At 36.3% G+C, this 970950-nt stretch overlaps 20 protein-coding genes and 7 long non-coding RNA genes across 68 annotated transcripts; 10 read left to right on the top strand and 17 right to left on the bottom strand.

Moving 5' to 3' along the window:
* Positions 1 to 5711: 5711 nt before the first annotated feature.
* LOC149710210 (zinc finger protein rotund-like) lies at positions 5712 to 416819 on the top strand. Of its 13 annotated transcripts, none has more exons than XM_089860315.1 (9): positions 160138 to 161405; positions 169488 to 169712; positions 220185 to 220230; positions 282375 to 282658; positions 387089 to 387311; positions 392006 to 392190; positions 396558 to 396710; positions 405310 to 405493; positions 405579 to 416819. In XM_089860315.1, exons 1-9 carry the CDS (start codon positions 161106 to 161108, stop codon positions 405884 to 405886), a joined length of 1908 nt encoding a protein of 635 aa, XP_089716441.1. In that variant the 5' UTR covers positions 160138 to 161105; the 3' UTR covers positions 405887 to 416819. The 13 variants fall into 13 exon arrangements, with proteins under 13 accessions (XP_089716452.1, XP_089716459.1, XP_089716469.1 ...); XM_089860320.1 differs by having other exon boundaries at positions 160140 to 161405; positions 396558 to 396708; positions 405317 to 405493; XM_089860326.1 differs by lacking the exons at positions 160138 to 161405; positions 387089 to 387311; positions 392006 to 392190; ... (1 more) ...; positions 405310 to 405493; positions 405579 to 416819 and adding exons at positions 5712 to 5841; positions 68475 to 68607; positions 97275 to 97451; positions 311978 to 322440.
* On the bottom strand, positions 134217 to 138429 carry LOC149710213 (uncharacterized). Its single transcript, XR_016376972.1, has 3 exons — positions 138226 to 138429; positions 136765 to 136937; positions 134217 to 135754 (listed from the first exon to the last, which is right to left on the bottom strand). It is a non-coding gene; the product is annotated as an uncharacterized LOC149710213 (long non-coding RNA).
* Positions 151259 to 152890, bottom strand: LOC149710212 (uncharacterized). The gene is made up of 3 exons (XR_016375675.1): positions 152425 to 152890; positions 151774 to 152278; positions 151259 to 151685 (listed from the first exon to the last, which is right to left on the bottom strand). It is a non-coding gene; the product is annotated as an uncharacterized LOC149710212 (long non-coding RNA).
* On the top strand, positions 203736 to 208485 carry LOC149710211 (uncharacterized). 2 transcript variants are annotated; one of them, XR_016376970.1, is made up of 5 exons: positions 203736 to 204221; positions 204290 to 204466; positions 204542 to 204636; positions 204697 to 207267; positions 207326 to 208485. It is a non-coding gene; the product is annotated as an uncharacterized LOC149710211 (long non-coding RNA). The 2 variants fall into 2 exon arrangements; XR_016376967.1 differs by having other exon boundaries at positions 204697 to 207409; positions 207490 to 208485.
* A 996-nt stretch (positions 416820 to 417815) lies between the features above and the next one.
* On the bottom strand, positions 417816 to 419542 carry LOC149710209 (uncharacterized). Its single transcript, XM_089860379.1, has 2 exons — positions 419031 to 419542; positions 417816 to 418689 (listed from the first exon to the last, which is right to left on the bottom strand). The coding sequence occupies exons 1-2, from the start codon at positions 419040 to 419042 to the stop codon at positions 418183 to 418185; spliced, it is 519 nt and encodes a 172-aa protein (XP_089716505.1). The 5' UTR covers positions 419043 to 419542; the 3' UTR covers positions 417816 to 418182.
* Positions 419543 to 421184: 1642 nt separating this feature from the next.
* Positions 421185 to 422458, bottom strand: LOC149710208 (uncharacterized). The gene is made up of 2 exons (XM_089860369.1): positions 422232 to 422458; positions 421185 to 421925 (listed from the first exon to the last, which is right to left on the bottom strand). The coding sequence occupies exons 1-2, from the start codon at positions 422241 to 422243 to the stop codon at positions 421389 to 421391; spliced, it is 549 nt and encodes a 182-aa protein (XP_089716495.1). The 5' UTR covers positions 422244 to 422458; the 3' UTR covers positions 421185 to 421388.
* LOC149710206 (uncharacterized) lies at positions 422168 to 431974 on the top strand. Its single transcript, XR_016377041.1, has 4 exons — positions 422168 to 422288; positions 426508 to 428355; positions 431000 to 431738; positions 431803 to 431974. It is a non-coding gene; the product is annotated as an uncharacterized LOC149710206 (long non-coding RNA).
* Positions 424985 to 426410, bottom strand: LOC149710207 (uncharacterized). Its single transcript, XM_089860734.1, has 2 exons — positions 425808 to 426410; positions 424985 to 425497 (listed from the first exon to the last, which is right to left on the bottom strand). Exons 1-2 carry the CDS (start codon positions 425817 to 425819, stop codon positions 424985 to 424987), a joined length of 525 nt encoding a protein of 174 aa, XP_089716860.1. The 5' UTR covers positions 425820 to 426410.
* A 10830-nt stretch (positions 431975 to 442804) lies between the features above and the next one.
* On the bottom strand, positions 442805 to 443928 carry LOC149710205 (uncharacterized). Its single transcript, XM_089856006.1, has 2 exons — positions 443780 to 443928; positions 442805 to 443501 (listed from the first exon to the last, which is right to left on the bottom strand). The coding sequence occupies exons 1-2, from the start codon at positions 443789 to 443791 to the stop codon at positions 442995 to 442997; spliced, it is 519 nt and encodes a 172-aa protein (XP_089712132.1). The 5' UTR covers positions 443792 to 443928; the 3' UTR covers positions 442805 to 442994.
* A 3233-nt stretch (positions 443929 to 447161) lies between these two features.
* On the bottom strand, positions 447162 to 465478 carry LOC149710203 (centrosomal protein of 104 kDa). The gene is made up of 22 exons (XM_089860771.1): positions 465416 to 465478; positions 465209 to 465309; positions 463459 to 463550; positions 456146 to 456227; positions 455507 to 455645; positions 455384 to 455443; positions 455269 to 455288; positions 454481 to 454590; positions 453034 to 453089; positions 452812 to 452967; positions 452710 to 452743; positions 452470 to 452635; positions 452129 to 452390; positions 451438 to 451667; positions 451297 to 451369; positions 451153 to 451218; positions 450666 to 450790; positions 449462 to 449663; positions 449274 to 449365; positions 448158 to 448405; positions 447959 to 448090; positions 447162 to 447255 (listed from the first exon to the last, which is right to left on the bottom strand). Exons 1-22 carry the CDS (start codon positions 465476 to 465478, stop codon positions 447206 to 447208), a joined length of 2559 nt encoding a protein of 852 aa, XP_089716897.1. The 3' UTR covers positions 447162 to 447205.
* On the top strand, positions 458642 to 462802 carry LOC149710204 (sulfotransferase ssu-1-like). The gene is made up of 4 exons (XM_089860277.1): positions 458642 to 458737; positions 459628 to 459914; positions 460807 to 461176; positions 462150 to 462802. The coding sequence occupies exons 2-4, from the start codon at positions 459637 to 459639 to the stop codon at positions 462366 to 462368; spliced, it is 867 nt and encodes a 288-aa protein (XP_089716403.1). The 5' UTR covers positions 458642 to 458737; positions 459628 to 459636; the 3' UTR covers positions 462369 to 462802.
* Positions 465479 to 467848: 2370 nt separating the features above from the next.
* Hsepi (D-glucuronyl C5-epimerase) lies at positions 467849 to 493249 on the bottom strand. 2 transcript variants are annotated; one of them, XM_089860236.1, is made up of 5 exons: positions 493059 to 493249; positions 485965 to 486199; positions 484703 to 485170; positions 473138 to 473389; positions 467849 to 472885 (listed from the first exon to the last, which is right to left on the bottom strand). In XM_089860236.1, the coding sequence occupies exons 2-5, from the start codon at positions 486188 to 486190 to the stop codon at positions 471840 to 471842; spliced, it is 1992 nt and encodes a 663-aa protein (XP_089716362.1). In that variant the 5' UTR covers positions 486191 to 486199; positions 493059 to 493249; the 3' UTR covers positions 467849 to 471839. The 2 variants fall into 2 exon arrangements, with proteins under 2 accessions (XP_089716362.1, XP_089716370.1); XM_089860244.1 differs by lacking the exon at positions 493059 to 493249 and adding an exon at positions 487359 to 487376.
* A 1940-nt stretch (positions 493250 to 495189) lies between these two features.
* Atg8a (GABA type A receptor-associated protein autophagy-related 8a) lies at positions 495190 to 502341 on the bottom strand. 5 transcript variants are annotated; one of them, XM_089860195.1, is made up of 4 exons: positions 502128 to 502341; positions 497165 to 497269; positions 496392 to 496589; positions 495190 to 495770 (listed from the first exon to the last, which is right to left on the bottom strand). In XM_089860195.1, the coding sequence occupies exons 1-4, from the start codon at positions 502128 to 502130 to the stop codon at positions 495705 to 495707; spliced, it is 372 nt and encodes a 123-aa protein (XP_089716321.1). In that variant the 5' UTR covers positions 502131 to 502341; the 3' UTR covers positions 495190 to 495704. The 5 variants fall into 5 exon arrangements, with proteins under 5 accessions (XP_089716321.1, XP_089716350.1, XP_089716328.1 ...); XM_089860224.1 differs by lacking the exon at positions 502128 to 502341 and adding an exon at positions 498062 to 498202; XM_089860202.1 differs by lacking the exon at positions 502128 to 502341 and adding an exon at positions 497953 to 498173.
* LOC149710201 (vesicle transport protein SFT2C) lies at positions 499278 to 501661 on the top strand. Its single transcript, XM_089860183.1, has 5 exons — positions 499278 to 499723; positions 499787 to 499852; positions 501000 to 501085; positions 501150 to 501326; positions 501399 to 501661. The coding sequence occupies exons 1-5, from the start codon at positions 499508 to 499510 to the stop codon at positions 501502 to 501504; spliced, it is 651 nt and encodes a 216-aa protein (XP_089716309.1). The 5' UTR covers positions 499278 to 499507; the 3' UTR covers positions 501505 to 501661.
* A 1458-nt stretch (positions 502342 to 503799) lies between the features above and the next one.
* LOC149710199 (NAD kinase-like) lies at positions 503800 to 522866 on the bottom strand. 6 transcript variants are annotated; one of them, XM_089860142.1, is made up of 12 exons: positions 522278 to 522866; positions 520808 to 521046; positions 507165 to 507248; positions 506963 to 507092; positions 505857 to 505965; positions 505317 to 505402; positions 505126 to 505228; positions 504957 to 505057; positions 504789 to 504888; positions 504484 to 504724; positions 504174 to 504418; positions 503800 to 504048 (listed from the first exon to the last, which is right to left on the bottom strand). In XM_089860142.1, the coding sequence occupies exons 2-11, from the start codon at positions 520912 to 520914 to the stop codon at positions 504178 to 504180; spliced, it is 1302 nt and encodes a 433-aa protein (XP_089716268.1). In that variant the 5' UTR covers positions 520915 to 521046; positions 522278 to 522866; the 3' UTR covers positions 503800 to 504048; positions 504174 to 504177. The 6 variants fall into 6 exon arrangements, with proteins under 6 accessions (XP_089716268.1, XP_089716263.1, XP_089716276.1 ...); XM_089860137.1 differs by having other exon boundaries at positions 522283 to 522866; XM_089860150.1 differs by lacking the exon at positions 522278 to 522866 and adding an exon at positions 521223 to 521421.
* A 78-nt stretch (positions 522867 to 522944) lies between these two features.
* Positions 522945 to 524572, top strand: LOC149710198 (riboflavin transporter 2-like). The gene is made up of 5 exons (XM_089860125.1): positions 522945 to 523154; positions 523223 to 523702; positions 523773 to 524006; positions 524083 to 524313; positions 524369 to 524572. The coding sequence occupies exons 1-5, from the start codon at positions 522945 to 522947 to the stop codon at positions 524570 to 524572; spliced, it is 1359 nt and encodes a 452-aa protein (XP_089716251.1).
* Positions 524573 to 526123: 1551 nt separating this feature from the next.
* On the top strand, positions 526124 to 532671 carry Nup205 (nuclear pore complex protein Nup205). Its single transcript, XM_089860112.1, has 2 exons — positions 526124 to 526839; positions 527203 to 532671. The coding sequence occupies exons 1-2, from the start codon at positions 526340 to 526342 to the stop codon at positions 532559 to 532561; spliced, it is 5859 nt and encodes a 1952-aa protein (XP_089716238.1). The 5' UTR covers positions 526124 to 526339; the 3' UTR covers positions 532562 to 532671.
* A 1507-nt stretch (positions 532672 to 534178) lies between these two features.
* Positions 534179 to 550508, bottom strand: Zyx (lipoma-preferred partner zyxin). Its single transcript, XM_089860097.1, has 10 exons — positions 550420 to 550508; positions 549479 to 549723; positions 546281 to 546543; positions 537451 to 537712; positions 537095 to 537196; positions 536367 to 536434; positions 536237 to 536284; positions 536030 to 536160; positions 535844 to 535964; positions 534179 to 535023 (listed from the first exon to the last, which is right to left on the bottom strand). Exons 2-10 carry the CDS (start codon positions 549666 to 549668, stop codon positions 534892 to 534894), a joined length of 1317 nt encoding a protein of 438 aa, XP_089716223.1. The 5' UTR covers positions 549669 to 549723; positions 550420 to 550508; the 3' UTR covers positions 534179 to 534891.
* Positions 550509 to 553784: 3276 nt separating this feature from the next.
* On the bottom strand, positions 553785 to 561253 carry Drep2 (DNA fragmentation factor-related protein 2). 2 transcript variants are annotated; one of them, XM_089860261.1, is made up of 4 exons: positions 560709 to 561253; positions 559423 to 559516; positions 558259 to 558432; positions 553785 to 558191 (listed from the first exon to the last, which is right to left on the bottom strand). In XM_089860261.1, exons 1-4 carry the CDS (start codon positions 560718 to 560720, stop codon positions 557242 to 557244), a joined length of 1230 nt encoding a protein of 409 aa, XP_089716387.1. In that variant the 5' UTR covers positions 560721 to 561253; the 3' UTR covers positions 553785 to 557241. The 2 variants fall into 2 exon arrangements, with proteins under 2 accessions (XP_089716387.1, XP_089716381.1); XM_089860255.1 differs by having other exon boundaries at positions 553785 to 558200; positions 560709 to 561249.
* Positions 561254 to 561798: 545 nt separating this feature from the next.
* On the bottom strand, positions 561799 to 568991 carry Cdc42 (Cell division cycle 42). The gene is made up of 5 exons (XM_089860269.1): positions 568742 to 568991; positions 567734 to 567877; positions 567468 to 567650; positions 566445 to 566646; positions 561799 to 563543 (listed from the first exon to the last, which is right to left on the bottom strand). Exons 2-5 carry the CDS (start codon positions 567836 to 567838, stop codon positions 563458 to 563460), a joined length of 576 nt encoding a protein of 191 aa, XP_089716395.1. The 5' UTR covers positions 567839 to 567877; positions 568742 to 568991; the 3' UTR covers positions 561799 to 563457.
* Positions 568992 to 570097: 1106 nt separating this feature from the next.
* On the bottom strand, positions 570098 to 576602 carry Noc2 (Nucleolar complex protein 2). Its single transcript, XM_089860230.1, has 10 exons — positions 576449 to 576602; positions 575846 to 576281; positions 575099 to 575336; positions 574442 to 574620; positions 574247 to 574357; positions 572888 to 573001; positions 572386 to 572826; positions 571447 to 571806; positions 570338 to 570451; positions 570098 to 570259 (listed from the first exon to the last, which is right to left on the bottom strand). The coding sequence occupies exons 1-10, from the start codon at positions 576475 to 576477 to the stop codon at positions 570116 to 570118; spliced, it is 2166 nt and encodes a 721-aa protein (XP_089716356.1). The 5' UTR covers positions 576478 to 576602; the 3' UTR covers positions 570098 to 570115.
* Positions 576603 to 578714: 2112 nt separating this feature from the next.
* LOC149710188 (uncharacterized) lies at positions 578715 to 899823 on the bottom strand. Of its 4 annotated transcripts, none has more exons than XM_089859953.1 (22): positions 899639 to 899819; positions 841960 to 842098; positions 780720 to 780759; positions 749213 to 749277; positions 678713 to 678830; positions 649139 to 649234; positions 610497 to 611089; positions 609144 to 610232; positions 595577 to 596154; positions 595299 to 595497; positions 590592 to 590667; positions 589560 to 589827; positions 589266 to 589482; positions 588582 to 588719; positions 586964 to 587124; positions 584165 to 584523; positions 583941 to 584069; positions 583741 to 583858; positions 583459 to 583644; positions 582960 to 583274; positions 581801 to 582865; positions 578715 to 581625 (listed from the first exon to the last, which is right to left on the bottom strand). In XM_089859953.1, the coding sequence occupies exons 7-22, from the start codon at positions 610909 to 610911 to the stop codon at positions 580489 to 580491; spliced, it is 6450 nt and encodes a 2149-aa protein (XP_089716079.1). In that variant the 5' UTR covers positions 610912 to 611089; positions 649139 to 649234; positions 678713 to 678830; positions 749213 to 749277; positions 780720 to 780759; positions 841960 to 842098; positions 899639 to 899819; the 3' UTR covers positions 578715 to 580488. The 4 variants fall into 4 exon arrangements, with proteins under 4 accessions (XP_089716079.1, XP_089716085.1, XP_089716090.1 ...); XM_089859972.1 differs by having other exon boundaries at positions 581471 to 581614; positions 899639 to 899823; XM_089859959.1 differs by lacking the exons at positions 749213 to 749277; positions 780720 to 780759; positions 841960 to 842098; positions 899639 to 899819 and adding an exon at positions 728389 to 729023.
* Positions 718130 to 719146, bottom strand: LOC149710192 (uncharacterized). Its single transcript, XR_016376883.1, has 3 exons — positions 719019 to 719146; positions 718897 to 718949; positions 718130 to 718814 (listed from the first exon to the last, which is right to left on the bottom strand). It is a non-coding gene; the product is annotated as an uncharacterized LOC149710192 (long non-coding RNA).
* LOC149710191 (uncharacterized) lies at positions 718808 to 725598 on the top strand. Of its 9 annotated transcripts, XM_089859934.1 has the most exons (12): positions 718808 to 719267; positions 719438 to 719520; positions 720756 to 720885; positions 723593 to 723836; positions 723902 to 724041; positions 724104 to 724188; positions 724251 to 724407; positions 724531 to 724730; positions 724810 to 724966; positions 725049 to 725176; positions 725245 to 725346; positions 725423 to 725598. In XM_089859934.1, exons 2-12 carry the CDS (start codon positions 719454 to 719456, stop codon positions 725465 to 725467), a joined length of 1455 nt encoding a protein of 484 aa, XP_089716060.1. In that variant the 5' UTR covers positions 718808 to 719267; positions 719438 to 719453; the 3' UTR covers positions 725468 to 725598. The 9 variants fall into 9 exon arrangements, with proteins under 9 accessions (XP_089716060.1, XP_089716032.1, XP_089716023.1 ...); XM_089859906.1 differs by having other exon boundaries at positions 723596 to 723836; positions 725245 to 725598; XM_089859897.1 differs by having other exon boundaries at positions 725245 to 725598.
* On the top strand, positions 794472 to 799913 carry LOC149710190 (uncharacterized). The gene has a single exon (XM_089860770.1). The coding sequence runs from the start codon at positions 794472 to 794474 to the stop codon at positions 799911 to 799913; it is 5442 nt and encodes a 1813-aa protein (XP_089716896.1).
* LOC149710189 (uncharacterized) lies at positions 857102 to 857381 on the bottom strand. Its single transcript, XR_016375672.1, has 3 exons — positions 857363 to 857381; positions 857237 to 857287; positions 857102 to 857161 (listed from the first exon to the last, which is right to left on the bottom strand). It is a non-coding gene; the product is annotated as an uncharacterized LOC149710189 (long non-coding RNA).
* A 21652-nt stretch (positions 899824 to 921475) lies between the features above and the next one.
* Positions 921476 to 927784, top strand: LOC149710187 (uncharacterized). 7 transcript variants are annotated; one of them, XR_016376936.1, is made up of 4 exons: positions 921476 to 922006; positions 922073 to 922227; positions 923014 to 926807; positions 926878 to 927784. It is a non-coding gene; the product is annotated as an uncharacterized LOC149710187 (long non-coding RNA). The 7 variants fall into 7 exon arrangements; XR_016376932.1 differs by having other exon boundaries at positions 921476 to 922227; positions 923014 to 926630; positions 926684 to 926807; XR_016376924.1 differs by lacking the exon at positions 922073 to 922227 and having other exon boundaries at positions 921476 to 921881.
* The last annotated feature ends 43166 nt before the right edge of the window (positions 927785 to 970950 follow it).

Genomic DNA, 970950 nt, shown 5'->3' with positions numbered 1-970950 from the left:
AATTTTAACCGAAACCTCTCGTCGGGTTCAGAGAACCTTTATGAGTTTACGCATTGATTGAAAACAGAGTAATCGAAAAGGTTTTATTTATTCTGATAGTGTTGCATTTTTGTCTCATATGATCAAAAGACATTCAACACGAGTTAAGTGACGAATTTGATCGAATTAGAAGTGTTCTATTTGACATATTTTGGATGGAGATAAAGTTTATGTAACTTCCGAGAACATTTAGATTATTGATAGTCAAATCCGCAATAGGTAAGATTTATTTAACAGTTAATTTTAATTTCAATTTTAAGTCCGCAACATTTCGATCTGCGTTTATTCACCTAAATATCGATCAAATCGAAACAAATAAACGCAACAATAAAATATTTATCGTTTCCTAATTGTTAGTCATAAGAGCTTCCTTAGGGGATAAAGGGTAGATTTTTCAGTGGATGTAGCCTTTTTGTTCCAGGTCTCCTCGTTAGAGGGCGCTATCAACTGCGTAGAGTTCCAAGGAAAATCTAATGCAATCCTAAACGACCTGAAAAACCAGAATAACTCAAAGTTACGAAATTTTCAAATTTTGCCAGAGTGTAAGATAAGAAATAATTTTCGTTTTGAGAATTGCGTTATACATTCATTGAAATTTCACTTAACGAAGTATTTAGTATTTTGAATAAATAATGCAATTTCCATTACTTCTAAATACATTTAGAAAAGTTTGTGAATGCCTTAAAATCTTACTTGAATTTTTGAAACTTCACTGTCAACTGTTTCGAAGTAACTTAACCCTTTGTTAAATTGATACCAGGAAATGTTGAGAGAAAATTCAAGAACGTCATTGGAAACTCTTGACACTATCCCTTTAAGTCTGGACAGCGGCTTTTGCAAAGTTAGAGCCCACTTTTGGACCCTTTTTTATAAGACAGTTAGAAAAAAACCATCTTGAAGATCCCGTTTCCATAGTAACGGAGTATCTGGGCCCGTCGCGCTTTTTTTACATGAGTGAGAGAGGAGAGGAGACTCTTATATCGCTTCCCTCATTTGAGCTTTTGACGCCCCTCTATCCCTCTTCCTTTTTAAGCCTAAGTTTTATTTTACCCCCCTTCTCCCCCTCTTTTTGACGCTCACCGCCCACGCTGTCGAAACGTGGCGGAGCACAGTCCCTCCCAGCTACTCGTAACCCCAACGCTTGCCAAGAGCTTCCTACAAGCTCAATATAACCCTCGATAGCGCAGCCGAAAAGGGTTAACCCAACTCCGGCTGACAAAACGCAAAAAGGCGCCAATTTTTAAAAGTCGCTACACGTTTTTCCCCTGGATAATTGACAATAAATAAATCAATTGACCTTAATTTTCACTCCAGTTATGATCGTACGATTTTTGAACAGATATTTCAAACTTGGAACTGATTTATATGGAGAGTTAAAAAAATAGAAGAAAAGCGGGAAAAATAACAACGTGGTTTTGTTTTTGGCGCGAAAGTACGGACGCCTATTTCGAGAGCTCCTGGGTAGAGACGTCTCTCAGTGATAAACTCAAACCTCGTGCGTGCGTTTCATCGACTTTATGTGAGTGAAAGCGTGCGACTGCGAAGCACGTGGTTGTTTTTCCGAATAAATACAATTTTAATAAACGGTTTTTTGCGGGAAACGGATACTGGCTGGGGAATATTCAGTATTTGGCGCGCGCGGGAAAAAATCACTCGTATACTGGTTGCCATCAACTCTGAAACTCGGCATCGGCGCGTGGCGCGCTTTTGAAAAGTTTTCGCGGGCGCCCGTCGCGTGTTCTGTTCCATGCGGCGTTTAGGTTTCCCGCCAAACTGTCCGCATCCTTTATATCGCGCGCTTGCTAATCCGAATAACTGTAATTCAATCGGGAGCCCCAGGAGGCGACCTCCGCCTTTCTACGAGCTCGACCAATTAGTGACCGCTGGTCAAGAATACTCCGGACAGTCTGAGCAGCGCCAAACGGTGGTGGAAGAGAGAAATCAACTACATCATCATCATCCTGCCTCCGAAAGCATGTTTGATAGCGGTTTTCAGGTTAGATTGCCTATACCGTCAAACCGGTCCGCAATATTATATTCCTTTGGGGTTGTTTTTTCTATCGTTTCTTGGTTTCCGGGCGCTGTCAAATTTGACAGTTCCGGTTTTTTAAGAATTATCCTCGCACAACCTTGGTTTTTTTTATGGTACTTCGGGATCTCTTCATTTGTTTAACATTGTTATACTAGGAATTCGAGCAATGACTGCCTTTCAAGAAGCTTTCTTTTGAAGGTTTACAATACGTTTTTTGTTTTTATGTTTACAATGATTTGCGTAGTCCTTATCCATGTATTGCAGATGCAGACAAATTATCCGTAAGATATAAGATTACCTTCTCCATATGAAAAGCAAATATTTTCTCCATTTCCGTTTTGTTGCGCATTCACATCATAATTTTGTACCTCACAAGTGTGACATTTTCCATTCTAGCTATGCTACGCGAGAATTGACTACACGCGGTTTTTGTAGTCCATGTCCCTTATTTAGTCGGTACTATAGGCAGGCGTCCACTTTACAATAATGTTTGACGTTTATACGTCACTACATGACTAGTTCTGAGAAGGGCCGGAAATAAGCACAGGATACTGGACATTGTCCATTAAAATTTTAAAATGTCCCATAATAATTAGGTTTTGACAGCTTGACTATGAAGATGCGACACTATTTTCGCATACTCTAGTGAACAATGTCCTACAAATTTTCAAGTCAAACGAAGGGGGGGGGGTCACTGGACACATGTCTTTTGACAAATTTTTCTTATTTCCGGCCCAGGCTCTGAGTAACCTTTCATTACGGAAAATATAGTATAAACTTAAAAGATCACATCCAAACTTTAAATAATTCACATGCGAGAACATTTTTCTACCTTCGTTACACGCGTATAATAGGGGGATTTTTTTAAGATGCACCAGGTGGATCAGGGCCCTTTGACCCCGAATTGAGGGCCCAAAATATTTCTCATTTGGAAACTTATGTTCTTTCATTAACAAGAATATTGAATAGCAACTTTATTGCTTTATTAAATAAAATAAGGTATGCAAATTTGTCTTCGAAACTTTAAACACGCATTAAGATCATCAATTGTTGCTCGAATATGATCCTTAAGTTTTTAAATTCTGAGTAGTATCTTATTATTTCAATAAGCAAATTTTAATTATAATTACAATTTACTCCATAGAAAATAACATTACACTTGACATATTTTAATTTTTCCGCCAAGATTAAAATTTGAAACGGGTGTATTAAATAAAATTTAAAAAATAATATTCGCACGATAATTGATTTATTTTAATTATTGATGATTTCATTAAAAACAATTTGTTGATTTTGGTATTGAAACTCAAGTGAAGACTGTGTTCAACAATTACTAATGGTTTACGTTGAAATCAATGAAGTTGAATTTTTTGTTTACCGTAACTGAAAACTTCACCATTTAACACAAACATTTGAACTAGTTGACTTAACTTTGGAAGTGCAATTTTTTAAAGGGTTAAGCAATCGAAGAGTATTAGCAACAACGGAGGCTCCGTAAATTACCGGTAATTCACCAAATACCGGCGTGAATTAGCGATTTATATCATACCGTAATTTTAAAATGGTAATTTACAATTAAATTACAATTGTAAATTACCAAAGAGTCAAAACCTTTTTGATTGAACAAGAGTGACAAGACTGACTACCTGAGACTAAAAATTGCACATTTTTCTTCGGAGTCCAGTTTTTCCCCAATTTCTCATAACTTCGCCTACCTAAACTGGGCATAAAGTGCTCACAGTTCAACATGCACGGTTTAATAGACAATAGACACGTGAAAAAAATGAATTACCCGCAGAACGGTAATTTTATTTTTCCAAAAATTTGAATCCTTAAATTACCGTTTTTCAAAATTACGGTAACTTCACATTTCTAGTCGGCATTAGGTTTCATGATTCGAGAATGTTAATATAAAACATAATTTGAAAGTATCAATAGAGTAATATTTGCTGAGGGGGGTGAGACGTTATTGGTTTTTCAGCCAATGAAATTAACAAGCCAACAGATGGCGGCACCTTCTGGTGGCTATAGAGCTCATGTTAAATTCTGCCGCCAAAATGGCGAATGGGCGGAGTTTAATGTCACCCTCCCAGTAACCGATATAACTCTATATTTGAATTTTAGAGAAATGAGTCGGTAATTTACCGTTCGTTAATTAACGATTTATAGCATGCTATAATTTACCGGAAAAATCACCAGTGAGTTTTGAAAATGAATTTAATATTTTTGGTGCAGTAAAACCTTTACCAGGTCCCTAAAGTCCCTAAAATTGCTATTTGGTCCTTAAATCACTTTATTTTCTCAAAACCCCTGATAAAAGTTTTTATATAATAGTCAGTCAAGAAGAAATATGTAGAATAACCGATTTCGTAAAGAACTAAAGAAAACTCGTTTGTCTAAAGAAGTCCGAAATTACTTGCTATTCTGTTGAAAAACGAAAAAAAGAGAGATATGTTAGTAACTTGAAGTGATATTTAAAAATCAAACATGCACCCTGTTTTAAAATCATAAATTTTTAAATAATTTTTTAAAGTTTATGCAAATAGCAGGGTTCCCACCAGGTCCCTGAAGTCCTTGTTTTCCTGCAAGGTCCTTTATTTTTTCAAAAACCTCAGGCAAAAAAACCATTTATTTAATACTAATAGTTAGTCAAAGGGAGATATCTAGAATAACTGTTTCCCTAAAGAAGTAACGAAAACTCCTCAGTATAAATAAAAAATATATGTTAAAAAAGTCCGAAATAACTTCATAATTAATTTAATTTCATTAAATATGTCATTTTGTTTTTTGATTATTTCTTTAAATTGGTACCTATTTTACCACATTTTTATGGTGATACCTCTTCCCTCATATTTATTTTTAAGATTGTCATGAGAGCCCTGCATTATTTTTTTACCAAATTACCATAATTTTTCATCCCCATATCGAAGTCAGAACTTGATATTTTAATAAATAAGTTTTAATATTATCTAAGCTAATATTATCTTATTTGAAAATTTGCCGTTTAAAAGATTTTAAAATTATCTATTTATTTTGATAAAATTTCAAAATCTCAAATCAGGTACAAGCACGGAGGAGCATCGTAATTTGACCAATTCATGCCCGGAACGAAATCTCTCGTCCCTTAGTTACGTCATGTAAAAATATGTCCATTTATACATCATTCCTTCGCTCTACAAAATCGTTTCGGATTAATAATAATAAGTTTTCCCGTCCGTTTTTTTCCCACCCACCCCCGTTAATATATTCCACCCGACGGCCTTGTCCTCTGGCGGGGAGGGAAAAAAAGTGGCGGGAAAAAAAAAGCGCACCCCAGCTCGTACCGCCATCTGCGGCACGCGATCGTATTATAATTCCATACAACGTTACCCTAGAATAGAGGAGAGAGTCACGAGGGTATCTCTAATTCTTATAACACTGTCAAGTTGGGTTAGATGAAACGCGTATAGGTAGGGCGCGCGCTTTGGCTCGCGATCTTTCCGGTATACGTAACGTCCACGAAGAATAGGCGAATAGAGTGAAAGCCATTTATGGGGGTGGAGGGCTTCACGGTTACTCTCATTCCCCTAACTTATCTCTATTCCAGTTTACGGGATGGAGTGATAAGGTTCGAAGCGAGGCCGTTCGCGTCCCCCACAGTTTTTTTTCCCTCTACGGGTCCCGTGTAAAAACATTCAAGATGGCGAGGCGAGTCAGTTCGCGGTTGTTTCTTCTCTATAAATAGGAAGAATTTCTCTTTAATATCGGCGCCGTATTTCGCCCTAATAAAGGTAAGCCAAGATTAATTGAATCTTTAAATATTAAGTGACGTACTTAAGGAGTAAATAGAACTGATCATTCGGGGCTGTCATTAAAAGGGACGACAACGTGCTCCCTAGAAAGTTGGCGAGTCTGATCATAGGCTTTGCTAAAAAAATGGGAGCGCGCTTCTCTCCAGTCTCCAAAAAAATTCAAATGGCAGGCAGCCGCGTGAGTCGAGGAATCCTATCGGGCGCGCCTTTTTTCGCAACCTATAACGACGTTACCGCGTTAAATTATACTTAACATTGTAGGTATGCCTAGTTTTCAGTCATGAAATATCTAAAAATATTCATAAAACCAACACCGCCATCCCTTTAACACAGCACGTGCTGTTGTATGATTTGTTTTAATACTTTTCCCGCCTTAATATTCGAGCGCGTGCGTTTTGGCGCCTTTTTTATCGCGCGTAATCCATGCCACGAGGAGTCGACTCCTATAAATAATTTTTTCATAAATGAGTTTTCGCTCTGTTGAACACCGGGCTGTTTTGTCAAAAAAATGTAATTTTTTTTAATACTCAAGTTAACAAACCGAATCTATTATTGCAGTCATTTATATATTTGTTACAAGGGAGAATGAGAGAGGGACCCCTTTATTATGTTAATTTCTTTTTAATAGTCTAGGAAGTTTAAATCGTAAAGTCACTCGAGTTTGACCGATACAAAATTGTAATTTTTTTTAGACGCGAGTAAGTTTCTATGACGGCTTATTAAGCTTATTAGTTAAATTAATTTCGCTAAACGACTTTGAATGTTTTTTTATTCGACATTTATTAAACTCATTTGTTTAAACTAGAATATAATATGATAATTAGGGGTTATTTTGAAAAACCATTACAAGTTAGAACGTAGTAGTTAAAAAGTTTAATTTATTAATTGAACAATTTATTTTTAACAATGAGATAATCGTCACTAAGTGTCTGAGCACTGCAATGTTAATAATAAGTTATGGATTCTTGCCAACTTTGAAAAAAAGTTATATATTCGTCTGGTAGCGATAGCGTTGTTGTTTCCTTTTCTCTTTTGCAAGTTGAGTTGATTCCGGTGTTTAAGCTGGTTGTAGTTAAGTAATCCTGACTTAATCCATTAGAGATAATAAAGGAGCGTAAGTCAGGCGCTCGGTGTCAACTTAAAAATTGGGTATTTACATCGGCTTAAAGATAAAAACGCGTATTTAGTTCTTAGTGAACGATATAATTCGTGCACTAGGTTAAGGTCTAGGACGACTAAAATACTTAAGATTAAGAAGAAATGATTGCCGTAAACAAATACTTATAATTTTGATAACGGTTTGTATAAATAGATATAAAAGCGAGAGGTTGATCACTAACATATTAATTACATACAAACATGGTAGTGGGAAGGGGGAGTTTGTAATTTTCAGTCAAATTCAGGGAAAACTCGGGAATTTATAATTTTTACTGAATCTCAGGGGAAATTGATCATTTTTACTGAATTTCAGGGAAAACTCAGGGAAATTTGTAATTTTTTTGGCAAAATTCAGGGAAAACTCGGGGAAATTTATCATTTTTCGTTTAATTCAGGGAAAACTCGGGGAAATTTATAATTTTTCGTAAAATTCAGGGAATTTTGTAATTTTTTTTGGGAAAATTCGGGGAAATTTATAATTTTTCGTTTAATTCAGGGAAAACTCGGGGAAATTTATCATTGTTAGTATAATTCAGGGAAAACTCGGGGAAATTTATCATTGTTAGTATAATTCAGGGAAAACTCGGGGAAATTTATCATTGTTAGTATAATTCAGGGAAAACTCGGGGAAATTTATCATTGTTAGTATAATTCAGGGAAAACTCGGGGAAATTTATCATTGTTAGTATAATTCAGGGAAAACTCGGGGAAATTTATCATTGTTAGTATAATTCAGGGAAAACTCGGGGAAATTTATAATTTTTAGTAAAATTCAAGGAAAACTCGTGAAAATTTATCATTGTTAGTATAATTCAGGGACAACTCGGCAATATTTATAATTTTTCGTAGAATTCAGGGAAAACTCGAGGATATTTATAATTTTTCGTAAAATTCAGGGAAATTTATATTTTTTAGTAAAATATTGAAAATTTTGTGAGGGTTGATTAAGTTTGTCCTGAATTTGTTAGTCCCGACTAAAAAATAACCAGTCCCTTGGTTATTACTCCCAAAAAACGTGAGTGACCGTTAAACGTAGGTTTTTTTTTAATAGTTTAAGAATTTTGCTCGGCTTTCCAATTGCGGGCTATTTGTAATAATTTTAGCACTGTCAAGGGTAACACTTAAGGATTAGTGCAGTAAAAGGTACGGCGAGTACAACGATAACGCTGAGCGACTGGCGCCTCTATTGCTACTTAGTTATTTATTTTTGATGTCAATGTCTAAATCTAATTTTCTTGGGGACATTTGTGGAAAATTTAAAAAGAATAATAGCTTTAGGTTAACCGTTCAATCATGAATTGATAGCAAATCAAAATGATAATTTATTACTAAGCACTGATTAGCCCCTCGGTTTTTTTTATAACCAGCGATGTGACTTTATTGGTGTTTGTTACGTCATTAAGGCACACGCTTTTCATTACTTAATCTTTTGATCCTTTAAAATAGCTTATAATACATTAATAAATAAAAACACCACTCTCTACATAAAGGATTAAAAATTTAAATACGTTTTTTCTTTTTGGAGGAAATATTTGTGATATCGAATGTTATCGGATTACCGAGTGTCCCACACCTTCTCTATTTTATCTGTGAAACTGCGAAAAATTAATATTAAGTGTTATTAAAAAAAAGTTTCGCAAATATTCCATATTTAGGGGATATTTGAAGCGTAGAAAAAAATATAAAAATTTAATTCAAGGTTGAGTAACTTTAGTTAAATTATGGTTATTTTAAGCGTTAATAGCTTTACGCTGTTTTAGGCGGAAACTGAAGCGTAATTAATTAGCCCGCGTATAATTTACCGTTGAATTTCGACTACCGTAAGATTTACATACATAGTTTTAAATATTAAAGAAAACAAATATCAAAGCTAAGCCTAAAAAGTTAGTTTCGTTAATCAAGAGTATTTTGAAAACTAAAAATGAAATAGGCTGCATGACATCATGACTGTGTCGTATTCTGATGTAAAAGATCCCTAGATCACCGCTGGCGATTGTTAAAAAAAGCAGATCGTGCCGCGTGCGACCTCAGGGTGACGTCATAACTGCGTAGCTTCCTTTAAGATGTCTAAGAAATGTTTTTAAAATGGTTATTAAGGGAATGCAAACTTCGAAGTGTTTAGAAATTTTTAAACATACTAAACTATGACTAAAATATTCTTTCTTTGGGTTCACCGTTATGAGATATCAACATTATCATAAGGAAATTATACTCTGTCTGAGAGAGAGTATAATTTCCTTATGACATTATTTTTATTTATTTATTTATTTATTAAAAGCTAGCCTTAATATTTTTTTTAAACTAGCGTTAATTTTTTTTTTTAAACTAGCTTTAATTTTTTTTAAAAAAATCGGTTATTCATAAAGCTAAAATCATGTTACTGATCTAATCTAGATATTGGGACGGTTTTAGCAGGACCCAATTAAGAAAGTGTGATTTGTGCATAAAGAACACCGTTTACAAGTTTTAATCGTAAAAGACCTTTAAACTGGTTTCCTTGTGTAAATGGTATGGATCACCCTAGCCTGAAAACACTGTATTATAACTTTCTAGGGTGACCCTTGTGGTGATAGAACATTTTCGGCTCAAAATTGATTACCCATAAGATCCACTGTGCTTTGGTTTTATAATTGGGTAATTATAGAACCGATGCACAGTGGATCTTATGGGCAATCAATTTTGAGTCGAAAATGTCCTACCACCACAAGGGACACCCTAACAACTGTATATACAATTTGTACAAAAAAATGTTTTTATCCAAGATACAAATTGATCGAGTTTACGTACGACTATCCCTTTAATCAGTGTTGGATAAATTTTACGCGTTACCGTTACCTCTGTATTTGACGTAGTTCTTCGCCCCGCTGCTTGGAAACGGGGTGTCGTCTAAAAGCTAAAAAAAGCTCTAGAGTACGTAGTTTTTCAGTTTTTGGACCGGGCCAATAATGATCGGTAAAAAAGAGGGGTTGATCTATATTGGGATTTTTTTCGTACTCAGCCTACAGCCACAACGGGGTAAATATAGCGTGAACCTCACGCGAAGATAACGTTTACCCGTACTCTCTTAGCACCTTGGGAAAAGTTAAATTTATATAATCATGGCATGCACGGTTTGTTTTAACGGAAATAATTCTACTTCTTCCATCTCTATAAGAAGCCCTAGACACCATACCATAGGTTCATAAGATATGTTCCATAAGTTTTGTAACTGGTTACTGAGAACTTGTCATGAAATGATTCTCGTAAAGCGACGCCTGGTGAGGCGCTGTTAAAGGCTTAGTAATGCAGACTAAATAGGACTAGATGGATTTCAAAATTAACCGAGTGTAGGACTTCAATCCTCGCTTGTCGTTCTCGAACAGGTGATTTCGCGAACTATGTCAGCACCCTCCAGCTTGTTTTAATGTTTGTGCGACGTCACTACTACGTCATAGGTTTATTGCAGGGGAAAACATCACTCAGGGTCAAAAATCTATATTTTCATTCAAGCTGTCTGCATGCTTGTTCAAATGTTACAATTGGGTTTGTGAATATGGATTTGCGAAATCACCTAGCTCGAGCTGTAAGTCTCTAGCATTAAGAAGTATATAGGTAGTGTCATACTTATGGAACATATCTTAAAAACTTATGCCCATTTGCTAAAATCTGATTGCAGGTAAGGGAAAGGGCTCAAAACATAAGTTTACATTCGCGTTTGCCGCTCATAGGTTGCTCAATGCTCATAGGGAATCACGTTGATACCATGTAGTTACTAACTTCAAAGACATTATGCATGACGTCAGAGCTAACGGTTTTTACACCTCCTCCCCTTTAATTCAAGCAGAAAACGAAAATCTGTAGAAGTAGAAGAAGTATATGTATTCCTGGTTTTTGAATTTAGTGAAAAGTTGCTTGAATCTTGTACGATGCTAAGATGATACATTTTCTTGCTTTTCGCTTAATTTTGTTTTTAAGTTGTAGCCAAAATAAGCACGCTCTCTTGACATTTTTGGTGGTAAATAAATACCACGCAGTTCAGTTATAATCGTAACACAAAATTACACTTTTAATTTTGATCACACAGAACCTCAGGAAAAGTCGTAGATTTTGGTCAGTGAAAACCTGAAAAAGTCAGGGAAATGAATCTGAAAAATTCGTGGCAAGATAAACTTTAAACACTTTAAAAGTGAAAATGCTCAGGTGTGAATATGCCTTGCTAAAGTTAAACCTCATCTGCCAAATAATATCACGCGTTTTATCTCAAAACATTCTATTACGGAATACAGACTTGACCTAGAAACGCGTACGTCAACGTTGAACGTATATTAACCTAGACATTCTGTACTTTAATTTCGTTAAGTCGAAATTTCACAAGAACTTGTACTACCATACGTGTTAAGCCTTAAAAGCACGTGGAATTTTTCTCGCGCCAAAAGTTGCAACTCGAGCTCTAGATCGACGTGTTTTTCGATCAACCTCTAAAAATATCCACGTGAACGATAGCTGAATCTTTATTAATCAAATCACGTGCATTTTGTTAAGAAACAAAAACAGTACGCGCTTGAATCCTGACTTCATAACCACGTGTGCAATGACTAATAATCTCTAAAAAATTCCCGCCAAAAGTTTTTCTATAAAACCGAGGGGCTAGTCATTTCACCAAGATTTTGTACACCTGATTACTGATTTCTGAATTTTTATGTGAATTCCGATGATTACTGAACGAATTCCTTGATTTCTGTGATTACGATTATTTTCGTTGATTTCCATAATCTTTACTCAGCTGATTTCCCGTTATTGCCGCAGATTACTTGTGATTCCTGTTTGAATTACAATGAATTCCAGTGATTATTTGGTGAATGCCTTGATTACCACTGGATTCTTCGTGAATTTCGATGAATGCAGTGATAATTTCTGTTTCAACTGATTTATGATTTTTATTTTGGATTTTCAAATTCCTCGATTGATTATGAGTGATTATTTCACGAAATGTGTGATTACCGAGGTGATTACAAAAGATTACTAGTAAATCATGTAATTATTTCTGATGTTCTCAAGATTTCACGTGATTTCCAGTGATTATCTTTGATAACCCACAAGAATGATTTTGATTAGTGATGATTTTCTTCGAATTCTAGAAATGAAGAAATCGATTTCTACGGTTTTGTACACCTGATTATTCGAGTGACTAACCCCTCGTATAAAACTTTTCGATGTATAGAACCAGAAGTGAGATGAGACCAGAAGTACTGAGCTAACCAAATTCTTCACTCGGCGTAAGTGAATATTCTTGATAACACAGGAACGGTTGGCCCTCTAGTAGCGGTTTCTGAATTTTCCCTCCAAAACGTGAGACGCTCGCGGTGGTAGACGGCCGATTCAAGGAGCCGCGTCCGTGTTCGGCCGCTTTAGGTTGAGGGGAAGGGGGTAGGAAATGTTTTTGGAACTCGACCAATTTTTTTCTCGGTAGTGTAGGCGCGTGGGAAGCGGCATAAAATCCTCAAATTTTTTCACTAATGCCAGGATCTACTATCAATGCTAGAGCCCTTCACTTCTAGTCTCATCTCACTTCTGATATAACTTATTAACTGACTGACTTCAAACTTCTTTTTCTTTAATGATACTAGCGGCGGGCCGTTGTATGATAATATTTTTGTCTGTTCATTTTCTTTTTTGCCTCCTTGGTATTTCTGGTTTTTACGAGACAAGGTTAAACGAAATATTATTCTAAAATGGATGTTTAGCCCCGCAGACGTCTTTTAATCGTTGTCGTAACATTTTTTCCGTCCTGTCTAGTATTATATACGATATTAACATTAAGCGTTATTATTATTAAAGCCGCGAGGGTAATTATCATTCGGGATTTATTGAATCTTTCGTTGTTTTTAATTGCGATTGGGCGGATTAACAAACTCATTCAAAACCGTTAAACTAAACTGCTTTTATAAAAGTACACACTTTATGATATCAAATTCCAAAATGGTATATTATAATTTATTATTTTATTTTATCAAGATTGTCAACAATTATTTACAAAATTATTGTTATTATTTTTATTCATTTATTTATTTATTTTTGCTGTAAGGCATACTTTAATAAAAGTGTCACAGCCAGGGTTCGAAAAAAGGATTATTATTTTTTTTTTTTCAAAGTGGTGCTTTAGACTAGGGTCTTAAATAATTAAAGTGGTCCAAATGACCAGTTCCCCTTATCCTATGTATTTAAGGAAATTAAGGGTGGAACATCGAAATAAGGATTTGTTTTCCAAAGTGGTACTTTAGACTTGTGACCCCCTGGTGTCTTGAATAATTTAAGTGGTCCCATGGTCCAGTTCCACTTACTTTTATGTATTTACGGCTGGAATTATTAAAGTTGTCATTGGGACCAGTGAGGCTGGGGGTTTGAATTAAGATAGTGGTCCAACGAAATGATAAACTGGTTTTGGACTTGCTGACTTGTGTTATATTGAAGAATGGTCACGGTACCAAATGTTAATGTTACCAGCATGATAGATATCAGTAACACTATGGGAAGGTTTAAGGTGTATTCATGTTGAGTTGCACATGGTTGGGACGGGGGCGTTACCCCTAGCTATTAACCCTGTTAAGAACGTGCTATTCTTTGACTATAATAATTTACCTTAATTGTTAACCCCCAATTAAGCATCGATTTATTGAATTTCAAAGTTGTAAAAAATTAGTTTCTAAAAAATTATTATTATGCAGATATTTTATACGGATGGGTTTCAAAGACTATTTAGAGTTTGATTTTTCACATAGACAGGAAATTAATTCTTCTCGGTTTTCATTACTTATATATAACAGTCGTTCAACTTATCTAAAATCTATTTCCAAAAATCTTAATAAATCGATTCGAAACATAAAAATTAGTTTTAGATTTTTACAATAAAGTATAAATGAATTCATGTCATGATACTAAAATCAATTAGTAGTAAATGTGATAACAGGGTTCATAAAAACCTGGGAAATAAATAGTTGACAAAAACTCAGGGAAATTTAGAATTTTTAGTTAAATTCAGTGAAATTAGGGAAATTTCTGAGGTTTTGAGAAAATTTGCTTTGAAGGAGTTCCTTCAACTATAAAAAACAACTCCCGTTGTTATTACTCCCACGTATTGGAAAAAAATACCTGGAAAACTCAGGTAAATTAGTTTTCCAAAAGTTGTATGAACCCTGGATAAGATCACTTACTCATATTTCATCAAAATCAAAATAAAAAGTAAAAAAGTGACTTTCTACTAGAAAAATATTTTCTGGAAATCGTGTGAAAAAAAAGTGTAAAATTGAAACGAGAAAATATTACGGTAATCAAATGAACTTTTAAAGTTTTATGACACATCGTTAAAGGCGTGAAATGACTCGTGTTTATCGAATAATTCGTCGATTGTTTGGTATCTGTCGTCTGATACGTGTCTAGCTCGTCCAGAGAGCTGTAATCTTAAGTCCAAAGTCCGTTGCGTCAGGACTTAAAGAGTTTCTCTCACTTAAATTAAATCGCGAACTCACCCAAACGCTACCCTTGAATTTAACATAACGGATTGCGTATTTGTAATACGAGATAGTAGGGTATATTAATAGTTAGTCAAAATAAAGAATAACAGACCCCTCCCACAGTTTGTGGGAACATTTTAAATTTTAGGTAATCACATCGTTCATTTGCTCATTTCGTCTTCCAAGTTATAATCTTATTGATCTCTGAATTTTGAAAGTGAAAGTTCGCCACTCTATAGTACTTACTTTCTTGACCTTCAGGAGTGTTAGAAGGCTGTAGGGCGACAAAATGTAGTACCGTTTTCAAACCATAGTTTAGGTTTTAAAGTTTTAATTATACGCTATAACGTTGGTTCCCAAATTATGTTTTGTTACACGTGAGATTTGAATACTGTGTCTTGAGATTTTTTTTAAATTTGAAGTAAGTTTACCTGACAAAATTGATTTTATAATGAAGTACCCGCAGATGTAGGGCTAATTAACGTTTTAGATATATGATATATAGTGACCTTTCAGCTGGATGAATACTACGTCAGACCCTCCTAAGTCTTATCTCGGTTTTGGCAGCCATATCGGTGGGGTTCAGCTTTCCTCCTGCATTTAACTCACCAATATGGTCGTGTAAATTATCTCACAATTCATAGCTCCTCTCACAACTGAAGGCTCTCTATAGTAGAGAAAGAAAATTTGACAAAGCATCTCAAAGTTATATATTGTAATTTGTAAACATTTAGATTCCGTAGTCCAACGACTGGAAACTGTGTAAAACAAAGTTAATAGTAGGGCGTTTCTGATAAGTTTGCCATAAATTAAGGGGGTTGTTCTTTGGGCGATTTTGAGTGGAAAGTGTTCTATGGCAATTTGCCCTAAGGGCCACTGTTTTGGTAACTTATCAGGTCGTCATTTGTCAAGATGAATTTGGATTTAAAAATCGTTGTTCGTTCTTATAATCGTCTAGTATTTCCCTACAAAACTAGTTTCAGCATCGTAGTTCAGTCAAGTGGTTCTCGAAGTACACTGATCAGTCAGTTGAGTAAGTTCATCCGTGGCCTTCAGTAAATAGCATTGACCATCAATTAATACTAAGCAATAATTTGCGCAGTGTTTGTTAGACAACATAATTGTTTCTAGCTAGGCCTAGTGGTATTAGTGTGATCATCTAGTACTTAAAAGTTCAGTCAAGTAGTTCTCGAAGTACACTTATCAGTCAGTGTAGTAAGTTCATCCAGGGAGCACAAATCCACTTTGTGCTCACTGGTTCATCCATAGCCTTCAGTAAATAGCATTATCCACCAACTAGTACTGAGCAATAATATGACCAGTATTATCCAGCATAACTGTTTCTGACTATTGGTGTTTATCTAATATTGAAATATAAAAAAATTAAAAGAAAACAAATTTAATCTAATTGTTAAAACAAATTTTTCTCCATGAAGCATGATGCCATGCCATGATTCTTACGTAGTTCGGCGTAATTTCTTTTATCCTTGTTGTATCTTTGAAAGCAATGATTACCATTGTTCGAGGAGCTGCATGCTTTTTCTATTTTAGTCAAGGCCTCGTGTCTTGGAGTGAAATTTCTGCAACTTCTCTCGAAGATTTTTCGTTGGTTAGGGGAGGAAGGGAGATTTTTCTCTGAAATCTAAACATCTCGCGGAAGCCTTCAAAATCTTCGCTTTTCAAAAAACCTTCCTCTCCCGGTCCTAGATATATATATTTTTTTCTCGAACACCCCCTATAGGCGTAAAATTGTATAATACCATTCCAATGTTAGTTGGCACTGTGAGTAATGAAGTAATGTGGCTACTTTGCCTATTGAAATTTGGTTAATTGACGTTGAGGTGAATTTATATAAATGAAAATACACACGCTCGGCGGTGTCTTTTTGGGCCCCTAGGCTTTGACCCCCGCGGTTCCCGCCCTCCCCCTACTGACACATAATGGAGCTAGAAACAAGGGTCCCCTATGTATAAACTGTGATATACGTCACTCGCAGTTTGCAATGGAAAATTAGGGGAGAGATAATCAACATATTTTACAAGTTAGGTATTATTTGGTTGCGTTTATGGCGAAACTGTAGGTAACTATTAGAATCCCGCATCAAGTGTATTGGTGAATAATGTTGAACACGTGGTGAAGACTGCCCGCAAACAGCCGTCGATTTTTGCAACCTTGGAAATGACCCAATTTATTGTTGTCTAACTATAGTTGCTATGCCTATTAAAAGACATTTATAAGACTGTGTGATGTGTGTATTTTTGGGTCAAGTTATTTTACATTGAAATTTTTTAACGACGTTATTGGAATGTAAAAAGCTGTAGCGACGTTATTATAATACATAGTATACAGGCGTGGAGGATTCATACCATTTGTACATGGAGACCTGGCAACTTAGAGTGTAAAATAGCAGACGATTTTACACTCTAAGTCGCTTGGTCTCCTGGTGTTAATGGTAGGAATCCTCTACGCCTGTAAACTATGTATAGGGTAAAAATCTGTAGCGACGTTATTATAATAGGGTAAAAATCTGTAGCGACGTTATTATAATAGGGTAAAAATCTGTAGCGACGTTATTATAATAGGGTAAAAATCTGTAGCGACGTTATTATAATAGGGTAAAAATCTGTAGCGACGTTATTATAATAGGGTAAAAATCTGTAGCGACGTTATTATAATAGGGTAAAAATCTGTAGCGACGTTATTATAATAGGGTAAAAATCTGTAGCGACGTTATTATAATAGGGTAAAAATCTGTAGCGACGTTATTATAATAGGGTAAAAATCTGTAGCGACGTTATTATAATAGGGTAAAAATCTGTAGCTGCATAACTAAAATAGGTTACAATCGTCGTTAGTTTTGAAATATGGTATATTTTCTATATAGCGAGTGAGAATTTTTGAATTATTTTTCTTAAGATGTATGACTTTCTTTAAAGTTGAAGGGTTTTCTGTTATAGTTGGCCTTCCTACGCTGCTTGCGCGAGTGTTAGAATATATAGCAGTTTCCTCGCTCTTCATTTTGGACATCTCAAGGACTGACATTCTAATTCTAGGCCAACAACTATGCATGTACCCTAATATCTCCTACCTCCCCCCCCCTAACGCCTCTCATCCCTCCCCCCGACACGTTTACGCTTAAAATAATATATTTTCCATTCGATAAAACGGGTTTTATATGGCAATTTGTTTCCTTCTAAGATTGCCAATTACGATATACTTTAGCACGAATCCTTGAAAAAATAACCTTACATCACAGTGAATATAATTCATTATCTCGTGAAAAGCACGCTTTGGAAATTTAAACTGAACGATATATATATGGTTTGACCAAAGTTTTCGTGAAAATATTTCACGCGAATTTTCATGGAAGTATTGTTAATTGATTAGAACAGTTCAGTTTTAGTCACGTTGTTTGCAAGCTGAACTGCTTTAAATTATTTTTGTGGGCTAGAATAACTTACTTAGTGATAACACTTACTCGATGGGAGGTTTTACATTAATTACATTATACCAAGAAGTGATATCTAGTTTATTAGGGAGAAGATGTAATATGCCTAAGTATTCGCGCGCCATAGTCCCAGTCCTCCTTTCAAAATACAAGGGGGGGGGCGTAAAAGGAGGCCGGGCTATTTCGCAGCCTCTCCGCAGTCGGAAAATACGTAATTTTCGTCATTCGCGTCGCACTGCATGACGTGAGTTTTCAAGAACCAATGAGATGCTGCTGGTTGTAATTTAGAGGCGGGGATTAACTCCAGACCTACGTTTGGACTGGGGGTAAAGCTAGAAATGTGGCGAATTTATTTCATCTCCCTAGTAAACTGGACATCACTTCTTGTTACATTGTAGTTCTATTCATGTATGAAACTTTATCGATAATGAAGTGTTCAAACCGTGGTGGTTTAACTTTGATTAAGCAACATTAAAAGGCCCATGCTTTTTCATGATGTAAATCTTATACAAATGTTTGAGATATTGGTTTGTTTCGTTATTGTGTTTGTTCTTAAAGTACGGTTACAATTCGTTATTTTTCAAATTTGATTAACTAAACTGCATAGTTGATATCTGTAACACTAGGGGATGGTTTTAGAAGTGGTTTGCTTCAGTTCCTCAAGGTTGGGTTCAAGTTCTAATAGACATTAAGCCCTTTAAAAAGGTCCTATTCAAGATCCGTAACATTTCTTAGCTCTATTATCTATTTTAGCTAATCATGCATAGTTTTATTGAAATTGAAAATTGTAAGAAAGATTAGTTTCCAAAGAACAACAGCATGTTGCAGATATTTCATACTGTTGGGTGCACAGATCATTTAGTGTTTCATTTCCTTAAAATACCCGGGCAACACCGGGTAGCTTAGCTAGTTATAAATCTACTTGAAACTCAAGTATTCTTAAGATTACAACTGTGTTTTTGCGCTTATCTAAATGACAGTTTGTTTTAAACGACATCACTCAAACCCACTAGATCGATATCTCAATCGACCGCCACTTTTCGATTGTAAAACGATAAGCCCAATCGACCTACACGATAGCAATCGATTGACAGTGCAGGAGTAAAAAGTTTCTATTTCTCTGTTGTTAGTTTTTTTAATAACAATTTTTAATAAAGTCATTTAAGTTAGGAAAGGTTAGATTTTACTTAAAGATGGTTTTGACCTGTGTCGATTGTGTGTGGAAATATCGTTTGATCGATCGAAGCTCGTGCGATATTAAATATAGAAGTCGTCGATCGGGATGTGGTCGAATTATAGACACATATAATTGACTCGAAACATAGGTCATTTAACTAATATAATTTCTAATTTTTCTTTTCTAAATGGAAGGTTCAGTTTTTTTTCTTTATCTACGTGTTTGATAATTTAATCACAACGTAGCTTATAGAAGGATAGTTTGTGTGTCCTTGGGAGTAACTGTATTTGTGGCTTGTGGGTGTTTGTTTATATTTTGTGGATGTCGCGTAAACGAAAAACAAATTTCATTACAACCAGCTATTTCATTAAACACTTGTATATTAGTATTACATAATCTTAATTTCTCTTGTGGGTATACTAATTACTAAGATTTAATTTGTTTTAATGACTATGTTTCGTTAGTCTGACCATAAGTTTATAAGATATGTTCCAAAAGTATGACACTTCCTATACTTCGTAATGTAAGCGACTTACAGCTCGAGCTAGGTCGAGAACGACAAGCTAGAATTGAAGTACTACACTCAGTTAAATTGCAGTCCATCTTCCTATTTCGTCTGCATTACTAAGCCTTTGACAGCGCCTCACCAGGCGTCGCTTTACCTCGAATCTATGACCTACGTTGTCACTTCATGAAAAGCTCCAGTTTGTAACCAGTGACAAACTTATGGTGAAGATATCTTGTCAACTTATGGTCTGACTGATTGTCAAGTATTAACAGAAGTGGTAGTCTCATACCACTTCTGGTATTAATAATAATTTGAACTGTGATCGAATTCGTATTGATCAAAAAATGTTCGATTAATTATTATTCGATTATTTATTTGAAGAAATTGTTTAATTATTTCACTAAGAGGGCATATTTCCGTTGTTCCTAAAATGAATCGAAATAAATGTCTTTAATAGTTTACTGTCTTAACGTGTTGCGCTGGCGGGGTGAGGTTTAATAGCTACCGGTTAGCGATATAGCAGACGCGATAATTACGGTGATAGTCTCTATTTCTAGAGTCTGTACCGATCTTCTAATAGAATGAGAGAACTACAGTTGCTTATTAATGACGTTTTAGCGATCACGCTTCCCTCAAGTTCTGGTTTTTGGTTTTTCCCGGCGCTGTTGGCCCTAAAGGCTTTGTCCGCTCGCTCGCTCAAGAGTTTGTAGTTGGCCTTCGAACAAATCTCCATACTTCTACACAAACTGGCTCTGATTTTTGGGCGGAGGTCTACCTTAAGCCCCTACTATGTCTCTCTCTTTCTCAGCGCCGTCAATGATTTTAGCCCGAGGCTTAATCTATTATTTAAGCGATGATTATCTAATTGCCAACGGATATATTCCAACCCCTCTCCCCCTTCTTCGCCCTCTTCATCCTCCTACCGCGACATTTTCCATGCTGAATCATTTGAATTAACTTACTTAAATTTTCGAAAACAAAATTAATGTTGTTTTGAATTGCGATTGATGAGTAATGTTTTACTAAATGGTTTTTAATGTTTGAAGACTAAATTGTGGTTTTATCATTCAATTAATAACTTAGCTTTTTTGTAAATTTATAATGTTATGGATGGGAGTTTCTCGCGTTTTAACGTAAAACTTGGTAGATTTTCATTTGGTACGTTCAAATAATTAGTACTTTGTTCAATCTCTTCAGAATGTCAAGTCAATTAGCTTGAAAAAAACCTCATTAATAATTAACTATTACTAATAATGCATTAGATTCTTATGACATCTGCTTCACAGAGAGGCCTAATGCGCACGCTATACTGTAAGTTAAGTTCATTGCTTTAATAAAGTAGATGGATAACTGGTTCCAATTTGGAATATACGTTATTTGATAAACAATAATCGATTAATCGAAAACTATCTAATTATCGTTAGCGTAACTTTATATTAATCGATTAGAATCGTCGTTAAAAAACGGAAGATATTAATTACCCTGCAAATTATTTGATTAATACCTATTTGTTGATTAAACGTAATGAATGGGGGAACAATTATTTTGCTATAAAAAAAAGTTGAATCAAACAAGTTGGGAAACCAAAATAAACCTCTACGAGTCGCAACGCGACGCAATTAAGAGGTTTTTCTTAAATAATTAAATAAATGTAATTGATATTAATTATTTTAACCGTCATTAATTTACCTTAATTCTAGTTAAATCGTTTTAAGAAACTTCATTCTTTAAATTATTTTAAACATAGCTATTCTTGTTGACGTTTGAATTCAAGCGTATGCCCTAAATGTTTGGAAATTTAGGGTATATAAGGCGATTGATCACAATAAATGAAAAGAAAAGCCGCAATTGCGTGAACCTTGGTGGAAGCCCTGCCATTGAGAGACCAGACGTTTCTAGTAACCCTAGCCGATCGCCGCGTTCTTCTTAATCATAACGATGGGAGTAGAAGGCAAAAATTGCTTTCTTCGAACACGTTTGCTCCGATTTGTCAACTGCGAACGCTGTGACAGACACAGACACAGACACATACACACCCATACAGACACGTCCAGTGTAATACCTCTCCGGGGACCGTGATGTCATCGTCGCTCGGAGAGGTAAAACTAAAAACAAACAAATCTGAAAGCCAAAAATGAGATGATATTAATAACAACAAATAACAAGAACGAAAATCGTTTTAGAAATTTTAAGTACTCATCAACTTAAGCTGTAAATATTTTCAAGTCTGAATTATATCTTCTCGTATTTGATTTTTCCGCATTACGAATTTTTGGTTACGGATCTTAAATTATTACAAATCGGTTTCTAACATTTGTTCACTTTATGCTATATTTTTATTATACATTTAATCCAGTTATAGGTATGAAATATTTGAACCCCAAACATATTTATTGACCATTATGTCTGGCTTTAGATCATCGGGGTAACTACCCCTGGGTGAAAGTGAACCCCAACCCTCCCCACGGGAGGGGGGGGGGGTAAATCTTCCCTTTTTAGATATTTAAAGATCAGGGTAACGTTACAATGGAAAACTTTAAAAGGGGGTTGCTTGCTTCTGTAAAGAAAGCACCTTACGAATTGGACCCGGATCGGGGCCGATGGATCTATCGACATCGCTTCCGTGAGAAAAAGTTGATTTCAAGTTTGAAAGGCTACTTAGGGGCGCCTTTCTAAAATGTGGGCCCGCACATTCCCTTGTACAGTCCACCCTAAATGGGGCCCCAAACGCCAACCAAATCCTCCCTGAAACTTTCTATTCCGCGGCGATAGGGGTCCCATGCAAATCACCCCATCTTCCAGAGGAAAAATTCGACGCCGCTTTCGGATCGCGTTTTAGCCAAAATAAGCTTTACACTTCACGATAAAAACGACGTATCTCGAAAAAAATCGGTTTTTGAAAACATTTATTTTGTCAAAAACCAAGTTCTCCTTGACTGATTGCTGCATCGTGATCTACGATGCTCAAATTAGTGTTGTAGGAGCGTTGATCTTAAGCACTGTAAGCTCACAATTGTTTTTTATATCAGCTGTCATCTTGGAAAATGGTGGCCAGATAACGTTACTCAAAACTATTTTTAACAATAATGTTTATTACCTTTGTTTACACAATTTAAACTCAGCCAATGAAGTAATTTGACCATGAAGTGTTTACAAAGTGCATTATTTAACATATTTATATCTATTTTTAGTTAACGTCTTTCTCTATAAATATTTTATAGATTTAATCTAAACGACGTTTATGTCGAGAGAAACTCATTTAATAATTGCAATTGTCTTTCATATTTAACTATATGCATCAAAACTTGGTAAAATCATCTGTATAAGTAGCGAAAAAAAGGTGTTTGGGTACTTTTGCATTATTTCTAAAATACTAAATAGCCGAAATTCAAGTTAGTTGGTTTTTGTACCGAGTGGCATTTTACTTTACATTTTGGTATAGATTCGGTTCGGTTTACCCCCATTGAAAGTTAGGCGAGCGAGTAATACGCGACCATTTGAGGTATAACCTCCGACCCGCAACCCCCCCCCCCTCCCCCTTTCCCGCCTTTTCTTACTTTCCCGGGCAGTTTGGATTATAGACCCCGGAAGAAATCGGCGCGCGGTGTCTGCCCGATTCTAAATGCACCACCCGAGAGAAAGTAAACAGCCCTGGAGTGGAATTCCAGATAGAGGAAAAGAAACGATTCGTGCATGGAGCCTAACCGTCTGGCAAATATTTCCTGACATGTTCCCAAAATCGACGTAATTTGTACTACTTTATACGTCTTTTTCCTTTCGTTTGCGCGTGCACCATTGACTTAACGAGGAACAGGGTTCAAGTCCAGGATCTGGTGCGCGGTAGCCGGGCACTCATCAGGGTTGTCACGAGTCAGGGAAAATCTGGAAATGTCAGGGAATTTAAAAATGGGCCGAAAGGGTCAGGGAATTTAAAAATGGGCCGAAAGGGTCAGGGAATTTGATTTTAGTGAGTAACATTTCTGGGGATAAGTCTTTATTGAAAGAGTAATGAAAGTTTCTCCTCATCCTCTCTTAACATGGAAAACTCTAGAGCAATCCTAAAAAATGTCTAGAATTGTTTTTGTAAAGTAAATGCTCTCTAAAATAACTCTTAGACTTCTTAATCAAACAAATACATTGGAAAACTTAATTGAAGAGAGCTTATTTAATTATAAGCACTTAAAACCTGCTGTAAACATTTACACTTTTGGCCTAAAAAGGTCAGGGAATTCGGTTCTGAAACTTCCGTGGCAACCCTTCTCATGTACATGCAGTGAAAGCGAATTGGTATAATTGTTGGCGTATTCCATTTGCACCTGCTCTGAGATCGCTCACGACTTGCTTTATTACGTCATCGTTAATTACAGATTACTCTGAAAATAATATTATTATCGTTTTGCTGAGGAATTAATGTTTTTCCAGCCAAAATTAATGTTTCTACTGCATGTCTACATATTTGGAGAAAGACCCGTACTGATTTGTCAGTTGTGGAAAACTGAAATCCGACTGCAAGCTGATATAATTTTTCAGAGCGGCTCAGAGCAATAAATGGAATACGTTATAACACTGGATTATCATCGCTTTTTACTATCTTACACTAAAAGATTGCGCATATTTATTCACACCTAGGTTTATTAGATTATTTTAATATACAATTTCCACCGAATTGCGCATCGGCTCCATCACTTTGAGAATGATGTATATGATCCTTTTCAGTATTATTTGTCGTAGGGTACCTCGGCCTAAATACGCGGCTAATACGAGGCAACAATACCTACCATACTCTTTTGATGACAGAAGTCGGGTCTTCTTTGAATGAGGTCGGCGTTAATGGATGACACGTCATGCGGATGGACCATGTTATTTAAGGTCCATGAAGCCTGTATACGGTTCTAATCTTTTGGTGAATGTGAACTTAACATGTTCTATCTGTTCACACGTTCTAATTTGGTAAACGTAAGGACATAGATGAAAATCCTTGAATGTGATCGAAGTTTTAGTTCAAAATCTTTTGGCCAAAATAAAACTTTTAACCCACGGTTCTCAACAGATAACAAGTTGGGAAACCGAAATAAACCTCTCCAAGTGAGACGCAATTAAGAGGTTTTTCTTTAATTAAATAAATAGAATTGTTATTAATTGTTTTAATGGTCATTAATTTACCTTAATTATAGTTAAATCGTTTTAAGAAACTTTATTCCTAAAGTCATTTAAACATAGCTATTGTTGACGTTTGAATTCAAGCGTATGCCTCTTTAAAATTTTTTGGGAAATTTATGGTATATAAGGCGATTCACAATAATTGATAAGAAAACCCGCATTTGCTTGAGCTTTTGGTTGAAGCCATGCCTTTGGGAGGCTAGACGTTTCTCTTAACCCTAGTCGATCGCCGTGTAAATCTTAACCCTAACGATGATAATGAAGTAGAAGCTAATATTGCTTTCTACGAACACGTTTGCTCCAATTTGCCAATTGCGACCGCGGTGACAGACACACACACACACAGACACGTCCAGTGTAATACCTCTCCGTGACGTCATCGTCACTCGGAGAAGTAAAAAGTATGAGTTTAGGACGACGTAGAGAATGTCCTCTCCTCAGTGTTCTTTGGTACTTGTATAGGAAAAGTGTTCCTTGGTGGCGATGAGCTGTATTTTAATTTTGTCTCTTATCCAAGACTGCGTGACATGGGTGACGAAAAACGAGTTGTATGTAGCTGAGGAATTATACAATGACTATCTCTTCATGAGCTGAAATTCTACGGTTCTCACAAAATTTGGCTTGATTCGAAGAATTCCCGTTGAGCCGCTGGTGGTCTCGGAGCTATCCCTGTACCTATGTTTGTAGTTCCGTAGTCATTCGTGTCAACTCGCCAACTCTTTTTTCACCTCCATCGCTACTATCCGGGAAAATACCGTGTCGGTCTTAGGGTACGAAGAAACGTCACGTGACTCTACCTACCTGTGACTGTACTTATTTATAATATCGGAAGAGAGAGTAGTGGATTGCGTATACCATACGTTTTTGGCCGCTTTTGTTTAAGATGATACTGAACACTTCCGGTATAGGGAACGGCAGTGAATGGTTGCCCATATGAAAGACTATTTGTAATTGTAAAACAAGGATTTTCTTTTGTTTTTTTCGATTTGTGATGAATTAGCTTGTGTTTTGGATACACAGGGGCGTATGATTAAACCAATAAAGCGGAGAGTATTTTCTATCAAATATTGTTTGAAAATTTCTTCAAACCTGACAGAAAATTAATTTATTTAAAAACATCAAATGTACCTTACCACTATTGGGATTTTTACCTCTCCGAGTGACGATGACGTCACGGAGAGGTATTACACTGGACGAGTCTGTCTGTCACGCGTTCGCTGTTGGCAAATTGGAGCAAACGTGTTCGCAGGAAGCAATATTTGCTTCTACTCCATTATCATCGTTAGGGTTAAGATTTACGCGGCGATCGGCTAGAGTTATGAGAAACGACTAGCCTCCCAATGGCAGGGCTTCTATTATGGTTCACGCAATTGTGGATTTTCATATCATTTCATTTATTGTGAATCAATCGCCTTATACACCCTAAATTTCCAAAAAAATGATAAAAGAGGCATATACGCTTGAATTCAAACGTCAACAATAGCTATGATTTTAGGAATAAAGTTTCTTAAACGATTTAACTAGAATTAAGGTAAATCAATGACGATTAAAATGATTAATATCAACTATATTTATTTAAGTATTTAAAAAAACTTCTTAATTGCGTCTCGACTCGGAGACGTTTATTTTGGTTTCCCAACTTGTCTTGTTTATTTTTTATTTTTGGTTCACTTCTAAATTATGACTTAGTATAATAGTTCAGCGTAACGTGGTAGGTAGGAAGGAATGAATGAATGAAAAACACCTGTCTCGTATAAAATAGAGGTATCACGATTGTCAATGGCGTGTTTACTAAAGCTTGGCTATTTACGAGCTATTCGGCGCCGGTTTGTTTTGAAAGGCACGCGTGCTCAGAATGCGCTAATTTCCCGATTACATAAATTATTGGTGTTTTTTTTCTTCTACCATCGAAACCCCCAGCATGGGGTGCCTAAAGAAATCGAGTTTTAACGGCGCTACGACTATTTAGTTATGTTATAAATATCCCTATTAAGTCAACATGTATTTACATGATATCCTAATTGAGTTTTACAACATTTTTACTTATTTTTATTTGAAAATATTTCTAAATCTCAGAATAATATGCATGCCTTCCATGGGCGTGTGGGCCGCCATCTCTGGCTGATGATGTCATAAATAAGGGTTCACAATACCTGGATTAAACGCAACGTAATAAATATTTGACTAAAATTCAGGGTAATAAATAGTTGTGCTTAAAAAAATTCGGGAAATGAATAGTTTTCAAAAAACTCAGGGAAAATTAAATTTTTATAGTAAAATTCAGAAAAATTTGTGAAGGGCTTGCTTCAACTATTAAAAACCACTTCCGGTGACTCCATCTATGGGGAAAAAACATGGAAACTCAGGGAAATCGGTTTTCCAAAAGTTGTATGAACTATGAACCCTGATAAATGTGTCGTCCTCTGGTGGAAAAACCTGTTGTTTGTTCCGTAGAAGGTGCTACTTGCAATGATGCGACCACCGTAGATAATACTGACAGGATGACGTCATAACTGTGTCGTTTTCTTTTGGATGTCTACAAAGATTATTGTTTAAAACGCAATAGATACTTCTTAAAACATATCTGATATGCATATATTGAAGACTTTTAATGTTTTATATTATATTCAGTTCTACTTTGCACTTGGCCAACTTGACTAACAGAGGGGCTGACAACACTGCACTGAAGTTTAAGCTGAGAGAGAGGGGGGGAGGAATTTTCTCTAGCCCCAAAAGTGAAAATAGACATTAGAGATCAATAGGTCGACTATGACATAGTGATTTTTACCTGCCCAAGTACTGAGCTGAGAATGTAGAATTTCTGTGTGAAGAGTGTTCTGGTTTTAAATGGACATTGCAAATCCTTAATTATTTAGTTTGAATTTTTGGAACACGCTGTTATAGAAGCTGTTAACCTCAAATAACTAAGTGAACTTGTGTACTTGAAAATCAAGGTACGAATTAAATATTGTGGTTGAAAAATAAATTAATAAATTAACTAATGGTGCAACATAACGAGGCGAAAGTTTAGTTACGCATTCTAAAAGAAAATGCGGGAAAGCCGATGTTAAAGGGGGAGATGTATCGAGTTCTGAATGTGGGGTGGCGAGTGAGTAGGATTGTCGAATTCCAGAGGCAGATAGCTGCTTACAAATCGAGGAGTAGGACACTAAGGTATAATCATCCAAATGATTTTGAATCACAAGGAATCGCTGGAAGTCACTCAGATCATTAAAATATTTGGTATTTATACTGTATATAGAATTTGTGAAATTTGAATCTTTGTACGATCAGCCAGGTTAATAGTAATTAGTAAGATGATATTGACCGTCGTACGAAAGCTCCCATTAAAATCAATTTTAAAAAAAGTACCCATTTATGATAATAAGTTCGTAATTTTATATGGTAATTACCCTATAAACTGGGTAATTAATGTTAAGCAAGTGTCATAACATATCAGGTAATCAGTATAGAAACGAACCACACGTGGTAATCTTTCCTAAAAGGTACTTGCTAATTTGTAAACTACTGAAAATCTGGTTTGCTACAGCAATCGAAGAAATCAGGTGTGCAAAGTTGAGTCAGTGTCCAACCTCTTTCACACAATGAAACGTCGCGGAATCTTTTTCGGTAACAAATTTGGGCCCCCTATTTCGCCCCACACGTCCCCTTTTAATGAACATTCTCAAGATTTCACGGATAATTGGACCCCACCCCCTCTTCCTCCTCCTGAGCCGAAGCGAAGCCCCCAACCCCAAGCTAAAGGATAAGACTACTTTTAAATTGCAGAAATGCTCGGTTACGTCCGTTTAAGACGATTTCCTCAATGAAAAATGTCCACCAGTTTAAAGTAGGAATAAAGTGCATGTATGCACTCGTTAAAACGCGAAGAAGGAATTTGTCGAGAGCCACAAACGTTTAAGGAACATTTATTTTTATCTAAATTCATTTAAATTCAGGAATTTGGACTCATTTGTTCGCCTTAATACTTAGAAAATAGGTTTAAAACAAATTACAAGTTTTGGGTAAAATGAAACAATTTTGTCAAGCCTCAAAAATCCTTATACATAGTTTACCATTTACACAAGGAGACCAGTCTTCTTGGAGGACAAAATAGTCTGCTACCACGAACTTTCTCGTGACGTCACACCCTCCTATTTCCTTACCTCGGTTTTGGCGACCATAATGGAAGTCGTCAGCTCAGTTCATACAATATTTACGTCATGTCCTCGTAGCTCCTCCCCTCTCGGTACCACTCTATAATTTGCACTTTTGTCCTATAAATAGCCACGTCTCTTTGTGTAAATGGTATGAATCCTCCTAGCCTGAAAACTATGTATACTTCTGGGTTTGCGCTACACCTTCGGTCATTCTGCGTTGCCACGCGTGACATTGGTGTCACGCGATATTATGTGTTACCAAAAACTCATATAGGACAAAGGTAAAACTGACCATTGTAGTGTATGATTGTATATGGAAACCACGACCCCGAAAAATGGGGACCTCGGTACCTAAGGTGTAAAATGTAGTCGGGGTCAGATTTTGGTACTGTTCAAAAAACAATGGTCCGATTCGTCTCAAGTATGTTTTCATTTAATAAAAAGCAGAGAGGGTAACAATTAAACGGACTACAGTAACAGAGACCAAAGTTCAACTCATCCTACTTGTCGTTGACCAGCGTCCCTCGCCCTTCTTTTATAACATTTGCAATGGCCCCTTCGTGGGAATCGCCCATGCTTAGCTGGGAATTTAGTGTGCTTTTATAGCTTTTTGAGTGTTTTAGGGATGGCCCCTTAATTAAATTAGAAATCAATGTCTTTCAGTTTCTTAATTAAATTTAAGGGGTCATACGTAAAATGCTCCAATCCTAACTTGAAAACAGTGTCCCTTAGGGTAAAACGTCAGAGAACATTTCAGACTCAAACTCGACCAAAGAACATCCCCTTAATTTATGACTGATTTATCAGCAATTGAAATGGCAATTGCTTGTCTCCTATAGTAAGTCATTTGGTCGAATCATCTCTTCAATTGGAACCCTTTAATTCACTGTAAAAAAATTAAGGTGATAATTCAAGAACTCTTCACACTTTTTATTTTAATTTTTTGTTAAATTTAGAGTAAACTCAAAGAAATTAAATTCAGCACGTATAGAGTGCTATAAATCAACTTCCTATCAAACCCTAAGTTAAGCTAAGTTACGCAATTAAAATTCGGAAATATGATTTTGAAAATTAGTATACTGTATATAACAATATGTAATATCATAGCCTCATCGGTTGTCTGTAGATCCAAGGATAACATTTCTACCTAGGCCTATATGTTTGGGGGTGCTTTTTAATTGTCGAAACGAGGGGAATTAAATTCCGCGCGCGCGTGTTGTTAATCAATGGTATGTATTTCCCCTCGTTACGGACCGACCGTAGTATTATGGTTTGGGAGATGGGGATGGTAAGAGGCTGAGGAAGAAAATAACAAAAATTCTTTAGTTCTCTCTTCAAAGAGGAGGAAGAAGAAATGAAAGCTAAAAAAAATTGGTGCCAACCAGAGGAGTGTGTTAAATTAGCTTTGCGTCGTTGATTTAATAAAGCGCCCCCTTATATCTCAAAAACGCAATTTTTGCTACACCTCCTCCCCCTCACCCCCTCCCTCTCCCCCCCCCTGATCGATACAATCATGCACTAGCTACCTACCTACACCATGGGATGGATACTCTCCACTATACAAGTTACACGGCCGACACTAAAAAGAACATACGTATACTGTATCCCCCGTTTTGTTTCCTATACCTCTCCTATCATAGCGCTATAATGATCTTAGTAAGTATGGGTCTACCGTAGTTACGGGCCATGCCTGACAAAATTAAACAGACAGCTGCGCCATCTTCGTTGAAAGCAAGTCTCGGCTCTGGTTTAGTTTAAGCAATTGCCACTAGATGCTCCTATAATCGAGGGGTGGAGTTAACTGGCCCACTAAGCTTAGCAAAGGCTAGTTTTAGCTCCGCCTTCATGGATGAGTTCTGATTGGTTCCTGCCTTTGGCAAGGTACAATTTGTGTGTAGAAGATCAGCTAGAGTGTTAGGGGACGACGGGAGAAGACGTTTGCTTTAAATGTTTCTTCTCCAAGTTCCAATCAGCTGGTATATACAAAATAGACCTTTTCAACGTAAAAAGGGGGTAGGCAACCCTCGGTATCGGGACATACAAGGGGGTTGATACATTGTCATCTCTGCGCACTCTCATCATAATACAAAAAGAGTACAGCGAAGGCGCGAAAGAGCGAGATGGAAGTCAAAGTTTCAATTGTCTATAGAGACACGGACTATTATTTGGTCGAGTGAGTCTGGGATAACAGTATAGGCGATGATTTATTTTTTCATCAAGCCCACCACCAGCAGGCGCCCCCTGTACCCATGATAGTACCCATACTTGTGAAGAGTATTATTGGGTTATGACCCAACCTATATGCGGACTGTCGTACCGTTCATACGGGAGCCATTCTTTTTACATAACTCTAGTATAGCCCCAATTCGGTTCCGTGCAGGAACAACGCAAGTTACGCAACTCCCTAAAACCGAACATAATTATAGATGTTTTTTATTTATTTATTTTTTATTAATTATTCTAAAAATTTTGAATGTTTCCATAACTTATAGTTTTTTATTAATGATGTAAATTATATTTTTATTTACTTTAAACTAATTATAGTAATTTAAGGTCATTATCATCGAGAGAAATCAAAAGTAAATTAGATTAAATTTTTCCTTTTATTTATTGTAATTCAGCGTTTTAATATTTACCTAATCGGAATTTCTTTAAAATTAGTAAGTAAACGGGTACAATTCCACTCAAATCAATAGTTATCGATTATCCCATCCCGTTTTTAAAGAAAATAATTTTATAATTACCTCTAATTTGAAATAATTTGCATTTTTATTTAATAAAATATTTTAATATGTTTAATTAATATTATTGGGGATCCATGTAATTTAGAAGCTTCTAAAATTACATGAACCCCTGATATTATAATCACGTTAAGTTAATAAATTTAATTAAAAATATAGAACCATTGCATCAAAGTACCCTCTAGAATATTAAAAATGGCGTATAAAACGTTTTTGCAGTAAATTTGGCAGGAAGCAGCTAGCTATACAAGGACGATTTCGGTTTTTGCATATCCGCTTTTAAGACGAGAGAGAGAGAGTGAATTTCTTCCCCGATATTAAGTCGCCGAGGTGAGAGAAACGTCCACCACCGCTCTCGGTCTTCCCTCGATCCTTTTACTCTCTTACTGCTCTTGAAGATGAATTTTTTTGGTCCCTCTGGTCTCATCCATCCTCTAGCTAGTTCTAGTTCTAGTTGTTGGGCGTCGTCATCTCTCTCTCCTCGTATACAGGGTGTTTGTGAAAGGTCCATCAATAATGAAGGGGCGTATTTATTGGGCCATTTTGAGTCGAAAATGTTCTATGACATTTTGCCGTCCGAGCCACTGTTTTCAAGTTATGATTGGAGTAATTTACGGATGACCCCTTAAATTTAATTAAGAAATTGAAAGATAGCGCTAATTTAATGAAGGGGTCATCCCTAAAATATTCAAATCATAACTCGAAAACCGTGGCTCGGACGGCAAAATGTCATAGAACATTTTCGACTCAAAATGGCCCAATAAATACGCCCTTTCATTATTGATGGACCTTTCACAAACACCCTGTATATTAGCGAGGCCTTAATCTTCCATTCTCGGCCGAGAATGTAATCTTCTAATTATTTTACCGCGCGCGCCAGATTACTCTAGCTGTAGCGCGCGGCAATGGCACCACTCGTTTTATTCCCGCGTATTTTTCCCGCCAAAAGAAACTCCTCTTAAAACACGTGTTTACTTTAGCAGACTACTTTACGCGGGAGCGCGAGATTTTTGCGCGAGCCATGCAAACTCGCAAATTTTTTTCTTCTTCTTCTGTTCAGCACCACCTTCTATCCTGCAGGATTTTAGGCGGGAAAATGAAGAGGTGGAATGGAGGATTCTTTTTCTTTGTTTTTCCGAGATTACAGAGTTCACGACCCCCATCTTTTCCTAGCAATGTAATAGAGTAATTTTCATCCGCGACTAAAACGCAAACACAGAGTATATAAGCGTTATTTTACACAGATTTTTTTCTTGGTGACATCTTATTATTTTATTTTGGTCTACAAAATTCAACCATAGAATAGACTTTATTCGCTTATTTTAATATTTTAATGATAAATAAGGTAGAGAACTAGGATTGAGACTATTTTTGGAGAATGATGTACCTAACAAAATAATACAATGTTAATGTAAAACACAAGTTTTTTTCTTCACTGATTTTGGTGACATAGTATTATTTTATTTTGGTCTACAAAATTCAACAACTAGGATTGAGACTATTTTTGGAGAATGATGTACCTAACAAAATAATACAATGTTAATGTAAAACACAAGTTTTTTTCTTCACTGATTTTGGTGACATCGTATTATTTTATTTTGGTCTACAAAATTCAACCATAGACTTTATTCGTTTGTTTTGGTATTTTAATGATAAATAAGGTAGAGAATTAGGGTTTAGACTATTTGGAGGATAATATACCTAACAAAGTAATACAATGTTAGTGTAAAATACGTACAGGGTGTTTCTGAAAGGTCTGTATGAAATTAAGGGCGATTCGAGTCGAATATGTAAGTTTCTAAGACACCGTTTTCAATTTATGTTTGGAGTGTTTTACGGATGACCCCGTAAATTTATTAACGAAATTGAAAATAAATGCTAATATAATTAAGGGGTCATTCGTAAAATACTCCAATTTTAACCTGAAAACGGTGGTCCGGGCGACAAATTGTCATAGAAGTTACATTTTAGACTCAAAATCGCCCATAGAGAGCTTTCAGTTGGAAGAGGAGCAGAGTCTCGTGACATAATTTACTCAGCCATATTGGTGGGTTTAAAGCAGGAATGAAGCTGAGACCACCTAATATGGCTACCAGAACAGCGGTAATACTTGGGTGGGTGTGAAAGCTCCCTATAAAGCAATCCCCCTTAATTTCTGATAGGCATTTCAGAAACCCCCTGTATTATTATTACCTTCATCAGAAGTGAGATGAGACTAGAAGTGAAGGGCTCTAGCATTGATAGTAGATCCTGGCACTAGTGAACAATTTTGAGGATTTTATGCCGCTTCCCACGCGCCTACACTACTGAGAAAAAAATTGGTCGAGTTCCAAAAACATTTCCTACCCCCTTCCCCTCAACCTAAAGCGGCCGAACACGGACGCGGCTCCTTGAATCTAGTTCGGCCGTCTACCACCGCGAGCGTCTCACGTTTTGGAGGGAAAATTCAGAAACCGCTACTAGAGGGCCAACCGTTCTTGTGTTATCAAGAATATTCACTTACGCCGAGTGAAGAATTTGGTTAGTTCAGCACTTCTGGTCTCATTTCACTTCTGCCTTCATTGATGAGATTGTATTAGTCCCTAACCTGGGATTTATAGGATTGGTTGGTTGATGAATATTCATGTTTTGTTTGAATTTAATTTGCAAGAAAGAGTGCTTCTTTTATGTATCTAGGTCTGCGGCTCCGCGCAATTTTTTGTTTTTTCACTTGTTCTTCATTGAAACCTTTGCTATAGTTTGGCTCGTGCAGTGTTGCTCTTAGATACTAACTAAGCCTAATCTAAACCCGGGACATGGAAGGAGTTTCAGGGAAGTTTTTTTTTGTGTCGGCGTATTAGTTTAGTCTCTTTCAGGGTTTTGCTATACAAACAATCTCGGTCCTTCTTACTTACCGAGGAGTCCGACATTTACACGGAATTCTGTACGTCGAGGGGGGCCCCGGGGGGGGGGGAGTCATCATTGAAATCTTAAGGGAAGTTTCGAAAACATTGAAGAATTCACGAAGTTTTTACAAAGATTTCGAAAACATTGAAGAATCTGGAAAATAATTTGAAGAATTTCGAAAACATTGAAGAATCTGGAAAATAATTTGAAGAATTTCGAAAACATTGAAGAATCTGGAAAATAATTTGAAGAATTTCGAAAACATTGAAGAATCTGGAAAATAATTTGAAGAATTTCGAAAACATTGAAGAATCTGGAAAATAATTTGAAAAATTTCGAAATTTTTGAAGAAATCAGGAAATAATTTGAATACTTTTGGAATATTTGAAGAAATCAGGAAATTATTTTGAAAAAATTTGAAATATTTTGAAGAAATCAGCAAATTATTTTGAAAAATTTGGAAATATTTGAAGAAATCAGCAAATTATTTTGAAAAATTTGGAAATATTTGAAGAAATCAGCAAATTATTTTGAAAAATTTGGAAATATTTGAAGAAATCGGCAAAATATTTTAAAACATTTCGAAATCTTTGAAGAAATCGGCAAAATATTTTGAAACATTTCGAAATCTTTGAAGAAATCGGCAAAATATTTTGAAACATTTCGAAATCTTTGAAGAAATCGGCAAAATATTTTCAGAAAATTTCGAAATATTTGAAATCAGCAAATAATTTTGAAACATTTCGATTTTCTAAATCTTAGAAGAAATCAGGAAACACATGAAAGGTATTTTGGAGTTACGGTTTCGTATATTTTTATATCAAACGGAAAACCGTAATTTATTCACTGTTCAATTTTAAAATATTGATAAAAAAAAACAAAAACAAATCAGAGAGAGTTGTTTGTTTGCTTTAAAACAGTGTAGAATATCCCTTTCAATTTAATGAGTTCTTCGTAAAACCAGAACCCAAATAAAACCCGAGAACATGACCTTATTCATCTCTCCCCAATATAACAACCCAGAGATAGCGACCTGAAAAATGCATATTTATTACATTTTCTTAGATCTTATTTTGTTTCTTTATAAAATCCACAACTTCTAAAACATAGGCCTTATTAAAGAAGTACATTCTTGCATTTATTTTAAAGAAAATAATTAAAAACAAAAAAATCAATCTTCAAATGAAGACAATAATTTGAAATAATTAAAATTTCGAATAAAAAAAAAATAAATATAGAAAAAGTTCCCAAAAATAACTTTTGAAAAACATTCAATCTAAGTAAAGTCCTCCAGTTTCAAAGTATCATATTAATTAGCTGTCTATGGAAACATTCGAGGTCTGTATACACACTAAGTATTTGTTAAGCCGTCTGCCGTTGGCTGTATTTGTATTAGGAGTCAAATATAAAGCAACATTAGCTTTAGTACGAATAAAACACAAAGTAGCTTATGGCCTAGTTTTTGATTCGTCTGCTTCATCCCCCTTTTAATTCCCCCCTTTAGTACTTATACATCTAAAAACTAAAGTATATAACATTTCTATAAGCAAGGAAGGTTTAGCTTTAGCCTTTCTCTCATCTCGAGTATCTTTCCATTTTATATCGAGTTATTCTGCACGAGATCTAGTCTAGCCCGCGGTTCTCGTTCCCGCCAATAATAGACTACATCGGTTGGAGTCCTGAGCAGGCCTACTTTACGCCTTTCCTCTAATAAGAACTGGAGAAATTTCGTATTTGAAAAAGGCCTAGCGACTTAATGCATAAAAAAGTCCTATATGTTCTGTAAGGTATATTCAGTCCTTGGGAGTCTCGCGCTCTCTTTTCAAAGCTCGCGCCAATTTGAGCGTAGGCGTGTACTTATTCGACTTCCATATTGTAATAAAGGAATGCGGGGGAAAGTGGAGCTCTTACGTAGACGGGTACTTAGGAATTTCCTCTATGTAACCTTGTACTCATTCAGTAGGTTTAGTCGAATACTTTAAGGACTACAGTTTCTCTCGAGCCCTAGAGTGAGTCCCAGCCAGACTCGAGTACGAAAGGCACTGAGGGGAGGAGGGGCGGGAAACGGGCGGTATATTATATAAAAGGACCGTTACCCCATCATAAATGTATGCTTCTTATTGGTACAGGTCTTAAGAACGATTCAAGAAAAAATAAAGAAGCTAGACATGGCTAGATCCTTCTTTGGGATTAAGTTACGTGGGCGCTTGCCCCTTCTTGCCCCCCTACCCCCTTGACTATGAGGGGTTTTTTTTTTCCACTCCAACGCCACTGCGCAGTCTCTGTTATTTTCCTTTCTGCTCCAGGCTACTCTGTTTATTTTTCTTTCATTTGGCAAGCAACTTCACTCGTATGTTTTTTCTGTTACGGTGCGTTCTACTCTTAGTTTTCAATGCGTTCAATGATGGGAATTACCTTTTATAACCTCAGGATTAATATACTTCTTTCTATCAAGTATACTTAATTTAATTTGAAGTTTTTAGGTACCTCTTAACTTCTGTTTCTAATTCGCGCCTTTTTTTATTACGTATGAAACGCAACTTTTCCCGCCATATGAAACGCAACTTTTCCCGCCATATGAAACGCAACTTTTCCCGCCATATGAAACGCAACTTTTCCCGCCATATGAAACGCAACTTTTCCCGCCATATGAAACGCAACTTTTCCCGCCATATGAAACGCAACTTTTCCCGCCATATGAAAGGCAACTTTTCCCGCCATATGAAAGGCAACTTTTCCCGCCATATGAAAGGCAACTTTTATTTATTTTTTATTTCTTTTAAATAGAAACGCACGCTCTAATTGGGTCCCCCATAATAGAAAAATCTATCAAGAAGGCCGTGACTTGGATAAGTGTTGAGTGTTGAAACGATGTTAGGTTTGGTGAAAAACTGTAGAATCGTAATTCATTTAGGATTAGAATTAACTGTGAATGTATACCACTGTCAATTTGCAGTAATCGTAAATCCAACCTTGGTATATTTGTAAACACATGGAGCTATGTTTGGTTTCATGGAATTTTCTTGGTGAGACGTACTCGGCAAAGCTTTTTTTTCTTTGCACCGAGGGTCCTATACTAGCAGTTTTTTATTGATCCATGTCTGAGAGAGACCAAGGATACGGTTTTGTTCGTCTCTTCCGATGCAACGCGGACAAAGTGGGATGGTTAAAGATAAGGGCGATTGCATAATGATGGAACTCTAGTTTCTTCAACTTTGGTTCCATAAACTCTGGTAACTTGAACGTGGTGTCCCGTGTCTGCTGAAAGAATGTCTGGCCTTAAGAATTAGCCTTCGCTTTTTCTAAGCGTAAGAAAGCGCCGAGTAGAGGTTTTTTTCTTTGAAGATAGTCGGAAAGAAGAGTTAGGCAGGCGAGCGCTTTCTTGTTTATGGGGCGCTTTTTTTCTGGACGTGAGCGCTGTGTTTAGTTTTCTCCATCGCTCGAGCTCGAATTCCCCCGCAGCATCCCCAACGAGGAGCTGGACATAACGTTCAGATGTAATAGGAGTAAACATTGAAGTTAGTTATTCACGACTAGAAGACGGCAACCTGATCTCTCCCCCCCCTAATGAACCTCTCCTAAGGTACCCTAACCTAAACCTAACTGAACAATAACCTAACCTAAACCTAAGTCAACCCTAACCTAAACCTAAGTCAACCCTAACCTAACCTATACCTAAGTCAACCCTAGCCTAACCTACACCTAAGTCAACCCTAGCCTAACCTACACCTAAGTCAACCCTAGCCTAACCTACACCTAAGTCAACCCTAGCCTAACATACACCCAAGCCAACCCTAGCCTAACATACACCCAAGCCAACCCTAACCTAACCGAACCTTAACTATCACACCATAAACACAACTAAAGAAGTCAAGTTGCTGTCTTTTGATTAATCTTCACAGAATTGTGAGATAGCTTCCCAAATTTTAGAGTTAATTTTCCCCTTAAAATTGACAATTTTAATAATCCGTCCTTGAATACTGAATAATTGGCTGGGCGTCCGACCTCTCGATCTCCGATCACCGCGGCAACAGAACTGATCGGTTTGCGCCGACTCCCGCCATTTTTTTTTTTCCTTTTCATCCCCCCCTCTTTTTTCCCCTCCACGGTTGGTATTATTTTTTCTTCGCCCCCTCTACGGCGTTTTTTTCCTGGGTTCGTCTACCCCCCTGGAACGGAGGCTTTCTCTCACATCCCGGCTAAAGAGGGTGGAAGAGGGAGGGGGGAGGATGGAAGAAACTGGAAAAAATGGCGCGTAGGGGAAGGAAGGAGAATTTCTTTTCTTTTTTCCCTTTTTCCTGGCTTTTTTCCGGAGGGGGGGAGGGAAAATAATTTTTTTTTCTTTTCCACCGTCGACGATAGCGAGCGAGTGGGGGATTGGGGGGGGGGGTTAGAGTCTGACGGAATAGCGGGCAGCGGCGCTCGAGCAGACTATGGTCTAATAAAAGTCGGAGGTCCGAAAGATTCACCCGAACAACCGGGCGCCCCGAAAAAAGCGCGCGCGTTTTTAGCTCGCGAATAAGAAGCCGCGCGTGCTTTTAAAACCACTACCACTACTACCACCAACACCACCGCTTAACCGCCAAAATAAAACTGTAAATTTCGCGCGCCTTTTTAATCATCTCGCGCCAAAAAAAAACTGTAAAAATTCTTCGCGAACTTTTAATCATCTGTAATAACATTAATAGACTTTGCGAAACAGTATCTATTACATTTAACATTGCTTTCAAATCTACCAAGACTCTTTATGATCTACTAATACTTGGAATCTCTCTAAAAATCTACTCTACTATCTCCTTCTTCGTCTATGACTCTATGCTCTCTCTAACTATCTCGTTTCCAGTGTCGTTTTGCGTGATTCGAAATAGGTTTTGTTCACTTCATTAAACTCTCTACAAACTATCTCAATCTCTACGAATAAGAATTGTGGCCAAAGAGTCGAAACTAACTTTAAACTTTAATCGAAAATTAATCCGGGTAGTCAATTTTTGGTGCTTTAACATTTATTAATTAACTTTGTATCGTAAGCTATTTTGACTCGTTAAAAATTGCGACTCTTTCTTCTTCCATCACGGCGGCTTCGTCTTTCGCTCTCAGGACGGCCCAACGATATCAACGTAGGCACTCCAATGATGTATATTATCAATATTTTTCTCTTTCAATTTTCGTTGTTTGTTTCAATTCGTATGCTTTAGCCTTTACCTTTAATTATTACACGTTTTAAAATGCCATACATACTTTCAATGTCGTTGTCTTTCATTGAATTTGAATAGAGGCGCAAATTCACTCTTTAATATTCCATTGGCTAATGAAGTAACACGTGACAAGGCCTTTACAACTATCCTGTTGGTCGAAAATCCCGTTCTTCATTGGTTGTTGGTTTTCCTACATGAGATTTTCGAACCGCTTTCTAGAAAGGGCCATACGCGAGATTTCAGAATTTTATACATGAAAGACTGGAAACAACTTATTTTTGAATGTTCATATCAAGGGGCTGGTCACTCAGAATAATTAGTGTACGCTCTGTGCCTGTGCTAAATGAATAACATGTTCTATTAAAAGTATTACATTTGACAATGGATGTACTGGGAATTAGAGAGTGATTAGCCCTCGGTCCAAATATCAGTGTGTTTCTGATAAGTCTGTTATATTTTAAGGGATGTGTTCATAGTATCAAATAAGTGAATGAAATGTGTCAAAGAACATGGGGTATATTACCATTAAGCTACTAAGATATGGGCTCCCAAACATTGATTGGCCCGTAAAAAAAGGAAATTGGCACACATGGGGAGTAAGATATCAGCCTGCATATCTTGTTTAGACAATTTCCATAGCCTCCATTCTAAGAACGTTAATGAGTCATTATCTAGCATAAGTGTGCTTTTAAAGTGTGTCTAAGCTGGTAATGGAAAAGTAGTTCAAAGCGTAATAGCACAAGAATTTCATTTAACACCGTTCTTTAGAGGTATTGCTCAAAATGTCCACAATTGACATTAATATACACTTGTAATTAGCTTTACTTTGTCAGTGTACGCACACTTTTACCCATTTAGTAGTACACTTCTGACACATAAGGCTCAATAACGTTTTTAGATTGAAGATATTGGATAAGAATGATATGTCTTACTTCACATCATCTGTGACTCTTTCCTTGGTTTGAGGGACAATCAATGTTTGGCAGACCATATCTCCGTAACTAAATGTTTCAGACCCCATGTTCTGTGACATTTTTAACTCAAGTTTGACATAAAGAACACACATTAATTTATTATGGCAGACTTATCCGAAAAACATCCTTAATATTGTATAATATTTTATTTACTAATTTAACCGTATTTTTCTATAAACTTTACCACTTCTTAAAATTCAGAAAGTTCAAAACATTATTATAGTTTGTAAAATTTAACGTGTAATCACGGATTTCTTTTGCAGTTTTTGTCGAAATAGAAATCGATAACCAATCTAAGGTATCAATTTTTAAGACTTTCTCCCCCCTCCCTTTATAGAGTAATAACTCCTCCAGGTTTTCTATAGCCTGTAGTAGAAAGTTACAAAACTTGCCAGTTGAAAAAGACCGTTTTTTTGCCGCAGTCTGCAATAGAAAAAAAAAGAAATCTATATTGTAGAGGAAAAGGGGGGGGGACTCAACTCCCGACTTTATCCCCCTTTTTTCTCGTTGGGTCTTTCTTTTTTTTTTGGTATCGATCTCATCTAGTTTTTTTTTTTACCCAGCAACCCTTTTTCTACATCTACTTCTAGACTGAAATCCCCTCACCCTAATTCCTCAACCTCTCTCTCGTGTCTGGCTAGCACTTTTTTGCGCAGAATGTCCGTCTGCCCATTTCTATATCACCGTTTCACTTGACCCTTATAATAAAGCCTTTATTACTATATATTGCATATCAAATTAAGTTTGAAACCATCGTAGCTTTATTATTGAGTGTATCAATATAACTTGATAGTGTTGGTTATTATCTTTATCTCCTGTCGCTTTCACTGAATTGTCACACACGGATCCATAGCTCACTCACCCGCTAAATACAAGGTAACACGCGATTCGTACATACTGTATAGAACGCGACTCTTAATGGCTCATTTTTATTCTATTTACTTTATTTATTTGTCTGTATGCAACTTCCTACACGCCCCTTCTCCCCTCCCCCCCGATCACGTGCCACCGTATTCATCCTCCTACTCGAGGACTTCGATACTTAGTTATAGTTTTACAGTTTTTAGTCTGCGTTTTTATCTAGGTGTGGTTATGTAATAAACCAGACTAGCTTTTGCAGTAGTGGTAAGTGTGTCTGTTTGTCTGTAAACCAAGGGTACACGAAAAATTAGTGTGGCTTGAAACGGATTAAGGCAAGATCTGCTATCACCTTATATTGGCTCTATCGTGTGAATGAGTTCACAGGGTCTATCCTGACTTCGGACATACGAAAAACGAGTTTTTCGGGACCCTTTTCATGTAAAAATACACTTCCTGCTCTTGGATAGACCATTTCAAGGTAACAAAGGGGGTAGACAACTGTCGGTATCGGTTCATACAAATTATGAAAGGTGGTTGATACGTTACCGTCTCTGGGCACTCACATGACACAAAATGGCTACAGCGCAGGCGCCAAAAATCGAGATGGAAGGCAAAGTTTTACCCCCTGTCTTTCCCTCTTAGTTACATAGAAATGGTCTATTATTGGGAAAGATATAACATTGGCATCGGCAATCAATTCAAACTGGTATATTGTGGCAACCCTCAATTTCAATTTTTAGTTTAATTTGATGGACAGCTGTATCGAAGCCGATTTGTCGGAAAGTGTATTTAGTCGAAATATTACTACCAACCACACCTAGCTAAAACGGAAATTTTATTTGCGTGACTTGTTTGCATTGGCGATGAATGTCAAGGTTAGGTTTTTTTGTGATAAATATATTCATCATGGATAAATTAAAAATATATTAATCTATTTATTTTGAGTTTCGACTCGAAAGGGACCGATAACTCTGGTGGTGGTACGATAGGAGCGCCATCTATCAGTAAAATGTGCTTAAATGAGTCATTTATCTTAAATTGAAGTTTCACCCTAGCTTCCGTTTTCGGTTGATGTCCAGTCTTGGAAATAACAATTTTTTTAAACTAGTCCTTGGGAACACTGCCTACCCCTTTAGTGTCGAAAATAATAAACTGGTCCCTTCTAGGTATCCTAGATAGGTTTGCAATTAATAAACTGGTGCCGAGGACCAATAACCTATAACCCCATGCACTTCTTGAATTTAAAAACTAGTCCAAGCAATTAATAAACTGGTTGTTGGACCATGCAGAGGAGCTGTAGTATTCCACAGAGTTGTTGTCTCAAGTTAAAATTTATCGGAAAACAAATTGAATTCCATAAAAATTTATCGAAAAAATATTCTGCCTTTAATAAATTATACGTAATGCATAAATTAAATTAGCCTAATTGGTCTGGAATAAATTTGAACTAATTCGCGCCATGATGTTATGAATGAAAAACTACAAACTTAATTATACGATACTCACGAATTCCGGAAGCGATGTAGCACTACACCCAGAGCTTTGAATTTTTTTTTATACATAGTGAATTTTTTATTTGGCACCCCGGCTAGGAGAGCTTCTAAAATTAACCCTTCAATGAACAGACTAAAAAAATCTGTAGCAGTTTTTTAGTCGCATTCGAAAGAGTGTAAACCTCCCTGAACATTACTAGATGTATCGAAAGGGTTGACGGCTGAGTCCCATCTCCAAAAAAAAAAAATCCCCTGGTAGCTTCGGACTATTTTTAGGGTGTTGTATCATCGAATACATGGCCCTCTCCCCCTTCCATGCCTTTAACCACGTTATAACCTAAAGAATAGTGCAAAATTAGGCCTAATTGAGGAACCATACTACCTCGGTTGCATCTCTAAAAGGGTTAAAGGGAAAGTAACGTTAAATTTTCGATGCGAAACTTTTTTTACACACTTTTATTTAGCTTGGCTTCTCTTTCTCTGTCTGTCTTTCTGTCTGGGTCAAAATTTGTAACCCATTTCTATAGAAGGGATTTCTCCCAAAATTTTCTTTCATGTGCAATTGTGATGACCATATATAAATCAATTATGAAAATGTTCTGTAAAACATTTGCAAGGCTTATTACTTTTAAGTTATTTCGAAAATATTTTTTTTTTGTTAAATTGTGACATTTTCAAAAAACAAACATAACTTATTGGGTTAAAGTTTTACATTTTCAAATAACAAACGTAACTTTCTAGGTAAGATATTAAAATTTTCAAATAACAAAAATAACTTATTTGGTTAAATCTTGACATTTTCAAATAACAAAAATAACTTATTTGGTTAAATCTTGACATTTTCAAATAACAAAAATAACTTATTTGGTTAAATCTTGACATTTTCAAATAGCAAAAATAACTTATTAGGTTAAATCTTGACATTTTCAAATAACAAAATAACTTATTACGTTAAATTTTAACACTTTCAAAAACAAACATAACTTATCAGGTTAAATTTTGCCATTTACGGGTATTTAAAACCATGAAACCCTTTTAGTACTAGAAATTAAACGATACTACCCCTTTAGAAGTCCTTGAGAGAACCCAAAGCCAAAGTTTTTTATTCAAATCTCACTTAGAAACTTTGTTGGGGGCCCCTGCAATTTTCAAGGCGGCGTAGGGTGCATGGTATCCCTCATTCACTCACACACGCTCTCAGACCAAGTGGAATTTTTTGTAGGATACCAGATCATTGGTTTATGGTAACCCTTTGAATCCCTCTGGATGGTATATACAAGCAACCATACTCTTTTTTATATAGGAATGCGTCATGAATTTTTTTGTACCAGCAGGGGTCCCAATTCATTCTGTTAATTCGAGTGTTTCTTTTTTATCTGTTACCAATGCAAGGCAAGGCACCACTTTTTTCAGTAGCTCGTGAGGGTGAGGGTGGCAATTTTTTTGCACGAGCTGTACAGCTTATAATCGAGGACACAGTGTTAGTTGGGATTTTTGTAAAAGGGAGGTGTTTTGGGCTGATTATGTTTGGTATCAATGTAAAGTTAGTTTGGTGTGCCCCGGACTATGAAAGGCATGGTAGCGCGTGGTTGGAGCATTAATCACATTCAGTGGTCTTCGCCTCCACGATGACTTTCATGGCCATGGATGAAAGAAGGGCCTTCCTCTTCTCTTCTTTCTCGATGATGGGTCATTAATAACAGGAGCTTCTTTCTGTCGACTGCTCTTTCAGACAGACCTCTCGGATTTTGAGAGTTAAGGCCTATTCAGATTAGACTAAATCTTACGTTTACGATGGTGAAGTCGCTTTCCTCGCTTAATTAGGCACGTGACAACGACTATACGTAAATGATTCGCGGGTTTAGCTTGAAAATTTTCAGTTTCGTTTGGCAGTGTCGAGATGGCACCATCTACCTCGTTAGCGCCTTTTCTTAAGCCATAGCTCACTCAATCATGCCTTACAGACGCATGATCAACTGAGCTACACATTACCAGACGATACTTGAAACGTTTTAGGATTCTTGGCGGTGTTTGTAAATTTGCATTCTGCTATTTCAGCACTAAAAATTCTTGGTTCAAAAATCACCAAATACGAGACTTGTTTTAAGTCGTCTGCTCTCACCAAAACAAAATTAATGGGAATGTAAGATTTTACTGTAGTCTGAATTGGCCTTCATACTAGAAGTCAATGTTAGAAAATATTGGTAATTCAAAAGATGGAGGTAAAATATAGGGTGTTTGATTTAGGGCAGGCATTTTTTTATATTTCATAAAGTAATTTAAATATAATTGATTTGTTTTACTGATAAACATGCCTTTATTATGATGGACTCAATTCATCATTAAAAACCTTCTATTGAAGTAGATTTTATCTATGGAAAGTAGTCCAGAAATATGGCAATCTAGAGTTTAAGAAATTGGCCTAGAAACGTTGACGAAAAAGTGTAGTACCGTTTCTTAATTTTGCTATGAACCAGCTCCGACTCCGTTGATCCGACGATGCACCCATATTTCGGGGCGAAGTTACCATACAGGGTGAATTTATCCGCAATGTTTTCATAGAACGCCTTTAGAAATGTTTCACCCTCCTTACACCGGCTAAGTTCTAACACCGTTCTTTCCTAAATAACCTATATTGTGTTAAATCTTTAACTAAAATGAGGATAAGAGTTAATTAAATTATGACTATGACGTCATTCATGATAAATCTTTGTCTCTCACTCCTCCTTGTTTTGTACATACCTTGAAAAAGGAGCGCCAACTTATTATATCGAGCACTTTTTTATTTGTCGGGCCGGATGTGAAGAAGAGTGTGTCCCATTGTCCATCTAGCGATGAGTATAGTAAAGGAAGGTAGTTCTAATTTTAGTCGCATTTTTTGGCGAGTGCAACGCTCTTGACCAGGGTGGCACTGCAGGGATGAGCGATGGGCAAGGCGGGAACGAAATACGATCATTTTCCAATCTCAATAGAAATTCTGAACAATGTATTCTTCGTTCGTAGGACGGACTGTGTATGGAAATCTCTATAGAGGGGATCGGACAAATAATATGCCCGAAACAAATCTGGACTTTTAAAGAGAGGGAGATCGGAACTCGATATACAGGGTGTTTCTGATAAGTCTGCCATAAATTAAGGGGGATGTTCTTTGGGTGAATTTGAGTCAAATATGTAACTTCTATCTCCATTTTGCCACAAGGGATACCAGTTTCGAGTTATGATTTGAAGAGTGTTTTAGGGATGACCCCTTAATTAAATTAGAAATCATTGTCTTTCAGTTTCTTAATTAAATTTAAGGGGCCATCCGTAAAATACTATGTTCAATCTTAACTTGAAAACGGTGGCTAAGAGGGCAAAACGCCATAGAACATTTTCGACTCAAATTCACTCCAAGAACATTCCCCTTAATTTAGGGCAGACTTATCAGAAACACACTGTTTATTTAGTATGTTGCCCTCTTTTGTGGCCTTAAAGAGATAGTCGCATTTTTATTTCGACTACCGAAACGTTTTTATGGTTTTAAATACCGGCAAATTCGGAATGTTGAGCTTAATAAGTTAGATTTTGTTATTTGAAAATATGATTTATTTCGAAAACGGAAAATAAAATATATGCAGCCTGTCATGTGACTAGATGATGACGTCATAAATGTGTTGCCTTGTTGCTATAAAAGAAATGCAACTTTCGACTGCCGTTTACACCAGAGCTTACCCAGTTACCCTGTGTGTCGCCGTGACTATAGTGACTTCGTAACGGTGTTCGTTTTCTTCAAGATGTCGATGTAGATTATAGTGTTTTACGGATGACCCCTTAAATTTGTGTAAGAATCTGAAAGGCAATGATGTCTAATTTAATGAAGGGGTCATTCGTAAAACACTGCAATTATAACTTATAAACGATGGTCCTTGGAACAAAATGTCGAACATCATTTTCATAAAATACTTTCATCTTTTATTATATTCGAAAAAAAACTACAAAAGTTTAACACCAAATTTAATGATCAATTTATACAATACTATCCCTTTAAACCGCAAAATTTTTCGAAATGCGAAAATGCATTGTATTGAGCTTGATTTCTAACCTTTTCGAAATGCGAAAATGCATTGTATTGAGCTTGATTTCTAACCTTTTCGAAATGCGAAAATGCAATGCATTGAGATTGATATCTAACTTGGCCGCATTTATTTAATTCTCTCAATAGTGTCTACATTCTCTTGGTCAGTTGCGAAGTTACAGATGATGTGGCCAGTTAAAAATTGTACCAAATTGAACGTGGCTGCAGTGCAAATTTATATGAGAGTTGCCAGTGACACTGTACATACAGAAGGTTCCGGCTAAGGTTAGTTGTTAACTCCGCTTGGAATTGTGGGTCTTTAAACCCCCGTAGGAGTCCGTCTGTTATGGGGGGAGGGGAAAAGGGAGGGAGGGGGTGTCAGTTATAACAAAAAGATAAAAATGTTTTAAGCGAAGAAAGAAAAATATCTGGGAAAAATGGCTTCGATCGATCAAGTGGTTGACGGGTCCCCGCGTGGCCATCCAGCTTTTTCCCGCCAAAAAGTATCCGACGGCATTTTGGGAAATATTTTTTACCCCGTGGCGCCCCCTATTCTCTTTCGTCCGAATTATTATTCTCAATAGACGTACAAATTTTCTAAAGAAATTTATCAAAAAGACGTCACCTAGAGTTTGAGTCTTCTTCGACTTCGTAAAGAAACCGTACGTACGCCTTATTCCCAAAGAATAACTCTATAAAATTAGCTAAACTGAATAAATTTTAAACGCAAAAGTTTTTCTAATAAGTTACAGAAGCTGATAATATCATATGCATAGTTTTTAATTTTAAACAAGGAGGATTGATACCTTTTCTTTTACACAAGGAGGCGAGGCTACTTGGTATTGCATTTTGGCCTCCAAGTAGCCTGGCCTTCTGGTGTAAATGGTATCAATTCTCCTAGTCTGAAACTATGTATAGTGCCACATACTGATTACTGATATAGTACTAGTTTAATTTCGACTAATAGTTTTCAATGTGAAAATTGAGCTCAATAAGTTAATTTTGATATTTGAAAATTGAAATTATTTCTAAATCTGATAATAAAATGGGAAAACAGACCATCGTTTGACTGAAGCTGCGTTTTCACTAGACCTATTGAACTGTTTTGGAAAGTCCTTATTGATTTTTCAAAAAATTGAAGGCATTTTCTCGTGAAAGAGCAGCGAAGTTTGCATTTCGTTCTTTACAAAACGATTTCAAGGTGTCTAGTGTAAACGCGGCTTGAATGATGATGTCATAACGATGTCACATTCTGGTGGGAAAAATCTGTAGTTCGCGACTGCCATTTGCTACACAGAAAGTTCCGCTGCAACGACGGTAACAACAGCAACAGTTCGATGTAATAGCTGCGTAATAATTTTTATCATGATATTGTTTTATGGGTAACTAGCGCCATATTTGACATGATAGAATGGTAGCATGGTGACAGTTTTAAGGTAATTAGATAATCCAGGCGATATTTGGTTCTTTATACATTTATTGGAATGGGAGTGGGTGATTAAACATCCTGTTAAATCTCTGGAGCAGAGGATTTAGACACGCTTTAGTCGGTAGTTTCGGGCGCAACGTTTTTCTTTTTATCCGCATCATTTTACGTTTATTTTTGCGTGAATTTGTATGGACATCGATCAAGGCTAGGTTGGCCGTTTAATGACTACGTAATATCCTGTTTCTTGTTGCCGGCGGGGGGATGGTGGGATGCGCTAATCTTTACGGTCAACACGAAGGTGGGAGTGGAAAGGCGTCTTAATAGAGAGGTTTTTTTCTTTTTTGAAAGCGGAACATTTGTCTTTGGGATTTTCAGCCCCGCTTCCTTATTCCATCAGCTGATCCATCAATCTCTCTTTACATTGTACCATCGCTTTTATGCTAATTTTAATCAATCTGTATAACGCGTTACCTCGCCTTCGTCACTACGTGGACTCCAATCCAGTTTTTCGTCAATAACTGACTTTGGGGCTAATCTGTATTTGATATTTTAGTCTTTCAAATAATATTTTGGTTTAATTTTTAAGTTAATTTTTATTGAATTTAATATTCGTTTCGTTATTTATTTTTATTTATATAATTTAATTTTTTGTTTATTTTTTGGATTTTATAATTAATTTTTTTATTTATTTATTTAATTACTTTATAATTAATTTTTTGATTATTTTTTTAAATATTTATTTATTTATTTATTTATTTATTTAATTACTTTATAATTAATTTTTTGATTATTTTTTAAATATTTATTTATTTATTTAATTACTTTATAATTAATTTTTTGATTATTTTTTAAATATTTATTTATTTATTTATTTAATTACTTTATAATTAATTTTTTGATTATTTTTTTAAGTATTTATTTATTTACTTATTTTTAATTAATTTTTTATTAGCTTTTTGTTTCTTAATTAATTTTTTATTAGCTTTTTGTTTCTTAATTGATTTTTTTATGTTTTAATTAATTTTATATTTATTTTTATGTTTTTTTTTTATTTATTTTTATGATTTTTTAATTTATTTTTGTTATTTTTTCTTTATTTTTATTTCATCTATTATTTTTAATTAATTATTGCCTCTTTTTATTTTTTAATTTAATTCAGTTTATTTTAAAAATAGTACATATTTGCAACCCAAACCCATTTTCATAGTTTTAAGAAAGCAAAAGTCGTATTTTTCAATAACTTTCCCATACTTAAGTACTTAATGGTTTTATCGTAGATTTTTTTAAAATTCTTTTTTAAAGAGCCTAAAAATTACCATAATTGTTATTTTAATTATTTTAAGGAAAACTTCTATCATGTTCCCATTTAATTTAAATTATACTAAAGTTTTCGATCTTCTTCAAACCCTTTAAAATATTTTTTATTCCTAAAAAATAACGTGTAATTTGTAAACAAAATGGCCAACAATTCCACGTGACCCAACTTAAATACCAGTGTTGTGAATGAGCTGAATGAGCTCGATCCTTTTTTTTTTTTTCAAGGGGTCTTCCCCAGGAGGTTTAGCAATGATATTTTAGGGGAAACGGGACTCGTCAATCATCGGAAATGACTTTTACCCGCGCTTTTCCGTAATCTTCCTGTATATAGGGGCCAGCAGCGGCTGGCTGTGTCTCAGTTTCCTGAGGGGGGCACTATCCCCCCAGCCCTATTAAACGACGATCGAGGAGGCGTCGTTCAGGGGCCAATGATTCCTGACGACGCCGTTTGTTTTAATTGCCAGATACCCTATATCCCCTTTAAGTAAGAAAGTCCCCCTTGAAAAACTCATTTTCATTAGTGAAATGCCTAGAAATAATTTTTTATCTACGTGTGCCATTATTGTATCTCTACCTAGGTTATAGGAACGGAGTTTCGTGTGTTTGTTAATTAGTGGCAATCGAATACAAGAAAAACTATAGTTAAGGGTTAAGGAAGAAAGTCCCCGTTGAAAAAGTCATTTTCATTTGTGAAATGCCTAGAAATAATTTTTTATCTACGTGTGGCCTTATTGTATCTCAACGTAGGTTATAGGAACGGAGTTTCGTTTGTTTGTTAATTAGTGGAGATCGGATACACGAACGAAGAACGGGTTAAGGAAGATCCGCTGTACCCTTGGAGATCTTAAAGACCTTTTCGACGTACAAAAGGGGTAGGCAACCCTCGGTATTGGGACGTACAAGGGGGTTGATACATTGCCGTCTCTGCGCACTCTCATGATACAAAAGCCTAGAGTCCCAAAAAGCAAGATGGATGGCAAAGTTTTACCTCCGTGTATTTTCCTCTTAGTTACATCAAAAGACAATCGACCGCCATCTAGCGACTAAAGAAATTTTTAGTGGAGATCAAGTTCGGTCCTCCAACCAGGGGGGTGGAAATGGGGGTCGCATAGACCGGTTGGAGATATACTGGCGTCCTATTCTCTTACAATTGTTAGGCTTTGATATATCATCTGCATTGGAGTAAATTATTCGGGAACGTTGATTTTTCTATTTAGCAAAATTCCCATTTTAACTGCGGGTTCCTATGATGTCGAGGTAGCTATTTAATAATCCTATAGCCTTATGGTTTTTGGGCTTGGATTTTTGCCGCCATCTTTAAAAATGGCGGCTCGAAAACTAATAAAAATGTCCCGACGGGCTGACGGGCAACGCCGGGTGCCTTTGCTACTAGTTTATTGTAAAAGATCTTTAAAAAATCAAGGAAAAAAGACTTCCTTGAAAGTTCAATACAGAAAAAGTCAAGAAAATGAACGAACATATTGGTGACCGAGTCTAAAATACTTTGAACCCTTTGATCACGTGATGACTGCGTCTTTAATCGGTTGACAATCACGCAAAGTGATTGGATGAGACATGTGGGCTTCGTATGGAAGGGGTTGATGGGTGGAACTGAGAGAGTGCGTTGGCGTCTTCTATTTTGTCATCATAGTCATTCGGGTCGAGGATGCGTGATGATGGTTCTTGTGACGAGTGGTAACAGCCGGTTGGCGCGGCTGCACTATACTGGTGTCGACTTACCACCGGATTTTCGCCATCGACTCTCACCCAGCCCAACAACCTCCTCCCCCCCCTCTCTCACTGCTCTTCTGCATGACTATATACTTAAATATTGTTAAATAACTCCGACCCGGGGATGAATTGTATAGAACCATAGCTCGCGTTGGTTGCTCAAGGTCACGTGACTCTTTTTCTCGAAACGGAAAAACCAGAATTCTTGTTTTATGGCGTAGGAGTAATGAATATACTAGAGAATTCCACGCATCGTGAATCTGATAATATTCGGGATATAAAAAAAGAAATCGGAGCGTTCAATATACAGGGTGTTTCTGATAAGTCTGCCATAAATTAAGGGCGATGTTCTTTGAGCGAATTTGAGTCGAAAATGTAACATCTATGACATTTTGTCCCAAGGGCCACTGTTTTCGAGATATAATTTGAGTGTTTTACGGATGACCCCTTAATTAAACTAGAAATAGTTGTCTTTCAGTGTCTTAATTAAATTTAAGGGGTCATCTGTAAAATACTCTAAGCTTATCTTAAAAACGGTGGTCCGGGCTGCAAAATGTCATCTATCTACAGTATATTTATATAAATCAAAGTCCTGACTGACTGACTGACAGACTGAGTGATTATCAACGCCCAGCCTCAACCGCTTGCCCTAGAAGGCTGAAAATATGCAGGAACGTTACTCATAAGTAGTAGGCGCGTAATAAGAAAGATTTTTCCAACCCGCCGCCATCTTAATATATGGCGCCTAGTAATGTAAAAAAATCATCTCTATGCAACAAAGTCCGCGCGTTTCAACCGATTTCACAAATATTTAGTACACTGGTTTCCTTTAAGCTATAGACGGGCTGAATGGTCTTTCGGGTTAGATTTGTTGCCATCTTTTTAAATGGCGGCCAGAAATTAAAAACCCTTCTTTATGGAATAATGTCCGCACGAAAAGTAATAAAAAATTCCCCCACGGGCTGACGGGCAACGCCGAGTGCCTTCGGTCCTAGGGTGCAACAAAAATATTAGTCATCAGTAAAATCTACCCATTCTTTATATCATTTTGATGGAAGTTCTTATTACACGCGAGCAACGCCGCGGGTAACAGCTAGTAGAAATTACATTTTCGACTCAAAATCGATTTCCCAAAGAACATCCCCCTTAATTTATGGCAGACTTATCAGTAACACCCTTTATACACCTACGTCTAAAACGATAACTACGTCAAAACGTCAACGCGTACGTGTAGATCAATTTACACGGCATTTTGACAGAGGCGTTCGTGAACGATAACTAAACTAATGTAAACTGGTCCTTTTACACTTTGACGTCCTTGAGTTGGTTTGGATTTTTCTTGAGCTCCGAGGCACGGGGAGATACGCGCTTTTGACAGTTTCTTGGCGGTTGAATTTATAATAAAGATAGGATGGTGCATGCATGCGTGGTGTCCCGTTTCGGAATACGTCGTCTATGCACCCGCCAGTTCCTCTATCTCGAATATGACCCCCAACATCTATAGGTCACCATCTTGATAACGTCACCCTACTTTCGGTCCGTGACAGAATTCCACGAACGTTACATACTTCCCTTGGATTTTCAACGTAGATACATTCAAGGTATATATATACCTTGCTGTGATCGATATCTAGTGGTTGATTTGCTAAAAAAAGGAAGGACCCCTCTAGCATTTAGAAAATTTGGTATTTCTCAGCTTATCGAAAAATTGGGTGATTAATAATAACATTACTAGTTTCCCAGTAGCGTTTATATTAGATTTACTTCGTGTTGATTTATTGAAGTTCACTTAGCAAAGGATGATGCTGTATTTTGTAGGGTTATTTTTTTGGAAATCACGTGTTTCGACTGTTTGTTGACCTTTGTGACCCCTAAGTCCAAAACCAATAGTTTTATTGTCACCATAAGCGTGATTGTTTCAGGGTTACGACCCTGTTTGAAATGGGATTGGTTTAAACCAGTTTTAACCAGTGGTTTAATTTAATTTGCACTTCTCTCTTTTGGGAAATTTGCCAACACTCAGACTTTTCCCAGACGTTTTTGGTAAATTTTGCAATTCCCTGACCTTCTTGGCCAATTTTGCAATTCTCAGACCTTTTTGACCAATTCTGCAATTCCCTGACCTTTTTTTGGCCAATTTTGCAATTCTCAGACCTTTTTGACCAATTCTGCAATTCCCTGACCTTTTTTTGGCCAATTTTGCAATTCTCAGACCTTTTTGACCAATTCTGCAATTCCCTGACCTTTTTTTGGCCAATTTTGCAATTCTCAGACCTTTTTGACCAATTCTGCAATTCCCTGACCTTTTTTGGCCAATGATGCAATTCCCTGACCTTTTTGACCAATTATGCAATTCCCTGACCTTTTTTGGCCAATTATGCAATTCCTAGAACTTTTTTGGCCAATTTTGCAATTCCCTGACTTTCCCCCGACCTTTTCTGGCCAGTATTGAAATTCCCTGACTTTCCCTGACGTTTTTTTGCAATTCCCTAGCCTTTTTAGCCCATATTGAAACCCCTGGCTTTCGCAGGTTTTCCCTGATACATGGCAACCCCGCCCACCTTAGTGAGCCGATAGCATACCGTTAAACGATGAAGCCATGACTTGAAATAAAGTTTATTGTCGTTGCCTTTGTCGTTCTGCACCAGTTGTATATTTTACTCATATTGGTAGATAGTGTCGTCGTAAAAGTGTTAATCGCTTCGTGCGGCCTAAGTGTCATCAATGGTCTCACATCCTCAACCCAGTTCCCATCCTCATCTTGAGCTTCCTTTTCTCCCTCCAATCCAATCCAAGCCTCCCCCCTTCTTATTCACTCTTGTGCTTTTTTTGGACAAGCCTTCCCAAACGAATGCTTCATCGTCCCAGCCTCAATAACCCACGCCTTCCCATGGTACTGTGCTTATGTGATAGAGTTTGGATATACCCCATCATTGGGTTTAAATTCCATGGAATTATCCAGATGAAACGAAGAGATTTCTTATCATCAAGCCTATTCGCGTTACACCCGGTTAACTAACGTTGAAGTCTGAAGTAACTGCAAGAGTATATCAAACCGGAGTTTTTTTGCAGTATAATAAGTGAGTTGGGTTGTTGTAGTACGGTTAGTACGCAGTTCTTTATTGAGGAAATTTTACAGCGGCTTGGGATTGTAGCCCTGATTTTAAACTATGTGTAGGCTCACGGATATACCATTATTTCTCTACATAAATAAAGGTTTATTTATTTGCTAATAGCTATGCTGCTCGAGTATTTTAAGAGTGTTCCCTGTCTTTGTAGACACTAAACACAAAATAGCCATTGGACCAGTGAGCAAATATAAGAAGGAGGGTCAGCGGAGAGACCAAATTCTCCGTCAGCTCTTCCCACCCCCCGTTCAAAACGACTCGGTATCTGAGTTTCGCACATGCGCTATCGGCGCAACAGAGAGGAAAAACATCAGAGAGGTTTTTTTACTGCCAGTACGGATCACGTGACGTCTGGCTTCTAGACTGTGCGCCGAGGTAGTTGCGCGTGAGAGAGAGATCGGGCTGTGCCGTTATAGTTACTATCCCTCTTTAATTTTCCTTCTTATACCTGCTCACTGATTGGTCCCACTCGTACGAGAAATGTATGATGTTGTTTTTTTTTTGTAGAAACTGATTTTTTAAAACTTTCAAATTCAATAAAACGATGCGTTTTAGGGATCAAACATAAAGCTAATAAAATGCTTCAGGTCTAGAATAGGACGAACTTTACAGGTTTATTGGTTAGTGGTTCGCCTCCGTCACAATTGTTTAAACCTTTAATACATGGCCGATTTTTGCGGATTGATATTTTTATGAAAGTAGTAATATAAACAGTATAAATTTTCGAGCACTGAATATCTCTCCTCTGTAAGAACTAAGGCCGCACAGTCACGTACCCTGATAGTTCTAATTTGCCTCAATAGAGGCGCTATGTTTTAGAATTTTTCCGGCCAAGAGGAACTGTTGAGGATTCGGCTGTACCCCTTTTTGATCTACTCTTGGTAGTGGGTGGTTACTTTCAAAGAAATCCTTCCACGGTCTATTCTTTCATTAACCGGAACATCTCGAACGGGACTTGGCGGTAAAAAATGTTCCTCTTCTGGTTCTTGACAGTGCATCCACTTGGCTCTCTCTGGTGATGCGCGCTATACTGTCGGTCGCTTTCTTTTATCGCAGGATGTGAGCTAAGACTTGGCTTCTTGCCAGCACCCCTTCCTCAGGGTGTTCTGACTTCATCTCCCTTAGCGTCACTCTGATGTATCGCGTCCCCCGCGTACACCAACCAACCAAGGATACGTTTTCTAAAAAAAGAATTTTTCGAGGGATTTAAAAAAATTTCAATCAAAGAGGAAGATTTCGAAGGATGCCAAATTTTTGGCGTGAAATGATTCGACTTTTTCGTGAAATGATAACGTTATTTTAACTTTTTTCTTTTTTTGTTTATTGGCATTGGTTCTTTTGTTTACGCCTTGTTTACTACCTTATTGATGTTGCGTAAAAAGAAATAAAATTGAATAAACCACGTGGGAGCCAAAAATACCTGTAACAGGATGGCTATAGAGTGGTACTGAGAGGGGAGGAGCTACCGGGACGTCAATATTGGTATGGTCTAAATTGTATGATCTGAGCTGACGACTTCTAATATCATGGTTGTGAAAACCGAGGTAACTTAAGAGATAGGACTGTGTGACGCAGGGAGCCCAGCGGTCCCATGATTCCTATAAAGTCCTAATCTTTGAACCTGTCCTATATTATGATATAATTTCATGAAAGGTCCTATAATGTCATGTATTTTTGACTTGTCGAAGTTTTCGTATATTTTTGAATCAAATTTTTCAAAATTTAGCTCTATTATCGAGAAGATCCAATTTGTTATTTTTTGAGATTTTTTACGTAGTTTTATCGAAAAATACGACTTCTCATATTCCATAGTATCGAAATTTAATCGATTAGTCGAAAAATACGGGTTTTTTGTCTTATTTTTGACTTGTCGAAGTTTTCGTATATTTTAGAATCAAATTTATCAAAATTTAGCTCTTTTTATCGAGAAGTTCCTCTTTTCAAAGTAAAATCCATTTTTTTTTGAGATTTTTTACGTAGTTTTATCGATTAATCGAAAAATGTGGTTACATCTTCCATAGTTTCGAAACTTAATCGGTTAGTCGAAAAATACGACTTTCATCTTTCCATAGTTTCGAAATTTTATCGATTCGAAAAATACGACTTTAATCTTTCCATAGTTTCGAAATTTAATCGATTAGTCGAAAAAAATACGACTTTTATCTTTCCATAGTTTCGAAATTTTATCGATTAGTCGAAAAATACGACTTTTATCTTTCCATAGTTTCGAAATTTTTTCAATTAGTCGACAAATATGACTTTACATCTTCCATGCATGTTGTTTTGAAATCGGGAGTTTATTGACTTGCATGGGCAAGCAAGCAAACGTTGGGGTTAAACGTCCATTTGATTAGTTTCGGTTTCAGGATGGCTTAGACAAATGATAGTTGCCTGGAAAAGAGATTATAAAAGTGTGGTTTTGGCGTATTAGGGTGTCGACCTCGCTCGCATTCTCGTAATTTGGCGAATGGCCAGCTTATACGTCAAGAACCAGGGATCAGTCACACGAAAAAAGTCAGCTTAACTCTCTCGGGCAGTGAGTCATGAATGAAACCAGAAAATGTTATTATTGCCTTTCTTTTTATTTTGTTGATCGTAATTTGCTACGGCTTACGTGTAAACAAATCTTACGTTCCCAAGAGTTTAAAAACAAACCATTGTTTTTCATTTGGAACCGTTTAGTTTTCACGGAGCCATGCAGGAAGTTATTTATGTTATACGGAGAATATTTGAGAAACAAACAGAGCCCGAGTATCATTGTCTTAAGTACTATATAATTGACGTCGAGTTTAATTTCTAATTAAAAACTAATTAAGTGAAGGGTGACTTACTAAATTTTACGCCCAGAAAGCTCAAACTAAAATGCGCGAAAGAAAACATGTTTTTCAATTAATTCAAAATCGGTGACCTATGAAATCATTAGAAAGTTACTGGAGTCAGTGTTTAAAAACGTAAATGGTTAAATGAAAGGTGCAGGCAGGGATACCAGGGATAGATTTAATTTTAGAAGCAGGAATGGAGAACAGAGTAATCTGGGCGCGCGTCAAAGTCCCGGACCCCCTTCCACGGGACGGAGGGGTATGAAAGAAGAGGCGGGTCATAGCGACAGAGTTGAAAAGGGATTACGTATTTTTAGCCGTCCCCGTCAGCAACGTCATCAAAACGTAGTTTAAGTGAGCCAATAAGATAATTAAAATTTTCGTTGCGTGAAAATATTAACATAAATTAATGATCTCTTATTACAAAGAAATCAGTATTTAATTGGTCTAAAAAACGCTGACTATACCTCGCCATATTTAGAGGCGTCTGCTAGCCAGAACCCGCGCGGGATTGGTTTAACCAATTCCGTAGGAGTAAGGGATTCTGGCTAGCAGACGCCACTAAACCAATGGCGGTTGGCACAGTAGTCCTCGTTTTTAAGAATAATTTGATGCTAATTATTTTGCAATAAGAGATGTTAGGAGCCAAAGAAGTTGAGAACCCCAAAACTTATATTTCACGTGTGACAGAGCGCGTGAACCCATGTCTAGTTTCTATTTTTATCAATGTGACATTTGTGATGTAGTACTAATGCAGAAATCAACTAATTTTTTACTCATAACGGTTGCAAAAAGCCGGTCTTAATTTCATAGTAAAACATCGTGCATTTTTTAATATCACATATGGACTTATTTAATTTGAATTTAATGAAAAGACCAGTGATCCAGTGGCCTTAACAAATTACTACTTAATGTTTTGATATTATTTGACCACCAAATGCGTGCGATAACCGATTACGGCCATTCCAAGTTAACGAGGTATAAATCGAGGGGCAGTTACCCCCTTCCACCAATTTCTCTTGTTTAACTAAATTAGAATGAAAGGGTTGAGACAAGAGTGAGAGAGAGAGAATCGTGGGTTAAAATCCCCCAACGCTAAGGTCGAGCGCCGAGCGCCTAGCGCATCGAGTACCCCCCTACCATCTCCCTCCAATAATCACTCGCCTCTTGGCTATACAATGACTATTATTAGCAACAAAACCGACCCTTGGGGCACACTGGGGGCACCAGAGATAAATTGACCAAGTAGACGCAATGGGGGTTCTTTCACCCCTCGTTAAAAACGCCGCCGCAGAAATCATCCCTAGCTCACCTTTATACAAGAAGGGTGAACACACTCCATGTGTATACACAACTCGAGTTTACATTGGGGTACAAGAGATACTTGGGTGTCGTGGCTTTGGGTTGCGCTGACAGGTGATAAGGGTGGGTTGTCGATGTAGGAGAAGGTCGCTGTTGTGAAACACTCTTGTATGGCCGGGAAAGCCAACCCTTCTAACACCGTTTTAACAACAGACGCGATTTGTTTGAGAAGAGAAAGGTGGTAGTGAATTTGTAATGAGGGAAAGGATAATGTTTTGAAATGGGTTCTGATGTAATTGGGTTGGATTTAATACGTTTTGGAATTAAGTTCGAATAAAAGAGGTGAGGTGAGTTGCTTTTGAGTGCATGTGGGAGGAGATGAGGTTGTATACACCTTGACAGCCGTTTTGTTCATTAATTCAAGAGGCAAAGGGCCACTCGGGAAATGAAAACGTTACGCTGTTTATATCGTATGAAGTAACTCCAACAATTAAAACGCTGTTGTTCGATTAAAAGAGGACAAATTGCTCTTTTAGGGGGAAATAAACAATTAACTATTTTTGGGAAAAATTATATTACGAAAATGTATGGTTCTGAGAATTTGTAGACGCTGGTGGCGGTATTTAATAATATTTACTTGTTTTTAAATTAATTAATTGTGTTCAATTACAAATAATATGTATGATGTTTTCTTTTAAAATTAGGCAGCACTCTTACATTTAATATTGAATTTATATTTAAATATATATATATATTTAAAGTTGAATAAATAATTTTAAATTTAAAGTTGAATAAATAATTTTAAATTTAAAGTTGAATAAATAATTTTAAATTTAAAGTTGAATTCATAATTTTAAATTTAAAGTTGAATTCATAATTTTAAATTTAAAGTTGAATTCATAATTTTAAATTTAAAGTTGAATTCATAATTTTAAATTTAAAGTTGAATTCATAATTTTAAATTTAAAGTTGAATTCATAATTTTAAATTTAAAGTTGAATTCATAATTTTAAATTTAAAGTTGAATTCATAATTTTAAATTTAAAGTTGAGTGAATAATTTTAAATTTAAAGTTGAATTCATAATTTTAAATTTAAAGTTGAATTCATAATTTTAAATTTAAAGTTGAGTGAATAATTTTAAATTTAAAGTTGAATTCATAATTTTAAATTTAAAGTTGAGCGAATAATTTTAAATTTAAAGTTGAATAAATAATTTTAAATTTAAAGTTGAATAAATAATTTTAAATTTAAAGTTTTGTAAAATTATTTATTCGAATATAATTTAAAATTATTTATTCGAATATAATTTAAAAATAAATAATTTGAAATTATATTCGAATAAATAATAAATTATTTTAAACTTAAAAATGTAATATTTGAAAAAAAACGATTTTTCCTTTAATGTTAAATTAACAATGCTGAATTTAAAAATGTTCCAAGACTCTTCACTTTAGAAATAAAGTAATATCATCCTCTTTTAACATTAATCAACAATCTTCCATTTAAAAATGAATTAACAATATTCAAATTAAAAATAAATTAATAATATTCAAATTAAAAATATATTAACAATATCCAAATTAAAAGTAAATTAACGATCTTAAATTTAAAAAGCAATTAACTATATTCAAACAAATTAAATCATAATTAACAAACTTCAGTTTAAAAATAACTAAACAATACATATTCCATTTAAAAATAACTAAACAATACATATTCCATTTAAAAACCAATTAATAAAAATTCCCTTAAAACTCAATCAAAAAATAATTTAGTTATTCTGAACAGTTCAATTGAAAAAAAAAAAATTTAGCAGACATTTCTAAAAAAGCCAAAGCCATTACAATCCCTTACCCGAAACTCAAGTTTCATCGCTAAAAGTCTCCGTTATGGGATTTTGAGGGCCATTACTGTCTTTCTTGTATGTTAACAACGTTGTCAAGTAGACCCTTCTTCTTCATCATCGAAATACGTAATGTTGCAAATCATGATGTCTGGAAACTACTAGTGTTTATTCGGGTTGAATAACTGAATCTTTTTTATAAAGAATAAAGTGACCAATCATGATACGCCCTCGCGTAAGGTAGCGCAGCCGTTATACAACGGAGGCAGTTCGGAGGTATGATGAAAACGAGGAAGAAAGAATAAGACGCTAAAAGAAAGGGAAGATTGGCCCCATCGATCATCATACGTCACGTAATTACCGTGGGGTCCAATATATTCCAAACCTCCTCCCTTAATACGTTATAGGTACTGTCATTCCCAGTGGGAAAATACAGCGCGTTAAAGGGCTTCGCGTTATTGTACAAAATGCAAAACCTCCTTGAGAAAAAGTAGTTCGTAACTTATCAAGGTTGGATTGACTCTCGTATGTACAATATTTGACTTAGAAACCAACGAGCTATCTGTTACGTTATGCTGGTATCATTTACAAAATGTTTTTGTTGTAAGATTTTATGTCTACAGGGTACTTCCAAAAATTTTGATAGGCCTGAAGTACTGTTATGGGTTCTATGAACCATTTTGAGTCGAAAATGTTCTATGACAATTTGCCGTAAGGGTCACTGTTTAAAAGTTATTTTGTGTATAGGGTTTTATGGATGACCCCTTGACAATGTTATTGTTGTAAGATTTTGTCTTTAGAACTAACTATACAGGGTCAGGGTGTTCCAAAATGGTGATACTCTGGAAATACTGTGATGGGTTCTCTGAACCATTTTGAGTCGAAAATATTCTATGAAATTTTGACCTAAAGGTCTCAGTTTACAAGGTTTTTTTGGAGGGTTTTATGTATGACTCCTTAATTTGAATTAAATTGTATTCAGTTTCTTACCTAATTTTTAAGGGTCATCCTTAAAATGTTATAGAACTTTTTCGACTCAAATCGCCCATAAACCCCACTTTAGCATCTATAAGCCAATAGTACGACAAAATAATATTTTTGGGAAAAAGAATAAAAAGTTGAGGACCCATCATGTTTCCTCTTATTGGCGATACGTGGTGCTATTGTAAGCAATCGGTTTAGGCCTCCATGGTTCATTTAATTCATAGAACCAGTTGGAGACTTGTAGTAAATGAGCGGAAACATGATTCATTCTCCAATTATTTTCTCAAAAAAACAAAATAGGTCTTTGCCGTCATTTTTGGCCTATTATCGCTACAATGCCTACAGATACTCCAATAATATTCACTTCTAATCGCTGATTAATTTTTTAAATACATAATACCAGTACGGAGATATAATTTCAAACAATTTTCATTCCATATTGAAATTAACCTTAGAATTCATGCAAAACCGGATTTTTTAAATTTCTGTACGCGGTTTGTGACGAATCGGTAAACGCCTAAAAAATGCAGCAATCTTTTTTTTTTTTAATGTTATCAAAGTCCACAATCTCCGTGGCGGCTTAAAAAAAGCGGGTTAAATAATTTATCCCCTTTTAAAAGTTTAAACGATGGTCACGTTTAGGGGGCGACTCGGGCAAAAAAAAAAAAAAAAAACGACCGTGTGGGGCTCCCTCTAATGATTCAAACACGAAGCTTAAAAAAATAACCCATTCTGTTCTGTAATATAACTCTTAATTTTCTCGGGTGTTTTGTTTAAGCCAATCATCGAGTTGACCTTCGCTATGGCTTACTAGCACCCCCTGGTGTTCCACCCCCTCCCTACTAGATAAGAATAGACTGCGGGCCGGGCTGAGAAATTTTAATCGCCGATAGGTTTGCTTTTTTTACCTTAGTTATTACCTGCCTAAAATGGAGTTGAGTTGGTTAAGTCGAACTGTGATTTAATTTACGGGATTTTACTGTTGTGCCGCGTTTCATACCCTTAAGGATTACCTGGTGTTAATTATGGTGCTTTAATTGCTTGCTTTATGTGTCAACAGGTAATTATATGCTTTTCATTTGGTTGTTTTTCATGTTTTGCTAGAAGGTCATGGTAAACGAGAACCAGTATAAGTCATCTTAGGTTTACAAGAGCTCATACAGCTCTTCCATCTTTGGACGTTCTCAGGGTGTAGTGACAGGGTCTAGAAGACGGCAACTGAATCCCCGTTGAACATTGCCAAGCCTAACCTAACCTAATTGAACCTTACCTAAACTGTGACACCATAAACATTATGGCCATGTTGCCCTCTTGGAGTAATAAAGGGTGTAGATAGGGCTGCATAATTGCAACCGAATCCCCATTGAACCTTGCTATAAGACTAACCCCAAACCTTGCCTAACACCAATCGAACCTTACCTAAACTGTCGCACCATAAGCATAATGGCCAGGTTGCCGTCTTGGCGTAATAAAGTCTTCAAACTTTTCCGAGTATCGTTCAAACTTGACCCAATTTGAAGGGAAACAAAAGTGAACCCTTTAGCTGTTACCATCGGACTATCATCCTTACCGTAATACCCCCATTTAGCCTATAGGACAACTTCACACACTGGTGTTAAACTCTGTATAATTCTTCACCATTTTGAAGGAAAGAGCAGCCTAAAACTATATCACTCTCTCAGTGATGCCATCTTTAAGAGGTCGAGTTATTGGAGGTCAAAGGCCACACATTAATAAGTTTTTGCATGCAAAATAAGTTACCAATAGACCATTCCATTAATTTCTGTTGAGAAGCAAAGACAACAGGGGCGGGGGAGTTCACCTTCTTGGGTTATTTCCCTGGCGCCAAGAAGCACCACTAGAGGCAGTGCGAGTTGGCTAAGCCTTCCGCGTGTAACGAACTCGGGCTCCATCTGGCGTTGTCTTTAGGAGCGAGGAAAATAACCAAACAGGACAGCCTCTCGCCTTCATGTTGGCTTCTCTACATGAATTGTTCTGCTAAGTTAATTGCAATTATGGGTTATGTCAATAACATATCCTGTTCCCCGTTTCCCCATACCAAAATACAACAATGCATTTTTGAACACATGAAATTCGTCCTATTATTCATTCCCACACTTCAAACTATGACGATTAGTGTTATAAACTTTTGATATTATTTAAATTGGGCATTTTTTAACCACGTACATTGAGAGTAATTTTAAACTATCTTAGAATTCATAATAATAATACTGATCCGTAAGGTGTGGACACACCCTTTAGACAGGTTTTTTTTTAATTTCAAAACCTTCAAATTGCTCGCTCCGAATTTACACGCTGGGTAACTCGAAACACCCTTAAACCATTAAAATTTCAAAGGTCGACAACTTAACTATATTATATAAAATAATATTTGTTTCGCTTCGAAGAAAGCTAAAAAATTCATTCATAATACCTTAATTTTGTATTTTTAAAAATTGCCCCGTTTTTTAATTAATTAAAATGGGGAAAAATAACCCATCTTTTACCAAAAAAAATAACGATACCGTTTGTTCCGGAATGCAAAATATAAGCGTAGTGTAAGTTGCTCTTGTTAGACAGTTCTTTCCCTAACCCTTTTCTCAAGGAGAGCTGTTTTTCTTTTTTTTTTTTGTTTTTTTTTTTCAACTCGGTAAAAAAGTTCGTGAAATAAATGGAACGAAGCGAGCCCAACGCGTCAGACACGAATGTCCTTCGCAATTCCGCTTTAAAGCGATACTTAAGCGAACTGACCAAGAAACCTCGGTTACCAAACCTTACGTAACTGTTTTGAAGAACATACTTTTCTAGATTCGTAACATTCTAGTTTCATGAATAACTCTTTAATAAGAATAGATTTATTGGATTTAAAAGCTGTAAAAAACATATGCTTCTTAAGAAACGACAATATGATGCACATAACTAATTTAGGTGTAAACAATTGGCTATAATGTGTAGATAGGAAACTCTACAGAGCCTTAAAAACAACCGGGCAAGGCCTATTAGCTTAGCTGGTGTACTTATGTTATCTCTAGTAGCCCGTCGGGACATTTTTATTAGTTCTCGGGCCGCCATTTTATAAGATGGCGGCAAATCGAACCCCAAAAAGGCACAAGGTCCGTTCTTCCGTGTATAGAATATAGATAACCATTGTACTAAATATTAGCGAAATACTTTGAAACTCGCCGACGTTATTCCGTAAAGGTTTTTTACTGTTCATGCCGCCAATTTTAAAAGATGACAGCAAATCGAGTCAGAAAAAAGCCTCAAGACCCGTCTATAGGACATAGGGTAACAGTGTACTAAATATTAAAAAAATCTGTTGAAATGCGCGGACGTTATTCTGGGTTATTAGTTATTGTCTATGGAGGAGCAGTATCAGATGGATAAACTTAGCCTTCCATCTTGCTTTTCGGCGCCTGCGCTGTAGGCGTTTTAATTCTCTGAGTACTCAGCGACGGCAAGTGATCAAAGCTAATTGGATTACTTGTATTTAAATTATTTATTACGTATGTATACTTGTAGGTGTGTTTGTGTTGTCCTGGTAACCACCACGAATAGCTTTGCCTCTGTGGTTGCCGGTGTTTTCCCACCCCTGTTTAGCGTCAAAGAGGCTTATCTAGAAGATATCGTAATATTTACCATGAAAGGCTTAAAATTTTGATGAAAAGTTCAATAGAAATAGTTTTCTTGATTGACGTTTGACGAGAGAAAAATCAGAGCCGAAATCTCATTGAAAGTACTTAATATAGCGGCGCCTATTGGTAGTTTTTAATACATAGTTAATGCGCTTACGTATCCCTTTGAAATAATTTAGCATCTCTTCCCCATCGTGAACGTGTTTTTTCGAAGCTTCGCTTGTTGGGGCCGTGATTCTAGTCGCCGTAGAGCAAAGAGAGTACGGGAAAAGGGGGCCCGCGAATTCCAATCAGACTGAGTCTAGACTCCCTCTCGGGATATCCCGAACCGATGTTACGCGTTTCATCCATGCCGACCTTCAGGAACCGAAGACTAGCTAGTGGTGGCGACATCTAACTTGCGAAATGTGAAATCAAGTTAAATTTCTCGATATCCACGGGTCATGGATTGTAAAGTTGCAGAATAGGTTTTGGCGCCAAAAAAATCGCGGTTGCTGTACGATTTTCATTTTAGGCTTAACACCTTCAAGTTCTTGTCAAATTTTGTTTTATCGAAATTGAAGTGCTGAACGTCAAGGGTACTTAACACGTTTTATGCTAAATTTATTAAACTCTAGCGGCTCTCGATATGAGTAGAATCTTAATTTTATATCTTCCTATACTTCGTTATGCTAGAGGCTTCTAGAGCTAGTTCGAGAACGAGGCGAGAATTGACTACACTCGGTTTTACAGTCCAACTTTCAATTTAGTCTGTACTAAGCCTTTGACAGCGCCTCACCAAGCGTTGCTTTACGAGAATCTGTGACCTACGTCACTTTATGACAAGCTCCAGTTCGTATTCAATACAAACTTATGGAACACATCTTATGAACTTATGGTAGAATCTAGACCTAAAGGGATGATGAACTAAGGGAAGATGTTATCTTTAAACCATGTTTGCCATTTAATATGAAACAATTGTTCCTCATTAATCATCATAACAAATTATCAAGGTTACAAACCCGGGCTCACCAATTAGCCAAAGTTAATTTTAAATAAAAACAATTTTAACGAAGTGTTAACATACGGCGATTAAATAGATAATTACGTAGTTATAATTAATTGAATTAAAGTAACACGTTAAAATTGTTTTTATTTATCTACTCTGCATGGTTAATGAAAAGGTTATTATTATTTAAAGTGTTAATTGTAAGTAAAAATTCAGACTGAGAATTGCTTTCACGCCTCAAGAAACCCGCAAATATTTTAGAATTTTTTCAAGGTACTAATTGAGTTTAGCGATGCGAGTTTGACACTGATAATTAGTTAATTACTTTAAAAAGGTTCTAACAGTCATAATTATATACTAAAAATAATTCTGACAGCGTTTAACTTGCTAAATATGATTAATGCTAGTATAATGTACAAATTTACGAAGTCGGGGTTCAAACACGAGACCTGATGCGCAGTAGTCTGCCACTATGTTATCAGTAGCATCATGAGTGAATAATATGTTAGCTCCCTATAAGTTACTCAGGCTCCATAGGCGTAATGTATCCAGCGATTTCTTCTCATTTCGCCCGCGCGGGAAAAAAATCCGAATGTTGCGCTCTCTCTTGTTGAAAAAAATCCCGCTCGTACGGCTCCTTGACCTCGAGTCGTCGGCTGCTTTTTCACCAAGGGAGTGTTTTAGTCTTGAATGTTTACGTTTAAACAATTTAGCATTAAATCATGGCGTTTGTGTCAGTACTGAGACAAATAAATGCAGGAACTCAATGCAAATTAACGATATTGATAAAGAATTCTAAAGATAAGAGTTTTTATTGTGACTTGAAACCAGAAAATTATACAACTGAGCTAAATCCGATCCACTAATCTCTTAACTGTTTTCTTAACCGAGGCTATTGAGCGAAATATTCGGCTGCTTAAATAGCTCCTATATCATTGGCTGGCTTCCACTACACGCGCTTCCGGGGAAAAACCGGAAAGAAGCGTAAATAAGATTTTCGTTCACGTGGCGGCCGCAGAGCGTCGCATATAATTGGGAAGCCGGCGGCGCGGGAGAAAACGCTGGATTATAAAAATGAATTGCCTGAGTAACTTATAGGGAGCTAACATATTATTAACTCATGGTAGCATCCCACGCATTGCATAGAGCTTTAAATATTGTATGTTAAACAAGGATGATTAAGCTCAGAGTGAAAATACGGTACCAATAATCATAAAATTTACATGCAAGGATAATTAAGAATAGCGTGGAAATGTATAATATCAAGAATCAGACTAACGGGCTAAGTACACATGGTGTTTCTGATAATTTTGCCAAAATTTAAGAGGGGGATGTTCTTTGGTCGATTTTGAGTCGAGAATGTTCTATGATATTTTGCACTAAGGGCCACTGTTTTAGAGTTATGATTTGAGTGTTTTAGAGAAGACCCCTTAATTAAATTAGAAATAATTGTCTTTCAGTCTGTTAATTAAATTTAAGGGGTGATCATTAAAATATTCAAATCATAACTCGGAAACAGTGAGTTGGACATTAAATGTCACAGAGCATTTGCGACTCAAAATAGCCCTAATAACATCCCCCTTAAAGGCCGACTTCCAACGAAAAGGGTTCTAGCGAACTGAAAACCGAGCATCGAGACTAACAATGGACTTAGCGACCTTGCCGATTTTCGAATCCCCGCTGGGGCAAAAGGCTTCTAGCTAACTGAAAGCCTTGCTATGTGGTTCTAGCGAACTGAAGATGAACAATAGAGAATTTCCATCAGAGGAAAGCAAATATTTGGGAGGAAAAAGGATTTCTATTGTTTTATATTCTGTTCGCTAGAACCACTTATACCACCCCTTTCAGTTAGTTAGAACGCTTCCAACTTTTGCCCCAGCGGGGATTCTAAAATCGGCACCGTTGCGCCATTGTTTTCTCGATGCTCGGTTTTCAGTTCGCTAGAACCCTTTTCGTTGGAAGTCGGCCTTTAATTTATGGTCTGGCAGACTGATCAGAAACATCCTGCTTCATGACGGTTCATTAACTCCTTAATTGCAAATAATTTGAATACTTCAAACTTTTATTATATTTTTTTAAATAAGGAACAAAAATTTGATATTCTTCCAAAACGTTTTTGCCACTATTAGGTCCGATAGACGACAGCCGTTGCCGCCGCGTAAGAAAAAAAAATCAGCACGCAATCCCTGATTTTATAAAATATACGTACGAAAAGGCAAGGCACATTCATTCATTCATTAATCGATGATATCAGCGAGCAAGGTATGTAGCACATTTCTCAACAAAGCTTAAAAAAACACCTTTGAAATTAAGTCGATAAAGGCAGGCGCGTGCTATTTTTCGAAAGGGGTATAAGGTGGTAACAAAAACTTTACCATCATTTTTAATTTCTTTTATTAAACATCTAACGCGGGATCGTACGATATGGCCCCCGATTTTTGGGGGCAGATGGTTTTTGTTAGCCCTTTCATTTATCCCCTACCCCAATTTCAATTTTTTTAAAACCTTCGCATTATTAAGTATACGAAACCGAGGTTATTACAGAGCTATTTTAACTGTATAAGTTCAGATAAGTTAATCCGTAGTTACTTATTGAGGCAATATTACAGAGAGGTAATTAAGGCTGTATTAAGGGCGAGAAAATGTAGTCCCAATTTCTATTCTTTATGATATTTACGCGCTTTTACAAAAACATCATGGGAAATTTTGGGTTTTTGTAAGATCAGGGATAGGTTTAATTTTATAAGTAGGAATGGAGAACAGAGTAATGTGTTCGCGCGTCAAAGTCCCGGACCCCCTTCCCCGGGACGGGGGGGAGGGGTATGAAAGAAGAGGCGGGTCATAGCGACAGAGGTAAAAAGGAATTGCGTATTTTTCGCCGTCCCCATCAACAACGCCATCAAAACATAGTTTAAGTGAGCCTATAAGATAATTTAAAATTTTCGTTACGTGTTGGAGGGAGGGGCTCTATACTGGGTGGTCTATGAGTCGGACTGAAGTAAATACTAACCGTTCTCCATTCCTACTTCTAAAATTAAATCCACCCCTGATTCAACCTACTTTAATTTAAAAAAGCAACAAAACTGACTTAAAATTTATTTCTTAGACACCGCTAAAATTGCGATATTCATAGACAGGAACCAAAAACTATTGTACACTTTTTTAGTCCAAATATATAACTACATTTACTATAAATATATATTTATAATACTGATATTACTAAACCTACAATTGAACTCTCACTATGGGATGAACTATAATTAAACTAAAAGAATTATTAGCAAAAAAAAAAACTCTGTACACGTAGTTTTGGGAAGGGGGGGGGGTTGAATTGGGAGTCTGACTATTCGCAATTAAACATTCATTGGAGAAAGGGGGTGCTGCTGCTTCGAGGGGAAATGCCCCTTTCGAATTAGATGATTAAAAAAAGCTGAAAAAGAGTGTTGGAGAACCGGGGGACGAGAGGGGGTTATATTCTGTTCATCAGATTTGAATGAGTAAAAAAAAAAAAAAGAAGTAAGAAAGATTTAAGTTTTGGGGGGCGTTGGGGGCGAGCGAATGTCGAACTATTTGATGTCGTCTGCTGATATATTTTTAAAAAGGCTTCTTCCTCATGTGCCTTGGCCCTTTTTCTCAAATGGCGCCTCGTTAAAAAGTTGAAACTAAAGGGATGAGGGAATTGGGGGGGGGCTTGGGTGAGGGGGAAGAAGGGATTTCTCCGGTCGCAGCCTCTTAGAATCCCTCTTCTTCCATCCGCAACTTTTTGTCGCCCTCTCGCGATTACGTTAAAATGCCCTCGTTTTAGTTTCGTCACTTTCTCATAATGGCGTGAGAACAGTATTTCTCATTTGTACTTAAATTTCGATAGTTCAAATTGGGAAGGAAAAAATTGAGGTCTTTTTTTAACTAATTTTTGTTTATTTTTTTACCAAGAATGTTTTTCCATTACTTGGAATAAGGAAAGCTTATCATGGTAATATCCTCGATTATAGTTTCAAAGTAAAGAATTTTAATTTTATAATAAAGAGGAAAATTTTAGTGTTAAATTTTTGTTAATAGACATAGTTCTACTAAAGAGGGTATTTTTGATATAAAATTTTTGTTAATAGACATAGTTCTACTGAAGAGGGTATTTTTTATATTAAATTTCAATTATTAGAAATGATTAGTTTATCTGAAAATTAAATAGCTTATAGTCAATATTCCTCAAATATAACCACCTTGAACGTTAACTAGAGTCTTAGTCTCCATATTCTTAATAACAAGTATTAATTCTTGGGTTTACTAGAAATAGGGGTATCACGGTGAAAATGCAGGGGATTTTAAAATTTGCCGATTAAAGTCGTGAATTTTCATATTGTTTCTATAATTTACATTCGTAATACTATTTTTCACGAGGGCTGTAATTTTAACACGCAACATTCTGACTTTACCCTTACAAGTAAAAGTCGAAATTAAAATTATTGAGGAAAATTATTTTAATCATATCTATTGAAGTCAAAGACCTGACTGATAATAACCTGCTCCAACCGCTTTATCTTGCAATCTGAAATTTTGCAAGGACGTTACTCTTTAAGTAGTAGGCACGCCCTCAGTAAGATTTTCCAATCCGCCGCCATTTTTCAAAATGACGGCCAAAAATGTAAAAAAAAAACTTTTTTATACAACAACGCTTCAACCTATTTCCCTAATCTTTAGTTCACTGGTTCCAAATATCCTATTAACGGGCCTTATGGCTTTTAGGCTTCCGTCATTTTTAAATATGGCGGCGTGATAACTAATAAAATAAAATTCCCGACGGGCTACGCAAAGGCACCCTTGCTACTAAAAATAAAACCTGTAGCAACGCTGTTTAATTCCGAATATTTTTCTAGCCAGTTTTAAGCCCCCCAAATAAAGCTGACCTCTTATACTCCAGTCACCCATCTTGTTAAGTACTACCGCCGCCGTTAATTCTTTTTTATGTTATACTTAGACTAGGGAGAAGTAGAGACCATCGGGGGGGGGGTTAGACGATTAGGGAGTGGGGTATATCGTCCATTTTCAATTCTTTTTACCCCTCTCACTGGCGAATTTATCCCATCCCAGGATGCTGAGCTGGAAGATGCTGGAGGATGAAGAGAGACCAAGCTAGCTCCAAAGATCAGAGATGGGAGATTGCCGTGAAGGGCGGGGGAAGGGAGGGAAGGGGAGAAGTAGTAGTGAGAGGGGAGTTTCGGAATTAACGGCAATTAACAATTCATTTCGCAGACATAACTCTTCTTTTTCCCCGACACCAGTGAGATACCCCCGTTTCATTTTATATTTTTTTCTCCTTCTCTCTCTCCTCTATTTTCCCATCTCCCCATATTTGTCAATTCGTTCACTGTTAATGAAGGAATAGAGTTAAAAGGCCGGGGTATTTGGGTTATCATTGCCGTTTTATCTTTCATCCCCCTTTTGACTTCATTCCTTTTAATAACGTGAACGATATCTCCCCGGACTAGGAATGAAAGAAACGGCACGAGATTCTTTAAAACAAAGGGAGATTGTACGGTTTTTTTCTGTTAATACAGTCAAAGGCCGGGTTAAGGTTGTAGCGATTTTGTTATTATTATTATTAAAAGACCTTGGGTTTATTACTTTATTTAACGCGAACGAATTTGGCGGCAAAAATTAAAAGCAAATTGCGTATAGAAGAAGAATGAGAGCTCGTGCTACGAAGAATAGATTGAACTTCTTTTGGTTTTTTTTTTTACCTTGAATTTGTACTGTTAAAGAAGGCAGAGTGTAGTGATTTCTTATACCGAATTGATTTAATACGGGGTTAGCTTTGGATAGGATGGTATTCTTTTATATATAAAATTGATATTAGGATTTTTATCTCGAGTTAATACCACGGTTAAAGGCGGCCCGCATTAGCTTTGTGTGCTGTACAGTTTATACTGTATTTATGTTTAAGTTACGCTATCATTTAATGTCGATAAATGGTTGGTTTTTGGGACTGAAGAATTTTTCACTTTTCTTAATGCGGAGTTCCGAGGCGACCCCCTAGGGGTCGTACCCGCTTTCTGTACCCCACCCTTCTTTTTCGAATTCTCCAAATTTCCTTTTAGCATTTAATAATTAAAAATTCGGAAGTATTTCTTTTTGGTTTTGTCTAGAGAAGGGGTTAAGTTTCGAATTTGCAAAAGTTAAATTTAAAAAAAGACGAACTTTTCCAAAGATTTTATTTAAATATTGACGAATTGTTAGGAATTAATCAGTTTTAAATTTTTATTCAACTTCGTTTGAAAGCAAAAGTTTTAGAAGTTCTGGGTTTTTTAAAAAGTTTTTCTTTTCGTTGATTTTATAAACCAATACGAACTCGGGTCCTTCTAATAAATATTTATTCTAATTAGGGTGTATTTATTCAAGTGGAATTTTAAGCGTGAGAAAATTCATTATAAATTTTTTTAATTAAGAGTGAATCTGGGTCATAGATTTAAGTTTTAATTATTTAAGGTTATTTATTTTATTATAAAAAATATCCTAATTGTTATTATCCGGGAATAATACAGGGTGTTTCTGATAAGGTAGGCATTAATTAAGGGGGTATGTTCTTTGGGCGATTTTGAATCGAAAATGTTCTATGACACTGTCATAGAACATTTTTGACTAAAAATCGCCCAAAGAACATCCCCCTTAATTTATGGCATACTTATCCCAAACACCTTATATAAAAGTTAAAGCGAATACACAGGTGTTCCTAAAAGTGTGGTAGGAACGAAGTACAGTGGGTTCTATGGTTCATTTTGAGTCGAAAATGTTCTATGACATTTTTCCCTTAGAGACACAGTTTACAAGCTATGGTTATCTGCCTTAATTTTTCGTACTTGTTTTTGAACTATTTATGATTTTCAAATATCAAAACTGCCTTATTTCTTAGACGAAATTTTCATATTTTCAAATATTTAACATTATTTTAATCCAAATTAATTGCTACTACTAGGTGAATTACTCGATAACTAAATTTACTTCATAATTTCGTGAAATGACGTAACGTCGTAAATTTTCCATGGAAAAAATTTCATAAGTCCTTGACACGCATTTTAATCATTTCAAGTTTTTTTCTTCACTCAAGTTCGTCTAACGTCTAATGAACGGGTTAGAATTATGTAAAGTTTAAAAAAGAAAAAAATATATGTATAAAATTTGTTTTTATGCAAATTTTAAGAAAGTGGTAGCTTTTAGCGGTAGATGTAGTAGCTAGGGGTGAAGGAAGTTCTTCAAAGGTAAAGTTCAGGTAACATTAAATTATAGACCTTAAATAAAGGGTCTTTTTTTTAAATATAAAAGGGAAAATATTGAAAACTAAATAAATGATCTCTTATTACAAAATGTTAGTCTACTGTGCCATTGGTTTAGTGGCGTCTGCTACACCGAACCTCTTATCCCTTACCTCTCTTAGCCTGTGAGAATTAAACCAATCCCGTAGGTGTAAGTGGTTCGATTTAGCAGACGCCACTAAACTAATGGCGGATGGCGTAGTAGTCACCGTTTTAAAGACTAATTAAATGAAAATTTTTTAGTAATAAGAGATTTACTTACTTTTATATTTAGAAAAAGACAGTTCATTTAAGGTATAATGTTACCCCTACGTTACCCTTACCTCTCTCATCCTATGAGAATTCAACCAATCCTGTAGGGGTAAGAGGTTCGGGCTAGCAGACGCCACTAAAGCAATTGCGGATGGCATAGTAGTCCTTGATTGCTTTTGAGACTAATTAAATGCTAATTATTCTGTAATAAGAGATAATTTATATTTTAAACATTTAATTCCTTTTATATTTAGAAAAAGGCCCTTCTTTTAAGCTATAATATTATGTTACCTGAACTTTACCTTTAATATATTATAATAAAACGAAAATAGGTGCCTTGCGCCTCACGACTTAGAAATAATTATTAATGGCCGTCGGAAAAGAGGTTTTTAAATTTTTAGTCAATATTCTTGCGAACCCGGATTCGCACTTTTGCAAAATTCGAAATGATGCACTTTAATGACTGTTTTTCGAGATCGAACCAATACGAAGAAATGCTCTATTATAGTTACGTCACTATGCCTATTTTCCTAAGCCATATATTCGCCTCCATTAGTTACGGATCAGTGAACAGGCTGAGTAATTTTTATCTATAATAGTTTACTAACAATATGGAAAAATGAGAAATTATCTTGGGTTATTCTGGGATTCCCTTCATTGTAAAAATCATGACGTATGGGTCTTTAGAAAGATGGTTGGTTGAAGGTAGTAATTGTAAAATAAGATATTTTATTTGAATCATTTCTTATTATTGGCAAAGTATGTAGGGGGTACCGACTTAACCTTTAATGGCGATTATTGAATCAATTGAACCATGAAAATAGGGCTTGATAATTCCTTTAGCGATTGTGCTAACTTGTTATCGGTATTTGCAATTATATGACCTCTTCCGTTTGATATGGTTAAGGCAGAACATCCGCTATATGGATCCGGATATGTGGATCTATTCCAATAACATTAGATGGGTCATCAAAGTTACTAGTCCACCATAGTACTTAAGTTTTGTAAGTCTTATCTAGCGTCTTTGTTGACCACCATGTTCCGTCTTAAGACAACATGGTGGTGAAATACCATACTCTCTTTTAACCCCAACTTTTAGATAAATAATTTTAACTATATAGGGATAGGATAGTAGCTTTTAATTTTCATTTTGATTGCCATTAAAGGTTTTGATTGTTAAGAAGTTGAAAATGGTTTAAACATTTTAACCCTGGAAGCTTAGTTTTGGAAATTAACGATATTCCCGCACACATTGTGTATGAAATTAGGCTTAAGTGTAAGTCTTATTTCTTGTTTACTTTTGACCTTCTACGTCACCCGGAACTAACAGCAACTTCCGGTAGCCCGAAATTTTTGAATATTTTGTTTTGAGGGGGCAAAATATGTAACGTTCTAGAACGTAAATTTTTTAAATGTTATCACTGTATTTAAACGTACCAAGTAATAGACCTGTTTAATATCGTGTTTAAAATTTTAATATTTATATTAGGCTTGCCCTTTAAATTGCTTTATACACGTGAAAATTAATTTCTTATAAATCTATCTTCAGTTTTCTTTAAATTTCTTTGATAGTTTTATAAAATGCTATTCTTTTGCAATGAAGTTTTTTTTAATATAAAGCTTAAAGTAATTATGATTTCTTCAGAAGATAAAACATAAATAAAAATATATATATTTTAATTGAGATACGATAATGAGAGGCTGTATATCGGTGCACGTGTGGACAATCTTAAATATAATAATCATTAAATAAGTATAGCACAACTTACGCCTTCGTAATTAAAACCGGGCAATAAACTAGAACTAATTCTATATAATTAGAAGTAAATAGGGATAATTCTTCTCCGCCCGAAAAAAAACCCTAATTAGTATGAGGATTTTTTTCTAACAATGATTAATCCGCCTTCTAAATAAAAAATAACCGATAATCATCTAGTAAATATCTTTAAATTCATAACCTTATAATGCGTAAGTATGGGTTTGCCGTAGGCGCTTTTAATATCAGGATATGCGTTCGGTTGGGGGAGGAGTCAAGATTCGTGAGATACGTTACACAGCCTTAAAGAGAGGTATTTTAAGCGCTTTTTAAATTGGGAACCGTAATTCTTAACTCCCACAACGGAATAGATGGGGAAAATTTGTTAGAACTTATCACGTCTCCAGTGGCATCAAATTTCGCGCCAACTAGCATTACGAACGAAACGGGCCTATTGGTTAATACTTTTTATTGAAGAGATGGCGCAAAATACGAACGGTGCCCTACGTCACAAGAAGGAACCAATTTAATCCCCCTTTCTCTCATTGTGGGTGGTTAGGATCGCGATGTAGAATATTTACTACTTCACCCCTGAAACATGTCCTTTGAATGCATAGCCAATGTGGTTCCCAGAACAAGACTTCCTTACGAGGGTGTGACGTATTACTCAATGCGAGACAAAATTAAAATTAAATTAATGAGACTGCTGCGCCATCTTAGTTTAATTTTCTTTTCCAAACCGGAACAGAATAAAGGCCCAGCTTACTGTGAGTTCTTACTTCCTTGGTCGAGTTTGGTTAGGCGTAAAGGTTGAGATAACAGAAAGCTATCATAGTTTTTGCTTATCGGCAATCAGCCACTAGGTGACACCCCTCTAAGAGAAATAAACCGCCACGAGATGGCACCTTTTCGATTTTAATAAAAGTCCTAGCTAAGAAACTCGTCGTTTCTCGGATTTTTTAACTGTAAACTGGGAATGGTTTCCTGTCTATGTTGACGCTACACTAAGTTGTCTTTGGATGCACCCATATGAAATGTGTTCATTTTGTATTTTAGAAACTAACATTTTTTTACATATTTAAATTAGATAAAACTATGCTTCATTAAGTGTTAATCAAAAAAGTTACCGGCCACCATTCCACCTTTGAGGAACTGACCCAAACCACTTCTGGTGTAGTTTGGTCAAATTCGAAAACTAAAGAATTAATTTGCATAAACTACAAACACACAATAAACGAACAAACAAACCTCTTTCTGAAATGAATCTTAAAGGCGTGCTTGTAGCAGGTACCTTTCGACCCATATTTATAAGGAGTATGATATGCTTATGTTAATATCAGGAATTTATTTTTAAAATGGTTCTTAATTACCACCAAATTTAGGGTGGGACATCAAATTTAATTTTAAATGCTCAGCGGGAGAATCATTTTTTTTTAAATATTAGCAACGGGAAACCAAACTGGTTTTTGAAGATTTTGAATGAATCCGAGTCGGTATATTGCGGCTTGGGTTGGCTTGGGTTATAATGACGATTTTTTGATCCACGGGCATAAATAAATCTGTAGCCTCGAGCTTCGAGATTATGGTGTATTAAAATTTGGGAGTCCTTCAAACAGACACCCAAAGTATAGATATCGCAGACTTAGCTTCCAAATTAAGCGGATTTTAATTCCCCCCTCCTCAATTCGTACCTAATCTTTAAAACACCTCGGGCAGATTGACAGAAATTCTGAATATTTAAATAAACAAGATGGGTTAAGTTTTTGAGTTTCTCCAAGAGGAATTCTTAAATGTTCTTTTCTTTAATCATAGTATCCACTAAATTGTTGTAATATATGATATAATTATTTTTGAATACAGGCTGCGTGTTTATGAAAGGTCTATTAGAAATTAAGGGGATGTTCTTTGGGCGATTTTTGAGTCAAAGATGTTCTATGACATTTTGAACTAAGGGACACAGTTATGTTTGGAGTGTTTTAACCCCTTAATTATATTAGTATTCCCTTACTGCTTTGTAATTAAATTTAAGTGGTTATCCGTAAAACACCCTAATCATAGCTTGAAAACGGTGTCCCTGAGTTCAAAATGTCATAGAACACTTTCGACTCAAAATTGACCGAAGAACTTCCATCCCCCTTAGTATTTTACGGATGACCCCTTAAATTTATCTAAAAGAACAGGAAATAATGCTAATTTTTTAAAAGAACGTCCGTAAAATACTTCAAACAGAACTTGAAAACGGTGTCGAAGGACGACAAAATGTCGTGGAACATTTTCTACTTGAAATAATCAAAATAACTCTGCTGTTAATTGCTGACAGATCTCTCAGAAACACCCTGTATCTTGATTACCTTTCTATTAAGTTAGATTTTTATTGTAATTAGGAATAGAAACTGAAATAATGCTAATTTTATTCAGGGGTTATCCGTAAAACTTCAAAAACATAGAGTTGAAAACGGTGGCCCTTAGGGTCAAAATATATCGTATAACATTTTCAACTCAAAATAGTCCAAAGAGCACCCCCTCTCTTAATTTCTGATTGACCTTTCAGAAACACCCTGTATCTTGATTTAAACCAATGTGTTAAATTCGGTTAAATTGGATTTTATTGCAATATTTTTGCAACGAAATTATAAATAAGGGACGCGACTAAATCTAAGATGAAACAAAATTGGAATTATAAAGAAATTAAAATTGGGGGAATTAAGCCCTCGAGTTAAAAATTACGAGACTTTAACTAATAATTCTCGCGGGCGATTAACAATTAACAAAACCAAAATTTTAAAACATTGCGTGACAATGAAAGGGGGGATTACGCTATGTTACGATCCACAATTAGCTCTCGGGCTGTATTATATTTAAAGGAATTATAATAATAAATTTGTCGGCTATATATTAATTCATTTGGTTTCGCCCAAAAAAGAAAAATACAAAAGAATTAAAAGGCTTATTTTATAATTATGAACCCGCAATTAGCTGGTTTCGAGTACAGAAACCAGAATTAAACAAAATTTTCCCAAAAATTTATTTTTAAAATGAGGATGACAATAAAGATAAAAATTTGACTACAGGCGATATCGACGGTCGGACACTCAAATTTATTTATATCTAATCAAGAAGCGATATCTAGTCTACTAGGGAGAAGTTATAAGATGCCTAAGTATTCGCGCGCCATAGTCCCAGTCCCCCTTTCAAAATACAAGGGGGGACGTAAATGGAGCCCGGGCTATTTCGCCTCTCCTCAGTCGGAAAATACGTAATTTTCGTCATTCATGTCGCGCTGACGTGAGTTTTCAAGAACCAATGAGATGCTGGTTGTAATTTAGAGGCGGAGATTAACTCCGGACCAACGTTTGGACTGGAGATGAAGCTAGAAATGTGACGCGAGTTTATACCCTCTCCCTAGTAAACTAGATATCGCTTCTTGATCTAATATGCTCTACCGTAACAAGTTTCTGTAGGAATGGTATGCATTAATGTAGAAGGTAAATTGTTAGGCCTCCATTTTCAAGATGGCCGCGGATTTAAATTATATAATTTCTTCTCTCAATTTTTAGAGAGGAGAGTGTTATACCCCTCGCAAACATTTTATCGGTCAAAAAGTTATTTAGGTTTAAAATAAAGTAACGTAATTAAAAGGTTTTTAAGTTTTTTAATAGATCAACTCGTGGGGTCATTAACTTTAAATTGCAGGGTGTTCGCATAGTTTTAATTAATTGAAACCCTTTGAAATAAATCTTCTAATAAAATATAAAACATCTGCTAAAGACGAATAGATAACTTTATGAATAAATTGGCCTTTTAAAACGTATTTAATTAATTCTCACGCGAATATAAAGTTTCCTATTTTAAATGTTTATAATTCAACTCAACCTCGTTATTAGTTAGCCTTGGAATTATTTAAATCTAAGTATAAAGGTTTGAAAATATTTCAAATGAAAAAACGTTTTCGGAATACTTTTAAATTAACAATCATCTATTGAATGTTGAACGTCTTAAGTTTTATTAAAAACAATTAAGTCTTAAGTATTTTATTTTAATAAATTTATAAAATAATCAGATTTTAGGCTTAGCGTCCCGTAGAAAAAGCATTGTTTTTTTTTTGGTGTTCCAGTACATCAAATAACTAAGAAACTACAGCGGTGTTAAGATTAGGAATACTTTTAAATTAGCAAGCATCTATTGAATGTTGAACTTCTGAAGTTTCATTAAAAACAATTAAGTTTAAGTATTTTATTTTAATAAATTTATAAATAAAAGATTCGACTTCATACTAGCGAAAAACTTTGGTTTTCAGGAGCCAACGCGTTAGGCAAAACTGTGAATCGGTTAACCTTAAGGTATGAAATTTTATTGGATGGATCATTTCCCCTAGCGTCATCCAATAGAATATAGTTCTTAAACATCGTCTGCTTTATTCTAATATGACTTTCATTTTTATATTTGTTTAAACGTTTTGCATTTATGAACTTATCACAATTAATTCCTGGAAGATAGATAACGTTCAATTATCATTTGAATCAATGGTTTTCAAAGTAACTTAGAATTAAGAGGTGCTCATTTCATTATTATTGGTAAAGCGAATAAATTCACCGTAATTAAGAGTGGTCTAATTAGAGATTTGATATAGTCTGACAGTCAGTAATAATATTTAAAATATGTCGCGCGTTGGGAATAAGTCTCAAGCGGGTGGCACTTGTCTCGACGACAGCTGTACGCCAGCTCCAACGATGATATAACCTCGACAGCTGCCGTCGTCGCGATTCGACGTTCCGGAAAAATTTTCCCACGCTATTATCGGTTCGGCATACGCCTAATAAAGGGATAACACGCACGCGCGACCGGTTCATTTGCATAATTACACCTCGTGCGGTCGACGCCGAGCCATCACGTAAAATATAGATAGGGCCTATCACTTAAAATTACGACCTTGACCATAAAAGGCCCTCTCTCTACAATTTCCCTTGACATTGAATCTAAAATTTAGTTGGAATGTGTGATAACGCTCTATGATAACTTATATTATAAAATTTTATAGGTATCAGAGTCCCTAATGTTTTTTTCCAATGGTATCCCATTTGCTGTCTATTCCCCCCCCCCATAGTTTTAACTCAGACTAAAGTTTAATAATTCTCAGTTGCAACTGAATTGTATTAGAGGGATGTACGATGCGTTATGTGAATGTTCAGCGAGGATGCCCATTTCCGCACAATTTACGAGAATCCTAGCCCAATTACGCACAATTTTATGGCCCATTTGCGCACAGTTTTTACATCGAAATTTTAACTCGCCATTTTTTACCATAATGCATTTCCGCACAATTTTTATGGCCCATTTGCGCACAGTTTTTACATCAAAGTTTTAACTCACAATTTTTTACCATAATGCATGGTTAGGTGCGTTGACCATTGCAATATCACTATCCTTTAGGGTGTCACTTGGAACAAAATGTTATAAAAAATTTTCAACTCAAAATTGTACTGATCAATTTGGATTTATATATGGTTAAATGTTTCAAAATAAGGAAATTTTAGCACAAAAAGTCAGTTTGATATTTGAAAATAAGGAAATTTTAGCACAGAAAGTCAGTTTGATATTTGAAAAATAAGGGAATTTTAGCACCGAAAGTCAGTAATTAGTATGATATTTGAAAATCGAAAATAGTTAAAAAAAAAAAAAAAGAAGCGGGCATTCATAACTTGTAAACTCTGAACGTTGGAGCAAAATATCATAAAACATTTTCGACTCAAATTTCCCATAGAACCCACTGTACTTCGATTCTACCTCCTCTTAATTCTGAACACCCTGTATATTATGGTTGATGCGCAATTATTAAAAATAAGATGCGTACGAACCATTTATTTGAATTATCAATGAACCTTAAAATAGATTACAATAAAAACCTTTTTGCATTTTTGCCAGCCAGACTCCTCGTCAATGTCAGTTTTGTTTTGTCTTTAGGGGATATTCCCCCCCCCTATATAATTAGTAAGTTCCCGATAAAGTTTTATCATTTCGTTTCATCTCGCGAATCCTCGTCTGATTTCCGTCATTTTCTCGCTCGGTCTATCAACTATCACTCTTCGTAAAAAGAAGAGTGCCCAAATAAGCGGAAAAAATTAGAGACAAGGCCCAATTAATACCTCTAAAAATCAATCTTTAAAAATAATCTCTCCATCTAGCCGTAACAATGACTACAGTTTTAGACGAAGCGTAGCCGTATTTTATCTCCTTCCCATGCAATTTGATAATAATATTTCCCCATCGAAGTTGCTAATTGAAGAAGTAAGCTGAGACTAGAAGTAAAGAGCTCTAGCATTGGTAGTAGATCCTGGCACTAGTTAACAAATTTGAGGATTTTATGCCGCTTCCATCGCGCCTACACTACAGAGAAAAATATTGGTCGAGTTTCAAAAATATTTCCTACCCCTTCCCCTCAACCTAAAGCCGCGGAACACGGACGCGGGTGCTTGAATCTAGTTCGGCCATCTACCGCCACGAGCGTCTCACGTTTTGGAGGCAAAATTCAGAAACCGCTACCAGAGGACCAACCGTTGGTGTGTTATCAAGAATATTCACTTTCGCAAAGTGAAGAATTTTGTTAGCTCAGTACTTCTAGTCTCGTCTTACTTCTGATAATAATATTTCTCCATCGAAATTGCTAATTGAAATAGTTTCAAAAAGTTGTACTTCAAAATTTAATTTTTTCTTCTTCTAGTTTAGTTATTTTACAAAATAAAATTGTCACGGTTTTATTAGCGAAAAATTCTATGCCGCTTCATTAGCTGTGTTTTGATTTTTCGCAAGCATCTGTCTCGCTTATTAAGAACAATTAAGTAACCATTGTCTCACTCGCAATATTCTTAGTTGTACTTGGAAGGATTTGAATGAGCATTGGTTCTGTCGGTTATGCAAACTCGGGGTGGATTTATTTGTTGAAGATGAGCTCGCGACATCTGGTCGGTTCGTTAGCGCGAGACCCATCCTGCACGCGGCTCGCACCACGCGACTATTTCCAATTATTTTAATGATCTCGCCGACTTTTATATTAAGACTTATTACTCAAATTAAATTTTTTTATTCAAATTTTCATTTTTAAGATTTTTCCAATAGGTATAATTTTTTATTTTTAAATGAAACGAACTTATTTGAAATAGACATAGATATTAGTATTTATATATACAGGGTGTTTCTGATAAGTCTGCCATAAATTAAGGGGGATGTAATTTGGGCGATTTTGAGTTAAAAATATTGCCCTAAGGGACACTGCTTTCGAGTGAGTTATTATTTGAGTGTTTTAGAGATGACCCCTTAATTAAATTAGAAATCATTATATTTCTGTTTCTAAATTAAATTTAAGGGGTCATCCATAAAATACTCTTAACAATCTTAACTTGAAAACAGTGTCCCTTGTGGCAAAATGGAGATAGAAGTTACATTTTTGACTCAAAATCGTTCGTTCAAAGAACATCCCCTTTAATTTATGGTGGCAGACTTATCAGAAACACCCTGTACATATTATTAAATAGTAGCTTGGCTACCTGGCGTTGCCCGGGCTTTTAAAATAACTAGAAGATTAAATAGTGTATGCGTTCAACGGTATGAAATATCTACACGATATTTATTTCTTTAGAAACTAACATTTTTTTTTACAAACTTTTAAGTTAATTAAAATAATACATAATTAATCTTAATCGTGAAGCAAAAATGTTAAAAGGTTTAGAATTGGACGTTTTTAAGAGGCTAAATGAATAGGGGGTTCGCAGACCCAACCTTGAGGAACTAAAACTACTTCTCCTAGTGTTAGCATCCAGTTTGGTCAAATTTTTCTAAAGAATTGTGCCTGTGAATAAATATCAAACATACAAACAACTTCCTGAAATATTTATAAGATATTTTTATTATTTTTAATTTTAATTTTGTAATCTCGTAATTATTTACCTAACAATAATTTAATTAAACCTTAAAAACATGAGTAGGAGTAGGTGTTGTGAAAGGGTTATTATTACTAACCAGACAGACTGATTACGTTTTGGTGTTTCACGGCACGTCTCGTGTACTAGGCGGGGAAGACAACATTAGGGCGTATTGAAAAAGAGTCTCTTTTTTAACTCAATGTACAGGATTCGTATTCGAATATAGAAGTTTTTCAGCCGTGGTCAAAGTGAAAGTAGTTAGGGTCAAATTTATCCTCCAGAGGTTAGGTCTGGCGCGTGTCTCGTTGGAGCTTGCTCAATTCACGAAAAAAAAAATAGTAAAAAAGGGTTTGCGCTGCTGCGGAATTATTCGATCAGTTGGCCGTATAGTCGTTTAGGGTCATTCACTCCGGAGTCTGCCAAAAAAAGAACCCTCCCCCACTTTTATCGACTGAAAAAAACCTAACGTTACCCGAAAAAAAAAAGACCAAGGCCCATATTGTTTTAAACGCCATCTATCCATTTGCCCTTTTATTAATTTAGATTATATTTTCGAATCGATTTTACGAGTTGTAGGTAAATAGGTTTAAAAAAATATTTAAGTTTAGGTAGTCAGTTGAATATTGTTTGTCTATCTCATTCAAGAAAGTTTTTTTTTCGTTATGCTTGAGATTGAGAATTTTGGTCTGGATAGAATTAGGCCTAGTAGAACGTATTTAGGGTATTAAGAATTGAAGGATAACTTGTAACTACGGTTGTCATTTTGTCTTGGTTTTAGTTACGAAGACTTCTTACGAAGTATACGTAATTTACAATTTTTTATAATTAAAACACCGTTGTTTATATTCAGGTATGATTCGTATGAAATGCATAACATTATCATATTTTATTAAATTTTATATTCTGCAAAAGCGTTAGGGTTACCGATAGGTGTCGTTCTTCCGTTTCAAGAACGAAACCGCGCAATGTAGCAAACTCCTTAATTTCTTTTAGTACAATTATTACCTGTTATCAAGGACATAACAGATCTCAAATAACAATTTTTTTCTCTACACTTTATTAAATTTTAAATTATTTAAAAGCTACCGGGTTACCGATAGGTGTCGCGCTCCCGTTAAAGGAATGAAACCACGCTATACAGTATAGTGGAATGATACCTTTTATTTCTTTTAGTATAATTAATACCTGTTATAAAGGACATAACAGGTAAAAAATTTTTTTCTACACTTAATTAAATTCTAAATTATTTCAAAGGTTTGGGGTTACCGATAGGTGTCGCGCGCTCCCGTTTCAGAATTAATAGAAACAACGTCCGGCGCGAAATATAATAAGTAATGGTCTCTTAGTACGAACAAAAATTTGATGTTCTTTGGCATTGTAATATGTTGTTGTAGTTTCTTATATCTGATTGTATAAAATGGTACACGTGGTCGAAGATTGTTTGTCGGCACGCGAAGAGCCGTTTGTTTCAAGGCACGTGACCTTCGGCACGCGAACCCATTTTGCGTTATGCATTATAGTTTTTATACTAGACTTAATTTATGATTTTCTTTCTACGCAGACTGTATACGATTTTATTTGCGCCAATTTTGTTTCGTGGACTTGCTGGGCAGACCAGACGGTAATTGATCATTCCCTCTCGTGACCTTTTCTAGTTTTACATTAAGTTTTCTGTTTACGGCTATTATCGCCTTTGTTTCTTCGGCTGGAATTGGATATTAAACATAGTTTCAGAGTAGCTAACCAGTTTCTCTTGACCAATAAACCATTCCAATAGTTGCTTGCAGGGAAACCAACACACTGGAGAGAGGCCACCCACTTAGGTTAACATTATTTCCTTCGCTCCAAGAAGCGACACAAGATGGAGCCAGAGTTCCACTATACGCATGGGGAGGCCAAAGATGGTGGTCTCCTTTCCCCCTGTGTGTTTGCTCCTCTGCAGTAATTGGTTTATTTGCGATGATATTGGACCAAAGGTGCCCAAACTTATCCGAATGAGTGAATATGTTTATTAGTTTACTTATGCCCCTTCTCTGCTGAGGCATAGTCCCGTTTAGTTCGTGCGCCATCTAGCGAAAATTTATTAATTACTTTGCGAAAAACTTAATTTTAAAGCAAAGACAGATCATTTAGGTAGTCAAACCTGTAGAATATTGTGGGAAGTATAGGGCGATTGTCTAATCTCCGTTCTGATTGGATGTTATTTAAAACTTAAAGATGCCATAATTATTGCAAGAAGGCGACGTCATAACTGTGTCGCTTTCTTCAGGATTTTGCTAAAGATTATTATTTAAAGTAAATTTTAAAATTGATGTCGTTCAATACGTATAGTAAGACACTATTTTAGCTACCCGGGTGTTTTTAAGCGACGGGAAACCGGAAACAGTTTCCTGTCTATGTTAGACACTAAGCACTTAAGTCTTTGGGTTCACCCGTATGAAGTATTTGCATCATATTGTATTTTAAAAAACCAAAGTTTTAACAACTTTAAAATTCAATAAAATGAAGGTTAATTAAGGGCTATTCATTAAGGTAGATGTTACGAGTCTAGAATAGGGCATTCTTTACAAGCTAATGACCAGTAGTTCGCGGACTCAACCTTGAGGAACTCAAACACTCCCCTATTGTTACTGATTTCAACCTTGCAGAAATGGTCAAATTCGTTAACAAACACTCAAACAAATAACCTTACACAAATGTAAGATAACGTAAAATTTGAGGTTTCTGACTCCTTGTTTTTGATTGTCAATTTAATTTTTAAAAAAACGTTTGAATTTTGCGTTAAATTCGAGGTGACTTAATTCATCCAATTCGGAGGATGTGCCAATTAGGAGTTTATCGTCACACCTAATCAATCTTTGGAAAAGATAAATATTTTTTTGTCTACAAACAAATTTGACAAACTAGATAAGAAGTCGAACGAAGTCTGGCCTATTACGAACTATATAGTAAATAGACTTGATTTATGTTTTTTTTATTCATTTCGTGTCAAAAACGGTGGCGGAAAACAAACAAATATCGGCAGCGAAACTGTTGTCTTATCTTTGAATTTGATCGATAAAAAAAATTGGCCGATTTATCGAAGCGTTAAAGCTACGAAACAAACTCAATCTGACACATAATATATTCGAAAATACATTGTCACTTAGCGATACTATCGAAGGCTTATTAGACTCGTGTATTTCCCTTTACTTAGTGACTAGTTACATCTGTGTTGGAATCGGAGTTTGATTTCGGGAAGATAAGTATAAAAAAGTATAAAGTTTGCCTATTTGAGTCCAATTCGTTTTAGACGTAGTCGGCTCGCGAATTTGCTTAATAAACCTGTATTAAGTTTCGTTAGAAGTTTGCGATAACATTTTGTTCCTTCTCTTTTTTGGCCTATTTTATTCTGAAAAATATCTGTTTGAATTAAATAGTAACTTAGTTCAAAGCTACATGGGCAAAGAAACCCCCCCCCCCTCAAAAAAAAAGCTTGAACAACAAACAGTCAAAAATAAGTTCAATTCCGAGTTATTTGTCGTATAATGTTTACGCGTCAATGCGTTTTACATCGTATTTCTTTCTCGTTTGTTGTCTTTTTGCCAAAAACTGAAGTACCTAATTTACAAATGCAAACTGAGATTTACTTGCCAAAATTCAAATCTAATGTCTTACGTGCCTGCCTATACAGTAATGGAACGTTTGTCTTTTTGTGCCCTCATGTTTTGTTTAATGTTAACTTTTAAACATTTTCCACAATTCCGCACTTTTTAGTTTTTACTGAGGTTTTTACTCTGTAATACCAGAAGTGAGATGAGACTAGAAGTATCGAGTTAACCAAATTCTTCACTCGGCGAAAGTGAATATTCTTGATAACACACCAACGGTTGGCCCTCTAGTAGCGGTTTCTGAATTTTCCCTCCAAAACGTGAGACGCTCGCAGGCGGTAGACAGCCGAACTAGATTCAAGGAGCCGCGTCCGTGTTCCGCCGCTTTAGGTTGAGGGGAAGGGGGTAGGAAATTTTTGGAACTCGACCAATTTTTTTCTCTGTAGTGTAGGCGCGATGGAAGTGGCATAAAATCCTCAAATTTGTTCACTAGTGCCAGGATCTACTACCAATGCTAGAGCCCTTCACTTCTAGCCTCATCTTACTTCTGGTATACCCAACGAAGTTACGGACTGATAACAATTTAGATTTTTATTTTAAATTCCTTGAGATCAGATGGCACTCTCTCCCCATACGATGTGCTAGTGCTAGTTTGGGTTTGGTCCCCAGTAATGACCCTTCCGGCTTGTACCTTTATAGACTATTCCATTAAATACATGCAGAGAAACAAAGACACATAGGAGGGAGGTTGCAATCTTAGGTTATTTCGTTCACTCCAAGAGGCAACGGTAGATGGAGCTCGATTTCACTACACGTCGGAGACCTGCAGTACCCCAAGGTCACCTTCCCCGCCCCTGTGGTGTTTACTTCTCTTCTGAAACTAATGGAATGGTTTTAAGCCTCTTCGATGTACAAAAAGGGGTAGGCAACCCTCAGCATCGAGATTTGCAAGTGGGTTGACCCACAGCCGTCTCTGCGCACTCTCTGGTGGATGGACCCAAAAAGCCTAGAGCGCAGGCGCCGAAAAGCGAGATGGAAGGCTGAGTTTTACCCCGTGTCGTTAAAATGTCTCATAGTTGCATCGAAGAGCTTATTAAATCGCACGAATTGTTTAAAATTTTTAACAAGGTCTAACTAGAATTCAATTAAGAAACACTTACATGACATTATAAAAAATCAAGTCTTTTAAACAGGCTTTAATTGATTATTTTAATTTATATATATATACATTAGCCGCGAAAGGGCTTTTCTACTACCACTTTCTACTACCACTTTATATTACCACCACCGAATATCTAACTTGTCAAAATTTCAGCGATCTAAAAAAATAAATTCAGGCGAATTTTCCCCATTTAAATTTGACAACAGACCGGGTGTATCATCTCATACGCCCGCTTGCGCACGGGGATTTTTTTCCCACGGAGCCTGCCGACAATGACAGGGACGAGGTTGCCAACTTCCTAACTCTACATCCCAACCCTAACTTACACCGACCAGGTATTAAAAGTCAGAGTCCCTGCAACTGCATACTGTAGATATTACAATTTTTACCTCTCCGTGTGACGATGATGCCACGGAGAGGTATTACACTGGACCTGTTTGTCTGTGTGTGTGAAAGCAATCTTTGGCTTCTATTCCCATCGTTAGGATTAAGAAATACGCGGCGATCGGCTAGGGTTACGAGAAACGTCAAGCCTCCCAATGGCAGGGCTTCCACCAAAGGTTCACGCAATTTTCTTACCATTTCTTGTGAATCAATCGCCTTGTGTACCCTAAATTTCCAAAAATTGTTAAAAAGGCATACACTTGAATAGCCTTTAATCGAACAATTGATTTCTACCTTTACTAATCAGAAGCGTATAAATGAGTAGAAGTATGCCTACGGTGGTAATGTAAAATTAATCCCAAGTGACATGATGTTTCAAGATCTTCCCAGCACCAAGTAAAATGGTTCTGATTGAAGGGACTTTTATTAGCACAGCGTAAACAACGTTATTTTCAGGAATTAGTCCAAATGTCCACGGGCGGCATTACAAAAACGAGGCAGTCTTTCGAATGATACTTGGACATGTTGGAAGATCCCTGGCTTGTTCCTGTTATCTCAAACCGTAAAAAGCTACGCAAATCTTCATCATCACGGACAACACTCTTGTACGTTAGGTATGACCTTGAGAAAACCTAAAAGGACATCTCGAATGTATTTGAAAAACCCATCTCCAATTAAGGGGCGTGTTGTTTGTTTCCAACAGAGTAAACTCGCCCAGAGAACAATTACAATGCAGAGCCACGTTTCGGCGTTAATGGCCCACAAAGGTGGTCCCAAACAAAAGAACAAACTTTAATTTGTTTCGTTCAGTAAGTATTTCATGTGTCATAGATAAAACGCCATGATTAATGCACAAAGAAAATGTTATTGACAAGTTTTCGGACCGCGATGCTGAAATGTGGTGGTGCACCATCGTGCATGAACCACATTCTGTTTATTAAACCTAAGGGTACGTCTTCGAGTAGTTCTGGTAAATCGTCCCGTAAGAACTACAAGTAAGCCACACCGTTTAACCTGGGCTCTAGGAAATATGGCCCAATTAAATTGTCACCCACAATACTACACCACACGTTTAAGCTGAATTGTACTTTGTGAATTCTAACGCAAGTTGCGTGTGGTTTTTTCTTAATCAGCAAACCAATTGGCGGCTGCTTGTTTTTGGATCGTCCTCGAAAATAGTGAGAACTTCGCCTATTCTTAAAAAACAGAGCACTAAAACAGAGCACTATGTTTTTTAAGAAAGGAATAAAAGAGGTTTCACGTACATGTGTTTGTTTTATTAAACTCATAATTCAACGAAGTCTGTTACAATGCCTTTCTTCACAAATGCCGAATATGCGGATATGCACCTAATGTATGGACTAGCCGAGGGGAATGCCGCTGCAGCTGTACGCTTGTATCAGGAAAGATTTCCGCAGAGGCGACTACCAAATCGACTGACGTTCGAGGCTGTGGACAGACGTTTGAGGCAAGATGGACGAATCCAACCGGCTGGACCTCAACCTAGAGCGAGAGCCATCCCAGAGGCCGTAGAAGACGAAGTTCTCACCATTTTCGAGGACGAGCCTGAATCAAGTACCCGCCAAGTTGGTCGCCGATTAGGCGTAAACCACACGCTCGTGTGGAAAATCCTCAGAAGCCACCGGTTTCATCCTTTCCATGTTCAAAAAGTTCAAGGTTTGAATCCAGCGGACTACCCACGACGCACGGCGTTTTGTCAGTGGTTTCTGGCTAAAGTAAACGATATCGATTTCCCACGGGATTTGTTGGTTACTGACGAAGCTAACTTTTCACGGGATGGTATTATTAACTTACATAATAAACATCAATGGTCCCAGCTAAACCCCCACGCAACTTGCGTTAGAAGTCACCAAGTACAATTCAGTTTAAACGTGTGGTGTGGTATTGTGGGTGACAATTTAATTGGGCCAAATTTCCTAGAGCCCAGGTTAAACGGTGTGGCTTACTTGCAGTTCTTACGGGACGATTTACCGGAACTACTCGAAGACGTACCCTTAGGTTTGGTAAACAGAATGTGGTTCATGCACGATGGTGCACCACCACATTTCAGCATCGCGGTCCGAAATTATCTTAACGCGACCTTCCCTTTGCGGTGGTTAGGTCGAGGTGGACCTGTGGAGTGGCCTGCTCGATCACCCGATCTGAACCCTTGTGATTTCTTTCTTTGGGGCCACCTGAAAGGCTTAGTTTATCAGACTGAAGTGCCCGATGTTGAAGAGCTACGTCGACGAATAATTCACGGCTGTCAAACAATTCGCGAAACTCCAGGCATTTTTCAACGTGTAAGGGAATCATTTGTAAGACGTGCTAATGTGTGCCTTAACGCGGGTGGTGAACACTTTGAACAATTTTTGTAACTAGTTGCAATTAAATGTTAAAACTTGTCAATAAATTCATTTTCTTCGTGCATTAATCATGGCGTTTTATCTATGACACATGAAACACTTACTGAACGAAACAAATTAAAGTTTGTTCTTGTTTTTGGGACCACCTTTGTGGGCCATTAACGCCGAAACGTGGCTCTGCATTGAAATTGTTCTCTGGGCGAGTTTACTCTGTTGGAAACAAACAACACGCCCCTTAATTGGAGATGGGTTTTTCAAATACATTCGAGATGTCCTTTTAGGTTTTCTCAAGGTCATACCTAACGTACAAGAGTGTTGTCCGTGATGATGAAGATTTGCGTAGCTTTTTACGGTTTGAGAGAACAGGAACAAGCCAGGGATCTTCCAACATGTCCAAGTATCATTCGAAAGACTGCCTCGTTTTTGTAATGCCGCCCGTGGACATTTGGACTAATTCCTGAAAATAACGTTGTTTACGCTGTGCTAATAAAAGTCCCTTCAATCAGAACCATTTTACTTGGTGCTGGGAAGATCTTGAAACATCATGTCACTTGGGATTAATTTTACATTACCACCGTAGGCATACTTCTACTCATTTATACGCTTCTGATTAGTAAAGGTAGAAATCAATTGTTCGATTAAAGGCTATTGAAATTGTCTAGTAATTTTAAACAAGCTGGTTAGTCGGTCTTAAGTGTTACTCCTCATTTTTGGATATTTCCTTGTTTTAGGGGCGAATGTTTGGAAGGCCATATCTCCGTAACAAAATGTTGTACACCCCATGTTCTTTGGTACTTTCCGCTCAGTTTGGTCCCATAAACACGCCCCTTAATTTGTGATGGACTTTTCAGAAACACCCTGTATTTAATTATTTAAGAAAAACCTCTTAATAGCGTCTCGACTCGGAGAGGTTTATTTTGGTTTCCCAACTTGTTCAAATTGCCACGTTAAGACAGGAAATATGAGCGTGGAAAACTGCCTTTGAGATAAGACTCGATACGTAGACGTCGGTATCGCTGCAGTTTAAAACCATTAGAGAGAATGGCGGCGGGAAAATGTTTAGGTATTGGTTACCCTCGGATAGTCTCGGTGGAAAGGTTAAGGTATCAATTTGAAACAATCACCGACTCGTGAAGGCGCGCAAATGACAACCATCAAAGTGATTGTGTTCGTAGCGAGTCACGCCACGTGACCCAAAGGAATTTTACATGTCATATAGAGAGAGGGGGAATTTACCCAGTTTTATTACAAATCGCCGTGCACTATTTTCACGCGAGCTAAAGTATAGCGTGTGACAAATTTGTGTATGAATTTTAAGAAAACTATGAGCGAGGAACGTATTTCGAAGATACCCCTTTGTTGTATCGAATTTCTCGGTATTACCTTTGACAAACAAACCAAATTATTTCTAGAAAGAGGTAAAAGATGATTATATTTCAAGTAGAAGCAATTAAGGCACCGGCGTTGCCCGTCGGCACATTTTTGTAACTTTTCGGGCCGCCATTTTTAAAGATGGCGGCAAATCGAACCCCAAAAGCCATAATGCGCGTCTATGTGATATACGTGTAACTTGTGTACTAAATATTAGTGAAATCGATTAAAACTGGCGTACGTTATTCCATAAAATTGATTGTTTTACATATTTGGCCGCCATTTTTCAAGATGGTGGGGATTGGAAAAAATCTTGCTTAATGCGTGCCTATTTGAGCTGGGCGTTGATATATCAGTCAGTCAGGACTTGACTTCAGATGGAATTAATTTGGAGTTTAGTTTTTGGTTCAAACGTATGAACTGAAATTTATTAAATTTTGGATTGAAACATTTTAATTTTCTGATACAATTTTAAAAAGAAAGTCTTTGATATTTTGTAGAAAACGACACATAACAACAGTCTCGAAATACAGATCTTTTATGAATAGTTATTGCTGTTAGGAAAATAGGAACAGGATATGACAAATAGTGTCGTTTAGTATTTTAATTTAAAGCCGTAACCATTGCGGTTAGTATTAAGACCCACTCAGACAAAAACCTTACGTTCTTGTTGGTCGCGTCGGGACGGTCATTTCCGTGTTCAGACGTAAGAGCGGACGATTTAAAACGAGTCGCGTATAGGGGATTTTTTGAACAAGACCTTCGCCAACATTATTAATAATGTTGGCGAAGACAAGACTTTTGAATACCAAAATAACCGAATACAAAATGACAAATACAGCCAAAAGCCCGTCAAGAATCCTAAAACTTCACATATATCGTCTGCTAAAGCATAGCGCACTCGATCATGCGTCTGTAAGGCGCTAACAATGTGACGCCATCTCGACTAAACTGCAAAATTTTCAAACTTAACCCTCGAATCATACGTAGTCGTTGACACATGTGATCAGTTTAATTAAGCGAGCAAAGTAACTACACCGACGTTAACGTAAGAATTTTGTCTAGTCTGAATGGGGCTTTACATCTAGTTATGCACATAAAACACTAAGCTCGCGTAACGTTGTGAGAATCTGGGAGAATTCTCGTGATTAGTTTAAATTCTGCATTTTTTTCTACGCGGAATAACATTGGTGGAAAAGTGGTATATATACATACGTAGAAATAACTTTGGGCGCGTTCAACATTTTTGGGGTGCAAGAGTGCAACGCGCCGCCGAGAACTAATTAAATTCCTAGCCCCCCCCCCCGCCGCCATCTTGCTAACGTATAATGGTCTTTCTCTCGGAAATAAAAAAATATCAAAATGCATCTCGGGATGGCGCGGAAAAAATGATGAAACAAGTGCGCGTGTATCGAAAACGGAGCTACCAATTTAACCAACACTAGCCGGAATTTTCTAGTCTTAACGGAAAAATGCCCGAGAACCCTTTAAACCGAGGGAATGGACACTTGCCATCACGGAGAATTAAATAGGGTGCGGAAGCTTAAAGCTTAAGATGTAGCTCGAGAAGTCACGTGACGTAATGTTTCGGTATGACGAAATAACTCCTTTTGTTAGTTGTTAGTTGCCATGTGACCGGAATAGTGACAAGTTGACCAGTGATGGCATGTTATCGCTTTTTTGAATTGCATTATCGTTAGCGATGTCAAATTAAGAATGGAGCTTCCACTACCTTCCCTAATTCTCTCTGTTCTTATTGATACATTGATATCACACTCAATAATAGTGTCAAATCAATTTAGTTCAATTTATTGCACAATTTACTAGTCATATCTGTAAAAATATTGGTTTAAAGTAAATTGTTGATGGTTTTCGTTACGTATTTGTCTCTTCCGCTAAACTAAACCAATAACCCTTTTAACACCAGACAACGTCTAAATAGCCATTTTAGATTTCAATAAACTGGTGGTAGGCTACTTTTTGTATTTTACCAATATGACGGTAACGTAAGTGAATCACCGTGGTAACCCGAGATCACGGTACCAACAGTGCCCAGTTCTGTCTTTGAACGTTTTCGGGTCTTTTATTGGTTTCTTAATGATACCACTGTGAAGAGCCATTCATACGTAGCTTTGAATTACGCTTTTGAAGCTAGTGCTGTCGAGGTTTTGGATCGTGTTTGACCCCTCGGTTCATGTCCGTGCTGTACCCGTTGTTTCTAGCGGATTCTTTTAATGGAGAACCCAAAGAGGGGAGGGGAGAGGGGAGTGGAGGCTTACATCGAAAAGATGTTTAGATTGTTTTTAATCTTTTTACTCGAGAAAACTATCTGCCTTCTTTTAATACCAAGTCGATCTGTGCAGAAGCGTAAAGTTGCTTCGGACGAGAGAAAGAAAAAGAAGAACTATTATCGCGTCAACTGAACCTTAACCTCCTCTTACATTACCCGAAATAGTTTCTCAAAAACGTATACAGCTCTAATTTTATTCGCTAGCTAGCAATACGCTTTAAAATATATTTTAATTAATTTATTGGAAATTATACGATATAGTTCAAACTTATTAATAACGTGAAACAGGAAAATATCGTATCAAGCGATACTAGGAATCTTTATCTTCTACACTGTGCAAGTCGAGGTACCGTTCACTCGGTGTAAACGGTGTGCGCGGCTGTACCTTTCTTTGACTTAGTCTCATCTCACTTCTGACTTTACTAAATTGATTACGTGTAATCTTTAAAAGGCCCGCCCTTGACAGTGCTAAAATGATTACTCCTAATACGTGTATAGGGACTTTGTCTTTGACAGTGATGAGCCCCTCGGTGCAAGTATGTAGCTTCGAGGTATGGACGAGTGGTTATAGTAAGTTTACGTTTAGGCTTTGGTACGTCAGTAAAGACACATGATACACTCTTATCACATATCTCTAAGTATAAAAAGATTCCTTGAGTTGCTTATGTGTTTTCCTGCCTGAAACTGTTATGTCCAGGCCCTTTTCAAAGTCGGGGCTAAAAATGTCTGTTGTTTGACCACCTTATTGTTAAGATGTGTGAACACGAGGTATTTGGATCCAAAGATGTTAGATATGATTTCAAACGAAAGAACTTTAATGGACTGATAACTTTGAAGCCCTATCCTAACTGGATCCACATATACCGGATGTTCCGACTTAACCCTATCAATCAGGCCATCTAAGTTTAGCCAAGCTGTGCTTGTTCATGTTTTAAATTAACTTTTACTATTTATTAAGCTTTGGTCATTTCAATTTAGATTCTTTGTTACTAACCGTGATTTGAGGGTCTATTTTTAGTATTAAAAGTATACTGTTATAATCTTATATACCAACAAATGCGCTGGTTTTTTTTTTTCGTCTTAGACTCTGGAAGTTGTATCTAAATATTTTCGGTCAAACTTAAGCATTAGAATACTTGGGTAAAATTTGAAAGTGTTTTTGTTGTGTCGCCATTAAAGCCGCGTTGGAAACGCGAATGCGATGGTCCCCTATATACATTCAGATACAACGAAAAAACGTTCTAAAACGTTTTCGAATGTTTGGCAGGGCTGTACATGGGAAAGTTTCCAAAGCTATGTTTTACTGTTTATCGCCTTAAAATGGTACCCAAAGTACAGTACTGGTGCTTTGTATAAACTTTGATCTGTTCCCCTTTGCACCCCAGAACTGCAGAGCGGAAACTTATTATCTCGAAGTTTGACTTTAGGAACAAAAGGAAAGATCTAAAGATTCAAGCTTAAATTTTCTTAGACTTAAATCAATCATTACTACTAAAACTGATAGAATCGATAATTAATTATTCTCAAATTTGAATTATCTTATTGGCTCACTTAAACCACGTTTTGATGACGTTGTTGACGGGGACGGAGAAAAATACGTAATTCCTTCTACCTCTGTCGCTATGACCCGCCTCTTCTTTCAGACCCCCGGTCCAGTGGAAGGGGGTCCGGAACTTAGACGCGCGCCCAGATTACTCTGTTCTCCATTCCTGCTTCTAAAATTGCATCTATCCCTGTTTCAATCATTTTTTTAAGGGTATCTTGCATAAAATGTTATGGAAAATAATTCCGAAACTCATTAATACGTTACGTAATTTTTACGTGTTGTATGAAACCTTGAAAATTAATTTGAATTTTAAAGCTTAAATAACGGGCTTTCGTAATTTACAATGACAATAATATTTTCGGCGGCTGAGTTCTATAAAGTATTTCAATGAAGGTAAAGTTAATCAGAAATATATTAACGGAAAATTGTATGCATATAAACAGCGTTTCTGTTGAGCTGTAAGTCTATCACCCTTCAAGTTTAATAAACTTCAGCTTCCATAGGTATTAGAACTTTAGTAATAACGGGGGAATTAATGATGATAGAGGGGTGTAAACCCAAACCCACCCCTTACAGTCTACGAAGGTTTTAATATAATCGACTCACGTTTTTTCACTTTTTTATATAATGTACTATTTCAAGCCCTTAAAGGGGGTGCGTATTTTTTTTCTCGTGGACATTAGCGATAATCGCGCCGTGTCTAGAGTGGCCGCTCTTAGCTCTGTACCAGATAACCTTGTAAAACCATTTTTTTTAATATCTAAATATCAAAAGTGATTAAAAATCGCACTTACGATTAACCGCGCTTCATAAAGAGAAATGTAATAATAAGAATTAAAAATTTAATAAGAGAAATTAAAAGTGTATAGTCGTTAATGCGAAGACACCCTGAGATCGGATCATTTCAAGGGATTTATTTTAATCAAGCTCTAATTTAGTATATTTTTTATTTTTTAAAAAAATATGTTTTGACTGGTTCCCAATTATAGATTTGCTCCGGCTGTCAACGATAACCCACACGGTTACCAACGACCAATCACGTTGAATTAAACGGCCTACGTGATCCCCATATACGCCAATCACGTAACGGATATCGACGAACTGTTTTGTTTTGTGTTTAAATCGAACTGCGCTGGGTCGCTCTTGGAATTATGAAAGACATCCATGTAAGTTATATTTCGTTTAAAAAAATTTGTTTTTTTTTAAATTGGTGCGGTGTTTTAAAAGAAAATGGAAATGGGATTTTTGAAGTAATAACATGTTATTTTTAAAGAGATAAGGGAATTTGAAGTAGTAACATGTCGTGTTTTAAAGAGATAAGGGAATTTGCCTAGCAATAACATGTCGTGTTTTAAAGAGATAAGGGAATTTGCCTAGCAATAACATGTCGTGTTTTAAAGAGATAAGGGAATTTGCCTAGCAATAACATGTCGTGTTTAAAGAGATAAGGGAATTTGCCTAGCAATAACATGTCGTGTTTAAAAAGATAAGGGAATTTGCCTAGCAATGACATGTCGTGTTTTAAAGAGATAAGGGAATTTGCCTAGCAATAACATGTCGTGTTTTAAAGAGATAAGGGAATTTGCCTAGCAATAACATGTCGTGTTTTAAAGAGATAAGGGAATTTGCCTAGCAATAACATGTCGTGTTTTAAAGAGATAAGGGAATTTGCCTAGCAATAACATGTCGTGTTTTAAAGAGATAAGGGAATTTGCCTAGCAATAACATGTCGTGTTTTAAAGAGATAAGGGAATTTGCCTAGCAATAACATGTCGTGTTTAAAGAGATAAGGGAATTTGCCTAGCAATAACATGTCGTGTTTAAAAAGATAAGGGAATTTGCCTAGCAATGACATGTCGTGTTTAAAAAGATAAGGGAATTTGCCTAGCAATGACATGTCGTGTTTAAAAAGATAAGGGAATTTGCCTAGCAATGACATGTCGTGTTTAAAAAGATAAGGGAATTTTCGAAGCAATAACATGTCGTGTTTAAAAAGATAAGGGAATTTTCGAAGCAATGACATGTCGTGTTTAAAAAGATAAGGGAATTTTCGAAGCAATGACATGTCGTGTTTAAAAAGATAAGGGAATTTTCGAAGCAATGACATGTCGTGTTTAAAAAGATAAGGGAATTTTCGAAGCAATGACTTGTCGTGTTTAAAAAGATAAGGGAATTTTCGAAGCAATGACTTGTCGTGTTTAAAAAGATAAGGGAATTTTCGAAGCAATGACTTGTCGTGTTTAAAAAGACAAGGGAATTTTCGAAGCAATGACTTGTCGTGTTTAAAAAGATAAGGGAATTTTCGAAGCAATGACTTGTCGTGTTTAAAAAGATAAGGGAATTTTCGAAGCAATGACTTGTCGTGTTTAAAAAGATAAGGGAATTTTCGAAGCAATGACTTGTCGTGTTTAAAAAGATAAGGGAATTTTCGAAGCAATGACTTGTCGTGTTTAAAAAGATAAGGGAATTTTCGAAGCAATGACTTGTCGTGTTTAAAAAGATAAGGGAATTTTCGAAGCAATGACATGTCGTGTTTAAAAAGATAAGAGAATTTTCGAAGCAATGACATGTCGTGTTTAAAAAGATAAGGGAATTTTCGAAGCAATGACATGTCGTGTTTAAGAAGATAAGGGAATTTTCGAAGCAATGACATGTCGCGTTTAAGAAGATAAGGGAATTTTCGAAGCAATGACATGTCGCGTTTAAAAAGATAAGGGAATTTTCGAAGCAATGACATGTCGTGTTTAAAAAGATAAGGGAATTTTCGAAGCAATGACATGTCGTGTTTAAAAAGAAGCAATATAATAATAGATAAAAATTAAGTTTAAACAAATAATCTCCCATTTAATGGAAGGTATTTTTCAAGGTTGACCTTCAGATATGAAATTAGGTTTCGCGATTATTATTTTTTTTGCGTTTACTTGCTGACAGTTAACGTAGCAACGTATACTTTAACTCTATTTTGCAAAGGTTTAGGAATTAACATTAAAGTCACATAAAATGTCTACAAATAGTAAAGACTTATCAGTCTTAGTCTGAGCTATTACAGAAAAGGCGGGAAATATGGAAAGAGGGCGATGACGTCATTAAATGTTTTAATTATTCCACTTCTGTCTGCTGTCTTTGGACTAGCAGAGAGACAAAAGTACAGATAGGTATTTTATTTTATTTTACCCTCACAAAGAGAGAAACATCTTTTCAAAGATTAGGGTAGGGGGAGGCATTGGGCTTACTGTAAGTTTAACTTGACTTGTAGTCTTTTATAATGTGGGGGATTTACCCCCTGGCCCCCCTTCTAATGATCTGGCATCAACATTAAGGAACGTAGAATACTTTTTGTATCCTTTTTGGGTTTTTTTATATTTCTTGAGAGGAAAGGAAACGGGGGGGGGGGGTGGGAGAGCTAGTTTCTTTGGAGATGGGCCATTACTCTGTCGTTAACTCGCCAAGTCCCTTTCGTGTTGCGTAAACGAGCGTTTGAAAATGGGGGTTCACCCCACGGATACGCTTTTACACGCGTCTAAATTCTGTCTTTCAACAATGCTAACCCCCTCCTCAAATATATATTTTTTTTATCTTAACTTGGGGAGCGTAGTGTGAAAAGAACACTTTACAGGGGTATAAGGTGGTATTCGTTGTTTTAGACTGTATTGTCACTCCAAGCTGGCTGATAGTTTTTATTTGCCTTACGAGATGGCGCTAAAGATGTATTAATGCCTTGAATTTAAAAATCTTGAAGTATTTTTAACCAAGAACCATAAGTTCATAAAATATGTTCCATAAGTTTGTGGTTAATGAGAGCTTGTCAAGAAGTGACGTAGGTGTAACGTCATAGACTCTCGTAAAATGACGCCTGGTGAGGCGCTGTCAAAGGCTTAGTACAGACTAAATAGGAAGATGGACTGCAAAAAGATGTGCAGTCAATTCTCGCTTGTCGTTCTCGAACTAGCTCTCAGTAGGTCTCTGTCTAGCATTACGAAGTAAAAGTAGTGTCATAGTTGAATGTATCTTTTAAACTTATGCAAGAACCCATGTAAGACCAGAGGACGCTCTTGGTAATTCCATGAGCTAATTATCAACATGGAGTCACGAAATAGGAACCATTTTCTCAACGTATCTAGGCGGATTTTGTGGGTGGAGTTAGACTAATCGTTATCCATGAAGAAAATATATTTAGACTTAACTGCGTATGTCAGGCAAATTTATGACGTAACTATAGAGTGTTTCTAGTCGATAGATGGCGTTTTATACGATCTACTCTCATAAAGTAGCTGTCGTCTGCTTTTTCATATTCCTTCGTTTTTTCGACGGAAATGCAACTTGTATATATTTTAGTTTATCTATGGTTAATCATTGCGTATTTTTCTTAGTGGTAAAAGGTCACTCCACTATGATGTGGCTCCAAAATTTATTCACGTATTGTTGAGTTTTTGTTTCTGAAGGCTTTTTATAATGTTAAGTATATCCATTTCTGCTGATAGTCTACGAGATTTTTATTTTGGAAGCGAAGTAAAATGCAAAGATAAAAACCCGTTTTTCAATTAACTTAATTGCTGAGAATTCGAAGTGGTATTACCATATTAAATAGCGATTAGACAACCTTGAATCGAATCTTAATAATGTCTGATTTAAGTTTTAATAAAGGAGGCTGATATTTATTTTTAACCTAATTTGAAAATGAAAATTGAATATTACTTGTGATTTTTCGCACGTCAAACATGGAAGATCGTACATTCGGAGTGCAAACATTTTTGTACACAGTTTTCGGTCAATTTCGTAATTGTTCTATCGTCATATAAGTTTAAAATTCTTGAAAGAAATTTTCCTGATATACATTGTGTTAGGGAACCAAATATATTTTTGAGTTTCAACACTTTCCCTTGGAACTGAGAAGTTCCATTTATGACCAATAGGTGGCGACTTTAACTTCTACTAAACCTGAAATTTCCTACCCTTGTCCCATTCTCAAATTTCTCACTTCTTTACCGGCATTGAACTTTATCGGGGTGAAAGGGGAAGAATCTATCCTTCTAAGACATTTCATCCGCGGCGTACATCCGAGGTTAAAGGTCAAATGACGTGTTAAGGTGACGTCGTTAATTGAAATTCTTGAAGGCATCCACCCACTCATTCTTTGTGACGCGTTGTTGGTTTTTTGCGCATCCATTTTCCATTCATAACGTTGAAAATTTACGAAACAATACGTTGATCCTGCAATTAGAGTATTTTAAGGATGACCCCTTGAAGACATGGATTTGTAATTTAATACAAGAGGTCATCCCTGGACCCTAGAACACTCAAATTCTAACTCAAAAACAGTGTCCCTTAGGGCAAAATGCCATAGAAAATTTTCGACTCAAAATCGTAAAAAGAACATCTCCCTTAAAATTAATTAAGAAAGTGAAAGACAATAGAGTAATGTCAGCGCTACGTATTGCAACGTCACTCCATAGCGTAATCTCGGTAGAGAGGGGAAAAACCAGTTTATCCCTCCCTTTAGGCGCGCTTTTGTAAGAGGGAATACTGAGCGCGCTTGTTAGGGGGGATGACACGTAGCTTGGAGATAGAAGGGAGTGACGTTGCTGTACGGAGCGCCGATACTACTCTCCATGCTCCGTGTCATCCCCCCTAACAAGCGCGCTCAGTATTCCCTCTTACAAAAGCGCGTCTAAAGGGAGGGATAAACTGGTTTTTCCCCTCTCTACCGAGATTACTCTATTATTTCTAATTTAATATAAGGGGTCATCCCTAAAACACTCAAATCATAACTCGAAAACAGTGACCATTAGGACAAAATGTCATTGAAGTTACATTTTCGACTCAAAATCGTCCAAAGAGCATCCCCCTTAAATTAAATTAAGAATCTGAAAGAAATACTAATTTAATTGGGGGGTCATCCCTAAAACCCTCAAATCATAACTCGAAAGTAGTGGCCCTTAGGGAAAAAATTCATAGAACATTTTCGACTCAAAATCACCCAAGGAACATAAAAACATCCCCCTTAATTTATGCCAGCCTTATCAGACACACAATGTGTATTTAGTAATGTTAAGTTGTTAACTTTAAACACTCCGAATTTTAGTAACGAAATTTGAATATAAAGTAAACGGGTCAGAGTGACATATACCTTTTTTTGAGGTTGGTTAGTTTAAAAATAAGATTTTTGATGTAAATAACGTTAAAGGTTTGGCTCATTCACCTTTTGCGACTTTTATAGCGTAGGCAGGCAGCATGCGAGAGAGGTAGGTATTTTGGGGGAAAACCGATAGTATCTTCAAGAATATAAGAAAAAAATATAGAAAGGGGTAGAATGTTGCAGAAGAAGAAGAAGGAGGAGGAGGAAGGAAATCGGAGCATCTCGAAAAAGTAAAAAAAAGAAAAAAAAATCTGAGAAACCGAAAAATAAAAATCTGGCGTTTCAATTCAAGCGAGTCCTTTATCGAACAAGTGACGAATAAAGAAAGGGGGCATGTATAGGGATAAGAAAAAAAAGGCCAATTTTTATTCGTGGGAGAAATTCGTATGTTAAAAAAATATAAACCCCTCTGCTAACCCTTTCTCGCGCCAGAAACCACGGCGTTGAAAAAGAACCTGTGTGTGTGTGAGTAGAGAGAAAAAGTTAAAAAATCTTTTTTAACTGTGAGATATTGTAAGGTATTCTTCTTCTATGTCATTGATTTCCGCATGTTCTCGGTCGACAGTCAACCCCAGTGACGATGTTATATTTAATTACAGTTATTTATGTTTATTAACACTACTAATTAAAGATAGTTTTTTAATTACTGTGGTAGGTAAGGTGGGGTTTCAGTTTTTCACACTGGCGAAAGTAACTTCACGACATTCCTAACTTTCGAACCGAATATAGGCCTATGTGTTCAAAAAAAAAAGACTGGTAGGACCGAAATATAGAGGGTTTTATAGGCGATTTTGAGTCGAAAATGTTCTATTACACACCCTAAACTAGTTTTATGATTGGAGTGTTTTAGGGATGACCCCTTAAAATTAAGTAAGAAACTAAAAGACATAGTTATATTAATTAGAGTAAGTAAGGGGTAAATTATTAATCGGGGTTGGGGTCAAGGCATCCCCGTAAAAAAAAAAAAAAAAAAAAAAAAAGTCGGGGTTGCGATAAGACAAACGAAAGTTTCAGAATTATACAAATTATTAAAAATCGTAAAATGTTTTGGTATTTGGAAATTCGCCTACTTATTAATAAGGAAAATTATTACATATCGATTCTAGTATCAGGACGGTAACTATGTGAAACACACTACCATTGCCATTGGTATAAAAGGAAGAGGAGGGATGCTGGCAAGGAGGATGGTGAACTTAAGTCTATAGTCTGTTTAATTGTTACCCTCTCTACTTTTTATAAAAACTTAACTTATTTGAGACGAATCTGAGGATTTTTTTGGCACATGACAAAAATAAATTCCCTAGTAGGCTAGTACCAAAATATAACCCCGAAAAAATAAACCAGACTACATTTTACATATTAGGTACTGGGGCCGGGGTCCCATGCCCGTACAAACACTATTAAATTATTCTTAACCCTTCGTTATGCCCATTAATCCCTATTAAAAGATTGTCCGCTAATCACCTGCAATTAAAACTTCAAAACATCGAAACCACTCTAAAAACCGCAAGCTTGTTATTGAATAGTCTAATTCGGCAACTGTAATGCGTAAAGAGAACTTTACAGGAACAAAAAATCATGAGTACCCCTATGCGCATGCTCTTCCGTATATAATTCACGAATTGTTCTATCGAATAGTCAAAGACCAAGATGGTGGTGGTGGTGGTAAATTTTGTGACGTTGTCACGTTGGAGGTAAAGTTCTAAATCGTTGGTAATGACTGTCGTTCGGCGCTTGTTGGGGGTGGATGAATTTCGTGTGGTTTCTTCGCATTTCTTTTTTTCTCACCTTAAGATAAAAATAAAATCGAGAGAAAAAAGAATGTTCTTTTAAAACGGTTGGCTGAATGTCGAGAATCGAGACTATTTCCACAAAAAAACAAAAAACACGCTCACACAAAGTAAGAAAGAAAAGAAACCACTCGGAGCGAGGCGAGCGGCGAGCTTTTACGACCGAAACTATATTACACGCGTAACAGAGTAATACAATTACCCGAACTAAGATCTATTTTCTTTTTTTATTTTGTTTAATCTTTAAGTATCACCATAAGTTTATAAGGTATGTTCCATAAGCATAACACTACCTATAATGCCATCTGGAGACTTACAGTTCGAGCTACTTCGAGAACGACAAGCGAGAATTGAAGTACTACACTCGGTTTCCTATTTAGTTTAATTTCTAAATAAAATATTTTTGCTAAAAGAATTTTGGTTAAAAAAACCAAGATAAGAAATGATTTTAAATAAGTGATGTTTTATAATCATGTCTTCAAAACTGAAAATTTTAATATCTGTCACTACAGGCATTTAATTTTAGACTTATCTTTTACTTTTTCGCGTCTTTGTATACAAAGACAGTTTTTATTCATCTAGTCTGAACTCACTAAGCCTTTGACAGCGCCTCGAATCTATGACATACCTCATTCACTTCATGACAAGCTCCAGTTTGTAACCAGTGACAAACTTATGAACATATCTTATAAACTTATGGTTGGTATCACGAGTTTTTTCTTTGACCAAAAAAAATGCAACCCCTAATGACTGACTATATTAGACCACGCTCTTAAAACGTAAAACTTACGTAACTTCAAGGTCAAATTTACGTGTTTTCAAAAGATGGTGCATGCACTTGCTTGGTTTATCTCGTTCTCTCTTTTGAAAATGCAAATAAATTTATTTCAAGCCAGTTGTTCTAATTAGATCAGACGTTTTTTAAAGTCGTATAAAATCATTAATGCCATTAGGTTCAACGTTATCTAGGCTTAACGTTCCTCGTATACCTGTAACGTACGTGTTTCGAATCGCTTTATTTAAGAAATAGATGGTTTTTTTCCTTGAAAAATGTGAAACTTTAACTTTTAAAAGATTATGGATTTTAGCATGCAGTAATGTCGTTAGATATAAGCTGGCTTTTTTAAGAATTTAAGCGGCGTTAACCCTTTGACTTTTGAGTCCAAAAATACTAATCTTAATTTTAAAGGATGATAGGACCATTTTATATTTTTTTTCCGAGGATAAAGATAGAATTATAAGTTGACCTTTGACCCTCACCGTGCTAATACTTTTATTCCGTATTTAACTTATAAATAATTCTGCCACGAAAAACACGTCTCGTTATATAACTTGATCGTGACTCTATCTTTGCGAGAATTAGTAAGGGATTCTAATCATTATTTATGTTTGTAGAAAACACCAATTCAATATGACTTTTCATAGTTTTAATATGAATCAGGAAAGTTTTAAGGTAAACCCAAAGGCCAATCGGATGGAGCTTTTTTGATGACGTAATTCACGGGATAGGAATAATGTCGTTGTGTGTAAAGTAGTCAATATATTTGGCGTTTAATTTCGATTATTGATAATTTTAAACACTTGAAATTGTGAACATTTGGGCGTGGTGTAAGGATTTCAATATGAATTTTCATAGTTTTAATATGAATCAAGAAAGTTTTAAGGTAAACCCAATGGCCAATCGGGTGGAGTTTTATCGATGACGTAATTCACAAGCTAGGAATAATCTCGTTCTGTGTAAATTGGTCAATATATTTGGTGTTTAATTTCGACTATTGATAATTATTAATTTTAAATACTTGAAATTTTGAACATTTGGACGTGGTGGTGTAAGGATTTTGTGGAGTTTACATGTGTTTGGATGGTCGCGGCTTTAAGTAAGACCGGGGGCCTGTAGTCTAGACTTTGAGACATCTTCGAAATAAACCACTAACGCTATCCATCCGTTTTTCCCGGAGCGAGAAAACTGGTTAAAAATGACTTATTAAGAAAAGGATAACGCCAAAGGAGTAAGCTTATCAGAGTGTAGAAGCCAGCAGCATCCCATTCACTCTACCTCTGAAAGAAGCGTCACGAGGGGCAAGCCACTAACTCGCGGATCTAGTGTGTTCTAATCAAATTTGAAAAGGTAGCTTCAGAGATAGATTTAATTTTAGAAGTAGGAATGGAGAACACAGTAATCTGGGCGCGCGTCAAAGTCCCGGACCCTCTTCCCCGGTAAAGGGGGGGGGGGTATGAAAGAAGAGGCGGGTCATAGCGACAGATGTAAAAAGGAATTACGTATTTTTCACCGTTCCCGTCAGCAACGTCATCAAAACGTAGTTTTCAAGTCAGCCAATAAGATAAATTAAAATATTCGTTACGTGTTGGAGGGAGGGGCTCTATACTGGGCTATGAGCCGGACTAAAGTAAAGACTAACCGTTCTCCATTCCTTCTTTTAATATTAAATCAATCCCTGGTAGCTTATAAATCAATCTTTAGGTTTTGAATGTAAACGTTGACTTCGAATATAATTTGAAAATCAAGTCTTTGAATGTTTTTCTTTTAATCGAAAGAGGGTTACCATGTTTCTATCTCTAATATTAAAGAAGATAAGAGTGCAATTAAGTTTCCGTAATGGACACTACACGTTAGGCTTGTCGACAAAGCACTGGGGAGAAGTATCCCGTGAAGGATTATTACACTGTTGTGACATCCTTCTGTTGCTAGTTAAACGGCGTATTTAATTTTTCCGTTTTAGTAATAATTTCAATTTACAAATAAGGAAACAAACTAATTAGGCTCTAGTTTCATATTTTCAATCATTTAAAACTATCAAAACATTATAGTAGTCGAAATTAAACAAGACTGACACTTCAGAATTTTCTCGAAATATTAATTTCGTATTAAAGGGAAACTTTTGAGTTAATTTCTTCAAAAAAAAAAAAAATCCAATTTGAATCATAGAAACGGTTTGATTTGCCACCTTAATTTCCTGATCTATATAAATTTTTGGAAAATTTGAAATCGAATCGATATCGTACTATAGTTCTAATAGTTCAATTAAATATTAATGAATACATTTTACAATTGACTAGTCAATAATTTTTGTTTATCCGTGATCAGAAGTGATTTTCCCCTCGCTTCTTAACGTCCTTCCGTTCCCCAAGTGCAATTTTCGGTGGTTTTTCTTGTTTTTCGAGACCGGACGTCGTTACGTTAAAGTTTCTTCTTTTTTCATTTTGAAAAAAAAAAGAGGAGCCGCCCGTCAAATTGTCAATAATCATTTTAGCTGGCACCCGCCCTTGCCCTTGCTCTCTCCCGTAACAGACTTACCTGGCGGTATAATGTTAACAAGTTGGGAAACCATAATAACCCTCTCAGAGTCGAGACGGAATTAAGAGGTTTTTCTTAAATAATTAAATAAGTATAACTGATATTAATTATTTTAATCGTCATTAATTTACCTTAATTCTAGTTAAATCGCTTTAAGAAACTTTATTCCTAAAATCATTTTTAACATAGCTATTGTTGACGTTTCAATTCAAGCGTATGCCTCTTTAAAAATTTTTGGAAATTTAGGGTATATAAGGCGATTGATTCACTTCAAATGATAAGAAAACCCGCAATTGCGTGAACGTTTTGCCATTGGGTGGCTGGACGTTTCTCGTAACCCTAGCCGATCGCCGCGTTCTTCTTAATCCTAACGATGGGAGTAGAAGCCAAAGATTACTTTCTGGGAACGCGGTGAAAGACACACAGATACGTCCAATATAATACCTCTCCGTGACGTCATCGTCACTCGGAGAGGTAAAAATCTTTCAGTTTTAATCGTTGGAAATCTGACTTTAGTGAAAGGCGTTCTTAGGCAGGCTGAGATTATTTAAATTTCAACCTTTATCGACTGCTTCGAAAAAATGACGAGGCGTAAACGTGCTCGGTTTTTGTTTTATCAGCTCATTTCCGATTGATTATGAATGAAGATTTCATAATTCAGAATTATCCCTAATTGATTAGGGCTCTCTCGAATACAAATCGTTTAGTGAAAAACCTTTAGGGCGTGTTTTGAGAAGATGTGTGTAATTCATGGTAATTAATTCGGCCCCACGCGGTAGTTAAATGAACTTACGTAAAAGTATCAAATGTCTTAATATTGGTACCCTGGTTGATTAACCGATTCGAAGTTTCAGCAGGTGAAACATTTGCATGGCACTAGAGATAAGTCGGTAATTAACCGTCCGTAACTTACCTTTAATTGATCAAATACCACCGGAAATTATCCCTTCTAAGGAATAAGTCGCTTTATATACCCTAAATTTCCAAAAATTGTTGAAGAGGCATACGCTTGAATTCAAACGTCAATAATAGCTGTGTTTAAAATGATTTTAGGAATAACCTTTCTTAAAACGACTTAACTATAATTAAGGTAAATTACTGTCGATTAAAATAATTTCAATTACATTTATTTAATTATTTAAGAAAAACCTCTTAAGTGGGTAGATAGCAATCGCCTAAGCTCGGAGAGGCTTATTTTGGTATCCCAATTATTGAATTATTCTAGATCAGTAAAAATTTTAATTTTTTTAAACTTGAAATCAGTTTATTAATATAAATATATTTAATTATAGTGTAGAGTGATAGACGTTAAGCGAGTTTCTCACGTTTTTTCCATAATTTTGCAATTGCTTCCGAAATGAAGTGGAAATATATTTTAATAACTTTCGGAGATATGTTAATTAAAAAGCGTGTCACGCATATCTAAAGTAGGGTACTCTGTATACTTCTGTTTTTTCGACTTATTTTTTTGTAGCATTCCATCAAGACATATATACCGAAAACCTATTACGGTAAAGACTGATTTTTATCCCGATAGAAAAAAGCAGTAAATTGTAATTAAAAACGGGGGTTTTCAAATTAAAAACCACTTGGGTGAAACTATTTTTTTTTTCATCAAATTTTCGAGTCATTCAGAACTAGCTCACCTTTATTTTAGTCGTTCTTTAGTTAGTGTTATAAAGCTGAAGTCGTTTCTCTCATGAATAAGCTTTCGAACAGTTGAAGTTTTTTGACAATTTTTAATCTTAAGTTAATCTGATTGCTCGCTATTTTAATCCAGATATTTAACGAATTAAATATTTTATTTTTTATTAAATACAAATTTTATTTTATTTTTTTTATTAAATATTTTATTTTTTATTAAATACAAATTTTATTTTATTTTTTTTATTAAATATTTTATTTTTTATTAAATACAAATTTTATTTTATTTTTTTTATTAAATATTTCATTTTTTATTAAATACAAATTTTATTTTATTTTTTTTATTAAATATTTCATTTTTTATTAAATACAAATTTTATTTTATTTTTTTTATTAAATACAAATTTTATTTTATTTTTTTATTAAATATATATTTTATTTTTTTTATAATTAAATATTTAAAAAATAAAATTAAAAATAATAAAATATATATTTAATTGAAAATAATAAAAATATAAAATATATATTTAATACGTTAGTATATTGAACAATATTCTTTGGAGTATGGAATCGATTCGCGAAGCTGTGTTAGTATCGTGTTTCTTTTTTGCGCGGAAATAGAAAATAAAGGATTTATCGGAGCGTTTCGACTTCATTATCGAAGTACCAATGAAACTGAGCTTTTCGACTCCAAGCTCGATTTTTCTTCTTCTTATAATTCCGAATTTTTATTAGCTGTAAAAAAAAAGTCAATTATGTTTGGTTGCTGAAGAACGGATGTGGAATTCTAGAAAATCTTGTAAGACACGATCGTTGGTCGCCGGGGATGTGGTTGAATTTATACTTGATATTAATTATAAAATGAGAGAATCCATATTCAGAAAGAACCATTCGTCCGGAAAGACGTCAATACCCGCCTAATTATTACCTGCTACAATCTATGATTTATATTTTATAATTATTCCTTGAATATTAATATAAATATATAATTTTCATGTTCGTTATTAGTAACGCTAATTTGTCTGGCTTCATTTGAATATTGCGATTTCATGGTTCTTAATCTAATATACAGGGGGATTCTGATAAGTCTGCCAAAATAAATTAATGGGTTGTTCTTGGGGTCAAACTGAGGTGAAAGGTCATCAAAGAGCATGGCGTCTACACCACTTAAAAACGGAGACACAGGCCCCAAAACACTTCAATAAAACAAGGAAGTACTTACGAACTTGGATTAGCACATATCAGCCTTCAATCTAAGAACGTTATTGAACCTTTATCGAGCAGATGTGTACTATTAAATGGGTAGACGTGCGAGTACTCTGTTAAAGTAAAGCTAATTACTGCGCATGTTTGTCTATTTCCTTCAATGTTTGAGAGCCCGTATCTCCGTAACTAAATGTTGTTGACCCTACGTTTGACCAAAGAACACACCCTTGATTTTATGGCAGACTTATCGGAAATACCTTTTATATTTCATAAAGAAGTTAGTATGTTTGTTTTTTATGCACAGTTACAATTCGTTAATTTCCGAATTTTCCCAAACTTTGTGGTTGGTGTAAGTTGCACTCAAGGTGGGGTCCGCGACCCCCTAGCCATTAAACCTGGTAAGGACATAGTAGTTAGTAACATTTTTAGTTTTATGAATACCCCCTAATTAAGCATAGTTTCATTGAATTTGAAATTTTTAGAAGAGTGTTTCTAAAAAACAACGACAGGTGAATATTTGATAAGAGTGGGACCAAAGAGTATTTAGTATTTATTGGCTACAGAAAACGTATCCTCGTTTCCAGTCCGTTATAACACCACGGGAAACACATTGTGGCTTTGATAGTATTCTATAGTTTTAATCGATAAGGTTGTGCATTTCCACTTACCAAATTTTTGTAATTTGAAATTAACAGAAATTAATTGGTATTAATGGAACTTAATCAATCAAAAATTGGATCTATCATAATTAATACGATACGAATGAACCTTAAGAGTTTTAACACTCAATTACAGTTTGATTTATTTCTTATAAATATTAATAAAGGTTGGCAAGCGGGATCAATTTGGCGAGTGAGGGCCTCCCGAATGGCCCTACCTTTAACACTTACCTGTAATTTGCGGTAGTTTGATACGGGCCCGCGGCTGTTATATAGCGAGTGTTGAAGTTATTTGGGGGTATAGAGGCCCGGTCATCTTATAGTTTTATAGCTTCCGAATTATTTTTACGCTTTCTTCAATATGAGGAAAAGATTAAGTTGCCATATAACAATAAGTAAGACATGAATGGGATATCATATTTAGAATTATGTTTTTGGGTTTTTTTTTTTGTTTTTTAATTTTTGAAAGCTTAATGCTCCAAGAAGCGATATCTAGTTTTCTAGGGAAAAGTTGTAAGATGCCTAAATATTCGCGCGCCATAGTCCCAGTCCCCCTTTTAAAATACAAGGGGGGACGTAAAAGGAGGCCGGGCTATTTCGCCTCTCCTCAGTCGGACTTGGCAATTCGGGCTTAACTCCGCCCCCAGCGCCATTATGGTATGTTTTTTTAACAGAATGAAAGCTACATAAGCTCCTCCTCCTGGTATGTTTTCTAGCACTAGTGGAAGGTAGCCTGACGTTGCATGACGTAGTACTGCCAAGTCCCTATACGTAATTTTCGTCCTTCGCGTCGCGCTGACGTGGGTTTTCAAGAACCAATGAGATGCTGGTTGTAATTTAGAGGCGGGGATTAACTCCGAACCTCCGCTTGGACTAGAGATAAAGCTGGAAATTTGGCGAATTTATACCTTCTGCATAATAAACTAGATATCGCTTCTTGCTGCTCTTTATTGAGAAAATATCTCAGGGCTGCTAGCGTAGAAGGTTGTTTTTAAGGACGAGAAAAATTGCCCTGATTTTAAACCACAGTTAAGGTTCACGTGTAAATTAGTGTTTTCTCTTTTCATACAGGGTGTTTCTGAAAGGTATCTCAGAAATTAAGAGGGATGTTATATTTTTATGAATAATATATGTTCCATAAGTTTGTCACTGGTTACTGAGAGGTTGTCATGAAGTGACGTAGGTCATAGATTCTCGTAAAAATCATTGACACAAATTATTGCTACCTTAATTAATAATAATATAATAGTAACTAATATAGTTAAAATATAGTATTTGTAAATCTCATCTCTAAGCCGGTTTCCTACGGAATTTGGCATACTTATCTTTGTTACGTTACTGGATGTATAAGAGTGGGGCGTTTTATAGCTATTAAACATTTCTCCACTGAGAGGAGCGAGAGATAGAGCGACCCGTGATTTCTCTCTCAACTGAGGTCAAGAGATGGGGTCATACATACACCAGGGGATAGAAATATAGGGGAAGACTGCACTATTTAGAAACCGACTGTATTCTCACCTTGACGAACCCTCGGCCTAGACTTTTTCCTGGCGGCCATTTCAAAGGGAGCCTTGATCCGCGCACCACTCTCTCCATCGAGGTGTAAAATGGCAGAGGGTAAAAAGAATTTGAAGAAATCTACTAGGGTCTTCAATAGAGGTGCGAGTAGAGGTGATTCGGGGATTAAAATTCCACAATGTCCTTCTCTATCTTGCTTGCGATAGTTTCTTTATGATTTTATTGGGTGCACGTTGTAATGTGTCATTTCAACTTCGGAAATGAGTTCGAAATTTGATCCTTTTCAAGAATGAAGTGTAAAGGGTCTCCTTGTGATTTACAGATGGACAATTTAAATTATTATATATTATAACATTAATGGGTTATTTATTTATTTATTTCCCCGTCTCCCCTGTATAAGGATGGAACTTCACGATTGCATCCTCTACAATAGGAAGCTTGTGACATGTTCAGGGGTATGATAAATGCCAATGCTCAAGAATAGCCCCAACCAAAAATCGTGAAGTAAACCATAACCCTAATCCAACTTAACTAGATTTGTGTCACACTCTATGAAGAGAACACTGCCCAAACGATGCCAAACCAGACTTCCCATAACATGCATAGTGTGGTTGGTTTTTAGGTTTGGTTTAGTGTGACTTAGATTCGGTTTGTTAGGCTTTGGTTCGGTTCAGTTGGGCTTGGGGTTCGGTTCAGTTGGACTTGGGGTTCGGTTTAGTTGGACTCGGGGTTCGGTTTAGTTGGGCTCGGGGTTCGGTTCAGTTGGGGCTCGGGTTCGGTTTAGTTGGGCTCGGGTTCGGTTCAGTTGGGGCTCGGGTTCGGTTCAGTTGGGGCTCGGGTTCGGTTCAGTTGGGGCTCGGGTTCGGTTCAGTTGGGGCTCGGGTTCGGTTCAGTTGGGGCTCGGGTTCGGTTCAGTTGGGGCTCGGGTTCGGTTCAGTTGGGGCTCGGGTTCGGTTCAGTTGGGGCTCGGGTTCGGTTCAGTTGGGGCTCGGGTTCGGTTCAGTTGGGGCTCGGGTTCGGTTCAGTTGGGGCTCGGGTTCGGTTCAGTTGGGGCTCGGGTTCGGTTCAGTTGGGGCTCGGGTTCGGTTCAGTTGGGGCTCGGGTTCGGTTCAGTTGGGGCTCGGGTTCGGTTCAGTTGGGGCTCGGGTTCGGTTCAGTTGGGGCTCGGGTTCGGTTCAGTTGGGGCTCGGGTTCGGTTCAGTTGGGGCTCGAGTTCGGTTCAGTTGGGGCTCGAGTTCGGTTCAGTTGGGGCTCGAGTTCGGTTCAGTTGGGGCTCGAGTTCGGTTCAGTTGGGGCTCGAGTTCGGTTCAGTTGGGGCTCGAGTTCGGTTCAGTTGGGGCTCGAGTTCGGTTCAGTTGGGGCTCGAGTTCGGTTCAGTTGGGGCTCGAGTTCGGTTCAGTTGGGGCTCGAGTTCGGTTCAGTTGGGGCTCGAGTTCGGTTCAGTTGGGGCTCGAGTTCGGTTCAGTTGGGGCTCGAGTTCGGTTCAGTTGGGGCTCGAGTTCGGTTCAGTTGGGGCTCGGGTTCGGTTCAGTTGGGGCTCGGGTTCGGTTCAGTTGGGGCTCGGGTTCGGTTCAGTTGGGGCTCGGGTTCGGTTCAGTTGGGGCTCGGGTTCGGTTCAGTTGGGCTTGGGGTTCGGTTCAGTTGGGCTTGGGGTTCGGTTCAGTTGGGCTTGGGGTTCGGTTCAGTTGGGCTTGGGTTAGGGTGTATGAAACCTTACCCTAATCCAACCTAACTAGATTAATGAAGAAAATGCCGCCCAAACTATGGTTTTTTCACTATTTTGACCGCAACATGTCCTCGCATAAAAATCATAATGTTAGAAAATTTGTTTGTTCTTAGGTTAAATTTAGTTTTGGATTGAGGCTAGGTTGCCATCATAGCCCAGCATAAAGAGACTGCAGAGACATACGCACCAAATGTTTTGTACCCCCAAAATTTCTCAACACAATATTTGTAGATGAGTGATATGAGGGAAATTCATATTTCCCATCGTATCGTATCTTTCGTCTATAGTGACCCAGATTCTATTAATTCCCTAGCGATGATGCATGCATGCCTACTCAGTGAAAGTGCATGCTTCAAAATTCTTTATAGTCAGAATTCTTCTTAGAAATGTCTCCTATGTATATTTGAAATAAAGGGGGTTGAGTTGGGGAGGGGGACGCGAGAATTCAAACTTAAGGAATAAAGATTAGGCTTAACGCTAGTATACTATTCCCACTATCAACCTTACTGTTCTTGGATGGCTAATATTTGTCCGGGGAATCTTTCGATCGTCTATGCCGCCTCGGCGGCCCAGTAGGCCTTATGGCGAGTGCCTGTGGGAAACTCAAATATCGTCCCTACCTCCTCCTCCTCCTCTCACTTAATCCTCCCATTTGCCTCTCGTAAAGAGTGTTCTGTCACATTCCTATACACCAAGCTAGTGTTACCTGTCAAAAAAGAGAAGGGAAACGATAAGGCCTACATGCCTGCTTTATGGTGACAATGTCTTTCCGTGTGGTTATACGCTGCCCAACTTGTCTCCTATCCGACTGTCAAGCCAAAGTTCCCCCACGTTTTTTTTATCCGTCGCTTTTTAAAGGTGAATTCTGATGTCGAGGGCAAGAGCCCCCGTATTTCGCGAAGGATACTTGCTAAGCGAATCAGTTGCGTACTGGTTCGGTTATAACTATTCCCCATGATTTACTCTCTCAAAGACCTCTCGATATTTGTTTATCCGACAGATAGCGCCAAAACCGTTAATTGACCATTTCGTCGATGTAACTAAGAAGGAAAGACACGGGGGTAAAACTGTTCCTTCCATCTCGCTTTTTGGCGCCTGCGTTGTAATCTTTTTGCATCATGAGAGTGCGCAGAGACGGGAAGGGCTCAACCCCCTTGTACGTCCCGATACTGAAGGTTGCCTACCCCTTTTCTTACTTCGAAAAGTCTATTTCACGTTCCTCAGGAACGAACCATCATTTGACGTTAGTTTTTTCCCGCCAAAACGTTTCTACAGATTTAGCTCTCTTTTTATGGTGATCAGATGCGAGCGGATCTAGGGCCGAGCGCTGCATAAATGGAATACGGAAACCTGCATGCGCACGATCTAGATCATTAAATGGAACAAACATTTTTAGATCGTCCCAGATACTTTAACGGAATACGATAAGTGTCCGACTCCTCTCTCTTAAACACGAACGACACTTTACTGCCCGTCCCGTCTTCTTCCTCCCTTGGTTCGAACTCGCTAATTTTGGCGCCATTTTTTGCGCGGGAACTCTTAACTGACGCGAGCGCGATTCTAGCTGATATTAAAAAGAACGTTGCGTATATAGCTGCCAGGGGTAAAAAGCGGAGAGGGGATAACGGGATGGGAAGGGGGGGGGGGACCTAACCCCTAGGCTGCCTTTGACTTAATATATGATCAAATTTGTCAGAGAAGGAAATGACTGTAAATGAGTTTGACAGAGTATTCCTCTCCCCACCATTTACCTGTACGCGTTCATAAAAAAAATATCATACCTTATGGCAAGGCTTAGCTGCTTACACCCTGATATATTTCAATAACTTTTCTTGTGCGAAATTCCTATGGCATATGATGCTTCAGATTTAAACTGTTAAATATTTGCGTATAACTTTCAAACTTGGTGAGAATTTAAGCCTAACGTACTCTGAAGCACGAGTCTTGTGTATAATTGTTGAATGTTGTTTTATCAGTTTTCTTGTTCATTATGTGCAGTCAATTTTCGATAATTTCCTAATTTGACCGAAGTGCAACAGTAACTCTTGGCTAATGTTATAGAAGTTATTGGGACAGTGGCGAACCGCTAGTCATTAAGCCTATTAATAATTTATTATTTAGTTTTAGCATAAGGTTATAAGATATGTTCCATAAGTGTGATACTACCTATACTTCGTAATGCTAGAGACTTAGAGCTCGAGATAACTAGTTCGAGAACAACAAGCGAGAATTGACTACACTCGGTTAATTTTGCAGCACTTTCATCTTCCTATTTAGTCTGTACTAAGCTTTTGACAGCGCCTTTACGAGAATCTATGACCTACGTCACTTCATAACAAGGTCCAGTTTGTAACCAGTGACAAACTTACGACTGGAACATATATTATGGTTTTAGGATTAACAGTCTCTATTTAAGCATCGTTTTATTGAATTTGAAAGACGTAAAAAAAGGTTACTTTCCAAAAACCACGTCACGCAGATACTCCATATGGGTGGGCCTAAAGACAATTTGAAATTTGTAAAAAAAAAAACAAAGTTGTGTCTCGCATTTACAATGACTCTACTATTATAAAATAAGCCCTTACGGCACTAGGCAGGCGGAAACGATATTAAATAGCTTGTTTAGTAATTAACATTTAGGCCTAACGCATTATTAGTATTTTTTTGAACCAAAGATCCTTTAAGGAGGTGTAAAGATACTCTTGTAAAAGTGATGTGAAAAACGGGGATCGCTGGCTCGTGTAAACTTTAAAGAGATCGTTAAAGAAAAGTAACCAAGAAAAAAATGAGATGGAATTTTTTTCATATTCTTTGTAAAACATGTGTTTAAAGGCGATCTTCATTATCATAACCGAAGAACTCTCCCACCCATTGCTAACTCGGTTTAATAGAGAGGTTAAGATAACATCCTGGAATTCCTTCGTCAAATATTAAAAATAAATGATTTCATATTAATAATATTAATATTATTAATATTCAATTTTATGCTTTTTAACGTAAAATTTTACATGTGAGACTGGCATTGTTAAAGGCCGACTTCCAGCGAAAAGGGTTCTAGCGAACTGAAAACCGAGAATCGAGAAAAAACAATGGACTGAGCGACCGTGCCGATTTTCGAATCCCCGCTGGGGCAGAAGTTGGAAGGGTTCTAGCTAACTGAAAGCCGTGCAATGCGGTTCTATTGAACTGACGACGAACAATAGAAATGCTTTTACATTTTTTTCCTCCCGAATTTTTGCTTTCCCTCTGAAGGAAATTCTCTATTGTGTATCTTCAGTTCTCTAGAACCACATTGCACGGTTTTCAGTTAGCTGGAACCCTTCCAACTTTTACCCCAGCGGGGATTCGAAAATCGGCACGGTCGCTCAGTCCATTGTTAGTCTCGATGCTTGGTTTTCAGTTCTCTAGAGCCCTTTTCGCTGGAAGTCGGCCTTCGAGAAATTTTGGAATACATAGTTTACAGGCATGGAGGATTCCTACCATTAACACAAGGAGACCAAGCAACTTAGAGTGTAAAATCGTCTGCTATTTTACACACTAAGTTGCCTGGTCTACTTGTGCAAATGGTATGAATCCTCCTTGCGTGTAAACTATGTGTAGACTGGGCGAATCATGTTGAATCTTCGACCATTGAATACCGAACACGTTTAAGATTAAGTGTTCTGTGATATGGTAAAATAATTTTGATTCTAAAGCAAACTATGGCGTAATGGAAAATGGTTTCATTATAGAGTTCCCGCGTTGTTTCTTAAACCTTCTATTAAAGAAATCTTACTTTTGTTTTTCGTATTCGCGTGTTACAAGACTTCACAACCACTACTTTATTATTTTATTTTTTACAAGAAATTGATAGTTATCTGTTGTGTTGAGCCATGCGAACTCAACCTAAACCATGGAGCTATTTTTTTCTGCCTTCTTTTGTCCTAACCCCCCAATCTTCCCCCTCTGTAGTCGGTTGATGCCTGGGGGAGGGGTTATAGTTGAAGAAAGAAAGAAAGAGAGGAATGATTTGCCTACTCGCAGTTGCAGTTGTAGGAGGAATCCTTGAAGCGGAAAGCTTTTTATAATGCTTCTCCTTGCGTCTATGCACTTATTACTCCTTGTTCGACTTTTCTCAGTCAATGAAGCCCTCTTGGTGGACTCTCTGATGATTTCGGATTAGAGAATCCGGGCTTAATCTAAATGGAGAATTATATAAAGAGGAGTATAAACCCAGGGTCGTATTAACAGAGTTTCTGGCAGTACATTGGGCCACAAATCATGGGGCTCCAACTTAGAACCCAATTTTCGTTAGATGCCTGGGCAAGTTCCCAAGATGGCGCTGATAAAACCCTACCACCCTAAACAGGTTGGGGTGGTCTTATCCCCAAAAAAGAAGTAAAAACCCTGTAAGACTTCAGCCAGGTGACTTGAATGATCATACCCAGCAAAACAATCTAAAACACACTTCTATGAATTTCTACTCCTTATGATATAACTCTCTGTGATCATACTTTGCCTTCATTAACGGGGATGTTTCGAACGATAGGTATAAGGTGTATAGTAATGCTCTCCTTTTTCATTTCTTTTTGGGTCGGTGTGTGGCGCAGCGTGCTCTGTCTTTTTCTCGCTCGCCGATTTTTTGAGGGGGGCGGTTACCCCTCGTCATACCCAATCGCAGTTTGCCTTAGTGGAAAGGCTCAATCCATAGGTTTTGCTTTAGCCGCGTTAATGACTATAAAGAGCTAATCAAAATTATGAATTCAAAAAAAAATGTACAGTTTGATTCAGGTATTGAAAGTGAACTAGTGTTTCTCGCCTCAAGTAGTCTTGGGAAGGAGACGCTTTGTATTTGAATATCTGAAATGGTATTTAACTCTCCGAGTGACGATGACGTCACGGAGAGGTGTTACACTGGACGTATCTGTCTATCTGTCGCAGCGTTCGCAGTTGGCAAATCGAAGAAATTTTTAGCTTCCACTCCCATCGTTAGGATTAAGTATGCTGCGATCGGCTAGGGTTACGAGAAACGTCTAGCCTACCAATGGCAGGGCTTCCACCAAAGGTTCACGCAATAGAGAGTTTTTTCTTATAATTTATTGTGAATCAATGGCCTTATATACCCTAAATGTCCAAAAATTGTTAAAGAGGCATACGCTTGAATTCAAACGTCAACAATAGCTATGTTTAAAATTATTTTATGAATAAAGTTTCTTAAAACGATTTAACTAGAATTAAGGTAAATTACTGACGATTAAAATAATTAATATCAATTATATTTAGTCAATTATTTAAGAAAAGCCTCTTAATTGCGTCTCGACTTGGAGAGGTTTGTTTTAGTTTCCCAACTTGTCTTTATTTCGTTACAACAAGAGACTGAGTTGGTCATAACAAATTAAACCGCAGCTTCTCGTATCTTTAATTTTTTTTTTTTTCGTTTAAGCTTAGAGCAAATAGCGAGTGATTTGATATCTAGCGTTAAACTTCCTCCTTGAACGAACTTTTTCTTCCAGTTGTCTTCCTTCTTTTTCCTTTTACCCCAACCTGGTTGACTTCATCCCTGGCTGATCTTGAATAGACCCCCAGAGGGTACAGCTTGGGGTGGGGGTTTAAATCCCACCGCCTCACTGGATCTAGACCCTTGTCTCTGAAGGCATAAATACTCCTAGCTGTTAATCTAGTCTCATAGACTAACTTGATCTTATCTACTAAATCGCATATAACTTGTGATTGAAATATTCGGTCCCTGGTTGATCAACGCAACTGTGATTCGGTCATTGGCTACTTTTCTTGATGAACTGGGACTCGGTCACGTTTATGAAACCATTGGACCCATTTTTGGTCAGCTGATATGAAGCCATTTGAATCCATAAGTGATCATTTGAATATGTTGTTCATCAACTTAAATTAATATATTCCATCATTTGAGCCCTATTTGATCAGCTTATATTAAATCATATTAACCCTATTTGATCAGCTTATATTAAATCATTTTAACCCTATTTGATCAGCTTATATTAAATCATTTTAACCCTATTTGATGAACTTATAACAATATATTCGATCATTTTAACCCTATTTGACCAACTTATATTAATATATTCGATCATTTTAACTATATTTGACCAACTTATATTCGATCACTTGAACCCTATTTGATCAATTTATATTGATCTCAATTTTACCCGCAAATTTTGAAAAGGACCATAAAAATATCCTTGAACGTATGTGTGAAGAGATGCGTGGAAGATTTTAAATGAAACTTAATTTTAAGATCATATTGAACCTTTTATTTTTAAATTCATTTATTCATTGATATTGAAATACATTGATACAGGATAGAAATTCAGATATCATGTATCGAAATCATCGACATACGTTTCTAATTTTTCACAAAGCAACGGCACCTGCAATCTATCGAATTTTCGAAGCAAGGAATAGGAGGAAAATAAGATGCATAGCACCAGTCGCAAGATTGGTCCTTGCAATCTGCATTTGTTTTGCATTCTGAAAATAGTTAAAAATTAGCATTTGTACGCTTATTCTCTCGAATATCCTTTTTACTTGCTAACAAGGATAGAATTAATTCCAAAGTTATAACACTCTCAGGTTTATCAAAATTAAATAGGGTAAGAAAATCATGCCGATGTTTTAGTCATTGAACACCCAGAAAAGGCGTGGGAATTAATTTGGAAAATATAAAAGTTGTTAATAAAAGGATGGTAGGACCGTAGGATATGGGACTCTATGGGAAATCAATTTTGAATCGAAAACTATACCCTACACAAGTTTTTATTTAAGTGTTTGAGGGATGACCCCTTAATTAAATTGGCAATCACTGTCTTTCAGTTTTTTACTTTTAAATTTAAGGGTTTATCCGTAAAATACTCCGATGATCGTATCTTGTTTAGGATAAAATGTGATAGAATTACATTTTCGGAATTAACATGGAAGTAACTCCCATCGTTTTTGAAACACGCTCTATTAGGTCAAACACTACACTGCCTCTTAAGTAACGTTTAAGTGTAATTCCATAGGTTTTTAATAAACTAAATTTACTGACCTTTCTCGGTTGGTTCATTTGGGGTGGAGGCTGTAGCTTCAGAAGAGGATGTAGCCTCAGTGGAACTATACAAGTTATAGTCTGTGATTGGTTCCGCTAACAAATAAAGACATAAACATACTTAATTAATTTATAATTAATTTACTTTTGATAGGTACAATACCTAAAGTAAATGCTTAGTTTTAATTTAATAAAATTATCAGTGGTAAGAATACCAAGCCGAAGAAGTAGGGGTTAAGAAAGAGGCTGGTGTTCGAGCACCTGTTTTTCTTAAGACGGTGCATAACATCCGAGCGGTATGTGGATCACAATGGCGTCAATTAAGATATGGCAATAAACAAATTTAGGGGACTGGTAACCCCTTGAAGTACTGTCTAATTAACGTCTTTGTGTCAATATTACTATTACGTCCGGATGTTCTGCCTTAACCTCAAAGCAACCAGACAATATTGAAAAGGATTCATTGAGTAGGTCATAGAATATTCTGCATTATTTATTTTTGAAGAATCTCATAATGCGGGCAAGGAACGTTAATTTATATATTTAATTTACTTGGATCTGAAGTTCGTTCTGGTTCGTTGGTTTGGGCAAAAATAAGTGAAATAATTAGCGCGTTAACTAATAGTAAACTGAAGATTAAATTTTTAGCAAACATCTTTACTGGTCGTCTTATAGCAAACTGAACTGTAGTCAAGTTTAAACGTTGAACTTAATTAGCTTTATGCCGGGTATTCGTACAATACTTGCTGTTTTATACCAAAATAGGACAATACTTAGGTAGAGTGGATGGATATAGCGGGGTTTATGATTTGTACCTGTTTAGCTCTCTTATTCGTTGATATAAATGTTTACGAACCATTTGATTTGTTGGCGATCTGCAGTTAGGTTTGTTTGAAAGCTAGGGCGATGGTGGAGTCATTGTTTATACAAACGAAAAACAAAGGACGTTAAGTAACTGAATGGTGCAAGGATAATTTAGTTATTTTTGTCGATTCAATTACTAATTATGAGACAAATCTGCATAGTAAAACATCCGGGAAATACATCGGAATGATATTAAAATTCAAATTAGTTTGAGATTTTATGGATACTTTGAAATTAGCACCTCCAACCAATCGCGTAACGCCCTGCTTTCTTGTTAACAAAATTAAAGTGGTACGCTCGTTATCTCGCGCCACGATTGTCACAACGCGCGCGATTTTTAGTAAATCTTGAGCTAAATTTCATTCGACACGAGAATTTTGTTAACAAAATTCGATTTGACAGAGGTGCAAATTTCAAATTATCCATGAAATCTCAAACTAATTTGACTTGGAAAACCATTCAGAGGTATTTCCCGGATGTTTCACTATGCAGACAAGTCTTATAATTAGTAGAAGAATTGTCACCCTCCCTTTAAGGAATTCTTTGTGATCGTTTGGATAACGCGTTTTGAATAAAATGTCATGATATAGTTAAAACTATTTCTTATGGACTAAAGGAGGCCAGAAGTTAGGCGTACACGCGCTGTAGGCCACCGTTATCCTAGCATTTTCCTTGGTTTATTTACTCTAATTTAGTCATTAAATTAGTCTGTGGAACTCGAATAACAAAATAATAGCATGTGTTTTAAAATAAACTTTTTTTAAGTCGAAAACACGGCATTATCCTATACTCGAGGGTGATGTACGCTTACCGTGACCTTTACATGACCATTTACCTTTTATTTTTCTACAAAATAATGTGTTTAAACATAACAAAATTGCTGATACGAGGACGGCAGTTGAAAGTCAATCACTAAAGTGTAACCTTAATGTTTCGGGTATAAACCTTCGATCATTTGAACCCGTTGTTGATAAACTGATAATAGATTATTGTGACCCATTGTTGATCAACTGATAATAGATTATTGTGACCCATTGTTGATCAACTGATAATAGATTATTGTGACCCATTGTTGATCAACTGATAATAGATTATTGTGACCCATTGTTGATCAACTGATAATAGATTATTGTGACCCATTGTTGATCAACTGATAATAGATTATTGTGACCCATTGTTGATCAACTGATAATAGATTATTGTGACCCATTGTTGATCAACTGATAATAGATTATTGTGACCCATTGTTGATCAACTGATAATAGATTATTGTGACCCATTGTTGATCAACTGATAATAGATTATTGTGACCCATTGTTGATCAACTGATAATAGGTTATTGTGACCCATTGTTGATTAACTGATAATAGATTATTGTGACCCATTGTTGATTAACTGATAATAGATTATTGTGACCCATTGTTGATTAACTGATAATAGATTATTGTGACCCATTGTTGATTAACTGATAATAGATGATTGTGACCCATTGTTGATTAACTGATAATAGATTATTGTGACCCATTGTTGATTAACTGATAATAGATGATTTTGGCCCACTGTTGATCAAATGATAATAGATGATTTTGGCCCACTGTTGATCAACTGATAATAGATGATTTTGGCCCACTGTTGATCAAATGATAATAGATGATTTTGGCCCACTGTTGATCAACTGATAATAGATGATTTTGGCCCACTGTTGGTTGATCAATTGATAATAGATGATTTTGGCCCACTGTTGGTTGACCAATTGATAATAGATGATTTTGGCCCACTGTTGGTTGACCAATTGATAATAGATGATTTTGGCCCACTGTTGGTTGACCAATTGATAATAGATGATTTTGGCCCACTGTTGGTTGACCAATTGATAATAGATGATTTTGGCCCACTGTTGGTTGACCAATTGATAATAGATGATTTTGGCCCACTGTTGGTTGATCAATTGATAATAGATGATTGCGACCCTCTGTTGGTTGATCAATTGATAATAGATGATTGCGACCCTCTGTTGGTTGATCAATTGATAATAGATGATTGCGACCCTCTGTTGGTTGATCAATTGATAATAGATGATTGCGACCCTCTGTTGGTTGATCAACTGATAATAGATGATTGCGACCCTCTGTTGGTTGATCAACTGATAATAGATGATTGCGACCCTCTGTTGGTTGATCAACTGATAATAGATGATTGCGACCCTCTGTTGGTTGATCAACTGATAATAGATGATTGCGACCCTCTGTTGGTTGATCAACTGATAATAGATGATTGCGACCCTCTGTTGGTTGATCAACTGATAATAGATGATTGCGACCCACTGTTGGTTGATCAACTGATAATAGATGATTGCGACCCACTGTTGGTTGATCAACTGATAATAGATGATTGCGACCCACTGTTGGTTGATCAACTGATAATAGATGATTGCGACCCACTGTTGGTTGATCAACTGATAATAGATGATTGCGACCCACTGTTGGTTGATCAACTGATAATAGATGATTGCGACCCACTGTTGGTTGATCAACTGATAATAGATTATTGCGACCCACTGTTGGTTGGTCAACTGATAATAGATGATTGCGACCCACTGTTGGTTGGTCAACTGATAATAGATGATTGCGACCCACTGTTGGTTGATCAACTGATAATAGATGATTGCGACCCACTGTTGGTTGATCAACTGATAATAGATGATTGCGACCCACTGTTGGTTGATCAACTGATAATAGATGATTGCGACCCACTGTTGGTTGATCAACTGATAATAGATGATTGCGACCCTTTGAAGGAACATTCTGACGGTTAAAGATCGTTCTTCAAAGTTACTAGTAGGACCAAAGTAGTCCTTTCGCCATATCTAACGTCTTTTTTGACCACATACCGTCCGTATGTTCCGTCTTAAGACAAACAAAGACTCAATTTCACCCCCAACTTTTGAAAAGGATCATTAAAATATCCTTAAACATATGTTTAAAGATGCGTGTGGAAAACTTTAAATGGAACCCAATTTTTAAGATCATATTGAACCTTTTATTTTTAAATGCATTTTTATTCGTTGAAATTTAAATACAATGGTACAATATAGAATTTCAGATATTATGTATCAAACTTCTAAATTATTACATTTCAACGACACTCGCACTCGGGATATATTGGGCGGAAATTTAAATAATAGATTGAATGTTTTTGATTGGGCTCCTTGCAATCCTCTTCATCGCAAACCCCATTCGTCTTGCATACTGAAAATAGAGAAGAAGAAAAAATTATTCTAAACGATACATTAAATTACGTTATGTCCTTTTTGCTCGCTAACACTGATTGGTATAATAATTACTTAGTTAATAATTATTATGCCAAAGTTGTAACTTTTTCAGATTTATTAAAATTAAATAGGGTAAGAAAATCCTGCAGAGGTTAGACAGAGAACACCCAGAAAATTCGTGGGAATTAATTTGGAAAATATGCAGGATGTTAGTAAAGTGAACGTAGGACCGGACCGTAGTACATGGGAGATTGTTCTATGGGTAAATCAATTTTGAATCGAAAATTATGGTTCTATGGCTATTTGCCCTAAGACCTAACACGGAATGCCCTAAACAAGTTATTAATTTAATTAATTATTAAATTAATCATTGTCTTTCAGTTTTTTACTTATTCGTAAAACACTCCAATGATCGTATCTAATTGTTTAGGGGTGTCCTTTAGGGTAAAATGTGATAGAAATTAGGTTTTCGGAGTTAACATTGATTTTCCGTAGAATCAACGGTACTTTGGTCCTACCACCGTTTTTGGAACACGCTCTAATAGGTCAAGCATTACACGGTCTCTTTTGCAACGTTTAAGTGTAATTCCATAGGTTCTGTTAATAAACAAAATTAAATTCCATAGGTTCTCTTAATAAACAAAATTAAGGTCCATAGGTTCTCTTAATAAACAAAATTAAGGTCCATAGGTTCTCTTAATAAACAAAATTAAGGTCCATAGGTTCTCTTAATAAACAAAATTAAGGTCCATAGGTTCTCTTAATAAACAAAATTAAGGTCCATAGGTTCTCTTAATAAACAAAATTAAGGTCCATAGGTTCTCTTAATAAACAAAATTAAGGTCCATAGGTTCTCTTAATAAACAAAATTAAGGTCCATAGGTTCTCTTAATAAACAAAATTAAGGTCCATAGGTTCTCTTAATAAACAAAATTAAGGTCCATAGGTTCTCTTAATAAACAAAATTAAGGTCCATAGGTTCTCTTAATAAACAAAATTAAGGTCCATAGGTTCTCTTAATAAACAAAATTAAGGTCCATAGGTTCTCTTAATAAACAAAATTAAGGTCCATAGGTTCTCTTAATAAACAAAATTAAGGTCCATAGGTTCTCTTAATAAGCAAAATTAAGGTCCATAGGTTCTCTTAATAAGCAAAATTAAGGTCCATAGGTTCTCTTAATAAGCAAAATTAAGGTCCATAGGTTCTCTTAATAAACAAAGTTTACTGACCTTTCTCTGTTGGTTCAGCCAGAGTGAAGGATGCAGTTGGCTGGAATCATGGGAAGGTATCGGAGGCACCTGAGGTAACGGAGGTAGTTGGTACTTTGTTTCCGCTACGATATAAAGACATAAACCTACTTAATTGATAATTAATTTACTTTTGATAGGTACAATACCTAAAGTAAATGCTTAGTTTTAATTTAATAAAATTATCGGTGGGTAAGAATACCAAGCCGAAGAAGTCAGTGCTAAAATAGAGCCTGGTCTTCGAGCACCTGATTTTCTTAAGGCGAAACATAACATCCGAACGGTATGTGGATGAGAAAGAAATCAATTAAGATATGGCTAAAAACTAATTTAGGGGACGTTTTTCGTAGACTGGAAACTTCGAAGTCCTGGCCAATTAGTGTCTTTGTGTCCATATACCGCCCGGATGTCCCTGCCTTAACCTCATAGCATGCAGACGATATTGAAAAGGATTTATTGAGATGGTCATATAGAATACTCGAAAATACTCGAAAATATTCTGGATTATTTATTTTTGAAAAATCTGATAATGGCAAGGAACGTTTGTTTATATGTTTAATTTACTTGGATCCGGTTCGCCGTTTTCGGCAAAAATAAATGAAATGAAAAGCGCGTTAACTAATATTGAACTCAAGATTAAATTTTTAACAAGCATCTTTACTGGTCGTCTTATAGTAAACTGAACTGAAGTCAAGTTTAAACGTTAGTCTTAATTTAGCTTTATGCCGGGTATTCGTACAATACCAGCTGTTTTATACCAAAATAGGACAATACTTAGCTATAGTGGATGGATATAGCGGAGTTTGTAATTTGTATACCTGTTTAGCTCTCTCATTCGTTGATATAAATACGAACATTTTGCTTGCTTGAAAGCTAGGACGATGGTGGAGTCGTTGTTGACTCAAACGAAAAACAAAGGACGTTAAAGTAACTAAAGGGTGAAAGGAAAATCTATTTATCGATTCAACTACTAATTATGAGACAAATCTGCATAGTAAAACATCCGGGAAATACCTCCGAGTGATTTTAAAATTCAAATTAGTTTAAGATTTCATGGATAATTTTAAATTTTGCACCTCCGACCAATCGCGTAACGCCCTGCCTATTGTAACAAAATTAACGTGGCGTGCTCTATATCTCGCGCCACGATTGTCACATCATGCTCAACTTTTAACAAATCTGGTGCTAAATTTCATTCGACACCAGAATTTTGTTAACAAAAAGGGAGGGCGTTATTCGCACACTAATTTGACTTTTAAAATCACTCGGAGGTATTTCCCGGATGTTTCACTATACAGATAAGTCTTATAATTAGTAGATGAATTGTCACCCTCGAAAAAATTGTTCGTGATCGTTTGGATAACGCGTTTTGAATAAAATGTCATGATATGCTTAAAACCATTTTCTCATGGGCTTAAGGAGTAAGTTAGACGTACTCGCGCTGTAGACCACCGTTATCCTAGCATTTTCGACGGTTTATTTACTGTAGTTTAGTCTTTAAATTAGTCTGTGGAACTCGTATAACATAATGATAGCGTATGTTTTTTTTTTAAAAATAAAATATTTTTAAGTCGAAAACACTGTATTATCGTATACTCGAGGGTGATGTACGCTTACATGACCATTTAGCTTTTATTTTTCTAGAAAATTATGTGTTTAAACCTTTTAAACATAACAAAACTTATAATTCGAGGACGGCAGTTTAAAGCCAAATCAACAGGGATGCGATTATTATGACCCGTCGTTGATCAACTGGGACGCGATTATTATGACCCCGTCGTTGATCAACTGGGACGCGATCTTTTCGACCCCGTCGTTGTTCAACTGGGACGCGATCTTTTCGACCCCGTCGTTGATCAACTGGGACGCGATTATTATGACCCCGTCGTTGATCAACTGGGACGCCATCTTTTCGACCCCCGTCGTTGATCATCTGGGACGCGATTATTATGACCCCGTCGTTGATCAACTGGGACGCGATTATTATGACCCCGTCGTTGATCAACTGGGACGCGATTATTATGACCCCGTCGTTGATCAACTGGGACGCGATTATTATGACCCCGTCGTTGATCAACTGGGACGCGATTATTATGACCCCGTCGTTGATCAACTGGGACGCGATTATTATGACCCCGTCGTTGATCAACTGGGACGCGATTATTATGACCCCGTCGTTGATCAACTGGGACGCGATTATTATGACCCCGTCGTTGATCAACTGGGACGCGATTATTATGACCCCGTCGTTGATCAACTGGGACGCGATCTTTTCGACCCCCGTCGTTGATCAACTGGGACGCGATCTTTTCGACCCCCGTCGTTGATCAACTGGGACGCGATCTTTTCGACCCCCGTCGTTGATCAACTGGGACGCGATCTTTTCGACCCCCGTCGTTGATCAACTGGGACGCGATCTTTTCGACCCCCGTCGTTGATCAACTGGGACGCGATTATTATGACCCCGTCGTTGATCAACTGGGACGCGATTATTATGACCCCGTCGTTGATCAACTGGGACGCGATTATTATGACCCCGTCGTTGATCAACTGGGACGCGATTATTATGACCCCGTCGTTGATCAACTGGGACGCGATTATTATGACCCCGTCGTTGATCAACTGGGACGCGATTACTATGACCCCGTCGTTGATCAACTGGGACGCGATTACTATGACCCCGTCGTTGATCAACTGGGACGCGATTATTATGACCCCGTCGTTGATCAACTGGGACGCGATCTTTTCGACCCCCGTCGTTGCTCAACTGGGACGCGATCTTTTCGACCCCCGTCGTTGATCAACTGGGACGCGATCTTTTCGACCCCCGTCGTTGATAAACTGGGACGCGATCTTTTCGACCCCCGTCGTTGATCAACTGGGACGCGATCTTTTCGACCCCCGTCGTTGATCAACTGGGACGCGATCTTTTCGACCCCCGTCGTTGATCAACTGGGACGCGATCTTTTCGACCCCCGTCGTTGATCAACTGGGACGCGATCTTTTCGACCCCCGTCGTTGATCAACTGGGACGCGATCTTTTCGACCCCCGTCGTTGATCAACTGGGACGCGATCTTTTCGACCCCCGTCGTTGATCAACTGGGACGCGATCTTTTCGACCCCCGTCGTTGATCAACTGGGACGCGATCTTTTCGACCCCCGTCGTTGATCAACTGGGACGCGATCTTTTCGACCCCCGTCGTTGATCAACTGGGACGCGATCTTTTCGACCCCCGTCGTTGATCAACTGGGACGCGATCTTTTCGACCCCCGTCGTTGATCAACTGGGACGCGATCTTTTCGACCCCCGTCGTTGATCAACTGGGACGCGATCTTTTCGACCCCCGTCGTTGATCAACTGGGACGCGATCTTTTCGACCCCCGTCGTTGATCAACTGGGACGCGATCTTTTCGACCCCCGTCGTTGATCAACTGGGACGCGATCTTTTCGACCCCCGTCGTTGATCAACTGGGACGCGATCTTTTCGACCCCCGTCGTTGATCAACTGGGACGCGATCTTTTCGACCCCCGTCGTTGATCAACTGGGACGCGATCTTTTCGACCCCCGTCGTTGATCAACTGGGACGCGATCTTTTCGACCCCCGTCGTTGATCAACTGGGACGCGATCTTTTCGACCCCCGTCGTTGATCAACTGGGACGCGATCTTTTCGACCCCCGTCGTTGATCAACTGGGACGCGATCTTTTCGACCCCCGTCGTTGATCAACTGGGACGCGATCTTTTCGACCCCCGTCGTTGATCAACTGGGACGCGATCTTTTCGACCCCCGTCGTTGATCAACTGGGACGCGATCTTTTCGACCCCCGTCGTTGATCAACTGGGACGCGATCTTTTCGACCCCCGTCGTTGATCAACTGGGACGCGATCTTTTCGACCCCCGTCGTTGATCAACTGGGACGCGATCTTTTCGACCCCCGTCGTTGATCAACTGGGACGCGATCTTTTCGACCCCCGTCGTTGATCAACTGGGACGCGATCTTTTCGACCCCCGTCGTTGATCAACTGGGACGCCATCTTTTCGACCCCCGTCGTTGATCAACTGGGACGCGATTATTATGACCCCCGTCGTTGATCAACTGGGACGCGATCTTTTCGACCCCCGTCGTTGATCAACTGGGACGCCATCTTTTCGACCCCCGTCGTTGATCAACTGGGACGCGATCTTTTCGACCCCCGTCGTTGATCAACTGGGACGCGATCTTTTCGACCCCCGTCGTTGATCAACTGGGACGCGATCTTTTCGACCCCCGTCGTTGATCAACTGGGACGCGATCTTTTCGACCCCCGTCGTTGATCAACTGGGACGCGATCTTTTCGACCCCCGTCGTTGATCAACTGGGACGCGATCTTTTCGACCCCCGTCGTTGATCAACTGGGACGCGATCTTTTCGACCCCCGTCGTTGATCAACTGGGACGCGATCTTTTCGACCCCCGTCGTTGATCAACTGGGACGCGATCTTTTCGACCCCCGTCGTTGATCAACTGGGACGCGATCTTTTCGACCCCCGTCGTTGATCAACTGGGACGCCATCTTTTCGACCCCCGTCGTTGATCAACTGGGACGCCATCTTTTCGACCCCCGTCGTTGATCAACTGGGACGCCATCTTTTCGACCCCCGTCGTTGATCAACTGGGACGCCATCTTTTCGACCCCCGTCGTTGATCAACTGGGACGCCATCTTTTCGACCCCCGTCGTTGATCAACTGGGACGCCATCTTTTCGACCCCCGTCGTTGATCAACTGGGACGCCATCTTTTCGACCCCCGTCGTTGATCAACTGGGACGCCATCTTTTCGACCCCCGTCGTTGATCAACTGGGACGCCATCTTTTCGACCCCCGTCGTTGATCAACTGGGACGCCATCTTTTCGACCCCCGTCGTTGATCAACTGGGACGCGATCTTTTCGACCCCGTCGTTGATCAATTGGGACGCGACCATTTGACCATCTACAGAGTACTGTTCGATCAAATGGGTTTGATCTTTCTGCTTGTGAAAAACAAATGGAGTTCGTTCGTTCATTCTTAGTTATGTTTGATCAACTTTATTCGATAGCTCAGTTTCGATCGCGATATATGTTGCTTTTTGTGATCCCGTTCGTTTACATATTTATTTTAATCAAAGTCAGTATCCTGCTGACGAGTGTGGTTTTTCACTTTAGTCTTGGGAAAAATTGGTGTCTCCTTAACATTTCAAATCTAACAGATGCAGTTAAGAAAACACAGCTGAATATTATAATAATAAAGATGGGATGCTCCTCTTAAATGCTTTTCATCCCTTCATCCGTCCATCATTCAGTCTTAGTTATCCATCCCATTTTGCTCCTCAAGTCTCCTCCTGGTCCTATAAAATCCTCCATAAACTAATCGGAGAAAGAATCGAGAAATCCTTGAAAACTAGCGACCAAAATCTTACGAGTAAACTGTACCCCTAGACTCTCTCAATTCTTTTCCCACCACAAAAAAAAGAGTTGATAAAAAATGCTCGTTGACAACGGAGTACAGCTACTTTAAACGGTGGAACATCCTTACCAGAATTCTTTTTAATTCCACCAAGAAGCGATATCTGGTTTACTAGGGAGAAGTTATAAGATGCCTAAGTATTCGCGCGCCATTTTCCCAGTTCCCCTTTCAAAATACAAGGGGGGACGTAAAAGGAGGCCGAGCTATTTCGCCTCTCCTCAGTCTGAAAATACGTAATTTTCGTCATTCGCGTCGCCCTGACGTGAGTTTACAAGAACCAATGAGATGCTAGCTGTAATTTAGAGGCGGGGATGAACTCCGGACCTACGTTTGGACTGCACATAAAGCTAGAAATGTGGTGAATTTATACCTTCTCCCTAGTAAACTAGATATCGCTTCTTGATTCCATGAAGAAGGTTTAAAGGAAGATTCAAGCTAAAATATCATTTTTTTTGTCTTAATAAATTCATTATTAATAAAAATGCATGAATCGATAACTAATATTTCTCCAAATGCATGTGTAATTAAAGATTAACTTGTAATTAACAATTAAGCCTTGGTGCTGAAATAACCCCTGGTAGATTTCTTCCCATAAATAGCTTTTAGAAATCCAGCCTTCATTGCCTAACAGAGATGAAAGCTTACAGGGGTTTGTCGGCGCCCAGGGTTTTAGTTAATTACACGTGGGAATTTGAGAATTATTAGTTATTGATTTTGGCATTTTTAGCAACAATAAAACGAGGACTACTGTGCTGCCCTTGGTTTAGTGGCTCTGCTAGCCAGAACCCCTCACCCCTAAATGGTTCTGGCTAGCAGACGCCTCTAAACATGGCTATGTAGTAGTCAGCGTTTTAAACACCAAATAAATGATATACTTTTAAATAAGAGATAATTTATTTTTTAATATTTTTTTATTTTATTTTTAGATTTAAGGCAGTTTTTTAAGGTATAATGTTATGTTGCCTGAACCTTTCCTTTAATGTATGTTCTTTATTTTTTACTAATTAAATAATGGGCAATCAATATTCATGGACGAATTATTTACACTGTAGCACCAAGAAAAATTCAAGAAGGCATATTTTAACATAAGGAAACAGAAAAAAAAATACTTAATTTCTGCTAATAATATCCCTTTAAAGGTCCGTTGGTATGCTTAAATTTTATCAGAAGCTTATTCCATAATTTCAGACTCCCTAAAATTGCTATTTTATCACGAAAATAACCTTGACTATAACAGGGCAACACAACCACCATGCATTTCGCATCAAATTACTTAAGATTTTCACCCTAAACTAGCCCATAGGTGGTGGGTCTTTTTTGAATAACGCGGATGTAATTTCTACGAAATATCTTCAGAATTGTTGGGACCCCTAAAAGGGTAAAAAAAAAGAAAGGGCACCCTTTTTTTCTTTACCCGCCCGTGGGGACATTTTTTCGGAGTCCATTCTCCCAGAAATTTGAATTGAAAAAAAAAAAATTTTGAATATTATTTTTTATATACCTTTTATTTACCTGGGCGATGTTGGTATAGAAAAAGAGGAACTCAAGGTTACCTAGTTTCGTTGGATAAAAAAGTGAAAGCTCAGTTATGTTTTGATTGTCGAAGGAACCGCTAAGTTTTGAGAGAAAAAAAGAGGGTTTTTTTATTCACTAAGTTTTTTTTTATAATGTGCAGCGCGGATGTTGAAAAGAAATATGTTTTAATAGCTCGGGTAAAGAATAAAAAAAATTTTTTAACCCGTCTAAGATCTACGAGGGGTAGAAAAGGATTTAAGAAGTAAATGGAAGGAAACAGGTTGTACACCCTTTAACGTCATCACAGCGCCACCGTACCTTTTTTTTATACTAACTCAAAATGGAGGAAGGGGTATTTTTTATGGGTACCCCATACTGGATGGATATATGTTGAGAAACAAGTTGGGGTTGTTCATAAGTACCTGGTTTTACATTTTAAATTATTTCAATTATTTATTTTAGGTAGTAAATGGTTTTTAAATGGATAACGTGCACGGTTTGTTGGCCGTAACTTATTTCGATAATTAATTGTTTTAATTATAAATATAATTTAGATTAAGGCTTGTGTTCTGACAAAAACAGATTTAAAAAATTTCATTTTTAAACTAAGATATTTGAGGTCAAAGTTCACCCCAATTTAATTCATTTCGATAATTATTAATTATAAATACAATTTTGATTAAGGCTTGTGTTGTGACAAACAGATTTAAAATATTTCATCTTTGGACTGAGATATTTGAGGTCAAAGTTCACACCGATTTAAATTATTTCAATAATTAATTGTTTTTAATTATAAATACAATTTAGATTAAGGCTTGGGTTGTGGCAAAACAGATTTCAAAAATTTCATCTTTGGACTGAGATATTTGAGGTTAAAGTTCACCCCTTAAAATAACTACAATAAAACTTAATCGACTCCAAATAATTGTTTTAAATACGAACAAAATTTACGTTTCAGTATAATTTTTTTATTTTTGTAAATTTACCGTAAAAACTTGTCCAAGACCTATCTTGAAACTGATAAACAATAAATTTAAATAACCTACGATAAAATTCAATGGACGCAAAGTAATGGTTTTAAATATTAAAAAAAACAATTTTGTTGAAGTTAATTTTTTTAAATTTACGGTAAAAATTCTGAAAAACCACGTATTTTTTGAACTGATAAACAGTAAATACAATCAGGGATAGATTTAATTTTAGAAGTACGAATGGAGAACAGAGTAATGTGGGCACGCGTCAAAGTCCCGGACCCCCTTCCTCGGGACGGAGGGGTATGAAAGAAGAGGCGGATCATAGCGACAGAGGTAAACCTATTTTTCGCTGTCCCCGTCAGCAACGTCATCAAAACGTAGTTTAAATGAGCCAATAAGATAATTTCAACTTTCCTTGACGTGTTGGAGGGAGGCACTCTATATAGAGCTAAGAGTCGGACTGAAGTAAATACTACCCGTTCTCCATTCCTACTTCTAAAATTAAATCTATCCCTGATACAATTAACAAACTTTATGAGGACATGCGCTAACTGTTAGTGATCTATTATTAAATTAAGAACTAAATAAATATAATTATCGGTCTTCAAAAAATATTACCCACTACTACAAACTGATACATTCATGAACAAAATCCAAAAAAAAGAAAATTAGAGGGTGAAACTAAACTAACCCTAACCCGTAGATTTTTTTAACGTGAAAAAAAAAACGTGGGATAGTTTTTCTATTACTCTTAGCTAACACTAAGAGTCCTTGATTTTTTTCTTCTGTATGCCATCGTAAGGTTTTTTTAAAAAAAAACCTCTTTCGGTTTTTCAATAAAGAGTGACCTTCCTAACTCTCCCCGTGGTTTAAGAAAAAAAGAAAAGGAGAAATTGAAAAAGTTATCCGAAATCCGATATATATTCGTGTCTGCTTCGTAAATGGTAATCCCTCGGAGAAAATCTTGACATTGAGGGTTATTCCCGCTTTTTCAAGTAAATTCATTGGATAATTTCGAGGTCTAGGTAATACGCCATCCCATCATCCAGGAACAGGAAACGCGAGGTGCTGTACGCTAAAATATTGTTGGAGTTTAAGCATTGTTGATAAGTTATTGTGGCAACTTAAAGGGTTAGTAGCTAGCGTAAAATTCTATCATTACGGCGTTACCAAGGCACGGTCTTTGGACTATGTCCTACCAGAAGGCGACATAGTATTGACGTCATACAGTCAAATCCAGGCTGCGAAATATGGATTTTTTGAAACTGGACATGTGGAAAGTATAGCCCAAGCACCTTTTTAATTAAAAAACCGGACTTTGGCTACAGAAAATGGTTAGAGTCCAAGCATTTTAATTAAAAATCTACAAATAACGATTTTAAACTGGACATTTGGCCAGTTGAGTACAAGCACTTTAATTGAACGACTAGACTTTGGCCACTTAAAATGGTTAGAGTCCAAGCACTTTAATTAAAAACTGGTCATTGGTCACTGAAAATTGTTAACTTTGAAACTTTTTAATTAAGTGGCCACAAGGAGAGTAAAAACCCCCAAACATCTAAGTTTTAAACTGGACATTTTATAATTCTCAGCCTGGTCAAACGGCCAATTTGTTTCCGTTTTTGCAATATTGTCCATTTTTAAATGGTTAACCTTTGAATGTTTTCATTGATTAATTAAGTGGCTAAAATGCCAGTAGACCCCAAGCATCTAAGTTTTAAAGTGGACATTTTATAATTATCAGCTTGGTCACACCGTCAATTTGTTTTCGTTTTTGCAATATTTTCAATTTTTATGTAACAATTTTAACTAATTTTGATATTTTTATATTAATATTTAAAAGTATCAAAAACTTATGAGGGGCCTAGTCGAAATTAAATGCGAGACTATCCCTTTAAATTACCATACCCCCTTTTAAAATGACATTAATATTCCACTGCTCAAAGCCGCCTGAGATATGTCAAGTTTTTAACCTTGATATTGTCAAATGGGTTAGAAAAATTTAGATGGGAAATGTTGGATTCAACCGGTTACGAGGATGTAATGTAAAAGGGTAAAATTCAGTTTCCGGTTCAATTTACCTACCTCAGTTTATTTTGTTTGTGGATGCCTGATTTCAATCGTTATTTCGGCGAAGTTTGGGAGTAGCAAATACCATTGATTGAAAGATATTGAATATAAAGTATACACATTTCCCTAGGAGTGTCTTGGAATTTCCGTTCCAACAGCAGCTGATAGCTTTATTTACGTTTTTCTGACTGAAATAGTGAAGTGGAAGAGCGTGGTGAAAATTCTTAGAATTAGTTGAAAGAACCTTAAGGTCTTTTCAGACAATACAACTTCTCGATTCATTTAGATGAGTCAACTTGTGTTGAGTAAACTAATTGGGTCGTGTGACCAGAAGTTGGACAAATTGAATCACCAAATTAAAAATTAATCACTGAACAATTTTTGATGACTCATATTTTTGACCCATCTAAATGAGTTAAAAAGTTGAATAGTCTGAAAAGGCCTTTAATCAGTTAATTCATGTGAATACAAGTTGGTGAGCTGAAACCTTAACCAAACAGTTGGCGATGAGAAATATTATGGATCAGATGATACAATCTTTAGACACAGTTTAGTTAGTCAACTGTAGCTGAGCAAATAGGTTAGCTTAATTGAATATAAGTTAGGTGAGTAAAATCTCTACCAAAAAAAAAAACGTTGGTGAGGTTACATTTCTAACTAGTCTGTTTTAAACAAGAAGTTAAATCGCCTAAATTAATTAAACTTAAGATGACTGTTCATGGTTCTTTGGGCTTGTACCACCGATAACCTCAAGTGACTAACCCCTCTCCTTGCATTTCTACTTGCTGCATGTTTGCTGCGGTTACACGATGCAACTTTGGAACCATTTTCAAAAATAGTAATTGCATTTTCTCATGAAAGATGTCTATGTTTAACAACAAAATATTCCATTTCGACCTTTCCAAAACGGTTCAAAACGAATTTAAAGTGTCTCGTGTAAAACGCGGATATCCTAACTAAATTCCTAATCGTAAATAACTTTATTTTACACTTAAATAAATAAGCGCCCATTGGTTGCAAACCACTTTATAAACCTTTACACGAAACCGTTTTAATAAACCAATACGGAATTATCCATAAATGAAATAAATCTCCCTACATATACAAACTCATGCAGAGTAAACTGGTTAGCTCTCTGTCTTAATCTTAATGGTACGTGAGTGGAATTGAAAATGCGGGGGTAGTAAGTAGTAAGACTTGCACCAGTGCACTCGAGCTTCTTTCACGAGAGAAAAAAAGAAAGAAAAGTTCTCTTATTTCTTCAGTTTGGTCTACTAGGTGAGGAAATATCAAACCCGCGAAATCACCTCCTCCTATGTTCTACATCTCACCTTAAGACTTCTAAATAAAAGGAAGTTAAACTTATATACGATTCCGTCAAGTATTTAAGACTTTTGAAGCTGCGACGAACTTATTTTGCTAACCACGAATTTTTGGGTTTCTTTTTCGTGCTGGTAGATCGAAACCTATACTTACATCGGTTGGCACTGTTTTTGGTGGAACTGATGGTTGCTTGAAGAATATTATTTAGAGGGTTCGGTGGTTCGGCCTCGGAGACTTTTCGCGATATCATGTGACTCCAACCAACACTGGTTGGTTACTTGGTGGTTGCTGTAGAGTAGGCCCGTATCTGTAAATGTACCATTTTCTTTGTAGTTTTTTTTCTTTTTCTTTTTTCTAGCAACCCCTTAATTCGGGCCACGAATACCGACTATATCTTTAAATATCTACCTCTCACCTTCCCATCCCTCTGGTTTTTGGCGGGAAAGAAATATGTTCACGTGCATGGCGGATTTGTCAAAAATGTCTTTGCCATGCCACGAAATGCAGTTTTAGCTTTTTGGAATTTTAACCGAGTTTTATTCCCAAACCAATTTCAATGGTGGGTAGATTTGTTTTCCATACGTTTCCCGCTAACATATAGATAGAAAATATGGTTATCACCGTTTAACCGGGCTGCCAGGCTTTAAATGGTATTGTTAATATAAAACCGTTAACCGACCGATCTTTGTCAGGCTGGGTGTACTGAACGCAATGTACTATTTCAATCATTTTTAAAGTCAGTAGGTTTGTTTCCGCACATTTCCCGCTAAAATATTGAAACTACAGTTTCCATACAGTCGGGCTGCCAGATTTGAGATGTAGATACTGGTACAAAACAGATTTATTTGATTTTGTGCTCTGAACGCATTTCGACACAGCCATAAAAATAAATAAATAAATAAAAAAACGCGGTATAAGTTATACATTGGTGTCAAACTAAGCTTTTTTCTTAACTACAAACTAGTGAAAGGTTTTGTTTTAGTTTGTCCACTTTAGAAATATACAGGGTGTTTCTGATATGTCTAGCATAAATTAACGGGATGTTCTTTGGGCGACTTTGAGTCGAAAATTTTCTATGACATTTCGCCATTTGGGCCACAGTTTTCAAGTTGAAATTGGAGTATTTTACGGATGACCCTTAAATTTAACTAAGAAACTTAAGAAGATAATGCTAATTTAATCAAATAATTGGGATATATTCACGAAATTATTTGGTTAACATATCCGCGTTGTACGTTGGTTTTGACTTGCCATTAAACGACTTGACTGACAGCAGTGATATCATTGGAGATTTTCACTAAAATTAACAGAGGGGAAAATGATCTTTCAAGTTAAATTACTAAGATAGATTTATTTAAATACGAAATTCGGTTATTATCCATTATGTACACTTTGCCCCGTGAAGATCTCAGATCTTCCCCACTTAACAAAGTGTTAAAACACTAAGCTTTATAAATATGTATACATTTCAGGGTAAGTCGCGGTGTCGAACAATATTTGGGTAGAGCGCGTGTAAGTAGGGCCGGGGGTATTATTTTCCGGTGTGGCGCTGGGGTCGCGTCGTCGTCATCGCTTGTTGGGTGAAAAGAGGGAAATCTGACGCGCGGCGGCAATAGTTGTATAGTTGTTGCGAACAAAGTCAATTACATCGCCGCGTATTAACGACGAGTCATTAAGAATAGCGAGCGCGTTAATCAAATCCAATTAGCGGCCTTTTTTCGCTTAATTAGCGATTCACACTCTCAAACCCCTTAGTTCACTGACACGCCCCTTCATTTTGATACCAGGGGCAAACTACCGGTATACATCATGCCGAGGGGATCGACATCTCGTATGCTCCTCGCAAATTTTTGACGAAATAACCGAGTTGCTAAATTTCTGTCGAATTCAAGTTATTTCAGCAAAATAGCGAAATTTCTTGCGAAATCTCTGCCGAATTTGCGAAATATTTGACGAAATCGCTAAATCTCTCTGCCGAATTTGCGAAATATTTGACGAAATCGCTAAATCTCTCTGCAAATCTCGCGAAATCTTTGACAAAGTCACTAAATATCTTGCAAATCTCGCGAAATCTTTGACAAAATCACTAAATATCTTGCAAATCTCGCGAAATCTTTGACAAAATCACTAAATATCTTGCAAACTCGCGAAATCTTTGACGAAATCACTAAATCTCTTGCAAACTCGCGAAATCTTTGACGAAATCACTAAATCTCTTGCAAATTTGCGAAATTTTTGACGAAATCTCGTGCAAAATAAATCGCGAAATCTTTGGCAAAACAACATATTCGTGAAATCTTTGAGACAAAACGAAATCGCGAAAATAAAGAGCTGGACTTCTTAATGAAATGAAATCTTTGACGAAATCTCTGGCGATATAATGAAATCTTTAGCAAATTCGTGGAATCTCTGGCAAAGTAACGAATTTGCGAAATCTTTGAGTCGAACTCCGAAATCGTAATCACGAAAACAAAGAGGAATTAATAAAATTTTTAAGAAGATTTCGAAAATTGCGAAATCTTTTTCATGGATCACAAAATCCTGTTTCACTTTGTTGAGATTGTCGTTCCCCTCGCATGATGCTGCTATCATGGAAGGCCAAGGAAAGGGTTGGTATTTTAAGTTCATCCCATCAAATGATTCTACACAAGTTACATTGTATATATCCATCCGCCGTCAAATAAAACTCAATGCAGTTGCACCTTGACTTAGGTCTATCCACCCATTTTTACTGGTACTACTTAATTCTTTAATCCGTGAATACGTGATGTAACCATACGCCGGTAGTTTTTACTTCGTTGCAAAATCAGGCTGGTATTTAGTTTCTTTCCCCATTCGTGTTTTTCCAACTCTTAAACATTGTCAGAGGTTAGCGCTACGAAAGGCTAAGTGAACTTTGCAACTACCTTCTCTTAGATCCAGGTAACATTGTAAAGATCGTGCGAAGGGAAAGGGTTAAAAGCCTCCTTGTTCAGTTGGTATCGGAGGAGACCATTCAGCCGTTTCAGCGAAATCGCGACGGCAATTCCTATATTTGATGCTACGCTAACTTAACACTAATGTAACAGTGTCAAGTGTGTAGGAATTTTTGCCGCTATCTTTTTGCACCTTCCGTCCAACGTCTTAAGCCTTTAACATAGCTCGACATCCTTATCAGCCCCCAAAATTCTTGCAGGCTTTTTTTTCTAACGTTAAGTTGCTGTTTTTTATTTTTTCCCCAACTGGCTCAAATTTTGATTGGGGAAGAAATTCCACGTGAATCGTCAGCCTCTTTAAATTTCACGTAAAAAGGGATCAAGCTTTATTTGGCCTTACGAGTTTTTCCTGGCGAAGAGGGTAACTTGCCTTCTAGATTTGTTTTTAAAGCGCAGATTATCGCCTGCAATTAAAACTGAAGGTTGAAGCGAATATGCGTAATTTGCCTATGAAACCAAATTCAGAATACAGATGCCTAAAGCCCGGTTTCCACTGAACGAAAATTGAAAAAAGAAAAACTTTTTTATTATTATTTGCTCGGTTTCCGTGTTGCTGACAATTTTTTTCCTAAGGGTACCCGACCAATGAGAAGATTGTTAGGAACTAACGTCACTATAGGGAGAGGTCATCCTTGGTACTTTCAGTTCCACGAGGGTGACGAGGCTTAATCAACATTAAATTAACAAGCTAGATTAAGGAATATGATAGGAATTATTTTAGCAAAGGCTTACGACGAGAAATTTTTCACTTGAAAATAAAACCTTTTTCAATTTTTTCCACGGAAAATAAATTTCCCAGTGGGAACTGGGCTTAAGTATTATTTTGTTTTGATTGGGTATAACCTTTTTCGCATCGTGGTCACTGTTTTCACAAAATTACACTGAACTATAAAGTCTATAATATATTACCTGAAACGAAAATTTCAAAGAAAAATTCGTTTTAGTTTATTTTATAAAAAATAAAGTTGATTCTTTAATTTAATTTTTTTTTCACATCTTTCACGAAGATAAATTCTCAATTATCCCATACAAATAAAATGAGGAAATATTTTCTGTTAAGTCGTAACTAAATATCTATGCATTTGTTTTTTCCCACACTGTGACAAAAAGAAACAGAATGAAAAGCTGAGGTCCTTACAGACCTTAATTTGTTATTGAAAATTTCCAAAATATAATTCATTTAAGCTATTTAATATTCTAAAAACAAAAATTAAATTATTTCTTGATATTCAAAATTTTTAATTTAAATTCCAAACCAAACCAAAAAACATACGCATTTTAAAGTTTTAGTCAAATCATATTTTATTTTATATTAAATTGTAATTTGGTCATTAAAGTCCAGAAATGACAACATTTGTGTGGTAAAAAGCTTAAAAGGATGAGAAATTCTTCTTTGACACGACATTGCGCGTTTATAAAACTGTTATTCCGTTTTTTTTTATTTTATTTTATTGTTATTATGACGATGGTTCTCTTCTTTATTCGTATTGGCATTTCTTTTTAAGAACGGCTTGTCTGCCAACACCGAAATCTTTTTTGTTTTCTTGCGAAGCAACGAAAAAGCCAAGTCTGGACTCGAACCATTAAGTTTCTCCTTCGTAGCGAATGAAAAAATAAAACCCCTACAAGCGGAAGCTTCCCCATAGTCTCAGAGGGAAAGGATACTTTATAGTGCCTTCTTTTTCTGGATCCCTACCAAATGTGGATGGACCACTTTAAAACGCAATGCACAGTACAAAAAAAGGAATAAGAATTTCTTCACTCATTCAAAAACTATCTAGTACTATAAAAATTCAAATAGAATCATTTATTCTGTGTCAAGTAGAGTCATTTCTTGTTATCTTTCAGGGATAGATTTAATTTTAGAAGTAGGAATGGAGAACAGGGTAATCTGGGCGCGCGTCGTAGTCCCGGACCCCCTTCCACGGGATGGAGGGGTATGAAAGATGAGGCGGGTCATAGCTACAGAGGTAAAATAGAATTGCGTATTTTTCGCCGTCCCTATCAGCAAAGCCATCAAAAGGTAGTTTAAATGAGCCAATAAGATAGTTTAAACTTTTCGTTACGTGTTGGAGGGAGGGGCTCTATACTGGGCTATAAGTCGGGCTGAAGTAAATACTAACCGTTCGGCGTTCTCCATTTCTACTTCTAAAATTAAATCTATCCCTGATTTAATATAACTATCATGCAAGTAAAGGATAAATGATTGTATTTATGAATTCATGTTCCTATATATTTGAAGGATAAGGTTAGACAACTTATAATTATACATTACAGGAACGGCCTTTTTCTTAATATAAAAACAAAAATATTAAAGAATAAATAAATGATATCATGTTACAAACGAGAATTACTGTCCCACGATTTGTTTTGTGGCGTCTGCTAAATCGAACCACTTACCCCCTACGGAATTGGTTGAATTCTCACAGGCTGAGAGAGGTTCTGCCTAGCAGACGCCACTAAACCAATGGCGGGTGGAGCAGTAGTCCTCGTTTTTAAGACTAATTAAATGCTAATTATTTTGTAATAAGATATCTTATATCTGGAAAGAAGATATAAGGTTTTGTTACCTACCTTTTCCTTCAAGTTAGTAAGAACTGTAAAAATACGCTATAGCAGACGACGCGTGTTATACTTTCATTCATTGCCGAAATATCGCGAAATATAGATGTCGCAATCAGTCTAGGAAATAAGAATATTTTTTAAACTATAGACCTTGGGACCAGTGACCCCTTAGTGTCCAAAACAATGAATAAACTGGTCTCATAATTTTCCTATAGATTTGCAACTAATTAACTGGTCCCGATTACCAGTAACCCCCACTTCTTGAATTTAAAAACTGGTCCAAGCATTAAATAAACTGGTTTGTGCAATTTTACAGACTGCCCGCAATGATTATGATATTACTGCAAAACTCGCAAATGACTTAGCTGAACTAAACGTAACGTACACAAATTTTTTTGTTTAAAGGTACATAAAGAGGTTTCAAATCTCTGGGTGTCGTTCCCACCCGCTATATAGGTAATTCCATTTATTGATTTAGGTTTTTTTTTCGTACCGTCATCCACCGCGCGCCAACACCACTTGATGGGATGAGGAAGAAGGTGGGGGGGATGCCTTCTTTGGGGCACACGCGGTCACCCTATATATTTTCCGAAATGGCGTCCTACCGGGTATGGTCCCTGGCTTTTAGACAGCAGCGGCTAGCGGCGGCTTACCCATTCTGCCAAGTGCTGGCAGAGGAAGCTCTAAAAAAGAACTTGGCAAGGTTGGCCCTTTTTTTCGTCCCCCCCCCATGACACCCCCAACTGAAAGAACGTGGTTCGTTGATTGCTTAATCGATATTGCAGCTGTGTATAGGGAAATAGCGTAAAAGTGCCACAGGGGGATGGGGGTCTTCAAACCCCCCACCATTTTTTTTTTTCATCGTAGCTTTTTCCTAGCTGGTCCTCTCTGGAGAGGAAAGAGCGGGGAAAAAAGGGGCTTTAGACTTTCCCGCAAAGCTCCCGTGTATGGCGCGACAGAAAAACCTTTCGTCGTACTGAATTCCTTCGTACCACTTTGAAAATACATTTGAAAAAAGAACTTCGGGTTCCGTATTTGACCTTTAAACTTACGTTCCAACATTTTTTGTATGGAACCGCCTTTCAATTTAATGTATTTTCAAAGTGGGATGAACTCTGTATACTAAAGTCCGCGCTGTCTTTTTCGGTTCAAATCCTACGTGGATTTTTTTTTTTTTCAGAAACCAAGCGGAATATGCGATATGGTTCAATGAATAAACTGTATTTAAAATCCATTTTAGAATCAAACAAAACAGAATTGAAATTAACTTCATGTTTGTTTATTTCTTGAAATTGAAAATAACACTAAATTTAGACAAACATTTAATCGGAGTTAAATTTTAGTTGTATCGTTGTAACGTCGCGTAATTAGAGATGTGAAATTAATTACGGTAATTTAATTCAATTTACAAGTAAGTTACGAATTAAAATTTTGCAAAAAAAAATTGTAATTTAATTACCTTAATAGTTGTATTCCCTAAAGTTACAAAAATACTGAAATCGGTTATTGGTATTTCCACCATTGTGAGAGAAAGGAGATGAACCATTTTTTGTCAGCATCCTTCTGACAGCCACGTAACACCCGATAGAAACTTATATATTAATCATCAGGTCCCGCTTAGCCAATCGTGCGTCTTCTCCCGCATGCGCTTCAATCCGCCATTTTGAGGGAAAGAGGGCAATAATTCCTATGCAAACCGCTCCCGTTTTTCCAGGGCTGAAAGACCATTTCGATTTAACTAAGAGGAAAGACACGGGGGTAACACGCTGCCCTTTGATTTCGCTTTTTGGCGCCTGCGCTGTAGTAATTTTGAATCATGAGAGTGCGCAGAGACGGCAATATACCCTTTCGATGGGAAAAGGGGGATAGGCAACCCTTAGTATCGGGAAATACAAGGGGGTTGCTCCAGTGCCGTGTTTGCGTACTCTCAGATCAAAAACGCCTACAGCGCAGGCGCTAAAAAGCGAGATGGAAGGCAGAGTTTTACCCCCGCGCCTTTCCCTCTTAGACTCGTCGAAAGGGTGTATTTATCAGCTCCGATACTGCTGAGGGTTGCGTACCGCCTTTTTTACATTGAAAAGGTCTATTACGAGACAACGTAAAGACTGGTCTACGGTTTATAGAGATGGGCCGATACCAGTTTAAACCGATACCGATATGATCCGATACTTGGGAAACCGATACGTACCGATACCGATATTTTACCCGATCCTTCGATTAAACCGATATCAAACCGATATGGTATCGGTATCGGCCCATCTCTATAGATGATTCTCGATCCAATTTCGGTACTTGAAACTATAAAACTGGCTTTTCATACGAAAAACCCATTTTAGATACTAGTTACGTTATCCAAAAATAGATGAAAAACTGTGCTGTCTCAGAGTTTAGGTCTTATGGCGCCATCTACTCTCAACATAAGTATTTATTTTCTTCAAAAAATATCGGCTAGAAATATCGGTTCATTTTTAACCGATACCGATATATCGGTTAAAGCCAAATATCGGTACCGATACCGATATGGTATCGGTATCGGCCCATCTCTAACGGTTTATATCAGCTTCAAAAGCAATGAAGTGTCCGACACTTTGATTCTTAGGCTCTTTTCCGACACACAACATTAAGAAAAGTACAAAAAAAAAAGACTTCTTAAAGGGTAAAAAGAATTTCAGGAAGAATTCTTAAGAGATGGTTTCTTTTTTTCCAAGACTATCTTCTTTTTTTAGTGCGTAAGCCTAGGCGAGTGTTATAATATTAGAAAGAGCTGGTCGTAAGCCGCTAGCGATTTGTCCTAGACTCAAATTGGATCTAAATCCATACATTCCCCCTATTTGTTCATTCAGGACTTGGTGTTTTTTTCGTCAAAAACCCTTTACCGATTCAAAAAGAAGCTATAGCGACTTATAAATAGTGAATCAAATAGAAATAAGCATAAATAAAGCAGATATATTATGCGGGAACACTTTGCGCGAGTTTTTTTTTTTTTTTTTTACAAACATAGTGGGTTCAGATTATTTTATTAAAGGCATTGTTTCACGCATGAAGTGGGGAAAATTTTTGAAGGTATAGAAACATGACAAATTTATTAACTTAGCTGTTACTAACCCTTTTTATTGGCTTTTAATGCGAATACTAGTAGCAAAGGGTCCCGGAGTTGCTTGTCAGATATTTATACTAGTCTACAATAAATTAAATGTTGCCCTATTAATGGATAAATTAACTTCAGATATAATTTATTTGGAACACATTTTTACCAAGCAACAGCAAATTAACAAAACATTAAAAAACGTGTTCGAATAAATTTTAGAAAAATTCTTGTTTTAAATTGTAAAATTTATATTCTTATGTACGTGTCTTGTTGTGACAAAATATTTTAACGGGATAAATGTTTCATGTCTTGTTTGCCTGTCTGTTTGAAACGTTCTGACATCGCTTAGCATAAAAGACATTCCATAATGAAATAAATTTTGAGGTAAATCCAAATCAGATAAAATTAACAGTTCAAATTTATGAATCGTAATGGAATCTATTTACAAAGTTTCTGCTCCTCTTGGTATATTCTCTTTGAGTAGACGTAATGCGAGTAATGCTTCATTATTTGAATGAACACCCTGTATTTTGGTAAACTCGTCCTTAATATATGAAAGAGATGAATAAAAAAGTAAGACGAAAGAGGGTGATGGGGGGGGGGTGCTTGGCGGTGGCTTAATTTATTAATACGTTGTTTTCCACTTTGCATAAAGTTTGCCGAAATAAGGGAAGCCGGAAAAAAATTATAATAACCAAAGAAAAGAACCGGGGGAGAGAAAAAATACGATGGGAGCAAAGAAATCCCAGAAGCGAAGCGCAACGCAACGCGAACGCCGTCTAGCGAATACATCAAAATTTTAATGATTAACCTTAATGGAGCGAGAGCTAACCAGAATCTCCTTACCAAAATTTCACCCTCAGAATTCCATACAGCCAATACTATTTTAGTTCAAACGTACAGTACATAGTAATAATTGGAACGGTTCAGCTTCGATTGAATTGTACACTCAATCTGAAAATACACTTAAGTATGAAATTATTTTATTTTACTTTGAATATTGATTGGGTAACTTATATTTATTTATGCTGTTTATCGATATTTACTCTTTATGGATTGCTAGTCAAACTATCTTGCGTTGCCATGGGCATTTTAAAGGGAGTGTAAAGCAAGCGTCGTCAGGTGGGTAAAAATTATTTGAAATACGTCTGAGATAAGCGTGGCTAAAAGAAAGTTAGTCCGTTTCGATAACTACCACTTCGGAAAATTGGCACTGCAATCTCGCGAAAAACAATTAGGAATTTGTGTTCAGTCCAATTCCATGTGGATTCTTTGTATCTTGGCGCCATCTGGTGCCTTTGACGTTTTTTTCAACTAATTTTTACCCATCCGCTGATGCCTTATTCAATGTCCCTTTAAGGGTCAGTAAACCACAAAACCGTGAAGATTTTTCTGTCAATGTAGATATTACATACTAAATTGTCTTTGCACCTTCTTGTATCAGATATCTGTTTGTTGTTGTTTATTTTGTATTTTACAAACAAATATTTTTTGCATCTTTCAAATTCAACGAAACGACGATTAATTATCGCTTAATCAAAAAGCTAAAATTTTACGTGTCCAAAATAGGACGTTCTTTACCGCCTTAAAGGGAGACTCTCAGCTGAAAATCTTAGTGCCATGTTTTATTTTTTCCTGGTTCGTTTCAATTAATTATGAAGCCTCAATTTTTTTTCTGATTTTTCAAACAATTTTTTCAATGAAAATTAAATTCTTTAAAATTTGTTAGGCTTAGCAATGGGTCTCGATTTTAGCGCACTTACCTACCGGCCAATAAAAACCTCTTTAGGGATAGAGCCAAATCAGCCAATCCCGTGAGGGTTAGAAAATATTAAGTGGTATGTTGTCTGCTTCAAACAGGAAAAGCAGGGAGGGAAATAAGTATTTTTTCAGAGTGGGCTCGTTACCAGTGACTCCGCGGGGCCCGTCGTCTGCTAAAGTTTGAGGAGGATAGTAATTATGTTGCAGCTTGACTCTGCTGAGGTGTAAAAGATGGGTTTTAAATTTTTTCCATCTCGAAGATCACAAAAAATAATAGTAACAATAATCTAAGAGCACAGATCTTCCCATTCCAAAGGCTAATAACTAGACACTCAAGATATACAACAAAATACGACCCGCCACATTTTAATATAATAAGATTACGAGAGTAATTTGAGTTTAAGTGAAACGTATAAAAGCGTAAACCTGCTAATTACTAAAGTTTCTAATCCGCTTATCGTTAAACGATCGAAAACGCGTCTTTCTTTCGAGTGCTAAAAAGTAGAATACATATTTCTGAACATAATGCAGACGACGCAAATGAGACTCGCCCGAGAAAACCTTTGGGGGTTGACTCTTATAAATCGCGGGCGCTGATTGGCCGGTAGGTCGCTTTATCAAAATTCAAATGCATGTTTTGGATACAAAACTTCAAATATTGTTTAATACTATAAATAGCGCTTCAAAAAATCTGAAAAAATTCAAGGCGGCATATTTTAACATAAGGAATCAGAATAAAAATACTTAATTTTTGCCAATAGTGTCCCTTTAATGTCCGACTTTCCAACCTTGATAAGAACTCAACCAAACCATTTCTAATTTCCCTAGTGTTTGTATGTTTGTTAAAGAAAAAACATAGAGATAAACAAACAAGCGACTTTCTAATATAACATGATTAAAATTTTATCTTTGTGATTCAACACTTAGCTGTGAATACAATTTGAATTTTTTTTATCATATTTAAAGGAAAAGATTCCGTTTCTACACATTAGTCATTAAAAGAACGACCTTGTTCTGAATATAAAAGGGGAAAATATTAAAAACAATAAATGACGTCTTATTACAAAATAACTGGCATTTAATTAGACTTAAAACCGAGGACTACTGTGCCATCCGCCATTGGTTAATGGAGTCTGCTAATTCGAACCTCTTACACTTACCTTACCCTAACCTCTCTCAGCCTTTGAAAATTCAACCAATACCGTAGGGGTAAAGAGTTCGGGCTAGCAGACGCCTGCAGTAAACCAATGGCGGATGGCGCAGTAGTCCACGTTTTTAACACAATTAAATTATTTTGTAATAAGAGATCATTTACATATATATTTTTTAAAATTTTCCCTTATATATTTGGAAAAAAGCAGTTATTTTAAGGTATAATGTTATATTCCCTGAGCTTTAACTTAAAAATTATGCCTGCAATTGCAATATATTAAAACTAACGCTTACGCAATTCCGATTTAATCGCTTCACAGTATTTTAAGGTACATTATTCTTAATATAATTAAATATATTCTTTGGAAAAAATTAATAAAGTCATTTGAGAACGGAATCATAGGGAACGCGATATAATTTCATGTTTTAACAGTAGCGTCGATTCACGTGGTTTTGAAGTATGGAATTTTGCCTAACTCCCAGAGCATTCAGGGTGAAAGGGGGGTTCACCCCCAGGTTTACTGTAGATTGTAGAAAGACGCGCCTGGAAGGTTTAGTGGGGGGTGGTTTATAAAAAATGTTGAAGCGTGCTTGGGATCAAGGAGAGTTTTCCTAATTAGCGCTATAATGAAGATAGGGGAGGCGGGGGAGGGGGAGGGAGGAGGCTTTTCTCTATCGACGAGGGACAAACTTCTTTGACAAACTTTGAGAGATGGAGATAAAAAATTGATGCCACCCACGAAATATTAAAACGTGCTCCGTCTTGAATATTCACGAGCTTGATGATTTTGCCAAGGGGTCGAACATTTTCAGATACTCAGTTTTTTAATTATGAAAATTTGATCCAAAAAGGTTTATGATTTTTTTATAAATTGTTACTGTATCTTAAATTCACTACTCAGAATTTTATTATGCGGACGAAGTAAAAATGTTGGTTTTTTTGTCTTGAAAAACGATGATATTTTCGAATATTGAAATGTAGGGCATTTTCAAAAATTAAAAAAAAAAAATCTATATTTTCCAATATTCGAAACAAATAGTGCACTTACCAATGTTCGAAATAAATAGTGCATTTTCCAATTTTGAAAAAAAAAATGATCTATTTTTAATTTTTTGAACATTGAAAAAAATTGTACATTTTTGAATATTCGGAAAAAATAGTGCATTTTCCTATATTCGAAAAAACAATAGTACATTTTCCTATATTCGAAAAAACAATAGTACATTTTCCTATATTCGAAAAAACAATAGTACATTTTCCTATATTCGAAAAAACAATAGTACATTTTCCTATATTCGAAAAAACAATAGTACATTTTCCTATATTCGAAAAAACAATAGTACATTTTCCTATATTCGAAAAAACAATAGTACATTTTCCTATATTCGAAAAAACAATAGTACATTTTCCTATATTCGAAAAAACAATAGTACATTTTCCTATATTCGAAAAAACAATAGTACATTTTCCTATATTCGAAAAAACAATAGTACATTTTCCTATATTCGAAAAAACAATAGTACATTTTCCTATATTCGAAAAAATAGTGCATTTTCCAATATTCAGAAAAATTAGTATAAAGTTTTTTAATCGTGCTTGAATAAATTAGTTTTTAATTTGCATTTAGTTTCAATATAGGTTTTTCTAGAAATATTTCACCGATGATTTTCTAATTTTTATAAAAAAAACTAGCGTGGAATTATCCAAAACAACTTTTTATACAGTATATATAAATATATCTGTAGTAAATTGAATTTAGCGTCCTTAAAGGCGATAGGAGTGTTTCGCTAGTATATTTATTCGAACAGGTCTATCTATTTGTTTCCGGATCGTCCCTGACAGATCTCTTTCTCTCCACGCTCTTTATAGGTATATCTCCCTCCTTACTATTTTTTTTATTACTCGGGGTTGCTTGTCCATCAATCAGATTTTTTCTTGTCCTTACTACTCCTTCGTTCTTTTAGAGAGCACCCTCCACGCCTGTAAATAGATTTAGAGCCGATCGGGGCCGCGCACTAGGTCACTAAGCCAATACACCCTCTTCAACTCCTGCCCGTAGTCCCTGGTCGCTCTAAAAAAGGAATTGAATATATGCAATATTCCATTTAGTCGTGACTCTAAAAAGTGCCACGAAGTTGAAGAGGTTGATGAAGACTAACTTTTGGGGCTACCAGACAATTTTTATCCGAAACTAGTTGAAATGCTCAATTTTTTTATCAAACTCCACCGTTCAAATGATAATGAAAAACATACAATCCAATGTTCAGTCATTGTATTTTATGTTCGGCCCATTCGTAAGCCTTGGTCTAAATGCATCAGGACTTTTACAACAGTAAATTTTTACCCGCAACTCGTCGGTCCAGTTACTTGGAATGTTCAATTAGTTAGTCAAACTAATCTGTTTAAATGCTAATGAAAAATATGCTTTCCAACGTCCAATCAATGTATTTTACGTTAGGCCCATTCGTAAGCCTTGGTCTAAACGCATCAGGACTTATACAACAGTAAATTTTTACCCGCAACTCGTTGGTCCAGTTATTGGAATGTTCAATTAGTTGAGTAAAACTCCATTGTTAATATGCCAATGTAAAATATACAACCCAACGTCCAATCCTTGCGCTTTGTGTTAGGACCATTTGTAAGCCTTGGTCTAAAATGATTCATCTACATTTAACAAACAGTTAAATTAGATCAACACTTCAATTTATATGTAATTAAGTTCAACGTATCTTTAATTTAAATTTACAAGTCAGTTTCAGTCTCTCGGAATTAAAGAAACAAACTTAATCCTCAATAAAATTAATCCATACCACGTGATGTTCATGTGACTCAAAGATGCCAGTTTTCGGACGTTGGCGTGTCGAGTTTCCCCTAGTTAAGTTCACCAATTGGACCAATTTTGGTGTATGTGGGACAATTCACGAAGGTGCAACTAGATGGAGATAACAATTGACTGTTATGAATGCCCTTTTGAAGGGCGCGTTATAGGCAAATAATGTAGACAAATTTTTTAATATACTGTCATGTTTGAACACTGCTTTTGTCAGAGTTATACCACCAGATTAGGAACGCGAGTTTATGTTCGTGTATTACAGCTTTTTCTAACGTTGACCAGTTACATTGTTGCCTTAGGTAGAGTGTAGGAAGGAGTAAGTCCTTTCCCGCCATCGATTTTTTTTATGCCCTGGAACCCGAAACATACAACGTTGAGAACCTAAAGGATTCCTATACACCAGTAAGAAGAAAAAAACTGCGCTAGATTTTTTTTCCCCTCAAGTCCTTTCTAGTCCTTCTATAGCGTAGTTCTGGGTAGCTGGGCAACCTCCGCAATTCTTCCATAGATATTATAAACTTACCTTCATCTCTATTATCATCGCTGCTAAGCTGTTCGAAATGGGGACTACAATTTGAGACTGCGCATATTAGAAGATGTAGTATTGCGCGTCAAATTACGGTATATAATACGCAACTTGGATGAGTGGAAGCGCCATCTCGAGGTGACCCTTTCCCTCGTCAAGCTGCGCATATTTGTAGATGTAGTATTGCGCGCCAAATTGAGCTATATAATGCGCAACTTGAATGAGTTTGAAGCGCCTTCTAGTGGTGACCCCTTCTCTCGTCAAGTTTTGTATTAATCTGAATTTCACCGCGTTAAACTTCGAAAATAGTGAAATTTCTTTCAGTAGTGAAATGCGATATTATGATCAGTTAGAAGAACTGCACGAGTTTTTCTCAGTAAACATTCCCCTCGTTTTAATACACCACCAATATTCCTCATTCTCCGTAGCTAACATAACCTAATAGATGCAAAAAGAAATAACCAATCGAGAGCTTCTTTCTTTTACCAGCGGAATAGAACGAATTAGCGCAACTGTTTGCATTACAACCGCGTACAACATGAGACATGTGTGCGATAGTAAGAGAAGGAAAGTAGCTTACCCAGTGCAAGTTCTGATACTCTTTTTGTTCGAACATCATGCTCAATTCCGAATATACAAGCTGCATGCACGACGAACGATTTCATTGCTTTAGAGCACTCAGTGGTAATGCGGATTTATTGAAAAACAAGCATCGCACTTATCAGAATGTAATACATAGAGATGTGAATCGGTAATTTACAACCGTAACTTACCGGTAATTTACCTAATACCGCGGTTAATTACCGATTTATATCATACGGTATTTTAAACAATGGATGGTAATTTACCAAACAGTTTCCAAATTTTGGCGCTCAAAATCAGAAACCTTTTTTAGTAAAACAAAGCTTCTATAGACTGCCAGAGACTAAAAAATTAGCCTATTTTACTTCCACTCATTTTCCCATTAATTCGCGTTGTTTAAAACACCCAAATTAGTTATAAAGTACGTTTAATAGACCATATACGCGTGAAAAAATAAATTACCGACAGCATTGTGTAACTTTCTCAAAATCTGGATGGGTAATTTAAAAATTACGACAATTTGTAACGTCTCGTGCATACTCGCGATGTCTATGCGATCGACACGAAGTTAGCGACGTACTTCGGAATTGAAAGAACGTTTTTCGTCGATTGCGCCAACAGCGCCCCCTAATGACGAGGCTCGTCTGCATGATGACGTCCCAATACCCCCACCCCCAACATCCCCTCAACACCGTTGCTTTTGCTAGGGTTCAAACCCCAGTTCTATCCGGGCGAGATTCGCGCTTCCCCTTCTTACCCCAGAGTAGCTCGTAGCAGCAGAGCGCTCTAAAAAACCCCGAAAGTGGCCGTGCGTGGAGGAATTCGGGTCATCCAGATGTTGGACGACAGGTTCATTCCCTTTTCAACTCTAGAGTACACTATAGATGAAGGATGCATTGTGCTTTTAAAGCCATAGAAAATTTCTTTCGTACAGAAGCCAGAGTAGAATTGAATACTGTTGGAAATTCAAACTGGGATTGAGGGTATGGTCTACGAAGTTCCTGTCTAAAGTTGCAATCCCCAAAAACGGAGAAAAGAGTCAAAATACCTTCAGTACTTAAAAAATAGGGTATTGCACATGAAGGATTTTTTTATTAACCTTTTAGAGGGTGGTATTAATTATAAGTCTCATACGTAGCTGGACTAAATCACCATGCAAATGAGAGCTTCGAATAATATTAGCTGGAATATTCATTCTTCATTATTTTAATTTTCCTTTGTAATTAAGGGCATTTACTCAATTAATATTTTTAATTACTAGTCAGATTTTGTATTAAACTGATGGAAATATTGGTACCTGAGAAACGTCTCCTCCAATCATGACAAACTCTTCATAATTCCATCTTGAGGCGTAACTGACTTAACGGTGCCTTCTGCGTTTACAACTCTAGATCCTTTTCAAATCAGTTTCAAAGGATATCCCTTAAAGCTCTACAGAGTGTTCAGTAATCTTGAAACTTCGTTAGTTATGATCCAGTTGAGTAGAAATTTTAACCAGATAAAAGAACATTAACAGAAACTTATGAAGATAGAGATTGCCAGTGTAAATTCCATTGCGCCTGTTAGAAATTGATGGGAGATTGGGAGTTGTATAAAACACGATACAATAGGGACTTGGCAATTCGGGCTTAACTCCGCCCCCAGCGCCATTATGGTATGTTTTCTTCACAAAATGAAAGCTATATAAGCCCTCCTCCTGGTATGTTTTAAGCACTAGTGGAACGTAGCGTGACGTTGCATGACGTAGTACTGCCAAGACCCTCACTCGATCATGCATTACTGACGCTTGATCGAGTTACCTATGCTTTAGCAGACGATATATGGAAAGTTTTAGGGTTGGATTCGGTTATTTTTGTATCTAAACGTCTTGGACTCTTGGTTTAAAAATCACCATAAGTCGTCTGCTCTCGTGTCTGCACAGGGTAATGAACGTACCGACGCAACGGAAGTGACCGACAGGATTGTAAGATTTTAGTCTGATTGGGTCTTCAACAAAAACTATGAAGACCAAACAATTTAAACTAACCACATTCTAGATTACGTTAAACACTAACCTAGAACCCAAGACACGAAAACGTTCAAAGATTCAATTGATTCCATGTTTTTCCCTTCACTATTCTTGGTTCTCTACAGCATCACCGTGATATTTGAACGCTCACGCGAAGCTAAAATGGTTATAGTCATACTTTGTTGTGTGTTACGCTAGGTTTGAACTGAACTGTCGCTTTTTTGCCTTATGTTTAAATCTACATGTACAAATTAACTGTTGTTTGTTTAAATCACTCATCTCCACGTGCAATTTTTTATGGTAATATGTCTGATGGAACCTTGTTGTAAATAGTTGTTTAATAACGCTCTTAACGGTAGTTTAGCGCCACATTACAATAACAATAAGTCACTGACGTTAAAAAATACCCTTTTGTCAGATTTAAAAGAGAGAGATAGAAAAATGTTATAAAAAGCGAGCGCTAACTGTAAAAAGAAAAATATTTTTCGTGACAATTCAAAAAAATTGTCTCTCTTCGAAGGGGAAGGGGGAAGAGGGGGAGAGACTTTTTAAAAATCGCTCATATTTTTTCAAACGTTTTTTTGGTCGTTGCATGGGGATCGGTCTTCTCTCGATTCTCGGGTGCATGGGTCGGTTTGTCGGTGGTTTCCATAATATTAGCATTTCATTAAATAGCGATACGCTCAAATTTTCCTAAAAACCTCGAGTTCCATCTTTTGCCGATGCTCTTTTTTTTACAATATCACTCTTTTTCAAAAACCATTTTTTTTCTTTCTTTCTTAACCGAGACGTTTTTTTTTATCGATGCGGGTTTCGATTTGGGGAAAATGACTTGAAAAGGGCAACCCCTATAATGCTTTTTGCGTCTGCTAGACTTTTCAATTCGACGTACGTCGTCTCAAAACGCTGCTAATGTTACAAAAGAAAATATTAAATATCTTCCAATTTTTGAGTCTTTACTAACAAATTGGGATAACTTCGTAATTTATCAATTTACTATCGACTTAAAACGTAACTTAATATGTAACTGTTTATGATATAGATGTTTGCACTGAAATATTGGCTTCATGATATAACGACAGTATTTAAAATTTTATGATTGTTAAGGACCAATCAGACTACAGTAAAAACTAAAATGTTACGTTCCCGTCGGTCGTATTGTTTATTGCGTTTTGATAGTACTGGGAAATTCATTTCCCTGTTCAGACGTGAGAGCAGACGACTTGAAACAATTCGCATATATATGGGGATTTAATAAAATTACCGAATGCAAAATTACAGATACTGTTAAGAATTCTAAACATAGCTCACTTGATCACGAGTAAGTAAGACATGATCGAGTAAGCTATGGCTGAGCACGGATTACAATACAGCTCCGTGGGCTGAGTAAAAGGCGCTTACCGAGGTGGTGCCATCTCGATACTGCCCGACGAAAACTGAAAAATTTCAAACTAAAACCGCGAATCTTTTACGTAGATAAAAAACATATCCGAAACAAAACTTTTAATATTTTTAAAATACAATAATGTCCAAGAGAAACATTTTTTAAAATAAAATCATATCCAAGGTAAAACTTTACATATTAAAAAGAAACATATTAAAGACAAAACTTTTAATATTTTAAATAACAAACATACTCAAGACAACACTGTTTAACATAAAAAAAGAAAAATATAATCAAAACAAAATTGATTTTAATTAAAAAAAACGACCTTAGCGATTGACTTACATAAAAAATTATAATAATTAATGATAGGCCGTAGGTAATCATTCGGAAAAACTAATTTTTAAAGACTTATTTGTATTTGGCTTAGAGCAAGCACATCGGGCATTTTTTCTTCTGTCTCTTCTCTATGGCAGCGGAGTCTTTTCTCCATTGACTGAGATGCTATAATAAAAAAAGAATAGAGGTCTATTACAGGCTGCCTTTAGTTTTTTTCATCCCTTTCCCTATCCCTCTCTCTCTCTTTCTCTCCCTCCATCTTACGAATCTTCCGAAACTGGTTGGTCGTATAAAGCGTTTTTCTCTGACCACGGCCGCCGTTTGTTTGGGTGCTTGGATCCGAGAGAAAAAAAAAATGACAAAAGTTTTTTTTCTCTCCCCATCCTATAGTAAATAGTATATTCCTTTTTAAACCCCATTCTGTTCTGGGACAAATAACGGTATCCCTATATATATTGGGTATAGGCCTAGTTATTTGTAAGGACGTTTTTAAACGTTGAATTTTTATCTTTAGGCGCTACAAATTCGATTTATAATTTAAAGAAAGACGCTCTAGATAACTATCTAGTTAATGAGATTGAAAATATTTACTTACTTACTGACGTAAGTTCATAAGATATGTTATATAAGTTTGTCACTGGTTACTGAGAGCCGACTGGTTACATGACCTTCGTAATGCGACGCCTGGTGAGGTGCTATCAAAGGCTTAGTAAATATAGACTAAATAGGAAGATGGACTGCAATATGAAGTGGGTGAAACGTCATATATTCACCTTCATGCGAGGCCTGGTGAGGCGCTGTCAAAGGCTTAGTAAATACAGACTAAATAGGAAGATGGACTGTAATTTAACCGATTGTGTGGTGTGGTTTTTGGAAACTAACCTTTTTTTGTGTCTTCCAAATTCAATAAAACGATGCTTAAATAGAGACTGTTAATCCTAAAACCATAAGTTCATAACAAGTTTGTCACTGGTTACAAACTGGAGCTTGTCATGATGTGACGTGGGTCATAGATTCTCGTAAAGCGAGGCCTGGTGAGGCGTTAGCAAAGGCTTAGTAATGCAGACTAAATAGGAAGATGCACTGCAAAATTAACCGAGTAATTCTCGCTTGTCGTTCTCGAACTAGCTCTAGCTGTAAGTCTTTAGCATTACGAAGTATAGATTGTGTCTTACTTATGGATGGAATATATCTTATAAACTTATGTTACTGATAATAATATAAATTTCGATTGTTGTTAGTTAAGATTGTCTAAACGAAACGGGCAACATTTAAGGGAGAAAACTATATTGATGGATGGTGTATTTTTAATGTGTGTGATATTGATGATACTGGGGTTTAATAGAAGGGAGATATAAGGGGCAGCTATTCTACGTTAACGCTGTAAAGTTACGTTGTTTGAAACACAAAGTATAGGGGAACGAGAAAGATTTGAATAATGAATAAATATTGCATTACAAAATATTTTATTTAAAATCCTGTCGAATGCTAGGAGTACGATTGAAAATTGTATATCGATGTTTACACTCTTTACTTAATTAAAATTAGAATTTAATATTTTAAATTTGCAGTTAAATTTAAATTTATTTTGCATTATTATTTTAACCTCAACGTATTTTCAACTGCCCAACACTTGTGTATAAGGAAAAACGTCCCACCAGGGGTTTCATTCTTCATATTTTTATTCTTTACGAATTTAGCAGGAATTTTTACGAAATTTGCTATAAAATAGGTTACGTTAAATATTTATATATATTTTTAATTACTTTTCGTCATCCTTGGATGGGGGCGTATTCCCCCATTCTTTTAATCCCCCACCCCTCTTAAGTCGGGGGTATAATTCTAGGTCCGAGTAATTACCGGTCCCAACCTAGTTTCGTCACGTCTTAAAATAATTTAGCAAATGAGCTGATCTGCATATTTGGCGGGAACCACCCTCTTAACGGGGGTTGGTCCTAGGACCCTCGTCTCTTCCCCCTTTAACCCCCTATTCTGATGCCCAATTGGCCGTCGTTGGCGCGTAACGCGGGGAAAATCGCTCCACATACAGTCCGAAAAACCTCGCGCCGGCGCGATTTTAAAACTCGGACGCGCGCGAACCGGCACTGGTGAAAGGCGTGGACTCCTTCCGCCTTTAAATCATAATCCTAGTCGAGAGGAAAAGCCGCCCGCGTCCCGCGCGCGTGCAACCCAAAAGCGCGCGCTTTCATCTCGCGCCAAAAACTGTGTGCGATGTGTACGAAAATCACGCGCAGACTCCGGACGACCTCGAATCTGATCCAAACCCTTTTCGCACGGAAAGATGGTTGTTTTATTTAATAATAAACCCAGTTGAACGAAAAACTTTAATATTACACGCATTGACACACGTCTATTTGAAAAAATTAAAATTTAACAGAATTCGTACGATTTCATATTCTATAACATTCTAGCAGATTCCCTCAACAATTTCATCTGATCATTTACTAGATTCGTCGGAACGTTTGAGCCTTTCCTGAAGTTTAGAATGAGGGGCTGGGTAAAATGGCGTTACGTTTCGGTTCCAAATAAACCACCTCCCGTTTCTCGCTTCTTCTTCTTCTGGCGGCGGCGCGCTGCTTTGCCTAAACCACCATCCATCCATACCCCCCCCCCCCCCGTTAACCCAATCTTAAGCCTAAAACGTCTTAAGACGCTGGAAGAATTCCTTCCTCCCCTCCCTGTTTTAAATTCCACCTCGTCCCACCCCCTAGAAAAAGACTCCTTCGCCCATACGTAATACCAGTACGGGGGCCAAACCTCTTCTCCCCCTCAGTGGGATCATTTCGTTCTCCTCCTTTAGCGGGACAAGTAGCGCCCTCCCTTCGCCAGTCGGGACTTTTTGGAAAAATCTTCTCTCTGAAAAGAGTGGCTCTAGATTCCGATAGAGCGGCAACGAGGTTAGGCTCGCTTGCCTCGACGCTTCTTCTTCCTTCGGCTGGCTGCCTGGTGCGTGTGTAGGATTTTTTTTATAAAGGAGTCGGTACCGCGCAGTCTCGGTGACGTTTTCTTACTTTTCTCGCGCGATTCTCCGACGGGTCGAGTCCGCGAGCTGGCAAAAAATTTATTCCCGTTTTTGCCTCGAGGCGTCAGAGTCGCGTGAATTTTTACGCCGAAAGTTTTTCGCGCGCTTTCCCCGAATTGGCGGCAAAAGACGCGCGTGACAACCTTGTTTTTTTCCTCTTCTACACCGATATCGCCCTCCCCCTTGAAAAGTATCTTCGCCCGTAAATCGCCCCGCAACAGGGGACGTACTGGCCAACCTCTCTAGAGATCCCGCGTAGATCATTTGTTTCATCATTACTAGAGTTTTTACCGAAAATAGGATAAAATAAAGTCGGTTTATTAGATAGATGAAAGGTTAAACGTGAGTAATAAGTGTTTTACGGACTATTTAAATCACTGTGCTGGCTCAAATTTTAGTAAATTGATCGTCGTATTTTTTCCGAGTGTGATTCAAAAACCGAAACCGAAACCGAGTCTTTCCAATGTTACGAAAAGTGTAAGATTTCGCTTTAAAAAAGTTCGTTGGTGTTTTTCAAAGGTTTAAAATTAAATATACCTTAAGAAGAAACATCAGAAAGGTTTAAAAATTTGTCCGAAACTTAATATAAAAGTGAAGATTTCAAAGTGCTAATTTTCGAAAGCGTTTATGATGACTTCAAAGCGCTAAACTTTTGCGACAGTTTTAAGCTGCCTTGGTGAAAATTTCAAAAGAATTGAATTATAAGATTGAAGATGTTGTCGATTTTTAATTGTCCATCGAAGAAGTAAATAATTGTCGTGTTGGGTTATCGTTCGATGCAGTCTTGTTTGGAGTTGCATCCGTCGTCGCATCAACCTTTGAACTTTCGTCGTTGCGGGTCGCCGCCGGGGGGTTCGCCGTTGTCCGGTCATTTGGTCAAGGAGGAAGACGGCACTCTAGTGGTGGGGGTCTCGGAGACGGAGGCTTGCGGGGATGGTTCCGCCCCCCGCTTTTACGCCACCAACGGACACCATCACCCGCAACACTATTGCCCTTTGCCACCCCCCAATAGAAAGGATTCCTCATTCAACGTCCCGCGTCTTGGCATGCTCGGAGGAACGTCCTCCATGTATTCGGTAATCTAATTCACCTTTTTACTCTAAATCAACGTTGCCAATCGAGGTTTTGCGTTTTGTTTTCTTTAATGAGGCGCTAGTCGCTACTTATGCAATAATTGCGCCAACAAATTTTACGGGTCCATTTCGCTGGTTTGTTTGTTTTCTTTGCACGCGATATATTTTCAATGCTCCCGGAGCAATTGGAGCAAACCGAAAGCAAAACGACGACATTATAGAATACTTATTGAATAAGTTAGATTAGTGTTAGAATGCTAATACGTAAAAAGTGGATTGGTTTGTGAAAACATGATCACCTAAACGTTTTGAAATTTTGCCCATTTGAGTATGGATATTGTTTGGATTCGTTACTAAAAATATTTACCCGAATTGTCATATATTTTTTAATTACAAATACAATGCCAAAAAAATATTATGAAAATGAAATATTGAAGTATACACGAATCGAAATAAGATCCATGTTAAAGTAGGTGAAATTTCGAGACGTTCCAAGCCGATCTCAAAGAGTCTGGTTTTGTTTAGGCTTGTAAATCCAAGACTCAAGGTTTATAAAACTAGTGCTACGACTATAGTACATTTAAACGCGTAACTTATACCCCAGATCTGAAGGAAAAATCTCCATGTGATTTCTTATCACTGATATCATCAAAATGCTATGAATTCGAATGGGGAATTTCTCTTACGCTCCAACGAATGTTTCGTTTATTATCTTTTAAATAGAGATGTGAGCCGGTACATACAGGGTGTTTCTGAAAGTTCGGTCAGTAATTAATTGCAGTCGAAAATGTTCTATGTTCCGGGGCTACCGTTTTCGAGTCATGTTTGGAGTATTTTACGGATGAAACCTTATTTAAATTAGAAATCATTGTCTTTGAGTTTCTTAGTTAGTTAATTAAATTTAAGGGGCCATTCCGTAAAATACTCTGGACAATCTTAACTTGAAAACGGTGTCCCGGCCGACGGTCAAAATGGTGATAGAAGTTACATTTTAGACTCAAAATTGGCCCAAAGAACATCAGAAATTACCTCTATATTTAAGTATTTTTGTCATTTGGAAAGACAAATGTACTACTGAACTTAAATTACTTTAAATTTACTAGAAAAACGGTAAATCGTATTTTAACGAAAACTTGAATCGGGGATTTACCTTTCAAAAAATAAAAGTTACGGTATTTCACATCTATATTTTCTTGGAAATTCTGTTCATTTTTCATCGAATCGCTCTTCATTTATTTTATTGAATATAATTTAGACTTTTTTAAAAGTTTGAGATAAAACTGAGTGTAGAACCATCAGCAACAATCTCCGTGGCCCGCTAAGGTATCGAAGGTATTTTAAACTTTGAACTTCGTAGAAGGAACAAGAAAATTTATTAGCTCCTGAATCTCGCTTTTACAAACTTCATGGAGTGATGAAAATTCTATGATTAGCTGTTTAAGAGAGGAAGGATTAATTGTTTAATGATATATAGTTGTTTTTCTTAGCCATAACTGAATAGATGATGTAGAATTTCCATTTCAAGCATAATTATATTTTCAATTTTGACTCTATTTCAAAGTGAGGGTGAAAAGGAAAATGAAGTGGTTTTTTTAATCGATTCTTCTACTAATTATAAGACCAATATGCATAGCGAAACAACTAGAAAATAGTCCGAATAATTTCAAAATTCAAAATAGTTCTTTATGGATAATTTGAAATTTGCACTTTCGACCAATCCCGTAACGCCCTGTCTCCCATCTTGTTAAGAAAATTAACGTCTCACGCGGCTCCATGTCGAATGAAATTTAGCGCAAAATTTGATAAAAATTGCGCTAAATTGATATCCATTCCAGTGCCTCACGTATATTTTCTCAACCAGAAGAAAGGCAGGACGTTACGCGATTGGTCGAAGGTGCAAATTTAAAATTATATCCATATAATATCGAACTAATTTGAATTTTAAAATCATTCGGGAGTATTTCATGGATGTTTCATTATCTGTTGAAGTTGTTGTTAATCCTCCTCAGTAAGATTGTCTTAAGGGATAACAACTAGATGATAAAAAGATATACATAATTTTCTAAGCATACCATTTACACAAAGACACCAGGCTACTTGGCGGACCAAGTACTGTGCCAGGTAGCCTGGCCTCCTGGTGTTAATGGTAACAATCCTCCCTAGTCTGAAAACTACATATTGAACATCCACAAATAACTAATACTCAGATGTGAAAAGTTTTCAGACTAGAAGGATTGATACCATTTGCACAAGGAGACCAGGCTACTTGGCGGACCAAGTACTGTGCCAGGTAGCCCGGCCTCCTGGTATTAATAGTATCAACGCTCCCTAGTCTGAAAACTACATATTAAACATCCAAAAATAACTAATACTCAGATGTGAAAAGTTTTCAGACTAGAAGGATTGATACCATTTGCACAAGGAGCTCGACCAGGCTACTTGGCAAACAAAACGCAGTGCCAGGTAGCCAGTCCTGGTATTAATAGTATCAACGCTCCCTAGTCTGAAAACTATATATTGAACATCCAAAAATAACCAATAGATAGTTTTCACACATGGACGATTCATACCATTTGCACCTGGAAGCCAGGCTACCTGGAGGACAAAAACTCGCATACTGTTGTCCTCCAGGTAGCCTGGCTTCCAGGTGCAAATGGTATGAATCCTCCATGTGTGAAAACTATCTATACTCAACTGTGAAAAAAGAACTTGCAAAATACGCCATGTATGTTAGAATCCCTTATTCCGAAATTACTACCAATAAATAAACAAATTTGCTCCAATAACTCGGTCAATATAAACATCACAACAATATTATTATTATTATTTTTCTTATTGAACACGCTTGCATACAGGTAGATTACGTCACGTGATTTACGAGGGTTTACAGGTTTATATATATATATCAAACCCCGTTAGAAAACGCGCCATAAAAACCCCAAATATTTGTACGCTACCCAATATGAATGCTTACAACACAATATCGCTCGTATATACTGTTAGTCAACAACAAAAATATACCGGTCCTTGTGCAGCGGTGGTTAGTTCTTAGTCATATATTATACCTCTCTCAGGTAACCATGAACCAAGCAATACGCCAACCTTCGGGATATCCCGGGTTCCCTTATACGGGACAATAGGGCCAACCTATCCCGGTTTTATAATTTTTTCTTGGCGGTGCAAAGAACCATAGAACCCCTAAATGGTCCCAGACATGCCTACCCCCTCGAGGATGCAAACGGAACTTACTTTCACTTTTTTCAAGGGAATGAAAAAAGCTTCGGACACAATACAGTCTGGACAAGTTTTTTTTTTTTTTTTCAAAGCGGGTTTATATTTAGGCGAAAATCTTTTGCTAGCGCTGAGTAACTGGACACGAACTTTCCGCTCTTTTCAACTTAAGATTCTATATACGGTTTATCAGTTTAGAACTGTTATTCTTTATCAGGGTTTTTTAACTATCGGTTTTGGTCAAGAGTTACTTTGACAATGTAGACTTAGTTGAACGGCAAGACTGACTGCGTAAGTAGTATTACAGTGGGAAGTCTGCAGTTACGAAAAAAGGTATAAAGGGTGTTTCTGATAAGTCTGCCATAAGTTAAGGGGATGTGCTTTGGGCGATTTTGAGTGGAAATTGTTCTATGAAATTTGGGGTCCGGGATACTGTTTTCGAGTTAAGATTGGATGGAGTTTTTTTCGGATGACCACTTAAATTTAAATAAGAAACTGAATGACATTGATTTTTAATTTAATTAAGGGGTCATCCCTAAAACACTCAAATCATAACTCGAAAACAGTGACCCGGACGGCAAAATGGAGATAGAGGTTACATTTTCGACTCAAAATCAATGTTTAGGTTTAATATTTATAAAATACGATTTAATCAAACTGGTTTTCTTGTATCACTCCATCTTTGAACAATAACAATTGAGCCTCAAAACGTCACGGAAAATCTTAAATAAACGTCAGGGAAATGTCAGGGAAAACCTGGAAAAGGTCGGGGAAAACCTGGAAAATGTCGGGGAAAATATGGAAAAGGAAATTTGAATCTGAAAATTTCGTGGCAACCCTCAGTGGAATGGCTAACCATAATTCCTCGCGATAACAGTTTCAATGTTCTTTTAATCGTTTTCATAACTACTTTGTGACGTCATTACATAGTCTAATCTCCCTTAGTATTTATGGTAATAAACACACAGTTTTTCTTGTACATACACACGTTTGTTAAGATAATACCGGTAGATTTGGAGTCCGCACCCAAACGCCTTAACACGTGGGTCAAATTTCAGTGTAAGAATTTGCTGAAAATTCCACCACGTGAGAAATTGGAGAGGAGAGTGCGTAAGGTGAAAGTTTGTCGAGGGAAGAACGGTGGAAAACTTTCACTGGAGGATTTTTATCCGGGCTTCTTTAACAATGAGTTTGACCCCACGAAGCGCCCCCAAGCCAGACCCCTGTCAGAGGTCCCAAATGAGAGGAGGGAGCCCCGCAAATACGGAGGCTAGCTCACTCTTAGCAGAGAGAGCGAGCGAGAGAGAGAAACTTATTTCTCCGCCGGGATATCAAAAGATTTTTCTTCTTCTTCTCAACTTGAATAGGAAAAATTTCTAAAAACCCCTCAAAATTCGCCTCTTCTTCTAGTTAGGGGCCCCTAGTCTTTACGCCATAGTGAATTTTCCCTTTTCAATCCATTCCCAGCGTATCTGGGCACTATTGTCACAACGGGATCGGAGCTATTGATATCAAGCATCTCGGAGACGAGTGATATCTGCCATACGAGTTTTAGACTATTCTGAACAAAAAAGCTTTATTTTCATTTTTTTCTTCTTATTTCTACGCTAGACTAGTCTAATTTTTTCTCTCATGGACGGGGGTTACGCGTTTCAAAGGAATATATTTTTGGCCCCCTCCCCACGGACCCCAACATTGCTTATTTCATGCCCAGTTTACTGTACTACCGTAAGTTTATAAGGTATGTTCCTTCCATAAGTATGACGCTACCTATACTTTTTAATGCTAGAGACTTACAGCTCCAGCTAGTTCTAGCAGAACGACAAGCGAGAATTGAAGTCCTACACTCGGTTAATTTGCAGTCCATCTTCCTATTTAGTCTGTATTAAGCCTTTGACAGCGCCTCACCAGGCGTCGCTTTACCTTGAATCTATCACTACCTACGTCACTTCATGAAAAGCTCCAGTTTGTAACCAGTGACAAACTTATGGAACATATGTTATGAACTTATGGTACTAGGAATAATCGTAAGGTATTTCGTAGGTAAGAAACGTAAACGTAATTAACTTAAAATTTAAAATAAAAAATGGGTTTTATTAATGGGCAAATTGGGGTTTTAAATATTAGAAATATGTTTTTCAAACCAAACTCAATCGAGTTCAAGTTGCACTGCTCATTTAAGCCTTTGCCATTCTTGTAAATTGTCATTTTCCCAAGTTCTTAATTAAGGTTATTAAAAAGCACCTTAATTATAATTAATTTATTAATTTCTTTCCGTTATACTTTATTAAAGAGGACTCCATTAGACTTGTGTCTTAATCTGAATCCAATCTCAGGTTCCAATACCCAGTAACTCTTACTGAAAACTCTACTTGAAACGAACCTTAATCTAGCTTTTGAACCACCAATTTTCGTCTAAAAACTAGTGTTAAACTTCAGAAGCAATGAAGTTAAGCCTATTGAAAGGTAAATATCATTTGCGGAATCCCCCTTACGTAGGTATCGTGTCGATTTCGTTAGACATCCACCTGAAAACGGGGCCTTTTTCTTCATTCTATTTTCCCGCAAAAATATATAAAAAAAACTCCGATCCAAAAAATGGTGGTGTATGGCGGCTTTTAGATGAATTTGTTCTTTTGAAATTTTTGCAAATTTTTTGGTGGTTTTTTCACAGCTTCTATCTTTCACGCCCCAGTTGTAAGCTTCAATTCTCGAGGGGTCTTCTACTATTTTCAAATTTTTATTAAACATACGTTTATTGCAATCAAGGTGTCTAAATGATATCTTTGATTATGTCACAAAATTGAAAATATCCTATTTCTTTTTCGTTAAAATTGAATGATACCTCGTGTAATATTATTTAGCTTCCTAAGTAATGTGGTTTGGACAGGAAGTTTAATATTTAGGTATACAGGGTGTGTTTTTACTTATTTATTTATTTATTTTTATTCTTATTACCCCACGTGTTGACTGTTTCCTTGTTTTAAGGGCCAATTATGTTTGGGAGCCGATATCTCCTTAACTAAATGTTGTAGACCCCATGTTCTTTGATGACCTTTCCACTCAAATTGACCCTAAGAACAAGGTTTGGGCTGAACGTTGATGATCAGTCAGTTAGGGCGTTTACTTATAATATGATCTATTTTTTAATTATTTTCAATCCAAGTGTGTTGACTGTTTCCTTATTCTAAGGGCCAATCATGTTTGGGAGCCGATATCTCCATAACTAAGCGTTGTAGACCCCATGACCTTTCCACGTAGTTTGACCCTAAGAACACACTTTTTAATTTATATCAGACTCATTAGAAACACCCTGTAGATAAATTATAATCAGCCAGACTCCCTATTTAAAAATGCACAAATTCAATTTTGAACTCCGACGTTCCCTCAATTTTATTATCCAGATGGCGCTGAATATCCAATAAGATTCTACATAGCCATCCATACCTACAGTACGTGTCCGACCCCACATTTTACTATAGTGTCATATAAAAAAATGACTTTGGTATTTCGATACCCTCTAATATATGATAGCAAAATCACACTCAAAAGCAAAAAACGATTTGTTATGGAAAAAGAAAAAAAAATTGAAATTATTCTAATATTTAATACGGATGAGCGACTGATCAAAGTTTTTTTTTTTTTTTTCCAAGTAAAATCAGGAAGCGAAAATAAATTCAACCGCAATACAATATATTATATAGGCGATTAATCTATTAATACTGATATATTTAACAAAGTGTTTGCTTAGCCGAATTCCGCCACAAAACGTTTTTAGACCAAATTTTTTTCTTAATTTCCCACGTGAGATTTATGTTGATAATAGGTCATTTTTTTATTTTTTTTGAGAACGCATGCGTGGGTCAATTCTTCTCTAGTTTAATATTAATCTTTTTGTAACAATGTTTTTTTTTTACGATACTGAATTGAAGCTGCTTATTTTATTGTTGATTCATATTTTAAGAACGGTAATAGAATTTACTATTAAGAAATCTACTTAGTTTTAAGATTGATTTTAATTGTGTGAAATCATGATTGCCGCGGTAATTGTGCTTGATTTTATACGGTAGGTAATATACCTTTCTGTAAGAATGAGATTTACTAATTACTTAACTGATTTGGGTCGTAAATTGATTTTAATCAAATCAAGAAATCTACTTAGTTTTAAGATTGATTTTAATCGTGTAAAATCATGATTGCCGCGTTAATTGTGGTTGATTTTATACGGAAGGTAATATACCTTTCTGGAAGAATTAGGTTTATTATAATTAGTTACTCTACTAATTTAGGTATAATTATGTCGTAAATTGATTTTAATTAATTACCTTGTCTGGTAATTTTTTGAATAACATTATTTATAATGAAAATGTTTTAGGGCTTAGGTCCCTGCACGAAAGTCGCAGTCATTGCACAAATTTCCTTAGACAAGTTAACTTAAAACCCAAAATGTAAATTCTAATTTGGTTTTAAATGCTAAGCTTTACGCGCGGGACCGTCGAGAGGGTGGGTCAATTTGGTCAGTTTCCCACGGTTTCCACACGCGCGGGACCGTTTAGAGGGTCGGTCTTGCCTTGGGTTCCCGAACCTTGTAGGGGATCTGGCTTGTCTTGATTGGGTCCTGGGTTGTCTTGAAGGGACCCACAAACTCTCTCGACACCCCTTACTTCAAGAATTTTTAACTTCTTTACATCAAATAGTATGTTTACATACGAGGAGGTTTTTATTGTTTATAATTTCTTATAAGCTAGATGGTTTGTTTCATATTTATTTATTCGGTTTTCTTTTTGTTTTTTTTCTTGTTTTATTTTGATGTCATCATTGGATGTGGCGTTCCTTCTTGGTGCGATGATGTAGAAAGCGGCGTTGGTGTGGTCTCCGGCCCCAGATGCGCACGCTAAGAGCGGTGGCGGAGGAGGCGGCGGGGGCGGCTTGTCTTCGGGGTCGTCTAGCGTCCGCCCAGTCAGCCCGTCGTCCGGCCTCGTCCACTGGATGTCCATGATGGCCGACCACGCTCATCACGTTGGAGTACCTACGCACAACTCGCCGCACGACGTTCACTACATGTGGAACGGCGTTGAGGTAGGAATAAAACTCTTATTGACAACAAGCCCCGGTCCTAGATCTATAAACGTCGCTTTGAGGTTGTTAGTACAATAATACTTTAATGGTATAAGCCACAGTTTTTGGGCTTGTCGCGAGTGTGGTACTATTGAGTATTGACTAGAGTCAACTTAATGGTAAAGATAACCCCTTGAAAGATGCAATAGCGAAGAATTGTCTCGTAAACATTGTCCCCGTAATTGCAACAAACGTAAGAATTGTCCCCTTAATTGCAAAAACTTAAGAATTAGTACCCGTAATTGCAAAAACGTAAGAATTGTCCCCGTCATATCGAATCTCTGGTTGATGTTAGGATATATATTTACACTTTTGTGGTATATCAAGGTCGGTAAATGTTTCACAGCGCTGTTTAAAGCTAGACGCGCTAGTTATGTTCTTCTATGCTTAATGGTGCTCAGGTCACTAAACACGCATGCTCGACGTTTTTAGCACATTAATTTACCAATAAGATCGTACCTGTCCTTAATAATCTCAATTAATCCGGAGTTGTAGGTAGCACTTTTCGACTTCAAATTAGTCTGGTGCCCAACATCTTGGGTTTTTTTGTAGGAAAAGCTTGGGCGGTTGCCCTACTTTCCTTATGGTTATGCGCTCCAAATACCCCTTGCTCGCGACACCCCTTCCCCGGGCCTACTTGTATTACTACTACAACTACTACTACTTCAGTTGAGGGGGGGCGCGAAGAAGGAAAGAACCCCTCATTGTAACCCAGGTCCCCCCCTTTTGATAGGCTTTTGACGTCAGGGGCCTTGCTATGCCGCACTGCAGATTGAAAAAATTCCTAACCCTTTAAGCTCCTACTACCCCCTCTTAAAGAGAGCCCCAGCCAAGCCAAGCCCCTCACACCCCTTTTGCTAGCAGCTCCTTTGGTAAAAAAGCGCGAAAGGATATATATCATTTCCGGAAAAAGGGAAGTCTTCCTTCACCCCCATCCTGCACCCTCCTCGAAAGATGGATTTTCATTCAGCGCCTTTATATATATAAAGATGTATTTCAAGCTGAGATACGACTAGTGTTTTATTCCGATTATGGCTCTTTTACTGGTGCAAATAGTTTTTTAGGCGCCAGTAGCGTTGAACTCTGGTCAAAATTTGCCTTGGAACACGCACTGAAATATAGTGGAGTCTTGTTCGTAGAATGTTTTTCGTGATGAGTTCAACGCGCGTCCTTGTACATTAGGCATGGAGAAGTTAGCAATATGGGTCTTCTACTGGTTCAGATAGTTTTTAGGGGCCTAGGCCTAGTTACTTTGAACTCTGGTCAAATTTTGCCTTGAACACGCACTGAAATATAGTGGAGTCTTGTTCGTAGAACGTTTTTCGTGATGAGTTCAACGCGCGTTCATGACATTAGGCATGGAGAAGTTAGCAATATGGGTCTACTACTGGTTCAGATAGTTTTTTTAGGGTTTAGTAACTTAGAACTCTGGTCAAAATTTGCCTTGAACACGCACTGAAATATAGTCTAGTCTTGTACGTAGAACGTTTTTCGCAATGAGTTCAACGCGCGTCCTTGTACATTAGGCATGAAGAACACAGCAATACTAAGCCTTTGCCAAAGGTGCCTTCGTATGTTGAGGAAGTACATTTATAGCGAATTCCATTGGACTTCTCCGGGCGTTCTCGGAGTGCTCTGAAAAGTTTTTTCGTGTTCCATTGGTAAATCGTGATCACCTTTTCCTCGTATTACATTGGTCACGCGCTCGACCCGAGTTGCGCTCCGAACCGATCTTCATAAAAAGACAGATCAGTACTGATCAGCGTAGATATTTTGGCGGGAAAAATAAAACGATTGTTAAAAATTCTCGGAAATTATGCGTATTTCATTTTTCTTGACGATTTAATTGTTTTTTCTATGAGATTTGATAACGAATTAGAGCAACCCCATTGGTGAAAGGACCAAACCTTTTATCCTCCATTTTCAATAAGGACCCTCTTAAGTATTGGAAACGATCTACATTGCCTTTCTTCGCAGTCTAATTTTATCTTAATATAACCGAGAACATTCTCTTTATTTTTTTCCTCTGCTAAATATGACTTACGAGGGACCTTAGAAAAACCTTTTTTTAGAAATCTTCGCTTTGTTTAAGTGCGTTAGGTCACGAAATAACTTGGGGAACGATCGGACGCTATTATCTTGAATTGATTCAGTTATATCGAGAATATATAGATTAAAGCGTGTAGTGGGTGTTGCGTGTCACCTTTGACCGTGCACTCTCTGTGCAGGCTTGTAATTAGGTATTTGCATAAGTTCTAAGATTTCTTCCATAAGTTTAGCTTGTCATGAAGTAACGTAGATGAAACGTCATAGTATTGTAAAGGGACGCCTAGTGACTCACCGTCTATTTTTTCCAAAAACCATAATTAATAAAGTGGTCTCTGGGACCACTGACCCCAAGTTTTGGAATAAATAAACTGGTCCGAGCAATTAATAAACTGGTTTTGGACTTGTAAACCTGTCTTATTTCCTACCCTGACTACTAGTGAGGCGCTGTCAAAGGCTTAGTACGGACTAAATAGGAAGATGCACTGCAAAATTAACGGAGTGCCGTTAATTCTCGCGTCGATCTCGAACTAGCTCAATCTGTAAGTCTCTAGCATTACGAAGTGTGTATACGGAGTGTCATACTTATGGAAAGTCTCTTAGAAACCTTTTGGTATTTGTTATATTTTAGATAACAAACATAACAGTATTTCAAGAGTAGTGACACATTAACAGCATAACGTAAATATAGTAAATGGCATGACAAAGAGCAACACCCTGTAAAAGTTTAAGCTCAAAAATCCTACGAGATTTCTTTAACTTTGCATCTATTTTTATATGGAATTAATGATTTTTATCGACACTGTTTCCAATTGATTCAGTACTTCATATCAGGCGACGCCGAAATTTCAATTCTCAAAAGCAATTTTTTACCTTAACCACTTCCATTTTAATAATTTCTTCAACTAAATGTATGTATCTATTATTTTTCTGAAACGTTTCTCTTACGGAATGTTTTGCTCCAAAAAGTCTTTCGAAGTATTTACTGCTTCAAATTTAATTAGTCATTGACCGGAAGTCGATATGTCCAGTATTAATCCAATGTAGTTCCGTAATATCCGGAAGTTAGACTTAGCTCTTGTATATCGGACGATTTATCATTCGAAAAAACCGCGCAAGTTGGGCTGCCTTCCTATACTTCCTCATCTGATGATTGAGATTGGCAGAAGCTACTGCTGAAATGTAACAATTGTCTTAAAGGATGTCATCTCTGTGGCCAAATCTAGTTGGCAGAGACAATATCCCTGAAAGCTTCCATCCCAGTTAAGCAAATAAGCGTGGCTTCTTGCAGAAAGCCTTCCTCGCTTGCTTAACAATGATGTTATCTTCCAGGGGTAATGTTAATTTGCGCCCTGGGTTTGTTAAATAAACCTAATACACATTATATTCAGATGATTATTTACAATACAGGGTGTTTCTGATAAGTCTGCCCTAATTAAGGGGTATGTTCTATGAACGATTTTGAGTCGAAAATGTAACTTCTATCTCCATTTTGCCGTCGACCGGGCCACTGTTTTAGAGTTAAGCTTGGAGTGTTTTAAAAATTAAACTTTAAATTTAATTAAGAAATTGATTTAGACAAGATTTCTAATTTAATTAAGGGGTCATCTCTAAAACATTCAAATCATAAGTCGAAAACAGTGTCCCTTGTGGCAAAATGGAGATAGAAGTTGCATTTTCGACTAAAAATCGATTTCCCAAAGAACATCCCCCTTAATTTATTTCCGACTTATCAAAAACACCCTGTATATTCTAGCGGCCGTTTTTAGCAGTAGTGAATGATTTAAACCCAAGAAAATTTTATCCGAGGGGTCCGACATTTACACGAAATCCCGTACGTTTCTTGAGAAATCTTTCACACAAAATCACTGAATATTAGAATTAGACCGATAAAAATACTCGCCTACTAGTTGTTTTTACCGCAATATACACCGTCTCGTAGTTCAAGGATTTCAAGTAGAATCGAGAATAATATGAACCGATCCGAACTAACTTCAATTCTAAAATAAAGTCAGGGTTGCCACGGGTCAAGGAAAACCTGGAAAAATTGGCCGAAAAGGTCAGGGAATTTAAAAGTTTCAGCAAAGTCAGGGAATTTAAAAGTTTCAGCAAAGTCAGGGAATTTGATTTTAGTTGGTAAAATTTCTGGGGATAAGTCTTTATTGAAAGAGTAATTAAAGTTTCTCCTCATCCTCTCTTAACACAGAAAACTCTAGAGCAGTGCTTAAAAATGTCTAGAATTGTTTTTATAAAGTGAATGCTCTCTAAAAAAAATCTCTTAGACTGTTATTTATAGTTAAAATGTTTCTTAATCAAACAAATACATTGGAAAACTTAATGTAGAGAGTTTATTTAATTATAAGCACTTAAACCGTGCTCTAAAGATTTACACTATCGGCCTAAAATGGTCAGGGAAAATCTCAGAAAATGTCAGGTAGAACCTGGAAAAGTAAGGGAATTTGGTTCCGAAAATTCTGTGGCAACCCTGCCTGTACTGCTGAGGGAAAAACAACTTGCAGTAGAATTTTTTTTTTTGGCGAAATCCCGTACGTTTTTTTTTTGTTGTTGAAAATGTCGGACCCCTCGGTTTTGGCTTTAATCTTTCCACTAATACACATACACAAATTTTTATTTGTTGTAAACCTGCTGCTAAAGTAGATTTATTTAGTTTAGTATCAAGGAATATAATATTATTTATTATTTGCATATATTTATTGGTCTGTCACTCTGTCTAGCGGGAGCCAATTCTTGATTGATGTTTGCCAAAATGCTTTTTAAAGTTAAACCGAAAGAAAGTGAAAAAGAAAAAAAAAACGGTCCTCGTCCCCTTCCAAGGCTTAAAACTAAAAGATCCGCTCGATCAAAAATAATCTATATCCGTCCCTTGATAGGGGATATATAGAAAGAAAACTAAAAGGGGAAATATTTCCCCCTTGGGAGTGGTGGCTCTTTCCCCTCCTCAATCGTTTTAAAGAGAAAATCGCGTAAAAGAAAAAAAAAGAAAAAATCCGGGGAGATTGGCAGCACGTGGTTGTCCTAAGGTTTTTCCCGCTTTATTTTGGCGCTCTTTTTCCACCAGCGCTATACTGTTTGATCATAAAAATAAAAGCACGCGCTTTGAGGTGGTGAATTCCGCCCGCGCGCGCCCGCGAGGAAGCTACAGGTGGATAATATATATATAGGAAACCGCTCGCGCCATATATAACGGAAAACGCGGGAAACATTTCCCGCCGTTTTGTCTATATAATTTGATAATGTTATATACGGAACGGAACTTACGGGAAGACACGTGGGTTGATTTTTATCCGATCGTGTAATATTATTTAAGCTAATTCTATAAGGAAAATCGTTCTAATATAAATATACATCTTAATGGGTTTAATTTTAGTATAGTATTTAATTAAAATTATAAGACTTTATTTCCATACTTAATGGGCCATTTAAAAGTATGCTACTTGTTAATGAAAACAATCATGTTACTATAATATTAAAGACAATATTAGCAATCATTTTCCATTTCAAAGTAGTTCATTTTATCTCTTTAGAAGCGTAGAATTTGAATATCCACTTTTTGTTACTCCTAAAAATGTTTTAAGGTTAGAATAATAGTTAAAAAGACATTAGCTCGCTCTATTTGAATTTCCCAAAATATACACCGATCTAGCCTGTTTGTTTAGATGCACGAATACGTCACGAATACGTCACGAATCAGGAATTCACTAACACGCACTATGCCGCCATCTATCAAATTGATACGGCAAATTCTAGAAACAAAACAACAGCCAATGAACAACTATTGTTCGTAGAGCCAAGGCTTACTTTGCTACAGTCGCTGTCATCTGTTGAATTAAATTGATACCTCACTATCTCGTACTAAAGCCAAGCCCTTCCACAAAATGTAACTTAACCTAAGACCGTCAAACACAGACTTAACTTACCATGTAGAGCCCACGCGTTAGGCTTACCTGTCTGTAAAGCATGCAGACGACAAGATCCAATCCTGTACCAGTCTGGGAAATAAGAATATTTTTTAAACTAGTCCTTTGGACCAGTGGTACCCACTGGTGTCAAAAAATAATAAACTGGTCCTTAAACTTGTCCCCCTTAGTTTTTTCCCATAGATTTGCAATTAATAACCCTCACTTCTTGAGTTTAAAACTGGTCCAAGCAATTAATAAACTGATTTTGGGCCAGAGGACGTGTGCTATTTCCCAGACTGCCTGGGACCAGTGATGCCAAATACGGTGTAAATTACCGATTTATATCTTACCGTAATTTTAGAATGGTAATTTACCAGTAAATTACGTAAATTACCGCCTATGAAAATATAAAATACCCTAAATTACGGTAATTATGTTATTCCAAAATTTTTATTGGTAATTTACCGGTAATATTTCTGTAATTTACCCGGAAATTCTGTAATTTACCCGGAAAATTACCATTTTTTAAAAATTACGGTAATTTCACATCTCTAATAATTCCAATTTGAAGTATTCATTATTTTATACGTTATTTGGGAAGTTAAAAAAAATGATAATATTAAAAATTCTAGGGACTAGTGTCCTCGGTGGTCCACCTCTCCTTTAAACAAATTTTGAATCAGCTTTTTGTCTTCTAAAATTTTTTCACCCTCTAAATAACAAACACAATAGATGAAGGGTTGGGGAACGTGGGCCTAAAATGAAGCCCCCCTCTATACTTTTATTGGAATCCGATGAAAAGATACTGTAAAAAAAATTGCGAGCTTCCCGCCAAATCAATACGGGACATTCCGGGAGGGGGCTAGTGCCCCCTTTTGTTACAGGGTATTATATAAGTATCAGCCCACGTAAGAACAAAAAACTCTGAACCATCTTCCACGCCTGTACACAAATCTAAACAATTAGAACTCCAGGAGCATGCAGAAAAAAAAAGAAAGTCCCCTTTTTTAACGTGGTAATTTTCAAGCGAAGATTACTGTAAAATCAAGGGTATTTCCAGTACTTTACTATGGCATAACGATACGGTATCATCTATGGTTTAGTCAGTAGTGCAAATTGAAGTTGAAATCGGAAGTAAGGGTGTATTCTAATTACGTTAGAGCGATAGCTTCGTTTATAGTTACTTACCACCTTGAAAATACACCGAAATTCCATTGAAAACTGGTATAGTTCTTTTAGTAAAAATTAGCCATACTTAGGGTGCAACTACGTATATATAGTTTCAACATTAGAATGCTTAGATTTTGACAACAGATTCCGATATTTCTAATAGAAAATTGCGTACTTACATAAACTGCAATTGACTATAGTCGCTTTTTACCCCATGGCGCTATGATAAAAATCAACCGGAATTTACTATTAATGTAAACCCATATCACGGTGTTTTTTATATAGTATACTTAGGCAAACTCCCCCTGAAGTTGACTGCATAACCACGCGTAATTATCAATCTTTATTAAAAACGACTCTAGCGCCCCCTATACCGCTTTTTCCGGAAGGATATCACCCGTTATAATACATCCATGTTAATAACTAATATTACTTGACACTGCTAACATCATTTATCAATAGCTATTCCCGCCTTTGAGCTATACTGTAAAGTAACGTGAGTTATAGTATATCATTCTTTATACATCCTCCGTACCCTTCTTAGTAAAAAAATTGAGCATCGCCCCTGGGTTCATTCGAGGTAATCCCAGTTAATAAAGCAAAAGTTACGTCTTCCCAATTTTATCCCTTTTATCTAGGTTAATTCGCTATTAACTTATCGCCTACGAATATTTTACATCAGGAAACTGCGGCGCGGCTCTTCTTCCGCTTAACTGCCATCTTCCGTGGTGGGTTTTTTTCTACCCCTGAAAGTGTAATGAACCTTAGGGTACAGTCAGGCAAAAAAATGAACGTTACGACGTAGCTTGGTTGTAGTTTAATTTCAACTTAAAATTATGGAAATGAAAGAAAATCTCGCGCCGTTTACTTGGAAATATCGCACGCACTTTGCAATTTAATTCTTTCAGTTGTCGGATGCATTTTGTATACCGGAATTCAGGAATAACGTAGAGTTACCAATAGGAAATGAAATCAATGAGATATGTACCCACAATTCCGTATGTGTGACATCATTAGTTTATAAGATATATTCCTTCCATAAGTATGTATGACACTAAATATACTTCGTAATGCTATGGACTTACAGGTCGAGCGAGTTCTAGCAGAACGACAAGCGAGAATTGAAGTACTACACTCGGTTAATTTTGCAGGACTTCCATCTTCCTATTTATTCTCTTTACTAAGCCTTTGACAGCGCCTCACCAGGCGTCGGTTTACGAGACTATGACCTCATGACAAGCTCCAGTTTGTAACCAGTGACAAACTTATGGTGAACATATCTTATAAACTTATGGTCACAATAAATAATATTGACTGAAAAACGTTTAACAGTTTAATTTCACAAGAACTTCAAACGCCCTTGGAAGGAAATACTTTTAAAGTCATAGACTTTTTCGATAACATTTTTCGGACAATTTTTTTAAAAACTTGAAACTTCTCTGCATGGAGCGCAAGTTCAACATATCGGCCCGGGCAAACAACACAGCCGCAATTAAGGAAAATTTGAGAGAATTAAGATAATTTTACTATATATTGACGGGAGAGTTAGCTCGTCTCAATTTTGAGACCCTTGACAACCTTGAGTCACTGTGGTGTCTGTTTCTTGACCCCTCAAAAATATTCTTACAATATTAACATAAAAAATCACGCGCAAAGAATTTTAATTAATTCTGCTTTATTCAATCTCTAACCATTACTTTCATTACTTCATTACTTCATTCGTGAATTCATTTTAAGCCCATATGCAGTTGATCTTTCTTAATGAATCCTTCTGAAGACCTCCAATAAAAATATACACCTATACCTAATTCGGGTTTAAATTCCCACATGGCATTACAACATAATAATTAGCGTTGATATTTTTTGGTCTTTTTATCCATAATAAAACGTCATCCAATCTTTTAAGAATTCCCCTGATTAATTTCAGCTCTTCCCCCCTCCCCCTGGTTGGTTCCCTGGTGTTTTTATCCTCCGATCATGCGCCATCAAACTTGAAATTAACGCAATCCAACCCCTTTTTGGGGGGTATGCTGCAACCCCCCATGCGCTCGTTTCGGCCTGAAAAATTCCTGGGCTAATTAATATGGGCGTAAATTAGTTTTTGGACCGGCGCGAAATGAGCAAGACACGGAAAGAGAGAGAGACTGAGAGAGAAATTGTCCCCTCCCCCTTTTAATTTTCCGCCTTTTTCTCTTTTCTCCTTAATTTAAGGTTCGCTCTTCAGCTTCCATCCTCTTAGAATCCCACGCAGTTTTTCGGGATGCAAAGTGACTCCACCTTCTACTCCCCCTTTTTTGTTCCCCTCATTTGCTCATCGCTTGTGTTCTACTTTTCGTAAAGCGACCACAATGGACGGGGGATGAACCCCCTTCGCCCCCACCCGCCGGTTTTGCGTCCCGCTTGGGTTACTGTCCCAACGAGATACACGGTTAGTTGCCAGTAAAGAAATAGGTCTCGACTTATACTCTATTTAAGGTGTGATTGGTTATTGTCAATTCCTCGCCATAATAAGTTAAATCATAAGATATGTTCCATAAGTATGACATTTAATATACTTCGTAAAAATGCTTGAGACTTACAGCTCGAGCTAGTTCGAGAACGACAAGCGAGAATTGAAGTCCTATACACTCGGTTAAAGTCCATCTAGTCCTATTTAGTCTGTACTAAGCCTTTGACTGCGTCCCATCAGAATCTATGACATGCGTAGTCTCTTCATGATAAGTTCTCAGTAACCAGTGACAAACTTATGGAGCATATCTTATATACTTATGGTTTAATTAGTAAGGTGGATTGTTAAGGGATTTTCCTCAAGAATGTTAACCGGGTTCTGCTTTCCATCAAAACTGGCTGAGGTTAACGGTAATAGTTAGTATAGGGCGCTGTTGGTTAGCTTTGCTATAGGGGCTAACCATCATCTCGCTATCCATAGTTTAGTAGCATCGTGTTGCTTCTCGTTCAGCTTTGAAACGAAGCGCCTATAGGGTCGTTATCCCTGTTGAGCATTAGTGTACGACAGACGAAACTTGTGCAGGGGCTATGAGAAATAACCTTAAGGTTTTACGCCTGTACAAATGTTTACCCTGCCACATACCATTCTTGAACATGGGAAACTTGTTTCATAAAGAATGCTTGGTTTGAACTTAAATTTGACAACCACTTTCCATTATTTCTTTCGAAATTGACTTGATCAAGCTTTCCGAAAATGATTAAACTAGTAGAATATATTGGTATAGAGTTATATATTTCACATAATCGAAATAAAACGCAAATTAATTACAATATTGAAAACTATATGGATTCAAGTCAACTATATTCCAATTGAAGAGAGTAGTTCAAATAACATCTTTAGTTATCTTTAATGAGACACAAATTTGATAAAATTACTTGGTCTGCCTAGTTTTAGGTGTAAATTTGATGAAATTGCTTCGTATACTGTATAAATTTAGCACAGAACTGTATTTCATGTTTTATTCTAAACACAAACGCATGCGTGGTATGAAACTGGAGTCACTTCTGAAACCTATTATGATTTTCCTAAAGCCGAGCTGGTTATTTCGTTCTTTTGTATTCCATCCAGTTCGAGACAAGTTGAAAGAATGCGAGTCCTTCATTTTTCTCGCTTCGTTTTAATTGTCTGGCGGATGACTCCCCTAGGGTGTACCTTCTATTATTATGTTTTGGGCGTATAGAAGGGCCAATCCTTTTTACCAGACGAGAGTGCATTTTCATTCCTCTTCTAATGTTCTTATTCTACCATATCTGGTTCATCCCACGTTTAATATTTAAAATTTAATATTTTTTATATTCCCCTTAATTTCTGATATACCTTTCAGAAACACCTTGTATATTGATTTGGGTGGACTAAAGGTTTTTGCAGGGATTCAGTCATTTTTTAGGCCAGTAGTTACAATGGATAGGACGTCTTATAAACTGACGTATAGCTTACCTTATAGAGCAGTTGCTAGAAATGTAATATATTTGTAGAAATAACAAACAACATTTCGTGGAAACTTTTTATTGAAAGTTGGTATAAATAGGGTTTCTTTCAAGGTAAAACTGTTTTAAAACTTATTCATAGTTTTCAGGTTAGGAGCGAGGGTTCATACCGTTTACACAAGGGGGACAACTACCTTTTTAGTGGGGACATTAATATTAATTGTCCCTTCCCCGAGTTTAATTAGGTAGTAACATGTCCCCTTGTCTCCCCCTTACCCGGTTTCGCCACCAAGTAGCCTGTTCTCCTTGTGTAAATGGTATGGATCCTTCTAGCCTAAAAACCCTGTATTATGCAATCTACTCAATTATATAACCACTGACCTTACTATTCTGAAACTACTCTACTAGGTGCTTAATAAGATTATTTTTAGTTCCATAACATCTGTTGATTTTGCAAATATTCAATATTTATCATAGATTCGGATGAATTTGAAGTGTGTTTATGTATTTAAATTACAAACTGCACCATCTCTGCGAGGGAAGGGTTTTGAAACACTTCTACTGGGAATTATAAAAAGGTTTAAAAAATACGGTAAAAACCGTCTGCTTTTTATGGTACCCTGCGTTATTAAAATAAGAAAATTTTTGGGGTTTTCTCGCTTAAATTAAAATATGAATAAAAAGACTTTATTGAAGTCGTTAAAAGACTTAATTTTTGAATTTATAATGATAGAAAAACAGGCGGCACGGGCCCCGCTGCTGCTCTATATGGGATTTTTTTCCATCTCTCTCCGAGTCTAAACGAAAGCCCTAGACTCTTTTTCCCAAATTGAATTTAAAAAAAAATGCCGGCTTGAAATTCTTGAAGAAATTTTTTTTTATTCCGGTATATCTGTGAAGACAGCAAAATGAAAGAAAAACAGCTCGAGGCGCAGTCTGTTTTTCTAAGCACCTTGTAAGAGTGTAAAAGAGGAAACTGAACCGCCCATATATTTTGCCCTTTTTTTTTAGCCGCCAGGCGTCTAGGGTGGCGCTTGCTCGCCCGCTACTGTGATCTTATTTTTCTATTTGCTCAAAAACGGATTTTTATTTTTTTTATTTTTTTCCAATTCAACCCTATATTTATTAAGCAGGCCTGTGAATAATTTAACTTTTTTATTTGTTTAATACATAATATATTTAATGTAATGTAATATAATATATTTCTGGGGTATTTTTGAAGTAATTAATTCAACTTTTAATTGAAGATGGATGTTATATTTTGAGGTTAAAGGTCACTCACTGTGTTCATAGCCATTTTAGAATGATTCCAGTAAATAATTTAACTTTTTTGTTTAATACATAATATCCTTAATGTTATCAAGAAGTGATATCTAGTTTATTAGGGAGAAGATCAGATGTCTGAGTATTCGCGCGCCATAGTCCCAGTCCCCCTTTCAAAATACAAGGGGGGCGTAAAAGGAGGCCGGGCTATTTCGCCTCTCCTCAGTCGGAAAATACGGAATTTACGTCATTCGCGTCGCGCTGACGTGAGTTTTCAAGAACCAATGAGATGCTGGTTGTAATTTAGAGGCGGGGATTAACTCCGGATCTACTATACGTTTGGACTGGAGATAAAGCTAGAAAGGTTGCGAACTTATATCTTCTCCTAAATAAACTAGATATCCCTTCTTGGTACAGCCCTGTACACCTATTACACTGAATGACCTACCCCTTGTAAAACTCAAATAAAATCATTATCAATCCACTAGTCGCAACACCCTAAATGTGCCCTCTGTTAATTGGAAAGAGTCGAAACTGAAATTACCATGACGTAGTAGATATAACGTCTCGTAACCCCTGCTAAAACCATCCATAACCCTAGCAGCTCCGCTTTAACCCAATAATAGTTAAGTCTTACTTAACTGCAAGTTCTGCGTCCAATATCCTAGGTAGCACTTTACAATCCTACATTAAAACCTGTAGACCAACAATCCATGGTCAGGGATGGGTACCGGTACCGGTACCGGTACATTCATCCATGAAGGTTGAATGATGAGAAGCAGGTGTGTTTTTTTTAGGTTTGTCCTTGAAGCAGACAGTGTGCATGGCCAGTATATGTGTAGTAAATAGCGTGTGTCCGAAGTGGGCAATAGACGACGGTGTCTTCTCTTAGAGAGATGGAGACTGCAGAAATGGAGAGAACCAGCGTGGCTATCTTTTGTTCTGGAGAGAAGGGAGGGGAAGAGAACTCCTCCTCAACTTCTTTTTTATCACTGAGGTTTACGGGGATTTGGGGAGGCTGTGGAGGATACAGTATTATGAGTATTTTTTCTAACTCGGGAGGATCGACCTCTCTCCAGCTGTTCTCTGATTTTCTCTTTTTTCTCTCTCCTGGAAAGTTTTTCTTCTCTCTCTCTCTCGTCGTCTCCTCTGCCGATCTTTTCTCTTCAAGAGCCGCCAGTTTTTTTGTTGATTTTTTTTTCTTTGAGTTTTTACCGCGCAAGTTACGGAGATTTTTTTTCTTTCTTTTTATTTTCTTATAGTATAGGTGGTGGCATGGTACAGTCTCTTATATAACGTATAAATATCTTCTTTTCTCTGGCATCGATGTTTTCAAGGTCGGAGCGAGCTTGGCTCAATTTGAAAGTGCTTGCTTCTAGACTAACCGATGTGTGTGTATATGTATATATGTACCGGAGGGAATTGGGTACTTAAACTTGGAATACCTGTACATACTGTTCCATGCTGGGAAAGTGATGAGGTGAGGTGTAAGCGGGACCTAATTTTATTTTCTGTGTCAAAGGTTGAGTGTGTGTTTGTTTTTTTATTAAGGTTATGTGTACACATATATTTTTTGATAAATAGTTCGCAATTGGTGATTTTTTAATGAAGTAATGAAGTAAGGTTTTTTGAAATTTTACTTAGATTTTTTTTTAAATATGATGATACATTTTTTGAAGGTGTCTCTTTCGTCGTCTGCATTACCTATATTGGTAGAATTGGCATTGTGTTAATGGTGTGACATTACAAATGTACTTTTGGAATGATAATGAAACAATGTGCAATTTGGGATAGGTTTAACTGTAGATTAATAGTAATATTACTCTTTTATGTAACTGTTGGTTCGTTTGGAAGTAGTACAATGGTTGCAGAGGGTTGCATACAGTGTATTTCTGAAATGTATGTCAGAAATTAACAGCGTGCAGTGTTATTTTCACTGTTTCAGCTCGAAAATGTCTTATGACATTTTTCCGTACGATCCAAAGTTTTTCATGTTATGTTTAGAGTGTTTTACGTATGAACCCTTAATTAAATTTGAAATCATTGTCTTTCAGTTTCATAATTAAATTTAAGGGGTCATCCATAGATCACTCGAAACATAACTTGAAAACGGTGTTTCTTAGGACAAAATGTCATAAAAAATTTTCAACTCAAAATCACCCAATGAATATCCATCCCCCTTAATTTCTGCCAGACATTTCAGAAATTCAATGTAGATAGTATTGTTTGAACGGTTTAGAGCCAATTCAGTGGAGTCTACAAATGAAATATTTTTAAAAACTGTATTTTTCAAAGAGAGTTCACGTTCAAATTTTTAGGTATAAAGTGGTCATAATTTAACGTGGTTTAATACACTGTGTACAAGTGAAACGTAAGCAAAGGGTGAAATTATAAAATTAACATAAACGGTATTATTCCCCCTCCCTCCCAAAATTTGAATCGGTAATTTACCCTTTTAAAACAATTGTAATTTCATAACTCAATTAACGACAGAATCGTTGTTACTATACAGGCACAAAATACCATAGACGTAGTACTTGACCACGCGGGGGGTTTCTTACTACCCAAATATTGTCACCATTAGTTTTGGTCATTTAGAGCCGATAGTCCACTGCGCGGCCTGTTAATTCCATTAATTTGCTTAATAGACCAAAAAATAAATGAGCGTTTCAGGGTGTGGTTAATTCGAGAGTATGCATGTAGTCACTTCGTTTTTTTTTAGGCGTACGTACCGTCGGGGTAAAAATGCTAAATTATTAATCCCTAATTATTTGCGAACCCTCCATGACTATCTTTAGGTTAGGGTAAAAGCCTTGCCGCCGACAATAGACTCTCTGTCCTTGGCCGGGGGGAAGGGGTTTCTCTGTCGTGTGCCCATCACCCCTCGGTTAGGATGGTCACGATCCGAGTTTTTTGGCTACGACCCCACACGGTAATCGATTTTTTTTTCTCTCCTCTCCTTTTGGCTGAAGGCATTTTTTTTCTCTCTGCGTCGAGTTGCTTGGGCTTCTGCTGGGTCGAGGTCTCTTTCCTGCAGCACTGAAGCCAACCCGCAGTTGGGCAGAAAGAAGGGCGGTGGGCTGAGGGACAGAAAAGGGGACATATACGTACCTACGTAACAGTGTGGGCACGCGCTCATCCATGGGTAAAAAAGGTTAAAGTCGAGCCGCCACCCCCCCAACCCGGGTGGGGGAGACACTATAGGCGAATCAAAGGGAATGTCAGTGGGGGACGGGGGGGTCTGAAGGGGTTGGATATTCGCCAGTTGGCGGAAGTATCCAGGGGAAAATCGTTTAAAAGGTCATAGGCAGTTATTGAAAGTTTTGTTTGTTGTGGAGTTCTATACCGGATTTCGTTGTGTGAATCTAGTGGTGAATGTGATTCGGTTAGCCTGTTTACTCGGGGTTGTATTCATACGCGAGTTTTCTTCTCCTAGTATACCACCAGGGGACGGTAGATATGGTTTTCCTTGTCTCGGAGGTAACATGAAAAACATGAGGCATGCTCTCACCTTACTTTCTGTTGTTTCTATTTGTTATTGTTAATATTATTCATATTTAACTAGCTAAACTCTGTCATAGCCAAGCGTTACTGAAAGACAGACGGACAGAGGCTTATTTAAGCTGGTTTTGTTTCGAAATATAATACTAAAGTTTTCTTTAATCTTACTTGATGCTTTGGCTACCTGAACTTTCGAATCAGTTAACTTCAATGGGGTAGAATCATGAATACATATAGTTAACAGGAATCATTACGACCCCATAAATTCAACGTTAATTTCTGTGCGGGTTTTGTGGACCGGCCGGGCTTGAAAATTATCCATTACGCTTCATAATTCCTACGTCTTTCTAACTCTAATATCATAGGTTGGTAGCAATGCTAGTTCTGAGGAGCGCTTGTAAGGTGCAACGTTCGCGAGCTAAAATGAGTCTAGTTCTTCCCACAAATTCCACCTAGATACGTAGAGAAAATGGAAAATGGCTACATAATGATTCCTGGTAGCAAGCATTAATATTGGCGCATCACCGTCTAATAAAGTAGTAATCTAGTATCCTTCCCCTCGAATCTGTAAAAATATGCCGAGAAGAGTGTATACGGGGGCTACTTATTACCGAGACATTTTTCCTGCCCTTCTTATATACTACGTCACTTTAGCAGTTTTTCCATGGGTTATTTTCTATATTGAAAAGAACATCTTTTCCATGTTATGGCGTAACCATTCCAAGGGTGTCATTTGATATAGATTTCTTTAATACCGAGCTGGAATCGCGTTACCTCTAAATTAAGGGTGTTTGGAATGTGACTTATCGCTCCGAGAAAGCAGCGACAAGGGAATTATAGAGCTATACCCTTTAATTGTAATTAGATTTAACGTACTAAGCGCGATTACAAAAGAAAGGTAAATTTCAATCAAGTCTTAATTGGAATTCTCTGCTTTGGAAATGAATATATTTATTATTCGAACTTTTTTAGGGCCGCCATTTTTAAAAATGGCAGCAAATTGAAACCCAAAAGCCATAAGGCCCGTCTATAGGATATTGGGAAACAGTGTACTGAATATGAGGGAAATCGGTTGAAACGTGCGGATGTTATTCCACAAAGAAGTTTTTATTTACATTTCCGGTCGCCATTTTAAAACATGGTGACAAATCGAAACCCTAAAACCATAAGGCCCTCCTATAGTATATGAGTTACCAGTGTATGAAATATTGGTGGTATCGGTTGTAACGCCAGGGCGTTAAGGATTTTTTACATTTCTGGCCGCCATTTTTCAAGATGGCGGCGGATTAGAAAATTTTTTCTTATAGCGTGTCTACTACTTAAGAGTAACGTCCCTGCAAAGTTTCAACCCTCTAGGTAAAGCGGTTTGGGCTGAACCTTGATTATCAGTCAGTCAGGATTTTGACACTAAAATTGACACATGTAAAAAATTGTCACGTGCTACTTGTCATCCAATGAAATTTTAAACGAAAACTTCACACAAAATCAGACTAGACTAATTTGCATAATAGAAGCCATATTTAATAAACAAGCCAAAAAAAAAGCATAACGAAGCCACAGACCTCTTGTTCAATATTATAGATTAATATATAGTTCCAATATTCATTATTTTATAGGTATAGTTATGGTATATTATAATATTATTTTAAATAAAAAATAAACATGTTCTAGCATAACCAGTCTCCTTTAAACATACTTCATAGGTGAAATAGTGCAGCAAACTCCGTCCGAAACGAAGCTATCCCATAATTTTCCGCTTTTCATATAAAGTTCCTTGTCTATTAGTAATCTAATTAATCAAATTGTAATTAATAGAATGTATATATAAAAAAAGATGCGATAATAAGAGCCCTACAGAAAACCCCCCTCTTATATAAAACATCAGCGAACGTGTTTGGCTTTTCTAAACGAAGCTTCTTCTAGCTACACGTGTTATTAATCACAAAATGTTCGATTTAATTTTAATAATGATTAAGAGACGAGTAATATAGATTGGCTGTGGCTTCTACGGTGGCTAGAGAGAGCGAGGGAGAGAGAGCGAGAGAGAAAAAAGAGGATCCCTAAATGTAGCGGGCTCTTAATCTTGTTATAGGATAAGCGAGTTTCACTTTCCCTCCAATGTATCTCCCCCGGAAGGCACCAACTTTTACTCTTTGTGTATAGTAGGGTTTAGGTAAAAGCTGGAATACATATTGTTAATTGGAATAAATATGTAATTGTAATTTTCTCAACGTATCTAGGCGGATTTTATGGGAAGAGCCAGACTAGTCTAGTCATTATGCATGACCAGGGATAGATTTAATTTTAGAAGTAGGAATGGAGAACAGAGTAACTTGGGCGCGCGTCAAAGTACCGGACCCCCTTCCACGGGACGGGGGGTATGAAAGAAGAGGCGGGTCATAGCGACAGAGGTAAAAAGGAATTAAGTATTTTTTCGCCGTCCCCGTCAGTAACGTCACCAAAACGTAGTTTAAGTTAGCCAATAAGATAATTTAAACTTTTCGTCACGTGTTGGAGGGAGGGACTCTATACTGGGCTATGAGTCTGACTGAAGTAAATACTAACCGTTTTCCATTCCTTCTTTTAAAATTACATCTTATCCCTGGTATGATGAATCTTACCTCTTGAATAAAATAACTCGCTGCGCGTTGAACCTTGCGCCTAGGGTCGGAAATTTGCGTCTGACGTCACGTTGCTATCAACCAATGAAATTGCAGTTAGAATGACGTCAGAATTATGAGGCATGACGGATAGTAAGTTCTCAAACCCGGCCCATAAAACCCGCATAGAAATTAACATGGGATATATGGGGACACAATGATTCCAAGTAGCTTTATGTCTTCCTGGAAGAGAGATATTGCGTGTAAGTGTGTAATGACTAATTATTCCGTCTCGTAACAGTTTCCATAAAATAGGAAATATTTTATTGCTGATTGTTTATAGATTAGGGCTGATAATTTCATTATTGACTAATTTTTTTTTTTTTTCCTAAAATAATCAGGTTTAATTGATTAGCTAGAAGGGCTAATCATTCTGAGATACGTTGCACACCGATTACGCGTTACCTGTAATTATTTTTGCATTTTCGGTGGTAGGGCTTGTTTAAATGATTAAATTAACTTCATTAGTGCTTCAAAAGGTGCACCGATTACTCTTGAGTTATTGGACATTCATTGCTTTAGATTAACCTGCAAATATTGCATTGTGAACTTTTAGTTTTAGCTTTTTTTAAAAAGTACCTTGTTATTGTTTGTGAAAAATTGGCAAAAGTTTTGGATACTAATAGCTGTTCTCACGAGGTCAATGGCTTTCGTAGAATTTTAAGCTAATACCAGTCTAATTGTATCTGTAAACTCTTGTTTTAACATCCTAATTACTTTAGTTTGAAGAGCTAGAATGATTAAAGAGGATGTTGGCCCTCTTCAAACTAGTTGATAAAAACCTCAGCAAAACTTACATTTTTTTGTAAAATCTAGGGAAATCAGGGAAATTTGTGAGGTTTGTATGAGTTTGCTCTGAATGGTTGCTCAACTATATGAAAAAAACCACTCCCTTTGTTATTACTCCATATATTGGAAAAAACCTGGAAAACTCAGGAAAATCGTTTTTCTAAAAGTTGTTTGAACCCTGCAGATGAACCTTCGAAAATTATTAAATAGCCATAACACGGAAATTAATAAGTTCTTATTTTGAAATGAAAATGAAAGAGATAAAATATTTTTGTTCCCCCCAAAATTCATCGTTTTAATTTAAGATTAAGCTCAATTTATCTTCAGGTACAAAAAAACTAAACTGAACCATCGCAATTACCGACGGCTGATAAGGCGGTGATTACCATGGGTGTGCTAGTTTATTTCAAAGTGTATCTGAAATAATCCCCACGTGGTCTATAAGATGTGGTATAAGTGACAGTAAAAAGCTTTCCATCCCTATACGCATTTTCTCCCGTAGTTGTTGTGGGTGGAGGAGAGTTGAATGCCACTCGCACCGACACCACCAAAACCATACCCTATATATATCGACTGTTCCCTTTTCTGCTCCGGCTGCACGTTTTTATCCCAAGGTTGACCCAGTGCCAAACGCGTCATAAAAAAGTAGGGAGTACGGTTGCCCCTAGCAACCGACTCTTTTTTTCTTCTTCTCTCTCTAACTCCTCTCCTCTCCTCCGGTTCTCCTCCTTCGCAGCCTGGTTGATCTTTGGGTTCTCTCCGCGGCCATCTCGATCCTCCGGCCTTGGCTTAAAAAAATCCCCAGCAAATAAATAAAGCGACGGCCACTCCCTTCAACTAATAGACGTCTATAAACTCTACCCATGTACCCGTCAATCGAATCTTCCTACTATGAAAACACAACTACATTAGGGACCTTTTTTCTGTTCTGTACGAAGTTTTTATGATACTGCTTTCTTACAACTACGTCTACTACTATTGCTACTATTACTACTACTACTACGATTGGTATTGTTATTCTTTTTGTATGACACTATATTTGTGGCAAAAGTTAATCAGGCTAATTTTGCCTTAAAAATAAAATTTGAGATTTTTAAAATTGCAAAACTAGCAGCAAAAGCACCATTTCGAGACTTTTCGGGCCACCATTTTAAAATATGGCGACAAATCGAAACCCCAAAACCCGTGTAATAAAGTCTGTCTATGGAGTATAGGGAACCAAAAACCAATGTACTGAATATTATCTTAGTGAAATCGGTTGAAACGAGCCGAGGTTTCTGGCCGCCATTTTTCAAGATGGCGTCGGATTGGAAAAATATTACTTGGTGCGTGGCTACTACTTTAGAGTAACGTCCATGCAAAATTTCAACCCTCTAGGTAAAGCAGTTTGGGCTGTACCTTGATTATCACTCAGTCATGACGTTCATAAATTTAAAACCACACAAATTTTAACGGAAATAACTTTAAATTTGCGGTAGGACTAGTTGTCGTTTAATATGAAGTTAAAGGGTTTAAAATTTCAAATATTCATACTTCTACTGAATCGTAGCTTTCTTCGCTCTCACTATGTCACAGCTGAATAGTTTTACCACAAAACTACATTTTCGTTTATTGGATCTAGAATTTTTAATGTTCCATTATTTGAATTACAATTTTCAATCATTTCAAATTTGAAGTGTTCATGCAAACCTGGAAAACTCAGGGAAATTTAGAATTTGCAGAAAAATTGAGGGAAATCAGGGAGATTTTTGAGGTTTGAGTAAGTTTTAAATATTATAAAATATTTAAATAGGTGGTCTTGCACCTGTAAAAATGTCACGAAAATAAATGGTAAAAAAAAAAACCTGGGAAATATATGGGGAAAAAACCTGGAAAACTCGGAGAAATCGGTTTTCCAAAGGTGTATGAGCCCTGTAGTCAGTAAGTTGCGATACATTGTGGAATATAGCAAGTAGTGTCAGTAACCAACATTTGTTTCTTGAAAGTTAACTGTGTATCCATTTGAAAACACCTTTTAGTTACATAGTTAACGTTTAGTTAACTTGTTATTAATCGACCTCGACTAAAAAAAAGCTGGTTTCTCTGGTCCCCCCTCCCCCTAATTTCTTTATATTTTTTCCTGATTCCTGTGTTCTTAACTTTTAATAAATGACATGAAAATTTAGAATTTCGCAATTTAGAAAACGGGTTTAAATTTTTTGCTTAAAACCTTGGTTGACATTTTACTTCTTTTTCTGTGAGGTGTGAAAAATTGGACAGCTCTTTTATTTTTGCAGAGTTGTCGATTCTTTTTTTTTTGTGTTTAAAACAAAACATATATACAGGGCGATAGACAATTTGTAATATTTAAATATAAAAGAATTACCTTAATTGTGAAATAAAATCAAAATGAGGTAATTGATTAGGCAAAAATTATTGAAGGGTGAGTGCCAGCTGCCGGTTACTCGGTGTAATGGGTGTAAACGGCTGTGCCTTTGTCTGTACTAAATCTTTGAAAGCCCTGCCCTTGACAGTGCTATTTATTAAAATTATTGGACTTAATTTGAATCGGTGTACGCGAAATTTGAAAGTGATTAGCCCCTCGGGTGACCCCCCCCCCCCAAAAAAAAACATGACGTCAAACTTCCGGTAATATTTTGGACTAGTACATAGCGAACCTTGCTTGCTTAACAGAGATGTAATATGACATGAAATCTAGACAGCATGATTTAACGGATTTTTTGATGTTGATTTAATCTAATTAATTTAATTTTATTTAATCTAATTATGATTAGAGGACCCCTTTGTAAACTAGCGGCCACGCTAAAAGTGATATCCTCAATAAAGATGATGATTATTATTATTATTAATCTTCCAGGGACAATATCTGCGTCCAGGGTTTGTTAATTAAAGGCTTACAGTTAATTACCCATGCAAATTTCAGAATTATTAGTTATCTATTCTAGAATTTTTAGCCGTAATGAATCATATTTAAGCCCAAGAAAATTTTAGCTTGAGTATTTCCTTTAATTTAAATGTAGTTCAATTTTACCGTTAAAAAAATCCTCTTTGCTTGTAAAATCTATAAGACTAAGACTAAAAATGTAAATTTTGTTGAACACCCTGTACATAATATAGCGATATTTAGTTTCCTATACGGTTAATTTTGGTTTTTCTTGGCTGAGCTTTGAAATGTTGCAGCTGTTTTTCATCACTGAATTGAGTTGAGAGAGAGCTCTGCTCGCTTCCCAGAGTCTCTTGGTTTAGAACTTTTTATTTTTAACTCTTTCGTAAAACGTACGTAGCGTGTAGCGAGCGAAAGCTATATATCTTTTAAAACGTTCATCCCGTTTGACTTTATAGGAAAGAAGTTGTCTTCTGTCTTGGCTTGGCTTAAAAGTTGCGAGGCCTGCGGCAGCGGGCCTTCGACTTTTTAAAAACGCCCGATGGCAACACGAACTTCTCGCGTTACGTCGTCGAACCGATATATTTAAAAACAAACTCAACCCGAAATAGCTCTGCCAAGGCTATCACTATCACCAGAAGTGAGATGAGACTAGAAGTGAAGGGCTCTAGCATTGATAGTAGATCCTGGCACTAGTGAACAAATTTGAGGATTTTATGCCGCTTCCCACGCGCCTACACTACCGAGAAAAAAATTGGTCGAGTTCCAAAAACATTTCCTACCCCCTTCCCCTCAACCTAAAGCGGCCGAACACGGACGCGGCTCCTTGAATCTAGTTCGGCCGTCTAACACCGCGAGCGTCTCACGTTTTGGAGGGAAAATTCAGAAACCGCTACTAGAGGGCCAACCGTCCTTGTGTTATCAAGAATATTCACTTTCGCCGAGTAAAGAACTTTGTTAGCTCAGTACTTCTGGTCTCATCTCACTTCTGCTATCACTGCAAAATACGCACTTCCCCCTTCAAATTTCATTCTCAGTACGTTATAGCATGAGTAAATTGAAAAATAGTGCATGTGACGCCGCTTAAAGGGTTACACTATCACTGTAAAATATTTACTTCCCCTCTAAATTTCATTCCCAGTACGTTATATCATGAGTAAATGGAAAAAAGTGTATGTGGCGCCGCTTAAAGGGTTACACTATCACTGCAAAATACTTACTTCCCCTCCAAATTTCATTCCCAGTACGTTATATCAGGAGTAAATGGAAAAATAGTGCGTGTGACGCCGCTTAAAGCATTATTTAGTGGCCCGCATGATTTGGTTTAGAAATTTAATTTGACAAATCGTAAGCCACATTTGCGGTTTTTCGTAATATTGACCTCATTACGACAGAAAATGAAGTCCTTGCTATGAAACATGGTATCATAGAAGGCCAAAGATCCCACGCTTTAATTTGAGAAGTGGTGTTACGTATTCTGGAACCCTTCATAGCTTTTGAACGAGATTTTAAGGTTTTGCGTGGTATAATCGAATTGCTATATAGTGTGGAAACAAGGGGCCAATCATTTGCCGTAATCGGTGTACACCCGATCTGTAATGATTAATCAGTCTGTAATCTTCCATGCTCATTCGTAATCATGTGTAAACACATGTATTCACTTGACTTCACCTGTACTCAAGCTTAATCTTAGTATATCTAAAGTATAGGCATAAATCATTACTATAAAATAACGTACTCAGTGTAATAATTTCGTACTCATGGCGTACTCGCTAAAGCAACCAACTTGAAATATTTTCATAGAACACGCGAGTTTTAAGTATGTAAAAACTTCCAGAATGCCCCTTATAGCGGTTTTCCCTGCTATACCGATATACTTTTAGTGCAGCACCCCACCAGGCGTAGTTGTCTACAATTGGTCTAATATTTCCAAGAAACGTAACTTTCTTTATATCCATATTTTACTTTCATACTATTTGTTCCTACATAACCAAACCTTCAGGACATCATAAGCATGTACTAAGATAACTTTGCTCCAAGATTTATATTTGTAATAGCAAAAACGGATTTATGGGATATGAACGTCGGATCATAGCTTTAGCCTCTAGTACCATCCTCGCATACTTTATTGAGAAACTTCGTCTGCTTATATTTTGACTCCACCCACAAATTCGATCTCTAGAAGTAGCTATATACAGAATTTGTGGGTGGAGTCAAAATATAAGCAGACGAAGTTTCTCAATAAAGTATGCGAGGATGGCCAGTGAATTCGCTAACTCCGACGTTCTTATCCCATAAATCCGTTTTTGGTAATAGTTAAACCTCGTATAATATTGAAGCTTTTCACGTCTTTTGCAATAATCGTGAAATATATCTCTCCGTGAGAGAGAACAGTTTAATACTTGGACTTGAAGTACATTGATACCTTTGGCTTGATCTTAGCAATCAATAAGTCAAAGAACACGCGTGATCCAGACCTAATCTGCATAGATTTTTTTTATAAAAAATAATGTCATTTAGGATAAAAACTAGATTAAATTAAAAGACGACGGACGGGTCTGGTACGTGAAAAATCAGGCATAATTCATTCTCTTAAATTGAAATGGGATTAATTTTTTTAAAGTCGGTTACGAATCTTCAAAACGGGTTTTTAATAAACAGATCTATACTTTGAATTTATCTTGCGAAAAAAGACGAGCAATTCGTATTGGAATGTCCGGGGCTATCCATCTATTTTTACGGATTAAGCACTAGCCTCTAAAGTAGATTAACCTTATGTTATCATTAAGTTATACCGTCCATAAGCTCATAAGATATCTTCCATAAGTTTGTCACTGGTTACTGAGAGTTTGTCATGAAGTTATTGAAGTAGGTGAAACGTCATAGATTCTCGTAAGCTCGCTTGTCGTTCTCGAACTAGCTCGAGCTGTAAGTCTCTTGCATTACGAAGTATTGGTAGTGTCATGGTTATTTGAAATATCTTATAAACTTATGGTTATACCAGCGTTAATTCCGACCTCGCTCTAAAGTTCTTTTAATTTTAAATACACTCAAAATGAAAAAAAAAAAAAAAAAATGAGCTTGGTTCGATTATTGGAAAAATGAATAAGGCATATAACCCGCCAATTTAGGGGACCATGACGTCATAACAATGTCACCTTGAGGGGGACAATCCGCCGTTTGACTGGGTTATACAGGTGGTTTCTGAAATGTATATCAGAAATGTTCTTTGGGCGATTTTGAGTCGAAAATGTTCCATGGCATTTTTGTTTTCAGGGATACCATTTTCAAGTTATGATTTGAGTGTTTTAGGGATGGGTGACCCCTTAATTAAATTGGATATCATTGGTGTTCATTTTTTTAATTAAATCTAAGGGGTCATCCGTAAACTACTCAGCACAATCTTAACTTGAAAACGGTGGTCCAGATGACAAAATTACATAAAACATTTTCGACTTGCAAAATGTAATTCTCGACCTCTGTTTAACCTTTGACCTGTCGCGACGAATGCTGCAATCAACGTAGTTGTTTGATGACTTCGAGTTAATTTACCTCCAAGAGGACAAAAAGCGAGCAGAGGGGGGGGGAAGGGGTTGTAAGTTTTTAATGGATGGAGCGTCGAAAATGAGGCTAAAGTCGTAAATTTCGTAAGCTTGCTCGTTGGCTTTGGTTCTCGACTTCAGTTACCTCGTTGGTACCATCAGATAACAAAAAGGTCGTCCGCTACCTCCCTTCCTCTTTGCTCGTCGAGACCAGACCGGTCTCCTCCTCGCTCGCTCGCTTATCTCCGCCAAATTGACAAATAAAGATGGCCCAATATACTCACCCCCGACCCCAACAACGATACGTTTCTTCCAAGGAAATATTTAAAGTCAGAAATCAAAATTATCCTGAAAAATATAAAAAGAAATTCGAATATGCCTTTAGATTATCTACGGAACACCACCCCTACGTTTTATTAAATTGCGAATTCACTAATATAAAGAAATGTACTTATTTATTTGAGAGAGATGTTTGTTTGTAATATAATACTTTTATAAGATATGTTCCATAAGTATGACACTATCTATTCTTAATGCTAGAGACTTACAGCTCGAGCTAGTTCGAGAACGACAAGTGAGAATTGACTACATTCGGTTTTGCATCTGTCCATCTTCCTATTTAGTCTGCATTACTAAGCCTTTGACAGCGCCTCACCAGGTGTCGCTTTACCCTGAATCTATGACCTACCTCACTTCATGACAAGCTCCAGTTTGTAACATTGACAAACTCATGGAAAATATCTTATTTAACTTATGGTAATATGTTTGTTTTTTATGCACAGTTAAAATTCGTTAATTTCTAAATTTGATTTGCCAAACTGTATCAGTAGCATTGGGGAAGGTTTTGAAGTGGTTTGGTTGAAGTTTTGTCAAAGTTGGGACGGTGGCGAACCCCTAGTCATTACTCCTGTAAATAACATCCTATACTGGATCGGTGTCATTTTAGCTTTATGAATAATCCCTAATTAATCATCATTTTATTTATTTTGAAAGTTGTAAATAAGTTTAGTTTCTAAAAATAACAGCATGCAGCCCAAAGACTTCATTGCTTGTTGTCTACGTAGACAGGGAACTCTTTGCAGTTTCTTTGCTACGAAGCACTGAGGAGTTCTCCTATTGGACGTCTAGTACCACCTGACGGATTCTTCCAATAGGGGACTACAATGCTGTGCTTGGGGGAAAGCACCATTACGGAAACTTCATTGCACTCGTATCTTCTTTAATATTGTAGATAGAAACCTGATTCCAATTGCTATATTCATTATTTTATACGCTTTTTCAATTAAAAAAGAAATATTCTAGCCTGAAGTATCCCTTTAAAACACCCAGACAACGCAGGGTACCTTACGAACCAGATGGTTACGTAAACTAAAGTTCTCTTTTGGTAATCTTGATTGAAAACAACCGCAGTGCTCTTGTTCAAAGCAGCAGTAATTTCCAACCAATGTATTAAAGTTTCACGGTGCTATCACGGAAGCCACAAATTAGCATAAATTAACATTAAACAGAGCTTTTTTTAATCCTCATCACGTAAAATACCATAGATGTTTCGTATAAACAATCTTGATTTGAAAAATCTTTAAAATTTAAAAAAAAGGGGCGCATTCCAAATATTATTATCGAAATATATTTCGCCCTGGCAGTAAAGATAAGAAGAAACTAGTTTTCTTTGTGGGCTGAAATGACAAAATCTCAATAAAAATGAGATGGAAAAGATTCCACGTTCTACCTAAACCAAAAGTAAATGAACCGAAGTTAGTTAAGCGAAAGGGTTAACATTTAACAAAGATTATAATGATTAATATACAGGTAGAAACATTCTTGTAGTGTAATTTTAACTGTGTGTCTTCGACTAATTTATAAAGGGTGTTTCCGAAAGGTCTGTAAGAAATTAAAGTAGAGGGTGTTCTTTGGGAGATTTCGAGTTGAAAATGTAACTTCTATGACATTTTGCCGCAAGGGACACAGTTTTCAAGTTATGTTTGGAATGTTTTATGGGTGACCCCTTAATTAAATTAGAAATAGTTGTCTTTCAGTTTCTTAATTAAACTTAAGGGGTCATCCGTTAAACACTCCAAATATAACTTCAAAACGGACTCTGAGGATCTTAGGGTAATATGTCATAGAACATTTTAGACTCAAAAACGTCCAAAGAACACTCCTCTTAATTTCTTACTGACCTTTCAGAAACACCCTTTACTCAAAATAGTTAAATTCTCCCGAAAATTATAAGAAAAATAAATACGACAGTTATTGCTTCAATTTTACCACAAATACTTAGTATTTTGGAATAGATCTTAAAGAGGCCATAGACCCGCTATACTAATATCTGTTTGAAGGTAAGGGGAAGGACTTAAAACTTTGATCAACCGCCCCCTCCACCTTCCTGGCGTTTCATTGGCTATTCACACACAGCAAACGCAAAGATAACTTGATTACATTTGGGTTCGACGCTCATATGTCGCGGTAGTTGCGGCACAGCTACTTTGATGTCACGTGGTTTCTACCTTCAATTATATTACTATGACGTCAGAGGTGACGGTTTCTACACCTCCTCCTCTTTAATTTCAGCAAAAAGGCCTAGAAAATGGCCTGTTAATATTTCCAAGTAGAAGAATTACATTTTCCTGAATGCACTTAAATAAATTTCAAAAGAAAAGACTTTTAAAAATATGTAGTTTATATACTTACCTTCGTTTGATTTACTTTTGACTGTAAGTGATATCATTATCCGGTTAGCGTGGGGGGATACAAAACTATGGTATATAGAACGGATTTCGGTAAGTTTCCAAAAAGACGGAAGAGAAGTTTTCGAGAAAGAGTTAAAAATTCGACTAAAAAATACTCCAGAAATTTTACGAGCTGCATTTACAATTCCATAGTGAGTTACGGTTGTAGGCAATAGATATCTTAAGCATCATCCCTGCCTTTAATAACGCTAACCTTTCACTATGAAACGTGGCCAAGGAAAGGAAAATAAAAGAAAATAGTTTTTTCTTCTCTTCTAGTTCGGGGGCCAAAAAAGAAAGAAAATAAAAAAGAAAACAAGAAAGATTTCTTGTCTCTAGAAGAAGATGTATATAGCGAGTTTGGGACGATTTTTCACTCGAGACCGAAGATTTACGAGGGATGGGCGTCGATGGGGCCAAACGGCGTAAATTACGTCATCGCTTCGGGGCCCAAATTCAACCCCCCCCTTGTCTCCATTCTTTTCCGGTAAGCTCGGATGTGTTAAGCTAGATTCCCACTCGACCGAAAAATACCGACGGAAATTTGAACTTACGCCGGACTCCAGCGGTAGAAATTTCATACTACGACTGAATTTTGAGTTTGGCGGTAGATTTTTGGTCATGTGAAAAATTGGAGTGGTTTGTCGAGGACGTAAAACTGACCAAGTTCATTAGATGTGTTTAATAAGTTTGTCACTGGTTACAAACTGGAGCTTGTTATGAAGTGACGTAGGTCATAGATTCTGGGTAAAGCGACGACTGGTGAGGCGCTGTCAAAGGCTTAGTACAGACTAAATAGGACTAGATGGACTGCAATTTAACTGAGTGTAGTCAATTCTCGCTTCCGTCGTTCTCGAACTAGCTCGAGTTGTAAGTCTCCAGATAGCATTACGAAGTATAGACTAGTGGCAGCCCATGTTATTTCTCTATTGAGTTTAATACAGTCAAACGTGGAATGCTGCCATTACTCTATAGTAAGTGTCACACTTATGGGATATGTCTTGTAAACTTATGCTGACACGTCTATTTTCGTTCTTGAATGGTGACATTGTTTCCAATACGTCATGGTCAACTACTCTTAACAGCTAATATCAAACTCAATATATAAATGGCGGCCATCGAAAGGTATGACGTCATGGTGTCGATTAATTTCATTGGCTTAGACACCGGAGTGACGACAGAAAAAACAGAACGCAAGTTGCGCATGGCCAAACCGAACATACTCCTTTTTCTGCCGCGTTTCCGTCGTGTTTTCGGTTGAGTCGAGTGGGAATCTAGCTTTACAGTTAGAAAACACTAACCCTTTGGGGAGAAAAAAATCTAAGAAAGAAATATATCTGCTCTTTTGGAGCTGAAGTCGATTTAGTGGTAGCTTGGACCAAATGACGATCGTTCGTAGTTCAAAGTGTCTGCAGCTATAGTCAGTCTTGAACTAGGGCCTACCCCTTTTCTTCTTCAATGCGAGCAAATGTTTGGCAGTGCAGGTTATCTAGGAAGTCGTCGTAGTAGATTAACCCAAGAAAGGCCACTCACCTCGTAACCTTTCCTAGTTCATTTTAACACAATCGGAAAGCCATTAAACAGATGTGCCGCTTTTAAAATTAGTTACAGTTTGATATCATAAATTTATGCTGAAAACCATCTTTACAATAACGTTTGTATGTATGTTTCAAGTGATTTGACTAGTATTTCGTGTTTTGGTTCACAGCTTTTAATTGTTTTTTGATTTGAATATGTGAGGCCATGTTTTAAAATGGCGGACAGAAATGTAAACCCTGGCCCTTTTCAATCGGGAATGCTAAAAACCTTTTTTACGAAATAGCGCCCGTATTTTTCAATAGATTTAACTAATATTTAGTTTTTGGTTTGAATATGCCGCCATATTTTAAAAATGGCGAACAGAAAAATAAGCAACTTAAAGGCATCGGCGGATGGGTAAACATTATTTGAAATACGTCAGTATAATACTTCCTCCCTGGTAATACCAAGTAGAGGCGTGGCTCAAAGAAATTTAGTTCGTTTTATTTCGAAAACTAGCTCTACCGAGAATTGGCGCTTCAATCTAGCGAAAAACAGGGACTAGGTGTCCAGTCCCACGTACTCCATGTTGAGTCTTTGGATCTTGGCGTCACGTGGTGCCTGTGACGTATTTCAAATAATATTTACTCTTACACCGATGCCTTCTTTACAGTTACTTTAAGCTTTGCCCCAGAAACTCTGGTCCCATTTGCTATGAGGATGATCACGTTATGACGCGTATAAGCATTACGTCACCTACGCAAGAATAAAAACCCTCTGATTGGCCATCATGATGAAACTTTAAAAAGTTCAATTTTACCAAATGAATCATTATTTCCTAAATAAATATAATTATTTTGCAGCTTTTTATTGAAAATGTTTTATAGACTATTGTTATCTCTTTGAGATAAAATGTATCTACCTTGGTATCTCTTATCTATAAATAAGTTGGGCTGTATTCTTCTAGGCGTTATGGGCCTTGACTTGTCAAACGGGTAGATCGAAATCAAAAACGAATGACCGTGAAAAAAACCGTACGGATTTTTTGGTAAAACGCCCAATAATATGTATCCTTCTTACTTGGATTTTCCAAAAAAGTTTCCCCAAAATCTAGCAACCTTAAATTCACTATAGAGATTCAAAGTTAGTGTGTATGCCTTAATATAACGCGGGATATGTCACGTGTACTAGGCTAGACGCCCTTCGAGATTTAGCTCGTAAATAAAAGCAACTGAAAATGTTTTGTCAAGTGGTTTGCGGACCCTGTGGCGCCATCTACGATGACTTGTCCGAAATGTCCCCAACGAATAAATTATCGCCAATTTCAAAATTTCTAGGCGTTATTTTTTTTTTTTTTTGGAGTTTTGAGTTTTGTAATGAATTTGAAACTTTGTTGGTTTCCTGATAAGATTAAATATCATAATTTTGAGATGACGTTTAATAATTAAGGCGCTAATTATTATTTAATTAATGAATTGAAGAATAGATTAAAGAAAGCTATTAATTATTTAAGAACAAGTCAAGAGTTTAAAATTTATCTAGAAATAATTAAAATTTGTTTATATAATATTAAATTAATTAAAATTCAGTTTAAATAAGATCAAATTAAGTAAACAGTACCATAATCTGTACGTTATTTAACTCCAATTTAGATGTTTTAAATTTTATGGCCTAATTTTTGCATTGGCAAATAATGTAATTAAAAAGAGTGGAACATTTAAATCCTAATTTACGATTCGAGTACACGGAAGTGTAAATAGATGGCGTGTGGGTTAGTAAAGACCGGATTTATCTCAACCCTTTCGTTCTCCGTTCCATTTTTCGATCTCCTGAAATTAGAGAGCCGCTCCTACTTCCCCCAGTCCGTTAATTAGAACACGCTGTAATTCTCCATTCAAAATAACCAATCAATGAATTCATATACCATACCTGACGTCAATAATAAATATTAATTAGCAAAAAAGAGATAAATTAATTATAAAAACAATACGTAATGATCCAAAAAGAACCGTTGGTTCTGTTAATTACTAATAAAGGTCGTTAGGCGTCGCTACTGGTCTTTGTACCTCCCGTATTACGTGGTGATAAAATCGAATGAGTCGATCGTTGTCATTATGAGCTAAACCGTTCAAATCGTCATTGGAATGGTGCCTTTTTTCTAACTTTTCAAATGAGAATTTGTCGTTTTATAAAAAGCAACGACTTCTCGCTTAGCTTTTACCAAAAAAAAAATTCTAGCAATAAAAAAAAAATCCAAAGAGTTTGAATGAAAATGCAGACGTTTTTCGGTCCGAATATTTCTACTCTGTGTTGTAAAATCATTTCAGAGCGTCGCGGGTATTTTTTTTTCTTTTTTCTAGTTTCTCCTTTTTTATATGAATTTTTTTACTTCGGTATTATGGTGAATTTCTTCCATATCTGCCATGAATAATGATCCTTAACTGTATGAGGTTGGTTCTTCGACGTCATGTAGTCATTACGGGCGTACGAGGTGTCGGCTATTCGTGAGATAAATTAGTATATTCTTGATGGTATTAGGACGTTATTCAATGAAGCCTCCTTCCTCTCGTATAGATCTTTTTTGCAGCTTTAGTTTAGTACTAGAAGGCTAGCAAAGGATTTTTCCTAACGGCCTATGTCCTCCAACTCCCCCACACCACCTTTTTTTTTAGCTGAAAGGGGTAGTGAACTGTCGCGGAAATATTTATTTTAATCAGAAGCTTTTTCTCTACGTGAGTTCGTAATTTTCCTTCAGTAGATTGCCACTTTTCCATATTCCTCCACTGGTGATTTGTCGGTAATTTAACAAATATCGCTGTACATTACCCTATATCGTTACTAGATTACCGGTAATTTATCAAATAATAATATAAATTGTCATTTATCGACACTAGATTACGGTAATTTATCAAATAACAATATACATTGCCATTCATTTGAACTACACTACCGGTAATTTATCAAATAACAATAATATTGCCATTTATCTTAACTGAACTACCGGTAATTTATCAAATTACCATTCATCTGAACTAGATAACCAGTAATTTATCAAATAACAATGTAAATTGCCATTTAACGACACTAGACTCCCACATTTCTTCAAATAACTCTATAAATTACCTTTTACGAACACTAGATTACCAGTAATTTATCAAATAACAATGTAATTTACCATTTAACAACACTAGACTCCCACATTTCTTCAAATAACTCTATAAATTACCTTTTACGAACACTAGATTACCGGTAAATTATCAAATAACACAATTTCCTTATACCGACACTAGCTTACCGGATATTTATTTCAAATAACTCTATAAATTACCTTTTACGAACACTAGATTACCGGTAAATTATCAAATAACACAATTTCCTTATACCGACACTAGCTTACCGGATATTTATTTCAAATAACTCTATAAATTACCTTTTACGAACACTAGATTACCGGTAAATTATCAAATAACACAATTTCCTTATACCGACACTAGCTTACCGGATATTTATTTCAAATAACACTGTAAATTACCATTTAAGCGAACCTAACTATAGGTTAAAATTTGGACTACATTTTTACGCCCTAAATACAGCATTCTAGCCCCAATTCAACGTTCCCTCAAAATTGAACAATTTATTCCATCATAACTAGTAATGTATTAATTCATTACATATTATATAACTGTCTGACAAATCATTGGAATGAAAACGCAGTTTTAACGTATAGCTACACTGTCACTTTGAACCAACGGGGGGGGGGAGGTTTTTTTTTCCCGCCTTGCGCTATAGCCTTTCATTACTGGGTAGAACTGGGAAGCCGACATTGAAGGCTCTTCTTGGCGGTTTTTACGCTGCATAGCTCGAGTCGGGATTCAAGCTGCGAGCTGCTATCTGGTATCTGAGCCGCCAAAAAGATGAAAATAAAAAAAAGGAAATCAGGAAAAGGAAAAGGAAGGAAGGGGGTGAAAGAACTGAGCCAACGCTTTTATATCGGGTTTTTTTTTTTTAGATTTTTTTCACTTTTTTACTTTTCGCGCTCTTTAGAGCTGAAAAGTATTGTTCCGACCTCTGTTGGCTGGACGGCTGGCTGGATTTGGTGTAACCGCATAATAAGATTCGTCATAAATAAACTTTTTATATTTCAAATTTCCCGCGAATTTTCGACTCGAGATTCACCCATAGTTCACGTTACACCTCATAGGTGGCGTAACGTATTTAATTTCAATTGAAATTATTTTTCTGTCGGCGCCGGGCCTCGAACCCGCGAAGTCCTGATCCATACGAGACGACAGTGAAGCCGCCCGTCCGCGCGCGCTGACACGAAGCCACGCTTGCTTGTAATATAAAGCGAGATAAATTATAGTGAAGAGAAGAAAGAGAGAGTTAGAAGGAAATGGATCCCCCCACCTCCCCGACGCCCGCGTGGGTTTAGCGGGAGACGAGAGAGAGAGAGCTGTCCCCCACCTCCCCGACGCCCGCCACTGGATGCTGTCGAATATATATTGTATCGAGGTAGAGGAGAGACAGTTGCTTGCAATTTTTTTGCAATTTATAATTATTTTATATCTTTTTAATCCTAGGCAAGATTAGATTTCTACTTGGGAACTTAAACATTACAATTAATATTATCATATTAATCAAAAAAGACATTAAAGTTCTCCCCGAAAGAAGGCGCGCTAAGCAGAGAGAGTTTTCTAATTTCACCAATGAATCAATGATATCGTTTTTGAAGACTCGTCTGCTTAAACGTTAGGGAGGTAACTTGATTTACTAATAAAATTAAATGTATTAACAAAATGAAACTCGAGTCAGCGTTTTAAAACTATAACTAGTTTGGGACGGAGGTACCATTGCTCAATATTTGTTTGGCAAGTTTTAAATCGTTTAAAATTAAATGATCACTTAACGGAACTACATAAAATAATAGGTAGATTTTTGCAGAATTAAATTGCAGATTCTTCGCAAAATTAACTAATCATTTTGGCAGTTTCCGCTCTCACTGGGTTCATCTACTAATAACAGTTACGTAATAAGTGATAATTTTAAAAATAAAATCAACAACTCAAAGATATAAAATGAAATTTATGATCAAATTGAAACTAATTTCAATCAACGACAAACGGAATCAACTAATCATTTTGGCAGTTTCCACTCTCGCTGGGTTACAGTTACGTAAGTGATAATTATAAAAATAAAATCAACAATCTCATAAAATCAACAACTCAAAATATAAAATGAAATTTATGATCAAAATGAATCTAATTTCAATCAACGACAAACGGAATCAACGTGTTCATCTCTCCATCCACGGAAATATGAAATTTCTACATGAAACATGAAAGTGCTATCAACCTAACAATTTTTAGAAATGTAATTTTAATCAGTGAAACATACTCATTTAAAGTTAACTAATTATAAGTCGCTAATTTGATTATTATATTTAAAAAAAATTATATTATTTAAGTAATAAATTTAACGATGGTGTTGATAGTACCAATAGAGTATTCAAGGATTGATTACGTTAATATCAACGTATCAAACAAAAAGTATTTAATTATAATTTGGAATTTCAATTTAAATTTATACAGTTTTTTAAATGCCCATTGAGATTCAGAGTCTGTCACTGAATGTTGAAGATCTCCAGTCTCTGCCAAGTGATTTAAATTTTCAGACCCTCTCTGTGGGAAAGGGGGAATTAAATTAACGAGACTTACAAACTGACATCATCCTTAAATTAAATAAGGATTATAAATGAAAAGTTAAATCAAGGTATTGAAGGTTTAATTCTAATGTTAGGAAAGGATTTTAAAATATCCATGCGGTGGCATAACTAGTTAAATATCAGCAACAGTTGAAAAACCTTGGCCTAACTTTTAGGGTGGTCTGCTACAGTATAAGGTACAATTCGTTCAGTAATATAAATCGGTTACATAATAATAAAAATATAAATTTAAATAAGATTTGCAAACGCTTCAGAAACCCCCGTTACTCGGACCCCCGAGTCCCCGATGATACCCGACTCCCCGTCTCCCCCGATACACTAAAGACCGAGGCTTTTTTTTTTTTTTTTTTTTTTTTTTCTCCACCTGCTAGCACTAGTGCTTAGCCGTTAGGCCTTGAGCACCAGGAAGAATTGAGCGGGAGACCCTACGCGGCCCAGCACTGACGGGGGCCGCTAGGTCGTATGTGTGTAAGCAGGGAAGGAAATGAGGTTTACTTGGGAGGTGACGGAAGGTGGCATTGGGGAAAGTCACCTCCGGCGGACACGGGACAGTCGGCACCTATAGGGTAGGAACGCCGACATGTGTCGTATTCCCTCAAATTTTGCCGCCCAGAAGCTTGGCTTACAGGAGTGCGCCACACTCCCGGCTAGACCGAGGCTTAAACCTCCTGAGCGTCCGTGTAGCTCGCGGCCATCTTTATTGTTTACATGAGCTCGTCACTACAGGGTAGGAAATAAGACAGGTTTACAAGTCCCAAACCAGTTTATTAATTGCTCGGACCAGTTTATTTATTCCAAAAGTTGGGGTCAGTGGTATCAGGGAGCACTTTATTAATTATGGTTTTTGGAAAAAATAGACGGTGGGACCAGTTTATAAATTCGGGGTTCCTTATCAGAATTTTTCTAGCTCAACACATTTTCTACCTATTCTACTCCTAGGTAGTTAGTACTCCTTGGCTACAACTTCCCTACAAAAGTTTTGTATTCTATTGACTATTGATCTTGTCTAGCGTCTATACTCTAGAATGAGTCTCTTGTAGTCGACATTCTAGACCATAGCCAGTACTAGTTGTCAGTAGTATTAGGCAGTAGCAGAAGTAAATATTTACTTCTGGCAGTAGTGTATGGTCACATTACTTATTTATTTATTTATTTATGGAACACTGTTCGTGAAGCCAGCAGAGTGGCTTGTGTACGAACATCGGATACAAAGAGAGATGTAAAAACAGAGTAATTATTGAATATAGGGCTAAGAAACAGTGTAGTATAATGAATGAGATTAAGTTGACTAACAATATAAAAATTATAGGAACATAAGGGAGTATATTAAACAGTATTTGATCTGGCTTACTGATAGCGAGAGAAGATATTGCCACCGAATTTATGTGAAATGCAATAAGGAATAAGGATAGTTCAGAAAAGTGTTAGCTCTATTTATCTATCTAAACGCATATTTGAATGAGGCGCCAAAACATTCGAAACATAGATGGCGATAGCTATGCTATCGCCGATCAATAACGAAACACGAGGTTAGCCAGTAAACGGCGAGAGAGAGGCATTCGGGTTTTTCGCGTGAACATGTAAAGAACGATTAATAAACGTAACTCTTTTTATCTTTTTCTATAACCGCAAGTCTTAATAATAATCATTAATTACACGCCTGAATCAACGACAATTAACAATTAACAAAAGGATTAAGAACCTCAAATATCATTAGACATGTTGATTGATATAATGATATTTAGTGGCAACTAGTTGAAAAATTGTGATAAGAAATAAAAGTTAACAGTAGGGACTTGGCAATTCGGGCTTAACTCCGCCCCCAGCGCCATTATGGTATGTTTTTTAACAGAATGAAAGCTATATAAGTCCCTCCTCCTGGTATGTTTTTTAGCACTAGTGGAAGGTAGCCTGACGTTGCATGACGTAGTATTGCCAAGTCCCTGTTATGGATGGTTATATGCTACTTTTTCCTACGGTAAAAAATTCAAATTCAATTAGAATTTTCAGCTTCTTTACTTTTGTGTCTTTACGTGCTTTTTATTCTCACCATTTTAGAAATTTAATTTATAGTGGGACCGGTAAAATAATAATTAATGCGAGGGTCACTGGTCCCAAGGACCACCACCACATCCGCGACACCAATTCGCGGCCGCCCACTCCGAAACAGACGAGCGCCTGAAAGGCTCAACCTATGAGACAGCAGCTAAACCAAGTTTTCACCATAATAACAATAACCTCATGAAGGACAGTATAAATAATGAGTTTAAACAAACTTTTCACCATAATAACAATAACCTCATAAAGGACAGTATAAATAATGACTTTAAACAAACTTTTCACCACAATAACAATAACCTCATAAAGGACAGTATAAAATAGTGACTTAAACGAAGTTAAATCTGAATTACAATCCACCTCATTAAGCTCAACCTAACTGTTACAAATGCATAGCGCAATATTACAAGTTGCCAATGATCTTCGAATTTTATTGTTAAACCCTCACATTATCTTAAGACTCATACGGTCACTGGGTTTTAATCTCACGGGAGAGTATTGCTATATTCGTAATTCCCGCTTATTCCAAACACAACCTAGATGGCGCCCCATCCTCAGATATCGATTGATTGTAACCCCCATTTTCTAAGCATGAGATCATGAACGCTGGATCTCTAAAGGGACCGGAAAACGCCCGCCTTCCACTGTACAAACCGAGTCCTCTCTAGCATAGCGTCGGGGGAAGGTATGGGGGTTGTGAATTTGGGAACACTTAAGGCCATTCGGTCTTTTGTGATTCTGAATAAACCTATTGAAAAGAAATTTAAACGACCTTGGCCGTACCCGTTTTTTTTTATTTATTTTTTTACAAAGCAAACGTGCTATAGAGAAAAATCTATTCCGTTTACTAGTCCCTTTAGAGATCCAGCGTTCATGATGAGATATAGGAGAGAACATTCCTCACTTCTTTATCCGCACTCAAGCGGCATCCTTGCCACCCAATGTAACGAATGACCATAATCATATGGTAGAATAAATCTTGGATATTGATTAGTATATCTCGCCTAATTAATCCACCAAGACTTGAACACTACAGTTAATTACTTATTTAATTAAACTGTAAACCAAATTCTTACTAGATTGGTTTTATTCATAATCGGAATGCTATTTTATAAACAATGGAAAAAAACCTGAAAATTTTAAATTTGTCGGGGTCAATGAATATAGTAATACTTTTTCTAGTCACTAGAGGGCGCGAAAAGTGTAATCTGGCCGGGGCCATCTTGTTTCTCTTTCGGCGCGCTAGAGAACGAGTTGAATTTTTTCTCTTTCGGAACACGGTGTGGTAGGATCGCCTGTCACGGACCATTTACGCGGTAATGGCATAGAAAACGCATCTACATAGATAGAGCTAAACCGAGGCTTAGCGACTCGGTACATAGTTCTTCCTCCTTATACTAAACTCCCCAAAGACAGACAACCAAATATTCATCCCCCTAGCGGGAGAATGAAAAAAAAAGATCCTATAGTTACTAAAGGGTTTTCATTATTATTTTTTTTAAAAAAAAGCTTTTTGATTTCATAAACCTTTTAACAATTTATGAATGTTTTCTTTTGCGAGTGACGAACAAAGAATCGTAATTTAAGTTTCTTTGATTTTTTGAATTAAAGTGTTTGCAATAATTAAGTGAATAGTTATGTGTTGTTAGATCTGATTAGTATAGTTGTCCTATGCCCAATTTTACTTAATATTTTAATTAGTAATTAGAGTTTAACAAATTGACAAAATCTGGTTTAAAATGGACAGTACTCTAGACGGAAGATAGGCATAAGGAAAACCAAATATTCTCAAAATTTTCACATATTCACTGGTAGTCCAAAATTTTCACATATTCACTGGTAGTCCAAAATTTTTACATACTCACTGATAGCCCAAAATTAATACATATTTTCTAATAGCCCAAAATTTATATACATAATATCTGATGGCCCAAAATTTATACACATATTCACAGATAGTCCAAAATTTCGAAATTTACACACGCATTCTCTAATAGCCCAAAATTTACACACGCATTCTCTAATAGCCCAAAATTTACACACGCATTCTCTAATAGCCCAAAATTTACACACGCATTCTCTAATAGCCCAAAATTTACACACGCATTCTCTAATAGCCCAAAATTTACACACGTATTCACTGATGCTACGAAATTTATTGAAATTCAAGGTTAAAAATCCTGAAAATTGTTAAACCCTAATAAAAGAGATAAAAAATAAGGGATCCTTTATTTTCCTTCCACGTTATAATCCACTTATGGAAGTTGGCGGCTTTTTTTTCCCCCTTCTACTATCCGTTTTAGAAACATCTTTTCGGTTAGCGATTATAAAAAGGGGTACATTTTTTGGGGGTAAAATGGCCTGTTTTATTGGCTTATCAGTGTATAAGCACTCGCTCAGTTAGCTAGCATACTACGTCCAACCTTCCTAACTTTATTCGACTCTGATCCTTGTTATAATCTCGAATTATTTTTTTTTTTTCTTTATTTTTCCTCAAGCTTCGAAGTTTTTTCTAATTGTTTTTGTTCCGTTTTTTCTCGACTCGCTAAACGGGAGATAAGAATGGACTGGGAAGTTTTTGCGCCATCATTCTCTCCTCTTTCGTGCATTGTACCACTTGGTATTAACGGAGTAGAGTCTCTCTAACAGATAAGAACCTGGCTAATTTAACTAAACAAAACTCTACTTTCATAGGAGATGATAACTTTCGGAATTTTTCTAACGCGTTAACTCTCAGCGGCAAAAATCAAATTGAACTTTCCTTCATGTACTTTTATTTAACGCCATTTCTCATCTTGTTCTAGCAAGCAAAAGCTGATAAAACCAATTTTTCTGACGATAACTGCTTGGGTTTTTATTTTTCAAGTAACCAATATTAGCAGTGTTGTTCTTGGTAGTACAAATGTACTTTTTTAGTACATTTTCAAATTTCGAGTACGAAAAATACATTTTGTATTTTTGGTAGGTTATTTAGTACTTTTTGGAATTTCTAGAATGGGAAGTATATTTTAATTTTTTTGGGGGACGATTTTGCACTTTTTTGAATAACGACGAGGAAATTAATCTCTTAGTATTTAAAAAAGTTGATTCTTTTTTTGGACGAACTTAATCTGGCGGACACCTTGTTTTATTTTTCAACTCACTTCCTTTTTTAAAAAAAATAAGTCTCTTCGCACAGCAAAAAAGCCAAATGGAAAAATGAGCCAATCACCCATCCTTCTTTTGTACCCTTTGAACCCTTTCCCTGGAATTTTTATTCCAGAGTGGCGCTAAACTTGAGTGGGGGTCCGGGGGAAACGACTAAACGTGTTACTGCTATCGGAGTAGAGAGGTTAAGCATTCCTTAACGCTTGAGACTTTTGATGTTCCCCTGGTTTATTTAGTTTGAATTACTTGGTTTTAATTAATATGGATTATATTATTAGAATAAAATAAATAATATTCCATAAATTAATATAAAAAAAATAATCTTATAATTATATTTAAGATATTTTGTATCTTAGATGGCGCGCTAAGCGTTTCGGAGGGGGGTGAAAGTTAAAAGTACGTTTCCCCCCCTTTTTCTGGAAAAGTACGTTTTAGACTTGAGAAAAGTACATTCCCAAAATTGCTAAGAACAACACTGAATATTAGGCCCAGAACAGAATTTAAGAAATTGACCAAGAAAAATGTCTAGGAAATCTTATAGTATCGTGGACGTTTATTTTAATTTTGCTAGAATTCGTATGTGTTAAGACAAATTTTTAAATGAATATTGAGAAGCAACGTATAAAACGTTAGATTTTTATCACAATAATTTAACCTGTAAATTAACAGCAATTTACACCGTGCGTCACCGATGCATTACTAGCAATTTACACCGTGCGTTACCGATGCATTACCAGCAATTTACACCGTGCGTTACCGATGCATTACTAGCAATTTACACCGTGCGTTACCGATGCATTACTAGCAATTTACACTGCGCATTACCGATGCATTACTAGCAATTTACACCGTGCGTTACCGATGCATTACCAGCAATTTACACCGTGCGTTACCGATGCATTACTAGCAATTTACACTGCGCATTACCGATGCATTACTAGCAATTTACACTGCGCATTACCGATGCATTACTAGGAATTTACACTGCGCATTACCGATGCATTACCAGCAATTTACACTGTGCATTACCGGTAAATTAACAGACACTTATGTATTTTTCATTCTCGGCACCTTCTACAAATAAATTCCTACATATTTTAAATATTAACAAAAATTTTAATTGCGAATTAAGAATTAGGGTAATTTCACATCTTAAATTAAGATACTAGTATTATTTTTCACTAACGAGAACGACTGAGATTCCATCAGACGTGTTTTGTATAGGGTTCTAAATCGGTAAATTACCATGGTAATTTACACGGTAATTTACCAGGGTAACTGTAATTTACGATTTTCTCGGGTAAATTACGAAAACGGTAATTACCAGGGTAATTACCGTGGTAATTTACGCTGGTAAATTACCACGATGGTAATTTACCACCGAATTTTCATTTCTAACACTTGGAAAATGGTCTAAAAGCTCCATATTTTGCTCTACCCGTGCATACACACTTATTTCTTCCCATGATATATGAGTAAGTCATAAAAGGTTGAACGGCAAGCGTGGGAAAAATTTGATTAAGGAAATGAAATTTGATTTTCTCGTCTATTCTTGTTGTCGAGTTCGTTCGCTTTAGCTGGAAAGCTGTAGTTGTTAGAATTTTCTAGAGATGGGCCCATACCGATACCAATATCGGCACCGAAATTTGACTAAACTGTTATCGGCCCTTCTCTAGAATTTTGTTTTAAAAACGTGAAATAGCAAAAATTCGCAAAATTGGTAAGAAGAAGAAAGTGGATGTTGCTGTTCAAAAGTATTTTGAGCTGCAAACATCAAAACTCGGTGTTTAAATATTGTAAAACACTATGCTATAAAAAGAATAGCTGTGTTCAAGTGATATTTTCATTATTTAGCTTAAAAACGATCAATATAATTTAATTTTTTAATTTTCGTAAATTACCATGAAATTTGACTAAACTGTTATCGGCCCTTCTATAGAATTTTGTTTTAAAAACGTGAAATAGCAAAAATTCGCAAAATTGGTAAGAAGAAGAAAGTGGATGTTGCTGTTCAAAAGTATTTTGAGCTGCAAACATCAAAACTCGGTGTTTAAATATTGTAAAACACTATGCTATAAAAAGAATAGCTGTGTTCAAGTGATATTTTCATTATTTAGCTTAAAAACGATCAATATAATTTAATTTTTTAATTTTCGTAAATTACCATGAACGGTAATTTACGCGGTAAATTACGGCGTAATTTACCATTTTCCAAAATTACGGTAATTTTCGAACCCTAGTTTTGTATGTACGAATTTTGTTACTCGAGTATTTTCAAATACTGTTACAACACTAGTTGATGTTCGAAGGTTTAGATCTTTCTACGAGCGTTACTTTATTTGTCATTTAAATTAATGGCGAATGTGACATGAATTGGGGGGGGGGGGGATAGGGGAGGAGGGGGTTGCAGGAGTAGGTGCGCTTTACTAGATTCGTTGAGTCGAATTTCACGGTTGGTTCCAAATTCCTTTTCGATGGTTGCTAGCGAGAGATGTTTTTTTCATTTCACTTCTTTTAACTCGCCTTGTGTAATTCAAAATCAATAAAATGGAGCGAACCTCGCTTCTCTCGCCGCTCAAGCAGTCAACCAATGGGGGGACGGCTTCTTTCCCTCCCCCTCCCTCCCTCCCCCGCTTCTCATTCTCGCCATCCCTTTGATGCCTTCTATTTTTTTTTCCTTCCATTTTGATGCCTGCTTTTTGGACACTTTTTTTTACAGTTTGAAAAATCTGGGGATATTATGAGTGTACCATTTTTTGGCGTTTTCATAGTTAGGATATGGAATTGGTACGATGCTGAAATGACGACCGAGTGCCTGGCGGATAAAACCACAGGGCCGTAAAGGAGTTAAATCTAACCATACTAATATAAAGGTCGCGTTCGCATTGTAGCCAATTTTTACTATTTTTATCATAATGCTAGAGACTTAGTTCGAGAACGACGGAAGCGAGGGCCGAGTATTGACAACCCCTTACCAGCTTTACGAGAATCTATGACGTTTCAGTAACGTCACTTCATGATAAGCTCTCAGTAACCAGTGAAAAACTTATGGAACATATCTTATGAACCTAAAGTTTTCATTTAATACAAGTTGAGATGTTAAATGTTAATTTGGTATATGAAAATAGTGTAGACCATTAGTCACTTATCCATAATGCACTTAGTTAGTTTTGGTTGCTTGTTATTGTTGTTTATGTGATCGGTTATCCACCAAGCCCTCGATACACCATTCCAATACTTACTTACTTGCAGAGAAGCCAACACACAGGGGCGGGGAGGTTGCCTGCTTAGGTTATGTCCTTCGTGCCAAGATGCAACACCAGACGGAGTTTACCCGATTTCTTTACACGCGGGAGGCTAGCCAACTCGGTGCTTCATAGCGCGAGGGAGATAACCCAAGATGGCGCTCTCCCAGCCCCTGTAGTGTTTGCTTCTCTTCTATAATTTTAGGTTCCATTGTTTTAGGATCTCATATCCATGTAATTAAATGTTGTAGACCCCAATGTCCTTTAACATTTTCGCCTCAGTTTGACCCTTTGATTTATGGCTGACTTATCATGAAGATCCAGTATTTGTTTCTGTAAGTTCTTTTAATGATTACCAGTCACTTCAACAATATGAAAATAGAGCTCAGGTTACAGAAATATATTACCTATCCAATAGCAGTTAGCAAAGCATCGATATTATCTAAGGTAGTAAGATAGTAAGGTAGTGTTACTAAGTCTTTTATTGGGATGAAAACACACGTATAATAGATAGTTTTCACACATGGAGAATTCATACCATTTACACCAGGAGGCCGGGCTACCTGGAGGACAAAACCCCGTCTACTTTTGTCCTCCAGGTAGCCAGGCCTCCTGGTGTAAATGGTATGAATCCTCCATGTGTGAAAACTATCCATTATAATATATTCGATCTCTCCAATCCGAACGGGTCCTAGTTACAACTAGCTTGTTTAACGTACGAGTCATTAGACAGTGGCGCCCTCGCGTAACGAAGCACCGTACTACGAAAGAGATGGCCGGTGAGTAAAAGGTGGGGGGTGGGGTCGAGATAGAGGTAGAGGAAATTCGGTGAGAAGCTTTTGAAATAAAATGGTATAGACGCGGAGCGCTATGCTATCTCTTCCGCAGGCCCCAAATACCCCTTTGAAAAGATAGCCAGGAAAAGAGGGGAAAGGGGGCCCTAGCCCCAACCCCAATTTTCGTCCCTTCCCCCTTTTTTGGTTCGGGGTAAAAATTCTCTCTCCACCCCACTTTTTTAATATCGAGATCGAGTTAGAAGGATGGGGGTTTTGGGGTAGGGAAGGCGAAATTTTTTTTAATTGCAAAGCCAGTCCCCACCCTTACTTCGCATGCATTTTAATTGTTATTAAGAAAAAAGGAAGGGGGTGGGGGAGGTTTTTAGGATGAACGGGGGCCTGTACCCCCTGAGAACAAAAATGAGGCTAGGCCTAAAACCCAGAGGGTTTTTCTACAGAGAGGGGAAATAGGGTAGGGGGGAATGAATCTATATAAAGGTTTTTCTCGCTAATTGAGATAGCCTTTCTGAAGAGATTAAAAAAGAAGGGGGGGGGGTAAAGCCCCTAGCTTGATAAAACCTTTTCTCCCCGCCAGGCACGACGTAAAAACAATAATGAAAGAGGAACGGAGGGCTAGGGGAGCGCCCCCTTCGCGTTCTTTTAAGGAATAATTTTTTTCTTTTTTAAAAAAAAACTCAGGCTGAGAATGGGTTAAATTTGTCATTGGTAATATGAGAAATTATGAACGTTCAAAGGTTGAAATTAACTATATAGGCTAGCTCTTAACAAAACACCCTTGCAGCTAGCGGGTTAGCCCCAATTTTTTTACCACTATATTAGAGCCAATACGCGTCAAGGCTCTGAAGAGTGTGTAACAATGTATGGGTATGGACTTTCTTTACATTAGATCTAATTACTTGGACGTTTTAATTCTTTTTTTTTTAGGGTGGTTCATCCTCAGCCTTAAAATTTGTCTATTTTAATAGAGCTAATGTTGGGAAACGTTGCAGTGGGCTGTTAACTAATCACCCCCTACCCTTTTATCTCATATCCCTGCCTTTTTAGTGTATTATCTTTATGAATGAGACGTTTTAATTTTTTCCTTAGCTTTGTTGCTATTCAATGGGTGTACTGTCTACCCTTTTGAATGTAATATACCCGAAGGCTTCTAATGATTTATTCTTCGTCTCTTTATACAGTATCCCAGCTTTATAATGCATTGCGTCTTTGTCTGTAAACGTTTTAATTTTTTCCGCTCGTGTGTGTGTGTGTGTGTGTATGTTGTGTATGTATGTACATTTTCGGCGCGATGAATATGGATTACTTTAGACCCTCTCGGGAGTCAGCTTTATTTTTTATTCAGACTCTTGAGGGGTTGGATATTATACTGGGTGTTTTTGCTCGTTGCCAATGACAAATTACTATACTATATTGACCGGAATACTGCAGGGTGTATGTTTTAAAGGGGGTTTTGGGATAATCTTAATTTTAAAATAGTCAGTTACTAAGTTTTAAATGGAAAAGTTACCGCTTTATTAGCTATGCATAGTGATTGCCGATATCGTAAATTAGCCGATGTCAATACCGATTGATGGTCGATATCCATAACAAAGTTTTATTGGAACCGATACCCATTTTAACCGATTATTTAATCCCATCAAACCGATATTGACCGATTGTCAACCAGTTTTTACCGATTGTCAACCAAGTTTTACCGACTTTCAACCTATTTTTTTCCGATATCAACAGATTTTTACCGGTTACCAACCGGTTTTTAGTGATATCGACCGATTTTTACCGATATATTGCAAAATTATAGTACCATATCGGTCATCGATACCGATATCACATCGGTTTGAGCCCATCACTAGGTTAAGCCTATCAAATTCGATCTAAATTTCTGCCAAAATTAGGTTCTAATCCCTGTGAATTTTCGCTGATGAATTTCAACTTGGAAAAATACACAAATTTGTTCTGAATCACATGTTCGCCCGCCATTTTTTTCACCGCGAATAAAGTCGTTTTTGCCCAAGCCTTTTGTATAAAAACAATGGTTACTATTAGGTTATTTTTTCATTTGTTTATTAACAAAATAGATATTTGAAAAAAATAAATAATTAAAAATAAAAATAAAAATTAAATTTAAATTAGCAGACGTTATTCTCCAAGGTCCATATTTACACCCCCCCTAAAAAATGTCCGACCTCTTTGAACGCAACGCAACGCATGTATATGTAGGGGGAGCAGGGGTGTCTCCCCCTTCATTGGGGCCAGCTTTATTAATGAGTCTTCTCTGTGAATTTTTCCGACGCTTTTCAACATTAATGATTTCATTTTCTTTAGCATTTTTTTTTGCTTCTCTCCTTTACCCACACAACCTTTAGCTTACATCATTCTCCAAAACCGGAGTCCCTTCCCCCCTCCCACCCACCCACCTAGGAATGGGGGGGGGGGTTAACTCTTTTAGATGTATAAGGGGGGTGGTTTTCGGATTCCGTAGTTATCCTCCCAACGGAGTAAATATTAGCATAACTCTCCAAGCGAACGGTAAAATTCGGCCCATAGACAAGCTGCCAGAATACACTTCTATTCCCATAGCTACAACATAACCTTAACCCCCTTCCTACCCCAACCCCATCTAGGCTCGGCTTGTTGCAAACCCCCTTCCTTCTTTCCTTCCCCCACATCGCCCCCGGTTTGGTATTACTTTTGCTTTTAAAACTGCATAAACATATTAAGGAAATTTCTACTTCCAACACGCTAAGGCCAATCAAGCTAGGGTTAAGGCACATCCAAAGTTTTCGTTAGCTTCTCTATATGGTCTCTAAAGGTTGGTTATAAGGTTTGGACCTTTAGTTTTATTAGATTGTCCTATAGTATACCCCGGTTTTGACGCTAGGAAGCGTTGCTATTGTACTTGAAGAACACTTTTAACAAGTTGTTTTATATATATATTTATTTTCTTATACTTACGTAAATAAGTTGTTTAGAAGTTTTCCGTGTTGTTTCAGAACTTCTAAGTTCTACACTTATAGAAGATTAAAATAATATGAGTTATTTTTTATTATTATAAAAAAATATTAATGGAATTATTTATTTTAATTGAAGAGTTCACGTTCTGCAGGAAAGGGTCTTTTCCCTGAACACTGGTGTACCGCGGGTGAAACATTTCTACAGGGGTACTACGATCAGCTGTCATTGTACATAATTGTAAATAGTTTTCTTGTTGACTTTGTAACGTGTAAATATTAATTTAGTGTTTTTTTATTGTACGACATTTAATGCTTTGTTTTAGTTTTTTTTTTTATTTTCGGACCTGTGAACCCACGTTAGAGGGTTCCTCCCTGTTCCAAAAGGGATTTGTAATCAAAAGGGTCAATAAACCATTCATTCTATGGGAAATGTATGCTGCCGTTTGCCCCTAAATGTGCGCTTCTCCCGCATACGCTTAAGTGCAGCGTTGAAATATTTCTGCAGGCGACAAAGTCCATTAAATCAACCATCAGTATTTAAACCATTACTGGAACGACTTTAAGGCTTAAAATTTTATTTTCTTATTTTAATTATTATAGTTCATTAGAAAATGAAATTTAATTGGAATTATATTTATTAAGTAGATGAAGTATGGTTTGTCTTGTTGTTTAGATCTGGTTAAATGTTCGCAACGTTTAGATTTGCAACTAGGTTTTTGCAACGTTTAGATTGGGTTTGGGTTTTTGCAACGTTTAGATTGGGTTTGGGGTTTTGCAACGTTTAGATTGGGGTTTGGGGTTTTGCAACGTTTAGATTGGGGTTTGGGGTTTTGCAACGTTTAGATTGGGGTTTGGGGTTTTGCAACGTTTAGATTGGGGTTTGGGGTTTTGCAACGTTTAGATTGGGTTTGGGGTTTTGCAACGTTTAGATTGGGTTTGGGGTTTTGAAACGTTTAGATTGGGTTTGGGGTTTTGCAACGTTTAGATTGGGTTTGGGGTTTTGCAACGTTTAGATTGGGTTTGGGGTTTTGCAACGTTTAGATTGGGTTTGGGGTTTTGCAACGTTTAGATTGGGTTTGGGGTTTTGCAACGTTTAGATTGGGTTTGGGGTTTTGCAACGTTTAGATTGGGTTTGGGGTTTTGCAACGTTTAGATTGGGTTTGGGGTTTTGCAACGTTTAGATTGGGTTTGGGGTTTTGCAACGTTTAGATTGGGTTTGGGGTTTTGCAACGTTTAGATTGGGTTTGGGGTTTTGCAACGTTTAGATTGGGTTTGGGGTTTTGCAACGTTTAGATTGGGTTTGGGGTTTTGCAACGTTTAGATTGGGTTTGGGGTTTTGCAACGTTTAGATTGGGTTTGGGGTTTTGCAACGTTTAGATTGGGTTTGGGGTTTTGCAACGTTTAGATTGGGTTTGGGGGTTTGCAACGTTTAGATTGGGTTTGGGGGTTTGCAACGTTTAGATTGGGTTTGCAACGTTTAGATTGGGTTTGCAACGTTTAGATTGGGTTTGCAACGTTTAGATTGGGTTTGCAACGTTTAGATTGGGTTTGGGGGTTTGCAACGTTTAGATTGGGTTTGCAACGTTTAGATTGGGTTTGCAACGTTTAGATTGGGTTTGCAACGTTTAGATTGGGTTTGGGGGTTTGCAACGTTTAGATTGGGTTTGCAACGTTTAGATTGGGTTTGCAACGTTTAGATTGGGTTTGCAACGTTTAGATTGGGTTTGCAACGTTTAGATTGGGTTTGCAACGTTTAGATTGGGTTTGCAACGTTTAGATTGGGTTTGCAACGTTTAGATTGGGTTTGCAACGTTTAGATTGGGTTTGCAACGTTTAGATTGGGTTTGCAACGTTTAGATTGGGTTTGCAACGTTTAGATTGGGTTTGCAACGTTTAGATTGGGTTTGCAACGTTTAGATTGGGTTTGCAACGTTTAGATTGGGTTTGCAACGTTTAGATTGGGTTTGCAACGTTTAGATTGGGTTTGCAACGTTTAGATTGGGTTTGCAACGTTTAGATTGGGTTTGCAACGTTTAGATTGGGTTTGCAACGTTTAGATTGGGTTGCAACGTTTAGATTGGGTTTGCAACGTTTAGATTGGGTTTGCAACGTTTAGATTGGGTTTGCAACGTTTAGATTGGGTTTGCAACGTTTAGATTGGGTTTGCAACGTTTAGATTGGGTTTGCAACGCTTAATTATTATATTTAAATATTTGATTTCGACTACATTGTTTAGATCCCATTTGTCCCGCTTAGATTATTTAGATGATGGTTATCCCGATTTAATAATCATACTTTTATATCATGTATAACGAACCCTAACATGAAGTGAACTGCCCCTCGTCATTTAAAAATTACAATTTTTTTTTCAAATATTTTATAGAAAGGAAACCTGGAATGATTTAAAATCTAACTTAACTTTCAAAGCGACGTTTATATAGTAACTAATAAATTAACAATTAATTACCGTCAAACTTAACGACTTATTTTAAGTATTGACTAATTAAGAAAATTGCTAATTTTTTCTTCTTTTTTTTTCTTTCTCGCATTTTTAGACTAAAATGAATACGTCAGATCAACACGGTGGCTCCTTGCAAAAAGGTAAGTCAACCATTTTGTTTAATCGCCTGATTTTTGAGCCCTGGTACCAAGACAGGGAGTGGGCCTTGGTTCGCCCATTAAGCTATTTATTACCCTCGATAAAATCGACGAAGTTCTCTACTCTTTCCCCTGGTGGTGGCTACTGCCACTAACGTTACACCTAACGTCTTGGACCAATTAATTGGATGTCAAATGTAGCGTGTTACGACCTGTACCTAGTGTTATTTTTGAAACATCTCGACCAAGGCTTCGGAAACCTTTAAACACTGCGCAAAACAAAAATGATGGCCCTAATAATAATTCAACCGTAAAACCTTAAATACTCTCTTAAAACGTAACTTTTTTTCCACAACCATCTTCTGATATAAACTAAAAAAAAATATATATTTATACGCATTTATATATTTACATTTTAAAGAAGGTGGATATGCAAATTAGAATTTTAAGGGCTGGGGATGATTTAAAATATAACATAAGTGATACTTTATATTCACACATTTGAATTTTGAAGGGCAAGTCTCATTTAAAATGCATTTTTTAAATACAATTTAATGAGGTACGGGTTATTTTTCTGTTTAAAATAAGACAAGTTTTGTTAAAATCGGTTAATATTTTACCACAATACAAATTTTTGAAATAATTAAAAAACCCGGTTCATCCTCTAATCGATTGTGTTATTTATTTTAAAGTTTCAAACTAGACCTAAGATTAGGCCTAAGCCTTATTTCTTGTATACTTTTGACCTTCGACGTCACAGGGAACTATGAGACTTGTCCTTGAAACGTACAACAAACACTTAAGACAAAGCTTTTTCGATGAAAACAATTTTAATCTTCTTGATTAAATATTGACCTATATCTTGAGACCCAATCAGAGTCTTTTGATAGTTCATAACTCTGAGGAATATTTCGTAACGCCTTATGATTATTTTGAAATCACCTAGAGCTTGAAATCTCAGAACGCTGATGAGTCGTCGTATTTCTTATGAGTAACTAGTATTTACTTCAGTCCGCCAGTATAGAGCCCCTCCGTCCAACACGTAACGAGAAGTTTATATTATCTTATTGGCTCACTTAAACTACGTTTTGATGACGTTGCTGACGGGGACGGCGTAAAATACCTAATTCAATTTTACCTCTGTCGCTATGACCCGCCTCTTATTTCATACCCCTCCGTCCCGGGGAAGGGGGTCCTTTCTTTGACGGGCGCCCATATTACTCTGTTCTCCATTCCTACTTCTAAAATTAAATCTACCCCTGATCTTACTGGGTTAATGAACGAAATCTAAACATTCAAAATGTAAAATATAGCTAATTGTAAATTGAAGATAAGCCTTAATTCAAACAGGGACTGCTGCCCTTGAACTTCTCAGTCTGTATTCCGTGGACCACACGTTTTTAACAGTTTCCCCTTAGTTCAAAACCCTAACGATCATCCATTGTTACTTCGGTCTTGTGACCCAATTTCTGGCTCAGTGACCTCACAAAATAACTTTCATTTTTACTAGTACAAAAAATTGTTTCGCTGAAACCCAATAACGGCTCCTTGGACAATGTTCAGTATTTTAGAACTGTTCAGCTATTAAATATCTGTAATTTTACACTTGCCCAACTAAGCTTCAACTTGATATTTAGTCAATTTTCAGTCAATCAGACTGATTTCGTGGTATTGAGAAAGACAAATATTATATACAGAATCGCGTTGTAATTGCAGAGCCTATATGTTTGTTTCAGATTTGCGCAATTGGAGTTAGGGGGGAGGGGTTACCTGTAGAAATCATGGCATGGGGAGAAACTATCAATATATGTATAAATACGTTGAGATACTGGCTAAATAGAACTCGGTAAATAATCGAACGGTTGAATAATCTTAACTTATAACGCTTGTCGGGGAATTGATCAAACCACAGAGGACAAATATACGGGAGAGAAATTCAGTAACAGTCCCCCCTCGATCGTAGTTTCAACTAATATGGTATGACGTAGGTCGCGGTTCTCTATGACGAGAGAGTCCGACCACGTGCTAGGAAAGCAGTTGAAGCAGTTTTCGTTTTTTACCAGATTTACCAGAAGTTTTATTTTTCAAAACTTATTTTTCTCTCTATACTCTTCCTATTTTTCCTTTTTTCCTATATTTTGAAGTTCTTCCTATTTAAACCTATAATTTCGTGATAATTCCGATATTCTCCCATAATTTCGTGATAATTCCGATATTCTCCCATAATTTCGTGATAATTCCGATATTCTCCCATAATTTCGTGATAATTCCGATATTCTCCCATAATTTCGTGATAATTCCGATATTCTCCCATAATTTCGTGATAATTCCGATATTCTCCCATAATTTCGTGATAATTCCGATATTCTCCCATAATTTCGTGATAACTCCGATATTCTCCCATAATTCCGTGATAATTCCGATATTCTCCCATAATTTCGTGATAATTCCGATATTCTCCCATAATTTCGTGATAATTCCGATATTCTCCCATAATTTCGTGATAATTCCGATATTCTCCCATAATTTCGTGATAATTCCGATATTCTCCCATAATTTCGTGATAATTCCGATATTCTCCCATAATTTCGTGATAATTCCGATATTCTCCCATAATTTCGTGATAATTCCGATATTCTCCCATAATTTCGTGATAATTCCGATATTCTCCCATAATTTCGTGATAATTCCGATATTCTCCCATAATTTCGTGATAATTCCGATATTCTCCCATAATTTCGTGATAATTCCGATATTCTCCCATAATTTCGTGATAATTCCGATATTCTCCCATAATTTCGTGATAATTCCGATATTCTCCCATAATTTCGTGATAATTCCGATATTCTCCCATAATTTCGTGATAATTCCGATATTCTCCCATAATTTCGTGATAATTCCGATATTCTCCCATAATTTCGTGATAATTCCGATATTCTCCCATAATTTCGTGATAATTCCGATATTCTCCCATAATTTCGTGATAATTCCGATATTCTCCCATAATTTCGTGATAATTCCGATATTCTCCCATAATTTCGTGATAATTCCGATATTCTCCCATAATTTCGTGATAATTCCGATATTCTCCCATAATTTCGTGATAATTCCGATATTCTCCCATAATTTCGTGATAATTCCGATATTCTCCCATAATTTCGTGATAATTCCGATATTCTCCCATAATTTCGTGATAATTCCGATATTCTCCCATAATTTCGTGATAATTCCGATATTCTCCCATAATTTTTTGATAATTCCTATATTATCCCATAATTTCACGATTATCTGTGGTGAAACTGCGTCTACAGCATGAAATATCTAAATATATTATTGGATTTTAAGAAAGGGGTTGAGAGTATTTAATAAACTGTGAAGGGAATATTAACTCAACTGTGTATTGACGCAGTTATATCATTGCCCGACAACACGCTTCGTATAACTGGCATTAAATGGATTAAATTTACCTTAAAGACAGTGACGCTTCTCACTATATATGTAAGTACTCGTAATGGTGATGGTGGGCAAACGATAACTGATTGAAATAGTTTGATAAGATAGTTACGCGTTGATATTAAATTAATTTTTAAAAAGGGTAAGGTTAGTTTAACGGGCTAATTAACGATTAAAATTTGATTACTGATTTGACGTTAATTTAAATTATATCACTTAAGGTTCTGAGAGCCAAAATTAAGAAAAAAAAATGATCAAATGATGATTCAAAATAGAGTTGAAATTAGTTACTGTTTTAAAGTATCCATGTATGATAATGATACAGGCTACCTTACTATTGTAGTAATATTTAATTAGACAGAACTAGAGTGTAATTAATACACTTAAATTGAAACCCTAATTCTCTCTCCAATAAAATTACTCCATGCCAATTCAAACGGCCATAAAATTAATCTTGACTGAACCATAACACAATATACATGTATTGTACATAATTAAAGACATAGATACTTTGTATATATCTATATATATGCCAATTAGTATAATTCATTCGAAACTAGACTTAACATTATAGCAACTGTCGACCACTAGTTGAATTAGTCCTAAAGGGACGGACGGGCCAACCAAACCACGTGGTCTCCTCCAACCTAAACAAATCCCCCCTTCACCCCCTTCCCACCCATACCATTTTCCGAGATTGGATAAATGGTTGTATATATAGTTGTAGTATAGTATTTAAATCCACCAGAGTGTAGTATTCAAGCGTATTCATATCTTAACCTCCACCACCCTTTGCTTAAAAGGGAATGGCCAACGCTATCAAAGGCTATACCCCCATTAAATCCCCCCCAAACTCCTTCACCCCTGGTCGTTTGTCGGGTGCGTTAATTAAGCCTGGGGTGAACGGGGGCTATCCCCCATCTATATCCTCAACCGGGCACCCCACAAACTCAGGGCTCGGGCTCTCTCTCTCGCTCTCTGTCTGAGTCTGACTCCACTCTCCTCCAGTCACGTCTTCTCTCCCCCACTCTTTGAAGGTCCATTCAGACTCGACTAAAGTCTAAAGCAAGTAGTCCTCTAAGCCTTGTGAAACCGTATCGTTAACGTAACGTCACGTATCCAAATACGAACAGAACGCCATCTGATAACATTTCTTAAACGATGATTTCGAACTTAGGTAATGGGCGCCCTCTTTCGGATGATTTACGAATTTAAAACGCTAACGATACGGTTTCGCAAGGCTAAGTGGACTACTTGCTTTGCGTTCACGATGGCGAAATTGCGATTACGTAAAGATTCGCGGGTTTAGTATGAAAATTTTGCAATTTTCTTTGGATAGTGTCTAGATGGCACCACCTACCTCGGACTAAGATTCGCGGGTTAAGTTTGAAATAGGGGTGTGCGAATACCACATTTTGGGTATCGAACCGGTTATCGAATACCAAAAAATTTTCCTTATCAAATACCGAATCGAATAGTTTATTCCAAATCGAATACCGAATAGTTGGGCCTTGGTAATTTTTTTCCTTCCCGATTAATCGCGAATAGTTAAGCCTAGTAACCGCGAATATTTAATCCTAATATTCGCGAATACTAGGCCAACTATTCGCGGTTAATCGGGTAGTAACCCTAATATTCGCCAATAGTCAATACAAAGCAAGGAGAAGAACATTTTGAAGCTCCTAAATTTCAAAATACCTCTCCTCATTGGTGGTCAAGTATTTCTTAAAATTTTCCTATGCACTTGCTGGTAGTTTTTGATGGGAGACAAGTAAAATTGGGATGATATTTTTTAAAATAAGGTGGGTCTCTCTAGTGCCAAGGACCTAAATTTATGGTAGTCGAACTTTAACCGAATAGTCAGTTCGGTATTCGGTATTCGAATCGAATAGTGAAAATGGGCTTATCGAATACCGAATCGAATTATTCGGTTCGGTATTCGATCGAATTATTCGATTGAAACGGTTAACCGCACACCTCTAGTTTGAAAATTTTGTAGTTTCGTTAGACAGTGTCTAGACGGCACCACCGTACCACCTCGTTAACGCCTTTTCTTTAGCAATAGCACACTCGATCATGCCACGTCATCGAGTAAGCTATGCTTTAGCAGACGATATATGAAAGGTTTAAGAATTCTTGGCAGTTACACAAGGAGGCCTGACTCACAAGTTGAGTCTAAATCCAGGCCTCCTTGTGTAAATGTTATGAATCCTCCTAGTCTGTAAACTGTGTATTTTAGTATTCAAAAGTCTTGGCTCAAAAATCCCCATATAGGAGCCTGATTTTAAGTCGTCTGCTCTTACGTACCTACGCGACCGACACGAAATTAACATGGCGACCGACGGGATTTTACTGTACGTCTGAATGGACCTTTAGTCGGAATATCTCGAGTCGAGTCTCTCTCCCACAATTTAAAGCGATTGAAAATGGCTTATATAACACTAGGGGGTTAGGTTAAAGGCCGGCATGATGGGGGAGGGGGTATATTTCGGAGTGTAGCTATACTACCTACCTCCACTTCCCCCCAACACGTGCTCTATGAAAGGCCGACCGCGAATCGACCTTGTCGGGGTGGAGTATGGGGGGTGATGTGTGTGTATACATTATCTTGTTTGTAACCTCTCGTTCAATTGGGGGAAAATGCCCCCCACCCCAATTTGGTAATGAGTGTCGTCGGAATATTGTTCGACGTTAATTATTGGCACTAAGGTTCATCTCCTAATAGTGAATACCAAGATTTCTCATTCCCATTTCGTAGTTAGTGGGGCAACTCCCCCTTTAACCTCTTGTTTCCTTTAAGGATCTTAACAGTTTAAGGCACAGCAGCTCTTAACCCCTCAATAACTGACGTTTGAATTTGCAATAGGACTTAAATGAATGCGTAGTTACTTGACTGAAAATGTTTGATGATTCTCTAATTATGCCGATTTTAATTAAAATTTAAAACCACTATATGTCTTACCTATGAAACAATTAGCTAAGTTATCCGGCAGTGCCCTGGGTGGTTAAAGGGTCTGTGAACCGGGAAGAGCTTCCCGCCTATGTAATACATTAAACACTAAATAGTCTTTGGATCTACCCCTGTGAAATATCCTCATGTTGTTTCTAGGGGTTATTCATAAAGCTAAAATGTTACAGGTATGTAATAGTGCGTTTATAGGGATTCGCGGACCAAACCTTGAGGAACTGAAGTAAACAACTTCTAATGAACCTTTCCCTTAGCATTACTGATATCAAACACTCAGTACGGCGAATTTTGGCAGTGCATAAACAAACAAACAAACCAATGTCTCAAATATACTGTATGCAGTCTAAGGTTTAGAAATGTTTTGGTTCCTGCGGGATAACTTCCCTGCTTATCACTGGGACTTTTCGGCTAGCCCACATTTAGGGACCAAAATATACATAGAAACAGACTGTAGGCCAATTTTCATATTTTAATTTTCATTTATTTATGCTATTAAAATAATTTAATCTCCTGTTTTAATTATTTAAAATTATTTAATTAGTTTGTGTCAAATTGCCCAAATATTTAAAAAAAAGTTAATGAACAGTTTGTTAAGAAGCAATTGGTTAATTGGGGGTTATTTTTATCACGTGACATATTAAAACGGAATATTTCTACGAAAAAAAAAAAAAAACACTTTCATCCATAACAATTGAAATAAGCTGAGCTTAAAATACTTAATTCTTTGTTAAATACCACATATGTACAAAATCTTCTGCATTATTCTCTATTTTTATTCGTTGTTACTTTTGAATATTTATAGTCTCGTGTCTAGCGGTTGTTTAAATTGAAGAAATCCCTAATTAACAAAATAAAAAAAAAATAATTTTCATTTACTTCATTTTATGCAGATTAGGTCCGAACGTTTCTTTTCTTCTGGGGAACTAGCAATAATTTTCACCTCTTTGTAAAGACCCAACCCTCCTAGCCAAAAAAAATAAAAGCAGGAGTCGTTCGTTATATGTTGAACTAAATTCGTTTTAGCTGATGCGAGAACCCCAATTGCTCGTTATAGTTACGGAGTTAATAGTTTAGGCTGCTTGAAAAATTTATCTCTTCACCCCTTAAAGGCCCGTTCAGACTAGAGTAAAACCCGTCGGTCGCGTCGGTACGCTCATTTCCCTGTTCAGACGTCAGAGCAGACGACTTAAAACGAGTCGCGTTTATGGTGATTTTTTGAACCAAAACTGAAATATTTCATCCAAAATTACAAATACCGCGCCACGAATCCGTAAAACCTTTCATATATCGTCTGCTAAAGCGTAGCTCCCCCAATCATGCGTGATCGAGTGAGCTATGACTGAAGAAAAGGCGCTAACGAGGTAGGTGGTGCCATCTCGAGACTGCAAGACAAAACTGAAAATTTTCAAACTAAACCCGCAAAGAATCTGTATACGTAGTCGATGACGTGTTTGGACAGTTTAATTAAGTGCAGAGAACAGCGACAGTGTGACGATTTTAGTGTAGTCTGAAGGGGCCTTAGGTGGAGGCGTAATGGCACCCTAATTTTCTTTTTTGTTGTTATTAGGGCGCCCTTTTTTGGTACTACTTTTTCTAGCTAGTGTGCGAAGTTACTGTCAATTTTAATTACCTAATTTAATATTATTTATTAGGCTACAGTTAATTACCGTTCATTACTAGCATTCGAAGGTAGTAATTTAGGAAAAAAAACTAATTGTATTTAAGAAATTAATTAATTTTAATAATGAAATAATAATTAGGTTTAAACGTGTAGATTATCTTGTTCTGGGCAATTTTTATAATGCTAACTGGAATGTGACAATATTTTGATTTAATAGATTTGATTTGTCTGTCAGATCAAGTTTATCAAAAGGTGTGATGTGATCATATTTTATCAGTAACAACATCGAATTTAACAAATTGGATTTTAATAGTTGATCCAGTTTTACTTGTTAGGATTTAAGTAAAGATGATAAATTTTTTTTTTAATATTATCGAAAATTAGATCACAATAATGTCGTAAGTTTAATCAAAAAATCATTTATTGAAAATAAATTCTGCCACCAATTTCAATCGCAGTTTTCGTCTTTCATATCTGTAAGCAAAATTCTTGATATTAATGAATCAATTCCTAGACATCATTAGTAATGTGTAAATGAAGCTTTAAATCTTACTTGTTTTGCTTCTCGCCCTAAAACCATAGTTTTCGAGATATGGAACCCCTAACGTACAGTTTTATCTTGTATAAAATATTCCTTGAATTCCTCCTCTAACTTACAAAGAATTGCGACTCTTATCGTTTATTTGAACATTGTATTTTTCCAATTTTAAAGGGATAGTATAGGGTTTTATTTTCGACTGCCGTAAGGTTTTCGTGGTTTCAAATATCAGAAAATCTGACAATTGAGCCTAACAAGTTTGAAAATCGAAAATATTTAAAATCAAAAATAAAATAGGTATACAGCTCTCCACTTGACTGTCTGTTGACGTCATAACTGTGTCGCCCTCTGGTGGAAAGATAATATATTTCACGAAAATTGAGTAAATACTTTTGAAGGTGTTTTTAATCATGAACCTTCTTAAAACCTATATTAAAATAGCCTCAGCCCGCAGTTTGACTGGCTGATGACGTCACAACTGTGTCGACGTCTGGTGAATGTGCCATTTAATAAGTTTTCGCGTCGCCATTATTAAAGATGGCGGAAAATCGAAGCCCAAAAGCCATTAGGCCCGTCTATAGGATATATTGGGAACCAGTATACTAAATATTAGTGAACTAGGTTGAAACGCGCAATCAACGTTATTCCATAAAGCAGGTTTTACATTTCTGGCCGCCATTTTTCAAGATGGCGGCGGGTTGGAAAAATCTTTCTTAATGCTTGCCTACTACTTAAGAGTAATGTCCCTGCAAAATTTCAGCAGTAAAGCGGCTGTAAATACAGTTTATATTTGCGAAAACAAGTTTCGATTCAACATTTATTTACTTATTTACCTATACATTACTATCCCTTTAACTAAGAATATACCATGGGAAAATTCGAAACTAGGATTTTGTCAAAATTTAAAAATAACCCTCGCTCTCCCTGTCTTCTATTCTATCGAAGGGAGGAAGGGTTAAGGGTCCAGGCCCCCGAACACCTAGACAGCACCCAATGGGTGTTCATTAATAATAGTCTCGACTCTTATGTCCCACCACTATAGATAGATAGGGGGCGCTATGTACCTTGTATATTTCTAGTATTTTGTTTACTCCTGCACCCCTTTTATGTTGGCGTCACATTCGGCGGATAATAGGAGGAACGAGGGGGGGAGGGGGTAAAACCCCTTCAGGACTTAAAACCGACCCTGTACAATAAGAGTTTAAAAGGCATTTTCCTGGAATAGGAGTATTGATACCTCAAGTGCATTGGAGACGATATTTTAAAATTTTTGGATAAAATTTTTATCAATACTCAAATACGCTATTTTAAAAAAGGGTTTGGTACCAAAATGCAACTTATCACTGCCCTCCTATTTTGGCGGAGTTGTTTTTACTAATTAATATCATAAACAGAATGTATTTTTTTAATTATAGGCTTGCTATCAACATAAGCTCATATGATATGTTCCATAAGTTTGTCACAGGTTACTGAGAGCGTGTCATGAAGTGATTGAAGTAGGTGAAGCCTCATAGATTCACCTTCGTAAAGCGACGCCTGGTGAGGCGCTGTCAAAGGCTTAGTAATGCAGGCTAAATAGGAAGATGGACTGCAATTTAACTGAGTGTAGTCAATTCTCGCGTCTCTCTCAGTAAGTCTCTAGCATTAAGAAGTATAGGTAGTGTCATACCATAAGTTTATAAGATATGTTCCATAAGTATGACACTTTGCAATACTAGAGACTTACTTAGAGCTAGTTCGAGAACGACAAGCGAGAATAACCTACACGCGGTTTTGCAGTCCACCTTGTTATTTTGTCTGTCCTAAGCCTTTGACAGCGTCTCACCAGGCGTCGCTTTGCCTTGAATCTATGACATTTCACCTACGTCATTTCATGACAAACTCTCAGTAACCAGTGACAAACTTAAGTTATGGTCATGCTTATGGAACATATCTTTTAAACATATGCTATCAATAAAATAATAGACGCTACTGGACAATAGGTCAGCCTAGACCATCAGTAACACATATGGTCACATGTTCCAGTATCAATAGTTCTATAACCTAGTATTAAAGTTCAGTACTCATATCAGTAACGAGTGACAAACTTATGAACCATATCTTATGAACTTATGGTCATGCTTAAGGAACATATCTTATGAACTTATGGTCATACTTGTGGAACATATCTTTTAAGCATATGCTATCAATAATAGACGCTACTGGACAATAGGTCAGTCCAGACCATCAATTACACCTATTTGTTGCTTTTACTGGTCACGTGTTCCAGTATCAATAGTTCTGTACCTAGTATTAAAGTTTTGTACCCTATTTAATTTTATTGCTGTAAAATTACTAATATGTGAAATACCAAATTTCACCTCCTATTGTTTATCCTCCTTGTTTTCGGAGAAGGCGCGTATAGATGTATTTGGCAACGTCAGTCCGATAATTCCAATCCGATAACGAGACCGAGAGAGGAGGGAGGGGGAATAGGGGGGGGGGGAGAAAGAGTAAATATCTAAAACAAAAGCCGGCTAAATAAAGCCATGCCACCTTCGAAATGAATGCGCATCACTAAGAACTAAATTTAAAAAAATATTTCCTACAATTACTCCAGTTTATTTTGTCCAGCTTTCCAAAGCGGATTAAAGTCTTGAAGTTCCTTCCACTCCTCGCTCTTTGCTACAAAATATATATATACTTAGGGTCAAGAGGGTATAATGTAGAGTAAATATAAGGATAGTATACCTCAAAACATTTCATAACTACATCGCTCATATTTTTCTTAAACCCTAATGAAATTTGAGATTTTTCACATTGGAAAATGCAAATGTTTTGAAAAATATTAGTGTTTTTGGTCCGAAAAAATGCCACCCAAAATTTGAGAGTCATTTTCGTTTTAGCATCCATGGCCCTGTTCAGGAATTCACAAAGCACAACTTAGAATAACTGCGCATGTACTGCATAGCTTCGTGTAGTAGAATTAAAAGGGCGGCGCTTCAAATCTTCTTCAAATAAAGATGTCACTAATCCATGAGGTTTCATTATTATCACAAGTAAAATAAGGGACTAGAAGTATCGAGGAAAGTGAATATTCTTGATAACACACCAACGGTTGGCGGTTTCTGAATTTTCCCCCCAAAATGTGAGACGCTCGCGGTGGTAGAGGACCGAACTAGATTCAAGCACCCGCGTCCGTGTTCCGTAGCTTTAGGTTGAGGGGAAGGGGGTAGGAAATTTATTTTGGAACTCGACCAATTTTTTTCTCTGTAGTGTAGGCGCGTGGGAAGCGGCATAAAATCCTCAAATTTGTTCACTAGTGCCCAGGATCTATTACCAATGCTAGAGCACCTTACTTCTGGTCCCTTATATTACTTCTGTTATTATTATTAGGCGTAATTTGTACGTGAAGTTTGTATTTTCGCACTTAACAATCGCCTACCTAGGGGTAGAGGCATGCTCAAGGCACACTGGGAAACTTTCATTGCACTCCGCAGATCGCCCATCATCAATACAGCTCCATCTCCCTGGTTAGCATATTCTCTATTTGCGTCAATCATGCAGCAGTTACCAATAGGAAATATTTGACTTAATAATTCCAAGTATTGTTTTGAATTCCTGCCTCTACTAATTTCTTTTTCGCGGCAAAGTTTCGATTGGAAAAACTCCAATTTATGCGCTTTTGGTGTTAGGGAATATTCTGGAAACGGTTACCCGCGGATTTGAGATAGGTGGAGGGCGTATGAACGGTAACTAGGAGTTTTACAGATTTTGACTCTGCCAGGGTTGCCTGGACATGTCTAAACGAATGAATATATTGATAAAGACACCTTATCCCCCCCAACGGTTCCTTCCATACTTGATAGACTATCTTCGTGGCTAGATTGCGTAACGTCATTTCTACCTTGTTTAGGTTACGATCTTAAACGAATATCGAGGTTGGGAAATGGCACTAATGAAATGGCTCTAGGCTTCAATCGATAAGTCCTACCTTGTTCTCTCTCTTTCGCTCTTTGGAAAAGCTCTTGGAAAGTTCGAACGTTGCTCGTACCAATGTATTTTGAGTGTAAATTATTATATACAGTGTGTTTCAGAGACGTTGTTACAAACTACCATCCCCTCTCTTGCTAACCCCAATTCCCCGAAAACCGAAGTTTAGAGAAAATATTTCCAATAAATCGGCTTCGATACAGCTGTCCATCAAATTAAACCAAAATTTAAGGGTGCATTCTTTGACGATACCAATGCTGTTTCTTTCCCAATACTTCCAAACGCCGGTAAAGGATCATTTCTAAACCAATGGTCCCCTGACAACCTAGTTTCATGTCCATCAGAAGCCTGTAAAACTACTGTGAACTCATACCATAGCGCTAACTAATGTACTTCGTTTTGCATTACGAGCTCGAAGCTGATAATAGTAAATCTTGCCTTAATCTGTTTCTATCCACGCTTGTTACCTCTCCGAGTGACGATGACGTCACGGAGAGACTGTAATCTGTCTGTGTGTTTGTCTCTAAAAACGACTTAACTAATATTAAGTTAAAATTGCTGAAGATAAATAATTAATATCAATTAAATTTACACACAAAACACCATCGCAAAGCTAGGTCTACCTAGTTACATAACCACCCTTAGCAATAAAAAATTAGTCAAACGTAACATTAACTCACACCCTGTACATAATCTAAACAGGAAAAGCGTCCATACGCGTAAGGGTGTCAATTATTCATCTCTTAGCTTTGTTCCCCCCTCTATCTCTATCCATTCCAATCTCCTTCACACCACTGTACAATCATTCCATACAAAACTTTGTTCTCAAACCACCCACTCATCCCCCATCCCGGTTCTATAGTTCTTTCGGAGACTTGAAAGGGGGAGGGGGTTAAACCCCCTATAATCACCCCCTCCCCTACCCCCTTTCACAATTCTACTCCTGGTTCGTTCTTTCAATTCCAGAATAAGCCTAATCACCCGGGCAAGAGATGCAACCCCTCCATAGCACTGCCCCCCCTTAACGTTTTACTATCGAATATATTCAATCCATAGCCAACAAGAGCATTATGGAATATCTTATAAGCGTCTTAAAGCAGAGTGTACGGTTTATAAGCTGTAATTAAGATATATTGAGGGGAAAGGTGATTAAGGTAGGTGGTTTAAAGGCGTTGGGTACGCTCAGACTTAGTAACAGGGACAACGCGAATTTTGGTGTAAGCCCGCGGAGGTTAGGTTGGCAAAGCAACCAAGGGGGATGGGGAGCACTGAATTTGAACTGAAGTAGGACCCGCCCCGGGGAGGGAACTAAAAAGGGGGGCGAACTTCTAATTAACTAGCTAATTAACGGAACCTAGCTAGAGAGGGAGTTTTTTCTTACGTTTTTTTTTATTTCGCTTCCATCGCATCTCAATCCTCCTTTGATATATTTTTTCTTTGGGTTTCTTTTTTTTATTTTTTATTCAAGGGGGGTTTGCCTCTAGGGGGGTTTCTTTTCGTTTTAGGGATGGGGTTCTTTTTTTTTTTGCTCTTGAGCCTCCAGGGATTTGTAGAGGCTGCATGCATGCTGCCCTTCTCCTAAATTTTATCCCTACCCCCCCCCCTCTTCTATAACACCATCTCCATAGGCACACCACACACCCATCACCCACCATCTTTGAAATTTCTGTATGTATATATCTCGAGCGAGTCTCGACAACAGCCGGTTTTGGCATCATCGAACGCCGAGAGAGCAGAGCAGAGCTAGTAATTTTCATTTACGAAAAACGAAAAAAATTAACTAATTTTTGACTCTTCACTCCTTTCCCTGACTCATTTCTGTCAAAAACTATATGCCCCTTACTAATAACCTACTTTTTTCAACATATTATCAAGTTTACTACAAATTTTTCGACGTTTTTTTGACCTAAAAAGACGTTTTTTACGAAGTTTCCTTTTTAAAAAAATGCCTTGTTTTAAGCCTATTGAGAATAAGAGGGGGAGGGGGGAATTACGCAGTAGGCCTGGCCGCCATTAAGAGATGCTAAAATTAGTCGATCAATAATTTGGTACTTGCGCCGTATGGGCCATTTTGTTTTGTCGAAGGCGAAAAAAATATTTTTACTCCCTTAGTTTGGTCTCTCGTTTTTAGCAATTGAGCTTAATGAGTGTCAGGATAGATGGCGTTAATGTCTCAGTTATAGACTATTTTTTTTATAACTTATCTACGTTTTGACTATTTTTTTTTATCTTGACTTAAACTTGTTTGTCTTAATTTTTTTTGGTCTTATGTTTTGATAATAATTTAAATTTTTAATTGATTATGATTGTTGTTCGAAACTGAAGGAACGTATATTTTGAAGGTTACATTATATTTTAATTAAGTTTTTCTTGATTTAAATTACAGTAAAAATTAATTGATATAATTAGTTACATTAAGTTTAAGTTGATTACCTACCGGTTGATTATGCAGGAGCTACTACGTCTTTGTTGTAGTGGTAGAATGAACGATGGTTTTTTTTTTTGGAAGATAGTAAAATTTATTTTAATTGCTTTTATTAATAACATCTTTAAAATAATTTAAATTTTAGCTTTAATGTATGGAATAATTATCTATGGCCTAAGTGTAACTGGCATAAGTATGATAGGGATATGGGCAAATTTGCTTGGTAAAATCCTAGGAAAAGAGAGATTATTTAATCTGCATAGGTTATCATCATAGAAAAGAACCGGGTTTGTTTTTTTCTGCAACAAATTGATAATGTACTTAGTGACAGAGTTTTAATATTCTTTTGAAATGGATATGAATTTTTATTGGCTGTAAATGTATTTCCATTAAACCATAAATTGGAAAACCGCCCATCTTAAAAATTAAAAACAATCATCTTTAAAATATGAACCATCTTAAAAATTAAAAACAATCATCTTTAAAATATGAACCATCTTAAAAATTAAAAACAATCATCATTAAAAAATGAACCATCTTAAAAATTGATAAAAAAATCTCCTTTAAAATATAAAAAAGTTGAGAAAGAATTTTCTTTAAATTGCAAAGCATCATCTTTAAATATTTAGGAAGAATTTCCCTTAAATTACAAAGTATAATTTTAATAAATTAGACTTTCCTTTAAATTTCAAAGCATATTAAACGCTGAGAAATTATTTCCTTTAAATTGCAAAGCATTTTAAACATCGAGAAGAAATTTCCTTTAAGTTGCAAAGCATCATTTTAAAAATGAGAAGAATTTCCTTTAAATTGCAAAGCATCATCTTAAAAATTGAGAAACAAGTTTCCTTAAATTGCAAAGCATCATCTTAAAAATTGAGAAACAAGTTTCCTTAAATTGCAAAGCATCATCTTAAAAATTGAGAAACAATTCCCTTTATATTGCAAAGCATCTTAACAATTGAGAAAGAACCACCCTTTTTTAAAATTAAAATTAAAAATAAAAACCATCAACAAAAATCGAGGAATTTCCGCTCTTTAAAATTGAGAAACAATTTTTCCTAGTATAAACTATTCAAAATAAATATTGTTTTAAACAATTCATCTGAGAGCCTATTTCCTTACACTCAAAAAAAAAAAATCATAAAATAAAAATTTAGAAATAAACCTTTACCCCTTCCTTCCTTTAAACAAATACTTTTTTATCTTAACCTTTTTTATGTATAAGTAGGTAGCGGTTGTGGTTATTTGCATCTTAAATTTGTCTATCTATGTAACAGATGACGATAGCGCGTTTCTATTCAATTCTTCCGCAGTTTTTTACCTCTCGAAGTGACGATGACGTCACGGAGAGGTATTACATTGGACGTGTGTGTAAGTGTGTCTGTTACCGCGTTCGAAATTGGCAAATCGGAGCAAACGTGTTCGCAGAAAGCAATAGTTGCTTCTACTCCTATCGTTAGGATTAAGAAGTACGCGGCGATTAGCTAAGGTTACGAGAAACTTCTAGCCTCCCAATGGCCGGGCTTACTCTAATTGCCGGTTTTCTTATCATTTACTGTGAATCAATCGCCTTTATATACCCTAAATTTCCAAAACTTATTAAAGAAGCCTACGCTTGAATTCAAACGTCAACAATAGCTATGTTTAAAATGATTTTAGGAAACACGTTTCTTAAAACGGCTTAACTAATATTAAGGTAAATTACTGACGATAAAAGTAATCAATATCTATATCTATATAAATCAAAGTCCTGACTCACTGATTGACTGACAGACTGACTGATAATCAACGCCCAGCCCAAACCGCTTGCCCTAAAAGGCTGAAAATTTGCAGGAACGTTACTCATAAATAGTAGGCGCGTACTAAGAAAGATTTTTAAAATTCGCCACCATCTTAATAAATGGCGTCCAGAAATGTAGAAAACTTCTCTATGCAACAAAGTCCGCGCGTTTCAACCGATTTCACAAATATTTAGTACACTGGTTTCCTTAACCTATAGACAGGCTGAATAGTCTTTCGGGTTAGATTTGTTGCCATCTTTTTAATTGGCGGCCAGAAATTTAAAAACCCTTCTTTACGGAATAATGTCCGCATGAAAAGTAATAAAATATGTCCCGACGGGCTGACGGGCAACGCCGAGTGCCTTCACTCCTAGGGTGCTACAAAATATTAGTCATCAGTAAAATCTACCCATTCTATATATCATTTTGATGGAAATTCTTATTACACGCGGGTAACAGCTAATTAATTATATTTATTTAATTATTTAAGAAAAACGTCTCTATCGACTGGGAGAGGTTTATTTTGGTTTCCCAACTTGTTTCTTTTTTCCTTAGATTCATTTATACGTAGCGTAGAAGTATAGTATATTTTTTATTTCTCGGAATACATTACAAGCTCAAGCCAGCGTAATGTAATGAAGCGATAGGGGAGGCTTTTCGTGTATATACAGCAGCGAGGTTCTATAAAAAACACTATTCAGTTTCTGAAGGAAAGAAGTGGGGGAAAAAAGGGGAACTATTACGATCGCGGAAGTACCTTGAAAAGATTGTTTTTTATAATAAAAAAAAACCGTCGACCTTGGCCTTCAAAAAAAGAAAGCCACTTTCTTCTTTTCCTATATATATTTTTTTTAACATTTTTTTTTTATATAAGGGTTTCTACTTAATATAGATTTTTCACTCACTGCTTCTATACACATTATACCAACCGTAGGTCTGCAGCTATACACCCACGCTACAGTTTTTATACTCTTTTAAAAGAGGTCTGAGCCTGAGGATGGGATGGGTGCTTTTCAAAATCCGTAGGAAATTTAATTATTTATTTATTTATTGGCTTTGAAGTAGCTTTTGTTGTCTGGATGGGTATTATTTCCAACTGGTGCATTCTTTAATTTGCGTAATTCTTATTTAAGTGATCAGATTATTTATTTTCTGTGCGGTATTAATTAGTTGGAAGTTAATTTGAGGGATCAGAAATTGTTGTGTGATCTAATAGTTCGATACTGAAATTTACATAATTCTTATTTAAGTGATCAGATATTAAAGGCTAAAAATTAAAATTAGGGATCAGAAATTATTGAGTGATCAAATAGTTCGATACTGAAATTAACAAAAATCTTGTTTAAGTGATCAAAATATTTATTCCCTGTACGATATTAGAGGCTAAAAATTATAATTAATGACCAGAAACTATTGTGTGATCAAATGATTCCATACTGATTGGGATAAAAAATATTTTTGGCAATTGATATCAAATTTCTTATCAGATGTACAATATTTTACAAGAGGTTTATTATAGAACCAGATTATTTTCCCCGCACGTCATTGGAGTCTTTACAAAAATTAATATAAGTGATCGCAAATTATTATGATCAAATACATCGATACCAATTGGGGTAAAATAGTTAGCAGGTTTTGGTTGATAAATGTTTTTTCGTTACAGTGGAAATAGGATCATATTTCAGATCAGATGTTGAACATTTTGACCATGTTATATTAACCTATAAAAATTTGTTGTACTAAGTCAACTTTTGATTTTATAAAACATTCTTTGATGAAAAAAGCTGATCCCAATTAATTTCATCCAATAAATGTTTAATGAAAAGTTGATTAAATCAAGTTTCCCCAAACAATGCGTGATGGAGTGATACAACAGATTAAAAAAAATAAACTTCAGACGTTGGGAAACATACTTTGATTAATTTCACGAAATAATGTTTGATGTGATAGTTGATTAAATCAAGTTTTGTGAAACAATGTGCGATTTGATCCAAAAAACGGATTTGTTAAATTCCAAATTGTCAACTTAAATTGTAACTCAATATTTTTACTGCTCTGTTTAAAATCAACTGGCGATGCCAACAATTCAGCCTAACTTAAAGTCCGACTTCCAGCGAAAAAGGTCCTCGCTAGAACACACATTACCTCGGCCTTCAGTTAGCTAGAACCCTTCTAACTTTTACCCCAGCGGGGAGTCGAAAATCGGCACGGTCGCTTCATTGTCAGTCTCAATACACCCTTTCGACGAGTCTAAGAGGGAAAGACGCGGGGATAAAACTCTGCCTTCCATCTCGCTTTTTAGCGTCTGCGCTGTAGGCGTTTTGGATCTGAGAGTGCGCAAACACGACACTGGAGCAACCCCTTTATATCTCCCGAACCCCCCTTTTCCCGTCCAAAGGGTGTATTTTTGATTTTCAGTTCGCTTTAACCCTTTTCGCTGGAAGTCGGCCTTTAACTTGAGAAATATTAAAAAGTAATTTGAAAGGACTTGGCTTTGATGGGAATTTTTTTTTATTATTATCATTTTTTCCCCACAAAAGTTTTCAAAAACTAGAGAAATGAAAAGTTAAATTTCGAAGGCGTTTACTTCATTGAGTGAGAATCTCTCCTTTCTTCTCGTGACGAATTCGCCTTGAATTAATGACTCGAATTAAACGCGAGACGAATGCCAACTCGATTTAGGTCTAATTTCACCATCTCTAGCCCAGCTTACTCTCTATTAACCCTTTCCCCTCGATTACAAACCCTGGCTCTAGGGATTTGAAGATTTTTCTTTCACAAACGCCCACTCTCTCTGCATGTGCTTAGTTAATTTTATGTTTTTTTCCTGGTAATTTGTTGGACTCGAGCCGCTCGCTAGTTCAGTTGTTTTTAGTTTTGCGTGTGACGCCTTTACATCGAAATGCGGAAGAGAAAAACAAGCATCGCCTTTTTTTTATACAAATTTCCACGTCTTTCAGTTCTCCCTTTTTTCATCTACCTAATCTTAAAGGGAACTTGAAACTATTTATGTGATAATTTTTATAAAAGAAGTACTGATAGGAGCGTGCTCATAGACGCCATTTCCCCTGTTCAACTTGAACAAATTGTGCGACTAAACTAACTTAGGAAAATATTTTAATATAAGAGAATGATCCCAAGAAAATCTTAGGGGTCCGCGGACCCCAACTTGTGTCAATAGCTGAAAAACCACGCGTGTTTGTCCTTCTAATGTAGTTATACAGTAATGTCCATTGTTTAACATCTTTGATCATAATAAGTGGACGCTTACAGAGGTACTAGTGAATGATATTTAAATAGTAAAATATTTTAGGGCCCGTGGACCCCAACTTGGGTCAGTAGTTGAAAAACAACGTGTTTGTCCCTCTAATATAGAAATAATATCCATTGTTTAACGTCGTTGATCAAAATAAGTGGACGGCTACAGAAGGTACTAGTGACAAATATTTAAATAGTTAAATATTCTAGGGCCCGTGGACCCCAACTTGGGTCAATAGTTCAAAAACCATAATGTTTGTCCCATAATGTAGTTATACAGTAATATCGTTTGTTTAACTTCGTTGATCAAACTAAGAGGACGCCTACAGAGGTATAGTGAACGATATTAAAATAATAAAATCTTCTGGGGCCCGTGGACCCCAACTTGGATCAATAGTTGAATAACAGCCACTTTACCCCAGTAATAATAAACGCTTTTGAGCATCGTTGTTCCACAAGTTGTCAACTCCAACTTGTCTCAGCATTTCAAACCCAAATGTGTTTGGCCAAACAAAGTAATCCTAAATCTATTCATACGTCATTCCCTCAATCATTTGAATTATGTAGAAAAAACTTTCTATTTAGATCGGTTTGGTATCCCTTTGAACCTTGGTCTTAAAGTTTTTTGTTTCATAACGATAGTTGCTTGAAGAGGATGAAAGAAACTTAGCAAAAAAGGGGGAGGCAAATAAATTTAATGTCTATTGCAGAGATGAAAACTTGCTCGCTTATAATGCTCAAACAACTTTTATGTAGATTAGCAGAAGGCCATTACTTGAAATAAAACTAGTAATGGCCACAAACCCATATGATATCGATATCGGTGACCGATATTGGCACATAAACCAGGTAAAATGTTACCATCTAGACCATACACGCTCTTCACCTTTGGTTCTAGCTTAATTTACCGATTTTTACCGATAAAACCGGTTGATAATTGGTAATAATCGGTTATCAAGTCGAGTTTAAACAATAATTACAGTAAAACTACGAAATATCGGCATCTGTATTGATATTTAATTCACTAAAATTTACTTTCACTTAGTAAAACACTCTTGCGATTGCAAAAAGAGCACACCTTCTCAAGATTATAACCCTATAGCCCTGGTCATATTCAGTCTGCCCCCATTGATTTCGCGCCCATGAAAACGTATTAAGACGTACCATTTGAAACGCCAGTCCTTAATCAGAAAACGTATGACAATTTACATTAGCTACTAGCAATCTGCCACCATGGAGCAACATTGAAGCAGACCGTATTATCCATTGGACGTAGATGGATACCATGTCCCCCATAAACATATGACCTATGGATGGGGGCCCAAAACCGAAACCAAAAAACCTTCGTTGTTACCATGAAAGCCCACTTATTAAAACCCATCACTAAAATCTTCAATTTTGATGAATTTGAATGCTAGAATAATTTATCTCTAAATATGCCTATAGTTTAAGATTTTTCAACTTCAAATGATCGTATATTTATTTGAAAATGGGACCCAGTGTACTAATTCTGTTTAAGACTCTCGTTACTGACAATGCTAAAACATTATATAAGTAAACCCTCCATTCTCAATCCAATAAAATTACGACATTAGCTTCACTTCACAATCGTATCTTTAGCACATTTGAAACTAATTTACTTCAAGTATCGCACTTATGGCATTAACGAGCTCCCCCTCCTCCTCTTAAGTATATAAAATACAGGATTTGTGTATGTATATTGTTGGGTGTAAAAGTACAGTTGCCTAGAGCTGTTAGTTTTTTTCCTGAGCGTAAACTCGAATTTGACTTTTTCAAGGTCTCGGGCGCCTCAGGCCGGAAAAACTAAAGTTCTTATTGTAATTTCGTTTTATTTAAATCACGCCCAACCCAACTGCATTTTTCCCGGTGACCTATTTATTTCCGGGACGCCGAGAAATTAATTTATCGGCACTCAACCTTTTACTTTTCGATACACTTATTAATATTCATTAGTCCAATTTTTTACATTTAGATTTGTTTATTACAACTTAATATGCGTTTAGTAATTTAACGTCCGTAAATTACCGGTAATTTTACCATATATCTATTTAATTTAATAATTTGCAACATACTTTACCACGGTAATTTATTACATAGCTATTTCGTTTAATTATTTCTAACATACATTACCATGGTAATTTACCATATAGCTATGTAATTTAATAATTTCTCATATACATTACCATGGTAATTTACCATATAGCTATGTAATTTAATAATTTCTCATATACATTACCATGGTAATTTACAATATAGCTATGTAATTTAATAATTTCTGACATACATTACCATGGTAATTTACAATATAGCTATGTAATTTAATAATCTCTGACATACATTACCATGGTAATTTACAATATAGCTATGTAATTTAATAATTTCTGACATACATTACATGGTAATTTACAATATAGCTATGTAATTTAATAATCTCTGACATACATTACCATGGTAATTTACAATATAGCTATGTAATTTAATAATTTCTGACATACATTACCATGGTAATTTACAATATAGCTATGTAATTTAATAATTTCTGACATACATTACCATGGTAATTTACAATATAGCTATGTAATTTAATTTCTGACATACATTACCATGGTAATTTACAATATAGCTATGTAATTTAATAATTTCTGACATACATTACCATGGTAATTTACAATATAGCTATGTAATTTAATAATTTCTGACATACATTACCATGGTAATTTACAATATAGCTATGTAATTTAATAATTTCTGATATACACTACCATGGTAATTTACAATATAGCTATGTAATTTAATAATTTCTGACATACACTACCATGGTAATTTACAATATAGCTATGTAATTTAATAATTTCTGACATACACTACCATGGTAATTTACAATGTAGGTATGTAATTTAGTTATTTTTTTCTCTCAAAACTAATTTAATTTATGGTAATTTATTTATCTTCCCAAAATTTGAATACCGTTTACTAGGTAAATTACAATTTTTTTTTAAATTACTGTAATTTAATTCGCATCACTAATTACAATTAGTTACGTCAAGTTATTTCAAAGTTTACATTTACTTAATTATTAAAAAGTTTTGGTAGTGCAATAAAGGAATCAAAATTAACCAGTGTCAGTAAAATTTTTATAAACCTAATTTTTAAAATTTCAAATGTTAGACTGAATTCTAAGCAGACGACAGACTTTTTAAACAATTGTTTAATATTGAAACAGACCCTTAAATTTATCAAAAATTATTCTAAAATCCTGGAAAGAACGGACGACTCGAAATATTTAAACTTGAACCTTGACCCTATTTGCATTGCCTCGATTTTAAATATTTAGTTTCGTGATTTTACATAAACCTCATTCTGAAAAACAACTTTTTTAACTGATCTCACAAAAAAAAAATTAAATAAATATTGAAAAAAATAAATAATAAAAAGAAATGAGTCATTTTTGTGACTCATCTTTTTGGGGTCAAAAAGTTTAATTAAGGGTCAAATTTGGGGTTCAATACTTTCAACTTATACTCTCGGGTTCAATGCTTTCAACTTATTCTCGGGCTTCAATTTAGTTGAAAACTTAGTTTTATACCCAATTTAAAATTACCCTTAAAGTTTTAGAGACCTACGTAATTCTAAACGAGTCCCGAAAGTTGGTTGGGACTCTCTTTAATAGGTCATAAAAATCTATAGACCGGCGTCACGAGTTGTAAAGTTTTAATTATAAATTTACGTTAAGAATATTTTACGACTAAACAAAGCTGAATTATTAAAATTAAAAAAATAATAATTAAAAATACAAAATAGTTTTGAGTAGGCTTAGTTCATCTTTATGAATGAAAATATTCAAAATCCTGAAGAGAAATATTATGCATAATGAAATAGTGTGGTGGATTATCACTTGGATATATAACTTTTTAAAAGACCGAGTTTAGTTTAGCCTTGGAAGAATTAAATCGAGTTGGTTAGATAAAAAAAAAAGAATAAAAATTGACTTGGAAAAAATCCAATTTTTCCGATTGTCGTAGCGACATCGCGCGTTAAAAAAGGCGGGAAAACGAAGCGGTGTGGAAAAGAGCTGGCGCGTGAGTTTGTCCGCCGCGAGAGAACGCTCGCGCCAAAATCATGGCTTTTCCCCCTTTGAGCTCGCGCGGATACCGGCGCGCGCAAAAAACCTCGCGCTCTTAAAAAGTTCAGTATCGTTTCCGCGTGTTTAGCGCCAAGCCCTATCAAAAAAATAACCTCCGACTTTAAGCCTCGGTTCAGATTTTTTTTTCTTAATTTTACTGAAACCGAAAAAAAAATTTATTCCGAGTCCCGGCGCGCTAGCCGAATAAAAATAAAAAAAATATCGACTGATTTCGGGAGGTCTGGCTGTTGTCAGAAAATCTTTTTGACAAAATCGACCCGATGTACGAGTGATACAGGTAAACAACTATCTCTCATTTTTCAAGGGGCTTTTTTTTAAAAAGAAGAAAATTTATTATTTGCGGAAGTAGAATAAAAAATAACCAAGTGAAAAAAAAAATATTTTGCGAAAGAAGCGATTGATTTTAAGATTTAAAATGATTTAACCTTGGTAAACGGAACTAAAACCATCCATGTCCGTGATTAGTTTTGAAATTAATTTAATTAGGGTTAATTTTAAGTATCTATCTTTGTGCTTAATAAATCGTGTCAGAGGTTAAAATGTTCGGAGATAATGTGGCTTCCTGCCCCCCCCCCCCTTATAGTGTTCCTGGTGTGGAAAGGCTAAGTTGGGTTAGGTTTAAATAGGTAAGATTTTAAGGGTTAGGTTTAGGTTCTTTAGCTGAAGTAAAAAATTCATAAGAATTAATTTAAATTTAGTTAAAATTTATAATAAATGGTAATTAAATCGGGACACCCTCAAATTGCAATAATATTGACAACATTTAATATCATGAAGTTAATCAGAAATCAATATTATACAATCATCGCTGTAAATTTTGTTTACACCTGCTAAGTTCAAAAACCTTAGCGGAAATCAGTTGAACACTTTCCTAGGTTTGCCTAGCTTGTATTACTTCCACATGATAAACGCGTTCAAAGTTTTGGTACAGCTACAATACGTCATCGCGTTACATATATATGGCGTTGCTGGTTCGATATATTACGTAATTTGGGGCCCCAATGATGGCCCCATCCCATCATTGCCATCTCGTAGTAGAGCAGCGGGCAGCGCGCACACCCCTGTCGTACGGGAGGCCCCTTCTATGATGTTCCCGGGTCTTAACTGCTACCCCTTTTCGGCGTGTGGTGGCGAACGAAGTCATTTTTCTAATTAGAACAGTTCCCTCTATTCTCTCCCGCTCGCCGGCTTTCTTCGGGCTTCTTTCCCTCCCTCCTGAATTACGGCGTAGACTCGTCCCTAACCCTTTAAAGCCAACCCCACCCCATCCCACCACCCACCCACCACCTTCCTTTCAAGCTCGCGCCAAACTCCCCCTCTCGCGCGCCCGCTATTTTCTCTTCCGTTTCTCTAAAGGAAAAGGTGAACCAAACCGAACTCGGTTTTGTTTTAAAAAAAATTGAAGTAGTTATTTCATGACTGGGGTTATAAAGTATTCGGTGATTGTCAAATTGATAGTTATTTTCCGAGTTCATACAAACGTTTTTGGAGATCGTGTAAATGTTTCACCTGGGAAACAAATTGTTCCTTAATTTTTTTTTTGTTTGTAAATTTCGTGAATGGATATTAACAATTTTAGTAAAATTGGTGAATGGATATTAACATTTTTAGTAAAATTCGTGAATGGATATTAACATTTTTAGTAAAATTCGTGAATGGATATTAACATTTTTAGTAAAATTCGTGAATGGATATTAACATTTTTAGTAAAATTCGTGAATGGATATTAACATTTTTAGTAAAATTCGTGAATGGATATTAACATTTTTAGTAAAATTCGTGAATGGATATTAACATTTTTAGTAAAATTCGTGAATGGATATTAACATTTTTAGTAAAATTCGTGAATGGATATTAACATTTTTAGTAAAATTCGTGAATGGATATTAACATTTTTAGTAAAATTTTGTGAATGGATGAAATTTTTGGTTATTAAAATTTTTAGTAACATTCGTGGATATTAAAATTTAATTTAAAATAAAAACCTGGAAATTGGTTTACCAAAACGTTTGTATGAACCCTACAGTTTGATTGCTGATAGTAACTTTTATCAGCTAGAAATGTAAAACTGAATTATTACGCAAATTAAGATATGCAGGTCTCTCTTTTTCGACATAAATTATCGTTTTGAAACGTATTACTTTTGCCAGGCTTGAGTTCATGGTAATTGCACCAAACACCGCTGTAATGTTTAGCAATTTACCCAGCGTATTACTGATAAATTAGTTATAATTTTTGTCAATTAGTTTAACATTTTTGGCGCTCGGAAACTAGATGTAAAACATAAGAGTACTATAAATTACCAAGAATTTTATTAAAGTTTAAAATAACGGTAATATTAAAAAGTAAATTTTTAAATAAGATAAGTAAATAGAATATATTTCGATTCCATTGAGGTTTCCATTTTATTTGCAGCCGGTTGTGTATAAATTCTAGATTGTTTTGACTATTTTTCGCGCCAAAAATGCTGTGACGCAAGAAAGGGTGTGGGAGTAGCCTTGTTATAACAAGCTTTTACCTTGTTTTATCCTGTATGAAGGCGTCAAAGCCTAACTAACCATAGTAAAAACTGTTTTTAAACACAATAGTTGAAATTTTAAACTTGAACCATAAGTTTGTAAGATATATTCCATAAGTATGACACTACCAATGCTTCGTAATGCTAGAGATTTCCAGCTCGAGCTAGTTCTAGAACGACAAGCGAGAATTGACTACACTCGGTTGCTTTTGTAGTCTATCTTCCTAGTATTTAGTCTGTACAAAGCCTTTGACACCGCCTCACCAGTCGTCGCTTTACGAGAATCTAAGACGTTTCACCTACGTCACTTCATGACAAGCTCTCAGTAACCAGTGACAAACTTATACTAGAACCCATATAGCACCTGAGAACGTTAAAACAGCCATCTTAAGCTTCCTCAAGCTCCTAATCGGGAATAGTTGCAAAAAATATATAAAGAAATAAAATAATAGCTTAGATCACGTTAATAGAGTTCAGTTGTATACAGGATGTCTCTCATAAATCTTACATAAATTCTAGGGTGTGATCTTGGGGTGAAGGGCACTACAACATTTAATTACAGAGATACATACTCACAAAAATTTATTGGCCCTTAAAGCAACCGAAACTGAGGGTTGCCTATCCCCTTTTTTACGTCGAAAAGGTCTATTTATTGCAGACTTATGAGAATCACCTTGTATTTGAACGTTCTTAGATCTTAAATGGGTTCTTGTGTTAAACTTTATATAATACAGTTTGCGAAGTAACATAGTTGAATTAATTTACTACTACGAAATGAGATGCACCTGCTTACCAAAATATAACCATTAGGTAAAATTTAAATCAAGTACTATGACCTTTAAATTAGATTTTTTTTTATTGGTGGTGGGTTTGTAGTTTTCCTTTAAAGAAGCGGCGAGGTGGAATAAGGGATATATATATATATTTTTTATTTTTATCCGTTCCTTATCAGACTGGTCCATTTGGTGGTGGTGTCCCGTTCTAAGGGATGATTGAATTTCGGAGCTAACGGGTTAAAAGAAAGGGGCTTAGTTCCCATTTACGTCTCTCCCCTTTCCTTTCTCGACTTTATAAATCAATATTTTCTCCCGTTTCAGACACCAGAAAGAGAGAAAAGAGAATTAGAAATATATTTATAAAAAAAATTTTAAATATCTAAATGGGGCGTGCATATTTAAAACGCTTTAAAAAACCTTACGCGTATATTTAAATATTGTTTTTATGTTATTTATTATTTTAAATATAAAGTTTCTTTATTGAAACCTTCAATTCTCCAGGAGATTAATTCCCACATTATACTTAATCATCCTTGATTTACGCTTTTTGAAAATTGTGTATTTTATTTAAATCGTTAGTTGGTGAACGAACGATTCGCTACTATTTGGTAAGCCCCGAGTTCGAACCCTACCTAGAAATATAATTAAAATTAAAATATAACTTAGGTTATTTAAGTCATATTTTATTCTGTAAAGCTAAAAGCGCTCGTTTTGAGTGTTATATAACAGAAAGACAGATTAAGTGGACAGGATCTTTATTTATTTATTTTATTGTAATTTTTCAATTACCAAATATTTAAATTTCAAAGGTCTCGGAAGTTTATTTTTAATTTTTATATTTATTTTTATTAATTTTTAATTATTTTTAACCAAGATTAATTGTTATTCTAAGTGAGCTGTAAATAATTGATGTTTTATAATCGTGTCTCTGATCTGAAAAATTCCAATATCTGTCTTTTCAGTCATAACACAGTTATTTATATAATAATGGATTTTTAACCAAAATTAGTTGTTATATACTAACCATAAAAAATTTTTAAAATCAAGGGCAAAAGAATAATAATAATAGGTCTTACAAATTAGTAGGCGACATTACGGGCACAGATTTAGAGTTGAATTAAATATTTTTGTTTGCTTTATTTGATATTTTATTATAAATTTGGGGAATTTTTTTTTATATAATTTGTCTAGTTGCAGTCTGGTGTTTTTAGCCAGCAGTCGCGATGCTAGGTAGTGTATTTATTTTTCCAGATGTTGTTTTTTTAAGGTAGACACACTGTTATTCGCGCATCCCCCCTCTGTAACTGTATACCTGTAAAATTGTTACCTGTATATACATTTACGGCTGTATTTTTTTATCATTCCTAGCGTTGCCAAATCAGGCGAGGAAAAAACAGTTTACCTATCACACTAAAACAGACAGAATGTATACCTATTATTTTTCATTGTGGATATTTAGATATTTACCAGAACTTTATTAACTAGAAGTAGATAAAGCCTAAAAATCAGGGTTCAAATCCAAAAAAAACCACCCGTCTTAAAAACCCATCGGATTTATTGGGGTTTTTAACCTTCATAAAACGGACAATAAAACCTCCATAATTTTGATGAATTTAAATACTAAAATAATATATTTTTAAAAATAATTTGTTATAATTATTGTTTCAACTTTAAAAATATTATTTTTTTATGAAACTTTTTAAGATTTATTTATTTTTTTGAGCAGTGATTTTTGAATGACAATTACTCTAATTCGGGCAACTGCTAAACTTAAAAAAAACCAAATAAAACCCGATGGGTTGGGTTTTTTCATACCCTGCAAAAATTTCAAATTAAACTTCATATTTTAAGCGCTTATGACACGGTGTCTTATTTGTTCAAAAAAAGAAATCGCGATCCTGACGAAGACAAATTAGGTATGGTAAATTGCAGACCTATGAATCAGATGCGCAATTGGAAATAATGCAAGGCAATTTGATTTTAGCAGGACTTATTAATTGTCAAGTGTTCTTTATAATAATTAATTATACTGATAATACAATATAATAATAATTCTTAACCTAATTATTTAATTATTGATGTTAATTTTTGAATTTTCTGTAATTTCTCATTACCTAATTATTGATAATTAATAATTACTGTTGAAGTCAGTCTACTTGCACTTATTGCAAATTTTACCCTTAGTTTCAATGGTCTGAAGTTTGTTATACCGATTTTTTCCGTCGACAGTACTGCGAATTTCAGAAAAACAAGGATTGGTCTATTTCAGCTATCCATTCGTAAAATAAACACTGTTTTCTGACCTATATTAATAATTTCAACGTCAATTAATACTAGAGTCAGGGCTATACCCGTACGACGTAAATAATACAATCTCAGGTTGAAATATGACCTGAAAGTTATCAACAGTAAAAATTGCAGTTGAAATACATTTCAGTCAATGAATCTCACTTCTTAATTGATCCAGCTGAGTTAACCCAATTAATACGGTTAAAACTGGGATGTTTTGGTTTTAATATCAACCCTTTAAGTTAGGTCTCTATCATTCCTTTCATTAACTAGCTAAACACGAACGTTATTTTAGTTTTTTTTTTCGGCGTCTCGCGCAAATTAACAAAAAGATCGATCGCCCCCATTTTTATTCCAGCACGCGCTCCTCCGACCTCCTTTCGCTTGTCTCTAAAGACAGTAGTGTTTTCTAACTTAAAATTGATCGACTTTAAGGTCAGGTAACGTTGGAATTCAACGCGTACTCGGTGCTCATCTCTCTTGTCATTAGTGTAAAGGGTTATTGCGGGTTTAAAGCCTCGTAGATAATATAGACAAGTGACTTTGACTCGAAGACACTCGGCTCTAATGAAGAATGTAGGAGACTCTAACAGCTATTATGGAAAATATATTAAAAATCTAAATCGTTTTTAAACCTAGCTCTACGATTCTTTGTTATATTTGTGATGAAAATCGACCGAATATTCTGATTTATTAAGCGTTATTTTGAGCGTAATTTTATTATTTTATTTTATTTATTTTTTTGTAAAAAATAAATTTTTATGTTTTTGGTTTTTAGCCTAAACCAAATGATTATATGGGGTTTGAATTTTCCAATTTTTACTCATGGCTGTGTTATGTTTTGACCTGATTATTTTTGTCATATACCCTTTCCTGTTGGGGTCAATGATTTCATCGTAAACAAAAATATTATTCACACCTGAATTTATTTATTTATTAGACCCATTTTGTGTTCGAACATGTTTTGAAATGCGACTAAACTAAACATTGGATTAGTGACATTTGTTTATCGTGATATAAGTTAATTTTTTTTAGGTTAATTTTGAATTGGCTTGCAAAATTTACCTACAATATTTGTCTAAAGACGGCGATAAAAAACTTCCGATTTTTGGGGATTTATGAATAGGCTTAGTTGCAGTTACTGTAGGCCTCGCGGAGAAATGCGCGCAAATTTGGAGGAGGAAGAGAAATCGTAGAGAGAGAGTGAGAGAGAGAGAGAACGGAAAACGCGGGAAATTTCGGCGGGAAGAGTTCAAGGGGGATAAAATGGAGGTTTATAGGAACGAGATGGGTGGTGGTTAAAAGGCCGGACAGCTCGTGACGTCAGACGTAGGTTGGCGCTCGCTGTAGAACGCGATTTGAAATTTTGCGTGTGTAGGAAGGGAGTCGGAGTTAGAGCGCGCGCGTGCTAAAGTTGGTGGCGCGTGCTAGGCGCGCGTGAAAAGGCCAAAATAACTGGCGCGAGGAATTAGAAGGGCAAAAACGACGGAAGCCGAAGGACGTTCCCGCGCGTTTAACCGGGCCCGCGCGCGCGCCACGAAACCAAAAAAAATTTCAAATATATATATTTTTTTTCTACGAAAAAAGCAAAAATTACGACAAAATAAATCTAGCGCCAAATTTTCCCGCCAAAATCGTTCCGCGCGCGTGTTTCGAACGTGTCTGTACACTTTCCCTACCGCCCGCCCCCATTTTTAAATTGCCGTATTTTATTTTAAAGCGGAAAAAAATAATTTCGTTGGAAAATAGAGGGCACGCTTTAACTCTTAGGTGGTACGGCTTAGCTAGGATGTTGAACGCGCGCTCCGCAAGCCACGTCTCTTATTGCTTCCGTGGCAATTGCCAAAGAGACTTGTCTATTTTAATGAGATCCGAGTGAAAAAAAAAAAAAGAAATACAAGTTCTTGGCGAAAAAGAATTAGGAACGCTGGCTTTGTACCGAAGATTTTCTCGAAATTTATTCGAATATTTTATTTTAGGGACGAGGCGGGACTTTAAATTATTACCCATGACTTGAAACACCGAAATTAAGAGAAACTTTTTTATACTAAGACTTTTGACTTTTTCGAAACAAAATCAAAATAATCAACGGAAAAATTATTTTCTATAAACCCGCGTTGTCAATCGTCGCTTCTTTCGCAAAATACGCGAGCTTAAGAATATTTTGCAAAATCATTTCGATAATTTTCGTAATTCCAACGTTTTGCCGAAATTTACTCGTAAAAAAAAAAAAAATAAGAAAACGAACAGTTAAAATACGACACCATAACGAAACGAAATCAAAAATACCGCCAGGAAGTAACTTAACTTAATTTTACTCGTAAATCATTTAAAAATATAAAAGTCGCGTTCATTCGAAACGAAAAAAAAAATCGTGAAAAAAATATAAGAGTTTGGTTATTTTTTGTCGAAGACCGTATCGTAACGACAAGGCTGAACAGTTAAAATTATTTAATTAAGATATCGTTAATTAATAATATTATAGGTGTAGTTGGACGGGGCGGAGCCAAGTAGCTATTAATAATAATATAATAGGAATTTTGGGGAGGTTAGGGCATCTGCCTCGGTATCCGTTCTCGACTCAAGTTGTTCTCCGACTTGTCTAGCGGTGGCTGCGGCGAATTCAGCCGTGAAGGGCCCGCGACGACGTCGATACTTTCGCCCTACTTCGATGCGCTCGGCCGCCGTTCGGGCTGTAACACGCTGGCCGCCGGCGAGCGCGGTTGGCCGCCGGCGGTCCAAGGCACCCCGGGCCCTTCTCCCCTGACCGCCGCCGTCTCGCACTCCTTGGCCGCCCGAGCCCAACAACACCACCATGAATCGGTCTTCGGAGCGCGCGACCGCGCTCTCGCACTCGTCTCTAGTCATCAACAAGCGCAATCGCAACAATCCCATCATCAAATGCTTCAACAACATCAGCAACATCAACAACAGCATCAGCAGCAGCAGCAGCAAGTACAGCAACAAAAGTCTTCTTCGAACGACGAAGGGGGAACGGACGGACAGCAACGCCAAGTCGTCGGATGCGTCACCCCCGTTATCTCTCTGCAAAAGCTCAAAGAGTTTTTCGTTCAACCGAAATTCCGCGCACCCCAACCGCCGGCCCAGTCGGCTTCTCAGTCCGGCGGACCGTCTCTGCCGTCTTCCCCCGCCGGCCAACAACAGGGCTCCTCTATAGGAGTCGCTTCTCATCATGCCGGGCAACATCATCAATCTCAACATCATCATCCCATCAATCCGCATCATCCTCATGGTAAGAAAAACCAAAAACAAAAATCCATCATCTCTATGTGTTACTTTTACACCACTCCATTTTTATTTACACTTATTGTCTTAAACCTCTCACACCTGGTATGCCACCACGTGTCACGTTCCTATCGTAAGAAAACCCCCCATTTGGCCATGGTTAACTACGTTCGCACTATCTAATACACACCACGTGCCAAATTATAAGACCATTCAGTTTCAGTAACGCCCACCACATTAAGTAGAACCTTAAACAGGATAAGCTTTTTTTTAATGTTTCGGTGCATTTAAGTTCAAATCGAGCATCGTTAACTTGTTTTGAAATAATTTTCGTTTAGTTTTATAAGCGCGAACTTGACCTTTTTCTCTCGATACACGCCCCTTCTCTGCCCGGAGCAGTGGCAGCCTTAAAGATTTTCCCGGTTATCTTTTTTATCTCCTCTCGAGCTTCCCGAAGCAAAAAGAACCGCCGTTTTTTATCTCCGCTTTTTTTTTATGAAAAAGCAAAAGGGTGAAGGAAAAAACGTGCCTGGCTTTTTTTTTTCCTAAATATTTTTTATTATTTCGTCTTTTAGTGGGGCTTTAAAAAAATTGCTTTTGAAGGTTTTTTTTATTTAACGTATAACACCAGCTGTCTACTCCCCGCCAGAGGGGGTTGTTTTTTAGGGTTAATTTGACGTCTAATATGAAAACAAGACGATGCACCCCACTTTTAAATTTTCTTTTTTGAAGTACCAAAATATTTTTTATCCCCTCACAAATTTGTCATTCTTAACAAATTTTTATCATTTCTTTAAAAATGAGAAATTTATTATTTTTTTACATAGGGGTGGGTGCTCTTAGGAAGATTAAAGTTATTTTATTATTTAATTTGTAGGTGTAATGACGTGAATTTGTATTCGTGGTTCCTTGTCTATTTATTAATTAGATATGTCCTAATGAATGAATGAATGGAGTAATTTATTTATAATTAGTAGGTGTAATGACGTCATTTTGTATTCGTGGGTCCTTGTCTATTTATTAATTAGATCTGTTCTAATGAATGAATGGAGTAATTTATTCATAATTAGGTGTATTGACGTCATTTTGTATTAGTGGGTCCTTGTCTATTTATTAATTAGATCTTTTCTAATGAATGAACGAAGGAATAATTTATTTATAATTAGTTGGTGTAATGACGTCATTTTGTTTTAGTGGATCGTTGTATATTGAGTAATTAGCTCTATCGTAATTATTAGCATTATAATTATTAATAATCCCGGTTACGTAGCAATACGTAAAAAAGGTAGAAAACAAATGTTTTGTATTATCAATCAGATTCATGCCATTTTCCATGGAGTATTTTTTATTTCAGTGAATATTAATGTTTCCTTAAAAGTGAGTTACATTGCAGTTAGATCTTCATAAATATTGCTCCATTTTGTCAGATTGCAACCGTGCAATATATATAATACAATATAAATATTTAATATTAAATTTTGATAAACACCTTTTATTATTAAAATTAATCCAGATCTAATTACATCCGAAATATAATATTTGTTTTAGAAATATATCTCCCACTTCCCCCTTTCTGGCTTTATCTTGATTCCCAGCACAACCTCTTAACCCTTCACTTCCCCCCGCCCCATTTGTGTAAATTTTAGACTTTTGTAATTAAGCATATTTTTTTTTATTTTACTTTCGTCCGAATCTGCCCCCGTTAGATAATACATTATTTAGTAATATAGAAAAGGCAATGATAATAAATTTTCCCCAAAACCGTGCTGGTATACTGTACACTATCCTGAACTAAAATTGAAGCCCCCCTATCGTATGTTAAAAGAGAGGGGGCGCTTAAATGGGGGGGGGGATTTTAAAATGTAGAAAATTTTACCTTAGTAATTTGTACAGACTACAGGGAAAAGGCTTGGGAGAATTTTTTTAATTCTGGTTCAGCCTATTATAGAAGGGAGCTCGAGCTTTTATCCAATGAAAACGCGAGAATGAAATGACGCGCAATTTTTTTCTAAAGGTCCTTTTCTTCGATTGGTTCATTAGCATGTTGGTAGCGAGGGAAAAGGGGGTTTGCCGCCCACGCGCTCTTGTTTCCCGACCAATAGCTACTACCTTCCGGGGCCCCCGAAATTTTGGATGAACCTCTATCTCCCCCCCCCCCTTTTCTATATAACAATACGCTATGTAGTTAGATATAACGATGCACGAAAAGGGGTACTAATACTAATACCCCCCTCTACTTTAAAGGGGAAGTATAATGAAGGTATATTGTTTACATAGTTTAAAATTATTTTATTATTTTTTTTAAGTGTTCTAAGTTTGTTTGGAGTTCATAGGTCAGGGAAAACCTGGAATATTCAGGGAAATGGGCTTTCCAAAATATCAGGGAAAATTCAGGGAATTTCCAAATGGGCTTTCCAAAATATCAGGGAAAATTCAGGGAATTTCCAAATGGGCTTTCCAAAATATCAGGGAAAATTCAGGGAATTTCCAAATGGGCTTTCCAAAATATCAGGGAAAATTTAGGGAATTTCCAAATGGGCTTTCCAAAATATCAGGGAAAATTTAGGGAATTTCCAAATGGGCTTTCCAAAATATCAGGGAAAATTTAGGGAATTTCCAAATGGGCTTTCCAAAATATCAGGGAAAATTTAGGGAATTTCCAAATGGGCTTTCCAAAATATCAGGGAAAATTTAGGGAATTTCCAAATGGGCTTTCAAAATGGTCAGGGAAAATTTAGGGAATTTCCAAATGGGCTTTCAAAATGGTCAGGGAAAATTTAGGGAATTTCCAAATGGGCTTTCAAAATGGTCAGGGAAAATTCAATGAATTTCAAAATGGGCTTTCAAAAAGGTTAGGGAAAATTCAGGGAATTTTAAGAATTTCAACAGAGTCATGGAAGTTGCTAAAATACTTACGACTCAAGTATCAGGGTTGCCACAGGTTAGGGAAAGCCTGGAAAATTCAGGGAATTTCAAAATGGGCCAAAAATGTCAGGGAAAATTCAGGGAATTTTAGGAATTTCAAAATGGGCCAAAAATGTCAGGGAAAAATTCAGGGAATTTTAAGAATTTCAACGAGGTCAGGGAATTTGATTAAACTTGCTAAAATATCTATGCTTCAACCATCCAGATAGGTGACGTTTTAAACGCCGTTTTAGCGAGATCACGTTTGACCAAACACAATTAAATATTCATAAAATGCGATTTAAACTAAATTATTTGCTTATATCAATATACCACCCCTTCTTATACGTAGAACATTATCAATTGGGTCTAAAACGTCAGGGAAAACCTGATAAAGTGAGGGAATTTGAATCTGAAAATTTTCGTTGCAACTTTTGGGCTATATAGCGTGCTTGAAGGTTGAGTATCTACCTGCTATGTATTTCCTATGGCGCCTGTAGAAATGTTTCACACGCGATACACTTGTGTTCAGGGAGAAACATACTTATAGGCGCTTAAAGCAAAATTTGGAAGATAATTTATATCTTCGAAATTGACAGGAAAATATTTCATGAATTATTTATAATATTAATTATTATCCTCGAAATATTTATACAGGCCAAAATAAACAATGCCTTTGTTCTATCATTAAATTTTGGATCGAAACTTGTTTGTGTTTTGACGGAAACTCAAAATATTAGTTAATTTTTTTTTGACAATTTAAAACTTATTGTGGAATTACTTAACAATTTTGTTCGAGTTCATATTGTCAAAATTCTCTTGAAGACAGGGTTGCCACAGGTTAGGGAAAACTTTTAAGAGTCAGGGAATTTCAAAATTGTCAAAAAGTTCAGGGAAGGTTCAGGGAATTTCAAAATTGCCAAAACGTTCAGTGAAGATTCAGGGAATTTTAAGAATTTCAACGAAGTAAGGGAATTTGATTAAAGTTACTAAAATATCCGCGGTAGGACTCAAAAAAAAAATGTTAGGGAAAACCTGGAAAAGTCAAAGATTTTGAATCTGAAAACTTCATGGCTAGTGGCAACCCTGGAAAATTTAAGTTTCTTTTAAATTTAAGAAACGCAACTGAATTTGGTTGCAAATTAAGTGTAGAATTAAGCATTTGGTATAATTTAGCATAGCAAATCGTTAATTACATTTACTAGATAATTTGCGTCATTATTTACTTTATGAAAACTGTAGTTAGGCGATAGGACGATAGGACTATACCTTGTAAAATTTCGGAGTTGTATAAGCTATCTATGTCCGCGTTATCTCTGGGGTTATGCAGTTTATAGCGGGGCGTTTTATAGCCCGAGAGGGAAGAGGTTGGGACTGGGGCTGCGGAGCCGGGGGCCCATTCCCCCGCGAGTGAGGTCCGTTTTCAGCCATGGCGTCATTTTAAAATCCGTTCGGGCCCCCTTTCCGATATCCTATTTGTTGGGGCCGATAAATCTATATTAAACCTTTTAGGACTTTTCTAATACCTACTCCTCCTCCTCCCCCTCCTCCTCCTCCTCCCCCATTCCCCTCACTGCTGGGGAAAATGGAGGGCAATGAGGGGGATTATTATATTAGAATTCCCTCCATCTTTGAGGAGGTGAAGTATTTATTTACTATCTTCCCGAATCTAGCTTTTAATTCAACAAAACGTCTATATTCAAATATTCTACCCCTCCCCCTCTTCTCCCCCCTTCCCGTCTATCTAACCGGGTTTAGTTATTGAAACTTTGTGGACACGTGGGGGTAATCACTCATTGTTTGTTTGTTTTCCGTTTACAAACTTGAACAGGTTTCGTACGGATATAAATATGATGAAGATTGAATTATGTAAATAGATTTTCAGTAAAATTATTTTTTTAATTGCCAGGGAGCAAACAATGGATGTGAAAAAAACTCAGGGAAATTGCTTGAACATTTATTGAAATTTCATGGGAATTTCTTTCCGTTTTTAATATCGTTCAAATTTTAGGGGTATTCGGTTAATTTTATAATGTCATTTAAAGGCAGGGTCATTTAGTTTAAATTGGAAAGGCTTGAAATTCCAGGGTGATTTTGTTCATTTTAGAAAGATATTGAAATTTCAGGGTGATTTAGTTCAATTTAGAAATACATTGAAATTTCAGGGTGATTTAGTTCAATTTAGAAATACATTGAAATTTCAGGGTGATTTAGTTCAATTTAGAAATACATTGAAATTTCAGGGTGATTTAGTTCAATTTAGAAATACATTGAAATTTCAGGGTGATTTAGTTCAATTTAGAAATACATTGAAATTTCAGGGTGATTTAGTTCAATTTAGAAATACATTGAAATTTCAGGGTGATTTAGTTCAATTTAGAAATGCATTGAAATTTCAGGGAGATTTAGTTCAATTTAGAAAGGCATTGGAATTTCAGGGAGATTTAGTTCAATTTAGAAAGGCATTGGAATTTCAGGGTGATTTAGTTCAATTTAGAAAGGCATTGGAATTTCAGGGTGATTTAGTTCAATTTAGAAAGGCATTGGAATTTCAGGGTGATTTAGTTCAATTTAGAAAGGCATTGGAATGTCAGGGTGATTTAGTTTAGTTTGAAATGTCGTTGAAAGGCAGGGTGATTTAGTTCAATTTAGAAAGGTATTAAAATGTCAGGGTGATTTAGTTCAATTTAGAAAGGTATTAAAATGTCAGGGTGATTTAGTTCAATTTAGAAAGGTATTAAAATGTCAGGGTGATTTAGTTCAATTTAGAAAGGTATTAAAATGTCAGGGTGATTTAGTTCAATTTAGAAAGGTATTAAAATGTCAGGGTGATTTAGTTCAATTTAGAAAGGTATTAAAATGTCAGGGTGATTTAGTTCAATTTACAATATTATCGAAATTTCAAGGTGATAATATTTCAGTTCAGAATATCATTGAAATTTCAAGGTGATAATATTTCAGTTCAGAATATCATTGAAATTTCAAGGTGATAATATTTCAGTTCAGAATATCATTGAATTTTCAGTAAAAAATGTCTTCAGTATAGAGAAAGCATCATTAAAATTTCCCAGGAACTTTATTCAGTTTAGAAAGTCGATCATTCCTGTATTTCCACATAAATTTGGTTTGATTTACAGTAATGTTTTTCCCTGAAAATTATTGCTGTTTTTTACGAAAAAAAAATGTCATTTCGTTACAAGTACTACCGGAATACAAATACGCTAATAGAAATTTATGAAAAAAAAATTTTTAAACATTGCACGAACCCTGTCACAAATTTAAAAAATAACAAAACGAAACGATTCCATGAACTTCTCGTAAGTGGTTAGCCTCTCGAGGTGGGGTCTAAGGTCTAACGGACGCCGACAGTATTGCCTTACGATAGTGTCGCGTGTATCTTGTAGGTCCCACTGTATTTTGTCCCCTTCCCAACCAAGAACGGATAAATAATTAAAAGATCTAGCATGACGCGACCGGGGGCCCTTACCCTTGCCATCGTTTCCAAACTCGGAGAGTGGAGTGATGCCGAGGAGGAATGGTGGAGAGCCAAGAGTGAACCTTCTAATTTCATTTTAGTTTTCACGCTTATTAGACGCGAACCTCGTGTGAAAGATTTGATTAAATGAACTACTCTGTGTTACGCTGCTCGAGCTTCAATTAATTCTAGATTAAAATTTATCCTTAATTTTAAGGCCTGTTTGTGTTTCGGGGTTTTGAGCTCAACTGGCCCGTGTTCGTTCACATTGAAACGACCTTTTCTGCATGGTTTTTTATGGTTAAAAAGTGTTAGGAATTACCAGGGATGGATGTAATTTTAGAAGCAGGAATGGAGAACGGTTAGTATTTACTGCAGTTCGACTCATAGTCCAGTATAGAGCCCCTTCCTCCAACACGTAATAAAAATTTCAAATTATCTTATTGGTTCACTTAAACTACGTTTTGATGACGTTGCTGACGGGGACGGCGAAAAATACGTAATTCCTTTTTACCTCTGTCGCTATGACCCGCCTCTTCTTTCATACCCCTTCCGTCCCGTGGAAGGGGATCCGGGACTTTGACGCGCGCCCAGACTTCTCTGTTCTCCATTCCTACTTCTAAAATTAAATCTATCCCTGGTCCTATACTGTTAACTTAAACTTAAAATCACGCGTATGTATCTTTTTCCAATAACTTCATGAAGTATCTTTTTCGTACATAATTTGTGAAGTAACTTTTTGAAAGTAAGGCAGTTAATGCAACAATTTGTTGGGACACCCACATAAAATAGTGTTTCCTTCTACATTGCATTCGTCTAGTGTATACTAACTTACGAGAGAGTGTATAACATACAGCAAAATATGTAGCCATCGTAGACGTTAAACGTGGGCGTTTAGAAACATTAAGTCGTGGCTTCGTCGTCAAATAATCAACGTTATGTATGTTGACGTATACATTTTTCGTTCAATTGTCTTCAACACTATAATATTTTTGTTGAAGTTTTCGACTATGGGATATGCAAGATTTTTCTAATTATGAACCTGAGGAATAATTTTTCTTCAAAAATAAGAAAATGTCTGAAACGTTCTATTTTTCTCTTTTAAGTTTCCAGAAATATGTTAAATAGTTTAATTTAGTGTTTTTGTAAAGTGGAGATACTAGAAAAGCCGGTCTCTTGGTCACTTACTACCTCAAATTTATATATGACGTTTTGAGTTAAAAACACTGTAATCATATTTTAAAAATTATATTCAAAAGCAAGTAGTTTCATTCTTAATTTTAATTATATGAACAATCAAATGTATGCATTTTTAAGTTATAAACAATATATGTTTTCTCGGTCAACTATGCCGTTTATAGTTATAAACATTATATGTAGTTTTACCAATCAACTATAAGCATTTTTAAGCTGTAAACACATGTTTTTCCCAATCAAGTTAAGTGACTTCTGTGGGACGTCTTTAGATACGATGATATTCTATTGCAACCCAGCTTAGAATAAAAATTATTGGTAATTCTTATTTATATTAACTATTTATTTAGTTCAGTTGTGCTGGTCTTACCCTTTTGTTCTAAATTAAAAGCAATCATTTTTCATTTTGCAAGCTATGAAATTTATAATAATGGTTAATTCAGGACCTTTGAATGTGTGTAATCATTGTAGTGGTTTAGATCTTTGGAATTCACGGATATGTTGTAGTTGTCTAGCACCCTGGAAGCTTATCCTCTAGAAAAACATACCAGTACTGCAGCCTCGCGTTTTCTCGAACAAAGCCTAAATAGACGAACAGAAACTCGTAGATTTTGTTAATATAATAATAATAATAATATTAATTTAAACTAAGTTCTATTAGGCCTAACTGCTTCTCGTTCGTCATTATCACCTTTAAAATCTTGGTAATTCTTATTTAGATTAACTTCTTTTTGGTCAATATCACCTTTAAAATTCAGCACGACCAAAGTTAGTTTAAATCTTAATGAATTGAGATTTCCCAGCTTCGTACACGCTGCCATTTAAAGGTGACTCGCGCAGCTACTAACCTCAGGGGAGTCAATAATACAAGACAAGTGCCGTTAATTTTAATTAAAAATAAAATCAGAGTAGAAGGAACCTAATAAAAAATGGTTGCCAATTAAAAATATAGGCATGCAGGAGTAGGCTGTGATGCAGTTTGACATCTCATTAGAAGACACACTCGGTTTTTATTTTTAGTACAGAGACGGGCTCGCTCGTGATAACTTGTCACTTTGCAATAAAATCATTTAGAGACCCAGTTTGGGTTTGCTAGCAGTTGGGGGGGGGGGTTGTATCCCCCTAATATTAATCATTACGCGCCTCCCTCTCTCGTTTGATAATTAAGTGAGTTCTGCTAATGAATGACGAGGCAGAAATGGACGGGACACTGATTCTAACGCCCACAATAATTAACAGCGTAATCCAGGCTAAGGAATGCGTGAAATCTTAGCTATATTTTTATTTTTCAACAACCGAAGAATATTAAACTTTGAAGTCTTCATAGAATAATTCTTCGAATTAGCTTAAGAGTGATTAGAGCGCCATGTTATTGCCTAATTACTCTAGCTTACGTGCTAACATAAGTTTATAAGATATGTTCCATAAGTATAACATCTCCTATACTTCGTAATGCTAGAGACTTAGTTCGAGAACGACGCGAGAACTGACTACACGTGGTTTTGTGGTCCATCTTCTTATTTAGTCTGTATACTAAGCCTTTGACAGCGCCTCTCCAGGCATAGCTTTACGAGAATCTATGACGTTTCATGACAAGCTCTTAGTAACCAGTGACACACTTATGGAATATATCTTATGACCTTATGGTGCCTACAAAAACAAACTGTCCCATGGACACACGTTTCCCGTAGCTGATTATTTTTTCTGTCTTTTTCTACTCCATTTAATGGCGGCACATCCATCATCTGCTTAGCTTGAGTATAGAATAACTATGCCAGAGTATTGCTGCACGTTATCGATGTTTAAATCAAGCAGACGACAGACAGTGGGTTTTTGGTCCATTGACCGTTGCCTGTTTAAATAGTATATTCTTTCAACTCAAAATTATCATGTTATTTTTTTTTTTTTTTCATAAATAAAAGTGCTTAAATGCAAACATTTTCAGTGTATTTCTAGAGTAAGTGTTGCTATGACAACGACGGCAAACAGGTTTTTGAAAGTTTCATTTCCGCGTTATGAAGTTATCCATTTTAACATAAGTTCATAATCCACCATTAAGTTTCTATGTCTAAATGGAACGTAAAAACATCAGTTGCGTCAGGGGTGGTGAAGTAGCGCCAGTTCCGGATAAAAAACACTGGTTACCCGTTGAAGCTAGCCCTAAACTAATAATTCCACCCCAGAGAGTCAGGCAACCCCATATGTATACCTCTCCTAAGCCGCTCATGGCGCCACTAGGAAATAAAAATATCTTGTGTATTTTTGGCGCTCATCTCTCTTAGACGCTGACAGGAGACGTTCCACCAAAAATCTAATGCACACTTAAATAGGATTAATCGCTTATGATTTTAATTTTTTTTCGTTTTTTATCTTTGTGAAAATGTCGGTTAGAAATATGCTTTTGTGTGTTTATGTTAGATTTTTCCCAGTTGACCAAATTACGCTTTCATATCAAACACAGGTTGGATTAACACACCTCTAGGCTACGCTAGTTGAATAGTTGTTGTTGTGTGATATTATATAACACGTGGATTTTATAAACTGAGTTTTGCGTGTCCTTGTCTGTGGATGTGTATCTGTTTTTTTATCGTAAACCTTGAATTTTTCTAAAATTTGAAAGCCTTTTACTTAAGTTAAATAGATCAATCGAGATACGGGGCTTAATCTTAAAGGAAAAGATCATTCTACAATTTAGTCTCTTTATTTTATAAAATAATTTTGGATTCATTTTTCTATCTACAATATTGAAGACACTATGAACCGTTCAATTCATTTAATGTCCCAAAAAAACTGGGCTTCACACTGAGACGGAATCTTTTATGAGTTAAAATAATTGCTAATATCAAAAAGCGATATCTAGTTTACTAGGGAGAAGTATAAATTCGCCAGATTTCCAGCTTTATCTCCAGTCCAAACGTAGGTCCGGAGTTAATCCCCGCCTCTAAATTACAACCAGCATCTCATTGGTTCTTGAAAACTGACGTCAGCGCGACGTGAAAGACGAAAATTACGTATTTTCCGACTGAGGAGAGGCGAAATAGCCCGGCCTCCTTTTACGTCCCCCCTTGTATTTTGAAAGCGGGGCTAAATGGCGCGCGAATACTTTGCCACCTTATACCTTCTCCCTAATAAACTAGATATCGCTTCTTGCTAATATCTTCTTCAAAAATGTAGATTGATACATAGTTCCAATTTAAAACATTTATTATTTTATATGCAATTTAGGAAAAAACATAAAAAGTCTAGCTTGTATTTTTCCTTCAACTTATTTTCCAAAGTACTGAAACCACTGTCACAAACCCCGTTTATACGCCAGTCGAATATTTAATTAGAGAGTGGAATAATTTTATAGACATTACGAGATCTGGGTCGACTCATTTTGATAAATAACAACAGCGTGTTTCAAAACGACGAAGCAAAGTAAAAGTTTAAAAAACCAAAACCAAAAAAAAAAAAAAATAATAATATAGATTTAAATGTTTTAAAGATTTGCAGACTCTTAAATTATAAAAACTGGTTGTACTTGTATCGATAAAAAACCTTGAAATCAAAAATCCCCCCCCCCGGGTCTGTTTTGCATACCATTTGAGTACATTTACATTTTTAAATTCAATTTTCTTAACATTATAACTAAGATCATAAGTAACTCAACCTCTTAGTTAAAAGTATCAAGATTTTGAATTTATTGCCCTAGTTTTACGAACAGATTTTATGAAAGTATATTTTGGAAATTTCATTTTCCATACTTCTCTGTATAAGCTAATAGAAGGTTTAAAAATCGACCCAAAAAATAAAACGTGGAGAAAAACACGTGGTGTATGTATCCTTCAAAGAAAGAAAATTTAAATTTCTTTCTTATATAAGTTATATCATAAGTTTATAAGATATGTTCCATAAGTATGACACTATCTATTTTTTGTAATGTTAGAGACTTACAGCTCGAGCTAGTTCGAGAACGACAAGCGAGAATTGAAGTCCTACACTCGGTTAATTTTGCAGGACTTCCATCTTCCTATTTAGTATGTACTAAGGCTTTGATAGCGCCTAACCAGGCGTCGCTTTACGAAAATCTTGGACCTTTTACCCACGTCACTTCATGACAAGGTGTTCCTGTTAGTAACCAGTGATAAACTTATGGAACATATCTTACGAACTTATGGTTATATATTTCAAATTTAAAACGTACATTATTTATCTTTAATACATTGAGATAGAAATTTAAGCAGGATTTCATTACATGAAAGTAAGCATGGGCGAATACTCGAGTAACACGAATAACTCGATCGAATATCGAGACGAATAACCGTCTCGATATTCGATAAGCCCCATTTCAGGTATTCGAACGAATATCGAATAGTGAATTTTACTATTCGGGCCTACTATTCGTTAAATATTCGATTAACTATTCGAGAAAACAAAAATATTAACCCTAAAAATGTTTTAAAAAAGTAATGGCAGTTATACTTTTTAATGTATAAGTTTCTATGGGAAAATAGGCCTGAAGTGCTACTACTCTATAGCGTGTGAAAGTTTGTCTGTGGACCGTTTTTTTTTTCTTCTTTTTTCCCACGCTTTTCATTGGCCACTTAGACATTTTTTGAATCCTTCTATTTCTGACTATTCGATAACTATTCGATAAGGGCAATTTTAAGTTAAGCCTAATTATTCGATATTCGGTTCCCAAACAACTATTCGTCTCGGTATTCGATAAGAAAATTTTTCACTATTCGATATTCGTCTCGACAGTCAAAAACTGGTATTCGCCCATGCTTACATGAAAGTTACTAAGAGTACTAAGAGCATTTCATTATATTGTGATCGACGCTTGCGATGAAATTTTTTTCAAAATTGTTTTTAGCTAGTGGAACCTTTTTTTAAATTTTTTTTTCTCCAGACATGAACCGTAAATTCCGCATAAGCGCGCTGCGGTCGCAGCGATAGAAAAATTCATCGCCAACGCCGAGCTGGGAGAAAGGCTTCTGATATAAACTTCGGTGGGGTTATTAGCTTCTGATTTAAGTAACGTCGCCTCATTTCTACCAGCTTCATTTCACTTATTGATTGACTATATAAATTCTAAAGCAGTTATTAATGAAATGTTTTGCAAGTACTATACCATTTTCAATAAATAATAACACGCAATTATAGAGAAGGACGCTATCAACATGGTTCAAGCTAACACGCCCCTATTGCGACATTTTGTTCATACACTGATTCCTCGTGTCACCTGTATACTTTCCTGCTAAGTCACACATATAATTAAATTTCAACTATATAATTAACTATGAATAATTAAATTTTAAATCGTAAATATATAGTTAAACTTCATCCGTATATTTAATATCTTATATCGATGTAAGAAAAAGTGCAGATAATTAATCAACGCCCAAATCGATAAATCTTAGGAGGCACGCGCTAAGAAAGACTTTTTTCTAATTCACGGCCATTTTGAAAAATGGCGACCAAAAATGTAAAAAGTCTCCCTTACGGAATAGCATACAAACCTTTCAACCGATATGATGAATATAGACATTTTTGACATGAAAAAGAGGGTAGGCAACCATCAGTATCGGGACATACAACGGGGTTGATGCATTGCCATCTACAGCGCAGGCGCCAAAAAATGAAATGGAAGCAAAGTTTTACCCCGTGTCTTTCCCTCTTTGTACTGATTGATATTCATATCCAATAGACATCTTTTACAGCTTATTAGGATCAAACATGCCGCCATCTTTTAAAATGGCGGCCCGAAAAGCAACAAAAATGTACTGACGAACAACGCTAGGTCATTCTGTTACTATAGTTATGCATATATGTAGTTAAATTTCAACTAGTAATACTGTAAATGAGTTTTTATCTAGCTCGCCGCGTTTTAAGAAGGCTACTACGTCCTATACTGGAAATGGTGTCCTGTGGGAGAGCTTTGTTTTATACGGACCAGAGGAGAAGCCATTTTCTGACACGCCCCCTTCCCTTCCCTACTTCCTTAAGAAATAAACCGTCAACTTATCTTAGCAACCTTTAAAACCATTTCAATTATTTAAGTCCACTGTTTATTCCAATGTTAGGACGACTTGACGCGAATGTGTCGGATCGTGGACGAGCTAGTTCCGCTTCATTTCTTTTCTTCTCTTGGTTTTCCTTGTGAGGGGTGAAGTCCCCCGACGGTATCATTCCCCTTACCCCCTCCCCAAACCCCCAATGTAACCCCCCATGCCTTCGGTCCTTTTTAACCCCCTATCCATCGCTCTATCCCGATACCTCGTTGCACTTGTAATTAAAAAGAATGATTACGTCGAGTAAAAGGGGATGCACCCCCTTTTAAATCTACCCCCTTCCCCCTTTATGCTCCTCGTAATCGAAGAAATGGATGGCAATGTTCGCCTTTACACGAGTATTCGTTCAGTGAAGATTAATTAAGCAGATAGAACGCGTTCGCTCGCCTGAAATATTTGTCGAGAGGCTTGGCCCCCCCCTCCTCCACCCCAAGACTTTTTACTCCTTTTTTTTAGGTCTGTTGGGAATTGCCTAATGGGCCTATCTTTTCTCGTTCTCGTGATGAGCTTATTAAGAAAGTAAGGGGGACAGTCGCATTAGAGAAACTTGATGTTCTTAACATTTATTTATGTCGAAGTGAGACAAGTATTTTATATATTCAACATTTTGTGGTTTAGATAGTTTCAGAAGTATGTAATACTTCTCTGCGAGTGAAGTGTACCTACCACAAAGCGGGGTAATTGTGACATGATTCCTCCCTACATCATTTTACATTTGGAGCGAGGTTACTAAACCGAATCACATTCGCGATAAATAGTTCCCTATAGTGCTTAACTGTTTGCCAAGGCGCATGCGCTTGTGGATTTTTGTCCCACGTTAAGACAATGAAGGTTTGTGCAGGTTGATTGCTGAGGATTTAGTACCAAACAGTTATAGAATTCACCCTGCACGGTGCGATGCTCGGATGCCCATCTAAAGTTTGATGAGCAGGAGAGAAAACAAAAAGGATGAGCCTGGGAAGAATCATGTTACATAACAGTATGAAGAGGATACAGAGTGGCAGAGTGTCATCCTTCGTCTATTATCCCCTTCTGATAGTGTGCACATAAGTGTTGGCAGTCATTTGCAAGTGCAATTCAAACGCTATCTTGTAGTTCTGTTGCAAACCTGTAGGAGATGCTCTAATATCAAATTACTATGGCAACCCTAAACTATTTTGCTGTTAAACTTAAGAAACGAGTGAGGAAATTTTTCTAGCCCCTATTTTTGAATTCAGAGTAATTAATTCTATCTTTTGTTATATAAATCAGAGGTTTTTCAAACGAAGCTTCTCACACCCTTTAAGATTATCTATACAAACTTTAATTAGGATTGCATTCGTAACCTTTGCTTTAGGTCTTGTAATTGCCATTAAACCATATTGCTAACCTATAATTTAGTGATATATATTTTTCAGACTGTTGTTTGTTTGTGAAATGTTTGTTGTTTATGCACGGTCACAATTCGTTGATAACGGAGTAGAGTATAGTAGACATTCGCTTAATTCTTGAAGAAATAACTTTAACTTAAAAAAATAGTTTTTAATTCAAATTCTGATACGTCGATTGAAATTCCATTCTTACGAAAACCTTTATTGAAAAATATTATTGAAAACTTGATGTATAAAATGTCACAAATTTCTAAATTCCAAAAGATGATTAATTATATTAAATGTTGAAAAATACTTCAGGAGGAGGTAGTCGATATAAACTCGAGTAACCTGGTGCTAAATTCAATATATTGTTTTAAAAGGAACGTTGATATTACGGTAAACGAACAAAAGCGATCAATTTTAAAAGTACCACGCGCCAGCTTTTCTAAGAGAAAATATATTTATTCGAAACGAAAAGTTGTACATATTTTTGGCTAAAGTTGCGGGACATTTTATCATTTGGGGTCAGCTATAAATCAGTTTTAGCGAAAATTCTCGTTCTCGCGCGTTCTGCAGCGTTTGTAATATTCTTTTCTTCGTATTTGTTACGTATGCGCCTATTATTTATTATTCCGTGTCGAATTTAGAGAAAAGAGCAGCAGCAGCGCCCCCTATAAATATAAATTGGAAAAGGCTTTAAATGGAGTCGAGACCGTTATTAATTTTTCTAGAAAATCCCGAAAATATCCGTAGTTCTCCAGGACCAGGTAGCTTGAATGCCCGGCCGGGGTTCGGTCCCAATTTATGTAAAAATCGCGTGTCTTTATCCAGCAGGGGGAGGGAGGGGGCGCGTTGGGGGGATCCCCTACCCCTTTGTTTTACAATTGAATTTACAGACTGTTTTATACCCAAGGTCACGTTCGTATTACATCAACTTGACTATAAATTTGAAATAAAATAATATAATAAATTTAAATAATATATATTGGTTTCTGGTGTGTTGTATGCCCTAGAGACGATATGGCACCGATATTTTTACCGATGAATCGGTTCGAAATCGGTGAACATCGTCTGATAATCGGTCTAAAATCGGTTTGCTAATCCGTACAAACCGGTAAAATTCGGTTGCTAATCCGTAAAAATAGGTTGATAATCCGTAAAAATAGGTTGATAATCCGTTAAAATAGGTTGATAATCCGTTAAAATAGGTTGATAATCCGTTAAAATAGGTTGATAATCCGTTAAAATTGGTTGATAATCCGTTAAAATAGGTTGATAATCCGTTAAAATAGGTTGATAATCCGTTAAAATAGGTTGATAATCCGTTAAAATAGGTTGATAATCCGTTAAAATAGGTTGATAATCCGTTAAAATAGGTTGATAATCCTTTAAAATATGTTGATAATCCGTTAAAATAGGTTGATAATCCGTTAAAATTGGTAAAAATAGGTTGATAATCCGTTAAAATTGGTAAAAATAGGTTGATAATCCGTTAAAATTGGTAAAAATAAGTTGATAATCAGTTAAAATTGGTAAAAATAAGTTGATAATCAGTTAAAATTGGTAAAAAAATAAGTTGATAATCAGTTAAAATTGGTAAAAAAATAGGTTGATAATCCGTAAAAATTGATAAAAATAGGTTGATAATTGGTGAAAATCTGTTAATAATCGGTAAAAATCGCGCGCTACCTAGCGGGAAAAAATAATAAAATTAGCACTATTACTGCCTTTGATAAACTAGATGATTTTGAGAGACTTTTAGCGATGAACTTTCGCTAGTATATAGTGCGAACGCGGACAAATGACGCAGTAAGTGGATTAGGGCAGAGCGTCTTGAATTTTAATAACTGTATGGGCGAGAAAAATGGTTTTTGGAATTTCGTGACAAATGTATTTCTAGTTGCTTTCATTGATAAAAGCGGGGGGAATAGAGAAATTTGATTTAATATTCATGGAGGCATCTATTCCGATCGCCGCGCGTATAGAGAGCGCTCGCTCGCTCAAAGGGACTGAGGGAAATGAAAATCGGGGAGGTCAGGGAGTATTTTTCACTTAATTCTGACTTAATTAGTAATTTATGACCGGGACCTTTATTCATGTACACAACTCTTTCGTATGTACACCAGCTTCATTTGCTCACCAAATCGTTAATTGAAACATCAACCGAAATTACATAGACTAATTTGGCCCCACCGTATTTTATTTGCGGAAAATGTAATATTTTTTAATATTTTGGTTATATTATAAATCCTTTATTATTTCACAATTTTTTGTTATTATTTTATAAATCATTATTTCACAATATTTTATTATTTTATAAATCATTATTTCACAATTTTTTTTTCATATTTTATAAATCTTGACCTTTATTGTTATTTTACATTTTTAATACTATTTTATTGCTTTTTATTACTTTTTATTTTCTTTTTATTACTTTTTATTTTCTTTTTATTACTTTTTATTTTCTTTTTATTACTTTTTATTTTCTTTTTATTATTTCATATTTTAAATACTATTTTATTACTTCTTATTTTTACTTTATATTTTTAATATTATTTGATTGCCTTTATTTTTACTTTTAATATTATTTTATTACTTTTATAAATACTTTTAATATTATTTTATTACTTTTATAAATACTTTTAATATTATTTTATTACTTTTATAAATACTTTTAATATTATTTTATTACTTTTATAAATACTTTTAATATTATTTTATTACTTATATTTTAACTTTCAATGGTATTTTATTACTTTTATTTTAACTTTCAATGGTATTTTATTACTTTTATTTTTACTTTTCATGCTATTTTATTACTCTTGTTTTAAATTTTACAATTATTTTATATTTTCAATGCTTTTTTATTTTATAAAATGTTAGTATATTACATTACCACGAAAACGTAAAAGCAATGGTATGATACTTAGCTGTGATGTGTTGGAGTTTGTATCACAGTCCTTTATTGATTTGAAACACAAACATTTGAGATTCTATGGGAATACCCCATCAAAACTGTAAACTTCCTTATTATACACTATCGCTCTTAAAGTGCGATTCAACTAAATAATAGTCATTATTCGAGTATTAGGTAATAACCATAATTTTTGAACAATTGATGCCAATGTTTTGGTTCAATTTCGTTTTCAAATTGGAGCAATATATATAAATTCAAAGAAATCCAGGTGCATAATGAAAGCGTGGAGCTTTGAAATACCCCTTGCAGGGGTAATTATTAAATTAAAATTCAGCAAAAGTTGTCACTTAATTAGATCCATGAGGCAGTTGCGCTTGCGATAGAGTGGTGCGCATGTCCGAGTGGATGAAAATTTGTTAAATGGATAGCATTTAATCTTAAACACCAAAATATTTTGATAGCATTAAATAAATCAAAATGGGAAAATTGAGCTTCATAAATTAGTTTGTTATTTGAAAATCAAAATATTTTGATAGCATTAAATAAATCAAAATGGGAAAATTGAGCTTCATAAATTAGTTTGTTATTTGAAAATCAAAATATCTCGAAAACCACCACGTATAATGCGTGTTTTCAACCCGTACATTAAATTGCAAAACAGGAAATAATTCGGGCACTGTAACAACATTATTAAGTTAGGCCTAAAAATTCAAACTTAATACCCAATAAGGCGTTCAATTTCCCTTTAAATAGATAATCTAACGCTGATATTGAGTGGATGAGTTTAACAAGTGTCACGACACTATATTGGAACAATAATAACAATTATATCTTAACCTCATCATTAAAATAAATGATCTTGGATCTGAAGCCCCTTAAAAGGATTGCACGCAACCCCGACAATCCTTAGTTAATATTTAAGCAAAATGATTGAATGTGATGATCAGCAAATTCTAAACTACATCTACGAAACCCTCCTGTACGAAGGAGGCATCAGACGCTTAGAGAAGATAGGGGGAGAAGAGGTGAGAGTTATTGAATATGAACAGATTAAGGACGGTGGGAAAGGTGACATTGGCCTTTTGCAATATCTTCCGCCAATAAGACACCGAGCGAGCTAAGCCGAATTTCTCCCGAAACCGCGCGAGGACGAGTGGGAGAAGTAGTAAGTGATAAAATCGAAAAATCCATATCGTAGAATCATCTAATAGGGACTCAAACTATATTGAAGGAGAGATGCGGCTTATTAATACAATAGGGCGTCGTCTTATTCCCACCCCAATGACCTCTTAGCCTCCTTCTATATCTATATCTCTGACCTTTGCTTGCTTCTCAATTGGGAAGATATTGACCGAGAGGTTAACCAGCACAACTCTCTCAAATGACTCAAGATTTACGCATTCAGAGTTTTAGAATCAGGGAGTTAAATAAATCTTCAAAGGCAATAGGCAATTCCATCAATTGCTTGCAGAGAAAACAACACACAAATATTGGGCCGCCAATTGGGGTATTCTCCCTCGCGCCAAGAGGTAACGCCAGATGGAGTTCATTCGAGTTCACTACACGGTTCGGGAAGGTAACCGACTCGCGCTGCCTCTAATGGGGCTTCTTGGTGCGAGGGACATAACCCAAGAAGGTGACTTCCCTGCGTCTATGGGACTTGCGTTTGTTTCTCTTGTAGAATTAACGGAACGGTCTATATTACCATGGGTCTAGTTCTTTGTAAGTCATAAGAAATCTGTAAATATCATCGCGCAAGAATAGATCTAGTGTCGTCTGCATGAGAAAGGGTTAGACGAGACGGAGTATCCGACGCAAAGACGTTAAAGAAGGCTTCTAAGTTACCAGTCCAAAAAATCCTTTATTGTTCACATACCTAATGTTCTGTCTTACGAAAACAAAGTGGTCAACACAGCAGACTCTATTTGACCCCCCGACTCTGAAAAGAGCCTATTGCTTTCCAGCATGACCTCGGCCTGAAACTTGAAAATCGCGTCGTTAAGGTGGTAGTTCGCACTTTTAATTCTCCGTTTTTGAAAACTAGATGGCGCTATAGGGCCACCGGAATGTTTATTAAAAATGTAAAATAATGATGAAAAGTACCGCCATTTTTCAAACCATAAAAATAACTATCCAACAGAAATAGCATCCCTCACCTTTGACTGGTACCACACTCTATCGGGAAATAACCAGGGGTGCCACTAGTCTGTTAAATTTGTTCCGCACCGTGCTTATGGAACTGGTCAAAACGATTCGTCCACTAACACAAATTGCGCAACAGCTTACTACTACCAAGTGTGAACGTCCCCTCGAAACTGATGGGGGAGACTAAGAATCTGTAACCTCTGATCGTCTTTAAGCGGAAGGGTACATATAAAGGCGTTTGGGGGATCGATCCCCTATACATCCAGAATAGGGGGGGTCCAAATTGATAAAAGGAAATGTCATGGAACTATAGGTGAAATATTGAATTAAAGGGTTTAAACAACTTAAGAAACTGCATGATACCCTATACGCAATAAGAGGATTAACGTGGGATATAACGCCACGCCCCCACCCCAATCCCTTACAAAGATTGCTTTAATTTTAAAATAATTTTATTGCCACCGGGACTTGTAAACAAATTTCAAAGAAAAATTTAGCTACGACTTGCTTTGTTGTTAATACTACACGTTAACCTAGTGGATTTAATTTAATTTTTTAATTAATTGTTGTAAAGCAAATGTTCAATAATGCCTGAATAGCAAAGAAACTGCTAATAAAACGGAAACAATAATGAGAAATAGAAATTAATCATTTATCTCAGCGTATGCCAAAACAACAAAATCAGAATAGCAATGCAAAGTAAAACGAATATAACGGCCTTCAAAGAAACTCTGATATTATCAATCAGAGGGAAACATACAACAGGAAGCACTACTGTTTTTGCTGGACATTAGTGGGAGGAGTGAATTTTGATTATGGAGTGGCATAGATGGGGGCCATCCGTGGCGGTTTAAAATCCCAGCATGCTCTTCAATGGCTGGACGTCATTGAGTGGAGCCATCTCTCGGTGGAAATTTTATTTACTAGCTTAGTCACGTGTAAATAGTACTTAGTACTTGTTGCTATAACCAGGTGGGAAATAAAGCTTATGACCATAATAAGCCTTGGTACTATCTAAAACCATTAAACACAGATTTACTGTTCTGGAATGATAAGTTAAAACATCGGTTCTTCTAACGGCATCGCCTGTCGTCACCCCAAGCGGGAGAATCCCGAAACCTTTCGACTCATAGACCATGTTATGGCTATGGATTGTCGAAAAGGTTCAATATTTGTCGCGGCGTGGCGCTAGAAAGCCGCTGCCATAAAAGAACCAAACGGCTTATCTCCATTCATAGCCCACTCGATCACGCGCATTACGACGCAAGCTGCGGATCGAGTGGGCTATGCTTCATTCCAGCCCATCTGTATTTAATGATCTTAGGTATTATGAGTAAATTTTACCTGCATCTAAGACCATGAAACATGATATTAATGGTCTTAGCCTGCATGTACGAGTAGGGCGTTCTAGTATTAGCGCCATAGACTATGCTACTCTTCAGTCCTCCAAGCTTTAAATAAGATTCACTTCCATGTCAGTTAAATAGTTCATTTGTTAATTAGAAATGACAATAAGACCAAAATAACACCTGGTAGGTTCCGCATTTGTCAAAACGCTATAGAAGTAACAGTAATCTCTAACTTTTTTACTGTCGGCGTTGTTTAAAAACATAAGAAGATCGACGTTAGTCCGCGCAGTGGTCCGCGAAAGGCGCGCTCGCTGGAGAAATTTTTTTTCTTCTAGGTAGCATTTGGTAATATTTATTCTAACATCATTAAGCGGTCTGGATTGTGCCACGCTTGATCGATCCGTCTGTCAAAAGAGGAGTCAAGTAGCTAGAACTAGGAAACGCTTTCTAACAGTCGTAGCTCCACCATAATTCTAGAGTTATACTATACAATGTACGCGCCCTTTTTTGCTCAAAGAAACAAGTACATAAATTACTGTAAAGGGTGAGTTGCAAAACAATATATGTTTGTAAAATTCAAGTTAAACTTTTGTGGACCCTCATGCATTGCGGGATAAGAAATCTGTTGTCCAAGCAATGATTTGTTCAAGCAAAATTTTCAAATTGCGGTAGCTTAGCGAAATATCGGTGCATTTCGTAGGTTTCAGGCGCCACTTGAATGTCAGCTTCCTTTAGATAATGTTTGAGGAAGTCGATATTGGGCCCGTTATGAACAACGTTTTGGATACGAACTAGGAGCAATAGTCGAGGATAGCCAGGTTTAATCTTTATTATAAGTAATGAAGATTGAACATAGTTGTTCAATATAACCATAAGTTCATAAGATACGTTCCATAAGTTTGTCACTGGTTACAAACTGGAGCTTGTCATGAAGTGATTGAAGTAGGTGAAACTTCCATAGGTTCTTGTAAAGTGACGCCTGGTCAGGCTCTATCAAAGGCTTAGTAATTCAGACTAAATAGGAAGATGAACTGCAAAACTAACCGAGTGTAGACAATCAATTCTCGTTTGTCGTTCTCGAACTACCTCTCAGTAAGTCTCTAGCACTACGAAGAATAGGAAGTGTCATACTTACGGATATATCTTATAAACTTATGATATTACTGATGGTTTTCCATGTTCCTGTTTAATTTTGTTTATGTCATAAGTGCATGACTATAAGTATCAATCTAGAATAAAGCGTTTTTAGCACTTTGCCCGTCTGTCATGATAAATAGTATGGTAAAAAACTTATCATAAATAGTTAGTACCGGATACAAATAGTAGAGCCAATTTTGCCTATAGAGATTATGGTATTAGGTGCTTTGTGCTTGATTAATAATGATCTCTTACGTAATCTAGTCTAACCAACTCTATCTTTTAAACGCATTGAAACGTGAATCGGTTCAATTAAAAACAAATATCGATTATCTAGTTTTAATTAAGAAGGAAAATATTTTCAAAAACCATTTTTTTATTTTGCTAAATATTATTCAAATCATGTTTAGGGAAGTTTCTAAACTTTTTTTAAATTTATATAACTTGTCTCGTTTTTATTTAGCCTTGACATACTCTATCAAAACATAAAAACATAAACGCCCGCTTTCCCCTCCTTTCCCCCCTCCCTACCAACGGTAAATAAAAACAAATAAAACCTAGGTGCAAGGAAGGAAGGAAGGAGAGGAGAATAAGCGGGTTTTTTGAATTTGACTAACAAGACGAAGGTATACGTGGTTTTTCTAAACGTTTCAGCAGGCATTGAAAGAAAAGGCTTCCCAAATAACATTGACCTAATTTTTAATTCAGTCGTTTTAAACCTTGGGGATGCTAAGAGTGTTCCTGCTTACCCCTTTCTTCCCTCCCACCACGCGCAGTTAGCAACGGGCTTCCCATATACTCTAATACAATCGGAAATTTGAATATTAACGAAAGCTTTTATTTTAATATTTTTGAAGGACGTGCGTGTAACACTAGGAAAACCATTTTCTCTAATGTTTTAAAGGGATAGTTACGTTTAGTTTAGTTTAGTCTATTTGGTTGTTTTAAATGTGATAGTTAAGACCAATAACTTAATTTTGATATTTGAATCGGAACCTCTGAGATGATCTAGGCCCGTGCGTGTCGATTTTTATGTGGGGAAATATCCAGTTTCATAGAGGAAATATTTTCACCCTATATGTGTACTAGATGGCGCTCTTATTACAGTTGCGAAGGGGGTCTTCCATAAATTGTCGTAGATATTTTAGGGGCCAATTATAAAAATTTTATGAAAGAGAAAGGTTTCACCCTTAAATTAGCGTAATTGTTTTAGGGGATATTTAATTTTTATTGAATCTTGGTTAGATTGTATGGATAACAACAAAATTAATTAAATGAGGTTTTAACATTGTTCTTATTTTAGTAAAACAAAAAAGAAAAGAAAAAATTATTTCTAATTACAAAATAATAAGCATTTAATTAGTCTTAAAAATAATCAAGGACTACTGCGCCATCCGCCATTGCTTTAGTGGCGTCTGCTAGCCAGAACCTCTTACCCTTACCTCTCTCAGCCTGTGAGAATTCAACCAATCAAATAGGGGTAAGAGGTTCTGGCTAGCAGACGCCACTAAACCAATGGCGGATGGCGCAGTAGTCCTTGGTCTTTTTTAAGACTAATTAAATGCAAATTATTTTGTAATAAGAGATCATTTATTTATTTAGTTTTTAATATTTTTCCTTTTATATTTAGTAAAAGGCCTCTTTTAAGGTATAATGTTATGTTACCTGATCTTTACCTTTAAGACCAATAACTTATTTATGATATTTGAATATTTAGAAAGGAAAATGTTTCAATCCCGTATTTAATTATCAATTTATGCCACTATCCCTTTTTTAAGTCATGTTTTACAAATTGTAGGCCTGAAGATTTCATTGTGTTACGATGAAATTATTGTCGCATTACAACTATTTATATTTTATAATCAAAACAACCGGAATTAATTAATGTAAAGCCGCTTATCATTAGCAATTTACAAATACAATGTCGCCACCGTCCTTTCATAGCCATACCTTAAAAGACAGACGGGGAATTATTAATTTGGATTACCGAATCCCTTAATTAAATTGTACCAGTTAAATTATGACTATACAGTATATTCTGTTTTTCTGCACAATCACTGTTTAATTTCCCTCCGATTAAAAATTGGACGTTTGATTAAAAATTGAACAAATTGTTGCATATTAGATCATTGTTTTTATTTAAAACTGATTACGAGAATTAAAACAAAATTACTTATCCTTATTAATCCTAATTAATAATTTTACCTAGCGAGTAAAGCTGTTTTAAACGTTGAATAAAGTTTCTAATTAAATAATGTAAGTTTAATTATATTAATCTGAATTTGGATTAGAGATGGTTTCTATATGATTAAACGGGGAAAATTCGTAAACATTGTATCAAAATATTATGTTTTCCATTTAGTCTTATTGAATTGATTGGTAGTTGATGCGTATTTAAGCGTAGACTTATCGATTGAGGGACGAAGCTGATCAAAATTTCAGTAACGTCCGCGCGCGGATTCGACTGTCAAACCGAATGTCTATTGATATTATAACCTTGTTGACATAAATGTATATGCAAATTTTAACGAGACATACACTTTGCAAGGACCTGCCGCTGACAATGTCACGATTGCTATCGCATTTTTTTACGCAATGTTTTGCTTCGAAACCTACTTTCATTTAATTTATAGAAAATATTTTTTATTATCTTGTAATTAAACTTATGGTAGGAGGAGCCTGTTTGCTAAACTCACTGTTTGGTAGATTAAAGAAATACGCTGTTTACGTTTTTTTAAATATTCAAAATTGAAAATCCGATAATTTATAGCCGATACCATAAATTGATAAGCCACCATTAAGTTTATGTGTTTGTATGGAATCTATGTAGGACTAGTTTTTCCCCCTCCCCGCTGCCTATAATTCGTCCCAGCCAAATCTGGTATTAATTTATACAAAACACTTCCGCCGTGAAAGCCGTCCCGTCAGTGTACTCTTAGTATGAGACGCGAGAGGTGATAAAAAACCACTCCACGATTTCCGGCTAGGTGTTCTTTTAGTAATCCCTCCCCCAAATCGTCTTTACAAAAGCATGATCGCTTAAAAAGCCATGGTAAAAAACTTGTTCGTATTTTGTCCTGTTTTTTTTTCGAAACTTTAAAACATTAGTAGTGTAAGGGGTGAAAAAGTACCACTTGATTCGGGTAAAAAACATTGGTTGGGGATAGCGGGAGGAAAAGCTCACGATAAAGAGAGACACCCAAGAGAGTCAGTTCACCCCATATATACTTCTCTTAGCCACAAGAGGCGCTACCAGGAATAAAAAACACACTTGTATTTTTGGCGCCGGATCTCTTGAAATCCCTGACGTAAAGGGAGCGAGCCACCAAAGACTTAATGATGGAAACTTAAAGAGGGTTATTCGCTTATGCCTTTACAAAAAAGTGAAAAATAAATTTCTTTGTCTATCGATAATGTGAATTGATTGAAGGTATTTGTTTTTCTCAATAAACAGTGGGTGGTAATCGTCAGTGACAAGGCCACGACATTGTGCTCTTATTAATCTTTGCGACGACCGCCTTTCTATATTCCCTCAAAATGTAGGACACGCTTAACAGATTCGCGTGCGTTGCATTGTCGTTGCTCGAATAATCATTACGCAAAAATACCATGCCGCTTTGCACCACGCTTAAAGCTGTAAAACCCTTGAAAATTTGCAATTGATCCGTGAGACACGTCTTGCACTGGTGAAGTTTTTACCCCACGTTTCTACGAGATATTTTGGCGCGTTAACAAAGTGATGGTAGAATGGTTCAGTGTGACCTCCTCGTCTTATTAAATGACCTCTGCAATTTCTGAGGTTTGATATTGTTTATGATATTTTTGAGTTTGTTGAATTTGTAGGTTCCCATTTCGATTTAGTCGGTAATTACTCACAACATCTCACGAACTATTCCTGTAATTAATGTAAAAGTTGGATATTTCCATGTAAGCTTTGTTTTAAAACTGTGCACTGCACTTTCAATTCTGGTAAACTTTTTCGATTTTAAATATTAAACATACTGTATCTAGATTAACTTTTCCGGACAAACTAGGTCAATGAAAGTATATAGTCTTTAAATAAATATTAGTCACTCTAGCCTGCATAGCTATAGTTAGTTCTTTGTAATGGTCAAAGACAGCGACCTAATGGCCGTACCCATAGTTTCTTTGTAACTTAGAGGGAAAGACACGGGGGTAAAACTTTGCCTTCCATCTCGCTTTTTGACGCCTGCGCTGAAGTCATTTTGTATCATGAGATTGCGCAGAGACGGATGGCAATGTATCAACCCCCCTTGAACTTCCCGATACTAAGGGTTGCCTACCCCTTTTTTACGTTGAAAAGGTGTTAAAACGAAGTAAAAAAATTCCATGAAAAAAGGTGGATAACTTGCGACATCTATAACATAGTAGAAAGAATGTTAAAATGCATGTTTCCAATCCTTGAGCCCCAGCCAGGTTTGTCACAAAAGTCGGGTGACTGTTTGGACAATATTTTTATATCTGGTTTGTAAAACAGCGCGGTTACCAGTAATATACTCTTTCGGTGTTGTGTCCTTTTTTCTGTCGAAGTGGTCGATTGTTTCGTCATATCAGGGATAGATTTAATTTTAGAAGCAGGAATGGAGAACGGTTAGTATTTACTCCAGTCCGACTCATAGCCCAATATAGAGCCCCCCCCCCTCCCTCCAACATGCAACGAAAGTTTTAATTTATGTTATTGGCTCACTTAAACTACGTTTTTATGACGTTGCTGACGGGGACGGTGCAAAATACGTAATTAATTTTTGCCTCTGTCGCTATGACCCGCCTCTTCTTTCCCCCCCGGTCGCCCAGATTGCTCCGTTCTTCATTCCTGCTTCTAAAATTACATCTATCCCTGGTGATATTTAGTATAGCCAAATTTAAAAAGTTAACCTCAAAATAAAATGTGTTTAGGTAATTTTGAGTTGAATTTAAAACTCTAGCTATTGCTCAATTACGAGATGCTTAGATTATGTTAATATGGTTTCTCTAAAGCGGAAATCAACCCCATATTTCTTAAATAACACTTACATAATGAAACATATAGCGTGGTTTGAAACGAAGATGGTATAGTTTCGTTTAGCATGGTGGATTATTACAGTAACTGTCTACCACAGTTTTTCGTCATTACGATATTATCTATTGTAAACAAAGCGCATTAACATTGTTTGTGGTGTAAATAGAGACATTTTGTAACGAACGTTATAAATCGCTTCCGGGTTTTTCTTTTAGTTTATCGTTTTACCTATAACGTCCTGTTGTCCTTCACCTACTGGACACTAAATGTCAGATCTAATGTATCTTCGTTGTAGTTGACAGCAGTTTAAAAAGTTATAGAGAAACATTTTCATTATATTTTCCCATTTTTGTTGGAAAATAAACGTGTAATTTTAACAAAGACATTTCAAAGTGAAACCATAAGTTTTTAAGATATGTTAAATGATAAGTATGACAATTCGTAATGCTAGAGACTTACAGCTCGAGCTAGTTCGAGAACGACAAGCGAGAATTGAAGTACTACACTCGGTTAAATTGCAACTTCATCTTCCTATTTAGTCTGAACTTACTAAGCCTTTGACAGCGCCTCACCAGGCGTCGCTTTACGAGAATCTTGGACCTGTGTCACTTCATGAGTCATGACAAGCTCCAGTTTTTAACTAGTGACAAACTTATGATGAACATATCTTATGAACTTACGGTGTTATCCGGTGTTTAGTAAGTAAAGCTTCGGTCGGTATTAAGTTTAGCGTCGATTTAGTGATTTTCGATGCTGAACGACGGTAATATTGAATTTTTAATGTCTCTCTTCTTTCTAACTTCAAATATGTTTTATTTTTCGCGTCGCTTGTTCGATTTTGGTTTAATTGTTTCCATGTATATTAAAATGAAGGCTGCTTTAAAACCTTATCATTTTTCAATAATCCGAAATAACTTTAATACCGATTCGAAACTTAAAAGTTCGGTATTATAAACTATGCCTTAATTTACCTTGGTTACATTTTCATAAGTTTTAGTTGTTATAAGTTTTCATAGTAGTTCTCTTAACAATACAGGGTGTTTCTGAAAGGTTTAAGGGCGTGATTTTGAGTCGAATATGTTCTATGACATTTTGCCCCAAGGGATACCGTTTTCAAGTTAAGATTATTAAGAGTATTTCACATATGAACCCTTAAATTTAATTGAGAAACTAAAATACAATGTTAATTTAATCAAGGGGTCATCCGTACAATACTCCAAACACAACTTGTAAACGGTGACCCGGACGACAATTTATCATAGAAGTTACATTTTCGACTCGAAATCGTTCAAAGAACATCACACTTAATTTCTGATAGACATTTCAGATACACCCTGTATAATTTTGTGTCAAATGTCAAAGGGTTCATTTTTATTATGAAAATCATTTGCATATCGACCCATGTTCTACTGCAGTCTGTGATTGCTTGAATATGAAAAGTTACGTAATTGCAAAAACGTTTACAAAGACGACATACTTAGCAAAGACAATTTCGTTGATTTTATCGAGCAACTAGGTTAATTGAGATATTACTAGGTGATGTTGTAATTTAATGTTAATTTTTTGTTGTTTTTGTTTCTCACAGGTCCGGGGTCCACTCTGGACGAGAACCGTGGGGGTGGGGGAGGAGGGGGTTTGGAGTCGGGGCAGCTGCACGGCATCTACGGTAACCATAGTAACCGGGCCAATAACAACAGCACGAGCAACAGTCCGCCAGTCTCGAGTTCTTCGAGCGGGTCCATGCTGGTCGTGCCCCAACCCATCAGTGCCACCAAGGGGGGCGGACCCCAAGGACCCCTCAACTCCCCCAACACGCCCACTACGGCCAACGGCACCGGACGCAAGTACCAGTGCAAAATGTGCCCGCAGGTCTGTGACAATCATTTACTTATTTATAACTCTATTTATTTAATTTCCGTTTTAGAACACGTGTCCTCGTCTACTTTTTTATCGTCTGTCCGTCCTGTCTATATTGTCTTTATTCGTCTTACATTTTATTATTTCATATTTCCGAGTCAAAAACGAACTGTCAAGAAACACAGTATATTCTAATCTCTTAGATAGAGGAAGGAAATCTTTTTTAAATCCAGAGATTTAGTTTTTAAACTTAGTACCTGTCGTGAAAAAAAAGTTAACTAAACTATAATTAGATGGTTAATGATAAATACTAAAATTTTTACAAATTTGTTTGATTTCATAATGAATTTGCATAATCTATACGCATCTGCCTTCTCTAATATTAGAGAAGGCAGTGGTCCATGCTACGTTATTAGGCTGTTGCAGACGTTATTTTACTAGTTACAATCGCAATTTTTCTTTAGTCGCGTCCTGTGTCAGTTGCAACGCTGCCAGCGAATTCAAATAATTTTTACATTAACTGTCTAAGAATAAACTAACCAATCGTAACAGAAATAGGTTACTCAAGAGCGTCGTATGAGCTACTTTGCGACATCTGTGTTTCTCAGTAACATCTAGTCTTTCAAACAACTCCATCTCTATCCAAACCATGACATAAGGGAAAAAAAATAATTATATAAAAAAAGTTGAAAATAAGAACAATTAGATAAAATTCAATACACATTATTTAATTACTTGAACAGAGCTATATTTTATTAGTCTATATATATATAAAAAAGATTTCTTAACCTCTATCAAACTTATCTCCAAATTGCAATTTCTCGAAATTATATGGCACGGTCTATTTTTGGACCAAATATTTTCAACTTTCCACACACACAATTGTTTACGAAATTTAAAACTATAAAAACAAATGCATAATTTACTACTTGTCTAATTTCAAATCTATATTCTCCTTAATTGACATTTAATCTTGGTCTTCATAATTGAATTGAAATCTTTGCAATTCGTTTTTCACTTGAGTTTGATTTGGGAATGTTTTTACAAAATCAAAATTGGCACCTTATTTTATTATTTCTTACATTTGTTGTTTATATAAATATTTGATAGCATGACAATATTTTCACACTTTAAAACCGCGATCAACGCGACGAGAAGGACTGATTTAATCAATTAAGAATTTTTGATTTAAGTTAAATTTTTAAAATTTCGCGTTGCTAGGGGTAATAATTGTAGGCGGTTTGAAGAAACGTTATCGTGATTTATTAATGATATATTTCCGAACGGTTTAATGTTTAAGGTCGCGCAAATCTGTTTTTCGCGTGATGTGCATTTTAAAAAAAATATAAGGAATTCAAATACAACTTGTTTGTAGGCGTTCAAATATCTTTTATCGCTTAAGGGGGGGGGGGGGGGGGTAGGCTTGCGTTGGGGGGGGGGGTATATTTAAGATTTTACTTAAGACTGTAGTAACTATAGAGGCAAGTGATTAAGATTTTCCTGTCAGTACCTGAGATGCAAAGTCAATCAGACGTACAACACCAAATCTATATCAAAAAGTCTTGATTGGGTATTTCTATTTTGGTTTGTTGCATGGTTTGGACAAGGTCATGTTTATAATTATAAGGTGACCTATTTACTTAACTCAGTTCTGTATTTTTGTGATCCATTACACTTTGTTGGAAGGCAAAGTTCTGTGAAAAACGTGGCATTAACTTATTTCTGTCATTAAAGGCCAAGGTCCACCAAAATGGTTCTTGTCGAACTGAAAACCAACTTAGCATCTTAAAAATAATAGGCTACTGTGCCGATATTCCGAGTTCTCGCTCTTTCATTTTTTTTTTATGTTTAAAATTCATTGGAAGTAGTTCTAGGCAACTGAAGAGGATATTTTTATAACTTTCGAGTTGCCATTTTAAACGATGGCCGCGTATAGTCTGCTACTACAAACTTTCTCCTGACGTCACACCTTTCTATGTCTTAACTCGGCTTTGGCAACCATATTGGAAGTCGTGACCTCATTCCATACAATTAGACTACCAATAATGACGTCACGTGACGTCCCCGTAGCTCCTCTCCTATCAATATCATCAGGGCCGGATTAAGCAATTTTGCATCCGGGGGCCGAGACAATACGCACCCCTTTAAACTGGGATAAAAGGAGCAGCAAATGTTGCTGAGCAGGAATAGTTTAACTCAATGCGCCCCCTTAAGCCGAGATAAAAGGAACAGCAAATGTTGCTGAGGGGGAATAGTTTAACTCAATGCGCCCCCAAACAAGCCTTGCGCCCCGGGGGCCAGTGCTCCCTCAAACCACCCCCAACTAACCCTGAAAGCCGTCTATTGTTTATCTACAGTTCGCCTAGAATCGCTTCTAACGGCTTCCAATTAGCCTAAAAACCTTCAAAATATTTTTCTGAGCTCGTGGGCAGTTTGGCACGGTCGCAGTTTGTTAGATCGATGTTCGCCTAGACGTTTTTCCACTGGACCTCGGCCTTGATGTACACACTTATATCGACTTACGGTTTGATTAGCTTTTCTACATAAACGTCACGTTATACTTTTGCCAGCTCGTTGTTATTATAATGAGAAGGTAGACTCGTCTAGCTGGACTGAAATTGAACGTCTACTTATATCAACATACTCGATCACGCGATTTTTTTAACAAGTATGGGTTCATGTACAGGTTCGACTAGGAAATGGGCTATGATAATATTACGTCTGGTGTCCGTAACGATTGTTAGTGTATAACTATACAGCAGTAGTCCATTATAGGAAAATTAAAGTAGGACATGGTTATTTACGTCCACTGGCATAAAGGCGCAAAGTTCTAGTAGAGACACCTATCGACAAAAAAACGCGCGGAGTTATGTCATATCGGTAACAAGATTTTAAATAAAGCTTATACTTGACTGTGACGCAGAGAGACTTAAGATTATGTACATAGGATGATATATAATATCTAAAAATCTACAAAAATGTCTAAAAATATCTAAAAATTTACAAAAATATCGAAACATTTACAAAAATATCGAAACATTTACAAAAATATCGAAACATTTACAAAAATATCGAAACATTTACAAAAATATAGAAACATTTACAAAAATATAGAAACATTTACAAAAATATAGAAACATTTACAAAAATATCGAAAAATTTACAAAAATATCGAAACATTTACAAAAATATCGAAACATTTACAAAAATATCGAAACATATTTACAAAAATATCGAAACATTTACAAAAATATCGAAACATTTACAAAAATATCGAAACATATTTACAAAAATATCGAAACATATTTACAAAAATATCGAAACATTTACAAAAATATCGAAACATATTTACAAAAATATCGAAACATATTTACAAAAATATCGAAACATATTTACAAAAATATCGAAACATATTTACAAAAATATCGAAACATATTTACAAAAATATCGAAACATATTTACAAAAATATCGAAACATATTTACAAAAATATCGAAACATATTTACAAAAATATCGAAACATATTTACAAAAATATCGAAACATATTTACAAAAATATCGAAACATATTTACAAAAATATCGAAACATATTTACAAAAATATCGAAACATATTTACAAAAATATCGAAACATTTACAAAAATATCTAAAAAAGTTAGGATTTTGCATACACTGATCGCTATATGATCAGCTATTTTTAAAAACAACTGAACATTAGTGCAATCAAACACACGATAGAAATTAGGCAAAATCTTCCCGGCTTTGCCAATGTAAAATATGAATAACTTATAAAAATTCTTTTATGGGGCTTGTAATGTTCAGAGGTTATCCCTTCAGGATAGTTTAATTACTTTTCTGGTCGCTATTTCAAAACTTGGCGACAAACTCAAACCAAAAACCCTAAGACCCGTGCATATTATATAGCAAACCATCAGTATACTGAATATTAGCTGTTGAAATGCACTGAAAATATTCAGACACGTGTGATTTTGACCTTTCTGGGGGCCATTTTCAAATATGACCACGGAATCTTGGAAATGTCTTGGAAAAACTAGTTTCAACCGCCTTAATAAAGTGGTTTTTTCCTAGGCTCCTAATGATCAGTCAGTAAGGAGTTTTATTTATGTCTTGGTGTATAGATTAGTCACTCCATTATCTTGAAAAGTATAGTTAAGACTACAATTTTTAGACCTTTTTTGCATAATGATCCAGCTTAGTTGGCGTGATTATTCATTCATTATTGACTTTCAACATAAAATGACACGTCTCTCTTTCTTTTTCGCTCTTTACATTGACGAGTAAAGCTTCATTAAAAGGGTTTTATAAACAAGAAAATGACCTGACTAAAAACCAGAGCGAAAAGAGCTGGCCTATCGAGCAAAATGGCTGCAAAGTTTTACTGAATTTTCACTTCGAGCTTCGAAAAATACGTTTAAATTTAAAGGGACTATAAATTTATAGCAGGCATCGACGGGTCGGTAAAAATTATTTGATTTACGTCACAGGCACCACGTGACACCGAGATAGAAAGACTCCGCGGGGAGTGGGGCTGGAACCTAAGCCTTGTTTTTCACTAACTGAGCTTTTCTGAATCACGTCTTTCTTTAGTCACGTGCCTATGACGTTTTGCAAATAATTTTTAACCAGCTCCCGCCGATGTCTACTTAACTTTACAGTCCCTTTAACTGGCAGTTTTATTTTTTGGGGGCCACGACTACTTTGAACTTAAGTCTTTTACAAGACGCGTTTAATGCAGTAAGAGAATTATCAATTAACTATAAGATTAAGAAATAATTATTGAATTCTTTACTCATTAGCTTCTTTAAATTTTAATCACACGGAAGTTCAATCAGGAGTCTGTTAAAAATAATTAAAATTATTCGAATACATTTGAATTAAATTAAAAATAGGTAGTACGTTATTTAAAGGGTTAAATTCAGGAAAAATTAACTATTCTAAAATTAAATCATTACACTCCTATCTTATTAAAAACTTAGCTTTCAAAGCCTACTATAAGAAAAGTTTTAAGAATCTGATCCTTTGCGTGGTTTGCCTTTCACATTAGAAAATATCAAAATTATCTCTATGTGAGTTGGTTATTTGTTAATTTATACAGTACAGTAAATTTACCATAGTAATTTACCATTATTGACAATGATTTTAGTAATTTAGGCGCTCGTAAACATTGGGAGTTTAACTTAATTAAGTATAAATTTGCAAATAAACAACTATAATTTAATCTTTACCAAAATTTTAACAGGTAAATTACTTTAAAAAATAAATAAATAAATAAATAGGCAAATTTCAGATCTCTAAACTGCATATTGTTAGGGCCTTTGCACTCTGCTGAATTGCAGGCTTATAATTATTTTAATAAAGCCAGAAGTAAGATAAAAGACTAGAAGTATCGAGGTAACCAAATTCCAAAAGTGAATATTCTTAATAACACACCAACAGTTGGCCCTCTGGTGGCGGTTTCTTAATTTTCCCTCCAAAACGTGAGACGCTCGCGGCAGTAGACGGCCGAACTAGATTCAAGCACCCGCGTCCGTGTTCCGCGGCTTTAGGTTGAGGGGAAGGGGAAAGGAAATATTATTGGAACTCGACCAATTTTTTTTCTCGGTAGTGTAAACGCGATGGAAGCGGCATAAAATCCTCAAATTTGTTTACTAGTGCCAGGATCTATTACCAATGCTAGAGCTCTTTACTTCTAATCCCTTATCATCTTACTTCTGATAAAACTAACTAACCAATTTCCTATTTATAAATATACTAATTCAGGAAAGGTACCAAATCAATCTAAAATGGAAAGAAAGATCCCAAAGCTAAGAAACGATACCTATAGTTTTTAAAACTTTTTTCTTTGGAGGGGGGGAGGGTTTCTCGGATGTACAGCAAGTATATTTCGGCGTTAAATCGCTTTTGTAAATTCGGCTAAAGGTTTTTCGTGTCGGTTTCCCCTTAGCTCTTAATTTGAAAAGCTTGTATCCATTTTGGGCGCCCAAAAGCGCTCCCTTAACTAGACTAGACACACTCACGGTTGCTAGCTCCCTCTAGCGGCGATTCGATTCCCTGTTTAAAAGCCAGTCAGCCAGCCAAGCTATCTTCCTCTAAAGCTTTCAATCAGAAATCAGTTTGTACCCTTCGTACCATCTCCCCTTACTACCAATATCATTCTACATTCCCCTAAGAACCTCATCCCCCCTCCCCACCTTCCCCAGAAGGTAAAAGGACCCCGTGATTTTAGTGCTAAAACACAGTATGCAGATTCTTATCATTCGAGAAAAATGTTAAAAATTAGGGTTTTTATTTTAAAAAATTTAGGGTTTTTATTTTAAAAAAACTAGGGTTTTTATTTTAAAAAATTAGAGTTTTTATTTTTTTAAAATTAGGGTTCTTATTTTAAAAATTTAGGGTTTTATTTTAAAAATTTAGGGTTTTTATTTTAAAAAATTTAGGGTTTTTATTTTAAAAAATTTAGGGTTTTTATTTTAAAAAATTTAGGGTTTTTATTTTAAAAAATTTAGGGTTTTTATTTTAAAAAATTTAGGGTTTTTATTTTAAAAAATTTAGGGTTTTTATTTTAAAAATTGAAGGAGTGTATTTTTATTATAAAAAACTTCCAACTGAGAAATGTCTTAGTTCACAAACACTATAAAAAGTAAAAGATAAGAGAACAAATTGGAATGGCTGAAGCACCAGATATTAAAATATTTCAAAGGTCACGTGGTAGAGTCGCGCAGTCGTGATACGCGAGAGGGACGTCACGTGGTAATCACGCCGACTTCATTCGCGAGAGGGACGTCACGTGATGCTAAACTTCACAGGTGATGTGTCTGGTACATTTATATCTAGAACCACAGGCTCCTCTTTAATATAAACACCAATGATGCAAATAAACCCTTATTGATTTTAAAAGATAAATATCAGTGGTTTAATATAAGGACTACATTTTCTATATTAAGAACTGCCTGCTAATTGGGGTTCTAGTTCAATAGCGGATAAAATTAAAAGTTTTTAACGTTATTGAAATAACGTCATCAATCTTACCATTAAATTGAGATTTCAACTGAAATGTTCGTGAATTATGCACGCGGTCAATCGAGGTTAGTACACGGGTCTTCAAACTTGAGAACAGGCGGAAGTAATATAAGCATTTTCTCAAACCAATAAGCTGGATTTACTATATTATTTGAGAGACTTGATTTACCCAGAATTCCCATTATAAAAAGAAACAAGCTGCTCATTAGCGAGAGGACCTTTTTTATCTACTGTTGATATCAATCATTTTTGTAGTTTAAATATCAATTTAATGATTGGGAAGGGTCAACCAAAATTTTGACCATAACCCTTCACATTGGACATAAAATAAAAAATCTTGAAAAAACCTACCCGCTTGTAGGTTAAAGTTAATAAATTGTAGCGTGGAGTTAAGTCGTTTTTGTTCAAAAGTGAGTCAAATCCGGAGGCTGAGGATGAAAGAGTGGGGGCGAGATTGGGATTTGAGAGGCTGACTGAAGAGAAGGATGGAGTTTCCTTTTCTTTTTGAAGAGCTTCTATTTTATTCGTAACCCGAGGGGAGGTGCCCCCCTTTTCTGCTTCTTCCTTTAACCTCCCCCCCCTCTCTCTCTCTCAAACCTCTTCTCGAATCGCCAAAAGACAAAGACAAAAGAGGGGGCTGGAAGACAGCGTTAAGAGGCGTTTTGTATAGAGAGTGCAGCTAGCTAGCTCCGGTGTTCCCCTGGGGGGATATTCCCCCTTCGTACCTGCCTTACACCCATCTACTACTCTCCATTTAACTGGCTCTCTCTGAGCTGCCTAGAGCCTCATCCGGAATTTCTTCTTTGCAGCTCGGCTCTCCATTAAATCTCATCTACCTTATTCCACTTCTAGTTTCACCTAGGCCTATTTGGCTGGCTTGTACGAATTTAAATACTAGCTGTAGACGTTTTCTGTAAAACATTTTAGGTTCTTAGTCGGACAAATTTAGATTTTTGGACCATTTCCGAGATTGTAATGTACTCTTTTTTTTTTTTTTAAGGTTTATTTTGGCCTGTCCCTAAATGGGTCAAGTTTTAGTTGGCGTGTGTGATGGTGGTGGCAACGGAGTTAGACAGTTGGTTGGAAAGCCGTTTTTGGCGCAAACCTGTCTCTCTGTTTGATTGATAGTCATGGGCGCACTCTGTCATCTTATTCGAGGGTGGTATGGCCTGGTAATGTTGAAGGTCGAAATTACGGGTTTAGCTAGTTAAAATTTTAATTGTAATTTAATTTAATATCTTTAATTAAATCAGAAATCATTGTCTTCCAGTTTCTTAATTAAATTTAAGGGGTCACCCGTAAAATACTCCAATATTAACTTGGAAACAGTGGCCCGGGACGGCAAAATGTCATAGAAAATTTTCGACTCAAAATTTCCCGAAGAACATCCCCCTTAATTTATGCCAGATTTATCACTAACATTCACTACATTTGAGAAAGTGGTTTGTTTTTGTTCAATGTTCTTTATGCACAGTCCGAATTTGACCAAATTTTGTGATTGCTATCAGTCTCACTAGAGGACGGTTCATAAGAAGTAGTTTGGTTCAGTTCCTCCAGTATATTATCTTTGGTTCCTCAAAGTTGAGTCCTAGAACTCCTAACCATTTATCCTATAAAGATCGTCCTATTCTGGACCCATAACATTTTAGCAATGGAGCCCTGTGTTCAATTTCCATAAACCGCTTAATTAGTATGGTCAGTCCCACATAACCCCATTTTCTTCGATTCCTTCAAAAAGCGGTGTTAGCAATAGCATTAGCTCACATCTCCTTAGTCTCTCCTCTATGGTAAAATTACACGCTGCTTATCGCCATTTTTTGAAAGATGGCGGCGAATTTAAAAAATATTTCTTAGGCAGTATCTACAGCATAATAGTAACTTCCCTGCAAAATTTCAGCTTCGTAGCTAAAACGGTTTGAGCTGAGTGTTGAATAACAGTCGAATAGGTTTCCGAGTGGTTTACCCCTCGACAAAATAAAAAATTCCGCCCCCTTTTTAAAGGGAAAGTATACTCGTAAAAGAACAAATCATGTATCGATATTCACTCAATTTGTTTATATACTACCTGTTCTTTTGAAATGATAAAACCCCTTTATGGAGTTCATCGTACTGTACTTATATAAAAAAGGTACTCTCTCTTAGCGATAAAAAAACTTTAATATCCCTCGCAACTAAAGGGGAATACCTCTTTCTTTCTTTCTATAAGATGCTAGACAAGTCTGCTGTAAGAAAAAAAAGTAGGTGGGTAGAAAAGTCGTTAAAAAAAGACCTTTAGCTCCATTTTTTATTTTCCCTGTTCCGTAGACGGATTTTTAACCCCCCATAATTCTCTTCCCCTAACGCTCCGAGGATTTTTTTCTCTTCTTCAGAACTTGTTTACCAGATTCTAGTGTCTACCCCCTCTCCCCTCACGTCCATAGCGAGTTTCATTTCTAAAGGAAAAAATAAAATACTGAAATAAAAAAAAAAATATATTTTTTTCTTTTATTTTTCTTTTTTTTTTTTCTTTTTTGAGGATTTGGGTTTAATTTTTTTTCTTACCCCTGTGAGATGGGCTTAACTTTTACATAACGGTTCTTGAATCTTAAATAAGAATTGCTAATGTTTTATTATTAAGAATTAGGATACTGTTTATTTTTTTTTTAATGATAAATAGTTCAAACTATAGCTAGCAAAGTGTATTGGTATCGGCCGGGTAAAATTTAATTTAATATGTACGGGTGGTATACGTTTATTATGTTTTGCTTTTAAAAAATGTCCGCCATTTTTAAAAATGGCGCTCTATTCGTGTTATCAAAAGTTGGACCATCTATATAGGATAAATTGAACTGGTATTCTTAGTTTTAGCGTTTGTTCCCTAAAAATTGGTTGCTGTTTTTTAAAATTTCTGGGGTAGCCATTTTACAAGATGGCCGCGGATTAGGAAACATCATTCTTAGTTATTAGTACCTACTACCATAAGTTTATAAGATATCTTCCATAAGTATGACACTACATATACTTCGTAATACAAGAGACTTACAACTCGAGCTAGTTCGAGAACGACAAGCGAGAATTGACTACACTCGGTTAATTTTGCAGTCAATCTAGTCCTATTTAGTCTATACTAAGCCTTTGACAGCGCCTCACCAGGCGTATGTCGCTTTACCAGAATCTATGACGTTTCACCTACTTCAATCACTTAATGACAATCCTTCAGTAACCAGTGACATACTTATGGAACATATCTTATGAACTTATGCTACTACTAAAGAGTAACGTCCCACCATAGTATCAGCTAAGTGGTTAGGGCTGTACCTATATTATCAGTCACAGATTACTGATAATTAAAATACAAATGTTATAAACCTTATTACTAGGGATATAATGATTTTTAATGTGAATTTTTAACTCACTGCTAACTTTTAACTGGATAGAAAATGTACGTAGTACTTCTCTTAAACGTTTTATACGAGATTCTGATTAATAATAGATGAGTTCTCAAATACCACAGGGTCACGTGTTACTTCTGCCTTAGACAAAATTAGCATATCTTATTAGCCTCACGTTCGACCAAAGTCCAAAACTGGTTTGGTTTATTTCGATGATATTCAACGTACAGTTTGCAAACAGTCAAAAACTATACCTGTGTCGAGCCATAAAATTTACCAAATTACCTATTATTTAGATGTGTAAGTACTTCTCTATTTATACCTACAAAATTCGTAGGTAACCTTTTATTAAACCAGCCGTACTTGGCGATATCATTCAAATCAAATAATTTAAAATACCCCATCGACAATTTGTTACCTCGAGGCGAAATTCGTCCGCACAATGAATTATATGTATTATCTCACGACACGATCCTTTACAAAAGTTATTTTTAACAATCCAATATGGACGGAACTCTCTCTATACAGGGTGTTTTCGATAAGTCTGCCGTAAATTAAGGGGGAAATCAATTTTGAGTCGGAAATGCAACTTCTATCTCTGTTTTGGCACAAGGGACACTGTTTTCGAGTTATGATTTGATTATCAGTGTTTTAGGGATGACCCCTTAATTAAATTAGAAATCATTGTCTTAATCAGTTTATTAATTAAATTTGAGGGGTCATCCGTAAAATACTTTAATAACAATCTTAACTTGAAAACAGTGTCCCTTGGGGCAAAATGGAGATAGAAGTTACATGTTCGACACAAAATCGATTTCTAAAAGAACGAATCCCCCTTAATTTATGGAAGGCAGACTTAACAGAAACACCCTGTATATCTTTAAATATAGATAGAGAGTTCGCAAAAGTAGAACTAGAAAATTTCATTCTAATTCGTAGAACATATATACTCAAGGAGATGGAATGGACACTAATTAAAAATTCAGCCTTAGAATTAACGCGCTTAAATTTTATTAAATGATCAATCAAAATTCCTCCTCAAAAATATATTAAAACAAAACCAGAATATAATAATAATTTAATTTTAAATTTTAAACAAAACTTTTAAAGTTACAATTCATAGAACAAATACTCAAGGAAATGGACACTAATTAAAAATTCAATGTCCGAATTAATGTCCTTACATTTTAGATCAAAATATATTAAAATAAAACTTGACTATAATATCTTAGAAATTAAATTTAATTTTAAATTTTAAACCAAACTTTAAAACACAAAATATATATATATTTGAGAAGTTAGTCAAGTTACCGACCCCTCTGTACAATCCCTCATCATTCTAAACATCGGTAGCACGCACGAAATGGCCGATATCGTTGAGCACTAATCGATAGTGCCTGAGCTTCTCTTCCGAAAACCAAGCCCTTCCACAAAGAGATGCTTTATAACATCTCTCTCATTCCATCCCAATTTTTTTTTTTTACCTTTTAAAATCAAACCAAGAAAAAAAATTAAATATTTTTCCTCCCACCCTTGTTAATTTCTAACGACATCTCCCCTTACGAAAACAGATTAAAATTAATTAAAAATACACGACGAAGAAGATACAAAATGGAGGATTCTAGAATGTGATTGGAATGGCAAAGGAGCGGCCATTTTTTGTTACTAAGGTTGATTTTTTTTTCTCTCTCTTTTCGGACCAGGTCTTTCCCCCTTCGTTAGAATATTAGAGGATTAGAAAGAGGCTTGGGGGGGGGGGTTTGAAGCGACGGCGCGCGCTATCTCAAATTTTCGCTCGCCAGAGGATGGAGAAAAGGGGAAGCTCAAGAGCAATGGGATGGAGAAGGGATGGTTAAGGGGGGTTGGGGGGAAGAGAAACGAAGCAAAAGGGTTGCTTGCCAGTTTCATTCGAGCATGGACGAACCAAGTTCCCGGAGTTTTCCGAGCAAAATAAAGGGGAACGGAATTTGCCCTCGTGATTAAAATGTAGTAACTAACGAAAATAACGCTGCGTGGCGCCAATTTTGACCCTTCTTTTTGATGGACGGCTTCAAAGGGCTTCCACTAGTAAAAAAACGTATCGATGACGTCATTAGAAACTCAGTCACTTTGAGTATATTTAAAAAAAGAAATTTTCATTTTAATTCTAACTAAAATGTCTCTAAAACAATTTATTAAATTTATAAGAAATGATTTTTTTTTTTTTAATTTGAGTATATTCTACATACCAAAAAGTGTCGGTATTTGCAATTAAACGTCGCTAATTATAATTATGAAGTTGATTTTCTGTTTTAAGTAATTGGGGGTTGATTAGTGTTCTGAATAATCTTAGGTTATTTTAAATGTCAACAAAATGTAATGAGTTTCAGTTAAAAAAAATTGAAGTACAAATCAGAATTCATATTTTAAAATTGATTATTTAAAATAAATAATTTCGGATCATTTATCTATATATAAAAAACATTACTGCCTAAATATAAACAATTATTTTTTTTACATTCTAGGTAATTAACTTTTTTCAAAGATAAATATACCTAACAATTAATTTTTTAGATGCAGAAAAAAATCTATTTTTAATGATTTTTTTAAGTTAAAACTTGACCATAAGAAAAAAAGTACCAAATTTTTTTTCAATTCATCTTCCTAAATTTTCTCCAAAAAATGAACATAGAGCGTTTTTATCCTAAAGCATGTCATTGAAATTACGGGGATGTAGGATCTTGTAGTTTTAAAGGGGGTGGTGGGGGTGTATGTGATGGGAAACGTAGGGGGGGGGGGGATAAATTTCCTCTTTGCCGATGCTTCCAAGCTCCGAAAGGGTTAGATAGAATATAAGGAAAAGGGGTACGTGTTAGGCCTTGGCAGTCAAATTCTGTAGTTCTGACTCATCTCCCCTCCATCGCTGTCAAGCCCCCCCCCCCTTAGATGCCAGTGAAGCGGGTCGGCCAGCTTAGGTCCACTTCAATCGATAAATTTCTCCAGTCTTTCTCCTCTCCTCTTCTCCGGGATCTCTCGCCAGAGGATGCGAAAATGGAGAAGGGATTTAAGAGGCTCGGGAGCAAAGTGGGAGGATGAAAAGGGGGAGGAAAGGGTTACGTGCAAAATGGAGAAGGGGGAGGAAAGCGGAAGCTGGGAGGTGTGTGCAGGTGGCGAAACAAGACCTCCCACTAAAATACCATGCCCCCCTCCTTCCACCTTTTATAGCCCCCTTTTCTACATTATGAGAAGTAAATTAAACTGGAAGATGTCAAATTCTTTTAAAAATCAAAACTATATATTTTAGTTTTCGAGGGAAGTTCTGAACCAACGTTGTCAAAATTGACAATAACTTTGGCTCGTTCTCATTATGTAGATGACGTCAGAGAATCTTTTACCTATAGGACCCGTCTAATGTTACTTATAACTGAGAATAATAAAGCCCAAATAAGTAGGTCGAAATTCAAAAATCAGCTCCGGTCGCCTGGAATAGGTATATTAGAAAATTATTAGGCGATGAGTTTAGAGAGGGGGGGCATTTTTGGAAGCGTATCTATTTTTTTTTACCAGAATGATGTTTTCCCGCGGCCTCTTGCTCTCTGACTGGCTCCGACAAAAATGACGGCGCCCCTTTTAGCTAGTGGAACTTTTTATTTTTTTTCGGCATACATGAATCGAAAATTCCGCATAAGCGCGCTGCGGTCGCATCGCCAACGCCGAGCTGGAGAAGCTTCTGATATGAACTTCGGTGGGTGTTATAAGCTTCTGTAAATACTAGGCCTAATAAAATCGGTTGAAACATACGGATTTTATTACGTAACAAAAGTTACAATTATGTTCGCCATTTTTCAAGATGGGCGTTCATTATCACTCAGTCAGTTAGGACCTATATAGATATAGATAAGTAATTCACGTATATGCTGAAAATTTACTACAATTAATATATTTAACCGTTTAAATGTTTAAAAAAATCAGAAAAATCTAAAGTCAAAGGTCATGACCGTATTTTTCATAATATCGGGTTAATTCACTTCTGATAGCGCGTTAGACTCGAAAGGGTGAATAAGGTTAAAGTTGGGATGTTTAGTTTAGACAGTGTGTAGAAATGTACTCTCTCAGTCCTTTCGCTGTATTCCTGTTTATATAGTGAACGTATCGCGTCATGTATGGCCTTTACGGAGCGGGGCCTTGTTCCATTGTCATTCCCGAACGCGTTGGCATCGATCTAAGGATATTTTTTCCTTAGCGATAATTTTCAACCTTAATTATCATTCGCTGTTATTTTTTTTTTTAACTTCTAAAAACCTCTATAATCTATAACCTTTAACATTTACATGGTTTATAATTATAATTCGGGCCTTAACGAATATACAAAGACCTATGACGTTAAGGTTAAGTTTAATGAAATTTACAATCGGTCAGATTAATTGGACGCCTCCTGTTCAAAATCAGTTTGCAATTAAAGTTTGCAACTTTTTGGCCTGATTAAGATAGTAGCATATATATTTTCACCTACATCGGTCTTTGACTGTTTCCTGTACTGTTAATAAAGATACCTACCTCTATTGGGGTTTGGGTACATTAGAAGAATTTAATCCTGGCAAATCGGTGTTAATCATGATGCAAACGCGATTTAATTATTTAAATTGCTGTTAATTGTAGATTAATCGAGATTTATATTTAATCTAAGCGTATTAAATATTTAATACGATTTTTTTTCGCGATAAAATTTATCTAATCATGGTCTAATCCTAATTTTAATTAATTCAATATAAGTTAATCGATAAATGATTTAATAATTTTAATCGTGATTAAATCTAATTGGCGATTCCATAAATTCCTGTCTAAGAGAAGCAAACACCACAGGGGCGTTGAGGTGACTTTCTTGGGGCCCCTCTCGCCTGTGTGCGTTGGTTTCCCTGCAAATCATTAATGTAATGGTCTATTTTATAGACAAAAGATTTAATAATATTATCCTTGATTAAGTGTAATTAATCAATTTTGATTTAATTAAATTTAAACGAAAAAGGGCATGATATGGACACTAAACGATTGGAGTGACGTGCCCCTCGTAATTTCCCTGGCTACTTGGAGAGCGGGCAGTTGAAATACTTTTACAGGGGGATTTCTTTCCAAATTTCCCCCCTCGGCATTTTTTTCTTTTTTCACTTTTATAAATTTCAATTTTGATCTAATTAAAATTCAAATGACAAGGACATTGTATAGACACTTAATGATGGGAGTGACGTGCCCCTCGTAATTTCCCTGGCTACTTGGGGAGCGAGCGGGCAGTTGAAATACTTTTACAGGGGGTTTTCTTTTCCAAAATTTCCCCTCGGCATTTTTTCTTTTTTGCGAATTTGCTGGCTTTGTATTGCTCTTGAAATTTTGTATGGAAAAGTCAGAAGAGGCTTTCGACTCCATCGAGTGTCTGAAGAGTTGGTCGATTTTTTTTTATCCGGTTGCGTGATATACGTAGGCGCGGTCATGCGCTCTAAATTGCCGAACCCAAGCCTCAAACTACATATATATATATCGTATACGCCCAAAAAAAGGCTTGAAACTTCGGCCGCGTTTTATTAAAAAGAAAAATTCGTTCGATTTTTATCATTTAGACCTAACCCCTATGTTCTTTATTAAAGAAATATTACAGGGGTGTTAAAAGGCTTGTATTAAGGGCCAAAAAATATAGTGCGGTTTTTAAACCATTAATTTGTTAAGGTTAACAAGTATTTTAGGTTTTAAAATAGTCCCAACTATTTATTTATCTACAGCTACAATTCGATGTGTCCGCGCTTGACCAAACGCCACCCGGGTTATATCATACGTTTATAAGATATGTTCCATAAGTATGACACTAGCTATACTTCGTAATGCGAGAGACCTACTGAGAGAGCTAGTTCGAGAACGACTAGCGAGAATTGAACACACGCGGTTTTGCAGTCTGTACTAAGCCTTTGACAGCGCCTTACCAGGCGTCGCTTTACCCTGAATCTATGACCTGCGTCACTTCGTGACAAGCTCTCAGTAACCAGTGACAACTTATGGAACACAGGGAGAAGGTTTTAGAAGTGATTTGGTTGAGTTTCACAAGGTTGGGCCCGCTTACCCCTAGCCATTAAGCCTGTTAAGATCGTCCTATTCTAGATCCGTACGTAACATTTTAATTTTATAATTCACCCTATTGAAAAGCTTAGGGGTCCGCAAACCCCAGGTTGGGTAAATAGTTAAAAAAAAAATATTTCTGTACTTTTAATGCACTTATATAATAATAGCCGCTTTTTAACGTCGCGTATCAATACACAATTAGTGAGAGCTATGGCGTATGGCTAAGCAATGTTAAATCTGAAAGAAATGAAAGTAGTTCTGTAGGTGTTTGCGAAGAACGAAAAAAATAAGTGGACATTTTATACTTAAAAGAGTAGCATTGCCCAGTGGGAGCCATTTTAGGTAAGCTAAGTCTTTCCTGCCTCACTGGTCTTTCTGAGAGAGAACCCGCAGCTCACTGATGGTCCGGGAATGTTTAGTTTGAAGAGTTGCCACGAGGGGAAAACGGGGATTACGGAATCGGACTGCATGATCGATAGATCATAGAGAATTATTAATTGAAGAGTAGAAGCTTTTCATTTGTATACCACAGAGGTTAATAAATTTACCTACGTATTATTATTATGCAAAAATATCTAATCTGGTTCAAAATTATTTAAATACTAGTAAAGCAAAGGCTACCGGCGTTGCCCGTCAGCCAGTCGAACCGCCATTTTTAAAGATGGCGGCAAAATTGAAGCTCAAAAGCCATCTAAGGCCCATCTATAGGTAATATGAAACCAGTAAACTAAGTATTAGTGAAATCAGTTGAAACGCGCAATCAGTGTTATTACATAAAGGTGGTTTTTATACATTTTCGACCGCCATTTTTAAATATGACGGCAAAATTGAAGCCCAAAGTCCATAAGGCCATTCTATAGGCAGTAGGAAACCAATATCCCTAAATATTAGTGAAATCTGTTGAAACGCGAAATCAACTTTATTCCATAAAGGTTTTTACATTTTTGGCCGCCATTTTTCAAGATGGTGGCCGAATAGAAAAGATCTTTCTTATTTCGTGTCCCTACTACTTAATAGTAACGTCCCTTCAAATTTTCACCCATCTAGCTATATTATTATTTAAGATTCTTTTAATGTCTATGAATGCATCATCTAATCCAAACCACGTGATTTATCGCGTGACTGAATACGACTATTGTGTACACGGATAAAATAGTAACAGGTATCAATTAAATTATGTAAGCAAGATGTTTCTAGGTTAGGGTCACCTAATACTAAACACTTTTCCAAAACAAAAATGAATTAGGAAATTCAATCTTGGCGAAGGAGACAAAAATGTTGTTTTTTCTTCACTCGCTATTGCCTTGTATCATAAGTTTATAAGTGATATGTTCCATAAGTTTGACACTTCCTATACTTCGTAATGCTAGAGACTTACTAGTGAGAGCTAGTTCGAGAACGACAAACAAGAATTGATGGCTACACAGCCTACACTCGGTTAAATTGTAGGACTTCCATCTTAATATTTATTATGTACTAAGCCTTTGACAGCGTCTCACCAGGCGTCGCTTTACCTCGAATCTATGAAGTTTCACCAAAAGTATATTGCTATAAAAACAAAAAGTACACTTTTTTAACGATTCCTCGCCTTTGGCTGTAGACGACATGTAAACTGAGAAGCAAACTACCCTCCGCTCAACCGCCTATAGGAACTAACCAATTAGGGTAAAGCCTTAAGCTACTTGACGTCATAGGTTTATAGAAAGTAGTACATGAAGCTAGCGATCCAAACGTTAATTTTTGGTACTAGAGCTAGCATCTGCTACTTTATGAGCCTTATCACGGCTTGTTCCCTGTGCTACAGTCGGGGGAGGTAGTCATACGCAAAGGGGGTCGACACTTTTCTGGCTGGGATAAAGGGGCGGAGGCTTCTCATTCGCAGAGGGGGTCGACACTTTTCTGGCTGGGATAAAGGGGCGGGGGCTTCTCATATTACACGGTGCGATTAAGTTTCAACGAAGTGTACTTTTTGTTTTAATTCTATATACTTTTGGTTTCACCTACGTCACTTCATGACAAGCTCTCAGTAACCAGTGACAAACTTATGGCTAACATATCTTACGAATTTATGCTTGTGCTGTACCCAAATTGCGTGTCAGACACGACTCATTAAACACCTATTAGTGACACGGAATTTTATTTTATCAATGATCTTAATATCGTTCCATTGAAGAAAACAGGGAAAAAAATACCAATTTATTTTTTCTTCGAAAATTAAATTTTGATAAAAAATTATTTCGTATATATACATAAATAATTACGTAGGTGATCAACCGTAACTTTAAACAGGGATGAGAGAGGAAGAGAGTGAAATACGCCGAAGGTATTTCTAGTAAGGATAGGGTTAGTAAACTGGCAACAATTTTCTAAAGCCAAAAAAATAAATAAAAAAAGGCTTTCCGGCTTAGCTTAAATTTGAATTTTATCTAATCTGGATGAATATAGATTATTAGTAGCAAAGGTACCCGTTGGAACGTTTTATTAGTTTTCGGCCCGCCATTTTGAAAGATGGCGGCAATAATAAAATCCCAAAAGACATATAAGGCCTGTATTATATGGGATATATTGAAACAGTATACTAAATATAAGTGAAATCGGTTGAATCGTGCAATCAATGCTATTCCATAAAGACTTTTTCTTACATTTCTGTCCACCATTTTTCAAGATGGCGGCAAAATCAAACCCCAAAAGCATCTATAGGATAGAGAGAACCAGTATACTGAATATTAGTGAAATCCATTGAAACTCTTTGTCATGATTCCATAAAGAAAGGTATTTTACATTTCTGGCCGCCATTTTTCAAGATGGCGACGGATTAGAAAAGACTTTCTTAGTATGTACTCTCAAGAGTAACGTCCCAGCAAAATTTCAGCTTTCTAGGTCAAGCGGTTTGGGTTGGACCTTGATTATCAGTCAGTTAGTTAAGACTTTTGACGTCCATCGCTTGACTCATGAACATAACTTCGAATGGTCATTTGTTTATAAGTATGGTCATTTTCACTTAAACCAACACACCCTTTTCCCCATCCTCGCTAAAGGCTAGTTCTGTTAATATTCTCTCTCTGTCCTCTTTGCTACAAAGCCCGTGGAATATTTAACAACAATGTATATAGGAAGGGAAGTTAATTAAGACATTAAGCTTACTTGCACTGCTGTTAGCCCCGCCTAAATAGACAGATATATTGGAAAAAATTCCACACTTTTTTTCGTCTAAAACAAAGTACTTGAAGTTAATGTCCTGCTTAATGGTATTGACAATGATTTTAGTTTTTAGTTTGACTATTATAATGAACCAGGGATAGATGTAATTTTAGAAGCAGGAATGGAGAACAGAGCAATCTGGGCGCGCGTCAAAGTCCCGGACCCCCTTCCCCGGGACGGGACGTGAGGGTATGAAATAAGAGGCGGATCATAGCGACAGAGGTAAAAAGGAATTACGTATTTTTCGCCGTCCCCGTCAGCAACGTTATCAAAACGTAGTTTAAGTGAGCCAATAAGATATTTTAAACTTTTCGTTACGTTTTGGAGGGAGGGGTTCTATACTGGGCTATGAGTCGAACTGAAGTAAATACTAAACGTTCTCCATTATTGCTTCTAAAATTACATCTATCCCTGAAATTACTCAATCTAGGCCTATAAATAAAATATATAAATGCCTAACAATATTAATCGAACACCGGATAATAATAATAACAAAGTTATTATAATTTTGTATTTCAATTTCGAAATGTTTTATTTAAATTGAGGAACTTTATTAAAAATTAATCGAGACTATTTAGTTGTCTAATGGTTATTTTATTTAAAATTTCTTTTATTTTCCTGTTTACTCTTGTTGTAATTCTTAATCGTTCTACGGAGACTCGATTCGTCTGTGTTTGTTCAGGAAAAAATTTACGTAAAGCTAAGCTAGACAGACAGCTATAGTACCCCATTTCTAGACGTTCTGGTTCATTTTAATAATAATAAAAAAAGAAATTAGAAATGCTTTGTTTTGAAAGTCAAATTGTATTACGCGTTATAGCGTATATATTAATTTTAAAAGTTGTTTCGTTAATTCATTAAAATTAAATAGCTTTAATGTATTATGAAGGCAAAGTATCGAGTGTTATGGGACGAAGTTTGGTAGGGTTATATAAGAAACCTTTTTATTAAACGGAGGGTGAAGTGGAAAATTAAGTGGTTTTTTTTTTATTATTCTACTAATTATAGTGAAGCATTAAAGTATATATAAAATTCAAGTTAGTTTGAGATTTCGTGGGTAATTTTTAATAAGTACCTTCGACCAATCGCGTAACGCCCTGCCTTTTCATTAACAAAATTCTCGTGGCGTGCTCCATGTCTTACGCCACAATTGTCACATCGCGCGCAAAATTTATTGAATCTCGCGAAAATTTCATTCGACACGGACAATTTTGTTTATAAAAAGGCATGGAGTGACGCGATTGGTCGGAGGTGCTAATTTCAAATTATCCATGAGATCTCCTTATTTGATTATTAAAATCATTCTGAAGTATTTCCTGGATGTTTCACTATGCAGATTAGTCTTATAATTACTAGAATAATTGATAAAAAATCATTTGATTTTCCTTTTTACCCTCCCTTTAAATCGCATTCAATTTTGAAAATATTTTCCAACTGCAATTTCTATACATCATATTTTGGTAATCCACGTGCTACATGAGATAAAATTGTTCACGCGCTACGAAATTTACCGTTTGTGAAACATGAGATTTCAAGATGCTCTGATTGGCCGTAGAATTTTATGTAAAATATTCCTGAACTACAGATGAAATGAAAAAAAAAAAAAAATTCAAATTCTCCACATCAAGGGTTTTCTGTTGAAAATAATAATAATAGAGGCCACAAATAGAATTTTTGTCGGATTATTTAAGAATTAATTTAATTTAAATGCGGTGTATACATATTAAGCCTCGTTAGTCACGTCGTTACCCTTGGTTAAAAACCACATCTAACTTCCCTTTTAAACTTGAAAATAAATTCAATAAATAATTTAACTACGGTGTATAATTTCAACACGTCATCCTATATCATATTCGGCAACGCCGCAACAGTTGAAACGGATGGAGAAATTCGCCTAGCTTTGTGTATAACATCAGGATTTCGTTTTGTTAAAAAAAAATTCAATTATTGCGCCTAAATAAAAAAACCGTTTTCCTTATGCTATGTGAGGAGTTTTTCCGTAGACTGCCTGACGTCGTCGCATCTCCTCCCTTATAGAAATCTCTCTCTCATCTCTCTTGTGGAGAATCTCTCCATCTTTTATTTAGTCTTGCATTTTTTTCGCGGATTTTTTATTTTTCTGGAGGGGGAGAGGGGAAAAAGTCTGGAGATTTTTTTTCTCTCTCTCTCTCTAGACATAGACGCCGGCTTTTTCGGCAATTGATAGCGGTCTATGAGCGCCTCGGTTTTTAAGGGGATGGGAAAACCCCTCTCCCACAGCCGCCAGTCTTTTTCTATATAGCAAAGGGGGGTATATTTTTTATATAGAGCCTGATATAGAGCTCTCCGCCAATGTAGAGAATAGGAGGTTTTTTTTGTACAAGGCTAGGCTGCTAGGATTTTTCTGTCTTGTTTTTTAGGAAAGCGGGCGCTATTTTTCTAGGACGATATTCCAGTCTAGTCTAGTCGCGGCTTTCGGAGGGTAAAGACAAAGTACGCGCTCTTTTTTTGGCTCGGCGATTGAAGGTTTCTTTTTTCCTAAAGTAACGTGTTTTCTTACGTCGCTTACGCGAAGTTTTTCTAATGAATTGTACGTGTACAATCACTGTTCCGCGTTTGGATACGAGCTTAGCGTGTAAGTTGACGATATTTCCATTTTTTTGTGTTAAGCCTTAGTTACGTAAAGTGAAAAAACTTCAAAACAAGATCTAGAAAGGGTAATTTGCGTATACTTATGTTCGGGCCTTGGCGGTTAAAATTGGTTTTTGAAATGGCGCCATATAATTGGACCGTTAGGTATCGTCCGTTGTAATTTTTAGCGTCGACTGCTTATTCATTTAAGCCTAATTCGAAGCTTCATTACGTTAACGCAGTCTTAAACCAAACCCTAACTAAGTCTATTTTGGCATGATGTGGTAAGCCTTGTTAGGTGTAACGTTTTTCGAAACGTTTTCCGAAACTGTTTTTCATACTGAAAATAATTAGGCCAAGGTAATTACGATAGTTTCTGCTTATGCAAAGTAGTGCTAATCTTCATTGATAAAATTGGGTCAATTTTAATGCGTTAAAACGCGACCATTATAACTTTTTTTGTTAACCAAATTCAAAAAGCCAATACTATAATCGAAAACACAAGCTGTTTATTAAGCCTTGGTTAAAGGTTTATCTCTAATAACATTGTTTACGCTTTGTAAATCTAGTCGCGTCAATCACGAAGGCTGTAATTAGCGTTTCTAACTAATTAGAGTTTAAAAGTTTCCAGTAACAGTATAATTTAACTCCCATAGGATATATATAAACTATTGACTTGTCTATAAATGGCCGATTGATATTGTTATAATTATAATATCAAATCTCGTTATCATTTAGTAAGAAAAATTCCATATTGTAATACGAATAACAAACAGGTGCTTTTCACCGTTTACCATTAAGAGCCCGTCGCTAAAAAATCAGACGACCTTATGGTATTTTTTTTTGGGAAATACTTTTAGAGCGTCGCCTATCAGTGACATATTGAAATAAAACAGCCGGCGAAACGCATGAAAGTAAAAGAGCGCGAAACAAATTCAGATTAGGCTTAACAAAGCTTATAATTCTAAAAATACTTTTATAATGAAATGAACCCCTTTTTACGTGAAATAAATCTTATCTAAAACTAATATGCCTATAAATGCTTAGTTAAAATAATGTAACTTTTCAACTTGTTCTACTTTGAAAATCGCGTCGACTGCTAGTTGTTGATACTTATTCGTATGTCTATGGTCTTATACATAGCTTTCAGGCTAGGACCGTTGATACCATTTACACCAGGAGGCAAGGCTATACTTGCCAGCTTAAGTGCAGTACCAAGTAACCTCGCCTCCTGGTCTAATTGGTATCAATACTCCTTGTTGAAAAATATGCATTCAATTATTTGCTCATCTGCCCTTTTCCCGTAAATGAGGAATTATAAATAGAATATAGGGGAAGATGAGCAAGTCCGAATTCATTTAATAGATGGGGCCAAAGTGGAGGGTGAGGGGGGGGTTGATTCTTGACACCCCATGCAGCTTCCGCGATTCTATTTACTTGCAAATTTATTCGGATTTTTGCACCATGCACCCAAACCTCATCGTCCTTGATCCATTATATAATTCTTACTAGCTATCGTCTTTTAGTCTCACGCAGACTGGCGGCCACTTTGCTTCTTATAAATTGGACTTGTAATAGGAAGCGCCTTAAGGCTAATTATTAGAAGTCATTCATTCAGGAGTACTACTATGTACAGCACCTTACCAATTACCAATTGATAAAAGATGTAGGCATAGTCTTAAGAATTTTGAACAGCAAGTAGATAATGTTCTAAAAACAATTAGAAAATCCGTTGCGAGTGGTGAAACGGGCGCATGGGGAATGAATTAAAATATACGCGACAATTTTGATATTTGAACAATTGTGTGTGTGGTGTCTAGGGGTCGTTTGCTAAGCTATCCGGGTGGCCTGGGTGTTTTAAAGGGATACTTTGGGCTAGAATACTTTCTTTTTAATCGAAAGAGTGTGTTAAATAATGGATTATATCAATTGGAACCATGTTTCTATCTACAATATTAAAGAAGATACGAGTAATTAAGTTTCCGTAATGGCGCGTAATGGACACTACGCGTTAGGTTTCTCCGCGAAGCACCTGGATATACTAGTACCACCTGACGGAATGGTCCAATAGTGGTACTTTCCAGTGCTTCGTAGGAAAGCCTAACGCGTAGGGTTCATTACGGAAACTTAATCGGTTGTATCTTCTTTAATATAGTAGATAGAAACATGGTTCCAATTGATATATTCCATAATTTTATACGCTCTTTCAATTAAAAAAGAAGAAAAAATTCCTGTCCAAGGTTGTCTTTGAACCCATTCGTATCAAATATCCACAATTTAATCGAACTAATATACATTGTAATTTAAATAAATTTAAATTATATTCTAGATTAGTTCTATCAAATTGTGATTTTCAGCATATATATTTTCATTATATTGTTTTGTAATTGTTAATCACAATTTAGTACACTTAATCGATTGCAATCCGTAAAATAGTAAATTAAAATTATTCTTTTATTGGACTATGCGGTTCCTTTACCCTATTCAAGAATTTATATTAATTAATAAATGGTCGATATGCCAATTAAGTACCTTTTTTCCACTTTTCCCTACACACAATTATTTTTCATTTACGTTATCTGAATATCTGTAGTCTTTAATTTAAATATTACGTAACCAATACCAATATGCATTTAAAACTAAAATAATTAATATTAAGTCTTTTCCTAACCTGCTCTGCTCCTTATAGCCGCGTTAACACAATACGCTACTGTTTTCAAATTGCAATAGTTTTTGGAAAATTCGAAATTCATCTTTTTGCTTTTAACCATGAAAAAATACAAATGTTAAAAAAAAATAGTTTAAGCCTTTCCAAAAATCCAAAGTGGTTCAAAAGAATCAAAACGGTTTCAAAGTGTTCAGTGACTAGCCCCTCGACGCAACCTGTCAAACCAGTCTACATCAAAACCGCTCTAAATTTTAGTTTTAGTTTTTTCTCTCTCAAATTTTCTTGTTCAACTGAAAGAGCTTGTAACGAAGCATGTAGTCTTAACTGTAGGAACTCTGTTGTATATTCGCTTTCTGAAACAAAGCAGATTAAGACAAGACGGCCCAAGGGCTCGTAATAGTAGCCATATCGTACGAGTGAATAGCCCCTCTATACCTACCCTAACGAGTGGATAACCCCTCTATACCTTACCCTAATGAGTGAATAGCGCTATCTTTTTCAATGCTTAAATGATTTACCGTGCATAAAATCAGAGTGAATAGCCCCTCGATTCCCTACTCTAAACAGTGATTAAATTATAACCGTATAAATTTACTTATGCTGTAATTCTAATATTCCGGCGAATCGAAGAACAGATAGTTTTTAGTGATAATCCCCTCGATGAGTTTACAACATAGACTTATGCCGATGCACACTTATCGCATCTTATAAATTTCTAACAAGGACTTATGCCCAGAAACATTTGAAAGAGAAAGTTTAGTTATAGTGATTACGCATTTTAGTGATTATCCCCTCGAATTACCTTTAGCAATGCTAAAATGATCAGACGCATAACGCCCATTTAACACTATGTTAGCTCTATCTAAACCCACATTTGAATTAACCGCCAAAACGTTCCAGTCAAACATAACATAGATGACGATAGCTACCGAACGAGAACGAAACACATGAGGAGCGAGGTAGGAAACGGGGAAAATCGTTATCTATTTAATTAGCACATACATAAAAAAAATAAATATAAAAACCCCAAACATACAAATTCATAAGTATCCGACCCCACAGATAAAAATTCAAAAGTTTCCGACCCCACAGATTAAGAGGTACCCCACCCTACATCACCCCGACATTTTAGAGATAAGAATAAATAATAAAAAAGTCGAGGTTTTTATCAAGTCTCTATGGTTGAGTGGGTAGAGTGTTTGTCTACCACGCCAGAGGCCCGGGTTCGAATCCCGGGTCTGACCTGAAAAAATTTTAATTAAAATTAAATCTCTAACCGAGCCCAGTAACCCCTATGGGTGGGTTGTGATAATATAAAGTTCCTTTTAAGCTAAAATCTGACGATAACGAAGCGAAAACTCCGGCCACAACTACTACTACTACTACTACTACTACTACTACTACTATTACGGCTCGGGTCAAACTAAGAGCCTATCGTATACTACGATATGGCTAAAAAACAGTCAAAAGGGGGTATATATATTGTACACTAAAGACAACGAGAGTTACTTGTCTGCACCTGCAAAGGCTAGTGGACACTTTAATAATAAATCATATTTTAGTAAGAGTGATATTCACGTTTTGAATTATTTGAAAATTTTAATTATAGAAAACTTCAGGCAACATAACATTATACCAAGAAGTGATATCTATTTTATTAGGGAGAAGGTATAAATTCGCCACATTTCCAGGTTTATCTCCAGTCCAAACGTACGTCCGGAGTTTTCCCCCGCCTCTAAAATACAACCAGCATCTCATTGGTTCTTGAAAACTCACGTCAACGCGACGCGAATGACGAAAATTACGTATTTTCCGACTGAGGAGAGGCGAAATAGCCCGGCCTCCTTTTACGTCCCCCCCCCCCTTGTATTTTGAAAGGGGACTGAGACTATGGCGCGAATACTTAGGCACCTGAAACTTCTCCCTAATAAACTAGATATCGCTTCTTGATTATACCTTAAAAGAACGCCATTTTATTAACGGCAAATATTAAAAAAAAATTACAGTAAATTTCAACGTTTATTTATTGTATTTACCATATAGAAAATAAGTTACATTTTATATATTTACTTATCAATAAAGAGTAATAAATTCATTTAGATGGGCGCACGCTCACCTTAACTTTGAATTGGAAATTTTCCAACTAGTAATTTAGTCGATATCATTCAATTGTTTACTTTCATTTTGAATTGCCATAATTTATATCATAACCATTAAATCCCCCTAGTTTTTGATATAAATTTGTAATAAAAAAGAGTAAGGACTTTATTAGGTTGTAACTGATCTCCATTTGGGTCCCTTTCTATAACTACAATGTAAAAAAAAATATTGCACTAATCAATCGGTCCTGCAATTTTATAATAGACTACACCGAGGGGCTAATCACTCACTCACGGATTAAGTGTAACCATTTTGCAACTGCAAGGGTAGTGGGGCATTTAATGGTTACAGTCTGTACATAAAGGTGGCCGGTCCCTCGGGGTACACAATGGAGGCATAATAATAATATAACCATTTTAAGGTTATCAAATTGGGTATCATTCAGAAAATGTATTTCTTTTTTCATATATTAACTGGGGGGGGGTTCGTCTTTAACCTTGTATCTTAGAAAACGTATACGTTGTTTTCTGACTAGAAGTATGGATACCATTTACACCAGGAGACAAGGCTAGTTGGTGGACAAAGTGCATGAAGTACCAAGTAGCCTGGCCTCCTAGTGTAAATGGTATCAATTCTTCTAGTCTGAAAGCTATTTATAGGGGATAGGTCAATAGGGTCACGGCACATGCAATTAGGGTAGATTGAAATTCTATTAATTAAATCAAGATTATTCTATTTATTACAACACTATTTACGTTGGCGGGGGGGGGGAGTAAATGAGTATCTGTATATCAAGGTCACTTTGAATGTTAAAGCACTTGAGTAAATGAAGATCTGTATTTTTTGTGATATATGAAGGTCCCACTGTTTAAACTTAGTTTCGCGAGCAAATGTTTATTGTGTTTTAAAAAAATTAAGTCTTGGTTATCCTCTTTTGGATTATAGAGTTCGTGGTATTAGCGGTGACGTAATAGAATCATTTTGTCTGGGTAGTTTTTGGCGGGCCGGAATTGTTCCTTGAGTTTATTCGGTAGCGCGAAACGTCACGTGGAACGTAAACAAAAATATGTGCATCTCGTGCATGTTGATGCGTCCCTAATGCGAATTCTGTCTGGATCCGCTTATTTAAGTCAACTGACGCGTTCTATAATACACATTTTTCGTGTCTCTTACCTTACTTTACTATACACTCTTACGACGTCAATTTACAAATATATATATATATATATATATATATATATACCATTTTTGCATCGCGTATCTTGCGTTGAACATATTTTTATATCTATTATGCGTGTTTTTGTGTGTGTGACAATTTCTCTTGGAAATCTTTAATTCGAAACGAACCTTTCCCCCTCCAGTTCTTTCTTTACTCAATCCTTTCATTTATTTCTTATCCCTTATCTTTACCTTAATCCTGTTTTTGTTTACTCAATTATTATTATTATTATTTGTGGTTCGTGATGATTTTATTTGGCACAAAACGTCAACTCGCGTTGGAAGGTTGAGTCGTCGAAACATTATTATTCCAATTGTTACGATGAAGTTACTTAATGTAACGTAAATTTGGTAGCGCTTGGACACACCCATTGTTTCCGGTTATCCCATGGGAATGTCCTGCAAATTACATTGCTGTCCGAGTGCGCCCAAATTTATTAAACGTCGTAAAAATTGGAATTACTAAGAAACCCACCCAAGTGGTCATGATGACAATTAGAAGATTGACCAACAACCTTCCAAAGCGAGTAGTCGGTGCGTTCCTTTAGCCGGCCACACCACGCTTAACCAGTGCCTGAGCGATTTAAAAAAAAAAATAAAACCCAGCCGTGAGTGTTTAGCTGCAAAGAACCGCCGAAAAGAGCTTCTTCCGCCTTGGTCCCGATAGAGAATTGCGCGTCTGGTCCAAGGGTCCGCGGCAAGGGTCGTCCCCTTTAAGAAAAGGGGACCACTTTCGCCTCCGATCCGAAAGCCGATATGAGAAACGATGAGTTAAGAGCCGAACCAATTTAATTCCTAAAGTTAATTTCAAACCAAAGCCGGGAATGTAAAGAACAGAAATAGAAAACCAAACTCTCAGAGCGCCGTTCTCGCGATGAAAAATGATATGTAATTGACGCGAGCTGGCCTTGCTGGTGTGGTAGGCCATTTTGACGTCTAAAAGTCGTCCGAACCCCCTTAGTTAAAATTGACGCTTGTACGATTCTATGAAATGAAATAGTAAAACTAAGTCCGCTCTCTCTCTTCTCTATAATTTGCAGATTTTTGGCTCGAAGGCGGACTTGCAGCTACACACTCAAATTCACATGCGTGAGGCTAAACCGTACAAGTGTTCCCAATGCTCCAAGGCCTTTGCCAACTCGTCTTACCTCTCCCAACACACGCGCATTCATTTGGGCATCAAACCGTATCGTTGCGAGATATGTCAGCGGAAGTTTACCCAGTTGTCTCACCTCCAACAACACATCCGGACTCATACGGGCGACAAACCGTACAAGTGCCGGCACCCTGGTTGCAACAAGGCCTTCTCGCAACTCTCCAACCTGCAGTCGCATTCCCGTTGCCATCAGACGGACAAACCTTACAAGTGCAACAGTTGCTACAAATGCTTCTCCGACGAAGGAAGCCTCTTGGAACACATCCCAAAACACAAAGAGTCCAAACACCTCAAGACGCACATCTGTCAGTATTGCGGCAAATCGTACACCCAAGAAACGTATCTCGCCAAGCATATGCAGAAACACGCCGACCGCATGGACAAACGAGCCGCCCACGCTGCCGCCGTCTTAGCCGCCTCGGCACCACCCCCGACGTCGAATCGGGGTGGCCCTAATAATCAAGCTTCGCATAACGCGCCTGCTAACGACGGCAGGATATCGTCCGAAGGCTTTTGGGGGGCCAAGCCGCCTAGTAGTTCCACGCCCGATATGACAGACTTAAGAATTCCCCATTTGGGTAATCAAGGAAACCACGGCGGTGGTCACGTGACTTCCGACGCTTTCTTACAACAAGGAGTGTCCGAACACCACCATTCGCGTCTTCAGTTAAACTCAAGGTCCGAAATGGACCAACATCATAGACAGTCCGCCGGCCCCCACATGGGCCGCGGTGGAGGAGACCATAACAACGAAATGGGTGGAGGCGGAAATCACCTGTCACCCAATCAGGTGACCGGAAATTACGACGCTTCCGGCGGTGGCATGAATAGTGGTGGTAGTGGTAGTGGTAATGTTAACGTTGGCGTTAAGACGTCCTCCGCTTTTACCCCGATTCAAACGATGTTACCCAATTTACCAATAACGTCCAGTTCTCAGTTGACCATGCCCGGTTCTTCGAGAAGTTATTTCCCTTACGAACCAATTAGTTTTCCCAAAGCCCCGCAAGGTGGCACCGCGGAACCTCCCAAATCGACGCACGCTTCTTTCCCCAATCATTTGATCTCGTTGCATCATATTAAGAATTACGCCTCCATGCCGGGTGTCGTCGGCGGACCCGGGGAACATCCCATCTCGTTAAAGGACAAGAGCAACCAACAGCAACAACAACAACAACAGCAACAATAGCCCCGGCCCCCCACTCCCGAATTTAACCTTAAAAACTATATAATATCGAAAATTTTGACGAGCTTCGAACGAGTACAATCTCGTACATTAAATAAGCGTTGCTATAAGAAACGTAAATTAAAATTAAACGTCGTTTATTTAACGATGACGTCATGAACTCCCCCATTAAATTGGACGCTGTTAATTGGTGATTGATTGCCAGTTGTTAATTTAATTAAATTAAAACTCGACTGAGTCTAAGAGGAAAAAAATTTAATATTAAAAAATTAAATGAAAAATATTCGTTTAATACAAAAACCGATCAAGCCAAAAAAAAAAAAAAAAAATACGCGCTAAATCGAGACGGGCGGACGGACGAACGGCGGCTCAAATTCTTAATAAATTAACAAAAACAAACGAAAGGAGTAAACAAACGAGTAAATATTGATGATTGAAAAGAAATAAACATTCTTTCGAAATTTTTAAAATAATCCGACGTTAAAAGGCGGTATACTCGGATTATAAAAATATTATAACAAAAAAACGGTGATCATTTTTGTCGAGGAAATTATAAACAAATAACCTAACGACAAGTAAAACAAACGAGTAAACAAAACGTACGTATATAAGTAGTAAACAAAAATATCCAATCAGCGTTTTTACCCCCCATTTTTTGCAAAAAAAAAATATAAAATTTCAAACCAAATAAACATTTCTCGCGTTGGGATATCAACAAAAGTGTGCAATTTTTGTAGGAAAAAAGGTTTGAAAAAAAAAGACAAAAATGGCTAATTTTCAAACGACGATTTACCAAAAAAATTAAAACCCTCGAAACCGGTGAAGGATTTTTAAAAATTGTTTTAAATATTAATTGTTTTTTTGGAAAATTGGACGTTTGAAATTTTACCCGTTTTTAGAAGAAAAAAAAGAACGTTTAGGGCTCTCTAAAAAATTTAGAGAATTTTTTTTTGTTCGGGGCAAATAAAAATAAAATAATAAAAAAACCCAAAAAATATACGTATATAAAAAAATTATGTGACGTCATCGTACCGGTACAAATGAATTTTTTTTTTTCGGTTTTATTCTTATAGAGACCTTCAACGTAATTTTAATTTTTCTAATTAAGAAAAATTAAAAAGGGGTATTCAAATGTTTACAGACTTAAAAACTCAAAAACGAGTTTTAGCTCAAAAAACAAAAAGAAAACTTTAACAGCTCACGTGTGGAGATTATTTGAAATTTTGTATAATTTTATTGTTTTTCTTTTTTTTTTTTCATCGAAGCCAAAGCATGGACATTTAAATAATAATTTCCAATCTTTGTTCGACAAAGATTTAATTTACTTTATAATAGATAAAGTTTTAAAGAGTAAATATAAATTGTTTTTATATTATAAATCTGATTTTTGTTTTATTTTTTTTTTTCCTACGTTTCCAAAATTTCGATTACCGTTTTGGAATAATATTTTGTTTTCCGCCATTTTTTTTTTTTAATTATTATTTTTCGTTGTATTTTTCCTTTGAATCTTTTTGGTATTATTGTCGTCACCTTTAAGTTCATGATGCTTATTTTTTGTTTTAACCCTATCCTTACCCGCTCTGTTCTTAAATAATAAATAATATAATTTAAAGGGTTATGGACAGAAATAGTGATTTAGAAAATTATCGTCATTTTGAGAAATAAATGAGTGATTTTTTTAAATCGTAATTCTTGGAAAGAATTAATAATAAAAAAAAATATAAAAAACGAAGTGCTGTCTTTAACCCTTTAATTTTGTTTTTCAATCGTTTTTCGTTTCGTTATAATATTATTTGGTTTAAAATAAATTAGGTGTCCACGGTGAGGTGTTAAAAATCTGTGATCCCCGAATTTTCTTAAATTTTAATTTTTAATTTTTTAAACTTGGGCAAAAAATCCGTGAATTTAAAAGTTTTTAAGTGAATACAAACATTTCAATAAATTTAAAAAAAAATGACATTTTAAGGAAAGGTGCCCCCCTCTTTATCCCCCTCCCACGGTTAATCATTATTAATGAAAGATTTAAATTTAATTAATTTTTGAAATTAATTAAGGCAAAGTCCGCTAGCAATATACAAAAAAAATTATCGGTTAACGGATGATTATATATTTAGGAACCGCGCGATTTTTCGCTTTAAAAAAAAAATAAATAAATAAAATAAATAAATAAAATAAACAAATACAAAGACAAAATAATATTTGACCTCAGAATTTTTAGGCTAAAAATGTAGTTCAAAGCTAAAAAATAACAAAAATCACCTCACGTCGGCTTCTACCTCGATAAATAAAATTCTGCCACTTTTTTGTAACGTTATTTAAAAGAAAAGTTAAAAAAATTTCTAAAGAAATAAAAGCGGTCGCTTTCGGGTTATTCAAAGTCAGGAAATTTAACTAAAAAAAAAAAAATAGGAAACACCGTTTGTTTACCGTTTTTTCAAAGAAAAATTAATATCTACCTAATAATACATTTTTTCTTGGAATTTTATAATTTATCAAAAGTTGGGTTTTAGTATATTAAAAATAGGTCGTCGCCACACAATCATTGCAATAACATTGATTCTTCTAGAAAAGTTTAAAGATAGTTATATGAAGGTAGTTAACGATGGAATGGTTTCGTTCAGATTGTGTATTAGATTGTCTAATTACATAATTAATTTTGAGCACTACTCATTTTCCAAACACTTCTCTCAACTCGTTTTAAATATTTCGACGAATAGAATTACGAACATTAATTTATAGATAATTTGAGCAGCTTCAAATTAACCTCAACGCTCAAAATTACGCGTCTTATCAATTAAATTAATTTCAATTTTTTTTTCAAATAAACATTTGAGCAACTCTAAATTAACCTCAACGCTCAAAATTACGCGTCTTATTAATAAATTTCAAAACTTTTTTATTTCAAATAATCATTTGAGCAACTCTAAATTAACGTCAACGCTCAAAATTACGCGTCTTATCAATTAAATTATTTTCAAAATTATTTTTTTATTTCAAATAATTATTTGAGCAACTCTAAATTAACCTCAACGCTCAAAATTACGCGTCTTATTAATTAATTTCAAAACTATTTTTTATTTCAAATAATTATTTGAGCAACTCTAAATTAACCTCAATGCGCAAAATTACGCGCCTTATTAATTAAATAATTTTTTTTCTTCTTTTTTCAAATAAATTCAATGTTAAGGTATAAATTTTAGAAACACAATCTCGACGAAACCATTTTTTGTTTTCGATGAAATACCTTTACCTTTTTTGACTATACACGTTACAATAGTAGCCTTAATTATTAATTAACTAATTGAATTAAATTAATTATTAACTCGGTTGTTTTTATTCGACAAGTTCTCTTTTTTAATTATCAAATATAGAAACCGGGTTGATTAATTAGAAATAGAGTAAATGAAAAAAAAAAAAGATAACTGTTAAGTTTTTCCTAATAATTAAGAAATTAATAAAAACGATTAACGCTAAAGCCACCGCGTAAACGCAACGGGTTAGTTTTCTTCAAACGATAACACCTCAGAACTTTTTAGGCTTCGCGTTCACTTTTTTCCGTTTATACACGAGTAAATAAATAAAAAAAAATAAAGAAATTAAAAAATGGTAAAAAAGAACGCGTATTTGCTTTATAATTATTATATTATAAACTAAACCGAAGAGAAGTCGGATTTTGATCTTAATTTTTGATATACACCGAAAATTAGGTCACCCGACTATTTTTGCTCAGGTCTTTTTTAAAAACAAATAACAATAAAAAAAAATAAAACATAAATTTCTCATCCGTTCAATATATAAACAAAAATATATTTAAAAAAATATAACAAAAGAAAACCAAAAACTGAAAAAAACCAACCGTAGATTGAATTTCAGATCTGTCTGCTCACAGCGCGGAATCTAATAAATAAATAAATAAAATATTTAAAGGCCTAGTTCAGATTATACCTCCCAATCGAAGCTGTGAAAAAAAAAAAAAAGAATTTCTTTCGACTCGTCAGTTATAATGTTGAATTTTGATGATTTTTAAGATTATAAAATCGTATTTTTGACACGTTTTAAAAATAGGTTAAATTTCGCAAGGATATAGTGGCTTGACAACCACGAGTTAAAATCAATAAAATAGAAGCCCTAATGCTATTTTAAACTGTAATTTTTAAAGTATATGAAGCTACTTTCCTATCATTTAAAAATAATGTATAAGAAAGTGCCGATTGACTAGATAGTCTCGTGCCGTTTTTTTATTTTTTTGCGCTTGAGAGCTGCAAAAGTATTGATCCGACCCTTGCCGGCTGGTTGGCTGGTTTTATTTTCCAGAATTATGTCTTTCTTTAAAACACTTCGTTAGGCTGGTAAATAATTGAGTTTTAAAACATTTTTAATCTAATTGATGTAAAAATATGGTTATCTAGACATTCATTCTGTTAAGGGTAATAGCTTATAAAGGGATTGAAATATTGGATAGACATTTTTATTTCGAATTGAAATATATAGAAAAAGCAGCATTTAATATAATATATTTCCCATTTTTGGTCATATCCGGAAGAAAACACGCAGTTATGATGTCACCGTGTTGCTATAGTGGTAGGCTATATAAAGCCGTATCTAGTTGCGATCTAATGGTATTTTACTGCAAAAGCCAGCACCGTTATGACGTCAAAACCGAGATCTGGTGTGCACATTTTAATTGTCGCAATATTTTCAAATGAATCTAACTCAGTAAATATTAGGGATTTATACATTTTCAAGTATTTAGAACAATCAGGAACATATATGGTAGTGAAAATTAAACGCTACTATCCCATTTAATGAGACTTAAGTTAATTTCGAAGACCCACAATTTTTTTTTGACAAAAATGTCTTTAATTAAATCGCAAAATTCAACATTATAACTGATCGGCCTGTAAAGAAAGCAAACCAAAATCATTACGAGGTAGACCACAGTAGGTACCGGCACCCAAATATCGGGATTCTACATCTCGATCCTCACGCTACCTGCCGTCGGGTATATTTAAAACAAAAACAAAAAAACGACCCTTAAATGCGTTTCGTAGTCCAATTTTAAAACACTTGGGAATTTTTGGAAAACGGCCTGAACTTTATGAATAATTTTTGATATTATTAAAACAAATGGGTATATAACACTGACCTCACGTTATTTATACGTATTTAGATATAAACTAAAATGCAAAATATTTCGTTTTATTCAAATGATTTTAAAGCGATAGTGACACACGTTTTTTCGGCAATTTATTCAAGTAAATATACGCCTATACTTGGACACGGGTAAATAGCTACATATCCTTTTTTCTTCAAGGTTAAATTTAAATGCTTTGTATGGAACTTAAGTTGGTTAGAAAATGTACGCGGTATTTGAGCACGGGTAACTTACGCCTCATCTTTATACGCTTTTTATTTAAAAAACAAAATACCGGACCAATAAATAACATCCCCTTTCTCAGGGTTAATCTCAGCGATTTATAAAATGTTATTTTTGTAGAACATTTTTTGGTTAATTTTAAAAACAATTTCTCTCGAAAAAGTTTTGTCACTATCTCTTTAAATTAGCAAAAAACTTAAATACACTCAGCTAATTCAGGGAAAGGCCGTTTTTTCAAGCCCTCATTATCGTAAACGCGTTGAGAGATCTTCTACACGTATTTTTAAAAATTTCTATACAACAAATAATTACGCGGGAAATTCCAAAGTTAATCACGTGACTCGAAACGTATTCCGTAGGATCGAAGATTTAAAAGTTAAAATAAAAAGAATAGTTTTAATTACAATAATAAAATAAAAATAATAAAAAATAGATGTTTTTAACATTTTCCGACTTTAATAGATAAATAGGGTATAATTAAGTATTTGTTAATTGGATATTAATGAGGAAACATTTTAAACCTAAAGAAGTAAAAGTACATACCGATTAATTTTTCACACTCACTTAATTCATTCGCTACTGAAAATAAACTTTAATATCGTACTCTGCTCCCCGCTGATAAGTAATTAGAAAAACACGCAATTAAAAATAAACCCAAATTAATTAATTAATTCAAACGCGCCGTAGATAAACTTCGCAAAAATTTACAGTTAGGACAAAAAAGTATTGATTGGTCAGATCGGATGTCAGGTCAATAAAAATAATTATTTTTTTCTTAATTTTTCCCTTATTTGTTAATTTATGTACAAAATTTTTAATTCGTGAATTAATTAACCTAAGCCCCCTTAAAACGAAACGAGAAATTGGAAAAAATAATAATATGTTCCCGAGTTAAGAAAAATAATAAGATAAAAATTGCCCTTGTAAAATTATCGTCTAGTTGTTATTTAATCATAATTCGTAATAATTATAAGCTGAATTCAAAGGGTCTGAAATTGTTTAATTAATTCGAAATATTAAAAAAATAATTGGCAGCGCAATTTAAAATTATAAAAATTAAAAAAAAAAAATAAATCGGAAAAATAAATTAATTTCTGATATTTAACACCATATAAAAGATCCTTTGAATTCAAGCCCAGTGATATATTGAAAAATAAAATAAATAAATTAATAATTAATAAATAAAAACAAACCCCGATATGTAGTTTTGTACTCTTTCTAAGAAACAAGATTTAAAAAAATAAAGTAAAAAAACAAAACAGTGTTTAACACTGTCTAAAAATCGGATAAATAAACAAATTAACAACCATTTGGGAAAATACATAAAAAATAAATAAATTTTCGTTAAAAATCGCGAAAACAAAAAAACAATGGGAGCTTTTTTAGGTTATTTGACTTTAAATACAAAAAAAAATTCAAAAATTTAAAATAATAAATTTTGAGTGCGAAGTGTGAAAAAAAATAAATAAAATAAAATAATCGAGGCATAAGATGCCCTCCTTTCCCCCTTTCCTCCTTTTCCCCCCAAGAAAACAAATTATATATAAAAAACAAACACAAACAAATAAAAAACAAAAAGTTGGATCGTAGGCATTTTATTCTATGTATTTTTGTCTGTATATATTATATATAATAATAACAATGTCTTTTTGGAGAAAAAAAAACGTAAAAAAAGTTTTTGATTTTTCACAGATGAAAAATTAAAAAAAAAAATAAAAAAATAAATAAACGCGGCGGTGTCTTTAATATATGTGCGAGAAATAAACAACAACACCTTCTTTCCCCCGGAAGCCCTTTCTTAAATAAATAAGAAACAAAAAATAATCACACGTATAAATTTACTTATCTTTAATTTTATTGCTGGTAAAAACTAGGCAAGTTTATAAATCTTCAACAAGGTATAAAAAAAAACAAAGTTTTTTCGTGTTAATACGGGGCCCTATAAGGCGCTTTCAAATTTTAATTTAAAGAAAAAATACAACGTAAATAAAATCCCCCAGATTTTGCACACCCTCCCTTACCCCTTTCTTACGTCCAAAACACGGTAGAAACAGAATTGTTAAAAAAAAAAAAACTAGACATTTAACATAAAAAAACAATAAAATACAACAATGTCACCTATAGCTATTTTTTTCATCAAAGCGATATAAAAAACAGGGGCCTGTTTCTTAACGTAAAAGTAAAATTAAATTTAAAATTTAACAGGAGAAAAAAAATACAACAACACATTTTTACATTTTTCATTAGCAGGCGGTAAACAAAAACAAAAAACAATATCATTACATTTTTATTTCGTAATAAAAAACAAAAAAAAAAAACAACACTAAGAAACAATATTTCACCTCACATTTCTGAAATAACAACAACGTTATACAAAATAACATATTTTTTCACTGGTACATTGCATACGTCTCGACAAAAAAATTTCCGTTGTAAAACAACATGCGGGTTCAAAAACAAAAAAACAAAAAACAAGAAACAACATACATTAAAAACAAAGTTTAATTAATTCCCAATTATAGTTAAAGAACCCCCGTTGGCGCCTTCCCGCCGCCATTTTTGTCGATTTAAATAGGTAAATAATTAAAGGACGAGGCGTAACTTACCATGCAGATCTGCTAACAAAATATATTATCTTTTTTAAGTTTAATTTTCAATATCGAATCCCCTCCAAGTACCTGAAAATAAATAATTAAATCTCTTTAAAAAGACTTTATATTATTATTATTATTATTATTAAAAATTACATTCTTGTAATGTAAAGATTATTATTTGGTAGTTTTATTAATATTTCAATATATTTTCAACCTAAAATACAAAATAATTGCTCAATTAAAACAAATATTCATTTTACAGAAATTAAAAAGAATTAATAGGGTTGGAAACTAATATTGCAATTTTGTCTAGATATAAAATACAGTTTAAAAATCAAGCTTCGCTTGAAATACAATACAATACAATATAATATAGCTTAAACACCGCTTAATTTTTCACGCTAAATGAAAAGCATATCTGCATGGGAGGCACGCTTAAAGAATTATTTTAATTTTAAATAGGGCATTTCGTACATACAGATTTTTTTTTTCAATATTTTGCATTTTAATAATTTTATGCAAAATTTCCAGCTTGTATAATTAATTCAAAAATAAAATAGGCGAAATTTTTTTTTTAAATTAAATACTCAAATGTTTCGTTCCTATTAAGTTTAATTATTAAAATTACGGTTTATTAATTGATTAATTAAGTAATAAAATTTGGGGGGAAATTAATTCGCGTTAGAAATATTTTTTTTTTTTGAAATATTGTCAAATTTATATTTTTTCTCGGTTAATATTTTTTTGAAAAAAATTAAAATTTTGACAAGCGCGATATCTCCGACTTATATTTTGAAAAAAAAAATAAAAATAAAATAATGAATATAAAGATTTTCAAAAAGTCTTTAACTGAAGGACTTTTGAAATACGACACTGAAAAATATAAATTTCAAAAATAAAAACTGCCCTTATATTGTGTATAATTATGATCTATATATATTTTGTTTTTTATTATGATTTTTTTTCTGTTTATTTTGTGAAAATACGATAAATATTGATAAATAATTTTTTGTTGATTGAATAATTTGAATATAATTTGTGATCATGGCCACCCGCAGCCTTAACGTATTAAAGCCACTGAAAATAATTCACCCTGAATCTGTCGGTGCCCATCATGAATATTGTAAAGAATTAAACAAGCTAATTATAATGAAACGACAAATAAAAACGAACCTTCATTTACATTTGGAAAATACATCTATCTTACTTTATCCCCAAACAAAACCCTTCATATTTTCGTTATATGTTGCATGTATTGGAATGAATGAGTGTGTGAAAGAAAAATATATATTGTAATCACATTTTATAATATTTCAGTTTAAGGTAAATCACTGGGAAGTACCCCTAGTACCAGTACCACCTGACGTATTCGTCCAATAGGGGTACTTCTCAGCGCTTCGCGGGAAAGCCTAACGTGTGGTGTCCATTACGCGCCGCCATTACGGAAACTTAATTGCACTTGTATCTTATTTAATATTGTAGATAGTATAATCTTAAAAGGTTTAATGACTACGGGTTTGCCGCCGTCCCAAGTTCCCAACCTTCGAAAACCTTCCCTAGTGATACCAGGGATAGATTTAATTTTAGAAGTAGGAATGGAGAACAGAGTAGTCTGGGCGCGCGTCAAAGTCCCAGACCCCTTCCCCCGGGACGGGAGGGGGGTATGAAAGAAGAGGCGGGTCATTGCGGCAGGTGTAAAAAGTAATTATGTATTTTCGCCGTCCCCGTCAGTAACGTCATCAAAACGTAGTTTAAAGGCCGACTTCCACGGAAAAGGGTTCTAGCGAACTGAAAACCGAGCATCGAGACTAACAATGGAGCGACCGTGCCGAGTTTCGAATCTCCGCTGGGGTAAAAGATGGAAGGGTTCTAGCTAACTGAAAGCCGTGCAATGTGGTTCTAACGAACTGAAGATGAAGTTACAATAGAAATCCTTTTAAATTTATTTCCTCTCGAATATTTGCTTTCCCCTGATTGAAATTCTCTATTGTGTATCTTCAGTTCGCTAGAACCACATTGCACGGCTTTCAGTTAGCTAGAACCCTTCCATCTTTACCCCAGCGGGGATTCGAAAATCGGCACGGTCGCTCCATTGTTAGTCTCGATGCTCGGTTTTCAGTTCGCTAGAACCCTTTTCGATGGAAGTCGGCCTTTAAGTCAGCCAAATGAGATAATTTAAACTTTTCGTTACGTGTTGGAGGGAGGGGCTCTATACTGGGCTATGAGTCGGACTGAAGTAAATACTAACCGTTCTCCATTCCTACTTCTAAAATTAAATCTATCCCTGGTGTTACTGATATAAACCGTGCAGTTTATGCCTAAATAAAATGCGATTTTGAACGAAAAATAACTTTAAATCGTTTGGGAATCATAAAAAAACTGAATTTGTTAAACCACGAAATATTTTGATAATCATTGAAAAGAATCTACCAGGAATATGCATATTTAGGCGGCCTTATCGGGTGCGCGTCATAAGCCAGGACCTTTTCCATGGGGCTGGGCATAGGAAGAAAAGAGACTGGTCTCATTGTCTGAGACGACCGATGAAAAGAGACATTGAATTTATTCTAATTTAAAATATTTATCAAAATTTGGATACTAATTTAATATAATGGTTATCCCATTCCGAGTAGTAAATATATATTTTTATTTATTTCTGGACACAACGTACGTTGCACGTTGAGGGAAACAATAACACGACAAATGAATTTTAGAAGGGAAAACAGATATTTAAAATTGTTATTTCGCAAAAGGTTTAGAAAATCAATATTTAAATTAGTTTGAACTTCTCGCCTTTCATAATAATTTTCACAATAGTTAGTAAACACCATTTTGAAACAAATTTTTACCGATTCTCGAAATGTACCTATTTATTATAATTTTCAATATAGTAAACAGCATTTTGAATCGTTTAAGTTTTTCAGATTCTCGACAATTTACCTTCTCAGGGGCATATAACCGATACAATGAATGCATTTTAGTGCCGTTTAATTTGGTGTCCCTTTATACCGTATTCAGTTGCTTCCTTTATGCAACTAAATTTAGTACCTGATAAGTTTGGAATAAATTAAGGGGGATGTTCTTTGAGAAATTTTGAGTCGTAAACGTTCTATAACATTTTGCCATCCGGGCCACTGTTTTCAAGTTGAGATTGGACAATGATTTCTAATTTAATTAAGGCGTCATTCATAAAACATTCGAATCTTAACTCGTAAGCAGTTTTCGATTCAAAATCACTCAAAGAACATACAACTTAATTTATGGCAGACTTATCAGAAACACCCTGTATAGCTCTAGACGCGAATAACAGCTTAAATAATTAACCAAATTAAAATGAAATGGATAACTCCTCGCCCCGAATCTTAAACGAGATTAAATATAAACATTCACTTTATTCCGGTATTAAAAGGTAGTGTAAAGAGATTAAACAAAATCGTCTGCTACGGTCATACGACAACTTGTTTTTATAGGTAAGTAGCGCCAGATTTAGCACGTATAAGGGTGTCATAGTGCCAATTGGGGTATTCACAAAAAAGTTGGGTTTTTTTTTTATTATTTAAAGCCGTTACGTGAGCCGGTACAAGAAAGCGGACGGTTTGTAATTTAATTGTTATTAAAAGCACTAATGATGAAGTATCAGATGAGATTTTAAGCATTAATAAAGTCATTTAATTTAAGGAATGCACAAGTTTTCTGGGTTGCCCTAGGTCCCATTTTTTTGGTTTTTAGTGCAAATAGTTTCAGAGGATAAATATAATGATATCTAATCACTATAATTAATTTATGATCGATTAAATAAATTAATTTGATCTGACATGCATAAGATCTCTGAATTACCGAAAGCTTTTTTACATTAAAATAAAAATGGCACGGCAGTGCGGTGGTGTCTATGTCTGTCTAACGCTTAATATCTCATAAATTAGATCTTAATTAATGCCTAATTGCGTTATAATATTTAAGTAACATCAGTAATAATGTATTAGACCCGCACTGTTTGGATTAAAAGATCAAGAACAAATATATTACAACTAAAATAGGCCGACTTGTCTGTAGAGTCCATTTTAGAAATACGTTTTAGAATTGGAAAAGACTTATACTTATGGTTGCTACGTTAATTATGGTTTAAGGCTTAACGTAACCTTCATGTTAAGAAAACACGAAATTGTAATTTTAAGTTTTAAAATAAAAAAAAATGCCTCATTTGCTTAAACCAGTTTTCTTTCGGTTGGGAATTTTAAGTATAGAGATTTTGACCGTCAATGAAAAATTTGAAAACTAATCGTGAAAAGATAATAATTATTTTTTGCTTTCGGGGTAAAGCCCGAGGGGCTAACCTCGTGGCTGCTATAAAGTCGTTCTTACCGGATTTGATTGGATTGAATTTAACAGAGAACTTTGTATTTAGTTTAATATTACAATACTAAGGCTGTTTCCGTTTTAGATTTATTTTGACTTTAAACTTAACAAAATGATCTTGTTTGGTCAAATTTTCACATTTTCATTGTGAAGTAATCTATATTTAGAATCAATATTGAAACTTAGTCTTTATCACCGATAACATCGTGGTTTTTTAATTTTAATGAAATTGTAATAAAGGCAGTTAATACGTTCGTTGCTAATAGCCTTAGTTATTTGACCATAGAACCAAAGTGGTACCAAACATGGCCGCCCACTGAAAAATCTAAGCTCGTGACGTTTTACCAAGGCACTGACGTCACAACTGAGGTAGATTTATTCCTGTAAAATGTACTAGAACGTTTTTATCGACTCATCGAAGTGAATCACCCCCATTGAAAAAACGTCTAGAGTCGGCCAAATTTCTCCAATATATGTCTGCAGGGTTTGTGGAATAAAAATCCGGTCTTACAGTATATATACGTAACTTAACCTGTTTATATAACCATGGACGCTGGATCTCTAAAGGGACTGGAAAACGCCCGTCTTCCACCGTACAAACAGAGTCCTCTCTCTAGCATAGAATCGGGGGAAGCGATGGGGGTGTAATTTGGGAACAGTCAAGGCCATTCGGTCTCTGGTGATTCTTCACAAACCTACTGAAAAAAAATTTAACGACCTTCGGCGTTTTTTTTTTCTTTATAAAGCCCAAATATAGAGATGAATCTACTCCGTTTTCCTGTCCCTTTAGGGATCTTGTGTTCATGATATAATTAACATGGACATTTTCAAAAATATGAGTAATTTTTTACGAAATACACTTGAAAAGTTTTGAAGGGCGTCATTATGTTTTCGACATTTTTTTGTTTTTGTTTGTATTGTTATTTTGTGTGAAGGCGGGGAGGTAAACAATAATGTTTATTTTGACCTATTTACTTGTTTATTTCCTCGTCATTTAGCGTCTGCTCTAATGTAGAACGAGTTGTTTTTATTACGAAAAAAACTTCCCCTAGCTCATCCTTATTAAAGTGAATATGAAACTCTAGGTCGCAAACCCCAGTTTAGTGACTCTTTTTATTTATTTATTTATTTTTATTTAACTTGAAGTAGTCTCAAATTTAATAAATTTCTTGCTGATTAATAAGTACTATAGACCATTTCGATGGACCATGGTACGTTGAGAAAAAGAGTAGGCAACCCACAGTATAAGCATTTCTACATACAAAAAGCCTACATCGCAGGCGCAAAAAAGCGAGCTGGAAAACGGGGTATTTTTAAGCCATGTTCACACTTACATGGGACACCTGTTCGAAGCGATTCAAACCGCTTCCAAAATTAAGTTCAACTAGAATGAGACTATTTTTCAGGGATTTTCCACCAGGAATGAGACTCGTTTTCAAGGGTATTTCACCTGGAATGAGACTAGTTTTCAGGGATGTTTAAGCTGGAATGAGACTAGTTTTCAGGGGTATTGCACCTGGAATGAGACTAGTTATCAGGGGTATTTCACCTGGAATGAGACTAGTTATCAGGGGTATTTCACCTGGAATGAGACTAGTTTTCAGGGATATTTAAGCTAGAATGAGACTAGTTTTTAGGGTTTGTCTAAGATATTTTTCATTGCCTTAGCAGACACCACTGATAGAAGCGTCGTAAAGCTGTTGAAATCGCTTCAAATTGGTATTGAAGAGAGTGTCAAAACTAGTTAGGCAAACTAGTTCCGAACCAGATTCCTACGTAAGTGTGAGCATAGCTTTATGAATTAAACTATGACTTCACCCTCCCTAAGAAATCCTAGGTGAACTTTTGACAAATTATTATTATTATTTTTAAATATGAAGATGTTATTATTTTTATGTTAAAGTGGTCTATTTTCTGTCTTGAGAAAATTATCTCTTCATCTTATTATTTTCTTTTTGTTTAAAGAAATTTCTTGATTTATGTAATTTAAATTTATGTTTTTCTTTTAAAAAAGGAACCCACCCCTTTTCTTAAATTTGTGGTTACGCTCGGGCTATCCCTTTCCACGCTCCGTTGCTCAATACCCATCTTCCTATAAATAAATTTGCGTAAATGTTTTGTTCATTTAAACTCGATTCATTCACAGGTTTTTATTTTATTACCTCGATAAAAATTTCAAGGAGCCACTTTTTCCGACCATAAATAACTCGAATAACATATTTCATTATTTAACATTATCAGAGAAGCTAATGGACTACACAATAATGAATAATAGAAAAAGGTGCATCTATAAATAATCTGAACGCTTTCTCTATTTATAATCTTAACGCTAATGGTATTTATAGTCTGGTGCTATTTTTGTTTAATGCTTTCTCCTTCAAACTGCAACAAAATAGATGCGTGTTCTACTGAGTTTTGTTACCTTGGTCTGGTAGAGATAGAGATCACAGTTGTCAATGGTTTTTTAAGGCAAATATGCTACCAGGAGGAGACACATGTACGAAAAATCCTCGCCATGTGAAACATTGGAAGTATCTCTACCAGGCTGAGAAATAAGGTTTTTTTTTTCAAACTGGACATGTGGCCAGTAGAGTCCAAGCATTCTAATGAAAAAAACTGGACATTGTCCAATTAAAATGGTGAAACCTTGGAACGTTTTTAATTAATTAAGTGGCCACAACACCAGTAGAGCCTAAAGCGAGGAACACACATGCGTAAAAATTTCACGGAATCGTACTAAAAATTCGTAAACATAAACTATTTTCTATTCCGTTTACATTTACGTTTCTGGATCTGAATCGCACTTGAACACGTAAACGTAAACGAAAATCTTAATTTGCGGTGTTGAAATTCAAAAACAGTGACATTAGTCTATTTCGGTTAAAAAGGATTAGCCGCGGACCTTTTATATGCTCATAGAGGAGACCGAGGCTTAGGGTTGAAATCATTGCTACGAACCTGATAAACTGTACCGTGCTCTGATGGTTTGCCAAATAGTTTTTTCGAAAATCGTATCATTAAAATAAAATAAACTTGTCAAAAAGATATGGAAAACTTCTAACCTTCCCTAAATTTGCCCCAAATCAGCGCTCTTCTACGATCTGCTTTTTTCTCCGCCATTTTTGCGAAAAAGCTCATACGGATCCGAGCATCTGATTGGCTGGAACTTAGCGTAAAATCTTTTACGACGGAAAAAGTTGAGACAATTTCAACTCTCTTTTCTAGTACGTTTACGTAGAATTTTTTTGTACGTTTACGTTTCAGTTTACGTTTATGTCGAACTTTTACGCATGTGTGTTCCTCGCTTTAAGCGTTTAATTTTTAAACTGGCCCAGCTAATTTTTAAGGTGAACATTTGTCCAGGGCCACAGCCTTATTTCTCAGCCTGATCTCTACTCTGTTATAAAGGATCCCGAGCTTGTAGCAAATATAAAATTACGCCTTCAAATTTTAGAAAAAATTAAATTACTGTTCTGTCGGTATTTTATAGTTATTTTTTTTTTGCCATTTTGAATTGTGAGCACTTTATACCTAGCAAGAAGCGATATCTAGTTTATTAGGGAGAAGGTATAAATTCGACACATTTTCAGCTTTACCTCCAGTCCAAACGTAGGTCCGGAATTACATCTCATTGGTTCTTGAAAACTCACGTCAGCGCGACGCGAATGACGAAAATTACGTATTTTCCAACTGAAGAGAAGCGAAATAGCCCGGCCTTCTATTACGTCCCCCCTTGTATTTCGAAAGGGGGACTGGGACTATGGCGCGCGAATACTTAGGAATCTTATACCTTCTCCCTAATAAACTAGATATCGCTTCTTGTACCTATTTTAATCACTTTAAGCAACGTGAACTAAATTGGGAAATTGAGGTAAAAGTACTGGACTAGCTCCGAAGTAAAACTGCTAATTTTTATAGTTTCTGACTCTTAGTTTTACTCAAAAAAAGGTTTGGACTCTGAGCTGCAAAATTTGGAAACTGTTTGGTAATTTACCGGTACTGAGTATGTACTTCATAGGTATCGTTTATTTTTTTTCTCTTTCAAAAGTTCCCGCACAAAATTTAAATTCGCAACAGAATGAGAATGCTTTTGGCTTCCTTGGGTGGTGTGAATACTCGTTTATTGTTCGGGAAGCCCAGCAGCACGCTTTAAAATGTCGCCGGTCGGCAGGGAAGCGAGACAGATGTTAAGATACTTGTTTCCCATTTGCCGACACGGTAAATACCTTCCTTTGTCAAGAGAAACATACCCGAAACTCTACCTTGAACCTTCCTTTTAATATCAACTGACGACAACGTAACATCTCCATGTACTTTCAAATTCTAGCCAACAATTTATTTTTTTTTTACTTTAAAATTCTTACAAGTTAACAGGGAAATGAAATTTAAACTAAATAGACTAGAATTTGAACGAATTATGTTTCTCTTCAGGAAACAACAAACCTTTGTAGAACGACATACAATTCAGATATAATTATTTCTTAAATGCTAGTAACTTGTATTTTTTATATGTATGACACTACCTGTACTTCGTAATGCTAGAGGCTTATTGAGAGTTAGGCGAGAACGACAAGCGAAAATTGACTACACTCGGTTTTGCAGTCCATCTAGTCCTATTTAGTCTGTACTAAGCCTTTGACAGCGCCTCACCAGAATCACGTCACGAGAACCTATGACGTTTCAACTACGTCACTTCAGGACATCTCTTAGTAACCAGCGACAAACTTATGAAACATATCCTGTTTCTCAGTACCAAGTCACTAGATTAATATTCACAAATAGTCGTGGTTTAAAGTAATCGGCGTACGCCGAATGGTAAGCCTTGGCGAAACCAAAAACGTCGCGAAATTCTCAGTGCCTATTTTGTGAATCTACCTTAAAGATAATGTTTTTGTAAGCGAAACCCATCGTAGAAAATTTTAGCATCAAAAGACATCCGCAAAATCTCGCTAGATAAAATTCATTCGAAGGGGTCTCGTGCCCCGGAGCCAAAGTGGGGCATTCGCCCCGTTCCTCTTTAGCAAAGGCCCGGGAATAAGAAAAACACACTTTGGGGTTACGACCACCGAGGCTTAATCTTTTAAGATAACAAAAGAAAGCTAGCCCCAAATACCCAAACTATACCGGTAAGGTCTCTTTTTTTTAAGAATAAAGTCAACTTCCACATGAATAATGCTAGTTTTTAAATAATTCTACGAGAAATAGACTTACAAAATAATATCGAAATCAATAGCTTACCTTTTATACCAAAGTCTTTTTCATTAATTTTGTGTAAAGGCTGGTTTTCACGGGATAGAAAACGTAAAACGGAGCGAAAACGTGCTGCATGCCAGCGGAACATAAAAGTCTCTTTTTGCGCGACTATACGAGCTCTAATTTTCAGCAGCCAATCATAGGCCTGGATTGTGTAACGTCTATACAAAAGTAGAATAGTATATTGTTCAATCCTCCGATGGTCTAGAGCAGACGACATTCATTTGTACGTTGGATATTTCTAGAGTAAACAAAGAAGACGATTGTGAAGACGCCAATTAGGCCGTATTAATGTTGACCAGGAGATAAATTTTCTGCTTCGCCACGCCGGTTTCTGTTGCATGAAAATACCTTGCAGTTGCGAAAGGCATATTTTGCTCAATAATTCGGTCCCATGAAAACCGTGCTTAAGTCTAATGCAGTTTTAAATATAGATAACGGGTTAAGAGTTGAAATTTTAGAACTGTCAACGATATTGCGATTTAAAATCCCGTGCAATCCTTATTTAGTTTAGTCAAAGTTGCTTCGTTTTCATGCCATTTAGGTAGTTGCAATGGAATTATCGTTACATAACGAGAAAAAGGCCAAAAACTAAAGGCATTGTCAGACGATTCAACTTTTCGCGTAAACTAGATGTGCCAAAGTTATGGATTACCGAACAGTTATTTTTGTCACAAAGTGTTTGGGTATTTAGCTTGTGCAACTGATATTCACTCCACCTAATCCAAACCTATTTGGTGATTTAACTCATCCAACTGCTATTTAAAGGACGTATCTTGTTTACACAACTCGAGTTGACACATCTAATTGAGCCAGAATGTTTTCTCGTCTGAAAAGGCCTTAAGTTTCTGAAGGGTATATATAGTTTAACAGGGAATTAAATTTGGGACTTTCATAAAAATAGTTCGATTAATTCATTTTCCATTTAAGAAACATATCTCTGGAAGGTAGATATTAATATTCCGAGAAAGAATTTTTTCCTTTTCTGATCGGAAAAGCGTATAAAATAATGAATATTATCAATTGGAACCATGTTTCTATCAACAATAATAAAGAAGATACAAGAAATGAAAGTTTCCCTAATGACCAGTACGCGTTAAGCTTCCCTGCGAAGCACTGGGGAGTACCCCTATTGGACGACTAGTACCACATGACGGATTCGACCAACAGGGGTACTTTCTAGTGCGTCGCGGGGAAGCATAACGCGTAGTGTTAATTATTCGCCATTACCGAACTTAATTGCTTGTATCTTCTTTAATATTGTAGATAGAAACATGGATCCAATTGATAAAATGCATAATTTTACACTTTCTTTCGATTAAAAAAGAAAATAATCTAGCCCGGAGTATCCCTTAAATAAACAATTCAATATTCATGGTAAAGTTGAGAGATAATTCACAATCTCGTGTTACTCAATCGATTTGCAGTCTTTTGTTTATCCTTCTTTTTACTTGTCTTAGCCAATTTTTTTCTCTTGGTTGCAGAGAGCCTTGGGTGACATTCCGAGTTTAACCTTTTGGGGTCATAGTGTAACCCGCACGCGATGAAAAGGGGATAGAAGGGTCCGCTAGCCCTTGGTAAAGCTAACAGATGATAACGGGTTAATGTATATAAATTCGGTTTAGCTTTTCCAAAATCGTCCTTGTAAAAACAATGGATTTGAAAGTCAGCGAACGACTTCTTTTCTTTGAAGGTGAAAATTTTCTCTACTGACCAATATCTATACTTGTTCTTTAAATTTTATATAAATTTATAATTTTTATTAACGTAAGTTTATCATTGGGGATGGATAACGTAGTTCTCAAGTGTTTTATATTTTGGTTTTCCTGACTGACTGATAATCAACGCACAGCCTTAACTGCTTTACGTAGAAGGCTGAAATTTTGCAGGGATGTTACTCTTAAGTAGTAGGAACGCACTGAGAAAGATTTTTCCAATCCGCTGCCCTCCTGAAAAATGGCGGCCAGAAGTGTAAATAAAATTTATTTAAGAAATAAGGAACATTTCAACAGATTTCAGTTCACTACTGGTTCCCAATATCTTATAAGACGGGCTTTATGACTTTTGGGTTTCGACCGAAGAATTCAAGCGTACTACACGTTTGCGTATTTTGAAGCCTTTCTTAGTGTACGCGTTTGAAAATTTACGCCAATGCTTACGTTACGGCTATGGCGACATCTGGCGACGCTATTCACGTGGGAAAATGCACATACCCTACGCAAGGCTTCAAAACGCACTAATGTGTTGCAAGCTTAATGCTATTTTTGTTGGTTTAAAGCAACCTGAACCATGGAGAAATGACACCCTATTTGTCTCATGGTCACATCCAATTTCTTCCAAGTTTCAACTCCGAGCATGGAGATACTTTTCTAAATCCATCTTTCAATTTCCTGGTATTTCGAATGAGATCTGAATTTATTCATCTACTAGCCGTTACCCGCGGCGTCGCTCGCGTGTAATAAGAACTTCCATCTAAAATGATCTAAAGAATGTGTAGATTTTACTGATGACTAATATTTTTGTAGCACCCTAGGAGGGAAGGCAGACGGCGTTGCCCGTTAGCCCGTCGGGACATTTTTTATTACTTTTCACGCGGACATTATTCCATAAAGAAGGGTTTTTAAGTTTTTGGCCGCCATTTAAAAAGATGTCAACAAATCGAACCCAAAATACCATTCAGCCCGTCTATAGGTTAAAGGAAACCATTGTACTAAATATTTGTGAAATCGGTTGAAACGCGCGGACTTTATTGCATAGAGAATATTTTCTTACATTTCTGGGTGCCATTTTAAAAGATGGCGGAAAATCGAACCCGAAAGACCATTCAGCCCGTCTTAAGGCTAAAGCAAACCAGTGTACTAAATATTTGTGAAATCGGTTGAAACGCGCGTTCTTAATTGCATAGAGAATATGTTTTACATTTCTGGGCGCCATTCTTTAAGATGGCGGCGGATTGGAAAAATCTTTCTTAGTACGCGCCTACTACTTATGAGTAACGTTCCTGCAAATTTTCAGCCTTCTAGGGCAAGCGGTTTGGGCTGGGCGTTGATTATCAGTCAGTCTGTCAGTCAGTCAGTCAGTCAGGACTTTGATTTATATAGATATAGATTTCGCTCCAATTAATCCGTGTTAATCTAATATTTTAATTAGTTCATCTGAATTTTCCGCTACGGAATTAAATCGATTAAATTTTAGGTTTTGTTTAATGGATTTAGTTATACATGATGGCACCCTCCACCCTCCTAAATTGACGAAGAAATAAACAGCCTCATTAAAAATTATTACTAACGTTAGAACAATAAGCGTGACAAATAACAAGCTGGTCTACATGAATAGTACTCGGAAACCACCTTCATTAACGTATTTAATTAGTATCGTCCATTTTGATGTATGTTATATTACGTTAAGAGTTCATTTTAAACTTATTTCCCTTCAGCAAAATAGTCCCTTCGCCTTCAATAATGTTATTTACGTAAGTTTATATATCAAGCGAATTGAAATGCCCTTTCCAAGAATTAATACCCCTACCTTTCCTCTCCAATTAGAGGACCTGGACATTGGGAGAAACCATCATACTTTAACCTACGCTTGAAATAACGATGTAAAACTTTAGAAACTTTTATATATTTATTTATTTTTTTTTTCGTAATTTTAGAAGAAATTGCAATATGAAAAAGACTATGAAAATATTGAAAAATATTTCTCCTTCGCGTAGAAATAATTAAATACTTAGGAATTATTTCAGCCATAGTTAATAAATCGTTCAGTATATTTAAGGGTGTTTCTGAAAGGCCTGTCAGCAAACAAGGACAGTGTTCTTTAAACGATTTTGAGTTGAAAATGTTCTATTAGATTTTACCGTCCTAGCCACCGTTTTGCAAGTTATTTAAGTAAGTTTATTTTATGGATGACCCCTTAAATTAATTTAATTAAGAAACTGAAGGATAATGATTTCTAATTTAAATAAGGGGTCATCGGTAAAACACTCCAAACATAACTTGAAAACGGTGCCCGGACTGCAAAATGTCATCAAGGAACATTTTCGACTCAAAATAGAATTCCCAAAAAATACCCCCCTATTTAATTTCTGATAGACCTTTCACAAAAATCTTGTATTTATGATATTTTCAAGGATTATCATGTCCAGGGAAGATGGTAATCCTGTCTTATCGTGTCTGTAGGTTAAGTGGACGGACTGCATGAGTTTATTACTCAAGTGTCCGAGCCCTCTATAACCTATCGAAGTCGCGAGTCCGCGTTTTCTTGGAAAACTGTATTAAATAGTGAGTTTGATTGGGGCCCTTTCTTGATGCCAATTTAGATGGAATCTCCCGCTTCACTTACGAGGGCTTCGTGGTGGCTTTTCATACTATTCCGAATTCCTTCTATACCTCAATCTACAGTAACTCCTTAAGAGTGTGACGCAATTTATGAAAGGTCCCTTAGGGGAGAGCTGAGAAACACATCTATTGGAATTGATCGAAGCTTGTCCAAAAGGGATACCTAGTTATTAATTAGGGTTAAAGGAACCCTAGAATAACTTTGAAGGAAAGACGTCAACTGAACTACGTACGCTGTTTAGTCCTAATTTAGACTGAACCCTATTGATGTTTTACCCCGGATTCCACGAGAAGCAGCACCCGAAATCGTATGAAAAGCCATGTTGATTTTATTAGGGGTTCTTATAATGGTCCTCGGCAAGGACAAGCGATTAGTCCGGTTAACCGGTTTCATGACGTGATTATTCAGGGAGGGAATGAGGTTTACTTGGGAGGTGACAGTAGGGGTGGTGGGGTCAGTCACCTTCGGCAGACACGGCGCCGTCGGCACCTATACGATAGGATCACAGATATGTCTCGTAACACCTATAGGGTAGGATCACAGACATGTGTCGTAACACCTATAGGGTAGGATCAGAGACATGTGTCGTAACACCTATAGGGTAGGATCATAGATATGTCTCGTAACACCTATAGGGTAGGATCACAGACATGTCTCGTAACACCTATAGGGTAGCATCACAGACATGTCTCGTAACACCTATAGGGTAGGATCACAGATATGTCTCGTAACACCTATAGGGCAGGATCACAGACATGTGTCGTAACACCTATAGGGTAGGATCACAGACATGTGTCGTAACACCTATAGGGTAGAGTCACAGACATGTGTCGTAACACCTATAGGGTAGAGTCACAGACATTTGTCGTAACACCTATTGGGTAGGGTCACAGACATGTGTCGTAACACCTATTGGGTAGGATCACAGACATGTGTCGTAACACCTATAGGGTAGCATCACAGACATGTTTCGTAACACCTATAGGGTAGGATCACAGACATGTCTCGTAACACCTATAGGGTAGGATCACAGACATGTCTCGTAACACCTATAGGGTAGGATCACAGACATGTGTCGTATTCCCTTAAACTTTGTCGCCCAGATACTTGGCTTACAGGAGTGCCTACACTGTCAATAAAAATAAAATTATGTTAGGTGTCCATCAGCTCATACTTTTGCACTGTGTGTGTCGTTCTAAAACCTAAAATTTTGTCCCGTCAGAATGTTTTCTTTACTTTAGTGGTAGCCATTTTAAAATATTCAAACCGAAAACCGTCTTGAACCAGTATACTTAAGGATTATTTAAAATTTCTAAGGATTGAGTACAGAGGGGAAAACTACCGAAGTTAGATCATGTTTCTTGGAGGAAGCAGTTTGACTGGAGGAGTAAAGCCTAAACCGATTACAGAGAGGTCTTGCACTCATGGTTGGAAGTTTAAAACACCCAGAATACTTCGCGTTACTCCTCAGGTGGCATCTAGTGGACAAAAAAGAAAGTTTTTTTTTAAATTTTATTTTCACACATACAATGTGGTTAAAAACTGAGGCATGCGATACATGGCGCTGCAATCCTAGGACGAAGTATACAAAGTTTTCCTACCAAGCATGTCACACCCTCTTTTCGCCTCCAGTTTAGTTGGTTCCTCCAAGGATGTTTCAAACGGTACCTAGCGGCAAACCGGAAACCCATTAATTTTGAAGCGTCAACACGTGACCCGGTTCTTCAACGTTACGTTTTGTCACTCCTATAGTCAGTCACTCCTCCCAACCAAGTCTCGTTCGTCTGCTCTAGCAGATCTACTCAACTTACTCAAGTGTTCTACGTTTAAAACTTGAAACGTGTTTTTAAATGGAAATATTTTTTAAATGATCGCAGAAGGTATTAATTCTGATATAAGATGATTTCGTGGTTAAGAAATAACGGAATTATCTACGAAGAGAAGTCTCCTGGTAAGTCGTTATTCAAATTTAGCAATTAAAATCCCAAAAACTTTCTAAGCCTTGGTTCTAAAAATGTTATGGTTCCGTGTTAATAAGATAGATGGCGCAGGTTTTTCACAATAGGAACTTTTCAATTAGGGTAACCTATTGCGCCATTATAGTATGTTTTTTTACAGTATGAAAGCTATTTCAGGCTTTCAACCCCTCCTAGTGGTATATTTTTACAGTATGAAACAACCCACAAAGCAAGTGGCTTTTGATCTTGGAGTCAGGGTGGGAAATAAGGATTTTTTTTAAACTGGACATTTGACTAGCGACCCCCTCTTGCCTGGAATAAATAAACTGGACCATGACCATTGACCAGGGCACGTCGACTGCTAAACTAAAGAAGTGGATAATTAAATAAATTGGAGTTAATGTCTGGACTGTGGTTACCCTTGAATTTTCTTAGTGGTCAACTGGATCACTGGCTCCCTTCCAATTTAATTTTTAAACTGGACCAGACAATTTTTAAAATGGTCATTTGCCCTGTGTCACCGCCTTATTTCCCACGCTGCTTCGCAAAGTCGTGATATTTGCTAACTGCGCGTTTGGGCATCAACGTTTCTTGGTCACTGACGACTATGCGCAGTTTAGAAACTTAGTGATTGTCGGTGAAGTGCTATACCCCCGTGCGAAACAAAATAGATCTCATGAATATGAACTAGTTTTTGGTTTAGGGTACATACAATATCGGGGTATCTACTAACTGCGTATTTAGGCATCAGTAACATTCGTATTCGTATAAATGTTGAAACATAGGCGGTTGCCCTTGCATTGCATTGCAGGCAGTTATAGATCGCGCTAATTCGGGCGCTCGGGTCGGCCTATCAATCGAGCGCCTTGCAAATAATCAGTGGGCCAGTTTAATATATTGCCCAAATGATTAGATCTACTATATACCTTCCATTCCTAGAAATCCTATTCTATAAACCAACCCCTCCTCCCCCCTACCCATTTCCCCCATCGCCCCTTTAACTGTACTTATAATCCCCTCGGGGGTTTTATCAGAGTATTGGTCAGTTAGTGGTATTTATGGGATAGGATAAACATTGGACTGTAAGAAATAGGTCGAGAATCGCGATGGTTATGGTTTTCAAACCATCATATTTATGGATTTAATATTTATCCGCCTATATTTTGATGCCAAATGGAGAGAGGTGTTTAACGAGAGGTGAACCACTCCGTTTTAGTTGCCGACCGTGTTGCCGTATAATATGTCTAACTCACAGTTCAGTTTAACCGTGGATGTAGTTCAGTTTAACCGTGGATGTAGTTCAGTTTAACCGTGGATGTAGTTCAGTTTAACCGTGGATGTAGTTCAGTTTAACCGTGGATGTAGTTCAGTTTAACCGTGGATGTAGTTCAGTTTAACCGTGGATGTAGTTCAGTTTAACCGTGGATGTAGTTCAGTTTAACCGTGGATGTAGTTCAGTTTAACCGTGGATGTAGTTCAGTTTAACCGTGGATGTAGTTCAGTTTAACCGTGGATGTAGTTCAGTTTAACCGTGGATGTAGTTCAGTTTAACCGTGGATGTAGTTCAGTTTAACCGTGGATGTAGTTCAGTTTAACCGTGGATGTAGTTCAGTTTAACCGTGGATGTAGTTCAGTTTAACCGTGGATGTAGTTCAGTTTAACCGTGGATGTAGTTTAGTTTAACCATGGATATGTATAAATACTAACGTACTGCTCGTTAGTATTTACAGGTGAGCGTAGAGGAAACATAGTGGCTGTATTAAGGGCGAGAAAATTTAGTGCCGTTTTCAAACCATGGTTTAGGTTCCCAAATAAATTGATATTTATCTTTTAAAAATAAATAAAGATAACAAAAATTATTTAAATTTGGCTATTGTTAGGTGTTATAATTTTATATTAATCCAGTGTTTGAAATATTTAGACGTAGATGTCGCTAAGAAGTAAATAACCGTCTAAATAATGCAACTTATCGCTGCTCTCATTGGTGAATTTTATTTAAACTAATAATTTTTGCAGATTGATATTTTTTGGGGGAAGAAAATAGAGACATTTTAAATATCAATTTGGAATATTTAAGGTGATCAAAGACTGCATCCTGTAACGTTTTCGTTTTATTCATTCACATAAAGAAATTAAATTAATGGCAAAGGCAGTCTAACGCTAGAATTTTTTATTAGTCAAATTACAAATAAATATGAATTCTTAAACTTTATTTAAAAAAATAAACTTTTCTTATGCGCGGATAACCGTTAAAACTTCAATACGAAAGTTTTATTTATTTACAAAACTTCGATTTCAATCTTCGAATTAATAATTTATTCAAAAATAAATGAATTGAAACGGAAGTAAACGAACCGAAGTTATCAAAAATATGGATAGTAAACCAAATATATCAGCCCCTTCGATTGGGGGGGGGGGTGAAACATTGATGCATTTGTTTCCCAGTTTCTACTGGGAAAGGTCGTGCAATGGTTGATGGGATACTATCTGACGCACCACCTGTAAGCGAGCTTTGGGTAGCAAAACTAAAATGGCTGTAGGTTTAAGCAGAAGCTTAGCGGCCATTTTTCATTCACGAAATAATCTTTTATCATGCCGTCCGAGAGAGCTCTTACTAAATACAGCATAACCCACTGGATCACGCGCTCAAGAGCTACTTGAGTGATCGAGTGGGCTATGGATACAGAGACGTCTTACAAAGAGTGACGAAATGAGGTGGTTGGGCAATCGCACATAATGAAAGAACAAGAGGACTTTGATAACTTCGGTTCATTTAGTACTGGCTGAAAGTATACCGATATCTCAGTACTCGTTCTCTTAGACTGATTTGCCTCTCGGTTGTCTAATTAGCATTAGCCTTATATCAACACCGAATGCCTAACTCATTAGCATATTATCGCCCGTCATTGTACCTCTCTTATAATATCTACAGTCTCGGTTTACATTACCCCTTTTCTTTTCAATGGGATTTTACGTTAAGGTATTACTCCGCCATAGTTTTAACTCCATGGTGAACTTTCGCGAGTAAAGTTGGTAGAGGTTTTAGCCTAGTTCCCCTTTGCGGAATAAGGCGCGCGATATTATTGGCCTACCGATGGATTTTAATGGCGTCAATCGGTCGCGGCGTGCACGATTCGCCGACTTGGCTTTCCCGAAAATTGCCGATTTCAGTCAAAGGAGCAACCGCCTTGATAACCGCTCAATTGTCAATGAATTTATATAATTTAAAGCAAATATCTTTAATTAAACTAATTCTAATAAGCAGGGAAGCTTCCGTGGGTTAAGGGATTTGTTAAACGCTGATGTCTCAAGTTTCAATGTTACGTTGTGTTTAGCCAATTTGGAAAAATTCGTGAGAATATTAACATTTGGTCGAGGGATTCTCTCAAGAATTAAAATTTTGAAATTTATGTATTTTTTAAAAGGAATTATTTAGATTTAAATGAAATCTATTTATTTTATTTAATAATTTATTCTGGGCTCATCCGATTACCACGAATCCACTGTTTACAAATTAAGCCAAATTTCCAGCTATTTCAAAAGTGATTCAAATAAAATTCAGTTTCTCAAAATTTCGAAAGATTTCCATGTATTTTCCCAAAAATTAACTCCCCTAAATTACTGATAAGTTTCAAATAATTCCCCAAAAATTAATGATAAATGTCAAGTAATTCTCCAAAAGATAATGATAAATTCCAAATAATTCCCCAAAAGTTACTGATAAATTTCAAATAATTCCCCAAAAATTACTGATAAATTTCAAATAATTCCCCAAAAATTACTGATAAATTTCAAATAATTCCCCAAAAATTATTGATAAATTTCAAATAATTCCCCAAAAATTGCTGATAAATTCCAAATAATTCCCCAAAAATTGCTGATAAATTCCAAATAATTCCCCAAAAATTGCTGATAAATTCCAAATAATTCCCCAAAAATTGCTGATAAATTCCAAATAATTCCCCAAAAATTACTGATAAATTTCAAATAATTCACCAAAAGTATAGAAAACCTTCAAATAACCCCCCACCCTCCTCCAAATTGCAGATAAATTTCAAACGTGATTCTACAAACTCAAAATTTATTCCAAATCTTATTTTTCTGCTATACACTTCCGAAGAATTGTCTGGCGCCCACGTGCTATATTGCTTGCTACCCATTTAGAATAATACATTGAAGAAAATAAAAATAGTAAATTATAAATCTGTAACGCAAATCAAGGGGGTTTTCCCGAAACGTTTCAAAATATATTTTTAAAAAATAATTTTCATTTTAAGGCATCATTCGACGTAGTGTCTTTAGTTACGAGGCGTATTTCCGTGGTTGGCTGGGTGCCAGTGACCTCACTTCAGGGGGGGTCGGATACTTTCTTTAACTCGTCTGAAATCCGAAATTAGGTATTCACTAAAAAATATATTTTTTCAATCCGCGGCCATCTTGAAAAATGGCTATCAAAAATGTAAAAAATCTTTCTTGCGGAATAACGTCGCTATGTTTTAACTGATTTAGTTAATGTTTAGCAAACTGGTTCATTATGACCTATAGACTGGTCTAATGCCTTTTTTGGGTTGAAAATGCCGCCATCTTTTTAAAATGGCGGAACGAAAAGTAAGAAAAATTCACCATGTTCCTACTTCCTAATTGGCCTTATTCCTATTCAGCGCCACTGGCTTCATTATGACCCATGTACTGGTCTAATGCCTTTTTTTGGGTTGAAAATGCCGCCTTCTTTTTAAAATGGCGGAACAAAAAGTACCAAAAATATACCGATTCAGCGCCACTGGCGGAGGGTCTAATAGAGACTGAGTAACTTACGGATGTTCGCAGAATCACCGTCAGATGGCGCAGCGATCGAGCCACCTGACGGTGATTCTGTAAACCTTCTTATGCTACTCGTTCTCTATGGTACTAGTTTCCAGACCCTCCGCTAATGGCGCTGAATAGAAAAACGACCAATTCAAAATAGTTTTCTCTCAAATTTAAAGATAGCATGTATGTAATTTTATCCAACCCCTCGGGGCGCTATTAGACAAATTCATTTTGATATTTCGTGAGAGATTTTTCTATACCTTTTTGGACAATATAATGAAAAGAGACTGCAATATGCCTTAGTAACGTACGTCTCCCATAATAATTTCACTGTAGAGTTTGACGAATTGTTGGCGCTCTAATCATACAGTCGTGCACTGCTTTCCCGTCTTGGCCAACAAAAAAATATGTATTTAAAGAGCACACTCGTTGTGGCTATGCGTGTCACGTTTGTCACGCTAAGAATCGACTAAAGTCAAAGGCGTATACTCGGTGTTATATAAACCGTGAAGAAATTCGATTTAAATTAATTTATAGTTACATTGTATTCAATTGAGCTACTATCTCAAAAGTGATTTTTTTTTAAGTACAAATCATAGCTTGTTATTACAAGGACCTGTAGTTTGTTCGTTCGTTCGTTTCATTTAAAAGGGTTGGGTTTTTAAAGGAAAAATAAGTAAAGGACGCAGTTACCTCAATCTTTCGATTCTTCCATATTGCTAAAATTTTAGAAACTCTGTATGGAAGAGTAGAGATTAGACTATATGCAACACAATTTTTTTCTAGAAATCGCAGTACTAACGACGAAGTAAATCGTATACATAACTCCAGACTTAGTGAAACTTTGAGTAAAATTAGAAATAAGCAGAGTGGGAAATAAGGATTTTTTTAAACTGGACTTTAGGGTTAGGCCAGCGACCCCCCCTGGCTTGGATTGAATTAACTGGTCCATGACCATTGACCAGCTGCTAAACTAAAGAAGTGGATAATTAAAGAATTTGAGTTAATGTCTGAACTCTGGTTATCCTTGAATCAGACGCTACCAATTATCTAATTAGATAATGAGTAATTACATATATTACAAAAATAACAGTGATTGAAGGTTATAATGCTGACCTATTAATGCGTGTTTAATTAATACTAAAAACGGTTTAAAACTACTTAAATTACGCAATTTTATTGTGTAATTAGTGTTTAACTGTTTTTAGTGTTGATTCATTTACAAATAAGCAAGACGAACTTGTTAGATTTCAACAGAATTAATTAATTGCCTAATTGGAAATTTAAAATGACTGAAAATACATTGAAAATAACAATGCTTGAAAGTTACAACGTAGGCAGAACTTTTAATTGGATGTATAATTGCAAATAATAAAGACGTAAGCCTTTCATATATTCAAAAATAATTGGTGGTAGTTAGTTATACCATTGACGCCGTTACAGCCAACTTTATTCGAAAATATATTATCGTTAAACATTAATTTATCACTAACAAAATTGATAAGTATTTCTTGAGATTGAGAGAGGATAAAGCTCAAACTCAAGACGGCTACCGGGTCGATTGCGCCACCTACCGACTATAAAATGAAGCTTTTAAAAAGAGGGGTTATTTTAAATTATTTCTTTAGGCGCATATATTTATTTTAAGTAATTAACCAGTTTTTCTTTTAAAAAATAGACGCGCAATTAAAATATCATTAGGTTTGAAAGTAGTTTCTAATTCGGTACTACTACTCTACTATACCGTACTACGCGGGCCATTTTACGTAATAGATTTTCAAGCGTAAAGTTCAAAATTTCGAGATTCCACTTTAGGTCAAATTTGCATATTCTACGAGTTGAACCTTGACATTTAGAATCAAATTTGGTTCTACGGGCATAATCTTCATATCTTACGAGTTACTTGACCCATGGTTCTAAATGCATTTTTGAAATCTATTAAATAAAGTAATAAGTAATTAAGAAAAAAATTGGATCGCAAAAAATTAGCCTTATTAAAACACCAAAAAAAACCGCATAATAAAAAAAAAAATATTTTTTTTGGATAATTTTTAAAAATCGTTATGAAAAAGAATTTATAAAAAAATGTGTTTAATGTGAACATAACCCATTCGGGAAGGGCCGTAAAGAGCCGGCATTGTGTATGTAACCCTCCCCCCTTTTAGTTGCTGGCCTCCCTTCTCTCGCATGAATATGGAGATGGAGATGGGGGAAGCTCAGGAGCAAAAGGGATAGATCTTATATATTTAGACAGAATTACCTGACACTACAAGCTAAAGCTAGATAACCCCATCCATATCCCTTCTCTTAATGTCAACTTATATTACGAGAAGGTGGGGGAATTTTACTTGTTCTATCCGCGCAAATTTGCATAGCGTCCCTTCATCTCAGAAATTTCAGGCCATCTAGCTAGAGTGAATTAAGTCCGAACTGGGGAAACTTAGTGTAGAAAGAGTGGTCGGTTTTCAGATAGCCATCGCATTTAAGGTTCAATATCTATTCGGCGTTTCTAGGTGGACAAAATTATAGGTGTTGGAAGGGGGCAAGCCCCTCCTTTCTCTCTTCTCTCGTCTTTTACATTGCCCCCCCCCTAACCCCGGCGCGGTCCGAGTCCCTTGCTATATAGAGTGTAAAGGGCAAGTATCAAACAATAGCCCTAAGTCATAAGCATTTTGACTTGGCGAGCGTTGAAATGACTACTCGATTATTGGATGCCGAAACCGAGAGCCATTTTCAGATTTGTGCAATGCTGCCACGTAGTGTTTTGCTTTTAGTTTTGTCGGCTGCTAGTTTTTCTTTGTTTATGAACGTTATACAGGGTGTTTTGATAAGTCGGACATAAATATAGGGTGTGTTCATTGGGTCAAACTGAGTGGAAATCTCAAAGAACATGGTGTCTACGGAGATATGGGTTCCCAAACATCGATTGGCCTCCAAAACAAGGAAATAGTCATATTATCCTTCAATAGCCTTCCATATAAGAACTTTTATCTAGCAAACGTTCACTATTAAATGGGTAGTGTTCGTAGAAGCTAAATATGTCACATGTGTGACTAAATCCCTGTTTTAGTTGACAATCAATGTTTGAAGTCTATATCTCCGTAAGTAAATGTTGTATTCCCCATTTTCTTTGAGACACTTTCCACTGCGTTTGACCCAAAAGAACACACCCTATAATTTATGACAGACTCATCAAAAACACCCTGTATATTTTTTTCCGCCAAGACGTTACTCATACTATAATTATAATAACCAATTTAATTAAAATGGAAAACAACATTCCTCAACGAGGAAACCCGCCAAAGCTAGCTCTAGTTCCGGATGTTAATTGCAACTTAGTAGCAGACGATAATAATCCTTTCTACCAAACACGTGAAAATGTTCTATGACATTTTTCCTAAGCAATGTTCACCCTGAACCTGAAGGCCTGAACAATTTATGATTCATTGTTTTGCGCATGACCCCTTAAATTTGAGCAAGAAACTGAAAGACAATGTCAATTTAATAAGGGGTCATCCCTAAAATAATCTAATAATAACCTTATTAAGATGTCCTTTGGGGGAAAATGTCATAGAACATTTTCGACTCAAAATAACCTGCACTGTACTTCGAACCTACCTCGCTTTTCGGAAGTTGGAACACCATGTTTATAGAAAAGAGGAGGTACTTTTAATTAAAACGTATGGAACCAAGGTCTGACGTTAACCTTCATCGTAAACAAGCAAATATACTTCGTTGAATGAAGATCGAATAACTCTTAGAAGTACTTCTTCATTCATACTTACATAATATGTATTGAAAACTCTAGCATAAGTCACTTAAGTTTTGAGCCATGATTTTGACGAGTCAATAACTTTGTTGAATATGAACCGATTTGTACATTTTTGGTCTCATTTTGATGGTTTAATCGAAATCTAACTTAAACGGACTGCGAAGAAGGCAGCAACGAATAAGTAGCAATTATTTGAAATACGTCACAGGCACCACGTGACACCAAGATGCAAAGACTCCATGCGGGATGATGCGGAGTATAACTTGTATTTCACGAGAATGCAGCACCAATTCCCAAAATTCTAGTTTTCGAAATAAAGGAACTGAGTTTCTTTGAACCACGCACGCCTTTGTCCTCTCCTGGGTCACGTGCCTCTGACGTATTTCAAATACTTTTTACCCACATGCCGATGCATTCTTTAACGTGTCCCTTTAAACTTCAAAGTGTTAGGAAATAGGATGAGACTTGTCCTTCAAGCCTGGGGTTTCTAGATTTCTGCTTTCCAGCGATGCAAGGTCCCTTTTCCTTCCGCCGCTAGAGGCGCTCGGATCCGTTCCGTTCCTTACGTACGTTGGATTGCTAGCGGGGTTGTTCCCCTACAGGGGCCTTTTCCATCCACACATCCCCCCTCTTTCACCTCTCTCTCTCTCTCTCTCTCTCTCTCTCTCTCTCTCTCTCTCTCTCTCTCTCTCTCTCTCTCTCTCTCTCTCTCTCTCTCTCTCTCTCTCTCTCTCTCTCTCTCTCTCTCTCTCTCTCTCTCTCCTCTTTCGATTCCAGTTAATGAAACTAGTAATTAAGGCAGTGATCAATTATTCGGCCGCCATCCTGAACTAGGACTTGGAAGGGGGAGGGTACATTTCTTAACCCCCCCCCCTCCTCTCGATCTTCCCGCGCTCCGAATTCTCCTTTGACTTATGACTCATATAATACGTATATCCACCCTCTGTACTGGGGCCCAAGCATGAAAGGGACGTCTAATATTTATGCCACAATTCCAAAGCGAAAGAAGGAAAAAAAAAAAATTCAACCCTTTTTTTATTTTTCGGATGAAGTTTTATTCGCATTGCACTTGGTCGAGTTAAGGAATATTTAAGGAATATTTTCTTTTGGATTTTTTTTTAGTTCGGGGTTTGGATAATAGATGGGGTGATTCATTTCTCGGACCTTAATGGTAGGGGCTGTTAAGAACAGGCTTGGAAATAAGGTATATTTCTGAACTAGTCCTCCGGACCAGTGACCCCTGATGTCTTAAATATGAAACTGGTCCCGGGACCAGTTACCCTTCCCCTATTTATTTTTCTACTGGTCCCAGGACTTGTGGTCGTTCTCTCTTCTAAAAAAATCCCTCTCGGCTTAGGGTTGTATACACAACTGGACTCATGGAGTGGAAATTTATGTTAAAATGAAAATAATTAAAGAGGTCCCCATATCAATTTTTAATAAAAGTAGGAATTAATAAACTAGTCATTGGGACCAGTGACCCTCACGTTTTGAATAAAAAAGTGGTCCAAGCAATTAATAAACTGGTTTTGGACCTGTAAACCTGTCTTATTTCCTAGCCTGGTTAAGAAGCCATCGGTGGAAGGGTAAATTTTTTTTTTAAAATACGTTATAAACACGTGACTGAGGTAAGGTGTAGTTCAAAGAAGATAAGTGAGTTTTATATCGAATAATTGGCGATTCAAAACAAGGACTTGGTGTCCAGTCCCATTCAATATGGAGTCTTTGTATCTTGTAGTCATATTATATATATTTTTGCCGTGACGTATTTTAATTTTACCCTCCTGCCAGGGTTAAAAAACCCGGGTTTTATTAAAAAGAAGCCCAGCCCGCCGGGTTTTATTGGGTTTTTGGGGTTTTTTATCTTCAGCAGTTGCATGCATGGTAGAAAATGTCATTCAAAATTAATTGCTTAATAAAAAAGTCCTAAAATGTTTTATAAAAAATAATAAATATTATTAAATAATACTTTTGTAATTGAAACAACAAATATCTAAGAAATATCTTAAACTATCTTATCTTTAAAATTAAATTATTCAAACATTCAAATTCATTAAAATTGAAGATCTTAGTGATGGGTTTATTAAGTGGGTTTTTATGGAGGGTAAAAACCAATAAAACCGGTGGGTTTTTTGAATTCTTTCTTTACAGTCCTATTCAGAGTAATTAAAAAGTTTGAAGTTCAAAGCTTTAAGAATTTTTTGACCAGCGGTTACAGTTTTGTGAATTGGTTATTTTATGATAAGCAATTAATGAATTAGTAAATTTAGCGGCTTAGGCGAGTTTAAAACAATTATTGAGGCCATTTGAATTTAACAATACGAGCTGAACATTGTTTTAATATTTTTTTAAATTTTTTTTTTCTTGAGAAAATCAATGTTTTTCTCGTTAAGTAAAGAAGACAAAGCTCGTTCCGCGTGCATGTATATTTTACCTTTAAAATTCAGCTAGGCCTAAATATGCCATAAACTATTAATAAATATAGTTGATTCGAAATAAGTTACATTAAAATACGAACGCGTCTCCGATATGCTTACGAAGTAAAATAATATTTAGGCTTTTATAATTTCTCTATTTTGAAGTTGGTGTTGGGCGAGCGCCCACTTTTACTTAGATTACCGGGGCGGGGGGGGGCGGATGTAAGCGTGGGCGATTGGAGAGAAGATGCTGGTCCCAAAATTTTCCTTAAGCCTTCCTTCAGTCATTCATTCCTGGAGATTCGAGTACTTTGTCCAGTGCCGCCATAGCTACTCGACATCAATGGTTTGAGAACCACTCTTTAAAATATCGCCGAAAGCGAAAATGGACGCTTCTGCTGGTGAATATCTATACGCCACTTCACACGAAATTAATCAGAAAAAAATTAAATTAATTACGATCTCATTAGGTCGAATTCATAGGAAACTGATGAAGGAAATTAAAACTGCTTTCGCATCAATATTAACTTGTTTACTATAATTCTGGTTTTCCTTTTGATCTTGTTGTCGCGGCCATCAAATATTCATTGCCTTCCAATTGTCTCTCGCCCAATTTGAAATACAGCTATCTCAGAGGCCTTAGTGTGACGTCACCCATGCTACTTGTCCATAGAACCATAGTGGTACCAAACATGGCCGCCCACTGCCAGAGCTAAGGTAACGTGACGTTGACGTTTTACCTAGGCACTGACGTCACAACTGTGATAGCTCTAGTCTTCCAAGTGTTGCGCTCCCCATTTGGATCAAGAAGTCGTCGGTCTGTTAAGCTGACCTTTGTCTCTTTTTGATCCCTACGTTTCTGCGACAAATGGACATAGTTGACCCATGACAATTGATGTAAGACAAAAGTTAAAAGAAAAAATCTTTCAACTTTTTTATGAGTTAAGATTTCCGTGGGTAATTCTTCCATATAAAAATGTAACGTATTAACTTCGCTATGAATGTTAATAATTTATTGATGTAGAACCCCTATAGGACCTAATATTAGCTCAGGTTATGTTGGGTTTGTCTAGGTCAGGTCATGATCCTGTTCTGTTGCCTGTTGGTATTGGTCCGGTCAGGTTATGGTCATATTATGTTGGTTTTGATCATGCATGTTCCTATTATGTTGGATTTGGTCAGGTCAGGTTATGGTCCTATTATGTTGGTTTTGGTCAGGCCATGTTATGGTCCTATTATGTTTTCTTTGCTGGGGTCAATGTATGGCCCAATTATGTTGGGTTTGGTCAGGTTAGGTTATGGTCGGATTACGTTGGGTTTGCTCAGATCAGATTATGTTGGGTTTCGTCAGGGCCTTCCAAGTTATAATAGTTAGGCTTTGTCTGGGTTGTGTAAGGTTAGATTTCGTTTAATGGGGTATTTGGCTTCTCGCACGTGGTACCGTCAGTTTTTACTTGTTTCAACATAGTTACTAAACTGGATGTTTTGGCTTCCACTACTAATAGAAGGTGTTATAAGAGAAAAAGCTGATTTGCCACATAGAGTTTAAGGAACCACCGACCTAGTTAAAATTAGGTCTTTAAGTGACTAACGACAATAGTTTCTTGGCTTCAGAATAGAGTTGCTTAACCATTTCTTAAATGAACCCTTTTAGGATATAATATCTTAGAGTAAGCGCCTGCCAGAACTTTGGCTTCCTCTTTATCCAAGAAGAATCTGAGCCGGGCGCCCACCGGAGCTTTATAGACAACCCGTGATGGAGATGATAATGAAAGAAGCCATCCCTTTTCCTCCTCTCTAACCCTTTTCATAGTTTGTTCGGGGCGACAACTTAACTTGAAACAACGCGTCATACTTCGAGCATTTTGTTATTGGTGTATTTGAAGCGAGTCAAGTTAGTAGGCGCTCGGAAGCGACTGAGGAAAACAAGCCCGAGGAGGGGCTTCCGGGCCAAGCTCCTATTTAGTCAATGTTCGGCAGAAATTATAATTATATTCCGGAGCTCTCATCGGACGAGCGCTTATACAAAAGCGCTTTAGCTCGCTCCTTGCCTCTGATTGCGCTTCGCTAACTTTTCGAGCTTGGATTACAAACGAAAGGATATAGAAATTTATTTTTTTTTTCTTAACTTCTTCTTCCGGCTTCCTTCTAACCCCCCTCCCCTCCCCTCCCCCCTTTATTTTCTTAATCTCTTGTTTTAAAGCCCGTTCGGACTATGATTTAAACTAATTTGAAATCTTATAATAATCTCGCGGATTTTTATTGGCATACAAATATTTTGATTTTATGCTGGAGATGATTTAGCGATGGTAATAAATTCATAGTTTTCGGACTAAGAGGATTGATACAATTTACACCAGGATGCTACGCTACTTGGCAGATAAAGTACAGTACCAAGTAGCGTGGCCTCCTGGTGTAAATGGTATCAATTCTCCGTGTTTGAAAACTATGTATAACCTAAATTTTCGCAATCATTTCATGGATACTATAGTGTTAAGCTTAATTTTAAAATGGAAATTGGAAGGCGATGCTGATTTTTCTGTCAGTTGTTTTACTGATCTGAGATCGCTTGCAATTTGCAAATTTGGTCTATTACGTCATAAAATTCGATTGAGAGGGCCAAGATCGTTGACAGGGTTGCGGTTGCGGTTGCTACAGGCTAGGGAAAAAACCTGGAAAAGTCAGGGAATTTCAAAATAGGCCAAAAAGGTTAGGGAAAGTCAGAGAGGTCGGTAAATGGAGAACGAAAATCCTAGCCCGAGCTCATCTCGGTCTGTAAATGAAATATGCAAAATATTTCGGAACGCCAAAAAGGTCAGGGAAAGTCAGGGAAGTCGGTAAATGGAGAACGAAAATCAGAGCTCGAGCTCATCTAGGTCTGTAAATGAAACATGGAAAATTTTTCGGAACGCTCCTGGAGCACCCCATGCAGAGCAGTAAATTGATTACGCAATAGAACGAACCCATTGAAACTTTGAGCCTTGATACCAGCGCCTAAGGCTCCTATCCATTTTTCCTCAGTTATTTCAATTCATAAATTATAACTGTTATACCATAAGTTTGTCACTGGGTAATGAGAGCTTGTCATGAAATGAGGTAGGTCATAGATTCTCGTAAAGTGACGCCTGGTGAGGCGCTGTCAAAAGGCTTAGTACAGACTAAATAGGAAGATGGAAGTCCTGCAAAATTAACACCGAGTGTAGTCAATTCTCGCTTGTCGTTCTCGAACTACCTCGAGCTGCAAGTCTCTAACATTACGAAGAACATATCTTATAAACTTATGGTTATACCAAGAAGTGATATCTAGTTTATTGGGGAGAAGGTATAAGATGCCTAAGTATTCGCGCGCCATAGTCCCAGTCCCCCTTTCAAAATACAAGGGGGGGGGCGTAAAAGGAGGCCGGGCTATTTCGCCTCTCCTCAGTCGGAAAATGCGTAGTTTTCGTTATTCGCGTCGCGCTGACGTGAGTTTTCAAGAACCAATTAGATGCTGGTTGTAATTTAGAGGCGGGGATTAACTTTGGACCTACGTTTGGACTGGAGATAAAGCTGGAAATGTGGCGAATTTATAACTTCTCCCTAATAAACTAGATATCACTTATTGGTTATACTTATAACAAACCCTAGACACGCTTTTATAAATTTCCGAGTTAAAAAGCATACAAAACAGCACTCGTTATAGAGATCCAAAGAGGAATATCCTCTCTAGTTTCTCGTACGTGCCTAATTATTTCTCCAAAAAAAAATCGTTCTTCGTCCTCGAGTTTACGGCCGAATAATTAACGGTAAAAAGCTTCTAACGCTACCTAGGTTTAGGTACGTACGTCATTGAAGGGGAAAAAATTGAGGCTGCAGTTCTGTCTGTCAAGAAGGGATCCAGAGTAAAAAATAAAAAGATTATTTTTTTTTCATCTTTTCTCGTCTCTTCTCTCCTTCAAACCTTTCTACCTTTTCCAAAGAGGAAAATGGGTGGGAGTGGAAGTGGAACCTTTTTCTCCCGCTTCTTCCCAATTCTATCTCTTTGCAGTCTAATTCGGCGTGTGATCGGTAGAGGGGGCCAGCATTGTCCGTAATTGACTTAATCTCCTTGTCCGTTGAACTTCTTTCTAATCGGATTCCGCTTTTCTAATTGCGATTCGTGGGAGACCGTAGCTTCTTCCTACGCCCGCCATACACGGCTTGGAAAATCTCCCTTCATCAAAATATCGCCGGCCATGAAGGGGGGGATGAAGGATTAATTCTTATATAGTTAATACCATAAGCCCCGTCGTAACCCCCCCCCCCATCTCTTCCTGAGCGACAACACCCCCCACCATTCTATATAACTAAGAAATTGAAGGGAACATTTAAGAAGCCCAAGATGAGGATGCTTGCTGCATAGGAGAAGAAGAAAAAAGGAACAAATTTCTTCTCATCCTTAATTCGTTCTTTGCTTCTATACCTAGCGCCTTTTTGTGCATGTTGCTATACTGATTAAAAATGCACTGCGCTGCTACGCAACGTCTTTTCCGACAACCAAATCCTCCTTATTTATAAATCCTAGATTGTCTTCGTACGTAGACTTATGAGTTCAACTTTATAATATAAGTTTAGTAAAAATCTTAAGTATGTCCTGGATTTTTTGTCTATTTTGTACTAAGATGATTGAAACGTTTTTAGTTTTCAAGTCGCCATTTTTAAAGATGATGAAAAATGGAACCCTAAAAGTCACAAGGCCTGGCTATAAGATATAGGGAACCATTGTAGTAAACATTAGTGATTTTAAGTCGCCAATTTTAAAGATGATGGAAAATGGAACCCCAAAAGCCATAAGGCCCGTCTATAGAATATAGGGAGCCAGTGTACTAAATATTAGTGAAATCGGTTGAAACGCGGAGTCAATTCCATAATGAAAGTTTATTTACATTTCTGGCCGCCATTTTTCAAGATGGCGGAGGTTTGGAAAAATATTTCTTGGTGCATGCCTACTACTTAAGAGTAACGTCCCTGCAAAATTGTAGCCTTCTATGCTAAGTAGTTTGGGCTGGGCGTTGATTATCAGTCAGTTATGACATAGACTTATATAGATATAATAGATATACAGTATAGATTTAAAGAAGGTTTTTAAGAAATAATTTGGAAGTGTTGTTTGGGGGCTAAGACAAAACTGCAATGCGTATTCATATCTTTAATCAAACCTAATTGCAATGGATACACGATTCAAAATTCAAATATTGTTTTATATGATCAAGTTCCGAATTATAAAGAAAATATTCCATCGTGAAACTTTCCGTCGAAATTAGGTACATACATCCATTACCGAGTGTTTGTAATTCTAGAATACCATTTCAAATTAACTAGATAGTATATATGTTATATATATTTTTGAAGTGGTGCTCATAACTATTGTTTAGCAAAAATTTGAAGGAAGCCGTTCGTTCGCTCAAACAAAAATTGGCGTAGGGTGTTTGGAACAACTTTTGTATTTGTGTATTCGGAGCAATTTTTATTTTGTTATAATTTTTTTAAGATGAGAGTGCAATATGTTGTAAATATCTATCCTTAAAAATGAATTATTTTTCCATTCAAATTCGTCAAAATTGAAAATTTTACTGATGGGTTTTATGACGGGCAAAACCCAATAAAACCCGTCGGGTTTTTGGATTCGAACTCTGTTTGAACAGTTTTCATGAAAGTTATTTTCTTTTTCATAATCATTAATTAATTTTCATTCTAATTTTCACTAACATTAATTATTTTTCATTCTAATTTTCACTAACATTAATTATTTTTCATTCTAATTTTCACTAACATTAATTATTTTTCATTCTAATTTTCACTAACATTAATTATTTTTCATTCTAATTTTCACTAACATTAATTATTTTTCATTCTAATTTTCACTAACATTAACTATTTTTCATTCTAATTTTCACTAACATTAACTATTTTTCATTCTAATTTTCACTAACATTAACTATTTTTCATTCTAATTTTCACTAACATTAACTATTTTTCATTCTAATTTTCACTAACATTAACTATTTTTCATTCTAATTTTCACTAACATTAACTATTTTTCATTCTAATTTTCACTAACATTAACTATTTTTCATTCTAATTTTCACTAACATTAACTATTTTTCATTCTAATTTTCACTAACATTAACTATTTTTCATTCTAATTTTCACTAACATTAACTATTTTTCATTCTAATTTTCACTAACCTTAACTATTTTTCATTCTAATTTTCACTAACATTAACTATTTTTCTTTCTATTTTTCACTAACAATAATTATTTTTCTTTCTTTTTTTCACTAACAATAATTATTTTTCTTTCCAATTTTCACTAACATAAAGAAAATAACAATTTTGTTGATAAACCCAAATAGCAATATTATATTTATATCGTGATTATAGGTTGGTTAGTTGAAATGGTTTTTCACATTGCCATTATCCGAGGCTTAATTTCCTCTTTTTTGGTGGGTGTTGCGTTAGGATGTTGATAATCTGGGCTCCATAGGCTCGAAGCTCATTTTCTTTGTCCCTAATAATTTTTTTTCCTTTTTTGGGTGGCAATGGTCTGTGGGCGGAGTTACCCTTAGTGTCGTTGGCGGTCCATTGTTTTTTGGGGGCAGGATTAAGCCGGGCGCTCGAGCGTGTCATGGCAATGAAAAGGTTATAAGCCCATTCTCTCAGCCTCATTCCATTCCACCTCTCTCTCTTCCGCGTGTAGGTAGTGTCAACCAACCAATACGAGGATCGAGGGTCCCCTTCGAAAAAAGTGATGCCCTCTTTTTTATTATTAAACCATGGGATTAAATCCCCTCAATATTGACAACAAGCCCTGCTAAGCGGAAGGAAAAAATACTTATAATCACGTAGTTAAAGTTAATTCTTCTTATAAAATTGTCCAAAATGAACGCAAATTTAATACTCAAGTCGATGTAAACAATTTTTTTTGTTTGCAGGTTCTGAAAAAATATTTTTTTTACATAGAATATTCTGTTTACGTTCAAAATATTCTACACGACTGGTAGGCTCTTGTAGCTATGACCTGACCTGACACTCGTTTGTAATGTTAAACGATAGAATCATAGAAACACACTTTTTAGGGTTAACTTCCCATAGAAAGAGCATTATATTTTTCACGTTTTTTATTAGGTGTTATGCTCTGAGTCAAAACTGATCCAGGTTTCAAAAATCACAATAAATTAATAAATAAATTAGTTATAGACTATCGTCTCGTCGAAAGGCATAAAATTGTAATTGTGTGGTTCCACATGTGGCTGGCTTACCCGTTTGACAGCAGTATAATAGCTTTAATAATCTATTGAATATACATGGTGTTTCTGATAAGTTTGAAATAAATTAAGGGGCATGTTCTTTGGGCGATTTTGAGTCGAAAATGTAACTTAAATATGACATTTTGCCCTCCGGGCCACTGTTTTCGAGTTTTGATTGGTCAAGTATTTTACGGATGGCCACTTAAAATTAATTAAACTGATTTAGACAATGATTTCTAATTTAATTAAGGGATCATAGCTCGAAAACAGTGGTAAGGATATCAAAATGTCATCGAACTTTTTCGACTCAAAATCCCCTAATTTCTGACAGACCTTTTGGAAACAACATTACTTTTGAAGTTTGAAACCATTTAGAAAAATTCGTAATATTAGCACAAAAGTGCCTTAAAGGCCGACTTCCATCGAAAAGAGTTCTAGCGAACTGAAAACCGAGCATCGAGACTAACAATGGAGCGACCGTGCCGATTTTCGAATCCCCGCTGGGTCAAAAGATGGAAGGGTTTTAGCTAACTGAGAGCCGTGCAATGCGGTTCTAGCGAACTGAAGATGAACAATAAAAATCCTTTTAAATTTATTTACTCTCGAATTTTTGCTTTCCCCTGAAGGAAATTCTCTATTGTGTATCTTCAGTTCGCTAGAACCACATTGCTTTCAGTTAGCTAGAACGATTGTCTACCATTGGGTCGAATCCCATTGGATAGAATGTCTTGTTCGACCGAATCCCGTTGGACCGAATACCGCAATTTGGGCGGATTTCCAATGATGAATTTTCCTTAAATTTGTGTGGGGTTTTTTTTCAAATTTTTGTTTTTTAAGTTAGTATTTATTCGTATGATCAGAGCTAATGGTTTCATTTGAAATGCGAATATCTTAGTACAAAAATAAAGAACAATATTATTCAAAAAAGGAGTAACGTTATATCGGAAGTGAATATAAAATGTAATTTTTCGGAAAAGGCATATTAATTTGGAAAGTCAATGAAGATAACCTTCAATATTTTGGAAAAGGCGTAACATTTTACTTTTTTTTATAAAATATTTCTAACCTAACCTTTGGAAAAGGCATATTAATTTGGATAGTCAATGAAGATAAACTTCAATGCTTTGGAAAAGGCGTAACATTTTAGTTTTTCTTATGAAATATTACTAGCCTAACTCTAACCCAACCTTACCTTTAAGACAACTCCCTCCCAAATACTGACGGCGCTCGATGCCGCTTAACTTCTTCGATCATCCAACTCACTTCATCCATTGCGCTACTGGAGCTCGGCAACTGAAGGAAAACGCTGTTATTTTATATGTGTAAACCCATCCCATTCAGTCGAAAGCTATTCCATATAACTATTCCCATTGAGCCGAAAATCGCTCTTTGGGCTATAAATTGTTTTAAATTTGGCTACAATTGTACAAATCTGAATTCGGTCCAACAGGATTCTATCCAATAGGAGTATACCGCTAGAACACTTCCATCTTTTACCCCAGCGGGGATTCGAAAATCGGCACGGTCGCTGAATCCATTGTTAGTCTCTATGCTCGGTTTTCAGTTCGATAGAACTCTTTTCGATGGAAGTCGGCCTTTAATTCAGAATCAGGAAGTTTATTTATTAATTACAGTTCTTTTTACCAGCTCTCCTTGAGACTTAATACCATTTTACATAAGTAGGCCCACATACTCAAATTAATAAATAAAATAATTATATCTCATTAAGCCCACAAAAAAAGAAAAAAAAAAACAATTTCCAATATTTTTTATTATACTAGTCAGCCATGACGTTGACATTTGCTTACGAAAACTATACAGGAACTAGGAGCATTTGGTTAATGTTAAATTATGAATAATATAACCGCAAGACGTACCTATGGCGCAAGAAAGAAGAAAAAAACAACAATTTAATAGTCTTAATAGTCGATGATAATTAAGTTAAACGCTCGTTAATTTGAGGAAAAAAAACTATGATTCCTTTAATCACGAAACAACGAACCGACTGACGTCTGTTAATTTTTTTCTTATTATGCGATTAAAACGTCTTACATAAAAAAGAAAAACTCAATAATTGAAGTGGCTGTGGGCGATGCCAACTTCCAAAACGATGATTATATAATCATTTAAGAATTGAGAGAGTCACATACGTTAGTCGCCATGCGTCGGAAAATGCGCGCGGATCTATTTATTCCGTTGGAAGGACGTAGGAAATAATCTAGCAATTATTCTCAATTGGAAAGCAAATTTATCAAATTTTGTCCGAAAACCTCGGGGTAATTTGGATGATCCTATGTATTAGGAAATTTTACAGGCCCGCATCTGCGCATAGCGCACTCTGTCTTTAAGTAACAGCCTATTATCAAGAATTTAATTCATTACGCTTGCGAATATTTATAGGTAGCTGCTCTAAGTGTCGGAAAGACTCGAGGGGCTAGTCACTCTTGTATATTTAAGCACTTTCTTACATTTTCCGATAATTTTTTGATAATTCTTATATTTCTCCTATAATTTTGCTATAATTCCCCCTATTATTTTATGATCAGTCTCACATTTTTCCTGTGATTTTGCAAAAATTCCTATATTTCCCCAATAATTTTGCGATAATTCCTACATTTCTCCAATAATTTTGCGATAATTCCTACATTTCTCCAATAATTTTGCGATAATTCCTACATTTCTCCAATAATTTTGCGATAATTCCTAGATTTCTCCAATAATTTTGCGATAATTCCTACATTTCTCCAATAATTTTGCGATAATTCCTACATTTCTCCAATAATTTTGCGATAATTCCTAGATTTCTCCAATAATTTTGCGATAATTCCTACATTTCTCCAATAATTTTGCGATAATTCCTACATTTCTCCAATAATTTTGCGATAATTCCTACATTTCTCCAATAATTTTGCGATAATTCCTACATTTCTCCAATAATTTTGCGATAATTTCTATATTTTCCAATATTTTAACATAAGCGCAGACCATTTCAGTTTGATTAAGTTGATTAGTCTTAAAATCCTGAAATGACATGGTGTTCTTTCTGATTGGTTGAGACTTAAACCATGAAGAAAAACAAATATTAAAAAAAATTAATAATTCTTTCTTTACATTTTACTCCAATTTCTTGCAATATTTTCTTATATATCAATGGTAAATTTCCAATAATTCAAAAATAAATTTTATATATTTCCCATAAAAAATAACTCCGTGGTCACCCATCTTTAAAATCCATACACTTGACAGTGTATAATGGTTACACTTACAAGAAAATGTGTGCGCAAGGAATATGAGAGTGATTAGCCCCTCATTGAGATTATAGCTAAAGTAAATGACTATCATTCTTATTTAACATTAACTTAAATTAAACGTAATCACATTGAGGAAATCAAGCGCTATATTCTATATTCATGGGTGGTCTGTTCCAATCCGTACCATTATAATATTTTGATATGGAAAGTCCATTTCTAAGCAGCTGTCCCATTTTTTTATTAAAATTTTTTTAAACTATAATTTTTTTTTTAATTCATCTTATAGGATGGTCTTGGTTTAATATATAAGGATGAGTTTTCATTGATGAGCCGATGATACGAACAATGACCCTATGTAGCCAGCCAGCTTTCTTGGTTCAATAACTGATGGCCCATCCGCCTCTCATACGTTTAATCTCTTTTCCAATTTTATAATTTGAATTTCCAATTTTTTAAACGAAAAAAAAAGGAGTAAAAGAAATCTATAATAATTTGAATTGATAACTCGAATCTTGTTAAAAAAAAAGAAATCTTGAAATCGTTTCCGGAATATTTAATTTTTTTTTTTCCGATTTAAAAGATACGTTATTACCAGTTAGTATTTCCGTAGAAATCTGTTATAAATTCGAAGGTTAACTTGACCGCGACATACTCACTGACTGATAATAATCAACGCCCAGCCCAAACCACTATAGCTAGAAGGCTGAAATTTTGCAGGGACCTTACTCTTAAGTAGCAGGTAGACGTCAAGACAAATTTTTTTCAATCAGCCGCCATCTTGAAAAATGGCGGCTAGAAATGAAAAACCTTTTTGGAATAACGTCAGTGCTTTTCTACAGATTTCCTACATCCTACAGACGGGCAGTATGGCTTTTGTTTGTCACTGGTTACTGACTAACTTGTAATGAAGTGACGTCGGTGAATCGTCATAGATTCTTGTAAAGCAACGTCTGGTGAGACGCTGTCAAAGGCTTAGTACAGACTAAATAGGAAGATGGACTGCAAAACCGAGTGTAGTCAATTCTCGCTTGTCGTTCTCGAACTAGTTCTCAATAAGTCTCTAGTCATACTTATGGAACATATGTTATAAACTTATGGTGTTACTGAAAACAATCAACGAAACAGTTTGGTAAAATTATCGAACTAGCTCTCAATAAGTCTCTAGCATTACCAAGTATGGGTATTTTCATACTTATGGAGCATATCTTATGAAGTTATGGCGTTACTGATATCAATCAACGAAGCAGTTTGGTTCAATTATCAAATTAACATATTGAATGTAGAAAAGGTGAACAAACGGCGACAGATGGGGTGATCTAAATATTTCTTGGGGTAGTGTCGAAATTACCCCAAAATATTTTAGTTCTGATTCTACTGTATATTGTTGGTGAATTTCTTTCGGTTTGAAAGACGCCAGACTTGGAACCATAGAGAGAGCAAGAGAAAGATTCTTATAGCTCTTGGCAAATCTGTTAAACGAAGGTGATGAAAATCGTGATTATAATAGTAGTGTCATTTTATTTCACGATTGACATTTTGCCTTTGGGTGTAAAATTTGGAGAGGCGACTACTTGAGTGAGTAGTGTGAGAAAATCGCGATAACAAAAAAAGACTTGCATTTAAAAATTGTTGCGTGATGCTGCTTGAGAGAGCGTGTAGAGTTTTGTTATTTTTTATATAATAACAAACGTGATCTTACTGCCAGGCAAGGTCTTTTCGCCCCTACCCGTAGAAAACTCTAATAAAAGAATAAAAAATATCGAAGATGAAACGCTCCGATGACTTCCTTCTTTTGATTGACATTTGAACTCGAACCAAATAGTAGTTTCGCAGGATAAAAAAATTCACAATTTATTGGGTGGAACGGATCAGATTAGACGAGCTGCCCTATTTTTTGAGTAACAATGTCGCTGTACTACTCGTGAAAACAGATCCCTCATTCTATTTCAGGCTTTTGATGCAGGTTCTTATTATGTTTCCAATTTTACAGTTACAATTTCCTCCAAAGAAGTGTTCGTTTGATCTGTTCCATACTGTATTTCATGGTTGATATCCTACCTGGAAAACTGTGATACCTGCATATACTTGATTCAAGCAGGAAAAAAATTAGATGCAACGCGGAGAATTTTTATGTAGCCATGAACTATGAAGGTATAGTAATCAAGCCCATCGCCTAGAAATTAACATGGGGGGAATATGGTACCGCAATGATTCCTAGTGGCTGTATTTATTCCTGGGTTGAATTATATCCTTTTATTGACGTCACCAAGCTCTAAGATCGTCACTGCAATTTAGATCAGCGTTAACTTTATGAAAACGAGAAAAAATAAATAGTCATTCATCTTGTTGAACTGAAGTAAATTATTACAATTAAAACCATCTTGAAAATTGAGCCTTCTGCTTAAGCAGACGACGCTTATATCTATATTTTTGGTCCAAACTAATTTACAGTCTCAAATTGTAAGTAGAAAACAATATTTACACCAATAAACGACGTTACATCTGTCCGTTTCCTACCAATATTTACCTTTTAAGAAGTAACGAGGCGCCATGAAAATATGATCATATATTCCGTGAATAGAGTTAATATTATCAGAAGTATATAATACTACACTTCGTGTGAAGTGTATCTACCACAAAGCGGGGCAATTTTAACACGATTCTTCCCAACATCCGAAGTAGTAACATTTGGAGCAAGGTTACTAAACCGAACGGAATCACATATACGCGATAAATAATTCCCTCGTCATTACTCTATTAGCTTTTAACTATTTGCCAAGGTGCATGCGCTTGCGGATTTCTGTCCCACGTCAAGACAATCAAGGTTTATTGGTTAATTGATTGCTGAGGATTTAGTTCCAAACAGTTATAGAATTCAACCCAAGGTGCGATACTAGTCTGAAATTTGTTGAGCAGGAGAGCAAACAAAAATGGTCAGACTGCATAACTTAAGTATTAAGAGGATACAGAGTGTCATCCTTCTTCAATTATCCCCTTCTGATATTATGTAGCAACCCTGTCATCGAATCGAATAATTGTCCCTGAAAATATCTGAACTGTTATTTCGACTTTCAACATTCATTAAAGACTGGAATGAATTCGTGAATTGACATACGCTATATATAAACGTAAAGTTCCCGTTATAGGAGTGGGTCTCGGACGGGCGTGTGTGTGTGTCAATTGTACCGTCGAAATAAGATCTAGGTAGAAAGGTTTAGGGACACTCAATTAAGTTGGAAGAATGGCTCGAATATGTTACAACGAATTGGAATTGTAAATAGATTAAGAGGGTGCAGGCAGGGGCCAAATTGGAATAGGTCGTCGACGTATTAGCCGATTTTGGGGGAGACAGACGAAGCCTATAGGAGCCACAGATCGACGCGGATTTCAACAGTTTAGTAGTCAAGCATAATTTTCGCATTAAGATAGTACTATAGGGACGAGGTAGGGGGTTAATCTCTCCCCCCCCCCACCACCACTAGCTCCCATTTCAACTGAACTGACTGACTGACTGGCAAGGTAGTCGGCGGCCCCTATTTAACGTATCCGGTATATAGCCATACCTTTAATAATGGAAATTAATACGGTAACCCGAATTAGGCGTAATTGCTAAATGGCCCCCAATTAAGACGTCGACTATATCACTGCCAGGGGAAAAATACCTATAGAATCTTCTTGTTAATTCTTCAACAGTTTACAAGGTGTGCATCCTTTTATCCTAATTTTAAATCAATATTTTGTTAAAAAAATCTTGACTTAAAAAAGTATTTTCTATGCACCATTTAGTTTTGTTTTATTTTATTTGAACATATTTTTTGGCGTACATTGACTGAAATGATCAGAAAAAAATGTATCGCCGCGGGATTTAATATGTACAGGGTGTTACTATCTGCTATCGTCATGGCTCAGTTTTGTGATGGTGTATTGTTTTACCTGAGTTGGTCTATTATTAAAATAAAACGGACTGGAAAAAAGACACATTTGTTTTTATGTGCTATCATAATTCGTTACCGAATTTGACCAATTGTTGATATCAGTAACGCCATAAGTTTATAAGATGTTCCATAAGTATGACACTACCTATACTTCATAATACTAGAGACTTAATGAGAGCTAGTTTGAGAACGACAAGCGAGAATTGAGTAACTACACTCGGTTAATTTTGCAGGACTTCCATCTTCCTATTTAATCTGAACTTACTAAGCTTCACCAGGCGTCGTTTTCAAGAATATATGACGTTTCATTTAAGTCACTTCAAGACAAGCTCTCAGTAACTAGTGACAAACTTATGAAACATATCTTATGAACTTATGATAAAACATAATGGAGTATGACATCCATTGCGAGCCTTTGACAGCATCTCACCAGGCGTCGCTTTACGAGAATATATGACCTACATCACTTCAAGGCAAGCTCTCAGTACCCAGTGACAAACTTATATAACACATCTTATGAACTTATGATAAAACATAATGGAGTATGACATCCATTGCGAGCCTTTGACAGCGCCTCACCAGGCGTCGCTTTACGAGAATCTATAACCTACGTCACTTCAAGACAAGTTTTCAGTACCCAGTGACAAACTTATGGAACATGTCTTATGAACTTATGGTAAAACATAATGTAGTATGACATCCATTGCGAAGTATCATGAGTCGTAGAGCAACACCCGCTATAGGTTGATAGTCCCTCGAGGATGGAGAATCGGAGACAGGGTCGGGAGACGAAAAAGGATTGTAAGAGACTGCGGGACAAAACTAGAAATTCCCGAAACTACGTAGACTGAGACTCAGGCAAGCAAGCTTTTTAAAGTTATAGACAGACACAACAATTAAGCTTGCCCTCTAGGGATAACAAATCACTTCAGGGTGAAAAAGCACTTACTCCAAGTTTCAGACGAAAAGCAGCGATAGAGACAAAAAAGGTTTACCAGCATTGAGATCAGTGTTTTGTGGATGGATATTCACAAAATTTATTCACTTAATTTTGACCTACAGGAGATTTGAAACTTTTTACGTGCTTGAAGCGTTCTTTTCAGATAATAAATGTTCGTAAATTTCTAATTGACAACGCCTTCCGGGCGATCTTCGTAAAGGGAAGCTGAAGAGGCAAATCAAAATTATTCTTTTTTTGATTTTTCTACTACTATGTAATACTTCTCTTCGAGAGATGTGTAGCACAAAGCGGGGTAATTGCAACACGATTCTTCCCAACATCATTTTACATTTGGAGAAAGGTTAATAAACTGCATCACATACGCGATAAATACTCTAGATCAAGGGTCTAATAAGTCTTTTTCCATATAAAATTCAACAGAAGAAATGTGTGAAAGGGGGTGTTGGTTGAGTTTTATTTTTAAAATCCTGGTTATATGGCCCTGCTAGGCCAGGCTCTTTGTAAATTTCTCCTTTTATTGAGCATCTACCTGAATGAAATCCCTGAAAAATAGCTCCATTTGTTCCCATTCAAAGTACAAGATCAGAGTTGAGAAGATGTAAATCGACTTATTTGGAGTAACTTTCCTGGAGTGATAATTGAAATTCCCTAAGAAAGCCTAAATTTATAGCTGACTTTCCTTAAATACTACTCCATGGTTTTTCGCAGGCCATCTATGGTGCAGAAGAAGCTGTAACATTCGGGGCATTCCGTCCGTACTCGTAGCCAAACATAGCCCGGTGACATTAAGGCTAGGCTCTGAAGTCTGACCTCCCAAAGATGCGACGATCGGACCTTGGAAGAGTGTTCCCTCTTCCAAGATCGGACCTGAGCAAGCGTGAGCTAAATAAAGTCAGTTCAGAGCAGTTCCCCTTACGACGAGGTCCCTTTTAGTGTAGAGAGGCTCGCCCGTTTCGCGGGTGCGATATGGATGGACCATTTTCGCTCTTTGGGAATGATGACGGAATCACATCCGCCATCTATCTTTGAGATTTGGGTTAACTCCGGGATATCGTTTTTACCTTATATTAAACTAAAGGACGTAATGTTCCCAAAGTTTATCCCGGTCAACTAACAAACACAAACCAGAGTTGCAGACATCAATTAATGTCAATTGTATTTTTATAACATTATCTGATATCCCCCCTTTTGATGCGTGGGATCCCACTGGACCAAGCTCCTTACCTTGGCCTGGGTCCCTGGGAGTATACCCTGAAGAGGACTTCAAGACTTTCTTCCAACAAGACATTGATAAGACTGCATCATCATGCCATAGGGAACGCACAGGCGGGGGGGGGGTTAATTATCGCCCCCTTATTACGAAGCACGGTTTTGCTTTCTGAAATGTTCGGTGTTCCCGCTTTTGCAAAACGATCGATTGATGGTTCTCCTAGTAGCTTCCTTTCCCCCTAAACCCCCAAAGTACGTACGAGCAAAGTAGGGAACGCACTTTCTGAGCGGGAATTTTTTACAGGGCGGTGACGTTTTTAGCCCGCCTAAAAAAATCAATTTGGACAAGCTAGCTAGCCGAGCTAGGGCCCAAATGAAAGGGTTGATATCACGTGATTCAAATCTCATCTCTCCCAACAACTCTAGCCTATCGAGTAGTCGACACGCTAAAACGCTAAAAAAAGGACGCCATTTTTTATAGGCAAACTCTTCTCAAAAGGGAATTCTTAGACGCGCCATTTTTAATCATTGGTTTGCGTTTTTGGCGGGAAAAAACTTCACGAAGGTGATTGAATTTGTGTCATGATGGGATCTGTATTTTAATGGTTTCGGTTTAAATGATACAATTTAAACGGAATGACAGTCTATCACGAACACAATTAATTTAATTAATTAAAACATATTCTAGAAAAACGATTGACCCATAAAATTTGAAAATCGTTTTCCAACGATATGGAAAATATTCGCGTGTACTTGAGATGTGGAAGAGTGAACTTAAAATTTTTTTTCAAGAACGGGGGATATTAAAAAAATTTACGCTAGTTAAAACCCATGTAAATTAAACCAAGGAAAGCACAAACATTTGGAAATAGGTTCATAAGAGTACATGACGAGTCGTCGAAAAGATAGAAATAGGGGAAAACTGTAATATTTTAAAAATTAGTGCAGTGAACCTCAACGAAATTCGAATTACAATTTTTTTCAGATCTAAATTTAATTTTTCTCTTAGAAATTTTAAGGGTTTTCTAAAATAATTACAGAAGAAAAACTCTTTTGGAAACTTCCCTCGAAAAAGATGAAAGCGAAAAAGTATCATTTTATAATTTTTGTCATCTCGGTATTGTTTTAATTGGGCAGACGTGATTTAAAATGATAATTCTCTACTCTTCTCTAAGGATCCTCATCCCCATCATCATGGTGGTGGTGTCAAAGGAAAAAAGGCCCATCATCCCCCTTCCTTCCCCCCCCATTCTTTGTAGTTCTTTGTTTAAGCTCGAATAATGGAAAAGCTTTATTAAGGAATGATCGTTTTTCTTTTCTCTTCTTTGCCGAAAATAATGTAAGGAAAATATTACACGTTTTCCTAAGCATTAACTAGGGTAAAATGAATAAACCTAAGCCTTGGCCATCACCCACCGGCATAACCCTCTCTCAAATTATTCTTTTTTAATGGCGACAAATTTCAAAAACGAAAATATGTGAAATCTTAGTACGCGTCTCCCACTCAAAACCCTTTTTGTTTTAATTCTTTTGATCGCGTATCTAGTTAAACTACAAAGTCAGTGTGTTTCGGTAGGTCTGGGACATCCCTAATTTTAGCATTTACGCTTGGAATGTCGTTGATAATAGGAAGGGTAATGTATATATGTATATATACCTTGCTGGGCCTAACTTCCGGACGAGTCTCATTGGACCCCTTTTCCTTTCATAATCACGATTGGAATTCAAGATGCTTCTTTTCAATTGAAAAGCCAGGGACAGTTTTTATAGGTCTCCGTTTGAAGTTGAAAAATAACGAGATTTCCATTTTATAAAATTAGAATTATTATGAAAGAAACTCTTGTTCCCCGATTTGTTTTACATTCTATACTTGTCGGATTTTAATTTGTGAAACACGTAGAAACCAGAATATTAAGTTAAGAAAATAACGAATTATTTATAACCCTAATTTGAAACCGGCGGGTTATTTTTTAAGATGATTTCCAGCCCCATTGCCACAAGCAGTCGCAAGGTGGCAGCGCAACCGCACTTCGATTATTAAGCAGACAACTTCTTGTGTAAAGATCAATTATTTAGTATGGTTATTTATAATTTTAAATTAGCTTAATTATATTAAAACACACGTAAAATGTGTCTAATTAACATCTAAGAAAGACGTAGAGAAGGGATCATGAGAGCTCTAAAGTAAGAAACTGTGAGAATTAGGTTTTAAATTAGGGTTAAAGTTCAAATTCAAAATGGAACGCTTATGACAAAGGCTTATGAATGTTTCAAGGAAAAAAATCTGGTAAACAAAACTTTTGAAAAAAAAAAAAAGCAGCTCGTAAATATTTCAGCGTTTGAAATTATGGAAAATATATTTAAGATACTTTGAAATATAATACTGTAAAAGACTAATACATAATTTTGTTTCTCTTCTGGTGAATATCAGCCTAACCATAAGGTTGATACCAAAAATATCAAATGGGTTATTTTTTTCATACACCCACCGAAATGAGCCTGCGTTAATCTCCACCCATGCAAATCTCTGATCGTATTCTCTCGAATATCGGCTAGAAAAACCTGATTTCTTTCTCACACTACGATCTCCCATCAAAAATTCCCCTCTATTCATCTCTCTCTCTCCTCTCTCTTGGAAAGAAAGTTGCCCTTGGGGCTGTGAAAACACGTCTATAAGATTAAAAAAAAAATCTCAGAACTTCGCTCACTGGTGGAATAGATGGAATAGAATGTCTACACGCGTACCTACATAGCTATAGTATAACTAGTATAACTTTTCATTATATAATCTTGTAGATTTTAACCCCTTAGGCACTTTCTCTCTCCCAACATCTTAGAGAATAGATCATGATGGAAAAAATATACTTTTCTCTACCACCACCACCGCGCTTGGTGCTGGTTTTCAAAAATAGGGGTTTTTTTAGGCCTTATTTTTTAAGTTATCGCGTTAAATATGTTCAACTAGCGCTAGTTTTAACAGTTTAAAACTGCAAATGGATTCATTATCATTAACGGAAGGATGCTAAAGCTATTTCGATCGGTTCTCTATGAAGAGAGACTATCCTCTTCCAAAGAGGTGTCAGCCATATTTTAACGGACATAGCTCATGCGCTAGTCGCTTGCGCGCGCCTTTCTACATACTGTATACCGGTATATCTAGTTTTCCCCGGTGACTAAGGCTTGCCGCCGGCCGCTACCCTCGTGTTTACCATTTATTATTTTTTTTTATTTTTAAGTTGTTATAATGGGACGGAAAAGAATTTTTGATCGTCGCGAAAAGATTTATATTTAAAATTTTTTAATTTTTTAAAAATTACCACCAGAGTTATTATAGTTAAACCGGTTGAAAGGGTGGTTTGCTTTTCCGGCGTAGAGCCAACGGTTAAACGATATTGAACTTCAGTGTTAGTTTTCGGTTAAGGATGCCCGGCGACTCAATCTCGTTGTTCGAGCGGCAACGAAGACGTTGTTGGTAGAGATTGCGGGGAAACGCTCAAAATGAAGCTACAACCGGCAACCAAGCCGATTTTGCAGCCGCAACAACCCAGATTGAGGTAAAAACATTAAATACCGCAAAAAAAAAACAATGCTATTGGTGTGGCACCATAACCCTTGAACCCTTTTGAAGACCCCTTTTCCCCCCTCCCGCTTCAACCCCACTAGGAAGTTACAAATTACAGTGAAATATCCGATAATTTGATTTCATACCAAATTCATAATGTTTACATAAACATACTCATTTTAAAAATGGAAACGATCTTATACAGTTGTTTCCAAAAGTAGCGTTATCGTGTAAGAATTTATTATTCATGAATTTATTTTGATAAATTATGGCAGCAGGTTAATATTTCAATATTTTAGCACCACCCTTTTGAAGTGGCTTATTCTTTCGCTTCTAAATTAGCATGGTGTGATCCCTCCAAATAATATGGTAGTAACAATAAACTTAAACAGTTAATTTTCCTAATATTTAACTATTTGTTGATTTTTCATATATTTTAACAACTAACTCCAGCTTGTAATTGAGAGTTCAAATTTTATTTAATATGAAAGGTAGTTAAATTTAATTTTTCTTGAAGTTTAATGAGTGTTTAATCATTTCTATATAAAATTTGACAGTTAATATTTATATAAAATTTGACAGTCGATATTTATGTAAAATTTTGACAGTTAATATTTATATAAAATTTGACAGTTAATATTTATATAAAATTTGACAGTTAATATTTATATAAAATTAGGCAGTTAATATTTATATAAAATTTGGCAGTTAATATTTATATAAAATTTGACAGTTAATATTTTTGTAAAATTTGACAGTCGATATTTATGTAAAATCTTGACAGTCGATATTTATGTAAAATCTTGACAGTCGATATTTATATAAAATTAGACAGTTAATATTTATATAAAATTAGACAGTTAATATTTATATAAAATTTGACAGTTAATATTTATATAAAATTTGACAGTTAATATTTATATAAAATTTGACAGTTAATATTTATGTAAAATTTGACAGTTAATATTTATGTAAAATCTTGGCAGTCGATATTTATGTAAAATCTTGACAGTCGATATTTATGTAAAATTAGACAGTTAATATTTATATAAAATTAGACAGTTAATATTTATATAAAATTTGACAGTTAATATTTATATAAAATTAGGCAGTTAATATTTATATAAAATTTGGCAGTTAATATTTATATAAAATTTGACAGTTAATATTTTTGTAAAATTTGACAGTCGATATTTATGTAAAATCTTGACAGTCGATATTTATGTAAAATCTTGACAGTCGATATTTATATAAAATTAGACAGTTAATATTTATATAAAATTAGACAGTTAATATTTATATAAAATTTGACAGTTAATATTTATATAAAATTTGACAGTTAATATTTATGTGAAATTTAACTGTTGATATTTATATAAAATTTGACAGTTAAGATTTATGTAAAATTAAAAATTTAAAAGATAATATATAAATATACAATTTAACAGTTATAGTTATATAAAATTTAATAGATGGATTATTCTTACATAAAATTTAATTGTTAATTTTCGTAACACAATTAATTTGTGTTTTGAAAACTTTTCGGAATACGCATTTTTAACCTTAACATGATCAATTAATTAGAATTAACCCAACAGTTTCTTAGCATTAATTGGAGTTCATTTCTAAATTAACAATAATAAACAAACTGTTTTGAAAGTAGTCCTTAATTTAACCTAATTAACGAGTTCATCATCTTAGAGTTAGTTTTAATTTCACACTGAATTGAAGTAAGTTCTAAATTTTCGTCCATAACCCCGAAAGTTTGATTATATAGTTACAAGTCTGGCTTTCTTTTTTTTATTAGTGATGTACTGTAGTACATACATTCTATAGCAGGTTATATTTGACATAAAAAACTAGGTGTCGAAGTTAAAAGCTTGGTCTTTGGAGTTGAGGGGGAGTTTTGAGATTTGGGCCTCAGACTTTAGTAATATTAAGAGAGGCCCCCGAGTATATGATAGATAGGTTTGCGGGGCAGTGAAAAAAAAGACGGCCCTACTTGGGCCTCAGATGGATGGATGGATGGGGCCGCTATACTACCACCACCAAGTTGGGGCCCCTCTTCTAATAACCCAACAATTGGCCCGAAACTCTAATCGAAAAATCCCCCACGGCTCATATTTTCTTCCGCCTTTAAATATAGCTCAAAAAAATTAAAAAGTGTTTTATGAAAAGAGTGAAAATTCCAGGAACCTTAAGGTTACTTGAGTGCACCATACTGTTTGTAAGGGGCCCCCAGTACTATACCATAAAATCGGACCTGCAGCTCAAAATCCCATTTTTTTTAATGAAAAGTTTTAAATTATCCTTTTTGAACTTGAATTTAAATGTATCATGTGTTTCTTCATACTTTTGAATCGGTTTTGAACTGAAATTTGAATTAATTAGTTCAAATATCAAATTAGCTTTGGGGCAATTCGCGTCCTTGATTAATGACACACTATTAAATAGAGATGGATTATAAATATTTCCTTAACTTGCTCAACACTTGTTTAAAAGAAAAAGAGTTCGGTCCAATTAAAGCGCATTAAATTCATTTTTGAATACTAAGCACAAATGCAGCGGTGTGATATATATTTTCTAAAATAAACATCCCTATTTTTCCTACACTATTCATCAATTTCTTCCCATATTTTTCTTTAATTTCTTCCCATATTTTTCTTTAATTTCTTCCCATATTTTTCTTTAATTTCTTCCCATATTTTTCTTTAATTTCTTCCCGTATTTTTCTTCAATTTCTTCCCGTATCTTTCTTCAATTTCTTCCCGTATCTTTCTTCAATTTCTTCCCGTATCTTTCTTCAATTTCTTCCCGTATCTTTCTTCAATTTCTTCCCGTATCTTTCTTCAATTTCTTCCCGTATCTTTCTTCAATTTCTTCCCGTATCTTTCTTCAATTTCTTCCCGTATATCTTTCTTCAATTTCTTCCCGTATATCTTTCTTCAATTTCTTCCCGTATATCTTTCTTCAATTTCTTCCCGTATATCTTTCTTCAATTTCTTCCCGTATATCTTTCTTCAATTTCTTCCCGTATATCTTTCTTCAATTTCTTCCCGTATATCTTTCTTCAATTTCTTCCCGTATATCTTTCTTCAATTTCTTCCCGTATATCTTTCTTCAATTTCTTCCCGTATATCTTTCTTCGATTTCTTCCCGTATATCTTTCTTCGATTTCTTCCCGTATATCTTTCTTCAATTTCTTCCCGTATATCTTTCTTCAATTTCTTCCCGTATATCTTTCTTCGATTTTTTCCTATATTATACGCCAACTTCCTCCATTGAAGCAATTTACAATTTTATATTGTCACCCTGCCAGCAATATTGGCGCCACTATCGCCCTGTAAAATTCTCAGGATCAGTTGTCAAAATAAATACTCGTTAATAAAGTCTATTTTGGTCTACTCCGTCTCCTCCCCAACACTCAATAGCAATTTTTATTTTGCCTTGTATATATATCTCTGTGTCTCATTAGAGACAAATGGGCGGGAAAGGTGTGCGCGAGTGTGTCGACCATATTTATCCATTATGAAAAGTCAATCCACGCAAACAGACGACCGCCGGCTCTGTTTTGTGACTAAGTTATAGCTATGAGACGCTCGCCTAGCAATCCTGCAAAGCAAAATTATTAAAAAATACGTATATATTTGAAAAATATTTTTGGACACACGTGGGACCCTAATGATGAAAAGGTCTAATACGAAATGAACGCAACTTCCCTCCTCCTCCTCCCTCTTAATTCAGCAACCTATCAAATGTCGGGCGGATTTTTTGATAATATAAAGTTTGCAACCCTGTTATTATATTAGCACGCCATGCTTATGCTTTTTTAAAGTGATAGTGACATACGAAATTTTCAACGCAAAACGTTTTAGTATACTTTTTAAGATATTTTAGTGTTACGATTGAAATTATGAATGAAGGGAAAACTTTTCGATGTTTTAGGTTGTACGTTTTCGAGGTTGCAATAAATATCAGTGTTCATACAAACCTGGACAGCGGAAAATAGGGCATAAATTGTTCACTGAAAACTCATAGAAATTGATCATTTTTAAGAAACTTTACGGGAATTTATAATTTTTAGCCGTTTGTCCAATTAAAAATTACCAATCCCATAGTTATTACTCCAAAATGAAAACCACTCCCTCAATCACTTGGTGGCCTTGCTTCCGGAAATATATGGGGAGGGGGGGGACAGGAAAATGTCAAGGAAATTGGTTTTCAAAAGTTTTACAAATCCTATCTGAAACTAATATTTGCAAAAACCTTACTCACTTGGTTTTACTCACTATATGAAATCTTATTTTCCGATCCGTGGCCATTTTTGGAAAATGGCTGCCAGAAATGTAAGAATAAAATCTTCGTTCTGGAATAACTCTGAAGTAGTTGCAAACCATTTAACTGATTTAGTATAAAAGTTCACTCTAGGCGATCTGGGCGACTATTTTGTTTGATATGCCGCCATATTTTAAAATGGCGGGCATGAAAATAAACTGAAAAATCATAACGTAATAGCTTCAGTGCATTTTAAGCTTTAATTATCCAACACTGGATATCATAATTTTAGTTCTTGAAATCAAAAGTTTAAATCTCCAAATAGTTCAACCGGCTTGTTAGTAAAAATCAAATTGTAAAATAAGTGTTGCCTCCACTTTAAAAGGTCTATCCCTCTCAATTTAGCTACTTCCTGCGCCCGCTACTTTTAACTTAAAATAATAACACACGTCCTCCCCAATAATATTAATCAGGATAAATTTTTTTTATAACTTTTTTTATTATTTCAAGTCTTTCTTTTTGCCTTTTGGTATTAATGAAATTTTACTAATTGTTCTTGAAACGTCATCTTTAAACGTTTTGGAAGCAGCCGGGCTGGCTCTAATGAATCTAATAATACGGTATATCGCTACTGAATTTTTTTTGTTACGTCTCTAAACCCCTCAATTATTTATAATATAGTTTTAATAATATTTAATAGCGTCTCGAATTTTAGTTAGCATTACTAATAATAAAGTTTTGCCTTATATTTCCGTGCAAGTTAAATTTCATTATAAATATCATTAAGATAAGATACTCTATTAAATCACGATTAAATCTAATATAATAGGTATAACCCAATGAAATTACTAGTATTTCGACTTTTTGACCCCCCCCCCCTCTAATATTACGCTCACTTAACCAATATGCAAATTAACCTATGTCTATATGCATTAATATTAAACTGTATTTTATGGGGAGAGAAGAAAATAGTTTCAATATGGTTTTTACATGTTAATTTCCAGAGGTTAAAAAACCGGAAAAGATGCTTTGAAGTCTAGTTTTCAAAAAATAAAAAAATAAAATATGGGGGATTCTATCTAACGTTAGTTTTAGATGAAGTCACCATTGTTTTTTATCGAAATGATATTTATTCATGAAAATATTTAATCATAATTAACTAATTCCGGTTTCAATTGACTGTTATTAGTCTGCCACCGTGGAGCACAGGGTTCGTACACGACCTGGAAATCCTGGAAAGGTCAGGGAAATTTATGATTTACTTAGATAAATTTAAATTAAAACGAAATAGTTGGATTGTTTTTATAGCAATAACAACTCGTTCAAAAATGATTAGAGTGTACACGTTTAGATTGGGTTTCGTATATGTTCGCCATGTACGTTATTGCAAATGGTCAGCGAAATTTGTGGAATTTAGTCAGGGAAAACCTGGAAAAGTCAGGGAATTTCATTTCAAAATTTTCTACGAACCCAGGAGCAATATTTTTAATGTACTTTTTAAGAAATTTTGCACTATAATCTCTCCATTAAAATTATACCATCGGAAATGGTATTACGTTTGGGTCTCATTCTGACAAGATGTTCAACAATAGTTTGATAATTTTTGTGATTTAATTTGATTTCAACAGCGAAAATTGAAACTTCTTTTCACCAAATTCGATTATACTAATAAAAGTGATGGAATATAACATTAACAGGTCATAGTTAAAAGCTTGATACGTAATTTTATTAAACATAACTTATGTAACACACTGAGGATTTTTAAATTTCTAGGTCTGAAGCTTACAATAAATACAGTTTATCAGAAATTAAGGGGAATGCTCTTAGTACGATTTCGAATCGAATATATGTTGTATGACATTTTTGCAGTCCGACTGGGCCACTATTTTCGAGTTTAGAGTGTTTTAGGGATGACCCCTTAATTAAATTGTTTTTCAGTTTCTTAAATAAATTTAAGGGGTCATCCGTAAAATACTATAGACAATCTTAACTTGAAAACAGTGACACTTGTTTCAAAATGGAGATAGAAGTTACATTTTTGACTCGAAATCGCCAAAAGAACACAGCCCTTAATTTCTGACAGACCTTGTATACTTTTCATTAAGTTAAATATATATACTTCTATTGATCATCTTTTTCTGTAGACTGACACTGCTGTTTTTAATGATTTTCTTTATTATATGTATATATAAAAGTAATGTGGGTTGTCTTTTGTGGTAGCAATTTTGAAACAGTCTTAAGTCCCTATACCGACCGTCTATGTCTCCAAAAACCTTGGGCTCCCTTTTCTATGGTACACTCGTGACATTGTGTTTGTTAATAGAGGTTTTCAACGCGGGTCTTATCAATGAGGCGTTAATGACTTTAGTTAATTTAAATATGTCAAAAACAGAGGTTTAATATAGGATTCTTAAGCCATACCTAGTCTCTAAGCCTGCAGCACGTTCACTCGGCGTTCCTATCTAAGGCATCATTTTTCCAAAATGTCTTTTCTTGGCACGACCCTCTTTCGTTTGACACCAATTAACGCATTGTTCCGAGATAATTTCAAACCCCCCCCCTTCCTTCCTTTAGCTCCCATCAAGACCCAAAACCCTTCAATGTACCCGAAACATTCGCTTTCAAAGCCGTCCGGACGTTGTCGAGTTAAAAAAAAGAATTCCACAAAAAAGTTCAAGCTAATACAAATTTAAAAATTACTCGATTCTGTTTGAAAATTAGGTGACGTTAACATCGCGAAATTCTTTACGCTAACCTAACTAATAGTACTCTTTCGACGGTGACGCTGCTTACATATGTAATTCACAGACCCCAGCGGTCCTATAATTTTGTACAATTTTCCATTCATTTCTCCCGCAATTAGCATATTATACTTATCTTTCAATTATGACTAATTTGAGTTTGTATGAACTTGTGCAAACTCGAGCAGATTTGTTTAATCGATTTAATTTAAATAAAAGCGATTAAACAAATACATAGATTGCTTTTAAATACTGATTCTAGGCCTACCAGGTTTCACTTCCAGTTTACATTGCATGTATGTTTAAAATATGATGATAAGTTGATAACTGAGTCAATACTTAAAAATTAGTTCAGCTCAATTAGCAGTATGGCCGAAAATATAAAGAAAAATAATATAAAGAATAGGACAAAAATAGTATAAAGAGTAAGACAAAAATAATATAAAGAGTAAGACAAAAATAATATAAAGAGTAAGACAAAAATAATATAAAGAGTAAGACAAAAATAATATAAAGAGTAAGACAAAAATAATATGAAGAATAAGGCAAAAATAATATGAAGAATAAGACAAAAATAATATGAATAATAAGGCAAAAATAATATGAATAATAAGACAAAAATAATATGAATAATAAGACAAAAATAATATGAATAATAAGACAAAAATAATATGAATAATAAGACAAAAATAATATGAATAATAAGACAAAAATAATATGAATAATAAGACAAAACTTGCTCGTATAAGAAAAATTAACAACACGACCTCACCAGAGCTTATGGAAGCCTTTACAAAAATTGTATAATATATATCCTTCACGAGCTAGTTAGATCATATCGTAAATATCCTAAAATGTTACTAGCCAATTTTATATCATAACAAATTTATTGATTATTATTTTATTTAAATTTAAATAAAATATGAATTTTTCTTTATCAGAAATCAATATTGGCATATTAGTCAGAGAAGGAGGAAAATATAATTAAACCGCGTTATGTTTTTAAAAGGCGGAAGAGGGAAAAAAAAAGATCCCCGGAATAAACTTGTAACAATTAAGTCAGCGCTGATAGTTTATAGAAGGATCATTACGGGAGATTAGAGCCAGCTCTCTCTTTGAGATCTCTATTAAACTTAAGGCCGGTCAAGTCGTGAAACACGTTTTGGATTAAAGTTTCCAAGGTGCCTTGCTTAGTATACCATACCTATTTTAAAACGAAACGAGGGAGCTATATTTTTTGGGGGTTTTTGAAGCTCGTGATCTAGGGGTGCATTTTTGAACGAGAAATTCGATCTCGCGCGTGAAAAATCAAAAGTCGTGATATAGGCCTTGTAAGCTTTTAAACATTAGGCCTAGAGAGCCTATGAATTTTAACCCTTTTAGACAACCCTATGCCTAAAATAAAACTTCTAAATTTCCGCCCTGGTATCATGACTAAAATAATGTAAGACTGAGATGTGTTAATAACCTTTGTATTACAATACATACCGACAATGATCGAGTAACTCACACTAGTTTTATATTATGTTTAAGTTTGTTCTGATTAGAGACTTTAGTTGGTAATTTACCGTACCTAACTTACCGGTAATTTACCAAATGCTGCAGTAAATTACCGTAATTTTACGATGGTAATTTGCAGTTGTAAATTTTTCTGTTAAACTGTTTCCAAATTTTATCGCTCAGAGAATCAGACTCAAAACCTTTTGAGTGAAACTATAAGTGTACTAGACTGCCAGAGACTATCAAAAATTGCCTATTTGTCTTCGAGGACCAGTTTTCCGTCAATTTCCCATTAGTTCTCTCTGTTTAACGCAGTTGAACTGATAATTCAACGTAGTCTAATAGACTATATACACGTGAAAAAATAAATTACCATAAATTACCGATATTAGTGTAATTTTATTTCTTGCAAAATGAATCTGTAACTTTCCAGTAATTTACCCCGGGTAAATTACCATTAATTTTTACAAATTACGGTAATTTCTTATCTCTAGTTTTGATGAAGTTACATCGTCAAAGTTATTACAGAACTTCCGAGAAGGGTGCCGTTAGTAGCGAAGTATAGACATAGTGGTTTTTATGCAGCCATTTTAGGGCGAAAATGTTCTATGACATTTTGCCCTAAGGACCATCGTTTTCAAGCAATGACTATACTATTTTACGGATGCTCCCTTAAATTTAACATAAGAAACTGAAAGACAATGCTCATATAATTAAGGGATCATCCCTAAAACACTACTCCAATCATAACTTTTTTGGGGCAAAATCACCAATAGACCCCACGGTACTTCGGTCCTACCACCCTTCAGTAATATTTAGATAGACCAGTTCTGTTTTCCGAAGTTTTCAAAGTTGCGAGTGGAAAACTCTAATAATATGTCGTAAACGGTGACCCTTTGAGCAAGATGTCATACAACATTTTTGACTCAAAATCGCCCCATAGAATCCATTATACTTAGGTAATACAACCCTGAAAACTGATTTTAAAACCTGAATTAAACAAGGTCACTATAGACTCATAAAAAACAGTGAGAATAATTAGATTTGTAGGCCAATAATAGACCTACAGGTACCACATGGTATACATTCGAAAGATTGAAGTTTATCATTAATGTGTCGCGACAGCGTTTGGAAACAGTGGTTTATAGGCAGGAAATTCGATATCATTAAGTCATAACGTTCCGCCGCCATTCACTCTGCTATAATCGAGGGGTTAATCACTCTCTTAATCCCTGTACACCGATTAAGGATTGACGTGTAATCGTTTTTTGCAATACAAATTTTTTTCCCACCAACCCAACCCAACTCTTCTGTTGATTGAGTGTATTTAAACGGTACTTAACTAGTTTACTAAACTCGAATGAATTGACTGACTCATCTAATTGAGTCAACAGCTGTACGGCGGCCATTTTGTTGGACAACCAAACATTTCTCGTACCCTTGACCCTGAATTGAAATATTCACCTACTTAAGCTGACGCATCTATTTGCTTAAATATTTATCTGAAAATATACTATTACACAATCGAATGAAACGTACGTATTTGAAACTATTTTTACAAATCATTAAATTTAAAAGCCTTTTTACCCCAACCATTTATTGTCATTATCAAAAACCAAGGGAAAATGCTTACCATCATAAGTTCATAAGAAATGTTCAAAAAGTTTGTTACTGGTTACTGAGAGCTTGCCATGAAGTGATTGAAGTAGGTGAAACGTCTTAGCAAGAAGTGATATCCAGTTTATTAGGGAGAAGGTATAAGTTGCCTAAGTATTCGCGCCATAGTCCCAGTCCCCCTTTCAAAATACAATACGTAAAAGGAGGCCGGGCTATTTCGCCTCTCCTCTGTCGGAAAATACGTAATTTTCGTCACTCACGTCGCGCTGACGTGAGCTTTCAAGAACCAATGAGATGCTGGTTGTAATTTAGAGGCGGGGATTAACTCCGGACCTACTATACGTTTGGACTGGAGATAAAGCTAGAAACGTGGCGAAATTATAACTTCTCCCTAGTAAACTAGGTATTGCTACTTGATAGGGATATTGACTGCAAAATTAACCGCGAGTGTAGTCAATTCTCCCTTGTCGTTCTCGAACTAGCTCTAGACTAAGTCACTAGCATTGCGAAGTATTGGTATAGTCATACTTAGGCAACACATCTCATAAACTTATGTTCCCATGTATATAGAAAAATGTACGATATTGTTTTCTTTATTATATATTTTATGCTCCCACACCCTATTAACTTTTTATATACTTTCTTTTTCCATTAATTCCTATTGTACTATTTTTAACAATTTTTCCCAAGGTTTTAAGTAGATTTTCACGTACTTACCTTTCTTTTTTTCTAGACCAAACCCCAAAATACATAACATTAATATAATATGAACCAGGGCTAAAATGGATATTTTTTTATATTACAATTATTAATTTTTTCTTTCTACCCTCCCCCCCACAATATTAGTACATTATTTCTCATTTCTGATTGGTTAGTAATGAAAAATATAGCTCCGCCTAGGACCCCTGTTTTAGTCTAAAAAACATGGCGATTGGTTATAAGGGTATATTGAATTATATAATGGCGTGTTTAGGCTTTTGTATCGTAACATCAATGAATTCAACGGTGCGTGAATAGACACAGTCACCACTATATCATTCTATAATCATTATATTTCTTTTTGTATTTGAGTTCTTTCTCTGGGTCAATAATTAGGCCTCGGTGGTATATACGGGGGTTCGTCCCCTTTAAAATACTCTCGTATTGCTCCGTTTGATTTATGCTGAAAGTTTTATTTCTTTGCGACACAAATATAGTAAAAGTATAGCCCTAGCTTGAATCTTCGATTTTTAATATTTGACAATGGTAAACTTAATGGAGCTGATTTTAAAAAGGGAGACTATATCTAATGACGCATCGAGTTTTATGGGGATTGTAATTTTATTGGTTTACTTTTAACCTAATAATTTTCCCTTTTTATTTATTTATTGACTATCAATTACGACGTAATATGTATTTTGAAATAATATTATATTTTAATCGGTTATGTTCTACTTGAAGCAGAGTTTTGATAAGATATTTATTTTTAATGATTTTTAATTAGCCTTATTCCTGATCAGCGCCACTAGCGGATGGTCTGAAAACTACTCCCATAGAGTCTAGGTATATTTAAGCGGGTTTGCAGAATTTCCGTCAGATGGCGCGGCGTTCGAGCCACCTGGCGGAAATTCTGCAAACCCGCTTAAATATACCTAGTCTCTATGGGAGTAGTTTTCAGACCATCCGCTAGTGGCGCTGATTAGACATATGGCCAATTGAAATCAAGTTGAGTAAAGTCCCATTTAGACGTTCCCGTCGTTATTTCGTTTTGGTCGCGCCGGTGCCTTCATTTCCCTGTTCAGACGTGAGAGTAGACGACTTAAAACAAGGCGCCTATATGGTGCAGGGCCGGAAATAAGCACATTGTCCAATAAAATTTTAAAATGTAACATATGCTTTAAAAAGTAAGGGGGGGGGGTCACTGGACGGTTGACCAATAAATTTTCCGAAGGTTTGATAGCTAGACTATGAAGACGTGACACATTTTTTGTGCACTACAGTGGACAATGTCCTATAAATTTTCCAGTCAAAGGGGATATCACTGGACACATGTGCTATAAGAATTTTTTCATACTTCCGGCCCTGATATGGTGATTTTTGAACCAAAACGTTTGAATACCAAATTAGCTGCGCATCCAAAATGACAAAACCGGTCAAGAATTGCCTAAAACTATTCATATATCGTCTGCTAAAGCTTAGCTAACTCGATCATGCCTTACTGACTAATGATCGAGTGAGCTATGACTAAAGAAAATGCGCTAACGAGTAGGTGCCATCTCGACACTGATTGAAAAATTTCAAACTAAACCCGCCACTAATCTTTTACGTAGTCGTTGACGCGTGTGAACTGTTTAATTAAGCTAACCAATTATACGACTTCACCGACGTGAACTTAAGATTCTTGTGTAGTCTGGAGGGGCTTAAGAGATACAACTTCAAAACCAGTTTCATTGCGTGCCCACTTAATTTCGCTATAAGCAGGGAGCACAAATCCAAATTTTTGTGCTCACTGCTATAAGTGATTCCATGAATGACAAATAAACCATTGGTTCTTTTGGATGATTTAAATTCAACCACGGATGTTATAGAAGGGAAAAAATATCAAATCAGCATTTTATAAACATGTTTTGAATGAATCATTGCTTAAAAGTATAAGTTAATAAGATTTGTTCCATTAGTTTGTCACTGGTTATTGAGAGCTTGTCATGAAGTTACGAAGTTCATAGATTCGAGGTAAAGCGACGACTGGTGAGGCGAAGTTCAGACTAAATAGGAAGATGGAACTTCATGGAAGTCCTGCAAATTTAACCGAGTGTAGGACTTCAATTCTCGCTTGTCGTTCTCGAACTAGCTCGAGCTGTAAGTCTCTAGCATTACGAAGAAGCAGAGTCATACTTATGGAACATATCTTATAAAATTAGGCTTAAAGGGATACTCCGGGCTAGAAATAATCGAAATAGCGTATAAAACAATGAATATATCAATTGGAACCATGTTTATATCTACTAGGCCTATATTAAAGAAGATACGAGCAATTAAGTTTCCTTCCCTTATAAATAGCAACTGATTTTTTTAAATTGTACATACACGTTATAGTAACCTCAAATAGTGAGTTGTGTTACTTTAACGGCGTCCGAACAGTATCAGGAATCAAGCTCATAACGCGAAACAATATGGGAAACGTGTTCGGACTATCAAAAAAATAAAATAAAAAGGTCTAAATATTTTGCCGTGGGAGTCTTCGAAATTCCGTCTACATTTAACGGTATAGTCTAGTTTCCTATATTAAACGTTTTGTTGTCCAGTGATGTTTGTTCAGGACACGAAACAGAACTGAGACGCGGTCAGCGTACGTGACTCGAATTTAATAAATGGGAAGCTAGGCCTATATACAATTGATCTTTTTTATGTGCTAGAATAAATTTGGAATTCATAGATATTATTCACCTTAATCTAACTGGAAACTGAATAAAATCCAAATAAAAATTTAGATTTCCCATTTAACATGGATTGGAAAGGTCAAATAGGAATTCTAACGCTTGACCCTTGAAAGGTTAAGTGAGTTTGGGAATTTCTATAACGGTTTTTGTCCCTTTTGAATGAATGTCAAATGATTGTATTGTTATGTTTTAACAGTAATAGAAAATATACTTGATTGATGTCGTAGACAAGAAAATTTATATTCTGAATAATATCAGGTTTTTGGGCTTATTTCGCTCTCAGTATGGTACCGTTTTAAAAATTAATATATTTAATCTAATTACCTTATTTTAACGAATTTATCACTTAAATTGTTTTTTTTTTAAATATTGGTTTTGTTGATATCAGCTTAACCTTTTTGTAGATTAATAATATTTGAAATGCAACAGCGTAAGTTCATAAGACATGTTCCATATGGACTTCCAGAGAACTACTGAGAACGAGTACTAAGCCTTTGACAGAGCCTCACCAGGCGTTGCTTTACGAGAATCTATGACGTTTCACCTACGTCACTTCATGACAAGCTCTCAGTAACCAGTGACAAATTTATGGCACATATCTTATAAAGTAAACTTATGGTACCAGTAACAGAAACTATATCTGGACAACAAAGTTTATAACTTGTTGTAATGATGTCAAACATTTGGACTTGTTTACTATCAGACAAAATTTAACGTTGCATTTCTATTTAAATTTATCATTTAGAAATAATAGGCCTAATTTGTAATATTTAGAAGAAATAATCACCGGCCATTTCAACAACACTGCAACGCTAATTTACCACAGCGATAGAACTAACGCTAGGAAATTCATACTCATTAAAAACCTGTATAAGCAAAGAAATGTAAATCTTAAATTATTCGGTGCATTTTAAATATTTTCAAGTATAGCAGAAATAGGGGCTCGGCGAAAACGTACGTAATGGCCTCTCTGAAGGGCATTACAGTTACTTCAAGGTTATTTCCATTGACTGATATCTCTATATAACATTCAAACGATACCTCCTTATTCGACTAAACCAGACCAGTTTTCAATTTTAAGAAAGTTAATTTAAAAAAAGTAAAATCGATTTTTCTTTTTTTATATTTTTTCTTCCCTGATTTCGATTCTCCGCATGATTTTCTATTTCTATATTTAACCCCCTCCCCCCCGTTATCGGAGAAAACGATTCTAGCTTCCTACTTGTTAAATATAGTTTCTGAGGGGTTCATACTGTACCATCCATCCATAGCCGGTGTTCTTGGGGCCTCACCATTCAGGGACCTTATACCGCTACCCCATTTTAACCCGTGCACTACTGTATACATTTTCATAATTTTTTTCACCTTGAATCAGGGAGGTAACTCTTAAATTATAAGGAAAGATTAAATTCTCAAATTTTAATCTTTATCCAGAAGTTCAAAGCCGTCTTAAAGCAAGTCTCGGCTATGGTTTAGTTTAAACAATGCCACTAGATCAAGGTGTAGGATTGATTGGCCCTCTAAGCTTAGTAAAGGCTAGTTTTAACGCTGCCGTCTTCACGGATGAGTTCTGATTGGCTCCTGGATTAGGCATGGTAAAATTTGTGTGCAGAAGATCAGTAAAAATGCTAGGGGTGCCACAGGAGCCGACATTTGCTTTAAGCGTTTTAACAGCGTAGACTCATGGCAATACACTACACTGGGCCAAAATTCAAATAAATATACTGCATAAATCATGAAGCTCAAGGTTCAAATGTCCATCTTGACCAATGGCTAAGACGGCATTCGCCAAAGTTAGATCATTGATGACGGTTATGACTTTAAACAAAATAGTGCCACCGTGTCCTTTAATATGTCCTTTGTCATAAGAGTGACAAATTCTATACTGTCGAGCGCTCCAACCTAGCGAATTTATTCCTTCCTTCTATATTAAGATATGGCTCCCTGGTTCAACCTTAAACCCAGCTAAGGGGCCAGCGAAAAACCCTAAAACCGGTTAAAGTTTAGTTATATAAACCATAGACGTTGTAATATGAAACAGTTACTTAAATTATATATCAAAGTTTAACAAGATTAAATATATTATAAAAATACATTAGATATATTTCTTTATTTTCATAGAATTTAAGAAGAAATAGCAAATGACAAGAGAGCTTATTGACAAATACTTTTCCAAGTCAAAATACCTCTCCTTGCGTAGAAATAATTAAATAATTAGGTATAATTTCAGCCATAGTTAATAAATAGTTCAATTTACAGGTGGTCATAGAATATTTTCGACTCAAAATTGTCCAAAGAACATCCCCTTTAATTTATGGCAGACGCATCCGAAACACGAAAACGTGTACCGTAATATATACCTTAGTGCTTTTAAATATAACGAGAGAAAATTCATGTATACTTATTTTGAATTTTCATATTCAAATTAGACGGTCCAGTACAAGTATTTGAGAAATTTAAACTTATTAAATTTAAAACACGAAATTTACTGTCTAGGGCGCTACATATTTTTCGGTCAGTTTCTTAAACTCGCTGTATGAATATTTTTTTTAAAGATTTTTTTTTTATTCTATCTTTACAAGTTATAATTTTAGCCAGGTACAGTCTATAGTGTAATCCAGGAGATTTTTTTTGGGGTGCTTCCGGGACCCTGGATTCTAAAAGCGTCCCACCGTCGGACTTAATGCTAGTCGGGATTGGGGTCTATGAACGGGGCAACAGCGCGAGGGGGGGGGGTTGAAATAGGGGATGGAATTTCAACCCTTTCTTTCTCTGGAACTTCTTTTTCTAAAAAAACCCGGTGGTGGCGGCTTCTTTTCTTGGAGAGAGATTTCTATTTTCTTCTCGCTTCGTCGTCCTCGACCCCTATTTTCATATTCTTCCGTAGCCCGGAAAAATGGTCGCGTTCGAAAACGGTGCGCGTCTAAAACTGGCCCAAATATTACTCAAAACTAAAAGCCTTAAAGTATGGAGATTAAATCTGAGGGGTAGGTCACTCTTGAATTCCAATTTGCTTGGTACACCTGACTTTTGATTTGCAAATGGTTCATAGCTCAATTAAATAACCTTACCTTGCCGTAACCCAACCTTATCTAGCCACAAATTAACCCTATCTACCGGTAACCCAACCCTATCTACGCGTAACCCAGTCTTATCTACGCGTAACCCAGTCTTATCTAGACGCAACCCAACCTTATCTAGACGCAACCCAACCTTATCGAGACGCAACCCAACCTTATCGAGACGCAACCCAACCTTATCGAGACGCAACCCAACCTTATCGAGACGCAACCCAACCTTATCGAGACGCAACCCAACCTTATCGAGACGCAACCCAACCTTATCGAGACGCAACCCAACCTTATCGAGACGCAACCCAACCTTATCGAGACGCAACCCAACCTTATCGAGACGCAACCCAACCTTATCGAGACGCAACCCAACCTTATCTAGACGCAACCCAACCTTATCTAGCCGCAACCCAAACACATCATGAATACTATGTGAGGTCATGTTGCCGTCTTTGAGAGTACCACACTGAGCAGCCGCGAGTTGCATGGTGAAAGATAAAGTTTAAATTCCCATATCCTACTCTATACCTCCATCGAACCGTGATCGAAATGATCAGTTTCGGTGAAATTCGCAGTATCTTTTACAAAAGATTTCATGTTATATCACTCTTCAGACATTCCTGATTCAAAAGTGACTAACCTCTCAGTTAAATTCGAGCAAATTTCATATTTCTTTAATGGGAACGCGTCTGGTTGGTTGTAGGGAAAGTTTTTCCCTGGCAGTTTTCGAATCCGGAAAAAGCGTCCCTGGACCAGTTTTTATAACGAAATCTTATTTTTGAGGAACTCTCCCATGGTGCACGGATCCCAGAGATTCAGAAAGCCCTTTGTGTCCCGAAACCCTTCTTCCAATACCTCTAACCCAACCATTTTTTATTTAGTTAGACAAGGTGGTCACGAAGGAAGGGTTAAAGCTTAGACCATTTTTACGATTTAAGTGGGTCCACTCTTTACTTAACCCGGGGCACGTTAGAAAGAGTCACGATTAAGACTCTCGGTGTTTTCGTCGAAATGGTCTATCGTGGGTGTAGTTTCAGTCCCCCCGCCGAGAAAGGGTTAGCAGTTTGCGTTCCACCGTACGGTTCTTAATCAGCGTTACGAGAGGCATAGATGAACCCCGTGAAAGGGTGTCTTTAACCATTGGAAGAGAAGTGTAGAGACGCGTTGAATTTCCAAGATAGCGGGAACTTCCAATGAAGTAATGGAAGTTTGGCGCCAAGTTCCTTACCAGTTTTTGGAAAGGGGGTCGTTGGTGGGGGGTTCGAACCCTTTTCGAGACGTAGCGGGTGCGAGTTTCCCTAGGTAGCGGGTTTTCGCCTTCGAGATCTCGTCGAGTTCGGTCGCCGAGATAAGTTTTTAGTTTAAGCGTTTGTCCCGGGAAAAATCGTCGTGGCCTTATGTAGCCCGGAGCCGTTTTTTCGCGGATGGTCGAGGGTTTTCGCCCCCAAGATCGGCGCGACTATGCGCTGGAGACGGCAATGGAGGGCCGAGCCCTGGCCCCCGTTCCTAGCTCCTAAACGCGAAGGGATTCTACCCACAAATCTCAGGTATTTCGCCTTTTGTTTTATCGTCCTCGTTGTTTACCAAGATAATACGTAGTACGAGCCGACGCTGAGGGTTCGCGGACCAAACTCCTAGCCCCGAAAACCACTGACCGCGTTCCCTCCCGCCTCGGCCCCGAACGACCTTGACCGTCGTCGTTCAAACCTTGAACTGAACGAGAAAAAAGAGTTTATTTTTATTCATATACGCGGAATTTGTTTGTCAACAACGCCTTCGAAAGAAACCTTGGCCAATTAAAAAGACTTTAAGGTTAAAAATTAAGTCACCGCGAAGAAGAGAGTTGACGGAATCCGAGTTGATCTTGGTTCACTTTCCTTAACGAACTGTTTAAGGGAAGCCAATTATCGGCTTAAGGACTTCGTTAGCATGCAGCTTGTAGGCCACGATCGCCACGTCCTTCTCGTCGACGTAGTTCGTTTACGTTAGTGCTATTTTTCTTTCTAACTGATCGAGAAAAACGTTCTTTTTGTCCTATATGTTTGACGCGTACACGTACGCTTGTCAAGATGGTGCTTGTCGCCGAGCTCTCGACTAATCTTTGGTGCCGTCATTGTTTTTCTCTAGATTTTCGTGCACAAGTCTGCTATGCAGCACCACGCGCGCGAAATGCACCGCGGCGAGCTCAAGCCCCACCAGTGCCAGCAGTGTCTCAAATCTTTCTCTTCGAACCATCAGTTGACGCAACACATTCGTATCCACACCGGCGAGAAGCCATACAAATGCTCCTACTGCGACCGACGCTTCAAGCAGCTCTCCCACGTGCAACAACACACTCGCCTGCACACGGGTAAGTACACCTAAACGTTTTATTGTACTTAAAAACCTTCAGACGATACCATCTTTGAGCCTAACGAAATTGTCTGTTGAACTGCAGCTTCAACCGCTTTTATTCGCTTAAAGTGGATGACCTGCAGCTTCAACTGCTTTTATTCGCTTGAAGTAAATAACTGGCTCAAAGGTTGTATCGTCAGAACAGCCTTATTATTCTTAGTGTTAACGTCCATTTTGCCTATTTAAGTCTGAAAAATACGTTTAGCATTAATTTATGCAAATTAAGCTATATATGAAAAAAATTGATTTTCACATAATCTGCTCCGCTGCAGCGACCCCTAGCGGATGTTTCTATCATGTATAAGCGTACTAGATTCGTTTAACAGAGACAGAATTCATAGCGTTCTATAGTCTGTGGTAATGTTGCTGTTGTCTCTAATGTTGTTAATAGTGAAGAAAGATTTCAATCTTAAAAAAAAGTTAGGAAAATATAGAAGCGACATTGGAATTTCTTGTGGGTGTCGCCATGATACTTAGGGATGTGGGTGGAGCTTGTACTATATCTCTTTATTGACGTCACTAGGAGCAAGCGTACCCACCTACATCTCGTCCTTACGAAGTGGTGACGGGAAGACAAAGATTTCATGTGAAGCTTCCATTTTTTCCTGATTTTCTGAATATGAGCTTAAAATCTCTGAATGTGAAACTTTTCATCGATATTTGCTTATAGGCGTAAAGTTATATGTAACACACATGAAAGAGTAGAAGCCCCACCCTGTTTCGGCTAGCAATGGTGCTAGGGATATGTATAAGGGCATGCTGGTCCCAACCGTCTTTCTTGTAGAGGGGTAAAACAAGTCTTAATCATATTACCATGAATGTACTTATCTTCTCGAAATTATAACTAATGTTGAATGGTAACTGGATTCCCGAGCAGTTTTGGGCGGGGCCAAAAATGCGAAGGGATTAGCTTAGGCAGTGACGTCAGAGCTGGAATAGACTAGTGGCGGTAGAGAAGGATGTAGACTTATCTCCCCCCTTTTGGAAGCTTGTTATCTAAAGGTTACGGAGCAAGAAGAAGCAATAGGGAATGTTAGCCATTAACAATGGTGCGCCGACAGCTTATGGCGGCATCCACGGAAAGGCTGGGCCTATTATAACACGTGTTATATATATTTGAGGAAGTTTTTGGTTTGTTTGTATGTTTTCTCTTTATGCACAATTCGATACCGAATTTAACCAAACTGCATGTTTGATGTCAGTCACACTAAGGGAAGGTTTCACTGATTAGATTGAGTTGTTCAAGGTTGGGTCCGCGAGCCACTGCCCGTTAAAGCTGCTGATAACATCTTAATCTAGAACCATATCATTTTAGCTTTATGAATACACCCTAATTTTACATAGCTTCATTGAATTTGAAGGTTGTAAAAAATGGTTAGTTTCTTGGTGGCCCCAACTGTTCCGGGTTTCCACAACCTAACCGGGACAGTGCCGACACCTTAACTAGTAGCCAATAAATTCAGTGTGATTCCAAAGACCTTGAAAATGCTGAGTTTTTATTCCTCTCAATATTTCACGCATGAATTAGCGAAAATTAGCAATTGATTACATTGAACGACCCGTAAAATCACCATTTTTACCTTCATGAAAAAATACATGCATACAGCCTAAGTTCATAAGATGTCTTCCATAAGTTTGTCACTGGTTACTGAGAGCTTGTCATGAAGTTACGTCGGTGAAACATCATAGATTCTCGTAAAGCTACGCCTGGTGAGGCGCTTGTCAAAGGCTTAGTACAAACTAAATAGGAAAATAGACTGCAAATGCAACCGAGTGTAGCCATCAATTCTCGATTGTTGTTCTCGAACTAGCTCTTAGTAAATCTCTAGCAAGTATAGGTATAGTCATACTCATGGATGAAACATATCTTATAAACTTATGCTGATTCAGATATATTTTTGACCCATTACTGTTTTCTGAAATTCCAAGAAATGCACGCTCTTTCAGTTCTCATTCTTTTCGCCAACAATTTTCAATTTTTTTAAATAAACCTTCTATCGGGACATTTGGTATTTCTTATCACGAATTAATTGCAATAAAATTAAGAGTTTCGTACTCTCATTTAAATTACAAATGACAGTAATTGATTGAAGTCCATTACTTAATTCTTGATTCGATCTTTATATGTTTTGAAAGCCGTCAAGTAATTAATTAGTTTTCACAACACGTGTCCGTCGGCGCTTTGAAAGAAAAAGGAGAAAAACGATAATCGAACAATTACAGGGTGTTTTGAAGAGAAAACGACCTATTCCAGCAATGCAGAAGTTGAATAACTCGAAACTTATGAAAACCCTTTTGAGCAAATGAGACGTAAAAAAAACTTCATTTTGACCTCATGGTCAAAGGGTCCGGACACACGCTACCTACATCTATATAAACATAGGTTTATAATGTCCCATAAGTATGACACAACCTATACTTCGAAATTCTAGAGACTTACAGCTCGAGCTCGAGCTTGTTCGAGTACGACAAGCGAGAATTGAAGTCCTACACTCGGTTAATTTTGCAGTCCATCTAGTCCTATTTAGTCTGTACTAAGCCCAAAGGCCTCACCAGGCGTCGCTTTACGAAGGTGAATCTATGACGTTTCACCTACTTCAATCACTTCATGACAATCTCTCAGTAATCAGTGACAAACTTGTGAAACATATATGCCCAGCCCAAACCGCTTTACCTACTAAGCTGAAACTAGTTCTGCACTAACGTTACTCCAAGATAGATTTTTCAATCCACAGCCATCTTGGAAAATGGCGGCGAGAAATGTAAAATTAATTTCTTGCAGAATAACGTCCTTACCTTTTAACCCATTTCATTAATATTTAATACACTAGTTTAGTATATCCTTTTGGGTCCTTTGCTGATAACGTTGTAAAGAGTACCATTACGTTATTGCCAACACTACAGGGACGGGGAGGACACCTTGGGTTATTTCCCTCGCGCCTAGAAGCACCACTAGAGGCAGCGCGAGTGGGCTAGCTCCCTTCCGCGTGTCGTGAACTCGGGTTAACTCTGTCTGGTGTTGATTCTTGGCGCCGAGAGAAATAACCTAAGAGGGCGGCCTCCCCCGTCCTTGTAGCATTGGCGAATAATCTCGTCACGAATTATTTTCGATTGTTAACTTCGGCAATTAATTTACTTTCGTTTTCACCTACTACCTGAGAATGGGAAGGAAACTCGGCCAAATTTATTGTAAATAATTCACCCCTCTTTCAGGGTTGTTTTAGGCCTCGTAATTGCTACCCTTGGTCTTTTTTCAGACCCAAGCTGTCGGTTAGCCACTAACTCGCCCTCTTAATGAGTGTTTCCGCCTGACCTAATTTATATCGATGTATAGCCCTAAACAAAACCGTAAATGCAAATTAATAGATTGGTCAAAAACTTTCAGGATAAATGTTTTACTTTATTTTTTTTAGAAAGATCATATAAAATAATTTAAACTATTCGGATACAGTATTAAACGAGCATTTAAGTTTTTTGTTAATTACTGGAGCCTACGCGTAAAGTTTTTCTGACCTAAGGTTGCTATTGGCACTGTATTGGTAAAATAGTTCACCTTTTGATGGCTGAAACTCTGTCGTCTGTTCAGGAAATTGTAGAGGTGACATACGGGGAACCCTTTACATTCCCATCTCCACTGTAACATGCAACTTCACGGTGTGGTCGGGGACTTTAATAAGGAGATATGATACAAGCTCCTCCTATAAGTATCATCGCAGCGAGATAAAAATTCCCTTTACAGCCTCCATGATTACTTCAAATATACAGGGTGTTTCTGATAAGTCTGCCATAAATTAAGGGGGACGTTTTTTGAGCGATTTTTAGTCGAAAATGTAACTTCTGCAACATTTTTCAAGTTAAGATTAAAGTATTTCACGGATTATTTCTTTAAAATGTCATAGAAAACTGTCGACTCAAAATCGCCCAAAGAACATACCCCTTAATTTATGGCAGACTTATCAGAAACTCCCTGTAAATAAGTGCATGCTCGGTATGTCTTACCATGTCTTACTTAGCAAGTTAGGTTTTTAGCGAAAATCCAAAATAAGAATTCTCTTGTCGAAAGACGCTATAGTCAATCCACGGCCAACCTCAATGATATGAACTTACTAAGCTTGCCCTGACCCCTGATTTTCTGAAGTCAAAGGCCGATAGAGAATGACTAATAAAATTCTGCGTAAGTAAGTGGGAAGTCGAAACTCGTTATATACATTTCGTGTATAACCTCAACTATAGATAAAAGGGAACATCTGAGTAAAAAGTTTCCTTCAGCTCTAATAGTGGCATCTCTAATTAATATATATTTATGAATGTTCGTCTGTCACGTAAGGTCGTTTGTAATGTTCCAAGTTTTAGTTTCCTTTACAAATGTACCCCCTAAGCTACTACTATAGCGGGACAAAGTGACGTAATTTGCCGCGGCCATGTTTCCTATCTCTCCAGTAGACTCGAATGGATTTCTAATAGATTTATAGCTCGCGCTCGTTTAATCAGCTCGTCTATATCTTTAACCACTTTTTAATGATTTGTAAGCGTAGCAGGAACAAGATCAACCGGCAATTAGTGAGGAGATATTGGTATAAACTCTAACCTGAACTCTTTTTTTTCTTTTTCCCCGGTTATGTCTGGAAACGTTGTTATTGGTTGGAGCAGGAGAGCGCCCGTACAAATGTCACCTGCCGGACTGCGGGCGAGCCTTCATCCAGCTGTCGAACCTGCAACAGCATTTGAGGAACCACGACAGTCAAATGGAACGCGCAAAGAACCGCCCTTTCTGTTGCAACATCTGCGGCAAAGGCTTCGCCTCCGAAAGCAGTCTCAGGACGCACCGGGCCAAGGTGAGTCCGCAATAAACAGTATATCGTTCACCACCTAATATATACCCCAAAAAGAATTAACAGTTATACTAGAAAGGGTTAAGGTACAGCTCGTAATAATTCCGGGGATGGTACCAATCACCCTTGAACTCAAAAATTTGTATATTTTAAAGAAAAAATTGTCTTTCGAATCGCTTCAAATTTCAATACAAAGTTTTAATTAATGTAAAGTCGTCTCAAAATTGATAGAAGTCGAGTCTTAAATCTAAAGTGCAAGACCCCAACCGAAATCCGGTGATTTTAAAGGCGGACTTCCAAAGAAAAGGATTCAAGCGATGTGAAAACCGAGCATAGTGACTATAACAACAGGGTGACCGTGCCGATTTTCGAATCCCCGCTGGGGCAAAAGCTGGAAGGGTTCTGAAAGCCGTGCTATGTGTTCTAGCGAACTGAAGATATACAATAGTTAATTTCCTTCAGAGGAAAGCAAATATCCCGAAATAATTTTTTTACAAGGATTTCTATTGGTTCATCTTCAGTTCGCTAGAACCACATAGCACGGCTTTCAGTTAGATAGAACCAATCCAACTTTTGCCCCATCGGGGATTCGAAAATGGGCACGGTCGCTACTCGCTTGCTCCATTGTTAGTGTCGATGCGTTCGCTAGAACCCTTTTCGCTGGAAGTCGGCCTTTAACACGTGTTTCGTAAAAAGGGTTTTTGCCTTATAAAAGCGAAGATGATCAAGTGTAGAGTGGAAATTGAACGTCTAATTATTGAAAAGGAAGAATAATGTAGAACTCTGCGTTGCCAAATAGGAAATGAAATACAGTATTATCGTTATCAAGTAAAGCGTAGTTAAACAAAGATGATTATGCATAGAGTTGAATTAGAACGTTATAATTAAGAACTGTTTCTGATTTTCTGATAAGACTATTGAAGAACCCATAACTGATAACTAATTGATGAGAATTGAAGCTGACCTTTTTCATTATGCAAACAAGGTAGCTTATAGTTGAACTTATTTTCCACGCAGAGGGCAAAGTTCCAAGCGCGACAAATAAATGATTGTTTCTGACAACTAAACCATTAGACGCTTAGACCTTCGACTCTATCCTGTTATTTAGTAACAACTATACAGTTTCCTAGCCTTATCTTACGCATCTTAATAGAGAAATTATCCCATTTTAATTATCCGTCTTGAATCCCTAATCTGTAAAAGTCTTAATAGACGTATTTCCGCCGCTAACTTTTGGTGGTAAAATGTTAGTTATTATTTTCATGGTACGAGAACAAACTTTTAGGCTTTCTTTAGCGTCTCGAAAATCGTTAAGGCGATACTCTAATTGAAGACGGTAGCAAAAGGCGTTCGTTTTCTCGCGTTTAGCGATAATTTTTCCGCTATATCTATAATTTCGTTTCTTAGTTTTTTTTCTTTCGGTTCAATTTTCACGCGTTAGCTTACCCAAAATTTTACTCTTTATTTTTTTTAACTTTTTCGGAACATCTGGTTAGAGAGTGAATTACTATATTTGAACGTCTACTCTCTTAACTAATTATTAAAAAAGTTAATTATAATACGCTCGAGTATATATGTTAATTAGTTGGTCGGAGTGAAACCGAGCCAAACTTATATACAATTATACCTCTATTCTTTCAACCAAACGTTTAAGGAACATTAAAAAGAATTAATCAATGGTATATTGTATTATTTATGACCCCGCTAATGAACTTTTTCTATGGAAGTAAAAATTAGAGCGTACAGATTAGATACTGTCTACTGTGGTATTATTATCGTAATAATAGTCTAGGTTCTATTCATTCAAAGTTAACGTATCTGGAGATGTAGTTCTGTTTTTGTGTTTTATTTTCCGTATCCTTCAAAATTATCCAAAAGCATGTTTTGCCCAGTAATTAAACTTAAAGACATCAAAGTTTAAAATAAGAAATCTATATCCTGATTGGCTGCTTTACAACGCCCATTCCAAACTGCTTTATATAGAAGGCTGAAATTTTGCAGGGACGTTACCCTTAAATAGTAGGAACGCTCTAAGAAATATTTTCCAATCCGCCGCCATCTTGAAAAATGGCGGCCAGTAATGTAAATATATCTTCTCTATGGAATTACGTCCGTGCATTTCAGCAGATTTCTTTAATATTTAGTACACTGGTTCCTTATATCATGTAGACGGGTCATATAGCTTTTGGGCTTCGATTTGCCACCATCTTTAAAAATGGCAGCCTGAAAAATAATGAAAAGACGGTCAACGCCGGGTGCCTTTGCTACTAGTATATGTATATATATAAATATATATATCAATATTAGAATTTTTTTATATCATAAGTAACATTTTATATGTAATTTAACTTATTCATTTCCTTCTATAATTTAAAGGGATAATAAACTAAAATCAATCGTTAGAGTTTTCATTGAACATTTTTTTGGAATAGAATGTCTCGAGAAATGTCTATTTCAGTCAAAGATATTTTCGCTAAAAAAAAAAATAGGAGAGCGAGGCACCCAAGTCTAGTCTAGTATATCAACAACAAAAAACTACATTAAAAAGGTGTTAGTTCTTTGATTGGCGTAATTTAAAAGGCTCTTCGTTAAGAATAAAAGCTTTTTCATGTCCCGTCTTAATTAACTCTCTCTCACTTAATAATAGGATGGTCTGACGTAACGCTTAGCTTAAATTTGTATAAATACCCGTTAATTGACATTGATTTTGCCCCTAATTCCTTTCACAGAATATAGAAAAAAAATATCAAGGATAATTACAAACTTGTTTTTAGAACTTTGTAGACATTAACCTAAAATCCAGACTAAGAATATTTAGACCTATATAATAATTTGAAAACGTTTGTCAGACATCATTGTAATAACGAACGATTATGATTTTTGTAGCACGTGCAACTCGAGAGGCAAACTTAGGGTCATTGCTTGGGAGTTAGGGGGCGTTCCAAATTAGTAAAAATGAGAAGTGGGCGGGGTTTTAGGGGTCCCCTAACCCCTAGCGAAACGAGGGGCCCGCCCCAGACGCCTAAAAGACCAGCAGTATAGTTTGAAAAAATAAACCATTTTGGATTGGGACCATTTTGTTTCGGAGATCATTCGAAATTCAAGCCTCGAAAACCTGGCGTCTAAAGTTTTGCTTTTTTTTTATTCCCCAAACTATATACCGAAAATACGTTAAATGGTTGAAAGGGGTCCTAGGTCACGCGAGCTAGCACCTGTCCACCACCACTGTTCCGAGTCGAAAATACCAAAGATTACTGCTAAAAACGCTACACTTCAGATATAACCATATAGGTTAATGTATAACGTATTTAGTAACCCCTTGCAAAAACTTTTTTAAACTAATTGTTATTCGCACAATGAGCTCTCGAGGAATTAACAAGAGCGTGGCTTTAACAATTTCATTGCGCAAATAATAAGTTTCTTAAATTATGCATGAACTGCTGCTGCGGTGGTGCATGTGGTCAGTACAAAATACCAGTGACGGAAAGATTAATTTGTCCTTAAATTAGTTATGGTATAAAAAATTAAATTGCGTTATTAATGGTGTTTTAAGTTGTTGTTTCTTTATATTACATAGAAGCGACACCGGGGAATATTTCTCTATGCATGTATAAGGATGAAACTTGATATACAGAGTACTACCAAAAATATATAATATTTCATACAATATAATGAAGTATTATATATTTTTGGTACTACTCTATAGTAAACTCACGGCGCCTAAGCTTTAGTGAAGGGGTAGAAAACAAACTCCTCCCATATCTCTAATTGTCATAGATGCAGCTTAAGAATTTTGGAATTGCTTCCTATTATTTTTTTCCTGTTATAACTTGTGCAATATTAACAAGACAAAGCGGAAATTTGAACCAATCTCTTTGAAAAAGCTTGATGCCATATCGAAAATGAAATTTTGAAACAGAAATAGATCTTGTAGCAAAACTATAGAAATTACAGAGAATCCTAATTTACTTAGAAAATGTTAGGATACTTGTATTCGGTCTATATTCATGTTCAATCGCACATGATCTACTATACTATCATGAAAAACGAAGGCGCATGATTACAAAATATGAAACTAACGTGGGTGAATAAGGCAAAGTTCACTTAGGGATTACTTAGAAAGAGACCATTTCGACGGCAGCAAAGTGGTAGAAAGCCTCTGAGCGTGTGCTTGAGTATCCCTTATCCCCTATTGCGCATGCGCTAGTGTTGATAGGTAAAGCAGTGTGTTCATTCTGTTACTTTTCGGCCATCGAAAGTAAATGGTTTAGAGTGTTAGGATGTGAATTGAAACCTACACGATCAGTCCTACTGTTTTCCAAGTTAATGTTTGTACATTTGGTGTTATGTTCAAATCTGATGACATACAGCCCTGCGTTTCTCTTTCTCAGCAACACGCCGCCTTGATCGGCGGCGCCAGCTCGCAGTCGTGCCCCGTCTGTCACAAGATCTGCGTGAACGGGGAAGCCCTGATGGAACACATGAGGCTCGCCCACAAGGACCCAAACACCGGCGCCCCCAGTAAGCGAAAACGGGGACGCGTTGCCCGTCGAAACCAAAATGGAAACGCCGCCAGCGCCACCAACGGCCCTTCCACTTCCAACGCCAACGCCAATCGCGAAAATCACCAACACGCAAACAACGCCCAGCACCAGCAACAGATTCAGCAACATCAGCAAGCGCAACATCATCATCAAACGGGCGACCAATCACCCGGTCGCGGTTCCCCGTCGTCTTCCTCGTGTCCCCCCGACTGCTCGACGTGTTGTTCCCCGGGAAATTCGCCCCCGTCTTCCGCCTCGGCTCTCGCGGCTACCTTGAGCGGCGCCGTCGGTAGAGCCGCCGCCTCTTACGCCGCGGGTGGGCCCGGTGGAGGTGGCGGTCTACTCGCTGCCACCATGAATATGGGCCATTTTATGATGCCCGCCGTTATGGGCAACGCAGCCGCGGCCGCCGCTCTAGTGGCACATTCGGGAAATCATCATCACGGACAAAATTCTCCCTACAGCGCGCACCCTCTAGCGGGAAGACCCCAATCTTCATTTCTAGCCCTTTAAAATGGCGGCAAATTTACCAAAATCGTTAGAAATAATATTAAAATACTATACAGCATCGACAACAGGGGAATGTATAACTAACCCTGGGTTTGACTAAAAGTTTAGTTATTGTGAAATTACGAATTTTAAACTTTGTTGAATATTGTTGTCACGTCGTCTGATACTTTATATCAATTATGTGGCGACCTCTTTCTCCTATTGTCGATACTTTATAATTAGGGGGGCGTTAAGTAAGTTTATAAATCCTAATAATACATAAAAGAATACCCATTCAATTAAGCATCCTTATACGAAATTCTATTGAAAAAAAATATAAAAATTGTGGCTATCTTAGTGTTAAGCCCTACTGACTGTTGAAATTAATCGTTTTCGGTAGGTTAACCAAAAGGGGGCCCTAAAATATTAGTTGGGAATCTTCAATAACAAAAATCTCCTCCCCGTGTTTAGGAAATTAGAAATTTCCATACATTTTTATTCCCAATTTAAACGTTTTAAAAAACAGAAAAATTTAAATAATTCAGCTATTAGTTAATTTTCTATAATTAAACGGTTAATTAGCTGTAAATATATACCCGAGTAACACGTTGAAAATTTAATTCTATTGACAGTCAACGCATGGACAAGCTATAGGGCCAAAATTGGGGGACTAAAATTTATTTTTTAAAAAAACCAAACAAAAAAACAACATTCATTTATTATTATTATTATTTTTGTTTTTATTATTAATTATTATTTTACGCTGGTGCTATTTTAGTGAATTCCTCTTTTTAATATTTTTATTTGTTTTTAATTTTTTTTTAAATTTGAAAAAAAAAACGTGTGTTCCAAAACAAAATGAAAAGGCGGTCGACAGGGTATAAAAAAAAGCCTATGATTAAAAAAAAAAAAAATAGGCGCGATTGTTGAAAAGTATTGAATTTCAAAAATTATCACAAAATTAAAAAAAATAGGGTTTTAAACGCTTTACGTTTGCTATAAGCAAAGTTAAAAAAACACTATCGCAGCTTAATAAGGTCTAACCTAAATTTTATAAAAATAATGTTACGCCATATTATTATATTTAGCTTTTTCAAAAACATAAGAGAAATAAATCCCCAAAAGATTCGAAGAAATTTTAGTTTTCGCCAAAAATGAAAAAAAGATAAAAAACCAATCTTAACTACGATTAATTGTTCCTGTTAGCTTAAGCTTAATATTTTGCAATTTTTTAACTCGCCATAAAAAAATCGACGAATTTTTAAAGATTTTAAATTGTATTTTAAACGTTCCTATTTATCTTTTAATTCGAGTAAAAAAAAAGGAAATCGTCGCCAAGAGGTCAAAGGGTATATGAAGAGTTTGGAACTGAAACACACCGCGAATATTACGTCCCCCCACACCCCCAAATAAATCATTTGTTGTATATAGTTATTAGTGAAATCAGTGAGCACGTATAAGATGGAGGTTCAGAGAGACCAAATTCTCCGTTAGCCCCACCCCCTTCCAAAAAAACCGGTACCGAAGACATCTTGGTAACAGAGTTCTGCACATGCAGCATTGGCGCAACAGAGAGAACAAAAAATTCAGTGTAGTTTTGTTTACGGACAGTAAGGATCACGTGAAGTCTGGCTTTTCGACTGTGCGCCGAGGCAGCTGCGCGTGAGAGAAAAAGAGATCGGGCTGTACCGTTATAGTAATCTTCCCTCTTTGATTCTCCTACTTATATGTGCTCACTGGTGAAATCAAAGAATTTAACCAAGGCTTAAGGATAAAGCTAAACAAAATTTTAGATAAAATGTTACGAAATGCAATGATAACTGTTGTCAAAAACACCCCAAAAATCTACATAAACCACCCCGTACCCTTGAAAGTCAATCCCTTCACATCGTACTGAAAAATTACCAGTATTAAAAACTTGCGCGCGAATACTCATTTGACAAATTTAATCTAGCAACAACGTTTTTAGATGTAATTAACCCCTTTTCCTCGCGGTAAATCGCTATAGTGCTATAAAATTCGTAGCAATTATTGCCTTTTTAAAAAGTAAACCACGTGGCGCACGCGCATGCTCCGTTTTGAAGAAAAAAATCGTTACTAAACGGGCGATACTCAAAATCCCAGTACGCGATTGGTTAAAACTACGTAAAACATTCTTATTTCGCGATACTAGCGCCATCTACGTACGACCCGCGCGTTTTTGGGACTCACAAGGTTGCTGTTAATACGTATAATGTATAAGTTTTTAAACCCTGACCGTTTAGAATTAATTATCGTTTTCATTTATTAGTATATCATTTTGTCCCGTGTCAGGTGTCTGAGGGATTTTTTGGGAAACTTAAAAAACCGAAATATTAATATTACGCCGAACATCTTTGTAAAAAATACGAATTTACATTGAAAAACAAGTAATTTCAAAAGAGGTCTACCACCTACAAAAACGAATCTCAAATTTAGACACCAACGTATATGAACTAAACTTAAATTTAATTAGAATTAGAATTATTCAAAACAAACTATATTCTTCCCATGATCTTTACGCTCAAATAATTCGAGACTATCTATATAAACACTTTCAATTTAATAGATTAATTTAGATTTGAGAGAGAAAATTAAAAAAACCATAAAACAACCTTAAATATAGTTTTCCGTTTTTGTACATGTGGGGGTAACAAACAATTTAATGTTTCTGAACAAAATTAATTAAGAAGAACTAATATTGAATCATCTTTCTACGTAATTTACTGAACATTGAGTGTGTAATTCCGTGTTATGATGAAAATTGTGTTCGCGTGATCAGTGAACGAAGATAAACTTCAATTGTGAAAAAACTAAATTCCAAGTGATCAAAAAAGTTGTGAAAATGAAAGCATAAAAACTTCCGATGAAAATGAAATTAACAATTATTAAAAAAAAAGTAACTGGCAATAATAACAATGAAAAAAATTTATCGCGCGCGTAATGAACTCACCATGAACACGTGTGAACAAAATCTAGTGAAACTTTCGTTAATTGGAGTGAGATTTGATAGATTTATATTCGTCCAAGATTTGAACTTGACAAAAGATAAGATAAACGTTTAATCATCTTAAGACTGATCTCAAAAAAAAAAATACTAAATGAAAAAAAAATGCAAAAGGTCAAGAAAGTGAGATTGTTGGTGGAGTATTAACAATTTAACCCCCGGGATTGAACAGATTCACTCGTTGTTAAATTAACGACGAAAAACTTTAATTAAGGGGGTTATATTAAATTAACGCTCTGTTAATGCGACACGAAAAAATGAATAAATCCGCGGATTAATACGGTCTACAGCGGTGACGAAAAGTAGTGCCTTAATAATAAGTATAAAACACACACTATAACCACAAATTTTCTTATAATTGCTCTTCATTTAGTAGATAATTAATTCTAACCTTCATTCATTAATAATGTTAATAACGAGAAGAAAAGAACATTGCTTTTACCAATTAATTAATACTATATACAAACTTATTAAGAAAATATATTAAAATAGGTTTGTATAGTTCAGAAAATAGGAAATTATTCAATTTACAAACACACCACCGATCTTATCAAGATCAGATATGTCTCGTGGTTTTGTCTATATGATATTGATACGATATATTGATATGAATTCGAACTGATCGATTAGACGATTTAGACCCGAAATTCATGATGTACGAGCCATGGTTGAGAAAATGTTTGATATTTTAAATTTGAAATGAGAATGCATTTGGTCTACATTCTTTTTTACTACTTTTACATTAGACGATTTTTCTCTTTATTAATCACAAATTCAATAGTTTAAAATATTTATTTTGATAGCATTCCTCAACCATGGATTATACCATAAGTTTATAAGATATGTTCCATAAGTTTGTTACTGGTTACTGAGAGCTTGACGTGAAGTGACGTAGATGAAACGTCATAGATTCTATCAAAGCGACGTCTGGTGAGGCACTGTCAAAAGCTCAGTAGAGACTGAATAGTGAGTTTATCACTGGTTACTGAGAAGTGAAACAGGTCATAGATTCTCGTTAAGCGACGCCTGGTGAGGCGCTTTCAAAGGTTTAGTACAAACTAAATATAAAGATGGACTGTAAAACCACGTGTAGTCATTTCTCGCGTCGTTCTGGAACTAGCTCTCAGTAAGAATAGGAGGTGTCATACTTATGGAACATATCTTATAAACTTATGGTATTATACTAAACACGAATTCGGGTTTTGAAATCGTTTTCGAACAAGATTATGCAAAATTTTTCACATTTTTTTTCTTGTTTGAGAAAATTGAAACGCTGGCGGCGATTCTAAAAGCAAGCAAGATGAGTTAAAATGTTGAAAATAAAGGTACGAAAAAATGATATATATAATTATGTAAAATTTGTCGGAAATTGTTATAGGAAGTGAAACGAGACTCCTCTCTCCAGAAACCTCCCTCGTTATTAAAAGTAACAGCCCACCTCTCTAGTTTCGTAATTTTTAGGAGCCACTAGAACTAGCAGAGACACGATTACTTCCGCCCCGCCGTTTTATTATTTTTTTTTTTTTGTTTTTGCATAGCCTATAAGTCCTTAGAATAATAATTAGATGGGTTGGTATTATATTCTGAAAATAGCGCTAATGAGCGACGTTCGTTTGTTCGTTCGTTCTACTTCTAAGGTTCACTCATTTGTTTCCAGCTTAATGCTTAATTTGATTCGGTAAAGGCTTAACTATAATCATTTCTCCCAGCAGTCTTTAATATAAATTTAGTTTGCTTTTTTAAGAAGCTTAATAATAATATTCTGTTTCTCGTTTTTACTCTTTCTTTTTTTTCTTTCATTTAAGAAAGGCAAAATACTGTTAATTAATATTTTCTAATTATATCGAGATAATTCTTAGTAAGTTGTTTTTACAAGCTCTCGGTTTCTTAATTCCATTAATTAGTTATTTAGTTTTGTTTAGAAATTTTAAAAGGGATAGTGAATCGAACAAAATTAGCTATTACAATTATCGAAATAAGCTTAAAGGATACTCTCTAATAGATTTCTTTTCTTTTTAATCGGAAGAGCGTATAAAATAATGAATATTATCAATTGGAACCATGTTTCTATCTACAATATTAAAGAAGATACGAGTGCAATTAAGTTTCCGTAATGGCGGCTCGTAATGGACACTAGGCGTTAGACTTTCCGCGATTCACTGGGGAGTACCCCCACTAGACGACTTATACCACCTGACGTATTCGTCCAACAGGGGTACTCCCATGCAGTGCTTGGCGGGAAAGCCTAACGCATAGTGTCCATTACGCGCCACTACCGAATCTTAATGTCTCGTATCTTCTTTAATATTTTAGATAGAAACATGGTTCCAATTAATAATATTCATTATTTTATACGCTCTTTCGATTAACAAAAGAAAAAAATTCTAGCCGAAGTATCCTTTTAAAAATTATCGAAGTTCGGCAAACAATCGTGTTTTTTTCACGAATTTGACTCTTAATTTACAATTACCAAACTCGAAAGAAATTTGAGACTATAAAATACACCGATCAACATCGGAACAACAGAAAACACCCTATTAACGAACCGAATTTCCTAATTAAATTGTTAATTAACTGGAAATATTAGAAAATCGATAATTATAATAATAATAAGTATTCTCTATTCACTATCCCTTTTGAGATTTTTTTTCTTCTAAACATAGAACTAACTTTAAAAGAGGCTAGCAAAAATATTTTAAATCTTAAAATCTGAGATTGCCATTCTGAGTATTTTTTTTTTTTGGTCCTGTGATTTTAATGAGAGAAACTTAAGAAGATTTTGCACAGATTTTCTTAATTATCTTTTAATTAAACCGTAACTGTACATATATGAGCAATGTTTAGCTTTAAATAATTATAATTAATTATTAATAGCTATAATTTCAAATACTTTCAAAAAGAAGTTATGCGAATAGAAAAGACCATTAATCCGAACGCAGCCCAATTTTAACTGATATTTTTAACTCTCTTTAGATATAGGCGCTAAATAGATCCCCCTTGCCCCGGGGGAAGACATTTGTAGAAAATAATTAACTAAAAGGGTAGAGAATAGTTTTTTGACGAAGAAAAAAGTTCAGGACGATGACAAAGCAATGTTTAAAAATAAATAAATAAAAGAAAAATAAATAAAATAATAATTCAAGTAGAAAATAGTTCCTTATAATAATATCATTTTATACGAAACAGTCATGAAAAGTAATGATTCTTGATCTCTTGTCAAATTATAAATTATGAAAAAAAAAGAAATAATAATTCGACAAATTTGTAAGGATGCAATATGCAAATTTACGGAGGGAAAATTAACAAATTTTGAAAGAGTAAAAATTGTTAATGTTAAGTGGTGTTTTGAATGTTACAGAAAACAAAAAGTAAAAATAACTAACCCATGTTGAACTTATATACGTGGATATTACTAAAAAAATACAAAGTGTTACCAACAACGTATTACGTTTAAAAAAGTGGTGAAATTATCGCGAAACTGAAGTGAACTAAAATTTAAATCAGTTTCAATTTATGGACGGTACGCTACGTTTTCTACAAAAAAGTACAGTGTTGTTTTTGTCTTCAATTCATTATTCCTTGGGATTTTAATTCGCCCCCCTTCCCCCTCGAACATAACGAACTTAAAAAAAAAATAACTTTAAAATAGAAAAACAGAAACGACGCAATTTGAGTAATTTCAGAATTCGGGGATAAAAAAAATTATTTTTTTGAACTTCTTTTTACGTTAAAGATTTCCCATTTATTCCTACTAACAAAATTAAAAGAAAAAGAAAAAAAAATTCAAAAATAAAATGAAAATTTCGGTAATATTTAGTAGCGGTTGAATTTGAAAAAAATTTCTGGTTTTCAACAATTCTCAAATTTTGGAGAATTTTTCTAACGGCCATAAATTTTCGCGTCGGAAAACTGTGTACCGCGTATTATAATAAACCTTAAAGTATCTCAATAAAATGACGTAAAAAATGACGTAACGATTGAAGTGATCAAGCCAAGATGGAGGAGGGAATTCTACCAGACCTACTTAACATAAATTGACGTCTCAAAAAAATGTGTTTAAAAAGAAATGCGGATACAACGTTATAAGGATCTTGAAAGCAACCTTTTGAGTCCCCCAAATATTCAATCCCCTTTTATCGATCAATTATCGTTAAAAAAACCGTTCAGTTAATCGCGATGAATATCGTCGGTACGGTCGTGTCGCGCGAAGTTCCCCCTAAAAAAAAAGATCAAATTTTTGTTAAAAACATCGAAATTTCCTCGATAAATATCGTCAAAAATACCGAGAATTTATTGAAATTGCGATTGGCGGCGTTCGAAGTCGAAACGGGCGTTGAAAAGAAATTTATGTGGCGATGTTGTGGTGTTTATTGTGGTTGAAAAAAAAATATTTTGTTGGAATTTTTTAATTTTATTAATTTAAACTTAATATTATAAAATTTCCGTTTCGAAAAGCGGATTTGGTGGACTCAAAAGGGTTGCTTTTATGATTCTGTGACAGGCATTTTTTTGATTCGTCCATCGGAATACAAAATATATTGTTCATTATCCAATAATGGAATTTATCATGGAATTAACATACTTTTACTAACAAAATATCGCGATACCCACTGGTACTAAAGTATATTTACTTAAGCCAAGCTTTGACCTTTTAACGATGGGAATAAGCTTAGAAGGCGTAGCAACCCTTTTGAGTGGTTTCGTGGCATTGTAAAGATTCTACAGGCTTACTCAATCGCGATGCAAAACCTAATTTTAGTCACTTATCTTTCCTATTATACTTAAACAAGTCAAATCCTCTTTAAGGTTACGTTAGCATCGCACGTGTTCGAGACTTAGTTTAATTTCGTTGAAACTACACTTTGTCCAACGAAAGGAGAGATATTGCTAGAGAGCTTCTTTCTTGGGGACAAGGAGTAGTCGCACTTGCCATGACGTTAGGCCATACCTTAATCTTTACACGATTAATGGATGAAAACCGTATCACCGAACCTCCTCTCGTAACGGAACTCTCGATCTTCTCGAGTGTGGTCGTTCTAATTGTAGTTTCTTTGGTAAATGGGTCGCGTAGCTGGGAAGCGACGATCGACAAATCACCCGTGCCCTATTTGCGGGAAGACGTACGTCAACGAAGGTTCCTTGAGGAAACATATTTCCAGCCACCCGGAAGCGGCCGCCGCCGCAGCAGCCACACCATTGCGCATGTGGCCCTGCTCAGTTTGCCAAAGCGTCTTCACTCAAGAAGCTGGTAACCATCACGCATCCAGTGTTCATTTTACTACGATAAAAGGCATTAGTCTATAGTTAAAACATGTTTTTTTTTTACTCGCTAGGTCTACTCCATCACATGGAAAACATGAGGATGGACCCGAAACATCAATTCGCGGCCCAATACGTCCTTAGCAGGGCCGCGGCCGAACGCCGGGAGAAGCAAGGACCCAGTTCTTCCGGATCGAGCAGCGCGGCTTTAAGCGCGGTTGGTGCCCCGGGAACGTCGGACCAGGGTCAACAACAACTTATGGTGGGTGGACACAGCGGCGAACAACAACAACAGAGCAACGGTTCTCAACCGGGACCTTCGGGGACCGTCATGCCCGTCGGGATCCTACCCCTAACGGGACATCATCAACAACATCCCTAAGAGCGTCCCCTACGAACCCTATTGTCGCGTTTTTAAACAGAAAGTCCCGGGACGTTTGGGTCTATTTTTAAAATCGAGTCGTACGTTCCTTCGTTCGTCGTTCGTTCAACCTCGGTTACCTTTATAAGTTTTTCTTTCGTCGTTTCGTTTGAAAGAAAATAACTTTTAAATAATTTTTATAGTTTTTAAAACATTTTTGATAATTACGTCAAGAAAGCACCCGCGGATTCGAGAAATTCAAGATGGAAAAGATGATGGAAGAAAAAGAATTGATGGGAATAAGAAGAAAAGATACGCGAGAAAGAAGCTATTATCCTAAAAATGAGCGCGAGGCGGGTTAAAGAATATGTTTTCAAAATGGCGGCGCACTGATTTCGCGCCAGACGAGTGGAGTCGTCTCTAACTCGCGCGTGCGCACTAACGTCCGTTTTCCTATTAAGAACGTTAAATTGAAAGCTTATGTTTCAAAATATAGGGGAGAAACGAACCCATTTTTCTAAAGAATGGTTCGATATATAAAAGGGATACCGATTAAGATGGTTTAAAACGTTATCGATAATCGGTACCAACGATAAATCTCTGAAAGAGTCATCGATTATTTTAATCGATTGTAACGAGAAAAAAATAATAATAATATCGTGCGACAGTCTTCGAATTATATAAATCCGCCGCCTCAAAGTGTCGATGGAGAAAATAATGGTTGAATTTAATTATAATTAGTTAAAACTCATTTTTCTTAACAGATTTTTTTTCACGGTCGCGATATTACAAAACTGAACTAATAATAAATGGCCGATATCGAATCGATCGCTTCTAAAGCGTCGATACAATCGAATAGGTCGTTTAAGGAACGAATATTTAACGCGCCATATTTTAGACATCCTATCCGTTTAATTCTATCATTTTCTAATTATGTTAGCAGGGTTCTAAGAAAAGGTTTCGAGTTCGAAATAGGATGCATTCTGTGATATAAAATAAATATGAACCTATATTCAAACAAAAAAAAATACAAAAAAATAATCCACCCGTTATTTTGAAGAAAAAAAAATGATAAAATAATCGGTATCGAAAATTTCCCAACGATCGTCGTTATAATTAATCTTATTCTGTTTTTAAAACGTCATTAAAATTTAAAGTAATCCATTCATCGAAAGGCGATCATAGTTTAGAAAATGTCCAAAAAAAAAAAAAACAAAACCCTTAAAAAGTTATCGTCGAATCTCGAAATTTTGTTTTCAAAACCCTTTTTAACTAATATTAATTAATCTATTTTGAATCTCAGCATTTATTCGCCAAAATACAAGACAACTACAAAAAAAAAAATTAAATGTAATTTTTGACCCGCAAAACTCCAAAGGAGTTTGACCGCGCGTCTCCGGCTGCAATCAACCCTTAGACTCTTTAACACTTTTAATTAAATTTAATTATCATTAATCCTTCGCCAAAAAAAAGATAAATAATCCGCAAATATACCCATCCATATTCTCACACGAAATTACGTATAACCAAGACAGACAGCCAGCCAATGGCAGTCTGAACAATACTTTTGCTTTCATCTTGTCAGGATGAAAAACAAAAATCAACAAAAAAAGCTCCCATGAATTTAGTTTTAAACATCATTTTATTTTAATATCATAATCGTTTCGTCCTTTTTTAGTTAGTTTTGTGTTTGTTAATTTTTTTAAATCAAGTTAATTTTAATTTACAATGCCTAATCCTCGAGAAAAAATAATTAAATAAAAATGACCCCCCCTTGAAAAAAAAAAAAAAAAATACTACATAGTCCCTCCCCCTCGAGCCGAGCATATTATATAAAATTTAAAAAGTGTCGAAAAGCGAATTTTTTTCTAATTAAAGTTTCGCAGGCACTCTAAAATCGCGTCTTAAAATATACAAGGTTGATATAATAACTAAAAAAAAAATCTTTTTTAAAAAAATTACACGCGCAAGTATATATATATATATATATATAAATATGAATATATTAAACAAAATACAATACAAAGAAAAAAAATGTTTAGTGTTGAATTAACCCCCTCCCGTTTTTGAGCCCTCTATATTAAAAATTAATTTTTTAGTTTGTAGAAAAAAAAAATAATACAAATATAAATTAGTTCAAATTAATAACTGATGTGTATAACTCTTCGTAAAAAATAATAATTAAGAATTATCGTTAAAAAAAAAAAATAAATAATCCGCGCGATTTAGTCGATAGAATTTAGAGTGGTGGTCTGAAGTGTCATTGAATGCAAATTCGAAACTAAAAAAAATTAATCTGTAAGATTGTTTAAAAACTAAAATTTGCGGCGCTATTTTATAGAAATTTTTAAAAAGCCATAAAAACTTAATTTTAAATTAATGTTTGCAAAAAAAAAAATATATTCCTAATTTTTAATATTTATACTTAACGATTAGATCGTTAATGTTTCCCTTAATTGAGCTTATTTTTGATGAGTTTAAATTGGCAAAGATTAAATTACTAGCCCAGTCTAATTGATCAGCTACTATCGAGTCTAATTGATCAGCTACTATCGAGTCTAATTGATCAACTACTATCGAGTCTAATTGATCAAATACTATTTAGTCTAATTGATCAAATATTCTCCAGTCTAATTGATCAAATATTCTCCAGTCTAATTGATCAAATATTCTCCAGTCTAATTGATCAAATATTCTCCAGTCTAATTAATAAATTACTAGCAAGTCTAATTGATCTAATTACTAAATTACTAGCAAGTCTAATTGATCTAATTACTAAATTACTAGCAAGTCTAATTGATCTAATTACTAAATTACCAGCAAGTCTAATTGATATAATTACTAAATTACCAGCAAGTCTAATTGATCTAATTACTAAATTACCAGCAAGTCTAATTGATATAATTACTAAATTACCAGCAAGTCTAATTGATCTAATTACTAAATTACCAGCAAGTCTAATTGATCTAATTACTAAATTACTAGCAAGTCTAATTGATATAATTACTAAATTACTAGCAAGTCTAATTGATATAATTACTAAATTACCAGCAATTCCAATTGATAAATTACATTTCAAAATTCGATGACTTTTGTCTAATTGCTAAATTACATTTCAAAAATTCGAAAACTAAAGTCTAATTGCAAAATTAAGTTTCAAAATTCGACGACTAAAGTCTAATTGTTAAATTACGTTTCAAAATTCGATTACTAAAGTCTGATTGCTAAATTACATTTCAAAATTAGATCACTTAAGTCTAATTGCCAAAATTATATTTCAAAATTCCATGACTAAATATTTCTCACTGTCTTACCAATTAAAAAATGTTACATTTAATTAATTATCTACTAGCTTAACAACATAATAAAAAAAAACTAAGATTTAAATTGCTTCAGTGCATAGAAATTATAATATAGTATAGTTAGGTCATTTAATTAGTCTTGAAATATTAAGAAATCCAAATTTAAATATATTAAAATTAAACTAATAATTTAATCGTTAGCCAATTTAAAATAAATAGATTAATTTTTAAGCGTATCGAGAAAGGAATCGAATGAATTAAAATAATAATAACAATAAGCGTATCTGTCGATATTTCGAAATATAAAACTAAACTGTGATTTTTCATAAATTCGGCGTTTTAAAACGTCAGCCAAGGGCCTGATTCCGAAGACCACCACTCTGGTACTAAGAGTAGAAAACCGTCTAAACATTGACCCCCCTCAACCCCCACATTTCAAAAACTTAGCCCCTCCCCATAAAATAACCCCGCAGTAAAAATAATCCAACGTTTCTCAGATGACACGAAGAACTTCCAAAATACAAACTTTATAAATAGAATCAGTTTTTCGGTAGTCAGAAAATAAAAAAAAAAAAAATAAACCAAGTAGATTATCTCCATATGATAAATAACATAACCCAGCAGCGAGTGTTTTTAATTCAAAACCCCCACACACTTTCGAGCGTAATGGCCGAAAAAACCAGTTCGAGCCAGTTTCAAGAGTTAATATCATATAATATGACCGAGTCAGTAAATAATAGTATTGTTTTATCATAAATAAACTTCTTTAAAAGAGTTTCTACATCGCGAAAAATATGGCGGATTTGATTGACTTCACCAGTCATTTACCGCTCCGTATAAACCATTTTAAAACAGTCAAACGTAGACAACTAAAACACAGTTCATGCCATAAAAACAATAGCCATCATCCTTTTATTAAATCAAAACGTGCCTCTATTTACGCGAACCAAGAAGCGATATCTAGTTAACTAGGGAGAAGGTATAAGATGCCTTTGTATTCGCGCGCCATAGTCCCAGTCCCCCTTTAAAAATACAAGGGGGGACGTAAAAGGAGGCGCCGGGCTATTTCGCCTCTCCTTAGTCGGAAAATATGACTGTAATTTTCGTCACTCGCGTCGTCGCGCTGACGTGAGTTTTCAAGAACCAATGAGATGCTGGTTGTAATTTAGAGACGGGGATTGACTCCGGACCTACGTCTGGACTGGAGATAAAGCTGGAAATCTGGCGAATTTATATCTTCTCTCTGAGATACTAGATATAACTTCTTGCGCGAACCCTATGGTTTCAGTCGTTACAGCGAGTCAACAGTTTTGAAAAGGATAAGTAAAGTTTTCATAGGCCAAAAACGACCAAGGGTGGCGCTGATACGGGGCGCGTTCGATTTAACAGTTATCGTGATAATCGATACGCAAAAAAAAAAAAAAAAAACACTCGTCACAGCGCGAGCCATAACCATAACCATAACCACACAAAACAAAAACTGAAATAAACCAAAACTCAATAGTCAAAAAAAGAACTATAATAATACTCGAGCAGCGGAGGAAAACCTTTTAAGGGACTCGATTAAATAAAAAACTAACGGATAATTGTAATTAGTTTAAGTTTAAATTAGTTTAGATCAAAATAACCGCCGCTTGCCCTCCCCCTTCTATCGTGCATCTATTATGCCAAACCTCTATAGGAGAGTTTGTATTTCGTGATAATTATTTCGAAAAAAAAAAACAGAATTTTGAAAACTAATAAATAAAAAAATAAAATCGCCTTCCGATAACTAATTATCGATCGCGGTCATCGTAACGTCGAAAATGTCGAGAAAATCAAAACCTTAATATTAATTCGGTCCAAAAAATAATTCGGCGATTTTTAAGTTTAAATTTTAATTTCGGCAGTCAAAATTTAAATTAATTTTCAAAATTTAAAAATAAAAAAATAAAAGTGCCATCTTTTTAATAAAAGAAATAAGAAAACGTCCGCGATATTTAATTTTTTATCGAAATCGCGATGATCGTTTCCATTTAAATATTATAATAAAAACGCCAAAATTTATTTTCGTCGTTACGATGTTTCGAACCCCGATCGCGTGCGCGCGTTTATTATCGATGTGTGATCGTCTATAAAAAAATTTGTCCCTGTCGATAAATATATACCTTAAGCGATTTTTCGTAAAATATAAAATAAATATCGGCTTTTTATAATTAACAAATAAAAAAAAAAATAAATAAAAATAAACAAAAGAAAAAAATAAATAAAGATAGCGTATTTTAGCCGAGGATAGGTGCCAAGTTCCTAACTTTGGGCTCTTAGCGTTATTTTAGAATTAACGAGAAATTTTGTATCGTCCCCATTTTCTATAAAAGGTTTAAAAATTTAAATAATTTTTTAAGTTAAAAATAATTAGTTTAACGGTTTTTCACGTAAAGTCAAAACATTTTGAATTTAATGACGCTGTAAAAAATAATGTCCTTTCTTCCGAAAATCATTTTTTCATCCCCTGTCTTTTCCTTTCAAAATAAACGCAAAGTTTTTGGAAAGTTTGAAATGAAAAAAAAAAATCAGTGATAAAATTAAAATTCAAAAGCTAGATTTTGAAAGAGTTTATAAAAAGAAATTAAATTACGGAAGGTCGAAACGAAACGAAAAAATTAATAAGCGGACCATCGTAATTAACGCAGTGATAACGATTATTAATTAATTAATCTAATTTGAAAAATGAACAGAAAAAGGTTTCCGAGTCTTGTAAAAAAATTTTAAAAATTCTGTCGTTAAATATGTAAGGGATAAAAATTGTTTCGGATAAATTCGTTAGGCTTAGATAAGAAGAGAAATTTCTATAAAAGAAAAAAAGTATTGCAAAAATTTTACTTTTAAGAATTTTTAGGGTTTCGAGAGAAAGTTTTTTAATTCTCGATTTATCGCGCTAATTTTCGATCGATCTATTCGTTACGATCGATTATTTTAGCAGATTCGATCATCGATATATACGAAAAAGAAAAATGAGCGGAAAAGAAAAAATATCAGTTCTAAACCCTAAAAATAGTGTTTGATATCGTTGTGTTAAGATACAAAGGCAAGAATCAAAAGAGTTGGAAATTTATAATTTTAAAATGAAAATCCCATTTTATTTTATCATTTTGGCAAAAATCATCCCAAAATTAATGGTTTGAGAAAGGATTTTAAAAAACTAAGAGAGGTGATCGATTTATAAGGGTTTAATAATACGATAATTATCGATAGATCTTTTGTTTCAAAATTAGAAAGTCAGTTTTATTTCAAAATTTAAATAAATCATGGCATTAAATTTAAATTAGCTAAGCTAGTTAAATTTTAAAATAAATATTATTATTAAAAATTAATTGTAAATTATATTCGAAAATATAAAATATGAAAACAAAACCCTTTTAACCATTCACCTTTCGTAGTTTTTGAGAAGTACTTAAAGAGAGTTTTGCTCAAGATACGGTTTTTATAGAAAATTAAAAGATATGTAGCGAAAAAAGTTTAAAATTCGCTCGTTAAAATTAGAAGAGAGAAATGTTTTAGATCGGTTTGCCATGAAAAACGTGTGAAAAAATGAAAATACATAAGAGCATTCGAAACTAAAAATTTCGTTTAAGAAAAGAGCTATACATATATTTTTGTAAATCATACGGAGATAAGTGTTTTAAAAATTAATCCCTACTTTTGCGTTTTATTTCCTAACCCCCCCTTGTAAAGCGTTTTTGAAACTATGAAGATCGATTCTCGAAAATAGATCAATCTTTAAAATTAATCGATTCCTGAAAGTAGATTTATTTTAATAATGATCGATTCTCGAAAAATCGATCTATTTTAATAATGATCGATTCTCGAAAAATCGATCTATTTTAATAATGATCGATTCTCGAAAAATCGATCTATTTTAATAATGATCGATTCTCGAAAAATCTATCTATTTTAATAATGATCGATTCTCGAAAAATCGATCAGTCTTAATAATTGGCCGCTTCAATCGTCCTTTTTTTCCTTTTTCTAGCTTTAGATTAAAATTACCAGTTTTGAAACTTTGTGAAGTAAATTACATCGTTCTTAAAGGGCCCCCTTTATAAATTTATAATTCGTGTTAAAATTAATTACTCAAAACTTAAAAAGTGGAAATTTCAAAATTAAAACGCTCGAAAAGTGCCTATAGATACGGATTTAAAGTAATAAAAAAAATTTAAAAAACATTTTTGGGGGTCCAGTTAAAAAAAAGAAGCCCTTTTTGACTTTTAAAAATTTTGCCGCTCTCGTGTAAGTGTTAGCTAAATAGGGAAAAATAATATTTCAATGTGAGATATGACTTTATCATATCCCACCAATCAGAACTCAATGCTCTCTAAAAAGGCTCCTGCAATTTTAAAAATGGAGAAATAAACGTGAAATTTTAAATTTAGGGAGAATTTTTAAGCTAAGAAAAAATATAAAAACAAAGTCAAACACTGTGATGTTAACGATTCCTAAGACGCGATAAATTTCGTAACGATCGATCGTGTAAAAAATATCGATAGCGGGATTATCGCGATATTTAACGTCAAACTAAAAACCGCGTAGTCGAAAATGGAGCATTCTCGAAATAAAAAGGGAGGGGAAATTAACTAAAACCAGATCGATATTTTTGATCGATAAATATCGAGTTTGCCATAACCGTGTCCCTATTACCCCATCTCGGACTTGAACCAAACGAGATAAAAACTATACAAACCCCAATTAAGATTGATCTCTTTATGAAAAATGCTCACAATCGTCAGTGATCGATTATAATTCACAATGTTCTATTGTATGGACGATCGATATATTATATACCGATATAAGACTCGAGCAATACATTTTAAATCGATTTAAGTCGATGAAAGTGAACGCAAATTACTAAAAATATCCCCGGTTATGGTGACAAAATACTGACTGATTAACGAAAGTCGATTATTTGATCGATTTTTATCTTACCGCGGTTATCATGACGAAAGAAATTATGATCAATTATCGCGAATTGCTTTTAAAAGGCTTAAAAGCTTAAAAATTAGTATCGCTTTGAAAAAAAAATTATTGTTGCTAATTTTTATTTTATTTTTAGTACTCGCTTAAGTATCGTTTATTTGTTTTACTCCAAGAGTATCGCGCCCCCATTACGCAATGCAATCGCCGCAAGCTTCCTAGTACACCGTTAAGTTTTATTTGTAATGTTTTGTTTCGTTTGCTTGTAGAGCTTTTATTATAATTAGCAAATTATCGGAAAAAAAATATGTATTTGAAGTTAAATACGCACCATTGTGGATCTTTTTTTCTTGGTAGATAATCTGTCTGTCGGTATAAAATTTAAAGATGAAATTGAAACAATTCGATAACGAACATAACTGGTTCAAAATTCTAATTATGCTCACAAACTTTATTTGGAAATTAAGTTGATTTATGTTTAAATATTGATTGATCAGTTTTTCATTTAATCAGTCCGATTTTAAATTTAAATAATATTCAATTAATATCAATTAATTTTAGTATTAGAAATTACAATCAGGAGCAAAAATGTTAAATAAAAACCACTTGGTCATTTGGAAAAAATGAAGTTACTTTAGTAATTAGAGTCATTAGTTAGTCTTACCATTTCCAATCGAAAATAATTAGTTCATTAATCAAAATTATAAATCATTAAATTTCAAATTTTTAAATTTAACGTGACTTTAAAATTTGCCAATTTTACTTAATTTACCTGTTAAAATTCGCCAGTTTAATTATTTTTCACATTAATTTAACTTATCTTACACAGTTACAAATTGTGAGTTTAACATAACCCTAAAATGAAACCAAAGTTCCCATTGAAAATATATAAATTTAGATTAGTTTATCGTAACTAAAACTATATAAACCTAATTTAATCTAACCTAACTGATCCACAAAATTAATTTATTTTTCAAATTACAAAAATCAAATTAATCCAAATTTCCTCATTAGACTCATAATTTTTTATTTCCCAATAAAACCAGTTATAATCCATGAATTTTCAACAGATTTTCTACCAATTAAGAAATAATTCCATAATTTGGTACTAAATTCAAAATTCTGAATTGGCTTTAATTTGGCTTCATAATTAGAAATATTTGTTTAATTATTGTTATCGAAAGTGTAATTGTTTTGCGCTTAAATTGCTACGTGTTGTTGTTTATTTTTTTGTTTGTTTTAAACGCTTGATAGTATTTTAGAAATTAGCACGTGCTGCCGTGCTTTGCCAAAATTTTGCGTAATTAAAAAAAATTAAATTTTAAAAAAAATATATTATATTAAAAGCGAAAATATATATTGAAAAACGAATTAGAAAATTCCTACGCTTTCATCGTTGTATTTTTAAAGCTAAAAAAAATTTATATAAATAGCGCTTGTTCGTGTTGAAAAATCGCAATTTAGAGCTTCTTTTTATAATTTTGTGTTTTTAGTTTTATTTTTTAGATAAAGTAGTTTTTAGCTTTTTTAAAAATCGCGGCATTATGTTTAGGCTTTTATGATTTCTAAAAAGAATTAATTCACTAATTAAACTGAGAAGTATAAAACAATTTTAAATATAATTTCTGTTTCAAAAATAGAAACTTTTTGCGAGCTTACATATTTTGCAAAACTTCTCAAAAAAACGCTTTCAATGTTGAAAAAAATATAAAAATAAAAATTACAAAAAAATATAATAAAAAGAATGAGTTTTTTAAAACTCTAAAAACATCTCCTAAATAAAATTCGCATAGGAAAAAAAATGTCTCAAATTTGCGATACTTAATATTAATGAAAAATATTCAATCATTTCTAAAACGAAACCAAGACTTGAAGATAAAAGAAATTTAAATATAAGATTTAAATTAATGGCAATATACTACCATAAATTAAAAAAAAAACTTTGACGGATTTCGCTCGTTAAAATAAATTTCATTAAAACTTTAGGTAATTTTCCATATTTTAAAAAAATAAATCTTTGTTAAACAAATATTGTTGGTTAGATTAATTAGAAATTTGTCAGATTTTTGAGAGAAAAGAATTTTTAAGGCTGTGATTCGAATTATATAGATTTTTTTATAATTAGAGTAAGAAAAAAAACACTAAATTTAATAACTGTGCCAAAAAACCTTTATATATTTTTTAAACTTAATCTATCGATTAGTCGATATATATTAACGATCGATTAAATATAATCGATTTTAAATATCGTTCTAATCCTTTATGTTACTTAGATTAAAAAAATTCAATTTAAAATTTAAGAGCGATAAAATATCCGTCAACTGTCTAAAACAATTTAATTTTAAGCGACATCGGACTAATTCCAATTACGGTTACGTGTTTGATGACGTCATTGGAACGTGTACGAAAAAATGCCTGAAAAATACGTCAAAAAAAAAGAGGGGAAAATATCCCAAATACAACAAATGAACGTTTAAAAATATTTAAATATAAAAAAGACTGGCTCGTAGCACTGGATAAAACTCGGTTTTGAAACAAAACAAAATGGAACTCTTAATTATAAAAGGATTTGTTTTCGTTCTCGTTTTCTTACAGTACATTTTTCAGCAATCTCGATAAATATCATTGAATGGATGTCATAGTTTTAATAGTGCTTTGTATACCTGTGGTAATCATTCAATAAAGTTGTCATAAAGCCTAAATACGATAATTTTATTAAAATCTCTATGGAGTTTAACATTACGAGTCGACCAACTTAAGTCGATTAACTTATGAGCACTAGCAAAGGCTGAAAAGGTATGTTATCATAGCAATTATTTTCTTGCTAAACTTAATTTTCTTTTAGTTACAAGAGTTAGTTTCCCGCTGATCCGGCGTACAGTACATCTAACATGGTGTTCTTACGAACACTACAACTGTAAGTTAAAATTTAGTGAAATCGTGGAGAAAAGAGATAAGATGGAGTGGAAATGATGATGGGCGATCTGCGGCAATGTAAGTCTCTCGATGTACCTCGCGTACGCCCCTGTAGTCTGGGAAATAAGGATATTTTTTAAACTAGTCCTTGGGACCAGTGACTGCCTAGTGTCCTAAATAATAAACTGGTCTACAGACTGGTCCCCGCCTTTGTTCTCCTATAGATTTGCAATTAATAAACTGGTCCCGAGGACCAGTAACCCCCACTTCTTGAATTTAAAAACTAGTCCAAGCAATTAATAAACTGGTTTTGGACCAGAGGAAGTGTGCTATTTCCCAGACTGTAAATCGGTAGGCGATTGTTAAGTGCTGATGGGTAGCGCCATTGTATGAGATCTAGCTTCTTTTTTAAGACACAGGGGGCATTCTCGACGTTTCCGTACCCTACGACCCTACCGAAACGCTGAGCGAACATGCTGGGAGGACTTCGTTTCCGTAGGGGTACAGACCGCAACGTAACGTCGTTGTGGTCGCTTCGTCGGTTGGAATTTGGCAAGGGTGGGACGGAAATTTGGACTTCCTCGTATTGGGAAATTTTCGAGACCGATAGCCACCATATTGTAAATTTAAAGTTTTTCCTTAAACGAAGAAAGTATCGAGATGTAACGAAAACCAGTTCTTCTGTAGCATAAGTATATGGTATAAGTCGACATCGGAACAGCGAAAACGAGTCCTTAGGTAAGTGAGGTGGATGTCTGTTGCATTAGAAATTATCTGTACGTCTATAAAGGGTTACGTGTGGGTTACGGATAATCATTTTAGCACTGTTAAAGGTAGACCATGTATTAAAGGTTAGGTAATCGAAAGCTCTAAAATACGTTCTTCTTAATTCAATGGTGGGTTAGGACCTTCAGCAAATTAAAATTACAAATACGGCTTTGAGGTTATAAGTTTGCCGAAGTGAGAATAGACTAGAATATTTAAAATTGGTACGACATATAATTTATTGTTTTTGAAGACTCAAACACTATCAATAATTGAATGTACAGATATAAATTAATTTTGTTTAACGCTACTACACGATTACATAAAGATATAACCGGGTACTTAGCGCGCGATTTGAGTTGCTGTTGTTGTTAACTTTAAAATTTAACCGATGATCTTGGCGGCTCCAATACCTCCGTATCCGTATCCGAGACCAGCGTGTCCGATGGCTCCGTATCCGAGACCGGCGTGTCCGATGGCACCGTATCCGAGACCCAAACCGTTGATACCGGCGATACCAGCTCCGTATCCGAGACCCAAACCGTTAATACCGGCGATACCAGCTCCGTGAGCGAGACCCAAACCAGCGACTCCGTAAGGAGCGGCGGCAATACCGGCACCGTATCCGAGAGCGGCGATGGGGGCGGCGGCAGCGGTGACGAGACCTCCTTGGGTCAAACGACCTTGAACGGCAGCGACTTGTCCTTGGGCGGCGGCGTAAGCTCCTTGTTTGGCGGCGATGACTCCTTGGGCGGCGGCAACGCGACCTTGAGCGGCGGCGATGGGTCCGGTAACATCGACGGTGGTCACTCCGTATCCGAGACCGGCGTGGCCAAGACCAACGACTCCGGCGGAAGCGGAAGTAGCCAAAGCTACGAGAGCAACGAGAACCTGCAAAGGAAAGAAGCCCTTTCAATTAAATGACGAGGTCGGAAAACATTGGTTCGTGTAAATTTCCGTTATCATTTTTCAAGGCATTTTAGTATAGATTTATTAATTATCCTACATTGTTAAGAGATCTTAAGTTTCCAAAAGAAAGGTTGAAGTTTTTTTTAAAATAAATCCTATATTTTCTTTCATATATCTAGATTTGTATTCATTAGTGCTTGGAGATTTCCAAAGAAATGTTTCACTAGTCCATCACGAGGCTAAGTGACTAAGCTACGGTTAAATATATTTTGAATTGAGACTAAACCCTAAGTATATTCAAGGTAAATAAAATGGTTTCTTACCAAAGTGTTCATGATGAAATTTGAGCGGATTGGTATCGTCGGTTGATACGAATGGAGGAAAGGAGCGAATGTGATTTTGTTTACGGAGAGAATTGTCTTTTTATACCCAGAAATTCAGATAGTTGTAATCCACGAAAAACCAGCCGTGAATGATTAAAATGTGTTTAAAATGCCCAACCCAAATAAATTATAATATTTCACTGGCCGTCCTTCGTTCCGTAACCAAAAACAACTATGCCTAGCCTATAGACTCAAGTTCGCGTGCCATTGAAAAAAGAGAGATATGTGTGGTGTAGGAATTCGCAATGCTATTTCTAATAGGAAAGAATGTAGTGTTGATCAATTATCTCGAACAAAGGTAGTCTGAACATTCATCACACTACACCCAATTGTTTTTTGTAATTTATCTAAATATTAATTTCCTTGTTTTCGTACTTGCTCTGTATAGGAGCTCTGATTTGAAAAACAAATTAGGCATAACCATGAGAGATATTGGCTAAATTTAAAGCTATTGGCTTTTGACCTCGGGGTCACAGGCACCAGGAAACCATCAAAACACGTGATTTGTTTGCAGTTACCTTCGATTGGGCAAATGAGGTGTCAATGAAATGCCTCTCCCCTTTGAGTGATATTAAAGGTATTATATTTTGACCTCGGAGTAACAGGGGTCACGGAATCTACGAAACATTTTCATTGTTTGCTTATTTTACCTCCGATTTGGTCAAAAGAGGGGCTATAGAAAGCTATCATCCCCTCGGTTTAAAGCTTTTCGCCTCTCACCTCGAGGTGATGAGGTTCAGTAAACCATCGACAAACGTAATTTTCAAAATATTTCTTCATTTGAATGGTATCTATACCTACATAAGGCAAAGTCCTGAATGACGACTGATAATGAACGACCAGCCCAAACAGCTTTACCTTGAAGCTAAAAGGTTAAGCAAACACGCTCTAAGAAGGATTTTACCAATCCACCGCCATCTTGGAAAATGTCTGCCAGAAACGTAAGTGAACGTGTTTCATTGTTAGTTAACGTGTTTTAATGTGCTTTATCGTTAGTTAATGAGTTTTTAGTTAGTTAACGTTTTTCCATGTGTTTTATTGTTAGTCAAAGTGTTTCAATGTAAGTTAAAGTGTTGTTTTTATTTAACGAGTTGTAATGTTAGTTAACGTGTTATGTTGTTATTTAACGTGTTTAATGTATATATTGTTAGTTGACTATTTTATTGAGTTATTGTTAGTTAACGTGTTATGTTGTTATTTAACGTGTTTAATGTGTTTATTGTTAGTTGACGTATTTTATTGAGTTATTGTTAGTTAACGTGTTTTATTGCGTTTTATTGTTAGTTAACGTGTTTTATTGCGTTTTATTGTTAGTTAACGTGTTTTATTGCGTTTTATTGTTTGTGAAGGTGCTTAATTGTGTATCTTTTTTGTGTTTGTTATTGTTTTTATTAAACTGAGTATTGTATTGTGTGTGTAATTGCGAGCTATTGTGTTTTTATTAATGTGTGTTTTATTGAGTTTATTAATGTCAGTATTATTGTTTGTATTAACGAGTGTGTTATTGAGTGTTTAATTGAGTTATTGTTTGAAATGTTGTGTGCATTATTATGCGTATTTCTGTGTGTATTATGCTTTGTATTAATGTGTGTGTTATTGCGCGCGTTATTGGGTATGTTATTGTGTGCATTATTGGGCATGTTATATTGTGCATTATTCTTTGTATTAATGTGTGTTATTCTGCGCATTACTACATGTTTTATTGTGTGTATTAGTTTTTAAATTAATGTTTGTATAAATGTGTGTTATTATTTGATTATTGTGTATATTATTGTGTTTAATCGTGTAATATTGTGTTTTATGTTGTATTATACACGAAGCTTTTCATCTACCTTTAGCCTATTTTTAAGTTTTTATAATAAAAATAGATAAAAAGTGATATTTATCATTTGATTTTGTTTTGAAGTAAATAGACAGGTACCATGATTTTATCTGCTTTGGCGTACATTGCTAATATGACGTGGCTTACTAATAGACAAACTATGCGATAGAACGATGCAATCAAATGTTATTATCTGAAATAAATCGGCCCTAGAAAATTCTGCTGAGATTGATGTCAAACTTTCGTCGAAAATGGAAAAATATGGTAATGTTTAAAATTGGTACGACATATAATTTATTGTTTTTGAAGACTTATTACTGGGAAAAATAATTACAATAATTAAATGTACATATATAAATTAATTAACTTTGTTAAGAAATCACATGGTTTGCGCTACTACGCGATTACATAATGATATAACCACGTACTTAGCGCGCGATTTGAGTTGATGTTGTTAACTTATAACAAAATTAAATTTAACCGATGATCTTGGCGGCTCCAATACCTCCGTATCCGTATCCGAGACCAGCGTGTCCGATGGCTCCGTATCCGAGTCCAGCGTGTCCGATGGCTCCGTATCCGAGTCCAGCGTGTCCGATGGCTCCGTATCCGAGACCCAAACCGTTGATACCGGCGATACCAGCTCCGTATCCGAGACCCAAACCGTTAATACCGGCGATACCAGCTCCGTAACCGAGACCCAAACCAGCGACTCCGTAAGGAGCGGCGGCAATACCGGCACCGTATCCGAGAGCGGCGATGGGGGCGGCGGCAGCGGTGACGAGACCTCCTTGGGTCAAACGACCTTGAACGGCGGCAACTTGTCCTTGGGCGGCGGCGTAAGCTCCTTGTTTGGCGGCGATGACTCCTTGGGCGGCGGCAACGCGACCTTGAGCGGCGGCGATGGGTCCGGTAACATCGACGGTGGTCACTCCGTAACCGAGACCGGCGTGGCCAAGACCAACGACTCCGGCGGAAGCGGAAGTAGCCAAAGCTACGAGAGCAACGAGAACCTGGAAATGGAAGAAGCCCATTCGGTTAATGGTGAGGTCGGAAAATATTGGTTCGTATAAATTTGCATCTTCATTTTTCAAGGCATTTTTAATATTGATTTATTCCAAAAGAAAGCTTGAAGTTTTTTTAAAATAAATAATATATTTTCTTTCATATATCTATTATAGTGCCTGGAGATTTCTAATGAAATATTGTACTAGTCCATCACGAGGCTAAGTAAATTCACTAAGCTAAGGTTAAACAAATTTTGAAAGACAAAAGTTTACAAACTAAACCCTACCTACGTTAAAAAAATGGTTTCTTACCAAAGTGTTCATGATGAAATTTGAGAGGATTGGTATCGTCGGTTGATACGAATGGAGGTAAGGAGCGAATGTGATTTTGTTTACGGAGAGAAATCTCTTTTTATACCCAGAAATTCAGATAGTTGTAATCCATGAAAAACCAGCCGTGAATGATTAAAATGTGTTTAAAATGCCCAACCCAAATAAATTATAATATTTCACCGGCCGTCCTTCGTTCCGAAACCAAAAACAACTAGACTCAAGTTCGCGTGCCATTGAAAAAAAGAGGGAAAAGTGAGGTGTAGGAATTCGCAATGCTATTTCTAATAGGAAAGAATGTAGTGTTGATCAATTATTCCGAACAAAGGTAGTCTGAACATTCATCACACTACACCCAATTGTTTTTTGTAATTTATCTAAATATTAATTTCCTTGTTTTCGTACTTGCTCTGTATAGGAGCTCTGTTTTGAAAAACAAATTAGGCATAACCATGAGAGATATTGGCTAAATTTAAAGCTATTGGCTTTTGACCTCGGGGTCACAGGCACCAGGAAACCATCAAAACACGTGATTTGTTTGCAGTTACCTTCGATTGTTGTCAGTGGAAAGCTTTTCCCCTTTGAGTTATATTAAAGACTAGCTGTTACCCGCGGCGTCGCTCACGTGTAATAAGAACTTCCATCAAAATGATACAAAGAATGGGTAGATTTTACTGATGACTAATATTTTTGTAGCACCCTATAGGAGCGAGGGCACTCGGCGTTGCCCGTCAGCCCGTCGGGACATTTTTTATTACTTTTCATGAGGACATTATTCCATAAAGAAGGGTTTTAAGTTTTTGGCCGCCATTTAAAAAGATGGCAACAAATCGAACCCAAAAGACCATTCAGCCCGTCTATAGGTTAAAGGAAACCAGTGTACTAAATATCTGTGAAATTGGTTGAAACGCGCGGACTTTGTTGCGTAGAGAAGAGTTTTTACATTTCTGGGCGCCATTTTTTAAGATGGCGGCGGATTGGAAAAATCTTTCTTAGTACGCGCCTACTACTTATGAGTAACGTTCCTGCAAATTTTCAGCCTTCTAGGGCAAGCGGTTTGGGCTGGGCGTTGATTATCAGTCAGTCAGTCAGTCAGTCTGTCAGTCAGTCAGTCTGTCAGTCAGTCAGTCTGTCAGTCAGTCAGTCAGTCAGTCAGGACTTTGATTTATATAGATATAGATATTATATATTAACCTTGGAATAACCGGGGTCAAGGCAAATACGAAAGATTTTCATTGTTTGCTTATTTTACCTCCGATTTGGTCAAAAGAGGGGCTATAGAAAGCTTTTCGCCTCTCACCTCGAGGTGATGAGGTTCAGTAAACTATAGACAAACGTGCTTTTCAAAATATTTCATCATATGCATGGTATCTATACCTACATAAGTCAAAGTCCTGAATGACTGATAATGAACGACCAGCCCAAACAGTTTTTACCTTGAAGGCTCAAAGGTTAAGCAAGCACGCTCTAAGAAGGATTTTACCAATCCACCGCCATCTTGGCAAATGTCTGCCAGAAACGTAAGTTAACGTGTTTTAATGTGCTTTATCGTTAGTTAATGAGTTTTTAGTTAGTTATCGTTTTTCCATGTGTTTTATTGTTAGGCAAAGTGTTTCAATGTAAGTTAAAGTGTTGTTTTTATTTAACGAGTTGTAATGTTAAGTTAACGTGTTATGTTGTTATTTAACGTGTTTAATGTGTTTATTGTTAGTTGACGTATTTTATTGAGTTATTGCGTTTTATTGTTAGTTAACGTGTTTTATTGTTTGTGAAGGTGCTTAATTGTGTATCTTTTTTGTGTGTGTTATTGTTTTTATTAAACTGAGTATTGTATTGTGTGTGTAATTGTGAGTTATTGTGTGTGTAATTGCGAGCTATTGTGTTTTTATTAATGTGTGTTTTATTGAGTTTATTAATGTCAGTATTATTGTTTGTATTAACGAGTGTGTTATTGAGTGTTTAATTGAGTTATTGTTTGAAATGTTGTGTGCATTATTATGCGTATTTCTGTGTGTATTATGCTTTGTATTAATGTGCGTGTTATTGCGCGCGTTATTGGGTATGTTATTGTGTGCATTATTGGGCATGTTATATTGTGCATTATTCTTTGTATTAATGTGTGTTATTCTGCGCATTACTACATGTGTTTTGTGCGTATTAGTTTTTAAATTAATATTTGTTAAATGTGTGTTATTATTTGTTTATTGTGTATATTTTTGTGTTTAATCGTGTAATATTGTGTTTTATGTTGTATTAAACATGAAGCTTTTCATCTACCTTTGGCCTATAAGTTTTTATAATAAAAATAGAAACTGATATTTATCATTTGATTTTGTTTAGGAAGTAAATAGACAGGTACCATGATTTTATCTGCTTTGGCTTGCATTGCTAATATGACGTGGCTTACTAATAGTCAAACTATGCGATAGAACGATGCAATCAAATGGAGTATAAGTTATTATCTCAAATAAATCAGCCCTAGAAAATTCTGCTGAAATTGATGTCAAACTTTCGTCGAAAATGGAATAATATGGTAATGTTTAAAATTGGTACGACATATAATTTATTGTTTTTGAAGACTTATTACTGGGAAAAATAATTACAATAATTAAATGTACATATATAAATTAATTAACTTTGTTAAGAAATCACAAGGTTTGCGCTACTACGCGATTACATAATGATATAACCACGTACTTAGCGCGCGATTTGAGTTGATGTTGATGTTAACTAATTTAACCGATGATCTTGGCGGCTCCAATACCTCCGTATCCGTATCCGAGACCAGCGTGTCCAATGGCACCGTATCCGAGACCGAGACCAGCGTGTCCAATGGCACCGTATCCGAGACCCAAACCGTTGATACCGGCGATACCAGCTCCGTATCCGAGACCCAAACCGTTAATACCGGCGATACCAGCTCCGTAACCGAGACCCAAACCAGCGACTCCGTAAGGAGCGGCGGCAATACCGGCACCGTATCCGAGAGCGGCGATGGGGGCGGCGGCAGCGGTGACGAGACCTCCTTGGGTCAAACGACCTTGAACGGCGGCGACTTGTCCTTGGGCGGCAGCGTAAGCTCCTTGTTTGGCGGCGATGACTCCTTGGGCGGCGGCAACGCGACCTTGAGCGGCGGCGATGGGTCCGGTAACATCGACGGTGGTCACTCCGTAACCGAGACCGGCGTGGCCAAGACCAACGACTCCGGCGGAAGCGGAAGTAGCCAAAGCTACGAGAGCAACGAGAACCTGGAAATGGAAGAAGCCCATTCGGTTAATGGTGAGGTCGAAAAATATTGGTACGTATAAATTTGCATCTTAATTTTTCAAGGCATCTTTGATATAGATTTATTCAAAAAGAAAGCTTGAAGTTTTTTTAAAATAAATAATATATTTTCTTTCATATTTCTATTCAATAGTGCTTGGAGATTTCTAATGAAATATTGTACTAGTCCATCACGAGGCTAAGTAAATTCACTAAGTTACGGTTAATGTTAAAAGTCTTCAAACTAAACCCTAAGTAGATCTAATTGTCAAGTTGAATTAAATGGTTTCTTACCAAAGCGTTCATGGTGAAATTTGAGAGGATTGGTATCGTCGGTTGATACGAATGGAGGTAAGGAGCGAATGTGATTTTGTTTACGGAGAGAAATCTCTTTTTATACCCAGAAATTCAGATAGTTGTAATCCATGAAAAACCAGACGTAAATGATTAAAATGTGTTTAAAATGCCCAACCCAAATAAATTATAATATTTCACCGGCCGTCCTTCGTTCCGAAACCAAAAACAACTATGCCTAGACTCAAGTTCACGTGCCATTGAAAAAAGAGTGATATGTGTGGTGTAGGAATTCGCAATGCTATTTCTAATAGGAAAGAATGTAGTGTTGATCAATTATTCCGAACAAAGGTAGTCTGAACATTCATCACACTACACCCAATTGTTTTTTGTAATTTATCTAATATTAATTTCCTTGTTTTCGTACTCGCTCTGTATAGGACCTCTGATTTGAAAAACAAATTAGTTATAACCATGAGAGATATTTGCTAAATTTAAAGCTATTGGCTTTTGACCACGGGGTCACAGGCAGGGCTGGAAATAAGACAGGTTTACAAGTCCAAAACTAGTTTATTAATTGCTCGGACCAGTTTATTTATTCCAAAACTTGGTCACTGGTCCCAAGGACCACTTAATTAATTATCGTTTTTGGAAAAAATAGACGGTGGGACCAGTTTATTAATTCGGGGTTCTCTTCTAGGTCACACATTTTCCAACAATTCTACTCCTATGTAGTTGGTACTCCTTGTCTACAACTTCCCTATTCGATCACGCGCAACACGACGCAAGCTGCTCGCGCTATAGAAGCCCGTTCAAAGATTCGATTTTCATGTAGGCATATAAGCGCAACTTTTGAAGATTATTCAAAGGAACCCAAAATTAACATTAAGTTCTATGGGAGGAGGTAGCTTTTTTACTACTGGTCCCAATGTCCGAAAATTTTAATGAGAGGTGTTTTACAATGAGAGAAATGAATAGATTTTTAATAAAAATTAATTTCTAACGTCAAAATTGTAAATTCAGTATTTAATCCACAATATCGTTGGATAAAATGGTCTAAATCTCCTGAAATTTGATTAAGAGGTGTGCCACAATATATTCTATTCTATTAAAAAGATTCAAGCTTTTAGCATGGATGAAGGATGCGCGTGAAAAACATTCGACGCTCAACAGGATGCGCAACTCCCTATACTAAAAAGTAGACAAGTCGATACTAGCGCCGCCTGGCTATCAGCGCTGGAAACCCTCGTGGGAAAAATAAATAATACTGGGCATGAGAAAATAACACGCGCTACCGTCAGGGCTGGAAATAAGGTGGATTTTGTTAGTGGTCCTCGGGACCAGTGACCCCTCATGTTGGAATTATTAAAGGACTGGTCAGTGACCCTTGCATTAATTATTTTTTTACCGGTCCCATTATAAAATTTCTAAATTGGTGAGATTAAGAAGCGCGTAAAGACACAAAAGTAAAGAAGCTGAAAGTTCTAATTGATTTTGAATTTTTCACTGAGGGAAAAAGTAGCGTATCAAAATCAAAAACAGTTAACTTTTATTTCTTATTACAATTTTGCGACTAGTTGCCACCTAAGACCATTAAACACTGTGTTTAATGGTCTTAGTTGCCACTAAATATCAATCAACATGTCTAATGATACTTGAAGTTCTTCATCCTTTCCTGAATTATCCTTCTTGTGTTTTACATAATTTCGGTGGCTACATCAGTAAGCTAGAGTACGAGAGCTTTCTTATGAATCAAAAACCTGTAAGGTGACTAGGCCTAGTACCATACACCAAGGAGGATTATCTAATTAAGAACAGGAATAATTAGGCCAAAAACAAACAAAGATTTTGGAATATATTACACATTTCATTTCAGAACTTTTGATCAACGTAAAACTGGGTCCCTGTAAAATTAATTAACTTTCATAGGAATTAGTTTAATTATTATGATTTCAGATTTCGACTTATTAGACAAACAAATTTATAAGGCGGTTTTTCCAGCTATAGGATTCCCTAAACTCCGGTACCACTTTTCAAAAGTGGAGAAAAGTGTTTTGGGCAGTTTAGAAGATATTATTAAATTATAATTAACTAAATTATTAATTATATTAGAAAATAGAAACAGTAAAATTGAAACGCACGCTCCCGCCATATTTTGAAGTCTGCCTAACTTCAGCAGCGCCATCTAGCGGTCCGTGTTTGCAGGCAATAAGACTATTCATTTGGGACGTTAGCGGTGCAAACTTGCGGCAGCGTTTTTCTGCGCGATCTTTGCTGGTAAATATTTTGATTTTATTTATATTTTAAGGGTTACTTTGCATTAAATACCAATGTTTTATCGCAACCGATCGGAAATTAAGCGTCGCAAGTGGAAAATTTATGCTTAACCGTGCCAAATACGTTTGTTAATTACGACCAAGGCTTAGGGGCCCACGTTGCTGTTCGCAGTGCGGGTGTTACTACGACCAAGGCTTAGTATCCTATGTCTTTTGGGAAGTTGACTTAAAGCTGTTGCCCATTTCAATGGTGGCTACAGAGATCTTTCCAGGTAAATATTTTATTTATATATTAAGGGTTAATATAGATTAAATACCAAAGTTTTATCGCAACCGAATGGAAATTAAGCGTTACCCCCCATTCCGCTATCGATATTAAGTAGCTCTTCCTTAGTCCTATTTGCTGACGATGCCAAACTCTACCATCTCATTGATAATTCAGCACACAGCGCAGCCCTCCAACGCGACCTCGACGCGGTTGTCCATTGGGGTAGGGTTCACGGGCTAACATTTAACATTGCGAAATGCAAGATTCTCCACCTTGGCAGTAAAAATCCACTAGTTGATTACACGATAAATAATGAGGCTCTATCTATGTCCACCTGCGAACGCGATCTGGGCGTCCTTATAGACCCCCTGCTTAAAATGTCAGCCCACTGCTCAAAGGTAGCTAAACGGGTGCGGAGCATCACGGGCATGATACGACGCAATCTTCATTTCCGCTCCTTACCCCTAATACAAACGCTTTATTCTTCCCTTGTTCTCCCTATATTTGACTTTTGCTCCCCAATTTGGTCACCCCACCTCTCTACTGACCTTCACACACTACAATTGGCTCAAAATGCGTACTCGAAGCTCCCCAATCAAATCTGCAATCGCCCAGCCCCGCTCAGGCTCTCATTACTACACCTTGACCCTGTCCCCACCCGCCTCAAAATTAATAATCTCTGCCTCGTTCACGACTTTATTCATGGTCACCTTGCCTCCGCCTTCTCCGACTATTTTACCCGTAATTCAAGCACTCGCACCCGTGGTCACTCTCACAAATTATTTCAGCCTAGGGCTCTAACTACCTATCGTCAAACTCATTTTACTACTGCCGTCATTGATGACTGGAACTCTTTACCCCCTGATCTCGTTACTATTACCAATAAGTCCCAATTTCGCCGTAAATTATCCGAGTATTTTAAGTCTTTACCTTAGCTTAGTTTCTTGATCGTTTGTTTCGCCATACTTGCCTCCCCCTATAGCAGGCCCCTCCATTCCAATTGTATCTTAACTTAATTGTTCTCTTTAAAAATGTATATATATATTCTGTTATCTCTCATAGGAAACGCATGTTATTATCGCTGCTCACACTTAAGCCACTCAGCTGGCTCTGTGGGCAATTGTCTTGTATAAATAAATAAATAAATAAATCTAGACAATATCCAGGGTTGTCTCTCCCACACCAAATCCCAACTAGACTCCGATACCTACCAAGGGAATTACAACTTTCTATTCTTGGTTGGTCCAATGGTTGGTCTTCCCTAACAACGCGTCGCAAATATTTTGACCTTTTAAGCTTGTTCAAAATCTTAAACTCCCCTAATCAAACTTATTTTTCTGATGCCCCCTCTATCGCTCCCACAAGGGGCCATGGTAAAAACTTATTATTCCACCGATATGCCAGTAAAGACCAGCTTAAGGTCACTTCCCTCTGAGATTGTATCATTAAAATCTATTGCCCAATTTAAGTCAGCACTGAAACAGTACCTCAAACTATACGTATGTGCCTTTATGTTCTTCGGAGCTGTAATGTTTTCTCATAAACCCTAGCTCGACATTCCCCCACAGGAGCAAAAAAAAAAGTTAACCATACAAAATAGGTTTGTTAATTACTACCTTCGTTTGTAGAAAACATAGCTTTACTTTATTTTGGGGAGTTGTTGTAAAATGGAATACTGTATTCGTTATTCACATTTGTGTTGGGGGCATATTGAGTTCCCCATCCAACCATACTAAAATCTTGGGGATCTAGTAAATGGGAGCTAAGTAATTGAGGAAAGTATTTATAAACATACCCCCCTCCATAGGAATATCATTGCCCCCAACTTTGGAGGCTCATAACTCTGGTTCTACTAGAGATACGGAAATATCCTTTGAGTATGTTATAGTCCTATTTGACCTCCCCCCCATCCAACCATACTAAAAACTTGCGGATCGGTTAAACAGGGCCCAAGTAATTGAGGAAAATATTCACAAACATACCCCCCTCCATAGGAATATCATTGCACCCAACTTTGGAGGCTCATACTCTGGTTCTACTAGAGATACGGAAATGTCCTTTGAGTATGTTATAGTCCTATTTGAACCCCCCCCATCCAACCATACTTGGGATTAAGACAAACAGGGGCCAAGTAACGATGTGAAACGTTCACAAAAGTACCCGCCTCCATAGGAATAGCATTGCACCCATTTTTGATGGCTCATAATTCTGGTTCTACTACAGATAAGGGGATGTCCTTTGAGTATGTTATAGTCCTATTTGCCCCATCCAACCATACTGAAAACTTGCGGATCGGTTAAACAGGGCCCAAGTAATTGAGGAAAGTATTTATAAACATACCCCCCTCCATAGGAATATCATTGCACCTAACTTTAGAGGTTCATAACTCTGGTTCTACTAGAGATGCCCTTTGAGTATGTTTTAGTCAGGGCCGGATTAAAGGGGGGGCGAGGGGGTACTGGCCCAGGGGTGCAAACGCTTGTTGGGGGCACATTGCGTTAAACTATTCCTCCCTTAGCAACATTTGCTGTTCCTATTTTTTTCGTCTTAAGGGGGCGCGCATTATCCCGGCCCTGAAAATACTTGGGCCATTTAAGTTGATAATAATTTTAATCTGTATTTGATTGTTTGAATTTTATTTTTTATAGCTACCATCTGTTTCCAAAGGAGAAATTTATGTTGGATTCTAGAATCAATAACTATTTTTTTGGCAAAAGGCACCCAATATTAATCAGGTCAATGAACCCATTACAATCCCCTTCTTAATTGAGGTCTACACTAAGTGTCACTTTGATTTTATCCGTTGAAAGGGAATCTCATTACCAAAACTATTGAGACAGCCTGTGAGACATTTAGGCAATTATTAGGGTATTTAGTTTATTATTTATTATTCTGTTTATTGTTAGAAGGGAAGCGCTTTGTTTCCTTTAATTTTTAGGGATTTTTCTTTTCGCCAGGACATAAATAAAATCTTACTTATGGAATAGGTGAACACTGGTCCTAGCCCTCCCTTTTAAGAATAATGAACGCGTAATCAGGATTTCAAGGGTGAGATTCCGTTTGCGGTATTAAAGTATCTAGTTTATGGTTTTAATTATAAATAATTTTAGGGGAAAAGCGTTTGGCAACTCCTTGAGGGAGTTTTGTAGGATTTAAATAAATTTACGATTTATGTTTAAGGTAGAAGGTTGCTTATACGCTTTGTCCTTTAAAAGTAAACACGATTTTAAGCGGGGGTTTAAGGCGAGGCTTAGCTTTTTACGGTATTCTTTCCCTATTACTGTTACGAGTGTGCCTTTTATGCCAAAAAAATAGTCATTTGTCATATATGCCTGAACATTTTGCGTTACGTCTAGCGAAAATACTCGAGTGGATTTTCGTATTAAGGTAGTTAATTTCAAGTTATTCGTGTGCCTTTTTCCAAATAATAATTCGAATTTTCCTTGCGCAGGAAGAAGTGGACGACAGCGAGTGGACTCTCATTGGAAATCCCATGCTAAAGACGAAGTTTCCTGCTTTTGGGGGCTCCACAGCGGGCTTTAGTTTAAATTTAATAATTCCCGAGTCAAAGTCGGACCTGTTAAATTTAAATTGGGCCCGCAAGCCTAACGTGGGGGGGGGGTTGGTTGAGTAAGTATAGCTTACAGTTTCGATACTTGACTCGGTTGAAAAAAATCAATCGATTTACTTATAACCATTTTTTTGACCTATTTCTGCTTATTTTTTACAATTTTTTGATTTTTTTAATAAATATTTAGTAAAATAATATTTTTTTTTAAAAAAATATTTCTAATGTATATTTTTCTCACTGTTAAAGTAACAAGCATAAAAAGGGTCAAAAAAACTCCCTAAGTGTTGACATGAAAAAATTTAAACCAAGTCTAGTATCTAAAAAAAGTCAAGAAAAGAAAGAACGAGGTTTAAGGCGAAATTTAATCAATAAGAAACAAAAAACCAAGTGTTTACAAAAATTTCGAACAAAAAAAATATTAAAGAGTTTTGTAGGTTGAACGCAAAAAATAATAAGTAGTTACAAATAAAATTTGCAAGCAAAAAAATTAAGTTAAGTGGTTACATGAAAATATTGCGAATAAAAAAGATGTATTTTGTGTCTTCTAGATTCGATGGTTTTCTCCGTATCTTCGAGTTAATCCAAGAATATCAGCTGCATCTATAAATGAAAACCTATTAATAAACTATCTTAAACTATTGCCTACTTTTGGGCCCAACAAAATGGATTTAAATAATATAAGAAAAAAAACCCCTAAACTAATTTAGGGAAAACCTTGATAATGAAAATAATTTAAAATATCCCCTAATTCAATTTAAGGAAAACAGGCATTTCAAAACTATTCCCACAGATAGACCCCGTAAATAACTAGAATTAAATGGGACAAGGCTTAATTAGGCTTAGGGCAACGGTCCTCTTGTCTTAAAATGATCTCTGCGGGACTTGATTTTCGAAAATCTGTCGCTCTAGCTCTAAATTAATTAATAATAGCCCCTAAACTAATTTTAGGAAAACCTGCTATTAATTTTAAAACTATTCCCAAAGATAGACCCCGTAAATAACTAGAATTAAATGGAACAAGGCTTAATTAGGCTTAGGCAACGGTCCTCGTGTCTTAAAATGATCTCTGCGGGACTTGATTTTCGAAAATCCGTCGCTTTAGCTCTAAATTAATTAATAATAGCCCCTAAACTAATTTTAGAAAAACCTTCCGTTTATTTTAAAACTTCCCACAGACAGTATCCGTAAAATAACTAGAGTTTAATAAGACACGGCTCAATTTAGGCTTACGGTCCTCGTGTTTTAAAATTTTCTCTTGGGGGGGACCTGATTTCCGAAAATCTGTCGCGTTATCTCCAAATTAATTACGTACTCCGTTTAATAGAATATAATAATAGCCCCTAAACTAATTATTTAGGAATTCTCTCTTGTCCAACATCTCGTTGTAAAATATTATTTGTTTTACTTGATTTTTAATAAATAAATAAATAAAATTCACTAACATTTAACACTACCTAATTAATTTAAATACTTGAAATAAAGTAAATAAGGTTTTTCCAAGCGACTTTCCTCGACCGCTTCCACGCAACGAATGAACCGGCTGACCGCTTAACTTCCAACTAAGTAAATTTCCAACGTCGGGGGGCGCTAAAAGCTCCTATGCGCGGTCTCTGGTGCGCCATATCCCAGGCGCGAGATCCAAATGGCCGAACACCGCTAGGCATAAATGAATGAACGCTGGGCCTGATCTGACGTCAAATCACGTGACTTATCACGTCAGTCGACGTGACCAATGACGTCAGCTGATACCCCCTGCGGTTACCCCTGCTGTGACCCCCTGCTGTTTCCATACTATTATCCCCTGCTGTGACCCCCTAATGTTACCCCCTGCTGGGACCCCCTGCTCTTTCCATACTGTTACCCCCTGCTGGGACCCCCTGCTGTTTCCATACTATTACCCCCTGCTGTGACCCCCTGCTGTTACCCCCTACTGTGACCCCCTGCTGTTACCCCCTGCTGTTTCCATACTATTACCCCCTGCTGTTACCCCCTGCTGTTTCCATACTATTACCCCCTGCTGTGACCCCCTACTGGGACCCCCTGCTGTTACCCCCTGCTGGGACCCCCTGCTGTGACCCCCTGCTGTGACCCCCTACTGTTACCCCCTGCTGTGACCCCCTACTGGGACCCCCTGCTGTTACCCCCTGCTGGGACCCCCTGCTGTGACCCCCTACTGTTACCCCCTGCTGTGACCCCCTACTGGGACCCCCTGCTGTTACCCCCTGCTGGGACCCCCCCTGCTGTGACCCCCTACTGTTACCCCCTGCTGGGACCCCCTGCTGTTTCCATACTATTACCCCCTGCTGGGACCCCCTGCTGTTACCCCCTGCTTTGACCCCCTGTTGTTTCCATACTATTACCCCCTGCTGTGACCCCCTGCTGGGACCCCCTGCTGTGACCCCTACTGTGACCCCCTGCTGGGACCCCCTGCTGTTTCCATACTATTACCCCTGCTGTGACCCCCTGCTGGGACCCCCTGCTGTGACCCCCTACTGTTACCCCCTGCTGTGACCCCCTGCTGGGACCCCCTGCTGTTTCCATACTATTACCCCCTGCTGTGACCCCCTGCTGTTTCCATACTATTACCCCCTGCTGTGACCCCCTGCTGTTACCACCTGCTGGGACCCCCTGCTGTTTCCATACTATTACCCCCTGCTGTGACCCCTGCTGGGACCCCCTGCTGTTACCCCCTGCTGGGACCCCCTGCTGTGACCCCCTACTGTTACCCCCTGCTGTGACCGACTGCTGGGACCCCCTGCTGTTTCCATACTATTACCCCCTGCTGTGACCCCCTGCTGGGACCCCCTGCTGTGACCCCCTGCTGTTTCCATACTATTACCCCCTGCTGGGACCCCCTGCTGTTTCCATACTATTACCCCCTGCTGTGACCCCCTGCTGTTACCCCCTGCTGTGACCCCCTGCTGGGACCCCCTGCTGTGACCCCCTGCTGTTACCCCCTGCTGTGACCCCCTGCTGTTACCCCCTGCTGTGACCCCCTGCTGTGACCCCCCGCTGTTACCCCCTGCTGTGACCCCCTGCTGTTACCCCCTGCTGGGACCCCCTGCTGTGACCCCCTGCTGTTACCCCCTGCTGTGACCCCCTGCTGTTACCCCCTGCTGTGACCCCCCGCTGTGACCCCCTGCTTTTTCCATACTATTACCCCCTGCTGTGAACCAGCAGGGGGTCCCAGCAGGGGGTAACAGCAGGGGGTCCCAGCAGGGGTCACAGCAGGGGGTCCCAGCAGGGGTCACAGCAGGGGGTCCCAGCAGGGGTCACAGCAGGGGGTAATAGTATGGAAACAGCAGGGGGTCCCAGCAGGTGGTAACAGCAGGGGGTCACAGCAGGGGGTAATAGTATGGAAACAGCAGGGGGTCACAGCAGGGGGTAATAGTATGGAAACAGCAGGGGGTCACAGCAGGGGGTCCCAGCAGGGGGTAACAGCAGGGGGTCACAGCAGGGGGTAACAGTAGGGGGTCACAGCAGGGGGCAACAGTAGGGGGTCACAGCAGGGGGTCCCAGCAGGGGGTAACAGCAGGGGGTCACAGCAGGGGGTAATAGTATGGAAACAGCAGGGGGTCCCAGCAGGGGGTCACAGTAGGGGGTCACAGCAGGGGGTCCCAGCAGGGGGTAATAGTATGGAAACAGCAGGGGGTCAAAGCAGGTGGTAACAGCAGGGGGTCCCAGCAGGGGGTCACAGCAGGGGGTCCCAGCAGGGGGTAATAGTATGGAAACAGCAGGGGGTCCCAGCAGGGGGTAACAGTAGGGGGTCACAGCAGGGGGTCCCAGCAGGGGGTAACAGCAGGGCGTCCCAGTAGGGGGTCACAGCAGGGGGTAATAGTATGGAAACAGCAGGGGGTAATAGTATGGAAACAGCAGGGGGTAATAGTATGGAAACAGCAGGGGGTCACAGCAGGGGGTAACAGCAGGGGGTCACAGCAGGGGGTAATAGTATGGAAACAGCAGGGGGTCCCAGCAGGGGGTAACAGTATGGAAAGAGCAGGGGGTCCCAGCAGGGGGTAACATTAGGGGGTCACAGCAGGGGTAACCGCAGGGAGTATCAGCTGACGTCATTGGTCACGTCGACTGACGTGATAAGTCACGTGATTTGACGTCAGATCAGGCCCAGCATTCATTCATTTATGCCTAGCGGTGTTCGGCCATTTGGATCTCGCGCCTGGGATATGGCGCACCAGAGACCGCGCATAGGAGCTTTTAGCGCCCCCCGACGTTGGAAATTTACTTAGTTGGAAGTTAAGCGGTCAGCCGGTTCATTCGTTGCGTGGAAGCGGTCGAGGAAAGTCGCTTGGAAAAACCTTATTTACTTTATTTCAAGTATTTAAATTAATTAGGTAGTGTTAAATGTTAGTGAATTTTATTTATTTATTTATTAAAAATCAAGTAAAACAAATAATATTTTACAACGAGATGTTGGACAAGAGAGAATTCCTAAATAATTAGTTTAGGGGCTATTATTATAATCTATTAAACGGGGTACGTAATTAATTTAGAGATAACTTGACAGATTTTCGGAAATCAGGTCCCCCAAGAGAAAATTTTAAAACACGAGGACCGTAAGCCTAATTTGAGCCGTGTCTTATTAATCTCTAGTTATTTTACGGATACTGTCTGTGGGAATAGTTTTAAAATAAACGGAAGGTTTTCCTAAAATTAGTTTAGGGGCTATTATTAGTTAATTTAGAGCTAGAGCGACAGATTTTCGAAAATCAAGTCCCGCAGAGATCATTTTAAGACAAGAGGACCGTTGCCCTAAGCTTAATTAAGCCTTGTCCCATTTAATTCTAGTTATTTACGGGGTCTATTTGTGGGAATAGTTTTGAAAGGCCTGTTTTCCTTAAATTAAATTAGGGGATATTTTAAATTATTTTCATTATCAAGGTTTTCCTTAAATTAGTTTAGGGTTTTTTCTTATATTATTTAAATCCATTTTGTTGGGCCCGAAAGTAGGCAATAGTTTAAGATAATGGGTTTTCATTTATAGATGCAGCTGATATTCTTGGATTTTTCTGTCGCTGGTCGTTTCTAGACGGATCATTCCAGATGACTTACCATTCCTGATGACAATTCTTTGTTGGGTTCCGCTACACGATGTCTTCTTCCGGACTTGCTATCTCTCTCAACATTGACTCGAAGATACGGAGAAAATCATCGAAGCTACAAGACACAAAATACATCTTTTTTTACGCACAATATTTTCATGTAACCACTTAACTTAATTTTTTTGCTTGCAAATTTTATTTGTAACTACTTATTTTTTTCTGCGTTCAAACTTTAACTTACAAAACTCTTTAATATTTTTTTGTTCGAAATTTTTGTAAAAACTTCTTTTTTGTATCTTATTGAATAAATTTCGCCTTAAACCTCGTTCTTTCTTTTCTTGACTTCTTTTAGATGCTAGACTTGGTTTCAATTTTTTTAAGTCGACACTTAGGGAGTTTTTTTACCCCTTTTTATGCTTTTTACTTAAAAAGTGAAAATAAAAATACATTAGAAAAAAAATTATTATATTACTAAAAATTTATAAAAAAATCAAAAAATTTATAAAAAATAAAAATGGTTATAAGTAAATCGATTGATTTTTTTGAACCGAGTCTAGTATCGAAACTTTAAGCGATACTTACTCAACCACCCCCCACGTAAGCCTTGCGGGCCCAATTTAAATTTAACAAGTCCCTGTTCTACTCGGGAATTATTAAATTTAAACCAAAGTCCGCTGTGGAGCCCCCAAAACCAGGAAACTTCGTCCTTAGCATGGGATTTCCAATGAAAGTCCACTCGCAGACGTCCAATTCTTCCTGCGAAAGAAAAATTCGAATTAGTGTTTGGAAAAAGGCACACGAATAACTTGAAATTAATTACCTTAATACGAAAATCCACTCGAGTATTCTCGCATGATGTAACGCAAAATGTTCCGGCATAAGACAAATTACTATTATTTGGGCATAAATGGCAGACGCGTGACGCGTAACATTAAACAAAATACCTTAATAGAAAAATAATACCGTAAAACCCAAGCCTCGCCTTACACCCGCTTAAAATCGTGATTACTTTTAAAGGACAAAGCGTATAAGCAACCTTCTACCTTAAACATAAATCAGAAATTTATTTATCTCCTACAAAAGTCCCTCAACGAGTTGCCAAAAGCTTTTTCCTCTAAAAATCTTTATAATTAAAACCATAAACTAGATACCTTAATACCGCAAAGGGAATATCACCCTTAAAATTCTAATTACGTTCATTATTCTTAAAAGGGAGGGCTAGGACCAGTTTTCACCTATTTCATAATCAAGTAATTTATTTATGTCCTGGCGCAAAAAACAATCCCTAAAAAGAACAGGCAAGCGCTTCCCTTCTAAAATTAAATAGAATAATAAACTAAGTACCCTGATAATTACATAGGGGTAATATATTTATAATAATAAGATTTAATTATTGCTACGCATTAAGTGCCTAAAACGCTTCACACACTGTCTAAATTGTTTTCCTAATGAGATTCCCTTTCAACAGATAAAATCAAAGTGTAGACCTGAATTAAGAAGGGAATTGTTCTGGGTTCATTGACTTGAATCATATCGCGCTGCCATTATGCCAAATAAATAGTAATTGATCCTAGAATCCAACATAAATTGCTCCTTTGGAAACGGATGAAACCTAAAATTGTTTTACCGCAACTCCCCAAAATAAACTTCTAAATTCTTACCAAGAAGCCATTTGGATACGGCTAACTTGTAACTACACAAATGTTACGGTGAAAACAAATGGGCTTGACACCCACAGGGCCGGAAATAAGAAAACTTTCATATAGAACATCTGTCCCCTCCTTTGACTAGTAATTTTATAGGACCTTGTCCACTAGTGTGTGCAAAAACTCCGCGTATCTCTAGTAGAACCAGTTATGAGCCTTCAAAGTTGGGTGTAATTATGGTGGGATGGGGGGGGGGCAAATAGACTATAACATAGTCAAAGGACACCCCCATATCTCTAGTAGAACCAGAGTTATGAACCTCCAAAGTTGGGTGTAAATATGGTGGTATGGGGGTGGGCAAATAGGACTATAATATAGTCAAAGGACACCCCCATATCTCTAGTAGAACCAGAGATATGAACCTCCAAAGTTGGGTGTAATTATGGTGGGATGGGGGGGCAAATAGGACTATAACATAGTCAAAGGACACCCCCATATCTCTAGTAGAACCACAGTTATGAGCCTTCAAAGTTGGGTGTAATTATGGTGGGATGGGGGGCAAATAGGACTATAACATAGTCAAAGGACACCCCCATATCTCTAGTAGAACCAGAGATATGAACCTCCAAAGTTGTGTGTAATTATGGTGGGATGGGGGGCCAAATAGGACTATAACATAGTCAAAGGACACCCCCATATCTCTACTAGAACCATAGTTATGAGCCTTCAAAGTTGGGTGTAATTATGGTGGGATGGGGGGGCAAATAGGACTATAACATAGTCAAAGGACACCCCCATATCTCTAGTAGAACCAGAGATATGAACCTCCAAAGTTGTGTGTAATTATGGTGGGATGGGGGGCCAAATAGGACTATAACATAGTCAAAGGACACCCCCATATCTCTACTAGAACCATAGTTATGAGCCTTCAAAGTTGGGTGTAATTATGGTGGGATGGGGGGGCAAATAGGACTATAACATAGTCAAAGGACACCCCATATCTCTAGTAGAACCAGAGTTATGAGCCTTCAAAGTTGGGTGTAATTATGGTGGGATGGGGGGCAAATAGGACTATAACATAGTCAAAGGACACCCAATATCTCTAGTAGAACCACAGTTATGAGCCTTCAAAGTTGGGTGTAATTATGGTGGGATGGGGGGACAAATAGGACTATAACATAGTCAAAGGACACCCAATATCTCTAGTAGAACCACAGTTATGAGCCTTCAAAGTTGGGTGTAATTATGGTGGGATGGAGGGGGGGGGCAAATAGGTCTATAACATACTCAAAGGACAAAAACGACTTAACTCCTTTGACTAGAAAATTTATAGGACATTGTCCACTAGAGTGTGCAAAGATAGTATCGCGTGTTCATGGTTAAGCTATCAAAACTTTGGGAAAATTTATTGGTCAAACCGGCCAGTGACCCCCTTAGTTTTTAAAAATAGTATGGAACATTTTAAAATGTTATTGGACAATGTGTCCTGTGCTTATTTCCGGCCCTAGACACCCATATTTACACCAATAGATTTGTTAATTGAAAACATTTTAGAGAGCTACAGTTACTTAAAAACATCACTTCGGTGTTAATACACCTGCCGTTAAAGGTTTTCTACTCGCTTCAGTTAAGGGCAATATACAGCCAATAACCAAAGCAACAAAAGTGCATTAGTTATTTAGAACTATGGAGTTCCAAATAACTACCATTATGTTTGGTAACCAATATATAAAATCAATTAAGGCTATGTTTTCTTCAAACAGACAATGGTCGTAATTAACAAACCTATTTTCCACGTTAAACGATACATTTTCCATTTGTAAGGCTTAATTTCCATTTGGTTGCGATAAAATTTTGGTATTTAATCTAAATTAACACTTATAAATAAAATATTTACCTGGAAAGATCTCTTTCTGAATAGGCTATGGCTTCTGGCAAGTGGCAAACGCAGCAACGCCCCCAAAGACAAAGGATTAAGCCTTGGTCGTAATTAACAAACGTATTTGGCACGGTAAACCATACATTTTCTACTTGCAACGCTTAATTCCCGATCGGTAGCAATAAAACTTTGGTATTTAATCCAAATTAACCCTTAAAATATAAATAAAATCACCCTTAAAATATAAAATCAAAATATTTACCAGCAAAGATCGGACAGAAAATCGCAGCGGCCACTTCTAACGGAAAACGACCCCAAAAATAACCCAGAATGATTAGGGTTATTGGCTGCAAACACGGACCGCTAGATGGCGCTGCTGAAGTTAGGTAGACTTCAAAATATGGCGGGAGCGTGCGTTTCAATTTTATTGTTTCTATTTTCCAATAAAATTAATAATTTAATTAATTATAATTTACTAATGTCTTCTAAACAGCCCAAAACACTTTTCTCCACTTTTAAAAAGTGGTACTGGAGTTTATGGATTCCTATAGCTGGAAAAACCACCCTATAAATTTGTTTGTCTAATAGGTCGAAACCTGAAATCCTATGACAGTTAATTAATTTTACAGGGGACCCTGTTTTACGTTGACCAAAAGTTCTGAAATGAAATGTGTTATATATTCCAAAATCTTTGTTTGTTTTTGGCCTAATTATTCCTGTTCTTAATTAGAAAATTTGTAAAATAAAAATAGTATGTAGAAAGAAGATGCTATAGGTTTAGCCGCCCCTTAAATAGGGTGTCCTGTAAGAATAATCTGGTTGGAATACGCGTCAAAACGCTATCAGAAATTCCACCTAAAATGGTGCAATCGCAAGAGATGCGAGTCTTCCCTCCAATAATGACAATGGTCAATAATACTAAGGCTAGTTTCCCCAAGATGTGTGCTAGCTTCAAACGTTACAGCAAAAGTGTTCCTTGGTTTCTTGAAGTAAAGCTAATTAATTATGGGCTAGACAATCTGGCTGTATAATCTAATACTTTTTAAAAGGCATGTTTTGGACAAGGAGGATGAGATTGGGTTTTTTATCTTGGAAAACGGTTATAAGTACCAGAAGTGAGATGAGACTAGAAGTGAAGGGCTCTAGCATTGATAGTAGATCCTGGCACTAGTGAACAAATTTGAGGATTTTATGCCGCTTCCCACGCGCCTACACTACTGAGAAAAAAATTGGTCGAGTTCCAAAAACATTTCCTACCCCCTTCCCCTCAACCTAAAGCGGCGGAACACGGACGCGGCTCCTTGAATCTAGTTCGGCTGTCTACCACCGCGAGCGTCTCACGTTTTGGAGGGAAAATTCAGAAACCGCTACTAGAGGGCCCAACCGCTCTTGTGTTATCAAGAATTTTCACTTTCGCCGAGTGAAGTACTTCTGGTCTCATCTCACTTCTGTAAGTACTGAATTTACAATTTTGATATTGGAAATTAATTTTTATTAAAAAACTCTATCGACTCTAAAAGCTTGAATCCTTTTTAGAATAATAAAACACGTCTAAACACAAGTCTCATTAAAATTTCAGGTCAAAATCAATTAGAACTTTCAGCTTCTTTACTTTTGTGTCTTTACACGTTTCTTATTCTCACCAACTTAGAAATTTTATAATGGGACCAGTAAAAAAAATAATTAATGCAAGGGTCACTGGTCCCAAGGACCAGTTTAATAATTCCAACATGAGGGGTCACTGGTCCCGAGGACCACTAACAAAATCCACCTTATTTCCAGCCCTGGTCACTGGCACCAGGAAACCATCAAAACACGTGAATTGTTCGCAGTTACCTTCGATTGGGCAAATGAGTTGTTAGTTTATTATAAGCTAGATTCAGTTACCTTCTTTTGAAACCATATCGACCCAATTGGCCCTTCCAAAAGTTAAGACAAGATGGCCCAAGGACTGGCTCATAATAGTAGCCACATCGTACCGTACTTAAGAGGCCTACAGATAATTTTTGTGAGTAGCCCCTCGATGCGCTTCCTCTAGCTGTGCTAAAATTATTACCCTTAATCGTAAATAGACAGGTACCATGATTTGATCTGCTTTGACGTGCATTGCTAATGTGACGTGGCTTGCTATGTTCTCGAATTCTCTTATCTAATAGACAAACTATGCGATAGAACACCGCATTCAAAGGGAGTAAAGGTTATGATCTAAATAGATTAGCCCAAGAAAATTTGGCTTTAGAGAATGATGTCAAACCTTTGTCGATAATTGAATAAAATGGCAATATTTAGAATTGGTACGACATATAATTTATTGTTTTTGAAGACTTATTACTGGGAAAAATAATTACAATAATTAAATGTACATATATAAATTAATTAACTTTGTTAAGAAATCACATGGTTTGCGCTACTACGCGATTACATAATGATATAACCACGTACTTAGCGCGCGATTTGAGTTGATGTTGTTAACTTATAACAGAATTAAATTTAACCGATGATCTTGGCGGCTCCATAACCTCCGTATCCGTATCCGAGACCAGCGTGTCCGATGGCTCCGTATCCGAGTCCAGCGTGTCCGATGGCTCCGTATCCGAGACCCAAACCGTTGATACCGGCGATACCAGCTCCGTATCCGAGACCCAAACCGTTAATACCGGCGATACCAGCTCCGTAACCGAGACCCAAACCAGCGACTCCGTAAGGAGCGGCGGCAATACCGGCACCGTATCCGAGAGCGGCGATGGGGGCGGCGGCAGCGGTGACGAGACCTCCTTGGGTCAAACGACCTTGAACGGCGGCAACTTGTCCTTGGGCGGCAGCGTAAGCTCCTTGTTTGGCGGCGATGACTCCTTGGGCGGCGGCAACGCGACCTTGAGCGGCGGCGATGGGTCCGGTAACATCGACGGTGGTCACTCCGTAACCGAGACCGGCGTGGCCAAGACCAACGACTCCGGCGGAAGCGGAAGTAGCCAAAGCTACGAGAGCAACGAGAACCTGCAAAGGGAAGAAGCCCATTCGATTAACGACGAGGTCGGAAAACTTTCGTTCTTGTTTCTCATGATATATAAACTATCCTACGTTGTAAAAAGATCTCAAGCTTTCGAAAGAAAAGCTTCAAGCTTTTTAAACAAATCCTAAACTTTCTTTCATACCTCTATCTAAATTTTACTAGTCCATTAGTAAGCTAAGTAAATTCACTTAGATACGGTTAAATATGTTTTGAATATTAAAAGTCTTCAATAGATTGCAAAATAAGTAAAATGGTTTCTTACCAAAGCGTTCATGATGAAATTTGAGGATTGGTATCGACGGGTGATACGAATGGAGGTAAGGAGCGAATATGATTTTGTTTACGGAGAGAGTTGTCTTTTTATACCCAGAAATTCAAACAGTTGTATTCTCTCAAAAAGCAGTCAGGAATGATTAAAAATGCCCAGCCCAAATAAATTATAATACAACACTTGCCGTCCTTCGATTCAAAACAAAAATTAACTAGTTAGAACATTTCGCGGCCAACACACCCCCCACCACATCCCCAGATCTTTAGGGCAAACCCACCTAACGCCTAACTTCACCTTGCACCAGTTTCAAGCCTTTATGTTTACGAGACCACAAATTCTTTATTATCGCATTTTCCCAATAACGACTGACGTTGTTTAATAATATATTAATTTGTGTACCGTTAGATAGGATCACGCGCGCCACGAGAAACACCCACAAAACCTTGGGAGCCTTCAGATACACCCAACTAAAACACGTAGGGATTTTACGTTTTCAGGTTCACGTTTCATTTGGCAAGCATTTCTCAAATAATTAATTTTATTTTTTTTATGGTCATTTAATTTAAAATGGCCAACGTTCTAACGGAACTTTCTTCAATGCGAACCACACTTTTTTAATAGGAAATTAGTTGTCGCTTAGTGGGGACATTTCAGCCGAGGGTGACTAGTAACCTAATGTCCATATCAAAGGTTCGCTCATGCGAACCGACTTTTAATATTTCAAAAGCGTGTTTAATTTATAAGTAATTGATAAAAGGAAAGTTATTTACAACGCACTTCCCTTGGCTGATGAAATCCGTTTTAATTACGATTAGATTGATAATTGATTAAATTATTTCTAAATAGAGAATGTTTAATTTCGATTGAGATGTTTTGAACGATTAAACCATATTTAAAATGTTTACATTCAGAGTAAATTGTTTAGATTCCAAGAAAAATATTTAAAATGTTTAGATTCAGACACTGACCTCCTCTTGTAAATGGTATCGATCCTCCTAGTCTGAATGTATTGAATAATTCGCTAATAGATTCTTTAAATTGTGATTATATTAATAAATTCACCATTAGATTCGTTAAATTCGCTATTAGATTCGTTAAATTCGCTATTTGATTCGTTAAATTCGCTATTAGATTCGTTAAATTCGCTATTAGATTCGTTAAATTCGCTATTAGATTCGTTAAATTGTAATTATATATTAGTTAATTCGCTAATAGATTTGTTAAATTATGATTATATTGATTAATTCGCTATTAGATTCGTAAAATTGTCATTATATTGATTAATTCACTATTAAAATCGATAGACTGTGATTAAATGGATTAATGCCGTATTTCATAGGCTGCTAGCAATCCACCACCATGGAAAAAAATGTATAAGGATATCTAGCTAGAAGGAAAAATCCTTCCTCCCTCATTTAAAACTGCTGCATGGAAAATACCAATTATAAACGACATCAAAGATGCATGGTATCATGATTTCAACATTTAAATAATTTAGCATTTTTTCTAACACATGGCCCTCGAATACATCGTGCACACATAGGTGCCGAGTGTCCCGTGTCCGCCGGAGGTGATTTGACCCCTCCACCCCTTCCTTGACCTCTCAACTACACCTCATTTTCTACCCAGGTCCATCGCATTAATCGTAACCTTTGCGAGAACCCTTCTAGAGGCCCAATTGCATTGAATTGTTTCAAAAATATAAATAACGTCTAGAATTTTCTCGAAAACAAAAAACAAACACATTCATCCTAGCATTCCCAAATACGGAAATACTTATTCTATTCTAGATTCGTTTCGAAATCCTAAATCTTCGGCCTATTTAATTTAGTTGACCTTGATGCCAACGCTTGGTTAAATATTTCCTAGGGTTAATTTCTTTATATGGCAAGGTCTTACATTCTTAATCTAAATATTTTCCTCTCTTAAATGAAGTATTCTATCAAGCATTCTCGTATACCGGTTCCCGGTATCAGACGGTAACACTTACAACATCAATTATTATTTAGAAGTCCCCTCCTCTCCCATGATTTTTACTTTTATTTCTCTAAAATACCGGTTTCAAGGGCGCTGGCTAGAGCGAGAGCGAAATTGCGCCCTACAGCCATTTCGTAGGCCATAGCGTTCCCTTTTTTCCAGTTGAAAAAATTACAATCAACTTTTGGAAACGTATACGCTACGCCTTGACGATAATTGGGAAGGTGTCCAAACGACTATTTCAAGTTTATTAATTGTTTCTTTTAATTACGCTTGATATATTTTTAGGATGCGTAATATACTTGGAAAACTAAGAATATAGCTTAAATATGAAGAGAGGGTGGTGTTTAGTTGATTACACGTCCTCCTATAGTTGAAAATAGACCTTTTGATAACATTTGAATAATCATCTATATCTATGTAAATCAAAGTCCTGACTGATAATCAACGCCCAGCCCAAACCGCTTGCCCTAGAAGGCAGAAAATTTGCAGGAACGTTACTCATAAGTAGTAGGTACGTATTAAGAACAGACTTTTCCAAACCGCCGCCATTTTAATAAATGGCGCCTAGAAATGTAAAAAATCTTCTCTATGCAACAAAGTCCGAGCGTTTCAACCAATTTCGCAGATATTTAGTACACTGGTTTCCTTTAACCTATAGACGGGCTGATTGGTCTTTTGAGTTCGATTTGTTGCCATCTTTTTAAATGGCGGCCAGAAATTTAAAAACACTTCTTTATGGAATAATGTCCGCATGAAAAGTAATAAAAAATGTCCCGACGGGCTGACGGGCAACGCCGAGTGCCTTCGCTCCTAGGGTGCTACAAAAATATTAGTCATCAGTAAAATCTACCCATTCTTTATACCATTTTGATTGAAGTTCTTATTACACGCGAGCCACGCCGCGGGTAACAGCTAGTTTATTAATAAAAATAAAAATAAATAGCTAGGTTGAATTTAAGAAAATATAAGTGGGGAAAGTCTTCCATTCGACTTTGAAAGGTAATCGTTTGATTTCCCCAAGCTATGTAGCCCTCGTTCAATTTGAAGGTTTCTAACTGGATTTTTTGACAGGCCCAATTTACATCAATAGAACTATAAGTTCATAAGATATGTTCCATAAGTTTGTCACAGGTTACTGAGAGCTTGTCATGAAGTGACTTAGGTCATATATTCTCTGATGAGGGGTGGTCAGGGGCTTAGAACAGACTAAATAGGAAGATGGACTGCAAAATTATCCGAGTGTAGTCAATACTCACTTGTCGTTCTCGAACTAGCTCTCAGTAAGTCTATAACATTACGAAGTACAGGTAGTGTCATACTTATGCAACATATCTTATAAACCAATGAGATCGAGCGAAAATAGGCTTAGCGTCGACAAAACCAACACAAAATATTTTCGATAAAAAATGTTTATCTATATTTACACTTTTTACAAATTCATTGGTTTCTTCTCACGACTGCCGTACGAGTTCTTGATTTCGTTTCAGCTAAATTAATTAAGTAAGAAATAGATTCAGATTCACAATTTGTCCAAAAACGTGTATCAGCTTAGATGTTCGCCACTTCAATTTTGTTAAGACGGAATTTCACAATAACTTGTATGACTTAAGCTTAAAACAAATTACTGGTCACGTGATTTCCCTAAAAGTTGACTTTCCATACGAACCCCAAGCGAAAACTGGAGTTCGTAAGGTAAGTCAACTTGTAGAGGAATCACGTGACCCGCGTTTTCCTTTAACTTGTAACCAAAATTGTAAATTAAGGGTAATTTTTCTCAGATCAAACTTGACAGATCATAAATCTAGCATAGAGTGCTAACAAGAAGCTATATCTAGTTTACTAGGGAGAAGGTATAAATTCGCCACATTTCTAGCTTTATCTCCAGTCCAAACGTAGGTCCGGAGTGTTAATCCCCACCTATAAATTACAACCAGCATCTCATTGGTTCTTAAAAACTCACGTCAGCGCGACGCGAATGACGAAAGTTGCGTATTTTCCGATTGAGGAGAGGCGAAATAGCCCTGCCTCCTTTTACGCCCCCCCTTGTATATTGAAAGGGGACTGGGACTATGGCGCGCGAATACTTAGGCATCTTAAACCTTCTCCCTCTTAAACTAGATATCCCTTCTTGGTGCTATGTTTTCGTACAAGTTTTTCAGTCAATTTCTTACAATAACAAACGTCATTTACCAATTGGATGGTTCCTAGGATTGGCGTTACAAAATGGTCGTTCCATAATATGCTGTCTCCAGCCGTCATCCCAAGGTGGGATATCTCGATGACACAACGGACACCGATTGGCCACGTACTCTGGCTTAGCGGCTTCAAGTAAAATAATTCGTTATTTAATCTCCTTGGTTTTAATTGTTTAAAATCTAAATTTACTTACGAAGGCATTGTCCCGAACGGAAATGCTGCGTTAGTTGAGCGGATGGTACGGCTTCCATGCATCTCGGACACTGTTTCATCGTATGACGCAAATCACACTCCCCTAGTAAGTGTTCCGTCAGGTTTGATATTTCGACTATCATCTTGCAATTCTTGCATTTGCTCAACATGGGACAATCCTTCCAAAAATGAATGTCTAAACCTTCTGCCAGGATGTTTGGATTTCGCGTCTTGCAGAAAATGCAAAAGCTAGAAGAATATAGACACAAAAGTATCATAAGTAAACGATAGCAACGTTGCTTGGGGATAGTTTGTTAGCAATCACAATCATAATAGATTACAAGTTGAACATGGTTTTGTCCACAACAATGAACATTTTTATCACCCATGATGCCTAAGCCCCTTAGGATACTTAAGGCTACAGAGATGTGAGATTAGCGTAATTTTTATAAATGGTAATTTACCGATAAGTAACCGGTGAATCACGGATTCAAATTTTTGGAAAAATAAATTATTGGTAATTTATTTTTTAGGCCATTCTAATTGGCGGACAAGGTGCAGCACCAAGAAGTCTCGCCCCCTGGTGTAATAACACCTAGTCTTAAAGCTATGTACACGTTCTTGCGAATGACTAGCTAATGTCAAAAGTATATAGAATAAAAACAAAAAGTACATTTCATTAACAATTCCCTGTCTTTGGCTGTAGACGACACATAAACTGAGATGCAAACTTCCCTCCGCTCAACCCCCTACACGAACTAACCAATCGGAGAAGAGCTTGACGTCATAGGTTTGTAGAAAGTAGTATATGATACTGGCGTTCCAAACGTTAATTTTTGGTACTAGAGCTAGCATTATGATCCTATTCACGGCTTGATCTCTGTGGCACGGTCGGGAAGGTAATCAAACGCAGAGGGGGGTCGACATTATTCTAGGATAAGAGAGGGCTTCTCATATTACACGGCGTGAGCAAGTTTCAACGAAGTGTACTTTTTGTTTTTATATTTATGTACTTTTGTCTTTTACTAATATCATGTTGAAGTTGAACTGGATCTGGCTGCCCAGAAACCCAGAGCCACTTCAACCAAACTTTCTAAGATAAAGTCTTCAAACTTACTTGTCGTGTTCCTCGAAATCGTCAAAGTAATTATTCTCCTTGAGCGATAACGTTGATCTTACGGAAGACGTTCTAGCTCTCGATGCTTTACCCTATAATATTTAAAAAGTTACAACATAATTCCAATCAATATTTATCAAAAAAATTAAGATGAGTTCTGTAACACCTATAGTTGACATTGTTTATACCTGGTCATCGAGTCTTTCTAGTTCTTGCAGTAGATGAACGTAAGGCGGTCTACCTCCCGGTTCTGGTATCATAGGCAATATAGAGTCTCCAACTTGAATGTACAGGGTGAGAATAATTCTTTCAGCCGCTTCCCGGACTGGTGAGGAATGATGTTCGAGGGCCCGCAACGAAAAGGTCATGACGCTACTCGTGGAAAGCCAACTGAAATTTGAATAAAGACAATTGTTTACGTTCAAGCACAAGTTTTTGTATGATATGTTCCAATAGTAACACTTCCTAAACTTCGTAATGTTACTGTCATACCAGGAATGCATACAGCTAATTGGAATCATTGTGTCCCATATCTTCCATATGCAGGGTTTGTAGGCCGGGCTTGAGTATTTCGTCAAGCCTCATAATTCTGATATGGCGTCTTTCTAATTGCGATTTCATAGGTTGGTAGCAACACGAGTGCCCAAGGTACAAAGAGCAAGGAGATAGATTATTCGCGAGTTAAAATTCATCATACCAGGGATAGATTTAATTTTAGAAGTAGGAATGGAGAACAGAGGAATGTAGGCACGCATCAAAGTCCCGGATCCCCTTCCACGGGACGGAGGAGTATGAAAGAAGAGGCGGGTCATAGCGACAGAGGTAAAAGGGAATTACGTATTTTTCGCCGTCCCCGTCAGCAACGTCATCATAACGTAGTTTAAGTGAGCCAATAAGATAATTTAAACTTTTCGTTACGTGTTGGAGGGAGGGGCTCTATACTGGGCTATGAGTCGGACTGAAGTAAATACTAACCGTTCTCCATTCCTGCTTCTAAAATTACATCTATCCCTGCTTTAAGCTTTACTTTTCGTTACGTGTTGGAGGGAGGGGCTCTAGACTGGGCTAACCGTTCTCCATTCCTACTTCAAAGATTAAATCTATCCCTGATCATACATAATGTTTAGTCTAGCTCTTCCCACAATGATTCCAATTAGCTATATGTATTCCTCGTCATATACTGATAACTAGTTCGAGAACTACGCGGTTTTGCCGTCTACCTCTCTAGTCGATATTAAATTATTGGAACAGCTCTCCAGGCGTCGCTTTTCAATTTAATTTGTGACATTTCAAGACTAGCTCTCAGTACGTAACAAGCGTCAAACTTATGGAACATGTCATGGTTGAATTCAAAATAGGCGTTTAGTAATTATAAGCGTCAAAATAACGTACGGTGTGCTTTGGACATGAAATCGATGAAGTAGTTTCTCGACCAGAATACATCTACCTTCACTCTCGTTCGCGTTAGTTTGACTATCGAAAGGTTTCAAGACCAACATTGGTATTAGGTTCGTGTCCTGTGGCGCGTAGAGGAAACGGTTATTTTACAATGAATTGAATCAACACAGTATAAGCAAGAAGCGATATCTAGTTTACTAGGGAGAAATTATAAGATGCCTAAGTATTCGCGCGCCATAGTCCCAGTCCCCCTTTCAAAATATAAGGGGGAATGTAAAGGGAGGCCGGGCTATTTCGCCTCTCCTCGTCGGAAAACACGTAATTTTCGTCATTCGAGTCGCGCTGACGTGAGTTTTCAAGAGCTAATGAGATGCTGGTTGTAATTTAGAGGCGGGGATTAACTCCGGACCTACGTTTGGACTGGAGGTAAAGCTAGAAATGTGGCGAATTTATACCTTCTCCCTAGTAAACAACAACTCACCTGGATAATCCTATTTGAACTTAAAATAATTAAACTGTTAATGGCGATCTGTTTAATCCTAGGATTCTGAGAAAATAAAACGATTATGGTTTAATTAAAGGAAAGTTGTGCTAGGTAATTAGGTTTGTAATTAAAAGTAATTACCGAATCCCCTACTCTAGCGAGAATCCATTCGATAACAGAATGAGCCGATTCAACAAGTTCTTCTCGAGTAACCCTGAAGATTCATACGGTTAATCAAATATAAGCAATTAACGAAAGCAACAGCGTTACAAGTGCAAGTACCTGTTGATCAGTAGGTATTTTGTGTAGAGATAGTCCGCGATTTCTGTTGTCACGGAAAAAACCGAGAAAACCTTATCTTTAAACATTATTTGAAGCACGGCGTCTGTGGCTCTAAGAACTTGACTGGGATTGTATCTGGCTCGAGATTCTCGATACGAACTCAAGAATTGCAAAACTCCTCGAAGGGCTAATTCGCGTTGAGCGAAGCTTTTTGACAGCAACTTTTCAATCTAGATTGAAATACGTTACTTTTATCAGAAGGGGATACTCCAAGAAGGATAACACTCTGTATCCTCTTAATACTTTAGTTATGTAACATGATTTTTCCCAGGCTCCCACTTTTTGTTCACTATTAGGCCCATCAAACTTCAGATGGGCATCGCACCGTGCTAGGATGAATTCTATAACTGTTTGGTACTAAATCCTCAGCAATCAACCCACAAACCTTGATTGTCTTGACGTGGGACAAAAATCCACATGCGCATGCGCCTTGACAAATAGTTAAGCGCTAATAGATCAATGATGAGGGAACTATATATCGCGTATGTGATTCGGTTTAGTAACCTTGCTCCAAATATTGGGAGTGATGTAGGGAAGAATCATGATACAATTACCCCGCTTGGTGGTACACTTCTCTTGAACAGAATTTTTATTGATGGGCCTACTATTGATAATTATTTTAATAACTTACTAATGGAAGACCGAAGACTAGTTTGGACAATTCCGGTATGGAAGCAATATCAGGCAATTTCTTATTATTAGCGGGTTGACTTGGTGTTTGAGGTAAAGCAACTGGCTTGTTGATGGAAGATTTGTTGATGTTGCGATTGATCGAATTTGAGCTAACTGGTTTCGTGGATGAAATGGCGGGAATAGGTACTGGCACGTGATTGGATGGAATGACTGGAATCGGTACTGGCACGTGATTGGATAAATCTCGCGGAGAACTCTTTCTATAATTAATAATAAGACATGTTTAAACTTCAGTTCGCTGTATTTAATTTTAAGATATTTAGGTAACTTTAAGCATACTTTCTTAAGGTGGGTATGACCATATCGTCGTAATTTTCGTAGGCGGTCTTCTTTTCCTGTTGAGTCTTTCTGGAAATCGGTGGCGTCGGTGACTTTATTGGAACCGGAGCCAATGGTGATGCCTTCTTGGGAGGTGGCGTTGAGAGTCGCCGTGGTTTAGATAGCTCTAGAGTGATTAAATTCAACTTTATTTCCAATTAAAAATATCGAAAGTACGTGATTAAATTGATTGTTCATTACCTGTTATTGGGGAACCTAGTTTAGGTGTAAAATCCTTCCAGAAACATTTAAAATAATTTTATTAATTGAGGAAAAAAAGGTACGTATTACAAGTTCACTTACCTTGCGCATGCCCAGTAACTCAACGACGTGAAGTTTCTGATAAGATTGTACTCTTAGTTTGTCCATCTGTTCCTTCTTCAATCTGGCTTTATCGTAATTTTCGGCGTCCACAGCTAGTTGTTTGTCAATCTCCAATTTTCCCAACTTTTCTCCAACCTTCATCGAACATTATGTACGTTTCATCAATCAATGTCTTACTTGTCTTGGAGGTATAATATTTACCATTTGAAGTTGTACCATGGTGTCTTTGACTCGCGTTGCTAAGTCAAAATTTTCTTCTATAAATATAAAAGAAGTTGATAACATTTAACTTGGAAGTATTTTACTCCAGTAATTCATCGCTGTTCCATACTACTCTCAAAGCGACGTGATGGAAGTATTTAGATCGCCTAACGTGATCCGAATATCAATGACCAATTGTTAACGACTCAAGCAATAAGCCTCTTCGATGTAACGTTACTTCCATCCCGCTTTTCGGCGCCTGTCTGTAGGCGTTTTGGATCAACCTACTTGCATGTCCCGATACTGAGGGTTGCCAACCCCCATTTTTGCATCGAAAAGGCTTATTAAGACATGCCGTTTAGTTACTCCATGAAGCATAATAAAACTCATGATAAACGAATATAAAATCTGAACTACAGGATACTCCTACGTCACCAGGGAAACTCACTAAGTAGGATACTATTCTGGAAAACTGCAAGGTACAAAGAGCGTAGCGCATAACTCGTTCACTTAGCTCATGCTTCGTTCGCGATCATGTTGGTAGTAATAACGTTAGTAACATTAGCAGGGAACGACAATATACAGTTTTTTGAAACAGGGGACAGTGTATATTTTGCCTATCCCGAGAATTACCTATTAGACCCTATAGAGTATTCAACTCAACATGGGAGCTATCCGAGGATTTCTCAATGTCAGTGCACAGTTGAAAAAAACCTTTTTAAACTCTTCGTGGACCTTGGAGGAGAGAGGGAAGATGGAGTTTAATCTTCATAACTATATCGAAGCGTCTAAATCCCCACCACCAAGGGCAACGAAGTTATCCCAGCCTCCTCGGCGTTGTGGTAGGGTTGTACGGTACGATAATGCCAACAATGCCCCTTGTGTCTTAAACAAGAAGCCAATTCATTAGAACTATCTTCTATTTTTAAATGGAGAGAACAATCAAAGGTAGGGGAGTGCGCAAGGTAGTCTGGGTGACTTTCATTGCCTCGCATGGCTCACAGATATTTTTACTCCACCTCACCTCTTTCCTCCTAGTGTGGACTACAGATAGAGTGCTGTCAGAAGCGCCGGTGTGACGTCACCCATGCTGTTTTCCCATAAAGATAAAACGGTAACTGTCATGGCCGCCCATTGCTAAAGGCAGACTCGTGACGTTTAACCTTGGATCTGACGTCACAACTGACAACACTCTATAAGTAACGTTCTTTTTCCGCGAGGGCGCTGACCGGTGTTTACTAATAAATTCACGGAGAGAGATTTGATTCAAGCATGTGCCTTGAGCTAAAAACTTCCGACATAAAGTCTATTCGCTTCTGATAATAGGACACGTGGTATTAGAGACAGTGCGTGGTTCAATCGTTTTCAATAACAATAATGGTTGACGCGTTTCCTCCCAAAGTAGTTGTCCCATAAGTGTAAGCAAACAAACGATTACTATCATTACCAGAAATAGCTTGGTTCTTCTTTTCTTCTAACTTTCGGATCAATAACCTGACTTCTTTGTCCAAGTACATTTCGAAGGCGATGTCGTCGAAGACTGATGGCTTCTCTTTCCTGACATACACGCGAGGAATGACAAATAAGAAAATTTCGATCAATAAGCAATGAATAATTTTCCGGGTATAAAAATACAGAAGGGTTTTGGTTTAAAAGAAAGTCTTGAGAAAAATTAAGCGAGCTTTTCGTCCATGAAAAGGTTGCACCAATGAAAATTACACATGCTTTTCGACGCGTACAAGATCTGTTTAAACTTATAGCAATTTAAAAGTCACGAACGTATAGGGCACTACACTTTGTCGTACACGTTTTTCCAGTTAGTTTCTTAAATCAGATATGTTCCATAAGTATGACACTACCCATACTTCGTAATGCTAGTTCGAGAACGACAAGTGAGAATAGACTACACGCAGTTTTGCAGTCCATCTTCCTATTTAGCCTGTACCAAGCCTTTGACAGTGCCTCAAAAGGCTTTGCTTTACGAGAATCTATGACCTACGTCACTTCATGACAAGCTCCAGTTTGTAACCAGTGACAAACTTATGGAACATACCTTATGAACTTATAGAGGGGCTAATCACTCTCTTGTTCCCTATACAAGCAATCATTTTAACATTGTCAAGGGCAGGGATTTTAACGATTACTCCTAATTCCTTTAGTAACAGTAATAGGTACAGAGTGTACACGGATTACTCTGGGTGGTTGGCCCCTCACTTAATCTATGAATAACTTTACCTCCAAGATCGAACTTCCAGCTGCGTTAAAAACGAATAAGGTATTGTTACACGTATAAATATCAAATAGCGTGTTAGCTATTTAGTCAAATATAGTTAAATTGAGCGTATCTTACGTCAGAGTCGTCAGGGCCAGTGGATTTAAGACCAATTACGTTGATGGCCACGATACCAACCTTAATGAGCCGTAAAATGGTTTAAAACGTTTACCAAAGTTCAAAGTGAGTTTAAAACTTTACTTGGTTGCATAAATTGAGCCTGTTAATATAGCTTTGATGAAGCACCATCCTTAGAAACGAGCCTATAGCGTCCGTTAAAATTGATTTCAACTCTCGAGCTTTATAGTCTGTTGTGGTATTATCCGATAGAATAACTTCGCTATTTTGGTAATTTGCATAATCAAGAACAAGAATCGCGAGTAATATTAAATCAGGGATATATGTAATTTTAGAAGCAGGAATGGAGAACGGTTAGTATTTACTCCAGTCCGACTCATAGCCCAATATAGAGCCCCTCCCTCCAACACGTAACGAAAAGTTTAAATTATCTTATTGGCTCACTTAAGCTACGTTTTGATGAGGTTGCTGACGGGGACGGCTAAAAATACGTAATCCCTTTTTACCTCTGTCGCTATTACCGCCTCTTCTTTCATACCCCCCCCCTTTCGGGACTTTGACGCGCGCCCTGATTACTCTGTTCTCCATTCCTGCTTCTAAAATTAAATCTATCCCTGATTAAATATATACAAAATTTTAGCATAAATTTATGTCCCTAAAATATATGTATGATAAAAAATCCTAGATTTTATTTATGACAAAAGATTTAGTAACTATCAAATTAAGATTCATTAAGTAGTGTTCAGAAGTGAATTAACTTACCCAAGCCTAAGCCACTGAATATTTCTCGCAGCTCCCAAAACACCTTTCGGAACGTCTCCGGTGTACAGTTCAATTTTGGTTGCTAATGAAAAATTACCAAAACAAATTAGAGGGGTCATTAATAAATAGAGATACCCCTTTAACAAAAACAAAAGAATTTTTCGGTGTCATGGTTTGACTTTGTTTATCTCTACATAAACTAGTATAACTCCTTCCTACACTAGCGCACTGGTCTCCCCCAACCTCAATTATACAGAGTGTTTAGTATATCAAAAATCAAGGGATGTTCTTTTAGTGATTTTGAGTCGAAACTGTTCTATGACACTTTGCAGTCCTTGTCACTATTTTTCAAGTTAACATTGGAGTATTTTACGGATGACCCCTTAAATTTAATTAGCACTGTCTTTCAGTTTCTTAATTTAACATTAATTTAAGGGCTCATCCGTGTCAAACACTCCAATCATAACCCGAAAACGTGTCCCTTAATGCAAAATGTCATAGAAAATTTTCGACTCAAAACCGCCCAAAAGAACACGCCCCATAATTTGTCATGGACTTTGCAAAAACACCCTGTATAGGCTTACAGATTCCATTAACGAACCCTGTTCCTTCCACTTAATAATTAATTTCTTTCAGAAACACAAACAAACTATAAGGTTAAATACCCGTAAACTAAAAAATTAACCATATGCCAAGTATAATTTTACCTAGAGTGCCACCTTAACTTGACGAAAAGTTCCCCTCAATCATACCGTGATGTAGACACTACGCCATAACGATATGATAATACATTAAGATAAGCAAAAAGCGTTCAGTTGATATAAAACAGAAATTTTTACCATGGATGCCACATCATTATAAAATTTCAACCGACAACAACAGCACACTTTTTTAATAGTTCAAGTTCAGTTTTTAATAATGAAATTATTTTGCAAAGATAACAAACAGTCGTTTTCAGACGCGGCTGATCAAAACTACTTTCTTTCCTATGAGATTTTACAAATACGTATTCGTACGCTTAAGCTTTCCCTATTCTATCAAGCGTGTTTCAAGTCAACTTGATTTAAACATTGTATATGGAAAACTAATTGAAATTTCGTCTCATACAACACGCGATGATTGTTTTCAAGGTAGGAGCAGTTTTTACTATACACCTGTAATTAAAAGTGGTAGTTGAAATAAATATGTATACCTGTACTTTCAAGTCACGCAATTTTAGAGTAGGGACTTCCGCGTCGTGACAAGGAGAAAGACGACTTACTTCACTTATTTTATATTTTAAATAAAATACTCTTCGTTTAATGGACTAAAAAACGTCTTGATGACCAACGTCCAACAAAACAAAATATATTGCCTGAAGAATTAGTGATGGTAATTTGTTAGTACTCATTTTGAACTAATTTTTGCCGTTGTAGGGTAGTGCGCTTTTAAAATTTAAATCATAATTCTATTTGCATAAGTATCGGTCTGTCATAGAGGCTTATAGCATTGGCATTGTTTAAGCGAGACAATATTATAGAGGCTACTGCGCCATCTATATTTGAAAGTTACTAATCCAATTTCCAAACCGGAACAGAATTATAGACCCTTCCTTGGTCTAGTCGGGTTTCCGTTTCCAGCAAAATAAAAAACGCCATTTCGGTAATTTAGGGTAATTTATTTTTTCAGTTGTATATAGCCTATTAAACCACGTTGAATTGTCAGCGCTTTATACCTAGATTAACTGTTCTAAACAGCGCTAACGAATGGGAAATTATGGTAAAACTGGACACCGAAGTAAAATGGGATAAGTTTTAGTCTCTGGCAGTCTAGTACACTTGGTTCGACTCTGAGTGCCAAAATTTGGAAACCTTTTGGTAATTTAGAACGGGAATTTAAAGTTAAATTACCATTGTAAAATTACGGTATGATACAAATCGGTAATTACCGACACCGAGTGCACAGGCTTTTCACTATAGAGTGCTGTCAGAAGCGCCGGTGTGACGTCACCCATGCTGTTTTCCCATAAAGAAAAAACGGTAACTGTCATGGCCGCCCATTGCTAAATGCAGACTCGTGACGTTTAACCTTGGATCTGACGTCACAACTGACAGCACTCTATTACGTAGGCACGGAAAATTACCATTGTACAATTACGATATGATATAAATCGGTAATTTCGGCGGTATTTGGTAAATTACCAGACAAACAGGCCTTGTATTATAACGTAGGCACTGTTAACTCATTTGTAAAACAATTTTGTAAACAACCAAATAAAGACACCTAGCTTGACATTAGAATTAAATATTCAAGGCGTAAAATCATTATTTGTGTTTACGGAAATGTATATCAATTCTGGCAAAACATTGTAAGATACAATTAAGTTTTATCTTCATTGTTAAAATTATTTCGAAAGAGTTTGTAATTGTAGAGGCCTTTAACAGCGGCTTGGATACTTGCCAAAAATAAATGTATAAGTTTTGGGAACTGAGTAAACTAATATCACTCGAGCTTTCGATAAAAGGAGTAGGCGTTTACGCCACAAATAGGTTATCGTATTCGCATTCGTCGTAACAGACTACAGTATATTGGATTTCATCAACCAACTGCTTGGTAAAATATTTCAATTATTAATTATTGGGTTTCGTTCTCGTTTTTTCTTTTAATTAAAAGGATGTAATTTAATAAGTGTATGTAATAATATTCCTTTCAACTTCCGCTATAACGGAAATTCATAACGTTGTCCTTGGTCTCAAAGAAAACAGTACTGTAATAGAAGGATATGTACATTGCACGGATATTGCGCGCTGTATGGTTCTCTCTTCGTTTCCGGCTGCCTTTGATTGGTTTGATTTTTGTATTGGCTGGCTCCAAACCGGAAATTGAGGGGGAACACGTTTGGTCGTAATTTTTATCGAACTTACCAACCTTCTATTCCAGTACAAAATTCTCGGGTTTAAAGAGTTTTGCAATAATATTTTCCAACAAGATGGTCAAACACACGTTGATAGTTTCACCTTTTTATAAATGCTTTATTAAGTTCAACAGAAATACGTTAATTTCGCGAATCTTAGCTTTTCCCCCGAATGAAAGTTCTCTATAGGACAACATTCGACTCTAGGTCAATTAATTCACTCAACGCAAAGAGAACGCTTGTTTACATTCGGGTTCGACGGTCATAGGTAGCGGGAATCTCGGCACAGCTCGATAGCTAAGTCAATATCACGTGGTTTTTAAGTTCAAATACATTATGCATGACCTCAAGGGTGACGCTTTTTACACGTGTTCCCCTTTAATTCAATCAGAAAGGCCCAGAAAATGACAGTCTGTTAAAGCAGAAGAAATCAATGTATTTCTTTAGTACAGCCAGAACAGCTCAAATGCAAGGGCGTATTTGTTCGTCAAAACTATCAAAATATCTACGTCAGGCTTATCAATTCTTTAGTGAAAATTATATAGAAGCACTGCTCTTATATTCATGACATTTCGTCACTAATTTCTAGGTCAAAGTCATGTCAACTGGTAAAAAGCCTACCTACGCCGTGTACGATGACATACGATTACCGGTTCTATTTCCGGAATCTAGTTACCGTTACACGTTAGATTACGAGCCCAATCCCGGTGATTTATTCTTTGTCGGATACCCAAAATGCGGAAATACTTGGATCATGCATATCACCTATCTGTTAACCCATAATTTACAAGAAATATCCGATGGCAAGCAGCTTCACACTGAAATACCGTTCATGGAATTCGAAGGGAAGGATATCGAGAGGTTCCCACCACCCAGGTAAATCAAGAATTAATACAAATCGGGGTCGGGGTCACAAAAATTATCAAAGAAATAGTTAAATTTCTTCGTATTTGGAAATTAACTTATTTATTAATAACAGCAGAAGTGGTATGATACTAGAAGTATTGAGCTAACCAAATTCTTCACTCGGCATTAGTGAAAAGACTTGATAAAACATAAACGGTTGGCCCTCTAGTGGCGGTTTCTGAAATTTCCCCTCCAAAACGTGAGACGCTCGCGGTGGTAGACGGCCGAACTAGATTCAAGGAGCAGGGTCCGTGTTTCGCCGCTTTAGGTTGAGGGGAAGGGGGTAAGAAATGTTTTTGGAACTCGACCAATTTTTTTCTCTCCGCGATGGAAGCGGCATAAAATCCTCAAATTTGTTCACTAGTGCCAGGATCTACTATCAATGCTAGAGCCCTTCACTTCTAGTCTCATACCACTTCTGATAACAGGGATAGGTTTAATTTTAGAAATGGGAATGGAGAACAGAATAATGTGGGCGCGAGTCAAAGTCCCGGACCCCCTTCCAAGTTCCACGGGACGGGGGAGTATGAAAGAAGAGGCGGGTCATAGCGACAGAGGTAAAAAGGAATTACGTATTTTTCGCCGGGGGTCAAAAACGTAGTTTAAGTGAGCCAATAAGATAATTTAAACTTTTCGTTACGTGTTAGAGGGAAGGGCTCTACATTGGGCTATGAGTCGGACTGAAGTAAATACAAACCGTTCTCCATTCCTACTTCTAAAATTAAATCTATCCCTGTTTATATATAATGAACTTATGGTTAAGTTATGTCCGATTAGGACGTTAGGTATAGTTTTTCTCCACCCTTGAAGATCGTAATTTTGGGGTACTCTGTTTTAGTAATGTTTTCCCTTGAAAATACAGACAACTAAAGACTCATCTTCCCTGCAACTACATCAAGTACAGTCCCGACGCAAAGTACATTTACGCTTCTCGAAACCCGAAGGATTGTTGCGTGTCTTTCTATCACCACACCAAGGGTTTTGTACAAGACTACAATTTTGCCGATGGCACCTTTGACGACTTTTTCGAATGCTTCCTGGCCGGGGAATTGGATAACAATGACTATTTCGATCACATTCTGTCGTATTGGCCTCACGTTAACGATCCCAATTTTCTGCTAATGACCTATGAAAGCATGAAGCTGGACACGCCAGCCGCTGTCGTAAAACTTGGTGAATTTCTAGGAGGAAACGCGGCGAATTTGGTGAAAGATGAGGCCAATATTGAAAGAGTAAGTTGAACACAATTATTATTTGACATCAATATTGATTGATGTCAAAATCATTAAGTTATAGCTAAAGTTCATAGATGAAAACAAAAAGTAAACCTCGTTTATAGTTCCCTACCTTCCTCCTCTCAACCCCTACACGAACCAACCAATCAAAGAAGAGTTTTATAAGGTTAAAGGTTTCTAGAAATAGTACTCTGTGGTCATGGACGAACCAATACTGAAGGACGGATGGTAGGGGGAGAAAGTTGAAAAATAGTTGTTAATTCGCCTTCTAGCGGCAGATAGTAGCAAACCGGATAGTAGGGGGCTTATGGGGGAATCAACGTTCTAAAGAGGGAAGCATCTTAAGTCTTATTTTGTCTAGACACGGAGTCTTTATCGTATAACGATAAAGACTCAGTGGTCTAGATGGCGATAGCTTTTTCCGGGATTTGACAGGGTATTTTTCATAACCCCCCCTCCATTTTGGGGCTGAAAAGGGGGAAATAAGCTTAACATTGGTTGTTCAGTCGCTTAGTAGGGGGCTCTATGGGCTGCCCTCGTTCTTTCAGTATTGGTTCGTCCATGCTGTGGTGGTGATCCAAACTAGAGCTGGCAGAAGCTACAATATTGAGCCTTTTCACACGCTTTCGATGTGCTACGGTGGTGAAGGTAATCACACACAGAGGGGGGTCGGCACTATTCTGAAGGTAAAGGGGGGATTTTTAATATTACACGGCGCGAGCAAGATTCAATGAAGTATACTTTTTACTTTTATTTATGAACCTTTGCTTATATCGCATTCCATTTACCGTCTGAAAACAGTTTGGTAATTTACCGTTAACTTACTAATGTAAAATTACGGATAATTTACGACGGTATTTGGTAAATTACCGACACACATGCACATCTCTAGTATCACTCTGAAAAACTTATAATCGCTTTAGATACAAACCGATAATCCTTAATTAACGCAATTGCACGATAAATACAGATTCTGAAAATCACGGACTTTAACAAAATGAAGAAAGAACCAGCAAAGTTTCAATTTGATGACGAAAATTATGGAGGCTTCTTTCGTAAAGGAGTCGTTGGTGATTGGAAGAATTATTTCACCGCTGATCAAAATAACCGACTTATGAAAAAATTTCACGAGAAACTAAAGGGTACCGATATTGCAAAGTTATGGGAAGGAATTCCAGGCATTTTATAGAAAGTCCCTCAATGCTAATTTCTAACATATTGCAAGTTAAGTCATACAAGGGTGTTTTTGCAAAGACCATCAAAAATTATGGGGCTTGTGATTTCGAGTCGAAAATCATCTGATCTTTTGCCGTCCGAGGCACCATTTTCGAGTTATGATTGGTGTGTTTGACGGATGACCCCTTAATTAAATTAGAAATCATTGTCTTTCAGTTTCTTAACTAAATTTAAGGAGTCGTCCGTAAAATACTCCAACCTTCATTTGAAAACGGTCACCTGGACACCAAAATCATGTTATAGAACATTTTCGACTCCAAAGCGCCCAAAGAAAACTACCCATAATTTTTGATGGTCTTTGCAAAAACACCCTTGTATTATTTGTTGATTTTTTATTTGTAAAACAAATTTCATACGGGTCGTGTATGATTAAAAGGAATATATTTTTTCAAATTATTGCAATTTTTTCAAATTATTAACACCGATTGTAAATCGAGGCATTACCCCCTAAATGAAATTAGAAATCATTGTCTTTCAGTTTATTAATTAACTTTAAGGTGTCATCCGTAAAATACTCATATCTTAACTTGAAAACACTGGCCCGTCGGAAAAATGTCGTCAAACATTTTCTACTCAAAATCGCCTAAAGAACATCTCTCCTTATTCAATCTCACCAAGAAGTTATATCAGTATCTCAGAGAGAAGGTATAAGATGCCTTTGTATTCGCGCGCCATAGTCCCATTCCCCCTTTCAAAATACAAGGGGGGACGTAAAAGGAGGCGCCGGGCTATTTCGCCTCTCCTCAGTCGGAAAATATGACTGTAATTTTCGTCACTCGCGTCGTCGCGCTGACGTGAGTTTTCAAGAACCAATGAGATGCTGGTTGTAATTTAGAGACGGGGATTGACTCCGGACTACGTTTGGACTGGAGATAAAGCTGGAAATCTGGCGAATTTATACCTTCTCTCTGAGATACTAGATATAACTTCTTGATCTCACTTTATGTGCTAGACTTTAAAATGATAAATTGGGCTTTTATCGCGTCGAAATTTTGCCTCCCAAAGCTAGTCTACAGTAACTCAATAAATAAAATCATAATTACCTATTAAATATTGGTGGGACAGAAACTGAATTTTGGACACCCGACACCTTGCTTCGAGTTGAAACACAATTTCCTGGGGATAATGGCAAAACCTGCGAAAAATTGAACTATAAATTATTAAAATGTCTTATACACTCACTATCCGTGGTTGAGAAAATTTAACCAAAAATGTGTAACCAGCAAACGCTGCGATACACGTTTAGGAGCGAGTTATATGTTCGATTTTTTAATTAGAACCCTGAATGCACCAAAGAACTATACCTATATGGCGGCGTGATACAAAACAATGCATTTCTTTAAGCCACGTGCACTGAGGCAGCCATTTAAATGACCCCATTTCGGAAATAACAACCTTTTTAACGATCTTACCCGAGCGAGCAATAACGTAAACTGCATTGCACATTGATTTAAAGGAAAAGTACACCCTAATTTTTATTTTCCCAGCAACAATATATAAAATAATTATTATTTTAAATTAAAACCAGTATTAAGGAAAATATTAGTAGTTAACTTAATGTATAAGAGCCTAAGAGTTACAATATACTGTGAAGCAGACAACGTCGGGGTATAAAATTCTGTTGGACGACTAATACCAGAAGGAGATAATAGAAGGATGACGTTAGTTATGTAACATGATTCTTCCCAGGCTCACTTCTTTTGTATGCTCTCCTGCTCATCAAACTTTAGATGGGTAACTATGGCACCGTGGGGTGAATTCTATAACTGTTTGGTTTTTACTAAATCCTCAGCAATCAACCCTGCACAAACCTTGATTGTCTTGACGTGGGTCAAAAATCCACAAGCACATGCACCTTGGCAAATAGTGCTAATAGAGAAATGATGAGGGAACTATTTATCGCGTTTGTGATTTGGTTTAGTAACCTTGTTATAATAAATGTTCTGATGTCGGGAAGAATCATGTTACAATTACCCCGCTTTGTGGTAGATACACTTCTCTCGAAGAGAAGTATTATATACTTTTGCTAATACCAACTGGTGACCTTTCCTCCTGTCTAGATCTTCCTAAGTTAACTTAATTGAGTGTATAATCTTTAAAATTTCAAATGGATACATGTTATCAATATTGCCTATTAAATGATCTTAAGTTAGGAATAAAAAAAATGCTCTAGGATAGCCCTTTCCTTAAAGGCGTGCGATATGGGAATAAAAGCTGAACGGACCTCAAATGTATAATCAATTCTAACCATTTACTTTGAATCGCAAGAAAGCGATTTAACGATAACTGAAGCATATTTTGGTTAAGGTTAGGAATAGAATTTTCTAACCAATATGTTAAATTTAATTAGTTAGTCACAAGTTTATAAAAGCTAATTGCGCAGTGACGTTTGTCAGAGTTACACGTAACGCTAAGCCTGGTGACTTGCTCTCAGCCTCTCGCCATGGATAATTATAAATACTAAGGTAAGTAAATTTATACATATCCATGGTCTCACAGAATACAACAGGGAGATTTATTAGCCGAAATGGGTCCTAGCGTATTGTCAATTCTATATAATTGGGACAAAGTTTGAGGGCATATGGGACCGCCCCTTCAGTTGCTAACTACCTCGTATCTGCAGGTGGTGACTTATACCAACTCCATTTCTGTCACCATGCACCTATGCGAACCACAAATACTAATGTGGACCCTTTGAACTATTCTCTAACAACATAAATGACCACTGAGAATAATTACATGTGCTTTTATAAGCCATTTCCTATACCCTTCATCGTATAAACAAGAACTCACCTTGGCGACTGCCATCCTTTAACGGCTGGTCCGTGAACATTCAATTCACTAGCTGGATAGTCTTCATCTTCCCCCGTCACTTGTACGACACAGAAATTCACCTTTCCCAAAGCCAGCGTTAACGTTTCCTGTTACCTGAAGTACTTAACGGGGCTCGCGACCATCGGCGCGAGAGTGTAAAGACCTCTATGACGCGCGCGAACCAACCACGTCCACTCTTTCATCGACAATGTATGTACGGGGACAGGTTAAGTTCGGTCGCGTTGCCATGGGAACCTATTGCCACAAACACACACTTTCCCTATTCGTTGGACAACTTAAAATATACATAGATATTGAAAGTAGGCATCTCGTTAAATGGCAAGTAAACAAAAACGAGAGGCCTCCTTTCGCGTGTCTTCGACCCGGAAAAGAACATACAGAGGCCTTTTGACTAATTGTGGTTCCGTATTTTGGGGACTGTCCGGTCCAACTATAAACTCAATGAATTAAACAATTCCTAAACTAGGTTGAAAGTTATTTTTGGCTCTTCAATACTTTTTTATCTCGTATTACTTCCTATATTAATGGTGTTTTCCTGTTCCAGTGAAGTATAACTTTAATGGAGTGATAATGAATGTTTTACTTGTAGTACACTGCACTCATGTTTGGTCTCATTTTATATTACTCTATGGTGATGGTAGACTTTTTGCAGTCCATCTAAATGCGCCACCATTTGTTTAGTGGCGTCTGTTAAATCGAACCTACCTTACCCTTACCTATCTCAACCTCTGAGAATTCAACCAATCCAGTAGGGGTAAGAGGTTCTGGCTAGCAGACGCCCCTAAACCAAGGGTGGCACAGTAGTTTTTATGACTTATTAAATGCAAATTATTTTGTAATAAGAGCTCATTTACTTTTTTAAAAATTCCCCTTCATGTTTAGAAAAAAGCCGTTCTTTTAAGGTATAATGTTACGTTACATGACCTTTTCCATTAAGTAGACATTTTACACGAACTAAGTACGCCTTTGGCCTAATTTCAAAAGCCTAATTAAAATACACACGCGATCTCCCTAAGCTTAAAGAGTTTATGTCATTAGCGCTGAACAGCCTTTTTCGAGCACGTTTTTCGGTCAATTCCATAAACTTCTTGAAAATAATAATAATAAAAGTGCATGACAATAGACCATTCCATTAATTCCAAAAAGGAAGCAAACACCACAGGGGCGTCGCCAAGAAGCCCCGCTAGAGACAGTGCGAGTCGGCTAGCTTCCAGCATGTACAGTGAACTCGGACTCCGTCTGGCGTTGCCTCTTGCAGGGATGAAAATAACCTAAGAGGGCGCCTTCCACCTGTGTGTTGGTTTCTCTGCAAGGAATTCAAGGAATGGTTTATAAGTTTCTCCTGTCTATGTAGCGTAGGTACTTAACCTTTCATTCAGCAATGCAAAAACTACTATTATGTCGCTTACTTTCCCTCTATAATTCTTCAAGTTTCAATTGCTAATTTAAAAGGGAGTTTACAGTCCATGGTGGCCAACCTTTCCAGCTAAAGGGCCAAATTCGAATAATCGAACTATGTCGCTTGGCACAAGTTTCAGTTTTAAAAATTAATATCACAGTAATAGATCGTTTACACACATGGAGGATTCATAGCATTTACACCACAAGGTAGGGATGTCAAAAACCGCCCGGTTTAACCGAAAACCGGATTTTTCAATCCCGGAGCACCGGTTTTTTCCGGTTTTTTAATTCTTCGGTTTTAACCGGTTTTTTAAAATTAAAACCGAAAACCGAAACGGTTTTTTTTAATTCACAGAATTAAAAGTTTTCCATTTTCGTCACTTAATGTTACTTAGCTTCGGTTGGCTGCTAACAATCTAGCACCATGGAGCAATAACAAAGGAGACATAGATGTGTATAATGCAATTTTAATGGAACTTTCGTTCTCACTCCAAGAAAATTACTCCATCTATCGAGTAATTATTCATTGGCCTATTCTAGAATACCAATGAAAAACGGCATTACTTAACACCTATTGGTACTAACTACTCGGTACTAATATTTAGTCTTTGAGTTTACGTTGGAGTATCGCATTTTTCAACATTTATCATAAACGACCGGATAAAAACCGGTTTTTTGAAAAACCGGTTTTTTTGTCCAGTTTTTTGAATCGGTTAAACCGGCCATAAAAATTAACCGGTTAACCGAAAACCGGTTTTTTTGTGGGAAGTTGACATCCCTACCACAAGGTCAGGCTACCTGGCGGACAAAAGCAGATAAGTTTCTGTCCTCCTGGCGTAAATGGTAATGGTATGAATCCTCCATGTGTGTGTGTAAACTATCTATTGGGAACATAACCACTTTTATATTTTAAATCTAATTGCACAAAGCGCCGAAAAACCGCTTCCCAAATTATTGAGACTTAAAGATGGGGAAAAAATCAGGGATATGTAAAAAGGACAAAGTAACCTAATCCAAAGAATAAATTTCAGAGACCCGTGTTGGTCATCCCTGGGGTTTACAGGAATCAATAAATAATGCAATGCACGGAGAAAATCATAGGCTTAATGACGTTGTTATCATATTTATCGCATCTAGGTCAAAACGAGGAGTTTTCAGAAACTCCCAGCATATTTTAGAGGAATAAAAAAATGTTGGTTTTGGTTTTAGTTGTTGTTTAATCCCCCGATACAAATGACCTTATATACACGTAGCTAAATCCCATTTTACAAGTATAAGTTATTTACAAGTTACACAAATCTTACATATATAATAACAGGGCACGTTCTTGATGTACAAAAATATATATGCAAATGCGTTCTTTTTTTGTTATTTTTAATAATATTTATTTTTATTATTATTATTATTATTATTATTATTTAATCTCTTTGAATTATTTTGGAACGAGCGATATATCAATCTATTTATAGCCAACTTTCTTCTCCAAATCTTTTCGACCATTTTACGTTGGATTTTTTTAAATAAATTATAAACTATTCTAAAGTCACGTGATATATGGGACGGGAACGATTTTTCAAGATTTATCGCGATATTTTGAACAAAAAGAAATACCATCTATTTAACAGTAACGCGGTATTGAAAGTGTTTAAAATTAAAAAGGTGAAAACGTACTAAGTGTTATTCTTCGCTGTCGACCAGTCTCTACTGTGCATGTGTCATGGGGTTATTATGTTTGAGAAGTTTGGTCTATATCGTTAAAAATTTCTTTAAAGGGAAGGTGAAGTGGAAAATTAAGTAATTTTTTATCGATTCTTCTACTAATTATAAGACCAATCTGCATAGTGAAACATTCATCCAGGAAATACGGTCTCCGAATGATTTTAAAATTCAAATTAGGCTGAAATTTCATTAGATAATTTGAAATAGCACCTCCGACCAATCGCGTAACGCCCTACCTTTTTGTTAACAAAATTTCCATGGCATGTTTAGTGTCGATTGATATTAAGCACGGAATTTGATAAGAATTGAGAGCGATGTGACATAATCGTGGCGCAAGATATAAAGAGTGTCACGGGAATTTTATGAACAAAAAGGCAGGGCGTTACACGATTGGTCGGAGGTGCAAATTTCAAATTATCCACGAAATCTCAAACTAATTTCCATTTTAAAATCATTCGGAGACATTTCTTGGATGTTTCACTATGCGGATTAGTCTTATAATTAGTAAAAGAATCGATAAAAAAATCACTTAATTTTGCTTTTTACCCTTCGTTCAAACATGTAAACACGCTTCGGAAAAGAACCACGAATCCACGATGTTAGTAATGTGACAATGTAGTCAAGGCTCTCATCCAATCACTACTCCAGTGATTCACTTTCCTGTTATTTTTTTTGTTTTATTTGTATTTGTAATAAGTTAAATGCTTCAAATATCCCCAAAAAAAAATTCCGTCATGGAGTTTTCGGTAAGTTTTTCTGCTCAGCCATTTCAAAGATGGTCGTGATATGTTCATAAACCATACATAGATCGTTAATTAGTTTACTAATTATCTTCATTTAACCAAGGGACATTGGTCAAAGCAGTTGAAATGCACAGATAGTAACTTTTTCAAACATAATCAGATTTTGACGAGTAATTTTTAATGTTAATTAAATCGTATATTAAAGCAGAGAGTGGGCAACAGCGAAGAACAGCACCTAGTAACTCACTCAGAAATGATAAGAAAATATTAAAACGTAAAGTGTTCCTAATAAAAATGCATATACTTAATTAAATATAAAGGTGAGTATATATGAAAATAATTGGTTACTTATCAATTATTTTCAATAAAAGGTTTAAAAGCTTAAGACTACGAATTAAAGGTATAAAAAAATTATTGTAAATCAGAGATCTAGTAATACATGAAGGTTCAGATCAAGAGACAAATAATTAATAGGTTCTTTCATAACCCCATAATATTCTCCATGCATATGAGTTGATATGATCATTTATAAAAGGGTAGAGATGGCGTCTTCTGCCGTCGTGTCACCTGGTGGCAGTGAATTTGCTGCAAAACGGAAACCATCACCTACTGTGATCTCCACCCGACTCGAATAAGGAAAGAAAATCACAGTAGGTCGTGTCCCTTTTTTAAAGAGAGACATTTAAATGTATATGGCGCAGCATGGACATAACAGATACTACAAACCCTTAAGCCAGACACATACTTATGTGAAATATTATAGGGTTATGACTTTATGGAGGATCGCGCGTTTTCAAAATGGCACATTTAAGTTAGTTGGTTATTAAAATTAATATTCATAACCTTTTCTGCCATTCCACGATACCTATTATATTTAACTCTAAAATTATTACATAGGAATTTAAATTGATTAAATGGCATTTTTGACGTATTTTTTTTCTATCACAGATATTTTAGTGGCTAAAATACCTTTTTTTTTTTCAAAAACTCTTCAAACACTAGGTATTAAAGTCTAAATTTCCCACACCCGAAATAGCTTAACTATAACCGTAAGTTACAAGATATATTCCATAAGTATGACAATCAACAGACGTTTTGTAACGCCACAGTTCACCAAATAATCATCAGGCGTCGCTTTCAAAGAATCTATGACGTTTCACCTACGTCACTCTACGTAACCAGCAGTCTGGGAAATAGCAATAATTTTTAAACTAGTCCTTGTTACCAGTGACCCCTAGTGTCCAAAATAATCAATTGGTCTTCGGACTTGTCACCATTCGTTTTCCTAAAGATTTGCAATTAATAAACTCATCCCTTTGACCAGTAATCAAGACTTGAATTTAAAAACTGGTCCAAGCAATTAATAAATTAGTTTTGAACCAGTGTACTATTTCTCAGACTGGTAACCTGTGTCAAACTTACGGAAGACATCGTATAACTTTCCGCTATTACCCAAAAACCGCCACCGTTAGTAAATAAACTCTTTCTACAAAAACAAAAACTATAAAAACGCTTCCGAAAGACAATTATTTTGAACAATTAGTTTCACCGCAAATTAAAATTTTGAGAAAATACATTTATAGCTCAAAATATGTTTCTTATTATTATTTTTCTTTTTTTTTCGATATAGGATAGTATCTTAGTGGAGTACTTCGCGGCATGGCACTCTAATGGGTCTTCACAATCAATACTTAAATAATTTTCCTAACCTTGTCAAGGTCACAATGGCGTCATTTTCAAAACTCAAGACGTTCAAATGTTTCAGGTAAACATGATGAAACTAAGACTGCTTATAAGAATATGGGTACATAGCTTTAGGCTCTGGCAGTTCGAATCCAGCCAGATTCTAAGTTCAATGGCATCGAAAATGAGGTCATCATGACCTTGAATTATCTCAAGGTCAATGGCCTTAAAATTAAGGAACACTCATCATAAATCATCCCTACAATGTCCAAGTGAACATGTAACTGTCATTCAAGCTCTAGTTTAGTAACCATGGGGGACCGTTCATGAGCTACGTCACACAATTTAGGACGGGAGGGGGTTCATCACTACGTCACAGTATGTGACGAAGAGGGCTAAGGTGACGTCGCTTATTGCTTTTAAATTGTTGGGAGATTTATTTATTGGGCTATTAAACCACACAAAGAGTGGTTCAATTGAGTATAGTTTTTGACTCTTATTACATTGTTTTGAAGGAGAATTACCAAAGAGGATAGAGAGAGGGAGATGAAAACACGCTTTATAAAATCAGGCGAAAAATGGGAAAATGGGGGGGGGGGTAGTAAAAACGATTTTCGGTACGTTTAGTTTTAGGACGCACATCATTTGCGCATGGGGGGGTTTTGACCTCCTCGCCTTATCTCTATCTCTGTCATCCCCTACGTCAACTATGCGCGAGTAAGCTGCGCTTAGGCGCCGCGGTGTACCGTAGATTTAACCCCGTTTTCACCACGCATGGATAACGGATGCCAATACTGATTCTCTCTCCCTATCTCTCTCCTCTTAGGAATTACCAGCGATTCTTCATCTTTGAGGGAGATAGTGTAATTGTCATGGTAGTAAGACGACGATTGAGGGGTAAGTAGTGTGTATGTAAAAATTAAAAGGTAATTTATGTGAGGTAGTTTATGAGTGATCCCCGCGATCCCCAACAATGAGGTCATTACAACCTTGAAGATTTAACCCAAGTTTAAGTCTAACCAACTTCCAAACATGGAACTTTCTCAATTGTGCGAGGCTCTGGTACCATTCATATAACCAATCCACCTTTTGGCGGTACTTGACAAAATAGGGTCATCATCTATAGTACTTAAAAGCAACAGCTGGTTAATGTGCGTCGTGTGGTAATCCCAACGAGCCAAATTTGGGGCAATGCCCAAAGAAAAGTGTCTTAAATCGTAAATGGACCCGGAGCCGGTATCAAATAATGTCAACATCTTTTTCAACGAGGTCATACCTTCGTCGAACAAACGCGCGGCTTCCTTACACGCCACGTGAGTACAGGAACGTTTTAAATCGTACAAACCAATCAGCGAGTACACGAACCCGTTCAATACGAAAGAACTCGGGGTTGTTGGGTATTCTTCGTACCAAACGTACTTACCCAAGAAAGTAGTCATAACACCGTGGTGTTCGGACCGCGTGTTAAACAGCTTCGTGGCTTTAAGAGCCGTTTCTAAGTATGATAAGTTTTTGGTCACCCCGAAGGCCCGCGTTAAAAGAGACATGGCTTGTCCCTGAGCCATGGCAGAGTACCAACCTGGTTTCAATTCTAACATACCGTTTGATAACTTACGCGTCACCATGATGGGCCAACCACCTTTGGCGTCCTGGTTTCGAACTAACCAATCAGAGGCGGCGAAAAAATTGGCAACATGCGCCGAGGACGCTAACGTCACGTTGGCCAGCGCCCCCTCACCGCGAAATTCGATTTGTCGTAAAGTTAAATTACGAAATTTCGTAATCTTTTTCTTAGGATGTTGTAAGGCTAACCCTTTAAGTAAGTCAATACGCAAATCGCGTGTTAAGGTTTTGAACGCGCTGGGGTTCGTTGGTACGGTACCGATACCATATATGACGTCACGATATCGACTTTCTATTAAGATATCGCTAGTGATGTAATGAACCGTGTATCGCGTTGATTTTCCCGATTCGCTAAGAACGCACGACACGCTACCGTTTGACGTGAATAAGATGTCCAGGCTAAGGAAGAGTTCCGTTAAGTCGTTACCCTCTAGTGACAAGGTCACCGCGAGATCACTGGCAGGACCTGCGAAATATAAATTCATTATTTATTTAGTTTAATCATGAAAATTTCGGAACCACCGGAATTTCGGTGTCAAGTCAAACGCGATCTCGATAAAAGAGCTAAATTTAGATAAATTTGATGCTAAACTATACGAAAACTTCGACTAAGTTAAAAATATACGATATTATAGGATGTTTTATGAAATTATAGGATAAAATAGGATATGTTCAAAAATAAAAATTATATTACGGCTGGAATAATTTAAAAACTGACCATCAGTTTCAAATTGAATGATTCCCTCTTCTCGTCTAATTCTTGCTGGAGTATTTTGGTCCCATTGGAGTTCAGTTCCATCCTCGCCGGTGACGATCCACTTGGATTTGTTAGTGACGTAACCGTTGTCCAAATGGATGACGGTCGGCGGTTTCTCTGTCAAATTCTTGCTGAAATGACTCAGTCCGAATTGCGCCACTTGGATTGGATAGATATGACCTTTCGCGTTCCACTGAGTCGACACTGGAACCCCTTTAAGATTAAAATAAAACTAATTAAATTACATTAATAATTAAACAAAGTAGAAAAAATCTATGCATTACTGATTAAAGAAATAGCAAAGTTTATATAAGATATGTTCCATAAGTATGACACTACTCATACTTCGTAAGGGTAGAGACTTACAGCTCGAGCTAGTTCGAGATCGACGCGAGAATTGACTACACTAGATTAAATTGCTGTCCACCTTCCTATTTAGTCTGTATTAAGCCTTTGATAGCGCCTTACCAGGTGCACTTTACGAGAATATATGACGTATCACCTACGTCACTTCATGAAAAGCTCTCCCTAACTAGTGACAAACTTATGGATCATATCTTATGACTTATGCCCAGAACTAGAACGAGAACGACGAAAGAATTGACTACACGCAGTTTTGCAGTCCATCTTCCTATTTAGCCTGTACTAAGCCTTTGACAGCGCCTCACCAGGCATCGCTTTACAAGAATCTATGTCATTTCACCTATTTAAATTCTCAGTACCCAGTGACAAACATATGGAACAAATCTTATGAACTTTGCAAATAAGTTCATCAAGGATTATCAAAACTAGACGCAGAGAAAGGCGTTCTTTTTTATAGGAAAGCATGGGCACTTTATATAGTTCACTTCTGGCAGTGTAAAAGCTCATATAGAGAAGACGTGGTTCAGGGCAATCATCACCTCTTTCGATTTATAATGTAGTTTTTCTGGGGTAATGTAACGGTTCGGGGCTATCCGTTCTGAATTATTCTCATTCTTCTCACGCCCTGGGGGTTCCGCGGTAGGAAATCCTAATCAAGAGTCGTTTAGGGGGCACTAGGGTCTGGGGGGCGTGCCCGAAGGGGTAGTACCCCATACCCTAAGCTTTGTTTCCGGCCCATTTATCATTGCCCCAGCGTTGAAAGGAACTCTATACATTTTATTGATCAAAGGGAGTTAGCGCTTTTCTAAAACGGGGAAAATACTATATCTAGCACCAGAAGGGGATAATAGAAGAAGGATGACACTCTGTATCCTCTTAATACTTTAGTTATGTAACATGATTCTTCCCAGGCTCACCCTTTGTTTTCTCTCCCGCTCAACTAACTTCAGATGGGCATCGCACCGTGCTAGGGTGAATTCTATAACTATTTGGTACTAAATCCAAGTAGCAACCTTGATTGTCTTGACGTGGGACAAAAATACACAAGCGCATGCGCCTTGGCAAATAGTTAAGCGCTAATAGAGTAATGATGAGGGAATTATTTACCTCGGTTTAGTAACCTTTCTCCAAATGTAAAATGATGTTGGGAAGAATCATGTTACAATTACCCCGCTTCGTGGTACACTTCTCTCGAAGAGAAGTATTATTTACTTCTGCTAGCACGTAGAAACTTTCTAAATTAAGGTGGAGGATTTTTCCGACACCATAGAGGATATAAAGAAGAGGAGTGGAAAGATGAGCTAAACAGATCTGACATACTATTTTTCTTTTTCGTTTCAATTTCCAACTAATATCCGGTTCACTATATTTAAACCAATTAGAAAGCGGAAGTTGAGAAGCAAAACGTTCAATACAACTAATCTTCTTTACATCCTTAATTTGAAATGAAGGTCGATGACCAATCAGAGCGTTGCATATTTCGACCGCTTGGAGAATATAATTTTGCACCGCTTCATATATTATTAACAACAAAATAGACTTGTTGGAATTATTAAATATCCCTTGGCGGGAAAGTGGAAACCATCAGGCCTACAAAAGATCATAAATAAAAACATAAAGTATACTCCATTGAAGCTTGCTCGTGCCTTGTAATATGAGGAACTCCCACCCCTTCTACCCTCAGAATTATACTTTCATTAAATATTTGTAATTCTGATTTCATTTAAATATGTAATGAGTTTCGAGGTTAATTGTATACAGTCAGAGGTACATTTATAAACTTTCACCAAGAATTCATCCACGTTACTAAGAATATGGAGAGACCAGGGATAGATTTAATTTTAGAAGTAGGAATGGAGAACGGTTAGTATTTACTTCAGTCCGACTCATAGCCCAGTATAGAGCCCCTCCCTCCAACACGTCGTAACGAAAAGTTTAAATTATCTTATTGGCTTACTTAAACTACGGCGAAAAATACGTAATTCCTTTTTACCTCTGTCGCTATGACACGCCTCTTATTTCATACCCCTCCGCCCCGGGGAAGGGGGTCCGGGACTTTGACGGGCGCCCACATTACTCTGTTCTCCATTCCTACTTCTAAAATTAAATCTATCCCTGGAGACTATATTTTTTAATCCATATTAACATACTTGAATAGTAATTTCAACGTCCTTTACATTTTGTGAAAATTATTATCAAAGAATTTTTGCTACGAAGTATGCGAGCATAGAACTAAGTGATCATATTTTCTTAGTTAACATCAATGAATTCTTGGTATTACACTTTCTGGGCGCACCCCTCGAGGAAAACCGATTACGCGTAAAGGAGTAATGGAATAAATTCTCTTAGTAATTGGAGTCAAATCCAATGGACCGTACAAATAAAGGGAGAATAAAATTACATTACAATAATGAAAATAACATCAAAAACATTCCGTTAAAATTAAATTGACATAAGCCTAAGTCCTGATTGACTGATAATCAAGGCCCAGCCCAACCTGCTTTACCTAGAAAACTAAAATTTTGCAGGGTCGTTACTCTTAAGTATTAGGCACGTACTGCGAAAGATTGTTCCAATCCACCGCCATCTTGAAAAATGGCGGCCAGAAATGTAAAAAACCTTGTTTACGGAGTAACGTTCGTAAATGTCAACAGATTTTCTTCAATATTTAGTACACTTATTCCTTATACCCTATAGAGGGGCTTTATGGCTTTCGATTTGCCGGCATTTTTAAAATGGCGGCCCGAAAAGTAAAAACATCCTTTATGGATTAACGTCCGCGAATTTCAACCGATTTCACTCATATTTAGTACACTGGTTCTCTATATCCAATAGACAGGCCTTATGGCCGTCATTTTTAAAAATGGCGGGCCGAAAACTAATCCAAACCGCCTGACGGGCAACGCTAGGTGCCTTTGTTGCTAAGATTATACAATTTTTCAAACGTTGAAGTGCTAATCCTAGGCCTTCACAGATAACTCTAAATTAGCGACCGAAATAATACTAGTTTTTTGGTGTTATCATTAAAAAGTTGTTATCAGTCCGTTTCATCATCCCTTTAAAATTTGCAGAAAATAAAAAGTTGGAGGCGTCAGAAAAAATGGTTGGGTAGACTGATGCGAAAACCCATCAGAAGAAAAAAAATCTATAATTTTCTGAAAAATTCATTGAATTTCAAGCTTGAACGCTTTTAATTACCCGAAAGTAAGTCAAAGAGAGACCGCCTAATACGAAGGAAGGAAGGTATAGAGCTAAGAAAGTTCGGCGAATTATATTTTCTTCAAAGGCAAAATTTTACCACTCAGAGGATAGTGAGCGACTCAGTCAAAAATTTAAATACCTTATAGAAATTTTTGTTTTCTGAAACTATAGTATTTTATAGAAGAAAAATGTGTGTTTTTATAGGAAAATATAGGACGTTTCTGGTTCCCAGAGAGAGAGAAAAAAGATTTAGTTTTTGTTGAAAGTTTTACTATAATGTAAATGTTTATCAGTTCTTCAATAAAGCCTTGAGCAAATCTAAACAGTTCATGGTTATCAGTGCTCCCACCAAAATCTTAAGAATAAATAAAGGAAAAACAAGTTAAAAGGGACATTTTATGATAAAAATAGGGACCAAAAAATGTTTCAGGAACGACCACTGGTAAAACAAAATGACATCTTTAATATATAAAAATGTCTTAAACGGACACGTTTCTAAGTATTAAGTTAAGTTAAGAACATTATTATTATTAATGCTCTTTATCTTCACCGATTTTCAACAAAATAGGAAGTTTATTTGGACTTGTTTACAGTTATTTTTCTTTAGACTAACGAAATTTCCCAACTTATTTACGCCCGGAAACAAGTTATTCTACATATCTTCCCAATGACTAACTACTAAACAAATACCTTTGTCTGTGGTTTTAGGAAAATAGGGCGATTAAAAGACCAAATAAAGATTTTTATTGCAGATTAAGGACCTTGCAGGGCAGCCCTCTTTGAAAATGGCGGGGGAAAGGTATAACCAAACCCGATTATACGATAGATTAAGGACCTAGCAGAACAACAGGGACCTGGTCGGAGCAATGGTTTATACTTGGCAGCCCCTCTTATAAAGGTGTAACCAAACCTTCTCGAGATAAACGTCTACAGTTCGGAATGAATTTCCCATACTTTAAACTTTACAGTTTTTATTTTTAAATGGTGGCCTTCTTGGAAAACGGCTGATGAAACAGATTCATTTGTGATTAGCTCAAAAATGTCCATGTCAGATTCAAACTAATTCTTAGTTTATATCTACTTTTACTATAGTTTACTTTCTACTGTGTATGAAAAGAATCGTTTCGAAATTCGTTCTATATAAGGTGGGAGGGAAGCCAAGAACGTAAACGGGGTTATAACTTTTATTAGAAGCTGCCAAAAACCTCCCCGGCTGACAACCATTAGTGGTCAACTTTTATAGTTCTCGTAAAAGCAATTTCTTGACCACCATCCGTTTTTAGGGTAGTCTGGGATTGGAAGATATAAACGCAATTTTAGTTGCCTTAGCCTACAAACTGTTAGACGGGTCCGTTAGCCTTTAAGAACAGTGTCAAGTGACGATAGCAACATCGCAGAGTCACCTTCGTCAACCATTAAGACGCGGAAAAAGAACTAAAGAAAACTTGGGGTCTAATCTCGAGACAGACGCAGATAGACGATTTTAGACGAAAACCCAAAGATAGTTTGTACCTGACTTAAACAAGAACGGAGTTACTAAAAATAGAAGTCTTTTAGAAGGCTCCGGAGTGTTTTTGCTAAAAGAGTCCATGAAAAACACCACGTGCCACAGACGATAAAAGTATAAACTACTTGCGAGAAATGATAACAAGAGACATAGACTGACGGTGCTAAAGGAAGGGTCGGACACTAGACAATTCGTAAACACGTAATATTGCTTTACGAAAAGGGAAAGTTGGAGACTTACTACTACCTCGCGGATGGTAAGGTTGCGTCCTAAGTAAGATAACAACAATAGGTACACGCTTCTAAATTTCTATTTTCGTAATACAGAGTTTAAGAAATTGGCTAAAAATGTGTACGAGAACTAAGACGTTTCGCGTTTAAATTCCATTAAGTTTACTTTGAGCTTGTAAATGCTAGGCCTTCCGTCTGGAGGGTCGAATGATAAAAACTTTGCTCGTCAAAAACTACATACAATTTGCTTAGCCGCGGAACAGGAAATGGGGCGAGTAAAGCCAGTGGTGTGGGATAACCTTGTCTACCTTTTAAGTGCACTTTATAACATTCATAATTAGGACCTATGCTTGAAGGAGAGAAGCATGGAGTAGAAACCTCCATACCCTATAGAGTTGCAGTCTGTACAACCATCTAAGGAAGGGCATAGGGCAACGAAGTCCTCCCAGCATCCTCAGCGTTTCGGTAAGGTCGTACGGTACGGAAACGTATATGGGGGATGCCCCCCCTCTGTGTCTTAAAAAAGAAGCTAGTTATCATACAAATACAATGGCGCTACTCGGTAGCCTACCGAAGGGTAGGGCGTGCGCGAGGTACACTTGGAGACCTTCATTGCCGCAGGTCGCCCATCAACATCATTATTGCACCATCTTACATCTTCACTCCCGGCCCTATGAACGTATGAATAGCCTCTTAGGCTCTGGCTTGTCAATATGGCGGCGATGTACAAGGGAAACGGTAATATTGGGGGGAAAATTACACTCTAATTCTATTAACGTTCTCAAGTGTTTTATCAACTTTTGCGTGTTTTTGGTCTCCACTATTATACAGACCCTTTTTAAAAGTAGGGGGTAAAATTTTCTGGTATTTCAAGACCTTGTTTTCTTAAAACGGAACAATGAACAAAAACTTTAGACATGGCTTCAAACAACAAAGGACTTTGGTGGACGGGCAAGTCTGAAGCCCCATATAACGTCTTTGTGTCCCAATATTAAGCAGACTGTATACTAAAGCGAGGAATTTTATTTTTTAAATAACAATTCAATTTAAATATGCATAGCCATACGAATATGTCGGACCGCAAATGGTCTATAAGGAGCACTGGTCCAATAGACCTTTTCGACGTAAAACGGGGGTAGGCAAAAAAAAACCTTTAAATCCCTAACTTTAGCCCCATTTTCCAAATCCCTGACTTGACCAGGCTCTGTACGTACCCTGAATAACAAGTTGAAATGCTGCGATTAAAAATGACTAGAACCCAGGGCTGTCGAGAGAGAGGGGGCAATTCGGTTAGTTTTCCCGGGGTCCGGGCCACCTGTAGGGCTGTCTTGATGGGACCCCCCGATTTTGGTAATTTTACCGGGGCCCACCATGAGGTTTCTATACATTACTAGTTTTAGCTAGGACTACAGTACACCTTTTCCACGTGAAAAAAGGGTGTTGGCAACCCTCAGTTTCGGGACATACAAGGAGGTTGATACATTGCCATCTCTGCGCACTCTCATGATACAAAAAGACTACAGCGCAGGCGCCAAAAGCAAGACGGAAATCAAAGTTTTACCCCCGTGTCTTTCCCTCTTAGTAACATCGAAATGGTCCCCTTGATCACGCAGTAGTTCAGTTGGCTGAGTATTACGTTACACTCTCCTAAGTCTTACGACCGTCCTTGCAGCCATATTGGTGGTGGGTTTCAGCTCTCCTTCTGCATTAAACCCTCCCTTATTCCCGTGAAAATTATCTCACGAATCTTAGCTCCTCCCTTAACCGAAAACTCTCTATTTCTACTTAAACGTCATACTTATAAGCACGTTACTTATGGTTGCATTCGTGTCGTCAGGTTGTATTGCGCGAGTCAATGACGCTCTCTTTTTTTATCGTCTAAGTATGGTAAGAGAAAAGTCGAGGATTGTTGTCAGGGGCAACGCGACGTATACCGCAAAGGCGAAAGCCAGCCGCGAGTACAACAATATTTGATGAGAAAGTTATATATATAAACTTTTATGAAGCAATCTCGAGGAAATGTGGCAGAATTACACAGGATTGAACTTTATACTTCAGTTTATAGTTCCATTGTTTTACGATGACTGTCGTGATACGAGTTATTGCGATAAGGATCTCGTTTCATCGTTCGTTCTTTTTTATGGTTGAAAAATATCGCAAAAAGATCCATAACATTCTTTAACATGTTATAAATCTGCTGTACCTCATCAAGAACTCGTGGGGTCTCAGAACGTCTCGACCCTTTTTTCTAAGACTAAAGTCCCTTTCAGATTAGAGTAAAATCAAGAAGTGATACCTAGTTTACTAGGGAGAAGGTATACATTCGCCACATTTCCAGCTTTATCTTCAGTCCAAAAGTAGGTCCGGAGTTAATCCCCGCCTCAAAATTACAACCAGCATCTCATTGGTTCTTGAAAAGTCACGTCAGCGCGACGCGAATGACGAAAATTACGTATTTTCTGATTGTGGAGAGGTGAAATAGCCCAGCCTCCTTTTACGCCCCCCCCTTGTATTTTGAAAGGGGGACTGGGATTATGTCGCGCGAATACTTAGGCATCTTACACCTTCTCCCTAATAAACTAGATATCACTTCTTGGTAAAATTTTACATTCCCTTTGGTCGCCTCAACAATTTCCTTTCGGTCGAGTTTATTTTCCCTGTTCAGAGTTAGGAGCAGACGACTTAAAACGAGTCGCATTAATGAAATTTGAGTCAAAACTTTTGAATACGTTTGCTACCCTCACTCGATCACGCGTTAGTAAAGCACGATAGAGTCCATTCTGATAAGTCTCTCATAAATTAAGGGGGATGGTCTTTGGAAAATCAATTTTGAGTCGAAAATGTTTTATGACATTTTGTCCTAAGGGACACTGTTTTCAAGTTAAGATTGTCTATAGTATTTTACGGATAACCTTTTGAATTTAATTAAGAAGACAATGATTTCTAATTTAATTAAGGGGTCATCATTAAAACATAATTTCAAATCATAACTCGAAAACAGTGTCCCTTAGGGCAAAATGGCATAGAAAATTTCCAACTCAAAATCGCCCAAAGAACACCCCCCTTAATTTAAGGTAGACGCTTATTTTGTTAAGCAAAGGCTACATTTTCCCATCTAGAGAAATAATTCAACAAATCAGTCAAATCTTTTACCCTTCTATCACAGTTAAATGACTACTCTATTCGAATCATTTCCTGGCGACTATCCCTCCTACACCCACCGGCCCACTCGCATTCCCAAAATACTTTTTAGACTCGTGTACATTACGTGTAGACAAAACATTTCTACACTACCAGGTCCATAATTAACAGAATCCAGAAATAAAAACAAAAATACAAGATATAAATGACCTAGAAACTAATTTAGCAAGAGATTCATTACTCAGAGTCCTATTTCTGAACAATGTTTACAGTCATTTAAAGTTTGCGTAATTCCGAGTTTCCTGGTTGTTGAGCGTCATGATACTTCGCTTACCACCGTTTCTCGTATAGAATATTCCATTAATTCCATAAGAGAAGCAAATACGGGAGCACAGCCAAAATTTTAATTCCAAAATAGGATTTTTTTGACGGAATTATAGGATTTCATAGAAGAAAAATGTGTTTTTATAGGAAAATATATTACTAAAAATGCTCATATATAACACTATTTTGGCTTGAACTACGTAGAAAAATCTGAACAAAATAACAAATTGGATTTTAATTTGAAAAGAGGAACTTAATGAGATTATAATTTACAAAAACATCTTGAGCGAGTGAAGCGAACTCCGCAATTTCGGTGTCCAGTCAAATGTGATCTCGATAAAAGCGCTAAATTTTGATAAATTTAATGCAAAACTATACGAAAACTTCGACTATATCAAAAATATAGGATAATATAGGACCTTTCATGAAATTATAGGATAATATCGGGCAGGATCAAAAATAAAGGATTTTATAGGAATTAGAGGATCGCTGGACTCCCGGCAAATACCACAGTGGCGGGGAGGTCACCTTCATGGGCTATTTAAGCACAGCTAGAGGCAGTGTAGTGAAACTTGGGCTCCGTCTGGCGTTGCCTCTAGGCGCCAGGGAAATAACCAAAGAGGGCCTGTGTGTTGATTTCTCCTTAAGCAATTAATGGAACAGTCTATATAACACCATTGATTTTTCTGGGATGAGCCTGGGGACATAATCTAAGTTACAGTAAAAGAGCGGAAAAATTCTTTGGCGCAAAATGAGCTTATTTAAATCCACGTTTATGGACTTTTAAAAAATCTTATCCCATCACAAAAGATGTGTGGCTAAAAAAAGAAAAGAAAAACGAACGGCGTATCTCTACAGGCTGGCTATACTGTATTTAAATAACGGCGTCCACTTTTCAACATTATACGAAAGGGAACCCTAACGTGATCTATTTTAAATCCCGCTTCTTTAAAAGAAGAAAAAAAAATTCCTTTTCTTAGCCCAGGCTCTCTTTTCTTGGGTGTCATTTGGGAATATTCGGATAAGGTAAACTTCTTCAAAAGTTGTAGAGAATAAAGAAAAAAGGGACTCAAATTTTCCTTCTATTAAAAAAAAATTCGAAAAGCTGATGATGAAAGGGAGTTTTTATCCTAAAATATAAAGTTTTCAAAACCCATAACGTGATTTTTAGAAAAAAAAAAATATGAATGGAATAGCCTATTCAACTAGTTTTAGCAGAAGGGGATAATAGAAGAAGGATGAAACTCTCTGTATTCTCTTAATACTTCATTTTATGTAACATAATTCTTCCCATGCGGCTCACCATTTTCGTTTGCTCTCCTGCTCATCAAACTTCAGATGGGCATCGCACCTTGCTAGGATGAATTTTATAACTGTTTGGTAGTATACTAAATCCTCGGCAATCAACCTGCACAAACCTTAATTGTCTTGACGTGGGACAAAAATCCTGCGCAAGCGCATGCGCCTTGGCAAATAGTTAAGCAGCGCTAATAGAGTAATGATGAGGGGAACTATTTATCGCGTATGAGATTCGGTTTAGTAACCTTGCTCTAAATATTCTGATGTTGAGAAGAATCATGTTACAATTACCCCGCTTTGTGGTGGTACACTTCTCTCTAAGAGAAGTATTATATACTTCTGGTTTTAAGGGGGTTTAAAATATAAAGTGTGCAAAGAGATCGGAACAATACTTTCTCCGGAAATAGCGATACTGCAAACGGATTAGAGCAAGAGCACAGACCCACGAAACTAAGTGCATAATTAGAAACGATCAACTAGGAGCTACCAATTATCATGTAATTACAGATGATACCATTTTTAAACGGCTCTTTCGATTAAAACAGAAAAAATTCTAGCCCGAAGTATCCCTTCAATCATAAAGCTACCACCTGGATTTGCAATTTCATCACATTAAAATACAATTCCAAGGGGCCAATTTTGAACTTTTTGGGACCGTTTTCTCTGACCCGAGGTCATCTCATTCGCCCTATTGTGGATCACGAAAATTGGGTTCGCATTCAGAATGTGGACTATCAATTGGGTGAATAATATCTTCGATATGGACAGGAAATTAAAATGGGAGTTTTCGACAATTACCCATTGGGGAAATTAAATTAAAGGAATAGCGACGTGATTTAAAAATTATCTCAAATCTAAAGAAAACCTTACTTTTTTGAGAATTTAAACTCTTCTGATTCCAAAAATATGCTTGATTAATATTTAAATATGAAGGAAAACACGGGAAAAAACACTTCGAAAACTTGAAATTTGGGGGACAAAAGCAAATTTGCGGAGAAGATTTTTGGCGGGTTTTTCTCCTTGATACGTCACTCACGGCATCTCGCGGAAAAGCCAAGCGCGAGACTCCCGAGTCTACTAATGCGGCGCGCGCGAGAATCTGAATAAATTAGGCTTAACGCGGCGCGGCGACACTAACACGCGTCACGTGAGCGACATCTAGAGTGAAAATTTCTCCTTACTACGTCATCAAACGAAAGAAAATCTCAACTAGGCCTTTTCCAAACACAATACTTTGATTGCAATTTAATAAATTGCTACGAAACCAAATAAAAAAGTAAACATATCATAATAAACTAGATTTTTCAAGGATTTTTTTTCGCATTTTAAGTTTGTGGATGACGAAAATTATGTCACTAACACTTTAACTTGCAAACTTGGCTAATATTAATAATGACATATGGTGAAGCAAATTTTGAGGGTGCAAAATTGGGTGAACAAAAAATTTGTTAAATGACTTACCTTCCAGGGCACTAATGCATTTGACACGGTCCCTGATCTCGACGTTGTAATTTTCAAACCAAAGGAAACTTCCAGTTGGATTGTAAGTCCTTTTGGGGTAGAAGACTCGCGAATAACTGTGCTGCCACTCGAATCGTTCTTGTCCATCTCGTAACTTGGTCAACTTTCCATACACCTCAAAGTACTTGCGCAAGAAGCCGTAAAAGGGCAAGTATACTTCGGCGCCCGATCTTTTACAAGGAACATTGTACTGGTCGTTAATTCGACACTCTACATCGGACACTTCAGCCACGGATGAGGCCGCCACGCGTATCGCGGGTTTGCCCGAAGGATTTGCCACGTTGTCCTCGCTTGGCGCCAGTTGGCTTCCACGACCACGGTTATTGTCTGCTAAGTCGGCCGAGTCGAAATCGGCCATCATTTCGTCGACGATGTCGTTAAGCATGGGGCTTCCGGGAGATGGACTACCTGTAGAGAATACGGTCATTTATTAAAATACCCAAATGGCACTGTCATTATCAACTAAAATTTATAACATAAATGGCTATTTATGAAATTTGAATTACGTCCTATATAGAGTGGTACTGAGAAGGGAGGAGCTACGGGTACCATGACGTCAATATTGGTAGTCTAAATTGTATGGTCTGAGTAACAGATCAGAGGGTGTGAGTGTGACGCCTCGAGAAAGTTCGTAGTAGCAGACTGTAGGGCGTTTCAAAAAGGGTGGTAGGGCCGAAGTACAGTGGGTTCTAAGGGAGATTTTGAGTCAAAAGTGTTCTATGACATTTTGCCATAAGAACCACCGTTTACCAGTTTTATACGAGTGACCTCTTAATTAAATTAGAAATTGTCTTTCAGATTCTTAATTATGTTTAAGGGGTCATACGTAAAACACTCCAATCATAGTACATTTTCGACTCAAATCACTCGTAGAAAAACCCATTATTTAACTTCGGTCCTTCGGTCACCCTTATAGGAACACCCTACATAATGCAAAGAATATTAACCCTACCAGCTTACAATGGCTATCTTGACAGGCAAACACTACGGACATAATCACATAGCACGTTTTTCAAACCGAACTCGTGGTCATGATTACATCGAGCTACAAGCTTTTCAGTCTGTTGTTGAATTGCACTCACAAATGTCTGGAAACACTTGTCTGTTCACTATGTATACTAACTATACGACGCGACCTAATTTTTCATGTGCTCACCTGACTTGGGAACTAAACAGTGTACAGAAAGTGACTGTGCACTTACCAGAAGCCAACTGCGAGTCAGCGTTGGGGTCATTAGGTTTGGGTGACGCTCGCTGATGGACCGAGGACTGAAGATGTCTCCACCTTTCCACCCTTGCCGCTTGCGATGACAGTGAAATTTCGCGTCGACCACTTCCACCGCATTTTGTCCATAATGACAAAGTGGTGAGCACGGCTCCAATTAGAAACACCAGGAACAGAAGCTTCAGGCTAATCCTTAGGCGCATATCTTAATCCTGAATAGATTAAAAAAGAATAAACGATACAAATTACCATAAAGAGATCAAACTCATTCAAAACAAAATGTAGCTAGACATAATTAAACATTTCTCCATTAAGTTCATAAGATATGTTCCATTCGTAAGTTTGTCACTGGTTACAAACTGGAGCTTGTCATGAAGTGACGTAGGTCATAGATTCGAGGTAAAGCGACGCCTGTTGAGACGCCGTCAATGGCTTAGTAATGCAGACTAAATTAACCGAGTGTAGGACTTCAATTTTCGCTTGTCGTTCTCGAACTAGCTCTCAACAAGTCTCTAGCATTACGAATTATGGACGTGTCACACTTATGGAACATATCTTACAAACTTATGATTTCTCTGATTGCATAAAAGATTAACTGGTCGGCTTTACGACGGTTGCGCGATACTTTCAAAATTCCAAGAAAACTGGCATTAAACTTAGACACTCGTCTCGGTGTTTAAATAGCTCTTCAGAGAGGAGCCCATCCCATAGCCCTGAGCGTGACGCTTTTACGACTTGGAATGAACTAGGAGCAAAACTAAAAAGCGAGTTAACCGAGCATCGGTCGAGTTGAAAAATCAATTTTCGTAGGAAGCGCCTGTTTAAACGCGCGCGCTATTTTTGACCTTTAAATGTCAGAGTTCCCAAAATAACTCAAAATCTATCAGAGAAACTTCCCCCTCAATCGAACAAAGGCATTCCCACGTTGCGCTCAACAGGTTGAATGAATGAAATCTTTCAACATACCCTTCCCTACATTGTTGTTGTTACGTTAAGTTGCTTAAAAAGCTGAAAACTGATGGGTAAATAAATAAAAATCTCAACGACTTTGGACGAAATTATTATATTGAAAATCCCAGACTTTTCCAACTTATCCCTGACCAAAGTTTGCCAATATCCATGATCATTTTAAGATGTTTACCTTAGCCCATTTCATCACACCTAGCTCATCTCGAAGTACGGTTCGATATACCAAATTAAATCCTTGACTTTAAAGGAAACAACCCTTTAAATCCCTGACCTATCCTAGACTTTTAAGGAAAAAACCTTAACATCCCTGACCTATCCTAGACATTTAGGGAAAAAAACCTTTAAATCCCTAACTTTAGCCCCATTTTCCAAATCCCTGACTTGACCAGGCTCTGTACGTACCCTGAATAACAAGTTGAAACAGAGAGAATTTAGAAGGGGAGTGGAAGCCCCCCCCCTTTGACTCTATTAAACGTGATGACGCCCAAACAAGATGTCGCGTTGAGCTTTTTGGGGTAGGCGAGTTTCCGGTCACGTGTTCTAAAATCTATCTATTACAAACGCATCATACCGGAAATCGACCTGCCTAGATAACGTTTAGCAGACGACGTTGCGCTACATTCCAAACCACCCCTTCCACTCCCCTTCTAAATTCTCTCTGGTTGAAATGCTGCGATTAAAAATGACTAGAACCCAGGCTGTCGAGAGAGAGGGGGCAATTCGGTTAGTTTTCCCGGGGTCCGGGCCACCTGTAGGGCTGTCTTGATGGGACCCCCCGATTTTGGTAATTTTACCGGGGCCCACCATGAGGTTTCTATACATTACTAGTTTTAGCTAGGACTACAGTACACCTTTTCCACGTGAAAAAAGGGTGTTGGCAACCCTCAGTTTCGGGACATACAAGAGGGTTGATATATTACCTTGTCAGCGCACTCTCACGATACAAAGAACAAGACTACTGCGCAGGCGCCAAAAATCGAGATGGAAGGCAAAGTTTTACCCGTGTCTTTCCCTCTTAGTTACATCGAAATGATCTATAAGAGGGAAATTACGGAACCAATATGAAATCTTAGTTGAAACCAATTATCAAATCTTGGTGGAAGGGCGTTTAAGCTGGAGTAAAAATCATACCATACAACGCTAACAAAATAGGACCCTTCCCATGAACAGCCGTAAAATTATCATATACGCGATAAATAGTTACCTCGTCATTACTCAATTTACTCTATTAGCGCTTAACTATTTGTCAAGGCGCGCTTGTGCAGATTTTTGTCCCACGTCAAGACAATCAAGGTTTGTGCAAGAAGTTATATCTAGTATCTCAGAGAGAAGGTATAAATTCGCCAGATTTCCAGCTTTATCTCCAGTCCAAACGTAGGTCCGGAGTCAATCTCCGTCTCTAAATTACAACCAGCATCTCATTGGTTCTTGAAAACTCACGTCAGCGCGACGACGCGAGTGACGAAAATTACAGTCATATTTTCCGACTGAGGAGAGGCGAAATAGCCCGGCGCCTCCTTTTACGTCCCCCCTTGTATTTTGATAGCGGGACTGGGACTATGGCGCGCGAATACAAAGGCATCTTATACCTTCTCTCTGAGATACTGATATAACTTCTTGGTTTGTGGGTTGATTGCTGAGGATTTAGTTATAGAATTCACCCCACGGTGCGATAGTAACCCAGCTGAAGTTTGATGAGCGGGAGAACAAACAAAAAGGGGTGAGTCTGGGAAGAATCATGTTATATAACTAAAGCATTAAGAGGATACAGAGTGTCATCCTTCTTCTATTATTCCCTTCTGGTAGAACCAAGTATACTAAACTATCAGAGACTATACACATTTGTCTATTTCAGTTCAGTTTTACCTCAATTTCCAATTAGTTCACCAAACTAGGTATAAAGTGCTCACAATTCAACGTGGTTTAATACACTATATAAACGTCAGTAATAAATTGCCCTTAATTAGGTAATTTTAGTTTTCCCCAGAATTTTAATGGGTAAATCACCATTTTTAAAAATCACAGTAAATTTCACATCTCTACACTATACAACTGAACAAAAAAATATATAATGTAATATTAGAACATACCATTCAAACCCTTATTAGAATTGATTGAATGATTTATTAAGGAAAAACGCCTTCAATTTCAAATAAACATTCGCTAATGACAGATAACGAAGGCGAAAATTCGGTATAATATTACACCAACTTGAAAGAGCTGAATTATAATTAATCTCATCACCATAAAAAAGAAGAAAAAACTCCAATTCGTGTTACTGCATTGCATTTCTTAATCAACAGAGCGAACATACGATTAGATTTTAAATAGCAGCAAGTGGAATTTAGGGGTTCAGCTTAAGCCCGCGATTTAGTCTTTGACCGGAAAATAACTCTAGGTTCACGTGCTCCAGAAAAAGATTAGATGTGAGTAAAAAAAAACAAGTTGGGAAATCAAAATAAACCTCTCCGAGTCAAGATTAAGAGGTTTTTCTTAAACAATTAGGTAAATTTAATAGATATTAATTATTTTTATCGTCAGTAATTTACCTTAATATTAGTTTTAAGAAACGTTATTCCTAAAATAATTTTAAAAACAGCTATTGATGACGTTTGAATTCTAGCGTATGCCTCTTTAATAATTTTTGGAAATTTACGGTATATCCACAATAAATGATATCAGGGATAGATTTAATTTTAGAAGTAGGAATGGAGAACGGTTAGTATTTACTTCAGTCCGACTCATATAGCCCAGTATAGAGCCCCTCCCCCCAAAACGTAACGAAAAGTTTAAATTATCTTATTGGCTCACTTAAACTACGTTTTGATGACGTTGCTGACGGGGACGGGTAAAAATACGTAATTCCTTTTTACCTCTGTCGCTATGACCCGCCTCTTCTTTCATACCCCTCCGTCCCGGGGAAGGGGGTCCGGGACTTTGACGCGCGCCCAGATTACTCTGTTCTCCATTCCTACTTCTAAAATTAAATATATCCCTGATGATATGAAAACCCGCAATTGCGTGAACCTTTGGTGGAAGCCCTGCCATTGGAAGGCTAGACGTTTTTCGTAACCCTAGCCGATCGCCGCGTACCCTAACAACTATAAAAGAACTGCGAACGCGTTACGGATATACCATATAGAGCTATTTCAGAGGGGGTAATGGCTACGTCACCAATGCTATTTGCCCATAGAGAAAACCCTCACAAAATGTCCGCCCTACACTCAAAGGCAGGCCCAATTTTCGTAGCAGACGAAATTTTTCCCCCACTGAAATAGCTCTATACGTTTGCTCCGATTTGCCAACTGCGAACGCGGTGACTGACACACACGTCCAGTGTAATACCTCTCCGTGACGTCATCGTCACTCGGAGAGGTAAAAAGGCGCGACTTTCTACCAACTCCATTTCCGCGTGGGTGAATAATAATAGCTTTTTTCTTGGAGTCTTAGGGCGAAAATAGACTAAAGGGATATAGTAATTGCTTTAGGAGTTAGGATATTTTATCGCTAAGATGAGAGACTTTTTTTATGAGCAAAGTTAAAGTGCTGACATAAGGATATATAATCATGACAATATTTGAAAGAAAAGAACAAAAACAACTTTAGCTTAGTCTTTATCGTTTTCCAGTAATGAGTTTAAAAGAAAAGATATCACACTTTGAAAATGAGTTGGAATTTTAAAGAGAGTATGTTTTAAAGGCCGACTTCCATCGAAAAGAGTTCTAGCGAACTGAAAACCGAGCATCGAGACTAACAGTGGAGTGACCGTGCCGATTTTCGAATCCCCGCTGGGGTAAAAGATGGAAGGGTTCTCGCTAATTGAAAGCCGTGCAATGTGGTTCTAGCGAACTGAAGATACACAATGGAGAATTCCCTTCAGGGGAAAGCAAAAACTCGAGAGGAAAGAAATTTAAAAGGATTTCTATTGTGTATCTTCAGTTCGCTAGAACCACATAGCACGGCTTTCAGCTAGCCAGAACCCTTCCATCTTTTACCCTATAGCGGGGTTTCGAAAATCGGCACGGTTGCTTCATTGTTAGTCTCGATGCTCGCTTTTCAGTTCGCTAGAAGCTTAGAACCCTTTTCGCTGGAAGTCTGCCTTTAAGTAATTTTAAGTCTTATGCTGTCCGTTTTCCATTTGCATTTTCCATGGAATGAGAACGAAATTCCCTTTAAAATTGCATTAAATGCATCTATGTCTAATTTAATATTGATTGCTCCATGGTGGCAGAATGCTAGCAGCCAATGGAAAACCGGCAAAAAATTTCCAGAATATGATATAAATTTATTTAAGCTTTGTTCCCCATACTGTTTAGTTTATCACTAAAATAATGTTACAACAGGGCTCATACAACTTTTGGAAAACAAATTTCCCTGATATTTCCGGGTTTTTCCCCATATACTTCCCTGAATTTTCCAGGTTTTTCCCGTATATGGAGTATCCTAACGAAGGAGGGGGGGGGGCAAATATGACTATTACGTAATCAAAGGACATCCCCGTATATCTAATATAACCAGAGTTATGAGCCTCCAAAGTATAGTGTAATGTTAATTCTATGGAGGGTATGTTCATGAGCATTTTGCTTAATTACTCGGCCCCTGTTTAACGCAAATTTCCCTGATTTCCCTGAATTTTACAAAAAAATTCGAAATTTAACTGAATTTTCCCTGAGGCTTTTGTCAATTATTTAATTCCCTGATTTTTCCAGGTTTTCCCGGTTTTTCAGGTTTGTATGAACCCTGGTTTAGTTTATCACTAAAATAATGTTACAAGTAGCTATAGAAGATTACAAGAATTATCTGGCCACCCACAAATAATACATTTTGTTTATTATATCAAACAAGGAAAAAAAATCACCAAATCACCAAGATCTCAAACTCTGTATACAATCTCAATCTTGAGAGTGGTTCTAAGATTTCTGTGCACAAATCACCCACAAAAATCTCTCTTTTTTATTATTATTAGTAACTAAATGGCATGGGAAAATATCCTCCCCCCTCTCACAGCTTTAACTATACGCGTAGTGTTGTCAGACCTTCTGAGTGCAAAGTTTGTCAATAACTGATTCAAACTGAGATGCAAGTCTTTATCTACAAAGTCATTTCGCTCATTAGAGGTTTGGCAACACCGGGGGGGGGGGGGGGGTAGACAATGACAAGTATATATTAAACAATAGATAGTTTACACACATGGATGATTCATACCATTTACAAAAGGAGGCCTGGCTAGTGGCTACCTGGAGGACAAAAACCAATCTTCTTTTGTCCTCCAGTTAGCCTGGCCTTCTGGTGTAAATGGCATGACTCCTCCATGTGTGTAAACTATCTCTATTTGAGTTTTGGTTGAAATAAATAATATAAATGACTATTTAATAGGCTTGTCATATCATAAGAGTAATTTAAAAAACATCTATTCGTTTGACAGGGATTCAACTTCAATGCATCTTTGTTCTAACACTTTAATTCTTATAAGTCACATTATCAGAAAAGGTTCTAGTACTGAACATTTGAATGTCATGTCTAACTTTGAATTATAGAATGTATCATGCATCTTATTTAGTTGCAAATTAATACCAGCCAAAAATAAGTTACTAATAACCATTTAATAATTAAAGTACCAATCATATCTCCTAATAAATCTCTTTCAGTTAAACATGGTACAAATAAGTTTGAAAGAATACTATCAAGCATATCATTAAGTTTGAAAGACGTTAATGATAACCGTTTAATACTTAAAGTTGCAATCGGGCAAATTTCTAAAGAGATTAAGTTAAATTTTTAGCTTCTAAGAAGCAATGATGTTCCATTAAACTCTTTCATAAAACAGCAAGTTTGCTTTCTGTAAAATATATTTCTTAGAGCCTTTAACAATGTGCTTGAACACCGTATAATATTTAAACGATTCCCGATTTAACAAAATAACTAATTACTTCATTATTAATTAATTAATTACTAACGATTTAGAACCATCAGAGTTAATAAATAATAATACCAAATATCTTAATGAAGTTTTCGTAAGCCTTGGACAAAATACGGACCGTGTATGATTTTGACAATGACATAAACATGCAATCACAAAATTAGGTTCAAAATACCACATACCAACTCATCACAACGAACAATAGGTTTATTATTCGATCCAGGGTTGCCGAAACCGAAATTTAACAGCTTAAATTTTGAATTATACTATTCCTAATTAGATAAATTAATTATAAACTTTGAAGCAAAGCGCCAGCTTCCACCACTGTCGACTGCAGGGTATCCATGTTGTTTCTTGAAAATAAATGACTACTGAATGAGCTTCGCCACTCGCCAGTGATGGACGGAACTCTCGCGTCTGTAGGCGCTGCTGCCACCAGACGGGTGAAAACTTGAAAAGAAATCGATAATAACAGGAATCTCTGCTTTCTCTTCAGGAAAACGTACGGATTTTATGTAAAGGTCTCTCAGCTCAGCTGTAGGTATTCTTCCACTATTCCTGATACTAATCAGGCCAGGCTGAGAAATAAGTATCTTTTTTTAAACTGGTCATGTGGCCAGTCGACTCCACGCACTTTAATTAAAAAACTGGACACTGGCCACTTAAGATGGAACGTTTTTAATTAATTAAGGCCAGTCACCCCCCTCAGAATTAAATTTTTAAAGTGGGCATTTGTCCAGGGCTAAAATCACAAATTCTCTTCACACATACCTCATAGCTTTTTTCTTTAGACTGCTCCAGCGGCACAATGAGCATTAAAAATACATCGTGTGAATAGGTTCCGGGAGAATATTGAAGCCGTCCAAGGAGGGGTTTCTGATAGCAAATTACCCGAATTTTCGAAAATACAACGGTACGAATTTGTCAGAACAGAAAACAAACCCGATTCTTTGGTCTCTCCCTGTTTTGTCTGCACCATCCCGCTCATCTTTCTTATCCCTCCTAATGTATCCCTGTCACCATTTGGCTTTTTGCTTTGGACTGCTCCAGCTGCACAATGAGCATTAAAAATACATCGTGTTAATAGGTTCCGGGAGAATATTGAAGCCGTCCAAGGAGGGGTTTCTGATAGCAAGTTAACCAAATTTTAGAAAACACAACGGAACAAATTAGTCAAAACCGAAAAAAAACCCGATTATTTGGTCTCTCCCTGTTTTGTCTGCACCATCCCTCTCATCTTTCTTATCCCTCCTTATGTATCCCTGTCGCCATTAAACTGCGCAGTCATTCTTTAGATAAGAGAAGATTCAGCACCATCGTGCCCATAGATATATATACGGGTCTAGATACACTTCCCCTCTGTTAGGCCCTTTAAAAAATGCGGAGGTGAGAACTAGCAGTCGACGCTTTACGGAGGGGGAATTAGATCCAAACGCCATCTATTGAGAGTTTCAAGAAACAAAAAAACGAAAAATTCGAATATGAAAAGAGCGGGAAATTCAAATTAGGCTTAACTTTTCAAATAGCTTTACGTATTTTTGATCTCCTTTATACGTGTAATTATGTTCTTAAGTGAAATAAATAGTTTTTACGTAAAAGAAGTAGTGTTTTTAATGAAATGTTAGTGAAATAAGGCATTAAAGATGGTTAACAGTTGTTCTTTCACACATTGTCATAATTTATCAACTTCTGGAAAGGAATATCTTTTTATAAGTATGATTAAAAGTTTGTTTACCACCTCGAAACCAAATAATAACATTATAACTAACAAATACAATTGCAAAGCATCAGCACGCCCGCTGGCAAAAGTTATTTATCCAATTTTTTAGCTTTCAAAATTCAGCGATAGATGGCGCACTAGGTATCTTCCCCCGGGAAAATCGCGTCGACTGCTAGCTGTCATCTCCGTGTTTTCCCCCGATTCAGTAGGGTATCTAGACCCGTATATATATCTATGATCGTGCCTTTTACTGTATTAAGACTATTTAGGATGTTAACCTAAAGTGCCAACTTGACCAAAAATCTGCCCACATCCATTTGTTTCCATTTCGAACAGACGAAATAATAATAATAATAATAATAAACGCTTTTTATTAATTTATATCTAATTTTTATTTTTGATACGCAATTATTATACACATATAATAAAACAAAATTAGGTACAGATTTAAATTTTCAAAAAGGAAAAAAAAAAAAACCTCCCACATTTTAGAAGTGATAATTACATAATTAATTCATTTAGTGAATTTCGTAATTATTTTACATTTAATAATGAAATATAATTACGAACTAAGTTTTTAAAATTTAAGTAACTAGACTCACTAAGAAATTATATTTAATGTAATGTAAACGTAATATAGGTTACATTTAAACTTTTTTCAATTTGTTTTTCAAAAAAAAAAAAACTACAAACTAAATAAAGGAAAAGATAAAATTAATATTACACTTTAAAGTTTAAACTGAATAGAAATGAAAAATATATTTACACAAATTTCAAATTTGTCTTTTTTTGTCAAACGTTATTAGATATTTTTTTAATTGACATTTTTGAGGGTTTTTCTTTTGGGTTTTCCAACGTTACGTTAAGTCATTTTATATTTTACTTTTTTTATCGATTTGAGAGTTTGAAATTGTTTATTTTTGAGATGTTAACGATTCGAGACTCAATTTTTGATGGCCAATAAGTGTTTTTGCGAATGCTTTATGGGTTTCTTTTTTTTTTTATTTTCCCAATCGTGAAAAAACTGAAGCTATTCATAATTCATAGATTGTTCATTAAAGGAAATAAAATGCTCCCAATGTTCCCAAAAATTTTGTTACGCTTAATATTAAGCTCCGTAGACACTTTCGTCAGAATAGGCAATATATAAAAAGAAATCCTCTTCGTGGTGTTCCTAATTACATATTACTTAGTATCACCATTCCATTACAGAGTAATTACATGGATAAAGAATTCGCGTGAGGAAATTTGTTTTCACGCTATAGGATCGGCAACTCCCTATCTTGAACGACAGCTTATTCTGTATATACTCTGTTACAACATCGGTTGTCAGCACGCGCAAATATATTTCTCTATGTAACGTAGTTTTGTACGTGCTGTCAAGAGACAAAAAACTTCAGGATCTTCAGGATTTAAAATATCCGCGAGTTTTTTAGCTCGAGTGCACGGACCTCTAGGCCTTAGTTTCAAATACGTGTGAAATTACCTACAGCCTACTACACGTTTTTGAAACTAAGGCCTAAAGGTCCGTGCACTCGAGCTAAAAAACTCACGGATATTTTAAATCCTGAAGATCCTGAAGTTTTTTGTCTCTTGACAGCACGTACAAAGCTACGTTACATAGAGACCTAGCTTTACGCTCGCTGACAACCGATGTTGTAAAAACAGAGTATATACAGAATAGGCTGTCGTCCGAGATAGGGTGGAGGGAGTTGCCTATCCTGTAGAGTGAAAACTAATTTCCTCACACGCATTCTTTATCCATGGTAATTAAAACTAAAAAATCTTTAATTACTTGATAAAGTGATCCCATGGTGGCGCTAGTTGGAGGAATTGCATTGTTAACGAAGAAAAAGAGGGCATCTTCGGGTCGCAAATGAATTCTTTTCCTAATTAAGAAGTAGAACTGTCCTACTGTCAAATCTGAAGGAACTAAGTATTTCTTTTTGTCCAAATCTCCGATACGAGCTTTGGGAGCTTTCTCTACGATAACCTATTAGTAAATCATAAATATTTACGATTTAATCATAAATATTAACCCATTTAATCATAAATATTAACCCATTTAATCATAAATATTAACCCATTTAATCATAAATATTAACCCATTTAATCATAAATATTAACCCATTTAATCATAAATATTAACCCATTTAATCATAAATATTAACCCATTTAATCATAAATATTAACCCATTTAATCATAAATATTAACCATTTAATCATAAATATTAACCATTTAATCATAAATATTAACCATTTAATCATAAATATTAACCCATTTAATCATAAATATTAACCCATTTAATCATAAATATTAACCATTTAATCATGAATATTAACCATTTAATCATAAATATTAACCATTTAATCATAAATATTAACCATTTAATCATAAATATTAACCATTTAATCATAAATATTAACCATTTAATCATAAATATTAACCATTTAATCATAAATATTAACCATTTAATCATAAACTTTAAGATGAATAGGTTGTAACACAAAAGGTCAAACAAGAAATAAGATTAAGTGTTAGAAGACAACTGTTTGTATAAAACTTACAGGAACACGATCAGGATACTTCTTGCGAATTTTTTCACCCTCTTCCCTCCTTTTTTCAAAGGGGTGTTCTTCTTTGTATTGAAATTTCATATTTAAGAGTAATTTCTGTAATAAACCATCAATTACTCCATCTGATTAACACTAATTAACCTTTAATCAAGGTCTAACATTGCCCCTAGCATCTAATTAACCTTTAATCTTGCCCCTAACAACTAGAGAAAATCAATCAAAAGCTACTAATTCAGAAATTCATACTCTAATCAAATCAAGTCACTTTAACACTATGAAATGATGAAACAATAATTCAGAGGACCTTATAAGTGATAATAGTTGTTAAAACTTTTAAAAACGCCCAAGCTGTAAATAAAACTTACAGAAATATATTTTTAACCTTGCCCTTGAGTCCTTGACAAAGTCCTAAAATTCCTTACTTAAAATTTGGCAAAACAGTCAAGATTTTTTTTTACAATCTAATTTCAACCTATAAATTACTTAAAGCTATGAAGCCTTGGCAAGTAACAGTAATTTTCTAAACTTTCGAACTATCTGAAAATTTTGCCCTAATCACCGTTTTTATAACCACCAACTGAATGAGAACTGATTAAAAACTGGATGATTATATGAAACTTAATATACTTAAGCCTTGGCAAATTAGAAATTGAACTAATAACTCATACGCTTTCTCTTTGTGGTGAAACTGAAAACTACAGATTCACTTATTTCACTTCGTATGTCTTTGTGATGATGATGATCATTTAGGTCAACAAATGACGTCACGTATTACTCACTTGACAAGAAGTCAACACAAAAATGACGCAATGAAAGTTTTTCTGGTAGGACCTTTTTTTGTTTTTGGTTAACTAAACCTTTGTAGTTTAGAGATTCGTTAATATTTACCTTCAACTCTATAGTAAAATACTTCACTATATTTTAAAAATTATCGTTTAAAGTAAACAGCAACGATATACTAAGCAAAACTGTTTACAAAAGGGATATAAAAAGCTGCTGTTAGGCTTAAGATTCCAGTTTTGTCTATTCTTCAGTTTCTTCTCGTGATGTGTATGACGTCATATTTTCACGCCCCTAGGCAGGCTGAGAAATAAGGATATGTCCAGTATAGCCCAAGCACTTTAATTAAAATATGCTGGACACTGGCCACTTAAAATGGGTAACCTTGGAACGTTTTAAATTAATTAAGTGGCCGCAAGGCCAGTAGACCCTTAAGAATTAAATTTTTAAACTGTCTCAGCTAATTTTTAAAGTGCACATTGTCCAGGGCCACTCAGCCCATTGAGTTGAGAAAATTACCACTAGAGTGGCCTTTGCGTTAACCTGCCTATTGGGGGAACGCGGGACACTTTTAAAACAATGGGACGGACGGACAGCCACCAAGTTTATCAAACGATGGTGTCGCCATCTGGAAAACGAACTTGAATTTCGGCCATTTACATGTATTTTTAAAATTCGTCAAATTTCCCGCCTTTTCTTTTAGTTCCCTTTTTCGCACCGGGATGGCGCTACAAGCGCGTGATAAAGTTCATTTGGTCTATATCCTTGCGGGTGAAAGGCCACTCTAGTGGGAAGTTTCTCAACTCAATGACTCAGCCTGCCCCTACATAGTCTAATACAACCAAAGAATTTGAATACGACCTCTACTTATAATAGCTATTTACCGCGGCACAAAGTTTTTGACCCCAGAAAAATAACGGAGAGTCGGGAGAGGGGCGCACTCCTGTAAGTCAAGCTTCTGTGCAACAAAGTTTGAAGAATTCGACTAGTCACGTTTCAATAACACGCTGAATAATCACATACTTGCCGAATGCCGAGCTAGTTACGGCTAAACAAGATAAAAATTATCAACGGGTCTGTAGACTCTGTCCCCCATGACCTAGAAAACCAAAAAAAATAACGTAGACATTGCTCCAGTGATTTGGGAATGTTAAGATTATACAAGTTTTTTGACTTCTATGACTTCTTTTATATAAAATTTATATACAAGAAACTAAATCTTAAGCATTCTAGAGTCTGAAACTTGTATTTACTGTTAAAATTTATACACGTTGTCAACAATTTCGGTATTTTCTTATTTAAAATGGGCTCTACTGGTCACATGTCCAGTTTGGAAAAAAACCTCTTATTTCTCAGCCTGATTCACAGCAATAATTTCGAAGTAGTCTGATAAATCGTCTGTTTCATAGTAAGCCTTGGACTAGAAGTGAAAGTGAAGTGCGCTTGTGACTGGGGCGTTGCGAGTTTTGACATTTAACGCGGTTTCAGTGATGAAATTAACATAATTTAATTAAAGATAATTTTGGTTAAGCTTCGTAGAAATTTTCTATTATCATGAATATCGATTTGAGCAAAGATTTAAGTGACTACTTATCGCGAAGTGAGAAACAGAGTCAATCTGGCAGCGGATTTAATTCCACAGCTACCAAAGTGAAAGATTGGTTTTCTAGTCAACCTTTATTAGGGTCAAATGGAGAACCATCTTCACCAGCTGATGAAAATAATGGCTGGCTCGGTTCAGCCTCTAAAGATCCATGCTTACCATCTTTGGTAAGTTATTAAGCTACTTGACACTAGGGCTTTTCATTAAATTAAATCTAATTTTAAAACTAGGGTAAAAAGCAAAGAATTGTTGGATTCATATTCTGTAATGTCATGGGGGCATTCTGTTTTATTCTGGTAGGTTATTTAACTTATTCTATATATTTTTGGGCACTAGTATATGATTGAAGATGTAGTTTACCATATTGCAGTTAAAGATATAGTGTTGCCATGTTGTAGAATGTAGATAAAAATAGTGTCAACATAGTATAGTTTTAAGAATCATTTTTATATTAGAAATTAAGGGGTTATTGTGTCTTTGGCCGTTTTACATGGATAAATATGCGCGTGAAAAACATTCGACGCTTTATAGGATGTGCAACTCCTTATACTAATAAGTAGACAAGGCGATACTAGCGCCGCCTGGCTACCATCAATGGAAAGCCTCACGTGAAAAATAAATAATACTGGACATAAGGAAAAAACACGCGGTACCAATTACCATAGAAATTTTCCCTTAGCGTCGTCTGTCTGCTAGAAGCAAAACAGTGATTTTTTTCTTATGTCCAGTGCTTTTTATTTTTGATGCAAGGCTTTCCAGCTCTGGTAGCCAGGTGGCGCTAGTGTTAACTTGCCTATTTTTTTAGTATAGGGAATTGCACATCCTATAGAACGTTGAATGTTTTACCATGGATAAAGAATGCGCGTGAGGAAATTTGTTTTCACTCTACAGGATAGGCAACTCCCTATCTCGAGCAACAGCTTATTCTGTATACACTCTGTTACAACATCGGTTGTCAGCGAGCGCAAGCTATTTCTCTATGTAACGTAGCTTTGTACGTGCTGTCAAGAGACAAAAAACTTCAGGATCTTCAGGATTTAAAATCGTTTAAAATATCCTGAAGTTTTTGTCTCTTGTCAGCACGCGCAAGGCTAGATTACATAGAGACTTAGCTTTGCGCGTGCTGACAACCGACGTTGTAACAGAGTGTATACAGAATAAGCTGTCGTTCGAGATAGGGAGTTGCCGATCCTATAGCGTGAAAACAAATTTCCTCACGCGCATTCTTTATCCATGGTTTTACGCTCATCCTTTATCCATGGTTTTTATTGCTAGATGAAGATGATGTTAAAAATCAATTTTAAGGCGCCAAAATTGAAAAATGAAAAAAAAAACCATGTTGTAGAAGTAGATACGGACATTATGTCACGGCTAGACGTCCTGATTTTGTGGTTGTAAAAGAGCATTAATAAAATCAAAAATACATAAATTTCTTAAATTTAGGCTTCACTATACTTTCCAATGCTATTATTAAAAGCGAGAAAATTCGCACTATTGTATTCATTGGGAAGTTTATTCATCATATCAAGGTTAATATTAAATTAATGTCGTGCTTTAGGAAGTTAATTAACTTATTTATAATCTGTCTTATAGTTTCGCGATCCTTTGGGGTCCAGTCAACCATTTAAAGCATTTATTTGCGGTTGAAAGATTAACTTTTACAACAATATATTTTGGCTGTTTATTCGGCACCTTATATTTCTCACTGTGGGTAAAAAGCACTTTGTTAACAGCCATATTCGCCATTGCTCAAATTATTGCTTTATTATGGTATGTTTTGAAGCAAAAAACCTATCAAAAATAATTATATTTAACTCTATAATTAATTGAACTAATTTTAAGGTATATTATGAGTTATATCCCCGGAGGCAAAACTGGTATGAAATTTTTCACCAAGGTTTTTACATCAGCGGTAACTCGTACAGCAAGTAAAACCCTTCCTGTGTGACAGTGAAACTTCCAAAAATTTTGTAACATATGTATATTTACTCTAAATATATTTTGTTAAACGCATAGCCATTTAACTTAATTGATGTAATTTAATATCACAATTATTGTACTTCATTTTCAGATAAATATTTCGATAAAATATATATTTAAACCAACTTTTCAAAATTTGCCTTATTTGACCATGAACTAGTCATTTTAAATAACCCTAGGTCCAAGAAAGGCCGAGTCATTGTTCATCTGGACATCGCCACGCGTGTAACGCCGCGTGTTAAGGAATTCTCTAAGCCTTGGTTCCGTTTTTAAGTTTAATCATTTAACTTAATTGATGTAATTTAATCTCACAATTATTGTACTTCATTTTCAGATAAATATTTCAATAAAATATATATTTAAACCAACTTTTAAAAATTTGCCTTATTTGACCATGATCTAGTCATTTTAAGTAACCCTAGGTCCAAGAAAGGCCGAGTCATTGTTCAATGACATTGACACGCGTGTTAAGGGATTTCCTAAGCCTTGGTTCCGTTTTTAAGTTTAATCATTTCATGCTTTATAATTTACTAAGCCTTGGCTTTATATTTTAAGTTTAAGAATGATTTAATTAAAGTTATAGTAACTTACCATTTTAGAGTCACCTTCCGCAAAGATAGGATTTATACGATTTAAAATATAATAATCCTTTAACAATAATGGCGCTGGCGGCCTTGAGTTTCAAGCATGCTCTGTGTCAACAGTATCACGTGTTACAAAAGATAAAAAGAAATATCAGAAAGCAAAGCAGCAAATAAAGCGGTCACGTGTCAATAACCAAAAACTTTTGGCGTTTTCCTTTGGGCAGATTTTTTACTGCCGGAGGCGCTCGAAAAACCTTTGCGTATTCCAATGGTTTAAGTTCAGTAGTGATGAGACGCTGTTGCGTGCTCCATTGGTAAAATTAGCCTTGAACTCCCAGCGCCATGCCAGCACTACTGACTTGCCAACACGGCAGTAATAATTCGAAACATGGCGCTTAAAAAGTCCATTGGAATACGATTTCATGGGCTATCGTTTCATAATTATCGTCTGCTCGAACGTCGGCGCGCTAAGTAGTGATGTAACGAACGCGGAGCGATCGTGTAATTATCAGGCATATTCATGTCCCTAGAAAAAATGTAGATGGCGTTGGTAAAGTCAAGGCCCAGTTGGATATCCGCAAAGATCCCAAAGGTCGAAAAGCAAAGTGGGTGTGGAAAGGTGCATCAAAAATGATCAAAGAATGGTACTGCGCAAGCTCTAAATTGAGTAGAACTGAACTGAACTACTTTTCGGAAGGGAAATTCGGCTTTCACGCTTTTGTTCCGGCAATTAGGGCGATGGGAATGTGACATTTTTCCAATGGAATATGCATACTACAACATTTATTGTGTCGTCACGATCACGTGATCGTAACACCAATGGATTTACATGGCAAACTTGCATTTATCGGTTCTTAAGGGGCATTTTCCACCCTACCATTGGAATACGCACTTTGTACTAGTATAGAACTGACTTCTTACGAACATAGCTATTTCGTACCAAAGTCGAACGAATAGTGTGTTCCATTGAAACAAGATTAAATATGTTACTGTCATGGTATATTCCATTGACATTTGAACTTGTCGATAATTTGTTTGATCCTGTAACAGCATTACGCGAAATTGGGTTTTTTTGCCGCCAGCGCCGGCAACACAAAATTGGCCCAAAGGAAAACGGTATTTGTATTCCTAAAGAACAGCAAAGAAGTAATTTTTTGCGACGTGCACTATGAGCTTTGACCCCCCCCCCTTCACCCCAACAGCTCCGGCCATCCCCGTTAATCCACCCCAGTGTCTCACTTTAGTTAGCATATGCAGCTGCACCACCGGAGGGGGTTGCGGGCGCATTAGCTTTGCAAGTACAAAGAAGTTCGCCGTTCATACGTGTAGGCATGGAGGTCCCGCAAGCGAAGCTTCTGGTGGTAACCTTTACCCAATCAATAGATATGCTGGACACAAGAGGTTAAAATTGAAGGTCAGGACTGGTGACGCACTCCGGCGTCTCGGAGGCAGAGTCTGCTTGTTGAATTAGTGCAAGCGTGGGTTCCTAGCCCTTATGGAGTGTAGCTAGTTCTCCACAACGGATAGGGCATAGGTCCTTTCCCTTCTCAACCGATTGCCAGGGAATCCCCAGCGCAAAGTCACATTCTCCAAAATCCCTTTTTACTCGCATACGCTCAGAACCTCTAGTCTGACCGCAACAGAGTGAATTCAAAACACAAATTAAACGATGTTTAAAATTTTTTGGTTTTTCTATGAAATATTTATTACGATACGTTTATAAAAGTTATATATGTATTAAAACGTGTAACGATATAAAATTTAATAATAAAATATTTTCCGAAAGAATCCCGATTAAATTCCTTTTTGAACACTAATTACTTCATTTTGTAGACATTTGTTTTTTCAAAGTGATAATCTTGACGGGTATCACAGTTAACGTGGGGATAATAGTTGGTCTTAGCCAAGACGATCAGCTAGGCCTAAATCTGGAAAATTAGACCAAAAAAGGCTTAGCAAAATTACATTCCTTTGTAGAAACAATGCGGCCTTATTCTTCTCAAAATCACACAAAAAGCAATCCACTATCAAAAGGAAGAAAGACTGTACTTACAATTTTAGGACGCGGGTAAATTAGTAGGTAAAATCATATTGTCCTTGGAGTCCTGAATAGTTTCCAATTTATCGGGTGCGTTCCCTACGACTGGCGTAGTTCGAATGAGGTCGTAATCGTCAAACTGTCTCTGCTTCCGGCGTACATTCCAGTGCAAGCACTCGCCTAAACTAGCGAACCAGTCGCTAATCTGATCCTGGGCGCATATAGACGGCACTGGGTAGATGGACGTAGTCACGCGGAGACTACAATTGTAATATTTCAAATAAAACTGAGAAGCTGCATGGTAAAGAAGGAACTGAACGCTTACCTGTCATTAACTCTCAGTTCTTGCTGATGTCTGCCATCGAATGACACCCAAGCGGTGCTTCTAGCATCGGGCGCCACCATAATCTTGAGTTCAACACCGGCTGGGACGACTATTGGTCTGAAAGACAACGAATGCGGACAAATGGGTGTGATCATAACCGCCGGTACGCTTGGATGTATCATTGAAGCTCCCGCCGCTACAGCGTACGCCGTACTTCCGGTTGGAGTCGAAACGATTAGTCCTATCGTAAAGAGAAGATTGAATTGGTTGCTTCATTGACAAGAAACGTTTTAAAAATCACTTACCATCGCCTTGTACAGTGGTGATGTACTTGCCATCAATAAAGAGATCTATATTTGAAAGGTACGGCGAAGGACCGCGATCCACGACTACTTCATTCAAAACCTTGAAAACCCAAGAAATTATGTTAGCTCCCGTTAACCGAGTCTTTTATCGGGTCTTGACGCTCTTACGAGGAATGTATTGTGAGGTTGCTTTCCACCTTTATCCTGAATTTCGTTTTTCCTTGAAACAATGCACCTCAAACGGCTACGCAATGTCAAAGCGGCGTGCCCTGAATCCAAAATATATGTTGGTAAACAGAATATGCCAAGGTTCAGTACCTCCTCCAAAAGATTATACCTTCTAGGACGTTAGTAACTTGTTCCTGAAAGTTTTCGAATTCGAATGGCGTCAAAAATCCCAACGAACCCAAGTGAAATGCCATAACGGGCGGGACGCTTTGCTATTAAACATTAAAAACAACGATACGCTTGGTTTGGAAGGCATTCCCGGGTAAACACGCACCATGGCTTATCAATCTAATTACCTACTTGAAATAAAGACGAGGCGTAAAGAAGGGTTCCGTCACCACCCAAACAAACAATGAAATCGATCTTGTCTGTGATATCGTCTTGCCCTAGGGCACCATTTAAAGGTTGGGTTAAAAGGAAAATAAAGTGAATTTTGATTCTACTCCTACAATAATAATTATATGCGAAAGCGCACTAGTATCGTTCAATGGACCGTTTTGATGTAAGAAAAGAAGGTAGGCAACCCTCAGTATCGGGACATACAAAGGGGTTGATACATTGCCGTCTTGGTGCACTCTCGTGATTAAAAAATACTACAGCGCCGGCGCGAAAAAGCGAGATGGAAGGCAAAGTTTTACCACCTGTCTTTCTCTCTTAGTTACATCGAAATGGTCTATTTCAGGTTGTACAAAAAAGTACAACTTTTTCTTTTTGGCTCACACGTATTATTACATTTAGCGGTATAATCAAATAAAAATCAAGTATCTTCATCCACCATTGAAAGAGTTCAAGTACCGGCGTATAAATCTTTACAAATATAATCTTAATAACGTGGCTAACCTTCTTTGAAGAAACATAGCTTTTCTTTGACAGCCCGAAAAGATTGATTATTCTTTAGATGAGAGTCTTCTAAAACGGATGCCTCGATGAAAACCACCATCCTTTTCTCCTAAAAATAATCGCAATTTCAAATCTAAGCATTCCATAGACTCCGCATACGGGTTTGGGTATTTATATAGCCATAAGCTTATTATGTAACGTTCCCATAAGTCGAGGTGTAATCAAGAGAAATTTTCAGGAAATGATAGACGAAACACTGTTAATCTTTCTCTCCCCGTCTCTTCGAGAACTGACGGGGTACTACGTGCTTGCGCCATGGTGATGTTCATAGAATGATATGATACAGTCTCATAGACGTGTACCATAAAGATTCCCTGTGTCATTTCTACCATAAGTTTATAAGATATGCTCGATAAGTATGACATTACCTATACTTTGTAATGCTAGAGACTCAAGCCGCGTTTACACGAGACACTTTGAAACCGTTTTAAACCGTTTTGGAATGTATAAAAAAAGAATATTACGCTGTTAAAACCAGAGATCTTTCACGAGGAAATGCAAATATTATTTTTCAAATAGGGTTAAGCCTTTCCAAAACGGTTGAAAACGGTTCCAAAGTGTCTCGTGTAAACGCGGCTTCACTGAGAGCTAGTTCGAGAACGACAAGCGAGAATTGACTACACTCCTTTTTGCAGCCTGTCTTCCTATTTAGTCTGTGCCTTTAACAGTGCCTCACCAGGCGTCGTTTTACCAGAATCTATGAGGTTTCACCTCGTCACTTCATGACAAGCTCTCAGTAACCAGTGTCAAACTTATGGAACATATAATTTGAACTTATGCTACTACGTGTCATATTCCAAACATTTTTTGCAACTTTTTGCAACCAAATATTTTAAATAATAGTCAACGGGAGTGGGAGATTGAATTACACGAAATCGTGTGGTGCTTATGAACAACAGGATGGTCAAGTTCGAATTTTGCAGTCATTACCTTCTCGCGCCTCCCTAACCCCAACAGTGAAAGTTCCGATAATCTCCCTGATCATATGGCACTCATAATCATAACGATCACATAGTAGTTAAAATTCATTATAATATTATACTCACGTATCCTAACCACGTGATTAGGTCTATGAAAGGTTGTATGACAGTAGCATCTTGGACCTTTTTTATGACCAACACAGTTAAAGGTGGTTTATTCCAGGTTAATCTCTGGCTAGCCGGATCTTGAATGGTCCTTCATGGGAAAACAGTTTATTAACTTAACGACAACAAAGATTACTAATTTTTATTTTATCAACAAACTTACATGACCATGGCTGAATTTTTCATAATCCTGCCACAAGGACCAAACTGATAAATCGGGCTGGGAGCGTTCAGAGACCTCGTGCGTCTATGGAACAAGGAATATCATAAGTCATTGATTGCATATACTGAGAAAACTATAATTAATTTTTTAGAGACTCGCGACAGAGTTAAACAGAAAAGCTGCCTCGACACGCACGCTAACTGGTGCAGTGTCGTATTAACCATTAGGAAAGATGGGCAGTTTTCCCAGTGGTCCCATACATGTTTTTCACCCATATTTGTTTTGAATAACGGAGCCAGTGTACTGCATTGCCCCGGAGCATGTAATGCAGTTAAGAGGGCCCTGAACTGAGAGACTCAGAATGTGCTAGCACCAAGAGTTTTTGCTCGTTCAATTCATTGGTCCCCACTTAGGCCCGCCCACTCTGAATGTCGTTTAAATAATACATTCGTCGAGTGTAATAATATAATTATATCGTTGATATGTTAGTGACACGAGGGATAAATTTAATTTTAGAAGTAGGAATGGGGAACGGTTAGTATTTACTTCAGTCCGACACATATTCCAGTATAGAGCCCCTACCCCCAACGCGTAAAAAAAATTTTAAATTATCTTATTGGCTCACTTAAACTACGTTTTGATGACGTTGCTGACGGCGACGGCGAAACATACGTAATTACTTTTTACCTCTGTCGCTAGGACCCGCCTTTTCTTTCATACCCCTCCGTCCCAGGGAAGGTGATCCGGGACTTTGACGCGCGCCCAGATTACTGTGTTCTCCATTCCTACTTCTAAAATTAAATATATCCCTGGTGACACCTTAATCAGAACATTACTCTTATAAATATTTATTGCCTGTGACGCGAAATACCGAGTGACTGACCCCTCGCGAAATACAATCACTCAGCAAATAATCCTTCTGAAAGTTTGTTAAAGACTCTGTAAGATAATATAGCATATTTATGGGTTACTTTTCATTCCCAAGATACGAGTGTTTATATGAAAATAGATAATATTACGACCTTGCAAAATCGATCATCGTGAACAGACGGAAAAGGCATGATGCATCCGTTAACACTCTTATCTAACAAAGCTAGTTTATATTTAAAGGATATGGGAGATATATCTATCCGAACACACGCTGATATTTCTATAAACATTGAACCAAAATATGGCTGTTACTGCTGTTATGGAGAACCAACGAAGGTCAAAAACGTTAGGTATGTTGCATACGATAACAATCAACTTCGAGGAAAACGAAATAGAAACGCCGCATTTAACTTTTAGATTGTTTAAGAGTTTTCTTTTTAGTCTATCTACAATCTAAACATACCTAGCTTTTTTCTGGGATTAAACCTCTTTGATGTAAAAAGAGGGTAGGTAACCATCAGTATTGGTACACACACAACAGGGTTGACCCATTACCGTCTCTGCGCATGCACCCAGGCGCAGAGACTAGACCATTTCGATGTAACTAAAAGTGAAAAACACGGGGGTAAAACTTTGCCTTCCATCTTACTTTTTGGCACCTGCGCTGTAATATTTTTTGTCATGAGAGTGCGCAGAGACGGATGTTACCCCCGTGTCTTTCCCTCTTAGTTACACCTAAGAGACTTATATCCGAGATGGGCCAGCAGACTGTAGTCCCGACCGGCCCTGAATAGGAGAGTGTTTAGCCTCTCGCATTTACCAATGTCACTCTGAGGCAATATTTCAATTTAACCACTGTCAAACAAGTGAAACTAACCCTCCCTTTGATACAAACGCGAATCAATACACCTCTTACTTGTTTTTGAACCTCAAATGACAACACAGATTAGACTAACGCCCAAATAAACATCGTTAAGTATAACCCCGTATTTCAATATGAAGAAAGCCTCCACCAACCAATCTTTACCCTTGATATTTGTCATTCTTTCATTTCAAATAAATATTTTCTAACCTTGATAAATAAATGTCTTGACGTATATATATTGTATATCTTATACGCAGAAGGAGAAATTTCCTTTAACCGTTTACATCTGATATTGACAGTACAATAAACATAATAATCACGTTTTTAAATTTTTCAAGGATAAAATCTTTACCTTTTTTATTTACGAAATATCAGTAGACGCGTATTAAATCCACAGGGAAGGAAGCCACGTTAAAAGAATTTTTCGAAACGCGTTAAAAACCGCGTGAAAATATTAAATTAGGCTTAGCTGAATTTTTAAATTAAAACTGTGGTGATTGGAATTTCGGATGAAAATGAAAACGTTTGACTAAAAGTTGTTTCTGAATATTCCCCCGTGGGACAAGCTCTATTTCCCTAGTAGTTCGAAGTGAGCTCCGTTCGAGAAAAAAAACGGGTCGAGGTTTCTTTCCAAGCGAGGGAAAGAAAGTAAATAAAAGGACAAAAATCGTACTCAAAATAAAAAAAGTCTAATCACAAAAACTCCTTTTGAATTATTTTTACGAAGAAACTTCTGTTTAAAGGAAAGGGTTAGCTAACATAACTTTAAAAGAATGGCCTTTTCCTAAATATAACAGGCAAAAAATATATATAAAAAGATCTATTACAAAATAATTTGTATTTAATTAGCCTTAAAAACGAGGACTACTGCGCCATCCGCCATTGGTTCAGTGGCGTCTGCTAAATCGAACCTCTTATCCCTTACCTCTCTCAGCCTGCGAGAATTCAACCAATCCCGTAGGGGTTAAGAGGTTCGGTTTAGCAGACACCTCTAAACATGGTGAGGTGTTTGTAAGGATAATTAAATACTAATTATTTTGTAACTAAATATTTAATTCCTTTATATTTAGAAAAAGGCCGTTCTTTTAAGGTATAATGTTATTGTTTACTAGACTTTTCCTTTAAACTATGCATTCAAAGGCCAAAATTTGGAAAACAAAAAACGCTGCAATTTGACAATTTAACTAAACGGGTCAGAGTCGCCACAGTTTACTGATTACCAAATTACGGAATTCCGGACACGAATTACGACACGAAGCCCTTCGTACACTGTTAAATTACGCTTTAGTATTCCCTTGAAATTCAGCTTATTGAACCAATCGTGACAGTTATCTATAAGTATGGCTTTTAGTGGGAAATTATAGCGAGTGAACCCGAGATAAACCGGTGCACTGGCGATCAGGTTTATTATGTCGCTAACTTTACCAAAAATTTACCTAATAACTTATCAAAAATGCTTCCAAGTTATTATTTAATTAATTTATGGTTAAATAATTACCTTATGACAAACTTTTCTTAGTTTGAAATAAACGAGACGTAAATACGAACGTTTCAAATCGGTTTTGGAAAATCAACCTAAGTAAATAATCATTTGGCAGTTCACGCTAGAGATGTGAAATTATACCATAATTTTGTAAAAACTTAAATTTCCCTTTAGTCCTCCGTAATTTATAGTAATTAAGGTTTTAAACGAAGGTTCTGAGTGTCAAAAATACACTATTGACTAATAATACTTGGTAATTCACTGCTAATATAAGGGTACATTACCGTGGTGAAAATTATGGTACGCTATACTCGGTAGTTTAAAGCTGTATTTGGTAAATTACACAGTCTACGCCTTAAAAATTCTATATATAGCACCATAAGTTTATAAGATACGTTCCATAAGTATGACACTACCTATACATCGTAATGCTTGAGACTTACAGCTCGAGCTAGTTCGAGAACGACAAGCGAGAATGCACTACACTCGGTTAGTTTTGCAGTCCATCTTCCTATTCAGTCTGTACTAAGCCTTTGACAGCGCCTCACCAGGCGTCGCTTTACGTGAATCTAGGTTGTTTCACCTACTACAATCACTTCATAACAAGCTCTCAGTAACCAATGACAAACTTATGGAACAAATCTTATGATAGCACGGTTAAAATAGCAGCAGAAATTTATCGTTAAAACAAAACACGAAACGAAAAGGCATACTTATAGATCGTATGTTACGTTTGTTCTTGTCCATATATTCTTTAGGGACTGAAGCCAGTGATAATTGGCAAGATAAAACGGTAAGCGCGACTGCCTTTAAGATTTTAAATATTTATATTACGAAATTGCTAATAATTTAGCAAATGCAAGGCCTAGGAAATTCAAAACTTCCCTTTTGAAGTTGAAAACGGAATTACCCATGGAAGAAATTTCCAATTTTCGACTGTTGTCAAGGCGGATGTTCCTCTTAGAGACTCAACCACCACTAACTAGGAAATTTTAAATGAATTTAAAGTCGTTATAAATTCCTGGCATAACATAATACTTGTTTACACGATGGCCAATGCTAATCGTAATTTACAAAGCAAAAAAACCTTATTGTTCCAGGAAATTTATGACAAGTATATTCGAACAATTAATTTAAACAAATTTATCGCTATTTATTTATTTATTTTTTAAACGATTAAATGAATATCTTCAAGTTACCTATGAATACCGATGTGTTATATTTGTAAAACATGACATTATCTTGGCACGTTTCTTACAAACTACGCGTACACTCATGGAAAACTAGAATCGATGCTGAAACAAGTTTTTATAGATTATATATACTTAATTTTTTCCTTTATACCTACTCGAATATTTTGATTATCATATTTTAAAATTTATTACGATCACGTGCTGACAGAGTGCTTTCAAAGGAATACTTAAATGACTGAAACACGAGTTCTCAGAAGCCTAAGATAAACACGCGTAAATTTATTTGCATAAATTAATTAAATACCTGAGATAAAAAGTAAAGAACCACTAAACTTTGAGGGTATCCTTTATCTTCAATTATAATTAAAATGTTAAATTAGTGAAACCTCTACATGCTATTCCTAAAGCTTTTACGTGATTCTTAAATCAACTAACAAGTATTTTCATTAGCCGCAACATAAGTTTATAAGATATGTTCCATAAGCATGACAGTGACACTACCTATACTTCGTAATGCTAGAGACTAACTGAGAGCTAGTTCGAGAACGACAAGCCAGAATTGAAGTCCTGCACTCGGTTAAATTGCAGTCCATCTTCCTGTTTAATCTGTACTAAGTCTTTGACAGCGTCTCACCCTGCAGGCGGCGCTTTACGACAATCTATGACGTTTCACCTACTTCAATCACTTCATGACAAGCTCTCAGTAACCAGTGACAAACTTATGGAACATTACATATGTTATGGACTTATGGTCGCAATTCACATATTTTTAAAAAGTCGGGGATAAAATGGAGTTTGGTGTTTGACCACTTTGACTTTTTAAGAAAGAACACTTGGTGTGTGGACAACAAAGTCCTTATATATAACTTGAAACTAATGGACTGTGGTGTACTTAAAAGTTGAAACCACAGTACACCATATCTTTAATCAAACTAACGTCTTTGGATTAAACAGACAATGCTGCACCCTCTCACTTCTTAGAAGAGTGACTCTATAACCCTTTTAAATCCATCAAATCAAAATTCATAGGAAATATTTTGTATTTATTTTAGAAAAAAAAAAGTTTTAAAGTTTATCGAGAAACGTGCGCGTACAATCTCGCTGGTGAATAAAAGGCAATACTGGCAATTACTGGCAATAAAACTATCAAGGTCAGATGTTTTTCTAAGAAAAATTATAATATTAAAATTATATAATTATTTTCGGTGTATTTTGATTTGTTATATTTCGGCGTATTTTGGATAATAAAATACTTATTAGTTGATTTAAGAATCACTTTAATATAAATGAAAAAGCTATTCTCGTTTAGAGATAATGAAGGTCATGGAAAGTTTTCACTAATTGAAAAGGTCTCTTAATTATAATTAAAGATAAGGTATAAGATATACAGTTAGTAATTTCGCTATACTTCAGATGTATTCTTATAGAAAGACTTATCTAACTTTGATCAGAAGTAATTAATTTTTTCAAACGTCTGTTATAAAACCATCGACATTTGATTGCCAATTATTTACGTTAAATATTATTATTAAAGTTTTAAAGAAACTAAATGAAAAACGTCTGCATAAACGTGTAGCACTACTGACATTTTGCACTTTGATTTCGTTATGTTTAAATTCCAGTGTTAATTAAGCCTAATTTGAATACGATAATGAGTGAAAGCGAGAGTGATTTTCCTCACGCTATGCTCGAAAGATCTTACGGGCATTACGTGGTTTTCGGATTATTTTTTTAAAATTCTGTATTATTTTTAATTTTCAAAGTTTAATGGCGCAACTAGAATATTTATCGATAAAAAATTTACCTTATGTCTACCATTAAATTAATACCAATTTTCGAGCCTCAAATTACCATAAGTACTTTTTTTTTTACTTACCAAAACTAACCTGCATTTATTTTTAATAAAAAATACAATTCTATAGCCTATAGTCAACAAATAGCTTCGAATTTGATTTAAAATAGAAGGAAGTAGAGATGTGAAAATACAGTAATTTACCAATTAAATTACCGATTCAAATTTCAAATTACCGTTGTGTCGGTAATTTATTTTTCACGTGTATATATTCTATTAAATCACGTTGAATTTTGAGCAATTTATACCCAGTTTAGGTACATATAAAAAACCGAAAGGGGAAATTGGGGGGAAACTGGACTCCCAGCATTTCTGAATTAAATTTAAGGGGTCATCCGTAAAATACTCAAATCTTAAGTTTAAAACGGTGACCCGGACGGCAAAATGTCATAGAAATTACATTTTGGACTCAAAATCGCCCTAAGAACATGCCCCTTAATTTGTATTTGACGTTGCAGAAAAAAAAACCGTTAAACAAATTTCAAGTGAATACCTTTAAACAATCGTGTCAACTAAGAAAACATATTGAATAGATTAAAACAGTATCTTACTCATCCAACAATATTTCTTGTGACAATTGTGTTCCTTTTGAGGCGCAATTAATACCGTTACACGAAACTGCTGGCATCGTTTCGTTCATGTCCAGCTAATCTAGAGGTCATATCCACGATCAAATGCTAAATTGTCCGAACAAAATTATATTGTAGAAATGAACGCGCGACTGGCTTCGACTCTCCCGATATCGCGACTAAAGTTCTAAACACGAATACTTTCAATTAAAAAAAAAAAACTCGATCGAAATAAAAAATATATATATTGAGGTCTGATAGGCACATTACAAGGACAAGTTGCAAACGTTTAACTGAACTTTCACGGTATTTAAAATGATTAAAATATTAAAACAAGTTGGCTGGTCGAATACGGATAAAAAGTTTACTTTTTCAAGGCACCAGGAAGATAATGTATATAATTATGATCAGATGTAAGATGAGACTAGAAGTAAAGAGCTCTAGCATTGGTAATAGATCCTGGCATTAGTGAACAAATTTGAGGATTTTATTCCGCTTCCATCGCGCCTACACTAGAGAGAAAAAATTGGTCGAGTTGCAAAATAATTTCCTACCCCCTTCCCCTCATCCTAAAGCCGCGGAACACGGACGCGGGTGCTTGAATCTAGTTCGGCCGTCTACCGCCGCGAGCGTCTTACGTTTTGGAGGGGAAATTCAGAGACCGCTACCAGAGGGCCAACCGTTGGTGTGTTATCAAGAATATTCACTTTCGCCAAGTGAAGAATTTGGTTAGCTCAGTACTTCTAGTCTCATCTTACTTCTGTTATGATATAGATTGGCCTTTGATCGTTTTTGATGCCTTGGTTGTAGAAATAAATTCAAATTGGTTGGGGAAATAAATTCATAAACAGATAGATGGCGCGTTGTATATTTTTGTGATAAGACGTTTAAAAATGAAAATTACTGATAAGTGATAGGGATGCAAAATGTGTAAAGCGGTAACTAAGTAATCAATGAAAAGATTAAAGTCTAATTGAATTATAGCATAGCTATTTGAAATAAATGGTTTGGGAACACCTCTAAATCTTCTATATCTATATAAAGTCCTGACTGACTGATAATCAACAGCCAGCCCAAATCGCTTGTCCTAGAAGGCTGAAAATTTGCAGGAACGTTGCTCATAAGTTGTATGCGCGTACTAAGAAAGACTTTTCCAATCCGCCACCATCTTGATAAATGGCGTCCAGAAATGTAAAAAATCTTCTCTATGCAAGAAAGTCCGCGCTTTTCAACCGATTTCACAAATATTTAGTGCACTGGTTTCCTTTAACCTATAGACGAGCTGAGAGGTCTTTCGGATTTAATTTGTTGCCATCTTTTTAAATAACAGCCAAAAACTTAAAAACCCTTCTTTATGGAATAATGTCCCCATAGAAAGTAATAAAAAAATGTCCCGACGGGCTGACGGGCAATGCCGAGTGCCTTCACTCCTAGGGTACTACAAAAATATTAGTCATCAAAAAATCTACCCATTCTTTATATAATTTTGATGAAAGTCCTTACTACACGCGAGCGATGCCGCGGGTAACAGCTAGTGATAAATATGCCAGAAATGAAATGGAAAACGCAGATTGCTAAGGGAAATTAAAGGAAATTTTCACGATTGATTTTTATTCATTTATTTATTTATTTTATTATTTTCATTGAAAAGAGTGTGTAAAATAATGAATACTGTTATGCATACGTCATTACATCTACAATAGGGAAACAGTAAAAAAGGTTAGACTTGAAGAAGGCTCCTCCTTCTTACATCTACATGGTGGAGAATTTATTAAGTGGAAGACTAGTGGGGGACTAAAGCTGATTGGGCTAACAGGGGTATGACGTTGGGTAGGAGGGGTTTCTTCCGTACTGCTGTGTCCCTATATAAAAGAAGGTTATTAGAAATTACGCTATGACGTCAGAAGGCTATAGTTTTTAATACTGTCCCCGTTGTCCCTGACGTCAACTACGTAGAATTGGGCAAGAAAACGTAATTGTAGATGGCAACATGGTTTCAATTTAAAATATTCATTATTTTACGTGATATTTCAAATAAAATGGAAAAAAGTCTAGACTGAAATGCTTCATTAGAAACTAAGTGAAGCCTTGTTGCTCATCACAAAATGCTAAGGCTATACTAGGTTTGTTTTATTTGAATTATTTTCTTATCTTCGTTAATTTTCGATTCAGAGCTTTTTTTGAAGTTTATTAAAAGGTTATGATCATAAGTCTGCTATGCTAGACTCGCAATAACCACAGCACCGGAGAAAATATTATGTCCGGGCCTTAATGCGTTGGTTAGAGTTGTCAGAAAAAGAAAACTTTGATACAATAGCGTAATTGAACCTTCCTGCCTTTAACTGTATTACGATCTGTGTTTAGTTAATATGGAGTACCACTACTCTGTGGGCCTAATTATTATTCAATCGGTCATGTTTTCTTAATCTTTGTCGGGAATGGCGGACATTAAATTGAATAAAGAACTTCACGGTCAACTTGTTAAAGACATCGTAGCTTTTAATTTCGACTACTACAAAGTTTAGAATGTTTTAAGGGGCTGCTTAGGGGCTGCACATGTACAACGCGTTACGAAGGGGCGTGTCACGAACTATATTTTGAAGTAGTAGAGTTACTATTTTCTTTAGTAGTGATTGGGAAATGTCACGTGACGGTAAGCGTGGAATGACTCGGCGGATAGCACTGTTAACGCTACGAAATTCACGCAAGCCCAGTTGAGCTATATTGGTGGAAGATAAGCTTGATATAGGCCCCGCCCCTACATAAGGGATTGTACTGTACACCGCTTTAAACACCTAAAATTTGGAAGTTGAGACTAATAAGTTGCTTTAGACATTTGAAAAGACAATAAAAGGCAATTATATAGAGCTATCGCAGAAGTCTTAGCGTTGGTTCTATTTGCCCATAGAACCAAAGCGGTACCAAACATGGCCGCCCATTACCAAAGCTTAGCCTGTGCCGTTTTACCTAGGCACTGACGTCACAACTGAGATAGCTCTATAGAGAGCTTTCAGTTTGAGGAGGAGCTGAGTCTCGTGACATAATTTACGATGCCAATTGGTGGGTTAAAAGCAGGAATGAAGCTGAGACCACCCAATATGGCTACCAGAACAGCGGTCAGCATTAAGACTTGGGAGGGTGTGAGGTACTACTATCCCATCTGAAAACTCTCTATTGGGTGATGATAGACTAACTGTGTCGCCTTCTGGTGGAAAAGATATGCAGTTTCGTCACCTGACCTTCATAAATCCTGGCACAGTTCTAGTATCACTGGAAAAAAACCATTCCACCACTGTGGCTTGCTTACCTTGTCTATGTATCCTCGTAAACTTAATAGTCTTAGACTTATCTGTATGTGGACTTTCACAATTCAAGTTCCTTAACCACTAGTTCGAGGAACCTCGGTTCAACCAAAGAAAATATACGCTCCGGGAATGGAAGGTATGTCTCGGGGTTGGGCTGATCAAGGAACTTCCGGTCTATGCAATTTCAAAGTAGCCGGAAATACCTCCGTCAACCGAGCCTGCCTTTGGAGCGTACTAGGAGGGGAGAGACAAAAATTTACACTAGAGGAAGCTACAGTTTCCATTCCTGGGGCGTGTATCTTCTTTGGTTCAACCTTGGCGAAGGTTCAAGAAAAGATAAGGGCCGCAAAAAAAGTGACACTTTATCGCAAACTAGTCTGACAAATTATTTACATAAATTACCTACTCCCAACTAAAAAAACGTTTAGCAAAGTCAGTGTCGCTCTGGCGAAAAAATTAGGTTATAATACCAAATATCTACAGGTTTTTTTAAACCGCGATTAATTTCTAGTTTGCCAAATAGTAAAAGAATTTACAAACCTCTACTCGGTTGGCTAAAGTTACAATTTATAGAAGGGTTATTTCACGTTAATTAACTGATGAAGAAACGGGCTATATTAAACAACTAATGTAAGTAAATATAATTAACTTTGATCCTGCTTAGAAAGAGTTATTAAAAATAATTAAACAACCGAAATAATTATTTTTTATAGAATTATTAAAAAATTAATTATAATTATATAAATAATTATTTTGATGGCGTTATAAAATATAATTAAGCTAATAAAATAATTATTTTTGATATATGACGTTATTAACACTAATTAAACAAATAAAATAAATTATTTTGATGGAGCTATTAAAAATAATTAAACAAATAAGATAATTAGTAGCTCGGGCCAACAATAAAAATATTTCTCACTCTTAATGTTTTTTTTCGTATTTAAAAGGTAACTAAGGTATAACTGGTTTTCCAAGTTATCCATCTATAGTTCATTAGGGGGAGGGGAAATGGGGGGGGCAAAAGCTCTTTTTTTTCTTCTCATGCTTCTAAAGTTCTAATGTTTACGTAACTTTTTTTCTATCATTTCTTGGGGGTTGTTGACCTGAACCCCTTAACTCTAGAACAAGTGGTGTCAGTGGTGTTATTTTATTATATGGTGAAAATCATATTAATTATTTATTTAATTTTATTGATATTTTTTCTCATTATGGCCCGGTCAAAATGATCGTTTTGAATATTAAAATATAGCTATAGACATCAGAAATAAATATAAGATTATTTTTTAATATTTCTGGTTTCTATGAAGCTAGTAAAAACTTGATTTTTTTGTATATTTAAATTAACATGTTTCATATATCTATTTGTAACCTTTAGAATATAGTGATCAATTATATTCTAAGATGAAGTGGTCATCACGATTATTCCATTGATTTAAGTGGATAAGTTATAATCATAAGTTGATGATATTATCTCTATAAGTATGACATTTGTAATGTAAAGCTAATAGACGGTTCGTAAAATTATTTGGAAACCTCGATCGCAGCTTGTTTGTCATTGGATTTACTGTTTCACGAAAGGGCGTTCAGTGCACATACCAAAGAGATATGGTCGTTTAAAAGTAGGTATGACCGGATTTGCTCACTGAAAGCCCTTATCAACACGTCCTACCCTGTCCTAAGTTGGCCGTCAATTTCTGGAAACACGATTGATTATCCGTTTCGGAAAGTACGAAACAGAAAAAAACTGATCTTGAAGGATTTTACGAATAATTTATTGAGATGTATAGTTAGAAACGGAGTTAGAACTTAATACACGCCCCCAGTCCATTTCGATAATTAAGAGGGAATTACACGGGGGGGGGGGGTTAAACTTTGCCTTTCATCTCGCTTCTTGGCGCCTGCGCTGTAGTCTTTTTGCATCATGAGAGTGCGTCGACAGGGCAATGTATCACCTCCTTGTATGTCCAGATACTGAGGGTTGCCCTTTTTTACACCGAAAAGGTCTATTTACTGTAACACTATGTTTAAAGCGAGTCTTGGCTGTTGTTTTAGTTTAAACAACTGGCACCAGATGCTCCCATAGTCAAGGGGTGGAGTTCACGGGCCCGCCAAGCTAGTTTAAGCTAACTCGTGGGCGAGTTCTTATTGGTTCCTGTCTTTGGCAAGGTAAAATTGGTGTGTATAGTGTGGTACTGAGTGAGGAGGAGCTATGTGTACATGACGTCAATATTGGTAGCCTAAATTGCGTGGCCTGAGCTAAAGACTTCCAATATGGTCGCCAAAACAGGGGTGTGACATCACAAGAAAGTTTGTAGTAGCAGACTATACGGTTAGGCAGAGTGTTTGGGACGCCACCGGAGCCGACATTTGCTTTAACATACATTACTCCACTAGTTCTCATAGTAACCACTTAGAAACTTGGGCGTCAAATTTTATAAACTTATGTTTTTAAGTTATTCATTCCTCATTTCCAAAACGAAAGTTTCGAAAGGTTATCTTATCTAGCAAAGATTACAATCAATGCGCTTTTGTTTTATATATTATTGTCTGAGAAACTGTATTTAAGCTGAGATTATCAATGGTATTAACCAGTTCCGCCCAGAAGCTATCACTATACAAAATCAATCAACAAGAACCCTATATTAAAATATTCGCGTTAATTACTTCATTTTATATGTAAGTATACTGAATATTTAGTAGCGTAAACTAAAGTAATGACAGCTCTCCACATTTTACTATACTAGACTCTATAAGAGGGTAATATGAGTTGTCAATACAGTATCGCTAGCCACCGGTTGGCAAACAATCCTTTAGAATTAGCATCTTGTTACTAACCAGAAACGAGTCAGATATTATAGATTGCAAATTAAATATTAATCTCAGTTTTAACATTTATGTATAAGGGAGTTTAGAAAATTGACCGCGTGAAAATGTCAAACACTCTTTAGAACTTAGAAGTAATATCTTTCGAAGTTAGAGTTATTTTCAATTGCCTATTTCAAATTAGGCAGGTCAAGCCGAACATTTTTTAGTGAAATTTTGACCCGACGAAATTGAAGTACAGTACAGTACGTCTCAGGCTGCTGCATGATTTCGTACAAAATTTTATCAGATAATTTCTTATATATTGTATTAATTAAACCTTGAAATTTCTACGCACGCATCATGTATTTTGAACCGCCGAGACGTACAGGGTGTTTCTGATAAGTCTGGCATAAATTAAGGGGGATGTTCTTTGGGAAATAAATTTTGAGTCGAAAATGTAATTTCTATCTCCATTTTGCCGTCCGAGCCACTGTTTTCGAGTTATGACCCCTTAATTAAATTAGAAATCATAGTCTTTCAGTTTCTTAATTAAATGTAAGGAGTCATCCGTAAAGTACTCCAATCTTAACTCGAAACAGTGGCACGGACTCAAAATTTATTTCCCAAAGAACATCCCCATTAATTTATGGCAGACTTATCAGAAACACCCTGTATATAATGAAAACATGTGATCTTACCTGAAAGCATTGAACTTGGAGGACTTTTTCCCATCTTCAGTCTCGTCGTCCTTCTTATCTCGACTGACCAATGGATGGTAAAAAGACGCGTCATCCTCTCGGCTCATGTTCCACCTGTAATCTTCGCCTTCAACTACTAAATCCCAGAACGAAGCTCTTCAAATAACAAACGACAGTGATCTCGTGGTAGCCGGGTCCCTAGGCGCACGTGGTTCTTGTCCTCGCGCGAAAATAACAACCTATATTATGTAGAAGCCTGTTAGAAAGAAAGTTATCCAATCACAGAGGCTCTAATACGCGCGAGAAAAACAGGCGGGAAAAAAGAAAAGAAATATTCTTCAGGGCATTCCCGCCAAAAAGGAACATAAGGTTAGGATGAAAATTATGGCACTAATTAAGCCCCATAGCCACGCACCGTTCCTCGACAATACCAGAACAATGATGATAGCGAATGGGTCCACTCGCTCTAGCTCGATTATGGGTTTGAAAGGGGATTTTCTCTTAGAGAAACGCCAGTTAAGTCGAGTTAATATCCGAAACACACGAGGCAGGCCAGCAAGCAAGCTATAAGCGGGTTATGCTAAGACATCTTCACGTTTTCCCGGCTTTTCCTACCACCCCGCTTTTAATCTCAGCCTCCCTCCCCCCAAGAAACACGCCGGTTTTATACAAAGATGATGAATAAAAAATAAAATGCCATTAGCTACCTAAAAAAAGGTGAATGCTATAATGCTTAGAAATTATTTTATATTTTGAAGTGAAAATACAGAAAAAATGCAACAGGGAAGTTCCGTTTCCATGTACGTTAATGCATTAACGTAACGTACTAACATCCGCGTACAGGTTGAAACATACGCCTACCTTGCTCTGACTGAGCTAACTTACTAGTTACGAATTCGTACCGAACTTAAATGTAACACACGACTTTCAAGGTAGGCCAATTCCTATAATATAAACTCTCTAGGATTGACTTTGTCATGAATTTCTCTCTGAAATATTGGATGATAAACTTCTAGATAATGTCAGAAACCTGATGTAAAAAGCCTTTAATAATCCCCAGTCAAAATTGTCAGCATAAAAAAAATTTACAACCCGTCAACTATAAAGAATACGTGGTTGTCATTTCAGAAGGGCCAAATAATATACGTAAAGACATAATAATATTTATAGCACGCTTGAGAAAGCGATTTAAATAATGGTTTCACGAAGCTACGTGTATTTTGCCAAAACAGCCAAACCCTACAGGACCCCCGAGACTGTTACCACACCCTCAAATACATCCTTAAGCTATACGATACGACCAACTCGCGCCGCGCTATCGCAACACTCTTCGGCGGCATTGGGTCGCGTTTCTTAATCGGATTTTTAATGAAATAAGTTAAATTAAAAATAGAATTATTCCATTATTCCAAGTATTTCATAATTGCAATTAAAGCCTTCGGGAGAGAGTAGTAAACAACTAATGCTCACGTCACCTCGTGCTGTCAATAATTGTTCGCGTACGTGTACGTGTACAAATTGATGTAGAATTGATAGTTATCCAAACAACAAACTTTATTTTTCAAGTTACAAATGATAAACCAAAATTAACATTGCTAGAGCCTAGTACTTTCTTTTCACAACGTGATTGAAATTCTGCCCCGTTGGCTTAAATTCCATTTATTTTATACCATTTTATATTCAAGTACCTCGTGAGCGTATTATCTCTCCAATTCTAACTCAGGGGCTAGTTCCCTAGTGGTGATAATAAATTTATTTATTTAAAGCAATATTTTTCCTATGAATGTTCGTCAGTATTAAAAATGTTCCCTTTTTCTAGAACTGGGTTCTAACCTAACCTATAACCTTACCTTCATTTTGCGGTCATATCCAGTCCACACACCTAAACGAGTTTGATATTAAAATTACGTGCCAACATCGATTAAATATCATAACCTTGATGGAAGATCAATTAAAAAAAATGTTAAATACACTTTGAGGCCAATTCCTATTAAAATATCTAGGTAGTTATATAAGCGAAAATATGAATAAATTTATTTTCCGTGACGTTTATTGCAGGTGTTGATACATTTCAAAGAGTTACAGTAAAGATAACGATAACGATATCTCGGGTGCCAAAACAGTACTTAACCAAAGAATGGCGAGAAGTGTCATAGTTTGCGTCTTAGCCGCACTCTTCGGCATCAGTTCGTGGATAGAGATCAACGGGCTGTGGGTTGAGTTACCACTATTGATTCCAAAGTTACCAGAGAGCGGAAACTTGGCTTCCTACATCGTGGTCATCACGCAATTGGCAAATATCGGACCAATACTCTACAGTATCGTCAGGAAAAGATGTCTTCGAAAGGTATAAGATGTTACTTTGTTCTAGCGTAATGGCTTTGGATTACAACTGAAGTCACTTTTCCTCACCAGGAACACGACAAATACTTAATACACGCGACGCTTTTCGTTGGAACAACATCGTGTCTTCTTTTAATATTCTTCTGGTCGAAGACATCGCTAGTTGGTTCTACGTACTATAGCGTTCCGTTTCTAGTCATGACGTTTTTCCTGGCGTTCGTCGACTGCACCTCCTCAGTCCTGTACTTGCCGTTTATGAGTAACTTTAAACAATCTTATCTCGTTCCGTTCTTGATCGGCGAAGGGTTGAGCGGTATGATACCCGCGATCGTAGCTCTGATACAAGGTGTCGGTGGTAATCCTCAGTGTAAAAATGTCACCATCGATGATTACGGTAACGCGACGGAAGGTTTCAACTACACGGTAGTACCCGTCTACTCGCCGGCCAGGTTTTCTGTTGAAACGTTCTTTATATTTCTTACCGTCATGTTGGCGGTCAGTTGGATATCATTTGTCTTGTTGAACACGTTACCCATCGCCATGACCGAACAAGTAATGAGGATGACCCCTAATGTGTTCCATAACTTGGATTCTATATAAATATTTGTTTCTGAACTTTTAGGTCTCACATGAGGTGAATTCTCCAGTCGATGGCTCCCCAGAGGGGAGGTTAGACAATACACAATTCCACTCAGATTCTAGTCTGATTGTTTCTGGGAACTATAATAGTAGGGCCTCTAGTATCGCAGACCCGGTTTTGAAGACCATCGACATTAGTAGGAATAAGTATTGGGCTTTCCTGGTACTTCAAGGTGTTATATGTTGTTTTACCAATGGCGTTTTACCAGCAATTCAAGTAAGTGAATTAAGAGCTTAAACTGGTTAAGGATGGTATTTTATCAATCATCACTTCGTTTGGTTAACTTTGATAGACATACTCTTGCCTGCCTTACGGCAATGTGGCCTACCACTTATCAACAACCTTGGCGAATATTGCAAACCCAGTGGCTTGCATGATTGCCTTATTTAACTGGACTTCAAGGACTGAAATTATTTCGTCTTTGTCCCTAGTGGGTGCAGTGTGTGGTGGTTACATAATGTCAACGGCCATTCTAAGTCCGACTCCACCATTAGTCGGGACCAGGGCTGGAGAAGCCTTACTGGTATAATTCAATATCTAAGGTTCCTAAGTAAATACTAATTAAGGTTTAATTTCAGATTATATTTTGGATACTTTTTACGGGGGTTTTGTCCTATGTTAAAGCTTGCCTAGCTTCAACCTTAAGACAATATAGAGGAGGACACGGCTCACTGTTTTACTTGGGCGTGTTTACGCAAGCGGGGTCATTTATAGGGGCCATTGTTATGTTTGCTATAGTCAATTACACGCCCACATTTGTATATTATACACCTTGCCAATAATAAATTACAACTTTTCTATCTAAAAATTATCATATTCTAAGAAAACCAAATAGTATAATAATAATTAAAATCAAGCTTACAAGGATTCCAATTAGCGTCTTTAATTAGCCAGTTACCACCTGGACAAGTGCCGGTAAAAAGTTCATGATTTACAGCTCCACACCGCTCCACACCGCTCCAAGATCGTTGTAGGTCAAAGACCTTCAAGATTCTATAGCACTTTGGAACACTCATGGAGGAACCATGAACACTGGATCGCTAATGGGTCCACACTCATAGGACCGCAAAATGCCCATCTTTCACGGTACAACCCGAGCCATTTCTAGCATAGCATGAGTGGAAGTAATGGGGCTGTTGTGAATTTAGGACCAGTGAAGACCATATAATCATGTAATTCTTCTAAAACATGTGTGAAAAAAAAAAACTAAATCGTCCTTGGCCATACCCCCTTTTTTGGTTAGTTTTTTATAGAGAAACTATTTCACTATTTCCAATGTTAAAAAATGGACGAACGCGCGCGTCAACGGTTTGTAACTTTGGTAAGTCAAATTTCGAGCCATAGCGCGAGCAGCTTGCGTCGTGACGCGCGTGATCGAGTGGGCTATGGCCAGACATAGCTCACTTGATCTTTCGCTAACCGACGCAGGATCGAGTACAGTCTGGGAAATAGCACACTTCCTCTGGTCCAAAACCAGTTTATTAATTGCTTGGACTAGTTTTTTAATTCAAGAAGTGGGGGTTACTGGTCCTCAGGACCAGTTTATTAATTGCAAATCTATAGGAGAACAAAGCCTGGGACCAGTCTGGAGACCAGTTAATTATTTCGAGGACTAGGGGGGTCACTGGTCCCAAGGACTAGTTTAAAAAAATTCCTTATTTCCCAGACTGGCGCGAAGAACTGAAATGGGCTGTAGATAAGTAAACGCAACTGTTTAATGTAAACCAATTTTAAAAGGTCGTAAAACCATATTTGATAAAAAAGCTAAAATAAATGTAAAAATATAATTTCATTTATATATAGCTTATAATTAAGGCAATAATAAAATCTATTTAAAGAAATTATCGACTCATACCGATTTTTTTTTCATAGCAGACACCCGACTAGACTACTAACCGGTGTGATAACCAACCAATCAGAGGGTTAGCGGTTACAGTTCCCTCTTCCCTGGAAATCAGGGTTGCCATATTGGGCTGGAAAGCCGCCAATTGGGCTTCTTCTCTAAAACCCAAAAAAACTGACAAATGGTACTTTCAAACCTTTTATGCAGCTTATAATTCGTCATTTTATGATTAAATAAAATGGTTTCATTTTGTTTTGGGTTTTAAAAAATGGTGTCATGTCAGTATGTAATACGCATTGAAATTTCTAAAAGAAAAACTAATTCCAAATTTTCACGATAAATTTTTGGCTTGTTTTTGGGCTGGATTGTTTAGATCTTAGTCAGTTTTTGGGCTTCTTTTCGAAACACCGATTGGCGGTTTTTTTGGGCTTGTTTTCAATTTGATTTTGGCGGGTTGAAGGTTTTCAATCTGGCATCCCTGCCAGAGTCCATGCCCCAAACCACGTTTGGATAATTGGTTTGAATTTGAAATAATTCTAATAAATTCAAATATTGTTAATTACGAATTTACTACTAAAATTATAAATTGAGAATTGTTTCTCCGCTTTTCAACTATCCAATGTTACTGTACAATATATACAGGGAATAGGCGGACGGGCTATGTTTATATTTTTATATAAGTTCGGTAAATAACTAAGTTATAAAAATGTCTCAAGCCACTGTTAACTTAACCCGGAGTGTCTTATGGACCCCTTACAAAGAACTTTACTCAACGGTTGAAGCAGCCATAATTAGAAAAGAACAAGACGCGATTCCTGAACTTGAAGTACTTTTAAAACTTCACAAACCTCATTTTGTGTCTCTACTACGTAACCCCGTTCGAAGTCCCCTACACAAAGCCGCTTTGCTTCGAGCGCCAACTGAAGGTATCGCTGTTGTGGGGCAGAATACGTTACACATTTTACCGCAGTCGATTGTAGATGAAGCACTCGTCATCAGTGAAATGTTTGAATTGAACGAACTTACTGCCGTAGAGCTATTAATCTCCGCTCAACACCAACAACCTTCGTATCCAGGATTAACCAGAGGATTGGTTGCTGTATTACTATACTATGACGGACGCAGGAGTCTTGTTAATTCACTCAGGGCTCTGGTTCAAGCCAGAGAAGGAAGAACCTGGACTTATGGATTGAGCAAAGAGTTGGGGTAAGCTAAATTGAACTTACTAATTTGTTATTTCCTTTGATAACTTCATTAATTTGTTATTTCCTTTGATAACTTCATTAATTTGTTATTTCCTTTGATAACTTCATTAATTTGTTATTTCCTTTGATAACTTCATTAATTTGTTATTTCCTTTGATAACTTCATTAATTTGTTATTTCCTTTGATAACTTCATTAATTTGTTATTTCCTTTGATAACTTCATTAAATTGTTATTTCCTTTGATAACTTTCCTTCGATAACTTCATTAATTTGTTATTTCCTTTGATAACTTCATTAATTTGTTATTTCCTTTGATAACTTCATTAATAAACATAAACATCATTCATAACTTCTGATCCCCAGATACTTGATTACGAAATACACGGACCAACTACGAGAAGATGGCATCATTACCAAAATTTTTGACCTTCTGGAAAACTTGAACCCCATTTCTGAGGTTGAGTTGCTTCAAAAAAATCGAGCATTTGGTGGTCCAAGATATCGTCAACAAGTCATTGGTCTTATTGACGAGATAAAGCAATCACTTGCGGACACTTTATTCAGCTGGTCTTGTCAAGCCACTCTTTCCATTTTGGATACAAAAAGATTTGTCCATTATCTCGCCACAGCTGATTGCGTTAAAGGAGATGGAACCCTCGATTCTGTGGCTCTGACAATCTTGATGGGTATCCTGTACACTATCGACGTGAGCATCTTACAAACTTCGGAGGAAATAGACGAAATGGTCAAGAAATATCCATTAATCCACGACCCTCAACTTATAAGGGCAATTCATAAAGAGCTGATAATGAAACGAAACTGGGAAGTTCCGGGAATAGAAAGTATCCTTTACTACGCTTGGTCCATCACTCTACGAACTTTGGCCCAGTATCCATGGGCCATAAGTAACGCTAATGTAACCGACTGTTTAGAAATGGATGAAAAGGTGATGGACTTAGCCCTAAACTTGGCTGTATTTCGATCAGCAACTCGTCTTATCGCTAAAAGCGATGTTTTCCACAAAGAAGAATTTTTCCTGAAGAAGATGCACTCGTTGATAACAGACTTCATTACCCTGATGCCTCTTAAAGTAAAAGAACTACGTAACCAGGGTGATGAGCTAGCTAGAATTATCGCAGCGCATATCCACGAAGGTCTAGAACCACCGCAACATGAAAACAAACACTTTGAACATCTATTAGTCCTAATTGAATCAGTCTATGAAAAGGATCCTTTGGAATTGGAACTAGCCTTGGATTTCTGGCGTTCCTCCGATGCCACAATGGACACCAGTTACGGGTCAAGGCCAACCCAACGTCAAGTCAATCTGTACAAGTTCTTACGACTTTCCGGAGACTTGCTTCCTGCCCCGCTTTTTGTACCATACATAAATATGCTGACCAGTCTCTCGCAGTCTCGTGTTGGCTCGCATCAGTGTTATATCGTTCTCAAAGCGAATGGAAGAGGCTCTGGTTCGCAAAGCATAGTGTCCTGGGACCATTTTTTCGAATCATTGCACCAGTACTACAGTAACTTAAGACAGGAGATACCAATCACTTCGGAAACCCAACACCTTTATAGACAAAGATCTTACGCTAAGGGAATCACTCCTCAAGAAGTTGAGGGACTCTGCGCGGTTTTAAAGCTACTCGCGACTGTAGCCGAGTACGATGAAATGGGAAGAGTTGCTTTATGGGAGAATCCGCAATACGTACCGGGAATGGTCGTAATTGGTCTAATTACTTGTAGCGTCCCACCAGAAGTAAAAGCCAGCTTGTTAGAAGTCTTGGCGTCATTCGCTCACTCACCAGACATTACCGGCAACATATGGCAGCAATTAGAACTATCGCAGATCATACCCACGGTCAAAACTCTATCGAGATATCCATCAACTGGAATTCAAATGGATTTGACTGACGTTGAGAGTAGAATGGAGGAATATCCGATCACGAAAGCGGCTCTGAAGTTGATTAAGAATCTAATTAATCACCCTTTACCATTGACCCTGGGTGCGGGTCATCGTTTGCCGGGTTTCCAACCCTATTTGGAATACGTAAAAGACACCGTTTTCATGCAATTTCATACCCGCTCTTATAAATTCGAGGGGGAAAAATGGCATGTCAGTCAGAGTTGCTTGGAAATATTGCTGAAATTACTGAAGGATTATCAAGTATCTCAGAACGACTTTGTCAATCAATTGACTGAACTTCCTGGCTTTACTTTGATGGTACAACTGTTCCAAGGCAGTCAATTACTATCCCTTATACTTTTAATCTTGGATGAAGGAACGAGAGTCTTGGATACTTACACGTCATTGAGCTGGCGGAAAAGCCTCGATAATAGTACCTTACTCTGTCTCAAAATGATTCACGAAGCCTTAAGAAAGCAAGACGAATTCCTCGAAAATGTCAGAAGCCACGGAAGTAGTCAATTTGCTACAAGCATGGATCGATTACTGTTGTCAATCAATCCCGTCTCGGGACAACCCGATTATATGGTGGTTATCACCAAATATATCAGTTACAATATCATCTTACCCGAACACGCGCTTTATAGTGTCTTGAACTTGGAGATGCTCTGCAGGATATCTCAAGTCGCCCAGCAATTGGCCGCGACTGTCAAATCGAATAATACCTTGACTGAAGTGGTGATTAGTGGCTTTGTAGAATGTCTCGACAAAGAGGAAGGTGAAGTCAAAGATGCCGGTAACAAAATGCGTGAAGATTCCAATGCCTCACATCAGAGCGAAACTCGCACGCGAATTCTTCAACTACTTCTAAATTGTTTGAATCATAATTGCCCTAACATCTCACACTTGCTTTTGGGATTCCAAACTCGACAGGGCATATCGAAAACTGTTTTGCAAGATCCGGGGATTCTTAATTCACCCAGGACATGCCTGCATTCTGTCCTTTCTATATTGGACAGAGGTTGCGAGACCAAAGGATACCCTCTCGTGCTTAGAGATAACCCAAAGTTAGCTGACATGAGCTATCAATTACTTTACGTTCTCTGTTACAATAAAGACACGACCGGTCCAACACTACGATACTTGAGGACCAACAGGGACTTTGTCTACAGACACATCCATTTCTTACCTTTAACGGCAAACAGTCAAGATGACGAAGCTTTAACTTTCAGCCAGCAATCGTGGTTACTTAAGATTCTCGCCATTGAATTGAGGGTTTTAGTCAAGCATAATCAGCGGTCACACGTTCAACGTCTCTTGAAGTTGCTTCTGGAAGATTCAGCTGAAAATCGGGACCAGACGGAGGTCGAACTCTTAGATTCGACTGCCAGGTCTAGCTTGATGACCCAAAGTACCAATATTACGGGTACCATCAGGCGAAAACTTCTGCGTATCTTAGACGCCATGGATTTCGCTCAAAAATGGCCCACTATGCCGAATTTGGAATACTTAGACCCATTGAAAGTCGAAAAGGCTATCAGCCAATGCGAGTCTGAAGAAACTAATGAAAAGAAAATCCCGATAGTTAATGTCTACCAATTACACAAACTTCTAACCGAAGATTTACCCACACTTCAAGGAATTCCCGCTTTATCACATCGGCCGCCTTTCGCTAACGAAATCAGAAGCGTCTTACAATACGTCCTACAAAAGAATAAAACGAGACAAACCATCTTCAGCAAGTATCAAGCGTTTGAAGCTTGGAGACACGTCACCGAAGTCATTTTCGCAGCGTGCATCTTGGACCACTTAACCCCTGCTTTGAAGCAACAGATAATACTAGAGATCAGTCAAGAGTTATTGGTTAAGATCTTAGAAGACGAAGCGCTACCGGAACTAACATCCCCAGCCTCGGGTGTCCTTTTGATATTAATGACCACTTTACGGAACAGTCTGGTATCTTTGTCCAAAGAAACGCCAACCATCTTGGCCACCTCGAGCTCCTCATTAGCTGTCGTTTTAAAAGGGGTTTTAGAATGTTTGACTAAAACTGGGAATGGCAACCAAAGAGTGCGAATCAATTACTACGGAACCATCCTTAATCTACTAGGGATTGTTCAGAAATCGTTGGACACGAAAATGGGCGAGTCGAAGAGTTTATTAGATATCAGGGTCCTGGACCGGGAGTCTGATATTGAAAAACTGAAGAGGGAATTCCTCTCTGTAATCTTAAACTTTGGAGAAAGTCTAATCGACGTTGTTTGTCGCGACGCTTGCGGCGGTCACCATGTTACTAAGATGTCCGCGTTAGCTGTCATGGAAACCGTCATTTCGCTTGAAAACTCGAGATGTTGGCAATCGTTCTTGGAATCAAAGGGGTATTTAAGACATCTGATAACCAGTTTATCAAAAGAAGATGAGGAGCTGCAAAAACTGTTAAGCAACGGATCTGATTCAATTCAAACGTTATTTGTCTTCGAGTCTAAGCTATCCTTGCTAATCAGGGTATCAGGTTCGCAAGCCGGGGCTGAAGCTTTACTACGATGTGGACTGATATCGACCTTACGAGAATGCGAATCTTTGGACTTACGTCCAGAAAAAGATTACTCTGTCGAATTAACCCAAGGATTCCATCACGAAGACGTCTTAAAAGAACGCGTTCAACGCTTCCAACAAATCCTTAAACCAGTCTTTTCTTTGGTACTGTCTGTTGTAACGACCTTGGGTGACCAACACTACGAGAGCGCCACTCAATTGCTACATTTCATTACGGCTCATTCGGAAATTTTTAACGTCATACTACGTGACAAATCCATCTTAAGCATAACCACGTCCGCCGAAGAATTTTCCTTGGTCACTTCTCTACTGGCCAGGGCCTCTTTTCATTTAATGTCAAGCAACAACGACAATGCCGTATTAGAAAAAAGGGGACAAGTGTTACTACTAAGAAACAGATTGCTTTCATTCTTACCCACAGTGGTATCCGTCATAATTAACGCTACAAACGTCGCGAACAACTTTGAGGAATTGAAGCTTAAAGTCATCTTACTGCAAATTATCACTAATACATTAATATCATGTCAGAAAGAGGTTTCGAGAGCATTCGCCAGTCGTAACGAATATCTGAGTAAGGCCATATTCCTGCCAAACTTAATGGGTGTCAATTCTACTCAAGATCCATATTTTAACGGAAGAAACACCAGTTTTACGCAAAGAGGCGTTCAACCGCCTACGCTGGGTCTCCTCGTAACCCTAATTCAAAATGGCAGCGAACAGCTAAACTTCGCTATTAACACGAAGAAAAAAATTGAGCAAAACCTCCAAAGCATCAATATTCTATCTGTCGGGGAGCTCAACGATTGGCTACCACCTGAAAGTCGTAGCGATAACCTAACTCAACAACTTCGAGAACAGGCCCAACATACCATGACTCGATTATCACGTATCAGATGCGAAGAAATAACTCATCTAAGTTATATCATTGAGGGTAGTTTATTTTTGTTATGGCGTCATTTGGAATACTTTCTTAAACGTTGCGTACCCGAAGAAAAAGAAAACCACGAAGATGAATTGAATTTCAGCGGACAATCTTTCAACCACCAAGAGTCCCGTAATTTAACTTCATTCAAAGTAACGAAAGCTGATTTGGAACTTTTAAAAGACGAGATATCAAACGCTATCAACGATCGTTGGTTCTTAACGGTACAAACAGTCCAAGATTACATCTCTTCAAATACCAATCAAGCCGAATTTTTACCCGCCTTATTGAGACGCGTTAAAAGGCTTGTTAAAATCAATTTGAATTCTAAGTAACTTAAGCTTTCTTTCATGTTGTTAATGAATTTTATTAAACACACGTAACAAATGAAGAGTTATTTCTAACCCAGTTTATATTTGTATTAAAATGATATTGAACTACAAAATGAATGGAGTTTATTTTTACTTACTTGTAAAGCTGCAATCCGACTTCCTTCCAAATCCAATACAGCTGCCGTCACAATTTTAATTGCGAGACGGCTGCATTTCTTAGTCTTGAGGATATTTCTGTACCAAAACCAGAGAGAATTTAGAAGAGGAGTGGAAGTTCCCCCCCCCCCCTTTGACTCTATTAAACTTGATGACGCCCAAACAAGATGTCGCGGTGAGCTTTTTGGGGTAGGCGAGTTTCCGGTCACATGTTCTAAAATCTCTGTTACAAACAGGGCCGGAAATAAGCACAGGACACTGGACATTGTCCAATAAAATTTTAAAATGTCCCATAATTTTTTCAAAAACAATGGGGGTCATTGGACAGTTTGACCAATAAATTTTCCCAAGTTTTGAAAGCTTGACTATGGAGATGCGACACTACTTTTCACATTCCAGTGGACAATGTCCTATAAATTTCCTGGTGAAACAGGGGGTCACTGGACACATGTCCTATAAGAAATCTTTCTTATTTCCGGCCCTGGTTACAAACGCATCATACCGGAAGTCGACCTGCCTAGATAACGTTTAGCAGACGACGTTGCGCTACATTCCAAACCACCCTTTCCACTCCCCTTCTAAATTCTCTCTGCCAAAACTTCATGTGCAGTTGCTGTACCATGATTGTATCATTAGACACTAACTATACTTCGTAATGCTAGGGACGTACATAAAGCTAGTTTGAGAACAAGCGAGAATTGACTACATGCTCGGTTTCGCAGTCCATCTTCCTATTTAGTCTGTACATAACATATCTTATGAACGTATGATTATATTGTTTATAGTATAAACATCATCAGGAAAACATACAGCTTAATGAAACCGTTATGCTTCCGAGAATATAGCCCACGTTTTGTGGGCCGTCAATCGTCATAATTCGGACGCCTTTCTATCTGTGATGTCATTGGTTGGTAGCAACCCAAGGTCGGGTGAGTGCGCTATGTTCGACGCACAGCGAGATAAATTATTCGCGACGTAAAATTCGTCATACATTATGATTAGTCTAGTTCTTCCCACAAAATCTGCCTGTTACTGCAAGGGTTTCGTTTCTTTATGATTGTGTTGATTTTCTTCCATTTACGGAAAGAGAAAAAATGTATGCTAAACTAGAAATGGAACCTTATAGTGTCATCATGGATAAAGAATGCGCGTGAGCAAATTTGTTTTCACTCTACAGGATAGGCAACTCCCTATCTCGTACGACAGCTTATTCTGTATATACTCTGTTACAACATCGGTTGTCAGCACGCGCAAAGCTGGGTCTCTATGTAATCTAGCCTTGCGCGTGCTGACAAGAGACAAAAAACTTCGGGATATTTTAAACGATTTTAAATCCTGAAGATCCTGAAGTTTTTTGTCTCTTGTCAGCACGCGCAAGGCTAGATTACATAGAGACCTAGTTGGGTGCTGTACAACTTTTGCACATTGGAAACCAAATATTTAAATCAATGAAACCAATACTAATTAGTTTCTAGTTCTGTAATAATTATATCTTCAATATATTACAATAACAATCAATAATTATAATAAAAAAAATTCTAGCAAATTGTAAAAAGAAAATCAATTTGAACTTTTTCCTCGCACATTATTCATTTCAAATTCTTAAACTAAAATCCTAATTAAAAATAATAATCAATTACAACCTTAATAAAGAAAATAATTAATAACCAACGGTAATTAATTTTCATTCCTTTTTAAGGCTAGGACGACTATTTAAATTTAAATTCTTTCTTTCTTTCTTTCTTCAGTAATTTATTTAAAGTTTAATTATAATTAAATTTACGTTTTCAAATGTAAAAAACAGCTGCACTTAAAAATGGTACGTAGAATTGGTTTTTTCAAAAGAAAACCTTTTGGCAGCTTATTTGGAATATTCTTGTATAAATGCTAAGCTAAACACTTTTAGGATAAACCGGCGTTGGGGGAGTAATTTTAATTTAATTTAATTTAACTTAACTTAAAGAACATAAAAGGGGGCAGGAGTGGGGGGCGTTGCAACTTTCACAAAACTGATTGTAAATAATATACATACATCTTTCCCTTCTTAATAATTTTCTAAAAAAAAAAACTTACTTGACTCTCGCGAACGTATGATTATTGCGATAAAGCGAATTTCTAAATATTTCTTTTTTTCTTTTGTATTATTCCTTTCTTTATTATTATTTTTTTTTAATATTTTAAAGTTCAGTGGTCATACGTGACGTTAAAGCTTGCACCCTTTTAGCGTTGCAGCTACGACACAAAATATGGTCGTCTAAAGGGTAACATCCTCTCCCTTCCGCTTCCGATGAAAGAAGCAAGCCGCAATCCTGATGAAGAAAAAAAAAATTAAAGGGAATGCGAATTTACAATTTCATATCATATTTTACCACGAAAGTGGTGTTATGTTACACTTTCGTGTCTCTACTTTCAAAATATCAAGTTTTTAATATAATTGAACCAAAGTTTCTATTTTTAAAATCCAGTGAAAAATCACGGAAAACTCAACTCAGTTTCGATATATATCGATAATTTAGTCTTGTCGAGCTTGTTTGTTTACCCGTTTGATGACATCACTATGACGTGAGGGGGGAAAAAGCGCGGGAATCCTATACGCGTCTCGAGCTTCTCGCCAGTCTAAACTCTGGGTCTGATAGCGGAGAGAGTGGCACCATCTGACGTGAAAAAATATATCTGTGACGTCAGCCTACGGGAAACGTTTTAGCCTTTCATAAAAAGTGGATTTCAAATAATTTCGGCTTGTTCGCACGTTTGATGACATCACTATGACGTGAGGGGGAAAAAGCGCGGGAATCCTATACGCGTCTCTAGCTTCTCGCCAGTCTAAACTCTGGGTCTGATAGCGGAGAGAGTGGCACCATCTGACGTGAAAAAATATATCTGTGACGTCAGCCTACGGGAAACGTTTTAGCCTTTCATAAAAAGTGGATTTCAAATAATTTCATATGAAGCATTTTCAAATGCATATTGCCGCCAAATAATAATTAGAAATCGGAGGGAGAATTAAAAGCTTGATATTTTTGAATTCACAGAAATTAATTCTATCTTTTGTTATATAATTCAGAGGTTTTTCAAACGAAGCCTCTCATTCCCTTTAATTAAATTAAACTCGGGGATTTTATGACTTACCTCGCAACGATAGCAATTAACGTGAAAGCTTCTATCTAGGGCCACGACTCGGACCGTTTCTTCTTGACCAGGTTCCGGCATAATGGGTTGTTTGCAAACGCAACATCTCGGTGCAAATTTTCTGCAATTTGACGAGCATTAAAGAAAGAGATGGTTTTTTTTTCATATTTCGTTTCGATCACTTACTTATGGAAGTCATCGATGCAATGTATTCGATTAGTGGCGTCGACCGTGAAAGGAATTCCATCCAGACATTTACCACACATGACGCATGAGAAGCAACCAGGGTGGTAAGGCTTCCCCGTCGCTCGCAATATCTGAAAAGATAAGTGGCGGAGGAAAATGACGCGTGCGCAGAACTAAAAAGTTCAGAGCAAATATGATTTAACTTACTCTATCCAAAATTGGTTTATTACAGACACAACATTTTTCTAAAGTATTCTAAAATACGTAAAAATATAAAATTATCGATAATTCAACTAGAAATTGAATTAAATGAATTTAAGAGTAAGATTTAATTTACTAAGTAATCTTCTTCGCAATACGGTTTGCCATCCATAGCGTAAAATGGTTTTCCTCTCAATTCTTTTTCTAACATTTTAACATGGGTTTAAAATGTTAAATTCCGAATGCAATTAATATTAATATTAACATAAGTTTATAAGATATGTTCCTTCCATAAGTATGACATTTCCTACGCTTCGTAATGCTCGAGACTTACAGTTCGAGCTAGTTCTAGCAGAACGACGAGCGAGAATTGACTACACGCGGTTACAGGGTTCGTACGAAATTTTTACATAGAAAATCCCTGACTTTTCCAGGTTATCCCTGACCAAATTTTGGCAATATCCCTGACCATTTTAAGGTGCTTACCAGAGCCCACTTCATCACACCTGTCTCATATTTAGCATTTCTCGAAGCATGGTTCGATATACCAAACGAAATCCCTGACATATCCCTGACTTTTTAGGAAAAACGTTAAAATCCCGGACTTATCCCCCTAATTTTTTTATCCCTGACTTATCCAGGTTCCGTACAAACCCTGGGTTAATTTTGCAGTCCATCTGCATCTATTTAGTCCGTAGTTTGCCTTTGCCAGCGCCTCACCAGGCGTCGCTTTACGAAGGAGAATCTATGACGTTTCACCTACTTCAATCACTTCATGACAAGCTCCAGTTTGTAACTAGTGACAAACTTATGCAGCAACATATCTTATGAACTTATGGTTATATAAATGATTTCATTGCGTACGGCATATGTGACAAGTGAAACATCTAATGTGATAGACCTGATCCATGGCCGTACATCCACTGCCTTCACCCAAAACCCTCTCGCCACATTTGTGACACATTCCTATTAACATAATTAGTTCCGCAATTACATTTTTGTAAATAAAGAAATTCACCTACTCCTGGATCATTTCTACTCAATATTTTTTGACACTTAATATTCTTACAACAGTTTAATTAAAAATCCGTTTTTACCTATTACCACTTCCTCCTCCTCGTCTAAGCAGCGTTAAAAGTTAATTCAATGTTTATAGAGAGTATAGAAACCTCACGCGTGTTCATGACAAATCCCAGACTATATTTTAAGACTTGACTTACCAAAGAAATCTGGATCACCAGAGTTTTCCATACTCTGGACCAGAAGGTCAGTAAGATGGTCAACTTCGGCCTCTTTTCCATTCGGCATGTTTCTGGTCAAGGTTCCCGCGGCACCCGATCTTATTCCACCACCAGGAGGATAATAGCCGGAAGAGTACAATGAGGAAGCCCCGCTGCCAGTGCTGTAAGCGGAACGATTGGACATCTGGCTGGGAGGCCGAGGTGTGATCGGCTCGTAAATTGAGCTTGTATCATAAGAGCTCTATAAACAATAAAAATTTAATTATTTAATTGGTTTTACATTCTTGAATTAATTACTATGCATTACGAAAGATTATAAAATTTAGTAGAGTGTAACGGTTAGATTAATCTGCGTTTAAAGGTTCCACAAATCACTTGCTCAACAGTGGTGTGCGAGTCCCGTTTTTTCGGTTTCGAACAAAGTCCGAGTATTGGAACCAATTTCATATCGAGTATCGAAATTTCTTTCGAGTATGGAGCCGAGTATCGAAATTTCTTTCGAGTATCGAGCCCAATATCGAAAATTCTTTCGAGTATCGAGCCCAATATCGAAAATTCTTTCGAGTATCGAGCCCAATATCGAAAATTCTTTCGAGTATCGAGCCCAGTATCGAAAATTCTTTCGAGTATCGAGCCGAGTATCGAAATGTCTTTCGAGTATCGAGCCGAGTATCGAAATGTCTTTCGAGTATCGAGCCCAGTATCGAAAATTCTTTCGAGTATCGAGCCGAGTATCGAAATGTCTTTCGAGTATCGAGCCCAGTATCGAAATGTCTTTCGAGTATCGAGCCGAGTATCGAAATTTCTTTCGAGTATCGAGCCGAGTATCGAAATTTCTTTCGAGTATCGAGCCGAGTATCGAAATTTCTTTTGAGTATCGAGCCGAGTATTGAAATTTCTTTCGAGTATCGAGCCGAGTATCGAAATTTCTTTTGAGTATCGAGCCGAGTATTGAAATTTCTTTCGAGTATCGAGCCGAGTATCGAGGCGAGTATCGAAAATTCTTTCGAGTATCGAGCCGATCAGTATCGAAAATTCTTTCGAGTATCGAGCCCAGTATCGAAAATTCTTTCGAGTATCGAGCCCAGTATCGAAAATTCTTTCGAGTATCGAGCCCAGTATCGAAATTTCTTTCGAGTACCGAAAATTCTTTAGAGTATCGAGTATTTAGATTAGGTGAAATTTTGTCTTGTTATAGAGTATCGTGTCGAGTACTCAGCTCGATACTAGAAATTAACGAGTACTCGCACACCACTGTTACTCAACTTATCTGCTTTCAGCTTTAGTAACAATTAACAAAACCGAAAGCGGACTGTGCAAAGTGTATAAGAAAATAAGAACAATTTCAGCTTAAAATAATATAAATTTCCTCAAGATATAGCAAGAAATTCAATCAAGTATTTGATTTCATTGTACATGCTATACAAAAACATTAATTCCGTTTCCCGCGGGTTAACTGCTGCCCACTCAAAGTACGGTTTCTATTGCACACAATTACTTTGCATGTTTAATATTTTTTAAGCGTTTTGGAAGAGTCCATAAATTCCATATAGAAAGAAAAAAAATTGTTCGCATCCAAAATGCTTGAAGTTAAAAACTTCTTAAAACAAATAAAATCTAAAATATTTGGGGGGAAAAACCGGAAACGGGACACGGGAAATCTCAAACAAATTATTAATAAATTTCACAGAAACAAACTTTCCTACCTGGATTACAATATATTATTATTAAATAATATATTTTCTATATTCCCCAAATAAATAATAATTACGCAAAATAAGTTATATTAAAAAGTTCTAAATCTTTTTAAGAACGCAGAATGATATATTAAAAAAGTTTAAAATGTACTAAGACACTTTTGGGATAAAGTAGACGCGATATAATGTTATTTAGACTTTCATTGGTGACTTTAGAGTATTATTTTGGCAACTTTAGGGATTGAGGGCCAAAAATAACACACAAGCAGAGAAAAAGGGGGACATCTGGGTGAACCAGAAGTAGGAGGCAAAATTCCAATTTTTTCCCGACTTTTTTTTTTTATTTTTATTTTTAAAGCCATGTGGGTTTAGAAGACTAGGGTTTTAAAAAGAGGTGTATCAGTCTCTCTCTCTCTCTTTTAAAACTTTCTTAGTTTAAAATATTTGGGAAGCGTACGTATAAAGTATAAGTGGGAGGGGCTCTACTCTTACTTTTAAAAAAACTTTTAACAGCTAGTTTAGTTTCTAAGAGCCAAAAAACATTTTTTTGCATTTATATTTCGGTTATTTGAAAATATTCTTGTGGCTTACAGGTTGGTTGGCTATTATAATTTTCAATATTTTTCTACATTCAACTATTTATACCCTGTATTAAAAGACTCCTAGGTTAATTGTTTAATATAGAACTTATTTTATAATTACTATTTATGAAATTAATGTAGGTTTGCATGAACGTAACTTATGAAAAGTAATTAATAAAAAATTATGTTACATTAGTAGGGATTTTCAAAAAGTGTATTTTAAGTAATTTCCAGATTTATGATTGGCTAGCTGTTACCCGCGGCGTCGCTCGCTTGTAATAAGAACTACCATCAAAATGATATAAAGAATGGGTAGATTTTACTGATGACTGATATTTTTGTAGCACCCTAGGAGCGATGGCACTCGACGTTGCCCGTCAGCCCGTCGGGATGCATTTTTTATTACTTATCACGCGGACATTATTCTATAAAGAATGGTTTTTAAGTTTTTGGCCGCCATTTAAAAAGATGGCAACAAATCGAACCCAAAAGACCATTCAGCCCATCTATAGCTTAAAGGAAAGCAGTGTACTAAATATTTGTGAAATCGGTTGACACGGGCGGACTCTGTTACATAGAGAAGTTTTTTTACATTTCTGGTCGCCATTTCTTAAAATGGCGGTGGATTGGAAAAATCTTTCTTAGTACGCGCCTACTACTTATGAGTAACGTTACTGCAAATTTACAGCCTTCTAGGGCAAGCGGTTTGGGCTGGGCGTTGATTATCAGTCAGTCAGTCAGGACTTTGATTTATATAGATATAGATTATTTAAAATAATTTTAAATTAACCATTTCAATATAAAAACCGACTCTAGGGACATCTTAACGCATTTATAACTTTTCAATCTAATTTAAACGAAACCGAACACGACAGATGTTTTTCTAAACGTCCCACTCAATATTCTTTAACTTAAATTATCAAGGTTTAATAGGATATGAAGTTAAAGGGAGAATGAACCATTTTTTATTTATTTAAAGTTAATAAAATAAAACAAAATCAGTTAATTTAGAAATTCGAATATATTAAAGGGACTGTAAAGTAGACACCGGCGCATGGATTAACTAACGCTAATCCATGACCGCGGGTGGGTTAAAATTATTTGTAATACGCCACAGGCACCACGTGACTCCAAGATACATAGACTCCACATGGAGTGGGACTGATACATAGTTCTGGGTTTTCACGAGATTGCCGTGCCAGTTCCCCGAGGTTAAAATTAGTTTTCGAAAAAAAATGAAGTAAGCTTTTTTAAAACACGACTTGCCTTAGTCACGCGCCTATGACGTCTTTCAAATAAGTTTTACACTTCCGCCAATGCCCACTTTACAGACCCTTTAATTAATCTTTTTTGCCTTTGATTTATGTCCTTTCTTTCATATGACAGTTGGAAAGACGTCATAATTATGAGGCGTGACGGATAGGATAGTACTTAAGCCCCGCCCACAAAACCCGCATAGAAAGTAACATGGGAAATAGGCTCTCGAAGTTGGGGACGCAAGCTAGATGGGGTGTATCTTTTTCCCCCCCTTGCTTTGGCTTCCCGCTCGCGTTTTTAACTTCACACACGCTAGCTTGGGTCCTCATCGATGCGGAGTATCACACCTCCTCGGTGGTGAGAGCTGGTTAACCACTACGTTGTGTGGGCTAAGCGGATACGCGCCCTTCCCAAGCCAAGGTGTTGAGGCATCGTGCCGAGGGCTGCATGGTACTGGGGAAGTAAAACTTCGGTATCGCTAACGATCCCCTCGGGGCACCGGGCGACACCCCGTTGTATCTAGCCTTCCACCCGGGTGGGGGACTACCGGGTGGTGACCTTTTACTTGCCCCCTTACTCGTGGGATTCCCATGGATAAACTAAATCAAAACAACTCTAACACTACCAAACCTACGGTGCAGGGGTCTGCTCAAGGCAGAACCCACACTGATACCACTTCACAAGGGCTTGTATCCAGCGAAACTCGTGACGATTTATCGTTGCGTGTGTCTGGCAAGCCCTCGAAAAGTACCTTGCGTCGTCGTCTCAAACGACGGATTGCTCGGCAAAAGGTCAAATCGGGGTCTGAAACGGCCTCCACCGCCGCTGGGGGTGCGATGGCTCGTGACAACCCAATGAAGAGGCCCAGAGCGGAGGATTCGACTCCCTCACCAAGTACCTCGCAGGCGGCGTCGAAAAAGGCTAAGTCCTATAGTGACGCCGCCAGCTCAGAAAAGATGGCCATTGTCAAAAAAGGCTATCCGACGGCGGTCATCACGGAGGAAGACGTGGGCCCAATTCAGAAGGCGATTCTAAGGGCGCTGGATGGGATACCTTCGGGGAGCCCTCTACCGCGCCTTGCGAACTTTAGCCTGACGACCGGGGCCCTAGTATACTCCTGTGAGGATTCGTTCACTGGGCAATGGTTGAAGGACAACTTAGCCTACTCGGTGGTGGGGGATGCGGTGCTCTCAGTAATGAGAGCTAGCGAACTCCCCAAGCCGTTTAAGGTAATGTTCCGCACCAAGGACCAGATCACCAAGGAGCCGGCGGTGCTGTTTCGGCGCCTAAAGGTCCTTAATGCAGGTTTTGCCACTGAACGCTGGAAATGTATCCGGACGTACGTGGACAGGGCCGTACGGTACTGGGTACTGCTAATTGATGGCTCCTCATTGGAAGCCATTAAGAATGCTGGTTTCGTGGGCTATACTGGAGTGGACAAGGGTTCCTTCAAACTCCTTCAGAACACGGAAACCACTAAAACCACTGTAGCCGAGTCTGCGGCGGGGGGTGGGACTAGCGAGATGGGGGATCTCGCGGAGGAGCTCTCTGGTGTCGCTCTAGGCACAGAGGGGGAGGGGGGGGTGGCTCATTCGGAAGTCTGTTCTTCCATGGATGAGTCCACCCTACTGGAAGAATCGGATGGGACCCTTCGGGGTTCAGCCGATGAGCGTTCTAGTGGTCCTGGTGAGGGGGAGGATCTTGGGACTGGGAGCTCGCCTGTCGGGGGGGGAGGTGCCATTAGCCCTCTCGGGACCGATGAGGTGTAGCTAGGTCCCTTCTGAACCCCTCTCTTAGGGACCATGGGGACGCTACGTGCAATTCAAATCAACTTGCACCATAGTAAGGCGGCCTCTGCGGTACTCTGCAGGAGGTTTGCTATAGAGGGTCTTGATCTGGCCCTCATACAAGAACCGTGGATTTGCCATGGCAAAATCCTCGGTCTTGACGCGGCGGGGTCATTATTCTATGACCAAACTGCTGCTAGACCTAGGGCGTGTATTTTGGTTCGGAGGGATCTTTGTTGTATCTCTCTACCGCTGTACACATCCCAGGACACGGCGGCCGTGAATCTAGTCCTGGCCACTGGGCATGCCAAGTTGACTATCACGGCTGCCTCCGCATACTTTGCCCACGACGCGGACTCTCTCCCGACAATTGAGGTGATCAATTTGGTCAATCAATGTGAAAAGAGAGGGGACAAACTAATCATTGGCTGCGATGCCAATGCTCATCACATCACGTGGGGCAGCTCTGACTGCAACAAGAGGGGTGATGATTTACTAGAATATTTAGTTGGTTGTAAACTCTATATTCTTAATCAAAACAATGAACCTACTTTTGTTACTTCTAATAGAAGGGAGGTCATTGACCTCACGCTAGCCACAGAAAACCTCGTGTCTTCCGTGTCTAACTGGCATGTGTCAAATGAACCGTCTCTGTCGGATCATAGGCACATCTGCTTTACTGTCGCGATTACTTCTGTCCCGGCGGGGACGGAGATACGCAACCCAAAACGGACTAATTGGGCCGGCTATAGGGAAGACCTAATCCTACGCTACGGAGGGGGTCACACTCTTAAACTTACTTCACCTAAGGATCTTGATCGGGCTGCTGGTGATTTACAGTGCTCCATCATGGAGTCGTTCCACCGGAACTGCCCACTTAAGACCGTCAACCGCTCGAGGCTTGTCCCTTGGTGGAACGCGGATCTCAGCCGGCTTCGTAAATACACGCGCAGGCTCTTTAACAAAGCCAAGCGCACGGGTGACTGGGCTGGATACAGGCAGTCCCTTAACGCCTACAACAGGGCCATTAGAGCTGCTAAGAAGGACTCCTGGCGGACCTTCTGTGAGCAAATCTCCAATGTCCCTGCCACGGCTAGGGTCATGAAGATTCTAGCGCACGACAGCACACATCGACTTAATGCTATTAAGCTACGGGAGGGTGTGTACACTAAATCTGGGGCTGAGACTCTCAAGCATATGCTGGAGGTCCATTTTCCTGATTCTACTTTTATTAATCCAACAAACCCTGACTCTCTCTACCCTGTCCTGCACAGGGCTAAGAGGGAAGACTGGCTTGTAGCCAGACAGGTTGTCACGATTCCCAAGCTTCGGTGGGCTGTCAACTGTTTTGAGCCCTACAAGTCTCCGGGACCCGATGGGGTCTTCCCTCTGCTTTTGCAGGAGGGCTTAGACCACATCGCCTCTCCGCTATGCAAGATCTACAGACTTTGCATTGCTCTCGGTCACATACCTCGTGACTGGAAACGCTCTAGGGTCATCTTTATTCCCAAGCCCGGGAAGGCTTCCTATCTCGAGGCGAAAGCATTTAGACCCATATGCCTGACCTCCTTCTTCCTCAAAATTCTGGAGAAGTTGGTGGACAGGTACATCAGAGACGAGGTACTTTCGATAACTCCTCTCTCTTCTTCACAATTTGCCTACCAAAAAGGCAAATCCACTGAGACGGCCCTTCACGGCCTTACGAATTGCCTGGATAGGGCATTCGAGTTTCAGGAAATTTCACTGGCTGTCTTCCTCGATATCGAGGGGGCCTTTGACAAAGTCTCTAGCTCGGTTATTACTGAAGCTGTTGAGAGTTTTGGCATCAGCGCCACTCTTGGCCGCTGGATCAAGTCCATGCTTACCGACCGCGAGGTGTCGGCGTCCCTCCTTGGGGACTCTCTAGGGGTGACTACCAGCAGGGGCTGCCCTCAGGGTGGAGTGCTCTCCCCCCTGTTGTGGTGCCTGGTGGTGGACGAGCTCCTGGGGAGGCTCGGGGGTGCTGGGGGCTGTTGCTGCTTCGGGTATGCGGACGATGTAGCGATAGTCTTTACGGGGAAGTTCCCGGATACTGTTACCGCGCTTATGAGATCTGCTCTCTCTAGCGTGGAGCAATGGTGTCAGGCGGTTAACCTCACCGTTAATCCTGATAAAACTGTCCTTGTTCCTTTTACGAGGAAGAATACTAAGGATCTGTTCAATGATATCTCTTTCTTTGGCCAGGTCCTGACAAAGTCCTCCGAGGTGAAATACCTGGGGGTGACTTTTGATTGTAGACTCACATGGAAGCCGCATCTTGATCGGTGTATTAAGAAGGCCAAGATGCTCTTCTGGAGGACCAGGAGCTCTGTCGGCCAGACTTGGGGCCTCAACCCCAAGGCTGTACACTGGCTCTATACTGGGATCATCAGACCCATACTATCTTACGGGGCACTTGTCTGGTGGACAAGGGTCCGGCTTAAGACGGTGCAGGCTGCCCTGCGCAAGCTCCAAGACTGATTCCGGCGCTGGCGCCGGCTATTACTGTCAAACCACAAGGGTCGGCTTTTCTGCTTGCCTGGGCACCTTCGCTAGTGTGTTCCAGGCTGAAATTGCCGCGATCTGTTATTGCGCAGATTACTGTATTAACAAAGGGTATACCGGACGGACTGTGAGAATTTATTCTGACAGTCAGGCTGCCCTGAACGCTCTGAACCAGTGTCAGATTTCTTCTCAACTGGTGCGTAGCTGCCTCGACCTGCTAGCGCGACTGGCATCCTGCAACAGGGTTCTGCTGTACTGGGTGCCAGGGCATAGCGGTTATTATGGCAATGAGCAAGCCGATAGATTTGCGAAAAGGGGTGCGGAGGCCAAGCTCTTGGGGCCGGAGCCGGCCGTCCCCATCCCTTACAGGCACGTCAAACGGTGTCTGCATGACAGGTTGACTGTCATACAAAATCAGCTCTGGCACAGCATGGAGGGCCAGAGACAGACAAAGTTGTTTGTCGATGGTCCCTGCAGGTCTCGTGCTAGGGACCTAATTTCGCTCGGCAGATGGGATATTAGGCTGGCCACCGGTCTTTTGACCGGGCATTGCCGGCTTAATAGACACCTCCATCTGATGGGTTTTGCCGACGACCCTCTCTGTAGGTCGTGTCAGGAGATGGAAGAAACATCCGCCCACGTACTTTGCGAGTGCGACTACTTCGCCTCGCTTAGATTAGAATATTTTGATTCACACACCCTGGAACCCTCGAGGGTCTCCTCTCTCACGGTGGAGCGAATTCTTCGCTACGCTGCAGCTACAGGCCTATTCAAGGCCTGATTACGAGGATGCACAATATGCCTTTGGCATCGGTGCTAGGGCGCGTACCCTCCTCATCAACAATAATAATAATAACATGGGAAATATGGGGCACATTGATTCCTATTCCTCTGTGTGTGGAATTGTTGTAAATTCATTCTCCCTTTAATATCGTGATTGAGTGATTAAACGGTTTTAACTTACCGCAGAGGACTGTGGCCTGAAAGTGGCATAACTGGATTGCGTAGTAGCGTAAGTAGAGGAACTTCCAGGGGAAGCTGGTGCAACTGGGATTATGTCTTCCGATCGTTGGGGTGCAATTCTACTATTGGCCGGTTGCTTGCTAGATGACAGACCTTGGTTAACTGAGCCCGGTGGCATAGGGGGCGGAGGTGGTGCCACGCTATATTCTCCACCATCCGACGCCGGGATATAGTTACTGTAAACATGCCTATCACTCCCATTTCCTAGAAAGAGAATAATAACGGATTAATGGTTAATCATCACTACATTTAAGAATTCCCCCCCCCCGGAGCTGTTGGGTGAGGGGTCATATTGCTACCCGCCCACCGCGAAGGTGGTGTTATGGCCAAGGAGCTGCGTGTGTTTTTACCCAGAACTAAGGGTTGACTTCAACCCAACAGCTCCAGTGAGACGCCTTTAACAATCCAAAAGGGCACTAAACACAAGTGCCCGTTGCGAGATTTTGAGACAATTAAATAGAACCATGGCAACATTATAAGGTGTTTAAAAATTAGTTATTTAAGAACATCAAAAATTTAATACAGCGTTGACAGATCAGACTAACAATTACTCGTGAAATCAGATCCTTCATTCTAATTTCTAGCTTTAAACGCGTCATACTCGGTGCCATAGTTTTGACATTTATCATACCACTTATTTTTCCGTTGGCAGTACAGCAACACTCAAAATAAGTGCTGCTCTAATCAATTCCACCCTACATAAGTACCGCCATGAGTTTATAAGACATGTTCCATAAGTATGATACTAAATCTAGAGACTAACTGGGAGCTAGTTCGAGAACAACGCGAGGATTGACTACACTGTTTATTTTGCAGTCCATCTTCTCCTATTTAGTCTATACTAAGCCTTTAACAACGCCTCACCAGGCGTATGTCGCTTTACGATGGTGAATCTACGACCTACGTCACTTCATGACAAGCTCCAGTTTGTAACCACTAACAAACTTATGGAACATATCTTACGAATTTAACTCATGGTACCACCTTATAGAGAGCTTTCAGTTGGGTAATAGGAGAAGCTGAGTCTCGTGACATAATTTACGCTGCCATATTGGTGGGTTTAATTAAAGCGGGAATAAAGCTGAGACCACCCAACCAATATGTCTACCAGAACAGCGGCAAGACATGGGAGGGTGTGACGTACGTACTACTATCCCATCTGAAAGCACTCTATACAAAACCAAACCGAAATCTATTGAACCCTTTTAAGATTGCCATTAAATTAAATCAAAGCCTTTTACCTAAAGCAGCTTTCCTACGTTTCCAATATTCAATACCGGAATTACTCATCTCCAAAAAAAACTATATTGTCTTAACGGGCGAAGGAAAAACGGTGTACTAGCCGTAATACCCTAATTTTAACGTTCGAGACAGAACAACATAAATGACAAGTCGAAGGATAGATTTAAAACAAACTCGAAAATAACACCACCACCACGATGATCTACAATTGGTGGGCGTAAAGGCATCATATTGTTAAGTGTCAAGGGATAAAATGCGATGATCTAACTTTCAAAGCACGGCGCGCGAAACGAAACGAAACGAAACGAAAACCTATTAAACTGTGTATGTCTCGATGTTTAGCAATTACCCTATAGCTATAAACGTAAACTAAACTAAAGCCTTTTAGAAATTCTTTAACGTTCAAGGCCTCTATCTATGTCTATGTCTAGCAGCCGGCTTTAAACCTTGTCTGAAACTATCTCTCTCAATTTGATGTTGTGTTTTTTTTTTCTTTTAATTGTTTCCACTTTTTTTTGGTCTTTCAGCTCTAGATGTAAATCTAAACTCTTTCTTTGAACTAACTGCAATGGTTAAGGAGCATTGGGAAGAGTGCCAACTATTTGCGAAAGAAGCTATTTCCTCTTTACGAAGCTAAACAATACAATGGATTTCCTATAAATCCTTCGGCTGCTCGTTCTTGGATAACGTAAGTTTTCTTTTTGCTTAACTTTAACTGAACGGAATGTTTAGAATTTATTTTTTCTTTTTGTTTAAAGGTTTATAAACCTTTCAGTTAAATTTAAATATAAGTGTGGTGTTTTAGATGATTTGTTTAACACAAAGGGGGAGCTGTATGTTCATGCAGTTTCATCACGGTGAAGATAAAATGATTTAACTGAAGGGTAGTGGTAGAGTAGTAGTAGTAGTGATAAAATGACAAGAAAGTTCCTAACGAAGCTTTTAACACTTAGCTACATTTAAAATAAATAACCAATGAACAATTTTATGAAAAACACCTGGCAAAACTATTTTCAGTGATTTCACAGCTTCAGAATTTACTGTCCCTTTAAAGGGGCAATGAAATGGCGTGATAACCATATTTTAATCATTTTAGATTGATAAAATGTTCATTAAACAAAAAGTTCAGGTAACATAACATTATACCTTCAAATAACGGTCTTTTCTTATTATAAAAATAATTAGCATTTAATTAAGTCTTAAAAACAGTACTTTTGCGCTGCCATTAGTGTAGCGGCGTCTGCTAGTACGAATCACTTACCCCTACTTGATTGGTTGAATTCACACAGGCTGAGAGAGGCTGAGAGAGGTAGGTATAAGTGGTTCAACTTAGCAGACGCCATTAAAGCAATGGCGGATGGCGCAGTAGTACTCGTTTTAAAGAGTAATTAAATGCTAATTACTTTCTAATAATTTTTTAAATGTTTCCTTTAAAAAGTCTTTCTTTTAATTAAGGTATAATGTTATGTTACTTGAATTTTTCCCTTAATTTTGTATAAATTTTCAAAGTTTAAATAGTTGACGTGTTAAGTCTAATGCTCCTTTATGGTAAACAATGTTTTTTTTATTTCATATATGCAAGTAAACAAACACAGAAATAAAAAGTGTGCCGTGTCTGCTGAATTGATCATAGATTTGCAATAAAAACATGAACATAAATTTGATTTAAGCTTAGCACATCAACTTAGAAACTTTAAATTAACAACACGCAATTGCTAAGTTATGTTAGAGATTTTAACTGTGTTTAATAAATTTAAATCTATGAAAAAATTATTTTCTGGGCATTTCATTCTCCCTTTAAAGGAAAATATTATAACTGACTAGTTTCATCATGGCTTCACTGTAGGGTTTAGTAAAAAACGTTCAGTTTCGCTGATGTTTACAAAGATACGCTTACCAGAGTTACTTGGGATGTTATTGCAGTTGGCGTAGATGACAGTGTCAGCAGCTTCAAGGTGTTTTTTTGGTTTTGGTGGAATCATAGGAGCGGGTTTTTTCCCTTGAATGGGCGAGTAAGACATGGCTGAATACGATCCAATATTCAACTGCGACAAATTTTGCTCCAGCTGATCTTCGTGAGTAGCCATTATGTTAATTGAATTATTTATTTATTTGCCAATTGTTGCTGACTAATTGTTAAACCTAAAAAGAGATATTTCATTTCTCATTAGTCTATAGAGATATCTCAAAAGCCTTAATGTAACGTCACCCATTTGGATTGGATCTAATCTTATTTCTAATTCTACCTAATATTATATAGTTAACACTAATTATAATTAATGGTGTGTTTAAACGCTAAATAGGCTTTATAGGCACTATAAGATCAAAAGAATGGACATCATAAATTCCATTTGCACATGACAAATTTACTCGTAATCAGTTAATCACGTGTGATCAGAAGATTAGTTTAGATAACATTTACAGAACAAGAGTGATCATGATAAAAAGGGGTGGCTGGTTTGAATAAAAATTTCTAGTTCTACCTTTCTTTCAATTCAATCAGTGTGAATAAATAACGAAATTAGAGCCGACTATGTCACTTATTTTCCGAAAAAAAGGACGAAAAACTACGCAGAAAATTTATTTTATGAGTTTATGTAAAGTTCCCCAAAACCGGCCTACCAGGAAGGAAGGACAGAACATTATTTATAATACTAGTTAAATGAAGCCAAGGCTTAAGAGAATCAGTCAGTGGTTGTTCCGCTTGGTTTAATAAGTATATTTTTATTTTAATTCAATACTCAGGCTATTAAAACCTTATCCCTGAACATTACTTAAGTTTTTTAACACATTTCGCTTAATTAAACACAATTAATAGACGGAAATTTAATTTCTTACCTTTATTAGTAATAAAATGAAATCATTGACCGCCACCCATTTTCTGCGAAACTGCGAACTTTGACCCTAGCAAATGACGTAGCGCGTCAGACTCTTCAAGGCTTTCTGGAGCTAGCGCCCAATTGGTCAAGCGTGAACGAATAACGAAGCAAGTAACTCCTGATTGGTTATCGTCTAATTCTGGGAAGTTTGAAAATGGTGTGGCCAGTTGAACATCGGAAAATTACTTAAAATTAAGTAATTCATTAAGAGACTTTCGAAAAACAAATTGCATTTTACTTTTTGTTTTAAGATTTTTTTTTTGAACTACAATTTTCACCAACAATACAAACTGTAAAATTTGTTAAAAATCAAAAATTTATTTTTTGAAACACCAATTTTGTTAAAAAGAAATAAGTTAGCGAGAAACTATCTTCTAATAAAGCGCATTGAATTAAAATTAATTAATTATTAAAAGATACGAGCTAAAAACCGCTCATTATCCTTTTTTAATTACTTTATAAAAAAGGCAGTTTAGTTAAAAATAAATTAGAATTAATAAAAACAGTATGCATAGCATTTAAAAAAAGGATTTCATTTCTTTTATTTTTAATGGTTATAATAAACTTAATTAATTAGTTAGTTATATATTGTTAGTTTTTTTGTCTTTAAAGATGCCAAATACCTTTTTCATTTCGGTTTATCAATAATTAATACGGAATGTTTGTTTGTTTTTTTACTCGTTTTTTTTTTTTCACTTTTCCTCTTGTTTTTAAAACGTAACACCACGATAAGCCTTTAATGTGTCAGGTACTAGAGTTTTATTCGAAACAAAGGGATATATTTATATATATATATCATATATAATTTCTTTTTGTTTTAGTTTGTATTTCGAGTATATTTTTTTGTGTTTTAAAGGTTCTACACTTTTTTTATTTTGTTAATAACAAGCAAAAAGACACTTCACTTAACTTTGACAATGTTAAGATGATTACAAGCCAATGGCCAACTTTTTTTAACGGCCCTGAAAAAACCAAACCCTTCTTCATCTTTTCAAAATTCAAATCAATTGATCCTTTCACTCGATTGTAATAAATTATTTAAAACGTAAATTTAATTTATGTTTGTTTATTTATTTGAGTACTTAACGAGTACCCGGCTTGATACTCTCGAACTTAACGAGTACCCGGCTTGATACTCTCGAACTTAACGAGTACCCGGCTTGATACTCGAACTTAACGAGCACTCGCACACCACTGTTATAGAGCTAGTTTTTTAAATTAAAAAAAAAACCTAAACTATAAATTGTCTCCCCCCAAAACAAAACTTCACATTTTGTTTAAATAGTTTATAAGTGCACTTTAAAATAAATTCTATATTTAAAGATGCAGCTTGTTTTTTGGTTTTTTTAAAGACCGATTTCTTTTAAATTTGTTTAACTGTTTGTTTATTTGTTTATTGAGAATTAATTTTTTTCCCCTAATTAAAATTAAATCATGTTTAAACTTTGTTAAACTGGTTTTTACATGATTTTTTTTCGCAAGTTCAATAAAAAATAAATTAAAAATCAAAATATTTTAGTTAATATTTATTATTTTGGCACAATATTTAACTTTAAATAACCGATTTTAGTTTTTTGGCTTGTTTTTAAATTTAATTTTGGCCCATTCACGCTTAGATTTAATTAATTTAGCTTAATTATTACCAATTTTTTTATTTTTATTTTTTATTTGTTTTGTATAATAACACTCCCGTAACGGACTCGTAAATAATTAATACCTTTAGTATTTATTTTTAAACTTAAAAACCACCGGGGAGATATGACATTATTTAAGATGAGCAATAGAAGCTTTTTTTTTAATTTTTATTCATTAATTTCTTTTTAATGTATTCAATTTGTTTTTTTTTATTTATCGTATTCATGAATATCTCCCTTTAGCTTAATGTAGATATTAATGTTTTCCATTAATTTGCATTCTTGAAAGGGGTTCTTGTTCTTTGGGAGATGAGACTAATTGAAAGGGGATTAAGATCACATTTGTATAATAATACTGCAATTTTTATTTTTAAACTACAGGGGATCCTTTAAATTTAAACCTCATTTTAATCATTATTTAATTTTTTTTTTATTCCCTTTTTTTTATCATATAATTTTACAATACTGGGAAGTAAATATCTTAGTTTTTTTTTGTAAGATGAATAACACTTTATTTTATTAATTTTAAACACAAAATAAATAATAAGTTTCAACTTAAAATATTTTTTATTAAAAATAACGTTAACAATTACTAAAACATAACTTAAGATGTAAAACAGAGTGAGATAATTTATATAACTTATAAATAAAATAAATAACACCTATATATGAATTGTAAATAACCAAAATAATATCTATTTATAAATTAATAAAATAAGCAAAATAATATCTATAGATTAATAAAAAAAATAAAATAACCAAAATAATATCTATTTATAAATTAATAAAATAAGCAAAATAATATCTATAGATTAATAAAAAAAATAAAATAACCAAAATAATATCTATTTATAAATAAAATGAGTTTAATAACCAAAATAATATCTATATACAAATAAATAAAATAACCAAAATAATATCTATAGATTAATAAAAAAATAAAATAACCAAAATAATATCTATAGATTAATAAAAAAATAAAATAACCAAAATAATATCTATAGATTAATAAAAAAATAAAATAACCAAAATAATATCTATTTATAAATAAAATAAGTTTAATAACCAAAATAACATCTATATACAAATAAATAAGCAAATAAAATAACCAAAATAATATCTATATACAAATAAATAAGCAAATAAAATAACCAAAATAGTATCTATATACAATAAATAAATAAAATAACCAAAATAATATTTATATACAAATAAATAAAATAACCAAAATAATATCTATATATATAAATAAATAAATAAAATAACCAAAATAATATCTATATATATAAATAAATAAATAAAATAGCCAAAATAACATCTATAATTCTATATAAATAAATAAAATAACCAAAATAACATCTATAATATCTATATACAAATAAAAATAACCAAAATAATATTTATATACAAATAAATAAAATAACCAAAATAATATTTATATACAAATAAATAAAATAACCAAAATAATATCTACAAATAACTAAAATAAATAACATATAAATTTAAAAACTTAACAACTCTATACTTAAATTTAAAATAAAAACTATTTTAGGCCACCACAACAGGTACATATTACTATAATTATTGAACTTCTTAACTAATGCGAGAAAGTAACGTCCATAGTTAATTACTCGAATAAAAACCAAAACCAAAATCAAGAATAATTAATAATTTTAAATACATACTATACTTAATTAATTTAATTAAAAACTGTGTTTATAAATTTTTTCATCTGAAAACGCTACCTGTACTTATTTTTGTATATAATATTTTTTGAATATTTAGATCATATATGTATAAGTGTTAACAGTCTTTAGTAGAATTTATTTTAACAATATTTCATGTTTTTTTTTCATGTTAATTTTTTCATTTTTTTTTTTTCTTTTTTTGATTTAACAGAAACAAGAGTACAACAGATAATTTTATTTTTTTTATCTCATTCACGTTATGTTTATGTATGTTTTTATTTAGTTTACAGGGGTTTGTTTGTTTAAATTTATATCAGGGTTTTTTGTTATTTATTTTCATTAATTAATATTTATTTTAATTAAACCCTTAACAATTAATTAATTATTTTATATATATACTTTTTTTTTTTAAACCTGAGTTGTAGAAAAATTTGCCGCACTTTTATAAAACACATTCATTGGAAATTGTTTTTGTTGGAGATTCATGGGATTATAAATGGGGATCGATTATTCCAGAAAATTAATTTAATTTCAATTAAGTTAAAAACTTTTTTACCGGACTTTAAAATTAAAAAAAAGGGGGAATTATTTTTTGACCATATTAACTAATTTGAGCATTTTTTTTGTAAATATTTACTTCTCAACTATAAATAAATAAAAGTTTAGATTACTTTAAATCTCGGTCGCAATTAAACTTGAACGAAAACTCAACGGGCGTTGAGATCACGTGATAAAGCTGATTATTATTTATTGAAATTAGGAATTATAAAACCCCCATTGTTGTGGCAGTATGGTTAATTATCTTTGGCACAAATTAATTATTATTTTTATTTTTTTAACAGTTTTGGATATATTATAAAGTAGTGGTGTGCGAGTCCCATTTTTTTTTTTTTTTTGGTTTCGAGCCGAGTCCGAGTCCAGGAACTAATTTAATATCGAGTTTTGAGTATTTAAGGTCAAATTTTGTTTGTTTTTTTCGAGTATTTATCGAGTCTCAAATATTTACTTGTCGAGTATTAATCGAGTAAATTGCTTGAAAATGTTCAATTATCTAATAACTAACTACTTCAAAACATTGTAAGTGATGAATTAAACGTTAAACAGGTTATTTTCAAAATAAATGCTCATGACCTCATCCTCTGCTGAAGTTATAAGCCCCAATTGGATTAGAGTATTTAAGAAGTTAAACAGCTACTCAAACCTGTCTCGAGTATCTCAATATGTTGTTATAGAGTTCGAGTACCCGGCTTGATACTCGAACTTAACGAGTACCCGGCTTGATACTCGAACTTAACGAGTACTCGGCTTGATACTCGAACTTAACGAGTACTCGGCTTGATACTCGAACTTAACGAGTACCCGGCTTGATACTCTAACTTAACGAGTACCCGGCTTGATACTCTAACTTAACGAGTACCCGGCTTGATACTCCAACTTAACGAGTACCCGGCTTGATACTCCAACTTAACGAGTACCCGGCTTGATACTCGAACTTAACGAGTACCCGGCTTGATACTCGAACTTAACGAGTACCCGGCTTGATACTCGAACTTAACGAGTACCCGGCTTGATACTCGAACTTAACGAGTACCCGGCTTGATACTCGAACTTAACGAGTACCCGGCTTGATACTCCAACTTAACGAGTACCCGGCTTGATACTCGAACTTAACGAGTACCCGGCTTGACACTCGAACTTAACGAGTACTCGCACACCACTGTTATAGAGCTAGTTTCTTAAATTAAAAAAAAAAAAAAAAACCTAAACTATAAATTGTCTTCCCCCAAAATAAAACAAAACTTCACATTTTGTTTTTGATATTTTTTTTTCCACAGGCACTGCATGCTGTTTTTTATTTTTTTCATTAATCAGTTTTTAATTATTATTTAAATTAAATTAAATTAATGAGAATCTAATTTAATCTAAAAAAGCCATATTAAAAAAAAGTGTTTAAACTTTTTAATAAAAAAAAATAAATTTAAACGAACCTAATTAGTTATATCATTACGATTATTATTAATTACTTAGTTTTTTTGGCAGTGTTGATTTCAAAGATAATTTGTATCTTAATTGTACTTTTTTAAAATTACGATTTAATTTAACGCTTCGCTTCGTAACTTTTAAATTTCAATTAGCCTTATTCCTGATCAGCGCCATCTACCCATAGCGGTGATTTTGAGAACTACTGTAAGCGGCAAGCCAATCAGATGTCGCTAAAATCTGGTGACGTCATTTTTGGTAAGACCCGAGAGTGCCAGTCAGTGACGTCACCAGATTTTAGCGACATCTGATTGGCTTGCCGCTTACAGTAGTTCTCAAAGTCGCCGCTGTGGGTAGGTGGCGCTGATCAGGAATAAGGCTAATTCAAGATAATAATTTTTTTTTTTCCTATAATCGTATACGCACCATTTTGAGAGACATATCGTTGGACACTTCATAACCGATGTACTTAATTTAATTTAATTTAATTTCTCTAGCCTTTTTATTTATTTAAAAATGGGAGACATGAGGGAAGAAAATTTTAAATAAACAACGCTCTTTTCGTAAATCACAACGAATCATTCATTTCCTAAAAACTTAGTCGGTAAAATTAATTTTTTAAATTCCTTTAAACGTAATTTTTTTTAAGGAAAAGGGGGTTTTTGTTTAAGGAAGTGGTAGTATTGTTTATTTTTTCTTCATATTTATTTATTTGTTTGTTTTAGGCACCTACAACTTTCATCAAATAGTTTTAAAAGTAAACAACCATCCATCGACGTTTGATGGTTTTATTTTATTCTTTTTTGTTTGTTTAAGTCGTAGGCCATTGAAAGACTATTAAAACATCCCTTAATATATTTTCCATTCAAATGTTTGTTTGTTTGTTTATTTGTTTATTGATTAGAAATGCGTTTCATTTACCCCCGTTTAATCGTAGCGTAGTAGAAGTCCTTGTACGTGTACACCCGATTTGAGTCTTTTTGATCCGTTTTCCGAGTTGGTTGGTAAGTTTGTTTACTTGTTTACTCGCTAAAATTGGTGTACTTTTTATAATAATTTTTTACCTATATTTATAAATTGTTTAATTGATGTTTGTTTGTTTGTTTGTTTATTTTTTTAAGGGGGTATTTATTTTTCTTCTAGATTGCAAAAAAAGGCAGTGACAATGAAAAAGGTCTCTTGTTTTTGTTTTTGTTTCTACATTCATGTCCCTTTAAATGGTTGCGATAAAGCCTTCTCGGGGCCAATCGCGCTAAGCCTTTGTTTTTAAACCCTGTTTATATATATCTATATATATTAGAGAGCTGCCTCGTTACGCGTTGCCTTATCTGTTAGTTTGTTATATAGTCTGTTTTAAATAGTCGGGAGAAGAAGAGGGAATAGGGTGTTGAAGTTTGTCCCAACGGTGGTGGCAGGCGTTTTCATTTTAATTTCTGTTACGTCCGAACAGTGTTAATCTTAATCTAGTATAATTTGCGTTCAAAAGTAGCCAGGATGTTCCATAATTCCATAATATTGTCCATTATAAATAACTCCAATTTCTCGTAAGACTTCCCCGCGTATTGTGGCTTTGATTGTCCAATTATGAACCTCTTCGCTTTCCCGCTCTCGTTCCAAACGTTCAATATCAACGATCTTAGAATTCAATCTTTCCAAGATTACACCAATATCCTTGACACTTAAATGTCGGTTTTGTTCCAGCGATAATTGATCAACGAGTAAGAGATATCGATCGGAAAGTTGTTCATCTTCGTTCGTCGTGTTCTCCGTATCAGATTCAGACTCGTCACGGTTATCGTCAGGGATTTTGGACTCGTGAGTAACATCCATGAATCTGACGTGTCCTTTAACGCCCTTTTTCTGAGTGGCTCCCGTGACGAGTCGACTGGGACCAGCGACGGGACCACTTTCGGGGATCATTTCTTGTATGGGTGAGGTAGCGACTGATTTATTCACTCGGATTTGAGCACCTTCTTCGTGTAATGCGGAACAATGAAAATCGCACAAAGAGTGATCGTGATTATTTCCACCATTGAGGGGGCTACCTCCTTTCTCTTCCACAATCTCAATCTCAGTTAAGCCAAGGTCGTCGGAATCACCGCCATTACGGGGGAGCGTACGCGAGGGGGGACGCGGTCCTAAACCTTCTAGGGTCAATTTGGCTCGGGGTCCTTTAGCGGTTGTAAATGTAGATGTGCCCGGAGCTCCGGGTTCACCACCAATGACTTGACCATCTTGCTGGACAACTTCAACCCGCCATATATGTTCTGGTCGCGAAGACCGTCCATCAGCCGAGGTCCTTCTGATGTCACGTTGGTCCCAATGTAGGACCACGGTAACTCTGCCTTTATTATCCATGATCTTCCAACTGGGTTGTTTATCAATTAGCTCGAGGGTATTTATGGCGTCACAAACTATTCTCGGGATGGCTGTGATCGCTATAAGCAAAAACCAGAACTAAAATCTGGAAAGAATTGAGTAATTGTGGCGTTTTACCTGCGCGCAGGGCTTCCACACCAGGTGGCAACCATTTTTCACCGGGACGGAGAAGGAGGAAAACAGTGTCCCTAACCAGTGTTTGAAAATATCCCTCATCATCCACTTCCGTTCCATCACTTTCCAGAACTGCCGTTACTTCCACCAAGCCCGAATAACCCAAACGCTCTCCCCCTGTGTTGAAACAACCATTTTTTGATACACCCATCCTAACAGGGTCGCCACGAAACTTTCAGATTCATATTCCCTGACTTTTCAAAATTTTTCCCCAACCATTTTTATGATTTTCCCAGACTTTTTAGGCCCCATCGTCAAGGTTCTAAATATAACTAAACAATTACGTTTAAATCGCATTTTTGAATATTTTGATTTTGATTGAGCTCCCCAATTTTGGTGTCGGGTCAAACTTGATCTCGCTAAAACGTCACCCAGCTGGATGGTTGAACCGCGGATATTTTAGCCACTTTAACCAAATTCCCTGACTTTATCCTGCCCTTTTTGGACCATTTTGAAATTCCCCGACTTTATCCTGCCCTTTTTGGACCATTTTGAAATTCCCCGACTTTATCCTGCCCTTTTTGGACCATTTTGAAATTCCCCGACTTTATCCTGCCCTTTTTGGACCATTTTGAAATTCCCCGACTTTATCCTGCCCTTTTTGGACCATTTTGAAATTCCCCGACTTTATCCTGCCCTTTTTGGACCATTTTGAAATTCCCCGACTTTATCCTGCCCTTTTTGGACCATTTTGAAATTCCCTGACTTTATCCTGCCCTTTTTGGACCATTTTGAAATTCCCTGACTTTATCCTGCCCTTTTTGGACCATTTTGAAATTCCCTGACTTTCCCTGACCTGTGGCAACCCGGTCTAAATTTTACCACCCAAATTATAGTTCGCAATTCAGAATTCGAGTCCTGACAAAAGGGGCGTGGGCACGAAAAACGGGGCTCAAAATGAGGAGGTAACAGGTCTGACCTTGCAAAATAAAAACCCTCCTCTCTCTCTCTTACTTCAGTCTAACCATCCCACTTGGTAAAAAACAATATACCATGCATAGGCCTAATTTTAACCTCCCCCTGTAAGGCATCTTTAAAGCCACAAATTTTGAATCAAGCATTGCGTAAACAGTCGTCGTTAAAGACGAAGGCCAAAGATGACGATACCTCTTTCTATGAGATCTCTCAAGGTAGAAACCACTATGGCTTTTCTCGTTTGTCGATCGCAACTCCATACTTTGTACGGACGACGCTTGGTTTCCTACAACACAACAATTCCTATGAACCCCAGAGAACCACCAACACAATCAACCACATTATATACAACCATGCAATGGAACATTAATAATAATTTCTGATATTAAGTACACATTCAATGACGCGACTCAATTGCCGCTTCTCTGAAGTTTAGGAAATTTGAAATCAGCGTTGCCAGACGTACGATAATTATAGTACAATGCGATAATTTAAAGAATTTTTTCGAAGCGTACAATAATTTTGACGCTGTACTATAGGGTAATGGCAGCCCTCTGCCTTCGACTGTATTAAGCTCTATGGGGAAATAACATGGGGTGCCATTAGTCTATATAGTACGCTAAATTCGATAATTCGGCTTAGGCGTACGATAATTGTACGATAATTTCGAATTTAGCGGGAAATTGAACAAATCTGTGCACAAAAGTCCCGCTAGGTGTAGAAAAGGGCAAAATAGGAGGCAGTGAATCATGTTCATCCCATGTTATAATACACTTAAGGCCGAAGGTAGTATTTGAGAAACGCTTCGAGACGTTATTTACCTATCTCACTGAGGACCCTTGTACTGATTTTAGTGTAAATACAAGGTGTATCAGAACAGCCACGTAGGTTTTACAGCTCTTTTGGAGGCGCTCAGAGTGTAGGATAATTTTGGTTGAAAATCGAGAATTTTTTGGCTTTGGTACGATAATTTGGTGATTTTTATCTGGCAACGCTGTTTCAAATGCAGTATGGAGAGAGGCCAATGAATTTTACACTTAGACTTACTGGTAATGGAACTGGAATTTTAGTATGAAAAGGACCCCCCCTTTGTTGTTCAAAGCTTATCCAAAAGATGAAGTTAAGGCCCCACAAAAGGCTTTTACAGTATTGCAGTGCACTAACATAAACTAGGTTTGAATTTCATTCCAAAGTTCAAACGCAAAGTGGAGTTTAATTACTAAAATTTTATGGAACCATACACTCGAAATTTATATTTGGCTTCCTAACATGTCTAAACTTAACATTAAATATTGAGAGTTTGTATTACAAATTTAACTTTATGTTTTAATTTTAATTTTAGAATTAAATACTAGCTTCGTTACTAATTATAATGAAATGTAATGCAATACCAAAATTAAAGTATTAACATAGTGATCGAGTTTGCCGCCAATGCAAAGAATATTGAAAGTTCAGAACTTATGATAAAAACTACTTACCGGTGATGCCATGATATTACTGCTTCATCTTTGTTTCTCTTTTCTATACCAGAAGTTCCACGGCACTTTCAATTGCATCTTTTCTTTAATTAAGTGTCCTTTTTTTGCCGTTGGCCTTTTAGGCTTAGGCCGAGGGCATTTTTCCCCATTCTTACCGTTACCGATACCGACGATGACCCGTAGTCACATCGGGACAACTTTGGGAAACCCGCGAGCATCTCTCGAACACCAAGAGTCCACGGAAAAAGGCCGAGGGTTAGCTTTTCTTTTACTTTTCAGTCGCTAAATACGCGGCTAGGAATTTTTTCACGACTTTCCCATGACATTGTAACGAAAAGAAAATATTATTTTGGTACACACGATACTTAAAAAGTTTAATTTACCGTTCTAGTTAACGAAAAAACGATACTGCGGTGGGAAAAACTACAGGGATGTCTCGCGATGCAGTTGCTCACTAGCTCCAGAGATGCATCTCTTGTACTTCCCCCGAACCATGGGGGAGGTCGACCAACCAATAGGAACGTTCGATCACCCATGAGTGTGACCTTACGACCTTTGTGTTTGCCCTTGGCGGGAAAATTGAAATAGGCCTAAAACTTTTACCCCTCTAGTTAAAGAAAAAACGATACTGCGGTGGGAAAAACTACAGGGATGTCTCGCGATGCAGTTGCTCACTAGCTCCGATGCATCTCTGTAGTCTGTACTTCCCCCGAACCATAGGGGAGGTCGACCAACCAATAGGAACGTTCGATCACCCATGAGTGTGACCCTACGACCTTTGTATTGGCCCTTGGCGGGAAAATTGAAATAGGCCTAAAACTTAATTTCAGTCCGATATTTCGTCTATAATACGATTTTATTATAAATTTGCGTACACACAGTATTATTGTGGCACTTTTTCGCGTTGCAGTTGCTCACTAGCTCCAGAGATGCATCTCTGTAGTCTGTACTTCCCCCCCCCCCCGACCCATGGGGGAGGTCGACCAACCAATAGGAACGTTCGATCACCCATGAGTGTGACCCTACGACCTTTCTGTTGGCCCTTGGCGGGAAAATTGAAATAGGCCTAAAACTTAAAATTTCAGTCCTATTTCGTCTATAATACGATTTTTATTATAAATTTGCGTACACACAGTATTATTGTGGCACTTTTTCACAGAACTTAAATGTCTATAGGCGTATTAAAAAAAAGTCTTTTTATAATAATAATAAACTGGTTTACAGATTCCTTTTCATCTAAAATTAAAATGGAGAGAAAAAAGATACTTTTTGATTTTCAATAACTGAGAAATTCTAAATGATTAAAAATAAAAAATGCACCAAATATCGAGTTAGAATTAAATTTGTTCCTAATCTTTTAAAAGTTTAATTACAAAATTTTTTTAAGTGAATGAGCAGCATTTTTTTACGCTTATTGTATAAGGCAGACAAAAACTATCATTTTTTAGTCCATTGAGAAGCTTTAAAAAATAATATTTCTCATTATAATACAAAGTATTTAAACTGAATCTACCAATTATTCAAAAATACTTAAGGTTAAAAAAATCTCTGGACTATTTAGACTCACAAAAAAAAACAAGCATTTTTTTCCTTCGCTCAAAATAAAGGGAAATAAATGTTTAAGCTTTAAAAATACCATTTCTTTAAATTCTCAAACAAAAAAAGATTCTGAGAGAAAAACTACACGCAGAAATCTATCAGACTTTTTCAAAACCTTTATATTTTTGCCAAATATTAAGGCAATTTTTATTTTTCTTTTTTTATTATTTAAATAAAGTCAGTTTTATATCCCATATTTTCCATTCCATAAATAGGTCAAATTAGGTTTAACTTTAAGCCTAATTCAACAACTTGCTTTTGGCTTAGCCTATACAACTCAAGGCCATTTTCATCTACAAATAAAATTAGACAAATCCACCTTATTCCCTTTCGCTGGAAGTTAGGCTTAGCTCGGGATTCATGGGGGTGAGTAACGAGAAGAAATTGGTCTGTCGTCTGCTACAAAAGCCAAAAATATGTACTGTAGCGGACGACAGACCAATTTCTTCCCGTTACTCACCCCCATGAATCCCGAGCTAAGCCTAACTTCTGGCGAAAGGGAATAAGGTGGATTGTCCAAAATAGGCTTAACCCTATTTTGACCAACTGGGATCAGTTTTCTACTGAAGGAATGAAAATAGGCGTGGTAGTGTTAACTTTAAGCCTAACCCGCTAAGCCTAATTTGACCAATAGTTAATATTTTAGTTTTTGAGCTTGAATTTTTATTTAAATTTTGTTTTTAGATAAACTATTTTAAGATTCATGGAAAATTTGTAAAAAATTTCTAACGATTAATATTGTGGAAAAAATTTAGAATTAAGGATCTGAAATCTAGCGCAATTTGTATACAATTTCCGCACCAACCCTCTGAGGTGTTAAAACCAACTTGGGATTAAATTTTGAAAAACACCATTAAGAAGACTTACTTTTAAAGGGTTTTCAAAAACATTTAAATACGTCGATCTTATTTTGTTTGTTAAACGTATAAAGCTCAAGGTGGTTGTTTATTGGTTACTCGTTTTTTATTTGCTCGTATATTTTTTTTTTTTTTAAACTGATGAAAGAGGAAAGCTAATCTATATTTTTTTTAAACACAATTGTCTCAAAAGAAAAATGGGTTAATGGGTTTGGTTTATTTTCTAATTTTTTTGCTTTTTTTGCCAATAAATCCACCAGAGGGCATTTTTTTTTTTTTTTTTTAATCCCCGTCTATAGCAAGTTACACTTTCTTTTGGGTTTTGGCTCCGGTGGTTCCAACGCTGCCAAAATGGCTTCGTCAAAAACGTTTTTTAGCCCTTTCTGAAAATTTAATGCCAAATTATTAAAGGATTTTTAATATAATAAATAATAATAATTAAATTTAATAATAACAAATGTGGATGAGAGGGAAAGTATGAAAATGGCCATAGAGCCTGTGTTAAAAAACGCGGACATCAAAGTTTCGCCAATAACTATTTAGTTTACTAGTGACTGATGGACTTGCAAACTCGCGACTGAAAGTAGTTCAGACATTTATGCTCCTTGGTTTAACCACAGCCCACTCGATCACGCGCATCACGACGCAAGCTGCTCGCGCTATAGCTAAATTACCGAGATTTGTTTTAAACGTATCTATAGTTTTATGCGCTCTTCTATTGCTTCGATAACCTTACTTAAATCCATATTATACCTTCAAATACCTTTTAAAACATTACCAGTTACTCTATTCTGACTACAAACACAAATCGAGGAAGTTCTAGCATACACAATAGCAGACGACAGGTAACCGCGAATTAACACAAGACCTATTTTAAGGGAGTGAGCAGGCCCAGTATAGCTACGCCAATAAAACGGTCAACTACGGTGAAACTCTGATGACTCGCGACTTATGGCCATTTTTATACTTTTCCACTCATCCACTTTTGATAATAATAATAATAATAATAGAATAGTTAGGAGTCATGACTAGTATCAGAAGGGGATAATAGAAGAAGGATGACACTTAGCATCCTCTAAATACTTTAGTTAATTTTAAAGCAATTGCCGGCTCCTTTGGCACCCACCCCTAACACGCTGGCTAATCTACTACCTGCCGAGAGAGGTGTGGCTTATGACGGCTTCTTCCCTTTGCACCAAAATGGCGGTTAACTTCACAGATTGAAAAGCTAGCTGGGGGAACGCGATTGATAGGTTAAGCTTAAGCAGGTGTCTGACATTAGGGGAGATTTTCACCTCTTGACCACTTCCTACTTAGGTTGAAATATGTAGATTTAAATAACAATACAGTCACACTAAACCTCAAAACTAGCCTCAATTGAAAGAGGTAAAAGGGGCGTAGGCTTATATGGCTCCTCCCCTTTTCAGACAAAATGCCGTGAAACTTATATCTGATTGGCTAAACAGAGGCATGACTAGTGGGGGAACATATCTGATTGGCTAAACAGAGGCATGACTAGTGGGGGAACATATCTGATTGGCTAAACAGAGGCATGACTAGTGGGGGAACATATCTGATTGGCTAAACAGAGGCATGACTAGTGGGGGAACATATCTGATTGGCTAAACAGAGGCATGACTAGTGGGGGAACATATCTGATTGGCTAAACAGAGGCATGACATTTAATGGGGATATTTTAGCCCTTTGCCCACTCCCTATTGTAAAACTCTTAACATATATTTCCAGAATGAAGGTAATTATGATGTTTAAATTATAATAAATTAAATTTCAATAAAGGTATTTAAATACATTATTTTCATAGTGAAAGATGTCTTTGCTTAATGTTAATAGTCCTGTTAAAATTTCACTAAATTTACCCACAAATTCTAGTCTGATGAGCAGTCTGGCAAATAGTACACTTCCTCTGGTCCAAAACCAGTTTAATAATTGATTGGACCAGTTTTTGGTTTGAAACCAGTTTATTAATTGTTTGGACCAGTTTATGGTTTGAAACCAGTTTATTAATTGTTTGGACCAGTTTATGGTTTGAAACCAGTTTATTAATTGTTTGGACCAGTTTATGGTTTGAAACCAGTTTATTAATTGTTTGGACCAGTTTATGGTTTGAAACCAGTTTATGGTTTGAAACCAGTTTATTAGTTGATTGGACCAGTTTTTGGTTTGAAACCAGTTTATTAATTGATTGGACCAGTTTTTGGTTTGAAACCAGTTTATTAATTGATTGGACCAGTTTTTGGTTTGAAACCAGTTTATTTATTGATTGGACCAGTTTTTAATTTCAAGAAGTGCATGGGGGTTATCGGTCCTCGGGACCAGTTATTAATTGCATAATGTATAAGAAAACTAAGGGGGACAGGTCCAGGGACCAGCTTATTAAATTTAACACTAGAGGGGTCCCAAGGACTAGTTTAAAAATATTATTTCCCTCAGTTTATTAAAACATTGGGTAAATTTTTAATTTCAAGAAGTGCATGGGGGTTATCGGTCCTCGGGACCAGTTATTAATTGCATAATGTATAAGAAAACTAAGGGGGACAGGTCCAGGGACCAGCTTATTAAATTTAACACTAGAGGGGTCCCAAGGACTAGTTTAAAAATATTATTTCCCTCAGTTTATTAAAACATTGGGTAAATTTTTAATTTCAACAAGTGCATGGGGGTTACTGGTCCTGGGGTACCAGTTTATTAACTGCAAATCTACAGTAAAGCTAAGGTGGGGCAGGTCCAGGGACCATTTTATATTTTTTGGACACTAGGGGAGGGGGGGGAAGGTCACTGGTCCCAAGGACTAGTTTAAAAAATATTATTAAACAGTCTGGCCTTGGATGAAGAATTCGCGTGAGGAAATTTGTTTTCACTCTACAGGATCGGCAACTCCCTATCTCGAACGACAGCTTATTCTGTATATACTCTGTTACAACATTGGTTGTCAGCACGCGCAAAGCTAGGTCTCTATGTAATCTAGCCTTGCGCGTGCTGACAAGAGACAAAAAACTTCAGGATCTTCAGGATTTAATATCGTTTAAAATATCCTGAAGTTTTTTGTCTCTTGTCAGCACGCGCAAGGCTACATTACATAGAAACCTAGCTTTGCGCGTCCTGACAACCGATGTTGTAACAGAGTATATACAGAATAAGCTGTCGTCCGAGATAGGGAGTTGCCGATCCTATAGCGTGAAAACAAATTTCCTCACGCGCTTTCTTTATCCATGGTAATAAACTAATAACTTAATAGAAGTATTAAAAACAAAAAATAGACTTGCCTGTGTGAGAGCAGAGCACTCGACATATTTGACGGCTTTTAATTCTTTGGCTAGTTTCTCGCCTTGTTCGTTTGAAATTGGTTTTTGTTTATTTTTGGAAAGCTTCTCTACTGTTCCCGTGTCGTCTCTCAAATCAATTTGCGTTCCAACCAGAAGGAATGGCGTCTTTTGACAATGGTGCGTGATTTCGGGAACCCACTTCATCACAAACATTAAACAAAAATTAAAAAAAATCATTTAACACATGAGCCAAAACTTTAAAATACGGATGACATTAGCTGATGTCACTGATATAGATTTTTACTGATAAAAAAAAATAAATAGCTAACATTCTATAAATGAGACGGTGCTTTGAACAGAATGAGGGGCAGGAGGAGCATAGGTCTTGGTTGCTAAACACCAGGGTTCATACAACTTTTGTAAAACAAATTTCCCTGAGATTTATGGGAGGTTTTCCCCCATATACTTCCCTGAATTTTCCAATTTTTTCCTGTATAAGGAGTATCCTATGGAGGAAGTGTTAACGAAGGAGGGGGGGGGGGTAAATGGGACTATAACATACTAAAAGTACATCCCCGTATTTCTTATCTACAGAGTTATGAGCCTCCAAAGTTGGGTGTAATGTTAATCCTATGGAGGGTATGTTCACGAACATTTTGCTTAATTACTCGGCCCCTGTTTGTCGTAGCCCTAAGTTTTTAGTATGGTTAGATGGGGGATAAATAGGACTATAACATACTCAAAGGACATCCCCGTATCTCTTGTAGAACCAGAGTTATGAGCCTCCAAAGTTGGGTGTAATGTTAATCCTATGGAGGGTATGTTTACGAACATTTTGCTTAATTACTCGGCCCCTGTTTGTAGCAAATTTCCCTGATTTCCCTGAACTTTATTAAAAATTCGAAATTTCCCTAAGTTTTCCCTGATGTTTTTGTCAACTACTTATTTCCCTGATTTTTCCAGGTTTTCCAGGTTTGTATGAAGAACCCTGAACACTCATTTAAAACAATTATAATTACCTTTTCTTTGACATTCTCGAATGAGGAAGGAGAAACTACCGAGAAACAAACCAAGAATACATCAGTCTGTGGGTAACTGAGGGGCCTCAATCTATCGTAATCTTCTTGACCAGCAGTGTCAAAAAGACCCAAGGTATATGGCTCACCACCAATCATGACAGTTACGGCGTAATTGTCAAATACCTATAGGCGGTTACATTTTTAGTTTTAACGCTAACAATTTCTTTATAACTGTTAATGATGGAAGTGTATTAAAAGAAACTTACTGTCGGTACATATTCTGAAGGGAATTTATTAGTTGTGTATGAAATTAGAAGGCAAGTTTTACCCACAGCTCCATCTCCGACAACTACACACTTTATCGTTTGCATTTTTAAAGTTTTTCGAAAATTCTACTTTATTTAAAAGCTCTGAAAACAGACAATATTTAATAAAATACGTTATTTTTCATTTAAAATTTCCATAGCCTTTCAAAAGGCTGCTGTAACAAACATAATCTTCAATAAAAGCTATGAATTTCAGCATTTCAGCTTTAGGCCTAGCTTAGATAACATTTTAATCTAAATTATGCCCTAATCCTTAGAATCTTGATGCAATTAAGATAAAAAAATCTTAAATAGGCCTGGGCCTACAAACATGGATGAAGGATGCGCGTGAAAAACATTCGACGCTCAACAGGATGTGCAACTCCCTATACTAAAAAGTAGACAAGTCGACACTAGCGCCGCCTGGCTATCAGCGCTGGAAACCCTCGCGGGAAAAATAAAAAATACTGGACACGAGAAAAAACACGCGCTACCGTCGATTTTTTTTCCTTAGCGTCGTCTGCTAGAAGTAAAACAGTGGTTTTTTTTCTTATGTCCTGTATTTTATATTTTTCCCGCGAGGGTTTCCAGCGCTGGTAGCCAGGCGGCGCTAGTATCGACTTGTCTACTTTTTAGTATAGGGAGTTGCACATCCTGTAGAGCGTCGAATGTTTTTCACGCGCATCCTTCATCCATGCTACAAAGTTAACAAATGAGACACCAACTTGGAAAATCAGTATGTGAAAGTGAAACATCCAGATTTTTGAACAAATTTACATAATGAAGGTATTAATAACCAAAGTAAATTATTAAAATATATTTTGCAATATTTATTTCAGTTCCTATTAATCTGATTTGGGAGTGTTTCTTTTTAAAAGGAAGCTACTTTACGACGGGGGTGGGGGAATAAAACAAAAAGAACTATCCTTTCACTTAAGCTATTAAACAAATTTACAATGAAAAACTCACGTAAGCCTCGGTCACTTTCCGGTGCGGGAGTTGGCTGGCTCGCCTACTAAAATCTATTATGACGAATTATAGCGGAATATTTTAGCAAAGAAGATAATCCACAATAGCAATAATGTCCTCGCTCGTATCTAGGCATCGACCGATTTTAAATACCTGAATTATATTTGATTAATTATCGCGATTTAAATAAAACATAGATGTTAGGACGCGGCCTCTCTCATTAGATCATGGAATGATGGAAATGATTTAATGAATCAACTAACTTCCGATTAGTTCGCAGCATCGCCGCTAGTCTTCCCTTATCATATGTCTAGCTCTGTCATATTTTGAAGAAGCAGACTAAAAGCTAGAAGTATTATTACTTGATTTGAAACTTTCAAAATATCTCGCTAATACATAAATAGTTGATAATATGAATAATGTATTTCATATTACAAACAAACATGGATTTATATTTATACAGAATTATATCTAACCTGTTGAAATTATGAAAAATTAGAGAATGAATGAATGGATAGTTTAGTAATTTTACATACATGGAGGATTCATATAGCGTTTTTCTTTTGAGGTGATCCGAGCGCTCCCGGAGCGCTCCGAAATAAAAATCGTCTTTCAATGGAAAAAACGAGCTGCTCCGAGACGGAGGCGCGTCTTACATAGGCCCAGTCGCTCCCTCCCGGTTTGCTCCCGGATTGATCCCAACCGCTCCGACTCTAGAGACGGAGCGACCAAAATGGAGCGCTTGATGACGCCACAAAACCGCTCTGAAAAAACTTTTGTCTTTCATTGGGAGCAACTACATTCGGTCCTCCGAGCTAGAGCGATGACGTACCACGAAAATATGGAGCGATCTCGGAGCGCTCTCGGGCGACCACAAAGGAAAACGCTACTAGTTTCATACCATATACGCCAGAAGGCCGGGCCACCGGGAGGACAAAGAGTACATGGCCCGGGTTTCTGTCCTTCAGGTAGCCAGGCCTCCTTTTGAAAATAGTAGGAATCCTCCATGTCTGTAAAGTGTAAAATATATATAGACTAACCAGGGCTGGAAATAAGAAACATTTCTTATGGGACATGTGTCAACTGGAGTATGCAAAAATAGTGACGCATCGTCATAGTCAAGCTATCAAAATTTCAGAAAAATTTATTGGTCAAAATGTCCAGCGACCCCAGCCCCTTAGCTTTCAAAAAATTTATGGGACATTTTAAAATTGTATTGGACAATGTCCAGTGTCCTGTGCTTATTTCCAGGATGCAAATGGACTAGGAGTATATATATATATAGGATCTAAAGCTTAAAATCTTTCCACCAAGAAGTTATTATTTTCGCACAGGAAATCCAAACAAAAAAAAATATTCAAAGTTTCTAAATTTTTATTCTCCAAATAAAGAGCTATCATCACTATCATGATTGACAAATAAATCTTTGAATTCTTCTCTTTCTTCTTCATTGGCAACACGTCCTTTTTTCTTGCCAGGTTTAACTTCCTTCAACTTTTCGAGTTCATCCTCATTAGACTGAAAAATAACACAAACAATTAATCAAACAATTCTGAAACTACTTTTGCTTCAAGTATAGCCTGTGCTTCAACTTACTTTGCCAGTGGAAGCTATACTATGAAGCATTTTTCGATCTTTGTTTTTCCTCCAAGTATCATAAAATGCATTCAAGGGAGTTCCACTTTCCTTGCACTTATTTTCCCACTCGTACTAAAATAAATAAATAAAAAAAACAAATATTAAATATATGATAAAAGTGATGGTGTTACCCATTTTTGTTTCTATAAAGAACTAAACGAGGTATCTCATATTATTAAACTAATACTAGCGCCGCCAAGGCTTAGCGTCATACTAGCCCTGCCAAGGTTTAGCGTCATACTAACGCCAAGGTTTAGCGTCACAGTAGCGCCAAGGCTTAGCATCACGCTAGCGCCAAGGTTTAGCATCATACTAGCGCCAAGGTTTAGCATCTTAATAGCGCCAAGGTTTAGCATCTTAATAGCGCCAAGGTTTAGCATCTTAATAGCGCCAAGGTTTAGCATCTTAATAGCGCCAAGGCTTAGCATCTTAATAGCGCCAAGGCTTAGCATCTTAATAGCGCCAAGGCTTAGCATCATACTAGCGCCAAGGTTTAGCATCTTAATAGCGCCAAGGTTTAGCATCATACTAGCGCCAAGGTTTAGCATCATACTAGCGCCAAGGTTTAGCATCATACTAGCGCCAAGGTTTAGCATCTTAATAGCGCCAAGGTTTAGCATCATACTAGCGCCAAGGTTTAGCATCATACTAGCGCCAAGGTTTAGCATCATACTAGCGCCAAGGTTTAGCATCATACTAGCGCCAAGGTTTAGCATCTTAATAGCGCCAAGGTTTAGCATCTTAATAGCGCCAAGGTTTAGCATCTTAATAGCGCCAAGGTTTAGCAACTTAATAGCGCCAAGGTTTAGCATCTTAATAGCGCCAAGGTTTAGCATCATACTAGCGCCAAGGATTAGCATCTTAATAGCGCCAAGGATTAGCACAGTGATAGCTACCCAAATATATTGGAATCCAAGATGGCGACCATGACGTTATCCCTAAACTCGAACCAAAACTTAAACAAAAATTTTGGATTCCTGCATTTCTGGGTGGCTACCACTACTTAGCATCTCAGTTCTATTTGCACCCATCACTAGGCAAAACATAAGAAAATTCATCTTTCTTACCACTTTCTCTAAGTCTGCTAGACCAAAGGCTACATTTTTTCTCCGTTCAGTAATAAAGGCCGAATTTTCATCTAATTTTTCTAAAAGTTGTTTCAATTCTTTGCAATAATTTGCCACTTTGCATTGTTTGACGAATGCCCGTACTTTAATGACTGAGGGAAGTACTAATTCGGGGAAACCAATAGTGTGACTGTAAACGTGGGCGTAATCCATAAATAATTCAAAGAAATGTTCCACGCAAGCGTCTTTGAATCCGTTCTCTCGTTGTTGCGATTTGGAAACTTTTAAAACGCAAGAAAAGTTAAGGGGTTTCATGCTTAATGAAGAGTGTTTCTTTCCATCACTTAACGAATTTAAAACCTAGAAAAAAGAAAGTGGTGAAAAGCAGATGACGAATATCCGCCATCTTGGAATCCTTTAATTAAAGGGAGGGTGAAGTAGAAAATCAAGTGAGTTTTTGTCGATTCTTCGACTAATTATAAGACCCAGTCTGCATATAGTGAAACATTCAGGAAATACAGTCTCCGAATGATTTTAAAATTCAAATTAGGTTCAGATTTTAATTAAGGATAATTTTAAATAAGGACCTCCGACCAATCGCGTAACGCCCTGCCTTTTTATTAACAAAATTCTCGTGGCACGCATGCTCCATGTCTCGCGCCACGATTATCACATCGCGCGCCTAATTTTATCAAATCTCGTGATAAATTTCATTCGACACGGAGTTTGCGTGCCACGAGAATTTTGTTAATAAAAAGGCAGGGCGTTACGCGATTGGCTGGAGGTCCTTATTTAAAATTATCCTTAATTAAAATCTGAACCTAATTTGAAATAATTTTAAAATCATTCGGAGCTGGTATTTCCTGAATGTTTCACTCAATGCAGACTGGTCTTATAATTAGTAGAAGAATCGATAAAAAAATCACTTAAGTGTCCTACCTCTAATATCAGTGGCAAAACAGGTATAAATGTTCCAGTTTCTTCCGACAACTTCGTCAAGGCTCCAATAATGTGAAACCTCAGCGGAAAAAACTTTGCAGTTGGAATTAACCTGACAGTACCTAAGGCAATTTGAACCAACGGATAAACCAAAGGTTTCGTAACTTCACTCTTTCGACTTTCGGATAAAAGATGAGTCCAGAGTAAGAGGCAATGAATGTATTGCCAATTATAAACCGTTTGTAGCGCGTCCTTATTTTTGGTAGCCAATGCGTTGCGCAAGTGAATTGCTAATTGCCGAATGTAGACAAACGCTTGTTGATAAGCGACTGAGTAATCCAGGCAATATAGTTCGACTAACGAACGCTTCATGAAGTTAATCATAGGCCAAGTTGATGGAGAAGTGAATTTACAGTTTTTTACGTAAGCTAGATACATTTGCTGGAAATTTTTGATTACGTTAATTGAAAGTTAATTAGTTTAATTTCAATTAGGGTTCTACCTTAAGAATGTAATCTAAATACTCCTTTGGCATCATTCTGGAAAGTCGAATGATTCCCAAAAAGGATAGAACTCTAACAGTTTCTTCGCTAGTACACCAAAACAATACCAGTTTCTGAGGAAACAACATCAAGAGTGAATTAAAAATACGTGGAATGATAAAAACTCGTTAAAACCTGTTAAAAACATTATAAGCCATATAAAACTATCATAATATAAGCCACTAAAAACTATTATAAGCCATTGAAAGCTACTAAAACGCACTAAACAATGACGAAAACGCATTAAACAATGACTTAAACGCACTAAACAATGACGAAAACGCACTAAACAATGACGAAAACGCACTAAACAATGACGAAAACGCACTAAACAATGACGAAAACGCACTAAACAATGACGAAAACGCACTAAACAATGACGAAAACGCACTAAACAATGACGAAAACGCACTAAACAATGACGAAAACGCACTCAGGGTTCGTACGAAATTTTTACATTGGAAATCCCTGACTTTTCCAGGTTATCCCTGACCATATTTTGGCAATATCCCTGACCATTTTAAGGTGTTTACCAGAGCCCACTTCATCACACCTGTCTCATATTTAGCATTGCTCGAAGCATGGTTTGATATACCAAACGAAATCCCTGACATATCCCTGACTTTTCAGGAGAAAAACTTTTAAATCCCCGAGTTATCCCTGACTTTTTCCCCAAATTTTCATATCCCTGACTTATGCCGGTTTTCCAGGTTTCGTACGAACCCTGGCACTAAACAATGACGAAAACGCACTAAACAATGACGAAAACGCACTAAACAATGACGAAAACGCACTAAACAATGACGAAAACGCCCAAAACAATGACGAAAACGCACTAAACAATGACGAAAACGCCCAAAACAATCACGAAAACGCCCAAAACAATGACGAAAACGCCCAAAACAATGACGAAAACGCGCAAAACAATGACGAAAACGCACAAAGCAATGATTAAAACGCACAAAACAATGACTAAAACGCACTAAACAATGACTAAAACGCACTAAACAATGACGAAAATGCACTAAACAACGACGAAAACGCACAAAACAATGACGAAAACGCGCAAAACAATGACGAAAACGCTCAAAACAATGACGAAAACGCGCAAAACAATGACGAAAACGCACTAAACAATGACGAAAACGCGCAAAACAATGACGAAAACGCACTAAACAAGGACGAAAACGCATTAAACAATGACGAAAACGCACTAAACAATGACTAAAACCCACTAAAAATGATTAAACCGCATTAAACAAGGATTAAAACTCATTAAAAACTATAAAAGTTCACGGAAACCAAATCAAAACTTTTACCTTCAACAATATCCTAGCATGTTTCAAAAACTGAAGAAAGTATGGAATAAGATACAAAACATGTCGCAGTAAAAGTGTAACAATTTCGCTTTCAGATACTATAGACATCATCTACGGAATTAGAAATTAAAATAATACGCTTGTTAAATCCAGTTTAATTGATAGTTAAGTGAACTAGAAGTGATAAACACTAACTTTAACAACATCAGTCAAATACGATTTAAGCGGAACTCGAATTTTTGGCCATAATTTTGATTTTGAAGGATCCGTAGCGTTTTTATCTGATTTGGGCATGGTAGGGGCTGCTAATTTCAGAACTTTATGGATTGCGGGTAAAAGGCCAACCAAACACAACCTAACAATGCCATTGAAGGCTTAAAAACAACCAAATATTATCAGAAGGGGATAATAGAAGAAGGATGACACTCTGTATCCTCTTAATGCTTTAGTTATGTAACGTCACTCTTCCGAGGCTCACCCTTTTAGTTTGCTTTCCCGCTCATCAAACTACAAATGGGCATCGCACCGTAAGGTGAATTCTATAATTGTTTGGCACTAAATCCCCAGCAATCAACTCTGCACAAACCTGGTCCAAAAATGCACAAGCGCATGCGTCTTGCCAAATATTTAAACGCTAATAGAGTAATGATGAGGGGAACTATTTATCGCGCATGTGATTCGTTTTAGTAACCTTGCTCTAAATGTTCCAAAGTTGGGAAGAGTGACGTTACACTCACCCCGCTTTGTGCTTGTACACTTCTCTCGAAGAGAAGTATTATATACTTCTGATATTATTAATCTAACCAGAAAACCCCCAAACCCAAAGTAATTCAAAATAAGGAATATGCGTACCATTATTTCCTTCCACAACGTAAATGGAACCAGATGATTTGGAATCACTGGCTTGTTCTAAAGCAGAATGAAACGCTTTGATGACTGATCTAATTGTTTCAATATCAGGGCTCTCTTCCAGTTTTTGCGTCCATTTTGAGATTAAAGAGGAGGTAACCTTGGTTTTTCCCCTGACACTACTAGATTTAGAAACTATTTCTTCATCCTCCTCGGAAAATTCGCTATCATCGCTGCCAACCTTAACGAAACAATTTTTCCATAAATTTTTGGGGAACATTTTATTTTTATTTTACAGGGTTCGTAAAAAATTTTTGGAATGAAATTCCCTGACTTTTCCAGGTTTTCCCTGACTTAATTCCATAAATTTCCCTGACCATTTGCAATAACGTACATGGCGAACGTATATGAAAACCAATCTATATTCACTCAAATAATTTTTGCACGAGTTATGTTTATAAAAATTAGCCAATTAATTCGTTTAAATTTAATTTGAAGAAAATCATAAATAACCTGAGCGAGCGAAGCGAGCTACGCGAATTTGGGGCTTTTCTCAAATCTCAGACAAAAATTTTTCTTGTCACCATTATACTTTAAATTTCCCTCCAATATATTTTTCCCTGACATTTCCCTGACTTTTTAGGTCCATTTTAAATTTCCCTGACTTTTTAGGCCCATTTTCAATTTCCCTGACTTTTCCAGGTTTTCCAGGTCGTGTACGAACCCTGTTTTACTTAATTCAATTTGTACCTTAAGTTTATCATCTGGTTTATGGAACTGATCTTCCTCTCCACCCGACTGATCAGAATCATTATCTGATACTTCAAAATTAAGAAGTTCAGAGTCATTTTCCGCTAAATATTTATAGAACTCTGGATCTTTGTTCCGTAAACGTTTCATTGTGTTTGCCATTTGTTGGGAATTAAAATCATCTTCGTTTTCAGAATTATCAGAATCAGAGTTTTCTTCTTCAGCGTTTTGTTCCTTTTCACTTTCAGACTCGAAGTCGATGTCAGAAGCGCTATCATCCAAATCTGATTCAACTTTACTTTCATCCTGGTTTTTCTTGGCTTTTTTAGGTAATGGAGCACTATTTTCTTCATCATCAGAATCTTGATCAAATCCTGAAGTCATAAACTCGTCAACATCTTGCTCCTCTAGTTTTGTTTTTGTTTTATTCTGTTTTCTAAGCAGAATATTTAAAGAATTACTCAAAATACAAAAAGACCGATTTTAATGCTCAGAGCACACTGAACACTGAAGCATCAAACAGGCCAAGGCTTACAGAAAATAATTTAATTGCATTACGTTCAGTAACAAAATATACAGTTATTATTATTAAAAGTGACTTACTTGGCTTTCCGCAGTTTATTTTTAGCCATGACTAACTATTCCTACAAATATTAAACTTTAAATCCTATTTGTAAATCTATCAGAGCGAGGGAGAACAATCAATCCACCAGTCCACCACGTGTTTGTGCGAAACACCGAGCAGACAGCTTTTCAATGCCAAATGACCAAATCAGGATGAGAAATAAGAGTTTTTTTTTAATGGCCATATGACAGGGTGGGAAATAAGGATTTTTTTAAACTGGACATTGGGCCAGCAACCCCTCTGGCCTGGAATAAATAAACTGGTCCACGACCACTGACCAGGGCGCGTCGTCTGCTAAATTGAAGAAGTGGATAATTACAATATATTAGCTAATGTCTGGACTCTGGGAACCCTTGAATTTTCTTAGTGGTCCTGTGGACCACTGACCCCCCCTCCGATTTAATTTTTAAACTGGTACAGGTAATTTTTAAACTGGTCATTTGCCCTGTGCCACCGCCTTATTTCCCACGCTGCCATACGGCCAGTAAAGCCCAAGTATTTTAATTAAATATACTAGACATTGGCTTATTGAAAATGTTAACTTTGGAACATTTTTAATTAATTAAGTGGCTTCAAGGCCAGTAGACCTCCAAGCTTTTAATTTTTAAACTGGACCAGCTAATATTTAAAGTTTTCAGCCTGCCCTAAATCTCGGGTGTTTACCCATAGCCCACTCAATCCCGCAAATACTCTCGACGGCACTTCCCTCGGGTTTTTGGCGGGATATTCAAAGCAACCCAAAATTAACATTATACAAAAACGAGTTTTGCTTCGCAGTTCTTAAAAAACTGCATTTATACACAATCCGCGACACTTTTTCAAACCCACAAAGGGCCAGAAATTAGAAATTATTTTTGTATTGCAATTTGAAATTAAGTTTAATCGATATGAGAAATTTGGTTTTAATTGCGTAGTTCAAACATTTGTTATGATTAGAAATTTTACAACAAAAACGGGTATATTGCGGCGTTTCGAGATAAAGCGAGCTCAGATTTTCATGCATGAAATCGTCCTTGTGGCTTTAAAAGCATGCAGTGGCGTATTTCTGACATTTATCATTTATTCAGAATAGGTGTTCTTATATGTGTGTTGTTACACCCTGTATAAGTTTTAGACTTCAATTTTACTCGAGTCATCATTGTCCTTGATTTTAGCTGTTTGTTCCGAAATGCCGCATTTATACCCGTTTTTGTTGTAAAATTTCTAATCATAACAAATGTTTGAACTACGCAATTATAACCAAATTTCTCATATCGATCAAACTTAATTTCAAATTTAAATACACATAATAATTTCTAATCTCTGGCCAGTTCCTACAAAATTGCCTAAAGAAATTTTTGTCTCCTAAAATACTGCTCCATGTCAACGGAGTAAAAACAGAAGTTTCATTAAATTGCATTAAATATATTTGTGACTCAAAAAATACTGGTCTGTGTTGGCAAAGCCTCACAAGTCACACCGCTGCATGGGCGAATAGCGCACTCACGCACGCAATCTGCTCCCTTCCTTTTAAAAAACACGAACGAAAAATATCGCCTCACCATAATTTTCTCCCATTCACTCTCCCTTCAATGACGATCGAAAAATTTTATACTGTCTAAGGCAGTCCTCTTTCACGACGCCGCTCTCAGTTAAGTCTCTAGCATTACGAAGTATGGGTAGTGTCATACTTATGGAACATATCTTATTAACTTATGGTAATATTAAGCTCCATAAGCATTAACATTGCGAGTTCGGATTAACAACCAATTAACCCTCCCTTACTAATTTAATCTCTCGGAATAACTAAAATTATAAAATAGGAGCTGGATTGCCTTGGATTAACATTTTACACAAGAATACTTACTTGGTTAGTTGATTACAATAAGGAAGATGGAGATAGGGAAGTTTGGTCAGTATAGGAATCTCTCTTCACGAAATGTAGCAGGTCACATGACTTATATTCGGCGTTAGTTTGAAGTTGAACTGCGCAGGAAACCGGTAGTGCCGCCTATCCTCAGCACGATGCGCGAGAAAAGTGCGCACATGCACATTCACGCCGATAACGGGATTTTTGGGCGACCGGAGTGCGGAGTTATAGCGTTACACGAAACTTCCCTTACAACATAGCGGCAAAGAGCTCGGATTCCGGGCAGAGTACTTGAGACGTATAACACAGAAACTGTGGACTTTCGAGTTTCGACGTCAATTTTATAGAGCTACAAAAAGTTATGTCGTTAAAAAGACAATATAAACGAGTCGCAATTCACGGGGTATTTTGTTTTATTATTATTCGTTCTGTAACGCTAAAAAATTGACCATTATTCTTACATAGACGAGAAATCTTAATTATTTAACACGAATACGACGACGAAAAAACAGCTAATAAAATGGACACGGATCACAGGAATGCTATATTTAAACCCTTAGGGTGAACTAGGCACTTTGTACCTTTGTACTATGGACCCTATTAACGCGCTAATTAATTAATTAATAACAATATTAATTATACAGAATTAATTATCATCACCGAAACATATTCAATCAATCATTATAACCAATAAAATAAAATTTAAAAACTCGAAAATAAAACGAAAGTTTTTACTTAAATCTAGTACTAAATTACCGGGTATTTTCCAATGCTTTTGCTTAATTGCCTTAATTACAATTTATTACGACTTCTTATAATTGTAATCTTATTATTTAAGATGAGTAGTTTTAACCAAAATATTGTAAATACGTAACGGTGACATGAATGAATGACTTAGTAAATAATATTTAAAGAAATCCGAAGAGTAATATGGATGTTTTATAATTTAATATGATTTGACCGATTGACCTTTTTTCTTTATTTATTTATTCATTGTTGCATATTATTTCTTATATTAATTCGTTATTTTCCAAATTACTTACTGATTTGGTATTTAATAAACGAAGCTACGTTTAATAATTAAATTTACCTTTTTAATTAACTGGTTTCTTTTTCTTTAATTACGTTTTTCTTTTTAAGGCACGCAAATTTTACTTTTAAATAAACGATTTCCTTGAAAGAAAAACCTGGAAATTTTTAGTTTCAAACTGACTTGCCAACTTACAATCAATCTTACCAAAAACGGATTTATGGGATAAGAACGTCGGAGTTAGCGAATTCACTGGCCATCCTCGCATACTTTATTGAGAAACTTCGTCTGCTTATATTTTGACTCCACCCACAAATTCTGTATATAGCTACTTCTAGAGATCGAATTTGTGGGTGGAGTCAAAATATAAGCAGACGAAGTTTCTCAATAAAGTATGCGAGGATGGTACTAGAGGCTAAAGCTATGATCCGACGTTCTTATCCCATAAATCGGTTTTGGTCTTACGCTATGAAATAAAAACTCGTGAACCTCGTAGAAGAACATATGATACTTGATATGACGGGTTTCATGTTTTAACACACTTTGTTGAAAACAATCCAATCAAATTAGGAAGGAAAATATGACGTAATTTTCTTTTTTTTTTTCAATGCCTGAATAGTTTATTTTAGGTGCTTAAAGCACACGCTATTTATTGAATTATTAAATTTTATTATTATAATTATGATCAAGAGTTCACGTCAAACATGACTACCGTATTCTTACACGGCACAAATTAACCGCGCTTTATTACAGACTAATCACTACTCGGCGCACTAATACCTCTTTTGCACTATATTCATTCGAGTTTAAATTTCGATTAAATTATATTTACTATAAAACACTTTTTTTCGCGGTTTGAGCGATTTTTTAAAATTTTAAATTAAAGGGAAAGGTTTAAAGTTTCCGTATTACGTAAATTAACACTAAAAGGATTAAAAATTAATATACCGGACTAATAAATAGGCTTAACATAAAGCCTGGCGTGGTTACATATTCACCGGAAATAGTTAAAGGAAATATCCAATTGACCAAAACATTTCCAAAAAGATGGAATGATAATAGGGGATTGGGACTGGACATTCTACTCACTCTTTAAGTTCTAATCTTTAATTCGGGTTAATTTATGAATTTAAATCAACTTAGTCCATATGCCTATACTTATGCGAAGACATTTGTGATAGTCCCAACACGGCATACTGACATTTTAAGCAATGATAATGGGTTTGTCTTTGGTTATGATTGCAATTCTCAACGTTGCAATTTTGCGAGGGAGTATACTTTTCGAAACCCGCGGCGTTTATGCTGTCCATTTTAGCGTGTTGTCGCCTATGAGCAACGACTTTATTGGTATCGGTACAAACGAATTCACATTTCAAACAATGAAAATGCGACGCCTTGTTAGCTAAAGCGGTGGCGCCATTGGCGTACGCGCAATCGTTCCGCCCGCAGTTGACGTTAGCCCTAAATTGTTGGAAATCGCCTCCCATTAGCGTGTCCAGTCTTTCGTGGCGTGCCGTGTGTTGAACGAAACGCGTCTTATCGCAGAAACTGTATCCGCAATCTTTGCGCATACAATGAAAGTGCGTTTGGTGTTCACGGTAACCGCAATGAATGTAATTACAATCCTCGTTGAAACGGTATCGCGTGTACCCGGTCGGAACCGGTTCGTCTTTCAGAACGCGCATATTAGGTATTTTTAAACGTTTGGCAGCTTCCAAGTCGGAAAGGGACGCTGGAAGTCCGCGATATACGCCATCGGGGCCGTATTCGTACGTCATAGCGTCCGCGTGGTCCATAGCGATAGCCGCTGAAGTGGAGACGTTGTTCAGTTGAGGCATTGAGTGGCATTGGGAAACTAAGGGCATCCACGGAATACTTTGACCACTGCTAACTGCGGCGGCCATAGCCATCATGTTACGTTGTTGCTGCTCGGTAGTAGGTGGAAAATCTCCACCGAAAAAAGGATTGTTCATACTGTTCATTAAACTCGGAGGATTTCGGTTGAATTGGTACGCGTCGTCTTCATCATCGATTCGCTCTCGTTTGATTTCCATTGGTGTTTCTTCGTCTCTCATTGGACTAGGGCTGCGTGCGTCATCGCCGTCTTCGGTGTCTGTGTCGCGATTGGTGGGGTGGTCGTCTTTGGCCAAGGGCGATGATTGGTCGGAATGGCGATGATCGTCGGGACTGAAGACCGAGGCGTAAATTGCAACGGGACTCAGAGCGTCCGAATGTTTGACCACGTGCGGTTTCAATCGATCAAAGCTAGAGAAAGCCTGAAATTATTTTAACTTATTTAGGCATAAAAGGCGCTAACCATAAATAGATAGGCATATCCTCCTCCTTTCCCCCAATGTATATCCTACCACTCTTCAAAATAGTAAATAAATTCGACTCGGGCTATGAAACTGTAACTTTGGTCACCTTAATCTTATAAGTTAAAGTTCTTACCTGATTACAAATATTGCAATGAAAGTGTTCCTTCTTTTTGAGCTTGCAGAATGGCCTCCCACAACTTTGTACCGGTCCATACTGCACGTGTTTCTCGTTTCCTGGACACGCATTCTTGCAAGCGCTTTCACTGGTACTTCCTTTCATCAACTGATTAACGGACATCTGCTCGTTGTCGGTGTTTACCGAAGAACTGGGACTAGCTACCGGCGAAGAATTCCTTCCGGTACCGGACATATCCTTGTCCATTTCCTCTCCGTCACTTCCGCCCATTGACCCAGTCGCGTGAGTGGGCGAAGTCATTGATGTTCCTTCGTATTGTTGATGGAAATGCTGGTGGATCTGATGATTATGTAGTTGAAAACGTCCAGGTTGGTGAGTCGGTGGGCTGCTGTTACGTTGAGGTGAACCTTCCTTGGACTGTTGTTGGTGAGGTTGAGACAGTTGGTGAGCATTACTGTGATTTTGTTGTTGGTGCTTGGAAGGGGTTGATGAACCGAAAGCGGACAATGGGTAAAATGTTCCCGCGGCTTTGACAACTGTGGTCTTTGATGAATCTGAACTATTCGTACAAGTAACAGTGCTCGTGGAAGCTACCGCCGTACTTGATGACGCATTCTGATTAGTTGGAGGACTTAACGCGCGTTCATCCTCGCTTGTCGATGTTCTGGACTTCTTTTTAGCGGGAGTTGAGCATGAAGTTGACGGGCTGCTTCCCGTTAAGGACGCGACCGCGTCACGATGTTTCTGCTCGTGCATGGACATAGTGGAGTATCTGACGAAAGAGTAATTACAGTTCTGTCGCGTGCAATGGAAATGACGGTTGACTTTGTTGCTATGGCAACCGGGAAGGCGGCAATCCACGCTACGATCGAAAAACACGAAACCTTCCATGATGTCGATATTATCATGAAAGTCTTTCGAATGTAATAGCAGAATGTCACTGCGATCGGTGACGTAGAAGCAACGTGGTTGAGTGCAATGGAAATGGTGTTGGCTTATGAAGATACATAAAGGGTCCGGGCACGGCATTTTTTCGGGAAAAACGTAAAATCCTTCTTGAACCTACAATGATACAAAGTATTCAAACCTACAATTAAATCTTTCCCATAAGTTAATGACATAATATTAAATGAACCAAATTAAAAATAAATTTTACCTCTGGTTTAATTGAGAAATGAGAGTTCATCATAAGCGTGGCAGCAGCTTCTGGGGACAATCCATCGGGCAGCTCGACTCCGGGCATAACTGGTCCAAAAAGTCCCATCGAATGATTGAAAGCACCTCCCATGAGGGCCAAATGATTGTTGGACCCTTTCGGAAACATGAGCGGATTCATACTGGCCATACTCTGAGGTCCGAACGAAAAATATCCCGGCGGTAAGCTACCTTGTGGACCTAAACCGGTCTTGGGCAATTTGAAACTTGAGTAGATGCCTTGAGAAAGTTGAGGGGGTGGTGTAGCGACTGGAAACTAGTTTGTGAAAAAAATTGTGAAACAAAATTAAGTAAAGTGCGAGTTCGGTTACATATATTAAACGAAGAATCCCTAAAACGAATAGGCACAATGATTTCTTATTTCCTGCATGAACTCGTCGTTGAACAGCGAAAATATGACAAAATCTTGTCTAAGTATGTTAAATTTATGTGACACTTACATCTAAAACTCTGTTCTTCGGCGGCCTCCCTCTTTTGCGTTTGAAAATGCCATCCATGGGAATGAATGGCAATTGACAATGTGATTCACGCGTTCCAGAGACCTTATGCGAATACTCGTGTACTTTGTAATGATCCAATCGACGAAACGGTTTGTCCAAACTGCTAATCGTTTCACGACATCCTTCCTATTTTTCAATAGAACAATGTTAAGCGTTATTGACGAATTGCTTCAAATGTCAAAATGCATTAAGGATTACGATATAACAATGTAAGTCACCTACCCAAGCACAATGAAAATGTTTTTCTCGGTAGAGACAAATTCCGACGCATTTGCTGTCTTTCGATGGATCAGATGTAGTGTAAAATGCTTCGGTTATTTGTTCCTGAGTTTCATGATTCCTGTTCAAATTAATTATAATAAAATTTTAGCTAAATTCCGCGGCTAACAAAGTCGAAATCGGCCAAAAAAATTAAAACGTACTTGGCGTGTTCTTGGACACCAGTTAAGTCTTTCGACCTAAAAACTAAGTCGCAATTGTCCGTTACGCAGTGGTAATGCTCTTTGTACTGATACTCGCAAGTGGATCTGCATATCTCGCTCGCTTCGAACCTTTTTATTTGTCAATGAAGAAGTTTCAAATTAATTTTCGACCAACATAAATCATAAGTTTCGCGCTAATGAAGACATGCAAGACAGTATCTTACTTAGTCAAATATTTTTTCCAATGTTCGGAATTATTGCGCTTGTTTTGGTCGGGTGAGCCAGCACCGAGCCTCATTGAAGAACAGTCTTCGACTTGACCAATGACCCCGGCTAGTGACCCGAGGTTAAAGGGCATATTGCTTTTGACGCCCGCTAACATGTCGGAGAATTTTCCAAAGTTTAGCGGACCGGAAGACGATGGTCCTGAAGGATTTCCACTGCTATCGATGGGTAAGATCGGTTTCCCCGTCGCTCCGTCAACAACCGCGAACGTTTCCTCTTTATCCGCGAATGGGGTGCCACTCAAACTTAAACCATGACTACTGGCACCCGGTGATGAGTTAGAATCTCCACCCATACCCTGAGAAAGCGAAAAAGAAGCGAGACAATAACGGTTAAACAATGATAGTAATTAAGAGATTGTTCGGACAATGAAAAACAAAAAGTATAACAACAGATATTAATCTTAGAGTTTATGACTTTGTCATTTATTTAGCTGTCTTTTAACCAATGGCGTTTTTCTTCGGGCTGCTCCGGAAGCAAAGAGAGCAGATCAGAGCACCCAAAAGAAAAACGACATAGAGAAGACGATGTATAAAACAAGCACGGATGAATAGACCTTTTCGGCGTAAAAAAGGGTGTAGGTAACCCTCAATATCGAGACATGCAAAGAGGTATGTATGTTTTCCCATCTTAGTTACATCGAAATGGTCGATTATAATTATACCATTAACAAAAAAAAAAATGTAACATCTAATGATGTCATCAACTTTCCATCCCACTTTACCCTACTCACTATTATTTCCCGCAAATAAATAACATAGAGAAGATATTTAAAATTGCAAACGTTAATTTAAACGTGAGACTGCAATTAAATGCGGCCACAAGTACTCTTAAACGCTTAAAAAGGTCGTTATCAGTTTAGTCCAATTTTCAGGTAATTTTTCTCGTAATCTGATAGAGTTGCAACATGGCGCATTTCTTTATTAAACACTCGCATTACTGTCCTCCACCCTCTAATAAACATTAACGTCGAAATATAACAGTAATTAATTGCTCTGATTAAAAAGGAAGGCGTTCCTCCTACCCAGGGTTTGCGTGAAAATGATTTTAATTGGATAGAAAAACCAATTAAGCATCCCCAGAAATTTTCCGTCGAGACAAGACAAGACTGTCCAAATTTTTGCCCCTATCCGCGAAAAATAATTGTCATTCGTGGGGGACCTATACAGGCACGGACATATGGAGATATCTCCGTTACCATAGCAACGGGATGCAAATATATCATTTCACCATCCTTAATTATCCCTGGACGTCTCATCTCTCTCAGTCTCTCCATTGTCCATAGATGGACCAGGACCACCGTATCTTTTCAACCCTATCCCCCCCTTCATTGACGCAACTGCCCTATGCCTCCCAAATCCGGAGAAAAAAGACGGTGGGTTATTCTAGGGGGTAATTAGATGATAAATGAGGAGTGTATTCAAAGAATGAGTAATTAATGCTTCTTTCGAGAATATTTGACAAGTTTTACCCAACGCCAACGGGCCACAGTTAACCCTAACTCGATTTTCTTCATATAGAGGCATAGACCCAGTCTTAGGTATAGAGTTGCTTGATCATGGCACCATTCTCTCCCTACCCGAGTCTTTATCAGGGATAATATTTCGGAGACAAAAGTTTGCGGGGATCAAAATTCTTCCCACACATATTAGGCTAAGGGAGGCGTAAGGTTTCTTTGGTTTTTGCTATCAATTTTATCGTTTTATCATTGGAGGAGGTGGTTTAATTTTCATCAAACCTTGAGACCTGTCCGATTTAATTTTCCGCTTAATTTAGCAAACTTCTTTGTTTCAACATTCTAAATATCATTAAGAAAGTAGCGAGGTGATATTCGAAAAGTCCGACCGACTAAAAAGTTGATTAATCGTTAGTGCATGGGTAATGCGCTTCGTCGGCCACTAATATCTGTGATATCTTTTAAAGTAGTTAGGCCTAAGATCTCATAAATAATTTATTCTAATTATACTGGGAAATGCCATACAAATATGAGTGAAAAAGGTTAAAGAACATGAGGTCTAAAACATTTTGTTAGGGAGGCACAGGCCCCTAAAAAAAGGAAAATGTCACACATGTGGAGTAAGACTATCAGCATACCCAACTTGTTTAGACAATCTCAATAGACTCCAATCTAAGAACGTTAATGAGCTTTTATCTATCAGAAGTGTAGTTTAAAAGGTACAAGTGTGCCTAAGCTGGTACTGTAAAGTAGTTCAAAGTGTAATAGCGCAAGAACAACACCTGGTATTTTCTAGCAATGGAATAATTAATTTCGATGCAGACATGCGCATTCCACGACTCGATATAAAAAATAATAAGCGCTCAGTTTCAACTTAGCGTAAAAGTGATAAGTATTAATATGCAAATGTCCTTGGAGGAGCACAGAGTTCAAGGTATACGAGGTTAAAGGATTTATGAGGAAAAAACTATTTACTGCTTGGATTACGTCTGGGTTGGTTTATTTATTTAAAAATATTGTAAAAAGGTGTTAAAATAAAAACGTTATAAGATTGGTAGGCCCTTGATATGTTTTACTGCGGTAATATTGAAACATGTATGAAGATTAGAAGTCCAAAAATAAGAAAACCGGATTCGTACATAATTAATCATTCTACAAATTTATGTGTAAAGAATAAGTACTACTTTAATGTTAATTTGAATTTAGCGTTGTCGAAAATGACGCTAAGACGAGATTCAACCTTAAGTTTGGTTTAGATAAAATAGTCAATTTCAATTCTTACCTGTTCTGGAAAAAAATTATTGATGCTTCCGGTTTCGGCCAAGGTCTTAATCATACTCTGGGCTAATTTGAACTTCCGGTAGGCCATCTCGTTATCACGACGTTCGTGCTTCCGCTTATGAGAATACAACTGACCACTAGAGTGAAGGACGTACGAACAACCTACGTGAAAGTAAAATGTCAAAGTTATTATAACAAATCATATCATTTCACAATAATTTACACAGCGCAAAACTTAAGCGCTTGCGTAGGCTAACGAGTCTCCTTTCAAAAATTGGTTTTAAGAATAAAGTTGAGACAAAACCAGTAAAAAAAAAACCTATTGCCATAGAATGCCAAAAGAAAAATGGGAACAATTATTGTTCTGGGTTTTCAGACAAGTGGTTTGGCTCGCTTTGGAAGTGGCGTGGCTGTAGCCCTACCCGCGCTCAGTCTTATAGAGGTAATCTATTTGAGCCTCAGATATATATTTTTTTGCCAACTTGATGGATTACGATTCGTTTTTTTTTCTCTGATGTTTCCCCCTTTCTTCTCTCTTTATTTCAAAGGCCACATACATTTTGGGCCATTTTTCCGCTCTATCTCATTATTGTTTCGACTATTTCAAAAGACCAGAAAAAGATACGAAAAACAAGATGGTCCGTATCTCAATATATCTTTGTTTATGAAGAGGAGTAATTCCCACACTATTAATAATTAAATGGCGCAGAGGATAAGCACCACGTGACTGCACGGCAGGACCCAGGTTCTAACGCTGCACACGCTAATGGTAACTTCGTTAACATTGAAATTTACTATAAACCAAAAGTTTAAAAGATATGTTCCATAACTTCCTATACCTTGCAATATTACTAAAGCCTATCTGAGAGCTACTTGGAGAACAACGCGAGCATTGACTACAGGTGGTTTTGCAGTCCAATTCAATATTAAGCCTTTGAAACATCTCACATGACGTCGCTTTACGAGAATCTATTATATTTCACCATTTCACCTACGACGCTCAATCACTAGCCAAATATATCTCATAAACGTTAATAATCCTGCGGTTGAAGCTAATCTCTGTCAGAGCGTTACTAACGGAGAAACAGACAGTCTGTACTGCGCTTATAAAACAACTTCAACTGAAAACTGCAGCATCGCATCTTAATTTTATTAGTTTCCCTTGAAAGAATTAAAAGAGGTGAAACTGAAATCTACTTTTTTTATTATTTTTTTCGCTTCTAGGTTTGTAAGAAGCTCGGTGAAGTTATAAATACGCTTCAAAATTCTCGAAAAACGATTTTTATTCTATCCATTGGCAGCAAGATATGGCGTACAATAGCCACCGAGAGAAAAAAGTGGTTATCTGTCAAGATTATTATTTAAAAGGCGCCTTTTTTCGCTCAAAATAAAAAATAATAAAGAATTGAAAATAAAAATGATGAAACGCTTTTACGAGAATCAAGTTTTCCCGTTTCATTTTATTTGTGAGGGAATCTAATAAAACACGAGATTTAGCTTTCAATTGATTGGAATTTAATATGAAAGGTTTAAATATATATTTGACTAATTATTCTTTTAATTATGACACGCTTAATTAATTGAACTAGTACGAAAAAGTAATTGAAAAGTCGTCTTACCTTCTCTTATGCAGTGAATGTGATTGCAGACTCTCGAAAAGCGGCAATTTTCAAACGTGCAAATTTCGTGTTTCATGAATTTCTTGAAACCGTCTTTGTTGAGCTGTTCGTCTTTTATATGGTAAGTTTTGTGTTTTTCTAAAAATAAAAGTAAAAATAGGGTAATTTGTTAGAATCATCAGAAATTCCTAAAACGAACGAATGTGGCGGATTCGAATGAATCACAATAACATGACCCATTTTGCAATATTGTTTGAAGATCGCGAGTTGTCAGTCGATCGGAAGTTCGGGGCAAAATTTTTTTTTTAATACTTCACGATCTTCAGTCGATATTACCATGCGACAAACACCGGTGAAAGCCATATTTGAGCAAGTTCGATTTGGTATATCGTTTGAAGATCGTGATCTACTGGTCGATTACGATTGGCATTTGGAGATCTCGATGGGTTTATCGTTTTCAGATCGCGATTAGTCGACATGGATTATCGTTTGAAGATCGCGATACGTTGGTCGATTTGGACAATCGTTTGAGGATCGCGATGTGTAGGTCGATTTGGACAATCGTTTGAGGATCGCGATGTGTAGGTCGATTGGAATTATCATTTGAAGATCGCGATGTATCAGTAAGACTCCAATCGGAATAGAGAACAACTGATAAAAAGCGAAGATCTTATTAAAGCTTACCCATATCAGCTTTATTTTTGAAAGTGTAGCAACACGGAGCTCTTCGGCAGTGAAAATGCGTTGTCCTTTGGCCGTAGAACGCGCAATCGGTTTTACCGCAATTTTCAGTTGCCCTAAACCTTTGAAATCCTTCTTGAATAATGGCAGAGTCTTTCCGGTGGTAATTAGCGTGCATTTGGACATCAGAAGTGCTGATATACACTTTATCGCAAGTATCCTGTAAATAAACAGCATCACTCAATTAGTTTCGTTAACAACGAAACTGTATTAACGAGAGTTATTCTAAATACACACCATTTTGCAACAATGGTAATGAGTTTGTTTCCGATTATGTTGGCAATTAGGGAACTTATCGGAGCAATCGTCCATGGGACTGTATCGAAGGAAACCGTGTTGCAACGACTCGTCTCGTTTCTTGTGCCATTTGAAGTGTCTGATCATCTCCTCCTTTTTGACGAAGACCCGCGTTTGACAGTCGACGCAATGGAAGTGTTCCCGGTAGTTTAAATCCCGACAATAAGCGCTGCCGCATTCGTGAGAACTTCCAAATCGAATGTAAAACCTGATACATAATAAGAATTCATATTCGTGATTATTATTATGTAATATTTCTGTGTTGGTTTCAGTCACTAAACTGACTAAAATAAACTCTAAAGCTATAGTAGGCTATGATTATTGTTTCTCAAATTTTAAAATATGAATTGTTACTCTTAAAATAGTTTATGGGGCTTCGATCTGCATGACACTGGTTTCTGAACTGAATCTAAATTTACTTTTAATTAGCATAGCAGGGTTCAAACTACTTTTAGAAAACCGATTTCCCTGACATTTCCAGGGTTTTTTTTCTTCATATATTTCCTTGATATTTAGAGATCAAGGCCACCTAATAACTGATGGGGTGATTTTTAGGAGTAATAACTACCGGACTGGTTGTTTTAGTTGGAACAACCCTTTTAGGGCAACTTACTGAAGTCAATTTCCCTGACTTATGAGTCAACAATTTAGTTCACTGATTTCCCTGACCTCTCATTCAGAAATTTATTTCCTGACATTTAAGATAATTTACGCGGGTTCTGAATAATGTTAATTGTTTCTTTATGACTTCAAATTTAACTTATTTCCGTTAACAATTTACATGAAAGTAAAAACGAAGATAAAATATGTATAACTTAAGAAATAACATCCAGTTCTAACTTCTAAGCCTTAATACCAATATATCAAAGCCGAAACCGCATAAACTTTCAGCTAAGAAATTAGACTTCAAAAAATTTGAAGTTCTACAATGTTTGTCTTAAAAGTTAATTACATTTTTTAAACGTTGATTACCTTTTGACGTATCGACCATAATCGATGACCGGTTTTTGATCTCCGCCTTTCGAAGATGGATTCTTTCCAGTAATGGCTGAAATAAATAATTTAGAAGAGAAAAAAATCAACATTGAGTTTAAACTCTTAACTTCTAAAGAATGATGTATTGTTAAGCGCCATATCTATGGCATTAAGCCTTATCAAACAATCCACATACAATATTTATTAGAATTATGCCTAGATCGAATGTATCTAGCTATAGACACATAACAGAACAACTATATGAAAAAAAAAATTGACGGAAAATAAAATGTTATTATACAATCTTTAAAAATGATCCGAAAAACGTTTAAGATGAAGCGTCCCTATTAGAAAAATCAAAAACGCCAAAGATATAGAAATTCTTCAATTTTTGATTTCTTAACGTTATATAAACCTTCGTAACATTTTGAGAAAAGAATTTATACATTCGTCCCACGAATACTGAATTGTCAATTGCACGTTTTAGGGTTCTATAAACTATTTGTTTTTGCAAGAGTGAATCAACCTCGGGAGTTTGTAACCACTAAACGGGGTGACGGATATCGTTAACAGGGAAAGACAAGGGGTTAAAACTCCGCCTTCCATCTCCCTTTTTGGCGCCTGCGCTGTAGTAATTTTGTATCGAGAAAGTGCGCAGAGACGACAATGTATCAACCCCTTGTATGTCCCGGTGCTGAGGGTTTCCTACCCCTTTTTTTACATCGAAAAGGTCTATTTCGAGTAGGTCAGATTCACCAGGGGTGTGTGTAGAAAGGGGCTTGAAACTTTGCTGTCTCACGAAGCAATGACTACAGCGCAGGCGCGAAAAATCGAGATGGAAAGCTGAGGTCCCCTCCGTGCCGTCGAAACGGTCCATACCCTGAGTAGAACTCACGAAGGGCAAAATGTATCTCTCTCTCTGTCAGAGAGTTTGGTTCAGGAGCTGATTAACCTTATACTTCGCGCGTTTCAACCGATTTCCCTAATATTTAACACACTGTTTCTCCATATCCCTTTGATTTCACGTCATCTTTAAAAATGGCGGCCCTAAAAGCAATAAAATGTTCCCACAGACTGACGGTCAACACACGGTGCCTTTACTAGTAGTATGAAGTATCATAATTAGTCTCTAGCATACTTAGTTCATTGACTAGGCCCAGTCTCTCTTAGTTAATGAATATTCGCGGTAGAAGTGAATAAACTGTGACGTTTTACATGATGCATGTGTATAGAAGCTCCTTTTTCTCTCGATAGGATAATTTTTTATCCGTCATTTTCGTTATAAAAGAAGCGTCTTTACATTTCTGAGAGAAAAGCTTGGCGCGGGGGCCATTGTTGATGACCTTTTTCTTAACCGACGGAAAAAATATAAAAAACCTTTTTGAAAATTTTTATTTCATTTTTCTTTTTTTTTTAATGGACGGCACCGATCCATCAAAAGACCCAAAAAATGAAATGTTTTCTCAGCTGCAGACTTCGGCTTCTTGAACCAACCACAAACTACTGCCCCCCCCCAAGTAAATTCGGCCCCCATCACTAGACCATAAAAGTTAAAATGGGAGGGGCAATTACTTCAACAAGATGGACTAACATATAGCTCCTTAACGAGATTATTTAACCATCAATTTGGTACTTCGTAAGTATTTTCAAAATTAACTATGCTTATAGTCCTTGAGCGGTTTCGTTCGCTCCCAAAATCTCTTCCGTAAAGCTAATGGATAATTGGGGGAATAGCAAGTAGCATAGTAGCAGGGACTCCGAAAAACACCGGCTGCCATAATATTTCTTCGTAAATTTTGTTCATTGGTTACTGGGTTATTCTTCATGTATTTTGTGCTAGACCGGGTACTGTACTATTTTTGTATTTTATAGACCGGGCTGTGAACTATTTTTGTATTTTATAGACCGGGCTGTGAACTATTTTTGTATTTTATAGACCGGGCTCTGAACTATTTTTGTATTTTATAGACCGGGCTCTGAACTATTTTTGTATTTTATAGACCGGGCTCTGAACTATTTTTGTATTTTATAGACCGGGCTCTGAACTATTTTTGTATTTTATAGACCGGGCTCTGAACTATTTTTGTATTTTATAGACCGGGCTCTGAACAATTTTTGTATTTTATAGACCGGGCTCTGAATTATTTTTTTTATTTTATCCTCAGATTATTGTACTATTTGTCAATTTGTCCACAGGCTATTTTTCTATTTATCTACAGGCTATTGAACTATTTCTGTATTCTATCTGCTGCTCACTGGACTATTTTCCGCAATTTAGTCAACAGTTACTGGGCCATTTTCTGCAATTGAGCCAACAGTTACTGTACAATCTTTTAATCTACGGATTAGTAAAAATTTTTTTGTATTTTATCCAGCGGTTACTGACCAATGTTTTCTATTTTATCCACCGGTTGCTGACCAATGCTTTGTATTTTATCCACCGGTTACCATATTCAAATCTCTCTATCTCTTTAGCCAATAGCCATCCATGACTGAATTAGTGGTGAAACTAAAAGTATGATTTCACCCTGTCCTTGAAAAGCGATTTCATCCCTCCCCCAACACCCCACATGACTCCTTTTTATTTCCAGATGGTATCAACGGATTAAGATTGCGCGGGGGTAAAAAGCCCCGAGAAATATTTTTTTCCCGCCAAAAATAAAAAAAAAATAAATAAAATTTCTCCCCTATATGAGCAATCATTTTTCTCTCGATAGCTTCACTTGTTGAGATAGATTTCTTTATGGGCCCCCCAGAAAAAAAAACCCCTTTTAAAAATCTATGAGGGTCGAATGAAGGGGTTGGTGGAAAACTACACAAACTCCTTGGTTTTAAATAAAGACGTCTAAACCCTCCCCCCCCCGTTTACCTCATCCCCATATCTAGGATCAACTTCTGATTGATGGAGTACAATTTTTATAAAAATCTAGTTTTGGCATTAAGAGAATTTCTTTTTCATTTCGTTCGCCAAGAAAATACCAATGTAATAAATCGAATTTTCAAATATTCTAATATTTTGACATGCAATGACGTTTTAGGGAGTATTGCCCCTGGAATTTAAAACTATTAGAATAAAACGCGTTTAATAAAATTAAAGGGAGAGTCCCACGTTACTTTACGGTTCAGAAACGCAATTCAGAATTTTTGAAATTAATTTCACGAGCTTTAACAATTGTTAGAACCTAATTTCGCATGGTTATTGAATGCTGGTATATAAGAAAGATCACGCTTTTTTATATTAACTTTAAAAACTTACCGCGCTTAAATTTAGTTAGCCTTATTGGAGTATAAGAACGCAATCTGAACCTCCTCGATTGTATTTATGCTATTGTTTTTAGGTAAGGTTATAGCAAGAAGTGATATCTAATTTATTAGGAAGAAGCTATAAGATGCCTAAGTATTCGCGCGCCATAGTCCCAATCCCCCTTTCAAAATACAAGGGGGATGTAAAAGGAGGCCGGGCTATTTCGCCTCTCCTCAGTCGGAAAATACGTAATTTTCGTCATTCACGTCGCGCTGACGTGAGTTTTCAAGAACCAATGAGAGGCTGATTGTAATTTAGAGGCGGGGATTAACTCCGGACCTACTATACGTTTGGCCTGGAGATAAAGCTCAAAATGTGGTAATTTACACCTTCTCCCTAATAAACTAGATATCACTTCTTGATTATAGTAAGGTTAGGATAGCTTTAGGTTTAGGTTCAATGGGGTTCAAGTTGCCGTCTCCTAGCCTTAAATTTCACAAGAACTTGAAATTAAAATTGAAAACCATTGGTATTTTTTCTCGATCCAATTACTAGAAATATCTCCGACGCAACAAGTTTTCGTACACGTTTCTCAGTCAATTGGGGAGCAATAACCACTCGCTAAACGATAGAATTTCAATAATTCTAATTTAGATTTCAAAAACACGTTGAAATCTGAGTTGAAACTGTGGTTGGGGACTTTTTAATTTGTGTAAATGAAGCAGCTTTCCCGTAAATTTCCCCTCTCTCTTCGCTAATTCTAGCGCGAATTAATTACTAGAAGGTCCGATTCCATTTCAGAGGCACAACATACAAGCTGACCTAGCTAGAGATAACGTTTCGGGGAGACTAAAACCGTAGTAAACTCAACAGCTAGTTGCGTTGCCGAATCATTAACCACCACAAGACAGACTGGAATTTTTCCCCGGAAAAGGAAAACCCTACGACGTAGTACTACTAAGTACAGATTTTATCCATAAATACCATACCACGTGCACGGAATAAATTTAATAAAAGTTTTAACTTTGAATCTTGATCCTTTCGTTGTATACTTATACTAAAAGTGATGTACCATATCATAGAGCACGCTCGGTGTTAAAATATATTTAATTTATATCTTTAAAACCCTCAAAATCTTTATATACTTAGATAATGGCGAATTCCATTTATCCGCTCTAAGATAGCTCGCGATTTGCTCTTTTAGTTCATAAAATCTGCGATAGAGCGGAAAGATCATTCGCGGATTGCTCTAGAACTGAATACGGTGCTGATCGATGGTTTTTCTCATTCGACAGTGCATCACGCGAATCTATGACGTTTCACCTACGTCACGTCATGACAAACTCTCAGTAACCAGTGACAAACTCATGAAACAAAGCTTATGAACTTATGCTATACTTTATGGTTAACACTTCATAATTGAATGCGCAAAACTAATTGACAGAATTTCAATTACTTACCAGTTAAAGCATCGACAGGTAGGTGAATTGGCGTAGTGCTGGTAGGTGCGCCACTCTGTTGGGCCAAAGTTGAAGGACTAGGGCAGCCGGAAATGCTGTCGAGAGGGGACGAACTAGTAGTTGAAGTTGAACCTTTCGATGACCCCAGGGCAGCCATGCAACTCAAAAGGGTATTCGCCATGTTGGGTGGTAACAAAACCTGATAATAAATGTCAAAACGATTAATTATGATACGTTAAAAACTAATCTTAAATTATAATTATCTAAATGGTAGTTACCCCGGGATGTCCAGACACATTGTTGTGATGAGGAATGGAAGAAGATAGTTTGCTAAGTTCTTCGGCCATAGCCGCGGCATTTCTGGCCGAATCGAATCGAAATGGTTTCCTTAATTCACCTTCCTGATTCTTGACCGACTGATGATGTCTGTGATAGTGTTGTTGATGATGGTGATGACTGGAAGATGACCCCTTCATTTCCTGATCAGACGATGAACCCCCACCGGTTGGGGGTGACCTGACTTGGTCCTCGGACATCCGCGTTTGACTTTTGCGGACATCCGACGAAGATCTTTGAGGTCGTGACGGTGGTACGTGTACTTGAGACTGGGACATGTCGGACGTGCTTGGGATATTGTTACTGGTAATGGTGGAAGTTTGAGCCGATGAACTTTGAGCGGCGTTTGAAGGATCCTCTTCGTCCTGGTTTAGTCCCCCTGAAGTAGGTAATTGCCCCGATGGTCCCGTTGTACTTGTTGAGCATTCACCACTTCCGATGCCAAAAGAAGCCAGCGCGGAGAATGGGATTAAACCGGGCATGTTTGACGGAACTGGGGACATACTCTCCAAAATTTTACCTGTTTAGAAATAAACAACATCAGATTAAAAAGAGACACTCCTTCAACATCAAATCGTCTTTCTAATCTAAGAAATTTCAATTTAAAAGTAGTTTTGCCAAGTTCTGAACTTCGAAAATTATTTTCTCGGTAAAGGAAACATTTACACTGATGATTTTTGAGGTCGTGAGAAATGGCAAAACGAATAAGATTTCAAATAAAAATTAATGAAATTAAAAACGCCTTAAAGATAATTACGTGACGAGATATGTCGTAATAAAATTTAAATTTGTTTGTTTCGAGATCATTAACGCGAAAAACATTTCAAATTTCCTAGAAATATCGCTAAAGGCTAACGGAAATAAACTGGTTTGTATAAAAATATTTTAGTCTTTTTAAATTTTAAATTTTAAATTTAAGATTAAAACATAACACAACACTAAGAATTCCAAAAATTAAAAAAAGGGAGTTGCAGCTTGTTTTTATCAAACTAAAGTCTTGAATCCGAATTTTAAATTGAGCGTTTCGACCTCTTTTTTGGCTAGCTACTTAAGCTCCTTTAAATTATCGCAATAGTGGCTGCAAGACGGAGGTCAACCTAGTGGGGTCAAACGTATGCACCCGACATTGCCATTGGATCGGAAAGAGAAGATTAGACTTGAAAGGTCTTAAGAGACATATATTCCAAATGCATAGACTACGTCACTGGGGACAAATATTAAAGTCAAGGAGACCTTTCTAGTTTCCTTTCCCCGCTCTAGAGTATTATTGGTTCAGGCTCGGTGTGGAGGAACGCAAACTTCTTGGGCTAATCTCCTGTAGGGGGAGCCAAGGGCCGTCGAATTTATTTATTCATAGGACAGAGAGAGGGACGATGGATTCATTTCCATAATAACTCAATAAAACGCCTATAACAGACAACCGATGTTACGGAGCTCCAGAAACCGAGCTGAGAGTTGTCGACGGTGTCAAACGTTTAATTTAGAGGGCTTGGATACTAGCCATTTAAGTATCATTCGCGTATTTTCAGACATGGTGAAACATTTTTATAAGTTCTAAGTTTTAATTTTCTATGAAAATTTTCGGTTGAATGTTTTTCGCGGAGAGGTATTACACTGGACGTGTCTGTGTGTCTGTCACCGCGTTCGCAGTTGGCAAATCGGAGCAAACGTATAAACCAAATCCGGAACACGATCGCAGTTCTATTATAGTTCTTAGGGTTAGGATGTACGCGGCGATCGGCTAGAGTTACGAAAAACTTCCAGACTTCCAATGGCAGGGCTTCCACCAAAGGTTCACGCAATTGCGGGTTTTCTTATCACTTATTGTGAATTAGTCGCGCTATATACCCTTAATTTCCAAAAATTGCTTGAATTCAAACGGCAACAATAGCTATGTTTAAAATGATTTTAGGAATAACGTTTCTTAAAACGACATAACTAATATTTAGGTAAATTACTGACGATAAAAATAATTAATATCAATTATATTTATTTAATTATCTATTTAAGAAAAACCTCTTAATTTCGACTCGGAGAGGTTTATTTTGGTTTCCCAACTAGTATTTAAGTTCCAAGTGTTTGACCCCTCAGTTTGAAACCGTATTGAGGGATTAAAATACTAAGTGGGGAAACTAGCGCGCCTTGGATAATTCACTTCGAATGAAATTTTTACATTACAATCGGGATCAGTTTGAAATTTTTAGGATTTGCATCTGGGCGATGCATGCGCGGACCGGAAAGTTCCTTTTTTATTTATCAAGAATTAGGTTAAATTGAACGTGATTATGCGGTAACTATTGGTTAGAGATTATGGGATTATATTATATATGCCCATTTAGATTAAGTTCCAAATAAGATAAGGGCAATATATTCTGATTTTAAGTTCAAGATATTTTAAATTATATTTCAAATTCAAAATTTATTTAATATAATTGAATTATTTAAACACTTTTAAACTAGTAAATAGTTTTTTTTTAGTTTTACAGATTAATAAAAAAACATTATCACTAAAATCTTCAATTGTGATGATTTTAAATGGAAAAATAATATCTTTTTAAAGATAGGTTAAAGTATTTATTGTTTTAACTTTAGAAGTATTATTTAATAATATCAGAAGGGGATAATAGAAGAAGGATGACACTCTGTATCCTCTTAATACTTTAGTTATGTAACATGATTCTTACCAGGGTCACCCTTTTTGCTTGCTCTCCTGTTCATCAAACTTCAGATGGGCAAGGCACCGTGCTAGGGTGGATTCTATAACTGTTTGGTACTAAATCCTCAGCAATCAACCAGCACAAACTTGATTGTCTTGACGTGGGACAAAAATCCTGCAAAGCGCATGCGCCTTGGCAAATAGTTAAACGCTAATAGTGTAATGATGAGGGCACTATTTATCGCGAATGTGTTTCGGTTTAGCAACCTTGCTCCAAATGTTGGGAAGAATCATGTTACAATTACCCGGCTTTATGGTATGTACACTTCTCTCGAAGAAAAGCATTATACATTATAATCTTTTATAAAACATTTTCAGTAACTTTTGAAAGACAATTCCTACAATTCAGTCAACTGCTAAGTACAAAAAAAAACCCCAATAAAACCCGGTTTTTATTTGAACCCACCCAACAACTCTATCACGGTTCACACAAAATTCCAATAACAAATTTTCCACATATTTCCACGCAGTTTCTCCCATTTCCCATATTAATATAAACCCTGTGATTAAAACCCATATTTCTAAATTATATAAAATAATAATTGATCGGGCCCACCCATAGATTAAAAGTTAGGTCATAAAAATTTAAAAACACAATGAACTATAACGCTCACTCCAAAAATGGCCTTCTCTTCCCACGATTGAAAGAAAAAAAAATTAGAAATTAAATATTCCCATACATATCAGAGGGTGGTTTGTATGAAATAATGGGTTAAAATCCTCTTTCACGCAGTCGGTAGGGAATGACTTCAATCTCTGTAAAAATAATCGCTTTAAAAACCAGTCAATGGAAAGAAACTGAAGCGAAAATTACTAACGGTTAGAAATAACCTTTGCTATATGAAGAGAGAAAAAATAATACATTTTTTTTATTATTACCAATCTGATCAAAAGAAAAGTAATAAAAGGTTTAAGTTGTTATCCTTTGTCGGTCCGAGAAAGAAGAATCTCTCGGAATCTCATTAGAATGAATATAATAATCGTAATATAATGGAACAGAAGAAGCTATCTATCCATCGTACAATAATAATAGAAAAAAATAAAAAACGGTAACGAGTTTTCGAATTAGGCTTTTAACACTTTCGAGTTCTCGTCTGAAGACGTGTTTAGGAAACTAAGCGTTTTTCTTTACCAGCATCCATAGATTTAATCGATAGCAAATGACGATACGTTTATTTTTCTCTTTAACTTCTTTTCCCTCTGATTACACACCGATTCGTAATTTTTAGACGTGAGATATTTATTAATTTTATTTGGATTCTTCAAGTGTTAAGTGTACTTTAAAGAGATTTTAAAGTATTCGCAATTTATTTTTATTTAATCAATACTAGCTAGATAAATATGCTGATATAGAATAATTTTAATATTAAGTAATTAGAGATTTGTATTAAATTACCCTCTTTTTCTTTGGGTAATTTAAAGTAATTTAATACGGTATTAGCAGCAAAGGCGTTAAGTGTTACCCGTCGGAACATTTATTTCATTAACTTTCAGGCCGGCATTTTTAAAGATGGCGGCAAAAAGAAACCCAATAGCTTTAAAGACCGTCTATGGGATATAGGGAAATAGTGAACTAAATATTGGTGAAGTCGGTTGAAAAGCGTAGATGTTATTTCATAAAATAGGTTTTTTTTACATTTTTGGTCGCCATTTTTCAAGATGGTGGCGGATTGGAAAAAATATTTTTAGAGCGTGTCTACTACTTAAGTCAGAACCTTTTCTTATATAGATATGGATTACTTTGCACCAATATTATACTAAAATTATTGTCAGAAATATGGCAAAGCAATTTACACTGAAAATAGTCTAGTTCAAATTGTTTTCAAATTGCCTAGTAAAGACAAATATTTCCAAGTCTTAATAACAAATGTTTGTTTAACTGTCCATCATCACTAATAACTGGATTTCACAAGGTTTTGACAGTGCCATCATGTATTAATTATAAACTATTTTTAATAATTAACTCCTCAAATGTGATCCAATTTAAAGAGAGGGGAGTGAAGAGCAATATTAATTCGTGATGTCTTTCTCCCTTCCCCCACGATGTGTCTCAAGGCTAGTTTTCACGTAAATTTACTCCATATTCGTATTTGCATCGTCTGGGGCGAATTCATGACATAAAACTTTAAATAATTTTGCCCCTTTCACCTTTAATTAAAATTAATATTTTGCAGACGAAGATTAAAGAAATATTAAGTAAACATCGAATTAACGTTTCGCTCCGAGGCTTGACTTCAAAAATGAGCGGTCAATTAGAGATTAATTAAAAACTATAATGAAAAAATTTCCTCTGAAAATTATCGGTAAAAAAGGGGAATAAAAACTAAAATCCTGTTTAGAAACCTTAAATTAAAAAAAAAATTGTTAAATAAAAAATTACCATCACGTCTGCCGCGAATGCTGATAATATCTCGGGGAAAAAGATTGCAAATTTTGCGGAGAAAATCGTGTCTTTGCGTTGAGGGTGTAGTCCCATAATCTTCGTCCCAACAGGCAAAGAAAATCATCCTAATTTCAAGCATGTTTCTACTCTCAAAGGCCTTTATTGGATACGCGAGAATTCATAGAGATCTCGCATGAATATAATAAACTAGTTACTAAAGTTTATCACCGAGCAGGAAGCAGAGATGGCAGTATGCATTTCCGTAGCCTGCTAAATAGCCACTTAGGTTGATTACTATGACGTATCATACGACCCTGCTTGTCATAAGTTTTGGTCAAACTTCAACTTATACTTGTGCAATCTATTTCTACATAAAAGTCCTGACTGACTGATAATTAATATCCAACCCAAAACAGCTTTACTTAGATGGCTGAGGTTTTTCGACATTCGCGGCCATTTTGAAAAATGGCGGTCAGAAATGTAAAAAATCTAAATCTAAACAAAGTCTGCACGTTTCAACCCACTTGGACGGCTTCTGTTGTTAAACATATGCTGACACCTTTTAAAATGGCGTTCAGAAATGTAACAAATACGTCCTGACGGATATGGTTTATAAAAAACACTTTCCTACATTGGTTTAGATTAAATATTCATTGATTAATTTGGAAAATTCATTCCCTTTCTCTTACGCTTATTTCTAAGACAAACAAGTTGGTTCTCCCGTAGGTATATAGTTTGATCTGCAAGACTAAGTTGGAAAACGGTGACGTATAGTATCGGGAGGCATGGGAACGGGAGCCGTTCTCCATTCACAGGGTCAAGATCGGGAGGCGGTGTCGTCTGCTATCCCCCAATACACGCTATTCATTCTTATTCACCCAAAACCCGTTTCCTCAGTTTTTGCAGAAGATGAAAAATAAAACGTATTCTTAAGTCTAAGCTTCTATCTTCCAGCCACAATTAAACATTTCAAATAGAAACAAGAAGCACGAAATCTACCTTTTTCTTAACCAATTTGGCAAGCTAAGCAACCCTCTCCTTCTACCCCGAGGTCTTACAACCTTTGAATATCCCCATTTCCACCCCTCAATGCCTTTTTTCTCCATTCATGCCAATTTTTCAGTAATTTACATTCCCCTCCCCCCCCCCCAGATTCTATCGTCTAACACACTTAGAAAGTTCTTCTTTCCGAGGCGGTTTTTTTCTTTATCGATTGTTTAAACATGGTTAACTCGCCGCAAGGTCGCATTCACATTCACATTAGCATTCTGATTTTGTCAACTCTTGCCTTCGTAATATTATGCCTACTTTTACTTAGGAGCTGAGATATAGAGAGGGTAAACGGTTGCAGCGTATTATGGGGGAGGGAGAACGGTTGCAGCGTATTGTGAGGGAGGGAGGGAGAACGGTCGCAGCGTATTGTGAGGGAGGGAGAACGGTTGCAGCGTATTGTGAGGAAGGGAGGGAGAACGGTCGCAGCGTATTGTGAGGGAGGTAGGGAGAACGGTCGCAGCGTATTGTGAGGAGGGAGCGAGGGAGAACGGTCGCAGCGTATTGTGAGGAGGGAGCGAGGGAGAACGGTCGCAGCTTATTGTGAGGAGGGAGCGAGGGAGAACGGTTGCAGCTTATTGTGAGGAGGGAGCGAGGGAGAACGGTTGCAGCTTATTGTGAGGAGGGAGCGAGGGAGAACGGTTGCAGCTTATTGTGAGGAGGGAGCGAGGGAGAACGGTTGCAGCTTATTGTGAGGAGGGAGCGAGGGAGAACGGTTGCAGCTTATTGTGAGGAGGGAGCGAGGGAGAACGGTTGCAGCTTATTGTGAGGAGGGAGCGAGGGAGAACGGTTGCAGCTTATTGTGAGGAGGGAGCGAGGGAGAACGGTTGCAGCTTATTGTGAGGAGGGAGCGAGGGAGAACGGTTGCAGCTTATTGTGAGGAGGGAGCGAGGGAGAACGGTTGCAGCTTATTGTGAGGAGGGAGCGAGGGAGAACGGTTGCAGCTTATTGTGAGGAGGGAGCGAGGGAGAACGGTTGCAGCTTATTGTGAGGAGGGAGCGAGGGAGAACGGTTGCAGCTTATTGTGAGGAGGGAGCGAGGGAGAACGGTTGCAGCTTATTGTGAGGAGGGAGCGAGGGAGAACGGTTGCAGCTTATTGTGAGGGAGAACGGTTACAGCGTATTGTGAGGGAGAACCTACTCCTATTTTCGTCTGCAATTCAATGCTCAGAGAAGCCTACGAAAAACGCCCCATAAAATAGCACGAGGAGATTATGACTAAGTATGTTACATTATGACTGGCAATTTCGCGATATTAATTCGCAAAAACATTTCCAAATACTACGTGAAGTTTTTGATCTTTTGGCCCCTTATGCGAACTAATCTAAATTAAAACTAGTTTAAGATTTATTTAAGTTTTGAAAAATCCGTCAAAAGAATATTTTGGGAAAGCTATAGGCATGTATGTTTACCGTGAAAGATTTCTTTCCTTCTTTCCTTGTAAAAACTCATTTTAGAGTTTATGGAGTCCGCTACTAAGGTTGAAAGGCACTGCCAGTGAGCTCTCAAAAGTCTTGAGTAATATATAAAATTTATTTAAAGTATCCCGCTGATAGTGGGTACACAGAAGCCGCGAAATGCTTTAGGTAATCGGGTACGAGCACAAATTCATTTTAAAATAGATAAGAATATTCGAAGAAACGTTACACGAAGAAATATTAAGTTTAAACAAACCGGAGAGACGCCAACATTAGATACGCTCAAATGATTTTTAAAGGTTATTAAACGCCCTTAGAAGTGTTTCGTCAGCTACACACCAATGTTTCGGGTGAAGCTTCATTTCAGGCGTTTGTAGCTAACGTTAATGGTACCAGAGATCCGCCAATAATGGCAAAAGCATACCTTTCGTTCTCTCTAAAGGTTCATTCAGACTAGACAAATCTTACGTTCACGTCGGTGTAGTCTCTTTACTCGCCTATTTAGACACGTGTCAACGACTACTTAAAAGAGTCATCGCGGGTATAGTTTGAAAGTTTTCAGTTTCATCCAGCAGTGTCGAGATGGCAACACCTCCTTCGCGCCTTTTCTTTAGCCTTAGCACACTCGATCGTGCCTTAGTGACGCATGATCGAGTGAGTTATGGTTATGGCGCGGCGTTATTTGTAATTTTGGACTCGGCTATTTTAATAGCCAGTCTTGGTTCAAAATCACCATATGTGGGACTCGTTTTAAGTCGTCTGCTCTCATGTTTGAACCATTGAAATGAACGTACCGACGCTACCGAAACGAAATTAACCAGACGACCGACGGGACGGTGATATTTTACTCTAGTCTGAATGGGCCTTTAAACGTTAAGCTGGGTTTTCAAAGGTCCGTGTTGACGGTAAGAAATCAAATAATCTCACGATTTAAATAACCTTTTCTAAATTTTTCGATCAGCACATTTCTTAGAAAAACCACTTTTGTGAAAAGTTGAGTGCGGATAAGCCTTATCATATTACGAATTTTTGACGTGCTTATCAATATTTTGTCAAACTATAGACTGGGATTTGCTTTATACTCCCTTTAACGTCATTTCAATGCCGATTTTTCTAATTCGGTAACATACAATGTTAAATATTAGTTTTAATGAAAACCATGGAATGTCCCCATGTTTGCATCGAACATGTCTAAAAAATCAAATGCGTGAAAGAAGCAGATCTTTATATACAATTTTGACAGAAATAATATGCTATACATCGGCCGAAAACTAATCACATCGTCAAACTCTAGGCTAAAATTAGTTAATTAATATACAAAGTGAATCAGCCAAAAGTATATTTTTAGATTATTTCAAAAAAAAAAAAAAAAATCGGCAATTTGTGTAAAAAATGAAATAGATTTCAAAATGATTGGAGCGCCTAATGGGTATTTTATCATTTCTGGGAAACATAGAAGCCCACAATGTAAAGTAAATCTTCTCTCAGTCTTGAAGGGCAAGTCTCATTGAAACCGCAAAATTTTAAACACTCCATTACTTAGAACATATATTTTTGGAACATTTCAAAACAAAAAAGAAAATCCCCATTTTTCCGCTATTATTATCATCACAAAAATTTGTATCTCGGTGAAATGTCATCCGATTTTAACAAAACCTGTCTTATTTTAAAGAGAAAAATACGCCCTATCCCATAAAATTGGATTTATAATGTGCATTTTAAACGATCACGACTATCCCTTTAACAAAAACAGTAAAATATATAAAAATTTTAATTTATTTATTCCGAAGGACGAAGTCAAGTCTTCGTTCGTTCTGATCTATAAAATGATTGGGGCTTCAGGGCGTTTATTTTTAATTGGCTTTTCACGTCATTTTTGACCCTAAAACCCCCGGTATAATACCTATAGAAAAATATGTCGATAATTACGTTAAAGCAATGATAATTAGATTTTTACTTAGGCGGGTATGAATCGACGGCGGAACGGAAAATCTCCCAAACACAAAAATTAAATTTTCGCTCTCGCTTCGGAAAAGGGAAAATTAAAAATTCAATAAGAAGAAAAAAAAGCTTATCCTCCAATCACGATATTATAATAGGGCTGAGATGAGACATTAATCTGACATGAGCTTTTATAATAATATTAACGGTGGAATTCTTACCCAATTTCTTTTTTTTTTTTGGCGCTAAGAATAACTGACAATCAAAAAAGGGATTGCCTAATTTCGATCGGTTTTTAATTAAATTAATTATAACACCTCAAATCCCGAAAATAGGCGAGCACGAACAAGCAGAAAGAGGCTTAATCATAGCGTGCCAAATTAAAGCCCTCTTTAACACGCGAATTTATTACGGGGGGAGAGAGAGAAAGAGAAAGTAAAAATTGTATTTAGGAACAAGACGACCCAGTCTTAGTTATAAGACTATTTTCAAAATTTTGATGTTTTTAAAGGTCTGTTATTTCAAGCGCTACTGGTGTTAAATTCTCATAAAACTATGAAAGAGGCAGAGATTTGGCTATGACTAGACAGACATAAAAGTGGCAGAGATTTGGCTATGACTAGACAGACAAAAAAGGGGCAGAGATTTGGCTATGACTAGACAGACAAAAAAGGGGCAGAGATTTGGCTATGACTAGACAGACAAAAAAGGGGCAGAGATTTGGCTATGACTAGACAGACAAAAAAGGGCCAGAGATTTGGCTATGACTAGACAGACAAATAAGGGGAAGAGATTTGGCTATGACTAGACAGACAAAAAAGGGCCAGAGATTTGGCTATGACTAGACAGACAAAAAAAGGGGAAGAGATAAAGGTTTTTGTAGAAGGGGCAGAAATTTGTCTATTTTTATAGATATTGAAGGGGCAGAGATTTTGCTATTTTTATAGATATTGAAGGGGCAGAGATTTTGCTATTTTTATAGATATTGAAGGGGCAGAGATTTTGCTATTTTTATAGATATTGAAGGGGCAGAGATTTGGCTATTTTTATAGATATTGAAGGGGCAGAGATTTGGCTAATTGAAGATATGGAAAGCGCAGATTTGGCTTACTGTAAGTATGGAAAGGACAGATTTTAAAATTTAAGACATGATACTATTAGAAACGATCCATGTAAAAGTGAACTTTAGGTTCAATTAAAGTAACTATAACGAACAAAGCTTCATATTCCTTTTAACTGTCAGTCTACTAAACGTCTAAAAACATTAGTTTTAATCCGAAATTAGACTATATAAAAAACTGAAATTAAAAGTACCCTATCTTGAGGCCAACCTAAAATGTGGCGAAAAAAAATGAGAAACTTAACTTTTTAAGATAGTAAAAAAGGGAGGAAGGTTGTTATATGTGCCTTTTGAACCGGGATACTTCAATCTTCCTTAAGCCTCGGCTTTCTCTAGAAAGTAAAGTCTTCAAAGATTGACTTGTTCGCACTTACTGCAGACCACAGAATTATCACCGCGCAACCCTTAAAATCACCCTGTTAAATATAATGCGAATATATCCCTTAAAAATTCCGAACTCTTTTCTTAAAAAAGAAAAAAAATATTTTAAAAGAAAAGTTTTAAAATCATCTCGACTACTTAAAAAGTGAAATAAAATCTTGAAGAAAAAAAAATATTGGCGTAAAAAATATTTTTTTTTTCTTTAAAGTTTCAGCTTCAAGGGTACCCGTCAATTTTGCCATGTTTTTGAAAATTGTTAACGAAAAATGTACGCAATTTATTTGTTCATTCGGTTTCTATCGCTTGAAACTACACATGTAGGTATAATTGCAAATGAAACTTTCACGCAAAATACCCAACTGACAGGCTTGGAAATGTTTCTCCCCTTATAAAAAAAAATTTAAAGTTAGCTTGTATACAAGTAACGAGTTATTAGTTTTTTAAGCAAAGCCCGCAGGCTTCAAACTAGTTACATTTAAACGGTAGCTTACTGCAAGAAATATCAAACGTTTAAACAATTCACGCAAGAATATTTTACTGATTTTTTAATCATTTTAATGGTTTTGGTTTCAGAACTTTTAGAACTAGAGTGTCAATCTTTTAGAACTCCAAATGAATGTCAATCAGAACCACGATAATCATATTGAGAGAATTATTTTTTTCTTAATTGCTTAATTATTCTAACCTATTAGTTGCGCGAACGTTAGAAAGGAATCATGAGAGGGGAGGCTCATGATCTAAGTATGGTGAATGATTATTAATTAAAATTAAGCAATTAAATATATAAGATCTAATTGGGTAAAATCATATGTTTATAAGTTATGTTCCTATAACCTCGTAATGCTAGAGAATTACAGCTCGAGCTAGTTCGAGAATGACAGGCGAGACTTGACTACACTCGGTTAAATTGCAGTCTATCTTCATATTTAGTCTGTACTAAGCCTTTGACAGCCCCTAATCAGGCGTCGCTTTACGAGAATCTATGACGTTTCATCAACGTCACTTCATGACAAGCTCTCAGTAACCAGTGCCAAACTTATGGAACATATCTTATGAACTTATGGCAAAATCAAATCGTTGCGCGTTAAGTCATTTACAAAATTCCAATACGACTAAAACGTTTTTATTCAGAGATTGGTTTTAGTCCAATTATGGTTGCGATTTGCGGTTGCTGAGCCTAATTTAACATTTAAATTAGTTCATTAAACAATTCCTTTCTAATCTACAGATTAAGCTATTCATTTTCATTAATAAATTTTTGGAGACGTTTCTACGTTTGCCCTATTCATGGATGAATTGCATAAATTCACGCGAAAACTATAATTCAAGCGTCTAAACCATTTCGAAATAACTCTACAGTTCGAAATGATAGCTTTTAATACAAAACCCGATAGAATTATAGAAATCCACATACAGAATGCGTCTGAATTAACTAGGCCTACGTCTATAACTAGACATGTTTACGCGAATCCAGACATTACAAGATTAATGTGATTTCTTTTAGGGTGAGCCGGGCCAATCCGATGGAGAGACTGCGGGAATGACCTACAATTTCAAATCGCGAAGCTGCTATAGGGGCTCTGCTAACATCAATTTCGTGTAATTTTCGAATCAAAATTGGGATTGTTTCGAGTTTAGAAATGATATACCCAAATTGTTGTTATTTCGAGAACGATACAGGTTGTTGTTGTTTTGTTCGACTAAAAAATGTTCGGGGAAAGCTGGTTTCAACTTAATTTATATAACTCAAACTGATTTCGAAGTAAACACAGGTATATAAACGTGTTATTGATATTTCCGGGCTGCGATAGGTATTATCAGAAGGGGATAATACGAAAAGGATAACACGCTGCATGTAACATGATTCTTCCCGGGCTCACCCTTTTTGTTCGCTCTCCAGCTTATCAAACTTCAAATATGCATCACACCGTCCTAGGGTGAATTCTATAAATGTTTGGTTCTAAATCCTCAGCAATCAACATGCACAAACCTTGATTGTCTTGACGTGGGACAAAAACACACAAGCGCATGCGCCTTGGCAAATAGTTAAGCGCTAATAGAGTAATCATGATGAGGGAACTATTTATCGCGTATGTGATTCGGTTTAGTAACCTTGTACACTCCAAATGAAAAATGATGTTGGGAAGAATCCTGTTACAATTACTCCCGATTTGTGTTGGTACACTTCTCTCGAAGAGAAGTATTATATACTTCTGGTATTATGAGATGGGTGGAATATTACGCTTAGGGGCTTTTAGATATATTTTGTTAGGTTTGGACGTCATTCGAATGATTTCTCGGGGCAATCATGCAGATGTCATATTAAGTTTTCGGGGCATATTATATTCCGAAATTTGTGGGAAAAATCTCTCTCGAGGAAACGGAAATTTTAAATTTCTAAATAAAGTGTTTTTCAAAAAACACAAAATGCACGCATCGTAAATTTGCTTTAAGGCGTTTTCGCTGAGTTTTAAGATATAAAAATGTTAAATTGAACTCACCGGAGGCGAAATTCTGCAAGGGTACATTTTTGGTAATTGTCTCGGCCATATCATTCAACCCGTAAATACTCAAGAGTTCCTTCATAGTTGATTCCGCGTAGTCTTTCATGGCAGAGGCGTCCGCGGCGGATAAAGGTCCTTCAAGTTTCCCGCCACGAAACGCGAACGGAAACTGAGGATGATGACCGAAGGGCGATGACGTATGACCCGACGGTGACGCTCTCTTCACCAATGATGCCCGTTCATTCGCGTCCTCCGTATCACAATCACCATGACCTTTACGCGTTTGTCTATAATCTCTTTTCCGACTACTTACACCACTTTTTCCACCAGTTAAACCGCTCTTGGACAAGTCAACCGCGGTAGTTGAACTAACATCATCCGCGGAGTGATTATAACTTAAATCAACCGGTCTAGTTTCGGTGGTCGGTTTAGGTAACCTACTTATATTCAGTTCCTCTCCGGAACTACTACCTTTACTGTCCTGACTTTGACGTCGAAACAAACCAGTTGTGGTTGACAACTCGCTCAAGTCTAAAGGTTGTTGCGACGTCGACATTTCAGCTTGTTGATGGGTTTTGTTGGTTCTATGGACGTCCAAGGTTGGACTTAACCTTTGACCCGTACTTTCTAGATCCGAATTTGGACTGGAAGATCGCGGGGAACCAATCGAGTTTTCGAATTCATCATTGTCCGAATCACGATGACGTAAATCGTCTACGTCATCATCGGCGTCATTATCATCGTCGAAATCGTAAGAGTCGAGCCCGTAGACGTCAGGCATATTATTTTCCCGGTTGTTCTCCGAACCTTCTCCGTCACTTTCCGCGAGGTTTGGTTGGTAAACAATGTTCCTCGGTTGAAAGTTCTTTCTCTTGTGTCGACTACTACCTCCACCACCACCGGAAGAATTGGCTGCCGCGGACGAAGACGCGTAAAGTCCGTTGGTTTCTGCCGAAGGTTCTTCGAGACTATCGGGATCGTTTCCACTTGTTTTTCGCCGACGCGAGTACCCGGATAAGTTGAATTTAAGATCCGAGGAAAACTGACGTGGTTCTTGGACGCCCAATGATTCCAAACCTATCAATTCTGAAATAGAAAACGTTTAAAATTAGTCGTTTACAATTAAGAATAGACTATTCCTATCGAACATGCAATGTTAAATCTAGTTGTGTTGAACGAATGCAATTGAGCATATTGGTTAGCAACAAGCAGTATTGTCACTTTTCATCTATTGGCACAACTTGTTCAGTATTTACTGCGTTCAAAAGGTTCGTTTTAACTAGATACGGTGTAATATGATTCTTTTTAGCCATGCACATTCAACCAATGTTAAGAAGAACATATATGTACCCTTAAAGTTCAGTTTCCTATCGACGGAATCATCGTCATCGTCTTCATCTTGGTGTCGGGTAGAACTTCCATTAACTGGAGAATGTCTTCTCAATTCTTCGGCATCCTGACCGACTGGCGGCCTACTCAAGGGGTTGTCGTCACTACTGACCATTCCTTCGTCTTCTTCCTCTTGATCCTCTTGCCGCCCTCCACCCGCTACTTCCTGCTCCTCCTCCTCTTCCGGGTCGTTTATATCCTCTTCCGTATCCGTTTCCGGTTCTTCTTGGTCTTGGACACTCGAGTCACGGCTCCCGCGAGCTCGACGCTTCTCGTTCAAGTCGCGGAAAGCGCGGCGTTGTTGATGTAACTGACTGACGGCGAAGTAAGGGTTCTTCTCTGAAGGGCTGAGAGTATCGTCCACTTCAGAGGTCATGCTTCGACCAAATATCCTCGCCAGACAATTTTATCCTCAAGTTGGAACTTTTAGACTCCTTGTAGATCAGTCTCCGCTAGTAGAGTCCGCGCAAGGTGGTGCCTTGCCTCGATGGACCCTCGCACGATGCTGGAGTCTTCCCGGTGGTTGACCATTGGAATTACTGATTGGTAGCTATCTGTAGAATAAACACAAAGAATATAGTTGAATTATCTGCGAAATTAATCAAATATTTGCTTTAATTCAGCGCTATTTGTGCTTGCTTAAAATCAGAAGGGGATAATAAAGAAGAAGAAGAATGACACTCTGTATCCTCTTAGTACTTTAGTTATGTAACATGATTATTCTCAGGCTCACCCTTTTTGTTTGCTCTCCTGCCTATCAAACTTCAGATGGGCATCGCACCGTGCCAGGGTGAATCCCATAACTGTTTGGTACTAAATCCTCAGCAATCAACCCACAAACCTTGATTGATCCCCAACCGCATGCGCCTTGGCAAATAGTTAAGCTTTAATAGAGGGAACTATTTATCGCGTGTGTGATTCGGTTTAGTAACCTTGCTATAATAAATGTTCTGATGTTACCTCGCTTCTTTGTACACTTCCCTCTAACAAAAGTATTATATACTTCTGTTAAAAATAATTTCGGTTTAAATCATTTTGGGAAACAATATAACCAACTAATTATTTAGTAAAAAGAAAAATGGGTGCAACTGAGACTTGATAAAGGTTTATGATGATACTTAACTTAATGTCTAAGTTCTCATGGTTCCTTTAATTTTCACTTAATTACTCACTTAAAAACGCAATGTCCAATTAAATAGGTAAAAAATTAACAACTTAATTACGCGAATACAGTCATATAAGAACGACGCCTTACATAACTCGATTCCTCAAAAAATAAGGCGGTTTTTTCAAGTGGCGGGAATCGAATAAATTTTTATCTAAACGGGGTGATTTTTTTTATATTTTAGCTTAATGTTCCACACAAAAATACGTCTTATCTAGCGATATCAACCCTTTTTAGTTGGAAGGGAATTTTTTTTCTTCTTTCATTTTTATTAAAAACTGTTATTAGCTAAATCAACCTTTACCCCTTACTGTATAATATTTTCGAGCAAGATAGCGTTACATTTTTGGGGTTACAATTTCGCCTTCAAATATTGGAGATAAAAATTCCATGGAAGCTCTTTTTTTGCATATATATATCGTTATCTTTCAAAAAACTTTGATGTCTAAAGCTCGTAAATGTTTTCTAGAAAACCCAGGAACAATTGATATTAATCTGAAAACTGCGTTATTAAATAATAAAGTAGAAATTTCACCGAGATAAGTTGCTTTAAAAGACGCATACGTGTGCTTTTACATAATGCTTGTGTGTTCTTTATCATTTAAAAAAATGATAATTTTATAGACCAGAACCAATAGATTATGAATCAAATCAAGTCATACCAGGAATGTTCGATTTAAGAGGGAAAAATCAATCAATAGTCAAGAATATGAGCAATAACGTCACTTGGAAATATGATAACTAAATGAAAATACACCCAATTTTACTAATCACATCAAGGAGATCCCCCTTTGAACAGGACTATAGCTCGTCATATGACTGTTATTTGTTGTTTTTGTACTAGTATATTTATGAAGTTACTAATCGTGCTTTGCAAGCTAAACCATATCTGAGAGTTACTAACTAGACAGACAAAGCTGGTTTTTTTATATTATGAATACGCATGCCCGTGACCTGATAGGCCATAACGGATCTTTGTTTTTTTGTTAATATTAAAGCTAAACCAGTGAGCACTTATAAGAAGGAGAATCAAAGAGGGAAGGGGGAAGGTAACTATGAGGGCACAGTCCGATATCTCTATCACGCGCACCTACTTCGGCGTACAGCCGAGAAGCCAGACGTCACGTGATCCGTTACGAATACTGGCAGCGGTAAACAAACTTTTCAGAACCTTTTTCCTCTCTGATGCGCCGATTGCACATGTGCGGAACTCTGATTCAGAGCTATAACTCGGTACCGGCTTTGAAAGGGTGGTTGGGTGGGCTGACTGAGAATTCGGTCTCTCCTATTCTCCTTCTCATACGTGCTCACTGGCTAAACACAGTCTGAATGTTACTAAAAGAAAGATAGACAAAGCTGTGTCTTTAGTATTATAATTGGGCATACATATTCGGCATTTTCGTGCGTAGTTACTTCTAGTTATGGGTGACGCGAATTTCCATTGGCTACCGTCTTAACGGTGGGGTTTTAACCCGATCATATTGAGTTGAAAAAGGTTAAGGATACGCTTAGAGATTTTAATTAAAAATTAATGGAAAAATTGTGGAAAAAGGTCAGGTGAAAATTAATTTATCCAAGCAAAAGATTAAGTTTTAGGGAAAATTATTTTTTCTACTTGAAGAATTTGAGGTAGCTTAGCTACTGCAGTAGCCATATTCTGTGGATAAAATCGATATACTAAAGTAATAAGCGTAAAAATTGCTCCGTATTTTTTTTCTCTCCAAATTTTCTCTCTCTCGCTCTCCTTTACAGTGTGTATGAAAGAAAAAGTGATTAATTTGTGGGGTCAACCGGCCTCAAGATATTAGAGAGAAAATTTTTGGTTGGAAAATCCTTTAACGTTATTAAAAGTTCGCTTATCACGTCTGAAACACCGGGTGATTTCTCGCTCCGCAAGTTAACAAGAACCGAAGCATAAGCATTTTCGAATATATATTTTGTAGGCAGTGTCTTATACCTTACTAGATATACATATAATTGGAAGATATGAAACAATGAGGCTTAATTTCATTGTTAAAAACCCATAAAATGATATAATTGTAATTTAATTTATTTTCTTTAAGTGGGATGTTCTTTGGACGATTTTGAGTCGGAAATGTTCTATGACATTTTGAGTTTCAGGACACTTGTTTTCTAGTTATGATTTGAGTGTGTTAGGGATGACCCCTTAATTAAATTAGAAATCATTGTCTTTCGGTTTCTTAATTAAATTTAAGGGGTCATCCGTAAAATACTTTGGACAATCTTAACTCGAAACAGTCATAAAAGTTGCATTTTCGACTTAAAATCGCACAAAAAAACATCCCCATTAATTTATGCTGGACTTTGAGAAACACCCTTTATGAAATTCAATACAATGTGGCTGAAGAAAATAGGCGTGGTTTAAACTACGACGGTCAAACCGTGAGGTAAAACGTACTCTTTCACCTGATTTTTACGTATTACAATTATAAATTTCACACGTAACTTGCTCAGAGTGCGTCGCGTGCCACGTGAATCAAATTAACAAGTAATGCCTTGCGTTTAAAGGCCCATTTAGCCCCTCCCACTTCGTTCAGCAATATGAACCCAGTAAATGATGAATTATTTCAATTCTTGAAATAAATGATTAAATTAATTTTTAACCTACATAGATAAAATCACGAAACTTCAGTCGAAGCTGAAACCCATCCAAGCGCGGCTTAATCTATCTCACATTTTTTCCAAGGAAACTATATTAATTTTAATTAAAATAAATAAAATGATAACTAAGTCATTAATAATAATTAGAACGGCCCGTGGTTCTAAAGCGTTGTCTTAAAATGGGAGGTGAAATAACGTACACTTTATTCAGGTCTTCAAACCCAAAAAATAATTATAACTTAAGTAGCAGTTGGGAAGTATTAATCATAGTTAATTACCCCATCTTATTGTCAGTTATTTAGCGTGAGTCACTCGTATATTCATTCTTTAGAATGTATGCGAACGGGCTCATCTCTACAGCGGCGAATCGAATGGTCTCTTTAAGTTATACGTGGGGCCGAAAATAGATAATTATTTTTGACAATGTACCTTGGCGTAAAAACACAGTGTTTCACGGTCTCTTTTCATATAACTACTCCTTTTGTTCGAACCACTTTTTTATATTCTATCCCGCCTCTCTATACCTTGGAACATAGCCCTATAATACTATCCGTAACTATGGGTCTACCGTAGGGCCTGTATAATCGGCATTGCCCATGCTAGACAAAAAAGACTCTAGCGCCATCTCTGTTACTCCTTGAAACAGGAACAGAAATGAGACATGGCCTACTATGATTTTCTTTCTTTGGTCGAGTCGGGTTACGGATTGAAATGGTGACAACAGAAGGTCAGAGTTTCTGTTTCTGGCAAATCAGCCACCAGGAGACGCCGGATATGGAGTCACAGTAGGCCATACAGTCAGTTTTCGAAAAATCAGGCACCTGGAGCTTGGAGGAGATATGGAGTAGTACCCTCCGTACGGTGACCGTACCCCCTCTACGGCAACCAATTCCTCCCAACATCCATGCGTAGGGTCGTATGGTACGAAAACGTCGACAATGCCCCCTGTGTCTTAAAAATAGAAGCTAATTCATGAGAACTAGCATCTATTTTTAAAATCCGCTAGACGGAAGCACTTAAGGTACTCTGGGATACTTTCATTGCTGCACATGACCCACGAACATTTCTACCCCATCTCTTCTCCAAGCCTGGAGAAGCCCTTTATCTAGCAGGTGATTCAAGCTCGTGGTATAGACCCATACTTATTAAGAGCATTACGGGGCTATGCTTGGAATCAATGTTAGACGACCATAAGAGAAGGGAACTTGAAGCAGCTTTTACTGAAATATAACGGTGACTTTAGTAATAGAACGTTTAAAATTCAAACCGCACCGTGTTCGATTTTCTATCCGCCCGTCCCCATATGTACATTCGCTTCTGAAGTAATTCTTTTTTTACTTTGAGGGTCGCTATCGACCCCTCGTGGAAAGGGAGGGAACCTCGCTGATAATGTACACACTGTTTCTACCAAATCACCTTTTATGAAGAGAAAAATTTGTTGGAAGGGAAATTGGCAATTATAGTGTCTGTACCCATCCAATTCTTAAACTTTCCTTTTTTTTCACGAGTGTTTGAACCCGAGACACTGACTCGCGGAGAACGCCCTACAAACCTCCAAGGGATCTTTCTTTTTTTTTCCGATTTATACAATTTTATTCATTTGTATTGAAATAAAGAAACGACGTGTTTCGTTTGTTTCGAAGACTTTTTTTTTAAGCAAAATATCTTCTTTTATTAATTTTCTTTTGTCGGGATTTTCAGATTCCCTTTTCTTTTAAATTCTATTCAGGTTTTTTTTCTGCCTAAGAAATGATTCGTTGAGCAACTTAACTCGGCCTCACAAGGTATTTTTACGTCAATCTAAACTCAGTTAAATAGGACTTCAGATGGCGAAGGAATTATTGTACAAGAAATTTGAAGAAATAACTTGGAAAGTTGAGTTTTTCTCCTAGTACTTTCGTTTAGACTTTTTATCGTGTTTATGTTACTACTTTATAAAAAAATCAATTCGCAATATTCATACGTTTAAATAAAATTCACCAATAAGAACAGTGATAACAGCGACATGTATCATTGCTGTTATCAGTTTTATTTGCGAATTTAATCATTTAAAAACGGGACATTTTCTAGCCCTTAATTACAGCAATCTAGAACTTTGTAAATTTTGAATGATTTCCAAATAAAAAACTGCGGGCTAAATTTCAAATAATATTTTTCGTCTATTTAGTTTTCCAACTCTAAAATCTAGATAGATATAAAATTACAGGTAACACCTTATAATACCGTTACTTCTACACAAGTTTGATTCGAATTTTTAGCTGAAAAAGGAGTTTTGATTTATGTACTATGTAGCAATTTTACAAAACAATTTGAGATTTTCTGATTAAAAATAAATGATTCTATTTCTGTTTAATAAAAATAAAAAAACCCACAATCATACATGATGTTTGTCCGTCAGAAATGAAAAGGAATGTTCTTTTGGACGATTTCGAGTCGACAATTTACCTTTTGACCTCACATGTTACAATTAGAATGTTTTACTGATTAATTAATTTATTCAATTATAAATCATGTTTTTCAGTTTCTTAATTAAATTTAAGGGGTCATTCGTAAAAAAATCCAAACATAACTTGAAAACACCTTGTTTTTAAGCAAAATCAGTCTGAGCCATTAAAGCGTCTAGACAATTAAATGACATCATTAAATTAAATTATTGACGCTTCCCCTAGCTATTTATCTGTTAATTCAAACTAGGAAGACGAACTAGTTCATAATGCGGTTTAATTTTCATACAAGCTCACTATTATAAAAGGTATATATATGTAGCTTTAGGTGTTAATTTAGATGATTAACACGGACGGTGGAATAAATGATTGAATCTACCCACTATTACTACTATATAACTGGCTATGCTATTAGGGCATCCTTACCCTGGGGGTAACTAAATACAGTCAGTGTCTTGACTCTTGAGCGAGAGAGAAGAGTGGATTCCAGAGGATGTTATTGCTTGAATCTTCAGGTAAGCTCTTTAACCTCTCGGTATTGTTTCCTGAACTCCGGGCCGGTACTTTTAACGAAGTATTTTACCGTTTTTTCCCCCAGTCGATTTTTATAAAAAAAAAAACTCCGCTTTTTCCCACAATCAAAATTATCATTTTCTGCCCCTTACTCATTTCCGATTTATCTTTGAAATAAAAAAGAAAAAATCCCTAGTAGCAGCCTCGGGCAACTAGCTTCACCGCCCAAACATTAAAAGCTTCCGTTTTGGGGAAAATTCCCCCCATTTCTTTCGATTTAATGGTAGATATCTCCTAAAAATGTAGTGAATCAAACGTCTTGACGCGATATTTCTTGGGATTCTCGCAGGTTTTCTTAGTATAAAATAAAGGTACCCTTATATCTATCTGTAAAATTGATGCCAATGTTTCTTGATGTTATACCCTACATCCTATAATTTGTTGCGATTATTTCAACAATTGGTTGGAATTATTTTTCGTTTCCAGTGATACCAGGCTAATGGGGAGAATTTTGAATTGTCTATAGTCAACAATAGTTATTGGAGAAATATATATGCTGTCTGCTACCAGTCTACAGTTGATAACTTTGAACATTGTAATGATAAAATGATAATAGTATGGTTTAAAAATTTATGTTTAAATTCGAGATTGCAAATCGTATAATTTTGATTAATATTACAGAGTTAAAGAAAACGAATGGAAAATGTGTACAAGCACCCCCTAGATGTCCCGCACTTAATTTCTTTAAGTAGAAACTTCATAATTAATTAAATCAAATTTGCAATTGAAAATTGAAAGCATATTTGATTCTTCTCGAAAGATCTTGTACGTCTACAGCTCTGGACTATTTTGAAATTATCTAATATGTTTTGATTGATTGATTGATTAAAAATTCCATTTTTGGTTAACGTAAATAGACAATTAATGGAATTCATTAAATGGATACTCCGGGCCAGAATTATTTTCTATTTTAATCGAAAGAGTGTATAAAATAATGAATATATCAATTGGAACCATGTTTCTATCTACAATATTAAAGAAAATACTAGTGCAATTAAGTCTCCGTAATAAACACTACGCGTTAGGCTTTCCCACAAAGCACTGGGGAGTACCTCTATTGGACCAATTCATCAGGTGGTACTTAGCATCCAATAGGTGTATTCTCCAGTGCTTCGCGGAGAAATATAACTCTTTCATCTTCTTTAATATTGTAGATAGATACATGGTTCCAATTGATATATTCATTATTTTATACGCTCTTTCAATTACATTAGAAGCAATTCTAGCCCCAAGTATCCGTTTAATATTGGGTTCAAAACTACATTAGTATGGAAAATTATCTATTAGTACAACCTATCTGGCGAAATTGAAATTTAATAACAGTTATATGTTTGGTTGAAATTTTACTTTTTTTGGATAAACGTTATCCATTAAAGAAAGTAATTGACCCGAAAACTTGTTATCCATCCAATTCCAAAGTAAAATAACAGAGACACGTAAAAAGAGTGCTATTCAAATCGTTTCGCAAGGAACATTATGTAAGTTCTTCTATAGCATGGTTCATTGAGTTTACATTGATGCCTTATAAATTTTCACTTTATAAGGTAACTAATTCAATACAATAATAAGAACAAGACGTTAAACGCCGCAAGTCCATTTCTCGGCGGTCAATATCCCGCGGAGATACAATTTTTTCTTCGTGGCAAGTTGAAATCCCGGTTTTTTATCGGCAAAAAACTAGCGTAAAATGTGAAACGTAAAATAAAAATCGAAAAACCAAGTGTTTGCGCATTGAATAAACACCAATCGTGATCGTTCGATTTTTCTTTCTAAATCGTCCCAATACGATTGTCTACCTAAATATTGTTAAGAAGTAGAGTTCGATATACCTTTCTCAGTACTGCATTTTCCAATTGAAATTCCGTTTAACCTCGGGTTAACCTTTAATAAAACTAAACACGCTGCGGAAAAAAAAAACTCATCGGATTCTTTAAAATCCAAGTTAAACATCGCGTGGTTAAACTGTTTCGAAAATGATGGGAAAATAACTTTCTTTCGATGTTGAAAAACAATTTGTAAAAAAAAAGCGTATTTGATTGAAAACTTTCAAGAGTTCGAAGTAGAAAAAAAGGGACTAAAACCTTTCTAATCAAAATTTTACTCGATCAATTATGATCGTACGAATTTGTGAGTAGTTTTAATTATATGCCACTTCATTTATTCAAAATTAAATTGAATTTATTTTTTATTTTTTTGAAAGAAGAGGTTTTTGAACGTGGGAAATTATTTTGCCAATAACATGACCCAGGTATATTATTTTTGTCTTCTCGTAACCCGGTTTTTATCGGTTGAGCTCAATTGCCAATTAATAATCGATTGATTTTTATAGTAAAATAAAAAAGTTTAATTTTTTTATTTTACTCTTTTTTAAAGGGATAGTAGCGTATAAATCGATCATTAAATTTTGACTCTAAACATATTTAGGAATACATAGTTTTCAGACTAGGAGGATTCATACCTTTTACACAAGGAGGCCAGGCTTCAGGTGTAAGTTACACAAGGAGACCAGACTCTGTGGTGGAGTCGAAACCATAACCTCCTACTTGTGTAAATTGTATAAATCCTTCTTGTCTGAAAACTATGTAATTTATAGACTACAAAGAAAGCCGTAGATATACCTATTTTAAAATTTAATTTAAATCATCTTTGGCGTTATTTTAAAGAAAATAGCACAGTTATGACATCATCATATTGCTATAGTTACGGTGCTTTATGGAGCGAATAGGGCGACACAGTTATGACATCATCAGGTAGTATTTAAAATTTTTAAATAACAATTGAAGTAACTTATTAGACCCAATTTTAACATTTTCAGGTACAGAAATGAAAATATGAAAACACGGCACTAGAAAATTAAGTACAACCATCCCTTTAAACCGTTCAAAGTTACTGAATGATTTTCTTGAAGAAATCTGGTAGGTAGTCAAGCGTGTATAAAAATAATAGCCGTAAAATTCGATTAAATTGTAAGTCGGTTCAATTATGAATTAATATTGGATATTGCCAATAGATAACCGACCCTGTTTTGGGGAAAACAATATACAAAGTTTACAATTTATACGCTTGAATTAATTAATAGCATATATCCCAGGTAAATATTAAATAAATAAAATTTGCAAAATTCAATAGACGGTTTGTTTGGTGGCCGAGGGCTATTTTCTGTTATGTAGAAGTTCAAATTTGTTTTTTTAAACCAGGTTAAGGGCCATTTATTAAAACACACCCTTAAAATGCTTGCCGTATTACCGCATTACATATAATTAAATATTCAGTCTAGTTATATCTAAATTATCAGGTATTTTCCCTTTTTAAATGACAAATTCAAAATTTCCGCCGGAAATATTTTACTTCAAACTAATAATTTAATATTTTTTTTTCAATTTCATAATGATAACAATAAAATTCCGTTAGTAAATATTATAAATTATTTCAGACCTTAGGCCTATGAAATTGAAGCATGAATTTTTGACAGTTTTCCATGCAAGTGATTAACACGATCCTAAACATTACCTAATCCTTTAGAGTTCGTACAGATCTTAATTGGCAAAACTGAAAACGTTCTTGTTTGTAAAACAGCAAAATTATTGTGTAGTTTCTAGATAAGGATATGTACCGTTATTTCAGTAAATGCAATACATAGATACAATCTCGTCAGTAAAAACAAAGCGCACGAGGATTTCAAATCACGTAATCAATAACAGATACTCTAAAAAACAAACACAAAGTCTGTGGTGTTAGGCCTAATGTTTGGCAAGTGATAACATTACGACATCAGTGAAAGAAGAAGTAAGATGGAGTTGAAATTATGATGGGCGATCTGCGGTGGCAATGAAAGTCTCCAGTGTACCTAAATGCGCATGTCCCTACCCTTTGGTAATCGATTGTTAAGTGCTGCCACGTATTGTATTTGTATGAGAACAAGCTTCTATTTTAAGACACAGGGGGCATGCTCAACATTTCCCTACAGTACGACCCTATCGAAACGCGGAGCATGCTGGGAGGATTACTTAGATGGGGGAATAGACTGCACCGTTATAGGTATGGATGTTTCTGCTCCATCCCTCTCTTCTTCAAGACGATATCGTTAGAATTTTGCAATCAAACTGTGCATGGGAATCTTCGAGATTGAATTTGGCCCAAAGATAAAAATTATTTCACTTAATAAGACTATCCCTTTGAAAGCGTTTAAAATTGCATAGAATTATTTATTCATAAGAGAACGAAATAAAATGAAAGGCAACACTTAATTTTAAAGCAGATCTCGTTCAGAAAAAAGCGCTACATATAGTTTGACGTACCTACGTTTCAACATTTGAACCTCGTAATTTGCTTGTCACGGGTTTTTAAACTATATACCGCAAAAGGAAGAAATTCAAAGATCTGATCCCTTAAATTGGTTGGTTGTGCTTGTATTTAGTTTCTTAGTAAAAATCTAAAACTTCTTAAAAGGTATTTATTCCCAAAAAGAGGGAGTGTTTAGAAAAAATATTTAAGCTTTTTTAACTATAAAAAGATAATAGCAATTTTAGTTCAGACTTAAATACGGGTTTTAGTCAGAAAAACTTTGAAATTCCTTTGACGAGAAAAACGTTTAAAATTGAATGACAGGTGAGCCCTCTCCATGCTAGTTACTAATCAAGTAAAATTATTTTGTTTTTCGAAAATTTTGTAACTATTTTGTACTTCACTAAATTTTTTTTAAACTATTTTGTATTTTACTAATTTATTTTAACTATATGGTAGTTTACTAATTTATTTTAACTATATGGTAGTTTACTAATTTATTTTAACTATATGGTAGTTTACTAATTTATTTTAACTATATTGTATTTTACTAATTTTTTAACTATATTGTATTTTACTAATTTTTTCAACTGTATTGTATTTTACAAATTTTTTTAACTATATTGTTTTTACTAAAATTTTAACTATTTTGTTTTTTAGTAAAAAATAATTTAACTATTCTGTATTTTAGTAAACGATTTTTAACTATTTTGTATTTTCAAAAAGCGCTCTAAATAAAATATGAGTTTGCAGATTTTAAATTCCAACAAAATTGAAATTGTTCCCGATCTAAAAACAACACGTTAAAGGAAGGCCTGTAAAAAGGTTCTGACGTGACGTGCGATACTATAAATTTCTTAATTATTGGCCTAAAGCTAAATAAACCCCGAAACTGGTTCAATAGAAAATTAACCCTTAACCATAAAACGGTTTATCAAACACGAATGCTATTGTTCGAAGTTGAACGAACTGATTTCGTTTGGCCAGTATATCGAACAACGTGGAATGCACGTGCAACAAATATAACACCCTAAACACCCTGTATTCGTTAATGCAAGAATCGTATTAAATTCTTCCAAGAATATTAAACGAGGTCGAAAAGACAATACAATGAATAGTAACTGAATCGAGTTTACAGGCAATACATCCAAGTTTGTAAATTATCGCTTAAAGTGACTGTAAAAGAAGGCATTGGCGGGTGCTGGGTAAAAAGTATTTGAAATACGACATAGGCACGTGATTGAGGAGAGGCGTGGTTCAAATAAACTAACTTGGTTCCATTTTGAAAACTGTAGCACTTCGGGGAATTGCCGCTGCAATATCGCGAAAAACAAGGACTAGGGGTCCAGTCCCAATTCACGTGGAGTGTTTGTACCTTGGTGTCAGGTGGTGCCTTTGACGTATTTAAAATAATTTTTACCAACCCACTGATACCTTCTTCATAGTCTTTAATCTCCTTGATAGTGATATAGGACCATAAGAGTGGGAATAAAGGTTCTTGCACGATGCAAAGTAAACAGATATTGTTGAATTATCTGTTTGCTTTCCGACACTCAGATAACTGAATATTTGCAATTTTAAGTATATGTTACAACTAAAACATGAATGGATATCTAGTTTACTAGGATGGGTTTAAAAATTCGCCACATTTCTAGCTTTATCTCCAGTCCAAATGTAGGTCCGGAGTTAATCCCCGCCTCTAAATTACAACCAGCTTTTCATTGGTTCTTGAAAACTCACGTCAGCGAGGCGACGCGAATGACGAAAATTACGTATTTTCCGACTGGGGAGAGGCGAAATAGCCCGGCCTCCTTTTACGTCCCCCCTTGTATTTTGAAAGGGGGACTGGGACTATGGCGCGCGAATACTTAGGCATATTATACTTCTCCCTAGTAAACTAGATATCCCTTCTTGACTAAAAATTAAAGGAAATCTTTTTTTTTTTGGAACTTCCATTCTTTGATTTCAGTGTTTGAACAATTAAAGTCTACTACGCGAAAAAAAAATTTCCGAAATAAACAAGGCTTATCAGCAGTAAACAACAGGCAATCAATATTCGTGGAGTAATGCAATAGCTTCTTTGTTCTAATAATGAAAGAAGAGCGGGTGAAATTTTCGTAGGGCCAATTTTATGGCCGAATGTCACGATTTCTTCACGATAAAAAAAAATAATAAAGATCGCGAGAACCTCGAAAAACATAATAAGCCAAATTCTCGCGGCGAGTTTCCTGTTGCAAAAAGAGCCATTTTAAAAAAAATAGATTTTAACCCCTTGTATAAGTTTTTGGCGGACTATTATCCCGTATAATCTTATACAGTTGTTTAGCTAAGGATCTTTACGAGCGCCTTTAGTCCACGGTTTTTGAAAAATATTGAAAAATTAAAAATTTAAGGGGGAAAATATTTTGTTAACAATTTTCATTCTGCGTCGGCCCGAATTCGTGAAGATCACGATTTTTGCCGCAGTAGTTTACGATTAGCATCCCTATCTTAAATACCCCCTTTGGAGAATCGCCTTAATTTTTCTAAAGCATAAAATGTAATCTCGAAGTTTTAATCTTTCTTAAGACGCTTTACCGGTATAACCGGGTTAATCAATTGGTTCGATGGTAATAGGATCTTAATCGTGATTACTCGATTATTTTTAAATTAATTCTCCATTTAATATTAAAGAATATGTAAGAGTACCCTATAACCTTTATGGATTCATAAATTTGCTGGCAATTGGTAATTCTCAGGTTCGGATACTTTTTAATCTTAATTTAGGTAAAATTTATTGGGTGTTAAGATTTGTCCAATAAATTTTACCGAAATTAAGGTATATCCAATAAATTTTACCGAAATTAAGATTTGTCCAATAAATTTTACCGAAATTAAGGTATATCCAATAAATTTTACCGAAATTAAGGTATATCCAATAAATTTTACCGAAATTAAGGTATATCCAATAAATTTTACCGAAATTAAGGTATATCCAATAAATTTTACCGAAATTAAGGTATATCCAATAAATTTTACCGAAATTAAGGTATATCCAATAAATTTTACCGAAATTAAGGTATATCCAATAAATTTTACCGAAATTAAGGTATATCCGATAAATTTTACCGAAATTAAGATTTGTCCGATAAATTTTACCGAAATTAAGATTTGTCCGATAAATTTTACCGAAATTAAGATTTGTCCGATAAATTTTACCGAAATTAAGATTTGTCCGATAAATTTTACCGAAATTAAGATTTGTCCGATAAATTTTACCGAAATTAAGATTTGTCCGATAAATTTTACCGAAATTAAGATTTGTCCGATAAATTTTACCGAAATTAAGATTTGTCCGATAAATTTTACCGAAATTAAGATTTGTCCGATAAATTTTACCGAAATTAAGATTTGTCCGATAAATTTTACCGAAATTAAGATTTGTCCGATAAATTTTACCGAAATTAAGATTTGTCCGATAAATTTTACCGAAATTAAGATTTATCCGATAAAGTTTTACCGAAATTAAGATTTATCCGATAAAGTTTTACCGAAATTAAGATAGATGCAATAAATTCTACAAACTTTTAACAAAATTGATGGATCCAATTAGTGCTACCCCTTTAAAATAAAATTATTGTGGATTCAATTAGCTATATAAAATGTTAATGAAACTCTTTTAGTTTTTAGTCAATTAATTTTATGAAATATGATGAAATTCAGTATGATTCATCAAACTGTAACCAAATTAAGATGGATGCCAATTAATTCTACGAAATCGTAACCAATTTAAGTTGAATAAAATTAATTCTACGAAACTGGAACTAAATTTAGTTGGGATCCAATTATTTTAAATGTTTACACTCTAAATAATGTTCTTCTAGACACATCCTGATTTTCATACTTTGCGTGAGATATGTTTTGAGAAAAAAGCGTATAATGTTATGCCCCGAAGTGGTGTTAGTAACTTTATAGGAAACAGCACGTTTGAACCCCGATCTTGCTAAGGCTTCATCCCCTTTAATAATAACAAAATAAATGGATCTTCTTTTCTTAAAAATGAAAGAAAAAAATTGAGTTTTCGGCTACCGGCAACTAATAGCGCACGATTTCGTAGCCACCTCCATGTTATACCAGTGAAAAAATATTTTCAATTTTTTTTTTAAGTTCCCTCTGATTACGATTTCGTTACACACACGCTTTAATATACTCAAAGAGTTCATCTTACCTCGGGCATTAAAACGACCCTGAACACACTCGAGTTTATTCTTTTTAAATCAGGGAAATTTTAAAAAAGAAATAACTATTTTGCGAACCTCAATTTAAGACGGAAACGGGGGATATGTTTCGAGATTATCGATATCTTTAAAAAACTGAGCTAATTTGAACTCGCAATATTAAAAGGGGATTTAAGTAAGCCTTGAAATGTATGTGGAAGACAAGATATGATGAAGCCTATACTGATTATTTTGCCAAAGGTTTTCATATTATTTGTTGAAGGGTTTTGTTTAATATTGTAGGCAGAGTCCCAATTTCAAATATTCATCTTTCATACAGGGTGCTTCTGTTAAGTGTGTTATAAATTAAAGGCTGTGTTCTTTGAGTCAAACTGAGAGGAAAGTGGTGTTAAAGAACACAGTCTACAACATTTAGTTACTTAGATATGGGTTCCCAAACATTGATTGGCCCCTAAAAACAAGGAAATAGTCACACATGGAGGAATTAGCTCTACCAGCCTATGTCTACTCATTTAAACGTACACTTCTGCTAGTTAAAGGTTCAATAACGTTTTTAGATTGAAGACTATTGAAGGCTTATACGTATTACTCCGCACAGGTGGGACTATTTCCTTGTTTTAGGGGACAATCAATGTTTGGGAGTCCATGCATATCTCTGTAGTAGACCTCATGTTCATTGAGTCACTTTCCGCTCAGTTTGATCCTAAAAGCACACAATCTTATTTATGGCAGACTTATGCTCTTCGGAATAAAAACGAGAACAATTCTAACATTGCTAATTGAAGAATTTACGTATGTGAACTCGCTAAGAACGTTTCCTTAATGTGAATCCAAAGCACTATTGAAGTTTGACAATACCAAATTATTAAAATAAACAGTAAGCTGATAAATAACAGATTTTAAACGATACCTTGATTTTCCAAATCTAATAACGCGTCGTGGTTTAAAGAACTTCATCACGTACAAATTCCCTAATACCCTAAGTAATTTTCCCATCCACGTCACCCTAAACTTACGCTTCAATACTACGGTGCGAAATGAAGTTACTCCGCAAAATTGTCCGTCTTGTTTAACCAATACAAATCCCAAACGAAACTAACAAGTGTTTCTCGGGAAATCTAGCTAGCTCCCTTTCAACAGTTATTACTTCGCGTCAGTAAACCCTCATTGAATATCTGTTGTCTTTTCCCAGTCGCCACCTATACACACACATACATACATACATAACCCCTCCAAGTCTCCCTTAATCAGTTTAAACTGACGGAATAAACCCAGAATTTCCCTTTTCACTCTTTATTCTAAAATAAAACGTTCTCCTAAGCAAAGCCACTTTCATCTTTTCCCATCCTAGCGGAATGATTACGAGAGAGAGAAAGAGAGAGCGGGTCTGAGAGAAGCGCAAGAGGAACCACGGAACGAGAAGAGCTGAGAGAGATAAGAGATGGAGAGAGGATGAAAATATCATCTCTCTCTCTCTAGAGCTGAGCTGTCTCTATCCGATTTTGCTTTAGGAGAGCTCCGGAGAAGCGAGGCGCGGCCGCAAAGTCGTCGAGGGAAAATGGTAACACTTGTTGAACGAGCTCTAGATGATACTAGCAGCTAGATTCATACAGAATTCAGAGCGTCTGTTGAAAGCGGTCGGCGGCGCACGCTTGACTTGCCTCGAGCACCTGCTATAGCCAATAAAAGCTCTAGCTCTCTCTCCGACACCACCGTCTAGCAGGTAAACTTACAAAATACCATCTTAAAACTGTTCTAACACGCGACCGGAGCTGGTGTGAATCTATACTCGAAACATGCATGCTAGAGTTGGCTTGGGCCGCCCTCGCAAGGAGCTAATATGTTTTTCTCCACTACACCTTTTTGGTTTGGAAACGGCGGTTTCGGCCTGTTAAGTCCCAACTCATGCGTGTATACTTTTCTCACTCGACAGCTATATCTCTTTCCTCTTATAATACATACTAATAGTACTTAGTAAGAATGATCCATTTAAATTTTCGCCGCCTGTATCGTAGTGATGACAAATATCCCCCTAATAGTTAAATTATAGGCATTAAACAGATTCCTAGAGCGGATAATTGGCGTTGTAATATTATGTAAATGAAAGTAAATAAAGTTTCTTTTTTCTTCTTTTTTGCCATATTTTTGAGGGTTACAGTTGGTTAAATAAAATGTTGGATCTTGATTTTGACTTTGAAGGTATAATATTGTTTATATATGTAAAAAAAAATACCTTAAAAGCGTGAAGTAATTTTAAATTCGTTTGTTTCTTTTATTATACAGGTTGGGTGTTTCTGAACGTTTTGTAAGAAATTATATGGAGTGTTCTTTGGGCGATTTTGAGTTGATAATGTTGTATGACATTCTGCTATAATGGCCACCGTTTTCGAGTTACGTTTGGAGTGCTTTACGGATGACCCCTTAATTATAATTAAGAAACTGAAAGACTATGATTTCTAATAAATAGATTACTTAATAGCATGTTGCATTATTTTTCTTAAATTGTGAGCTGTCTATGATCATATTTGCATTAAATTCAGTTAGGAGCTGGGTTAAAATCTATGGCATCTTTTGTTCCAACCACGGATGAATACAAACTAATTTCTATAATTAATATCTCGCAAAATAATAATTCGATTAATTAATAAAATTTAATGCAGGTTTGTTAATAAGGAGGCTGTTTAAGCTCAAATTATCGTTAACCCACCCATATAAACGTTGCATCTTGTAAACTCATTAAAATATTAAACTTAATCTAAACTAATCATTCTATTAACTAATAACGAACATAATTAATAATGTTCCTTAAAATACCACACTATATCTGTCGTCAAAGTGTCACAAAAACCACGACGACCAGTGAGTGAGGTACCAGTGATAATACAAGTTTCCCGTTAAAATTCACGTTGCTACTGCATCAGATTCGTTGGTAATTTAAATTAGTTTTTTTTATAACAATTACGGTAATTACACGTGCGCCTCTAGACCATATTAATAACCTAATTCAATTTGAACAGAACTCGCGTCAATAAATCACTCCAAAAACAAATCGAACACATACATCTAACACTTGTCAAGGACCCCACGAAAAACGGGGGCCTCTTTAACGAAATATTACGTTATTATCAACAAATAAACATAAATAGATCTTGAAATGAAAACACTCACCACAAATAAAAGACAAGTATTATCCAAACACGATAACGAGAGTCATCAAATACCCACGCGAGAAAATTTCGCGAGATACACCCCCGAAAAGTGATGTTGTTAACAACGTAAAACAGCTCTTAAAAGATACCGAGCGCTTCTAATCGTGGTATCGTACTTAAACACGATTGGTAACTATATAAACTCGAGTCCTAGAGCTCCTAATCAGCTCTAAGCGTGACAACACGCGTTAGGGCCATACCGATACGAGAGACGTCTGCTACCGCCGAAACAATAGCCAACTCGGGCCGGACTGTTTTCTGGCACTAGCACTGGCACTGGCACTGGCAATCCGCTGATCTCCGGGCGGAAAGCAAAGCGGTCTAAAAGAACGGGACGGCTACTGGAAAATACCGGCCGCCTTCTTTCTAGCTTCGAGTTATTTTTTCAAGATTAGTGAGATACGATGCCCGGGGGGAGGGAAAACTCAAAAGGGGTGCTTACTTCTTTCTTTACTTCTTCTTCAGGCTCGTCAAATTGAAACAAAAAGATCTTGGCGTTGGCCGTTGCAGTTGCCGTAGATCATAGCAGAACGGTAGCGTTTACGATTCTATCGTGTATATGAAGGATGGGACCGAGCGCGTATACGACGAGAATTAAGCATGGCTTGGTGGCATTAAACGCGTTACGGGCCAACAAGCGTGGCCGTGCCCTTATCCATTGACCCCCGCGACATTCCCCTTCTTCCCGCCTTTCGTCTCGTGCTTAGTAGACAAGGTGGTTGAGGTGACTAATACCTTTTTTTCTTTTATTTATAAATATTCTATCTCTCACCAGAGACCTGCTTGGGCCGAGTTTTTCAGGCCCGGCCCGGTTTTAGCATTTTGAATAAGCCCGAAACCTTCCCGAGTCCGAGTACATAGTTGGTTTTTCGGCCCGGTTCGGTCCGGCCCGTTACATGCATTAACCAAGCCCGTCCCGGCCCGACAGATTGCATGAATTGAACAGGCCCGGCCCGGCCCGTTACACGTAGTGGAGTTGTAATTTTTATATTTTTTTTTACATAAAATCAATGAATTGAATTCATATTTGCTTTAGCGTCATGTATTATTCATTTCTTTCGATAATTGTTCGTCACATTTGTTCATAGAAGCTTATACTCAATTAAACTATCTTTCATTTGAATTTTGGATTAAAAAAGAACAGAAGCCCGGCCCGGCCCGTTAATTTCCAAAATTTTAAAACGCCGACCCGGCCCGATACAATTTTCAAAAGTGGAAAGTCCGGCTCGGCCCGGCCAGTGCAGGACTCCGTCTCTCACACGCGGGTGATGTCAGGGAAAAAAATCGCCTATTTTCAACGTACACCACTTCGACATTCTGTTGTGCGCATGCCCGATGCCCCGCGCTCGAAGCGCCGCAAGGGGAAAGACTAGAAACTGCTCTTTGTTACCCCTATTAGCAAAAGCGCAACCCCACGCGGTTTTTTTCCCTGCCCATCTTAATAAGTACTAGTTCGCAGTAGCCCACTGTGGCGCCTAGGTAATGTCAAAGTGGTGTATTCACTCAAAAATGTTTTTGTAGCTTTCGATAGAGAGACATTCCTTAACCATCTCATTTCTTAACGGTGTTTAAAAAACCTTTTCATATTATTTTTTGGAAGTCTCTACCTCCTCCCCCGACAATCCATTAATTTCCCTTTCCCCTTTTGTTTCATCCCATCCCCCCTGTGGTTAGCCCCGCCCCTCGTAAGACGAATTATATCTTGAGATTTTTCGCATGCCCTTACCCTCATAGGTCTCTGCAAGATTTTTTTATTTCATTTTTCTTTTAACTATATTTTATTATTTTTCATTTTATTCTTCGATTCTTGATGTGGATAGCGTCATTTTTAGCAACAATGACTTTAAAGTGGCGATACTTTTATTTCTGCCAAGGTGCATTTCACACGGAAGGTTACTAATGTACATTTTACGCAATTAAAAAGATTAACGCGAATTAAAAGTTTAGTAGATTTTTAATAATTTAAAACACTTAAAAATTAAAATTGTAAAAAGTTTAACCTGAAAAGTTAAAAATTTAAAATAATTCTAAAACATGAACTAATAATTTGCGCAACTCGATATTGGGTGACGTCATAACTGTGTCGACTTCTGGTACAAAATATCAGAAATCTTAACGTTGCTTAAATGCTTAGTTACCATTAATTAATTAATAAATAAATAAATAAATAAGTAAATAAATAAATACGATTACTTATAAGGCTTGGATAGTTTGAAATACTTAATTTCGTTAATTTCAAAATGAAAAAAGAAATGATAAAAAATCAAAAAACGTAAAATTTGTACAGTTCGATATTTGATTAAAATGATGACGTCACAATTAAATCATCCTAAGTCCGGGGCAAAAAACTTGCATCCCTCGACTACTGGTTTCTGCTCCATAGCGCTGGTTGCGCGTGACGTAGTAACTATGTAACAGGGTGACGGATGGTGACGTCATATCTGTATCGTTTTCCAAAAGATGTCGCCATTGAAGATTATTTAAACAACAATATAGATACAAGGATGATGGGGGAAGGATGCATAGCCTAAGAGAAATTTGCCCGTTAACTGTGGAACGGCTAAAGTATGGTGGGACGCTGGAAAATGTGGGGGAATACACGGAACAATGGCGGACGGTCTTCCTGATTCGTCGACGTAGACCACCCGCCATATTTCCGAGTATTCCTCCCCCATTTTCTATCTAAAATTTAATGACAGATTTATATGCTACTATCCCTTTAATTAATTTTGGCTAAATTACTTCATGTTTTAAACAATTTAATTCGATCTAAAGTTAGTTTATACCCGAGTGATGTACCCCTCGGTGTTTCGTCGATTTTTGAGTAAACCCTAGCTCTCCTGTTTTCTTTCTAGTATATCTCTTGAGCGTTTAGCCCGGAGGCTATTTGGAAAATTTGGAAATTTCTACAATATAAAATGATTACTGGTCAAATTTTTGGTTTTATACCAAGATAAGTGCTGGAAAAACGAGTATATTTTATGGCGAATATTTCCCCCTTGTATTATATGAAGCTTTTACAATTTAAACTGAATAACTTTTAGTTCCATCCCCAATTTTGAGAATTATAAATTTATACTTATGTTCCTTGGTCGATTTTGAGTCGAAAATGTAATTTCTATGACATTTTGGCGTCCGGACCACTGTTTTCTAGTTAAAATTGGAGTATTTTACGGATGACAACTTAAATTTAATTAAGAAAGAAACTGAAAGGCAATGATTTCTAATTTAATTAAGGGGTCATCCCTAAAACACTCAAATCGTAACTCGAAAACAGTGACCCGGACAGCTAAATGGAGATAGAAAATACATTTTCAAAATCACCCAAAGAACATCTCCCTTAACTTATGCCATTAAAACACCGACCCGGGCAACACAAGGCTGCTTAGCTAGTTTGATTATACCAGGGATAGATTTAATTTTAGAAGTAGGAATGGAAAAGGGTTAGTATTTACTTCAGTCCGACTCACAGCCCAGTATAGAGCCCCTCCCTCCAACACGTAACGAAAAGTTTAACTTATCTTATTGGCTCACTTAAACTACGTTTTTATGGCGTTGATGACGGGGACGTCGAAAAATACGTAATTCCTTTTTACCTCTGTCGCTAGGACCCGCCTCTTCTTTCACACCCCCCTTCCCGGGGAAAGGGGGTCCGAGACTTTGACGCGCGCCCAGATTACTCTGTTCTCCATTCCTACTTCTAAAATTAAATCTATCCCTGATTACACATTGTAGTTGATGTTGGTGTTTTGAAGGGAAAATCGTAATTAGGCTTCCGTCCGTCTTGTTATTCGCAATGCATTGTATAATAGGGTAAACGCACGCGTTGGGAATATTACTGTATATACAAAATTCTCGTTTTACATTCGCATTATATTATTCTTAGACTTGTTAGGAAAAATAAAAAATGTTCAATAGAGTAATATATTTCATCGTGTCAAAAGGTTCGTTGCCTTTTTAGGAAAAATGCGCCGTTTTTTAGCTAGATAAACAAAAACTTCGTCCGGAATTTAAAAAATAGAAGAAGATAAATTATATCGAAAAATGGAACACAATAGACCAATAAAATATGTTTAATTTCTAAAAAAAAAAAAAAAAAAAAAAAAAACAATTTACCTAATACCAAATATCTTGGATAATGCTAACAAAGAGTGTAATATATAAATGGGATGAGTGGAAGGCTCGGTTTTAAATGTTCTCGCTTTGAATGTGCTCCTCTAAGATTACGGTGTGCGCGCGCATCTTACTCTGCCCTCTTATTGGTTGAAAATGCGTTGAACCGGTTATTGCGAGGAAAATATAATAGAGATAAGCGAGAACTCCTAAAATGGATTGCCGAAGTTGCAGGCTAGCTTCAACTCCTCTTCTTTATACCCTCTTTGATACGTTAACCCCTTCCTTTACAGAAAAGTCTAACGCTAAAGAATATTAAAAGTTAATTACTCGTACCTTCTTTCTAATTTAATTTAATATTTAATTGAAATTAAATATTTTATCCGCTATTTTTCGAATAAAAAAGATTATTTAAAGCGCAGCTATCTTCCCATAATTTTTTATTTATTAGGTAGTAACAAGAAGCGATATCTAGTTTACCAGAGAGAAGTTATAAGATGCCTAAGTATTTGCGCGCCATAGTCCCAGTCCCCCTTTCAAAATACCAGGGGGGGACGTAAAAGGAGGCCGGGCTATTTCGCCTCTCCTCAGTCAGAAAATGCGTTATTTTCGTCATTCGCGTCGCGCTGACGTGAGGTTTCAAGAACCAATGAGATGCTGGTTGTAATTTAGAGACGGAGATTGACTCCGGACCTACGTTTGGACTGGAGATAAGGCTAGAAATGTGGCGAATTTATACCTTCTCCCTAGTAAACTATATATCGCTTCTTGGTTGTAATAAAGCTTCTAAGACTAATTGCGTGTAATTGCAGATCGAGAAATTTTCGGCTACAATCATGACTTTCACAATTTGTCCTAAGGTGACCCCATGTATGAATGGATGAACAGATTCAGTAATTTCAGATAACAATTTAGCCTAAAATTGATATAATATATTACAATTCATAATATACACTTATCGAATATTCCTCCCATTTAATTGTCTATTTAAAGCTTATTTTGTCACTTATAAACCCCGGCCAATTTCGCCCGAGGCAGTTTTTTGATACAACGTTTTAATTTCGAATTCAAAATCACCTGAGACCGAAACCAGACTTAGTAAGATTATTAAACCTCAGTTCTCCCAATCCAAGGTAAATGTGATACAAGCTATATAAATATACATTATTCAATGCTTAACACGAAACGAAACTTAAGAGGTAGCTTGCTTTTACCTATTCATATTTAATTAAATAATTTTCGCCCAAAAAATTGGTGGGAAAATATTTTTAGTCGATAATATATTTCTCTATATTCGCATTTAACTTCCGGTACAGGTTTTATTTTATTTCTTTTTCTTTTTTTAGGGGATTTTTATATTTGAATAAAGCTTCAATTAAAAATCGTACAGGGTGTTATACCATCGGATATTTATCGTTCTTTGTCAGGGCGTGACAAGGTTAAGAGGAGGGCGAAGTTTCTTTAAATTGGCAAAAGCAGCACGTCAAGCATCGCGAATAATAAAAAAAAAAGATGCGGTATTATAATTTTGCTGGTAGAAAAAGGCGAAAAAATGGATATATAAGACAGAAGAAAAAAAGGAAATAATAATAATAATATATTTAAACGGATAAGGAGGAACGCTAATTAACAAGCGGATCTCTATACACGCGGCCAGAGTTAACAAGTTGGCGTAACCGGTACAACACAAAGTTACACCGTATTGGGAAAAGTATATCGAAAGACAAGTTGGGAAACCAAAATAAACCTCTCCGAGTCGAGTCTGACGCAATTAAGACGTTTTTCTTAAATAATTAAATAAATATAATTGATATTAATTATTTTAATCGTCATTAATTTACCTTAATTCTAGTTAAAACGTTTTAAGAAACTATATTCCTAAAATAATTTTAAACATGGCTATTGTTGACGTTTGAATTCAAGCGTATGCCTCTTTTAACAATTCTTGGAAGTTTAGGGTATATAAGGCGATTGATCACAATAAATTTCAAGATAACTCGCAATTGCGTGAACCTTTGTTGGAAGTAAGCTAGACGTTTCTCATAACCCTAACCGATCGTCGCGTAGTTCTTAATCCTAACGATGGGAGTAGAAGCCATGAATTTCTTTCTGCGAACACGTTTGCTCCGATTCGCCAACTGCGAACGCGATGACAGACACACACACAGATACGTCCAGTGTAAGACCTCTCCGCGACGTCATCGTCACTCGGAGAGGTAAAAAGTCAGAATTGACTATACTCGGTGTGCCATCTCGACGTTAGCAGACGAAACTGAAAATTTTCAAACTAAACCCGCGAATCTTTTACCTAGTCGTTAACGTGTGCAAAGCGACTTCACCGAACGTAAGAGTTTAGTCTAGTTTGAATGGGTCTTTACTCTCTCAGAGGACTCCAACTTGAAGCAGACCCGAGGTGACTTCACTTAGAAACTTGAACTACTACATTACGACTACAGTACAACTGTGGACAAATGAGTAAATTTCAAGTATTAATTTGAGGATGGGGATAAGAGAGGCTAAACTGTGATGGTTCCAGTTGAGAAACTTGCACGAGTTTTTTGGAATATTTGCTAGAGAATCTCTCTTCGGTTAAAAACAAACGCTTTTCTTATAATAATGAGAATGTCTCCTAAAAATCAACCATGCATTTTTGTCACAACCACGACATGAAAAAAGAAAAAAATGAAACAAAATAGAAATTCTTAGAAGATATGGAAATCCGTCCCTTTTTTAATGAAGCGAATGGGGGTGGATGGTTGCTAATTATCCGCTAGAAAAATTCGCGCCAAAACGAGATAAAAAAGAACCGATTCAACCCCCAAGAATTTCACTAGCTAAGAAACTATAGCTTTGCGGTTGGCTAAGTCTGTTCCAAAGTTAGTTTATTTGGTCGTTGACGAACCAAGTTGACAATAAGAGAGGCAGTTACGTCAAAGTATGAATCTAAAGAAATATATCAATCCAAAGTTATAAACACCAGTCTAGTTCATCTCCAGATTAAGTTGCTAGTCCGTATTAAGCCCTTGAGTGTTTACAACGTTTAAACTAGAGATGTGAAATTACCGTATATTTTAAAATTGGTAATTTACCTGGTATAAATTACCGCTTCAAATTTTGGTACAAAAATAAAATTACAGCTGTAATTCGGGTAACTTATTTTTTTCACGTGTATATAGTCTATTAAACCACGATAAATTGTGTGCACTATATACCTAGTTCAGCTGTTTTAAACAGCTTGAACTAATGGGAAATTGACAAAAAACTGGACTCCGAAGTAAAACAGCCAAATTTTTATAGTCTCTGGCAGTCTAGGGAACTTAACTCTTTTTTTATAAATCGGTAACTTACAGCGGTTTTTGGTAAATTACCGACTCACATCTAACTAGACTAGAACTGAGGGGCTAATAACTCTCAGATTACCTTTACAACAATTAAGGATTGCGTGAAATCACTTTAGCATTACCAATGATTACGTGTAATCCGTTTTGTACATACAGTATTCACCAATTACACTCAGTGAATTGTCCCTTGATTCGAAACATATCATAACTCTTAAGAAGTTTAATTCACTTTTGAGTTGTTCAAAATCTTTAAAGCGTGACATTTAAACTAAAAAATAAAAAGAAATATCTTTTTTTTTTATTTTTCATTTCTTTAAATCTTGTAAAAAAGATGGAAAGATTCGGAAGATTTCCTTGAAGAAACTGAGAAGGGGGTGGGATGGTTTGTAGAGTGGGGGGCGCTGCGGTCTGCGGAAAAACTAATAAGTGAAGAAGTGTAAAAAGAGAGCAACAGATTGGAAAATTTGGGGAAACCGCCCCTACAATGTCACGCTGATGAATTTTGCCACTTGTGAGGGTGTAAGCGGTATGCCGATATATATATATACAAGATATGGTTAAAATGATAAAATACAATTTATGACGAGTAAAAAAAATATTATTCGAGGGCATTTTTAAGATATTCTGTTTAATTTATGAGGTCGATACTCCTCATTAATTATTTTATTTTGGGGAAAAAAATTTAAATTAAAAAATTATGAATCCTATACGCCTATTAAATAATACAGTTTGCAACGACAAATTCTATCTATATCATGATCAAGAACAAATCAACAATGTCTTAAGAAGAAGGAACATCCCTCACCCTGGTAAGTGGACCCGAAGACAATATACATGGCTTAATTCAAACAATACGGACCAAATTTGGTGGATTGGTAACTTTGAAGCCCTTTCTAATGTCTTTGGATCCATTTACAGGTTGTTCCATCTTAACCCTAATTTAAGCAGACGACACTGACCCCCTCCCCTTTTGAACAGTCTGGGAAATAGCACACTTCCTCTGGTCCAAAACCAGAATAGTTTTTTAATTCTGGGGGTTACTGGTCCTCGGGACCAGTTTGTTAATTGCAAATCTATTTATTATTTAGGACACTAGGGGGTCACTGGTCCCAAGGACTAGTTTAAAAAAATATCCTTATTTCCCAGAATGCTTTTGAAAAGGATTTATCTTAAAAACAATATTTTCGTGTGTTTAAACAAAGAGGGTATAAAGAAGAGGAGTTGAAGCTAGCATCTTAGGTAATTTATTTTGAGAGTTCTCGAATTTTCTTTTCTATTTATTTGTTATATTTTCCTCCTAATACCCGGTGCACCGTATTTCAACCAATAATAGGGCAGAGAAAGATGCGCGCGCACCGGAAGCTTAGAGGAAAACTTTCAAAGCGAGAACACTTCAGCCAAGCCTTCCACTCCTCACATTTATACACTCTTTGGTTTGAATAACCTCATATCAAAAAAAGTCACCCCAGTGGTGATAATCGCCGATAATAAATATCCGAATTATTCTTGAAAAATAAAAAAAAAGATTGTTAACGAAGCAAAAAATTTGCAACAAAAAACGCCCTCGAGATAAATGTTTCTAACCTATTATTTTTTATATTATAATTTTTCCATTAGATAACAAAATCGTTAAAAATCTTCAACAAAAAAGGCAAAAACCCATCTTTCCCACGAAACTTTCTATAAAATTTATAAATCGTCTAAAACAGGTTAGTATAAACCTTAATATAATGTGCAAAAGAAAAAAAACTAATTTTAACAAAGACTCATCTCTCCCCAAAAAAACGTAGCAGCCAATATCTCCTGGAAAAATTACAGGCGTGGTTACATCCACGGTAAATCATCATTTTTTGGGGTCTTCTTTCCCACATGTACATACCTATTTCCCCAAAAAATCAGGACCTGAATGAGAAAAACATTCGAGGGTGGCGAAAAACTACTTTTTAACAAGACTAGTCTTATGAGAAAGAAAAAAAACGAAAGAAAAATACTTCAAAATTCTTTTTCTCGCGCAAAAATTAATTAAAAATAAGAAATCACGTCGGACCAGCCATTACACCTGAATTTAGTTCGTTATTAAATGAATGTTCAACAGAGTTTAGACTTTTAAGCAACTCTTCTAATCAAAGTTAAACGTTTTAATGTTTACAAATATTAAAGAGTATTTTTATTTTGTGGTGGAGAGAATATCGCGGTCAAGTTTGGCGACGAACTCAAGAAGGTCAACTCTTTTCTCTCTCTGAAACGGGACAAGTTATAATATTGCAGAGTCAACTAGTTTAATCCCTAGTTCAGATATTGTCAACAGTGGCAGTGAAGTCTACCTAAAATTTTTAAACTGCGTCTTCAACATTCGTTCCTCGATTTTACGCGCCCAAAAGATTGAAGAAACAGATTTGGTGGGCGTTAAGGAGTCGATGAATACCGATATTTTACCAAATTCTGTAGTAAAATAGCGATAAATTACTAAATACTTCAGGAAATTACCAATAAATTTAAAAAATACTGCTATAAATCCCCGATAAATTAAAAAAATACTGCTATAAATCCCCGATAAATTAAAAAAAATACTGCTATAAATGCCCGATAAATTAAAAAAAATACTGCTATAAATGCCCGATAAATTAAAAAATACTGCTATAAATGCCCGATAAATTAAAAAAATACTGCTATAAATGCCCGATAAATTAAAAAAATACTGCTATAAATGCCCGATAAATTAAAAAAATACTGCAATAAATGCCCGATAAATTAAAAAAATACTGCTATAAATCCCCGATAAATTAAAAAAATACTGCCCATAAATTACAAATTACCTATAAATTACAAATTGCTACTTGAATTACCGATAAATTATAAATCATTATTTGGCGCTCAAAACCATTAGAAAAATTACTGTAATTTAAAAAAAGGGAAATTTACTTTTTCCAGAAATAATTACCAAAACAAATAACGGTAATTTTGCATCTCAAGGTGGGCGGTTAAATACTAACTTCCCACTAATAAACACTAAAAATACCTTTGTCAGATTCAACAAACAATTAAGTATTCTCAATATTCAGGTTACAAATAGTATGAATTCCTTGGTGTGTCAAAAGAAGCGCGTATCCTGCAAAGCACCGTGTTAAAATGATGGGAAGAAAAGACTATTTTACACAAAAGGGAAATAATAAGTAGGAGGCATTCTTCCGAGGATAATAAATCGCCATTCTACCTCTCACTTTTTTTTAATAGCTAACTTTTTAATTTTTTTTTTCTTTCTTTTTTTTTGTGGTTCCTTTCTGGTGGTTTCACACCATTTTGCCTCCGACCACCAAAAAAGAAACTATAATAACGTTCCCACACCCCCTAATGACAAAGACATCCTTGTACGCGTCTCATTTCACAATTCTACAATGAAAAAAAAAATTAACGCAAAAAAATTTAATTTCTTCATCATTTAAGTTATGTGACCCATAAGTGTAAGGTTAAATTTATTTCTTAGAAATTTACTATGCCTTAAAATTTCATTGAAATGAACATATGCATATTTAAGAGGCCCATGCTGTGTTAAAACTTGGGGAAAATTTATATTAACGTTTGTAGGTAATAATTAGTAATTTAAGGTATCACATGTAGGTTACTTGTGTCAAAAAACCAAAATCATTGACAAAAAGCATATAACTGGCAATTTACCCGGCAATATACTCGGTAATTTACCCGGCAATATACTCGGTAATTTACCCGGCAATATACTCGGTAATTTACCCGGCAATATACTCGGTAATTTACCCGGCAATATACTCGGTAATTTACCCGGCAATATACTCGGTAATTTACCCGGCAATATACTCGGTAATTTACCCGGCAATATACTCGGTAATTTACCCGGCAATATACTCGGTAATTTACCCGGCAATATACTCGGTAATTTACCCGGCAATATACTCGGTAATTTACCCGGCAATATACTCGGTAATTTACCCGGCAATATACTCGGTAATTTACCCGGCAATATACTCGGTAATTTACCCGGCAATATACTCGGTAATTTACCCGGCAATATACTCGGTAATTTACCCGGCAATATACTCGGTAATTTACCCGGCAATATACTCGGTAATTTACCCGGCAATATACTCGGTAATTTACCCGGCAATATACTCGGTAATTTACCCGGCAATATAACCAGAAATTTACCCGGCAATATAACCGGTAATTTACCCGGCAATAAACCCGATAATCTATCCTGTAATAAAGCCAATAATTTATCCGGCAATGAAGCCGATAATTTATCCGGCAATAAACCTAATAATTTATCCGGCAATAAACCCGGTAACTTCCCTTCAATATACCCGGTAATTTCCCCTTCAATATACCAGATAATTTACCCGGCAATATACCTCGTAAATTACGACGATAAATTACTCTATCAGGTAAATCAATTTGTGGTCAAACGTAAATTACCAAAGCTGAAGATGTTCTAAACAATGAAACCAACTTGTTCATTTAAAAACCTAACACGGGGACATTTTGGGGTACTTCAAAAATATTTTACAAGAAAAGCGAATCACTCTTGCGGAACGTCATTTTAAATGATGTTTGGATACTTTTCTTCAAATAAAAAAAATGTATAAAATACAATTTCAGTTATAGGAGAAACCACAAAAGACATATTCCATCATAAAATATTTTAAATAACGAAGGAGACATTTTTAAGTCAAGGGTCTCTCTGTCTCGAGGTATTAGTATTTTACGCGTAGGTGGGCCATAAAACATTATGTTTTAATTTTTTGGCCAGGATGGAGTGTCAAAAATCGAGAGAGCGGAACCAGTAGCCAAAAAACAAACCAAAGAAAGTTGACGAAAAATAACATTACGAAATAAACGAGTATACAAAAAGATAAATTAGATAAATTTCAACTTCAACTTCAGTCGAGAGAAATGGATCCTCAAGGGTATCGGCACTTTACAATTCAACTCTATTGGAAAATAACGTGGAGTGTCACTTCTACATCTTATATTCCACCAAGAAGCGATATCTAGTTTACTAGGTAGTAGGTATAAATTCGCCACATTTCTAGCTTCATCTCCAGTCCAAACGTATAGTAGGTCCGGAGTTAATCCCCGCCTCTAAATTACAACCAGCATCTCATTGGTTCTTGAAAACTCACGTCAGCGCGACGCGAATGACGAAAATTACAGTCATATTTTCCGACTGAGGAGAGGCGAAATAGCCCGGCCTCCTTTTACGTCCCCCCTTGTATTTTGAAAGGGGGACTGGGACTATGGCTAGCGAATACTTAAGCATCTTATACCTTCTCCCTAGTAAACTAGATATCGCTTCTTGATTCTACTTTAATAGTCAAAAGTACAATACGGGGGATCGTAATAAAGTGGCAAAACTATGAAGAAAATCCTTAAAGACTTTTTTCTCATTCTTTGGCGCGTAATAAAGTCAAAAACCGGAATCAAGCGCCACTGCGGAACAAATTTATATTATTTTTTTTATTATTATTGAAAATAATTCAAATTTTGATTATTTAAAAAGTTTCGTCATAATATCGTTTCGTTTCGTTTCTTTTAACGAACAATAAATAAGCAAAACGGATGTAATAAAATAATTAAAAACTTTATAATAATACCTGGATGTGTGAATTAATTTAAATTTCGCCTTGAATAAATAATAGGATTATCAAGGTATGTTTCAAGGATCACGAGCGATGATGCCCTTTTTCTTGAAGATTGATACCATTTACATCAGGAGCTAAGACTACTTGGGGGACAAAGTGCAGTACCAAGTGTAAATGGTATCAATACTCGTAGTCTGAAACTATGTATAGATCCTTTATCGTGGTGTTAACCACACTAATCACGTCAGATATGGATAACATGGATGTCAAACACCACTGTATTTTACCATTAAAAATGTATATTGGCTCTAAGCCAGATGGCGAATGATTGGCTCAAATTTCTAGTTAATATACTTCCGTAAACAAATAATCGAAACATTATTGACGTCACTGTTAAACTATCAGCTTAGGGTTAACGTTTGCAATAATATTGACGTCATAAAATCGTACCTATACTGTGAAGCATTGGGGAGAGGCTCAGGCCATAGTCACTCGCGGTTTAACTCTAGCAAAAGGATTGCACTAAATACACACATAATAAGAAATAGGTGTGCAATGAATATAAGAGTGATTAGCCCCTCGTAATTTTAGACCAATAATATTATTATTATTATGCTTAAAAGTAATAATTTTGATTGAAATATCAAAAATCAAAGTAAAACTTAAGTTCATTGTATTGTTTAAAACTAACCCGGATAGACCGTGAGAATTTCCAAAATTCTGTCCATTTTTTTTATTGACATAATTGGCGTGGTTTTGATAATGGACAATTTCCATAACGAAGTTGATCGTATTATTTTACTGTCCGAGAAACAATCCTTTGTCCAACAAACCAATTTAAAATAAAAATTATAGTTTGAAATAAAAAGATCATAATTTAAAAAAGAAAGAAAAAAATCATAGCGCGCAGCTCGCGAAAAGTGTCCTTTCTCATGATCTCACCCAAAATATCTTTGCCCTCTCTCTCAATTTCTGTCCAATTTCTCAATTTAGAAGACCTTTTATCTTCAATGTCGTGGGACGAAAACGGACTAGCTCATCTTTTATTGGGAGAACTTTACGAAGCGGTAAAGAACTATTTTTTAACGTAACCTTTGAGGTTTTTTTTCGCTACCTACGATTATAATTTAGCTCGGGGCTGAAAAGGTTCCTGGATCTAACAGTAGATTTTTCAAAGCCTCCCCCGTTTTGTCAACCCCTTTAAAATGAATTCGGAAGGAAAACAATGGATACAATTTACGCCACAGTTCATAGAACGTCAGTTTAGCAATTGCAAATAATAAAAGTTGCATTATCTTATACCGAATTTTGATGATATTCAGAATGGCATTATTTTTATCAGTAAAATGAGCATAAATTGTACTAATTTCTCTATAACATAATTCTGGTTTAGAAATGTAAAATTTTCTGGAAATCATAAAGACGCTTATAGACACTATAACAGCAAAGGCACCCGACGTTTCTACTTAAAGGAGAGAGGGATGGAGTAGAAACCGTCATACCTATGTCGTAGCAGTCTGTACCCTCATCTATAGAACGGCAACGAAGTCCCCCAGCATCCTCAGCGTTTCAGTAGGGTCGTACGGTATGGAAAAGTCGAGGACGCCCCCTGTGTCTTAAAAAAAGAAGCTAGTTCTCGTCCAAATACAATATGAGCTATGCGGCAGCACTTAACAATGGCCTCTTCCGAAGGGTAGGGGCGTACGCAAGGTACACTGGGAGAGTTTCATTGCAGCAGGTCGGCCATCATCATTGCCGCTCCATCTTAATACCTCTTTTCTCACTGGTTTCTATTACATTTTGTGAGGCCATTTTAAAAGATGGTGGCAAATCGAACTTCAAAATCTACATATAAAGCCCTTCAATAGCTTAAAGGGAACCAGTGTACTAAATATCAATTAGAGAAATTCTGTGAAACGCGCAATCAACGTTTTTCATAAAGTTTTTTTTTACATTTCTGGCTGACATTCTTCAAGATGTCCGCGGCTTTGAAAACATAGTTCTTACAGAGTGATTACTACTTAATAGTAACGTCCCTGAAAATTTGCAACTTTCTATTTAAAGCCATTTAGACTGGGCGTTGATTAAAAGTTAGTTAGTCATTCAGGACTTTAAATTAGTCGTGTAAAAAATTCAAATTTAATTAAGTATAATATTAAAAAATTGGCAAATGAACTAGCACCATAAAATCCGGATTTAGTTTCTATTTCTGATTAAAACGTTACCAGTCACAAAATGCAAGAGAAAAACATAAGCACGTGAACAAAGCTAGTTAATGATTTTGATGAAGGTGCAATTAAACATGAATTTGAATTTTGGAAAGGTATTATTTGAAGAAAAAAAATTAAATGATTATGGCGAAGAATATATTTTTTTACTGTTTCAACATTGTAGTTCCGACGATTAACGTTAGGTATTTTAATGAAATAAAACAGCGAGTGCCAAATTTTCAGTAAACATACATAATTCAAAAATAATAATTATTTTTATAAGGAAAAAGTTCGATTTCGCTATAGCCATTAATATTAAAATCAGGTTTAAATCTAAATTAAAATAGTAAACACGAGTATTATTTGTAAATTACCCAGTTCTTATTTGTTGACAACAAATATTTAACCTTCATTTTGAGAAAAACATTCGAAAACGCGGTAATCAATTTGCAATATAAATAATTGGGCAAAAATTACCCGGAACACGTCACACGAGCTTGAACTCTGACCTCTTAAGAATTTTTATTCGTGTATTTCCCCATTTTCTCAATACGTGAAGATTCCTGTTAAAATATACGAAAGTATTGTTCGGCCTTTGACAAGTAAAAGGTACTTAATTTATTTTAAATTGGAAATCTGATGGAATATAAAAAAATTGTTTGCGGAATTTTATATCGTTTATTTCGACTAAAACGAGGAACTATTTTGAATTTATAAAAAAAGTCCCGACCTTTTAACCTTTCATACGTCGACGCGGTTGACTTCTTGGACTTAGTATAGTAGGAATATTTGGGAAAATTTCACAGATTGGCCCTAATGATGCTGAATTAAGCATTTTTGAGACCAAATTCTTTTGTTTAAAAAATACAATTTTTTTTCTTTCCATTCAGTTGACTTCGTAATTGAAGTTCTGGTTAAAGAGTGAAGGTCATTTAGTGAATTTAACTTTTTAAAACATTTTACGATTTCAATTTAAATTATTTTCTTTAAGGAAAATGTTTGTGTTGACCCAGAAATTATGTCAAAGGTCAAATTATGTAATAAGTTTCTGATTATAAATTTCTTTTTGAAAAAGTTTCATTTCATATTCTTTTTATTAAAGCTGATCAGAAATTGGTTTAATTAAAAAGATTAATTACACTTGGTCTGTACTAATTATTCGGTAATTATAGTGGTTTAGTAAATTGGTAATTTTCGGTTAATTATTGATCAAAACGTTTAATATTTTTGGCGCTCATAATGCGCATTTAAAATCTAATAAAAGTTCCAATAAATTAGCGATAAACACGGTACTCGGTAAATTAAAGTTTTAAAAATCTAGACTGGTAATTTTATTTGCAGATAAATGTTTAGTAATTTTGTGATTAAATGAACTCAAAAGGACACCAGACTAAGTTAGATCGACTACCTTTCGTTAAATCAAACTCTAATATAATTAAGATCAAACTATTATAAGTCTGATTTATACATCTGATAATGATTCCATAAAAATTATAACAATCTTATTAAAATGCGAAAGAAATAGGAAAAATATTTGATCAAAATAATGATTAATTGGGTAATTTGTTTTATTCAGTTTTGATCCCCTATTTTCGTACTTAGATTTTGATTAAATGCAACGCACTCTAAAAGGCTTGCAATGAAAGATCCGATACACATTGTGGCATTCAAAACCTGAAGTTTAATCACTATCAATCTAACTTAAAGTCGCTCGACAAAAAGAAAAAATCAAATCTAAAAACAATTTTGCCCCTTTCAAAAACATAAACAAACCCGAGTGCGTGTATAATAACTTTTCGATAATGCCAAGACAAATCTATCCCCTCTTAGAAATTTCTCGCTATAAAATCCTTTTGAGTGGGCGGAGTAGTAGATAGGTCACTGACTGATAAACTTGACCCCTTCGCTGTGCAACCAAAAACACTAAATCAGAAACAAACTCGAGTATAAGTTGAGTTCTAAAATCGTCACGTAATAGGCTGAGAGTTCAAGACGTTTCGTGTCAGATGCGATACCAAAATAGCTTTGTTCTTAGTGAAATTTCAACTTGAAACATCTCCTAATGCCTTACGGATCTCGCGTGCTATTAAACGTTACCGCGTGTTAGTATAATGCTAAGAGTTCATAAAACGGAGTATAATATGACGTATTTCTCGATTTATTCCATTCAAATTAGTAGAGATGGGCCGATACCGATGCCATATCGGTATCGGTACCGATATTTGGCCTTAACCGATATATCGGTATCGGTTAAAAATGAACCGATATTTCTACCCGATATTTTTTGAAGAAAATAAATACTTATGTTGAGAGTAGATGACGCTATAAGACCTAAACTCTGAGACAGCACAGTTTTTCATCTATTTTTGGATAACGTAACTAGTGTCTAAAATGGGTTTTTCGTATGATAAGCCAGTTTTATAGTTTCAAGTACCGAAATTGGATCGAGAATCTTCAATAGAGATGGGCCGATACCGATACCATATCGGTATCGGTTTGATGTCGGTTTAATCGAAGGATCGGGTAAAATATCGGTATCGGTACGTATCGGTTTCCCAAGTATCGGATCATATCGGTATCGGTTTAAACTGGTATCGGCCCATCTCTACAAATTAGTGGTAGTCGGATAGGCCTACGTTGATGATAATTTTGGTTAGGGTCAAATAATTTTTATCGTGCAGGGACACAAGGAAGTTTATAATAGAGCATTTCGATGTAACTAAGAGGGAAAGATACGGGGTAAAACTTTGTCTTCCATCTCTTAGCGCCTGCGCAGTAGCCATTTTGTATCATGAGAGTGCGCAGAGACGGCAACGTATCATCCCCCTTGTATGGCCCAATACTGAGGGTTGCCTACCCCTTTTTAACATATAAAAGGCCTATTGTCTAACACAACATTTGTAAAATTACGTTTCCTGGAAATCAATTTCAGAGATTTAAACAAATTTGGAGTTTCATCTACGCAGGCGCAAGACTCCTAAACAGCACCTTCTGTAGAGGTGTTAATCTCGATAGAGCCTAGAGGTATTGGGTTCTCACTTTGAACCAATGGTCTTAAAGGTGCATTTGCGACGTAAGGACAGTTACTAGCCCTCAAAAAAAAAATTATAAAGCTTAATCCTTTACCAGTGCACGATTTGAAAATATTAAAACATCATAATAACATATCGGGGTTTTTTAATACAAAAATGTACTTGGTACTACTCAGAGGTTATTAACTCTTAATAATATTAATCTTCGCGTATGAAATACTTCAATAAGACAGTGGAAAAATGACTGTCACTCCCCTCCTCCTCCCCCTGGGGGGTTTTTAAAATAACAATTGGTCGGCAGGTTCCGAAACTTGAAAGATTCAAGAGCATGCAAGTTAAATACAGTCGGAAGGGTGGGAATTCCGAGTTGCTCTTAACGTTGCGAACTTGAATGTTGATTTTTAAAGACGATATTCTATACAATTCTATTAAGAGAATATATATATAAAGGGAGGGGGTGTGCTTGCGGCGGGAGGGGGGAGGCTAATTGCCCACCGTGCTAGGAAGAGTTCGGATCCTTTGTCTTTAGGGAACCTATCCCAGGACCTTTAAAATTTTATACCTCGCCTCGAGAAAAACAAAAAAAAATTATTTTCGACTTTTCAAACGCGATTTTTATTGAGAGAATGATCACGAAGTTTCTTAGATGAATATTGAATTAATCGAGGAAAGATCAAAATGACCAAACAACAATATTTAAAGGACCCCAATGATACAAATTCAATTGAACAAGTCTTCATTTAAGTCCCAAAATATATTGAGCTAAGCCTTATTCTGAATTTTCTACTGCATTTTACAGTCATTCACAATATTCTAGTTTGCCGCGGGCTTTTAGTTGCAACAAGAGCTGCTGATTGGCTAAAGGTTTACGCGGTTTTTTCATCTATTATAGGCCTAAGCAAAAGTCATTACTGACTGATTGATAATCAACACCCAGCCCAAACCGCTTTACCCAAGAACCTGAAATTTTGCTAGGATGTTACTCTTAAATAGCGGGTACTCACTAGGAAAGATTTTTTATTCAATCCGCGGCCATCTTTAAAAATGGCGATCCTAAATGTAAAAGAACCTTCTTTACGCAATAATCTCCGTACGTTTCAACAGATTTTGTAATAGTATTTAGTATCCTTTAGACTGGCTTTAACGCTTTTAGGGTTAAACATCCGCCATCTTTTAAAATGGCGGCCCACATAAATAAGAATATTGTCCTGACGGGCAACACCGGGTCCTTCGCTTCTAGTTAATTTAAAACAGCTTTAGGCTTAGGAAGTTCATGTGTTTAGGATTCTTAAAACTAAATAAAATTGGCCAGACTTGTTTCTACTTTTAGCAAAATAAACTGATAAAAAATAATTCATTAACGATTATTTCCATCCAGGTACAATATTCATGGTAGAATGGTATGTACTATGCAATAAATTCGGGGTATAATGCCCCTTAAATAGACGTCGATTATATTAACGCAACTTTTTCATAAAGAAATATAAAAACGTATTGTGACGGTATTGTTTAAATTTAAAACTTAATCCCCCCTTATATTTTGTCGTCACTCCTGTCTCCCCCCCCCCCACTATTAACCACCAACACCCGGGGTTGATCGGAGCCTGGGACAGAGTTGACCCAAACGTCGAGGTAACTTTACGGACTAACAATAGACTACGGTAATCAATTGTTTTGCAAGAAATTACTATAAAATATTTTCACGGAAGGTTTTTCAAGAATTATTAAAGGAGGGGTATTATTTTTTTTTGACGTGTTTAAATTAAACGTTTAAGACTTACCAGATAAATAAAATGATAAAGACCGGATCTAGAAACGGCAGCCAACAGTAGACATGGTGTCGAAATTATGAATGGATGGTTGCGGGTGTATTTAATCTAGCAAAGAGAAGAAAAAAAAATTAATTGGTTAGATTAGAACGTGGATCTAAATTTTAAAATATTTATATATATAAAGGGTTAATTAATTTTTGGGGATTATTTATGACGTCATAACGTGATTCAGGAAGTAACCCCCTCCCCCAAAAGCCTAACAGTAATCTACATCTAACCATAAGTTCATAAGATATGTTCCATAAGTTTGTCACTGGTTACAAACTGGAGCTTGTCATGAAGTAATGTAGGTCATAGATTCGAGGTAAAGTGACGCCTGGCGAGGCGTTGTCAAAAGCTTAGTACAGACTAAATAGGAAGATGGACTGCAAAATGGCGTACAGTCAAGTTTATCTACAGACTATATTGAAGATGGAAGTCCTGCAAAAGCAACCACCGAGTGTAGGACTTCAATTTTCGCTTGTCGTTCTCGAACTAACTCGAGCTGTAAGTCTCTAGCATTACGAAGTATAGGTAGTTTCATACTTATGGAACATATCTTATAAACTTATGGACAGAACAATATTATACCTATCGCGGAGTAATATTCACAAAATAATCAATTATCAAATTAAATTCTTGGAACCTATAAAGACTTTACTCAAACAGTATAGTGATAACGAATATCTAATGAATCAGCGTTTTTATCTTGCAACCCCTCACTTGCACGAAAAATTTTGTATTGACAGTCCGACCAAACTACTTGCATACGCGTATGTATGGACACAGCCAACCAATGGTAAAAATTAAGCGAAATCAGTTTATATTCGGTACCTGATTTTCGAGGGGAAAATCCCCTGAACAACAGGCATTCCGCTTATAGAGAAAATTTAAACTTGATGAGCAAACGGATTTCCATTGGGCGCAACGCAAAATGCCGAAAATGCGATTTTATCCTGCGGGGCAGTTCCGTGCAGCTCCAGTGCATCCCGCGTTTACAATATTATACACTATTGTACACTATTACGCACTCATTCTACCCCCTCCCTCTATATCTCCCTCTCGAACTCATAGCTCTCGGCTAATTGGTTAAAAGTATAATTAGCGCTTATAGTCTGCGAATTTTTTCTCCGTTTTGGCAAGGATGCTTACCAAAATGAAGATTTAATTTTGGGAAAGCAACTCGTGATGATTTCTCGTCATTTCCCCTCACCAGCACTATGTCATTAAATTTATAGACGCCAAATGAAATTAAATAAAATCGTACAAAGAAAGAAGAAAAAAATTAAAAAAAAAATATCGTCGGCATATTTTAAATAATTGTCTACAGTTCGGCTCTTTTCTCGTAGAAACGAGTATTAAGATTTTATAGTTTCAGTCATACGTTTATGATTTTAAGTGTACTAGAGTGCAGTGTTTCGGTTCCGAAGTTAGAGGTAGTCTGCTACGGAAGCGTCACCTGGATAAATGTCGGAAATGCCACGGAAGTACGTGTTAATTTTAGGAGTAAAATATGCAACATAGATCAATTTGACGGTAAAAAAGGGGCATGCAATCCTCAGCATAGGGACATACTGCACTGTCATAACACGAAACGGCGCAAAAGCGAGGTAGAAGGCGGTGGTGATTTATCTCTGTTCAATTGCCTGTTAGTTCGATAGAAATGGCCTATTGCAGCGTGTGGCTATGAATTAACCCATAATTATTAGCGGTATAAATAGTATTAAATAAATAATGATTATATTTTTATCGAGGAGGGTATTCTTAGTATTTTTATGAAGCTTCGTTGAAAACAGACTTATTTTGATAAACCTATGCTCTACCTTAAACTGTTAATGAAAAAATCGGCATATAATTGGGGGCTGAACTTCTATCTGTTCATTAAAATTTTTACTCCAGACAATGTGGTCCAGATAAATGTTGTCAATTTAGATAATCAAGGAAAACTGACTAATTTTTTTTAGGATATAAAATAATAAATTAATTAAAATTGAAATATTGCAACCATCTATATTATTAAAGAAGATACAAGCAATTAAGTTTCCTTAAATGACCCTACGAGTTAGGCTTTTCTGTGAATATGACGACAGAGGGTCATTTTGTCCAATGCTATTTTACAAAAACAGTCAGGTGGTACTATAGTTGTCAGACAGAATTTATCGGCTTCTGTCGTCATCTTAACTTAATTGCTTGATGTACCTTATTAAATCTTTGCAAAATCACACGTGGTTCAAAAAATAAATAAATAAGTAATTAAATAAATAAAACCTTTTTTTTTGGGAGGCCCTTTTGGTATATGATGTTCGTAACTAAAGATGTTGGTATTTAAAGCTTAGCTTAACCATCCCATTATGCAATTATAAATTAAATTTAAATTGGTATAGAATACTTCTTTTGATAAAAAAATGTCTTGGATAACGCGAAAGGAGGTTAAAAACGATTAAAATCAATTAAGGCGAGCTCTAAGTTTAACAACGAAATATTTTTATAAAATATAATAACATAATATAATACCCGTTTTTTGGGGTGAAAAAAAATTAAGATAAAGTAATTTCAAGAGAAGTTGGCAACATTAGGCGCGAAGAAAGCGTAGAGTCATTCTCATTAATTTCAAAAAAAGGGATGGGGGTGTTTAAGACTCAACTAAAAGTTATACTAAATTCTATAGTGGCGAGACCACGCATTTTTAATAGGACTTCATTTAACCCAATCACCAATTTAATTAGCGGTGCAGACTTAAACTGAAAAATGTATTTAATTTCTTTTCTTTTTTTTATGAGAGAAAAAACTGAAACGAAATAAAATGTGTTGGGGAGGATTTTGTAGCCATTACCAACGCGTGGGAAAATATCACCCCGAAGGCAGCTCTTAGCGAGTGGTAATGAAAAAAATTATAACAGAAAAAAAAAATAATAAAGCAAAACTTTATAGGGCCAATGAAATACGAGTAATAAAAATAAAAATAACTTGTATATAAAACGCGTTTCATTAATTAGCCCGAATAACTAATGAAAATACGTAAGGTAAACAGGAAAAAGCACAACTAATTTTCACACTTTTACTGAAGGTATAATTAATTTAATTATATTATAATAAAGGTTATATTTATTTATATTTTAATTATACCTGTACGTTGGCGCCTAAGATTAAAATATTTTACGTTATTGGAGGAATTCAGACGCCCATTAAGACTAGATAAGAGTAAAATCTCAATTTCGTTTCCCTGTTCAGACGTGAGAGCAGACGACTTTAAACGAGTATAGCAAAGACAGTGATTTTTGAGCCAAGATTTTTCAATACTAAAATATCCAAATCCAAAATAACAAATACCGCACCGCCATAAATCCTAAAACCTTTCATAAATCATCTGCTAATGCGTTGTTCACTAGATCGCAAGCATCAGTTGAGGCACGATCGAGTGAGCTATGGCTAAAAAAAGGGGCGCTAACGAGGTGGTGCCATCTCGAGACTGCCCGACGAAACTAAACATTTTCAAATTAAACCCGGGAATCTTTCACGTAGTCGTTGACACGTGTCGAATTGGCCATATGTCTAATCAGCGCCACTAGCGGATGGTCTGAGAACTACTCCCATAGAGACTAGGTATATTTAAGAGGGTTTACAGAATCATAGCCAGGTGGCTCGAACGCCGCGCCATCTGACGGAAATTCTGCAAACCCGCTTAAATATACCTAGACTCTATGGGAGTAGTTTTCAGACCATCCGCTAGTGGCGCTGATTAGACATATGGCTAATTAAGCGACTTCATTGATGGTGAACGTAAGATTTTAGTCTAGTGTTAATGTGACATAGTAAATTTCTCTTGTCAAATTTTCTATTAAATCAAAGAAAAAGTGAAGAGTTGGGGAAAAAAGCTATTCATATATTAACATTGGGATCATTTTGAGGCAATGTTTTTGCGAAATAAATGTCGGATGGGGGAAAATCCGAAATAAGAACATCTGTTTCGTTTTATTTTTCATCGTTGCCATAAAGAAGAAGCTTGAAGGAGCTCTAGAGACTAGAGGATATGGAAATAGTTTGCGGATGAAGAAAAACATTTGGATATCCGTTATGAGGTCTAGAAACGCGTAGAAAACTCTTGGAAGAAATATATTCTTTTCAACCCTTTTTTTACCACGTTTCTCCGGTTGCCCGGCCGCGTTAATCGCGTTTACAAAGACGACAAATGGGATAACTAAAATACCGAGACAAGGATGGGGATTCACCATCCTTCAAGAGCACCCTTCCCTCTCCATCCGCTCCAAAGATTACGACATTTAGGGAGACTTTGGAGGGAGAGAGTCAAAAGACGCGTTTTTCTCTTAAAAAAATTAAGAATCTCTCGTCGCGGGAAAAGGGTTTCTTCCGAAATGTTGCCCCAAAAAGGAACCCGCTTAATAACGGATGAGGGACAGTCTACGGAAATTTGTTTCTGTGGAAACAATGTCTGAAATTCTGGAAAAGGAATATCATTTAAAGCTCAAGAATATCGCATATGGATTGCTATAAATTTGATAGTTCAATATGATTATTTAATTCCTTTACATTCATACTCCTTTACGAAATATTTAACGCGAGATTCTAATCACTTTCAGCTGCGTGCAGGCAATTTTTGACAGTCATTTGCGAGCGCAATTCAACATCTATATCTACAACAGACTGGAAAGATTTTAATTCTGTTCGATTCAGTGTTCAGTCAGTTCCAAACCTGCAGAAGATGCTCTAATAACAAATTACTGGCAACACTGAAGCATCAAAGGGGCAAAAACGTTTCTTTCTCAACTGTTAATCCAAGTTGGGGTTCGCGGGCCCTCATATCTTTTCTTCTTATTATTTTGTTTTGTTGTGATGTTTATTTCTCAAAGGTTTTTCTGATTCTATCAACAAAGTTTTCTTTTACAGAAAAGGGTTTCCTTCGAAAAAACATTGACAGTATCAAATGGGGTTACTAATATAGCCAGATTGTCCGTGCAAATTTGCAGTAATATTTCTCAGACATATTTTAAACTATATTTAAAAGTTTACCTTCAATAGTATAGATTTATTATAAGATTATCTCCAAATTTTTCTCTACAAATTTAAACTAGGTAAAAGTTTATCATTTATTATAATTCACATGACAAGAAATGGTGATTTCATTTCAGTCATTAATATTTAAAAATGTTACTGTTATTATGAGTTAAATTCAAAAATTTAGAAGATATTCCACATAAAACTTGGTATAAAATCCCTAAGATTTTGGGGGTCTGAAACAGAGATGACATTAAAAGTCAAAGCGTAACGCGATATAAAAATCCTAAAATTCCCAAAAACTAAGCAATGTTTTTCCCTCCCATAAAAAAAGCAGAAGGGAAAAAGGGTGAGTCGTTGAGTATAATATAAACTAAATTCAGAAAAATTCTCCATCTAAGTTTTTTTTCTCTATAAAATAATACACTAATTCAAATTCCAGAAAGAGAGAAAAGTATGAGGAGAAAGAGGACTTTGGGTTACGGCGGGGTATAAAACAACCCCTTTTGCACCCGCTGCATGCGAGTAAAAAAGCTACACACCAAAATATGACAGACTCGAAGCAGCTGGGGCCTCCGCTAGAGTTTTAATACGCCAAAAATGAGGCGAAAAAAAGATTCAGAGTAAGAGGAAGACATTCATTTTCTTAGCTCTTGTTTTTCTAGAGATTATTTCTCCCATTCTTCATCTAGACATTAAATAATTTCAGCCCAAAAAAGGATTGAAGGGAGAAATTCCGACACACTAAGCTAGATTAAAGTACAAACATTTAAGTCAAATTGAGCAAAACATGAATGTTATTGTTCGCGGCAATTATTTCGTGAAGTGTACCAAATTCGGTGAATTTATTCACGCAGACCCAGTTTATTTTTCGTTATCGAAATCTTTCGATTTTTAAACTTTCCCCTTATTTTCCACTGATTTTTCCAGGTTCTTTCCAATTTATTTCCCCGAGTTTTCCAGGTTCTTTCCAATTTATTTCCCCGAGTTTTCCAGGTTCTTTCCAATTTATTTCCCCGAGATTTCCAGGTTCTTTCCCGTATATTTACCTGAGTTTTCCAGGTTCTTTCCAATTTATTTCCCCGAGTTTTCCAGGTTCTTTCCAATTTATTTCCCCGAGTTTTCCAGGTTCTTTCTAATTTATTTCCCCGAGATTTCCAGGTTCTTTCCCGTATATTTCCCCGAGTTTTCCAGGTTCTTTCCCATATATTTACCTGAGTTTTCCAGGTTCTTTCCCATATATTTCCTTGAGTTTTCCAGATTCTTTCCCATATATTTCCCCGAGTTTTTCCAGATTCTTTCCCATATATTTCCCCGAGTTTTCCAGATTCTTTCCCATATATTTCCCCGAGTTTTCCAGGTTCTTTCCCATATATTTCCTTTAGTCTTCCAGGTTCTTTCCCACGTATTTCCCCGAGTTTTCCAGATTCTTTCCCGTATATTTCCCCGAGTTTTCCAGATTCTTTCCCGTATATTTCCCCGAGTTTTCCAGATTCTTTCCCGTATATTTCCCCTTGTTTTCCAGATTCTTTCCCGTATATTTCCCCGAGTTTTCCAGATTCTTTCCCGTATATTTCCCCGAGTTTTCCAGATTCTTTCCCGTATATTTCCCCGAGTTTTCCAGATTCTTTCCCGTATATTTCCCCGAGTTTTCCAGATTCTTTCCCGTATATTTCCCCGAGTTTTCCAGGTTCTTTCCCGTATATTTCCCTGAGTTTTCCAGGTTCTTTCCTACATATTTCCCTTAGTCTTCCAGGTTCTTTCCTATGTATTTCCCTTAGTTTTCCCTTCTTGATGCAAGGGAAATAACCTAAGTAGGCGGTCTCGCCTCTGCGATGTTTGCTACTTCGCTGGAATTAATAGCTCAGTGCTCAATTCCAGGTAACTCTAAAATATTGCGGTAATCGAAATTAAAACTAGTGAGTTTATCACAAAAATTTTATTTCTTCCTCTGGCAAATTATTTTTTATATGATAAGCGTGCCATTACTCTACGTTGTTGAACCTTGCCGACTTATAATTAAAAACCTACCCATGGGTGCGGTTCCATTTAATTTACAAAATTGCTTGAAAATCCAGTTAAAATTCCCGCATAAATTAGTAGACTATAGTTTCTAATTTTTTTTAATATATTTTGGAATGTATTTTCTGAGTTTTAATAATAAACCAAATTTTATAATTCTATGTACAGGGTGGTATAGCAAACGGAGGGGCCAGATGTACACGCTGTACTTTGACTGTACAAAGGCTACAATGATTAAAATCAACTCGTAAGTCGAATAACTCCCTCCTCTATTTAAAGAAATTCATAAAAATCGGCATAAATATTTTCCGGACCAATAAGCAATATGACTCTCGGTGTTTCTGTGAGAAAATCTGATCTGAAATCTTAAACCTATTGTAAATTAAGGCGCTTCTTTCTTATTATAGTTTTTAATGATTTCTTTCCTGATTAAGATCCCATAACTTTATTGTATAAAGTGTATTTAATAATTTCGACGAAAGAGCGCGGGTTGCTTCAAATGCCTCTTCTCTCAGAAACGTGACAGAAATCTTAAAATCATTTCGATATTCGTGAAAAAAAGAAAAGGTTAAAAATCAAAAGCCTATATTAATTTTTAAAAGTATGGGTCTACTATTTGCTACCCCAACGCATTTTTAAAAAGGATAGAGGAGCGTCATCTGGTGGTTAGATTTGCAGAAAACAACATCAGCTACAGTGATCAATAGTCCTTTTCGACCTTAAAAAAGGGTGTAGCTAGGGTAGGTAACCCTCAATATCGGGACATACGAGGGGGTTGATACATTGCTGTCTCTGCGCACTCTCATGATGCAATAAGACTACAGCGCAGGCGCCAAAAAGCGAGATGGAAGGCAAAGTTTTACCCCCGTGTTTTTAACTTTTTGTTACATCGAAATGGTCTATTCATTCATATCCTTCTCTGCTAGTAAACCGACTTGACCAAGTATGGAAATATTACAGAATGCTTCTATGCGCTCAGTTTTTACGAAAATCCTCCAAACATTAGGCCTATGGCACAGCAGTCACTTACGGATAATACTGATCCTACAGACAACTACCGTAGCCCCATACTTATTAATATTATAGTGTTATGGTTAAAGCGATATCATAACATGTACTAGTTTCACTCAAAATTCTTTAAGCTTACAAATCCTTTAATTGTTTTGCATACGTAATCTTGGAACAAAAACAAATTTAATGAATTTTGAGGAAGTATTATATTCAACTTAAATTGATTTTAGTGACAAAACCGTGAAACTTCTTATTTCGCGGGAATAATGACACTCCTAAATAATTTATCACTTAATCGCTACCACCAATTAATCCTTCATCTTTCTCGCTTTGAAATTATATCACTATAGAACTTTAACTTTCCTCCCACGTTATTTTTTCAAGGCATGATTAATTTATTATAAATTATTTTTTTTTGTAGACTCTAGTGGCCGGGGTCCATCATTTCAATCCCGTGAGAAAAATGGAATATCAAACGTGGGATTGAATTAATTTCATTTAATTTAAATTTTTAATTATTGGACTATTAAAATATATCTTATGTTTATAACTGTAAGTCTACATTCATCATAGCGCAAACATCTACAACGCTTTAACTCTGGGAGAGAAAAAAGAATGGGGAAGGTTGGAAAAGAAATTATAGTTATTCAAATAATTCTTAAATCTCCCGCAATTTATAATGCTGCATTTTTTTAATATGCAGTATAGGTGGCGCTGTAGTCAGTGACGGAAACAGTAGCGTTTCTGACTTACGGTTTTACGCTTATAACTAATATAGAATTTTACAAATATTTTCCCCTTCAGTTACGGCGTTATTCTAGGGGGCGCTGTATCTGTGGTGCCGTAGTCAATAGCACTTTTCGACGTAAAAAAACAGGGGTAGGTAACCCTCAAAAGGATACATTGCCGTCTCTGTGCACTCTCATGATAAAAAATGACTACAGCGCAGGCGCCATAAAGCGAGATGGAAGGCGGAGTTTTACCCCCTTGTTTTTCCCTCTTTGTTACTGTGTACTGCAGCTTTGGAGACTTACGGTCTTACACTTATAAGTAAATGCATAATTAAGGTTTTTCGAAGTCGTGCCGTGCGTACGTGTGGGCTTAGATTTTATTATAATTCATTCAATTTTAATTCAATTGTATTATAATTCTTGCGCCCTAAATAATTTTTATTTTTGAGACTAGTTTGATAGATTATAAATTAACATTCAATAAATTAGAATGATTAAAATAGTTAAGTTATTTTCGATTAAATATACTAAAAAAATAATTAATTATATTGTCAATATTTCTGTTTCTTATTAGAATATATCGATAAATTTAACCAAAAGAACTTCAATATTTTCTTTAAAAATCGAAGATATATATAAAAAATTTATTAATTATATTATTAAATTTTTTCTTCTTTTTAATTTTAATATATCGATAAATTTAATCTAAAACTTCAATATTTTCAAAATATAAACATAATAAAAATACAAATTAATCATCCTTTACTATAATATTTTGATTTTGAAAGCCCAAAAAAACAAAAAAACATTACTCGGTAGCTTATTTATAATTACTTGATAAAAACGGTGGGGTACAAAAAAGAATTAAATTCTTTTTTGGCGAAATGTTTCGGTTTTGAGAAAACCCATAGTGGTCAAACTCGTTCTCTTCGGTTAAAAACGTCTTAAAGTATTATAAATTAACTTTGAGGCAGCTTTTCTTAATTTATTTTTTTTTTAAAGTTTATTTTTTATTTGCCTTAATATAGTAAAAAGATGGTAAAAAATTCCTCATTATCTTTTGATCGAAGCTTAATTAAAAGAAAAAAAAAATGAAAAATTTCGGCGCGTAATCAGGTTTTTTTAAAAAAGATTATTCTTCGCCCGCCGATCCTAAAAATGTTCTCACGCTAAAAACTGGTTCATCTTTTAAGTATATTTCTTAATAATAATAAAAATCAAGTCCTTTTATTTAAAATGAACCAATAATAACCTAACCTTAAAGGTTAAATGACAAAAAAAAAACAGTTTAACCGGCTGATAAAAATCGTTAGCGGTCGACGAGCTTTATTAATTAAATATCATCAAATAAACCCGAGTATTTTTAATTAATATCTATTTGTTTTACTTTATTTCGTTAATTATAAATATTACCCGAAATTAATTGAAACGTTAGTTTTTAATTGCGGACATTAAAAACGTATTTAATCGAAAAGAGATTTAAATAATTGCAATAAAAAAATAAAAGGACTTCGTTAAAATTAAAATTAAATATTTAAATTATGGTTATTTAGTCATATTGACTCCGCCCCTTTTCGCCACTTTGACCGCGTTAAACACTCCCATTGGCCCGCAATAATCTTTTGGGAAATCTAGCTACTATAGCTTTCAAACTGGTCTATAATTACTTCATATAATTTACTTTTCGTTCCTAAATTAGAAATAAAAAAATTATCCATAAGATCATTTATTATTTTACCATCATAAATTAACACGTCCATAAGTCTTCATCCAATATAGCGCTACCTCACGGGCATAAGACTAATTTTGACGTCACAAAATAAACTAGGACCTCTCCACCGTGATGGAAACGTTACCCGAGATAAACAATCGCGAGGAATCACGGGAGAGATATTGTTGTCCATGGAGGATATTTATTAGAGGAGAAGACAGTGGTTTTATTCAGATCTGGTTAGATTTTTTTGAAGATACTCCCGGTACTCTGTTTCTTGGTAGACACGTGGTTACCTTTGTCTAAACATCACTCCCCGCCTCCATAGAGGATATACAGTAAAGCAGACGACATTTTTCAACCAATAATGATATGTAATTTACAGAAGCCAATCATTCATTGGGAAAAAACCGGAAAAGAATAGCAAAAACTTGGCGAGATATTCCCTTTAGCGTTGATAAAAGCTAAAGTGTCTACTCCTCTACTGTACATCCTCTATGGTTTGTCCCTGTCTACCAAAATTCACGCGGGAATTTTGAACCCCGAATTTTCCCGCTATTTTAGCACGTGCTCTCTACTACCAACAGCTCTACTGCAAAATTCCCAATGTTCTGTATTCATTTCACTATTCAGAAATAAAGACTTAACATAAATTTATGTTAAGGTGGACGTTTGATATTACGAAGGAGAAGGGTTGGTTTAATCAACGTCAAGGGTAGATTCTCGGTATTAAAACAAAAATTTGTTTGCATTAGAAAAATAAAAAAAAAGAAGAAATTTTCGGGTTTTTTAAAAAAATTTTCTTTTTTATTTTAAAAAGTCGGGGAAATTTTTGGCGTTAAAAACGAAAAGGGCCAATCTTTAAGTAAGCTTAAGAAAATGATTAATGGGCAGTCGCTTAGCTCTATGAGAAATAACTCGGGGAAAAGGTCGCCGGGAGGGGGCGCTACTTACGCAAGCTAAAATGAATTTCAAACTTTTATATTATATCCTATTTTTTTATATAACTCCCGAATATTTGGCATTTTTCGAAAGAATCTTACCAAAAAAAAAAAGGGGCAAGCCTAGTTGATACTATGAATCTCAACGTGGGCGAAACTATATAACAAATTAAAAACGTAATTTAAAAGAAAAACTGAAATATTTCACAATTTTACGTACGGTCATGCTGGTTCGATCGAGGGTTTGTTCGCATTTAATTCTTATATACGGTTAAAACGATCTGTAGGATTTAATTGCAAGAAAACTATTTGCTATTAATTGGTAAAATCTTCTTAATAGACGTTTTTCAAAAGGGGGAGGGGTGCAGTATCGTCTGCTATATGAAGGTCAACAAATTAAACAACAGTTAGAAAGACGTCAGAACTATAAGGCGTGACGCGTAGTACTCGAGCCCGGCCCACAAAACCCACAGAGAAATTAACATACCAGATATGGGGGGCGCAATAATTCTCAGTAACTATATGAACTCCTTTTAACATTGTATGTAAAATATGAATATAAAAAAAATATTATTAGCGTGTAAGTTTTAGTTTCACCTCTCAATATTAGCTGTAAGGGTTTTTTTCTCCTTATGTTCATGTCAACATTAAATAAATTATCATTAACAAAGCCATATATATATAATTATTCCAATTAAAAATTACCTATAATTAATTCTTTCCCAGAAATTTATGCTTAGTTTCAATTCGCTACCAAATACATCGTTTCGTTTGTTAAAAATTTCCAAGAATGAGTAGAAGGGTAATTTTTTTCGTTTTTCTTTTAATCTAATCGTCGAAAATGAGAGGTAACTCGGATAGATTTCATATTTTTTTTTCTCTCTCCACGATATTACGACATTGGATGAAGGTATTTTGTGTTAAACAATGAGAATAGATTTCTTTAATAGTCCGATGTCGGTGTGTTCTCTTCATTGGAATGGTTCCCTCGTAATAACTCTTCAAATACGCTTTAAACCCAGTAATTTCATTTCATTTCTCCCCCCTCTAGTTCGGATCTGTATTTTTTTTATTATTTTTCCAAGTAAAATGTCAGAAATTTCTTCCCATTTTCGCATCATTAGGGCGCGAAGAATAAACCGTATTATTCACTTATCTCTAGGTATTTTATTTTTTTTTTGTTGAACATCAACGAGGTTGAATGTTTTCTCAAATGTAAATTGTTTCCCCCTATACATATTAACCTCAGAACAGAACAGAAAGATAAATCGGTTGGTTAAAAATAAGTTGGGTATTACGTTTATAATGCAAGGTTCACTCACGGAATTTGCGTGCAGGCATCGTTAAAGGCCGATAATGGATATTTAAATCTTATATACAGGGGGTTTCTGATAAGTCTGGCATAAATTAAGAGGGATGAAAATGTATAGTTTTTAATAGACACTGTTTTCGGGTTATGATTTGAGTGTTTTAGTGATGACCCCTTAATTAAATTAGAAATCATTGTCTTTAAAATCAGTTTCTTAATTAAATTTAAGGGGTCATTCGTAAAATACTCTTTTCAATCTTAACTCTAAAACAGTGGCCCGGACTGCAAAATGGAGATAGAAGTTACATTTTCGACTCAAAATCGCCCAGAGAGCATCCTGCTTAATTTAAGGCAGACTTATCAGAAACACCCTGTATATTCTAAAAGGTGGTATGTTTGTTTGTTGGTTTGTTTGTATGTTTTTGCTCCTTGTTTACAGTCAGAATTCGCAGAGCAATTACAAGGTTTTTAGCTTTATGATTAACCAATTAAACGCCTAGTTGGGGTGAAGTAGCAGAAATTGTTTCGCCTCGCAGCAAGAGGGTCCCCGGTTCGATCCCGGTCAAATGGCATCGGTCGAAAAACCTGGGTACAAACCCTTCTGCGAAGAGTTAGCAAGTTCTCTCCCGGTCTTACCCGGTTTCTACTTTCCATCAAAACTTGCTGAGGTTAACGGCAATAGTTCATACAGGGCACCGTTAGTTAACTGAGGCAGACGGGGCTAACCACCACCACTCTATTTATTGTAAACGGGACGCACAGCTTTGTAAAAAAGCCACAGGCTTAGTGTGAACATCCCTTCATAAACAAAGCTTGGATTACATTAAGTGCTCATTATTTTTATATTGAAATTTTGTAATTTAAAGTGTTTAAAAAGATAATAATTTCTTAAAAAAGACATTAGCAGATAAACAGATATTTGATAGTGATGAACCCAAAGACTATTTATTGTTTACTGTCTCAATATGGACATAACACTCAAGATTTTAAAGGCCGACTTCCATCGAAAAGGGTTCTAGCGAACTGAAAACCGAGCATCGAGACTAACAATGCCGATTTTCGAATCCCCGCTGGGGTAAAAGATGGAAGGGTTCTAGGTAACTGAAAGCCGTGCTCTATGTGGTTCTAGCGAACTGAAGATACGCAATAGAGAATTTCCTTCAGGGGAAAGCAAAAATTAGGGAGGGAATAAATTTACAAGGATTTCTGTTGTTCATCTTCAGTTCGCTAGAACCATATTGCACGGCTTTCAGTTTCAGTAAACGAGAACCCTTCCAACTTTTGACCCAGCGGGGCTTCGAAAATCGGCATGGTCGCTTCATTGGTAGTCTCGATGCTCGGTTTTCAGTTCGCTAGAACCCTTTTCGATGGAAGTCGGCCTTTAAGTTAAAACACAAGGGTAGCCCCGGGTATCTAAGCTAGTAAATATTTATATGCCTCGATCTTAAGACACAAGTAATGTAATGTCACTTGTGTTTGGAATTCAATCGAAGGACACGTCGCGTTTTTATCACTCCTAATATAAAATATAAATAGCTCAAAGCGTTTTTATTAAAAATAGCCAGACTAAACTTTAAAGGGTTGCACGCAAAATTACCATAAAAATTCGGAATAAAAAATAAAAAATAATTTAAATATCTATACATTACCCTAAGGTAAACAAAAATGCATAATTTTTCGGAAAACATCGCGTGTTTAGAACAATACCCCTTAAACCTCTAAACAGTTTAGTTTCGCAATCTAAGAAAGGACATATAATCTAAATTAAACAGAACAATTTCAACAAACAAATTGACTCATACTTAGGTAGCATTTGCTATATATGTTAATACTAAACAAAACACTCCTCGAATTTTTACATAAGCTAATTTGAAAAAATAGAATTTAAATATTAAAAAAAACTATATATGAAAAGATTATATAAATATATTTAATATCGGAGTCGATAACCTAACGGTTCTAACCTAATGAAAAAAAAACCGGGTTTTATTTAAAAAAAAAACTTAGCCCACCGGGTTTTATTAGATTTTTAAGTTGTAGTAATTGTCATTCAAAGGTCAATGCTTAATAAAAATTAAATAATATTATAAAACAATATTTTTGAATTTGAAACAATAAATATCTTAATTTTTAAACTATCTTTAAAAAGACCTTATTTTTCAATTTAAATTAATCAAAATTGAAGATTTTAATTATGTGTTTTATTAAGTGGATTTTTTATGGACGAATAACATACATTAAAATCCGTGGGGTTTTTTTGGGGCTGGGTTTTTAGGATTCGAACCCTGCTCCTGATTTATGAGTGAGTGACATAAATTAAAATTCAAGGTCGAAGTTAAGAAATTAAAAATAATATTTAAATATTATTTAAATAAAATTTAATTAAAATTATCGTTTGATTAAGTGGTTTTTTATAGACGAATAAAACCCATAAAATCCGTGGGTTTTTTTTGGATTCGAACCCTGCCCCTCATTTATGAGTGAGTGGCATGGATTAATATTGAAGGTCGAAGTTAAGAGATTAAAAATAATATTTTAAATCAAATTTAATTAAAATTATCAATTAGGGTATAGTCAATTTGAATTAAACCTTGCCACTCAAAAATAACCCACCAATTCTTCACAGTCGCCCAAGAATTTCTCAAACCCTACATATTCAAAGCCAATAGAACAGAATTTTCTAAAGAATTTATATAAAATACTCTATGACATTAATACGCCATGAAAAATGGATGTTAGTTACCATACCAAGTTTGCAACGTTTCATTCGATTGTTATAGATAATAAGGCTTAACAGACCCCTACTTACACTCTCAACATACGTTGATAAATTGTATATCAAACGTTACGTTAGGTTCTATTTAATACATTTTTGATACCATGATGCCTAGATGGGAGTGGGGAAAAAGAAGTATACATTAGGCCTAAGATAGAGTTAAGAGAAATTCAAGAATTATTTTTTTTTCTTCAAGATTTCTAATGAAAATTTGGATTTTTTTAAATACCGCCATGCTAAAAAGAGTAAGTGTAAGTGAGGGGGAATTACAATCAATCAAAAAAAGATTCAGAGAAAGCGGTTAATCTCGTCTAAAAAAGAAATGGTGGGGAGTGGGGGCTAAAACGGGTAAGGGGGGGAAGCAAAATCTAAAAGAAATAAAAACTGAAAAATCAGTCTTCACATCTTGACAGACACATTTTTTTAACCATCCGTTCTATCTTTCTCTAAAACTAAATAATATTTCTCATTATAGTTAACTGTCATACTTAAAAAGCGAAAGAAACTATAGTCTAAGATGAAACCGGTCCCTCCCCGCCTTTATCTTCAGTGTCAACTAACGCGGAATCGTCTATACGATTTTTCAGTTCTATATATTATATATACTGTATAAGAAATGAAAAGGGATTTCTTATAAAAATCTTCGTATTAATAAAATACAAGATTTTTAGTTTCATACGCGGAAATGGTGTTATCAAATGGAGAGGATATTGTATTCGCGCTTTACGTTGTTGTTGTTGTTGTAGTAGTAGTAGTAGCAGTTGTTGTACCGAATAAAAAAAGCTTTACTATTCATACCTTATTCTCAAATAAATAAATATAAATCATAAGTTCATAACTATACAGTAGCCCTTATGGAATTAACAAAGTTAAACTTATAGCTAATTAAGTAAATCTCCCTTCAAAGTAAATAAGTAAACCAAGGGAGAATGAAACGAGGAACAATTATTAATCGACTTAGCAACTGAAATTTGAATAAAAAAAACTTTGAAAATTCATAAAAAATTTAAAAATTTTTTTGTAATTTTAACAATTTAGATATTATTAATTCATTCTACCTCTATTTAAATTGGTTGCGTGGCCATTTCATTCTCCTTTTATAGTAATTTAACGTGAAACAAACGAGATACGAAAAGTCTTCAATTTCACGAGCTATCCCACGTGCAAATTAATCTTCCAAAATCATGTTACACGTGAAAATTGTTTTAGTTCAAGGTAATGGCAACTTATCGAGGAAGAACAGTTAAATTGGGCATTACATCTTTCGCGGTGCTCGAACTTTAACCTCATTAGCCTATTCAATTTTGGTGTTCAAGTATCGCTCCTTGGCGCCTTTTAAAGAGATTTTCTCTTCTGTACGGTGTGCTAATTACACATAACGATGTACTCAAGAGTAATATAGGTAATTTAACCGGGCACCTGGCTAGTCTGTTTTAAATGTATCTAACCATGTTTTCTAAGGAATTTCTTTAGTCTAAGGAGACGATCAATCTGTGCTAATCGCGTTTAACGTGACTGCTACAAAAATGTGATTTTTTTTTTTGCTGGTAACTTTCTTCCCCCTTGGATAGATATGATAGGTACACAATAGCGAGCCTATCTCTTTCGGATTTTTCATATTCTTTTTTTTTCTTGAATTTGGACCATCTTTCATAAAAATGAATAGATTTCATTATTATTAGTCGAAGGGATCCGTGGGAAGGTAGAGCGATCAATCCAGTCTTGATTTGCTCTAAGAGTAAAGCTAAGAATGGTTTAAATCTATAATAAAAGTATTGGAATAATTCCAGTAAATTGAAAACTTCGATTGAATTTTAATAGTATTCGGGTTTCTGTTAATATAAGAAAGAACATGGAAGGATTTGGTAATTTTTTTTTGTATTTTCAAGTTTTAGCAGCAGCATTCAATCTTTCCAGACGCGGCACAAGGCGGAGTCATTTTTACACGCATTTTTTACACACGAATTTAATTCCGAATTTGAGATGTATAGAATTTCAGCACAACGAATGATTTCCCCATAGAAAATGACTTTGAATTTTTCTTTAAAAAAAACCCCAAGAAAAACAGCTTTAATCAGCTTGATTCTGTCTGATAACTTATACAGGGTGTTTTTGAAAGGTCTGTTAAAAATTAAGGGGGGTGTTCTTTGGGCGATTTTGATTTGAATATGTTCTATGACATTTTGCCCCAAGTTAAAATTTGAGTGTTTTAGGGATGACCCCTTAATTAAATTAGAAATCATTGTCTAAATCAGTTTCTTAATTAAATTTAAGGGGTCATCAGTAAGACACTTCAACTAAACTTGAAAAATTTGGCCCAAACAGCAAAATATATATTTTTTTCTTTTTCAGAAACACTCTGTACGTGTAAAGATGAAGAACCTTAGAACATTCAGAGTCTATAGAATTGGGATGTAGTGAACACCGTGATCTCAGTATAATTCCAAAATTTAAGAGAGTTGTTTTTTGTATGTTCATTTGTTTCTTAATCTTTATGCACAATCACAATTTGTTAATTTTCGAATTTGATTAACATAACTGCATGGTTGATATCAGTCAGTAAAATTAGGGGAAAGGATTTAGAAGTGGTTTGGTTGAGTTCTTCTAAAGGTTGGCGAACCCTTACCATTAAGCCTGTTGATTCTATGCTTGTAACATATGAATAACCCCTAATTAATCATAGTTTTATTGAAATTAAAAGTTGTAAAAAATTAGTTTGTAAGAAACAACATCATGCGGACCCAATGACTTTATATAGTATTTAGTGTCTATATATAGACAGGAAACACTGCTCTGTTTCTAGTCCCTTCAAAGTTAAACAACCGTTCAAGGCTGGTAATTTAGTTAGTTTTGTATAATTTAATACGTTAAAAGACATTGTGTAGGATATTGTTTCATAAATGTTTTACCTGAATTTTCTGTTCAGGTAAAAAATATATGAAGCTCGCATAGATTTTCGTAATGCATTAGAATGGAATTTCCTATTGGGAATTTCGAAATACTACTTTAATGTTTTTGGTCGCTAAGGTGTGAATCTGTCGGAATTAAGTAGTTAATTAACTTTGTCCTTTAAGCTAGTTACGTTTTCGAGATATAGGAAAAGGTCTCCCGCTGACTGAATATATTTACTATAAAGAAATTAGCACCCTTGGTTAATACACGGGTTTGGCAAAAGTGAGGGAAGATCAATTCTTATCAGTCATTCTTAAGTCATATTCGAAAGAAAAAAATTCGAGAGGGTCGCGTTCGCATCTAATTTTTATTTGAAATATTTTTCTTTTCTTTATTAATCGAAAGAGCGTATAAAATAATGTATATATTAATTGGAACCATGTTTCTATCTACAATATTAAAGAAGATACAGGCAATTGAGTTTAAGTAATGGACACTAGACGTTAGGGTTTCCCGCGAAGCACTGGGAGTACTCCTATTGGACGAATCCGTCAGGTGGTACTAGGCGTCCAATTGGAGTACTTCCCAGTGCTTAGCGGAAAGCCTAACGCGTAGTGGCCATTACGGGAACTTAATTGCTTGTATCTTCTTTAATATTGTAGATATAAACATGGTTCCAATTGATATATTCATTATTTTAAACGCTCTTTCGATTAAAAAGAAAAATTCCAGCCCTAAGTATCCTTTTAAATATTTCGTCGGAAAAAAAAGTTTTCAAAAACATTTAAATAACCAATAGCGATACAAATCTAGACTCGCTTTTAAACCAATCAAAAAAGGGGCGTGAAATAAACGCATCAAATGTGGGATGTTGGTAAGAAAACAAATCAAGAAATAAAAAATAAAAAAACATATTAAATTAAAAAGTAACATCTTTTTAAAATCCGCATTCCCGAATTTATTTTCAATTTGAAATTTAAAAAGGGGTGTTTTTTGTAACGTCGAATAAAAATCTTTTTCATTTTTTAAAAATAAGTAGAAATAATATAGAGAGAAGTGGCCGGGCTCCTCCTATTCACCCGGGCCAACCTCTGAAATATGTCAAATTATTTTCCCGGGCTTCAAATGTGGATTTTTTTTCTTCATGACTCGGGAGAGAAATTTTTGATTCTTATTATTTTCGAAAGACACGCTACCGTCTTACAGAGAATTATTAACTAGCCATTTTTATTCTAGAGATAGTTAAAAAATTCAAAAGAAATTTAAGAAAAAATAAATTCATTCATTTCCAAGCTCCGTTTCCATTGTCCGAAGTTAAGCTTAACCATTTTTCTTAAAACTTATCATTCGAGGGGTTGGACGCTTACACAAAGATAAAACAACCTAAGATCAGAATATTGCTCGAGATATACTCCTTTCAAAGATAAATTGACAATTATAATTATTTTTATCTCTAAATTTCTTGAGTCATTTTCAGTTGTTATCTCAAAATGGCCTAATAAATTTCCAGATTTTATCTCAAAATGGCCTAATAAATTTCCAGTTTTTATCTCAAAATGGCATATTAAATTTCGTTTTTATCTCAAAATGGCATATTAAATTTCCAGTTTTTATCTCAAAATGGCATATTAAATTTCCAGTTTTTATCTCAAAATTGTGTAATAAATTTCCAGTTTTTATCTCAAAATTGTGTAATAAATTTCCAGTTTTTATCTCAAAATGGTGTAATAAATTTCCAGTTTTTATCTCAAAATGGTCTAATAAATTTCCAGTTTTTATCTCAAAATTGTGTAATAAATTTCCAGTTTTTAACTCAAAATGGTCTAATAAATTTCCAGTTTTTATCTCAAAATGGTCTAATAAATTTCCAGTTTTTATCTCAAAATGGTCTAATAAATTTCCAGTTTTTATCTCAAAATGGTCTAATAAATTTCCAGTTTTTATCTCAAAGTGGTCTAATAAATTTCCAGATTTTATCTCAAAATGGCCTAATAAATTTCCAGTTTTTATCTCAAAATGGCATATTAAATTTCCAGTTTTTATCTCAAAATGGCATATTAAATTTCCAGTTTTTATCACAAAATGGTCTAATAAATTTCCAGTTTTTATCTCAAAATTGTGTAATAAATTTCCAGTTTTTATCTCAAAATGGTCTAATAAATTTCCAGTTTTTATCTCAAAATTGTGTAATAAATTTCCAGTTTTTAACTCAAAATGGTCTAATAAATTTCCAGATTTTATCTCAAAGTGGTCTAATAAATTTCCAGATTTTATCTCAAAATGGTCCAACAATTTAAAAATTTTATCTCAAAATGGTCTAACAAATTTGCAAATTTTATCTCAAAACGGTCTAATAAATTTCCAGATTGTATCTCAAAATTGTCTAATAAATTTCCAGTTATCTCAAAATGGCCTAAAAAAATTTGAATTTTAACCATTCACATATATAAAATATACAGAACTGTTTCGCGGTGTTAAAATATTTCATTGATTTATGTATTTGCTAAAATTTAAATAAATAATTATTTTGTTTTGGTTATAATAAGCTACAAAATTCGAATTCCATTATAACAAATTAACAACATAAAATACACGCAAAATATGTATATAGTTTTTTAATTTCGATCCAAAGCACAAACCAGTAGCATATAAGTATTAGACCCCTTGTAAATTTCACGCCATGAACGGCAAGGAGATCCGCGAAAGAGGGTGAGCGATTGATAAACTCTTCTAAAATGACAAGGCAACTTAGATGAACGAACTACTTTAGATTTTTTTGGCTCAATCAAAAAATTTAAAAAAAAGAGGCGCGTTTTCCAGCTCGGGAAAGTACCGAGTACCCTCTTGTAAACCTACAAGGTACACTTTACAGTACAGCCAAACCTACAGTCTATAATTTTTAAGCCTGATTATCCTATCCCATAGAGTTTTGCTGGCAATGGTCTTCAAAACGCTGAAAAGTTATACCGTCCGAAATTAGAGACGAAAATTCGAAGTAACCCAATTAATAAACGAACAAGCTATCTTAAGAGGGTTCTTTGTTGAATTGAGAGGTTACAACAATATTAAGGCTTCACTCACGAACGAAACTATGACTAACAGTCTTAACTAAACCCTAGTTGTCAATAATTTCACGATTACAAAAAATAAAAAAAATATATATATAATTTAAAATTCGCTAATTTGGACTTTCGCGGTATATAAGGTTGTATACAAAGTCGAGTCACAAAATGTACCTCACGATTTTAATTACCGCATCTGTCACTCACGTTTCTTTAAAAACTAACCCCCCTCTTCAAAATATTGACCGCTGTTAATAAGGGGGTATGTCTAAATACGTTTAATTAATCACAAACTATCTAACAATCAATGATTTTTGACGCAAGTTTTTCTTTCAAAAGATTAATTATAATTAACCGCGACTCATGCGGGTGGTTTGTGTCCAGATCACACTTCATGAAGAGCCATTATATAATCCCTTTCATGATTGTTATGATTCATGGGATAGTTAACATAACACGAAGTCGATGCAAGGGTTTTGAACTTAAAAGAAGCAAGAAGATAGGCTTTAGAATAACAAACTAAGCACAAAAACGTTAATAAATATTTGTGTTGATTTTATGGCGATTTTCAAAATTGTAAATATTAGACCATTTTCCGAGTTTTCCCGCGAAATTCGAAAGGCCATCTCATTGGTTTAAGTTTCAGCCAATCAAAGAAGGGTCCACGAAAAGTCAAAGAAAGATTCGAGATGTCGCTTAGGCCTTGGCAAGAGTACCACGATATTAAACTTTTCGCGTTCTTTTCACTTATTGGTTGGAACTTTAACCAATGACACCGTAGGTCGGATTTTGCGGAATAAATATTTGACTTTCATGCAGGAAAATAGACCATTTTGGAAATTACACACAGATAAATCAACACACAGGAGCGAGGTTGACATGCGCCAAGAAGCAACACCAGACGGAGCCAGAGTTCAATACATGTGGTAAGATAGCCAAGTCACAAAGTTTCTTGGCAAACCAACACCAATGGCGGTTCCTCTGTATGTAATTTTCTAAATGGTCTATGATGAGAAACAAATGAGCAGGTGCCTTGGCTCTTTGATTGCAAGTTTAATACAGATTACTTTTGAAAAAAAAATAAAAAGAATTAAGATTCCCATTAAAATACTTCTGATTGCTACGTTACTTGTGTTAGCCGCCTACGATTTGAGTTACCAAAAATTATTATCTTAAATTTAGAATCACTTGTTAATTCTCGAATAATAATAACAACATATTTCCTACCCTCAATACGTAAAGGTTAAGTTCTTCCAAATGCTCAATAAATTAGCTTAACAATAATTGCATAATTCAAAACGGAATTGAATAGGATTTTGCCATACTTAAGTTACGCCCTTTTTGGGGGCAAAAACGTTTTGAATTTGAAAAGAATGAGGTAATGTAGGAATCCTATTATTTTACTTTCAAATCCCAGACAACTAGAAAACCCAGAATTTTAAATCAAGCGTATTCGAAAAGCTATAGACAATTATAAAAGAATAAAGCGTAAAAAATGAAAGAACTGCGCTTAGACATGTGTTAAATAAAATGGATAAAAAAATATTAAAAAGTTGATATGAATAATTTAAGGATATAGTAATTAAACGCGACTAAAGAAAGGATTTCTGTAACTTAAATAATTCATTATTCTTCCTAAAAGAACACGAATTATTTAATAGCAAATGCTTAAACATGAATCGAAATTAACGAGAAATAAATTTCTATTGTGGGAATTGTATAGAAAATTAACGAAGGACAAATTTCTTTTTATACGCATTCTCAAAAACAATTTGCATTTAAAAGAATCGTGGAAATTACCCGCATTTAAATTGCCAAATTACTCAATATTACTAAGCGAATTTTTTAAGTGTTATTCTCTATTATATTAATTTCTTTGTCTGTTAGTAACGCTCTTACAGCGTTCACAGTTGAATAAATTCCCCCCAAGAAAACTAATATTGTTTGCTTTACTATTTTCATATTAAAACGACATCAATCCGCAAAAATCAACAGTTGTAAATAAAATTCACAACTGTTAGCAGCGATAAGTCGCATTCATTTTGGTGCGTATGTCTTTTGGAACAGCTCATAACTTATGGCATAAGTTTATAAGATATGTTCCATAAGTATGAACTTCGTAATGCTAGAGACTTACCAAGAGCCAGTTCGAGAACGACAAGCGAGAATTGACTTCATTCGGTTAGATTGCAGTTCATCTTCCTGTTTAGCCTGTACTAAGCCTTTGACATCGCCTTACCAGGGGTCGCTTTACGAGAATCTATGACAAGCTCTCGGTAACCAGTGACAAACTTATGGAACATATCTTATAAACTTATAGTCAATGGTTTAAAGGATAGTGAATGAAAGGCTACGAAATTTACCAAAATTATTTCCGTAGATGACAATTTAACTTGGAATTTAGCAAAATCTTGGATGGTTTCAGAATTATTAGGTTATTATTATTTAATTCCGTTGTTAATCACGATTAGATAAGGTTTAACCTTTATTAAGATTTAGGGAATTTGACCTGGGAGCAGCACACAATAATTTTGAAATCCCACTATAGCAAAACAGAAAAATGTCAAACTTAAGAATTTGAAATGGAAAAGATAAGAAGGCTTATTGTTACTAGAATCATTTAACCAAACCACAATTGGGGGAAAAAAAAACATTAAACTACAATGTTTTAAGGTCACTATAGCCGAGGGGTTAATCACTTCATGTCATCGGAACCCACTAAAAGACAGGTTACGAAACCTGCAGTAGATATTTTGAAATTAAGGTTCCGTGTGTAAATAATTCGAAACAGTTGTTATTAACTACGTCTGATTGCGAGACTAAAGACTAGTAGCACCGTATGTTATTTCGTCATAGAGTTTAGTACAGTCCTAGGTGGATATCTGCCATTACCACTAATCCCTATGTTATAATACGTATATTTGACTACTGGGAGTGGTTTCTAAAATATCTCCAAGTAATTTTTTTTTTATTTTTTAAAGTATTTAAGTTTAAAGATTTATCTTAGATTGTATTGCGTGGTTTAAAAGGCTGCCATTGTTTCTGCGGATACAGGAAATGGGCGCAACACTCTTATATAGTAATGAAGGTCTTTCGACAATTAAATGTCGGGAGCAAGGATTTCACAAAGAGATAACAAAACACTTCTAATAGGAAATGGCCAAATTCACGGTGGACTTTATGGCTGTGTTTAGTCGGTGGTACCCTCAAGGTAATTTTCAAGATTTATTAATTAAATACGCGGCGGCTATGACTTTAGACAGGTATTTTTCCATAATAAGTGATGATATCGTGTTATTTAAAGACAATTTCCTTATATGAAGCCAATCATTAATTAAGGTTTATTAAAAATCATATTATAATTAGTTAGGGTAGAATGAAATTACGTTATTTTTATCCGATTCTTAAAAAGGGTAATTTTTCTTAAGAAATACATTAATTTTGTATTTTTCAAAAAGGTTTCGCGGCCATCTTGGAAAATGGTGGATACCGGATATGTTACTAAATCTTACTGATACCTTAAATATTTTTGACAATAATGTTTATTACCTTCGTTTGAACAGTTTGGAGTACGCTAAAGAAGTCGTTTGACTTTTTTATGTTTATAAATTGCATAATCTAACAGACTTACAGCTATTTTTGGTTATGGTATTATGTAGGAGATTTCCTTAACAAATCTATGACTACACTCTGCTGCTTTTGGCTAATATCTTGAAATAAAACAATCCCCAGAATTTTTTATACCGAATCATGTAGCTTTACGCGTTTCAGACTTTTAACCTTTGACCTCACCGCACTCTACTTTAAAAAAGCTTTTAAAGTCCATTAACTGAAGTAGGTTGTAATAGTCACTTCTGTTCCGGCAAAGAGGGTATAAAAAGGGGGAGTAGAAGGATTGACGTTAGTTTTCTCGCTTTAAAAAGTATCCTCTAAACTTCCGGTGTGCGCGCGCATCTTTCTCTGCCCTCTTATTGGTTGAAACATGGTGAAAAAAGTATATTACGAAGAAAATATAAAAATAAATAAAAATGAAAAGCGAGAACTCTCAAAAGATGCTAGCTTCAACTCCCCTTCTTTTTACCCTCTTTGGTATCCGGCGCACCATACAACAGAGCGAGAGAGAAAACCTCACATCACTTAAACACTGTTAGACGAAGCATCCCACGATTTTGTATGGCCCCTTTAGGACTGTTTCACCCTCAACACACCCGTGTTCAGGGAGAAGATATCTTACAGGAAAATATCTAATTCATTTGAAGCAAAAATATATTTATCGCGAAATTTAATTCCCTCGGGACAGCAGAATTAAAACTAGAGTTTCACGTAGTGATTATTAGTAAAATAAAATAAAAAAAACATCCTAGGAATTAATTAAAAAGCGGAGTGAAGAAAAAAGATTCACATTCATTACAATATAATTCTTAAAAATCTCAAGAGAAATGAATTTCAAAGAAAATTTCTAATTTTGAAATACATTCTAATGAAAACGTCGGCTTATTACCGGCCACGAAAGTTTAAAAAATTAAAAAAAAAATCGCTATAGTTGCGTCAAGGATGAAATCAGGGAGAAAACGACACTACGAGCCCAGAGAATCAGTGGAAAAAAAAATTATGCCCCAGGGAGCTAAGAACCGCGCAAATAACTTTGACATCACACAAGAGATTTTTTTTTTTTTGGTCAGGAAAAAAATCCTACTATACTAACGCTGCTTGGTGTGGCGGTTTTAATGCTCTAACTTAAAAGATGAATCATTAGCATATTTTTTATTTTTTTAATACGAATGGGGAGATTTGTTTTAGTTCCATCCCCATGATTCATTTCCGAAATGAACGCATTCAACTCAAATTGTTGAAGTAGACGACGTGGAACTATGGTCAACTGATTAATTACGAAGCACAATCCAGCTCAATTTTAAGGACCATTCAGACTAAGATTTTTGAATACTAAAATAGCCGAATTAAAAATGACAAATACCCACAAGAGCCCGCCAAGAATCCTAAAACTTTTCATATATCGTCTGCTAAAGCATAGCTTACTCGATCATGCTATTACTAAGACATGATCGAGTGATCTATGGCTAAAGAAAAGGCGCTAAGGAGGTGGTGCCATCTCGATACTGCCCGACGAAACTGAAAATTTTCAAAACTAAACCAGCATAGCTCACTCGATCATGCATTACTAAGTCATGATCGAGTAAGCTAAGCCTAAAGAAAAGGCGCTAAGGAGGTGGTGCCATCTCGACACTGCCCGGCGAAACTGAAAATTTTCAAACTAAAGCTGCGAATATTTTAGGTAGTCGTTGGCACGTGTGAACGTAAGATTTTGGTCTAATCTGAATGGGCCTTCAGTCTCAAAACCTTTCATGCTACTTTTTTACAACCCAACTTTCACTTTCACAAGAGATGTGACGTTAATAACGCGAATATGACCAACTTGTTCAATCCCTTTCCTCCTTTCCTAAAGTAATACAGTATGTTTTTTATATCATTGAAGCTTTCTCTGAGACTTGAGGGGTGAAAATTCCGTTTTTATGAGGTTTTAGAGACAGATTTTTTCCTCGGTTTCTCTCTCTCTCTTGTTGGAAAAGAGAGTGAGATGGAGAGGGAGGAGGAGAAAAAAAGAGTTCTTCCATTTTTTAAAGAAAATCTTTTTTCTCTCCAGTTTTTTTTTCACTTGATCCAACCTTGAGGGACAGACAATGGCCAGAAAGGGATTTTTTTCCACTCGATTTATAGATGACGATATTTTTAAGGCAAAAAAGCGAAACCTTTTCAAGACTTTTTTCATCCATCCAACCCCAAAGTATTAGAAGATTATTTAAGTGTTTGTCAAAGGGTGAAACAGAAAAAAATGTGATTTTTTTTCTCTATGCTTCTTAGATCAAAAGTTTCACTTCCTCCATGAATATTGAATGTTGTTGGGTTAAGAGTATGACAGTTTCTAAATACACACTAAATACAAATGTCATGTTGTGGTATAAAAGAGTAGATGAAGTACAGGAGTATGGGCTAAGTAGCACTGGTTAGTATGATTGATATCGGTCAAGTTTGGGGTCAAACTCGACAATTAAATTTCTCACTTATCTTTCTGAACCGAGTCTAAACACTTGTCACCATAAGTTCAAAAGATACGTTCCATAAGTTTCTCAATGGTTACTGTGAGCTTGTCATGAAGTGACGTAGGTGAAACGTCATAGATTCTCGTATATACTAGTCAAAAGATTAGTAATGCAGACTAAATAGGAAGATGGACTGTAAAACCGAGTGTAGTCAATTCTCGCTTGTCGTTCTCGAACTAGCTCGAGCTGTAAGTCTCTAGCATTACGAAGTATATGCAGCGTCATACATATGGAACATATCTTATCTGGTTCACCGCATTTCAACCAATAAGAAAGTTGAGAAAAATGCGCGCGCACTTCGGAAGCTTAGAGGAAAACTTTAAAAGCGAGAACAGTATAAGTCAATCCTTCTACTCCTACACTTAACATCCTCTTTGTTTACATCAAGATTTGAAGCTATTAACACCAGAATTTGACCAACTAAAGTTTACTAATCTAACAAGAAATAGTGAAAATTTCAAATGATTTGGACAGAAACTACGTCAGTTATTGCGACACAAAGTCGGTTAAGTTTGTGATTCCAACATTCTGGCGACGTTTGTTTCAACTCAAGATAATACAGAGTGAGAGAGAAAGTGTACCCCAATTCTTCGAGAATGAAAACTCTTTGGTGTATTACTGACATGTTTATGTTAGTCGCGGTTAATATCAAATTCTCTTTTCTCACGCCTAAACCCTTTCCCCTAAAGAATCCATCGCCGCTTTTTATCCCAAAACAGTTTCAAAGAAAAACTAACTTACGATATATTTTTTTATTATTCGATAACCGCCATGAAGGTCAGAAGATTTAAATACTTTTTTCTCTTCTCTCTCACTCGAGAAGCGGTAATAAATTTGGGATCTTTTTTTTATTATTAAGCATAACGTGGTATTGAAGATTTTTACCGTTAACAATGAAAATATCCCCATTCGCGACCTTCATAATTTTAAATTTTCACTTTTTAGTATTTGAGCTCTTAAAAAAAACCTATATTTTTTAACATTTGACCATATGCTATTACGCTGTTATTAGAAATGTTAAAATTTTCCCAGGATAAATGTTTTCTACGCGATTAAAGTCCTGGTAGAGGGCGTAATAGCTCCGCAACTATAATTTGGCGCCATCTATGAATGATTTTAATTACGTGAAAGGGAAAGTTACCCGGGAAATACGATATCTAAATGTTCTCTAGGGGAGAACAACTGCTAGAAGGCGGGGTACCTCTATAAATGTATCTTAGCGCCATCTATGAATGGTTTTAAGTACGTGTAAGTGGCAGGCTACTCGGGAAATGCAATTCACAATCCGTCGTCTACTTATCTATCTCTAGGTACATCCGAGAGGAAGCACGGAGAAATAAAACGGGAGATGAAAGGGAAATTAGACACTTGCCGGATTCGTCTCCAATATTAAGTTAAGATATCTCTGCGCCACTTCCGGAAGTGACAATGCCAGGTGCCATTAAATTGGGCAAATGAAGTAACGCATCCTAGTCTCTCAATGTGTCGCGAAACAGGTCAGGGATTTGGCCGATTACTGATTTCAAGGGTAGAAGTTCATGGCTGAAGTCAAGAGATGGGGAATTCCATACAGAAATCATACCAATTACTTTAAATTTGCATAATCAATAGATGGCGCTATTACCCAATTACGCACCCCGATTACAATTAAGGAAAACATATTTTCCGCACATGCCTACTGAGATTACGTGACTAGGGTGTGTTAATTAATATTATTATGGTTTAACAACGTTCATTTTTGACCAAACTGGTGACGTCGATTGTACTGTAACGTACTAAGTGGCCTTACTACTCGATCAGCGCATAAAGAAACAAAATTCTTAAAAAGCCATTGGTTTAATCGCGATGTGTTATGACGTCATAAAATTGGTATTTATATCTACAGTTAATATTTCATATATAACCAATTTTGGTTTAATATTCAAAGTAGGAATTTAATAAATTGAATTTGACTTACATTCTTGGCGTATTTGTCAGGGTGTCTTCTAAAAATACGTGTCAGGAGCCTTCAGTGCATGCACAAGACGTGTTTCAGTAACTGGCCTCCAGAAAAATATACTTTGCAAGTTTAAGATCTGTAGAAGAAAAAAAAATAGGAAAAAAAGGCTACATTAAAATTTAATATTTCAAGGTATATTATGTAAATGTGAAATATCTATAATTACATTACCGAAAAACTATTTGAAAAGCTAAATAAAAATTAGGACCCAACCTCCAAACTACCTTGAAACATACATACCATTTCCCAATAATTATATTATGTTATATTTCGATTCAAATTTGTTTAATTATATCGTAATACTCGAGTCAGGTTTACAAAATTGTCTTTCCGAGTTTTTTTTTTGAAACGAGGAAAAATGGAGAGTAAAAAACTTTAAAGAAGACAAATCGTTTTTAGGTAATAGTAGGTAAACCATTAAGGCAATAGATACTGCCAAAATCTCGTTAACTAAGAATTCAAAATGAATAATATTTGGACCTTGGAATAAGAATATAGTTACACTATTAAGATATTTTTTACACGCGTACTAGTAGCAAAGGCACCCGGTGCTGCCCCTCAGGACATTTTTTTTCCTGTCACCATTTTGAAAGATGTACCCGAAAAGCCTTAAAAAGTCCGTCTACAGATATAGTGAATCAGTATACTAGTGAAATCTGTTGAAACGCGGAGATATTATTCCATAAAGAAAGTTTATTTACATATCTGGCCGCCATTTTTTTCAAGATGGTCGCGGATTGGAATAATCTTTCTTATAAATCATAAATAGCTTAAGATAAATCGTAAACGACCCCCAAGATAAATCGTAAACGACCCCCAAGATAAATCGTAAACGACCCCCAAGATAAATCGTAAACGACCCCCAAGATAAATCGTAAACGACCCCCAAGATAAATGGTAAACGACCCCCAAGATAAATCGTAAACGACCCCCAAGATAAATCGTAAACGACCCCCAAGATAAATCGTAAACGACCCCCAAGATAAATCGTAAACGACCCCCAAGATAAATCGTAAACGACCCCCAAGATAAATCGTAAACGACCCCCAAGATAAATCGTAAACGACCCCCAAGATAAATCGTAAACGACCCCCAAGATAAATCGTAAACGACCCCCAAGATAAATCGTAAACGACCCCCAAGATAAATCGTAAACGACCCCCAAGATAAATCGTAAACGACCCCCAAGATAAATCGTAAACGACCCCCAAGATAAATCGTAAACGACCCCCAAGATAAATCGTAAACGACCCCCAAGATAAATCGTAAACGACCCCCAAGATAAATCGTAAACGACCCCCAAGATAAATGGTAAACGACCCCCAAGATAAATGGTAAACGACCCCCAAGATAAATCGTAAACGACCCCCAAGATAAATCGTAAACGACCCCCAAGATAAATCGTAAACGACCCCCAAGATAAATCGTAAACGACCCCCAAGATAAATCGTAAACGACCCCCAGGATAAATTGTAAACGACCCCCAAGATAAATCGTAAACGACCCCCAAGATAAATCGTAAACGACCCCCAAGATAAATCGTAAACGACCCCCAAGATAAATCGTAAACGACCCCCAAGATAAATCGTAAACGACCCCCAAGATAAATCGTAAACGACCCCCAAGATAAATCGTAAACGACCCCCAAGATAAATCGTAAACGACCCCCAAGATAAATCGTAAACGACCCCCAAGATAAATCGTAAACGACCCCCAAGATAAATCGTAAACGACCCCCAAGATAAATCGTAAATAACCCCAAGATAAATCGTAAATAACCCCAAGATAAATCGTAACCAACCCAAGATAAATCGCAAATAGCCTAAGAGAAATCGCAAATAGCCTAATATAAATAGCGAGTATCGGATGTCTTGTTTCTTGTAAAATATTAAGAATCATTTGTTTCGGTAATTTTTTTTTTCAATGACGTGAGTTTAAGATCATTTAAATTTCATTGATATCTTTCACGGAATGTAACTGATGGCGAATAAGGAATAAGACGGGAATATTAACGTCACCTAGCCTTTACCTCATATGAAATTAAAATACCCGAAACGACATATATATAATTTTATCTACAGTTTGAATAAAAATTTCACCCTAAAATTAAAATCATTATACCGTAGTACAAGATTAAAATATCCTGAAAATCGCCTTAAAACGTAATTAACAAATTTAGATAAAAAAATATAAATGACATAAAAATATAGTCGAAGGTCGAATTATTCCAATATATATAAGTTATCCAATGTATAAACAACCTTATTAAAAACTCGACTTAAAAAAACTAGGAATAAAAAATTAATAGAAAAAAGCTCCCAAATTAAGTCAAAAATTCGATGTGGCCCGTTTTAATTGTATTGGCGTCATTTAGACGGGAGCTTGAGGGAGGAGATACAACGGGGTTTAAGAAAATTGAACGAAAAAGCTCGTTGCTTCATTGGTAAAAGCGGAATTACAAGATTAGATGGTTTAACTAGGGTTCAGAGAATTATTTTGAAAAATATTCAAGCCAAGGAGTATGGAGAACGACATCCGTCACTTGGAGCCAATTGTCTCGCACCTTTCTCCTACCGCCTCATCGCTAATAATGGGGGCCTGAGCATCGTCTGCATCATGAAGGGTTAAAAAGAAAAAAACCGGTATGTGGATCAGTTACCAGTCCACTGAAGTCATTATTTGAAGCCAAATCTAAGGTCTTTGTTGTCCACAGCGGAAAAATTAGGTGGTCAAACACCATATTACTTAAACCCACGGCTTTGGAAAAGGGTCTGTAGCGGAACCGTTATATCTCGAATATTTTAAACTACATTCCCCTGTCTGCATCGACTCTGCGCAATTTTATGGCGCATGCACGACGTCACGTTACGGGATGAGACTCTCATCATGAGAGAAAGAAAGTTCCGATTTCTGTCTGTCTACTATTAGGCCTCCCATACAATTTTCATACCTCACGCCCTCTAGTACGCTAGATAAACACAATACCGGAATAGCATACTCTTTGATTTACTGTCTCTTTTCTCAATCAATGAACTTAAAGAGCCTGTGAAGGCGAGTAAATGATTCCAAATACGTCAGAGGCACGTGACCGAGGAAAGGCATGGTACAAAAAGAAACTTAGTCCGTTATATATCGAAAACTAGCACTACAATCTCGCTTAAAGCCTTAAACCATGGACTAGGCTCTAGTCCCACTCCATGTGCATGCAGTCTTTGTATCTTGGCGTCACGTGGTGCCTGTGACGTATTTCAAATAATAATGACCCCCCGACCCCGATGCCTTCTTTACAGTCCCTTTGAAGATTCAGGAGAAAGAATTCTCAACCATTGCATCTATAAATATTTTCCAAAATTTAGAAAGGGGAAAATTCTCGAATCAATTAATTAGTCACCAAGGGGGGACGTCTTCCCACGACCCACCAGAATTAAAAAAAAATATATAAATTCGACGCTAGTGTATATACATAATGAAGAGAAGGGTGCCGTCCCCCTCCCTCCCCCCACCTTGCCCGCGATGCATTGAAGGAGACACCCGCGCCACCCTCGGAAAAATATCGTATTAGACACCCGGGGTGATTTACTGCCTTATTTTTTGAGGCCACGTATGCCCCCCTTTAGAACCCCCGGGCCGACAAAAATGCTAATTTCAGAGGAACCCCTTAATTTCCCTGTACCTTCGTTACCCCTCGCCTTTAGTAATATATACGCAGTGCTGCCAGGACACCCTTTCAGAGATGTCACTCTCCGTAGTTTGGGGTAAAAAGGGGAATTTTTTTACTAAAGCAGGAAGAATAAAAAAATATGGTTGCGCTTGATTAATCGGGTAGGACCCCCCCCCCTTTTAACCCCTCCTCCACCCATACAATTACAGTATGCAATGCTAAAGTTGATGACGGGTTAAGGATTTTCTTTAAGGATCAGAAGCAAGTATCTGGTTCGAAACGCAAAACAAATTCATTATGTTGTTTCATTTATTAGTTGTGAAAATTAGAAAGATGTTAAAAGTTTAATTCAAAAACACATGCAGGTGTGTGACATGGTTAAAATATACTAGATTTTAGCTATTTCAAACCGAAAACCAAACATATTTTTCAAGTATCACAGGGATTTGTCTGAAGTTACACTTTCAGGGTGTTTGATTACTTTTCTGGCCGCCATCTTTAAAAAATGGCCGCCGAGGATTCGAAAATATTTTATAGCGAGTACTTACTGCTATAAAATAATGTCCCAGCAACAAAGTTTCAACTTCGTAATAGATAAGTGGTATGAATTGATCGCGCGTTGGTGGGCCGTGTCAGTCAGCCTAAAATTGTGGATACAGATTCTAATATTATGACCTGACGTTATTTGGGCTACCAAAGATAGCAGCATGTTTAAGCCCTAATAATCTATAGGACATAACAGACCAGCATACGAAATAATAATAAAATCAGTTGAAAGGTAAGGAAGTTATTCAGTAAGAAAGGTTTTCATACATTACTGGTCGCCATTTTTCAAGATGGCCGCGTATTGAAAAAATATTTGATACCGAGTAGCTACAACTAAAGGGTAACATCGCTGCAAAATTTCAGCTTCCTGCGTAAAGCGGTTTGGGCTGGGCGTTGATTATCAGTAAGCCAATCAGGATTGATAATAGTTTGAAATATTTTCGTTTCTCATCTATATCAACCTCCAACTGAAGTTACTTAGTTTCGCCTCTAAATTTTTTCTCTTAAGCAAAGATACGTTCTTAATGAAATCTTCCCACTAAATAAAAACGTCAAATGAAATCAATTGAGAGAGAGCGGGAAATCGAAAGCTATGATGAGTTGATGCTTAAACTGGAGGAATCGAATGCCATAATCATTTATATGGAAATAACAACGCATCTCAGATATTTTTTAAAAGAAGCGGTTAACATTCCCAGAGATTCCAAGCGCGAACCGAAATACTTCATTCCAGAAGGGGATAATAGAAGAAGGATGACACTCTGTATCCTCTTAATACTTTAGTTACGTAATATGATTCTTCCCACACTCACCCCTTTTTGTTTGCTCTCTCGCTTCAGATGGGCATCGCACCGTGTTAGAGTGAATTCTATAACTGTTTGGTACTAAATCCTCAGCAATCAATCCACAAACCTTGACTGTCTTGACGTGGGACAAAAACACACAAGCGCATGCCTTGGCAAATAGCTTGGCGCTAATAGAGAGTATAATGATGAGGGAACTATTTATCGCGTATGTCATTCGGTTTAGTAACCTTGTGTACTCCAAATGTTGGGAATCATCATGTTACAATTACCCAAGCCGGCCGCCGCTTTGTGCAAGTACACTTCTCTCGAAGAGAAGTATTATATACTTCTGATTATTCTAATCAGGTTATTAGCAGCGATGCATTTTCTAACCATACCTTCTAACATTAACTAAAAAATGACACATTTCTTTTTAACGTGGCTACTTAGAAATTCGTTAGAGATTTTTCGAGATATATCGTATTTCTCGACGGAATTTTGCTGCTAGAAAATTTATTCTAGTGGCCACTTTTTTACCGAGGAATAAATTAAATATATATAAAAAAAATTCTTTCTTCTTTTTCGGTGGAAGTCGGTGTCGCAATATTTGAATATACATTGTCTCGAATTACGCCCTTTCCTTTTTACTCATTATACAATATAAGACCCAATATTCCCCTCAATTTTTGGCAAGAAAAACATTTTAGTCACAAACGCATTCTTAGCATTGAAAAGTTTCTAATCACATTTGTTCTTGCTTGGATTTTAATTTTCTATTAAACAGGAAACAGTGTCGTAATGTTAAACAAATCTATTCATTGCCAACTTTGTCATAACGGTTTCACATGGTTGAATTTAACGAATCTATGAAAAACCATGATGTCATTTGAGTACCCAAATTTAGAGTATCTTTTAAAGAAGAAATTTCAAAAATTGCACCTTCTAACAGCGAATTTAAAAATTATCAAGGTTTAGTAACCAAATTTTAATAACACTAACATGTAAGTAACCAAATATTTCAGCAACCTTTTAAGTGAAAAAAGAAACGATGTATACCATGTTCTAATTTCGAAAAACTCTTGATATAAAAAATTAAAGCCAATCACTAAGTTAAATTTTTGCGATTTTAGTACAAACTTTATAAAATCTAATGCCACATAAAATTTAATTGAGATGGGCCGATATCGATATTTGCCTAAACCGATAAATCGGTATCGGTTTATACTGGTATTGGCCCATCTCTAAGGTCATTTAAAGAGACTCATCAACGGGAAAGAGCAAGCACCCGAAACGGGCATAATTCTATTTTAGTATTTTAATACTGAAGAATAAAAAACTGCATTTAACCTTTAATAGTAATTATTCTAGGAAAGGCTTCAATTCATATTGTTCTCCGTATTAAAAATAATAATAATAATTGCGGTACGGAACAATTCGTGACAAACAATATAATGGTTATATTTCATACTGGCGCAAAACGACAATTTAAAAATTCACGATTATACGATTACAATTGACGAAAATAAATTTTAAAAATTATTATAATATTAAAGCTGCAAGATTTTAAAACAATGAACGGATTCGTGTTCCTCTTTTTGGTCGCGGCTATAAGAGACAATTCGCCAGTTACTTATTTTTCTTTATAATAATCTTTAATTTGTATTTTTGCTCTAAACTGGTATGGTTCCCCTCCTCCCACCACAATTATGACAATGTCCACGTAACGTTTAAGTTTAAAACAATAAAAGGTGATCATGATCGCGCCCTCGAGCGTCAATCAGAAATTCCAAGACATATTTTACGCAACAATAAAACGATTTTTAAACGACGATTAAAATCCTTTAAAGGTAGGTATATCTCCTTCAATGAATATATTAAATTTCTTCGTGAATTTGCAATTAACGTTCAGGTTTCTTTTTTTTTTAATTATATTTTTTTGTGGATTTTTATTTCGGGGCAATTGAATCATTTTATCTAGTAAGAAAAAAGAAATAAATATATGTGGTTGTTCTGTAAAATATTGACTATTTGCCTCTGAAATAATTCCTAACTCTTAGAACCTATTGCGCATTTTTCCATTCATGACGTCACAGCAGCGTCACTCATCAAAATGGAGTACGAGAAACATTGTTTAGAGCTAGCACCAAAATCTTAAAAATAAATAGGATAAAAACTTAAAAAGGGACTCTTCATAATAAAAAAAGGGTTAAATATGACCAAAGTTTAAATTTAGGAGCCCAAAATTTAAATGTTATAAGCCTTTGAACATCGTATCACTCAGTTTTCAGATTTTCAATAAAATAAGTTTTATTTTAGAAACTGAAAGACAATTTCTAATTTAATTAAGGGGTCATCCCTAAAACACTCAAATCATAACTCGAAAACATTTCCCCTTAGGGCAAAATGTCATAGAACATTTTGGACTCAAAATCGCCCAAAGAACATCCCCTTAATTTATGGCAGACTTATCAGAGACACCCTGTATATACCTGACAGTTCAATAAAAAAAATCCACCAAACACTTTAGTAAATCATCCCTTCGAACGTTCTGTCAGCAAAATCAAAAATCATAGTTTAAAATTAATGGTGTAGTTGAATAAATTCATGAGTATTTACTTCCGCTCTTGATCCGAAGATAGAAACATTACATTCATTCATCCAAAGTTTGTATTTATACGGAGTTTGCAATAAGGGCGATGAGGCAGATACGTTTATCTAAATGGAAGTTGGAATATTTGGAAAGATGTTTTTTATGCCGTTCTTAGGTTGGATGATAGTATCAACTCAAGAGTTACGACAAAGGCTACTATTTACGAGAAAAGGTACTTTAATGATTACAAAGTCGTGACTTCCATTGTTGGCGACCGCCATGAGCTACCGAGTAACCCAGGAGGAGGCGCTCATTCACATAATGAGGCGCAGTTTAAACATCACAAACCATTTTAAGTTCCACCTCTGATTATGTATAAATGTTTAACGCAATTTATTTAACAGGCTGAAATCTCTTATTACTAAACTATAGGAACGAACCTGGAGAAGATTTTTTACAATTCTGGTCGCCATCTTTCAAAGATGGCGGAGGGATTGTTCAATCCCAAAAGACACGAATACAGTTTTTAGGATATAACGAGACAGTTTCTCTAAATATTGATGAACTCGGTTGAAAGATACAGACGTTGTTTCTTTAAGGAAGCTTTTTTCACAATTCAGGTCGCCATTTTTCAAGATGGCCACGGATTTGAAAAATCTTTCTTGTGTGTACCTACTTATGAATAACGGACGCTATTCCTTTATGGAAGCTTTTTTCACAATTCAGGTCGCCATTTTTTCAAGATGGCCAAGATTTGAAGAATAAGACTTATGAATAACGTCCCTGCAAAATGTTTACTTTCTAGATAAAGCTGCTTGAGCTGGACGTTATCAGCCTGTCAGTCAAGACTTGAATCATTATTTTTCCAATTCGAATGAAGTAATAAACAGCAATTTAATGAAGTCTGATCCATTCTTAAATTAACTAACTATGGGTTCTGTTCTAGAAATTAGAAATTAGAATAGCTAGAAATATTTTTAAAACACCACTTAGTTTCAAACTTTAAATCGAGTGTTAAGTCAACGAAACTTCAATATGGTTCAACCATCTTGTTTCATAGTAATTTACTGGAGAAGAAGCGACAAATTTGTAACTCGCTTAAATTTAAATTATTTAACCGGGCTGTCTCCAAGACAAAAGACAAGATTATCTAATCTTCCCATCAGAAATTTAGGATAAATAAATTGGAACAATATGAAATCGGGAAATCGTTCGTTCGCCTGAACAATCGCGTGCGCCTTTTAAAACGTCTTTAAAGCCCGAGACGATTATAATTTAAAAATGTTAAGTTGCGTAATAAGTTAAATTGAACGGGGTAATTTACGAAATTTCAGAAAATAATTTCCCTATTAAAATTTATATATATCACGAACAACAAAAGCGGGAAATGAACAAATCCGAGAACGTACGTAACAATGATTTAAATTCCTTAACGTTTTCAATTGTCCCGATTGTTCCACATTATTTACGAAAGTGAATCGTCCCAAATGACCTCGATTAAACGATATAAAACCTAAAGGATGTCTGTCTATATGGAAAAATAACTGATATTATACTCAAACAGCTAAAGTGAATTAACTCGAAGTAAGAAGAACCATCATTCGAAGAAATGAGATTCATTTGCGTTACTTTTCATACTTAAATTTACTCAGAAACCTTAATTCATAACGAGTTCCGTGACGTGTAATCATTTGGGTATTGGGCTTTTAACCCCTCCGAGTGACGATGACGTCACGGAGAGGTATTACACTTGACGTGTCTGTGTGTCTGTTATCGCGTTCTCAGTTGCCATATCGGAGCAAGCGCAAGCGTTTTCGCAGAAAACAATTTTTGGCTTCTACTCCATTATCATCGTTATGGTTTACATGTACGCGGCGATCAGCGAGGGTTACGAGAGACGACTAGCCTCCCAATGGCAGGGCTTCCACCAAAGGTTTACGCAATTGCGGCTTTTCATATCAATTATTGTGAATCAATCGCCTTATATACCCTTAACCCTTTACTTCCATAAATTGTTAAAGAGGCATACGCTAGAATTCAAACGTCAACAATAGCCATGTTTAAATTGACTTTAGGAATATAGTTTCATAAAGCGATTTAACTAGACTTAAGGTAAATTAATGACGATTAAAATAATTAATATCAACTATATTTATTTAATTAATTAATTATTTAACAAAAACCTCTTAATTGCGTCTCGACTAGGAGAGGTTAATTTTGGTTTCCCAACTTGTTTCCACTCTGTACACAGTTTAATGTCAATACTGTACAGTAGTTGTGAACCGACAACGCTGACCTTCCACTGCCAACATGTTTTAATTAATTGAAAACTTCGGAATAATTTAAAGTCTTTCTTTGTATTCTTCTAACCATAACCTAGTGTTTTTCCGCTAGCTAAAACAATAAAGACCAAGCTTAATTTTCCAGATACAAAGTGAATGAACCAAAAATGGGAGTCTAGAAAATTTTAGCTCGTTTATATTAATTTAGCTCAAAAAAAGAATGCTCTTCAGCACTGGCTGTTACGTTAACAGTTAGCCGGCAGCCGCAGCACGCGGTTTACTCTTAATATAAATCGACTAAAACACGCCTTTATTCAACAAGTTGTCCCTCTTATTTTCATCTTCGCCTCGCTTAGTAGCGTGGGAAATAGCGCCTAAAGCGCCAAAAGTGACGTCAGACCATCCTTAAGATTAATGTCTTAGTAAGTTCGCGTAGATTTCAAAACACCCACGTCTTGCCACTTAACTTTCATCAGATCTAGACTATACCGTAAGTTTATTATGTAAGACGTGCCATAAGTCTGAAGCGACACTTAATTTTATTCTTAGCAATAGAGCTACTACAATTTCGAAACGGTGCAGTTTGGCCGAGTTCCTCAAGGTTGGGTTCGAGAGCCCCTAGCCATTAAACGTGTAAATAACGTTATGAATAACCCCTTATTAAACATTATTGAAATTGAAAGTTGTAAAAAATTACTTTAAAAAACCCATTAGTTACTTGTAAAGAAACCAACACACAGTTATTTTCCTTCGCACCAAGAGGCAACGCCAGATGGAGTTAGTGTTCATTACACGAGTGAGGCTATCCAACTCGCACTGCCCTCTTGCGGTGCTTCTTTGCGCAAGGGAAATAAGCCATGAAGAAGGTGACCTCCCCCACCACTATGAGGTTTGTTTATCTTCTAGAATTAATTTAATAATAATTTGGTCTACTTCATAGGGATGCGCCCAAAAGAAAATTTATTTCGTATTAAGTCGATTCTGACTTAGGATAACATTGCAAAATAAGCTTATGACAATATTTTTATTAGCCAGAAAAATTCTTTCTGATTAAATGTTGCACCCTTATAATTTTTTTAGTCGTTCAAATATTACGAAATTAAAATTTGAATAAACCATTTAAAAATATCAATTATAGGCCTAACAAACAAAACTATTAACAACGGGTACTGGTTGGGCAAATAGCCATTGACCAATTCAAATTTCAAGCCAAATTAAAAGGCCCCTGACAATTTTACTGATACTTTTCAACGGTATATTAGAGTTAGAGGAAAATGTTGATACTGTATAAAAATTAACTAATCATAACAAGACGGCCCAAGGGCTCGTAATAGTAGCCATATCGTACGAGTGAATAGCCCCTCTATACCCTACCCTAATGAGTAGATAACCCCTCTATACGTTACCCTAATGAGTGAATAGCGCTATCTTTTTCAATGCTTAAATGATTTACCGTGCATAAAATCAGAGTGAATAGCCCCTCGATTCCCTACTCTAAACAGTGATTAAATTATAACCGTATAAATTTACTTATGCTGTAATTCTAATATTCCGGCGAATCGAAGAACAGATAGTTTTTAGTGATAATCCCCTCGATGAGTTTACGACATAGACTTATGCCGATGCACACTTATCGCATCTTATAAGCTTCTAACAAGGACTTATGCCCAGAAACGTTTGAAAGAGAAAGTTTAGTTATAGTGATTACGCATTTTAGTGATTATCCCCTCGAATTACCTTTAGCAATGCTAAAATGATCAAACGCATAACGCTCATTTAACACTATGTTAGCTCTATCTAAACCCATTTTTGAATTAACCGCCAAAACGTTCCAGTCAAACATAACATAGATGACGATAGCTACCGAACGAGAACGAAAAACGGGGAAAATCGTTATCTATTTAATTAGCACGTACATAAAAAGAAAATAAATATAAAAACCCCAAACATACAAATTCATAAGTATCCGACTCCACAGATAAAAATTCAAAAGTTTCCGACCCCACAGATTAAGAGGTACCCCACCCCACATCACCCCGACATTTTAGAGATAAGAATAAATAATCAAAAACTCGGAGTTTTCATCAAGTCTCTATGGTTCGTTGGTAGAGTGGATGTTTACTACGCCAGCGACCCGGGTTCGATTCCCGGGTCTGACCTGAAAAAATTTTAATTAAAATTAAATCTCTAACCGAGCCCAGTTACCCCAATGGGTGGGTTGTGGTAATATAAAGTTCCTTTTAAGCTAAAATCTGACGATAACGAAGCGACAACCCCGGCCACTACTACTACTACTACGGACGGCTCGGGTCAAACTAAGAGCCTATCGTATACTACGATATGGCTAAAAATTCGAAAAGTATCAGTAATTTACACGGTTAGACCTTGGCATTGTTATTAATTAATTTAAAATGATCTGTTACTGCCAAGAAAATGACATTTAAACCGTTTTGAAACACATTTTTAATAATTAACCACTGGTATATGGAATTTCATAATGAAATATATAATTAGCATGTGCTTAAAATGTTCGTAAACATTTTGAGGAAAATGTTTGAAAACATTTTGAGGAAAAAGAAAGTCTTAAATACGATCTCTTAAATCATCATATTAAAATACAGTCATAAAATTTAATAATTAATGTTTGAAAGGCTAATTATACATAATTATAATTTTCGATTAAATTGTAGAGTTTAGATGTTTCAAACAATTGAATAAAGATACAATTTTGACTTTCAAATCATACAGGTCTTAGTTAGGAGAAAAATAATGCTGTAGATAACCGATTATTGTATTTGTAATGTAAGTTACACAGGATCAAATCACCTGTTACATTTTCAACTCAAAATTTATTTCCCCACTGTACTTCAGCTCTACCATCCCAATCTTAAACACCCTGTATAATATAAGGATTAACTATTTTTTTAATCATTTATAATCACCTCAATTAATAATAATCCATAGTTTAAATATTGAATTTTTTTCTTCAATATGATATCCAAATATAGAGCATGACAACCCAGAACCAACGCAGCTGCCAGCCCGTTTATCATCTTCAAACACCATTAAAAAAGCACAGTAGAGTATATAATATTTTCGCATGTGTTTGCAATGCATCATTTTCTTATCAAAGCCACCATTACTGCCCCCTAGCGACCATCCTGCTAAAACTCCCATTGCAGATGCTACTCTATAATAAACTACACCAAAATCCTCCCATAAAAAAAACCTCCGCAAACATACGAAAGAGATCTCGAATTTACCCAAAATTAAAACCAATCTTCTGGGCCCTTTCGCCAGGGTTTGAAGTGCGGGTCCCTTTTTTTTAATTCGGGTGGCGCTTAGCGGTTGCAGGTACCCCCATTCCCATGAGAATACAACTTCATCCCTTGGCACCATCGACATCCTCTAAATCTAATTTAGATATCAACGTGTATCAAAGGTATAACTCCTAATGTTTAGCCCTTTGGATGGTTTATACAGACCATAAGTTTATATGATACGTTCCATAAGTATGACACTACCTGTACTTCGTATTGCTAGAGACTTACAGCTCGAGCTATAGTTCGAGAACGACAAGAGAAAATTGACTACACTCTGTTAGTTTTGCAGTCCATCTTCCTATTTAGTCTGTATAAGCCTTTGATGGAGCCTCACCAGGCGTCGCTTTACGAGAATCCTTGACGTTTCACCTACGTCACTTCATGACAATCTCACAGTAACCAGTGACAAACATATGGAATATATCTTATGAACTTTTGCCGAGAGCTAGTACGAGAAAGACAAGCGAGAATTGACTACACTAGGCTAGTTTTGCAGTCCATCTTACAATTTAGTCTGTACTAAGTCTTTGACAGCGCCTCACCAGGCGTCGCTATGACGTTTCACTTACGTCACTTCATGACAAGCTCTCAGTAACCATTGACAAACTTATGGAACATATCTTATGATAACATGCAGCAGCCAAGATTTTGGACAAATTAAGGGGCCAAAAATTACATTTGGTTAGCCTTGAAAAAAAATGAACAAAATTCTACGGCAGATGTTTTATTTTTAAGGATTTCCCCTTTTCACCCAATTTTCTCTTTTATAAAATCTGTGAATCACAGTTTCACGATCACACGTAATGGTCTGTATCGTCTAAATAATTTAATTTCGCAATTACCGCGTGTAACAACCTTGTAATCACGCATAGGTAGGGGATTACTCATTTGTAACTAACAATATCATGTAGTTGTCCTCCTAATCGAAGGGAAACCGAGGGGCGAGTAACTCGAATGATTAATTGTATATACTCTCGGTTAATTAAACAAATTACGTTATGATTATATTTAATAACTGGGCATATTCTTCGAAACCCTTCGTAACGACGTGTTTGCAAAACACCAATTTTCAAATTAATAATTGCATTTGTTTTTCTCTCAAGCAATTTTTAACCTATCAAAATTATTGAAAACTGATCTAAATGTCTGCACGTGGCTTTGAAAATTAAGAGGTAAGCATTTCAATTATTTCTTCGCAAATTAAGTTGGGTTAAATGGATTAAAATTATGTTAACTCATACTTAATCGCAATTTCATATTTGTAATTTTAGAAATAAGTTGTTAATAAATGCAAGGTGTTTCTGATAAGTCTGCCATAAATTAAGGGGATCCAATGTTCTTTGGTAAATTTTGAGTCGAAAATGTTCCATGATACTTTGCCGTCAGGGCTACTGTTTTCAAGTTAAGATGACCCCTTAAATTTAATTAAGAAACATTGATTTCTGAATTAATTAAGGGGTCATCCCTAAAACTCTCAAACAGTGGCCCAGACGGAAAAATGCCATAGCACATTTTCGACTCAAAATCGACCAAAGAACAGTCCCCTTAATTTATGGCAGACTTACCAGAAACACCCTGTATAATTTTGTATAATATAACCGAAAATTATTAAAAGATAAATATATTACAAATTTCAATCGCAGTATTTTTCTCAAAAGGTAAATTCAACTAACATCGCAACCCAGCTCTCTGTTACCTACAAAAAAAGGCTAAAAACTTAGCCCAGACGGTTGCAAATGACCTAGAAACCAGGTACTGTACCTACTACCTTAGAAATTTTGACAGAATTCTAGTTGACAAGAAAGTTAGATTATAAAACGGTATTAAACCCGGAATATATAAATTCCCTTAAATGTAAATAAATTTATAAAAATATATTTCATATATAAAAAAGATTATAAATGAAGTTTTTAATATATCCGTATAAAAAAAATATGACAGTTCAAACGTTATATATGGGTTCGGTGAAGGCCCAACAATAGGTCGCCCATATTTTGTAGCAAACGGGGCACCTGTATAAACTTTCGCCTGGGCCAGGCATGGCATGGTATGGCGCAGCTGTATAAGAACTATTCCTATAGTCTATAGTCTAGCACGGTTTAAAAAAGCTAATATGGTTCACCTTTGTCCGTTTTCATAGCGGTAAAAATGCCCCCTATATAAAAAATTGTACCGGGCTGCCAAAACTTTCACTATCGGTGAACCATTACCGGTGGGTGAGACGTATAATAATAAATAGGCCGTCTGCGGGGACCAACCCCCATTGCGTTGTTACCCTGAAGCGAAGAGTAAAAAAAATAAAAGAAACATCCTTTTTTTAGCCCCAAAGAAATTTTTCGCCATTTTTTAAGCTTCTTAAATATAGCAATATAGGTTTTGAAAGATGATCCGTTCCCTTTCGAAGGGTGCTTTCACGGGGCAGTTACGAGGACTAACCCTGAATGCCCAGTACTGTTTTGTATACTCCGGTTTCGTCCAATCGTGCCCCGAAAATTTTTTCTCGTTTTGTTTTATAATTTCAACTCAAGGTGATATTATTTTACCTTTTCATCCATTGTTGCTAGCTAATTCGTGAACTTTGGTGCTCTTTTAAACAAGTTGGGAAACCAAAATAAACCTCTCCGAGTCGAGACCCAATTAAGAGGTTTTACTTAAATAAATAAATATAATTGATATCAATTATTTTAATCGTCATTAATTTACCTTAATTCTAGTTAAGTCGTTTTAAGAAACGTTATTCCTAAAATAATTTTAAGCATAGCTATTGTTGACGTTTGAATTCAAGCGTATGCCTCTTTAACAATTTTTGGAAATTTAGGGCATATAAGACGATTGATTCACAATAAATGATAAGAAAACCCGCAATTGTGTGGACCTTTGATGAAAGCCCTGCCATTAGGAGGCTAGACGTTTCTCGTAACCCTAGCCGCGTACTTCTTAACCCTAATGGGAGTATAAGCCAAAAATTTCTTTCTACGAACACGTTTGCTAAAATTTGCCAACTGCGAACGCGGTGACAGACACACATACAGACAGGTCCAGTATAATACCTCTCCGTGACGTCATCGTCACTCTGAGAGTTAAAAACATGATACTGATAGATCCAGTAAAATACCGACAGATTTGATAAAATATAAAACTTAATCAGTGAAAATCCCGATCATGTTTTGATCCCAATTTTTCATAAGATAAAATCTATTCTAAAATAAGGCTAAAATTGAAGCTTTTAAATATTTAAAACTGGAACAACAAAGTCTTTAAATTAAAGTATGTTATCATATATATTTAATTTCGTAATAACATTTTCATATATATAATCATAATTCGGATAAAATATTTATTACGCAAAATAATAATTTTATTTTTTAACGACTGGTGACAGATACCACATTAGCATAAAGCGGGTGCCCTACTTCTTAGGAACTAAGTCAACAATACACACTGGGTAAAAGCGTGATAAATTTTGAAGAGGCCCTATCATATGGGCGGTGAAGAGAGCGAGAGAGAGAACTCGAGACCAGTTAAGTTACAACAGCTCCTTGAGAAAAGAGCAACAAAATATTCAAGATCTATCTTGCCTATCTGATGGTGATGGTAAAGAGGCGTCAAAAGATGACCCTTTAACGCTTATCCGACAACCAACTCAGATGACAGACCCTGATCTAAGGGAAACCGTTTTTACGCCTAAAATCTACAAGGATCAAGGGATTTACATGCCGTAAAAAAATACCAATAGATGGGTGAAATCATTTTCTATAAAGTCGGCTTTCCCAAACGCATAAATCTATTTATAAACACATTGGATTTTTACCTCAACGAGTGTCGATGACGTCAAGGAGAGGTATTACACTGGACGTGTCTGTGTGTGAGTGTCTGTTACCACGTTCGCAGTTGGCAAATCGGAGCCACATTGGATTTACCTCTTCGATGACGTCAAGGAGAGGTATTACACTGGACGTTTCTGTGTGTGTGTGTATGTGTGTGTGTGTATGTGTGTGTGTGTGTGTCTGTCACCGCGTTCGCAAATCGGAGCAAACGTGTTCGCAGAAAGCAATTTTTGGCTTCTACTCTCATCGTTAGGGTCAAGATTTACGCGGCGATCGGCTAGGGTTACGAGAAACGTCTAGCCTCCCAATGGCAGGACTTGCACCAAAACGTTCACGCACTTGCGGCTTTTCTTATCATTTATTGTGAATGAATCACCTTATTTACCCTAAATTTCCAAAAACTGTTAAAAGAGGCATACGCTGGAATTCAAACGTCAACAATAGCTATGTTTAAAATGATTTTAGTAATAAAGTTTCTTAAAACGATTTAACTAGAATTAAGGTAAATTAATGCCGATTAAAATAATTAATATTAATTATATTTATTTATTTATTTAAGAAAAACCTCTTAATTGCGTCTCGACTCGGAGATGTTTATAACCGACTAAATCAAACTTCTCATTCGAGCATCGTAAGTCACAACAAAGAATGCTACTAAACAACGCGGACAATCCGCAATATTACAGCATACTTTTCCCTGCCTATTACGGGGGGAATATATCTTACATACTGTCAGCGAGCGGGTTTGTCAGTCAGCCCTTTACGATAAGCAGTGGCGGAACGCTAACAAAATTTTACAGACACAAAAAAGCCTTACTTTCCATATTTATCCCGTAAAAAGATTGTGGAATTCAATTTTTTTACACGGAAAATGTCCGAGGTTAGTTACGTAATGCAGTGAAACCTTAGGAGCATTTTAAAATAGAGATTGATACGAATCTATATCCGTTGCTGTCATAAGTTTATAACTGATATGTTCTATAAGTATAACACTACCCACACTTCGTAATGCTAAGACTTACAGCTCGAGCTAGTTCTAGCAGAACGACAAGCGAGAATTGATTAACTACACTCGGTTAATTTTGCATGACTTCCATCTTCCGATTTATTCTGCATTACTAAGCCTTTGACAGAGTCTCACCAGGCGTCGCTTTACCTCGAATCTATGACCTACGTCACTTCATGACAAGCTCCAGTTTGTAACCAGTGACAAACTTATGGAACATATCTTATGAGCTTATGGCTGTTGTAATAACCTTGGCTGTATTAACCGTCTAATCACGAACAGTTGACACGGTATTAGGTACGTAGGGACCAACAAATTCATAGAAGGGGCCACGTTAAAACCCGCAGCGCGGAAAAACTGATATGGAGGGCATTCTTTTCTTTTCTTTTCGATTATTTCTCTAAAAAAATTCTTAGGAGTTTAAAAAAAAACCCGAGTTCCGGATCGGGCCCAGGCATATATAGTTGATACATTTTTACTTTTATTAAAATTTTGAATTTTATAATAAGAGGCGCGTTTAAAATTTTACTTTTTCATGTCCCCTCCCTTCCCCCTTCTCCGCGTGCCCATGGTGCCATGGTGGTCAGGCCGACAAATAATGGTGGGGGTTTTCTCTCTAAGAAAACCTTCCAAGGTATCCGATATCTGGGCCAAATAAATAAAGCCAATATAGAAAGAAAACAAGGCGGCCCAGAGAGTTATGGAAAATTCACTTTAGTTTAGAATTAATTATTCATATTTTTCAGTTGTTTTATTCCCTTTCTATATGATATAGGGAACCAGTGTAGTAAAGTTTAGCGTAATCGGTCGAAAGACGCAATCAACGGTATTCCATAAAGAAATGTTTTCTTTACATTTCTAGCCGCCATTTTAAAAGATGGTGGCAAATCGAACTCGAAAGGTCATAAAACTTGTCTATAAGATATAGAAAACTAGTGTGCCAAGTAGGAGGGAAATCGGTTGAAAAGTGTGGATATTATTATATAAAGAAGGTTTATTTACACTTCTGGTGGTCATTTTTCAAGATGGAGGTGGATTTAAAAATCTTTCTTAACGCGTGCCTATTACTTAAGAATAACGACTTTGCAAAATTTCAGGGCTGGGCGTTGATTATCAGTACTTTGACTTGATTAAAAAATTTTTTTTTTTAATTAATGCGCGAAATGACTTAAATTGATTAAAAATTCACATTTCTCAGTTAACGCGTGAAACAATTAACTAACAATAAAGAAGATATGAAAATCCAGAAATAAATTTTAAATTTTAATAGGTCTTAAATTTCCCATTAGAATAATACCACAAAATTCACCTGAAAACTATGATAAAAGTCGAGTGGATTCTAAATACTGCATAAAATCCATGATGACTGGTCTAATACAAATGGGCCTATTTCAATAATAATGTATAGCAAATTCAAACGAAAAGAAGATGAAGCTAAATTTATTTTAAAGCCCATTCCTCGATCCGCAAAACGGTACAGTTTCTCCAGTTTTCTATAGATAGAAAGATTACCTATACTTAAGGCTACAATCAACATTTCTAAGCAAGAAATGGGCCAAAAAAACGTAAGAATTTTATTTCTTCATTTTGAATTTTTTCTTGGCCCGGTCGCGAATCCCATACATACAATGATGATTTTCCGAATGAGAGGAGATGAATTAATCTAGCCAAAAGCTCCCCGTTTATAAAACGCGGTTAGACACAACAATCAACCCCATTTAAGATCACGTTGAAGGTCTAGGATACTTAATTTTACAATTTAAACAACATACCGGTATAGATAAACCCCTGTAAGGTAGCAACTGGCAATACACAGGGGTAATAAGAATATCCGTACCAACAGGGGTAACTTCAAAACATCGCGTTACCAGAAGTTGGTGTGTTCCCCGTGACGTAGAAGGTGAAAAGTATAGAAAAAATAAATTTACGCTTAAGCCTAATGTTGTACGCAATGTAATTGCTAAGCCTAATCTTGTACGCAATGTTATTACAAAGACTTGTAGACAATTAATTGCTAAGCCTAATCTTGTACGCAATGTTATTGCAAAGACTTGTAGACAATTAATTGCTAAGCCTAATCTTGTACGCAATGTTATTGCAAAGACTTGTAGACAATTAATTGCTAAGCCTAATCTTGTACGCAATGTTATTGCAAAGACTTGTAGACAATTAATTGCTAAGCCTAATCTTGTACGCAATGTTATTGCAAAGACTTGTAGACAATTAATTGCTAAGCCTAATCTTGTACGCAATGTTATTGCAAAGACTCGTAGACAATTAATTGCTAAGCCTAATCTTGTACAATTTGTAATTGCTAAGCCTAAATTGAAACTTTAAATCTAATTTCTATCTCGGTGAATTCTTAACCGATTTTGGCGAAACTTGCCTTATTTTAAAGAGTAAAATACACCCTACCTCATAAAATTGGTAATTAAAAAGCCCATTTCAAATTAGACTTGCCATGTAACGAATTCACCATTGGCACGCTTGAACCTGGTTATAGAATTAGTCATATTCGTACGTTGTAGTCTATTTTTTAAGCAACCTTTGCTGCTGGATTACGACTAAGACAAAAGACAGCAGTCTCAACTCCTGGATTTAATACCTTATAGTTCCGAGTAATTATTTCAAAAATAGAAGTGAAAAAGAGAGAATTTTTTTATCTCTTTCGCTTCAGGTCGGGCCGGGGTAAAGCGAGCGTAACGCCGCGTTTAATTCCCAGGAATTTACGACCGAAAGATAAAATAACTCGTGAGTTTGCGAGAAAATCTCTAACCTCGAATATTTTGAATTACTAACTTTTCAGTTCTCTACGCAGAACTTATTCGTTTCGAAAATACGTCGGAAAAAATATAACGATTCGTTTGTTCGAATCAAATTAAGCGATAGGGGTTGACTCAAACGAATTACTCCTTGAATTCGATAAAAATATCCATGAATATTGAATTAAAGATCGAAATATGGGTAAAAATAGCTTAGGCTTCTGTTTAAATCCAATTATTGTACTATATTTTTGATCACTTTCTCGGGTAACTTTACAAGTATTTTTATTAGGGGTTAACCATAAAGGTAAGGCGTTAGAGGTGTTCAATAGTACGTTATTTACAGTCTAAATGGCTTGGGGTTCGCTTCTGTAGCAACCTTGAAGGACTCAACCAACTCACTTCAACCTTGCTTTAGTTTTAAGGATATCAATCAACCAAGCAGTTTGATTAAATTATAAAATTAATGAATTAACATGCATACAAATAAAACAAACCACTTTCTCAAATATACTGTATTCCTGTATACAAGATATTCGGGGTAAAATTGAACGCATTCCGAGTGATTTCTACGTAATTTTAGTGACGCGGAAATGTAATGTTAATTCTGAAAAAAAAAATGTAAAGATTATTTATTGGTTTAGGATTGGAATTTTTACGCTTAAATTGGCTATTGGCGTTTGAGAATAAAAATATTTCTAGAATCGACTGATTTCTGGTTCCAAAGTTTCTATGACTAGATGATGGAGCGGAAAATGGGAAGAAAAAATATATAATATTAACCCTTTAGGAATTATTTTTTCGATTATTCGTTTTTCTACGGTGACAAAGTTCAAGAACGAAGCTAAATTATAAGGAAGTATATTAATTATTAAGGAGAAAAAAGCCAACGAATCAAGAAATCGGGTGATTTACAAAAAGGGTAAATTTTTATAATATTCAAACTTAACGCGCAATCACACATTTTCGCAATTAAATTGTTCGATTCAAAAAACAAAATAAAATTTGTACGTTGTCAGCGTTTTCCTTTTAAAATTATTTAATCCTAAATAATTAGTAAAATAATTTCGACTGACGCAAGAGTAATAGTAAACAGGGCGTTTCTGAAAGGTTTGTCAGAATTTAAGCGGGATGTTCTTTAAGCGATTTTGAGTTGAAAATGTAATTTCTATGATATTTTGGGGCAAGGGACACCGTTTTCAAGTTATGTTTTGTAGGGTTTTACGGATGACCTCTTAATTATATTAGAAATTGTCTTTCAGCTTCTTTCTTAATTATAATTTATGGGGTTATCCGTAAAACTCTATTGAACATAATTTGAAAACGGACGACAAAATGTCATAAAAGTTACATTTTCGACTCTAGGCCTAGAATGAAGAAGATTTGAGCTAGAGGCAACCATAAATTTCTTTGATCCACCGCCTATAGGTTAAATTTTAAAATTATCCAACTTTTAAAAATTTAATGATTCTTATCAAGAAGTGATATCTAGTTTATTAGGAACTAGGTATAAATTCGCCACATTTCCAGCTTTATCTCCAGTCCAAACGTATAGTAGGTCCGGAGTTAATCCCAGCCTCTTAATTACAACCAAAATCTGATTGGTTCTTGAAAACTCACGTCAGCGCGACGCGAATGACGAAAATTACAGTCATATTTTCCGATTGAGGAGAGGCGAAATAGCCCGGCCTCCTTTTACGTCCCCCCCTTGTATTTTGAAAGAGGGACTGGGACTATGGCGCGCGAATACTCAGGCATCTAAACCTTCTCCCTAACAAACTAGATATCACTTCTTGTTCTTATAATATCCCTTTAAAATGAGTAATTAAGTCAATAAAGTTCCTTGATTACTTTAGTGACGTCATAACGGGATTACATAGTGTGGTTAAAGTTAAAAGCAATGTGAAAATAAATAAAATATACTGTAGTGGTACAGTTCTATCTATTCCTTGAAGAAGTTTGGTGTAATGGGAGTTTTTTCCAAGAATAATTAAAGATAAAGAAGCGATGGTGTTTATCGTCTATTCAGATCGCCATTATCTTCCACCCAAAGTTCTTTTTTTTTGTTTGTTTTTTTATTTTACTAAAACTAAATGTATAGGCATAGATCTACCAGGCGCTGTCTTACATAAATTTTCAAAACTCGACAAGAGATAAGAATAATATTAAAAAAAATGAGACTTGATTAAATAGAATAAAAACTTTAAGGAAATAAAAAAGAAAGAGTTGGCCGTTAAAAACAAGCCATCTTTATTTTATTGCGTATCGGCTCCCAAACATTTTATTAAATTAAATTCGAGCCAAAGATGTAATCCCAATCCCTTGATCGTTCAAGGGGAAACTTCAACAAACTACTTTTAGTCTTACTCGGTTAAACATAACGGATTATTCCGCCCAGCTTCCCGCGTATTGCTAACTGCGCTATAGAACGGGATAATGGTTCAAGCATGAATTTATTCATGTTAGCCATGAAAGGTTTTCATGGCAATGTTACAATTTAAAACACAATTTAATTCGTTGGACCACTTTGTTAAATTCAAACCGCGACCCTAATTGGTCATAAGGACTACCTTAAAAATTCCAACTTAAATCAATTAAAAGTAAATGGAACTGGTCCATGGGACTAGTTTAATTAAGACACCAGGGGTCGCAAGTCTTTAGGACCAGTTTGGAAGCAAAATTCTTATTTCGAAGTCTGGTCTGTGTTACAACGCCCAAGGGGGGCGACTGCCCCGTGTCCGCCGGATGTGACTTGACCCCACCAACCCTTCCGTCACCTTTCAAGTAACCCTCAGTTCCTTCCCCAACTGATTAGCATAATGTGAACACCAACCTCAATTAAGGCGAGGCAGCGGAATCTACAAATACTGTTAAAAATATAAACAAATCGTAAACCTCGTCTTCTAGAGGTAACCAGTGATAGATGTAATTTTAGAAGCAGGAATGGAGAACAGGGTAATCTGGGCGCGCGTCAAAGTCCCGGACCCCCATCCCCAGGACGGGAGTATGAAAGAAGATGCGAGTCATAGCGACAGAGGTTAAAAAGAATTACGTATTTTTCGCCGTCCCCGTCAGCAACGTCATCAAAACGTAGTTTAAGTGAGCCAATAAGATAATTTAATATATTCGTTACGTGTTGGAGGGAGGGGCTCTATACTGGGCTATGAGTCGGACTGAAGTAAATACTAACCGTAAATACTCCATTCCTACTTCTAAAATTAAATCTATCCCTGAGGTAACTAAACCAGATTGCAGCTACATATTCATGTTCAAAATGAAAAACTTCCAAGTTTTAAGTCCATTATTGGAAATCGCAGCCTCTGTTTTAAGATACCGGGGATTTTGGCAACGATTGAGCTCATTTTGAGAAGTTACAAAAAAAAAGAAGATTTTTGGGAGTGCGTTTAAGTATCTTTTTCGCATCTAGTTTCGGGTAATGGCCCTAAATAGCCCCAACAACAATTTCAAATAAGGGGAAAGGAAGCTAGGCGCCCCTATTCAAACCAAACGACACTAGAATTTCGTAAGGGCAAAAAATATCAGGGTTGCTTTTTAATGAAGTGAGCCTCCTCCAACTTAGTTGGGTTTGCTTGCACTCCCTGCAGCAATGCATAGGAGAGTAAATTTTATTGATGGGCAATTGAGGGGTCGTTAGAATATCCCAAATAACATCGAAACAGAAAGCTTCCCTTTAAAAAAAAAGATTTTATTTTATTTTATTTTTTTTTTCTAAATCTAATTTTAAAATTATCGAGATTTTCTGTGGGGTGGTAAATTTGGTAAAGGCGTTTGATTATTTTTCCAATGAAGTTTCATTAACTTTTTGCGTGCATTTTTGGGAAGGCAGCCTTGATAATATTATTTTCTTTTTTGATGGGGTTAATTTTTTTTTATCAGCTTGTGAAAACTTTTGGAAAATTCGCCTCGACCCCATAAACTATTTCGAATTTTTTTATTTTTATTATTTTTTAATTCAATCTATACAAAAAAAAATTTAAATTCGAGATTTCTCATTATCTTAAAAGATAATTAAACTTTAAATCAATAGCGCGGTTATAAGGAAATATTGGAAGGTTTTATTTTATTTCTTTTTTTTTTTATTATTAAAAATTGGGATTTAGTTACGAAGCCCAAAGCAATTTCCCATGACTATTTGAACATTTACCTAAATGGATTTAATATAATATTTAAATTCTATCACGATTAAAATCGGTATTATATGTAATAGTTTAAGGAACAAGTTACGGCTGGTAAAAAATGTAGGCCTTAATTGAAATTAAATTACGGTTATGTTTTCAAATTAAAATTACATCTTTGAAGGTCGTATATTACGATTTGGAATTTAAATATTTGTCTTTACACTATTGTCATAACTCCATAATGTAGAAGTATGGGCCTTCCGTAGGGGCTTCCATGCGACAATTTAAATAACGAGAATGCAGCGCCATCTATGTTTGCTTCTCTAAACCAGACCAGAATAGACCAACTTCCACCAGGTATTAATAGGTTATAATACAGAGTGTTATAAAGCGTGTGGAAGGACAGACGTCCAGTGGGTTTTACGTATGATTTTGAGTCGAAACTGTTCTATGACCTTTGCCCTTAGACCCACCGTTTACAAGTTACGATTGGAAATTAGAAATCATCTTTCAGTTTCAATCTTATATTGACACTCCAATAATAACTAGAAAACGGTGACAAGGACGACAAAGTGTTATAAAACATTTTAGACTCAAAATCACCCATATAACCCATGGTACTTCAGTGCTACCATCCTTTTTGCAGCACAATGTAGAAACATAAGGTTTCAAACATTGTATAACTGAGGTTTGCCCTACATTTGCGGCTAGCTAGACGTAAAACAGCAACTACATTTATACACTTTAATCGTTACTTTCGGGATTAGCCATTAATAATTTAGGACAGACTGAAACACTCCATAAAATATTACTTCAATAATTTTAATATTAACATCAAATTATACAATACTAGGAATGCATACAGCTGATAGGAATAATTTTGCAGCCAATTTCTCAACGTATCTAGGAGGATTTTTCTTTTTTGGAAGAGGTAGACTAATCATTATATATGTAATTTTAGAAGTAGGAATGGAAAACGGTTAGTCTTTACTTCAGTCCGACTGATAGCCCAGTATAGAGCCCCTCCCTCCAACACGTAACGAAAATTTCAAATTACCTTATTGGCTTACTTAAACTAAGTTTCGATGACGTTGCTGACGGGGACGGCGAAAAATACGTAATTCCTTTTTACCTCTGTCGCTATGACCCGCCTCTTGTTTCATACCCCTCCGTCCCGTGGGAAGGGGGTCCGGGACTTCGACGCGCACCTACATTACTCTGTTCTCCATTCCTACTTCTAAAATTACATGAATCCCTGATATGACGTATTATACCCCGCGAATAATCTAACTCGCCGCTATCAACCAATGAAACAACATTTGGAAAGACGCCATCAGAATTACGATTCATGACGTGTAGTAAGTTCTCAAGTCCGGTATACCCACAAAACCCGCATAGAAATTAACATGACATTCCAATTAACTGTATGCATTCCTAATAATACCATACATCCATTAACGAAAATTAAAATTAAGTATTTGGTTTTAAAGAAATTTACCAGACAGACCAAAAAACCTCCCACGGTTAAATTAAACCCACCCCGTCTGGTAAGACTGTGTCCTTGCAAAATTAATTAACCGGTAACGAAATATTATAAAAATGAGAAAAAAGTTCAAATTTAGCAGAATAGCCCGCAAGAAAGGGGATTTTTCTTTTCTTTTTTTCTTTTAGTTCGGGTATTATTTGGATTTTTGGTTTGATTTGGGAACGGGCGCCGCGTAATCTAGCCTTGAAGGAATGTTTGTTCGGACCATTTGGTTTTTAATGATTCTCTTTGGCTTTCTCCAATTCGACTTAATGAAGAAAAGCCTCCATTTGTTCGCAAAAATACCCCATGGCAGACGTTTGCCAACATTATTTTACAAAAAGAAAAAAAAATTTAAAGAAAAAAAACATTTTTATTATTGACGTCTAACCTCAAGAAACTATATAGTTTATACCTTGGTTTATATCATTTACATTTACGGAGAAAAGAAAAAGAACGATATTATTTTAGAAAATGGATTTAAAACTGACGGTAATACGTACTGATATACTGCGCGGTTGATTTCTGATATTTTTATGTTTCTTGAGGGATCGGACACGCGTTTGCCACGCACGTGAAATTTGTACCCAATAATCACGTTTTCTTTGTAAAATATTAATAAATATTGAAATTCTTATCATAAGCCTATCATGGTTCCATAAGTATTAGTCTAAAGGATTCTGGTTAGCCAGGGCCGGCTGGGTTTCGATTTAAAACATGAATCTTTTAGACCATTTTCCAGGCGAAAGAACAAACTATCCAATAATATGTACATAAAATCACGTTTTCTTTGTAAAATTTTAATAAATATTGAAAGCCTTATCATAAGCCTATCATGGTTCCATTAGAATTGGTCTAAAGGATTCTGGTTAGGCAGGGCTAGGGTTCGATTTAAAACATGGATCTTTTAGACCATTTTACCAGGCGAAAAAAACACGAATTCAGTGGTAAATTACCACGGTAATCACCATTTTCGTAATTTAGCCGAGAAAATCGTAAATTATAGTTACCATGGTAATTTACCGGTTTAGAACCCTAGCAAGGGCTACGTTCAGTCACCGCTGAGCTATCGTACGCGGCGCAGCTAGCGCGCATCGGGGATAAATCTTTTTACTGTACAGTACTTCGAACACAGTAGGTCGTGCATCTATCTGTTGCGTTTTTTGGGGATAAACCTTTTGTCTCACACGGATAATAACTACGATGTAAGCCCTAGGGTAGAGCCATACTTATGCGTGATAGGGTAAATCTTCCACATCAATTAAATTATTAAAGTCGCGAGTAAATGTTAGACCCCTTCGTACTTTTAAGGCTACTGTCTATGATTCTATGAGACAAGGAAAGCTCTGACGTATTTTCGGTGGTTTCATCGTCATTAGTAAAGGAACTGATGGTTAAGTCGTGGGATTCCAAATATTTTACAAGTTACGTTCGGTTACGTATCACTGCGGTATTTCTAAATAACCAAAAAATGTTTACGGTGTATTTCGAGGATTTATCGGGGCTTCCTTGAAGTAATGGTTAAGAAACTTAATGATGCTACAAAGGACTGTTGGAGTGCTGTCTTAAACGGACGTAAACAAACACAAAAAAGAAATAGTCAACAATTATAGTGAATCAGGGTTCAAATCCAACTTCTTAATGTAAGGATACTCAAAATATACAGGGTGTTTCAGATAAGTCTGGTATACATTAAGGGGATGTTCTTTGGGGGATTTTGAGTCGAAAATGTTCTATGACATTTTGCTGTCCGGGCCACTGTTTTCGAATAATGATTTGAATGATTTACGGATGACCCCTTAACTAAATTAGAAATCATTGTCTTTCATTTTAGTAATTAAATTTAAGGGGTCATCCTTAAAATACTCAAATCATAACTTGATAACGCTGTCCCTTGTGGCAAAATGTCATAAAAGTCACATTTCCGCCTCGAAATCACCTAAAGAACACTGCCCTTAATTACTGATAGACCCGGACGGCAAAATGTCATAGAAAGGTTTTACTCAAAATAGCTCAAAGAACATCCCCCTTAATTTATGCCAGCTAGACTTATCAGAAACAGTAAACCAGTATACTAAAATTCAGGTAATTTTCTTCAAAACCGCATAGGTTACTAATTAAGTAAGGTTAAGTTCTATACATTTATGGCCGCCATTTTCCAATATGGCGGTGGATTGGAAAAAACGCTTTCTTAAAAGCACCTACATGCACCTACATGCAAAATTTCAGCATCGTGGGTTATATGGTTTCAGCTGGGCGTTGTTGACTAAGAGATATGTAACAATTGTAAAGAACTTGATTTTAGTTTCAGAATCAGGTCATAACATGCCAATTTAAATACAGTAAATGGATGATTATACCTTGTATAAATATTGCCGACTACATGTTTACGAAACTTGGCAATTTAAGACAGCTAGCGCATCAAACAGCCTACACAAAATTTTATCAATTTGATTACTAATTTATTTTTGAGTGTTATTAAGTCTGGAACTCGAGTTATTTTTCTTGAGAGTTGGAAAAAAGAAAAGATAATGCATGTAGTTTCGTCTGATAGTGATTTAATATTGACCGCATTGAAACCACCATACGAATGGGTTAAGATTAGACATTATAAAGACGGCTGGTTTACAATTTCAAATTTATGAATTAAATATTTGTGTTGAAAAAAATGGAATAAAATAAAAAAATAGATCTAGAATGGTGATTAAAGAGTTGAAGAGAAATTTCTCTTCGATAAAATAAACGAAATTAATAAAAACACGCGAATAATCAATGAACCAAATAAATTCTAATCTCGAAAGGTTTCAAATTTCGGGACCAAAAAACCCTTTCGACACCAAAAAATTAAAGATTCGTAAACAAGTTAAACATGTATACTATAATTACGAGTCTACACAAAATAATTAACTAGATCACTAAATTTTAAATTTAGTTATCTGTTATGAAAAGCTTCGAAAGCTCACGTGACACAATTTGTATCCGCTACACGTGATGTGAAAGGGTCAAGTACAAATTCTATCTAACTTCGATTAAATTTCTTAAAACTCCCTAATCATCTTAACCTTGCTTGTGTCTCTTGAACGTCTGCACAAATTTTGAGTTAAAGAAAGGCAAATTATTAAGCGTGTTATCAACAATTGCCGTTAACAACCTTAATTCATAATTCTCGTAAAATTTTTCTTAACCCTTTGCGATGATATTTTCCCACGATAGACAAAATACATAAGTAATGAAAAAACTGTACTCAATATAAATATCAGTTCATTTGTTGGGGCGCGACGAGGTCAAACATTGATCATTTATTTAGGACATAGTTTTGATTTGATAACACACCTACAAGTTTGATATTTAGCTTCTGGAAAAAAATATGCTAACGAAAAACAGAGAAAATTATATGATAGTTTGTAGATGGGCTGTATTATTTGTAATCTATACAAGTCCTATCCTAAATGATTAGTGGTAAAATATAATCGGTTCACGTGGAATGCAAGAGATTTTAAACATCGATTAAAACCAGTTAGGATCACAATTTTGCAACAATTATGAAAATGATTTACGGCTATAACTAAGCGTAGTAAATATTAACATGCGTAAATTAATCGTGTAAAACTACTTTCCCTAATTTGCTCTGTTCATCAGAGTAGCCCAACCTAGCCAAACAAAAACAACACTCAACTGAAGCATGTATTGAATACCGTGCAGGGCTCCCAGCGCTTAGTGCACAAAAAATAATAGGTATTATAGGTCTAAAAGGCTAAAATTATAGGATATTTATAGGTCCAAAAATCATCAATTTATAGGTTCAAACTTATGTTATGTAAATTTTATACGTTTAAAATTACGAATTATTGGAGTTTTACAGGAAGTATATTATATATTCGAGAGTAGACTACTTTTAAACATATTTATAAAAATATGATCATTATTTAATTTACTTGCGACTAGTAGTTAATAGTGTAGCAACTAAACTATTTACCATGCATTACTTTGGACTAATTCAGGGTTACCACGAAATTTTCAGATTCAAATTCCCTGACTTTTTCAGGTTTTGTCGGACTTTTATTACGATTTTCCCTGACATGTTTAGGCCCATCAACTGTCATTATTCTAAATAACTAAACTAGAGCGTTTAAATCGCCGTAGAGCATTTAAATCGCCTTCTTGAATATATAACTTAAAACCTCTGGGAGCGAGCTCCGCGATTTTTGTGTCTGGTCAAACATAATCTCGCCAAAATATAGGTATTATAGGATAAATTTACGAATTATAGGTTTTTATAGGACCATCTCAGAATTATAGGTATTTATAGGTATTATAGGTACTCTGGGAGCCCTGACCGCGTTGAAGGTTGACTACCTTAAAATTAATCTAGGGATTAGAACAGCTTTTAATAAAAGTACGCACTTTGTTATATTTTTGAACAGCGTTAATTGGATCAGCAGCGTTTGTGATCATTTACCTACGAAAATAATTAAGGTATTTTTTTCAAGGTCACTTCGTTTTCTTGAATAGAACTTCTGATGACCCCACATAGCCTGTTTTGAAAACGCGACAATGTGTAGTAAGATTATAATTATTCAAATGGGGAGAGCTATAGTCCAAGAAGACACTCGCCGATTTTGCTTAATTCTAACACATAATTTTTACATGGACACGAATCCATAAAATACTCCAATCCTAACTTGATAACGGTGGCAGAATGTCACGGAACATTTTCGACTCAAAATCGCCCAAAGAACACTACCCTTAATTGCTGGCAGACACACCTTTCAGAAACACCTTTTTAAATCTATGAAAACCCCCATAGTAAATTTAAATTTCGTAGAGATCACAGCAGAGGTATTTACCAAAAAAAAAATAAAAAATAACCTGAAAACTATATTTTAACGAGGATGGTTATACAAAAATTCAAATTATTTGCGTAACTGTCGTAAATGCAATGCATGCACGAATGCAGTGTTTACTATACACAATATGCAGTACGCTGTTTAAATTGTTTGCTCAGCTATGTCATCCTCATTACGGATGCGCCTATAAGGAATATGACGCTGTTAGAAATATTTTCTCGTCGGTGGGAAAAGAAAGTTTGAAACGTCTGTCATATCTCATTTTTCGGCTCAATTTAGTCGACTCCCTCTCACAGACGCTTCTTTATATGTCAGGACACAGATATTTCCGACTTTCTGGAAAGATCTTGGACTATTTTTTTCTTCTTCTTCTTCTTCTCCTTCTTAATAATGATCAAGACTAGGGATATGGATGGCTGGTATATTCCAAACTAAAAAGTAGCTGCTATTGACGAAAAATACTTGTATATTTAGGCCTAGCTGATCTTGACGACAGATATCGTGACCTACTAATGAGCTAAGGAAACCGTTCAGCCTAAAGGGATACTATAACTAGGGAGTATCAAAATGAGAGGAAAATGATATAGGCCTACGCGCCTTTTATCTAACTTTCAAAATTTTACATTTCGTATCGGAAGCTTAAAATTATTTATGCATGGTGAAACTCTAGAAATTTTTTATTGTTTGTATCTTGAAGGTGGAGGAATGGAGCAGAAACCTATAACGTTGCAGTCTGCAACGGCATGCAACGAAGTCCTCCCAGCATCCTCAGCGTTTAGGTAGGGTCGTACGGTACGGAAACGTCCGTCCATGATGCCTCCTGTGTCTTAAAAAAGAAGCTAGTTCTCATTCAAATACAATGGCGCTACGCGGCAGCACTTAACAATCGCCTACCGAAGGTAAAGGTACACTGGGAGACTCATTGCCGCAGGTCGCCCATCATTTTACATCTTTTTCTCCATGGGTCAATGAGCGCCTTGTAACAACGCAACGGGTCAAGGGTATGACCCCTTTACACACTAGTAGTAGCATCTTTAATGTTTAACTAAAAGTTACTAATTGTAATCGTGTTTCGCTAGCTAAACGTCCCGTTAATAATTCAAAAGATCTCTAAAGAAGAAAGTTATATTGGTATCAAAATTTTCTTGGGGTCGATTATACTTCTAGGTGGGAAAATGTACACAACGGCTCTGCTCCGTTTTATTATTAACATACCTAGCGCCACCTTTCCCTAACATATCAGTTAGATATCGTAACAAAATATGGATAATTAAGCAATTCAAGAATCTCATTCTTTACACTCCCTTTAAGAAGTAAAGGCTGAAATCTTACGTTAAACAGTTTTAACACTTATCTTTACTAATCAAACTATGTCAAGTGTATTTTAAGTACGCGACGTTGCTAAAAACGGTAACGCGTACGGCAACGGCAACGTCGCAATAATAATTTTTAAAATGAAACATTCTAAATCTTTGAAATACAGAAAAATGGCAGAAGATTGTAATAAAAAAACAACTTCCTTGTTAACTTAATAAGTTTAAAAGTGCATCAAAACTATTAAAGATAAGGATAAGGTTCGACGAATGTTAGTTAACGTTTCTAATCACGTGGTATCGCTAAAGGGCGATGCCTCTGTCATAATAATCTGTCAAGATTCACTTAAAAAGAGAAAAGCCGGAGCGAGTCCAAATCTAAAGACCTTGATATTGGTTACGTAAATGTTAAAATAAAATTGGCGCGCTCCAATAGGCGGGAAGCGTGTTCCTAGAAGACTGTTTCCGACGATTAATTCAATTTTGCGCCTACACCCACTTTCGGCGCGCTTTTTAGCCGCGAATAAATTATTTCCATAGAAAAATTACGATCATGTAAGCCTGCTATCATGGTCCGTGGTTACGCTCGAGGGTCAGTGTAGCAAAACTCAATAAATAAAGAAAAAAGAAAAATTCAAGCGAATATAAGGAGATGAAGAATGAGCAGCGTGCAACACTCCGCTCCCGGGAACTAACCTCGCCCACTTTGTGCCGTAATAAATGCTTTAATACTCTTAATATTCAATATTATATCAAACTATAGCGAATATTTTTGGTATAAAGATCCATTCAGACTAGACTACGACGGTGAATTCGCATTTCTCGCTAAATTAAACACGTGTCAATGACTACGTAAAAGATTCGCGGTTTAGTTTCAAAAAATTTAAAGTTCGTCGGACAGAGTCGAGATGGCACCACTTCTTTAGCGCATTTTCTTCAGCAATAGCTCACTCGATCATGCCTCATTGCCGAATGATCTTGGTATTTGTCATTTTGGATTCGCCTATTTTTGTATTAAAAAGCAACTCGTTTTAAGTCGTCTGCACTGACTTCTGATAAGGTAACACACCGACACGGACCGAAAGAAATTAACGAGGCGATCGACGGCAACGTAATCTTTTACTTTCTAGTCCGAATTATGTATCCATTCACAATATGAAGCGCTGAGCTGTACGGACGGTTTCCAATACAGAGTGCATTAATTATTTCATCTACCCCAATAGACCTTTTCGATATAAAAAGAGGGGTAGGCAACCCTCAGAAAGTGGACATACAAGGGGGTTATGATACATTGTCTTCTCACTGCACTTTCATGATACAAAAAACTACAGCGCAGGCACCAAAAATCGAGGTGAAGGGCAGAGCAAACCCCCTTCCGTGTCTTCTCACTTAGTTACATCAAGAAGTGATACCTATAGTTTCTTAGGGAGAAGGATAAAATTCGCCACATTTCTAGCTTTATCTCCAGTCCAAACGTAGGTCCGGAGTTAATCCCGGCCTCTAAATTCCAACCAGCATCTCATTGGTTCTTGAAAACTCACGTCATCGCGACGCGAATGAGTACGAAAATTACAGTCATATTTTCCGACTGAGGAGAGGCGAAACAGCCCGGCCTCCTTTTACGTCCCCCCTTGTATTTTGAAAGGGGGACCAGGACTATGGCGCACGAGTACTTAGGTATCTTAAACTTCTCCCTAATAAACTAGATATCACTTCTTGGTTACATCGAAATGGTCTATATTATCCTTGCCCCTGTGTGTTGGTTTCTCTTTACGTAATTTCAAAAATTGTATATACTTTAATAAATCAACGAAAATACTTTCGAATACAAAATAACTTTACAGTGCCTTTTTTTAAAAAAGTGACCACCATTGCGGGCAACTGACCGCTTAAAACAAAAGGGGAGGGAGGGAGACACCCTTTTGAGCCACCACCATGCACCACAAAACCCCTCTTTCAATTTTTTTGCGGCATATTACGCTATGTTAATAACGTTCTTTTTTACTAGAGATCCTTTAGTCTTTGTAGAAAAGAGAAGAGGAGAGAAAAAATTCTGGCGGAAAGAAAAGTTTAATTGCTCGATCCATCATTCGGCGGTGTAGAGTGCCAACCCAGCCAGCAGAGAGAGAACTCAGCTCAGCTCAGCCACAGTCAAACCAAACGCTGTAGAACGTCGAGAACCATGCACAGCGTTCATACAACATTTGGAAAACAAATTTCCCTGAGATTTCCACGTTTTTCCCCATATACTTCCCTGAATTTTCCAAGTTTTCCCGTATATGTAGTATGCTATGGAGCAAATGTTAACGAAAGAGGGGGAGGGCAAATAGGACTATAACATACTAAAAGGACATCCCCGTATCTCTAATATAACCAGAGTTATGAGCCTCCAAAGTATTGTGCAATGTTAATCCTATGGAGGGTATGTTTACGAACATTTTGCTTAATTACTCGGCCCCTGTTTGTCGTAGCCCTAAGTTTTTAGTATGGTTAGATGGGGGATAAATTGGACTATAACATACTCAAAGGGCATCCCCGTATCTCTAGTACAACCAGAGTTATGAGCCTCCAAAGTATAGTGTTATGTTAATCCTATGGAGGGTGGTATGTTTATGAACATTTTGCTTAATTACTCGGCCCCTGTTTGACGCAAATTTCCCTGATTTCCCTAAATTTTACAAAAAATTCGAAATCCTGAGTTTTCCCTGAGGTTTTTGTTAACTGTTTATTTCCCTGATTTTTGCAGGTTTTCCAGGTTCGTATGAACCCTTTGCAGCTTTCGACTCTATAATACCTATATGGAGAACTTTGGCTTATTTGATTATATCGTTTTTTGGCCCTTTGCGAAAAACTAACCGACTTTCCAGATTATTCACATTTTTTTTTTCTCTCTCTCCATCTAGGTACTTGAGGTTTTACAATATTCACGATTTTTTTTGTGTTCAGAAATGAACGCGAGATTCATGATCTTACTAACTGATAACTCTAGTCTGGTGGTAAATTTACCGAACTAAAGACCCCATTGGTTAACGCTTCCCGCTTATAGATAGGTAAGGTAAACCGGACCGGGTTCAAAGAAATTTTTCACCCCTGGTTTGACCCCAAACTTCAATTCACACCAGAAAAGATGAAGAAAACTTAACTTAGGTTAAAGTCTGATAAAAATTATCATGCTGCCGATAAGAGTTAGTTACACTAGTTTGTGTACCGGAAGTATTGGACATGCATGCAGACACCATCGGGTTTTGGTTGCTCCGTCTCTTCACTGAAGCCCTCTTTACGTGAATGAGATCTTGCTGAAGTCTATAATAGTCCGGCAATACACCGGTGTCATGCGGGGTTTGTTTTAGTGAAAACTAACTTAGTTGCGATTCAACAAGTGTCACTTGAAAGAGTAATAATTTAAGGTTTAATTTTGAATAACATTTTTAACTGTAATTTGCTTGGTAAAAAATTCACAACGGCGTTTTTAAAGGACTTCCAATTTCGAATTTGAACATTTTACCAATTTCTAACGATATTATTTCAAAGAATACAGGAAATAATAAAAAGAGAATTATGCTCTTTAAATACAAATACAAAAATACAAATATAAATATAGAGATTACAATAAAAATCACTTTCGTACAAAATATGAAGTATACAATGTTTCACATTAAACATATAATATAAATCTGAGACGTATACTGGGTGTTTCTGATAAGTCTGCCATAAATTAAGGGATTGTGTACTTTGCAGAGATTTAGAATTAAAAATGTTTCACGCGACATTTTGAGTTGAAAATGTTTTACGCGACATTTTGAGTTGAAAATGTTTTACGCGACATTTTGGGATTTTTAGTAGAAAGTGTTTTACACGACATTTTTAGATTTTGAGTTGAAAATGTTTTATAGGACATTTTGCCCTAAGGGACACTGTTTACAAGTTACGATTGCAATGTTAATTAAATTTGAAAGCATTGTCTTGAATCAATTTCTTAATTAAAATTAACGGGGCCATCCCTAAAACACTGATAATCAAATCATAACTCGAAAACAGCTACCCCTTAGTTCAAAATGGAGATAGAAGTTACATTTTCGACTCAAAATCGTGCACCCAAAGAACACATGCAATCCCTTAATTTATGGCAGACTTATCAAGTAGAAACAACCTGTATATAATTTTCTTTGTGTCACTCGCTTGGCGTATGGTATAAAAAACCGGATACGATGTTTAAAAATAATGTTACCATGGGAACAAGCGAGAAAACAAATCTTTCTCATTATTAATAACTCAAAAAAAATAATAAAAAAATAAAATAATGTGTCTGGGATACAAAAAAAAAAGGAAAAAAAATGCCCCAGGGTTCTCTCCCGAGAGAGAGGGGGAAGTCCCCCCCTATCCCCATCTACCTGTCGTCTCACCTACAAAACACACCCTCCTACCTCCCCCCTCTCTTGGTCGACCGCGCGCTAAAAAAAAACCAAACCGAACCGATTGTTTCACGATGTGATCTTTTACATTAAGGAATGTCTTAGTCGGTCTTAGTCGTCGCATGCAGCGCGGGGGACAATTTGGACCAAACCAGTTTATTAAGACATCTCGAGGTGTCAGGCCGCCAGGGTTAACACACAAAAAAACATTCTTATAGTTCCTTTGTTCAATTAGTCTTTAATTGAGAACTCCCGATCTCGACGCCATTTAATTTATAAGATGTGACAATTAAATGAATTGAATATTCAAGGGATAGTGTCACGCCTATAAATAAATTCGGTATGGACCCTTATCTTAAGAAACTAATAATTTAATTGTCCTTAAGACCTTTCACGTTCGTAAAGTTAAATAGGGTTTATAATCTTTTGGAATACCGATATCCATGAGTTTTCCAGGTTTTTTTCCCATATATTTCCATCAGTTTTCCAAGGATTTTTTCATATATGGAGTAATAACAACGGGAGTGGTTTTTATAGTTGAAGCAACCTCCTCAGAGCGAACTTACTCAAACCTCGCAAATTCCCCTGAATCTTACTAGAAATTCTAAAATATTCGACTTGTCCCTGTGTTTTTGTCAACTATTTATTTCACTGAGTTTTCCAGGTTTAGGGTTAGTCGCAGATAAAGCTTAACCCTTTGACCTCTCTTTGTTAGACTAATAAAATTTAAGAAATTGAACGTAAAAGATGTGGCGCTTTAGGTGGACGTTCAGCGCTTTAAATTAATTACTTTAAAATTAAAATTGAATGCAAAGAAAATGTGCTTTTTTTTTCATAGATAATTTGGAACTTGCCCCTCCGACCAATCACGTAACGTCCTGCATTCTTGATAACAAAACTCACGTGCTACGCTCTATATCTCGGTCGCGCCATGAACAAGTGTAAGTCACATCGCGCTAAATCTCACTCGACCTGGCTAAGTACCACTGAATTTTGTTAACAAGAAGGCAGGCAGGGGGTTACGCGATTGGTCAAAGGTGCAAATCTCAAATTACCTATAAAATCATAAAACTAATTTGAATTTTAAAATCATTCGGAGCTATTTCCAGAATGGATGTTTCACTATGCAGATTGACAGAAGTCTAGGTTAACTTAATAGACTTCTGACAGTGGTCATATAATTAGTATAGTAGAATCGATAATATAAAATCACTTTTCCTTTCTTTAACCCTTTCTTTATACCTCTGATGACGTCAGAATTATTAAGGGAGATCACCTTTTGTTATGTCAATATATCATGAAAGATCTATGACACTATCGAACCTACACCGTTTTTATTTTTTTATTAAATTTGTAATAGACCTTGAAAGGCAGGCAGGCAGGCAATACTATAGAGTGAGAAAAATTCCATTAATTCAGACACGCCTGGATCATTTGCTAGATGGGATTTATTTAATGGGGGGGAAACAAAATATTATCCATTTAAGATGGTTTGGGAAATATATATCATAAATCAAATGCTTTATTTTGGGTTAAGCATGTCGTCAACTGTAAGAGCAGCTTTTTCATATAGTTAAATGAAAAACGTTAAGAAAAAGAACGACGCTTAAAACTAAGCCAAGGATAAACTCGATGTAAAAAATAAAATCTGTGTTTTTTAACACCACCAAAAAATTCTTATAACTGGAATTTTTCAATTAATACTTGATCCTCGATTCTTGAAAATAACTCTATGAGGGGTCAATATAGTATTAACCTCAGTATATTTGAGAATTTTTCATAATCCGTGCTTAAAATTGCAGGGAAAATAATAAAGTTTTAAAATTAAAAGTTACTTTGTTTTTAGGGGTAAAACCCTTTATTACGATACGGGAAAATTGATCAAATCATAGATTCTACGTATCCAGGTACTTATTAAGTTATCACTCGGGATTGCAATATTTAAAATAAGCCGTTTTGAAGTTTTCGAAAAGTATACAGGGTGTTTCTGATGAGTCTGATAAACTAAGAGGGTGTTCTTTGGGAATTCGATTTTGAGTCGAAAATGTAACTTATATGACATTTTGCTCTAAGGGACACTATTTTCAAGTCATGATAAATTTAAGGGGTCATCCGTAAAATACTTGAAAACAGTGGCCCGGACGACAATATGACAGTTTTGACTCAAAATCGCTCAAAGAACAGTGGTGTGATCAAGCTCGATCACACCAATAAAAGAAAGGATACTATAAGTGACATATGGTTTAGTTTCATTATGGATGGACAGACATAGCTTTCAGTATGGTTTAACCTAACCTAACTAACAGTACTCCGAACAGCGACCGGGGGTGGTACAGCACTTACACTCTTAAAAAACGTTGGTTAAAAAGTTTGGGTTGTTTTATTTCAACTTAGGATTTGGTTAAAATTAACCCAACAATAGTTAAAATACGTTTTTTGTTGTATTTTTGATGTGGTTGTTTTTTAACCAAGATAAGAGTTATTTACATCAACCTAATTTAGGTCAAAATTTGAAAAGTCATAATTTCAATTGAACAGATACTTTCTGAGAGACCATGGTAATCGGCTTATACCCTGTACATTTCACTTAACAAAAGGCATTATACGTAATCTGTAAAAGGCCTACCTTTTGTGTGTTAAGTTTTATTACACTAGTAAAAACCTAGTAATAAATCAATGTTTAAAGGATCTGAGAGTAAATAACCTCTCTTCAAAAGCGTATGCCTAATTTATCTTCAATTATCTACCCCAAAGATCGCAATTATATAAGTTTTATAACTTAATTAAAGTATGAATCATTATTAAATGATCCAGCTGGTATATTATCGGTGTACAGCACATCTGAGAGGAATTACATGCAGAGAAAACAACACGTATAAGGAAGGCCGCCATCTTAGGTCATTTCCAATGCTCCAAAATGCAACGCCAGGCAGAGCCCGCGTTCACTACACAAGGCAGGTTAGGAAACTCGCATCAGTGCCTCTAGCGGTGCTCCTTATAACACCTCTGTGTTTCTCTCTGGTTCGAATTAGTAACAGTCACCTGGAAATGCCAATATGGTCAAACCTTAGATTTATCGAGTAATAAAAGCTTGCACTAGCTGACATTTCAAGGTGAAACTTACGGTCGCGACCCCTTCAACTCTCTCTCTCTCTCTCTATCTCTTTTTTTGTGACTCTATACAACGACATATAATGACTTTGAACTTTGAAGGAGCGGGATAACGCAGGTGTAAAAAAAACATACCCCGTGGCCGGGACTCCCCCGTATCGTATTGAACTGAACGGAAAGTTTCCAAAAAAAAAAAAAAAAACACGCTAAGCAGCAAACAAAGGGTTCGCCCCTTTTCAAGAAAATTCTCTGATTCCACTCTGCCACCATTTTTCCCTTTCGCTTGACGCTGGTGGTCACTACCACCTTGGAGTACAATTTTCTCTTCTAAGCTACAATTACGGTTAAAAGGAGTTGGAAAGAGCTACATAATTATAATAACGAGTAAGTACTATTTTTATGTTTTAATCTAGCCAAATTGGACCTCATAATTTTAAAATTTTGTCTAAATAAAACCTATGCCTAAACATCTTTAAGAATAAGATAAGAATAATAAGTTAATCTTACATTTATTTTGCATAACTGCCATAGATTTTAATTATTTTATTTAATAGGTTTATTTGTTCGAGTATGGATGACTACGTGAAAAACAAATTAAAAACGTGGTCACTCGAAGCTTATTTGGATAATTTTTCTAGTAAGTGCTAAACCTTAAAGACTATTATTTTTAAATTTTTATGGGGTTTTTGCGGTTCAGCGTGCTTCCTTGTTTCCAGAACATTGGCGAGTCATGTGCTTGCCATGAGGGTGAACAATAGTTTTCAGGCGCCTTTCGTTGTGTTTCTAAGATAGTTGTAAGCACATGTTGACCCACGTGGCGAGCTATAGATGGTTTTCACACGCGGAGGATTATTCCTTCTACAAGAGGAGCAGGCCGAGCTAGTTAGCGTACAAAATTGCAGATTATTTTGCCCTCCAAGCAGTCTGAACTCCTCTGTAAAGGTTGTGAAAAGCATCTATAGCCCACTCGATCACGTGCTCAGGGACGCGTAAGCAGCCTGCGTCCCCGAGCGCGTGATCAAGTGGGCTACGTTTTCGTTAGTAATTTTTTTTAACATGGGGGCTGGATCAAAGCTGGCACCACGGAGCTGTATTGTAGAAGTAGAGACTCGTAGCTTCCCCTCAACTAAAAAAAGCTAGACCTTATTTGTCCATAAAAAGGGGGTATGAATTTTGGCCCTCCCTCCAAACCTATGCGAGACCATGTAAACAATAAAGATGGCCGCGAGCTACGAACGTTCAGGAGGGTTAAGCCTCGGTCTTTTGTGTATCGAGTCCGAGTGACGGGAGTTTCTCAAGCGTTTGCAAATCTTATTTACATTTTTATTTTTACTATTATTTCTATTTATATTAAATATAATATGGGAAATATTCGAAGAATTAAGCCGGGAAAGAAGAAAACGACGTGACGTCAGAGATTGATTGCTCGGTATGCGCGAAAATTGTGCGCGGAGCATTAGTACGCTTATGTCTAGGCCCTAGAGGCCTAGTCTCTACCAGAGAGAATTTAGAAGGGGAGTGGAAGGGGTGGTTTGGAATGTAGCGCAACGTCGTCTGCTAAACGTTATCTAGGCAGGTCGATTTCCGGTATGATGAGTTTGTAACAGAGAGATTTTAGAACACGTGACCGGAAACTCGCCTACCCCAAAAAACTCAACGCGACATCTTGTTTGGGCGTCATCACGTTTAATAGAGTCAAAGGGCGGGCCTTCCACTCCCCTTCTAAATTCTCTCTGTCTCTACTCCTTCTACAAATAATACACATCCGTGCTGGCACGCTTTGCCGAAAGAAAGTGAATGTGATCCAAGGCCCCGAGGCCCAATTTTCGTTATCTTGAGGAAGGTGATTTTTTAAATGTTTTTAATATTTAGATAATGCAATTGACGAAGAAACCTTTTTGATGCTAACACCAGACTTCACAAAGGAACTAATTCCTGCTGTTGGTCCAAGAATGAAATTTTTGAGCTTGCACAGAAAGCTTTTGGAGGAATCATCAAACTTGTGAGTCTGTTCAAAACCTTTTCTAAGATTAATAAAGCGCTATGGGATTCACTTGTTTTAAATGTACCAAAGAAATTAGAGGAGGCCCACGTGATTTAATTTACCACTATAGAAATTTTCATGGCATGAATGATGGTGCAGGCCCCTTTTATTGTGCAGAAGATAACTGTAAGCAATCGTACAGTTACTTTCATACACTTAAACGTCACCTAAACAGAAACCACAAAGAGTTTGAAAGTTCAACTATTCCGTTAGAGCTAAATATTAGTCAATTAAATACACAGCCTGATTCTCATATGCCACCAAACAGTTTTAATGAACCTCTTAATGATGAATTTAAGCAGTCATCCTTTCTGCAGGAAACATCACTTGAGTTGATAAAAAACATAGCAATTCAGTTTGTCTGTAAACTGAAATCATCACCCTCAATAACCACTAGTACTGTTCAAACTGTAATTTTGAGCGTCAAAGACCTTATCGAGGAAATTTTAGTTTATTTAAAGAATGTTTTAAAAGAAAACCTGGGAGCAATACCTAAGGAACTATTAGCTGACATTTTCTGTATGTTTGATGATGTAGGCAACCCATTTCAAAATTTTGAAAGTGAATATGCCCAACAAAAACTCCTCAAAGAGTCAGGGGATTTAATTATTCCTAAAGATATATTAATCGGGGTAGATGAAGTTAATAAAGTTTGTAAGAAAACAGGGGAATTTAAGATGGTAGCCAAAAATCGAGAATTCCAATTAGTTCCACTTCGTAAAACTATAAAAAAGGTTTTAGAGAGCCCTGGAGTTTTGGACATAGTGCAAGACTATTTAAGTTCTGAGTCAAATGGACTAAGAGATTTCAAGGATGGAATACAGGCGAGGCATATTAGCGGTCAGTATACCAACGATAAAATATTGATCCCACTTATGCTTTACTCTGATGAGTTTGAAGTTACAAATCCTCTTGGATCCAAAACCGGGGTACATAAGGTTCTAGGATTTTATTTTACAATCAAAGCGTTCCCTCCAGAATATAACTCTGCACTAAATAACTGTTTTTTGTTAGCCCTATGTAAGTCTGCCTACGTCAGCTCAAATAGAATGGATACTGTTGTCTCAAATATTTTTACAGAGTTCAACGAGCTAGAATCAAATGGTATTTATATTGATTGTGCTTCTTATACTGGCACTGTTTTTCCTTATTTAGCTTTAGTGTCAGGTGATAATTTGGGTATACATTCTTTACTTGGTCTGGTTGAAGGCTTCACTGCTAATTATTCTTGTAGATTTTGTAAGGTCCATAGAAATGATATGACCACCCAAACGATCCTTAGCCGTGACTTGCAAAGGAATAAAAATAACTATAAGAATGATGTGGCTATTGGTATTCCAGCTGAAACTGGTATAAAACGAGACTGCCTCTTGAATAAACTCAAACATTTTCACGTAACGTCAAACTTTGTCCCAGACGTAATGCATGATATTTTAGAAGGGGTTGGGCCTCTGGAAGTCAAACTAATTTTGGGTAGGCTCATTTCTGAGAAGCTTTTAACACTGGATACTCTAAACTCACGATTATCTAATTTCGCATTTGGACCTGACATGAACAATAAACCTTCTCCCATTACTAAAAATATGTTGAAAAACCCAGATGGCGCAACCGGACAAACTGCATCGCAATTTGCCTGCTTGTTGAGATATTTGCCATTTTTGATAGGCGATTTAATTCCAGTAGAGCACGAAGTTTATGAGTTATTGCTTATGCTTATAGATTGCACAGACATCATATTTTCACCCTTAATTTTTGAAGGACATCTTCCATATCTTGCTCAGATTATATCTGACCATCATGAATGCTTTTTGAGTTTATTTCAAGACCGCTCTCTAAAACCAAAACATCATTTTATGTTACATTATGTCGATTGCATTTATAAAATCGGGCCATTAACGAGAGTTGGTGTTATTCGCTTTGAAGCTAAGCATAACTTTTTTAAAAGGTATGCGCACATCATTTGCAATTTCAAGAATATTACGAAGTCTCTCTCATTCAGACATCAAATGATGTTTGCCTATAACTCTCGGAATAACAAAGCATTTGATAAAAGAAACACTGAATTTGGCTTGTGCCATAACATTCTGGTGGTCAATTTAAAGCATGGAAGAGAAATTGCCAAACTGTTGAAAATATCAGTTTACGAAGATGTAGGGTGTTCTAATTGGGTTAAGTACTACGGCATTACATATAAACCTGGAAATACAGTGGTGTTGCAAGTGTCAAGTGATGACTTGCCGCGTTTCGGGCAGATAGAATACATAATTTTGATAGGCCAGCAGTCTTTCTATTTTATTATTTCGCTTCTTGAGACATTGTCTTTTGAACGACATTATCATGCTTATAAAGTAGCGCCAGTCATTCCTTTCAAGCTAGAACTTAAGTCGATTGATGGTATCATTGATTTTAGCCCTTTAAACTTGAGTCGCAGCTTAAATGAAAATGACGATTCTCATTATGTGGTTCCGAAACATCGGTACTTTTAAGTCGCCGAAAGTGTATTTCAATGTTAATTTGAAAGGGCACTTGTTGCACCATCATTATATGATTGAAAATTAGTAACTGGAATAAGTAATTTTTAACTGCGTATTAACTTTGAACCTATGCTAGCAAATATATCAGCCATAAGCGGCAGGATTTGTTTCTCTCATTTTCTTTTCTAAAGCAGAGATATGCAAAATAATGAAACTGGGACAAGTTCTCAACTTTCAATGGATGAACTTAACTCTTTTAATACCGATAAAATTTTGTCGCCTGGTTGTGATTCTGTAACAAATGGGCCGGTTAAAAAAATCGTCGACATAGACAATATTATTGAAGGAAATCAATCTGAATTAAACTTAAGTCCTAAGAACGCTGCAGAAAGCAACTTGGTAAATAGTACCAAGAAAGCGGCGGAAAGCAATTTTGTAAGTAGTTATCAAGTTAGGCCTAATGGTATGAGCAGTAAAAAATTATAAATTTCCATCTATAGAAAGTGAAGGAAGCCGTTCTTAATCATCCCCAAGGGAAAGAATTATGTGCTAATCTTAGTTCTGATCATATATCCTTAAAATCCAGAAGACTATTGTGTAGGATCATGGTGTCTTATTTAATTGAAAAATTTGGTCAAAAGTAATTTGTCTTTTACGGTAACGTTTTTAATTGATAATATATCATACTGAAACACTTCACAGCCCGTCACCTACATTGAAAACAGAACTTTCAAAGTCTATAGTAAGAGAATTTCCTAATTTTGAGGACAGAGATCATCTTGGCCATGTTAGTACTTCAAACGGTTAATTAAATTACTTCTTACAATTACTACAATATTTTCACTCTAGTTGGTCTGGTTCTCTCGTGGACAAAAACGCCCAGCGACAGGCTATATAGAAGAGCGCTTGAGAAATGTTAGGAAGAAGCTCAGGAAAAACAGTATTACGATAGATGAACAACAACCAGACATGTCAGCAACCACATCCGGGTTGGCAAAAATATGTGGTAGGTGTTTATTAAACATGCTAAAATATAAATAAATTAAGAATGTAGTACCGTTGCAATCTAACATTGAAATCATTTGTGTTGATTCATTAAGAAAAATACCATTCTATTTCCAATTTTCAGAACTACCTCAAATTGAGCATGAAGATGAAGGGGAGGTAATGATAGACTGGCTTAAAGCCAACACAACGCCGTATTCCCAAGTAAAGGAATATATGAAGATGACTGCCACTTTGAGACAAAAATGGATAAAGTCCCATCCAAATTCTAATATTGGGGAGATATTTTTGGAATTCCCTCGTCTGAAAGACATACCTGGCATGGTGGGTCCATTTTTCGCACTTTTTTTAAAAACTTATTTTTTAATAATAATTATATACTGTATTCGTGGGCTCATCACAGATTGAGCAAGATTTCTCATTATTGTACCCGGATAATTGTGAAAACCTGGTTAACAACTGGTCCAAATACTGTCAAAAAATTAAGCAACAAGCGCTTGTTGACATGAAAGAGATTACCCTCAGGGAACTTAAATTTCTACCACAACAGGATAATAATGGTATATTGCTAATTTGAGTAATTTCCTCGATATTTTTCCTTAAGACCATTAAAAGGTAGCTCATTTTTATATTTGTTTTCAGAGATTTTAGAAAATGCTTGCATTTATGCTTTGCCATACTTGGTACCGTCAAATACGTATAAGGCTGGCAAACGAACAATTAAACCTTCAACAGCTGATGTCAGAAGTGCTTTTATTGTGAATGTTGGGGTAAGGTTCTCACGAGTAATGATAAATATTTTAACTATTTTATATTAAAATCATTTGAAAATTTTTAGGTTGATATTAAAAATATCGAAGAATATGTAGAAAATTCAAAAATCCCACAACCACACATTGTTACGTTTGGGGATCCTCTGTGCCCAACATTATGCTATGTGGTAGTGGAAAAAATTTTTTACTTACGCACATCGCTAGTAAAAGCTGTAGACACTTGTTTTAAAACATTTTATGTAGTTGATTTGGGATATCCCCAACAATGCAAGAGAGTATGGGAGCTGATTCAAGATTCATTTTATAAAATTATAGGAAAAGAAAAAAATGGCGTTAGCAATGTTATAAGGTCCATGAGAAAGGCCTTTGAATGTGAAGTGTAAATGTTATTGTACAATTAAAGTTATCTTTTGTTGCAACCCAGTCCCTAATTAATTATAACCCAACCGCGAGTCGATTTCGACCCAACCGCGAGTCGATTTCGACCCAACCGCGAGTCGATTTCGACCCAACCGCGAGTCGATTTCGACCCAACCGCGAGTCGATTTCGACCCAACCGCGAGTCGATTTCGACCCAACCGCGAGTCGATTTCGACCCAACCGCGAGTCGATTTCGACCCAACCGCGAGTCGATTTCGACCCAACCGCGAGTCGATTTCGACCCAACCGCGAGTCGATTTCGACCCAACCGCGAGTCGATTTCGACCCAACCGCGAGTCGATTTCGACCCAACCGCGAGTCGGTTTCGACCCAACTTCGAGTCGGTTTCGACCCAACTTCGAGTCGGTTTCGACCCAACTTCGAGTCGGTTTCGACCCAACTTCGAGTCGGTTTCGACCCAACTTCGAGTCGGTTTCGACCCAACTTCGAGTCGGTTTCGACCCAACTTCGAGTCGATTTCGACCCAACTTCGAGTCGATTTCGACCCAACTTCGAGTCGATTTCGACCCAACTTCGAGTCGATTTCGACCCAACTTCGAGTCGATTTCGACCCAACTTCGAGTCGATTTCGACCCAACTTCGAGTCGATTTCGACCCAACTTCGAGTCGATTTCGACCCAACTTCGAGTCGATTTCGACCCAACTTCGAGTCGATTTCGACCCAACTTCGAGTCGGTTTCGACCCAACCTCGAGTCGATTTCGACCCAACCTCGAGTCGATTTCGACCCAACCTCGAGTCGATTTCGACCCAACCTCGAGTTGACAAAATAACCCAACTTAAAGTTAGTGGTTTTTCAACCCGACTTTGGGTTGAATATATAACATGTTTTGGGTCAATTGAAATCAACCCTTTTTCTGGGTAGGGTAAATACGGACCCATGTTTGGGTAGTTTTTTGACCCCATTTGGTTTGAAAACAACCCAGTATTTTTAAGAGTGTAAGAGACATTTCTGCATATGTATGAAGTTTGTTTAAGTGATTCAAATTGTGAACACACACTAATCTTAACTATTTTTCATCTCGGGACCTTGCAGGATACAAGGGTTTCTACGTATGATATTTGTTTAAAATACAGTGATGGCCGATATCGTAAATTAACAGAAGTAGTTATACAGTGATGCCTATGAAACCGATACCAATTATTTAAACTCTTCGAGATAATTAACCGATAATTTAACCCAATGTAATCGATATAGACCGATATTTTACCGATTATTAACCGCGATTAATCGATAAAAATCGCTATTAAATTAACCTCTAACCTATAAAAATTGGTATAAATTAAGCTCGAACCGATATAGCGATTTCATATCGGTTTGTGCCCATGATTATTTTAGGAATGACCCCTTAAGTAAAATAGAAATCATTGTCTTTCAGTTTCTTTATTAAATTTAAGGGGTCATCCGTAAAATACTATGTACAATCTTAACTTTAAAACAGTGTCCTTGTGGCAAAATGGAGATAGAAGTTACATTTTCGACTCTCAAAATTGATTTCCCAAAGAAGAACATTCCCCTTAATCAGAAACACCCTGTATATCTTTTAGACTAATGGAGTAAAAAAAAGCCATAGTTGTTAAACTAAAAATTAAGGTAAAAATAATTTTTTATTTTTACTTTTGTTTTGATAGTAGAAAAGGTTAACTAATCAGTATAATTTTCAGCGATAAGCTGATATGAAAACGGCTTGAGAAGAACTGATAAATATTTCAGTATATTAGGGTAAATTTAAGAGTTAAAACTCCATCATATAACCTCGATAACATTGAAAGTCTAAAATTAAAATTATGCAAAACGTTTTTACATCCTTAAAGACTTCGTGAAAGCGATTGTCACTTGATAAAATAACCGGATGAATGTTTTGTAAAAACCCCAAGATATCTAGTTAAGTTATTCCATAACCCTGAAACGTAAACGTGTTGTTTTTCTCGTAACTTATAAAGTGTATTTGTAATTAATAAAAACATTGTATTGCGCCCTTCCAACTTAAAAGAACACACGTGACGTGCATGGAAAGTTAACTTTCCCGCGTTTTGCTTACAGAATTTCTTCAAATTAGATAACTAAAATTCAAAGCTAATTGCATCTTTAAGGTTTCAAATGCAAAATAACAGCATTAGGGTTCATATAAATTTTGAAAAACCGATTTCCTTGCTATGACATTTCCATGTTTTTCCCAAATAAATTTCCCTGATATTTCCAGGTACAAGGCCACCTAGTTAGAGTGGTTTATTGGGAACAGTAACTATACGGGATTGGTTATTTTTAGTTGAAGCAACAACCCCTTCATGGCAAATGAACTTACTCAAGTCTCACAAATTTCCTTAAGTTTCCCTGAATTTTACTCAAAAATATATATTTCCTTGAGTTTTCAATGAATTTTACTAAACATAAATTTGCTTAAATAAGTTTGCCTTGAATTTTAGTAGAACAAATCATAAATTTCCTTAAATTTTCCATGAATTTTACTAAAAAATTATATATTTTCTTATGTTTTCCATGAATTTTACTAAAAAATTATATAATTCCCTGAAAATTATAAATTTCCCTGAATTTCAGTCAACAATTGACTTCCCTGACATTTCCAAATATTCTCCATGGGTTTGTACGAACCCGGAATAACCAGCTACTTTTCAAATACTTTTAAAATCATAAACAAAGTTTCAACTAAAACAAAATCAACTTGACATTATGACAATATCACCTAACCCTTTCTTTCAATCAAATAAACACGTAAAAAAATTATAACTAAATAAAACTCAACTCACCGTAATCGTAATCGTATTTTTCCAAAGCCGAACAAGTCTAGTCGTGTTGTTACTTTAGTTTTTCCTCACACGAAAACAATGAAAAATATGACGCGATATTGGGGCACAAAACTTTCCCGGCGAGTCAGAAAAGTCGATTTTTGGAATTGGTGGGAAATTTGGAGAATTTGTGGCAAATCTGGTCCGCGCAATCTCCGCAGAAAAACCGCGAAAAAGTCGTAGAAACCAAAATTGTGGTTCTCCTATAAGCGGCAGCGGCGGCAGTTGATTGTTAAAATGAATAAATTCCCCGTCCGAGTGGGACTCACTCCTTCGAAATAAGAGTCGAACCGAGTCGGTCTGCGGAAGTCCGAGACGCGCAGACTCCTACGATCCGGACAGAAAACGGACTACTCCGGCTGGAGAAATGTTGAGTGAAATATTCTCGCGGATCTTTCAAGCTCCTCCGATCAGAATGGGAGCGCGAGTCGGCGGAGAAACTCGGTCTTCTCCGGGTCGCTCCTGAACGACACGAGGACGGCGAAGGTAAACGGGAGCCTTCCGTACTTTTTGACGGTAAAGTCGCTCTCGGGCTACCGGCCGAGATATGAGAAAGATCCGTGTAGCGCGCCCGTTCCGATCGCGAGCTAGGGTGAAAATAATCGCCCGGATTTGGGAGATTTCGGGAAACGCCGTTAGAGGGAGACTCCCGTCCGAGTCAATTACACCCGCGGAATAGGAGGGGATATCAAAATATTTTTTAATATTTCCTAGCGGTATTGAAAGAAAAATTGTATATAATATTCTAAAGGATCTCTCTCTCTCTCTCTCTCTAACATTCGAGCGCGCGTTCGAGGAGTCGGACATTTACCACATTTATTAATTATTAAATGTTACTTAAGATCTTTTACTATGTTAAAAGATTTTTAAAATTATGGGTTTTTTTCTATACTGTGTTTTAGCAGACAAACCATGTCGCAATGTTGTAAGCTACATTTACAATTGGGTTCATACAACTTTTGGAAAACCGATTTGACTGAGTTTCCAGGGTTTTTCCCAAATATTTCCGCGACATTTCCATGGTTTTTCCCCATATATTTCCGCGACATTTCCATGGTTTTTCCCATACATTTCCGTGAAAGTTACAGGTTTTTTTTCCTATATATTTCCGTGAAATTTCCAGGGTTTTTTGCCATATATTTCCGTGAAACTTCCAGGGTTTTTTCCCATATGTTTCCGTGAAACTTCCAGGGTTCTTTCCCATATATTTCCCTGAAATTTCCAGGGTTCTTTCCCATATATTCCCGTGACATTTCCATGGTTCTTTCCCATATATTTCCGTAACCTTTCCAGGGTTCTTTCCATATATTCCCGTAACATTTCCAGGTACAAGGCCACCTAATTAAACACTTTATAATAAAACCCTACATTGTTGAAGCAACCCCTTCAGACAAAACTTAACTAAAATCTCACAAATTTCCCTGAGTAATTTGTCAAGTATTTATTTCCCAGAGTTTTCCAGGTTTGTATGAACCATGTACAAATTATGAATAGAGTGTTTTACGAATGACCCCTTAATCAAATTAGCATTGCCTTTTAATATCTTAAATAAATTTAACAAGAGTTCCAATCATAACTTTAAATGGTGGCCCTTGTGACAAAAGTCACAATAGAAGTTACATTTTCGTCCATAGAACCCACTGTACTAAACATAGGTCGTACCATCCATTTCGCAACACCCTGTATAACTAACAACACCGAAAACAATGCTTAAACTGTAAAAAATTAGTTTGAGTTTGATTTCAAGTATCCGAGCCCTTGACTAGCAAAATACTAGCAAGCATCCATAATTACATTGATTTTTTGGTGTATTTTTTTGGGTTCTCCGCTGCTGAAGGGGTGGTATCTTTTATTCGTGGCTTTATTTTGATTCGTCGAGACGCGAATTTACGGAATTTCAGTTGTCGGGTGAAAGGAGAGGGGGGGGGCAAATAAAATTACGAGGGAGGGGGGGGGGGTAACAAAATATATCGCGGGATATTTTTCTAAAGTGAAACATTTTTCATAAACAATTTTGCATAATGCTTCGAGAAAGCTTTTGCTCGAAAGGGAATGGAACCTCAGTGGATTGGTTCCCCCCCCCCCGTTTTTACTCTTTCTGTCTCTCTCTTGCTCCCTCTCTCCGGTTCTCTCTTTCTCTCTCTGGTTCTCGCTCTACATAAAGTTAGCTCTGGTTTTGCACCCGAATAGTTCCGAGGTAAAACTATTGTAACGGAAACCATTAGATAATTCTAAACTATGTTGTTTGTACCTTGAAGGAGAGGCGAGATGGAGTAGAAACCTTAAATACCTATAACGTAGCCTCTGTACCCCCAAATACGGCAACGAAGTTCTCCCAGCATGCTCAGCGTTTCGGTAGGGTCGTAAGGTACGGAATCGTACATCGAGGATGCCCCCTGTGTCTTAAAAAAATACTCTAGCTCTCGTACAAATACAATGGCGCTACGTGGCAGTACTTAACAAAGGCCTGCTGAAGGGTATGCAGGGGCGTGCGCAAGGTACACTGGGAGACTTTTATGGCCGCAGTTGGCCCTTCATCATTGCCGCTCCATTTTACCTCTTTTCTCCAAGGTTGTACATCAAGGTTCTAAGGCGAATTTTAGTATAAAAGGGGGAGATTGGAAATGAATTGCTTTTAAACAAAACTAGAAAAATTACGATTATTAGCGTAATTCCCAGAAACACAAAATTTTTATAAGAGCAAGAAGCTTGGCTCGATTGAGCTTCACATATCTCTCAACATGATTAACAGATATGAAATAATTTGGCGCTAGTTCCGTAAATAAATAAAACGGTTTAACGCCGTAAGGTAGGTATATTGGGCCTTCCCCGTTTTACTCCCTTACTTCAATTTTGGTTTCTAAATTGATCAAATCTTTCTAAAATCCGAGGAAAATATTGAATTTAATCATTAATTAATTCAAAAGTCTTAAAATTTAATCTTCAATTCCAAAATTTGGCATTCGAAATGAAATTTAATTTTTTTTTTTTTATGGTCAGGTTGGAAATTTGTTAAATAATCATCAGAAACCACCTTGAGAATATCTGATATTTACCTTAAAAAACTACCTATTAATTATTGGTCTCACTTAATGTACGTAGAAAATTATATTTTAATGACTTTTCACTGTATATTAGAAAAATAATAATTATGCAAATTTTCATCAAATCAGACGAATGTTTAATAAAGAACACATTCTAGCTTAAATATAATTTTGAAAATACGCAACAAGTATTGCGCACAAATTTGCATTTTAAGCCTTAAATTACCACGTGACATAAACTAATTCGCAAATTAAAAAAAAAAACCTCTGTGATTGGTCAGTTATGGAAATGAAATTTTTCAAAAGGTGAAATTTCAATATTTTTTTTTCTTGAATATTTTTTGATAAAGAATATTTTCAATGATACAATTTTGAAATATTGGAAATCATCAACAATTACGGAGTAGGTCAAAACTAGATCGCGTATGTCCTTTAATGTCATTGCGTAATTGTCTTTGAGACGATTAGCCCCGCCCACTCGTGGCTGGCTGCCCGTGTCAGCGGAGTAATTTTCCCAGAAACAGAAATTGTCTTAATTTTCCAAGAGTGACGTCGAAAACGTTGAAATCGTAGAAAAGCTAATTTTCTAATTTTTTTCTTTTATTTCTCAGTTTTTGTTTTAATGGAAATTTTATTATAAAACCAGAAATTATTTTGTTTTTAAATTAAACTTTTTCTTCTAAGGCTCGGGAATTTTGTAAAAAAAATCTTTATTTCGTTCCGCACCCACCTTCCACATGTTGAATAACATTAAAAGACCAACCCCACAATTTTTTTAAAATTATAGAAACAAATGGAATTTTCTACAGAAAAATATTCACCGTAAAAAACTCCAAGAAGAAAAGAAAAAAAATAAATAAATAATTGTTATTCGCAGAAAAATAAAAATTAAGTTGATCCTGTAATTTTTCTAGGAAATTTTTACGGAAAAATTGGAATTCTTTTTATTATTATTTTTTTTTTTTGTTTTTAAGAGATTTTATAAGTTTGTTAAGATATTTTTAATCTTCATGACACAGAACGCGTCATTGATTCTAGTAAAACGTGTAAGAGTATTGAGGTGTTCTCAAAAGCTTGATACTGAGGGCTAATGGGCTATGAATCTCCGAGAAAAAGACAATAACAGTGTGTGGAAGAAATCAGAGCTACATTTACTTTGTTTGGATATCGCAACACTGCCGAAGGAAGAAATCGTTATAGTAAACTGCAGACCTATGAACTGTATGTAAAAATAGAAATAAGTCCTGACTGACTGATAATCAACGCCCAGCCCAAACCGCTTTAGCTATAGAAAGCTGAAATTTTCCATGGACGTTACTCATAAGTAGAAGGCGCGTTCTAAGAAATATTTTTCCAATCCACCTCCATCTTGAAAAATGGCGGCCAGAAATGTAAATAAACCTTAATGGAATAACGTTCGCGCGTTTCAATAGATTTAACTGATATTTAGTATACTGGTGTCCTATAGACGGGCTTTATGGCGTTTGAGTTTCGTTTTACGGACATATTTTAAAATGGCGGCCTGGAAACTAATAAAAATGGCCCAAAAGCGTTGACTGGCAATGCCAGGCACCTTTGCTACTAGTTAACTTTAACGGGAAACCATGCTAACGCGTTAAAATATTAATGCGGCTCAGAACCCATGCCGTTTAACTTTCAAGCCTTTAGTTCGCATATTTTTAATTTTATAGTTATTGTAATTACTCATTCTCATTATTTAATTTAGATATTAATTGATTAAATTACAGGTGAAATCAAAGGCATTCTTCTTATTTCCAATTGTACACACAGTTTCATAGGTCTGCAGTTTGCTATACCGATTTATTCAGTCCTTACAACTGCTATTTTCAGATAAAACAAGACTTGGGTCTAAATATAAAAAATTACGGCGCTTACCGATTTCGTTGAACATTTGTGTGTTAAACCCTCACTCGGCCACATATAAAAAAACTTCCTTACATATTATATTCAAATCAGAAACAAATATTTGAATAAAATTCCAATTTCCCATCAAACTAATTTGAATGAAATATATATTTCTTTTGCAAATTGCATTATAATTTGGGGTCAAACTAAGAAACTATAAGCAATTCCAATATATCCTATCCCCGTGTCGGTTACAACAAATATTAAAATAAAATAAAAAATAAAAAAAACCAATTTAAAATGCGTTTATACGAAAGAAAAATACTTAAAATTCCCGGGCGAAATCGCGATTATCGTGATGTTAAGAACCTAACGCCTTGAGGCAGCCATTTGCCCACGCTAGATAATATTACAAACCATCAAAAACTCGCAAATAAAACTGGTAATTGCTCACCTATCTTACCTTACCCCAGCGAGCAAGTATAAGAAGGAGACTACAAGAGGGAAGAGGAAAGGTAACTGTAACGGCACAGTCCGATATCTCTCTCACGCGCACCTAACTCGGCGCACAGCCGAGAAGCCAGACGTCACGTGATCCGCTAAGGAAATAGTCCTTTTCGACGTAAAAAAGGGGGTAGGCAACCGCCAGTACCGGGACGTAGAAGGGGGTTGAGACATTGCCGTCTCTGTGCACTCTCATGATACAAAAAGACTACAGCGCAGGCGCCAAAAAGCGAGATGGAAGGCAGAGTTTTACCCCCGTGTCTTTCCCACTTAGACATCGAAATGGTCTATTAAAGGGTTAATATGAAAAGACGGTTAGAGGCATACACCAGAGATCAGTGTGGTTAACTGTAGCCTGGCCGTAAACAAACTTCTCTTGATTTTATTTTCCTCTCTGTTGGGCTGACTGCGCATGCGCGGAACTGATACCGAGCTGATGGAGAATTTGGTCTCTCCAAACCCTCTCCATCTCATACATGCTCACTGCTTACCCACCATCCCCTTCTGATTTACCTTCGAAGATCGCCCCTCAACGGCAAAATTATGCTAAAAACAAAAAACACCTGAGAAACATATTTATATTTTTGGGAAATTTTGATTGATGCTTGAATTAAATTGATAATGAACAGAAAATATTTGAAATCGGATATGTCTGTAAGCCTGAAACGCGATCTTGACGCCCCAAGCGGGCGTTTGCTAAAATTTGGATTATTTTGGATGCTGCAGGTAGTAAACAAGCTACATTATAAATAAAATAAGGGTCATTAGGTCAACTGATATCCGGCCCGGTCAAAAATTATAAATTATAATCGGATTATAAAACTTCTCTATAATTATATCGCCCAATTTGAATTCTATTATTATCTACCCGCAATAAAACCGAGATTATTTTTAAATCTAATTTTTTTTTAATTCATGTTCAAATCCGATTTTTTTTTAAATTAAAAGATTAAAAAAAATTAAGTTATGTTTAAATTCGATTTTTTAAATAAAATATTAATTTTTAAATTATATTAAAATTAGATATTTTTAATTAAAGGATAAATTTTATATAAAAAAATTATATTAAAACCAGATTATTTTTAAATAAAAGATCAAATTTTCAAAACTTATATTAAAATCAGATTTTTTTAAACTAAAAGATTAAATTTTTAAAAATTATATTAAAATCAGATTTTTTAAACTAAAAGATTAAATTTTTAATTATATTAAAATCAGATTTTTTTAAACTAAAAGATTATATTAATTTTTTTTAATTATATTAAAATCAGATTTTTTAAACTAAAAGATTATATCAATTAATTTTTTTAATTATATTAAAATCAGATTTTTTAATTTTAATCATATTTTATTTAAGAACTATTGTCACACAAGGTTCCTATTTATTTTCTTGACCAGCAAGAATCGCAAAACTTAAATCCCTACGTCACATAGAAAGAAATAAAAAAATGAAACAAAAACGTAAAAACAAGTTCGAAGCAATTTACAACATTGTATAACATAAATTCAAGAGTAATTCTAAATTTAATTTGGGAGTGGAGTGTTTCCCCGGGGTGGTTTATAAGAATTTTAAAAGCTTATACATACACGATCGGCTGTTAACCTTAGAGTTTAAAGAGATCAGTCGAATTAAGGTTTAATTAGAAATTAAGGCAAAACTGATATTATTAATTTCATCGCTATGCATGTATAGTTAAGAAACGACTTCATCCCCATCGGGTAACGCGTTGAGAGGATCGAGTAATTAGTTGATTCAGTTTCGAATTAATGTTTTACTCATTCAGAACACGTACACGGCGTTACATTGCAGACAGAGGGCTCGGAGAGTTTATCTCGTCAGCTCTAGCGTAAAGTTTACCTCTGTCTCCAGTTCTCCACTAGCATAGCATCAAGTTTTTATTTAGATTTAAGATAATGAGGATTATGCTGACAATTTATCTACAGGATTTTTGGTATTTTTAAGAAATTTCCAAAAACTATTTCCAAGATATTTCCAAGTTTACCCAAATAAAAAAAAAAAAAATCAGGGTTGTTTTGTATTGATGGAGTCTTTATAAAATAAAACAGTATGGCTTTCGCAAATCAATGAGCACGTATTTTTATTTACACGCCAAAGAAATTTAAATCTGTACGACATAAAATTCTTTTTCTATGCAACAAACTCGGTTACGACTTTCGACTTCTGCTCAAGTTTATTTGTCCCAAAACTTGGAGTTCTACTAATAATATTTTTTCTCCGCTTTTCCCAAACAATTATTATTTTTCAATAATTTTTCTCCGCTTTTCCCAAACAATTATTATTTTTCAATAATTTTTCTCCGCTTTTCCCAAACAATTATTATTTTTCAATAATTTTTCTCCGCTTTTCCCAAACAATTATTATTTTTCAATATTTTTTCTCCGCTTTTCCCAAACAATTATTATTTTTCAATATTTTTTCTCCGCTTTTCCCAAACAATTATTATTTTTCAATATTTTTTCTCCGCTTTTCCCAAACAATTATTATTTTTCAATATTTTTTCTCCGCTTTTCCCAAACAATTATTATTTTTCAATATTTTTTCTCCGCTTTTCCCAAACAATTATTATTTTTCAATATTTTTTCTCCGCTTTTCCCAAACAATTATTATTTTTCAATATTTTTTCTCCGCTTTTCCCAAACAATTATTATTTTTCAATATTTTTTCTCCGCTTTTCCCAAACAATTATTATTTTTCAATATTTTTTCTCCGCTTTTCCCAAACAATTATTATTTTTCAATATTTTTTCTCCGCTTTTCCCAAACAATTATTATTTTTCAATATTTTTTCTCCGCTTTTCCCAAACAATTATTATTTTTCAATATTTTTTCTCCGCTTTTCCCAAACAATTATTATTTTTCAATATTTTTTCTCCGCTTTTTCCAAACAATTATTATTTTTCAATATTTTTTCTCCGCTTTTTCCAAACAATTATTATTTTTCAATATTTTTTCTCCGCTTTTTCCAAACAATTATTATTTTTCAATATTTTTTCTCCGCTTTTTCCAAACAATTATTATTTTTCAATATTTTTCTCCGCTTTTTCCAAACAATTATTATTTTTCAATATTTTTTCTCCGCTTTTTCCAAACAATTATTATTTTTCAATATTTTTTCTCCGCTTTTTCCAAACAATTATTATTTTTCAATATTTTTTCTCCGCTTTTTCCAAACAATTATTATTTTTCAATATTTTTTCTCCGCTTTTTCCAAACAATTATTATTTTTCAATATTTTTTCTCCGCTTTTTCCAAACAATTATTATTTTTCAATATTTTTTCTCCGCTTTTTCCAAACAATTATTATTTTTCAATATTTTTTCTCCGCTTTTTCCAAACAATTATTATTTTTCAATATTTTTTCTCCGCTTTTTCCAAACAATTATTATTTTTCAATATTTTTTCTCCGCTTTTTCCAAACAATTATTATTTTTCAATATTTTTTCTCCGCTTTTTCCAAACAATTATTATTTTTCAATATTTTTTCTCCGCTTTTTCCAAACAATTATTATTTTTCAATATTTTTTCTCCGCTTTTTCCAAACTATTATTATTTTTCAATATTTTTTCTCCGCTTTTCCTAAACTATTATTATTTTTCATAATTTTTTAAGGTATTTCTGTTTTAATGTTCTTATGACTTTGAAATTATTTAGGGTTAGGGAGCCTTATCTATAATAGTAAAAATAAAGTCCTAAATCAAACCGCTTTACTTAGAAAGCTAAAATTTTGCTAGGACGTTACTCTTAAGTAGAAGGTACTCATTATCAAAGATTTTTACAAACCGCGGCCATCTTGGAAAATGGCGACCAAAATTTAAACGTAACGAAATAACGTCGGTTAATTTCAACCGATTTCACTAACATTTAGCACACTGCGGTACTCACTAAGAAATATTTTCCAAACCACGGCCATCTTGGAAAATAGCGGCCAAAATTGCATAAAAACTTTCGTTTCACCCGATTTCATTAATATTCATTATATCCTATAGAAGGGCTTTATGGGTTTTGGGTTGAAATATGCCACCATCTTCAAAAAGGACGGCGAGAAGAGTAACCAAAACGTTCTAACTGGCAACACCAGCCCCTTTCCTACTATAGTAAAGCATAAAACAGGCAAAAATATACGAAAATGGTTTTCAAAAACACTCCTACTCCTTACAAATTCTCTACAAGGCAATTTAATTAAAAATTAACTTGATTCAAACATGCGTAAGTGTAATATATCGTGTAATCAAACTACAGACTGACTGATATCCGGTCCCTCGTGTTAACATTCGTACCGGCGGGCAATTTAGGAAGTTAAGTCGATTTAAAGGCGAGCCGAGCGCGGGCTTTCGATTGGCCCCGAGGGCGAGTTGTATTTTACACCAAGAACAGGACACGGGGCATTAAGCAACTTCACGTAACACAGCGTACGTACGCGAGAAACGATTAACAAATATCTTTCGATGCAGACTCGATCTTTATGGCGTAAGAAACATCGTTGGGCGGACGCATGCCCAAATATTCGTTCATTCATTCTTTCATTGTTTGAAAATGATTACGGGAAAAATGTTGATCATTTAATAAACTGGTTCAGAGGGAAATTACCGTGATGCAAAAATGCATAACAATGTTTATATTTAAAGCCTTTTTCTATTAGGACCTCCAGCCAATTCTAAAAGATTTTAATATGATTTATAATATCACCAGCAGCAAATGAGCCATCGTTGTAAGTTTAGGACAGTTTTTACTCCATGTGGTTATATAATGATTATGTAATAACCAACGGAGTTATGATACCCAGTTATTTAGTAATTTAGTGGGGCCATCGGATTCACGAGAAAAGGCAGTGCACGCGATTTCATGGATACTGCAATCATAAAGGGGACTAGTAAAAGTGACAGCTTTGATAGTTCAAACCAGGGATAGATTTAATTTTAGAAGTAGGAATGGAGAACAGAGTAATGTGGGCGCGCGTCAAAGTTCCGGACCCCCTTCCACGGGACGGAGGGGTATGAAAGATGAGGCGGGTCATAGCGACAGAGGGAAAAAGGAATTACGTATTTTTCGCCGTCCCCGTCAGCAACGTCATCAAAACGTAGTTTAAGTCAGCCAATAAGATAATTTAAACTTTTCGTTACTTGTTGGTGGGAGGGGCTCTATACTGGGGCATGAGTCGGACTGAAGTAAATAACCGTTTTCCATTCCTACTTCGAAAATTAAATCTATCCCTGTTCAAACATTGTGGCACTAGAATAGTTTCGATGTTCACTATATAGGCCTAATTCCAATGAATACATTAATTATTTCATACGCTTCAAAATACTTAGTCTGGAGTATCTTTTTAATTTCAAGGTAAAGCCCCAAAAATTAAATTTTACATTTTAAGAAATTCTTTATAATAATAATAATGAAGAAAAGAAGGTCAAATTCCTTCATAAAAAAAGACGCTCCTAAATGCAATTTAAATTATTTAATTTTCATTAGCCGAATTTTACCTTTTTTTTACGGTAAAGGTATTTCGGGAAAGTATGGCGCCACCTAGATTCAAATGATCATTAACTGTAATATAAGAAATATGCCATATGGATTGTACAAAACCAGAAAATTAAAAACAAATTAAAAAATAAACAGATATCTAAGGGAAGGCCTCTAATGAGTTTAGAATAATATTAAAACCGAATTTACAGAAAAAAGAAAGAAGAAAAAATAAACCGTGAAATTATCAAAAACAGACACAGCATAGCCCTCCAGTTATCAATCTCTCACAAATATAATTTACATGTAAACTAAAAAACAAAAAAAAGTCATCACGATACTCATTATTTTTGATTATGTTACAATTTATTATAAACTTTCTAAGATAATCTCTTTTTGACTCGGAAAAAATATTTTGAGAAGGGATTAAATTTGCGTATTCGAGGGGTGTGACACTTCTTAGAATTATAAAATATTTTCTCTGACTATTTTATCAACATCTGTGTGTTTACAGCATAAGATCATAAGATATGTTGGCTATAAGTTTGTCACTGGTTACAAACTGGAGCTTGTCATGAAGTGAAGTAGGTCATAGATTCGAGGTAAAGCGACATACGCCTGGTGAGTTGCTGTCAATGCAGACTAAATAGGACCTAGATGGAAGTCCTGGAAAATTAACCACCGAGTGTAGGACTTCAATTCTCGCTTGTCGTTCTCGAGCTTACTCAAGCTGTAAGTCTCTAGCATTACGAAGTATAGGTAGTGCCAAACTTATGGAACATATCTTATAAACTAGTGATGCTTGAGATGTCATGTCTGTCTGTCTGTCCTGCCAAATATGTGTATGAAATATTGTAGCTAAAATTTTCTTGGGCTTTAATCATTCCTTACTGCTAAACTTCTAGAACCGATAACTAATAATTCAAAAATTTTGTAAGGTAATTAACTATTAGCTTTTAACAGGTACAGACTCTTCCTTGGGTATGGTCTGCAACCCTCGGTTTGTTAAATAAAAACTAACATTAAAATACAAATGAAAATTTGAGAATTATTAGTTATCGATTCTTGCATTTTTAGAAGCCATTTCACGCTTAAATTCATATACGAAATTTTTAACTATAATTGAGTTTAAATTTCCAAAATTGATGCTCTAAAAGAAAATTACATTACAATACAGATATAATTTAAGATTATGGTGAGTTATCCGACCCCTCTATGGATTCTACAGGCCTGAAATAACTTCTCTAGAAAGTTTAAGCATCAATAAAAAGAACTTCATAGTTATTCACAAGCTATACAGGATGTTTCTGATAACTTGAAATTTTGAAAACAGTGACCCAGACGACAAAATGTCAAAGAACATCCCCTTAATTTATGCCTAAACTTATTAAAAACACCCTACCCTGTATTACATTACATTAAAAAATGATTTTTGGTCGCTTAATCTCTCTAATATAAGTCGTAAAAAAAAATTTCGATTAAAAATACGAGGTCTTGGCGTTAATTACGATGTCCCTTGTCGTTCTAATTGGGTTTGGAAAAGATATATTTTTTGCAATTTTTGTGTTGTTGGTGGTGCGCGGCTTGGATTAAATCCGAAACCAATAATTAAAGGGGCGGACTCTAATTATAAACAAACATTTCTTTCACTATATATCCAGGAAAAAACATCGCGCCTAACGAACAAATTATAAGAAGTATATCCCCTCTCCCATCCCTTCTTTTTTAAAAATCCAAAAATGGAAATACAAAAGGTATTTTTATTGCTCTAAGCGATAAGTCGAATTGACCACATCCTTAGGGTTATCGACACCTAAATAATGCAGAGTGTTAAAAAAATAATAATTAGTGGTCATATTCGGGTTCCACCAGCTCAAATGATAGTTAATTTACTTGATGGTGAAATATTAGTTAAGCTATCCGGCGTTTCCCGGGTGTTTTAAGGGACTAAAAACCGGGAAGAGATTCCAGTCAATGTAGACACTAAACACTAGAAAGTTTTTAATTTTTTTTGGGAAACTAACCTTTTTTACAACTTACAATTTCAGTAAATTACGGGTTAATCGCTCATATCTTCTATAATATTGTAGATAGAAACAGGGATGCCACGGAATTTTCAGAACCAAATTCCCTGACTTTTCCTGGTTTTCCCTGACCTTTTTCTGAGATTTTCCCTGACCTTTTTAGGCCGAAAGCGTAAATGTTTACAGCACGTTTTAAGTGCTTATAATTAAATAAATTCTCTACATTAAGTTTTCCACTGTATTTGTTGTACCAAAATGAATAAGAATCATTTTAGCTATAAATAACAGTCTAAGAGATATTTTAAAGGCATTTACTTTATAAAAACAATTCTAGACATTTTTAATGATTGCTCTAGAGTTTTCTGATGGGGAGACACTTTAATTACTCTTTCAATAAAGACTTATCCCCTGAAATTTTACCCGCTAAAATAGAACTCCCTGACTTTGCTGAAATTTTTAAAATTCCCTGACCTTTTCGGCCCATTTTTCAATTCCCTGGCTTTTCCAGGTTTTCCCTGACCCGTGGCAACCAAATGATAATAATTCATTATTTTACACGCTCTTTCGATTAAAATAGAAAACAAATCTAGCCCGGCACATCCCTTAAAATGTCTTTTAATTTTTGTGGGTTAAAACCATTCCATCTACAACAAATTTAAAAAATCGAACTATGTAAATCTTAGAATATAGTAGTGGCTTAAGAGGCTGCTAAAAACGTTTATAAATACGGGATAAAAAAAAGCAAGTTATATAGAAACTGTCCGCACAAAGATCTCCTTTCACGATCAAACCTCGAGAGAAGAGAAAGATGGATCTATTTCAATTTTCATTAAATGCCCACAAAAGCGAGTTTTTTTTTTAAACTCGAAATATTTTTAAAAGAGAAGGAAAAAATATATATTCGGGATGTTTTTTAAGGTTAGGTAGAGAGATGCTCAAGCTATAGCTAGAGATGATTGTTGCGGATCTGTCAGTCTCTTGGAGCATCGGGCCTAACCCATTATTACGATTAAATAAAAAAAAGTTTTTACGTCCAAATTTCAAGCGTTGGAAAAAAAAATAGCCCCCGGGGCAATTTATTCGGTTCTTATACTAACATTTTATTCTAGAATAAGAAAATAATTCTGACCGTAGAGTTAAACGACCTGATATTTACGAGAAAATCTGACAATTTTCGCGCGCGCGCTGTGATTACGGATTTAGCGCCGAGACCCTCAAAAGGGCGGACTTTTAATTCCGACCCGAAAATATTTTCTGAAAGCCCCAAATTAAAGAGAACGCGTACAGCAACAATCGACGAGAAATTGTTGAAATAACTAAGATTCCTTCTCTTCTTTTCATTTCTATTTAATTTTCCCCGAAACCTCTTTGGTTAAAAAATGCTTTAAATTTCCTTAAAGGGATACATAAGCCTAGAATATTATTTATTTTTTTCTGTTTTAATTCAAATAGCGTATAAAATAATGAATATACGAATTGGAACCATGTTTTTATCTACAATATTAATGAAGATATATGCGATTTAAGCCACGTTCACACTTACATGGGAAACAGGTTCGAAGCGATTCAAAACGCTTCCTAAGTTAAGTGTGAACAAAAATTGATACTCGAGAAGCTAATTACAAACGCTGTTTCTTGAAGTTGCTTCGCGAACCAACTTAAAGCGGCTAGTTTCTAGTTTTCAGGGGTATTTCACATGGGATAAGACCGGTATTAAGTGTATTTTTACCGGCCTTAGCAGACAGCACCAATGAAAAGATAACAGAAGCGTACGTCTTAAGGTGTGAACTGAGGCTGTTGAAATCGCTTCGAATAGTTTCCGTAATGGACACTACGCGTTAGCCTTCTCCGCAAAGCACTGGGGAGTACACCTATTGGACGGGATTCGTCAGGTGGTACTAATCGTCCAATAGGCGTACTCCCCAGTGATTGTCCCCAGAAACTGGAAGACAATCATAGTTAAATTTAAAGGGTTATTCGTAAAACACAAAATCAAATCATAACTCGAAAACGTCCGTCAGGTCAAAATGTCAGAGAAATCGCCCAAAGAACACACCCGCTTAATTTCTGACAAACATTTTAGAAACACCCTGTATACGAAGTAGTTCATAATAGGGAGGTGTTTATAAAAACAATAATTAAAAAAATAGAATTAAATTCAACTACGACAGGCTCAGCATTTTCTACTTAATTAAGAAAATTAACGTTTGAAATTCGATAAATTTCCCTATTTATTCAGATAAAATCATGGATCTAAATTGATAAAATGGTTGTCAAGTTATTTCACACTCGTCCTTGAATTAAATAAATAAAAAAATAAATCCTCATCGTTCTTGGGATACAGTATCTTCTTAGAACGCCCGGGAGACTTAAACTTACTTATCTTAATCTTGGTTTAAATTAAATAAACATTAATTTAAATTAAAACAAGATTTACGTACGCTGTTACAAAATAAAAAAAACGAAATAGAGAAATATATTACGGTAGAGCGACGGGAATGGAGTCCGCGTGTTATAATAACAAATTTTCACTTAAATTAAAAAGAATATTTCAATTATAAATTATAATCAGCTTTGGTATATAGCGTGTCCTGTTCGTTCCTTAGACGAGAGAGAAGTGGTGGTAAATTTTATTTGCCATTGAGGCTGACATTGATGAATTGTCTTTAAAAGATAGTGCTCGCGATGTTTCAAGTTTTCACGCCCTGCCCCAGCAAGTACAATTTCGAACATTAACATCACTTTGTTTCTGAAAATGTTTCAGGAACAAAATATAAAAATAGAATTTGTTTGATCGACTGACTATCTTAATAACATCTACATGGTGAAACTATACGGTGTGATAAAATTCCGAGTTTGGGAAATTTGTGTAACATTTTTTTCTGGTTTCTATATGGTATCATCAGACTTGAAAATTACCAAGTCTTAGAATAGAATTAGTTTTTTAAATATTTATTAAATTGAAAGTTACTATTATTAATCAAGTATTAATAGCTAATGGTGTCAAAGCGTTACTAACAGACAGACAAATTTTGAGTTCTCTCCTAAAGAAAATAAGAATTATTAGGCTGGCAAATTATGAAGTCAAAAGATGGAGCTCAGTTTTGTCTATATTAATTTAAAGGTTACTGTTATTAATAATTTATTAAAAGCTAAAGGTCTCAGAGCGTTACTAACAGATAGACAGGAATGACCCGGCTTGTTTATTAACATATTAAACTAGTAGAGATGTGCCGATACCAGTTTAAACCGATATCAATATATCGGTTTAGCCAATAGCGGTACTGATACCGATATGGCATCGGTATCAGCCCACCTCTAACTAGCGCCACTATTAACCATACTGTCAAATGCAGTAAGATTTCCATTTTCATACTCCCTTTAAAACTTTGGTCAAAAACCTTTCATGACACGCGGAAAAGTATTATGCCTACCTATAGTTTTCAATGAATAACTTCGACTATTGAATCCAAAAAAATAAAAACCAGTATCATACCAGTGTATGTTGAACGAGAAATAAAGAGTTATAAATCTAGAAAGCCAGTTGTCTAGCTAACCCTAAACTCAGACCAAGGCCCACACAAGATGGCCGTCTAAAAAAAAAAACAGACTTAACTCTAAAAATCGAAGTTTAAGGCCAGAAAAGTGAACGCAGCGTGAAATAATTCTAGGTGACAAGAAAAAAAAATAACTATAATAATTTCTCATTAAACAAAAGAGCTAGAGTGAAAAAGAAAAACATTAAATATTCAAGAACGAAGAGGCAATGAAGTGATATTGGGGGAAATAGAATAAAACAGATAAATGGGAGTTTGGTTAGTCCCGAGACAAGTAGCTTTGTACGCGTTGTTTCAAATGTGTTAAACACCAAACGGTTCTGTGTATTTCGATGGATCCGCATTGTCACATGTATTAAAAAAAAACCCTTTCAACTATGAACGTTTTCAAATATACCACGAATTATGTGGCTGTTGCAGTGTGTATACTTTTTCACGTATTATATTTTGTATCATGATCAAGTGAGCTATGGCTAAAGAAAAGGCGCTAACGAGGTGGTGCCATCTCGACACTGCTGGATGAAACTGAAAAATTTTCAAACTATAAGACCGCGAATCTTTTACGTATAGTCGTTGACACGTGTCTAATTAAGCGAGAAAAGCTATTTCACCGACGTTATCGTAGGATTTTAGTCTTGGCCTAGTCTGAATGTGCCTTAATACGCTACTATTAAAAAGTTAAACGTATTTCTAGCACAAGAGATATTCTTAGATGAATTTAATAAATTCCTAATTTCTGGAACTTAACTTACAAAGGAATGATTTAAAACGAGTGAAGCAGTTATACCCTCCCTATTCAAGATTCCAAGGTCTAAATTAACCAAAAATTCTAATTTTTTTATTGTGGACTTTAAAGGGGGATGTTTTTCTAACTCCTTGGAGATATTCTCGGATTTTTTTTGGGTCCCTTACACCCGAATAAATATATTATTTGTCGAAATCTTTTTTATCTGGATTCTCCTTAATTTTGCGAACTATCAGGGCCACGGAATGATGAAGATTTTTAAAGGAAAAGATCCCATTTCTACAGTAACAAATTATACCTTCAAAGAACGGCCTTTTTCTAAATATAAAAGGAAAAATATATAAAAAATTATCTCTTAATACAAAATAATTAGCATTTAATTAGTTTAGTGGAGTCTGCTAGCCACAACCTCTTACCCTTACCCAGGGTCGGAAATAAGCACAGGACACTGGACATTGTCCAATAAAATTTTGAAATGTCCCATAATGTTTTTAAAAAACTAAGGGGGTCACTGGACATTTTGACCAATGACTTTTTCCGAAGTTTTGATGGTTTGACCATGAAGATGCGACACTATCTATGCACACTACAATGGACAATGTCCTATACATTTTCCAGACAAAGGTCACAAGACGCATGTCCTATAAGAATTTTTTCTTATTTCCGGCCCTGTCCTTACCCTTACTTCTAGCAGACGCCACTAAACAAATGGCAGCACGGTAGTCCTCGTTTTTAAGACTAATTAAATGCTAATTAATTTGTAATAAGAGATCATTTAATTTTTGTTAATATTTAATTCCTTTTATATTTAGAAAAGAAGGCCGTTCTTTTGAAGTATAATGTTATGTTTCCTTAACTTTTCCTTTAAATTAAAACCCCTGGAAACTCCCGCAACCTTTGAAGGAAAATAAAAAAAATCTGGCTCATAAATCCCTCAAGAATTTACATGGCCGCTTTCCCCGAGCCTTTGAATCTTTGACTTGAAAATCTATATAAACGGGGAGAAAGTGCTTTTCGTTAATGCCGCGGCGTCTATATAGGCGTGACTTTTCGTTACGCTCAATTAATTCACTATTCAAAACCCCCTCCATCTTTCTTTGCCTCCAAGGATTTAGTCCTTTTCTTTTCCTGCACCAAAACATACCCTCCTCAACCTCCCCCTCACTCTATTCCGAAAGGTCTTACATTAGTGATGGCCGATATCGCGCATTAATCGGTGTCGATACCGAGATAATGTTTTAACTGGAACCGATACCGATTATTTAAACTCGGCTACCGAAGTGCGCAGTATAAGCAGTATTTGATGGGCTATTGAAGTGGGCAGTAAAATCAGTACTTGATGGTCTAATGGCTATTGAAGTGCGCAGTAAAATCAGTACTTGATGGTCTAATGGCTATTGAAGTGCGCAGTAAAATCAGTACTTGATGGTCTTATGGCTATTGAAGTGCGCAGTAAAATAAGTACTTGATGGTCTTATGGCTATTGAAGTGCGCAGTAAAATAAGTACTTGATGGTCTTATGGCTATTGAAGTGCGCAGTAAAATAAGTACTTGATGGTCTAATGGCTATTGAAGTGCGCAGTAAAATAAGTACTTGATGGTCTAATGGCTATTGAAGTGCGCAGTAAAATAAGTTACTTGATGGGCTATCGAAGTTCGAAGTAAAATCAGCGTTTGATGGGCTATTGAAGTGCGAAGTTAAATCAGCACCTGATGGGCTATCGAAGTGCGCAATAAAAATCAGTATTTTGTGGGCTATCAAAGTGCGCATTAAATCAGTATTTAATGGGCTATCGAAGTGCGCATAGAAATCAGTATTTAATGCACTAAGTGCGCAGTAAAATCTCAATGTTACGATTTAACCATTAAATGGTTTCCACAAAGGGAGTTACTTATCCCTCGAATTAACACAAGTTTACAAAAAGTATATAGAATTTTTGTTTAAAAATTAGGCTGTTTGATTAATTAACTAACTAACTTGAAGAGCGATAACCATCTTGTCGTTTAAATAAATTGTAGATGAAAATAAATTTTAAAATTACCCAACTTAAATATCCAGGAAGCATTTTACCCTTGGAAGAAGGGAATTTATTAAATTCAATTGAAGAATGATTAATAACCGAAATAATTCCGTGAATGTTGTAAAACTTTTTGTTGGCATTTACGGTACGAATTTTCAGGTTTATAAAGGGGACGAGACATGCGCGTAACCAATTACCTCAGCCTTTAGTTTCAAGGAACTTAAATAGCGTGTTTTAGGGTCGAAAAAGATTGAAAATTATTCTCGCTCGGTTAGCACTGAGTGATTTTATTTTTTTCTCTAACTAGCTCACGCAATGTATCTTATAAAGGAGCGCCAAGAAAGGATATTTCCTAGAAATAAGACCCATAAATTACGATTTTACACATTGAGGAGGTTTTTTGGCATTATTTCCACCAAATAAATATATTGTGTAAAAAAAGGTTGTTTTAATGGATGGTTTAAACGTCCTAGAAATAAATATCAAAGCCAACCCAATCAATCAGCTCCAAAAACTATACTCATTTAAAAACACTATGTATACGACATTGGGCAATATTGCCTCCATCATAAAGTAATTTCATCATTATTGTTACTGTAATTCTAAAATGTTACTCAAGTCTAACAAAATTCGAAAGGTGTAGCTGAAGTTAAGTGAACTTGAATTTACACGTAGTAGGACAAACTACATTTTTGTTTTCATAGAATTTTTATGTTTTGAATTGTCGCGATTCAAACATTTTCATTGGGTCAAGATGGTGAGAAGTATTTGACCTCAAGCTATGAGGTAAATGTGGTGAGAAGTATTTGACCTCAAGCTATGAGGTAAATGTGGTGAGAAGTATTTGACCTCAAGCTATGAGGTAAATGTGGTGAGAAGTATTTAACCCCAAGCTGTGGTCAGAAGTATTTAACCACAAGTGATGGGTCAGTATGGTCAGAAGTATTTGACCTCAAGTGATGGGTCAGTATGGTCAGAATTATTTGACCTCAAGTGATGGGTCAGTATGGTCAGAATTATTTGACCTCAAGTGATGGGTCAGTATGGTCAGAAGTATTTGACCTCAAGTGATGGGTCAGTATGGTCAGAAGTATTTGACCTCAAGTGATGGGTCAGTATGGTCAGAAGTATTTGACCTCAAGTGATGGGTCAGTATGGTCAGAAGTATTTAACCTCAAGTGATGGGTCAGTATGGTCAGAAGTATTTAACCTCAAGTGATGGGTCAGTATGGTCAGAAGTATTTAACCTTAAGCTATGGGGTCAGTATGGTCAGAAGTATTTAACCTTAAGCTATGGGGTCAGTATGGTCAGAAGTATTGTATGTAAGTATGGTGTCAAGAATTACACCTCAAGTGATATGGTTACTATACGGTGCCTATTATTTGACCTCAAATGATATGGTCACTATGGTGACAAGTATTTCACGTCAAGTTCGGAAGTCAACATAGCGTCAGGCACGCCATTCATAATTCATTAACGCAAGTAAAATCATGTACTGACACTATACAAAACATATACAAGATAAAACCAAGAAATTTGACTTACCCTGGGTTGAAGGTCAAGGTCAAATTAGCAATATAATACGGTACAGTAGTTCATAACTTCATATCCTGAAAATATAAATGAAGAATATATGGTAAGTGGAAACGTAATTTACGTTGCACGATATTGAGAAATTATGGACTTTTCTATCTCTAAGAGGTTGATATTAAAAAAATTCAAACGTCATTACGTTGGCTTTTGCTTCATTTCTATTACTAGCATTTAATGTTTCTATTAAATATCGCTTTGGGAAGCGTTCCGTGCTTTCGACTGGATTCGAACGGATTAAGAATCGTCAGCCAATCGAGGCCAAAACAATATTTATTGTATTTATATTGCATCAAAAATATCCGTTTCTTGGCATTCAGCTATTATTAATATTATCGTAGAGACAACCGTTTGTTCATTTCACCCTCGATTAAAAACAACCTAAAAATTCGCTTCGTCTTTGATAATGACGAAGCAATCTGGAATCATTTTTCTCTCGTCAAAAACACAACCGCGGATCGAATTAACTACGTTTATTTGATTTCGTGAAATTAGGAATAAGAATCATTGTTCTAAATGATTGACGGTTTGAAAACTAATATAAAGTTGCTAATTTACCGCTGTTGTTATTGACATTTACCCATAAAAAATATGAAGATAATTTTAGCATTTCATTCGGGAATGTGTAAAAAGGTTAAAGTTTTAAAAAAATACACTTAAATTGATGTTAATTCGTCAATATTTAGGTATTATTCAGACACGAAAATCGTACTATACAAATTCATATTTGTAGATCAGTTGACCTACTACAACCTCAGATTATGAACATTATACTGTATATCTGTCATTATTTTATGTTTAAATATAATTTACAAACCTTAATGTGTGGAAAACTAAAGCTCGAATTTATGAAAATGCAAAACGTTTCTCTTAAGCCTTGGACTTGGGTAAATTTCGTCGTAACATTTAGGCTTGTAAAAACCACGAAGTTATTAAGTTGAATATTAACTGCAGAAACAAAAAACTAACTGATGATCTACGTTGATTACCAATCATTTTCATACTAAACATACGACTTAAAATAAAAATTACAATGAATTTAATGTTCAGCAGTCATCACAACCCAAAAACCTCCTCATACTGAAGTTAAGAAGTCTAGCAAACGCTGTAGCAGACAACTTTATTCGGGGCACAGTGCACGTGACTGGAGAGTGTCGGGCAGTCTTGGAAATAAGGATTTTTTTGAAACTAGTCCTCGGGACCAGTGACCCCCAGCGTCTACAATATTAAACTGGTTTTTGGGACCAGTGACCCTATACCTAATTTATTTTTTACTAATCCTATTAAAAAATTAAGGGAGTATTTCGTTGACGCACAGCCCACTCGATCGGGCTATAAAAGCAAAATTATGTCAAAAATCAGATTTAACTCTTAAAATTGCCGTCAATGGGAGGAACATCGTTTTTGGTCATAATTTTGAAAATACTGGTTGAAATCTCTTGAAATGTTAACGAGATTTGCAAAATAAAGTTTGGTATTTTTGTGCAAAGTTTTTCTCTTACAAAGCTTTTTGTAAGACCATTAAAACGAAAATTAACCATAATTTAATGCCTTAGTCTCCAAATGTTTCAATTTGTTTCCTTCAGTTTCACTGGTTCGAGTCTCTTGAAATTTTAGTGAGAGGCATATTGAAAGGTTTTAAATGATCGTGCAAAATTTCGATGTTTTAAAACGAATAGTTCTTTTCCTAAAATTTCCCTAAGCGACTAAATAGGTTGTAGGATTGTGCAATTGTAATGAATTTTTTGGAAGTGAATTGTTTGATTGAAAACTTTGAAACTTTGCATCATAATTTAAAACCGTTCAATATGCCTCTCACTAAAATTTCAAGAGATTCGATCAAGTGAAACGGAAGAAAGTTATTAAATCGTTCGAAGACCAAGCCCTTAATTAGGGCTAATTTTCGATCCAATATTTATACAAAAAACTATAAAAGGGAACTATAACAGGAAAACTTTTGAAAATTTCCAAAACAATAGCAAACGTTGTTTTTCACGTCTCTTTAAAATTTCAAGAGATTTGAACCTGCAGTTTGAAAATTAGGGCTAAATAACTGTGTTCCTCCCATAGCCGGTCATGTTAAAAACTGGCTCCTCGGATTTTTCGAGCGAAAAAGCCCAAAATTACCAACACGCGCTTTTACATAGGAAGGGCTTCTATAGCGTGTGAAGCAAACGCGTGATCGAGTGGGCTGCGGTTGTAGCAAGGAAGGCAAGAATGAGAACCCGGCAAGGCTAGGAGTCTATATCCATGGAGTAGAAATTTAAAATGAATTGAATTTTTAAACCGGTCCCTTTTGAACTTTCATAAAAATTCTTAATTAATAAACTGGTCCCAAGGACCAGCTACCCCCGGATTTCGAATAAAAAAACTGGTCCGAGCAATTAATAAACTGGTTTTTGACCTGTGGACCTGTGCTATTTCCAAGACTGGTGTCGGGCTGAAGTAAAAGGGCTGTAAATAAGTATCAAAGGGCATTTGATGGTGCTAGGTGTATACACTCCAAGTATCAAAAATAAAAATTAAATAAAACATTAAGAAATTAAAAGTAATGTTGAAAATATAATAAAATATTAAATACGGGAACAAGGGGATGTTTAACGCGATCCAAAATAGAACACCCATTATGATCAGATATGAAATAAATTTGTTAAGCCTATATGGTCTCATCCGGAGCCCCTTAACTTCCTAGATTAAAAGAAGGGCGAAGCCCCCCCCCTCCTCTTAACTATATCCCTTTTTACAGAAACGAGCGATTCTAAGGCGAAAGATAAAATTTTTACAAGACTCGCAACCTTAAAACGTACCTAAACCAGCACAATACCCTGTCAGAATGCACCCTATTCCAAGATTGAAAGCCTGGCTTCTCTTTAATTCCCAAGATCTTCGTAGAGTTATACGGAGTTATACATCGTTTGTCAAAGATACACTGATACTAAAACAAGGGTAATAACAACATCTCTTAGGCCTTGGTAAAACTATCGAGTGAGGATGACTTTGAATGTCCCGTTGTCTCGTAAGACACAGGGAGGATCCATTCGGTTAAAAACTATGAGTAGTTCGTGCGGCGCATGTAGTGAGTGGTATTGTGAGAACGGAAGCTCCGAATACAATCAAAATGACACGGGGGCGCGTTAATAGATGGTGGTGGCCCTTCATTCTCGTTCGCCACACACAAAGCCCCGATTCACTCCACTCTGGTTAAGCTTTGTTCCGAGTGTATGGGCGATTACAAAGACGCGTATAAAAAACAAACAAGGATCAAGAGACGCGGCGGCCGGGCTATGTATTTTATAAAAGGAGGCTCGGGTAGGGGGGATGGATGGATGGGTGGGGGTTTTAGAGTCGTCTTGTCTTTGTCTTGTAGAAGAGTAAAAGGAGGAGGATAAAATGAAGGATAAAGATGTTAATCAGCCGTTTCCTGAGGACGAGCAAGAAGAAATTTCTACATAGGAATTGATACCCCCTTCTGATCTTAGTAAAGCCAATGTGATATAACATGGCACATCTTTTAATTCTTGAAAAATGTTTCCCACGCTCTTTGTTTTGAGTCATCACACATTAACCCAACATAAAATATTCAAGATTCGTGTTAATTGAACTTGTTGTTTGTTCTGGAACGTTTTTAGTAGTGACATCTACATTTTCCAATCGAAGTATATTTTGCATGTTTAGCTAATGATTATGTTGTCGGGAGTTTTCATGGTGAACTCCTGTAAGCCAAGCTTATGGGCGACAAAGTTTGAGGTACCAGCTACACAGTGCGTGTCCACTGGAGGTGACTTGACCCTAACACCCATAAGTAAACCAAATTCCGTCCCTGATTTATCACGTCATAAACCCTGACTAATCGCGTCCTTGCCCAGGACCCACCCTTATAGGGACCCAATTTGCATTGAAAATTTGAAACCCTTAATGAAACGATTATAGACTACATCCTACATGTTACCCATGCACAGTTGATGACACTCCACATTGAGAAGATCATGGAAGTTTTAGGTTACGTAAAAAACATTGTTTTGGGTTTAAGGATGTATTTAGTAAGAGATACCTATTATATTTCTAAAATTTCAAAAACTTGACGTTAATTATTATTTGCCGCGGCATTCAAGCCTTGAAACTCGAGTGGAAAAAAATGTGTAAAACGATTAAATATCTCATATAAAAACCAAAAAAGAAAAAAAAAGTGAAATAGAAACTAAATTAGGCGTCAAAACATTAAATTCGGAGCGGAAAAAAACCCCATAAAAATGTGAGTAAATGCAAAAAAAGGGGTTAACCTCTAGACCCTGGAAAGGCGGTGCGCGCCATGCACGTTTGATTTAAAAGTTTTCACCCAAAAAAATAAAACGCAAAGTATTCGGAGGAATGAAGAAAAAGACCATTTAAAAAGAATCCCGTATAACTTCTCGCGTTTTGATTAGATTTGGCATTCCTTTGACTGTAGGCCACAGCCCTTACGTATCACCGTTGAATTTGGCGGAGAAAACTCGTAGAACTGACGCGATTTGTTACAGAGTTTGCGAGGGCAACCCCGTAATTAGCCAAACAGAGAAAGAAAAGTTCGCCTTGCCTTAATGGAAAAACTGCAGGTGGTAGCCAGACCAGCTATAACCCTAAACCCGCGGCTCCAACCAACACTATTTATAAGGGAGAGAGAGAGAGAGAAAGAGAGAGAGAATCCAGAGATCACCCCTCCTGCTTCTACTACTTTTTTACACGTTCTTAATTCAGGTTACTTAAACGAATCAAGTTTAACGTGGTTAAGGAAACTCGCAAAGGTAGATTAGCCCATTAACGATACAACCCCTTTTATCCAGTTTGGCGCTATTAACTCTATTCAGCTTTGTCAAGTGCAAGTTTAGGCGCCAATCCCTCTACTATTTCTGATTCTTTAGTCTTTGGAACACTCGTTTTCGCATCAGACACAACATCTGGGCCTATTCTTCTTATAAATGCCAGCCACAAACGAAACGAAACGAAATGAAATGAAAAAAACACGTGGAATGATTTAAACCAAGTTAAACCTATATCGTATACCAGTGTTGAAACTTGCAAGTTCTGAGAGAAATTATGCCATGGCCAAAAATGGGCGTCAGATATCTTTAACTTTATAACTTTATGCAAATTTTTACGGCGTGGTTTTCAATAAATGGGAAAATACAGCACGGTGGCTGGAGAATGCATGCAGAAGACTTTATCCAATTATCTAAAGATTAACTAAAGGATCTCTGGTGTAAGGAGAGACGGACGCGGCAACAAGAAGAAGAAGTGGGCCTTAAACCCATGAACGTTCTAGCTCTTAGCAAGCTATCAATTAAACGTAAATCATAGGTTTATCGCCACAAGTGTCCATCCCAATGACGCCACAAGAGTGTATGCGATAGCTTTGCTTATGTTATCTAAACTATATAAGTCACAATCCTGACTGATAATCAACGTCCGGACCAACCCGCTTTACTGAGAATGCTGAAACTTTGCAGGAACGTTACTCTTAAGTTGTACGCACGCACTAGGAAAGATTTTACCCAATCCACCGCCATCTTGAAAAATGGCGTCCATAAATGTGTAACCCTTCAGTATCCAAAAACGTGCGCACTTTTATTTGGACTTGGTTTCTATATATCATAGACGGGCCTTGCGGCTTTTGGGGTTCAATTTTTCGCCATCTTCTAAAATAGCGGCCAAAAATGTAAAAACCTTTCACCCTTCTGTAATTCAGTTTAGTTAAGTTTCAATTTCTAGGCGTAAAATGACAACATAAACTGAAAAAAAATTGTCCCTGATATTTTCGGGCCAAACAGGAAAGACTTTAACTGTAACATATACACACATTTTTCGATAAATTTCTTAAACTCAATACTAATTTGTTAAAAAGCAACGTCAATACAATGTTGTGTAATAGTCCTGGAACATCCTTCATCGAGGTGGTCTTATAAGTGAGGGGCTTAAGCCTTGCCTTCTGCTCTTCTCATAGATCATTTAGGGGGACAATGAAATGGGTTTTTCCGTTAGGAAACAATTATGGGAATTTAAAGACAAGGAAGCTGGCAAGAATTACACCCAAGAAAACCGCTATTCCTCCTACCAAGAAGGGCACAGCACTGCCTAGAGCGTCGACTGCTGCCGCGATACGAGTGCTAAGCGCGTGAGCACGATATTTCGGATCAAGAACTTTGGCGCGATGATGCTTTGCCAGGACGCGCGCCTTGCTCGAAAACACGCCTCTATGGAAGCTAAAAGCGAGTCGGAACCATTAATTTTGTCCGTGGATATCGTGGAAACCCTTAATTATCCGCTAGCACGCCGGCCGGACTCGTGCTAAAACACCCCGTCGCTTTCTATAAAACCAGACTATATAAAAACGCTATTTTTTCTATGTACACTTTCACTTTCGGGATGCGACGCGTACTCATCCGATGGTGCATGGCAACCTGGTTTCTCTTGATTAATTGCATCTTCTAGACTGTAGCTTCCGCGGTTTTTAGCATAAAGCCGGAAAAATGAGAAGAACACAAAGCGGGAATTGAGACCCAAGTTTTGAGGTTATCCTCGTCAGGTCCATACGGAAATTGGGCAGAGGCACGAAAGCCCTTAAGAGTGAGGTTTCCTTTTTTCGCCTAACTTCCTAATTAAGTGTAGTAAGTAGACTGTAGAGCCATGAATTGATACAACAACGGTCGAAGGATGAATTGGTCGAGATCTAGAGTTTTTTCCCGCTCTATTGTCGGTTCAATCACGTCACACGTCATATTGGCAAGCTTATAACAACCGCAGTGCGATGGAAAATGTATGAACCCTCTGAGACTGACCTAAGGTAACGATTCTCATATCTTGCATGGATTCTTATAGTACTGAAATTATTTTAGCATCGTCTATACTTAAACCCGCACGTAAGTTGAATGGTTCAGATTTCAGAGGTAGCATCAAAAGTTCACAGATAAAACAGAATTACTTTTTCGTTCACAGCTTTTGGCTGTAGACGCCATGTAAAATTAGAAGCAAACGACTCGCAAACGACCCTCTTCTCAACCCCTACACGAACCAACCAACGAGAGAAGAATATCTTTAAGGTCAAAGGTTTACAGCAAATAGTACTCTATGATGGCGATCCTAACGTTAATTCTGGGAACTAGAGGTAAAATTGGCTACTATATTGAGCCTATTCACGCATGTTCCCTGTGCTACGGTCGTGAAGGTAATCATAAGCTTTGGGGGTCGACACTATTCTGAGAGGTAAATGGGACGTTTCTCATATTACATGGTGCGAGCAAGCTTCAATGTAGAATACTTTAGGTTTTATCTAAGAACATTTGGTACCATCCAACAGCCAAAATACAACGTAGAAAATTAATTTAATCTCTCTTACAACTAAACCAATGAAAAAAAATGGTAAAAATGTAAAAAAAAGCGTACCATTTTCGAAAAAAATTAAAAATACCAAATTGGAATCATTTTACCTCATTTTCGACCCACTCAAGTTACGTATTCAAAAACTTGACAAGCATCAAATAAATGACAAAATATATGTCCTGTCTTAAATTAAGAGTCGAAAAGCGGGAAAACTCTCAGCGGGTAAAACATACGTAATTCTAGAAAGTTTATATACGATGTAAGGGGAAAGAATTCGTTTGATGGTTTGCAGCTGGCCGACCGGGGTTAGAAATCTAATTTTTCCAAAAGGAAAGAAATTTTTCTGGTGAGAAAAAGGGGTTGACGATTCACTTCTTACGCCAACATTCATCCCTGATAGCATAAGTTCATAAGTTATGTCCCATAAGTTTGTCACTGGTTACAAACTGGAGCTTGACATGAAGTGACGTAGGTCATAGATTCTCGTAAAGCGACGCGTGGTGGGGCGCTGTCAAAGACTTCGTACGGACAAGAATTGATATCTAGTTTACTAGGGCGTCGGTATAAGATGCCAAAGTATTCGCGCGCCATTGTCCCAGTCCCCCTTTCAAAATACAAGGGGGGACGTAGAAGGAGGCCGGGCTATTTCGCCTATCCTCAGTCGGAAAATACGTAATTTTCGTCATTCGCGTCGCGATGACGCGAGTTTTCAAGAACCAATGAGATGCTGGTTGTAATTTAGAGGCGGGGATTAACTCCGGACCTACGTTTGGACTGGATATAAAGCTGGAAATGTGGCGAATTTATACCTTCTCGCTAATAAACTAGATATCACTTCTTGGTAAGATGGACTGCAATTTAACCGAGTGTAGGACTTCAATTCTCGCTTGTCGTTCTCGAACTAGCTCGAGCTGTAAGTCTCTAGCATTACGAAGTATAGGTAGTGTCATACTTATGGAAGGAACGTATCTTATAAACTTATGCTGATAGGAAATAAAGAAATTTTTTTTATATATTTCCTCTTCCAAGGCAAGCAAGAACGACGCGGTTCCTTATTTTTCTTTCAATCTCATAAACCCCCAAATTAGCTTCTTTGCCCTTTTGACTTCCATTCCAAATATACTCTTAATCAAAGTTCCTTGGCAATCAGATTAAATGGTTGACGAGCCTCTTCTGGCGTTTGAAGTCGCTGACAACTGACACTAGATCAGAGTCATCAGACTATTATAGGATTTACTAAAACCATGGATGGCTCTGAAGGATTATTTTTCTTCCGACTTCAGCCCTTAACTAACGTTTACAGAAATCTGTAGAAGCTTGAAGATTGAAGAATGATTAAGAATTAAAAATTATGACGTGTTAAGCGTGGTTCCCACACGGCGTTTTTCTCTGCGGTAAATATTTATCGCGAAGCTCGACGTTTTTGTCGTTGCGACATTTGTTTCTCAGACGATTATGGAAATCTAATTGGTTGCTGTACGTTAGATATCGTCTGCTAGACACCTTAGACCTATGGTTAAACGCAACAAAGGAGTCATGGACAGGGCCGGAAATAAGAAAAAATTCTTATAGGATATTTGTCCAGTGACACCCCCTTTAACTGGAAAACTTATAGGACATTGTCCACTGGAGTGTGCAAAAATAGTGTCGCATCTTCATAGTCAAGCTATCAAAACTTCGCAAAATTTATTGGTCAAAATGTCCAGTGACCGCCTTAGTTTTTTTAAAACAAATTATGGAACATTTTAAAATTTTATTGGTCAATGTCCAGTGTCCTGTGATTATTTCCGGCCCTGGTCATGGACTTAGTCGCGGGCTTAGTCTTGACATCCCTTCGTAGATAAAACCTAAATTATTATTATTATTATTATTACACTGATGTTGGGAAGAATTAATTACCTCGCTTCGTGGTACACCTCTCTCGAAGAGAAGTATTATATACTTCTGGTATTAATAAAAAAATTCAGCCTAAACTGACTCAAGTTTCTAATGACCATTCGTAAGAAATTTTAATTATCGCGTAGCAAGCAGCAACCAACCCCTTATGGCGAGAACGGACGTATTCCTAATTTTTTTTTTCTGAAGGCGAGATTTGAGACGCGGAGTTTTTGGAAATCGGAACGCCCATGTTTCATGCAGTTTATAAATAAAATAAAAAAAAGAGGTCTTAATTCTCGCTACTAGGTTCATTAATTAACAACCAGACAAAGAGTTTCTTTTAGTTAATTTCTTCCCCTCCGAAAATACAGAAGTCTATTCTAATTGGCATTTTAAACAATAAAAAATACATAATAAAAACACGCCATTTAGATAATTAGCTTTTAAAACAAATACAGTTGGATACCAAGTTTATGGGAAAAAAATTATCGGCAGAATTCTAAATTTGAAAATAATGTTTGTTAATTTCATAAGTTCGAGATAATAAGTCTCCAACGTTACATTTACAGGTCGTTTTGTGTCAGATTTTGGGAAAGTAGCGCCATCTAGCTATTATTTTTTCCATGAAATATATTCCATTGGCTTGGCTTACTCAAGCTAGAGGGGAAAGAAAGTGTAGTTAAACATGAGCTTCTTTCGAAGAGCAAAGTTTTCAGTGGAAGCAATCCCAGAGTGTGCACATTAACAAGAACTATTTCATACTGTCACCCCTTCTGAATAGCTTTATTATGTACGTTGGGCCTTGGTCTGTATTTTTATGGGATGCCAGGAACGGAAGCACTTGCCCGGAAAAAAAGGGGTTGGGCCTTGCAAGAGAATTTTCTGGAAGCAAGCCGTCTGCCAGTTCAAAAAATTGGAATTGAAAAAACCTTGTTGCAATCTGGGGGCTGAAACTTTCCCATCATTCCCCTTTGACAGAATAGGAAAATTGTCTCTGGTCATCTTTATGCAAGGATAAAGACTTATTGCCATAAACCTTTGCTACTTTATATAAACAAAATAATGGAGCGACAGCGAGAAGGATGATTTTTGGGAGGAATATTTAGACTAAACAGGTCCCGTTAATGGCCCCAAATATTTTGGTGATGAAGTTTTTTCCCATCAAATTCATCAGAAAATTACGGCGACCATCAAAAGATTCCTGACTAATTCTTAATGGACGCTGCATGCGTTTGAACGAGTTTTCGACCATTAGCTAAAGTCCAGTTTCACATTTAAATTATTTTCTATTGATTCCTTGCAGATTGGCAGAATTTATGAAACTTAACGAAGAACGTTTACGAAAATTCTTTACACTTTAATTTTGTTAAGATTAAATTTAAATTAATAAATTAGTGTTATTTTTGTCTCGCTATAAGTTTAGAGTGCTAGACATTTTTCCATTAGTTTCTTAAACTCTGTAAAAGACTTTCTATTTAATTTCTATTCTATATCTGCTTTTATTTCTAGCATGAACCTCTGGAAACTAACAGAACTAAACCGAACTGAACTTCTTGATAATATAGGACAGTTTTTAGAGTAGAAGAACTAGGAAAAATACACAAACGCAGTTCACGAAATTATGATGAACAAAATGCATTACAAATCTGCGTAAGAAGGAGCCCATTGGCCATATCCCGTAAATTAAACCAGCCCAATCTAGAAAACAAAAAACAAAAAAAACTACAAATATATTTACGTAAGAAAATCGATTGGACAAAATTAAAATTCATCTTGCCAATTAATTCTGTTTTAACAAACCCTTAGAAAAAACCTTCCCCCCCCCTAAACAATCGTAAAGAGTGAAAAAAAAAAAAAAATGTTGAACCAACAATATATGAAAACGTCAACCGTCGCGCCTTTTACGAGTGCTTCTAGTTCAACATTAATTCTGGCGCTAAAAATACTAATTTTATTAGTTTTTAATTTAAGAAGAGCGCGCCATAATTGCGAGCAAACAATACTCTGGCGTACGACCCAAAAATTTTCCTTCAAAGGAGGAGAGTACAAAATGAGGGGAAAATAAAAAAAAAAAAATAAAATAAAAAAACCCAAGCACAGATCTAATCTAAGAAGCGTATATAATTACATAGCCTAATTAAAAATCTACAAGCATGGGGTAAAGAGCTACCTCCCTCTACCCTTTCCCCCCTTTGAATTGGGGGCAAGAAAAAAAAATCGGGGTAACTCACCCCTGTCTTGCCTTCTAAGCTTCTAGCTTCTCTTTAAATATAAAATTATGAGATTTTTTCGCCTCCTACTACTTTTTGCAAGGGGAGCCATCTATATACCCCTAATTTAGGTAGAGGCCCATACACTACCCCACCACCCCAACCCCCGACACTCAGGTTTTTAATAGACGAGGTGGCAAAGATGAACGGTACACCTTAACCTTTCTAAAGGGTGCATGAAATCGTGGAATACATTCAAGAATATATTTATTTATTTATATTTATACTAGTCAAAATCCAGACTGATAATCAACGCCCACCTCGAACCGTTTTACCTAGAAGGCTGAAATTTTGCAGGGCCATAACTCTTAAGTAGTATGCACCTACTACGAAAGATTTTTCCAATCCTCCGCCATCTTGAAATATGGCGGCCAGAAATGTAAAAAACCTTCTTAATGGAATAACGAGCTTGTAGTTCAACAGGTTTCCTATGTCCTATAGAGGGGTCCTATGTATTTTGGGTTTTAATTTGCCGCCATCTTTCAAAATGGCGGCCTGAAAATTAAAAAAATTCTTTATGGAATGACGTTGATTAAGCGTTTCGACTGATTTAACTAATATTTAGTATACTGGTTCCCCAAGGTCTGTATATGCGCAAAAAATTGCTGGTTCCCTATATCCTATAGACGGGCCTTAAGGCTTTTGGGCTTCTATTTTCCATCATATTTAAAAATGGCGGCCCGAAATCTAATAAAATATGACGCTGGGTGCCTTTTGCACTAGTTTAAAATATGAATAATTAAAAAATAGTGAATTAAGAACGGGTATTTATCCTTTACTTTGACTTTCTTAAATGAAAGAGTTAAGCCAAAATTTTCCTGGGGACTTAAATCTTCCATTACTGCTAAAAGTCATAGAATCTATAACTAATAATTCTCAAATTGGCATGGGTAATTAACTATTAGCTTAAATTAAAGTAAATTGCTCGCAGAAAGCGAGTCTTAATTGCTTGCTTAACAGGAATGGAATTGCACAGGGTATGCGCCCAGCGTTTCTTCCTTTCAATCTACGTTCTGATAACGTTGCGGAGACAGCGAATCCCGTTTAACTACGTCGCCAAGTTACGCCTGTCATTTACGCGCTTTTCTTAAATAAATCAAATCCAGATTTCCCCCGCCCATAAAACCTGCATAGAAACTAACACGGGAGATATGGGTCCACAATAATTCCTAATAGCTGTATGCATTCTTGATATTACTTATTTTAAAACAAACTTACGATCACTTAAAATTACATTCGTCATGTTCTTCATGCATGGATTTTGCAAAAAAAAAAAAAAATCGCTAATTTCGATGCCGATATAATTTTGATTAAATTCATTCACACAACAAGATGCTAAGAGATTATACAGTTATTAAGATCTAATTCCCAACCATCTAATCTAGTTATGAGACGAGCAGGGGTGTTTGAGGGGAATGGGGGGGGGGTTCTGAGGATGCCCAGGAAAAAGAGGGATGGGGAAAGAGAAAAAAACTTAATGCTCGGACTAATTATAATCGCTGCCAGAAACTTTAGTCTTGGAAATTGAGAAAAATCGAGGGAAAAGAAGTCGGAAAAAGTTCAGGGAAAAGAGATGGGGGAAAGAAGAAGGGGAAAAAAGTAAACAAAAAAACGGTAATTAAGAGAGAAAGTTGGTAAATGAGGACGCTCGCCGCCAGAGCCCGCTAATTGCCAAAAAGATCTACCCTCACCTACCACCCCCACCAACCTTATAGCCCCCCTCTTCCCCCTTCCCAATCTAACCCCCAAAGATTCTTACAAACCCCTTATCTATCCAAGATGCGTCGGGGTTTTTACAATGATACCTTATGGCTGGTTTAAGTTGTCAGTCATATGGGGTTCATTGAATATTTTTTGAAGCCTGCCATTGCGATGCCTATGTCGAACTTAAGTCTAGGAGGATATAGGGGTGCTTAAGTTATCAGAATGTCGATCCGTATGTTATCTAGCCTTATCCTGACATTTAGACGCGATTATTTGCGTCATTAATATAGGAAAGAAAATACCACAAAATTAGGGTATTAGTAGCAAAGAAATCAATCATAGTTTTGTTTTAATTATACATTAGGTTTCACAATTTACCGTAAATGTAAATTACCAAACAAATTCCAAATTTTGGAGCTCGGAGTCAAAACGTTTTTGTGTAAAACCAAGAAGCGATATCTAGTTTACTAGGGAGATGTTATAAGATGCGCGCCAAAGTCACAGTCCCCCTTTCAAAATACATGCGGAGACTCAGTCGGAAAATACGTAATTTTCGTCATTCAAGTTGCGTTGACGTAAGTTTTCAAGAACCAATGAGATGCTGGTTGTAATTTAGAGGCGGGGATTAACTCCGGACCTACTATACGTTTGGACTAGAGATAAAGCTAGAAATATAGCGAATTTATACTTTCTCCCTAGTAAACTAGATATCGTTACTTACCCGGAAAACTAACCTAGCGTTTTTGAAAATTACAATAAATTTCAAATCTCAAGATCAAATAAATCAAATTACCACTCAAGTGCATGTTCGACTCGTAAAAATCAGACCCCCAATCTTATAAAAATAGCATTTCAACCATCTTGTTCTTAAGTCGGGGGGAGGGGGGTTGTTCCCCCATTTAGGGTGGGAAGACGAAGAGCGCCAGATCGAAAGAAAAAGGATGGGAAAAGATGAGAGAGAGAGATGCTGCATGCTCTAAGAAGAAAAGAACTAAGAAAAAAATGCTTCCAGTATTAGACGATATAGGCAATTCCCCCCCCCCCTCCTGCTATCGAAATGAGGGGGTGTTAGTGGAAGTGTAGTGAAGGAAGATGCGCTAATTTAGCATCAAGCTCGATATTTTAAGGAAAGGCTGGCTGCCACACGCTACTCTCTTCTAATTTTTAGTTTCACTTTTTTTGAGCAGTTTCTAATTTTTTTTTTTCATCTTGTCTTTCTTTAAAAAGGTATAATAAGTTTTAAAGAGAGAGACATATTTCCATTGGTACGCGTCCGAGATTTTAACCAAAAGTGATGGATTGAAGTTACGCCCACATTTTGCGCAAGCTCAAGGCGCACAACGTAATGATAATAACAATTTTAATTAATAGGGAATAAATACCTATATCCCAAGGATTAATTAAGGAGCCAACGAAGCGAAGAAGAATTGTAAATGACGTACTTTTATATATGCGTTAAGATATATAACGAACTCATTTAAATAAATATTAGTCTTGTTTAAAGTTTTTGTTGCTTATTAGATATATTGTTTAAAGTTTTTGTTGCTTATTAGATATACCTATGTCGAGTTTTAATTTGGTTAAGTTTGACGATGGTTAGTTGATTCCATAAAATTAATTTTGTATTGAATGAGTGTCTTGTTTATTTATTTTAATGTTTCGTGTCTCTGTGTAAACAAAATTTTGTAAACTATCCTTCATTAGGGGATGCGAAAACAGCTGGACGCTTTTGTACACATAAATCAAGGATGGATTATGATTTAGTATATCAAGATCATTAGAAATTTTACAGAATTCATTTCAAATTTCACATAAATCATTGGAAATTTCACATAAATCATTGGAAATTTCACATAAATCATTGGAAATTTCACATAAATCATTGGAAATTTCACATAAATCATTGGAAATTTCACATAAATCATTGCAAATTTCACATAAATCATTGCAAATTTCACATAAATCATTGCAAATTTCACATAAATCATTGCAAATTTCACATAAATCATTGCAAATTTCACATAAATCATTGCAAATTTCACATAAATCATTGCAAATTTCACATAAATCATTGCAAATTTCACATAAATCATTGGAAATTTCACATAAATCATTGGAAATTTCACATAAATCATTGGAAATTTCATGGAATTCATTAAAAAATTCGCAGAAATCATTACACAGAGTTTTGGGTGAAAGACATTGAAGGAGATACAAGAAGAACGTTTTCAAGCAATTTTTGTAACCAATTTCATTGGTGGAACAATAATGAGGAAAATGCTGCGTTCAACGAACACAGATCCCGTCCGACGGAACGGAATCCAAAATTTTGCCGTCGAGTTTCCGTCGAGTGAGAATCCAGCTTTTACACTTTCGAATCAATGAAATTTTTTTTAACTTTTTTACTTTTCAACCTTTATCATATGCCTCGTATTTTTTTTATCCGAGAAATCGAGTGGCACGAATCAAGAGTAGAACCGAAAATTATCGCCGGCTTCACTTTCTTTTCTCTTTTACGTCTACATCTATATCAAAGCATTTTTTCCGTGACCGGATTTATTAAATAACCGGATGTACTACACCGGCGTATGGTTTTAATTTGATTTCTTTTTTTTAAATCAATTTTACTACAACGATATGCCCAAAGCCCCTTTATTCATTTACTTCCATATTGATTAGAATAACGACTATAAAATTCCATCATAAAGCCACGTACGAGTATCGTCGAATATGAACAAATATAGGTACTTAAAACTTGAAATTCGTGCTTGCATAAATTAAAAAAAGCTAAAGTTATCATAGGTTTATCACAGTCAGTCTCCATAAAGCATTACGCTGACGTATATAGCAAAATAACGCTAAGGACCAGGCAAAAATAAGACCATAAAACTGTTCAAACTGTTCAAGGCTTAAACAGGTCTGACTGACTGATAATAATCAACGCCCAGCCTAAACATCTTAACCTAGAATGCTGAAATTTTGCAGGGACGTTACTCGTAAGTAGTAGGCACCCAATAAGAAAGATTTTTCCAATCGCCGCCATCTTGGAAAATGGCGGACAGAAACGTAAATAAACCTTTTTTTATGGCATAACGTCCTTGCATTTCAACCGATTTCTTTAATATTTAGTACGCTGGTTCCCTATATCCTATAAACGTGCTTTATGATAAGAGTTTTGGGCTCGGTTTTGGGTTTAGACTTGCCGCCATCTTTTAAAATGGCGGCACGAAAAGTAATAAACGCCGGTTGCATAAATTCACTACTAGTTTTCAACAGTACAACCCCTGGACTTTTGCATTTCAAATTTACTTCCTAACTTTGCCGTTAACCTTTGCAAGGTGCCTTACCTCTAAGTAAGAACCAGACACGAAATTACACCTGTATATTGATTCATATTAACTAACACTGGAAATATCCACCACCGCATATAATTAATAAGTTGGTTTAGTGCATGCAGTGTCAGCAATCAAAGTCAATTGCCTCTCCCTATAGAACGAAAGTGGGTCTACCACCGTGCACACACACAAACAAAGGGATTTCAGATTGAGTTCGTCGTGCACGAGTCTTGAGTGACTAATTCGGAATGAACGTACGTACAGTTGGTATCTCTTAATTCCCTCTTAATAATAATCTATCTATCTGGTTGCGCGTGCTGAATGAGAGCGCGCGAGAACGCGGCGAGAGTCACTCAATTTCGGACCTTTTAATTGACTCCTAAGTATCAGCGGAGAGTGGGGCGACAGTTGCCACTGTTATTTCTACTCTTATAATACCGTCGTCCATCTTTTCACGACGAACAGAGCTTAAGATTGATTGACATCGTGTTGTATAACACATCCAGTTCTGTCTTCACTCCATTCATCTTTATTGGATGGACCAAGTATCTCCGTCTTCTTCCCGCATCCGCTCCGGCAGTCGAGCTGGAGCGACAGGTTGAAAATCTCTCTCTCTCTCAGAACTCTGTCTGGGTGCCTTCCGAGGGGTCGGACGTTTTGGGAAAAGTGTACGGGATTTCGAAATCCAATTTGATTTCATCGGATTTCGTTTGATTTCATCGGATTTCGTTTCATTTCGTCGGATTTCGTTTCATTTCATCGGATTTCGTTTGATTTCATCGGATTTCGTTTGATTTCATCGGATTTCGTTTGATTTCATCGGATTTCATTTGATTTCATCGGATTTCGTTTAATTTCGTCGGATTTCATTTGATTTCATCGGATTTCGTTTAATTTCGTCGGATTTTGTTTGATTTCAGAATTCGACAAAATCCAATGGATTTCATTGAATTTTGAGATTCATTCCGTCGGAATTTGCTATTTTTACCGTGATTTCGACGGATTTTGCGATATTTCCCTTGATTTCGTTGGATTTTGAGGTTTATAGTGTGATTTCCTCGGATTTTGAGATTTTCCCCGTGATTTCGTCGGATTTTGTGATTTCTTTGGATTTTGGATTTTGTGAATTTTGTAATGGATTTCACGATTCCTTTACTGATTTTGTTTCTGATTTTGAGATTTCGCTTCTGATTTCGTGATTTTTTGTTGATTTTGTGATTTATTTTACTGATTTTTTGATTTCTTTACTGATTTTGTGATTTCGTTGCTGATTTCGGATTTTTTATTTGATTTAGAAATCAGCATTAATTTTGGATTTCTTAAGTTGGATTTCACGGGTAGCGTACGGGATTTCATGAATGACCGACCCCTCGGTGCCTTCGCTCTTGGCGTTCTTTTCCGGCCATGGAAGAGGAGAGGGATGAAGAAGCTATTCTCTCTTTCGTCTGTCACTTGTTCCGCATCCGATTGCCGTCTTCTACCGTCTCTCCATCTCTCTCTCTCTCTCTCACTCTTTGCCGCTCTAATAAAAGTCCTCGCAAGGTGGATTCCGTCGTAGTTTTTCTTTTGACATTTTATTTTCTTCGTTGTATTTTTGTTTTACAGACATTTCGGAGAAAGCGAGCGTCTTTCGCCTGTTTTCCACCGCAAAATCTTTTGGCAAAGAAACAAGGCATTTTTTTCCCTTCATAGTTTCTTGATACAGCCGTGCAATGTACAGGTGGATGTCACCTAATTATTTACACCTCAAATGACACTGTGCGCCGCGCACTTTGTCTTAGAACATTGGAATGTAGTAAAAGTACCCTTCTTAAGTAATTAGCTTCATTATTTCCTATTTCTCTGATGAATTATATTACGACTTTGAAAAACAGTTGACTCAAATGTGTGGATCTTGATGCAAGGTTCTAAGGGACTATAAGAACTTTCTTTTCTTTTTTTTTTTTTTGAAGAAAGTGGAGATTGTTAGTCGGATAACCTCTTTACGCTAATGCGATGGGTAGTTAAGAACTTAAGAAAAACGTAATTCCAGTATATTCTTGGAAAAAACCTTTAGTTTCCAAGTTATTTTTTAAATCATGGAGATCCGTTCCTAATTGGCGGCGTTTCGCTGCATGGTTCTATTTCTATTTATTTATTTATAATAAAGGTACCCTATTGTTCTTTCTTAAGTGTACTATAAATTAATACATTACAATATTAATGGTAATTAAATTAATGGACAATATTATAATAATTTCCCGTTTGATTAAAACGCTTCAAGATGTGTAAACGATTGTATAAACTTCAACTTAAGGAAAATTGAATAGCATATAAAATAATGAATATTTCAAATACAGTATAGGCTCTAAAATAAAAATTAAACGTTATCTGCTTCAAGTTAAGCAATACCATTAGATGAATTTAATAAATATTAAAATTAGTTCCACGGTTGATATTAACTGATGTTTTCTAAAATAAAGTAAGTATAGGCTACTGCTACTTCATGGAATTATAGTTCATTTAAAAACGAGTTCCAATCAATTTCGCGCGATCTTTCGGACCATGGTTCTTGTTCAACTCAATTTTTAAATTAAACTTTCAAGAACTTGTAGTTTTAAATAAACTATAATTCCATGAAGTGTCGGTACTTATTTTAATTAACGCCATTAAAAAAGTAATTGTCCTACAAACAGGACCAACTAGACAGCGTGTTTACACTATCCTATATTTGAAAAATAAAAACAAATTGTTCCTCCCAAATATCTCAAAACATTCTCTTGACTTCTTAAGACTTTTCGAGGGTTTGTCGGGTATATTTCGGGGTTTTTACGCAGTATTTTGCCAGAAAGTAACGAAGGCGGTTATTTTAAAAACACTGCGAGAGCGATTTCTCTAAGATTGGCACCTTTCAGCGTGGGCGAACCATCAACACGCTTTAGTCTTTGAACATTTTGTAAAAAGGGTTCCATTGTTGCAACAAGCACACGGAGCTAAAGAGCCAGCCATTCTACGAGGGAGCGTGCGGGGCTTAAACGCATCTCGCTAAATTAAAGGTGTCACCCCCTCCCTTTCGAGTGTTTAATCTTAAAGAGGACGAGCTCAAATCTCGCCGATAAAATTATTCTAGCACCAGACACGTTCAAGAAAATTGGAACGTGTGAAACTTTAATTCGGAAAGAAAAAATTTATTTCTAATAAAAAAAAATATTTAATTCTTCGATTAAAAAGATTTTCTTACTAATCTAGCGATTGAGAACCAATAGTGAATTAATTTTTTTTGTACTGTAAGTTATTATACAGGGTGATGCAAAAAGGGAGGGTGCGACCGAAGTATAGAGGGTTTTATGAGTGATATCGAGTCGAAAATGAAATTTTTGTGACATTTTGTACTAAGCTATATCAGGGATAGATTTAATTTTAGAAGGAGGAATGGAGAACGGTTTGTACTTACTTCAGTCCGACCCATAGCCAAGTATAGAGCCCCTCCCTCCAACACGTAACGAAAAGTTTAAATTATCTTACTGGCTCATTTAAACTACGTTTTGATGACGTTGCTGACGGGGACGGCGAAAAATACGTAATTCCTTTTTACCTCTGTCGCTATGACCCGCCTCTTCTTTCATACCCCTCCTGTAACGGAATTATTGTGCTGTCGCTATAATCCGCTATCATTTTCTACTACTATTAAGTTTTGGTTATAAATTAACCCTAGTTGAATAAGTATTTTGGAAACTGATTTGCCACACCTCAAGAGTTGTTTATTTCTCGATAATTAACATTTGAGGCTTTAACTTTGACTAATTAATAACAGGTTATGGTTCATCTTTAAGCATAAATTAACATAATTAAATATCCGCGACATGATTAATACTATTACGCGACACTGATAACTTTACGCGGAACAACCCCCAAAATATTCTATAGCATGCAAAACTAAAACGATGCCAGTTTTTTGTATTTTGTATTTATAACTAAGCTACCTAAATTAAACTATTAATGTTCTAATAAAGTTTGTCGGCCGACTTTATGTCGTTTCTTGCGATAGTTCGCGATAGTTCGAAAAGAGTACTCATCACTGGGTTCTTCAAGTTGATGTTGAGGTGGTGAGTGCGGTTTGCGCCAGGATAATTGCGTCCTATTAGTTGACGGTGCCAGGCGAAGGGTCGACGTTCATGGTTGCTTATCGCCGGGAAAGGTTCCAAGTTTAGCCGGTCAAGAGCCAGAAGGAATCCAGAAGTTCTGCGGCCAGCGCTATGATTCCAGGGTTTCCATCAGGGGCTCTGCATGGGCAAGCAGTGGTGTCCGGCAGGAGCGAGTTCTTGAGTGACTTGATTACAAGTCCGAATCAGGAAGAATAATAATCGCTACTCTCCGTTTCTGGCTTTTTAAGCCGTCTTCTTGAAGGGCGTTGGAGTCGGTCTTCTGGGGCCTCCGGATGGTCCCATCCAATCGTAATCCAGCTCCCGAAAGTATCGCGTGGTGACGTAGGTCAACACTTTCACTACGCCTGGTTGCTAAGAGAATCGTACCTCTCTTCTAGGTTTTTACAGGTCACGACCCGCACTCGTGAACTTGACTATATTCAAAAGAGTTTTAAACTCTTTCTTTCTATGCACGTGTGTCAACACCTTCACTAAGCCTGGTTGCTAAGAGAATCGTACCTCTCTTCTAGTTGGTTTTTCCAGGTCACGACCCGCACTCGTGGACTTGAGAATATTCAAAAGGGTTTTAAACTCTTGCTTTCTATGCACGTGTTAAACTCTTTCTTTCTATGCCCGTGTTTGTTAAACTCTTTCTTTCCATGCAGGTGTCCAAAGGATACCGTGCCTAATTTTATCTTTTACTGGCATCGCGCGCTACTGGCACCGTATTGTATTTATAGAGGGCATGCACTAACAAATAACCCCTACAAGATTAACATGCTTTGAGAAGGTTCACGACTTCAAGGTGTGGCAATTTTTTGGGTATAAAAGAATATTGATAAAATTGAAAGGGAAAGGCTACGCTAGCCAATTACTATTTCTTTGGTCGTATTTACAAATACAGAGTGTGGAGTGATAAACTGAACTATTATTTAAAATCATTATTGATTGACTTAAAATTAATTGTGGCAAATTATTTATTTTGTGTAGTAAACTGAACTATTATTTAAAATCATTATTGATTGACTTAAAATTAATTGTGGCAAATTATTTATTTTGCTACACACCCCACTTCTTAGAACCGAACGAACCTCGGAGGTAAATGGACTAGCCTATATGTAAAATTGGTTAAAATTGAGAGAAAAAAAAAACAAAACAAAAAAAGTATTTATAAAAAGGAATACTAATGTGTAGCAAAATAAATAATTTGCCACACTCCATCCCGTGGAAGGGGGTCCGGGACTTTGACGCGCGCTCACATTACTCTGTTCTCCATTCCTACTTGTGGCCCTTATTACAAAGTTACATTTTCGACTCAAAATTCATTTCCCCAAGAACCATCCCACTTTACAAAGATTCTACCACCCTTTATGGAACACCCTGTACAGTATCAATGGATTTAATTTTTATTCCAAAGGGGTTGCTAATTTCACGGATTTAATCGAATATCGGGGAAAATACCAGTTTTTTTCTTTCTTTCATTAAATTTAATTGAGCGATTTATAAAATTGTCGTCGAAATATAATTCAGTGTTAGAAACATTTCGTGATCGGAATCCTGTTCGAGAGTTTGCGGCGACAAACTTTCAATAAAAAAATTAGGAATCAACTTGGGCGAGGTATACGAAGAATCCATAATAAAAAAAAATTAATGTCATTCCAAAAATTACAATTTTATGGGAAAAATATTTCAATATTAACGGAAAAATTAATTCAGTTTTACTCCCCAAAGTTTTAATTTCTGATCCTCAATAAAATTTACGGATACCACGCCTAATGTTACTAGAAATCTTTTTTTTTTTGTAATTCCTTTTTTCTTGATAAAAACGTAAAAAAATTCTTATTTATCAAATCGTAAGTTCATAAGATATTTTCCATAAGTTTGTCACTGGTTACAAACTGGAGCTGGTCATGAAGTGGCGTATGTCATAGATTCGAGGTAAAGCGACACCTGGTGAGGCGCTGTCAAAGGCTTAGTAATGCAGACTAAATAGGAAGATGGACTGCAAAATTAACCGAGTGTGGTAAATTCTCGCTTGTTGTTCTCGAAATAGCTCTCAGCAAAAGTATATAGATATAAAATCCAAAAAGTACACTTCATTAACAATTCCCTGCCTTTGACTGTAGACGACATGTAAAATGAGAAGCAAACTACCCACCTCTCAACCCCCTACAAGAATTAACCAATCAGGGAACAGCTTCTTGACGTCTTAAGTTTAACGAAAGTAGTACATGATGCTGGCGATTCAAAGGTTATTTTTTGGTACAAGAGCTAGCCTAATCACGGCTTGTTCCCTGTGCCATTGTCGGGAACATACGCATAGGGGGGTTGACACAATTCTGGGATGAAGGAGGACTTCTCATATTACTCGGCGCTACCAAGTTTCAACGAAGTGTACTTTTTGGTTTTATATCTATATACTTTTGCTTTGAGTAAATGTCTAGCATTACGAAGTATAGGTAGTGTCAGACTTACGGAACATATCTTATAAACTTACGATTAAACTAATTCTGAGAAATGTAACGTAGGTAAGCTTACCTAAAAGAGGAATTGAATTCTTATCAGCTCCCACTTGAAATTTAAAGAAGTTTTCGTGATTCTGGGATTTTCCGCCGATTTTGTGCCTTTCATGTTTTTATCGTAAAATAAAATAAAAAACACGTTTTTTAGCGATTATTTCGCGGCCACACTCACAAGATAAACCAAAATATATTTCTTACGGTATAAAAAAAAATAAAGATATTAAATAATATTTCAGGTTTTTAAAGATACCAATGACTGAAATTAAATTGAAGTTGGACACGTTTTCAAAAGCTACTACCTTTTTCTTAATTTGGCAAGATTTGATTAAAGCGACTCCATCCGGACTTGATTTTATTAACCCACGCGTATTTCTAAAAACATTCAAAGGTATAAATTGGATTCACCGGTCTTCTTACAGATTTTTTTTCAGCTCATCGCCTTAGGCTCTATGTTTACATTTAATACGAGTGACTTTAAAATCAGTTAAAGAATAATTTGCTTCGACACCAAATGTGTCTCGAAGAAAAAGCACGTAAATAAATAATATTGAATAGTTTTAATTAAGATTAATACCATAATGAAAATTTTTGAACCTAAAGTAACCTTAAAGGGAGGTTGAAAAGGAAAATGGAGTGATTTGTTTATCGATTCTTCTACTAATAGATTTTGTGTGACGTCACCCATACTATTTGTCCGGCCATAACCAAAGCGGTACCAAACATGGCCGCACATTGAAAAAGCTAGGCTCGTGACGTTTTACCTAGGCACTGACGTCACAACTGAGATAGCTCTATTATGAAACCAATCTACGTTGGAAATATCTCGGGATGATTATAAAATTCAATTAGTTTAAAATTTTATATATAATTTGTAATTAGCACCTACGATCAATTGGATGGCGCCATAAAATTTAAATGGCACGTTTTACATCTCGCGCCAAAATTGTCACTTTGCCCGCAATTTTTATCAAATCCCGCGCTAAATTTCATTCGACTTGGAGCGTGTAACCTTTGACCCTGCCTGTCCATCACTAAAGCTCTCACTGGCTTGCCCTCTTAAATGAATGGGAACATAAGCATCTCTACTTTATAGACTGTTCTTTTTGCATTGCTTGTAAACAAGTGGGCCTACTACACAGTACACGCACAACTTCTACATCTTAAGGTACAATTTAATAAGTTTCACTTTCCGGCTAATCTGGGGTGCGAAACCTAAAATGAAAATAATAAATTCCAAAGAGCAACAATGTCCCCACCGGCAAGATTACGCAATAACAATACGGGGCCCTTTCTTCTCCCACAGAAGGGAATACTTTAAAAACATCTCAACCCGGAACCTTCTTGGAAAAAAAATATAAAATAAAATAGATTAAAATTCTGGCCATTTTTTAAAATAAAAAATTTTTTTGTTAGTCTGACGAATAAAAAAGAGAATATTGGTGATTTGGCATTAAAACCAGTGTTTAGAGATTTTACAAAAACTGGTACGTTAGCGCCCTCGGGCGACAATATAAGAAGCAAGATTCGAAATGGGGGATTCTGAACAGAAAAATAAAATGGAGTTTTAAAAGAATAAAAAAAAATTATTTAAGAAATAAGAAGCGTGTATATAGAAAAGGACAAGTAGTGATATTCTTGACAGCACCGGGACCTCAACTATGTAATTTTCTCCATGCTCCTAGTGAGCGTTTTTTTCTACAAGTTCATCCAAAAGTTAATTTAACTGAAATTATGTTTCCAAGCCAAGCCCAAGTTGAAAATTTTGGATATAGTTCAGGTTGAAGATCTTTGAACAATAAGATTTGTTAAGAGCATTTTAAACATTATCTTAAACCCAGCAGCGAAGGGACCCAGCATCTCGGGACATTTTGGTTGCTATTCTGGTCGCCATTTTGAAAGATGGTGGTGTATTTAAACCCAAAACCAATAACATCCTTCATTATCATGTAGCGAACCAGTAAATTGAATTTGAGAAATTTAGAAAAAGCAAAATAACAGAAAATTAATTTAGAAAAAGCAAAATAACTGAAAATTAATTTAGAAAAAGCAAAATAACAGAAAATTAATTTAGAAAAAGCAAAATATCAGAAAATTAGTTTAGAAAAAGTAAAATAACAGAAAATTAATTTCGAAAAAGACAAATTTTTATATTTAATTATTAAATGAAGGAATTGTATTAGATACTACGAATTCAGACAGAACTAGATATTTGATACTTTCTTGAAAATTCACTTCCCTCATGCAAGTGCGTTTTCCAAAAAAAAAAAAAAAAAAACAATTCGGTATTATAATAATAATGAGAAAACGGGGTATATAAGAAGCTATTACCTTGAAAATCGAATTTTAATGCGACCGAGCTATACCAAAAATATTTCTTTACATTTTAAAGAATTATTATCGTGAATAAAAAAAGGAAGTTAGGTCCACGAACCAATATATAACGCAACCACGATTTTGGCCCAACTCGAGTTTTAATTTGGGGGTCCAGCAGAATATATTACGGAGTTAGATAACGCCAAAAATATGGGTTTGAAACCACCTCCGAAATAATTTGATTTCAAAACTAACTTTTGAAGAAATGTGGTTCATATACTGACTGCATAGATAGAAAGGTTCCGACAAAAACTCTTGATTTGAAATTAAAGAAAAAAGTGTGTACATTCTCTAGTTCACAACTTAGACCATTAGTAACATAACAAAAATTAGTATGATACTTTCATGAAGCATGATTTCCATCAACTAACTTGTTATTGTCAAATTATTCGTGGAAGCAGGCGTTTATTATAAGGGAGTTACTATACACATTTTATTGTGTCCATCGTTGGGGGTGAAAAATTTTAAGAAAGCTCCCCTTTTCAATACAAATGGGGGTGAAAATTGTTTCCCCTTCAATGTTGAGAAGTGATGAAATTCTGGTATAAGCGATACCTGGTGAGAAAGATAGTCAAATAGGGAAGAGGAAAGGTAACTATAACGGCACGGCCATATATCTATCTCATGCGCACCTATCTCGGCGCACAGACGAGTACCCAAACGGCATGTGATCCGTTAGGAACAAACTTCTCTGATATTTTTATCTCTGTTGCGCCGATTGTGCATGTGCGGAGTTCTGATACCGAGCCACAGTTCGGAACCGGTTTTGAAAAATGGGGCTGACGGAGAATTTGGCCTGTCCGATACTCCTTTTCATACGTGCTCATTGTTTTCAGGAATTAGCAATGTTAAGGAATTCAATGTTACGGCAACGGGAATTGTCAAACTCATTTTTATCATGTTACTTATGTTTAGACGTATCTACGCAGGGTTATAATTAGAAGAAACCATGAACGTCTGTACCTTTACGATAATGAACACTTTTCAAAAAATATTGACGGTTTCTACGAGTTTGACAATTATTTTCAGGATTTAAATAAATTTAAAAGAATTTTTTTAAAGAAATTTAATAATAAAAAATTCCCCCGAAGCACTGACGTCATATAATTATATAATAACTCGATAAATATTATCAGAAATGTATTATCGAAGAAGGGTGTCACTATATTATTTATAGATTTTTAATGATATAGGAGGGTTTCAAATAGTACTTATTAAAATTTCGTATCAGACAGTTCATATACCTTACTGATGGGTTGACTTAGTTATGACGTAATGCATCCCGTTAAGCAATATTGCTTATATTTTCAAAAAGATTTCGTAAACTGTTCATGAAACGTAGAACTCTTGAAATCTCCCTAAGAACGTCCCCGTTAATTTTTAACAGACTTTTCAGAAACACCCTATAGTTTAATTGGTATAAGTCCGTTCTTCCTAACCACCATATTTTCTAATCACGTCTTCTTTAAAAAAATGTTAAAGCTTTCGGAATTAAAAATTTAAAGCACCGCTTAAAGACTATTAATGCATTCACAAAGAGCGTTATGAAAATTAAAGCGAAATTTCAAAATTAAAATATTATAATTTATATTCTGGCTCCCGTTTTATTAGTTGCGAAAGGGTTAGTCCCAAACGATTCACTGCAATTTCGCGTCAACACTTTTATACCTAAAGTTCCTTTAAAGCACTAGAGTGTCGTAGAATCTTTAAATTAAAAACCCTGCATAATCTCAATACAATTTAGTAATTTTTCCTATAGATCTTGATTGGCGGAAGACTTCTCTCGACGGGTAATACATCATATCCTTCTGATCATATTTTCTTAATCGAGGAAAGAGTTGTTTTGGAAAATCCAGACGTGGATGGCCAAGCCAATATGATATAAAAAGTTTAAACTCAGTAGTTCTTGCGTACCAACTACACAAGGGGTGTACGGTTTTGTTAAAGAAGAAACCCAGAATTTTTCTCAAAAGAATGACGTGCTGGGACCGTCCCATGCCGGGGAGAAAATACTCAAAAGAGAAAAAAAATTAAAAAAATTTATCGAAAAGAAGCTACCAGATTTAACAAACCGTCAAATAATTTCAAATTTTACGTTCGAGGCCGTCCGAATGAACGTCCTCGGCTTTCGACTCCAAAATATGACAGATTTGAAAGAAATTATTGGCCCCTGCAATGCCCTCGAACAACGAACCGGGCTAGAATAGATACTTTACGTTTATACTCCCGAATTCATATTATTGAAGCAGGGATCAGTAGAAAAGGAGTCTCCGTTCAGACCATTTCTATGTCGCTAAGAGGGGAAAACACAGGGGGTAAAACTTTGCCTTCCATCTCGCTTTATGGCGCCTGCGCTGTAGTCTTTTTGAATCATGAGAGTGCGCAGAGGCGGCAATATATCAACCCCCTTGTATTCCCCAATACTGAGGGATGCCTACCACCTTTTTTACATCGAAAAGGTCTATTGTGCGATGAACTAGCGAGCCTAGACTTCTACAGTGGGAGAAAGGTGGTTCTTTTTGTCACGTGGGATGCTGTTGTAACACAACATGAATGCACTCTTTTTAAAAACGTCTCGTACTGACTGCGCAACTACAACCAACGGACTCCGGTTTTACTTATCAACATTCTAACGAGAGGGCAGTTCGTAGTGCGAGTGTGCGGGAACTCTGTGATTCTGCTTGCCACGTGATAAGTGAAAACCCAAGTTTTCCCCAATTCTCGTTTCCCCCTTCCTACGGTTGTCTGTCTGTCTGTAAAATTCTACTCCTTACCAACTTCTCCCTGATTCAAGCAAGGTACATGGTTAAAATGGCGGGAAGTTGTCGGGTACCCCACTCAATTTTCAGGAATGTTTTCCCTACCTTCTTTGACAGTATAAGGTTAGGTCGTTAATTCTAGGACGCGGCTATTTAACTTAATTTTTTGAACGCTTCTTTTAAAGCCTAACCTTTTTAACAGCTAAATATTTTAATAAGATGGGTTTTTTGACTGCAAAAACTACTCGCGGCCTTAATTTAAACGAAACGGGACTATTCTCCTTTTCAACCTCAATTAACGACAGACTACTTTTTCTTCAATGGGGTACAACATTACGTATTTATTCGACGTCGTGTCCGCTTTATCGTCAAGTGTTCGTGAAAATAACTATTACTGATGGAACGTCAGTTGATAGAATCGTTGTCGATCTGATTCAATTCCATTACGATGAAGAGTCGATTAATTTTGTAAAAAGTCTCGATGAATTATCAGTACCACCATTTCCGGGGAAGAGAGGAATTCATATTTGAAATTGTCAGGGGGAAACCGGTAATGAAAGGGGAAAATATTGCAAGACAAGTGAAAATTCCTAGGGAAAGGTTTGCTATCTACTCCTCTGTTGTCGATCGTTTCTCTCTGAATCATTATGGAACTGATCGATACCCAAATGGATCGTGATCGAAAGTGCTGTTGTTGACGGAACCACTCAGTGCTGTCAAGTGTCGATTGATCAAACAGTTGCCAAACCAATCATAATTTAATTCACCTAACCTAACGCCAGTTGCCCAACTGATGAAATCTTAATTCAACATTGATTGACCGTCTGAATGTTGATAAAATAACTTGAAGGCCTAACAACAGCAATAAACTGGTCGACTCAAAATGGAGAAATTCAACTGGACACAATTAGGAGACAACGAAACTATTAGGGCCAAGTTGTGTCACCTAATTTTTCACAAAGTAATGGGACCAAGTAGCTGAAAATTAGGTGTTGTGAAAGTATGTTAATTGAATATCAGGATTCAATAACTTAGCAATTGTTCGGAGTAATTTTCTCAAGTAGTTGAAGGTAAAAACTGGACACTGTGAAAGGCCTTCAATTCTTTTTAATGTTATGATAAACATTCGCTATTCGATAACTCACAATTTGATCAGGATCACTTTTGGAAAACGTTTTCCGGATAATTGTACATAAAGACACGAACACGATTAAGTTATAAATTAACATCAATAGGAAGAGTTACTATTATCGTCGAAGGCTAAATATACTAATTCGTAAAAAAGAAGAATAGTGGAAAAATGGCGTAACGCGCCACATGTTGCCGGGCGCCGCTAAGAATAGAATATCGTCAAGAAAGTCAGAATAAAAAAAAAAAAAAAAATAGAAAAATTTCCCGATAAAGGTTGAGTCGCGTGCCAAAAGACGAGAACAACCAAGTGACAGCGGAAGAAAAAAAATCGTCTCTCGGTCCTGTTTCCCTCACTAAGAAGGAAATCCGAAGAGAAAAATAAGTTGCACGCAGATAGGTAGAGAATGTGGAAACTGCCTCGCTCTAACCCAACTATCTTCTTCTTAAGTTTTAAAACAAAATGCTGCATGGGACAAAAAACGGGCGGATCCGGGCATTTCAAAATATAGAAATCTTTTTATAGCAGTCCGAAAATTTGGAAAATGCCTCTCAAAGACCTTTTTACCACCACTATTCAGTCCTCCATAGAAAAACCGCGCACTTTTTCAGTTTTGGCCTAAATAAAGTTACGGCGAAATAGAATTTCATTATGCAAGGTGGTTTAGATCAGAAACTATCAAAGGAGGTTAGTTGTGAAACGAAAGGTTTTAGAAATTGGACTAAAAATATACGAGTTATAGGCTTGTTGAAAGCCTAACTTTGAATATGCGATTAGTAACCAAATGAATGGTGTTTGCTTCTCTTAGCTGGAGAAAGAAGTGATATCTAGTTTATTAGGGAGATGTCATAAATTCGCCCCACATTTCTAGCTTTATATCCAATCCAAACGTATAGTAGGTCCGGAGTTAATCCCCGCCTCTAAATTACAACCAGCACCTCATTGGTTCTTTAAAACTCACGTCAGCGCGGCGCGAATGACGAAAATTCCGTATTTTCCGACTGAGGAGAGGCGAAATAGCCCGGCCTCCTTTTACGTCCCCCCTTGTATTTTGAAAGGGGGGCTGGGACTATGGCGCGCGAATACTTAGGCATCCCTAATAAACTAGATATCACTTCTTGTCTGGAGTTAAAGGAATGGTCTGTAGGTGCCGACTTCCCGGTGTCCGCCGGAGATGACCTAACTAAATGAATTTCGAATATTTATATCTAAGTACTTATAATATCAATAATAAATTAATTAAAATCATTTTTAGACCAAATTTTCCCACAAGAAACTTAAAAAAACACAACATGATTGTAAGCCAAAATTCTTCAAACATCGACAGCGAAGGAAAGTGGGTAAAAAGTTCCGAGCTCTAGAAAAAGAAATGTGAAGAGCTTTCGGTCTTTCTGAAGTAGTGGGCCAAATCAGAGTTGAAAATCGCTTAGTAAAGGGATCTTTCTAGCGAAAAAACTCATTGCGGCTTCTCCATAAAAAGCGTTCGAACGAACGAAGTGATCGGGAAAGTAGCTTGTGGATCGCTACCAACACAATGCGGAGAGCCCGGGAAAAATACTTGAAAAAGATTGGAAGATCTTGGAAGAGAGAGAGAGAGTTGACGAGGTGGGAGGCAAGATTATTATTAACTTTAACACAATGTTGCCCGCACATTCACAGGCTCACAAAAAACGTTAAAGAATACCTCTTTCTCACTTCACTTTCAAAAAACCATCGATTGATATATCTCTACTGTAAAAATCTATTTTTATCCCGCACCTCAAAAATAGTTTGACTTCTACCATAGATATAAGAAATCAATAACTACACTTTAACTACACAGCAATGTTTCATATTGAAGTGATAATTTAAATTAGATCGTGGAGAATGTAGGAATTGAGTAGTAATTGGCTAATGCATATTCCAGCATTTTTAAGTGCATAGAACGCTGTTAAGAATGGAGTAGTAATTGGCGAACGCATATTCCACCGTTTATAAGAGCATAGAACCCTGTTAGATAATAAAATTGTACTCACCGACTGTCTTTGGTAGAACTTTGTCTTTCAAGATATTATTCTGTAAATAAAAAAAAATATGTTTGATTAAATTCATGGTATTAATTATTAATTTAAAAATTAAACAAATAATTAAAATTCAATATGTTATTACACATTGCCCTCATCTGAATTACGATAAGTTTTACCAAAAGTAATATAAGAAACCTCCCTTCGGGAGGAAAGTATACAAAGGCGAATTTTTCCCGATACATCCTCGTACCGCGAATGTCCCCGCGCACTTATACGGCCGTAAACAAAGTTTAAAAAATAGGGCCGCGCCGCGTAGAGCTTAGGAATACATTCTCTGATCTCGCGATTGCGTCGGCTGCTTAAGTTAAGTCAATTTCACAGATTCATTGTAATTTTAAACTTTTCCAATGAAATAATTCACGCAGCATTTTTAGATTTTGATGATAATCAATGATTAATAAACAGGCAGTGACTCGATTATAGGATTTTCGTAGGTCTTTGCATAAAATTTGAATTAAACCCTTACCTTGCCAAGGTATATGACTAACACTATACATAGATAGATTTTAAAATGGTGTTATTATCGATCTCGAAATTTTGTCCTTGTATTCATAATTTTCATCTTCTTCTTGGCTTTACAACAAACTAGATTTTCGTTTCGAAATAACCGTATGTGAATATTTATTTGCAAAATCAGTAATCTTCTATTTTTTTACGACAGACGGCTAAACAGACTACACTAGTTTGAAGCGCTTTTTCCTCTTTCCCAAATCCAACGACCATATCAAAGGACTAAGATCTACCGTACCTTGTCCGTGAGCAATAGTGTCTAAATATGGTATTTGGCGGGTCGAGGATGTCTCGCGTGTTTTAACGTTATGCCTATGGCGCCTTGTATACTTCCCTCCCGTAGGGAGGTTTCTTATATTACTTCTGGTTTTACTTATTAGCGATTTTGAGGTGAAAATGTTTTATGACATTTTGCACTAACTGACACCATTTACAAGTTATGATTGGAGTATTTTACGGATGACACAATTAATTTTAAGTAATTAAACTTAAGACAATGCTAATTTTAACTATATGATCATAATTAAAACACTTACTTTCTTTAAATTACCTAAAATTAAGTTGGTCATACTTTTAAAACACTGCAATCATAACTTGTTCAGGGTGTCACTTAGGGCAAAATGTCATAGAAGTTGTTACATTTCCGAGTCAAAATTATCCCATAGAACATACTGTATTTCGGTCCTATCACCCTTTTGTAACACCCTGTAGATATCCGGGGCTACGGCAAAAAAACTACACCAATCAATAAATTGAATTGGTACTATTTAAAGTGTTTTAATTAATAAATATTAATGGAGGAAGAGACGATTTATATATACGAATATACTTAATAATTAACATAAGACGCATAATAGTTTATTATATATAAAAAAAAATTAAATTGTATCTCCAAAAACGTCATATCTTTAGTTTCATTAACGATATACTTTTACCACGTTTTTGAAATAATTAATTTTTTGCGTAGGTGTTTTGGAAGAGACGTCCTTTGACACGGGGTTTTACCCCAAACTCTATTTATGAATATTAAATGTCCAAAATATGCAAAAAAATAGAACTTATATCGGTAGGTCCTAATTGCTGCAGTAAACACAAAGAGAGTCTATGAATATTAATAGATCAAGAAACTTTAAAAACTCATAGATTCTTATTCCCGTCATCTACGGAAGCTTATGGTATAATTTCGTCATTTGAATTTCAGAAAACGAAAGATGGCTTGTTGCTTGTTGAAGATCGACTTCCAGCAAAAAGAGTTCTAGCGAGCATCGAGACTAACAATGGATCCAGAGACCGCGCCGATTTTCGAATCCCAGCTGGGTCAAAAGTTGGGAGGGTTCTAGCTAACTGAAAGCCGAGCATCGAAACGAGACTAACAATGGGGGCGACCGCACCGATTTTCGAATCCCCGCTGGGGTAAAAGTTGGAAGGGTTCTAGCTAACTGAAATCCGAGCATCGAAACGAGACTAACAATGGGGGCGACCGCACCGATTTTCGAATCCCCGCTGAGGTAAAAGTTGGAAGGGTCCTAGCTAACTGAAATCCGAGCATCGAAACGAGACTAACAATGGGGGCGACCGCACCGATTTTCGAATCCCCGCTGGGGTAAAAGTTGGAAGGGTTCTAGCTAACTGAAATCCGAGCATCGAAACAAGACTAACAATGGGGGCGACCGCACCGATTTTCGAATCCCCGCTGGGGTAACAGTTGGAACGGTTCTAGTGAACTGAAGATACAGAATAGAGAATTTCCTTCAGAGGAAAGCAAAAAAATTCGGGAGGAAAAAAGTTTAAAAGGATTTCTATTGATTCATCTTCAGTTCGCTAAAACCGCATTGCACGGCTTTCAGTTCTCTAGAACCCCCTTCCAACTTTTGCCCCAGCGGGGATTCGAAAATCGGCACGGTAGCTCAGTCCATTGTTAGTCTCGATGCTCGGTTTTTAGTTCGAAAGAACCCTTTTTGCTGGAAGTCGGCCTTTAAATAGTATTGAAAAGTAAAGGGGAGACTGTGGATTCCCAACGACGTTATATATCTTTAAAAAAAAATAACTAAATATTTTGAGGTAATAAATAAAACATTAAACAGATTTGGATGAAGAGAGATTTTTCCTCTAGAAACATATGAAAACGTCTGCCAGACAGTCTGCAATAAAAACCACTCGAATTAAAAATACGGAATAACAGATGATAATATCACAGTCTAAGTCATTAAATACGGAAAGGGACTTGACTCGTCTCGTAACGTAGCCTTATTCTGATCATAAGATCAGTTCAATTCAGATCAATTGGACCAGTAGTTCATTTTGGCAACAGCAACGATTCAGTAGAGCTACTTCAATCAGCGTTCAATTCGGTTTATTAAAATATCATGACAATCTTGTAGCATATCGAATAAATAAACTAAATCTTCCCTTGATTCCAGAATATTTTTGTCTGGATGAGTGTCTACCCCTTTACGTGATTTTAATATCATTTTTTTTTCTTTCTTTAGTTTCTTTGTAGAATTATAGAAAGTCGACGGCAATTTGGTATAAAAACAGGAAACGTATTTGTAGCCAGCTGGGGCAATTTCCGGCGACACGCCGCTTTAATGAAAACCCCTTTTTGCCATAAATATCCATTCGGTATATACACACGATTTATAATAACTACACTCTTCAAACCCTCCTCCCCCACCCGTTTAATTCCCCAGCAGAGTAAAACATCGTAGATCCAAATTTAGACCTCGTATAGATAGCGACAACCCGCGGATGACAAAATGGTAGCAGACAAATTATTAAAAAATAAAAATTAAGGCATCTAATAGTATCAGTTTCCAAAGGCGCATTAAATAGCAGTTTTCTCATCAGCTTAAAGGGAACGTCTGCGAAAATGCATTTTTAAATCCAATTTAATGAAGAAGGGGGAGTTTTTCTCTTTAAAATAAAGCAAGTTTCGTTAAAATCGGTTCAGATTTCACCGAGATACACTTTTATGAAATAATTTAAAACCCGGATCACCCAATGAACGATTGTTAAAACCCCTGTTCACCCAAAAACTATAATATTCATATTTGAATGTGCGGGAATTATTTTCTTTCAACTTCTGCGTCATAAAATGTTCGGTAGTAATACATTGTGTTTCAGTTTAGGCTTAAACCTAAGCCTTATTTCTTGTATACTTTTCACCTTCTACGTGACGTCACAGGGAACAAACAGCAACTTCGGGTAGTGCGAACTTTGAAGAAGACAAAATTTCTGATTGGAATATCAAACGTTTCACTAAGTAAAATTTCGAAATGATTGAAAAATTGTTATCGTATTTATACTATATGTTTGATGACTTGTTTGAACTATTACGATTTAAACGAGGGGGAAATAAAGGGTTCTAACTAGTTGATTAAATAGCTCGAGTTTTGATAAAATAGTTTCAAAAACACTAACAAAACTCTCGATAAAAAGTTTCGTTTAGTTTAAACGAGGGGGAAATAAAGGGTTCTAACTAGTTGATTAAATAGCTCGAGTTTTGATAAAATAGTTTCAAAAACACTAACAAAACTCTCGATAAAAAGTTTCGTTTAGTTTAAACGGATTTCCAAAGTTTCTTTTATTAAGTGCATGGTGACTTTTGAATGACAATTACTACAACTGCTAAATTTGAAATACTCAGTAAAACCCAAAAACCCAATAAAGCCCGGTAGGTTGGGTTTTTCCAACCCTGCCTTGTACATAAACAACGACCACTTCAAAAACCTGCGGTTAAAATTTAACAAGTTGGGAAAACCAAAATATTACCTCTCCGTGTCGAGAAGATTATATAAACTTAAGTATCCAATGAAAACGTCGACCTTTTTGCCCTCATCCTTTCCCGCGCTTTGCGCTTCCGTATTTCATCCTTACTCTCAACATTATCTTCCTCCATTTTACATACAAAAAATCAAATACTCACAAAAGAAGTGGCAAAAACCTGCTGGCTCTTTACAACCACTTAATTTGACTTAATATCCAATTCCCAACAAAAATAATATACCGGTAGTTTAATTGTCAACCTACTAGCATCGAAATTCTCATTAAGAATGGCTCCCGCGGATAAAAAAGGGCAAGTTTCAACTAGGTGGGCGTTATCTCATTAGATTTGAAAAATATCATTTGTTTTTTTTACCAATGCCTAACCGTTTGGATTTTTTTAAAGCAATCTTAGCACCAAAAAATATTTTTTGATACAAAATAAATGTTTTATATTCTTATTAAGAATAAAACAAGAGGATAAAAAAGGTCTGTCCTCTCGTAATTTTTTAAGCTTTTATCATGATTACTCTATACAACAGTAACAAGGAGTATAAACCCATTAGTGGAAGCAGTATTTTTTTTCCGAAACAATCTCGCTTATGTTTATCCTCTCTAGACTTCGCTAAAAACGTATTACTCCTACGTAAAATATTAGTAGACAGGCAAGGATTCATACCATTAAAGAAGGAGCGCAATATTATCCATATTTTCATTTCATATACAGAGAAAAGAAATTATTATGTTTATGAGAGGAGCTTCCCATTTTTGTTGTTGTTTTGATAAATATATCGCAATGCAGGGCCTTGAGAGATATAGGAGGCAATGAATGAAATATATCACAATGCACGCGCCTTGATAGGTATAGGAGGCAATTATTGAAATATATCACAATGCACGGGCCTTGATAGATATAGGAGGCAATGAAGGAAATATATCGCATGCACGGGCCTTGGTAAATATAGGAGGCAATGATAATCTCTCTCTTTGCACGAGAGGTTTATCTTTAATATTTAAATAAATATAATTATTTTTAATTATTTTAATCTTCAATAACTAACATTAATAATAGTTAAATCGTTTAAAATAAAGTTATACCTATTATCACCTCAAACTTTGCTAATATTGACGTTTAAAGTGAAGGGTACCCCTCTTGCCCGCTTTCTTCAAATTTTGGGGTATATATACGATTCGTTTCCATTATAATAGTAAGGAAAAAGCGCAATTGCGAAAACCTTTGGTGGCGATCCCACCTTAGGGAGGCTAGACGTTTCTCGTAACCCTAGCTGATCGCCGCGGATATCCTGAAACCGAACGATGATAATGAAGTAGAAGCCAATGATACAGATTGGTGTCTATGTGGAATAGACGGAAGACCAGTGGATGGTGGTGTTAGAAGCCAGTGTAAGTGCAGGCTGGTGTCAATGTGGGATTGACAAAGAACAGAAGATGGTGGTAATTGGAAATACAGACTGGTGTCAAAGTCGAATGGACGAAGACCAGAAGATGGTGGTGATTAGAAGCCAGTAAGTACAGACTGGTGTCCGTGTGGGATAGACAAAGACCAGAAGATGGTGGTGTGTGAACTCAAGTAGAGGAGCCATTTCCGTGACTGTGTAAGCAGTTCGGAAATGGCGAACACGTTTGCCATTCTAAAAACGAATATAAACAACTCTGCTTCAACCCTTCGAAAGTGCTTTCCTGGACTTCCAATCTCAATCCAAAAATGGATAAACACACACACCGTAAATGTTCGAATAAAGCTCCAACTTCAAATGAAGATAAAAGAAAATGGAATTGCTGTTTTAGGCTTAAAACGGACGGAGCGGGTCCATCCAGTCTTATTTAGATTACACCTTTGAAAGCGAGAGAAGCTGGAGTCTAGAAGGGTTGAGTATTTGAGCATCATTTGATAAGAGAATTAAGGGAAGTAAAGGGATTGGTATTTCATTTGGAGTCATTCGTGGTGATGGTGGTACCGGCGCGGGAGAAATTTCATTTTTGAAAAAGGTGATAGAAATTTGGCGGGAAAGCGAGCATTAGTGGTGACGAGGGGTTCTTCCTGAGAGAGTCGAGTTATTACGGGGTCAGTGGGTACGAAAAGATGGCGGCGGCGCAACTTGGGCAAAGGGGGTGAGTGGAGGGGGAAAGGTTACCCCATTTAAAAAAGGAAAAAGAGGGGCCTCCGATGGAATTTGTCGAAATTGGTGTAGGGCTGGAGAAATTCAATGATGACTCAATTCCAACTCCGTTTTATTTCGTTTCCTGACAATTACCGTCCAAAGCGTTGCGTCAGAGTAATTAAAGATACGCAATTTAATGCAGGAAATGCTGCCGATCTAACGTAATGACCAGTGGTCAATTTTCAGCATTTTCCCAATCCTGAAACAGTTTGTTTCTAAATTTAGATTGGGTGAATATTTCAGGATCAAAATCTAATTTAGATACAGGAAATTAAGAGGAAACGCTTCAAGTATTATTGCCGTTATTTAAAATTGAGATTTTTAAAAAAATTTGCTAAATTTTTGTGGTTTCGCGAGTACTAGATGGGAATGAACTTTGTCAACAAGTCTGCACTACCTCACGATATTTCAGAAGAAAAATCCAGCTTTTTTCGATTAATCTTCAAGAACTTTTTTGCGGGGTTTTTTTTTCGATATTTTTCGGTTAATCGAACAATCTCTTCCGTTTTTTTTCGAAATTATTCAAATAATGGAGCCATTTATTTCGTTTATCGAAATTTTCTTCGATTAATGGAGCAATTTCTTTGGTTTTTTTCCGATATTTTTCGATTATTCGACCAATTTCTTTGGTTTTTTCGATATTTTTCGAATAATCGAGGCATTTTAAAGTATTAAAAGAATATTCGTGTTTTCGATTAAACCCAAGTCTAAAATAGCTATTCGTACAGCGCAACCATCAACTCTTTCAAAAAGTTTTGATATCGAAGATCAAACCCCCTATAAAACAAAACAAATATCAAAAACCACATCGCATAGAAGTTTTACGTGGAATTGTTGACGACGACGACCAACAAAACAACATCTTTAAGAAACCCTTTTGACGATAACTTTTTTTCCTTCATAATTTTCGCATATAACCCGACGTAACCTCTAGTCTTTTTAAAGGATATAAATTGTGTATTTATTTTTTTTTTGTCTAAGGAGGAGATGGATGGTCGAAACATTCGCTGTAATCGGCAGAATTTCTGGCTTCCCGAACTTTTTCATGGCTTCCCACTTTCTTCCAGAAAATCTTACGTCTTCAAAGAAATATTACGAAGCTACGTAGGATAGATTAAAAAAATAAAAATAAAACTTAAGAAGGTAGCTAGCGCGACTCGACGGAATCCAAAAAGGGTTAACTAATAAAGCCTGAGGAATTAGGAGCACGAATTCGGGACAAGAAAAAAAAATAAAGATTTTCTACTGCAACCAAACCTGAAGAAAAAACACACCACCAAGAAAAATTAGTTTACCATGAAGAAGTCATTTAAACGCGACTTTCTTTTTGTCTAGAGACGAAATAATTCTCGAAACATACAGCCAGGGTTGCCACAGAATTTTCAGAACCAAATTCCCTGACCTTTTCGACCGAAAGTGTAAATGTTTACAGCACACTTTAAGTGCTTATAATTAAATAAACTCGATCTACATTAAGTTTTCAAATGTATTTGTTGCACCAAAATGATTAAGGAACATTTTAACTATAAATAAAAGTCTGAGAGATTTTTTTAAAGGCATTTACTTCATAAAAACAATTCACTCTGTGTTAAGAGAGCATCAGGAGGAGAAACTTTCATTACTCTTTCAATAAAGACTTATCCCCAGAAATTTTACCCACGAAAATCAAATTCCCTGACTTTTCCCTGACTCTGCTAAAAATTTTAAAATTCCCTGACTTTTCCTTGACCTTTTCGGTCCAATTTTAAATTCCCTGACTTTTCCTTGACCTTTTCGGCCCAATTTTAAATTCCCTGACTTTTCAAGGTTTTCCAGGATTTCCAGGTACCGTGGCAACCCTGACAGCTACATTTGTCGTATCTTCGGTCGGATAAACGACTTAACGATGTTTTTTTAACTTATTAATGAATTTTTCAGGTTATAATTCCTAGATTTTTTTAGACCTAGCAACAAAAAGGTGTTTTCTCATTGGTCGACATGGTGCATAAGCGCGCGCGCTTTTATTGCAGGTCTATATAGGTCTGGAGCGAAAGGGGTAAAATAAAAGCGCGGGAAAAAGCACGAGACAAATATGCGAAGCACGCGGCGAGCGCGTGCCCCTTTTTTCCCGCCAACCAAATATTTCCCGCCATTTTTTTCTTCAAATTGCGCCAGGGATGGAGAGAGGATGGAAGAAGCTGAAGAACAACGTATAGATGAAAGAGGCAAGCGAAGTTTCCCCCGACGCCCGTAAAAATAATTCAATTCAATTAGATATTTTTTTTTTCGCTTCTTCCGATGACTATTACCCCTTTCTTCCCCGGATATTCGTTCCACCACCCTCCGCTAGGGGTCGGGGTAGAAAAGAGGCCCTCTAAAACTATGCAGCCCCCTTTTTTTGGACAGTTAAAACCATTGGGCAACTCGTGAAGCGAAATTTCCCTCAAGCCATCCAGGTTTTTCCAATACCAAAAATTCCAAGCTGTACCTAAAATTTTCCTACGCTCCTACATTCATGGGTGCCTGAAAGGACATTCCAAACCTCTAACGGCCAACTCAGGCTTTTTATAACCGAAATTGTAACATTTTTTGTTATGAAATTACTATCTTCAAATCCCAGGTCAGTGCTGTTAGTTAACTTGATTGCTACTCAATTGGTATCTTCATCCACAACCACTAACATCACCGCTATATTGACAATATGAAGCAAATGCTCATGTAAACCTAAGATGCCTATTCATACGTTCTCAGGTGTTACGTGGGTTCTAGATACGGTACAAATGCCTACTTTATCTTTCCATAAAGATTAATGGGTTCTTGCTGTTAAATCAAGTTTCTGAACTTTAACGGGTTCGTGTTGTTAAAATGTGTTGCTGAACATTGACAGGTTCATGCTATTAAAATGTGTTGTTGAACATTGACAGGTTCATGCTATTAAAATGTGTGGCTGAACATTGACAGGTTCATGCTATTAAAATGTGTGGCTGAACATTGGCAGGTTCACGCTATTAAAATGTGTGGCTGAACATTGGCAGGTTCATGCTATTAAATTTTGTGGCTGAACCTCAACGGGTTCTTGCTATTTAAATTATTTGCTGAACATTAACGGGTTCTTGCTGTTCAAATTAGTTTCAGAAAAATAATGAGTTTTTGCAAGTAAAAACATCGCTTATCATCAGCGGCTACCATTAGGAGTTTATTAATTATCATTGGAAGATGCTGAGAACCAGCAATAGGCCCATCTCCACTCCACCGGAAAGGTATACGGGACATAAGAGTTAAATTCAAGGCTTAAGACATTATTTCATTCTTTTTAACAAAACCGCAATTAATATAAACGAATGATTTAAAATTTTATGTAAATTCGCCGGTATCCAGGCTGCCATCCGTGCAATATTAATTTCCGCTTACGAATTTTCACTCCCGCGTAGCTTTCTCACATTTTGACGCTTCCCTTTCATGCCGCGTGAAAGATAAAAAAAAATTAAATATTTGCGAGCGGGGGATGAAACGGTATCAAATTAGTATTAAAAGGGGTGATGCACTTTCCACAGCTTCACAAATCCTATCCTTCTCCCAATGGCTGCCTTTATGCTGGATGCTTGGAGAATTTTTAATCGTTCCCACGGATGATGCGTCATCGTCCCAACCAACTCATCCCACCAAAAATCGAGTCTGTGTACTCAGGATGTGAACGAAAAAAAAAAAAACATAATAACGTTCAGAAACAAAATTTAAAACCAAGTTGAATTTGGTATGCTTTTTCTACCTTAATTTAATTCAAACCATATCCCCATAAATTCATTCCTTTTAACCATGAACATTGAACTAACATATGTAGGGTGTTTCTGATAAGTCTGGGATACATTAAGGGGGATTTTCAATGGGAGATTTTGAGTCGAAAATGTTCTATGGAATTTTGTTGCCCGGACCACGGTTTTCAAGTTATTATTGGAGTATTTTACTAACGTGAAAGACAATGATTGCTAATTTAATTCAGGGGTCATCGCTTCAACACTCAAATCATAACTCCAAAACAGGGGCCCAGACGGCGAAATGTCACAGAACAAGTTCTCTTCAATATTCTGGGAAAAAATCGAATTAAACTTTATTTTGTTCGAAATTCTGGGAAGAAAATCGAATTGAACTTTATTTTGATCAAAATTCTTGAAAGAAAATCGAATTAAACTTTATTTTGTTCAAAATTCTTGAAAGAAAATCGAATTAAACTTTATTTTGTTCAAAATTCTTGAAAGAAAATCGAATTAAACTTTATTTTGTTCGAAATTCTGGGAAGAAAATCGAATTAAACTTTATTTTGTTCGAAATTCTGGGAAGAAAATCGAATTAAACTTTATTTTGTTCAAAATTCTTGAAAGAAAATCGAATTAAACTTTATTTTGTTCAAAATTCTTGAAAGAAAATCGAATTAAACTTTATTTTGTTCAAAATTCTTGAAAGAAAATCGAATTAAACTTTATTTTGTTCAAAATTCTTGAAAGAAAATCGAATTAAACTTTATTTTGTTCAAAATTCTGGGAAGAAAAATCGCATTAATATTTGTTTTCTTCAAAATTCTTCGAAGAAAATCGAATTAAACTTCATTTGGTTAGGTATTCCGTGAAAAAAAAAATTAATTAAATTTTTTTCTGTTAAATACTCCAGGAGACATTGAATGTATTCTTGATCATAAGCTTAGACTACAAGAAACACTTACGTTGGAATACTAAATATGCAAAACAAAAGGGGGAAAAGGGTAAGCTATGGGTTTGCTTTGTGGAAATGACGCCATTTACAAGCATTACAAGGAGTTAAACTAGAAAATTTACAACCAAAAATAATTTATTCGATTGTGGCCCCCATGTCTTTTGCTAATTTGACTTCTCCCTCCGAGTAACAGACAGGGTTTTTTGTGTACCTAATTATTAGCTGATCTGTCAAAAAAATCAATTCTTCCCAAGCCTTTCTGCTTTAGGAAGTTGAGAACGATTTTAATTGCGGGGGTTCGAGTTGTTTCTGTCTCTTTTTTTAATCCTTACTTTGGGTTATGTATGTATGGAGCACCTGCAAATCCCTTATGAATATTCCCCAACTAGCATTTGGCCAAAAAAAAAAATATTGTACAGGAGTTGATTTCTGGAGTCTTGCCTAGGTATTTACGTTATAACATTAACGACGCCATGCTGCGACTGAAAGACCCATTAGAATTTTTACCCCAGATTTATACTACGTGGGAAAAATGACTCTTTAATTTTTACAATTTTATCAATGAGTGTTCGGCCAATATGTTACAGTAACATAACACTGAATGACTCATCAACTTCGCGCAGAACTAAAAATCGCTTGACTAAGTCAAGAAATTGCATAACCCTGATCCTTAATGCATAATTTGAATTCGACTAAGTTTGAGAATTAAAATATTGTGACGAGAATCAGAGACAGGGTTTTAAAACAAATTGAATATTTTGACTCAATTTTTTTCATTTAACTATAGTCTTATTTAATTGTTTGAATAAACGCTAGAAGGGTAGCTTGGCTCACAAGACCACTGGCACAATCCACCTTATTCCCGATGCATGTGCCGAGGCTTAACGCGCGATTTTTTTACTAAAACATCTGGGTCAAAATGATGCTTCGTCTACTTCAGTCTTCAGAGTAGAACCGTTTCAATATTTTCAAATCTGAAGCAGCCGACGCATCATTTGCCCTAGGATTTTCAGTTAAATAACACCCGTTAAGCCTCGGCATATGCTTCGGGAATAAGGTGGCTTGTTACAGCGCGGAAAAATCAAAATTAAACCAATGCTTTGGCATAATTTCTAGACGCAAATATTTGAGCTCGGGAAATTTTAATTGAAACTAATATTTTCCAGGCTCTCGTAAATTGAATTATTAATTAATGCGAAACTGTAACAATGTATGTTTTTCTCTCAGATCTAAGTTTGACCTTTCCAAGTTCACACACTGGTCCACGTTTAAAATTACGTTGCCTAATTTGGGGCCAGAAATCCTTTCTGGAAAATGAAAATTGACGCCAAGAATTCTGTCCCGAAGTAAGAAAAAAATACACATTATCGCAGAGTCGTCTTCTTTTAAAATCATTTTTATGAATCCGCCCTCGAAATAATTTTGAAGCGAACATCAAACGCATCACAAAACTCCCATTTCTGTAAAATATTTTGTCAAAATTTTCTTAATTCATTCATTAGTAGTAGTATTATTGTCATTTAGTTGATTAACGTTTTTTATATTTTTTATTGTTATTATTATTTTATTGTGCCTGTTCTAAAATTCGAGAAAATTAAGTTGTTTGTGTAAAATTTGGAAAATTTGTTATTCATGTATTTTTAAAAATGTTTTCGTGCTAAAAGATATTTTTGAGGGTAAAAAATAGTTCAAAAATAGAGCACCCTGCTGGGGGTACAAAGAGTGAAAAAAGTAAACCAGAAGCAAACTGTAAAAACCCTTTACGTAGGTAAAGATTGAAAAGAAAGTTGAGGCAGGTGAACGGCCCTGCTAGTGGAAAATCACCAGTAAAGCGAAATAGTTTTTAAGAATAGCCAAAAGGGCACTGAGCTGGGGGGGGGCGTGTGGGCCCCCTTAAAAATAAGAGAAAGTAAAAACGTTTTTTGAGCAAAATCAGAAGTTAGAAGTCAGTCACTGTTTAGAGCGTGGTACCAGAAAGAACTCGAGAAAAGAATAACTGTGGGGTCCTCGAGAAAAATAAAATAGAGCGAGCAAACCTAAAGAGGTAAATAAAAATGTTTTAAGGAATTTTTCTGTGCGGGCGGGTTTAAAAACCCAAATTAATAACTAAGGAACTGAGCGGAATTAAGAAATAAATTAAGAATTTTTCTGTGCGGGCGGGTTTAAAAACCCAAATTAACCAATTAATAGAACTTTTCGAGCGAGCGGTTTTTATACCAAAATTAAATTAAACTTTTTTTGTGCGGGCTTTTGTTTTAATAATCTGAGCAAAATTTTCAATGAATAAATAAATAAACTGAACTTTGGTGCGAATAGACTAAATGATTTTAACACACGTATCACAATAACAGTAATTATAATGTTTCAGTCCGTTATGATTACTTAAATAGACTCTCCCAATTAACGAACCAGGGGTTGCCAAAAAAGGCGCAACATTTTTTGGTGCCGAAACCCGGGATAAGTGGACTTTAGATACGTGGTGGTTAGTAAAAAATTCAATGTGCGCGTGAAACAAAGAAAAATAAAAATTAAGTTAGTGGACCTAAACAAAAGAGCCAAAATGACCGACGTAAATCGGCAAAAAGCCAAACGCGTGGCGATTCGAAATAGTTTACAACGCGCAATGGATATAATTAAAGTCCAACTGGACGAAGAGGAACCGGACGAGGACGAACTATTAGATCAGTACGCGCAAATCGTGGCTAGAGAGAAGAAACTCGGTCTGTTAAATACATCTATAGCCGATTTAATCACGGACTCGGATGAACTTGATGCGGAAATTAACGAGGCAGAAACGTGGACGGATCAAACAACGCTATGGAAGGACCGCGCCAAACGACGGGTCGAAAGAATGGAGAAGGACCGGTACCATGCGGGAACCGGAATCATCGCGGCAACAAGCGGCACCGGATTACCTACGCCGTCGCCAACTCCGAGTGGTCACACGGGAACGTCGATGAACTTCGTACCGTCGGTCAAGCTACCGCAACTCCAGATTCAAAAATTCAGCGAAGGTGTGGAACAATGGTTTCGTTTCTGGGGCCAATTTGAAAGCGCCGTACACAACAATGCCAACCTTACTAATGCAGATAAGTTAAATTATTTAAAAAGTTATTTGGAAGGTGAAGGCGCGGAAACTATTGGTGGAATTACCTTGACGGATGAAAATTATGTACTAGCAGTTAATCAGTTAAAGAAACGCTACGGGCGTAAAGATCGTTTACTTAGTATAAGGTTAAAGAATTTTCGTGAATTAATATCGGTTCAAAGATCAGATGATGTAAAAGGATTAAGGCGGTTGCACGACGCGGCGCAAATTGAAGTTAGGAGCTTACAATCATTGGGAATTTTAACGAGGGATTCTGGAGAGTTGTTCGCCCATATGTTAGCTGGTTTTATGCCAAAAGAAATAATTGAGAGCTTTTGTAGAGAAAAGGAGAAAAGTAGGGATGTTAATAATCTAGAAGAAATTAACGATTGGAATCTTGAGGATTTACTAAATTTTCTACGCGTGGAAATTGAAATTAAGGAAAGGGCATTATCAGTTGCTAGGTCTGTGGTTCCGACAAAAATAAACAATAGCACTTCGAGCCAGTGGGATAAAAATAAAGAAAAACCAAATTTAAATTCTTGGGTTAGGCCTAGACCAATGCCATCTGCGGCAGTTTTGAATGCGGGGGTGGAGCCATTTAAAAGAGCGTGTCCCTTTTGCGAAAGACCACATCCATATTACGAGTGTAATCAAGTTAGTGTCAATGAGAGAAAGACAATAGCGTTAAGAAAAGGATTATGTTTTTTATGCTTAAATTCAGGGCATTCGGCGCAAAGATGCTTAGGTAGAATTAAACAATGTAGAAAGTGTGGGCGGGCCCATCATCAGATTTTGTGCGTGTATAGGGTAGATAGCAATACTGAGCCTAAAAGACCGTTCTCGCAAGGGGGCAATAACAATAGTAACAATGTGCAGGTAGCTAGTTGTAACGTGGCCGCAGCGAGCGTAGATCAGGGGTCAGAAATCTTGTTGCAAACCGCGCGGGCAGCCATTATGGGTCCGAGTGGGGAAATTGGTAGAGCGCGCTGTTTGTTGGATGGGGGAAGCCATCGCTGTTTCGTCAAAGAAAGTTTATCACGTGAATTAAATTTAGAGCAGGTGGGGGAAGAGTCCCTTAGAATTCATCCCTTTGGACGGGAAGACCCCATAGTGAGCGTGAAAAGAAAAGTAAAAATAGTGCTGAAAAATATTCATAACAATGAACAGGTGGAAATCGAGGCGTTAGAAACCCCCGAAATCACGGGAGCAGCTTTAACAATACCTGGGGAAAACATAGCGCAAGAAATGAGGCAGCGAGGATTACAGCTAGCGGATGAGCAAGAAAGTAATAGTAATGGGGCAAACAAGAATATTGACATACTCATAGGATCAGATTACTTTTGGAAAGTGGCAAAAGCCACACCCCTTCAGCGTTTAGGAGAGGCCTTGGTAGCGATTGATACCAAGTTAGGGTGGACATTGCAAGGTCCCACACAGGTTAGAGGGTCGACAATAGGAGCAAATACATTAGCGGTCATGAAAGTGTCAGTTTATGAGCCAAATAAAGAGGAGAATCTGATGGAGACCGTTAGTGCGTTCTGGAATTTAGAACATATAGGGATAAGGGACAAAGGTGGAAATGAGACTAATGAGGAAAATAAAACCTTGGGAAAATTTGAGGAAACAATTAAATTGCTGGATGGGCGTTATTCAGTTAACCTACCTTGGAAGGATAACGTCAAAGATTTAGGGGATAATTTTGGGGAAGCGAAGAGAAGAACCTTAAACTTATTGCGCAAGTTAAGAGCGAATCCCACCGAATTTCATGCCTATAATGATATAATAGAGGGACAGTTAAAAACAGGTATTTTAGAGCATGCGCCATTAACTAACCCCCCTAGTGGTCCCGTGTATTATCTCCCGCACCGAGGTGTGTTTAGAAAAGAAAGTTTGACAACAAAAACTAGAGTAGTGTGCGACGCGTCATCCCATGTTAAAAATGCGCTTTCCCTTAACGAATGCGTCGAATCAGGCCCCAATCTCCTACCCGAGCTTTTTAAAATTCTAATTAGGTTTAGAGAAAATAAGATTGCGGTGTCTGGCGACATAGAGAAAGCTTTTCACCAGATAAGCGTAGCAGAGTGCGATAGGGATGCGCTGAGATTCATTTGGGTAGCGGGTATAACAAGCCCTGATAATGAAAGACTAGTAACCTTAAGATTTGCAAGAGTACCATTTGGGGTTACGGCAAGTCCGTTCCTATTGGCCGCTACTATCAAACACCATGTGAAAAAATACGCGGCAGAATATACAAACACGTGCAAAGTCCTCTCGGAAGAATTATATGTGGACGATCTAATATCAGGTGAGGATAGTGTGAAAAAGGCGGATATTTTAATCCAAGAAAGTAGTAAAATCCTGATGGAGGGTGGAATGAGGTTAAGGAAATGGAGGAGCAACTCCAAATATATAAGAGAAAAATGGGGTGGTCAAACAGAAGGTGGTCAGAGCTTACCTAACCCAGGTCCATTAAAAGTATTGGGATTAATGTGGGATGAAACGAAAGATTTACTATTGTTTGAAGTCGAACCATTATTAGAATTTCTTCTAAACAAAGCTAACACAAAACGATGGGTTTTAAGGGCAGTGGCCCGAATCTTTGATCCCTTAGGTATTTTAGCCCCCTTCACGATTTTAGCTAAGATACTATTCCAAGATATTTGGCAATGGCAACAGAATAAAGAAAACAAACCTAAATCTAGCAAAATAGAATGGGACGAACAGCTGCCCGAGAGTATTGGGGAAAGGTTTAACAATTGGTGCGAACAGTTACCAAATTTAAATAGAATTAAAGTACCAAGGTACTATTTTCAAAATTTGCTAGAAGAGAAGCCCATGTCAGTAGAGCTGCATGGCTTCGTAGATGCCAGTACTCGTGCATATGCCTGCGTCTTTTATTTAAGAAATTTGTTTAAAAATGGATTAATTACAACCGTACTGGTTAGCTCTAAGGCTAGGGTTTCGCCCATTGGTTTAAAGACCATAACATTACCCCGATTAGAATTAATGAGCGCGCTACTGGGCGCAAGACTAGGAAATGAGCTCCTAGAAACTTTGAAAACAAAACCTGAAAAAATGGTCATGTGGGGAGACTCCACTATCGCTTTAAATTGGATCTATGGGTGCGCGGATAAGTGGAAGCCCTTCGTTAAAAATCGCGTGCAAGAAATTCAAAAGTTAACAAACAAGGACTGTTGGAAACATTGTTCCGGTAAAATAAATCCGGCCGATTTACCCACGCGCGGTCTAACTCTCGCGAAATTAGCCGATAATGAAACCTGGTGGCACGGGCCACAGTTTTTAAGAGAACCCGAACTTTCCGCGCTAAATTTTAAACCGAGCGAAGAAATCCCAGAAGAAATCGCGGAAGAATTACGGGCAACACCAATAGAAGTAGCGGCAAATATAAACCTAGTAAAGCCCTTGGAACCTTTGCTAGCATTAGAAAATTATACTGAGCTAAAACCCGTGCTTCGTCTAACCGCCTGGATTAGACGATTTGTGCATAATTCCAAGCCAAAGAGCACCAAGAGAAGCGGACCCTTAAAAACAGTAGAGCTAGAGGAGGCCGAGAGGTTTTGGATAGCCAAGGCCCAAGGTGAATGTTACGGAGAAGAAATGAGAAACTTAGAAGCCGGGAAGCCAGTCCCTCGAGCATCAAAAATTCTGTCGCTGAGCCCCCAAATAGATGCCAATGGGCTTCTAAGAGTAGGCGGAAGATTAGACGCCGCAAAAATGACGTACCAAGAAAAACATCCGTACATTCTGGCCGCCAACCAAAGGTTAACCCATCTGATGGTCGTGTCCATCCATTTAAGATTACAACATGCCGGGGTTAACGATATTCAAGTCGAATTAAGAGAAACTACGTGGGTCCCGAAAGGAAGACAACTCATTAAGAAAATTGTAGCTTCGTGTCCTCGGTGCAAAGTCTTCAAAGCAAAGCCAGCCATGGCCGTAATGGCACCCTTACCGGGAATTAGAATAAATGCAGCACCGCCCTTTGAAGTCTGTGGTATTGACCACGCCGGACCGCTTTACACTAAAAACAATGAAAAATGCTATATAGCGCTGTATACATGCGCAGTGACGCGCGCGGTGCATTTAGAACTTGTATCCAGTTTAAGTACGGAGAGTTTTCTAATGTCGTTTAGAAGGTTCATAGCCCGTAGAGGAATAGTGCGGATCATAATGAGTGATAACGCGGCGACATTTAAGCGCGCAGATGCAGATCTGCAAATTTTGTTAGAGCATATGAGGAACCCAGAGGTTCTGAATTATTTCGGAGCTTTAAAGATTACCTGGAAGTACATAGCCGAAAGAGGAGCATGGTGGGGAGGCTTCTGGGAGCGACTGGTGAGGTCAGTCAAAGGCGCTCTCAGAAAAGTGCTCGGTAAAGCCCACCTCAAATATGAGGAACTTGAAACCATTTTAATAGAAATCGAGGCGACCATTAACTCTCGACCTTTGACGTTCGTACACGAGAATCCAGGGGAACCGTGCCCCCTAACTCCAGCGCACTTTCTCGTGGGTAAACGGTTAACCGCGTTGCCGTCCCAAATATATTCATCTAGTGAAATGCCCCCCTCAGATAAACGCGAATTAATTAAGAGACTTAAATACCGCCAAACCCTTCTTGATAGGTTTTGGGTGAGATGGAAGCACGACTACTTGCTTGAATTAAGGTCTGCCCATCATAAAATATCTAATGGAGTACCCACGCGTGAATTAAAAATTGATGACGTTGTGCTTATAGAAGACTCTAAACAGCCTAGAGCTATGTGGAAATTAGCAATCGTAGTTGAACTAACGAAAGGTAGAGACGGTGTCGTCCGTTCTTGCCTAGTGAGGTTACCAAACGGGAACCGTTTAAGGCGTCCAGTACAGTTGCTGTATAATTTAGAAATATGAATTTAATTTTTTTTGTTGTTTAATTGTAAACCCATTTTGAACCCTTACGGTTCAAGGTGGGGAGTGTAAAATATTTTGTCAAAATTTTCTTAATTCATTCATTAGTAGTAGTATTATTGTCATTTAGTTGATTAACGTTTTTTATATTTTTTATTGTTATTATTATTTTATTGTGCCTGTTCTAAAATTCGAGAAAATTAAGTTGTTTGTGTAAAATTTGGAAAATTTGTTATTCATGTATTTTTAAAAATGTTTTCGTGCTAAAAGATATTTTTGAGGGTAAAAAATAGTTCAAAAATAGAGCACCCTGCTGGGGGTACAAAGAGTGAAAAAAGTAAACCAGAAGCAAACTGTAAAAACCCTTTACGTAGGTAAAGATTGAAAAGAAAGTTGAGGCAGGTGAACGGCCCTGCTAGTGGAAAATCACCAGTAAAGCGAAATAGTTTTTAAGAATAGCCAAAAGGGCACTGAGCTGGGGGGGGGGCGTGTGGGCCCCCTTAAAAATAAGAGAAAGTAAAAACGTTTTTTGAGCAAAATCAGAAGTTAGAAGTCAGTCACTGTTTAGAGCGTGGTACCAGAAAGAACTCGAGAAAAGAATAACTGTGGGGTCCTCGAGAAAAATAAAATAGAGCGAGCAAACCTAAAGAGGTAAATAAAAATGTTTTAAGGAATTTTTCTGTGCGGGCGGGTTTAAAAACCCAAATTAATAACTAAGGAACTGAGCGGAATTAAGAAATAAATTAAGAATTTTTCTGTGCGGGCGGGTTTAAAAACCCAAATTAACCAATTAATAGAACTTTTCGAGCGAGCGGTTTTTATACCAAAATTAAATTAAACTTTTTTTGTGCGGGCTTTTGTTTTAATAATCTGAGCAAAATTTTCAATGAATAAATAAATAAACTGAACTTTGGTGCGAATAGACTAAATGATTTTAACACACGTATCACAATAACAGTAATTATAATGTTTCAGTCCGTTATGATTACTTAAATAGACTCTCCCAATTAACGAACCAGGGGTTGCCAAAAAAGGCGCAACAATTTCATCACTACTACCATGAATACATACAGAGAATTGGAATCAACGTGCGCCCCAAATCTAAAACGTCAATTTCTACGCGGGGTTTATGGGTAGGGCTTAGGAACTTACTATCCGTCATGCGTCATAATTCAGATGGCGTCTTTCTAACTATGATTTCATTGGTTGGTATCAACTTGAGGTCCAATAAACGCGAGCGCGAGGTAGTGCAATTGGCAATGCACAGTGAGATAGATTGTTCAAGAGGTAAAATTCGGCACACCATAAGTTTATAAGGTATGTTCTACAAGTATGATAATGCAGTTATTTCGTAATGCTAGAGACTTACAGCTCGAGCTAGTTCGAGAACGACAAGCGAGAATTGAAGTACTACACTCGGTTAATTTTGCAGCCCATCTAGTCCTATTTAGTCTGTAGTAAATTAAGCCTTTGACAGCACCTCTCCAGGGGTCACTTCATAAGAATCTATGATGTTTCACCTACGTCACTTCATAACAAGCTCCACTTTGTAACCAGTTACAAACTTATGGAACATATCTTAAGAACTTACAGTCATACGTAATGATTAGTGTAACTCCTCCCACAAAATCAGCCTAGATACGTCGAGAAAATGGATGTAGCACAATGATTCTTATTAGCTGTATGTATTCCTGTTACTACAGGTAAATTTTGGTCCAAAAATTGGCCTCTTTTTCTTTAACGTCGTCACCCGTCCGATCTCTTAATAATAAAAAAATAATCTTAATTTTCAACCAAGATGCTCAGTACACCACCCTTTCTGACGATCTACGAGCGACGCAACGTTATCTAACGAAAGCAAAAAAAAAATTCTACATTTTTTTACGATAAAAATTGAAGAGTTGCGCCGCACAAGTAGTCAGGGTGACCCGCCCCTCGGGGAGACCAAAAACACCGAGTAATTTTCGATTATCTCGTCATGTTTCTTCGGATTTTCTTTTTTTTTATTTTGCCAAAACTTTTTAATAATCTCCAAGCTGACTCTTTAGTTATATTTTTTGTGTAGTAGCGCGTGGGGATCTCGCAGAAATTAATCTCGTCAAAAGTAGATTTTTTAGGCCTAAAAATGGCGGGAAAACGCCCACGTGACGATCGATGGACCACCCATCGCAATAAATTACACGCACGTCAAAAACTAAAAGAACGTCAGCCTTACGTACGACATCCCTATTACCACCAAAATCCGATCTATCGGTGGATTAGCCTCGCCACCGAAACACTAAAAATCATCTCATAAAATTAGATGTCACAAAATAAAAATACATATGCTTCAAAATTTTGGAAAAATTGGCAGGATATTTCAAGAATTTCTTGTACACACATAAATATCACAACTAGAAGTATTGTTATGATTCTAATTGGGAAGGTTGAAAATGTATCTGGTGTTGCTAGTGTGTCGTCTGCTCTTTTATGAACTTTTCAGTATTAAAACTCTTTGCAGCTATGTTACTTATAATACAGCTAATTAAATTAAAAATATAGGTCACATGATACTACCAACTTATCCATCGCCTACATTAAATATTTTGAGTTTATATTGTTCAAATATGCAAGTAGCTAATTCGCAGTCGCAATGTAATATGTTTTTAAAAGCTGAAAATTTCAATATCTGGACCTACAGCCAGTCCATATTGTAACACTTACACTTCTTAAAGGCCGACTTCCATCGAAAAGGGTTCTAGCGAAGTGAAAACCGAGCATCGAGACTAACAATGAAGCGAGCGTGCCGATTTTCGAATCCCCTCTGGGTCAAAAGTTGGAAGGGTTCTCGCTAACTGAAAGTCGTGCAATGTGGTTCTAGCGAACTGAAGATGAACAATAGAAATCCTTTTAAATTTATTTCCTCTCGAATTTTTGCTTTCCCCTGAAGGAAACTCTCTATTGTGTATCTTCAGTTCGCTAGAACCACATTGCACGGCTTTTAGTTTGCTAGAACCCTTCTATCATTTACCCCAGCGGGGATTCGAAAATGGGCACCGTCGCTCCATTGTTAGTCTCGATGCTCGGTTTTCAGTTCGCTAGAACTCTTTTCAATGGAAGTCGGCCTTCAAGACTTTTTCTACAAAGAGTGCTTCATTATTTTTGATTATTTGAACACAGATCCTGGATATAAATTATGAATATTCGAGTTATTTGAGGAATTCTTTTTCCACTCCTGGGTTGTTAATAAAAAATTCTCTAGTTACATATTTTCTTGTCTCGTGATTTTAAATATTTAATGTTTATTTTTTAACTTTTTTCCTTTTAAATTTTAATTATTACTTTGGAGCAGTTATTAAATGTCAATGTTTGAGGTGAATTTCGCGTGTATTCGTATGCTAATTATGGTCCCGTCTACCCTAGTTTAAATTTTTTCCCCATGCACTAATTATAAGCCACACTTTTGTTTTGATCATAAATTCTACTCAATAAAAATAATAAAATATGGCGTCATTTTCAAAATTAAAGTTGAAATATATTCCTAGGCCTACATTTTTCAATTTTTATTCAATCTTATGACGTAGGTTCTTGTCGGCTCTTTTTATGAAGGTTAAATTGTTTTTCCCCCAAAGACAAGATGTCGTTGGTATAAATTGAATATAAACTACCTTTAATAATCTTACGAGGTATAAGCTATAGGTATTTCCCCCTCTACACGCTAATATTTAACCACAAATTTAAGTCTTTTTTTATTTTTCATGTTTTAATATTTTAGCTAATACCTCCCACTTTGTCTTCTTACCTGCGCATGCCTCTTTTAAGATATTTATTTAAAGGTAGACTGAAACCTTCTCAGAAATCAGAGAATCACATGTGGTAAATTGTAATGGCTGTTTACCAATGGTAAACGAATGTACGAAGCCTAAAAACATGAGTGTACTGAGTGCTATCAAGACCGTATTTGTTGCTAATCTGAAGTGTCAATTACTTGGTTTTATGTGAAAGAGAAGATGGGTGACCAAAAACCTTGCTTGGGCATTCTAGAATTGAAACTATGAACAGAAGAGAAGCAAACATCACAGTGGTGGGGAGTTCACCATCTTGGGTTATTTCCGTTCGCGCCTAGAAGCACCGCTAGAGGGCAGCTCGAGTTGGCTGACCTCCCTCCGCGTGTAGTGAACTCGGGTGAACTCCGTCTGGCGTTGCTTCTTCGTACGAATGACATAAGACCGAGCTTGGCACCAAGCTCGCGAAGTTTTATTTTCTCTGCTTTATCAGAAGAAAGGTCATGGATGAAGTTCGTGTTAAGGCCTTTTCCGACGAGACAACTTCTGACTCAACTAAGTGGGTCAAAAGGTTGAGTCAGCAAAAATTGGTCAGTAATAAATTTTTAATTTGGTGGTTCAACTTGTCCAACTTTTGTTCAACTCAAGTTGACTCATCTAAATGAGTCAAAGCAGGTATATCATCTGAAAAGGCCTTTAGAGGTCAAGTTGGACACTTCTAGTCGATTTATCTTTACTCGTTTCATGCATAACCATACGTTTATCATGACAAGCTCTCAGTAATCAGTGACAAGCTTATGGAACATATCTAACGAACTTACGGTATAACGAAATACCACATTGAAAAGATTCAGGATTTAATAAAACAAGGCCTAGGTAAAGTCATTGATTTTCACTTTCCCTTTGCACATCCTCGAGATTATCGGCGTAAATTCGGTTTTTACGAGCTCGTGTCATAATATAGGCCTAGCTTCTTTCCGTTTTTTTTCGTCGGCAAAAGTACGGCGTCTTTTAAGTAAATAAGAGAGTTTATTTCGACATGAAGTGAAAAGCGAATTGTCGTAATTCATTCGAAAAGTACATAAGGCCGCCCGATTCCTTGTTCCGACTCGACTCCGCTCCGCTGCTGCTGCTGGGGATGATGATATTATGTAAGCACGATGTTCCCCCGGTTCTCTCTCTATTCCGGCTAGCTAATCGTGGCCCATTTCGACTGTCAAGAAAGAACCGATTTATCCTTCCTTTCAAAACTAATATGCCATCTTCCGTTTTGGCAAAGGAAACCCAATCTATTTTCTCTTGTCTCGATCGGGTTCTCTAAGTGCAGGGTTTTGGTTTTGAATTTTTTTAAGGAAATTAATTTGGTTAACTTGCCCTAACGTTCAAAATTAAATCGAGAATAATATTATCAAGTAAAAACTCCACATCAGTATCTTACAAAATCCGTAATCTATGTCCATATAAATCAGAGTCCTGACTGATAAACAACGCCAAGCCTAAACCGCTGAAGAAATCAGAGCAAAGAAATCTTTGCTTGGATATCGCAATACGGAACCAATCGGTATAGTAAATTGAAGACCTATGAACTGTGTGGAAAATTAGATTAAGTGGCAAGTCAAAGTCCTGACTGATAATCAACGTCAAGCCCAAACCGCTGAAGAAATCAAAGTTTTCTTCGTTTGGATATCGCAGTACTGCCGACGGAACAAATTGGTATAGTAAACTGCAGACCTTTGAACTGTGTGTGAAATTAGATTAAGCGGCAAGTCAGAGTTCCGACTGAATGATAATCAACACCAAGCCCAAACCGCCTTACCTAGAAGGCTAAAATTTTGCAGGGACGTTACTCTTAAGTATAGGGCACGCACCACGAAATATTTTGGCAATCCGCCGCCGTCTTGAAAAATGGCGGCCAGAAATGTAAATAAACCCTTCTTTATGGAATAACGTTTGCGCGTTTCAACCGATTACCCTAATATTTACTACACTGACTCCCCATATCCTATAGACGGGGCTGATGCCTTTTGGATTTTATTTGCCGCCATCTTTTAAAATGGCGGCCAGAAATGTAAATCCCTTCTTTATGTAATAACGTTTGCGCGTTTCAAACCGATTACCCTAATATTTAATACACTGGCTCCCCATTACCTTAAGGCTTTTGCAGCCGCCATATTTTAAAATGGCGGCAGTAAAACTAATAAAAACTCCCGAATGGTTCCTTTGCTGGTAATATTTAATAAAACGGCGTTGGCCATCACGGTTTTTCACATATTGTACAAGAAATAAAACGTTCCAAAAGATACATATCACGCTAACAACTATAGGGGGAATCTATAACTGAGCACTTCGTGATCGAATTCATTAATTTTTAAGACTGAAACATTTTTCTCCCTGGAGAAAGGAAAGCGCATGCGTAAAAATCGGGAGTTAACCTTAAGCTATAGCAATCACACATTAGGGACGATAGATACTCTTTGGTCTGTGTGATTAAAGATGAAAGTAATACTATATAAGCGCGCGGAAAAGAGGATTGGCCCAAGATCGGAAATGATAGAATCACGCATTCTGACCGTCGAGTGTCGTAATGACGGATAATCCCGCATCCCGCAAAAGTATAAGAGTGCGTGCCAGAGATATACTTTCAGATTACACTTATTTTTAATCAAATTTCGCTTCCAAAACCAAGTAATTTAAAAGTAAACCAAGTGCAAAACATACGTCGTTTTCGCTATTTAATAGAAAAATTAGGAACATAGTACGAAATTTTTGGGAATTGGAAAATGTAAATGAGTCCAAAGGGGATAAAGCCCCGCGAAATTATACCCACTACGAGGATTTAACTATAAACGTTTAATCACGGCCACATTCATTACGTTAGTTTTTATTCTAGCGCCTTAATGAACACGCGATCAAATCGTACACCCGGTGCATGAATTAACACAATTTTACCAGAAATATATAGAAAAAACGTTTCTTAAACGTTACTATAACGTTTTGCATTGTTGAAACGAAATTTTCAGATTAAAATTCCCTGACTTTCCCAGGTTACCCTGACCTTTTTAAGGACTTTCCCTGATTTTTAAGGCCCAATTGTCATTATTCTATATATAAGTAAACAATTGCGTTTAAATTTTTGAATATTTAAATGTACTGGAATTGATGGAGTGATCTATAAGCCACGTTTTGCGGCGGTTCATATTTTTAACGTTGCTGGTCTATAAGGTACTAGTGGTGGTCAGTATATCTCATTCCGCATCAGTCCAGACTTGTCAGCTCGAAAAACAATGCAAGTGTTTCTAATTTTGTGCAAAAACTATCAAGAGTGAGGAAGGCATAACTAGTACTAAAAATAGTTAAAGGAACTGTTTTCTCTATCGATGTAGAGAAACTAAATGGGCGGAGGGAAACAGTCTCGAATGACGTAATTGCAGCGTTCCCAATAATATATCAAAACGTCATGAAACGCATAAAAAAATTAATATGAATTGAATTTTTGACTAAAATGCTTCGAAACGTTAAATAGTTCTGATAGTTCCAACTGTGAATTATTTTCAAATACGCTAAGTGGTAATGCAGTGCCTTCCGACAGAAATTTCAAGTGTTTCTTTTGATTGAAGCAAAACAAATACATAGCATAATATCCATTAAATGAAAAGATGTGAAATTATAAATGCAGTTTTATAAAATTTGATTAATTTTTTTTATTTTGTAATTCATAGTAATTTAATGCCTTATATGGAAGTAATACGAAAAAAATTTGTAAAAATAATTAGTAATATATCCGGTATATTACAATTAAAATTATTAAATATTAAACCTCGGTAATTTAAAGCTGTATTTGATAAATAACCCACCATCATCTATGTATAAGACTGAATCTGTATCCGAACACGAGCCTGTCACTCTTTTCTAGATATTAACTGGGAGTAAAATGAATAAATTCATGATCAGGTATAATTTAAGCGGGATATATTGTCGCCAGAGTGGTTATTAAATAGCTGAAAATAAGAATTCCGAAGCATTTTTTTGATGTTGGGGGGGGGGGGGTCTTTACAGATTCGCTTCTTATAATTTCTCACGCGATTTCGCGTCTGGGCTTAATAATACTTGACCCCGCTGCTTCCCAAACGCTATAATTATCGAGATTTTTTGGGTAACGCATCCATCACTCTCTTACTTATATATTCGAGTTCAATTTTTACTCGATTTGGCAGGAACGCCTTCGTTTTTGCTTAAATTTTATTCCAAACCGTGCCAAACCCTAAAATATAAATTAATAAGATATAAACTACACCGGCCGGTATAATTTTATTTTTAACTAAACTTAATTTTTTTTTTAGTTTGAAAACTTAATGAGTAAAAACAAAAGTCAATTATTAGAAGTGGACGTTTTTAGGTATGAGCCATAAGTTCATAAGATACGTTCACCCTAAGTTTGTCACTGGTTACAAACTGGAGCTTGACATGAAGTGACGTAGGTCATTGATTCGAGGTAAAGCGACGCCTGGTGAGGCGCTGTCAAAGGCTTAGTACAGACTAAATAGGAAGATGGACTGCAATTTAACCGAGTGTAGGACTTCAATTCTCGCTTGTAGTTCTCGAACTAGCTCGAGCTGTAAGTCTCAAGCATTACGAAGTATAGGGAGATTCTTTTGGTTTATTCAAACCACAAGTCCACAACTTCAAAAGAGTGACACTTAATGCAAAATGTGCACAGTACATTTTAAACCCAAAATTGCCCAAAGAACACAGCCCTAAATTGCCGACAGACCTTTCAGAAACACCCTGTATTTAACACGTAACGACTTTACTTCAAGTGGTGCACTTCAGATAATAATTTACTAACGATGCCATGTTTTTATTATCGATTATTCACGCATGACCTTGATATTTATTTATATTTATAATTATTCCAATGTTTATTTTTTTGGGCATTCACTCGTGTTATTGAACTCAATGAAGAGTTTTCTTCGTAGCAAGCAAAACTCTCAAAATTGACCGATGTTTATCACGATTATTTTGCAATCCTTTAAATGCGATTACAATCTATAGGAGCTCTCCGTGTTTAAACACAAAAAAAATGGTCAAAATTATCGGTTGCTTAATTTAATAAGGAAAATTCCGGGGCCACGCCATGATAAACCACACGTACCAATATAGAAATCGACTGGCGTGGCATACTCATGAAACAACAGAAGTTTACGAGATTTACGAAGTAGGGAAACGGGTTTCTGTTATAAAAGGGATAGCAGCAACGATCGTCACTGCGTTTTTAGTATAGTCTAAGCAGACGACGCGATGTTTTTAAGAGGATAAATTAAAGCTTTTCGGAAAATTTTCATCGCACATGCCGGTCTCTCATATAATAAACGCCCGGTAATGATTTGTCAAGAAGCGATATCTAGTTTACTAGGGAGAAGGCATAAATTCGCCAAATTTCTAGCTTTATCTCTAGTCCAAACGTAGGTCCGGAGTTAATCCCCGCCTCTAAATTACAACCAGCATCTCATTGGTTCTTGAAAACTCACGACAGCGCAACGCAAATGACGAAAATTACGTATTTTCCGACTGAGGAGAGGCGAAATAGCCTGGCCTCCTTTTACGTCCCCCTTGTATTTTTAAAGGGGGACTGGAACTATGGCGCGCGAATACTTAGGCATCTTATACCTTCTCCCTAGATATCGCTTCTTGCCTGTATATTTTAATGTTGCACTCTCCAGAAGTCAATTCCACACTATTCATAATTATATACCCTTCTTATTAATTTTATGGCGATCTATTTCCACGCCATGATTAATCATCTTTTATCAACTAAAAAGTTCCTAGAATTACTGTTCCAGTGTGTTCCACACTTCGAAAACCTTATAAACGTCTGTTGGTTACCAACTTACTATACTGCGAGTACGTGCGAAGTCGGTGTATAGGCTATACAGGCGGATATATCATCATTTGACTTCATTACCATTCAACGCGTGACTTTCCCGCCCGCAACACGTCGCTTCCACGCAGAAACCGCACGCTACCACCCTCTAAGTTTTTTTCACGCGTTATAGGTAGAAACAAATTATCACCTTTTTTTCTTGATTCTTTTTTTCTTCCTTTAAATAAATGGTTAGGTAAATGATACCCCATCTGTATTTCTAACAACATCTTTCAGCAGCAGAAATATTCACGTATTTATAATTCATCCGTTTCAAAAGTGTTGATGACCTATAGTTAGCTGGTTACACGAATGTTTGATTTTAAATTACGGGTTTCTAATAGTTAAACAATAATTAGAGAAGAAAAAGTAGGATAATTAATTGAGTATTATCGTTAATAACCCGCTTAAATACAACCTTTTTGATAGAATTTACTAAGTCATTTTAAACATGGCAAAATACGGAGTAAAGATACTCTATTTAATTTTGGGTGTTTTAACCTTTCAGGCCTAATATTGGCATCTATGGAATTCGGTTAAAAATCAGGGAAATGTGTTGGTAAGTTTTAACGTATTTGAGCCTATTTTGTTATAAAATACACTTGTTAAAATAATACTTGCTCCCTCTTGAGATAAAATGTAACGACACGTGAAATGTTTTGAACTTTCACTGATCATGTGATTTGTGGATTTCGAAAGTAAGATCTTTGAGATAAAAATCAAAAGACACGAGGAATTTTTTAAGCCTTTACTGATCACGAGATTTGTTAAACTGTCAATCTCGAAAGTAAGATCTTTGAGATAAAAATCAAAAGGCAAGCGAAATATTTTTGAGCCTTTACTGATGACGTGATTTGTTAAATTGTTAATCTCGAAAGTAAGATCTTTGAGATAAAAATCAAAAGGCAAGCGAAATATTTTTGAGCCTTTACTGATGACGTGATTTGTTAAATTGTTAATCTCGAAAGTAAGATCTTTGAGATAAACCTCAAAGGACACCCGATTTTTTTTATTTTCCGCCTTTATTGATCACGTGATTTGTGGATCTCGAAAGTAAGATCTTCGAGATAAAAATCAAACGACACGCGAAATTGTTTTGAGCCTTTACTGATCATGTGATTTGTTAAATTGTTAATCTCGAAAGTAAGATCTTTGAGATAAAAATCAAACGACACCCGGATTTTTTTTGAGCCTTTACTGATCACGTGATTTGTGGATCTCAAAAGTAAGAATGTAAAAAGAAAGAGGAAAGAGAAAAAGGTTAAGATTGTATATATATTCTTTGTATTTTGGAGTGACGGGAGTCGAAACTAAATATATACGGATCCCGGGCTTAAAAATAAAATAACTTGAAAAAATAAATGCAAAAAAAAAAATTGTAAAGTCAAGTTAAGGAGAAATGGAGTAAAATAAGAAAGCCGTTTCGTTTCTCCCATCCACCGAGAGAGAGAGAGAGAGAGAGAGAGAGAGAGAGAGAGAGAGAGAGAGAGAGAGAGAGAGAAGACAGAAGAAAGAAGAGAGAGAGAAAGAAAGCTTGCTGCCCAAAATAATAAGAGTGATAAGAAACATCGGCAGTTGCCTTCAAAAAGGAACCCGGTGGAAAAGAAAAAAAAATTACGCGAAACTATGCTGCAAAATCGAGATTTTAAAAATAGAAAAACTTCCTTCATCTCTTCTTCTCGACTCGGCCGAGTGTATACCACCACAACGCACAGCCTTCTCTAACTCAGTTTTTTTTTCCCAAAGTGTCAGATTTTTTATATCAATTTTAAAAATTTAGAATCAGAAAATCGTTACTATATAAAAATTTACGTAAGTTATTACCGATAAACGTCTAGGTCACGTAGTAGCTTGTGTCATTAAAATTAAATCATATTTTCATCAAACTCTTCAAAATAAAGTTCTCTGAAATTCCCATCGAAAGATATTGTCGGAAGTTCGAAAGTTTTGGGATGTCACACCGCGATTTCAAAATTCCCTTAATAAATAAATTTAGATCAGGATTGGGTTAAACGTTTCATATTGAAGTAAATTAGTTCGTTATGTGATAAATTGTTGGCCAAATTATCTAAGATCTAATCAGATTTTTACCTATATACTATATTCAAAAATTTATTGTTTGAAATTTTAATATTATGCCTAAATGTGTTTATTTCATCATTCGTTGATTAGAAAGTTTATTCTCTATGCGATTTATTTAATAAAAAAATTAATTTGAGCTTACGTATCCTGGGGTCCATACAGACTTATTAAAAAGGTTCGAATGTACTTGAAAAATTATAACTTAAACTTAGAATATACGAAAGAGCTCCAGTGCTAAGGCATTTATTAGGGAAGTCAATGAAACGGTGTAAAACAGTGCATGGTGGTGGCCCGTTTTTTTGGTACAACTCACTCGAGAAAAGACAAAAAAAAGGTCGTCGAGTTAAAAAACAGAAAAGAAAAATCGGTCGTCGAAATAAGCGAGCGAGGCTCTCCTCCGAAGATCCCTAAATTTAAACATCTTTTCCTCATCCTCATCTTCATCTTCTATCCTACTTTCATCTCTTCCCTCTTCAGCCTCTTTCTTACGCGGAGACGAGAAAGCCCTTGCCCAAGGGAAGAAGGTAGCGAAATCTCAACAGAGAACCATGTAACGTAATCATTAAAGGGAGGATGACGATATCACATAATTTTATTTTTAACTAATTTCTTTCAATATCCCATGTATAAGAACCTGAGAACTTTCAAAGATACAATTGTACTGTACAGAATTTTTTTTTAAATACCTAACTTGAAATTATATCGCTAACAGAGAGTGCAGAGAGTTTAAATTGTGGGTCATGGGGAAATTGAAGAAATTGTGAGTCCCCCTGGGGGGGGGGGAACTGACCAAATTGACCCACCCTTTCAACGGCCTGCTCCATAGACTAGTGGCGGTAGAGAGAGGTGTAGTATGTGTATCCCTCCCTCTGGACGCGCTCTTGTAAGAGCAGATACTGTATTCGCCCAGTAGGCGATGACACTGAGCTAAGAGATAGAAGGGTATGACGTTTACATGCCAGGACACATTCATTGCCGCACAAGGCCCCAGGGCCGTCGAGAGAGTTTATGGATCCATGGAAAATTGACAAATTCGCGGGCCCCCAATAAAGACAGCCTTACACGCAGCCCGGGTCCCTGGAAGGTACTGGCCCAGGGGAATCTGACCGAATTGTCCACCCTCTCGACGGCCCTACATGGCCCACCAACATCTCACTTATCTCCTCTAAATTTTAACTGTTGCTTCCGATACCCCAAATATACCGAAATATTTTTCAACACCGATGTATCCCGTTTAAGGAATGGCTCGTATTTTTTACCCATTCAGTTTCTCTTTAAAAAATAAGAAAAGACATTTATGTTATATGGTTGCAGCAGGAGCAGTCACCGTTCCTTGCCAATTTGAGACGATTATTTTTGTCGGTAATCGTGATGACGGCCAAAATTAAGGGAGAGAAAGAAGGAAAAACGGGGGAAAGATAAGAAACCGAGTAAGAAACCATTAAAATATCGGGCAAATTAGCGGCTCAACATTATCTAAGAAAGAATTAACCGACGGAAACCGAATTCTTAAACTTTAATTATCAACAAAAAAAGAAAGAAGTCAGATTTATATTTTCAGCCAAATCTTTTAAGAACAAAACTTGTCATTGTGTCGCTTCCAAGGAGATGTACCAAATAAAAACAAAAGAATTCGTTCGACCCCGCAATTTCAACATTTTCCCTGGCATTTTTACTTTGTCAAAATTTAAAGGACATTCATTTCTGTAGAACCGAAAAAACATCTGCGATATTGAAGTCAAAGACGTTATAATTTTGGCGACAATTTGTTTTTAAAGGGAACATCACATTCACGGCTAATTAAATATTTATCTTCTGATAAGTCTGCCATAAATTAAAGAGTGTGTTCTTATGATCAAACTGAGTGGAAAGTGTCTCAAACTACAACATTTAGTTACGGAGATATCGGCTTCCAAACATTGATGAATAATACAAGGAAATCGTCACACATCAACCTTCATTAATCTTCAATCTTACCAAGTTATTGAACCTTTTTCTAGAAGAAGTGTGTACTATCAGGGATTGATTTAATTTTAGAAGTAGGAATGGAGAACGGTTAGTATTTACTTCAGTCCGACTCATAGTCCAGTATAGAGCCCCTCCCTCCAACACGTAACGAAAAGTTTGAATTACCTTATTGGCTCACTTAAACTACGTTTCGATGACGTTGCTGACGGGGACGGCGAAAAATACGTAATTCTTTTTTACCTCTGTCGCTATGACCCGCCTCTTCTTTCATACCCCTCCACTTTGACGCGCGCCCACACATCTCTGTTCTCCATTCCTACTTCTAAAAGTAAATCTATCCCAGGTACTATTAAATGGGTAAAAGTGTGCGTAAGCTGGTAAAGTTAAGCAAATTACTTCACATTTGTGACTTTTGCCATGTGTTATGGGTTTATCATTGATTAATCCGGAAACAAATGTCGTAGACCTCACGTTATTCGACACTTTACACTCAGTTTAACTCAAAGAACACCCCCTTCAATTTATGGCAAACTTATCAGAAAAATTCTGTATATTTCCGTAATCGGTTTGTTTGTATGTTTTAATCTTTATTGGCAGACACAATTCGTTACCGAATTGCACCAAATCGAGTGTTTGTGTTTGAAAATACACTAGGGGGAAGGTTTTAGAAGTGGTTTAGTTCAGTTACTCATTAAGGTTGATTCCGCGAACCCCCGAATCCATTATACTCCCTTTAAGGTGGGAATTACAATTTAACTGGCGCGTGACGTTATTGAGAGCTTTTAAGTCATTGTTGATGGAACGCCAAAAAATTAGGCTAGTAATTTTAGGTAAAGTGTCTCTTAGTTTCCCGAGTAAAGACGCGTCAACTTGATAAAGGCATTCCATTAGTTCATTAATCTTACAAACTCTTAAAGTAAGTGTGAAGAGCTAATTTACTTTTATGTTTTAAAGGGACGTACAATGCGTTTTGTAGGGGCGGGGCCTATATCAAGCTTATCTTCCATCTGGGCATGCGTTAGCAGTGCATTTGGAATGGGCATCGGCACTTGCGTTGAATCTATCCGCCAAGTCGTTCCACGCTTACGGTCACGTGATATTGCCCAATCACTACTCCAGGAAATAGTAACACTACGACTGTAAAATATAGTTCTTGACACACCCCTACATAACGCGTTGTTCATCCCTTTAACAGGTGTTAGAGGAAAGTGGCGCTAGTTGACGTTACACATTAGTGAGTTTTGAAGAGTTGCGTAGTTTACGCGTTTAAAAGACCCGCCAAAAGCTTGCCTTACGGTCATAGCGACATCTGGCGACGCTATTCATGCGGGAAACTTGTACCCTGCGCAAAACTTGAAAACTTGTACCCTGCGCAAAACTTGAAAACTTGAAAACGCGCAAATGTGTAGTAAGCTTAAGAAAATCTCACGGTGAAATTCTGCTAAGGATACCGTCGAATTCACCAGCTTGTTTTCAACGGATTATTCGCTAAATTAGGGTGAAAATATGCTTCGCTTATAAAAAGAGGTGCTATAAATAAACCAATCTCTCTAAAGGTTCATTATGTCTACGTTGTGGCACGCTGAAAACAAAAGGTCCCGGCAAAGAAAAAAAGAGACTGGTTCCGCGACCAAACATCGGTTTTCTCCAAATTGGAATTCATCGGAATTTTAATTTCTTCACGCTAGGAGGCGTATACTGAGGGAAAAGTGTAGCTAGCTGGTAAAGAAAGAAGGGGTGTTTTGTCTGGGTGTCTCGAAAAATCGGGCCTAAAGTGTCAAGGTGTAAAGAGGGGACAAATATTCCGAGAAAGAAGATGTACGTGTATACCTAAAAACCCGAAATAGAATATTGTCAAGACGAGCCTGTTTATCGCCTTTTACGAGTAAACAAGGTGACGAAACACGATTATCCATTTTTAGATTGGACCATAAGTTTATGAGATGTTCTATAAGTATGAAACTACCTATATATACTTCGTAATGCTACAGACTTACAGCTCGAGCTAGTTCGAGAACGACAAGCGTGAATTGACTGCAATCGGTTTTGCAGGACTTCCATCTTCCTATTTAGTCTGTACTAAGCCTTTGCTCTCGTCTGACCAGGCGTCGCTTTACGAGAATCTATGACGTTTCAGCTATGTCATTCTCAGTAACCAGTGACAAACTTATGGAACATATCTTATGAACTTATAATACAGCTAATAGGACGTGTCTAGTGACGTAGGCGCATTTTGTGGGGAATACCACGAAGTAAAGGAACCTCATACATGTTATACGTGCTCTTTATAAAATAATGTTAACAAAAAATGTTTTAGACAAATGGAATTTTGATAAAAAATCTGATGTGATAATCGAATGTTTCGAAACTGAAAATTTTAATATCTGTCTCTTCAGCCAATCCACTTTGTAAACCAATCTTTACCTAATTCAAGTCTTTGTGAACCAAAACTTTATTAATACCTCAGTTACGATAGCAGGCTCAACTTATTTATTAAGGCTGTCCTAATTGAATCCGTAAAATCCATTTGGTCAAATTTATCCGAAACAACCTAGAAATTTATCGGAATTTCGATAAGTGTCTTTCATTTTTCGCAAATAAATCTCGTCCGAGTCATCCGTTAATAGCTTAAAAAGTTAAAATGGGCTGGCAATGTATACTTTAAAGTAAGGATGAAAGAGCTGACTCTTTCGGTGTGTAAAAGTCACTAAAAACATCAATAAGTACATTGTTTAAATCCCGCGGAGAGCATTAAAAGCGCTTACCGATATTGGAATCGCTAAAAATGCATGCTGCATGGGCCGGGGCCAGGGAGCTAAACCTCAAAACCGAATTCTCTATTGTCTTTGGGTATTTTCTCCCATCAAAACGAAACCTAGCCTTCTAAGCCTTAATTGTCGAATTCTAATTAAACCTCGCGCCGCGGTTAAAACAGTGAGATTAGGCGGGCAAAACCACGGACTTATATGGAATGCGTGGGAGGCTTTGACTGGTTCGGGGTACAGGGTCCGGGAGGGTAGACGCCTTCATTGGCTATTAAGGGGCTTCGCGTCATTTAACGGTTTAATGGAGAGGACACTAACGATGACAAATATTTTTGTTTCAATATAGAGAAAACTACACACAACCCTACCCTACCCTACACCTCCCCCAATCACCCCATCCCCCCCTTTGCTCTGATAAGGAGGACTGGGGACACTAAGACAACTGAGCCGCTTCTTCCCCATCATCCAAGGTGACTGTCCCGCCTAATCCAAGATCGCACTTGACATTAAAACTAATTTACATTTTGGAATTTATTCGACAAAATTTGAATGTAAAGTATTCGACATGAAATGGTTAAGTGCTAGGTGAAGACAAGATGGTACAACTATAATATAATTGAACTGTGCCCATGGCCTTTCCATAAAAGATGGCCCAAATTTTGAATTAATACTTCTATTTAGGAACCATTACATTACAGGTGTATAATACCTATATTTCATGATAATGTTAATAACTTAAATTAACTCTAGTAGCTAAACCATCCATGTACAAAATTGGAAAGCAATTGCTCAGTTTTTCAATACTTCATATAAGCAATTGTCCACAAGGAAGCATTTCTTGCAAGGTTTTAACGTTGAATTTGTTCAGAGTGATAAATATAGTAAATATTATTGGAGTTATCTTCAGTTTCCTTAAACCATTAACCTTCAAACGTGAGTGGATATAACTTTGAGATTTAAAACCAAAAAAAGAAAAAAAAACCCCGCTTGTTTTGAACATGAAACTGCACAAAAACTAGCCTTTTAATATGGTTTTAAATTTTTGAAAGATATGAAAAAGGTAAGAAAATGCTGAGGAGAGCTACAATAAAACGGATTACCAGGCATAATAACAGGTAAGCAATGGTCTCCCTAACAAAATTCGTAATTATATCTCTGTATTTTCAATACATTATCCACGTTATTTTAACCTTATAAACACTGGATTATAAGTTATCCAAATACGTTCACATAAAGAGATGAGTAACCAGTCATACTTATTCTTATGCGTTGCACATACTCCTAAGTATTTAAAAACACCCGGAATAAGCTAGGCGATTCCTACGTTAGCATTTGAACTGAAACCGAGTCGAGTTTGTACAGTGCGAACGGGTATGGATATTTAGCGCGGGGTGAGAAAATTCCGTGGTACAAACGGCGGCGCTCAGAAAATGTCTCCATCACCAGCACCACCACTACGATTTTATAAAGAGAGAATTGAGTTGGTTGGAGGAGTGAGGAGGGCGTTGAAATGGACAGTCATTTAAGGGGGATAAAAGTGTTATTAGCTTACGGGTCAGCTATTGTGTCTTTCCCATTAAATCCCGACACACACCGCGGCGGCTCTAGACGCTTTTAGCAAAAGATAACGGGGAGGACATAGCCTAAATGAACTAAATGAGCTCGCGGGATTTGCTTGAAAGAAACATTTTTTGCATTCAACTCTTCTCTCACTCTCTCTCGATTGAATATCAATGATGGGCTCCTTTTAAATCCTTTTCTTTGTTTCGTCCCCCGTGTCGACAACCACGAAGAATTAATTTCGGCAAAATAACGATTCTAAACCCGAAAACAATTCCTCAAAGGCTTAGATGTTTGGTTGGGGACACGTATACCATGGTCCTTTTATGTAGATGGTCTTAGCTCTAGAATATTTTTCGTGAAACACGTTCTGTACTAGTATTGGGTTGATGGAAAGATAACGCCATCTATTTTTCCGGAATTATTAAGTTTAAAATTAAGTGTCTTAAAAATGCATTGCGTGTATAATAAAGTAAAAATTAGGAATACATAGAGTTCTTCCACGATTTCTTCCACTAGGAATCTTTAAGAAGACAAAGATCGCACCTCCTTCCTCGCTATTCATTGGCTAATTTTTTTACATTCTGGTTCGACGCCCATAGGTCGCGGAAATCTCGGCGCAAGTGGTTTCTAAGTTCAAATACTTTACGCATGACGTCAGGGGTGACAGTGTTTACAAGTCTTCCCCCTTAATTCAAGCAAAACGTCCAGAAAATTACCTGTTAAAATTCCAAGTAGAAGAAATCTATCCTGTTAAAATATGTTGCGTTTATGTTTAGTATAATGAAGTAAAGATATTCATAATAATTAAATAAAAATTCGCTAGAAGTAGCCTTTCATCATAATATGCAGTCATAAATAACGCTGGCAGATGGCGCTAAGAAGGAAAAGGCTCCCTAGCACCCTTTTATTCCTTACTCCCTCCAGTTTTGTGACGAGTGTTTTCAGATGTTAACATGCCTGAGAAAGACAAGACGCATGCTATGACCTCTCAGATGAAACAACCATGCTTCTACTAAGCACGTAAGCTATCTCTTTCGGTAAACTATAACAATCACGCTGGCTCTTTTCTCCTCGGTGCTGTACTAAAACAACTTATTTTCTCTCTGATAAGTATTTTAAAACAGGGCAGGGAACAGTGGTTGAGCTCACTTTTCATTAAGAGATGAGTGTTTATTGTCTTATTTCTATGCTTTGAAGATGTTTCTATTAACGTCTTCGAGCCTGTGCCGCGTAGGTAGTACCTCTTGGGTTATGATAGTGCAGGTAATATAGAGTCATTATTTTCAAGGATTTATTCGAACTTTGTTAGTATAGTTACTCTTTGTGTGATAAGACAATTTATTCTCAAACCCTAATAATTAGTATAATTACTATCATTGCTATGTTTATATTATATTTTTAGGGTGACTAAATTACCATATAGAAAAATTGGTTTTACAATATTAATAGACAATTTCATACACCGAACTACAAAACATTCTTAAGAAAATCGTGAATATTGAAATTAAGTTGATAAGGATGTTTTTCACTGCCTGAAAAGGGTCACATTTTTCATGGATAAGTTAAAACTTCCCGGAAAATAAATAACAACCGCAATAGTTTCTCTATTACTTTTGAAAAAAAAATTTAAAACCTTTTTTTGAATAGACGTTAATTTTGGAACTCATAATTAAACAAACTTAAGTTTGTTACGTCTGAAAATAATTTTAAATTAAAATATGAAAGTTGAAATAAGTATGTTTTTAAGTTTCATCGAAAGAAATTACTACATAGCAGCCATCATTGAAGACAAGTTGGGAAAACCAAAATATTACCTCTCCGAGTCTAGATCAAGACTATTTAAAATCATATTTATCTAGATATGGAATTATAGCTCTTTATGGATAAACTTAAGCTTCGAATCAAAATTTTACTCACATTTTTGTAAATATCATTATCAAAATAAATATTTATTTATTTATTTATTTATTTGAGAGACATGAGGTAAAGGGTCGTGAAGCCATGGGCTTATGTACAACCTCCCTCGTCGGTAAAGTGTGAAGGATTACAACAAGAAATAAAAAAAATTAAATGAAAAAACTACAAATATGAAATTATATATAAAGAAAAATATTGTTAATACGGCAGATCAAATTCGGTATAGCCTGAATTAAGAGTCAAATAGCGCCGTTACGGCAGTGCGAAATGAGTTTCGCCCCGGAAGGGCAAGGGTAGCGATAGGAAGCCCATTCCAGTCATTCAATACCCTGTATGTAAAGTGTTGCAAAGAATACCGGGTACGCGCACGTGGCTTTCGAAGTTTTTGGCGATGGCCGCGAGTACGTGTCTCAGGATTAGACTCGAAGAAATCGGTGACCGGAATATCGATGGCGCCTTTGAGAAGGTCATAAAGGTACATTAGATCATTAACGCGGTGACGCAGCAAGGGCGAAATGACGCGAAGTTTAATTAATTTTCGTGGAAACTCGTAGACATTAAGTCCACATTTCATGACAACCAAAGCGACTGGTCATTAACGTTAACACTACATCAGTGAATTAATTTAAATTTAAAACCGCGTGCACTTGGTCATAAATTATTATTAACACGAAAAAATTTCAAAATATTTTGTGACGATACCACCGCCATTTTCAATAATTTTTCACCGTCTCAACTACTAGTTTAATAAAGGTCAGCTGGATTAATATAATTTACCTTGACAAATGATCGGTGTCGCGATTATTGTGTTACATATAAATACGTTATTGATTTCACCGCTCAGGTAAAAGTAACTTCGAGGTTTTGTTAGGCCTACAGCATACATTATAACACGCCACCAAAACAACCCACCTCGTTCAAGGTAATATTTCTACAAGTACAGTATACAAGGGTGCGCGTATACAACTAACACTTAGTTAACCGCATAATGCTTACCAGTCCACGCATTCACCAATGTACATTATTAAACTACTGTAAATATAACCATAAGCTCATAAGATATGTTCACCATAAGTTTGTCATTGGTTACATACTGGAGCTTGTCATGAAGTGAGTGACGTAGGTCATAGATTCGAGGTAAAGCGACACCTGGTGAGGCGCTATCAAAGGCTTAGTAATGCAGGCTAAGTTGGAAAATGGACTGCAAAACCGCGTGTAGTCAATTGTTACTGGTTACTGGTTACTGAGAGCTTGTCATAAAGTGACGTAGGTGAAACGTCACAGATTCTCGTAAAGCGACGCCTGGTGAGACTGCAATTTAACCGAGTGTAGGACCTCAATTTTCACTCGTCGTTCTCGAACTAGCTCGAGCTGCAAGTCTCTAGCATTACGAAGTATAGGTAGTGTCATACTTATGGAACATATCTTATAAACTTATGATATAACTAAAACTGGACATTTTCTACGAGCGATATGAGACAAGAGAAAATTGCATGGGCTTCTCGTTTTTCAATATTTACTAAAGCGATCGGAGCAGGAAGCGTTTTTAGTATTACTTCAAATCAATGTATAGGAGTCAAGTCACGGCATTCGTCAATCAAGGTAACACTAATTTCAACATATACTTTTAAATAAACTTAACTATACTTCATAACAATGGCTATTACTATATAGGAAACATTTTTATCCGGTACTTAGAGGTTTTGAAAATCTGCACTCATTTACTAAGAAACGACCTCAAATTTACATACTTAATTTTACCATAATTATTATTAATTGCACCCAAAAAAGAGTAAGCCAATATAAAATACAGCCCAAACCGCTTTAGCTAGAAAGCTGGAATTTTTGCAGGGACACTATTCTTAAGTAGTAGGCACGCCCTAATTAAGAAAGATTTTTCTAATCAGCCGCCATCTTAAAAAATGGCGGCCAGAAATGTAAATAAACCTTTATGAAATAACGTTGAACGCACGTTTCAACAGACTAAACTAATATTTAGTTAACTGGTTGCCTACACCTTATATACGAGCTTTTGTGGCATTTTGGGTATAATTTTCCGCCATCTTATAAAATGGAGGCCAGAAATCTAAACCCCTTTCTCACTCACGAAATAATGTTTGCGCATTTCATCCGATTTCGCTAATATTTAGAATACTGATTAGTACAATGGTTTATGTCATGTTGCTAAAGTTATAAATAATGAGAAACGCTGCTTTTGGCTCTAAAAATGCAGATAAAAGCGCAAACAAAACTGTATCTTCGCCGTAAATTCCCTGAGCTCGAAGATAATCTTGCAAAAATTACAGAGAGAGATGACACAAAGTGACTTAGCCCCACTCCTCCCAATGTATAATTCTGAAGTAAATAAATAAATTGAATTGAACTGAACTCATTTTCTTCGACCTCGAAGGGTACTCATATCATAAACTTCCATCTTAATGAATTAAAATTGAAAAACAGTTCTTGATGGCAAAAGGTTTCATTAAAGGCGAAAGAAATTCGGGCGGATATTGAATCCGGGTTGTAGGGTGGGGGTAGAAGGGGTATTAAATAAAAATGTTTAAAATAATTAAAACGTTGAAAGAGAGAAATCAAATCCACCTCGAAACAGATGTAAAATCTCAACTTTTTTTTCTTAATGGGGTTTGTTGGAGTTCACCCCTTTTTTGGGAACATTTTCCGGGGTTTCCAATTTCAAGCCCATATGCCAATGCGCGCCCGTAAAAATAAAACCATCACCCAAGCTGAAGAAGCAGTGTGAGAAATAAATATCGGACCAAAACGCCAACTAAAATACACACCGGATTTTTTAATTCGCGAATAAAAAAATATCCACGTTATTTTTTGCCAAGACTAGTTCGCATTTAATTACCAAGTTTCTATTAATGAGCTTCCTTCGAAACCAAATGAGCATCGAGCATTTGAATTGGTTATATCCATAAGCTTATAATATATACTTTGTAAGTTTAACACCCAGTATACTTTTTAATGCCAATTACTTACTGACTCACTGAGAGATAGTTGGAGAACGACGCGTGAATTGACTACTTAGGTTTTGCATGCACCCCACAATCGTATTAGTCGGTGCTAAGCTTAATGAGAATATATGATCTACGTCACTCAATGAGAAGCTCCATAAGTTTGTTACTGGTTACTGAGAGCTTGTCGTGAAGTGACGGAGGTGAAACGTCATAGATTATCGTAAAGCGATGTTTGGTGAGGCTTAGTACAGACTAAATAGGAAAATGGACTGCAAAATTAACCGAGTGTAGTCAATTCTCGCTTGTCGTTCCTCGAACTAGCTATCACTAAGTCTCTAGCATTACGAAGTATAACTAGTGTCATACTTATGGTACGTAGCTTATAAGCTAATGGTAGCTTTAAGTAGCCAGTGTCACATACTTAAGGGATATTTTAAATGAATTTAATTCTTGTGGTTGAAATTTTGCCTTGAAATATATAGTTTGTAAAGTTCTAGAATTAAGTTGAACCTCTTTATATTCAAAATTTAAGTTAACCCCAAAATCTAGCCCTAAAATTTCAAAATTTTTTTACGAATTAAGAAAGTTTAAAATCTTGGTTCAAAGAGGATGTCATTAGTAACGGTTGTCAAAAATTGTAATTCCCCAAAATTCTCATAATTTGAGTCTAAAAAGGGGCGTATATCTGCTTGTTTACGATTCTAATTTTGATCCCTTCGTAGGTTACAAAATTTGTCGCGGTTTCAATTTCCAAAATTGGTAGAAAAGTGCTTCGAAATTGTTCGAACGGGGCTCGCGCTTTTTATTTAACTTCTAAAGCTTAAAAACGAAACAGCTGCGTAATTATATTTGAGAAAAAACTGACAGATGTGTCTGTTATTTAAGATTTTTTCTTCTTCAACTCCCCGAGTAAGTCGGAAAATTTTTCGTAAGATTAGATGACCCTTTCTGGGAGGCTTTTCAACTAGTCTTAAATACAGAGAGACTCTGAACGTGGAGTCACATTTAGGCGAAACAAACTCCACTCATGCGCACCTCTTTTATAGAGAGCTTTCAGTTGGAGGAGGAGCTGAGTCTCGTGACATAATTTACGCTGCCATATTGGTGGGTTTAAAGCAGGAATGGAGCTGAGACCACCCAATATGGTTACCAGAGGTAAGAATTGGGAGGGTGTGACGTACTACTATTCCATCTGAAAGTTCTCTATAGACCATTTCGATGGAACTAGAGGGGAAACCACGGGGGTAAAACTCTGTCCTCCGTCTCGCTTCTTGGCGCCTGCGCTGTAGTCTTTTTGTATCATGCGAGTGCTCAGACGGCAATATATGTTCCGATACCGAGGGTTGCCTATCCTCTTTTTTTTACGTCGAAAATATCTATTGCATTTAGTTAGACGAAGAGCTAACCGTCACGCGATCATGGTTCGAAAAGTCAGGGACTTTAAAAGTATAAACCCGATTGGAATATTCCCTGTTGCGCAGAACGATGCGCGAAAATGCATGGTCTTCTTGGGCAAGGGATATCGATAAATAGGGGATTTAGAACATTTTTGCTTGTTAGCAAGACAGTAAAGGTGGGGTTTCACTAAAGTGAAATACAACATACGCATCTCCTTCAGCGCATGACATTAGAAGTGAAAATGCTCACGTGATCTAAAGTCTAAACAGCTTTGAATGACCCTGTTGCGCAGAACTATGCGTGATAGTGTTACTAGGGGGTAGCGATAAAAGAGGGATATGTTATATTTTTAGCCTGTCAACAAACTCCCTTTTAAAATATCTCCCCCTTAAAAAGTTAAACATCACCTAGAAGACAAAGTTTTTTTTTCTTTTCAAAAATCCTTAAATTTAAACTACCAATGAAATTATTTGAACCCACTTTGAAATTTTTCATCCTTCGAATATGTTTTAACTAAATATTTGGCCTTCCTTCCTTGCTTGCTTGCTTATAACACGACTTCTGGGAATTTCGAAGAAATAATTAAAACGAATCATCTTTTTAAAGTTTAAACACTAATCAATTCCGATATAAATTAAAGCAAAAACCGCAATTTTAACTCGCGCTTTTTTAAAGCCCAAGGTAATTTTAATCGAATTACGGGTACCTAGGAAGTGTAAACTTGGAACTGGTTTATTAAAGGGATAGTTGTATGTACAAAATATGCAAGAAGGGCTAAAATATCGTTCATTACACAAAAATAAGCGCACCACAGAATGGCGACTAAGTAGGGGGTAAAATAGTCTTGTATTTGGACCACCTTGTTGTCGTCCGGTACTTCGGTCGACAATAAAGACGAAAGATATGGCTTCAAACAAAGGAATTTGATGGACTTGAAACTAAGTCCTATCTAACGTCTTTGGATATAACGATGTACTGCGCCCCCATTTTGAAAATGGTATATTATCAGTGCATTACGCAAATTATGAGGTGAAGAAGAAAAGTGAAATTAATTTCTTTATGCTCATCTGCAACTATCTCTTTAAACTTTAAAACATTATGGGGTTGGCTCCCGTAAATTTTATGGATTTAAGTTTAAAAAACTCATTCTAAAAAAAAACATATTTGACCAGAGATTTTGTTTTAACGATGAGAAAAAAAATTAAGGGAAGCTATAATTCGTGTTGGTTTAGTTTTTAAGCCCAACCTTTAATTATTTTTCCAAGTAGCTAGCTGACATCGAAGAAGCTCAGCCAATATCTTCTCAATAATTTTTACCTCCGCGGTGTAATCGGAAAATTACGAGCACCGCTTGTAAACGAGCTAATTTTACAAAAGAGGCTATGAAGGAATTAAAAAAAATATGCCCGGAAAAGTTGAAGAACCTTTTTTTTTTTCAAGAAAGAAAAATTAACTATCAATATATCAGATTTTTTTACTCGATCACGGTTAAGGAATGTTTTAAAATTCCAGTAAAATAAAAACCAATTTCCAAAAAATAAACCCACACAAACTAAATGAAATTTCGAATATAATTAAATTAACTATTACGTAGGTATACTAGAAAAGAATTTAATTTGCCATAAAGGTTAATTCTGATAAGACTAAAATCTTAGCTTCACGTCGGTGCATGAAGTCGCTTTGCTCGCTTAATTAGACACGTGTCAACGACGACGTAAAAGATTCGCGGGTTCAGTTTGAAAATTTTCAGTTTCGTCGGGAAGTGTCAAGATGGCACCACCTCGTTAGAGTATTTTATTTAGTCATAGGCTCACTCTATTATGCCTTATACCAGAAGTGATATGAGACTAGAAGTGAAGGGCTCTAGCATTGATAGTAAATCCGGGCACTAGTGAACAAATTTGACTCTTTGAGGATTTTATGCCGCTTCCCACGCGCCTACACTACTGAGAAAAAAATTGGTCGAGTTCCAAAAACATTTCCTACCCCCTTCCCCTGAACCTAAAGCGGCCGAACACAGATGCGGCTCCTTGAATCTAGTTCGGCCGTCTACCACCGCGAGCGTCTCACGTTTTGGAGGGAAAATTCAGAAACCGCTACTAGAGGGCCAACCGTTCTTGTGTTATCAAGAATATTCACTTTCGCCGAGTGAAGAATTTGGTTAGCTCAGTACTTCTGGTCTCATCTCACTTCTGCTTATACTGATGAATGATGTAGTGAACTGCGCTTTAGCAGACGATATATGAAAGGTTTAAGGATTCTTGGCGCAGTATTCGCCATTTTGGATTAGACTATCTATTTTAGGTATTCGAATCATTTCATATGTCTTGGATCCAAATTCATAATATTAATATACGCGACTGGTTTTAAGTCGTCTGCTCTCACGTCTGAACATGGAAATGAACGCAGTACCACGCACCGTCGGTTACGTAAGATTCTTCACTAATCTGCCAATGGGCCTTCACACTTTCAAATTAAAATACTGAATAACCAACCGCTAGTAATAAAAAGAAAAGAAAATAAAGCAATTTTATGAAATTTTACGAAGGTATATGTACTTTTTATATTAAAAAGTAGTTAAATAATAAAGAAGCTAACTAGTTTGTCTAACCGGGGGCTAAGATTATTATAAGTCTAGAAACCAACGTTAGTCTTTAACAGGTATAATATAAATCAAGCTCTTACTTAAGGTGCAACCTCTTCTTGTACACATCAAGCGGAATACAAATATTTAATTTGAAGGGGAGGTGGTTTACGATAATAAATTTCTTCTAAATACATAAAAATAAATAGTTCATGTAGAAAAATTTCACTTTAATGAGAATCTTGCTTATAAAATAGTAGCTTCCTTGTCGACAAATCTTCTCAAATAAAAAAAATCTGGTTTCTAACACCTTGGTACGAAACGAAGGTAGTTACGTAACGCTCATGGATCGTGGTATAAGTAATAAAGTAGCGCATTTTCCCATGATGACAAGTTCTAAAAAAAAGGCCCAGGGGGTTGGTTTTATAAGAGCATGAATGTGCAGCACTTACGAGCAAATTGTCAATACAATATTTATGGGTCCAAAACTCGCCTCCTCCCCTCTAGCGGCGGAATATAGTTTAGTCTTTGACATTCGACGGCAATTACCGAGGACGTGACTGGGACACTTAAATTCCTGACTGAAGAGAAGGAAAGAGAGAGAAAGCTAGATCTCTGTTTGCGCATGAAGGGAGGAAAGAGGTGAGATGGAGCAGTAATCTCCATACCTGTATCCATTAGAGATGGCCGATACCGATCCAATATCGGTACCGATATTTGACTTTAACCGATATATCGGTATCGGTTAAAAATGAACCGATATTTTTTAAAGAAATATACCGGTTAAAGTCAAATATCAGTACCGATACCGATATGGGATCGGTATCGGCCCATCTCTACAACCTATTTTCTTATTTTTTTTTATTGATATCGGTTAATATATCGGTATCGGTTTAATATCGGTTTATTCGAAGGATCGGGTAAAATATCGGTATCGGTACGTATCGGTTTCCCAAGTATTGAATGATATCGGTATCGGTTAAAACTGGTATCGGCCCATCTCTAGTAACCATAAATTCATAAGATATGTTCCATAAGTTTGTCATTGGTAACTAAGAGCTTGTCATTAGGTGATATGGGTGAAACGTCACTTGACAATCCACTTCCAAGTTTAGGGCGTTCGTCAAGGTACTCTGGGATACTTACATTGCTGCATATCCGGCTAACATTCAACTCCATCTCACCTCTCTCCTCCAAGGTTCTACGAGTTTCTCGATTACTTCGCTCACTTGTTGCGTGTTTAATTTAAATTGGAATTAACGTTTATTTAATTCAAGTTTGATGATTGAAAGATAAATAATAAGGGATCCAATATACAGGGTGTTTTTGAAAGGTCCATCAATAATGAAGGGACGTGTTTATTGGAACATTTTGAGTCGAAAATGTTCTATGACTATTTTCCGTCCGAGCCACTGTTTTCAAGTTGGAATTGGAGTAATTTACGTATGACCCCTTAAATTTAATTAGAAAATTCAATTACAACTGTAATTTAATTAAGGGATCATCCTAAAACATTCAAATCATAACTCGAAAACAGTGGCTCGGACGGCAAAATGTCATAGAACATTTTCGACTCAAAATGGCCCAATAAACACGCTCCTTCATTATTGATGGACTGTTCAGAAACACCCTGGGTTCTATCCATGTTTTTCCGATACCTTTTCTCATTGGTTGCGTCCTCAATTTTAATTGTAATTAGTGTTAAATTAACAACTAAATCGTTACAATTACCTAAGAGGGATTTTTTGTAATATTTTTAAACTTTTGTATATTAAATAATGAGCGTTAGTTTTAACACATCAACTTTAGAAACTTATTATAAAATTAATATAAAGGTTTCGGTAAGTTTTACCAATGACTTCAAAATTACTTCCAAACTTCAAATAGGTTAAAAAATCTACCCATTTCATAATCCCTTTAATTGTTAAACATTTTACATAATTTAAACCCTAGACAACATGTTAAACATTTCAAGGCACAATCATTAAAACAATGTAAACAGTGATGAAAATTTAATACGGAAGTCTTTGTAACGACACCTTAACTATTAAATATTTTTCATTATACCGCTTGACCTATATAGCAACGACATAGTCAAATAAAGTTGACATTTGACTTTATATAGCGGGTTTTGCTTATAACTTTGTTTCAGATTTGTCGATATTACAACGAAACTAATTTTGGATTCTTAACCATTCCGCCTCGAGGGACAAAAAAAAAATATGTCACCGAAAGTAAAACATGACAGAAAAAAAAAGTAGTAAAACAAATCACGCAAAAGTGGACGAAAATATAATAATCACGAAAGGTAAAAATACGAAAACTATTGGTAGAAAATAGTATTACATTCACAAGGGGGAGGATAGTTACTGAAAATAAATAAATTCTGTTTTTTTCGCAAAACCCAAACAGAAATTTTGGACGAACTTAATAAGGTATGGCGAAGCGTTACAAATAGCGATTAATTTTTGATGTAACACGACACTGCATTAACCAAGTTCTTTGGCATTGAGGTTCAGTTAAAGCAGAAGTGAGATGAGACCAGAAGTACTGAGCTAACCAAATTCTTCACTCGGCGAAGGTGAAAATTCTTGATAACACTAAAGCGGTTGGCCCTCTAGTAGCAGTTTCTGAATTTTCCCTCCAAAACGAGAGACGCTCGCGGTGGTAGACGGCCGAACTAGATTCAAGGAGCCGCGTCCGTGTTCGGCCGCTTTAGGTTCAGGGGAAGGGGGTAGGAAATGTTTTTGGAACTCGACCAATTTTTTTCTCAGTAGTGTAGGCGCGTGGGAAGCGGCATAAAATCCACAAATTTGTTCACTAGTGCCAGGATCTACTATCAATGCTAGAGCCCTTCACTTCTAGTCTCATCTCACTTCTGGTTAAAGCGATTGAAAATAAACGGATCTGATCGATTCCTGATTGATCGAACAACTTCAAATGACAAACAAGATTAGGTTAATGCCGCTTTCAATTGTAATCTGCCCCTATGGAGCAATTTTAAGGGGATTTTTTCGCAGCGACGGAGCAATTTTAATTGGATTTTTTCGCAGCGACGGAGCAATTTTAAGGGGATTTTTTCGCAGCGACGGAGCAATTTTAAGGGGATTTTTTCGCAGCGACGGAGCAATTTTAAGGGGATTTTTTCGCAGCGACGGAGCAATTTTAAGGGGATTTTTTCGCAGCGACGGAGCAATTTTAAGGGGATTTTTTCGCAGCGACGGAGCAATTTTAAGGGGATTTTTTCGCAGCGACGGAGCAATTTTAAGGGGATTTTTTCGCAGCGACGGAGCAATTTTAAGGGGATTTTTTCGCAGCGACGGAGCAATTTTAAGGGGATTTTTTCGCAGCGACGGAGCAATTTTAAGGGGATTTTTTCGCATCGACGGAGCAATTTTAAGGGGATTTTTTCGCATCGACGGAGCAATTTTAAGGGGATGTTTTCGCATCGACGGAGCAATTTTAAGGGGATGTTTTCGCATCGACGGAGCAATTTTAAGGGGATGTTTTCGCATCGACGGAGCAATTTTAAGGGGATGTTTTCGCATCGACGGAGCAATTTTAAGGGGATGTTTTCGCATCGACGGAGCAATTTTAAGGGGATGTTTTCGCATCGACGGAGCAATTTTAAGGGGATGTTTTCGCATCGACGGAGCAATTTTAAGGGGATGTTTTCGCATCGACGGAGCAATTTTAAGGGGATGTTTTCGCATCGACGGAGCAATTTTAAGGGGATGTTTTCGCATCGACGGAGCAATTTTAAGGGGATGTTTTCGCATCGACGGAGCAATTTTAAGGGGATGTTTTCGCATCGACGGAGCAATTTTAAGGGGATGTTTTCGCATCGACGGAGCAATTTTAAGGGGATGTTTTCGCATCGACGGAGCAATTTTAAGGGGATGTTTTCGCATCGACGGAGCAATTTTAAGGGGATGTTTTCGCATCGACGGAGCAATTTTAAGGGGATGTTTTCGCATCGACGGAGCAATTTTAAGGGGATGTTTTCGCATCGACGGAGCAATTTTAAGGGGATGTTTTCGCATCGACGGAGCAATTTTAAGGGGATGTTTTCGCAGCGACGGAGCAATTTTAAGGGGATTTTTTCGCAGCGACGGAGCAATTTTAAGGGGATTTTTTCGCATCGACGGAGCAATTTTAAGGGGATTTTTCGCAGCGACGGAGCAATTTTAAGGGGATTTTTTCGCATCGACGGAGCAATTTTAAGGGGATTTTTTCGCATCGACGGAGCAATTTTAAGGGGATGTTTTCGCATCGACGGAGCAATTTTAAGGGGATTTTTTCGCATCGACGGAGCAATTTTAAGGGGATGTTTTCGCATCGACGGAGCAATTTTAAGGGGATGTTTTCGCATCGACGGAGCAATTTTAAGGGGATGTTTTCGCATCGACGGAGCAATTTTAAGGGGATGTTTTCGCATCGACGGAGCAATTTTAAGGGGATGTTTTCGCATCGACGGAGCAATTTTAAGGGGATGTTTTCGCATCGACGGAGCAATTTTAAGGGGATGTTTTCGCATCGACGGAGCAATTTTAAGGGGATGTTTTCGCATCGACGGAGCAATTTTAAGGGGATGTTTTCGCATCGACGGAGCAATTTTAAGGGGATGTTTTCGCATCGACGGAGCAATTTTAAGGGGATGTTTTCGCATCGACGGAGCAATTTTAAGGGGATGTTTTCGCATCGACGGAGCAATTTTAAGGGGATGTTTTCGCATCGACGGAGCAATTTTAAGGGGATGTTTTCGCATCGACGGAGCAATTTTAAGGGGATGTTTTCGCATCGACGGAGCAATTTTAAGGGGATGTTTTCGCATCGACGGAGCAATTTTAAGGGGATGTTTTCGCATCGACGGAGCAATTTTAAGGGGATGTTTTCGCATCGACGGAGCAATTTTAAGGGGATGTTTTCGCATCGACGGAGCAATTTTAAGGGGATGTTTTCGCATCGACGGAGCAATTTTAAGGGGATGTTTTCGCATCGACGGAGCAATTTTAAGGGGATGTTTTCGCATCGACGGAGCAATTTTAAGGGGATTTTTTCGCAGCGACGGAGCAATTTTAAGGGGATTTTTTCGCAGCGACGGAGCAATTTTAAGGGGATTTTTTCGCAGCGACGGAGCAATTTCATGGAGATTTAGCCGCGATTAGCGACGAACAATGCCTCTTGCAGTACCTCGTGGTGAGGGAGAAACAGCCTCCAATGGCGGCTCTCCACTACTTCTCCTATGGCATTAATGGAATGGTCTATTGTAAAACGTTTCAGAAAATGATAGGCTTCATCCTCCTTAATGCCTTCAAAAAATCACTTAATGCAAAAATAGACCATTTCGGAAATTACATACCGAAAAACCAACACACAGCAAGCCTGGGCAAGGCTTGGGGTGTTTTCCCTCTCGCCAAGTGGCACCGCTAGAGGCAATGCTACTCGGCTAACCACCCGCGTCTACTGTAACTCGGGTGAACTCCATCTGGCGTTGCCTGTTGGCGCGAGTAGCAATCAGAACACCCGCAATGGAGCCTCGGCCCTGTGTGTTGGTTTCTCTCCATGTAATTTCATACATGATCTATTAACTACGATATCTTTGAAAGAAAGTAGTGTATGAAACACTTGGTAGTTATGTTCTTCCCCTCGGTTTTTCCCGCCTTCGGGGCTTTCGTGATCGCCAAACACGGATTTATCTCGCTAGTCCGCCAAAGCAAGCCAAGAGTAATCAAACGAGTCAAAACATTGAGAAATCGCGGTAAATAGTCGCCTAATAGCGACAAAAAAACCCCGAACAAATTCGATATCGAATATGGGCGGTTCTCGACATCAAAAGCTGACCTCCGCACCCCCACCTTTTATTCCATGCCCCATTGGCTCCAGTTTCGAAAGGGAAAAATATAAAATAAACTAACGGTGAAGTTAAGGCAATGTTAGCTATGTTTCTATAGTTAATTACAATCCTCGTTTTTTCGCTTTTTTTTGGCACAAAGGTAAATTTGTTTCCTAGCTAACATCATCCATCGGGTACAAACAACGTTTCGAGTGCGTTACAGGGTTTGGCCAAGCACGATAATATATTAATGACAAGGGAAGTACGTCATTTAAAGTAATATATTCGACCGAATCCCAATATCCAATAAAAGGATTGCGCCAGTTCATTTGGACTTCGGTTTAGTTGGACAAATGGCCAATTTTATCGCGGTAAAACTGACCGATACAGAAAAATTATATATTCAATATAGCTAGATCTTCAATTGGTGTTTCTAGTCGGTCAACACAAGACTAAAACATCTTTACGTAAAAAATTATTGTGGTTGTTTCCAATAAAATATAGTAAAATTGATATGGCTTGCGCACTCGTCTTACTTAAGAATACTAAAAAACTAAGCTCTTGAGAATGTATTATGACGGTCGATTCAACAACACCAACATTCAGAAAGGTATCTCCCTAATATTTCAATCATCATTCTTATAAGAGTACCTACTGCTAGTAGTAATTGTCTCAGCAAAATTTCAGCTATCTAGGTAAAGCTGTTTTTTATTTCCATACATATACAGGGTGTTTATGATAAGTCTGCCATAAATTAAAGGGTGTGTTCTTAAGGTTAAACTGAGTTCAAAGAAACGTTGAGTCTAAAATGCAATATGGAGTCATTTATCAGACCGGGCCCTAAAACAAGGTACTTGTGACACTTGTGGAGTAATTAGCTTTAAGTTACAAGTGTACGTTCACTTCTACTCATTTATTCTTCTACTTCTGTTAGGTAAAGGTTCAATGACGTTCTTAGCTTGAATTCTATTGGAGGATGATATGTCTTACTCCCTTGTTCTTGGGGACAATCAATGTTTGGTAGGCCATATCTCCGTAACTAAATGTTGTAGGTTATTTAACACTTTTCACTCAGTTTAACCCTATACTAAGAACATGCATCTTCCAATTTATGGCAGACTAATCAGAAACAGTGTTCAGATATGGCCTTTAGTTTTTGATTTGAATCCGCGGTCTAATCGCGAAATAACACTTAATGTTTTCACACACAAAACCCAAATGTCCAGACGTTATATAAGTAGGCTAATTGGGCATTATTATCTAAACCTTAGGGTTATGGACTTCATTTATGACGTTATTGAGGCGGTAGAGAGCATTTTGTTTGAGTTTTGATGGCAATAACGTGACCCCTAGTTTGGTTTCTATGGAAACTGCCTGTTTAAAACTCTTTAATTTACCTTATTTTTCCTTTATTTATAATACTTTTCACCGTATATAGTTTCAGCTTGAGAGGAGAGTGAAAAATACCTAGGTGTTTTCTCCCCCAATACAAACAACAATGTAGGCAGCAGTTTTCATATACGCTCTCCTACATGTATTTGAACCTTCATTTCAAGCAAGCTTGTTGCGTGCTACAAGGGGGAAGCTCGGATCGTGGCAAACGTCAAAAATTCTGACGTATAAACTTTTGACTAAGGGCGGATCTGAGTCGCTTTAAACTAGCCTGCATAAACGCCGCTATTGTATATATATAAAGACCCCCTCCGTTAAAATTAAATGAGAAAAACCACTTAATCTAAAAACATATTCGCATATAGTGAGTGAGTGCACTTGGGGTCCTTCCTACAAGATTTAAAAACTAATTTGGGGTCGAGATTAAAAGGATAATTTCCAAATTGGCAAAACGGAATTAACGAGATTGGTAAACTTATTTCAAATGAGGTTAATTAATGATATTAAGGAAATCAGAAATGGTTTAGAATTAACGTAAGTATTTCTTAGAATTTAAGTGGGCGTATATAAGATAGTATTGATTGAAAAATATCACAGGGTTCGTACACACCTGGATTATCAGGGAAAACTCGGGGAAATAAATTGCTCACTAAAAATTCATGGGATGGAAATTTATGATTTTTAGTAAAATACAGGGAAATTAGGGGAATAAGTTTGTCCTGAAGGGGTAGCTATACAGGGAAATCAGGGGAATAAGTTTGTCCTGAAGGGGTAGCTATACAGGGAAATCAGGGGAATAAGTTTGTCCTGAAGGGGTAGCTATACAGGGAAATCAGTGGAATAAGTTTGTCCTGAAGGGGTAGCTATACAGGGAAATCAGGGGAATAAGTTTGTCCTGAAGGGGTAGCTATACAGGGAAATCAGGGGAATAAGTTTGTCCTGAAGGGGTAGCTATACAGGGAAATCAGGGGAATAAGTTTGTCCTGAAGGGGTAGCTATACAGGGAAATCAGGGGAATAAGTTTGTCATGAAGGGGTAGCTATACAGGGAAATCAGGGGAATAAGTTTGTCCTGAAGGGGTAGCTATACAGGGAAATCAGGGGAATAAGTTTGTCCTGAAGGGGTAGCTTTTTACTAAAAATAACCAATCCCGACGTTACAGGTGAACTTGCACCTGGAAATATATGGGGGAAAACCGGGAAATATCAGAAGCTACACCATTTATTTTTATTTATCAACTTTCTAAAATAAATTTAAAAAACAAGCTTTTCATGCAAATCCAGAGAGGTGATGTGAACCAAATACCTTCGTAAATAACAAAACGTTATTTTTTCAATAAATCTTTCGGCGTTTGAGAAAACAACCGTTATTGCGTTTAAACGGCAATTTACTAAATTTGCGTTTTAAAAGCTACACCTCAGCTAAACAAGAGATATGTCAAGACTCAATTTGCTTTATAAAACTTTGAATTTTCCAACAAGATAAAAATAAAAATACTTCCAATAATACGAAATAATAAGATATAATTATGAGAACCAAAAAACCCAGGTAAATCTTTGATTAATTTTTGGTATTTAATACTATTCCAAAAACCACTCATCTATTGTATACACCTTTTAGATTTATGATAGGGGGTGCTATACTTCTAGAAATCCTTAATAATCTAGGTTTTTGTTATACATTTCTTTTATCTACAGGGTAAAGGGTCTTGAAGCGCTAAAAAAAATCAATATTGAAAGATATACATAGCACCCTCGCTCGCTTTTGTGGAAAATATGGGGATTTTTATCCGTATATGGATTAAAATTGGATCTTGGCGGGGCTACTACTCGTGCCTGGCAAAAATAGCGTAATAAAGCGGTGGTGAATGATGCAGGGGGGGGGGGGCTTAGGGCTATTAGTCGGATTTTTAGGGAGAGCGGCCTAAAAAGCTCATTAATGAAATAGCATTATTAATGGAGTGTCGCTGAAAATCAATTCTTTTGATAAATTAGAAAGTGTACCGTGTACCGCCGCCGCCAGGGGACGCTCGTGGAGCAGGGGGGTTAGTCTATTATATAATACACCAAGAACGGATTGATAACTATACATGTAGACAAGGAGGTTGGTCTATCAACCTCCCTTTTAATATATTGCTGGAGAAAAGCCATTTTAAACACAAAATCCACCGGCGGGTTTTTTATTCATGTCAATCGATTTCACGTAGATTTTATTTTGTATTATTATACTACCTCGTTATATAATAGAGAGATTAAGTAAACCCTTTTACATGTATGTCAAAGAATGGTTTTAGCATTGATTTACGCCGGCAGTTCGTGATCCCCTTGTTACACGAACACGTGGTTGCTTAACATCTCTACTATGTATCCAATAACTTAATTAAGTATTACCGGCAACTTGTCTGGATATGCAAGTACTAAGTGCGTTAAGGAGAATTTTATGTCTTGTGTTGTGAAAAAGGTTTTTCAATAAAAAAATATAAAGAGTGGAAGAAATGAGATCAACATTTATTTTGAAAGTGTGAAAATTGCAAGACTGGTGACGAAAGAAATTGGTATACGCAACTGCAGACCAATGAAAATGATTGTATATTTTTTAAGTAAGCTATAGACTCCTTTGATTTTAGTAGTAATTAACAGGGATAGATTTAATTTGAGGAGTAGGAATGGAGAAAGGTTAGTATTTACTTCAGTCCGACTCATAGCCCAGTATAGAGTCCCTCCCTCCAACACGTAACGAAAAGTTTAAATTATCTTATTCGTTCACTTAAACTACGTTTTGATGACGTTGCTGACGGGGACGGCGAAAAACACGTAATTACTTTTTACCTCTGTCGCTATGACCCGCCTCTTCTTTCATATCCCTCCGTCCCGTGAAAGGGGGTCCGGGACTTTGACGCGCGCCCACGTTACTCTATTCTCCATTCCTACTTCTATAATTAAATCTATCCCTGTTATCAATTATCATTAAATTCTATAGTGAGTAAAGATATTACAAATTAACAACAACCCATAAGCATGGTCACCTTATTGTTATATCTGTAGTTTTTTATACAGATTTAGCCCGACGACAGTACCGCGATTTCCAAACACGATAAAATATTTTTCGGACCTGTTCCACACTGTAGATGGGTTTATATTTATCCCTGAACCCTTTTTATATCAAGTAATGGACTTCAGCTACTATATAGAAAATCCTCCGTGCATAAATTTTTAAATTTACGTAATTCGAAACATTTTGTATAAAAATTTAAGCGGAAAAAACGTATTCGCTGAAAAAAAAAATAGGTTCTCTTCACGGAATGTCAACCAAGCTTGACCGGGTGGAAAATTTAAAAATTTGGGAGGAAGCCGACTAAAACGGTAAGGTATAAGGTAGGTAAAAGACGATAGGGGCGTTTTGGGGGTTGGGACAAGGGGCGGAAAGGGATTAAAACACCTGGTTAGCCACGCTTACATCCTTCGTCACCTCCGATAATCGGAACGCGACTAACTATCCAGCAAAAACTAACGTCTCAGACGAAAGGAAAAAGTCAAAAGCGACAAATTGATCTTACAAGTTGGATAAAAGAAACTAAGTACTTAGCTTGGAGGAGGGAAGTTTGATAATGGAGTGGTATTGGTGATGAGCTCTCAGATCACTTAACCATGGACAATCAAAGCCGTGTTAAACTCGCGTTAGCAAATGGCAATGCATAGCACGCGCCCTCACGCGTCTACGACCGCAATTTATCGCCAAATTTAACTATTTTACTAGGATTTGATAAACTTGCGACACTCGCCGCCACGGTGCTCAGTTCAAACCTAGCTCCCTTTTCAGTTGCCTGTCCATGGTTAAGTGGTCTAAGATGTGATACATTGCTAGAATGATTTCCCGTAATCCTTAGAGTGAGTACCCCTTCTATGCGACTGAATTCAGTCTCCATTTACCACATTCCAATGTACCTAACCATTTCTTCAATCTCCCTTAAAATAAGTCACGAATCAGGGACCTGGATTGAATTCTCAGAATCTGAAGACAAATCCAATAAGGTAGTCCAGTATCATCCCTCCCCAATTCCACATTCCAACCGACGAAGCAACCACAACCACCATCACCACCCCAACTTCCATCCCATGACAAACTAACACCCACATCTTAGATATTCATCATACGATGAGGCTAAAAATAAGATGGCTATGTTTAATTTTAGAAATCGTATAATTTTTCCAAATTGCCCATCGATTTAAAAAAATCTGTGCAACTGAGTACCATCTCCTTAAGAGTATGTCCCCGCAAATCCTTTGCAGATTCTATGTTAAGATTCATAGAAACTGAATTTAAATGAAACGAAAAGTGTATATGAAAAATAGTTTTTTTAAATGGACATATTTACTCAAAGAAATAGAAAAATGATTTTTGGATATGGTTACATTCAAACAACTGCCTCGCCTCCCCCCTCACAATTCAATATTAAGTAAAATTTATTTTATATTACTTTTACTAAAATGTTTCACAACGGGGGATGTATAGGTCGGAGTAAAAATTGTTTTCAGACAAGGAGAAAGAAGAAATAAAAAAAAATTTGGTTTTTTACGTTCACTTGCCAACCATAAAAACTGCAGTCGGCGGTCATTTTAAACCTTATTTCAAATAATAATTTCTTTTTTGTGTGTGTGTGTCCCCGCGGTTCTTGGGCAAGGTAACTACGCAGCAGCCCCGGGGAAAACCTTGTAAATTCATGATTTTTTATGATTATTTGAGCGAACCGATCGTGAGTCATTCTCAACTACCTACAACCCCCACTTCCTTTATTGAAATAAATTTATGGGGCCCTTCGTTTAGAATTAGTTTAGGAGAAAAAATATGGAGCATTAATTCCCGGGGCTAAAATTCAATATTATAAGGTTACGGGATCATTTGGTTGCGCCCTCTATTCTAACCTTTCAACCCTTGACCTTTTGTTTTACTTTGACAAGTTCCTGCACTACTTTAAATACTATAAAATTGTGTTTTTCTCTTTTAGTAAATAATCAACACGGTCTATTTGGTGTAGATTTAAGCCTTGGCTATAAAAACAAAATATTTTTGACCCCTTGTCCTTTGTTTTATTTTGATATTCTCCGAGAAATACCTAAAAATTATCAAAACTAGTATATAATCAACACTTATTTGGGCTACGAGTGGGAAATTTCGTCTTAAGCCTTGGTTAGAAAGTATTTTTGACCCCTTGACCTCTGTTTTATTTTGACATTCATGAAATAAGTTCAAAATATTATAAAAAAAATTGGTAAATAATCAGCACGTATTTGGGCTTCGAATAGGAAAGTCTTAAACCTTAGCTAGAAAATATTTTGACCCCTTGACCTTTGTATTGTTTTCACAATAGACGATATTTAAAATTGGCGCGCGAGCTGCACTGAGAACTTAGCGTACTCTGTCGGGGAGGGGTGCAGTCAAAAAAAATGGAGCTAATGTAAAGTCTATGGCAGTATATTAAACTTTGAGATTAATTATAAATTATACAAATTAGTTTAGGGGTTCGATTTCTTTTTTCGCGGTATTATTGCATATTAAATCATGGGTTTTCGCTACAGGTTTTCAATTTTTAACATAATGATTTCAAATTTTATCAGTTTAACGTGCCCATGTTATCGCGATCTTGACGGTCTAAGCCTCGGTTGGGTTTATTTATTTACTTTTGTTGCTGATCCATCTGCCAAAACCTTTTTATACCCTCGCTGGGTACACAAGGGAACACAACAAACAGTAGGCGTTTACAATTTATTTCTTAAACCCTATCATAAGTTTAGATTTAATTTTTAAATTTAACACTCTTCTCGTACGTTTTGCTGGGGACCGACAATCGAGGGGGCCGTCGCTCCTTCAAATCTCGTACACCTGGTTTTTAAATCATTCAAATCACATAAATCACTTTCCAAATCTAGAAAATCACTAAAATCGCTATGAAATCAATCAAATCCTTCAAATCGGTGCACAAATCAGTGAAATCGCTAGTAAATCATTCAAATCAGTGAAATAAATCGTAAATCAGTCAAATCACTTTACAAAGCAGTCAAATCAAGAAATCATCAAATCAATCAAATCATTAGAATCACTATGAAATCAACACCAAATCACTCGAATCACTACCAAATCATTCAAATCGCATCAAATCATTGAAATCCTCGACAAATCATTCAAATCACTACCAAATCATGCAAATCGCACCAAATCACTCAAATCCTCGACAAATCATTCAAATCACTACCAAATCATGCAAATCGCACCAAATCACTCAAATCCTCGACAAATCATTCAAATCACTACCAAATCATGCAAATCGCACCAAATCACTCAAATCCTCGACAAATCATTCAAATCCTCGACAAATCATTCAAATCCTCGTTAAGTCACCAGTCATTCAAATCATTCAAATCGTACAAATCGTTCAAATCATTTCCAAATCCTTCAAATCACATAAATCGAATCGAAATCATCGTAAAATCGTGAAAATCACTCCCAAATCATTCAAATCGGCTCCAAATTAGCAAATCAGTCAAATCATTCTTAAATCTTTGAAATCATGAAAATCGAGAAAGATTTCAAATCTCGTACGCTCTCATGAGTAATGACGGCCCCCTCGCCGACAATACCTTGACTGCACCCTAGCGGCTGCTCTGCACTGTCACTGTCTGCACTGGAGCTGCTCTGAGCGCGCGCGATTCAATTTTAAATATCGTCTATTTTTCAAGAAATACGTTAAAACTTATCAAAAAGGGTAAATAATCAACATATATTTGGACTATAAGTGGGTAAGTCTTAAGCCTTGGCTAGAAAACATTTTGACCCTTTGACCTTTGTATTGTTTTGACAATTTTTCAAGAAATACGTTAAAAATGATCAAAAAACTGGCAAATAATCAACAAGTATTAGGACTACGTGTGGGAAAGTCTTAAGCCTTGGCTAGAAAATATTTTATGACTGATATAAAAATGCTCCTTTTTTTAGGTTATTAAATTAATAATGGGGAAAACGCCTTTTTTGTTCAGGAAAAAGACTCTTCATTCGAAAAAGGTAGACTGAAAACGCACTTTTTTATGATCGTGTAGCAAAATGGACCGTGTATTAAAAAGAAGAAAAACCTGCAGTGGCACTATGGGGCTATAAAATTTTTAATCGGTTTTTAGTCCAACAAAAGCTCATGCCTCGAAACAATTCTAAAATTCGTTCCCTCTTATATCCTTTCTTTCTTAAGCCTTGGTGAAATTGCGAATCCGCAGATTCATAGCTCGCGACTCAATATGACGAGTTGATGACGTATTTCTACTACATGCAACAAATAGCGACGCACCTAAATCACATGATCTCAAGTGGAAATCGCGAACTCTGATTCCTAAGAAGTAATTTTGTTGCTTGCTGAATGCAGTGAGCATAGGGGAATACATCGCTTGTCTCCCCCCCCAGGGCTTATACCTTTGAAATTTTGAATGACCTTGATATACCAGAAAAATGCGGATCGTTATTTACGTCCCCCCCCCTCACGAAGAGCCTACAGTGCTGATATTGCCGCCAGGTTTTTATATTCACTGTATCGTGTTTATAAGATCAATGAATGATTCGTGAAGTCATTAAGCTGGTTCGTAATAAAGTTCGAGAACACGTGGCAAAAGGTACAGTACAACCAAATCCCGTTGGGGTTTATGAAAAATTACATCGGAAAATAACGCCATCGCACGGTGATTTTAAGTATAAATATATTAAACTGACAATTAGGTTAATTACTGTTTTCCATCCTTAGGAAATCGCTTAGTACCCTCAACTTTCATATGATTCTCTACACTGTATTCACCAATATTATCTTAAAGATAACAAATAATTAAATTAAAATAGTACTTACTCAGAAATGTTGAAATAATATTTCGGTCATCGAAGCGAACTTGGTACTGGATCGGTCCTTCTGATTCCTCACCCAATTACTATCTGATAGTACTTATAACTCGGTCCACGACATTAAAGATATACAACTTCATTCAAATCTGAAATTAAAAATGATAAATCATAAACGGTTAGCCAATAACCCATTAATAAACTATTAAAATGTACTAAGTTAACATAAAACATAATTAAAAAACTTAAAATAATTAATAACACTCGAATTTAGCTTAAAATATGAAATACTAAAATCTGGGGAATTCTTCTTCTATACTCCATAATGTGTACAAGTATATTGCACGTAATGATTAGAATTCTTACCGTTGCCAGTGGTAAAATTATTACGACTAATCCGCAATCAGTGTAAACGGAATCTGGCAATGATTTAATCATTGCGCAGTATTCTAGTTACATCACGTGTTTATGGGTAACCAAATTTAAATTTAATCGGGATTTGTGGGAAGGGTTTAAATTTTTTAAATAATCAATAGTTTTTTAAATTTCCAAATTTCTTTTATTTCAAAAGCTGGAAACTACAAACGGGGTGTTTTAAATTTTGGAATCGTGGGAATGTGACCTCTCAAACATAGGCAAGGGCGAATTAATCCGCAACGCTTCAATATTAACGCCGAACCAAAAAAAGAAAGCAATTTAATTTTTTTTCCCCCGACTAAATAAAAAAGTTAAAAAACTTAAAAAAAGCGGTCCTAAAATGTTTTTATCGCTTTAAAACATACGCTTTAACGTCTTCAAACAGTTTCGCTGTTAAGACAAACAAGGTTGAAAAAGAAAGAGGGGACGAAATAATGACCCCCTTTTAGACCCATTATGTAAAACTATGAAACAATGAGATGAATATTGAATTCATTCCGTCCGTATGTTGTAGTAGAGCGTGACGTTTCGTTCCACACTTTCCCTTAAGCCAACTGTGGATCAGAGTACAGAAATAACCAATAACGTCTTAAAAACGACGCATATTTATCGATATAGTAATCCCCTATTTACAAACACCATTTTTAAGCGTATTAATTTTCATTAAATGTCCTCTAGATGAAATAAGGGCGCATTGACACTGTTAAGCCAACTGGAAATCTTTAATTCCGTTTTCCACTGGAACTGTCCATCGAGCAAATTTATCGGACTTGAAGGTGCCTTAAATGGCTACTAGGCATAGGTCTCCTTAAATATTACTCCATGGTGGCGGATAGCCAGCAATTTGGGTAATGGTCCTTGATAGAATACTAAGAACGACCGGGCCTGAACTGTCTAGCAGAAACCAGGAACAACCACTATTCCCAGACGCTAGTTCACAATTTTGTCAGCAGTAGCACTATAACATGCCAAAAATGTTTGGGCCCTGAAACAGTGACGGACGCGGGTTTGATGTACAACTAAATCTTTCTGGTATATTTTGAGCTACTGTGGTAAGGGCATCGCGTCATGAATTCTCAATGACGATGACTTCCAATAAGGTCGCCAAAAACCGAAGATAGTGTGACGTCGGTTAGTGCATCATTCCTAGCAGCTCTTTATTCATCCCCAAGGATTTTAGATGGTAAACAACAATCAGTATCGGGACATATAAAGGGGTTTATCATTACGAGTTATCATGATACCACAACCCAAAAGGGCAGGTGCCAAAAAGAGAGATTTAAGGCAGAATTCAACCCAGTTCTTTTCATCGAATGATAGGGTTGATCTCCTTAACCAATTGTACATACAGATGTGTCCAAAGAGTAGACCTCATCGTTATATCAAAGTAACCGTCTTGTTTATGCTCTGGCAGCAATCCATCTGGGATAGTGACGCGCTTGGATTAAGTACGGGGGGGGGCATGCAGTGGCGTATTTTAATATAGTTTTTTATACATAACCATGGATGGTCTTAATATTAATTTCCATCTTTCTCGTGGTAGTAATCGGGGAAATATCCTTGTCCTTGATAAGCTAAATGGCGAAGAAAACGGGCTAAAAACCCCAGACATCCCAATAATTCTCTCCTCTTTCTCATAAACTCCGTAATTTCACTTAATTACACTCAATGAACGAATGTTAGAGGAAGGTAATAACGCGGCTTGAAAGGCGCTTGATAAATATACACAATAATAACGTAATACACATTGAATCAAAGTTGTTGAACAAGCTTTGTAAAAAGTCGTTCTTCATCAACGAACCCAGCTAGTCAAAAGAGAAACGGGAGCTCTTTAATCAGTTAACACCCCCGCGCCTTAATACAACCGTATTTGTTTCCGGACTAACCCAGTTAATACTTAAAAAGGTTAAGTATTACGCAATACTTAAGATGCATCCCATCAGGGAGAAGTTGGTAAGGAGAAATTGTCCGAATTTTTTAGACTGACAACCGTGCTGTACATCTTAGCTCCCACAACGGGAAAAAGGGGGATGTTGGAAAACTTGATTATCGCTGCTTATCACGTGGTAAAAGTTCCCGCAAACTCCAACTACGAAAGTTCTGCCCTCTAGTGATAATCTTGATAAGGAAAAAAGCGTCTGTTAGCTGTAGTTGCGCAATCATTACCAGACGTTTTTGGAAAATAGTACATTTTGTGTTGGAGAGATGGCGCAAAATAGTCTCCCACGTGACAAGAAAGAACCAAATAAACCCCCGTTCTCCCACTAAGGGAGGAGTCTAGGCTCGAGGTGTAGAGTACTACAAGTTCACAATAGGGCTCCTATTTCTACTCGTTCCTGATCCAATATAACTCTTTATTACCGCTATCCCCAAGTACACGCTGGTATTATTTTTCACTTTTTTCTTTCATTTTAAGATTACAGTAAAGTTAATAGGGGACAATGTAATATTTCAATATAAACCCATTTTGCTGGTAATTATGCTCGAGTCGTGGTTCATTCTCAAGGTGACAAATGCTCAAGACCTAGAGTCTTTTTGATTATGAAAATAACCCTTTGGGCTCTGCCATTATTTTCTACCCTTTTTCCCAACGTATCGGGGATGGGGTTAGGAAGGGGGGTTTATTTTTTTTTATTATAAAGCTCGTAATTAAACGTGTTCGCTTTTAAGAGCAGAAATTTTTAACAAGATTTTTTTCGCCGTTTTTCATCCTGGTTTCCAGGGAGGCTGCTCTCGGTTTTACGTTTCTTCCGCTTTTAGCCCTAAAAACTCATTAAAGCCTACCACCCCTTTTATTGATAGAACCAGGAACCAAATTATATATAACCCTGACGTAAAAGGGGCCTTCCTTATAAGCTCAAAGGAGTGTATACTCCTTTTTTAAAATAATATAATAAAAAAAATGCCTAGAGAAAATTTTAAAAACTAAGCCCTATAAATTAACAAAAAGAAAAATAGTGTTTTCTATCTGGATATACGCGAATTTAAAGGTTTTAACTGAAATAGGGATAGATTTCATTTTAGAAGTAGGAATGGAGAACGGTTAGTATTTACTTCAGTCCGAACAAGATCTCATTCACGTAAAGAGAGAACGTTCGAGTCAGTCTAATCCGCTTCCATGAAGTCAGAGTTATCTTTTTTTTCTGGGAGGGGCCTAGTTTAGGTCGGTTTAGCCATAGCCCACTCGCTCTGCGCTCCCAGACGCTGCGCTGCTCGCGCTATAGCTATAGCAAGAGCAGCTTGCGTCGTGATGCGCGTGATCGAGTGGGGTATGGTTTAGCTCGCCACCTACTAACCTCAAATTACTGAATAAAATGTTAAATGGACAGGCCAGTAGCGACTCGAGAGTCGGCCTGGGCAAGAAGTCGAAAGAAACTATTGGCAACAATGTTAAGTATTAGTATACGATTCAGATTAATAACATCGGATCGGCCTTATTAAAAATATATTTTTTATCAATCGGGGTAGGGACAGATAAAAATAACGTGGTATTATATTAAAATATGGCTATTTACCTGAAGTTTCAAACGTAAGCCTTGGTTGTTCTGACACTTAAGGAAAATAATAGTGGCCTTTCTTGTTATAATAATCGAGTAACTATTGTCTATTTTACTATTTACTATTCGGTCTATATTTATTTCGACATAACCAGCACTATCAACTGTTGCTTTAATAAACATTTCTACTAATTCTGGAGTCAGTCTCCCTCACATCGAGATCGAGAACGACAATTTCGATAAATAATGAATGGATAGTCCACCAGGCGGTGTTAGTGTATCGATAAAATGGCGGGATTTTTTTTTAGGGAGGGGACTAGGTAGTACTTGATGGTAGGGTAGATGAAGGTAAACTCGAACGTTCTCTCTTTACGTGAATGAGATCTTGGTCCGACTCATAGACCAGTATAGAGCCCCTCCCTCGAATACGTAACGAAAAGTTTAAATTATCTTATTGGCTCACTTAAACTACGTTTTGATGACGTTGCTAACGGGGACGGCGAAAAATACGTAATTTCTTTTAACCTCTGTCGCTATGACCCGCCTCTTCTTTCATACCCCTCCGTCTCGTGGAAAGGGGTCAGGAACTTTGACGCGCGCCCACATTACTCTGTTCTCCATTCCTACTTCTAAAATTAAATCTATCTCTGATTGAAATTAATACGTACTGAATTTTAAAAATAACAATAAACTCGACACAAAATTGGGTTTTAAATCCAGGTGACTTAATTTTTAGTGTTTCATAGGTAGATCTGAATCGTTTCTCCTATGCGGATTAACTTCCTTCATTGATGGAAACCGATCGGTACGGATCCAATCAGCATAGACATTTTGGCGGGAAAAACTGTAGTGAAATTCGCTCCGGCAATTATGCATATTTTCATTCAAGGTCGAACTGAGATCAATAATATTTATATGCTATTTGTCCGATTTCATGACGAAATAGATCAAACCGCGAGCCATATCAGAGCAGTTCAATGAAATTCGCTATTAATATTCAGTGGGGCTTTTCATATTTTTCATTGAGGCTTACGGGCAGTGCAGTTGTGAGTCGGTTGTGGAAGGGATTTTATAGGAATACAATTAAATACTCCGCGGTGCTTCCTGAGATTCAAGGTCATTCCATGTCAATTCATGAAAAGTCAAACCAACAAAACTCCTTAGAAACGGATTATATTTGGACTGTTTCCAGAAATTCTGCCAGACATCAATGATAACACACTCATATTTGATAACAAAGGAAATAATTAAGCAAAACAACACTATGGTGGTAGGCCTAGTAACTAGTAAAGCATTTTTATCTATCTTATTCGAAGAAAGCGACTTTCTTAGATATATAACAACTAAAAGAACGTCAGTGCTTAAAGTGAAACTCCGAGCTACAATGGTTTCTTTTTTAATCGAAAGAGCGTATAATATAATGAATATTATCAATTGGAACCATGTTTCTATCTACAATATTAAAGAAGATACAAGCAATTAAGTTTCCGTAATGTCTAGTAAAGGACACTACGCGTCAGGCTTCCCACAAAGTACTGGAGAGTACCCCTATTGGTCGAATTCGTCAGGTGGTACTAGTCGTCTAATAGGTGTACTCCCCAGTGCTCCGCGGCGACGCCTATAACGCGTCATTACCTTAACTTAATTGTCTGTATCCTCTTTAATATTGTAGATAGAAACATGGTTCCAATTGATTCATTCATTATTTTATACGCTCTTTTGAGTAAAAAAGAAAACAATTATAGCCCTGAGTATCCCTTTAAGAAGGGGTTTTTATTGTGAAAAAATATGTAACGGAAATTTAAATGTTAATTTGTGATTCAACTAATTTTAAACTTCGATCGTGGAAGTCAATTAAAAAGCTACAATGAGATGGAATCGCGGGATAGAGAAATCGGAAATCAAACTTAAAACGGGTATAGGAAACGGAACACGTTACGCATAGACATTTCCGACTTAGAGGCTCAGCTTAGCCACAACGGATTTATAACAAAAAATAACTGAAACGACAGTTGCGGAACTCACGGTTTGTATCTGGTTTTGTGGCACATTTATCAACTTAGTGAGTGGACAAAGTTCTACTCATCAAGTTGATAAATGCTAGAAAACCATTCACAAGTTTCCTCAATGAATATATGTATTGACATAAGTTTATAAGATATGTTCCATAAGTATGACACTACCTGATGTACTTCATAATACTAGAGGCTTACTGAGAGCTAGTTCAAGAACGACAAGCGAAAATTGAAGTCCTACACTCGGTTTTGTAGTCCATCTTTCTATTTAATCTGTACTAAGCCTTTGACAGCATCTCACCAGGCATCGCTTTACCTCGAATCTATGACCTAGGGCACTCACTTCATGACAAGCTCCAGTTTGTAGCCAGTAACAAACTTATGGAACATATCTTATGAACTTACGGTATTAATACTTGCACTAAATAACAAAGATCAATTTAGAAAAAATTATTTATATTCGAATGAAAAAAAAAATGTTGCAGCTTTGAGTCATAAACCACTTCACTACTAATTCCATATTAAATCAGAGTGGTTCGGTACCGATCTATTACTAGATTGTATAAAAAGTTTTGTTTCCTACAAGTTTTTCCTATTTTGTTTTCTCCATTAAGTGCAAAAAAACCTCTTTATGTATACAGTTTAGAACTTCATCCCAAACCAAATATTCTACAAGCGTCGTTGTTAATCAGAATCTTTGATACCTACTCTGATTTTTGGTTCACAATCACAAACATTGTCTTTGTAAGTACCTCTAAGTTATTAAACTTAAATGTTGTCTCAAAAAATAAATTCATCATTCCGAATTATTACATTTAAAAACCACGGTTTCCGACGCAAATTTCAAACTGTTTACAAGTCAAAGTCCTGACTGACTGATAATCAACATCCAGCCAAACTGCTTTACCCAGAAGGCTGAAATTTGTTAGGGACGTTACTCTTAAGTAGAAGGCACACATTGCGAAATATTTTTACAATCCACCGCCATCTTGGAAAATGGCGGCCAGAAATGTAAATAACCCTTCATTACAGAATAACATCGGTGCATTTCTACCGATTTCTTTAATATTTAGTGCATTGGTGCCCTATATCCTCTAGACTTGATTAATATCTTTTGCGGATCGAATTGCCACCATCATTTAAAATGGCGGCTAGAAAACTAATAAAAATGACCCGACAACGACCCATTACTTCTAGTACAGTATGTGGCTTGGAAAAGACCAAAAATGCAACGTTGATTTCAGTTTCAAATAGCGCTCTACACCTATTATCAATTCTGACATTAACAAACCACCTTGTACCATATTGCACCGGTATATTTCTGGGCGGTACATAAGCTAATCTACAGTGAAAAGCAACATCTCCCATGGTCTTAAAATCGCAATATAATTCCGAAAACACAAAACTGCTCAAATTGCGCATACTTCTTCAAATGAAATGAACTTCAATTCCCATCGTATAAAAACAACTGAAAAAAATCCAAAATTTCCAATAATATATTTTTTCCATCATTAATATCTATCAATACACTGTTCTTAATAGATCAGAAAGTAGTTATTATTATTTTTTCTGCCCTATCATAATAATCGATATTAATTCAAAGAGCTACTCGCGAGGGGTCGGTCATTCATGAAATCCCGTACGCTACCCGTGAAATCCAATTTAAGAAATCCGAAATCAATGCTGATTTCGAAATCAAATAAAAAATCCGAAATCAGTAACGAAATCACAAAATCAGTAAAGAAATCATAAAATCAGTAAAAAAAATCACAAAATCAGTAAAGAAATCACAAAATCAACATAGAAATCACGAAATGAGAAGCGAAATCACAAAATCAGTAAAGAAATCGTGAAATCCACTACAAAATTCACGAAATACAAAATCAAAAGAAATCACAAATCCGAGGAAATCAGGCGAAAAACCTCAAAATCCAACGAAATCAAGGGAAATTTCGCTAAATCCATCGAAATCACGGTAAAAATAGCAAGATCCGACGGAATCACGGGAAAAATCTCAAAATTCGGCGAAATCCATTGGATTTTATCGGATTCTGAAATCAAACAAAATCCGACGAAATCAAACGAAATCCGATGAAATCAAATGAAATCCGACGAAATCAAATGAAATCCGATGAAATCCGACGAAATCTGAAGAAATCAAATTGGATTTCAAAATCCCGTACACTTTTTCTTAAACGTCCGACCCCTCGGCTACTCGTGACACGATATTTTTTTTTTCCTTTTTTTTTTCAATACAGAAATAAGAAATAACGATTTGCTCGCAAAAGCAAATCTGTCTCCTCCAAATCCGAATTGACCCTAATATAAACATAAGTTCATATGATAAGTTCCATAAGTCAGTCACTGGTTACAAACTGGAGCTTGTTATAAAGAGGCGTAGGTCATAGATTCGAGGTAAAGCGACGCCTGGTGATGCGCTGTCAAAGGCTTAGCACAGACTAAATAAAAGAAGCGATATCTAGTTTACTAGGGACTTGAAGGTATAAGATGTCTAAGTATTCGCGCGTCATAGTCCCAGTCCCCCTTTCAAAATACAAGGGGGGACGTAAAAGGAGGCCGGGCTATTTCGCCTCTCCACAGTCGGAAAATACGTCATTTTCGTCATTCGCGTCGCGCTGACGTGAGTTTTCAAGAACCAATGAGATGCTGGTTGTAATTTAGAGGCGGGGATTAACTTCGGACCTACGTTTGGACTGGAGATAAAGCTGGAAATGTGGTGAATTTATAACTTCTCTCTAGTAAACTAGATATCGCTTCTTGCTAAATATGAAGATGGATTGAAAAACCGAGTGTGGGACTTCAATTCTCGCTTGTCGTTCATGAACTAGCTCGAGCTGTAAGTCACTAGCATTAGGAAGTATAGGAAGTGTCATACTTATGGAAAACATCTTTTAAACTTATGATATAAAAATATCAGTCTTTGAAATTTATATACTTTAGCCGGTAATCGTGATTTCGCGTTATTAGTTTCAGGGGGGTAGATGATGAATAATGAATATTGAATCCTAATTAGGCCCAAAGTCATACGAAAAAAGAAGCGGTTTGAACCCGATTAAAAGTTTAAACGGCTCGCGTTAGAAGTATACTCGTAATGATTCGCCCAATTAAGATGCTTTATTATGAAGAGATTGTAATATTATTTTTCCACGAGTAATGAACGGAATAAACAACACGTGGTGGATCTTTTATAAAGGGTAACCTTTATAGCAGGTATTTTTTGTTAAAGTTAAATTTAGAGGTATTATAAATTAAATGGTACTGCTGTAAATTGACATAAAAAAAGCAATAACATATTGTAGACTATAAGCTAAAGAAATAAGGTACAAATATATAGACATTAAAGACAGTACTTCCAAGGAGCGCAACCAAAAATTTAAATTCCATATAGGCAAAATATGAATTTTTTTCCGGAATTATAAAATTTTATAGGAAAATATAGGGCTTACTATTTTGGTTTAAACTATGTAAAAAATGTCGAAAAAATGACAAATCGGATTTTACTTTGATAAGAGGAACTTAATTAAAATATAATGTGTAAAAAAAAATCTTCGGTGTCTAGTCAAATAAGATCTCGATAAAAGCGCTAAATTTTGATCAACTTGATGCTAAACTACACAAAAACTTCGACTAATTAAAAAAAAAGGATATTATAGGATAATATGGGGCACGTTCAAAAATATAGGATTTTATAGGAATTATAGGACCGCTGAGCTCAAATACCAAAAATAAATGATTTTAGAAATATAGTAACTTAAAAATTCGATATTAAATACCATTCAAACAAATCCTACAAATTCTCTAATCGAATTGAAAAAAAAAAGGATAATATTTTGGGATAGAGCTAAACAGCCGGGTATTAATTGTTAATTTAAAAATAATATAAATTATTCATTTAAAATGTTTACTCATATCAGGTTTAATAATCTTTAACAAATTATAATCTTTGGTTGCTTTTTTTCTCCCAATGTAAAATTTAAATTAACCACCCAAAAAAATTACCAATAATATTGTTTATGCAAATTAGCAATATTAATTTCATATAATTTTGAACGAAAATTATAAATTATTCATTTGAAAATAGTTGTTTTCGTATTAACCGAATATAATGTTTAGTTGTTCGTAAAATTTTTAGTTTTTTTTTAATTTAACTCTGAATTTGAACAAGAAAATTTAGTTTAGTCTTAGTAATGCACTTTTGCAATATTATACTTTAACATAAATGGTTTTAAACTAAATTATTGCTCACTTATATGTTATTAATTTAAAATATGGAAATTGACGTTTTAATTATTCATAAAAATTGCACGTGGAGCTCGCTTCCCATAAGGCGAGGGGAGTGTTTATAACTTTGTGTGGAAAATAGTTTAAAACCTTTAATTAGAAAACTTATATAGAACACGCAAACGGTGGCGTTTTTTAAAAGCAACCAACCCCATTTAAATAAAAGCATAAGTTCATAAGATATATTCCATAAGTATGACACTTAATATACTTCTTACGTACGCTAGAGACTTACAGCTCGAGCTAGTTCGAGAACGACAAGCGAGAATTGACTACAATCAGTTTTGCAGTCCATCTTCCTATTTAGTCTGTACTAATCCTTTGACAGCGCCTCACCAGGCGTCGCTTTACCCCGAATCTATGACCTAAGTCACTTCATGACAAGCTCCAGTTTGTAACCAGTGACAAACTTATGGAACATATATCTTATGAACTTATGATAAAAGCTATAACGGGTCGTTGTCAAAAATTCATAATTTGTATTTGGTCATTTCGTCAGAATAAGTCAGGACGTAAAAAAAGGGAATGAGTTTTGGAAAAGTCAAATATTACTCGGATGAATTATTAAATAGGCGAAAATATCAGCAAAATGAGGGGCACGCGGGAAAATCAAAACTAGTCACGGACGTACACGATATAAATAACGCATCCCTTTCTAAATATTTAGTTTTTTTACCCAAAGATATTTTTCAGAATCTAATAGTTTTGAAACTAACGAAGTTGGATTCGAATTAAAACTAGTAAGCCGCGGCGTTTTAAACCGTTTTGGAAAGGTCTAGGGGTAATCCTTTTTTCAAAATAATAAAATAATTTTCACTACAGTTTAACAGTTAAATTTAAAAATTATGGAACTTACTTATAAAATTAATTTGAAAATATTGTCTATTAAAACTTATATTGGCTTGAATATTAATTTTGAAATCTTGACAATTAAATGGAAACCTAGGCAATTATTTAGAAAGCTTGAGTATTAATTGGAAAGCTTGGCTGTTAATTTATAATGGTTTCATTTAGCAATCTGGGCTGTTTATGTAGAAATCTTGGCAATACTCATTTAGAAATCTTGGCAATACTCATTTAGAAATCTTGGCAATACTCATTTAGAAATCTTGGCAATACTCATTTAGAAATCTTGGCAATACTCATTTAGAAATCTTGGCAATACTCATTTAGAAATCTTGGCAATACTCATTTAGAAATCTTGGCAATACTCATTTAGAAATCTTGGCAATACTCATTTAGAAATCTTGGCAATACTCATTTAGAAATCTTGGCAATACTCATTTAGAAATCTTGGCAATACTCATGTAGCAATCTTGGCAATACTCATTTAGAAATCTTGGCAATACTCATTTAGAAATCTTGGCAATACTCATTTAGAAATCTTGGCAATACTCATGTAGCACTCTTGGCAATACTCATTTAGAAATCTTGCAAATACTCATTATGAATAAAATGGCAACTCTTTTTAAATATTGCTAATAAACTACTGTGGAATAACAGGAAATCTTGTGGCCTAGTAATTTGCCACCAAAAAGTACAGTTAACAATTTCACTAAGATACAAACATTAATAAAGAGAGTCCATCTTGTTAAGAGCGGTCTTAAACGTTTTTCTGATCTCTTTTGGGTTTGAAAAGGGGTTTTATTCCGGCGTATTCAAATTTAGTTTTCTTATTTCTTTTTTTATTATTTCCCGGTATGGGAATCGTTTCTCTTTTAAGTTGCATTTATGATAGTTGCCAAATGGTTTTAACAGGAGGGGTAAACCTCGAGCCACCTCCCACCCACCCCAATCCTTATATAACTGTATGCTTGTTCTTTTCATTTTCTCGCTTTTCCGCCTCTTTTTTGACGAATTCTTATCGCTTTTTGCATAAGCGAATCATCCCCTGTAAGTATCCATCTGTAGGGTTTTGGTGGAACGTCACTCTCCTGCATCGTTCCTTAGACGCTAGCGCTTTGAAGAGGTCGGCTGCGAAAAACCCAGAAGAGATTTTTCTTTCCCTAGCCTGGCTCTCTTGTGTGCAACTTTTAATTTAGGGTCCCTCTTTTTATCCAGCTAGCTTCAACCTGTGTTTCTACTGAATCTAGAAGAGGTTTTTTTCAACTCAATTCTCGTGTTTCATACTAAGAGTACAGTAAAGGGAAGCCTTTCACTGTAGTTGTTTCGCATATAACTTAAAACCAGATAGACAGGAGACGGACTATCGTCTGCTGGTGGAGAGATTAGTAATCCATAGATCACATTGAGACGTAAGAACTTAATGATAGATCATAAATTTATGGTATTAGTAAAAAAATAAAGCTAATACAGTAACAAAACGACGGGGGTGTAAGGGTGTCTTATCCCTTCCCTTATATCCCCGTATTCCCATTCCCGCTATTATAATGGATTCACCGTTGACAACAATTGAAATGTTTTTCCGCGCTCCCGATGCTCCTAAATAAAATATTACTTTATCTGTGGTGAACTAAACGCTATAGTATAAGCCAGCCTTCGAAAAGCAAGGTTTTGCAAGGAGAATTACCGTATTGCTTCTATGGGAAGATTTATCCCTTCTAAAGTTGTATTTTAGTACAGTCTAAAAGCGTTCACTCATCGTCAGCCACGCGAGAGAGAGACTATATTTACGGGAGTGAACATAATTTAGGCGGAACACTGAAAAATATTTGGTTTTATATGCCAATTCGCTTGAATATTTTACCGACTTTTATACCGCCTACTAAAGATATTATAACAAAGCTTTTATTGAAAAAGAATTCATTATAGGTGTGCTTTCTACATTGCACTGATTTTTGACCATAATTCCTAGAATGGGATTGCATTTAAAAGGGATTCGATATTTTTAATTATTATCAAAACTAATTAGAAATTTCTAATTATCATTGTTGTTATCATAAGTTTATAAGATATGTTTGATAAGTATGACACTTCCTATACTTCGTAATGCTAGAGACTTACAGTTCGAGCTAGTTCGAGAACGACAAGCGAGAATTGACTACACTCGGTTTTGCAATCCATCTTCCTATTTAGTCTGTATTACTAAACCTTTGACAGCGCCTCACCTGGCGTCGCTTTCCGAGAATTTATGACTTACGTCACTTCATGACAAGCTTTCAGTAACCAGTGACAAACTTATGGAACATATCTTATGAACTTATCTTGTTATCTTTAGTCCTGATTGACTGATTCATCCAACGCCAAGTCCAAACCGTTTGACTTAAAAGACTGAAACTTTTCAGGGAAGTTACCATTAAGATTTTTCCAATGCACGGCCATCTTGGAAAATGGCGCTCAGGAATGCAGAAAACCTTTACTATTGAATAACGTTCGTATACGTTTCAACCGATTTGACTGATATTAAGTAACCTATTAATTATAACCTATAGAAGGTATCAATAAAGGGTTAATGGATGCACATTTTAAAAGCTTTGACCTATTTATCCAATTTGACCAATAATTAGTAAATGGGTTATGAACATATATTAATTATGAATGCGTTTTGGTTTGAATCCGAGGCCATCTTGCAAATGGCAGCAGTCAGAAGCTCAATTAGAACTCGTCAATATTTTTGGGAACTTCACATTTGTTTATTTGGTTTATGATTTAAAGTGACTAAAGTAAAGAACTCAAAGAAATCATTTTCGCGAATTAGGAAACACGATTATACTACTAACTCTACGAGGGTTTGAAATTTTGCTAACTTAAGCCTAAAATTGATCCTCAAAAATTCCCAAAATTTAGAACTTGGACAATTTTGAATTAAATCATTTGGGAATGTCCGTATAAAAATTGGACCATTGATGAGATGATTATTAAACTGCGTAAAGTTGAAGGAAGGAAAACACTATTTCCGGAAGGGGAATGGGTGACTCATGGCCTCAAATTATTGACTTTAAAAACCGTATAGAACCCTTCATTCCTCGTTTGAGGAAATAAAAAGGAAATTTCAAATAAGATCCGACGATCGAAGGAAGTTGGCTAAGCCTCGGTTCGTCTAATTACTAAAAACGTAGTAAAAAAATTAAAAAGCAGGGGGGATTGTAGTAGAGCTCGGTAGAGCTTTAGCCGATATATAAACTAGGGAGTTATTACATCATTTATACGATTCTTGGATGGGGAAAAAAAGGCGAGAAGGGCTGCAGGAACTGAGCATGGAAAAGCTGTTAGAGACAGGAAATTCGTCTACTCCCTCCTCCTGTGGATATGAAACGCCTACGACATATTAACTATGAATATATCGCAAAAAAGTAAAAAGGAGGAATATTTCATTTACAACAAGCCGTCACGTAGTTTTTAAATACAAAGTGATTTATTTACTTATTTGTCTGTTTGTGAGTTTGTTCTTTATGCGTGCATTGTCGTAAAATTTTAGATAATTGACCGAACCGCAAGCTAGCTTGAAATGAGTAACAATTAACATACGTTCATAAGATATGTTCCATAAGTTTGTCACTAGTTACAAACTGGAGCTTGTCATGAAGTGATTGAAGTAGGCCATAGATTCTCGTAAAGCGACTCCTGGTGAGGCACAGTGAAAGGCTTAGTATACAGACTAAATAGGAAGATGGACTGCAAAACCGCGTGTAGTCAATTCTTGCTTGTCGTTCTCGAACTAGCTCGAACTCGCTCTAGCATTACGAAGTATCATGGTAGTGTTATACTTATGGAACATATCTTATAAACTTATGGTATGGTAGGGAAAGGTTCATTAGATCAGTTCCTCAAGCTTGGGTCCGTTACAACAGTTTAGGTTCTTGAATAGGCCCTATTTAAGCATCATTTTATGGAATTTTAAATTTGTAAAAACACTTGTTTCTATTAGAGATATTTCATACAGGTTTGCCCAAAGACTGCATTGTGTTTAGTGCCCATGCGGACAGTAAACTATTCCCAGTTTCCAGACCCTTCAAACGCGCAGAAAACAACGTGCAGTTTCGATAGTTGTAAATAATTGAATCATCATGAGCAGAGCTCCCTGGTGATCAGATCATTTAATCAATATCAAAATATTAACGGATAATTTTCATTATAACAATAGGATAAGGTATACTTATGATTGTTAGGATATTTTAAATAATTGAATCATCATGAGCAGGGTCCCCTGTTGATCAGATCATTTAATCAATATCAAAATATTAACGGATAATTTTCATTATAACAATAGGATAAGGTATACTTATGATTGTTAGGATATTTATGACATCATTCTTACTAATTATGCAATAAGGACTAAATTTAATTTAAATCTGAAATACTTTTAAATTCTATTTCAGAAAAAAATGCTATCTAACTTACAAACGGAAAACGCCTGTAAATCCATTCGAATTTTCCCTCAATACACACGTGTTTTAGGCGAAGCATCCATTAAATTCATAGGGGCTCTACTAATACAACATCTTAATATTGAAAAAAAAAACCTTGTGTTTAACTGACAGGGGACGCTACTAAAACTAAATTTTAAGGCTTTATTAGTAGAAAAGAGGCCTGAAAAGATAGTAAACCTCGTCAGGAAGGGTTTTTTATTATAATATAAAGGGGAGAAAAGAAAATAGGGGGGTCAAAATGATCCGCAAATAGACGTTGCTGCAATTTGAGAGTCTGCACAACATGGGGAGACGACAGAAACAATAGAGACTCGCTAAGCCTTGGCCGGGCCTAATATTAACATTACTAAACGGGGAGTGGGAAAGGGGTGTCGTGGTGCGCGGAAGAGAACCATCTTTTATCGTCAAAAAAGAATAAAGACTGTAAAGAGACAATAAAGGGAGAGGTAGAGAGTAAGGAAAGATATTAATGACGTCATTACGCCTATCTCAAACTCCCCGCCTTTGGCTATAATGGCTTTAAATCATTAAACAGACTGTATAAAAGAAAGAGAGTGGTGGCCATTTTTTATTCCTTAAAAAAGAAAGATAAGAGGATACGTAAGGTTTCAAACTTGGTTGCGTTGGAAAAAGCGTGATTTCCAATGCAAATTAGGTTCAAAAAAGGTTGCAATCAGGACCTAGCTGTTATATAGGAGTTATTGTAAAGGGTCAGAGAAATGATGGCTTTTCTAAACTAGGCTTTAGGTTAGAATATAGCGTAACCCTCCTTATTGCAGCCATGTTTTATTAGTAGCAATTTTAAGGGGGGGGTCCACCGTCGTTTTTCCAATATTGTTTCGTTCCCTGTGGCGAACTATAGTCTTTAATTAACTAAAAGCCAAGCGTTAAGGGCTTCCGAATGGAAGTACAGCGTCCGCAAAATAAAGTGTCTAGTGCTAATGTTCAAATTTAGAAGAAGTGGCGGTGGTGGTTAACACAATAGTTGTAAAATTAATTATAACTACGCCTTTCGATCTACCCCAGTCCTTGGAACTGGGGGGGAGTCCGTCTGGTTCACGGACGGCTCTAAGACGGACTCTGGTGCTGGTGCCGGGGTCTACTGCTTGACCAAGAAGTTTGGTTTTTACGAGAGCCTTGGCAACTTTGCCAGTGTTTTCCAAGCGGAAATCATGGCCATTTGTTTATGCGCGGATTTCTGCAACAAGAAAAACTACCGCGGACGGACGATTCAGATTTATTCGGATAGTCAGGCCGCCCTCAAGGCACTAAATCAGTGCCTTGTCGATTCTAGACTGGTTCTCAGCTGTCTGGATCTGCTGGGCTCTTTGGCTGCCCGCAACAAGGTTCAATTGTTGTGGGTGCCAGGGCACTGCGGATACCTGGGCAATGAGAGGGCTGATATGTATGCCAAAAGGGGGGCTGAGGCGAAGTTCTTCGGACCTGAGCCTGCGGTTCCCATCCCCCATGGCATCATTCGCCATAGGATTCACTGCCGGATGTCTGCACTTCAACTGCAGCTCTGGCTTGACATGGATGGGCAGAGACAAGCCAAGGAGTTTGTCCCGGGTCCTTCTATCACAAGGGCAAAGGAACTGCTTGCCCTCACCAAAAGCAAAATTAGGCTGGTTACCAGTCTCCTCACTGGACACTGCCGGCTGAATAGACACCTGCACTTATTGGGCATCGTTGATGACCCACTCTGCAGGTTCTGCCGGGAGGTAGAGGAAACCTTCTCCCATATCCTCTGCAGCTGCGACTACCTCGCGGCCATGAGGTTTGAGCATTTTGATATGCATACTATGGAACCTCACCAGTTCTCTACTGTCTCGGCCAATCGGATTCTCCGATTCATCGAGGCGACAGGACTCTTCGCAGTCTAACCAGCTCGGGGCGCACAATATACCCTTGGTATCGGTGCTCGACGCGGCGACGCGTCACCCCCTTCAACAATAACAATAACAATAACGCCTTTCGATACACCCATGATATTTTTAGAGGGAAGTTACATGGGGTGATCGCAAGCATGATTTTACGGACAATATATATTTTAAAGATAATTTTCCAAAACTCTTGAAAACAGCTTGATAAATAGATTATAGCATATTGGCCATATTCCTATTTTGCTAATGTTTAAAACACTTTCTCAACACACTTAATTAAAATTAAGACTGAAGTCCCAGATATTAATAAAAAATGTCTTTGGAAACAAAGCCTTGAAAAAGTAAGTAAAAGATTAAAGTGGTCAAAATTAATTGGCTGAAGGAACAGATATTAAAATTTTCTGTTTAAAAGGCATTATTATTTGAATAAATTACTTAGGTATCTTTTTCTTTCACTAAAATTTCATAAGTGTAAATTTAACTCACGATTAGTAACTCTTAAGCTAAATTTTAAAATTTCCAATGCCGAATTGAACAGCTATTTTTGAGAAATAAGAAATCTAATGCTGCTGTGACGTACGAAATTCTTTAGAAAGTGATGGGACAGCTTGCTCAATTAATTTGGATTAGCATTTCACCAGCTAAAATATAGCGTGAAACTATATTTTACATTCGGGTCTGGTTTTTATTATTATCACGAGGCTCTAGTGATGACGTAAATAGATAAAATATGAAAAAAAGAAAAAAAACTCATTTTGTAACCATAAGGGTTGGAAAAAAAATTATATCACATATGGAAGAACTGTTTTTTTCCCCAAGCTTTTTTCGAAAATGCCTGTCAAATTTCGGTGGATTTTTATGAAAGACGTTTTATGCAAGACCAATGACCCTTTCACTTTAACCTTAACTATTACATATTCAATTAGATTATATGGAATAAACATAACTTAAATCTAAATTAATCCATCGTTGCTTACATCTTCACTGGGTTGAGAATAATCCAACAGATCTTAAGTTACAACATAGAAACAAGGGGTCGTTTAAAAACTAGAGAAAAAGCGCGGGAAAGACCTTTCCATTATTAATTACTTGCAGCAGGAATAGATTTAATTTTAGAAGTAGGAATGGAGAACAGAGTAATGTGGACGCGCCTCAAAGTCCTGGACCCCCTTCCACGGGACGGAGGGGTATAAAAGAAGAGGCGGGTCATAGCGACAGAGGTAAAAAGGAATTACGTATTTTTCGCCGTCCCCGTCAGCAACGTCATCAAAACGTAGTTTAAAGGAACTGCAAAGAAGGCATCGGCGGGTGGGTAAAAATTATTTGAAATACGTCACAGACATCACGTGATGCCAAGATACAAAGACTCCTCATGGAGTGGAACTGGACATCTAGTCCTTGTTTTTCGCAAGATTGCAGCGCCAATCCATGAAGTGGTAGTTTTCGAAATGAAACGAACTAAGCTTCTTTGAACCACGCCTCTCCTTGGTCACGTGCCTCTGACGTAATTCAAATAATTTTTACCCACCCGTCGATGCCCTCTTTACAGTCCCTTTAAGTGAGCCAATAAGATAATATAAAATTTTCGTTTGTTACGTGTTGGAGAGAGGGGCTCTATACTGGGTGGTCTATGAGCAGTGTTGGGCACTTTTATTTCAATATATCTTTTTACCTATCAAAATATTTTTGTTTTCGCCCCTATCAATTTTTTACCTCTCAAAACATTTTTGTTTTCGCCCCTATCAATTTTTTACCTATCAAAATATTTTGGATTTCGCACCTATCAATTTTTTACCTATCAAAATATTTTGGATTTCGCACCTATCAATTTTTTACCTATCAAAATATTTTGGATTTCGCACCTATCAATTTTTTACCTATCAAAATATTTTGGATTGGCACCTATCAATTTTTTACCTATCAAAATATTTTAGATTTCGCACCTATCAATTTTTTACCTATCAAAATAAGAGAGAGAATTCTCGCAGATTCCGGGTTAGAGCTCTGAGACCTAACCGAGGTCCGAGGCTCTTTTTTATTTTTCAGGCGCATGCGCGATTTTTTTCTCCGGACCGTCGGCCGCTAAAATTAGGGAAAAATTCGAGAAGATTTTAAAGAGGACATTTTGGTCTATTAGATTTGCGATGTGCAAGAAGCTCTCTTATTTACAACCGGAGATTTTACAAAAGGAATTTCAATATTATGGAGATATCTGGTTTTCTATTTAATTTTTTGATTTTCTTGGGAAGCGTTTTCGGGTGTGTTCCTCGCAATTAGGGAAAAATTCGACAACACTAGTTTAAAGAGGACATTTTGGTCTATTAGATTCTCGATGTGCAAGAAGCTCTCTTATTTACAACCGGAGATTTTACAAAAGGAATTTCAATATTATGGAGATATCTGGTTTTCTATTTAATTTTTTGATTTTCTTGGGAAGCGTTTTCGGGTGTGTTCCTCGCAATTAGGGAAAAATTCGACAACACTGGTTTAAAGAGGACATTTTGGTCTATTAGATTCTCGATGTGCAAGAAGCTCTCTTATTTACAACCGGAGATTTTACAAAAGGAATTTAAATATTATGGAGATATCTGGTTTTCTATTTAATTTTTCTATCAAAAAAATTCCTTAGGAATCGGAACTTTCAAACTCAATTTTTCATGCCTATCATTTAGGTTGGTCTATCACTATCAAAATCGGTCAAATGATAGCTAGATTTTTTCCAACTATCAAATAAAGTATCAGATTCAAAAAAGATATGATAGTGCCCATCACTGTCTATGAGTCGGACTGAAGTAAATACTAACCGTTCTCCATTCCTACTTCTAAAATTAAATCTATCCCTGATTATACCTTATGGTCTAGAGGCACTTTTTCGAAACTCGTCATATATTCACAGTCGGTTTATTTTGGAGTCTTCCCTCCCTATTTTGGTTTCATTATATTTGTCTCTTTCCGCTTTTAAGGAAGATTGAGGCTGTTTTGTCGCGGAGGAGATATTAATTTTAACTAAAGACAAAGTGTATCGGGGAGTAATTTACATGTTTCAATCTATTTTCTTCCCTCCATTAATAGCGCTCGTGTGCTAAAATGTCCCGATGTCACGCGGTTTTAGAGCCGCTTTTCACTTGGAAAATAGCTTTTTCCTTGGCCCTAAATTAACGCTAATTAGCGATTAAATTCAAATGTGCACTTAGTCTTGAAATGACCCAATATATTTTAATGGTTGGCTCGATTCGAAACAGTTTCAATTTCAGTAATGACGAAGAATCAAGGAAACCTATTTCATTTATAAATTAATCGTTAGTCTTTCATAGGAGTTAGAGGAAAATCTTAAACTAAATTACAGGAAAATGTTAATGGTAATTAGAGGAAGAAACTTTAATGAAAATTTGAATTAAAATGTTAAAAGAAACATTATTTTAATAAATGAATTACGAAACCGAGTGTTAAATTTAAAATGTAAATATTTACGTATAACAACCATTAAAGTATGACAAATGATTATATTTAAAATCAAAAGACAAACATTGTAAGTAACAGGTTGGGAAACTCAAAAAAATAAACCTCTCCGAGTCGAGACGCAATTAAGACGTTTTTCTTAAATAATTAAAGAAATATTATAATTGTTACTAATTATTTTAATCGTCATTAATTTGCCTTAATTCTAGTTAAATCGTTTTAAGAAACTTTAATCCTAAAATCATTTTAAACGTAGCTATTGTTGACGTTTGAATTCAAGCGTATGCCTCTTTAACAACTTCTTGGAAATTTAGGTTATATAAAGCGATTTATTCACTATAAATGATAAGAAAACCCTTAGCCGATCGCCGCGTACTTCTTAATCCTAACGATGGGAGTAGAAGCCAAAAATTGCTTTCTGCGAACATGTTTGCTCCGATTTTCAAACTGCGAAAGCGGTGACAGACACACACACAGACACGTCCTGTGTAATACCTCTTCGTGACGTCATCAAGACTCGGAGAGGTAAAAACTCTAATATGTCCTTTCCTTTAAAAATGTCCTTGTGTCTTAAGAAATTTGCTAATTTAAAAATTAAAAGTAAATTGAATAACATACCATAAATTTCTGCTTACGTATATTGTGCAAGCAAGGATTATTTAAAATGTCTAAGGATAAAACGCAGAGAAGGAAATATCGAAGGTAGATGTTCCAAACGGTACCTAGCGGGCACAATCGGCAAACCGGAAAGCCAATATTTTGAAGCGTCAACACGTGACCGGGTTCATGAAAGTTTTGTCGCTCTCTGTCTGCTCTAGCAGATCTACCAAAACCTAAGCCTTGCCTATTAAACTAAATTAGTGTAAACTCACCTCGTATATTCTTGCACTGAATGTTTGCTTTAGACAAGGATTATTGCTTTAATATATTATTAAAATTAAATTATGATTTTTAGGAACTAACCTCATTCTCGAATCTTGAACTAAATGTTCTTAACGACCGTTGACAATTCGAAAAAGAACTCTATACAGCATGCTTTCGCGAAAATAAGATAGGTGGCGCCATATTTATATTTATTTTCCGTTTGACGCACCAAAACAGCAGGTGGAGAAGAGGGGGATGGGTTAAAATTTCGGAACAACTAGAGAACATTCCCTTACTATAGAAATCTGTGTGTGCGTATTATCCTTAGACATTTTAAATAATCCTTGGTGCAAGTATGAAATTCTGAATCAATTCACTGAAAAGACTTAACTTTTATCAACACTTACTAAACTGAGCTCTATTTCGAAAATCTCCAAGAACAACGTGTACAAGTTCATATTAACTTTATGCCAACAAGTATTCAAACAATTTCGAAATTAAATATCCTTTAGATCATTTTCAGTCTTATTTCGAGATATTTAAATTCGGGAACCTAGATGTTTTATGCAATAATGCAACCTCACATTCAATTACTTCTTCTAGCGACGTTTGTCTCACGGAGAGGTTCTGTTCTGGATGTATGTGTCTGTGGTGTGTTGTTGTCTGTTGTTACAATCCAATTCGCAGTTTGCAAATCGGAGCAAACGTGCATGCTCGCAATTTCCAGACAGCATTTGCAATTTAATCGCCAAACGAGTTGTGAATAAAACTTGTATAATAATCATTTTAATTTAATTTGCTTATCGATAAAAAGCAATTGCAGCACATTCAGGTAAATAAGTGGGTAGACAGTCCTCTCTACTTGGAGAGGTGATTTTTGGTTCCCCCCCAACTTGTTTAACCTTAAATTTCCGTTAATGATTCAAATGAAGGAATAGTAATAACCTTGTAAGTTAATTATTCGATTTGAGACGCCAAAAAATAAATTTAAAAATCATTAAAGTAATGATTTTGGTTGAAAATGTATGAAAATGATTTTCTTACGCATCAAAATGAGAGACAAATTTTTATTCTCGGCGTCATAAGTCTATTAAAGGCCGACTTTCAGCGAAAAGGGTTCTAGCTAACTGAAAGCCGTGCAATGTGGTTCTAGTGAACTGAAGATGAACAATAGAAATCCCTTTAAATTCATTTCGTCCAGAATTTTTGCTTTCCTGTGAAGGAAATTCTCTATTGTGTTTTCAGTTCGCTAGAACCACATTGCGCGGCTTTCAGTTAGCTAGAACCCTTTTATCTTTTACCCCAGCGGGGATTCGAAAATCGACAAGGTCGCTAAATTGTTAGTCTCGATGTTTGGATTTCAGTTCACTAGAACACTTTTCACTGGAAGTCGGCCTTTAAGAAACTTTGGAAGCCGAAGGGCGTAAAATTTCTTATATATTTGAAAAAAGACAAAACGAATAACCCAGGGACGTTTAAACTAAAAAACATTTCTGCAGAAATAATTAGTTAATGATTACTTATTTCAAAATCAAAGAAACTTTAATATAAAAATTATTCATTACGATTAAAGCATTAAAATCAAAAATTAAGAGCTAATTTGATTTAAATGGTCATCCGTAGAACACACCAAACATAACTTGAAAAAGGTGACCAGAACAGAAAAATGTGAAAAACAAATTTTAAACCTGGTTCTGATTGATATATTCATTATTTTATACGCTCTTTCGATAAAAAAAAAAATTGCCAGCAGCATCCCTGACGACAGAGAGAGTGGTACCATCTAACGTGAAAAATATATCTGTGACGTCGGACTACGGGAAACGTTTTAGCCTTTCGTAAAAAGAGGATTTCAAATAATTTCATATGAGGCATTTTCAAATGCATATTGCCAAATAACCAGAAATCGGAGAATTAAAAACTTGATATTTTTGAATTCACTATCTTTTGTTATATAAATCAGAGGTTTTTCAAACGATGCTTCTCATTCCCTTTAAAGAGCGACTGAATTGGTCAGTCAGTCTAACTTTTGATGATTGCGAAATTATTGCCAATTTACTGAGTATTCCGCTATTCCTTCATATAAATTACAAACGTAGAGCTTTCATCATAAAATATTTAACAAAATATTTTCGATAGATCTCAATTTCAAATCGAAATTCCAAGATGGTGAAAATAGCTCAAATCTGTGGAACTGGATGCGTAGCGTACAAAGAGGCCCTACAAATAACTAAAGAGTATGCCACTTTATCTCCAATCAAAGTAAAAAAGGAACAACCAGATAGAATATAACCAGTTAAATAAAATAATAAAAATGGCAATTGTGGAAATGTTTGTAAAGCGTTTAAAGGGGACAAATTCAATTGGAAAATAGATACGACAGTAAAATAGAAAATCGTGCGAAAAAATAAATAAAAATAATATCCTTCAATGCTTTCTGGCTAAGCCTAGATTGAATCAAGAGTGACTGCGTGCGTTTAAACTTAACATTTCTTGATTCGAGTTTTATTGTCGAGTTTGAAAAGAAAATGGGGTCTTATTGCGTCAGTGACAGCGCCAATTTTTCGCTTCCAATATAAAATAGTTATTTAACTTATTTAAGACTTCTTATGGAGCGACCAGAAGTAAAAAAAAAACTTTCGAGTCTTTCGTAATTTGATTCTTCTTTAAAGGATGTGGACAATTTAAAGACGAAATTTCCCAATTCATATAAGCGTCGGATCAATTTTTCAAAAGGAGAAAATTATTTATTAAAGCTAAGAAATAACGAATGAGAATTGGCACGAAATCTATAATAGCTACAACGTCGTCGTAGTCGAAATAAATAAATATACTCGTGGAATTTAATTCGAAATAAATAAGGGATTTCTAGATACGAATACGAGGGGATCCGAGCTTCAAACTCTACGGTATTTCAAATATGATTAAAAAAATCCCCCTCTCACGAGTATTGCTCCGACTTTTCAAGGTCTCTCTCCCTAGCTTTGGCAATGCATGGCGACAGGAATACCGTGTGTTCGGGGATTTTCATCCCCATTATTCCGATTTCGATTTTTTAAAGTAAACACTTATTTGGTGACTCCACCAGAACGAACTCTAGTTGAAGCAGGGTAAATAGACTCCGCCTCCTCCTGCTCAGGATCGTTTAGGGATGGTGGAGCGCGATGGTGCGGTGGTTTAGGGATGGTGCTAGGGGATAACGTTCCTTCTAAAGGCTTAAGCTGTCTGCTGCGAGTTCTACTGTTAGGTTGATATTTGTCAGTCTCGCTCAGAACTGGAGGTATGGCGTCCAGTAAAGAAATTTTTACCTCATACTCGCTAAAATCACCTTTCGACCAAACCGTGTAAGCTCGAAAACTAATTTCACCAACTGTCATAATATCGAAAACTAATTTCAAAAACTGCCATAACCTCGAAAACTAATCTCAATAGCTACACCAATCCTGAGAAATTAGGCCACACATTATTTTTAAACAAATTTGTAATTTTAATCCCAAAATTCTTTAATCAACTCTTAAGAAAAAGGACTGCTGGACCGCTTTATCGGCGTTTGCTCACCAAATGGTTGGTTAGATATAGTTTAAAACAAAAGGACTTACGTGTACTAGTAACTGTAAAGCAGACAATACTGTCCCCCCCCCTATTATAAAAATAGTCCATTTTATTTTTTTTTAAATAAAACAGCATGCTTTACTTAATTGAGTTTGAAGCAATTTGAATATATTTGAATGAAAATATTTTTAGAGTATACTAGTCCTATAAATATGTAGTGAATGGGTTTTGATAAAGAGAGAGAGGTCCCCCTCGATGCTACTAAAGTTCTCAGTCTCAGAAGATCAAAGTGAAGCCAATTTACGAAAAGACTTTCTCGGTGTCAATTTTTTGTTCCGCTTAACATCAGAAAAGACAAATTACTTTTCGCGTGAGAAGAAGCGAAGCGCAGAGACGCGGTGGGAAAAGGTTAACCACAACTAGGATGAACAAATTAAAGCGAAGGTTAATTTACTTAATTACGATTAAAACCCGAATCAGCGTAGCCCTCCTTTTTTCAGCTCTTTTAATGTTGTCGTGTGAAAGATGTAAAAGGAAAACCAAGCGTTTTAGATTCGTCGAGTGTTTATAGATGGAACCCTTTTAATTATGCCCACGTTCATTAAAACTATACATAATAACATTTTCCTAAATAATTACTTACTAGCAGCATGATTATTAAAATATACGGCTTAAAAGTGACAAATTTCTAAAACAACAAAATAAAGTTATCATTAATTAAAAATTTAATGTACTTAATTGTCAGAAGTGTCACAATTAGTGGTAAGAAAATGGGCCTATGACGTAACCAAGGCATATTTAAGTTAAAGGGATACTTCCGGCTAGAATTTGTTTTTCGTTTTTTAATCGAAATAGCGTTTAAAAAATTAATATATCAATTAGAACCATGTTTCTATCTACAATATTAAAGGCCGACTTCCACCGAAAAGGGTTCTTACGAACTGAAGACCGTGCATCGATTCTTAACAATAGAGCGACCGTGCCAATTTTCGAGTCCCCACTGGGGCAAAATTTGGAGGGGTTCTTACGAACTGAAAACCTTGCTATGCGGGTTCTTACGAACTGAAGATAAACAATAGAAAGTCTCTTAAATATTTTATTCCCGATTTTTACGACCCTCTGAAGGAAAATATCTATTGTTTATCTTCAGTTCGTAAGAACCCCCGTATCAAGGTTTTCAGTTCGTAAGAACCCCCGTATCAAGGTTTTCAGTTCGTAAGAACCCCCGTATCAAGGTTTTCAGTTCGTAAGAACCCCCGTATCAAGGTTTTCAGTTCGTAAGAACCCCTCAAAATTTTGTCCAGCTCCATTGTTACTCTCGATGCACGGTTTTCAGTTCGTAAGAACCCTTTTCGATGGAAGTCGGCCTTTAAAGAAGATACGACCAGGGACAGATTTAATTTTAGAAGTAGGAATGGAGAACGGTTAGTATTTACTTCAGTCCGACTCACAGCCCAGTAAAGAGCCCCTCCCTCCAACACGTAATGAAAAGTTTAAATTATCTTATTGGCTCACTTAAAGTACGTTTTGATGACGTTGCTGATGAGGATGGCGAAAAATACGTAGTTCCTTTTTACCTCTGTCGCTATGACCCGCTTCTTCTTTCATTCTCCTCCGTCCCGTGGAAGGGGGTCCAGGACTTTGACGCGCGCCCACATTACTCTGTTCTCCATTCCTTCTTCCAAAATTAAATCTATCCCTGTTATTTTAAATGCTCTTTCGAATAATTAAAGTAATATTTTACAATTTTAATATTCTTCAAATATTATGACGCACGTAAAATAATTTCTCTTAAGTTTTAACGATATCTCAAGTTTTGTAGTCAAAAGATAAATTACTTCGGTACTTGGCCAAAATATTGTAATTAAGGAATCTTATGGCGAGAATAACAATAATTTTCAAGCGGGTGACCTCTTACTAAAGTGGTTCTTATGAAATAATCACCAAATTCCGTCATTTTTAAACTCAAATTATGAAGTAAAACCCGTGTCAAATTATTTTACGTATATTTTTCCCTGAAAGAGTTAGCTTTATGCCTACCCGTGAGTGCAATAACCCTGATGTTAGAGCGCAGTGATACGTTGTGTAAAATCTTGTAAACAAAACTTAAATGCTAATGCAGACTCGAATCGCGATTGACTCTTCGTGTTTTGGCAAGAGTCCACTCGTTGTCTCCCATTAAAAAAGGCATAACTATTTGACTAAATGGCTCGATAACTCGTGTTTTTTTATTCTTTAAGCGAAAAAGGTATGTTTCTGGTGTATATTACCACTTACAGATAACTCACATTGTAAAAAATTTCTGTTAATAAGCTTTAATTAGAAGACAAGTCGTGATGTCTTAACGGCACGACTTGTTTACCAATTAAATAAGGAAGGCTCCGGCAGATGAATAAACATTCATTGAAATACGTCAGAGACACCACGTGACGCCAAGACACAAAGCCTATAACTGAAGTGGAACTGGACACCAAGTCCCTGTTTTTCGCGAGATTGCAGGCTCGACAATTCCCGGAGGTGTTATAGCTTAGGCAATAAAATGAACTAAGTTTACTTCTTTGAACCATAGGTCAGTCACGTGTCTATGACTTATTTCAAATAAATTTAACCCATCAGCACCTGATGCCTTCTTTACAGTCCCTTTAATTCAGAGTTACCACAGATTTCCCATTTCAAAATTCCCTGACTTTTCTAGGTTTTCCTTAACCTTAACCCAAACCTGTCTAAACACATTTTCCCTTACCAATTTTATGAAATTTTATTGGACACCCATTTCCAAAACAACTCGGTAATAGACCATTTTGATGTAACTAAGAGGGAAAGACACGTGGGTAAAACTTTACCTTCCATCAACATTTTGGCGCCTGCGCTGTAGTAATTTTGAATCATGAGAGTGCGCAGAGACGGATGGCAATGTATCAACCCCTTTGTAAGTCCCAATGCTAAGGGTTGCCTACCCCATTTTGCTACATCGAAAAGGTCTATTAAAAGAGAACAGAAAAGGAGAGATTTCTGTTGTTTGTAGAGTTTACATTTCACGAAAAACTAAAGCAAGTAGTCCACTAAGCCTTGTGAAACCGTATCGTTAATGTAACGTCACGTATCCAAATACGAACAGAACGCCATCTGATAACGTTTCTTAAACGATGCTTTCGAACTTAGGTAATGGGCGCCCTCTTTCGGATGATTTACGAACTTAAAACGGTAACGATACGGTTTCGTAAGGCTAAGTGGACTACTTGCTTAACTATTACATCAAGTAGCGCTGAATCAACGCCGTGCAGAGTGTTTTGTAAAAGGGCGCGAAAAGGGATGGAGAGAGTGAAAATTTGCTGGCCGTAATTAGAAGTGAGAGTGAGTTAAGAGGAGAGAGTGTGTTCTCTCCCAAAAACGAATTCGAGCAAACGGAGGACTAAAATAATAAAGCTAGGAAAGAATAAAAAATATATATGTTGAAATATAAAAAGCTAAGCGGGGGAGTAAAGAGGGAGGGATAGAAACGTGTTAAAAGGGGTCAACCGAGTCGAGCGGCAGAACGTGGGAACCAATTTAAAAGTGGATCTTCACGCCAATTTCGCTACAACTAATAATTCCGACGCTAGCTATAGCTATAGTGAGGGTGGCATCATCCATGAGAAAGGAAAGACAACTTCACCCCACCGCCACCGTCAAAAAATAGAGCCTCCCACCCAAAAAATACACCAAAGCGCCAAGAATATAGAAACAAAAGTCATCTCGTTGCCATAGATTCCCTTTTTAAAGAGAGAACTAAAACATCCTGATTAGACTCAGTCATGATGTTGTGGATCGCTAGAACAAGGCCTATAAAATGATATTTCATTCCTTAGTAGGGGGTCACTAAAATGTGCTTATAAGGTAATATATTGGATATTTTGAAGAAAAAGGTTCTCATGCCTAATCAAACAAAATGTTGGTAAGTTTAGATATGCTTAGGTTTAGTTAAGGTTGGGTTAGGTAAGGTTATAGATAAGATTAAGTCAGGTTGGGTTAGGTAAGGTCATAGATAAGATTAAGTCAGGTTGGGTTAAACAAGGTCATAGATAAGATTAAGTTAGGTTGGGTTAAACAAGGTCATAGATAAGATTAAGTCAGGTTGGGTTAAACAAGGTCATAGATAAGATTAAGTCAGGTTGGGTTAAACAAGGTCATAGAAGTCAGGTTGGGTTAAACAAGGTCATAGATAAGATTAAGTCAGGTTGGGTTAAACAAGGTCATAGATAAGATTAAGTCAGGTTGGGTTAAACAAGGCCATAGATAAGATTAAGTCAGGTTGGGTTAAACAAGGCCATAGATAAGATTAAGTCAGGTTGGGTTAAACAAGGTCATAGATAAGATTAAGTCAGGTTGGGTTAAACAAGGCCATAGATAAGATTAAGTCAGGTTGGGTTAAACAAGGTCATAGATAAGATTAAGTCAGGTTGGGTTAAACAAGGTCATAGATAAGATTAAGTCAGGTTGGGTTAAACAAGGTCATAGATAAGATTAAGTCAGGTTGGGTTAAACAAGGTCATAGATAAGATTAAGTCAGGTTTGGTTAAACAAGGTCATAGATAAGATTAAGTCAGGTTGGGTTCGGCAAGGTAATAGATAAGATTAAGTCGATCAGGTTGGGTTCGGCAAGGTTATAGATAAGATAAAGTCAGGTTGGGTTCGGCAAGGTTAAAGATAAGCTTGGGTTATTTCAGATTGGATTGGGTTATTTCAGATTGGATTAGGTTAATTTATACAAATTTAGGTTATTCAATATTAGTTAAGCTGGAGCAGTTTGAATTTCACCATAGATATCGTATTTTGTGACCTCTGATCGGAAATATCTGAAGACACTGACTGAATTTTTAAAATCGAAATTAGTCCGGTATTTTTAAATTCACACGATGATTAAAAACGCTCCGCTTCAATCTACGCAGTGTATAGAATTAATTAATGGTTTCCCATTAATATTTAATTAGATCAAGGGTACGTTTTCAATGTCGAAGTGTAAACCATCTATGAGAAAGTTTCGAACTTATTTATCACACATTTAATCCCTAACTTTTAATTCATTCCGTTTTAAGCAACTCCCCCTCCAATTTTATCATAAAAATCCTTCTTTCTTTTAAGGCTTATTTAGAAGTGACGTCATCCCTGCTGGGTATATTTCCTTTAACGGGGTAATTTAGATACATAAGGCTTTACAAAGTCCCAACCCCCCTTTTTCTGTTTCCGAGTTCAGTTTTCTGAAGACTTTCTCACACTTTTAGTTTTAGGCCATGCCTTTTGAGTCATGGGTTTAACAAACAACAATTCTGGTGGTAGTTTATCAATTAAGAAGTTTACAACCCCCCCCCGGGGTTAAACTAATCGACTTCAAAAGGAAGTTATACATACAAACGACAGACTTGACCCCCCAATTTAAAACAAACAAAACGTCTTAATTTATAATAACATATAGAAATTATTGTAATAAAAATGTTTCGCACTGTCTTAAATTAAATGTGTCAAATAGTTTTATACACAAGTTTCTCATGATTTAATTGGTATAGAAAACTTGCACGTTGAAGGGCACGCTGCAGTCCAGACAATTTGTACTTCAGTTTTATTTAGTTTTAACAGTATATTAGGAGCGATATCTAGTTTATTAGGGAGAAGGTAAAAATTCGCCACATTTCTAGCTTTATCTCCAGTCTAAACGTAGGTCCGGAGTTAATCCCCGCCTCTAAATTACAACCAGCATCTCATTGGTTCTTGAAAAACTCACGTCAGCGCGACGCGAATGACGAAAATTAGGTATTTTCCGACTGAGGGGAGGCGAAATAGCCCGGCCTCCTTTTACGTCCCCCCTTGTATTTTGAAAGGGGGGCTAAATGACTATGGCGTGCGAATACTTAGGCATCTTTAACCTTCTCCCTAGTAAACTAGATATCGCTTCTTGCTTTATAGTTATAGTGTTTATTTCATCTCTTTCAATAGAACTTTTTCTAAATGTAAATCTAAATTAGAATAATCGAAGTTCCCGTGAAAGGTTTCGTTCTCGTAAACATTTGAGTAAACAAAGTCTAACCCCTTTTGGATCGAAAATAAAAACAACAACAAAAACAACCATAAATAAAAAGTTGACTATTTATATCGGCGTCATTGTTTACTCTAAAATGAAATTTCGTGAAAAGAAGTTTAAATTTCTTTGTGGGTGGGCTTGAATTAACTTTAAAAAAAGCGTTTAGTAATAAAAAACATTGCAAGCGCAAAAAAAGATGATATTTAGCGTATCGCGGGCGGTTTAGTAAGAAGAAGCGGTTTGTTTCGAGGGGAAGGATGCGAGGGGCTAATCACTCGTAAACATTAATGCTACACGTTGCATTTTAATGTTTTGGTTTGCGATTTTGTTTATTTACTGTTTTTATTTAAAGACTACAACGCCCAGCATAAACAGCTTTATCTAGAAAGCTCAAAATTTGCAGGTACCTTACTCTTAAGTAGTAGGCGTTTTCCAATCGGCGGCCATCTTGAAAAATGGTGACCAAAAAATAAAAATAAACCTCCTTTATTGAATAACATCGATTGTGCGTTTCAACCGACTTCTTTAATATTTAGTAGACTGGTCCCCCTATATTCTATAGACAGGCTTTGTGGCCGGTATTCGTGGTTCGAACTACCACGGCCATCTTTAAAAATGGCGGCCTGAAAAGTAAAAAAAAATCCAGACAGCCTGAAGAGTAAACGTCGAGTCCCTTTGCAGCTATAATATAGTTTGTTCTGGACAGACTCATATAAATTTAAAAATAAATTAATTCTAATTCATTTTTATCAACGAAGTAACGCGCCCCTCGTGAGGATGAGAAGGAAGATGCCATGCACGCGTGAGAAGATGAGTCTCTCTTCCGCGAGAGATCAGATTGAGATGCTGCACGGGAAACTCTCCAGCATCTTCTCCTTTTCATCCCATACCAAAAACAAAAGAGCTCATTCAAGGCATCGAAGGATGAAGATGCAGAGGTTTTTTTTCTTTAAAAAAAAGTGTGTCTGCATACACGAGGAGGTTCGAGTCAACATTTTCAGGATCCCCTTTCACTCTGCTCCGGGGTCTTGTGCCCCTTTGAGTTACATCGTCTAATACAATATAACCATCAAGCGATGGATGCGAAAAAATTCACAAGCTTAGCAATTTTATGAAAGGATATAATAGAGAAGAAATGAGTTTAAAATAGATCTTCGGTATAATTCAATGTATGCTTGGTAAGGTTGATATAGTCGTAATATATTTTAGTGTTAAATTTGAATTAACTACAGACTACAGTCAAGAAGCGATATCTAGTTTATTAGGGAGGCTAAGGTATAAATTCTCCACATTTCTAGCTTTATCTCCAGTCCAAACGTATAGTAGGTCCGGAGTTAATCCCCGCCTCCAAACTACAACCTTCATCTCATTGGGTCTTGAAAACTCACGTCAGCGTGACGCGAATGCCGAAAGTTACGTATTTTCCGATTGAGGAGAGGCGAAATAGCCCGGCCCCCTTTTACGTCCCACCTTGTATTTTGAAAGGGGGACTGGAACTATGACGCGCGGATACTTAGGCATCTTATACCTTCTCCCTAGTAAACTAGATATCGCTTATTGGTGTTCAGGGAGCATTGAAAAATTCTATTTCGATTAAACTCTGAATATACCTTTATCGTTTAACAGCCTTAATAATAATTCGCGTCGCCGCTTTATTTGGGGTGTGCAAATGAGCGGGGGTAGGGGGTTTGGAAATGTCGAGGGGAAAACTATTAAATTGCCAGAAAAGGAAATGAAAGGTGATTGCTTGATGCTTGCCCCATTCTCTCCTAGGAGCTCCGCGCCATAAATTCCCGCTATTTTCCGATTCCAAAATCGGAAACGACAACTTCATTTTCCAATAACGAATAACGAGAAACAGCCAGAAATGAGAGCTTACAGCTGATAGAAGAAAGAGCGAGAGAGAGGGAAATGTCAGCTCATTTCTCTTAAATGGGAGCGAAGCAACAATGCCGCTAAATTCCCCTCTCTCTCTCTCACTTTTCTCTCTTTACTTGCGCCAGTAGTTACATCATTGAGAATAAATGGGAGAAAATTCGGATGAAATGGCTCAAATATAAAATCTAACACTTGTTGATTCTTCATTCAATTTTCATATAAATTTAATGGTTCGCTCGCTTGCTGGCTTTATAAGGGAAAGGGACCGTTCCTAAATTGTATTAAAAGAGAGATATTAAACCAAATGTTCCAATTTAAAGCGCATTAAGGGTGTATAAAGCAAATTTAAAACTTCATCGACTGTTTGGTTTCTTTGTTTATGTAACTATCAATAATTTACCCTAGGAATCATTGTGACCCCATAGATCATGTGTTAATTTCTATGCGGGTTTTGAGGGCCGGGCTTGAGAACACGTCATAATTCGGATGGCGTCTTTCTAACTGTGATTTCATTGGCTGGTAGTAACGCGAGGTCAGGTGCTAGTGAAAGGTTCAACACGAAACGAGATAGATTATTCGTGAGGTAAAATTCGTCATACATTATGACAAAACCATCTGGATATGTTGAGTAAAAATGGCTACAGAATGACTCATATTAGCTGCATTTATAGCTGCTAACATCTATTAAATATTGTAATAAAATATGTTAATTTTGTGATCCTACCTAATTTGGGTCTTTTTCCCTCCCTTTAACTCTGCTGTATTTCAAACTGAATAAACTTCATAACAATGTTAAAATCAGAAAACCTTCAGTTGAAAGAAAGTTTCAGAAGTCAGACAAACAAACATAAACAACTTAAGCCTAACAAAGTATTTTGGCGATAGACAACTATATTGTTTTACAAAATTCGCGCCAAGAAAACAAGAACAGAATCTCTTCAATCAGGTTTGTTGACTTATTTACTAAAAGCACGAGATAACTAGCTCAGGCAGGATCGCATACTTTAAAACAAATTGTCATTTGCCAAAAACGAGGTTTTTTTCTGTACCTAGTCGCTTGAGACCTTGAAAAACATTGATGGAAAACACTGAAACCAACGTTTCATAGTTACTTTAACACTCTTAATCGATCAAAAACGAAAAAGTATACATAGCATTCTCCCTTAGAAATAAACAAATTTAAAACACGGTTGAATACAGACAGATTTACCAATTAAATAGAAGAATAATCAATTACTAAATTTATATTCTATCATCTTAACACCTGTTACTATACAAATTATTTCTCATGTTGAAACCATTAATTAAGTCAAAATAAGGCTCTGGCATTATCTAAATAAACAAAAATAAATAATGTGTTGCAAGTTCTGATATGAAAGACCCGTATAATTATTAAACGTAAATCTATTATAATAATATAATAATATAGGAACAATTATTTATATTTAACAAAAAATAAAAAGAAAAAAAAAACTCCGGGAAGAATTTAAAAATGAATTAAAAATATGAAGAATGTCATACTCTACATAAGTATGGGTCGAAAGAATATTCGCTGTTCGAGCGTGTATCATTTATAAAAGGGTAGAGGGACGCCTCCTGATGGTATATTTCTCGTAGATTGGCGCCTTCTTGTGGCAGATTTGCCGGTAAAATACACTATTGCCTACTTTTGTTCTACCTCCACCCGTAATCTAACCTGTATATCATGACTATTCTGATTCGGTGTAGATGGCGCAGAGGTTTGTTAAATTTTGTCTGGCATGGATGAGCAGCTCTACGCCAGATCTATACTTATGTTGAGAATTATTTGGTTATGATTCTACGATAGAATAATAGTCTTTGGGCAAAAGTAGACCAAAAGAGCTAGGCTAAATATCAGATATAGTTATATTAAAAATTCGCGAAAGTTTAGCTTTAAACTAGTTTTAAAACGCACCTGGTCCATTTTTTTAAGTTCCAGACATTTCAAAATTGTACATCTAGAGTTTATATTATACCATTTCAAATGGAATAAAACCTTAAAATTTCTTTTTTTTAATAGACCGGGAATCTCTCTTAACCCTTTTATTTCCGACAATATGCAAATCTTTAATTCTTTTTTATTTTTATTTTTTTTTATTTCAGTTTTGAAAGAAAATCGAGAATGGGTTTCGGTGCTCTTGAAAAAACTTGGCCACCACCAATATGCTAGAAAACTAGCAATCTGTTGGTAAAAGCCTAAAAAAAACTAGATTCTAAAACGCGGGCCAGATATTTTAACAATAACCCCTTCTTTCGTTCTCAATAAAATCTAGGGGACCGGGTTTTTCATCTAAGACCAAAAATGTTGAAGATTTTGTTCCCCTATTTTAAGGATTTACGTTTTAATACGCGTCAGTTGATTTAATGATGTTTTATACGGGGGAAATGTTAATTTTAGGGTGAAGAAAATACCTTGCACAACATTAAATCTCTTATCACGAACACCCCACTTCACCAACGACAATGAATTAATCTAAAGTTTGCAAAGAATATGTATAGTATTTGAGGAATCAGGAGTGCATAATAGGAATCAATGTTTAGCCATTTCCTAGTTTAGTTAAAAACAATCGTGGTAATTTACCGATTTAGAAACCCAAGCTAGAACTCCCTTTAGTTTTGTCTGCAAAGGCAAACGAAAATATCCTGAAGACTACCCTCATCCTAGCTGAAATAACACTGATAACTAGTCTCATCCCAGATGAACTATCCCCGAAAACTAGTCTCATCCCAGATGAACTATCCCCGAAAACTAGTCTCATCCCAGATGAACTATCCCCGAAAACTAGTCTCATCCCAGATGAACTATCCCCGAAAACTAGTCTCATCCCAGATGAACTATCCCCGAAAACTAGTCTCATCCCAGATGAACTATCCCCGAAAACTAGTCTCATCCCAGATGAACTATCCCCGAAAACTAGTCTCATCCCAGATGAACTATCCCCGAAAACTAGTCTCATCCCAGATGAACTATCCCCGAAAACTAGTCTCATCCCAGGTAAAACATCCCTGAAAACTAGTCTCATCCCAGGTAAAACATCCCTGAAAACTAGTCTCATCCCAGGTAAAACATCCCTGAAAATTAGTCTCATCCCAGGTAAAACATCCCTGAAAATTAGTCTCATCCCAGGTAAAACATCCCTGAAAATTAGTCTCATCCCAGGTAAAACATCCCTGAAAATTAGTCTCATCCCAGGTAAAACATCCCTGCAAATTAAGAACTACTCCCATCCCAGGTGAAATATCCCTGAAAACTAAAAACTAACCTCGAAACCCGCTTTAAGTATTAGTTGGCGAAGCAATTTCAAGAAACCTTAATTGTAATTACTTTATACAGTATTCTTTGACTAGAGTCTTGTTATCTTCTGATTAACATACTTCGTATAACGGAGGTTCTTGGCGCGAAATAATTTAAATATAGGGTTCCTTATGCGTGCCAACAATACGCGGATGTTCGAGTCGGTTACCACTCCAAATGAAGCGGGGAAAGAAAAACGAACAAAAATTGGGGAGAAAAAATTTCTTCGAGTTAGGCCTAAATATTAAAACCCTTTTTTCCATACCCTTAAACCATTACAATACGGGAAAACCCGAAGAAACCTTGAATTTGGAAAAAAATTGCCGTAAAAAATTTCAATATTACTACATATAGGTATAGGTTAGGGGTCTAAGTGCTTCTTGATCCCATTTTACTGGAAATTGGCGTTTTCGGGGAGAGTTGGAAGTTCTTTTTTTTTGTATCTCCGAAGCGGTACGATTTATAAAGCCGACCTTGGTGCCCTATTATCATGCCCCGCTGTTATTATACATTTTTTTACATCATCTTATGGGTTTTAACAATGAAAACGGATATATTATAATTTTTTCTAAAACTGTTTAAATTTATACAATTCGATTCGTATAGATATAGCCATGAGTAAAGCAACTAGGAGTAAAAGAACTTTAGAATCGTTAGCTTCACTTCTCGATGCTGTTTAAAAAAAGGGGGGGGGGACTCAATGTTTATTTACTTTTCGTGTTTTATATTATTTTGATTGTACTAAAAATCTAATTCTTTCGTCTGTATTTTTGTTCGTTTTTTTAATTTGGTAATTTGTAATGTTGGGCACAAACCGATATATCGGTTCGATCTTATAATTGCTGATTAATCGGTTAGAGGGTCAAAATAGATCAACAATCGGTTGATAATCGGTGAAAACTGTCGATTATGGTTTCATTGAGTTAAATAATCGGTATCGGTTCAAGTAGAACTTCGGTATTGACATCGGTTAGTTAACGATATCATTCAACACTAGTAATTTGATTTACTTCTCATGACTATTTACTGTATAACTCATTCTTGAAAATGAACCGCCATGGAGGTGAACCACGTTACTTAATGTTAATTTTGATAATCTAAATTATATTATCAAAAATTACGACTACCAATTAAGTCGGCAGAATCAAGAGAAGGTGACGTCACGACAGTGTTACAAGCAGTTCTCTATAGTAGGCTTGGCGGAAACGTCACAATTGTTTGTGGTTCCGGCGAGAGGAGAGAGAAACTTCAACCCAAGAGAGTTTGGTCTATTTACTGGTTAAGGGTTCCTTACTCCTTGTTGATTTACACTTGATATAGTCCAGCGAACTCGGTTATTGGGATAGATGGTTTAAGAAGGGGTTGAATTCACGTAATAAAAAATGTTTTTTTTTTCTTTCTTTAAATGAAACTGATGTACAGTAAGATTTTACAATACGATATCGAATGCGTTTAAGAATTATACGAAACGGTTTTGGGTTTAAATTAAAAAAAAAAACGTTTCTTACTGTACTATTTTCATGGGAAAATTCAGATTCCTATCGTGAGATTTAGTCTTTGAAATATAAGAAGATTGTATGGTTTAAAAAAATTAAAATAAGTAATGTAGATATTTCATTAAATTATTTTCAATATTTAAACAAATAACTAAGAAATAAATAAAATAATATGTGAAATTATGTCAATTTTTCCACGGTTCAATTTCTGGTTTTCTTATACAAATATACGAGGTTCAAAAATGTGCAAAACTTCTCACGCAAATTAACGCCACCAATAAAACTAGCGTAGAAACCCAAATTAAGTGATCATACAAGTATTTGTGCGAAAATATTATTCAAACATTTATCCTTGATTCAAACGAGCTAATTTAAATTTGCATAAAATAATAATTATAATAAAAAAACGTAATAAATAAAATAAAGTGGCGCCCCCTTGACATTGGTATGGTATGGTCTGCTACAAAAAAACCACGCCAATATTTTTAAACCCTAGGCTTAAAAAGTTTCAAACTTTATACAAATCCTCCTCAAAATCCTTTTCTTTTTTTTTTTACTAAATTCTTTTTTTTTCTGATCTTTCAGTCTATAACTACTAAAATTCAAGGCTCCGTAGTGAAAATGTTTTTGCAAATTTTTTTTTTAATACATTAGGGTTTGGGGCTTGATTTTTGGTGGCAGATGGGAGAATTTTTCTTCCCGCTCTGGGTATCGGGGATTTTTGGGGGGTTCCGAAGGGGCCAACTATCTTCCTAATTCATTCTTTTTTACGGAAGAGCAAACGGCGGGCAACGCGAACACGATGCTTCCCTTTCAAACCAAATTTCGGAGACAGTTAAACACTTTTTTGGTGCTGAAAACGGGGTTTTAGTTTAAGCAAGATTTCAGTTAACTGTATGCGCGATTCAACAGATGCTCTTTTAAATAAAATCTTTGACAGATAAATTTTCAAAGTCAAAAAAAAAGGGGGAATACGTAATTTGCAATTATTTCTAACTGACAACGGGTTTTACGCTAAAAGAGTATGAAGAAGAGTTCCACTCCCTTATGTATTGTTATACCATATAAGGCCGTTTTAAAGGGATAATGAATTACCAAAAAATTTACAGACGCAATTTGGAGTTTTGGACCGAGTATTCAAATCAGATATGAATTTTGTTTTTGTAGTAATTTCTGGTAACCCGGGTCATTCCATCTTTACATTATACAACAGGCAGCGTATAAATTATTGGTTGTTTAACCGTTACCAGAAGTATCCACTTGTGATGTTACCATATAACAATCAAGCTTTATTTCCGGATTTGATCTTATTTGCGGTAAATGGTCATCAGATCTGGATCATATTTGTAAATGAAATTTTCATCACATTTGAAGATGGTTTTTTTTTTTTTTGCGAAATTGTGGTCTCAAACTCCGGTCATTTGAGTGTAAAACAAGTGATCATATTTGGATCAAATTATTACGAAATTGTCATTGAATTTTGATGCCATTTCATCACATTTTTTGAAATTAACGTGATTCGTGAAAGCTCAAACTTCATAAAACATTGGAATATCTAATATACAACGTCCAATTTTAGAAAAGGGGAAAATTAAAATTATTAATAATGCAATGTTAAGTGGGCACACAAGTGTTTCCAGTCATTTGTGAGTGCTATTCAACCGCTATATCTGCAACATACTGAAAAGTATAGTTCTGTTCGATTCAGTTCCAAATCTGCAAGAGATGCTCTAACAACAAATTTCTGGGAACCCTGAAGAACATGCGGTTTAAGTTAAGAAACTACAGTATATCTATAGCGCAGGCAGGCTAGAGAGAAGAGTTTTCTTGCATCTCATCTTGCAATGCAACAACTAAAACAGAACTCTTTTAAATTCTCACTGTTAACAGTCCTGATTGTCAAAAAAATAAAAAATAATTGTTGGGTTAAAAAATGTAAAGATCTGGGGTTCGGACATTAAAAAAACCTTTCTGAAATATAATTTTGTTTTTTATGGTGAGAGGGATGATATTCAACGATGGATGAATGTAAGAGGATGTGAGAGGCAGGCAGCAGCAGCAGCAGCATCTCGATCCCTTCTAACATCCCTCCAATAAAAACAGAATTACTTTCCCTGAGAGCGCCGCAAAAAATAAAGGCACACATACTTGAATTGTAAAGCACTGTTTTCACGGATACAGCGACACTAACAGGCAACATTAATTCCATCGCGCCACTCTCTTATAAAAAATAGTAAAAACATTATACGCGCCATCTTCACGAAGAACCTTTTTCGTATCATCCGCGTGGATTTTATTTTATTCACCCCAAAAGTTTACTCAAAATATATGGAACTAATAGATTTATGCGTGTGGAAAGGCTATATAGAGTTGTTTTTGTCGACAGAGCACGTAAATTAATGAATATTTCAAACTGAAATAATGTATTATAATTCTACAAGACAGTGTGTTCCAAAATAGGTTGATAGGACCGAAGAACTATTGAGTCGAAAATGTAACTTATACAGGGTGTTATTGTAAGGTCTATAAGAAATTAATAAGGATGCTTTTGGGCAATTTATCAACTATTTTTTAACCGATTATCAACTATTTTTACCGATCATTAGCCGATAAATTGGCAAATTAATCGATAAAATAAAGCTCGAACCGATATATTGGTTAAAGTGCCATATCGATCACCGATACCGATATCAAATCGGTTTCTTCCCATGACTAGTTTAATTAAATCAATGGCGTCAACAAAACTACCATCGTATTTATATGTACGTGAAGTTATGCACTGGGAACTAACCAGTATTGTTTTCTAAAGATGGATTTTCGAGGGGGTCGCGGCGTTGAGAGCTGGTAAGGTTTTAATCCGGGCCCTTTTTTCCGGAATTGCTTCTTTGGCGTGACCCCTGACCCCTAAACATCCCCTCACCCCCAAGAGATAGAGTGGAGAGGGGGGGGGGATCTGACGAAGGAAAAGATTTGACGCGAAATACGTGATATTAAAAGGAAAAAGAAACTATTTTCTTAGGAGCTGAGCTAAAGAAACAGAAGCTTACAAGAAGTTGGGTGCATTTTCCCGGTTTTTTGAGAGAGAATTTTATTTATATTTTATCCGTTTTTTTTTCTTTTCAGCGGCGGTGTTCTGGCGGGCGCAAACTTATCTCGATTCGTTCCACTACTTTTAGCGAATAATTTGCCGAATCGTTTACAATAGCTACATAATCTGGAGTTCTCATTAAAAACGCCAGACCGCCCAAAAACTTACTGTTTTTGTCACAAAAAAAGTAAAGAGAAGGTTACTTAACTGTAACCAATGTATACTGTGCTGTGCGGACAAGTGTTGCCATCCGCATTTGCAAGTGCAATTCAACCGCTATATCTAAAACAGACTGAATAAAATGTATAGTTCTCTTCGATTCAGTGATCACTCAGTTCCAAACTAGTGAAACTTGAGATTGTATAGTAAGAAATTACTGGCAAACCTGAAACGCATGCGCAGTTGAAGTTAAGACTCTGAAGAGGAAATTTCTCTAGTTTCTTTAGTGCACACAATCTATAAGAACAATTGCTGACTTGGGATATTTTTAAATAAGAGGAAATTACCTTTTTGAAAAAAGTTGAAATACTACTTTATATGGTCTAAAAGGTCGGTAAGAAATTAGCCTAATAAGCAAATAAGTTGCATCATTACATACTTATAAACTCCCACTTATACCACTATATACCCATAAATTCCATAAAGTTCCAATCTCCATTTGATACTACTTAGACGGTTTAAGAAACACCCAAAAAGTACGGTTAAGGAACCGAAAATATCGGTTAAAAATTAAAAATTGCTTAGAACTTAGGAATCCAAAAATATCGGTTAAGCATCGAAAAATATCGGTTAAGCATCCAAAGTCAGAGATAATAATTTTATAAGTGTTATCTATACTTTCAGTTTTCGACAAATCCGCCACCAGGGGACGCCCTTCTCCGATAAATACACCTCGATGAGACCCTCCACCCTTTAACCCTTTCACGAAGGATTCCTTCTGGTAAAATCATTACCCTTTTGACCGACACTTTGAAACATATGACAGGTTTTCACTACATAATCGCAAATATAATCTTAAATATCATGTGCTTCATCTCTCTAGCAATACAACAAATCCCTCAAAACTGCAGCATATACCTCCCTGACGAAAGGTTCACCATCCGTGAATTGCATTTTAGAAAATGGGATGTTCTTAATTGGCATTTTTTCCTTGCCTTACCGGAAACAAAATGAAAATAAAAAAGGTCAAATCATTGCCTTTTTTTCGGAAACGGATAATGGTAGAAGGAAAAAAAAATTTCTTCTAATAAATGCTATAATTCTTGCGATTACAGATATGATCTTTTGCTTATTAGAGTCGAGAGCCGCGAGTGTACTTTGAGAGATATCGAAAATTTCATGTCCGGTTTAACGAACCGACACCGCCAATTTAAGAACTTTCTCAGGAACTCGATAAAATATATTTAAATTAATAATTACCCAAACCTTGATTAAATAATTATCGAGTAATTAATTTAAATTTAGAATCTAGATCGCCCACGTTGACAATTTTAACTTGAGGGGAAACGTAGCGGCGTCCTGAAAAAAGATACATCGTGTTTTTTTTTAAACAGAAATATAGAATGATGTAAGTGACAGCTTAAGACCGAAATGTCGTTTCAAAACTGTATACCCTAGATTGCCCAAAATGTCACAAACGGTTTTTTGGGTTTTTTTTCTCAGACTAAATTTCAAGACTCAAGAACTGCACTAATTTCTAATATTTAGTTTCTTAAAATGTTATCCATTAAAGAGATACTTAAATTCATCAAATGGAACAGTTTTAATTAATGAAACACTGCATAAATTAATTAAATACAATCTTTCTTCAATTTATAAAGAAAACTTGAGAAAAGTAAGTATCCATGATCTATTAGAGATTTTTACTTTTTCGCGAAATCTAACGATGAGCTAAAAAGTTATACATCTAAAACGGAAGATTTACTATCCCCTCTTTAACCCCTTTTTTACCCCCATTTGGTCATCTTTCACCCCTAATATACCCCCTTTTCCCTCGTTTTCGATAAAAACGTTAATTCTTGGTACTAGTTAGCATCGGCTACTATATTGAGCCTATTCACGCGTGTTCCCTGTGCTACGGCCGTAAAGGTAATCATACGCAGTGGTGGGGGTCGACAATATTCTGAGAGATAAACGGAGGGGGTTTCTCATATTAACACGGCGCAAGGAAGCTTAGAACTATGAAGTATACTTTTTCCTTTCATCTATGAACCTTTGGTATACCACGGGCTACACTGGTAACTTTTGCTACATACAATCGTTTAATCAATATTTTACTAAGCGACCATTATTTACGGCGAAATAAAATCAAAGGAACAAAATAAAGTTATTCGATTAGAATCTATTCTCTAAAGAAATATTCTTTGAAATTTAAGCATTTTGCGCTCAAGAAAATATTTTATATCATTCGTTTTTTTTTTCGGGGATCAAAGTATAAAGTGGGGGGTTATTTTATGGCCTTTCCCTTTACCTGCGGGGTCTAACGGTCGCAGTATTTTTTATTTTATTTTTTTACGTCTCATTTGAATCACTTTTGTCGTTTTCGCGTCGTCGAGGGTGGGGGAGTGGGGGAGAAAGCGAGTGTGTTTTATACGTTTCAAGCTCCTTTTTCGTCGATTTCGTCGAAAAACGCCGCGTTTTCGCGTTCCAGAGTCGTAAAAAAAACAAAACGACCTTTCGCTTTTTATAGTCCGTCGAATTAATGTCCTGTTTTATCGCGACGAAACGAGCAAAAAAGAAATCTTTTAGCAGTTTTTCCCGCTTTTTTAGCCTTTTTCTCCCCCCTTTTTATACGAACAAAAGACTAACATACAGGCGTTTGAATTAATTCATATTTTACAATGAATCTTTAACTCGTAAATTGAAAAACGTTCAAGCAGAGAGGATATTTTCCTAATATTACACGTGTCGTGTTCATAGGTTGTTAAAATATAGTTAAAATGGTTTTTGATCTTTATTTGTCCGAGACGCGAAAAAAACTGGTGATGGACATCAACCGATAAATCGGTTAGAGGTTAATTTACCGATATATCGATTAATAATCGGTTAAAAAATCGGTTGATAATCGGTTAAAAAATCGGTTGATAATCGGTTAAAAAATCGGTTGATAATCGGTTAAAAAATCGGTTGATAATCGGTTAAAAAATCGGTTGATAATCGGTTAAAAAATCGGTTGATAATCGGTTAAAAAATCGGTTGATAATCGGTTAAAAAAATCGGTTGATAATCGGTTGATAATCGGTTAAAAAATCGGTTGATAATCGGTTAAAAAATCGGTTGATAATCGGTTAAAAAATCGGTTGATAATCGGTTAAAAAAATCGGTTGATAATCGGTTAAAAAATCGGTTAAAAATCGGTTGATAATCGGTTAAAAAATCGGTTGATAATCGGTTAAAAAAATCGGTTGATAATCGGTTAAAAAAATCGGTTGATAATCGGTTAAAAAAATCGGTTGATAATCGGTTAAAAAAATCGGTTGATAATCGGTTAAAAAAATCGGTTGATAATCGGTTAAAAAAATCGGTTGATAATCGGTTAAAAAATCGGTTGATAATCGGTTAAAAAAATCGGTTGATAATCGGTTAAAAAAATCGGTTGATAATCGGTTAAAAAAATCGGTTGATAATCGGTTAAAAAAATCGGTTGATAATCGGTTAAAAAAATCGGTTGATAATCGGTTAAAAAAATCGGTTGATAATGGGTTAAAAAATCGGTGGAAAATTCGACATCGGAAAGGAGACCATTCAAAGTCCAGGAGTGAGAGAATTATTTATTTTCTGAGGGTGTGGGACTGACAACTGATGCGTCCAAAAAACAACAAATATTTGAAACTCGTTGTGAGGTCTGCTTAAAGATAAAACGCCCTCTATACCAAAAAAAGTCGTAGAAAATTGACAGATTATTCTTCACGTGAGAATTAAATAAATTCATGACAGACCATAAATATCTTTCGCGTCTTAAGAGTTAATACTAAGAAAGCTAGAAACTCCGGCCTAAAATTCCTGAAAATACACAAGGATCCACCAATATCTCTTTATTCATAATTTCACCTCGAATAAACTTTACGTTTATCGCCATTTCATAGCCAAACACTGTAATTATAATAAGTATATATACTTTTTTTATACTTTTTAAAGCCATTTTCCTTGGTTTTTAATCCAAATTTTATAACCTAGGGCCCTTTTATTCCTGTGCATTTTTTTCTAGAAAATATTATCTCGAGATATATTCTTTTAAACTTGAGGTAGAATTTTGAATTTCTTCGTGGTTTCGACCATTTCTTTTACTTTATACGTGTTGAATCCGGCGATCCAAAACAAGCCTGGTCATTTATACTTAAATAGTAATTGAATTAATGGTTTTCCCCACTGGGGTTTTCCCAGGACCTTTTTTCCCATAAGCAGAAGTTATGGGTTTTTATGGTCCGAATTTAGCTTAGTTAAGGTTTACTTATAGTGAATACTTATGTTTGATATGTTTTATATGTAAAGACTTTAAAGAATAACATTGTACTCTAACCAAAATAAGAACTGTCGTAGAGCACGGCTTGTAATTGCTAAGAAATACTGTACTATTGTAAAGGCTATAGTAATGCATTTGAAAGGTTCGACGGATGGTTTTTGTTACTAGTGTGTTAAAAGGCCCTCTGGCTCTGTAAAGTCATAAAACTTAGGAGTGACGAATTTTGGGGAGCGCTCGCTTGGTAACAACAATAAGGGTAAAAACTTGAACTTTGTGTTAAAACTAGCAGAAGCAAAGCATGAGTAGATCGCTTTGGACTCTTGATGGAGAAAGAGCGTTTGTTACCATCGGACAATATAGATCGCAAACCGACTCTGCCGAGAGAGGTTGTAAAAGAAAGACTTAGAAACTTTAGATACGGACGTGTTTTTAAGGAAATTATTGTAAAGATATGTTGATTTAAGTATGATTTGATAAGACAATACAGTAATTAAAGAAATTATTGATGATTGCATTTGGAGCTTCTTCGTTATTAAAATAAAGACACGCAAATAAGTTGGGGATTTAGATCGGTGTTTCAGTCCGCCGATGTGATATCAGGAATTATCACAAACTCTTATGTTGGGATGGAAGTCGCAACAATACGCAAATGATGTAAGAAAAAGATTGTTCTCGAATCGTTATAAAGTAAACGTTTGAATATCATTAAACCAGCAGCCTGGATACTATTTATTTTTTCCTACATTATTTTATTATTAAAACCAGTTATTATACTTTCAGGAAAACTGCACGCTATAAGTTTTATCAGGAATGCATACAGCTAATTGGAATCACTGCGTAGTAATTTTCTAAACTCAACTATGCGGATTTTGTGAAAGGAGCTAGACTCATAATTATGTATGACCAGGGATAGATTTAATGTTAGAAGTAGGAATGGAGAACAGAGTAATGTGGGCGCGCGTCCAAGTCCCGGACCCCCCCTTTCCACGGGACGGAGGGGTATGAAAAAACAGGCGGGTCATAGCGACAGAGGTAAAAAGGCATTACGTATTTTTGGCCGTCCCCGTCAGCAACGTCATCAAAACGTAGTTCAAGTTAGTTAGCCAATAAGATAATTTAAAATTTTCGTTACGTGTTGGAGGGAGGGGCTCTATACTGGGCTATGAGTCGGACTAAATACTAAACGTTCTCCATTCCTACTTCTAAAATTAAATCTATCCCTGCGCGTTACATCTTGCGCGCAACGCAATCACCTAGGACCTCGCGTTGGTACCAAGCAATGAAATCACAGTTGGAAAGACGTCAGAATTATCTGGAGTGACGGTAGTAAGTTCTCAAGCCCGGCCCACCAAACCCACTTAGAAATTAACGTGCAAGATACGGGGGCACAATTATTCCAATTAGCTGTATGCATTCCTGGATTTATTTCAGTTTTATTTTATTTTCTTTTTGCACCAGACCAAGGTTTTTATTTTTTCTAGATTTATTCTTAGAAATGGATTTTGTGCATGACGTAAGAATGATACCAGTAGACCTTCATTATTATTAAAATGATGGTCGTCTTATATAGTTGAATGTACGATTTTAAGGTCGTAATAAAATAAACCAAAAACGATTTGCCTGATTTTCATAAAAGACTTCTTTGAAATAATTTTTCCAGGATAAATTACGATTGATTTATATCAAATTTATGAATTATATGAAATGAAATGAAATGAAGTAGGTCTACAAAAAAATTGGGTTTAAATTAAGAGGAGTATAGGAGAAATTTTAATAAAGGAAAATATAGGAGAACTTTGGATTAAATTTAAGGAAAGTATCGGAGAAATGTTTAGTAAAGGAAAATAAGACAGACGTTTTGTATAAAACTGAAAATAACGCAAGTTTTTGTTTAAATTTAAGGGATGTATTAGAGGAACTGGATCACAATATAGAGAAATATGGGAAACTTTGAATTTTAAGTTTAGTGTTTTGTTTAATTTTCTTAATAAGTTATAGAAGAAACTGTAACCAGAGAGGAAGTTATAGAAGGAACTGTGTAAAAATAGAGGAAGTTATAGAAGGAACTGTGGAAAAATAGAGGAAGATATAGAAGGAACTGTGGAAAAATAGAGGAAGTTATAGAAGAAACTGTGCAAAAATAGAGGAAGTTATAGAAGAAACTGTGTAAAAATAGAGGAAGTTATAGAAGGAACTGTGTAAAAATAGAGGAAGTTATAGAAGAAACTGTGTAAAAATAGAGGAAGTTATAGAAGAAACTGTGCAAAACTAGAGGAAGTTAGAGAAGAAACTGTGCAAAAATAGAGGAAGTTATAGAAGGAAATGTTTAAAAAAGAGGAAGTTAGAGAAGAAACTGTAAAATAAAGTAAGTTATAGTAGAAACTTTGCATAAAATTACGGGATTTTTGGAAAAAATCTTGCCTTAAATAAATAAAAAACTAAGTTTTTCGGAAACTGTTGAAACTTAATTCGAGAAACGGTTAAAAAGGTAGATGGATAGATGTTGGAGGCGGATTATACAGCGTGAAAATTTCAACGTTGACGCCGGCGTAACGCATTTTCGCGGGGATAGTAGATGCGGATTTTTAAGGAGATCCCGTTACCAAAAAACCTAGGGGGTGGTGTAGTAAATAGGCTCTAAAATCTTGGTAAAACGGTGACAGTTTTGACGGTGAACCTAGGGGGTTGAAAAAACCCAAAAAGAAAAAAAATCATCCCCGCTCTAAGGATCTCAGGATAGATTTCACGAATTTTTCACAATTTTCTGGCCGTTTTTTTGCATGATGGATTAGACAGTTTATCCTCTCTCAAAGATCAGCCCTATAGAGAGAGAGGGGGGAGTATGACATTTTCTTTTAGTTAGAAACTTTGGGTTTTTTCGCAATTTATTTTTACTTTGAGTGTGGTGGTGGCTTCATGATCTTTCTCATAAGCGTTCGGGAAGTGAGGCGACCGACGACGATGAAATTTGGGATCTTTTCTTACAAAAATTGAGAAGTTGACGGAGCGTGTTAACTCAAAGAAAGAGAGGGGGGGGGGAATGAAACGTCAAGCCTGGGATCTCTATGGTTACGTAGCTTGGTGAAGATTTAGCGGAAAAGAATGATTCTATGGATACCACGCTATTAATCTTGCGGTTTTACTTCTTTCCACTTGTGGCGCTTTTTATGAATAAATATATTTTTCGCGGGACACGATCCAGTCAAACAGTGCGCGGTTTACCAATACATAAGTGTCCCGCCAAGCACGGTATGGGAGTACCGCTATTGGACGAATCTGTCAGATGATACAAGACGACCAATAGGGGTATACTTCCCAGTGATTCGTGGGGAAGCCTAACGCGTAGTGTCCATTACGGAAACTTCCATAATGGCGCGTAATGGACACTACGCGTTATGCTTCCCCGCGACGCACTGGAAGTACTCCTATTGGACGAATCCGTCAGATGGTAATCATGGTACTAGGCGTCCAATGTTACCATAAATTTATGATCTACCATTAAGTCTCTATGCCTGAATGGGATCTATCTATTTAGAAATATCCATGTTCAAACATCTGTAAATCATATGCAGCAAGTCACAAATGCACAGTGGGGTTAGCCGACATTGGTCGCCAGTGAAGAGAAACAGTAGTTCAGTAATTTAACACTAAACGTTTTTACTTTTTCGGGTAATCAAGAAAATAATTGTAACTGGTGCAAATCAAACACAACACCATTGTAAAAGAATTTTAACTTCCTAGATCAGGGAAACACCCCATTTCTCGCAAATATTGGCAATGAAAACACAGAAAGAAACTGTACATGTAGCGGAAATGGACGTAAGTTTATTTTAAAACCGAAATAATAATAACTCGCTGCGGAAGGAATGAAGCGGGACACTTTGACAGTGAAATTTCCTCCGTCTTCCAAATTTAGAAAACTGGGAAAAAACACTCACTACCTGCGCGGATATTCATTGTTTCTAAGATTCCAGTCAAATATTAAATGAAATGAAATTAAACTTAACAAAGGGATTTCTTTAGTTACGGTCTTTTGTCACTAAGGAATTTTAGCTGGCAATGCCCCACGTGTTCATCACAAATTCCTCAAGTTTTACGCAGAGTTATTCCAAAGGGATCGGACACTGGTTAATTAGAGATATTTCACTGTTTTTCTAAGGAAAGATTCGAGCTTAAAGTTTGTTCATTTCTGATAAAAATTTTAGAAGCAATGATTAATAATTCTCAAATATCCATGGGTAATTCTAACTATTAGCTTTTAATTAACAAACGCTGGATGAAGTACTTGCTTACTACGCCCAGTGTTTGATAATTAATACTTAACAGTTAATTACCGATGAAATTTTCAGAATTATTAATTATCTGTATTATACAGGGTGTTTCTGATAAATCTACCATAAATTAAGAGGGACGTTCATTGGTCGATTTTGAGTCTAAAATTTTCTACGACATTTTGCCCCAAGGGACACCGTTTTTGAGTTGTGTTCGGAGTGTTTTAGGGATGACCCCTTAATTAAATAATAACTTTAAAACAATGGTCCGGACCACAAAATGTCGTAGAACATTTTCGACTCAAAATTTCCCAAAGAACATCCCCCTTAATTGTTGCCAAACTTATCAAAAACACCTAGAACGATTTCAAAATTTAGTTTTCTTGAAGCGTCCGACCTCTCAGATATTCTTGTCGGGCGTAACTTCGTAAGAAGGAAGGATTATAATCGCGATTTGACAATTTTTGGATCGTCTTCCTTAGGCTGTACTGACTCTACTCGGAGAGCGCGTGCATGAGTTTAAAATTATCTTTTCGCGACACGACACAAATATTCGTCGGATGCGGTTTTGGGATTTTGGTGGAAGACAGCAGCGCGAGACCGGCTTAAAGTTTTATAATAGAAATAAAATAACTGGGAGTTTATCCCTTTTTTCCCCAAGACAAAAGAGGTGACGATAGCGCATTCTACGCAAAAGAATTAGAAGCGCTTTTAAAATAGAACGCCCTACCTCCAATTTTGTCCACAATTCTAGTTAAGAGTTTTTACATCTGTTGGAAAATATTTTGGCGTAATATCCTCAAATGCAGATGTCGAGAAGTTTTGGAACAATGCACGAGAAACGCCCATTTTTAAGGATTTGCCAATAAAATTTGGTATTTGTGTCTTTATTTAAATCCTCGAAGCTAATGACAACGATATACGGACAAATATACTTGATAGGACCAAAAGGACGCGAGCATTAGAGTTCGTACGCGGTAAAATATTAATCGAGGTTGGGGTCAAGGTATCACCGAAAAAAAAGTTGGGGTCTGGGTCACACATGTCGGATTAAGACAACATAGGTTTCATAATTATATAGAAAAATTACCAAAAATCGTAAACTTTCTTGATATTTGGAAATTACATCAACTTCCGGTAGGGTGAAATTTTGAAGATTTTGTCTCGAGGGAACAAAATTTGTTTTTGGTACACTTATCATTCTAGAAGCTAAAATTTTTATATTATTGAAAAATTACTCCTTCATTTATACATATACTAAGTAATAGACGTGTGTTTAAAATTTCACACGATTTAAATGAGATTAACCCTTCATAAAAGATTTGTTACTGAAGGAAATGCTGTCCGGCCGGCATTGTCCAATAGGGTTCGGTAACTTAGCAATACTGTAAGGTTGTTTAATATATATATGACAAGACTAAACCTCCATAAAGCACGTCCGTTATGGAAAATCATCGAAAAAGAACTTAAAACTAATTCCATTTGGGATAAAGTCTCAAGTAAATGTTTTCCAAACTAATTAGGTTGTAAGTATATTTAGTTCAAGGCAATCGCGTGACACCGGTGTATTGCTGGTCAGCAAAATCTTTGTGACTGCTACAATATCTCAATGCAATATAAGATTTCTAAATTAATTAGGTTGTTATACCTGACGTTGCGATATTTACAGGTATTTGTAGGTCAAACAAATCGCGTGACACCGGTGCATTGTGGGGGCTGCGAAGTCTTTTAGATAGCGAAGATAACACCCAGTATAATATCTAGTAGACATGTAATAGAGCGTATAGAAGTCAACATTACATAAGGTTTTTAAAGCTGCTTGTTGTAAATGGCGGTGCGCGGTTATGTCGTGACAAAAAACCATCAAGGTGCCGAGCGCGCGAGCGGCTTTTGAGCAAAACGGTGTTCGCTTTACACACACGTGACATCGTTAAAGGGGCGTCTATTCTTCTCTACACCCCTCGCTAAACTATTAGCGTTAAGGCGCCCCCTCACGGCGAAAAAGAGGAGTTCGCGGAAAGCATCCACACTTAAGTTAATATAGCGGGTACATTTATACTTCCTCCGCCCAGACACCCAACCCCTATACCTTGTTCGCTACACAGGTAAACACGAAAAGCTTCGTTACGCTCATTATAACCTCGTTTACAAATTCAATTTGACTCCACGCCAATTTATTAACGCGAATATATACAATACGCCCGGGAATATTAAAAGCACGGTGCAAGAGAAAATTGCAATAATGCCAGGGTCATCTTTAAAGGAAAGGTTCAGGTAACATAGCATTATACCTTAAAAGAACGGCCTTTTCCTAAATATAAAAGGGACAATATTAAATAAATAATAATACTTAATGATCGCTTATTACAAAATAATTAGCATCTAATTATTATTAAAAACGAGGACTATTGTGTCGCCACTGTTTTGGTGGCGTCTGCTAGAACCATCACTACGGCTTTTTGACCTTCAGGAGGGTCAAATGGGTCAGAAAACCATAGAAACAATGATTCTCTGTGTTTATTTACGCGATATCTTTGATTCAAATGGTCAAATGAAGCGTCGATAGAAAGATTTCGTACCCAGGGTGACACTAAAGATTTTGCTTGTGGCGTCAAGGTCACCTTGGAGGAGAGATGTCTATACTGGAGTGGAATACTCTATAGCGCTATCACAAGAGTGCCCTTCCTACGTATGGCTGTAAATTTACCCCCATAGTATCCATGCTATAGGTTGGGAACAAGCTTTAGATGCCACCTGGTTATAGCAACAAGAACTACTAAATACACGTGACTAAGCAAGTAATATAGTTCCACCGAGAGGTGGAAACACTCAATGATGACGTCCAACCTTGATTAGCATGCCGCGATTTTTAAACAGACACTGATGAGCCCCGGTATCAAACTTCCCTCCTCCAAAAAGAGGTTACGAGGTCTGAGAACTTTAAAAAGTTTATCATTTGCTTATGTATTAATTAAATGGTATAAACTTGTACAAATTAATAAAGTAAATTATGTAATTATTTACACCAATGCCGGGAACTGCATGGTTATAGTTTATTTTCGTCTCTTACTTGTTTGTGTATAGAAAAACGTTCGAATTAAATAGGGGCCCTTCTCCCATAGCAAAGAGCAGCTGTTTTACCAGAAAACCCCCCCCCCCCCGACTGAAATGACTGACTTTGAAATCGGAAAGAGAGATGGTAAAGAATTAATAATAAAAAAAAATTAAACTCGAAAAATGTATGAAAGACAAAATAGAGTTACAATAGACCCCTTGCAAGATAGCAAAAACATGATCTAGATTTCTTATTCGGCAACATTCTGAAAGAGATTGACGGGAAATTTATGGCAATCGTTCAATTCGTTTTGTACTTAACTAGCGCAATCTAGGTAATTACGTGATTCAAATTTGGTCTTTAAAGGTTTTTTGGAAACATCAAAATAGTTCAGACTACAATCCTTATCCTTGAACATATTAACTCAATATATTAATGACCTAAAAGGATGAGACCACGTTGTTTTAAAACTTCTTGGTTACCTAAATACCCAAAAAATATTCCTGATAAATATTTAATTTAACTAAATGACGCGAAGATAATCCCAAATCTCAAAAAGTATATTCAGAAAATTTTAAATTAAATCCTAACTTTAAATGATATTAAAAGGAAGTGTTTCCAGATTATTTTCGACACAAAAATTCACAATCGACAGAAATATTTTTGGAAGTCATCAAATCAGTTCTTGATTATTGTAAATTTGCAAGCGGTCTATCATCCGATATATCTCATACTAAAAAACTATCCCTTCCGTCTCATCCATAGATGGGCCTAGAGTCAATCTCATCTCGTCTCTTTTTCCCAATACCGACTTTTTAAAAAACAAAAAAACGGCCAAACATTTTTCTCAAACCTAATACATAACTAAAGGAGAAAGGGGGATCATTTTGTGTATATATATTTTGGTTTGGTTAGATTTGCCGAAGTGTTCCGAGGGGCCAATGACCTAACGATTTGAAACGGAAATTGATGGTTTAATAAATGAAATAAGAACTCTACGAGAGTGATTATCCCCTCGAAGTTCATCCATAGCATATCGGATGTATACATGAAGTCACTATAGGGTGGCCCCTCTTTCACTGGAGTTTTTCCCATGCAACGTCGTGTCACTCAGATTGACTCGGTTTAACTTTACTCGAAAGATTGGGGTCCTCGGTTTAAAAATAATGCTCATTTCGGATTGAGTTGTCTTTTAAAATTTTCTCTTCATCCAAGTCTTTCTTTTCTCTGACTGAAGTCAAGTGTAATTTGATACGTTACTATGTCTTACTAAGAAAAAAATTGGGCAATGCATAAAGAGCTGTTAAGTATGCGAAACTATAAGTTCTAAACTTAGGAGTATTAGTAATTCATAGACGTGAAAGTAGTATCAATTAAAGGGATACTCAGGGCTATCGTTGTTTACTTTTTTAATCGAAAGAGCGTATAAAATAATGATTATTATCAATTGGAACCATGTTTATATCTACTATATTAAAGAAGATACAAGTAATGAAGTTTTCGTAATGGTGACGCGTAATGGACACTACACGTTAAGCTTCTCCGTGAAGCACTGCATGGGAGTAGCCCTATTGGACGAATCCGTCATGTGGTACAAGACGACCAATAGGGGTGCTTCCAGTGAATCGTGGGGAAGCCTAGCGCGTAGTGTCCATTACGGAAACTTAATTGCCTGTATCATCTTTAATATTGTAGATAGAAACACGGTTCCAATTGATATATTCATTATTTTATACGCTCTATCCATTAAATATAAAAAAATATCTTAAATCGGTGTATCCCTTAAGAACAGGGCATTATCAAACAAATACTTCTTATTCAGAATTTCCAAGTTATTTTTTCTTGGGTACATAAAAAGGACGTGTTGAAAGAGAGCATCATCACCTGAAGAAAAGTTACTGTTCCAACTTCTCGCAGAGGGTTACCGAATATTGGTCAGATGACAGCATTAGCAAAGATGCCAACTATTACAAGTAACGTGCGAGACCAAGTAATAATCTAATGCATCTAAATAACAACATTCTAAAATGTTTCTTTTTGGCAATCTGGGTCGCACGGGGGACATCAGATGACACAATTACTCAAAAGGCAGGTAGTTATTTACCCATTGCAACATTACCCTGTCACTTAGTTTGCTATTTCAAACGAGATGAAAACAACAACAAAATAATCCACATGATTTCGCAATTTTGGGAATGTCAGTTTGGGAATCAGTCCGTTTTAAAACAACCAAGGACTTTTTAAAAGTAACTAAAAACGAAGTTTGAAAAAATTAAAGAGGGGTGACCACTAAAAGGGGGTCGAGACGACGAGTGGCGTCAAAAAGTCGTCGAATTTTTTTCCTCTGAAAGGCTTCAGCCTGGATTTTTACGCTATTAGACCCCAATAATATTCATCCCGGAATCCGCCATACATTTTAAACTACAACGCAACCAACGACGCACTCCACAGTCGACTTTAGTGACCTTTCACCTTGTCACAATGCCAAAGAAACCCATTAAATTTCCAACAGGAGTTTACAGCGAAGGCCGAGGTAACGATTCCTTAATCTCGGATGGAGTTTACTGGGTGAGACGAGTTTGGACGTAAGAAACGTTTTTAAACGCGCGTGGGGATACGGGGGTATACTAGGCACTTGAGGGGTTTTGCTCCCCCAATTCAGACTAATAGATTTCTACGGAGCTCTATATTATCGGAGGAAAATAAACCCAAAGTTATTGATACATCGAAGTTTGTAAAGATATCCAATACATAAGTTCCCCCAAAGTGTTCCTTTTCATTGGGTTCCTATAGCTAGTAAGTAGTTCAGTTTGAATCAGTATACTTGGAGTTATTTTTCTAACACTGTACTGAAGTTATAGCTGTGCGATGTGGAGGAATGTTTGCTAAAATGTTTAATAAAATAGTCAAGATATTGTTAATGTTTTCTTATTTTTTTGTGAATCCTGTAACAATAACGTAAGACCACAATAAAAGAGACAAGACATTTATACCAACCAAGGCCCATTTAAAATCTTACGTTCCCGTCGGTCGCCTCGTTAATTTCGTTGCCGTTGCGTCGATACGTTCATTTCCCTGTTCATGCAGACGTTAGAGCAGACGACTTAAAACGAGACGCGTATATGGTGATTTTTTGAACCAAGACTTTTGAATACTAAAATAACCGAATCCAAACTGATAAATACCGTGCCAAGAATCCTAAAACTTTTCATATATCGTCTGCTAAGCGTAGCTAACTCGATCACGCGTCACTATTGCGTGATCGAGTGAGCCATGGCTTAAGAAAAGGCGCTAACAAAGTGGTGCCATCTCGACACTGCCCGACGAAACTGAACATTTTCAAACTAAACCCGCGAAGAATCTTTTACGTAGTCGTTGACACGTGTGAACAGTTTAATTACGAGAGCAAAAGCGAGTTCACCGACGTGAACGCAAGATTTAGGTCTAGGCTAAAGGCCTTAAGAGACGTTGGAGATACGTTAAAAAAACCAAAAATTAGATGTACCTAATTCTCTAAAATTCGAACATGTTTTAGTGAAGGTTTTATTTCCTCTGGTGTAGCTTAGGCCTTGCACTGGAATTAGTACGGATGACGTTGCACCTTTTGGTGTAATATTTCTATTTCAATTCATAACGTCGGCTTAGTATACTTTCGATATTTATCGGTAAGGTAACATGGCCAATACCGAGAAGCTTTTTATTTTTTTGTATTTCATATTTTAAAACTTTAAACTGCGGGTATTAAGCTTAAGCCGAGTGTCGATGCGGAACGAATTTTCACACCTACAGTCCAGGGGCTTAATCCCCCGCCGCCAGTACCCCCAGAAAACCCCCGTTACATTCAAGCCCTTCAAAAGTATCTACAGAAATACACCCCCGTCCGTCGGCCTCCGAGCGGACAACATTTTTATCCGAGCCATCCGTACATACCACGCTCCCAAAACGGGGCACTTCCCCCTTCGTAATATCCCCTCCTGGGTGAAGAGAAGAGACCCGCGTAGCTGATAACGCGTGGACCCTAAAACAATGACAAAACTGTCCTGACAGTATCGCGTGACGTGATGACATGATCGAGGATTTGTTTCGTCGATCTAATAGACTGAGTTACTGCAAAATTGCATTCAATTCATTACAAAATTTAAATCGTGTAATCTACACACTGACTTCAAACATGTATTATAAAGGATACAATGTAACTACATAATTGGTTAAAAACTAAGTAACGTTAATTAACTTCAACAAGGATTGTCAAAGATTTATCCATTCAAAAGTGTCTGACTTTCTCAGGTTTTATCTGATCCTGTAAAGTCATTTTTCCCTGACCAATTCTCACAATTTTAATTGCAAATAATTCTGAATATTGTGTTTCATGCTAGTACTAGCCTAGGCCTATTATAGAAAAACCACTGATGACAAATTTGTCTCTGACATTTCAAACCCATTTTCAAAGTCCCCCACTTTTCCAGGGTTATTTAAGAAAATGTGTCAACCCTTTTCAATGACAACCTGCGGTTGATAACCCATAACCAGTTTAAGAACTACGAACATTTTGACATAAATGACGTCACAGTTACTGCGCATTTACCAGAACGACCATCTATCATTTTCTACCCCTTGGCCATGAATAATTGATTGTCACTTATTATGAATCAGATACAATGTAACATACATTAATTTAAATACTTAAAGAGGGTTAATTTACTTATAATATCGTGTAGTTTAAGATTAAAAAGCATTTCCATAACTTACCCTGAGGGCAGTTAGAAAAACAGACGATTCAAGTATACCAATAAACGTTCTCAAAGTTCACGACCTTTCGTTACAAATCACGCGGATTTTAAAACCCTCGTGCAGACGAACTAGAGATTTCCCGCGCAAACCGACTCGATAAAGGCGGGAAAGAAAATTAGCGCGCGCGGGGCTATTCTTACGAGATTTTCCGGCGGTAAAAGTATGGCGTGGTTACTCCCGTCCGATCTTGAAGCTTTGAAAACAAAACTTTAGTCCGAGCTAACGACAGGACGTTCGATAGATGGCGCTACCAGACGGAGGCATTAAAACCAAAGAGAGCGAGAGAGAAAAATGTGGAAAAATTAAAAAGTTATAAAGAGAATTGAAGTCTCTCTAGTCGGAGTCGACGTGATAGTAGTGACGCGACGGGAAACGAGCGGGGGTGTTGTTAGGGGCGGAGAAATTTAAATGGACAATAAAACGCCAAAGGGGAAAGAGTTACTCAAACGGGGTAAAGCCACGCCTCCTGGCGGCAACTCCGTGAACCAAATAAAAAAATACCGGGGAAAAGGGGGCGAAATATTCAGATATTTTACATTTTCTAACGAAAGGGTACTTTTTTTTCGCTCCCCGATGCCATAAAAGATTAATAACTGAATCGACTCGAGCTTATTCTGTTTTTATATTAAAATCCCCCTCAGCTTCTCCCCCTACAATGAAATTGAAAGAGAAAGTGATATAATTTGAGATACGACATTTGACATTTGTATGTCGTAGTAATTTTTAATTTAGTTGATATTTTAATTTGAAATAATTCGTCAACAAGAGTGAATTTGTATGATTTTTAACCATGACAATTTGGGAGAACCTCATCCTTAGCCTATTTGTAACAATTGAGTCTTCATAATTTCTTTAAATTTGCCAAAATAGTGTACGCCATTTTGTGGCCTTCAAAACAAATACAAGACGTTTAGGCCTACAACTTGTTATGATATGTACTAGGGTTAAATAACAAGAGGAGAGCTTAATGTTTACGCAACTAGTTAGGCTTGTTATAGATAATTAATTTTAATCTAAACTTTAAACCTAGGCCTACCGGAGATAAGCTTACATAAGATTTTACTGATAAGTCTGACATAAATTACGGTTATGTTCTTTGGGTGATTTTGAGCCGAAAATGTCCTATGACAATTTTGACCCTAAGGGCAACCGTTTCAAAGCTATGTTTTGAGTGATTTACGAAAGACCCCTTTAAAATTCACATAAGAAACTGAAAGACAGTTCTAATTTAAGTAAGGGGCCATCCGTAAAACACTTAATTCAATCATAACTCGAAAACGGTGACTCGGACAGGAAAAATGCCATAAAACATTTTCGACTCGAAATCGCCCAAAGGAAAGTCTCCCTAAATTTCTGACAGACCTTACAAAAACACCCTGTATAGTTGTAGATTTGAATATGCATTCATCTTTAAAAATTGCTACTAGAAATTTAACCAAAACAACACTTCAAAGGCGTAACTGAACAAGAAAAAAAATTACTTCGAAATAATCTATTTTCAAATTTAAAAAAAAAAATATTTTTGGCTTAATTTTTGTAATACGTGCATTTGGCCTTGAATCTCGTTGACTATTTGAGTCTCTTTACCCCTTTTTATATCCCATACCCGATCTGAATTACGTATGGTAGGGTTATTCGGTATATATAACGAACTATTTGGATCGATTCCCCAAAAGTTGAGTCAGTGGAATTTTTTTCGCCGTATAAAAGGCCGGCCGAAGTGCGCAGTTGGAAAATAATAAGAGGCCTAAAAATCTAGAATTAAATTTTTTTGCTTCACTCTCGCTCTCTCTCTCGCTCGTTCTTTGTAGACTAGAGTGTCAGGAGTAGACAGGAAGGGTGCACACTCCGCTGATGTACGCCCTAAAAAACTAGTCTCCTTTTTACCGACCTTGTACTGTACATTTTTTAGGTCTTTAATAAGAATTTTAACAGGAAAGTTCGTGAGCTGCAGCTCGTGGAGACACCATTGCACTCACTGCCTTTTCAAAATTTAGGCCTTGACCGATTGTAGTTTAAAAAATAAAGGGATGACATCACTGCCTTCAAAAGCTTTACACGAGGGGTCCTACATTCCCAAAAAAGCATATGGAATTTCGCGATTTCGTAAAAGATTTTGTGATTTCTCGATTTCGCCAACGTTTTCGTGATTTCTCGACTTCGCAACAATTTCGGGATTTCACCAAAGATTTCGGGATTTCATTATTTCTTCAAAGCTTTCGTGATTTTATGTGAAAGAGAAGCGTATGGAATTTCGTGTAAATGTCGGACCCCTCGGCTTTACGTGATAGTTTTACTGTTTTATGGTGCAAAAATGGTGCAAATTTGAAAATACGCTTTTAAAATTATCAGAAACACCCTGTATATTTCAACCGACTCAAGTAAAATTTGGTGTATGCTGTATAGTGGGGGTGTGTAAATTTGAGATTAAATCCGTTGCCATACTGGAAAATGGCGGTCAAAAGTAGCTCACAATCAAATGCGTTTATTCTTTATCAGTTTTAAAATATATATTTTTGTTTTTGGGAAATTTTTTAACGTTAATCACAAAAATCTAATTAACAATAAAATTATTTACATTTAAACAATTACTTTGCATTCTGAGAGTCGGGAAAAAAATCCCCCTCCCAGAAAAAAAAGATAGTGGCAATTGAATTTAGCCAAATGGTGACATTTGACCTCAAATATATCCGGACACAGATGAACTTTTTCAAATAGAGCTTCGTCATGTTATAAACCTTTAAATTACTTTTAATTAATTAAAAAAAATAATAGCCTCATCGTAGATATACATCAAACGATGTGGCATAAAAAGAAAATAATAGAAATCGGTCAAGCCATCCAATCACAAAATCGCTCCCCGTTCAAAAATCAAAACAAAATTGGCGTTTAGTTAGAGAAGGCACTGCCCATGGCATGAAAAGAAAATAATTCTCTTTTACGTCAAATATTATGGTAAAAAAAATATATTTCACGAGCCCTATAATTTTGGAATTCTTGAATTTTTAATGAGTTACCTTTTGCAAGTTTGAGGAAAAGTGGTGTGTTTTTATATCGAGGGGATAATTTTATACGTAATGCATATTGCATAATTTACAGCCCGCGGTGAGCAAAGCTCTTTTCTACAAAACCTCTAACGATGCTTTTTATTGTTCGAAATATGCAAATTAGTTCCACACGCCCATTTATCATTTAAATTTGTCAGTTTTATTCAGCAATGATACTCTAAGATAATGGATGTTGAATTATATGTATACTAAAGCGAATAAAGCTTTCCAAGGGATTGAAAAAGGTGGATTAGTAATAAAATTATTTTGTTTCTCAAAATGTGTAAATAAAAACTAAGTAATTAAAACTGAAAACGAAAAATAAAAATTTATCATACCGCTTATTTTCCGAAAGTCTAGACTTAAATGGACTAAACTAATTTAGGAATGTCGAACGCAATTAAGATCAAAATCACAATTAATATTATTAATCACCGTCCAATTAAATCAGATTATTCATGGTTTAATCTAGATAATAATTTAATATTTAACTTGAAAGTAAGTTATTAAATATTTAACTTGAAAGTAATTTATTTAATATTTAACTTGAAAATAATTTATTTAATATTTAACTTGAAAGTAAATTATTTAATATTTTACTTGAAAGTAAGTTATTTTAATTAAAATTTTATATTTAACTTCAAACTAAATTATTTGAATTAAAATTTGGTATTTAACTTCAAACTAAATTATATTCAACTTCAAACTAAATTATTTTAGCTATAATTCAATGGCCTATTTTCAGTGACCTGCTCCTCAGTTTAAACCACATTCATACCGACACAGATTTGAAATTAGTAAGCAATTTCACCTTATAAAAATTTCAAAATATGTTAATTCGTAACTTCTCCAAGAAACTTTCATTTAAAAATGTCAAAGTGTCTTACAAACATTTTCCAGTTATTTAAAATAAAGCTTTATATATCGAATTCGAAACTCGAGTCAATTTTATAAAACCAGATTTTTCTCTCCTATTAAGGAATATCAATTTCGGTTTGAATTCAGGAGAGGAAAATAAAAAGGTTTTTGTTATGAAAGGGTCTCGTCTTACAATGGAAACACACACGCAACGCTTTTCCAATGCAAACATGAATTTAGTCGGTAAATTATCCTTTTAGAAAATTAGGGTAATTTTACATCTTTATAAATTACCATGGTAAATTACTGTATCTTGTAAATCGGTAATTTAAAAAGGTAAATTCCAACTCAAACCTAAATTATTATTATCACCTCCAAATTATCTTTCAATTAGATAATAAGAATTTTTGAATATTTCAAGAACTAATTGGGTAAATTTTAAATATAAACTCGTCGTCCTTCCCCGGAAATTACTAGTGAAAACTAGTAATCACGTCCAGTTACAATCAAATCTCGTGCCAATTAGTTATAAATTAATTGGTCCAGGTTAATTAACTCAAATTTTCGTAATTAATACGTAATTGGCACTCATATAAAAAATACCGACTGCACATTGGTCCTCGCATTGGTCCTACAGGTGGCTTTATAAAATCAACAAAAAGGTTCAAATATACAGGGAGTTTCTGATAAGTCTGCCATAAAATAAGGGCGATTTGAGTGGAAAATGTTCTATGACATTTTGCCGTCCGCATCACTGTTTTCAATTTTTTAGGGATGACCCCTTGAATGTAATTAAGAAACTGAAAGACTTTGATTTCTAAATTAATTAAGGGGTCATCTCTAAAACACTCCAATCATAACTCGAAAACAGTGATCCAGACGTCAAAAATGTCACAGAACATTTTCGACTCAAAATCATGCACCCAAAGAACATCCCCCTTAATTTCTGACAGACCTTTCAGAAACTTCTGTATTTCCAAACAATAAAAATATTCATGTTAGGGAAAACAATTTCTTCTTTGTAAATACAAAAGCTCGCTGGATCAATTTATTTAAGTTCCTTTATTTAGATTGTCAAATAAAAATTTAAAAAAAAAAGAGGGGAATGAAATGAATTCAAACGAGAGCCTTGTTTTTAAAAGCTCACGATTACAATAAAATATTATTTTTCTTTCGTAAGTTAGACGGTTCTTTTAGAGAGAGACAAGGAGGACAGATCGGAGAGGGAGAGGAAGAGGAAGAAGAGAGGGAGGAGTGTTATGAAAACGGAATGTGTTTAAAAGCTTTCGAGTTCATTAATCAAGGTAAACATAAAAATGCCAAGCGTAACGTAAAAACGGATCTCTTTTCAGACTAAACAATTTCGATTTCTCCAACTATCATTTTTATTTTTTTTTTATTTTTTTGACTTTGCTATTTTGATATTTTTCTTTTATTTCATTTGGAAAGAATAACTTTTAGGAGTCTGAGAGATAGTTTTTGTAGGAATGCGAAGCCCGAAAAATATTTCTCCATCACACTAGAGAGAGACACGCGGACGTCTAATTTTTCCCTTCTGAACAAAATTTTCTTCAACAGACTTCTTGACTCGTGAAATTAATTGTTCCGTAGTGTGAAATAAAAAAAATAAAATAAAATAAAAATATTTAAGAGTTATTCCATGACTGTCACGTGATTCCAAACTGGAATTTCCAAGATGGAATTGAGATAAAAATAAGACGCATTGCATACGGGGGCCTCGTATTCTAAAGGGAGAATTGCTGACAATTATGATAAGACTTTCTGTCTGTAAATAACGCTCTGGAAGCATAAAGGGATACGCTGGACTAGATGTTTTTCTTTTTTAATCGAAAGAGCGTATAAAATAATGAATTTATCGATTTGGACCATTAAAAAAATTTTAGTCCGGAATTAGAGCGTTATTTACAGACAGACAAAGTCGGGTCTTTCTTTAGCATTCTATATTAATTTATTAACTATAATTTATGTTTTTAATTCAATATATTATTTATTGATATTTATGTTTTTTGATTTAATATATTATTTATTAATATTTATGTTTTTTAATTTAATATATTATTTATTAATATTTATGTTTTTAATTTAATATATTATTTATTAATATTTATGTTTTTTAATTTAATATATTATTTATTAATATTTATGTTTTTTAATTTAATATATTATTTATTAATATTTATGTTTTTTAATTTAATATATTATTTATTAATATTTATTTATATTTATTTATTTATGTATTTAATTTATTTTGAACTAAATAATTTCGAAAAAGTAGATGGCGCTGTCTGCCTTATTTGAGCACGGATTGAGAGGTATTCTATCCTCTGTGTTTCACGAAAAGAGGCTGCAACTAAAACCATCTGCTTAAAGAACCATGGCAAAAGTCCGCTTCTTGACAAAATTATTTTAATTTTTGTGGTTTAATTATAATGAACATTGTTCTTTTTAATTTAGATTATACGGCATGCATTATAAAATTGAATTAAATTAGAGCAACTGAAATCAATTCTTCAGTTTTCACGAACCTTTTCTTTCGGATAAGGCCCGAAGTCATTGATTTAACCTCTAAACCTTTATAACCATCAATAATAATTTGGTTCCTAAAATATCTTTGATGACGTCACTAGTTCACTATAAAACTCGATCGGAAAGCAATCAATTGTTAATTTGGGTGTGGGGAGGCGGGCAATGTGAGTTAAAAATGACCAACAATATCCGGCGTTTACACGAGGCGGCTCTCTTTGTTATTAACCTTATAACCTTAAACTGGGGAATTTTTACTTCATTTTCCAAGATTTTTTGATGAAAAATGGGTTCTAAATTTTTATAGAACAATAGAATGCCCGATGATCTTTTCTTACCTTATCAGAAATAACTAAACTCTAAACCGAATAAGTATATATCCTCAATAAGAATAATTTTCAGAGGTTTACGAGACAAGTTGTTTTTTCTATAAAATACCATAGCTTTTTAAGTTAAATGGTTTGGAAACTTTGATATGTTGTAGGAAAACTTTTCCCAAGAAATCCATGTCCGATATTGCCTTTAAAATTTTGGGACGTGACAGGATTGACTGAGATGATAAATTGTGACGTCAATGGATTGACTGAGAAGACAAGTTGTGACGTCATAGGATTGACTGAGAAGATTCCACTTGTGACGTCACAGGATTGACTGAGAAGACAAGTTGTGACGTCACAGGATTGACTGAGAAGACAAGTTGTGACGTCATAGGATTGACTGAGAAGACAAGTTGTGACGTCATAGGATTGACTGAGAAGACTATACTTGTGACGTCACAGGATTGACTGAGAAGACTATACTTGTGACGTCACAGGATTGACTGAGAAGACAAGATGTGACGTCAATGGATTGACTGAGAAGACAAATTGTGACGTCATTGAATTGACTGAGAAAACTAGTTGTGGCGTCATTGAATTGACTAGATATGATGTCATTTTGCTGACTGAGACGACTAGTTGTGACGTCATTGAATAGACTGAAAAGACTAGTTGGAAAGTGTTTTAGAGTTATGGTTAAACAAAATTAGAATCACAAACAACAATCCTGTTAACCATTTCTTCAAAGAATTCTTCTAAAAATGTCAAATTTAATAATTGGTGGACTTTTTAACTTTCATACTAATATAAAATGAAATCTTTATCGTACATTTCTCCCTTATTTTTTATTTTTTATTTTTTTGTTCATTTAAACAATGAGTTTATCACGAAGATCGTGCACGCTGTAATTAGAACTAAGGAATTTTTTTTTTCGTTTAAATATTTTTCAAGACTTTAGGTTAAGAAACTATTTTCTTCTCTCCTGATTAGGCTTAGAATTAAAGAACAATGAAAGCCGGCCCCTAAAGATAATACAAACCTTTAAATACAAATAAAATTAAGGGGTCCTTCCCTCATTCCAAACTTTACCCCTTTCTTGATAGAAAAAGGTATATTTTCATTTCTAAATTATATGGTTGTCATCTTTAAGACACCCATAATAATTACAGTCATACCCTTGTTGACTGCTTTTTGTTTAAATTTGGCCCTAATTGTTGGTTTCTAAATTAAACAATCCAAATCAAATTTAGTCCATTTTATTTCATATAAGGTGATAATTATGACGTTTGAATTTTTAACCCTTTTCGTGGCTACTGTCTTACTCTAACTTCGAATAAAACTATTATTATTATTATCATATTTACTTAATTAAGTTTTTAAACGGCTTCTAAAGTAATTGAAATACAGGGTGTTTCTGAAAAGTCCATCACAAATTAAGGGGCGTGTTTATGGGACCAAACTGAGCGGAAAGTACCAAAGAACATGGGGTCTACAACATTTAGTTTCGGAGATATGGCCCCCCAAACATTTGCCCCAAAAACGAGAAAATATCCCAAAATGTGGAGTAAGGGTTATTGCCATTACCCAACTTGTTTCGAAGTCATAGACAATTTCAATAGCCTTGAATTTGAGAAACACTACTGTAACTTTAGATAGCAGAAGGGTATAAATGGGTAGAAGTACGCGTACGGCGGTAATGTAAAGCTAATGCCAAGTGTCATAGTGTTTTAAGATTTCTCAGCACCCAGTAAAATGGTGGACCTCAACCTAGAGGGCAAGAAGTCCCAGAGGCCGTAGAAGACGAAGTCCTTACTATTTTCGAGGACGAACCAGAAGCAAGTACCCGCCAGGTGAGTAAGCGATTAGGCGTTGGTCACGTGCTCGTGTGGAAAATCCTCAAAAGTCACCAGTTTCATTCTTACCATTTTCAAAAGGTTCAAGGTTTGAATTCCGCGGACTACCCACGACGCATTGATAAACGCCATTGATTTCCCGCGTAGTCTGTTAGTCACAGACGAAGCAAATTTTTCGCAAGATGGTATTATTAACCTGCATAATAAGCATCAATGGTCCCAAAGAAACCCTCACGCAACGCTCGTTAAATCTCACCAAGTACAATTTAGTTTAAACGTGTGGTGCGGTATTGTAGGTGACAATTTAATTGGATCTTATTTTCTACAGCCCAGGTTAAACGGTGAGGCGTACCTACAATTCTTACAAGACGTTTTACCGGAATTACTTGACGACGTGCCCTTAGGTTTGGTGCGCAGAATGTAGTTCATGCATGACGGTGCACCACCACATTTCAGTCTCGCTGTCCGAGCTCACCTTAACGCGACGTTCTCTTTTCGGTGGATAGGTCGAGGTGGACCCGTGAAATGGCCTGCTCGATCACCCGACCTTAACCCGTGCGATTTCTACCTTTGGGGCCACTTGAAGGACATAGTTTATCAGAGTGAAGTACCTGATGTGGAAGAGCTTCGTCGACGAATCGTTAATGCCTGTCAAACTATTCGCGATACTCCAGGCATTTTGCAACGTGTTAGGGAATCGTTTGTAAGGCGTGTTCAAGTTTGCTTTAACGCGGGTGGTGAACACTTTGAACAATTCTTGTAGTAGTTATTTGTTACAGATTAAGAATGAAGAACTAATAAAAAATACATTTACATTGGGATCGTATCATGGCGTTTTCTCTGTGACACATCAAACACTAACGTAATGAACAAACTCAACCTTCAATCGCAACCATTTTACTGGGTGCTGAGAAATGTTAAAACACTATGACACTTGGTATTAGTTTAACATTACCGCCGTACGCGTACTTCTACCCATTTATACCCTTCTGCTATCTAAAGTTACATTAGTGTTTCTCAAATTCAAGGCTATTGAAATTCTCTATGACTTCGAAACAAGTTGGGTAATGGCAATAACCCTTACTCCACATTTTGGGATATTTTTTCGTTTTTGGGGCAAATGTTTGGGGGGCCATATCTCCGAAACTAAATGTTGTAGACCCCATGTTCTTTGATACGTTTCACTCAGTTTGGTCCAATAATCACGCTCCTTAATTTGTGATGGACCTTTCAAAAACACCCTGTATACTATAAGAAATAAATTGTTTCATTTTTAATGATTTATTTGTTAAAATTAAATATACCTCCGTTAATGAACTACTTTTAAAATAATTTAATTAAACTTCTTTGGGAAGGCCCCCCTGTTAGCTGGCTTCCTTACACAAAAAAGGCGCCTTGCCAGTTGCTAACTTACAGGGGACTTTTGCCAAATGTACACAATGTTGAAAATAGTTGGTAGTGTAGATTTTATCAAGTCAGAAACGTTTTGGTAAATTTTCTAGTCAGGATTTTCTGGTAAATTTTCTAGTCAGGATTTTCTGGTAAATTTTCTAGTGAGGATATTTTGGTAAATTTTCAAGTCAGGATATTCTGGTAAATTTTCTAGTGAGGATATTTTGGTAAATTTTCAAGTCAAGATTTTCTGGTAAATTTTCTAGTGAGGATATTTTGGTAAATTTTCTAGTGAGGATATTTTGGTAAATTTTCAAGTCAGGATTTTCTGGTAAATTTTCTAGTCAGGATTTCTTTGGTAAATGTTCTAGTCAGGATTTCTTTGGTATATGTTCTAGTCGCCATTATGAAAGATGGCGGCATGTTCAAACTAAAAACCGTACAAACGGTCTACAGGATACCATTTTTCGTGTTTATATTTTTTGATTTTTTTTAATCTATTTAACTAAAATTAAACCTTTAATTAAACACTGATTCGAAACTAGCGAAAAAAATTATTTTCACATTTCCCCAATCATTAGAAATACGCGTGTAAGTCTTACGGCGGCCTAGCCCAACCCTAAAAAAAGGAACGTTGCAAATATGTTACATAAAGACCCGAATAATCGAATATTAAAGTCAATAGTCAGATATAAAAAAGTGTTCGGGGACCCTTGGTGGTAATATCGATACAGCAAAGCAGCTGCCCGGCTTATATTTTTGGTAGGAAAAAGAGCTACGCGTGAATGGTAGGTATTAAGGATTCATTGTTAAGTTTTTTGGGGCCGAAAGAATAAAAATATTGCATGATCCCCACCCTCTATACGGAATCCCCAGTGACCCCGATTCCGTGCCAGACTGACGAAAAAGAGATCTATGAGAGAGAGGAGAGAGAGAGAGATCTATGAGAGAGAGAGAGAGAGAGAGGAGATAGAAGAGGGGAGGGGAGAGGTTATTGGGATGAGGATTGAGGAGAGAAATGCTTTTTGATGGATCGCTCTCGTCATCCTTAAGGAAGGCGGTCGGACCATCACGCCATGAAAGAGTGGTGCTGTTAAGAGAGAGAGAGAAAGAGAGATAGGGAGGCGTGAAAACGATATAGAGAGGAAACATATTGGAAAACAAGCTGCGTATACAGTGTGCGCCTGCCTGTCTGCCTGCCATCCGATGATCCGAAAATATGTTGACCCAGTCAGTGGTTTTACGCAAATTTTAAATGCAATTTCTAAGTAATTTTCTAAAGGTTTAGATTTTAATTTTGAGCATTGTAATTCTCAAATATAGTGCATGCATGATCATATGAACTGTAGTCCTTGTCCTTACAGAAACATTCTGAAGTAATAAGTTATATTAAAGGTAATATTTGGGTTACAACGACAAAATCATTGATTTGAAGCTAGCAAACTATTGTTTTGAAGCTAACAAACTATTACTTTGTAGGTATCAAACTATTGTTTTGAAGCTAACAAACTATTACTTTGTAGGTATCAAACTATTGTTTTGAAGCTAACAAACTATTACTTTGTAGGTATCAAACTATTGTTTAGTAGCTAACAAAATATTTTTTTTGTACCTAAGAAACTATGGTTTAGTTGCTAAGAAACTATTTCTTTTGTAGCTAACAAACTATGCATTTGGAAACAATTGTGTTGCAGGTAACAAACTATGCTTTTTAAAACAATTGTTTTGCAGGTAATATGCTTTTTAAAACAATCGTTTTGCAGGTAACAAACTATTCATTTGTAGCTAACAAACTATGCATTTGAAAGCAATTGTTTTGCAGGTAACAAGCTATTCTTTTGAAAACAATCGTTTTGCAGGTAACAAGCTATTGTTTTGAAGGCAAGAATAGCTAATAACCTATCAGTTTTGCAGATATATGCAGGCAAAATATGAGTTACTTAAAAGGTAATTAATATTTGGGTGACAACAACTTAATTACTATTTTGTGGCTAGCAAACTATATAACTTTTGCGATCGTCTTACAGGGAACAATTAGTTAACATTTTGTTAAGTTACCGAAAGTTATAGTAAAATTTAAAAATTCCATACAAAAAAAAAGTGGTATTCCATTATTTCAATAAAATTCAAAATATACTCCTAACGAGAATACATTGAGATAACTAATAAACAGAATCAAAACAAGCTTTGCACCTCACCAACACAATCTGTACTACCGTAACCTTTGTTGAAAGTGTGGGTCTAAGATACATCACGTTCTTGTACAAAAAAAAAAACAAATGGCGGAGGAGGGGTCAAACTTTAAAAAACAGAAAAGCGTATAGATACTTCTGAGTGGGAAAGAAGACATATGCTTTCACGGATACTCCCGAATTACTCTCTCTCTATACATCTCATGATGCTGACGCCATACCATACCATAACAGAACCGTCATCATTTTTAATTCCTTTCGCAAACAGACAACAGGGGGCGCAACCCATGCATCCGAATGACCTTTATTTTACTTGGCTTTTTACCTTTCACCCCAATCCCCCCGCACACGCGCCCAAAATTTACGGCGAAAAAGGACGTAAGTCCGCTTTAAATTAAACTAAAAATAACTTGATAATTCCTGTAAGATTTGCTGGCATTCCACCCCATACTTGACTATCATGATTCAATCGTGTCTTTCAATATATTTATTTTAAAGGCACAGACCGTAAATATAAACTACAATACAAGGTAGATTAGGGGGACTGGCTGCAGGTACTATACGCGATTCATTGTGAGTTGACAGTAAAAGAATGGAGCTACGAAGGTCAGACTGCTTTTATATGTTTTGTAACGGGCGTTTCAAGCTTGATACATGTATCTCTAGCCTTCCCTCTTAGATACATGTATTTCAAACCCTTTCACTCACCAAGCCCATTCTTATTGACACACGTGCACCGGACCTGTTTTTAGATACCTTCCCTTCGTGGTACTTTTCCACGAAGAGGCCCCCCAAAAGATTGTATTTGGATGTTAACAATAAAGAGACACTTTTTTGCTTGCTACTGAAGTGAACGGGTTGTTTATTTCTTACTCTTAAGAGCGGACCTCTTAAGCCTAAACTAACCCAGGAATAAAATCTTCTAGAGTTATTCAATTCTCTAAGTTTTAACTGTCTATTTCATCGCAGTTAATTCAATATAACGTAGTTTAATCAATGCTATCTGGGCCTACGTTATAATTGGCGCCCGAACGTGGTTTTGTTCGTATGTTTTCGAACCCCGCTCTCCGTAACCTTCAGTCCCAAGCCCGGGAGGATCGTTTGCTTCGCCGTACGCTCGCACGGGATACTTCCTTGCCGGTCCCTCGTGTTCCGGCCGCCGCTTCGCTTCCCGTGAATTCTTCTTCGCCGCCGTCCGCCGTTTCGCGTTCCGTGGCTTCTTCTTCGCCGCCGTGTGTTCCTTCGGTCTTTCGTGCTTCTTCCCCCATCATGGCCGACGATTATGAGGACGCGTCTTCCATGACCGCTTCCGAGGGTTTTCAGGAGGTTGTTGCCCTCCTTCGCGCGGACTTGGCCTCGCGGGATCGTCTCGAGCGCGAGGACCGTGATGAACGCGAACGGATTCGTCAGGAGGACCGCGCTGAACGTGACCGCCAACGCCAGGCCGATCGTGACGAACGCGAACGTCTACGCCTGGAAGAGAGGGAGGAACGAGCCCGTCTTCGCGAAGCCGACGAAAGTAGGTGGAACGTCTTACTCTCCGCTCTTACCCGCCGCCTGGGTCCTATCGACTCCTTTTCCGGCGTCCCGGAAGTCCCGCGGCCGGACGCGGTTCCTCCGCCTTCCGACGGGGGTACGAGTCACAGCTCCATCGTTGGTCCCCCTTCCGAAAATTCGACACCATCGAACTTGGGCCTGCCACCGCCGAATCAGGCAACAGGTTTTTCGAGTCCACGGTTGCCTTCCGACAACACGCTGCTACTTTCAAAACCGGACTTACTTCCGCTCTTTAGTAATGACAATTCAATATCCGCCCGTGAATTTCTGGATCGCGCGCAGGGCTGTATAGACTCGGGATTTATTTCAGCACCCCATCTTCTTCAACAAATCAGCTTTCGTTTGCGTGGCCCAGCTTGTGACTGGTTCCAGTTGTGTCGCTCACAAATTAAAGACTGGCCAGATTTTTGTGCGCGTTTTAGACGAATGTTCGGTGGTGCCACGCGAGAAGACGATCTCCGCCGTCAACTGAAAATGCGCGAACAGCGCGAACGTGAACCCACACGAGAATTCGCGTTAGCCATCGCTGGCTTATGTCGTAAAATAGACCCTACAGTGGCTGATGCCAAGGTAGTCAAGAAAATCGTTGCGGCATTGAACCCTATTTTGAAGGAAAAAATGGTGCTTCCTAATGTTAATAACTTAACCATCGAGGACATTGTTGTAGAGGGTACTCGTGTTGAAACCCTGTTATCAGCACAAAAGCAATATTTGCAAAGAATGGACCATTCTCCAAGGGTTTCGCCTTCAGTTATCGAACCACGTAAGGTGCCATCGACTTCTCCCACACCAGCCTACCAACCTTCTTCAGGCGGAGAGGTCGCTCCAGCCAAAAAATTACGGCCCAAATGCAAATATTGCCAACGTTTTGGTCACTTGATCGACGACTGTGAAAAGAGGAAGCAAAGACATCTCCAGCGTTCCTCCACTTCCAACACCCCTACTACAACATCGTCGGGAAACGCCACCGGGAGCCGACAATAGAGGGCCAAGTCGTCCTCCCATGTTTCCAGCGAGACAGCCCTTCAACGTCATCAGTGTGGCACGGCGCTGTTGGATACCGGCGCTTTACGCGTGTCGTTAATTCTCTCCACCGTTTGGGAAGCCCTCGCCAGTGAGAACTATCCTAGTGAACCTTACCACGGATCCTTAAAACTCGCAGACTCTAGTATAACGGACACACAAACTGCATTACGTGTAAAAATTCCCGTGTATATAGATAATCATATTTTTGTACATAATTTTATAGTAATTCCCAAAATGAGTGCCTCGGTAATTCTAGGTTCAGATTTCTTACGCCAACATCGCGTCACGCTATCTCCTCACACCGGCCAATTCGGTATAGTTGCGCCAGGTGAAACTCAACCCTCCAGCTGGAAATCATTCGCGCCTCACCCACTCAGTGATATATCATTGCCACACGCGAATGCGTCCTCGGGTCCAGCCCCAGAACAATCGCGCGCCAACGCGACTGAACCTATTCAACGTCCTACGTCCGCTAACGCGTCACTTGTCTCAAACATTGCGGCCGTCCTGGCCGACTTTCCCGACGTGGTCACGGATGTCCCAGGTCGTACTCATCTCATAGAGCACAGTATTGATACGGGCAATGAGCTACCACACCGCTCATTCCCATATCGAGTCTCTCCAGTTCGCGCTCGTGTCATCGCCACAAAAATCCAAGAGATGCTGGACGCTGGTGTCATCGAACCTTCTAACTCAGACTGGAGTTCGCCAATCATTCTCGTTCCCAAGAAAACGCCAAAACCGGTAGCTCTCCCAGAAGCATGCGTTACTGGTGTTCCTCAAGCTGCCCCAACGCCGGTTGACCCAAAGAATTTCCGATTATGCGTTGATATTCGAGGGGTTAATAGAAAAACGAGAAAGGATGCATTTCCGATGCCAACTGTTAACCAGATTCTCGACGCGCTCCAAGGAGCGAAGATTTTTACGACGCTAGACATGAAAAGCGGGTTTTGGCAGATCCCACTTGCCGAAGATTCAAAATGCAAAACGGCATTTGTTTGCTCAGAGGGCCTCTTCCAATTCAAGGTCATGCCCTTTGGCCTTACCAACGCACCAGCAACCTTTGAGCGATGCATTAAGCTCGTACTAGGCACTACTCTCGGTCCCAGTCTCAAGAAGATTGCAAACAATTTCTTCGATGACTTAATCATATTTTCGAGTAACGCTGAAACTCACGCGAGCGACGTTCGCCAGGTCCTTGAGAGGTTACGTGCCGCTGGACTTACTGTCAACCCGGAGAAGAGTAAATTCGCGCAAGAAGAGTTACACTTTCTCGGCCATATCGTGTCAAAAAACGGGGTTCGAATGGACCCTGAGAAGGTGCGAGCCGTAACTGAATATCCCGTACCGCGTAACGAGAAGGATCTAGCCCGGTTTCTTGGACTGGCGGGTTGGTATCGTCGATTTATTCATGGCTTCTCAGAAATTTCTGAGCCGTTAAACTGCCTCCGGAGGAAGGGAGTACCTTGGGTTTGGAGTGACGCATGTCAGACGTCATTTGAGAGCTTAAAAAATAAACTTGTCTCAGCACCCATACTTGGTTACCCTAACTTTGAGTATCCCTTCACGATTCGCACAGACGCTAGTCAAGTTGGATTAGGAGCAGTTTTGGTTCAGCATATAGACAATAAGGAGATAGTTATCTCTTTCGCAAGCTGCACCCTTAGTCAACCTGAACGACAGTACAGTGCCACTGAACTCGAGCTCTTGGCAGTAATTTGGGCCTTAGAAAAATGGCGCGAATATATCGAAGGCCAGACATTCAATGTCGTGACGGACCATGCTGCCTTAACTTGGCTCTTTTCGAAACCCTCGCTTACAGGCCGCCTGGCCAGATGGGTCCTCCGTCTTCAAGAATTTATGCCATTTTCAATAGAACATAGGGCCGGAAACTTAAACGCCGTGCCAGACGCACTATCACGTGCCGCTGTCCCTCCAAGTGCGACTGATCAAACACTACTGTGCACCTTAGTCGAAAGTCTTGAGGGCGAGGCCAACCAAGAATATCCCCAAGTCTGCTCGTTGGAACTGGATTCTTTCGAGGAATGGTCAACAATCGCATGGGAACAAAAACTCGATCCCTCCCTTATACCAATATTTGAAGCACTCGCCAAGGGAAAGGAAACCGGTACCCAAACCGACGTCTCTAAGTTTTTTACGTTGCAAAACGAAGTCTTGTACCGCGTTTGCCCACCAACCGACCCCGAGGGTACAGAAATTTTGAAACTCGTGGTTCCCGAAGCCTTGAAAACCAAGTTCTTGAAACAAATACACGACCACCCTCTTTCCGGTCACTTTGGAATTAGAAAAACGACTCTTCGCGCCGCCGCCAACCTTTTTTGGCACAAGATGAACCGCGATATAAAGTCCTACGTCCGTTCTTGCCACACGTGCCAGGTTTCTAAACCCAGGAACTCAAAACCCATGGGCCACATGGTCTCAACGCAGACCTCGTACCCTGGTGAAATGCTAGCCACAGATTTACAAGGGCCTTTCAACCCTAGCTCGAAGGGAAACAAATATCTCCTCGTGGTCATAGACTGCTATACTAGGTTCACGACTGCTATTCCAATACGACGCGCTACCACAAACGTCATAGCTTCCACTCTTCGTGACCGAGTATTCAACATTTGGGGTTACCCGAAATACCTCTTATCCGACCAAGGCTCGCAATTTACCTCGCTTGATTTAGACTCCTACTGCAAATCTTGGGGCGTGACTCAACGTTGGACTACAACTTATCACCCTCAGTCCAACCCGACGGAACGTAGCAACCGCGACTTAAAACAAATGATGCGCGCATTCATCGACGGTGACCAAAGAAAATGGGATTTACACATCTCGGACTTCACCTTCGCCATTAACAGTGCAACCCATGAGTCAACTGGTTTCACTCCGTTCGAACTCGCGACTAGTCGTAAAATATGTGGTCCCCTTGATCTGTTTTTACAAGGAAATCTCCCTCCGGCGCGCTCCCAAAAACAAGCCGATTATCTCGAGAACTCCAGAGCTCGACTCGAGAAAATTAATGAGGAGGTCAAAACTCATCTCTCGCGAGAAAAATTGAAACAAAAGTCTCACTACGATAAACACAGAAGTGAAATTACATTGAAACCAGGTGATTTGATTTGCTTAAAAACGCATTACCAATCGGACGCCTCGAAAGGTTTCAACGCAAAACTCGCGGATATTTGGGAAGGTCCTCTACGACTTGGGGACCAATTCCCCAACAAGGTGAACTTCCACGTTCATGACATGTCGGGTAAACTTATTGGAACAGGCCATGTTCAGAACATGAAACGATATGTTTCTCGGGAGCCCGACCTTTCAAACGCGCCAATCGCGCTTCCGCCACCTAAGCCAATAACGGGTTCCGGTCACCGACCCATTCGACGTGCTAAGAAACCAATTTCCACTTCCGTTCCCACTCGGATCGAGACTAGGCGGTATAGAAACATGTCGCTGCGCCAGAGTGTACGCGCCCCGGCAAAATATTCGGCTTAGAATCTGAACCTAGGAAATTTTATTCTGTACATATGTTTCCCATTTATATTTTGATGTATTGTTCATAATATTCAATATTTCGGCCATATTGCCTTTAACGTATCTATGTAAATATGACTGTTTGTTAATTTCGTTACCTTGCTAATTTTTAACATTTTTGAATTCGGTTTACTACCTGTTAATTTCGTTACCTTGCTAATTTTTAACATTTTTGAATTCGGTTTACTACCTGTTAATTTCGTTACCTTGCTAATTGTTAACATTTTTTGAATTCGGTTTACTACCTGTTATTACTTTTATTGTTAAACAAGTGTATTTTTCTGATCCTACGGTTACTAGATTCAACTATTTTCAAGCCTCCCCTCTCGCATTGTGCCACGGCTATTGATTTCTTTATTACCGTTTTAGCACCCTGTGTAAGCTTTAAAATGTAGCTACTTTTGAACTAGTCCCATCAGAATATAGGTTTTCGGTAATTGTCCCTTATTCCCATCATTTTAAAGATGAAGCCCTATATTAGGTTATTTTTTTTTCTACCCCAGGCCTAGGTAGCTTTAAACCTTGCTACTCTTTAAGAGTTTAGGGGACAAACTCTCGTGTAGGGAGGGGGTGATGTAACGGGCGTTTCAAGCTTGATACATGTATCTCTAGCCTTCCCTCTTAGATACATGTATTTCAAACCCTTTCACTCACCAAGCCCATTCTTATTGACACACGTGCACCGGACCTGTTTTTAGATACCTTCCCTTCGTGGTACTTTTCCACGAAGAGGCCCCCCAAAAGATTGTATTTGGATGTTAACAATAAAGAGACACTTTTTTGCTTGCTACTGAAGTGAACGGGTTGTTTATTTCTTACTCTTAAGAGCGGACCTCTTAAGCCTAAACTAACCCAGGAATAAAATCTTCTAGAGTTATTCAATTCTCTAAGTTTTAACTGTCTATTTCATCGCAGTTAATTCAATATAACGTAGTTTAATCAATGCTATCTGGGCCTACGTTATAGTTTTCCTAAGTGACAAGGTATCCTTTATAACTACTTCAGTACATTGTCGAAAGATCTCCTCTCTTCGCGAGCGAGGTTAGTAGCTTATGTAATGTAGTTCATTTCATTTAGCGTGTTCTATTCTGTTAAAGTTACAATCCGGGATGGTTTATTGGAAAGAAATAAAAGCGGTACGTTCGTGGGTGTTGCATTTTAAAACCGAAACAAATGGGCGATGGATTCACTCATCAATCAGGGTTGGCGGTTTATAAGGTGACAGTTCACGCGCTACTCTATAGGTATAACACTCGTGCTCTTGGCCTCATGCACGTGACGTTCTCTCTTTTCCCGCCTTTTTTGAAGATTGTAGTCATTTAGCGCCTTGGTTTCACACCAGTTTTCTTCCCATCGAAAGGGGATTTTTAGGGCAAATCAAGGCGCGTAAATAGACCATTTCGGACAAAATACACGCAGAGAAACCAACACTCAGGGGTAAGGCCACCATTGGGGTATTTATTCTCCCTTTTGCCGCCAAGAAGCAGCGCTAGAGGCAGTACGAGTCGGCTAGCCTCCCGCATTTAGTGAACTCGGGCTCCATCTGGCGTTGATTTTAGGCGTGAGGGAGAATACCCCAATAGCGGCCACGTCCCAGTGTGTATCATGCATGTTTCACTGAATGTAATTTCCGAAATGGTCTATTTAAAGTGGATAAATTTCAAGTATAACCATAAGCCTATAAAATCAAATTGTCTGCCATATGGGCTTCTAATGTCGGCATAGTTCATTCGAGAAAAAAGTTAAGTAGAGACTTTTGCCAGCGCCATCTAAAGGCTCTCCTAAAAACAGGAACAAAGTAGAGGCATGCGGTTTATGACTGCACCATAAGTTTATAAGGCATGTTTCATAAGCATGACGCGAGAATTGACTACACTCGGTTAATTTTGCGAATTTTTTTCCCATTTAGACTGCCTTAAGCTTTTAACAGCGCCTCACCAGAAGTCGCTTTACGAGAATCTATGACCTACTTCTATCACTTCACGACAAGCTCTCAGTAATCAGTGACAAACTTATGGAACATATCTTATGAATTGCACGAAATTGAAAAGCGACAAATCTTCCTTGTTTACTTATATAATTCCCCGTGAAATCTGAAATCCTCCTTTTCAACCACAGGTTGACAATCCTAATCCATTAGAAATTAAAAAAAAAAAAAAATCCCAAAATTTAATGGAATTGCCTTTTAGGCCATGTTATTCTTACCCCCCCCCTTTATAATTTCTATAATTTAACCCCGTAACAGTTGACCCTAAACCCTGAGAAATATCAGCCTACTTAAGGATAAAACTACAGTGTCATGTATTATCGATTTCGGAGAATGGACTTTGAATTTGCTTTTGAGAAAAGAAGAAAAAAGAAAAGCAATGGAAATAAAACACTACAACTTAGTTCGAATGTTTCGGGGAATATTTTACGACGTCGATAAAAAGCGAAAGCCGTAAAATTCGGGGTGGAATGGTAATCGTTTGACCTCTTGATTCCCTGAGCGAGAATTGTCATTTTTATTTTCTTAAGAAAAAGAAAAAAAGAAAAACTAGATTTGAGAACATGGAAAAATATTTTCACGACTTTTTCCTCTGAAATAAATAAATTTTAGCCTCTCTCTCTCCCCTACGCTTTCGAAGAAGTAAATTTCGAACCAAAGATCGCGTTTTATCGGCCGGCTAATAATTTTTTTCGCAAACGTTTATACACAAATTTCGGAGAAGACTTATATTTATTTGTTATTCTTAAATTTATCTCGGGAAAATTTTTCTTTTATCCAATATACAAGAGTTTAAAGGGATACTTTGGTAGGTGATTTCGCAAAGTCGGGCTGGTCACGTGCAACTGTTTCTTGAGACGTCACACAAAGTCCTATTTCGGTTAAAAATAGGTTTTAGTCGGCTGTATTTCTAGAGTGACCGGGTGATTTTTATTATTATTATTAATATTTAACTCTAATCTTGAATATATCGATTTTTCACCCTAAATGATGTTTTACCTGCAATAAACCTATGACGCAGTAGTGACATTGCACAAACCCTAAAACAAGCTGGAGCGTGCTGCCATAGATTGCAAAATCACCTAATAGATCTATTTTTTAATCGAAGGAGCGTATAGAATAATGAATAAATTGGAACCATAATATTAAAGAAGATACGAGAAATTAAATTTCCGTAATGGACACTACGCGTTAGGCTTTCCCGCGAAGTACTAGGAAGTACCCCAATTGGACGCCTAGTACCACCTGACAGATTCGTCCAATAGGGGTACTCCCCAGTGCTTAGCGGGAAAGCCTAACGCGTAATGTCGATTACGGAAACTTAATTGCTCGTATCTTCTTTAATATTACAAATAAAAACATGGTTCCAATTGATAATATTCATTATTTTAAACGCTCTTTCGATTAAAAAAGAGAAAATTCTAGCTTAAAGTATCCCTTTAAACGAATTTTCCGCCAAAGTTTATTTTTTTAAAGAGATGAGTTATACGGTAACATTCCGATTAGTCATTCGCGAATCGCTTCAAATTGAAATTCGATTTTATTTTATCTAGAAAACTATGTTTTTACAATCTTTGAACTCTTAACGTAATTTAGGGATGACTGTGTTTTTCTTATAAATGGAATAGTTTTAACGGGCGTGCGAAGAATACGTGAAATGTTACCACGAATATGTGAAGTAAACTGTATTAGTTTAAACATAAGTTCATAAGATAGGTTCATAATAGGATACTGAGATATTGTCATGAAGTGATGTAGACCATAGATTCTTGCCTGATGAGACGCTGTCAAAGGCTCAGTATAAACTAAATAGAGAGATGGAAGTCCTGCAATTTAACCTAGTGTAGCCATTAATTCTCGCTTGTCGTTTTCGAACTAGCTCTCAGTAAGTCTCTAGCATTACGAAGTATATTTAGTGTCATACTTATGGAACATATCTTATAAACTTATGGTTTAAAGAGGAGATTATCTATTCGCACGAGAAAACGTTTTTAACGCAGGGAAGGAGGGGTAAGATACGACATTGATATTGAGGGAAATTAGAGAATAGCCGCGTGATATTGTTTATTTTTTTAGAAACTAATTGTTTACAACTTTCAAATTTATTAAATCGACGCTTAGAGGTTAATCATAAAGATAAAAGTTTACGGGTTCAGAATAAGACGCTCTTAATGGGCTTAATGGCTCGCCTCCGTCCCAACCTTGAGAAGAAGCCAAATAACAAAGCACTTGTAATGAACCTTTCCTTTAGTGTTAATGATATCAACCTTGCAGTTTGGTAAATTAAATTCAGAAATAATCGAATTGTGACCGTGCATAAAGAACAAACAAACAAACACTACGATCTGATTTATACAGGGTGTTTCTGATAAGTCTGCCATAAATTAAGGTTCGAAAATGTAATATCTATGACATTTTCCCGTCCGGGTCACTGTTTTCAAGTTAAGATTGGACCATTTTACGGATGACCCCTTAAATTTAATTAAGAAACTGATTAAGACAATGATTTCTAATTCAATGAAGGGGTCACCCCTAAAACACTCAAATCATAACTTGAAAACATTGTCCCTAATTGTGGCAAAATAAAGATAGAAGTTACATTTTCGACTCAAAATCGCCCAAAGAACACCGCCCTTAATTTATGGCAGACTGATCAGCAACACCCTGTATATATATGCATAATATATCACAATATCGGCCTTTATAAATAAACCGAGCTCTGCGTCTTGATTAACACAATAAAATATCTGATTGCATCGCATAAATAAACTGAGGGAATAATGAATTCATCCTCAATATTATAATTGCGTTTAAATGGACTATACCCTTGTGGCTATCAGGTAAAAATTTGTAAAACGTTTAAGATGCGCAATAGAGCTCGCGATACCAACCAAGACCAGAAAACTATCAAAAAAGAAAGAAAAATAAGAAAACTTCTTTTTCAAAAAATATAAAGAATCTAAGGCGTTTGATGGTTACTACGATATTCAAACAAGCGTTTTTATTCATCCCTAAAGAGCTGCCGCGCTGAAAAGAGATCCATCCGAGGCTCTAGAGAAAGATGGGAGAGAGAAGAGAAGACAAGGATGCTAAGAGAACAAGGATTTTTGGTGCAAAAACGAGCATAATATTGGTTGGATGATTGATGTTCCGCCAACATCCCCCTCCCCCCTATTCCCCGTATCCTTCTTACACTATCCACCAGAAGAAAAAAAGCTAAGAAAACCAAAGAAAAAATGTTATATTCCACCAAGTTATAAGAAGATCCTCAGGCCAAAAGCGAGTGATGCTCGCTCGCAATAACGAGGCTTTTTTTATTATACGATAAAAAAGGTTTGACGCCTCCAAAATATGCCAAGGAAAGAAATTTTTCTTAAAAAAACCTGTTAGCAATATTCAAAAGGTCGTGTTCGCATTAGACTTATTAAGCTAATTAGTAAAGAGGTATTGATCATGCATTTTGGGGTTTTTTGAAAAATAAGCCATACTAGAAAATACAATTGCATGCGCTGAAATATGCGAGATAGGCTGAAGGGTAATGACTTTGATGTCAAGCTATCACTGTAAGGTCAGTGCTTGGAAATTAGTAACGGCTAGAGTAATTAAGGGGTGTTCTTTGGGCGATTTTGAGTCGAAAATGTAACTTCTATCTCCATTTTGCCACAAGGGACACTGTTTTCGAGTTATGATTTGAGTGTTTTAGGAATGACCCCTTAATTAAATTAGAAATCATTGTCTTTCAGTTTTTTAATTAACTTTACGGGGTCATCCGTAAAATACTCCAATCTTAACTTGAAAACAGTGTCCCTTAATACAAAATGGAGATAGAAATTACATTTTCGACTCAAAATTGATTTCCCAAAGAACATCCCTCTTAATTTATGCTAGACTTATCAGAAACACCCTGTATTGTAAATATTATATTTTATAACGTGGCAAGTGAGATTGTTAGTTAAGAATATCTCGCTCGAGTTTCGAACCCAATTGCAAACGAAGGTCGAATTCTTTATTTACCCCTTTTTCCACAACGATTCTTCCAAACCTGGAGCACCTATTTTATCACTATCATCTTTTATTCAAATTTCTCCCAAAAGCGACACTGTGTAACTTGTCCAAATAATTATCTTTCGGCGACTAAAATCGAGTTAGGGTTCATTCAAATAGCAGTGTATCGTATTCTTTCGTTTATTTACTCTTGATATGGATAACGTAGAGAAAGCCAGGCAGAATCAGTTTAATTACTCTGATTCTTTCCTTTGGATGAATTATTTTACGCACTTTTAGTGATGAGTTTCAATAAATTAACAATTTATAATGAGAATTCAACCGTTTTGAAGATGGGGAAAGGAAAAAAAAAAAATGAAAAGAAGAAAAAAAAAGTGAGGAAAAATTCAAGAGTATCTAAGATGACTTTTATTTGTGGGCGTAATTAACAAGGTGGAGCCTTGTGTTTTTTAAGTGGAAAAGCGTGAAAAGCGTTTTTTCCTCCCCAAAATAGCTGTCACGTGGGCGGAAAGATCTTCGCATCCCGACAGAGATTGGAGAGCCCGCCAAAAAAAAAAAAAAAATGCCGAATTACCCGCCAAACAAGAAATTGCGTTTTTAACATAGCTTTAATTTCATGAAGTGCTCAAGTTTTACACGAATGTTGCAACTTCGTGACCCCTTTTCAAAAGTCACGGGGTTAAATAGAATCAGGTGTTTCTTAAAACTGAACTTTAATGGGTCTGCGCATGGACAACAAAGACATTAGTTATGGCTTCAAACAAATGATGGACTGGTATAGCGATGAAGGAATATCTAAGGTCTTTGTTGTCCACATACTGTCCTATCAATGTTCCGTTTTAACCCTATGTAAGCAGGCGATACTTGGGCCGAGGGACATACACTTATCGCAATCGGTGTATACGACTGTACCTTGGACGATACAAAAGGATTCCATCTAATGTTTAAAAGCCCTGCCCTTGACAGTGCTAAAATGATTAAGTTTAATCATAAGTTCATAAAATATCTTCCATAAGTTTGTCACTGGTTACTGAGAGCTTGTCGTGAAGTGAAGTAGCCGAAACACCATAGATTCAAGTAAAGCGACGCCTGGTGAGATGCTGTCAAAGGCGTAGTAATGCAGACTAAATAGGAAGATGGAAGTCCCGCAAAATTAACCGAGTAAGGGACTTCAATTCTCGCTTGTCGTTCTCGAACTAGCTCGAGCTGTAAGTCTCTAGCATTACGAAGCAATGGAAGTGTCATACTTATGGAACATATCCCATGAACGCTTTGTGATTATCCCCTCGACTGTGCCCCCTTGAAACTTATGGAACATATCTTATAAATTTTTGGCGTAATCGGCCCTACCTTTCGAAAAGGGTTTGCTAACCGGTTTTCTAATAAGTTTAACTTTAGTATTCTTGTTAGAATTAAACGAATTCTATACCATGAATAGTTTAACAAGAGTGGTGGGGGACATCAGATCATCGCTTCTATTAAAGAAGGTTTTCTTTTTTTCCTGATTAAAGGAAAATTTTCCATAAGACGTGAAAAGGTATATAGGAGTCTAGAAGAATTCACGCAAGGGTAATTTTTATCCAAGGCTTAAGGAGAAAATCTACAGATCATCCATCTTAGGTGGCGGTGCATCAAGGTGGACAGTTAAACCAGCTAGTTCTCTGGCTTTGGACTTTTAATGTAGTTTCAAAGCTGAGTAAAATATACTTGTGGTAGGTTAGGTAGGTAACCCATCGTTTTTATAATTTTTTGCTTGTGACACTTTTTCTTAATTTTGTTAATTTTTTAAAGTAAAGGGCCACGATATTTTCTTTTTCCAAAAATGATAAAATAAGAAATAATAAATTAAAATTGATCTTATACTCAGGGTGTTTCTGATAAGTTTGTAATAAATTAAGGATGTTCTTTGGGCGATTTTGAGTCGAAAATGTTATATGATATTTTGCCCTAAGGGATACTGTTTTCGAGTTATTATTTGAGTGTTTTAGGGATGACCCCTTAATTAAATTGGAAATCAATGTCTTTCCGTTTATTAATTAAATTTAAGGGGTCATTCCTAAAATACTCCAATCTTAAAAAACAGTGGTCTAGATGGATTTTTTACAGAAAATTTGGTTGAAAATGACAAATTTTCGTTACCTCTTTAAGGACACAGTTTTTCTAGATATCTCCCCTAGATTATTTACTAAATAAACGTTTTTTCTGCAGGTTTTTTTTTTTAAATAAGGACCCTGCAAATACCGATTTTAGGCTAGATTAAGGATCTTGCAGGAAAACAGGGACTTTAGAGACCCTGCTAACAGTAAGCTGAGTGTCCTTTCAAAGTAGAAATTTTTAACTTACGAATGTTTTCATAATTTAAAAGTCACTTTGAAAAAAAAATATATATATATTAAAATTTATTGGGAAAATCAAAAGCGAAAATGTTTGTCATTCATTTTGTCTCCGGAAAATCTTGGAAGTTTTTATCGGTGTTTCTTACCGCTTGTAAGAAAGATTGTGACGGCGCGCGCGGTACTTTTTGAAGGAACCGACCGACATTTGGTTGAAAAGTGCGCTCCACAACTCAACTCTCACCGGCCAATAAATTAGGGATAAAAAAAAACACTACATTTCTTATCTTTTTAAGGTAAGTTTCGTGACAGTTTTTATTTTATTTATTTTTTTTCTTCTCTCTCACAGGTACAAGAGGACTTCTTTCAATGATTTTATCAGTCGGGAATGTGGCAAAACTGTGAAAACGCATGTTTTATCGCCACACGTACTAAAAATGGCGTTTCAACCCTTTTCCTTTTTGTACCGAACGGTATGTTTCGGAACTTTGGATCCTTTTGAAGTTAAGGTATACCATCAATTCGATTTAAATTCCAAACCAGCTTTATTTCGAAATGATCAACTTGCTTATACGGTATAGTACAAGTTTATGACTAAAAGTCGGCACTGTTACCAGGAAAACCAAATCACATCCCTTATGCTAGGCGTCTACAGAATCTCCATCTCTTACCGTTAACGACTCGCCGCGACGTATCTGACTTAGTGACGTTTCTTAGGCTTGCGCGATCTCCGATCTTTGATCTAGATGATTTTGTCCGAGTTAGCTCGAGGCATTCTGTCCCCACCTACTTCGTCCCATACGCAAGATGTCTGGCCTTAAAGAACTCGTATTTCTACCGGATAGTACGATTGTGGAATAGCCTGCCCTGCGACATTCGTCAAAATTGTACACTTTCAATACCACGATTTCGGTCTCTAGTGTCTAATTTTGTCTTCAATAATTGGTTACGTGAAAATTTGTAATTTTATTTATATATTTAATTTTTTTTTTCTGTATGGTTCTCTTTATTGTTGTCTCGTGTTGTCCCGGTAACCACCACATATAGGCTTGCCTCTGTGGTTGCCAGCGAATTATTTTTGCGAAATAAATATTATTATTATTATTATTACCGCTTTAACTGATAACATCTGAAACCGATTTCAATGCTTAATCAAGGAGAGGGCCCAAGAATGGATATTTTTGATTGAAAATAATGGTTTTTGTATTGCGTGTTCAAATTATTATCAAATGTAGACCGAGCTTCAATTGAGGACCTTAATAGATCATCCCATTAATTCGGACAGAAAAGTACAGAGAAGTAACCAAGCGGAAAAATAGGAAGTTGGGTTATTTACCTCTCGCCAAGGAGCACCGTTAGAGGGCAGTAGGAGTTGACTAGCTTCACGCCACGTTTAGTGAACTCCGACGAGAATCTGACATTGCCTTTTGGCGCAAGGGAAATAACTCAAAATGGCGGCCTCCATTCTGTGTGTTGGTTTCTCTGCATGCATTTAATGGAAGAGTCTGTGTGTGATTAAAATGTCGATGAAAAACTTGGGTTTTGTTGTTTTTCTAGTAGTTATTGCTAAGACCATGAGTGGTTTTCAGTTCATGAAAAACTTATTAACTACAGTCAAGCTGGTAGAAAAATATGTGAAGATTAGCTCGTTGCATTCTGGGGTAAAGAGAGCAATTGCTAGATGGCGTTGGTCAGTGTTTTGATAGACCTTTTCGATGTAAAAAAGGGGGTAGGCAGCCTCAGTATTGGGACATACAAAGGGGTTGATACATTGCCATCCGTCTCTGCGCACTCCCATGATGCAAAAACACTACAGCGCAGGCGCCACAAAGCGAGATGGAAGGCGGAGTTTTACCCCCTCTTAAATACATGCCCTTTGTACATTCCCTCAAATGGTCTATTGAGTGAAAACACCCGGTGATTTAAGCGATTTCTGGCAGACCTTTCAAAAACACTTGTATATAGATAGAGAGAGACTTATGAAGATAAACTTATGCCCGTGCTTCTTGCTTGTTAAATGAAATTGGCACTCCTAGATCTCAGTCGTGAATTAAGTTTCTTTAACGTAGAAAAATCGAAAAAATAATCCCAAATCCGGGAGATTTATTTCAAGAAAATTAAATTTTATTTGCGGGGAAAATCCAGTTTGAAAAAGGCGTCGCCAACTTGATTCTTAAAAAAAATTATTTCAAGACAGTCCTGAATGTACGAAAAAGAAAAACAAGGGACATTTTGTAATTGAAATTTACTATAGGGAAATATTATTTTAAGCCAACTAAAATTTAATGCGAAAGTAATTAAATCCTGTATCTTATAAATGCATGTTATAAAATATAAAAGATATGGGTATAATTTAGATATTTCGTGTCTTAGCCAGCCTCCTGAATCGAAATTTGAGTGTATATCATTAAAAATATATATATATGTACTGTATATGTATGAAGACTTCAAGGAATTTACAAGAAAATGAAAGAAATTGTAATTTTCTCCGCAATAAGAAAGATACGCTCATAAATCATCTTAGACAGGTGTACCTATACATGAAACATTCGCGACATCCCAAAGAAAAATAACCTAAACCTTGTACGAGCAAAAGTAAATTTCAACCAAAGGTATGCGAGTGTTATTAACAATTAAATGAAATTGAAGTATGCCCAAAAATTTCTAAATGGTTTTAAATAGCTATCATTCCAAATACTTTAAAATTAAGGGTAGTAGCGTTTAATTTCGACAACTCAAATGTTTTAAACGTGAAAATTAGAAATAACTTAATTTTTTATTTTGAAAATTGGCAATATTTATAGAACGGATTAGGTTATGACGTCATAACTGTGTCGGTTTCTGGTGTATAAAATATCTGTATAGCTAGGGACTCAACATGACGACACTGTGTTGTTTATTTCAAACGGAAAACACGTATCAATAAAATTCCATATATAAACATGTTTCGATCAAATTCAATACAAAAACATGTTTCGATCAAATTCAATACAAAAACATGTTTCGATCAAATTCCACACAAAAACATTTTCGATCAAATTCCCCGCAAAAACATGTTTCGATCAAATTCCACGCAAAAACATGTTTCGATCAAATTCTATACAAAAGCATGTTTCGATCAAATTCTATACAAAAGCATGTTTCGATCAAATTCTATACAAAAGCATGTTTCGATCAAGAACAGAAATTCAACTTTTTTGACTCAACTTATAGACGGCGCAATCCGAATTTAAACAATCTCTCAAAATTTGATCATATAAGTCAAGCTAAACACCCTGTACAATTTATCCAATCTGAACTTAAAGAATTATGAAAGTAGAAACATTTTCTGGTAAATGTCAAGGATAAAAATGGAACTTTGAGGATTATTTAAATGAGAATTTTTGAAACAATATAATTCCTTACACGAGACGAGTTGTATACTAATACTAGGTATCTTTGGCCAAACGAGTTGTAGCTCGGTAGCGTCATGTCATAAGTCAAGAGATTACGGTCCCGTATAACATTACCGTCTTCGTTTCTAGAAAAGACGGATGGAGAAGGAAGAATGATGCGGGCTGCCCCGCGAGAAAGAAATATTTGGTAGGATTAAAAGGTGGGGGATCAGTCACGATCGTCACTTTGATCACCATCTTCGGCCTTCTTTAAAACTACACGCTTACCAAAAAAGGCTACTGGTCTGGTATTTATATAAACTGGAGGTAATGAACTATACATAAATATAGACTCGCCCGATTTTTGATATGTTAAATTCGGTGTAATTAAGTAATCCAAGTTGTTATCGGGGAGTATAAAGGTTACATCAGACTACCTAATCCATGGACAGGCAACTGAATAGGGAGCTAGATTTGCTTAGCGCAACGCCAGACAATAGCGCTGTCGCGGAGGATGTTGGAAGTTTTTCCACCAAACCCTAGTAAAATTCCCGCCATTTTGTTTTTTGAGGAGTAGAGGTCTCCAGTCACCGATATGGTGAGAAAATCTGACTAAATTATAAAAGTGAGTTGAATTTCATTATTTATTTATTTTAGCCTCTGTCACATTAAAGATTCATAAACGGTCTATGAAGTTATTATTGGTAAATATCACTCTGGTATTGTTTATAAAGTCTGTTAAACATTAAGCCTTGGCTAAAAAATATCCCGAACCATTACAGAAGAATTTTTCTTTACGGAGCATTTGGCGATAAATTGGGTCGGTAGACGCGTGAGGGCGCGTGCTACGCATTGCCATTTGTTAACACGGGTTTAGCATAGCTTTGCCTGTCCATGGGTTAGGTGGTCTGAGAGGTTACTAACCGTTGCGTATAGGGTTAGTAGCGTGAATAGCGTCGCCAGATGTCGCTATATCCGTAAGCTTTGGCGCGTTTTTCAAACGAATACTCTATAAAATAAGCTTGACTTAAAAAATTTAATATTTTTGAATTCACAGAGAGAAATTCTATCTTTTGCCTTATAATAAAGTATTTTCAATCTAAAGGGCACATACACGAGGACCGAGGCTGCCATTGGGATATTGTACCTCTAGCCAAAAAAAGGAGTTTTGGGACATTTAGGGACCTGGTGGGAGCAATGACTGAATGCCTTAACAGAGGGCTGGCCCCTGTGTGTGCATTACATATTTTTCCTGTCAATTTCTAAAACAGTTTAATTTGTAAAAACTTTCAGGAGGATTGAAAGAGAAAAAATAAATTACAGATCATTTATAATTTTTTTATCGTGTTCCTCGAAAGGCTAATTATAAGAGTTGAGCTATATTTGTTATAGTTTCAATTTCTGTCGGTGGCGGGATACAAAACCAACATGATATGTTAGGCAAATGGAAACCGTGAAGCGTATCGTGATAAAACGAATATCGTGCCGTGAATATTTGAATTAAGCGCCGTATAAAGCAAATATAGAAATTAAGGCGGGATTGATATAAATTAGTTTCCCTCTTTTCGCCATATAAACTAATTAAGTCGTTTAGTTTTATGGAAATAAACGATCGTGTAAATTCTAAAAATCAACGCCTCAATAAATAGATTCCACCAGCAGAACTATCAAAACGATACGCTCGAAAAAATATACACATGATTAAGATTTTAGTCAAGCCACACAATATCAGTTTTTTGGTGAAATTACTATTATTAAGGGGGATGTTGTGGTATAATATGTGGTAACGTAATCGTACCTTACTATGGATGGATTTAAAGGAAAGTCACAGTTCATCATTTAAATTCGTTATCTAGGCATATTTTTAACTAGTAGCAAAGGTACCCAGCGTTACCTGTTAGGACATTTATTATTATTAGTTTTTTGGCCGCCATTTTAAAAGATGGTGGAAAATGGCAAATCGAATTCCAAAAGCGATAAGAACCGTCTATAGAATATAGGGAATCAGTATAATAAATATTAGTGAAATCGGTTGAAACGCTCAATCAACGTTATTCCATAAAAAAGGTTTTTACATTTCGGGCCTCCATTTTAAAAGATGGCGGCAAGTCGAACTCCAAATGTCATAAGGACTGATGTCTATAGGGTATAGGAGAACCAGTATACTAAATATTTGTGAAATCTGTTGAAATGAACGGAAGTTATTCCATAAAGAAAGTTTATTTACATTTCTGGCTACCATTTTCCAAGATGGCGGCTTATTTGAAAAAACTTTCTTAGTTTGTACCTACAACTTAAGAGTAATGTCCCTACAAAATTTCAGCCTTCTAGGTAAAGCGGGTTGGCCTGGGAGTTAATTATCAGTCAGTCAGTCAGGTGTAAAAAATTTACAATATTTGCCTAGAAATGTTTATATATTCATAGTAAACACAGGTTTCTTTCTCAATTAGCATTAACACAAGTATATTTGCACATTCGTAAATGTTAAAAACTTTTTCCGGGGTAATTATAAATTTTATTTCAAGAGAACTGCTACTTAATAAGAGGTATATTTGCATAAACCTCTTGATTTAAATTATCCATTCCACAAACCTTAATTCTAAATTAAGTAAACCCAACATTTTTAACCACTAAAGCCAACTTGTTTCAATCAAGCACCCCCTTAAATTACCTACCATAATATTAAAAAAAAAACTAATACGAATCCCAAAATGACTCTAACCATAACCGAATGTAAAACACGACCTGAACAATCAAATGATATGGATAAAATCCACCAACGTAAGGGGGGGGGGGGCATATAAAAAAGTCAAAGGTAATAAAAAAAATTTGGCCCAAATCTTTTTAAAGCTAATTACTCGTAATTGAAGGTGGCGGAATAAAGTCGGGGCGGTACGGGGGTGCACGTAGGAAAACGCTTCAACATTTTGCGTCAAAACTATCTTCTCTTATCTCAATTAAAAGCGCGCGTGCATGCTACGTTTTCCCAATTAGATTTAAAGAGGAGAGCTGCCTCGCTCGCGTTGAAAACCCCTTGTATGCCTGCCGGCTTCCTCCACACTCGGAGAGAGATCGGACACTCGCCCTCCTTCACAGATTTACAATTTGAAGATTTAAAATTTTAGCTGAATTTTTTTTATGGTTTTTATAATTTGAAATAATATACAGGGTGTTTCTGATAAGTCTGGCATAAGTTAAAGGGGGTGTTCTTTAGGCTATTCGAGTCGAAAATGTAACTTCTATATCCATTTTGACGTCCGGGTAACCGTTTTCAAGTTAATAATGGAATATTTTAATGATGATCCCTGAAATTTAATTAAGAAACTTAAAGACTATGTTAATTTAAATAAAGGGCCATACGTAAAATACTCAAATCATATCTCGAAAACCAGTGTCCCTTAGGGCAAAATGTCATAGAAGTTACATTTTTGACTCAAAATCGCCCAAAGAACATCCCCTTTAATTTTTTTCAGACTTATTAGAAACACCCTGTATAAAAGGCACGTGTGTGATGATGTCATAACAGTGTCACCTTCTGATGGAAATGATCTATAGCTTGAGGCATCCTAAACATAGCGACGTCACAACGACGCAGTTTTACGAAGCGTGATAGATATTTCTCAAAATAATGAAACATGAAAATATATGCATAAAAGGCTTCGAAAAATTGATAATAATAACGATAGATTTGTACGCTACAATGATCCCCAATCAGGTGATAAAATTATATAATTCTAAAATAAATAAGGATTAACAAATATAAACCGACATTGAGTCAATCATTAACAATCTGATCAATTGTCCTATGGTCCTAGATTACTTCAAGTTATTTCCACGTAATATCAATTTCGATGTAAGAATTTCACGCTGAATTATTGCACTGCAAGTCTGCAATAGCGTTCTTATCACCCTCAAATTTTTCTCAGCATTCACCGTTTTAAATTACCAGTGCCTTTAATTGCCCATGACCATTTAAACTAATTTAAATCACTTCAGAAACCCGTTCCTGTTTCCCTAACATACCAAAAATTACTTAACCTTATAAATTAAATTTACATAATAAAAGATGATTTTGTAAAAACAATTTTAACTCTCTTTATCTTAACCTCGTTAATTTGTTAGTTTATTTCAGTCTTTCAGAATAAACTTTAAATACCAATTCATATTTTTAAAATGAAATGTACGTATTTAAAGCGTCCGACTCCTCATAGCGGGCTTCCCTAATTTTGGAGAGACCGCGAATCGCTTACGGAACAATCATTAATAATTGCGAAATCTCGACTTAAAACACACACAGAACGTCGAATGGGAAAGTTGCAAGGGAGGGGCTCGTTTTAAATTTAACAAAACTCGACGATTCGAAAAGGCGGAAACGGAATTAAGAGAATGGAAATAAATGGAAAAGAAGTCTCAAACCAAACACCCTCAAACATTCTAATTAGTTAAGAAGCTATATAGGTACACGCTTTCCTTAACACCAAATTCAAAGTGACAAGGAGATTTAATACCAAAGGTGAAATTGGATTTGAAATTAAACTGACGTATTTTGAAACAATGCGCAGCTACACACATTTAAAAATGTAGCCTGATTAGGGTTAATTTGTCAAATTAGATGATTGATTTTATCGTATATAATTGATGGAATTATTTATACGTTTATAATATTATTATAAAAGATTATAAAAATAAAAGATTAAATGTACTTACCATTTAAATTGGATTTCTTCGAACCGGTACTTGTAGTACTCGTGAAAGACTTTGATTTTGATGGAAAACTTTCTTAAAGAACTCATTTTGTGTTTGATATTTTTGAATTTTTTAAATCTGAAAGTAAAAATATATATTTAAGAGTTAATTTTGACTCCCAACCGAACTAGTTTGAATATATACATTAATCTTATTAATCTGTATGTACGAAACATTTAATCAGATAAGTCAAAGTCCTTACTGACTGACAGAATAATTATCAACGCCAATCCTAAACCCCTTTAGCTAGAAGGCTGAAATTTCGCAGGGACGTTACTCTTAAGTAGTAGGCACTCGTCAAGAAAGATTTTTCAAATCCGCTGCCATCTTTAAAAATGGCGGTCAGAAATGTAAACAATTCTTCTTTTTGGAATAACGTCCGTGCATTTCAACAGATTTCACTGATATTTAGTATACTGGTTCTCTATATATTATAGACGGGGATTATGGCGTATTGCGGGATAAATTTTCCGCCATCTTTTAAAATGGCGGCCCAACGGGCAACGCCTGTGCTTTTTCTAATACTAGTAAAACAATAAACTTGTGAGTTTGTGAAATACAGAACCACTATTTATGACTGTTTCAAAGTTCAATTTGCAAGCATAAAATAACACTATCCATGGAAACAATTCCATGGAAATAGATTTATAAGTTTCTCATCCTAGATTCAACACTCCACGGTGGATTTGCAGAAACTTTCAAGCCGAAGTTAGATTTTCATTGTTGGACCGAAAAGCTAGAGTATTCCATATAAAACGGAGGATGAAAATAAACGAGGCACTTTTGAGATGATTAATTTTGGTCAGTTTTTTATCTATTTCCGGGGCGCACCCTTGTTAGCCAAAGGGGGTTACTCCCCCCGTTTCCCGCTCCCTTCACACTCGAGTCGAGCTTGAACCATGAAGTGGGAGACGAGGATGAACCAAACTGAATCAAGGGATCTCGCTCTCCTCTCATTAAGACAAGGGCGACAACACCTTAGACCGTCTAACCATAGCTTCTCAAAATAATGGTTAAGAAAACACGTTTTCTAGCATTGCTGTACGAATAAATTTAAATGCTCAAAGAGTAACTAGAAAGTCCAATTCAGACTAGACTAAATCTTACGTTCACGTCGCTTAATTAGATCGTTACCATGTGTCAACGACTACGTAGAAGATTCGCGGATTTAATTTGAAAACTTTCAGTTTCGTCGGGTAGTGTTAAGATGGCACCACCTCGTTGTCGCCTTTTCTTTAGCCATAGCTCACTCAATCATGCTTTTACTGACGCGTGATTGAGTGAGCTAAGCTTTAGCAGACGATATATGAAAAGTTTAAGGAAGGATTCTTGGATCTTGGTTGTATTTCTCATTTTGGATGAGTAGCTATTTTAGTATTCAAAAGCCTTGGCTCAAAAATAACTATATGAAATCAAACAACTATGGCTTAAACACCCTAACGACACTAGTCCCGCAGGTATAGTTCACTTTTTGGGTTACAACAAAATTCTTCTCATTAAGTTGAGCGGGTTGTTTGAATCCGTTCCTCCATCTCTTGTAACGCGATTAAAAGAAAACCAAATCTAGCTTCGTACACTTAGCACCCAATTTTTTTTATTCCTAGAATCAGGAATACATAAAGGTAACAGGAATAATTGTGTCCCATTTATATCTCCCATGTTAATTTCTATGCGGTTTTTATGGGCCGGGCTTGAGAACTTACTAGTATCACTCACGCTTCATAATTCTGATGGCGTCTTTCTAACTGTGATTTCATTGGTTGGTAGCAACACAAGGTCGGGTTCGGGCGCAAGATGTAACGCGCAGTGAGATAGATTATTCGTGAGATAAAATTCATCATACATAATGATAAGTCTAATAGCTCTTCCCACAAAATCCTTCTACATACGTTGAGAAAATGGTACATACACAATGATTCCTAGTAGCTTTATGCATTAATGCAAAAATCTAGATGAAGCTCCCTTCTTAATGTAATCCGGTCAGGTGAGGGAAAACAAAGCGGATACATTTTGCAAATCTCGACTCTCTCTCTCTTTCTCTTCCTTTACCTCTAGGTGTCAACACTAATGGGTGGGCTGGGGTTTTAGTCGTCACAAACGAATTAAGTGGCTTCGTTTTCGGCCAGCCGAGATAGTTTTCTCTAGTTAAGAACAATTTTGCGAAGGGGTTGCGACTTTTTATCTTAATTGTTAGATACTGAGTTTGTACCTTTCAACGCATCGTCACATACGACGAAATTATTAAAACGAGTTTGAAAAATACTAAAATCTAATTGTAAACAAATTGAGTTGTAGAAAATTACGTTTAATTAAATTTTATGAAATCGATGTAAACGGTATAAATTAAAGTAGTTTAAATACGGTAACAGTTTAAGTCACAAGGGCTAAGGGTTCGAAAAAACCCGGATTTTATTTTAAAAACCCAGCCCATCGGTTTATATTTAGCAGTTGCGTGACTGTTTAATAATTAAAAAAAATTAAATAAATTGTTTCATATAAAATAATCAATATTACTAAATAATACTTCGAAACAATATCTTTATAATTTTTTAAAATTAAATTTGTTTAGCATTTAAATTCAGCAAAATTTAAGATTTTAGTAATGGCTTTTCACCCAAAGAACCCGTGGGTATTTTTGAATTGAAACCCTGCAACGGCTCTATTAGCGTCAAAAATACCAAAATCTATTTATGTTAGTAATTTAGTGGTATACTGGGTGAATTACCATACTTCAATTAGATTATAATGTGATATAGATCTATAATTTGCACGGTCGGTCTACAAAAATAAATCCTTCCTGTCCAGGCTGTCTATATACTAACAAACGCAAGGTCTGCCCTTCTAAAATGTACTTAAATATTCAATGCATAAATTACTTACATTAATTTACAACAAATTTATTCCACTACACGAAACAAACTAACATTAATTTCGTCAGACGTAAATTTTACTTTGACAATTAAAAAAAAAGTGAAATGAAAACCAGTTCATTATAATTCTTGTTCCGACACATCGAATTAAAAAAAAAAAAATTCAACACTAGTCTTGGCGTTGAAAGTCGACACGCAATGTCTTCAATGCGTAATTAAAAATCGCTACAAAGTAATTCATCCTCTAAGAGTTCTCAAGTCTAGCTAAGCTGAGCTGAATAATACAGCCAAACTCCACCGACAATGTATTCAAAATACAGTCCGGGAAAAAAATTCTTGACCAGTACATAATTTTGGAGGCCCAGTTGGAAAAAACGTTGGCTTGCTGTTCTTAAAGGTCGAGATCCATCGCGACACAAGAGTCCTAGTTTGTACAGTAAGACAGGAATTGGTAAGGTTAATTTAGGTTAACTTAGCTCAAAACTACAGCCCAAATTAAATATAAGCCCTTCTAAACGAACTGGAAACTATGACCAATAGAACCATATTCTGAGTTCAAGTTGAACAGAAAACCACGTTAGATCAGTGAGAAGTATAGAAAGAATCTACACCGCAAGTCTAGACACCTCCCATAGTGGGAGAAAGGGGGTAGAAAGGGGTTAAATTGGTTTCTTTTAGTCACACCCGTAAGTTATCGTTTGTATACATTGCCTACTATTTTGCGCCCTCTATCAATTTAACACAATATATACTATTTTCCAAAATCGTCTCGTCCTGATTCAGAGGACATACTGACGTACCTAGCATGGGGGAGCCTTACCAGCGCATAGCCCCTTCAACTGTCGTTCACCATTGTTCCCAATTATCACTCCACTACAGCAAACAGACGCTATAAAGTTCACAGTGTCTAGCCTTTGGTTGTAGACACCATGTAAAATGAGAAGCAAACGACCCTCCTTTCAACACCTACACGAACCAACCAGAGAAGTGCATCTTTGAGGTCAAGGTTTATAAAAAATAGTACCGGTACTATTTTTTATAAACCTTGACCTCAAAGATGCAAGAATTAACGTTAGGATCGCCATCTTAGGGCCTAAGATGGCGATCCTAACGTTAATTCTTGCCTTCATGGTATCGTCTTGGCTACTTTTGAAGCCAGTTCACCCGGGTTCCCTGTGCTACGGTCGTGAAGGTAATCATACGCAGAAGGGGGTCGACACTATTCTGTAAGGTAAAGGGGGGTTTCTCATATTATTAAACGGCGCGAGCTAGCTTCAATGAAGTATACTTTTGGTTTTAATCCATGTACTTTTGGTTCATTCAACTCTTTTCCGTGCATGCATGGACTCTGGCCTTTAAAAGAGTCCTTTAGGCAGGGTCAAATATTCAGCTAGAGGCGCCTGAGAGAAATGTCAAAATTATGAGCGAGCACTGGGCTGTTTTTTGGGCTTGCTAATCCATTCGAGCTTTCTTAATTAGAATAGCGTTTTTACCATCATCTCGAGTGTGGCGTAAAAATTCCGAATTACTACAAAGAACCCCCGAAATAAAAAAAATAACGCTGGGATTAAGTGAGAGAGGTGGTTGGTTATAGACGATAGTTTTTTTTTGTAGCATTTAATTATTAGGAACCTCGTATGAAATATATTAATAATAAATAGTATACGGGCCTGGAAGCGGTACAAAAGGAAATTGTAGCTAAGGGTGAATCCGGTAAAAGTGTCAAATATTGTAATAGAGTAGGTTATACGATCTGGTTTAAATTTGCATAAATGTATAAGTATTTTCTTGACCTTTGTACAAGTTACTATACAAATACTGATTATTTGCAATCAGAATAAAGCTATCTTTACGCGTTAAAATTATACAGGGTGTTCTTGATAAGTCTGTCATAAATTAAGGGGGATGTTCTTTGGGCAATTTTGAGTCAAAAATGTTCTATGACATTTTGCCCTAAGGTACACGGTTTTCGAGTTTCTCGTGTTAATTTTAACGGGTCATCGCTAAAACACTCAAATCATAACTCGAAACCCGTGGCCCTTAGGGCAAAATGTCATAGAACATAGACACTGCATTTTGAAATGGCAACGAAAATAACTGCCAATGAACAGCTGAGTTACATCTCAATATCTTATACAGAAAAGGTCGTTTAAAGTTCACATACACAAGTCTTCAAACTAATAATTATGCTATTTAAAAAAATTGAATAATTAGATTAACTTTAATAACTTTTTCGAGAAGAGGGATAGGTATAATATAATCAATACCGATGGTTAAGCCGGAACAATTTTTTTTTTCGAAATAATTTTGAAAATAAAAAAATTCAAAATTTTTCCAATAAAGCAGAATAAAAATGACTTTCCAAGATAAATTAGTCAGTGACGACAAATTCCCTATCGGGGTCTTCTTAAAAAAAGAATTAACATGTCTCCAATCCCCATCTTTTCAGAACCAAGAATACATACAGATAACAGGAATCATCGCGACCCCAATATATCCTGTGTTAATTTCTAGGCGGGGTTTGTGGGCCGGGCTTGAGAACTTGCTATCCGTCACGCCTCATAATTTTGACGCCTCTGATTTATTTGGTTGGTAGTAACGTGAGCTCTTGGTGCAAACAGGCAGCGAGATAGATTTTTTGCTAGGTAAAATTCGTAATACACAGGGCCGGATTAAGGGGGGCGAGGGGGAACTGGCCACCGGGTGCAAGGCTTGTTGGGGGCACATTGAGTTAAACTATTCCCCCTTAGCATCATTTCCTGCTCCTTTTTTTCGACTGAAGGGGGCGCACACTATCTCGGCCCCCGGTCATACATAATGATTAGTCTAGCTCCTCCCACAAAATCCGCATAGATACGTTGAGTGAAAATGGCTACAAAATGATTCCAATTAGCTGTATGCATTCCTGTCAGAACCTATAAGCAGAACTCAAGCAAATTCATTTTATTTTTTTTTTAAGTTAAATTTTTTCCTACTTAAAAAAATACGTTGGTGCGGTTGGTTTTCTTTGGGGATGGAAGGGTTCTCTTTCTTGAAAAGATAATTTTTGTCGCCCCACTAGAAACAGATTCATTTTTCACGCCAAAAACGGGGGATAAAGGAACAAATTTCTTAACCCACAGCACCGCCCCCCTCCCTCTCATGCCTTTTCGCGCTAAAATAATTCCAACCTCGAAATCGTTATTAATGATAAACTTCCCAAAATGACGAGGGGATGGATACTTAACATTTTCCATTACCTCAAGATATCGATTTAGTCAGAATTTCCCCTTCAAACCCTCATGGACCCCTGTCTATCTGTTAGTAACGCACTGAAAAAGTACTTGGAAAACCTTAACGAAGTTAATATTGGCTGGACCTTTGTTAGAAGGCGGGGCTTAATTGCCGCTGATTAAGCATGTAGTCTATAAAGAGCTTCTCTCATAGACCCCATTTCTATCTGCTGTAACGCTCTAAAACCCGGTCAACTTGGAAAACTTTAACGAAGTTACCATTGGCTTGACCTTTGTTAGAAGGCGGGGCTTAATTGCCGCCGAATAAGCATGTAGTCTAAAAAGGGCTTCTCTCATAGACCCATATGTCTGTCTGCTAGTAACGCTCTGAAACCCGGTCAACTTGGAAAACCTTAACGAAGTTACCATTGGCTTGACCTTTGTCTGAAGGCGGGGCTTGTCGCTGATTAAGCATGTAGTCTAAAAAGGGCTTCTTTCATAGACCCCATGTCTATCTGGTAGTAACGCTCTGAAACCCGGTCAACTTGGAAAACCTCAACGAAGTTACCATTGGCTTGACCTTTGTTAGAAGGCGGGGCTTAATTTCCGCTGAATAAAAATGTAGTCTAAAAAGGGCTTCTCTCATAGAAACCATTTTTATCTGGTAGTAACGCTCTGAAACCCGGTCAAATTGGAAGACCTTAACGAAGTTACCATTGGCTTGACCTTTGTTAGAAGGCGGGGCTTGCCGCTGATTAAGCATGTAGTCTAAAAAGGGCTTCTTGAAATTTTAAGGCAAGGATAATTTAGAATTGTGCATGACGCAAACTCCATAGGGAATGTATAATATTATACAAGTCTAGTTGAAGGTCAGAGGTTAAACGTTTAGCAGGCTGTAGCGCCGCTAATGAGAAAAATCGGAAGGATTTGTGGTAGAAGAGAAGATGAACCAATCTCTTTACCCGCTTTAATCGCCGCAGGACATTCGCTTAGAAAACATAGGAAGTGCGATGAGACAAGTGTCTTACCCCGCTATCAGATATCCGTTCGCCGAAAAAACATTAATAAACAGAAAAGGTTTTAATAATGAATTTCTTCCGTAATGATGCTATAATTAACTTCATTCACTGTGTTAGTGCGAACACTTTGATTTGATCCAATTTTGACAAAACTAAATAAGAGAAAAGCTTTATTATTTTTTTCAAAGAATTATTAAGCTTCTTTCTTTGCACGGTAGGAGGCGTTTCGATTAGTGATCATCGCTTTCCAATTTCACAGAAGAAAAAATGCAATTGTTTGGGTGAAAAAGAGAAAATTAATTTCTGGCTGATTACGGGTAATTTATGACAAGATTCGAGCAGTTTTTAATATCCGTGTCTTCTTCCACTTCCACTATTCAAGCGACTTCCCCATTAATTTAAATTTTTTATCGAGAATAATTAAGAAGACTCCCTCGCCATTGAAATTCCCAAAATTAAGAATCTAGTTTACGCATCGTCGAAATGAATTATTATCTCTTTAATTTTTTTTTATTCATTTAAAATGATTAATAAAAATTGCCTTGGATAAGAAATGATGACAGGTCGACTGCTATAGTAATATTAAATAATTGATTGGATAATTAATTATAATTTGACGAAATGAAATTCAGTATTTATTCCGAAATAGAGTTATATTTATATTTATTTTCTCTTTGGAAATCGCGATACTGCCTATGGAATAATTCTGTATGCTAAACTTCAGACCTATGAAACGGAGTGTAAAATTAGAAATATAAGCTAAAGTATTGGCAGACAGACTGACTGATAATCAACGCCCAGGTCAAACGGCTTTACATAAAGGGTTGAGTTTTTGCAGGAACGTTACTCTTAACTAGCAGGTACGCCATACGGAATATTTTTCCAATCCGCCACCATCTTGAAAAATGGCGGCCAGAAATGTAAATAAACCTTCTTAATAGAATAACGTCCGTGCATTTCAACCAATTTATTTAATATTTAGTACACTTGTTCCATAAATCCTATAGACGGGTTTTTAAGGCTTTTGGGTTTCCATTTTCCACCATCTTTTAAAATGGCGACCCAAAAACTAGTATGAAACTATGAATATATTAGAAATGCGAAATTAGAGATAATAAAAAATTTAAAATAAGGAGAAAACATTTACAGACATAAGTTCCGAGTCTCCCAAATATTATTACATTATAAGCTCATCCCATTTGTTAATTTTTGTATTATTCATAATTATTAGTTTTTCAATTTTTGTATTATTTATAATTATTAGTTTTTGTATTATTTATAATCATTAGTTTTTAAATTTTTGTAATATTTATAATTATTATTTTTCAAGTTTTTGTGTTATTAATAATTATTATTTTTCAAGTTTTTGTGTTATTAATAATTATTATTTTTCAAGTTTTTGTGTTATTAATAATTATTATTTTTCAAGTTTTTGTGTTATTAATAATTATTATTTTTCAAGTTTTTGTGTTATTAATAATTATTATTTTTCAAGTTTTTGTGTTATTAATAATTATTATTTTTCAAGTTTTTGTGTTATTAATAATTATTATTTTTCAAGTTTTTGTGTTATTAATAATTCGTAGTTTTTAAATTTTTGTATTATTTTTAATTATTAGTTTTTCAATTTATGGCTTAGCTGTTTGATGCCAAGAGTTTCACATGTAGTTTCTCCTATTAACTATCCTGACGATGTAGAATTTGCATTCCAAAACAAGAGCCAAAATTAACTCGTCTTTGAAATGGTAATTCTACATAATCCCGTTCCGTTAACCATAGAGTAACGGCATTTCTCCTTGAATATTAATAGAGAGCATATATAAAGTCGTAAACTACTTACAAATGCCTGACACACACAGACCCCAAAAGCGGTCGCTACCAGGCAAATATTTTTGACAGAAATGTCAAAAGTATTTCTTAAACCTCGACCTAACACTAATAGTAATTATCCTTCAAATTTAAATTAAATTCGACATGTCAAAAAACAAGTTAAATCCGGATAGTCAAGATATTTGGAATTAAAACTATATTAATTGAAAATAATTTCTCAATAATTTTGATAATAAATTTAGGATTTTGTAAAAATATTTGACAGTTCAATGTTATTTTAATGTCATTTTCATCATAAAAACTAGGTTAAAAAAACCAAATTTTCTAAGAGTAATAACGCAATTAGTAAAGGAAAAGATCCCGTTTCTAATTTTCTAAACATTATACCTTAAAATAACGGTATTTTTCTAAATATAAAATGAAATAAATAAATAAATAAATTAATTATCTCCTTTTACAAAATAATTATAATTTAATTAGTCTTAAAAACGAGGACTACTGCGCCATCCTCCATTGCTTTAGGGGCGTCTGCTAGCCAGAACCTCTTAACCTTACCTCTCTCAGCCTGTTAAAATTCAACCAATCACGTAGAGGTAAGTGGTTCCATTTAGCAGACGCCATTAAACCAATGGCGGATGGCGCAGTAGTCCTTGATAGTTTTTAAGACTAATTAAATGCCAATTATTTTGTGATAAGAGATCATTTATTTTCTTTTAATATTAATTCCTTTTTAATTAGAAAAAGGCCGTTAATTCAAGGTAAATTTTTTGGTTACCTGAACTTTTCCTTTACATCAAATTAAAACGTCAAAAATAGAACTCCTCTCGTGCATGCGAACAAACACGATTTCAAAAAGAAAAGTTTTACTTTTAGTAAAAGTAATTTTCTTTGATATAAAAATTAATATTCCAGTTTATTATTATTAAACACGTATATTTCCAAAGAGTTAATTTGCATCTCAATCTTGACTTCTACAAACTAAAACTAATTTATTATATTAACTTTGGCTGCAAAGTTTTGCTCCAATCAAAAGCGACCTTTCACGTCTAAACTTTGGTAGTTGCACGCGATCTCTAGAATTATACAAAGACATTTTATTTTTGCACTCGCGGAAGAGCTCGGGAATTTTATACAGTATACAGGGTGGACCAGGTCAGACGACCACTTGTTGTTTTAGTAAAATGTCGCTGTACTAGTATTTTTTTCTTTATTTCTAGCCAAGAAGTGATATCTAGTTTACTAGGGAGAAGTTAAAAGATGTTTAAGTATTCGCACGCCGTAGTCCCAGTCCCCCTTTCAAAATACATGGGGGGGGGGACGTAAAAGGAGGCCGGGCTATTTCGCCTCTCCTCAGTCGGAAAATACGGCAATTTCGTCATTCGCGTCGCGCTGACGTGAGTTTTCAAGAACCAATGAGATGCTGGTTGTAATTTAGAGTCGGGGATTAACTCCGGACCTACGTTTGGACTGGAGATAAAGCTAGAAATGTGGCGAATATATACCTTCTCCCCAGTAAACTAGATATCGCTTCTTGATGATACAGTATAAGATCTTACTCTAATTAAGCGTAAATATTGTTCTGTACCACCCTGTAAATATTTTATTAAAAACTTTATCGAGAAATAGGCTCTAATTATAGGAAATATTTTTCGCTGCTTATTTCCTAGTCAATTAGCAAACGAATCACGCTATTATTTCGTGTTACTTTCAAAAACTCCAAGCGCGAAACACACGCGGGGGGCATTGAGCCAATTTCATAATAAAAGACCTAGAAAAAAATCCTCAAGATCATTCTGACAATATGGTTCGATTGACATTGGTGGAATTAGTAGAATTGGTTGAATGTCTGTCTGTTTGAAAATTTAAACTTATCGCAAGATCGAACGTCAATCTTCAAAATAAAGATTTTAAATTCTAAAGCCAAATATGGGCCAATTAAAATTAAATAAGTGCAATTTTCTTCTTTTTTTCTTTGGTCTTGATAAAATGTCAAGGAAAAAAAATCAAATTTCCAATTTATTCGATGACGTGATTTGAAATAAAGTTTACGTTCAATCAATCGAAATCGTGCAGCAATCAAATTTTGAATTAAGATTTGACTACGAAATTGGTTATATAACAACTTTATACGAAAAAATAAATAAATATAGTATTATTATCTCGAATAAAAAATACGTAGATGTTAATTTAATTTAAATTAAAGAAAGGGCAGTTACGATTAGTTTTAGAAATTATTTTAGTTATTTCATAATAACAATGCACATTTGATTAAATGCATGATAAGTATATTCAAATTATTGCTTAGTTAATTAATCACTGATATCCTGGTGTTCAGTTTCTATGACAAACTAATCTTCAAAACACGTAACAATATAAATATACATAGTTTTTAGTTGATTAGTTAAATCAAAACTAAGAAAAAACGGATTACTCAAAACCAACGAGTGTCCTGAATTTTACTAAACATTCTAAATTTCCCTGAGTTTTTTTTGTCAATTATTTATTTCCCTGAGTTTTCCCATGAATTTTTTGTCAACCCTTTATTTCCCCAAGTTTTCCATGAGTTTTTTGTCACCTCTTTATTTCCCTGAGTACTTCCATGAGTTTTTGTCAACTATTTACTTCCCTGGGGTTTCCATGTGTTTTTGTCCACTATTTATTTCCCTGCATTTTACGTGAGTTTTTGTTACCTATTTATTTCCCTGAGTTCTCCGACGAGTTTTTGCCGCCTATTTATTTCCCCGCGTTGTCCATGAGTTTTTTTGTAAACTATTTATTTCCCTGTGTTTTCCATGAGGTTTAGTAAACTATTTATTTCACTGAGTGTTCTATGAGTTTTTGCCACCTATTTATTTCCCGTAATTTTCCATGAATTTTTGTCAACTATATTTTTCCCCGGGTTTTCCATGAATTATTTTTTCTGTCAACTAATTATTTCCCCGAGCTTTTGAAGTTTTCCCTGTTTTCCTTGCAGGTTTTTATGAACCCTGAATTAAGCAAGCGTTGAAAATTGAAAAGCACGTATGAATTATCTCCTTGTTAAAAGGAAAGATCACATCTTTCAGCGATAGCCGTTATCGTTAACGTTATTCAACACATTCCCTCAACTCTGTATCAAAACAATAGGAATAAAAACATTTATGATTAATGTTGTTATGACGTTTATGAAAAAAAAAATAAATAAACATAAATCATTTATTTATTAAAAAAAAAAGAAAAATTTTGAAAAATATCTCTGGGCAGAAATTAAAGCTCAAATTTCTAAATTACTCTCAGCTATAGCCCATATTGTGGGTAACGTTTCATCAGTTATTATTTTAATAAATTGTTTGAATATATTAGACTTCATTTCAATAAATGCATATAAAATTAGAATTCTAAAACGAATAAAAAAATTTCTTTCGGGAAAAAATAAATAAAAATAATTAAAGTAGTCCAGACCAGACGTTGGCCGAACTAAAAAATAAATAAATTTACAAAATATCCAGACATAATCAAATTTACCGACGTCAACTATTTCAATCGGTTTATCAAAATTCAAGAAAATCTAAAAAAGAAAAAAAAGAAAACACATCGCCCCTTGAAAATTAATTCAAGGGACATTTCGAACGTAAGGGTGGGTCCATCCTTATTCGAAAATTAAATTTGAAATGATCATTTCCGAATCAAAATTATACAGTATTCCAGCATAACCTATACTTATTTTGAAAATCGCGGAGAGCGAGCCGAGAGGAGGACCATGGCCGCATACCCACGAAAAAGCTCAACCCAAATCGAGACGAATTTACATTGGAAGTATGTTGGACCTCCTACCTAACGTTTTGACCCTATACAGACCGTTCAGGGGTAAATGAATGGTACTTTTATTATACGCGTAACCCGTTAATAAAATCTAAATTTTGCTTAAATGGTGAGCATTCTGGATGGATGGAATGAATTATTTAAATTCCTTATTTTCAACTCTTACATGAATTTATAAAATTTTGAGGCAACCATGAATATGCTGTTGCTGTGCTAGGAAGCGATTTTAAGACTCTAGTACCTATTTTCTTTATTTATTTAATATTTTTTATTATTTATTGCTTTATTATTTATTGATTTATTTCTTTTTTATTGATTTTATTGATTTATTACTAATTTATTTATTGATTTACTTATTTATTGATTTATTATTTATTGATTTACTTAATTATTGATTTATTATTTATTGATTTATTTATTATTTATTGATTTATCTATTATTTATTTATTGATTTATTTATCAATTATCATTGTTTAATTATTTTTAAATTTATTTAATATAATTTCATTTACTTTTATAGGTTAGGAGTTATCCACTTTCTTCACTTCACTATCATCATAAAGGCAGAAATGTACACATAAAATTAAAATTTTATATGTAATTAAAAGCACCCTTTAAACTTGAAAGATCTCATTAAAATGCTAAAAGTTTTAGCGCAGGTTTTTTTTCGGTGCATTTTTTAAAACTAAATTGTAGTGATTATTTCACTAAAGATTCGTAAAATATTTTAAATGTTGCAGCCGTTCAAAAATAAAAATCAAAATAATCCTCAACAATATTTCCAAACTTCCAGGCGGCAAAAAATCAAATCGAATTAACCATTAACTCCATATTCCTTCGAGAAATGAATTAATTCCAACCAAGTTCTCCTAACGAGAACGGAATTCGGTTAAATTATAAATTTTCCTTTTTATTCTTGTTGAATTTCATTAAAAAAAAATACAGAATTTGGAGGCCGCGCGTCTATTGCGTGCTCATACATTTTTGTTATAATTTTTCACTCGCGTTTTTGAGCACGAATCAAAATTTTATTTTCTTAATATTTTCCCCTATATACCCTCAGTATAATACTTTTAAATAATAACTTATATAGTAAAGTATATTCCTCTATAATTATCCATTTTTTATACATATAAACGAGGTTTACAGAATATATAGGAATAGTTCTTCTAATAACCCTAATTCACAACGCATCAAATATAGGCCTAGACCGAAGCAAAATTAAAGAAAGAAAGAAAGAAAGAAAGAAAGGTCTCACGATAAGTCACGCGACTTCAGGAATGCAGTTGAAGGAATTAAAATTAGTTCGCGGTTTTGTACATGGATTAATAATTAATTTCGTAACTAGAAGAAATCAAATAAAAAAATCCAGAACTTGACTACACAGAAAAAAAAATACAGTAAAGCAAGGGCCTGACGCCTTTCACTCATACCAAGAAGCGATATCTAGTTTACGAGGGAGAAGTTGTAAATTCGCCACATTTCTAGCTTTATCTCAAGTCCAAACGTAGGTCTGGCATCTCATTGGTTCTTTAAAACTCACGTCAGAGCGACGCGAATGACGAGAATTACGTATTTTGCGACTGAGGAGAGGCGAAATAGCCCGGCCTCCTTTTACGTCCCCCCTTGTATTTTGAAAGGGGACTATGGCATCTTAAACCTTCTCCCTGGTAAACTAGATATCGCTTCTTGCTCATACCAACCAATATTTACCTCTAAAGACGCATTCAGACTAAAATATTACGTTAAATTTGAATTCCAAAATAGAGCCACGATAATTTAGACGCATCATTATCTCGTCGAGCTACCCCCCATTTCATTAAATGAACTATAATTAAGCTTAAAAAAGAAGCTGAAAGGTACTGAATGGTAGCATTACCCTAAATGGTGACTTCACCCTGATCGCGGCAGCGTTGCAAGTAAACACTTCTACAGGGGTCATTGGAATTATATGGCGAAAAAATACCCTACATGCTGGCTTCGCCTCAAGGTAGGTAAAGTTTTAAATTTGACAAAGTATATTTACATGTATATCGAAAGCAATGCTTTATATTAATATTAGCAATGCTTTACGTCACAAGGGAACATGAATTAGGTTTAGGTCGTCTTTATTATTTTTTATATCTATATAAGTTGAAGTCCAGACTGACTGATAATCAACGCCCAGCCCAAACCACTTTACCTAGAAGACTGAAATTTTTCAAAGGACGTTACTCTTAAGTAGTAAGTACTCATTAGGAAAAATATTTCCAATCCGCCGCTATCTTGAAAAATTAAGGCCCGAAATGTTAAAAACTTCTTTATGGAATAAAGTCATCGCGCTTCAACTGTTTTCCCTTATATTTAATACAATAGTTTTCTATATCCTATAAACAGGCTTTATGGCGTTTCGGGTTCAATTTGCCACCATCTTTAAAAATGGCGACCCTTAAGTAATAAAATGTCCCGACGGACGCCTTTGCTACTAGTAGAGTATAAATCCATCATTAAATGTTGGCCCCTATAACTTTTTATAATTTGAAAACTTAAAACCCAATATTACTTATATTATACATGTATCATACTTTTCCCACCGTTTTCGTGACTCAAGGTATATGCGTATAATGTATATACGTTTAACATTTTTTTTTTTTCAAATTCCTTTTTAACCATTTTGGGCGAAAGAAAGCGCTTATTTGTCCATTTTTTCTTTCTTTCTTTCTTTCTTACTCAATAACTGGCAGAGAAATAATAGAAATCTCTTAAGGTCATCTTCAAGAACATCCAATATATATATATATATATATATATATATATATATATATAAATTCCGGGGAAGGGGGGGAGGTGTATATTCCTACATCCTAATTCGGCATTACATTATACACGCGATCAATCTCAACTCAAGAATGCAATGGATACCAAAGGTACAGTTAACACAAAAACCCATAAACTAAAGTGACTGCTTGAGAAATGTGAAAGAGTAACGATTCTAAGTTATCGATTATTTTGATGGTGGTATTGGAACACTTTTTGGTTTTTTATTTCATTTACTTAAGCTTCTTTTAGATGAGGCTAAACACTTTTGGTCCTATATAAAAAACTTAATTGCAATTATCTTCTGCATTAAAAGTCCTGACTACCTGATTAATTGATAATCAAGGCCCAGGTCAAACCGCTTTACATAGAAAGGTGAAATTTTGCAGGGACGTTACTCTTAAGTAGTAGCTACGCACTATGAAAGATTTTTCTAATCCACCTCCATCTTGAAAAATGGCACCCAGAAATGTAATGGAATAACATCCGTGGATTTCAACAGATCTTTTTATTATTTAGTACACTGGTTACCTATATCCTATAGACGGACCTTATGGCTTTTGGGTTTTGATTTGCCGCCATCTTTTAAAATGGCGGCGTAAAAGCTAATCAAAATACCCCGGTGCGTATGGTCTTTAATATTATAGATAGAAACAATAAGTTCGTAAGTTTGTCAGTGGTTACTGAGGGCTTGTCATGAAGTGACGTAGGTCATAGATTCGAGGTAAAGCGACACCTGGTGAGGCGCTGTCAAAGGCTTAGAACAGACTAAATAGGGGAAGATGGACTGCAAAACTAACCGAGTGTAGACAATTAATTCTCGCTTCCGTCGTTCTCGAACTCGCTTGAGCTGTAAGTCTCTAGCAATACGAATTATATGTATTGTCATTCTTATGGAACACATCTTATAAACATCTTTCACGTAAAAATACTTCAAAACATGGATTTCGCGTTGATCCTTCACACATTTCGCTACACAGAGTTTGTTTTGGCCTGACGCAGAGTGACTTTGATTCATACTACTGCTGTATGAATTTTCGTGCGCCCATATTTTCGAATATAAGTGGGGTTTAGTTAGGATAGTATGGCGAGCGAGCGAGTGAGGTGCAGCAAAGGCCTAGCTAGGACAGAGTCCGGGGCTGCGGCTTCATGGGATATTTTAGAGGTTTTATACCTTGGGCGCTGGGCGATCAAGAAAACATCGATCAACGTCAAACCGAGAGTATATACCGCACTTCTCTTGAATAAGAGTGCTTTACGGCAATAAGGCAAAAAATAAAAAAGGTCGGAATATCTAACCGGATTGGCAAAATGTAGAAAAAACCAACCAAAAATTGGCGTAATTAGATAGACTTTGGCACAGAGTGTGGGGGTAAAAATGGGGGAAGAAAAGGGAGGAGTTGGTTATTTTATATATATATATTATATTATATTATAACCAATTTCGTAAATTTTTGGGTTTTGATCTGGCGGTTTTCCTAACAATGACCTTTAGCTAAGCGATGTATAAATTTCCATGTAATGTTTAAATTTTATCCTCAATCGATTTTTCTCGTTGTATTTGAACTTATTTCACGTTTAGTCCGGCTTGTATCTTATATTGTTAAGCATTGACTAAGAAACTGGTTGAAATAGCCTAATAATTGCTAATAATAATAATTAAAATAACATCACGGTCGAAGTGTTCTATTCGAAACACATTCCCGGGTGTCGTGAGAATAAGCTAACTTTTTACATAAGAAATAATCGAATCTTAGTGTTGACTCTATTTTGTTTTCACAAAAAAAATTATGGTTACGTAAGGGTTCATAAAACTTTTGGAAAACTGATTTCCCTGAGTTTTTCAGGTTTTTTCATTTAATTCCCTGAGTTTTCCAGGTTTTCTTCCCTCATATATGGAGTAATAACAACAGGAGTGGTTTTTCATAGTTGAAGCAACCCCTTCAGAGCAAACTCACTCAAACCTCACAAATTTCCCAGAATTTTACAAAAAATCCTAAATTTCCCTCAGTTTCTTTTGTCAACAAATTATTTCCCTGAATTTTCCAGGTTTTCCAAATTTGTGTGAACCCTTTAATATCAGCTTTAATGTTAAAGATGTTCATGAATTTTCGTATTGAAAATCACTACCTTCAAAGACATTTGTCTCCAATACAGCTCAGCTCCTACGATAACCAATTCCTTGAATCGAAACCATAATATAGCGTATATACAGGCCTTCACTTAATGTTAGGATAAATTGTCGCGATTTAAGGAATGTACAGTAAAAAGATTATTCGTCATAAATAATGATGAGTCTCTTGCCAGATTATTCGTCATACATTATGACAAAAACCGCCTATGGCTACACAATGATTGCTATTAGCTGTATGTATTCCAGGTATTAATCATATAAAATAAACACCGAAATTCAAGTAATATTTTAAATTAATTGGATAGAGAGAATTCTTTCTCATAATTGAAACCTCGAATCACTGACTGGTTAGGAAAAAAGAAATCTAGACGGAACTAATTTAAAAATGGGTTTTAAAAATGTAATTGTGTCAAGCGTAATTTTCTGGCAAATCAAAAAGGAAAAGTTGGTTAAAGAAATTAAAAAAAGAGAGAGAGACATTCATACTGAATTAAAGAGAGTTGGGGGAGGGAAACGGGTAGTGGGGAGAGGGGTTTGCCCCACGCGAGCGACTATAGTGACGGATTAGAGAAATCCCCAAACTGAAGTTCCGAAGGGTGAATTCTTCAGTAAAAGGAGCTTTTGAAAAAAATGAACTCTAGTTAAGGAAAAAAAAAGTAATTAAACTTCAAGCAAGTAGCGCCAACCAACGTTAATAGAATTTCGCCCGTCTCTACATTTTTGAAAGTACAACTAAAAGAACTAAGATCAGGCACTGAGAATTTCGTGCGCTAAAGAATGGTCCTTAAACTAGAATTTTAGGTTTTCTTTTTATTAGAAAGATAATTTAAGATGATCAGTTTTCAATTGAAATAGTGACTATATCTATAACATTTAAGAAAAGAAGATGTGAGCCGTTAAGTACCGGAGCTTCCGAATTGGGCCTAATCGTGAAGCAGATGACGTTGAGAAAATTTATTTTGGACCACTATAGAATCACCTAGCGGGTTAATACCATGCCTGCATTCTTCATGGTCACTTTTTAAAATTTGGGGCTATGGTGACTTAAAGTTTAACAGTCTAATACTTGGCGATTAAAAATTTGAAACCTGTTCTAGCGACGTTTTTCGTTGCGATCAATAAAAACACCCGATCACCTGAAATAATTAAATATAACGTGACTTCTCGGCATATCTGCTTCTGAACGCATCTTTCGGACGTAAGCAGTAAACCCTTCGTAAAACAAACTGGTTTCTAGCAAGGGTTTTGGCAGCGATCAGTAAAAAAAAACCCGATCACATGAAATAATCAGATATAACGTCCCGTACAAAAATTTTAAGCTGTAATTCATCTGCATAAGCGCTTTTTTATCGCTACCACGCTGTAATAGGTATAAATTAAGGCTACATTTTCTGCAGCTCGAAAAACGCGAAAATTTCACAGAAATTCCAGAACTGCAAATTGTCTGCCGTTTCTACATTTTCTGTTTATTATGTGTTAATTGTCTGTATTGGCAGAAATATGCAGCGCGATTCTGCAAACGCGATGCAAAAGTAGAAATAACAGCTGCTAGTTTAAAACTGTAATTTGACCACAGTTATAGACATGTTACAGTTCTGCAAAAGTGATGGAAAAGTAGAAATCCAGCTGCCAATTTAAAACTGCAATTTGACTATATTTATTGACATGTTACAGGTCTGCAAAAGTGATGAAAAAGTAGAAATACCAGCTGCTAGTTTAAAACTGCAATTTGACCACATTTATAATGTCTATAAATGTGGTCAAGTTGCAGTTTTAAACTAGCAGCTGGTATTTCTACTTTTTCATCACTTTTACAGGCCTGTAACATGTCGTTACAGGCCTGCAAATGTGATGGAAAAGTAGAAATCCAGATGCCATTTTAAAACTGTAATATGACCATATTTATAGACATGTTACAGGTCTGCAAAACTTATGGAAAAGTAGATATTCAGCTGCCAATTTAAAACTGTAATTTGACCATTTTTATAGACATGTTACAGGTGTGCAAAAGCGATAGAAAAGTAGAAATACCAGATGCTAGTTTAAAACTGTAATTTGACTACATGTATAGACATGTTACAAGTCTGAAAAAGTGATGGAAAAGTAGAAATCCAGCTGCCAATTTAAAACTGCAATTTGACCATATTTATAGACATGTTACAAGTCTGAAAAAGTGATGGAAAAGTAGAAATCCAGCTGCCAATTTAAAACTGTAATTTGACCATATTTATAGACATGTAACAAGTCTGAAAAAGCGATGGAAAAGTAGAAATCCAGCTGCCTATTTAAAACTGTAATTTGACCATTTATATAGACATGTTACAGGTCTGCAAAAGTGATGGAAAAGTAGATATCCAGCTGCCAATTTAAAACTGCAATTTGACCACATTTATACACATGTTATAGGTCTGCAAAAGTTATGGGAAAGTTGAAATCTAGCTTCCAATTTAAAACTGTAACTATTCAACATTTATAGACATATTGCAGGTATTCAAAAGTAGAATTTCCTATTTTGAATACCTGCAATATCTCGCTAAATGTGGTTAAATTACAGTTTTAAATTGGCAGCTGAATTTCTACTTTTCCATCACTTTTGCAGACCTGTAACTTGTCTATAAAAATGGTCAATTTAGGTCAAATTAAAGTTTTAAATTGGCAGCTGTATTTCTACTGTTCCATCACTTTTGCAGACCTGTAACATGTCTTTAAATGTAGTCAAATTGCAGTTTTAAATTAGCAGCTAGATTTCTACTTTTCAATCACTCTTTCAGACCTGTAACATGCCTATAAATGTGGCCAAATTGCAGTTTTAAATTAGCAGCTGGATTTCTACTTTTCTATCACTTTTGCAGACCTGTAACATGTCTATAAAAAAGGTCCAATTACAGTTCTAAATTGGCAGCTGCATTTCTGCTTTTCCATCACTTTTGCAGATCTGTAACATGTCTATAAATGTGGTAGAATTGCAGTTTTAAATTAGCAGCTGGATTTCTACTTTTCTATCACTTTTGCAGACCTGTAACATGTCTATTAAAACGGTCAAATTACAGTTCTAAATTAGCAGCTGGATTTCTACTTTTCCATCACTTTTGCAGACCTGTATCATATCTATAAAAACGGTCAAATTACAGTTTTAAACTAACAGCTGGTATTTCTACTTTTGCTTAGCGTTTGCAGAATTGCGCTGCATATTTCTGCCAGGCTAGACAGTTAACAGTTAACAAACAGAAAATGAAGAAACGGCAGTCAATTTGCAGTTCTAGAATTGCTGTGAAATTTTCCCGTTTTTTGAGCTGCAGAAATGTAGCGTTAATGTATACCTATTACAGCGTGGAAGCGATAAAAAAAAGCGCGTATGCAGATGAATTACAGCTTAAAATTTTTGTACGGGAAGTCAACTTCGAGCGCACCCTAAATTTTTATCTGCTTCTGTTAGGCATTAATATTACTGCTTTTATTTTTCTAAAATTTGAATAAAGAATTGGTTAGGCCTAAAAAGGCATCTTAAAAAAGCTTTACTCATTCATCTTAATAAAATCTTTTGATCTAATACTGTCACGTCTCGATCCTAAAAATATTTAAACCACCATAAAAGATAGAAAATTGAAACATTTTTTGGTCATAAATGGGCCAGTATTGTATATACAGTTATCATAAGTTTATCAGATATGTTTCAATAAGTATGACACTGCCTATACTTCGTAATGCTAGAGACTTACTGAGAGCTAGTTCGAGAATGACGCGAGAATTGAATACACTCGGTTTTGCAGTCCAACTTCCTATTTAGCCTTATTAAGCCTTGACAATGGTCAACAGGCGTCGCTTTACGAGAATATGACGTTTCACCTACACCACTTCATGAAGTAACCAGTGACAAACTTATGGAACACATCTTACAAACTTATGCAGTTATGTTTAAGGTGTATCCAATACTAACAACATAAGGATTCCAAGCTTTCAAAGGTGTTGGCAGTCAAGTTCTATAGATTCAAAACCTAATAAAATAAGAGTTACTTCTATTTGAGGTAAAAAGTCGTAGAAAAACAATTTTTCATCCAAAACAAGTAAATAAAATTAATTTCAGTTTATTTTAGTGATTTTATTCCAGTTTTTGAGACCAGACCTAGCTTTCTGTGTATGTGTGCATGTGTGTGTTTGTGGCCCCGGGTACACGAAAAACAAGCGTGGATAGAAACCGATTAAGACAAGATCTACTATCACCATGGCGCTCGAAGTGTGAAGGAAATTGCGAACCAAAGTACTATAGCGCTATCATATAAGTTTACAGCAGTTTTCCTGGTTGCGAATAGACGTAAAACAAGCCTGTCGGGACCCTTCCCTTCAGTTGTAATCGGTTTTTAGCTATAAGTTTGAAAGAATTTTTCGATTACGTTCTGTGAGTGTGTATGTTGTGGATGTTAGATAGACGAAAAGACCTTCTTATCTAGATGTGGTGAGAACTTAATGTACATGTACCTAAACAGTTGGACCATCTCAGATATTACTTTAGCAAGTCAGAAAAGCGTGTATTCAGATGAATTACAGCTTAATATTTTTGTAAGAGATGAGTACAAGTTGGGAATCCAAAATAAACCTCTCCAAGTCGAGACGCAATTTAGAGGCTATTTTTAAATATTTAAATAAATATAAATGATATTTATTAATTTAATCGTCATTAATTTACCTTAATTCTAGTTAAATCGTTTTAAGAAACTTTATTCCTAAAATCATTTTAAACATAGCTATTGTTGACGTTTGAACTCAAGCGTAAGCCTCTTTAATTTTTTTTGAAAATTTAGGGTATATAAGGCTACTGATTCACAATAATTGATAGGAAAACCCGCAATGACTCTGCAAAGCATATGAAACGCGCCTGCAATGATCCTGCAAAGAATCTGAAATGCACCTGCAATTATCCTACAAAGTATCTGAAACGCACCTAAAATGACCCTACAAAGAATCTGAAATCCACCTGCAATGATCCTGCGATTTATCTGAAATGCACCTGCAAAGATCCTGCGAAGTATCTGAAACGCGTCTGCAATTATTCCACAAAGTATCTATATCGCGCCTGCAATTATCCTTCAAAGTATCTGAAACGCGCCTGCAATGACCCTGCAAAGTATCTGAAACGCACCTGCAATTATCCTACAGAGTATCTGAAATGCTCCTGCGAAGTATCTGAAACGCGGCTGCAATGATCCTACAAAGTATCTGAAACGCACCTGCAATTATCCTACAAAGTATATGAAAAGAGCCTTCAATTAATCTAAAAAAGTATCTGAAACGCCCCTGCAATTATCCTACAAAGTATCCGAAATACGCCTGCAATGATCCTAAAAAGTATCTGAAACGCGCCTGCAATGATCCAAAAAAGTATATGAAAAGCGCCTGCAATATTCCTACAAAATATATGAAAAGCGCCTGCAATTATCCTACAAAGTATATGAAAAGCGCCTGCAATTATCCTACGAAGTATCTGAAATGCTCCTGCAATTATCCTAAAAATTTCTGAAAAGTGCCTGCAATTATCCTACAAAGTATCTGAAACGCGCCTGTAATTATCCTACGAAGTATCTGAAGTGCGGCTGCAATGAACCTAAAAATTATCTGAAAAGCACCTGCCATTATCCTTAAAAAGTATCTGAAACGCGCCTGCAATTTTCCTACAAAGTATATGAAACGCTCCTGAAATTATCCTGAAATGTGTCTGAAATGCGCCTGCAATTATCCTACAAAGTATCTGAAACGCGCCTGTAATTATCCTACATAGTATATGAAAAGCAACTGCAATTATCCTACAAAGTATATGAAAAGAGCCTGCAATTATCCTAAAAAGTATCTGAAACGCGCCTGCAATTATCCTAAAAAGCATCTGAAAAGCACCTGCAATTATCGTACAAATTAAAGTATCTGAAACGCGCCTGTAATGGTCCGTAAAAGTATCTGAAACGCGCCAGTAATGATCCTGAAAAGTATCTGAAACGCGCCTGCTATTTTCCTACAAAGTATATGAAAAGCGCCTGCATTTATCCTGTAAAGTATCTGACATGCGCCTGCAACTATCCTAAAAATTATCTGACATGCGCCTGCAACTATCCTAAAAATTATCTGAAACACGGCTGCAATGATCCTGCAAAGTATTTGAAACGCGGCTGCAATTATCCTACAAAGTATCTGAAACGCGACTGCAATGACCCTGCAAAGTATCTGAAATGCGCCTGCAATTATCCTGAAAAGTATCTGACAAGCACCTGCAATTATCCTACAAAGTATCTGAAACGCGCCTGTAATTATCCTACTAAGTATATGAAAAGCGCCTGCAATTATCCTACAAAGTATATGAAAAGAGCCTGTAATTATCCTAAAAAGTATCTGAAACGCGCCTACAATTATCCTAAAAATTATCTGAAAAGCACCTGCCATTATCCTAAAAAGTATCTGAAAAGCACCTGTAATTATCATATCTGAAACGCGCCTGTAATGGTCCTTAAAAGTATCTGAAACACGCCTGTAATGGTCCTTAAACGTATCTGAAACGCGCCTGTAATGGTCCTTAAAAGTATCTGAAACGCGCCAGTAATGATCCTGAAAATTATCTGAAACGCGCCAGTAATGATCCTGAAAAGTATCTGAAACGCGCCTGCTATTTTCCTACGAAGTATATGAAAAGCGCCTGCATTTATCCTGCAAAGTATCTGACATGCGCCTGAAACTATCCTAAAAATTATCTGACATGCGCCTGCAACTATCCTAAAAATTATCTGAAACGCGGCTGCAATGATCCTGCAAATCATCTGAAACGCGGCTGCAATTATCCTACAAAGTATCTGAAACGTGCCTGCAATGATCCAAAAAAGGATCTAAAACGCGCCTGCAATTTTCCTACAAATTATATGAAACGCGCCGGCAATGATCCTGAAAAGTATATGAAACGCCCCTGTAATGGTCCTGAAAATTATATGAAACGCTCCTGCAATTTTCCTACAAAGTATCTGAAACGCGCCTGCAATGACCCTGCAAAGTATCTGAAACGCACCTGCAATTATCCTACAGAGTATCTGAAATGCTCCTGCGAAGTATCTGAAACGCGGCTGCAATGATCCTACAAAGTATATGAAAAGAGCCTTCAATTAATCTAAAAAGTATCTGAAACGCGCCTGCAATTATCCTACAAAGTATCCGAAATACGCCTGCAATGATCCTAAAAAGTATCTGAAACGCGCCTGCAATGATCCAAAAAAGTATATGAAACGCTCCTGCAATTTTCCTACAAAGTATCTGAAACGCGCCTGTAATGATCCTGAAAAGTATCTGAAACGCGTCTGTGATGATCCTGAAAAGTATCTGAAACGCGCCTGTGATTATCCTGAAAAGTATCTGAAACGCGTCTGCAATTATCGTAAAAAGTATCCGAAACACGCCTGAAATAATCCTACAAACTTAGCAATTTCTGACTGTAACATGCATACAATATATTTGGAAGGTACAGTACTTGTAATGAGCCTACAAACATCCTGATTTCTTACGGGAGTTACTATTTCCCCTCTGTTTTCTAGCTGTAAGGTAACTATTTTATGACTCTAGAGTTGCTAAATTTTGTATACTGTTGTACTGAGTTTTCCAACGGAAGATATTTTTTCTGCAAAACGTCTAAAATGTTCTGCATTGCTCTCTGGAATCACCTTAATTTTTTCTGAAATTGAACATTTTTCAGGTTTATTCCAGTATTTTTCCAGAATATTCCAGTTTATTTGCAATATATTGCAGATTCTAAAAAATCTAATTAACAGCAAAAATGCAGCCGTAAATTTTTGTACGGGGTGTCTTTACGGTATACATATTTGACTAAACGGGTCTTTGTGACGTAAACAGTAAACCCTTCTTAAAACAAAGTGGTTTTAATCGACGTTTTTACTGGAATCAGTATAAAAACCCGATCATTTATGAAACAATTAAATATAACGTGCATTTTCGATATATCTCCGAATAAACGCATCTTTGTGATGTAAACAATGTTTTTAAGAGCCATCTATTGAGTTACTATTTACTATGGTGTCTACGAATTTATCAGGACCTAAGGAGGTTTTAAATTTTGATCTGGCATTTTTTGGGGTGACATTGCTTTATCAATGGCGCGATAATTATGATCCTGCCTTTTTTGGGTAACCCCCCAGTTTCTTTAGCCCTCTCATTTTTTTTTGGTCTTCGCCCCCCGAACCCCCTTGTCTAAGAATTAAAAGAGGCACACACACACACACACGCAGTGAGAAGAGATCTTATATTCTTACACTAATTATACGTTCGAGGCCCGTTACATTTTTAATGCCTTCGAATTAACGAGCCCTGAGACGAGCTCCTCATTTCCCCCCTCCCCCATGCCCTTTAGAATAAAAAATATGAAGACCCAACTGAGTTAAGAATATTAGTGCGGCACCCATCTATGCCCCACTTTACCCCTTTCACCATTCCCCCCCCCAATGGGTGTACAAACGAGTGGTCGCGGTACCTATTACTCCAATTTATTTTAAGAAAATTCTACGTATTTATTTTTAAGATATTGGAATTATTTTTCGGGTAAATTCTATGTTACTGAAGTTAAATTGTTAAATATTGTGAAGATTACGTTTTAAACTATACGTCCCAATTTCTCAGAATCCACATAAAACGGAACTTTAATAGGTTTATTCGCAATTAATATAGATAAATGAATAAGGGTTGCGTATATGCATGCGTTTGAAAAATCACGCCAAATGCTCGATTTACGGCCATAGCGACATCTGGCGACGATATTCACGTGGAAAACGCATAGGAAATTTTCAGGTTCAATTGGCCTTATTCCTTATCAACGCCACCGAGGCGTAGCGGCGACTTTTGGAACTATAATAATACGGTAGCCAATCAGAGGTGGGGCTGGAGTCGATGGACTCTGATGGAGATGTTATTTTCTCTATTTTGAATCACGTGAATAGCCAAGGCTTAACAAGCGATATGGTTTCAAAAGTATTAAAAGTTGATTTTACCTTTCTTATTCTGTCTAATATTATGAAATAAGACTTTCGGAGTAAGTTTTCATTTGATTTTGGTCTATTTGGAGATTTTTCGGTTAATAATAATTATTTAAAACATGTTTTTTGAAGTTGAAGCGGTAATAATCAAAACAGAGAAAATAACATCTCCATCAGAGTCCATCGACTCCACCGCCACCTGTAATTGGCTACCGTATTATTATAGTTCCAAAAGTCGCCGCTACGCCTCGGTGGCGTTGATCAGGAATAAGGCCAATTATTCAAATTCCCTGACTTTTCAAGGTTTCTCTGACCTTTTTTACGATTTTCCCTAATTTTTATGACCAATTGTCAATGTTCTAAATAAAACTTAACAATTGCGTTCAAATCGCAATTTCGAATATTTCGGTGACTGGTGACTCTGGTCAAACATGACATCGCTAAAACGGCGTTTGAGACGTCACCGCAGATATTTAGCCACTTTAACTAAATTCCATGACTTTCTTGAAATTTCTAAAATTCCCTGACTTTTTCCAACTTTCTTGGTTTATTTTGAAATTCCTTGATCTTTCCAGGTTTTCCCTGATCTGTGGCAACCCTTTTCGCATTAAATAGACGAAATTAATGAATAAAACGGGTCATTTCTGACATTAATTTATGTCAGCTGAACTTATGGAGCTGACACAGGAAATTCATTTTGTACAGCACATATACCTAAACATGTGGAAGAAGCTTGGTGTTCGGGAATTTGAGAAGGACTAGTCCTTGGTCGCGATTTTACAAGTACCCGCCCACATCGCTAAGTTTCATCCTTACACAGTGACGACGATGAGAAAACAATTCCCTTTTACCACTATAATTTCTTGCCCAATTGCAAAATACGATTTCAATAAAAACTGAGAAATTAAGTTGATTATGTGTTAAAAATTACGATATTTGAAACAAATACTCAAGAATCGTATCGAACAACTCGAGAAGAGAAATTAAGACCAGTTGAATAAATTTGAATTAAGAAACTTAGACATCCTCTAGAACTTATTTTAATAAGATTCCCAAAGAACTCTTTATTAATGACTGGGTCTCTCTCCCCCAGCCGAAATTAAAAAGAAATGATTAAAAAAATTGAAATTTCTTGATGCGTGGCTCGGCGATATTAGGATTGACACTAGAAGGGAAAAGCAAATTTTTTTTTCGCTGGGTTTAAAAAAAAAAGGGTTAAAAATAACAAAGGTGGATTAAAAAGGACTCTTTAATTATTATTCTGTCGCCAACGGATATTTCTCTCGTTTTTCTACCCTGACACTTTTTGCTCCCTCTATTTTCTAAAAATTGACTGGGCCCCCAAATTTTTTTCATCTACATTACCCTTTTAAAGGGAGTATGACCTACAAAGTTTGAGACGCGTCAATCAAATGTTCAGAACTACAATTTCAGAAAACAGAATACTTTCTTTTTGTAAAAAGAAGAAGAGCATCGTTATAGTTCAAGGATGTTTTTCCAAAGAGTATTTTGGAATTATAGGTAACTAACTACACAGGAATACATAGATGGAGTTCTACTACCAGAAATTCACTTAATCTATTTGTTTCCCCATGAATACATAGATTTTTCTGCTTGGAATCTCTAAGAAGTCCAAGAACTTATACCACTATCTGAATGAAGGAAAGGGGAAGGGCTTAAAACTTCGACGTATCGCCAACTCCGCCTTCCTCCCGTCTCATTGGCTTTTCACATATATATGGGACAACTGTTGATCAAAGGTTAACTCCATCAAACAAGCAAAGAGAACTTTTTTACATTCGGGTTTGACGCTCAGATGTCGCTAGCTACGTCAATATCACGTGTGTCTAAGTTCAAATACATTACGCATGACGTCAGAGGTGACGGTTTCTACAACTCCCCCCCCCCCTTTAATGCAAGTAGAAAGGCCCAGAAAATCAGTCTTTAAAGATTCCTAGTAGGAGAAATCGATGTATTCCTGGTATTTCCATTTCCCCGTCGCCATATAAATGGGTATGTAACCCTTTATGGTTATACAACCCTTTATCCCAATTCTGTCTTCATTACATTCATTTCCATAAACATTCTTCAACATATTCTTTAATCCATCTGGGCCAGAGAATAGATTTTTTTTTAATTTCGTTTAATTGAAGAATAGAGTCGAATTTTGGGGGGCAAATGTTAGGGTAGGGTAAGAGGTTACTAAAAAATACGTGTCGATAAAAGGTGTGCCTATTGAAGGCTTCCATTTTTAAGTTTCTTCAAATTAATTTCGTTGGCATCGCCAGTGCACCCCTCCATAATTTTTTTATTCAATATTATTAATTTTTTTCTTAATTCTTTCTCGCTTACGTCTAATTTTTTCTGGGGTTATAACATAATTGATCGCTCCTCAAGGTTGAAAGATAGTGGGTCGGTTGGATGGTCGGTCGGTCTCAAGGAGAGGTGTGCCACTTCACCCCTATCCCATTTTCCCACCCCATCTTCTGATTATATGACCATTTTTATAAGCAGCCGAGGTCTGAAAAGCTTTTTTTAACCGATTTTTAATTACGGTAGCTAATTTGATTTTGCTGGGCTCTTTCTCGACGCCCCCCCCCCCAAACTCTGGTTTTTATGAAGGGTAAGAAAAAATTGAAATTGACATTTTCTCAGACTAACGAATGAAAGAATTGCCTGAAAATGTCATACTGGGTGTTTCTGATAAGACTGGCATAAATTAAGGGGGATGTTCTTTGGGTGATTTTGAGTCGAAAATGTAATTTCTATGACATTTTGCCACAAGGGAAGGGATAGTGGCCCTGACGTCAAAATATCATAGAACATTTTTGACTCAAAATCATTCATAGAACATACCCCTTAATTTATGGTAGACTTATCAGAAACACACTATATAATAAGGACGGGTCAACTGATTAGTAATATCAGGAATAATAAGTATCAACGTATCTAGGTGCATGACTTCACGAAGAATCTATATCGCTGTGCCTTGCACTTTGCGCACGCGCATAGGAACACGTGTTGCTACCAACCAATGAAATTACAGTTAGAAAGACATCAAAATTATGAGTCGCGACGGATAGTAAGTTCTCAAGCCCGGCCCACAAAACCAGCAGAGAAATTAACATGGCGGATATGGGGCCATAATTATTCCTATTAGCTATATGTATTCCTGGTTATATCTAAGTTAAAATATATGTCCAAGTCCAAGAATGATATTTCGTATAATATGCTATTGTGCCCAGGATTATTTTCGTTATACAACGAAAGTAAGGTGTACGGAAGTGGGTCAACCACTGAGAGTTATGGTTTTCCAGTCTGTATACAAAATCTTGGAGCGTGACGTGATTCATAATTTTCATACGCTATTCCGCAAGTTTTCTTAGTGACCAATGTCAAATCGAAAGTAAAGCTTAAGTGCCCAAGGACCTCAATTTGAAAAAAAAATAATAAATAAATTCTTGAGTTGAAACTTAAATATTCAATGTCTATTTTGCAATTTCTACGTCTATTTTCAAATTTCTACGTCTACTTTCAAATTCATACGTCTATTTCCAAATTTCTACGACTATTTTCAAATTTCTATGTCTACTTTCAAATTTATACGTCTATTTGTAAATTTCTACGTCTATTTGTAAATTTCTACGTCTATTTGTAAATTTCTACGTCTATTTCCAAATTTCTACGTCTATTTCCCAATTTCTACGTCTATTTCCAATTTTCTACGTCTATTTGTAAATTTCTACGTCTATTTCCAAATTTCTACGTCTATTTCCAAATTTCTACGTCTATTTCCAAATTTCTACGTACTATTTCTGTCTATTATCAAATTTCCACGTACTATTTCTGTCTATTATCAAATTTCCACGTACTATTTCTGTCTATTATCAAATTTACACGTACTATTTCTGTCTATTATCAAATTTCCACGTACTATTTCTGTCTATTATCAAATTTCCATGTCTGTTTTCAAATACTTAGACCTGTCCATGATTTCTCAGACAGACTATACAATCACATTGAGTCAATACAGCATTGCATTATAATAAAGCATACACAAATACGTAGTTACTTTCGATTTAATTTAACAATCATTAAGTTTCACTTAAAATAAAATTAATATCAAGTGCGACCTCGACCTTATCGTAATTGACGTTAAAAAAGATGTAAATTTAGTTATTGCCCGAAAGAAAAAAAAAGGAAATGATTTGTTAAAGGAGCGTTTAAGTGTTGTTCCAAATGGAAGGATCTCCATCACCATTTTTCCTTTAAATTACTCCGCCACAAAGAGACTTGTGATTTTCTCCCCATTTATTATTTTTATTATTTCTTTCATTTCATTCCAAGCTTTTTGGCGCAAATTTCCACCACTTTGTCAGAAGTGTGAAGAAAAAAAGGCGGGAAAAAGAATAATTCTCGTTGGTTTCCGCTTGGTTAAATTCCTGGGGAAAAACTTCTCTTTTATCCGAGAAATGTTTTTTCGTTTTGTTCCCGTTTTGGTTTTTATTCCATTACACCATAAGTTTATGAGAAAGGTTCCATAAGTTCGTCACTGGTTAATAAGAGCTTGTCATGAAGTGACGGTAGGTCATAGATTCGAGGTAAAGCGACGCCTGGTGACAGCGTGGGAAATAAGGTGGTGGCACAGGGTGAATGACCAGTTTAAAAATTAAATCGGAGGGGGGAGGGGTCAGTGGTCCAAGGTACCACTAATAAAATTCAAGGGAAACCAGAGTCCAGACATGAACTCAAATATTTTAATTATCCACTAATTTTTATTAGCAGACGTGCCCTGCCCAATGGTCATGGACCAGTTTATTTATTCCAGGCCAGGGCGATCGCTGGCCTAATGTCCAGTTTTAAAAAATATCCTTATTTTCCACCCTGCCTAGTGACTGGGGCGCTGTCAAAGGCTTAGTAATGCAGATTAAATAGGAACTAGATGGAAGTAACAAAATTAACACCGAGTGTAGGATTTCAATTCTCGCTTGTCGTTCTCGAACTAGCTCGAGCTGTAAGTCTCTAGCATTAAGAAGTGTCAAACTTATGGAACATATCTTATAAACTTATGATTACACGCATCTTTGGCGAATCGCTTTCTATTAGGATAAAATGATGAATAGCAAGCAGCAACAGGCCTCTGAGCCTTAAACGCTTCTCCAAACTATAGTATTAACTTCGTCGCCTCTTTTTCTACAACGTTTAAGCTACGATATCCAACAACAAAGCCACTTAAGTCTCTTAACGGCGTAACTAGTCAAGAATAGGAACGGTTTTGTTACCAAAAATGCCCCATTTTCCCACAGTTTTTAGATTGAAAACAGCGTTTTATCTATATCAGTCGAGTTAAATTGACTGGATGAAATAAGGATCAGTGACATTTTATGGCAATTCTAGATTGTTTCTTACGTGCTTCATGGGAAAGTGTTTTTTAGAAAATTGGTGTGATTCTTAAATTTAATAATAAACTGAGGGAAGTGTCCAATTGATCGATGCACTTAACAACAATTAAGTGCCTCAAATTAGCTGGCTAGGGTATACCAAAACAAAATCACGTATTCCATTTTGAAAAATTAGTCAATTAAAAATGTGTTCAAATCAATATTTGATTGATTAAATTTATCATTTTGTAGTCATATTCAGGGTTCATAGAGCTTTTGGAAAACCGATTCCCCTGACATTTCCAGGTTTTTTCCAATATAATCAATAATAGGTCCAAGATCACCTAGCAACTGCATTGGTGTTTGGAGTATTACCTACGGGAGCGGATATTTTTAGTTCGGCAAACTTACTCAAGCCTGACCAATTTCCCTGACTTTTACCACAAATTATAAATTTCCAAGAGTCAACAATTTATTTCCCTGACATTATTCACGTTCTCCAGGTTTGTATGAACCCATCCCATATATTGATTCAACTATAATAAAATCAAATGTTTCGATGAATTAAATTGATTTCCATTAAACTTAAGTTAAATTGCTGATTTTTTTTAAATATTGAAATAAAACTAATTTATTTCTTGATGCACGCTCTTATACTTCATTTGCAATCGAAGGGATAATCACACGTAAAATTACAATACATAAATTTAAAAAAAACTGAATTTCTCAAATTATATAACACGGCAATAGCATAAAAAATATTTTTCTTAATATTTTTGAAATCATTACATAATCCGTAAAATTTCACATTTATTTCATGTAACGGCGACAAGCGCGAAATTTGCCCCATATTTTTCTTAATCCCTCATTGATACACAATACGAAAATGTACCGTTCCGTTATTCCTTATTGAAACCAACGCAGAAACATTTGACATAACTCGTAAGAAACGGCATTGAAATCCCCTACCTTACATTCATTTTAAATAACGATATACAACAAACGTAACCGTTCTTTAAGCGGCTTAAATTCCGAAATTCAGAAAATTTCAATTCGTTACATACATTTGGGACGGCGGATACTATTTTTACACATTTTATCGATGAATTTACAAGTTGAGAGTCGAATATTTCTTTATGTCGGTAAATTTTCCCCGTTATGAATGTTGAATTTTCAAATATGACCCAATAGAAGGCGACGTCTGACACCATTATCATCACCTTTAGTGTGAAATATGAATTGAAATTGGCGTTAAAATCCCTCAGAGGATTAGTACACTAGCTCAAAGAGATGGAAGGATCTCCAGCGTATAAGTATACCACGTGTTCGACTGACTATAAAAGCTTTAGCATCTGTCTGTTTGAAAAAGCCTGTAGCGGGAGTGTGCTCAGTGTATTTTATCCCTAAACATAGATAAAAGGCACCAATATCATCATACTTTATTCTATTATTTGCCTGAGGGGACCTACATTTTGACATTTTTCAGAAAATACAAGTTTTATATAGATCAGTATATAGTGTGAATCTTGAAAAGGAGACCCGAGGAAAATTGTAATCCTGATTAACCCCATATTGGAGCAGCAGACGCCTTTTGAATAATTTAAATCAAAACCCCATAATGCTCCATGTAAGTATGGGTCTATTCTGGTCTATCGTACAAGGGATATACCTTTTCGACGTAAAGAAGAGGGGGTAGGTAGTATCGAGGATACATTGTTTTATAGACCCTTTAAGAATAGCCGTAAACAAACTTCTCTGATTTTTTTCTCTCTGTTTCGCCGATTGCGCATGTGCGAAACTCTGATAGCAAGCCACAGCCAAGGCCGGAAATAAGAAAATTCATTAAAGGACATGTCACGTGTCCAGTGACGGGTAAATTTATAGGACATTGTCCACTGGAGTGTGCAAAAATAGTGTCGGAACATCAAAATCAAGGTATCAAAACTTCGGAAAAAGTTATTGGTCAAAATGCCCAGTGACCGCCCTCAGATTTTTTTAAAAAAAAGTTATGGGGCATATTAAATTTTTATTGGACAATGTCCAGTGTCCTCTGCTTATTTCCGGCAATGGTCACAGCTTAAAAAAAGGGGGGGGATGCACTAACGTAGTATTTGGTCTCTCCGAGCGTCCTCAAACGTGCTCGATGCTTTGATGTACTCAATCACGAACAAGCGAAAACGTTTGCTTTTAGAGAAAAACATAAACACCATTATTCACACCATTGTATTCTAAAAATGTACAAATATTTGCATAACCCATTAGGGTACATGCTAGACCTCAATTCCAGCATAGAGATCACGAGATAAATGTCCAGAAAGCTTAAGTTTCAGGTCAGTAAATGGAACGAAAGGTTGAATGAGGTTGGTTTAAGTATTTCCGGAAAATGTTCGAAAATAGAGGCTAGAAATTTTCATTAAACGTAAATCGTTCGAGTCATAGTTTGAGAGTAGTGCGTCTCACTAAAGCCAACTTCTTTTAATACTACAGGTAAGTACGTTCTATTTTTTCGATGAATTCAAAATTTCAATCGGGAAACGCGACGCAGCAACGCTAGGAATTTGTCCACTTAATTCATTACCGAAAATTGCTTCATTTGGATTACATTTAATAAAAGAATCAAAAGGTGAGGGTATTAATATGACGTGACAAATATTAATAACGTTCGGCGTATCGCTAATATAGCCTAGCATGTTGTAAACGAAAAAGTATAACAGAAACTATAATTCAGAGCAACAGACACTACTTTTCTCGCTTTCAGAGTTAAATCCAACGTAGTAGAATTAGTGATTTAGTTTCAAATTACGACAATTATTAGATAGAATGATGTTTATCCATTGTGAAATGAGTTGTCTGCCCTAGCTTGCTTTTCTATTTTGCTTCTAAATGTGTATGCTAATCCCAGTGTTACTGTCTGTCAAATAGAATGTCGTTGTTTGAGAATGAGACGTTCACCATTGTGGCAATAAACGTAAGTTTTGACCAATCATCACTCTACCGTTTTGTCAAAAGGAATAAGATTGAAACGCAATCGAAAATTAGCTTAGGTCAAAGGTCTTACAGCCTTCACCTTTACCATTCTAATTGCATTTGTTAAAACGCGATAAAATGTTTTCAGACCAGTTATTTACTTCTTGATATTCTGGACGATGGGTCCATTGTTCCTCGATCGGGTCCGGATTTTCATTTCTTCCAAACGCTAGTGCGTCTTCTGGGATTCAAGTAAGGTTCCACATAAGTACATTTGCGGCTTAGGTTTTACCAGGGTCGTAAGGATTGGTTCAGCCATGGATATGTATAAATGCTAATTATTATTTATACATATCCATGGTTCAATCAGCCGGATTATGGTTTTGGTAGTTGACTCAAAGCTGATTGGGGCACCTCCCACAAATTAACATTGAACAGCTATAGAGATTTTGGGACTAACCAAGGCGCTAGAGGCGATATAAAAATGAGTAAGATCCCTTTTTGATAATTAGGTATCGCATTGTGACACCGAAGGATAAAACCTTCGGAATGCTTAAAGCTGACGGAAATTACACTGGACTTTATGGAATGCTACAGAGAAAGGTACAGTGTTGCGAAAGAGCTAAACAGTTTCAGATAGTTCGTTGGTTTGAGGTGTAAACTTTATGGTTCTTAAATAAACATCAAGGGTAACTTTATGAAATCAGTCAGATTTGGGTAACATCACAAGGACTAGATACATACATATATTTCTTCTACTTCGAATATTTAAGGCCATTTTCTGGTCCTTTCTGCTTGAAATAAAAGGGAGGAGTTTTAAGCTAGATTCCCACTCGACGGAAACCCGGCAGAAAGGGGTTCGACCGTTACGCCGAGCCAGACGGAATTTCCGTTCGGTCGGGCGTAAGTTGTGTTCTATTTTTTCGGTCGTCTTCGGCGTTACGCCGATGTCTCAGCCAATGAAATTATCCAACTGACAACGTCATAAATTTCAAGAGCGCACCCACACGCGAGATCGATAGATAGCCGCCATTTTTTTGTGGTTGGCCAAGGCTTATCGGAAACAAGCCATCAAGAAAGAGAAATTAAACTAACGGAAGTTAAAAGAGATAAGATGTTAATAAGGAAGACTTTACTGAGGAGGTTAGAAAATATCCCTTCTTGTACGATCTAAGCGACAAGGGGACAAAGATACCAATTCAGAGTGTGAAATAGATGTTGTGGAAACCACTCAAATCTGTCACGTGACCCAAAAATATCTACCGCCAAACTCAAAATTCAGTTGTAGTGTGAATGGTCTACCGCCGGACGCCGGCGTAAGTTAAATTTTCTACCGTCGGCTGTGTGATTTCCGCCGGTTTTTTTTCGGTCAAGTGGGAATCTAGCTTTAGAAACCGTCACCCACTACGTCATTGAACTTAGAAACCGCGTGACATTGACATAGCTAGCGACCCACACCGCAGCTTCCGTAATCTAT

Source organism: Phalangium opilio, unplaced genomic scaffold, assembly GCF_054372755.1.
Source record: "Phalangium opilio isolate 3A_F unplaced genomic scaffold, DU_Popi_V2 ptg000011l_1, whole genome shotgun sequence".
Lineage (NCBI taxonomy): Eukaryota > Metazoa > Arthropoda > Arachnida > Opiliones > Phalangiidae > Phalangium > Phalangium opilio.
The sequence above is the reverse complement of the archived record's forward strand: the minus strand, read 5'-3'. Positions and strand labels throughout refer to the sequence as shown.

Excerpts from the sequence above, each read along its gene's own strand:
- LOC149710210 (XM_089860293.1), top strand. The coding sequence starts at position 161,106 with ATGCAGTCTTGTTTGGAGTTGCATCCGTCGTCGCATCAACCTTTGAAC. Across the intron at positions 169,713-220,184 it reads ACATGTGGAACGGCGTTGAG|ACTAAAATGAATACGTCAGA; the intron begins GTAGGAATAAAA and ends TCGCATTTTTAG. Across the intron at positions 282,659-311,977 it reads AGTGCAAAATGTGCCCGCAG|ATTTTTGGCTCGAAGGCGGA; the intron begins GTCTGTGACAAT and ends TATAATTTGCAG.
- LOC149710204 (XM_089860277.1), top strand. The coding sequence starts at position 459,637 with ATGTCAACTGGTAAAAAGCCTACCTACGCCGTGTACGATGACATACGA. Across the intron at positions 459,915-460,806 it reads GAGAGGTTCCCACCACCCAG|ACAACTAAAGACTCATCTTC; the intron begins GTAAATCAAGAA and ends TTGAAAATACAG. Across the intron at positions 461,177-462,149 it reads ATGAGGCCAATATTGAAAGA|ATTCTGAAAATCACGGACTT; the intron begins GTAAGTTGAACA and ends CGATAAATACAG.
- LOC149710203 (XM_089860771.1), bottom strand. The coding sequence starts at position 465,478 with ATGGCAACGCGACCGAACTTAACCTGTCCCCGTACATACATTGTCGAT. Across the intron at positions 455,289-455,383 it reads CTGGCCCTGACGACTCTGAC|CTGGAAGTTCGATCTTGGAG; the intron begins GTAAGATACGCT and ends TTTTTAACGCAG. Across the intron at positions 449,366-449,461 it reads TAGAAAGACTCGATGACCAG|GGTAAAGCATCGAGAGCTAG; the intron begins GTATAAACAATG and ends TAAATATTATAG.
- Hsepi (XM_089860236.1), bottom strand. The coding sequence starts at position 486,190 with ATGCGCCTAAGGATTAGCCTGAAGCTTCTGTTCCTGGTGTTTCTAATT. Across the intron at positions 473,390-484,702 it reads ATGCATTAGTGCCCTGGAAG|GGGTTCCAGTGTCGACTCAG; the intron begins GTAAGTCATTTA and ends TTAATCTTAAAG. Across the intron at positions 472,886-473,137 it reads CATTCAATTTGAAACTGATG|GTCCTGCCAGTGATCTCGCG; the intron begins GTCAGTTTTTAA and ends TATATTTCGCAG.
- LOC149710201 (XM_089860183.1), top strand. The coding sequence starts at position 499,508 with ATGAATATCGATTTGAGCAAAGATTTAAGTGACTACTTATCGCGAAGT. Across the intron at positions 499,724-499,786 it reads ATCCATGCTTACCATCTTTG|GGTAAAAAGCAAAGAATTGT; the intron begins GTAAGTTATTAA and ends TTTTAAAACTAG. Across the intron at positions 501,086-501,149 it reads AGTTTATTCATCATATCAAG|TTTCGCGATCCTTTGGGGTC; the intron begins GTTAATATTAAA and ends TCTGTCTTATAG.
- Atg8a (XM_089860195.1), bottom strand. Across the intron at positions 496,590-497,164 it reads AGTATCCTGATCGTGTTCCT|GTTATCGTAGAGAAAGCTCC; the intron begins GTAAGTTTTATA and ends ATTTACTAATAG. Across the intron at positions 495,771-496,391 it reads CCATGGGATCACTTTATCAA|GAACACCACGAAGAGGATTT; the intron begins GTAATTAAAGAT and ends ATATGTAATTAG.
- LOC149710199 (XM_089860142.1), bottom strand. The coding sequence starts at position 520,914 with ATGAGCCGAGAGGATGACGCGTCTTTTTACCATCCATTGGTCAGTCGA. Across the intron at positions 505,966-506,962 it reads TAATCACGTGGTTAGGATAC|GAGAAAAGGATGGTGGTTTT; the intron begins GTGAGTATAATA and ends GATTATTTTTAG. Across the intron at positions 505,058-505,125 it reads AGTTACTAACGTCCTAGAAG|GGCACGCCGCTTTGACATTG; the intron begins GTATAATCTTTT and ends TTTTGGATTCAG.
- LOC149710198 (XM_089860125.1), top strand. The coding sequence starts at position 522,945 with ATGGCGAGAAGTGTCATAGTTTGCGTCTTAGCCGCACTCTTCGGCATC. Across the intron at positions 524,007-524,082 it reads GCGTTTTACCAGCAATTCAA|ACATACTCTTGCCTGCCTTA; the intron begins GTAAGTGAATTA and ends TAACTTTGATAG. Across the intron at positions 524,314-524,368 it reads GGGCTGGAGAAGCCTTACTG|ATTATATTTTGGATACTTTT; the intron begins GTATAATTCAAT and ends GTTTAATTTCAG.
- Nup205 (XM_089860112.1), top strand. The coding sequence starts at position 526,340 with ATGTCTCAAGCCACTGTTAACTTAACCCGGAGTGTCTTATGGACCCCT. Across the intron at positions 526,840-527,202 it reads GGATTGAGCAAAGAGTTGGG|ATACTTGATTACGAAATACA; the intron begins GTAAGCTAAATT and ends TCTGATCCCCAG.
- Zyx (XM_089860097.1), bottom strand. The coding sequence starts at position 549,668 with ATGGCTACTCACGAAGATCAGCTGGAGCAAAATTTGTCGCAGTTGAAT. Across the intron at positions 536,435-537,094 it reads TTTCACTTGTCACATATGCC|AAAAAGAATTGAGAGGAAAA; the intron begins GTACGCAATGAA and ends TTAAAATGTTAG. Across the intron at positions 536,285-536,366 it reads ATTGCGAAGAAGATTACTTA|AATACTTTAGAAAAATGTTG; the intron begins GTAAATTAAATC and ends TACGTATTTTAG.
- Drep2 (XM_089860255.1), bottom strand. Across the intron at positions 558,433-559,422 it reads GAGAGATCTCATAGAAAGAG|GGGGAGAGCGTTTGGGTTAT; the intron begins GTATCGTCATCT and ends GTTTCAACACAG. Across the intron at positions 558,201-558,258 it reads TGTGGAAGCCCTGCGCGCAG|CGATCACAGCCATCCCGAGA; the intron begins GTAAAACGCCAC and ends TTTTGCTTATAG.
- Cdc42 (XM_089860269.1), bottom strand. The coding sequence starts at position 567,838 with ATGCAAACGATAAAGTGTGTAGTTGTCGGAGATGGAGCTGTGGGTAAA. Across the intron at positions 566,647-567,467 it reads TCGAGAATGTCAAAGAAAAG|TGGGTTCCCGAAATCACGCA; the intron begins GTAATTATAATT and ends TTTGTGATGAAG. Across the intron at positions 563,544-566,444 it reads CTCTGCTCTCACACAGGCAA|GGCTAAAAAACGTTTTTGAC; the intron begins GTCTATTTTTTG and ends ATTTTCAGAAAG.
- Noc2 (XM_089860230.1), bottom strand. The coding sequence starts at position 576,477 with ATGGCTAAAAATAAACTGCGGAAAGCCAA. Across the intron at positions 573,002-574,246 it reads ATGCTAGGATATTGTTGAAG|AAACTGGTATTGTTTTGGTG; the intron begins GTAAAAGTTTTG and ends TTGTTTCCTCAG. Across the intron at positions 570,260-570,337 it reads GTATAGCTTCCACTGGCAAA|TCTAATGAGGATGAACTCGA; the intron begins GTAAGTTGAAGC and ends GTTATTTTTCAG.
- LOC149710188 (XM_089859953.1), bottom strand. The coding sequence starts at position 610,911 with ATGACCTCTGAAGTGGACGATACTCTCAGCCCTTCAGAGAAGAACCCT. Across the intron at positions 595,498-595,576 it reads ATGTGTCTGGACATCCCGGG|GTTTTGTTACCACCCAACAT; the intron begins GTAACTACCATT and ends ATTTATTATCAG. Across the intron at positions 583,859-583,940 it reads GGTGTCCAAGAACACGCCAA|GAATCATGAAACTCAGGAAC; the intron begins GTACGTTTTAAT and ends TAATTTGAACAG.
- LOC149710191 (XM_089859860.1), top strand. The coding sequence starts at position 720,927 with ATGGGATTCACTTGTTTTAAATGTACCAAAGAAATTAGAGGAGGCCCA.
- LOC149710190 (XM_089860770.1), top strand. The coding sequence starts at position 794,472 with ATGACCGACGTAAATCGGCAAAAAGCCAAACGCGTGGCGATTCGAAAT.